This window comes from Dendrobates tinctorius, unplaced genomic scaffold (genome assembly GCF_039654945.1).
Source record: "Dendrobates tinctorius isolate UK_male_01 unplaced genomic scaffold, ASM3965494v1 ptg000021l, whole genome shotgun sequence".
NCBI lineage: Eukaryota > Metazoa > Chordata > Amphibia > Anura > Dendrobatidae > Dendrobates > Dendrobates tinctorius.
In genome coordinates this window covers 24,981,229-25,977,500 of record NW_027361689.1, presented here as the reverse complement: position 1 = coordinate 25,977,500, position 996,272 = coordinate 24,981,229, and the positions used below count along the sequence as shown (strand labels likewise).

Sequence of the window (996,272 nt, the reverse complement as noted above, 5' to 3'; positions counted from 1 at the left end):
AGGACTCCTCAGCTCCATCCTTCCACCAGGCTCTCACCAACTCAGAATCAATTCAATATCACCAGCAGGGATTGCACACCCTGAGACTCCTTTATAGAGCCCCACACCTGATTCCTAATTACGTGCACATTAAACTGAAACCTAAGGTGCGATACCACTAACCACCACCGGGGACAGTCAAGTCACCTTGGCAACTTGCCAAAAGGAAAAAAAGTTCACACAGTGCTTTTAAAACTGTCAGATCACTTCAGATCAAGACACTTTTCAGGGACGACAGTTAACATGGACGGTTATGCCGCAAGGGGCCCAAAACAGTCCCAACCAGTTTGCAAAAAACATGAGCGAGTGTCTCTTGCCCTGGCAGTTAGATCACCCCCAGGTCACGCTGCTTCAGTATGTGGATGATCTTTTGTTGTGTGCACGAACGGAGCAGGAAGCCATTGTTGCCACTGTCAGCCTCCTCAAGCATCTGGCAGCACTGAACTGTCGGGTTTCGGCCTCGAAACTTCAGTTCTGCCTTGGTCAAGTGATATTCTTGGGTCACTGTCTCCTTCAGGGTGTCAGACACCTCACAGAAGAAAGAAAAATAGCTGTCAGCTCCCTTCCTTTCCCAAAAGATGAAACTGAACTCCAGCGTTTTCTTGGACTGTGCACTTATTGTCGTCAGTGGATACCGGATGCATCCCGCATAATGCAACCCCTTTACAACGCCTTGAAAGACGGCATAATGAGCTACAAGGAAAGATCACCGGTTTGTATGGAAAGCCTTCATCATGCCTTCTCTGAATTGAAGCGGCTTATTGCTTCCGCCCCTGCCTTGGGCATCCCGGACTATACTCGACCGTTCCATTTGTATGTGTCTGAGAATGAAGGACACGCAGCAGGGGTGCTCACACAATCACATGGCAACAGGCAACGACCAGTGGGCTATTATTCGGCCTGCCTCGACCCAGTGGCCCGAGCATCACCAAGTTGCATGAGGGCAGTTCACGCCACTCACTCGTTGCTTGACAAGACTGCAGACATAATTCTTGGACATGAAACGCATATTTTTGCTCCGCATGATATTGCAGCAATACTGAGCCTTCAGCAACCAAGACATTTGACTGTGCAACGACACTTACGGCTGCAGTGTTCACTCCTTTTGCCTGATTATGTCAAGTTGCATCGCTGTACTACAATCAACCCCGCTACTTTACTGCCGGTCCCCAAGAAAGATGGCAGTGATGAGGATTTTCTCCAACATGATTGTTCCCAACTTCTGACTGAAGAAACAGCTACTCCACCAAATGTCAGTGAGAATCCACTCCCAAATCCTGATCTGGTGTTATACACGGACGGTTCAAGATATGCTGACGAGTTTGGTAGATTCCACACGGGATATGCTGTTACCACAGAGGACACTGTAGTGTACGCAGCTGCGCTCCCGCCCTCACAGTCAGCACAAGAAGCAGAACTCTAGGCTCTGTCTGCTGCATGTACTTTGGCCAAGAACAGACGGGCTAATATATACACGGACTCATGGTATGCATTTGGTATTGCTCACGATTTTGGGGCTCTATGGGCCAATCGAGGGTTTATTACTACTGCTGGGACCCCAGTGAAAAATGCTGAAGCTGTTAAAACCCTTATGGACTCGATCAAATTACCTACCCAGGTGGCCATTATCAAAGTTAAGGCGCACGGTCCTAGGAACAGTCCACAGACTGTTGGCAACGCATTTGCGGATATGCAAGCAATAGTCCCCGCTCTCTTACCCGTTGAACCAACCATACCAACTATGGTGACCACACGCTCTCAGCGTAAACAGTTACAAGAAGCATTGACCCTACAAGAACCTGATGATCTACAACAGACTGAAGATTTCTGTCGGACCCCGCGAGACCGCTTAATGACGATGCAGAGAATGTCTTCAAAGGAAGAGGTGAAGCAATGGAAGACTGATGGGGCACGTATGGATAATGGTCTCTGGAAAAAGGACCAACTCGTGTGTCTCCCTAAGCGGATGTACCCTGCTATTGCCACATGGGCACATGGACCTACACATCGAGGAAAGAATCAGGCCCTCGCACTGGTGCAAAAATTCTACTGGGCCCCGGGAATTTCCACAGTTTTGTCAGCGCTCAACCGTGCCTGTAATATCTGTCAGACCTGTAATCCCGGTCAACTTCAACGTGTACCCCCGAAGCATCTTGCAAAGCCCGACTATCCTTTCCAAAGGCTCCAGGTGGACCATATCACGTTGCCTAAGTCTGGAAGGTATGAATACTGTTTGGTTGTTGTTGACGTGTTCTCCAGTTGGCCGGAAGCATTCCCTGTTACCAACATGACTGCAAAAACTACGGCGAAGAAACTGGTGATGGAAGTCATATGCAGATATGGGGTTCCAGAAGTTGTTGAAAGTGACCAAGGCCCGGCCTTTTCTTCTCATGTGTACCAAGAAGTTCTGACAATGCTTGGATCCACTGTAGCCCTACATACTCCGTACCACCCACAATCCAGTGGAAAAGTTGAGAGGTTGAATGGCACACTGAAGGGACAATTGACCAAAATGATGCAGGAGACTACGGCTACATGGCCAGAGCTCCTACCCATTGTACTATACCACATTCGTACTACCCCTATTGCAAAACATGGCCTGTCCCCATATGAGATATTGTTTGGTAATAGGCCCCCAGTTGCAAATTTCCAGCCCCAGCAGTTATCAGAAGAGACTGACCGTGCTGTTCAATATGTCATTCAGCTTAGTAAAAATCTTGCTAACACCCATGCTCTAGTTTCTTCTTCTATTCCAGATTCAGCAGAAACCGACACCTGTCATAACCTGAAGCCTGGTGATTTGGTTGTCGTGAAAAGGCATGTCAGGAAGCACGGACTAGAACCCTTGTATGACGGTCCCTATCAAGTCCTCCTCATCACCCCTACATCAGTGAAGCTAGAAGAAAGACATACTTGGATTCACGCATCGCACTGCAAGCTGGTCAAACGAGCCAATAGCAAATAAGGGGGCATAATATTTTGGTCTTTCGCATTTTCCATATTACTATTGGTAACCGCATGGGACAGCCTAAATTCCCCAACGTCCTTGAATAATAAGTTTATACAACATCATAAAAAATTACTGAGAGATTTGTTGGATAATTCCCAGTCTCTGGCAGACTGTTGGATCTGCACGTATTCACCAGTGTCAGCCACAAGCATCCCCTTTTTGGCTATCCCTGTTCCACCCGAGGTGTTATTTGCTTGGACTAACTGTTCTGACACACTCGCTAATAATTCCACAGATAATGCTAAGTTATGGAATTTAACTGTTGGTATACCTATTGTGGGATGGGTAGGATACCCCTGGTGGCAAGGTAACCTTTCAGGAAGCAGTACACAACTTCAATATTTGGCCTACAAAGGAGGGGCTTGGGTCCCTAAGAATAAGACTAGTCTAACCAATCTAGGGCAAGTTCCAACGTATGGTCTACAAGTCAGTTTCATTGTAACTTCACACTCTACTGACGCTTTCAAACCAATGTTGCTAGAAAGAAGGTTGCATAATATGTCATGGGAATATTCTAATTTGTTTCCCCAGGGTTCTAACGAAACCTGTGCCAGTATTCCTGGCAATATATCTTGTAACGAGTCCTCTGAATATGTGCCAGGAACCCCCACTTGTGGAAATCCCGATGTAGGTTATTGTAGTCCTTTAGGACAATCTCCAGCTTGGTGCATGCTTCAGAATGCATCTGCATTCATAGACTTAGCGCATAGATTGGTACAGCAACATTCAGCCCTATGGGATTTACCTGATGACATGTTCTGGGTATGTGGAGACAATGCTTACAAATGGTTGCCAGTAGGGGTAAGAGGTACTTGTACTCTGGGTCGCTTGACCCCGGCCACCTTTGTTATTCCAAACAAACAGTTGGATACACAGGCTATACCCAAACATACATTATACAAAAGAGCTGCGGACAATTCACCCCGCCCTTCAGGGAGACCACATATAGTACAGATGAGTGTGGCCAATAAAATTGTCAGTTCTATTTTCATTTACCCTATGATTACACAAATGTGGGATAAATTGGTTAGGGCCACAGACTATCTAGATCAGTGGTCCCCAACCTTTTTTGCACCAGGGACCGGTTTCAAGCAAGACCATTCTTCCATGGCCCGGCAGGGCGGGGACGGAGGTGTGGCAGGGGCGGGGCTTTGGTCATAAGGGGGCGGGGCTATGGACGCAGTTGTAGTGTAGCAGTGCATACTTATAATTAAATAACATTTATAATGTGACTCAACTCACCATAGGTTTTGAATAAGTGCTCCATCACCCCCTTCTCCCCATCATTGCCTTCACCCCATCACTCCCTTCTCCCCATCATTGCCTTCACCCCATCACTGCCTTCACCCCATCACTCCCCTCTCCCCATCATTGCCTTTACCCCATCACTGCCGTCTCTCCATCATTGCCTTCACCCCATCACTGCTGTCTCCCCATCATTGCCTTCACCCCATCACTGCCGTCTCCCCATCATTGCCTTCACCCCATCACTGCCGTCTCCCCATCATTGCCTTCACCCCATCACTCCCCTCTCCCCATCATTGCCTTCACCCCATCACTGCCGTCTCCCCATCATTGCCTTCACCCCATCACTGCCGTCTCCCCATCATTGCCTTCACCCCATCACTGCCGTCTCCCCATCATTGCCTTCACCCCATCACTGCCGTCTCCCCATCATTGCCTTCACCCCATCACTCCCCTCTCCCCATCATTCCCCATCATTGCCTTCACCCCATCACTGCCATCTCTTCATCATTGCCTTCACCCCATCACTCCCCATCACTCCCTTCACCCCATCACTCCCCTCTCCCCATCATTGCCTTCACCCCATCACTGCCGTCTCTCCATCACTCCCCCCATGGCCTTCTCCTCATGTCCCCATCTCCTCCAGGGCCAGGCTACACAAACACAGACCAACACACACACACACACACACACAGACATACATACACACACACATTATACATACACACACACATTATACATACACACACACATTATATACACACAGACACCACCTCTCTCCTCTCACCTGGCCGCCGCCCGCGCTTCCTCGCTCTGACACAGCAGCGGCCGCGCTCCTCTCTGTGTCAGTCAGAGACAGGAAGCGCGGGCGGCGGGCAGGAAGCTGGACGGGTCCTTGCAGCTCCACTCCTGCTATTCCCTCTTGCAGGCAGCGGAGCTGCTTGGATCGCTCCCTGGCCGCCGCTACGAACTGCTGCGCGCCGCCCCAGCCCCCGCTACGCCACTGACCGCCCCTGGCTCCCTTTGTGTCTGCGGACCGGCAAGGGCACTGCAGCGGCCCGGTGCTGGGTCGCGGACCGGCGGTTGGGGACCCCTGATCTAGATGATCAAATTTGGGATATATTGGATATACTTAACACTACTGTTGCTGTCCATAATCAACTTATTATAGTCACTAATCAACATACTATAGTGCTGGACTACTTAACAGCAGCACAAGGTGGTATGTGTCAGGTCATCGGACCCGCTTGCTGTCATTATATAGATCCTAACAGTACTATGAAGTTAAAGTTAAAGTTTGAAGATATTCAAAGACTCAGAGATCAATACAATAAAGACAATGATCGTAATAAGGACAGTTGGTGGTCAGACACCTTCTCCTTTCTCAATCCAGCCAATTGGTTTAAGGGAATTGGGGGCTGGATAGCTGGGATCTTACAGAGCTTGTTACACATTGCTGCCTGTATCCTTGTTGTATATGTGATACTAAAACTTGTTCTTTGGTGTATTTCTGTATGTATTAGGAAATTCTGCACTAAGACAGCTAATGATGATACCAAAGGTGTCATTGCCCCTGCTCTTCTCTGCACCGATCTCAAAAGGCTACTTGATGATGATGTTGAAGCCAAGCACATGCCTACCTACAAAAGATCCCTACCACCGTCATCAAAAATTGTTATTCGTGAACTGCAGTATACAGGGGGGACGGGTGCGCCGTGACAGCCATGACTGGTAACACGGCATCAGTCATGTGAAGACCAGTACCCCTCAAGCTGTTAGCTTGGGATAGCACCTCTGATGCTGCATATGTGTTTAAAAAAAAATTATCTAGGGGGGAATGTGAAGGGTTAATACTAAAATCAGAGCTTAAGTTTCACTTCTCCATTTCTTCGTAAGGTTTCATTTCTTAGTTTTGTTGTTGTAAGATACATTTTTGTAATTGGCATGGGCTGTCATGAAACCAGATTGTTCTCATCAGGTGCAAAGATAAGGGAGGTGGGAATGTTAAACTCTGAAGAATATGCCATTATACTACTTTCTACGCTATCTACGTACGGACATATATGTAGTTTCCGGTTTTCTTGCAATATTATTGGCTTATAAAGTGAAATGATTTTATTGGTAGTTAAGAACCTTGCATAATTAAGCAAAATATTATAAAAGAAGTAACTACAATAAACGGGTTACCGATCTCTTTGGATCGTCCCATACAGAGACACGTCTCCGTTTGGTCATTTGAGTTGCTAGCAACACTCTGTGAAATAATTTGGACATCATTGGTTCAACCGTGAAGGGTTAATTTAACTCTCTCCCTATCAAGATCAGCTCACCTCCTCTCCAGTCCCATCGCACGGAACATGCAATGCTGCAGGTAGTATGAAGATGAAGCAGAAGTCCAGCGACGGTGATATCAATAAAAAAACAAATGATATTTGAGAAGGGAGCAAGATCGCACTAAATATCAAAAAAGAAGCAACAAAGATCAGCTCACCTCCTCTTGTGCAGCGAGGGTGATATCCATAAAAAACAAATATTTGAGAGGTGAGCAAGATCGAACTAAATGTCAAAAAGAAGCAACAAAGATCAGCTCACCTCCTCTCCAGTCCCATCGCACGGAACATGCAATGCTGCAGGTAGTATGAAGATGAAGCAGAAGTCCAGCGACGGTGATATCAATAAAAAAACAAATGATATTTGAGAAGGGAGCAAGATCGCACTAAATATCAAAAAAGAAGCAACAAACATCAGCTCACCTCCTCTTGTGCAGCGAGGGTGATATCCATAAAAAACAAATATTTGAGAGGTGAGCAAGATCGAACTAAATGTCAAAAAGAAGCAACAAAGATCAGCTCACCTCCTCTCCAGTCCCACCGCACGGATCATGCAGTGCTGCATGTAGTATGAGGGTGAAGCAGAAGTCCAGTGAGGGTGATATACATAAAAAAACAAATGATATTTGAGAGGGGAGCAAGCTTGCACTAAATATCAAAAAAGAAGCAACAAATATCAGCTCATCTCCTCTCCAGTCCCATCGCACGGATCATGCAGTACTGCAAGTAGTATGAAGGTGAAGCAGAAGTCCAGCAAGGGTGATTTCCATAAAAAAAAAAGATATTTGAGAGGGGAGGAAGATCGCACTAAATATCAAAAAAGAAGCAACATAGATAAGCTTACCTCCTCTCCAGTCCCACCGTGCAGATCATGCAGTGCTGCAAGAAGTATGAAGGTGAAGCAGAAGTCCAGCAAGGGTGATATAGATAAAAAAATAGATATTTGAGAGGGGAGCAAGATCGCACTAAATATAAAAAAAGAAGCAACAAAGATCAGCTCACCTCCTCTCCAGTCCCACCGCGCGGATCATCATGCAGTGCTGCAAGTAGTATGAAGGTGAAGCAGAAGTCCAGTGAGGGTGATATCCATAAAAAGCAAATATTTCAGAGGGGAGCAAGATCAAACTAAATATAAAAAAAGTATCAAGAAAGATCAGCTCACCTCCTCTCTAGTCCCACCGCACGGATCATACAACAACAACTAGCAGTAGCCGTGGGGGGTTCCTACGGTGCCCTAGACCCCTCGATCACAGCCGGAGAACTACATAGCCTAAAGACAGAAAGGGAAATCTAAACTGCCCCAGAGCAGACCCCAAAGCAATAGGCAGCCCCCAACATATAATGACGGTGAAGCAAGATGAAAAAACACTCACACAGATAGAAAGATAGGCTGAGCAAATGATGGGGCCCAAGCTAACTAAATAGGACAGAATAGAAAAGCTGCTGTCTGCAATCCGCCAAAACCCTCTCAAAAACAAGAGCCAACAGACTGATAGGGAAAAAAGCCCTGAAGACGCTAGGCTTCAAAAAGACTATATCAGTACTCAGGTATTATCTGAAGACGGAGCAAAAAGGAATTCAGCACACCCCAGCAGGGAAAGGCAGAAATCCAGAAAAACAAGGCAAAACAAAACCAAAACACAAATGCAAAAAGAAGTGCAGAAAACTTAGCTTTTGAGGAGCAGGAATCAGACTGGTCTCCAAGAATCCCTCAGAGTAATCACCCGCAAGGCAGAAGGGCGTCGGCTGCCTTATATCCAGTCAGCAATCCCAGTCACCCAGTCATCATCATTCTGCTCAGGTGCTTTGTAATCAGCCTCACTACCTTCCTTCACCAGAAGAGGGAGTTCATCAGACCTCAATGGCGAAGGGGAAAATGAACTCACAACACTATTCCATTAACTACATTCCACCATTTTCGTTCCCCGCCATTGCTTGGGTGCCCGGGGCCACGGACCGGGTCACCGCTGCTGTGACACATCCCGCTGACACCGGCCCAGTACCGAGTACCCCACGGCCCTGGGAGGGTGACCCAATTACAGATCAGTGGCACTCACCAATGGTGAAGCTTCATCATCATTAATTAAGCAAACAGCACATAGAAATGGCAGTTCCAGGAGCAGGGAACACACCAGAGGCTTTTATGGCTAGCAATGCTCTCTGCATGGGCCCTGCACCTGAAAATGCTGCTTGTATGTGATTTCTGTTCAATAAAGAAGTTCCACGTTGGGGAGTGCCACAGAGCGTTCTTCTTATACGGATTTTATACTTATTGCATCACTAGATAAGGCTGTGAGCAATGATAGATTGTGGTGGTGCCTTTATATAATCCTTCAATATGGAGGGAGTCTGAGAGGCGCAAGCGCTTTCCTTTGCTGTTTTGCAGCAATAAGGATGTTATTAGATAACAATTATTATGTTGTTATAAACTTATTAATGATTACTTTTTCTCCTTCTTCTCTCTCCACAGGCACGTTGGAACACGGGCAGTCTTAGCTATGTGCGACCTGTGTGGTCGGTCGCACAGGGCACCGGTCCCCAGACTGTAGGATCACCGGCTATAACTTCTGCAAGTATTTTAGGGTCTGTTGCCCATTCTATATTTCTAAACTATCTCTATCTCAGTGAGATTGGATGGAGGCATCTGTGAACAGCAATTTTCAAGTCTTGCCGCATATTCTCAGTGGGATTTAGGTCTGCACATTGACTGGGTCATTCACACACGCTTTGGTCTAAACCAGGGCTCTCAAACTCGCGGCCCGCGGGATAACTGCGGCCCTCGGGACAATAGTTTGCGGCCCTCATCTCATGGGCCCTCGGGACAATAGTTTGCGGCCCTCACCTCGGCCGGGATCACACATGCGAGAAACACGGCCGAGTCTCGCATGTGAAATCCCAGTCACACTTAGTACCGCTCATTAAGGTCATGAATATGGACGCCACTCCACTCTCATAGGCGTGGCGCCCATATTCATGAGCTTAATGAGCAGTACCACGTGACATGTGACCGCGTGCTCATACAGGAAGAAGATGTCGGCGCTGGACCATTGGAGCTGCAGTAGGAGGAGGTGAGTATGGTGATGGCTAGACAGTCAGAGCAGCCTGCTGTAAGCAGGCAAGGCGTATGAGTCACAGTCACAACACACGCAGCAGGAGCAGCTGAGCAGGGATCGGACCGTGCCACAGACTCAGGTGCGCCGGGTTCAGAATGAGCGGTGGGGTATATTGATCTCGGAAGCGGGACATCAGCCGGCCTTATTGCGAACTTGCGCCATTACCCCGGGCTCAGAGGCGGAGGCGGCCGCGGAAATTGCTGCTCAGCGGAGCAGAAAAAAAGCGAAAAAGACGTATCGGCTAACACTCAAACAGTGACACCAAGCGGAATTATCTATTACACAGCCCCAAACATGTCTTTTTCAAAGCCTGCAGTGAAGAGAAAGGTTGGTGATGAGCACAGACAATTTCAGGAAAAGTGGGAAGTGCAGTATATTTCTTTGTTGAGAACAGGGGCTTCTGTATCTGCTGTATTATTATCATTTTCATTTTATTTATTACTGATTGATTTATTTTTTCTTATGATTTTGTTAATTTATTTTTATTATTTAAAACAAAATAAGATGAAAAATAAAGACATTTGATAACATTGGAATGTTTTGTAAGAGCTTTTCTTGTGGAAAACCTGATGCGGCCCAGCCTCACCCAGATTCTACCTCCAGCGGCCCCCCGGGAAAATTGAGTTTGAGACCCCTGGTCTAAACCATCCATTGTAGCTTTGGCAGACGGCCAGACCACATGTCCTAATAGTGTGAATATCAGGCTATATATGACATTGTGTGCGCAGACTAACGGTATAACATGGGGAGCTTCATCAGGATACTGTCATTTGTATAATAATGAAGACATCAGTCACTTCTCTCCATCACCCATTGATCCCACCTCTCACTGCCCCCTATATCTGTGGGCAAGTTATACGAGAAACCTCAGGAAGAAATAGCACTTGATTACTCACAATATCTTTGTCACTGGTCTTCTGTCAAATAAAATAATAAAGATTTGGTGAATAAGCTGCGGACACTTCAGTGTCAGTCTGTAGGATCTTATATTATATAGTGTGGCACTACTGTAGGGTGCACAAGTAGGTTACCCAAACCGAAGCCTAATAGTGAAAATAACTTGGCCCTCAACTTAAGGCGTCCATAGAAGAAAATTTTATTTGCGCAGTACGCATAAAAACGTTTCGGCCTACATGGCCTTCATCAGTCCTACTGCTTAAAAATGTTGTGGTAATGTGAAGGTCAAGCTTAGGACCCTGTTATAGAAGCTTATAGGTGAGCTGTCCAGCTCCCTATTGTAGTAGGATACTGTATATTAATGCAGCAAAATAATCCGGAGTAACTGATGGCAGAACCTGCTATGTTGTAATAGGATTCTCTGTCACTATACAGTAGTGGATTCCGTATATCAGTACGTCAGCTCCATGTAAAGCATGGGTGGTCAGTGGTGATGGGCGTCAGGCTAGACACGGTTTCCACCGCTTGTCACATCGGTAGGGACTATTGAGCTGATACATCTCCCCTTACTGGGACCCCCTTTATTAGCTGTGTGGACCACCAGAGCCATTTGATGATTTATTTTCCATGCAGTAAGATTTCATGATCTACCCCTTCAGACCGAAGCTAATTATTGGATCGTCCAGCAGAAAGAAAAGAAAAATGTAAAGGGACTCCAACAAAACACAAAACCCCCTAAAAGCAATGATAAAATCTATAGGATTCTAGAGATCACACACTTATACTGAAGATTTACTTACTGGAATCCATCGCCAGCATTGGAGGATGAAACCTGTAAATGGAGAAATAATGATCAGAATATTTGGTGTGATGAGGGTCACACGTCTGTTGTGCTGACATACGACCATCAGCCCCGACTTCTCCTCTCTAGATGGTAATTCATCACTTACATCCATGAGCCAACGTGAAATGATCTCCTCCAATGTAAATAATAAAATCTCTCGTCAATCGCACTGGAAATGGTTTAAAATAAATAGGAAACAGATTGTCTTCAGTGTAACCGAGACAGGAGAGTCAGCGGCAGCCTGCTCACACTCCAACGCTGAGGTCACACTGCACAGGCTCCGGACATTCTAGTCTATGATGTCACCGTCACAGCAACCGATGAATCTGACCTAGAAATCGCTTTATATACAAATTCCCATCTATACAATGTACAGTATATAACCTGGGAAAAGGAGGCGTGCAGCAGCCCTCTGTGGAGACCAATATATGGGGAAACACAAAATCTATCAGAATTGCTGAGTAAACTGTAATTAAAAGTAATTTGTTTTAATTACTTACAAAAGTGAAGGTTGTTAGCGCATAAATTGGCCAATTCATGTGAGCACATCAACCACAACAAGGTGACGCTTCTCTGATGGGGCCTGTCATCTAAACCAGCCTCTCTTGTGCTATAAGTGTACAGTGTGAACGGGCAAGCACGCCTCTCCTGGGTGACAAAGCTCCACGTGTAAGTGGGATAGCAGGAACCAGAGCTGACTGCCAAGCGCTTGGGCTGATGGGTGGGGTGCAGCGTCAGGAAGGATGTACAGGTTATGTAGAGAAGAGTGCCAGTCAGGGCCGCATTTGCCACTAGGCACCAGAGGGCGAGTGCCTAGAAAGCAGGTTGTGGAGGGGGGGATTTCTCCCTTCATACCTGCGCTGTATGAAGTGCCAAAACCGGCGTTTATTTGGAGGGGACGCTGAGGTTGGGCGTTCGAGATGTACTTGTAAGTGCCCATGCAGCGCTCATCAGCCTCCTACCCGGACAGAAGATATAAATCCTCCTGGCAGTAGTTTAGCTACTGGAGGGGGGCAGAGGGGGCGGTCGCCCCGGACCCCATTCTCTAAGGAGCCCACCCGGAGCTACGCTACTGTTAACTGTATGGGCGTGCGCAGCACAGTTAGACTCGGAGGCAGAGCAGGGAGACTTCATCTCCTGCATAGCCATCCAGCCGCTATGAGCCGCCCACATGATACTGCAAGTTCAACTGAACCAACTGAATGCCGATACAGTTTAAAAGCAATGATGAGAGGGAGTATCACGCTCCCATCATTCCCCCACTGCTTCTGATGGCACTGACGCAGACACTGCCAAGTAATGATGTCACCGTGCCCGCTGTCCTGAGATATTCTTTATGGGGAGTGCATTATACTACATAGATCCTGCTTATAGGAAGTACATTTTACCACATAAAGGCCCATGGGGAGTGCATTATACTATATAACGTTTACCTATGGGGAGTGCATTATACTATATAACGTTTACCTATGGGGAGTGCATTATACTGTATAGCATTTACCTATGGGGAGTGCATTATACTGTATAGCATTTACCTATGGGGAGTGCATTATACTATAATGATTACCTATGGAGAGTTCATTATACTGTATAGCATTTACCTATGGGGAGTGCATTATACTATAATGTTTACCTATGGGGAGTGCATTATACTATATAGCATTTACCTATGGGGAGTGCATTATACTATATAGCATTTACCTATGGGGAGTGCATTATACTGTATAGCATTTACCTATGGGGAGTGCATTATACTATAATGTTTACCTATGGGGAGTGCATTATACTATATAACATTTACCTATGGGGAGTGCATTATACTATATAGCATTTACCTATGGGGAGTGCATTATACTGTATAGCATTTACCTATGGGGAGTGCATTATACTATATAGCATTTACCTATGGGGAGTGCATTATACTATATAGCGTTTACCTATGGGGAGTATATTATATTGTGTGGAGGCCTATGGGGAGTGCTTTATACAACATAAAGTCTGCCTTACTTGTAATTTCAGGTCCACTGAGGAGTGCGTTCCTTCTCTTGTGTCTCCCCCTCCTTTGGGACACTACATCACACAATTTGCACCACCCCAATGTACCTCACATTAAAGGCCCCGTCTCACTAAGCGATCTCGGTAGCGAGATTGCTGCTGAGTCACAACTTTTGTGACGTAACAGCGATCTCACCAGCGAGATCACTGTGTGTGACAGTGATCAGCGAGCGGCCCCCCTGCCGGTATCGCTGATCGCTGGAAGAAACCTCTGGACATTTCTTTGGTCGCTGGTCTCCCGCTGGCCAGCACACATCGCTGCGTGTGACAGGCGGGAGACCAGCGATCAGGTGTAAAAAATAATAAAAAAAATAAAAAATATAGTTATTCTCACCTTCCGACGTCCCGTTCAGCCATCCTGCCTCTCTCCACGTCCGGTCCCAGTGATCCTTTGCACGAATGACCGCGAGATGTCATGGTCTCGAGGGATAACAAAGTCTCGCAGTCATTCATGCAAAGGATCACTGGGACCGGAGTGTGGAGAGAGGCAGGATGGCTGAACGGGACGTCGGAAGGTGAGAATAATATATTTTTTATTTTGATTCTCTTTTTTACAGCGATTTCCAAGCGATCACATAGCGACTTACTAGCGATCCTGACACCTTGATATCGGTGTTGGGATCGCTGGTAAGTCGCTTAGTGTGACGGGGCTTAGCCTGCACCCCCATGTAGTTTACAAACAGCTTCAACCCCCATGTCCCACATACAGTTTGCCTGCCATGTACTTTACACATAGCTTACACCCCCAAGCAAACCACATTCAGACTGTACCCCCATGCACCCCATATATAGCCTGTATCCTCATGTACCTCACATACAGTCTGTACCCCCAAATACACAGCATACAGCTTGCACCCCCATGCATCCCACATATAGTCTGCACAACATGCACCCCACACGCAGCTTGTACCCCCATGTACCTCACACACAGTTTGCACCCCCATGTACCCCACATACAGCATGCACCCCCATGTACCCCACACGCAGCTTGTACCCCCATGTACCTCACACACAGTTTGCACCCCCATGTACCCCACATACAGCATGCACCCCCATGTACCCCACATACAGCATGCACCCCCATGTACCCCACATACAGCATGCACCCCCATGTACCCCACATACAGCATGCACCCCCATGTACCCCACATACTGCATGCACCCCCATGTACCCCCACATACAGCATGCACCCCCATGTACCCCACATACAGCATGCACCCCCATGTACCCCACATACAGCATGCACCCCCATGTACCCTATGTATAGTCTGCACTCCCATGTATTTTGCACACAGCTTGCACCCCAATTACCCCACATAGTCTGCACACTATTTACCTGACACAGCTTTCACCCCCCATATAACACATACAGCTTGCATCCCATGTACCCCACATACAGCTTGCACTGCAGATATACCTAATACAGCCTAACCACATGTACCACACACACAGCACAGCTTCCATCCACATGTACCCACATATAGTCTGCACCCCCTTACACCCCACATACCGCTTCCACCCTCTGTACCCCACATGCAGTCTGCACCCTAGGTACCCCACCAATCAGAGGCGTATCTAGGCTTTCTGGCACCCAGGGCAAGAATTTGGTTCGGCGCCCCCCCCCCCCCCCCAAGTACATATGCGACTTGCACACTTAGCCATGTACCCACGAGCTGCTCCTCCTAATGCTCTCAATGTTCAGTAAAAAACTGAGAGAAGCAGGAAGAGAAGCTCGTTGTCACAGGACCATACCTATGAAAATCGCATATGAGTGAAGTGTCCATGTGATGACTACTGGAACCTGCAGAGCTGAGTCCTGACATTGCAGCTTCTGAATTCTCACAACTAATGCACCGCACACTTTTAGGATTCTCCCTTGCCGATGTACAATCATGTCAGCACAAGTATGTGATTTGTATACTTCTGGCCACATTCCGACTAGACGTGCCCGGCCTCGCTCAGTTCATTTTCATTGAGTGAGGCCACACATGTCTAGTCAGCATGTGACCGCATGTATGTAAATTACCGGCACAAGAGAATCCTGACAGTGTGCAGTGAGCACTGTGAGAATTCAGAAGTCTGCAGTCACAAGGTACAAACCTGGACAACCCCTTTAATGTTCCTAACAAATAAAAACTTGAGAATTAGTCAGTATCACAAATAATATTTACATCCAGGTACCTTATAGATGACGTCTCTGGAGTCATTCTCCTTTTCTTCTTCTTGTCCAGACCCCATGATGAGTTTTCTCATCCACAGCTGTCTCTGCAGACTTCCGTCTTCTCCGGTCTTCTGCAGCAAATCTCCACATGATCTCCTTAAAGATAGAAGTGTCATTATAATGCTCCTAAATAAAAATATCTGCAATATACTGTCACCTCACACTATTCCCCTCCCTCCTCTAACATCCCACCTGTTCACCATACTGTCTCATCATATATTTACCCCCTCACTCTCTATACTTTCTGCTCACACATACCCCCGACTCCCCATACTGTGTCTGCACACATGCCATCACCCTCACTCCCCATACTGTGTCCACTTACATTAACCCGTTCGCTCACCATACTGTCTGCACCCATCATACTGTGTCAGCACCAATCCCCCATACTGTTTCCTCATACATACTCTTCATTTTGTGTCCTCAAATCTCCCTACACATTAAATCCCCCCATCCCCACTCCAAATCCCCCACATTAACCCAATCCCCACTCATTAACCCCCATCACCACTCCAAATCCCCCCACACATTAAATAACCCCCATCTCCACTCCAAATACCCCCACACATTAACCCCATCCGCACTCATTAACCCCATCACCACTCATTAACCCACACACACATTAACCCCCATCCCCTCATTAATGCCCCCACACATTAACCCCATCCCCATTCATAAACCCCCACACACAATAACCCTTATCCCCACTCATTAACCACCATCCCCACTCATTAACCCCCCACTCATTAACCCCCATCCCCACTCATTAATGCCCCCACACATTAACCCCCATCCCCATTCATTAACCCTCCCACACATTAACCCTTATTCCCACTCATTAACGCCCCCACACATTAACCCCCATCCCCACACATTAACCCATATCCCCTCTACAAATCCCCCCCATCTCCACTCATTAACTGCCCCTCATCTCCCATCGTGGTTCTTCAGCTCCACAGTGGAGCACACTTACCACCAGGGTTCTCTCTGGGTGCCGGGGAGTGACGTCAGCAGCGTGATCACATGACCTGATCACGCTGCTGACGTCGCTCTGACCCGGCGGTCAGAGCTTCAGTTGTACTGGCGTCTGTATAGACGCCAGTACAATTGTTCCCTGGGAGCCGGCACGTGCTCCTTCTCTGCGCCGGCTGTCAGCTTTACAGCTGACACAGAGAACTGCCGACTCCCAGGCCGGGAGGGCGGCAGAATGCAGCCGCCAGGGAGGACACTACGGACCGCTGCATTAGGCGGCCCGACTGCGACCCCCTGCTGGCTGCGCCCGGGCCAAATGCCCCCACCAGATACGCCGCTGTTACCGCTTACCAGTTCAGGCTCTTCCCAATCCGTTGCGGGTGACCACTGTCGATGGCCAGCCACTGACCGAAGGAGCAAGTTTGAGGTTATGGTGGTTGATTTAACGCTAAATATTTTTTTTTCTAATGTTTGCATTTGTCTAATGCCATCAGATCAAGGAGACTTCCTTGGAGAGACTTGATACAAGCCAATCCATCATCCTGCAATCATCACTGGCCTTTATTGTCTAAAGCCATTAGCTCAAAAAGGCTTCCTCGGACAGACTTGGCGCAAGCTACTCCATTCTGCAGGTCTCAAAGGAACCCCGGCCTTACCATTATACCACTGTACATGGATAGATACTTACCACAGGCGCAGGGTTGCATCTACAGAGTAGCAGCTTGCCGGAGGAGCGAGTTTGAGGCTAGAGTAGTTGAATCAACCCTAACTATAACTGAAAAAACTATCTAACGCCACTCTCTTGTTAGAACCTGTCTGAGGTCGTCGGCTCAAAAAGGCTTCCATGGACAGACTTGGAACAAGCCACTCTATCTTCCAGGCTCCTAAGGAACCCTGGCCTTCACCCTTAAACCTGAATAGAGAGAAAGTTTCATAGTTTTAAGGTTGAAATACACAAGTCAATCAAGTTCAACCAAAAAGCTAATGTGTTGATCCAGAGGAAGGCAAAAACCCACAAAGCAAATGCAAATTGCTCCATACTAGGGGAAAAATTCCTTCCCGACTCCACATATGGCAATAAGACTAGTTCCCCGGATCAACATCCCAAAACAAAAACTATTACCAAAAACCTGAAATATTATATTATTCAAGAAAGGCCCTCCATGAACTTACTTAGAGTATTATGGATGACAAGATCATGTGGCAGATAGAGTTCCAAAACCTCATTGCTCACATAATAAAAATGTGTCGTCTAATTTGCTTTAGATAAAATGAATTAGTAGCTCGATGCTCGAGCGTTTGACTTTACCATAACTAAAATAAACTAAGTAAAGCCTTTTTCCCAAATGTTAGGTTCTGCCTAATCCATGAGCTCAAAAAGGCATTCTCGGACAGACTTGGAGCAAGCTACTCCATTCTGCAGGTCTCAAAGGAACCCTGGCCTTACCAATATACCATGTACAGGGATAGATACTTACCACAGGCGCAGGGTTGCATCTACAGAGTAGCTGCTGGCCGGAGGAGCAAGCTTGAGGCTATGATGGTTGATTCAACCCTAATTTTTTTCATTTTGGGATCTGTCTGAGGCCGTCAGCTTAAAGAGACTTAATTGGACAGACTTGGTACAAGTCACTCCATCCTGCAATCATCCCTGGCCTTGTCTAAAGTCATCAGCTCAAAAAGGCTTCCACGGACAGACTTGGCGCAAGCTACTCCATTCTGCAGGTCTCAAAGGAACCCCAGCCTTACCATTATACCACTGTACACGGATAGATACCACAGGTGCAGGGTTGCATCTACAGAGTAGCTGCTGGCCGGAAGAGCAAGTTTGAGGCTATGATGGTTGATTCAACTCTAATTATTTTTTCCTTTTAATGTTGGGTTCTGTGTAAGGCTGTGTGCACACGCTGCGGATTAGGTGCGGATTCATCCGCGCGGATTTTGTAAAATCCGCAGGTGAAACCGCAGGTCAAAAGACCTGCGGTTTTACCTGCGGATTGCTCTGCGGTTTTGCCCTGCGGTTTTTCATCTCCTCAATGGAGGAGATGGCAAACCGCAGGAGAATCCGCAGAAAGAATTGACATGTCAATTCTTTCTGTGGATTGAAAACCGCAGATAATCCGCGCGGAAAATTCCGCACCGTCTGCACTGCGGTTTTTGATTCCCATAGGGAATCATGGTACTGTACACCGCAGCAGAAACTGCTGCGGGTCCGCAGCGGCCAAAACCGCTGCGGAACCGCAGCAAAATCGGCAGCGTGTGCACACAGCCTAAGGCCGTCAGCTCAAAGAGACTTCCTTGGACAGACTTGGTACAAGTCACTCCATCCTATAATCATCACTGGCCTTTATTGTTTAAAGCCATCAGCTCAAAAAGGCTTCCTTGGACAGACTTGGCGCAAGCTACTCTATTCTGCATGTACCAAAGAAACCCTGGCTTTACCATTATACCACTGTACCGGGATGCAGACTTACCACAGGCGCAGGGTTGCATCCACAGAGTAGCTGCTGGCCGGAGGAGCAAGCTTGAGGCTATGGTGGTTGATTCAACTCCAAATATTTTTTTTTTATGTTGGGATCTGTCTAAGGCCATCAGATCAAAGAGACTTCCTTGGACAGACTTGGTACAAGCGAATCCATCATCCTGCTCTCATCCCTGGCCTTTATTGTCTAAAGCCATCAGCTCAAAAACGCTTCCTCGGACAGACTTGACGCAAGCTACTCCATTCTGCAGGTCCCAAAGGAACCCTGGCCTTTATACAGCCTCCTGCAGAGTATCACTCCTCATCTATATACAGCCTCCTGCAGAGTATCACTCCTCATCTATATACAGCCTCCCGCAGAGTATCACTCCTCATCTATATACAGCCTCCTGCAGAGTATCACTCCTCATATATATACAGCGTCCTGCAGTGTATCACTCGTCTATATACAGCCTCCTGCAGAGTATCACTCCTCATCTATATACAGCCTCCTGCAGAGTATCACTCCTCATATATATACAGCGTCCTGCAGTGTATCACTCCTCGTCTATATACAGCCTCCTGCAGAGTATCACTCCTCATCTATATAGTGTCCTGCAGTGTATCACTCCTCGTCTATATACAGCCTCCTGCAGAGTATCACTCCTCATCTATATACAGCGTCCTGCAGTGTATCACTCCTCATCTATATACAGTCTCCTGCAGTGTATCACTCCTCGTCTATATACAGCCTCCTGCAGAGTATCACTCCTCATCTATATACAGCGTCCTGCAGTGTATCACTCCTCGTCTATATACAGCCTCCTGCAGAGTATCACTCCTCATCTATATACAGCCTCCTGCAGAGTATCACTCCTCATCTATATACAGACTCCTGCAGAGTATCACTCCTCATCTATATACAGCCTCCTGCAGAGTATCACTCCTCATCTATTTACAGCCTCCTGCAGAGTATCACTCCTCATCTATATACAGCCTCCTGCAGAGTATCACTCCTCGCCTTTATACAGCCTCCTGCAGAGTATCACTCCTCATCTATATACAGCCTCCTGCAGAGTATCACTCCTCATCTATATACAGCCTCCTGCAGAGTATCACTCCTCATCTATATACAGCCTCCTGCAGAGTATCACTCCTCATATATATACAGCGTCCTGCAGTGTATCACTCGTCTATATACAGCCTCCTGCAGAGTATCACTCCTCATCTATATACAGCCTCCTGCAGAGTATCACTCCTCATATATATACAGCGTCCTGCAGTGTATCACTCCTCGTCTATATACAGCCTCCTGCAGAGTATCACTCCTCATCTATATACAGCCTCCTGCAGTGTATCACTCCTCGTCTATATACAGCCTCCTGCAGAGTATCACTCCTCATCTATATACAGCGTCCTGCAGTGTATCACTCCTCATCTATATACAGTCTCCTGCAGTGTATCACTCCTCGTCTATATACAGCCTCCTGCAGAGTATCACTCCTCATCTATATACAGCGTCCTGCAGTGTATCACTCCTCGTCTATATACAGCCTCCTGCAGAGTATCACTCCTCATCTATATACAGCCTCCTGCAGAGTATCACTCCTCATCTATATACAGACTCCTGCAGAGTATCACTCCTCATCTATATACAGCCTCCTGCAGAGTATCACTCCTCATCTATTTACAGCCTCCTGCAGAGTATCACTCCTCATCTATATACAGCCTCCTGCAGAGTATCACTCCTCGTCTATATACAGTCTCCTGCAGTGTATCACTCCTCGTCTATATACAGCCTCCTGCAGAGTATCACTCCTCATCTATATACAGCGTCCTGCAGTTTATCACTCCTCATCTATATACAGCCTCCTGCAGAGTATCACTCCTTATCTATATACAGCCTCCTGCAGAGTATCACTCCTCATCTATATACAGCCTCCTGCAGAGTATCACTCATCATCTATATACAGCCTCCTGCAGAGTATCACTCCTCGTCTATATACAGCCTCCTGCAGAGTATCACTCCTCATCTATATACAGCCTCCAGCAGAGTATCACTCCTCATCTATATACAGCCTCCTGCAGAGTATCACTCCTCATCTATATACAGCCTCCTGCAGAGTATCACTCCTCATCTATATACAGCGTCCTGCAGTGCATCACTCCTCGTCTATATACAGCCTCCTGCAGAGTATCACTCCTCATCTATATACAGCCTCCTGCAGAGTATCACTCCTCATCTATATACAGCCTCCTGCAGAGTATCACTCCTCATCTATATACAGCGTCTTGAAGTGTATCACTCCTCGTCTATATACAGCCTCCTGCAGAGTATCACTCCTCATCTATATACAGCCTCCTGCAGAGTATCACTCCTCATCTATATACAGCCTCCTGCAGAGTATCACTCCTCATCTATATACAGCCTCCTGCAAAGTATCACTCCTCATCTATATACAGCCTTCTGCAGAGTATCACTCCTCGTCTATATACAGCCTCCTGCAGAGTATCACTCCTCATCTATATACAGCCTCCTGCAGAGTATCACTCCTCATCTATATACAGCCTCCAGCAAAGTATCACTCCTCATCTATATACAGCCTCCTGCAGAGTATCACTCCTCATCTACATACAGCCTCCTGCAGAGTATCACTCCTCTCATCTATATACAGCCTCCTGCAGTGTATCACTCCTCATCTATATACAGCCTCCAGCAGAGTATCACTCCTCATCTATATACAGCCTCCTGCAGAGTATCACTCCTCATCTACATACAGCCTCCTGCAGAGTATCACTCCTCATCTATATACAGCCTCCTGCAGAGTATCACTCGTCTATATACAGCCTCCTGCAGAGTATCACTCCTCATCTATATACAGCCTCCAGCAAAGTATCACTCCTCATCTATATACAGCCTCCTGCAGAGTATCACTCCTCATCTATATACAGCCTCCTGCAGTGTATCACTCCTCATATATATACAGCGTCCTGCAGTGTATCACTCCTCATCTATATACAGCCTCCTGCAGAGTATCACTCCTCATCTATATACAGCCTCCTGCAGAGTATCACTCCTCATCTACATACAGCCTCCTGCAGAGTATCACTCCTCATCTACATACAGCCTCCTGCAGAGTATCACTCCTCATCTATATACAGCCTCCTGCAGAGTATCACTCCTCATCTACATACAGCCTCCTGCAGAGTATCACTCCTCATCTACATACAGCCTCCTGCAGAGTATCACTCCTCATCTATATACAGCCTCCTGCAGAGTATCACTCGTCTATATACAGCCTCCTGCAGAGTATCACTCCTCATCTATATACAGCCTCCAGCAAAGTATCACTCCTCATCTATATACAGCCTCCTGCAGAGTATCACTCCTCATCTATATACAGCCTCCTGCAGAGTATCACTCCTCATCTACATACAGCCTCCTGCAGAGTATCACTCCTCATCTACATACAGCCTCCTGCAGAGTATCACTCCTCATCTATATACAGCCTCCTGCAGAGTATCACTCCTCATCTATATACAGCCTCCTGCAGAGTATCACTCCTCATCTATATACAGCCTCCTGCAGTGTATCACTCCTCATATATATACAGCGTCCTGCAGTGTATCACTCCTCATCTATATACAGCCTCCTGCAGAGTATCACTCCTCATCTACATACAGCCTCCTGCAGAGTATCACTCCTCATCTACATACAGCCTCCTGCAGAGTATCACTCCTCATCTATATACAGCCTCCTGCAGAGTATCACTCCTCATCTACATACAGCTTCCTGCAGAGTATCACTCCTCATCTACATACAGCCTCCTGCAGAGTATCACTCCTCATCTATATACAGCCTCCTGCAGAGTATCACTCCTCATCTATATACAGCCTCCTGCAGCACATCGCTCCTGTCAGGTTTTGGGCTCCGTCATTTCCTGCGCCGTCTTCGTCCCTCTGGCTCGCCCATTTCGTGCGCTGTCAGTTCACCTTCCAGTAGTAAAGATGGCGGCGCCTGTGGACGCGTTAGCAGCCGGGAGCAGTGAGGAGAACGTCCTGTACGATCTGCTGATAAACACGGAGTGGCCCTCGGAGCCCGATGTGCAGGTGAGCGGCCGGTACCGGAGAAACGAGTCTGTCAGCAGCAGCTGCTGCCGAGAGGAGGACACGCCGGCCAGGAGACTAGCACTGTGCTGCCATGGTGGCTCTGGGCACCTGCTCCAAGGGGGGTCACAGCAGGCTGGGAGTTGTAGTTCCACAACCAGATAAGTCTTCTTGTGCCCAAATGAAAGCACAGTTGTACACTGGGTACAGAGACTGTGCCCGTCAGCGTGCCCCCTCACCCATCCCGGGCTGGGCCCGTCAGCGTGCCCCCTCACCCATCCCGGGCTGCGCCCGTCGGCGTGCCCCCTCACCCATCCTCACCCATCCTGGGCTGCGCCCGTCAGCATGCCCCCTCACCCATCCCGGACTGCGCCCGTCAGCGTGCCCCCTCACCCATCCTGGGCTGCGCCCGTCAGCATGCCCCCTCACCCATCCCGGGCTGCGCCCGTCAGCGTGCCCCCTCACCCATCCCTGGCTGCGCCCGTCAGCGTGCCCCCTCACCCATCCCTGGCTGCGCCCGTCAGCGTGCCCCCTCACCCATCCCTGGCTGCGCCCGTCAGCGTGCCCCCTCACCCATCCCTGGCTGCGCCCGTCAGCGTGCCCCCTCACCCATCCCGGGCTGCGCCCGTCAGCGTGCCCACTCACCCATCCCGGGCTGCGCCCGTCAGCGTGCCCCCTCACCCATCCCGGGCTGCGCCCGTCAGCGTGCCCCCTCACCCATCCCGGGCTGCGCCCGTCAGCGTGCCCCCTCACCCATCCCGGGCTGCGCCCGTCAGCGTGCCCCCTCACCCATCCCGGGCTGCGCCCGTCAGCGTGCCCCCTCACCCATCCCGGGCTGCGCCCGTCAGCGTGCCCCCTCACCCATCCCGGGCTGCGCCCGTCAGCGTGCCCCCTCACCCATTCAGCGTGCCCCCTCACCCATCGCAGGCTGCGCCCGTCAGCGGTTTCCCTCCCCCCCCCCCCCCCTCACCCATCGCAGGCTGCGCCCGTCAGCGGTTTCCCTCCCCCTGCCCTCACCCATCCCAGGCTGCGCCCGCCAGCGTTGTCCCTTCCCCCTCACCCATCCCAGGCTGCGCCAGTCAGCGTTGTCCCTCCCCCCTCACCCATCTCTGGCTGCGCCCGCCAGTGTCCCCCCCCCCCCCCCCCTCACCCATCCCAGGCTGCGCCCGTCAGCGTTGTCCCTCCCCCCCCCCTCACCCATCCCAGGCTGCGCCCGCCAGCGTTTTCCCTCCCCCCTCACCCATCCCGGGCTGCGACCGTCAGCGTTGTCCCTCCCCCTCACCCATCGCAGTCTGCGCCCGTCAGCTTTGTCCCTCCCCCCTCACCCATCCCAGGATGCGACCGTCAGCGTTGTCCCTCCCCCCTCACCCATCCCAGGCTGCGACCGTCAGCGTTGTCCCTCCCCCCTCACCCATCCCAGGCTGCGCCCGTCAGCGTTGTCCCTCACCCATCCCAGGCTGCGCCCGTCAGTGTTGTCCCTCCCCCCTCACCCATCTCTGGCTGCGCCCGCCAGTGTCCCCCCCCCCCCCCCCCTCACCCATCCCAGGCTGCGCCCGTCAGCGTTGTCCCTCCCCCCCCCCCTCACCCATCCCAGGCTGCGCCCGCCAGCGTTTTCCCTCCCCCCTCACCCATCAAGGGCTGCGACCGTCAGCGTTTTCCCTCCCCCCACACCCATCCCAGGCTGCGCCCGCCAGCGTTGTCCCTCCCCCCTCGCCCATCCCGGGCTGCGACCGTCAGCGTTTTCCCTCCCCCCTCACCCATCCCGGGCTGCGCCTAGCGGCGTGCCCCCTCACCCCTTCGCCTGGGAGCGTGCCCCCACACCGACCCCAGGCTGCGCCCGCCAACATTGTCCCTCCCCCCTCACCCATCCCGGGCTGCGACCGTCAGCGTCTACCCTCCCCCCTCACCCATCCTGGGCTGCGCCCGTCAGCGTGCCCCCTCACCCATCCCGGGCTGCGCCCGTCAGCGTGCCCCCTCACCCATCTTCACCCATCCCGGGCTGCGCCCGTCAGCATGCCCCCTCACCCATCCCTGGCTGCGCCCGTCAGCGTGCCCCCTCACCCATCCCTGGCTGCGCCCGTCAGCGTGCCCCCTCACCCATCCCTGGCTGCGCCCGTCAGCGTGCCCCCTCACCCATCCCTGGCTGCGCCCGTCAGCGTGCCCCCTCACCCATCCCTGGCTGCGCCCGTCAGCGTGCCCCCTCACCCATCCCTGGCTGCGCCCGTCAGCGTGCCCCCTCACCCATCCCTGGCTGCGCCCGTCAGCGTGCCCCCTCACCCATCCCTGGCTGCGCCCGTCAGCGTGCCCCCTCACCCATCCCTGGCTGCGCCCGTCAGCGTGCCCCCTCACCCATCCCGGGCTGCGCCCGTCAGCGTGCCCCCTCACCCATCCTCACCCATCCTGGGCTGCGCCCGTCAGCATGCCCCCTCACCCATCCCGGGCTGCGCCCGTCACCTTGCCCCCTCACCCATTCAGCGTGCCCCCTCACCCAACGCAGGCTGCGCCCGTCAGCGGTTTCCCTCCCCCCCCCTCACCCATCGCAGGCTGCGCCCGTCAGCGGTTTTCCTCCCCCCCCCCCCCTCACCCATCGCAGGCTGCACCCGTCAGCGGTTTCCCTCCCCCCCCCCTCACCCATCCCAGGCTGCGCCCGCCAGCGTTGTCCCTCCCCCCTCACCCATCCCAGGCTGCGCCAGTCAGCGTTGTCCCTCCCCCCTCACCCATCTCTGGCTGCGCCCGCCAGTGTCCCCCCCACCCCCCCCACCCATCCCAGGCTGCGCCCGCCAGTGTCCCCCCCACCCCCCCCACCCATCCCAGGCTGCGCCCGTCAGCGTTGTCCCTACCCCCCCCCCTCACCCATCCCAGGCTGCGCCCGCCAGCGTTTTCCCTCCCCCCTCACCCATCCCGGGCTGCGACCGTCAGCGTTGTCCCTCCCCCCTCACCCATCCCAGGCTGCGCCCGTCAGCGTTGTCCCTCCCCCCTCACCCATCCCAGGCTGCGCCCGTCAGCGTTGTCCCTCCCCCCTCACCCATCCCAGGCTGCGCCCGTCAGAGTTGTCCCTCCCCCCTCACCCATCCCAGGCTGCGCCCGTCAGCGTTGTCCCTCACCCATCCCAGGCTGCGCCCGTCAGTGTTGTCCCTCCCCCCTCACCCATCTCTGGCTGCGCCCGCCAGTGTCCCCCCCCCCCCCCCCTCACCCATCCCAGGCTGCGCCCGTCAGCGTTGTCCCTCCCCCCCTCACCCATCCCAGGCTGCGCCCGCCAGCGTTGTCCCTCACCCCTCGCCCATCCTGGGCTGCGACCGTCAGCGTTTTCCCTCCCCCCTCACCCATCCCGGGCTGCGCCCGCCAGCGTTGTCCCTCCCCCCTCGCCCATCCTGGGCTGCGACCGTCAGCGTTTTCCCTCCCCCCTCACCCATCCCGGGCTGCGCCTGGCGGCATGCCCCCTCACCCCTTCGCCTGGGAGCGTGCCCCCACACCGACCCCAGGCTGCGCCTGGCAGTTCTCATCTAGTAATAAAAATAATTGCTGCCTCCCAGATTGTTTGTGATCTTTTCTTCCCGCGCGGGGCACCGTCCTGACCACCGCGCTCCTCATTCCCCCAGCCCCAGAGTTTCTGCATTGGTAATAAGACTTTATTTTGCGGTTTTCTCCATCACATTTCGGCAGCAGGGAGAGGCGGTGTTTTCCGCCAAGTTCCACAGATCCACAGTAGTTTGTGCCCGAATGTTGTGTGAACAGTATGAGGACTGACGCCCTGCCTGTGACTGGAGGACGGTCTGACAGTGGCACATGGACGGAGTGTGAGCTGCGCCACGTTCATTAAGGGCAGGTCACTAAATTATAGGAGTTGTCCATTGTTTACAACAGTTTTTTTTTCCCTTTAATTCACCTTATTTTGGGTATTTTTTGCCCTCGAGTTTTCTTAGAGCGTTTTCTTCTGCAGCCTCTGAGTCGCTGGATGCAGATTTAGTTAACTGCGATTCCATCAGTGAGCTCACTATAAAGGTCTGATGGGGAGTTTGTGACTTTTTTTTCTCCGCTGATTTATGACCCCAAACCCCTGAAAACTTGGATGTGCCTGTAAATAAATAGAATGTAAAAGTCGAATATGCAAAATTTTTAATGAAACCCAGTTGCAAAAACAAATATTTGGAGCCCCAAATGTATGTGTGTAAATGAAAATAAACACTTGTCACCGATGGTGGACACCCCCCTTTAAAGGGAAGGTGCCATCAAAAAAAATTTTTTCAGCAATTGAAAAAATGTAAAGAATTAATGTTTACATTTTCTTAAAAAAATATTATCATTTGTTTTTAATTTTGCAAAATATGAAAAATAATTTTAAAAAGTTTGGCATTTCCACTTGTTAACACTAGGGGGAGCAGCTACTGAAATCTGGCACAAAAACCTATGACATCTAGGAACACAGTGATCAGCCATTTTGATGGGGCCTGCAAAGTTACTGACTGTCTTTGCATGTAAAGTCTGGATCAGAATAGGTCATCAATCAGCAGAAATGTTTCCTGGATTTCTGTGGAGCAGACAAGCAGACGATCCATCTATGTGTATAAAACACAGCACTTTATGTACAATCCCTGGCACCGAACAGGGCGCCCCCCCCATAGACCAGCGCACTGCTGTCCTGAAATACTCTGTGCTGCTGTCACCCTGCTCCTTCCGCCATATATCAGGCCCCTGTCGCCTCGCTTTCACACATCGCCAGGACAGGATCTGAGGAGAGGAATGGGGTCTTCGGTCACTGAGGATGGCAGGCAGCAAGGATTCTGGGAGCAGGGTGACAGCAGCACATAGTATTTCAGGAGAGCAGTGCGCTGGTCTATGGGGGGCACAGAGGGAGATATATGGGGGAGGAGCAGGGAGACAGCAGCACAGAGTATTTCAGGAGAGCAGTGTGCTGGCCTATGGGGGGGCACAGAGGGAGATATATGGGGGAGGAGCAGGGAGACAGCAGCACAGAGTATTTCAGGAGAGCAGTGTGCTGGTCTATGGGGGGCACAGAGGGAGATATATGGGGGAGGAGCAGGGTGACAGCAGCACAGAGTATTTCAGGAGAGCAGTGTGCTGGTCTATGGGGGGGCACAGAGGGAGATATATGGGGGAGGAGCAGGGTGACAGCAGCACAGAGTATTTCAGGAGAGCAGTGCGCTGGTCTATGGGGGTCACAGAGGGAGATATATGGGGGAGGAGCAGGGAGACAGCAGCACAGAGTATTTCAGGAAAGCAGTGCGCTGGTCTATGGGGGGCACAGAGGGAGATATATGGGGGAGGAGCAGGGTGACAGCAGTACAGAGTATTTCAGGAGAGCAGTGCGCTGGTCTATGGGGGTCACAGAGGGAGATATATGGGGGAGGAGCAGGGAGACAGCAGCACAGAGTATTTCAGGAAAGCAGTGTGCTGGTCTATGGGGGGCACAGAGGGAGATATATGGGGGAGGAGCAGGGAGACAGCAGCACAGAGTATTTCAGGAGAGCAATGCGCTGGTCTATGGGGGTCACAGAGGGAGATATATGGGGGAGGAGCAGGGAGACAGCAGCACAGAGTATTTCAGGAGAGCAGTGTGCTGGTCTATGGGGGGGCACAGAGGGAGATATATGGGGGAGGAGCAGGGTGACAGCAGCACAGAGTATTTCAGGAGAGCAGTGTGCTGGTCTATGGGGGGCACAGAGGGAGATATATGGGGGAGGAGCAGGGTGACAGCAGCACAGAGTATTTCAGGAGAGCAGTGTGCTGGTCTATGGGGGTCACAGAGGGAGATATATGGGGGAGGAGCAGGGTGACAGCAGTACAGAGTATTTCAGGAAAGCAGTGTGCTGGTCTATGGGGGTCACAGAGGGAGATATATGGGGGAGGAGCAGGGAGACAGCAGCACAGAGTATTTCAGGAGAGCAGTGCGCTGGTCTATGGGGGTCACAGAGGGAGATATATGGGGGAGGAGCAGGGTGACAGCAGCACAGAGTATTTCAGGAAAGCAGTGTGCTGGTCTATGGGGGGCACAGAGGGAGATATATGGGGGAGGAGCAGGGTGACAGCAGTACAGAGTATTTCAGGAGAGCAGTGCGCTGGTCTATGGGGGTCACAGAGGGAGATATATGGGGAGGAGCAGGGAGACAGCAGCACAGAGTATTTCAGGAGAGCAATGCGCTGGTCTATGGGGGTCACAGAGGGAGATATATGGGGGAGGAGCAGGGAGACAGCAGCACAGAGTATTTCAGGAGAGCAATGCGCTGGTCTATGGGGGTCACAGAGGGAGATATATGGGGGAGGAGCAGGGAGACAGCAGCACAGAGTATTTCAGGAGAGCAGTGCGCTGGTCTATGGGGGTCACAGAGGGAGATATATGGGGGAGGAGCAGGGTGACAGCAGCACAGAGCATTTCAGGAGAGCAGTGCGCTGGTCTATGGGGGGCACACAGAGAGATATATGGGGGAGGAACAGGGAGACAGCAGCACAGAGTATTTCAGGAGAGCAGTGCGCTGGTCTATGGGGGTCACAGAGGGAGATATATGGGGGAGGAGCAGGGAGACAGCAGCACAGAGTATTTCAGGAGAGCAGTGTTGCTTTGGTGACATGTGCACATCCTTGTATTAGTGTCTGCCTTTCTTTTGAGAGATCTATCAAGCAATACCACTTATGCCCTGTAGTGGCCGCTGCAGTGAAAGCACAGCTGCCTGGAGTTTTTCTTTGGAACCAGACTCGTAGTGATCAGATGATCGATTGATTTAAAAAATGGCCTTTTTTTTAAAAAGAGAAGCAAAATCGGAATATGTTTTGATACTTTTGAGGCAGGAAAGGGGCCGTACAGTTGTGGCCAAAAGTATTGACACCCCTGCAATTCTGTCAGATAATACTCCGTTTCTTCCTGAAAATGATTGCAAACACAAATTCTTTGGTATTATTATCTTCATTTAATTTCTCTTAAATGAAAAAACACAAGAGAATGAAGCAAAAAGCAAAACATTGATCATTTCACACAAAACTCCAAAAATGGGCTGGACAAAAGTATTGGCACCCTCAGCCTAATACTTGGTTGCACAACCTTTAGCCAAAATAACTGCGACCAACCGCTTCCGGTAACCATCAATGAGTTTCTTACAATGCTCTGCTGGAATTTTAGACCATTCTTCTTTGGCAAACTGCTCCAGGTCCCTGATATTTGAAGGGTGCCTTCTCCAAACTGCCATTTTTAGATCTCTCCACAGGTGTTCTATGGGATTCAGGTCTGGACTCATTGCTGGCCACCTTAGAAGTCTCCAGTGCTTTCTCTCAAACCATTTTCTAGTGCTTTTTGAAGTGTGTTTTGGGTCATTGTCCTGCTGGAAGACCCATGACCTCTGAGGGAGATCCAGCTTTCTCACACTGGGCCCTACATTATGCTGCAAAATTTGTTGGTAGTCTTCAGACTTCATAATGCCATGCACACGGTCAAGCAGTCCAGTGCCAGAGGCAGCAAAGCAACCCCAAAACATCTGGGAACCTCCGCCATGTTTGACTGTAGGGACCGTGTTCTTTTCTTTGAATGCCTCTTTTTTTCTCCTGTAAACTCTATGTTGATGCCTTTGCCCAAAAAGCTCTACTTTTGTCTCATCTGACCAGAGAACATTCTTCCAAAACGTTTTAGGCTTTTTCAGGTAAGTTTTGGCAAACTCCAGCCTGGCTTTTTTGTGTCTCGGGGTAAGAAGTGGGGTCTTCCTGGGTCTCCTACCATACAGTCCCTTTTCATTCAGACGCCGACGGATAGTACGGGTTGACACCGTTGTACCCTCGGACTGCAGGGCAGCTTGAACTTGTTTGGATGTTAGTCGAGGTTCTTTATCCAACATCCGCACAATCTTGCGTTGAAATCTCTTGTCAATTTTTCTTTTCCGTCCACATCTAGGGAGGTTAGCCACAGTGCCATGGGCTTTAAACTTCTTGATGACACTGCGCACGGTAGACACAGGAACATTCAGGTCTTTGGAGATGGACTTGTAGCCTTGAGATTGCTCATGCTTCCTCACAATTTGGTTTCTCAAGTCCTCAGACAGGTCTTTGGTCTTCTTTCTTTTCTCCATGCTCAATGTGGTACACACAAGGACACAGGACAGAGGTTGGGTCAACTTTAATCCATGTCAACTGGCTGCAAGTGTGATTTAGTTATTGCCAACACCTGTTAGGTGCCACAGGTAAGTTACAGGTGCTGTTAATTACACAAATTAGAGAAGCATCACATGATTTTTCGAACAGTGCCAATACTTTTGTCCACCCTCTTTTTTTATGTCTGGTGTGGAATTATATCCAATTTGGCTTTAGGACAATTCTTTTTGTGTTTTTCATTTAAGACAAATTAAATGAAGATAATAATACCAAAGAATTTGTGTTTGCAATCATTTTCAGGAAGAAACTGAGTATTATCTGACAGAATTGCAGGGGTGTCAATACTTTTGGCCACAACTGTATATTCTGGGGACTCGTATGGCACAGATCTCTATAAATAATACCGCATACTATGATCTATAAACCTGAGAGCTGCAGAACTAGCCCTTTAAATCCTTTGCGCAGTGTATAGCACCACTGAGCGTAATGTCTACCCTGAAGCCCATAACCGGGGCCTCTGCGCCGAGCGTTGTGCTTCTGGAGAAACCTGGGCGGTTTGTGAGCCGCTGCGGTTTCCTGCCGTATAATTGTCCTGTTTTTTTTATTTTCAGCCTCGAGGTGGCCGTGAGCACGGAGCGTCGTTTGTCCTGACCAAGGCTATTACAGGTACCCGGCCGTCCCGTCATCTAACCCCTGCTGTTCTGCCACGGCTCCCATTTCTCGCCCCTACATAAGGATTGAGTGCCACTTCTCGTTAAAGGGAAGGTGCCAGTGAGGGATAATGGGAGGATGGGGCATCCAGGCAGGAGGGTTGGATCGTAACGTGAGCGGCTCTGGATCCCTCTGGATAACCCCTTTAAGCTATACTTCATTCACAGCGCTGGCAATGTAGAATTCTGTCTTGATTTACATTCTATGGGAACATCTCTTTCAGTGTTGTGTGACACATAAAGTGTTAAAATAAAATAAAAACCCTGGAAAAGCAGCGACTTAAAGGAAATTTGTCAACAGGTTTTTGCGCTACAGTATAATGTAGGGGCAGATAGCGTGATTCCAGTGATGTCACTTGCTTAGAAGTTTCCTGAGGTTTCAATACAATCAGTGTTTTATTGGTAGGAGATTATCACTGTAGGAATAGGTGTCACGTGCAGGGCAGTCCAGCTGAATCTGTGTAACCCGCACTCCATCGATTGGCAGATTGCGGACAGTGCACTCAGTGGGATGTGGGCGGGGTTATACAGAGCTCAGCATTCTGAGCACCGCTGCATCTACAGCAGAGAAAACAGGGATTTTATCAAAATTGCACCAATCAGTCCAGCAAGTGATACATCACTGGAATTCGGGTCTCTACCCCTACATCATGCTGCTCTCAGACTCCATAGCAGAAACCTGCTGACACATTCTTTAACCCCTTCTTCGTGTGTACCTTTCATGTACATATCTCCCAAGTTGTTTTTCTATGTCTCCCATACCCAGAATATGCCAGCGCTTTGTTACAGTCGGCATCCTGCCCCGACTAGAGCTAGCGCCGGTTGTTGCTTTTTGACCTCATATCTGCCATTTTTGACAGTGGCTTTTAAGGTGTGTGATTGCAACCTGTCGAATGCCCGTTGACTCCCGTGAGCTGGGGTCTGCTGAAGATCCCCATGGATGCCATGTTGGTACTCCTGTGAATATACAGTGGGGAAAAAAAGTATTTAGTCAGTCAGCAATAGTGCAAGTTCCACCACTTAAAAAGATGAGAGGCGTCTGTAATTTACATCATAGGTAGACCTCAACTATGGGAGACAAACTGAGAAAAAAAAATCCAGAAAATCACATTGTCTATTTTTTTTTTTCATTTTATTTGCATATAATGGTGGAAAATAAGTATTTGGTCAGAAACAAAATTTCATCTCAATACTTTGTGATATATCCTTTGTTGGCAATGACAGAGGTCAAACGTTTTCTGTAAGTCTTCACAAGGTTGCCACACACTGTTGTTGGTATGTTGGCCCATTCCTCCATGCAGATCTCCTCTAGAGCAGTGATGTTTTTGGCTTTTCGCTTGGCAACACGGACTTTCAACTCCCTCCAAAGGTTTTCTATAGGGTTGAGATCTGGAGACTGGCTAGGCCACTCCAGGACCTTGAAATGCTTCTTACGAAGCTACTCCTTCGTTGCCCTGGCGGTGTGCTTTGGATCATTGTCATGTTGAAAGACCCAGCCACGTTTCATCTTCAATGCCCTTGCTGATGGAAGGAGGTTTGCACTCAAAATCTCACGATACATGGCCCCATTCATTCTTTCATGTACCCGGATCAGTCGTCCTGGCCCCTTTGCAGAGAAACAGCCCCAAAGCATGATGTTTCCACCACCATGCTTTACAGTAGGTATGGTGTTTGATGGATGCAACTCGGTATTCTTTTTCCTCCAAACACGACAAGTTGTGTTTCTACCAAACAGTTCCAGTTTGGTTTCATCAGACAATAGGACATTCTCCCAAAACTCCTCTGGATCATCCAAATGCTCTCTAGCAAACTTCAGACGGGCCCGGACATGTACAGGCTTAAGCAGTGGGACACGTCTGGCACTGCAGGATCTGAGTCCATGGTGGCGTAGTGTGTTACTTATGGTAGGCCTTGTTACATTGGTCCCAGCTCTCTGCAGTTCATTCACTAGGTCCCCCTGCGTGGTTCTGGGATTTTTGCTCACCGTTCTTGTGATCATTCTGACCCCACGGGGTGGGATTTTGCGTGGAGCACCAGATCGAGGGAGATTATCAGTGGTCTTGTATGTCTTCCATTTTCTAATTATTGCTCCCACAGTTGATTTCTTCACTCCAAGCTGGTTGGCTATTGCAGATTCAGTCTTCCCAGCCTGGTGCAGGGCTACAATTTTGTTTCTGGTGTCCTTTGACAGCTCTTTGGTCTTCACCATAGTGGAGTTTGGAGTCAGACTGTTTGAGGGTGTGCACAGGTGTCTTTTTATACTGATAACAAGTTTAAACAGGTGCCATTACTACAGGTAATGAGTGGAGGAAAGAGGAGACTCTTAAAGAAGAAGTTACAGGTCTGTGAGAACCAGAAATCTTGATTGCTTGTTTCTGACCAAAAACTTATTTTCCACCATAATATGCAAATAAAATGAAAAAAAAACAGACAATGTGATTTTCTGGATTTTTTTTTCTCAGTTTGTCTCCCATAGTTGAGGTCTACCTATGATGTAAATTACAGACGCCTCTCATCTTTTTAAGTGGTGGAACTTGCACTATTGCTGACTGACTAAATACTTTTTTTCCCCACTGTATATCTTCCCCCAACAAAATGCCATCAAGTCATTGTATGCACCCCAAAATGGCACCAATAATAATGTCTAGCTCACCACACACAGGACAGATTCTCTCAGCTCCATTGATGGGAAAACTGAGAAGATGAGGGGTCTCGGGAGGTGCGGACACAAGCCGCATTATTGCTTTACACGATGGCGATCGCTAATAGCGCTGACCTGAGCGATCACGCTGCTGTTATCGTTTATACCACACACTATAAAACCCCAAAACTTCAAGTATAGAAAAAATGTGTGGAAAGGTTTTAAAAGTTTTTTTCAGAAAACTTTGCTCAAGTTGCAATTTTCAATGTAAAAACAATTAAACTGTTCCGCCCCCTCCCTGGGTCCATTTCTGCCCCTCCTGTCACTGTCTGCGCTCCGATGTAGCGTCAGCGTCACGTCAGCCAGTCACTGAGCGCATGGGGTCTACAGTGGCAGAGCTGCTGCGCTCAGTGATTGGCTACAGCGTTGTCAGAGTGACATCACTGCCCAATAACCGACACTAGGGCAGCGGAGGAGGTGGAATGCCTTATTCAAAGAAAAGAATTACAGGCAAAAGATTTTAGAAAGTGGATAACCCCCTTTAACCCTTTTGGTCGACTACATAGTGTAGGTTTGTGCTAACCTTCTGATCGCTGTCCTGTCCTCCTCCTTCACCTGTGACTGTTAGCTTTATTTTAGAATGATGTAATAACATCTCACTTTTTTCCTCCAGCCCCGGCGTATTATTTCCAGCAGCTACTCTGGTACAGGTACGTACGGCTTGGAGGAGGGTTACTAGTTTATAAAGTTTAAGGGGTTAATAAAGAATTTGGAATATTGTTTATTTTTGCTTAGTGTTTTCATGTCGGCCATTAATGGGATTTTTCTGATGCGCTTCTGTTTTTGTGGCGGTGTCTCTGAAGAAGAATGATGTCGATGTCGCTCGAAAACTTGGCCATCAGGCATTGATTGGAACCCAATAAAAGGGGGTCTCTGATTACTATTGAATGTGGGGCCAAGGGGTGTGACATCGGGAGTGGGCTTCCTCTGTCAGACCATCACCCCTTGAATCATGATCTTAACTACGAAAGCCACGGACCTGATAAAGGCACCAAAAAAAATCTAAGCCTAGTTCCACATTGCGTCTTTGTGCGCTGCGCATCGTGCGCAAGTAGGAATGCATGCAAAAAACCATCATGCGGTTGCATTTTTTACGCGCATTCGTTCTCTAGGGGGTAAAATTAGTGTCTACACGTTTACTCGTAAAATACATGCGTACGCAGGTGCACGCCTGCGTTCCCATAGACTGTAATGTGTTATGACGTATTCCACGCGCAAGTGTACGCATGCGGTTTTTTTTACGCCTTTGGATGGACCAGAAAATGCAGCAGGTTGCATCTGGCGCATCTAGATGCACACCTTGAAAAAACCGCCTGCCCATGAAAATGCAGACGAACGCATGCAAACACAAGACCATGCGTACGCCATGTTAAACATAGGTACGCATGCGCACGATGCGCTGCGCAAAAAAACGCTAATGTGAAACCAGCCTAATTAAGGTAACTGGAGCAAGTAATGTCCCCCAAATTGCGAATGTGGCTGCCTTGGTTTGCTCGTTCCCATAGCGGAATTTGACATCCTCATATGTGTCTACATGAGTTGGGGTCGGGAGATTTGAGGGCGCAGCTGTGATCAGAGGTATAAAGCTTGCCTCCGGTCACTGGTGTCAGCTGATGGGACTACTGACACCTGCTGCCGCTAACTACAGTGAGGACAGGAGCGGCGGATGGAAGTATTCATTAGCAGCTCCTGAGCTGTAAATAAAATAATTAAAAAACTGTGTGGGTTCCCCTGTATATTTGCTAACAACCACAAAAAACTCACAGCTGGGGGCTGCAACACTCAACTGTCAGCTTCAGCAAGGCTGGTTATCAAAAATAGAGGGGACTCACTCCATATATTTTTTTTTTTCTAATTTTTATTTAAATAATTAAAAACGTCGTGGTGTCCCCCCATTTTTGACAACCAACCTTGCTAAAGCAGATAGCTGTGGTCTGGAATTCTCAGGCTCGTAAGGGGCCATGGATATTGCCCCCCCCCCCCACCTTGAGGGGTGCAGCTTTTAGAAAATACCCAAAAGTGACACCTTTCTATCATATAGACCCCTCAAAGTGACTTCAAATGTGATGTGGTCCCTAAAAAAAAATAAAAAATGGTGTTGTATAAATAAAAGAAATTGCTGGTCAACTTTTAACCCTTATAACTTCCTAAAGAAAAAAAAAAAAATTTTGGTTCCAAAATTGTGCAGATGTAAAGTAAACATGTGGGAAAAGTTACTTATTACGTTTTTTGTGTGCCGTATGTCTGTGATTTAAGGGCATGAAAATTCAAAGTTGGAAATTTGCGAAATTTTTAAAATTTTCGCCAAATTTCCGTTTTTTTCACTAATAAACACAAGTCATCTCAAAGAAATTTTACCACTATCATGAAGTACAATATGTCACGAGAAAACAGTGTCAGAATCACCGGGATCCATGGAAGCGTTTCAGAGTTATGACCTCATAAAGGGACAGTGGTCAGAATTGTAAAAATTGTCCCGGTCATGAACGTGCAACAAACACGAAAAGAATGGGAAGTCAGGAAGGGGAAAGCTTCTCTACGTCTTCTGCATTTGCCAATAATAATGCAGCTGTGCACGAACGTGAATGTGAACACCGCTACAGATCAACCCAGAAATGAGCTGGAGAAGACTTGTTTATGGGCTGGCATCTGTTCCTGCGCCCATTCTGAATTTACTCCCTCTGCAGATCCCCTCTCGCTCTTTTACCACCAGCCAAATATGTCTCAGTAGTAATTGATACAGAGCGAAGCGCGTCTATGCCTTTACGAGAGAAACACTAAGTGTAATATAAAAGCTGTCTAACAAAACAATTGCACCACTGAAATATTAAAATCTCCTTGTCGTAAAATTCTTTACTGCCCTATTATCTCCGAACACAAAACTCTCACTCTCCACATAAAGGTGTCAGCCGGAGTCGTCCTCTGTTACCGAGCCGTCAACGAGGCGTCACGGGCAGAACGGGGAAAGCTATCAGCTGCTTGTTACTCAGCTGCTCTTCGGGGCGTCCTTACTTTTGGTTTCAGATAATAACATTTCCCTGGGGAAAAAAAAATTAAATTTGTAAATTGCAACATTTTCCAAATATCATGGTGACCTGTCATTGCACTTTTTACCCGACTGTTGGCCGAATTGCAGCTGCTCTGTTAAGACTCTGCCCAATGGTCATCTCTCCCTAGGATAAGTCGCTTATCACTTTTATTAATTTTCTTATCATTTTACTAAAATTTTAGTCCTTTCTTTTCAGGATAACTCACTAAGGAAGTCTTTTAAAGCAGGGTTCCCCAACTCCAGTCCTCAAGGCCCACCAACAGATCATGTTTTCAGGATTTCCTTTGTATTGCACAGGTGAAGCAATTATCACCGGAGGAATACTAAGGAAATCCTGAAAACATGATCTGTTGGTGGGCCTTGAGGACAGGAGTTGGGGAACCCTGTTTTAAAGTGAATGTAGCATCAGAATTTTTTCTTTCTCGTTTTCTGATTCTTTCCCTTTTTTTCCTTCCCTTCTTTTCTAATTCTTTCCCTTTTTTTCCTTCCCTTCTTTTCTAATTCTTTCCCTTTTTTTTCCCCTTCCCTTCTTTTCCAAATATATATTACTTTTTCTCCTTTTTTCCTCCCCCATCCCCCCTTTGACTTTGCTATATAAGGGCTGTTTTTTTACAAGACGAGTTGTAGTTTCTATGAACAACATTCATTTAACATATAATGTGCTGATAATTTTCCAAGTGCAGAGAAAAATACGCAATTGCGCCTTTGTTATTGGGGGTGGAGGGAGTGGTGTTTGATTTACAGTGTTTATGGTGCGATAAAATGACCTGGTAACTTCATTCTGTGTCAGTACAATTATAGTGATAAGACTTTTATAGTGGGTTTTTTTTTTTTAATGTTTTTTAATATATTTTCAAAAAAAATTCAGAAATATATAAAAAAAAAAAAAAAGTAAATATTTAAATACTGTCAGGAGCTTCTGAAACCCGTAGCTTTTTCATATTTCCATCAATAAGGCTTGTAGGTTTCTTTTGTACCATTTTGATGTACAATGCAGCGACCGAATTGTTACCAAATGTTGTGTTTTTACTAATTATAAAGGGGTGATTTAATTTTAAAGTATTTTTTTTTTTTTTTTTTTTTTTTTATTCTTTTAAAACTATTTTTTTTCCTTTTTAATCAATCCTAAGGGACTTTAATTGCTTGCGTTATGCTCTAAAATATAGTAAAAAAATTACTGATCGCCTTTTGAATCCGCTTCATAGAAGTATCAAAACGGTGGCAAAGAGGGCCCGTTATTGCAGTGACTCCCTACAGCCTTGTCGCGGAGAGGTTGGTGGATGCTGAAATGATAGTGTGGTGCGATCGGGCCATTTACATGCCACTGTCGGTGATTGGTAGCGGCATTTAAATGAGATGGGCGGCAGCGATCGGCGCTCGCTCTGGTTGCTGCTGTTAGGATCAGGTGCTGGCTTCATAACTCATCAGGCATCTGCATGGTAAGGCCACATACACACGTTCAGTATTTGTAAGGCAAAACCAGGAGTGGATGAAACAGGCAGAAGTGGTGACCTGTTTCTATTATACTTCTCCAATTGATCGGTTTTGGCTTACAAATACTGATGTGATTGTGGCTTATGAGGAAGATTCCGTTCGTGCACTCAAGATAAACCCTACTAATGCGTCTGATGTCAGGAAGATGTCCTTTAAGAGTGCAGTAGAATGGGCTGCGATTTCTCCTTTCTGAGCTTCTCATCGATGTCTATGGATTCCATTGAAGTAAACCAATCCTGTAGTCATCACATGGTATTGGGTCGAAATACACACAATCTGATTTTTCCATGCAATTTCTTTTTTCTTAAATTGAAGCATGTATTGAAGCTCATACTATTTCTATATATTTATCAAGCTAATATAATGTGTTTTCTTGTCTCCTCCCCTCCCCATCAGCAGTCCAGCTAAATTTTGCCTTCCATCCGGCCTCATCCGTCTGGTCAACAAGCAAATCAACTGGCATCTAGTGCTGACGAGGTAAGGACTGAGCCGGGTTCCTTACCATTAGGCTGGATTCACACTCCATACTTGCACCACGATGCACGGACTGGCCGTACCCACGCTGTGCAGCTTCATAAATGCCTATGTGGTTTTTGAATTTGGGTCAGTAGACCCACTGCTGGTATGTGCTTTGGGGTCCTGCAAAACAGATGCACAAATCTGGTCTTATCTTGTGCTCTTCTGCTCTTTTAACTTGCCTATTGAGATGTCGGAGACGGCGAGTGCGGCGCTCTCCCGATGTCGGAGACGGCGAGTGCGGCGCTCTCCCGATGTCGGAGACGGCGAGTGCGGCGCTCTCCCGATGTCGGAGACGGCGAGTGCGGCGCTCTCCCGATGTCGGAGACGGCGAGTGCGGCGCTCTCCCGATGTCGGAGACGGCGAGTGCGGCGCTCTCCCGATGTCGGAGACGGCGAGTGCGGCGCTCTCCCGATGTCGGAGACGGCGAGTGCGGCGCTCTCCCGATGTCGGAGACGGCGAGTGCGGCGCTCTCCCGATGTCGGAGACGGCGAGTGCGGCGCTCTCCCGATGTCGGAGACGGCGAGTGCGGCGCTCTCCCGATGTCGGAGACGGCGAGTGCGGCGCTCTCCCGATGTCGGAGACGGCGAGTGCGGCGCTCTCCCGATGTCGGAGACGGCGAGTGCGGCGCTCTCCCGATGTCGGAGACGGCGAGTGCGGCGCTCTCCCGATGTCGGAGACGGCGAGTGCGGCGCTCTCCCGATGTCGGAGACGGCGAGTGCGGCGCTCTCCCGATGTCCCCTAGAGAATGAATTCAGTGCAGGTGAGCATATCCGACCTCCCCTCTATCTATACGAGGCTCTACAATGTCCCGTTACTTCTGGTCACATGACCACCCTGCAACACCACAGAATCCCGACAGCGTGCGGTGCGTGAGCTGTAAGTATCCAGAAGTCTGCAGTCACCTAGACTGACCAGACTTGCATCAGAAAACTGGACAACCCCCTTTAAAAACTTGGGTCAAAGTTTTTACATTTTTGGAACATTTAGGAGCCTTAACTCTTAGAAACAGTAGTAAGTATGAAGAAAGCCTCTAGCCATGGAGAACCCTAAAAATCCATGCAAGGAAAGGACAGCCGATTGATTTACATGAGAAGTGTAATACTTTATGTCCCCTGTGGTGGCGCTCTCAGGATATTGCCCCAGGATCAGTCTACAGATCGCTGCCCGACCACTGCTGTGTCTACTGGGTGATAAAATTCAGGAGTTATGTCGGAGAGAGAAATTACCGTTTGACGCCATAACTTAGTAGCTCAGTCATCGTTTCAGCGCATTTTTCTAGCTGTGCTTTTTTTTTTTTTCAGTAACGGAAAGTTATTGGCCGCTGTTCAGGACCAGTGCATCGAGATCAGGTGAGTCGGGATTACAGATTGTGACCATAGTATTGTAGTCTGACTGGTATATCGACGACTGCAGGTTCAAGTATCCAAAGAAGTTTCATTAAAAATATTAAAAAAAATATATTTTTAAAAATTAAAGTATAAAGTTTTCCTCAAATGTAAATGGCAACATATGAAAAAAAAAAAAATTACGTATTTGGTTATGCCATGTTCATAAGGTGAACGGTGAAGCAGGGAAAAAAATAATCTTTCTTATTAGTTTATTTGTTTTACTTTATTTAATTTATTTTTTGAAAATTGCTTTCCCCTCAAGTATTACAATAAAAAGTGGTTAAAAATGTATAGAATGTAATATAAACCCCTAAGAAAAGCATCAATCAAAACTTGAGCTCGCCACGCACAAAAGCGACACATCTTCATTGATGAAGGACAAAAAATGATCTTTAAAAAAAAAAAAAAAGTTTGATTTCATACGAACGTCTCCGAAAATCCAGTACAGAACCAAAGTGAATTATTAAAATCTTTATTGTATCCAAAGTGCACAAGGCACATGGATTAACACCACGTGACAAGACCAGTAAGTGAAGGTGGAGGAACACTGAGCACAAGTTATTATGTAGATAGAGGAGGAGTGACGCCGAAAAAGGACAGTGAATAATCGGATCAAGTCCTATAATCCTTCCTTCTGTTCCAAAGTGCATCCTGATCTCTACATAGAATAGTGATGAATAGTGCAAAATAAGGCAAGATGAAACCATATACACCATGTAAAAAGATGTGTGTATAAAACAATGTGCCAGTGCACGATAAATGCAGCTCTTAATTAATAATGCAGGAAGTAATAACATTTAATAATCTCAATTCATAATAAATGATGCAATACCAAGAATAAATAACCTAAAAAATATGAAAAGATAATGGATCAAGAGTCACATCAGTGTAAGAGTAATAAAGGTCTACAGACGCATATTGCCTTCCAATGTAGGTTTCGCAATGCTTCCTCAGGGAGCGGTGAGTAAGGGGAACAGACAGGTGTAAATGGGGTGGAGCGCTTACTATAATGAGGTTCATAAGTGAACAAAGCACTTAATCTTAAACAAAGCAAAACTACTACTTGTCTCTCAAAGGGAAAAAAGTATATGTTCATGGGGGGGAAGGGAGATATGGGTGTGAAAAGAAGGGACGGGGAAACAAAAGTACAAAATCTAAAGTGTCCGTATGGGTTCAGTAGAAAAATCTCTAAGCCCATGCTAGAGCAGACCGCCGCTGCTTTTGCTGCAGTGTTTTGTTCGTTTGGTTGGGGGTCTCGAGGCTGACCCCCACCGATCTACAAAGCATTTTAGGCCTTGTCACTTACTGGAGATCTCCCCCATAGCAGATTCCCTCTCCGATCAGAGATGGGACAAGTGATTAATGTGTATTAAGACTGGACATCTAAGAAATGGTTCTGTGCAAAAATGTTAGCGCTCCCACCCCTTCCCCACCCCCCACAATTATTTGTAAGAAAACTTCCAGATTTAATTCCTCGTTGTCCTCCCAGCCCTGATGGCCGCACATTTTTCAGTGTTTGTAAAAACCCATCACTCTTGTATAGTCATCAAGCTTTAATTTCCCTATTGTGTTCTGTTTCAGGTCTGCAAAAGATGACTTTGGCTCTGTTATAGGAAAATGTCAGGGTGAGTGATTATACAGTGTGCACGTGCTGCCCGCCATCTTTTCTACTCGGCAGCAAAAGAAAATCATCCAATTTAAAGGAACAGTCCGAGCAAAAGCGATCGTGTTCTGCCTAGTGCACCGCCTTCTGGCGGCCTGCCTAGTGCGCCGCCTTCTGGCGGCCTGCCTAGTGCGCCGCCTTCTGGCGGCCTGCCTAGTGCGCCGCCTTCTGGCGGCCTGCCTAGTGCGCCGCCTTCTGGCGGCCTGCCTAGTGCGCCGCCTTCTGGCGGCCTGCCTAGTGCGCCGCCTTCTGGCGGCCTGCCTAGTGCGCCGCCTTCTGGCGGCCTGCCTAGTGCGCCGCCTTCTGGCGGCCTGCCTAGTGCGCCGCCTTCTGGCGGCCTGCCTAGTGCGCCGCCTTCTGGCGGCCTGCCTAGTGCGCCGCCTTCTGGCGGCCTGCCTAGGCGTGATGCTGCATGTAGGTTGGCCTGGAATGGGTCCTTTTTAACGCCGTGTCGTCCATGTATGACTGCAATCCTTTGCCACTACATTTCCCAGCATTCAGCACAGTATGTCCTCTGACTGTAGAGCATGGAAGGGGTTGGCGTTTTACATCGGCTGGAGATCGGAAAGTTGCTGATCCCTAAATAGGAAACGCCGATCATTCGGAGGTCTTGACCGTGTGGGATTGGTCTAAACCCAAGAGAAGGCAGTGAAGGCTCCTACTCCAGTAGAAGATCTGTGATGGCACTGGGTGATGTCTAGAGTTGAGCTGAAAGGATCACAGGTCCCTCGTCCATCGGCCACGTGTAGTCCAGGGCTGACACTCCAGGGTGCAGGGCTGGGGATGCTGGCAGGCAGGAGAAGGCTCGCAAGGACTTGGTCTGGCAGTCAGGGACTACCAACGTGGCCGCTGCCCCAGGGTCCTGCCAATCACTTTGTTTACCTTTAGGGTATGTGCACACGTAGTTTTTAGTCTCTGCGGATTTTGTAGAGAAAACCGCAGGAAATCCGCAGGACAAAGTGCTGCGGTTTTTCTGCGGTTTATCTGCGGATTATCTGCGTTTTTTCTGCGGTTTTGCCCTGCGGTTTTACACCTCATAATGGATGAGGTGTAAAACCGCAGCGTTTCTGCACCAAACAATTGACATGCTGCGGATTGTTAACCGCAGCAAAACCGCGCGGAAAAAAACGCAGCATGTGCACAGCTTTTTTTTTATTTCCATAGGAAATAAAGGTACTGTACAACGCAGCAAAATCTGCTGCGTTTCTGCAGAGCCAAAAACGCTGCGGAAATGCAGCAGAATCCGCAGCGTGTGCACATACCCTTAGTGTTCCCCCGTTCCAATGACTTTGAATAGTTTTGTTCCTTAATTTCCCTTCCAGTCTTACAGATGAGTCCTTTCTTGCCTTTCCTCGTAAAAGATTGTCAGCGCTGTTCACTTCTGCAGCGGGGGGTGAGGGGTGACGTCACTTCTCCGCTCGGGCGTTTACCAGATCAGTGGACACTATCCTAGTGATATCTAGTGACCAGGACAAGGAGCACAATTCCTGCTGATCAAGAACCCAATCCCACAGGATTCAGTAGTCGCAACGTCCCCAGCGCCGCTCGCCTCCCAATGTGGAAGTGAGCAGTGCCGGAATAGTCCTTAAAGGGGTATTCACATCTCCAAGACCCTATCCCAATATGTAGTAGGTGTAATAAAAATATTAGCAAATACCTCCAACTAGAAATGTAGCATAGTTCTGCTGGCTAGCTATGTTGCTTACCTCACATGCAGGGCATAGCAGTAGCTTAAATAGCCATGGTTGCGACCACTGAGTTATTTAGTTACTAGTGGTCATTACCATGGATACCCATGCTACTGCAGTGTCCTGCATACGAGGTAAGGACATTGGTTATCAGGAGAACTGTATTACATTTCTAATTGGAGGTATTTGCTATTAATGATAATGATGATAGTTATAATGATGATGAAAATAGTAATAATAATAATTTAAAATTATAATATACCTACAACATATTGGGACAGGAACCTGGAGATGGAAATACCCCTTTCAAAACTCTTTATTTATTTTTTTTAATTTATGCATCCTGAAAGTGCTTCTCTGGTTCTGGCACGATTTTAGTTTTTCTGCTGCGCCAATTTTGGATCAGCCCTGTGACCATGTTGTTGGTCTGAGCTTTCAATCTTCAGTATTCTGACAAGCACTAGGCCGGGACTTAGTCCTGTCACTGTCAGCTGGTACAACTAAGAAGCGCAGCCACAGGCTTGACTTCATAGGTGAACGTGATATATATATATATATATTTTTTTTTTTATTGCAGGTTTTTACGTAATGCAGTAATACAAGTGATCGAATGGTTGTAGGTTCCAGCCCCCTAGGAGGACTTAAACAAACAAAAAAAAGTTTTAAAAAATTAGAAGATTTTACATCAACCCCTGTTTCCTCATACTGAAAAAAAAAATTAAAATCCAATCATATTTTGTATTGACTTATCAGAATATAATATAATCTATCCAATAAGCTGAAGTGAGAGTTGAGAGGCGGGGTGCCTGCTAGGCCATCTCTTCTGATTTAGCGAAAGATCTGGTCCCCTGTTATGTCAAGCACCAGATCATCATTGTTGTTCGAATTTCCCCCCTCCACGCTGTATAAACTTGATGCTTATTGGATGTATCTGGTCAGGTGATCTGTAGTGAGGAGGGTGCAGCCTAAGGATGTGGCGCCCTTTATCAGGGTGTGCAGAATTATTAGGCAGATCTGAAAAGTCACAAATTGTTACCAGTCTTGCAGTCTGGGCTGTGGAGTTGGTAAGCCACAGTTGCGGCTCCGACTCCGACTCCTTCATAAATGGCCAATTCATAACAACAAATTTACTGTTGTAAAATATTAAACATCGTGCTTATTCAGTTTCTCACCATCATATAAGTAATCAGACCACTTAGAGCAAAAACTACATTTATTAGAATACAATTAGAATATAGCAAATAACTTTTATAAACTTTTCTAAACTGTAAGTAAATATGCAATAAACACTTTTATACAGTTAATAAGAAGAAATCTATATATTTGTCCTCCGAAAAAGTATTGCCTCTGTCAGATCCTCCTTCATGGATGCCCTCAAATCTGATCTACGGTAATTATTTTGAGAGCAGAGAACAACCTCTCTACACTAACTTGTGCTGGTGGCAAAGCAGTAACCACTCGGGCAACATCTCTGACAATGTCAGGATACAGAGGAATCGCTTGTTGCACTGTTATTTTTGATGAACGGTCAAATTTCTCAATTTCTTTTAGTGCACATGAAAAATTCTGCTGAAATGTACTGGCTGTGTTCCTTGATGGGGATGACTCTTCTATGCGGGAACGCTTTGCACGGTCCTTGTGATCCAAATATTTTTCGAAATTAAATTCTTCATCAGTTGATGATGAGGGTGAAGATGTGGCCGGACGACCAAATTCTTCTTGTTCCTCCTGACTGTTCTGCAACCCTTTCATCCTTACTGCTATTTCAAACAGAGCTTCTTTTCCTTTACTTAGCTGTTGATCATCTAGAAGAATCCGATGCATTGGGTCTACATAAACAGCTGCCAAAAGAATGTTATTTTGTAATAGTAGCTCCTCTCTCCGTTTCATTGATGTAGCAATGCCACTTGCAATTAACCCTCCTCTTTGGGACAGGCGAAACATCAGGTTCTTCCACTCCTTTAAGAAAATACCTGCAGTTAAGTCCTCTGCTTGTAATTTTTTAGTCACTGTAAATGGGTGCTCTAGCAATTTTTCCAGCTCAGTCACCTGATTCCACTGACTTTCATTTAGCGTCAGTTGAGGGTTAGCCATGTCTACAAGAAAGGTTTTCAGTTCAACCAAGCGCTGAATCATTAAGTAAGTACTGCCCCATCGTGTGGCTTGATCAATAATTGCCCCTTTTCCAGCACGTCTCTTCAAAATTGAGTCAACTTTAGGGGTTCTGGCAACAGTAGCCAATTTTCTCACCTTGCCAATCAGTGCAGCAGCATGTCCTTCTTGCAGACTGTCTCTTATAGCCAGCTGTAGCGTATGCACAACACAGCGCATGTGATGAATGAAAGAACATATTGACACAGTTTCAACAAGATCATCTAAACTATCATGTTGCTGTTCATCTGAAGCAACTTCAGTTTGCTCCTCAGTTACAATACTGTGTTCCTCTATTTCAAACATTTCTGTGTCTGTGGACCCAGAATGTTCTTCTAGCTGCTGGTCACCATCATTACTCTCATTCATTAGCTTAATAGTACTTATCATATTTGAAGCATTGTCAGTTACGACAGAAAGAACTTGCTCTTTTTTAAGTTCATAGTCTTGCAGAACCTTTTCCACCAAGACCTGGAGAAACTCACTGGTGTGATGAGCTTTGGTGTCTTTTACTGCCAATGTCTTGGTAACTATTTCATTTTTGTCACAAACAAATCGGACATTGATGGCAAAATAGTTCACTCTGTGACGTGTGCAGGCATCCATTTTAAGAAACAGAAAGCGTCCCTTGAGAGTTTTTTTAAGTTCTTCCTTTTGTTTAAAAGCTTCTTCGGTTACTAATTTTCTAATACTCTCTCCAAAGAAACACCAAGCTTGCGGGCCATTTCCCCATTCAGACACATAAAAGCTGGTCGTGAAAATAATGAAATAGGCACACTATCCTTTACAACAAGCTCTATGATCTGTTTTTTAAATGTATCTACTGTCATTGTCACAGTAACTTTGTCACTGACAAAATATCTTGCAACTGATGGCTGCAAAGTTCTCTGCTCCTTTGTTTGGCTGGAAGAGCTGGGCACTGGTTCATTGGTTTGGATGCAGTCTTTCTCATCCACTGCTTTCAGTACTTCTGGATGAAAGCGCTGTAAATGTCTCTTTAGATTAGAAGCTCTGGTAGGAGCATTTTTATCTTTGCCTGAATATGCACTCATCTTGGCTTCACAGCATTTGTTTTCGTCTGGATCATTTGTCATACACTGACAGACATAATGTTTTCTATCTTGAGTGATGGTGAAATGTTCAAATACAGCTGATTTAATGTGATGCTTCTTTGACATTTCTCAGGTTTTTAATTCTGCATTCACAATCCAAATGACAATTGTTTTTCCTAAAAACAATTGTACAAAATTATTGCCAGGTCGTACAACTGATATAGTGGTCAGTAATACTGTTATTATTCCTCATGTACTCAGTTAACTGATGCAAAGTTTGTTGAAAGGATAATACTTCTTACAGTCTTCCTCTTCTGAGTAGCAGGCAGCTGTGAGATGCTTGGAAGACGCACACCTAGTATGATCTAGTCTAGAGGAGGAGCTTTACTACTAAGAATTTGCAACACATTTTCACTTTCAGTTTCATACATTGTAAGTAGGGGGGTTGGGGCAGCATGAGGTTAACCAAGTATAAGATTAGATAAGGGCAGTGGAGAACAGTGACACACAAGAAGTAAGAAATGTCTCTATCTCCAGCAGAACTGCTTATCACTGTTGTTCATAGTTTGATAGAACATATATATTTGAGTAACATTTATAAAATTCATATGAAAGTTCAATTATGAAATATTAATACATTTTTTTTAAAGCTGGAGTCGGTACATTTCTACCGACTCCGACTCCAACCAAAACTAACTACGACTCCGACTCCACATCCCTGCTTGCAGAGGGAGGCCTGCTGGTGATGTCCTAGTTCTGTGATCACTGCCCAATATCTGAGGAACCAAAAGTTTTATATTGTAAATAGTCAATGATGCAAAAGAGAAAAGTACATTACCTGCCAAAGAGCTCCACTTCTACTCCGACACTGACAAGGTGGAGGTGGGCACTGCTGTGGGCTGGCATTATGAAAGATCATCTAGTTGGACCTTTTCAGGTTGCAGATGAACTCAAGATCAGCTCCCAAACCTTCTGCCAGATTTTAGAAGACACTTTCTTCAAGCAGAAGTACCGGAATAAGTCCGCATCTCACAAGGAAACCATGATTGTTTTACAGGACCATGACCTATGGCAGCATCGAAGTCTCCACTGCTTAAAAATGAAGAAGCAATGACCTGACCCCTTCCAAGCCTGACCTAAACCCTAATGAGAACCTGTGGTTCCTTCTTACACGCAGGGCTGTGGAGTCGGAGCCCATTTTGGTGGAGTTAGTGTCGTGGAAATGGAGGTGTCGGGAGGTTTAGCTTACCGACTCCACAGGCCTGGCACGGTTGTGGAGTCGGAATCATGGAAATTGAGCAGTTGGAGTGGGTGGTTTGGCTTACCGACTCCACAGCCCTGCTTACCTGGGAGGTTTACAGTCCCCTCTGTGATCAGTTTCTGGGGGGTTGTGGTTGGTGCTGCCCAAAAAGGTGATCATCAACCGACGAAGAAACTGACAGACTCCATGGATGGAGCCCACGACTGTTCTTGAGAAGAAGGGGCGGTAAAACTACTATATTGGTCTCTTATGGAAATGTGTTTTTGTACACTTTGAGCTGTTTGGTTTATTCTCACTGTAACAGGTGAAAATAAACAATTGAGATGGAAAATTTACATTATTATTGCATAATTCTGTACTAAAATATTTTCCTAAAACAGTCAAATCTTCAATTTTACTTTCTTAAATATTCAGGTTTATTAGCTTTTTGGACTGACCGACAGCACCTGAGTTGTTCAGGAATATCAAAAATCCATATGACCTGATAAAGTTGTGCGCAGCGCAGTAGATAAGTGGTAAGTGTTTACCAGTGTTTTTTTGTTTTTTTGCAGTTCCTAAAGACCCGACCCCCCAGTGGAGGCGCGTGGCGTGGAGTCATGACTGCACCTTGGTGGCTTATGCCGAGAGCACCGGGACCGTTCGGCTGTTCGATCTCATGGGCAGCGAACTTTTCGTCATCCCTCCGGTATATGAATCTTATTTGATTTTAGCACAACACTTATTGGCATGGGGGTTAGACATCCGAAAAAGGAATTCATGATCAAGGGATAGTAACGGCACAAACAGCGAATCCCCGGTGTCTGATCCCTGTCCGAGTACGAGATGTGGCGAGGCTTCATTTATGGGAGATAGAAAACAAGAGAAGAAAGCGGGGCTCCCTGTCTTTTCAAGGCTCAGAACAGAACTAAATAAAAGCTTATCTATGGATTATTATATAGATGGGTTTTCTTTCCTTTTGTTTGAAGTAAAAGACGAGAGTTTTTGGAGGATGCGGTTTTTGTCATCTAGAGGGTCTCGTTCAAAAATGCCAGCTTATGGCGGATATGTATGATGGGTTTATGTACACTGGACTATGGGATGGAGGATAATCATTATAATTTATTACTAACCACAGTTACTGTACCTGGGCAACGCCAGGCTCTTCAGCTAGTATAGTATATAGTAGCCTAAGGCCTATATAAAAGACATACATTATACCGACCCACATCCATGTTTTAAAGTGAGTATGAAGCGTGACATGCGGATTGGCCGCAGGTCTCCAGACCCAATGTCCATAACCTCATATTGACCGAAGCTGTCAAACTCATGTCAAGAGACCCGCAGCCGGTCTTGGCATCACGGCCCATGCTAAGTCCTTGAAACACTGAGGTGCCAATCTGGTCTAACAGTAAAGTGCAACTGCAGTAACCATTAAGGGTGTTCACTAGAGTAGATAGTGATATGATGAAAAAGGCAGAGTAGCCGATGACAAAGTAAGCCACATAAAGATAAAAGTAAAAATACAAATTGGTTTACATGGGTTTATACACCCGACGTGTGTTTCGCCAATGGCTTCATCTGGGGTGTGTCTACCTAACCAGTGACAAAATCTGTCATAATATCAAATCTCTTTCAAAATGAGTGCACTTATATATGCATGTAAAACTATTTCCCTGTTTAAAATAATAAAGCTGGTCATATTCTGGTCACACTTTCTCTTTTTACGCAAAATTTTTGTTGATTTCAGTGGCTCTTTTGGTTACTACACAGTAGTAGATAGTAACTTGAAAACGTGCCTGATAGAAAAAAAGTAAAAGGCAGGGTAACCGATAGCAAGTCACAGTAAGCCAACGTGTATAGATGGGTGTAAAGTGACCAAGTAGCTTTAAAGAGGTTCACCTTCCAATGTACACGCGACACTTGTTTCGCCAATGACTTCATCTGGGGTGGTTGTGAGTCCCAATTATTAATGGTGCCGGATAACAATAAACTGACACCAAAATAACTTTCAAAATAATTAATCAAAGCTCTCTAAATTAGTGCACTTACATATGCCAGTAAAAATATTCCCTTGTTTAAAAAAGAAAAAAATGGTCATATTCTGATGATCCATTCCCTTTAAGCCAAATTGTGGTATTGACCTCAGTGGCTCTATGGCTACTGTGTTGGGTCTGAAAGTTCTACTAGTAGAAATAACTGAGAAGCGTAAAAGCATGTGGGGCAATTTGGGGAAATTTCCTCTTTATCTGTAAGTGATAACTTAATGATAGCTGGGTGTCTCGCCTCTGGGACCCACACCGATTGGCAGATTGAGGCAATTTCATGCCCCTTACAAAATGATGTTCCAGGTCAGACGCCCCACTGCCGCTCCATGTGTTCTCTATGGGACTGCTGAGATAAAAAAAAACACTGAACACCACGCGGCATAGCCCTGTAGGAAATTAAAGGAGCGCTGTTCAAGCATTTGCACTGCTGCTCCATTCTAACAGGGGTCAAAGTTCCCCATTCTGCCAATCGATGAGTTATGCGGTCGGACCCCCGGGATAAATAAGTTGTCCAACAGATAAGGGGTGATAAAGGTGTTCTAGTTCAGTTTATTTGAGGTTCTTTTTGGAAAAGCCAACATCTTAGGCTAGTTTCACAATTGCGTTTCAGGGCGCAGCGACGGCCTGCGCACGGCCGCCGCTAAGCCCCTCCCCCTGCCGCGCCCCCTCCGATAGCTCCGCCTCCGGGCACATGACGCTGCATGCGTCATGCGTCCCCTATCTTTATCACTGAGGACGCAGGCCGTGCGCTGTATGCGTTTGGCGGCGCCTGCGTTCTTTTGACGGTGCGCCGAGCGCAACCAAATTGCAACAAGTTGCGTTTGGTTCTGGTCGGCGCACCGTCAAAAGGACGCAGGTGCCGCCAAAACGCATACTGAGCACGGCCTGCATCCTCAGTGATAAAGATAGGGGACGCATGCAGCATCATGCGCCCGGAGGTGGAGCTATCGGAGGGGGCGCGGCAGGGGCGGGGCTTAGCGGCGGCCGTCGCTGTGCCCTGAAACGCAAATGTGAAACTAGCCTAAAGTATCTGATGTTTCGCCGGGAAACAGTTTCATATTCTAGCTCAGCAACTTCTTAGCTTTGCGAAGTGAAAAATAGATTTTTGGATTTGTCTGGCTTTAAATACATACGGCTAATGGGAATTGATCTGGAAATAAATCGGCCTGACTCAGGTTCTTTTCTTCTATCTACAGCATGCCAGCTTCCCCGGGGACCTGAGTTACGCTATCGCTGGCCTGATCTTCCTGGAGTATAAAGCTAGCACACAGTGGTCAGCCGAGCTGCTGGTCATCAATTACCGGGGGCAGCTGAAGAGCTTTCTAGTCAGGTGGGCTTGTTACACTGTTTGTCCCGTTAGTATTTGCCTAATATATTGACTTTTTTATTATCAGTCGAGATATGAGATATGTGTTTGCCTTTCTACTGCATAAACTTCTATTTTGGGCATGGCTGACATCCTAGTATTCAGATTATCCCGGAAGTTTGCTTTAAAGGGGTATTCCGGGCAGAAAAATACATGAATTTGCTTAAAATGGTAACTTCTACAGTGGCATGTCAAAGTTTGTGCACCCTTGGTCAAATATACTGTTGTGAACAGTTAAACAAGTTGAAGATGAAATAATCTCTAAAAGGGTCAAAGTTAAAGCTGACACATTCCCTTTGTATTTTAGGCTGCAAAAATTTTTTTTTCATCTTTAACATTTTAAAAATTGTTAAGTTAAATGGGCCGTTGCAAGCAGGGCTGTGGAGCCGGAATCGGTGCTCTTTTTGGTGGAGTCGGTATAAAATGGACCGACTCCTAAAATATATAATAAATTGGGTACAGTAGTTCAATGCAGAATGTGCTGAGTATTTTTTCATAGGAATTTGGGAAAGTTATGAAATGTCCTATAAATGGCTGTTCTATTCCTGATCTAAGGCTACATTGACACACAGCGTTTTTCCTGCGTTTTTTGAGGTTACGTTTTTTAGCTGCAAAAGCCGATCAGCTTTTTAAAAAACCGCATCACCTGAAAGGTTTTTGAGCTCATAGATAATGTTTTCAATAGCAAAAGCAGATTAGAAATCTGCTCTATCTATCCATTTATCCATATCTGTCTATTCATATTGTATCTGTACCAAAAAGAATGAAAGCCGGGTAGTACACAGACTAACACTCCTTTTTTTAGCACCAGTCAGGTACACCTCATAGCTGCCCAAAAGGACACCCAGGACAGGCATTGCTCGTCTTCAGTAACACATCAACATCAATTGATAGTTGAAATAAATAGACTGCATTCATCACCACCACATCTTCTTAAGGTGCAGGCTTTATTTTCAAGTGTAGAGGTGTGCAGTATGAGGTTCTGCAGCAGCTGAGGTGTGCAGTATGAGGTTCTGCCCCCCTCCTAGGTTTGACCCTGGCTACCCCCATGGTGTGAATATAGCCTGAGGATCTAGGCTTTAGCTAAGTCATAGTGTGTGTGTGTGTGTATGTATATATATATATATATCTATATAATAGAGATTCTACTCGCTTAGGTGTGACGGGAGACAGTCAGGAGGCAGGTTCCCTTAAAGTTCATGCGGTTTGTTATGTCATAAACCAAACAGCACGTCGCCAAAATAAACAGCCTTCATTTCAGGAGACAAAGTAACATTGAATGTCCTTTCCTTCAGGCCCAGTCCGCGAGCCTCAGCGCACACAGGAGGTGTATACCCCCCTCACACACAGCTGCCTGGTTCAAGAGCAGGCCACATTATAAGAGTGTAGCCACGCCCACGAACCCAGTAGCTGACTGGTCACATGACTGACCTCACCACAGGTCCTTCAAAACAATAATACAGCAATATTTGTTATGCCTTACATTATGGAGACAAGACATTTATGAGACGCATATCTCCCATCAATTACACGACCCTTAGTCCTGCCACATACCTCCCCCCTCTGCCTAAAGCCGTGGGGCTTGACACTTTCACCTACCAGGCAGGGGATTCTGGAGAGGGCATCGGCATTCCCATGTAGCTTCCCGGCCCTATGCTCTACATGGAAGCTAAAGTCTTGTAGGGCTAAGAACTAGTGGGTGACCCTAGCATTCTTACCCTTTGATTCCCTCATCCACCTGAGTGGGGCATGGTCGGATATTAATATAAATTTCCGTCCCACCAGGTAGTACCGTAATGTATCAACTGCCCATTTTATGGCCAAACACTCCTTCATTACAACTGAGTAATTTCTCTCACAAGAAGTCAACTTCCTACTCAAGTAGAGACCAGGATGCTCCTCCCCACGTATCTCTTGGAAAAGGACTGCTCCTATCCCGACATCTGAGGCATCTGTCTGGAGGACAAATTCACGTTTAAAGTCTGGGGCCACCAAAACGGGTTGCTTACAAATAGCTCCCTTCATTTCTTGGAAGGCTGACTCTGCTGCTTCGGACCAGCTGACTATCACTGACTTTGTCCCCTTAAGCAGATCAGTAAGGCTAAGTGCACACGTAGCAGAAAATTTCTGCTAGAAAACCTGACTCCCTTCCCAGAAACCGCGCTTTTTTTTGCTGCGAGTTTTTTGCCGCGCGTTTTCAAAACGCATTGAACTAGCCAGAAACGCGGAAAAATCCGCAAAATTAATGAGCATGCTGCGTTTTTTAGCGCGATGCGGTTTTTTTCGCGGTAAACGCATCTATGTGCACAAAAAGTGCAAAATGCATAGAAATGACTGGGAAGCTTATTTTTAGCGGTTTTATAGCGTCTCCGCTATGGTAACCGCTCCAACCTCCCCTTCTAGGTTGCCCAGCAAGCACGGAGTTACCGCTGGCTCTCTATCTTGTCACGGCTTGATGAGGTTGACATGGTAAACCTGGTATGGCTTCTGTCTTCCGGGTTGGTGGATCTTGTAGTTTACGTCTCCCAGCTTCTCCACCACCTCATATGGCCCTTGCCACTTGACCAAGAGCTTACTCTCCACCGTCGGGATTAGCACAAGAACTCGGTCTCCCGGATTGAACTGCCTCACTCTGGCTGACCGGTTGTAGACCCTGGCCTGAGCCTCTTGTGCCCGGCGGAGATGTTCTTTAACAATGGGCATCACCTTCGCAACCCTCTGCTGCGTCAGTGCCACATGCTCAATGACGCTTCTGTGGGGCGTGACTTCAGCTTCCCAGGTTTCCTTGGCTATATCTAGGAGACCTCGCGGATGCCGGCCGTACAGTAGCTCGAAGTGCTAGAACCCCGTGGAGGCCTGGGAAATGTCATGGATAGAAAACAGTAAATACAGTAAGAGACAATCCCAGTCTCTACCATCTTTCTCTATGACTTTTCTCAGCATGCTCTTCAGTGTCTTATTAAACCTCTCAAGAAAGGCCATCTGACTGCGGATGGTACACTGAAGTCCTCAACTGGGAGATTTGCAGGACTCTGCACAATTCCCTCATCACCTTGCTCATAAAAGGTGTCCCCTGGTCGGTCAGGATCTCCTTCGGCAAACTCGTCCGGGAAAACACATGGACCAGCTCGCGGGCTATACGCTTCGCGAAGGAGTTTCTCAGGGGAATGGCCTCAGGATAGCATGTGGCATAGCCCAGGATGACTAATATATACTGATGGCCCCGAGCTGATTTAACCAAAGGACCGACCAAGTCCATGGCAATTCTCTCAAATGGCACCTCAATAATGGGCAGTGGCACAAGAGGGTTCCGAAAATGAGATGTGGGGGCAGTTAACTGACATGTCGGGCAGGACCTGCAATAGTTTGCTATTTCCCGGTGACGACCAGGCCAATAGAACCTCTGTACAATCCGTTCCTGCATTCTTTCCACCCCCAAGATATATGTGAATGGGCCATGTCCAACACTTGCCGTCTATAGGGGCCTGGTACTATTAACTGCTCTACCACCTCTTCCCTTATTTTCGTGACCCGGTACAACAATTCACCACTCAACATAAAATAGGGAAACCTTGTGTCTGCTCCGGGCTCTTGTGCAACCCCATTAATGACGGTGACATTGTTAAAGGCTTCCCTCAGCGTGGGGTCCCTATGTTGGGCAGTCCCAAACTTCTCCCTGGCCACCCCTAACTCTGGAATGTCAGGTACAGGGGACCCATCCTCTTCATCCCCAACAAGGACACATAAAGGAAACCCGTCTGGTGGTGGCGATACCTCCTTGGGGCGGATTGGTTCCCTGCTCTTGCTAGCACACTCAGAATCCTTCCCCCACAGATCCCAAAACAGACAGAAATCCCGGCCAATAATTATAGGATGCAACAAATCTCGAATGCCGCCAACTTAAGCGACTCGGTGCCATTCGCCGTTTCAATGTTCACCCTGGCCATAGGGTAGTCCTTTGCATCGCCAAGTATGCACTGAACGCCAATCTTTTTACCCGGGAGAATGTTGAGAGGAAAACTGGCCCTCACAAGGGTCACCAAGCTCCCGGAGTCTAGAAGCGCCATTGCTGCTCGCCCGTTCACCTTCACGGGACAAGCTTGTGGCCCCTCGTTAGGTGGCGAATTCACACTGCAAACTGGATATGCGTAGTATGAACTACGGCGTCCCATCCTGCAGTCCATCTGCTCGGTGGTCTGGGAACAACGGGCAGCTATATGTCCAGGCCCGTGGCACTTCGAGCAAATATCACCCGTGGGGACCTTGGGCGCCACCCCTTTTTGGGACTCCGCCCCCTGCTGGGACCCCCAATACGGAATGGGCTGCTTCCCCAAGGAACCTTCCATCCCCTGGTATCTCTCGACCAGCCCAACCAGTTCATCGGCATTTTGGGGATCACCCTGGGCAACCCAAGTCTGTAGGGGTCTCGGCAGGGAATGCACAAACCGATCCATGACCACTCGCTCTACCATCTGTGCCGGGGAAGCCGACTCTGGTTGCAGCCATTTCTGGACCAGGTGCGATAGGTCGAACATTTCGGAGCCCAGCGGTTTGTCCCGGTGATAGGCCCAGCGATGAACTCGCTGTGCCCTGGTAGACATTGTAACCCCCAAGCGTGCGAGAATTTCCGCTTTTAATTTGGGATACTCTGGCGTCTTGTACAGTCAGGTCAAAGTACGCCTTCTGGGGCTCCCCCATTGGGTATGGGGCCAGTACCTCTGCCCACCGCTCTTGCTGAAGTTTTTCCCTCTCAGCCACCCTCTCAAACACCATCAGGAAGGCCTCCACATCATCCTCAGGGGTCATTTTTTGCAATGCGCGTCTTACCGCCTTCGTGACGTGGGTGGCATCAGCCGGACCTGGGGTTGGGGCTCTCGACCTGCCCTCCTGGATGGCGGTTGCCAGAAGCTGCATCAGCTGCCGTTGCTCCTGCTGGCTCTGCTGGAGCTGCTGTAAGAACAACCTGTTGGCCTCCTGTTGCTGTGTCTGGGCCTGGACCAGGTGTTTCAGGAGGTCCTCCATTATTCCGGGTAGAGCTTGCTGCCTCGCTGAAAACTTTACCCAGGACATGCAGCAACGGTCTCAAGTCTCTGCTGGGAACTCTGCCCGCACGTCTAGCACCAATTGTAGGGATTCTACTCGCTTAGGTGCGACAGGAGACAGTCAGGAGGCAGGTTCCCTTAAAGTTCATGCGGTTTATTACGTCATAAACCAAACAGCACGTCACCAAAATAAACAGCCTTCAGTTCAGGTGACAAAATAACATCAAATGTCCTTTCCTTCAGGCTCAGTCCGCGAGCCTCAGCGCACAAAGGAGGTGTATACCCCCCTCAGATACAACTGCCTTGTTCATGAGCAGGCCACATTATAAGGGTGTAGCCACACCCACGAACCTAGCAGCTGACTGGTCACATGACAGTGACCTCACCACAGGTCCTTCAAAATAATAATACAGCTATATTTGTTATGCCTTACATTATGGAGACAAGCCATTTATGAGACACATATCTCCCATCGATTACACGACCCTTAGCCCCGCCACTATATATATATATATATATTGTATATACAGTACAGACCAAAAGTTTGGACACACCTTCTCATTCAAAGAGTTTTCTTTATTTTCATTACTTTGAAAATTGTAGATTCACTCTGAAGTTTCTTTGTAGCGCTTGATGGTTTTTGCCACTACACTTGGGGACACTTTCAAAGTTTTTCCAATTTTTCGGACTGACTGACATTCATTTCTTAAAGTAATGATGGCCACTCGTTTTTCTTCGCTGCTTTTTTCTTGCCATAATACAAATTCTAACAGTCTATTCAGTAGGACTATCAGCTGTGTATCCACCAGACTTATGCACAACACAACTGATGGTCCCAACCCCATTTATAAGGCAAGAAATCCCACTTATTAAACCTGACAGGGCACACCTGTGAAGTGAAAACCATTTCCGGTGACTACCTCTTGAAGCTCATCAAGAGAATGGCAAGAGTGTGCAAAGCAGTAATCAAAACAAAAGGTGGCTACTTTGAAGAACCTAGAATATAAGACATATTTTCAGTTGTTTCACACTTTTTTGTTAATTATACAGTATAATTCCACATGTGTTAATTCATAGTTTTGATGCCTTCAGAGTGAATCTACAATTTTCATAGTCATGAAATAAAAGAAAACTCTTTAAATGAGGTGTGTCCAAACTTTTGGTCTGTACTGTGTGTGTGTGTGTGTGTGTGTTTGTGTGTGTGTGTGTGTGTGTGTGTGTGTGTGTGTGTGTATGTATATATAATATATATATTATTCGATATTACATGGTGTATTACATATTTACAATTTATAATTTTTTTGTGTTCTAAAGTTGTATTCCAATAAATATATATTATGTTCTATCTAAATATCTTGATTATTAGATCATAAAAATATTTTTCACTTTATAAGACGCTCCAGATTATAAGACGCACCACAAATTGAGGAGAAAAATAAGAAAAAAATATTTTTTAATAAAATGGTGGTGCCTCTTATAATCCTTGCATCTTATTTCTTACCGTGGTTGGTGGCTGCGGTGTAGCGGGGTCCCAGGCTCGCTGCTGGAGGTGGCAGGCGTGGAGTGATGCTGCAGGCCGCATTCAGGGATGAGGGGGGGCTCTGATGTGTGCCGTTGCTGCTGCAGGGTCTTGTGCTGCTGCCGGGTTTCTCCGCTTGTCCAGCGGTTGCTGGCCGGTGCTGCGGTTGTGTCTCCGGTGCCGTGCGGTGCTGTGTGCCCGGGGATCTGCCGACATTGTGCGACAGGCCAGAGCCCCGGCATTTCCTCGGTTCCCTGTGTGCGCGCGCTGTGGTGCCGGTAAAAAAAAAATGGCCGCAGATGGGATCTCGGGACCTAGTTCTCGAGAGATGAGATCTGAAATCTTTTCTCGAGAGCTGGGTCCCGAGATCCCATCTGTGCACGCGCGGCGGAATTTTTTTACCGGCACCACCGCGCGCCCACAGATCTCATCTGCGCATGCGCCTGCGGCCATTTTTTTACCGACACACAGGGAAACGAGGAAATGCCGGGGCTCTGGCCTGTCGCACAATGTCGGCAGAGCCCCGTGCATCGACGGGCACACAACGCGGCACTGGAGACACCCGCAGCACCGGCCAGCAAACGCCGGACGCTCCCGATCACAGCCTAGGTAAGGCATGTCCGCTTTGTAAGATGCACCCCCGTTTTCCCCCCAAATTTGGGGAAAAAAAAGTGCGTCTTACAAAGCGGAAAATACGGTAAATGTCTGATGTTCGTATTGTACTACAATAAGTTTTTCACTTAAATATGAGCAATATATGTGGGAGTCGGTGTATGGGAAATTTAGGAGTCGGAGTCGCAAGTTTGGCTTACCGACTCCACAGCCCTGGTTGCAAGAATTTGGGCACCCTGCATTGTTGGCCCCTGATGGCACCCACTTTTGAATGTATCACAATTTGTAAACTCTTTTTGTAGCCGGACGAGTGTCCTTCAATTCTTGTTTGCGGGATTTTTATCTATTCTAACCTGGAAAACACTTTCAGTTCTTATTGGGTCTTCATGCCTCCTCTGCTATTTTGAGGTCTAGCCACAGATTTTCAATGATGTTCAGGTCAGGGGACTGTGAAGGCCATTGTAAAACCTTCAGCTTGCGTCTTTTGAGGTCGTCTATTGTGGATTTTGACGTGTGTTTAGGATCATTATCCATTAGTAGAAGCTATCCTCTTCCTTTTTTTCACCATCAGGTGGCATTATGTTTAAATCAAGAATTTTTTGAAATTTCATTGAATCCATTCTTCCCTCTACCCGTCAAATGTTCCACATGCCATTGGCTGCAAAGTGAGGAAAGGACAACATGAAAGCACTTTTCTATGTTCTTATGGGCTTCTCCTGCTTTGTGGACCTCCACCATTTTAATTTTCAGAGTTCTTGGCAGCTGCTTAGAAGAACTCATGGCTGCTGGTTTTTGGCACAAGGTTAGAGGAGGCTAGGTCTTTATAAAGCTGGGAAAGTTGCATCACCTGCCTGCAATGATGGTGAACAGGGTATAAGACGGGGAGAACATGCAAACTCCTTGTTGATTATGTGGGATTTGAACCCAGGACCCCAGAGCTGCAAAGCCGCAGTGCTAACCACTGAGCCACCGTGCTACCCTAGTTTGGTTGCCAATGTTGACGTGTATCTGCACCCTCAACTCAAGGCGTGATCATTGGGTGGTAATGGATTATAATAGCGGCCACCATCTTTGTACCCATGTGAAGCCAAGCATGTTACTGGTCTCCATAGAGGATTCAGTTTCTATATATATGGCGGTACTGTAGTACTCCTAATAATCCCCCTTTCCTGAAAAGAGGGGCTCTAGAATTGCTATTTTTTGGCTACCGCATCTAAATGCAATAAAAACGACTCGAAGTAGCATCAATGAAAATGTCAGCTCTGCCCATAAAAAAAAAACTCTCCCAATGCAAAAGTAAGGCTGTGTTCACATGCTGCGTTTTTGATCCTCTTTTTTTTTTTTTTTTTTTTTTTTTCCCACCGGCCAAACCTGCTCTTCTTGGCAGATTTTTGTCAGTTTTATTGCAGTTTTTGCTGCATTCTTGTCAGGGTACATTTGTCCCTTGTGTACGCTGAAAGTTTTAGTGCATAAAAAATAATCTAATTCCACTTCATCAGGTTTTGGCACCAAAAACGCAGCAAAACCTAATACCTGCATTTTTCAGCGTATTTTTTTTTTTTTTTGCACCACCCATTGCTTTCAGTGGGTAAAAAAACGTTGAGCGACATGCTGCATTTCACAAAAACCACGGTATTGCACAAAATACTGAGGACAAAAAAACAATGTGCGCATGAGATTTCTGAAATATCAGACTTTTCTGGTACTGTAAAACGCAGCTGTATATTTGCATAAAAAAGCGTGTGAACATAGTCTTACCAGTCTTGTTAAAGGTCTAAACGCGTCTTATTTTTTTTAAATTTTTTTAAGGACTAAAATCAATAAAAAAAAGCCCCTATTAAACGGACGTCATGTGGCGATGTGAATGGCGTCATAAAAAAACTAAAAACTTGTCCTGCAAATGAAACAATTCTAGCAAAACTTGTTGCCATGTACTTCGCTGTTGGGTAGCTGATTAGTAAAGGAAGCGTCCGCGCTGGGCAGGAAGGACGCTGTGGTGTGTGCACTCGCTATATAACGTGTCCTCTGTTTCTTCAGTGTCGGGGCCAATCACGGCTATCAGGAGAGCCACAGCTTCAACTTTGGATGTCACTATTCCCAGGGGATTTCCTCCGTCATTTACCTCCCCGGTCACAGGTAGGCTCTTGGATGTATCTTGTGTGTTGTCGATCACTCCCAGAAGTTATTGGCAGCAGATTAGACGTCGTCCTAATAATGGACATTATATAAACGTCCTACCGGTCACCTGTCTGCTAAGATTTAAGAAAGATATATTTAAAGTAAATGCTCTTTTTTTTTTTTTTTTTTTTAAAAGGGTTATCCAGGACTATTTAATTTTTTTTTTTTTACCATGAGCTTAAGAGCTAACAGGGAGGTAGTTGCTAACTGCTGTACCTGCTGCTTGTGCCGATATCTGCTATGACAGACCGCTCCTACTGGCGATTCTGCAGCTTTCGCTGACGTCCTGTTGTCAGAGCAGTGGCTTCTTTTCCACTCTTCTCTGTCTGGCGAGTGACTGCTTATGTCATGCTGATTGACAGCCTGCTCCCTGCAGTTAAGCAGCGGGGAGCTGGCAATCAGCATGATGTCGGCAGTCACGCCTCTTGGACAGCTGCCCTGAAGAAGAAAAGCTGCTCTGCTGAGGTGGAGCAGCTGAATTGCCAGCAGGAGCAGTCGGTGAGGTGACCTCTTGTGCTGGCTTGTACTTAGTTTTTAGGACCATAGTAAAAAAAAAAAAATATATAATAATCTTGGACAAGAACTTCAACGCTTTTTGCGCTGCCCAGCTGTAAAGGCTACTGTACAAGGATGTCTAATCTTCCAGGACCCCCCCCCACCCCCTTCCTCAGCGGCGGTCAGTTTATCAAGGCGATGATTGAAACAAACCAGTGCGTAATACTTAATTCCCCCTGTGGGTGGTGCTGCAGTAGAAACTGAACATTTTAATAGGGTTTTCATTTTCGGGAAACCCTTCATTTCCAGCTGCATTTTTTTTTTTTAAACCGAGCTTTACTCGCCCGCGCCTGGTCCTGCATCGGGTTTCATTGTGTTTATTCTTTGCATCACGCCAACATTGCTGCGTTCAATAACTGATCTCACAGCTCTGCCCGAGTTGACAGCATGAGCTGTTGAGATGACTAAGGCTGGGTTCATATGTAACGGAATTCCCGTGGAAGTTACTGCGAGAATTCCCGAATTCTTTTCCGCGGGAAAATCGCATTTTAAATTCCCGCGATTTTCCCCGCGGAAAAACTAGCATTCTGCAAGCATAATTAGCTTGCAGAATGCTAGCATTTTCCAAACGATCTGGAGCATCTCTTGGAGAACTGATTGACAGGTTGGTCACACTCATCAAACATAGTGTTTGACGAGTGTGACCAACTTTTTACTATTGAGGCTGCCTATGCAACATCAGTAGTAAAAAGATCTAATGTTAAAAATAATAAAAAAAAGTGTTATATTCACCTTCCGACGTCCCGCGCAGCGTCCCCAGGCCTCCGCGATGCTCCGACAGGTCTCGTTCCCAGTGATTCATTGCGGCAATGACCTTTGACGTCTGGGAACGGGACCTGCCGGAACCATCGTGGAGGCCTGGGGACGCTGCGCGGGACATCGGAAGGTGAATATAACCCGTTTTTTTTTTTTAACTTTTTTTTTTATTTTAATTCTATTTTTTACAGGGTTATGGTGCCACAGTCTCCCCTCCTCCGGACCGTGGGTACCATCTGAAAATGTTCTGCTTACTTTTTGCATGGTGGGCACAGCCACCTGAGGAAAGTAAGCAGAACAATGCATTCCTATGTGGGCGGAAATAATGAGCATGCTGCAGATTTTTCCACGATGCGATTCCGCCGCGGGAAAATCCGCAGCATTAGCACAGCATTGTGGAATCCCATAGGATTGCATGAGATGCTGTTTGTTTTTGCGGCCAAATTGCACGGTAAAAACCGCCATGAAAAAGCGAAAAAACCTGAACATGTGAGCGCAGCCTTATTGGCTGGCGCTGCTGTCATAAACCGATACAAAAAGTAGGAGTGGGGAGGGTGAGCAATGCAGTGTTTTGTGTTTTTTTTTTTTTTTTTTGTTTTTTTTTTCAACAAACCGCAAAGGTTTTCTAAAACTGGAAAATTCCATTTAGTGTCAGATTTCCCAGGCTAGTTCTGATTGCGGGAGGGTTAAATTCATGGACACTTTGTGATCAGATTATTTTGAAGGAACATTAATTAGGAATTTCACACAGGAGCCCCCTAAAGACTCCAGGTTTACTAATTTTAGCTTCATACTTTGGTGTAACGCCCTGAAGACTACAGGTTTAGTAATTTTAGTTTAATACTTTAGTGTACAGGAAAGGTATATATCTTTGTACCGTGTTAGCCAGTAGGAAGAAAAATATTCAGAATTGAGTCCTCAGTGGTTGATACCTTTTTAATGGCTAACTGCAAAGATGGTAAGACATTGCAAGATTTCGAGACTACTCAGGTCTCTTCATCAGGCATTGACTAATACAAAATCTGAAGTCACATATTTATGGACAACACAGCACAGAAAAAATGCAATAGATAAGACAAGTGCCATGTAGCAGAACTATTATGGGATAGGAAGAAACATAAATATTGGACCAGTTCATAGATAAGGAGTCTGGATTAGGGATGGGCGAATCTACTCGTTAGGACTCGTTACTCTGCGAGTAGTAGGGGACTCGCAGGAGTCGGTACTCTGCGAGTTTCCAAGCGATTACTCGCACAGTAACGAGTCCAATGCAAATGAATGGCAATCCTAGTTTTTGCAGAGTTTCTTAGCGATTTTGTGTCAGCAGCTGGACACAAAATCGCTAAGAAACTAGGATTGCTTGTATTAAACTGTGAAAAAACTAGCTAGGAGTTCTCTCTCTCTGTTTTGCAGCGATTCCTGTGCTGGGGGATTCCTGTTCCGGGGAGGAGGAGAATGGGGATGCGAGTTTTGCAGCGATTCCTGTGCTGGAGAGAGAGAGAGAACTCCTAGCTAGTTTTGTGTGTCCTAGCTGGACACAAAATCGCTAAGAAACTAGGATTGCTTGTATTAAACTGTGAAAAAACTAGCTAGGAGTTCGTGTTCTCTCTCTCTCTCTCTCTCTCTCTCTTTCTCTCTCTTTCTCTCTCTTTCTCTCTCTTTCTCTCTCTTTCTCTCTCTTTCTCTCTCTTTCTCTCTCTTTCTCTCTCTTTCTCTCTCTTTCTCTCTCTTTCTCTCTCTTTCTCTCTCTCTCTCTCTCTCTCTCTCTTTCTCTCTCTCTTTCTCTCTCTATTTCTTTCTCTATTTCTTTCTCTCTCTCTCTCTCTCTCTCTCTCTCTCTCTCTCTCTCTCTCTCTCTCTCTCTCTCCTCGCATCCCCATTCTCCTCCTCCCCAGCACAGGAATCGCTGCAAAACAGAGAGAGAGAACTCCTAGCTAGTTTTTTAACAGTTTAATACAAGCAATCCTAGTTTCTTAGCGATTTTGTGTCCAGCTGCTGACACAAAATCGCTAAGAAACTCTGCAAAAAAAAAAATCTGCATCCCCATTCTCCTCCTCCCAAGCACAGGAATCGCTGCAAAACTCGCATCCCCATTCATTAACATTGGACTCGCTAGACTTGCAACGAATAGCGAGTTTCCAAGTCGGACTCGTTACAGCCTAGCGATTCCGAATATTTCAGGATTCGCCCATCCCTAGTCTGGATGTTTTATTGTCCTCTGATTGGGGTCTCCTAATGTGTTGTGATGCCCCCCACAAGGTCTTAGGAGCAAATTCCTTAATTGATGTAAAAAGACGTAAATCCATGCAACACGTTCATTCCAGCATTGACAGTGTCCAAGGACATCATGAGCTTGTACTCCCAGACTCTTCTCTCTCTCTGAGATGTGAAGTTACTTTTAAATACCAGTAATTTCATATTCATGGTGTTGTGATAAGGCATGCAAAAATGTTTTGCCACAGGTAGATCCATTCTTTTTTCTCATTGTGTGACGATGAGAACTCATCCTTGTTCTAAGTTTTTGCCCGGTCTCCCCCCAGTTGGACATTTAATATAAATAATTAAGTACACCACATTAGATGTAATGCAGCTGAAAGTACCTGGGATCTTGTAGTCCTGATGTGAATTGGGGATCTTTATCTTGTCCGTGGTCATTATAAATGGACAGGTTTTACATTTTTTTCTCTTTCCCCGATGACGGCACCACGGAGAGAGAGGGATCCGCCCTCAGGGACAGAAAACCTACAGATGAAAAAGGCGGTACCACTCTCCCACATCAGTTGGTTTCCTGTCCCTGACAGGGAACGTACAGCACGTACCTGCAGTCGACGCGGGACGCCGGCTTCCCCTGTAGCACCACCACCGGGGTTGGCGGACCTTGAGGGTGAGTGGGGAGAGGCAGTGAAGATCAGGACGAAGCCTGCCGATCCCAGAAAGAAGGAAAAAAAGAAAAAGGGGGGTTTGCTGCCTCCTACAGGTGAGTGGCGGCGGTCACTCAAGGAGAGCCCCCGCTGAGTGCCGGACCCAGAGCAGACGGTGGCGGCAGCCACCGGGAACCACAAAAGGTACAGGGTTCGGCGGGACCTCGGAGCGGCCTGAAGGGGGGCGGCGGCGGCCACTGGGAGCCGCGAGGTATAGGCCGCAGGGCTTTGCAGCGGTGGAAGGTGGCGGCGGTCACCGTGAGCTGCGGGAGACGGAGCCTCCGCAATGAAACGGAGAGCGCAGGATGCCGGTACCGGGGTGCGAGGCAGCTTCCTTATGGAGGCGCAATGCACTGCTGGGAAATCTTGCAGTGCGCATGCGTGAGCGGCCACTTCCGGCGGGGGTTCAGGGGCTGCTTGGTAGAGGGCGGCGCCAAATTAAACAAAAAAAAAAAAGGATCATATTTAAAAATCCACTAAAAGAGGGAAGAGGCGATCACCATGAGTGAAAATCCTCAGAAAGAGGAGACGCTGCGGCGGTCCCCAAAGCAGGGGCTGCAGCAGACACAAGAACAGCAGCGCGGCAGCAGCAGTCATACAGGATCACGGCGCAGCCAAAGTTCCACCATGGCGGCACAGCCAGATGTGGATTCGGCAGTGGTGATAATCCCTAGGCCCGAAATGGTATGGTTGTTCCACAGGGGGTGAGTGATCTCCGTGAATGCCCGTTTGCTAAATTGCGAATATTAATTTTTATTTTTCAGGGGCGTAAATGCACTACCAAATCTAAACACGTATGTGCTATATGCACAGAGGAGCTACCCCCTACGTGGGGAAAAAAAGCTCTGCGGCTTGCATAGAGCAGACAATACAGAGGAATCCCCGAGGTTTGCTTTAGACCTCAAAGCCTTAATAAAAACCCAGGTCGAAGATGCCCTTAAGGGCGCCAGAACCTCAAAAAAGAATCGCCGGTCCAGGCATAGATCCCCGGAGTCGAGCGTCAGTGAGTCGGGAAGTGAACTATCCGACTCAAGTGATTCATCAACCTCCCAGTCCTCTTCATCACCCTCAGAAGGGGGACGCAGCTGCATTCCCATTGAGGAGACGGACGCCCTGGTAAAAGCTGTGAGAACGAGCGGCCCAAGATATAATGTTCGGGGGGGCTAGAGCAAAAAAAAGGAGGGCGTTAACGAATAATGAGAAAATCCACTGCCTCATCAAACGAGAGTGGAAAAAAACAGACAAAAAAGTCGTCCTAGCACCGAAAAGAAAATACCCATTTGATGACCCGGCCTGCTCCTTATGGAGCAAAGCACCTAAATTAGATGTTGCGGTCACAAAAGCTTCAAAAAAATTTGCCCTGCCCTTTGAAGACATGGGAACCCTGAAGGACCCAATGGATAAAAAAGCTGAAACTGTTTTAAAAAAACATTTGGGAAGCAACAGCAGCCACGTGTACAGCACGGGCCTTGATGGTCTGGCTAGACCATTTGGATTCTCAGATAAAGGGGAAGGTCCCGAGAGAAACGATGCATAGGTCAGTTTCGGTAATGAAGGGAGCAGCAGCGTTCCTGGCGGACGCGTCGGTAGACTCAACCAGACTGGCAGCCAGGACAGCGGCCTTTTCAAATGCCGCAAGACGCGCCTTATGGCTGAAATGCTGGCCGGGAGATTTGCAGACAAAGGCCAAATTGTGCGCAATCCCATGCGAGGGGGAGTTCTTATTTGGGCCAGCGCTGGATGACATCTTAGACAAGGCTGGGGACAAAAATAAATCCTTTCCCGGGTTCCCCAGCCAGTCATACAAACTACCTTTTCGGAACAGAAGGTTTATGCAGAGGAAGCCCCCAAAAGGGAACAAAGAGGATGGGAGGATAGATGGAACAAGAACAAAGGCTTTATGTTTAACAAACCCCCCGACAACAAAAAGCCACAATGAAGGTACTCCCCGGGTCGGGGGAAGACTATCCTACTTCCTACTTTCACCAGGCCTGGGAAAAAATATCTGCAAGTTCATGGATACTAAGCATAATAAAAGAAGGTCTGAGGCTAAAATTCAATACCCTCCCAAACAACTCTTTTGTGATAACGCCCTAAAGGACATCACACGAGCAGCTGGCTCTGCAACAAGAAATAGCGAATCTAAGAGAGAAAAACGTGTTACAAGAAGTCCCCTGCCAAGACAGGGGCAAAGGCTTCTACTCCCTCCCCTCTCTTCCTTCGCAAGAAGCCAGACGGATCGTACAGGGCGATCATAAATCTAAAAAGGCTGAACAAATTCCTAGAAATTCAGCACTTCAAAATGGAGACAATAAAATCTTGTATAAAAATGCTTCCCCCAGCTTGCTTCATGGCCGTATTAGACTTAAGAGACGCATATTATCATGTGCCTAATCACAGGGACCACAGGAAATGCCTCAGGGTGGCGGTGACAATTCATGGGGAGATAAAGCATTATCAGTTCAGAGCTCTCCCCTTCGGGTTAGTCATTGCTCCAAGGGTATTTACGAAGGTAATGGCAGAGGTAATGGCCCACATAAGAGAGCAAAGCGTTCTGATAGTCCCGTACCTGGACGATCTCTTAATAATAGGGGTCACTTTTCACCACTGCAAACAACAATTGGACATGGTCATGAAGTCTCTACTGAGTCTAGGGTGGGTGCTGAACTTGCCCAAGTCCAGACTCATACCAAGTCAGGTGCAAGAGTAGTTGGGGATAACACTAGACTCAATCGAGCAGAAATGTTACCTTCCGCAAGCAAAGGTTCAAAAAATGACACAAATGGCGTCTCAAATGATAGCTTCCCGAACACTACCCTGAGGAAAGCAATGTCACTGTTGGGGTCTATGACAGCCTGCATGCCATCAGTCCAGTGGGCACAGAGCCATACGCGGGGCTTACAATGGGAAATATTAGATGCAGACGTTTCTCTATACGGAAATTTAGACATGCAGTTAAACATCTCGCCAGAGACAAGACATTCCTTAACGTGATGGACAGTTCCAGCCAACCTAGCCAAGGGGGTTCCTTGGGCATTGCCTGCGACAAAAATCCTAACTACGGACGCAAGTCCTTGGGGGTGGGGCGCACATCTAGGCAACCAGGTGGCACAGGGGCCCTGGGACCAGGGAAGAGAGTCCGCTTCCTCAAATAAAAAGGAGCTGCTGGCAGTACTAGCTCTCATTCATTTTCTAGGTTCACTTCGTTCCCATCACACAAGGGTCTTCTCAGACAACCAGGTAGTAGTAGCATATCTAAACTACCAGGGGGGCACCATGTCTCGACCACTGATGGAGGTAACAAAGTCCATCTTTCACCTAGCAGAATACAATCTAGAATCCCTGACAGCCCTTCACATAAAAGGTTCAGAAAATCGAACGGCGGACTTTTTAAGCAGGACACGTCTAAAACCGGGGGAGTGGGAACTAAGCCGGTTAGTCTTCAACCAGAGCGTGAAACTCTGGAGCCAGCCAGAGAGAGACTTATTTGCGAACAGTCAGAACCGGAAGCTGGAAACCTTCTGCTCAATCGATCCCCGGGGGGGCCCAGTAGCTCTAGGCGCTTTCACGATACCCTGGGATTATCGTCTGGCCTATGCCTTCCCCCCTAATATCTCTCATTCCCTTAGTAGTACTGAGGAAAATACGGCAGAAGAAGGCGACAGTAGTGGTAATAGCGCCCTTCTGGCCACGGAGAATATGGTTCTCCTGGCTGAGAAGAATGCCCATGACAGACCCCTAGGTTCTACCAGAAACTCCAGACCTGCTGTCCCAGGGTCCAGTGTATCACCTGCACATAAAAAACCTACACATGACAGCTTGGCTTTTGAGAGGAAGCTCCTAAGCAACAAGGGCTTCTCATCAAACTTGGTAACTACGCTACTACAAAGTAGAAAGCCAGTAACCACTAAAGCATATGGCAAGGTGTGGAAAAAATTGATGTCAGTGTCAGGCTCCGACCCAAAGGGAGAAATCCCTCTAGATAAGATTCTGGAATTCCTACAGAGTCTGCCAAATGTTAAATCCCCATTGAAATTTAGCCTGTAACGCCTGGTGAACGTGTGGATAGACGACCAGGTGGCGGTTCTGCATATCCGCTCTGACGAAGCATTCCCCTTTTTTGCCCATGATGTTGCTATCGCACGGGTAGAATGTGCCCTCAGTGAGGTGGGTGGAGCCAGCTTCTGTGATGCGTAGGTCAGGCAGAAGTTAGCTTTTGGTATTACTCTGATGTAGCGGTCGTGGAAGGTGACTGGAGAAAATATAATTAGACTTACCGGTAATTCGGTTTCTAGGAACCTTTCACGACGGCACTAATTTCCCTCCCTATCTGATATTCTTATTGGATGATTCCCTGTACTTTGGTGGTGACTATTCATACTGGTGTCCAGGAAAACACTGGTGGTTGCAGGAAGGGGAAGGGTATTTAACCTCTTTGTGTTCCTGTCCCCTATTAGGGCCGGGAAGACATCCTCCGATGTTGCTGTTGTGGAAGGTTCCTAGAAACCGAATTACCGGTAAGTCTAATTCTATTTTTTTTTACTTAGACCAGTTTCTTCCGACTCAAATTTTGTTTTAGTTGGGTTTCACGAAACCCGATCAGACCAAAGTCGCTAAACTCTAGTGCCCACACATGAAATAATTGGCCTTCCTGGATTTCCAGATTTATGGATTTTGGGAAGCATGTAGAATGTCCCTATTCTTGGACTCTCTGGTATTAGGTCATCGCCGGCTCTTATGCACTGGTCAGGCAGACAAGATACCAACTTGTTTAGTTCCTTGTAATAGTCCTGTGTAGGATCCGACTCCAATTTTTTGTAGTAGCGTGTGTCCATAAGTTGCCTGTTTGCTTCCTTCATGTAGTCTGACGTATTCATCATGACTATTGCACCTCCCTTGTCAGCAGGTTTAATGATTTCTTTGTTGGATTTTAAAGACTGTGTGGCCTTTCTCTCCTGGGCACTGATGTTGAATGCTTGTCTCCTGTTAGTGTCTATGATTTTGGATTTTATCAAATGTCTGAAGGAGTCGATATATTTATCCAAATGAGGGTTGCGTCCAGGTGGAGGTGTCCAGTCTGACCTCTTCTTGGTTGTTAGGATCCCTTTTCCTTCGGTCTGAGTATTTTCTGAATCTTCTGTATCACTGAAATATTCCCTCAGGCACAGTCTCCTGAATCACAACACCATGGATATGAAATTACTGGTATTGAAAGTTAACTTCACATCTCAGAGAGAGAGAAGAGTCTGGGAGTACAAGCTCTTGATGACCTTTGACACTCTCAATGCTGGAATGAATGTGTCGCATGGATTTTTGTCCTTTTACATCAATTAAGGAATTTGCTCCTAAGACCTTGTGGGGGCATCACAACACATTAGGAGACCCCAATCAGAGGACAATAAAACATCCAGACTCCTTATCTATGAACTGTTCCAATATTTGTTTCTCCCTCTCCCATGATAGTTCTGCTTCACGTCACTTGTCTTATCTATTGCATTTTTTCTGTGCCGTGTTGTGCATAAATGTGATTCTTCAGATTTTGTATTAGTCAATGCCTGATGAAGAGATCTGAGTAGTCTTGAAAGCTTGCAATGTGTTACCATCTTTGCAGTTAGCCATTAAAAGGTATCAACCACTGAGGACTCACAATTCTGAATATTTTTCATACTTTAGTGTAGCCCCCTAAGACTCCAGGTTTAGCTTCATATTTTAGGTTAGCATCCTTAATCCTCGGCCTCCTTAGTGCCGTATGTATATGTTTTAAGCTGCATCTGTGGAAATCTTTAGTCATCACAAATGGCCTTCTGTTCGCCGAGAGCTTTAGGAACCAGTGAAGCAATAGCTCCATTAATCTTAATACAGGGTCTTGTTACGCCTTCTTTTTCAGGAACTGTGTAAAAATAAAACGCTTTTGTTTCTCTCCGTTCTGTGTTGCCATAATGATTTGTGCTTCAGCCCTGAGAGAGGCAGAGAGAGGGTTTAGGATTTTCTCTTCTTTTTTTGTTTTAAACCTTAACTTTCTACGGCAGCTCCATTCCCGCTGTCAGGGAGTCTCATCCATCCTAATAAGAGCTTTTTAAATTATACATCTGCTCAACTAATTTGATGACTTTTCTGGGAACACAAAGGGAAAAAAAACTAGTACTGGTGCAGTATTGCGGACAGTTGCGGCGGGTTCTAAAATATTTGGTTGTCATGGCTACCAACCAGCTTTGCTGCAAAGTGTAGTTTTGATGTGAAAATTTTGGCACACGCTCACCCATAGCAACAGATGACAGGCGTCGCAACTGAAATCTTTTCCTGTCATGGCTGGAGGTTTTATTTTCGTACTTTTCAGATGTTCTGAAAGTCTATTGATGTCTCTGAGAAGCATAATATATAGATATTTCACCATAGTGTTTTTTGTTTTGGTATTTTTTTTTCGTGGGGGTCTGAGTCAGATTCATTTCACTGAGAGCACAGATGTCATGGAACCTACAGTTTTACAGTTTTGGGATCGAGGCAACTTGATCTCAATTGTTAATGTGATAAATAGACAATCTGCTAATTACTTTCAATCACTCCAGACTGTTGTGTTAGCCACAATTGTCTAGCTTGCTGTACAGGATCATGTTCCTTTTCAACCATTACACCGATGCCCCCACCCTGTGCCAGTCATTGCACTGGTTGCCCATCCACAACAGTGTCCAATATAAACTTTTATTACTCTCACCCACAAAGTGCTTCTCAGTTCAGCACCACCCATCATCATCTCCATCATCTCCGGCTACCACCCTACCTTTTGCCCTCCTTTCAGCTAATGACCCAAGACTAACCTCATTAATCCAAACCTCACACTCCTGTCTCCAAGACTTCTCACATGCTGCACCAAATCTTTCGAATGCACTACCCATGACAGTTCGATTTAATCCCCAATACCCCCAGTTTTAAGCGTGGCCTGAAAACACATTTCTTTAGACTGGCCTCACTTACCTAACTCTCCCTGTTTTGCCCATACAACATACAAAATTTTCCCGTTAAATCCAGACCCTCTTAGCATGTGTTAACCCCCTTCCACCATGCACTTAATAGCCCTTTATGTCCGTCCACATACTGGTTGGAGACCGGTCCATGCAGCGTTGTGTGAATAACCCTATTTATTATATTGATGGCTGGACTGTACATTATAAGCTCGTTTTACCTTTTGTGTTTCCCCTATTTCCTCATAGATTGTAGCTTTTGAGCAGCAGGACCCTCCCTCCTCCTGGTATCTGAGTTATGTGTTATTCTGTAAGGTTTTCATTGTCTGTATGCAACAGACTGGAGAATGGCAGGTACAGTGCATGCTGAGAAGTGAGAAAGAAGTTCCAGCACTTGTAGTGCTGGCAGAATGCTACCTGCTCAAAATCTTTAGCAATTAGAGAGCACGAGAATCTGATTTTCTCTTGTGCATGGTAGAATAGTATTAGCCCAAAAGCAGCTTTATCTGGTGAATTACATGGCCAGCAAGACAACGGATTTTGTGTGAAAGGGCAGGTACCCTTGGAAGAGTTTACCTGGAAGTGCATTGGGGGCATGTACATGCTCTTGGTGTACAGACCCCCCATGCTCTGCCAAGCTAATTTGCTTCTGACCTCACAGCTTGATTTCTCTGCACTGACCCATCGGATTACTACAAAACTGTATATATACTTTTTTTTTTTATATTCATTTTTTTTTTTTTATATTCTTTTATATAAGAATCCCAGTACATATTATAATCCATCCCAAGACGAGCATTTAGAGATGCCTCATGATTTTTGTGAGCATCTATTCCCTTCATCCCAAGGGGATCTCCATTATCACCTTGAGGCTTGGTGGTATACGTTGTATGGTGTGGCTCCGCTCCTCCTGTATACATAAAAGGGAAAAAAAATGACCATATGAAATGCATGAGCTTTAAATATTTAGCAATGCACTTATCATCCATCAGGCGCTTTTACGGCCACATCCCATAAAGTGTTGTGTGGTTTTTGTTTTTTTTTCTTTTTTTACGGAGATTACAGAGTTTCTTTGTAGCAGTAAAATGAATTTGTATGAAATAGCGGCTGGTAATAAAGCTGACCGCACTAAATGAGCACTTTGGAGACTCTCACCCCCCTCCTTACCGCTTCTTCCTAACGCAGGGCGCTTCTAAAAAGCATTTTATTAGTTTTGTATCAAGGCCGCACAAATAATTTCATTGTCATTTCGGCACAATTTTCTGTTTAACGGAATTTTTATTTTTTCTAGATGATTTTGTTAGTGATAAATTTAGATTTTTTTTTTTTTTTTTCACAACGTAAATGTTTTAGCAGACCTTTGTATTGAACTCTAATCTAACTCCATTTTCCACAAAGGAATAGACAATTACGCTATTGGGGAACTCTGATAATGAAGTCCGTCCTCTATTCATTGTACTCATATCCTTAGCTGCACATTACTCTCAGGTTATGTTCACACATTGCGCTTTTGCTGCTTTTTTTTTCGCAAACAAAACTTGCTGTCTTGGCAGTAAAGAAGCAGGTCTTGCTGCGTTTTGTGCTGTGTTTTTGTTGTCTTATGCATGCTGATATTTTTTTTTTGGGGGGGGAACACTACAGTTTATGATACCACTTCCTTAAGAGGGATATCGGAGACTTTATAAAAAATAAAACAAAAAATGTACCTAAGGCCTGTTTCACATTTCAGTTTTTTGGCGTCCGCCAAAGTGTGAAAAAAGGATCCGTTTTGCGACAAACGGATGCTACCGGATCTGTTTTTTGGATGGATCCGCTTTATCCACTAACGCAAGTCTATGGGGAAAAAAAAACGGATCTGCAAAAAAAAAAATCGCGGATCCGTTTTTTTTTTTTTTTTTGCAAAACGGCGGATTTTGATGGACGTCAAAAAAACGGAAGTGTGATCTACCTCTTAGCACTAACAGGCAGGTAATTGTAACTTGCCTGCCTGTTGTGTACTTCGCCGTTCTTCCCCAGAACAGAGCGGTTAAAGACTGCTCCTACCGGAGATTCAGCGACCTCTGCCGACACGATGGGGCAGGGACTTCCGGCATCATTCTGAATGACAGACAGCTCCACAAGTAAGGCAGCGGGGATCCAGCTGTCAATGAGAAGGACTCCGAAAGTCCCGACCCATTGATGGAGCGGAAAGGAAGCCTCCATTCTGTAGATGTGACATCAGCAGAGGCCTCTGACGCACGTCACAGCCCAGAATTTAGCAGGCTCTTTTCCTCTGTCCTCTGCTTACATTGCCTGCAAGCACTCCCTAGATACTGGACTGTGGGCGGTGTTTCACATCACGTCACAGCCCAGGGCCAAGCTCGCGCTTTTCCTCTCTCCTCTGCTTTCGTTGGCTGCAAGCGCTTCCTAGATACTGGACTGTGGGTGGTGTTTCACATCACAGCCCAGGGCCAAGCTTGCGCTTTTCCACTCTCCTCTGCTTTCGTTGGCCGCAAGCGCGCGCTAGATACTGGCCTGTGGGCGGTGTTTCACATCACGTCACAGCCCAGGGCCAAGCTAGCGCTTTTCCTCTCTCCTCTGCTTTCATTGGCTGCAAGCGCTTCCTAGATACTGGACTGTGGGTGGTGTTTCACATCACAGCCCAGGACGAAGCTTGCGCTTTTCCACTCTCCTCTGCTTTCGTTGGCCGCTAGCGCGCGCTAGATACTGGGCTGTGGGCGGTGTTTCACATCACGTCACAACCCGGGGCCAAGCTTGCACTTTTCCACTCTCCTCTGCTTTCGTTGGCCACAAGCGCTCCCTAGATACTGGACTGTGAGTGGTGTTTCACATCACGTCACAGCCCAGGGCGAAGCTTGCGCTTTTCCACTCTCCCCTGCTTTCGTTGGCCGCAAGCGCTCCCTAGATACTGGACTGAGTGGTGTTTCACATCACGTCACAGCCCAGGGCGAAACTTGCGCTTTTCCACTCTCCTCTGCTTTCGTTGGCCGCAAGCGCGCGCTAGATACTGGGCTGTGGGCGGTGTTTCACATCACGTCACAGCCCAGGGCCAAGCTCGCGCTTTTCCTCTCTCCTCTGCTTTCATTGGCTGCAAGCGCTTCCTAGATACTGGACTGTGGGTGTTGTTTCACTTCACGTCACAGCCCAGGGCGAAGCTTGCGCTTTTCCACTCTCCTCTTCTTTTCGTTGGCCACAAGCGCTCCCTAGATACTGGACTGAGTGGTGTTTCACATTACGTCACAGCCCAGGGCCATGCTTGGGCTTTTCCTCTCTCCTCTGCTTTCGTTGGCCACAAGCCCGCGCTGGATACTGGGCTGTGGGCGGTGTTTCACATCACGTCACAGCCCAGGGCCAAGCTTGCACTTTTCCTCTCGTCTGTTTTCATTGGCCGCAAGCACGCGTTAGATACTGGGCTGTAACGTACAGTGACGTCCACATCCGAGTCAATCGGAAAGGCGTGCGACTGGGTCACGCCTTAGTTGATGCAAGCGAGTCTGGAAATTGACGTGACATCAGCGGATGTCAGCGGCGGCTGCAACTGGGGGTCATGTGATCGGTACAAGTCCGATTTGTCATATGTGGCATCAGGAAGGAAGTTTCCCCTAATATGAGGTAATTGGCAACTGCATCATGGGGTTTTTGCCTTTCTCTGGATCAACATATTAAGTTGTAGTTTGAACTTGATGGACTTGTGTCTACCTAATCGGGATGGGTCCTACATATATTGGTGAGAATATAAGTCCCCCCAACCTCACGCTGTTTAAGCGGGCCGCTGCTTGCGCCCTCTGTGTTGGGTCGTGTTGCTGCAAGCTGTCCGCCTACACATGAATAAGTGAAAGCTTGCAGTACCATTCTCTGCCACTACAGTGTACAGAGCTGTGCTGCTTGCGGTATGAAGCCGCCTACTAAAAAGAGGCGTTCCACCAGGATTTTGAGAGTTGAACGTCCATCGATCTGCATAACCTGTTTTGATTGAGTTCACATTATGTATGTTTATTGTAGAACTGCAATAAATGCTTATTGGTGTAAATATTTTGACCTGCGTTTTGTTTGTCCCGTTACTGTCCTATAAGGCATTTTTTTTCTTTCACTTACTTTGTGTATGGACCGCTGTCGCTGTAGTTACACCTGTGCCTAATATCTCATCACCAAAGTGTAACATCGAAATGCACTGTGTAAGGAATCAAAAAGCTTCCCTTGCGTCTACAAATCGCTGCTGTGTCCGTTGTTGATCGTGGCAGCCGTGCCGCCTTACCGGCCAGCACTGATGATACTAGGTGTTGGGTGACTGTGGCTCTGCTCCCAGGTCCCGTCTCACTAGGCAATGCTTCTGTCTACTTCTAAATAATTCACAATTTATTTCTTTTTTTGTGAGTCCTTCTTGAGGTTTACAAGCTTTTCCACAAGTGGTGGAGTGATTAGTTTATCATTGATATGAAATTCCCTTAAGATTAGTGGCTGGGATCTGCTGATCGCGCGTCGGAGAGTGTAATCCTGGCACAATGTGGGGCAGGTCTCTCTACCGTATCAGTCTTGGTTATCTTAATCCAGCTGGAGAGGTGAAAGAAGCAGATGAGAGGGAGAACTTCACTGTTTTTTTTTTTTTTTTTCTTTTCCTTTTTTTCCTCTGCAACTAATAAATGTGGTCAGTAACTTGGTCTGGTCTTTTCTGGTCTCCACCAAAGTTGTCTCTTGTCCAGTTAGTGGCTTAGGATGGTAGAGCCGGCCAAACACCTACACCGTGAGAGGGACAGTGGTGAACCTAACAAGCGTTCTGACTCTACCAGGGGTCCGCACTCTGCGGCGCTCCAGGTGTGGTAGGGATGTGGTTCATCCACCCAACCTGCCTGGTTGTTTCAGTGAATAAGTGATTGCCGGATGCACCAACTCCACCGCCTCCAACCGCTGAAATCCAGTATGCCCTGTATTTTTTTTTTTCCCCCTCCATGTGTGTGATAGACTATCACGCTCCTTCCAAAGTCATTATGGGTCAGTTATCAAACTTTATAACTTAAAGGGAATGTCATCTGAAAGTGACAAATTCACATCAGGATATTTCACTTTCTGTGAAATAGACTTTTCAGCAGTCTATCACCCGTGGCCTGATTTATAAAGACTAATTATACAGGATCCACAATTTACAAGGTCACGGCTCACTTCCTCCACCTCTGTACAACGACTGATAACACCTCTATATACCTTGCCTAACACATGATTTTTTTATTCGCAATAGATATCACAGCTCACCTCCTCTCTTGAACCTTAACTGATAACTCCTCTATATACAGTAGATAACATAATCCACCATACACACTAGTTAATGTCACAGCTCACCTCCTCCTCCTGTACAATGACTAACACAGGAGCCACTATTCACAATAGCTGATGTCACAGCTCACCTCCTCCTCCTGTGCAATGACTGATTAAATATGTCTCGTGATAACTTTGATCACTGGGGCCCGCACGATCACTAGAACAGCTGTCCCATCCTCCTCCCTGCAGTCGGAGCTGAATGCAGTGTAATGGCAGCTGCTGCTTCATTCTAGTGTCTGCAGGACTGACCAAAAGGTCCAAGTCCTCCGCTCGACTATTTGTCTGTCACATAGAAGTAAATGGAGTGGGGGTGTATCCCAGTGATAAGTTAGCGCCTGTCCTGTGGATGTGTCTCTTGTGGGGAATATCTTGGCATTGACACTGGTTGGATGCCCTTGACGCCTCTGTGGAGGGGCCCCGCACTCCCAACGTTGCTCAACTTCATTCTGATAATAGATGGAGCCCCCAAAGGTGGGATCGTAAAGTGATGGCAAATCCTGGGGAAAAATGGGACTAACCATTAAATTTTTTCCCATCCGTAGGATGTGTCATTAGTGTTTTGAGCAAGTTGACAACATGGCCCCTTAGTTCTTCTCATTGGGGTCTTCATGGTTGGACCCCCACCGATCACACATGCTCGCACGATGATGTATGCCCCCATTATACTGCTCTGTGTGGTTCCTAGTGATGTATTTATAGTCAGCGATTCCCCGGCCCCCGTATAATGACTGAGGTGTGTGATGCTCGCTGATCTCCGTCACTTCCACCGCTGCATACATCCTCTTCTAGACCATGACGGCTGTGGTGAAAGCCGCGTGATATTGTAGTGTTTCTATCCTGTCCGTCCTGTACTTTTTTTCTTTGTGTTTGCCTTTTCCTGCATTATGACCTTTCGGAATGGATCTCTAGATTTTTGACTCGTACACTTTCGCATTTGTTTTTCTTGGGTTCATTGCCAACCGGGACCACATCTTGGAAATCTACGGAGCGGGTTTATTACAAAGGCAGGTTGTATGTAGTATGTAGTTTTAGCTGTTGCTTGGCTTAAAACTGTGCCAAGATGAGGTATGAAGGCTAATTGGTGGAAACCCATAGATGGTTATATGGTATAAAGACAGAAAAGGCAAATGTTCCTTGGGCGAAATTAACCGAAAGTTGAAAAAGTTCTACTCAGTTCTCACCTGACCAGAGCACCTTCTTCCATATTCTGGCCTTGGCCCCTACATGGCTTTTTGCAAATTGTGAGCCGGACTTGTTATGGCTTGTCTTCAAAAGTATCCAACTAATAGTTGTCCTGTGGACAGGTTCTCCCACCTGAGCTGTGGATCTCCGCAGCTCCTCCAGAGTCACTTTGGGCCGCTTGGTTTCTTCTCTTAATAGTTTTCTCCTTGCTTGGGGTGTCAGGTTAGGTGGACGTCCATGTCTTGGTAGGTTTTGCAGTTGTGCCATACTCCTTCCATTTCTGGATTTTGTGACTTGTCCTTTTCATACCATCCTGCTTAAGCAAAGTGGGCAGAGCTGGGGCTGGATGGGTGGTGGCCACCTACTCTTGTCAGATTCACGATGATCATCAGGCGCCTCACACTTCACCCTGCCACCTTATCGAGACAGGCCTGAAAAATGCCAGCCTTGATGAATCTAAGTTCCCACGCATACACTCACGATACTGGAACGTTCAGAGATGTGATGCCGTTACTCACGAGACTGGCACCAACATCAGCTCTCTAGTCTAGGATTATGATTGTCTCCTCTTTATTGCTGGTCAGTTGTTATGATTCCATCAGCGTTGGCTGGCTGATCACACCAGGGAGGGTTGCATGAGTTTTTAAGGGTCTCTGAGTCTCTGCATTCAGCATCATTCTTGCACCCCTTGATAAAGCCGGCGTTGGGTGGAACGTGTCAGAGGAGGGCTAATGTAGCACTCTAATTGGCTCCATTATTCAATGTGATTTGGAGCCATCTCTTTTTATCTAACAGATAAATGGGAGTAAAATGAGTGACAATCTATTCTAGTGGCTATATTAACCTATTAATGGGCAAACCTTAATTTGCCACTATAATTGTGGAGAAGGTGCTTGCCTTCATAAGGCTATGAGCACACGTTGAATATTTGCAGCAGATTTTTTTTTTTTTGCTGGAAAAACATGCAATTTTAATCCTTTTTTTACTTGTTTTTCCCATTCATTGAATAATCAATTAAAAGTCAAGTTTTTCACACTGCTGTTCTATTCTATGGATGTTAAAGAAAAAAAAAATGCTAACATGGCTCCACCACACACCGTCAATACTGAGCCGTTTTTACTCCCAATGTTACCTGCCTATAAACCAAGATCTGGCACCAGATTTCACAATAAAAATTGTAAATTACTACGTAGATCTTACACTTAAAAATTAATGTTAGATTGTTGGTATATCCTCATATTAATATGAGCATATAGAAGTCAAATTAAAGATCTCACCATGCCAAGTGTATTCAGTCCCTGCCCATCCATCCAGCCTGACTGATATCTGCAGCTTGTACTGAGCATTGTGAGATCTCAGCAGGGAGGATGGACACTGAGGAGCTGTCGATCAGGCTAGTTGGGCAAAGAATGAGTTAAATTTTCATAGAGGGTTACGCAGCTATTCTAACATTGGATTTCAAAGCAAGTACACCTGCCTCTTCAGATCTAAGAGGTCTGTTTTGTAATCTGTGCAGTTTGTGTTGGAAAATCTGTTGACCGATCCATTTTTAAAGACATCCCCCTTCTGAAAATATGGGTGCAGAGGCGTTTGGCTGATCATCCCAAGTCCTGTGACCCGTGGCTTCTACAGTAATGTAGTATTACACAGCAGTCATTAAAGTAAGTGGCTGCTGGTGTAATGCAAGGAGCACTTGAGTATGCCTAAGAATGGAAGTGGCTCATGCGGAGTGGTTCTTAAAGGGAGATGCGAGCAGGGGGCTCCCAACTATTTGTCTATATGTCCTAATAGAGAATTCGGACAGGGCTTGACCTTACAAGACAATGGGCGGCCTTCTCTGATGCCATGCAGTACACCTATGTCTGTACACTGTCACTCCTTTCCTTTCACGTAAAGCAAGCTGGGATCTTCCATTTAAATTGAAGCAGTGTATATTTAATGCATATTTTTTTCTATACATTGAATATGCATTTAAAGGGTGCCTGCCTGATCGCTGTTACTCCTCAATCTAGCGGTACGGCTGCATAGCTCTTGATACAACAATGAAAATGATACCGGTCTTGTGGTAATCCAATGTTCCAGCATTGAGAAATCAAGCTGTAAAAAACACATGAAACTTAGCCAGGAAGTGCTCTAGGGGCGTGTCATTGTCCTCCCAGTAAACACCCCCCCCTAATTTGCATATGACATAAAAACTTTGTTTTCTCAGAGCTGGCACATCCGATTTTTACAAGACTGGTATTGTTTTTCTTGTTATACCAAGACCTATATGGCTGCACCACTAGTTTCAGTGCTAAAATCATTCCATTTTATTTCATGATTTTTTTTTTTTATGTACTGAATTTATGCAGCTAATTACATTGTTTTAATTAAAATTCCCTGCTTGCTGTTAGTGAAGGGAAACATTGAGGTTTATGTTCAAGGGTTGAGAATTACAATGTACACTATCGGTCACTTATTTGGCCCTATTGTAATTATAACTGGTAAGCATATTACATTTTTTCAATAAAAAAAAAAAAAAAAAAATGGAGGTCAGTTATTTCCGGTTGGTTCTAGGAGTCTCTAACATAATTCTAACATATACATCAAACCTACACACAGCATGCAGTGATAAAGGAGAGCCGGACATAATGTGGATCAACTCCTTTGAAAAATAAAAAAACTATAACCTACCTAAATATAAAGACTATCCCCACTTTTGGCCACATGGTGGCGCAGTGTGCTCACATTGATGCAGTGCTGCATTATAGAGGCTGATTGATTCCTGGCATGTTTCAAGAGGTTGCGGTTTGCGTGTTGATAAATGATTACAGCAGTTTCTCAATCTGATAGCTACCTGGGATGATATTCACCTTGAGAGGCTGCCCGAGATAAACAAGGGAAGAAAGCACAACTTGTCTGTTATCTTATTTTATACATGCACACACGTGTATGTATATTCAAAGTGTTTTCTTTATTTTCATGACTATGAATATTGTAGGTTCACTCTGAAGGCATAAAAACTATGAATTACCACACGTGGAATGTTATAATTAACAAAAAAGTGTGAAACAACTGAAAATATGTCTTATATTCTAGGTTCTTCAAAGTAGCCACCTTTTGCTTTGATTACTGCTTTGCACACTCTTGGCAATCTCTTGATGAGCTTCAAGAGGTAGTCACCGGAAATGGTTTTCACTTCACAGGTGTGCCCTGTCAGGTTTAATAAGTGGGATTTCTTGCCTTATAAATGGGGTTGGGACCATCAGCTGTGTTGTGCAGAAGTCTGGTGGATACACAGCTGATGGTCCTACTGAATAGACTGTTAGAATTTGTATTATGGCAAGAAAAAAGCAGCTAAGAAAAATGAGTGGCCATCATTACTTAAAGAAATTAAAGTCAGTCCGAAAAATTGGGAAAACTTTGCAAGTGTCCCCAAGTGCAGTGGCAAAAACCATCAAGCGCTACAAAGAAACTGGCTCACATGAGGACCGCCCCAGGAAAGGAAGACCAAGAGTCACCTCTGCTGCGGAGGATAAGTTCATCCGAGTCACCAGCCTCAGAAATCGCAGGTTAACAGCAGCTCAGATTAGAGACCAGGTCAATGCCACACAGAGTTCTAGCAGCAGACACATCTCTACAACAACTGTTAAGAGGAGACTTTGTGCAGCAGGCCTTCATGGTAATATAGCTGCTAGGAAACCACTGCTAAGGACAGGCAACAAGCAGAAGAGACTTGTTTGGGCTAAAGAACACAAGGAATGGACATTAAACCAGTGGAAATCTGTGCTTTGGTCTGATGAGTCCAAATTTGAGATCTTTGGTTCCAACCACCGTGTCTTTGTGCGACGCAGAAAAGGTGAACGGATGGACTCTACATGCCTGGTTCCCACCGTGAAGCATGGAGGAGGAGGAGGTGTGATGGTGCTTTGCTGGTGACACTGTTGGGGATTTATTCAAAATTGAAGGCATACTGAACCAGCATGGCTACCACAGCATCTTGCAGCGGCATGCTGTTCCATCCGCTTTGCGTTTAGTTGGACCATCATTTATTTTCCAACAGGACAATGACCCCAAACATACCTCCAGGCTGTGTAAGGGCTATTTGACCAAGAAGGAGAGTGATGGGGTGCTACACCAGATGACCTGGCCTCCACAGTCACCAGACCTGAACCCAATCGAGATGGTTTGGGGTGAGCTGGACCGCAGAGTGAAGGCAAAAGGGCCAACAAGTGCTAAGCATCTCTGGGAACTCCTTCAAGACTGTTGGAAGAGCATTTCCGGTGACTACCTCTTGAAGCTCATCAAGAGAATGCCAAGAGTGTGCAAAGCAGTAATCAAAGCAAAAGGTGGCTACTTTGAAGAGCATAGAATATAAGACATTTTCAGTTGTTTCACACTTTATTGTTAATTATATAATTCCACATGTGGTAATTCATAGTTTTGATGCCTTCAGAGTGAAGCTACAATTTTCATAGTCATGAAAATAAAGAAAACTCTTTGAGAAGGTGTGTCCAAACTTTTGGTCTGTACTGAGAGTGTGTGTGTGTGTGTGTGTGTGTGTATATGTTTGTGTGTAATATAAATAAATATATATATTTATTTATGTAATTATATAGCCTTGCGAAAGTATTTGGCCCCCTGGATCTTTTCAATCTTTTCCAACATATCATGCTTCAAACATAGAGATACCAAATGTAAATTTTTGGTGAAGAATCAACAACAAGTGGGAAACAATTGTGAAGTTGAACGAAATTTATTGGTGACTAGCTTAAGAGCGCGACGCTGCCCGGGCATAGTAATCAACTACGGTTAGTTATAGCTAATATATATATATATTTAGTGTAGAGACCCGCTACTCAGCATAGCCACATTCACTATAATATCCCGCATCATCCCGTCAGCCAGAGCCACGGGACAACTACCACTGATCTCCCACATCATCCCGTCAAAGCCGCCGGACTACTCCCCCCTAATATCCCGCATCATCCCCTCAGCCAGAGCCACTGGATTACTACCCCTAATATCCCACATCATCCTGTCAGCCTGTGGTCAGAACCAGAGCGCTGAGTGGAATGGTCCTAACTTCCATACTGGAGATCCCTTTAAGAGAGGCCTGGGGTCAGAACCAAAGCGCTGTATGTATTTGCCCTCGCTTCCATATTAGAGATCCCTTTAAAGAGGGAAGGTATGCCTACGGGATGGAGGATGTGTGATGGGTATATGGGCACGGGAGGGGGGGAATTCATTTCTGTCATGTGCTCTGTGCTCCTTTCTGGGGGGCAGACAATATCTGGGAGCTTATGTTCCAGAAGATGCTAGATTTCTCCCACCATGTCAGTGTCTGCTGAGGTGTTGTGGGAAAACTGTTGCTCATAGCAACCAATCACAGCTCAGCTTCTGTTGAACAGCTCTGGTGAAATGAAAGATGCTTCGTGATTGGTTGGTGATACATACATACATACATACATACATACATACATACATACATACATACATACAGTTTTATATATAGAGATTTTACATTTTTGTGGAAATGCAAAAACTGAAAAGTGAGGCGTGCAATATTATTCGGCCCCTTTACTTTCAGTGCAGCAAACTCACTCCAGAAGTACATTGTGGATCTCTGAATGATCCAATGTTGTCCTAAATGACTATTGATGATAAATATAATCCACCTGTGTGTAATCAAGTCTCCGTATAAATGCACCTGCTCTGTGATAGTCTCAGGGTTCTGTTTGAAGCACAGAGAGCAGCATGAAGACCAAGGAACATAACAGGCAGGTCCATGATACTGTTGTGGAGAAGTTTAAAGCCGGATTTGGATACAAAATGATTTCCAAAACTTTAAACATCCCAAGGAGCACTGTGCAAGCGATCATATTGAAATGGAAGGAGTATCATGATATGTGGGAAAAGGTTGAAAAGTTCCAGGGGGCTGAAAACTTTGTCAAGGCACTGTATATATACTGTACATATATACACAGGGTGGTCCAAAAGTAGGTGGACAGAAAATAACATTTATTTAGATTTTATATATAAAATTATATTTACTAACACAAGCATAACATTGGCAATTACATTTTATTCTGAACAATAATACAAAATCCCTTAAATTTTCTCAGCGCAGGCGCTGAAACTGTTTTCCATCACAATTTGCACAGCTTTGAAGTCTGTCTCTAACGCTACGACAATATTTTTGCACAAGTCTTTCGGTATTAATTTCTTGAAATGCATCTCTTATGTAATTTTTCACATCACTGACACTTTCTGGTTTTCGACTATAAACTTTGTCCTTGAGCACTCCCCAAAAGAAAAAATCCATTGGGGTCAAGTCTGGTGAACGTGGCGGCCAATCAAGTGTGCCTCTTCGGCCAATCCATTTATTAGGAAATGTTTCATCGAGATACTCGCGGACTACTCTTGAATAATGTGGAGAGGCCCAGTCTTGTTGGAAATAAAGGTCATTTGAATTAGGCTGTTGCTGTAACTGGGGAACAACTTGGTTCATTAGAATTTCGATACTTATCTCCTGTGACTGTTCCATAAAAAAAAAAAATGGTCCAAAAACACCAAAACTTAAAATACCACCCCAAACATTGACACCAGGCTCATTTAGTTGTTACTCTAGTGTTAAATACATGTTCTCCTTATACCAGTAAATACAATTATGTCTGTTAATATGGGCAGATAATGTGAAAGAAGCTTCATCACTCCACATAATATCTAACATTACTGGAGTTTCTTCAGTTTCGTTCAGCATATTCTCAGTATATTGCAGCCACCTGTCTGGATCGTCCTCCAATAAACCATGAATTAGACGTGGGCGATAAGCTTTCCACCCAGTAGATTTCAGGACTCGCATGATGGCAGCTCGTGACATTCCCAATTCTAAAGAGACTCTTCTGGTGGACTTTTTTGGACTCTGAACAAATGTTTCAGCAACAAGTTGTTAATTATTTTCTGTACAGGCTGTTTTGGGGCGACCGGTTTTTGGAGCATTAAGGATTGAGCCAGTGGCATCGAATTTGTCACGAATGCGGTAAATGGTTTGTCTCTTTGGGGCTTGAGTACCAAATGTTTCAACCCAATTTGCTCTGTTTCAGCATTTTGAGATTTCCAATACTCTTAAAATCCATTTTCTTTTATCTATATTTAAATTATTTTCCATTATGGGTTATCTGAAAAGAAAACAAATTTGGGGAAGATTTATCTGTGAAAACTGGATCTGTGAAACTGACTCAGTTGCCCTTAGCAACCAGTCAGATTCCACCTTTTATTTTCCAAAGAGTCAGTGAAGAATGAAAAGTGGAATCTGATTGGTTGCTAAGGGCAACTGAATCAGTTTCACTTTACACCATGTTTGTTAAATCTCCCCCTTCATAACCCTATTACACGTACTGTCCACCTACTTTTGGACCACCCTGTGTGTGTGTGTGTGTGTGTGTGTGTGTGTGTGTGTGTGTGTGTGTGTGTGTGTATATATATATATATATATATATATATATATATATATATATATATGCAAATACACTTGTCTATATATAAAATACAATATGCAACAAATACATGTGTCTATATATAATGCAGTATATGAATATTACACATATATGTGTATATATACACTTGTATTTCATATTGTATTTTTTATATATAGTGTGTGTATATATAAATACAATGTGAAATCTAAATATATATTTGTGTGTGTGTATGTGTATGTGTGTGTATATATATATATATATATATATATATATATATATATATATATATATATACACTCACGTATGTGCTTTTTTTTTGTTATTCCTTTCAAAAATAGATTATTGGTAAAGCAGGCTGTGCGATCTATATGAGTGAAGGGTAATGGGATTATGCAATCACCGTTGGATTGCACGAGGCGGCAAATCATGTGTCTGTGCCAGGAGGCGTAATAAACGGCCAGTAATTGTTTCCTGCATTGATCTGATGGGATCGACGGGGGCTGATTAACCCGGAGTCCATAGACAGCCGTCATGTGGCCCTTTTTTTAATAGCTCATTGACGTGCGACCTAAAGCTCTTCCATGGACTAAGTATATATGATATTGAGCGTCTCATTATGGGGACAATGCATTATTAAATGCCTGCGAGATGTACGGCTCAGGCGGCCGCAGTTTATGGGCCTTGGGGAGACTTCCCTGCAGAGACCTGACTGTTTATAGCCGTTATCTATGGCAGATTGGAAACCATTAACAGCCCAGGGCCACAAAGGAAGGGTAAATCAGCGCTGGAGACCCCAGAGGTGTTAATGGGCCGAACGTAAAAGTGGATTGAGGAGTGACCTGTGTGTTGTGACATGTAAAGATAGGTAGATATATTATGAGATCGAAATGCATTGCTTAAAGATTAATCATCATTTTTGGATCATAAATCAATAGTGCACATAGGATAAAATAAGCAGCTTAGTAATGTATCAGAGAGATCTGATTTTCTCCTCTGGGACTGGTTTTTCTTTATTATATTCTCCATTCGCTGATACAATGTGTCTTCAGTTAATACAGATTTTCCCATTACTGAGATAAAAGGTGGCAGTTGGTGCTCATGACGTTCTACAGAAAAAGGAGTTGCAAGGCACACATTCTGCTTCAGGTTCTCCTAAAATGACAGCTAAACATGGAAGTTTTTCCCCCTTTTCTGCCTATAACAAACTACACTGCTACATCAGACAAACTTTGTTTTACTGCATCTGACACACAGCCCTGCTACATCTACCAGCCATCTACTGCCTATGACAAACCCTGCTCTATTACATCAGACCAGCCATCTTCTACTGCCTATGACGATCCCTGCTCCGCTACATCAGACCAGCCATCCTCTACTGCCTATGACAAACTCTGCCCTGCTACATCAGACCAGCCATCCTCTACTGCCTATGCCAAACTCTGCTCTGCTGCATCAGACCAGCCATCCTCTACTGCCTATGGCAACCCCTGCTCTGCTGCATCAGACCAGCCATCCTCTACTGCCTATGCCAAACTCTGCTCTGCTACATCAGACCAGCCATCCTCTACTGCCTATGCCAAACTCTGCTCTGCTACATCAGACCAGCCATCTTCTACTGCCTATGACGATCCCTGCTCCGCTACATCAGACCAGCCATCCTCTACTGCCTATGCCAAACTCTGCTCTGCTACATCAGACCAGCCATCCTCTACTGCCTATGCCAAACTCTGCTCTGCTACATCAGACCAGCCATCTTCTACTGCCTATGACGATCCCTGCTCCGCTACATCAGACCAGCCATCCTCTACTGCCTATGCCAAACTCTGCTCTGCTACATCAGACCAGCCATCCTCTACTGCCTATGCCAAACTCTGCTCTGCTACATCAGACCAGCCATCTTCTACTGCCTATGACGATCCCTGCTCCGCTACATCAGACCAGCCATCCTCTACTGCCTATGACAAACTCTGCTCTGCTACATCAGACCAGCCATCTTCTACTGCCTATGACGATCCCTGCTCCGCTACATCAGACCAGCCATCCTCTACTGCCTATGACAAACTCTGCTCTGCTACATCAGACCAGCCATCTTCTACTGCCTATGACGATCCCTGCTCCGCTACATCAGACCAGCCATCCTCTACTGCCTATGACAAACTCTGCTCTGCTACATCAGAACAGCCATCCTCTACTGCCTATGCCAAACTCTGCTCTGCTACATCAGACCAGCCATCCTCTACTGCCTATGCCAAACTCTGCTCTGCTGCATCAGACCAGCCATCCTCTACTGCCTATGCCAAACTCTGCTCTGCTGCATCAGACCAGCCATCCTCTACTGCCTATGGCAACCCCTGCTCTGTTGCATCAGACCAGCCATCCTCTACTGCCTATGCCAAACTCTGCTCTGCTACATCAGACCAGCCATCCTCTACTGCCTATGCCAAACTCTGCTCTGCTACATCAGACCAGCCATCCTCTACTGCCTATGCCAAACTCTGCTCTGCTACATCAGACCAGCCATCCTCTACTGCCTATGCCAAACTCTGCTCTGCTACATCAGACCAGCCATCCTCTACTGCCTATGCCAAACTCTGCTCTGCTACATCAGACCAGCCATCCTCTACTGCCTATGCCAAACTCTGCTCTGCTACATCAGACCAGCCATCCTCTACTGCCTATGCCAAACTCTGCTCTGCTACATCAGACCAGCCATCCTCTACTGCCTATGCCAAACTCTGCTCTGCTACATCAGACCAGCCTTCCTCTTTTACCTGTGTCACACCGGCCAGATCTGGAAAGTCCTTTTTTTCTAATTCCGACACTTTCAACTTTTACAACGTAGTAAAATCGCATCTCTAATTCATCAGCCATCCCCAGCTACAGAACATCTCATCCAAGCATGTTCCCATCCATGCTCCAGTCTTGTCCTCCTGTATACTGGGAAACTATCACCCCAGGTCTTAGTGATTGAGTGCGAGTGTCACCATAGTCACAGGGTCCCGTTGCTGGCTGTGCAAGTGCATTACTGTCACATTACATTCTTTCAGCATTGTTGTGTTTTTTTATTTGAGATACTTGGTTCCTAATTTTTCTCATTATTTCTTTTTTTTTTTTTTTTTTCTATTCTTCCTGCCAATATTAGTGGAAAAATAAGTCTGTTTTTAATTTTTGTTTGCTTTGACCACTTTAAGATAATTGAAGTTAATTCCCCATTCGACCCTTTCTGGGGTGTTGAGCTGTGTTGGTTTGGAGCCAGATATAGCGTTTACCTTGGTGGCCAAAAGGTTCAATTTTGGTCTCGTCTGACCACAGCACCTTCCTTGATACATTTGGGGAGTCTTATTTCTTTTGGCAAACTCAATCGAGCCTTACAATTTTTGCATGTAAGTAAAGTCTTTTTTCTGCTGACCCTTCCATAAAGGTCTCCTCTATTGAATGTACGGCTTATTGTGGTCGTGTGGAAGATACTCCAGTCTCAGCAGCTCCTTCAAGGTTACCTTGGTCTCTGTGCTGCCTCTCTGATTAATGCCTTCCTTGCCCGGGCTGACCGTTTTTGTGGGCGTCCCTATCTCGGCAGGTTTGTTGTGGTACCATGTTCTTTCCATTTGATGATAATGGATTTTTGATGATGCTTCGGGGGATCATCCCAGATTGGGATATATTATTATTATTATTATTATTATTATTATTATTATTATTATTATTATTATTACCCAATCCTGACTTTTTTTTCAACAACTTTGTTCCTGACTTGTTTGGAGATCTCCTTAGTCTTCATGGTGGTGTTTGGAGATCTCCTTGGTCTTCATGGTGGTGTTTGGAGATCTCCTTGGTCTTCATGGTGGTGTTTGCAGATCTCCTTGGTCTTCATGGTGGTGTTTGCAGATCTCCTTGGTCTTCATGGTGGTGTTTGGAGATCTCCTTGGTCTTCATGGTGGTGTTTGGAGATCTCCTTGGTCTTCATGGTGTTCGGTTAGTGGTGCCTCTTGTTAATGGGGTTGTAGCCTCTGTGGCCTTTCAGAAAAGGTAAAGTGTATATACTGACAGCCATGTGACACTTAGGCCTCGTTCACACTTCAGTTATTTGCATCAGTAAAAATCCGCCAAAAAGGCAGACAAGCGGATCCGTTCTCAACTGATGTGAACGGATGGCACAGGATCCGTTTTTAGACGGATCCTGAAAATGAGGAAAAAGAGAGAGAGAGTTTTTTTTTTTTTTTTTTTTTTGTCCGGCACCCAGACAGATTTTTGGGTTAATTCAGTGTCTGGAGGATCCGCCGGCCAAAAAAACGTTGCAAGCTCCGTTTGGAAATCTTTGAGGATGTTGACGGACAGCAACATTATGGCAGATCCGCACAAAAACGGATGAAACGGACGGCAATCAGTCAGGATCCGCCAATAATGAAAGTCAATGGGGAAAAAAAGCATCCGCAAAGAAAAATGGCGGATCCATTTTTTTTCAAAATTGGCGGATCTTGACTGATTGTCAAAAACGGAAGTGTGAAAGAGGCCTTAGGATGTGACACTTAGGACGTCCCCCTTGAGTGTAATCTATCACTAGGCATAGGACTTAGGGTACTGTCACACTTAGCGATGCACCAGCGATCCCGACCAGCGATATGAAGCGGTCAGGATCGCTGGTACATCGCTAAGTGGTCGCTAGTGAGCTGCCAAACAGGCAGATCTCACCAGCGACATCGCTGGGGACGGGGATCGCTACTTACCTGTCACACCAGGCGATCCTGCCCCCTCCCGCCCGACTCCACGCATCGCTCGTCGTCACAGCAGGAAGCACCGCAGGAAGCTGACGACGAGAAACAGTCCAGGACGTTCTCGCGCGATCAGCGATAACCAGCGGGGGAGCAGGTTGTAGGTAAGTATCACACACAGCGATATCGCTAGCAATATCGCTATAACGTCACAAGTTATAGCGATATTGCTAGCGATATCTCTTAGTGTGACATGCCCTTTATGAAGGGTAATTGCGTGCACCAGAATTTTTTAGGGGCTTCATAGAAAAAGATGTGACTACATATGCACATGCCAATTTTTAGTAACTTAATCCCATAAATGTAATTTGTCTATATTTTTATAAAGTCACCATCAGACTATTTAGTGCTGATGAATCACACACAAATCAGATTACAAAAATATTTACACACAGATTGTAATGTAACAAAATAGGTAAAAAGCCAAAGGGGAGTGACACACAAGCCTCTGTATTAATATTTATTGATCTCCTAGTATTTTTTTTTATGAATAAATGGATGTTTTTAGATAATTTATTGTTGTATAAGCAGGTTTGTTGGCTTTTATTATTTTTTTCATTAGCTTCCCGTGTGGTTCATAAGGGGGTTGTTTATGTCTGGTCTTGTTGGGTTTGTTTTTCATTTATTGATCTCCGGAACTTTTTTGTGCATTTGTTTGAGTAGATTTTGACTAATATTGCACATGACATATTCAAAATGAGCCAAAAGTATATGTTTTAGATAGATTGTAGGTAATATTTGTCCTTTGTTTCACTTACATGTATCTTTAAAGTCTGTGTCCTGCTTTGCCATAAACATTTTTCCGATTTTCTCAGCGCATCTAAAATGAAGAAACTTTCCTCTAAAGGGAACCTTTCGCGTATGACTTGGTTGCTGCCTTTTTTTTGTTAGATTGCAACCTTTTTTTGTATATGTCATGCTATAGCATGTCAATGTGAAATATATGAATAGCAATACGGCTTTTGAATACTGGGGAAAAAATGAAAGGCTTTGCCCACAATTTGGCCAAATTATGCCTGCCCATCAACTAACGTCAAAGTAGTCTCAAAAGACTGATGGGTCCCTATCTATAGGATAGAGTGCAACCTTTTTTGAATATTGTATATGACGGTGGCTGCTCCTGGTATGCACCCATTCACACTAGTTTGGATGTGCCAGTCAGGCTTTTCTTTTCTCCATCTGTGACTTGATTTCTGGTGGAATTGTGGAGCTGCTGAACAGGTGAAGAGGAAGTACCTGGTGTGTAGAATACGGTAGATAGCCGTGGCTCTCAGCTTGTCAGTGACCTGACAGCCGCGTGCCCACCAGATAGACTGACATGTCACGAGTTGCAGGTAGCGAAGGCTGCGATGGTGTCTCGGGGATGAGCAGATGTTGCTTTTAGTGGCGACAAGCTATGTCATTAGGAGAAATAGCAGCTGGCACTCCAGCGCTTGCATCGGCTTCATACTTTTTCTTCCTGTATTCAATTATAGATACTGTTCAAGAATTAAAGAAAGTAGCTAGAAAAACCTTTTATGGATGCCGTAATCCGGTGTAAATGCTTTTGTGAGGAGGGCACTGGGGGACACTAAACGCCGCCGCCAATGCGGAGAGACCGCCATAGATGTTCTTTACTGCAAAGCCAAACACCATCTTTGTTCACATTTCCAAGAGTTCTGTGCAAGTCTCATGCGTGTCTTCTATGGAGGGGAGGATGATGTTACTGTCAGAACCAAGGGAAAAGAGGTTCAGATGGGAGAAATAAGATGTTTGTTTGCTGCACGTCAACATGTCCATAGCTCGTTGCCAGCTAAAGAAACGTTCCTGTGAAGATAGTATCGGGCTGGCAGATTATTAGATGAGTGCAGGGAGACGAGCGCGTCAGCTTCTCTTATATTCAGGGCACCTGTCATTGATATACAATGGAAATTATTCTGTTTCCTATCCGTTCGTTAAGGACCATTGAAATCTGGAGCTACCATCAACATCAGTGAGTCCAAAGGCCACGGACACAGACCTCTAGCCTATGGTTACAGATGATAATTGGCTTTGACTTTGGGACGTGACCATCTATAATGTAATACTTTGGGCTGTAGATAGAGGATTTGGGTGTTTCCAACATAACCCCACCCTCCATATTATAATATTGGGGGCCCCATACATAACAGTTGTTTGTGGAATGATGGTTCTGACTTGCTTTCGTCCTGCAGCTATTTCATCCGACTACTCTTGAGTTGCTGTCAGACTCCTGGAGGTGGCTTATCTTGCAGAGAACAAAAGGATGAACAGTCCATAATCGGACACACTGAATCTTTATCTTCCTGCTACATCTTCTGCCTTTCGGTCGAGTCGGGAGGCTCCATACACATTAGACAGTCGGCCAAACCTGTTGATATTGGCAATAATGTGCATGGGAGGCCTTTAGTCTTGGCGGCAGTCTTATTTACTGCGCATGCGCAGTGAATCATTCAGCTGATCCCGGCGGCAGATGCGCGACGTGTCTACAGGCAGAGGAAGCCGGTCACAGCTCAAGCGAGAGAACACATGAGGGAAGAAGACAGCACAGTGGTGGAGAGAAAGCACATGGGGTACACAGGTCAAAGAAGAGATGACATGAGAGGAGAAGACAGCAAATGGGGGAGAGAGACAGAGCACAGGGGGGAGACAGCTCAAATGGGACAGCACATGATGGGAGAACACACCACAGGAAGGAGAGAGACAGCTGACAAGTGGGATAGCACATGGGGTAGACAGGTCAAAAAAGAGAGCACAGACGGGAGAAGTCAGCACATGGGGAAAGAGGGAGTGGATAGGAGGGTGAGCACATGGGGGGGAGAGATTCTCAACGCTGCAAAGCCTGCCCCCATCGTGACATTACTGCCCTCCCGGTGTGATAGCATCGGGCCTCCATCTAGTTAACTTTATTATTGTATATGATCGACTTTATGTTCACAATAGGCGTTTTTTCAGCGTTTTTTTTCTGCAGCAAAACCTGATCTCTTAGCAGGAAAGAAGCAGGTTTTACTTGATTGTACTTGCATTGTTTGTGCTTTTTTGCTGTCTTTTTGGCATGCTAGATTTGTCTCTTGTGCATGCTGATGAACTTTAGTGCAAAAAAGAAAAGTCCTGTTCTATAGAATCAGGTTTTGGCACAAAAAACACATCAGTGTGATCTCTCATACAGTACTTTATCATCGAAAAAATACATAAAATTATATTTATTGAATATGCATTAAAAGGATGAAAACCTCAAAAAAAAAAAAAAAAAAAAAAAAAAAGAGAACATACACATAGAAAAAAAGTGATAAAGAAGATAGGATAATAGGTAACAAAAAAATCAAATGAGAAAACAAATGAATAAATACATCAGATGGACGGGACCAGTAGATAATGAAATGATCCCTAATGTGCCAGCATTATGATGGTCTCTGACTCAATCAACTCTTTTATGCCGGGGATGGCCTCCAGATATGCATCCCAACACCCGTGTTGACAAGTGAGTCTTCTATCATTGCAACCCAACACATATGCATACTGAGGTCATTGTACATCCATGACGGTGAATCACTGGTAAACCACAATCATTAACCCACATGGGTATAAATTGATAGAAAAAAATAATAGTTACACTTATCCGTCTGTCTGATGTACAGTCATATGTAAAAGTTTGGGCACCCCTATTAATGTTAACCTTTTTTCTTAATATCAAATCATGAGAAAAGGTATTTAAAGTGGCCACTTGCAAGTAGTTCTATTTGATTCTCCTATGAAGAGTGGCATCATGGGCTCCTCAAAACAACTCTCAAATGATCTGAAAACAAAGATTATTCAACATAGCTTTTCAGGGGAAGGATACAAAAAGTTGTCTCAGAGATTTAACATGTCAGTTTCCACTGTGAGGAACATAGTAAGGAAATGGAAGAACACAGGTACAGTTCTTGTTAAGCCCAGAAGTGGCAGGCCAAGAAAAATATCAGAAAGGCAGGGAAGAAGAATGGTGAGAACAGTCAAGGACAATCCACAGACCACCTCCAAAGACCTGCAGCATCATCTTGCTGCAGATGGTGTCACTGTGCATCGGTCAATTAATTAATCAGTTGGTATTGCTTCCACTGGATAACGGGAACATTAATGCACCTTACTATAAATTCGGGTTTACAAGTGGTCGCTGAATTTAATTATGTAGGTATTAATGTAACGTCTAAAATTACTCACTATGAGAATCTTAATCCAATATTGGCGAGATTCAAATGCAAGTTAGACATGTGGTCTAAACTACCACTGCCAGTTGTGGGTCGCACCAACTTGGTCAAGATGATTTGGATGCCACGATTGCTATATGTGTTGCATAATGCTCCAATTTGTCTGCCCCAGAGATATTTCTTTAAAATTAATGGTATGTTCAGTGACTTAATCTGGGGAAGACAATCTCCAAGAATTCAACTGGAAACTCTGCAAAGAGATAAAACAATGGTTGGCCTTGCAGTCCCAAGCTTCGTGGGTTTTACTGTATGGCAGCTCAGCTTCGGCACATTTGTGGGTGGGGCGTCCCTGAAGTATTGGAGGCTCACAAATTTGAGACCCTCTTGTAGAACCCCAACTACGCTGTTAATACACAAACTTTGGGGGACAGTGAAGAAGTTACAAGGTATGCAAGAAATTTCACAATTTACATCATTGTTTGAAACGCCATGGCTCACTATTCCAAATAATTTGGAAGGGTTTAAAAGCTGGAGTCTAAAAGGAGTAGAAAGATTTACACATGTTTTAGTGGGAAATACACTCAAGCAGTTCTCACAAATACATAATGAATATGGACGACCCAACACGGAATTTTATAAGTATCTTCAGTCACGACATGCATATCAGGCAGAGGGTCCTGTCTTAAATAACGGAGTGACCAAGAATGATGTAATACAGAGAATAGCCAGCTGACATAACTCTGGGGACTAATCTCATTACTTTATAGATATCTGTTGGCCGTTATATTAATATGACACCCCATATAGTCAAAAGAAAAATGTCAGGGCATGATAGGTCCTATTGAACAGGGGCTGTGGTCTGAAACACTGGAAAGATTCCCACAGTTGTCTGAGTGAATCCCATAGATTCTTCCACTTAGTTATTGCACCTGTCATATAGAACACCCCAATTTATCCACGATATAGGGCTTCGACCTGACCCCCTATGTGCTAGCATGCTTCCTATGATGTGGACATGCTCCCTTTTGGAAACTTTCTGGAGGGATGTAATGGGGATCATAATAGAACATACTTAGTCGATACAGATCCCACACCATTAGTATGTATACTGGGATATATAGAAGATCTGAGCACCGACGAATATGGCAAGATAGCGGTGGCAACCATGTTATACGTGGCCAGGAAACTGATGGCCTAACATTGGTCATCAGAGCAGGTGCCCACAGTAACAGAATTTATAAATAAAATTAATTGGCTATCTGGAAAAAAGTATTGTGTATATACTCAAGTATAAGCCCACCCGAATATGCCGGGTATGCATTGTCCCGCCATCCCTGTCCTGGTACGCATGACTCAGCCGTCCCTGTCCTGGTACGCATGGCTCAGCCGTCCCTGTCCTGGTACGCATGGCTCAGCCGTCCCTGTCCTGGTACGCATGGCTCAGCCGTCCCTGTCCTGGTACGCATGGCTCAGCCGTCCCTGTCCTGGTACGCATGGCTCAGCCGTCCCTGTCCTGGTACGCATGGCTCAGCCGTCCCTGTCCTGGTACGCATGGCTCAGCCGTCCCTGTCCTGGTACGCATGGCTCAGCCGTCCCTGTCCTGGTACGCATGGCTCAGCCGTCCCTGCCCTGGTACGCATGGCTCAGCCGTCCCTGCCCTGGTACGCATGGCTCAGCCGTCCCTGCCCTGGTACGCATGGCTCAGCCGTCCCTGCCCTGGTACGCATGGCTCAGCCGTCCCTGCCCTGGTACGCATGGCTCAGCCGTCCCTGCCCTGGTACGCATGGCTCAGCCGTCCCTGCCCTGGTACGCATGGCTCAGCCGTCCCTGCCCTGGTACGCATGGCTCAGCCGTCCCTGCCCTGGTACGCATGGCTCAGCCGTCCCTGCCCTGGTACGCATGGCTCAGCCGTCCCTGCCCTGGTACGCATGGCTCAGCCGTCCCTGCCCTGGTACGCATGGCTCAGCTGTCCCTGCCCTGGTACGCATGGCTCAGCCGTCCCTGCCCTGGTATGCACGGCTTCCCTGTCCTGGTATGCATGGTTCCCCCGTCCCTGTCTCCTGGTATGCATGGTTCCCCCGTCCCTGTCTCCTGGTATGCATGGTTCCCCGATCCCGACCTGTTATGCATGGCTCCTTATCCCCTATCCTGCTCGCCCACCTTGGTGCCCTCACTGAGCATCTTGGTGGTCCCGGGGCTTTCATTGCATCTCGATGGTGCCGGCTTTCTGCATCACTTCCGGCGCGATCACGTGGCCCTGCTCATTGAGGTGATGAATATTCACTTCACGCATGTGAGTTGGAGACTTGTGCATTTTCATTACTTTAATGAGTGGCGCCATGTGATTGTGCTGGGAGAGCTGCTGGAAGCCGCAACCATCGAGATACTGCAAAGGCCCCGGGACCACCAAGATGGTCTGCGAGGGTACACTGGTGGGTGAGTAGGATGTCTTCTGAAAGCCAGCGGCTGTCACTGTGCGCTGCTATAAGAGAAATGAATATTCATTTCTCTTTAGCAGGGGGCACAGTGACAGCCACAGGCTCTTCGCCTCTGTGACTCACTGCTCCGCCGCTTCCCCTCCACCGCCGACTTTCTGGACAGTTGACTCGTGTAGAAGCCAAGGAGGGCATTTTCAGCACAAAAAAGTGCTGAAAAACTCGGCTTAGGCTGGTTTCACATTTGCGTTTTTTAGCGCTGGAAAAAAACGCATACCTGCGCATGCGTTTTTTCCCCTATATTTAACATGGGTGCGCATACCTGCGCGCTTGTAAGCGCATGTATGCGATTTTCATGCGCTGCGTTTTTTGGGGGTGTGCGTTGGTATTTTCCAGACGCAGCATGTTGCATTTTTTGGCCCTGCAAAAAAGCGCATGCGCACATATGCGCACGTTTTGCGCTAAAAATGGCCATTATAGCCTATGGATGCGCATATGTGCGCACTGGCATGCTCATGTATGCGTTTTTTTGCATATGCGTTTTTTTTTTAACCATGGAATTTAGGGGTTTGGGTTAGAGATAGGGTTAGTTAAGGGGGTTTAGGGTTAGGGTCAGGGTCAGGGTCAGGGTTAGGGTTGGGGTTTGGGTCAGGGTTAGGGTTAAGTATGGTTTGGTTAAGGGTTAGGGTCAGGGTTAGGGTCAGGATTAGGGTTAAGTATGGTTTTGTTAAGGGTTAGGGTCAGGGTTAGGGTCAGGGTTAGGGTTGGGGTCAGGGTTAGGGTTAGGGTCAGGGTTAGGGTTAAGTATGGTTTTGTTAAGGGTTAGGGTCAGGGTTAGGGTTAGGGTTAGGGTCAGGGTTAGGGTTAGGGTCAGGGTTAGGGTTAAGTATGGTTTTGTTAGGGTTAGGGTTAGGGTCAGGGTTAGGGTTAAGTATGGTTTTGTTAAGGGTTAGGGTCAGGGTTAGGGTTAGGGTTAGGGTCAGGGTTAGGGTTAGGGTCAGGGTTAGGGTTAAGTATGGTTTTGTTAAGGGTTAGGGTTAGGGTTAGGGTTAGGGTTAGGGTTAGTTAGGGTTTAGGGTTTGGGTTAGGGTTAAGTATGATTTGGTTAAGGGTCAGGGTTAGGGTTAGGGTTAGGGTCAGGGTTAGGGTTAGTAAAGTCATGGTTTGGGTAGGTCGAGGGGCCACCTAAAAATGTTGGAAAAAAACGCAAACGCGGTAAAAACGCATACAAAAGCATAAAAACGCTGCGTTTTTTTCATGCATGCTCATAAAAATGCTTGAAAAAAACGCAGCAGTTGTATGCTTATGTATGCGTTTTTTCAATGCGTTTTTTTGCGGGAAAAACGCGCTGCAAAAAAAAAACAAGTGTGAAACTAGCCTTATACATGAGTATATACGGTATATATTTGATAAGGAAGGCCATCTCCAAATCTGACACAATGTGGGCTCCATGGATTGACGACTCCGGCTTAGCATCCAGAGAACTGCAAAGATTTAGATTAAGTCTGTTGTGGTTTATGTATAGTCAATTTAAAGACATAAGTGCTATATTCCACACTGGGCAGCTTTAGTCACGTATATAATTGTGCCAAACTAAGATGTGGATTCCCCATTAATATTATGATAGTATTTATTCATAGTGCACAGCTTCTAATCGGAGTGTAGGAGGTAAGTTAGAATATACAGTACAGACCAAAAGTTTGGACACACCTTCTCATTCAAAGAGTTTTCATTATTTTTATTTCACTACGAAAATTGTAGATTCACTCTGAAGGCATCAAAACTATGAATTAACACATGTGGAATTATATAATTAACAAAAAAGTGTGAAACAACTGAAAATGTCTTCTAGGTTCTTCAAAGTAGCCACCTTTTGCTTTGATTACTGCTTTGCACACTCTTGGCATTCTCTTGATGAGCTTCAAGAGGTAGTCACTGGAAATGGTCTTCCAACAGTCTTGAAGGAGTTCCCAGAGATGCTTAGCACTTGTTGGCCCTTTTGCCTTCACTCTGCGGTCCAGCTCACCCCAAACCATCTCGATAGGGTTCAGGTGTGGTGACTGTGGAGGCCAGGTCATCTGGCGTAGCACCCCATCACTCTCCTTCTTGGTCAAATAGCCCTTACACAGCCTGGAGGTATGTTTGGGGTCATTGTCCTGTTGAAAAATATATGATGGTCCAACTAAATGCAAACCGGATGGAATAGCATGCCGCTGCAAGATGCTGTGGTAGCCATTCCGGTTCAGTATGCCTTCAATCTTGAATAAATCCCCAATAGTGTCACCAGAAAAGCACCCCCACAGCTCCTCCTCCATACTTCACAGTGGGAACCAGGCATGTAGAGTTCATCTGTTCACCTTTTTCTGCGTCGCACAAAGACACGGTGGTTGGATCCAAAGATCTCAAATTTGGACTCATCAGACCAAAGCACAGATTTCCGCTGGTCTAATGTCCATTCCTTGTGTTCTTTAGCCCAAACAAGTCTCTTCTGCTTGTTGCCTGTCCTTAGCAGTGGTTTCCTAGCAGGTATTTTACCATGAAGGCCTGCTGCACAAAGTCTCCTCTTAACAGTTGTAGAGATGTGTCTGCTGCTAGACCTCTGTGTGGCATTGACCTGGTCTCTAATCTGAGCTGCTGTTAACCTGCGATTTCTGAGGCTGGTGACTCGGATGAACTTATCCTCCACAGCAGAGGTGACTCTTGGTCTTCCTTTCCTGGGGCGGTCCTCATGTTAGCCAGTTTCTTTGCAGCGCTTGATGGTTTTGCCACTGCACTTGGGGACACTTTCAATGTTTTCCCAATTTTTTCGGACTGACTGACCTTAATTTCTTTAAGTAATGATGGCCACTCATTTTTCTTTACTCAGCTGCTTTTTTTTTTTGCCATAATACAAATTCTAACAGTCTATTCAGTAGGACTATCAGCTGTGTATCCACCAGACTTCTGCACAACACAACTGATGGTCCCAACCCCATTTATAAGGCAAGAAATCTCACTTATTAAACCTGACAGGGCACACCTGTGAAGTGAAAACCATTTCCGGTGACTATCTCTTGAAGCTCATCAAGAGTGTGCAAAGCAGAAATCAAAGCAAAAGGTGGCTACTTTGAAGAACCTACAATATAAGACATATTTTCAGTTGTTTCACACTTTTTTTGTTAATTCTATAATTCCACATGGGTTAATTCATAGTTTTGATGCCTTCAGAGTGAATCTACAATTTTCATAGTCATGAAAATAAAGAAAATTCTTTGAATGAGAAGGTGTCCAAACTTTTGGTCTGTACTGTAAATATTAAAGGGCTGCCCAGGGCTTTGATACTGATGACATATCTTAGGGATAGGTGAATAATATTAAAATGATGAAATTCTGACACAGATCCCATGATCAGCAATAGCCGGATAAAATGATGCAGCTCCTTACACTGTATAGTCGCTGTTTCCAGGTACTATTGAACTGCTGGTTCAATAGCACCTGGGATAATGGCTAATTAGTAGGTGCCTGGTGTAAAACCTCATTGATCTAATATTGATGGCTTATCGCATAGGTCCTGAGTGTCCTATTACTGGACAGCCGCTTTAATAACGTACTACATAATATTCCTTGTGATTAGGCTGACTGTTCGGCTGGATCTCCCATTCACAGCAGTGCTTTTTTTTTTTGGTTTTGGCATTCTTGTGTTCTCTTTGACCTATTACCAGACATGACTGGAAGGAACCTAATCTCCTTGTGAGCAAAGCGGCTGTCCAACATCAAACATGCCTGATCGACACAATCTCCAACCAACGGTTGTCCAGGGCCCCCGTACACATTCAACATCATCTCCAATGAACGGTTGTCCCATACGCATTGGCTTATTAGTGGAAGCTTTAGTGTGTGAATTCCTTTCTTACATAGAATTATTGCTCTGTGCTGTTTAGCGGCTTCATTCAGTTATAGACTACCTACTAGTTTCAGGATAAGGCAGAGTAGGAGGAGACTTGTGTTACTGTGATCCTTTACTTCCTCCCTGCTGAAATCTACTTCACGGCTTCAGAGAAGGTTAAAATGATCACTAAATATCTTGTCTTAGCAGATAATTACACAGTGTGTGTCTGTAGAGACAACTTTTAACGAAATCCTGTGACTTATAGGAGCTCCAGCCATGATGAAGATAGTGTAGTCATATACTTACGGAGGAGGCGCACAGTCACTAAGCGAGCAGTCTTTAGAAACAGTGACTGATGTTTTTTGGGGGGACAATTTTATAGTAAGCCTTTTATCATGTTTTTACTGTAATTCTAGGAAGTAACCCATAAAAAACACAGAATATACGAACTCCAGGAAGATATTGTCCTCGGTCAGATTCCAACTCTGGGACCTAGTCCTGCACATCGTCAGAATGAAGCTTCTCCACACGTTACTGTTAATGGAAAAAAAAAATAATAGAAATGCCACCTCACCATGGGTTACAGAGGATATCTATGTGAGGACATCCACCAAACCATATTTGTTACTTACAACTTTTGTCACATGCAGATAGGTCGGTCACATACCTCCCTCCTTGGTCCGCCACAAATCACTGCACTCGCACCAGGAGGACACTGTTATTACTCATTAATAGAGATTGCGGAGCTGTGCGGAGATTCCTTCCAGAGCTCGTGTAACTCAGACGTCCGTTCCACAGTAGGCAATTGCTTCCCTTTTATTGGCTTGTGGTTTGTTTCTATCGGCCAAGGCTGAATGATTTGCCGTGTAGCAAATTATAAATAAAATGAGGGTTAGAGCTGTCTGATGGAGAGAACGACCGTGGTCAGGCAGCTTGACCGCCGCTTTACAAAGCCGTTCACTGATGCTGCTCTCTGATAAGTTCTTCAGATCTCTTTTTGGAGAGAAGCACATTATAGGTTTCAACTGCTGGCAGGAGTGTAAATTGGACAAATGATTGTGAAAAGTTAAAGGATTTGTGAAAAGACTCCATATCCTATTATGATTTGATCTGAAGAGACGCTGTCGTCCTGTAGACTGGTGTTTTAGGTTCTGAATAATATAGGACCGTGTCTACGCTAATGGCTTTCGCAGCTGCATACCCATTGTGCAGCAGCTTCTTGATCTTTTTAGTGACAATTATTAAATGTGAAGACTTAGAGGACGGAGTAGATGATGTGAGCAGCCTCTTCTTATCTAAGCATCCTGATTTCTCCAGTATTAGATCAGATATTAGACTGCCTCCAAGTGGCCGTCATATACCGACCTCCAGGCCCGACCACTGCCTTCATTGACCAATTCTCTACCTGGCTTCTTCACTTTCTTTCAACTGACATCCCCACTGATACCCTTCAGTCAGCAGCCTCCAAACTCCTGTCCCTTACTTCATCCTTTGTACTTACTCAGTGGTCCTCCTCAGCCACCCACACAGACGGACACACATTAGACCTGGTCTTCATCTGCCTCTGCTCTCTTTCTAACTTCACCATTTCCCCTCTCCCTCTCTCTGACCACCTTCTACTCACTTTCTCATCCCTGTCCTCCTCTCCTGGCACCCATGTCCAGCAACATGCGCACCCCCGCAGAAACCTCGCACACCTAGACACCCACGCGCTCTCTGACTCTATTCTACCACTGGCATCCATATTCTCACTCCAAGACACAGACAGTGCCACTGCTTTCTACAATGCCACTCTCGCATCAACTATTGACACGGTTGCCCCTCTCGTTCATGGCAGAATGCGACGTACCAACAGACAACCCTGGCACAATAACACCGCTAAAAAGCTCCAGCAGGTGTCCAGGGTTGCAGAGCGGCGTTGGAAGAAAACAAATTCGCAAGATGACTAAACTGCATTCAAACAGACAACACTCGCTTTCAAATCTGCCCTCACCTCTGCTAAACAGGCCTACTTCACAACCCTCGTATCTTCCCTATCCTACAATCCCAAACGGTTATTCAAAACTATCAACTCCCTCCTCCGCCCACCACTTCCCCCTCCAACCTCCCTCATCTCTGCTGAGGACTTTGCCACACACTTCAAAAATAAGATCGACCAAACAAGGCAAGTCTTCATTGTTCAACCACCACAACCCCTTTGTATACCAGACCAATGCCCAAACTCCATAACCTCCCTCTCCAACATCACTGAAGAGGAGCTTAATCGCCTCTTCTCAAAATCGCATCTCACAACCTGTGCACTTGACCCCATCCCTTCCTACCTCCTCCCCAACCTCAAAACCACACTTATCCCATCCCTAACCCACCTCTTTAACCTATTGCGAATGTCCGATACCTTCCCTTCTGCTTTTAAACATTCCACAATCACGCCTATCCTTAAAAAGCCAACCCTCGACCCAACGGCTATGTTCAGCTGTAGCCCAATATCGCTGCTGCCATTCGCTTCCAAACTCCTGGAGCTGCATGTCCACGCTGAACTTTCCTCCCACCTCTCATCTAACTTGCTCTTTGACAATCAACAATCTGGTTTCCGCCCCCATCACTCCACTGAGACAGCCCTGACTAAAATTACTAATGACCTACTTACCGCCAAAACAAACAGACAATACTATACTCTTCCTTCTAGACCTGTCCTCTGCATTCGACACAGTTGACCACTGCCTCCTACTACAGATCCTCTCCTCCTTTGGCATCAAAGACCTCGCCCTATCCTGGATCTCCTCATACCTTTCAAACCGCACATTCAGCGTCTCCCACTCCCACACTACCTCCTCATCCCACCCTCTCTCTGTTGGAGTCCCCCAAGGCTCTGTTCTAGGACCCCTACTCTTCTCAATTTATACCCTTGGCCTGGGTCAACTCATAAAGTCCCATGGATGCCAGTACCACCTTTATGCTGATGACACTCAGATCTACCTCTCTGGCCTAGACTTCACCTCTTTGCTGTCCAGAATCCCAGAGTGTCTATCAGCCATATCCTCCTCCTCTCGCTTCCTCAAGCTCAATGTGAACAAATCTGAATTCATCATCTTTCCTCCATCTCACAGATCTTCCTTACCTGACCTATCTATCACAATTAATGACATCACCCTTTCCCCAGTACCGGAAATCCGCTGCCTCGAAGTAACCCTTGATTCTGCCCTGTCCTTCAAACCGCACATCCAAGCTCTTTCTACCTACTGTCGCCTCCAGCTCAAAAATATTTCCAGATTCCGTCCTTTCCTCAATCTACTAAAATGCTTGTGCACGCCCTCATCATCTCCCGCCTTGACTACTGCAACATCCTTTTCTGTGGTCTCCCTGCTAACTCCCTCACTCCTCTCCAGTCCATCCTTAACTCTGCTGCCCGATTAATTCATCTCTCTCCTCGCTATTCCTCTGCTTCTCCCCTCTGCAAATCTCTTCACTGGCTTCCATTCCCTCAGCTTATCCATTTCAAATCACTAATAGTGACCTACAAGGCCATCTATAACCTGTCTCCTCCATATGTCTCTGAACTAATCTCCCGATACCTTCCCTCATGTAATCTACGGTCATCCCAAGACCTCCTTCTCTCCTCCACACTTATTTGCTCCTCACCCAACCGCCTCCAAGACTTCCCCCGAATAGCCCCCATCCTCTGGAATTCTTTGCCCCAACATGTCCAACTATCAACCACATTCAGATCCTTCAGCCGGAACCTGAAAACCCACGTCTTCAAGAAAACCTACAGCCTGCAATGACCCTGCTACCTCCACACCACTACTGGAGATATCACCTCAACCAACACCGGAACTGCTGCAACCCACCAACCTACTGTCTCCTTCCCCACCATCCTGTAACATGTAAGCCCGAAAGGGCAGGATCCTCTCCCCTCTGTATCAGTCTGTCATTGTAAGTTTGTTTACTGTAAGTGATATCTGTAATTTGTAGGTAACCCTTTCATATGTATAGCACCATGGAATCAATGGTGCTATATAAATAAATAATATACACAGTGGCAGAGTGGACATCAATGTAAAAAGCCTGTTCTTACCTCAGCATCTTGATATCACCAGTGTTAGATCAGATGCAGGGATGGACAGCAATCTGAGCAGCCTCTTCTTACCTTGGCACCCTGAGATCAACCGTATTAGATCAGATGGACAGCAGTGTAAACAGCCTCTTCTTACCTCAGCACACTGATATCACTGGCATTAGATCAATTAGACTGGGTGGACAGCAATGTGAGCAGCCTCTTCTTACTTCAGTACCCTTGGTTTCGGTCCATTTTACATTATAGCCTGCCAACACTGATTTCTGCTCTATCTGATCTAATACTGGAGATTCCAGAAATGCTGCAGTAAAAGGAGGCGACTGAAAACTTCTTTCCAATACTGTGTTTCAATAAAACAGGGTAGATGGTGTGAGAGGCCTTACTGCACACTCCTTGTATCTCCAGTATAAGATATGTTTGAGAGGGTTAAAGGCAGTGTGAGCAGCCTCTTCTTACCTCAGCACCCCTGTTAACTCCAGTATTAGATGACATTGACTAGAGGACATAGGGTGGACAGCAGTGTGAGCAGCCTCTTCTTACTTCAGCATACCTGGTATCTCCAGTATTAGATGACAGCCTAGATGACATAGGGTGGACTTCAGTGTGAACAGCGTCTTCTTACCTCAGCACCCCTGGTATTTCCAGTATTAGGTCACATAAACAAGGTGGACAGCAGTGTGAGCAGCCTCTTTTTACCTTATCACCCCTGATATCTCCTGTAATAGATCACATAAACAGGGGTGGACAGCTGTGTGAGCAGCCTCTTCTTACCTCAGCACCTCTAATATCTACAGTATTACATCAGATAGACATGGTGGTCAGCATTGTTAGCGGCATCTTCTTACTCAGGCACTCTTGGTATCTACAGTATTAGATGACAAGGATGGACAGCAGTGTGAGCAGCCTCTTGTTAGTTCAGCATACCTGGTATCTCCAGTAGTACATCAGGTGGACAGCAGTGTGAGCAGTGTCTTATCTCAGCATACCTGGTATCTCCAGTAGCACATCAGATGGACAGCAGTGTGAGCAGCCTCTTGTTAGTTCAGCATACCTGGTATCTCCAGTAGTACATCAGGTGGACAGCATTGTGAGCAGTGTCTTATCTCAGCATACCTGGTATCTCCAGTAGCACATCAGATGGACAGCAGTGTGAGCAGCGTCTTCTTACCTCAGCACCCCTGGTATCTCCGGTATTAGATCACATAGGGTGGACAGGAGCCTCTTCTTACCTCAGCACCTCTGATACCTCCACTATTAGAACAGATAGATATGGTGGTCAGCATTGTGAGTGGCCTCTTCTTACTCAGACGCTCTAGGTATCTCCAGTATTAGATGACACAGACTGGGTGGACAGCAGTGTGAGCAGTGTCTTTTTACCCCAGCACCCCTGGAATCTCCAGTATTAGATCACATAGACAGGACTGTGAACAGACTCTTTTAGCTCAGGACCCCTGGTATTAGCTGAGTATCCACCTGGAGTGAGCACATCTCACATAAGGAGAGGTGGCGGATCTTCCTTCTCCACACGTTCGCCTGTCCCATTCACAATCACATCCATATTATTTCTATATTGACAAACTTACTAGACAAAACAATATGCTAATTAAAAGTATTTAGGAATTTATAATATTTCTTTCATTTTTTTTTCTGTTACTGAAAAACGCCTTTAACTATCTGCCATCATTCTTGCCTATGTAAGAGGATAATCTCAATAGCACCCAATGTATTTTGATCCTCTAAGCAATACTACTCTGTATATGAGAGAGATATTGCAATGTAGTCAGTCTGTGTTTTTTTTTTTTTTTTTTTTAATGGTAACATATTTAGAGATCTCGATTTCAATAAGAATTTCTTAGGTCTAACTAATTCATTACCCAGTAAGCTTTCAATTACAGAAATTCTTTTCCGTGTTTGGGACTTTTCTATATAACCGCTGAAAGGATATCTGCCGTAAGTGTTACTAACACAAGAGTGTGAATTATTTTAGGTATGGCTAGTGAACTCTCCACATCTTTCTCTGGAGGCTTCAAATCATGAAAGATGCTTTTTGTTATCGTCCTAATTGGTTCTCATGATCAGGTACCATATCTGACCAATATGTTCTAGAGTCGTTACTTTTCCCACACATCGTGCCATAGAATTGTGAATGGCCTGTTAGATTTGTAACAAGCTGTGATTCTGTCTGGTGTGTGTTCTCTTTTTTTTCAGGAGCACACCGCTCCCCAGCCTCCCAGCTTCATGCTTGCTGGTGAGCACTGTGCTCCTGAAGATTGACATTTCGTATAAACATCATTGTTGCGTCACTGGCTCCAGCTGTGTGCTTTCTCTTACTGCAATAGGATACTTTGCTTTTGCAGCATCAGAGGAGCACAGAGATAGTGAAGCTTGCTACATCCAGCATCAGATCTGCGTTTGCAAGCGTGTTCTCCTTTCCTAGGAAACCAGCCATCTCTGATAGACTTCAGCAGTGGCCAGAACTTGGGCAACACGAAAACACCCAGATTGCATGATGCTTGTGCTTCTGTGGGCAACCTGATTGGCCTACACATGGCACCATGTCCTGCAGCATCTACAAACTCCCATTGAGTAATTCTAGAACATCGTTAACTGGCAAATGAAAGTGAGCTGCCTTCAGCCGATTTTGATAATTTACCCAAGTGCATTCAGCATGGCAGAACGTTCCTCAGATGACCATTAATGACCTCACTGATAGCAGCCGAGGCTGTAAGTGCGGGGGTTTCTGCATGTGGCGCTCGTATTCCATACTGAGTAAATCGAGATGTTTCGAAAAATTTGTTTCCAATTCTTAATTTGCAGATCCGTAACATGTCCATCCATTTTGTGATTTCCAGAATTCCACGACTTTTCTTTTTTTGTTTTTTTTGAGGAGTGTATGTACTGTATCTTCTCTTTCTTTCTTTCTTTCTTTCTTTCTTTCTTTCTTTCTTTCTTTCTTTCTTTCTTTCTTTCTTTCTTTCTCTCGCTCTGTATGTGTGTGATGGTGTAATATGCTATGTGGATTTCATTTTGTGTATATTTCTATTTCACTTATTTTCATAGTGTTTTTCTTGTTGCCTTGTATGTCTATAGCCTGACTGTATCTGTCTCTTGATGACCCCCTGTAGTTCCTTAATCCCCAAGGCTCCTTTGCTCTCCTCTGGGAAGCCTGCAAACCGCCCCAACCTGTTTGACTACCTCTGGACACACAGAAGGGGGTGGGGAGGACAGGAGCTGGACAGGTCAGTTCCTGTGTGGAGAGGATCTTGTAAAGACTGCACCTCAGAGAGAAGGACTCATTTTATCCTCTGGTGCTAGAGTTTTGGAATCTCCTCTCCCTGGACATTTTATCCTGTTACTGGACTGCATTCTTGTTCTGGACTTTTGCATCCTCAGTGTGGTGGATTGTTTATGGACCTTCTAATTTTGCCTGTAATAAAGGTCTTGGGATTGTTCCCACTTCCCTCGCTCTGTTGATTGTGTGGTATCGGAGAAGGACCCCGTGACAACTGGTGTCAGAAGAGGGATGAAGAGGGAGAAAACCAGGCACTGCTCATCACCTGCCCAATACAATCCCATCAATGAAACATGGTGGTGGCAGCATCATGCTATGGGGGGGGGGGGGATTTTCAGCTGCAGGGACAGGACAACTGGTTGCAATTGAAGGAAATATAAATGCGGCCAAGTACAGAGATATACTGGATGAAAATCTCTGCCAGAGTGCTCTGGACCTCAGACTTGGCCGAAGCTTCACCTTCCAACAAGACAATGACCCTAAGCACACAGCTAAAATACCAAAGGAGTGGCTTCAGAACAACTCTGTGACCATTCTTGACTGGCCCAGCCAGAGCCCTGACCTGAACCCAATGGAGCATCTCTGGAGAGACCTGAAAATGGCTGTCCACCAACGTTCACCATCCAACCTGACGGAACTGGAGAGGATCTCCAAGGAAGAATGGCAGAGGATCCCCAAATCCAGGGGTGAAAAACTTGTGGCATCATTCCTAAGAAGACTCATGGCTGTACTAGCTCAAAAGGTGCTTCTACTCAATACTGAGCAAAGGGGTACTGGCAGATACCCCTATTGGAGGACGCTCGGGAGCGCTCGGCCTTCATTACTCCATTTTGGGCTTTTTGAGTTCCTGCGAATGCCCTTTGGGATGAAAACAGCCCCCGCTACTTTCCAGAGACTGGTAGATAGACTGTTACAACAATGTCAGGACTTTGCCTGTGCTTACTTAGACGACATTGCCATTTTTAGTACAACCTGGGAGAAACATCTTAAACACTTGGGCATAGTGCTAGACTGCATCCTTACTGCATGACTGACCTTTCGCCCTGATAAGTGCCAAATAGGGATAGCTGAGGTGCAGTACCTCGGGAATAGAGTAGGGGGTTGGACCCTAAGGCCTGAGCCTGCCAAAGTGGAAGCCATTAGCAACTGGTGTAGACCCCAGACTAAAAAGCAGGTACTTGCATTTTTAGGAACTGCTGGTTACTATCGCAAATTTGTTTCTCACTTCAGCACCTTGGCCAAGCCCCTAACCAACCTAATCCGCAAGAACATGCCTAGGAATGTGACGTGGATGACTGCATGCGAGGATGCCTTTTCAGTGTTAAAGACCACTCTCGTCACTGCTCCTGTCTTGGCTGCCCCGGATTATAAGCACAGGTTCCTCGTGCAGACAGATGCATCCACCTTTGGGATTGGGGCAGTACTTGGCCAAGTGAACGCCGCCGGAGAAGAACATCCAGTTGCTTTTGCCAGTCAGAAACTACTGGATCGGGAAGTTGCCTATGCCACTATTGAAAAGGAGTGCCTTGCCATCATATCGGCGCTAAAAAAATTGCAGCCATACTTGTATGGCAGAGACTTTACAATTGTTACAGACCACAACCCCCTCACATGGCTGAACCGCGTATCAGGGGACAATGGAAGATTGCTGCGTTGGAGCTTGTCCTTACAACCCTACAGCTTCTCCATCCAATACAAGCGGGGAAGCCAACACCAGAACGCCGATGGTCTCTCGACATGAAGAACCATAGGCTCCCCTGGCCGACCTACCCCTGCCACTGTACAAGGAACTGTAAATGATTGAGCAATGTGGACTAAAGTGAGCAGGCCAGAGGTCTGTGTAGACCTCATAGCGTGCTCACTTATTATGGGGGGGAGAAGTTGTGATGGTGTGATATGCTATGTGGATATCATTTTATGTATATTTCTATTTCACTTATTTTCATAGTGTTTTTCTTGTTGCCTTGTATGTCTATAGCCTGACTGTATCTGTCTCTTGATAACCCCCTGTAGTTCCTTAATCCCCAAGGCTCCTTTGTTCTCCTCTGGGAGGCCTGCAAACTGCCCCAACCTGTTTGACTACCTCTGGACACAAGGAAGGGGGTGGGGAGGACAGGAGCTGGACAGGTCAGTTCCTGTGTGGAGAGGATTGTGTAAAGACTGCACCTCCGAGAGAAGGACCCATTTTATCCTCTGGTGCTAGAGTTTTGGAATCTCATCTCCCTGGACATTTTATCCTGTTACTGGACTGCATTCTTGTTCTGGACTATTGCATCCTCAGTGTGTTGGATTTTTTATGGACCTTCTAGTTTTGCCTGTAATAAAGGTCTTGGGATTGTTCACACTTCCCTTGCTCTGTTGATTGTGTGGTATCGGAAAAGGACCCCGTGACAGTGTGCGTATGTGTGTATGTATGTATGTGTGTGTATATATATATATATATATATATATATATATATATATATATATATATATATATATATAAAAATATTGAGAATGAATAATATATATATAGCAAAAAAAAGAAAAAGCAGCACCAAAATAGTAGTGGTGTGAACTGTTTAATAGCCTAGTGGCGTGGTGACGTTTCGGATATGGCAATTCCTTTCTGGCTTGAGAAAGGAATTGCCATATCCGAAACGTCGCCACGCCACTAGGCTGTTAAACTGTTCACACCACTACTATTTTGGTGCTGCTTTTTCTTTTTTTTTTTTTTTTTTTGCTACTATCTAAGGACATTGAGGTGTCTGGAGAAGCGTGCACTGCTCTAAGGTTTTTGTGCTGAGATATATATATATATATATTCATGCTCAACCTATATCTCTGTATAGCTATAAAGATAAAGAAAATTTACTTTTTTTCCTGTAAGAAATCTGTGTTAAATCAAAATGATATATAATATTCTCCATTCCTCTCGTATTATGGCATGGTCTGTTCTATTTTGATATTTCACATCATAACCTTTGTCCTAATTCTGAGTTTTGTGACTTGTGATATGTAAATCCTAATCGCAGATTCAAGTAGAGGAACCGCTGAGGTCAGCAGGATAAGTTTTTAGCACTATGTCTTCAGAAAGGAGCTTTTGTGTCTTCCAAAGGCTTTTTCATATGAGCAATAAATGTAGCTTGTAACCAAATAAATACAGTTGTCAAATGATATTTTTTTGTGGGACAAACAATTTGGCATTTTCATTGGTCTTTTGTACCAAATTATCCATATTATTTTGAACAAAAAGGATCTCTAAGGTGTTATGTAGACCTTTGATCTGAGCCATTAAAGGGAATCTGTCACCAGGTTTTTTTCTACCTAATCAGAAAGCACTATAATGTAGGAGCAGAGACCCTGGTTCCAGTGATGTCATTTACTGGGCTGTGTTTTGCTGTTTTAATGCAGTGACTGGTCCTCAGCAGGAGATTATTACTACAGGACAACTGGCCTCATGCCTCCTAGTCCAGCCATGCCTCCACCTCTGACTAGCAACTCTCTTTTAATGTACAATGTACACTGAATCAGGGTCTCTGTCACTACCTTATACAACTGACATAGATTGGCTTTTAAGGTGTTAATGCCAGAATTCTGGCATTAAACACCGTAAAGGGGTTGTACAATACTTGGAGGCAACCTTCTCATCCCTCGTGTTTTGCCCGATTGAAATAAAAACATCTAGACTCATCTCCTGTGTCGGCGCGTTCGAGTTGTCACTCGCGTTCCTGGGGTTAAATGACGTTATGTTATGTGATCTTTGCGCCTACTAGGCACTACTCTCCCCGCCTTTGAACAAATTGAACTGGGGGAAGTCAAAGAGCAGCCCTGGCTTCCTGTTGCTGTCAATAAGTCCGAAGGTGGGGATAGTGAAGCCGGCGCTGATTGACCACAGCGCTCACATGACATAACCTCACGTGAGCGCTGACACCGCTGCAATGGCGCTGGCAGGGGAGGTGAGTAGAGGTGTTTTTTATTTTGACAGGGTCAAACATTAGGAATGAGAAGGGGTTGTCCTAGTAGTGGACAACTGCTGATTTTGAGAAAAATGACAAGGTACCCGCACTCTACCGCAACTACCAAAGTGTAACCTTGGCCTGATATTTCTAGCCTTTCATGAATTTGGGATCGATTTGGTTCAGAGCAGTCTCTCTCCGCTTCCTCTCTTCAGGTTCTTCACCCATCAGTCAATTTGTTAGGAAATGGTAAAGTTTGCATAACTCCATTTGTACAAGCTGTAAATTTTGCCGTTATTTTTCTACCTTTTTTTTTTTTTCTGTCTAATTCACGAACTGGGAAAAAGTAGTGACATCTTAAGTGTAGGGTTAGCAACGAGTAATAAAGTCTGTCTTTTAAAACAAAAGCGTGGACAATTAGACGCAATCTTCACCTGCTGACTTGTCACTCGGGGGGGTTGCGTGGGCACACTGCTCTCTAAACATTTGCCAGAATGGAATTTTCCTGCACGCCACGCATCACACAGTTTCATCATCCTCTGAATCATATCGGAGTTATTTTCCTGGTGTATTCTTATTTTTTAATATTTGCCTCCCTGAGCACATTTAATATTATGTTGTGTTGATTCCAACTGGCAGAAGCCTTCGCCTGGTAACAAATGAGAGAGCAATTACGATGATTTGGAGTAATTACTTCTTGTGGAATTGGCACACTTTCTGTTATGATACAGCGCACATTATGAAGGTTGGAACGCAGATCTCGGTTTATTTATTAGCGTTTGTTGAAGGGCTCGGTTATTGGATTTATTGAGGAGAGCAACTCTTTAGATTGAATACTTACGTGGACTGTAACTGGAAGAGATCACGTGCAAATATCAATAAGCCGGCGATTTTCTTGGGGTATTTTTTATGCGCTCCACATTTCCAATAACTGATTCAAATGGATTTTTATTGAATATTAGTTTTCTTTAAAATCTGAATTCTCTAGGGTTACCAAACTAATTGCACTGCTATGTAGGATAGTAAAAGACCTTCAGACTTGCTTTTCAGGCCACAAACAAGTATTTTATCTAGTTTGAGAACCACCTTTCAATTTTTATGTAATTGACTCTACAAGTGCATCGAGGCTGGCGCGTGCGAGTGCCCCTTTTTGAGGCTGGCGCGTGCGAGTGCCCCTTTTTGAGGCTGGCGCGCAAGCAATTGCCTAGTTCCATCCCCAAGATTGATTCATCAATCAGTGCATCATGGTGGTGACACTTGGTGAGGAATAATGCTGTGTATTGATGCACCAGCTGGGAATCTGCCTACCACTTGTGCACTAAAGATTTCAATTTGATATTAATTATACTTCGTATAGAGCCATCGTATTCCCTAACGCTTTACAGACCTCTTCATCGCTGACTCCTAATGGGGCTCACAATCTACATCCCCTATCAATATGTCTTTGGAGTCTGGAAGGAAAATGGAGGTGACCTATGCAGAAATGGGAAAACATACAAACTCCCTGTAGATGTTCTTGGTGGGATTTTCTCACCTAGGAAGGTATGCGTGAGTTTCTCTTTTATTAACCCACTCAGAAATTTAAATTTGGCTCTAATCCCCCAGACAAGTTCCCTGTATGTGAAACCTCCAGCAGAAGGAAGAAAACTCTACTTTTCACCATCTCGTCACCAATACCTGGTTCATTGCTATGAGAGATTGAGGAGATTTTTTTTTTTTTTTTCTCAAATTTTGACTGGATAAAACCTTGTTTGAAAGTCAGACAAACCTCACCAAATCTCTTCCAATGGCACTTGGTGTATGGTGAACTTGGCATAACTTGCTGGACACAATAGACTTATAGACCCTTGTGCCAGTTTAGAGATGCCTCACTTCACACCTGTGCTTGTCACACAAAAAAAAATAATCACAAGTGGCATCAGTGATATCGGCTACTTTTTCTACTAGAAAAGGCTGCTTGCCTTCTAGACAAGTTTTCGGAACTTTCAAAGGAGTCTTACAAAATTGGCTAAAATGCATCCAAATTTTTTTTTTTGTGCGCAATTTTTATGTCCGGCCTCTGACTATATGCATATACAGCAAGGCACCAACTTTGACCATATGTATAACAGGCTCTAGCCCAATTACTGCTTGTTTGATAGCAGTTTGTGCCGCCTCACCCTTAGAGGAGAAAACGTCATCAAGGGCCACGCCAGATTATTGCTATGCGTTGGCCGTGGTTTTGTTACTGCTTCTATCACTAGATATCAGAATTAAGACAGGTCAACTACCTTCATAATTGGGGTGAATTTTTTACTGAAAAGCAGCTGTTTGGGCCTCTCAGCTTGAACAATCGTGAGGCCGGTTTCACACATTGACATTCATGGTCGAAGTATAGAATGGACGGACTGTCTTCAGATCTCCTGACCGACCCAAACTCAACAACCCCATTTATACAGTTGTGCTTGTTGAGCTTGAGCCTGTAGAAGCTGTCTCTCTACCTGTATAGACATCCCGCACTGTACTTGGAACGTGAATATCTGACCCTTGAAACCGGGCTCAGGGGTGGTAGCAGGAGTGGACACAGACATGAGGGCCCCTGTACACGAATAGTATATGGGCCCTTTTGTGGTCCAATAGCTCGTCATAAAGCACAATTCCACCTGCTTTGAAGCTGGAAGTGGCCTCCTTACCTTTTTGGGTCCCTGTGTGACTGCTCAGGATGCACCATTGGTATGTGCACCCCTGGGTGGTAGTACTACACCAGATCTTTGTCCTCTTCACTCTCCGAATTGTTGGTTGTCATGGAGGTCAGAGCTCACCGATATCCCAAAGTAAAGTCTTATCCTAGCACTATTCCGTTATTTTATGGGAACTTTACTTTCACACTGGGGTCTTTTTGACCATTATTAATTGGTTTGCCCTATGTTCATAAATACGTTTCAGGCTAAAATGGGGAGTTCTAGTGACCTTTAGCCCCCCCCGTGCCAGGGCCGCCTGCCATGAGTGTTTTTACTGTATGAAGCCAGATTTTCATAATGGTCACACAGTTTTAGTTTGGTCGGCTCTGAAAAAAATCTCTTCCTCCACTGCAGACCCACAAGTGATGCTTTAAATTGAAAATTCTTCCCGTCTGTGCATTTTCAGGCTCCTGCTAGTTGCAGGCAGCGAGACAAATGAAGATGGAGCATCGGAGGCGATGCAGTGTGGGCTCACATCCTGGCGAGTGCTGTCCGGCTCCCCTCATTACAAACAGGTCACTAATTACAAGGACGACGTGGGCACGGTAAGTAATGAGAAAAAGCCTTGCGCGCATTTTAGTATTCATTTGCAGCCCTTAATTATTTATCAGAGAATCTTTAATGCCCTTAGTTAAATTTTCAGCAGTTTAACGTGTTTACAGTAAATTAAAGAATCATCAGTTGCGAATGTGCAAATAACCACAGGCTCTGATCTCCTGAGCCGAGACGGCATCTTTCAGTTGTACTGCTTCCTCAATACATAAGGCCGTACAGGCGTAACTATTGCCCCTTCCTAATGGACGATTCATTATCCTTCATAAATCTAATCGTTATTTGTGACTAGATAGATGGTCAGTGGGACGGCACTGTCCTCTATTGGCTTCCTGTAAAAACTGATTCCTATAGATAGTGTTAGGCTGTGTGCACACGATGCAGATTTGCAGCGGATCCGCAGCGGATTTTACCGCGCAGAAACGTTGCATATCCGCATTGTGATGTACAGTAGCCTTACAATCAATGAAAAAAAAAACCGCTGTGCAGACTCTGCAGATTTTTCCGCCGTACAAAATCCGCAGCATGTTACTACTTTTGTGCGGTTTTCCACCTCCCCTGTGTCCAAATCCGCAGGGGGAAAACCGCGATGGAAAACCGCACAAAAACCGAATGAAAACCGCATGAAAAATGGAAGAAATCCGCAGGAAAAATGCAGGTCATTTGACCTGCGGATTTCTTCCAATCTGCGCGGAAAAATCCGCAGGGCTAAAAAGTCCGTCTGCACTCAGCCTTAGGGAGAGGCCTCCTTGTAGTATGAGTAGGTCGCTCGCTCTTGGGGGTGATGGCTATGTTGCAGAGTAGGAGGGGGAGTCCCTTTATTGGAGAAGAGGGGGAGGCCCCTTGTTGGTGACGAGGAGGAGGGGGAGGCCCCTTGTTGGTGACGAGGAGGAGGGGGAGGCCCCTTGTTGGTGACGAGGAGGAGGGGGAGGCCCCTTGTTGGTGACGAGGAGGAGGGGGAGGCCCCTTGTTGGTGACGAGGAGGAGGGGGAGGCCCCTTGTTGGTGACGAGGAGGAGGAGGGGGAGGCCCCTTGTTGGTGACGACGAGGAGGAGGGGGAGGCCCCTTGTTGGTGACGACGAGGAGGAGGGGGAGGCCCCTTGTTGGAGACGACGAGGAGGAGGGGGAGGCCCCTTGTTGGAGACGACGAGGAGGAGGGGGAGGCCCCTTGTTGGAGACGACGAGGAGGAGGGGGAGGCCCCTTGTTGGAGACGACGAGGAGGAGGGGGAGGCCCCTTGTTGGAGACGACGAGGAGGAGGGGGAGGCCCCTTGTTGGAGACGACGAGGAGGAGGGGGAGGCCCCTTGTTGGAGACGACGAGGAGGAGGGGGAGGCCCCTTGTTGGAGACGACGAGGAGGAGGGGGAGGCCCCTTGTTGGAGACGACGAGGAGGAGGGGGAGGCCCCTTGTTGGAGACGACGAGGAGGAGGGGGAGGCCCCTTGTTGGAGACGACGAGGAGGAGGGGGAGGCCCCTTGTTGGAGACGACGAGGAGGAGGGGGAGGCCCCTTGTTGGAGACGACGAGGAGGAGGGGGAGGCCCCTTGTTGGAGACGACGAGGAGGAGGGGGAGGCCCCTTGTTGGAGACGACGAGGAGGAGGGGGAGGCCCCTTGTTGGAGACGACGAGGAGGAGGGGGAGGCCCCTTGTTGGAGACGACGAGGAGGAGGGGGAGGCCCCTTGTTGGAGACGACGAGGAGGAGGGGGAGGCCCCTTGTTGGAGACGACGAGGAGGAGGGGGAGGCCCCTTGTTGGAGACGACGAGGAGGAGGGGGAGGCCCCTTGTTGGAGACGACGAGGAGGAGGGGGAGGCCCCTTGTTGGAGACGACGAGGAGGAGGGGGAGGCCCCTTGTTGGAGACGACGAGGAGGAGGGGGAGGCCCCTTGTTGGAGACGACGAAGAGGAGGGGGAGGCCCCTTGTTGGAGACGACGAGGAGGAGGGGGAGGCCCCTTGTTGGAGACGACGAGGAGGAGGGGGAGGCCCCTTGTTGGAGACGACGAGGAGGAGGGGGAGGCCCCTTGTTGGAGACGACGAGGAGGAGGGGGAGGCCCCTTGTTGGAGACGACGAGGAGGAGGGGGAGGCCCCTTGTTGGAGACGACGAGGAGGAGGGGGAGGCCCCTTGTTGGTGACGACGAGGAGGAGGGGGAGGCCCCTTGTTGGTGACGACGAGGAGGAGGGGGAGGCCCCTTGTTGGTGAGGAGGGGGAGGCCCCTTGTTGGAGACGACGAGGGTCTGGCCCATTTGTGTAGTGGGTGCCCGCTCACTGTTAAAGGGGAAGTTTGCTTGCTGATTGCTTGCTTGTTGAGGGAGTTAGTCATTGTTGAAACTCATTTTACTAATGCCCCCCATTGCCCAGGTGCTATACCTGTTGCACTATTTTCCAGAGTCGTCCCCTTTTGCAATTGAGGGACTGGTGAAGTCTTCCAGTGCTGAGTACTTGCCAACATGGCTATATAGTGGGGTTGGCTTTGTGCCTTAATAATAATAGCATGGTGTGCACAGGAGATGACCTCTGTAACCGGCACAGGAGATGACCTCTGTAACCGGCACAGGAGACGACCTCTGTAACCGGCACAGGAGACGACCTCTGTAACCGGCACAGGAGACGACCTCTGTAACCGGCACAGGAGACGACCTCTGTAACCGGCACAGGAGACGACCTCTGTAACCGGCACAGGAGACGACCTCTGTAACCGGCACAGGAGACGACCTCTGTAACCGGCACAGGAGACGACCTCTGTAACCGGCACAGGAGACGACCTCTGTAACCGGCACAGGAGACGACCTCTGTAACCGGTGGATGTATAAACACAATTCTCAGACACTTGTGCGGTTGCTTCTTTCAATTCTATTAAAGTAATGCCGAGATAAACAAAGGGATTTCCAGCCATAATACGGGAGCGTCTGATGTACCTGTAATGCACAAGCGCTGGAAATTAAATCTTAATATTGCCTGAAGGGGCTTAGCATGCGTCCTGGGAAAAGTAATGACCTAAGTGCTGTATTTATCCCTGTCTTTTGTCGTATTTGCCTACTCTGCGTGAATTTTCGTATGCAAAAATAAAATGTTTTTTGCCTCTAATTTCAGTTGTCACTGTAACGCATGACTTGATCTCGTTTTACAGGCGCTGAAGGGAAAAGGATTGTGGCGGATTATTAAGTTGCGATTATCTAACAGACATGGAGCCGAACAGGTAATGGGGATTTACATCATTAATTTAGCTCCCGCATGTGGAACACTATGATTGAGAATCATCGGTGTACGGAAGGAAAGGACGGAGAGAGCAGCTTACCAAAGCGGCGGCTCCACGGCAGACGTTCACATAATTGGCTGTGGCTTCTTTATTTGTGTAGCAGGGAAAAAAAGCGGAAATTGTATTTATTGCGGTATAATGGGGTTTTAGTGTGTAAATACTGATATCAGGACATTATTTGCATTGATCAAGTGCTGGAATGGCTGCCGGTTATGCTGCAGTCAGTGGCGTTGTAGTGCTGATAGCTGTCAGTGTGACGTGAAACACTATAAGGGTTTTTTTTTTTTTTTTTTTCAAGCAAGAATAGTGCAGCATGCATCATTAGGCTAAGTTCACACCAGGCGTTTTTGCAGCGCTTTTTACTCTGTCGCCTCATTGGGGGACACAGAACCATGGGTGTTATGCTGCTGTCCACTAGGAGGCGACACTATGCATAATCTGAAAAAGATTAACTATGGCTCCTCCTCTGCAGTATACACCCCTGGACGGCGTTAGCCTTCTCCAGTTTTTGCTTAGTGTCGCATAGGAGGCACACCTAAAAAAATTTTTTTTATTCTTTTTTTCACTCTGTTTTTTTCCGACGGGATTACAGATGAAGAAAAGTGGTTCTCCTGTGAGACTCCCGGCATGGCTCCTTCCTCGGTCCCCTATTACGGGGTGCCCAGTTGAAGTCGAGATGGCTATTCCCCATGTCGCTCCTTCCCCAGTCCTTCGGGTGCTGGTTTGAAGTCGAGACCCCCCTCCTTCCCCAATTTCTTTTGGTTTCTGGGTTGAGGTTGAGGCGAGGATAAAGCCCCATGATGGTGACAGCAGCACCCTCCCTAATCCCCCTCTGGGGGCATTAGGTTGAGACGCCTCAGGTAGGGTCTGTACAGGCAGCACTCTGCAGCTCCCAGCAGCACAGGCCAGCACACTGCGGCTGCATCCAGGGACCCCAGCCCAGCTGCGGGCTCCTGTCGGGGCCGGGGGGGAGTGCAGGCAGGCATGGCACAATAGAGAGACAGGGCTCCCTGCGCCCCTGTCTCTGCGGCAGCACCAGCTCTATCGTGCCTCAGAGGGACCCCTCACAGGGCCCCCCTTCCGCTTATAACCCCACCGCTATCCTGCCTTTAGATCTGGGGGAGTCCAGTTCAGATCCGACCCCCTCCCGGACTTTCGTGCCGGCTTGGAGCCTTTCTGGGCATCAGACATCTCATTTAGGCCGCAGCTTTGGCCTAGCTGAAGCCACCGCCTCCTCTCCGCCCCCCGGCCCGCCCCCCGGATGACAAATATGACACGCTACAGTGTCATAGAGGGGGTGGATCGAGACAGGGCTCGTTTTTTCACACAGCAACAAGGAATGGACTCAGGATAGTGGTCTCTCCATCCCAAAATTTTTCGCCAGATCTGCCATCGCTAGGGGACCCCGGACGTGGACCTAATGGCATCCCATTTCAATGCCAAGGTCTCCATCTTCATGGCCAGAACACACGATCCGCGGTCGCTCGGAGCGGATGCCCTGGTTCAGGACTGGACCCAGTTCCAGCTTCTGTACATTTTTCCACCCCTCCCCCTGATATCCAGAGTGGTGAGGAAGATCAAACAAGAAGGAGTTCCAACCATCCTAATCGCGCCAGACTGGCCCAGACGTACATGGTACGTCGACATCGTACAACTTACAGCAGACGCCCCCTGACTTCTTCCCGACCGTCCCGATCTTCTGTCATAAGGCCCATTCTTCCACCAGAATTCAGGGGCTCTCAATTTGACAGCATGGCCCTTGAGACCTGGTTTCTAACCCAGGCAAGGGTCTCACCGGACGTCATTTGAACCATGATCAGGGCACGAAAGCCAGCCGCTGCTAAGATTTATTACCGTACCTGGAGAGCATTCTTTCCGTGGTGCGAATCTCGCGACCAGATCCCACTCCCTTATTCTCTCCCCAAAGTGCTTGGTTTTCTCCAATCGAGTCTGGAGGCCAGACTGTCCCTGGGCTCGCTTAAGAGCCAGGTGTCAGCGCTCTCAGTTCTTTTTCAAAACGCATTGCTAACAAGCCGCAAGTAAGGACTTTTCTTCAGGGGGTTTCCCGATTGGTTCCCCCCTACAGACGGCCACTAGAAGCGTGGGACCTCAACCTGGTCCTGACAGCATTGCAGGGACCTCCCTTCGAACCCCTTAGGGAAGTCCCACTTTGCCTTCTATCCCAGAAGGTGGTCTTTCTGGTGGCAATCACCTCGCTAGGCAGGGTGTCTCAACTGTTGGCACTCTCCTGCAGACGGCCCTTCCTAGCTTTTCACCAGGACAAGGTAGTTCTCCGTACGGTCCCATCCTTCCTTCCGAAGGTTGTGTCCAACTTCCACCTCAATGAGGAAATTTCACTGCCATCCCTTTTCCCGGTTCTGGTTCATAGAGTAGAGAAGGCTCTGCATACGCTTGACCTCGTCAGAGCATTGCGTATATACGTGTCTAGGACTGCGCCCTTCCGGAAGTCTGATTCCCTTTTCCTTCTTCCGGAAGGCGTCCGCCAGGGTCTGCCGGCTTCCAAGGCTACCCTCGCCAGGTGGATCAAATCTACCGTACAAGAGGCTTACCGCCTTAAAAGTTCTCCTCTTCCGGCCGGTATTACGGCACATTCTACACGGGCGGTAGGGGCCTCCTGGGCCATTCGGCACCAGGCTTCGGCTCAACAAGTGTGTAAGGTGGCCACTTGGACTAGCCTACACACGTTTACCAAACACTACAGAGTTCATACCCAGTCCTCAGCGGACGCGATCCTTGGTAGACGGGTTCTGCAGGCGGCGGTGCCCTAAGTTTAGGGTCCTGTCTGCACAATATTCGTCCATTGCTTCCCACCCAGGGACTGCTTTGGGACGTCCCTTGGTTCTGTGTCCCCCAATGAGGCGACAGAGTAAAGGAGATTTTTGTGTACTCACTGTAAAATCTTTCTCTTAGCCTCTAATTGGGGGACACAGCTCCCACCCTGTTGCCCTAATTGGGGGACACAGCTCCCACCCTGTTGCCCTTACGGGCAGTTGTTATGGTTGAGTTCTCATATTGTTCTTTGAGCTCGTACATAGTGGCCTTCTTACAGGCTTGGTTATGTTTTCTGTTATATTCCTCTTAATGCTTTTGCACAAAACTGGAGAAGGCTAACGCCGTCCAGGGGTGTATACTGCAGAGGAGGAGCCATAGTTAATCTTTTTCAGATTATGCATAGTGTCGCCCCTTAGTGGACAGCAGCATAACACCCATGGTTCTGTGTCCCCCAATTAGAGGCTAAGAGAAAGAGATTTTACGGTGTGTACACACAAATCTCCTTTTTTTTTTTGTGTGTTTTTTGATGAAAAATTTTCAAAGTCTGAGATTTCGGAGATCTAATGCACACATGTTTATTTTTTTTCTGTCATCAGGATTTCTTGCTTTTACATGATTTTTTTACACAATGGAGCATATCACTTCTTTCAGCGTTAGTTCAGTGTTTTTCACCCATTGAATTGAATGGGTGGTGAAAAAACTCTGAAAACGCACCAAAAACGCAGGTATCGCTGTTTTTTGTGCCCAAACCTGATTCTGTAGAATAGGACTTTTCTTTTTTTCTAAACTCTATCAGCATGCCAAAACTGCAGCAAAAAACGCAAGAAAAAAACTAGGAAAACATGCTTTTTTTTTTCTTCAGCTTCTTTCCTGCCAAGAGATCAGGTTTTGCTGCAGAAAGAAAAAACACTGAAAAAACGCCTAGTGTTAACTTACCATTATTCTTGCTGCCAAAATTACTCATCGCAGCAGTTCAACCTGTTTTTTTTTTTCTCAGCATGGGTTATTATACATTTAAGTAACTTTTTAGGATAAGCTTTCTTGTGTGTACATGAGGAATGACACTTTCTGACCATTATATAACTTGTACCTTGCACCAGTTTCCCCCTTTGCAGGCTTGGTCTCTTAATTTTACAATTGACTGAGCTGGAGGGAGGATACTAGTGGCTATGATGTATCCCTTACATAGCATAGCACACAGGGTTTCCTGTTCTTAATTCTGTAGTTAGTAAACCAAAGTAACAGCAGTATAGAGGAAATTGTACATTAGTACTGAGCTGTCTGGATGTGAATACAGCTCTGAAGAGAGGTAAAATATTTGTTAGAAAACGCATTGCGATTTTTCTGTCTCCATCTTCCTTGCCTCTCTCCATAGAGTAGAATAGGAGGATACAACTCCGCCTAGGGATGTTGAGTAGTTGTGTTTTTTTTCATATTGAGGGGAGGGGTGGGATGAGTAGTGGCTTCTTATATTCACTTACACTAAGCAGCTGCTTAGCAATCTGAAAATGATAATGGTTAAGGCACCCCAAAGCAGGAGGTGGCTGTAAGGGGATGTGCACAAGATCAGTAAATGCTACGAGTTGGACGCTGCATACTTGTGCACCGTCTAACTGTTACAGCATAATGGATGGGATTTCAAGAAATACCATGCCCACTATGCTTCCACAGACGCCTGTGGCTCACCTGTGGAGATGGACATGTGACACATAATTCCAGAGTGCAGCATGCCTGTTTATCTTGCGGAGATGCGAGCCTCCACACGAAAAAATTCATCTGTACAATTTATTTGACACTAGGAATCCGCTAGGTTCAGTGAACACATGCAGATGCACCTGCGTTCAATAGTCGGCAGCGGTTTGGATGCAGGGGACATGTGCTGCGTCCAAAGCGTGCTAATTCCTGAACATATGCACATACCCTAAGAAGCATTTTCAAGTTGCCCATTCCTCAGTTTGAAATGTAATTAAGAAATGGCAGTTAACAGGAACAGTGGAGGTCAAGATAAGGTCTGGAAGAGCAAGCAAAATTTCAGTGAGCTGCTCATAGGATTGCTAGAGAGGCAAATCAGAACCCCTGCTTGACTGTAAGAGACCTTAAGAAAGATTTAGCAGACTCTGGAGTTGTTGTATACTCTACTGTTCAGAGACACCTGCTCTATTATGGCCTTCATGGAAGAGACATCTGTGAAAACCTCTCCTGCGTCCCCGCCATAAAATTCAGCATCAGAAGTATGTAAAAGAACATCTAAACAATCATGTTGCATTTTGGAACAAGTCCAGTGGACTGATGAGGTCAAAATAGAATTATTTGGCCACAATGATCAAAGGTATGTGTGGAGAAAAAGGGCACAGTATTTCAGGAAAAAAACATCTCGCCAACCATTAAGCAAGGTGGTGGATCAATCTTGCTTTGGGGTTGGGCTGCAGCTAATGGCACGGGAACATTTCACTGGCAGAGGGAAGAATGGATTCAATGAAATTTCAACAAATTGCCGCAAACTTACAAGTGCTTCTCACAAAATTAGAATATCATCAAAAAGTTAATTTCAGTTCTTTAATGCAAAAAGTGAAACTCGTATATAGTCATTACAGAGTGATGTATTTCAAGTGTTTTTTTCTGTTAATGTTGATGATTATGGCTTACAGCCAATGAAAACCCGAAAGTTGTTTTCTCAGTAAATTAGAATACTTTATAACACGAGCATGAAAAATGATTTTAAAATCCGAAATGTTGGCCTTCTGAAATGTATGTTCAGTAAATGCACTCAATACTTGTTCGGGGATTTTTTTGCATCAATTACTGCATCAATGCGGCGTGGCATCGAGGCGATCAGCCTGTGGCAATGCTGAGGTGTTGTGACGTGAGTCAGAGTGGTCAGGGAGTCCAAGGTCAGAAGCCAGGAGGGGTACGTCATGAACAAAAGGAAGAGTCAAAAGCGTAGTTAGGTAACGTTCAGCGTACCGGGAGGATAGAACTTATGGCACAGGGGTCACAAAGCACAAACCTCACAATATGAATGTACGTCTGGCAGTGGTCTGGGAGAAGCTGCTAAATTAAGAAGGCATGGCCATTACCCGGGATAGTGAACACCTGAGACATCCGACTCCCCTCAGTCACAGATTGGCTAGTCGAACTGTCAATTAACACACCGACAGTTCAGTATGCCCCTGAACCAGATTGGATGGTCATGCTGTCAATCAAAGTACTGACAGCTTCAGCACGCCCCTGTACCAGATTGGACGGCCGAGCTGTCAGTAACTGCATCCCAGACACCCTGAGGGGTGGAACCGTGACAGGTGTTATGGAATTCCAGGTTGCTTTGATTGCAGCCTTCAGCTCGTCTGCATGGTTGGGTCTAGTCAGGCGAGTTTGCTGGACAATCAAGTACAGTAGTACTGTTTTGTAAACCAGATATTGGTACTTTTCGTAGTGTGAATAGGTGCCAAGTCTTGCTGGAGAATGACATTTCCATCTCCAAAAAGCTTGTCGGCAGAGGGAAGCATGAAGTGCTCTAAAATTTCCTGGTAGAAGGCTGAGCTGACTTAGGTCTTGATAAAACACAGTGGACCTACACCAGCAGATGACATGGCTCCCCAAACCTTCAATGATTGTGGAAACTTCACACTAGACCTTAAGCAGCTTGGATTGTGCGCCTCTCCACTCTTCCTCCAGACTCTGGAACCTTGATTTCCAAATGAAATGCAACATTTATTTTTCATCTGAAAACAACACCTTGGACCACTGAGCAGCAGTCCAGTTCTTTCTCTCCTTGGCCCAGGTAAGATGCTTCTGGCGTTGTCTATTGGTCATGAGTGGCTTGGCACAAACGACACTTGTAGCCCATGTCCTGGATATGTCTGTGTGGATGTGAATCTCCCTCAAATTCTTGAATGGCCTTTTCTTAACAATCCTTTCAAGGCTGCGGTTATCCCGGTTGCTTGGGCACCTTTTTCTACCACACTTTTTCCTTCCACTGAACTTTCCATTAATATGCTTGGATGCAGCACTCTGTGAGCCACCAGCTTCTTTAGCAATAATAATAATAAATAATAAATTTTATTTTTATAGCGCCGACATATTCCGCAGCACTTTACATTTCAGAGGGGATTTGTACAGACAATAGACATTACAGCATAACAATAGTCACATACAGTAGATTATAACAAATACCAAGAGGAGTGAGGGCCCTGCTCGCAAGTTTACAGTCTATGAGGAAAGAGGTAGACACGAAAGGTGGGTGGTAACAGTTGCCCTGATTGTATGGACCAGCCATAATGTTAAGTGTGTAACAGTACAGACACAGAGGGCTAATGGATGCATAAAGCATGTGGGAACATGATGCGGGAAATCTGGTTATCGTAAAACTTTTGGCTGTGCCACACAGGGATAGATTAGGTTAATGTGTTGAGGCGATAGGCCAGTCTGAATAAATGCGTTTTCAGGGCACGCTTAAAATTGTGGGGATTGGGGACTAATCGTATTGACCTGGGAAGTGCATCCCAAAGAATTGGCGCAGCACGTGTAAAGTCTTGGAGACGGGAGTGGGAGGTTCTGACTATTGAGGATGCTAACCTCAGGTCATCAGCAGAACGGAGGGCGCGGGTAGGGTGGTATACTGAAACAAGGGAGGAGATGAAAGGTGGTGCTGAGCTATGGAGGGCTTTGTGGGTGAGGGTAATAAGTTTATACTGAATTCGGGAGTGGATGGGTAGCCAGTGTAATGACTGGCACAAGGTAGAGGCATCGGTGTAACGATTGGTGAGGAATATGATCCTGGCTGCAGCATTCAAGACAGATAGGAGAGGGGAGAGTTTGGTAAGAGGGAGACCGATTAGAAGAGAGTTACAATAGTCGAGACGAGAATGAATAAGAGAAACAGTAAGAGTTTTTGCAGAGTCAAAAGTAAGAAAAGCTCGAATTCTAGAAATGTTTTTGAGGTGCAGATGACAAGAGCGGGCCAGTGATCGAATGTGGGGGGCAAAGGAAAGCTCGGAATCAAGTATGACCCCAAGACAGCGGGCCTGTTGCTGGGGAGTAATAGTGGAACCACACACAGAAATGGCAATGTCGGGTATAGGTACATTAGTAGAGGGAGGAAACACAAGGAGTTCAGTCTTTGACAGATTCAGTTTCAGATATAGTGACTTTTTGTGGCTTACCCTCCTTGTGGAGTGTGTCAATGACTGCCTTTTGGACATCTGTGAAGTCAGCAGTCTTCCCCATGATTGTGGAGCCTACTGAAAGAGTCTAAAGGACATTTTTAAACTCTAAGGAAGCCTTTTAAGGTGTTTTTTTGTTAATTATTCTAATTTACTGAGGTAATGACTTTTGGGTTTTCAGTTCCTGTAAGCCATAATCATCAACATTAACAGAAATAAACACATGACATAGATCACTGTGTACTGAGTCTATATAATGAATTTCACTTTTTGTATTGAAGAACAGAAATAAATTAACTTTTGATATTCTAATTCTGTGAGAAGCACTTGTTACACCATCTGTAAACCAGCTGAAGTGAAAAAGAGGATGGCTTCTACAACTGGATAATGATTCTAAACACATGTCAAAATCAACAATAGAAGACCTCAAAAGGCGCAAGCTGAAGTTTTTACAATGGCCCTCACAGTCCCCTGTTCTAAATATCCTTGAAAATCTGTGGCTAGACTTAAAAAAGCAGTGCGTGTAAGATGGTCCAGGAATTTCACTGAACTGGAAGAATTTTCCAAGGAAAAATGGATGAAAATCCCTCAAACAAGAATTGATAGACTTTTTGGCTAAAAAAAAGTGTTTACAAGCTGTGATACTTTCAAAACGGGGTGCTACTATGTGCTAACCATGCAGGATGGCCAAACCTTTGCATGGACCCATTTTCCTAAAAATTTTTATATATATTAAAATATAAAGGAAATGTGTCCTCTTCAACTCTAGCCCTTTTAGAGATCATTTCATCTTCAGTTTTCTTAACTGTTCACAATAATAGTAATTGTGATCAGGGGCGTCCAAAATTCTACAAACCACTGTAGAGTGACTGTAGATTTTGAGCATCAAGCCTTTTAAGATCAATTCCAGTATTAGTGAGACTTTACATAGTTTGAAAATAAATTCCTAAAAAAAAAATAATTTGGCTGGTCATTGAGAAGGAAAATTATGACCGAGGTGCAAGACATTTTTTGAGAAGGGTGATCATTACAGATTTACTAATGCAATGTCTGTTGTGTCATATCGCCCTGCAAAATAACTACGTTGTGCCCCTATACAGTGGATGGTTGATCAAGGGTTAAATCCTATTTTATTGACTCGGAAACCCTTAGCCGGCATCTCCTCTGTAAATGGGCTGTAAAATTGTGGCCTTTTGTGGAGGCTATCTAGTAAAGCCTCACACAAGCGTAGCGACTAACTGCTATTCATTGCAATATGTGCATTTTATTTTCCGCTTGCGTTGTCAGTAAGTGGTGCTAATTTAACAATCGAGTAAAACAGATGCATCTCCCTCGATATCAGAGTGCGAGCTCGTCCTGTGAGATGTGTTGGAGGCAGCAATGTTATCTTCGTCCCGCTCTCGGGCGTTTCTTATTAAATTACTAATGCATTTGAATTTACGTAGTAGCCGGATTCGTGGCCTCCGGGGATGTCCCATAAACAGATGGTTCGCCTTGTTTATAGCCAGGACAAACTGCACATGTATATAGAGTACAATTTGTGTGTATCCTGAAAAGAAATGGAACTGAACATGTCTCTGTGCAGCCAAAGATGACATTGAATCTGATAATGGTAATGTTAGAAGAAAAGTTGGTTTTTCAAAATCTTGCCCGAGCTACAAATGGGTGTTATCAGATAATAGGTCACTAAAGGAGAAGTACACACCCCCAGTGAAAGCTCTCTGGTGACACCCACTTTAACTTCACTAAAGTTAACTCATTGGGTGTCAATATTTTTTACTTACCGTAATTTCTGTGCAAAGTTAAGAAAGGCAAGAGTGAAAAAAAACAAAACAGTGATTTTTTTACGCTGAACATGTGATCCAGCTCAACTTGAAAAATTTGGTTCCAGGTCTTCTTTAAAGGGGGTTGTTCGGTCCAAATCGCTAAGTCTGCAGTCAAGTGTATGGAGCGAGGCTATGCCCACTAGGCGGTAGTATGCATAACTCGTACGTTTCCTCCGGTCCCCGGTCAGAAATGAGCGAATCCCCGCAGCCAACATTGCATGCACTGAGGGGATTCGTAAGTCTGCAGTCACACAGAGTGACTGAAGACATATCAACTTGGACCAGACAACCCCTTTTAAACATTTAAAGCTTTCTAAAAATGCCAAGTGTTTAAAAAATACACTCGGTGCTTTTTAATTAAAGTTAACCGGAAGGATAAAAAAATTTTTATTTTGTAAGTGTCTCCATCACAAAAAAATTATACTGCTTTCTTTATCGGTTAAAGGGAACCGGTGACCTGATTCATGCTGCCCAAAATCTCAGTCAGCGTGAGTCTGAGCATTGCAGTACTATTTCAGCCAGGTAAATTTTTCTCTTAAAGGGAATCTTTCACCCTATTTTTCGCTGGCACAGACATCAGGGGCGTATCTACAGCATTCTGTAATGCTGTAGATAAGCCCCCGATGTAACCTGAAAGATAAGAAAAAGGAGTTAGATTATACTCACAGGGGGCGATCCGGTCATAGTCCGATGGGTGTTGCGGTCCGGCGCCTCCCTTCTTGTAACGATGACATCCTCTTTGCTGCCTGTCGTGGCTCCTGCGCAGACGCACTGCTCTGTCCTGTTGAGAGCAGAGCAGAATACTGCAGTGCGCAGGCGCCGGACCTCTCCCAGCACCTCTAAACTCGAGGACCCTGCTCTGCCCTCAACAGGACAGAGCAGTGCGTCTGCGCAGGAGCCACGATAGGCAGCAAAGAGGACGTCACTGTTAGAAGATGGGACGCGCCAGACGGGACGGCGACACCCATCGGACCGGACCGAACGCCAGGGTGAGTATAATCTAACTCTTTTTCCAGGACGTCCTATCCTGACAGCACCATGGGGTTGACCTTTCATCCTTACAGGGACAGGAAATACACGAGAGGTTAAAAGGTCCCCTCCCACACCACACTCCAGTGTTTTTCCTGTCCCTGTAAGGACAGGCACGAGAGCGACGCAGCGGCGGCGGCAGGAGAGCAGCAGAACTTACCGGGGCCAGGAGGTTCGGGGTCCCAACCGCTTACTCCTCCGGTCGGACGGTGCGCGCGGCACCCCCTTAAGGGGGGTTTCCCGCCTGCGGTCCCGTGGAGCGTCGCTCCGGGACGATGTATTGCTCCCCCCCCAGCGCGACTCCCGCGAGAGCCGGCGGCCGCGTCACTTCCGGTCGCCGGGTATGACTACTTCCGGTTTGGGCCTGCGTCGTCAGGAGGAAGCGTCATGGACAGGAGAAGCGTTTCCAGCGCAAGATAAGGTAGGATAAAAGCGGGGGCAGCGGTACAGAGCGACCGGTCACCTTCAGCGACATCATGGACGGAGGACACAGACGCAGGAGCGAGCCAGACCCAGCGTACGTGAGTAGGAGACAGGGTGGGCTGTGAGTTCAAAGACAGGAGCGGTTAGTAAAACGGTCTCCTGTTCTTTGTTAGGACAAGTCGGCGCCGACCCCGGCGGCAGCAGCATCTAGGGGATCAAGCAAGCCCAAATGCCCCATCTGTGTCAGCAAGCTGCCGAGCACATGGAAGAAACCCTTATGCGAGGACTGTAACCTGCGGATCATCAGAGGAGAGCAGGCCACGTTCCTCACGGAGATGCGCACAGTGGTCAGAGAGGAGGTTCAGGCCTCCGTCTCTGCATGGCTACCCGCGCAGTCGGCCGACCGGTCCCAATCCAAAAGACCAAGATGGGAGTCCGACCAGTCTTCAGAGGAGGAGATACGGGGTACGGACTCGGAGGAAGAAGGCGAGATCACCTCTGAACCCCTAGAGACAGGGAAAAAGTACCTCTTCACATCAGAGAATACGGACGAGCTCCTCAGGGCAGTGAGGAATACGATGCAGATCGAGGAAGCCCCGAAGGAGCAATCCATCCAGGACGCGATGTTCGGGGGGCTAAGAGCCAAGGTCCGTCAGGTCTTCCCAGTCAATGACCATATCCGGGCGATGATCCTGGAAGAATGGGAGGATGCCGAGAAAAGACTGATTGTGCCGCGAGACTTTAAACTGCGACTTCCATTTAACCCAGAAGACATCAACACTTGGGATGAGGTGCCTAAAATCGATTCCCAGGTGGCTAAGGTGTCGAGGAAGACCTCAATTCCCTTTGAGGACTCTTCCAGTCTCAAAGAACCCATGGACAAAAAGGCCGATGTGCTCTTGAAGAGGGCTTGGGAGGCCTCAGCGGCGGTGATGAAAGCAAACATAGCCGCCACTTCAGTCGCTAGGTCCATGCATCTATGGATCGACCAGATGGAACAACAATTAAAGGAAAAAGCCCCTAGGGGCGATATCCTTGAGAGCATTCCCCTGTTAAAGATCGCAACTGGTTTTCTGGCAGATGCTTCGGCGGAATCTGTAAGATTTGCGGCCAGGAATAACTCTTTATCCAACGCGGCCCGTCGAGCCATATGGATGAAAACCTGGTCGGGGGACTACCAGTCTTAAAATAAATTATGTTCCATACCCCTCTCGAGGGGGGGGGGGGGAAGTATTTGGGCCGGCTTTAGATAAGATTCTAGAGAGTGCCTTTGACGACAAAAAAGGGTTTCCAGAGGAGAAACCTAGAAAGCAGTCTTCCTTTCAGAGATTCCATCCTTACCAAAGGCAGGAATATAGAGGGAAGGGGAAATCTCCTCGCTGGGAATATTCGAAGGGGGGGAAAAGTAGGGCTCCCCCGTCTCGTTCCGGGCAAAGTTCCAGAAGCAGAAGGCAATAACGCCATACCGGTAGGGGGGCGTCTCAGACACTTTGCGGGGTCTTGGCGACTCATCTCCCAAAACCCATGGGTCCTCAATACAATCTCCCAGGGTTATTCCCTCGAGTTTACAAAAACCCCCCTGCACGATTCGTAGTCACAGAACCCCGTTCCAGAGCCCTGATAGATCCTATATGGGCCGACATAGAAGATCTATTAAAGACCGAGGTAGTGGTTCCCGTCCCAGAAGCGGAGAGATGTCAGGGGCACTATTCAACTCTCTTCACGATATAAAAACCATCGGGAGAAAGCCGAACCATCATAAATTTAAAACCATTAAATCAATGGGTTCGGTACAAGAGATTCCGAATGGAATCCCTGAAAACCGCCATCCCGCTGATAGACCAGAACGCTTCCATGTGCACTATAGACTTAAAAAGTGCGTATTATCACGTGCCCATCCATCCTCAATTTCAGAGGTTCTTAAGTTTCGCCCTAAAGAAAGACGGCAGATACTACCACTTTCAGTTCCAGGCCCTTCCGTTCAGCTTGGCGTCAGCACCTCGAGTTTTTGCGAAACTGGTCGCCGAAGTCGTGGCAAATTTAAGACAGGAGGGCATAATCATCGTGCCTTACTTAGACGACTTTTTAGTGGTATCCCGTACAGCGGAGGAGTTGAAGGAACAACTCATTTCAGTAATTTCCAGGCTCGAGAGCCTAGGTTGGATCCTGAACAGAGATAAGTCAGATCTTCGGCCCAGTTCTCAGAAAAAATTCCTGGGGGTCATGTTGGACTCCGGAAGAAGAATCTCACTCTTACCCGAAGATAAGAAAAGGCCCATCATGGACAAGGTTCGTCAACTCGGTCAGCACCAGCTTTCAATAAGGACCGCGATGAAGATTCTGGGCACCCTAACCGCATGCATACCCTGCGTTATGTGGAGCCAGGCCCACACAAGAATCCTGCAGAGGGAGATCCTGTTAAGATGGGACAGACGACAGTCCTCACTGGACAAGAAGTTCCGGCCGTCTCCAGCTTTAAGATCATCCCTGAAGTGGTGGACCAACCACAGAAATATCAGCCAAGGGGTTCCTTGGATCCTATCTCCATGTGTGACCATCACCACGGATGCCAGCAGAGAAGGATGGGGAGCTCACCTAGAGGGAAGATACCTGCAAGGAACATGGCCCAAGAACATCAGCTTACAGTCCTCAAACTACCGAGAACTACGAGCTGTTTGGGAAACGCTGAAGAGAAACAAGTCATGCCTACAGAACCAGCATATAAAGATCATGTCGGACAACGTGACCACAGTGGCCTTCCTACGCCACCAAGGGGGTCCAAGGCATGGGAAGCTTCAGGACCTAGCGGCTCGCATCCTCACCTGGGCAGAAAACAACACCCGCTCCTTGTCAGCAATACACCTGGAACTCTCCCAAAACAATATAGCCGACTACTTAAGCAGGCAAGTAGTCCGGGCCACCGAGTGGGAGCTAAAAGAAGAGCTCTTCAGGGACTTTTGCCATCGCTGGGGGACACCCCAACTGGACCTCTTTGCGACAAGAAGAAACGCCAAACTGGAGAGGTTCTACTCCCTCAATCCGGCGGACCATCCGGAAGAGATCGACGCCCTGAACCAGAGCTGGAGAGGGGGACTACTATACGGGTTCCCCCCTATCGCCATAATACCAAGGGTTCTCAGAAAAATCCAGGAGGAGGGAGCTCGGGTGATGCTAATCATACCCTTTTGGCCCCGGCGGAGTTGGTTTCCCCTCCTCAAGAAGATGGCTCAGAAGGGACCACTCCATCTACCAACGTCGTCGGACCTACTTGCCCAGGGCCCAGTTCAACACCCAAACCCAGGAAGCTTGCAACTAGCAGCATGGATCCTGAGAGGGACATCTTGAAGTCCAGTGGCCTCTAGGACCAAGTGATCTCTACATTACAGGCCAGCTGTAAACCTGTCCCGCGGGCAATATATCGTAAGATCTGGAAGAGGTTCTGCTCAGAAAGTGGTAGTGCCCCTTTAGACCTGTCTCGGCCCAATATCCCTCAAATCCTAGATTTCCTACAGGCAGGATTTGATAAGGGCCTAACCCCGAGCGCTCTCAAGGTCCAGATAGCGGCCTTAAGTACTTTCTTCAATTTCTCCCTATCCTCCCATCCATGGATAGCGCGATTTACCAAAGCCACCCAGAGGTTAAGACCCACATTAAGAAGGACGGTCCCCCCCGTGGGACCTAAATCTAGTCCTCAACTCTCTGTGTAGACCCCCTTATGAGCCAATATCAGAGATAGACATTGCAAAGCTCACACAAAAGACCGTATTTCTGGTAGCGATCACCTCAGCCAAGTGCTTAGGGGAGATCCAGGCCCTCTCAGTCCAAAACCCCTACATTCAGATCTTTGAGGATCACATAGTGCTCAAGCTAGACCTGAGGTTCCTCCCGAAAGTAGCATCTCTGCAAAATCTAAACCAGGAGATAATCCTACCCTCATTTTGTCCAGACCCAAAAAATGATAAAGAAAAACTGTTCCATTCCCTGGATGTTAGTCGTGCAGTCATCCGCTACCTAGAGGTCACCCGGGATTGGCGACAGGACACAAAACTATTTATCCAGTAGGGCGGTAAAAATAAGGGTAAAAGCGCAGCTACACAGACCATGGCAAGGTGGATTAAGACAATTATCACCTCGGTGTACGAGACCGAAGGTTTTCCTATACCGGTAGGACTTAGGGCCCATTCCACTAGGGCAATAGCGACATCATGGGCAGAGAGGGCGGGGGCCTCAGTAGATCAAATATGCAGAGCCGCCACCTGGTCTACACCGAACACTTTCTGTAGACACTATAAGTTGGACACTTTGACAGCTAGCCAGTCGACCTTCGGTCGTAGAGTGCTACAAGCAGTAGTCCCACCCTAAGCGAATTCCTACTTTGGTATTCCCCATGGTGCTGTCAGGATAGGACGTCCTGGAAAACGGAGATTAGACCTACTGGTAATGTTATTTCCAGGAGTCCATCCTGACAGCACTGGTAGTTCCCTCCCTAGGATTTGTATTGGTGTCAATATGCTTGTACTAAATCTCAATAAATTTTAATTGCATCCATACTGGTGTGGTACTTGGAAAATCACTGGAGTGTGGTGTGGGAGGGGACCTTTTAACCTCTCGTGTATTTCCTGTCCCTGTAAGGATGAAAGGTCAACCCCATGGTGCTGTCAGGATGGACTCCTGGAAATAACATTACCGGTAGGTCTAATCTCCGTTTTTCTTATCTTTCAGGTTACATCGGGGGCTCATCTACAGCATTACAGAATGCTGTAGTTAAGCCCCTGATGTCGGTGCCGGCAGCTGACAGGCGATAAGTAGAGTGACAGATTCCCTTTAAACACCCCAGCATTTCAGGGACAGTATATTTAGAAAATCTGGCCGGGGACCAGAGCTGGAGACTGACAGTCAGTCATCTGCAGCTGCAGAAGCTGGTTGGGGCATTGACAGACTAGCCTAGTCTCCGGTTATGGTCCCCGAGCAGATCTTTTAAGTGTATATTCTCTGTAATGCAGGTAAAAACATACCTGGCAGCAATCAAAAGCGAACGCCTTCCCCTCCAAAAAAACAAAGCAAACAAAAAAATCCATTGTCGTAAAAGCTAAAAAAAAAAAAAAAAAAAAAAAAAAGCATTCTGCAGATGATGCTTAAAAAAATACATTTACAAAATTTTAGAGAATAGTGTTGTTACACCTGACGTGTCTTCTTCTTGAAAATGAGCGTTTTTAAACAATAGTGTGAACATACCCTAAAGAAATGCAGTGCTTTGGCTAGTGCTATGGCTCTTTCTTTCTTGGGATAGAAAGGGTCCCAACAATCAGACCCCCTACAATCCGTTATTGATGTCATTTCCTATTTGGTATAAACTCTAGCGATAAGCCAACGTACTCGGGTGATGCGTTATCTGAGCATGCTCGTGTGCTGAGTCCCCACAGCTGCATGTCTCTCGGGGCTGTTCGACATCCACAACATATGCAGAGATTGCCTGTATGTTAGATAATCCCCGCATGTGTTGCTGCTGTCGAACAACCGCAAGACATGCACCCGCAGGGACTCAAACAGATTTTTCAATCTCGCCGGAGACACTCTGTTAACACCCGAGCATGCTCACTCATTAGTAATAAATTCCTTAAAGGGGACAGCATTGTTTTTTGTTTTTTTTGTTTTTTTTTTACCTTTTGGGGAGTTTGGAGGGGGAAAATATATACTACTTAGGTCACCTAGAAATTGAAGTTCAACTAAATCAAATATAAGAAATTTTGAAGTATATCTTGGAGAAATAGAAGGATAGAAAGCTCAGATATGGATCAGGTATCAGCTGCCTATTAAAGTCTATGGGGAGGTCAGGGAAGTGGAGACTTGGAATGAGGAGGAGAGAGTCATAGGCACCCACAGATCCATGCTGCTGCTTTCTAGTTAGTGTTTTATCTTCTTGAGCTGAATTCACAGCTACTTTGGTCGGTACTACTGTATAATATCCTCCATGCAGCTGCTGCTTACATAGAGATGGCCGAGTAAGAATCCTTCATGTCTGTCTGCAGTGCCAAGCAGAGAATTCCTGTGTAGGTGATGTCAGGAGAGATGGCTGACGGCCAGACTTCTAATGTATATGCTGGTGTTTAAGATCAAAGCCATGGACATATTCTAACCTTCCTCGTCATCCTCTTCTTCCTCGTCATCCTCTTCTTCTTCGTCATCCTCTTCTTCTTCTTCGTCATCCTCTTCTTCTTCTTCGTCATCCTCTTCTTCTTCTTCGTCATCCTCTTCTTCTTCTTCGTCATCCTCTTCTTCTTCTTCGTCATCCTCTTCTTCTTCTTCGTCATCCTCTTCTTCTTCTTCGTCATCCTCTTCTTCTTCTTCTTCGTCATCCTCTTCTTCTTCTTCTTCGTCATCCTCTTCTTCTTCTTCTTCGTCATCCTCTTCTTCTTCTTCTTCGTCATCCTCTTCTTCTTCTTCTTCGTCATCCTCTTCTTCTTCTTCTTCGTCATCCTCTTCTTCTTCTTCTTCGTCATCCTCTTCTTCTTCTTCTTCGTCATCCTCTTCTTCTTCTTCTTCGTCATCCTCTTCTTCTTCTTCGTCATCCTCTTCTTCTTCTTCGTCATCCTCTTCTTCTTCTTCGTCATCCTCTTCTTCTTCGTCATCCTCTTCTTCTTCTTCGTCATCCTCTTCTTCTTCTTCGTCATCCTCTTCTTCGTCATCCTCTTCTTCGTCATCCTCTTCTTCGTCATCCTCTTCTTCTTCTTCGTCATCCTCTTCTTCTTCTTCGTCATCCTCTTCTTCTTCTTCTTCGTCATCCTCTTCTTCTTCTTCTTCGTCATCCTCTTCTTCTTCTTCTTCGTCATCCTCTTCTTCTTCTTCTTCGTCATCCTCTTCTTCTTCTTCTTCGTCATCCTCTTCTTCTTCTTCTTCGTCATCCTCTTCTTCTTCTTCTTCGTCATCCTCTTCTTCTTCTTCTTCGTCATCCTCTTCTTCTTCTTCTTCGTCATCCTCTTCTTCTTCTTCTTCGTCATCCTCTTCTTCTTCTTCTTCGTCATCCTCTTCTTCTTCTTCTTCGTCATCCTCTTCTTCTTCTTCTTCGTCATCCTCTTCTTCTTCTTCTTCGTCATCCTCTTCTTCTTCTTCTTCGTCATCCTCTTCTTCTTCTTCTTCGTCATCCTCTTCTTCTTCTTCTTCGTCATCCTCTTCTTCTTCTTCTTCGTCATCCTCTTCTTCTTCTTCTTCGTCATCCTCTTCTTCTTCTTCTTCGTCATCCTCTTCTTCTTCTTCTTCGTCATCCTCTTCTTCTTCTTCTTCGTCATCCTCTTCTTCCCATGGCGATTTGATAGCCGAACGCTCTGTATGAAGATCAATCTTGTACAAGCCTCGATAGGTCCACCATGGTCTTCTCCACCGTTAATCTTGATTGTATCAAGCCATCCCGATTGTTGGTTCCTTCTATTCTTTCGTGATAATGTCCTCCATTGATTGCTCTTTTATGATTTTTCCAAAGTAGGCAAGTCGTAGCTCGGTTATCCTTGCTTGAAGTCACATGTCTGGCTTGATTTGTTTCCAAATTATTGCATGGAATTGTTATAGGGGTGTCATAGATTTGCATGGGATACATCTGAAATGGCAGATTAGGTCAACACATAGTTGTGTGGTGCGGTTTTTCTTCTTCTCCAACCCATGCATTCGAGAATTGTGGAGGCTTCCCTCACCTCTCTGGTGCGCTCTGTTACACTTTACGCGCTTCAGTCCTCCGGTGCCTCATAAAGAGAACAACCCGAGGTTGAACTTCACTCGTAACGGTAAATCTGTTATATTTTTTATATCCCTTTTACATCAGCTTTTTGAGCTTTAGAGGATATCTTTGCATTAAGGATCTCGATGGGTTTTTAGCGTCTAGAGGTGAAGAAGGATAAACTGAATGTCGTATCATGAAGAAGGCGGATTGCATACTGAACTTGCGCATGTTCCGGTAGCGGTTACCTAACGTTTATACCATTACACACAACCCTGTGCTTGGTACCTTGGTATAAGTAGAAAACTCATGATTACAGATTTTTTTTTTGTACAGTTAAGGTGTCCTCTGGTCTGGATGTTTCTACATCCCTAAGGTTGTTATAAGTTAGTTAAGGAAGACTACCTTTTATGAGCAGTTTCGAAGAATGCATATCTTCCTGGAGGACCCAACTCATTTGTGCATTATAGAAACAACCAATAGATTTCAACAAGAACTAGGTAATACCTATTTTTCCCAGCGGAGGCACTGTGGGGATTTTAAACATTTACAATTAGTTTCTCCACAAATTAGAGCTGCTTTCTGGTTTAGCAGGGCTCCCTCTGGTCTGATTACGATCGAGGCACCAAAGTACAGATAACCATTTTCATATTTTGATGTTTGTAGTCTGTGTGAAAGAAGTTGCAATTTTGGGACATTTTTATTTTTTCCTTACAGGATGGTATTTATAAGATGAGTCTTTCTCCCGATGGAAATCTTTTGGCAGCTGTTCATTTCTCTGGAAAACTATCTGTTTGGGAAATTCCATCGTTAAGACTGCAAGGAAAGTGGTCTCAAAATGAACAGGTATAAGCCTTTATCTGTGCACATATCTACTGTATTTATTCCATATCACATCTCTCTATATTTCATCTACCCATATGAGTGTTCCCCCAACTCCAGTCTTCAAGATCCAACAACAGGTCATGTTTTCAGGATTTACCAGAGTTGGGGAACACTGGTCTATATAGTGGCTTGCAAAAGTATTTACTCCCACCTTGCATTTTTTTTTGTGTTTTTCTACCTCACAGCCTCAAAGTTCCCTTTTTTTTTTGAGGATGTGCATCAGTTCATGTAAAGAACATGCCTACAACTGTGAACATTTGGTTTTATTTTAATTGTGATGCAAACAACAAATAGGACAAAGTAACTGAAAACTTCAGTGTGCTTAAGTATTCACCCTCTAATGTCAGTACTTAGTAGAGCCTTGGATAAGCCTCTTTGAGCTTTCCACATCTGGCCACTGGGATTTTTGTCCTTTTTTCATGGTAAAACTGCTCCAGCTCCTTCAAGTTAGATGATTTCCTCTGGTGAACAACAATTTTCAAGTCTGACCACAGATTCTCAAATGGATTAAGGTCTGGGGTTTGACTAGGTCACTCCGAAACATTTACACATTTGTCCTTAAAACACTCGAGTGCTGCTTTAGCATTATGCTTTGGGTCATTGTCTTGTTGGAAGGTGAACCCCCCTGTCCCAGTCTCAAATCACTGACAGACTAAAGGTTTTGCTCAAGAATATCCCTGTATTTTGGACCAACCATATTCCCCTAAACTAAGACCATTTTTCCTATCCCTGCTGCCGAAAACATTTCCACAGCATGATGCTGCTATCACCATGTTTCACTGTGGGGATGGTGTTCTTGGGGTGTTGAGATGTGTTAGTTTGGGGCCGGACATAGCGTTTACCTTGGTGGCTAAAAAGTTCAATTTTGGTCTCCTCTGACCACAGCACCTTCCTCCATACATTTGGGGAGTCTCCTGCTTGTCTTTTGGCAAGCTCAAAACAAGCCTAACAATTTTTGTGTGTAAGTAAGGCTTTTTTTCTGCCCACTCTTCCATAAAGGTCACATTTATGGAGTGAACGGCTTATTGAGGTCCTATGGACCGATATTCCAGTCTCTGCTTGGGAACTCTAGCTCCTTCAGGGTTGCTTTTGAGCTTTGTGCTGCCTCTGATTAATGCAATCCTTGCCCTTGCTGAACCCTTAGTTGTCCTTCTCAGGATCTTTGTCCCTGACTTGTTTGGAGATCTCCTTAGTCTTCATGGTGTTTGGAGATCTCCTTGGTCTTCATGGTGTTTTGTTAGTGGTGCCTCTTGTTAATGGTGTTGCAGCCTCTGTGGCCTTTCAGAAAAGATAAAGTGTACGTACTCAGACATATGACACTTAAGCGCCGTCACACACACTGATCTCGCTAGCGAGATCGCTGCTGAGTCACAAGTTTTGTGACGCAACAGCGATCTCACCAGCGAGATCGCTGTGTGTGACACCTATCAGCGACCGGCCCCCCTGCCGGGTATCGCTGATCGTTGTGGAAAGCCCTGGACATTTTTTTTGATCGTTGGTCTCCCGCTGGCCAGCACGCATTGCTGCGTGTGACAGGCGGGAAACCAGCGATCAGCGAGCTGGAGCTGGTAACCAAGGTAAACAGCGGGTTTCTAGGTTTATAGTTCATATCTCTTGTCGGGATCGCTGGTGAGTCGCTATGTGTGACAGGGCCCTTACGTTGCACACACAGTGGACGTCCTGTCACTAATTATGTGACTTATGAAGGAAATTTTTTGCACCAGAAATTTAGGGGCTTCATAGCAATAGGGGTGAATAAGTATGCACATGCCAATTTTTAGTTATTTGACCACTTAAATTTAATTTATGCCTTTTATTTTTCACACTTCACCAACTAAGACTATTTAGTGCTGATTCATCACACTCAAATCGAATTGCAAAAATATTTACGCACAGATTGTAATGTAATATAGTCAAAAAGCCAATAGGAGTGAATACTTTTGCAAGCCACTGTACATCTGTCGCCATCTTAAAAATTAGCCTAGCTCTTCTATCACACTCTGGATTTTGGTGAGCTGAAAATTCAAGTAAAAAGTCTTTTACTGATGTATAAATTGTGTAAGTCGTCGAGAACAAAATGACTTGTCATCCTTTAATTGAAACCCATCATGTCAACCACATGAGGGCTGTATCCCAAACAACTTTGGAGAAAAAAACTCTTCTGCTTTGCGTAAATTTCATCATGTAAACTGAATTTTACTCAGTGGTGTGCATGGCCTCCACTTGCCTGTAAATGGTCTGGACGTGGTCCCAATGAGACGGCAGATGATGATTAGGGCATTGGTGAGTTCCTGGTCTCTGGCTCTACATGGTAGCATCTGATGAGCTGATATAATAAGTCCCAGAGATTACCAGCTGGACTCAGGTCTGCGGAACGTGAAGACGAGTCAATAGCATCAATGCCTTTTGTTGTCCAGTAACGGCCTACAGACTTCTGAGCACATGAGGCCGGACTTTGTTTTGCACCACGAGGAGCTGAGGGCCCAATGGACCAGTGTAAGGTCTGATAATGGCGCTGTGAATTTTATCCTGGTACATGAATCAAGGTGTCTTGAATATTACATGTAACCCTCCAAGGACATGCTTTCCCAGGCCATCAGACCCATCACCACACTGGTCAGGCTTGCCGATGTTGCAGGCAGTATAACCTCTCACCTCTGACGTCTGACAGTGTGAACCTGCTCACATTTGTGATGACAATGATGGTTCATTGGTGGACCCGCCAATTTTGTTTTTTTTTTTTTTTTGCTGAATGTCAATCGAGCCATACGGTGATGGGCTGAGAGCGCTGGTACAGGACGTCTGACCTTCATGCCATCCTCACGGAGTCGGTTTCTGGTCAGATACATTCACACCAGTATCCTCTGGAGGTCATTTTGTTGGGCTCTGGCACTGCTCCTCCTGTTCCTATTTACACCAAGGAGCAGAGCCTGCTGATGGGGTGATGCCTTCTTATGGCTCTGAACAGTTCTCCTCATGTCCTCGTATCTGCTCCATGGTCCTTGAGACTGTGCTGGGAAACTAGGGAATTTAGTTTGTGATTTCACTTATGTGTGGATGGGCCATCCTGGAGGACCTGGAAGTACAAGGATACATGCAAAATGCAAAACTAGAGAAGAATCAGTTCAGAAGAAGAGAATAGCTTGTTGTCATCTCCTGCACCGTTCAAATTTTTTTTCTTTTTTGGTGGTGGTGGGGGGGTTCTTGCTGCACCTCTCCATGGCACCAAAGTCAATTCACAATCGCTTATTCTTCCTTACTGGACAAATTGATCTGTCTAGGGGCGCAGTGAGATGGCCATATACAGTGCCTACAAGTAGTATTCAACCCCCTGCAGATTTAGCAAGTTTACACATTCGGAATTAACTTGGCATTGTGACATTTGGACTGTAGATCAGCCTGGAAGTGTGAAATGCACTGCAGCAAAAAAGAATGTTATTTCTTTGTTTAATTTTTTTTTAAATTGTGAAAAGTTTATTCAGAGGGTCATTTATTATTGAACCCCTCAAACCACCAGAATTCTGTTTGGTTCCCCTAAAGTATTAAGAAGTATTTCAGGCACAAAGAACAATGAGCTTCACATGTTTGGATTAATTATCTCTTTTTCCAGCCTTTTCTGACTATTTAAGACCCTCCCCAAACTTGTGAACAGCACTCATACATGGTCAACATGGGAAAGACAAAGGAGCACTCCAAGGCCATCAGAGACAAGATCATGGAGGGTCACAAGGCTGGCAAGGGGTACAAAACCCTTTCCAAGGAGTTGGGCCTACCTGTCTCCACTGTTGGGAGCATCATCCAGAAGTGGAAGGCTTATGGAACTACTGTTAGCCTTCCACGGCCTGGACAACCTTTGAAAGTTTCCTCCCGTGCCGAGGCCAGGCTTGTCCGAAGAGTCAAGGCTAACCCAAGGACAACAAGGAAGGAGCTCCGGGAAGATCTCATGGCAGTGGGGACATTGGTTTCAGTCAATACCATAAGTAACGTACACCACCGCAATGGTCTCCATTCCAGACGAGCCCGTAAGGTACCTTTACTTTCAAAGCGTCATGTCAAGGCTCGTCTACAGTTTGCTCATGATCACTTGGAGGACTCTGAGACAGACTGGTTCAAGGTTCTCTGGTTTGATGAGACCAAGATCGAGATCTTTGGTGCCAACCACACATGTGACGTTTGGAGACTGGATGGCACTGCATACGACCCCAAGAATACCATCCCTACAGTCAAGCATGGTGGTGGCAGCATCATGCTGTGGGGCTGTTTCTCAGCCAAGGGGCCTGGCCATCTGGTCTGCATCCATGGGAAGATGGATAGCATGGCCTACCTGGAGATTTTGGCCAAGAACCTCCGCTCCTCCATCAAGGATCTTAAGATGGGTCGTCACTTCATCTTTCAACAAGACAACGACCCAAAGCACACAGCAAAGAAAACCAAGGCCTGGTTCAAGAGGCAAAAAATCAAGGTGTTGGAGTGGCCTAGTCAGTCTCCTGACCTTAACCCAATTGAAAACTTGTGGAAGGAGCTCAAGATTAAAGTCCACATGAGACACCCAAAGAACCTAGATAACTTGGAGAAGATCTGCATGGAGGAGTGGGCCAAGATAACTCCAGAGACCTGTGCCGGCCTGATCAGGTCTTATAAAAGACGATTATTAGCTGTAATTGCAAACAAGGGTTATTCCACAAAATATTAAACCTAGGGGTTGAATAATAATTGACCCACACTTGTATGTTTAAAATGTATTAAAATTTAACTGAGCAACGTAACTTTTTGGTTTGTAAGATTTATGCATCTGTTAATAAATCCTGCTCTTGTGTGAAGTTTGAAGGCTCTAACTTATTTGCATCTTATCAAACCTGCTAAATCTGCAGGGGGTTGAATACTACTTGTAGGCACTGTAAATCGGACTGAGATCGGGACTCCATACACCAGAGGTCTCAAACTGCATTCCTCAAGGGCCGCAAACAGGTCATGTTTTCAGGATTTCCTTGTATTGCACAAGGTGCTGGAATCATTATCTGTGCAGGTGATTAAATTATCACCTGTGCAATACATGGAAATCCTGAAAACATGACCTGTTTGCGGACCATGAGGAATGCAGTTTGAGACCTCTGCCTCTCGGTCCGGAGAGCTGCCAGCAAGTCTCTGCACTCTGTTCCGATCTTGGTCCTATTTCAACGGCCATCTGACATCCATCTCGGTTTCCAATTTTCCATATTTATCTGTCAAATCCGCAACCTTCCTATCTCACACCCTTCCTTTTCCATCCGGTATTATAGCTGCGTACTTCTGATTGTGAAGTGTGATTTTTGTCAGACTTTCTTTCTATAATTCTTTCTGCTATGGGTTCCTGAATTCCTGATTGCTTAGACTTTTTTTTTCTTACATGTTGCATAAGTGAACGTGTTAAAACCTTTTTTATCTTTTGTACCTGACATGACTGCTCATCACCTCTCCACGATATAACCCATACTCCCATAGACCTAATTAAATAAGTGACTTTGACGTGGAATATAATGTTGTGACTGAAGTGCTGGTGGAGTGTGATGGTCCACAATATTATCGAATGGGTTTGGCACCCAGAGATCTTTTACTGAATGTCTGCGCTTTTTAAAGGTGTAAATCCTCGTCCAAATACCTCTATATATCAGGTTTTTCTAGTACCTGTTTCTCTCCCATATCTCTTTGTATTCTATATCTATTTCTCTTAAGCTGGTCATACACATTTAAATGGCGGTCTACCTATCGAGCTTTCATCTGACAGCCATCTTTTCTGACTTCCCTCATACACCCGAATGCTTGGCTTAAAGGTTGTGTTTTCAGTGAGGATAGAGGAGAAAGCCACTACCAAACTCCTATGGCAGCGGACATGGAAATTCCAATTATCCAAACTCCTTATCCCAGATGTCACGTATCAGGGGAGAGTTGGGAGTCCCCATGCACATCCGATGGTTAGCTGGTCCCTCCAAAGTCGGCGGGTTCAGTTGACATTTGTTAAATCTGAGGTACTTTGTCTGCTGTCTCCTATGTGTCTATTTAGGCTATTCGATCTATATTTTTTTATGTCTGTCTGTTCAGTCATTGTAATTTAGTTTTAGAAGCAAAACCTATAATTGTTTTGCTTTTAGCAATAATCTAATCAATCAAGTACAATGTTAATATCTCAACATAAGTAATATAAGTGGTTTCTCGATACTCAATCTAAAATACCACTTTTACTGACTACTGCATCTCAGAATTCCTCAACTGTATAAAGTAATTCAGATGTTTTGGGATACTGTTCTGTGGATCAATGAAACAAAACTTGAATTTTTTGGGCCTATGGAGCAGCTGGATGTTAGCAGGAGGAAGATTGAAGCATACACTGAAAATAAAACCCTGCTTACCATGAAGCAAGAAGGTGACTTGGTGATGTCTACTCATGACACTGGTTCGGTGATACCTACCGTGAAGCATGGCAGTGGCTCTAATATGCCTATAGTGATGTATGGTGGGTTCAGGTCTGGTGACCGTGGAGGACAGATCATCTGGCGTAGCATCCCATCACTCTCCTTCTTGGTAAAATAGCCCTTACACAGCCTGGAGGTGTGTTTGGGGTCATTGTCCTGTTGAAAAATAAATGATGGTCCAACTAAATGCAGACCGGATGGAATAGCATGCCGCTGCAAGATGCTGTGGTAGCCATGCTGGTTCAGTATGCCTTCAATTTTGACTAAATCCCCAACCGTGTCACCAGCAAAGCACCCCCACACCATCACACCTCCTCCTCCATGCTTCACGGTGGGAACCAGGCATGTAGAGTCCATCCGTTCACCTTTTCTGCGTCGCACAAAGACACGGTGGTTGGAACCAAAGATCTCAAATTTGGACTCATCAGACCAAAGCACAGATTTCCACTAGTCTAATGTCCATTCCTTGTGTTTTTTAGCCCAAACAAGTCTCTTCTGCTTGTTGCCTGTCCTTAGCACTGGTTTCCTAGCAGCTATTTTACCATGAAGGCCTGCTGCACAAAGTATCCTCTTAACAGTTGTTGTAGAGATGTGTCTTCTGCTAGAACTCTGTGTGGCATTGACCTGGTCTCTAATCTGAGCTGCTGGTAGCCTGCGATTTCTGAGGCTGGTGACTCGGATGAACTTATCCTCCGCAGCAGAGGTGACTCTTGGTCTTCCTTTCCTGGGGCGGTCCTCGTGTAAGTCAGTTTCCTTGTAGCGCTTGATGGTTTTTGCCGCTGCACTTGGGGACACTTTCAAAGTTTTCCCAATTTTTCGGACTGACTGACCTTCATTTCTTAAAGTAATGATGGCCACTCGTTTTTCTTAGCTGCTTTTTTCTTGCCATAATACAAATTCTAACAGTCTATTCAGTAGGACTATCAGCTGTGTATCCACCAGACTTCTGCACAACACAACTGATGGTCCCAACCCCATTTATAAGGCAAGAAATTCCACTTATTAAACCGGACAGGGCACACCTATGAAGTGAAAACCATTTCCGGTGACTACCTCTTGAAGCTCATCAAGATAATGCCAAGAGTGTGCAAAGCAGTAATCAAAGCAAAAGGTGACTACTTTGAAGAACCTACAATATAATATATGCAGTATTTTCAGTTGTTTCACACTTTTTTGTTAATTATATAATTCCACATGTGTTAATTCATAGTTTTGATGCCTTCAGAGTGAATCTACAATTTTCATAATCCTGAAATTAAAGAAAACTCTTTGAATGAGAAGGTGTGTCCAAACTTTTGGTCTGTATTGTATGTATATATTTTTTCCATTATATACAGTGCCTTGCGAAAGTATTCGGGCCCCTGGAACATTTCAACCTTTTCCCACATATCATGCTTCAAACATAAAGATACCAAATGTAATTTTTTGGTGAGGAATCAACAACCAGTGGGACACAATTGTGAAGCGGCTTGCAGCTGTCATCACAGCAAAAGGTGGTGCAACAAAGTATTAAGTTAAAGGGGCCGAATAATATTGCACGCCTCATTTTTCAGTTTTTGAATTTCCACAAAAATTTAAAATAACTAATTTCGTTCAACTTCATAATTGTTTTCCACTTGGTGTTGATTCTTCACCAAAAATTTACATTTGGTGTTTTTGTTTGAAGCATGATATGTGGGAAAAAGTTGAAAAGTTCCAGGGGCCCGAATACTTTCGCAAGGCACTGAATATTGTCACCTACTTTTTTGTGTCATTTGTGAAGAAATTAGATTTCTCTCTCTCCATCTTAAATACTTATTTCTGAACGTGGCCCATTAATGTAGCAGCAGGGGATTGCTGTACGGGTGGCAGCAGATCAGTAATTACTCGGCAGCACAGTCAGCTTTAAAAGGGTTGCAGCATAATTGGGAAGAAAACTAAGAATACTATTTGAAAACTAAATAAAAGTACGTTTTCTGATGTGGTGTGAAGTCGGCTGCATTCTCTGAGGATCCTGGAGAAGACGGAATTGTTGTTAATGATGAGCCTTTTATGTGTAATTGGGAATTCTGTTCTATATTTTGACATTTCTAGTGCTATTCATGTGGAACGGAGCACAATGCCGTATTGACATGTAAGATATAGAATTTCTATCTTTTCACTAAGGTTTGGGCCCAGAAAATGAACTGTTGAGTTATCTGTGCTCCAATAATTCCATGATGGCCTGAGAGGTTTTTTTTTTCATGTGAACCTTTCACGTGTACGATGAACATGAACTATTGGACACAGTAGTCTGGAGGCCAGAAGAATTGACCTGCACCAAGCCAAGTAGTCGGGACTGCGGAATTGTGAAAGGGCTCAATTATTGGAGGGTGCATAAGTGGCAGGTTATTATCCAGCCTTTTGATAGGTCCTTTGGCAGTACATCACGCCAGGCGTGCTAATCAAGAGGAGCCGGAGATATCGTCAATTGGGTGTTTCGCAGAGCTATCATCTGGTGGTCCTGGATTATCGGAAATTATCGATGTCACCACTGGACCATTGATTCCCTCGAAAGGAATCACAAAGTGACATTGTGTTAGTCTGGTTTTTATATTAAAATGCATTTTTAATTTTTTTTTCTTTTTTTTATTTCATATTTTTGGAACTAAAACCTAAATTAAGTCTCCTATTGAGTATGTGGACGTTGGCAGCAATAGACCCTAGCCTTTCTTTAGGGACCTTTTGAGCATGATATAAGAAGGTTATTGCATGAACTACAGTATATAGAGGCATTACCTTTCATTTTAATCCTGAATGTGATGATCAGACAGCTGAAAAGTCTTATGTACAGAACAGGAATTGTAAGTTTAGAATTGGGCCTAGTGGTCAGTGGGAAAATTGCACATATTTGTATATACACTGCTCAAAAAAATAAATGGAACACTTGAACAACAGAATATAACTCCAAGTAAATCAAACTTCTGTGAAATCAAACTGTCCACTTAGGAAGTAACACTGATTGACAATCAATTTCACATGCTGTTGTGCAAATGGAATAGACAACAGGTGGAAATTATTGGCAATTATCAAGACATACTCAAAGGAGTGGTTTTGCAGGTGGGGACCACAGATCACATCTCAGTACCAATGCTTTCTGGCTGATGTTTTGGTCACTTTTGAATGTTGGTTGTGCTTTCACACGTGATAGCATGAGACGGACTCTACAACCCACACAAGTGGCTCATGTAGTGCAGCTCATCCCGGATGGCACATCAATGCGAGCTGTGGCAAGAAGGTTTGCTGTGTCTGTCAGCGCAGTGTCCAGAAGCTGGAGGCGCTACCATGAGACAGGGCAGTACACCAGGAGACGTGGAGGGGGCCATAGGAGGGCAACAACCCAGCACGAGGACCGCTACCTCCGTCTTTGTGCAAGGAGGTACAGGAGCAGCACTGCCAGAGCCCTGCAAAATGCCCTCCAGCAAGCTACAAATGTGCTTGTATCTGCACAAACGGTTAGAAACAGACTCCATGAGGATGATCTGAGGGTCTGACGTCCACAGATGGGGGTTGTGCTCAAGCCCAGCTCCATGCAGGACGCTTGGCATTTGCCACAGAACACCAGGATTGGCAAATTCGCCACTGTCGCCCTGTTCTCTTCACAGATGAAAGCAGGTTCACACTGAGCAAATGTGACAGACGTAACAGAATCTGGAGATGCCGTGGAGAGCGATCTGCTGCCTCCAACATCCTTCAGCATGACGAGTTTGGCAGTGGTTCAGTAATGGTGTGGGGTGGCATTTCTTTGGAGGGCCGCACAGCCCTCCCATGTGCTCGCCAGAGGTAGCCTGACTGCCATTAGGTACCGAGATGAGATCCTCAGACCCCTTGTGAGACCATATGCTGGTGTGGTTGGCCCTGGGTTCCTCCTAATGCAGGACAATGCCAGACCTCATGTGGCTGGAGTGAGTCAGCAGCTCTGGTAAGATGAAGGCATTGAAGCTATGGACTGGCCTGCCTATTCCCCAGACCTGAATCCGATATGAGCACATCTGGGAAATCATGTTTCGCTCCATCCACCAACGTCACGTTAAACCACAGACTGTCCATGAGTTGGCGGATGCTTTAGTCCAGGTCTGGGAAGAGATCCCTCAGGAGAACATCCACTACCTCATCAGTACCGTGCCCAGGCATTGTAGGAAGGTCATACAGGCATGTGGAGGCCACACATGCTGCTGAGCATCATTTTCTTGTCTTGAGGCATTTCCACTGAAGTTGGATCAGTCTGTAATTTGATTTTCTACTTTGATTTTGAGTATCATTCCAATTCGATATCTCCATGGGATATTAAGTTTGATTTTCATTGATCATTTTTATCTTTTAGTGTTCTCAACACATCCCATTATGTAATGAATAAAGATTTGCAACTGGAATATTTCATTTAGTAATATCTACGATGCAGTATTTGTTTTCCCTTTATTTTCGTGAGCAGTGTCTGTATATGTTTCAGAGAAAAAACAGCCTCCTAATCAACTATTTTTTTTCAAAACCTTTTTTTTATTGACCACAACACATTTCTAGTGACTTTGAGGGGCCTATGTGACATAAAATAACCCAAAGTGACACCATTCTAATAACTGCACACCTCAAGGTGCTCAAAACTACATTCAAGAAGTTTTAATCCTACAGGTGCTTCACAGGAACTGAAGCACTGTGGAGAGAAATAAACAACATTTGACTTTTCCCACAAAATTGTTTTTAGCACCAAATTTATATTTTCACAAGGGTAACAGATGAAAATTGGACCCCAAAATATGTTGTGCAATTTCTCTTGAGTACAATGATTTATTACTTGGGCGCACGGCAGAACATGGAAAGAAAAGAGCACCATTTGACTTTTTGATTTCAAAATTTGCTGGAATCATTAGCGGTCGCCATGTCACTGTTGGAGATCCCCTGGTGCCTTAACAGTGGAAGCCTCCCACAAGTGACCCCATTTTGGAAACTAGACCCCTGAAGGATTTTGTCTAGACATGTGGTGAGCACCTTGAAACCCCATTGATCTGTACAAATGTAAAAAAAAAAAAAAAAAAAAAAAAAAAAATATTCCCACTAAATGTTCTTTTAGCCCCCATTTTTTTATTTAAAAAAAAATCTCCTGAGAAAATGTACCCCAACATTTGTTGTGCAATTTCTCCTGAGTATGCCGATACCCCATTTGTGGTTGAAAACTACTTTTGTGAGACAGTGGAAATGTCACGAAACAGCTGTCGGAAGAGCTGGGACCAGGGGCTCCTTCACTGTCCCTATCTCTAAGGGGCGCCCTAGTTTGCCCTATTCTGAAGGTGAAGATACCGGGGCCTCCAACCTTGCCCTGTCTTCTGAGTTAGCCCTCCGTCTATTCTCTTCCCTGACCCATGGGAAGAGGGGTGCTATTATGCACTGCAGTACACCAACCCAATAAACAAGGCTAAACAATCAAGGGTTTAGCATAAAACTCCAGGTTTACAAAATATTCACTCACATATAACAGAGGAATGCCCCAGGGAGTTTATCTGGGGAAAAAAAACAAAAATGGAGAAAGGAAATGAATTACCACTCTCACATACGACACAACAGTCACAGATAACGTCTCCAACTCTCCTTCTCATATGAACACCTCTCCCTCCTGAAGCTATGCAGCAAATGCTAACTATGACAAGAATTTGCATCAGAGCCCAGATTATAAAGGGAACGAGAGTGGCTAACTGGGCTCAGCTGCAAACTCAGGGCTCTTTAACATGGCTGATTAACCCTTGTTCTGCTAGAAGAAAGAAACACCATTAAAATGAAGTGTTTGGTCTCATCGAAGGAGTGGGAGCAATCAGATGCCACGGTCTTCTAGCTCCTCTCTGTTGCGGAAACCCAGTGGCAGGAAAACTCAGAAGGGAAGAATCGCCATACTGGAGTTCAGATTTTGCTGGAATGGTTTGCAAGTGCCATGTTACAATAATAGAGCACCTGAGGTGCCAGGACAGCAAACCACCCCTCCACAAGTGACTCCACTTTACCAACTACACCTCTCAATGAATTAATCTATTGGTGCAGTGATCATATTGACATCAAAGGTGTCACAGGATTTTATACCAGTGAAGGAAAAATAATTCACATTTTTACTACCAAAATGTTGTTTTAGCCCCATATTTTACATTTTTACACAAGAAGTAGGGAAAATGGCAACAAAATTTGTTGCACAATTTCTGCTGAATGTAGAAATACCCCATATGTGGCTGTACAGTACTACTTAGCCACATGGCGAGTCCCATTAAGGTTGAGTGCTGTTTCCCTCCTGGAGCGCAGATTTTCCTTGAATAGTTTTTGGACTCCATCTACAGAACAAAGACACAGAAAGAACACACAGTATGACAAACGTGCATGAATACTCTGTTGTAAATTATATGTAACAGTAAGCAGCAAGTGCTAGTAAAAGATGTTAACAAAACTGGGGTATTTAGTTGATACGTTTTTTGCAAAAAATGTATGCTTAGCCACTCCACCACTTCACAGTAACCCTTTTCGGAGCAGTCCTATCTAATATATTTAAAACCTGATCATGTGAACAATACCTTCATGAGCAGGGTTCAGAAAGGTGCTGCCCGGTATGGACACACTGGGCAAAATGGCTTTTTATGTGCGTGTCCCAAAAGAGAGAGGCGGGGATCTCCCAAAGCTTGCATAAGCAAGAAATCAATAGATTCAGAACCCATGAGAAACATACAAAAATGAACAGGTCAGTAAGACCACCCAATACCGGGCAGCACCTTTCTGAACCCTGCTCATGAAGGTATTGTTCACATGACCAGGTTTTAAATATATTAGATAGGACTGCTCCGAAAAGGGTTACCGTGACGTGGTGGAGTGGCTTAGCGTTCATTTTTTGCAAAAAACGTATCAACTAAATACCCTGGTTTTGTTAACATCTTTTACTAGCACTTGCTTACTGTTACATATATTTTACAACAGAGTATTCATGCACGTTTGTCATACTGTGTGTTCTTTCTGTGTCTTAGTCTTTAGGTGGTGTGAACAGGGTCTTACTGACCTGTTCATTTTTGTGCATGTCTCATGTGTTCTGAATCCATATACAGAACCACTAAGTGCTAGAATCCACACTCAGAGGAGAGGAGTGATTTAGGAGTGCAGAATTTGCTGAATTACTTTTTTGTGGGCAAGGTGCAATTTCAGTTTTCCAGAACCTTTGTACTGCCAGTAACTTGAAAGCCCCTTAGACTTTGTTTGATTTTGTTAATAGATGATGGACCGAAGTGGGGACTTTCTTTTTTTGTTGATTGATTTGGAACATTTTACATAACATTTGGTCTCACATTTATCCAGCGCTCTACGCTGAGCACTTATATTGGAGTTTTCATCTAAATCTCCGAGTGACATGATCAAGATGAAATCCCCTGAAGGATCTATTCACCAAACTGAGGCAGCATAGTTAACTCTGGATTCCTTCTGGCCTCTGTTCAGTGTTGTCCTTTTCAGAGGTTCACAAAACTGTGGACGATGTCACTTTTATGCACGCCTAAAAAGACGGACACTACTAGATCATAGGTCAAACTGCATCCACAGTGCCTCCACCTGCCTCATTACACTGTGTTCCAAATTATTATGCAAAAAGAGTTTAGGAGTGATAAGGTTAGAATTTTTTTGTCTGTCATTTAAACTCATTGATGGTGATGTGTGTCAGGGCTCTTTATATCACTGAAAGCAATTGCAGATACCTGTGCAAATTAGTTTGGCAGGTGTGTACAAATAAAGGCAAGACTACTTAAGAAGGTTGTTCCACATTATTAAGCAGCCTACATTTTTTGCCAAAATGGGAAAGAAAAAGGATGTGTCGGCTGCTGAGAAGCAACAAATTGTGGAGTATTTAGGCCAAGGCATGACTACAATCAACATTGCCAAGACACTTCATCGTGATCATCGCATCAAGAAGTATGTAGCCGATTCCCAGCACACACGTGTGCGTGCTGATAAGGAAAAATTGAGGACTCTTTCCAACAGGCAATTGCGTCAGGTTAAAATAGCAGCTGCAAAAATGCCTTGTCATAGCAGCAGACAAATTTTTGAAGCTGCTGGTGCCTCCAACGTCCCCCGAACAACAAGATGCAGGGTCCTTCAGAGGTTTGCAGCTGTGCGTAAGCCATCCTGTCGACCACCTCTATCCACTGCACACAAGCAGAAACGGCTCCAGTGGGCCAAACGATACATGAAGACTGACTTCCAAACTGTTTTGTTCACCGATGAGTGCCATGCAGCGCTCGATGGTCCAGATGGATGGAGTGGAGGATGGCTGGTTGATGGACACCCCATGAAAACACGGCTAAGGCGCCAATAAGGAGGAGGTGGAGTAATGTTTTGGGCTGTAATCATGGGGAGAGAGATTGTCGGCCCCTTTTAGGATCCCTGAAGGGGTAAAGATGAACTCCATAATCTATGTGGCGTTTCTAAAACAGCACTTCCTGCCATGGTTCAAGAGGAAGAACCGTGCTTTCCGCAGCAAGATCATTTTCATGCATGATAATGCACTGTCTCATACTGCAGATAACACATCTGCATCTCTGGCTGCTATGGGAGGACAAACTTATGGTGTGGCCACCATCTTCCCCTGACCTGAACCTCTGGAGCATCATCAAAAGGAGTGTCTATGATGGCGGGAGGCAGTTCACATCTAAGCAACAGCTCTGGGAGGGTATTCTGTCCACATGCAAAACAATTGAAGCACAAACCATCCAAAAACTAACAAATTCAATGGACGAGAGAGTTCAGAAGCTTCTTTCGAACAAGGGGTCCTACGTGCAAATGTAACATCACCTAGAATAAAGTTTTGACTTGAAAACTGTTCGATTTCATTTTGTAACAAGCTGATAATGCTTATAATTTCACAATTGACCATTTTTTTTGTTCAAAATAAAAAGGTTGAAAACTCTGCTGTGCATAATAATTTGGAACATGCATTTTGAGTGTTTATTATTTTTAAAAATATACTGTTTTCATAGGCAGTTTGTTCAAAAACATTGCAATTATGCTAGAATATTAGAGGACTGGAAATTAACAATGACTGCAATTCATATAGGTAATTTAGAGAAAATATGAGGAAATATTTTTTGCATAATAATTTGGAACACAGTGTATAGGGAATCTTCCACCGGGTTTCCATCTGAATCATGAAACCCCGATGTAAGCGCTCAGCATAGAGTGCAGGATAAATGTCAGCCGAGACTTGCATCGATCTTTTGGGTGGCAGAATGAACAAATCAAGAGCAGGTGAAGAATTGGTTTTATTTATTTTTTACGCCATTCTTTGTGCAGTGTAAGCTATTACATGACTTTTTATTCTTTGGGCCAGTGCGATTAGTGATACCAGGTTTATAGCCTTTCTTTAATGTTTGGCTTCTGTAACAACCAAAAAAATAAAATGTTTACCATTTTTGGGCTAAAGACAATTTGTTTGCTTTCAATTCCACTTTTTGTGAGGCAGAATGAACAGAAAACAGCAGTTCAGGAATTGTTTGTGAGGTTTTTTTTTATGTTCCGCATATGGTAAAATTGATAAGGCAACTTTATTCTTCGCGTCCGTACGATTACAGCGATACCACATTTATGCCTGTTTTTGTGTTTTGGTACTTTTACACAGTAATTTATATTTGTAATTCTATTTTATAGAAAAAATTATTTTTGCACCTCTTTATTCTGAAAGCTAAAACTTTTTATTTTTCCATTGACGTAGCTGTGTGGAGGCTTGTTTTCTGCGGGACAAAATTACGTTTTTAGTTATACCATTTTTCTGTATTTCTTTTTTTTTTTTTTTTATTTTTTTTACGGTTTTCACTAACTGCCTAAATAGTGGGACACTTATAGGTCAGGTCATTCCAGATGCGACGATACCAAGAATGTGTACTTGTTTGTTTTTGTTTTTACATAAATGTGTTTATTGGATTAAAAAAAAAATTCTTGATTTTGTGATATTTTTGTCATTTTTAATAACTTTTTTTTAAACTTTTTTACATTGTCCTAATATGGGACATCAACTTTCCACTTGTCTAATTCTCTGTATTGCAGAAGATTAGATCAGCGTCTCGCACACAGTGAGGAGGCGATTCAGCTCCTGCTTTGAGCAGAAGCTTATAGGCCACCGTCCCTGGGTTACCCCGCGGCCATTTTCAGCCCTGGGTCACCATGGAACCCATCGGCACAACACGATCGCAGTCGTGCTGTATGTACATATATGTACGGCCGTGCATGTCGGGAAGGGGTTAAAATAGAAAATATTACCACATAGAAGTAAGCAACTTTGTGGTATATCTTCTCAAAGAAATCTACTTTTTTTTACTCTGGTAAAAATATGTAGTCAGTGAAGACAGATGTTCACAATACTGAGGTAGGAGATGGCAGTTGGTTCTTTTAAACTTCTGAAAGTTTTCCATAGAACTTTATGAGCTTCAACTGCCATAGAATCATAAAATGTTATAGTTGGAAGGGACCTCCAGGGTCGTCATGTTTAAACTCCTGCTCAATGCAGGAGTCACTAAACTATCTCAGACAGATGTCTGTCCAGCCTCTGTTTGATGATTTCCATTGAAGGAGAATTCACAACCTCTAGTGACAGCCTGTTCCACTCATTGATCACCCTCACTGTCAAAAAGATTTTTCTAATATCTAACCTGTATCTTCTTCCTTTCAGTTTCATTGCATTGCTTCTTATGTTTCCATATACAAATGATCCATCTACACTGTGACATCCTTTCAGATATTTGTAGACCTCTATTAAGTCTCCTCTTAGCTGCCTTTTTTGCAAGCTAAACATTCCCAGATCCTTTAACAGTTCCTAGTAGGATATACTTTGCAGTCTGCTCACCATCCTGGTAGCTCTTCTCTGAACTTGCTCCAGTTTGTTGATGTCTTTTTTAAAATGTGGTGCCCAGAACTGGATCCAGTATTCCAGATAAGGTCTGACCAAGGAGGAGTAGAAAGGGATAATTACTTCATGTAATCTAAACTCTATGCTTCTCTTAATGCATGCTAGAGCGGTGTTTTTACCTTTTTTGGTGCTGCATCAATCTGTTGACTCATGTGTAGTCCCTGATAATCTCTCTCTCTCTCTCCCTTTCTCCTTTTCCAGACCTCTGTTCCTTTAAATTTCATGCACTTAGCGGCTGCAGCGGATCGATCCAAAATAACGGATCTGGTGCATCCGTGTTTTTGGATAGCGGAAACGGATCCGTTTTTTCACACTTTGACGGTTTGCAACTGACGTCAAACAACTGAAGTGTGAAACAGGCCTTAGAGAACACACATGCAAAATCGGAATTAAAAAGTTCTGACTTCTCAACATCATTTTTGACCACTTTACCTTTATCATCCTTTAAAAATCTTATAGCATCTTTGACTTTTCTTTTGCCTTTCACATGCCCCCAAAATCCTTTTTTACTCCTTTTGGTCTCCCTTGCAAGCCTCACTTCATTACTTGCTTTAGATCTTCTAACTCTTGCCCTGCATTCCCCGCAAACAGCATTATATTCATCATTAGATATGCCCCCCTCTTTCCATTTGATATACATTTCTTTTTTCCTTTTTAACAAATGATTAAGTTCTGTGTTTATCCACCCTGGTCTCTTTATTGCCTCCAATTCTTCCTTATTTTCGGGATTATCGAGAATTTCATTTAGTAAAATCTCTCATCCTTCTTGGACATTTCTGTCCTTTAGAACCTCCAGCCATTTGACCTTTCCTACCCTCTTTCTGAGTCCATTAAAATCTGCCTTTTCAAAGTCCAACCTTAATGTCTGAGTCCTGGCTGGTCATCCTCCTCTTGTAATCCAAAATTCGAGGATAGCCTGATCACTGCCTCCTAAATTCCCAGCCATCTATACTTCCTCAACCATTTCCTCCTATCTAAGGAATGGGTAAAGGTACTGTCACACTTAGCGATGCACCAGCGATCCCGACCAGCGATATGACGCGGTCAGGATCGCTGGTACATCGCTAAGTGGTCGCAAGTGAGCTGCCACTCAGGCAGATCTCACTAGCGAAATCACTGGGGACGGGGGTCACTACTTACCTGTCACACCAGGCGATCCTGACGTCCTCCCGCCCGGCTCCATGCTTGTCTCTCCACAGGAAGCTGACGACGAGAAACGGTCCTGGACGTTCTCGTGCGATCAGCGATAATCAGCGGGGGAGCCAGTCGTAGGTAAGTATCACACACAGCGATATCGCTAGCAATATCGCTATGTCGTCACAAGTTATAGCGATATTGCTAGCGATATCGCTTAGTGTGACAGGCCCTTAAGTCTCTGAATACAGATTTTACAATGAATTGAAAATGAAAGATCTGTCCTGGAGGAAAAAAACAGATTTCTCTAATAATCTAGCACTTTTTTTTTATTTTCATGTGTACTATTGATTTATAAAAGAAAACAAATATAAAATAGTTTAATCTTCAAAGGGGTTTTCTGATTTTGGAAAATTCCTATTATCCAGGCTTCAGTTGGTTAAAAAAAGCAAAACTGTACTTACCTTCCCTAGGGCCAGCGCTCAGTCTCGGCCGCTGCTCCCGATGTCTGTTATTATCTGCAGTGCTGCCATCATAGTGTCAACACTGCAGCCAATCGGTAATCTCAGCAACTCTGCCCAAGTTGACGGCACAAGCCACTAAGCTCACTGATTGGCTGCAATGCCGCCGGCCTGACGTCAGTGCTGCAGACAACAGAAACCTGGAGCAGCGGTGGAGACTCAGTGCTGGACCCAGGGAAAATAAAGACAGGTTTTTTATTATTTTTTTTCTTGTTTTAATGCCGCTGGGGACAGGGCTTTTCCTGAAGAACAGTAAAACCCCTTTTTATTGGAAAATCCTCTTTTAAAAAAACATGTAATTTTCTGATGACCCATTCCCCGTAGGAGTCCAGGGGAGATTATAATCTGCTCTTGAATATGTGAATTTCAGGTGACTCTCACTAATTCTTCCATTTATTCGTAATTACTTTGCTGCTTTGTTGTCCCGCGCACTTTCCATCATCGCGGCGCGATAAGACAAGAGCACAGTCATCTTTAAAATGGAGATAAATTAATGTGCTCCTCATCTTTTTCATTAGGATTAAATCATGCGTGGCCACGAGGCTGCCGAGATCTGAGCAAAGCAATTTAACGAAAAAATTCTTGTCTCCGCCGTAACAGTTTGTTTTCCATTTGTACAATTTCTCAAACGCTTTACAATCATTACCTTCTATATATTTTTGCATAAAAATGTCTTCTCGCAGAGGGCAGATAAATGAGCAGGGAATCATTAAGGAAGGTCAAAGAGGTGTGGAAGAGATCATAAGGGGTGTCCTGCACTCCCCTCCGGGGCTCTCCCTTCTCCTTTTAGTCTATGGAAGGCTATTTGCTTCTTCTCTCTTCCCACTCTCCCTTATAGCAAGAGTCGCTATGCCTAATTACATTGCTCCGACCGTTTTCTATCCAATAAGCTTGGTATTATTTTTAGTGTTTTTCATTTCTTCGAGCTCTCCGTAATATCCCTGTAAAAAAGAAAATCATAATTATGCCGCTAATCGTTTCCTACACTTTTGGGGGAGCGTTGGGGAGTGATGCGGGGGAGACTGAATAAACAAACATATGAACAAATGAAAGAAAAATAAAAAATGAAATGATGCCCTGATATATGCATCCTTCCACCCACCATTGTTATATAGGTCACAACACACTGAACCAAGGCAATGCATATATATCAGCTAGTACTTTTGTATCAGTAGTGATTTATATGTGCACACAGTGGAATGGCAGACCGTTCGGATAGATACAGTAACACCAATAGCGGAAAGACTGAATATAGGTCGAGCAGGAGTCGAAATAAAGGCTGAAATAAAATAGATTGACAATATAACACCTTTATTTCGGACAGTTGGTGAAGTGGTTGCTTTAATTATTGTATTGTTAACGTTGTTACTTATGACTTGTGCTTTGAAACTGTTAAACTGTAAAGCGCTGCAGAATATGTTGACGCTATATAAATAAGGATGATGATGATTATTATTATTAAGTGGTGGCATAACTAACAGGAGAGCCAGTACGTACAGAGAGCCATAAAAGGCATATACAATGAGATTCCATGCAAAATAATACACTAGGATGGAGGTTGGTAGTGTAAAATTAGCAATAATATTAAATGGATGTAGTAGTGTCCAAGTGGACAGGACTTGCCAAATGTAGGACTAGTAACAAAACATTAGAATATATCAAGAGTAAATAGTCTGGATCATTAGGCTGGAGCTATACATCATTGGTGTATAAAGTGCGGATGCGCTAGCTAAGGTGCTAGAAAGGTATATAAAAAGTAAGCACAAAGATAAGTATATGCCAAAGCTGAGGGAGGGTACACTAAGGGATAGGTATAAATGTGAAGACCTAGATGGAAGTGTTGCAGTGACAGCGTGCCACATATGATATGGTACTGCGCCATATAGACAAGGTTAGTGAACCCATGATGTTATATAAGAATGATTAATTACCTGATGGTGAGCAACGTACCCCGACGCGCGTTTTGGACCACATCCTTCGTCAGCGACATTGCTGTAGCGCTAGCACCAAAGTATCAAACGGGTTGGCTGCTGGAGCCATGTTACCACCTCTCACAAAGCAGGGGGTCTGACTGCTGGAACTGGTACTGATCTTCAAAACTGGGAGCTTGTATCCTCATTACAATGAAGTGGCATGTATATTCTCCGCTCTGTCCTTCCTTTATGGGGCTACGGAGCGACTTTTTCCAGCTACAGTTTAGAGAATGAATGGAGCTGGCGATTTGGGAATCTGATCTACCGATCCCTTTTGTAACAGTGATTAGCATTTCCCATTCTGCCAATCGGTGTGAGTCCCTATGGTGGGACCTGTGGAGACACGAGGGTCAGTGGGTGCTCTCGTTTGCTGGCCTGGCTGTCTTTGGAAAGACTGTACTTGCTGAGGCTCATCCCACTGAATGCCCGTACTTCTTCCACATTAACAGAACACTACTCAGACTGCACAGGGTGACTGTAACATGTAATATGTAATACTTTATGGGATCACCTATAGTTATCAGCATATAGACCATTCCTAGCAAGGACACAAGATGGTGCAAATGACAGAGTCTCACACTTCCGCTGGCTCACTAGGGTAAGAACTTACACTACTTTGGGTTATCCAGGGCCTGCGACCCCCTCTTTTGGCGGGCACACACTGAAAGAAGGTAGTGGCAAGCTTAGGGAACTGACTGAGCACAACGAAGTATGTGGCCGGGTTAAGGGATTGTCCCAGCCTGGGTTCTCCAAACCAATTCTTGGGCTCAGTGTTGGACAGTTGAGCAATACTGTAATCCACCAGCTGGAACCATGTTCCCTAGGCTGATGTCCTGTAGAATCCCATTCGTGACAGGAGCAGGCTCCTTGTATATCCCTCAGCTTTCATTTCAGAGCATTGTGCCCCACAAGATTGGGGAGAGGGAGGGAATAATCATGCCTGTTTCCTCATTGTTTGCTAGTTCAATTAGACTTTGCAATTGTCCTCCAAATGATGCAGACTAGTACACCGCAGAAGGCTGATTCAATCTGTACTCAATAGGCATTCTGCAAATTAGCATGGAAAAGGGGGCACCGGATAGTCTTGTGTGAAACAAAAAAAAAAAGAGAAACACTGGACGCTCCCATGTGTAAACCTGCTCAGACTGACATAATGGAGGCAAATGTTGGACAGGCACAACTCTGGTAAAGTCAGACTGCAGCACCGCAAAATAAATAAGGAAAAAAAATGACGATCTGAAGGCGCTGTCTCACCGGATACAGTATAAAATATTTTTATTAATAAAACGCGTTTCTAGAGCTGACCGCTCTCCAAGTACAAATAAAAAGACAAACATACGTAAAGAGTGAATGGTATTCTTATATGCACATAGACCAGGTGTAGGAATTTAGATTCAGTAATTATTTAACCGTTACCATGTAATCACATATCAATCTAAACATTTACTCCCCAAATACTAAACTGAGCAATTGACAATACTTGAGACTGACCACTATGTGACTACATCTCAGGGTGAATAAACAGGTCTAATCTAAAAAATGGAATTATAAACCATAGTTTGTTTAGGCATTTTTTTCCTTGTGCATGAAAAGAACCTGCCAATCTAGAACTTATTATAATAGAACAAATACCGCCTAGTCATACTAATAGACATCAAAGATTGGTGAATAGGGAAAGTTTCTGGACTTTTATATTGCTCACATTAGTTCCTGAAGAATTGAATGGATGTATAGACCATACAGACTGAAAAGGGATACAGTGATATCTGTGATTGCCAATTTCTGTTTGTATGTGGGGGTATGTGTTTATATTGATACTAGATGGTGGCCCGATTCTAACGCATCGGGTATTCTAGAATATGTATGTAGTTTATTTAAAGGGAATCTGTCACCCCATTTTCGACCTATAAGCTGCGGCCACCGCCATCAGGGCTTTTCTACAGCATTCTGTAATGCTGTAGATAAGCCCCTGATGAAACCTGAAAAATAAGAAAAACATGTTAGATTATACTCACCGGGGAGCGGGTGCGGTGGGTGTCGCGGTCCGGTCCGGCGCCTCCCATCTTCATACGATTATGTCCTCCTCCTTGCTTCTCCCTCGGCTCCTGCGCAAGTGTACTTTATCTGTCCTGTATCTGCAGTGCGCAGGCGCCGGGAAAGGTCAGAGAGGTTCGGCGCCTGCGCACTGCAATACTTTGCTCTGCCCTCAACAGGGCCGATAAAGTACGCGTGTGCAGGAGCTGAGGGAGAAGCAAGGAGGGGGACGTCGTCATATGAAGATGGGAGGCGCCGGACGGGACGGCGACACCCATCGGACCGGACCGAACGCTGGGGTGAGTATAATCTAACTCAACCATCGGGAGATCAGCGACTAGCGCCGCAGATCTCACGACGGTAGCGTGCGTTATTGAATTTCCGTTCCAATTCATGGCCAGACTGCACTTTCGCTGATTGGTCACGCCCAGCTGGGCGCGACCAAATCAGCGACGCGGGATTTCCGTTACAAATAGACAGAATTAGACGATTATATAGTAGATGTGATTACGTGGTAAGTGTATAATAATTAAAGGGGTTGTCCACTGCTAGTACAACCCTTCCTCAAGCTAAATGTTCATCCCCGATTACGTAATAAAGCCTGTACTCGCCTCCCGTGCCGGCGCCGCTCTCGCTGTGTCTGCATTTGCTCTCCCCGGGGCTGTGATGCGGTGGAATGACACATGACGCCCGGTGCGTTCAGCGCAGGCATCACAGTCTCCGCCTCCTGTCTAAATGAACGTGAAGAGGAAGTCTGGGATTCGCTGCATCCCCGGCTTCCTCTTCATGTCCAGTTTGTCTGGAGGCGGAGACTGTGATGCCTGCGCTGATTTGGCGTCGCGTGTCATTTCACCACATCACAGCCCCGGGACTCCGAGAGCCGACATCGCGGGAACAGCGCCAGCACAGGAGGTGAGTATAGGTTTTATTATGCGGCATAAAAAGGAGTTGTCCTAGTAGTGGAAAAAACCTGTAAGGAATCTATATAGCTACATCTGGCCTATGTGCTTATATGAATGCAATTCACTCTGTATGCTTGTATCTTTCTCTGTACCTGATGAAGAGAGCGGTCCGCTCTAGAAACGCGTTGTTTTATTAATAAAAACAGAATTTTCTGCTACATCCGGTTAGACAGCGCCTTCAGATCATCATTTTTTTTCTTTTCTCATGACGCAATGGCTCATGTCCGTGGACTTACTGAACAAAGGAATAATAAAAGTTCACCCCCACTCAAGTGGCCAAATTGATGCTGAGTCGCCACAAGACCCCCACTGATGAGCAAGCTGTCACTGATGAGCAAGTTGTCAGCTATTCTATGGATAAGTGATAACTGGTTTTCACAGGAAGCTCCTTTTTTTAGCTTCAAAAATGAAATTCTAAGGATTGTAATGAAAGTTTTTGGTTTTGCTTTATCAAAGAAATTCTCCCAAAAGAGTGAAAGATCAATGCATGCTTGTTCTGCCACCCTTCTGACGCTTGGATGGGTAAAGTTGGTCATACACATTGAATGAAGTTTAACTAAATTCTTGCCAATCTTGGCAGGGTCGACCAAATGCCCAAAGTATATGGAGGTGGTCTTACTCTATTACCAAGTACAGAAGGATCGTACATGCGTGCCTAATAATAGATGTGGGCAGGTACAAGGCTTGCTGGGCTCCCATCCGGTGGGGAAAGACTACGGACGTGGCAGCGTGACCAAACTCTTGCAAATCCATTCTGCATTCTCTCATCTTAGGCAAAGCACAAGTTCAAACTAGTGTAAATTATTCTTTTTTTCTTAGGTTTCGGCAGCTCATCTGAGCGTGTGACTCTTTGTAGAATGTGATGGTGGCCGGTTTATCATGTCTTTTTCCTGTCTGCACTTGACTTGTTTTCCAATGGACAGGCGATCTCCGGTATTCTCACCTGTGGCGGTCCTGATCACATCTGTTCTGGGCTGAGTCTCCGTCATTGAGATGGCTCTATTGTTCTGCGTCCTGCATTCTTATACTCGCCACTGTCTGTCTCTTTTCATTTAGCTTCTTTTTTTTTTTTTTCTTTCTCCATTTTAGCCGGAGTATGATGAGATCAATCCTGATTGGAGAAGCTCAGTGGAGAAAAGGAAAAAGATGAAAGGTAAATTAGAATTTAAGTACTTTGGCTTCTTGTAGAATTGAGTTCTTAAAGCAGCGTTGACCCCAGAGGAAATTGGATTCTTTGAAGGATGTGATCATTTTGTGATGTTTTTAATATGGCTTTTCCCGCCACATACCTAAAGGACATACATGACCTTTTTTTTTTTTTTTTTTTTAACTGTAATCCTCCCTATAGTGTCCTATCTTTTCTCAGACTAGACATCTGCCTTTGAATGCATTCACATACGGTAAATTTGTTGCAGAATCTTCTGCAGCTTTTCCATTCATTTCAAAAGGGCTTGTAGAAATCCAAAGACATGACGCAGAACCTGATGTATGGAATGGATTGGCCACTTTCAAAAATCTCTGCTAGAAATGTGCCTATCGTCTGCCTCCTGAGTATGTATATGTAGAGCTGCGAGTGACGGCAAACCCCTGAGGATTAGTTACACCTTGGCTTAGAGTAAAGCTAAAGGTGGCCATACACATTAGATGGCTGTTAGTCGAAAGATCGTTCGTCCAACAGCCATCTCGGCCAATTCTCCCATACACAGGAATGGTCGTTCATCTGAGTTCTCCTTGGTTCTCTATGAGAAAGCCACCGACTGACACTTCGGCCAGCAACTTATCTTTGTAGAACAATGTGATCAAAATTCCACCATCTGAAATGCGTGGTCAACATTTCTACCAACTATCAGTCAGCTGGTACCCCATATGCAATAGACCATTGTCCGAACCAGACATATTGGTGGGTTAGGTCGATATAGGTCTAATGTGTAGGGGGGCGTTAGGGTTAATAGGAGCTGATTCACTCAACCTGGTCCATCAGCCACATCAGTAATCTGTGGCTGTAGGCCAAGAACGATAAGAACTGCCTATTCCCCCTTTTTTGGTTTCATAATTAGAGCACTTCGATGCTATTTGGGAAGTGGACGAAAACCCAGATGACAAAATGGTGACTAGTCATTTACTCCACATGTTATACTGAATGTTTCTACATTTAAAGGATTTATTCTGCCTTTTTTCTCCCTCTTTATAATGATTGTATTGTTTTAACATATTTGTGAATAAAGAATGTTTATTTTATGATCTGGATTTTGTCCGCTTCCCTTTTATTGGTTAGATGATGTTTTCTTGGAAGTGCCTCTTACATATTAGCGCTAATTATATTTTCTTCGCTCTTATGATTAGCCGGCCATGCCAGCTAATCAAAAGTAGGGTCGCGGTCGACCTCAAGTAAGGGGCATTTCTCAGGGCTGCCTTCCATTGGCTACAGATTCTTTGACTTGACTGATGAACCAGGTCCATGTTGGTTTGGCTAATATTTGGAGTGTTTGGAACATCTGGATCTGGTATGTAGGATTTTAACATACCCAGCTAAATAATTTGCCTCCAAAAGTGCACTTTATTGGCTGCATTCAGAACTCAGAATGTACGTAGAGAGCTAGTTCATAGGTGACCTCCTTTATTGTTACTGCATCCGGTCACCAGGCAGAACAATGGTCTGAAGACCCACTTTCTGGAGATGTGCACTGGCCCCAAAGGTGGTACCCTCATCTATAGCCATAGGACAGTGTGGGGATGGATCTCTCATGGATCTCATGTGAGTTCTGTAGAGCCTCGTCTCAGTGGAGCGGAGGTGAAGCATGAAGATAGATAAGTACAGCGCTCCACTACCTCTAGCAGTTCCATAGGCAATTAATGGAGCAGAATGCCGTATGCTCAACTTCTCCATCCTACAGAGTTGTTGAACACGCTAATTATTAACTTATTCCCTATTCTGGAAAAACTCTTTCAACTGTAATGCGATCTGTCATAAAAAACGATCTAGACCCATTTCTAGGCGGATCTAGTGGCAGCCACCAGATAAAATATATTAACAGGTCACCTCCATGGTGTTATAAGCCGGACTTTAATCTTTTTTTGTTATAGTTTGGTTTCTCTTTATTTTTCCAAGGTGCTTGAGTTTTCCTTACTTAGAATCACTAATAAAAGGCATTTGAGGGAAAAGGTCAGAAAGAAAAGTTCTGTGTTAAACTTTAATGTGCAGCCTTCCCATCTGTGTTGACTCGTACAGATAAAATTCTGAATTTGCAGCTTATGAAATCTCTAAAAAAAAAAAAGCTAAGCCATTTAGAAAGTCAAGAATTGGCATCCAACAGGCGGTACATACTGGACGACACACGCCCTACACTGATCACACGTCGCCCGTTGTTTTGTTTCTGGCTTGACGTAGAGTTGTTTGCTTTGTCCTGGGCTTTGTCTGACCTCCTACTGTGTCTTCCAACCCATTGATGTCCCCTGTCCATGTCTAGATAAGGAATCCTATTATCCGCTGACTGATGTGAATTGGTGGGCAGACAATGCTGTGATTTTGGCTCGATGCTCGGGCTCTTTGACGGTGTCCTCTGTGAAGACGCTAAAGAACTTGCTGGGGAAATCCTGCGAATGGTTTGAGCCCTCCCCCCAGGTGACGGCCGCTCACGACGGAGGCTTCCTCAGCTTGGAGGTAACTTTGTATATATTTTTTTGTAATTATTTGGTTGAAGTATTATTTTATATAAATGATAGTATTATTTATTATCAGCACATAGCTATATGTTAGTGGATTAAAGGGGTATTCTGCTTGGAAGAAGTTAGGACCTCTCTAGATGGGTAGGATTAGACTGGATGGCCATGACGCTTCATCCCTAATATTTTGGGTGTGCTAGAGTGGGATGTTAAACTGTCTCCAAAGTCCTAAAGAGAATTTGAGTGGTGGTCAAACATCTATATATCCGCCTCATTCTAATGGGGGAAGAAGTGCACCTTTCTGGCGATCGGTGAGGGTCCCAACGGCTGTCCATAGTGTGCAACATGCAGTAGACACAGAGACAACCAGTTATTCACTGTACCGTCAACTTCTCCTGGTGCGTGCACTTAGGATAAGCAGAATGGCCTCTGTATCTGCTGATAAAACAAGTCCGGTCCCCAGTGGCTTCTCTCCGCCCATCTACCCTAGACTGACAGGTCTCTACCTCTGTGTGTGTATAGGGAGAGATCTGTCGCTCTAGGGGATCGGGGCAGGGGGCGCACAGTATGTTTTGTCTGAAATGTTACTTTCGGAGTTAAATATACAGGCTGTAATAACGCAGCGAGCGCCTGATGAACGCTTCATGTGTTGGGTGAGGCGGGAAACGGTGTCGTCGTGTTCAGCCGGAGAATAGGCAGATCCATGTAATTGTGGTCATGTGACCGCCGTTCCCGACACGGACATCGGCAATTGTCACGGCGCACAGTGTGTGCACTGAGGGATTAACAAGTCTGCAGTCACACAGAGTGACTTCAGACGACTTGTCATTTTAGACTGGAAAAAACTCTTTAAAAGCACATTTCAAAGGTAAAAGAGCACAGTAGAAAGGGCAACGTTTCATCCATATTTGGCCTTTTTCTAGTCAGATATACAGTGATAAAAATGCAGTTTTATAGTTATACTAGCTGAAGAGCCTGGCGCTGCCCGGGCATAGTAACCACCTACAGTTAGTTATAACAAATTATAATGAATGAATATATATGTGTGTGTGTATGTATATGTATGTGTATATATATATATATATAATGTGTTTAGCCACATTCACTATAATATCCCACATCGTCTCGTCAGCAAGAGCTACCGGACTACTAATATCCCACATCATCCCGTCACAGCCGCCGGACTACTACCCCTAATATCTCTCATCATCCCGTCAGCCAGAGCCACCGGACTACTACCCCTAATATCCCACATAATCCCGTCAGCCTGGGGTGAGAATCAGAGCGCTGAGGGTTTTACCCTATCTTCCATACCGGAGATCCCTTTAAGAGAGTCCTGGGTCAGTACCAAAGCGCTGAGTGGATTTGCCCTGACTTCCCTACCGGGGATCCCTTTAAGAGAGCCTGGGGTCAGTGCCAGAGCATTTGAAGGCAATTTCCCTGACTTCCATACCGGGGATCCCTTTAAGAGAGGTCTGGGGTCAGAACCAAAGCGCGGGATAGATTTGCCCTGACTTCCATACTGGAGATCCCTTTTAAGAAAGGCCTGGGGTCAGTACCAAAGCGCATAGTGGATTTGCCCTAACTTCCACACAAGTAATCCCTTTAAGAGACCCTGGGTCAGAACCACGGAGCTGAGTGGAACGGTTTTAACTTCCATACCGGGGATCCCTTTAAGAGAGGCCTGGGGTCAAAACTAAAGTGCTCTGTGGTCCTTTCTGGGGGGGCAGACAATGGCTGGGAGCTTATGTTCCCAGGGATGCTAGATTTCTCCCACCCAGTCAGTGTCTGCTGAGTTGTCAAGTGGGAAAACTTGCTCATAGCAACCAATCACAGCTCAGCTTCTTTTAACCAGCTCTGGTGAAATGAGAGATGCTTAGTGATTAGTTGGTGATACACACATACATACATTCAGATAGATAGATAGAGATATATATATATATATATATATATATATATATATGAGAGAGATGTGTGTGTGTGTGTAATATATATATATCTATATCTATCTGGCTTGGAAAAGGCCAAGTATGGAGGAAATGTTGCCCTGAAATGTTTCCCTGTCTAAGTTGCTGTGTTATCTTTTGAAATGTGCTTTTAAGGATGGAATAAATGTTATATATTTTTTCATACACGTTATATATCTGGTTCCTTCGATCCTTTTTACATTTTAGCTGTTTTATGGGCCAGGTGGCAGATCACTCCAAGTAAGCATGGAAATCACTACTGGTACATGAGAATTTCTCACTACCAATATAGTCTGTATACATCACAAAATAGATCAACTAGCTCTGATGAGGCTGATGTTCTTACTTTGAAAATATATCCCGCATTAACTGTTATTCTTTCTGAACACAGCATTTTGTGAGTCCGGCTACACACTGCCAGATTTTATGAGTGTATTCAGGCTGCAAATTTTATCTCCGGCCACCTTCTGCGACTGGTGCGCTCTCTTCACTTTCCTCCTCCGTGCTCCTGCTGCTGATAGCTTGCACATGCTCAGTAGAAGCTGCATTCTCCATAGAGCTACAGTAAGAACAAGCAGTCATTGGATACATAATTACAGCCCCTGACTCAATCTGCTCCAAGAACCACGTCTATATATGTGACTGCAGAACATAGCAGATTAGCCCAGAATTCGGGAAGGTCTTGGCTGTCAATCGCAGTGCTGGAGTCGGTGCCAAATTCGCTAAGAGGCTCAAGCCACTACATAAATTCTGCGCACTTTGAGTGGCATGCACCTCTAGGCGCCACTCCAGGAATTGTAAAAATCAAGCCCTACGACACGTATGTAAATGGAAAAATAAAAGTAAGAACTTTTAAGACGTTGGAGAGGAAAAAACAAAAAGCTCAAAATCAAAATGTCCCCAAAATGGGGAGGTGTTAGATGGATCAGCAGTCTGCCCCTCCGTATCGGGGACTTGGGAATCCCCAGCCGTGTTCGTGTCCAGCAGTCAGATCCCCATAGATCCGACACTTATCTCTCCTGTAAAAGATTTGGATTTTTATTATGGGAAAACCCTTTTAAGCTTCTCATTACTGGATATCTGGGTCATGGAAATTGATATGTATTAAAAAATTAGCTTTTCTCAACTGTGCAGTTAGGTAATAGCCGGAGTCACGGCACGTCAGAAATGCATGGAACAATGATGAGCAGAAGAGGATTACACAGAAGAGTGGGGAGTCTATTCTGCCGATATGGCACAGAAAATGCATAGAATATACCTGCGAGTTGCACTCTAAGGCTACTTTCACATGTCCGTCGGTGGCATTCCGGCTCCGTGCGGCAAAAAGATGGAGTGCCGGATCCAGCAGTGAATGGAGGGACCGGAAGTATATGCGGCGCATCTTACGGCGCCTGACACAGCTATGTTGCGGAGTCGCCGGGGAAGAAAAGGATCCACGAGCCAGTGAACAGGGTATGAAAGAGAGAGAACGGGGTATGAAAGAGAGAGAACGGGGTATGAAAGAGAGAGAGAACGGGGTATGAAAAAGAGAGAGAGAGAACGGGGTATGAAAAAGAGAGAGAGAGAACAGGGTATGAAAGAGAGAGAGAGAGAACGGGGTATGAAAGAGAGAGAGAGAACGGGGTATGAAAGAGAGAGAAAGAGCGGGGTATGAAAGAGAGAGAGAGAGAGAACGGGCATGCGCACAGGGTAAAACCGTGCATGCGGTGGCCGGATCAGGTAGAAGCCTGATCCGGCGGCCGGAATGTACCATTGAGAAACATTGTCCCGCAGAGCTGGAAGGGCCGCATACGTCCATGTCCGGCTTTTTTCGCCGGACAAAAAAACGCTGCAGCACCCGTCCTGTCCGGCCGCCGGACAGAGGAATTCAGCCGGATCCGGTAAAAACCGGAACAAACGGAAGCACATGCGGCGCGATCCGGCGCATGTGCTTCTCAATGACAAAAAAACGCATCCGGCGGTAAAAAAAAAACCGGATCAGTTTTTTTACACACATGCCGGATTGTGCCTGACGGCACAAACCGGATGTGTGAAAGAGGCCTAACCCCACAGCGCCGCCTGAGGAAATTGACAGTAAATTGTTATAGCAGTCAGTCATTCTTATAACTTATTAACACATGCCTCAGTCTTCTGTGCCAGAATTACACACATTAGAATTATTCTGCCTGGATTTAGTAGAATCTTTCATTCAATCTGTTTATTACACTATTGTACTCTGGAGATAATTCCCAAACATCCTATGGAGCCTCCACCACAGATGTGAGCATAGCTCTACTACATACCATGGGGAAAAAGTATTGAACATGCTTACTAAAATGTATTTAATATATTGTAAAAACGCCTTTGTTGGTGGAGATAGCGTCTAGACGCCTCCTGTATGGGGAAACTAGTCGCAGGCATTGCTTAGGTGTGATTTTGGCCCATTCTTCCACACAAACACACTTCACATCCTGAAGGTCTTGTGGGCTCCTTCTTTGAACCCTGTGCTTAGTTCCTTCCATAAATCTTTTATTGGATGCAGGTCCGGTGATCGGCTCGGCCATTCTAGCAGCTTTAGTTTCTTTCTTTGAAACCAGTTGGCTTTCCTTGGCTATGTGTTTGGGATCATTGTTTTGCTGAAAGGTCCTCCTTTGTTTCAACTTCATCATCCTGGTAGATGACAGCAGAATTTTATCAAGAATGCCTCGGAACATTTGTCCATTCATCCTTCCATCAATTTTATGCAGTTTGTCAGTGCTGTATGCTGAAAAACTGCCCCACATCATGACGTCCCTCTTGCTATGGTGTTTCTGGTGTGAGGTGCAATGCCTTTTGGCCTCCAAACATAATGTGTATTATTGCATTCAAAGAGTTCAGTTTTGGTCTCTTCTAACCAGACCATATTTTCCCAGTATTTTACAGGCTTGTCTAAATGTTGTTGAACAAACTGTAAATGTGCTTGAACATGCCTTTTGTTCAGCAATAGTCTCGCGTGGTTAACATACATTTTACACACACATTTTTTTTTTTTCTGCAGTTTCAACACACTTGAAATTGTTTTCCCGCTTTCCAGTGCATCACATGATAAAATGAATTGTGTTATGTCATTCACGAATTACGTCATTCAAAACTACAACTTTTTCCACAGAAAATAAGCCTTCGTACGGCTATATTGATTGGGAAACAGAAAAGTAAAGGCTCTTGGAATAGAATTGGAGAGGGGGGGTGGAAGGGTTAAATCAGGTGTGTTTTAACTTGTTTATTTTTCCAGCTCACACACTTTATTGAAATAAAAATGAGATCTTGCAATTCTCACACTGGCCACTGGGGCTTGTTTTTAGACTTGTAACTCCTTGTTGTGTCAGGAAATGCACATGTACATTAGCCACAATGAATTGACTCTGACACTGTATTTTGTATTGAAGCATCTAATGAGTGTGTGCAAAGGTCATTGTGAGGGCGGGGGGGTGCAGTGACTCTTGTCACTATTGTGATTAATTCTGTGCTATCAGCTGTGTGTAAACATTTTTGGAATCCATTGATTAGTCACTTTAATCCAACCTACGATAAACTGCCGAACACTTTTCCTGGAAGGACAGGACCCGTGAGTAGAAAATTGCCCCATTGGCTACTTTGAGAATGAAAAGAATTTTTTTTTTAAATAGTGATTTTTTTTTTTTTTTTTGGGGGGGGGGGGGGGGGGGGAAGACCTTTGCCAACATTTCTTGAAGAATGCATGATACTGATCACATATTCTGTTAATAGAAAGTTGACCTCATCACGGATACATCAGTATTTACTTGTAATATACATAATGGTAAGCCTTATTAATCGCAGTTATGTCAAGGTTTGTGCCACAAAGTAAGCCCTGGGGCCCAGTACAGAATGCAGCTGCTTAGTCTGACTACCGCCCGCTGCTTTATGTAAGTGCCGACATGTCCTCATCTTTCAGGTAATTGAGATTTCTGGGTGCTGGGTTTATGGAACCTTTAGGGTCCCAGCATGAATATCTTGATGCCACAACTATGGAACAACAGAAGTTTTATCTCTGTATTATTATGTATCATATTTGATAAATCTTATCTGCAGTGATAACAGTATAATTGGCCTCCAGCAGTAGCATATCTAAAACACAAGACAATCCAAAGCCCAGGCTGTAAAAAAAAAAAAAAAAAGCCATCAAGCTGTCATGTTCTACTCCGTGCACTCAATCATAGGCCTCTGATGGGCCACAGTGGTTGGTCTGTCATTAAGAGCACAGTTTGAGCCATGTCATCCTTTTCTTGTGCTGTGTGTGTGTTATTTTGTCTTCAGGACACCGTTGATTTTAATACATTGATTAGGTAAGGACTTCTTTTTCTCCACTTTTTCTCCCTATAAGCCCCTGCTGTTGTCCTACAGTAATATTTTGTCATTCTATGTGAGACTTGTATTTTCTTAGCTTGTCTGGTGTTTTAATTATCGATTTATAGCAACAATTACAAAGCCTATCATGGTTTTTGCATTTTCTTATAGCTACCAGATAATGTCTAAAGATTCCTTTGTTAAAACAGCATTCATTTTTTTTAAATGAAAGATGACTGTATCTAGTATCTAATACACCACAAACACTTTGGTACATTTTTTTTTCTACATGTGTACATCTGTTAGTCCAGAGAAAATAAAATGTATATATGTTTAGTATTGGTCAATTGAAGTGTAGTATGGCATGAATAAAGGAGATTACATTAAAGAGTTGTTGAGGTTTATCAGTCTGGCAAAATTTACTAAGCAATCTGTAAAGAGTTTGGATTTGGTCAACAGTCAAACTGTGCAAATGTGGGAAATTTAGGACCTCTATCACCCTCCTCACCAGTGCTTGCACAACAAAGATCTATCCCGGAGCAAAGCATATTATAGTCCATGAGTATACAAAGGAACCCAAGGTAATCTCTAAGCAACTAAAGGCCTCTCTCACATTAGCTAATGATCATGGGACCACTGTCAGAAGGAAACTGAACAGTGGTGTGTATGGCATTATTGCAAGGGGAAAGCCATAGGTCAGGTCGGCAGGGGTTTTGGGTTGTCTGCATGATTCCTATATGATTGTTTGCAGAAGGTCTTGTAGAAAGTTAAAGTACTTGCATTATTTATCATTCATTTTAGTTCCTCTGGGGCGTGTCTTTTGTCTCCTTTGCATAATTAACCAGTGGTAAACACCAAAATCATTTGCACTGAATTAAAGGCTCATACCTCTGGAATCATATGGCGGATTTTAAACCTGGAGAAGATGGAAAAACCAGGAAGCAGCAAGAATTTTAGAGGAATAACTGACCACTTTCGATCTGGTGACAGGTCCACTGTATAACTGAATGTGAGGGTTTATGTGCAGATATGTTCCTTTCATAGAAAAGAGTTGGACCTCATCCAGACGTCCGTTTTTCTCCCGCACAAGAAAAACGTACATTTCTTTTTTTTTTAGATAAGCGTTTAGTCCGTATGTGGAGAAAAAGAAAAAATAAGTTCTAGAGTTGAGCGAATTTTTCGAAGTTCGGTTCTGATTTATGATCAGCGGAGTAAATATTGTTTTTGCAATATTTGCCGAACATCATTGGAGTCAATGAGAGTAGAAATTAACGATTATGTTCAGAATCGATCATCAAACACAAATTTGGCACGAAATAGCGTACCATTATGGGACGAATATGGCAAATTCAGATTCGGCGACCAATTCTGAGCATATTCTCTGAACTCTAAGTTCCTCCACCTTCTACTTCCTCACAGTCCGTGAAAATCGGGCTGCTTTGGCTTATCATGTGAATGTCGTTCGTTTTTTTTTTTTTTTTGATCCAACCTTCGGATCACAATTGGATTAGTCTCCACGATTTTTCGCGGACTGCTCCACGACAGGTCATGGATGCTTGAGTGGTCCCATGGACTATCACAAGTTCTAGCTGTGAAAAGTAAGGCTAGCACTCGTACGAGAAAATCAGACGTCTGAATGAGGCCTTAGAAAAAGATACTAGTGATGAGCGAGCGTGCTTGGATAACGTCTTATCCAAGCATGCTCGGGTTTTATCGGAGCATCAGGAAATGCTTGTATATCATGTTCCAGTCCCTGCGGCTGCATGATTTGCCGCTGTTAGACAGCCTTAACGTGGGGATTCCGTAACAAACAGGCAATCCTTGCATGGGTCGAGACTGTCTAGCAGCTGGCTTTCCTTGCCATTTTTTTTTAACCTTGGCTACAGCGCAATCACTGGGCTCAGCTGTCATGCTGAAATAGGCAGCACAATTGGCTACATAACCAGTGATTGGCTGCAGCGGTTACATTCAGTAGTTCTGACGTCATCAAACTGCAGCTGTAAATAATGATGAATTTGTTATTTTTATCAAGAGCATCCATTGGAGCAAAAAACTGTAATAAATTGCCTTCATTATGTGAATTTAATGGGTCAAATTCAGTAGCAGAAATCTAATAATTTACCTATACATGAGCCCTTTCTTCTCTCGAGTGATCACTTTTGTTTATTTTTTTTTCTTTAATTTTAGTGTGAAGTAAAACTTGCTCCTAAAAGGTCACGCTTGGAGAGTAGATCTGGTGAGGATGACTATGGAGACCAAGACTCTGACTTTGATGATGAGATGTCAGCCAAAGACAGATATTTGTCCTACATAAAGCAAGGACTGTACTTTGCCACAGAGATGGAACGCTTTGCCCCACCTCGAAAACGTCCACGAACCATTACAAAAACATACAGGATTGTTAGTTTGAGGTCTACAACTCCAGAGGAACTTTATCAGAGGAAGGTATGCTGGGCTTGGGTGTTCACAAAAGGCTACATTACTATTCAAATTGGCCAAAAGGATGTCCGGTTTAGTAAATAAAACTGTTAAAAATGCAGCTCGATGTGACACATTTGGCACTTGAGCTGAGATCTTTATCAGGCGGAAATGCACGAAAATACAATATATCCCGTGTGTAGATGGTTATTACACAAACAGATCCACTTCTTTCCTCAGTCTCGAGTAGCTGTGATCTTTTTTTGATATTATAGAAATCATAATTTGATATTGACAAATTTCATACTTGCTGCAGATTGATAATGAAGAGTACGGAGAAGCTTTATCCTTGGCTCATGCATATGGCCTGGACACTGACCTGGTTTATCAGCGGCAATGGAGGAAGTCGGCTGTCAACGTTGCCACAATTCAGGACTATTTGGTATGTTGTAAATTTACCAGAGATCTGACCACCAACACAACCATTAATGGTCCCATCATCAGCAGAGCTATTGGGTGAGGAGAAGAGATGGGCAAACCCAAACAGTAAGGTTTGGTGTCTGTACCGATAACCTGCTGTTCAGGCACGGACCCAGAACAATGACTTTTCCGTGTTACTACTTGAGTTCGGCACCCCAAATATTGGGTGTTTCCCACGCTGTCCATTGCATGACAGCGTGAGAAACGCCAGTGGATTTGATCAGCGGTAAGGTTATTTTGAGTGATCAAAACGCTGCGGTTCCAGCACCTGTGACTTGCGGTAAAAACTTGACCTCCAGTCACAGGCATCGGCTGATGTGAGTACTACTCTAGTAAAGCTCTCTGCTTTATTATAGCTGGTTATCAAGAATAGAAGGGACCCTACTCTGTATTTTTTTTACATTTTAATTATTTAAATAAATAATTTAAAAAAAAACCCTGCATGGGTCCCTCCCATTTTTGACAACCAGCCAAGCTAAAGCCAACAGCTGGGGGCTGGCATTTTCAGGCTGGTAAGGGGCCATGGATATTGGCCCCCCCAGCCTAAAAAATAGCCAACAGCCTCCTGAGAAAAGGCGCATATATTGGATACACCAATTCTGGAGCTTTACCCGGCTCTTCCCACTTGCCCTGTGGCAGTGGCAAGTGGGGTTAATATTTGTAGGGTTGATGTCACCTCTGCATTCTAAGATGACATTAATCCCACAGGTTAACCTCATAGTCATATTGTAAATAAGCACACAGCCAATATAAAGTCCTTTCTTTGAAATAAAATTACACACCGTTTTACTTTATTTAAAAATATAAAGCAGTTAAACTCGCCTTACTCCCATTCCATTGAAGCCCTCATCCCCTGTAAAAAAGCAAAAATAAAAAACCATATCCCTCACCTGTCCTACATACAGTACTGTCTCCCGCCGTAATCCATGTCTGCGATAAGAGGTTTTCAACCTGAGTAGTGCCAAGATGCGACCTTCCAGGCTGAAAACCACAGGAGAATGAGCTGCTGAGAACTCGGCATCCTTGACTAGTGGTAATCTCATTGAGGTTACCGCAGGTCACTGACGTTGTGTTCCCAGCTCACGACGCCTGTGACCAGAGGTAAATTTTAGCTCCCGTCACAGCTGCTGGCTCACGCAGCTCTCCGATCGGCGGCAATAATCTTACCGGCGATCAGAGCCAGTGTTTGCCGCGCCGTCATCCACATGACAGCATAGCAAACAATGGATGTTCAGACCACCCATTCATCTGAATGGGGTTCTGGTACCATTCTAGTACCCATACCGATCTTTTTTTTTTTTTTTGTTTGTTTTTTTTTTTTTTCTAGTTTGGCCGTACCCGCTGGGCCCGAACATCCAGGTGTTAGCTGATCACTAGTGAGGAGTGTACACCTGTGCAGACCTAGGGAAGCGAAGTCGACTGACCTTGATTTTCATGTTCGGCCTGTGCCTGCTTCATCTGGACTAATCTCCTGGGCACATCTTGGTAATTTATAAATCCGTTCAGCACACATGGACATTTAAAGGGGTGTTCCAGGTTTGTGACTGAAGACTTGTGAATCCTCACAGTGCATCGTATGCACTATCAGAATTCTCCGGTGATGGGAGCGGCTATCGTGTGACCTCAAGTATGCAGTTTGAATATGTGCGGTCCTAGGCTGACTAGACATGTGCAGCCCCGCTCTATACAATTTGATTGAGCGATGCCGTGAACTTCTAGTCGGAATGTGGCCGGAATTATGCAAATGGCATAGTTGCGGTCATATGACAGCCCTTTTCCTCCACCGAAAAAATCCAAACAGGGCGCAATGTGTGTGCTGTCCAAGACTGTGATTACATAGTGATTGTAGGCTTTACCCACAAGTATGGATGACCGCTTTAAAGAGTTACCATGTTGTACTCGTGAAAATAAGCCACTTTAAAATATACCTTATCAGAGAAATCTGCTTATTTCTCCTCTTGGACTAATCATTCTCAATTCACAGGTAAAATCTGTCTTAAGGGAATTCAGATTTTTCTCTTCGCCACGGCAGCACCCACTGAGAGAGGGGATCCATCCCTAGGAACAGGAAACCTACAGAGAGATAAAAGGGGCGGTCTCCCTCACTCCCTCGGTTGGTTTCCTGTTCCTAGAAGGAACCCATAGAGAGGAGAAGATGCTGGCCTGGTTGCCGCCCGTGCAGCATTATATTAGCGGCAGGGGCCCTAGAGCTGGAAGCAGCGTCGGGAGGATCGAAGAATCAACTCCCCCCTCAGCTGGTAATGCGGGTGAGGCCTTGGCTTGGAGTGCCTGGCTCACGTATGGGTGCATAGTGTGACAGGAGTCGGCACCTGGGTACTCCCTTCCAGGGGCGGAGCATTACGGAGCGCGGCACAGCGTGGGGCTGCTATGGTAGTGGCCCCTTCCCCCCCACCAAACACTGCGAGGCCAGGAAAGGATAATGTACCTGAGCTCGCGGGGATGCGGTAAAGTGCCAGAGCACTGAAGGGGAGAATCTCATACCTGACGCTCGGGGGTCAGTGGTATATTCTGCTCCGGCGATGCAGGGGCAGCGGTGTCAGGAGACGCTCGGCGGGCTTAGGCCAGCGCTCCTGTACTGAGACAGGGCAACCCGGAAGTGGATGGCTAGAACTTCGGGGGGAGGAGGCACAGATCGCGGTATCGCCTGGCAAGTGAATGCGCATGCGTGGGGGGGGGGAGAGGGGCGATACCAGGAAGCTGCATAAAAGCACGGTTTCGCTCCAACTGGTACAGCCAGGGGAATCCCCACATGGCAGTGCCAAAAGAAGTGACAGCACCAGAAGAAGTGGCAGCACCATGAGGAATAGTAGCGGGCGCTCTAGGCAGAGTGAACCCACGGAGAAAAAACGGAAGAAGCCATCTCACTCCTCGCCTCAGCCTGAGTCTCGAACCCCGCAGCCGGTACTAAGCTGACGAAATTTACGGTTGAGTGTTTTTTAGTCATTCTCCTAGCTGATGGCACCCTTTTTTCTTTTCTGCACACCCCTTAGGCCAAAAGAACAGAAAAATCTGAGCACAGGGAATGTGCCTTATGTTCCCAACCTCTCCCAGATAGCTACCCAAAGAGGTGGTGTCAGAGCGGTATCGGACAAACCCTGCCGGAGGACTCCTCGGGAAAAACAGAGGATATCCGTGCGATAATCAGAGAGGAACTACGGGCCTTAGGCGGTTCCAGTAGTCTAGGAGGAAAAACCTCCGGCAGAGTGATAACCTCACTGGCGTCTAGATCGCCTTCAGAAGCTGGGGAGCTTGACTCAGATATATCCCAGGAATACCTAACCTCAGAGGAAGAGGAGCAGACTTGCTTCCCCACAGACAATATTAATAATTTGGTCAAGTCGGTGCATAATACTATGGGGTTATCCGATACTAAAGACCCCAAAACCCCGCAGGAAATTATGTTTGCGGGTATCTCCCAAAAGAAGGTCCAAGCCTTCCTGGTAGTTCCAGCGATAAAGGAGCTGGTAAAAAGGGAGTGGGAAAAGCAGGGGCAAAGGACCTTTCTCCCCTTAACATCCAAACGAAAATACCCGTTTGATGATGACAAATTGGCGTCTTGGTCAAGAGCCCACAAGGTGGATGCAGCAGTGGCCTCCACTTCTCGCCAATCTTCCCTGCCTGTGGACGATTAGGGAACGTTATCTGATCCCTTAGATCGCAAGTCGGATACCTTCCTCAAACGATCTTGGGAGGCATGCACGGGGGCCTTCAAGCCGGCAATATCAGCCACGTGCACAGGGTGGTCCATGATGATATGGTTAGATGAGTTGGAGGAGAAAATAAAAAAATGGAACGTCTAGAGACAAGCTTCGTTCCTCTATTCCCCTAATAAAGGGGGCAGCAATCTTCCTATCTGATGCCTCAGCTGACTCCCTCCGACTATCTGCCAGAGCGGCAGGATTAACCAACGCAGCCCGGCGGGCCTTGTTCTTGAAGGGATGGAGAGGTGATACGCAGACAAAATCCAAACTCTGTGCTATGCCCTGTCAGGGTAAGTACCTGTTTGGCACAGTACTTGATGAAATCCTGGCAAAAGCTGGTAGAGAAGGGATTTCCTAACCCGTACGTTCCCTTCTACAGGAGGGCCTTCAGGAAGCCTCCATTTGGCAAAAAGAATGATTTCAAGCCCCGAGACCGCTGGGGCAGCAAAGATCCCAAACAGAAGGGCAGTCTATTTGGGAAACGTCCCTTCAGATCTGGGGATAGATTCCGGTAGCACCAATTCACCGGTAGGTTGCAATGGGAAGCAATAACAACTAACCCCTGGGCCATTAATATTGTTACATTGGGCCTAAGACTAGAATTTGTTCGGTACCCACCGGACTCCTTCCTGTTGACTTCTCTGAGGCATAGATGCTCATGAGGAGAACATAATTTTACCTCTATAAGTCACTAGTGCGACCACACTTAGAATACTGTGTACAGTTCTGGTCTCCGGTGTATAAGAAAGACATAGCTGAACTGGAGCGGGTGCAGAGAAGAGCGACCAAGGTTATTAGGGAACTAGGGGGTCTGCAATACCAAGACAGGTTATTACACTTGGGGTTATTTAGTTTGGAGAATCGAAGGCTTAGGGGTGATCTTATTACAATGTATAAATATATGCGGGGACAGTACAAAGACCTTTCTAATCTTTTTACTCTTAGACCTGTGACGGGGACAAGGGGGCATCCTCTACGTCTGGAGGAAACAAGGTTTAAGCATACTCACAGACGCGGATTCTTTACTGTAAGAGCAGTGAGACTATGGAACTCTCTGCCATATGATGTTGTAATGAGTGATTCCCTACTAAAATTTAAGAAGGGACTGGATGCCTTTCTTGAAAAGTATAATATTACAGGGTATATACACTAGTCTCCTTAATATTGCGTTGATCCAGGGAGCTAGTCTGATTGCCGTATGTGGAGTTGGGAAGGAATTTTTTTCCCCAATGTGAAGCTTACTGTTTGCCACATGGGTTTTTTTTGCCTTCCTCTTGATCAACATGTTAAGGCAAGTTAGGATAGGATATGGGTTGAACTAGATGGACTTAAAGTCTCCCTTCAACCTTAATAACTATGTTACTATGTCCCTTGCGCAGCAGGAAGCATTGGAATTGGAGATTGCAGGCCTCTTATCTAAGCACGTTCTAGTAGACTTTCCAAGAGACTAAAGAGGAACGGGGTTTTATTCTCCCCTGTTTCTAGTGCCTAGACCGGATGGTTCTTTTAGAACCATAAGTAACTTAATGAAGCTTAATACCTTTTTGAGGCTGCGGTCCTTTAAAATGGAATCTATACGTTCAGTGATAAAACTCTCGTTTCCTAGGTGCTATATGGCAGTCTTGGACCTAAAAGATGCCTATTACCATCTCCCTATATGCAAAGAGCACCAGCAATTCCTACGAGTGGCAGTCATATTAGAAGGCCGGATACGACATCTCCAGTTTACGGCAATGCCGTTCGGATTATCCATGGCACCCCGCGTGTTTACCAAGCTAATGCTGAAGGTGATGTCACATGTAAGGCTGAAAGACACCTTTAATAGTCCCATTCCTGGACGACCTGCTCATAGTAGGGAATTCTGTTTCCTAATGCAAGGGCAAGATAGCTGATATTATCTCATCCCTGCAGACACTAGGCTGGCTAATCAACTGGGAAAAGTCCAGACTACAACCGGTAACCTGTCAGACGTTCCTAGGCCTTCAACTAGACTCTAAGTCAAAAATGCTTCCTGCCAGAAACAAAAACATGAGCCACAATTGATAAAGTACGGATGGCAATCGGTAAACCCACGATGTCCTTGAGAGAAGGCATGTCCTTGTTAGGATACCTAACATCATGCATTCCGGCTGTTCAGTGGGCCCAATTCCATTCCAGGAAGTTGCAATGGGCCACTTTGCAAGAGGTGGATAGGTTGCAGGGGTGGTTGGAAGGCAGGATGTCTCTGTCATCAGAGGTGACCAGTTCCTTAGAGTGGTGGTTGGACCCAAACAATCTCACGGGGGGGGGGGGGGGGTGTGTTCCATGGTGTCCCCTCTAAAATAGTCACTACGGACGCTAGCCCCTCGGGGTGGGGGGCCCACCTAGAGGAAGATATGGTGCAGGGACAATGGTCTGAGTCCGAAGCAGGGAATTCATCTAATATGAGGGAACTAGCAGTGATATATTATGCTATATCTGAATTTCTCCCACAGCTACGAGGAACCTACACAAGAATCCAATCAGACAACACCACCTCAGTAGCTTACATAAACCGGCAAGGAGGCACGTGATCAGGACCGCTCATGTCTATCGCGGAAAATTTTTTAGAGATGGCCGAATTGCATCTCCGCTCCTTGTCTGCGCTCCACATCAGAGGGGTGGACAATTCCAGGGCGGACTTTCTCAGCCGCCAGACTGGGGAATGGGTGCTCAGCCGGCACATCTTCGAGATGATAGTGGCCAGGCGGAGCTGACCAGAGACAGACCTGTTCGCGACAAGAGCCAACAGGCATGTAGAAAGGTTCGCTTCTCTATACAGAGCGGACAATCCAGACATGCTCGACGCCCTCCAAGCACCCTGGACATTCCTACAGGCCTACGCCTTCCCTCCAATGGTACTGTTGCCAACGGTTGTCAGAAAAATAAGGGAAGAAGGTGCGAGGGTCATCTTAATAGCCCCGTTTTGGCCCAAGAGGCCATGGTTCTCATGGCTGAGAGCCATGTCGATAACCGACCCATGGATTCTCCCACTACATCGTGACCTTCTCTCACAAGGACCCTGTTACCACCCTCGGGTCAAAGCCCTGCGCCTAGCGGCATGGAATTTGAAAGGGGGTTATTAAAACTGAGAGGGTTCTCAAGTAATCTGATTGACACCCTCCTACAGAGTAGGAAGGAATCCACGATGAGGATCTACACTAGAGTGGAAAATTTTTGAGCTTTTCACCCAGCAAAGCTTTCCAGCGAAGTGCCTATCGCAGCCATTTTAGAATTCCTGTAGAAAGGCCGAGAGTTGAATCTCTCAGTTAACACTCTAAAGGTCCATGTATCGGCTCTAGGGGCCTTATATAATTACGATGTGGCAGATAATAAGTGGGTGGCCCGGTTTATTTCGGCTTGTCAGCGAGCGAACCCAGTCCACATTCCTCAACTACCAACATGGAACCTTAGCTTGGTCTTAGATACCTTCACTCAGGCCCTGTTCGAGCCGTACACTGGCATCAATAAAATGCCTTTCATTGAAAACTGCTCTACTGGTAGCTCTAGTCTCAGCGAGAAGAGTAAGTGATCTCCAAGCCCTGTCGGTAGATCCCCCCCTTCCTGTCAGTAGTCCAGGACAGACTAGTGTTAAAAACGGACCCGTCTTATCTTCCCAAACGAGCTACTAAGTTTCATAGATCCCAAGAAATCTGCCTACCCTCCTTCTATGAGAGCCCAGCAACACCAGAGGAGGATAGGTATCACACCTTAGACGTGAAGAGAGCAGTCCTAGCCTACTTAGATAGGACCAGTCCCTGGAGGCAGAGCAGGGATCTTTTTGTCTCCTTCCAGGGTAACAAGAAGGGGTCTAGAGTTACGAGAGGCACACTGTCCCGGTGGATCAGGGGTGCGATCACGATGGCATATTCGGCAAAAGGAGAAGACCCTCCACAGGGTATAAAGGCACAATCTACCAGAGCCATATCATCCTCCTGGGCCGAGAGGGCGAATGTCCCAATTGAGCTAATATGTAAGGCTGCATCCTGGTCTTCTCCATCTACTTTTTATAGTCACTATAGGCTAAATGTGTCTTCCTCTGAGGACTTTGCCTTTGGTAGATCTGTCCTTGACACAGTGCGCCCTGCCAGGTGATTATCTCTGAAAATCTCTGTGAGTGCTGTCGTGGCGAAGAGAAAAAAACGGATTACTTACCGGTAATACTCTTTAATAGAGTCCATGACAGCACCCGCTCACTTCCCTCCCTTGAGTGACACGTGGTTCTCTCTCCTGGTGGAGAATAGAATTATAGGTTATTGTGTAGATATGTATAGCAAGCTTGTAGGATGTATAGATTTGAATCGCTTGTCTAACTATTAACTAAAACATGTATGGCGGTTCGTCTTGTTCTCTGTAATCCAACTGAGGGAGTGAGGGGGACCGCCCCTTTTATCTCTCTGTAGGTTTCCTGTTCCTAGGGGCGGATCCCCTCTCTGTGGGTGCTGTCATGGACTCTATAAAAGAGTATTACCGGTAAGTAATCCAGTTTTTCCCATTACTTAGCTAGGAGGTGACAGTTGGTGCTTTTAAAATTCTATGGATAGTGGAGGAGGAGGAGGAGGGGTCGGCTAGAGGCAGATACAGACGTTCTGCAACAAGTTCCCCTGAAAGCACAGTTTCACTTCTCCATAGAACTTTATGAGCACCAACTGTCCTCTCTTGTGAGAAAAATCTGCATTCAATGAAGAGAGATTTTACCCGTGAATTCAGAATATTTTTTTTTCAATTTCATGTGTACTATTGATTTCTGAAAAAAAGAAAGAAGCCCTAGTTGCACAACAGCCTGGTGGTGACATGTTCCCTTCTTGGAGATGTTTGAATGACTAAGTCCGTGGCCTCAGAGACTTTTCTGTGCAGCGTGTTATTATGGAATGATTACCTACTATTAGTCCGAGGTTTTACCGCTCATTTGTAGTTGATTCCTGATAATTGCAGTAGATGTGTTTCCGCTCATGGCTGACCTTAGCCGCCTGCACGCAGCCGGGGTCAGCAGTGTTGGGAGGAACCCAGTACCACTTATACAGAGCAGAGCTGCCCATACACAATAGAGGAATCGGCAATTTTTACCTAAACAGGTCGAAAATGGCCGATAAATCTCTTTGGAGCTTAATATTTGAACAGTTATTTAGTAGGAATGGCGACATAAGACTCTGCCAAGGAAAGTGCAGTGTTTATTGCTGACATTTTTAACAATAAAAAATGCATCTATTTGGCTTTTGGTTTTAAAGCTCCAAATAGCAAACGTGGAATCTCATCAATGTATTGGACTGTTGGATTGCTAAAGGGGCTCTGTTCGGTCTTGGGGTACAAGCCTCTTGCACTCTGACTGTAGACTTGTGAATACTCACATTGCGCGTACTACGCATTGTCCTTTTTAATAATCGCATGGCCGTTAACCTACTTTTAGCTTTATTCTTTTTGAAAACCAGCTGTGTGTTGGAACGGGTGCAACCGCAGTGTGTGAACCCAGCCCTATAGTAAGTCCCCCCCCAGCAGAAGCCTGCGTACTTCATAGGCTCTGTTCACATGTCCAGTAGTCATCTGTTGGAAACTGATCCAGTATTTAAAGCCAGATCCATTACATTTGGAGCGAAACCAGATGCACGCTTTGGTTTCTATTTTGCACCCGCTCTTGCTCCATTTGTAAGGCTAGTTTCACGCTAGCGGTTTTTAACGCTGCGCTTCGTGCGCAATAGAATCGCATGCCAAAAACGCATCATGCTTTTGTATGCGTTTGCTTTTTATAGGCGCATGCGTTTTAACCAGTTTCTAGCCATGTTAACTCTTAAAACGCATGCGATTTTAAACGCAGGCCTGCGCGCACCTGCATTTCCATAGACTGTAATGTGATTTTTTTTTGCGCATGCGTTTTTTTGAGACAGGTCGGACGGACCAAAAATGCAACAGGCTGGGTCCGGCGCGTCTAGGCGCACACTACAAAAAAAAATGCAAGCGCACGAAAACGCATACGAACGTGTGCATGCGCTAGACCATGCGCCCGTCATGTTAAAGATGGGGCGCAGGATGCATGGACGCGCACGAAGCGCAGCGCTAAAAGACGCTAATGTGAACCATCCTAACAGATGTGTTTCTACAAGAGGCATCTGAGCTCCCCTAGCCGTATTCATGGTATACCGAGGTTTTACGTTTGCCACCTTAAGTTAGGGAATGATTAGCGCATCTGCACAGAGCAAAGAAAGCTGATTTCTTCTCCAGCATTAGATTCGGTAACTTTTCCTCACGCTTAGTAGTTATAGACGTCTTTATTATAATATTGATAATGATGAATAATATCAGTACTAATGACTTCAGTAATTTGGTTTATTCCCATATTGTGTATACTTAAAGTGGCGTGTAAAAGTTTGGGCACCCCTGGTCAAAATTACAGCTATTGTGAACAGTTAGGCAAGTTGATGATGAAATGATCTCATAACCTAAAGATGACCCATGTCCTTTGTAGGCAGCTGCTCAGAAAGACCCCATGGCTGCTGTTTTTTGGCACAAGGTGGGGGAGGCTGGGTCTTTATAAAGCTGGGAAATTAACATCACCTGACCGTTAACGATGATGAACAAGCCATAACCCTAACAGGCTAACTAAGGTCTAAAACCTTGGTCAAAGTTATCTGCGCACACAATTCCCCAACTTTTGCAACAGCCCATTTTCCTTTTGTAATTTTACATTGTAAATAATGACTATATATATATATATATATATATATATATATATATATATATATATATATATATATATATATATATATATATATATATATATATATATATATATATATATATATATATATATTTTTTTTTTTTTTTGCCTAAAATCCTAAGTAAATGTGTCATCTTTATCTTTAGGTCTTTGAGGCTATGTGCTCACTAAAAACCGGACTCCTTCCCAGAAATCGCACGTTTTTTTCTGTGTGATTTCACCGCGATTTTACCGCGATTATGATCGCGATTTTGCCGCGATTTTCGCGTGCGATATTCAAGCACTTTCCAAGCGATTTGAAGCATCGCTTGGAAAGTGATTGACAGGTTGGTCACACTCATCAAACATAGTGTTTGACAACTGTGAGCAGCTTTTTACTATTGAGGCCGCCTATGCGGCCTCAATAGTAAAGGATAGAATGTTAAAAATGATAAAAAAATAAAAAATCGGGGTATATTTACCTTCCGACGTCCCGCGCTGCCATCCCGGGCCTCAGCGTTCCCAGTAATGCCTTGCGAGACCTGTGATGACGTAGTCTCGCGTTGCTATAGCGATCTCACGAGACTACGTCATCACAGGACGTTGCCGCAAGGCATTACTGGGAACGCTTAGGCCGGGAATGCAGCGCGGGACGCCGGAAGGTAAATATACCCCGATTTTTTATTTTTTATTCTTTTTTTTACAGGGGTATGGTACCCAGGGCCTGGAGGACAGTCTCCTCTCCTCCACACCGTGGGTACCAACCGCACATGAGACGCTTAACTTCCCGCATGGTGGGCATAGCCACATGCGGGAAGTAAGCGATTCTCATGCATTCCTATGGGTGCGGAATCACGGCAATTCTTTGCGATTCCGCACAAAAGAATGATCATGCTGCGATTTTTTTCCGCGATGCAATTCCTCCGTGGAAAAAAGCGCAGCATGTGCGGAATGCCATAGGAATGCATGGGGGGCGTTCTGTACAAGATTTTTAAACGTTTTAGCAGCGTTTTCGCGCCGAAAAAAGCGGCAAAAACGCTTAAAAATCGCTAGGTGGGCACACAGCCTAAGAGATCATCTCATCTTCAACTTGGTTATCTGTTCACAATAACAGTAATTTTGACGAGGGGAAAAAGAAAATTCAGAGGGTTTTTGAGATTCATTATACTGATTACTAATCCCTATGATAAAATGAAGAAAAGGATCCACATGGCAGTATGGATAAAAAATATTCAAAATATGTAAACACATTTCTGGCCAAAGCCCTTAGTCATAGAATGACGTGCGTCAGAATGGGCAATGTTTTTTTTAATCATGTGAAAAAAATTTACTTTTTTTTTATCCATACTGTTATGTGGATCCTTTTCTTCCTTTTTTCTTGTCCTTTTGACACTTATGGATGTTGTGCTGCGGATTTTATGCGGAGGATTTTAGCTGTGGATTTTAGCTGTGGATTTTAGCTGTGGATTTTAGCTGTGGATTTTATGTTTCAGATTTTATCATGCAGATTTTCCTGACATGGATTGTTGCTAAAATCCGCATGTTACAAGTGTGTTTTTTTTGCTTATTTGTCACATAATAATCCACTCTGAACGGAATAAATTGATACTGATAGAAAACAACTTCTTCTTTGTGATTACTGAAATTGGTTGCATATTTTTTGCATGGAAAACGTAGATGGAAAATCCACGGCGTACCTCCCACGTGTGAATGTACTTTTAGAAATACGTAAAAAAAAATTAATAATTGGGTTGTGTTGTGCCTATAAAGAAGCGTTCTCACACTATTGCTGGCGTTCTCTCGATCACAGAGCGGTAATTCTGACAATTAGTGATCCGCTCGTTTCTGCTCCTCGCTGTCATGATAGTCTCCTGTGGACAATCGCCTCCTGTGTAAACCCCTCATTATTTTGTTCCTCCTTTTTGTATGTTCTTATTGTTCGGAGTCTAACAACATCCAGGTAATTTTTTTTTTTTTTTATGTATTTTTAATTTTTTTGACCTTGTGCAGAATTAATTTCAGCGAATGTATTCCTTTTCCCTTTTATGATGTGTATTTCTTCCCTTTTTTATTACAGGCTAATGATGGGAGAATAATTAGCTTACACAAATCAACCAGGAAGGAATAATAGGTTTACAAATTCTCCGGAGAATAGATTAGTGTTTCAGCATTAACCCCGGCAGCGTTTTGGAGCGGCGGGGAGTGAGGCTCGCTCGCCCGGTGTAATAATTATTGTTTTATTGTCATATTTTTCATTCGGCTAATGAATAGGACACCGCCCATAAATCTGCGCTTATCGGGGAGGATAAAGCGGTACAGTGGGGTGTCGCTCCTAATACCGCAGGGATGTGACCCTTATCTCACCATCTCCAGCTTTCCCATACACAGAAAATGGAGCCATGAGACACATGCATGGCTGTCGATTCCATCGAATGGGGCCCTGCGGAGGTCCAGGATCCTGTGTTATCTACTGTATATAGAAGTATTATCAGTCATTGTACAGGAGAGGGAGGAGGTGAGCTTTGACATCACCTATTGTGAATGGTGGATCCTGTGTTATCTACAGTATATAGAGGTGTTATCAGTCATTGTACAGAAGGGGGAGGTGAGCTGTGATATCACCTATTGTGAATGGTGGATTCTGTATTATCTACTGTATATAGAGGTGTTATCAGTCATTGTACAGGAGAGGGAGGTGAGCTGTGACCACCTATTGTGAATGGTGGATTCTGTATTATCTACTGTATATAGAGGTGTTATCAGTCATTGTACAGGAGGGGGAGGTGAGCTGTGATATCACCTATTGTGAATGGTGGATTCTGTATTATCTACTGCCTCTTCATAGAGTGAGTCTGTGGCAGTACAGTTCTAGTCATCTTCCTCTCAGAAGAAGCAGTTAATATATTTAATTTTTCAGAGGAGCATGCATGGCCTATTAGTCTCCTGACATTGGCATGCCACTCTCCACAAAGAGAAGCGTTACCCCTTGGATCCATGTCAGACGCCCCTCACCTAGCCATACCAGATCTCACACTTGGCACTGATGAGGGGCAGCACCCCGAACCAGTGTGTCTGCAAATTGGGATTCTGGTTTGGTTTTTATCCTACATCATGTGGCAAAGCTTGCTAAAAGGTCGATATGGACTTTTAGGATTGCTGCTTCCAATAGGTGGAAGAGGCAATTTGCGTTTTTTTTTTTTCTTTTTAACCAAAAATGCTGCAAAAACTGAAAGCGGTGTTTTTGCAGTTTTTTCATCACTTTGAGTGTGTGGAAAAAAAATGCTGAAAGAATTGGCGTGCAGCCGTTTTCCGTAAGGCAGAAGAAACAAGCGTCTGCATGAGATCTCTGAAAGCTCATAGCTTTGCTGGGATTGTTACAAGCAGCTTTTAAATTGTATTTTTAAAAAAAACGCAACGTGTGAACACGGCATAAGCAAGACATATTTTATTAAGAATATTAATATATTTTCTACTCTGGAAAGCCATTTTAAAGAAGGGAATGATAATCAGAACCAACAACCAACATTACAGTATCTATAATCCTATCATGTTCTGCCGGATCAATCACGTCCTTTCTCAAATTTCAATGCTAAATGTTTTTTTTTTTTTTCCTTTACTCCAGAGCAAAATTAAGAAGCGATCTTGGGTCCTGCATGAATGTCTGGAGAGGGTCCCCGAGAACGTGGATGCTGCCAAGGAGTTACTGATGTTCGGCTTGAAGGGGACAGATCTGGAGGCTCTGGTGGCCATTGGCAGCGGAGAGGATGGAGGAAGGTGCGTTGCGTCACAAGCCGTGTGTGAGAACACGGGTAATTTGCTATCTTTCCTGTGCCGCGTGCTCTTGTTAGAAATCTCCGGAGAGACGCGGGACCACTGGTGTCTCCACCCCCCCATTTTCATATCCCTACGCCAATGCCGGCGATCACTCATGAATCCGACCTTCTGAATAATGAGCCCAAGACGGTGCAGTGAAGTGCCTGATTCCTTAACGTACATTCATTTCCCAGTCTTCCCTCTCTCGCCCATTCTAGTTATCGCTTTCCTCTCTGATGGTTATGGTGATGAGCATACTTCACTAAGATGTTGTGTAATAATGCGCCGTCTCTCGAGCGCTGTGATTCGGAGCAATGTGTTACCATTACGGCGGGCACTCTCCCAACATCATCCGAGCAGCTCCGCCGCTCCCCGGTTGCTTTTTGATAACCACTTAAAGTGTGGGTTTTAATGCGTAATCTATGCAGCTGCTCCTTACTGGAAATAGCCTGTGTCTAAGCCGAGAAGCCGACTGCTTTTCCTCCACCAGGCGTTCAGCTCACAATTTCATGTTTCATAGGTTTCGGGTTGAAATGGCGCCCTTTATACAAATTGCGCTCGGCTCCACTCTGTATTTCCATTTATTTATTACGTAGTTATGCACACAATGTTTTTCTTTTTTTATTACTTTCCTTCCTACTTAGTGCAGTTTCTAGCGGCATAAATATTTGACTAGTAAGAAAAGTAATAATAAAAAAAGTGATACTTCCCCTTACCAGTCCAAGCAGCTGCCGATCCGGTGGTTTCTACTTCCTTTTCCTATCTCTGCACACTCCAAGTGTTCACTTAGCCAATCACTGGCCAGAGTAGTAACCCGTATCAGGCTGGTTGCGCTTTTCCTGCCTTTTCCGCCGTGTTGAGATTGGTCCAGTAAGTAGAGACTATTGGCGACCAGCTGAGTGTCAGGACGGGGCTGTTGGTGGTCATTGAAAAAAGAAATAAGTGGCACACACCACTAGCACATTATTTTTTTTTTTTTTATTCCAAGATCACATGGGAATACAGGTTGAAGAGACACAGACTGAGCTTCAGCTGTTTCGCATCTGGGCTTTATCTGGGCCCACCTTATGAAGCCAGATGAAGCCTAATTGGATGCGAAACAGCTGTAGCCCAGTCTGTATGTTTTCAGTCTACATTCCCTTGTAATATTGGAATAAAAAAACACAGAATAATGTTCTAGTGACAAGTTTCACTTAATTTTCTTCTCCTCTCTCTTTTAACCAACTTTGTTTACCCCAGTGGTATATACTTGCAGCAGTGACGAGCTGATGATCTTTTGAAATGGTTATCAATGGAGGCGACAATTATTACTTTTATATATGTTTTTGCAGTATGCGGCTTTTTGAGAACAAGTTTTAGCCCTTTTAAAGGGGGATGTTCAACCTCCTGAATATTTTTATTAGCATGCTATTGCCTAAAATGCCGACTTTGTTCTCATCTTACCAATCCTTTGCCTCTCTTCGTGCAGAGGGTTCGGTCTGTTCTGCCAGCTCCGATGATGAAGTTGCATATAGCCGCAGTTGATCACTAGATGCTGTCCTGATCCCAGTAGAGTCAGCAGCTTATCCCTGATTGGCTTCAGTGGTCACTTGATAACAAGTGACGTCATTGCTTGAGCCTGGTAAACGGTGACCAGCAGTGGACGAGAGAAGTGTTAGCATGGGAGTGGTAAAACGATAAATGTGGTCTTTAACCTGCGGTGCCCCATCTGTTGGAAAGCTATAACTCCCAGCACAAATGAGCAGTCACTGGCAGGCCTGGCATGTTCACAACAGAGCCACAAAGTTGGAGGACCATCGTAGCCTGTTTGGGGTGAAAAAACGGGACAGCGTTTCAGTTTAAAGGGAACTAGTCTGAGTTACAGTTCTTTCACACTGCGTTCCGGCACCTGTTCGTTTGTCCTGTCTGAGCTTACGTCCGAAACCCCCCCCCCCATAAAATCGGATTCAGGGAGATGCGCTGACAGGGCCATAGACTATAATGGGGCATGACAGAGCAAACGTGTGCTCTGTCGGGCATCATTTTGGGGAGAGGGTGCCTACTAGAGACAGATGGCCAGACGCAGTCTCCGTGTAGTAGATAATGCTTGTATTCCCCACGAAATCACAATTCTAGGCGATCTTTTGTTTTATTTCTCATTTAAACCCTCCAGCATACACACATTACTTTAAAAACATCCCTCGATCAGAATTGAGCTTCTAACTATAGACCTGTCTCTAATCTTCCCTTCATCTCTAAACTCCTGGAACGCCTGGTCCACTCCCGTCTAATCCGCTATCTCTCAGATCACTCTCTTCTCGACCCTCTACATCCCGGTTTCCGCTCTTTTCCACTCTTCACATTCTACTGAAACTGCCCTAACTAAAGTCTACTAACAGCTAAATCTAATGGTCACTACTCCATGCTGATTCTCCAGGATCTCTCCGCAGCATTCAGCACTGTGGATCATCAGCTCCTCCTCACTATGCTCCGCTCCATCGGCCTCAAGGACACCGTTCTCTCCTGGTTCTCCTCCTGCCTCTCTAACCAATCCTTTACTGTATCTTTTGCTGGCTGTTTCTCCTCCTCTCCTCTTCCCCTTACTATCATGGTTTCTCAGGGTTCAGCCCTAGGTCCCCTCCTCTTGATTAATGATTGTTACAGAACCACTCCGCACCCAGAATATGTTGTGCTGTTATATGTATGTATAATAGGTTCTATGTGAGATGCATGTCCCTAATGCATCAGCATTCCCCTTTCGTCCGCCATGCCCCCACCTTTGTAATTTCCACAGTAAAGATCGGCAGGCTCCGGCCACCTGCGGGTTTTGTAATGCATATCTGGCCTGCCGCTTTTCTATTGGCCTGCCCTCTGAATCTGTGTGATATATTCTGTGTCCTGTGAGTAAAGTGTTGTCAGACTGGAAATACATGGAGAAGCAGTGATCTTTTATATGCGCCCATGAAAACAAGGAATTCCAGCCAGCGAGATTCATTCAGACTCCAGCCAACGCAGAGCGGACCTCCGAAAACACGAGGTGGTACTGAAAGAGGTACCCCAGCTTGGTAGACCCCGTTACAATGATTATTTTTTGAACTCTTCCTTTTGCTGTTCCTCTGTTAACCCTATGACTACCTCTGCTGCTTGGCTTTCCCATTTCAGTTGTCAAATGAGGGTGTGTAATAGCCCCCTATAAAACAGCTCTGATAATGTCGCCAGTCTGTAGGGACCCTATCGATTGACAGGGGAATTGGGATTTTTCCAAGCTGTCATACTCATGCGCTCACATGTTTTTAGGAAGAATAATATAGGAACAGCGCATTTTTGCACCACAAGCGGCATCGCCTGGAACTCGTGCTTTCAGGAAGCACAGAGACGTCTCGTGACGGCAGACTGTTATCCACAACCCATCTGATTTAGGGGAGAGCGTTTTCTAGGAGTTTTCTAGATGGCTACTAGACAAGGAGATTATGGGAAATACTGTAGGGTATCGGTCAAGTATCGTTCTGTGTTCTGCTTGATTCCCATCTCTTATCTGTTGGGCAGGTTTATATTACCAGGAGATGTAGACATTGATGATGTCCCTTATGAAGATTTCTTGACTCCAGAAGAGGAGGCAGAAAGCCGAAAGGAGAGAGAAAGCCTGAAGCGCAAAGAACTCCTGAAGAGGGTGGACCTGGACAGGTGAGCAGACTTCATTACTTAACATGCTGATAATGCGGCTGTGAAGCCTTAGGTCTATGATGACCTAGAGACGTGAACAATATGTTATCTGGTTAAAACAGTTGTTTAGATAACCTAGGGAGGACCACTCATAGGGAGGACCACTCATTGGCATATATACTTATGATGCATCTGTACGGTTGGCTAAAATCCTATAAAGATGTAGGGTGAAAAAAGTGAGTGAATATACCCTTAGATTTTCTTCATCAAGATAACTACACTTTTCATGTCTGGCTTTATGGTGCGCATATCCCAATATGTAATATTGACTACACCTTTCCTCCGTTCCCACCTGGGTGTACGCCTGCCATTCCACATCTCTGTGAGTGACTAACACAAAATACATATCGAATAAACTGTTCAGTGCATTCGTAGATAAAATCCTCTGCCCATGGCATGTCCTCTAAGTAAAACCGGCCTAAACTGTTTGGCTCCAGCATGAGGGTCCTCTTATTCCCTCCATTGTGGCTGGCTGTGACCAGCAGAGAGGTTGCTGTGCATGTGCCGACTCTCCAGCCATTGCTATGTCAGTCCGCGCCTATCTTCACAATGGGTGTTCTCTTATCTCCCTGTACAGGCTGGCTCTGGCCAGCAGTGAGTGCAGAGGGTGCTGCGCATGTCTCTGCGCTTTATATTTATTTCTTAAGTATTTCTGAATACAGCTGAGCACATTTTCTGGGTTGAGCTTTCATAGCAATGAATAGAGAGTACCGACTCGTTCATAATCACCTCTCCACTCACTGATGGTGCGATCCCTGCTCGACAGGGGACTCTAGTTGTGGAGATAAAAGGGAACTGACATAACAATTAGTGATGGGTGAACATGGGGATGTTTGGGTCCGGCGGGCTCGTCTGAACATCTAAACAAATGTTTGGTTCAGGTGCCAGAATGGTACCCAAATCCGGACGCCATTCAGATTAATAGGGGACCTGAACATCTGCATGATAGCGTGGCAAACACTGGCTTTGATCGACAGTAAGATCTTTACTGCTGGTCAGAGAGCTGCAGGTTCAGCGCTGTCAAATGAAAGTGTGAGCCAGCAGCTGCGACGGGTGGTAAATAGGTTACTGCTGGTCACAGACTTCGAATGATGAGATTACTGCTCTCATCAGCCTACGCATGATGTGTCTGATACAAGCGAGAGCAGGCACATCTGATGGGAGTATTCATCTGCCGGCGCCTGTACGCTTTAAATAATTAAAAAGAAAAAATTTTGTGAAGTTGCTTCTATTTTTGAGTAGAATGATTCCACACTCTTAAAAAAATAAATATGAATTTAAAAAAACTGCGTTGGGGTCCCCTGTTATGATTGAGTCACCGTAGGAGGCAAAAACAGAAATGCTAGCTAAGTCCAGAAAACCAGAGAGGTTGGCAGCTATCGGATTGCAGACCCCTGATCCTATCCACAACAACTAACAGTAGCCGTGGGGGGTTCCTACGATGCCCTAGACCCCTCGATCACAGCCGGAGAATTAAATAGGCCTAAAGAAAGAAAGGAGAAATCTAAACTGCCCCAGAGCAGACCCCAAAGCAATAGGCAGCCCCCAACATATAATGACGGTGAAGCAAGATGAAAACACTAACACAGACAGAAAGATAGACTGAGCAAAGACGGGGCCCAAGCTAACTAGATAGGAAAGGACAGGAAGGCTGCTGTCTGCAATCCGTGAAAAACCCTATAAAAATAAGAGCCAACAGACTGACAGTGAAAAAGGCCCTGAAGACGCTAGGCTTCAAAAAAACTATGTCAGTACTCAGGAATATTCTGAAGACAGAGCAACCGGCAAAAGGAGATTCAGCTCACCCCAGCAGGGAATGGCAGAATCCAGAAAAGCAAGGAAAACAAAAACAAAACACAAATGCTAACAGGCAAAGCAGAAAACTTAGCTTTAGAGGAGCAGGAATCAGACTGGTGTCCTAGAAGTCCACAGAGAAATCACCCGCAGGGCAGAAGGGCGTCTGCAGCCTTATATCCAGTCCGTGACTCCACTCAGCCAGTCATCCTCATTAGGCTCAGGTGCCTGATAATCAGGCTCATTACCTTCCTTTACCAGAATAGGGAGTTCACCAGACCTCAGTGACGAAGGGGAAAATGAACTCACAACAGTACCTCCCCCTTGAGGAGGGGTCACCGAACCCTCAACCACGCCACCAGGGCGATCAGGGTGAGCCCGATGAAAGGCACGCACCAATCTTTTGGCATGAATATCAGAGGCAGAGACCCAGGAATTATCCTCCTGACCATAACCCTTCCACTTAACCAAATACTGGAGTCTCCGTCTAGCCAGACGGGAATCCAGTATTTTCTCTACCTCATATTCCATGTTACCTTCAACCAATACAGGGTCTGGAGGTGCCACCCCAGGAACAACCGGTTCAACAAACCTCTTCAACAAGGACTTATGGAACACATTATGGATTTTAAATGTGACAGGAAGAGCCAAACGAAAAGAGACCGGATTAATAATCTCCAAAATTTTGTAAGGTCCAATAAATCTAGGCTTAAACTTAGGAGAAGCCACCTTCATAGCAATATTTTTTGATGATAACCACACCATATCACCAATCTTAAACTGGGGACCAATGGTCCTATGTCGATTGGAAAACCGCTGGGCCTTTTCCTGGGAGAGAGAGAACTTATCCACCACTTGGTCCCAGATCTGGTGCATTCTCTCCACCACAGTGTCAACACCTGGGCAGGCAGAAGGCTCCACCTGCCCTGAAGAAAATCGAGGATGAAACCCAAAGTTACAAAAAAAAGGTGACATCAAAGTGGCAGAACTAGCTCTATTATTTAAAGCAGATTCGGCCAAGGGCAAAAATGAAACCCAATCATCCTGATCAGCGGAAATAAAACATCTCAAATACGACTCCAAGGTCTGGTTTGTTCTCTCTGTCTGCCCATTGGTCTGAGGGTGAAAAGCAGAGGAGAAGGACAACTGAATTCCCAGCTTGGAACAGAAGGTCCTCCAAAATCTAGACACAAACTGAACTCCTCTGTCAGATACAATGTTCTCAGGAATCCCGTGTAAGCGTACCACCTGTTGCAAAAACAGGGGCACCAACTCAGAGGAAGATGGCAACTTAGGGAGTGGTACAAGATGAACCATCTTAGAGAACCTATCACAAATCACCCAAATAACAGTCATTCTTTGAGAGACCGGCATATCAGAGATGAAATCCATTGAAATATGGGTCCATGGCCTCCTGGGGACCGGCAAAGGCATCAACAACCCACTAGAGTGAGAACAAGATTTAGACCGGGAGCAAGTCCCACAGGACTGCACAAAATTCCTGGCATCATGAGACAAGGTGGGCCACCAAAAAGAGCGACTCACCAGATCTCTAGTACCAAAAATACCTGGATGACCAGCCAATGCAGAGCAATGAACTTCAGACATCACTCTCTTCTTCCACTGGTCAGGAACATACAACTTTCCACTGGGACAACGCTCAGGTTTGTCCTCCTGGAACTCTTGCAGAGCAAGTCTCAAATCGGGCGAGATGGCAGAAAGAACTACCCCTTCGCCTAAGATGGTAGCAGGCTTGGTCACCACAGGAGAATCCGCAAAGAAACTCCTAGAGAGGGCGTCTGCCTTGACATTCTTAGTTCCAGGAAGAAAAGAGACCACAAAATCAAAACGTGTAAAAAAACAAGGCCCACCTAGCCTGTCTAGGGTTCAAGCGTTTAGCCGACTCTAGGTAAATCAAATTCTTGTGGTCAGTGAGGACCACAACTTGATGTTTAGCTCCCTCCAACCAATGTCTCCACTCCTCAAATGCCCATTTCATGGCCAACAGTTTCCGATTCCCCACATCATAGTTACGTTCAGATGGAGAGAACTTTCGTGAAAAGAAAGCACAGGGATTCATTTTAGATGTTACAGGATCCTTTTGGGACAAAACAGCTCCTGCACCAATCTCAGAAGCATCCACCTCTACCTGGAACGGGAGTGAGACATCAGGTTGCCGCAAAACCGGGGCGGAGGTAAATCTTCGCTTCAGCTCCTGAAAGGAAGCAACAGCCTCCGGAGACCAATTCAACACATCAGCACCCTTCTTAGTCAGATCAGCCAATGGCTTGGAAATACTAGAAAATTTTGCTATAAATTTCCGATAAAAATTAGCAAAACCCAAAAACTTCTGGAGGGCCTTCAAAGAAGTGGGCTGAACCCAATCATAAATGGCCTGTACCTTGGCCGGGTCCATTTCAATAGTTGACGGAGACCAAATAAATCCCAAAAATGAAATCCTCTGTACTCCAAAAAGGCATTTCGATCCTTTGACATACAGGGAATTCTCCCTCAAGATCCGGAACACAGTCCGAATATGTTCCACATGAGAATCCAAATCCTTGGAGAAGATCAAAATATCATCCAGATAATCAAAAATTTATCGACAAAGTCTCGGAAAATATCGTTCATGAAGCACTGGAAGACAGAAGGGGCATTAGTAAGCCCAAAAGGCATCACCAGGTACTCAAAATGTCCCTCCGGAGTATTAAACGCCGTCTTCCATTCATCCCCCTGCTTAATGCGGATAAGATTATACGCCCCCCTGAGGTCAAGCTTGGTAAACCAGCAAGCACCTCTAACTCTAGAGAATAGATCCGAAATCAGGGGTAACGGATACTGATATTTAATAGTAATTTTGAGGGCACGATAATCAATACAAGGCCTTAAAGAACCATCCTTTTTGGCCACAAAAAAAAAAACGGCACCTAAGGGTGAAGAGGATGGTCTAATATGCCCCTTCTCCAACACCTCCTTAATATAGGACCGCATAGCCTCGTGCTCGGGTACAGATAAATTGAAGAGCCGACCCTTGGGAAATTTACACCCCGGGCTTAGTTCAATTGCACAGTCATAACTCCTATGAGGAGGCAAGGACGCAGACTCATTCTCACTAAATACATCATAAAAGTCCGCCAAATAGTCAGGAACATCATGCGACTGAGGAGAGGTGGAAAAAACCGGAGCCTCACTTAGGGCACACCGACAACCCCAACTCACCACAGACAGAGATTTCCAATCCAAAACTGGATTATGAATTTGCAACCAGGGAAACCCCAGAACAACGGCATCATGCAGACCATGCAACACCAAAAATCTGCAATTTTCTTGATGGTCTGCGGCGACCCGCATGACCACCTGCGTCCAAAACTGAGGTTTATTTTTAGCCAAAGGAGTAGCATCAATCCCCCTCAAAGGGATAGGCGTCTGCAGAGGTGTCATCGGAATTCCACAACGTTTAGCAAAATCCAAGTCCATTAGGTTTAACGCTGCTCCCGAATCCACAAAAGCCTTGGCGGAAAATGTGGACAGGGAGCAGATCAGAGTAATTGCCAGAAGAAACTTAGGTTGAACACCACCAACAGAAAACGTGTGTGCAAAGCGTTTCTCTCGTTTAGGACAAACAGAAATAATATGCGAGGCATCTCCACAGAAAAAACTCAGCTTATTACGCCTTCTGAACTCCTGACGTTGCGCCTTAGACAAAACTCTATCACATTGCATAGGTGCAGACGTCTGTTCAACCGGTGGCAACACCTCTCGTGCAATCCTGTGTTCACGTAAACGCCGATCAACCTGAATGGCTAATGACATAGAATTGTCCAGACCAGAGGGAACAGGAAATCCCACCATAGTATCTTTTACGGCTTCTGACAAACCCTTCCGAAAGAGAGCAGCCAAGGCATTATCATTCCAGGTAGTAAGGACCGCCCACTTTCGGAACTTTTGACAGTACAACTCTGCAGAATCTCGACCCTGGTTCAATGCCAACAGGGTCTTTTCAGCCTGATCAATAGCATTAGGTTCGTCATACAACAACCCCAAAGCTTGAAAGAATGCGTTCACATTAGTCAGAATAGGATCATCTGGTTTCAAAGAAAACGCCCAATCCTGGGGATCGCCACGCAGCAAAGAGATGACAATTTTAACCTGCTGCGCGGAGCTCCCTGACAAGTTAGGCTTCAAGGCAAAAAATAATTAACAATTATTTTTGAAACTCAAAAATTTAGATCGATCCCCAGGTGTAGGGATCTTTGGTTCAACAGCATGCGAACGAGCAAGGTAGGCGGAAATTCCCCGCACTTCCGCAGCGAACTGCTCCACACGGTCAGACAATTGCTTTATCTCCATTGAGAGAAAAAAAAATTCCCCCTACGGCCTCAGAGATATAGAGGAAAGAATATACACATTTTTTTTTTTTTTTTTTTTAAACACAATTCTTTCCTGCTATTGAGTACCCTAGGATCTGCGGTACGGCGGGTGAGTCTGTTATGATTGAGGCAAAAACAGAAATGCTAGCTAAGTCCAGAAAACCAGAGAGGTTGGCAGCTATCGGATTGCAGACCCCTGATCCTATCCACAACAACTAACAGTAGCCGTGGGGGGTTCCTACGATGCCCTAGACCCCTCGATCACAGCCGGAGAATTAAATAGGCCTAAAGAAAGAAAGGGGAAATCTAAACTGCCCCAGAGCAGACCCCAAAGCAATAGGCAGCCCCCAACATATAATGACATTGAAGCAAGATGAAAACACTAACACAGGCAGAAAGATAGACTGAGCAAAGACGGTGCCCAAGCTAACTAGATAGGAAAGGACAGGAAGGCTGCTGTCTGCAATCCGTGGAAAACCCTATGAAAATAAGAGCCAACAGACTGACTGTGAAAAAGGCCCTGAAGACGCTAGGCTTCAAAAAAGCTATGTCAGTACTCAGGAATATTCTGAAGACCGAGCAACCGGCAAAAGGAGATTCAGCTCACCCCAGCAGGGAATGGCAGAATCCAGAAAAGCAAGGAAAACAAAAACAAAACACAAATGCTAACAGGCAAAGCAGAAAACTTAACTTTAGAGGAGCAGAAATCAGACTGGTGTCCTAGAAGTCCACAGAGAAATCACCCGCAGGGCAGAAGGGCGTCGGCAGCCTTATATCCAGTCCGTGACTCCACTCAGCCAGTCATCCTCATTAGGCTCAGGTGCCTGATAATCAGGCTCATTACCTTCCTTTACCAGAATAGGGAGTTCACCAGACCTCAGTGACGAAGGGGAAAATGAACTCGCAACAGTCCCCCCTCATTTTTGACAACCAGCCAAGCTAAAGCTGGGAGCTGTTATTCTCAGACTTGAAAGGGGCCATGGCTATTGCCCCCCTCCCGGCCTAAAAATAGCAGCCTGCAGCCTCCCCAGAAAAGGTGCATCTATTTTGGCACTTTGCATGGCTTTTCCCACTTGCGCTGGCAAGTGGGAAAATTGTTGTGGTGTTAACATCAGCTGTTTTATGGCCGCTGATATCAAGTCCACAGTTAAGTAATGGAGGGGCATCTAGAAGACATCCCCATTACTAACCCCATAGTTAGATTGTAAAAAAAGACAAAGCACGAAAAAAATCCTTTAATAAAAAAGCGCAGTTCTACTCACCTTTTACGCCTAATGCATTGAAGTCCATGTCATCTGTAAAAGACAGAAAATGGCAAACAACCATAATACTCACCTTTTACGCCTAATCCACCGCTGCCCATGTTCCCTGGAAAAGAAGAAAAATAATAAACAATGATAATGATCTTGACAGCCGTTGGTGTTTCTCTCGCTGTCATGCAGATAAGTGTGGGAAACACCTGATGTTCTGAACTCGAACAGTAACACGGACTTCCTGGAGAAGTCACTGTTAAGGGTCCATGCACGAGCACCATGTGTTGGGTGCAGACCCCAAACTTTACTGTTTGGATTTGTCCATCTCTAATAACAATGAATGGAGAGAGCCAGCATTAAGGCATCCACCTCCACTAACTGCTGGTCGGACATCAGCCAGAAAAGGGAATGTGGGAAGTCCTGGTATAGAGATTAGTGCAGGATCCAAAAGTTGGATCTGTAGCCTAGCCATCAGACATTTGTGGCACATCCTGTACAATAAATATCTCTTGAAACCACCCCTTTGCCTGTGTCCATTTAGTGACATCTTTTGTCTTCATGGTTTTCTCCTTCGCCTCATTGGGGGACACAGATACTGTGGATGTATGCTTCTGCCACTAGGAGGCTTGACACTAAGTGAAAAAAAGGTTAGTTTTTTGCTTAGTGTCCATGGAGGCACACGTCTGGTTTTTCTCCAGACTTTTTTCGTCTTTTTCCATGAAGATGTGACAGGGGCAACGGATCCTATTGAAAGGGTCCGATTTCGCCAAACCAACAATGGACGAGCACGTGCTAGTGTCCCTCCACGTATCCTCTCCCGCGTCGTGGGACACAGTGCCGGACTTAGCTCGGACCACCCCTAGGTATTGAAACCATGTACAGAGGCTGTACAGAGTCACAAGACTAGTCCGTGCGGCCCCCACTGCTCCACCAATGCTTAGACTGTGGTACTGCAAGGTGGTGGACGGTCCCTCTCCTCACCCCCTGAAGGGGTTAGATGGAGCTAGGGTGCCTGCACCGTCCTATTTTATCAAGGCCCCCTCACATACCTGCACTCAGGCTGAAGAGAATCATCGGTGAGGAGAGGGTCTGGGAGGGCTCCTGCGAACATCTCAGGGCTGGAGCCCCAGCCGGTAGAAGCCACCGGCCATGCAAGGCTGAGGGTGGCTGGATCCGTCAGGCGGCGCCGCGCAGTTAGTGGCGCCATGTGTTTTGTGTACCGCGCCCCCCCCCCCCCCCCCCCCTGGCGGGTAGGGGTAAAATTGAGCCGGAGCTATGCCGGAAGTCCCGCCCCTGGAGCCGCGCGTCACTTCCGGCGGCCCGCCCCGCATTGGGCGGTGGTGAAAAAATTTAGGCCCCGGCTTCGGAGCGCGGCTAGGCCGCAGAATGAAAGCACCGCCCCTAGAGCGGTTTTACATGCTGGCTCACTCTCACAGCTGGTGGCGCGTGATTGGAAGGAAGCAGCCAGGACGGGGGGGGAGCAGGACTGGGGTAAGTGCTGCCCGAGAGGCCACGCTACAGGGAAAGCGAGGTGCTACCTCCTCCTCTCATCCCCAGCAGCGGACAGATACAGCATGTCCGAGAAGGCAAAGATGCACATGTTCTTTTATGCTGCATGCATCTCTTGTCGGGCTGCGTTTCCGCGGGCACAGAGCAAGCGATTATGCGAAGCCTGCAAATCCGAACGCGCCCAGGAGCCCTCCCCTGCGACCGTGACCAATGTGTCAAATCCCCCGGAGTGGACCCGATCACTGTCACAGTCCATGGCGTCGCTAACGAGAGCAATAGAGTCCCTTCAAGGCCCAGATAGGGGCAGGGACAATGGCTCGCCGGCCTTAGAGGGAACCTCCACCTCACAAAAGCCTCCGCTCTCACTCCAGGCAGACCCGGAGGAAACGAATCCACACGGTGTCACCTAGTCCATCGGGTGCCTTGGCATCCGTAAGCTCTGCTTCTCGCTCCCCATCACCAGTGGTTGATAGCGAGCAGACCTCGGATTGCGACTCAGACGAGCCCTTTGACCTGGACACTCTAGGGTCACGTGAAACACTGGACAGCCTCATAGAAGCCGTCAATCAGACCCTGGAGATTGAGGATGATCCCGCAGCGGCTACGGGGCATAAAGTGGCATTTAAGCGAGTGAAGCGCCCGCACAGAATTTTTTCCTCTCACCCGGAGTTTGAGGACATAGTGCAGCGGCACAGAGAATGTCCAGACAGGCGTTTCTCGGGTCAAAAGGCACTCGAAACAAGGTATCCGTTTGCTCCGGACCTCCGTAAAAGATGGATGGAATCCCCGATGGTGGATCCTCCGGTTTCGTGCCTAGCCACTAAGACCCTGCTACCCGTCCCTAGTGTTTCCTCGATTAAGGATCCCACGGATCGCCTCATAGAGAGCTTAGCTCGCTCAGTATATGAGGCGTCAGGGTTAGCACTTGCTCCCTCGTTCGCAGGAACTTGGGAAGCTAAGGCTTTGATATCATGGTCAGAAGCATTAAACAAGGTAGCGCAGGAGCAGGATCTACCTGCAGAGATTTCGGAGGTCGCAGGTCAGATGGCAATGGCCGGAGACTATGTAATCAATGCGTCTTTGGATGCGGCAAATTGCTCGGCACTTGCTGCCGCTAATGCAATTTCGATCAGAAGAGCCCTTTGGTTAAGGACATGGTGAGCTGATTCTTCTTCTAAGAAGCTCTTGACGTCCCTGCCTTATCAGTGCGGCTGCCTATTTGGGGAGAAGTTGGATCAACTTATCTCCAACTCCACAGGAGGAAAGAGTGGGTTTCTCCCTCAACAAAAGGTCAAACCGCTCTTTCGTCACCCGTTTCAGGCACGTTTTCGGGCCTTTCGCAACACCGGGTGGACTACAGAGGCCAATTCCGCCGCCTCAGGCCGCCCCAACCAGGATAGGGAGCGGCAGGTCGCATATAGAGCCAACTCATTGGGGAGATTGCGTGCTCATCAGGCCAGATCGAGGGGATCCAGATTTCAAAGATCGTCGGCCAAATGATTCAAGGCCTTCACCAGACGACACCAGCAAGATTGGCGGCAGCCTACTCTGGTTTTTCCACGTCTGGGCCAATGTCGCTCACGACGCATGGGTAAAGGAATTGGTGGCCTCAGGTTACAAAATAGAATTTGTCAGATACCCGCCAAGACGTCTTTATCTTTCCCAGCTTCCCAGGGTGGATGCCCAGGCAAGGGCTCTATTGGGAGCCATCAAATCGCTCCAGCACAGTGGAGTCATTGTTCCAGTGCCGGAACACAAAAAAAAATCAGGGGTTCTATTCCAAACTTTTTGCGGTTCTCAAAAAGGACGGGTCTATCAGGCCTGTTTTGGACCTGAAGCTTCTGAACAAATTCATCAGGATCAGACATTTCCGGATGGAGTCTCTCCGGTCAGTCATATCGGCCATGGAGCAGGGAGAATTCTTGGCCTCAATAGATATCCAGGACGCATATCTGCATAATCCCATTTTTCCTCCTCATCAGTGGTTTCTACATTTCGCCATCAGCTATCTAAGTTTACAGTTCGTAGCGCTACCCTTCGGGCTAGCCACGGCTCCCAGAGTGTTCACAAAGGTTATGGCAGTTGTCATGGCCATACTGCATTCTCGAGGCATAGTCGTCTTGCCTTATCTGGACGACCTCTTGGTCAAAGGCCCTTCAATACGGGCATGCGAGAAAAATGTCAACATCACGCTAGATACTCTTGCCCGCTTAGGGTGATTGGTCAATGCGAAGAAGTCATCCCTTGTGCCAGCTCTAAAGATCTTCTTCCTAGGAATGATTCTCGACACTCGCAGAGGGTTGGTAATTCTCCCTCAGGAAAAGGTGCTAGCGCTCTGGCATGGAGTCAGGACACTTCGGCAACCAGTCCCTCTTACCATCCGATCCGGGATGAGGAGTCTAGGGAAAATGGTGGCAGCAATGGAAGCGGTACCGTTCGCCCAGTTCAATCTTCGCCCTTCAGCGCGCCCTTTGGTCAGCTTGGGACAAGAATCCCTTCACTCTCAACTGGCAGTGCCGACTGTCCTTTCAAGTCAGACAGTCGCTCGGATGGTGGTTAACCAGTTCGTCTCTGACCCAGGGGAAACCTTTCCCCCCAGACCATTGGTTGGTTAATGCAACCGACGCCAGTCTCCTTGGCTGGGGAGCGGTGTTTCGCCACCACACGACCCAGGGACGGTGGTCGCCACAGGAGGGAGGCACGCCTCCCGATCAACTTATTGGAGATACGAGTAATTCGGCTGGCTCTGCAAAAGTTTCATCACTTTCTAGCAGGCCGCCCCATCCGGATTCAGTCGGGCAACGCCATGGCGGTGGCTTACATAAATCACCAAGGGGGCACCCGCAGCAGAGCAACCATGCGCGAGGTGGGGCACGTTCTGCAGTGGGCCGAAGCAAGCCACTCTGTGATTTCGGCTGTCCACATCCCGGGCGTGGAAAATTGGGCGGCAGACTTTCTCAGCCGGCAGGGTCTTGCGTCCGGAGAGTGGTCTTTACATCCCGAAGTTTTCCGACAGATTTGTCAGCTGTGGAGAACCCCGGATGTGGACCTGATGGCATCCAGAGTAAACGCCAAGGTGCCCACATATGTCGCTCGGGCCTGGGACCCGCAGGCAATCGCTGTGGACGCGTTGGTTCTGCCATGGAATCCGTTTCGCCTCCCATATCTATTTCCCCCCGCTGCCACTACTTCCGAGGGTCGTAAAGAAGGTCAAGACGGAAGGGGTCCCAGCGATTCTGCTGGCCCCAGACATGCCCCGTTGAGCGTGGTACGCAGATCTAATGCAGCTGCTCACCGACGTTCCTTAGCACCTGCCAGAGCGCCTAGATCTACTTTCTCAAGGGCCGATTTGCCACCCGAACTCCGGGTGGTCGCTACAATGATTAGCGCCCGGAAGCCTGCTTCAGCATGAATCTTCCACCACACCTGGAAGGTGTTTTTTTTTCTTGGTGTCGAGGCCGCAGTGTTTCTCCGCTGAGATTCTCGATCCCCAACTTCTTGACTTTTCTCCAGTCGGGCCTAGACTCGGGCTTAGCCCCAAGTTCCCTCAGGAGACAAATATCGGCCTTATCCGTTCTGTTCCAGTGCAGAATTGCTACCAATCTGCAGGTGAAGACTTTCATCCAGGGAGTCTCCCACTTGGTACCTCCCTATAAGGCGCCTATGGACGCTTGGGACCTTAACCTGGTCCTACGTGCTCTGCAGGAAGCTCCATTTGAACCGCTTCAGGAAATCTCCTTGAGGTACCTTTCCTGGAAAGTGGTGTTCCTAGTGGCCATCACTTCTATCAGGCGGGTTTCAGAACTGGCAGCCCTATCCTACCAAGTCCTGTTCCTCACTTTCCATAAGGATAAGGTGGTGCTCAGACCAGCCCCTCCTTTTCTGCCAAAAGTCGTGCCCTCTTTTCACATTAATGAAGATGTTGTCTTGCCTTCATTTTGTCCAGCACCGGTGCACCATGTGGAAAAGGCTCACTTTAGACCTGGTAAGAGCCCTCCGGAGGTACGTGTCGAGGACGGCACCCTTTCGTCAGACCGACACACTGTTCGTGCTCCCCGAAGGGCGCAGGAAGGGACTCGCCTCAAAATCGACCATAGCCATATGGATTCGTTTGACTATTCAGGAGTCCTACCACATTAAAGGCACGCCGATTCCAGCAGGGATCAGAGCGCACTCTACTCGGGCAGTGGGCGCTTCGGCACCAGACTTCGATGGAGCACGTTTGCAAGGCAGCAACCTGGTCCAGCCTGCACACATTTGTCAAACATTATAATATCCATGCTCAGGCCTCGGCGGATGCGAGCCTAGCTAGAAGGATTCTCCAAGCAGCGGTGGCGCACCTTTAAACAAGAGGTGCATGTAGCTTGTATCGGTGAGTCAGTCTCCCACCCAGGGACTGCTTTAGGACGTCCCACAGTATCTGTGTCCCCCAATGAGGCGAAGGAGAAACATGGATTTTTGTGATAACTCACCGTAAAATCCTTTTCTCCGAGACGCTCATTGGGGGATACAGCACCCACCCTATTAGCCAGTTGGCTCTTGTTTTGTTTAAATTTCTATGCATTTACTAATTTGATATAAGGGTGGTGTTTTGGACATGTTGTGCCTGTATTAAGGCTGATTTTGTTGTCCTCCTACTTCTTTGGCACCAAACATATTTCCGCCCGCAATAGGGGCGAGGGTGTATACGGCGGAGGAAGAGCTAACCTCTTTTTTTTCACTTTGTGTCTGCCTCCTAGCGGAGAAGCATACACCCACAGTATCTGTGTCCCCCAATGAGCGTCTCAGAGAAAATGATTTTACGGTGAGTTATCACAAAAATCCATGTTTCTGTAAAGTTTATCTCTGTGACACTTTATTCCACAGCCTGACACTGGAGCAGAAGGAGATCTGCCGCTGTAGACTCAAGTTATTGACCTATCTAGATCGCCTGTCTACATATGAGGTGAGTGTCCTGTTTGACAGCAGAGCGACTGTGCCTTTATATAGAGATGACACAATGATACAATGCAGTAAGTCCCTCACAGCATTTCACGTCACAAAACCTATTAATATGGGGCAAGGGAGTACCGTCCTCCTTGTGGAGACCTCCAAACTTGGGTAAGAAGACTTTTAGTCCTGGTAATGACATGGAAAATGGTTCTCCTCTGAAATGAAGAAAGTAACTCATTAGTGGCACCTATTATTTTTTTTTTTTTTTTTTGGTGGGGGGATCCTACCCTATGAGAGTGTCTCTAATCAGCTTTGACATGTAACTGTTTTTTCTTGCCCTCGTGTAGAGAGACTTGGTAGCATAAACTAGCCTACTAGTCTCTCTACGCCAGATTGGCAGTATCTTAAAATCCCTAATCTCTAGACTTTTCTCAAAGGACTCATACAAATCCACCCAAATGCGATCAACAAAAGTCAGGAACCCAAAGGCAGTGGCCTGCAGGTGACGTTTTTTTTCCCCTTTTGGAGAACCCTGTAATTTGGCCAAATACCCAAAGTCATATAGCAAAGCTTGGTAAAGGGGCAGACATTGACTAATGGGGTCTTATTGGTGGCACCATACAGCTAGGCTACTTCCTTTTGGAGGAGAGACAATTTGCATATCAGTATACAGTGTAGGCTGTCATAAAATTTAGGGCACACAAGCATCACTACCAATGTAGAGTGGTGGGATGATCATTTCATAGTCCCTGCTGTCCCTCTTTCAATGCAGTTATGTGTCCACAAACCTTTCTGGGTTATTGTATGTCCAAACATATAAATGGATTTTCCAGTATTCGAAAAAAAATACCATGACTCCTTTCTTCTTATAACAGCTCCACACCTGTCCATGGGTTGTTTCTGGTACTGCAGCTCTGCTCCATTAAAGTGGATAGAATGGTGATCACACATGTACACTGCTCATCCGTTTCTGGTGAACACTTGACCCCCTCCCCATTCTTGTGCTTGGTTGAGGTCCCTGGGGGGTTAGGCATCCATCAATTACACATTTTTCATCTATCCTTTGCTAGGTGATGAAGGGTTGTTGGTGGGAAAACCATTTTTGACATAAGCTCCACCTATAGGATATGAAGCTCCAGGATCGGCCAACAACAATGACATTTTTCTGTCTGCTATTTATTTATATGGGAACCGGTATGGATTACCCACTGGCTGATTTTGCAGCTCCATTACCCTTAGTCAGAACTAAATGACATGAAAGGATGAGATGGGAAAAAATCCTTTAAAGAATAACCAGCAGTTTTGGTATATATATACAGCTCTGGCAAAAACGGAGTCCACTGCACAGTTTTATAAAAATCAGTTTCTCTCCATGTCTGACAGCCATTCCATTCCAGTGTCAGTTGAATTCCAACCAGAGTACACCTCATTCTACTTAATGTGCTTCTGATTAGGTGATCACCTGAACCAAATCTTGCTTAACGAAGGAAAGTATAAAAAACCCTGCTGTGGTGTTCACAATCCTCTTGCGATAGGACAAGCTGGATGGCAAAACAAGTGCTAGTAATTTCCCAAAAGTACTGGGAATGAACCATGCCAAAGGAGTTGAAAAGAAAAGTATTGAGTGAGGAAAAGAAGTGCTCAATTCTGGCTTTACTAGCAGAGGGATACAGTGAGCATCATTTTGCCTCCATCCTTAAAATTTCTAAGACTGCAGTCCATTACAACAAGGTCAAGCTACAGACCGGCAGAGGGCGAATACGACTCTACACTGACCGGGGTCACCGTCATCTTATTAGAATGTCACTCCTCAACCGCAGGATGACATCAAGTGACCTACAAAAGGAATGGCAGCTGGGGTGAAATGCACAGCAAGAACAGTTCGTAACAGACTCCTAGAGGCAGGGCTCAAGTCATGTGAAAGTAGAATAAAAAAAATTTCATCAATGAGAAGCAAAGGCGAGCCAGCCTGAAGTTGCCAAAGACCATAAGGATTGAACCATAGAGGACTGGAGTTAAGGTAATCTTCTCTGATGAGTCTAATTTTCAGCTTTACCCAACACCTTTTTGTCTAATGGTTAGACGGAGACCTGGAGAGGCGTACAAGGCAGTGTCTTGCACCCACTGTGAAATTTGGTTGAGGATCGGTGATGATCTGTGGATGCTTCAGCAAGGCTGGGATTGGGCAGGTTAATCTTTGCGAAGGACGTATGAATCAAGCCGCATACAAGGTTATCCTGGAAAAACAGTTGATTCCTTCTGCTCAGGCATTGTTCCCCAACTCTGAGGACTGGTTTTTCCAGCAGGACAATGCGCCATGCCACACAGCCAGCTCAATCAATGTGTGGATGAAGGACCACCACATCAAATCCCTGTCATGGCCAGCCCAATCTCCAGACCTGAACCCCATTGAAAACCTCTGGAATGTAATCAAGAGGAAGATGGATAGTCACAAGCCATCAAAGAAGAACTGCTTACATTTTTGTAGCAGGAGTGGCATAAGGTCACCCAAAAGCAGTGTGAAAGACTGGTGGAAAGCAGCCAAGACGCATGAAAGCTGTGATTAACAATCATGGTTATTCCACAAATTATTGATTTCTGAACTCTTCTTGAGATGAAACATTAGTATTGTTGTTTCTAAATGATTATGAACTTGTTTAGCATTATTTGAGGTCTGCAAGCCCTGCATTTTTTGTTATTTTGAACATTTTTCATTTTCTGAAAATAAATACAAAATTTAGTCCATGGAATTTCGGAGACATGTCAGTAGTTTATAGAATAAAAGAGCAATTTACATTTTACTCAAAAATATACCTATAAAGAGAAAAATCAGACAAACTGAGTGGTCTCTTAATTCTTGCCAGAGCGCTATATATATATATATAAATATATATATTTACGCATGAAAATATGAAGCTTTGTAATATGTTATCAGACAAATCTGTTTCTTTCTCCTCCTGTACTGATCATTCATTCTGAAAATTCTCTATTGACGGCTAAAATGTGTGTTCATTGAATACAGGTTTTCCCATTTCTGAGATGAGATGACGGTTGGTGCTAATAAAGCTCTATGGAGAAGTGTTACTGTAGTTTTAGAAGCAATTGCAGCAGAATGTCGCTAGCTCCTCCCTTCTCCATTGAATTTTAAAACGCCAAGTGTCATCTCCTATCTCACTAATGTGAAAATCTGTCTTCACCGAGTACAGATTTACCCTTGAATTGAAAGTGAAAGATCAAATCCAATTATTGTCATGTGTACTATTGATTTATAAAATAAAAATTGAAATAGTTTCTTTTTTGAGAGGATCTGTCTACCTTCCCTATGCTCCATTGCGTAAAGCATTTTTGCTTTGTGCCTGTAGCTGCTATGTAAGATCTGTCTCCATGGTAACAGACGACAAAACCATGCCTGTGTAGTCAGATCCCGCGCTCCCTTCTTCCTCTACTTCCTGCTTCATGTGTCGCGGTGTTAGGGTGACGCAGGGAACCAATGGAAAGGGGGGAGCGCAACTACAGAATAAGACTGCGCGGATTTTGCTTGCAGCGCATTACCATGGAAACGTAGAAGTCTGCATAACGGCTGAAGGCCTAAAACAATGGGTAATTAAAAAAAAAAAAAAAGACTGCAAGGTTGGTCTTCTTGTATGTAATGCACAGTAATGAAGGAATGTGATTAAGATGGAAATTGCCTTTTATTTATTTTTTATTTTTTGATATTTAGTAAAAAAATTTTTTTTTTTTTTTTTTTTTTATGTACACTGCTCAAAAAGAATAAAGGGAACACTCAAATAACACATCCTAGATCTAAATGAATGAATGAAATATTCTCATTGAATACTTTGTTCTGTACAAAGTTGAATGTGCTGTCAACATAATCACACAAAAATAATCAATGGAAATCAAATTTAATAACCAATGGAGGCCTGGATTTGGAGAGACTCCCAAAATTGAAATGGAAACAAGTCAAAATGAGGCTCAGTATTGTGTGTGGCCTCCACATGCCTGTATGACCTCCCTACAACGCCTGAGGATGCGGATGGTCTCCTGAGGGATCTCCTCCCAAACCTGGACTAAAGCATCCGCCAACTCCTGGACAGTCTGTGGTGCAACGTGACGTTGGTGGATGGAGCGAGACATGATGTCCCAGATGTGCTCAATCGGATTCAGTTCTGGGGAATGGGCGGGCCAGTCCATAACTTCAATGCCTTCATCTTGCAGGAACTGCAGATACACTCCAGCCACATGAGGTCTGGTATTGTCCTAGATTAGGAAGAACCCAGGGCCAACTGCACCAGCATATGGTCTCACAAGGGGTCTGTGGATCTCATCTTGGTACCTAATGGTAGTCAGGCTACCTCTGTTGAGCAGAGGAGGGCTGTATGGCCCTCCAAAGAAATGCCACCCCACACCATTACTGACCCACTGCCAAACCGGTCATGCTTAAGGATGTTGCAGGCAGCAGGTTCACACTCAGCACATGTGACAGACGAGACAGAGTCTGGAGATGCTGTAGAGAGCGATCTGCTGCCTGCAACATCCTTCAGCATGCAACATCTTCAACCTCATCAGGAGCATGCCCAGGCGTTGTAGGGAGGTCATACAGGCACGTGGAGGCCACACACAATACTGAGCATCATTTTGACTTGTTTCCACTTTAATTTTGGGTGTCTCTCCAAATCCAGGCCTCCATAGGTTCAAAAATTTGATTTCCATTGAAGATTTTTTTGTGATTTTGTTGTCAGCACATTCAACTTTGTACAGAACAAAGTATTCAATGAGAATATTTTTCATTTAGATCTAGGATGTGTTATTTGATTATGCCCTTTATTTTTTTGAGCAGTGTATTTAATCAATCTTAAATGGCGACTCAAGTGTAAAACCGCCATATGTTGTAATAAATTGGCTATGCCATAAGCCATTTAATCCAGAGTAGCACTGAATCCTATCGCCCAGTGCCTGGCCCGCGCGTCCGCCGAGCCGTTCTTGCCTGGGATGCGGCGTCGCAGCTGATAAGTAGATGGGAATTATCTGTTAATAATCTGCTCCGTTCTATCATGTTTTGGAGGATTTCTCAGACATCTGCTTCTTTGTCCTGAAGGAGATCCTCGGGGGGCCTCAGGCAGCGGAGAAGAGATACGACGCCAATTTCTTCAAGAAGTTTAGGAACCAGAATATCGTGCTGTCAGCAAGAACATATGCTCGGGTAACGTTACCAAGTCACAACAATAAAGGCGGAATTGATTCCCCTTTAAGCTTGCCGCCTCTCACCCCCATTACCATTTATAATCTGAGCCAGTTAGTGTGTGCGGCGTTAAAGCCCAGCGCGCCGTGAACTCTGTGCGGCAGGATGATCCTGTCAATACTAATTCACAATTAAGTAATCCTATCTAACTAGATATGAAGCCGCGCAGAGCTTGGCACGGGGACAAGTGTTATTATCCATCTGCCTCTTATTTCTAATATGCGGATAATTCAAGGCCGCAGGATGTTACTGGGTTTGTGGCTTCTTGTTTTTTTTTTTCCGCCGCACTATAATTGCAGTCTCATAATCTGTAGATTTGTAGGACCGCATCTCAAAGCCGGACCTTTAATATTAAAATATAGATTCATAAAATGTGACAGAGGGTGGAAAGGAGTGTGCGACATTAATGGGAATGTCTATAAGGAGTCAGAATTTAGGTAAAGTTTTAGGTTTGCTTACAGAATATATACCGTATTCGGGGTTTTGCACAGTGGCATAACTACAGTCCTATGGACCCAGGGGCAAAATTTGTACCGCTGCCCCTACCAGAATGTCGGTCAGACCTATGGGGCCCCCTATAATAATGTCCTCTGTCCTAGCCCTTATCCTGTGATAATGTCCCCCGTCATGTTATTGTGTCCTCTGTCATGGCACCTATCCTGTGATAATGTTTCCCATTTTGTAATAATATCCTTAGTCTAGTAATAATTTATCCAGTCCAGTAATAATGTCCCCATCATGGAATCTATCCTGTAATAATGTCCCAATCCTGTAACCTATCTTGTAATAATGTCCCCATCCTGGAACTTATCCTGTAATAATGTCCCCATCCTGTAACCTATCCTGTAATAATGTCCCCATCCTGGAACCTGTCCTGTAATAATGTCCGCATCCTAGAACCTATCCTGTAATAATGTCCCCATCGTGGAACCTATCCTGTAATAATGTCCCCATCCTGTAACCTTTCCTGTAATAATGTCCCCATCCTAGAACCTATCCTGTAATAATGTCCCCATCGTGGTACCTATCCTGTAATAATGTCCCCATCGTGGAACCTATCCTGTAATAATGTCTCCATCGTGGTACCTATCCTGTAATAATGTCCCCATCGTGGAACCTATCCTGTAATAATGTCTCCATCGTGGAACCTATCCTGTAATAATGTCCCATCCTAGAACCTATCCTGTAATAATGTCCCCATCGTGGTACCTATCCTGTAATAATGTCCCCATCCTGTAACCTTTCCTGTAATAATGTCCCCATCGTGGTACCTATCCTGTAATAATGTCCGCATCCTAGAACCTATCCTGTAATAATGTCCCCATCGTGGAACCTATCCTGTAATAATGTCCCCATCCTGTAACCTTTCCTGTAATAATGTCCCCATCCTAGAACCTATCCTGTAATAATGTCCCCATTGTGGAACCTATCCTGTAATAATGTCCCCATCGTGGAACCTATCCTGTAATAATGTCTCCATCGTGGAACCTATCCTGTAATAATGTCCCATCCTAGAACCTATCCTGTAATAATGTCCCCTTCGTGGAACGTTGGAACCTATCCTGTAATAATGTCCCCATCCTGTAATAATGTTCTCCCTCCCGGCAGTTTCTTCACATTTAAACATGAAAAGTTAGTGATTCTTCTTACCTTTCCTCGCTCCTGCGGGGGGAGTAGTCTCCTTTTCCTCCCCCATTGCCGTTACAGGGTGGCGGGCAGCATGTGGAAGTGATGTCATGTGCCGCTTGCAATGTACACACAGCCGTCAGCTGCCATTCTCTAATAGGCCGAATGTAACTGTTGTGGCTCATGTAACCGGTGGTTCTTTGAGCCTCAGTACATCTCAGCTGAGTGTGCATCCGAGGAGACAAATTCAGCTTAAAACGGGGCTGGCATTGGCGGGCCCCCCTCCTGCAGTAGCCCGGTTACAGTCGCACCCTTTGCAACAGCGATCATTAAACCCCTGGTTGTGCACCTTTTTGGGGCTTTTTTTTTTTTTTTTTGCAATTGGGTTTCATTAATAATTTTGCACCATTTGGCTTTTACAGGCTCCTTAATTCCCTGCACATTCTACTTTGATGGGGTCTGTAGTCATAAATCAGAAGAGAGCAGCTTAGAAAAAGGCAGATAAAGATCCCATCAAATCGTCAGAACGAGCTCACTGATCGATTCTCAGTTAACTAATTTTGCAGCCCTCAAGAGTCAGTGCAACAAAGAGGTTATAGAAAACATAAATGCTATGAAGCCCAGTTGCGAAAATGTTTTTTAGTCCCAAATTCATGCATTTAAGGAGAAAAAAAAATTCCCAAATGTGGACGACGCAAGAAATTGCTTAAATTACCCATTTATTGAGGTCTTCCAATTCTGTGGTGCCTAAACTCACATGGTGCACATTTGCACAGCACTACAATATTTCTTCCTTTTTTAAGCACACGCCCTTATTCCAAGTCTTCTGGACCTAAGATGGGGGCGGTGTTAAGTTTCCCGACATAAGGTCCAGTCAATTTTACACTGAACAATCCTTTACGATTTATTTTAGTTGGTGTCACTACGAGTTGCTCTTTTCACTCGTGTCCTTGTCAAACGGACTTCTCGGGGTGCGGCTCCCTCGTGACCCATGTAGGGGAACGGTTTGGCTCCTTGCAATCTTCTGACTCTTCTTCAGGAGGAGATCTGATCTAGACTGAGCTCCTCCCTAAGTTTCCGCGAGGGGAGGAACTGACCCCAGTGTGTCGCTGCCCACGGTGGCTTTCTAGTCTGGCGGGACATGCAGTGGTCTATTGGGCCCTTCTCCTTTGGCGGTAGACCACATCCTCGTGCACTTGGGTGAAGGGCATGATCTCTGGCTCAATGAAGAACATAAAAAAGGTAAAAACTTTGTAAAAACCCCAGAAATAATTTCCAGTTCCTTTTCCTTGCAGGAAAGCAATGTCCAAGCTTTGGATCTTCTCTTTACCTTCCATGGATCGGATCTGCTCCCTCACCGCCTGGCCATTCTCTCCAACTTCCCTGAAACTACGCCTCCTCATAAATACGCCATCTTGCTCCCGGAGGCGAGGTAAGCGCGCCCTAGCTGCGCCAAACATTGCACTTTTCCTTCTGTGTTACTTTAGAGGTGAGGTGATGTACCGGTAATTAGGCATTTGTTTTTGTCCTCGTCTATTCAGTCATTTTCTGTAATTTGCCGTTCCGGCTCTTGTCTATTCGGCCATTTGTGCTTTATATAAAGTGTGCGGTAATTGTCTTCAAACCATCGGTCATATGAGAGAAAATGCGAGTAATTTTCAGCCAGAATAACTTTCCTCTCCGACAGCGTTCTGTGCATTGTAGATAATTACCTCTCATTGCGGAGAGGTTGTGTTCTCCTCCCTCACGTGTAATGGTAATTCAGTGTCCACCATTCATTACTGAAAGACCTGGAAATACAGCAGTGGGCTCCTGGGTGGAAATTGCCCCTCGGTTCACCCATTTGTGGTCTTCTGGTTCTCCAGTCCAGTTGAAGGGTAGAGCTCAATGGTGCAGATTTAATAACCCTGTCTAATATGTAGACCTTGTGTTCCTATACTATAGAGTATGACACTGCTCCAAATTTATCCCATTGGCTCGGGCCGGATAATAAATTTGGTATGTCCTTAGATCACTTTGTCTAGTTGTGCTCCACCTTTTGGTTGACTTACTTTACACCCTTTTTTATCGTAAACTCGGCCTTTTCCTACAATGCAGATGCTGGCAGTGTTATACAGCCATCATCTGCCTTTATCAGCAGTGATCGGGGCTAGATCCGATCTGGGATGTTGAATTGCTTAGATGCCGTGGTCAATTTCTAATCGGCGTTTAAATGGGCTGATCAATTAAAACAGACTATCACCTATCTAGGAGATATATGGTAAATTGCTGATGGTTCGGAATTTTTTATCCCTCACTCAGCAGCCCTGTTGGGAATGAATGAAGCATACACATTGCTACTCCATTCTAATGGGCTTAAAAGTCCCCCTTCCTTCCTATTGGTGCAGATCCCAGCAGTCAGACCCCTAGCTATCAATAAGTTATCACCTTTCTTGTGGATAGGTGATAAATTTCTTTCACCGGACAACCCTTTGAAAGCATCCCTCTTGGCACCGAAAACCCCCATTACCCCAACATTATATACCCATAAAGCCCAGCCAACGGAAATTGTGAATCTTGCTGGGAAAAGCCAAGCTCTGTCTTGCTGGGGAATGCCGAGCTCTGTCTTGCTGGGGAATGCCGAGCTCTGTCTTGCTGGGGAATGCCGAGCTCTGTCTTGCTGGGGAATGCCGAGCTCTGTCTTGCTGGGGAATGCCGAGCTCTGTCTTGCTGGGGAATGCCGAGCTCTGTGCTGCTGGGGAATGCCGAGCTCTGTGCTGCTGGGGAATGCCGAGCTCTGTGCTGCTGGGGAATGCCGAGCTCTGTGCTGCTGGGGAATGCCGAGCTCTGTGCTGCTGGGGAATGCCGAGCTCTGTGCTGCTGGGGAATGCCGAGCTCTGTGCTGCTGGGGAATGCCGAGCTCTGTGCTGCTGGGGAATGCCGAGCTCTGTGCTACTGGGGAATGCCGAGCTCTGTGCTGCTGGGGAATGCCGAGCTCTGTGCTGCCGGGGAATGCCGAGCTCTGTGCTGCCGGGGAATGCCGAGCTCTGTGCTGCCGGGGAGTGCCGAGCTCTGTGCTGCCGGGGAATGCCGAGCTCTGTGCTGCCGGGGAGTGCCGAGCTCTGTGCTGCCGGGGAGTGCCGAGCTCTGTGCTGCCGGGGAGTGCCGAGCTCTGTGCTGCCGGGGAGTGCCGAGCTCTGTGCTGCCGGGGAGTGCCGAGCTCTGTGCTGCCGGGGAATGCCGAACTCTGTGCTGCCGTGGAATGCCGAGCTCTGTGCTGCCGGGGAATGCCGAGCTCTGTGCTGCCGGGGAATGCCGAGCTCTGTGCTGCCGGGGAATGCCGAGCTCTGTGCTGCCGGGGAATGCCGAGCTCTGTGCTGCCGGGGAATGCCGAGCTCTGTGCTGCCGGGGAATGCCGAGCTCTGTGCTGCCGGGGAATGCCGAGCTCTGTGCTGCCGGGGAGTGCCGAGCTCTGTGCTGCCGGGGAGTGCCGAGCTCTGTGCTGCCGGGGAGTGCCGAGCTCTGTGCTGCCGGGGAGTGCCGAGCTCTGTGCTGCCGGGGAGTGCCGAGCTCTGTGCTGCCGGGGAGTGCCGAGCTCTGTGCTGCCGGGGAGTGCCGAGCTCTGTGCTGCCGGGGAGTGCCGAGCTCTGTGCTGCCGGGGAGTGCCGAGCTCTGTGCTGCCGGGGAGTGCCGAGCTCTGTGCTGCCGGGGAATGCCGAGCTCTGTGCTGCCGTGGATTGCCGAGCTCTGTGCTGCCGGGGAGTGCCGAGCTCTGTGTTGCCGGGGAATGCCGAGCTCTGTGCTGCCGTGGAATGCCGAGCTCTGTGCTGCCGGGGAGTGCCGAGCTCTGTGCTGCCGGGGAGTGCCGAGCTCTGTGCTGCCGGGGAGTGCCGAGCTCTGTGCTGCCGGGGAGTGCCGAGCTCTGTGCTGCCGGGGAGTGCCGCGCTCTGTTGGGGAAAAAGAAATGAAATAAAAAAAAAAAATATATATATATATATTTTAATACTAATAAAAAAAATAGAAGTAATGCGTTCATAATTTTAATTGCTGGTTCTATCTAACGCACTCCATGTCTGGCAGTATCGTCATCACCTCTCACTCTGACCTCCTCCTTTTATGTGTAATCCCACTTAATCTGCACTCTCTCACAGTTCCTGCAAAATCCATTTTCTGCTTTGATTATATACTCCATGAGATATGATTCAGGCATTTTCGATTCTGGAGCAATATTGATGTTGGGATAATTACTAGGACTGATGTAAAGAAGAAAGCTCTGTGCTGCCGGGGAGGTTATCTGTAATTTACCATCGCTTAGTGAATAATCAGCATTTTGCGCTTCCAGCTCAATTAAAAGAAAATACCTGAAATGAATCTGTAGAAAATGTATTATTTAAAAGATAATGATATACACTCACTGGCCACTTTATTAGGTACACCATGCTAGTAAGGGGTTGGACCCCCTTTTGCCTTCAGAACTGCCTCAATTCTTCGTGGCAGAGATTCAACAAGGTGCTGGAAGCATTCCTCAGAGATTTTGGACCATATTGACATGATGGCATCACACAGTTGGCGCAGATTTGTCGGCTGCACATCCCTGATGCGAATCTCCCGTTCCACCTCATCCCAAAGATGCTCTATTGGATTGAGATCTGGTGACTGAGGAGGCCATTTGAGTACAGTGAACTCATTGTCATGTTCAAGAAACCAATCTGAGATGATTCGAGCTTTATGACATGGCGCATTATCCTGCTGAAAGTAGCCATCAGATGTTGGGTACATTGTGGTCATAAAGGGATGGACATGGTCAGCAACAATACTCAGGTAGGCTGTGGCGTTGCAACGATGCTCAATTGGTACCAAGGGGCCCAAAGAGTGCCCAGAAAAAATTCCCCACACCATGACACCACCACCACCAGCCTGAACCGTTGATACAAGGCAGGATGGATCCATGCTTTCATGTTGTTTACGCCAAATTCTGACCCTACCATCCGAATGTCGCAGCAGAAATCGAGACTCATCAGACCAGGCAACGTTTTTCCAATCTTCTACTGTCCAATTTCGATGAGCTTGTGCAAATTGTAGCCTCAGTTTCCTGTTCTTAGCTGAGAGGAGTGGTACCCAGTGTGGTCTTCTGCTGCTGTAGCCCATCTGCCTCAAAGTTCGACGCACACTGCGTTCAGAGATGCTCTTCTGCCTACCTTGGTTGTTACGGGTGGCAATTTGAGTCACTGTTGCCTTTCTATCAGCTCGAACCAGTCTGCCCATTCTCCTCTGACCTCTGGCATCAACAAGGCATTTCCGGCCACAGAACTGCCGCTCACTGGTTTTTTTTTCTTTTTCGGACCATTCTCTGTAAACCCTAGAGATGGTTGTGCGTGAAAATCCCAGTAGATCAGCAGTTTCTGAAATACTCAGACCAGCCCTTCTGGCACCAACAATCATGCCACGTTCAAAGGCACTCAAATCACCTTTCTTCCCCATACTGATGCTCGGTTTGAACTGCAGGAGATTGTCTTGACCATGTCTACATGCCTAAATGCACTGAGTTGCCGCCATGTGATTGGCTGATTAGAAATTAAGTCTTAACACACAGTTGGACAGGTGTACCTAATAAAGTGGCCAGTGAGTGTATATTTCTTTTTTATTTAAATACATATATTTTGGGCTAAAAAGAAAAAATACATTTTTGCATTTTGGTTTGAGTACAAATTTAGCATCATTTGCCTTTTACACGTTCCTTTGTTCCTCTGCTCATTGCTGGCTGCAGAATGAGTTAACTGTGATTAAGTCAGTGAGCTCCTTCTGAAGGAACGTTTGCAAGTCTGTAGCTTTCGTTTTGTCATAAGTCAGCAGAGAGAAGCTCAGAAAGACAAGGTTTTCAAATTCCCAGTGTGAACGCTTGCTGATAGTCTCAGATAACTAATTCTACAGCCAGAAATGAGCAGCGAAATTCCACAGCTATAGAAGGCAAACCATGCAACTTTTTTACTGAAACCTACTTTATTTTTGCCTAAGATGCATCCATTTAAGAGAAGCGAAACCCTGATCATGTGACTTTTGCTCCAGGGATTTCTGGTCCTGCTGAATGAAATGTCATATGTCTTATTAACAAGACAGTGGAGCAGACATAAGTCAGGAGAGAGAACTAGGAGCCATGGGACTTACAGTTTTGAGCCCTAAGTGCAGCACAGTACGGCATCAAACATGTGCTGTCAGTAGTTCTGTTCTGTTGTTACTCATCTAGCAATTCCAAATATGACCATGGATATGTTAAAAGATAAAAATCCTCAAAACTTGACTTTTGAGATTATGAACATGATTTGTCGAGATTATGCTTAGTTTTAACTCCAAAAAAATCAGTGTAAGGTCATGTATGTTCACACCTTTTCTTCTTTTTTTTAAACATTAACTGAGCAGAATTTCTCAAAATCCTCCTCAAATACTCAAAACTTAGTTCTGGTGATGTATTCATGTACTGATGATGGTCCTGGTGATGTATTCATGTACTGTTGATGGTTCTGGTGATGTATTCATGTACTGATGATGGTTCTGGTTATGTATTCATGTACTGATGATGGTTCTGGTGATGTATTCATGTACTGATGGTGGTTCTGGTGATGTATTCATGTACTGATGGTGGTTCTGGTGATGTATTGATGTTGGTTCTGGTGATGTATTGATGTTGGTTCTGGTGATGTATTCATGTATTGATGGTGGTTCTGGTGATGTATTCATGTACTGATGATGGTTCTGGTGATGTATTCATGTACTGATGGTGGTTCTGGTGATGTATTCATGTACTGATGATGGTTCTGGTGATGTATTCATGTACTGATGATGGTTCTGGTGATGTATTCATGTATTGATGGTGGTTCTGGTGATGTATTCATGTACTGATGATGGTTCTGGTGATGTATTCATGTACTGATGGTTCTGGTGATGTATTCATGTACTGATGATGGTTCTGGTGATGTATTCATGTACTGATGGTGTTTCTGGTGATGTATTCATGTACTGATGATGGTCCTGGTGATGTATTCATGTACTGATGGTTCTGGTGATGTATTCATGTACTGATGATGGTTCTGGTGATGTATTCATGTACTGATGATGGTTCTGGTGATGTATTGATGGTGGTTCTGGTGATGTATTCATGTACTGATGATGGTCCTGGTGATGTATTCATGTACTGATGATTGTTCTGGGGATGTATTCATGTACTGATGGTTCTGGTGATGTATTCATGTACTGATGATGGTCCTGGTGATGTATTCATGTACTGTTGATGGTTCTGGTGATGTATTCATGTACTGATGATGGTTCTGGTTATGTATTCATGTACTGATGATGGTTCTGGTGATGTATTCATGTACTGATGATGGTTCTGGTGATGTATTCATGTACTGATGGTGGTTCTGGTGATGTATTCATGTACTGATGGTGGTTCTGGTGATGTATTCATGTATTGATGGTGGTTCTGGTGATGTATTCATGTACTGATGATGGTTCTGGTGATGTATTCATGTACTGATGATGGTTCTGGTTATGTATTCATGTACTGATGATGGTTCTGGTGATGTATTCATGTACTGATGATGGTTCTGGTGATGTATTGATGGTGGTTCTGGTGATGTATTCATGTACTGATGATGGTCCTGGTGATGTATTCATGTACTGATGATTGTTCTGGGGATGTATTCATGTACTGATGGTTCTGGTGATGTATTCATGTACTGATGATGGTTCTGCTGATGTATTCATGTACTGATGGTGGTTCTGGTGATGTATTCATGTACTGATGATGGTCCTGGTGATGTATTCATGTACTGATGATGGTCCTGGTGATGTATTCATGTACTGATGGTGGTTCTGGTGATGTATTCATGTACTGATGATGGTTCTGGTGATGTATTCATGTACTGATGATGGTTCTGGTGATGTATTCATGCACTGATGATGGTTCTGGTGATGTATTCATACACTGATGATGGTTCTGGTGATGTATTCATGTACTGATGATGGTTCTGGTGATGTATTCATGTACTGATGATGGTTCTGGTGATGTATTCATGTATTGATGGTGGTTCTGGTGATGTATTCATGTACTGATGATGGTTCTGGTGATGTATTCATGTACTGATGATTGTTCTGGGGATGTATTCATGTACTGATGGTTCTGGTGATGTATTCATGTACTGATGATGGTTCTGGTGATGTATTCATGTACTGATGGTGGTTCTGGTGATGTATTCATGTACTGATGATGGTCCTGGTGATGTATTCATGTACTGATGGTCCTGGTGATGTATTCATGTACTGATGGTGGTTCTGGTGATGTATTCTTGTACTGATGATGGTCCTGGTGATGTATTCATGTACTGATGATGGTTCTGGTGATGTATTCATGTACTGATGGTGGTTCGGGTGATGTATTCATGTACTGATGGTGATTCTGGTGATGTATTCATGTACTGGTGGTGGTTCTGGTGATGTATTCATGTACTGGTGGTGGTTCTGGTGATGTATTCATGTACTGGTGGTGGTTCTGGTGATGTATTCATGTACTGATGGTGGTTCGGGTGATGTATTCATGTACTGATGGTGGTTCGGGTGATGTATTCATGTACTGATGGTGGTTCGGGTGATGTATTCATGTACTGATGGTGGTTCGGGTGATGTATTCATGTACTGATGGTGGTTCGGGTGATGTATTCATGTACTGATGGTGGTTCTGGTGATGTATTCATGTAACTACCCCTTTAATTTTTTTGTGGCACTTAGGATTAGTTCATATGGCATTCTGACCCTTGCACTAAAAAATGTTGCGGCACCCCTGTGATGAATAGATAGATCTTAATATGTGCGTTCCTGTCTCCATGGATGAGGAGACCTTTGCTAGTTTTGAATGTAATGACACTGACCCACAAATTGATCAATATCCATTACTATTTACACACGTCACATTTCATTGGTGGTTCATCAGGCTATTTAGAGCAGGATCATGTTCTCCCCTTCATGTATAGCAGAGCTGAGCTGTGCTACAACATGTCTGATGGCTTAAAGGTAGTCTGTCACTAGGTTTTTGCTATCCAAACTGCGAGCACCATGGTGTAGGGACAGAGACCCTGATACTAGTGATGTCACTTACTGGACTGCTTGCTGTCGTATTGGTAAAATCATTTTTTATTTGCTGCAGATTTAGCAGTTCTCTGAATGCTGAGCTCTGTACCCACATCACTGATTGGCAGCATTCATTTTGCAGCTGCAGCGAGTTATGAGTCGGTAATTCCCATGTCTAACTTAATTTCCCTGCCCAAAATATATCAGAGCTCCTGATGGCTCTCTGCCCCCACCCCCCCATCTTCCCTCAGTGTTAGAGATAGCAGGAGGAAGGTGGAAGGGATTGTAAGAAGATTTTAAGTGGCGAGGGGAGAAAGCATCTATTGTATATGTAAGATCTAGGTCTTTTGGAGGGAATTAGTAATGAGTTAACATATTTGGATAAAGTCCGCCATGCACGGGTGCCCTCGGCGTGCTCGAAAGATATGTTCGAGTCCCCGCGGCTGCATGTCTCGTGGCTGTTCGACAGCTGCAATACATGCAGGGATTGTCTAACAAACAGGCTGTCCCTGCAGGCGTTGAGACTATAACATTTTTTTTCGAGAAGCCAAAGTAACTATGTTAGCACCCGAGCATGCTCAGATGACACCTTATCCCAACACGTTTGCTCATCACTCTAGAGCGCATAAAACAGGCTGAAGACGAGAAGAGGAAATGAGTGCAGTGTTGGACTCTCTGGCTACACACAGACCTCCCATCCAGCCTGTATTACAGGGAGAGTCACTCCCACATGATGAAAATTTGAAACTTGATTTTGGCTGCAAACTTGTAAAGCATCTGAAAATAAGTGAAGGAATGAAGATTGTAGATTGAAACATATTGCATTTTTATTAACTAAAATTAACTGCTAACCTCTCTAAATAAAAACATATTTTTTTTTTCCTTGTGAAATTGTCCATAACCTTTAAATACTGGGAACTAATAATATATTTTTATGTCCCGGTGGGGAGGAGGGGTGGCTGATGTGCTGGGAGTATATCGGTTTGCACCACACCATTCTGCTGTCATGTGATTGACCCCTTTCCACGCTAGTATAGATTATCTTCGCCTGCGGCCAGTGAAATCTGTCGCTTGACAGCTGCCGAGACGTATTCAGGCACGACGTAGCAAACACAGCACTTTGGCTCGACAGCATCTCTCCTGAGTGAAGCCAAGTGAGGTCGAACGTAGTGGAGTGTGCACAGAGCCCTGATATCTGAGAAGTCGTGGGTCCTAAAGAATAAAAAATGGGATTTTTGCACACATTTATGGACTGTAATGGGGGCGCGATTCACGAACGTCTTCATGAGGTCTTATAATCCAAATTTAGGGTGAGATACCCCTATATTGTACGTGGCGGTGAATTGGCGACCACTGGTTTTTGGTCTGAGGACCCAGTTTAACAGCCCCTGTAGCTCAGCTTCTTGGGAGGGGTAACCAATACAAAGGAAGGGATTCGGGCTGAATTCAGATTTCGGTTGCTATTCTTCTCCCTTAATGGCAAAAACCCTTCCTTTTCCCCTAGTGTCGGTCAGAATAATTTCGCCAATTTCCAGATGAGAGTAGCAGCGGAGGACGTTATCTCGCCGGCTCTCCGCCACCTGATCACAGCACGTTTTCATATTCCAGCTTTGTTATCTCAGAAGCAAATTGTTCACCTGTCGAAACCTCGCACCTTTGTTGTTGGTAAAGCCGTAGTAATTGATGCCTGCTCGCTAATGCCAGCAGTTATTGGTAAAACTCCTGTAAAGTGGCGTCCGTGGGGGAGCGGGTTCATTCGGGAGCGCTGAATCTGGTTACACGAACAAAAATAAAAAGTGTAAATATCGCAAATCGGTTCATCATTTATAAGCAAGTCTATAATTTGTCATACTCTGAGAATCTCCGCTCTTCCCTACCTTCCTGCAGCATGCACTTCGTGTTCTTGCCTGCTGGTTTCTTGCAGATATTCAGGTGATTTCATTCTTAAAAAAGGAAAATGTGGAATGTGTTTTTTTTTTTTTTTTGTTTTAAATGTAACAGTAAAAAGAATATGGAAATAGGAAGCTGTAACAGAAACTTTCTCTTAAAGAGTTATAAAAGAACTCTCTTTAAATGTTATATTTAACCATGTTAAATAGAAATAATGTAAGCTCTCCTCCCTCACTGGCTTTAAAGGGGTTGTCCGGCCTTGGGGTGCAAGTCTGCAGTCACTCTCTGTGACTGTAGACTTGGGAATCCTCACTGTGTGGAGTGTGCGCAGTGTGAGGATTATCCGGTGCCGGCGGCAGTGGCATATCTGTAAGTATGTGATTTCCATACTTGTGGTCACCTCCCGACTAGACTTGCCCGGCCTCACTCAATGCTAGTCAGAATGTGGCTGGAAGTATTGAAATCACATACTTGTGTTCAAAGGACTGCCCACTCCCGATGATTTAATTAGAGAATCCTTACAGCACTCTGAGGACTCACAAGTCTGCAGTTGCTCCATATGACTGCAGACTTGTAGCCTAAGGCCGGACTAACTCGCCTCCCGCATTGGCGCCATTACACTGCCTTATATTCTGCAGAATGTCATTTATGATTATCTATCTTTCTGCTCCTGATCCCTGACTCCGTTGGCCAATTGATCTCCGAAGACGCCAGTGATGGAACGCTCATTAATTGGAGTTCAAAAGGTTCAGCCCAGTCGTGTCTGTTCATTGCTTCGTCAGAAGTGCACGTTCTCCGCTCACTGTATAAAATTCCCCCTTATCGGCAAGTGAAAGACATAGTGCAAGGGATAATATTCCTGCTGTCACCTCCGCCAACACCGGCATAGGAATGTATCTACGAAGTGGGCGCCCCGCGCTCTGTTACTGTAGCAACCAGATGTGTCTTTATTAAGTGCGGATCGTTAAAGGCGATGGCGGTGGCAATATACTCAGCAAATTTGCATGACAATTGAGAATTAATTGTCTCTCGGAATAGTAATGATCGCAGTCACTTCTGTTATTGCAGTCTGTACCACTTGCAAAGTAGAAATGAGCAGCAAAACAAAAGCCTCTTTTCTTCAGCATTGCATCGCTTCCAGGCTCCTAGGAATACGCCAGCAGAGCTGGGACCTGTTGGGTAATCTCCTCCATCGCTTTATTCATTGTCAGTTTTGTAATAAGAATGAAAGGAACGAGCAATGCTTTATAAGACGCTACAAGTGCCTGCTGGGACGGGAAAAGTCAGGTCTATGCCCTCGGATCCCTAGTGAATATTTTGCCATTGTTCCTCAGATGCTTCAGTATTTGCTCTGGTGACAGTACTGGACGTGGTAAGATGGCAGATGGATGCCACCTGTACTGAAAACCTTAAAGTGGATCTGTTTTCAACTTTCTTTTCATAAATCAATAATGTGCATGAACATAAGAAATTCTGTGGTAAGATAAATCATTGAATTCTGCTTCTTTCTGCACCTGTGAGCCACTTCTTCCCCCACTCCCTGCCTTCCGGACTTGTTATCCACTCAGCTCAACTCCGTCTGCTCAGACAACATGGGGTGCTAACTCAATGTTGTCAGGTTACACCTCCTCTTCTTCTTTACGGAGAGGTATATGGCGAGGAGGAGTGAGGAGCAGAGTGAGAAAACAAGTAGAGGCAGAATATATCTTTACTGCAAGCCCAGGGCTGGATTTACATCCACCCAGCTCATTACTCCTGAATATTGTCCTCTATACTGCTGCTGTTAGTGTGTGTGCTTAATAAGTATTGAAAAGCAGCAATTACTATGTCTATTGGAGACACTACAGCCGCTAGTCTCCATTCACTCCTCCAAGCTCGGTCAAGTGCAAATTAAAGTGGTTCTCCTAGAATGTAATAAAAAGGATTCCATTATTTAATTCAAACGGCAGCCCGTTCTAGTCGAGTGTCTGGACCCGCTGCAGTCTGAAGAGACACAACCCCCGAGACCTGTGTCTCAACTGACAGAGAAGCTGTATGATAAGCATACATTCCTCAGTAAGCTGAGAAAGGTTTTGACATCAGAAGAAATAAATCATAGTCGAACACTAACAGAGCATGCTGGGGGTCTGATAATTTAGTGAACACTGTGTGTGTGTGTGTGTGTGTGTGTGTGTGTGTGTGTGTGTGTGTTTTGCCAGCTAAGCAGTGAAAAATTGGAATCACTCTGTATGCTGTGTTTTCAGTGAAGTGCAAATTAAGTGTGTTCTCCAAGAATGTAATCAAATGGGTTCCTTGTCACATAATTCAAACAGCAGCTTGTCCTAATCAAGTGTAATGATGGGCTGCCGTCTGAAGAAACACATCCCCGACACCACCTTCAACTGACAGAGGAGCACATGTACTGAGCCGTGTAAAAGGGCTGTGACATCGGAAGATAAACATCATAATTATAAATTATAGCACTTTGTGATCTGCTTATTGGCAAAGGACATTCCTAAATAGTAGGTATTGTCCCAAGTGGAGAACCCCTCTCAGGAAGTCATCCTCCTTCCAAATGCCATATTGGGGTATATGTACATCACGTGGAAGTCCCTTGCTCGGATCCCTTTTTTAGCCTTTGTAGTGAGTTTTTGGAGATTTAGCCTCCTAACTATTCTCAAGTTGTCCAGTTATTTGAAACGTTGGAAGATAATGATAATTTTTTTTTTTAACTGTGAGTTTGGCTATTCCATAGATGCATGAGAAACTTTCACGCTGTTGAGATCTCGGACCTCCAGAGATGTCCAGGGTGAAATTGGAAGCAAAATGATATATAGTTTTGTAGAAAAAGATTCAATACAAGGTAGAATTTATTCACTCTGTGTCCCTGCTCATTTGGGGACGGCCTCTGTGATTTACAACCTTGCTGGACTCATGAGCTCATAAATTCCAAGATGTCGTGATTCTTTTTCACAAAACTACATATTACACTTGTTGGCCAAATCAGAGACTCTGTGTCATGATCTGAAGTGATCTGACAGTTTTAAATCACTGGGTGAACTTTTTTTACTTTGGTTAAGTTCAAAGGTGTTTTGACTGTCGGTGGTGGTTGTGGTATTGCACTTGGGGTTTTTGTGCACTTAATTAGGTATCAGGTGTGACACCCTATAAAGGTGTGCTAGAGGGGTGCAATCACTGCCTGTGATATTGTGAGTTTGTGTTCACTCTGTTTTTGGAGAGCCTGGATGAAGGATGGAGCTGGTGAGGAGTCCTGCGCAGCTTAGCCAGGGGGGAAGAGTGTCAGCTATGGTGTCTGGACGAAGGGCTGGCATGGCGTGGTGGAGTCGCAGTGATGGTGTCAGCGGGAAGTGTCTGCATGGTCTGGTGGAGTGGCTACTATGGAGAGTGGCACTCATCATGTGGGACTTGGCCGCTGAGCTGGACTCAAGCATGCTTGACTTCGTGGCAGAAACTGAACACTTCTTTGGGACTCTGGTACTAAGCAGCTGCAACTGGTGTTGGACTCTGCTCCAAGGTTGCACTAAGGTGGAGGATCCTGTTATGGTGATGGATCCGGGTGGAGGAGAAGAAGCACTCAGGTGGTGGGCTCTGTTGCTAGGAGCGCACGCAACAGAGCAAAGCTAAGTGGTGTTTCCCCTGTATTGTCTCTTTCCTCATGTGTGTTATTAGTGCAGTGGTGGGATTAGTCTCCGCACCGACCCATTCCCTAGTGAGGGTTTAGGGTCAGGGTGAGCAAGGGCGTTAAGGTTCGCGTGCGGCGCCCGGTGCGAAACCGGCATAGGGAATGTTAGGAGTGCAGGGACACTGGCTCAGGGGAGCTCAGGAGGTCTCCAATTCCCTTTTCCCTATAGCAGGGCCCACCATTGTTAATGTTTCCCAGGTCCCCCTTATTATTTAAATTCGCCATACTGGAGGCGGGGTTTCCAGAATGTTTATTTACGTGTAAGACCTAAATTCGCCAGGTGGAGGAGGCGTATCCACCTGCACGTATTATTATTTAAATTCGCCCCACTGGAGGCGGTGTATCCAGGGTCACGTGTGTTATGGGTCCGCCTTGCGGTATCATCTGCGTCCCGACACACGTGATCATGACACTCTGTACCTGGAGAGATAACACGACATTGGAAACGAGTTCATTCATTGCTGTGGCTGGCACAATTCTGTGCTGTCTCTCAAGTTGTACCCCCACTGATCATTTGGATTATATACGTATTTAGTGGGAATGGGTTTCTGTTAGTCACGAAGAGTATCCCAGCATCATCTGTCTGGTTGTGTACATTATGGCGGTCATAGTGATCAATACTTGCCACTCTACAGGTCAGGCCATCTGTGCTCCGCATTCAGCTCCCTACTGTGCCCTCTGCTTGTGCTTCTCTCACATGGATGTGCTGACTTCTAAAAGGACCAGTGTTTGTCAAATCACCCTTTTGTAAGCCGATATATAGTAATGACAGGTTTCTTAAATGTTCTCCCTTTCCCCCGTATCCCCATTGGCTAAATTTTTGGCAATAAGATCCATCCGTTTCCTTCTTGTGTTTTTGTTCTTTTTCTCTTGGTATGGACCTGGCTTTCTTCTTGACTGTCTGTTGACAGATCTTACCTACTGCCTTTCCACCGTTGTGACCAAACTTTGTCTTCTCTAACCACCTCTATCTGTTTTCTGACTGTTGCCTCAGTACTGCGAATTGGTGACATCCGTTCCTCTGCTCCAAAACCATATCTTCTTGCGAGTATTGACCAGGAGAATTACTATGAGATTTAACGTGTTTAGGTTGAAGGACTTTCAATCCTTTAGACGTTCGCTCCCCGGTTTAGCCGATGGGATATTCGTTAACGATCTACTGGGTCTACATCACTGCAGGTAGACCTTATGACAAGAGATGAGCTGATCGATTTCAAGCTGCATTTCCTGAAATTCACGGTTTCATGCGAATTCGAACAGTTTATGATTCAATTTGCGAAGATTAAAAAAATGCCTTGATGCCAATTTGTCAAGCCAAATCTAAAAAAAAGAACCTGAAAAGCACCTCACTGGTCACCCTACTGCCCACCATCTGGTCCTGAGGGCTTCCTCCTTCATCTGCTTGTTCTTCACTAAAGGCTGGGACTTCCGGCTGCTACAAGGTCACAGCACACCGCAAGGCCACAATGTTGCGATGCGCAGTAACCCTCGAGGCCTAGTCATGGCCAGAAGTCCTGCCCTCTAGAGAAGATTGGGGAGATGAGGCACTTGATGGCTGAAAGATGAAGCTTTGAGGACCAGACGGTGGACAGTGGGGTTATCTGAAGAGATGAAAAATGTTGATTTATGTCACAAATTTGTGCCGAATTACGGAAGATATCCTGTTTTTCTTAAATGTTACTATAAACATACGGTTCTTTTTTTTATACTTGTGCTTGGCTCTATTTTTGTTTCACCTCCCTCCCCTCTCTAAAAAGACATTTTTATCTGATATTTTACACACATTTTTAGTTTATTTATTTTTTTGCATCTAGGAAAGATTTATTATCTGCTTTTTCCGCCTGTATTATTTTGCTAATTACAGCAGGATAATTAAACGTTCTGCTGACCTCTCGGTGATACTAACCCGCAGAAAATAAAAGCTGGCTAATGTTCTCGGGCTACAAGATGTTATTTAAGGGAATTGGAGTTTTCGAGGAAATTAATTACAAGATGGAGATGTTGTAGTGGAATGGGCCATTAAGGGTAGTAATAGTAATAAGCTGCCTTCAGTTCTGTACGCAGCCTTCCTGGTTTAAGAATATGTGATGAACCAGGCAAAATGTTGCATTTCTTACTAAGTCGAGACTATTTTCAATGACAGACGTTCTACTCAACTATTTATAACAAGCTATTACTTGAAATCCAATTTTTGTGGCTTTTTTAAGCCCTTCCCCTGCTTAATCTACAAATTTGCCATTTTTAAAGGGGGTTTTCTCATCATCCTAAATGAGTAAAAGCAAACAACTTTGCAATTGACTCGTTTTTAAATCTAATCTCCCAAGAACTGAGGGATTCTTAATTAAATTATTTGATGCTGGTTGCTTAGGTTATTGCTTCCGCAATGTCTTAGAGGTGGCTGTTTTGGCAGGCAGCGCTTACAAGCACTTTGTTATAAAGCCTGTGCTCTAAAGCTTGTCAGCTCGCAGGATACAACCAACTTCTAGTTCAGCTGCTAAGGCAAAGCAGTTAGTACTTGCAGTTTTGGAATGTGGCACAATCATGCCGCTGGTCTGAATTGTCAATCAGTCAAGAGCACACCGCTACTCAGCAAGTAAAAGGTAGAGGAGCGGTGCACTCCTCAAGATTGAGGATAAGAAAAGCCATTTTTGGCAAATTTTGAAAAACCTTTTTGAATTTATGGGCAAGTGCCCTACTACCTACTACAGGGCACTTTTTTTTGTTGTTACTATGGTTGATAGCAGGGCTGTGGAGTTGGTAAAGCAAACCTCCAACACCGACTCCTCAATTTCAATGACTCCCACTCCACCAAAATGGACTACGACTCTGACTCCACAGCCCTGCCAAGGCTGTGGAGTTGGTGAGACAAACCTTCGACTGCAACTCCGACGACTCAATTTCCATGACTCCGACTCCACCAAAATGGCCTCTGACTCTATGACTCCAACTGTGACTCCACAGCCCTGATTGGTAGATGTTAAAGGTGTGCTTCAGGCCTGATTCATCAAAGCTTTTACTCCAGAAATCTGCAGTTTCCACACTAGTTCTCCCAGATCTGCCAAATTGGGAGTAGGCGCAGAACGGGGAGCGTTGGAGGCATGAGACACTACAGCTCATCTAATTGATGATGACCTGTGGCATTCCGTACATCAGAAATATCACTCCGGTGGAACGGAGGAGGACGCCACTATACACCCCCTAATATAAAAATTATGCTCCTCACCCCCTCCTCATCTATTTTCTGCTGCTATGAGAAGTGGGCAGAAGAGAATAATCAGTACTGAGCTCTGACCGATTTGTGACATTTTTCTAGATAAAGAACTTACAGACTCTGCAACAGAAAGTTGCTTAAATTTGCATCTTGGGGAAAAAAGTGAATATTTAAAAAAAAAAAAAAAAGTGCGGCTTGTGTGCTTTGAGCCACTTTTGTCACTGCCTATATATATATATATATATAAGTATGGGTTCCTAAATCTATTAGTGCATTTATGTGCAAAGGATTGATTCTTGCTAACATTACATCCCTTACTGTAGATGCTACTGATTCACTGAAATCCATCTTTTTTGTTTGCTTTCATTTTTTTTCCCAAAGCAAATGTACTTTTATTATTTCTTTATTTTTTTTTTGTATTCTGCTCGGAGGTAATAATCAATCTCTGTGCCTCCGGAATGGCTGAAATCTCCGCTCTCTATAAACTCAGACTACTTTTGCCTCAAGTTGTTTCTTGCTGGCTTTTAATCCTGAAATGAGATTAGAAACGCGTTTCTCCTTGTCTGATAAATCAGCATAAGATAGACTTCATTATCTGGCAGGCTCCAGGAGGACTTTGATGTTTCCTCATGAAAGGCTGATTTGCGTGAGATCTATCGCCCTGGTTGTGTTGTGGGTCACTTTGTAATATCCCTTTCATTAGGTCCTTTGTTCGGTAGGGGCGTTCTCTGACAAAACATATGCACTCGCTATTTAGCGACTGCACATAGCCATCGGATGTCATTAGTTGGAACCCGCAGCCCTGTGATCACCATCCCATTACCATAAATAATATGGAGAATGGTTGGAGGAAAAAAAAGACTTCGGAAATTTTCAGTGTAAACAGAGGCAAGTGAGCCGATACAATGGAAGCTGGTGGCGAAACTGTGCAGCAGTCACTAGAGTCAAGTACAACAGCCGGAGGAGGATTCCTGCGGATTTTAGTTAATGGGATTTTGTTCTGTTGTCACCTGTAATAGATGGCTGAAGACTGATTAAAGAGGTTTTGTTGGACTTTGATATTGATACTGTCCTTTAGGAAAAGCTGTCATTATTAGATCGGTGGTGGTCCCGTTCCCAGAACCCCCCCCCCCCACCGATTTTGCTAAATGAATGCACTGCGGCGTCGTAAGAAAGTGTCGCTCCACCTTTATTGTGTATCCGACACAGATCCACGCTGTGTCTTATATTGCAGCTCAGTCCAAAAGTAATTGGGACCAGGCTGCAGTACCAGGCATGGCCAAAATCAAAATGTGAGCCTGATTATCGGGAATCTGTCAGTAAGGTCACCCCCACTCCTTTCAAAACCGGCTTTGTCCACTTTGTTTTTTTTTAAACAGATAAGTTCGGCAAATGTGTTTTTGACAATTACTAATAAACTCTTTCTCATTGAAATCGCAGCACAAAGTAGGAAAATCAGGGAATTATGGAAATTACAGGATAGATAAACACGTTACTGATCTGCAAATAGCTAAAAAATGGAAACAAAAGTTTCCAAAAATCTTGATTTCAGTATGGAGTATGGGTGCGACATGCTGAGATCCTCACAATTACAGCCTCGCCGTTTCTTTTTTAATACATTTGCAAAAATTTCTACATATCTGTTTTTTTCAGTCAAGATGGGGTGCAGAGTGTACATTAATGAGAAAAAAATAAACTTTTTTGAATTTGGCTGCAGTGAAACAGAGAGAAAAATTTAAAGGGGTCTGAATACTTTCCTTACTCGCTGTATGTCATCATGTTATTGTCGTCAAATTCCCTTTTTACGTGGGCGATGTGCTGCACCGTTGACAATGCTTTTGTATACCAGCATAAGTGATCTAATCACCCAGCGAATGAACATTTTAATCGTTTTGTTGAGCGATCGCTAGAATGATTACATGGACCGACAATTGGGAACAAGTATTCTGACTAACAATTACATGGGCCAACAATCGGGAGCTAGTATTCTTACTAACAATTACATTGGCCGACAATTGGGAACGAGCTTTCTTAATAATTACATGGGCCAGCAATCAGGAACAATCATTCTTATTAACAACTAGCTGAAGAGCCCGGCGCTGCCCAGGCATAGTAACTAACCGTGGTTAGTTATAGCAAATTATAATTATCCTCCATCCCATAGTCCCGTGCCCATATACCCATCACACATCCTCCATCCCATAGTCCAGTGCCCATACACCCATCACACATCCTCCATCCCATAGTCCAGTGCCCATACACCCATCACACATCCTCCATCCCATAGTCCCGTGCCCATATACCCATCACACATCCTCCATCCCATAGTCCCGTGCCCATATACCCATCACACATCCTCCATCCCATAGTCCCGTGCCCATATACCCATCACACATCCTCCATCCCATAGTCCAGTGCCCATACACCCATCACACATCCTCCATCCCATAGTCCAGTGCCCATACACCCATCACACATCCTCCATCCCATAGTCCAGTGCCCATACACCCATCACACATCCTCCATCCCATAGTCCAGTGCCCATACACCCATCACACATCCTCCATCCCATAGTCCAGTGCCCATACACCCATCACACATCCTCCATCCCATAGTCCCGTGCCCATATACCCATCATACACATCCTTCATCTCATAGTCCAGTGCCCATATACCCATCATACACATCCTCCATCCCATAGTCCAGTGCCCATATACCCATCATTCATATCCTCCATCCCATAGTCCAGTGCCCATATACCCATCATTCATATCCTCCATCCCATAGTCCAGTGCCCATATACCCATCACACATCCTCCATCCCATAGTCAACCATTATGACATCATAATGAGCGGCGGGGCTTGCAACCTATGATGGCATGAGCGTCGCCATGGCAACCATTATGACTTCATAAAGAGGGGTGGGGCTTGATACACACACTTTTTCCCCATTATGTAGATAGGGGCAAGATTGTTTGGTGAATTGGAACGCGTGGGGTTAAAATTTCACCTCACAACATGGCCTAGGACACTCTCGGGGTCCAGACGTGTGACACTGCCAAATTTTGTGGCTGTAGCTGCGACGGTGCGGATGCCAATCCGGACTACATACATACATACATACATACATACATACACACACTTGAGCTTTATATATTAGATTTATTCAGTCTATTTATTCCAACTATCAATTGATTTTGATGTGTTACTGGGCATCCTTTTGGGCAGCTATGAGGTGTACCTGACTGGTGCTCAAAAAAAAGGAGTGTTAGGGCCCCGTCACACATAGCGACTCAACAGCGATCCCGACAACGATATCAACTTGTCAGGATCGCTGGTGTGTCGCTACATGATCGCTGGTGAGCTGTCGAACAGGCAGCTTCACCAGCGATCAGCACCAGCGACGCCGAGCGGGCGCATCGCTGTGTACGCTAGTTACCAGCGCGCTGATGCAGGGAGCTGGTAACTAAGGTACACATCGGGCTTCCAAGCACCGCGTGCTGCTTAGAAACCCTGCATTTACCTTAGTAACCAGCGCGCTGATCACTGGTCTCCTGCCTGTCACACGCAGCAATGCGTGCTGGCCAGCGGGAGACCAGCGATCAAAAAAATGTCCTGGCCATTTCAGGACGATCAGCGATAACCAGCAGGGGGGCCGGTCGCTGGTCAGTGTCACACACAGCGATCTCGCTGGTGAGATCACTGTTGCGTCACAAAACTTGTGACTCAGCAGCGATCTCGCTAGCGAGATCGCTATGTGTGACGGGGGCTTTAGTCTGTGTGCTACCCGACTTTCATTCTTTTTGGTACAGATAAAATATGGATAGACAGATATCGATAAATGGATATAGAGCAGATTTCTAATCAGCTTTTGCTATTGAAAACATTATCTATGAGCTCAAAAACCTTTCAGGTGATGCGGTTTTTTAAAAAGCTGATCTGCTTTTGCAGCTGAAAAACGTATCCTCAAAAAACGCAGGAAAAATGCTGTGTGTGAATGTAGCCTTAGATCAGGAACAGAACAGCCTTTTATAGGACACTAGCTGAAGAGCCCGGCGCTGCTCGGGCATAGAAACTAACTGTGGTTAGTTATAGCAAATTATAATTATCCTCCATCCCATAGTCCCGTGCCCATATACCCATCATACATATCCTCCATCCCACAGTCGAGTGCCCATATATCCATCACACATCCTCCATCCCATAGTCCCATGTCCATATACCCATCACACATCCTCCATCCCATAGTCCTTTGCCCATATACCCGTCATACATATCCTCCATCCCATAGTCCAGTGCCCATATACCCATCACACATCCTCCATACCATAGTCAACCATTATGACATCATAATGAGCGGCGGGGCTTGCAACATGACATCAGCGTCGCCATGGCAAGCATTATGACATCATAATGAGGGGCAGGGCTTGATACACACTTTTTCCCCATTATGTAGATAGGGGCAAAATTGTTTGGTGAATTGGAACGCGCGGGGTTAAAATTTCACCTCACAACATAGCCTAGGACACTCTCTGGGTCCAGACGTGTGACTGTGCCAAATTTTGTGGCTGTAGCTGCGACGGTGCGGATGCCAATCCCGGACATACACACATACTTGAGCTTTATATATTAGATTTCGTAACTTTCCCAAATTCCTATGAAAAAATATTCAGCACATTCTGCATTGAATTACTGTACCCAATTTATTATATATTTTAGGAGTCAGTCGGTCCATTTTATACAGACTCCACCTCCACGACTCCGACTCCACAGCCCTGCTTACTTTCTTAAGTGTCTCTGAAAAGGAGACTGGAAAAAGAAGCAGATGACAGAAGGCAAACATGACCTGTAGTTTGGAAATATTCGCTCCAAGCTAAGAGGGCGTATAGATGAGCCAACGATCGGCGACCGTGTGTTCGTAAGAATCCTCATTCCCGATTGTTGGCCCATGTAATTGTTAGTAAGAATGTTCATTCCTGATTGTCGGCCCGTGTAATTGTTAGTAAGAATGCTCATTCCCGATTGTCGGCCCGTGTAATTTTGAGTAAGAACACTCGTCCCCGATTGTCGGCCCATGTAATTGTTAGTAAGAACGCTCGTTCCCGATGGTTGGCCCATGTAATTATTAAGAATGCTCGTTCCGAGTTGTCGGCCTATGTAATTATTAAGAATGCTCATTCCCGATTGTCGGCCCATGTAATTGTTAGTAAGAATGCTCATTCCCGATTGTCGGCCCATGTAATTGTTAGTAAGAATGCTCGTTCCCGATGGTTGGCCCATGTAATTATTAAGAATGCTCGTTCCCGATTGTCGGCCTATGCAATTGTTAGTAAGAATGCTCATTCCCGATTGTCGGCCCATGTAATTGTTAGTAAGAATGCTCATTCCCGATTGTCGGCCCATGTAATTGTTAGTAAGAATGTTCGTTCCCGATTGTCGGCCCATGTAATTGTTAGTAAGAATGCTCATTCTCGATTGTCGGCCCATGTAATTGTTAGTAAGAATGCTCGTTCCCGATTGTCGGCCCATGTAATTGTTAGTAAGAATGCTCGTTCCCGATTGTCGGCCCATGTAATTGTTAGTAAGAATGCTCGTTCCCGATTGTCGGCCCATGTAATTGTTAGTAAGAATGCTCGTTCCCGATTGTCGGCCCATGTAATTGTTAGTAAGAATGTTTGTTCCCGATTGTCGGCCCATGTAATTGTTAGTAAGAATGCTCGTTCCCGATTGTCGGCCCATGTAATTGTTAGTAAGAATGCTCGTTCCCGATTGTCGGCCCATGTAATTGTTAGTAAGAATGCTCATTCCCGATTGTCGGCCCATGTAATTGTTAGTAAGAATGCTCGTTCCCGATTGTCGGCCCATGTAATTGTTAGTAAGAATGCTCGTTCCCGATTGTCGGCCCATGTAATTGTTAGTAAGAATGCTTGTTCCCGATTGTCGGCCTATGCAATTGTTAGTAAGAATGCTCATTCCCGATTGTCGGCCCATGTAATTGTTAGTAAGAATGCTCGTTCCCGATTGTCGGCCCATGTAATTGTTAGTAAGAATGCTCATTCCCGATTGTCGGCCCATGTAATTATATTTAAGAATGCTCGTTCCCGATTGTCGGCCCATGTAATTGTTAGTAAGAATGCTCGTTCCCGATGGTTGGCCCATGTAATTATTAAGAATGCTCGTTCCCGATTGTCGGCCTATGCAGTTGTTAGTAAGAATGCTCATTCCCGATTGTCGGCCCATGTAATTGTTAGTAAGAATGCTCGTTCCCGATTGTCGGCCCATGTAATTGTTAGTAAGAATGCTTGTTCCCGATTGTCGGCCTATGCAATTGTTAGTAAGAATGCTCATTCCCGATTGTCGGCCCATGTAATTGTTAGTAAGAATGCTCGTTCCCGATTGTCGGCCCATGTAATTGTTAGTAAGAATGCTTGTTCCCGATTGTCGGCCTATGCAATTGTTAGTAAGAATGCTCATTCCCGATTGTCGGCCCATGTAATTGTTAGTAAGAATGCTCGTTCCCGATTGTCGGCCCATGTAATTGTTAGTAAGAATGCTCATTCCCGATTGTCGGCCCATGTAATTATTTTTAAGAATGCTCATTCCCAATTGTCGGCCCATGTAATTGTTAGTAAGAATGCTCCCTCCCGATTGTCTGCCCATGTAATTGTTCGTAAGAATGCTCGCTCCCGATTGTCGGCTCATCTACCCTGTTTCCCCGTAAGTAGGGCGCCCCCCGAAAGTAAGGCATGCTAGGGGGAGCACTGTGCCTGCTAATATAAGGCACCCCTGCGAAAATAAGGCATACCTTGTTCTGTGCATGGGGCATGCAGTTGTGTCTCGCTCCCGCTGTCCGCCACTGCAGCTGCGCTGTTCGCAGGAGTTAATCACAGCCTCGTAGCTGTGTGCCGATCTCCGCCCATGAGCACTGCGCCAATCACAGCGCAGGAACCATGGGCCAGCTGACATCATCCATAGCCTCTGATTGTTCCTGGGCTGTGATTGGCCAAGGGCTCCTGCGCTCTGATTGCCGCAGGTCTCCTGCGCTCTGATTGCCGCAGGTCTCCTGCGCTCTGATTGCCCCAGGTCTCCTGCGCTCTGATTGCCCCAGGTCTCCTGCGCTCTGATTGCCCCAGGTCTCCTGCGCTCTGATTGCCCCAGGTCTCCTGCGCTCTGATTGCCCCAGGTCTCCTGCGCTCTGATTGCCCCAGGTCTCCTGCGCTCTGATTGCCCCAGGTCTCCTGCGCTCTGATTGCCCCAGGTCTCCTGCGCTCTGATTGCCCCAGGTCTCCTGCGCTCTGATTGCCCCAGGTCTCCTGCGCTCTGATTGCCCCAGGTCTCCTGCGCTCTGATTGCCCCAGGTCTCCTGCGCTCTGATTGCCCCAGGTCTCCTGCGCTCTGATTGCCCCAGGTCTCCTGCGCTCTGATTGCCCCAGGTCTCCTGCGCTCTGATTGCCCCAGGTCTCCTGCGCTCTGATTGCCCCAGGTCTCCTGCGCTCTGATTGCCCCAGGTCTCCTGCGCTCTGATTGCCCCAGGTCTCCTGCGCTCTGATTGCCCCAGGTCTCCTGCGCTCTGATTGCCCCAGGTCTCCTGCGCTCTGATTGCCCCAGGTCTCCTGCGCTCTGATTGCCCCAGGTCTCCTGCGCTCTGATTGCCCCAGGTCTCCTGCGCTCTGATTGCCCCAGGTCTCCTGCGCTCTGATTGCCCCAGGTCTCCTGCGCTCTGATTGCCCCAGGTCTCCTGCGCTCTGATTGCCCCAGGTCTCCTGCGCTCTGATTGCCCCAGGTCTCCTGCGCTCTGATTGCCCCAGGTCTCCTGCGCTCTGATTGCCCCAGGTCTCCTGCGCTCTGATTGCCCCAGGTCTCCTGCGCTCTGATTGGCCCAGGTCTCCTGCGCTCTGATTGGCCCAGGTCTCCTGCGCTCTGATTGGCCCAGGTCTCCTGCGCTCTTGATTGGCCCAGGTCTCCTGCGCTCTTGATTGGCCCAGGGCTCCTGCGCTCTTGATTGGCCCAGGGCTCCTGCGCTCTTGATTGGCCCAGGGCTCCTGCGCTCTTGATTGCCCCAGGTCTCCTGCGCTCTGATTGCCCCAGGTCTCCTGCGCTCTGATTGCCCCAGGTCTCCTGCGCTCTGATTGCCCCAGGTCTCCTGCGCTCTGATTGCCCCAGGTCTCCTGCGCTCTGATTGCCCCAGGTCTCCTGCGCTCTGATTGCCCCAGGTCTCCTGCGCTCTGATTGCCCCAGGTCTCCTGCGCTCTGATTGCCCCAGGTCTCCTGCGCTCTGATTGCCCCAGGTCTCCTGCGCTCTGATTGCCCCAGGTCTCCTGCGCTCTGATTGCCCCAGGTCTCCTGCGCTTTGATTGCCCCAGGTCTCCTGCGCTTTGATTGCCCCAGGTCTCCTGCGCTCTGATTGGCCCAGGTCTCCTGCGCTCTGATTGGCCCAGGTCTCCTGCGCTCTGATTGGCCCAGGTCTCCTGCGCTCTGATTGGCCCAGGTCTCCTGCGCTCTGATTGGCCCAGGTCTCCTGCGCTCTGATTGGCCCAGGTCTCCTGCGCTCTGATTGGCCCAGGTCTCCTGCGCTCTGATTGGCCCAGGTCTCCTGCGCTCTGATTGGCCCAGGTCTCCTGCGCTCTGATTGGCCCAGGTCTCCTGCGCTCTGATTGGCCCAGGTCTCCTGCGCTCTGATTGGCCCAGGTCTCCTGCGCTCTGATTGGCCCAGGTCTCCTGCGCTCTGATTGGCCCAGGTCTCCTGCGCTCTTGATTGGCCCAGGGCTCCTGCACCACCAAAGCACTGAAAGCAGCACCGCGGAGGAAACCAGTAAGAAAGTGAAAGTGTGTGTCTGTGTAAGGGTGTGTGTCTGTGTAAGGGTGTGCGTGTGTCTGTGTATGGGTGTGCGTGTGCGTGTGTGTGTACGGTAATGGGAGGCTGCATTGGGATACCGGGATGATGGGAGGCTGCAGTGGGATGATGGGAGGCTGCAATACTGTACTGTAGAATGATGGGGGCTGTAATGGAATGATGGGGGTGCTGTATTGGGGACTGTATAGGGATGATGAGAATATTTGGGGCTGCGAAATGATGATGGGGCTGCTACGGTAAAGGAACTGCTGTGGGTGATTGATACGGTAGCGGTGCAGTGTCCAGAAAGTGTGTGGGAGCCATTTTAGAGCCCTTATGTTTTGTGGCCGTGTGGGAGTCAGGCAATTACAGTACCGTAGTGTGTTACTTTGATTTGTTGTCTGCTTTTCTGCGGAACGGTCTATATGTCTGACTACTGGTTTTACGCTACAGAACGTTCCCTATGTAAGGGTAGAGCGCGCTGGAATGTTTCTCATGAAAATAAGACACCCCCCGAAAATAAGACATGGTGCAACTTTCGGAGCAAAAATTAATATAAGACGGTGTCTTATTTTCGGGGAAACAGGGTAATTATTATTAAGAATGCTTGTTCCCGATTGTCGGCCCATGTAATTGTTAGTAAGAATGCTTGTTCCCGATTGTCGGCCCATGTAATTGTTATAAAGAATGCTTGCTCCCGATTGTCGGCCCATGTAACTGTTAGTAAGAATGCTCGTTCCTGGTTGTCGGCCCATGTAATTGTTAATAAGAATGCTTGTTCCCGATTTTCGGCCCATGTACAGTAATTGTTCATAAGAATGCTCGTTCCCGATTGTCGGCACATTTAATTGTTATATATATACACACAGTACAGACCAAAAGTTTGGACACACCTTCTCATTCAAAGAGTTTTCTTTATTTTCAGGAAAATTGTAGATTCACTCTGAAGGCATCAAAACTATGAATTAACACATGTGGAATTATATAATTAACTAAAGTGTGAAACAACTGAAAATATGTCTTATATTGTAGGTCCTTCAAAGTAGCCACCTTCTGCTTTGATTACTGCTTTGCACACTCTTGGCATTCTCTTGATGAGTTTCAAGAGGTAGTCACCGGAAATGGTTTTCCCAACAGTCTTGAAGGAGTTTCCAGAGATGCTTAGCACTTGTTGGCCCTTTTGCCTTCACTCTGCGGTCCAGCTCACCCCAAACCATCTCGATTGGGTTCAGGTCTGGTGACTGTGGAGGCCAGGTCATCTGGCATGGCACCCCATCACTCTCCTTCTTGGTCAAATAGCCCTTACACAGCCTCGTGGTGTGTTTGGGGTCATTGTCCTATTGAAAAATAAATGATGGTCCAACTAAACGCAAACCGGATGGAATAGCATGCTGCTGCAAGATGCTGTGGTAGCCATGCTGGTTCAGTATGCCTTCAGTTTTGAATAAATCCCCAACAGTGTCATCAGCAAAGCACCCCCACACCATCACACCTCCTCCTCCATGCTTCACGGTGGGAACCAGGCATGTAGAGTCCATCCGTTCACCTTTTCTGCGTCGCACAAAGACACAGTGGTTGGAACCAAAGGTCTCAAATTTGGACTCATCAGACAAAAGCACAGATTTCCACTGGTCTAATGTCCATTCCTTGTGTTCTCTAGCCCAAACAAGTCTCTTCTGCTTGTTGCCTAACCTTAGCAGTGGTTTCCTAGCAGCTATATTACCATGAAGGCCTGCTGCACAAAGTCTCCTCTTAACAGTTCTTGTAGAGATGTGTCTGCTGCTAGAACTCTGTGTGGCATTGACCTGGTCTCTATTCTGAGCTGCTGTTAACCTGCGATTTCTGAGGCTGGTGCCTCGGATGAACTTATCCTCCGCAGCAGAGGTGACTCTTGGTCTTCCTTTCCTGGGGCAGTCCTCATGTGAGCCAGTTTCTTCGTAGCGCTTGATGGTTTTTGCCACTGCACTTGGGGACATTTTCAAAGTTTTTCCAATTTTTCGGACTGACTGACCTTCATTTCTTAAAGTAATGATGGCCACTTGTTTTTCTTTACTTAGCTGCTTTTTTCTTGCCATAATACAAATTCTAACAGTCTATTCAGTAGGACTATCAGCTGTGTATCCACAAGACTTCTGCACAGCACAACTGATAGTCCCAACCCCATTTATAAGGTAAGAAATCCCACTTATTAAACCTGACAGGGCACACCTGTGAAGAGAAAACCATTTCCGGTGACTACCTCTTGAAACTCATCAAGAGAATGCCAAGAGTGTGCAAAGCAGTAATCAAAGCAGAAGGTGGCTACTTTGAAGGACCTACAATATAAGACATATTTTCAGTTGTTTTACACTTTTTTGTTAATTATATAATTCCACATGTGTTAATTCATAGTTTTGATGCCTTCAGAGTGAATCTACAATTTTCATAGTCCTGAAAATAAAGAAAACTCTTTGAATGAGGTGTGTCCAAACTTTTGGTCTGTGCTGTATATATGTAATCAATATTATATAGTGTGTTTCATATTTACAATTTATTAGCTTTTTTGTGTTCTAAAGTTGTATTCCAATAAATATATATTATGTTCTATCTAAATATCTTGACTATTGTATCATAACAATGATTCAATGTCTGATGTTCACATTGTACTACAATAAATTTTTCACTTAAATATAAGCAATATATGTGGGAGTCGGTGTAAGGGAAATTGAGGAGTCGGAGTCGCAGGTTTGGCTTACCGACTCCACAGCCCTGAAAGTTAGTACATGCTCGATGGATAGTCAGAATTTCGCTTCTTCCACATTTCATGTTTTTATTTATTTTCCCATAAAAAGTGGTTATCTGCGGTTTGTGCTGCTCACCATGCCGGCAAGGAAGAAAGCTGTTAGAGCAGAAAGATATCCGACCAACTGGCTTCTCTAGAGGGAGTTAACAAGATAAGCCCCTTAACTTCAAAAATCTGATTACATCCCATAATCAAAATTTAAAGCAGGTGCACTCTCCCCTCTTCGGAGGCACATGGATGCGGCCCCCAGGCAGTTTTCTATAACGCCTCTCTTCTCGGCGAGCCAAGGCTGCTGAAGAAATGTTGAGTATATTGATTTTTTTTTCGAAGATGTTCATAATATTGATCTTAGTTACAGGAGAAGCCCCCGATATTCATTCAAAAGATTTTATTTTTTTCTTTTGGTTGAAATAGGTTTTATTCAATAGACGTACCTGGAAGGGGAGATGTATGCGCTAATTAATCTGATAAACTGTCTTTCCTCCGGACGCGCGCATTCTGTGTATGAAATGCAGATTACAGTTCACAACATTTTTGTTTAGTATTTAATTGAACGTCGCTTCCTGGCTGTGATATTGCGCGACCTCATACTTCAGAGTGAAGGATACAGCCTGAAGCTTCACCTTTGACTACAATTGGTGATTGTGGGGGGGTTTGTTAGTTTTTTTTCTCTTTCCTCCATGATGGCACCACGGAGAGAGGGGATCTGCCTCACAGGGACAGGAAACCTACAGATAAAAAGGCGGTACCTCTCTCCCGCATCAGTTGGTTTCCTGTCCCCATAGGGAACCTAAGGACTCACCAATCATCGTTGGATGCTGGGTCCGACAAGTCCGGAGGACGACAGTGGGGTTCCCTGTCCGGGAGTATGTGGTAAAGGCCAACCACAAGATTTGCCCACTTTGTAAAGAGGAGCTTCCACGGGGTGAGGGAAAAGGCTCTGCCAAGCCTGCATTGAGCATACGATTTGCAAAGAATCTCCAAGTTTCACCTCCGACTTTAGGGCCTTAATCAAACATCAAGTAGGGGCGCGATGGCTGGCAGCATCCAGGCCACAGCAATAGGGAGAGCGAATCTTCAACGTCGGGCACGGATAGTCCGTCATCCAACTCCTCGTCCTCTACGGAGGGGGGTCGCAGCTGTTTCCCTATAGAGGAAACGGATAACTTAATAAAGGCAATTAGAACCACTATGGGGCTGGTAGACACCAGACCCAAAAGAACCATTCAAGATGCCATGTTCAGTGGGTTAGAACAGAAAAAGAGAAGATCATTCCCTATGAATGAGAAAATTCAGGCGCTAATACAGAGGGAATGTAAAAAGCTGGGAAAAAAGGGCCTCCTAGCTCCTAAAAGAAAATATCCCTTTGAAGACCTAAGCTGTTCATTTTGGGAGAAAGTGCCAAAAGTGGATGTAGCAAAAGCCTCAAAAAAATTCACTCTACCGTTTGAGGATATGGGAACATTGAAGGACCCCATGGACAAAAAAGCGGATACGCTCCTGAAAGCTTCCTGGGAAGCAGCCAGAGGAAGACTGAAACCCGCTATAGCCGCCACTTGTACAGCCAGAGCCCTGATGGTGTGGTTAGATCAGTTGGAGGACCAACTGAAGAACAAAGCACCAAGAGACTCAATGAGGGGAGTGGCCGCTTTTCTAGCGAATGCATCCGCGGATTCAATCCGACTGACAGCTAGGGCAGCTTAATTCTTGAACGCAGCAAGGAGAGCACTCTTGCTCAAATGCTGGACGGGGGACCTGCAATCAAAATCCAAACTTTGCCCCATTCCCTGTGAAGGCGAATTCCTTTTCGGCCCCACACTGGACGATATCCTTGACAAAGCAGGGGATAAAAAGAAGTCTTTCCCCAACCAGTCCAATTTCCCCTTCAAACGTTTTCGGAGGAGGAAATTTATCCAGGGAAAACCGCCTAAAAACTCCCAGGATAAGTGGGAGGATAGAAGAGGCAAAGGAAAAGGGTTCATGTTCGGGAAACCGGCAGATACAAAGCAACCCCAATGAAGGTGTCTCCCAGGTACTAGGAAGATTGGGTCACTTCTTCCCACCCTGGGAAAAGATATCAAACAGTTCCTGGATCTTAAACCTCTTAAAAACAGGCCTCAATTTAAATTTCCACACCTCCCCAAACTCTTTCGTAGTTACCCGCAGAGGCAGTCAGTGGAAGAGCAAGCCGCGGTTCAACAGGAGAGAAGGCTTCTATTCCCCTATCTTCCTGAGGAGGAAGCCAGATGGGACTTTCAGGACGATAGTGAACCTGAAAAAGTTAAACAAGTGCCTGATAATCCATCTATTCAAAATGGAAACAATAAAATCCGCAGTAAAAATGCAGTTTCCAGCCTGTTACATGACGGTACTCAACTTAAGACGTGTACTACCATGTCCCCATACACACGGACTACCGCCAGTTTCTCAGGATAGCAGTCACTGCTAGGGGAGAAATAAAGCACTACCAATTCAAAGCTCTCCCATTCGGACTGGCCATCGCCCCGAGAGTCTTCACAAAAATTATAGCGGAAGTCATGGCACATTTAAGAGAGCAGGACGTCCTAATGGTTCCATACTTGGACGACTTCCTAGTGATGGGCAACTCCCCTTCTCACTGCAGGGACCAATTGAACAGAACTATGGAATCACTGACCAGCCTAGGTTGGCTGCTAAATCTGCCGAAATCTCGGATGGTTCCGAGCCAAGGACAAGAGTATTTGGGCATAACCATAGATTCTCTCAGGCAAGAGTGTCGTCTCCCAGAAGGGACCGGGCTACACATGAAACAGCAGCAGGGGCAAGAACTCATACAGTAACAACACTGAGGAAGGCCGTGTCCCTGCTCGGCTCAATGACAGCCTGTATACCAGCTGTGCGGTGGGCCCAAGCTCATACAAGGGATCTCCAGTGGGAAATACTAGCGGCAGCAATTTCTCTTCACGGAGATTTAGAAGGGCGGTTAGACATCTCACCCGAAACAGTTCACTCACTGCAGTGGTGGACGGAGCCATCCAACATATCCAGGGGGGCCCTTGGGTGATACCGGTCTCTCGAATCCTTACTACAGATGCAAGAGGGAGGTTGGGGTCCAGTGGGTTGGGGGCTCACTTGGACAACCAGGTAGCACAAGGGGTCTGGACAGGGGACGAAAATGCAGCCTCCTCAAATATGAAGGAGCTCTTAGCGGTAAAACTTGCCCTCCTGTATTTTCTGGACTCCCTCAGGACCCACCACATAAGGGTGTTTTCGGACAACCGCACAGTAGTCGCTTACTTGAATCATCAGGGGGGTACAAGATCCCGTGCCCTAATGGAAGTGACAAAGTCAATTTTCCAGTTTGCAGAGGGAAATCTAGGTTCACTGACTGCACTACACATAAAAGGGGCTGACAATGTGACTGCAGACTTCCTAAGTTGCACACAGCTGAGACAGGGCGAGTGGGAGTTTAAACCAGGAAATTTTCAATCAGATCACAAAACTATGGGGGAAACCCAACATAGACCTATTTGCCGTCAGGATAATCGGAAGATGAAAACTTAATGCTCCATAGACCCCTCCGGGAACCCAGTAGCCCTAGACGCCCTCATGATCCCCTGGCACTTTCCCCTTGCATATGCCTTTCCACCAATAGCCTTAATTCCATCAGTTCTGAGGAAGATTCAGGAGGACAAAGCAAGGGTAATCTTAATAGCCCCCTTCTGGCAGAGAATGACGTGGTTCTCTTGGTTGAGAAGAATTTCCATCTCCAACCGTTGGGTCCTCCTGGATATCCCAAACTTACTCTCACAGGGCTCAGTGCTGCACCCTCAGGTGGAGAACCTACATATGACGGCCTGGAATTTGAAAGTGCTCTGTTAAGCAACAGAGGTTTCTCCCAAAATTTAGTGTCTACCTGCTACGGAATAGAAAACCGGTAACCACTAAATTGTACGGGAGGATCTGAAGGAATTTCCTTTCAGTATCAAGAGCCAGTTCAAGTGGGAATGTACATCTATCAAAGATCTTACAGTTCCTGCAATAGGGCTTAGAGCAAGGTCTAGCTTCAGCACATTAAAGGTTCAGGTGGCGGCCCTAGGGGCCCTATACAACTGACTTGGCAGGGAACCATTGGGTGTCCAGGTATATTAAGGCAGCCAGTAGATCGAGGCCTATGTCTTCCCTAAACATTCCTCCCTGGGATCTAAACTTGGTGCTCTCAGCTCTGACCAAGCCTCCCTTTGAACCTTTGCCAGACGCACCACTAAAGTTGATATCACTTCAGACCCTCCCTCTTGATAGCCCTGACATCGGCCCGTAGAAGCAGTAATATCCATGCCCTGTCTGCCTTCCCTCCATTTACACAGATCCTGGATGACAGGGTGGTTCTTAGGACAGACCCAGCCTACCTGCCGAAGGTGACATCCCGATTCCACAGAACTCAAGAAATCTCTTAACTCTACTTTTGCCCCAATCCCAAAAACAAGGGAGATGAAGTGCTGCACACATTAGATGTTAGTAGATGCCTAATTGAATACCTATCGGCCACCAGGGAGTGTAGAAAGGATAGGTCTCTTTTTGTCTGCTTCTAGGGGCCAAGAAAGGGGTAGAAAGCATCAAAGAACACGCTGGCGAGGTGGATAAGAGACCCCATCACCTTGTCATACTCGTCACAGGGTGCGGACATCCCGGACAGAGTGACAGCCGATTGTACAAGAGCGGTATCAACTTCCTGGGCGGAGAGAGCAGCCGTCTCGATTGAGCAGATATGTAGAGCCGCTACTTGGTCCCCCCCAATTGTTGGTCTCTGCAATTCTCTCTGTGGTGCCGTCATGGGGGAAAGAGAAAAGCGTAGTTACTTACCGTTAACGGTATTTTTCTGAGCCCATGACGGAACCCATATATTCTCTCCCTACACACGTGGGGTGCTCACTTATTGTAAATGCAGTTTAGTCAAATAGTCACGTGGTGTCTCCTCTACGCAGTTTAATGATTATAGAAATTTTTTCTTAAAGTTGTTCATGTTATTAGCCTGAAGTTCCATTAATGCTCTGTAAAACAACTGATGCGGAAGAGAGGTACCGCCTTTTTATCTGTAGGTTTCCTGTCCCCATGGGACGGATCCCCTCTCTCCGTGGTGCCGTCATGGGCTCAGAGAAATACCGTTAACGGTAAGTAACTGCGCTTTTTCACTCTTGTGCCTTTTTTAAAATGTGTTTATATGTATACACTGTCAGCATGAAGACTAATTACTGATAGTAGATTTTTTTTTTTCCCGAATGATCATGGCAGCTCCGGTTGGTAATTGCTGTGTAAACTTGTAGACGGACGACGGCATTTAATAAACAGGATAGTAAGTCATTAATGAGCAAATGAATCTGGTGATACAGATAGCTGGAGGATCAGAGCTTTTCCTCCCTAGAGCCCCTCACCTTACTGCCAAGGGATCAGGCATGCTGAAATCCGACATGCCCAACCCTTCTTTCTTATCGCTGGGATTTATGCCCATTATCATGTACATTAGATGACTGGACAACCATATATAGAAGGTGCGTCGCCATACTGCAATCACAATACATGCCAAAAGATTTTGGCCTTGATTTTGCTTTCAAATCCTTAGGCTATCTGCAATTATTCTGCCTCAAATCCGGCACATCTAAATATGGGTTTTGCCGAAGAAATAAAAATAGCTATTGAAAGTACCGATATATTTAGTATAATTTAAAAGGGATAGAAAATCCTCACTTGCTGGACCTCACTGCCCCTAGTTACTGCTGCCGGTGTCTCCCGGCTTCCTTATCAGTGCGGTAGTCAGATGGCCATTGATTGGCTGCAGTGGTCACTTTCTCTATGAGCCAGAAGGAACCTTTTTTGTAGTAGCCAATCAGGATGTTTTTTTTTAGCTCAGGGAGAAAATGACTGGAGCAGCCAATCGAGAAGGTTCCTTCTTGTTCATAGAGAAAATGGCTGCTACGGCCCATTGAGAAGGTTCTTTCTGGCTCATTGAGAAAATGACCACTGCAGCCAATCGAGAAGGCTTTTTGTGGCTCAGAGACAATGACCGCTGCAACTAGTTACCTTATTCTCCATTCACTGGAGGAGGAAGCTATGACAGTGATGGAGGACGTCTGCAAAAAAAGAACCAATGAGCAAAGTAGGTACGTTGGGTAAAGACTGCCGCACCTGTAAGCATGGAAGCGCAATGTTGAAGTTGCGAGCGGTTGGGTAGAAAGCAAAGTAATGCGATTTAAAGGTCACTGGATTATTTTAGGTTTATCGAAATGTTCTTTCACATTCACTGTACTGTAAAATTCCGTGTCAGCAGCGAGATTTAACACTGCCGCAGTGTCAAGTGAGGAAAATGTTAATTGCACATGTGAAAAACAATTATTTTCCGAATGAAGGGGAAAGGTCCTGGACAAGAGCGGCTTTTTAAAGAGCATTACGTGTATAGTAAATGTTACGTCCCAGAAAATGCAGCATTTAATGCTCAGAGCTGTAAATGGGAAAAGCGGTAATTTGTACACTTGTACCCGTGTCATAGAAAATATACGTCCATGCGAAAGGTGCTGGTAGAAAATATACAGTTGTGCTCAAAAGTTTACATACCCCAGCTGAATTTTGCTTTCTTGGACTTTTTTTCAGAGAATGAATAGCACCACAACTCTAAACTTTTTCTCCACTCATGGTTAGTGGTTGGGTGAAGCCATTTATTGTCAAACTTCTTTGACAACCCAAAACATCCAAATGACCCTGATCAAAACTTCACACACACTGGTGATTTTGGCCTTACAACATGCACAGAAGTTGACACAAATGGGTTTGAATGGCTACTAAAGGTAACATCCTCACCTGTGACCTGTTTGCTTGTAATCCGTGTGTGTGCATAAAGCCTGAGTGAGTTTCTGGGATACACACAGACTCTTGCATCTTTCATCCAGCCACTGACAGTTCTGGATTGTAAGTCATGGAGAAAGCAAAAAAAAATTGTCAACGGATCTACGGGTAAAGGTAGTTGAACTGTATAAAACAGGAAAGGGATACAAAAAGATATCCAAGGAATTGATAATGTCAGTCTGCAGCATTCAAACTGTGATTAACAAATGGAAAATCAGGGGTTCTGTAAAACAAAACCACGGTCAGGTAGACAAGCAAAAAGTTTGTCCACTGCCAGGAGCAATGTTAGGAATGCAAAGAAAAACCCACAAATATCATCAGCTGAAATACTGGACTCTCTGAAAACTAGCGGTGTGGCTGTTTCAAGGTGCACAATAAGGAGGCATTTGAAGAAAAATGGGCTGCATGGTCGAGTCGCCAGAAGAAAGCCATTACTGCGCAAATGTCACAAAGTATCTCACCTAGAATACGCAAAACAGCAGAGACATGTTACATTTGGAGAGAGGTCAACAAGGCCTATGATGAAAGGAGCACCATTCCTACTGTAAAGCACAGAGGTGGATCACTAATGTTTTGAGGATGTGTGAGCCAAAATGGCACAGGAAAGTTGGTCAAAGAAAGTTGAATGCAGCACGCTATCAGCAAATACTGGAGTCAAATTTGCAATCATTAGCCAAGAAGCTGCGCTTGGGACGTACTTGGACGTTCCAACGTGACAGCGATCAAAAACACAAGGCCAAGTTGACCTGTCATTGGCTACAGCAGAACAAAGTGAAGGTTCTGGAGTGGCCATCTCAGTCTCCTGACCTCAATATCATTGAGCCACTCTGGGGAGATCTCAAGCACACAGTTAATGCTAGACAGCCCAGGAATTTACAGGAACTGGAGACTTTTTACCAAGAAGAGTGGGCAGCTTTACCATCTGAGAAAATAAAGAACCTCATCCACAACTACCACAAAAGACTTCAAGCGGTCATTGATGTTAGCGGGGGCAACACACGGTATTAAGAAATGGGGTATGTAAACTTTTGATCAGGGTCAATTGGCTGTTTTGGCTTGTCAATATGATTTTACCAGAAAGACAGTAGACTGATGATAAACGGCTTCACCCAACCACTAACCATGAGTGGAGAAAAAGTTTTGGTGTTTTCATTCATATTATCTGAAAAAAGGCCAAGAAAGCAAAAATTTCTGCTGGGGTATGTAAACTTTTGAGCACAACTGTAGATCACACAGCTGTCAGCATGTCATCTCCTACAGATCTCTTGGGGTCTCCCCGACCCCCTGCTTACTGCTGCCATCATAAAGAAAAGAGGATCTTCCAGGTTCCATTTTCGACATCTGATCCTATTTTTCCTTATGGAGAAGCGACATCAGACTGCATGGCCACTTATCACTGGCTGTTCATATAACCTGTATATTAAAGGGGTAAATGTATTTGTGGACATAACATTATTGTATGACAGTTATATTAAAGGGAATCCATCAGCATATTTCTACAATCTGAGCAGCATGATGTAGTGACTGAGGCCCTGATTCCAGCAATGTAACACTTTGTGTCACAACTGCTGCACCCAGTAAACTGTCTTTTCTGCTGCAGACCTAGCAGAGCTCTGAATGCTGTCCTGTGTATAACCCCGCCCACACCACTGATGGGCTAATTTCTGTGCACACTGGATAGTGACAGAAAGCTGCTGATCAGTGTTGGGTTCGGGTTGGGCTAGGAGGCACGAGGACAGTTGTCCTGTAGTGATAATCTCCTGCTGATAAAACACTGATTGTATTGAAACAGCAAAGACATCCCAGTAAGTGACACATCCCTGAAATAAGGGTGTCTGCTTCTACATAGTGGTGCTCTGTTTACATACCAAAAAGTTGCAGACAAATTCCCTTTAAGGCTAAGTTCACACTGGGTGTTTTTGCTGCGCTTTTTAATGGTAATTTTCAGCTGCCTTCAGTGTCAGCAAAATCTGAGATTTCAGAATTCTCATGCACACACGTTGGTTTTTTTTGTCATCAGGATTTTGTGCTTTGCATGTTTTTTAGGACATGGAGCAAAATGTGTTACCTACACTGTAAGGGGATTTACACCTGTATATGAAAGCTCGACAAGGTCTTCCATGTAGCGTGCACTCTACTTTTTTGCCCAATACATTTTTTTTCTGTGTGCAGAAAATCTGCTTTTAAGGGTAACCTGTCATAGCAATCAGCTCCAAGCAGTCTGATGGGAGTGTACGGACCGACCTCAGTGACTGCTGGGGGCTTAATAACCAAACCCCTCAGGGAGGCGCCCAGTGTGCCATTGGGAGGCGCAGAAAGCGCCTTTGGGAGGCGCACATCGTGCCGTTGGGAGGTGCACAGGGCGCCGTTGGGAAGCGCAGAATGCGCTGTTGAGAGGTGCACAGCGCACCATTGGGAGGCGCACAGCGTGCCGTTGGGAAGCGCAGAAAGCGCTGTTGGGAGGCGCACAGCGTGCCGTTGGGAGGCGCACAGGGCGCCATTGGGAAGCACAGAAAGTGCTGTTGGGAGACGCACAGTGCTGTTGGGAGGTGCACAGCGCACTGTCAGCAGTGTAATATTGGAATCCTGGATAACAGGTTTCCTTTGACGGCTCCAGTACAGATGATGTAATTTTGTGAAAACTTCTGCCCATTGTGCCGTTCAGCTCTGTATTTTGGTGATTTTTGGCTCTATAAGCTTCTATTCTATTGTATGCGGCCTCTTGTATACAGTATACATTGCTACCAATCGGTGTTGGGGGCGGGGTCACACATTCAGCTGGACTGCCTTGCATGTGACACCTAGTCTTGCAGTGGTAATCTCCTACTGATAAAACACTGATTGTATTGAAACTACCTCAAGCTGCTGAGCAAGTCACATATCCTTGGAGTCCATCTCTCTGCAACTACATTATGCTGCTCTCATATTAAATAGCAAGAAATCTGCTCCGTTTGTAAAGGGGGTCCTCTGTGCAGGATACACTTTTGGCTGAAATGGAGAGTGGTAGCAAAATATCGTCTCTCTCTGATCCGTGTAATACTTAATTCCTCCAGTGACTGCGCTGCAGATAAATTGAACATTTAATTGCATGTTTCCAGACAGACTGATTGCTGGAGGTCCCAACGCAGTGACACCTTACATTCAAAGGCCCTAGTCCCCCAAGTCGCTCTGTAACTTTTCCGAGCCCTACAACAATCTCTTGAATGTTTTTATGTTGCCCATCAATCAGTCTGGTAAGCGAAAAGCATCGGATCATTAGACCCAAATGGAAAGCGAATTATCTGCGTCTGTGGTCGGCATTGGGTCCTTTTTTTCTTATTATTTTATTATCATTATTTTTCTTTTTTGTGCTTCCGTTGTATTTCTTATCTTTGTTTACTTTCCTGTCACAGCTTTGAAGCCGGCGAGCTGAAGATTGTCGCCTGGAACGAGCAGGAGCACCGCGAGAAAGACTGGTGCGAGGAGCCGCGGTGCAAGTAAGTCCGGCGCGAGGCGTAATTGAAAGGAGCACATCAGACGCGCGCTCATACATATTTAAATGACTGTTTTTATGTTTTCCACTCAATATGTTAATACATTTTAATAGAAAGAAGCAAGACACATCAAATAAGGGAGCGGAACATTAGCAAGCATTAAGAATGGGGGCCTTCTCAGCAGATCCCATCCCTTCCGCCATCGCCCTTTGTTACTTGTACAGCACTAAATTGCTTTTCTTTCTTTGGAGAGCTAAGCCAGACTCGCGATTAAATAAGTAAGAGGAGCACACACCGCTTCAGGGGCATGAATGCAAAAAAGCCCACTTTTATTAAAAGCCGTTCAATCACTTCCCAATCATGGATGCAGGATTGTCTCAAACAAGCGCCACCTGATGAGGAGCCGGCACGGGAACGCCGCGGCAGCAGCTGCTGCCCGCTCTATACATCAAGAGCCGGCAGAGGTCAAGTGGCTCCTCAGCCAATATCCTACATGGAATTCTGGGTTCATAGCTCTGGGTTTTTTTCTCATTCTTTACATCACAAGCGTGCTTGATGGGGTTGTCCAATAAAGAGATGGTTTCCCAAATTGTTTTTTTCATAGGTTAATCTCTTTTTAGTAAATCACCTGGGCATCTCTATGTATAGCCCTGTAGTCAACACAGGACAGAATTTCTGCACTGAAAAGCATATACACTGCTCAGAAAAATAAAGGGAACACTAAGATACCTCTTCGTAGATATCACTGAATGAAATATCGCAGCTGCAAATCTTTATTCATTACACAGTGGCATGCCTTGAGAACAAGAAAACATAAAAATGATCAATGTAAATCAAAATGAATATCCCATGGAGGTCTGGATTTGGAAGGATTCTCCAAATCAAAGTGGAAAATCACATTACAGGCTGATCCAACTTCAGTGGAAATGCGTCAAGACAAGGAAATGATGCTCAGTAGTGTGTGTGGCTTCCACGTGCCTGTATGACCGCCCTACAACGCCTGGGCATGCTCCTGATGAGGTGGCGGATGGTCTCCTGCGGGATCTCCTCCCAAACCTGGACTAAAGCATCCGCCAACTCCTGGACAGCCTGTGGTGCAATGTGACGTTGGTGGATGGAATGAGACATGATGTCCCAGATGTGCTCAATCAGATTCAGGTCTGGGGAATGGGCGGGCCAGTCCACAGCTTCAATGCCTTCATCTTGCAGGAACTGCTGACACAATCCAGCCACATGAGGTCTGGCATTGTTCTGCATCAGGAGGAACCCAGGGCCAACTGCACCAGCATATGGTCTTACAAGGGGTCTGAGAATCTTATCTCGGTACCTAGTGGCAGTCAGGCTACCTCAGGCGAACACATGGAGGGCTGTGCGGCCTTCAAAAGAAATGCCACCCCACACCATTACTGACCCACAGCCAAACCTGTCATGCTGAAGGATGTTGCAGGCAGCAGATCGCTCTCCACGGTGTCTCCAGACTCTGTCACATGTGCTCAGTGTGAACCTGCTTTCATCTGTGAATAGCACAGGGCGCCAATGGCGAATTTGCCAATCCTGGTGTTCTGTGGCAAATGCTAAGTGTCCTGGATGGTGTTGGGCTGTGATCACAACCCCCATCTGTGGGCGTCGGGCACTCAGACCATCCTCATGGAGTCTGTTTCTAACCATTTGTGCAGACACATGCACATTTGTAGCTTGCTAGAGGTCATTTTGCAGGGATCTGGCAGTGCTCCTCCTGTTTCTCCTTGCACAAAGGTGGAGCTAGCGGTCCTGCTGCAGGGTTGTTGCCCTCCTATGGCCCCCTCCACGTCTCCTGGTGTACTGGCCTGTCTCCTGGTAGCGCCTCCAGCCTCTGAACACTACGCTGACAGACATGGCAAACCTTCTTGCCACAGCTCACATTGATGTGCCCTCCTGGATGAGCTGAACTACCTGAGCCACTTGTGTGGGTTGCAGAGCCCGTCTCATGCTACCACGAGTGTGAAAGCACAACCAACATTCAAAAGTGACCAAAACATCAGCCAGAAAGCATTGGTACTGAGATGTGGTCTGTGGTCCCCACCTGCAGAACCACTCCTTTATTGAGGGTGTCTTGATAATTGCCAAAAATTTCCATCTGTTGTCTATTCCATTTGCACAACAGCATGTGAAATTGATTGTCAATCAGTGTTACTTCCTAAATGGACAGCTTGATTTCACAGAAGTTTGATTTAATTGGAGTTATATTCTGTTGTTTTAATGTTCCATTTATTTTTTTGAGCAGTGTTAAAAAGCTACACCAAAAATGCACAGGCCAGAGAAGGCTGGCTACCTTGGCTACTGAAATAAGTCATTCATCCAGCTTCCTTGATAGCCCCACAGATGACATGGCGACGTAGTAGCAAGATCAAAAATGGAAGTGGGGTAGCTGGCACCTGGAAACGTGTTGATATAGGTTTTTTGGGGCAGTGGTGTATTGGCAAGTTCTAGTCAATCATTTTAGGAGTACATCGAGAGTACAGTAATTTTTGGGCAACTGCTGTAAAAGCAACATCATCTTTTAATTTCCTTATACCGTATTTCTGAATATAATCTACTTAAAACGTTGCACAAACCTGTAAATGCATTACTGATCCTGAGTTACATCCTGTATTATACCCCAGAGCTGCGCTCACTATTCTGCTTGTGCAGTCACTGTGTACATACATTACATTACTGATCCTGAGTTACATCCTGTATTATACTCCAGAGCTACACTCATTATTCTGCTGGTGCAGTCACTGTGTACATACATTACTGATCCTGAATTACATCCTGTATTATACTCCAGAGCTACACTCACTATTCTGCTGGTGCGGTCACTGTGTACATACATTACATTACTGATCCTGAGTTACATCCTGTTTTATACTCCAGAGCTACACTCATTATTCTGCTGGTGCAGTCACTGTGTACATACATTACTGATCCTGAATTACATCCTGTATTATACTCCAGAGCTGCACTCACTATTCTGCTGGTGCAGTCACTGTGTGCATACGTTACATTACTGATCCTGAGTTACATCTTGTATTATACCCCAGAGCAACATTCGCTATTCTGCTGGTGCAGTCACTGTGTACATACATTACATTACTGATCCTGTACTGATCCTGAGTTACATCCTGTATTATACCCCAGAGCTGCACTCACTATTCTGCTGGTGCTGTCACATACATTACATTACTGATCCTGAGTTACCTCCTGTATTATACTCCAGAGCTGCACTCACTATTCTGCTGGTGCAGTCACTGTGTACATACATTACATTATTGATCCTGAGTTACATCCTATGTTATACTCCAGAGCTGCACTCACTATTCTGCTGGTGCAGTCACTGTGTACATACATTACATTACTGATCCTGAGTTACATCCTGTATTATACCCCAGAGCTGCACTCACTATTCTGCTGGTGCAGTCACTCTGTACATACATTACATTACTGATCCTGAGTTACATCCTGTATTATACCCCAGAGCTGCACTCACTATTCTGCTGGTGCAGTCACTGTGTACATACATTACATTACTGATCCTGAGTTACATCCTGTATTATACCCCAGATCTGCACTCACTATTCTGCTGCTGCAGTCACTGTGTACATACATTACATTACTGATCCTGAGTTACATCCTATGTTATACTCCTGAGCTGCACTCACTATTCTGCTGGTGCAGTCACTGTGTACATACATTACATTACTGATCCTAAGTTACATCCTGTATTATACCCCAGAGCTGCACTCACTATTCTGCTGGTGCAGTCACTCTGTACATACATTACATTACTGATCCTGAGTTACATCCTGTATTATACCCCAGAGCTGCACTCACTATTCTGCTGGTGCAGTCACTGTGTACATACATTACATTACTGATCCTGAGTTACATCCTGTATTATACCCCAGAGCTGCACTCACTATTCTGCTGCTGCAGTCACTGTGTACATACATTACATTACTGATCCTGAGTTACATCCTGTATTATACCCCAGAGCTGCACTCACTATTCTGCTGGTGCAGTCACTGTGTACATACATTACATTACTGATCCTGAGTTACATCCTGTATTATACCCCAGAGCTGCACTCACTATTCTGCTGCTGCAGTCACTGTGTACATACATTACATTACTGATCCTGAGTTACATCCTATGTTATACTCCTGAGCTGCACTCACTATTCTGCTGGTGCAGTCACTGTGTACATACATTACATTACTGATCCTGAGTTACATCCTGTATTATACCCCAGAGCTGCACTCACTATTCTGCTGGTGCAGTCACTCTGTACATACATTACATTACTGATCCTGAGTTACATCCTGTATTATACCCCAGAGCTGCACTCACTATTCTGCTGGTTCAGTCACTGTGTACATACATTACATTACTGATCCTGAGTTACATCCTGTATTATACCCCAGAGCTGCACGCACTATTCTGCTGCTGCAGTCACTGTGTACATACATTACATTACTGATCCTGAGTTACATCCTGTATTATACTCCAGAGCTGCACTCACTATTCTGCTGGTGCAGTCACTGTGTACATACATTACTGATCCTGAGTTACATCCTGTATTATACCCCAGAGCTGCACTCACTATTCTGCTGGTGCAGTCACTGTGTACAAACATTACATTACTGATCCTGAGTTACATCCTATGTTATACTCCAGAGCTGCACTCACTATTCTGCTGGTGCAGTCACTGTGTACATACATTACTGATCCTGAGTTACATCCTGTATTATACTCCAGAGCTGCACTCACTATTCTGCTGGTGCAGTCACTGTGTACATATTACATTACTGATCCTGAGTTACATCCTGTATTATACCCCAGAGCTGCACTCACTATTCTGCAGGTGCAGTCACTGTGTTCATATATTACATTACTGATCCTGAGTTACATCCTGTATTATACTCCAGAGCTGCACTCACTATTCTGCTGGTGCAGTCACTGTGTACATACATTACATTACTGATCCTGAGTTACATCCTGTATTATACTCCAGAGCTGCACTCACTATTCTGCAGGTGCAGTCACTGTGTACATATATTACATTACTGATCCTGAGTTACATCCTGTATTATACTCCAGAGCAGCACTCACTATTCTGCTGGTGCAGTCACTGTGTACATACATTACTGATCCTGAGTTACATCCTGTATTATACTCCAGAGCTGCACTCACTATTCTGCTGGTGCAGTCACTGTGTACATATATTACATTACTGATCCTGAGTTACATCCTGTATTATACCCCAGAGCTGCACTCACTATTCTGCAGGTGCAGTCACTGTGTACATATATTACATTACTGATCCTGAGTTACATCCTGTATTATACTCCAGAGCTGCACTCACTATTCTGCTGGTGCAGTCACTGTGTACATACATTACATTACTGATCCTGAGTTACATCCTGTATTATACTCCAGAGCTGCACTCACTATTCTGCAGGTGCAGTCACTGTGTACATATATTACATTACTGATCCTGCGTTACATCCTGTATTATACTCCAGAGCAGCACTCACTATTCTGCAGGTGCAGTCACTGTGTACATATATTACATTACTGATCCTGAGTTACATCCTGTATTATACTCCAGAGCAGCACTCACTATTCTGCTGGTGCAGTCACTGTGTACATACATTACATTACTGATCCCGAGTTACATCCTGTATTATACCCCAGAGCTGCACTCACTATTCTGCAGGTGCAGTCACTGTGTACATATATTACATTACTGATCCTGAGTTACATCCTGTATTATACTCCAGAGCTGCACTCACTATTCTGCTGGTGCAGTCACTGTGTACATACATTACATTACTGATCCTGAGTTACATCCTGTATTATACTCCAGAGCTGCACTCACTATTCTGCTGGTGCAGTCACTGTGTACATACATTACATTACATTACTGATCCTGAGTTACATCCTGTATTATACTCCAGAGCTGCACTCACTATTCTGCTGGTGCAGTCACTATGTACATACATTACATTACTGATCCTGAGTTACATCCTGTATTATACTCCAGAGCTGCACTCACTATTCTGCTGGTGCAGTCACTGTGTACATACATTACATTACTGATCCTGAGTTACATCCTGTATTATACTCCAGAGCTGCACTCACTATTCTGCTGGTGCAGTCACTGTGTACATACATTACATTACTGATCCTGAGTTACATCCTGTATTATACTCCAGAGCTGCACTCACTATTCTGCTGGTGCAGTCACTGTGTACATACATTATATTACTGATCCTGAGTTACATCCTGTATTATACTCCAGAGCTGCACTCACTATTCTGCTGGTGCAGTCACTGTGTACATACATTACATTACATTACTGATCCTGAGTTACATCCTGTATTATACTCCAGAGCTGCACTCACTATTCTGCTGGTGCAGTCACTGTACGAGTACACATACATTACATTACTGATCCTGAGTTACATCCTGTATTATACTCCAGAGCTGCACTCACTATTCTGCTGGTGCAGTCACTGTGTACATACATTACATTACTGATCCTGAGTTACATCCTGTATTATACCCCAGAGCTGCGCTCACTATTCTGCAGGTGCAGTCACTGTGTACATATATTACATTACTGATCCTGAGTTACATCCTGTATTATACTCCAGAGCTGCACTCACTATTCTGCTGGTGCAGTCACTGTGTACATATATTACATTACTGATCCTGAGTTACATCCTGTATTATACTCCAGAGCAGCACTCACTATTCTGCAGGTGCAGTCACTGTGTACATATATTACATTACTGATCCTGAGTTACATCCTGTATTATACCCCAGAGCTGCGCTCACTATTCTGCTGGTGCAGTCACTGTGTACATATATTACATTACTGATCCTGAGTTACATCCTGTATTATACCCCAGAGCTGCACTCACTATTCTGCTGGTGCAGTCACTGTGTACATATATTACATTACTGATCCTGAGTTACATCCTGTATTATACCCCAGAGCTGCGCTCACTATTCTGCTGGTGCAGTCACTGTGTACATATATTACATTACTGATCCTGAGTTACATCCTGTATTATACCCCAGAGCTGCGCTCACTATTCTGCTGGTGGGTATTGGAAACCATAGTCAGGTTTGTGGATGAGCCCTTCTAGTACGGTGTATCGGATTGGTGATGAGACCTGTGGTTGCTCCCTTCTTCGTGCACAATGGGGAGAAATGATTTCTGACGTGGACACTGCAGGATAAGCTGCACGGTGATGCCGCCGCGTTGTCATCACTTATAAAAGGTTATTCTTCATGTTCCATTTTTTTTTCCCTGAAAAACACCTTAAATTTAAAAAAAAGATTTGCGATTTGTTTCTCTCTCCAAGCTCCTATAGAAAAGTCGCGAGGGCCAGAAAGCGCGGTGTTTTCTCCAGTAAAATCCATAGTACATAGTGTAATCATTAATGCATACACAGCCTTGAGGAGTTGGCCGGCAGCCGCGCTCCCACCTCTGTGCGGATAATATCAGGCTACACAGATGGAATAGGAATGATCCGACACCTCGGCTTCCTGCAAGGACAAAGGATTTATAGGCCGAGAGCACGCGGGCAGCGACGCCTTAAAATAGACCCGCGGCTTATGGGATTCTGCGCCGCGGACACTTTATTCCAGCTGCCCGGTGTGTAAGCGCCGCCGCGCTCATTCTGAAATTGAAGCTCGCTAGGATCCCTGCAGGAATTAGTCTGGGGGGGTATTAGGCCGGCTCCGAAAATTCATTTGCAGCCTCCAATCCAGCCGAAATGCACAACCTCCTGCTCCCACTTACTGTACGTGTAACCACGTCTGCGGTGACGCTCTTATGCCTCCAGAATTAATAAGGATTTTGTCTGGATTTCTGCTGCAGCTTTATTTAAAGAGAATTCATCATCAGAAAATGACCTATTGTATAAATATTTTTCAATACATTTTTACATTTTTTGTTATTTTTTTTTTTCATATCACATTTAAAAAATAAATGGTAAATCTTGAAGTTTTCACACTGACTAGAGTTTATTTTTTAGACTTACACTTCCTATTTTTCTATCAAAACCTCATTTAGCAGCCTTACAATAGGTGATATTACAGCTCACCACCTCCAGCTGTACAATGAAGAACACCTTTATATACTGTATATAACACAAGGTTCATCATCTACAATAGGTTGTTACAACCCACCTCCTCCTCCTCCTGTACAATGATAACATCTCTATTCAGTAGAAACAAGGGATCTGTCATTCATCACCTTCTTCTGTACAATGACTGATGATATCTATATCCTGTAGATAACACAGGACCCACCATTAACAGTACTTCATGTCACAGCTCACCTTCTACACTTCTTGTGCAATAACTTTCACCACCTATATATATATATATATATATATATATATATAGTAGACAGCACATGATCCACCATTGACAATAGGTGATAACACAGCTCGCCTCCTCCTCCTGTACAATGACTGATAGCACCTCTATATACAGTAGTTAAGACAGGATCCACCATTGACAATAGGTGATGTCACAGCTCACCTCCTCCTCCTGTACAGTGATTGATAGCACCTCTATATACTGTAGATGGCACAGGATCCACCATTCACAGTAGGTGATTTCACTTCTGACACCCTCCCCCTTTGACATTCACCTTTGCAAATGCTCATTTGCTGTGTAAAATAGGGTCTGAGTCCATTTCTGCTAAGGTGCATGTGGATTCTCTGACAGACTAAGAAGTGTCTGGAACAGCGATGTCAAGCTCGGTTACACTGAGGCCAAAATTAAAAGCTTGGACAAAGTGGGCAAACCTTGATATTTATTAAAAAAAAACAATATGTTTACAACTAAGTTTTCCCTTCTCAAATATAACGCTAAACTTTTTTCATTTGGAAAGTAACTTAAAGGGGTTGTCCCACAAGCAAAGTACATTTTAATTAATAGATTTTAGAATAAAATATTAGAATAATGTAATATGTTATGTAAGAGCAGTAAACGGCATATGGCCCAATGGCCTAGTTTAAATATGTAATAAAAGATGAAACATCTAGAATAATACAGATAACCAGATAAAGTATGATGCCAACAGAAGTGCTCTCCAAGCACCATATGATACCCGTAAAGTAAACTCCTCGATGGTACCCTCCAGGAATGGTGACAATACTGTACGGCTGACAAAGAATGGCGACCCCCATCACAGTGTGATTCTCCAACTGTAATCCCCACTTAGTCCTCCATATGGTATAATGGGCTCACATAGTGCTCCATACAGTATAATGGGGTCACATAGTGCTCCATACAGTATAATGGACCCACATAGTGCTCCATACAGTATAATGGACCCACAGAGTGCTCCATACAGTATAATGGCCCCACATAGTGCTCCATACAGTATAATGGCCTCACATAGTGCTTCATACAGTATAATGGCCTCACATAGTGCTCCATACAGTATAATGGGCTCAAATAGTGCTCCATACAGTATAATGGGGTCACATAGTGCTCCATACAGTATAATGGACCCACATAGTGCTCCATACAGTATAATGGACCCCCAAAGTCCTCCATATAGTATAATGGACCCACAAAGTCCTCCATATAGTATAATGGCCTAACATAGTGCTCCATACAGTATAATGGCCCCACATAGTGCTCCATACAGTATAATGGCCCCACATAGTGCTCCATACAGTATAATGGCCCCACATAGTGCTCCATACAGTATAATGGCTCCACATAGTGCTCCATACAGTATAATGGCCCCACATAGTGCTCCATACAGTATAATGGCCCCACATAGTGCTCCATACAGTATAATGGCCCCACATAGTGCTCCATACAGTATAATGGCCCCACATAGTGCTCGGTACAGTATAATGGCCCCACATAGTTCTCCATACAGTATAATGGCCCCACATAGTGCTCCATACAGTATAATGGCCCCACATAGTGCTCCATACAGTATAATGGCCCCACATAGTGCTCCATACAGTATAATGGCCCCACATACTGCTCCATACAGTATAATGGCCTCACATAGTGCTCCATACAGTATAATGGGCCCACATAGTGCTCCATACAGTATAATGGCCCCACATAGTGCTCCATACAGTATAATGGCCTCACAGTGCTCCATACAGTATAATGGCCCCACATAGTGCTCCATACAGTATAATGGCCCCACATAGTGCTCCATACTGTATAATGGCCCCACATAGTGCTCCATACTGTATAATGGCCCCACATAGTGCTCCATACAGTATAATGGGCCCATATAGTGCTCCATACAGTATAATGGGCCCACATAGTGCTCAATACAGTATAATGGCCTCACATAGTGCTCCATACAGTATAATGGCCCCACATAGTGCTCCATACAGTATAATGGCCCCACATAGTGCTCCATACAGTATAATGGCCTCACATAGTGCTCCATACAGTATAATGGGCCCATATAGTGCTCCATACAGTATAATGGGCCCACATAGTGCTCCATACAGTATAATGGCCCCACATAGTGCTCGGTACAGTATAATGGCCCCACATAGTGCTCGGTACAGTATAATGGCCTCACATAGTGCTCGGTACAGTATAATGGGCCCACATAGTGCTCGGTACAGTATAATGGGCCCACATAGTGCTCGGTACAGTATAATGGCCCCACATAGTGCTCCGTACAGTATAATGGCCCCACATAGTGTTCCGTACAGTATGGCCCCACATAGTGCTCCATACAGTATAATGGCCCCACATAGTGCTCCATACAGTATAATGGCCCCACATAGTTCTCCATACAGTATAATGGCCTCACATAGTGCTCGGTACAGTATAATGGCCCCACATAGTGCTCCGTACAGTATAATGGCCCCACATAGTGCTCCATACAGTATAATGGGCCCACATAGTGGCCCATACAGTATTTTGGCCTCACATAGTGCTCCATACAGTATAATGGCCCCACATAGTGCTCCATACAGTATAATGGCCCCACATAGTGCCCCATACAGTATAATGGCCTCAAATAGTGCTTGGTACAGTATAATGACCCCACATAGTGCTCCGTACAGTATAATGGCCTCACATAGTGCTCCATACAGTATGATGGCCCCACATAGTGCCCCATACAGTATAATGGCCTCAAATAGTGCTCGGTACAGTATAATGACCCCACATAGTGCTCCGTACAGTATAATGACCCCACATAGTGCTCCATACAGTATAATGGCCCCACTTAGTGCTCCATACAGTATAATGGCCCCACATAGTGCCCCATACAGTATAATGGCCTCAAATAGTGCTCCATACAGTATAATGGCCCCACATAGTGCCCCATACAGTATAATGACCCCACATAGTGCTCCGTACAGTATAGTGACCCCACATAGTGCTCCTCCATACAGTATAATGACCCCACATAGTGCTCCGTACAGTATAATGGCCCCACATAGTGCTCCGTACAGTATAATGGCCCCACATAGTGCCCCGTACAGTATAATGGCCTCAAATAGTGCTCCATACAGTATCATGGCCCCACATAGTGCCCCATACAGTATAATGGCCCCACATAGTGCCCCATACAGTATAATGGCCCCACATAGTGCCCCATACAGTATAATGACCCCACATAGTGCTCCGTACAGTATAATGACCCCACATAGTGCTCCGTACAGTATAATGGCCCCACATAGTGCTCCGTACAGTATAATGGCCCCACATAGTGCTCCGTACAGTATAATGGCCCCACATAGTGCTCCGTACAGTATAATGGCCCCACATAGTGCTCCATACAGTATAATGGCCCCACATAGTGCCCCATACAGTATAATGGCCTCAAATAGTGCTCGGTACAGTATAATGACCCCACATAGTGCTCCATACAGTATAATGGCCCCACATAGTGCCCCATACAGTATAATGGCCTCAAATAGTGCTCCATACAGTATAATGGCCCCACATAGTGCCCCATACAGTATAATGACCCCACATAGTGCTCCGTACAGTATAATGACCCCACATAGTGCTCCGTACAGTATAATGACCCCACATAGTGCTCCGTACAGTATAATGGCCCCACATAGTGCTCCGTACAGTATAATGACCCCACATAGTGCTCCGTACAGTATAATGGCCCCACATAGTGCTCCATACAGTATAATGGCCCCACATAGTGCCCCATACAGTATAATGGCCTCAAATAGTGCTCGGTACAGTATAATGACCCCACATAGTGCTTCATACAGTTCACATTCAATTTAAATGTACACTAGAAAATAAAGATGTTTCTGCATTAGATGACCTGTGACTTGCGCAAAAATATTCTTTTAAACACCTTATACAATCTGCTGCTCTCCCCCGATTCTGACGCTCTTTTCTGTTTTACACTGTGTCCTCTATTGTTGGAACTAAGATGTTATGGGTGTGTCCAGCGATAAGCTCATTGACTGTTAACATTGAGGGCAGTATAACTGTGAACAAAGGCTCTGGAATTTAATACTGGCTTGTACTTATTTTAGATTATATGGGACTTAGAGTGAATCTATCACCTGATTTTTGCTGCCTCATCTGAGAGTAGCATGATGTAGGGGCAGAGGCCATGATTCCAGCAATGTGTCACTTACTGGGCTGCTTGCTGCTGTTTTAGTAATATAATTGTTTTCACTGCTTCTGATCTACCTGTTCTCTGCTGAGCTCGGTGTAAACCCGCCCACATCATTCTTTCTGCCCATGTGCACAGATGTGTGGGTGTGGTTGGACTAATTGCATGCAGGTTTATCAGATCTCTAGTGATCTCCTGCTGATAAAACTGCATTTTGTTTCCTAACTACAGCAAGCAGCCCAGTAAATGACACATTACTGGAATCAGGGTCTCTGTCTTTACATCATGATGTTTTCAAATTGCATAGCAAAAATCTGCTGGCAGAATCCCTTTAAATCTATTAGTGTTTTAGAATTGCACACATAGTTGGCAGTCAAATATTGGCTGAAATTTTGACAAAGTATGTGGCCAACTGCCTTGGTATTTTATTTTACTTCTTAAATTCATATATTTTAGGCTAAAAAAAAAATATTATTTTTTGAAAAATGGGTTTCATTTAACATTTTGCATCTGTTTGTTTTTTACTGGCTTTTCCCCCCCCCTGTACATTACTCACTGTAGAATGAGTTAACCGAAAATCTGTCAGTGAGCTTCTCCTGTTGGGAGAGTTTCTATTTTATGTCGTCTTAGTTGTATATATGACCGTATGAAGGTTCAGCTCAACTTTGATGTGGCCGTAAATCCGCCCAATCCGAGTACAGAGATGAGTAGGAAGCTCGCTGAAGGATTGTCAGTTAACTCATTCTGCAGACAGCCGTGTTCAGGATAATAATTTAACATGTAAGAGCTAAACAATGTAACATTTTCAATGAAAACCATTCGCAAATTTTTTTTTTTTTTAAGGTTAAAATGCATTTAATTAAAAAAATAATAAGTCCCCAAATGTGTTCATAGCCTCGTGGAATCTTGTTTGCCCCTGGATCATTTGGGGTAGGACGCGTTGCTTCTACTTGGCATTTACACACATGATACGATTTCCCGGTAACATGTTTACTCTGCACGGTTCTCTCCATCATCATCCTCAGGGTACAGGTGGAGCCCGGCTCTCCGGATCTGGCCGAGTTCCTGTACGAGGAGCAGTCAGAACTTCTCGTTTACCGAACAGACAGTTTATCCATCGATATCGTGAAGAGCTGGTACTGGCGCCGAGCCGAGGAGATGGAGGATTACGCCAGACAGGTGAGCGGATCTTAGTTACAGCCATGTGAGGACCGCGCCTCTTCTTGCGAAAGGTTGAGCGTCATTTCTCCCGATCAGGGAGACCACCTCCCTCCATCTATTGACCGGGTCTGCTGGAATTAGACTCATAAGTGCTCAGTAGGTCTTGGGAGATACCTGCTCAGATTATGCTGCATGACGCCAATCCCACACGTGTGAACAGGGCGGCTTTCATAAGCACCAGATTATTGGGTCAGTGCCTTGGTGTCAATGAAATCCGTCCCGCAACCCCACTCCGAGTCTAGAAATTGGCCACCGGAACCAAAATCCTCGTCCTATCTGTTGGTGTATGTTCACACAGTCTTTTTTTTTTACATGGATTTCTGAGCAGATTCTGCTCCAAATGCCACCTGAAAAGCAGCCTTGAATGTTGGGCAAGCTTACTACTTACTTTATCGGGCACACAGTGATGTTTTTTGGTCCACATGAAAAATTAAGCAGCACGTCGATTCCGAAAGGGTTTGCTTCAGAGCAGAAAAAAATGTTTAATTCCTGAAAAGTAAAAAAAAAAAAAAAAAAACAAAAAAAAAAAAAAACAATAATACTCGGGGGCTGATTCATCAAGCAGTTTGACTGGTTGAAATCTTGCAAATTGTTTTCAAGCTTCTAGAAAGCAGCTGCGCTGTGCATCTGTGCCCCTCATTTCTCCACTTAACTCCCCCAACCCCACAAGCTACCGACCTGCCCACTGGACAGTTTTCACCGGCGCTGTGAACACTAAACGGTAGTATAATTTTAATCACGACTACTTACAAAGTTGGGTCATTTTCTTAGTTTGGGTAAATTGGATCCATAAATAAATATGATTTGATAATCGTTAAATGTCCTTATATAAATTTTGCATAAATTAATTGTACAGGCGAATAGTGGAAACATTTTAATATGTATTATCAGAGTAATACCATTTTTTCTTCTGTCACTTCACCGTTGCATCTGCCTCCCGAACTCATCATTTACTCTGAAAAGCAGTTAATACGTCTTCATCAAAACAAAGCAGATGTCCAGATGACTGAAGGATCAGATTACAGCTGCCTATTGAAGTCTATGGAGATGCTGGGGTTGGGAGGTAGGGGGTAGAGTGGGAAAAAAGGGGACACACACACACACACACACACACACACACACAGTGCAGATGCTTTCTAGTAAGTGTTTTGTCTCAACATTAAACTGGAGTCACATTTACACTGCTTAGTAATATCTTCCAAGCCAGATGACTGAAGGATCAGATTACAACTGCCTATTGAAGTCTATGGAGTTTCTGGGGTTGGGAGGTGGTGGGGTGGAGTGGACCAAAAAGGGGCGCGCGCACACACACACACACACACACACACACACACACACACACTGCAGCTGCTTTCTAGTAAGCGTTTTGCCTCATTAAGCTGGAGTCACATCTACACTACTCAGTAATATCTTCCAAGCTGAACATATGGAAAAAAAATCTTAAGAATTTTTGTGTCATCTTTGGACCACTACTTAAAGCAAAGCCATGGCCAACGACTGCAGCAAACCTGCACTAATGCTCTAATTGGGCGTCTTCCGACACCAGAGACCTGGGTGAAACAGCAAATTCTGCCACCCAAAGATCCAAAAAATGTCAAAGCTCACAACTGGACCCCGGAGTTCAGAATTTAAGTTATTTCATGGTAATCTGTGGTCAAATCGTATCATTCCTTTACATTCACATCAGTAGAGATTGTCCCGTACATCCGTGCCTTCATGGCATAAGGGGAAGGTTAGTGTGAAATACTACACACTAAATCCCATATGTGAAATCCTTTAGTGCTTGTTGTCGTATCTTTATTGATATGGAATGACGTTTTCAGTTTACCAGGTGTCCCTTTTGCTGAATTGTAGGTGGATGGTGCTCTTTCATTGGTACGACTGGGAAAAGAGAAGAACATTCCTGGTCTGGAGCTGCTCTGTGAAGATCTGGTCACATTGGAGACCCTTGTGTACGAGGCCAACTGTGATGTGTCATTGACGCTCAAAGACCTGCACCAGCTCACAGACATCGAGAAACTACGGCTCCTTATGGAAAACGTAGGTTGAGCTCTGCCGCTGTGTGTTCCGCTCCCAGAAAACCGGATCAGAGTGAGATTTTTGTATGGTGATTTTTCTAATAATTCCCAAAAGTGCTCATAAGTGACTCCAGCACCAAAAACCTGGTTTTCTAACAAAAGTCAAGTGTTAACTTCTGATTTGTGGGGTTCTGGCATCTAGAGCTGGAGGAAACAACATCCTTCCATGGCCGATCTCGCAGTGAAAGAAGGTTGTGAGATACCGCTCTTCATGCCTGAATTCCACAACTCGGAAGTTTGGACTCTACTTGCTAGCAAATCAGAGACATTTACGTTACTTCTGTGCACTCTTGACAATCATTTATTTCCAAAAATCACCAGCCTGGGGCCGCCCACTCATATTAAGTTAATAGGGCAGCTAAAGACTAGTGATAGGTCAATAAATGAGGGTCAGTAATCATAGCGACATGTTTAGATCTGGAATGGTCTAGATACTGAGACCCCAAAGTTCACTTAAAACCAAGGTGAAGTGCTGGACCCCTTAGTTTCTGATTATCCCCGCTCAACTCCTCTCTTTGTGGAGTATGGACCCGTTAAAGGGAATCTGTCATCAGGTTTTTGCTACAGTACCTCATCTGTGTTCCAAATTATTATGCAAAAAATATTTCCTCCTATTTTCTCTAAATTACCTATATGAATTGCAGTCATTGTTATTTTCCAGTCATCTAATATTCTAGTATAATTGCAATGTTTTTGAACAAACTGCCTATGAGAACAGTATATTTTTAAAAATAAGAAACACTCAAAAAGCATGTTCCAAATTATTATGCACAGCAGAGTTTTCAACCTTTTTATTTTTATTTTGAACAAAACAATGGTGAATTGTGAAATTATAAGCATTATCAGCTTATTACAAAATGAAATCAAAACTTTATTCCAGGTGATGTTACATTTGCACATAGGACCCCTTGTTGGAAAGAAGCTTCTGAACTCTCTCGTCCATTGAATTTGTCAGTTTTTGGATGGTTTATGCTTCAATTGTTTTGCATGTGGACAGAATACTCTCCCAGAGCTGTTGCTTAGATGTGAACTGCCTCCCGCCATCATAGACACTCCTTTTGATGATGCTCCAGAGGTTCTCAATGGGGTTGAGGTCAGGGGAAGATGGTGGCCACACCATAAGTTTGTCCTCTTTTATGCCCATAGCAGCCAGAGATGCAGATGTGTTATTTGCATGCCTGAAAATGATCTTTCTGTGGAAAGCACGGTTCTTCCTCTTGAACCATGGCAGGAAGTGCTGTTTTAGAAACTCCACATAGATTATGGAGTTCATCTTTACCCCTTCAGGGATCCTAAAGGGGCCGACAATCTCTCTCCCCATGATTCCAGCCCAAAACATTACTCCACCTCCTCCTTGTTGGCGCCTTAGCCGTGTTTTCATGGGGTGTCCATCAACCAGCCATCCTCCACTCCATCCATCTGGACCATCGAGCGTTGCACGGCACTCATGGGTGAACAAAACAGTTTGGAAGTCAGTCTTCATGTCTCGTTTGGCCCACTGGAGCCGTTTCTGCTTGTGTGCAGTGGATAGAGGTGGCCGACAGGATGGCTTACGCACAGCTGCAAACCTCTGAAGGACCCTGCATCTTGTTGTTCGGGGGACGTTGGAGGCACCAGCAGCTTCAAAAACTTGTCTGCTGCTATGACAAGGCATTTTTGCAGCTGCTCTTTTAACCTGACGCAATTGCCTGTTGGAAAGAGTCCTCAATTTTTCTTTATCAGCACGCACACGTGTGTGCTGGGAATCGGCTACATACTTCTTGATTGAGCGATGATCACGATGAAGTGTCTTCGCAATGTTGATTGTAGTCATGCCTTGACCTAAATACTCCACAATTTGTTGCTTTTCAGCAGCCGACACATCCTTTTTCTTTCCCATTTCGGCAAAAAATGTAGGCTGCTTAATAATGTGGAACAGCCTTCTTAAGTTGTCTTGCCTTTATTTGGACACACCTGCCAAACTAATGTGCACAGGTATCTGCAATTGCTTTCAGTGATATAAAGAGCCCTGACACACATCACCATCAATGAGTTTAAATGACAAACAAAAAAATTCAAACCTTATCACTCCTAAACTCTTTTTGCATAATAATTTGGAACACAGTTTAAGAGCAGCTTGATGTTGGGGCTGAGACCCCAATTCCAGTGATATGTCACTTACTGGGCTGCTTGTTGCAGTTTTGATAAAATCCTTGATTTCTGTACAGCAGATCTAGCAGAACTCTGAATGCTGAGCCATGTATAACCCCGCCCACGCCCCTGTGTACACTGTTCACAGGCAGAAAGCTACCAATCAGTGGTGGGGACAGAGTTGGACTACCTGGCAACAGGTTTTCTAGTCCTCTAGTGATAAAAATCACAGTTTTTTCAGTAATACTTTATCGAAACTACAGCTAAGTGACATATCGCTGGATTTGGTGTCTATCTTTTCATCATTCTGCTCTCATGTTAGGTGGCAACATGCTGGTGACCTATTCCCTTTAACTTCCACAACAAACAAAAGCGCAGGTACTCAGTGTAAACCTTGGTGTGGCCGAGCAGTTCAGTGCACCCTTGGCATGGCTGAGCAGTTCAGTGCACCCTTGGCATGGCCGAGCAGTTCAGTGCACCCTTGGCGTGGCCGAGCAGTTCAGTGCACCCTTGGCGTGGCCGAGCAGTTCAGCGCACCCTTGGCGTGGCCGAGCAGTTCAGCGCACCCTTGGCGTGGCCGAGCAGTTCAGCGCACCCTTGGCGTGGCCGAGCAGTTCAGCGCACCCTTGGCGTGGCCGAGCAGTTCAGCGCACCCTTGGCGTGGCCGAGCAGTTCAGCGCACCCTTGGCGTGGCCGAGCAGTTCAGCGCACCCTTGGCGTGGCCGAGCAGTTCAGCGCACCCTTGGCGTGGCCGAGCAGTTCAGTGCACCCTTGGCGTGGCCGAGCAGTTCAGTGCACCCTTGGCGTGGCCGAGCAGTTCAGAGCACACTTCACATTTGCTTTTTTTTTTTCTTTTCCATCTGTTCCTGCCCTTCTCTGACCTTATGACAGAGCTGTCAGTCAATGAAGAGGAGGGCAGAAGACAACAGAGCACAAAACAAACAGGAACGTCTGAATGTTTCCTTAGAAGAGTCCGCCTTAAAGATAATCTCACCACAAGGGGTCCCGCTGTTGAGACCCTATATTTCGCCACTACATGGAATCATTGCGTGGTGAACATTGAAATAGACATGGACACACTCTAGGGAAAGAAAAATAAGTTTTGTAAGCCGGAGAGCGCCCCTTTACTGTTTTGTGTTTTCCAGTCGTCAGAAGAACACTACGTGAAGAACGCCTACCAGTGGATGGTTCCTTTCCTCCATCGCTGCGAGGCCCAGACCCCCGGAGCGGCCACCGCTCTGCTGAAAGCGTACATCGTCACCCTGGCGAAGGACGACCTTAAATTCCCCCTGAAGATCTTTCAGCATTCCAAGCCCGATGTAAGCCGACGCTTCTCCGCTTTTATCTCTCCGCTCCGCTTCATGACACTGTTCTCGCCGATACGGGCGTTAGAGCTGTCTTGGGTATGACGGGCCGGAGATTCTGCCGCTCATTTCTATTCATGAATTTCTCGGTGACTTATTTGCTGAAACAGTGTTTGCAGTGTTTAAGAAGAAGAAAATCACTTAGTTCTGTCACCGCATGCAAAATAAAACAAACACCGTAATGAGGGCTGAGCAGAAAAATACAAAAAATTATTAGGCAGCATTGACTTGTTGCTGTGCGGCCGGGACCTCATGTCACCGCCATCTACTGCTAAGCGGAAATATCCGGTAATTGTGCAGCTATTCGGCAGCGTGTACATATTTTGAAGCTTTCGGAATATTTTATAGTTGTGCGAGAAGTCGAACATCATTATTATGTTTGTATCTTCCAGGATCTACAAATATGGCTCACTTGTAATTGTTTTCCTTTGCTTATATAGCCTGCAGCTAAATATGTATATACAAATGTGTGTGTGTATGTGTATAGCTATCTGTATATACTGTATATATAGCTCTCTATCTCGCAAAAAAAAATAAAGGGAACACTCAAATAACACATCCTAGATTTGAAGGAATGAAATATTCTCATTGAATACTTTGTTCTGTACAAAGTTGAAAATGCTGACAACAAAATCACACACAAATCATCAATGGAAGTCAAATTTATTAACCAATGGAGGCCTGGATTTGGAGAGACCCCAAAATTAAAGTGGAATTTAATGTCCTTAAAACAAGTCGAAATGAGTATTGTGTGTTGCCTCCACGTGTCTGTATGACCTCCCTACAACGCCTGGGCATGCTCCTGATGAGGCGGCGGATGTTCTCATTAAGGGATCTCCTCCCAGACCTGGACTAAAGCATCCGCCAACTCCTGGACAGTCTGTGGTGCAAAGTGATGTATGTTGGTGGATGGAGTGAGACATGATGTCCCAGATGTACTCAATCGCATTCAGGTCTGGGGAATGGGCGGGCTAGTCCATAGCTTCAATGCCTTCATCTTGCAGGAACTGCTGACGCACTCCAGCCACATGAGATCTGGCATTGTCCTTCATTAGGAGGAACCCAGGGCCAACTGCACCAGCATATGGTCTCACAAGGGGTCTGAGGATCTCATCCCGGTACCTAATGGCAGTCAGGCTACCTCTGGCGAGCACATGGAGGGCTGTGCAGCCCTCCAAAGAAATGCCACCCCACACCATTACTGACTCACTGCCAAACCGGTCATGCTGAAGGATGTTGCAGGCAGCACATCGCTCTCCATGGAGTCTCCAGACTCTGTCACATGTGCTCAGTGTGAACCTGCTTTCATCTGTGAAGAGCACAGGGCGTCAGTGGCGAATTTGTCAATCCTGGTGTTCTGTGGCAAATGCCAAGCATCCTGCACGGTGTTGGGCTGTGATCACAACCCCCATCTGTGGACGTCGGGCACTCAGACCATCCTCATGGAGTCGGTTTCTAACCGTTTGTGCCGACACATGCACATTTGTGGCCTGCTGGAGGTCATTTTGCAGGGCTCTGGCACTGCTCCTTCTGTTCCTCCTTGCACAAAGGCGGAGGTAGCGGTCCTACTGCTGGATTATTGCCCTCGTACGGCCCCCTCCACGTATCCTGTTGTACAGGCCTGTCTCCTGGTAGCGCCTCCAGCCTCTGGACACTACGCTGACAGACACAGCAAACCTTCTTGCCACAGCTCGCATTGATGTGCCATCCTGGATGAGCTGCACTACCTGAGCCACTTGTGTGGGTTGTAAGCCCGTCTCATGCTACCACGAGTGTGAAAGCACAACCAACATTCAAAAGTGACCAAAACATCAGCCAGAAAGCATTGGTACTGATGTGTTCTGTGGTTCCCACCCGCAGAACCACTCCTTTATTGAGGGTGTCTTGATAACTGCCAATAATTTCCGTCTGTCCATTCCATTTGCACAACAGCATGTGAAATTGATTGTCAATCAGTGTTACTTCCTAAGTGGACAGTTTGATTTCACAGAAATTATTTATATATATATATATATATATATATATATATATATATATATATATATATAATATATATATATATATATAATTATTATTTTTTTTTTTTTTTAACTAAACTTGGATCTTTTTTCACCACTTAAATAAAAAGCAACCTAGACATGTTTGTTGTCTATGAACTCCTAATGACCTGGTGAATCATAATGGCAGGTCAGTTTTAGCATTTGGTGAACATGGTAAAAAAAAAAAAATCCAAGAAACAGTTGTAGACTGTACACTTTTTTTTTTTTTTTTTTTTTTTTTTGCAATTTCACCACGCTTGCATTTTTTTTTCCGTTTTTGAGTGCATAATATGGTAAAACAAATGGTGTAATTCAAAATTACAACTCATCCCGCAAAAAACAAACCCTCACGTGGCCATATGGACCAAAAAGTAACAAAGTTATGGCTCTTGAAAGAAGGAGAGCAAAAATCAAATGCAAAAACAAAAAAGTGCTTCTGCGCAAAGGTGTTTAAGGGGTTGTAGTTTCACATATTAATAGCCTATTAGCTGAGAGGCATATAAAATAACAAACAGCGCTTTTACTCTATATCCCTCGGTCAATTGATGCTTGTTTTTGTTGATATGTTGCAGCTCTGTGACAGCACCCCTGCAGCCTGTCATCAAAGACCGCTGTAGAGGCAGATAGTGGGGGAGTAAATGTTCAGTATGTTTTATGTCTCTATGCATATGAGCTAATTAATATTTAAAATGGGACAACACCTTTTAAGAAAATGCCAATTTTATAAAGGCAAATGTGAGGAACTGTCTCACTTGGCCAAAATCTGCTCATTGGCATAAAGCACCAGTATCATACCAGGTGTGTAGATCTTAGCAACCCAACCTCCTCCGCTGACACTCATCTATTCTGAGCTCTGCTTGTTGGTCCCTCTGACCCATATAGAGTGACCTCCCAGCCTATCGCTGAAGGAGGCGTGTCACTTTATTGACTAGTGATTGGCTGAGCAGGTCTTGCCCCTGAGGAACTCAGACCCTGCAATAGAGAATGCATTCCGGTCAGCCGCCACCGGGGTCTGTTTCACAGTTCTTGTGAGCCGGAATACTTGTGCTGTTTTGGTTTTTGAGCAGTGTGAGAACGCTGTATAATTTGAGGCTTCTTGATTTTTTTTATTTTTTTTTTCCATAGCTTAGCAACAGCTTTGAATAATTAATCAGCGGCGGCATGTTCACATTACAAATGAGGCTGCGCTACAGATGTGCGAACAATAAATCATACTTCATCTGCATCATTTAGGGTCCCGAGATTAAAAGATTTCTTGAGCCGCTTTAATCCTTGATTAACTAATTTGACGTTGAGATATTTCACTCTCGTAATTGTTTAGGGAGAGAATTTTATGTAAATCTGAAACTCTAGGATTAGAAACGCATCCTTTATAATGCAAATAATGCTACCAATGATCAGTCATGTTGATGTAAAGGAATAAATATAGATTGCTAGATATCTCTGTTCTTATCACAATGTTGAGAATCTGTTGCTGAGGCTAGGTCCTAGTGCCCATGTATAGATGGCCTATGGAGATTGTAGATTGGTTGCAGGCTGGAGCTGCAAACACGTGCTACTGTCATGTCTTTCATCTGGTTTTGAGGCACTAACTTAAAGCCTGTTGTTGCTGGCTGGAGCTGGATACATGTGCTATGGTCGTGGTATTCGTAGTCATGAGGAACATGGACTGTGACTATAGACTATACTGGCAGGAGATACAAAAGCTGTGAGCCAACCAAATGTTGGGACATAGTGTGTATCACCTTGTATGGGTGTAGTGTAACTCCGACTCCAGGTTGGGATCTTATGGACTGGGGATATTATGCTGTGATGACAAACATCGCTACCCTTTTTGCCACAGCTTGCATTGATGTGCCATCCTGGATTAGCTGCACTACCTGAGCGATGTCTGTAGGTCGTAGACACTGCCTCATGCTACTGTACCTCTAGGGGTGAGAGTAATGAAAATATGCAAAAGTGAGAAAAACAGCCAAAATGGATAAGAACAGAGAAATGGTCTGTGGTCACCCCCTGCAGAACCACTCCTTTATAGGGGTTGTCTTGCTAATTGCCTATCATTTCTATCTGTTGTCTCTTCCATTTGCACAACACTAATTGATTCGCAATCTGCGTTGCTTCATAACTGAACAGTTTGATTTCACAGAAGTGGGATTGACTTGGCGTTACATTGTGTTATTTAAGTGTTTTCTTTTATTTTTTTGAGCAGTGTATATATAGATATATACTACATAAAATGTGTGCATATATGTATGTACACAACTACGTAAAAAATGCACTTGTATAAATATGCGTGTATTAGTGTGTGCGTGTATGTACAGTATGTATTATATATAAAATATATACACACTAAAGTGTGTGATTGCATATGTATATATGTTTTTATATGTTTGGTTGTGTGTATCCCAAACAGTAATAGACTAAAATAAAACAAAAGAAAAAAAAGGAATAAGACAGCAATAAGTTGATTTGATCCCAAAATGGTGCCAATAAAAATTACAGCTGGTCCATTAAAAAAAAAAAAAGCCCTTGTACATCACAGTTGATTTAGTAATTAAAAAAAAAAAAATTAAGAATTTAGCAACTTAACCTAAATTTTGTAATTTTTTGGGAGTTTTTTTTTATTTTGGATGGGTGAGGGGGCTAAAAAACCTATTTAAACTGGGATTACCGTAACTGTACTAAGCCATAGAATATAGTTAGCAGGCTGTTTCTAAGACAAAATGTGTGTAAAAAAAAAAAAAAAAAAATCACTGGTATTATTTTTTTTTATTTTTTTTATTTTTTTTTTTTAAGTTTCACTCCACTTCGAATATTCCATTTCCTCAGCATTATATCGTAAAAATTGCAAGGGAAAAAATAGAAGAGCAAAAAAAGAAAAAGATAGATTTACAATATGTAATGGGTAGGCGTTTTGGACCATGGGTATTATTAATATGATCATTTCTATATCTTTTTTGTAGTGCTTAAAGAAGCTAATCCCTGATCAGGATCAGCTGATGATCATCGCTTTGGAGTCCATCTACACTTGTGAGCGTGACGACCAGCTTTCTTTGTGCTATGACATTCTTGAGTGCTTACCGCAGAGGGGCTACGGGTAAGAGAAATGTTTTTGGCTACGCAACGAAACCAGTCAATTTTGTAGAAGGCAGCCATAATTTCCAGGTTTTTCTGAAGTTTATATCATTAATGAATGTGTAGTCCTAATTCCTTTCCTCTACAGTGCTGCTAAACATTATGAATATGGGATAGGGACTCCAAGAAACGATAGAAATGTAGATTCTGTGATGTAATGGGGTGACCAAGTGAGGTGGGCTGAGGGATCGCTTCTTTGGGTCCACTGATAAGAGATTTCTGTCCAGGTCATAAAAATCTTTTTTTTTTTCTTCTTCTATCACGACAAAGCTAAGTCTGGGATTCCAAACTCTGCCGTTCTCTTACACATAAGGGAGCAGGGTGCGGAGCGGAGCCACGCTTATTGCTTGTGTCACTCAGTAATGCCATATTAATAACTGCAGGAAATTACAGGCAGATATCTGATCACCGTGTCTCCTCTTCTTCCCAGCGTGGAGACAGACGTAACTAAATCTCTACACGACAAGGTGGATCAGCTCGAGCAAATCCTCAGGTAACTCGCACCAGCTCTTCCCTCTTAGATCCTCTGTCGATTATGCGAAGAGATGAAATGGGTTTCAACATTGGCTTTCCGAAGGGTAAAATCCGCAGCATGAATTGACAAATCTCAAACCCACAACTCCTGCCATTTTCTTCTGCAGATAATTTATGCAGATTGTACATGAAATTTCTTAAAGGGAATCTGTTGCTAGATTTTTGACGCTTAACCTGAGAACAACATGATGTAGAGACAGAGACCCGGATTCCAGGTTTGTGTCACTTACTGGGCTGCTTGCTTTAGTTTTGGTAAAATCACTCTTTTATCAGCATAAGATTATCACTACAGGGCGAATAACATGCTTCCAGGTAGTACAACCCCGCCCCCACCACTGATTGGCAGACTGTTCACAGTGAGCTACCAATCAATGGTGTGGGTGGGGTTATATGGACTTCAGCTTTCAAAGAGCTGGCAGATCTGCAGTAGATAAGTGATTTTTATCAAAACTACTACTTCCAATGAAGTAAATAATGCCTTACTGGAATCAAGGTCTCTGCCCCTATATCATGTTGCTCTTGAATGGAGCAGCATAAACCTGGTGATAGATTCCCTTTAAAATCCCCCACACTCTTTTGGTGCTGTAATTCGCAGTGGATTTTCCACAAGTGAACTTTACTTTCTTCCCACTAATACATATGCTACTTTCTTGACTTCTTTATTTCTGTTTTTATTTTCTGATGGTTTTCTAAATCGTTTTTCTGTACATGATCCTGGAGACAGCCATCCATCCTGAGCTGCTGCTTTAAGACATGCTTTACAGCAGTCACATGGACAGATAGTGCTCTTCCTTCCCTGCAGCAGTGCCTGATTCCCGCCGCTGCTGTTTTTGGCGTTGCCTGCAGGGGTGATGTCACGACTGCACACCTCAGCGGCTTTGCTTATGTTTAGGAGCTCAGTGATTGACTGCAGTGGGACGTCGCCAATGGCGGATTATAATGAGGTCAATTTGGGCAGTTGCCCCGGGCCCAGTGGGGTTAAGGGGCCCACAGCCCAGGCCAGTAAATTGCCCCATTATAATCCGCCACCGCGCAGGGCCATATTATAGGCAGGGCAGGCGGGGCTTCAGCCCCGGGGCCCCCACCACATTCCTGCTGGCTGCTGCAATGGCACTCCATCTTCTCCCCACCTAAAAGTGAGTGACCGTGGGGGCGGCATTATGTGCTCTGCTACCAGCAGCATCTACAAGTAGCGTGAACTCTGATGCTGCTGGTAGCGTGCAAAGGCTTGTGATGAGATCACAGGAGGGAAGGTGTCAGGGCCCCCAATCATGTGACCCCTGTCTCCTCCCCTCCTGTGACCTCATCACAGGTCCTGTGCGCACAGCACAGAGCACTGAGAGCAGCCATGTGGAGTGCGGCTCTGCGGGTGGAGGTCGGTGCTGGAGGCTCCATTATTCTCTATGGGGAGTGCGGCTCTGCGGGTGGAGGTCGGTGCTGGAGGCTCCATTATTCTCTATGGGGAGTGCGGCTCTGCGGGTGGAGGTCGGTGCTGGAGGCTCCATTATTCTCTATGTGGAGTGCGGGTGGAGGTCGGTGCCGGAGGCTCCTTTATTCTCTATGTGGAGTGCGGCTCTGCGGGTGGAGGTCGGTGCTGGAGGCTCCATTATTCTCTATGTGGAGTGCGGCTCTGCGGGTAGAGGTCGTGCTGGAGGCTCCATTATTCTCTATGTGGAGTGTGGCTCTGCGGGTGGAGGTCGGATCTGGAGGCTCCATTATTCTCTATGTGGAGTGCGGCTCTGCGGGTGGAGGTCGGTGCTGGAGGCCCCATTATTCTCTATGTGGAGTGCGGCTCTGCGGGTGGAGGTCGGATCTGGAGGCTCCATTATTCTCTATGTGGAGTGCGGCTCTGCGGGTGGAGGTCGGTGCTGGAGGCTCCATTATTCTCTATGTGGAGTGTGGCTCTGCGGGTGGAGGTCGGTGCTGGAGGCTCCATTATTCTCTATGGGGAGTGCGGCTCTGCGGGTGGAGGTCGGTGCTGGAGGCCCCATTATTCTCTATGTGGAGTGCGGCTCTGCGGGTGGAGGTCGGTGCTGGAGGCTCCATTATTCTCTATGTGGAGTGCGGCTCTGCGAGTGGAGGTAGGTGCTGGAGGCTCCATTATTCTCTATGTGGAGTGCGGCTCTGCGAGTGGAGGTAGGTGCTGGAGGCTCCATTATTCTCTATGGAGTGTGGCTCTGCGGGTGGAGGTCGGTGCTGGAGGCTCCATTATTCTCTATGTGGAGTGCGGCTCTGCGGGTGGAGGTCGGTGCTGGAGGCTCCATTATTCTCTGTGGAGTGCGGCTCTGCGGGTGGAGGTCGGTGCTGGAGGCTCCATTATTCTCTATGTGGAGTGCGGCTCTGCGGGTGGAGGTCGGTGCTGGAGGCTCCATTATTCTCTATGTGGAGTGCGGGTGGAGGTCGGTGCCGGAGGCTCCTTTATTCTCTATGTGGAGTGCGGCTCTGCGGGTGGAGGTCGGTGCTGGAGGCTCCATTATTCTCTATGTGGAGTGCGGCTCTGCGGGTAGAGGTCGGTGCTGGAGGCTCCATTATTCTCTATGTGGAGTGCGGGTGGAGGTCGGTGCTGGAGGCTCCATTATTCTCTATGTGGAGTGCGGCTCTGCGGGTGGAGGTCGGTGCTGGAGGCTCCATTATTCTCTATGGGGAGTGCGGCTCTGCGGGTGGAGGTCGGTGCTGGAGGCTCCATTATTCTCTATGGGGAGTGCGGCTCTGCGGGTGGAGGTCGGTGCTGGAGGCCCCATTATTCTCTATGTGGAGTGCGGGTGGAAGTCGGTGCCAGAGGCTCCATTATTCTCTATGTGGAGTGCGGCTCTGCGGGTGGAGGTCGGTGCTGGAGGCTCCATTATTCTCTATGTGGAGTGCGGCTCTGCGGGTGGAGGTCGGTGCTGGAGGCTCCATTATTCTCTATGTGGAGTGCGGGTGGAAGTCGGTGCCAGAGGCTCCATTATTCTCTATGTGGAGTGCGGCTCTGCGGGTGGAGGTCGGTGCTGGAGGCTCCATTATTCTCTATGTGGAGTGCGGCTCTGCGGGTGGAGGTCGGTGCTGGAGGCTCCATTATTCTCTATGTGGAGTGCGGCTCTGCAGGTGGAGGTCAGTGCTGGAGGCTCCATTATTCTCTATGTGGAGTGCGGCTCTGCGGGTGGAGGTCGGTGCTGGAGGCTCCATTATTCTCTATGTGGAGTGCGGCTCTGCGGGTGGAGGTCGGTGCTGGAGGCTCCATTATTCTCTATGTGGAGTGTGGCTCTGCGGGTGGAGGTCGGTGCTGGAGGCTCCATTATTCTCTATGTGGAGTGTGGCTCTGCGGGTGGAGGTCGGTGCTGGAGGCTCCATTATTCTCTATGTGGAGTGTGGCTCTGCGGGTGGAGGTCGGTGCTGGAGGCTCCATTATTCTCTATGTGGAGTGTGGCTCTGCGGGTGGAGGTCGGTGCTGGAGGCTCCATTATTCTCTATGTGGAGTGCGGCTCTGCGGGTGGAGGTCGGTGCTGGAGGCTCCATTATTCTCTATGTGGAGTGCGGCTCTGCGGGTGGAGGTCGGTGCTGGAGGCTCCATTATTCTCTATGTGGAGTGGGGCTCTGCGGGTGGAGGTCGGTGCTGGAGGCTCCATTATTCTCTATGTGGAGTGCGGCTCTGCAGGTGGAGGTCAGTGCTGGAGGCTCCATTATTCTCTATGTGGAGTGCGGCTCTGCGGGTGGAGGTCGGTGCTGGAGGCTCCATTATTCTCTATGTGGAGTGCGGCTCTGCAGGTGGAGGTCAGTGCTGGAGGCTCCATTATTCTCTATGTGGAATGCGGCTCTGCAGGTGGAGGTCGGTGCTGGAGGCTCCATTATTCTCTATGTGGAATGCGGCTCTGCGGGTGGAGGTCAGTGCTGGAGGCTCCATTATTCTCTATGTGGAGTGGGGCTCTGCGGGTGGAGGTCGGTGCTGGAGGCTCCATTATTCTCTATGTGGAGTGCGGCTCTGCGGGTGGAGGTCGGTGCTGGAGGCTCCATTATTCTCTATGGGGAGTGCGGCTCTGCGGGTGGAGGTCGGTGCTGGAGGCCCCATTATTCTCTATGTGGAGTGCGGGTGGAAGTCGGTGCCAGAGGCTCCATTATTCTCTATGTGGAGTGCGGCTCTGCGGGTGGAGGTCGGTGCTGGAGGCTCCATTATTCTCTATGTGGAGTGCGGCTCTGCGGGTGGAGGTCGGTGCTGGAGGCTCCATTATTCTCTATGTGGAGTGGGGCTCTGCGGGTGGAGGTCGGTGCTGGAGGCTCCATTATTCTCTATGTGGAGTGCGGCTCTGCAGGTGGAGGTCAGTGCTGGAGGCTCCATTATTCTCTATGTGGAGTGCGGCTCTGCGGGTGGAGGTCGGTGCTGGAGGCTCCATTATTCTCTATGTGGAGTGCGGCTCTGCGGGTGGAGGTCGGTGCTGGAGGCTCCATTATTCTCTATGTGGAGTGTGGCTCTGCGGGTGGAGGTCGGTGCTGGAGGCTCCATTATTCTCTATGTGGAGTGTGGCTCTGCGGGTGGAGGTCGGTGCTGGAGGCTCCATTATTCTCTATGTGGAGTGCGGCTCTGCGGGTGGAGGTCGGTGCTGGAGGCTCCATTATTCTCTATGTGGAGTGCGGCTCTGCGGGTGGAGGTCGGTGCTGGAGGCTCCATTATTCTCTATGTGGAGTGTGGCTCTGCGGGTGGAGGTCGGTGCTGGAGGCTCCATTATTCTCTATGTGGAGTGCGGCTCTGCGGGTGGAGGTCGGTGCTGGAGGCTCCATTATTCTCTATGTGGAGTGCGGCTCTGCGGGTGGAGGTCGGTGCTGGAGGCCCCATTATTCTTTATGTGGAGTGCGGCTCTGTGGGTGGAGGTCGGTGCCGGAGGCTCCATTATTCTCTATGTGGAGTGTGGCTCTGCGGGTGGAGGTCGGTGCTGGAGGCTCCATTATTCTCTATGTGGAGTGTGGCTCTGTGGGTGGAGGTCGGTGCCGGAGGCTCCATTATTCTCTATGTGGAGTGCGGCTCTGCAGGTGGAGGTCGGTGCCGGAGGCTCCATTATTCTCTATGTGGAGTGCGGCTCTGTGGTGGAGGTCGGTGCTGGAGGCTCCATTATTCTCTATGTGGAGTGCGGCTCTGCGGGTGGAGGTCAGTGCTGGAGGCTCCATTATTCTCTATGTGGAATGCGGCTCTGCGGGTGGAGGTCGGTGCTGGAGGCTCCATTATTCTCTATGTGGAGTGCGGCTCTGTGGATGGAGGTCGGTGCTGGAGGCTCCATTATTCTCTATGTGGAGTGTGGCTCTGCGGGTGGAGGTCGGTGCTGGAGGCTCCATTATTCTCTATGTGGAGTGCGGCTCTGCGGGTGGAGGTCAGTGCTGGAGGCTCCATTATTCTCTATGTGGAGTGTGGCTCTGTGGATGGAGGTCGGTGCTGGAGGCTCCATTATTCTCTATGTGGAGTGTGGCTCTGCGGGTCGAGGTAGGTGCTGGAGGCTCCATTATTCTCTATGTGGAGTGCGGCTCTGTGGATGGAGGTCGGTGCTGGAGGCTCCATTCTCTATGTGGAGTGCGGCTCTGCGGGTGGAGGTCAGTACTGGAGGCTCCATTATTCTCTATGTGGAATGCGGCTCTGCGGGTGGAGGTCGGTGCTGGAGGCTCCATTATTCTCTATGTGGAGTGTGGCTCTGCGGGTGGAGGTCAGTGCTGGAGGCTCCATTATTCTCTATGTGGAGTGCGGCTCTGCGGGTGGAGGTCGGTGCCGGAGGCTCCATTATTCTCTATGTGGAGTGCGGCTCTGTGGGTGGAGGTCAGTGCTGGAGGCTCCATTATTCTCTATGTGGAGTGCGGCTCTGCGGGTGGAGGTCAGTGCTGGAGGCTCCATTATTCTCTATGTGGAGTGTGGCTCTGCGGGTGGAGGTCGGTGCTGTAGGCCCCATTATTCTCTATGTGGAGTGCGGCTCTGCGGGTGGAGGTCGGTGCTGGCGGCCCCATTATTCTCTATGTGGAGTGCGGCTCTGCGGGTGGAGGTCGGTGCTGGAGGCCCCATTATTCTCTATGTGGAGTGCGGCTCTGCGGGTGGAGGTCGGTGCTGGCGGCCCCATTATTCTCTATGTGGAGTGCGGCTCTGCGGGTGGAGGTCGGTGCTGGAGGCTCCATTATTCTCTATGTGGAGTGTGGCTCTGTGGATGGAGGTCGGTGTCGGAGGCTCCATTATTCTCTATGTGGAGTGTGGCTCTGCGGGTGGAGGTCGGTGCTGGAGGCTCCATTATTCTCTGTGGAGTGCGGCTCTGCGGGTGGAGGTCGGTGCTGGAGGCCCCATTATTCTTTATGTAGAGTGTGGCTCTGCGGGTGGAGGTCGGTGCTGGAGGCTCCATTATTCTCTATGTGGAGTGGGGCTCTGCGGGTGGAAGTCGGTGCTGGAGGCTCCATTATTCTCTAGAGTGTGGCTCTACGATTCGTGACCCCCGTCACGTGACGAGGGGGGCCCACAGAGTCTGAACTGCCCCGGGCCCTGGCTACCCTTAATCCACCCCTGGACGTCGCCACTGCAGCCAAAACACTGAGAGGGGAGCAATGCCGGAGAGCAAAGAATTCTGGCAGCTGCTCTCTCGCAGAATACACAGGAGCGTTTAGCAGAGAGGAGCGTTCCTGTGTATGGGGGAATCAGGAGAGATGCCTATCGGCCAAAAGATTCTCTGTGCACTCCGGAGGACCCAAGAGAAATAGCTTTCTGCGCTGCTTGTCAGAAAAGGAGCAGATTGTTCACAATAGCATGACGGTGTAGCTGAGAAGATTCCTAATATAGGAGGAATTAGAAGCAACCACTTTGACAGCTGCCAGAGGGAGAAGGAGACTGATCTGTCCAGTTCCAGCCCAACCATTAGCATAAAACCTTTGCAGCAGAAAGTGAGGCACAGTGAGCTGCCAGAGGGGGAAGCAGACCTCCTGTCTCATTTCCTGCTTCCTCCTTCCCCTGCAGCACAGATTCCTTGCAGCAGAATGTGGTTCAGCCTTCTTTTTTCTAATTTTTCTTTTTGAATTAAATAAAAAAAATTCAGAAGTTTGAAAAATGTCTTTTAAGCAAAGCTGTAAATGACACTGTATTGGGCATAACAGCCTTGTTCATTGACGCTGCTGACTTACTATTTGCAAAAAATATTTGTTATAGATTCAGTGATAAACTCTACCCGCAAGAAAATGAATCAAATCCTAAATATCATCTTTTTCATTAAAGTTTGTGGCAAGGCTCGAGGAAGCCGGATGTCTGATACTAATAGATGTCTGATAGCGGTATGAGCAGGGCCGGGACGTCTACTCATCCTTCATTCTGCCTTTTTACATCAAAATCTCGGCTCGCGATGTGAAGCAGACCTCGTCCTTGTCAGATGACATCAAAATATTTTCCAGTGTACTGTCAAATTGTTAAAAGTTCTTCTTATTTCTTAGTATATATCTGTTTGGGATGGCTGGACAAGTAACATATCCACTATTACAAGCTTCCCCAGGAATTCACGCTTTGCTCTTCCATGACTCCTGAATGACAAAACCACCTAGTGTTTAAGTGATTCCTCTTCATCTCCTTCATTCCCACATACATTTCAAGATTTTTTATTAAATATTCTCCACCTAAGTGTGAAAATGAGTTTGGGCTCTTCTGCATAGAACCAAATCACAATCCCATAGGACTCCTATGATTAGAACCTGCACCCAAAAATGCCTGCGAGAGCAGAATAGTCTCCTGAACAAAATCGTACAAGTCTCCAGTCAGATGCAACGGATGGTTAGTTGGACGTGTGATCTGTCGTGGTTTCTGTATCTGGTTGCTGGCAGTGATTTTACAGCATGCTCGATCATTTTGGTGTTCTTTCTCCAGGGAGGAATACTTACCCTTCCTTACTTCTCATTCCTTCATGTCTAATCTTCCTTACTTCTCTTCATTCCTTTTCTTTCTACTTAACTTGCTAACTTTTTTCACAGATACCAACCAACAGATACGTTTTCTTGCTCCCTAACCTTTTTTTTCCATGTCATTGTCTCTCCTTTCTCAGATTTTCCGCTTTCTAATTTCTTTTCCTCCTTTTATTTTTAAGTTCCTTCCCTGTTGTCTGTTCTCACCTCTTGTGTTCGTTCTCCTGTCTTCTGCCTGCTCTCGCCCCTTCTCTCGGCGCCTGTTTTCGGCCCCCTTCTCTCGGCGCCTGTTTTCGGCCCCCTTCTCTCGGCGCCTGTTTTCGGCCCCCTTCTCTCGGCGCCTGTTTTCGGCCCCCTTCTCTCGGCGCCTGTTTTCGGCCCCCTTCTCTCGGCGCCTGTTTTCGGCCCCCTTCTCTCGGCGCCTGTTTTCGGCCCCCTTCTCTCGGCGCCTGTTTTCGGCCCCCTTCTCTCGGCGCCTGTTTTCGGCCCCCTTCTCTCGGCGCCTGTTTTCGGCCCCCTTCTCTCGGCGCCTGTTTTCGGCCCCCTTCTCTCGGCGCCTGTTTTCGGCCCCCTTCTCTCGGCGCCTGTTTTCGGCCCCCTTCTCTCGGCGCCTGTTTTCGGCCCCCTTCTCTCGGCGCCTGTTTTCGGCCCCCTTCTCTCGGCGCCTGTTTTCGGCCCCCTTCTCTCGGCGCCTGTTTTCGGCCCCCTTCTCTCGGCGCCTGTTTTCGGCCCCCTTCTCTCGGCGCCTGTTTTCGGCCCCCTTCTCTCGGCGCCTGTTTTCGGCCCCCTTCTCTCGGCGCCTGTTTTCGGCCCCCTTCTCTCGGCGCCTGTTTTCGGCCCCCTTCTCTCGGCGCCTGTTTTCGGCCCCCTTCTCTCGGCGCCTGTTTTCGGCCCCCTTCTCTCGGCGCCTGTTTTCGGCCCCCTTCTCTCGGCGCCTGTTTTCGGCCCCCTTCTCTCGGCGCCTGTTTTCGGCCCCCTTCTCTCGGCGCCTGTTTTCGGCCCCCTTCTCTCGGCGCCTGTTTTCGGCCCCCTTCTCTCGGCGCCTGTTTTCGGCCCCCTTCTCTCGGCGCCTGTTTTCGGCCCCCTTCTCTCGGCGCCTGTTTTCGGCCCCCTTCTCTCGGCGCCTGTTTTCGGCCCCCTTCTCTCGGCGCCTGTTTTCGGCCCCCTTCTCTCGGCGCCTGTTTTCGGCCCCCTTCTCTCGGCGCCTGTTTTCGGCCCCCTTCTCTCGGCGCCTGTTTTCGGCCCCCTTCTCTCGGCGCCTGTTTTCGGCCCCCTTCTCTCGGCGCCTGTTTTCGGCCCCCTTCTCTCGGCGCCTGTTTTCGGCCCCCTTCTCTCGGCGCCTGTTTTCGGCCCCCTTCTCTCGGCGCCTGTTTTCGGCCCCCTTCTCTCGGCGCCTGTTTTCGGCCCCCTTCTCTCGGCGCCTGTTTTCGGCCCCCTTCTCTCGGCGCCTGTTTTCGGCCCCCTTCTCTCGGCGCCTGTTTTCGGCCCCCTTCTCTCGGCGCCTGTTCTCGGCCCCCTTCTCTCGGCGCCTGTTTTCGGCCCCCTTCTCTCGGCGCCTGTTCTCGCCCCCCCTTTGTCTGTATTCTCCCCCCTCAGTGCCCATTTTCTCCCACCCTCTCCATGCCTGCTCGACCTTCCAAAGCCCACTGTTCCCCGTCTGTTCTTTTGCCTCCTAACTAATTTTCTTTCCGGGCTCACTTCATTCTAGAACCTTTTTTAATATCCTTTCCTCTTTCCCCTTCCCGTCGGAGATATTTGTCTGCTCAGCCAAATGACCTACACCCGGCAGCCCCTATATCCATCCATCTGTTAAGTGTGTGATCACCTCCATCCACAGTGGACGCTTACTTGTAGGCTGTGCCCATATTCATGTCGCCCAAACAAGACTGATATCCTCAATCTTGTGATGTCTCATGATGCATAAATGACTTGAAATGCTGAATTTTGGGATTTTTTTTTTGTTGGACCCTCACAGTTGCGACTTACAAGGGTCTAAGTGATTCCTGCACTGACAAAGTAAAGTTAGCCAAGGATCAGTGATACTCTCATTAGGTTAGGGGAAGGAGCGATGTCTCTGGGCCTCACAATCCTCTCCCTCTGTATTGTACATGATGGTTTTCTTCCTTCCGGTGGATTTCTCTTACACGATCATTTACTTTATAATCTGTTTTTATTCATAACTTTATTTTGCTGGTCTTCTGGCAGCTTTCCTTGTGGTAAGTGCAGGTGGTGGGAATGAAGTCACTTTATTAAATGTACAGCTTCATTATCTAGTTACAGCAGATGGATGGATTAGCTCGGTGGTTAAACGCCCGTCTGAATAACAATGACACTTGGAGACTTGCTGGAGATTCTCATCTGTATCCTCCCGTCGTCTCCTCCTGACCTTGAAGAAGTTGCTTTGTGTCCCAGGTGCCCAGGTGACATTGGAAGATCTTCCGCAAAGACGGCACTTAAATACATGGCTGCTATTATTCTTGCTGTATCTTCTGCTAGATCTTCCTTTGTTTCTTTTGTGTAAAGACCCTCATACTCATTATAGGTATCAGCTGAGTCCCCCATAAATAGAGAACACAGGAGCGCTCGGCCAATGGCTCCTTTGAGCCCTAAAAAGAATCAGCTGTCAGAAATTGAACATGCCAAGGGGTACAACAGCGTGGATTGTTGGGGAATGTCCAGTTGCATCTTCAGTAATGACTCTGTCGACTGAAAACTATAATTTTGAAAGTCTTTATTTTCCACTCTTTTAACATATGGAACCATTAGAATCCATAAGAATCATTAATGTCCATTGAAGCCAGGTCAATGTCTGACTTTAGAGAAATGTATAGTACCGTTTTCTTCAGACTATGATGCATTTTTTCACAAAAAAAAAGCTTGTTAAAAAGTCTGTGCGTCTTATATTCCGAAGGCAACGTCCTGTGATGGAGGCGAACACGGACACCACGTCCTTCCCGACCACAGAGAGAGCTGCCGTACAGAATTTTTTACTCTTGAAGAGTCGTATCGTAGTTAAACCCAAGTACGAAAATCGGAACCAAACTTCGGGTGCAAAAGTAGTGAATGCAAATATTTCTCATTAACAAAACACTAATCCTAAAAATATGCTTTATTATTGAACGTTAAAACCATAAACACACGAAAAACGCCACGCAAAGTATTTGCCGATCCAAATTCGAACTCTAATCACACAGATGAATAGGATAAGGGGATCGGTGGCCCAATTGCCCCTGTATGGCCCTTTGAATGCAAATATTGCCATTCGACAGAGTCAAAGGCTTTACATACATCCAGGGACATAACAAAACCCCGGGAGCTGGATCATCACGTGTAGTGGCCATGTCTAAGAATCACTGTTGCGTGTTAATGTCTCTCGCTTTACCTGGATGGAATCCAGTTTGGTCAGGATGTAATAATGATGACCGAAACTAACTCAATCTCAAAGTGAGCATTTTAGCTAGAATTTTAAGCTCTGTGGTAAGTAACAAAATAGGGCGATAAGAATCTGAAGACATTGGGGTCCTTCCCTGGCTTCAGGAAGACCACTACCAGCGCCTCCCTCATAGTCAAGGAGCTCTCCACACTTAATAATTGTCTCATAGAGCTCAAACAAATGATGTTCAACCAAATTACAGTTAGTCTTGTACCAATCCCCTACAAACCATCGGTTCCAGGAGTTTTCCCAGAAAGTAGTGCTTTATTATCATCTTCTATCTCCTCTTCACTAATCGGGGCATCTAGTGCCTCTGATTACTTATGGGACAAGCACCAAAGGGAGACCTGATAGAAAGGAGTCTGCCACCTGGGAGTCATGGTCTCATTTGGAAGTGGACAAATATCCAAAAAATCTCATTAATCACATGTGGGTCATTATGCAGTAACCCAATTGGATTCTTAATACACAGAGTGGATGCAGGAGGCTGCTGTGCATGAGTCAAGTAAGCCAATATCTTTTTATCATTTTTATCCTTGACCTCAAAAATAGCATCCTCCTCTGTCAACAGTTGCTTTTGAATCTGCTTCTTGGCCAAAATAAGTAATTCTTTCCTTGCCTGGGCCCATGGTTGCTTACCCGAGGGCTGGGGAACACAAATCTATGCCTGCTCTGCTCTGGTCCTCAATAGTCAGAGACATCTCCCTATCTCTAAGAACGCGTCTCCCTTCTAATAGTTGCCTTATAGTCATCCCATGTGACTGAGTTTGGGTGATCAGTATTGTGAGCCCAGAAGTGAACATGTGCAGTATGAATTTCCTCAGAGACTGCCAAGGAATCGAGCCAGGCAGGATGCATACAGTGGGGGAAAAAAAGTATTTAGTCAGCCACCAATTGTGCAAGTTCTCCCACTTAGGAAGATGAGAGAGGCCTGTAATTGACATCACAGGTAGACCACAACTATGAGAGTCACAATGAGAAAACAAATCCAGAAAATTACCTTGTCTGTTTTGGCAAGATTTATTTAGGCCAGATCTATTGTGGAAGAGGACTTATGTGCAGTTGGATAATAAGAAAACACCTGTTTTTCGGCTACTTCCAATGCCATAAGTCCGATAATTGAAGAGCTACAGTCTTTCTGCCAAACCTGAGAGCAAATATAAATTAAAAGTCCCAAATCCATGACTCTAGAGTAAAGGTAGATAAAGGTTAAAGCTATAAGGATTTGGTTAGATAACCCTGATGTGTGCACCCACTGGAGCTCTTTATAACCTCCACACAGCCATCAGTAAAGAAGCTGGAATGGTGGGAGCTTTTTACCTTCATCATTCTCGCGTTGAGTGCGAGGAGCAGCTTCAACCCACATCAGCGCATTGGCAGGAGATGTGAAGAAATTGGTAGGTTTCCCATCCATGACTCTTGCTTCTCAGGGACTAACTGTTACGATCCGTTTTTGGACCTGTGTCAGTGTGGGCTTCTCATATATAAACCTTTTTCCTTTCTGGCCCTCGGGGTTTTTTGCCCCCCATGGCCGCTGGTGTTACTACAAGTTTAGTGAGTCTGCTGGTGGGCTTTTCCCCCCAGTGGCCACTGGTGTTTCTACAACTTTAGTGAGTCTGCTGGTGGGTTTTTCCCCCAGTGACTGGTGTTACTGCATTGTATTATCTATGCAGGAGGGTGCCCCTCCCACCTCCCTTTATATGGTGCTACAGCTCTGTTGGTAATACAGGTCATTTGGAAGCCAAGCTATCTTGAGCAGTGGTGTTTGCAGCAGATCTTGAGCAGTGGTTTTCCTGCTGGAAGCTGTGTTCGGGTGCCTTACTCTGCGGTCCAGTGCATGACTGCAGAGGAAGCTAAGTGGTGTTTGTTTTTCCCTGTCTATTATTTTCCTTTGTGTTTTATTAGTATAGCGGTGGGACCAGTGTCCGCACTTGCCAGTTCCCTAGTAAGGGATAGATGCAGGGCAAGTGAGGGACTGAGGTATCCTGGTCGGCGGCAGGTTGAAAGAACCTATATAGGGAGCATGAGAGTTCAGGGCACTTCCTTAGGAGAGTGCAGGAGGTGTCCATTTTCCCGTTCCCTATTTGCAGGGCCCACCGTTGTAATTGTGTCCCCGGTGTCCCCTTGTTTGTCTTTGTTGGTTTTGTGACCAACCGATCGTCGGGTCGCGTCGCGCAGGGCCGGTCGCCCCATGACAATAACATAAAGTATTTATACCCTTTCTCCCGCAGGTTGGGCCGGACTTCAGCAAATTGAGTATATTGTTTTATTACAGCAGCTGAGAAATCTGGGTAGAAAGGAAACCAGATTGTTGTATAGCACCTCACTCTTAAGGAGGATAGCCCTGAATATGGAATGTCTATCATGATAATGCAATAGTTGGGCCAGTAATGGCCTACAAGGGATACCGGGAGGGCCTGGTTGTGTGGGAACTCTACTCTCTCAATGGTAAAAAATGGTGAGAAGACTTCTGCACCCAACCGATCCTTCAACCAGTTTTCCATTAAGGATACAAGTCCTGCTGAAGGTCGTCCACTTTAGTTACCAACATGGCTTCACAGCTATTGATAGCGGACAGAATCTGGGCAAATGTTTGTTTTGTTTCTTCTCTGTAGTAGCCATAGTAATATGAAGCTGCACTGATTCCTTAGCTCCAGTGAGAGATTACAGTCAGGATGGCAGGTTTATCTCCGGATGAGAGGACAGGGAGATCAGGAGAGCAGAAAGATGCGTCCTCTCAGGCAGCCTTCAGACCACTCCCCGGCTAAAAACTTTTTAAAGGGATTAGTGATGAGTGAATGTGCTGGGTTAAGGTGTTATCTGAGCATGCTCATGTGTTACCAGAGTGACTTCGGTGTGCTCAAGTAATGTATTTGAATCACCGTGGCTGCATGTCTTGTGGCTGTTAGACAGCAGCAACACAACCAGGGATTTCCTGTTTGTTAGGTAATCCCTGCTTAAGTTGCAGCTAACAGCGGTGAGACATGCCACTGAGGGGACTCGAACATAGCACACGAGCATGCTCAGATAACACCTTATCCCAGCACGTTCGCTCATCACTAAAAGGGATCCTTGATGGTCCTCCAAACTGCCCCCATTACACTCTAGAGCCATATTTTTGCATTCTGTTGTTGTCCAAGCCCAACCTTTATTTGTATACTGAAACAACTTTTATGTTCGCATTTGCCAAATGCAAATGACCAAGGATTAGTCCAGCCGGGTGTTGCCTTCCCATTGTGGTATGGACTTGGTATTTGTAATTGCTCCCCCTCCGGGAATGATTGAACTCCTTCCCTGCTATTCAAGTCGTTGCAGCACTCCTGCAATTTTCGCGCATGTGCTCAACATCTCTTGAGCATCCCTACAGCCTATTCTCTGCGTATGCTCAGGAATTGACATCCAGAGGAAACATCTCGCGTATACTCAAAATTCACAGCAGTACTGGAATGTCTCGGAAAGAGTAGAACGTCAGTCAAACACTGAGGACTTGACCGCAGGTGCTGAAACCGGACTGGTTTGGGGGAAGGGTTGTTCCTCCAACTTCTGGTAAAGGGGTTTGAAGGACCCCCGTTGTACCAAAAGGTGGGTTTGTTCATAGACCCTCTACCGTGTGTCCTCGATATATCCAGTGAATGTCATAAAAAAGTTCAAGTAGGCCTACCTCTTTAAAACACAAAAGATGTATGTTGAGTGGACTGTTTTTTTTTTTCTCTTTTTTTATATAGGTTTTAAGCATATAGGTTATTTTTTTAGTTGCTTTTTTCTGTCTTTTTTATAGGCTTTAAGTATATTGGGCTTTTAGTCTGCTTTTAGACTTTAAGCATATTTTTTCTAATTTTGTTTATGGGTTTTAAGTGTGTATGTGTGTGTGTGTGTGTATGTGTATATATATATATATATATATATATATATATATATATGTATGTATGTATGTGTATATATATATATATATATATATATATATATATATATATATATATACACTCACTGGCCACTTTATTAGGTACACCTGTCCAACTGTGTGTTAAGACTTAATTTCTAATCAGCCAATCACATGGCGGCAACTCAGTGCATTTAGGCATGTAGACATGGTCAAGACAATCTCCTGCAGTTCAAACCGAGCATCAGTATGGGGAAGAAAGGTGATTTGAGTGCCTTTGAACGTGGCATGATTGTTGGTGCCAGAAGGGCTGGTCTGAGAATTTCAGAAACTGCTGATCTACTGGGATTTTCACGCACAACCATCTCTAGGGTTTACAGAGAATGGTCCGAAAAAGAAAAAAAAACCAGGGGGCGGCAGTTCTGTGGCCGGAAATGCCATGTTGATGCCAGAGGTCAGAGGAGAATGGGCAGACTGGTTCGAGCTGATAGAAAGGCAACAGTGACTCAAATTGCCACCCGTTACAACCAAGGTAGGCAGAAGAGCATCTCTGAACGCACAGTGCGTCGAACTTTGAGGCAGATGGGCTACAGCAGCAGAAGACCACACTGGGTACCACTCCTCTCAGCTAAGAACAGGAAACTGAGGCTACAATTTGCACAAGCTCATCGAAATTGGACAGTAGAAGATTGGAAAAACGTTGCCTGGTCTGATGAGTCTCGATTTCTGCTGCGACATTCGGATGGTAGGGTCAGAATTTGGCGTAAACAACATGAAAGCATGGATCCATCCTGCGTTGTATCAACGGTTCAGGCTGGTGGTGGTGGTGTCATGGTGTGGGGAATTTTTTCTGGGCACTCTTTGGGCCCCTTGGTACCAATTGAGCATCGTTGCAACGCCACAGCCTACCTGAGTATTGTTGCTGACCATGTCCATCTCTTTATGACCACAATGTACCCAACATCTGATGGCTACTTTCAGCAGGATAATGCGCCATGTCATAAAGCTCGAATCATCTCAGATTGGTTTCTTGAACATGACAATGAGTTTACTGTACTCAAATGGCCTCCTCAGTCACCAGATCTCAATCCAATAGAGCATCTTTGGGATGTGGTGGAACGGGAGATTCGCATCAGGGATGTGCAGCCGACAAATCTGCGCCAACTGTGTGATGCCATCATGTCAATATGGTCCAAAATCTCTGAGGAATGCTTCCAGCACCTTGTTGAATCTCTGCCACGAAGAATTGAGGCAGTTCTGAAGGCAAAAGGGGGTCCAACCCCTTACTAGCATGGTGTACCTAATAAAGTGGCCAGTGAGTGTATATTATAATTTCTGGCGTCAATGATTTCATGTAGCATTGCAAACATATTAGAATACTTTGTGAAGTAACCTGTTAATTGATTGTGACTTTCATAAATTGATGGCTGCCAATGTCTATTAGTGATCATGTAATGCTGCTTGTATTGACAGCGTGTCTGAGATCCTGGAGAAGCACGGACTGCAGAAACCCATTTCGTTTGTGAAGGAAACACAGTCCAGTTTAGATGAAGCTCGCAAGCTGATCATAAGGCTTACCCGGCACACTGGTCGCAAGTAAGGTTCTTCGTGTTAGGCTTAATGTAACTGCATCTTATTTTGTATTCTGAGTGCAGATAACCCTGGAGAAATTGACGTCCGGTTGTTGTTAGTTCCCTTGTTAATTGGGATTTGGGTAAAGCAGTGACATATCCGGACTGCTGGCTGGTCCGGCATACAGACCACGGAGCACCTCTGCCAGTGTGGCCAGCACTTCCGCAGACAGTGCACCAAATGGTTGGTGCGTTTTGTCACACGCTGCTGCATCAAGTTTCAGCCCAGTTTATCATGGGCTTTCGACATTTTTACTGTTGACTTGAGTGTGTATTTGGCCTAAAGTGTTACACCGGCCACTGAAAATTAGGTGGCAAAAAGTAGACAAACAAGAAATGACGTACAGGGAGACCCAAGTGCTAGAACTGCAGATTTTAGAATTCCTTGTGATAAATTCAGCACATTTTAGACTGTCTAAATATTGGACTGGATTAGTAAATTTGTCCCAATATTGAAGGAGAACACAAAGGGTGCGCTTTATTACTCACCATTATACTCAGATGACAATCACTGCTATCAGTCTTCATTTCACTCATGGCCCAGGTTCTCAGCTCACATCAGCATATTTAGTTTTATTATTACATTTTTTTTTTGTGTTTCTAGCTTTTTTTACTCTGCAATTTTGAAAACCCCACATTAAAGTAAAGGGAATTCTACACTTGTTATAATTTTTTTTGCACCTGGTGTAAATGCCACTGTTCTCCTGAATCCGGTGTTGTCTTTCTTTCGTTCCTGCGCCTCTCTGTTCCTGAGATAGGGTCCTCTTTTCATAACCAGTGTTAGTCAAGTGGGCTTGGTCCTGAACTCTTCTCTGTGGGCGTCTTCTTAAGGACCGCACCCGAAGGGGCAGTATCTTAGGAACGGGAAGGTGCAGGAACAAAAGGAAAAACACGATTCGGGAGAATAAAGACATTTGTAAAGTAAATATTTATGGAATGAGACAGGTCCTCCTTAATGGCCCCATTTAAAATCAACGGGACCTGTTTATAAATGAATCTGGTAATAGTATTGTGAACATAGAGCCTAAAGGTGAATATACACATTAGACAGAAGCAGGCTGATGGCTCAACGGCTGGTAAATGAATGGTCGTTTAACAGGGCTGAGAAGTCGGTAAGCCAAACCTCTGACTCCGACTCCTCAATTTCCATGACACCGACTCCACCACAATGGGCTCTGACTCCACGACTCAGACTCCACAGCCCTGTTTATCTGCTTTGCTCCTGTGCAGCCATAGCCACTTAAAAGATCTTTTTGGACATCTCAGTCATTCAGACAAACCGTGCATATTCCATGACATTGGGTGAAGGACATTCCATCTTTTTGGAACCAGTCACGGAAAGATTGTTACTGAACTAGCAGATACGGCCGATGGCTATAATGAAGCTGTTTTGTGTACTCCCAGCACCAAAGTCACAGCTCATAAACCATTAACAGGTAGCGGAAGAAATACTGATGCCTGAAGGGATCAAATCTACAAAATCACAGAATGTATTTTTGCCTTCTTCAGGAGGCCGGCATCGCCCATGGTTTTATGGTCATTTAGATGGTATCTAGTAAAATCCATATCTGCTTTAAACCACCAATAAGTTACAGGGATTTTTCCATGTTCTAAAGTGATGGCTTATGGCTAGGACCTGATGGCTTTTTTATTGATAGATGGGCTCACCAAACAATCCTTAGAACAAATTTGGCGCATTGCTTTTGTTTTGATTTGTACTTATATAAGTTTTTCTTGCACGTTAGGAAGCCTGGGCATCGTGGTCCATCTAATCCCCATTCCGCAGCCCCTTTCCCAGTATATGTGAGAGTTAGAGTCTGGACCACAACTAATAGGAAATAGATGGTGTATCCTAGTGACATCCCATCACATTATATTAAGTTTCCATCCAATCCTTCTTCCAATACATCTGGCTCACTCCGGCTTCATTTACTTTGCACATTTTTCATTCCAAAGTTGCTCTACTTCAGCAACCTAGTACCCAACCACAGGTTAGAGTGGCCGAGAGGCAGCGTTGGACTGGCCCGCCAAAGAACTGGAGGACTCTCTGGTGGGCCCTGGATTCCCCTTCAGGGGTTGTCTATAGTGCAAACCTTGCAGATCCTATGGGACTCTTGAGTGGAAGATAACCTGGCACTACCATCTGGATATCAACAGTATCTGAGCAATCTCAAGTACTGCTTAGATAAATCCCAAATTCCATTTCATTGGTGTGTGTAATATATCTGTATATTTGTGTATATAATATATATGCACACACAGCCTTAAAGTATTCATACCCCGTTAACTTTTCCCGCATTTTTACACGGTACACCCACAAATTTAAATGCATCTTATTGGGATTTTCTGTGATATATCAACATAAAGTAGCACGTTAAGGGTGAAGAAAATTATGCATGGTATTCTAAATAGTTTAAAAAATATAAATCTGAAAATTGATGTTCCCCATCTAGTCAGATACCTCTAAATAAAATACTGAGTGACCAGTTGCCTCCATAAGTCACATAATTAGTAAATTGAGTCCACTTGTGTAATTTATTTTCAGTATAACTACAGCTGTTCTGTGTAGAGCTCAGAGATTTGTTTGAGAACATTAGGGATCAAACTGCATCAGGAAAACCAAGGCACACACCAGACAGGTCAGGGATAAAGTTGTGGAGAAGAGTAAAACAGGGTTAGGTAATCAAAAATAGCCCAATCTCTGAACATCTCAGTAGTGCTGTTCAATTGATCATCCAAAAATGGAAGGAGTATGGTACAACTGCAAACCTACCAAGACATGGACGTCCACCTAAACTGACATCCCAATCAAGGAGAGCTCTAATTAGAGAAGCAGCCAAGAGGCCCATGGTCATTCTGGAGGAGCTGTAGAGAGCCTTGGATCAGATGGGAGAATTTGTCCACAGGACAACTATTAATTGTGTACACCACAAATCTGCTGTTTATGGAAGAGTGGCAAGAAGAAAGCCATACGAAGTCCCGTTTGAAATTTTCAAAAAGCTATGAGGAGATGAAGGAACGTGGAAAAAGATGAGCCCAAATTAATTTTTTGGGGAATAAATGCAAAACGCTGTGTGTGCTGGAAAAGTAACACTGCACATCATCCTGAAAAAACACCATCCCTGACATCACACATGGTGGTGTCAACATCATGCTATGGGGAGGCCTTTCTTCCACAGGCATAGCGAAGCTGGTCAGAGTTCATGGGAGGATGAATGGCGCTAAGTACAGGGAGGAAAAGCTATTCGAGACTGCAAAAGACTTGACACCGCAGCCTGCGTTCATCTTCCAGCAGAACAACAGCCTTAAACATACTGCCAGAGCTACAAAGTTTAGATCAAAGCATATTCATGTGTATCAATGGCCCCATCACAGTCCTGACTTAAATCTCATTGAGAATCCGTTGAAAGACTTGAAAATTGCTGATCGATGTCTCCATCCAATCTCACTGAGCGAGAGACAGTGTGCAAAGAAGAATGGGCAACAATGTCACCTCAAATGGGCAAAACTGGTAGAGACAGACCCCAAAAAGCATGTAGCAGTAACTGCAGCGAAAGGTGGTCCTCCAAAATATGGACTATGGGGGGCTGAATACAAATGCACCTCACAATATTCTGTGTCATTTCCGTAACACTTCACAGAAAGTTGCTACTTAGTGTTGACATAAAATCCCAATAAAATACATCTAAATTTGTGGGTGTAATGTGAAAAAATGTTGTAAAGTTCACAGGGTATGAATACTTTTTCAAGGCAGTGTATTTTTTTTTTCTCCATTTTGTTATCCTGAGTAAACCTTGTTTTATTGTTGGCCTTTCTGCCTGTGTCGACTTTCACTACATATCCCATGTATTATGTATACAATCAGCAATCAATACCTTCTAAATGAAACATTTCTCAGAAGTAAAAACACGGCCTCTTAACTTTGCAAGAAACCTTCCCTGGGACTTCTCCAATGCATTGTACATTTACAGGCCGAATAACCCGCTGACCCAAGTACAATCCCCTTCTGATAAAGCCCAGGTGAAAGTGAAGCCGCCGGGTCCTTTTATTGCCGATATCAGTGATATAATGGCTGGACAGAAACAGGTAATTACAACTCCCAATCAATAGTCTAATCTAGGAGAATGATATCCCCTAAACGGGAAGCAAATCCTCCAAGGTTGGAGAAAGACGAATGGCATTGTGTGCTTCTAATCACAAAAGCCAGATAATAAATAATGAAGCAGATTGTAAGAGCCGGATAAGCTAAAAATAAGGCTGCACGTTATCAGAGGGGATCTGTAGGATTGGAATAATCGCTATCGAGAAAGACAAGTTATTGACATTAAAAGGGGTGTCCGGAATGAGAAAAACATGGCTGCCATGTTCTAGAAGCAGCACCACCCTGTCCATTTGTTGTATCTGGTTTTGCAGCTGAGTTCTATTAGAGGGAACCTGTGACTATTATTTTGTCCTTAAAATTAGTGGTAGGGCTGTATAGTTCACGGAACAACTAAAAATTGCTGTGTTAAAACCGATACAGCCATCCACTATTTTTTATAGTGAAATCCTCCTGACTGTTTTAGAGGGAAACTGTTTGTAGCAATGACTCTTCTAAGCCGTCTACATGGGCATGTAGGTCATAGAAAGCTGAATAAAATGATACCTTAATGTCTGCGTTCCAATAAATGATTCCTGAGAAATCAATGTTTCTGCCAATATGTAAATGAGCTGTTAAGATCTTTGGGCCGGACTTAGCTCTACCTAAGAATCTGCCTCCAGAGCTTATTTTAAATGAAAGGGAGCGATACTAGTGTGAGACATGTAGATCAGGAGAGCAGAATGTCAGTCATTATATGTCTCACACTGGTAAAGCCTCCTTTTGATTTAATACAAGCTCTGGAGGCAGATTCTCAGGGAGATCTATGTCCGGCCCATAGATCTTAACAGCTTATTTACATATTAAGAAAAACGTGAATTTCTCTGGAATAAGACATCAGATTGCAGATATCAAGGTGTCATTTTTTTCAGCGACCTATAACCTACATGTCGATATAGACGGTTTAGGAGGGTTGATTCTACTTACAGGTTCCCTTTAAGACAAATAGGACTGAACTGCAATACCACACGCAACCTGTGGACTGGTGTGGCACTGTATTTAAAGAAGGAGCCATGATTTTCTAGCCCTGCAGATCCATCCACTGTTACCGTTTTGTCACGAATAGCCCTCTGCTCCCCCCTATCGCAAGTACAATTACACAATTGACCGACTATTAACTGAGGAGGTTATGGCTGTTTCCACTAGTTGAAAATGTATATTTCATCAATATCGGTTTGACATATATTCCAATATTCATATCTGACCATGGAAGCCGGAGTGTCTACAATCTGTGCCTGGGAGGGCATCCTTCTAGTCCTCTGATAAACGCATGTCGTCCTTGTTATCTGGATCCCTGAGAAGACTATATATTGGCACTGTCTTCTAAAGGAGCTTGAATGGTTAGCTCTCCTTAGCTTAACTAGTTTTAATTACTTTTTCTCTCCCTAGTTAGAACTAGCCTCCTCGTCCCCATGTGTCCAAAGTGTCAGCACTTTGCCCCTGATGGTCTATGTGAGTGGGGAGTGACATCCCTCGAGATGTCTTATGGATTTTAATCTTTCTCTGATACATTCATTAAAGGTTCGTTTTAAGAATAGGGAATCTTGTAAAATAAAAAATATCTATTACTTACCCATTAACTTGCAGTCCCAGTCTTGCAGTGATGGCTTCGGATACATCATTAATCCCGACCACTGCGGCACCCAGACTTTAAGTTCAACATGAGCACATACGAAATCAGACCTTTTCATCTATCCTTCATTTTCAATCCACCCATTTTTAGAGTTTCCTTTACTTGTAAATGTTTTTTTTGAGATGAGGTTGTTTACCAAGGCCTTGCAGTTTGGACATTGGCTCCAATCTTGGTAAGCATTACTTCCTAAATGCCCTCACAAACATTACATGAAAAGGGACCATCAACGATCCTATTTCCGTGCTGTTCATCAGCTGAGAAAAAATATCCAACCCCCCCCCCTCCGTGTTTTTAATGATCACAAACATGCGCAGCTGGTCGACCGCCTGTCGAAATGATCATTCGTTTCACAGGCGCTCAAGATCCTCCTAAATCGACAATTTTCGTTCAGCTTTAATGTATGTGTTCCCTAAGCTGAGTCAAGTTTTTAGTTTTGATGAGAATTGGGGCATGAAGTCAGGACTTCTCTGGTGACCTTGTTTGCCTTGGCCAACCATGGGCAACTTTTAATTTCCATATCAAGGATCTTCAGAGTCAAACTTACAAGAGCTGGTGAACCTTGTACTTGGCCAACCATGCCCTGAGCCATTGAGAAGTGGAAGGTCACCAATAAAGTAAACATTGAGGGTATCTGTTGCCGGCGGTGAACTTTTCCACTTTACCTACCAATTGGCAAAGTGTATGCTAAATTTATGTAGCCAATTTGGATGGTTTTGCATTTTTATACGAAAGTGTTATATTATTCTGAATTGTCTGATGATCCTATATGCATTGCTTCAGCTTTGGTTCCCACCTTTAAAAAAAATAAATCTATATATATAAAAATGTGTGTGTGTGTGTGTCGGACATGCCCACTCCACATAGCAACCAATCGCTAAGCAGCTTTCATTTTACCAGAGCTGTTTAAAAGAAGCTGAGCTGTGATTGGTTGCTATGAGTAACAGTTTTCTTTGTAAACAGTTGTGGTAACTGAGGCCTATTTTTCTTATCATTTCTATAGTGTTATCATTCTTCTGTAAAGCTGGAAATAACACAATTTATTACCAAACCGACACAGACCACCCTCTGACACAGACTGCAGGGGGAGCCCAGTATCACACAGGATAGGATTAGATACACGGCTCAGCAGACTGTATCACACAGGATAGGATGAGATGCACAGAAAGGAAAAAGCAAAAATGTTTAGCAAAAGGCTCTTGAATGAGTTGAAAATAGAATACTATCAATACTTGGGTAATCGTTTAGTTAATTTGTGTTGCAAATCTGTAGTGTTAAATATATGATGTGAAATATTTTTATGTGTAATCATTATAATTTGTTATAACTAACCACAGTTGGTTACTATGCCCAGGGAACGCCGGGCTCTTCAGCTAGTATAAACACTGCTCAAAAAATAAAGGGAAAACTAAAATACCACATCCTAGATATCTCTAAATGAAATATTCCAGTTGCAAATTTTGTTCATTGCTTAGTGGAATGTGTTCAGAATAATAAAACAGAACAATTATCAGTGTAAATCAAAATGAATATCCCATGGAGGTCTGAATTTGGAATGATACTCAAAATCAAAGTGGAAAATCAAATTACAGGCTGATCCAACTTCAGTGGAAATGCCTCATGACAAGGAAAAGATGATCAGTATTGTGTGTGGCCTCCACGTGCCTGTATGACCTCCCTACTGTACAACGCCTGGGCATGCTCCTGATGAGGCGGCGGCGGATGGTCTCCTGAGACCTGGATTAAAGCATCCGCCAACTCCTGGACAGTCTGTGGTGCTACGTGACGTTGGTGGATGGAGCGAGACATGATGTCCCAGATGTGCTCAATCGGATTAAGTTTTGGAGAACGGGCTGGCCAGTCAATAGCGTCAATGCCTTCATCTTGCAGGAACTGCTGACACAGTCCAGACATATGAGGTCTGGCATTATCCTGCATTAGAAGGAACCCATATGCACCAGCATATGGTCTCACAAGAGGTCTGAGCATCTCATGTCGGTACCTATTGGCAGTCAGGCTACCTCTGGCGAGCACATGGAGGGCTGTGCGGCCCTCCAAAGAAATGCCACCCCACACCATTGCTAACCCACTGCCAAACCGGTCATGCTGAAGGATGTTGCAGGCAGTAGTTTGTTCTCCATGGCATCTCCAGATTCTATCATGTCTGTCACATGTGCTCATTGTGAACCTGCTTTCATCTGTGAAGAGCACAGGGCATCAGTGGCGAATTTGCCAATCCTTGTGTTCTGTGGCAAATGCCAAGCATCCTGCACAGTGTTGGGCTGTGAGCACAACCCCCATCTGTGGACGTCGGGCACTCAGACCATCCTCATGGAGTCGGTTTCTAACCGTTTGTGCAGACACATGCACATTTGTAGCCTGCTGGAGGTCATTTTGCAGGACTCTGGCAGTGCTCCTCCTGTTCCTCCTTGCACAAAGGCGGAGGTAGCGGTCCTGCTGCTGGGTTATTGCCCTCCATTGGCCCCCTCCACGTCTCCTGGTGTACTGGCCTGTCTCCTGGTAGCGCCTCCAGCCTCTGGACACTACGCTGACAGACACAGCAAACTTTCTTGCCACAGCTCGCATTGATGTGCCATCCTGGATGAGCTGCACTACCTGAGCCACTTGTGTGGGTTGTAGAGTCCGTCTCATGCTACCACGAGTGTGAAAGCACAACCAACATTCAAAAGTGACCAAAACATTAGCCAGAAAGCGTTGGTACTGAGATGTGGTCTGTGGTCCCCACCTGCAGAACCACTCCTTTATTGAGGGTGTCTTGATAATTGCCAAAAAGTTCCGTTTGCACAACAGCATGTGAAATTGATTGTCAATCAGTGTTGCTTCCAAAGTGGAGGGTTTGATTTCACAGAAGTTGGATTTACTTGGGAGTTATATTCTGTTGTTTAAGTGTTCCCTTTATTTTTTTGAGCAGTGTGTGTGTATATGTATATGTATGTATGTATGTGTGTATGTATGTGTGTATATATATATATATATATATATATATATATATATATATATATATATATATATCTGTCTGTGTGAGTGAGAAGATTGCTGATGACCTCAATTAAATGTGAGTGGTCATCTGTGGGGTTCATTGCATCAGTGGGTTTTGGAGACGACATATTAGGTGGCATGAAGACACATGTCTTAGTTCAGCTCTCTGTGACAATACACAGTACACCATACTGTGGAGCGCTGATTATGTGCACTGATCCAAAACTCATTGGGGTCACATGAAGGATGTTCATGAAACAGCGGGACATGACTCAGACTCGTGGCCGGAATCCTATAAAAATCACCTTCATCATATTTCACTGACAATGACATCTTGTGACCGAGCATTTACCTTGCAAGACTAAATGTAATATCTGGTAATATCTTAGAGAAATCTCATCATAGTGCTCAAGAATTTATGCAACGTTGATCCAAGAGGCAGAAATCTAGTGAGCGCTCTGTCACATCTTTATTTAGGCCTTCAGCTCGCGTTCCTGGGAGAATTTGCACTATGTTGAGGAGAGAATAGGGTGAAAGCGACTGAGAGTGACTTAAAAATAAATCATCCAATTAGTTTTCCTAAAGATTTTGCTCTGCGGACCCCCCCTCCATGAAAGACAGCAACTCAAAAAGTGAGTGACCCTACTTGCCAGAGCTTACATTGTATGGTATGATCCAGCCGCCTTTTGTACGAGGCAGGCAGCACATAGCCCTTCATGAGCCGTCACCAGCCTGTATCTGTGTATGTACAATGTGAACGGTAAGAAGGGCGTGCAAAACTAGTGGACAAGGCGACCCGGTTGTAAGGAATAAGGAAGAACATCAATGGCCTGCCTAGGGAAATGTGCTCTGTTGTACCATTAATACTGTAAGTGTTGAGAATTACCGGATCACAAGCAGTCGTGTTCTCCAGAGACCTGGTGCAGCCAAGTCTTGATGAAGGTTTGGGGTTTGGTGGTTAAATTAATAGGGGGCCACCATACAGTGTGTCAGTGGACTGTGTGAGCAGTCATACATGTGTGTGTGAGGGGTCATGGGGGAAATGTGGTTGTGGCTGTGGGGATCATCATACTGTGTGTGTGGCCTGTCGGGGCAATCATAGTGTGTTGGGGGCATCATACTGTTTGTGTGGAAGGCTGTAAGGTTCATCATATTGTGTGAGGCGCTGTGGGCGCCATCATACTATGTGTTGCAGGCTGTGTGGATTATCATACTACGTCTGTTGTGTGGGGGTAATCATACTATGTGTTGGAGGCCATGATGCTGTGTATTGAGGGGTTGTGGGTCCTGTGTTGGCGGGGTGTGGGAGCCATCATACTATGTGTTGGGGGCCATCATGCTGTGTGTTGAGGGGTTGTGGGTCCTGTGTTGGTGGGGTGTGGGCGCCATCATACTATGTGTTGGGGGCCATCATGCTGTGTGTTGAGGGGTTGTGGGTCCTGTGTTGGCGGGGTGTGGGCGTCATCATACTATGTGTTGCAGGCTGTGTGGATTATCATACTACGTCTGTTGTGTGGGGGTAATCATACTATGTGTTGGAGGCCATGATGCTGTGTATTGAGGGGTTGTGGGTCCTGTGTTGGCGGGGTGTGGGAGCCATCATACTATGTGTTGGGGGCCATCATGCTGTGTGTTGAGGGGTTGTGGGTCCTGTGTTGGCGGGGTGTGGGAGCCATCATACTATGTGTTGGGGGCCATCATGCTGTGTATTGAGGGGTTGTGGGTCCTGTGTTGGCGGGGTGTGGGAGCCGTCATACTATGTGTTGGGGGCCATCATGCTGTGTATTGAGGGGTTGTGGGTCCTGTGTTGGCGGGGTGTGGGAGCCATCATACTATGTGTTGGGGGCCATCATGCTGTGTATTGAGGGGTTGTGGGTCCTGTGTTGGCGGGGTGTGGGAGCCATCATGCTATGTGTTGGGGGCCATCATACTGTGTGTTGAGGGGTTGTGGGTCCTGTGTTGGCGGGGTGTGGGCGTCATCATACTATGTGTTGCAGGCTGTGTGGATTATCATACTACGTCTGTTGTGTGGGGGTAATCATACTATGTGTTGGAGGCCATGATGCTGTGTATTGAGGGGTTGTGGGTCCTGTGTTGGCGGGGTGTGGGAGCCATCATACTATGTGTTGGGGGCCATCATGCTGTGTATTGAGGGGTTGTGGGTCCTGTGTTGGCGGGGTGTGGGAGCCATCATACTATGTGTTGGGGGCCATCATGCTGTGTATTGAGGGGTTGTGGGTCCTGTGTTGGCGGGGTGTGGGAGCCGTCATACTATGTGTTGGGGGCCATCATGCTGTGTGTTGAGGGGTTGTGGGTCCTGTGTTGGCGGGGTGTGGGAGCCATCATACTATGTGTTGGGGGCCATCATGCTGTGTATTGAGGGGTTGTGGGTCCTGTGTTGGCGGGGTGTGGGAGCCATCATACTATGTGTTGGGGGCCATCATGCTGTGTGTTGAGGGGTTGTGGGTCCTGTGTTGGCGGGCTGTGGGAGCCATCATACTGTGTGTTTGGGAGCTGTAGGGACCATGATACTGTGTGTGAGAAAACTTTGACAAGGAACGGTTGCGTTAGACAACACTTTGCTTTTTGACTATCCTGCCTTGGATGCCATTTTAATCTTGATGGAATAAAGCTGGATAAATACATTTTTCCACCAGCAGCTGGAATGTTCCTTTTTTGTTAGTCCGCTGTGTGAGAACCTTGTCATTGTGTGTGGGGGCCATGGTATTTGATACTGTGTGGGAGGCGCTGTAGGCACATCATGCTGTGGGGCATTTTACGGTGTCTGGGACCTTTTGGGAAGAATTATACGGGCAGCTGTGAGGCCAGTATCTGTGGGGTATCATACTTTGCATGTGTGGGGGAATTTACTGTGAGATCTACTGAATTTGTGTCTATGGGGTCATGAAAGGGGGATCGTAATGGGTGAGAGCAATGTTGTGCTTCAGTAGGGGCATAATGTGCAATATATGTTACTCTCCCTGTGTAACATTCGTGATGTATGAGCTTGACTATTCCACCACATACATTTTTTTTTCCTTTGGGGGGGAGGAGGGATATATGGGGGGAGGGGGGCCTAAAACCAGGCTTTCACGGTGCGACCACATGATTTTCAGCCAATCTCATCGATCTTAGATTTGACCAAGCTTAGTCTCATGAGTTTGGAGCGTTTAGTATGTGGCTTATCGTTAAACAGGGCCAGAAATGAAATAACTAGCGCTGTATTATGTACACGGTGCCCGCTATTCTGACCTGCACTTTTCCTCCCGCTTTTTCAGACAACCTCCGGTCAGCGAGAGTCACTGGAAGGGTCTGCTGCAGGATATTCTGGACATGCAGCAGAATGTGTACACGTGTCTGAGTACGGACGTCTGCTATGAGGTGAGACCGCCGCGAACCCCACTGTGCCCTATTTACTGCTATAATTAAAGCGCAGAATTACATTTACATGGCTGGAGCCTAAAGGGACATGGCCTGGTATTTTCCTGGTTCCCATCCAGTAACCACTCCTTGGAATACAGCTACAGAGCAGAATATTGTGCCGCTGCCCCAATCAATTATTCATTAAAAACTTGGCGCTCATCCGCATGACAGCCGCACTGATTTACCGCCCAATAATTACTGTCAGATATCCACTGCTGGTTGGCCGCCCTCTGCTTGATTTTGGACATCACTGACAGTCTAGAGAGCAGAGCCCACACCGGCCGCTTTCTTTTCTTGAAATGACAAATTAAGTTGACTCAAATAAAAACAAAAAAACAAAAAATAAACAATTACATTATTGTCATTAGATATATACTTTAATATATATATATATATATTATTTATTTATTTTTTTGTGATTATAAATTCGCCAGTAAAAACATGTGATAATCAGCAAATCACTTTGATTCTTGCTGGAAATTTCTCTCTAAAGTGGCGGCTACTAGTTGTCTTAGTCTTGTCTGTTGCCTGTTGTCAAGTGTAATCCACGCGGCAATCGCTGCGACAGATGACAGGAAAATGGTGGCTGGTTGTTGTTTTTTTACTTTTTTTTATTTTACCATACGGGCATGCCAGAGAGGCTGGTTTTTAGTTCAGGGCAGCCATTAGATAGATACACTTGCACTGCTTCCTGGGATGTGATGCAAGGTTTATCACCTATAGTGCTGGCTAAATTGTGATACTAATGCATGAAAATCTGGACAGTTCCTGGATATCTGATAAGCGAACATGTCAGATATCTTAAAGAGAATCTCTCAGGAGATTTGTGGTATATAATCTGATAGCAGTATGATGTAGGGACAGACACCTCAAATCCAGCAATGTGTCACTTCATAGGCTTTGTGTTTGCGGTTTCAATAAAATCAGTGTTTTATCAGCAGGAGATTACCACTACAGCGACTAAGTGCCTCGTGCGTCCCAGTCCAACCACGCCCCCACCATTAACATTGGCAGCTTTCTGTTAATACTCGGCTGACAATCAGTGGTGTGGGCAGGGTTATACAAAGCTCAGCATTCCAAGCCCTGTGAGATCCACAGCAGAGAAAACTGTGATTTGTTTCAAAATGGCAACAAGCAGCCCGTAAGTGATGCATCACTGGAATCTGTGTCTCAGCCCCTATATCACACTGCTCTCAGATTACATAGCAAAAGCTTGCTGACAGATTCCCTTTAAAATGGGTTTGTGTAGCAGAAGCAGTATTACATTGTTGTGGGGGATGATGGCAGCAACACCACGCTTTTCGTCAGGATTTGTGTGAAAGGACAGATGCGCTTTAATGGTGCAACATATGCCGTTTAAAATTTTAGCAAACAAATGAGCCTAAACGTACACTTCAGCACTCTGCCGTTTTAGCATTGCAGCTTGGTGTCAGAAAACCAGATGTCTGACCCCCTATGATTACATGCGGAATGAATCTATACAGAACAGTAGGCCTGAAAATGACTCGCTGCTAAAAAGTGGACGTCTAGTCCTATAATCCGAATTGGGGTCATTTAATAAGCACTCTTGTAGTCTTTTGAGTTTTCCCAACCACTTGTCCCTCTTGTACAGTGTTGTAATGAATTCTGCACAGGGAGGACCTCGCACAGCACGGTCTTGTCGGTGAATTCCCCCCCACAGCTGTGTGATCCACATTTAGTATACATCCTCATTTTGGGCTCTGTTGCAGAAGCTTAGCGTGCACTGATCCTCGGAGGAGGTCCTGCCTGATGGAATCAGACATTACGTTGAAAGTCATAAATCAGATGTTGCACACGTTTGGAAAATGAATCATTACAAGATAACATTCTCCTAGACAAGTGGACCTGGAGTCATAACTAAGCTGGCTACTTATAAGGGTCATCCGGCCTTACAAGTCAAACTGCAGACTTGTGAATCCTCACGGCGCTCGCCCTATGCGCTGGCAGGATTTTCTGGTGGCGGACGCATGACCGCAAGTAATTGATTTGAATACATGCGGTCATGTGCCGACTAGACGTGCATGGCTGGACACGTCTAGTTGGAATGTGAACAAAACTATGTAAATTTCATAATTATGCTTATCATATGACCGCCCGTTCCCGGCACAATACATTATGAGAATCCTCGCATTGCATAGTGCATGCCTAAGTCTGAAAAACCCCTTTAAACTATGGGGTCAACTTTAATGAGCTGAACCAATGTACTAGTTAAACTTGGTCATACATATTCGATGGCTATTGGCCAAGCGATGATAGGCGATCGTTCAGACATCTCAGGCGACTCTCCAGTACACAGGACACTCATTTGGTTAAGCTCTCGTGGTCTCTGAGAAAGTCGCAGACTAACAAATGGGCTGGCGTCTTATCTTGGGGAGATCAATGTGGTCGGCAGTCGGAAATCAGACATGTCCGTACAACATTTCTTCCAACTTTCAGTTGACCAGTACTCCCATACAGTTTAGGCATCAGCCGGACCCGTCATTAATGTGTATGGGGGCCTTTACGCTTTAAGGGGCTTGTCAAAATACTCTGACAACCTTTTTTTTCAATCAGTATGTTTCCCCTTTGCAAAAAAAAAAAAGCTCCCATACTTCACTCCGGTGCCGTTCCAGTGTCACTCATTTCATTAGGGGAGATGCACAGATGGAAAACCAGAGAAGTCACCTTCACTCAGGAATACCATGAAGAGACGGGGAAATCCGCACACTGCCGAGCTCTCCCAGGCAGGGCTGTGGAGTTGGCGTCAGAGACCATTTTGCTAGAGTTGGAGTCAGTCGGTGTCATGGAAATTGAGGAGTCAGAGGTTTGGCTTACTAACTCCACAGCCCTGGTATGAGGGAGTTGGAGTCGGAGTGGGAGTCGGTGTCATGGTAGTTGAGGTGTTGGAGTCTGAGGTTTGGCTTACCGACTCCACAGCCCTGCTCCCAGGGCCCGGCGAGATTCTCCATTCTGCCTGCTCTGCAGTGTGTGGCTTTCCCCCATCTATTTTAGTTATTCCTGTGTGGAGGTGACTTCCCTGGGTTTCCATCTCTGTGTTCCCCTTAATAAGATGCAGGACGCCGGTTTTACCCTCCGGCACTCGGAGTATTCTGTCACTTGATGGAGACGCACACAATTTCTACAAGCTATTGGATGAAATTAAGGACTGTACTGGAGACGTAAGCGCTTCTTACAAGCCGGCATCATGTCAGGAAATAATTTTTAGCATTAGCAGTGTCAAACATTTCGTGCGGACCCTTTTTAATTCTCATAAATAGTTTGAGCCGAGTTTTTCTCAAGTTTCCGACTACAGATGAGAATGTCTTTTACATTTCAAAGAGGTTTGCCCATAATGTACAGTAGCTTTGCAAGTTACTTCTTATTAAACATTCTCAAGAAATGAAGCAGTGTTCATTTTATTGTTTAATGTGGATTGTCTAGGCTACCGGCCACCGCTGCAGTCTATAAGAGGTGGGCAGTCTTTCAAGCTAAGGAGCTCATTCCTTGCAGGCTCTTTGCCATAGAGTTTATGAGCAGAGCTCTAAAGCTGGTATGATCACAGTATCCGGCCAGCTTCTGGCCTCTGCACTCTGCCGATGTTGTAGAGTCAAAGTTATCTTTGCTTGCAGCATGAGAACAGTTAAAGCCAGTATCTCAGCCATACGTCTGTCCCGATGTGTCGTTCACCAGGCGAGATGGATCCTCTTAGCTCCTGGTCAGGTAGGCACTCGGACGTCAGACATTGATGCAGCAAGCTGTAAGGCATGTGGGCAGCGAGGACTTGTCACACACTAGAATCTCAGGAGCAGCAGGACGGGTGAAGTGGAAACCAGCAGGGATGGAAGCGAGTGTAAAAGAGAGCAAAAGGTCTAAAGACTCAATCCCAAGACACAAGTGTCTCAATGGACACTAAGTAGGTCTAGGGAGAAGATGTCCTTGATCCAAGCATGACAACTTGCAAAAATTGACGTGGAGCATAACCGAGGGCCCAAGAGGAGGAAGCACAGAGCCTGTGATAAGTGTGTAACACCGGAACTGTCAGTCCTCAGGAGGTCAAGGCTCCCTGGCAAGTAGGAAGTAGAGAGTTAAGGGGAGCAGTGTGCTCCTGAATAAAGAGGACGACACAGCTACTTTTATGAATATGTACCCAATAACCTAATTGAGCATGCATTTCACTTGTTAAAGACTAAACTTCAGACAGAAAGGCCCACAAACAAACAGCAACTGAAAACCACCGCAGTGAAGGCCTGGCAGAGCATCAAAAAGGAGGAAATACAGCGTCTGGTGATGTCCATGAGTTCAAGACTTCAGGCAGTCATTGCCAACAAAGGGTTTTCAACCAAGTACTAGAAATGAACATTTTATTTACAATTATTTAATCTGTCCAATTACTTTTGGTCCCTTTAAAAATAGGGTGGCACATGTTAAGGAGCTGAAACTCCTAAACCCTTTATCCAATTTTAATGTGGATACCCTCAAATGAAAGCTGAAAGTCTGAACTTCAGCTGCATCTGAATTGTTTTGTTTAAAATTCATTGTGGTAATGTCTAGAACCAAAATTAGAAAAATGTTGTCTTTGTCCAAATATATATGGGCTTAACTGTAAATCGTAGCTTCAAATGAATGTTGTAATTTGAATGCATTTTTAGCAGAGCCCTGTAAACCACCACCTACCTGTGGCTAACGCAGAGTGTTGTGAATTCGCTTTCTGGCCTACCTCTGGTTATTACTGAAGGTAGTGGAGCTGGTCAAATTAACAGAGGGGGTCGCGAGTTCTCTTTCTGGGCTCCCTCTGGTGGTTACTGGAGGTAATGGAGCTGATCTGATTAACAGAGGCTTGCCACCTGATAATGAGGATGACGATTGGAGCTCTGGGGTTTCAGACTGGGATTTAAGACAGCCGACTCCCTCTATCCCTGCTGGTGTTTTTTTTCCTGCCTCCTGAGGTCTTAGTTTCCAGCTCAGTCCCTGCATGCTCAGCTAAGTGTTCATTTGTTATTCTGTTTACATTTGATCTGGTTTTGTCTATCTCAGTTTTGTGTGGTCAGCCAGCTCCGGCTGGGGCTGTGCTGCATCACCATCCATATGTTACTGCTTGTGTCAGTTTGATTTTGTCTCTTATTAGATTGGCCTCTTTTTGCTCTGCTTTCAGAATATACCAGAGTGCTGATATAGTGGGCGAAGTCGCGCGACTTCAGTATTTTTTGAATCAGACGTGTTGGACTTTTTTGCAGGTTTTTTTGCGTGATTGCAGACAGTGTCTTTCCTTTCCTGTCCTGTCTAGTCAGTGTGGGCCCCATCGTTTGCTCAGTCTATTTTCCTGCCTGAGTTTGTGTTTTCATCTTGCCTCACCGAAAATATATGTTTGGGGACTATCTATTCCTTTGGGGTCGGCTCTGGGGCAGTTTAGATTTCCCCTTTCTTGCTTTAGGCTTATTTAGTTCTCCTGCTGTGTCGAGGTGTCTAGGATCATCGTAGGTACGCTCCACGGCTATTACTAGTTGTGTGGATAGGAGCAGGGGTCTGCAATCAGCTTAGTTACCAACCTCTCTGGTTTTCTGTGGCTTAGCTTGGCTTGCTCTCCTCCTCGGTGACCCAATCATAACAGCAGAGCCTTTTCTGCTTATTCGTTCCCTGCGATGTCATGATGCACGTGTGACATCACAGGACCTACTAATCTGAATAGGCACCGGAAATGCCGTATGCTCTAGGGGTTCTGCAGTGTCCTGGTCCAGTGCCAAAAACCAAGACGAAGCCAAACTAGATCAATTGGGATCACCAGACATGGTAAAATAGAATATCCTTTAATAAGTAGCAACTACACAAAAACAATGAATAAAAGCCATTAAAAAGTCAAAAACATGACACAAGACATGATCAACCGCAATTAGGATGACCAACCCTGTCCGGCAAAGAGATGGATAATGCTATCTTGGTAAATCATATACAGGGCCCATGTAAATAAGACCAAACAAGTGAGATATTAAAAATGCTCTATGGAGATCAATATTAATAAAGCTATAACAACTCCTATACGATGAAGGTTAAACTCCAAAAAAGCAGCCATAAAGCATGATGAAAACAAGATGTAATGAAAAGCGCTGCTGGAAAGAGCAAGGATCCAAAGGACAAGGAATACATGCATCAAGCAAGTAATGGTGCCAATATAGTGTATTGATAAGAAAGCATAATAACCTGGGTCATCAATAAGTCATGCATCTGACAGGGCACAATGCGTCCAATGCGTGTCGCCACCAGCGTGTGGCTTCCTCAGGGGCCGAATAGGTGATCCCAGAAAAGTCTTCAGTGTTGCCTTCCGTCTTTTCCCTTTGGCCCTGGTCCAGTGGCCGCATCTGTAGTCCATGGGTGCTGGACCGGGTTCCTTTGAATCTTATTGCTCAGCTCTGTCAGCTTGGTATGGTTTTTCTGCTTCAATATGAAAAAAAAACCTCTGAATTCATAAGGCAGATCTGAATTCGGTCTATAAGCACGTTTCCGCAAGCTGATTTTACACCGACTGATGCGAATTGGTAGGAGGGGCAGACAATAATGCGATCACTCAGTCACAGTATGGTTTACCTATTATCTGTAGTACATCTTCTGTTTATGTGGGAACATGTGCTGCCCGCATCATCCGCATCATGATATTCTTTTTGCCAACTTTAAAGCTTGATAGTCGGCATTGCACCTGCCATATTATACACAAGCCACAGATCAGGAATGAATCACCCCCCCTGTAAAAGGGCCTTTAAAAGGTTTTCCACAATCTCTTCTTAAACTAAATGTGCGGCCCCAATAAAATAATACTATAATCACCTCCCATGCCGGTGCCGTTTCTGGTGTGTTGGCACTTGCTCTCCTCAGGGCTATGATACGGTGTTGTCTTTTCTGACAGTATCAGAAACAACTTTTTTTTGTACAAGATGAACTAATTAAAATTTTGAAAACAACAACTTCTCTTCCTTTTTTGGAGGGTGCCGGGGTTTGATCTTTTGTATTGTGCTCATCTACAGTCATAAACGCCAACCCATTTTATGTGTAGGAACATTTCTTCCCATTTGGTACTATGATCTAATACTGGAGATCCCATGAATGCTGGTGTAAGAAGAGGCTGCTCATACTGCTGTCCATCCTGTCTCTGTTCTAATACTGGTGATTCCAGGAGTGCTGGGGTAAGAAAAGGCTGCAAAAACTGCTTTCCATCCGGTCTATATAATCGTATACTGGATATTCCAGAAGTGCAGAGCTAAGAGACCGCTCACTCTGCTGTCCATCATATCTGATCTAATATTGGAGTTACCAGAGGTGCTAAGGTAAGAAGAGACTGCTCACACTGCTGTCTGCCCTGTCTATTTAATCTAGTACTAGAGATACCAGGAGTGCTTGGGTAAGAAAAGGCTGCTCACTCTGCTGTCCAACTTGTCAATCTGATCTAATGCTGGAGATACCAGAGGTGCCGAGATAAGGAGAGGCTGTTCAGTGTTCCACCCTGTCTATATGATTTTAATATATAGAGAAAACAGGGCTCACCACCTTTTTTGTATATCAGCTGGATGTGGGATAGATTAATTAACTGCCGTGGGTGCCAGGAATTTCGCTGGTGTGCTCAGCAGTAGTAGACAAAATTTGAGAAATTCAGCACGTCTAAATGGAATTAAATAAAAGTAAAAGGTCCTTATTGAAAATCAGTAAAACCACGGTCTAATTCAGTAAATACAGTAAATATTTCTGACGCGTTTCTGGCAAGCGTCCTTAGTAATAGTTTTACTTTTATCTACTTCCTTTTGGACGTGCCGAATTTCTCATTTATTGTCTACTATCTAAACTAATACTGGCGATTCCAGAAGTGCTGACTTAAGAAGAGGCTGCTCACACTGCTGTCCACCACGTCTTTCTGATCTAATACGGGAAATACCAGGAGCGCTGAGCTAAGAGGCTGCTCACACTGCTGTCCACCCTGTCGATCTGACCTAATACTGGAGATGCCTTCTATACTGGTGTAAGACTGGTTTCACATTAGCGTTGAAACAACGCTGCGCACTGCGGCGGTAAGCCCCGCCCCGATCCGGCTCCCTGCCCGCCCCATCCGGGATCACCGCCTACTTTCGCATTTGCACGCATGCGATCGGCGCACCCTATCTTTAGCATAGGGTGCGCAGATCATGCGCTGCCAGTGTGAAAGTAGCGTGCTGCGCACTTTTGACGGTGCGCCGTGCGCGCCGAAATGCAGCATGTTGCATTTCGGCGCGCACGGCGCACCGTCAAAAGTGCGCAGCACGCTACTTTCACACTGGCAGCGCATGATCTGCGCACCCATATGCTAAAGATAGGGTGCGCCGATCGCATGCGTGCAAATGCGAAAGTAGGCGGTGATCCCGGATGGGGCGGGCAGGGAGCCGGATCGGGGCGGGGCTTACCGCCGCAGTGCGCAGCGTTGTTTCAACGCTAATGTGAAACCAGCCTAAGAAGAGGCTGCTCACACTGCTGATCACCCTGTCTATCTGATCTAATACTGGAGAAACCATGAGTGCTGACGTAAGAAGAGGCTGCTCACACTGTCTGTTTTTATGGAGTACCAGCTGTGACGTGGAGATTACTTACATCATATACTGTCAAGCTGTGTCCCGATCCCAGCAGCGGAGCGCCGTACTGCACACGCTCACATGCACTTGTCCTGTTAACATTCTAGAACAGATATCTGTTCTAAGAGTATAAAAAATATGGTGGCCATTTAAGTTCTCTAGTGATTACCTCCCTGGGCAAAACCACTGTGATTTGCTAATAAAAGGTATTTAGGAATTTGTTTATAACTACATATACTTCTTAATTTTTTTTTATCCTTTTTCCGAAGAACCTCTTTAACTTTAGGCATGAGAAAACTGTTGCTACAAATGAGTATATGTAAAGAAGAGAATGTGTAGGAATATAATCTTGATTTTCTGTGATGACATATTTTATCACTCCGATGTTCTTGAGTCTTGTGCTCAGCACAGAGCGGGGGGACGTCGGCAGTGACACCCCCCACCTATAATCTGATGCACTAGCCGCACACTGTAATACAATGCATCGGCTCTTGATATTTGTACGGTTTGTATTTGCGGTGATGCGCGCTGTTTATTTTCATGTTCACTTTAATCAAGCGAGCGCACAAAGCCCCGAACAAGCTCGCGAGTGGCATAATTTACTTACAAAACTTGACATCTGTTAAAAGTTGAAAATGATTTGAAGCTTTTTATTACAGTTTACCGATTTAGTTGGCTACGACCGCCAATCTCCCCCTTCTCCCAGGAGAAGCTTTGAAAGCAAATTAAAAAGCTACATAGGAATCTTTCTGAAAAGGCATGAGGGAGTTTCAACAAAGAGCCGAAATATGTCAATTTTCTCCAGTAATAAAATGCAAGTGATGTTAAAGGAAGGAAAAAAAAAAAAGAAAAATATTCATAACCCCCTTGGGTATCAGACATAAAGACCTACGCTTTGTATTTAGTGATGTGTCCAGAAATTAACGATTTTTTTAAATTGTTAGAAACATATTGAGGTATTGTGTGGTGGCAAAATTTGACAAAATTGTGATAGAAGAATTGCAGCTTTTTATTCGGCGTTCAAGAGGACGGCAATATGCCGTATATAGTCATCATGTTTTACTTGGGCACATATATTTTTGCCTGTAACGAGCACTGATCAAAGATGCAATAAGTCAGTCATTGCTTGATTAACTTCACTTACAAGAAGCAATCATCGGCATTATATTTAAATGAGCGACGTGCCTTGTAGTTTATTCTAGGAAGATCATCCCTGTTTACACAGAACGATGTGCTCCTGACAATCCATTTTTAAAGGGGGGTTTTCCCTGCGGTTTTTTTTTTTGCAGTCAAATTATGTGACAGCAGATTGCTAAATCCTGACAGTGTGGAGCATGCACACTGTCAGAATTCCCGCTCTATTGTCAGCTTAATTGCTCATTATGTGCCGTTAAGCAACTTTTTTTTTTTTTTTTTGATTATTTATTCTGTTGACCGCCAGTATGCAAATCCCATACTTGCGGTCATAAGAAAACCACTAAGGTCTGCACCAGATTGGAATCCTGACAGTTTGCATGCTCCACACACTGTCATGATTCAGCAGTCTACAACCATGTAGGAGTGCAGAAATTTGTATAACCCGGGAAAACTTTTGCAGTTGCCCTAAACGATTTAATCAAGCAGCAATCAAGTGTCTTTGTGGATTGATCGGAAGACTAAATGACAAAGGATATAAACTGATATAAATGCCACTGAACTATGTGTCCTGATGGAGCGTCATTACTGGCCCGAAAACATTACATTTGCTCATCATTAATTTTAATGAAGTACCCAACGCCGCATTCTGTGTGCGACTGTACCTGGCACATGTACATTCACATAAGGCTTTGTTCACACAAGCATTGGAGTCTTCGTTGCAGGTTCCATAATTTTTTAACAGAAGGGAGACTGCAAAATGGTGTCATTTTTTTACCAATTAAATGATTAACATCAAACGGATGCCATAGTGCGGTATGTTTGGCACCACTTTTTTTTTACATCATGTGACATCTGTTTCCTGCATGATGAATTTTGTTTATAGGAATTGTAGGGATTCACTCTTTCTGGTAGGCGTTAGGAATTCAGCCTTAACTAGCATTCACACAGGCAATGCAGCGTTGATCTAAACACATGTAGATTTATTGCTTTCCACTGGTTGCACAGCATCTAAACAAACTGATAAACCTAAATCCCAAGCCTTGTCCTGGCTCTAACTAAGCAGAACAGACCCTGGCTACTCATACACAGCTGAGCTAACCCCATCTCGGTCAAACAAAACGGCTATTGTCCATAGGAACTACTGATCCTTGCGGTTCTCTGCACACGGCCTGTGCAGACTGTTCTCAGAGAGGGAGTCTGGCCTGTCTCGCCTCAGCTTCAAGACACATCCAGTCTGGTCAGCTTCCCTGAGCTGACTGACTTAGATGAACACCTAGCCTGCTGATATGCAGGGCCAGGCAGGTGCACTAATCAAAGCCTGCAGTGCTCCGATTTAACCCTAGCCTACCTGGCATTGCTACATATTCTGCCCTTCTGCCCAAACCCAATGGCTGGGAACAATCTGCCAACCCTCCCAGTGCCTGTAGAAGGCCATTTTCACAGAACTGATTGTGAGGGGGGTTTGACAATATTGTATTGCTTCCTCTGAGACTTCCTCCTGGTGGGCCTCAGGAATTTTACTGGGCTTTAAATTGACCTGAGCGGGAGGCTCATGTGTGATGACACGTGTGTGACCTGGTAACTTCAAGACCCTAACCCTCTTTTGGGTACCAGTCTCCATCCATATTATCTTTGGCATTCGGAATGTTGGTTTTTATCTGCGCTAACAAGCAAGAGTTTTCTATTGAGTCCCTATGCTTACAGGGTTTTGGCAAGTTTCCATAATATATGGGGAAATAGCTTCCTTTTCCAGGGTTGTTGTACTCTATAGTTTAACTCTCCCACCTTTTTTACCACCTTATAGGGTCCCTGCCACTTGTTAAGGAACCTGTTCTGCCATGTGGACACTAACACAAGTATCCAATCCCTAAACTTAAATTGTCTCACTCGAGCCAACCGATTATACCTGAATTTTTCCTTTTGGTCCAAGAGGGTGCCCTCATTTGCCTTCCCATAACACAACCTATCATTATTCCTGGCCCCTTGTGGAAACCAACTATCGGCTCATGGGGAACCCTATTTATATTCTCCAAAGTACTTTTTACTGTTAAGTTTCTGAGCTGTGCAGTCCCAAAGTTGTCCTCTGACTTCTCCACGTCAGGGATATTGGCTTTAGGGGATGCTTCCTCATCCTCCTCTCTAGTCAGTACGGTGAATGGAAATTCACCTTTTACATCATGTGACTTTGTTACCCCAGGCGACTCCTGGCGGCATATCCTGGAGTACTGGGTGCCACAGCCTTAGCTCACAATTCCCAGAACAAAGGAAAATCTCGACCAATGGCATGGAACAATTATTTGACCATTCCCACTTGGTGGGACAAAGAACCACAGTCTGTCTGTATGTCGACCTTGGCCATGGAAAAGTTCTTTGCTTCACCATGGCTACACCTTTCTCCCACCCCCTTTCCAGGGATTAACACATGCGGAAGTGTGCCCCTTGCCAGGGTAACCAAACTCCCTGAGTCCACACGTCCCATCACTTGGACACCATTCAGTCATCTAGCTTTCCTAAGGTCCCTTGCCAGGATGAAGAACAGCAATGCAGACATGGTGAGCAAAGTAGGAGTGGTGCTGGCCTACTCTGCAGTCCCACCGGCTCCGAGGTCAAGGGACGAACGGGCGATATATGACCCGGGACTCAACAGCGCCAACAGTTAATTGCATGAGTTGTAACTTTTCAGCGCCTCCTGGATCTTTATGCGTCCCTCAGATGTGGCTTGGGCTCCTTCTGTAGACTCAATGGATCAGGCACTTCTGTGTCTACTGGGGATTCTATATTTTTGAACACCTCATTGACGTCAGATGTCTGCTGTGTGTATGTGAGAAAATGCAGCTGCACCGCTTACTATTTTTTTTCACACTGTGCATACTGTAGAAATTAATATACAGCCATCTCTCATTATTGATCCAGAGTAATTAATTTAGAGACTAATGATAGATAGTCGGCTATGGACAATGCTTTTTAACCATTCCATTTACACAGGATGTTGGAAATCGATGGGAGAAGAAAGATTATGTCTGCGCTGAATGACTGTTGAAACCAAGCACATGCGCTCGGTGCACCCTTGACACGGTGAACATTTAAATACACTTTCCTACCTATTTGTTTCCCCCCCCAATTTCTGCCACCTCGTCTTGGTTGACCGCTCTGGATTTATAGAGCCATAGAATGGTGGAGATAGATGGAAAACAAGCAGGTGGCAAGATTCACTTTAATGTTTAGCTCACTAAGGGGGCTTGGTTTGGACAGTCATTCTCTGCTGAGAGACTACCTTTTAAAAGAGACTCTGTCCGCACAGAATGACTGTTGAAACCAAGCACAGGCGTTCACTTTATCATGGCTGAGCCAGTACTTTAAATACATCTTCCCACCTACTTGGTTTCCATCTTTGTCTCTTAAGAAGCCAGAGCTGTCAGAGTAGGGCGAGGATGGAGGTCAAGCAGGTGGGACTGGTCACTGAACTGTTGGCCATGCCTTGGTGCTCAGAGTGCATTTGCTTTGTTTCAGCAGTCATTCTGTGCTGACAGTCTCATTTTAGGGAGTATGTAACTTTCTAGGTTGTGTGCTGTGGTTTCAATACAGTCAGTGCTCTATTGGCAGGAGATTAACACCGCAGGACTAGGTGTCATGTGCAAGGCAGTCCAGCTAATCTGTAACCCCGCCCCTCACCACTGATTGGTGGTGTAAGCAGGATGATGCACAGCTCAGCATTCTTAGTCCTTCTGTGAAAACAGGGATGTTGTTCAAAACGGCAAGAAGCAGCCCAGTAAGTGCCACATCACTTGAATCAGGGTCTCTGCCCCATCATGATGCTGCTGTAAGATTATATAGCAAAAACCCATTGACCCATTCCCTTTAAGATCTAAACAGCATCAAGTTATCAGGAGCACATGCCATTTACCTGGCCTTCAATGATTATTTTTAAGCCAGCATAAATCACCTGACAAATGAGCGTTTTGCTTATTCATGGGGTCATGGCCAAAATGTTTATTTGGCTAATAGACAGGAATGCTCGTTCACGGATTATCAACATGTGTAAAGACGCTTTAAAGGGGCTGTCCGGCCATAAGCTATAAGTCTGCAGTCACTCTATGGGACTGCAGGCTTGTGAATCCTCACACCGTGCGCACTGTGAGGATTCTCTGGTGCTGACGCGTGATCGCAAGTGATTTTCATAGGTTTGGTCACGTGCCAACTAGTCGTGCCTGGCCTCGCTCAATGCAACTGTATTGAACGATACCGGACATGTCTAGTCGGAATGTGTTCGGAAGTATGGAAATAGCATACTCGCAGTCACATGACTGCCAGCTCCCGCCACCGGAGAATCCTCACCGTGTGCAGTGCGTGCGATGTGAGGATTCACAAGTCTGCAGTCAGTTATTTTCTTTTCGATAAACAGGTTTCTCTAATTTGTAGAGCTCCTGTATGCAACGGGCCCCAAGGGCTGCCAGAAGGTGAAGTAGATACGTTCTTCACATGTAGTATTAATTATGTGAAAAATAAAAACAACACCTCTTACATTTCAATAGTAGGTTCAAATTTAGCACATGCGCTGCGTTTAGTGTTTTTTTTCATGTTTTTTTTTCCGGATTGTATTACAATGGTGGGAAAGTGGATTATGTATTCACAAATCTCATCCCCACAATGCAAAAAAAAATCTGTGCTGAAAATGATCTTGCAGATTTTGACTATGGATTTCCCTGTGCAATGTATCGGGTGAAATCCACGACAATTTGCAGGTAAAGTGTGCACGTTTTGCTGCCGATTCAACAGGAAAAGGAAATTGCCCGGTGTGAATGTGCCCCAATGGTTCTTATGGCCACAGATAATCATTACGTGCCTATTTTATGATTTTCTGAAAGACTAGATTCCAAAAATATCCCCCTGGGACTCCGTTATATGAAAAACAGGCGCAGATTTTTCCCTTTTTGATGGAGTGACAGGTTTGGGATATCCGTACCTGTCATGTGACAAGCTTTTTGTTAGAGGAGCGACGTCGGGTAATTGTGCCTGCTTCCTCTAATTGACAGCGATGGGAATTAATGTGTGAAAATATGTCTTCTTGTATGAATCTACATTTAATATGGTGCGTATGTCAGCGAAGGGAGAAAAAATGACTGCAGTCACAGTAAAGAGATACAATACAGAGTGCTGCAGGAAATTAGAGAGTCACCATGCGGAGGGCACACTTAGCCTTTTCTTTTTTTTCTGACATAGTGTTATATCTTTATATCTACATGTATGATAATAATGTTTTTTTATAGTTATTTTTCCACTTTCAATGTCTGAAATAATCCATTTGACAACTATGTAACCACCATTTTTGCATACAGGAGTAAGTAGATGGTTTCGCCACAATCTGCACATTACTTTACACAATTAATGTTGTTGGCAAGCATAACCATGGCACCCATTCTAGTAAATTTTGTGAGCATTCTTTTTCTCTTATCAAAAAAAAGAAATGTAGGTAGCGAGTACTGTATCCTAGTCTCCTAATGCCATTTAGGCACAGATAGTGCTGCTTTCCGGTCTCTTCCCGTAAGTGATACAGGAAAGGATTGTGCTACCTCCCTGTCTACATGTGTAATTTGTGTTGATATTACTGACTCTCGGTCCCATCACGTTAGAGATGTTAGGCATAGATAGTGCTGCCTCCCTGTCTCTTCCCGTAAGTGATACAGGAAAGGATTGTACTACCTCCCTGTCTACATGTGTAATTCGTGTTGATATTACTGACTCTCGGTCCCATCACGTTAGTGATGTTAGGCATAGATAGTGCTGCCTCCCTGTCTCTTCCCGTAAGTGATACAGGAAAGGATTGTACTACCTCCCTGTCTACATGTGTAATTCGTGTTGATATTACTGACTCTCGGTCTCATCACGTTAGTGATGTTAGGCATAGATAGTGCTGCCTCCCTGTCTCTTCCCGTAAGTGATACAGGAAAGGATTGTACTACCTCCCTGTCTACATGTGTAATTCGTGTTGATATTACTGACTCTCGGTCCCATCACGTTAGTGATGTTAGGCATAGATAGTGCTGCCTCCCTGTCTCTTCCCGTAAGTGATACAGGAAAGGATTGTACTACCTCCCTGTCTACATGTGTAATTCGTGTTGATATTACTGACTCTCGGTCCCATCACGTTAGTGATGTTAGGCATAGATAGTGCTGCCTCCCTGTCTCTTCCCGTAAGTGATACAGGAAAGGATTGTACTACCTCCCTGTCTACATATGTAATTCGTGTTGATATTACTGACTCTCGGTCCCATCACGTTAGTGATGTTAGGCACAGATAGTGCTGCCTCCCTGTCTCTGTGTATGTGATTTAGGCAAATATTTTACTGCCCCGACTTATCTTCCGGTGTTTTATCCGAACGTAGGATTACCTTCTTTTCTCTCATGTATTTGATTTAGACATGGCTGATACTGCTTTATTGCGCCTCCGTATGAATGATGAACGATGTGGAGACGCTAAAGGGTGAAAACAAGCCAGCCATGTCTTGCTCCTGACCTGTATGACTTGGTTGACATCCTTGAGGACAGGATTTGTGGTGATACCCTAGGCACTTTGGTAGCAAAAAGTGTCTTGACGGGTTCCCCTTCAAGAGTTGTTCCCAACACCTCTCCACGGATTTGGTCCTGTATAGACATAATTCAGAGGGCGTATATCGGAGGCCCGTTCTCTGGATGGGTGGTGGGTGCCAGCAGTAAGACCCCTCACGATCTTCAAATCTTCAAGTTCTGATCTGTTTTTTGGCTAGTGTTGGGAATAACTTTTTAGGTAAACTTAGTATTCGGGAAAATTAAAGGTTTCTGGGGATAATGAAGCAAAGTGATTAGTATGCTGCGCCTTATAAAGCCCAGATCGGCTTGCTAAGAGAGCAGCTACAGGGCAGAAAGCTTTGTGCCAAGGACAGAGCCCAGGGGTGCCGCGACACCAGCATCCATCATACATTATACAAGATAGGACTTTACTAACCAGAGCTGCCCCATACATATTCAATCTGGTACTGGGAAATGTGATTGTAAGCCACAGCTTCACTTGATGTAAGCAGGAGCAGCATTTCCCGCAGAAGCACCTATACATCACTGTCCCCGGCCCTGATACAATGGATGAGCGTCCCATCTCGCTCTAGATGAGTTTAAAATAATATCATGTTTAGACGCCGCTGCCTCGCCATGAAAAATGAATTTAGGCGCAGTTTCCATCTATTTCCATTTCTTTCTACAACGTTAGTGCTACCTCATTGCCCAGCAGAAGAAACTATCATATTTGCTTTCTCATGTGCCCCCCACCCTTTTCCATTAGCGCCTGCTGCTCTTCTTTTGCTCCCTACCCCTCCTGCCTTTTTCCAGCTGTAATTCCTTTTGGTAGGTGGGCGGCTTTTGATTGCAAGTGAACTAGTAAATATCTTACAGACAAACAACCCTAAGCTCGCATTTTCTTATAGGCAATGGCGCACGATCTTAAAGCCACAAATTGCGCTACGTCCTCGTGCTTAAATGAGGTGTAGCAGCATTGGGAGCGCTAATGTGTTTTGTTTTTTTAATTTTTTTAGTTGCTTTCATATGATTTGGCATCTGAGTCATGTTAGCTGCCTGATCAGTGGTTTGATTTTAATATATGATTTCAGTTTGGTTGATTTTTCTCTTTATAGATATATTTTTGGGTAAAATGTAAATTGCTTTTATTCTATAAACTTCTGACAACATGTCTTCGAATTTCCAAGCACTAAATGTTGTATTTATTTTCAGAAAATGAGAAATGGTCAAAATAACAAAAAAAAATGCAGTGCTTGCAGACCTCAAATAATGCTAAGAAATAAAGATCATAATAATTTAGGAACAACAATACTAATGTTTTAACTCAGGAAGAGTTCAGAAATCAATATTTTGTGGAATAACCATGATTTTGAATCACAGCTTTCATGCGTTCTGCTTTCCATCAGTCTTTCACACTGCTTTTGGGTGACCTTATGCCACTCCTGGTACAAATATTTAAGCAGTTCTTTGTTTGATGTCTTTTGACTATCTATCTGGAGATTGGGTCTGCATATTGGGCTGGCCATGACAGGGATTTGATGTGGTGGTCCTTCATCCACACATTGATTGACCTAGCTGTGTGGCATGGCACATTGTCCTGCTGGAAAAACCAGTCCCTCAGAGTTGGGGAACATGACCTGAGCAGAAGGAATCAACTGTTTTTCCAGGATAACCTTGTATGCGGCTTGATTCATACGTCCTTCACAAAGATTAACCTGCCCAATTCCTGCCTTGCTGAAGCATCCCCAGATCATCACCGATCCTCCACCAAATTTCACAATGGGTGCAAGACACTGTGGCTTGTACGCCTCTCCAGGTCTCCGTCTAACCATTAGACGACCAGGTGTTGGGCAAAGCTGAAAATTAGACTCATCACAGAAGATTACCTTACTCCAGTCCTCTATGGTCCAATCCTCATGGTCTTTGGCAAATCTCAGCCTGGCTCTCCTTTGCTTCTCATTGATGAAAGGCTTTTTCTAGCTTTACATGAATGAGCCCTGCCTCTAGGAGCCTGTTACAAACTGTTCTTGCCTTGCATTTCACCCCAGCTGCCATTTGCCATTCCTTTTGTAAAGGCCCCGTCACACTAAGCGACTTACCAGCGATCCCGACACCGATATCAAGGTGTCAGGATCGCTGGTAAGTCGCTATGTGATCGCTCGTGAGCTGTCACACAGACAGCTTCACCAGCGATCACCACAGCGACACCGAGCGCTCGGCATCGCTTGCCATCGCTGTAAAAAATAGAATCAAAATAAAAAATATAGTTATTCTCACCTTCCGACGTCCCGTTCAGCCACCCTGCCTCTCTCCACGCTCCGGTCCCAGTGATCCTTTGCGACGATGACCGCGATGTCAGATGTCACGGTCTCGCGGGATCACAAAGTCCCGCGGTCATTCGTGCAAAGGATCACTGGGACCGGAGCGTGGAGAGAGGCCGGAAGACTGCGCGGGACATCGGAAGGTGAGAATAACTATATTTTTTATTTTTTTTTTTATTATTTTTTACACCTGATCGCTGGTCTCCCGCCTGTCACACACAGCGATGCGTGCTGGCCAGCGGGAGACCAGCGACCAAAGAAATATCCAGAGGTTTCTTCCAGCGATCAGCGATACCGGCAGGGGGGCCGCTCGCTGATCGCTGTCACACACAGCGATCTCGCTGGTGAGATCGCTGTTAAGTCACAAAAGTTGTGACTCAGCAGCGATCTCGCTACCGAGATCGCTTAGTGAGACGGGGCCTTTAGTCACTTGGTGTCATCCTGCAGTTGCTGAGTGACATTCGAATAAGATGACGGTCATCCCGGTCAGTGGAGAGTCGTTTTCACCTCTGCTGGTCTGTAGTTTTGTTGTCCACAATGTCTGCTGCTTCACCTTGTTGTAATGGAATGTCATCTTAGAAATTTTAAGGATGGAGGCAACATGACGCTCACTGTATCCCTCTGCTAGTAAAGGCAGAATTGAGCCCTTCTTTTCCTCACTCAAGACTTTTTCTTTTTAACTCCTTTGGCATGGTTAAGTTATTTTTTCATTCCTATTACTTTTGGGATATTACTAGCACTTGTTTTGCCATCCAGCTTGTCCTATTGCAAGAGGATTGTGAACACCACAGCAGGGCTTTTTATACTTTCCTTCATTAAATAAGATTTGGTTCAGGTGATCACCTAATCAGAAGCACATTAAGGCTGTGTGCACACGCTGCGGATTAGGTGCGGATTCATCCGCGCGGATTTTGCAAAATCCGCAGGTGAAACCGCAGGTCAAAAGACCTGCGGTTTTACCTGCGGATTGCTCTGCGGTTTTGCCCTGCGGTTTTTCATCTCCTCAATGGAGGAGATGGCAAACCGCAGGAGAATCCGCAGAAAGAATTGACATGTCGATTCTTTCTGCGGATTGAAAACCGCAGATAATCCGCGCGGAAAAATCCGCACCGTCTGCACTGCGGTTTTTGATTCCCATAGGGAAGCATGGTACTGTACACCGCAGCAGAAACTGCTGCGGGTCCGCAGCGGCCAAAACCGCTGCGGAACCGCAGCAAAATCCGCAGCGTGTGCACACAGCCTAAGGAGAATGAGGTGTACTCTGGTTGGAATTCAACTGACACTGGAATGGAATGGCTGTCAGACATGTATAGAAGCTGATTTTTATAAAACTGTGCAGTGGTCTCTTAATTTTTGCTAGAGCTGTATTTAGGGGGTCTGGTCTGATATTATAGGAGATGTCAAGATTTAAAACCTTTCCCGTTAGCACCTCCATTTTCTTTTAAGCATCAAAAAAAAGCACTTTGCGCCATTCTCCGGTTGTCCCTGACAAACAATGGTGACTTGACACCCATTGTTGACGTGACAGCTGCAGTCAGTCACCGTCCTCGGCGGTCACTCTGGTATATGTATGTGACCGCGGAGGTTAGTGATTAGTTTGATCAGATGAGGTCATCACGGCATGACCGGTTGGCACCATTGGGGCAGAAAACCTGGAGTGACGGGGCTACTGTAAGTTAAGGTGTTTTCTTCTGTTTTGTGTTCAGGAGCACATCGCTCCCCTTCCTTCTTGCCAGGCGAGGTACGCTCCTGTTGATTTGACAGTTTGGATTAGCGACATGGTTGTGCCGCTGGCATGAATGATGCATTCTCCCATGATCTAAGCTTCGAAGGAGTGCAGGGGCGCTGAAGGTTGGTAGATCCTGTGATCCTTCCATGTTCAGAGCTTCACTTGTCAAGCAATCAAGCACTCCTTGCCTCACATCAGAGGTGGCCGGTAATCTAGGCATTCAACAGACCACAAAATGAGAACGGAGAGGGGTTTTAATTAGCAGTAAAGTGCAAAGTTGCTTGTTTTTACTAGTGGTTTAACAGGATGATACAACCTTGTTAAAGGTAGATTCCGAAAATAACAAGCTATCCTCTATCACAGGGCTAGGGAATAACTTGCTGATTGCTGGGAGTCTGACCGGAGGAAAATTCACCTATCCAGAAATCTTCCCTTTGGAACCATGTCTTGAACAACTGATTCTTGACTTCTTTTATGAGACTGCTAAAGAAAGTTCTTGGCTGTTTCTGGCAGTCCCATAAATAAATAATGTACCTGATGTCAAGTATTTGCACCTCTGCTCCATTCATGTCCCGTTCTCTGGATCACTGTGGGTCCCATTTGGTCGGACTCCCAGTGATCAACAGGTTATCCACATCCGATGAATAAGGAACATCTTGGCAGTTTGGAGGCAGCCCTTTAAGTCATGCTTATGTTATTGTCTTAAAATATTAACAGTTGTTACCCCATAAAAATATATAAAATAGTAGTAATCTCATGGAAACTCCCTTTAATACCAGACCTCAGACCAAATCCCCTAAACCTATTCAGGCACCCCTACATTATCAAACTCCAGACCACATCAAATAAATATATTCACTCCCTCCTATATGATCAGACCTCCGACCAAATCTATAAAAGTAATCCGGCCCTCCTAGACCCCAGGCCACGTCCCTTAAATATTTTCAGGCGGTCCTATATTAAAAGGGGATGTCTGCTACTGGACTAGACTTTTTTCAAGGTTCCAAATGTAGCTAATAAAATAGGTCCTTGACCGTCTGTGCATAAGGCACCATGTCTCCCAGCGATCCAGTGATATTATTTGTCACGTTATCACATCATGGGCTGTAGTCTTCAAAGTTTGGTCTAAACTTTGAAGGTTGCAATTCAAGGACCACTAATTATTTTATTACCATTTTACCAGGCACATTAATGGAGTAATCCAGTTATGGACAACCCCTTTAATATCAGACCCCAAACTAAGCTCCTTAGATGTATTCTGGCCCTTCCTTTATCAGGCCACCGACTTGAGTCAGATGCTGCTTCAGACTGAAAAAAAAAAAAAGCCTTCCGACCCGAGACCAGACATTCAGAGTCAGGGCATTGGGTAATTATCGGATATGTTGTGCCTTTGTTCTGATTTACAGTATGTGACTCTGTAACCTTTGTTTTACATTTTTCAGATCTTTGCCGAGAGTTTGCTATGTTCGGGCCGCCATGAGAACATCCAGCTCGCCGGACACATGATGCATTGTAACTCAACCTCCGTAGACCTCCCCGTAAGCATCAGCTCCAAAGGCAAACCCCAGTACAGGGTTAACTACGAGAAGAGCACGGAACTGGTGCTGGCTGCCAGCAGAGAATACTTCAACTCCTCCGCCACCCTCACCGATGACTGTATGGATCTAGCCAGGTATATCCCCAATCTACGGTATATACCGCGTTACGTGGTGGTTATTTTCTTTATTCGGTTTACACATTAACCATCTTTAATTTCGGCTTCATTTTAGTCATAGTGGCTGCTAATAAATATAATCCCTTTTTCCCTGTCCTGGCTACAGTGATTATCCAACCAGGTAAATTATTTGGAAAATTACTTCTGTTCTAGAATAAAGAGAAAAGAACATACTTGCCCCTTTGGTTCTCCACTGCTCTAGTTCCTTGGGCTTCACTTCTTGCTTTCAACTGTGACGTTCTTGACACCTCTGCCCGATACAGCCAAACACTATCAGGATTTTAACTGCCTTGATACCCCCTGTAATTAATAATTTACAGGCAGTCTCATATTGTCACAAAAATTACCATACATCTTCCTTTAAGCCGAAGTTTTTGAGTAGGATTTCAAATCTGATCTGCTCAATAACACTCATCTAAAAAAGGAAAGTTAATGTACTCTTCGAATCCCCCCCATTCAATTGAATAGAAAATCAACGTTGCTGTTCATACAATCAAGTTATTAAGACCAATTTTTTTTTAGATGAGGTTTTGGTAACCTTGCTGCAAACAAAAAAAATTTACAGATCCCTTCTTTGAGCTGGCTCCTCATAAAAAAAGGCTTCAAACGTAACACTGCCAAGTCAAGATACTACAAAAAAAAACAATAACAATTCAAAGATCTGTTTAAAACCATTTCCTAAAAAAGCTTTAAGAAAAAAAAGATTTTTTTTTTTTTTTTTAAAGATGATTCTTCTTGATAAGGAAAAATTGAACACATAAATTTTCGCATGCCTGATCCTTTGGACCTTTGTAGAGATAAGGTTTGCTACAGGCTTAAGGTCCACTTACACTTTATCTAAGAAGTATCATTTCTCCTTGCGGAGAATGACATGCTAAGCATGTCGAGATGAGACTTAAAGCCGCCATGCTCCTCTGGGAAATATGCTAATTATGCAAATTATCTCTACAGAGAGGAAGAGGACTAGAACTCTAGTGCCACCTATTGGAAGTAGCAATACTAGAAGTCAATGTTGACCCTTTAACGAGCCTTGTTACATGACTTAGGATAAAAGCAGAATCTCACAATCCAGAATCTCAATTTGCAGACACTGTGTTTCGGGGTACTGCCCCTCGTCAGTGCAAAGTGTGAGATCCGCAAGAAATAATCACACATGTGGGACAATGTTCCAGGTGTCAATGATACACTTAGAGTGGTGGGTGGAGGAGAACTTCCTGGTAGAAAAGGTACAGTATCAACAGATACCAGGTATATATAGAATAGTTTAAACATTAAAAATGTACGTCTATATGTTCAGGAGTAGTGTTGAGCCACCCCGCTAGTGTTCCAGTTTGTTTTGGTTCGTCGAATACTAGGCAAGTTCGTCAAATGTTTGTCGCGACGAACAACGTCGAACACCATTGAAAACAATGGCAGGCAAACACATACAAACACACAGAAAACAATTACAAAACACCTTAAAAGGTGTCCCAAAGCAGACAAAATGCTCAGAATACAAAAATAACATATGGAAAAGGGCAACTACATAAAGAAAAGAGGTGGAGGAATAAAAGAAGGAGGAGGAGACACAGATATAGGCATGTCATGCCCTTATGAAGTCAAGAAAGGCTGGAATAAAAATGTAAAATACCAAAAAACATTAAAATTCTGAAATCGAAGACGATCATATAGCGCCGGACTTCCCACCATAAATTAGGCCAACTGCTCATCGGGCGGCGTTATTCCCACGAACCTCCAAACAGCGTCCATGAAGGCAAAGTGTTTGGTTTCCGGGGGCAGTATGGTTGCAAAGCTGAACCTTACAGGAATGTCCAGAAGGGCACCACCAGGAGTGGAGCCTGCGGCTTAATTCGACTGCACCCGGGAAACCTCAACCATGCCAGCTACAGAAAAGATTGACAGAGTGCAAGCTTCGTTGATTCTGTGGGTGGTGGTGGATGTCCGTTTTTAGTTGTGCTAGCGACTTGTCAGCTTAATTCCATTAACGAACGAGACTCCGGCATGCCCCCGCGGTACGCGTCAAGCTTACTAGAGGGACATGCAAGGCTCTGGCACGCAAGATCGAGCAATAACAGGTCTGTCATGCCCTTACATGTCTGGGGCTGCATGCGCGCTACACTGAAAGGACCAGCGTGGGTCGCTTACAGGTGCAGATAACCCGCTGAACCCCGTTAGTGATGGGGATCTGGGATTACAATTCTTCCCCGCGAACGAGGATTTCCCAGTAAGTGCAGGTCAACCGTAATTCCGGAATTAGGCCTAACCGGCATTCCAGAAAAAATGAAAAAATTAAGTGTCCAAACCACAGGTGCTATAGCTTGCTTAACAGCTGGGCTCCCCTGCTGAGTAGCACACAATTCTTACATAAACAGGCGGCATAGCTTGGTTCACTGGTGGGCTCCTCTGCTGAGTAGCAGACAGTGCTACAAGGCCCAAAAGGATTTTCTGGACAAGATGCGGTAAAAAATAATTAGAAACACACACTGTGTAGCTCCTTCACAAGTGTACGACACCGCTTGCTACCACACAACGCTACTATGCCATGAAACAGTCTATTAACATTGAAAACCATTATTAATGTGAAAATGAAGTTACGCTTTTGGTGACCGAACCGTTCTCGAACGGAACCTCGAACAGCCGAATTTTAAGCAAAGTGTTCGAGTTCGACGAACGGCTCGAACACCGCCCAAAACAGCTGGAATTTTAATTTGGCGAACAGGTCGACTCGAACACCACTCATCTCTAATCAGGAGGCAGACTCAGACGTTCTCAGGCCCAGTATGGATTTGACGTGATTGTACAAAGTTGAGAAAGGGTACAGTATCACCAGATAACAGGTGTATATATAGCATAGTTTAAACATTAAACATCTGTGTGTATATTTCCGGAGTCCAACAAAGACACTTACAGCCTCAGTATGGATTAGACAAGAATCTAAAAAGTAGAAAAAGGGTAATGTATTCAAAGCATACACCAGTATACACTGTTGGGGTATTTTTCAATCTTCATATATATTTCAGTCTCAGTAAGACAGTAATGACTCTCCGCAAGAGGAAACGAGATGGATACAAGTACAGACGGAAAGTCAAGTGATTGCAGAAATTTTGGAATTACTAATCACGGGAAAAACTCCCGGTAGAATTCTCCGAGGCGATGCTGACCCTCAATTACTTTGTCTGTGGAGACAGCGAAAACAGTTCTTGTGAAGAAAGGTTTGCTGTATCGCAGTACCGTGGAACCCATCACCATTACTCATCTCCATCAAATTGTGATCACAGGGACAGATGTAGACATTGTCCTCACTGCCTATCATGATCTGTCAGGTAACTCAGGACGTAGGCGATTCTATTGGATTGGCATGAGAGGACACATTTAAAAATGTGGGCAGGAATGTCACACGTCTGTTAGTAGGAAAACCGTGAAGGCTGATGATAAACCACCACTGCATCTCATTGTGAGTCGACGACCATATCAGATGGAAGCCATTGATCACCTGAAGATAGAGCCCAGCAGGATAGGGCATTGCTACATCTTAACCATCATCTATCATTCCACCAAATTTGCATTGGCAGTCCCAGTGAAGTATTTAACATGCCAGACTACACAGTGGTGGAGCAGGGAGAGGTAAGTATTGCAAGTGCTGGTGCCCTGAGCAAGCAGGGGGGGCCCACTCGTGGGCGGCGGTACTGGCACAGGGCCCCTCATAGTACACCGGTGTGTGACGGCGGCACCCCCACTGTCAGAGACACTTGATTCTACTATGAGGGACCTTGTGCCAGTGCCGTTGCCAAAGAGTCGGCCCACCCACCTGTCCAGGGCAACGGCACTTGCACGGGTGCATGCACCAGGTGGTGACCCCGGCCCTGTTGGGGGAGGCAGCCCAGTTATGGAGGTGGAAAAATTGGCATATGTTGATGTTGGATATTCAGCAGCTGCAAATAGAGTAATTGGAGACGTCCGCAGAAGAGGAGGACAAAAGCAAGCCATTTGTCTGGCAACATGTCAGCAGGGGAGGGTGGGACAAAATCCTTTGAAACCCATGCATGGTTCATTTTAATGAAGGTTAGATCATCAACATTTTGAGTCGACAGATGGGTCCTTTTTTCTGTCAGGATTGATCCAGCATCACTGGAAGACTCGTTCAGATAACACACTAGCAGCAGGGCAAGTGAGCTCCTGTAAGGCATATTGTGCCAGTTCAGGCCAGGTGTCAAGTTTACTGGCCCAATAGTAAAAGGAGAATGACCGGTGAGGGAGAACATCGATATGGGACGAGAAGTAGTTTGTAACCATAGTTGACAACTGCTGTCTCCTGTCACTTTTAATCGATGCAGTATTAGCAGTCGTGTGAACGGTACTTGAGAAATCATTCCACAACATTGTCATTAAACGCCTTTCTCCAACTCCACTTCGGCTGTGTGCACCACGAACACCTCTTCCATTGTGCCCACTACCGCTCGTGGGAGCACCATCACCGCTGCTGTGTGCTGGGAAAGCCTCATACAAATGGTTTACCAGAGTTGCTTGTTTGTTAGCCAATATTATCTCTAGGTTCTCCTGTGGCATAATGTTGTGTAATTTGCCTTTGTAACGTGGATCGAGGATGCTGGACAGCCAATAGTCGTCAACCCTTATCATTTTGGCAACGCAGGGGTCCCTTTTTAGGATCCGCAAGGCATAATCGCATATGTGGGACAATGTTCCCGGTGTCAATGATGCACTGCCAGTGGTGGGTGGAGGAGCACTTTCTGGCAAATCCACATCCTTACAGTCACGCACAAACACTGTACCTGACCTTGGAATGCCAACATTTTGGCTTGCCCTCTGAGAAGCATCCTCCTGCCCAAAATAATCATCCCCCTCCTCCTCCTCTTCCTCTTCTTCCTCCACCTCGTCCATGAGACTTCCCTGAGCAGACAATGGCTGACTGTCATCAAGGCTTCCCTCCTCCTCTTCCTCCTCGGCTGCAGACGCCTGCTCCTTAATGTGCGTCAAAGTTTGCATGAGCAGACGCATAAGTGGGATGCTCATACTTATGATGGCGTTGTCTGCGCTTACCAGCCGTGTGCATTCCTCAAAACACTGAAGGACTTTACAGAGGTCTTTCAGCTTCGACCACTGTACACCAGACAACTCCATGTCTGCCTGCCCGTGTATCCTCCCACAAATGAATTACAGCCTGCCTCTGTTCGCACAGCCTCTGAACCATGTGCAGGGTGGAGTTCCAACTTGTTGCAACGTCGATAATTAGGCGGTGCTTGGGAAGGTGGAGCAATCGCTGCAGCCTCTGCATACGACTGGAGTGTACGGGCGACCGGTGGATGTGCGAGCACAGTCTTTGCACCTTATGGAGCAGGGGTGTTAACTCCGGATAATTATTGAGGAAGCACTGCACCACCAGGTTCAAGGTATGTGCCTGAGTTTTGAAAGGGCTATGGCTGCCACAAAATTACGGCCGTTATCACTAACTACCTTGCCTGCCTCAAGATGTAGACTGCCCAGCCATGACTCTTGTCGCTGCAAGTAGTCGGCCATTACCTCCGCGGTGTGTCTGTTGTCGCCCAAACACATCATCTTCAACACAGCCTGCTGACGCTTACCACTAGCTGTTCGATAGTGGGACACCTCGTGTTCAACACTGGCAGCTGCGGATGGAGTGCTCGTGCGACTGCACTCTGTGGACGAGCTTTCGCTTCTGGAGGAGGAGGAGGGTCGAACGCCTACAGCCAACTGTTTCCTATACCGTGGGCTAGGCTGCACTGTCCCACCGCCGCTGTCCCCTGTAGACCCTGCATCCACCACATTAACCCAGTGCGCAGTGTTGGACACGTAACGGCCCTGGCCATGCCTACTGGACCATGCATCTGTTGTGAGGTGCACCTTTCCACTCACTGATTGCTTGAATGCATGGACAATGCGGTCTTTCACATGCACGTGGAGGGCTGGGATGGCTTTTCGCGAAAAGAAGTGCCGACTGGGTAGGTCATAGCGTGGTACTGCGTAGGCCATGAGCTCGCGGAAAGCTTTGCTTTCAACCAACCGGTAGGGCATCATCTCTAACGAGATTAGTTTGGGAATGTGGGCATTCAAAGCCAGTGTACGCGGATGAGAGGATGAGTACTTTCTTGTCCTACTCAGAGTGTCTGCTAGGGTGATCTGGACTTGAGCGCTGCATATGGTGAAACTAGCTGTGGACATGGCGGACTGAGAGAGGGTTGGTGATGGTGTTGGTGGTGTTGCTGATGGCCTAGATTCAGTCTTTAGTAGCAATATCATGATGATTCCATGACTGGTTTGCCCTTGCGACGACACCTCGACATTTGCTGCTGGTGGTGTGCTAACCAGTGGGCTTACAGTGGGGGAAGCGATGTAGCGTTGCTGACTACCTTCATTCGGAGCAGGTGCACATGTGGTACGTGAGGTTTGGTAGTCCGTCCACGCTTGCAAGTGCATGGTGGATAAATGTCTAAGCATGCAACTGGTATTCAAATTTCTCAGATTTTTCCCTCAGCTAAAGGTATTTGCACACTTCTTACAGATAACTTTTGCCTGATCATTAAGATTTTGTTCAAAAAAGTGCCACACTGCACTCTTTCTACTATGGAAGACATTTTGAGACCTTGCACGCTGTGCTAATTTGACCATCTGGCCAAGCTGTCCTGCAACTCTTTTGGTTTTTGTTACACGTTTTTGGACTGCTACGGTCATGCCAGATAACAGCTGTTGCGATGTCGTTGCCTGCTGCGGATCCTCCTCCTCCTCTTCTGAGCTATTGGCAGCGGCACCCTCCTCCCCCAATGGATGCCAATCTGGGTCAACAACTGGGTCATCCATCACCTCCTCTTCAGTTTCATGTGCACCTTCCTCTGTGTCACCGTGTAAGGTGGTATAGTATGCGGGAAGGGGCACCTGAGTTTCATCTGGGTCTGATTCTGCCTCAGTACACTGCGAGTACAATGTAGTGCTCTGAGTGAATGTACCAGCAGAAAAATCTAGCAGTGGCTGTGCATCAGTGCACTCCATGTCAGATTCATCTTGGACTGAGGAATTCACGATTTGACTTGATAACCCAGGCATGGTATGTGAAAAGAGCTCCATGGAGTAATCGGTAGTGTGGCCTGCCACATCCTTCACTTTTGGTAGGGGTGAAGGACACAAGGAAAGTTGTTGTTCCTGACCAAGAGCCTCCAATGACGACTCAGTGCTTTTATTTTTTGAAACTTCAGAAGAAGAGGCGAGAGAGCTGGAGGTTGTGACAGCAGTGTAAGCCGAAACTTGTTCCTCATGCTCCGGCTTTAAAAGTGGTTTACCTACTCCCAGAAAAGAGAGCCTTCGAGGCCTTGTGGAGCCAGACGATGACGCAGGCTCAATACCTCCTGCCTTAGGTGCTATTGTGCTTTTGCCACTACCAACAGATGCTACTCCACGACCACCATCGGGACCAGCTGGCAACCCCCGCCCACTTCCATGGCGTCTTCCACCATACTTGCTCATTTTTGTGAAAATGTACCCAAAATACCACCAGCTATATGTACTGTAAAACAAGGTAGAAGGTGTATCTACTATTGGTGAGATTTTGAATCTCACTATAGATTTGAGGATGCAGAGCTATTGTCTCAGGCCCAGGAGAGCTTACACCTCAATGTAACAGGCTGAAATTGGAGGGTGTATGACAAGGTGGAGGGTGTCTATAGGATTGGTGAGAATTTGGATCTCACTAGATTTTTAGGAGGCTGACAGTGATGCTCTCAGTCCAAGTATGGACGCACGCAGCCTAATAAGCAGGACTGCTGCACACACAAAAGGGTGGAAAAATGAACGCTTGGTAACTGTGCAGAAAAGAGGAAGAAAAGTATTTTTGTTTTTAAAAAAGCAGTTTGCACAGCAGCAATGCAGCAATCAGGGAGCCTTATAAGGCAGCCTAATAACCAAGAGAGCTGATGCACAAAAATATATCCTCCCCTGTCACTGCACACAAACTGTTGTGTTGTAAGTGTAAATCGCTAACAGCAGAAGCAGTTTTTTCTTCTTCCCTGCCTAACGCTCTCCCTTATTCAGAATTAGCAGCTGGAACCTCTCCCTAATGCTAAGATCAGCAGAAGTAAGATGGCGGTCGGTGTGCACGCCCTTTTATAGCCCCTGTGACGCCACACAAAGCCAGCCAATCACTTGCATGCCCTTCTCAAAGATGGTGGTGACCGATGCCTATGTCATCGCATTGCCCACAGTGTGCGTCCTTCATCATTGGCTGAAAAAGGGCGCTGGAAGCATCTTTTGAAACGCGACTTTGGCGCTCTGGTCGCCAACCTAGTGGCCGACCTCACGCTATGGTCGGGTTTCGTTTCATGAAACCCGACTTCAGCGAAAGTCGCCGACTTTTGAATATGACCGACCCGTTTCGCTCAACTCTAGCCATTATGCTTCATAAAGGACTCTGTGGGGCTATTATTCTGCTTGGAGGACTATGTGTGGCCTATTATACTACATTGCCATGTAAAAGTTTGGGCGCCCCTGGTCAAAATTACTGTTATTGTGAATAGTTTAGCAAGTCGAAGATGAAATGATCTCTAAAAGGGCTAAAGTGAAAGATGACACATTTCCTTTGTATTTTAGTAAAATAAAAATACTTTGTCATTATTTACATTTTAAAAATTCCAAAAAAGGAAAATGGACCTCTCCAAAAGTTTGGGCACCCTTGGAGATGTGCGCTCCGGTACTTTGACCAAGGTTTCAGACCGTATTTATCTTATTTTTCAGATTTTAAGATGCACTTTTTTCCCCCCGATTTTGGGGGGAGAATGGGGGTGCATCTAATAATGTGAAAATACCTTACCGGCCGCAGTGGAGCAGGGTCTCAGGCTCGCTGCTGGAGGAGGCAAGAGTGGAGCGCTGCTGCAGGCCACAGGCTGAGTTGAGGGGGTGTTCGGATGTGCGATGCTGCGGGTGTTCGGTGATGCAGGTGCTCCGCCAACATTTTGTGAAAGCCTGAAGCCCCTGCACTTCCATGGTTCACTAAGCGGTGGACTCCGGAAAAATGGCTTCCGGGGGCGGCGCATGGTCAGATGGAGATCACGCCACCAAGATCTCGGGAGATGAGTTCTCATCGCCAAGATCTCCATCTGTGCATGCGCCGCCCCCCGCAGCCATTTTCCCGGAGTCAACCACATAGTAAATCATGGAAGTCCAGGCTTTCACAAAATGTTGTCGGAGCTCCTGCACTGCCGAACACCCACAGCATCGCACATCCGAACACCCCTTTCTCCCTCTCTGGGGTCTGCAGCATCGCCCCACTCCTGCGTCCGCCAGCAGCGACCCTGGGACCCGGCTTCACCTCAGCCTTCACCCCCGGTAAGCAATAATACGCATGGATTGTAAGAAGCACCACCATTTTATTAAAAGTTTTTTTTTTTCCTTACTTTTCTCCTCAAAATTTGGGGTGCGTCTTATAAACCATAAAATAGGGTAGCCTGTTAGGGTTATGGCTTGTTCACTATCACCATTAGGAAAGGTCAGGTGATGCAAATTTCCCAGCTTTATAAAAACCCAGCCTCCTCTTACCTTGTGCCAATAAACAGTAGCCATGGGGTCTAAGCAGCTGCCTAACATTCTGAAAATGGTGGAGGCCCACAAAGCAGGAAAATGCTATAAGACTATAGCAATGAGTCTTCAAGTTGCCCTTTCCTTAAGCCCCCGTCACACACAGCGATCTCGGTAGTGAGATAGCTGCTGAGTCACAAGTTTTGTGACGCAACAGCGATCTCACCAGCGAGATCGCTGTGTGACACCTATCAGCGACCGGCCCCCCTGCCGGGTATCGCTGATCGTGTTGAAATGTCCAGGACATTTTTTTGGTCGCTGGTCTCCCTCTGGCCAGCACACATCGCTGCGTGTGGCAGGCGGGAGACCAGCGATCAGCGAGCAGGAGCTTGTAACCAAGGTAAACAGCGGGTTTCTAAGCGTCCCGCGGCGCTTAGAAACCCTCTGTGTACCTTAGTTACCAGCGCGCTGATGCAGGGAGCTGGTAACCAAGGTAAACATCTCATTTCTAAGCGCCGCGCGGCACTTGGAAACCCGCTCTTTACCTTGGTTACCAGCTCCATGCATCAGCCCGCTGGTAACTAAGGTACACAGCGACGCGCGAGCTCGTCGTCGCTGGTGCTGATCGCTGGTGAAGCTGCCTGTTTGGCAGCTCACCAGCGATCATGTAGCGACACACCAGCGATCCTGACAAGTTGATATCGTTGTCGGGATCGCTGGTGAGTCGCTATGTGTGACGGGGCCCTTAGTTCGAAATGTAATTAAGAAATGGCAGTTACCAGAAGCAGTGGAGGTCAAGATAAGGTCTAGAAGGCCTGGCAAATTTCAGTGATAGCGACTCGTAGAATTGCTAGAGAGGTAAATCTGTACCCCCACTTTGCTGCAAAAGACCTTCAGAAAGATTTAGCAGACTTGGGAGTTGTAGTATATTGTAAAACTGTCTAGAGACTCCTGCACAAAAAAGACCTTCATGGAAGAGTCGTCAGAAGAAAACCTCTCCTACGTCCTCACCATGAAATTCAGCGTCAGAAATATGCCAATTAACATCTAAACAAGCCTGATGCATTTTGGAAACAAGTTCTGTGGTCGAATGAGGTTAAAATAGAACTCTGGCCACAATGGTCACATGTATGTGTGGAGAAAAAAAGAGCACAGAATTTCAGGGAAAGAAAATCTTGCCGACCATTAAGCAAGCATGGGGGCTGATTAATCATATGTTGGGGTTATGTTAGCACCAATGGTAAGAAGAACATTTCATGGTTAGAGGGAAGAATGGATTCAATGAATTTTCACCAAATTCTTGATGCAAACAGAACACCTCCTGTAGAAAAGCTGAAGTTTAAAAGATAATGGCTTCTACAAATGGATAATGATCCTATACACAAGGGGTGGGCAATTAATTTTCCCAAGGGGTCACATGAGAGACCGTGACAGTTGTGGAGGGCCAAACCAATGTCTTGAAATTAATTCTACTCTATTAATTTATTAATATTAATTGCATCACTTAATATCGAACAGAATCAAGTATGCTAACACCCCCCGTTTTATCTTTGAACCAAAGTACAGTCCCTTCTGTATATCGTATGAACCCCCCCCCCACAGCCCCTTATATACAGCCTCCTCATGTACAGCATGAGCCTCGCACAGCGTCTTCATATACTGCATGAGCCCCACAGTGTCTCCATATACTGCATGAGCCCCATACAGCCTCCCCATATACTGCATGAGCCCCAGTCTCCCCATATAGTGCATGAGCCACACACAGCCTTCCTTACCGCTTAGGACTATTGGGTATGTTGATTTCATACTTTACCTGTCTTTTCCCAAACGAGTTTCTCTCATGAAAGGATTTTGCAGACACCCTCCTCTCATATCTTTGACCTGCTCAGAGCAGAGGCCCCTCCTCCACAAATGCTGACTGCACCTAAGGAAAAAACGGAGAGAGCCAGCGTGCGGGCACGGTGCGGCCCTTTTACCTCTGTTTATTCGGACTCCCATGACAGCACCACGAGAGAGGGGATCCGCCCTATAGGAACAGGAAACCTACAGATACAAAAGGGCGGCACCTCTCCCACGCATCAGTTGGTTTCCTGTTCCTGAGGGGACGGGATCCTACAGAAGAATTGGATCCCAGGCCGGCCAGCCGACACCGGTAGCGAGGGGGTCTCCTACCTCGGCCTGGTTCGGATCTCCTGGAAGGCGCCACGGTGGCCCAGGATGGGTGTCACGGCGGTGGCGTGGACAGCAGGGAGCGGCGTCCGGAGGAAGTCCGTCTCCGGAATTAAGCCGCCGCCGGTAAGTATACCCCCCCCGGGGATTCCCGGCTCCGGCGGGGCAGATATGTTGGCAGCGCTGTGCAGGGGGCTGCGACCGGGCGCTGCTCCGGAGCTCCCGGGCGTCCCGCGGGGCTTCCGGCGTTTCCGGGGTAGCGGTGACGTCAGGGGGCGGGCGGAGGAGGCACTTCCGGGTCAGCGCGCCACTGCGCATGCGCGGCGATTCCAAGATGGCGGCGCCCATCGGAAACACCGATGGCGCGCGGTCGGGCGCCAGCTGGGGTAGGGAGCTCCGTTAAGGGGGGGGGAAGGGCGCGGCATGGATACTGCTGACCGGAGGAGGGGTATTTAGGCGGGACCCGGGCAGGGTACCTTGCCTTGGCCACATTACTACATGCAGCAGTGTGCAGCAGCAGCAGTGGTAATGGAAAGCGATCGAGAGCAGCAGCGGCAGAAGCAAGGGCAGCAGCGGCAAACATCACTGCCGCCCCTGGATGACCTTCGGCAGGTCAAACAGAAAAAGAAAGGGTCCCGTGACAGTAATGCGGGACGAAGTGACCAGTCCACTCGTAAGAGCTCCTCCACGCAGACAGGAGCATCGACCGAAAGAAATCCCCCTCGTTCTCCGGTACTTGATTGTGGCACTGGTAAGTGATCTTCGTGAAAGTTCACTCAGTGACGGGACCCCCTTCTGTGTTTTTCTTTTTCTAGGGAAAAAAAGCTACAAGTAAAAATAAGCATAAGGAATGCGCACTCTGTGCATGCCCATTACCGGATGCGTGCCTCAAAAGATTGTGCCCCCCCCCTGTATTCAGCAGACGGTGGCAGAAGAGTCGCCCGCAGTAGCGGCGAGTTTGAGAGACATTGTCAGGGTAGAAATGAGGGAAACCCTAAAGTCCTTGTCTCAGCCGCAAAGTCTAAGGGGCGAGGTCCCGGCGGAGTCTGATTCCTCGGTAGAGTGGAGAAAAAGCAGAGACTCCCAGGCTTCATCTCCCTCGTCCTCCTCAGGAGAAGAGGACTCGGGGCGATTTTGTCTGCCTCTTGACCGGGTAGACAAGCTGGTCAAAGCAGTCAGAGGGACAATGGAGGTAGAGGAGCCTAAGCCCCATTTATCCATGCAGGATGTCATGTTTGGTGGGCTGGAACAGAGGAAGCGGAGAGTCTTTCCGTTAAATCAAAAGATACAGGATTTGATCCACAGAGAGTGGAAAAAAACGGACAAAAGAGGGTCGCTACCACCAGCCCTCAAAAGGAGATACCCCTTCGACGATCCGGCAGTAAGTTCTTGGGACAGAGCCCCCAAATTAGACGCTGCCATTGCGAAGGCATCAAAAAAATCCTCGCTCCCCTTTGAGGACATGGGATCCCTTAAAGATCCCTTAGACAGGAAAGCTGATACTTTCCTGAAAAACACCTGGGAGATGGCGGCCGGGTCCTTAAGACCAGCAGTGGCTTCAACGTGCACGGCCAGGTCCATGATGGTCTGGTTGGACCAGTTGGAGTCACAACTAAAACAGGGTACATCAAGACAGACAATTCTTGGGGCCCTACCGACCATCCAAGAGGGAGCAGCCTTCCTGGCAGATGCCTCAGCGGATGCAGTGAGAATGGCCGCCAGAGCAGCAGGTCTCTCTAACGCAGCTCGCAGAGCCCTGTGGCTAAAGTGCTGGCAGGGAGACATCCAGACCAGAGCAAAGCTCTGTGCGATTCCATGTGAGGGCGAATATTTGTTTGGAACTGTCCTAGACGAGCTGCTTGAAAAGGCGGGGGACGACAAGAAAAGATTCCCAAACCTTTCATCAGCGTCCTACCGTCGCCCATTTGGTAGAAGGAGATTTGGCCAGGGGAGAAGGCGCCACTCTTCGCCTGTCAGAGATCGACCCAGATGGGAAGACAGAAGGAGACGAGGTACGGGCTATATGTTTACACGCTCGTCGAGAGATCAAAAGAAACCAAATCAATGACTAGCGGTTCCCGTGGGGGGTAGACTGTCATCCTTCTTCCCGGCATGGTCACAGATTACGAATAGTGACTGGGCGCGTAAGGTAATATCCACCGGGCTTAGGTTGGAATTTACCCAGATCCCGCGGGACACCTTTAAACTGACCCCCTTAAGATCTTCTCATCTCAAACAAGCGGCTTTAGAAGCGGAAGTCTTGAGCCTATGTCAGAAAAATGTCCTGGTAGAGGTTCCAGAGGCTGAAAGGGGAAGAGGGTTTTACTCTCCCCTGTTTCTAATCCAGAAACCTGATAACACATTCAGAACGATTATAAACCTTCGTTCCCTTAACGAGTTTTTGATTAATCATACATTCAAAATGGAGTCCATTAATACAACAATAAAAATATTGTTTAAAGGTTGTTTTATGGCAGTCATAGATTTGAAAGACGCGTACTATCATGTACCTATCCATACAGACTTCCAGCAGTTCCTGAGGGTGGCAGTTTCAGTAGAGGGCACAGTACGTCATTTTCTGTATAGAGCCCTTCCCTTTGGTCTCTCAGCAGCACCCAGGGTTTTTACAAAGTTAGTGGCCGAAGTTATGGCTCACTTACGAGAGGTTGACGTCTTAATCATTCCATATTTAGACGATTTCTTGATTGTAGGAAAATCGGTGGGTCATTGTAAATCCCAGATAGAAAAAGCTAGATCCAGGTTAGAAAACCTGGGATGGATTTTAAACTACGAGAAATCCCGACTCCAGCCCTTAAAAATACAGAAATTTTTAGGGTTGATACTAAATTCAGACACTCAGCGGTGCCTGCTACCACTAGATAAATTACAAAAGATACAGGAGCAGGTTCTTCGGGCAATGGATAATCCATCTATGACCCTCAGACAGGCCATGTCCCTGTTAGGTTCTCTAACTTCATGCATCCCAGCAGTAAGGTGGGCACAGTTCCATACCAGAACCCTTCAAAACGACGTCTTGATTAATAGCAGGGCCCTTGGAGGCTCCTTACAGGGTCGGATGTGTCTAAGCCCCTCAACTGTTACATCACTGAGATGGTGGCTTGAGAGCGAGAACCTAGCGTCAGGGGTGCCCTGGATAACACAGATAACCCGTATTATAACCACAGACGCAAGTTCCTTCGGTTGGGGAGCCCATATGGGGGACATAGTGGTACAGGGCCAGTGGGATTCTAATTCTGAAATCTCATCCAACCAGAGAGAACTATTGGCGATAGAGCGGGCAGTCAAGAAACTCATTATCTACCTGCAGGGCCATCATGTGAGGATACACTCGGACAACCAGGTAGCGGTAGCATATGTCAACCACCAAGGTGGAACCCGCTCCAGCGCTCTGATGCAGATAACAGAACGGCTCCTCCAGATAGCAGAGAGAAATTGTCTATCTTTGACCGCGCTCCACATCAGCGGAAAGGACAATGTAAGAGCAGACTTTTTAAGCCGCAAGGCTCTAAGACAAGGAGAATGGGCTTTGAACAAAGATATTTACCGCCAGATTGTCCGCAGATGGGGCCAGCCAGAGGTAGACCTCTTTGCCACCAGAAAAAACAGAAAAGAAAGATTGTTCTGCTCTCTGAACCCCAGGGAAAATCCCCTGGCGGTGGATGCCCTACTGATAAGATGGGACTTTTCTCTGGCATACGCCTTCCCACCATTGAATCTTCTTCCTCTGGTAGTCAGAAAGATCAGAGAGGATCAGGCAAGAGTCATACTGATTGCCCCCTTTTGGCCCAGGAGGACCTTGTTCGCGTGGTTGAGGACCATGTCGGTAGGCGATCCCTGGGTACTGCCGAACCTTCCGGATCTCCTCTACCAGGGGCCAGTCAGCCACCCACAAGTAGCGGGACTTCATTTGACGGCGTGGTATTTGAAAGGTCACTATTAAAAAATAGAGGGTTCTCCAAGAACTTAATTGACACCCTCCTAAGAAGCAGAAAATTAACCACCACTGATATCTATGCTAGGACCTGGAAACGCTTCCTGTCCACCTTTCACTTTGACATCAGAGATGGAATTCCCACGAAACATATTCTGGAATTTCTCCAGAAAGGGTTCGAATTGGGTCTCTCCACAAGTACGCTAAAAGTACAAGTTTCAGCCTTAGGAGCCCTGTTTGCAGCTGATATTGCAAAAGATTATTGGGTAGCAAGGTTCATCAGAGCAGCGGCCAGATCGAGACCTATACACAAAGATGCGTACCGTGGGACTTAAACTTAGTCCTTACAGCCATGACAGAAAGTCCGTTTGAACCTTTAGATTCCGCCTCACTAAAGATTATATCTCTTAAGACAGCATTCCTGGTAGCAATAACATCCGCGCGTAGGGTGAGCGATATACAGGCACTTTCCAGATTGCCTCCTTACACAGAGTTCTTACAGGATAGAGTAATCCTAAGGCCAGATCCAGCATACCTTCCCAAGGTAGCAACACAATTCCACAGGACACAGGAGATAGTTCTGCCTTCATTCCTCCCTAACCCAACCAACCCTAAAGAACAGAAACTCCAGGCGTTAGATATTAGAAGATGCTTACTGCCATATTTAGCAGCCACGGATCCTTGGAAGAAGGAGAACGCATTATTCCTATCCTTCCAAGGTTCCAGGAAAGGATACAGAGTATCAAAACGCACATTAGCAAAGGTGGATTAGGGAGGCTATCTCTCTTGCCTACACAGCAGGTGGCGGTCCGGCTCCACAGAACCTGAGGGCACATTCCACTCGGGCCATGGCATCATCCTGGGCGGAGAGATCTGGAGTATCAATTGATCAAATATGTAAGGCGGCCACCTGGTCATCTCCTTCCACCTTTTTTAACCACTATCGGTTAGACATGGGTGCCTCCTCAGACCTCACCTTCGGGCTAAGGGTGCTGCAGGCTGTAGTCCCTCCCTAAGTTAGTTTACATCTCTGTAATTCTCTCGTGGTGCTGTCATGGGAGTCCGAATAAAGTATTAAGTTACGTACCGGTAACGGTATTTTTCGGAGGCCCATGACAGCACCCTTAGTTCCCTCCCTTGTTCACATATAGGGGTGCACTCCTTAGAAGATTGTTCATAGAATCACCTTATGTGGGAGATGGTATGAAATAATTCTGTTAAATAGGGTAGATAGGTTGTATATATCATATGTTGTGTACTAACCATGGTAGCCTCTCAAGCTCTGTAATCCAACTGATGCGTGGGAGAGGTGCCGCCCTTTTGTATCTGTAGGTTTCCTGTTCCTATAGGGCGGATCCCCTCTCTCGTGGTGCTGTCATGGGCCTCCGAAAAATACCGTTACCGGTACGTAACTTAATACTTTTCCAGCCTCACTGCTGTCTTGGTCCGGGGGCTGGAAAGAGACAGCCTGAGGGCCCGACGCGGTCCGCACTTTGCCCAGTTCTGCTATACACACATCAAGATCCACAATAGACTACCTCAAAAGACCCAAGCTGAAGGTTTTACAATGGCCCTCACAGTCCCCTGATCTGACGATCATTGAAAATCTGTGGCTAGACCTCAAACGACCAGTGCATGTAAGACAACCCAGGAATCTCACAGAACTGGAAGAATGGATGAAAATCCTTCAAACAAGAATTAAAATACTCTTGGCTGACTACAAAGTGTTTGCAAGCTGTGCTACTTTCAAAAGGGGGTACTACTAGGTACTAATCATACAGGGTGCCCAAACTTTTGCACTCTCATAGAAAACGAGCATCCTGTCAATCGCTCCTGTGTATGGCGGAGTGGTGGGGAGACCTTTTGTGGGTTGAACAAGGAGATCACTGAGTCAACAGTTATCTAATGTGTATTGGGGCCTTTGCTTCCCCTTCACCGTACAGAACACATGCACATCTGGTCATGCTGGGGATGGGCATCAGGAAAGATGGTTTTTGAACAAATAAGTTTATTCAATCACTCGGGTACCTAATATGTAATAATAACCAAAAATGTTGAAAATTTAAAGAAGGCTATCAGTTATCAGTGTAGGTGTGGAAATCTGTACTTACAGGTCTTCTCTAAACCAGAGCAGAGATCCAAGGCTGGAGGTCACAGAGTGACCTTGTGTTACATGGCCACCAATTAATTTGATTCAGTGGTGTGTAATACTACACTCATCCTGTAGTGGCCACTGCAGGATAAATGTGTGATCGTCCAGAACTCCTCCCACCTGATCATCCTGGGGATCAGCTAGACTTCCCTCTAGTTTTTACTCTGATTAACCCAGTCTGTTTTGTTAGAACCCCTTTAAGTGTGGAGAATTTCTTATATTTGTACCTTACTGATAAAGCCTTAGAACAATCCTTACCACTTAGGACTATTGGGTATGTTGATTTCATACTGTACCTGTCTTTTCCCAATCGAGTGTGTCTCATGAAGGGATTTTGCAGACACCCTCCTCTCATATCTTTGACCTGCTCAGAGCAGTCGCTTTCTTTGTTTTTTGCTCTGTTTTTTTTCCCCCCGTATATCGAGGCATTCAGTAGTTTTAATGGAATATTTACCAGCGCTTAGCGTACGGCAATAACACAAGTTCACGGTTTCAAGTAGGAAAGTTTTATTTCACCCGCTAAGTTTTAATAAGCATAGTCTCCCTTATCTGTGCCTCACCGGTGATCTAATTTGTTTCGAATTGGGTCAAACCTCACACAGAAACTGACTTTAGTTAAATGTTGTGTCAGGTTTTTAATCCGAACTTCCGGCAGGTACTCAACATCCTTGTTGTGCGTTAATGGTGATTTCTCTAGACGTAGAACTCTCCAGCAGACGGGGATGACGCTAGTGAGGCCGGTTTAGGAGAACATTGTCTCCTCAACTTTAGCTGAATTTATACCAATTAGCCGTAGCATTTCTATTGCTCTGACCGAGCAAGGCATTGAGGTCTGCGCCATCGGATTGATATACTGGGAATTTGGAGTCAAAACATCACCTTGAAGTTTTTCTCTTTCTTTTTCCCGTGTTTCTTTGTAGTTTTTGCAGTCTGACAGCAGCATTATTCTGTTGTGAGGGGCCACTGTCGTTACATAATCCTGCTCTTGTGAAGGGGTGCACTTGGTGTGTGCGCTGTTTAGGTTGATGGTACTTTTGTCATCAATGCCATGATCCAAGGTTTCCCAGTAGAAGATGCCTCCGCTGGCTTGGCTTCCTCTCACATTGAATCCAAGTGCCGTCTCTTCACCAAGTAACATGCACCCGGTCTTCCAGGGAAGCCTCAATCATCAGACCAAGCCACCTTCTTCCATTGCTCCATGGTGCAGTTCTAGTCCTCAGGTTGTGGGCCTCTTAAACAACGGACATGGTTCGACATGAGCACTGACGAATCTATACCCAGATATTCTAAAGTTTTTCTGCTATGTATTAACTAATTCCAGCAGTTTTGTGATGATTGAGTGGTCCTTCCTTTGACTACTTGATCTCTTTAGTCAGTGGCATCACCACTGACATATTTGTTGTAAGTTACTAAAAACTGCATATGGGAACGGCTCCACAAGACCTGTTTTTAAGATGGTCCTCCCCATAATAATAATAATAAATTTTATTTTTATAGCGCCGACATATTCCGCAGCACTTTACATTTCAGAGGGGATTTGTACAGACAATAGACTTTACAGCATAACAATAATCACATACAGTAGATTATAACAAATACCAAGAGGAGTGAGGGCCCTGCTCGCAAGCTTACAGTCTATGAGGAAAGAGGTAGACACGAAAGGTGGGTGGTAACAGTTGCCCTGATTGTATGGACCAGCCATAATGTTAAGTGTGTAACAGTACAGACACAGAGGGCTAATGGATGCATAAAGCATGTGGGAACATGATGCTGGGAACCTGGTTATGGTAAAATTTTTGGCTCTGCCACACAGGGATAGGTTAGGTTAATGTGTTGAGGCGATAGGCCAGTCTGAATAAATGCGTTTTCAGGACACGCTTAAAATTGTGGGGATTGGGGACTAATCGTATTGACCTGGGAAGTGCATTCCAAAGAATTGGCGCGGCACGTGTAAAGTCTTGGAGACGGGAGTGGGAGGTTCTGACTATTGAGGATACTAACCTCAGGTCATCAGCAGAACGGAGGGCGCGGGTAGGGTGGTATACTGAAACAAGGGAGGAGATGTAGGGTGGTGCTGAGCCATGGAGGGCTCCCCATACATCTAGCCATCACAATATTTCCCTTGTCACAGTCACGCATCTTATAAATAATAATAATAATAATAATAATTTTTATTTATATAGCGCCAACATATTCCGCAGCACTTTACAATTAAGCGGGGACATGTCCAGACAATAAATTCAATACAAGTTAAGACAATTCAAACAGTGACATTAGGAGTGAGGTCCCTGCTCGCAAGCTTACAATCTACAAGGAAATGGGGGGACACAGTAGGTGAAAAATACATGAAGAAATACATTGAATACATGTAAAATACATGAAGAAATCTAGTTTCTTCCTAAAAGAGGTGTAATGCTGGTAAATGATCCTGTTTTGGATAACCTTATAATAAATATGTCAATGGCAATCCCACCATCTAAAGAGAAGGAGGACATCTGTTGATAGTTTATTTCCAGTTTCCTGCTATTACCATGCATGGAAAGAATTACGACTATAGAGACAGCTATTTGAGACTACCACAGAGGAATCCCAGTGCCAGATGTTTAGGGTGCAGGCCGTAGATCAACACGAGACGCTACAGACAGGAGCCCTCACTTAGTTCCCTCTTGGTTTCTGTGTAAGCCTATATCCTAGGCATGGACACTATGGTGTTGGTGGCGCCAATATTTAACCATCTTGTGTGTGTTTTGCTTCTTGTAGTTGGATTATGGTTTATCAGCTTAATTGATATCCACTCTTTGTGTTTTGTTGACTTGTGCATTCCTATTTCTTCGTAATATCCATTAGTTTGATTTTTTTTGATTTTTTTTAGCAATATAGAAGTATTTTCACTTTACTGTATTTGTTTTTTGCCTGTTGTACTGATCGACCAGTGTCTGCGGAAACATATTCGGACATTTGTTTGACTTGTTTTAGGACATCTTCACGGTCCTGATTGTTGGAGTATGCACCAACTCCAGACTTATGCTGTGTTCAGATGGCAGCCCCAGCTGGCAATACGTTTGTTAGTTTAATACTGCACTGTGTGACCTCTTTGTCAGGTTCATGTTGGTTCTCTCTGGTAAGTCTTCAGATTGTGATGATAAAATGAATAGTTGCTAAACTGTAGGTCTTAAATAAAAGCGTTTATTCTCCCACAATATCTAAGTGACCATGTTTCTGCTGAAAGATGAAATCTGCTGTCTTTAGATTCAGCTTTGTACCTCTTAGTGGCACTAGAGTGAGCTTTCTATCTCCAGTTGGAGGCATTGGAATCCACTTTCTACCTCCAGTTGCTGGCACCAGTTAGTTTTCGTCTTCAAGTTGGTGGTACTAGAGTCAAGTCCGCTTTTTTGCCTCCAGTTGGTGACCCTAGAGAGTCCAGATGCTACCTCCAATTAACACTAGAATCTGCTTTCTACCTCCCAGTTGATGACGCTAGAGAGTCAGCTTTCTAATTTCAATTGGTGACGCTACATACAGACTTGTCTTTCCACCTCCAGTTGGTGGTACTAGAGTTCACATTCTAATTGAAATTTTTGGCTCTAGAGATCTGCTCTCTGCAGTTGATGACGCTAGAGTCTACTTTCTACCTCTAGTTGATGACACTAGAAAGTCTGCTTTCCACCTCCAGTTGGTATCAGTAGAGTCATCTTTCCACCTCCAGTTGATGACACTAGTGTCAGCTTTCCACCTCCAGTTGATGACACTAGTGTCAGCTTTCTACCTCCAGTTGATGACACTAGTGTCAGCTTTCCACCTCCAGTTGATGACACTAGTGTCAGCTTTCCACCTCCAGTTGATGACTCTAGTGTCAGCTTTCTACCTCCAGTTGATGACACTAGTGTCAGCTTTCTACCTCCAGTTGATGACACTAGTGTCCGCTTTCTACCTCCAGTTGATGACACTAGTGTCAGCTTTCCACCTCCACTTGATGACACTAGTGTCAGCTTTCTACCTCCAGTGGATAACTCTAGTGTCATCTTTCCACCTCCTGTTGATGACAATAGAGATTCCGCTTTCCACCTCCAGTTCATGACACTAGTGTCAGCTTTCTACTTCCAGGTGGTGGCAGTAGAGTCTACATTCTACGTCCCTGTTGGTGTCATTAGGGAATCATTTTTCTTCCTCTTGAAGAAGCACTATTTTGCATACCTTCTTACCAGGAAGCTTCACCTGACTGTGTCCACAAGGAGAAACAGTACAGCGTAGACCATTTTAGATTGAGTTTCGACATAAATGACAAGCCTCCTCAAATATATCATCTTTTTTTCAAGTCTTTTTCCTCCTCCTTGTGTTTACATTATCATTACAATATCGTTCTTCTCTCTGAAAGTGAGTATTTCTAGAATAGGCAGCTGCTTTCAGTCTTTTGAGGCCTCCTTTACTGCTTGATGTAATTGGTCATGACAGGGTGTTGATAGCAATTGATTTTTCGTCTCTACTCCTTTGTCAAGAAGAAAATCAAACCTGCATTCCTTTATGGAGAATCTAGAGCGGCACTTTGCTCTAGCAAAATGTGTTAATGCATTATACATGTAGGCAAATGTCAGAGCCTCGAGTCGCCCAGGTGGTAATGGCAGGGTCCGTGAAGCAGAATTCTGAATCACTATCGCTTGCAGTGACCTTGCTTGTACTTTCTCCGTTTCCCTGAAGCACTAACATATTTGTCACGGTCACTGGTGCAATATAATCCATGTACTGTGTCTACACAGAAACTTACCTGGCCTTGCTTTTCATAGCAATCGGTATATCAATATATATTTTTTACCTGTATGTTCGTGTGTGTATATGTATATATTCGGTGTGTGGGTGTATATATATTATATATTTATTTAATTGTATGTATTGGTATAATGAATGTGTGTGGGTATAGACTGTGTGTGCGCGTATATGGGTATAGTGTGCATGTATGGGTATAGCGTGTGTAAGGAGGTGACGGGGGACCCTCCTATGCTTCCCCTTCTTTGGTCTATCAATTGTGTACGTCTCCCTAATTTTCGTTAATGTGAATGTATTTGATATTTGTTGTAATGTAAATGTGCCATTGTGTATAGGATTAGGGATAGAATAGGACCTAGCAGTAGTATAGGACAATAGTGGGGTAAGAACAGATGGGGCATAGTAGAGATAGGAATTAGGAGTATTAGTTTAGGTACAGGCAGCATAGTGGTTTTCCCAGTGGGGAGGAGTTAGAGCAGTGCAGTGCAGAGCAATTGAACATACAGTGGCATGCAAAAGTTTAGGCACCCCTGGTCAAAATTACTGTTATGAACAGTTAAGCAAGTTGAAGATAAAATGATCTCTAAAAGGCCTAAAGTTAAAGATGACACATTAGTTTTGTATTTTAGGCTAAAAAGTAATACACATTGTCATTTTTTCACATTTTAAAAATTACAAAAAGAAAAATGGTCCGATGCTAAAGTTTGGGCACCTTTGGAGATTTGTGTGCTCAGATAACTCTGACCAAGGTTTCAGACCTTAATTAGCCTCTAAGGGATATGGCTTGTTCACCCTCAATGTTAGGAAAGGCCAGCTGATGCAGATTCCACAGGTTTAGAAACACATAGCCTCCTCTAACCTTGTGCGAAAAAACAGCCACCATGGGTTCTTTTAAGCAGCTGCCTAGCAGTCTGAAAATGGTGGAGGCCCACAAAGCAGGAGAAGGCTATAAGAAGATAGCAAAAGCGTTTTCAAGTTGTCCTTTCCTCAGTTCAATATGTAATTTAGAAGTAGCAGTTTACAGGAACAGTGGAGGTCAAGATAATGTCTGGAAGGCCAAGCAAAATTTCAGAGAGAGCTGCTTGTAGGATTGCTAGAAAGGCATATCAGAACCCCCACTTTGACTGCAAAAGACCTTCAGAAAGATTTAGCAGATTCTGGAGTTGTGGTAATTGTTCTACAGTTCAGAGACACCTTATCAAATATGGCCTTCATGGAAGCGTCATCAGAAGAAAACCTCTCCTGCACCCTCACCATAAAATTTAGCATCAGAGGTATGCAAAAGAACATCTAATGAAGCCCAATGCATTTTAGAAACAAGTCCTGTGAGTCGTTGAAGTTAAAATAAAACTCTGGTCGCAATGATCAAAGGAATGTGCAGAGAAAAAATTGCATAGAATTTCAGGAAAAGAACATCTCTCCAACCATTAAGCATGGGGATGGATCAATCATGCTTTGGAGTTGTGTTGCAGACAATGGCACAGGGAACATTTCACAGGTAGAGGGAAGAATGGAGTCAATGAAATTTCAACAAATTCTTGATGCAAACATAACACCATGTGTAAAAAAGCTGAATTTGAAAACAGGATGGCTTCTACAAATGGATAATGATCACACACATCAAAATCCACAATAGACTACCTCAAAAGGTGATAGCTAGAGGTTTTTCAATGGCCCTCACAGTCCCCCGATTCGATCATCATTGAAAATCTGTGGCTAGCCCTCAAAATAGCAGTGCATGCAAGATGACCCAGGAATCTCACAGAAATGGAAGAATTTTCCAAGGAAGAATGGATGAAAATCCATCAAACAAGAATTGAAAGACTCTTGGCTCACTACTAAAAGCGTTTACAAGTTGTGATATTTTTAAAAGGGAGTGCTACTAGGTACTAACTATGCAGGGTGCTCAAACTTTTGCATTGGCCTATTTTCCTTATTGTAATTTTTAAAATGTAAAAAATTACAATATATAATTTTTTTGGCCTAAAATACAGAGAAAATGTGTCATCTTTAACTTTAGCCCTTTTAGAGATCATTCCATCTTCAACTTGCTTAACTGGTCACAATAACAGTAATTTTGACCAGGGGTGCCCAAACTTTTAAATGCCACTGTAGGAGAGATACTTCCTGGTTAGGCAGCAGAGCCCAGGCAGCCTTGCCCCCAGGGCAAGGAGTAAGGAGCAGCAGTGAGAGAGACAGTGCCAGCCGTGGGGATAAAGCTGCTATGGCAGGAAGGGGCCCCAGGCTGAGAGCCGTCCAGGCCGCTACGTCAGGAAGGGGACCCAGAGTGAGAGTCGTGCAGGCATTCACCAGCCAAGGTAGGATCGTTCCAAGAAAGATCCAGGGTCTACGACCTGGGCAGTTGAAGCTGAGCTGGCGTACCTTGTATTTGTTTGACCCCCTTAAATGTAGCAGGGCTTTATGATGATGGGAGTTTCGTCTCCTACTTTGTATTGATCCAGGAAGGACAGCGCCCTCTTCAGAACTGATAGGTGCAGTGTGAATCTGAACAGCTCAGCCCGACAGGCGCTGTTGGTGCTGCTCCGATGGACCTGGAGAAGGTGCTTATAGAATTCTAGGTGGAATATTTCTGTTGGGCTGAAATCCCACCTTGACCAGTCTTGGTATGTGTGAGGGCCCCAGCATTCGGTAACGTAAAGGAGGATTCGGGCGATGATGGCTTCAAATATTTTTAGCCAGAGTTTCCTTCTGATGGCATAGAAGGTTTTGCAGGTCTTGTCCTTCAGGGTCTCTATGGCTTGTTTTAAGCTTCCTGACTAGTGAATTTCAAGGCGTAGGTCGGTGTATTTGTCCATTCCTTTAAGAGCGCAGTTGTTTAACACGAGTGAAGGGTGCTGGTCCAATTTTGTCTTTCTCCTCTGGAACACCATCATGTTACGTTTGTTTGGGTTGACAGGTAGTGCCCATGTGGAGCACAAGATTTTCAGGTTGTCTTGGAAACCTTTCTCAGTTTTTGACCGCAGCAGTAGATCTTCTGCATACAGCAGGAATTTCACCTGTGCATCATGGAGTGTAAGACCTGATGCTTCGGAAGATTCCAGAGCAATGGTGAGCTTGTTGATGTAGATGTTGAAGAGCATTGGTCTTAGGCTGCAACTCTTTCTAACTCCTCGGCTCTGCTGGAAATCAACCGATCTTTTCCCATTCACCTTTAAGCAGCAGTTCTCTTTGTTGGAGAGTGGAATAGGAGGAAAGTCATAAGGCTAGTTTCACACTAGCGTTCTTTTGCACTGCGTTTGGAGCGCGCATGAAACGCATGTCAAAACCGCATGCAAACGCTTGTAAATGCTGCGTTTTTTTGTAGCATTATTGTGCGCATAACTACAAAAAATCGCAGCGTTTTTCATGCGTTTGCATTTTTTATGCGCAATAAACTGGAGAAAAAATCCTTGAAAAATTCTTGCAACACACTCCACCAATGGGACACCAGTGGGCGTGTCTATGGAAATTCTTTATATAGACCCTGGAATCACCTGCTACATTACAAAGCTAAAGAAGAAAATAACCGGGTGCCTTTAGTAGTCACCTACAACCCAAATCTGGAAGTGCTAATGGGAGCTGCATGGAAATTACAACCTTTACTACAAAATGATGCCCGATTACAATCCATTTTTCCAGACCCCCCACTAATGTGCTTTAGGCAGCCCCCAAATCTAAGAAGCATCATTGTCAGAAGCTCCCTGTCCTCTCCAACAGCTGCAGGAACCTTTCCTTGCAACCAGAAAAAATGTAAAACCTGTCCATTTATAATGACCACGGACAAGATAAAGATCCCCAACTCACATCAGGACTACAAGATCCCAGGTACTTTCATCTGCATTACATCTAATGTGGTGTACTTAATTATTTGTACTAAATGTCCAACTGGGGGTCTGTATGTGGGGGAGACAGGGCAAAAGCTTAGAACAAGGATGAATGCTCATCGTCACACAATAAGAGAAAAAAGAATGGATCTACCTGTGGCAAAACATTTCTGTATCCCTGATCACAGCAGCGTGGATATGAAATTACTGGTATTGAAAGGTAACTTCACATCTCAGAGAGAGAGACGAGTTTGGGAGTACAAATTTATGACGAACTTTGACACTCTCAGTGCTGGAATGAATGTGTCGCATGGATTTATGTCTTTTTACATCAATTAAGGAATTTCCTTTTAAAACCTTGCGGGGCAACACAGAACTAGACCCCAATCAGAGGACCATAAAACATCCAGACTCCTTATCTATGAACTGGTCCAATGTTTATATTTATGTTTCTCCCTCTCCCATATTGATAGTTCTGATTCACGTCACTTGTCTTATCTATTGCATTTTTTCTAGGCTGTATTGTGCATAAATATGTGACTTCAGATTTTGTATTAGTCTAGCCTGATGAAGAGACCTAAGTAGTCTCGAAAGCTTGCAATGTGTTACCATCTTTTCAGTTAGCCATTAAAAGGTATCAACTACTGAGGACTCTCAATCCTGAATATTTTTCTATCCACTGGCTAACACGGTACAAAGATATACATCTTTCCTGTATTTTATTGCCGGCGCCTTGGACCATTAATAGGATGGAGGCAAGTTGATGATTTCTTTGTAGATTGTATATACAGAAGAAGCTGGGTGGTGCGTTTGTCAGGTGCGTTTGTGGGGTGACTATGAAGGCTCCGATATTTGCCGGGTCCATTTTATCTCTCCCTGTTCTTGCATTGAGGTCTCCAAAGATGAGAACTTTGCCCTGATATTCTGCGGCTTCTCCTTGTAAGATCTCATAGCTGTCTGGATTTAAGTAGGGTGACTATGGTGGTGGTATGTAGTTGCCGCAGAGGTAGTCATCAGACTGAGAGGTGAAGATGGAACTGCTGATTCTGATTCATATGTGGAGGTCTCCTGTCTTCACCGCTTTGATGTACTGTTGGAGCTCCTCTTTTTTTCGCCACTACTCTTTTTTCGCCAGACCAATATTCTTCCAGACTAGCGACCCTCTCTTATGTTTTTATTTGTCAGGGCAGCGAAAGAGATTTCCCTTGATTCAGTGGGCACCTGGGATTCATTTTCCGTTCTAGTCCATGTTTCCAGAAGGATCTGAATGTCTATATTTTTCTGGCTTTGTATGAAGTCGGGGTCATTTGTTTTACATCGAAACGCCAAGTTGTTCAGACCTTGGATGTTCCAGCTGCTAATTTTAATTGAAGTTAATTTTCTATGTAACTAGGGTGCATATACGTTGTAATGAGTGTGGCTGTGTGGGACAAACTGGATTTCAGGCTGGTGTATTATTGACTTTGGTCCCAACCAGTCTCATTAGTTTCCTGCACTATGTGCTGAGCAGGGTCTTTATCTCCTCCATGTTTCTGTACTACCTATCTATTCTTTGGATGTCTCTGGTTTGGATGTCTGTGTGAGGCCTGGTGGTCTCCTCCATGGGGGTACTCTCTGATTTCTGATTTTGGATGAGTGTCTTTGTTTCTAGCTTCCTGTGACATAATTCTGGTTTCCTGCCATTTTTTTTTTTTTGCCTGCGGTCTCTCCACATAATTTAGGTTAATGTTGAGTACAGGAGTAGGGTCCCTGTTTAGTACGATGTTCTTCAACTCTTTGGCCAGATGTCTTGACCCCTTGTTTGTTGAGGTGCTTAGGTAGTGCAGGTCATCCAGAATGGCACATCAATGTGCGCTGTGACAAAAAGGTTAGCGGTGTCTGTCAGCGTAGTGTCCAGAGCATGGAGCGGATACCAGGAGACAGGCCAGTTCACCAAGAGATGTGGAGGGGGCCATAAGAGGACAACAACCCAGCAGTAGGACCACTGCCTCCTCCTTTGTGCAAGGAGGAACAGAAGGAGCAGTGCCAGAGCCCAGCAAAATAACCTTCAGCAGGTCCCTAACATCCATGTGTCTGCTCAAACTGTCAGCTCTGCAGGTGGAGATCCATCAAAGTTGGAAAAAGTAGTGGACTTGATGAGATTAAGACATCCTTTACAAAGGCCACATGGAAAGAAGCCTTTATGTTGATTGAGCGAAGATGTTAAATATCAAACTGTCAGAAACAGACTCCATGAGGTGGTATGAGGGCCCAACGTCCACAAGTGGGTGTTGTACTCACAGCCCAATGCACTGTGCAGGGCGAATGGCATTTGCCAGAGAACACCAAGATCGCCAGATTTGACATAGACTCCCTGTGCTCTTAACGAATGAGAGCAGGTTCACACTGAGCACATGTGACAGATGTAACAGAGTCTGGAGACTCCGTGGAGAGCGATCTGCTGCATGCAGCATCCACCAGCATGACCGGTTTGGCAGTGGGTCAGTAATGGTGTAGGGGAGGTATTTCTTTGGAGGGCCGCACAGCTCTTTATGTGCCAGCCAGAGGTAGCCTGACTGCCATTAGGTACCGATATGAGATCCATTGTGAGAGATATACGTTTATTAAATCCGTTATTCATTACAGGCAGGTACCAAATGAGAAAAAGATTATACCATCTGAGCGTTTCTACAGGTATTGCATAAAGTGAATATTCATATTACACATTTCAATCCATTAATGATTACTGGATTTGATAATTAGTTAATTGAGATGGCTTTATTATCAATTCACTTCAGCAGAATGTCATTTAGTAAAAAAAAAACACAAAACTGGCCAAATTACCTGCTGCGCTTTGGGTCTTTTTCATGAAATGGGATTTTCTAAATTAATCTTTTCATTTTTCTGTAACTTTTTGAGCCGCCTGTTGTTGGGTCTGCAGACCTGCCTACTCACTGAGGAAGTCTGACACATTACATAGTCCCTATAGTTTGTGAGAACGACACCTCTAATTCCTTTCTTACTATCTTTGGGCCGTAGCTCGACTGGTATTCCTTATTTAATATCAAGCGTTAATTGCTTTTTATTGAATTTTTGCCTGAATGAGAAACTTTACATTTTTTTGTATTATTTTTTTAAGTTCTTTAGTACTACCGGATTATACAGTATACCCCAGACCGGTGGATTCTCCGTTGGGCCCTGGCACCTGCTGGCATACAGGGACAGCAGTTGCCTAGGGCCCCCGCTGCTCCAGGGGCCCCCAGCCAGTGGTGTGTCGCACACCATGCAGCTGCTATGGGGGCCCCTGCCAGCGGAGCAGCAGCGGGTGTCAGGAGGCAGAAGTCCCTGTCCCCGCTGCTAAAGAGAAATGAATATTCACTGCAAAGCATATCATTTCAGGTGTCCACCCCCAGAGGCCCCGCCCCCAGCCCAGTAAGCCGCTCTGCATCTGTAAATCAGGGCCGGCGCCGCCCTCAGTCCCCTCTGCTCCTGGCTCACAGCCAGTGCGCGATGACGTCACTACATCGCGCACCCGCTGTGTGTCTGGCAGACGGGGCAGCTCCTGACACTGAAGCCTGGATCAGCGTGGGAGCGAGGAGGAGAGGTGAGTATCGTGGTTTGTTTTTTTTTTTATATCTCTCTCGCTCTCTCTATCTGTCTCTATCTATCTATCTATCTCTATATATCTCTCTCTATCTCTCTTAAATCTATCTATCTCTATCTATTATCTATATCTATCTATTTCTATATCTATCTCTATCGCTCTATCTTTATATCTATCTTTCTATCTCTACATCTATCTCTATCTTTCTATATATATCTCTATATCTATCTATTATGTCTATCTATCTCTATATCTATCTCTATATCTATCTCTATATCTATTATCTCTATATTTATTATCTATCTAGCTACCATCTATATCTATCTATCTTTATCTATATATATCTCTAATATCTATATCTATCTCTATACCTATCTATCTATTTATCTATCCGTTATCTATCTCTATATCTTTTCTCTGTATCTATCGCTCTATCTCTATATCTATCTCTATATCTATCTCTATATCTATATCTATTTCTCTCTATATCTCTATATCTATATCTATTTCTCTCTATATCTATCTCTATAGCTATCTATCTATATATCTCTATCTATCTCTATATCTATCTCTCTGTATATCTATCTTTCTATCTCTATATCTATATATCTATCTTTCTCGATCTATTTATCGCTATATCTTTTCTCTGTATCTATCTCTCTCTATATCTGTATCTATCTCTCTCTATATCTATATCTATCTATCTCTATATATATCTATCTCTATATATATCTATTATCTCTATATCTATATCTATTTATCTCTATATCTTTTCTCTGTATCTATCTCTCTCTATATCTATATCTATCTATCTCTATATATATCTATCTCTATATATATCTATTATCTCTATATCTATTTCTCTCTATATCTCTCTCTATATCTATCTATCTATTTATCTCTATCTCTATATCTATCTCTCTGTATATCTATCTTTCTATATCTATCTCTATATCTATCTATCTTTATCTATCTATCTATCTCTATCTATTATATATATATCTATCTCTATCTATCGCTCGATCTCTATATCTATCTTATATCTATATCTATCTTTCTATCTCTACATCTATCTCTATATCTATCTTTCTATCTATCTCTATATCTATCTATTATGTCTATCTATCTAGCTATCTCTATTATCTATATCTACCTATCTCTATATCTTTCTATCTTACTCTATCTCTATATCTATCTGTTATCTCTGTATTTATTATCTATCTTTATCTATCTATATCTATCTCTCTATCTATTTATCGATCTCTGTATCTATCTCTCTCTATCTATCTATCTATCTCTCTATCTACCGCTCTCTCTGCCTCTATCTTTATATCTATATCTATCTATCTCTATATCTATCTATTATCTCTATATCTATCTATCTACCTATCTATCTATCCTGCTACTACATGTGGGGACAAATGACACCGCAAGAAACGACCTGGAAACCATCTGCAGAGACTTTGAAGACTTAGGCAAGAAAGTGAAAGAACTGGGAGCGCAGGTGGTCTTCTCTTCCATCCTCCCAGTGGATGGCCATGGAACAAGGAGGTGGAATAAGATTCTGCAGGTGAACAACTGGCTACGTCGATGGTGCCGTCAGCAACGATTTGGATTTCTGGATCACGGAGTGAACTACTTATACGATGGACTACTTGCTAGAGATAGGGTGCACCTTACGAAGGCTGGAAAGCATGTATTTGGAAGTCGCCTTGCTACACTTGTAAGGAGAGCTTTAAACTAGAACAACATGGGAAGGGAAGCAAAAGACCAGAAAAAGCCATACACCTGACAAATGCTATTGAGAACCCTGCTATTAGAAGTGGAAAGGAAGAACAAAGACGAAAGAATCTAATTAATAAAAATATTGGAGAAAGAGAAACCAATCACAAACTAAAATGTTTCTATACTAATGCACAAAGCATGGGCAACAAACAAGGAGAATTGGAACTACTAACACAGGAAAAGAAATATGATGTCATTGGAATCACTGAAACTTGGTGGGACGATACACATGATTGGAATACAAGACTAGAAGGATACAACTTATTTGCAAGAAACAGACTTGATAAACGAGGAGGGGGTGTCGCATTGTATGTTCGAAACGCGTATATCTGCACAGAGATTGAAGCTTCAGAGACTGGGAGTTCTGTGGAAACTGTTTGGGTAAGAATACAAGGACAGAACAATGGAAAGGACACCATTGTAGGCATTTACTACAGGCCGCCTGTGCAAGCCGAAGATATAGATGAACTCTTTATGCATCAGATGGCCAAGTTCTCCAAAAAATATGACATGGTTGTCATGGGAGATTTCAACTATCCAGACATTTGTTGGGAATCTCTCTCAGGCAAAACTAACAGGTCAAGGAAATTCTTATCCTCTCTTGCTGACAACTTTATCTTCCAAAAGGTAAGGGAGAAAACAAGGGGAACTGCTACCTTGGATCTAATCCTTATAAACAGGGAGGAAATGGTTGAGGAGGTAAAAGTGGCTGGGACCCTAGGAGGTAGCGACCATGCTATTTTAGAATTTTGGATAACTAGAGGTGGAAGACCTGTGAAGACTCAGACGTCAAGGTTAGATTTCAGAAAGGCAGATTTTAAGGGATTCAGAAAGAGAATTGGAGGGATCCAATGGCTGGATATCCTTAAAGACAAAAATGTCCAGGAAGGATGGGAAATCTTGAAAAATGAAATTCTCAATGCACAGTTGTTAACAATTCCGAATAGAGGGAAGAATAGGAAGCATTTAAGGAAACCAGGATGGATGAACACAGAACTTAAGCACATGCTAAAAAGGAAGAAAAAAATGTTTATAAAATGGAAAGAGGGAGGCATATCTAAAGAAGAATATAATGCTGTCTGCAGAACCTGCAGGGCACAAATCAGATTATCTAAAGCTGAAAATGAACTGAGGCTTGCAAGAGATGTCAAAAGCAATAATAAAGGATTTTGGGGATATGTCAAAAGTAAAAGAAAAGTCAAAGATGCTATAGGATTTTTACAGGATGAAAATGATGAAATGGTAAGACAGGATGTTGAGAAGGCTGAACTTTTAAATTCCTATTTTGCATCTGTTTTCTCTCAGAAAGGAAATGCAACATCAACTGTTATTCACTGTCCTATTAAGGGAATAGAAGAATCCAGGATATCTATAAACAGAAAGATAGTGAGGAAACACTTAGCTAACCTAAATGAATTCAAGTCTCCAGGTCCAGATGAATTACACCCCAGAGTACTGAAGGAGATAGCAGAAGAAATTTTTGAACCCCTCTCCATAATCTTTGAAAATTCTTGGAGAACAGGAGAAGTGCCAGAAGACTGGAGAAGAGCAAATGTTGTTCCTATCTTCAAAAAGGGGAAGAAGGTGGACCCAGGCAACTATAGGCCGGTGAGTCTGACTTCTATACCAGGAAAGATCTTTGAACAAATTATTAAACAACATGTATGTCAATACCTGGATAAGAATGAAGTGATTAAACAGAGTCAGCATGGGTTTGTAACTGATAAGTCATGTCAGACTAACTTAATTTCCTTCTATGACGGTATCACTGATTGGGTGGATCAAGGAAATGCTGTAGATATAGTATATCTTGACTTCAGCAAAGCATTTGACAAAGTCTCTCATACAATCCTTATTGAAAAAATGACTAAGTATGGAATGGACAAGGCAACTGTTAGGTGGATTCATAACTGGCTTAGTGATCGGACCCAAAGAGTGGTCGTAAATGGCTGCACATCCAGTTGGAAGAATGTCTCAAGTGGGGTACCACAGGGCTCTGTCCTGGGCCCTGTATTGTTCAACATCTTTATCAACGATTTAGATGAAGGAATTGAGGGTAAACTGATTAAATTTGCTGATGACACAAAGCTAGGAGGGATAGCTAATACTAGAGAGGAGAGAGAGAGGATTCAAAAAGATTTAAATAAACTGGAGAAGTGGGCAGCAACTAACAGAATGGTTTTTAACAGGGAGAAATGCAAAGTACTACATCTGGGCAATAAAAATGAAAAAAGCATATATAGAATGGGAGGAATAGGGCTAAGTGACAGCACATGTGAAAAAGACTTGGGTATACTAATAGATCACAGACTGAATATGAGTCAACAGTGTGATGCAGCAGCAAAAAAGGCAAATGCAATTCTAGGATGTATTAACAGAAGCATACAGTCTAGATCACGTGAAGTCATTATTTCCCTCTACTCCTCTTTGGTCAGACCTCATCTGGAATATTGTGTCCAGTTTTGGGCACCACATTTTAAAAAAGACATCAACAAACTGGAGCAAGTTCAGAAAAGAGCGACCAGAATGGTGACCGGTCTGCAAACCCTGTCTTATGAGGAAAGGTTGCAGGATTTGGGAATGTTTAGTTTGCAAAAGAGAAGACTGAGAGGAGACTTAATAGCTGTCTACAAATATCTAAAGGGCTGTCACATTGTAGAAGGATCAACTTTATTCTCATTTGCACAAGGAAAGACTAGAAGCAATGGGATGAAACTGAATGGGAAGAGACACAGATTAGATATTAGAAAAAACTTTTTGACATTTAGAGTGATCAATGAGTGGAACAGGCTGCCACGAGAAGTGGTGAGTTCTCCTTCAATGGAAGTCTTCAAACAGAGGCTGGACAGACATCTGACTGGGATGATTTAGCGAATCCTGCTTTGAGCAGGGGGTTGGACCAGATGGCCCAGGAGGTCCCTTCCAACTCTACGATTCTATGATTCTATGATCTCTATATCTATATCTGTTTCTCTCTATATCTATCTCTATATCTCTCTCTCTATAGCCATCTATATATTATCTCTATATCTATCTATATATTATCTCTATATCTATCTATATATTATCTCTATATCTATCTATATATCTCTATATCTATCTCTATATCTATCTATCTATCTCTATATCTGTTATCTCTATATCCATATCTATCTCTATATCTATCTATCTCTATATCTATCTTTCTATCTAACACTATATCTCTATATCTATCTCTATATCTCATTATCTATCTCTATCTCCATCTCTCTCTCTTTATCTATCTATCTATTGATCTATCCATCTATCTCTATATCTATTATATCTATCTATTATCTCTATTATCTATATCTATCTATCTATCTATCCATCTAGCTATCTCTATCTATCTATCTATCTATCTATCTTTCTAACTCTATATCTATCTATCTCTATACATATCTCTATATCTAGCTATTATCTTTCTATATCTATCTGTCTCTATATCTATCTGTCTCTATATCTATCTATCTCTATATCTATCTCTATATATATCTATCTCTATATATATCTATTATCTCTATATCTATATCTATTTCTCTCTATATCTCTCTCTATATCTATCTATTTATCTCTATCTCTATATCTATCTCTCTGTATATCTATCTTTCTATATCTATCTCTATATCTATCTATCTTTATCTATCTATCTATTTATCTCTATCTATTATATATATCTATCTCTATCTTTCGCTCTATCTCTATATCTATCTTTCTATCTCTACATCTATCTCTATATCTATCTTTCTATCTATCTTTCTATCTATCTCTATATCTATCTATATCTATCTATTATGTCTATCTATCTAGCTATCTCTATTATCTATATCTACCTATCTATATCTTTCTATCTTACTCTATCTCTATATCTATCTGTTATCTCTATATTTATTATCTATCTTTATCTATCTATCTCTATCTATTATCTATATCTATCTCTCTATTTATCGATCTCTGTATCTATCTCTCTCTATATCTATCTCTCTATCTACCGCTCTCTCTGCCTCTATCTATCTTTATCTCTTTATCTATCTATTATCTCTATATCTACCTATCTATCTCTATATCTATATCTGTTTCTCTCTATATCTTTCTCTATATCGCTCTCTCTATAGCTATCTATATTATCTCTATATCTATCTATATATTATCTCTATATCTATCTCTATATCTATCTATCTCTATATCTATCTATCTCTATATCTGTTATCTCTATATCCATATCTATCTCTATATCTATCTATCTCTATATCTATCTTTCTATCTAACACTATATCTCTATATCTATCTCTATATCTCATTATCTATCTCTATCTCCATCTCTCTCTCTTTATCTATCTATCTATTGATCTATCTCTATATCTATCTCTATATCTATCTATTATATCTATCTATTATCTCTATTATCTATATCTATCTATCCATCTATCTATCTAGCTATCTCTATCGATCTATCTTTCTAACTCTATATCTATCTATCTCTATACATATCTCTATATTTAGCTATTATCTCTATATCTATCTTTCTATATCTATCTGTCTCTATATCTATCTGTCTCTATATCTATCTGTCTCTATATCTATCTGTCTCTATATCTATCTGTCTCTATATCTATCTGTCTCTATATCTATCTGTCTCTATATCTATCTGTCTCTATATCTATCTGTCTCTATATCTATCTGTCTCTATATCTATCTGTCTCTATATCTATCTGTCTCTATATCTATCTGTCTCTATATCTATCTGTCTCTATATCTATCTGTCTCTATATCTATCTGTCTCTATATCTATCTGTCTCTATATCTATCTGTCTCTATATCTATCTGTCTCTATATCTATCTGTCTCTATATCTATCTGTCTCTATAGCTATCTGTCTCTATAGCTATCTGTCTCTATAGCTATCTGTCTCTATAGCTATCTGTCTCTATAGCTATCTGTCTCTATAGCCATCTATCTATATATATTTATCTCTATATCTATCTATATATGTCTATATTATTATATCTGTATATCTCTATTATCTCTCTATCTATCTATCTCTATATCTTTCTATCTATAGCTATTTTCTATCTATCTCTATCTATCTACCTATCTATCTATCTATCTATCTATCTTTCTTTCTATATCTATCTATCTCTATCTATCTCTATGAATCTTTCTATCTATATCTATCCATTATCTACTTTCTATCCATTATCTACTATCTATCTCTATATCTATCTATTTCTACATCTATCTTTCTATCTATATCTATCTAACTCTATATCTATATATCTATATAGCATTATACCCTATGGGGGGGCAGCATTATACCCTATGAGGAGGGCAGCATTATACCCTATGAGGAGGGCAGCATTATTCCCTATGAGGAGGCAGCATTATACCCTATGAGGGGGCAGCATTATTCCCTATGAGGGGGTGCATTATTCCCTATGAGGGGGTGCATTATACCCTATGACCTATGAGGGGGGCAGTATTATACCCTATGAGGGGGGCAGTATTATACCCTATGAGGGGGTGCATTATTCCCTATGAGGGGGGCAGTATTATACCCTATGAGGGGGGCAGTATTATATTCTATGAGATGGCTGCATTATATTCTATGAGGGGGCTGCATTATACTATGTGAGGGGGCTGCTTTATATTCTATGAGGGGGCTACCCCAACTCCTGCTACATAATTAAGACATGTACAACCTTATATTATACCCGGATATTAGCATGTTTTACCGCATAATTGGTGGTCTGGTATTTAACTCTATGCAGCTACATAGTGGGCCCCAAGAATGATTTTCTCTGGTGGGCCCAAGGTGTTCCAGTCCGACGCTGCTCCAGACCATTTATTTTATCAGGTACAGATTACTTTTCTTGTGACCGTTTCCACCGATCAGCCTTTGACAGGTGATCTGCAGATCATGGATTACCTGCCACCTGTCAGGGGTGCGATATATTGGACAGTAAGTGAACAGTCAGTTCTTGAAGTTGCTGAATTCAAAGCGATGACAAATGAGCAAGGACATGAGTGACTTTGTCAAGGATGAAATGACTATGCTGGTGAGGGTGACACAAGGTTAGTTCCTACAATTCCAAACGTGGTCCATGAAAAGTCAATCAGTGAAACGACAACGGGGTCAAAGGCGCCCAAGTCTCAATAATGCACATGCAATACAATCACAACTTAGTAATGGAAAAGTGCAGGATCAAGAACAGTGCCAGAATCCGTGTCATGTCCTCTCGGAATGAGGCTTAAGAGGTTGTTCCCTTTCAGGAAAGTGGGTACCAAACTCTTTAAAATACCTAAAATAACTCAGTAGGTAGTCACCCTTACCTGAGTCCAGTGCCGACTCCCCGCCATACTTCCATTCTTGGTGTTTTGGCTGCAGTGGTGACATGACTTGTATAGCGTACATCACCGCTGTAGCCAATCATTGAGCTTTGTGGCACGCCTGCTGAGCTTAGTGATTGGCTGCAGCCTGAAAGGCGCTGCTGACATTACGTCACTACTGCACCCGAAACGTCAGCACTGATACAGCATCGAGGACCTGGACCAAGGGAGGCTGAGAATCTGCAGTCTGTTTATTTTAAGTTTTTTTAGCACAGTTTTTGCAGGACTATGGCTCAGTGGTTAGCAGGGCAGCATTGCAGTGCTGGGGTCCTGGGTTCAATCCAACATCTGCAAGGAGTCTTTATGTTCTCCCCGTGTTTGCGTGGGTTTCCTCCAGGTTTTCCGGTTTCCTCCCACATTCCAAAGACATACCGATAGGGAATTTAGGGTGTGAATCATAGAATCATAGAATCGTAGAGTTGGAAGGGACCTCCTGGGCCATCTGGTCCAACCCCCTGCTCAAAGCAGGATTCGCTAAATCATCCCAGTCAGATGTCTGTCCAGCCTCTGTTTGAAGACTTCCATTGAAGGAGAACTCACCACTTCTCGTGGCAGCCTGTTCCACTCATTGATCACTCTAACTGTCAAAAAGTTTTTTCTAATATCTAATCTGTGTCTCCTCCCATTCAGTTTCATCCCATTGCTTCTAGTCTTTCCTTGTGCAAATGAGAATAAAGTTGATCCTTCTACAATGTGACAGCCCTTTAGATATTTGTAGACAGCAATTAAGTCTCCTCTCAGTCTTCTCTTTTGCAAACTAAACATTCCCAAATCCTGCAACCTTTCCTCATAAGACAGGGTTTGCAGACCGGTCACCATTCTGGTCGCTCTTTTCTGAACTTGCTCCAGTTTGTTGATGTCTTTTTTAAAATGTGGTGCCCAAAACTGGACACAATATTCCAGATGAGGTCTGACCAAAGAGGAGTAGAGGGAAATAATGACTTCACGTGATCTAGACTGTATGCTTCTGTTAATACATCCTAGAACTGCATTTGCCTTTTTTGCTGCTGCATCACACTGTTGACTCATATTCAGTCTGTGATCTATTAGTATACCCAAGTCTTTTTCACATGTGCTGTCACTTAGCCCTATTCCTCCCATTCTATATATGCTTTTTTCATTTTTATTGCCCAGATGTAGTACTTTGCATTTCTCCCTGTTAAAAACCATTCTGTTAGTTACTGCCCACTTCTCCAGTTTATTTAAATCTTTTTGAATCCTCTCTCTCTCTTCTCTAGTATTAGCTATCCCTCCTAGCTTTGTGTCATCAGCAAATTTAATCAGTTTACCCTCAATTCCTTCATCTAAATCGTTGATAAAGATGTTGAACAATACAGGGCCCAGGACAGAGCCCTGTGGTACCCCACTTGAGACATTCTTCCAACTGGATGTGCAGCCATTTACGACCACTCTTTGGGTCCGATCACTAAGCCAGCTATGAATCCACCTAACAGTTGCCTTGTCCATTCCATACTTAGTCATTTTTTCAATAAGGATTGTATGAGAGACTTTGTCAAATGCTTTGCTGAAGTCAAGATATACTATATCTACAGCATTTCCTTGATCCACCCAATCAGTGATACCGTCATAGAAGGAAATTAAGTTAGTCTGACATGACTTATTAGTTACAAACCCATGCTGACTCTGTTTGATCACTTCATTCTTATCCAGGTATTGACTTACATGTTGTTTAATAATTTGTTCAAAGATCTTTCCTGGTATAGAAGTCAGACTCACCGGCCTATAGTTGCCTGGGTCCACCTTCTTCCCCTTTTTGAAGATAGGAACAACATTTGCTCTTCTCCAGTCTTCTGGCACTTCTCCTGTTCTCCAAGAATTTTCAAAGATTATGGAGAGTGGTTCAGAAATTTCTTCTGCTATCTCCTTCAGTACTCTGGGGTGTAATTCATCTGGACCTGGAGACTTGAATTCATTTAGGTTAGCTAAGTGTTTCCTCACTATCTTTCTGTTTATAGATATCCTGGATTCTTCTATTCCCTTAATAGGACAGTGAATAACAGTTGGTGTTACATTTCCTTTCTGAGAGAAAACAGATGCAAAATAGGAATTTAAAAGTTCAGCCTTCTCAACATCCTGTCTTACCATTTCATTATTTTCATCCTGTAAAAATCCTATAGCATCTTTGACTTTTCTTTTACTTTTGACATATCCCCAAAATCCTTTATTATTGCTTTTGACATCTCTTGCAAGCCTCAATTCATTTTCAGCTTTAGCTAATCTGATTTGTGCCCTGCAGATTCTGCAGACAGCATTATATTCTTCTTTAGATATGCCTCCCTCTTTCCATTTTATAAACATTTTTTTCTTCCTTTTTAGCATGTGCTTAAGTTCTGTGTTCACCCATCCTGGTTTCCTTAAATGCTTCCTATTCTTCCCTCTTTTCGGAATTGTTAACAACTGTGCTTTGAGAATTTCATTTTTCAAGATTTCCCATCCTTCCTGGACATTTTTGTCTTTAAGGATATCCAGCCATTGGATCCCTCCAATTATCTTTCTGATAATTCTGAAATGAGCCCCATTTGGAACAGTGATGATGATGTCTGTAAAGCGCTGCGGAATATGATGGTTTCATATAAGCAAAACTTAATAAATAATAATAGTATGGGACACATTTCATGAAACTGCTCATCCCACTTACTGATGGGCCCATTTTGTTTTAATGTATTTTTTTTTTTTTTTTTAACAGCCATAATTTATGTTGATGTGGCTGTACGAAGTTCTGTTTTTGTCTGATGTTTTTGGTGTACACATTAATTACTGCTTAATTTTTCTTTGACACACACAATTTTTATTTATTTATATTGTTTTACTTTCACTTGTTCACTTTTTACGCCAAATAATCCGTTGAATGAATTCTTTAGGTTCTTATGGTTGTGTTTATGCATAATACGTGTAGAACTTTGCAATGTGTATGTAATAAAATGTATTTTACATATAAAAAAGATTTTTTTTTTTCTTTGTGGGGATTTTTTTGCTAATGTTTTAGACATATTTTTATATAATTTGTTTCCTAGAAATCATAAGATTTTTGGGAAACATTTATTTTTCGCCCACTGTAACTGGGGAATCCATCAGAGCCCCAGTCACAGGGGAAAACAGCCCTGTGCTGTGCCTGGCTTCGCTGGCCCAAATGATCGGAGTCTGTTAGGATCCAGCCGTTCTGATTTGCCAGGCAGATTTCAGACAATAGTGTAATCTCCAGGTTCTACTGAAGCAGCAGTGATTCCGATTCTTCCATTTGCTGCACGGCCCACAAAGGAAAAGGCGGAAGCAGTATTAATTGGATTCTGTCTTCTCCCCAAGGTCTCTGGCCGGGTCTGACAGCTGGGGACCTGACCTGTTCCTACTAGATTGCAGATGGACTGGTTAAAGGACTTGTTTTAGTCTCTAATTTGGAATCACATGGGTCTGCATGAGAGCTGCGTACACAATACGGTCAGACATTTGTAAGCAAGGTTCTTTGTAAACTACATGCAGATGTTCCCCTTGGTCAAATTCCAACCTGGGACCACAGTGTTGTAAAGCATGAATGCCAAGCGGTGTACCACCATGCTGCCCCCCCAAAAGGGGGTTTGGTTGCGATTTTCGGGTTATTAAGAGACTAAAGAGACTATCTGCTGTGGGGAATATTAAGTGTGGGATTAAGGTTAGTGTTTCGGAAAGTCACACGCCAGATAGGAGCCGTGGTTGTAAGCCCCTGCTACATGCAATAGGCTAGGAGCCTTAAAGGGTAATACATGTGTGCACTCATGCAGGTCAGCTGACACCGGTGCAGTGAGTATGGCGGTGCAGGGAGTATGGTGGTGCAGTGAGTATGGCAGCTTGAGCTGCGATGACCTTACACATACTGTGTCCTTTGACGTAATGTTTTCCAAGAGAAAGCGTCCCTGGCTACATAAAGAAGTCACTGTTTTTTAATTAGGCTCATAATTGCACATAAAACCTCCGACCCTGATTAAACAGCAGGACTCGATATTCCACTTGTGCATAAATTCCCCCGTCCCTCCCTCTGTGCGCTGCTGGCTGACAATAAATGTGTGGCCCCTGTGTCTCTATTGTTTGGTTGTTTAAGTAGAAATCTACTCCAAAGTGGACATTTCATGCATTATTAAAGGGGCTGTTCAGGATTAGGAAAACATGCCTGGTTTTCATCTAGAAACAGCACCACCCTTATCTAAAGGCTGTGTCTAGTATTGCAGCTCGGCGCAATTCAACTTGTTGTACGAAGAAGCATTTTTAAGGGTTTTTTTACGGAGTTGTGCCAAGTTGTTAAGTCCTTTTCCATCAATGGGGTTTGGGTATATCTTACTGATCAGCGCACACTTTAAATGCTAGTTTGCATCTTGTATGCTGTATATATTTGCATTATTTATAAGACTCCAGAGCTGAATTCATAATTCTTTGATATTGTTTTTGGAAACCGTCAACAATCTTGTTATTGGGCACAGCCCTGAACAGTAAAGGTGGGCTATTACAGGAATATGTTCAGACCTTTTCGATTTGCATATTGCAGACATTTTCGGGTAAATGTAAGATATGCAGCAGATTTGAAGATAGTCTTTTACTCCTAAATGACAATAATCCTTAGCTTTTTTTTGTGCAGAATTCGCACAAATTCCACAGCTTATTTTTTATTGTTATTATTATATGTTATTTTTATTTTTTAATGCACAAAAATGTGCAAACCTTTATCAGAGCATGTTTCAAAAATCCACAGGTGCATGAAATGTGCATATTTTATGGATCATTAATGTTTTTTTTTCTTTTTCTCTCTATCTCTGTGTATGTGTGTGTGTATATATATATATATATATGTGTGTGTGTATATATATATGTGTGTGTATATATATATATATATATATATATATATATATATGTGTGTGTGTGTATATATGTGTGTGTATATATATATATATATATATAATGTACAGTACCTTTTGTGTATTAAAGATGAAACTTTTCTAAATGAAAATCTCCTTTGGGTGACAGTTCTGGTATGTAGCAGAGCTGTAATATTAGAACTTTAAAGCTCAGCACATGTTCTGCTGTAACACATTAAATCAGTATTTTTCTCTGAGTCTACACTTATCAATACATTTACACATAGCGATAACAGGACATTTGCACAGGCTCAGAGTCATGATTAAGTGACCAGCTCTGAAAGTTAAGGGGATGGTTGTTAGCGCTATGCCAGATCCCTGCTCTGACAGGCAGGGTCTCCGGCATGTTATTTCTGGCACCCGCACTGCGGTCGGTTCCTCTCTTCCTCATGCTCAGCATGCTCCCAGCAGCACTTCCAGCCGGGCTTCTAGCCGTGCGCTTGCTATTTCCTCCCCAGCCAATAGTTGAGAGGCAATATGTATGTATTGCTTCCTCTCCACTGGGGGTGGGGGTGGCTGAGTAACCTTCTAGTTTTACAGTTTAAGTTGTGTAAGGTTGCATACCAGTCCCTGCTACACTCTGGTGCAAATCCTGCTTGCTGCACTCTGATGCCAACTCTGTCTGCTGCATTCTAATACAAACTTTGCCAGCTGCTTCCACCAGTCTGTCCTCTTGGTGCAGCTGCTGCGCATGCGTTGGTCTGTCCTGGAGTGGCAAATAGCGTTCATCGGTAACCAAGTCTAACCTCACCATCAGAGGCTCTAGTGAACAGTCAGGTGTTTGCTTAGTCACGCCCCTCCAGGCTCTCCACGGTCCGTGTCACAGTGGATCCACAAACCACGTCCGTGACAATGGTCAAGAGGCAGAGAGGAGTGAGCTGAGCAGATAACTGCTGTATAGAAATCAATGGGCTGAAGAAGAGAGCTGACTGATATGTTAGGCTGTAACCGCTCTACTGGGATGTACCTACCACGCATGCATTCTCAGACAAGCAGTAATGGCTGAGCTCCATGGAAACCAGCTGTACACTATGTAAGATAAAAATTCTCATTCCAGGAGACTGAAAGCGGATAGAAAATTCAAGTCAATTACAAACTTGTTTTCATTCTAACTAAAGCAATTAAATAACATTTGGAATATCTCTTTAATTTCACACCCTAAAGTGCCAGTTCGTTCTTGTATTCACCCTTACAGGAGCTGCTTACAGCTGATTACAGACTGTCCTGATTCCATACAGGAAGAGCTGGACTTGATACGATCTCTGGGATACCTGGAGGAGTTTGGGGTGAAAATTTTGCCATTACAAGGTAAGGACATCCAGTGGAAATGTAACGTAGTTCTAACTATAGAAGTTTTTCTTGTTAAATATTCTTTATCACAATTTTACATGACACTCTGGTTTAAATTGAACCTCTCAGCTTGCCTTTACATTTGGAAGTTGTGGCATCGCTCCATAGACGCTTGTTCCCCAATAAATTTTTTTTTTTTTTTTTTTTTTTCATGGGTCAGTCATGAGAAATCTCCCTCTGTCAAGCACCTTTGATGTTGCACTCACTATTGATCACCACATCCAAGGGGATATTGCCAGAATCCCATCATCATCCCTTATTGGCCCCTGATCGTCATTCCTCGCTGTCCGAGGCCCTATGCAGCAGCCTGTGCGTCAGGATTAAACAATAATAGGCAACACCTCAGAAAACGTCGCCTTTGGCTGCTGTGAGAATGATTTTACCCGGTTGTTAAAAAGTTAAAGAAAAAAACAAAAACGTGTAAAGTACCATAAGATGGCACCTAAGTGCAAAATATTAGGCCTCGTGCAGTTCCATTAATCTGAGAATGATAACATTTGCCTGCTAGGATGGAAAGAGACCAAGTGAAAATATTTCTGTACCGGAGGCCAAACGCAGGGGCTTTATCAGTTTTGTATGAGAGTTAAAATGTCCCTGGATTTTCAAGAAATCAGGTCTTAATTGATAGATAATGTGATCTAAAACTGTTGTCTCACTTCCTCCCAAAAAAAACACCCCAAAGTGCCGGCGACTGAGAGTCTTTCTTATAACCTGCAGGTCACTCTCTGTTTTTTAATGTAATCTGCGACTAACCCCAAAGACTCCAAGACGGATTACAGGAAGTGGGGGCGGGGCTGTTTGTATTTATAGCAAGTGGGGGCGGGGCTGTGGTTCACTACAAGAAGTGGGGTGGAGCTACTTCTATTTACAGATTGTGGGGGTGGGGCTTTCTCTGTACAGGAAGTGGGAGCAGGGCTTCTCTTTATAGGAAGTGGGGGCGAGGCTTTCTCTGTAAAGGAAGTGAGAGCGGAGCTGCTCTTTACAGAAAGTGGAGGCAGGGCTGTGTCTGTACAGGAAGTGAGAGCGGGGCTGCTCTTTACAGGAAGTGAGAGCGGGGCTGTGTCTGTACAGGAAGTGGGGGCAGGGCTGTGTCTGTACAGGAAGTGGGAGCAGGGTTGCTTCAATTTACAGGAAGTAGAGGCAGGGCTGCTTCTCTTCACAGGAAGTGGGAGCAGTGCTGCTTCTCTTTACAGGAAATAGAGGCAGGCCTGCTTCTCTTCACAGGAAGTGGGAGCGGGGCTGCTTCTCTTTACAGGAAGTGGGAGCGGTGCTGCTTCTCTTTACAGGAAGTGGGAGCGGTGCTGCTTCTCTTTACAGGAAGTGGGAGCGGTGCTGCTTCTCTTCACAGGAAGTGGGAGCAGTGCTGCTTCTCTTTACAGGAAATGGAGGCAGGCCTGCTTCTCTTCACAGGAAGTGGGAGCGGGGCTGCTTCTCTTTACAGGAAGTGGGAGCGGTGCTGCTTCTCTTTACAGGAAGTGGGAGCGGTGCTGCTTCTCTTTACAGGAAGTGGGAGCGGGGCTGCTTCTCTTTACAGGAAGTGGGAGCGGGGCTGCTTCTCTTTACAGGAAGTGGGAGCGGGGCTGCTTCTCTTTACAGGAAGTGGGAGCGGGGCTGCTTCTCTTTACAGGAAGTGGGAGCGGGGCTGCTTATCTATACAGGAAGTGGGAGCGGGGCTGCTTATCTATACAGGAAGTGGGAGCAGGACTGCTTCTCTTTACAGAAAGTGGTGGCAGGGCTTTGTACAGGATGTGGTAGCGAAGCTGCGTCTCTTTACAGAAAGTGGGCGTGGGACTGCTCTTTATTATTATTATTATTATTATTATTATTATTATTATTATTATTTATTTATGTAGCGCCATTAATTCCATGGTGTTGTACATGAGAATGGGGGGGTTACATACAAAGTTATAGACATAGAAATTTACAATGAGAGACTGGTACAGAGGGGAGAGGACCCTGTCCTTGCGGACTTACATTCTTCTCTTTACAGGAAGTGGGGGCGGGGCTTTCTCTATAGGAAGTGGGGCGGGGCTTTCTCTACAGGATGTGGGAGAGGGGCTGCTTCTCTATACAGGAAGTGGGGGCAGGGCTGTCTCTACAGGATGTGGGAGAGGGGCTGCTTCTCTTTACAGGAAGTGGCGGCGGGGCGGTCTGAACAGGAAGTGGGGCTGTTTATCTTTTTACAGGAAGTGGCGGTGGAGCTTTATCTCTAAAGGAAGTGAGGGCAAGGCTATTTCTCTTTACTTGAAGTAGGGGAGGGATTTATCTTTGTAGGAAGCAGGTACAGGGTTTAATCTTTGTTTCTGCTCTTTGCTATGTCAGACTGCATACAGACCTTACATAGAGGGGTGTTTCTAATCTGGGGCAGTAAGCTACTGTAGAATAGTAAACGCTGTAAGCAAAACCATAAAGCTGAGCTGGACTATAAGCTGTCATACATGCAAAGTGTAAGAACGTGTTCACACTGTGGCCAATTCATAGACTAACCCAATTAAAAAAAAAAAAAACATCGAAATGCGCAAGTACATAGTAATAGTACATGTAAATAACTTTGTCTGCTTAGTTAATACTACTTTGATAAAAGGGACATAAAAGCCATCCCACCACCACACGATGCACCTTGCCTCGGTGGGATGGCGCTTATACTTTATCGATGAAAAAAGCGTCAGGCTACATGCACAAGCTGCGGAATCCTCTGCGGATTTGGCCGCGAGGATTTTGTAAAATCCGCAGTTGTTCAAAGGCAGTTGTACCTTGTTGCGAGGGATGGTGGCACGAGACCGTTCTCTAGGTTATGTAGCAGAAGGCAGGAGCGCTGTACGGCTCTTACTATAGACCTTTCTCAGTATCTCCATTATTCTATATAGCGCTTGTATTTGTTGTGTTTTCATGGTGAGCTGCCAGTCAGCATTTTTTCCTTGTCGCGTCTGTGTCTTGTCTTACACACCGGTAATTTTCCTCCATTACTGTCCGATTCTCATTTAGCCTCCAGGTAGCTTTATAAAAGGCTTTCACGTGCGTCGTGCGTCCGGCGACATGGAGACATCTGTAAGCGCCGCTCGCGTAGTCCGTCCAGGGCTCAGGAGCTTGTTGTGTTAGAGCCAAAGTCAATTTTCTCTATTATTATTGCTTCAACGTTCAGGCCGCAAGCAATGGAAATCCAGCGCGGGCCTCGTGTGTGTATAATGGCCGGACACGGGGAGATGAGTCGTCTGCTGGTGGGAAAGTCTACGGGCAAACTCTGTCTGGTCACTGCATGGAACGCTGAAAGCTGATTCATCATTGGAAAAAGCAAAAAAAAAAAAAAAAAAAGTAAAAACATAAATAAAGGCATTAATACAGAAAACACTAATCCAGGAACACTGTTGTGATAGTGGTAGTTATTGTTGTTAATAAATATATATATATATATATATATATATATATATATATATATATATAATATTCTCTGCCTAGTTAAAGGAATTTCAGCTGCATATATTTATTTTTTTTCTTGTGTGCCTTAATATATATTGACATTTTGGGTATGTATTTACTATATTTATTGTTGTTTTTTCCCCTTAAGTACTTAAAAAATGTATTTTCCTTCCCTTTTAGCAGTCCGAGTGCCAGAACGTTTCTATTTTATCTTTGTCATGATTGTGTGAGGCTTTCTTTTGGGTCGCCACTTTATGCAGGTGCCATTGTCTTTTCATATACTAATGTTTAGTTTCTATTGATCTTATGATTTGGAAAAAAAATAAACAGAAAAAGGCCATTCTGCTGCAGGGTATTTTGGTTTTTTAGTATTGAGCGAATGTGCTGGGATAAGGTGTTATCTGAGCATGCTCGTGTGCTGAGTGTCTTCAATGTGCTTGAATAATATGTTTGAGTCCCCGTGGCTGCATGTCTCGTGGCTGTTCCAACATCAGCAGCACATGCAGGGATTACCTGTTTGTTAGGCAATCCATGTATGTGGTGCGGCTGTTGAACAGCCATGAGACATGCAGCTGCGGGGACTCGAACATATTATTCGAGCACATTGAAGACACTCAGCACACGAGCATGCTCAGATAACACCTTATCCCAGCACATTCGCTCATCACTAGTTTTTTATTCACCCTAAATAATGTGATTTATTTTTTTTTTTATATAGATTGACATTATATATTTTTATATTTTGGGAATTTATTTTAATGAAGGATTTTACTTGTAGATAATGCACATTTCTCTTCGCACCCTGATGATCAGCTCTGTGAATGGACCGTCGTTGATCAGCATGCTCCACTGCTCATTCTGTTTCTTAGTCACATTCGTCAGCTGATTAACGAGGACAATGATAGTCGGACCCCCCAATATTTGATGTTGATGCTTTATCCTTAAGACAGGACATAGTTTTCAAGAGGACTTTTCAACAGGTCAAAAATGGCTAGTTTTTGCTCCTGTATTATTCTCGTTGTTCCTCTGAGTTTGCCTTGTTTTTTTCATTCCCAGAGATACAGGTCAGAGAGAACCCTGTGTGGCACGCCCCCAAGAGCCCTGTGCAACACACTCCCCACTCCCCCCCCCCCCCCCCCGAGAGCACTGAGGCACGCCCCCCCGAGAGCCCAGTGCGACGCACTTCCCCCCCCCCCCGCCCCCAAGAGCCCTGTGCGACACGCCCCCTCAGAGAGCCCTGTGCGACACGCCCCCTCAGAGAGCCCTGTGCGACACGCCCCCTCAGAGAGCCCTGTGCGACACGCCCCCTCAGAGAGCCCTGTGCGACACGCCCCCTCAGAGAGCCCTGTGCGACACGCCCCCTCAGAGAGCCCTGTGCGACACGCCCCCTCAGAGAGCCCTGTGCGACACGCCCCCTCAGAGAGCCCTGTGCGACACGCCCCCTCAGAGAGCCCTGTGCGACACGCCCCCTCAGAGAGCCCTGTGCGACACGCCCCCTCAGAGAGCCCTGTGCGACACGCCCCCTCAGAGAGCCCTGTGCGACACGCCCCCTCAGAGAGCCCTGTGCGACACGCCCCCTCAGAGAGCCCTGTGCGACACGCCCCCTCAGAGAGCCCTGTGCGACACGCCCCCTCAGAGAGCCCTGTGCGACACGCCCCCTCAGAGAGCCCTGTGCGACACGCCCCCTCAGAGAGCCCTGTGCGACACGCCCCCTCAGAGAGCCCTGTGCGACACGCCCCCTCAGAGAGCCCTGTGCGACACGCCCCCTCAGAGAGCCCTGTGCGACACGCCCCCTCAGAGAGCCCTGTGCGACACGCCCCTCCCCCCCCCCGAGAGCCCTGTGCGACACGCTCCTCCCCCCTCAGAGAGCCCTGTGCGACACGCTCCTCCCCCCCCCGAGAGCCCTGTGCGACACGCTCCTCCCCCCCCCCGAGAGCCCTGTGCGACACGCTCCTCCCCCCCCCGAGAGCCCTGTGCGACACGCTCCTCCCCCCCCCGAGAGCCCTGTGCGACACGCTCCTCCCCCCCCCCCGAGAGCCCTGTGCGACACGCTCCTCCCCCCCCGAGAGCCCTGTGCGACACGCTCCTCCCCCCCCCGAGAGCCCTGTGCGACACGCTCCTCCCCCCCCGAGAGCCCTGTGCGACACGCTCCCCCCCCCCGAGAGCCCTGTGCGACACGCTCCCCCCCGAGAGCCCTGCAAAAAGGCCCATATCTCTGAAACTACAGTCATGGCCAAAAGTTTTGAGAATGACACAAATATTATATTTTCACATGATCTGCTGCCCTCTGGTTTTTATGTGTTTGTCAGATTTTTTTATCACATACAGAAATATAATTGCAATCATATTATGAGTAGCAAAAGGTTATATTGACAGTTAGAATGAGTTAATGCAGCAAGTCAATATTTGCAGTGTTGACCCTTCTTCTTCAGGACCTCAGCAATTCTCCCTGGCATGCTCTCAATCAACTTCTGGATCAAATCCTGACTGATAGCAGTCCATTCTTGCAAAATCAATGCTTTTATTTTGTCTGAATTTGAAGGTTTTTGTTTGTCCACCCGTCTCTTGATGATTGACCACAAGTTCTCAATGGGATTAAGATCTGGGGAGTTTCCAGGCCATGGTCCCAAAATCTCTGTTTTGTTCCCTGAGCCATTTAGTTATCACCTTTGCTTCATGGCAAGGTGCTCCATCATGTTGAAAAAGGCATTGTTGATCGCCAAACTGCTCTTGGATGGTTGGGAGAAGTTGCTCTTGGAGGACATTCTGGTACCATTCTTTATTCATGGCTGTGTTTTTAGGCAAGACTGAGAGAGAGCCCATTCCCTTGGCTGAGAAGCAACCCCACACATGAATGGTTTCAGGATGCTTGACAGTTGGCATGAGACAAGACTGGTGGTAGCGCTCACCTGGTCTTCTCCGAATAAGCCGTTTTCCAGATGTCCCAAACAATCGAAAAGGGGATTCATCAGAGAAAATGACTTTACCCCAGTCCTCAGCAGTCCACTCCCTGTATCTCTTGCAGAATATCAGTCTGTCCATGATGTTTTTCCTGGAGAGAAGTGGCTTCTTTGCTGCCCTCCTTGAGACCAGGCCTTGCTCCAAGAGTCTCCGCCTCATAGTGCGTGCAGATGCACTCACACCTGCCTGCTGCCATTCCTGAGCAAGCTCTGCACTGCTGGTAGCCCGATCCCGCAGCTGAAACACTTTTAAGAGACGGTCCTGGCGCTTGCTGGTCTTTCTTGGGCGCCCTGGAGCCTTTTTGGCAACAAGGGAACCTCTCTCCTTGAAGTTCTTGATGATGCGATAGATTGTTGACTGAGGTGCAATCTTTCTAACTGCGATACTCTTCCCTGTTAGGCCATTTTTGTGCAGTGCAATGATGACTGCACGTGTTTCTTTAGAGAGAACCATGGTTAACAGAAGAGAAACAATGATGCCAAGCACCAGCCTCCTTTTAAAGTGTCCAGTGGTGTCATTCTTACTTAATCATGACAGATTGATCTCCAGCCCTGTCCTCATCAACACCCACACCTGTGTTAATGGAGCAATCACTGAAACGATGTTAGCTGGTCCTTTTAAGGCAGGGCTGCAATGATGTTGAAATGTGTTTTGGGGGATAAAGTTCATTTTCTAGGCAAATATTGACTTTGCAAGTAATTGCTGTTAAGCTGATCACTCTTTATAACATTCTGGAGTATATGCAAATTGCCATTAGAAAAAATGAAGCAGTAGACTTTGTAAAAATTAATATTTGTGTCATTCTCTAAACTTTTGGCCATGACTGTATATTGCGGCGCTTGTAATGGCACCTAAAGGTCCCCGTGTCTGCCATGCTGTACACCTATGTTGCCCTGCCACTGTTTGGGTTTCACAAGAGACTGGTAATTATACACTAAATCGAAAAACTGCGGTATACTGTGTAAGCGATCATCTGATCAAAGGTTCTCAAAGGAGAAGAATTTTTAAAAAAAACAAAACACAAAGTTTTAAACTCAGAAAGAATAAGCTTGAATTCCCTCTTTTTTTCAAAACGTAATTTGCGAAATCTAAAAAAAAGAACATAAGGTATTTGGAATAGCTGTGTAATTGCCGAAATAAATAAAATATTTATCTCAAAGGGTTAACGCTGAAACAGAGGAAATAGCTAGAAATGACAGAATCTGTTATTTCATCACGTCTTCACCCCAAAAATGCAATAGATTAAAGATCAGACAGTGGTATAGACCCCGATTACCAACTGCAGCTTGTCCTGCATACAACAGCCGTCCTACAACGCTGGCGCCTGATTGTCTTCAGATGTCAGTGCTGATGGGAGCAGCGGTGTGATCTACTGCACTTGGATTGGCTGCTGCTTTTCCGTAGAGGAAACGTTTCCGAGATGATAAAAAGTTATAGAGAAAAAAATAAAATGTGTAAAAAAACAAATACATTTAGCAAAAGTGGAAACTGAGAGACTCATTGCTAAGGAAAGTAAAACAAACCCCAAACTATTCTTTAATTATATAAACAGTAAAATGATTCAAATTGATGGTGTCGGCCCTTTAAAGAACAATGAGGGTAAAATCATAGAGAGCGATGTGGGAAAAGCAAATGTTTTAAATACTTTTTTCTCAACAGTGTTCACACAGGAAAAGGATTTGCCAGGGGAAATGCAGAGTGATAATGTAAACTCCCCATTATGTATTACCTGCCTAACCCAGGAAGAAGTGCAGAACCGCCTTAGTAAGATTAAAATTGACAAATCACCAGGCCCTGATGGCATTCACCCTCGGGTATTAAGGGAGTTAAGTAATGTGATAGTCAGGCCTCTATTCCTTATATTTAAAGACTCAATAGAAACAGGGTCTGTTCCTTTTGATTGTTGGAAAGCAAATGTGGTACCAATATTCAAAAAGGGGTGTAAAAGGGAACCTGGAAACTATAGGCCGGTAAGCTTAACATCTGTTGTGGGTAAAATTTTTGAAGGGTTTCTAAGGGATACCATTATGGAATATCTCAATGTTAATAAATGTTTAACTCCATATCAACATGGATTTATGAAGGATCGCTCCTGTCAAACTAACCTGATCATCTTCTATGAGGATGTAAGCTCTCAAATGAACCAAGGAGAATCATTGGATGTCATTTATCTCGACTTCGCTAAAGCATTTGACACTGTCCCACATAAAAGATTGGTAAGATGAGAAAGCTTGGGCTAGGGGAAAATGTGTGAAGATGGGTAGGTAGCTGGCTTAGTGATAGAAAACAAAGAGTGGTTATTAATGGTGCATACTCAGATTGGGCCAGGGTTACTAGTGGGGTACCACAGGGTTCAGTATTGGGCCCCCTACTATTTAATATATTTATTAATGATCTAGTGGACGGCTTACACAGTAAAATATCAGTATTTGCAGATGATACAAAACTATGTAAGGTAGTTAACACAAAGGAGGACAGTTTGCAACTACAGACAGATTTGAGTAAATTGGAGAATTGGGCTGAAAAATGGCAAATGAGGTTTAACACAGATAAGTGTAAGGTTATGCACATGGGAAGGAGAAACAGATGCTATAATTACTTACTAAATGGGAAACTGCTGGGGAAATCAGACATGGTAAAAGACTTCGGCATCTTAGTCAATAAGACGCTAAATTGGAGTTCCCAGTGTCAGGCAGCTGCCACCAAAGCAAATAGGGTCATGGGATGCATTAGAAGAGGTCTGGGGACACGAGATGAAAACATAATTCTCCCTATGTACAAATCACTCGTCAGACCACACTTGGAGTATTGTGTGCAATTCTGGACGCCGGTGCTCAAGAAAGACATTACTGAACTTGAAAGGGTTCAAAGGCGGGCTACTAAAATGATAAATGGAGTTGGTTCACTACAATACCCAGAAAGGTTATCAAAATTAGGTCTATTTACTCTAGAAAAGAGAAGACTTAGGGGAGACCTAATATATATGTACAAGTATATCAGAGGGCATACAGAGATCTCTCCAATCAACTGTTTGTACCAAGGACTGTGACAAGAACAAGGGGGCATTCTCTTCGTTTGGAGGAAAGACAATTTCTGCACCAGCATAGAAGAGGGTTCTTCACGGTAAGAGCAGTGAGGCTCTGGAATTCTCTTCCTGAGGAAGTGGTGATGGCCAACTCACTGAATGAATTTAAGAAAGGAATGGATGCTTTTCTTGTGAGTAACAGTATAGAAGGTTATGAATAACATATTATAGGTAGATGGTTGACCCAGCTTAGGGGAAGGGATTTTTTTCCCTATGGAGAAAATTGGCTTCTACTCTGGGTTTTTTGCCTTCCCCAGGATCAACAATGCAGAACAGCTGCACTAAAAATAGGCTGAACTAGATGGACATAAGGTCTTCCTTCAGCCTTCAAAATTATGGTACTATGTTACTATGATGATCATGTGGACGTCAGGAGGGGTTATAAGAGGCAGAATATGTTCACGTGCCTCACCGGCTCCGGAATCGCCCCTCAGTCACAAGTCACTTTCTAGCTCATACGTCAAAATGTACGAACTAGGAGGGGGACTAGAAAGTGAAAATCTCCAGCAAAGCTGAATCTGTCATTTAAGGCTGTGTGCCCACGTAAGCGTTTTTTTTTGCCTTTTTTTTAAGCGTTTTTACCGGCAAAAACGCTTAAAATTCATTCTAATGCATTCTGCACTTTTTGTGCATATTGATGCGTTTGTAAAAAACACAGCACGCTCATTAATTTTGCGGAAAATTCCGCTTTTTTAGCTATTTTCTATGAGACTGGGGACGCGCAGAAAAAAACGCGCGTTTTCTGGGAAGGAGTCTGCATACGTGGGCACATAGCCTAAAGGGACCCTGCCATCAGGTTCCTCATTATTAAACTGCCACCAGTTCATCATGAGGATCCTAACAATCCAATCTGTGACCCTGCATCCCATCATACCTCCAAAATTGCCGTCCTGCATAATCCGAGCGGGCCCGATGGGCATGTAGGGACCAACCTTGGTGCCGGCAATAATGAGCTTACTAACCCTGCCCCATCAACCAAAGGCCTAGTGAGCTGACAGCAGGCGCCAATTTTGGTCCATACACACCCATCGGACCGCTGAGTGGCAAGTCTTACGCAGGAGAACAGTGAATATAGATAATTTTATTTAGAGGTATTAAACATATATCTCTGTTGTGTGGTTCCTCAGTTATTCCTACTGGTGATGTATGTATAACTCTAAAGCTGGACTCTGCGAATGCTCCTGTCATTAGGGTGTGTGTCTGTACTGTCCTCTACCTCTGTCAGACGCCTTAGATGCTGCAGTCACTATTGATCACAGTGTCTAGGGGGAGAAGTGCCGGATGGTTTTCTGATGATCTGCATGCTCGTTCTGCTGGCTGAGGGTTTGGAGTAAATTGCAATCACTTAGGCCTGTTTCACACTTCCGTTTTTGTGTCCGCCAAACGGATCCGTTTCCGTTTTTTTACGGAAACCAACGGATTTTGACGGATTTGAAAAAACGGAAGTGTGAAACAGGCCTTACAATGTGGCGCTGAGTAAAAATTTGTGAATTTCCAGTAAAATTTTCATGCAATGTATGCAGATTTCAAAAGATTCACCGACACATGCGCAGCATCGTGGGGAATGATCGGCAGCATTGACATTGGGGGATAATCTGTCTGCTTTCTCGGTCTCCTCCAGCGATGTGAGGAAACAGTTTAGTAGACTAGCCATTGGCAAAGCAGCTGGGCCTGATGGCCTCAGTCCACGTGTCCTCAGAGCGTGCGCAAACCAACTGTGTACAGTCTTCCATCTCCTGTTTAACAGGAGCCTACAATCACAGAGAATACCAGTGCTGTGGAAGACCACCTGCCTGGTGCCAGTTCCCAAGATCACCTTTCCAACTTCCCTACATGACTATCGTCCAGTGGCCTTAACATCGCATGCTATGAAGTCGTTGCAGAGAATAGTACTTGCCTACTTGTGCCCGAGGGTGAGGGCCTATGCTGACCCCCTGCAGTTTGCGTACCAGCAGAGATTGGGGGTGGATGATGCTGTAGTGTGTCTGCTACATACAATACATTCATTCTTGGACAATGAGGGAACTGCAGTGCGCGCCATGCTCTTTGACTTCTCTAGTGCCTTCAACACCTTACAGCCGCTCTTATTGCGAAATAAGTTGACTGATATGGCAGTGGATGAGAGGATGGTGAACTGGATAAGCGACTACCTGACGGACAGGCCGCAGTTTGTAAGGATGGGAGAGGTGGTAGCTGGCAGTGTACGGAGCAGTGTGGGAGCCCCTCAGGGTACAGTGCTGTCGCCCTTCTTCTTCACATTGTATACAGCTGACTTTCACTATAAATCCGATATCTGTCACCTCCAAAAATTCTCAGATAACTCAGTGACTGTAGGGAGAATTGTGGGGGACCGGGGTGAGGAGGAATATGGAAGGGTGGTTTCTGACTTTGTGGATTGGTGCCAGACTAACTGCCTAGAACTAAATGTAAAGAAAACCAAGGAGATGGTGGTGAGTTATAGAAGGAGAAAGGACGAGTACTTACCGATCACTATTGCTGGCCAGGAGGTGGAAAGGGTTGAGAGCTACAAATATTTGGGGGTTCACCTCGACAGTAAACTCGATTGGAGGTGTCATACAGAGAAGGTTCACTAGAAGGGAATGAGCAGACTGTACTTTCTGGGGAAGCTCAGGTCGTTCAATGTGTGCAGTAAAATGCTGGAAATGTTCTACCAGTCCGTGGTAGCGAGCGCCATCTTTTTTGCTATCATTTGCTGGGGCAGCGGTGTGCGAGTAGCTGACGCCAATAAGCTCAACAAACTTATCAAGAAGGCAAGTGCGGCTGTTGGCCTCCATCTTGACTCTTTTGAGGAGGTAGTGGAAGATAGGATTCAGAAGAAGTGCAGGGCTATACTGAACAATAATACACACTGACTATACGGGCTGTTCTTGAATCAGAAGAGCACATTCCGCAGCCGTCTAATCCTACTAAGGTGCAAGACGGAGAAATTCAGGAAATCGTTTGTGCCTACTGCTATGGGGATATATAACAATTCACTAAGGGTGAAAGATGGCTACAACCTAGAGCTGGCACACTAGTAGCAATGATCAGAAATTTAAGATTTAAGTACTTGCACTTACACAAATTTGTTTGTTACGTAATGTGGTTAGTCATGTGGAAGATGTGTGTCTCGGAATGACTTTATGTAATGTTTGTAACGCTGTGATACCATAATTTCCCTCGGGATCAATAAAGGTGTATTGTATCATATTTGCAGCAAGATACGCAGCAGAAAATTTCCAGATTACGGACATACCCTACCCGAAAGAAGTCCTCTTCCCTCTGCATATCAATAGGTCCCCCTTAGTTTTTGCACACATTACTCATTATACTCGTTAAGGTTAATTTACACAAAACCCAAGGAAAAAACAAAATGAGCACATTCCCTGTAGAAAGTGAATCAGTAAATAGTACTCATACATGTAAGTAACATAGGGGACTTGGTTAATGCTGTTTTCATTTAAAAAGAATAAAATCCACCCCACCACGACAAGGTGTACCCAGTTGAGGCAGTCCTAGCCTGGCCCTAAAATTAAAACCTTACCCTGTGTCTGCCAACCTAAATGTAAATAAGGGCTGAGCAGGACAGGGGCCCCCAACTGACCAGACACCTGTCCATGGGAAGCTATGTAGATGAAATACTTAGCCCAGGAAGGAGAGTCGTTCCAGTTGGTACAAAGCATAAGAGAATACAGCAAAACCAAATAAATGAGCCGGAGCATAAGTTGGTACAGTGGGGGAAATAATTAATGAATAGTCTATAATTTTAAGGGTAGGTTAATTTTAACATTGAGTGATAGAATATCAAAAATAAAATCCAGAAAATCCCATTGTGTAAATTATATAAATTTATTTGCGTTTTGCAGTGAGAAATAAGTATTTGATCCCCTACCAACCATTAAGAGTTCTGGCTCCTACAGACCAGTTAGACGCTCCTAATCAACTCGTTACCTGCATTAAAGACAGCTGTCTAAGGCTAGCTTCAGAATAGCTTTTTTTAGCGCTGCGCTTCGTGCGCAATAGAATCGCATGCAAAAAACGCATCATGCGTTTTGCATGCGTTTGCTTTTTTTAGGCACATGCGTTTTAACCAGTTTCTAGCCATGTTAACTCTTAAAACGCATGTGATATTAAAAGCAGGCGTGCGCATGTCCATGCGCACGCCTGCATTCCCATAGACTGTAATGTGTAATTTTTTGCGCAAGTGTTTTTTTTAAGACATGACGGACCAAAAATGCAACAGGTTGCGTCCGGCGCGCCTAGGCGCGCACTACAAAATCGCATGCGCACGAAAATACATACGAACGCGTGCATACGCTAGACCATGTGCCCCCATGTTAAAGATAGGGGCAGAGGACGCATGCGCATGGACGCGCACGAAGCGCAGCGCTAAAAAAGCTAGTGTGAAACCAGCCTTACATAGTCACCTTTATATAAGACTCCTGTCCACAGACTCAATTAATCAGTCAGACTCTAACCTCTCCAACATGGGCAAGACCAAAAAGCTTTATAAGAATGTCAAGGACAAGATCATAGACCTGCACAACGCTGAAATGGCTACAATACCATAAGTAAGACGCTGGGTGAGAAGGAGACAACTGTTGGTGCAATAGTAAGAAAATGTAAGAAATACAAAATGACTGTCAATTGACATAGATCTGGGGCACCATGCAAAATCTCACCTTGTGGATTATCCTTGATCATAGGAAGGTGAGAGATCAGCCTAAAACTACATGGGGGGACTTGTTAATGATCTCAAGGCAGCTGGGACCACAGTCACCAAGAAAACCATTGCTAGCACATTACGTCGTAAAGGTTTAAAATCCTGCAGTGCCCGCAAGGTCCCAATGCTCAAGAAGGCACATGTGCAGGCCTGTCTGAAGTTTGCCAATGAACACCTGGATGATTCTGTGAGTGATTGGGAGAAGGTGCTGTGGGTGGTCAGATGAGACAAAAATTGAGGTCTTTGGCATTAACTCAACTTGCCGTGTATGGAGGAAGAGAAATGCTGCCTATGACCCAAAGAACACCGTCCTCAATGTCAAGCATGGAGGTGGAAACATTATATTTTGGGGGTGTTTCTCTGCTAAGGGCACAGGGCTACTTCACTGCATGAGTGGGAGAATGGATGGAGCCGTGTACCATAAAATCCTGAGTGACAACCTCCTTCCCTCCACGAGGACATTAAAAATGGGTCGTGGCTTGGTCTTCCAGCAATACAATGACCCAAAACATACAGCCAAGGCAACAAGGGAGTGGCTCAAAAAGAAGCACATTAAGGTCATGGAGTGGCCCTGCCAGTCTCCAGACCTTAATCCCATAGAAAACTTATGGAGGGAGTTGAAGCTCCGAGTTGTCCTCCTGACATGTGCGCAAACCTCCTCATTAGCTACAAGAATCGTCTGACTGCTGTGCTTGCCAACAGGGGTTTTGCCACCAAGTATTAAGTCTTGTTTACCAGAGGGATCAAATACTTATTTCTCTCTGCAAAATGCAAATAAATTTATATAATTTCTACAATGTGATTTTCTGGATTTTATTTTTGATATTCTATCTCTGTGTTAAAATTATCCTTCCCTTAACCCCTTAGTGACAGAGCCAATTTTTGTAAATTCTGACCAATGTCACTTTATGTGGTGATAACTCTGGAATGCTTCAACAAATCCCATTGATTTTGAGAATGTTTTTTTGTGGCACATTATAATTTATGATGCTGGTAAATATAGGTCAATAAGTTTTGTTTATAAAAAGTTTCAGAAATTTGACAAATGTTAATTGCAATTTTCAAAAGTTGAATGATTATCCCTTTGATCCAGATAGTCATATCACACAAAAACATTAATAAACAACATTTCCCACATCTCTGCTTTACATCAGCACCATTTTTAAAACGCTAATTTATTTTATTAGCCTTTTAGGAGGTTTAATAATGTAGCAGCAATTTTTCATTTTTTGAAGGAAATTTACAATATTTATTTTTTTGAGGGACCTATCCAGGTTTGAAGTGACTTTAGGGGTCCTATATATATTGTAAGACCCCAAATGTGATACCATTTTAAAAACAGCGACCCGTTGAAGCGCTCGAGCAGCGCAAAATGGCCGTTGTCAGCCTTTCTTGCACTCCTTATGTCACTCCCCCGACTTGACATGTTCATGATATGTCAATAAATCAGTGAAACTTCTTCTCGATGAGTGCGACCTTTTCTCTTTGCATGGATTCCATTTTAAAAACAGCACCCCTCGAAATAATGAAAACTGCTGTCAAATAGTTTATTAACCCTTCAGGTGATTTTCAGGAATTAATGCAAAGTGGTATAGCAGGAATGAAAAATTGTTGGTTTACCTCCTAAATGTCGCTGACATCTGAACTGACCGCTGTAGCCGGGAGACTCTGAGGCCGCTATTTGGCCATGAACTGCTATGGCAAACATCAGGACCACACAATCATGATCTCAGTGTGTAAATTTGATTAAAGCAGAAACCCCCACAATCTATTAACCATTTATTAGATGTAGTCACTTTTGCCAGGAGCAACTAAGGGGTTAAACAGATCTGGATGGTGCCAACACCGATCATTTGTGATAAAGCAAGTTGTTAGCTATAGTGTGCAGCCGACAGCTGCTGGATTGTCACCAGTATGGGGGATGCTAGTCTCTTATATCTCAGGTCAGTAAATATACATATTGGCTGTCATTAAGGGGTTAAAATTATAGACTGTTCATGTCTCTGTCAGTGGGTAAACTTACAAAATCGGCAAGGGATCAAATACTTATTTCCCTCACTGTTTTTGTACACTGCATAAGAGCACGTTCACTCTTTGGTCATTTCACAGACCAAACCCAAGAAAAACCTGCGCCTGTACCCTGTAGTAAGTAAAGAGTAATAGTACATGTAAATAACATATGGACCTTAGATAACTCTTTGGATTTAAAATAAAAACAAGCATGAAAGCCATCCCACCGCGTCACGGTGGACCCATTCGGGACGGTCTTGATAATTTATAACATTATTGCTCTTATCATGAAACGTTTCCTTTGCTGTAACCGTTACCGTTTGCCCCAGCTCCGAAGTGAAGGACTCTCCTCTTAGACGTGCCTTATATCATCTGCCAGATGAAGATCCTTTAATGGTCCGTGCTCGCCCACGTTCACAGGTGCTTCCGGAAAGGTCACCATGCAGCGCGGTCTGAGAGACGCTCTCAGATTGACTCCTTTCCATTTGTTTAATGGCCATGTGAAAATGTCAGCACACAGTGCTCCTCTGCTTTATGCAACGTTCCTGTTTCTCTTAATGGACCCGTGTTCGTCATCCTATTTCCCGCTCTCTTACTCTGTTCCTTTTCTTTATTACTGTCGTAACTTACTACAAGTTGATGCCTCGCTGGGCTTCAGGGAACATCAGGGGGAAGACTGCAGGCAGCGCTCTCTGGGAAAATATATGGTGATCGCTGTCCATGGCTCAGTGGTTAGCGGTGCAGCCTTGCAGCGCTGGGGTCCTGGATTTAAATCCCACCAAGGACAACATCTGCAAGGAGTTTGTATGTTCTCCCCGTGTTTGCGTGCGTTTCCTCCAGGTTCTCCAGTTCCTCCCACATTCCAAAGATAGAGAATTTAGATTGAGCCCCAATGGGCACTGTGATGATGTCTGTAAAGTGCTGCCGAATTAATGCTGCAATTTATGCTAGGACAGTGTGACCCTGTATGGGACCGTTTTAGAACATGGGAAGGCATCCATGTAGAGAAGGTGATAAAAGACCATCAGATTGGGCTGACTTAGTACATTAGTAGCGCCATCATAGTGTCCCCATCGTGCTGTACTTGTGCCTGCAATTATAATTCCTTCAAAGTACAATCATTAAATGGAATCTGTCACCAGGTTTTTGCTACCTCATCTGAGAGCAGCATAGTGTAGGAGCAGAGGCCCAGATTCCAGCCATGTGTCACTTAGTTTACTGGGTGCAGCACTTGTTACGCGGGATTTTTCTATGTAGCATGTAGCAGAGCTGAAAAAGCTTCCATTTCCCACACCAGTCTCTGTATGTTCATTGTCTATTGCCAGTGAGCTGCTTATCAGTGACAGGGGCGGGGTTGGACCACCTGGCATGTGAACTGTAGTCCAGGCAGTGATAATCTCCTGCTGATAAAGCATTTTGTATTGAAACTTCAGGGGGGAGGAGGTATACAGATTAGCTGGACTAATTTGCTTGTGAGACTAATCCTCTAATAATTATCTCCTCCTGATAAAACACTGATTGTATTAAATCAAAAGCACACAGCCTATTAAATGACACATCCCTGAAATCAGTGTGTCTACCCCTATGTTATGCTGTTACGTAGATGCTGACAGATTCCCTTTAAAGAGGACCTTTCACTGCATTTTTTTCAATTTAAATTGTTTACTTCTCATTGATTCTGGAACAGTTTTTCTGTTCTTTTTTTTTTTTCTGTGCCTCTCCGTTCCAAATGTATGCCTCCCAATGATACATATTTTTTTTTTACCTTCAACCAACTGGGTGTATACAACAGAACTTTTTTTCTCCTCTGTTGTTGACCAATCAAAAGAGGGTCACACCCAGTATGAAGGTCTGTGGTATACACCCATTTGGTTAAAGGAGGAATTTGCATATACCTTTGTAACGAAGGGTCACAGAAGAAAAAGAAAAAAACCTGTTTCAGAATTGGTGACTAGCAACAACTAGAAAAGATACTCGGTCAAAGATTACGGTCATTTTAATTATTTTGTTTTCAAATCAGTAATAATCTAGGCAGAGAAAAATTCTCCTCTTGGACTGATCATTTATTGTCAGAATTCTCAATTCATGGGCAAAATCTGCCTTTATTAAATACAGATCTTCCCTTTACCGAGATGGATAACAGTTGGTGCTCATAAAGTTCTATAGAGAACTGTAACTGTGGTTTCAGGAGATCTTGCAGCAGATTATCTTTAGCTCCTCCCTTCCTTATCCATAGAATTTTCAAAGCACCAACTGTCGACTATCAATGAGAAAAACTGTTTTCTCTAAATACAAACTTTACCCATGAATTGTGAGTGAAATATCAGTCCATGAGTGGAAAGAAGCAGCTTTTTCTCATAAGATATAGTCCAACTATGCTTTTTTGATGTTTACTATTGATTTATGAAATAAATATTAAAATAACAGTCGTTAAAATAAAGCAAAAATCCAGCAAATGTTCCTTTTTATAGGGGTAGACTCGGAGTGTGGTCGGAGTGAAAAATGTCTCCATCTTCTCCTTTCTATGAGTCTGTGAAAATTGGACTGCACTCAGATGTCATCTGAGTGCAGTCCAGTGCTTTCCATGAACTCATTGACTTGCATGGCTGAGTGCGATTTGAAAACATGATGTAAATCGGACATGCTGCAATTGTTTTTTCTTCGGACAGACTCTGTCAGAGGAAAATATCAGACACGTGCACGGCCCCATAGGATTACAATGACCCCGGTGTGAACCGATGATTTGCTGGATCTCCCTAGTTACAAAACTACAGTTGTCTGCCATAAAGTTGTAATTTTTAAGGCCACGTTCACACATGCAGTATTTTACATTCGTATTTATAAGCCATAATCGGGTGAGGAGCAATCAGAGGCCTAACCAACTCTCCCGCAGTCCTCACACAGTGGGTCTCATCTGTGAAGGGCCGGGGTGAGGTGTAATGGGGTCTGTCAACTTTCAGCACGGTGTCTGTCTTTTTAAGGAGTTTTTAGAGCAGAAATCTTACGGATGGTATTCTCGAAATCTTCCTCTAACACTTGCTGGTTCTGCTCCGAAAACTCTTGAGTCTGATGAGGAGATTCTGGAGCAGAAACGCTCAAAAAACTGAGCAGAAAAGACTGCGAGCACATGGCCAATTGGGGAAAAGGTGCTTTTTTTTTTTTGCATTTGAAAATAAACTAAACTCTATAGAAAGCCTTCGCCGCAGAAGTCAAAAAGTGTAATATTGCTTCGGTTAATGGCACCGCCCTTCTGTCACTACCGCTTCTCCCTTACAGGTTGCGACTTCTCTTTTTCCTTCTTTTCTGACGTTCTTCCTTCCTCTTTTCTCTTGTTTTCTCTTTCCTGTACATCACGGTTCATCGCCCGCTCCCCCTCTATAATCGTGCCGCGTCTCCCTGATATACGTCCTTCCATCTCCGCTGTACTTTATACCCCGCTAAGTGCACCTTAAAGATGGAGCTTTTTATGCGTTAAGGAGGCACATTTCCTTACAGCAGACGCAGAGGTAAAACATAGTCCCAGAACATGTCTTGATTATAAAGACGTCACTTTCTCGTCTGCTGTTTTCATTGCAGTCTAAATTTTTTTTTTTTTTTTTTTTAAATGTAAGGACCCCAAACTTTAGAGATGACCCTCAGTGTTATGTATTCCAGTGCTTCCTCCTGTGTTTTTTTGGGTTTAGTTTGCATCCTCATTAGGGGCTCTGCATTGAGAGATAAAGCTGAATTGCCACTAGGTAGCTGTGCACGTGTCAGTAATGGCCTCGCAGTGAAAGGTCTTCAGTACCGTGGAGAGCTCTCGCTGGCAGAGCGACACTGCAGCATTTCCAGGCTGGTTGGCGTGTGGCTTGTTCTGGATATTGCTGGGTATTTTATAGAACGCTGCTCACAGTGCACGGGACTGCAAAGTTACAGCAGAGAGTGGAGATTGTGCTGTGAAAAGGCTGCTGGGAGTTGTACTCCTGCCTGCGATGAGTGTGTTAGGACCATGACTTCATTTCCCTATAGATTCCTTGATTCTGGGCTGCATGCATTGTCTTATAGGGTCTGGGAGTCGTCTAAAATGTTACTCCTGCCTTGTTCTTTCACCACGTTTTACACTGCAGCGCTGCAAAAACTCATTGCAGAAAAAAACTAAATGAATAGACTAATAGACGAGCCATTAATCTGGGAATGTGTTCATTCCCCACGACCGGGAGTCACCCAATGATCGAGCAGAACGCCCCTACGTTGGGTGCTGTGGTTTTCCATTTTTAGATGAGCCTGTTGAGGTTGTTGATGGACCCACCAGTAGGGCATAGGAAGGGCAATCGTTTACTGCCCGGTCCGAGAGTCTGAAAATCGGCAATCGTTAATACCATGAATATGTGCCGTGTAGAGCATCATGTTATCCACAACATATAGGTTTACACGGAGGGATGTGCTGATGATGATTATGATTTTTTTAGCCAGTTTGCAGTAGCCAAAGAGATTGTCCAATAAGTATATCAGAAAAATGTGCCGAAATAGAACCTATAACATCAGATATGCCATAGAAATAGAACATATATGAATATATTATAGTATCAGTGATAGAGCATTCAGTATCTGGGATGGTGGTCCGTGCATGCCCCTCTTCAATCACCAATGATTGTGGTTGCCTGTAATGTCTGCTTTTTTCTCTGACCACTTAAAGGGAATCTGTCCGCATTCCTGGAATCTGGCTCCCTGCTCTTATATTATGTTCTCGGAATCCTTGGCAAAAAACAGTGGATGGATTCCCTTTAAGACTAGGTTCATGTTCTTTCTGTGTTCTACAAAGAGCACTGCATCTGGGCTCCATAGGGGTTTTAGTCTAAATCCTGTTTATGGGAAATTTATACGAAAACCCTTAGACCCCAGTGGAGCCATTTATTATTCTGAGGCACTTAGTAGTCATGTCTGGCCTTTGTTCTAGTGGTGTCAGACCCCTTTTAGCATCATTATGGGGGGGTGATATCACTTTGGCTCCTACAGTCGTTAAGGAATTGGAGTCCCCACCTCTAGGACATCCATATGACCTAACAATGCTTATGAAAAGTGTCTTCATCAATTCCCTTTACATATGTACAAATGTAGACCTTGTGTGGATAAGTTACCACCAGTCCATCCACTTCTGTGGGACCATGATAGATTTTCCTCCTTTAACTTGCTCTTCTGCAGTCCCGTACACTTTGGTTGCAGGAAGTGTTGGTCACACATCTGTAGACTTACAGCTGCCTTTCACACACAACTCGGGAACCCAAGTTCTCATGATCAGTGGCAGATGGAGCCCCATAAATCAGACACTAAAGACCTGCCCTACAGATAGGTGATAAGTCTGGAATATGGAAAACCCCTTTAAATGTACCACCGAGGTCGTGTCAGTGGCGATGACAACCTCTCGTTAGTTTCCATTCTGTAATTCTCAGGGGATTGCCCGCTCTGGTACACACAATTATTAGATAGTTTTTTTAGTGCACGATAATAAACTGAGAGCCGTCCGTTCTCCTAGCGCGCAGAACCCTACTCATTTTTCTAAAATATTTCCCCCCATTCGAAATGACCATTATAGATATGCAGACATTTTTATTCCTCCATCCAGCAGCCCAAGCAAAGCTTTATGGGCAGCAATGCGCTGCCTTATAACACACGCTATAAATGTGTGGCGGGAAATAGGCAAATAAATATACTTTTATTTCTGGAGCCGCACACTTAATCTGCACGCAAGACAAATGAGCGGATCTGGAGAGGGGTCAGACACCGGAGTATATCGAGAGAAGTGGCGGCAAGTTGTTCAATTGTTAACTTGGTTACCTCGGGTAACTTCCCTGCCTGCCTGTTGTTGTTCTCCACAACGCCGCCGTTTTGCATACTGATCACTTATTAGAGCCGCACACACTCCAGCGCTTAATGTAGCTTTCATTATCTCCTTCTCTGAGTGCACAGCTCCGTGTTAAGCATCTGTATCCCCCCCCCTCTCTATTATTGTCTGTCTGGAACATCTGCTCCTGCGCTGTACGTTTCTCCAATTGTGATAAATGTCTACACTTCTTCTTTGTGAATCCTGATCGTCTGGAAATCTTGACAAGCGATTGCCCGGCAGCGTTAACATGTGCTGGAATCACTGGCAGCCAAGCCGGCTCTCCGGGCACCTCTCGAAAGAAGAATGAAGCCGCAGTCAGGTGTTTGTGTGATCCTGTCCGGGGCGCTGATATCTCGCACAGTTGGCAGCTCTCATTTCAACGTATTGATTGAAATGTTTACTCATCACCTCTGCGGCAGGCAACGCTCAAAGCCAAAAGAAAGCCAACACCCGCCATGGCGAGCTGAATACTGAGCTTGCCCTGTAATGGTTTCTGCATAAACATGGATGCACAAGTGTTCCTCTAATTATTTCTTTTTCTCCTCTAAGATGCAAAGTGTTTTTTTTGTTTTTGTTTTTTTTTTAAAAGCTGCATAAAAATCATCTTAAAGCAAAGACCGAGTTCTTTTTGGAGACCATGAGTATGGCTACCAATCATATGATATACAGTTAGGTCCATATATATTTGGACAGAGACAACATTTTTCTAATTTTGGTTCTAGACATTACCACAATGAATTTTAAACAAAACAATTCAGGTGCAGTTGAATTTCAGACTTTCAGCTTTCATTTGAGGGTGTCCACATTAAAACTGGATGAAGGGTTTAGGAGTTTCAGCTCCTTAACATGTGCCACCCTGTTTTTAAAGGGACCAAAAGTAATTGGACAATTGACTCCAAGGCTATTTCATGGACAGGTGTGGGCAATCCCTTTGTTATGTCATTCTCAATTAAGCAGATAAAAGGCCTGGAGTTGCTTTGAGGTGTGGTGCTTGCATTTGGAAGGTTTTGCTGTCAAGTAAACATGTGGTCAAAGGAGCTCTCCATGCAGGTGAAACAAGCCATCCTTAAGCTGCAAAAACAGAAAAAATCCATCCGAGAAATTGCTACAACATTAGGAGTGGCAAAATCTACAGTTTGGTACATCCTGAGAAAGAAAGCATTGGTGAAGTCATCAATGCAAAAAGACCTGGGCGCCCATGGAAGACAACAGTGGTGGATGATCGCAGAATAGTCTCCATGGTGAAGAGAAACCCCTTCACAACATCCAACCAAGTGAACAACACTCTCCAGGAGGTAGGCGTATCAATATCCAAATCTACCATAAAGAGAAGACTGCATGAAAGTAAATACAGAGGGTTCACTGCACGGTGCAAGCTATTCATAAGCATCAAGAATCAAAAGGCTAGACTGGACTTTGCTAAAAAACATCTAAAAAAAGCCAGCAGAGTTCTGGAAGAACATTCTTTGGACCGTTGAAACCAAGATCAACCTCTACCAAAATGATGGAAAGAGAAAGGTATGGCGAAGGCGTGGTACAGCTCATGATCCAAAGCATACCACATCATCTGTAAAACACGGCAGAGGCAGTGTGATGGCTTGGGCATGCATGGCTGCCGGTGGCACTGGGTCACTAGTGTTTATTGATGATGTGGCACAGGACAGAAGCAGCCGAATGAATTCTGAGGTATTCAGAGCCATACTGTGTGCTCAGATCCAGCCAAATGCAGCCAAACCGATTGGTCGTCGTTTCATACTACAGATGGACAATGACCCAAAACATAAAGCAAAAGCAACCCAGGAGTTTATTAAAGCAAAGAAGTGGAATATTCTTGAATGGCCAAGTCAGTCACCTGATCTCAACCCAATTGAGCATGCATTTCACTTGTTAAAGACTAAACTTCAGACAGAAAGGCCCACAAACAGCCAGCAACTGAAAACCACCGCAGTGAAGGCCTGGCAGAGCATCAAAAAGGAGGACACACAGCGTCTGGTGATGGCCATGAGTTCAAGACTTCAGGCAGTCATTGCTAGCAAAGGGTTTTCAACCAAGTACTAGAAATGAACATTTTATTTACAATTATTTAATCTGTCCAATTACTTTTGGTCCCTCTAAAAACAAGGTGGCACATGTTAAGGAGCTGAAACTCCTAAACCCTTCATCCAATTTTAATGTTGATACCCTCAAATGAAAGCTGAAAGTCTGAACTTCAACTGCATCTGAATTGTTTTGTTTAAAATTCATTGTGGTAATGTCTAGAACCAAAATTAGAAAAATGTTGTCTCTGTCTAAGTATATATGGACCTAACTGTACACTACTCACAAAAAGTTAGGGATATTCGACTTTCAGGTGAAACTTATGTTTAGTCTCCAACATCGTTGATGGTCGTCATTTCTGTTCATCGTGAATAGACTTTCATCAGTGATCTGCACTGAGGCCCCCACTGGTCCATCGTCCAGCGTAGATGCTCCCTGGACCATGCTAGACAATGACACCTGTTCCTGGTGGTGTGGTCCGGTACCTTGCAGGTTGTCTAGCACGCACACCATACTGATGTAAACGGTTTTGAATGGTCTAATGTGACACTTGGGTGCCTCTCACCTCCTTTACATGTGCCTGGAGTTGTGTGGCATTCATCATCCGGTTCCGAAGAGCATTCTTGACAGTGAAGCGCTTATCATTGGCCAAAAGACATCCACTTCTATGTTCTGTGACTCTTCCAGTCTCACTTTATCTCTGTTACATCCGGCTGATGACTCTGTGACCCTTTAAGCTCAGTGGAAACTTCCGTCTGAGAACATCCTTCTTGAAGCCTCGCAATGTCGAAGTCCTGGTGATCAATTGTTAGGTGTCGTCTTGTCTTACGATTTCAAAATGTGAAGAGCGTGATGAGGAGGACTGTTTAATACTAATTCTAATTGAACTCTGAAATTCATTGGGTGATTCATGGTACAAACATCTGTTGTGAATTTTGCCATTCTGCTCCTTGTTAGAGAACAGCAAGTTGTGCCAAAAGTAATTGAACAGTTGTACATGTGCCTCCAAGGGGTTAGAGAAGGTCACGTTAGGTTCACCTGAAAAGGTTAGAGGGCATTTTAGGTTCATCCTGAAATTTCACCCGAAAGCCAGATATCCCTAACTTTTTGTGAGTAGTGTATACACCGTGTTTGAGCAACTTGTGATGTCAGGGCCAAAGGAGACAGTAAGAGACCCAATAGGGAAATAATTTAAAGCAAAAAGTTGTAGAGTAGGAAAACATGGAGATTACCCTAAATGAAAGAGAAGTCCCATAACGAAGAAAAGTTGCCAGAAGAAGACTGAGTATAAGAAAGAAGTAAGCAGCCAGCAGATGAGGCTCCATCTGGACACCTAAATTAGTGATTTGACGGTCATAAACGAGCTGCCACATTTGGCCTCCTCTTTAATATGGACCATGGAGTTGACTTTTTTTTTGTGCCGCTTGGGTCCTGCATTGGCAGGTGACATGCTAGACTTGCCAATTTATGTACATATTTAAGTTGCATCATTCACGTCCTTATTTTTACTGCTAGCCGGGACCGTGAGTAATGGGGGACATGAACAACGCAAGCTGTGTATGCCTCCTAATATCAGACTTTGTGAGGTAACACGGCTCATCTGAGGGCTGGTGAAAGTAAATGACAAGCAGGAAAAGAATCCCTTCCCTCCTGCTTTACACGCCTCCTGCCACCGGGAGTGTGGTGTTAGACGGAGAGCCGTTTGGGAGCCAAAAGAGGCGGCTCTTGTGTCAGAATTGCACCAAACGGTCTGGTTCAGTTTAAGGACAATTCCCATCACTAACCTAAATGCAGTAGATGGAAAGAGGTGGTATATGCAGTATTTGGGAGGAAATTAGCTCCTTGGGAACCACAAATTGTATTCATTTTTGTCCTTCCTTCTGATTGATAGCTGCTAATGAACAAATTCATCTATCCACACAGAGGATTGCCAGATTTTGGTTCTAATTGTTTTGCAAGAATTTTATCTGATCGTTGCCAAGATTGGACAAATGTCTATGACCAAGTGATCAGTCCGGGGACTATGCCCAAAGCCAGGGTCAAGTATATGACACCTGTTCTCTTTTTGGTGCTATGTAAAGGAAATTCTAAATATAGAGAGTGAATAAAAAAATAAAATAAAACCCTTTTTCCGTTAATCTCTTTTTCATTAATCCCATTTGGTCTCATATTACAAATAAAAAAAAAAGTGAGAAATATTTAAAGAAATCTTCTCAGCGTTTCTCAGTAGATCAGTCGTGTCTTCCCTTTTTGTCACTGTCCTGTGGCTGAAAAACTTTGGTCTGCCGCAGGAGCCTCCCCCTCCTGCTCTTCTTTTTTTTTTTTTTTTTTTGCAGTCAGTCAATGTGCAATTTGTCCCTTTGGAGAGAGGAAAAGGAATATAACTCTATCGCCACCTAGAGGATGCAGCAATCCAAAATGTCAATATTAACCCTTTAGCCAGTCTTGCCACATGACTTAGAATAACAGCAAAACTAGATACTCTATTTGCAGACACGTGTTTCGGGGTGTTGCTACTCCTCAGTGCAGAGCAAGAGATCTGATTTGATTATATAAGAGGCCTCTGAATGAGGTCTAAGGGGTAACGTCTCTCCTTGTAGAAAGTGACATGCCAGTGTAGGGAGAGTTACACAGTGTCTGACTAGTCCCCAGTGCTGCTTCTCCCTGCCTGTTGCCCTGCAGTGAGTGACAGTTCTCTCTTCAGGCCATGCAACTGTCATTACACAGTATATATGTTTTGTCCGGAGTGCTCCTTTAATATTTGCAAGTGCCCTTAAGCTTTCCTCTGCCGTTTGTCTTGATCTGTTTTATAGCTCTAATGTCCTGCTCCATGCGATAGTCGGACATGAGTCCCTTTAGGGACTGCGTGTAACTTGTCTTCTGTTTTCTGTCCCTGCAGTGCGTCTGTGCTCCAGCCGCCTCAGCCTCATCAAGAAGTGTATTTCTCAGTCCCCGACCAGCTACAAGCAGTCAGCGAAGCTGCTGGCACTGGCTCATCTGCTGAGAGTTGCAGGTAAATCCTTCTAATCATTCACCTGCGATATCTTCCTGGATGTGTAACACTCGGGAGCTGGCGAGATAATTATGTCACGTGCGGTGTCCCAGCAGCGGGACGTTTTGGAGGATCAATGGTAAAGAGCTGCTGAAATAAGGGAAATTGTTCATACAGTAACTGTAGTAGCCATTGTACAGTATTCAACGATCGGTGGTGCCGGATTCCCCCTGGTGCTGCGGGCCCCCATCCCTCCCGTCCTATAGGGCCAGCGCTGGCGATGATGTTAGTCAGTATCTGACATATCGATGCATGTGAGCATACACGGCGCGTGTATTATGTGATCAACTATATATAAAGTAAGTGTGTGTATATAGAACTAAAGACTAATTTTTGCATTTGGGTTTCATTAAAAATGTTGCACCGTTTGGCTTTTAGTGGTTGTTTTCTGGCACATTAAACTTTTCATACGTTCTGTGGTGCATAAAAAATCCGCAAAAGGCAGATAAAAGAAAGTTATGCCTTACCCGTCAAACATCCTAGCGTGCTCACTGACTGATTTTCAGTTAGCTCATTCTGCAGCCGGTGTAACACAGAAGCTACAGAAGGCAAACTGTGCTACATTTTTAATGAAACCCAATTATCAAAATTATTATTAGCCCCAGTTACATGCACGTAAGTAAAATTAAACTATCCACAATGGTGGGGACCAACCCCTTTAAGATATCGTTATAATTTTTGAAAGAAGTCACCAGAGGGAGCCGATGAGCCAACTGCATACGGTTTGTGCATTGATCTCAATGGTCAAACCGTTTTCTGTAAGCTCCTAAGCGCCCTCTAATGGTGACCGGCCACAGGTGGCTAGAATTTTGTCATTTAAAAAACATCATTTTTTTTTTTACCTGGTGTAAATGCTGCTGACCTGGTGTAAATGCTTCTGTTCTCCTGAATCCGGCGTAGTTATTATTTTGTTACTCTGCCTCTCTATTCTTGAGATATTGCTTTCTCCTCCCTATATATGTAAATCCAGTCTATTTTGGCAAGTGGGTGTGGTCTTCAATAATTCTTTGTGGCCATGCCCATTTGACTACAATTTATAAAAAAAGACTAAATTTACCTCCAGGAAGCTGAGGGCTAAATTTCAGGAATGGATAGGCGCGGGAACAAAAAACCCATTGCTGGATTCAAAGAGAATAGCATTTACACCGGATAAAAACACAAAGGCATATCATGGCAAGTGACAGAACCTCGTCAATCAAAAGTAAAACCTTTCCTGACTCCTTAACGAGTAACCGTTGTTTCCATTTTTTATTTCAGAAATCAATAGTATAGATGAAAATAAGAAACTCTGTAATATATCTTATCAGAGAAATCTGACTCTTTCTCCTCCTGGAGTGATTAGTCATTTTCAAAATTCTCACTTCACCGATGCAAATTGTCTCTTCAGAGAGGAAGAGGTCTACAACTCTAGTGCCACCTATAGGAAGTAGCAATCCTAAAAGTCAATGTTGACCCTTTAACGAGACTTGTCACATGACAGGATAAAAAGCCAAACCAGAATCTCAATTTGCAGACACTGTGTTTCGTGGTACTGCCCCTCATCAGTGCAAAGTGTGAGATCTGGTTTGGTTGTGTGAGTGGCGTCTGACCGATATCCAAGAAGTATTGTTTCTCCTTGTGGAGAGTGACATGCTAAGCATGCCACTTGGACCTGTCCTCTGCCTTTGACACAGTGGACCATTCCCTATTACTACAGACCCTCTTATCTCTTGGTATCCCAGACTTGGCCCTATCTTGGATTGCGTCATACCTAGCAGACCGGACATTCAGCGTCTCCCATTCGCACACCACCTCCTCATCGTGCCCCCTATCCATCGGAGTCCCACAAGGTTCAGTCCTAGGGCCCCTGCTCTTCTCCGTTTACACCTTCGGCCTCGGACAGCTCATAGAATCTCACGGCTTTCAGTATCACATCTATGCTGATGACACACAGATCTACATCTCTGGACCAGATATCACCTCCCTACTAAAACAGAATCCCTCAATGTCTGTCTGCTATTTCATCCTTCTCCGCTAGATTTCTAAAACTTAATATGGACAAAACAGAATTAATCATCTTTCGCCCATCTCACGTGACCCCCCCAACAGACCTATCCTTTAAAGTAAACGGCTGCCCTCTCTCTCCAGTCCTACAAGCTCGCTGCCTCGGCGAATTCCTTGACACTGATCTCTCTTTCAAACCACACATACAAGCCCTTTCCGCTTCATGCCGACTTCAACTCAAAAATATTTCACGGATCCGTACATTCCTCAACCAAGAATCTGCAAAAACCCTAGTCCATGCCCTCATCATCTCCCGCCTTGACTACTGCAACCTCCTGCTCTGTGGCCTCCCCTCTAACACTCTCGCACCACTCCAATCTATTCTTAACTCTGCTGCCCGACTAATCCACCTGTCCCCCCGCTATTCCCCGGCCTCTCCCCTCTGTCAATCCCTGCACTGGCTCCCCATTACCCAAAGACTCCAGTTCAAAACCCTAACCATGACTTTCAAAGCCATCCACAACCTGAGTCCTCCGTACATCTGTGACCTAGTCTCCCGGTACTTACCTGCACGAAACCTCCGATCCTCACAAGATCTCCTTCTGTACTCCCCTCTTATCTCCTCTTCCCTCAATCGCATACAAGATTTCTCCCGCGCATCCCCCCTACTCTGGAACTCTCTACCACAACATATCAGACTCTCGCCTACCATGGAAACCTTAGAACTTGAAGACCTACCTCTTCCGACAAGCCTACAACTTGCAGTAACCACCGATCCACCAAACCGCTGCACGACCAGCTCTACCCTTGCCTACTGTATCCTCACCCATCCCGTTGTAGATTGTGAGCCCTCGCGGGCAGGGTCCTCTCTCATCCTGTACCAGTCGTGACTTGTATTGTTTAAGATTACTGTACTTGTATGTATTATGTATACCCCTCCTCTCATGTAAAGCGCCATGGAATAAATGGCGCTATAATAATAAATAATAATAATGCCGAGATGAGGAAACTAAAAGCCACAATGCTCCTCTGGGAAATATGCAAATTGTTTCTTCACAGAGGAAGAGGAATAGAACTCTAGTGCCACCTATTGGAAGTAGTAATCCTAAAAGTCAATGTCGACCCTTTAACGAGCCTTGTCAGACGCCTCTCACACAGCTAAACCAGATCTCACACTTTGCACTGACGAGGGACAGTACCCCGAAACACAGTGTCTGCAAATTGAGATTCTGGCTTGGCTTTTATCCTAAGTCATGTAGCAAGGCTCGTTAAAGGTCGACTTTGACTTTTAGGATTGCTACTTCCAATAGGTGGCACTAGAGTTCTGGTCCTCTTCCTCGCTGAAGAGACAATTTGCATATTTCCCAGAGGAGCATTGTGGCTTTAAGTCTCCTCATCTCAGCATGCTTAGCATGTCATTCTCTGCAAGGAGAAACAAAACTTCTTGGATATCAATTCACGGGTAAAATCTATTCGGTGAAGACACCTTGTTACATTACTGAGATAGGAGATAAGATATTGTGCAGCGAGGAGGAAGAGGGAGACGCTAGAGGCAGAACACCCCCATCCTTCCTAGTAGTATCTCCTATCTCAGTAATGGGAAAGTCCATCATCACTTAATACAAATTTTACCCCAAAATTGAGGTTTAAGGGGTAACATTTCTCTTCCAAGCCTGGCATGTCAGAGTCAGGAGACTTTTATAACCCATGCTTACTCCCCTGGAAAATTAAATATCCAAATTGTCTCTTCAAAGAGGAACAGAACTAGAACTCGAGGACCACCTGTCGTGCTCTTCCTCTCTTCAGAACTCAAGGACCATCTGTTGTGCTAGGGTTCTAGCCCTCTTCCTCTCTTCAGAACTCGAGGACCATCTGTCGTGCTAGGGTTCTAGCCCTCTTCCTCTCTGAAGAGACAATGTGCATACTCCAGAATTGAGAATTTTGAAAACAAATGCTCAATCCTGCAACAAAAAGAAACCACTTTTCTGATTAGATATTTCACAAAGTGACTTATTTTAATTTCTATTATTGGTTTATGAAATAAAAATTAAAACGACGGCTACACTTTAATGAGCATGTCATTTTTCTTGTTTCCTTAAATATGAGACCTTGCTTTTTGGTGGGATGAATTAGTTTTTTTAGTGACACCATTTTGAGGCATATATTTTTCATTGATGAGGTTTTATTTCTATGAAGAAAAAAAAAAATAAAAAAAATTAACCATAATTAGATGTCTGCCATTTTTTTTGTGGGGGTGTAGAAATACCAGGTTACAGTTGTAGCCAAAAGTATTGACACCCCTGCAATTTTGTCAGATAAGGTATTATTATCTTCATTTAATTCGTCTTAAATGGAAAACCACAAAAGAAAATTAAGCAAAAAGCAAAACATTGATCATTTCACACAAAACTCCAAAAAATGGGCCAGACAAAAGTATTGGCACCCTCAGCCTAATACTTGGTTGCACAACCTTTCGCCAAAATAACTGCGACCAACCGCTTCCGGTAACCATCAATGAGTTTCTTACAATGCTCTGCTGGAATTTTAGACCATTCTTCTTTGGCAAACTGCTCCAGGTCCCTGATATTTGAAGGGTGCCTTCTCCATACTGCCATTTTTAGATCTCTCCACAGGTGTTTTATGGGATTCAGGTCTGGACTCATTGCTGGCCACCTTAGAAGTCTCCAGTGCTTTCTCTCAAACCATTTTCTAGTGCTTTTTGAAGTGTGTTTTGGGTCATTGTCCTGCTGGAAGACCCATGACCTCTGAGGTAGACCCAGCTTTCTCACACTGGGCCCTACATTATGCTGCAAAATTTGTTGGTAGTCTTCTGACTTCATAATGCCATGCACACGGTCAAGCAGTCCAGTGCCAGAGGCAGCAAAGCAACCCCAAAACATCAGGGAAATGCCGCCATGTTTGACTGTAGGGACCGTGTTCTTTTCTTTGAAAGCCTCTTTTTTTCTCCTGTAAATTCTATGTTGATGCCTTTGCCCAAAAAGCTCTACTTTTGTCTCATCTGACCAGAGACCATTCTTCCAAAACGTTTTAGGCTTTTTCAGGTAATTTTTGGCAAACTCCAGCCTGGCATTTTTATGTCTCGGGGTAAGAAGTGGGGGTCTTCCTGGGTCTCCTACCATACAGTCCCTTTTCATTCAGACGCCGACGGATAGTACGGGTTGACACTGTTGTACCCTCCGACTGCAGGGCAGCTTGAACTTGTTTGGATGTTAGTCGAGGTTCTTTATCCAACATCCGCACAATCTTGCATTGAAATCTCTTGTCAATTTTTCTTTTCCGTCCACATCTAGGGAGGTTATCCACAGTGCCATGGGCTTTAAACTTCTTGATGACACTGCGCACGGTAGACACAGGAACATTCCGGTCTTTAGAGATGGACTTGTAGCCTTGAGATTGCTCATGCTTCCTCACAATTTGGTTTCTCAAGTCCTCAGACAGTTCTTTGGTCTTTCTTTTCTCCATGCTCAATGTGGTACACACAAGGACACAAGACAGAGGTTGAGTCAACTTTAATCCATGTCAACTGGCTGCAAGTGTGATTTAGTTATTGCCAACACCTGTTAGGTGCCACAGGTAAGTTACAGGTGCTGTTAATTACACAAATTAGAGAAGCATCACATGATTTTTCGAACAGTGCCAATACTTTTGTCCACCCTCTTTTTTTATGTTTGGTGTGGAATTATATCCAATTTGGCTTTAGGACAATTCTTTTTGTGTTTTTTGATTTAAGACAAATTAAATGAAGATAATAATACCAAAGAATTTGTGTTTGCAATAATTTTCAGTAAGAAACTGAGTATTATCTGACAGAATGTCACATTTTTATATTTTTATTGTTTCTATTTTACATTTTTTCCTTTTCAAAATAAAACATTTTGGGTTTATTTGCGGGGGTGTCCTTTTCAAGGTACCATCTAGGGTTGCATATGGTTAATTTAAGTTCTTATTCTTTATTATTATCTTTGCCCAAGTTTTGTTATTTATTGCCTGAAAAATCTGAGACACCCAACTGCCGGGATCGGGGATATATATATACAGATATAGATAGAGATATATATATATATATATAGATAGATAGATAGAGATATATATATATATATATATATATATATATATATATATATATATATATATATATATATATATACATATATATATAGATATATATATATATATATACATATTGGCACATACGGTAGATACTGCTGTTCAACTTTCTGAATGAATGGGCAAAAATTCCCAATGGCACCTTCTAAAATAAGAATTAAAAAAAAAAAACACTTCTCAGAAGAGTGCAAGCTGTTATAGGTCTAAAGAGGGGACCAAATGTACACTAAAGGGGTTGTCCACTCTATTTAACTGCAGACTTTTAAATCCGCACAGTGCACACTGTTAGTATTCTACGGCACTCGGATGTGACCACAGGTATGCTATTTGCATACTTTGGGCCACATTCCGACTAGACGTGTCCAGCCGTGCACGTTTAGTTGGCATGTTACCGCATGTATGAAAATCACACCCGGCATCAGAGAATCCTGACAGCGCGCAGTGTGAGGATTCAGACGCTAAAAACAACATAGAATGACTGCAGACTTGGACAACGCCTATAATGTGAATGTTTTTTGTTTTTTTTTGCATTGTTCTATTCTGTTTATTTTTGTTCTCTAAGAACAAGAAGCATTTACAAATGGTTAAATACAGATTGCTCTGCCGGCATTGACTTCTCAGTCTACGTGTCGTGCACACCGATACTGTGTCAGCGCTCAATCAACAAGCAATTGGTGCCTGAAGAATTCGTTTACAGCATTGCAGGAAAGTGGCCCGTATAATAGCAGTAGATAAATAATGACGCCAGACGCACAAAATGGGTCTAAAATCGGGTGATTCTGTCTTTGGCTTCGGCACGCCGGGCATATCCCTCTTCCCAAAATTGCATTTGTATTTCACACTGCTCACACACAGGCCTAACGGGGAGTGTTGTCGGGCTTATTGCACCGGTGCGTGCCAGTAATGATTGCCTGTAGAGTTCTTAGATAAATTTGCTATCTTTTAGCTGCAACTCAGCTGTAACTAATTTCTTTCTGTGGTACTGCGCTGCCGCTGCCAGAGGAAAGACTAAACTATTGATTAATTTTCTTCTACTGGAATTTTGTTGCTGTGAGCTCCATATGCCTGATTATTATTTACTCGGTGCCGAGTTTCTGGAAACCGTTCCTTTCTGAGTATGTTTTGCAGAAGAGATGGAAGAGGGAAAAAACTGGTCACATTATTGGTAGGATTAGCTGGGGTTTTATTGTACGTACTATCAGGGTGCTAACTCTTCTGTGTTGTCAGTATCAATGGATATCATGTAGATGGTCCCCCTTTTTCTCCGCTCCCCCTTTTGCCCCGGTCCCCCTTTTGCCCCGGTCCCCCTTTCGCACCGCTCCCCCTTTCGCACCGCTCCCCCTTTCGCACCGCTCCCCCTTTCGCACCGCTCCCCCTTTCGCACCGCTCCCCCTTTCGCACCGCTCCCCCTTTCGCACCGCTCCCCCATTTGCCCGGTCCCCCTTTTGCCCGGTCCCCCTTTTGCGCTGCTCCCCCATTTGCCCCAGTCCCCCTTTCGCACCGTTCTCCCATTTGCCTGGTCACCCTTTTGCCCCGGTCCCCCTTTCGCACCGCTCCCCCTTTCGCACCGCTCCCCCATTTGCCCGGTCCCCCTTTTGCGCCGCTCCCCCATTTGCCCCGGTCCCCCTTTCGCACCGCTCTCCCATTTGCCCCAGTCCCCCTCTACATATATGAGAAAGGATAGCCCTAACAACTGGCAAAGGTGCCTTGTTGATTAGGACCTTGTGCTTTGTATAAAGCTGTCACCACCTCCACTCCGGTTTAGAAGAAGGCAGGTGATAATTTGCGAAGGCTCCATTATAAATGTGCCGCTCCGTTCCCTCCGTCTCCAGCGGCCATTAGCACAGAACGATTTCTTTATTCTGTCACAGAGGGGACGACATGGTGAGATGAAGACCTCGAAGGGAGCTGGTAAAGCAACAGAAAGAGGGAAGAAAACAAACATTGATTTATAGTAATAACGTTCTGAGATCATTAGCCCGGCCTCATACTGCGGGTAGCGATGCGCTGGAATGTGTGGAAGGCAAACTGTGAGAGATCTTTAAAGGGCGTTTTCACCCACTGAAACCTTGTATGTGCTTCACACCCCGAGAGCACTTCAGCCTCACCCCGAGAGCACTTCAGCCTCATTTCCTTATTGATTCCAACAACGATATCTCCGTAACAGAGGAACAGGCTCCAAAATCCTTCTGCTCCACGGAAGGTTTCTGGCCTCCCTGAGCTCCAAAATCTCAAGATTCTGCTCCAGGATCTTCATTAAACACTGTTCAAATACTGTTTCTATTAGTTTCCAATTCATTTCAGTGGGAAAATACGGGCATTACACGCATGATGCTGTGCTGTTTCCATCTGCAGTTATTATGATTTTCCCATATATATTACCTGATCATGGAAATATGTTCTGTGTCTTAGGAAATGAAGAGACGGAGATGAAAGGACAAGTTCTTACTCTACTGGCCGAGCAAGCGCTTCAGTGCCAGGATTATAGGGCGGCCAATGGGCACTGCCAAGAACTCATGACCGCTGGTATCTATCTATCTCATATCTATCTACCTACCTATCTATCTATCTATTTATCTCCTATCTATCTGTTATCTAGCTATCTATCTATCTATCTCTGTTTGTCTGTCTATCCATCCATTATATGACATAACTAGTGTCCCTTTATGGGGCTTAGTACTGTTGATCATTAGGTGCGTGGTTTTTGACGTTTTGCTGTGTCCTCTTCTTTTTCAGGGTATAATAAAAGTTGGGAAGTGTGCAGCAAGTTGGGACAATGTGAGAACTATGAGGACCTTGGTACTCGTAAAGAACTGATGGCCTTTGCTTTAACGCATTGCCCTCCATGTGCCATCCAGACCCTGCTTGCTGCCAGCAGCTCCCTGCAGACCCAGGTCAGTGCACGGTGTGCCTAGAGAGAAGCTGTGCACAGTGGAGTGGAGATTTACTTTCAAGAGTTGCATGTGGTAAATCTCTGGCTCCTTGCGGCATTTTCACTAGATCTCATCCTCGAACCGCAGAAAAAACATTATATTCGGAATCAAACTGATGCAGGTTTGAAATCTGCTACTTGTCGGCTTCTGCTGCAGATATCGAGCGCTGAAGAATTTCTGCAACTAAACCATTTAGTTCTGATGCTGTCACTGCAGGAAATGTGCAGTTTATCAGTGCTACAGGGGTTCTTAAAGGGGTTGTGCACTGCTATTTTGTTATATTAAAATCGGGCTCAAATAAGTGTTTAAGAAATAGATAATAGAGACTCTCCGGCCGTGCTCCTCTGTTCCTGGGATTAGCTGCACTCTGTCCAAGCCAGAAGAGAGATCTTACACACGGTCTCTTTTGGCTTGGATTCTCCATCACAGCTGCAGCCCATTAGTGGCTACTGATTGCATGTGACATCACCTGATGGGAGAGGCTTTGAGCAGGGCAGCGGGAGACACAGGCAGCGCTGCAAGTGGGGATCTGTTGTTTTTGTTTTTTTATAATCCTCCTAGACCTGATTTTAATATTAAATTTTTTTCTTTAGGACCCTCTTACTTTCCACTTTTGGAGGCACTTACTATAAAGTTCACACTTGGCAATAGTTGATCAGCGCTCCGCACCGCAAACGGTGCTTGTGGTTTTTCTTCTTCAAGTGGAATTTACTATTGACATGGTGGTAGAGATCGGACCGTTTTTTTTTTTTTTTGTTTTGTTTTTTGTTCTTTTTTTTATAACGGATTCTGTAGTTCCTACTATTTCTTATAGATGGTTGCAATAAAGAAAGTCTTGTTTTGTTTTTGCAGCTCCTCTGCAGTCAGTGCAGCTCCATCCCGTGCAGTGGCACGCTGCAGTCCTTCTCTGCAGCTCCTTTGCAGTCAGTGCAGCTCCATCCCGTGCAGTGGCACGCTGCAGTCCTTCTCTGCAGCTCCTTTGCAGTCAGTGTAGCTCCATCCCGTACAGTGGGACCCTGCAGTCCTTCTCTGCAGCTCCTATGCAGTCAGTGCAGCTCCATCCCGTACAGTCGGACCCTGCAGTCCTTCTCTGCAGCTCCTATGCAGTCAGTGGAGCTCCATCCCATACGGTCGGACCCTGCAGTCCTTCTCTGCAGCTCCTATGCAGTCAGTGCAGCTCCATCCCGTACGGTCGGACCCTGCAGTCCTTCTCTGCAGCTCCTATGCAGTCAGTGCAGCTCCATCCCGTACAGTCGGACCCTGCAGTCCTTCTCTGCAGCTCCTTTGCAGTCAGTACAGCTCCATCCCGTACAGTCGGACCCTGCAGTCCTTCTCTGCAGCTCCTATGCAGTCAGTGCAGCTCCATCCCGTACGGTCGGACCCTGCAGTCCTTCTCTGCATCTCCTATGCAGTCAGTGCAGCTCCATCCCGTACAGTCGGACCCTGCAGTCCTTCTCTGCAGCTCCTTTGCAGTCAGTGCAGCTCCATCCCGTACAGTCGGACCCTGCAGTCCTTCTCTGCAGCTCCTTTGCAGTCAGTACAGCTCCATCCCTTACGGTCGGACCCTGCAGTCCTTCTCTGCAGCTCCTATGCAGTTAGTGCAGCTCCATCCCGTACAGTCGGACCCTGCAGTCCTTCTCTGCATCTCCTATGCAGTCAGTGCAGCTTCATCCTGTACGGTCGGACCCTGCAGTCCTTCTCTGCAGCTCCTTTGCAGTCAGTGCAGCTCCATCCCGTACAGTCGGACCCTGCAGTCCTTCTCTGCAGCTCCTTTGCAGTCAGTACAGCTCCATCCCTTACGGTCGGACCCTGCAGTCCTTCTCTGCAGCTCCTATGCAGTTAGTGCAGCTCCATCCCGTACAGTCGGACCCTGCAGTCCTTCTCTGCATCTCCTATGCAGTCAGTGCAGCTTCATCCTGTACGGTCGGACCCTGCAGTCCTTCTCACCCATTTGTCCCTTCTAATATTGGTTAATTGATGGAGGAGAGTAAAGCTGCTGAGTACAGCTACACTTGTTTGTAATCTGTTGCCATAGAGACGCACAGATTTGCATATTGTCTGTGTTGTGTAGACAAAACAATGAGTTTCTGTTTTGACTAAAGGGGATTAATTTGTCTTTAGATTTGTTGGTGATAAAAAAAAAAGTATGAATTGGTTGGTCTTAAAAGTGTTCATTTTATCAGTCTTTTTGTAATATATGTGTCAGGGGAATGAATTTGTGGCACCTACTATTATAGTATTACAGGTTCTCCTCCTCCATCACAAGCTGCACAGCTTTCCTGTTCTCATGGAAACCTGAAGGAGGAGAACCTGTAATAAATATATATTAGTTAGTCTGTGAAAAAGGAGGAGAACCTGTAATCCTTATATACTGGTAAGTCTGAGGAAGGAGGAGAAGGTGTAATAATTATATAATAGTAAGTCTGTGAGGAAGGAGGAGAAGGTGTAATAATTATATAATATTAAGTGCCACAAAATCACGTCCTCAAAGCAGTTACTATAAAGTGGACAAGCCCTTTAAGAGCGTGGGCCTCAGTGCTGTGAGTCGTGATCGGTTCAGTATTGAATGCACATTTATAAGTGTGGAAGAAATGACTGTATGAAGGCATGGAGACTAAGGGTTAAACCTGCTTCCCCTGCCTGTAAGGCCCATCCAGAGGACAATGATAATCCTGTGTATTTTCTTAGTGGTTGTTTGCAGAAGTTATTTATGCGGCCTGCTGTTTTCTTCAGATTCTCTTTCAAGCCGTAAATTACCAGATCCACCCGGGTGGCCGCGGTGTCGGTGAAGGGCTGGAGAATTCTCCACATTCGGGACCTCCTGGGTCGGCGGCGGGAGAAGCCGCTCAGGTAATAAGCCGCTCCCGCCTCTCTCTCGCTCTGTCTGCATGCTCACTTAATTTTATTTATGCAATTTACAAATAAATATTTAAGCTCGGCATGGGATGGCGGTAACTAGAGCACAATGCATAGACCGAGCCAGGAAGCAATTATCTATCTGTCTGGCTCTTGTGAATATATATATACTCTCTAGGTCGCTTGCCAGAGGTCAGCCCTGATGACACCGCATCAGATTGTCTGCGTTACATCCTATTTGTGTCTCCGGGTTCCTCGCTGGAAAATGTCCGGTGCCTCTCAGCTGGTCGGCGTCACTGAGCCGTGTGGATTTGTTACTTAAAGTCAAGCACAGTTTAAGGATAATTGGGGAAGCCAATAACATAGCGGCGAGCTCAGCGCAACGATAAACCGTGAAGGCTGTCTTCTGTAAATAACTGTGTGATTGCTTTGTAAAGTGGGCGCAGTGTTATGGTCAAATGTCAAATGATCATCTGAATGCGCTATCCGACGTACGTGTGTAGATTTCTAGTGCTCACAGAAAGAAAACATTTGCAAAAACCTCAGGATCAGCACTGAATTTTGTAATCAAATTACATCCCTACGATTACCTTGAATACTTTATAGGGGTTGTCCGATTTTCTTCTAAAAGTCTGAGTGACTGCAGACTTCTGAATTATTACAGCGCGCCCCCGCACATTGTCAGGATCCTCCGGCATTGCTTGATAGAGCGCATGGTCATGTAACTACAAGTATGCAATTTGCAGACACGTGGTCACATTCCGACTAGACGTTTTCAGCCTCGCTCAATACAAGTGACTGAGCACGTCTAGTCGGGATGTACTCGTAAGTATGCAAACTGTATACTTGCAGTCACGTGATTGTCCGCTCTATGGGTATGCTAAATAATCCTGACAGCGCGCATAACGCACACTGTAAGGATTCAGAAAGCTGCTTTCAAATAACATGTCCTTAGACCTTTAATAGAAGACTGAACAACCCTTTAAGGAAATGACAAAATGATTAAAAACGCTTGATTTTTTTTCCGCTCTCTCCACACACAACTTCTTGACGGAAATCTGAACTGTAGTAAATGACAACATAACTGCTTTTGCCTGAGCATCAGAAAGGCCCATATAATGGATCGTTAAAGGGGTTCTCCAAGAATTTAATAAAATGGCTCGTCACATAATTCAAACAGCAGTCGAATGCTAGTCACATGTCAAGACAGGCTGCAGATTAAAGAAAGCCTCCTCCTGATTAGTGATGAGTAGAGTTGAGAGACTTTGGTCGGATCGGGTTTTGTGAAACCCGACTGAAACAAAATTTGAGTCAGATGAAACTGGTCCGACTAGGGCAAAAAAAAGTCGGAGATTCGTCCGAAACCCTACCCCAATGCAAGTCAATGGGGAATAAAAGTCGGCATTGAGCAGATGACATTCATCCACTCAATGCCGACTTTTATTCTCCATTGACTTGCTTTGGGGTCGGGTTTCTGACGAATCTCCAACTTTTTTTTGCCCTAGTCGGACCAGTTTCATCTGACTCAAATTTTGTTTGTCGGGTTTCACGAAACCCGATCCGACCAAAGTTGCTCAACTCTAGTGATGAGCGAACGTGGTCGGATAAGTTATCTGAGCACGCTCGTGTGCTAGTAGAGTGTTTTCGACGTACTCCTATACAATGTTCGAGTCGCCACATCTGTATGTCTTGCTACTGTTTGACAGTCGCAACCCATGCAGGGATTGCCCATATCCACCATCATCTTCTCTGATCTTGAATATGTGCCCCCTTACCTCTTGGACCCCTGTTCTGCCCCTAGATCCAGTGCCCATCACTCCCTACACTCAGGGGCATAACTAGAACTGATTGGGCCCCATCGCAAACTTTTAGACGGGGCCCCCTCAAAGACACACCCCTCCAGGAACTACATTTCCCAGAGGTCCATGCGGCAGGCAGCTCTGCAGAGAGCTAATAGACAGTGAGGGCTCAGGGAAGGGGCGGGACTGAACTAGTCTGAAGCAATACTCTCTGTGACTGGCTGCAGGCAGGGAGGCGGGCCCAATATATGCTTCGCTCCGCACAGCAGGCACAGAAATGCAGCGTAGGCTGCGAAATCATAGTGTACATTTTTTTCCGCTGGGGCCCCGGATCCCCTACACCAGTGGTCCCCAACCTTTTTTGCACCAGGGACCGGCTTCAAGCAAGACCATTCTTCCATGGCCCGGCAGGGCGGGGATGGAGGTGTGACAGGGGCTTTGGTCATAAGGGGGCGGGGCTATGGAGGCGGTTGTAGTTTAGCAGTGCATACTTATCATTTAATTATAACATTTATAATGTGACTCAACTCACCATAGGTTTTGAATGAATGGGAGCACCTGGCTTGTTTCTCTGTTTCAGTGGGAGCACTGGGCTACTTCTACTGATGACCGTCACTGCTAATGATGATTGGAACCTACAAGGAAATGGAGCATTGAGCACTTAGAAAAAATTGTACTGGAGTACTGTACATGCTGATTATTTTCTAATCATCAGAAAATGTATGTGTGGTTCCCCCCATCCTGTCCAGCTCTGTGTGGCTCCCCCTGTTGTATTCATGGCTCCCCTGTCCCATCCTGTATACATGGCTCTGCTCCCATCCTCTCATCCTTGTATACATTGCTCCGCTCCCACCCTCCCATCCAGTATACATGGCTCCCCTGTCCCATCCAGTATACATGGCTCCCCTGTCCCATCCTGTATACATGGCTCCCCTGTCCCATCCTGTATGCATGGCTCCGCTCCCACCCTCCTTCCCTTGTATATATGGCTCCGCTCCCACCCTCCTTCCCTTGTATGTATGGCTCCGCTCCCACCCTCCCTCCCTTGTATGTATGGCTCTGCTTCCACTCTCCCTCCCTTGTATATATGGCTCTGCTCCCACTCTCCCTCCCTTGTATAAATGGCTCCGCTCCCACTCTCCCTCCCTTGTATATATGGCTCCGCTCGGCTCCCCCATCCTTCCCTCCCCTCGCTGATCTTCCCTCCCTGCATCTCGTGGCGCTTTAGCTTCTTCCTGTGTGGAGCGGTCACGTGCTACCGCTCATTAAGGTGCATGAATATGGACGCCACGCCTATGGGAGAGGAGTGGCGTCCATATTCATGACCTTAAATGAGCGGTACACTTGACAGCTCAGCACTGGAATCTGGATGAAGGGCCCGCCCCGACAGGGACCGCTATGTAGGGTGAGTATCAGCTGCTACACAGCCGCCGTCTCCCCTTGTGTCCGCGGACCGGCAAGAGCACTGCAATGGCCCGATGCTGGGCCGCGGACCGGTGGTTGGGGTAATTAAATTGCACTACCGGGTAGCACCGATCGGAGTCGGGGACCCGGGCGGCGGGCCCCTATATGGGCCGGGCCCCAAAGCAACTGCTTCGGCTGCTACCCCGGTAGTTACGCCTCTGACTACACTACTTGAGTTCCCCCCTTCATCTTTGCACTTACGTAAATCCCAGATCTTTGTACTTACACAAACCCCAACCATGGACCGGGCTTCATAGGAAATTGTCGCTTCATAGGAAATTGTCACTTCATTTGTATATCAGTATGTTAAACAAATGATCAAACATTTACAGGTTCATGTACTTTTTTATGGTATGAAAATAAAGAAAAATTATTTTTTTTTTTTTAAACTTATTGAAACAAAAAATGAAAAAAATATGATTGTTTAAAACCTTTTTCCCATTCCAAAATATGGAAATAAAAAAAACCATGTTTAATATCTCCATGTTTGTAAAAGTCTGAGCTCTGAAAATGTAAAATTAAATTGCCTGCATGGTGATCGCCCTAAAAAGAAAGAAAGCGAAATACCAGGATTTTTTTTTTTTTTTGCCTACCAAAAAAATTTAGTAAAGATTTTTTTTATTTTTTTTTTTTTTTTTAGTGATCCGCCATTCAGTTCCAGAGATGTGGGCCTTTATATTTGGTGCTCATTCTGTTCTGCATTATTACCCTATAAATTCACTCCCCTTTGGTAAAGAGTATAAAAATTATGACGATCTAAAAAAGGTTCATATTTCGGGAAACGTATGGCGTATTTAAAAAATAATTTAATAAAAGTACTTCAGGGAGCAGCAGGAATAAGATAAGAGCAAAAACTATTCACGTTTGACCAGTTTTGTATAAAGGGAAACTTTTCTTCCGCGTGATTCCACGTACATTGCGTGACCTCACACTTTGCTGCGGAGCCTGCGGCCTCGCTGAGTGCACGTAGCATGCTCTGCTCTCTTTTCTTGCAGGATATGTAGTGGGCGACATCAAACACAACAAATGTAAAGCAAAATCCACATTACTGAAAGCGATGGAAAGTGAAGCAGGTTATTACTTCAAGCACAAGGTTAATGGTCAGGAGTGAAGCTTTAATTCCGTAAATGTCAGCCATAATCAGAGCAGCATTAGCCGCAGTAATGGCCACAACGCCTCTGACATTTTTCTGCTTATTTTTCTGTTTATTGCATGTAAGTGTTTATCTGAGTCTTTTTTTTTTTTTTTTTTTAACCTTTTTTCCTATCTTATATTTTTCTGCTTCGATGACCTTCACGTTACTGATCTTCTACCAGGCCGTTTCCATCTCTGCCTTTTATGACCAAGATGAAAATTATTATTTGCGGCGGATACAGAAACATTGCACAGTGAGCGCCACTGTCTCCGCCACTCACCAATGTTTCTCCGCCATTCGTTACGCAAACGAAGGTAGCACAACGGAGCTCGCTTTTAGGAATCGGACTCTGAAGGCCGAGAGCTGGAAACCGTTATTCCCACATTGGCCATGAAAGGCAGTGAATGATGTGTTGTTAGAGACACACAACCGCCTATCTGAGCTCCAGTGACACATACCGTCATATAGTGAGAAGATAATAATGCCGTATACAGGTCACACAGTTCACAAATACTAGAACATCCTCTATCTTACCTCTCTGTTGTTTCCATAGGACAGTGCCGGTCACTTGCCAGATAATACCCTGTACACTGTTTTCTTGGATTTCCCGCTCTATGGCCAATTTCTCAGTTTTTAACTTCTCAAAGTAGATTTTCTCATTATAGATATTGACCACCTGTCCAGGGATTGTCAGGATAGGTGATAACGTAGTGATCCGTGGCCGTCCGACCACTGGGACCGGCACCTATTGGCAAATCAGGGTACTAATGCCGTCACAATGGAGCCTCAGTGCGCACGCTCGACCTCCGCTCCTTCCATTGTATATGGGGCTACTGAGCACAGCACTCGGCTATTCACTGGACGGCCCTATAGAGAATAAATGGAGAGATGGTCGGGCTTCTGGCCTGCCAAACCATTCTTTGTAACAGGGGTAAAAAAGGCCTGCCAGGCATAACCATTCCCTATTTTGCCAATCGGTGGGAGACCCAGCGCTCGATCTCCCACCGATCAGTAAGTCATCATCCATTCTGTGGATCGTTGGTGGCTTGTTTTGATTGGACATTTTATGTCCATTTGTTTTTAATAGTGGGGGAAAAATGGATAACCCTGATCAGATCTCCCTTAAAACAGCCCTAATTGTAGACGCAGCATTTATAGATCCATATGTTCTAACTATAAAGTTACCGCCTGCATAAATGTCCCACACTACATTCACGATGCGTAGGGATTCTACAGGAACCAGTCAATTTTTTGAGGGTAGGGATGATTTCATCAAGCTAAATGTGCCAGAATTCTGACATTATTTTCACCAGAAATAAAACAAAATTTCATGTACTGCAACATTTTTATGTGTTTTAGCCATTTTGTGTACTTTTGACCAATGAGTGGGGGACTTGTCGCTGAAAGGGGTGTCGCTTAATGAAAATGAGATGCGGCGTAACATGCTAGTCAAAATGTTGGCACAAATTAATGGGGCAGATTAATAGGTCATGTAAACCTGGGCTAGACAGTCTGATGTCTAAAAATTCGCCAGATTTATCAGAAGCATGAGCCGCTGAGATATGAAGTCCCATAAAACTGTCTAGTCTATGTTTCAAGGCCCGATATTCAATATACAGTATAGATGTCAGGTGAACAGTGGTTCAGGTGATCCTGTTGCTATTAGCTTTCTCCCAAGACTCTTCCATATAAAGGCTCTCGCGCTCTTCCGATCTCTCCTGTGTTCTCTACTAGAGTTGCCACAATTCTCGGTGTCATTCTGAAATTGGATATGCCGGATCCTTTTCTCTCCTGACTCCTCCATATACAGAATCTCACGCTCTGCCGATCTTTCCTGTGTTCTCTACGAGAGAGTCATGGACAGACTACTCTCATTCTTGGTGAAATCCTGAAATCGGCCACGCCGGGTCATTCTCTCCCCCGATTCCTCCATTTACAGGATCTCTCGCTCTTCCGATCTCTCCTGTGTTTTCTACGAGAGAGTCGACACAATTCTCAGTGACGGTCTGAAATCAGACACGCCGGATCCTTCTCTCTCCCGACTCCTCCATATACAGGATCTCCCGCTCTGCCAATCTCTCCTGCTTTCTCTACGAGAGAGTCTCGACCATCCTCTCATTCTCTGTGATAGTCTGAAATATGACAAGCTGGATTCTTATCTCCCCTGACATCACCTTTCGGGGAGGGTCAGGAGGCCCTCATATGCATTGGACTATCAGCAGCGCTGCCGATACCGTTAGGGTTTGGATAATGTTAGTCTAATATGTGTGGGGATCCTTCACAATTAGACCACATTGATAAATATGTGCCATTGTGTCCACATAGACTCCCCCCAACAATTTTTAGTTAATCCTGAACCTTTTCACTGTATATTACTTGATGTACTTGCTCCACAAGACACTGAACAAGCAGTTAATGCTGGAGTTTGTGAGCTGAGATGTCTGTACGTTGGTGAATGTCGCTCTCACTAGGCTGGTTCGTTTTGGATGGAATTTTAGAAGGTACCGGTCACATGCAGTCCGATCTGCGGACTCTACAGTACAGAGGAGAAGCTGAGCAGCATGAGATATTGGATTGTTGGTTCAGTGTGACTTGTTATTTATTCATTGAAATCCCTGGTGTTTATATACAGTCATGGGCGAAAGTGTTGGCACCCTTGAAATTGTTCCAGAAAATGAAGTAAATTATTGCAATTGCACGTTTTGTTATACACGTTTATTTGCTTTGTGTGTATTTGAACAGCGCAAGAAACAGAGGACAAATTGGTCATAATTTATAACACACACCCAAAAATGGGCCGGTCAAAATTGATAACCCATATCTTTAGAAAGGTGTTGGGTTCTCTTTAAGTTCTTGATAGCCGTCTACTGGCACCTTCTCCTCCTTACCCTCCAATACTGGGTGAGTGTGCATATGTCCTCACGAAGGAGATGGAACGTATTTAAACAATTTTTGATTTTCATTTTTCATGTCACAAAAAAAGTTAAATCTTGCATTGTTTACTCGGGGCCATATCAGACTCCTAGTTCTTGTTCTTTCAGGAAATCCCCATTGGTAGCAATAGGCTGACTTCGGCCCTATCTTTTGTATTGAAGCACCTAATGAGTAAAGGTCATAGGGAGAGGGGCCTGTTGTGATTGATGGATCCTTTATCAGCTGTGTCTTAAGGTGTTACCTGTCGTAATTCTGCCTATGATGATAATGAGACTTCCGAAAAGTCTTCCTGAAAGAACATATGGTAGAAGTAATTTTATAGATATAGATTTTGGTATGAAAAAAAACAGCTAAATTTAACTCAAAAACCTGGCATAACAATAGGTCAGTTTCTGCTAATACATTCCCTTTAAAAGTATACAAGGATTGACCTGCCGATGATCCTCTTCTCTTTTCTCTTTCTCTCCTCTCCTTTTATGCTGTCGTGATTGAGCGGCCTCCATTGTAGCCACCCCAGAGACGGCGCTTGTAACTTAATCGCACTCATCTCTGTTTTATAGACTGTAAGTCACTGTTTAGCGGAAGTGCAGATCAATACTGGTGATCACAAGCAGCGCTATATTGTGTGGTCGCGTCACTCCCGTAAAGCGCCTTTGGCCTCCACATGTCAGTTATTACTGTCCTATTGCTCGCCAATTATCTAGTGAAAATATATACCGGTATCTCATCTACAGACCCTTAACTGGAGAGTATATAGATAAGCTGGACACGGTAGTGACGATGCCTTTATGGCAGGGCATTACTTGTGTTTGCTCTACTTCATCAGGGCCGTCTGGCTTATTAGGCTGACAATGATGTAAAATCACTAAAGCATAGATTCTTCAGGACTTTGCTTAGGTTGCCTACTCGCAACTTGTCAAGGCTTGGTATAGAAAATTGTGGAGAAAAAAAACACCGCAGGTTAAGATAACAATCCAAGGCTGTGCTCACATGTTGCATTTTTGCTGCGTTTTTTTATGCAAACTAACAGCTGCTCCTTTCTGTACCAGCAAAAGCGAAGAGTTTTCAGAAATCTCATGAACTTGTTTTTTTTTTTCTCCTTCGCCTCATTGGGGGACACAGGTACTGTGGGTGTATGCTTCTGCCGCCTGGAGGCTGACACTAAGTGGGAAAAAAAGAGGTTAGCTCCTCCTCCGCCATATACACCCTCGCCCCGGTTGCGGGCGGAATCAGTTTTTGCTTAGTGTCCATTGGAGGCACACGTCTGGTCTTTTTTTCCAGACTGTCATTTTTTCTATGAAGATAAGAAGACAGGGGCAGCGGATCCTATTGAAAGGGTCTGATTTCCCCAAACCAACAACGGGCGAGCACGTGCAAGTGTCACCTCCACGTATCCTTTCCCGCTACATGGGACATGATGCCGGACTGAGCCCTGACCACCCTAAGGTAGAGAAACCCAGGCTGTACAGAGGCCTGCGAACAGTCCGTGCGGCCCCCACTGCATCACCAATGCCAGACAGCGGTGATGAAAGGTGGCGGAGGGTCCCTCTCCTCATCCCCTATAAGGGAAGATGGAGCTAGGGTGTCTGCACCGTCCTTAAACTTTTTTTTCTGCCCCCCTTCCCCCCCATAACCTGAAGATGAAGATGGACATCGAGGGGTGAGGTATGGAAGGAGGTGGGCTGGGAGGGCTCCTGCGGACCTCCATGGTCAGCGCTCCTGGCGCTGTTCTTAGGCATCCCCGGGCTCCCTGGCTGAGCTATCTCACATGACACATGGGTAACGGAGCTGGTGTCCTCGGGGTACAAGAATTCATTAAAAAAAAAAACCAAGATGGTTTTTTCTTTCCAGTCTTCCAAAAGCAATCGCCCGAGCAAGGGCTTTACTCAAGGCCATAAAATTACTCCAGCACAACGGAGTCATTGTTCCCGTACTGGAGAACGAAAAATATCAGGGGTTCTACTCCAACCTGTTCACGGTGCCCAAAAAGGATGGGGCAGTCAGGCCCATTCTGGACTTAAAGCTCCTAAACAAGTTTATCAGGATCAGACATTTCTGGATGGAGTCTCTCCATTCAGTCATATCTGCCATGGGGTGGGGAGAATACTTGGCTTCTATTGACATCCAAGATGCCTACCTACATATCCCCATTTTTCCCCCGCACCAAAGGTTCCTGTGCTTCACCATCAACGGCCTACACTTTCAGTTCCAGCACTGCCCTTCGGGTTGGCCACCACTCCCAGGGTATTCACAAAAGTCATGGCATTCGTCATGGCCACCCTGCACTCGCGGGGCATAGTTGTCTTTCCTTATTTAGACAACCTCTTGGTCAAAGGCCCTTCCTTTCGGGCATGCGAGAAGAGTGTCAGCATCACGCTAGATACTCTTTCCCGCTTAGGATGGTTGGTCAATCTAAAAAAGTCATCCCCTGTGCCAGCTCAGAGGATCTCCTTCTTAGGAATGATCTTCGACACTTCCAGAGGTTTGGTAATTCTCCCTCAGGACAAGGCCTTAGCTCTCCGGCAGGGAGTCCGGAAGCTGCGCCAACCGGTCCCTCATACCATCCGCTTCTGCATGAGGATCCCAGGAAAGATGGTGGCACCGATGGAGGCAATTCCGTTTGCCCAGTTCCATCTTCGCCCCCTGCAGCACGCCCTGTTATCAGTCTGGGACAAAAACCCATTCTCTCTCGATCGCTGGTGCCGGTTGCCCACGCGGGTCACACAGGCACTCGGATAGTGGATAGCCAGTGCCTCACTTCTCCAGGGCAAGCCCTTTTCCCCAGATCATTGGTTAGTGGTGCCAACCGACGCCAGCCTCCTCGGCTGGGGAGCGTTTTTTTGCCACCATACGACCCAGGGACGGTGGTCGCCGCAGGAGGCACATCTCCCAATCAACTTGGTGGAAATAAGGGAAATCCGGCTAGCTCTGCAACAGTTTCATCCCCTTCTAGCAGGCCGGCCCGTTCGGATTCAGTCGGAGAACGCCACGGCTGTGGCTTACATAAATCATCAGGGGGGCACCCGCAGCCGGACAGCCATGCGCGAGGTAAGGCATGTCCTTCATTGGGCCGAGAGAAACCACTCGGCGATATCGGCAGTCCACATTCTGGGCTTGGAGAACTGGGCAGCAGACTTCCTCAGCCGGCAGAGTCTCGCATCCGGGGAATGGTCACTTCACCCCGAGATCTTCCAGCAGATTTGCCAACGATGGGGGATGCCGGATGTGGACCTAATGGCCTCCAGAGTGAATGCCAAGGTCGCTCGATCCCGGGATCCGCAGGCAGTTGCAGTGGATGTGCTGGTTCTGCCATGGAACCAGTTTCGCCTCCCATACCTATTTCCCCATTGCCACTACTTCTGAGAGTCATCAAGAAGATCAAGGCGGAAGGGGTGCCAGTGATTCTGCTGGCTCTGATAGGCCTCGTCAGGCATGGTACGCAGACCTAGTACAGCTACTCGCAGACGTTCGTTGGCACCTGCCAGAGCGCCCAGACCTACTGTCCCAGGGCCCGATCTACCACCCGAATTCAGGTGCCCTGTGTTTGACGGCTTGGCCTTGAATCCTAGATTCAAACCCAGGCTGGGTTCGGCCGCAATGTGTTCGCTACGATGGTTAGCGCCCAGAAGCTGGCCTCAGCACGTATTTATCACCACACCTGGAAGGTTTTCTTCACATGGTGTCGGAGCCATGGTTGTTCTCCACTGAGATTTTCAATTCCCAACATCTTGGCTTTTCTCCAGTCTGGCCTAGACTCAGGCTTGGCCCCAAGTTCCCTCAGGAGACAAATGTCGGCTTTATCCGTTCTGTTCCAGCGCAGGATTGCTACCAATCTGCAGGTGAAGAACTTCATTCAGGGGGTCTCCCACTTGGTACCTCCTTATAGGGTGCCCCTGGACGCTTGGGACCTTAACCTGGTCCTAAGTGTCCTATAGGAGCCTCCATTTGAACCGTTACAGGAGGACTTTTTAGCCTACCTTTCTTGGAAGGTAGTATTTCTTGTGGCAATAACGTCAATCAGGCGGGTCTCAGAGCTGGCAGCTCTATCCTGCCGAGCTCTCTTTCTGGTCTTCCACAAAGATAAGGTGGTTCTCAGACCAGCCCCTCCTTTTCTGCCGAAGGTCGTTTCCTCGTTCCACATTAATGAGGATATTGTCCTGCCCTCTTTTTGTCCAGCAGCGGTACACCGTGTGGAAAAGGCTCTTCATACGTTGGACCTGGTGAGAGCTCTCAGGAGGTACGTGTCGCGGACAGCACCCTTTCGTCAGACGGACACAATGTTCGTGCTTCCCGAGTGGCGCAGGAAGGGACTCGCTGCCTCAAAATCGACCATAGCAAGGTGGATTCCCTTGACTGTTCAGGAGTCTTACCGCATCAGAGGCACACCAGTTCCAGCAGGGATCAGAGCGCACACTACTCGGGCAGTGGGCGCCTCTTGGGAGCTTCGGCACCAGGTATCGGCGGAACAGGTTTGCAAGGCTGCAACCTGGTCCAGATTGCACACATTCGCAAAGCACTACAATATCCATACTCAGGCTTCGTCAGATGCGAGTCTGGATTGAAGGATTCTCCAAGCAGCGGTGGCGCACCTTTTAGACAGGAGGTGCATGTAGCTTGGATCGGTGAGTCAACTTTCCACCCAGGGAGTGCTTTGGGACGTTCCACAGTACCTGTGTCCCCCAATGAAGTGAAGGAGAAACATGGATTTTTGTGATAAACTCATCGTAAAATCCTTTTCTCCGAGACGCTCATTGGGGGACACAGCACCCACCCTGTTAGCCAAGTTGGCTTCTGTTTTATTTAATTAATATACTTTTTTTAATGATATTATGGTGGTGTCTTTTCTAGACATGTTACCTGCATTAAGGTTGATATTGTCTGATTTTTGTTTGATCTCCTACTGCTTTTGCACCAAACTGATTCCGTCCGCAACCGGGGCGAGGGTTTATACGGCGGAGGAGGAGCTAACCTCTTTTTTTCCACTTAGTGTCAGCCTCCAAACGGCAGAAGCATACACCCACAGTACCTGTGTCCCCCTATGAGCGTCTCAAAGAAAATGTGAGTTTATCACAAAAATCCATGTTTCCTGACTGAATTAGAAAATTGCTATGCTTTTGCAGAAAGCATTAAGTGCAAAAAAGCAGCAAAAACGCTGTCATCAGTTATGGCAGCGTGTTTGGTGAAAAAAAAAAACGCATGTACACCATGATGTAAAATCCATTCAATTTTGTGAGTTTCCCAAGTTTAAAGGCTCTGTCACACTAAGCGATCTCGCGACACATCAGCGATCTCGCCAGCGAGATCGCTGTGTGTGACGGGAATCAGCGACCGGCCCCCCTGCCGGTTATCGCTGATCATGCTCGAGCGGCCTGGGCCGTTTTTCGATCGCTGGTCTCCCGCAGCCCAGCGCGCATCGCTGCGTGTGGCAGCGAGAGCCCAGCGATCAGCGACACTGGTAACTAATGTAAACGTTGGGTATCCAGGAGCCGCGGCTCCTGAATACCCGCTGTTTACCTTAGAAACCGGCGTACACGCTGGTTTCCAAGGTAAACGTCGGGTATCCAGGAGTCGCGCGGCTCCTAGATACCCGATGTTTACCTTGGAAACCAGCGTGTACGCCGGTTTCCAAGGTAAACAGCGGGTATCCAGAAGTTGCGCGGTTCCTTGATACCCGATGTTTACATTAGAAACCAGCGTCGCTGGGGCTGTCTAACGATGTCCCAGCGATCCCATCATGTCGGATCGTTGGTGGGATCGCTGGGACATCGTTTAGTGTGATGGGGCCTTAAACCAAAATGTTTTGATGTCCTCATGCGAGACTGAATTTTGCTATTAATACAGTTTAAATTAGTGAAGTGTGTTAAAGTAAACAATGCCCGATCAACTCAATGCCCTACCATTGTGTCAGGTAATCAATGCCTTACCAACTCAATGCCCTTCCAATGTATCAGGTAAAGAGTGCCCTACCAACTCAATGCACTACCAATGTATTAGGTAAACAGTGCCCTACCATCTCAATGCCCTTCCAATGTATCAGGTAAACAGTGCCCTACCAACTCAATGCACTACCAATGTATTGGGTAAACAGTGCCCTACCAACTCAATGCCTGACCAATGTGTTCTTTAAACTGTATCTTACCAACTCGATGCTCTACCCTGTGTGTTAAGTAAACAATGCCTTACTAACCCAACTTCCCCCACTGTTTTTACATTTGTAATTGTATATTTTTTCATGAACTCACCTGAACTTTTTTTTCTCAGAGTAGTCACTATTTTTTAAGACATACAAATTCTTTTTCCACTAAATTATTTAATCAAATTGCCCTTTTTTCTAAAATGTTTTATGGTTTCACATATGTCTTGCATTGGTGGCCTAAAACTTTGTATTGTTAATGCTTGTAATTTAAAAGCAAAGATGATTTTTGGGTTCTTGAAAAACGCAGCAAGAAAAGCAGCAAAAAAAGGATCAAAACCTTTATTTTGTATGCTCTTTTTAGACTGACGAGATCAGACCTTGGCCGAAAAAAAAAAAAGCAGCAGCAAAGTCAATGTGTGAACATAGCCTATGAGTCTGTCACGAAACCTTAAGGATTTCCTAGTGCCAGTAAAGTTAATTAAATTTCTGAAGTCTTATGCACGCGTTGCTTAGTTTTTCCATGCAGATTTGAAAAATATTTAAATCTGTAGCATGTCGATTCTCTCCAACTTTTGGTTGCAGATTTTACCCATACCAATGAGTTTGGAAAAATAAGCGACAAAAATGCATATAAACTAATAAGACAATCAAAGCATTTGTCACGTAAACAGTTAAAAAAAAAAAAAATGTAAGCACAAGTGGGCCTTACCAGAGAGATTTCACTGGGGGCGTGTACTTCTTTCCCTTTCTGGCGCTGACCAATCATAAGAAGGCAGCAACACACAGGAGAAAGAAGAACACGCCCCCACAATAGCATTGACAATGGTATATATATTTTAGTATATATTTTTCACCTCTGTGGGTGGGATTTGGGGTTTCCAGATGTTTTCTCTCTTATCCCTCTGTGATGTTTATGTAAAAAATATTTGTGCTGATGTACTGCAGTTTATGCTCTGGACTGATTTTATGGGTGGCATTCCCCCACTCCTCCCCCAATTTTGCAACATTTTAGCAGAACGTGCTCCATTTCACTTTGAAAAGTCGCAGATAAAATTTGATGACAAAACTAAAACGGAATAAAATTTTTATTTTGTACAAACATGATGAACTCCCTGTGCCAATTTGAAAAATTTGTCGAAAAGCATCACAAGACAAAAAAAAAAGAGAGAAGTGTCTTAAAAGAAAGCAATAACACAAATGATAAACCCGTTCCTGAGACAATATCATGACTTTTCTCGGCTCTTTCTGCTTTGTCAATCTCTCCGTTCAGACTGATTGCCCCAAAAGTTCAGAACATCTGGGCATGACTTCCTCCGTCCGACCAGTAACTTTCCTTACTAATCCCTATGTATACGACGAGCCCTCCCTACATGATCTCTTCGGCTCTTTTAACGTCGCACTCCTGAAACTCTTCAGGTGCCTTTGTCTTTTTTTCCACTACCAAAAAATCAATACTTTCCCTCTTGTTAAGTCTTCAGCTGCAACCTAAACTCTCAACTTCCACATTTACTTTGGAATTCGGATTACTTTTCTACCCTCTCTCATTTAAAATCCTTTTTCCAAATACATAAAGCTTTGAGCAATGTAAAAATAACAAAAGTAAAAGCTTTTATATACTTCTCTCCTCAGCGCCGTCCCTGCCCTCCGCCGCCGGCAGTCCGCTCGGTGGCTTTCAGAACCAGACACTGTTTAGCCATATAATGAGGCTTTTCTTTTTCTTTGCTCTCAATGACTTTTTTTCCTTTTTTTTCTGTAACCACATTTGAAAAAATGTTTTTTTTGTTTTGTTTTTTTTTACATTTTAGTTAATAATGCCAGTAATCAAATAATCAATGGTTCCTTCATAAAGACTTTATACACCTGTTTAGCTTTGCTCACTATTAATTTTAATTTTCATATATGTTGAATTTAGGATATTTGTGTTGGGACAGCAAATGGGGTGTGGGATGAACTGCTTGTGAGCTGGTTTATTTTATTATTTCATTATTATTATTTATTCTTTCTTTGTTTCCATTCCTTCAATCACTTTCTTTCTTTTCTTTCATCTTTTGTTTTCTTATTTACTTTAGTTTTTCCTTTTCTTTCCTTCCATCATTTCTTCTTTCTTGCTTTTTCATTTTCTTTCTTTTGCTTTATTTCCTTATTTCTTGCCTTCATTTCTTCCATCATTTTTCTTTTTTTTTTTCTTTCTTGCTTTCTTTCTTACTTTCTTTTGCTTTCTTTCCTTCCTTCCTTCTTTCCGTCAATTCCTTCTTTCCTTCTTTCTTGAGTATGGTAATGACACTCTGCTCAAACTTTGATCAGATTTTCAGCCTAGTGACCTTTTACTGTGATCCGATTCTCTCGCATGTCGCAGGTGAGGAGAAGACTGAGAACTTAATTTCTCCATCTGATTAGTGGATCCACTCCACCGCATGCTGCTATTTTTTTTTTCTCTTGTCAAAATATAACTCCGCACTGCCCAATAGTATAGCATTGGTCCAAGTCCTATCCGATAAAACCCTTAGTGTTGAGCTGGGTCACCAGGATCAGTACACTCTACAGTGCCATGTAATGAGGAATTTCACACCACTTGTGTCTTCTCTCCAGGGTCCCCAGCAATCTCTTGAAGGCCACGCAGCCAACATTTGGCTGTACGATCACTGGCACATATACACACTGCAGGCTTAGACCACCCAACATAAAGAGAAGCTATCAACATGATTTTGTAATGTAAAGACAAGGCTGTAATGGCGATGAAATACTGATTACACTGATACCTTTGGGGAAGAAATCCGCTTTATCGTTCTTCTTTAATCACCGTTTGAACTTTTCTGCTAACTAGATTTCGGTGCACAGGGGCCGGACTATGCACTTAAGTCTTCTCCACCCTTTCTGTGATTCCTGACCCCTCCGCCTGCCGCCTGTCTTTGAATGACCGGTCACTGCTGAGGTTTCATATATAGGAGGCAGATAATTCGCAGACCAGAGACAGTCGGAAGGATTGGGTAATCAGACATGGAGGAGAAGGTCCAAGTGCATGGTCCGGCCCCTGTGCACCAAAATGTAATTAGAAGAAAACTTCAAATGGTAATTAAACCACAAAATGGATTTCTGCACCGAATATATCAATTTAATCAGTATTACAGCGCCATTACAGCCACATTGTTACTTTACATTACAAAATTGGGCTGATGGATACTATTTAAAGGATGTGGACACCTTTGGGGTGTTTGGGGAAGCTTTGCTTTTTTTTTTGTCAGGGTGCTCGCCTCCTGTCTTTTCTTACTATTGTGCCTGAAGCTTGTATTTTTCTGTCCTCCCCTGATTTCCGTAGTGTATTGTAAGTTGTGAACAGCGGCGTCTTTTTATCTAACTATGTGGATCATTAACAATTGTGTAAATATTTCAGGCCGATCCCAAGCCCCAATCTGTGGATTTACTGCATCGAACGACTGCTACGACCATGAAGGTCCTGACTAATACAACCCTGACTACTAAGGCTGTGCTGCATGCTGTCAGTGATGGGCAGTTCTGGAAAAAGTCACTAACATACCTGCGTCCTCTGAATGTAAGAAAGTGTTAAAAAGGCTTTTTTTTTATGTTTATAACCAGCAATCGGTTGCACGGAAAGATTTTCTGCTCCGATATTGCTAAAATTAGAAAAATGCCTAAAAGGAGAGAAAAATATAATAGGATCAGGGCTTTAACTACTGTAAAAAAAAAAATAATCTGAAAATGTTTTGTTTTTCTGGGGAAACCTATGAAATGCTCATTTCTACTATAGCGCCTCCGCAGTAAAAGCTAAGCATTACAACTCACCAATAGAAATCCATGGCTGCTTGTGAAATGTGTGTGCGCGCTGGGTCCTCCACACATAGACTTCTTAATGCTGCCCACTTTGTCTAATATGTGAGCCCATGACAGCAGATCCTCCTCTATTAACTCTGAATGCACACATGGTACATTGGGCAAGGGTTTTTCTGCCCCTGAAGATCCGTTTAGCTTCTGATATGTGCAGCATTGCCTGCAATCTTTGATATACAGAGGCTTTACACCAAGAACATTTTACCTCTAGTCCTGGAAAACCAAAATGTTCATTCTGCATTCACGTTTACAGGATAAAATACTTTCTTTGCAGAACATCACTTATATGACCGACTCTGCACTGTGCTATGTCTGTGTACAGAGTTATTGTAAATGTGGAATGATTTAAAGAATTGTAAAAAAAAGTTTGCATCTCTTTGGGCTCCGACCTCTGGGACCCTCACTGATCTGCAGAATATGGAACCTTGATCTCTGTTAGAATGGAGTGGCAGTGCGCTTACTTCTCCATTGCTCCATTCACTCCTTATGTGGCTTCTGAGCCCTGCACTTGGCTTACTTCAAGAAGCCCCATAGAAAATGAATGGCGCAGCAGTCAGATGTCTGATCTGCTTCTCCATTTTTTTTTTTTTTTTATAGGAATGAAAGTTCCTTTTTCTGCTAATTAGTTTGAATCCCAGCACTCGGACCCCCACCAATCAGCAGGTTATCACCTATCCATCTTGTAGGGTTTCGCCTTTAATGCATGTAGAATGTTTGCACCATCTGCATGGTTTGTGAGTGTTTGAACTTTGCCAGCCTTATTATTTAAAGAGGACCTGTCAATTTGTTTCACTTGCCGTAAAAGCCGCTGTTCTCCTGATTCTAGAGTTTTTTCTTTTGTTCCTGCTTCTCTCCTTTCCTGAGATATGGCCTCCAATTCCATGTATGGAAATCTAGTCTTATTAGCCTACTGGGTGTGGTCCTCAAAAATGCATGTACAGCAAGGACTTAGAGCTTGTACATCCTTAGGCCACAAGCCTGCAGTCACTTTGTATGACTGCAGACTTGTGAATGTGCGCTGTCAAGATTCTCCAGTGCCAGTGGAGGCAGGTGTGTGACCGCTACTATGTGATTTGCATACTTCAGCCACATTCCGACTAGACGTGTCCGGCCTCAATCAGTGCAGTCTAGTCAGCTTGTGACTGTATTTATGCAAATCACATACTTGGGGTCATGTGCATGCCGCTGCCAGCATCGAAGGATTCTCGCAGTGTCTGCGATGTGGGGGGGTTGACAAGTCTGCAGTTGCATTGAGTGACTGCAGTCTTGTACCCCAAGGCCTGACAACCTTAAGGACCGCACCCATATAAAAAAAAAACTAGATTAGACATGTAGGGTAAATGGAAGGCATTTCTTAGGAATGGAGAGCTGCAGGGGCAAGAGAAAAACCACTCTGGAATCGGCAGAGGAGTGGGATTTACACCTCTTTGATTGATATTCCTTTACTGTAACTTTTGCTTTCTAGTTGGCGCCAATTGATTCACATGACCCGGTGTATCAGCCAAGTCAGTAATCTGTGACCCGTGGATGCGCTTTCTGGGAACTGCTTCTTACCCAACTGCATCGGCGGCACTTCTTTTGATTAGCCGGCCTGGCGTGACATCGTTACAGCGTGACTCACGTGTTATGTCAGTGGATCGGGTCCTGTGAATTGATTTGCACCAACTCTGCTGCTCACTAGTGGACAATCGCATCGTTCTCCGGCTATTCCTGTAGCTTGTCTGGCTGTTAAGCTAAGTGCACACGCTGTGGATTAACCTGCGTTTTTTTCCGTGCGGATCCGCAGGTAAAGTGACCTGTGGTTTATCTGCGGATTTGCTTGCGGTTTTCCACTGCTGTTTGACACCTGGACAATGGAATAGATGCCAAACCGCTGCGGAATCCGCAGAAAGAAGTGACATGCTGTAGATTATAAACCGCAGCAAAACCGCACGGAAAAAAACGCAGCCTGGGCACTGCGGTGTGGAAATCACATTGGATAACATGGTACTGTACCATGTCTGCGGAACTGCTGTGGATCCGCAGGGCCAAAAACTCTGCGGAACCGCAGCAGAATCCGCAGCGTGTGCACATACCCTTATAGCGTAGCAGCTGCTGATATGGAAATGGCACGGTGCACAATGACCCAACCACCCGTCTCCTGCAAGCGATGAGTAGCCAAAGGCTGTGTGCACACGCTGCGGATTTTGCTGCGGTTCCGCAGTGGTTTTGGCCGCTGCGGACCCGCAGCAGTTTCTACTGCGGTGTACAGTACCATGATTCCCTATGGGAATCAAAAACCGCAGTGCAGACGGTGCGGAATTTTCCACGCGGATTATCTGCGGTTTTCAATCCGCAGAAAGAATTGACATGTCAATTCTTTCTGCGGATTCTCCTGCGGTTTGCCATCTCCTCCATTGAGGAGATGAAAAACCGCAGGGCAAAACCGCTGAGCAATCCGCAGGTAAAACCGCAGGTCTTTTGACCTGCGTTTTCACCTGCGGATTTTACAAAATCCGCGAGGATGAATCCGCACATAATCCGCAGCGTGTGCACACAGCCAAAGCGGTCAGAGGAGCGGTGGTTGTGACGTCATCACTTCCAGCTGGTGGGGAGGCTGGATAACCCCATAGCCATCCTTCCATGGGAATAGACTGTGTGAACCTGCACTTGTGCTCAGGCCATAATCTTCAGGGACGATACTCAGAGTCCGGATTACTGAAAAGGTTTGGAAAAAAAAAAAAAAAAATTCACTTAAAACTGAAATCTTTTTTCATTGCTTTCCTGTATAATTCCCGCGTCCCCCTGACAGCTCTGACGGTGATAGCAGGGGGCGCCCGCGGATAATGTCCATGAAGATACCCTGTTAACTTCTCACACATAGAAATTGCTTCTGTGGCTGAGGAAGGAAAAAAAAATAGAAAATTCTGAGAGATTTAATGCTGGATCTTCAGTGATGAACACACGGCAGTGACTAAATATTCTTTCAAAGACTCGTCTCTTCTTCCCAAGGACGCTTCCTAACCGTGCCCCGGGCATCGCTGCCGCTGCACCTGAATCTGCCGCCGTCTGCATTTTCGAGTCTCATCCTTCAGTCATTTCCACCAGTACATAGCGTTTCAGGTGGCAGCTGTCGGAGCGCCGGCGATCCTTACCCATCTCCATCCTCGCCCCCATCTCCTGCTGTGTGGTCTTCTCCAAGGCAGTTCTGTGGATTAACCACTTCACTTTTTTGTCTCCTCTCATCCAGGGTCAGGAGCCGCACAGCACGTTGAAGAGCGCCAAGAGCTCGACTACGCCGGGCGTGAGCCAAGGCTGCCATCCTTTCTACGAATCTCTGATCGTCAACCCTTTTATTGCTAATGTAAGTGTAATAAGGACGGCACAAGACAAGCGGAGAGACACCGGCGTCCGCCTTGATTTAGATAACTTAATTAAACGTCTTGAAGTGGATCTTAAGGATTAATTAATTGAGGCTTCTTTTTAGCTCATCAGGACAGATATTTATCTCATGCGCACCTGGCTTCAAGGATTGCTGCATGTAAGATCTGTCTCCTGCTCGGCTTTAGTGTTTTTTTTTTGTTTGTTTTTTTAAGATTTGCGTAATTAAAAGTATTAAAGGGGCTTTCCAGGCTTTTAAAAGTTAAAGATGATGTCCATTAAGTGATCGGAATCAGGTTTGTGGTTGTCCGACACCTGGATCCCCCAATCAGCTGTTAGCTGGTCCGACGGTTGGAGGAAAAAAGCTGCACCTTAATTCCTGTCCACCTACGGAAAAGTCATCGGTTACCTCTCCCTAAACATCCCCTTTAATTGCTTATCCTTAGGGTGCAGTCAGACGGCCGTATAATTCGGACTGTGATCGGAAAGTCGTGATCGGACTGGCCGGCAGCTTTAACGACTCAGGCGTGACTGCTGCATGTATTTCTATGCAGCTGAAACCCTCGGGTGAGGAGAGCTGCAGCCAATCCATGCACTGATTTCTGATTTATTCCGATTTATATGGCCGTCTGACTGCACCCTTAAGATAAGCCATCAATATTACATCGACCTTTGAGCACCCGCTCCAAGTCATTGTCAAATCCGGACCAATGTAAACACTTAAGAGGCTGCGGTGTTTGCAGAAGCGCCACATCACCTTCTAACCTACGATCGGAGGTCTGCCCATAGGCAGACACTTAATGATCTAGCATTGATGGCTTGTCCTAAGGATAAGCCATACATTTTTCAAAACTAGATAACCCATTTGAAGGGCATTTGTCAGCAGATTTTGCTATATAATCTGATGAAGGGGCTGAGACCCTGATTCCAGCGATCTATCACTTACTGGGCTGCTTGGTGCAGTTTTGATAGATCCCTGATAGAATCCCTGTTTTCTCTATTGTAAATGTAGCAGTGCTTTAAATGCTGAGCTGTCTAACCACACCCACACCCACACCCCTGATTGGCTGCTTTCTGTGTACTATTTATTTTATTTATTTTTTACACTCATTTACATAGCGCCATTAATTCCACAGCGCTTTACAGTCATTATTGACACTGTCCTCAATGGGACTCCCAAAAAATGTTCTCCACTTTGCTTCTGTAGAGAGTCTATAAGTCCTTTATTTTTAGTCAGAGCTCTTGATTCTGATAACTCTCTGCTCTCCTCTTTTCTTTGAATATTAGAGAAAGCAGCAGGGATGTGAAGAGGGTTGGACCCAGATCGCCAAAGCATGGATAGGGGAGAAAGTGTCTACAGTGTCAGAAGGAAGAGAGCATAAGCTATATAAGAGGAGAAAAGCACATGAAGAGTAGTTAAGTGCGGTGTTTAAGCTGTGCCGATATATAAACTAATGAAAACATTAGCAAGTCGGATACACACAGATCTCACATCCAGCCTGTATTACTGAGAGAGACGCTCCCACATGAGCAAAATCTGAAACTTGGATTAGACTGCAAATTGTATATCAGGGAGGCTGAACATGGATAAAAGAATGAAAATTGCAGACTAAAATATAAGCGCTATTTTATTACAAACCGAAAACGTTATCAGCTCCCCACTAATACGAGAAAAAGATCGTAATCCAGCACTGCAAAAATATTTAAAAAGACGATCTCTAATAAACAATGTCTCTGTGAAATAGGCTAAAAAATCCAGTGACTCATATATATATTTTTAGTTGAATTTTTTAATCTATTTTATGGAAACAATTGTTTATTAAAGATCATAACTATTTTGTTTTGGTGCAATTTTACTACCTAAAGGTAATCACTAACGTGTGAAATTAATTTATTCCATGTCAGAGGTATATAAAATCTTTAAAGGGAACCTGTCACCTGTTTCATGCTGCCCAAACCAAAGGCTTCATTAGTCGAAGCATGGCTACATGATTCTATGAAATGTACAATTGTGGAGCCACACTCTGATTCACGTGGTTTGGGGAGTTATGACCCAAGTGATATGATCCCTTTAGAGAACCTCTCCTATCCATTTTTTTTATCCTCTTATTATATGGCAGTCATCAAATTATATAGCACTGTGTACTTACAATTGCTCATTTTCCCTTTCTACCCAGATAATTCTTCTATTTCCCTTTAGGTCTATGACATCATGTGATTAATAACTTCTAAGCTCCATGCAGAAACAGGAGGTCAATTTTTCCTGCGTGAGTCATCACTGCAAAAGTCCCTGATGGGTTGGAGGGGGGAGCACCCATGTCAGGAGTGGAAGAGGGGAATTATAAATGCAGGGACAACTGACTTCCTGTTTATTCATAAAGCAGAGAAAAGAGAAGAATTAACTGGGTAGAAAGATAAAATGAGCAATTGTAAGTACACAGTGCCATATAACATAATGACTGCAATATATTAAGAGGATAAAAACCATGATGGGAGGAGGAGGAGTGCTTCTTTTAAGGGGTTGTCTTGTCCAAATCGATAAGTCTGCAGACTTATGGATCCCTCAGGTGTACGCACTTTACACTGTGGGGATTCGCTGGTTTCTGAGCCAGGACTGGAGGGTATTTGAATTATTTATACTCCCGTCCAGAACCCATCTAGTTGGCATGGCCTCGCTCCATACACTTGTAGGCAAATGTATGGCGCGAGGCCGCACTCACTGGACGGACTTTGGCCAGGAGCATGAATAACTCCTACATACCCCCTCCGATTCTGGCTCAGAAACCGGCGAATGCGTGCAGCACTTAGTGCCCGCGCTGGGAGGGATCTATACGTCTGCACTTACACAGGGGCACTGCAGACTTATCGGTTTGGACTGGACAACCCCTTGAAGGACTCGGTAGGAATTCAATACAATATTGGAATGGAGGGATGGTGAGAGACACATCTGTGTAAGTGGCTCCTGATGGCACAGTACATGTCGTTAATGAATGGCCAGCATGTAATCTAGTCTTGTATGGCTGGTTGAACATTTCGGATATGGCTCTGATCCCCAAGGACTTGAAAAAAAAAAAAAAAAATAATGGATATCTTTTGAGAGTGAAAGCGCTTTGCAGATTTGCAAGCAAAATGGTTCGCGCTCCAGCATCAACTTGCTGACAGTTTCCACATAGCAATTTATTTTGTTCATTCTAAATACTACTCTACAAAATAAGCCTGAAAGTAGATAAAAACTTCCAATAAAGACCGATAGCTAAAGTGATGAGTACAGCCAAGAGAAGCTTTCCGCCTAGCATTGTGAACGCAGCGCTCCTTGGCAGCACAATGCTCCATTGTTGCGTTCACAAGGCCGAGAGCCTCTTCTCCGGAGTCACACAGTGTGTTTGGCTTCTGTACATGCGTCTTTCTCTGATTTCTTTTGCTCATTACCTTGTGTCAGGGTGAAGCCACGTACTCTGCCGACCAGAACAAGTCCCAGGAAAGCTTCGCGGAAGTTCTGCTGAGGACAGGAAAACTGGCCGAAACCAAAAGTGAAGGGGAAACCTTGTTCCCCGCAACAGAAGGTAAAGTTCATGGTGCAGGATCAGTATTGTAAGGGAAGAAATAAAAATTATTATTGTTATTATTATTGTTATTTTTAGTTTGTTTTTTATTTTATTTTTTTGTGTAGAATGAAAAATGCTCTTTATGTTCGTAAAGCAAATGGTAGCATACTAATCAATTCAAATCCACCAAAACAGGAGACCTTCTTAGAAGACTGGGTGTCCATTTGGGATTACAGATGGGCTATTGAAAATTGAACTTGGTGGGGGACCTTTTTTTTCTTTTTTTTTTTTTTTTTTTTTTTTTTTTTTTTTACTTTATAGCGACTTTAATCTTCCTGAGTTGAACACAGCTAATGGATAAAAAATTTGTCTGAGCTCTGTTGTAGGATCTCAGAGAGATTCTTGTGGAAAGCAGCATGTGTTTAATAAATTTACTCCTGCGATCAAAATTATTTCATCCCTTCAGAACTAATACTTAGTAGAGCCCCTCTGGCTGTTATGACCTACTGCAAACGTGAGGCATTACCAGACACAGACTTTTATCTGCGTTCCTAATGAATCTTCACCCATTCCTCATAGGCAATGGCCTTCAGTTCACTTATTCCTAGAATTGTTTTCTTTTCTGCAGCCAAGCCTGATCTTTTGGCCACAACAAAGTTGCATACTGAATGAAAGGTTTTGCTGGCTTTGTTGTTCCATTTCTTGCTGTATTTTTACTGCATTTTTTGCTGTGTTTTTCAGGATCCCAACGTTCATCTTTGCTTCCACCTTGCAAGTAGTGATGAGTGAGTATACTTATTGCTCATGTGTCCTCCGAGTATTTTTGCGTGCTCGGAGATTGTGTTTGTCGACGCAGCTGCATGATTTGCGGCTGCTAGACAGCCTGAATACATGTGGGGATTCCCTAACAAACAGGCATTCCTCATGTATTCAGGCTGTCCAGCAGCCACAAATCATGCAGCTGCGTTGACACAAACTAAATCTCCGAGCATGCCAAAATACTCGTCGGACAGCCGAGCATGCACGGGAAATCCCGAGCAACGAGTATACTCGCTCATCACTACTTGCAAGCATGAGTAATAAAAGTTGTTAGGCCACCGATGCTAAACGTATGTGAAACCATAAATTATTTTTTAAAAAAGGGCAATTTGATTAAATTTAGTGGAAAAAAGTATTTTGTGTCTGAAAAAATAGTGACTATTGTAAACAAAAAAGTTCATGTGAGTTTCTGAAAAAATACATAATTGCAAATGTAAAAACATCTGGGGAAGTTGAATTGGTTTGGCATGGTTTGCCTATCACACTGGTGGGGCATAGAGTTGGCCGGGCACTGTTTACCTAACACATTGGTAGGGCATTAACTTGGTCGGCCACTGTTTACCTAACACATAGGTAGGGCATTGGGTTGGTATTGGGCGCTGTTTACCTAACACATTGGTCAGGCATTGAGTTGGTCAAGCACTGTTTATCTAACATATTGGTAGGGCATTGTTTACTTTAAGACATATCACTAATTTAATTGGACAGTACTAAAGCCCCCGTCACACATAGCGATCTCGCTAGCGAGATCGCTGCTGAGTCACAAGTTTTGGGACGCAACAGCGATCTCACCAGCGAGATCGCAGTGTGTGACACTTACCAGCGACCGGCCCCCCTGCCGGGCATCGCTGATCGTCCTGGAATGGCCAGGACATTTTTTTTTATCGCTGGTCTCCCGCTGGCCAGAACGCATCGCTGCGTGTGACAGACTGGAGACCAGCGATCAGCTAGCTGCCGCTGGTAACTAAGGTAAACATCGGGTTTCTAAGCGGCACGCGGTGCCTAGAAACACAATGTGTACCTTAGTTACGACCGCGCTGGTGCAGGGAGCTGGTAACCAAGGTACACATCGGGTTTCTAAGTGCCGCGCGCTGCTTAGAAACCCGATGTGTACCTTGGTTACCAGCTCCCTGCACCAGCGCACTGGTAACTAAGGTACACAGTGGGTAACTAAGCGACGTGCGTCGCTTGTTACCCAGGTGTCACTGGTCCTGATCGCTGGTAAGATCTGTCTGTTTGGCAGCTCACCAGCGATCATGTAGCGACACACCAGCGATCCTGACAAGGTCATATCGTTGACGGGGCCCTATCATTCATGCTCATATGAGGACACCAAGACATTTAGTTTTAAACTTGAGAAAATTGCAAAAATAAATGGGTTTCACGTCCAGGTGTGCCTGCCTTTTTTTTTTCTTTTTTTTTTTACTAAAAAAATGTTTTAAAAACTTATTTTTTATTGCGTTGTTACTGCTTTTTTGCACTTAGTCATTGATTTCTATGTGTGAAAAAAAGCTGTAAAAAAAACCTGAAAGAAGAAAGAATTAACCTGCTGAAGTTTTCAAAAACACAGCAGTTCTCCCATTCACTCAGACAAATAAAACAAGAGTGTGCATGAGGTCTCTGACATCTCATACCTTTTGCTGGTACTTTAAAAAACAGCTTTTAATTTGCATAAAAAATAAAGCAAAAATGCAACGTGTGATCACAGCCTAAGGTTTCCACCTTGTTTGATCCAAAAGCACAAAAAGGACTTTTCTCCTTCGTCTCATTGGGGGACACAGAGACTGTGGGTGTGTGCTTCTGCCGTCTGGAGGCCGACACTAAGTGTACAAAAAAAGAGTTAGCTCCTCCTCCGCCGCATACACCCTCGCCCCTAGGCCGGGCGTAACTCAGTTTTTTGCTTAGTGTCTGATGGAGGCACACGCAGTCTGGAGTTCCAGACTAGATTTTTTTTTTTTTTTTTTTCCCCTTTTTTCTATGAAGATAAGATAGGGGCGACGGATCCTATAGAGAGGATCCGATCTCCCCAAATCACCAACGGGCGACCACGTGTGAGTAACCCTCCACGTGTCCTCTCCCGCACCGAGGGACACATCTGGGACTTTTTTCCAGACATCTATTTTTTAACGAAAGAGGGGCAACGCGTCCTGATTAGAGGACTCGGTTTCCCCACAACTTCATCAGGCGCGTGTGAGCAGAACCAGTGGTCAGCCTCCACGTTGTTCCTCTCCTACAACAGCAGTGTATGGAGGCCCCGTCCACCCCTTGGTTGTGAGTCCAGGGGGCTGAATCGGAGGCGCAGGTGAGAGCGCGCCCAGGAGCGGGGGATCCGGTACAGGGGGAAGAGGCCGCGAGTAAAACCGACAGAGCCCCCCCCCCCCCTTGCACGGCGGATGGTCCTGCTCACCTTTTAATATATGGGGGATCCGCTCCTGGAGCGCACCGCAAGTTGGCGCTGGTGAGTAGCGGTAGCTAGGGCGTTGCACCCGGGCTCCGCACGCCGCGTGTATCGGAGCCGCTGCAAACGCGCGAAGCCGCGCGCCGACTTCCGGTGGTAGCCGGAAGTCCCGCCCGCTGACTTCCGGTGGTAGCCGGAAATCCCGCCCGCTGACGCGGCGGTGGCGGCGGCGAATGCGGAGACGCGCGATATAGGTTCCGGAGAGACTTCCGCCCTAACACCTCGCATCCACGCAGGGGTACTGCGGACAGGAGCCGGTGGGTGAGTGTAACTCCGTTTGGAGAACCACGCTGCTTGTCAGGGAAGAGGTTACCCTCCTCCTCCTTCTACTCTGCCTTCAGCCTGTGCAAGTATGTCTGCCAAAGGGAAAGCTCACTCTTTCCTTTACGCGGTTTGCGTGTCCTGTGGGGTCAGGCTGCCAAAGGCACAGGCGGGTAAATATTGTGAAGCCTGTGAGTCGGAGCGCGCCCAGGAGCCCCCCACTGTTTCTGAACCCAGGGGTCAGGACCCCCCGGAATGGGCGGTGTCCTTATCGCAGTCTATGCTGTCCCTTACAAGGGCAATTGAATCCCTTCAGGGCCCGGGCAGGAACAGGGAGGGGGGTCTGCCAGCGGAAGAGAGCTCGTCCTCGTCTCAGGACCCTCCAACCATTAGAGGTCGCTCCAGTACCAGGCAAGCTCATATCAAGAGGGTTCGTTCCCCGTCGGCCGGACCCTCCGGGGCTTCGGCGGCGGGTATTAGGGCATCCCGTTCCCCGTCACTGAGCTCTGGGAGCGATCAGGATGAAGGAGAGGAGGAAGAGGCCTGGAATCTAGAAAGTCTGGGGTTCCAGGATTCGGTGGACAGTCTCATTGAGGCAGTCAACCAGACATTAGAGATCGAGGACGATGTGCCCACAGTCTCAGGTCACAAGGTCTCTTTTAAGAAATCCAGGCGACCACATAGAAGATTTGCCACGCATCCGGAGTTTGAGGAGCTAGTCCAGAAACATAGAGATCACCCGGATAAGCGTTTTGCTATGCAAAAAGCGCTGCAGGCAAAGTATCCGTTTCCCCCTGAGCTCCATAAGGCTTGGGTAGAGTCGCCAGTAGTGGACCCTCCGGTATCACGTTTAGCATCAAGATCGCTATTGTCGATACCCAGTGTTTCCTCTATAAAGGACCCAACTGATCGCCTCATGGACGGGCTTGCCCGCTCGGTATATGAGGCAGCAGGGTCGGCTCTGGCCCCCTCCTTTGCGGCGACTTGGGTGGCTAAGGCCATGGTTTCGTGGGGGGACGCTCTGTATAAGGCCCTCCAGGACAGGGATCTCCCCGCGGAGGTCTTAGAGGTGGCAAATCAGATGTCAGGAGCAAGTGATTATCTTGTCAGCGCCTCACTGGACGCGGCCGAGTGCTCGACGGTGGCGGCGGCGAATGCGATCGCCATTAGGCGTGCATTATGGCTGAGACTGTGGAAAGCGGATTCTATCTCTAAAAAATCCTTAACCTCATTGCCGTTTCAGGGCAATCGACTGTTCGGTGAGAAGCTGGATAGGCTTATCTCAGAAGCCACAGGGGGGAAAAGTAGTTTCCTTCCGCAGCAGAGAAGTTGCCCGGCATTCAGGCAAACGCAAAGGCGTTTTCGACCCTTTCGTAGCCCCTGGGGGGGGACTTCGGCCAGGGCGTACTCCTCCGCAAACGATGGCCAAAGTAGGGAAAAACAAGTCTCTTACAGGGCCAATCCGCTGGGTAGAGGCCGAGGCCATTTACCCAGAGCGAAGGGGGCCAAGCCCCAAAAGCCTCCAGCTAAATGACTGGAGGCACTCCGTACCTACGGACGACAGAGTGGGCGGACGCCTACTAAGGTTCAGCCACGTTTGGGTCGCAGTGACACGCGACACTTGGGTGGCAGAACTTGTATCGTCCGGGTACAAGATAGAGTTTGTCGGACGGCCACCTCAGCGATTCTTCCGTTCGCGACTTTCCAAAACAGATTCGCAGGCGGAGAGTTTGTTACAGGCTGTAACATCGCTACAGCACAAAGGGGTCATCGCCCCAGTGCCGCAGGGCGAAGAGTCGCAGGGGTTTTACTCCAATCTTTTTTCGGTCCCCAAAAAAGACGGGACTGTGAGGCCAGTTCTGGATCTAAAGATCCTAAACAGATTCATCAGGGTCAGGCGATTCCGGATGGAATCCCTCCGCTCGGTCATTGCAGCCATGGATCCAGGGGAATTCCTGGCCTCAATCGATGTGCAGGATGCATATCTGCATATTCCGATATTCCCCCCACACCAGAGGTTCCTGCGATTTGCGATCGGAGGACGTCACTTCCAATTCGTGGCTCTGCCCTTCGGTCTGGCCACTGCCCCCAGAGTCTTTACAAAGATAATGGCGGTGGTTATGGCCATCCTGCATGCACGGGGCATAACGGTGTTACCTTACCTGGACGACCTTTTGGTAAAGGGGCCGTCGTTTCAGGAGTGCCAGGACAATGTCAGTATTACTCTGGATACCCTGGCCCGTCTGGGCTGGCTGATCAATTGGAGCAAGTCGTCTTTGGTTCCAGCCCAAAAAATCGTGTTCCTGGGCATGATTTTCGACACTTCCCGGGGGCTGGTGATCCTCCCTCAGGACAAGGCGCAAAAAATCAAGCAAGGGATACGGAACCTTCTACAGCCGGGCTCCAGATCCATCCGGTATGGCATGAGTGTTTTGGGCAGAATGGTGGCGGCGATAGAAGCAATCCCGTTTGCCCAGTTCCATCTCCGTCCGCTTCAGCATGCGCTCTTGACAGCATGGGACCGGAGGCTGCTGTCTCTCAGTCATCGGTGCAAGTTGTCTCCGCTGGTACGGGGTTCACTCCGGTGGTGGACTCGCGACTCGTCTCTGGTCCAGGGGAAACCCTTTCCCCCGGAACAATGGTTGGTGGTGACGACCGATGCAAGCCTGCAAGGTTGGGGAGCAGTTTTCCAGAGTCACATAGCCCAGGGGCGGTGGTCCGTTCAGGAGATAGTTCTCCCGATCAACATTCTGGAGATACGGGCAATACGATTGGCCCTACAACATTTCCAGTGTTTCCTGAGACACCGGCCGGTGCGCATCCAGACGGACAATGCTACAGCAGTAGCATATGTCAACCATCAAGGGGGCACGCGCAGCCAGGCAGCCATGCGCGAGGTCGGACTGGTACTACGTTGGGCGGAGAAGAACCGCGTGGTAATTTCAGCGGTGCACATTCCAGGAGTCGAAAACTGGGCGGCAGATTTTCTCAGCCGACAGGGGGTCGCGGCAGGGGAATGGTCCCTGCACCCCGAGATCTTTCAGCAGATCTGCCAACGGTGGGGGACACCAGACGTGGACCTTATGGCATCCAGAGAGAATGCCAAAGTACTAAGGTTTGTCGCTCGATCCCTCGATCCGCAGGCAATCGCAGCAGACGCGCTGGTGCTCCCGTGGAGCCAGTTTCGTCTCCCGTACTTGTTCCCCCCGCTGCCGCTGCTTCCAAGAGTTATCAGGAAAATAAGGAGAGAGAAGGTTCCAGCAATTCTGCTGGCCCCAGACTGGCCCCGGCGGGCCTGGTACGCAGATCTGGTCCAACTAGTGGTGGACGTACCCTGGCGTCTTCCAGATCGGCCGGACTTACTGTCCCAAGGGCCGATCTGCCATCCGAACTTAGGGGCCCTGTGTTTGACGGCGTGGCCATTGAATCTTGGCTGTTAACACAGGCAGGATTCAGACGCGATGTGGCGGCCACGATGGTGAGTGCCCGAAAGCCTTCCTCGGCGAGGGTGTATCATCGAACTTGGGAAGTTTTCTTCCGTTGGTGTAGGGATCGTGAAGTGGCTCCTCTGGTTTTTTCGATCCCCAACGTACTGGCTTTTCTACAGGCAGGGCTGGACGCAGGGTTGGCCCCGAGTTCCCTCAGAACGCAAATCTCGGCCCTGTCGGTACTTTTCCAACGAAAAGTCGCTTCCGTCTGGCAGGTTAGGACGTTTATGCAGGGGGTCGCACATTTAGTACCCCCCTATAAGGCGCCGACGGAATCATGGGACCTGAACTTGGTGCTCAGAGCCCTTCAGGAGGCCCCTTTCGAACCATTGCAAGAGGTCTCCTTACCTTACCTGTCCAGAAAGGTCGTTTTTCTAGTAGCCATAACGTCTATTAGGCGGGTTTCGGAATTGGCGGCCTTATCTTGTAAACCACCGTTCCTAACCTTTTATAAGGATAAGGTAGTTTTAAGGCCAGCTCCCCCCTTCTTGCCGAAGGTTGTGTCTGCATTTCATATCAACGAAGACATCGTTTTACCCTCGTTTTGCCCGGCACCGGTGCACAGGGTAGAGAAGGCTTTGCACACCCTGGATCTGGTAAGAGCTCTTAGGAGGTATGTGACAAGGACGGCGCCATTCCGCCAGACAGACGCTCTATTCGTGGTTCCAGAGGGACGGCGGAAGGGGCTCGCTGCGTCCAGAGCGACTTTGGCCAGATGGGTTCGCCTGACGGTCCAAGAAGCTTATCAAATCAGTGGCACGCCGGTTCCGGCAGGGATCAAGGCTCACTCGGCACGGGCAGTGGGTGCCTCATGGGCACTACGACACCAGGCTTCAGCGGAGCAGGTATGCAAAGCAGCTACCTGGTCCAGTTTACATACGTTTGTCAAACATTATAACGTACATACCCAGGCATCCTCGGATGCAAGCCTGGGAAGAAAGATTCTCCAGGCAGCAGTTGCGCACCTCTAATCAGGGGCGCAAATTAGCAGGGATTGGGTGAGCTAAGATCCCGCCCAGAGGACTGCTTTAGGACGTCCCACAGTCTCTGTGTCCCCCAATGAGACGAAGGAGAAACATGGATTTTTGTGAGTACTCACCGTAAAATCCTTTTCTCCGAGACGCTCATTGGGGGACACAGCACCCACCCTATCAGCCAGTTGGCATTTACTTATTTTGAGTTTTACAAATCCTTGTACAAGGTTTAGGGTGGCCCCCTTTTTCAGACATATAGTTTCTTGCCTGAGTTTAAGGCGCGTTCTCCTACTGCTTATGCACTAAACTGAGTTACGCCCGGCCTAGGGGCGAGGGTGTATGCGGCGGAGGAGGAGCTAACTCTTTTTTTGTACACTTAGTGTCGGCCTCCAGACGGCAGAAGCACACACCCACAGTCTCTGTGTCCCCCAATGAGCGTCTCGGAGAAAAGGATTTTACGGTGAGTACTCACAAAAATCCATGTTTCTTGTGCTTGTTTTTTACTATTTAACCTAATTTGCGATGGGGGAGGTGAATCCTTTTGATTACTCTCCTCTTATATGTTGCAATCTAATGGTCGGGTAGCTACCACTTTGTCACTTACTTGTTTGGGTGTTTTTATCAGACAACATAAATCACTACCATTCCGTCCTAATAACCCGCACTTACCTAAAATGTGGCAGTAATTCCAGTGTATTGTTCTCCCCTCCGGTTACCTGCGGCACAGATAAGTAACAGCCACTTGTTGACATCACTTGATCTTCCTCGCGGTCCCTTTATTGTTTTCTCGTTCCGTGTCTCGTCGTTCTCTAATAGGCATCACATGTAACCTTCCAGGTCAGCGCCAGCCTCTGCCAATTTATCCTTCGTTGTTGGCTGACATATTAAAGCTCGGTTCCTATAGATGCCATTGTTATTCTCCAACCTGGTTGTGGCCTGTATGAAATAAATCCCTGTACACCTGCAGCGGGCCGGCCCCAGGAGTGTGTGCGGGCCATGCTCCAGTCTGTTACGTCATTCTTGACATTTTCTTTAATAATCTTACCAGATGCTCCTCTTTCTAATTTCCCCATCACTGTCCACTGCAGACCTTGCTCTACCTGCATCATCGAAATGCCAAATAATATTACATTCTGTACTGTGTCTATAGGAGTGGGCGTTAGATTCAAGAGGAACCTTCATTTTATTTTTTATTTCGTAAACCAATAGTGCACAGGAAAAATAAGCAATGTATCTGTTTACAGAAATCTGCTTCTTTCTCGTCCCTGATTGATCATTCACTCTCAGTTGATGGATAAATTCTTTAATATCTGTGTTCAGTGAAAAAGACGATCACATAACTGAGATAGAAGATATCAGTTGGTGCGTGTAAGATTCTATGGAGGAGGGAGGCGCTGGAGGCAGACACAGGCATTCTGCTGCAAGTTCTCCTGAAACCACAGTTAAACTTTTAATATATAAAAATAAAAAAACGCAAATGTTGCTGTCTGTGGCCACCACTAGAGAGAACTGGTATGTGTAATGCATGCGTTATTGCTTCTTCCTTCTTTTTCTTCTTTTTTCTTTTTCTTCATCCCTCTTCCTTTTTTTTCTTTCTTTCTTTTTCCTTCTCCCTATTTAATTTTTTCTTCTCCCTTTTTTCTTTTTTTCTACTACTTTTTTCCTGTCGTCTTTTTTCCTACGTCCTTCTTCCATTTCTATTTTTTCTTTTACATTTTTCTTTCTTTTTCCTACTTTTTTATTTTTCCTTCCTCTTCTTTTTTTACTTCATTTTTTGCTTCTTCCTTTATATTTTTTTTCTTCTCCTTTTTTCTTTTCACCTTTCTACCTTTTTTTCTTTTTCCTTCTCCCTTTCTTTTTTCTCCTTTTATCTTTCTGATTGCTCACAGTAGCACAAGCAACAATGCTGACTGCCGTTTTTGTGTTGAAAAATTACTCCAGGGATACTTTGGAGAAATGACCGTACCTCTGGGTTCACCACCAAATCAATGTATTATCCAGCTCTTCGTGTACCTGGAATGCAAATGCATTGGTCGTCAAATGCTAAAGAGCTGCCAGCAGTGGATTTTGATGATTTTCCCAAGTTCATTCAGCATGGCAGAGCATTCCCCAGACATTCAGTAATAACCTCACTGATAGCAGCCGAGGCTGTAAGTGGGGGATTTCTGAATGTGACGCTCATACTCCACCCTGAATAATTTGAGATGTTTTGGAAATTTTGATTCCATTTTTTCATTATTTGCAGATCAGTATAAGGTCTGTGCATCCTGTGATTCTATAAGTACTCAGCTTTTCCTTCTTGGTGCTGCAATTTCAATGTTGTGGAGTGTATTTTCTTACTTAATGAAGGATAATTGGGCTGAAGTATGTTGTGCGTGAGCTGCGCACGTGTTTCCGGGGTCAGAACAGCCTACGGAAGTCCAGGAGAATGACAACTTGCAGTCAATGATGGTGGAATGCAGCTGCTACGTATGAGGAGCTCTTCTAAAGTGTCACGTCGCAGTGAAGTTTTAATAAAACAGCGATATTAAAAGTCGTCCAAATGCCCCTTTCTGCTTTCTATGTCGGTAGCGCCCGGAGCGGAGCTGTCCTCCTTATCCTACCGGCTGAGCAAGTACTGTGGCACTTAAATCCTGCACAGAGGCTTAATGAACTGACGTGGATCCTTCCACATCCTCACCCGTTATACAGACGCTTGTGACACATCACTTGCCAAAAAGTGGCTGCGATTCCTTAATGGCATCCACCTTATAATGCAATATCATCTTCAGGGATCTGGATACTGAATCAAACCTGAAATATGCAGTAGATGAATTTCATTTGGTTTTAGAACGCCCCCATAATGTGCTGAACAAAGATCCTCACTCCGGTTCCTCCGTACATGTCCCCACCTAAAGATGAGCGGCATGTTATAGAGATACAGTAGAGGTGCTGTACAGGGTCCCTTTTTTCCGCTGCTTTGAATTAACGGGGTATTCCCATCTCCAAGATCCTATCCCAATATGTATTAGGTGTAATAATATTAATATTAGCAAATATCGTCAATTAGAAATGTGGAATTGTTTTCCTCATGTGCAGGCATTGCAGGACCTTAGGTATCCATGGTGATGTCCAGTGATAACGTGACAGCTAGTTACTAGTGGTGGTAACCATGGATTACTAAGGTCCTGCACATTAGGAAAGAGACATAGCGAATCAGAAAAACTGTACCACATTTCTAATTGGAGGTATTTGCTAATATTATTATTATTACACCTACTACATATTGATATAGTATCTTGGAGATGGGAATACCTGCTTATGTGACGTCCGTGCATGCACTTTTGTCTCCTGGACAATCGTGAGTAGTTATAAATGTCTAAGATGGGGATACACCATTAAGTACGTATACTCTACTGAAATTAATACTTTTCCTTTTGTTAACTTCCACTTTCCCCGATGACGTCTGATGTTTGTTGTCTTTTTCAGCTTTTTGAAAAGTACAATCTGGCAGAAGGTAACTGGGCCATTAATGCCAACAATCCAGAAATGTAATGGGTGACCACCTGAAATCTGCATGTACTGGTCTGTTCTACTGTTGTCACCAACTCTCCCTCTGGCTATTTTCTGTACATGATATAGCGCCATGGTAGTACATTTAGGTCATGCAAGGTGTTCACAGTAGCATCAGCAACTGTGGACTGATGTTAATGTGTTGATAAACGACTCCTGGAACAGTTTTGAGAATTGGCCATGCCTCTGGTTCCACCACCAAATCAATGCACCACCGAGCTGTTTGTGTACCTGTAATGAAGACTAGATTAGTCCGACTTGCGTACTATGTCACCCCACACCATACTTCCGGGAGTAGTGCCAGTCGGATGTTACCTCTTGAATCCCTCTTCAGGACGTTGCTCACGTGTTGTCTTGATCAATCTTTGGCTGTCATTGGGTCTAAGATAATGTCAGGACTAATCCCTGAAGAGGATAGACCTCCATTCCACCATGGCAGCCTTTGCGAACGATAGCATGACGTCAACCGTCAATGCGTAGCTGGACGTATTGCTCATATCTCAATGTTGTGCGAATGTAAGGGGATGAAGAAGTGAAGAAACACATATAGTAGTGTTTAAAGCCAAGTATCTATGGGCAAACAGCACCACCACCCACCGATCAAGGATGAAAGAGAAAGTGAAAGCAAAAAGAACTGTGAACCTAAGGGGTAAGTGTATGTTCCCATAGGCAGGGGATTGAGAAGACACTGGCTCAGGTGACAACTGTGGGGCAGTTAATAATTGTGGAAGGCAAAGAAGGCAGTCAGTGTACGCCTGTACCTGCATCAGGACGGATGTACGGCGCAGTGGAGTCTGCTTACAGCCGCAATTACCAATGACTAACCAAAAGGGAAGAAAAGAGTATCCAGCTTTGGGAAAAGAATTGAGAGAATAAATCTGGGTAACCTGGGGTCTGGGATCCGAATTGAGTGAGGCCAAGCTGAGTTTGAGGAAGGCGACCAGGCCGCTGCGTGTGAGATGTTACTTTCAGCGCAGACATACGGCACAAAGTGGGGACCGGGCTGTGATTCAGGGAACGAAGACTGCAGTGTGACAAGCGAGCGCTCTTTGTACCAACTTACTCATCGACATCGCTCTGGGACTGGAGGCCTAGTGGGAAATACTGGTGATCTCCTTTAGGGATTGTGTGACGTTTGAAGCGGCAAAGTGAAAGTTATTGGTGACGGCTCAATCATTGAACAAGCTTTACTGACATTTCTCTAATGTGTCTTAGGAGCCATTTTTCAACTCCGGAAGACCAGGCCACATGTTGCTGGTGCTACTGTGATCAGCCTGCAGGGCCTGCAACATCTCCTGATTTGTCTCCTATCGAACACATCATTGGTCAGCAAGTAGATAGGAGCTGCCAACAGTGGATCTTAATGATTTGCCTAAATGCATTCAGCCTGGCAGAAAATAAGTACGGGGATTTCTGCAGATGGTGCTTCTCTGATGTGTTCTCCATTGTGGACGGGGCGCCGACGTTCTAAACCGCGAACAAAACAGTTGTCTGACTAAGAGGTTCCTGCTGTGGTCCGATGACATGAAAATGGAGGCCGATGCTGTGTATACCATAAATTATGTATGCTCACATCCACTGAAGACATTTTGACTTTACAAATTTATTTTTCTCCAAGTTGACGTCAGACGGCATTATTCTGGCTCTTACTGGTGGGTCTTGGCCTTATTGTATCTCCCGAGATCTGACCCTCACTTTACCCAGGACGGCGGCGGTGCCCCAGGATCACATACAAGGTTTATTTCTAGAATACATATTCTGGCAGTAATTTTATTTATACATTATCTGACTGTACAGATCTGTAGCTCTTATCACATTAAGGTGTTTTTTTTACCTTGTTTCTTTCTCCTTGTTACCGGCTAGTCTTTCTTCTGGAGTTAATGAGGTTTGCGTGTTGCTTTGTGCACATGGAATGGGGAAGGATGCTGTTGAAAAGATGCTCATAGAGGATAACACCTGTTTCTCCTTTTGTTTGAGACGTGAATGGCAATCTTACCGCAGTGCATGGAAGCACAATGGGTATTTTTTTTTTTATACTCATTAAAATGTCTTTTTTTCTTCTTAGCTCAAGTTTCCAGGGTTATAAATATTCTAAAGACCCTGGGCCTTTGCCCAAAGCTTTCTTGACACTCTTCCTTTTTTTCTTTTTCTTCTTTGTCTCCATGCCTTTTAGGGTGGCTTTTAATTTTTATTTTTTTTTCCTCTTTTTTTTCTTTTTGTCCAAAGGGTTTGTGTCAATGACCATATTACCAGTTTTATGGAGTCAGCACCAAAACACCCCTATAGGACCACACTACACCTCGTTATACCCCCGATTTCTTACTGCTGCATTTAGTTTTCTTCATATGGAATATACCGTATGTATTTATGTCCCTTTGGATCATGTACCAGAGCATCATTTTTATAGGAGAATATCTCCATATTGTGGCAACAGGCGGACTGCACATTGTTTGATGGTACAGAGCCAAAAGGACTCTCTGCTCATTTAGTCTTAGAGGTATTCCCATCTCCAAGATCCTAACCCAATATGTAGTAGGTGTAATAATAATATTAGCAAATACATCCAATTCTAAATGTGTTCCAGTTCTCACTAGGTCACTTACCCCATGTACAGGGCATTGCTGTAGCTTAGATACCCATGGTTACAACCACTCATATATTGACAATTAGTTGTTACTGTTGGTAACCATGGATCCCTAAGCAACTGCAATGCCCTGCACATGGGGTAAACAACATAGTGCATCATGAGAACTATACTGCACTTCTAATTTTAGTACTACATTTAGGATTTTAGAGATACAGTAACCTCAAAATGCATGATTTTCTACATGAACTTATAGAAATCCTGCAGAGAATCACACAAGTAATCTCCTTCCGATCAGTTCCATCTTTGGAGGCTGGCAGGAGCCTCATCCCTTTAACCAAGAGGCTTAAAAATCTTTTATTCTAAAAGGACTTTGAGGGGAGGCTCTTGCTTAAGCAAGTTGTCTTACAGCCAAACATAGGACAATGAGGAGGACGAAGGGGAGGCATTGCTGTGCTCAACAAACAAAAAGAAAAGGAGAAAATTAAGTAAGGAAGTCCTGTAATATATTTTATATATTTTTGACATATTGTCAATGTTTAATGTTTTGTACATGTCTGCAGTGTAGAGAGGTAACCTCTGGTAGAACAGGTAGAAAGGTATGCAGGTTTACCATGTAAATGATAGCAGAATTTCCCCTGTAACTGGGAATACTATCAAAGACGGAGTTTACAGTCACTTTTCAGATTGAAAAAATTCCAAAACCCTATTTAACTGGTAATAAAGTGACAGTCCTGGTACATCCAAGAAGTAAGTAATTTTTCCAAGTTTACACATTCAGCCATGGCTTTTTATAATATTTTCCTGCTTAAATATTAGTTTGTCGTGATTTCACATGTTTATAACTAGAGCCAATTTTGTAAGGAGTCAGAAGAAAATCTCGTAAAAACCATGTCTAGAAACTCTGCAGATTTAGGTCTTGGTTGGACTTGAATCCTGGATCTCTGCAAGGCAACGATGTTAACATGAGATGCAGGGTTTAATGTCCTCTCTCACTGTCTGTCAGCAACCATCTCAAGCTGAGGAGGGACAAGTTTTAGAGTTCTTTTCTGGGTTTTTTTTTTTTTTTTTTTTTAAATTTCATGGGATTAGTGTGCGAGAAGTCCTGAGTCTAGGAGAATAGCTATGGGCAAATCAACAATGAAGTCACTGAACAGGGTCTTCAAATCGAGGAACATTTTACTGGTGACGAAGACACAGCTCATGCATAGTCTCGTCTTTTTCTGTGTTAACATGTGGATGGAAAACCTGAACGATAAGAAACAAGACAGAAGAAGAATCAATACTTTCAAAATGTGGTGCTGGAGAAGGATGTTATTAACAATGGATGGTATGAAGAACAAAGAAATCAATTTTGGAACAAATCAAGATATACATGTTGCTCAAAACAAGTATCACAAAGCAGCGACTTGTCTACTCTAGACACATCAAACGAAGAGAACAATCACTGGAGAAAGGACATCATGGTCAGAAGAATAGAAGGAACAAGGAAAGGAGGAAGATCAACAAGTCGATTTCTTGATACTATCAAGATAACGGCAAATAATATCTTGGTGGATCTATCTAGGATTGTACAAGATCGATCTTCCCACAGAACGTTCATCCATCAAATCTCCATGGCTCAAGATCTTGCTGAAAGCCGATCATTATTAAGTCCTGAGGAACCCCTGATACAATTCCCACCATCCTACTTTACAAATTTTGTGTGCGGGAATTCTTCGGAAACTCGTAGGTACCTACTGTATTAGTGATTGATATTAGCAGCTTTTATCACCTGGATGCTGAGCACAGGCTTAATGCAAATTTAACAAGCATTTTTTTATACATTGATCCTTTATGAAGTGTTTGGAGGGAGGCTTATGGGAATGCGGTCCTATGTGAATTCCACATGTCGTTCTGCTGTCTGCTGATAAATAGCTCCTAATGCGTTATGCTGGTTTAACATTAATATTTAAAGCCTCTGTATTGTGCTCACGGGATGACTCCGCAGTCCTCGCCATTTATCACTGACACTTGCGCTGTCTCCAAACTTAACTGTACGGTTATAGCCGAGTCAGTTCTCGCGCTTTTACATCAGGCATCTCCCCACAGTTGCAATATGGGGTGCTTATTGGTGACAATGCGGTAAAGGTCCACAGGGACTTAAAACAAGACAAATTAGCTTCACCCCCTCTTGGGCTTACGCCATCCTCAGCACAGAAATTGCTTCTTGTTGCTCTGTAAATGTAGACCAAGAAATAATTACGTAAGATCTAGCCCTTTTGAGTTCTTCCATCTTTGTTTCAACATATTAATATCTTGAGTACAGTCCACAAAGAGAAATTTTAGCAAAATCTTACTAGTTTCAGACGTATTCTCGTCTTCAGTAATGGTAAATCCACAGGGCACAGTCCAGAAGATCATGACATGGTGGATTCTTGGAATCTACTGTATGTGGACCAGTAACCACTATGGGCAGAACACAACACCTAGACCAGAGTATGATTTGGCTAGATGAGCAAAACTAGGCAATAATGGACCCTGCCGCCCTGAGAACTGCAGTGAGGCGTGGCAGGGAATGACTTCAGCTACATTTTTGCATGTTGTTAAAAGGGGTAAACTGATGCCAGTCATAGCCCTCAGCCGCGCTTTCTATGAATGCTGACGCCAGTTGCCGATGCTTGGTCATCCGCTCCTCGCCTCTCCTTTCCTGTCCCCAGCACGTCACATATCCTGGATCTTCATCTTCTGGTCCATCTTTCTGCATCTCCCCCCCCCACCACCACCACCACGTTCATGGTTCCTTGAGCTCCGGGCCCCTACTATTTTTGTCTGCTCTCCATTGGCCATATTCCATGACCATAAAGATGTTACCCTCCCGATTCAGACCGCACTCTCTGAGAGATGAGCGCCCCGTCAAGTCGGCAATGAACATAATTTTACCAGAAAGGGGCTCAGATTACTTAATGTGTGCAGAAGGCCCTCTTTATTGCGTCATCTGATTTTTTTTTTTTTTTTTTTTATTTTTTTTAAATAGAAATGTACAGTAATATGCAGAGCATGGCTCTCCCCGTGTCCAGCACTGTCTCTCTTCAGCTGCTTCATTCTTTGTTTTCTGGCTGCAGCAGTCATATCAAGTCTAAAACACCGCTGCAGCCCAAAGCTCATGCCCCCTAACCTCTCCACTGCATCCAATCACTGAGCTCTGTGCCTTTTGCCGCCTACTTCACCACTGCAGCCAATCACTGAGCGCCATGGCTGAGAGTTAGCATTGAACCCAGGTAGGAAAGGGGATTACCTGCTTTGTTACGTTATATGTATGAAAGCATTTCGGGACCATTTGTTTAAGTGAACAACCCCTTTAATGTTGGATGCAACAGTTGTCTGGTAGCTGCTCTATAACGGATGCAAGCGAGTATTTTGGCCTGATTCACACAAGCATATTACACAGTCTAGCAACCAGCTGTAATAAATGGACCACAATGCCCCGACTGACCATGCTCTGCTGACCCCAACTCAGTCTCAGTGACTCGTATGAGGCTATAAGTTTGCGACGGGAGACCCACCACCAGACCAGGCGGTAACTGGAGTAACAGGGCCATCTGACTCTAAATACCTCCTCATCAAGAATGGTGTCAACATCGTCGGTCTTGATGAATCTGAGATAGTGAAAAATCCGTCCATCGTAGAATTCCTTGAATCCAACATGACCGAGACCTGATTGCATGTGTTTGTATATGAAATGAGGATAATTACACGTAGTTAATGAGTCTAATCCCCCAAGTTTGTGAATTCCTTCTCTCTTCGGTGCATTCGAGATGTGTTTGCCAAGATGCTTGATCAGACAAAGAGCTGATGAGTATGTGGCTGACCCTTGCCCCTCTCGCTCGTTGTGTTCCTCTACATTTACCGGCACAGTCCTCCTTTATTCTGCTCTTTTCAGCTAGGTATGATGAGTCTCTCTCTCAGGCAGATGCCAATCAGCGATGGGTTTCAATGAGCTGCACCTGTCTTTTAGTGGATGAATCATGTAGAGAGCGCACGAAACAAAGTCATAATATCCGTCGTAAGAGAATTCAACGTAACAAACTTTGACCGCAAATCATCCAAAGGCTGAAATTTCCTTTGACAAACAAAGCATCTAAATGCCTGGACGCAATGGTGTATGAATCCGAACGCCAACTACTTAACAAACCCAGAGCCGTCGCCTCCCTCGCATCTCGCACTCCGTTTACTTTGATATTATAATAAAGTTCAGTCTTGTTTTTCCAGCCAGAAGTTTGCCCGGAACGTGGGAAGCCGCCTGCTTGTTCGAGGAACGTCAGTCTTCGCAAAATGAAAAATTCATGACTGATCTTTTGTGCAGAAAATGTAAATTCTCTTGTCCAAGGAACCGCTAAGAAATGACACGCGTTGCTTGCCCCAGTTTTAATATGCATGCCGAGCTTGACATTTAATTGCTAGAAATCGCAAAAAATTGCTCAGCACCGAAAATAGTTCCCTGTGTGTACATAAATCCGGTGTTGTAAGTCTAAAGGTGAACTGCAGGTACGGGGAGATCTCGCGCTTCAGATTAATTGTGAATTCACATGAACGATTCCAGAGGCCGCTTACTGCCGCTAATAATCAGTTTCGTGGTTTTGGTATATGGAGTAGCCGACTAGGGGCAATGCCGGTCTAATGTTTATTTCAGGCTACGGTCCCTTTCCGGATCTTTAAAGTATATTTTTCTGAAGCTCCAGAGTGTTTAAGACGTGGAGATAGGCTCTGATTCATACTACCCATAGTTTGGGTAATATGGATCTGGTGACCTGTTCTTTTTTTTTTTTTCTTTTTTTTTTAGCCCTATTAGGGAAAATGGATGTCTTGGAAGGAGGTCAGCAGTTGGGTCCCACTTTTTTATGTGGATTAACGGTCATGTACTTGGTCCATCCTGGTATTTCAAGGACGAGCATCCATTGGCTTTCATGTAATTGCCACATTATCCTCCTTAAAAATTTGCGTGGTTTGACGATCATCTGAACAAATTAAATTTAAAGGAAACCTGTCACAGGATTTTGCTAAGTAAACTACAGGCATTGTCAGGTTGGCAGTGTTAAACTGATTAAAATGATACTTGGGGTGAAGAAATCTGTCTTGTGGTTCTTGTGTAATCCGTGTTAGAAGTTTTCAGTTAGAGATTCTCATGCTCCGGGGCAGGACTGTAGGCAGAGTCTTATCTTCCTGCTCTTGGCCAGAGAAACCAAGGCGAGACCTGTACACAAACACAAGCACAAACATGTTTCTCATCATAGAGACAGACTTTTTTCTTCAGGGCGGCCTGTGGGCAGGTCTTTCCTTGGTTTTTCTGTCTAAGGCTACTTTCAGACTTGCGTTATGAGGTGCTCCTGGCCGCGCTTCCTCCGGTCAGACCAGCGCACGGCCAGCGTACCCAACGCTAAATATAGGGTACGCCGGTCGCATGCAGCGTCATGCGCCCATAGGAGGAGCTGACCGTGGGAGGCACGGCCGGGGAGGAGCTTAGCGGCGGCCCTGCGCTGTGCCTTATAACGCAAGTCTGAAAGTAGCCTTAGAGCAGGAAGATAAGACTCTGGCTATAGTTCTGCCACGCAGCACGGGCATCTCATTAACTGAAAATTTTAACACTGATCACACAACAACCACAAGACTGATTTCTTCAACCCAGGTATCATTTTAATCAGTTTATCACCACCAACCTGACGATGCCTGTAGTTTAATTAGCAAAATACTGCTGCTAGGTTCCCTTTAAGAGGAATGAAGAACACGTTATTTTACTGATGATTTAAATGGAGGATAATTCGTTGTAGTCAAGTCTTATCCAAACTTGGCAAGTTGCGAGATTGAATCTCCGCATTCCATTCCTTTTCTCATGTAGCTTGTACGAAATTACACGTGTAGAAACAATTTTCCCCAAAACAAAGCCATCATTCTCTTAAATGTGTTCCCTTTGTAAGATGGGAGCGATCGCTCTGTTTGTGTGTTCTTGTGGGAATAATACTTAAAAAGTAACACATTAATGTCATTTCCCTTTCTACTTGAAGCCATCAAAGCTTTTCTTAATCTGACTGAAGATATTTCTTTCCGAGAAATTACGCCGCACTCGTAAATTGTAGAAATGAATAAATCGAGTCGACTATATATCTGTATAGAAAAAGAAAGAACTTTCATATTTTGTACATATTCATTAAAACTGCACATAGAAAATGTACTAATTGCACATTTTAATGTAGTCGGTATCTCATAAATGTGTTATAGGGTTTCATGGATTAAGGAGCCATTACTTCTCTAGTAAAATATATTCTTAGAACAATATTAATCCTAAAATAAAAGCCGCTACAAAGAGAAAGTGAAATGGACATGAATGTTCGGTGTGGGATTGCACGCCATCTGATTTATCTCTACTTTTACAGCAGTTATCCGGCTGATCATTTATATGAATGCAGGCAGATTTCTTTTTTTTTTTTTTGTAAAACGCCAATGCCTAATGATACCTTGCTGCTTTCTGTGCATAATGGTCAGGCATTTCTTTCTGGTGCATTGTGGGAGTAAGCAAAAATTTAAAGAGGATCTGTCATCAGGTTTATACTATGTAATCTGAGAGCAGCATGATCTAGGTGCACAGACCTGATTCCGGTGATACATCACTCGATTGCCTGCTGCAGTTTTGATAAAACTGTCAAGTCTGCTGCAGATCTAGCATTTCTCTGAATGCAGAGCCCTCACCACTGATTTGTAGCTTTCTGTGCGCTCTGTACATTTACAGAAAGCTGCTAATCAGTCGTGGGAGCAGGGTTACACAGACCCGTTGAGTAGGAGGCATAAGACCATTAGTGCTCTGGTGATTAACTCCTGCTGATAAAACAATGAATAGTTTATTGAAATTACAACATGCAGCCCAATAAGTGATACATCAGTGGAATCCAGGTGTCACGGGGCAGTGGGGAAAAACAGAAGACGTGGAACCAGGGCCTCTGAACTGCTCCTCTGGCTAAGGATGTGCCGTAACTTTCCTTAACTTGAGGGTACACTTAATGGTAGTGAGGCCCAAGTCCCCGACCTGTCCCTATATCCTGTTCAGCCCTGAGCTAAAGCCCCCACCCCCTACCCAGGAGGTGAGACCAGGGAAAAGATGTACTGCACCAATAACACAAAGCAAAGATACAACAGACACCACGGGGTTAAAGCAACTGAGCAACAAACCTTATCTTCCTCTGCAGTCATGCACTGAACAGCAGAGTTAGGCACCAGAAAGGGAAATAGCTGGAGCTCCTCTGTAACAGCCTGCTCCTGACTCCAGCTTGATTGAGGAGTAATATCACCAATATTGAGTACAGCACCTGAGGACCCTTTATAGGAAGTGGGAGTAGTCAACGCCTGCTGACTAACTAAACATGAAGTAACACCAGTGGCCACCGGGGGGGGGGTGAAATCCAGCAGCCGACCAACTACGGTTGTAGTAACAACAGCGGCCTTCGGGGGCAAAAACCCATATTAACCCCCTGAGGGCCAGAAAGGATCTGACAGATCCTAAAATGGATCGTGACACCGGGTCTCTGTCCCTACAACATGCTGTTCACAAATTAAAAAGCAAACACCTGCTGACAGATTCCCTTTGAGGTTTTCCACTTAATACATATAGGGTATACATGTTAACACGATGGAATTAAAACTTGTGACCCCACAAATACTAGAAATGGGATCGTCAGTCCCTTCTGTACCAAACAGCTGGAGTGAGATTTTTTTTATGCAATGGTGGTTGAGCATAAATACTGCTACTCCGTAGACACTACAATGTACTGGTCACTGCAATGTACTGGTCACTACAATGTACGGGACACTACAATAACAGATTTGCAATTTTCGCTCATCAACATCCACTGCTGATTGTTTCTGGAATACATTCATGGAGTCAAAATCGTCACTACACATGTAGATAATTTCCCAGCAGGGTATAATTTCCAAAATGAGGTCATTTGAGGAGGGATTCTGCTCATCTAGCACTTAGGGAATCTGTATATGGAGTCTGCAAACTATGTTAGGAAATTCTGCGCTCCGGGAGCCAAATAGCGCTCAGTACCTCTCAAGTCACTCTGTATGGCTAAGCAGTGCTGTAAAGCCATATATAAGGTACTAGCTATGAACCCGAGCATTTTTATTGGTTGTATTGGCTGTCTCCCATCCTGGTATGTGCTACTGCCTCATTCTGTCTGGAGCCAGACTGCGCAGGCGCGTCGCGCTTGTGCAGTCCATAAAGGCTTCGGACAGAGTGACGCTTACAGCGTTATATTATAGATTTTCACATTGAGCAGAAATTTTGGTGCCATTTTTTGATCCATTTCTCCTTGTGAAAATGAATCTGGGGCTAAGGGGTAAATTTTCTCTGGTTACCCTTGTGAAAAGAAAAAAAAATAGGGCTAAAGTAAAATTTTTGTGAAAAAAAAGTAAATTTTCACTTTTCTTTCTAAGTTGCATTTATTCCTATGAGACACCTGAAGGGTTAATAAACTTCTTGAATGTGGTTTTGAAATTTGAGGGGTGCAGTTTTTAGACTAATGGGGATTTTTGGTATTTTATGTCATAAAGACCCCTCAATGTCATTTCAATTGTGATGTGGTCCCTTATTAAAACGGCTTTGTAAATTTTGTAGGGAAAATGAAAGATTGCTGATTAACTTTTAACCCTTCTAACTTCTTATCAAAATATAGTTTTCAAAAGCATGCAGATGTAAAGTAGACATGTGGGAAATGTTATTTATAAATCATTTTATACAGCATGACTAACTGGTTTAAAGCTGTAAAAATTGAAAATTTGAAAATTGTTTTCAAAATTTTCATAAAATTTCTAATATTTTCACAAATCATTGCAAGTTATTTCAGCCTAAATTTACCACTAGCATAAAGTACAATATGTCACAAAAAAGCAGTCAGAATCAGTAGAAACCTTTGAAGCGTTCCAGAGTTATTACCTCATAAAGTGACAGTGGTCAGAATTGTAAAATTTGGCCTAATCATTAAGGTGAAAACAGGCTACGGAGTGAAGGGGTTAATTATAATTGTAATATGTTGATATTAATATCGAGCAGAATTAGTTTCGGTCTTCCACAACAGTCACGGTCTGTCATGTGGCCCCTGGGTGTAATTGCCCACTCCTGGTATAGTGTACGTAACTCTATGGGAGTTATAGAAATAGATAATACTTCTTAATGAGATTGTCTCTAGAACAAAGTACATTTTCATCAATAGATCTCGGAATAATTGTATATTACACAATTGGATGTGTTACAAAAAATTCTACTTCGCTGAAATAATCTTACAAATGTGCCCCTCCTATGTACTGTGCAATGTTGGTGTCCGACCGTGCATAGCTGCTCCTGTTCAGGGTTGGCACCTACCACAGCTCCTTGCTAGGGTGGATGCATAAGTCAGTTATGATAAGTGAGTATACAGATGACACAGCAGGGGCTCGCATCTGCTACTTTCTTACGTTAAGCATTTTCCTGTTTTATCACAGGAACAAATGTGTCTGCCATGTCACCAGTCCTGTGAGCTCATCATAAATCAAACCAAGGAAATCTGAGCTCACCTTCCGCTGGAGCGCCTGCATCACTGTCTTGATTTATTATGAGCTCAGACGGCTGTAGACTTGGCAGGAACTCATTCCTGTGATCAAACAGGCAGGGAAATGTTACCTCAAAATAGGCATTACACAGATGATAGCAGAGGCACATTTTGTAAGATTGCCTCAGCACAGGAACATTTTTTTTTAACTCATCTAATTGTCGAACGTTATTAGTCTGTTGATTAAAATCTACTCTGCTTTAATGGGGTTATTTATTATTTTATATATATATATATATATATATATAATTTTTTTTTTTTTTTAAATATATATATAGTTTATTTTTTAGATCACTATTGATCCTTGACGATGTACTTGTGAAAGGATGGCACACAAAATATAAATTAGGGTGAACAAACAATGACAGACTGGTTCAGGAAGGAGAGGGTTTTCTCCTACTGGGAGAGGAAATGAGATGGTTGTCTACTGGGTTGTCCATTAATGAATCCCTTCTCAATGGCCTCAGGTTAATGAAGAAAAAAAATATATATACACATCTCTCGGACCTGCAGCACATATTAGTTTTAAAAGCAGTGATTCTGACTGGCTGCAGCTATCGTGTGATTTACCCAGCTGAATGGTTATACCAGAAGACTATCGGGGGTCACAGCATTGCATATGAAGGCAGGGCTGTGGAGTCGGAGTCAGTGTCATGGAAATTGAGGAGCTGGAGTCGAAACTTTGGCTTACCGACTCCACAACCCTGTATGAAGGAGCACCACTGGTTTGAGAGACGGATTTGTATTTTTTTAAATTTATTTTTACATCACACTGGACCGTTTAAAAGGAGTTGTCCTATGTACAACCAATAAGTCATTAACATATTGTTTCCCACTGATCAGAAAAAGTGTGGTTCTGAAGACTCCTGTGTAAATGGAGCTGTAGTGAGCATGTGCAACTACAGTGGGGAAAATAAGTATTTAGTCAGTCAGCAATAGTGCAAGTTCCACCACTTAAAAAGATGAGAGGCGTCTGTAATTTACATCATAGGTAGACATCAACTATGGGAGACAAACTGAGAAAAAAAAATCCAGAAAATCACATTATCTGTTTTTTTTTCATTTTATTTGCATATTATGGTGGAAAATAAGTATTTGGTCAGAAACAAAATTTCATCTCAATACTTTGTGATATATACTTTGTTGGCAATGACAGAGGTCAAACGTTTTCTGTAAGTCTTCACAAGGTTGCCACACACTGTTGTTGGTATGTTGGCCCATTCCTCCCTGCAGATCTCCTCTAGAGCAGTGATGTTTTTGGCTTTTCGCTTGGCAACACGGACTTTCAACTCCCTCCAAAGGTTTTCTATAGGGTTGAGATCTGGAGACTGGCTAGGCCACTCCAGGACCTTGAAATGCTTCTTACGAAGCCACTCCTTCGTTGCCCTGGCGGTGTGCTTTGGATCATTGTCATGTTGAAAGACCCAGCCACGTTTCATCATCAATGCCATTGCTGATGGAAGGAGGTTTGCACTCAAAATCTCACGATACATGGCCCCATTCATTCTTTCATGTACCCGGATCAGTCGTCCTGGCCCCTTTGCAGAGAAACAGCCCCAAAGCATGATGTTTCCACCACCATGCTTTACAGTAGGTATGGTGTTTGATGGATGCAACTCAGTATTCTTTTTCCTCCAAACACGACAAGTTGTGTTTCTACCAAACAGTTCCAGTTTGGTTTCATCAGACCATAGGACATTCTCCCAAAACTCCTCTGGATCATCCAAATGCTCTCTAGCAAACTTCAGACGGGCCCGGACATGTACAGGCTTAAGCAGTGGGACACGTCTGGCACTGCAGGATCTGAGTCCATGGTGGCGTAGTGTGGTACTTATGGTAGGCCTTATTACATTGGTCCCAGCTCTCTGCAGTTCATTCACTAGGTCCCCCCGCGTGGTTCTGGGATTTTTGCTCACCGTTCTTGTGATCATTCTGACCCCACGGGGTGGGATTTTGTGTGGAGCACCAGATCGAGGGAGATTATCAGTGGTCTTGTATGTCTTCCATTTTCTAATTATTGCTCCCACAGTTGATTTCTTCACTCCAAGCTGGTTGGCTATTGCAGATTCAGTCTTCCCAGCCTGGTGCAGGGCTACAATTTTGTTTCTGGTGTCCTTTGACAGCTCTTTGGTCTTCACCATAGTGGAGTTTGGAGTCAGACTGTTTGAGGGTGTGCACAGGTGTCTTTTTATACTGATAACAAGTTTAAACAGGTGCCATTACTACAGGTAATGAGTGGAGGAAAGAGGAGACTCTTAAAGAAGTAGTTCCAGGTCTGTGAGAGCCAGAAATCTTGATTGCTTGTTTCTGACCAAATACTTATTTTCCACCATAATATGCAAATAAAATGAAAAAAAAACAGACAATGTGATTTTCTGGATTTTTTTTTCTCAGTTTGTCTCCCATAGTTGAGGTCTACCTATGATGTAAATTACAGACTCCTCTCATCTTTTTAAGTGGTGGAACTTGCACTATTGCTGACAGACTAAATACTTTTTTTCCCCACTGTATTTCTCCTTTTGCTGTCCATAGCAGGTGGTTTGCTTTTTTCAGATAAGACTCTGGAACTTTGGGGGTCCCGGCAATCAAACTGCTATCAGTCATACATCTATTCTCTATCATGGGACAATGCCTGTATTTCGCTAAATTGCACAGAGTTTGTATGTACCAGCTTCACACATGCACAGTTGTCACAACCTACTAACTCCACCATATTGTGGTCCAGGGTAAAAGGGGAGCTGCTAATCCCTTGTCTAGATATTGGCGATGATCATAGTCGTCACCCTCACACCAAGCAGTCGGTGATATAGGTTTCTTTTTGGAGTACCCTAGTGGGTCAGGACTGTGCTTTGATGTTTCTGTCCCTGGTATCAACTTTGGAGCAGTTACGCTCATGTTCGACCGCTACGCCTATTTGCCGTGGACGGGAGACCCAATATGGCTCTCATCCCCACCGATCAAACATTTATCACTTCATCAATGGTTGGAATATCCCTTTAAAGCAAGCGATTAAATGTGCTGTTCATCTCTGCTGAAAGGTCTATACATACATCCGTCCCCAACATAGATGTAGACAGTGCAAGTTAATCAGATTGGAGTCGACCGGGTGGAGAGATAGCAGACTGACACGTCTCATTTAATCCGGATCACAAATCTCCGCCATGCATATCATATGCCAGCACATCAGTTACATAAAGCAGGGGGGATAACATAAATAACCCCGTCCCCACTGCGCCCATTCATTACACAAGGCGGCACGCTCTGCATTTATTCATAGACTCTAAATGCAGTTATTTCAGCTTCGCCAGGAGAACCTGGCCTCTGACCCCACCGTATCCAAGTAATATTTAATATATACAATGCACTCCGCTGATTGCATGAGCCAGACGTACGGAGAGCAGCAGAAATTGGTTTTTAGAAAAGTAATTGCTCACAGCCTCAGTAAGCCGTGACGTTCTGATGAATATAAAATATATATTTTTGAAGATGTTCAGGTTGCTTAGTTGGAGGTGTTCTAGTAAAAAACAAAAGTTTAATACTTGTAGTGAACTCATTAGTGTCACGCTGTGTGAAGTATAAGTAAGTGCACAACAATGGTGAGAGGGAAGGGAGAGCCCAAGCACTAGGGAAGGTAGAGGGGAGACCCCTAGACAGATCTAAAATCACCCTGTCTGCCCTAACGTCCCTATATAGGTTCTGCACCTATCGCTGAGCAGGAACCTAATCCCTGCCTAACTCTAGTGATAGGCCCTGGTTAAGTAGAAGATGAGGTGTGCACTAGTCAGTCCTCACTACAACTAAAGACAAAGGGTGGTAGATGAATGAGGGAACACTTAGCTTGAGAAGACCACTGCTATATCAAGTCAGCAATCCTCAGAGGGTCCTCAGGGAAGACACATACCGACTGTTAGAGCTGAGGTAAGAAGAGGTAACACCAGTAGCCTGCTGAAGACGCTGAATGAATGTCTAAGCAGTAGAAGGTGGAGGCAACCGCTGGCTCCACAACAGACATAAAAAATTCAAGAAGGTGCTTGAGCTTATCGCATTGACCTTCTGCAGCCAGATCCAGGACAACTGTCAGTCACCCCTGACACACCCGTGACAATTAGACTTCATTGTTGGACTATTGGTGAAGCCCATCAAGCATTGGTGGCTTGTTTGCCATGTTCTGAAAGGCAGTCGAGCCACCAGTGTTTGCCTTCTAGAAGATGGGGCTGGACTGTGGTTTCCCCAGAGTATATAATTTTGTCACCACCCACCTATACAGATTGTGTATATATCAACTTGCATTGTAAGCACTGTGTGTGCACAGGACATTAATAAGATGGAAAAGGTAATTTGTAGAGTTGAGCAAAACAATTTGCAATGTCTACCTGCCGTCATCATTGGATCCTCTTCTGGTTAGTAGGCCTCCCGCAATGTGGCTTCTTCATGTCTTGCATCACACAGCAACGTCATGACATTATGGGGTCTAGTATTCTGAAGGGGAGCCCGGAAGGTTGTAGGAATTCCGTAGTTCTCTAGTCTGGCTGGCGTGGGATACTGATGTGGTTGTTGGAACAGTGTCCTGCCTATAGTTTTTCTTAATTCTTGTAATTTATGAGGTATTCCATGATAAATAGACCAGAGGGGCGAGTGTTTGACTCCAAAGTCACCTCCAAAAGGGCTTTTCCGCTGCTGAATCATTAGTGCGTATAATTGCTTAAGTGACACTGGGAGTTATCAGACAAATAAATATTTACACCCAGGTATCTTATAAATGGCATCTTCTCTAATTGGAGTTTATCACTTTCTTTTTGTTTCCAAGTAGCACAGACGATATGGTGAGATTTCACGTCCGGAGCTCGTCTCACAAGACTTCCCTCTTCTCTGTCTTCAGCGGCACTTACTGACACAGTGCCCTTAAAAATAAAATTATCATTATACTTCCCCATAAATAAAAGATCTCCCATTCTGTGCACTTGAATAACTAATTACCTCACACGGCTCCTCTCCATAGTGTCTTCCCCCACACCGACCCTCTCCATAATGTACTCCCTCACACTGCCCCTTTCCATAAAGTCATTCCCCAAACCGCCCCTCTCCATTAAATTCTCCCCACTACCCCTCTCCATAATCCCCCCACACTACTCCTCTCCATAATGTCCACCCACACTGCCTCTTTCAACATTGCCCCTCTCCATAATATTTCCCCCACACTGCTCTTCTCCATAATGTCTCCCCCACACTGCCCCTCTCCATAATGTCCTCCACACACTGCCCCTCTCCATAATGTCTCCCCCACACTGCCCTTCTCCATAATGTCCTCCACACTGCCCCTCTCTATAATGTCTCCCCCACACTGCCCCTCTCCATAATGTCCTCTACACTGCCCCTCTCCATAATGTCTCTCCCTCACACTGCCCCTCTCCATAATGTCCTCCACACTGCCCTTCTCCATAATGTCTCCCCCACACTGCCCTTCTCCATAATGTCTCCCCCACACTGCCTTTTTAAATAATGTCCCCTCCACACTGCCCATTTCCATAATATTTCTCACACTGCCCCGCTTCATAATATTCCCCCACAATGCCCCACTCCATAATGTCCTCCACACTGCCCCTCTCCATAATGTCCTCCCCACACTGTCCATTTGCATAATATTTCCCACACTTCCCCTCTCCATAATGTTTCCCCCACACTGCCCTTCTCCACAATGTCCCCTCCACACTGCCCATTTCCATAATATTCCTTGACATTGCCCCTCTCCTTAATATTCCTTGACACTGGCCTTCTCCATAATGTCCCCTCCGCACTGCCCCTTTCCATAATATTTCCCACACAGCCCCTTTCCGTAATATTCCCCACACTGCCTTGCTCCATAATTTCTCCTCCACACTACTTCTCTAAAAATATCCCCTAAAGTGCCCTTTCCATATCTCCTCCATACTACATATACATAAATTCCCCACTGTCCCTTGCTATACTATATCACCGTTCACAATCCCTCCTAAGTTCCCCATAATGTCCACTATTTCCCCATAATGTGCCCTAGCAGTAATCCCAACCCTTCCTTCCAATCGCTCCCTCATCTCTATATATATATATATATATATATATATATATATATATATATATATATATATATATATATATATTTAAACGCCTTATCGTGTCTGTCTGTAACCGAAAGCGCCGGCCGCTGATTGGTCGCAGCCGCCACCAATCAGCGACAGGCGCAGCTGTTTGTAACGGTAAGGCCTGTTTGACACTTCAGGTTTTTTGTGTCAGTTAAAATCCGCCAAAATGGTGGAAAGCGGATCCGTTGCTAAGTGATGTGAACGGATGCCACCGGACCGTTTTTTTTGACGGATCCGATGAATGAAGAATTTTAAAGGAACTGCTGCCCGGGAAGGGGGGAGAGAGAGAGAATTTTTTTTCTGTCCGCCAGAAATGATTTCAGGGTTAAATTTCCGGCAGACTTCATTCCTCCGGGCATGCGTACTATAAAAATGCAGATCCTGCAGCAAAAAAAACGTTGCATGGTCCGTCCAGGCATCTCGGCGGACGCAAAAAAATTGACGGATCCGCAAAAAAACGGATCCAACGGATGGCCATCCGTCAAGATCCGCCGGTAATGCAACTCAATGGGGGAAAAAAACGGATCCGCCAAAAAAAATGGCGGATCCGTTTTTTTTTGCAAAAACGGCGGATTTTGACTGATTGTCAAAAACGGAAGTGTGAAACAGACCTAAGCTGCGCCTGCCACTGATTGGTCGCGGCCGCAGGCCTTAATCTGTAAAAAAAAGAATTAAAATAAAAAAGTTATTCTCACCTTCCGACGGCCTCCTGTCTTCTTTCCACGCGCCCGTCCTCGCGTTCCCAGTAATGCTTTGCGGCTTAGACCGCTGATGACGTCACTCTCGCGAGAGCGAGAAAGAAGACCAACGTCACTCTCGCGAGAGCGAGAAAGAAGACCGACGTCATCAGCGGTCTAAGCCGCAAAGCATTACTGGGAACGCGAGGCCGGGCGCGTGGAAAGAAGACAGGAGGCCGTCGGAAAGTGAGAATAACTTTTTTAAAATGTTTTAATATTATTTTTGTACAGGGCCGTGGCAGTGATTGGTCGCGGACAGAGAGCCGCGACGCTGATTGGTCGCGGCTACACGGAAAGGGGGGTGAGGGGACCATGCATACCAGGAAAGGGGAGTGAGGGGACCATACATACCAGGAAAGGGGAGTGAGGGGACCATACATACCAGGAAAGGTGGGTGAGGGAACCATGCATACCAGGATTGGGGGGTGAAGGGACCATGCATTCCAGGATAGGTTAGTGAGGGGACCATGCATTCCAGGATAGGGGGGTGAGGGGACCATGTATACCAGGATAGGGATGGTGAGAGGACCTTGCATACCAAGAAAGGGGGGTGAGGGGACCATGCATACCAGGATTAGGGGGGTTAGGGGACCATGCATTCCAGGATAGGGGAGTGAGGGGGGACCATGCATTCCAGGATGGTGGTGGTGAGAGGACCATGCATTCCAGGATTGGGTGGTGAGGGGTCCATACATACCAGGAAAGGGGGGTGAGGGAACCATGCATACCAGGATTGGGGGGAGTGGGGACCATGCATACCAAGAAAGGTGGGTGAGGGGACCATGCATATCAGGAAAGGGGGGTGAGGGGACCATGCATACCAGGATAGGGGGGTGAGGGGACCATGCATACCAGGAAAGGTGGGTGAGGATACCATGCATACCAGGAAAGGTGGGTGAGGATACCATGCATACTAGGATTGGGGGATGAGACCATACATACCAAAAAAGGGGGTGACGGTGAGCATACATACCAGGATTGGGGTGTGAGAGGACCATGCATACCAGCAAAGGGGGTGAGGGGACCATGCATACCAAGAAAGGGGGTGAGGGGACCATGCATACCAGGATAGGGGGGTGAGGGGACCATGCATACCCCGAAAGGGGGGGGTGAGGGGACCATGCATACCCCGAAAGGGGGGGGTGAGGGGACCATGCATACCCCGAAAGGGGGGGGATAAGAGGACCATGAATACCAGGAAAGAGGGGTGAGAGGACCATGCATTCCAGGATTGGGGGGTGAAAGGACCATGCATTCCAGGATTGGGGGGTCAGGGGACCATGCATACCAGGATAGGGGGTTGAGGGGTACCATGCATATCCGGATTGGGGGTGAGAGAACCATACATATCAGGATTGGGGGTGAGAGAACCATACATATCAGGATTGGGGGTGAGAGAACGATACATATCAGGATTGGGGGGTGCATTATTGCATTTTTATTAAATCTTCAAAAATAAACTGCATATATATTCTAGAATACCCAGTGCATTAGAATTGGGCCACCATCTAGTCTAAAAATATGAGCACTTCATCTTCAGCTCCTCCATTGAGCAGTTACCGGTGCCCGCCGTCTCCGCTGCCTCTGTGGTGTTGGTGACAGCAGCCTTATGTAGAGGTCAGCAGCACGATGGGGCGACTGCTGACTAGCGCTAGTCTGCTCCAGTCCCAAGGCCCAAGTGCTCAAATGTGAAGTGTCCAAGTAAAAAAAAAGATCAGAAAATCTTGTAGGGAAACTATAATAAAAAGTGTACATGTTGTATATAATTTAATATTTATAGGGTATCCACGCTCATGTGTCTGATTTCGTCCATACTTTTGTTCCCCATGAAATGCCAATTTCTGTTTCTCTGTATTCCCTCCTGAATGTTTACGAATAAACAGACAACTGGGTGCTACTGTTCCTCTTGGCACAGCGGCGTGGCCCCTGCACAGTCTAGTATTATCAGCGCTGATTGGACAGTTTCAGTGTTAGCAGGGAGAGCCCAAACAGCGCCATAGTTGGGGATAGGTTATTCGCGATTGGTCATTTTTTGGAGCTTTTTGCAATACCATAGTCAATCCATGGACTGGTGTGGTGCAGTGCAAGGAAGTAATGGAATATGCCACCTCAGTAGTAAAAGGGGGGGATATCTTATTGATCGCAAGGCATTGCAGGAGTTGGTTGAGTGCAGCTCGATTATTTCCGGCTGACCTCTAACGAATTAATGGAGCAGAAGTGCACAAGCTCAGCCACCATTATAGGGCAGTGAGGAGTCCTGATGGTCGGACCTCCAGTTAATCAATAAGTAATCGCCGATCTCATCGATAGGGGATAATCTATATACTTGATACAACCCCTTTAAGGCAGAGTTCCCCTTATGGCCTGTTAAAGCTGCTTTCGGTGACCTGTGGCATGTAAGATACTAAGCTGCTGTCCGTGGTCCTGAAATGTTTCCATCCGCACTGCGCCTTTACTGAAAGATGCCGGTAATGAGGCTGCACGGCGTGACACCCACAGTGGAAAGGAAATCATTTGTGTGGCCACAGGATTTGGTGGAAAGTGCTGTAATTTAAAGGGTGTTCCCACCTTGTTAAAGGAACGTTCTTGTTTCAGAGAATGGAGGGTATTCATTGCTGGATGGAAAATTGTAGCAATTTCCAACGTATTTGTGTAGTTCTTTTCATATAGAGACCAGCTAGTTCCTGAGATGTGAACACATTGGTGCAAACCTCCTTACGGTGCGGTTATCAGAGACCTCAAAGGACATGGTAGTGATTTCTATTAAAGGGAATCTGTGAGTAGGATCAACCCTCCTAAGCCTTTTATATGGGAACATAGGTACAGAAAGTTGAGTCAAATTATTCCATGATATCTGTGATCTGATGTCTTATTCCAAAGAAATCCACATTTTTCTTAACCTATAAATAAGCTAAAATCTATGAGCCGGACATAGATCTCCCTGAGAATCTTCCTCCAGAGCTTATTATAAATGAAAGGAGTTGTTGCCCATGTGAGACATGTAATGACTGGCAGTCTGCTTTCCTGATCTAAATGTCTCACACTGGTAACACCCTCTTTCAGTTAAAATATGCTCTGGAGGCAGATTCTAAGGAAGATCTATGTCTGGCCCATAGATCCTAACAGCTCATTTACATACTAAGACAAACTTGGTATATATATATATATATATATATATATATACACTCACTGGCCACTTTATTAGGTACACCATGCTAGTAAGGGGTTGGACCCCCTTTTGCCTTCAGAACTGCCTCAATTCTTCGTGGCAGAGATTCAACAAGGTGCTGGAAGCATTCCTCAGAGATTTTGGACCATATTGACATGATGGCATCACACAGTTGGCGCAGATTTGTCGGCTGCACATCCCTGATGCGAATCTCCCGTTCCACCACATCCCAAAGATGCTCTATTGGATTGAGATCTGGTGACTGAGGAGGCCATTTGAGTACAGTGAACTCATTGTCATGTACAAGAAACCAATCTGAGATGATTCGAGCTTTATGACATGGCGCATTATCCTGCTGAAAGTAGCCATCAGATGTTGGGTACATTGTGGTCATAAAGGGATGGACATGGTCAGCAACAATACTCAGGTAGGCTGTGGCGTTGCAACGATGCTCAATTGGTACCAAGGGGCCCAAAGAGTGCCCAGAAAAAATTCCCCACACCATGACACCACCACCACCAGCCTGAACCGTTGATACAAGGCAGGATGGATCCATGCTTTCATGTTGTTTACGCCAAATTCTGACCCTACCATCCGAATGTCGCAGCAGAAATCGAGACTCATCAGACCAGGCAACGTTTTTCCAATCTTCTACTGTCCAATTTCGATGAGCTTGTGCAAATTGTAGCCTCAGTTTCCTGTTCTTAGCTGAGAGGAGTGGTACCCAGTGTGGTCTTCTGCTGCTGTAGCCCATCTGCCTTAAAGTTCGACGCACTGTGCGTTCAGAGATGCTCTTCTGCCTACCTTGGTTGTAACGGGTGGCAATTTGAGTCACTGTTGCCTTTCTATCAGCTCGAACCAGTCTGCCCATTCTCCTCTGACCTCTGGCATCAACAAGGCATTTCCGGCCACAGAACTGCCGCTCACTGGATTTTTTTTCTTTTTCGGACCATTCTCTGTAAACCCTAGAGATGGTTGTGCGTGAAAATCCCAGTAGATCAGCAGTTTCTGAAATTCTCAGACCAGCCCTTCTGGCACCAACAATCATGCCACGTTCAAAGGCACTCAAATCACCTTTCTTCCCCATACTGATGCTCGGTTTGAAATGCAGGAGATTGTCTTGACCATGTCTACATGCCTAAATGCACTGAGTTGCCGTCATGTGATTGGCTGATTCGAAATTAAGTCTTAACACACAGTTGGACAGGTGTACCTAATAAAGTGGCCAGTGAGTGTACAGTCATATGTAAAAGTTTGGGCACCCCTATTAATGTTAACCTTTTTTCTTTATAACAATTTTGGTTTTTGCAACAGCTATTTCAGTTTCATATATCTAATAACTGATGGACTCAGTTATATTTCTGGATTCAAATGAGGTTTATTGTACTAACAGAAAATGTGCAATCTGCATTTAAACAAAATTTCACCGGTGCAAAAGTATGGGCACCCTTATCATTTTCTTGATTTGAACACTCCTAACTACTTTTTACTGACTTCCTGAAGCACTAAATTGGTTTTGTAACCTCATTGAGCTTTGATCTTCATAGCCAGGTGTATCAAATAATGAGAAAAGGTATTTAAAGTGGCCACTTGCAAGTAGTTCTCCTATTTGATTCTCCTATGAAGAGTGGCATCATGGGCTCCTCAAAACAACTCTCAAATGATCTGAAAACAAAGATTATTCAACATAGCTTTTCAGGGGAAGGATACAAAAAGTTGTCTCAGAGATTTAACCTGTCAGTTTCCACTGTGAGGAACATAGTAAGGAAATGGAAGAACACAGGTACAGTTCTTGTTAAGCCCAGAAGTGGCAGGCCAAGAAAAATATCAGAAAGGCAGAGAAGAAGAATGGTGAGAACAGTCAAGGACAATCCACAGACCACCTCCAAAGACCTGCAGCATCATCTTGCTGCAGATGGTGTCACTGTGCATCGGCCTTGTATCAACGGTTCAGGCTGGTGGTGGTGGTGTCATGGTGTGGGGAATTTTTTCTGGGCACTCTTTGGGCCCCTTGGTACCAATTGAGCATCGTTGCAACGCCACAGCCTACCTGAGTATTGTTGCTGACCATGTCCATCCCTTTATGACCACAATGTACCCAACATCTGATGGCTACTTTCAGCAGGATAATGCGCCATGTCATAAAGCTCGAATCATCTCAGATTGGTTTCTTGAACATGACAATGAGTTCACTGTACTCAAATGGATTCCTCAGTCACCAGATCTCAATCCAATAGAGCATCTTTGGGATGTGGTGGAACGGGAGATTCGCATCAGGGATTTGCAGCCGACAAATCTGCGCCAACTGTGTGATGCCATCATGTCAATATGGTCCAAAATCTCTGAGGAATGCTTCCAGCACCTTGTTGAATCTCTGCCACGAAGAATTGAGGCAGTTCTGAAGGCAAAAGGGGGTCCAACCCCTTACTAGCATGGTGTACCTAATAAAGTGGCCAGTGAGTGTGTGTGTGTGTATATATATATATATATATATATATATATATATATATATATATATATATATATATATATATACACACACTATTCTATTGGAGAGTTATATGACTTTTCATTGTACAAGAAATATCTAACTCTTTGAAACTGGATTTTTTCCCTTGAGGTTCCGGCATACAGTATCTCTAGAATCTCTGACCGCTGGGGCTTGACAGTTTTTGGAGCCACATTAGGGGTGTGTAGTCTGAAAAGGGCTATGCCTAGGAGTGCTCATTCCTGATTAGTGACTCGTCTAAACAGCACGGCAAACACCGGATGAAAGGGCACAAGATGCATCTGGTGCAATGATTGTAAGCCAGCACAAGCTAGGTACACACTGGTTCTGTGTCCCCTGGCGAGCGCATACAGGAGGTACAGTATGGGAATCTGTCTATGAGAAGCATGGCCATTTTTTGACAAAGTGGGGCTTCAAATGCAAACATATTGCACCATCATGAAGAAACATTTCGGTTGCACTTGCATGCGCTGAGTTCAGACTTTTAAATGAGAGTGATTGACAGCATTGAAGTCGTTCGCCACTTGATTCCCGGCCTCTCTTCACTACCTGACAGAGAATGACGCGGAGAGAATGATCACTAGTAGTTCAGTCTGTCCCTATACATACACATCATATATCAGCAGCACATACGCAGTTTACTCGAGGCGATGTGCTGCTGAGGATGATGATTTACAGGTGCTTCTAACAAAATTAGAATATCATCAAAAAGTTAATTTATTTCAGTTCTTCAATACAAAAAGTGAAACTCATTATATAGAGTCATTACAGAGTGATCTATTTCAGATGTTTATTTCTGTTAATGTTGATGATTATGGCTTACAGCCAATGAAAACCCAAAAGTCATAATCTCAGTAAATTAGAATAAATTAACAAAAAACACCTTGAAAGGCTTCCTAAGCGCTTAAAAACGTCCATTAGTCTGTTTCAGTAGGATCCCCAATCATGGGGAAGACTGCTGACTTGTCGTCCAGAAGGCAGTCATTGACACACTCCACAAGGAGGGTAAGCCACAAAAGGTTATTGCTAAAGAAGCTGGCTGTTCACAGTGTGCTGTATTTATTTATTTTGCTCATTTATATAGCGCCACTAATTCCACAGCGCTTTCCAGACATTATTGGCACTGTCCCCAATCCAAGCATATTAATGGAAAGTTGAGTGGAAAGAAAGTGTGTGGTAGAAAAAGGTGCACAAGCAACCGGGATAACTGCAACCTTGAAAGGATTGTTAAGAAAAGACTATTCAAAAATTTGGGGGAGATTCACAAGGAGTGGACTGCTGCTGGAGTCATTGCTTCAAGAGCCACCACACACAGACGTATCTAGGACATGGGCTACAAGTGTCGCATTCCTTGTGTCAAGTCACTCATGACCAATAGACAATGCCAGAAGCCACTTACCTGGGCCAAGGAGAAAAAGAACTGAACTGTTGCTCAGCAGTCCAAGGTGTTTTTTTCAGATGAAAGTACATTTTGCATTTCACTTGGAAATCAAGGTCCCAGAGTCTGGTGGAAGAGTGGAGAGGCCACAATCCAAGCTGCTTGAGGTCTAGTGTGAAGTATCCACAATCAGTGATGGTTTGGGGAGCCATGTCATCTGCTGGTGTAGGTCTACCAGGGCCGCCATCAGGGCTTTACTGCCCTTACTGCTGTATGGGGCCTGGTGAACAGCAGTTGACAGAGGGGCCCACAGGTCCGGGGCCATGCTTATGTGCTTCTGCTCACCGGGCCCGATAGTGCAGTAAAGTGATGCGCGCGGCGGTTCACACATCGGCGCTGGAGCCCGGGAGCATTCTCGGAGCTGTGCACAGCCGTCTTACCTTGATGGTTGCACAGCTTCCGCTCCCTCCATCTTCTGTGTATTTCCTGTGAGGTGATGGTGGCGGTGCGTACGCGCTGACATGTACCGGACGCTTCAAGCAGAGCTGCGCTGCTGGGGAGCGTCTGTGAGGTAAATATAAAAAATGTTTTTTGTTTTCTTTATAAAATGAATTAAATGGGTGAGTGGAGGAGGGGGAACTGCAAATGATGAAGTGGGGAGGAAGGGGGACTACACATGATGAAGTTGGGGGTTAAGGGGATTGCATATGATGAAGTTGGGGGTTAAAGAGGTCTGCACATGATGAAGATGGGTTAAAGGGGAGTGCACATGATGAAGGGGGTTAAAGGGGACTGCACATGATGAAGATGGGGGTTAAAGGGGGGGACTACACATGATGAGGTTGGGGGATTAAAGGCAACTGCAAATGATGAAGTTGGGGTTTAAAGGGCACTGCACATGATAAAGTGGGTTAAAGGGGACTGCACATGATGAAGTGGGGGGTTACAGGGGAATGAACATGAACTGTGGGGAGGGACTGCACATGATGACGGAAGGGGAGGGGACATGAGAGTGAGGGATGGGGACAGCAATTGAATTGAAGTGGGGGATGGGGAGAGCAAATGATCTGGGAGAAAGCAAATAATGAATTTTGAGGGTAGGGGAGTAAATGATGTATTGAATGTGATGAAGAGCTGTTGATAATGGATAGAGGGTGGGAGAGAGAGAAGACAAGGCAATGAATTGGGGCGGAAGGGGCTTGTAAATATAATGAATTGAGGAAGTGGGAGGTACATACTGGGGGGCATTGAGGGAAAGAGTACAGGTGCTAAATTATATATTAGGTGGGGAAAGTGGCATTTATAGTTAGCAGGGGCACAGTGTCGGATTATAATTTATATTTGGAATGGGGGATTGCATAATAACCAATTATATATTAATGGTGGGTATATATATCTGTATTCAGATGTTTAGTGTATAAGAAAGGGAAAAAGTGGGGAATGTGCTTTGGAAGCAGTGCTCTAGGTAACTGTGTGTTATTTTATGCAGAGACGAGTCCTGGCTGGAAGAAGTGATGGCGGTCTGTGCTGTATGAAAAAGAAAATCAAAGATGAAGGACTTCAGGTAGAGACATTACTGGTGAGTCCGTGTTTTACCTGTGCACTGACACTATACACTGTATACTATACACAGAGGTCCTGTGTATAATGTCACCGGTGATCACTGTACTACCTGTACACTGACACTGTATACAGGCGTCCTGTGTATAATGTCACCAGTGATCACTATATTATCTGTCCACTGACACTGTATACAGAGCTCCTGTGTATAATGTCACTGGTGATCACTGTATTACTTGTACACTGATACTATATACGGAGTTCCTGTGTATAATGTCACCGGTGATCACTTTATTACCTGTACACTGACAGTAAATGCAGAGGTCCTGAGTACAAGTATAATGTCTTAGTATTGTGTTTTTTGTTTTTTTAATTAATGATCAGTATTGTAGTATTCTGTCACTATCTGGTGGTAATATTTGTCTCTTGTATGTGGTATTAATAGTCATTTAAAAAAAATGTTTGTGACTCATTCCTGTCATGATCCAGTGTTGGATCTGGCGGTATTAAAAGCACTGGGTGAACTTTTTTTACTTTGGAAAGTTCCAGGGTGTCTTGACTGTCCCCGGTGGTGGTTAGGTGTATTGCACTTTAGGTTTTTGTGCAATTAATTATGGATCAGGTGTGACACCCTATAAAGGTGTGCTAGGGGTGTGCAATCACTGCTGTGATATTGTGAGTTTGTGTTCACTCTGTTTTTGGAGAGCCTGTATAGGGAACGTTAGGAGTGCAGGGACACTGGCTCAGGGGAGCTCAGGAGGTCTCCAATTCCCTTTTCCCTATTGCAGGGCCCACCATTGTTAATGTTTCCCAGGTCCCCCTTATTATTTAAATTCGCCATACTGGAGGCGGGGTTTCCAGAATGTTTATTAACGTTTAATACCTAAATTCGCCAGGTGGAGGCGGCGTATCCACCTGCACGTATTATTATTTAAATGCGCCCCACTGGAGGCGGTGTATCCAGGGTCACGTGTGTTATGGGTCCGCCTTGCGGAAACATCTGCGTCCTGACACACGTGATCATGACAATTCCCTTAAAGAAAAATACATAAAATATATTTAATAGGTTAGGTTAGAGTAGGGCCCGGCCAAAAGAGTCTACCGTGTTGTGGAGGCAGCTTAAAAATTATTTTGGCCAGAACAAAAGCTGCTGGTTATGAATGTGTAGAATCCTACAGAAAAATGTGCCACAAAGACAAGATCAAGGTACTAGGAGGTAATATAACTAGTTTATTTTATTAGGTAAATATCTCTTTAAAAATCAGTATGTAGCTGAATAAAATTACTGGAGCACAGAAAAGTATATAATAAAATAATACAATGCCACAAAATCTGCATAAAATATCTTACAAATGCACACTGCCAATATGTAATATACTAAAGCAAAACCCATATGCTATTAGAAAAAGGTAATAAACCACAAGGTGCTAATGAATACAAAAGTGCTGGAGTGCAAGGTACAACAATGAATAACATTCATGTGCTAAATAATTTTAATATATATGGGGCTGAATAGTGCAAACAAAAGAGCTAAGGAATGTCCATTAACAAGTAAAGTGCCATAGTGCCAATAGAACTAAACAGGAAGCAAATAGGGCTAAACAATGTCCATTAGCAAATAAAGTGCCGTGTTGCAAAAGGATAATGCTAGATAGGACATAAATTACCTATATAAAGCGTGCTGCCAGGGTCCCTACGCGCGTTTCGGCGCTAGCCTTCTTCTTAAATATTGGCAGTGTGCATTTGTAAGATATTTTATGCAGATTTTGTGGCATTGTATTATTTTATTATATACTTTTCTGTGCTCCAGTAATTTTATTCAGCTACATACTGATTTTTAAAGCGATATTTACCTAATAAAATAAATTACTTATATTACCTCCTCGTACCTTGTCTTTGTGGCACATTTTTCTGTAGGATTATATTGTTTGTGCTTGACTATTTATTTCTATACATTTGGTACATCTTTTAATTGGTTATGAATGTGATCTGGTGTTTGATGGGAACTGTTAATATCTGATTGGTGAAGATGAGTTTTTCCAAGAGCGGGCAATGGGACTGTGGAAGGTTCGAAGGGTGGAGCATGGACGGAGTCTCAAGGGGCCCGAAAATGTTGCCATTATTGGGCCCCGAAATTCCTAATGGCAGCCCTGAGGTCCACTGTGTTTTATCAAGATCAAAGTCAGTGCAGCCGTCTCCCAGGAAATTTTAGAGCACTTAATGCTTCCCTCTGCCGACAAGCTTTTTGGAGATGGAAATGTCATTCTCCAGCAGGACTTGGCCCCTGTGCACACTGCCAAAAGTACCAATACCTGGTTTACAAACAACAGTATCACTGTGCATGATTGGCCAGCAAACTCGCCTGACCTTAACCTCATAGAGAATCTATGGGGTATTGTCAACAGGAAGATGAGAGACACCAGACCCAACAATGCAGACAAGCTGAAGGCTGCTATCAAAGCAACCTGGGCTTCCATAACCCCTCAGCACTGCCACAGGCTGATCGCCTCCATGCCACGCCGCATTGATGCAGTAATTGATGCAAAAGGAGCCCCGACCAAGTATTGAGTGCATTTAGTGAAAATACATTTCAGTAGGCCAACATTTCGGATTTCTTTTTTCAATGTTATAAAGGATTCTAATTTACTGAGGTAATGACGTTTGGATTTTCATTGGCTGTAAGCCATAATCATCAACATTAACAGAAATAAACATTTGGAATAGATCACTCTGTAATGACTCTATATAATATATGAGTTTCACTTTTTGAATTGAAGAACTAAAATAAATTAACTTTTTGATATTCTTATTTAGTGAGAAGCACTTGTATGTTCCAGTTTAAATAATCCAATCATTCCATGAATGAGAAGCATTTTGATCTTTCGTTCACACCTATGAACTTTCGCTTGCTGGGATTTAAATGCGGATGCTAAACACGCAGTATGTGAAACATTGTGTGTGTGTGTGTGTATGTATATGTATATGTATATATATATATATATATATATATATATATATATATATATATATATATATATATATATATTATTATTATATAAAGCTCAAAGTGTGTATGTGTGTATGTCCGGGATAGGCATCCGCACCGTCGCAGCTACAGCCACAAAATTTGGCACAGTCGCACGTCTGGACCCCGAGAGCGTCCTAAGCTATGTTGTGAGGCGAAATTTTAACCCCACCAATTTACCAAACAATTTTGCCCCTATCTACATACTGGGGAAAAAGTGTGTGCGTGTCAAGCCCCACCCCTCATTATGATGTCATAATGCCCCTATTTGCATAATGGGGAAACAGTGTGTGCGTATCAAGCCCCGCCCCTCATTATGATGTCACAATGGTTGCCATGGCGACGCTGATGTCATCATAGGTTGCAAGCCCCGCCGCTCATTATGATGTCATAATGGTTGACTATGGGATGGCGGATATGTGTGATGGGTATATGGGCACGGGACTATGGGATGGAGGATGTGTGATGGGTATATGGGCACAGGACTATGGGATGGAGAATATGTATGATGGGTATAGGGCACTGGACTATGGGATAGAGAATATGTATGATGGGTATATGGGCACAGGACTATGGGATAGAGAATATGTATGATGGGTATAGGGCACTGGACTATGGGATGGCTGATATGTATGATGGGTATATGGGCACGGGCCTATTGGATCTTGGATATGTATGATGGGTATATGGGCACGGGCCTATTGGATCTTGGATATGTATGATGGGTATATGGGCACGGGACTATGGGATGGAGGATAATTATAATTTGCTATAACTAACCACAGTTAGTTACTATGCCTGGGCAGCCCTGGGCTCTTCAGCTAGTTGTGTTATTTATAGCGTGCACAAGAAACGTACCTTACACTTCATAATATACTTGGCATCACAGCGTTTCCGCTAGATTTCTCCCTTTCCATAATCTGGTATAGGGCACTAAATGGAACAATCGGGCATAAGAAAGCTAATGGATGCTGGTGTCTCTTGTGTAGTTTGATAAAATTCATTGGTGCTCCGCATCATTGTGATCCTGGCCATTGTTCATTCATCTCACCTTTGGATCAAAACCTTTGGTACCCATTTACTTTTTTATTTTGTATATGTTTATCATTGATACCTTTATTGGAATAATAAAATCTTTATCATTTTTGTACAGTATATCATGACTCTGGTTCTCCTTTAAAAATAACGGATTCCTAATTAGTAGCTATGGACACGGATTGGGAATATGTTTTGTTGGTGATACTTCATACAGGGCATTGATAATCTGTTAAATATTGGAATCTATAAATACATATTTATATCACTTCTTTACTTTGCTGTAAAAGCAATTCTAAGAAACCGGTATAAAAATACAAATTTACCAACATTTCCCATTATTTTTGCTGAATTTTAAGAACAGCTGCCAGCGAGAGAAATGAATCCGATCCATAATGTGGACCCCCAGAGGGCCATGATTTACCGTAGCCGCGGACGCGCCAACTGACATGAATTGTGCAGTAGCAGAGCCGCAGAGCACTCTGCCGCCTCACCGTACAGCTCTGCAAGCCTTAACCTTGAGAGAGAAAAATCCGGGCAGTAGAATAATCTATGGAAAAAAAAAGAGAAGAGAATTAAGCACGCCATTTACTTCGGATCGTGTTTACCTACTCCGCTGAGCTTTATGGCTTTGACCACCATTTAAATGCGTTTGTTGAGCCGTAGCAATAAACATAATAGTAACCGCAGAGCCCATAGACGCTGGTGCTCGGCCTTCAATGCCAGATAATGAATAGGAGGCTGTTAGAAACGCTTTGTCTGTTTTTTTTCCTTCTTGTTTTTTTTTTTCTCCACATGACCAGATGTACAATTTATTCCTTTTCGACTTTTACGGCAACTGTAATTATTGTTTAGATGTTTTGACGCCGTCGTTGGCATTTCAAAGACGAATGCCAGTGTCCTTAAAAATTAATTCCCCCGAAATATGTTTTATTTATGACGGGTCTACTCTGCCCCGCAGACTGTGAAAAGGCTAATGATCATTGTGCGTGTCCTCGTTGGTTATGTTCTGAGACAGGCCAAAAGCTGTTCTCGCCTCTTTTAGACGATACACGTTTGTACGTAAATGCCATACTTAAATCATTCACTAAACCCAAACTCGTCAATCAGAAAGTTTGATCCGTCGCTCTAGTGTCCAGTACGGAATATGCCGTACATCACTTCTTCCTGTGCTCGGCATTGTGCTTGGTGATCTTAAGCGTTTTTATGCCGTTTTTTCGACAATGCAAAGCCCATGATGTATTTATGGCATAAAAAACTACTTTTAAACAACCAGAAAGATCAGATTTTGACTAATTTCCACTGATCCTCCATAAATGTTATCTGCGCTGTGCGAATTCCCTCCTGAGCACGGAATCTGAATAATGTGAGCGAATTCTGAATTTATGGATATAAACCTCTCCGGGTGTTTCCTATTATAAATGAAAAGGACTTTAATAGAATGAGGATTATTAAACCAATAACAACTTTTTGTTGCCGTTTTTTATGTTCTATCAGAATTGCAAAGCAATTAGAGCAATTTATCTCAGCGGAAGCTCTTTTTCGTAATGTCACCTTCAGATCTCAGCTGTTCAGATGAGAACAATAGATGTATTAATGACAGAAGCGCTGGGTGAGAGATAGCACAGCCAGGAGCATATTACCCTGCCGTATTAATCATTAAAGCTTAATTCTTCACAAGCTGATCAGTTCGGTAAACTTCGTGAAGCGCTGAAGACACTTGATGCTTTTCCAAATCTTATCACCGAGATCACAACGTATCGAATTTAGGAAGCAATTACAACCATATTCATCCATAGCGTAGCGGTATAATATCGGTGAACATTCCCATATCACTAGTGCCTGATAAGTGCATGCCGTATAGGAGGACTTTACAGGGGGTCTCAAAGGGGGGGGGGAATGTAACGGGAGGCTCCCACCTACCATTAGAAATATAGGGAGGCTGAAGGTGTAGTGTAGGCTCGAGGAGCTAAATATGGCTTTCTGTCCTTTGCTCGTCAGTAAGACAATAATTTTGTTGGTGATCTTTACTGTAAATTTTTTGCATTTATTTTGGTGGAACAAGCATCACACACCTAGATTTTACCATACCCCACCCTTTTTTTTTTTTTTTTTTGCCACAGAAGTTGTCACTTTCGGAGGTGTCTGACAGTGCCTTATCCCACACTCCCTATTGAACAAAACATGCATGCCCAGCTGAGCTTGAAAGTTTATGGGGGCCTGGGGTGGAGATCTAAGGTGGACGGCCTCCTTTTTACACGTGTTGTTTCCTGGCGGTGTTTGTATAGTGTGGGATGCATTATGGTCACATAGAAAGGGATAAGGCGGGCTAGCCACATGGCTATGTCATATAAGGCTTTTGAGCAAAGTTGTCAACCCCTTTTTCAAACCCAAAGTGATCCTAATAACATAAAAAAGCCCATTCTTCCCTCTTGAATCAACACAGTTCCTTTGATGTTCGCGCCATCACTCTCGGTGGTCACCTGACCTTTGCGGCAGACTGAAAACTGAAAGGCTGAAGTGGATCAGCAGCTGATGATTGGCTGCAGCTGCCATATAGCATAATATTACTTGACTGCCAAAAGGAGATCATGCTGACATTGAAGGAGTTGAGTCAGTTCGGGAGGTAAGTATATGTTTCTTCAATCTTGTACATTAACTAGAGCTCTTAGATGTGGTGAGACTGGTGTACTCACAATGTCAGATTGACTATAATCCTTTATGAAAGTTCAAACATAATCTCCACCCACATAGTCCCAGTAACAGCTCCTCAGGGTCCCTCCTCCCTGCTGAGATCTCACATTGATCACTACCAGCTGCAGCTGTCAGTCGGGCTGGGTGAGTAGAGACTGAATATGTTTGGACTCCTGATCGCTCTCACTTCTGGACTCTTAAAATTCTTGTTTTAATATCATTATTATACAGCGAGTCTGAAACGAATATTTAGAGTAAGTGTTCCAGCCTCATCCGGTCTAAGAGATCCATTTAATAATGTGTGGCTTTTGTATCCTGAAATATGGTGACAGATCCACTTTAATGGTTGCATAGAAAATCTTAATCCTAGATTACCACCCTTTCCCTTGTTAACAAACAGTAGTCACACATTTTCTAGGAGGAATAACAAAGGGTATAGTCCAGTGCATAAAGGCTGCTTCTGAATCTCCGGAAAGCTGCAATGTCCTCTTCCAGGCAGAATAAAGTGTATGAATAGTCCCATTCCGGAATAATCTTCCATTATATATTTTTACCTCGTATGGAATTGGCATTTTTATTAAAGAAAATGGGAGCAGTAAAGGATTATTAGCTCGTTTGATGGAATTCGGCCGACCATGCACTTTTCTTCCCGAACAGTCGTCGACTTTGTTCCAGGAGTTGATTTTATTTTATGACCCGCTGATTATCCCGCTGAATTGTGAGCGGCTATGTTCCCACAATCTGCCGCAGCATCTGTTTTCTCCTGTTTAGCTGCAATGTAAAATATTTTGCCTAACAATGAACGTAAGGCAGCATTACCGCTCCGGCGCCCGCCATCCGTGCCGTGAATCATACCAACGAGCATTTCATTTAAATTACGCAAATCATTATCGCGCACGGTGTAACGGGCGCCGGATCTCCCGTTCATCGATTTACCATCATACCGGTGTCTGTCTCTTCTTGTTTTCCAGTTCTGTTGCAGCTGGCGAGCGACACTTTGCCGAACGATATCACCTTGTCTGTCGCCTATCTACTCGCCCTTCCTCAGGTTTGTCTCCATCTTTTTTTTTTCTACCACTGTAGTAAACTCTAAGCTCACCTCCATATTGCGCTGCTGCTGCTTCTGCGCTAGAGGGTCCGCTTATACTTTTTGATTTTGCCGTGCAAATAGTGTAATGTGCCATCGGTTAGTTTGGAGATTGCTACATCTGTTAAATGAACAATAAACTGCATTTAAAGGGATTGTCCAGGCTTATTATATTCATGACCTGTTCAGAGTTCATTCGTAAGGAAAGGTCATCTGTATCGTTTGCCCAGACAAGTAGTGATGAGTGAGTATGCTTGGGTGTTCAAGTAGGTTTGGCGTGCCCGGAGATTTATTTTGTGTTGCCGCATCTGCATAATTTGTGGCTGCTAGACAGCCTGAATACATGTGGGGAATGCCTGTTTGTTAGGGAATCCCCACATGTATTCAGGCTGTCTAGCAGCCACAAATTATGCAGCTGCGGCAACACAAAATAAATCTCCGGGCACGCCAAACCTACTTAAACACCCAAGCATGCTCGGAATTCTCGAGTAATAAGTATACTCGCTCATCACTACAGACAACCTCTTTTAAAGGAAACCTAGCATATGGGATAGTTATGTTCTAAATTCTGACAGAAGTGGGCGGAAAAAGGGGCCCCACAGGTCAGCCCCCCTCTGATTAGCATGTTAGCGCATGGTAATAATCATGAGTCTGCTTTTAATCCACCATTTTCTTCACTACTGTTGATAGTCCAGAGACTCACCACCTTATTTATCCATCTTTCCCTCCTTCATGGAGAAATCCTGCTTCTTAAGCGCTTATAATGTAATAGATACACTGCCATCTGGACGTGCACTTTTTCAGTTTTGTTTCCAAATTGATTGTTAGAGGAGAAGAGAAAATCCAGGTGACCAGCGCTCTCAAAGACCAAAAATCGGAGTTGATGAAAATGAGAATAAAAATTGAAAAAAACAACGCGTTTTCAGCCTTCCTCAGGAGTCACAGTTGTTGTTTTAAATGCATTTTCACCTGAGGAAGGCTGGGTACAGCTGAGATGCCTTATTCTTGTTTTCATTAACTCCAGTGCACGATACATTTTTTGATTTTGAGGGCGCCGGATTTTCTCCTCCTGATTTACGCTTTTCTGGAGCTCTCCTTGGAAGGTTATTTCACAGCAGTCAGGTTGGCTGCACCCATCAGTATTTGTTCACAAGGTATATGGATTTGTGTCCTATCGGCACAACCTTAGCAGGTGAGAGGCTTTTCTTTTAATGGTCACACCTATACAGAAAAGCGCTACTCTCTCTCCCCCATCTTTGTCATATAGTATACTGATTAAGAGTAGAGTTGAGCAAGAACATTTGCATTTCCCTGATCCGGCGTCCATTCTACTCCTTGGTGGCAGCTGTAACATTGCAGTCTCTCTTCCGACTCCCTTGGCCCAGTATCTAACATTTACTTAGTCCCTCCACACATCTTTTTTTTTTTTTTTTTTTGTTGGATCAATGCAACTTCATTTTTTTGGGCGGTCTAGGGAATGCCAAACTCGGTAAGGATGTGAGACCAAGGGTTCCATTGTCCGGCTTACCCGTTAGACTAAATGTTGTGCGGGACCTCAGCAAAGGCAATCTTTTTGCTCAGCTCTATAAAGGGTCGTCCGACCACCACAAAATTTTTACCAACGGCAGACACAGTTTCAGTTAGAGATCTGCTCATCGACTCTAGCCCCATCACTGGTCAATACCGGTGGTCTGAGTTCCGACATGAAACGATGAAGTCACATTTTTTGGTCAGGTGAGTGGAACGGGGTATCCTGGAGGACATCCATTTCAGCGTCCTCATTGCTGCAGCCAATTTCATGCCTCAATGGTCAGATGATTGAAGAGGGACACTTTTGCTCCCTGTCCCCATGCAGACCTTGTATAATAGCATGCTCTTAATCCATCCATGCTGCAAAGTGGGAATGCTTTCAGAAATAGCAATGTTAATAGATATTTATATCAAGTAACAAAATGCAAAGTGAATGAACAAAAGAGAAATATAAATCAAATCAATATTTCCTGTGACTGCCCTTTGCCTTCACTAATTTTTCTTGGTAGACTTACGCAAAGGTTTTGAAGCATCTTGGCAGGGAGGTTGTTCCAAATATCTTGGAGAACTAACCACAGATCTTCTGTTGGTTTTAGGCTTGTGCCAATCCTTCTGTAGGGAATGTGCACTTAACCACATGGTGATATGATATTCCCATGAGGCCTTGAGAAAGTGTATTCACACATGAAATGGCCATAGGTCACTCTGGGATACTATTCTTCCCATGTACCTGCTATCCATTAATAAATTAAATTACATGGTCATTTGTTGATCACACAGTACATTATATTATCTGAAATTGGATTGTCCTGTGGTTTTTTCCTTTTTATCACTGAGCACTGTTGAGCGTTCCTTAACCAACCACAATTAAGGATCCCTACCGGTACCTATAATAAGGCGTTTTCCTAAATGAAATTGCTGCCTGTGGATATTGCTGCTGAACTTTTCCTTCCCTTTAAACTAAATCCCCAATTTAATTTGCTGGAATGCAGCTCCAGATATGTAAAACACCCTCCACCATGCTTCATTGTTCCTACAAACACTCATTATTGTGCCTCCAGCCCTCCTGCGAATAAACAGTCTTCTGTTACAGCCAAATATTTCACATTGTGACTCCTCCGTCCTGAGCACCCGCTCCATTTTTCTGCACTCCAGTTACAATAATTTTTTTGTGCAGTTGAGTCATTTGCCTTGCTTCCATGTTGAAGGTATAACTTTTTGGCTGCAATTCTCCCATGAAGACCACCTCTGTACACATACTTCTTTGAACAGTTGATGATTATAGCTTGGTCCCACTTGTTAGTGCCAGTTCTTAGCTGATGGCACTGCTGGACATCTGATTTCAATGGAAAGTAAGCATGATTTGTGTTTCATCTGCTACAGTAAGTTTCCTTTGCTGACCACTTCATCTAAGGACTTCATCGTTGCCCATTTTTAGGTGCTTCTTCAAAACCGTTTAAACAGTGCATCTTGAAATCCCAGTCTGCTTTGAGATGTTAGCCTTGAAGAGACCTCAATGATACAGTATAACTACCTTCTGTCTTGTTGCTGTGCTCAATCCTGCCACGGTATATAACCTATGACATAAAACGTTCTTCCATAACCTCCCCTTTATAGCAGTTTGGCTGTTCGTTGCTCGTTGCTGTGCTCAGTCTTGCCATGGTGCATGAGCTATGACATAAAACAGTCTTCCACAACCTCACCTTTGTAGCAGAGTTTGTTTGTTCCTCACCCAGTTTTAAGTCTGCTTTCTCTTCAGTTAATGCCAATCGTTTAACCTACATATGAAAATGATGATCATTACTACCTGTTTGGTATAATTGGTTACTCATACACCTGACTATAGTCCTATAAGATCGGACTTTGTGCCAGTGTACCCAAACAAACTGATGCTGTTTTAAAGACCAGCAGTCACACCAAATATTGATTTGATTTCTATTTCTCTTTTGTTCATTCACTTTGCATTTTGTTAATTGCTAAAAAGTAAGTTATTAACACTCCTATTTTTGAATCCATTCTCACTTTGCAGCATTTTTTTACTCGCCTGTCTCCAACTTTTGCACAGGCCTATAAGGGTGACAAATCTAATGCTAGACATTTCATACCCTGCTCTCACACCTACCTGGGGCCCCATCTGACCGTGTGTATTTGGCCGCATGGTGCTTGGTTTGCAGCTTCATCCATTTACTGTGATGTGAAATCCCGTCTGTAAGTGAAATTGATAAGCGGCGTAATTATTTAAAGATTATGTAAAAGAGGCATTAATTAGCCGAGCTGCAGTCTCTCATAAACCATTGCACGGAGCGTTGCAGCCACTCCACCGACAGAGGCTTTAAATCAGAGGCTCGTGTGTTTTCCTTTCGCCAAGTCAATTCGATCTCACTCATTTTTTCGTAGGTGCTCGACGCCAACAAATGCTTTGAAAAGCAATCGCATTCAGCTCTGTCGCTCCAGCTGGCGGCTTATTACTACAGCCTGCAGATATATGCCCATTTGGCACCATGCTTCAAGGACAAGTGCCATCCTCTCTACAGGGTAAGTTCTCGTAACTGACTGTTTCCGCTCCGTTCCACCGTGCAGGTGATCCACTAGAAAATCTCAGAACATACGTTCCATCTAATTAAAGAGCTTATTGTCATCACATCACTGAATATTTAGGTTAAATTCTCAAAATTCATTATTAGCTTTGGAATGAGAGGGAATTCGTGTTTTACCTCCAATTATTTTTTGGTTGTTTATTGCTTTTATATTATTTTTTTTTTATTTTCATTATAGGACTTTTTTAATCATAGAAAACAACTTTATTAAAGTCTATGTATACCTTCACACAGATTTTTTTTTTGTTGTTCATTTGCTTTCTATTGTCTCCTACGTTAAAAAAAAGTATTTTCTGCTGCGTAATGTCTATAAGTCCTTTACGAAGCTGAATTATCTGCAAAACTGATTCATATCCATCAAAGTTTCTGGTTCTGATGGCTCCTTGCTCTCCTCCTTCTCTTTTCTCAGTGTTAGAGATACTAGCAATGTGGAGGGGGTGAAAGCATGTAAAGTCTCTGGGAGGGCAGAACAAAATAGACTGCAGAGTAGAAGGAAGGAGCATAAAGAGGTAAATCATTGCAGGATAGTTGATGTATGAACATCACCCTGTATATACCCAGAGCTCACATTCAGCCCATATTACGGAGAGAGACACTTGCACATGAGAAAAATCAGAAACGAAAAGTAACATGTAAAAATCATTGCTTTTCTTGATAAAGGAACCAATTGCCTTTAAGTGTATTGTACTGTCCCTTTTTTTAATCAGGGCTTATCATAGGCTAAAAATAAAACATACCTATGATTTGATTATTTCTCCAAAGTGCCCCCAGAGCTGTTTTTCAACACAACAATGCCAGGCTTCATGCTGTTCGTGCTACCTTAAGCGTATCTGGTATTGTCTCCATTTAAGCACATGTGGGATGACATTAGTCGGCAATTGCAAAGGGAGCTGCCAGCAGCGGATCTTGATGATTTGCGTGCCCCATTAATCAGTGCAATTTATCACTGTGAGACCACTGCCAGTCCTCATTCAATACTGTGATTTCTGCACTGTTTTCCCTCTTTACTGATCCTGACATTATGTGCCCAAACCTGCTTCATAAGATATTAGGAGACAAGAACATTACGTGATGGTTATTGATAGCAGCTTGAAATGTTGATTGTGTTTTCTCCTGTCAGTGGCGTCCATATGGTGGCTCCCACTCAATAATGAATGCAAATGTGGAGGTGACAAATGTCAGGCAGAGATACCTGCACAAATTCATATAAGTATCCAAAAATTCATTAGGAACAAAATGTGATCAGATTGACAGTCGGAATATTAATTGTTTTATGCCATAAAGAAAGTCGTAAAGAAAAGAGACAAGCAGATGATAAAAATCATCTATTTTCATCAGTCTATGATGCCTTGAAAATATGCTCTCCTAACATCCTCTGTGCTGCTGTGGCAGGCTCTCCTCACATCCTCTGTGCTGCTGTGGAAGGCTCTCCTCACATCCTCTGTGCTGCTGTGGAAGGCTTTCCTCACATCCTCTGTGCTGCAGTGGAAGGCTTTCCTCACATCCTCTGTGCTGCTGTGGAAGGCTCTCCTCACATCCTCTGTGCTGCTGTGGAAGGCTCTCCTCACATCCTCTGTGCTGCTGTGGAAGGCTCTCCTCACATCCTCTGTGCTGCTGTGGAAGGCTCTCCTCACATCCTCTGTGCTGCTGTGGAAGGCTCTCCTCACATCCTCTGTGCTGCTGTGGAAGGCTCTCCTCACATCCTCTGTGCTGCTGTGGAAGGCTCTCCTCACATTCTCTGTGCTGCTGTGGAAGGCTCTCCTCACATCCTCTGTGCTGCTGTGGCAGGCTCTCCTCACATCCTCTGTGCTGCTGTGGCAGGCTCTCCTCACATCCTCTGTGCTGCTGTGGCAGGCTCTCCTCACATCCTCTGTGCTGCTGTGGCAGGCTCTCCTCACATCCTCTGTGCTGCTGTGGAAGGCTCTCCTCACATCCTCTGTGCTGCTGTGGAAGGCTCTCCTCACATCCTCTGTGCTGCTGTGGAAGGCTCTCCTCACATCCTCTGTGCTGCTGTGGAAGGCTCTCCTCACATCCTCTGTGCTGCTGTGGAAGGCTCTCCTCACATCCTCTGTGCTGCTGTGGAAGGCTCTCCTCACATCCTCTGTGCTGCTGTGGCAGGCTCTACTGACATCCTCTGTGCTGCTGTGGAAGGCTCTCCTCACATCCTCTGTGCTGCTGTGGCAGGCTCTACTGACATCCCTGTGCTGCTGTGGCTGGGTCTCTGGTGGGAGCTACATTGGTTGATGTAAATCCCACCAAGGACAACATCTGCAAGGAGTTTGTATGTTCTCCCCGTGTTTGCGTGGGCTTCCTTCGGGTTCTCCAGTCTCCCCCCACACTCCAAAGACATACTGATAGGGAATATAGCTTGTGAGCCCCATCGGGGACAGTGATGATAATGTCTGTAAAGCGCTGTGGATTTAATGGCGCGATATAAATGAGTAAAATAAAATAAATATCCATGAGAGAGAAAGTGCTCACAAAATTCTCAGTTTATTACAGGGACCGAGCACTCGAGCATCACGCAGTACTCTGCATTGCTTAATACTCCATTGAGCACCCGAATGCTCAATCAAGTATCGAGCAGTGCCGAGCACGCTCGCGTATCATCATTATTAAGCTCCTCTCTGTCCATGTACACAGATTGCTGTGATGTGGGCGGGTTAGCTTTCTCAGCTCTGCTTCATTCTAAATGTAAAAGCTCTAATTGTGTCAGAACCACAGCACCCAGTAATATGTGATATATCATTGGATTCAGCTTTTCTTTGCCTACATCCGGCTGCTCTCAGATGAGGTAGCAAAATCCTGCTTACAGATTTATAATAGGAGAATTGTAATTTTACAGTTCAGTATTGCATTGTTTTGTGCAAACAACCGAAGACTCAAGTCCTCTGGAGGGTTGGATGGAGTAATACAAAAAATTTAAGAAAATCTATTTGATTAATTTTGGAGACACCAATTCTGTATATTTAGTCAGATTTGTACTGTTTAAAAAAGTGTCATACCATTAAAAAAAATACCCTTGCCTTTGTTACAGAATATTGGTTCTCAGCCCGATTCTTCATCCCCCTAATCCTACTATCTCCAACCCCTCTATTTGCTTTTCTTAATGAACTGCTCAGTCCAGAGAAGCCTATAATATAACTTATAGCCGGTTTATGTAATATTGGGAAATATGTCACAAAGTGATTTTCGTAGCAGAATTTTTTTTTCTCCCTCCTGCAATGACCATAAATCCTGCCGGTGAAACTCTATTAGCTGACCTATGGCTGCCTAACCTTAAATATAAATATCCCAATAATACACTTGTCTTCTTCGAATCCCATCCATCTAATGTCTATGGATCGTCCACTGGAACGAGAGCTTGCAAGTAATGACCAGTCATTTTAGCGCTGACAAAGTCAGCAGTGCGTGTCAGTGAGGGATTAGCCACCATAGTGGACCTATCAATAACGGTTGAAAAGAAGGGAGTTATAGGGGAAGAAGCTGCAGGTCCGGACGCCGCATGTACAGTAAGAGGGGATTGTTCCTGGGGGTGGGCAGGGTCTAGGCATATAAGGGGAACCTGGAATGTCTGTGTGCAAATGATCAGAGGGGGTAAATATGACATGCCCAACAGGGCCGTGTGGTACTCGGAACCGCGTCGGACAGTTCTTTGGGGAAGTCATGGGGCCGTGACCCGACTCCGAGGCCCTGACTGTGCCGTAAAATGGGGACTATGTATATGGGATTTAACGTGATGCCACCTGTGGTGTTCGGCAACGGATGGCCGACGCTGTTAAAGGAGACCGCTGGGGCTGGATGTTGGCGCAGCTGGGATGGTTCTGCTCTCCACAGGTGGAGCTGGGCCCCAGGGCTACCGATTCTGTTTGTCAGGCTTCGTGTAACTTGTGGTGCAGGACTCAGGGCGCAAGAGATCACTGGAGGACACAAGTACTGTAGTTTTCTTTTCCTCTACTTGATGGTTGATGGTACAGACCAGGGCACTGGTAACAGACCGTAATGGAGAGCCGCGCAGCCTAGAAGCAATTTTGGATACACCTAGCCAGGTAGATATGGAGGCCTTCCTTCTGTACTGTCCTCCCTTTTTCCTCGTTGCCTAACAGCTCATCCTGCTGCTGTCTCTCTCTGTTTTAAAAACAAACTGTTGCCCGCATGGCAGGCAGCTCGAGCGTATCACAGGTACTGCTCCATTGTTTCGGCTCCAGGCTCTTATGCATTAAGCAAGAGGCACCACTAACCAAACCACACCATGAAGACCAAGGAGATCTCCAAATAAGTCAGGGACAAACTTGTTGAGAAGTACAAGTCAGGGAAAAAAAAAAAAAAAAAAAAAGGAATATCCCCATCTCTGATGATCCCCCCAGAGCACCATTAAATCCATTATCATCAAATGGGAAGACCATGGTACCACAACAGACATTCCAAGAGAGGGACGCCCACCAAAACTCTCAGCTCGGGCAAGGATGACATTAATCAGAGAGGCAGCACAGAGACCAAGGGTAAGCCTAAAGGAACTGCAGAGTTCCCAAGCAGAGACAGGAGTATCTGTTTATACGACCACAATAAGCCATACACTCCATAGAGTTGGCCTTTAATGGAAGAGTGGCTAGAGAACAAGCATTTACTTACAGACAAAAATTGCAAGGCTGGTTTTGAGTTTGCCAGAAGACATGTGGGAGACTCCCCAAATGTATGGAGGAAGATGCTGTGGTCAGATGAGACCAAAATTGAACTTTTTGTCCATCAAGGCAAACGCTATGTCTGGTGCCAAACCAACACAGCTCATCACCCCAAGAACACCATCCCCACAGTGCAACATGGTGGTGGCAGGACAGCATTATGCTGATGGTATATTTTTTTTCAACAGCAGTGACAGGGCAAATGGCTTGAGTCGAGAAGAAGATGGATGGTGCAAAATACAGAGATATTCTTGAGCAAAACCTGTTTCAATCCGTCAGTGATTTGAGACTGGGACAGGGGTTCACCTTCCAACAAGACAATGACATAAAGCATCCTGCTAAAGCAACACTCGAGTGATTTAAAGGGAATCTGTCACCCCTTTTTTGAGATATCATATAATGATATCATTCAATTGTGTCACATAAGGATTCTCTTAGTACTTTTGCTTCCCCCTGACCCCGCACCTTTCATGCATAAATAGCTTTTTTATATCGGTTCAGATGTATGTAAACTGTCGCGGTCCGGTCCGATGGGCAGGGCTTATTCAACTGCTCCCCCCTCCCTGTCTTGCTCTACACAAGAAGAAATGCGTAGACCATTTCAGATCCACTAATTGTCTATGGATCGCTTCAACAAATAGGAATTGTCCAAAGTGAAAACCTCCTGTCCCTTTTTTGTTTTTTGCGAAGGACCTTAATAATTAATCTTTATGCAAGGATTCCAGGCACACTATTTGGGATGTAGCATAAAATGTTTTCCTTTCCAGTTTTTTTGAGTGTATGGTAGAGTTCGGTGGCCATAAGTGACATCAATCAAAATTGCATAAAGATGCCTCGGAGTGTAAACTAGTGTATGGCATTATCGCAGAGGGTCAGCAGATTTATGGGTCTGGGGTTGTAAAATTTGGTGATTATGTTAAGGCCAGGGTGGAATAGCACTGGAGATTCGGAGCAAATAGGCTTTATTGTAACGACTCTCTCCTAAGTCTGATTGTCAGGTAATGACCTGCCGCACCGCGGCCTAATACCGCCTTGTAAAACAAAAGATTTATAAATGCTCATAACATTCCCCGAGTAAGCAGACACTTCATCCTGACCGGCCTCATGTGTCGTCTGCTGATTGTAGCTACCATGTCAGGAATTATAGTAAAATCACCACCATGGGAAATAATAATGATTTCAAGTTACACAAATGAAAGCTGTTACTATACTATAAGAGCAGTGCCGCATTTGCACAGTTTTCTGGACGTCTGTCCTTGACTGTAAAAAGTATGTTTATAAAATGTTTGCAAAACCAAGGAAATGAGCCGGAGCAGAAGTTAGTCTACATGCAGTGCTTAAGAGCACGTTCACACTGTGACAATTTCACATATAAAATCCAAGAAGAAACTTTCGTAATAGACATCTTAGAAGACTCCTAAAGCAGTTGCATGCATTGGCTCACAAACCAGGTTGCTCTACTAATTTGCAGATGATGTCATCAAAAAGTGTCTTGATAATCGTGATGATGCCTCAACCATTTCAAACTTTGAGGTGATCCTCACCCAAATTATTATTTTTGTGAGGTTCGACCACAAGGCAGTTTTTACAGAGATAACGTTTTGTTCTACTTTGTCTTACTGCAATTGATTTGATGGGGTTCAAACATCCCAGGAATATCCACAGTGCAGTGGCGTGTAAAAGTTTGGAAACCCCTGGTCAAAATTACTGTAGTTAACAGTTAAGCAAGTTGAAGCTGAAATGATCTCTCAAAGGCCTAAAGTTAAAGGTGACACATTTCCTTTGTATTTTCAGCAAGAAAAAAAAACTTGTCATTTTTTTCATTTTAAAAATTACAAAAAGAAAATGAGTCTGTGCAAAAGTGTGGGCACCCTTGGAGATTTATGGGCTCAGATAACTTCAACCAAGATTTCAGACTTTAAGTAGCCTGTTAGGTGTCAGGATCCTGACAGCGCCGGCACTCACCAAGTGCTGTAGGGGTCCCGGAGACAGTAACAGCTGGAAAGCACTGACGCACAGGACCTGAACGCTGAAGTATTAGCAAGCAGGCACGGGACCTACGGTCATGTGACCACAAGGGGGCGGGGCTTAGCGTCCTGCTTACTGAGATGGAAGAACACTCAGTCGGGTAAACCAGAGATCATGCACAATACGGGCGAACGAGGTACAGGAGGGACAAGCAGATGGGAGGTCAGACAAAGCCAAAGGTCATACACAAGAGGGCAGTGCGGTACAAAAGGGACGAGCAGAGAGCAGTCTAGTCACAAGCAGAGGGTCATACACGAGAGGACGGTGCGGTACAAGAGGGTCAGGCAGAACTCGTGACAGGGACAGAGCCAGATCACAACCAAACAAGCAACAAGTTATCAGGCACAAGGCACACATATACAAGAGGTCACTTAACTCAGCCGAGGGCAGGAGTAAAACTGACACCAGACCCAGGTCCAGTGAGCATTAAATAGCCGCCCTCTGCTAGAGAGAGGCAGAAACAATTAACCCCCTGTCTGACCAGGACGGGCCAAAGCGAAATCCCGTCCTGTATCATGACATTATGGTTATGACTTGTTCACTGTCAACGTTAGGAAAGGCAAGGTCATGCAAAAATTTCTCAGCTTAATTAAAACCCAGCCTCCTCTAACCTTGTACCAAAAACTGCAGCCATAGATTATTCTAAGCAGCTGCCTAGCACTCAGAAAGTGAAAATGGTGGAGACCCACAAAGCAGGAGAAGTCTATAAAATGATAGCAAAAGGGTTTTCAAGTTGTGCTTTCCTCAGTTCGAAATGTAATTAAGAAATGTCCAGTGGAGGTTAAGATAAGGTCTGGAAGACGGTGCAAAATTTCAGTGAGATCTCCTCGTAGGATTGCTAGAGAGGCAAATAAGAATCCCCACTTGACTGCAAAAGACTTTTTCAGAAAAATTTAGTAGACTCTAGAGTTGTGGTACATTGTTCTTCTATTCAGACATACCTGCAAAATATGGCCTTCATAGTAGAGTCATCAGAAGAAAACCTCTCCTGCATCCTCACCATAATATTCAGCATCAGAGGTATGTAAACGAGCTTCTAAACAAGTCTGATGCATTTTGAAAACAAGTCCTGTGGACTGATGAGGTTAAAATAGAGAACTCTATGGCCACAATGATCAATCAAAGGTATTTGTGGAGATAAAAGGGCGCAGAATTTCAGGAAAGGATATCTAACCAACCATTAATCATGAGGGGTGGATCAATCATGCTTCGGAGTTGTGTTGCAGCCAATGACACTGGGAACATTTCGCTGGTATAGCAAAGAATGGATTCAATGAAATTTCAACAAATTCTTGATGCAAAAATAACACCATCGAAAAAAAAATCTAAAGTTGAAAAGAGGATGGCATCTACAAATGGATAATGATCCTAAACACACGACAAAATCCACAATAGAGTAGAAAAGAAATTAGACAAGAAATTAGGATGATCTCATTGATGGAGCTTCAACTCAAACACACATGATGAACAGGTGTAGGTCTGGCCCAACAGGAGATGAAGGGCCAATAGTCGTGAATGGTGGAGAGTGGCGCATGCAAGTATACATCCTGTTACTGTGGCCGGGGAGCCAGTCAGAATGGTAATCCGGCGTTCTTTCTGGAAGTGAAGATTTGTGTCTCAAACTTGGGAAAAACTTTTGTTAGTTATTGGGCTAAAAATATCTAATCAGTTCTCATTTTCACTGATTTTTATTTTTAGTAAATACACCTGTCCACGCATTCATATATGTCTAGTAGGAATAACAGAAGAATACAATTATTTACGTAAATGGTCATGTCCGGCGACCTGATCGATCCTTGTCGGGAAATAGAAATTGGAAAACCCCTTTTAAGTTTGACTAATTAATTCACGTTGCCGCTGTTAGGCTCACCTGCTAAGGTAAGGTGAATCCTCAGGTCCAGGTGGGCACAAGGGAAGCGAGGACTTTGCAAACTCTTGAACAGGATGGATGAAATGGAACTCAGCAGGGATGGAAGCAAGTAAAGCACAGTATGCAAAGACGGTGGAGCACACCAAACAGGGAGATGTAGAGTCACAATACCAAGATACAGGTATGTGTATAAGTGGGCCTTAAATAGGCCTAGGAGCCTAGGAAAATGTCATTAATTGATGCCGAACAACTTTAAACACCTGACGTGGAGCACAACAGAGGGCAGCCGATCCAGGTGAAGGAAACAGAGCCCTGGATTTCAGAGATTATTTCCAAATGACAAACAATATCTATTGCATTTCTTCTTATCTACAAGCTACGATATTAATATCATCTGTCGTGGAACATCTTACCGAAAACTAGTGTAACCCACAACTAAGCGCATACTTTTCTCAAGCCCTGCCTTGGGGTATGTACTTCTTAATAAACCAATAAACATTGTCGCCCAATCACCGACACTGACCAAATGGTCAGAGGATGTACCAGTGATTGAGTATAGCCACAAGTTCCTTTCTTCAGCTCAACATATAGAAATTCTTCTCAACATCTGTCATCGGGCCTATATTACTCCTATACGATTGCGTAGTATGGTTGTTTTCATACATCGAATTCTTACAAATGTACAACCTTGAACCGATATGTGGTGTTGGCCACAACTAGTCTTTTTGGACAAATAATCACATGATCAGTTTCACCCCATGTGGTCCTGTGCATGCTAGTTTCGGTTTTCTGGATGCTGAAATATATCAATGCCACCCTGGTGTACGGGAACTTTTACACTTGGTAGTAGCAGCAAGTTCAAAACAATGCTTCACATGGCTTTAAAGGAACCTGTCTGGTTTGATAATGCTATTAACCTGCAGGTTAATACCTTTATAAAGGTGTCTAACCACTCTATCAAAAGTGAAGCATCCGGGAGAAAATTCACTTTATTTTTCCTGGGAGCTGCCGGCTTTCAGTCATAGAGGTATATCAGTGCTGCTACAGTCACCACTTATAGCGCTGTAGGAACTGCCTGGCACTGACTGAAAGCTGGCTCTGCACAGATGCATTGCCCAGCCGGCTGTCAGTCATTGTTGGGGCGTTCTTCCAGCCGCCTATATCAGAGCTGTGAGCAGTGACTGTAATTGCACCTGCACACCTCCATAACTGAAAGCCTACTGCTCCAGGGAGGGTATAAAGTTAATTTTGTCCCTCGTGCCGCACTTTTAGTAAAGTTGCCGGGAATCTTCATGAAACTGTTAACCTGCAGTTTAACTCTATACTTGCAGGTTATGGTGTTATCGTACACGAAAGCTTTAATTTAACCCAAAATCTGCCCTTTTGAACCCTTCCTAGAAATGTTTCATATTTTGTTAAAAATAGACTTTGTGGAAGCCTCTCTTCTAAAGGAATGTAGAATGTTAAGATTTCGACATTTGGGAGATTATTGAATGGTATACCTTACCATTCGTAAATCCATGCAAGATAATTTTGGAACAGCCAATAGTTTCTAGAAAGTTTTTGTCAGGCGATCCTCCAATAATGTGACCTTGGCTTTCTTCTACGTAATATCTCTGTAATATGGAAACACAAATTCATCCACAATCAAGATGAGATCCTAAGGAAACACGAGCAATCCTTAATGTCGTTCAGTTGATGCCATTATTTAAGTCTTTCTTTACTGTCCATTTACGGCACAGCAATTAAAATTGCCTCGTTGACTCGCACCAAAAATGTTTTATATGGAATGTTGTTTTTTTTTTCCTGAAGTTTCCGTTGTACTAATCTTATCAGTGATTTTACGTATTTGTACAATTATATGCTTTTGTAAAACCCTGAAAAAATGTTGAGGAAAACATTCTTAAAAAAAGAAGACATTTTTACTTACATCTATCTTATAGAAGTAAGGATTCCTTCCTGACCCAGCGTACGGCATATAGTATGTACACATCAGAAGCCGCAGAGACAGTCTGTCTGTTTGGTAGTCTGTGCTGATACTCACTGCTATACCGCCGTCATACGTGACTTGTCAGGTGCCAAAGTGACTTCTAGGTTATAATGTGTCCTAATTGAGTGATCAGAACACTATTGATCTTCCAGTCCATTTAATTCCATCAAGATCGACAGTTCTCATCAACAGAAGAGTCTGTGTGTCAGCAGAAAGAGCCCATCATGTGGCGCACGGATACTTGTCTCATTCCTGTGAGAGTGCAGCGTGTAATGAGCACATGTCTAGTCTGGAATATAACGTGGTCGCTGACTCTGCCTGATATTCTGCCAGGACTTAGGAGCCATCAGCCGTCCTGACAGGTCTTTCCAGTTGAGACTTACATTGCCTATGCCGGAGTTTCTCTACTTTGTGCCCAGTCTCTGTTGTTCCTCTTGACAACTGGGACTTTGCAATTCCTCTTGACAATGCCCAATTGGTCCTAACATTTTCAAAATTAGGCTTCCTTAACACCCACAAAACATGTGGGGTTTGCCTGAGTTTGTCCCCGCATGTTTTGTGGCAGTCTAGCAGCCGCAAAACATGTGGCTGCCATGGGGGACTTGAACATGTCACTTGAGCACCCGCTGTACTCTGTACATACCCCAGCCCCCTAGGCAAATTCCAGTATTGTTCTTATTATCCCACACCAAGTAGCATGGCTAAAAAGAAACATACGGTACTTATCCACTAATCTGCCCTCTGTCCCACTCACGTACTGGTCGCTGATCCTTTTCTGGTAGACATCCTGTGACTGCTGTCACTACTGTCTCTCTTTCAGCCTCTTTTGTTCCTGCCAGAAGAGAAGGCACAAAGACCGGTGGGATACCTTGGGGAGTAATATAGAAGGGTTTTTTGGCCTGGATCTTTATGGACCGATAGACCGGTTTTCTTGCTGCTGCCCAGATAATCTTCCACAATATATGCCCGGTACTACCCCGGCATGATGAAGCTCACATAAAAGAAACCCTTATGACTCAATGAGGCTTTCAAAGGTGACGTCAGGGCCAGTAGTGAACGTCCACCCCCTATGTATCTGTTGATCTTCGAGACTTCTTCTAAGGTCCCTATTTTAGAATCACATTTTCTTGCCTCACTGTAAATTTTCCCAATACTTTTTTTTTTCCTTTTCTTCGTATTGACTGTAAGAAAAAAACAAAACTCCTTACCTGTAGATGCCAATTAGTCAGGCACCTGCTGTGCAGAAAATCTGGTTTGAGCTGAGCCAACTTCCTACTGAATTCCCAGATTACTTCAGTGTATTTTAAGAATTGTTTTATTAGCGAGAAGTCTTCCCTCCGCCTTTTTGACGCTTTCATTAGTTCTTTGGAGTCGATGCGCATTTGAGAAGATAAGTTTGCCCTTCTTTGGTGCTATTAAAATAAATGGGACAGGAAGCTTGAAAACTTTGATGACCGTAGTACAAAAACTTTTTTTTTATTTTATACGGATGTGGGCTGCCATTTCAGATCTGAACACTTAGGATACCTGTGCACAGTTTTTTGTTTTGTTTTGGTGCGGTAAAAATACTGAGTTTTTTTTTTAGTAGAAACCACTTAAGGAAACTCCTCCTTAAGGTTGTTTTTTGAGGATTTTTTTTTTGTTTTCCTGAGTTTTTTCCTGGAGTGTTTTTTTTTTTTTTTCTTTTTGCAGCTGACATAACTCTATTATCGGGTGTCCCCGGACCAGGGCTCCTTCTCTGCCCTAATGCTAGGGGTGCCCTAACTAGCCCTGTTCCTCAGATTACTTCTAAAGGGGAATATGCCTGAGCCATGTACCTTGCCTTAGCTTTTGAGTTCACCCTCAGTCTGTACTCTTCCTCCATCCAGGGAAGAGGGGAGTAGTAGTATACCATAATGCACAAACCAGACTAACAAGGTAATACAAACGGGGGTAACGAAAATACCAAACATACAAATATACTGTACACACATAAACACTGAGGAGTGGAGGATGGGGTTAAACTAAAGTAGGAGAAGAAAGGGAATTATCACACACTCAAAACCTAGCAAAAGTCAAAGAGAAATCCACCAAAAGCCTTCTTCAATAATAACCACCAACAACCTCCAGCCATGCAGCATAAGCTAACTCTGACAATGAGTGCTAGCCAGGACCCAGATTATGTAGAGATGGGAATTGCTAACAGTGCACAGCTGAGAGCCTTAATGCAGGAAAGCTTCCAGGAGCTCTCAACTGAGCAGGTTAACCCCTGCACTGCTAAAAGAATTTACACTGTTTAATATGAAAGTGTAGTGCTTCTAATCAGTGCAGGGGTGGGAGAAATCAAATGCTGTGGTCTTTTGGCTCCTCTCTGTTGCGATAAACCCGTGACTTTTTATAGAACAGGGCCTGGTTTTCGAGCATTTTCCTTCACTTCAAAGAAGTGACATGCATTTTTTTTTTAAACAAAATAGGAGAGAGGAGGGGGCGCTCCTGGTGTGATACCCAGTGGTCAAATAGAGTAGGTTAGGAACAGAGTACACTAACCTGCCATGGTTATGCTGCCGGGATAACCATGTTTGCAGAGCCTGCAGTGCTTATCGTGCACCATTCGTCATCCTGGCTTCCAGGTTTCAAGGTTAGCTGGTCACAAGGGGCGTCACGTGATGCTGATGTCACCACAGGTCCTCCGTCTTTCAGGTCTTGCAGGATGGTTGGAAGCCTGTTGGGTCCGTGCTGCACCAAGCCGCTCACCCAAGAAGGGTGTAAAATACAAGGAAAGAGAAGTACGGCTGATTAGGGTGCTCAGACCAAGACAGACACTTGTTTTGGATGGAAAAAAAACTTCTTTACTTGGTCATTATGTCCTCACAAAGCTTTTCGGGGGTGATCGCGCCTTCATCAGGTGTACACCTGATGAAGGCGCATTCACTGACGAAAAACTTTGTGAGGACATAATGTCCAAGTAAAGAAGTTTCTTTTCCATCCAAAACAAGTGTCTGTCTTGGTCTGAGCACCCTAATCAGCCGTACTTCTCTTTCCATGCATTTTTTTTGGTCCTTAGGTTAAAAATTGAAGCAAATAAAAAATGCTTTAGGCCGGTTTCACATTAGCGCTTTTTAAGCGCACGCATGGCCGGGGGTAGCTCCGCCCCCGAGCCGGCTCTCTGCCCGGCGTGCCCGCCCCTTGCTTGTAGCGCCGCCTACTAGCGGACAGCGGCGCCTGCGATCGGCGCACCCTATCTTTAGCATAGGGTGCGCAGATCGTGTGCAGGCCGTGCGCTAGTTGCGCTTTGACCTGCGCTGCGCACTTTTGACGGTGCGCCGTGCGCGCCAAAATCCGAAAAGTTTGATTTTGGCGCGCACGGCGCACCGTCAAAAGTGCGCAGCGCAGGTCAAAGCGCAACTAGCGCACGGCCTGCGCACGATCTGCGCACCCTATGCTAAAGATAGGGTGCGCCGATTGCAGGCGCCGCTGTCCGCTAGTAGGCGGCGCTACAAGCAAGGGGCGGGCACGCCGGGCAGAGAGCCGGCTCGGGGGCGGAGCTACCCCCGGCCGTGCGTGCGCTTAAAAAGCGCTAATGTGAAACCGGCCTTACAAATAGAAAATATAACCAGTAAGGTACGGTAATTTAACAATAGAAATAAATAGTTTTTCAAGCATTTCTTGAGTGATTTTTTTCCCCTGTGTCTTTTGATGTGGACTCACTCCAAAAATACTCTTTAAAAAAAAAAAAAACCCTGAGGCCCTCCAAGGTTGTGTTCTGCCAATTAGTTTTTGACACTCTGTAATTTCACAGTGTAAATAAGGACAGTTACAATTCTAGTTACAGCGATGTGGGGTGGGATTTCTAGAAACAGAAACGTGCTAAAAATACATGAAAGGGCACATGACTGAATCAATAAAGTTTTGACAAAGCCAAATACCAGGAAGTATCAAAAAAACAAAGCAGCTTTATTTAAAACATGATTGAGGAAAAAAAAGCAGTCAAAACATGAAAAAAGCGCAGCTAAACCTGATTTACTCAGTAGGTGAAGAAATGATACAAAAAGACCGCAACATCAAAAACTCACAAAAAGCTCATCGTGGAAGCGCAACCAAAGAGCTGCATGTCTTTTAATGAACCCGGCGCATCTGAAAAATGTCATGCGCCTCCATGTGTTCCTTGCCACGTATCTTACGTCAATTGGCTATTGGACTAAATTTGTGATGTAAGGAACACCGGCGCTCAAAAATGGTGTGAGACCGTTAAGTCGCAATTTTTTAATGCCACAATTTTCCTACTTAAGGCTTTTCATGCCGGAATTCTGGCGTTAAAAGCTTTAAAGAATTGCACACTGTGTGCTAATACGCTTAGAATTAAAGGCCCCAAGCCTGAGAGATTCTGATGGCAACATGCCCCATCATCACTTTTTTAGTTGCAGCGTTGACATTGGGAACCTTGTATGATACCGAATCACCAAAATATATAGTTTAAAAGCAACCTGCCATGAGCTTTTAGGTCCCAAAGACGCCAACACCGGCTTGCATGGTTTTTACGTTTGTTAGCATGTCCCTATTTGTATCATCACTATCTGCATTCTGCAAAATCCTTTTTATTCCCGCGTGCGCTGTATGCAGATTACCCAGTAGTAGTTATGGTGTTGGAGCCAGGTGCCTAGTCACAGTGCCCAAACCCAACAGTCACTCCAGCTCTAAGGACATCTCTGGGGTCGGGATATGTTATCTCACGCCTGCGCCGGTGACATCCAGGTGCCTGCACAGTGCACAGGTGCAGCCGAGGACAGCGCACATCATTGCACAAGCACTTGTCTTTGGGCTTACTTTGTGATCAAGTCTACATAGTTTAGTTATATTATTTTATCTGGTCTTTTTGTTAGTGGAGAGAATTGTTGGCTTATTTATCATACCAAAAAGGTCTGACTCCAGACTCCCCAGTGATGAGCACTGAATCATAGAATGGTAGAGTTGGAAGGGACCTCCTGGGCCATCTGGTCCCACCCCCTGCTCAAAGCAGGATTCGCTAAATCATCCCAGTCAGATGTCTGTCCACTGTGCCCCCTTCATTGCTTTCCAACCACAGTTACAAGCTTGTAGTAGCGACTGCCTGTGATTACAGCTCAGTCCCATTTATTTGCATCGGACTGAGCTGCAGAAAACCGTATATTAGATACAGCCTCCTTATCAATGTAGATGTGATACTTGTTGGGCATCGCCACTCCTTCAGCAGTCAACGTAAAGGTCTGATTCACACACACGAGTGTTATGGTCAACGTATGGACCGCAATGCACGTACCGCCCAATGGTCTCCTAGCTGGAATTCTACAGCCTCATCTATGCCATGGAGGAAGCCGGGTTCTGGTAAGGAGATCGGTAGCTGGGTTGGGTGTGGAAAATACTGATGTTTGAATTCAGCAGAGCCACGAGGATACGAGAAGTTGGACCTCCACCAATTTCATATTGATCACCTGCCGTATGGATAGGGTCCTTTATCAAATTCTTGAAGGAGCACTCGTGTTTTGTTTTTTAGTATCCCGTGTTTAGCAGTCAGTGTGCATTAAAATATTTACCGGTCTCTTCTGCCGTTTCCAGTTCTTCTCTACACTTCTCCTGCATCACATCTGACAGAAGCTCCCTCATAGGTTGTCCCTACACATGAGATGACTGACAGCCATCTTGACCTGCTCTCCCATACAGAGGAGCGCTCGTTTGGCCGATACCTTCTTATGCTCTCTATGAGAAAGTTGTCAAGTGACACGTCGTCCGGCAGCTTATCTTCAGGAGAAAAATGAGATCAGCAGTCCGAAATCGGACACGTCCATTCTACTTCTCTCCCGATCATCAGTCTTCCGGTGGCCCCAAACACATTAGACCGTCGGCCAAACTTGTCGATTTATTTGGCCAAGATTAGTCTAATGTGTATACCCAGATTTAAAGATCAGAAATTCGTTTGGCAAAGTGAGTGTCCCTGTGTATGGGAGAGTCGGCAGAGATAGCTGCTGTTATCTACTGTATATGGGGGACCCATAGGGTTATCCGAGGTCTCCTATTTATAAGGCGAGATCAGCTACATTGCTCATTGACGACATTATTGTAAATATGAATGGATTTCTGGCATTGTTCTTTGGAACATGAAGATATGTGAGAAATCATTTCGGGTCACGGCTGTTTACTCTTATTCATTGTCAAGAGATTTTCTGAGACATCAAACAAAGAACATCAAAGATGACTCAGATGAAGTAGAATGAAGATGAAGGCGACGTTGTGTCATTGACTGCATAGAAAAAACGTCTATACAAGTCTATTTGTGCTTAGAATCAGAAGTAGATGCTGATCCTACCTACAGGTGGGCGCTATTTTAGCTTTTTAATTACAGGACCTAATGCCTCTATTATCCATTAGATAGCTATTGGCCAATCAACAGTTCAGCCGGCATCTCTCCTAACTCCCCTATACACAGGAACTCCCGGCCGAGTGCTCCTGAGCTCTGTATGAGAGCTGCTACTAGACTCCTCCGATTGCATCTCATCTCCCAGAGAACAAGAGGATGGAGCCTTGGAAATCCAACATGCTTTTGAGTCGTCTTTTGTGAGACCCCAGCACACATTAGACTGTTGGCTGATATTGTCTGGTTCAGCCAACTTTTCTTCTATTGTATACTCAAATGTTTTCTACTCTTGATTGTTAGAGATTCTCCAGGATTAAAAAGGGGATTTCTAACCATTTGTTCAAGATCGGCCTATAGTTATATAGGTTGTGATAAAAGCATACAGCCCTTTCTTAAAGGGGTTTTCCCACCACAACCAAAGTTCAGTTTAATCAATAGATCTTGAAATAATAATAACTGCGCCAATGTAATGTCTGTACTTTTTTTTTCTCCTCCCCTCCTGCCCAGGAGCTGTGGTGTGATCAGACCATGTTCCGGCACCGTCAGACACAGCCATTACACAGTACCCAGCAGGGACACATTTATAAGATTATCTCCGTACAGGGACATTTCACTTAAACACATCCAATTGTGGAAATTATTATTATTCCAAAATCTATTGATTAAAATGAACGTTTGTTCATGGATAAACCCCTTTAAGTGCTGTTATAGTGTCTTCCATTACTTCCTCTTGTGGTCGGGCATTCCACAATCTGACTGCTCTAACTGTAAAGAACCCTTTCCTATTTAACTGCTGGAATCGCCTTTCTTCCACACGAGATGTATATCCCCTGGTCCTTAGTATGGTCTTTGGAAAGAATAAACATTTGTTAGTCCTTTGTATTGACCTCACGTGTGTGTATGTGTGTGTGTGTGTGTATATATATATATATATATATATGTGTGTGTGTGTGTGCGTATGTATGTATGTATGTGTATATATATATATATATATATATATATATATATATATATATATATATATATATATATGATTTCTGCTCTCAGACTTATTTTTTTGAACCTAAACAAGCCCAGCTTTTCTAACCTCTCATCATATGAGAGGCCCTCCATCCCTTGTAATAATCTAGTTGCCTGTCTTTGATCTGTCTTTACCGTCCCTTTATCTTTTTAAAATGTGGAGCCCTAAACTGTAACCCGTACTCTAGATGTGGCCTCACAAGTGATTTATAAAAGGGTAACAATACATTGAGATCGAAGGATTTTCTCTCTTTTTTTATACTCCCTAAAATCTTGTTAGCTTTTGCGGCTGCTGCCTGACATTGAGGACGGCTGCTCAGCTTGTAACCAGAATACCCAGCCCTTCTCCTTTTCTGTAGTCCCGAGTATACGCCCATTTTAATGTATATGCAGGCATGTCTGGTATTGCAGTTCTACCCTATTCACTTAAAGGGTTATCCTACTAAAAATATTTAACCACAGAATAGGTGATATATGTGTGATCAGTGGTGATTCCATTGTTAGGGCCCCCTACTGATCATACTTAGTGGAGTGTTGCGCTTTAGTAACAACCCCTCCACTTACTTTACATGTGAACTATGCACACCCTACAAGGACTTTAGGACCCCAATCTCAGGATAGATGGAGGTCCCCGCAGTCAGACCCCAGCGATCATACATTTATTTCCTATTCTGTGGAAAGGTGCTAAATATTATTTGCGGAATTACCCATTTTAATAGTGATTGTCAGCAAACACCATCTATGGGCAAATGTGGCTCCATTTCTCAAGCAAAGGCAGACTTTAAAAAAAAAAAAAAAAAAAAAAAATTGGGAAAATCCCTTTATGGCTTAAGTTTGCCACATTATTCAGGATGTGCTCGATATGAGATGGGTCCATTACGAGATCTGTCAGGAAACTCATCATGTTATGAAAAGATGTAATTTCCATATAAATAGTCCTTGTATCCATCTCACTGCCATTTATAATTCTGGGCGACACTGTTGCTGCTTTAATGAGTGTTTGTGTCCAGGATATCAGGACGGTCACGGGCCGGCTCTTGTTACTTTCCAGAATTTACCCCACTGTTTTTATAATTCTTTCCTATATGACTATTGTGGTATACCCCAGAATAGATAGGACAGCTTGTGCTTCCAAGAATATCGGACGTGTCGAGAAGCTTTATTCGAGTAGGGATCCATTTGGCAGGACCACCATGAAGAGAGGTGAGCAGAGGTACAAGCTGAAGGTGTATGACTTGTACTCTGCTAAGAAAAGCTCTCTTAAGAAAGGTAAAAAATTAGCCAATTAACGAAAGTATTTTACCAGGTTTTTGCCACTTAATCTGAGAGCAGCATGATATACAGACATATACCCTGATTCCAGTGATGTGTCACTTACTGGGCTGCCTGCTATAGATCACTGTAAAATATATATATAAAATCACTGTTTTATCAGCAGGAGATTATCACTTGAGGACTAGTAATCCTGCTGCCAAGTAGTCCAACCCCGCCCTCACCACTGATTGACAGCTTTCTGACAATGTACAGCTGTCAATTAGGGATGTGGGCAGGATAAGGCAGTGATTGTCTCAAAATGAAAGCAAGCAGCCCAGTAAGTGACACCGCTAGTATCAGGGTCTTTGCCCCTACATTGTGCTGCTCGAAGATGGGGTAACAAAAACTAGTAACAGATTCCCTTTAAAGCCAGCTGAGCTCATCTGTATTTTGTTTAAAAAATGATGTCACTCTGCCCTCCACTGCGTTAATAGTATGTTTTTGCTATGAATTATGCCACTATTGTAGACTTAAAGGGGTATTCTCCAGTTTTTAAATTGCTTTAATTAGACATCATGAAAATAAGCAAGTTTGCAATTTACTTCATTTTAACTGTTGCCTTTCTTCTGCTAGAAGAGCTTTTACCTTTTTAGAGTACAGCTGGTTTCCATGGGGAGGTATTTATGTAGAATACACAGGACGACAGCCGTTTTGCGCCTCATGCGCTTCAACGGGTCTTATAGTATAGGATAGTGGAGGAACCGTTGAAGCGCAGGAGACACGAAACGGCCGTTGTCCTGTGTGTTCCACAGAGATACCTTCCTGCTGGTATGTTTTAAAGGATGAACCAATAAAAGTATTTTTTTAAAATAAGGAGCAGTGAGTGCCACCTTTCTCTGTGTATGGACATAATTTGAATTGTTGTTTCCATGGTGTTCACCTGAGATTTCAGGGGCAAGGTGTTAACGATTTTCAGCTACAAGTGGGCCACAGGTGCCACAGCAGTGTCAGTCTTTTAACTTATTGTTGGGACATTCCATTAACGCTTAACCTACCAGTCACCTCTATCCATCCCACTGATTTCTATACAGCAGTTAGCTGCTATTGCTAATCTACATCCATCTCCGCTCCTGACAAGTTGCTCTTATCAGTTTTGTCAAAGCACAATTCCCGGAGCACACAGCAGGAAACAGCAAATACCTTGTTCTCTCTATTCATAAATATAGTGATAGCAATGTGAACTGGGAACAAACCACTTACAGCTGAATATGTGCTGAGCTTTATAGTTCTATTAATACAACAGCTCTGCTAGTCACCAGGACTGTCTCTTAAGGAGGAGAGCCAGGAAGGAAGGAGACTGCATAGCTCTTAGCTCCACAAGAAACTACTTGAGAATAACCTTTATTTCCTACTGTACAGCTTGTAACACGGTGCTGAAGCTGGCTTGGATTAGGAAGTTACATTGATCCTGGACAGTATTCAAAACCCTGCTTCCAAGCTCCATAGAATAGAGCTTGTAAGCACGGCAAATGTTACTCTGTCTAGCAGAGGTGGTCGGTCTCCTTGGAGACACACTGTAAACAAAAGAAAGTGTTTATCTTAAAAACATCTGAAAATTTAAATTGTTTGTATTTATAATATCTATTAATGAAGATGGGAATAATCATTATATTAAAAAAAAAACAGGCGTTGCCTGGTCATGTGATCATATTCTACAGCTTAGATTAACACATTTGCTAGAATAGGAGTGGAAGCAGGGAAATGCTGGAAAATGCCTGCAAGTTGTCATTTCCTCCATGAGGCTGGAGCTTTTTACCTCTGTCTTCTGTGTCTCGTGATTTTTCTTATCTCCTCTGTTTGTACAGCCTCCGAGCATTAAAGTCGTAATGTCTAATGCAGAGCTCCATCTATGCGCTCTCGCTGCGGACCCCCGCACGCTGCGGGTTAAGTGCTTCTCTTTACATTTGTTTTTTCTTCCTGGTAAATCCACATTCAGTACAGCAGAGATGACGCCTCCAGACTTCAAGCGTGTAAAGTGTATATTGCGAGAACTTAACCTTGTGCGTCGGTGCGAATGCCCCCAAACAATGCGCCGCTGCGATAAACATCCGACATCTACAAGTTTTCATTCTGTCCCTAAAGCTTAACCAATCGCTTTATGCACAGATAAGCAGTGTATCGCGTGTAATTCTCCGGAAATGTTTTCAGAGTGCGTACATCAGGCAGCACATTACCCAAATCTTCAGCGTGTCATTTTGAGATTTAGGTGGTAGTTTGCCCCCCGCCCCGTGCTTATTTGTCAATTTTCACCGTTTCTGTGGCCTCTAAGTGCAGCCGGACTTCAATCCTTTGGCGGATTTCTGAACATGATTTGTGGCGTTGAGATGTTTTTATCTGCACTCATGGCGGATTCAGGACGGGGAAATCTGGTGCTCGCGGCTGTCATTGGGAAACAGTTTAAACGGAAATCTACAATAATAAAAAAAATATTCCATTGGCGTTGGCTGTGAGTTGGGAGAAATTTAAGGCTCTTTTCAAAAACTTTTCCGAAGCGTTGAACCAGTCCAGGAGCCCGCCAATCGCCAAGGCGAGCAGGCTGAAGAGTTGCACTCTTTGCAAAAAAAAAATGCATTTTGCTTAGGACAGAGCTTTTGCCCCATTTCTTTTCAGCGATCAATGTGGGTCTCGGCACCCAGACGTCCACCGATAGAAACATCAGAATATAGCGAGTGATGTACAGGATGATAAGAACGTAGAGTGTGTTGATTGTCTGCAGAGGGACCGTAGTGTTATAGCTGCGGGAAAGTGTGTAAAGACCAATGGAGACCACCTGTCAGGTCCGCTTTGTCTAAATAGTAAAGGCTGCAGCCGATCAGTGGCTGCTTATTGGTTGCAGTGGTCATGTAGCGCAGTGTCGCCCACTGGTAACGGCAGCACCGACATGGCAGGAACGGCGGTGCTGCAGGAGATGAGACTACATTTTATGGGGTCCTGAATTGATTGAGTAGGAGTGGGAAACCCCTTTTACAGATGTGATAGACAGCAGCCACATGGCCCATAGACAACAGTAGATTGACTCGGACTCATTGTCATCTATGGTAAAGCTTTCTAATTGTGCTCTGACTTGGGCAAAGGATATTTGGCAGGGAGGGGGAGAAGGTGAGCTGTGACCATATTTTTTGTGAGGAGTGGATACTGTAAGGTATAGTTATCGATCATTATTCAGCCTATGATGATGATGGCAGGTGGACCTCCTGATTTTAACAGAAAAGGAAATTTGAGTCTAGTATTCAATTTAGATGTCAATATAAAGAATACAACATTCCGGTGTTTTTTATGTTATAGATAATTTTTTTCTTTTTTACATTTGGCTTCTGTAACCGAAATTGCGTTTTTTTACTTTCTAATAGCATCTGTGTTGCACTGTCTATTGCTGACTGCAAAATGAGGTAAATGAGAGCATGTCAGTGAGCTCATTATGAGGGAGCGTTATAACTTTTATCATCCTCCTTCTCGGCTCCTTTCTTGTGACAATTTATGATCCCATGACAGTTGAGATCAACCTTTCAGAATACGCTCACTGTCAGGTTCTCGGTTCACTCATTCCGCAGCTAGCGATAGAAGATGCAGTACAGAAGCTTTAGAATACAAACAGTGCAAGTGCTAATGAAGAAATGAAATTAAGCAAAAAATTCATTAATTTTTATATAAAATATAAAATAAATATAAAATAAATAATATATATAAAAAAAAAAAAAAAAAATCCCCAGGGGTGCCCAGAAGTTAATATTCGGATCGCCTATTCACATAGCAAAGATATGCTACAATGCAAATATTTTACTTACCTCTGCCGGACTGAAATCCATCACTTCCACTGGCATGGTGGCTCTTCAGGTGAAATCCTGTAACATGTGAACACAACTTTTACTGATCTCGTAATTCTTTTGCGCTGATGGTTGTCTGTGTAAATACTTTGATTAATTCCCTCTCAGTATGTCTCTGGAGTGCGGGAGATCCCGGAGGAGAACCACGCAAACACGGGGAGAGAATGCGCATCCACCTTTAAATCCAGGACCCTAGTGTTAACCACTGAGCCACCCGGCTGCCTCCAGGTTGCACTTAACAAACAAACTATAGGGCAGTAGATTCTCGTACAATAGGAGAAACGCCTGCCAGGGACTCAACCACTGGGACTTGGTGCAAAACTTCCATGCTTCAAAAATATTGATCTTCCCGCAGCCAACAGGTTCTAGAGCAGTGAGATCTGAGCAGATTAATGTAATATTTGGGAAAATGTATTAATCACAACTTGACTTGATCATATGACGGCCCTGCATGATCATGTAATAGAAACACTAGGCATATAAGAAGTTGCAGTGAACGGAAACAAATTTATTTGGCAATCCTTAAAGTTGTTAACGTTTCGGTCCTACACATGGACCATCATCAGAACTGATCGCCTCTAATGTTATTGATGATGATGGCACCATTACCACAGTCACTAGCGTCGCGATCACAAGCGCTGTTGCAAGCAGATCATCAACATCATCATTAGAGGCAATCCTTTTTGATGAAGGTCCATATGTAGGACCGAAACGTTGACATCTTTAGGAATTGCCATTTTTTTTTTCGTTTACTGTAACTTCTTGAGTGCCAAGTGTTTGTATTTCATGATTTAAGGGTTACATCCAGCCTTGGGCACCTAGTCCTCTTAATCAGGAGTGCCGTATACTCTTCCTACACAACCCTACATGATCAGGCGTTTTCCCACGTATCCCAGTGAGGAATGAATGGTGAGCTCTCTGGACTTTTGCCGCTGTTAGCTGCAGTAAAGAATAAAACTCCAAGAACCCAACATAGAGGAAGAGGTGACGGAACGAGCACTCGGGCAGATTGTCTTGATCTTCTTTATTTAATGGACAATGCATTTCAACTTTATCTTCGCCCCATCCAATCCACTTGTACAGTGGGGCAAAAAAGTATTTAGTCAGTCAGCAATAGTGCAAGTTCCACCACTTAAAAATATGAGAGGCGTCTGTAATTTACATCATAGGTAGACCTCAACTATGGGAGACAAACTGAGAAAAAAAAATCCAGAAAATCACATTGTCTGTTTTTTTTTCATTTTATTTGCATATTATGGTGGAAAATAAGTATTTGGTCAGAAACAAGCAATCAAGATTTCTGGCTCTCACAGACCTGTAACTTCTTCTTTAAGAGTCTCCTCTTTCCTCCACTCATTACCTGTAGTAATGGCACCTGTTTAAACTTGTTATCAGTATAAAAAGACACCTGTGCACACCCTCAAACAGTCTGACTCCAAACTCCACTATGGTGAAGACCAAAGAGCTGTCAAAGGACACCAGAAACAAAATTGTAGCCCTGCACCAGGCTGGGAAGACTGAATCTGCAATAGCCAACCAGCTTGGAGTGAAGAAATCAACTGTGGGAGCAATAATTAGAAAATGGAAGACATACAAGACCACTGATAATCTCCCTCGATCTGGTGCTCCACGCAAAATCCCACCCCGTGGGGTCAGAATTATCACAAGAACGGTGAGCAAAAATCCCAGAACCACGCGGGGGGACCTAGTGAATGAACTGCAGAGAGCTGGGACCAATGTAACAAGGCCTACCATAAGTAACACACTACGCCACCATGGACTCAGATCCTGCAGTGCCAGACGTGTCCCACTGCTTAAGCCTGTACATGTCCGGGCCCGTCTGAAGTTTGCTAGAGAGCATTTGGATGATCCAGAGGAGTTTTGGGAGAATGTCCTATGGTCTGATGAAACCAAACTGGAACTGTTTGGTAGAAACACAACTTGTCGTGTTTGGAGGAAAAAGAATACTGAGTTGCATCCATCAAACACCATACCTACTGTAAAGCATGGTGGTGGAAACATCATGCTTTGGGGCTGTTTCTCTGCAAAGGGGCCAGGACGACTGATCCGGGTACATGAAAGAATGAATGGGGCCATGTATCGTGAGATTTTGAGTGCAAACCTCCTTCCATCAGCAAGGGCATTAAAGATGAAACGTGGCTGGGTCTTTCAACATGACAATGATCCAAAGCACACCGCCAGGGCAACGGAGGAGTGGCTTCGTAAGAAGCATTTCAAGGTCCTGGAGTGGCCTAGCCAGTCTCCAGATCTCAACCCTATAGAAAACCTTTGGAGGGAGTTGAAAGTCTGTGTTGCCAAGCGAAAAGCCAAAAACATCACTGCTCTAGAGGAGATCTGCATGGAGGAATGGGCCAACATACCAACAACAGTGTGTGGCAACCTTGTGAAGACTTACAGAAAATGTTTGACCTCTGTCATTGCCAACAAAGGATATATCACAAAGTATTGAGATGAAATTTTGTTTCTGACCAAATACTTATTTTCCACCATAATATGCAAATAAAATGAAAAAAAAACAGACAATGTGATTTTCTGGATTTTTTTTTCTCAGTTTGTCTCCCATAGTTGAGGTCTACCTATGATGTAAATTACAGACGCCTCTCATCTTTTTAAGTGGTGGAACTTGCACTATTGCTGACTGACTAAATACTTTTTTGCCCCACTGTATATCTAAATGTTATTAAACTGATTCTGGATATTCTAAAAATGATTAGTGAGAAATAGAAATATTCAGATTTTGTTTTTCCTCACTTAATGGAAAGCGGACATGTTACAGCTTGGAGCATCCAGTTTTTGCCTTTTTTTGTCTTCCTATACGACACACTAATTATATTTATTTTCCGTAGGCGGACCCAAACTTGCTCATCAAATTGGTTACAAAGTACGTCTCTGATTATGCCAATGCCAACTGGCCCATTGAATTGGTGCCCCTGATCGAACAGCTGCACTACTACAACGAGCGTCTGGTGGACTTCACTCAGGCTCAGATCCTCCAAGGTCTTGGCAAGGGAGTGGATGTGCAGAGGTTTGCCACGGACAGTCAGTACAAAACAGAGACTATTCTAGGACTTGCCGAGTAAGTATCTTAATGAATTTATACGCTGGCTTTTTGTTTGCGTCACATGATTGTGTGGAATTTTGCTTTTAGCGTCTGATGTCCTCACGGTTCTATCGGAGGCTCTGTTGGCAACGGGTCATACAGCGCTGATTCTCTTCTTTTTTTTTTTTTGCGTTGGAGATGAGCAGAAAGATTTTCTGTTCCTCCTTCTAACCTATGTTGCTGCAGAGCCTACTTTACGGAGACTTAATAGCTGTCTACAAATATCTCAAGGGCTGTCACATTGTAGAAGGATCATCTTTATTCTCATTTGCACAAGGAAAGACTAGAAACAATGGCATGACACTGAATGGGAGGAGACACAGATTAGACATTAGAAAAAACTTTTGACAGTGAGGGTGATCAATGAGTGGAACAGGCTGCCACGAGAGGTGGTGAGTTCTCCTTCAATAGAAGTCTTAAAACAGAGGCTGGACAGACATCTGACTGGGATGATTTAGCGAATCCTGCTTTGAGCAGCGGTTGGACCAGATGGCCCAGGAGGTCCCTTCCAACTCTACCATTCTATGATACCATCTCCTGTATGTCCATCATTTGCTAGGACTCACGCAACATCTAGGTTTAGCAGTGGGATGTCTTCCCAGGGATGCCAGACACAGAAATCAAGTAAGGCTTCAGCAGAGGACTGGACTAGAGGTTGGATCTAGGTACAGCAAATCTTTTTTGTTTGGGTGCAAGGCACATCCAGCACAGAACTTTGGTTTCCACAATCAAGAGAAGCCTTGACTTGACCCTTCTTTATTTTTTTTGTTTCACTTACCCGGGGAGACGAGTCCCGAGGGGCTCTCGCTTTTTGCTCCAAGCGCACATTTCCCCCCTTTCCTGACTACTCGCGCAGTGGGTTGGGCTAGGGCACGGCCGATCCAGGGACAGTGGCAGGTGGGGAGTTTGACTGGTGCGGTACACCTGTCAAACCGTAGCTCAGGTGTCCAAAAGCAAGCTCAGGGAGGCCAGAAACCTCCCGTTGAGAAGAAAGGCATAAGCTCGCTTGATTGTAAATTTCAAGAAGCCTTCACTGAACAGGGCCCTTATACACAACTTGTGCCCATATGGCTCAAATGGCCGTTTGTTAGGGGTTTTGGGGTGTGATCATGGGCGATCAGCTAGGTGAATCAGCGAATGCTCATTGCAGGACGTTGTCTCAAGTGATGTGACTTAAATAAAATTGAAGTATTGCTTCGTGGGTGGAACCATAACCCACTTTATAGGAGAAGGACGCGGGTCCTTCGTTTCTGAAAGTTTGCCTTCAAATCGTGATATATACAGGAAACTTGTCCAGTATTAATGGAGAAGACTCTGATCTTCAGTGAGAGTGATGACTCTGTGTCCGGAGATGCTTGCCAAGATGCGTGCTCGGTCAATAGGGATCGTGGTCGCGTCCTATGTAATGAATAGGACAAATGTCTTATACCTGCTGTTGGTGCGCAAGAAGGATCAGGCACTTGTCATCGCTACGTCAGCAGCGACATTCACTAAAAGATATATTGGACATTCCCTCGATATATTGTGGTTCCTGATAAGTAGAGTTGACTACTTGGTAATGAGGAGAGATGGTTTAGGCCTTATTCACACATTAAAGGGACTCAGTCAGCTCAAAATGACTGTTGAAATCACGTACAGGCGCTCAGTGCTTCATGGCGGGCCGATTATCTCCACCATTCCCTGGCTGTATGAAGCTAGCGGCGAAATTCTGGAGACTGAGGGATAACAAGCAGGTGTGAAGGTACATTTAAATAGTCCAACCATGAAGCACCTAGCAGTGGGACTTAGTTTGAACAGTCATTCTCTGGTGACAGTCTTTTTAAAGGGAGTCTGTGAGCATAGAATGACGTTTCCAACCAAGCACAGGAGCTCGTGCACCCTTGGAGTAGCCAAACATGTAAGTGTCCTGCCCACCTATTTGTTTTTCATCGTTCTCCTCTTTTCTTTGGCTCTGTAAAGCCAAAGCTGTCAATCAAACGAAGAGAGAGGGAGAGATGGAGAAAAAAACATAGGTCGGAACGTGCACTGAACGATTTGGCCACACCAAGGGTGCACCCAGGTGCCTGTGGTTGGTTTGAACAGTCTTTGTGCTGACAGACTGCTTTTATTGTATTTCCTACATGTACAATCTACACTTTCCTGCGAAAACACAAAGACATATATTTTACGCTTCTTTTAAAAAGTCTAATTTTTAATTTTCCTTTTTTTTTTTTTTTAATGAGTCACATAAAACAAAAACATAACTTCTTTTGGTCCATGAATTGGTCAGTGTGCTATCAGACTTTCACAAAACGGTTGGTAGGAGAATCATTGCAAACTTCCACCAGATTTTTTTATTTTTGGGACGACACATGCCTTGTTAAAAATGTCCCAGAATGAAAAATGGATGAAAAACAGACTATGATGAAAATCAAAAAATATGGCTGCAAAGCTGAAAGAGTTGTGCGAATAAGTCCTAATGCAAGGAGAACCAGGACGTCGTGTCTGTTCAAAGCAATGGACACCCTACAGTCAGTCTTCAAAACTCCGTACTAGGGCATATTAAAGCCATTAACATATAGTACATCCATTACAAAGAGAAAATGATATCATGCGGAACATTAGTAACTGGTAAGAACGCTCTCTTCTAAACCTCCATTGCACCGAGCCGCCGAGATGAAGACCACAAAGAACAGCGCAGCTCACAAGCCGGCTCTGATACTCCTCCAGATTACAGCATCGTACACAGACTTGAAACGCGTTTCCAGCAGATAATCTTCTGAGTCTGGAAATTTGTCTTTGGAAATGAAAAAAAAAAAAGGCAAGAGGAACGCAGCCTGGTCTGTGTAATGTAATATCAGAGCACTACAAGTCATACCAATTAGCCTGTGAGATTAGGAGAACATATCGGTGCATAATAATGTGTCTGTGCCGCGGCCCGGAATATGACAGCAGGATTTGAAGTGTCGCTATTGGTCGCCGGCTTTTAGAGTTTGTGTTCATGGAATAAAGTTTCTACGTTGCTGAAATCAACAAAAAGGTTAATAAATGCAGCAATGCCCTGATATAAAATCCCATAGTATCTGATAGCGGTATATCAGCACGGAGTACGGCCGGTTTCGTCAGTCACTGCCGCGGTGCGGGTCATTTCTTTTGGGAATACATTATAGGACATGTCCCATCCCAGCAACCCCTTCTTATTATACAATGAGTCCATAATCGGCTGATTGCTCCACACTGAGAACTAATCTTCAGAAATGTGGTAATCCGCTGTTATTGCCAGGGGGGGATCTTTGGTTGGCCAAACATTTTTCTGGCAGGGGAAATTTTGAATGACACATCATCTACTAACCGGATGGCCATTGTGAATGCATTTACTGGAGGCGGTGTCCTCAAGAGCTGTGTCTCTTTATTCAGCTAAGAGTAGGGTTTTCTGATTGGCGGGGGGAGTTATCTTCCACAGGTCTTAAGGTACTGTCACACTTAGCGATGTACCAGCGATCCCGACCAGCGATATGACGCGGTCAGGATCGCTGGTACATCGCTAAGTGGTCGCTAGTGAGCTGCCACACAGGCAGATCTCACCAGTGACATCGCTGGGGACGGGGGTCGCTACTTACCTGTCACACCAGGCGATCCTGCGTCCTCCCGCCCGGCTCCACGCGTCGCTCGTCTTCACAGCAGGAAGCGCCGCAGGAAGCTGACGACGAGAAACAGTCCTGAACGTTCTCGCGCGATCAGCGATAACCAGCGGGGGAGCGGGTCGTAGGTAAGTATCACACACAGAGATATCGCTAGCAATATCGCTATAACGTCACTAGTTATAGCGATATTGCTAGCGATATCTTAGTGTGACTGGCCCTTTAAAGAGGATCTGTCAGTAGGATCAACCCTCCTTAGCTGTCTATATGTGCATGTAGGTCATAGGAAGCTCAATAAAATGATTCCTTGATATGTACGATCTGATGTATCATTCCAGAGAAATTCCACGTTTTTCTTTTTATGTAAATGAACTGTTATGATCTATGGGCCGGACATAGAGCTCCCTGAGAATCTGCCTCTTCAGCTCACTTTATGAGACATGTAATGACTGCCAGTCTGCTCTCCTGATCTACGTGTCGCATACTGATTACAAACCCCTTTTATTTCACATAACTGTAGATGCAGATTCTCGTCCTTATTGTTGCAAAACATACTGATGGAATTGGTTACAGAAGAATTTCTAAACTACTGCTGAGTACTTTTTCCTGTGTCATTTCTCATTATTACACATAACTTAATTTAGGGACATCTATGGGTTGATTGCTTTGCCTGTGTGGATCGGATGGGTTGTTACCAACATCTGGTGAGACCAAAAGTGGAACAATGTTGATGAGGACCTTTGACATTTGTGCAGATGCTGTTCTGGCTAGAATGAAATGCATGACCATGGTGCCACGTGTTGACTTCACGGTTGGGACTTGTTCAACTTGGCAGATTTTCGGTTTGTATGCTCTCCGCTTGCCAAACAGATCGCACATGGACCAAAGCAGATGATGGGGTTGTTCAGCCTTTACTACTGGTTGAACCATTCTGCATAGCAGTCTCACCCATTATATTCATTAAGTGAGTTACAGAAGCTCTCTTCCCGACCTTTTGGGTTTACACTCATTGGTGCTTAGAAGGGCTGGGCCATCTTTTTTTTTGCCCAGAAGATGATGAGCAAAGTGGAGACCGAGTATCTTCATGGAAAGATGAATCTTGTGATTGATTAGTGAAGGATCAGTCATCATATTGGTTGAGGTTTAGTAACTGTGCATTTATCAAACAGTTTTCAGCTCACCATAACGATTTGAAAGGGATTGTCCTCGATTTTAAGCAAGCAGGAAATATTATCAAATTTACAAAATCACTAACTCCCACTTTAGTCCCCGGCTTGTTCAGCGCTACTGGTCCTGCCGCAATGACATTACATCATCCACATGACCTCTGGCAGTCACTTTCTGTAGGATGGTGATGGGAGTGATTGGCTGCATTGAACCCCGGTGAGGCTAGTGATTGGCTGCAGCATTCATGTGAAGGATATGGCGTTCTTGCGATAGGATCAGTGGAGACCACTGTTGAAAGCACTGCGGAATAGTTTGCTGGTGCCATGTTAGCGGAAGTGTGTCTATTTCCCAGCCACCAGACCAGAGCCCAGCTAACCTCCTCCCACCTGCCAACATCTCTAGTACCTCTTCTAATTAATAGGCCCGGTGCGATGTCCCCATTGTGGCATGGCACACCATGATGTTGCTCCAGGCCTACTAATCAGAAGAGACACTACACTATTGATGCCAACAGGTAAAAGATGGGTTTAAGGGGCTTTGGCCAAGAAATATTGATGTGGCCGTTTGGGTAAGGGTCCTGCAAATCTTTTTGCTCTGCACTAGCTATAGTTCGCTCAACCATCTTACCAACTTAAAATGGGCAGGTGGCGGGATGTTGAATATGGGTCAATAGTGTTTGTCCTGGATTTACAAAAATGAACTTGAGGGTTAGAAAACTATCCAGAGCTTGTGGTTTAAGTAAGTTCACCGTGATATGATTTGAAAGGCCTTATTGTAGAAGGAAGGGGACTCAAGTGCGAGATAAGTGATGGAAAATTTTAAGGTAGATGTTTGGGTTGGGGAAGTATGCTTCTGCTCAAGCATATGGTTATTAATTGTGTGGGTTCACATATTGGAAAACTCCATGGGCCGACACATCAAGACTTAGAACTTTTCTTCCAGCCGTGCCGTTCATATCAGACTTCTAATTCCATTTAACGAGTCTGTGTAATTGTGGTTTGACCTTTGTCAGCCTTTACTTAGCAGGAGACACTTCTCTACTCTTCTCAGACTGGAGAATTTCTCGAAGAAGCTGTAACATTGCGTTGCCTTTGTACTGTCGTGATCAATAGGGGTGAAATCTTCCTGCAGTTTTCTTCTTTTTTTTTTTTGAAGGCATATCGATGTAACGGGAGCGCCACAGAGATCATGCTCTGTAGTCTTCTACTGTGAACACAGCTAAATCAATTGTAAGCCACAATCACAACACATTCCTTATTTATCGAAAGCTCTCTAAAAGCCACAAAAGGAAATTCGACCATTCACTTAATCAGTGAGTTAACCAGTCCGACCGCATCCTTACCGTAGATGTCTCACGCCAAGAATACCGGGAATAGCTACAGACGTTCCAGGACTCATACATAGTAAATATAATATATATTTATGTGCTGGTCGCTCAAATATTTATTACCCTTATTATTTATGAAGCACAGAAATACATAAAAGTGCAAGTGCTAATATTGCCACTAACAAGATGCAGCACATTATCAACCAGCACTCCCAACCCACTGACCCCGGATCTGGCCCCATGATGTTCGGAGATGCAAAATTCTTGTACTTTCAATATAAACCCATTGGAGGTGCCCTCAAAGGGAACATGTCAGGATATTTGGGGTCACCAAGCTAATTACATTGCTGGGTAGGGTAGTTAAAGACAGCATGGCCATTAATGGATACTTTACCAATGAGAAAATTAACTTTTAATTATTTATGCTAAAGTGGCTGCAAGTTCTCTGAGGATTGACGAACATGGAACATATGTAAGGGCATAAAACACAATAATAAATGGCTGTAGCAGTACAGAGACACAGGCTGCGTAATACATGAAGTTGATTGTTGTTAGTATTTATAGTTTGGCTCAATTACAGAGCTAGATTTTACCTTAAAAAAGGGACACATTGTAAACAGTGTGCCAATTGATGCACAGGGCAATATTGGATAGTAAGTCACCTATGTAATCAAAGTAAAAAATTTATAAAAAAAGGACCAAAATTCTTAAATACAGCCCATTAGATGGTGGGTAACTCAGCAGCTGAAGGAAGAAAGTCACAGTTAAGGTAAATATCACAAGGTTTAGCCATTTATCATATAATACATATACCCATCCATGGGAAGCGACACCCGACGCGCGTTATGCTGAGGCTTAGTCTTGGGCTATAAAATATTATCATGATCGTTAACGGTTGCAATGATGATGGCATTGATTTTAGTGCCAACATGAACGATCTAATCTCCCAAAAATGTATTGAAATTGGTCTTTTGGAGTATATTCTAAGGGGATCGTGGTGGAAAGTGAGCAGGTCTTATGCGGAAATGCTGTTCATTTGTCACACATTTGATATACGTAGCATAAATTTGATTTGCTGTGCATTAGAGAGCAAACCAAACTGATTACCGTAACTAAAGTCTAAAATGAAAAAAGCTTAAATAGTAAAATATAAATCCATAGGGGAACCCTTTACTTTTCTACTTCATGTACAATGAATAAGGTGCCTCCAATCAGGGCTGTGGAGTCGGTGTCATAGAAATTGAGGAGTCTGAGTCGGAGGTTTGGCTCCACAGCCCTGCCTCCAATCCATTGGATCGGTCAATGGGCGGTAGATTGGTGAGACTCTCCCCTCAGTTTGACAGAGTGAGATACTTTTGTCTTCTCTCTGAATGGTGCGGCAGTGCGCATGCTCCAATGCAGCTCCCATTATTTCACATAGGATGGAGAGGATCTCTGTTCTCTATGGGACCATGGGCAGTCCCAGAGAGGATGGACAGTGGGGATCTCAGCAGCTAGACCCCCAACGATCTAGAAGTTCTCACCTATGGTGATGGATGATAACTTTATGTACTCAGAGTACCCCTGTTTAAGGGTGGTGTACACTACTGGACAATGTGCAACCGATCGTAGACTGCAGCAGTCGCCTGACAGTGACGTCCCTTGACCGCTGGTAGACACAGCGCCAACATCTCTCAAACTTTACTGGTCCAGGAGGTAAGTATAATGTCTGTTTTATTTCATCTGGGCCATTTTAACATACAAGAAGGGTTGTTCAGTTGTACAATTTTACATAATTGGATCCAAAATCCAGAAAAAGGTTTGACAACCACCCTATCCCCCCAGTACGGTCGACTTCTTTGCAAAGTTCTAGGAAATAATTTGAGAGCAAGATGACTGTTCACACATAGCAGAACTCCAGCCGGTCACGTGGCGATGTCCTGGAATTAATCTTGCATGCTCTGCCCTTTGCTAAGATGTGAAACATGACTGAATTTGTATCAAATAAATGATTGGGTTTGTACGGCATAATAATGTGTTTTTGTCATCCTGCTCTATGGGAACAACAAAGTGTGAAAGAGCCAATTATGGAATGCTGCTGATCTCTGAGATGGCCATGAATCATTTTTATAGTGTTTTTTATATGCTTTTAATTAGACTTTTCAGTGGAAGAGTCTTTGTACCTTTCATTGGTATGCAACGCGCCTCCTCGACGGTTCTTAGGGGAAAAACATAGAGTGAAGAATGCAATCGAAGCCATAGAGAGATGCTCACTTCATTACGGCTAATGGGGGTTTGCTCATGTTAATATGAAATGTGACCGCTTTTTTATTGACCGGCTCTGCATTTACATCCTCGAGATCTTATGACCCGGAGAACAAACACAAAGTTGCGCATGTCATTTCTGGAACAATTCCCACTGCTTCATAATCATCTAGCTTTTCTTCGCAAGGCTTAGCATTTTATTTTTGTATATTTTTTTTCAAGATATGTATGCCTTTTTTTTTTTATTTTTCCATGGCAGCCTAAAATTAAAAAATGGAGCAGCTTTGCCAATAGTCTTTCAAAGGGATAGAGTTGAGCAAAAGGATCTGCACGGCCCTGATCCATTGTCCAGTCTGCTTCTCCATGACAGTCACTTCTGATGCCAATTCTTTTCGCTCAGCATCTTGGGTGTCTTCTGCGCTTGTGTGGCAGCGTAACATCATGACATCACATGAGACCTAGTCACTACATCTCTGGCGTTTACTAGACCCCGCAACATCATGAAGCCAGCGGAGCCAATCATGCCAGTCGCAGTACTAAAGGCTGTCCTGGTTCGGCTGCCATAGAGGATCTGACTGGACGCTGGCCGAGGGCAGCGATAAACATTTTGCGCAACTCAATTAAGGAATAGGTGAAAACTGCACAAGTTTTGTTTGCAATCTGTAACATAGAGACACACAGATCTCCATAGGTTCTGTATATACAGCAGAGTTGATTACTCAGCGTTAAATATTTGAAAAATAAGAAAAGCAAAATATGATTGTGATACGCTGCAAGGAGAGGTTTACGCTAGAAGTGGCCACCCAGTGGTTGTGGTGTGGATTACAGGCTAGCTTGTTATGATATTGTATTGAATTTGATATTCTTCTGGGTTTGAACTCCTGAGTCTGTGATTTGTGATCGGCTTCTCTGATCCACAGCAGACACATCTTTTCTCCGGGTGTTTAGTTTCTGTTATCCTTGCTGCAGTCTGCTTATGGTAACAGGTGTTTTAATTTGCTCATTTGTCTGCCCTATCACCTTTTAGGTGCGGCTTTATATTCTTTCCCTCTTTTGGCATTTCTTGCTGGTGATATTAATACAAGCACCTCTAGGAGAGAAAAGCGCAAATTAGGGTCTTATCCGATGATAATTTCACAAATAAAAATTAATTTGCACTCACCTAGTCATCCATATTAAACATGCATATAGGACTCCTCAGAATCAACAGCTGCCGCAGATCCACAGATACGATCATCTCACCAATTCACAGTTGCAGAAAAAATTAACAATCCAGGTATATGGTTAAAAAGGATTGGTATTTATTTCATAGTTCACACAGTACACAGTGTACTGTGTGAACTATGAAATAAATGCCAATCTTTTTTATCCATATACCTGGATTGTGAATTTTACAGCAGCGCGGTTTATATTCACGTTTTTCCTCTTTTCTGCAACTGCTAATGATATTGTCATTTGGATATTCAGCCATACTGGTGTTGTTTAGTCCTGGCTGTGGTAGAGCAGCTAGGCTTTATCTGTTTCCTGTTTTTGTTCTTTATCTTCTGTTTTTGTTCTTTACTCTATCTTCTGTTTCTTTTAAGAGGTAGGTGGCATATTCTCTAACAGTAAGTTCTTAATCCTTTTCCTTTTTTTGTGGTTTGTTTTACTCATTCTAGGACCTTTTCCTTTTTTAGCACACTGTCCCATTTGTCCCACTGTCCCACTCTGCTCTGCCCTCCAATTCTTCAGGAGGAATGTGAAGCATTCGACGGCCATTCAGGCAGCATAGGTTTAAGTTGCTGTCGTCTAGTCTGTGCTTAGGGCTATCTTAGCTCACCCAAGAACCACTAGGTCTCAGCGTAAGGATTTCTAGTCTGTACTGGAACCGGCAGGGTTAGTTGCAGTTTTTAGCTTCACCAATTTTCCCAAGTGAGTTGCTACACAAGCCTAACATTGTTCTAGTGAAAAAACTGGAATCCTTACCCATTTTTGAGCAAGAATGAATTGGTGCTTTATTTTTTCTATGATTTTCAAATAATCCAGACATTTTTCAGTTACCGTATATACTTGTGTATAAGCTGACCCGAGTATAAGCCGAGCACTTAATTTTGCCATGAAAAACTAGGTATTGACTCGAGTATAAGCCGGGTATGCAGTGTCCCCTCATCCCCATCCTGGTATGCATGGCTCCTCATCCCTATCCTGGTATGCATGGCTCCTCATCCCCATCCTTGTATGCATTGCTCCTCATCCCCATCCTTGTCTGCTTGGCTCCTTATCCTCATCTTTGTATGCATGGTTCCTTATCCCCATCCTTGTCTGCATACCTCCTTGTACTCATCCTTGTCTGCATGGTTCCTTATCCCCATCGTTGTCAGAATAGCTCTTTATCCTCATCCTTGTCTGCACGGCTCCTTATCCCCATCCTTGTATGCATGGCTCCTCATCCCCATCCTTGTCTGCATGGCTCCTTATCCCCATCCTTGTCTGCGTGGCTCCTCATCCATGTCCTGGTATGTATGGCTCTTTATCCCCATCCTTGTCTGCATGGCTCCTTATCCCCATCCTTGTCTGCATGGCTCCGTATCCCCATCCTTGTCTGCATGGCTCCTCATCCTGTCCTCGTATGCATGGCTCCTCATCCCTGTCCTTATATGCATGGCCCCCATGAGAAAAGCATAAAACATTAAAAAAAATCTTTAAGGGAATGAATATTTACCTCTGTCCACGCCTATGGGAGTGGAGAGAGGTGAAAATTCATAACTCTTAAGTATCGTGCACATGTGACAGCCCGGCAGCTGCTGGAAGACTGCGGCTGACACTGTGCGCGCTATAAGAGAAATGATTTTTCATTGCCATTGCAGTGTACATTAATATCTCTTTAGCAGCAGGCACAGGCTTTAGCCACAGCCGCCGGCTCCTGCCTCCTACGACCCGCTTTTGTAAAATTATACCTGCTTTGTAGTCAAGTGCGGAGGGCTTCAGTTGCTATTCCTGAGCGATTAGTCAGCTGCAACCAACAGGGAGAAATTGCTGCCTGTCATATTTTTCCCCTGCGGTGGCACATACTTGTGTTTATGGCCGTCTGTGAAATATATGGACCTTGTTTGTATACGAAAGGGAGAGCTCTGGCTTTGGCTTATTATATAAGTTGCAGATTCTGACAACCTGGAGTATGGACCGCCTGTTCAGTAGGTTCCTTGTGGCGTCTTCTGCCGTGTTTGGCGTCACCAGGACCTTCTTAGTACCCTGGATGCTATTTGCGCCTGTAGGAAAAGGAGAACGTGACTGTCTGGCCTTGTCTACACCTGTCTGAAATGTAAATCAATGCCCTCCTCTGATTCTTGAGTGACGTGAACACATCTTTGTGTCCTTTCAAGCTCCGCACAAGTTCAGCACTGTTTCTCAACAAAGACATTTATTGGCAGGAATGAATTCTGGAATGCGATGACCCTGTCAAAAAAAAGAAATGTATTGTGTTTTTTGTTTTACTTTTTAGAATAACAAAAGAAAAATTTAGTATGAGCATGGACATCTGATGATAGTGTGTGAGTGCAGTCAGCAGGGGTCCATCCTGTTCTCCTCCGCCATGTCTCTAGCAGAACGAGCGCGCAATCCCATTGTCAGTCAGAGCGATGACTGAGCACGGCGATCAGAGCCTTTTGATGGAGGACTCGTCATCTCGTTTTTGTGCCGGGTCTTGCTTCAGTAGATTAACAATTCTTCTTCTAGTATCTGCGTTTTCAGTCCCTTCCTTTTGCACAGGAAAAAAATATGAAATTTTATTAGATGATCTGCATCTGGTTTTCTTCTGCATCAGGGGTCTAGACCATAAGACATGTTGATCTTAAAGGTAGCAGATACACTACCGTTCAAAAGTTTGGGGCCCCCCAGACAATTTTGTGTTTTCAATGAAAACTCATACTTTTATTAATCAAATGATCTTCCAAATGAATTTAAAATCTAGTCCAGATATTGACAAGGTTCCAAAAAAAGATTTTTATTTGAAATAATAATTTTCTCCATCAAACTTTGCTTTCGTCAAATAATGCTTCCTTTGCAGCAGTTACAGCATTGCAGACCTTTGGCATTATAGCAGTTAATTTGCTGAGGTAATCTGGAGAAATTTCACCCCATTCTTCCAGAAGCCCCTCCCACAAGTTGGCTTGGCTTGATGGGCACTTTTTGCTTACCATACAGTCAAGCTGCTCCCACAACAGCTCAGTGGGGTTGAGATCTGGTGACTGCACTGGTCTCTCCATTACAGATAAATTACCAGCTGCCTGCTTCTTCCCTAAATAGTTCATGCATAATTTGGAGGTGTGCTTTGGGTCATTGTCCTGTTGTAGGATTAAACTGGCTCCAATCAAGCGCTGTCCACAGGGTATGTATGGCGTTGCAAAATGGAGTGATAGCCTTCCTTATTCAAAATCCCTTTTACCTTGTACAAATCTCCCTCTTTACCAGCACCAAGGCATCCGCAGACCATCACATTACCTCCACCATGCTTGACAGATGGCGTCAGGCAATATTCCAGCATCTTTTCAGTTGTTCTGCGTCTCACACATGTTCTTCTGTGTGATCCAAATACCTCAAACTTGGATTCGTCTGTCCATAACACTTTTTTCCAATCTTCCTCTGTCCAATGTCTGTGTTCTTTTCCCCTTATTAATCTTTTCCTTTTATTAGCCAGTCTCAGATATGGCTTTTTCTTTGCCACTCTGCCCTGATGGCCAGCATCCCGGAGTCGCCTCTTCACTGTAGACGTTGACACTGGCGTTTTGCGTGTACAATTTAATGAAGCTGCCAGATGAGGACCTGTGAGACGTCGATTTCTCAAAATACAGACTCTAATGTACTTGTCTTGTTGCTCAGTTGTGCAGTGGGGCCTCACACTTCTCTTTCTACTCTGGTTAGAGCCTATTTGTGCTCTGCTCTGAAGGGAGTAGTAAACACCGTTGTAGGAAATCTTCAGTTTCTTGGCAATTTCTCTCATGGAGTAGCCTTCATTTCTAAGAACAAGAATAGACAGTCGAGTTTCACATGAAAGTTCTTTTTTCTGGCCATTTTGAGAGTTTAATGGAACCAACAAATGTAATGCTCCAGATTGACAACTAGGTCAAAGGAAGGTCAGGTTTATAGCTTCTCTAATTAGTCAAACTGTTTTCAGCTGTGCTAACATACTTGAACAAGGGTTTTCAAGGGTATTCTAACCATCCATTATCCTTCTTACACAGTTAGCAAACCATAAGAACCCTGGAGTGATGGTTGGTGGAAATGGGCCTCTATACACCTATGAAGATATTGCATTACATACCGGATGTTTGCAGCTCGAATAGTCACTTACCACATTAACAATGTTTAGAGTGTATTTTTGAATCATTTAATGTTAGCTTCATTGGAAAAAAAACTGTGCTTTTCTTTCAAAAATAAGGACATTTCTCGTGCATTAAGGCAAAAGTACCGAGCCACATGTGACACTCACACGTGTGAAGTGTGGCTGGTGGTGTAAGAAAGCTTCCTGCTCGTTCGGTGTTTTAGCATGTGTCAGACATTAGCAAGTAACTACACCGGCACCGTATTAAAAAAGAAAAAAAACACACACAAAAAATAAAGTCTGTTCTGTATCCTCCAGCAAACACACCCAACATGCTTTGTGCACTTGCAAGAAGACCCAACTAATGTGCTGCCACCCACAGCAGAAGAGCAGCTTGGGATGCGCATATACTGATTATGGGGTGTGGGGAAATAAAGGTGATGGGTTGGAAAAGGCATGATACTGGAAGTCACTTGATGTCACCATTGGGGGGAAGTGCTGGATGTCACTACGGCGATAAGGGTACTGGATGTCAATACTGGGCAAGAGTACTTGATGTCACTTCCTTTAGGGAAGGCTGTTGGATGTCACTACGGTGTGGCAGGCTGATGGGTGTCACTAATAGGTAAGGTAGCTGGATATAATTACATGAGGAAGTGATCTGGATGTCACTACCGGGGGAAAGGGTGCTGGATGTCACTACCGGGGCAAAGGGTGCTGGATTGTCACTACTGGGGGAAAGGGTGCTGGATGTCACTACTGGGGGAAAGGGTGCTGGATGTCACTACTGGGGGAAAGGGTGCTGGATGTCACTACTGGGGGAAAGTGCTGGATGTCACTACCAGGGTTAAGGGTGCTTGATGTCACTACCAGGGTTAAGGGTGCTGGATGTCACTACCAAGGTTAAGGGTGTTGGATGTCACTACCGTGGGAAAGGGTGCTGGATGGTCACTACTGGGGGAAAGGGTGCTGGATGTCACTACTGGGGGAAAGGGTGCTGGATGTCACTACTGGGGGAAAGGGTGCTGGATGTCACTACTGGGGGAAAGGGTGCTGGATGTCACTACTGGGGGAAAGTGCTGGATGTCACTACCAGGGTTAAGGGTGCTGGATGTCACTACCAGGGTTAAGGGTGCTGGATGTCACTACCAAGGTTAAGGGTGTTGGATGTCACTACCGTGGGAAAGGGTGCTGGATGGTCACTACCGGGGGAAAGGGTGCTGGATGTATGTCACTACCGGGAGAAAGGGTGCTGGATGTATGTCACTACCGGGAGAAAGGGTGCTGGATGTATGTCACTACCGGGAGAAAGGGTGCTGGATGTCACCACCAGGGGGAAGGGTGCTGGATGTCACCACCAGGGGAAAGGGTGCTGGGTGTCACCACCAGGGGAAAGGGTGCTGGATGTCACCACCAGGGGGAAAGGGTGCTGGATGTCACCACCAGGGGAAAGGGTGCTGGATGTCACCACCAGGGGAAAGGGTGCTGGATGTCACCACCAGGGGAAAGGGTGCTGGATGTCACCACCAGGGGAAAGGGTGCTGGATGTCACCACCAGGGGAAAGGGTGCTGGATGTCACCACCAGGGGAAAGGGTGCTGGATGTCACCACCAGGGGAAAGGGTGCTGGATGTCACCACCAGGGGAAAGGGTGCTGGATGTCACCACCAGGGGAAAGGGTGCTGGATGTCACCTCCAGGGGAAAGGGTGCTGGATGTCACCACCAGGGGATAGGGTGCTGGATGTCACCACCAGGGGGAAGGGTACTGGATGTCACTACTGGAGGAAAGGGTGCTGGATGTCACTACTGGAGGAAAGGGTGCTGGATGTCACTACTGGAGGAAAGGGTGCTGGATGTCACTACTGGAGGAAAGGGTGCTGGATGTCACTACTGGAGGAAAGGGTGCTGGATGTCACTACTGGAGGAAAGGGTGCTGGATGTCACTACTGGAGGAAAGGGTGCTGGATTTCATTACCAGGGGGATGGGTGCTGATGTCACTACTGGGGGAAAGGTTGCTGGATGTCACTAATAGGCAAGAAGCTGGATATCACTACATGAGGAAGTGATCTAGATGTCAGTACTAGAGACATTTGCTGGATCTCACAGTCAGTTGGAGTCAGTATCCATTGGTCATCAGCAGCATCAGACGTGTCAGTCATGCGATGACCATCAGTTGATTGATTCTCACCGTCATTTCCATTTAGAAATGATGTGTAATGTATCTTACCCACAGAATCTTATAATATACATTTCCTATTCAAATAAATCCATCACCAGTATGGTGTAGGAATGGCACCAGTGTAAAAAATTCTAATAAGGTAGATTGACCTCCGACCGGAGTTGGAGCGCGAGCCATCTCCAGTGACAGTCACATCGGTGCCGTCAGTCCTCCACCTGCGTGACAGACTGACAAGATGAATGCAGACCGGGCTTTCGTGTGGGGCTAATTGTTGGCTGATGAAGCGGTGATTTGGTGGATGAATGTGTTTCCATAAATGTTTCATTTAATGAGTCCTTGGGATGTTGATGTGTTATGTTGTTAATTGCACACAGACACATCGCACCCCTGTGCCAGAATTTATATCCTGTTAATTAGAGCATCAAGATCAAAGGTGATGGTGAGCGACGGGAGCTAAATTACAAGAGCGAAATCGGAGATCTGAAACATCTAATTGTTTGTTTTACCCTCCGGGCAAATCTGTAGTTAGTGGTTTATGTATCAGATGCACAGTCTTTATAGTAAAAATAGTAACATGCAGAAAACTGCAAGGGAAACAAGTGGAATATTAATCACTGTATCATATCCTGCAAGGTAGATAGAAGACAGAATACAGCTAGGTAAAGTGATAAATAGAACACAGATAGAAGATGGGTAGAAGACAGGTAGGCGATAGGTTGTAGAGAGGTAGGCAATAGTTAGTACACAGGTAGGCGATTGTTAGAAGACAGGTAGGCGATAGGTAGTAGACAAGTAGGCATTAGGTAGTAGACAGGTAGTGATAGGTATTATATAGGCAGGCGATAGTATATAGGTAGGCGATAGGTAGTAGACAGGTAGGCGATAGGTAGAAGACATGTAGGTGATAGGTGGTAGACAGGTAGATGATAGGTAGTAGACAGGTAGACGATAGGTAGTAGACAAGTAGGCGATAGGTAGTATAAAGGCAGGCGATAGTATATAGGTAGGCGATAGGTAGTAGACAGGTAGGCGATAGGTTATAGCCAGGTAGTGATAGGTATTATATAGGCAGGCGATAGTATATAGGTAGGCGATAGGTAGTAGACAGGTAGGCGATAGGTTATAGCCAGGTAGTGATATGTATTATAAATTATATTAGGTAAAAGACAGAAGATAAGTAGATAGAGAGATAAATAGATAGCATACATACAGCTGTGGCAAAAATTAAGAGACCACTGCACAGTTTTATAAAAATCAGCTTCTCTCCATGTCTGACAGTCATTCCATTCCATTGTCAGTTGAATTCCAACCAGAGTACACCTCATTCTACTTAATGTGCTTCTGATTAGGTGATCACCTGAACCAAATCTTATTTAACGAGGGAAAGTATAAAAAGCCCTGCTGTGGTGCTCACAATCCTCTTACAACAGGACAAGCTGGATGGCAGAACAAGTGCTAGTAATATCCCAAAGTAATAGGAATGAAAAAATAACTTTTAACCATGGCAAAGGAGTTGAAATTAAAAGTCTTGAGTGAGGAAAAGAAGTGCTCAATTCTGGCTTTACTAGCAGAGGGATACAGTGAGTGTCATGCTGCCTCCATCTTTAAAATTTCTAAGACGGCAATCCATTACAACAAGGTGAAGCAGCAGACATTGGGGACAACAAAGCTACAGACCGGCAGAGGGCTAATACGACGCTACACTGACCGGGATCACCGTCCTCTTATTCGAATGTCACTCAGCAACCGCAGGATGACATCAATGTAATCTACAAAAGGAATGACAAATGGCAGCTGGGGTGAAGTGCACGGCAAGAACAGTTCGTAACAGGCTCCTAGAGGCGGGGCTTAAGTCATGTGAAGGTAGAACAAAAAAAATTTCATCAATGAGAAGCAAAGGCGAGCCAGGCTGAAGTTGCCAAAGACCATAAGGATTGAACCATAGAGGACTGGAGTAAGGTAATCGTCTCTGATGAGTCTAATTTTCAGCTTTGCCCAACACCTGGTTGTCTAATGGTTAGATGGAGACCTGGAGAGGTGTACAAGCCACAGTGTCTTGCACCCACTGTGAAATTTGGTGGAGGATCAGTGATGATCTGGGGATGCTTCAGCAAGGCTGGAATTGGGCAGATTAATCTTTGTGAAGGACGTATGAATCAATCCGCATACAAGGTTATCCTGGAAAACAGTTGATTCCTTCTGCTCAGACAATGTTCCCCAACTCTGAGGACTGGTTTTTCCAGCAGGACAATGCGCCATTCCACACAGCTAGGTCAATCAATGTGTGGATGAAGGACCACCACATCAAATCCCTGTCCTGGCCAGCCCAATCTCCAGACCTGAACCCCAATGAAAACCTCTGGAATGTAATCAAGAGGAAGTTGGATAATCACAAGCCATCAAAGATGAACTGCTTACATTTTTGTACCAGGAGTGGCATAAGGTCACCCAAAAGCAGTGTGAAAGACTGGTGGAAAGCAGCCAAGAGGCATGAAAGCTGTGATTAAAAATTATGGTTATTCCACAAAATATTGATTCCTGAACTCTTCCTGAGATAAAACATTAGTGTTGTTGTTTCTAAATGATTATGATCTTTATTTCTTAGCATTATTTGAGGTCTGCAAGCACTGCATTTTTTGTTATTTTGAACATTTCTCATTTTCTGAAAATAAAAACAAAATTTACTGCTTGGAAATTCGGAGACATGTCAGAAGTTTATAGAATAAAAGAACAATTTTACATTTTACTCAAAAATATAGCTATAAAGAGAAAAATCAGACAAACTGAACATTTTGCAGTGGTCTCTTAATTTTTGCCAGAGCTGTATATAGGCGATAGAAAATAGACAGGCGATAGAAGACACATAGCTAGTAGATGGGTAAATAGAGTTGTAGACACCAGACAAGTGATAGACAGAAGACAGGCAATAAAATATTTGATGTGCAGAATTGTGAATGCAGCTCTGAAGTACGTTAAATTACAGGCTTTCACCCAGGATGCAGGACTGGAAAAAAGTAAGTGCAGGGAAACAAACTTTTCTTTTTCTTTTGTGAAAATTAAATTTTATTTAAAGTAAAACATCGAGATCCTGTTTACTGAATGTAAATGTTAGAAATGAAATGATTAATGAACCATCTAGCATAACATTTACTTAACTAATCCCCGGAGCTTAATTTAAAAATGTCAAATGTTTTCCCTCTATTGCTAGTTGCATTTTTTTTTCAACAATTTTCTTATTAATAAAAGGAAAAAAAGAGAGAAAAAAAAGGTAAAAATCAGTGTTAAAATGTTAAACTGGTCAGACGATTGATTCTGCTGTAAGTTGTTGTGATGTTAGTAATGTATCATCAGTTTTAGTCATTGACTGACTGGAGTAGGAGGGGCCAGGGGTTGTGATTGGTGAGAGCTTGCTGATTCCATGCCGGACCTCTCTGTTCATTGTCACTGGGACTGCCGGTGATGGTCCCTAGATGCTGTGTTGTCTGGACTATTGTGGGTCCTAGTGATGAAACGCCTTTCCCCAAAAAACAGCAGTTTATGACCCATTATTGAAAGGAAACATCCCTTTAAACAGAAATATTTCTATGGTTTCTAGAAATAATAAATAATGGAACTTTCCAATTTTAGATGGTTGAAACCTGCCCAATATCCTGGTTTCAGTATCCGTCTTTCAAACTCTACTTCCACTTTAGATTTGGCACAGAGGAGAGAACCAGTTGTGTGTATGAAAGAGACTGACCGGCCGGTTCATTTCAGTAGCTAAGCCAGTCCCCTTCACTGTTCATGAATAAAAGGGAATTTATTTCAAAGTTTTTGCTCATCTGAGAGCAGCATAATAAAGGAAAAGAGACCCTTATTCCAGTGATGTCTCACTTAGTTTACTGGGTGCTGCAGTTGTGATATAATTACAGTTTTTAGAAGAAGCTGCCCCCCGCTCACACCACAGCTTTCTGTGTACATTGTATATTGGCAATAAGCTGTTAATCAGTGGTGGGGGCAGACTTAGACTAGGCTTCACGTGGGCACCAGTCCAGCAGTGATAATCGCCTGCTGATAAAACACTCGAATTGAAGCAGCACACAGCCTAATAAATAACACATCCCTGAGATCAGTTTTCAGCCTAGCCTACATCATGCTGCCCTCCACTTACATAGGATATACCTGCCGATAGATTCCCTTTAACAAAGACAGAGGAGGGAGCTGGCTTAACTATTGAAATACACAATGCTGGTTTTTGTCCTGGCACAGGAAACTCTTTACTGTTATAAAACCTATGAGTAAGTGGATGTGCCAAGATGGCATATTAGTGCTGTAACCAGGACATCAGGCACGTTTGAAAAACAAAGCAAGTGACATTCTGCAAAGGTTCAAATACAATTTATTATATTTTTGTTCCGACAACTCCGCATAGGGAGTTGTCAAGAATTTGCAGATTTGGTTTCAAGCATTGTAACTAGTGCTGAGCGAACGTGCTAGGATAAGGTGTTATCTGAGCATGCTCGGGTGCTAACAGAGTGACTTCGGCAGGCTCGAAAAATCTGCTCGAATCCCCGCGGCTGCATGTCTCTAGGCTGTTCGACATCCGCAACACATGCAGGGATTTCCTGTTTGTTAGGCAGTCTCTGCATGTGTTGCTGCTGTCTAACAGTCGCGAGACGTACAGCCCTGAGGACTCAAACATATTTTTCGAGCACGCTGAAAACACTCAGTTAGCACCCGAGCATGGCGGATTACTCCTTATCTCAGCACATTCACTCATCACTAATGGGCTGTAATGTTTTTAGAAAGAGAACCTGATTTTTGTATTATTTTCCTGTATGAACTCTTTTAAATGGAACCTGTTAGGAGTCTTATGCTGCCCAAACCGCGGGCATGGTGAATTGCATCCTAGATGACTGGCTCCGGCGGTTTAGAGAAAATATACTTTAGAGATCCGGCTGTGAGACGAGAGACTACTCTGCCACTGCCCCTGACTGTCTTCTCCAAGAGCCTACTGCTGGTGATTGATATGTATAAGCAAAGGAGGAGACCATCAATCACCGGCGGCAGCACTGCGTAGAGCCAGCCGGGGGCGGAGTGGGACTCGTCTCATCATTGGCTATGATCACTGGCTTGATCTTTATGGAGTGCTTTCTCAAACTCCCCTGACTCCAATCATGTAGACCGGTCTGGGCAGCATGAATAACCTCACTGGTTCCCTGTAAAGCTGGTAATGCCTTAAACTATTATCCACATTTGGTTGAGAACCTCTTAGAAGAAAAAAATAAAAAATCTGTCTGCCTGAAGCCACCACTAGAGAGCGCCGATGATCTTGCTGTAGTATCATTGTTGCGTTCTGTTGAATTTCACGCTCCTATTGTCTTTCCTTTTACCTTTATTCAGGACTCTGGAGGAAAACGTGTACAAGATTTCCCTTTCCCTAGCTCAACGCTACAAAGTGCCTTTATGGGAGGTTTACATGACGCATTTGGAGTACTTGTTCTGTGACAGTGGGTGCGTATTCCCTTTTATATTTATATTTCATGTCTTCTCCTATGGTGATTGTGAGTGACCTATTAATTTACTGTTTTACATGAATTTCATGTTGCTTTTTCTATTCACATCAATAACTGTATGACTATTGCAGCAGACTGAAGGTCAGCCTTATTCAGTCTGAAATGTGACCCTTTTAAGGTTTCTAGCATAAAAACTACAAAAATTCTAATATTTTTGTGCAACTATGTTTTGTGCAACAATGTGCTACTTTGTGTCACCCTTTAAATGGCAAATAAATCTTAATGAATCTGCTCCAAAATATATATAAAAAAAAAAAAGTATAATCGCTGGGTTCTGTTTTTCTAGCTGCACTTTTGTCCGATTGCCTTACATTGATTTTGCTTCCTTTTTTTTTTTTTAAAGTGGCCCTGGTCAATTTCTCGCCAAATTTTTTTCTGAACAAGGTGTTGTGAAATCTCATTTTGCTGCTGAAATGTGCCGTGGATCTTCTGCATACAAGTCAGCTGCGTATTCTGCATGTGGAAACATTGGGAACACTGATGGATGGCGCAACATGTTGCATGAATGATTGATCATATACCGCTTGTGTACTAAGGCCTTAACTGTGCTCCCAAAGTGCATGGTTACCTGGTAATTGTCTGGTTATTAGGACATACGTACCCCGAAGAGATACTGCCTCTTCTTGTGGAAATCCAGTTGTTATTGAGCCTGGGTGTTACTCTGGGTCACTACTCACTGATGAGTTGTGAGACAGTACTGTCAGGAGGGCCGGGGTCAAATGCCAGGAGATGTACATCAGGACACAAGAGTAAGACAAACAGATAGTCAGAGGCTAAGTCCGGGGTTTAGTGATGGAGAAGGCAATGATGGAAGTGATGGGGAGAAGGCAATGATGGGAGTGATGGGGAGAAGGCAGTGATGGAAGTGATGGGGAGAAGGCAGTGATGGAAATAATCGACATGAATCGTCACAACATATCCTAGCTCCGGGAACAGGATCCAAGAGATGTGACACAGGGCTAAGCACACACCTAACAAAGCTGAGCTACAGCTGATACTGACTGCTCACAGCTAGCCGGCTAAATAGCCAGCAAATTAGCAAAACTGACAGCCCAGGACACTCCAGATCACATAGGGCGGCTGAGCTGTCACTCACAATGTCCCTAGGCCACAGTCAATGAAGAAACCGTGACACTGGGCAATGCAACCTTGAAAAAATTGGGCTACTCCAGGGGGAAAAAAATTATTGTGCCACTTAAAGATAGGTTTTCTTACTTCTGTAGGAGAGACACCTTGCATTAATCTCCCATGGAATATTGCTCTACCAGATGTAACTTTTGCTCTTACTTTGTTCTCGCTGCTTCCCTTAGTGTGCTGTATTTGTTTTTTGTTAATATCCGCCATATGGTTCCAGAGATTTGGACCTTTTTATTTAGCGCTAACTTTTTTTAGGATCTTTTCCAAGTGGAGGTGCAAACAGGATTCTTTGGGGGCTTGTCTTTAGGCTGCTCTGCATAATTACCCACCATGGTAAACACCATTAAAATTGGCCTTAGAATTAAAGAAAAATGTATGTCGTAAATCGAATGGCAGATTGTAAAGAATAAAAAAAAGAATTTCATGGAATCAGTGGGAGTAAAATAAGAGCAAACACTGGTCACTCCTGACCTGGTGATAGATCCTCTTTTCTAATACTTCTTATATAGGCAACCTGGATCTTGCCCTGTACTGGTAAGGAGTGAAAACTCTACAAAAGTGTTGTCTACTAGAGCAGCGACTGCAGGGACAAAAATAAGTTTTATTCTCCCTGCAGCTGCTTGCTTCCAGTCATCGGCGCAGCGCAGGAAGCAGGGTCACAATTCTAATGCACTACTGGTAACCAAGTGACCCGGTGGTGAGAAATACGGCTGTTTTTTTTCTGTGGTGTGTTTTAAATTGTATGTCTTTTTCGGTGCGTAGCAGTTAGTCACCAATCACTATACAGTGAGCGTGGCTGTAATCAATCCCTAGCACTTTGATTGACAGGTTTGTTGAGCTTATGTGTGAGAGAAGTCAGTCAATCAAAGTGCAGAGAAAGGATTACATTGTACTCCGCGTCCTGCTCTGTGTTGTGAGTAGAAGAGAACGGCTACAGGGAGGATATAACTTCATTTTCTCCCTGTAGCCGCTGCTCCATTAAACCGGCTGCACAGGATTTAAACACTTTATCTGCAGATTACCCTTATATTTGCATGTAGTGATGGACTAGAGGGCCAGGGGCTTGCCAGTAACATTGACTATTCAGCTACATGCAAATTTTACATTACACTCATTCCCAAGTTTCCCTCTGCTTTTATATACTACTACACTGGGTAGTTTGTGAAATGATTGATGAGATGCTGGTCCTGTCTGTACATAGTGAATTAATTGTATTATGCCAATTCTCCTATACAGGAGTTGGGGGGCCCACCGGGAGATTTACCTATTCTCCTGTGGGCCAGTCCGACACTGTGTGTAGGCAAGTATCATTTCTGGACATGATGGATTTCCTATTAATGCAAGGTGGACCCCACCATCTGATACTTACATGAGTCACAGTCTTCTTCTGGAGCTTAAAACAGGACAGTGCTAAAAGCAAAATGGAAGGAACTTTCAAAAGACATACCATGTATTGGAAAATCTCAAGAAGCCACAAGTTAGACACATAAGGGCAGATTTACCAATGTTGTCCAATGTTTAGACTTTGCAAGCTTATACTAAAACGTCCTACAGTGCGTCAGATGTGTCATAATGGTTCTTGGTGTTTGCTAAATGTTACATTTTCAGACTGTCCAGTCCAGGTGCAGACTGGGGCGGAAATTCAGCCCTGGTATTTGAAATCACACAGGCCCATGTTGTCCCCGTCCCCAAGAACCAGATGGGGATATATTACTACTATTACCCTGGATGGAGGAAAGGAAGATTTTCTACAAGACCAATGTTTCTAATGAAACCTGTGGCCGGCTGGGGTAAGTGACGGAGTCAGCGACTTTGTGCGCCGTCACAACTCTTAACAGTATGGATGTCTTGAGAACACCGATTCTGTTAACAACGTAGCAGACAAGGCAGCCCATGACCAGACAGGCCCTTCTGGCATTTGCCAGATGGCCAGTCCGGTCCTGGTCCAGTCTTAAGTTTATTCCAGCTGTTAGTTGGCTTACTTTGTGGCAAAAACCTTGTTTCAATTTTTGACACATGGCGTTAGACCCTAGATCACAAAGTTTCCTGGAAAACACCTGACTTCAGCAAAGTCACACCTCTCATACATCCTGCAAGTGATGGAAGACAGTCTTTGGTGCAAATTTTGCCAGAATTAATATGCATGTAACTTAATCAGATGTAACTTAATCAGATCCTCCAATGTGCAACTTAGCCAATTACGGTAACATCTCCAGTAATCTCCGCAATGATGGATGTCTCTGATATATACAGTATAAAAAAAATCTTTTTTTTTTTTAATCTTCTCCATTGTCTTGGATGTTTCGGATTCTGCAGCTCTGTAAGATTTGGGACTTGCCCTTTTCTTTTGGAATGGAAGAAGCGAAGTAATATAAAGCTGTCAGTTATACTTCTCCCTTTAGTACAAAAGAAAAAGAAAAACGCTCAAAAAGCTTCTGATTGTGAGCCGAGCCCATCTCTAAACTGGCTTATCATAATGGTTTCCAGGCATAGAAACTTAATCACTGCCACAATGTTTTTTTTAAAGGTTTCTTCCATTACACTGCTTTTTTGATGGGATTCTGTCAGAATGATGTATTTACTGCAAGTAGTATGACTGCATGGTTCCTAGTACAAGAATAAAAAAGAATACCCATTTTGTAGTAATCCAGCAACAAAAAAGTCAGTGCTCCATCCTTCTTGAGAAACTCCGTATTTCTTTAATTTTGTTTCCATGCGTGCTAAAACCACTCAACATAGGTCATCAAACATCTGGCGTGTTTCGGAAGTAGCTCTGAATAAGGAAATCTGCTTGCGAAACGCGTCAGACGGAGTTCTGGCTTTTCTGCTTCATACCCTGGATGACCCCATTACAGGTGTGGTGAGCTGTTGGTTTTCTTATGTTGTTTTGTAGTAAACCCATTTGCCAGCATTGAAGAATCAAGCCCATTAGTCACATGCAAGTGCGTTGAGGTTGTGTCAATTTAGTGTATAAACACACCCCCAATGCACTTCCAGGCTAATTTGCACGTGACTAAAAAGCTTGATTTCTCAACACTGGCACTTTGGGTTGGACTTGCAAGGTTCCTTGTAAGTTTTTCTTTCTTACGTCCTCCTTCATCTAATATCTGGCAATGGTTCTCCGAGGGTAGGATTTCTGCAGATCATTATGTCTGTTCCGGTCTTATATTAGATTACACCATGCCGATTTATCCTCATCTATCCTAGTTACCCTGTCCACGTTCTTATTTTTCCTACTCCCTCTTGGCTGTTTTTGGTTATTCTTCACCCAGAGCTTCCATTTTTGTCCTCTGAATTTTTTTGGCAGCGTCTTGTTTTATTGCTCTCTCTAGAGGAATTCTTGCAGATATATCACAGGTGCCGCTTGCATCTCAATACTTTTCAAAGGCAAATATTTGGCTCTCGCTTCCTCGTCCGCTGTTCTACCACTCCTTCTGCCTCGATCTTTGCTGATAAATTGGCCTTGTTCCTTGCCAACTGAGATTATCGAAGGGGAATCAGCATCTGCCATTCTCTTTGAAGAAATGATCTACAGACGAGATGGTCAGTTCACGACTTATTACTTTTCCGAGAAAGACGTGTCCCAAGACGAACTTCTCCACCCCCGACTGGTACAAAGGTGTGCGAGATAGGCACCTACAGAGAAGATGAAGACCATGCCAGCTCAAACACCCCCCAACCACGTTATATCATGAGGCGCCATGGCATTTGTCAGTGAGAAACTCCTTTCATATTCCTTCAGCAACAGATTGGTTTTTAAGACAAGCTGTTAAAGGGCATCCACAAAGCTTCAAATCCCGCAAATGGATATATAAATATAAATTGAGCGGTTAACTATAATATGTTGAGTATCGACATCTTTGTAGGATCCTTGTAAAGTACTAAACCACCAACATCTGTGGAGTTTTTACAATCTTCAGTATTTGCTAAAATACTAAAAGACGGGATGGAAATGGAAAAAAAATATGAGCGCTGATGTCGAGCCCGGCTTTTGAAGATTTTTCTATTGGGGTTCCTCTATGCAGAACATGATGGCACCTGGGCCTCACTGACGATAAAGTCCACACCAAATGGCAATAGTATTGAAATTTTAATGAAATTACAATAACCACAAAAGAACAAGCGCCAAAATATGTGACTTCTGCAGAGATCATCAGGTGGCCATTCCTTCCAAAAAGAATTACCACAACTAGGTCATGGCGACAACTGGCGTAGACCTACAGTAATCTCTCATCTCCAGGACGGGATAATGTCATTGCCCATTCTGGTCCTACATTCTGGACTTTATACCTTTAAAGAATAACTAAACTTCTTCCAGTGTTTTTTTTTTTTTTTTAAAATTATCATTGTATTTTTAGACTTTTTAGTTCCCTGCAGCTGGGTGATGGACAACTGAGCAGTGCGCAGCTCGGGAGGCAGGAGAGCGTGGCCTATGATTTTCTGTATAATTTATATATTCATTCATGGTCATCTGTTCTGTATGCGGGCTGTGCGCTCCTGCCTCCCAATCTGCAGACTGCTTAGTGGTGTTTTGACTGGACCCGGACTCCGCCGATCTGCAGGTAAACGACTTGTCCAGGACTACTTTATTTTATTTTTTTTACCATAGTCCTAAAAATGAACAGGTTGCTGCTAACAGGGTCAGCTACCTGCCTGTTCCACCGACCGCCGGCTCAGAGTGGTCACCGATCACTCTTGATGACCATTCAGCTCATCCACGTCAAGAGAGCCGCTCTTCCTCCGAGGCGCTGTGTCGACGGGGAGTGGCTGCTGATGTCTTGCTGATTGACAGCCGACTCCCCACAGTCATATCCCGTCAACAGAGAAGAGCAGAAGAGACGTCAGCGGAAGGTTCTGAATCACCGGGCAGAGTGGTCTGTGCATGCTCTGTGCCCGCAGAGATCGGCGTTGGGAGCAAAAGGCAATTAGTTGGAAACTCTTGGCCTGTTAGTTCTTAGGTTATAACCTTAGATAGTTAGTTATGGATAACCCACTTTGCTCTCCGGCTACATTCACACATCACTCGGACCTTTGTTATACCGTAGGGCTGTTCTGATGACTTTTATATTTTCACAGACCAAACACCCACGTGAAAGAAATGGCAGCATGCACTTATCTGCTCCTTATTTCCCATGAGACTCGCCTACTCAAGTCTTTGACTGATCCCATCAACTATATAACATCTGGTTTAACGGATACATTGCAGTTCTTTAACATAAAACTGTATTTAGTCTTGTAAATTTTAGAAAATTCTTATGTATACAAACTCATAAGCATACACATGAGAAATTCTCCAGTTTTGTTACGGATAAAAATCAAACTATTTTTTTTTTTTTGCCATTTACTGTTAAAAGTTATCTATTCTTTAAATGACCCCAATTTCTATCGTCTATGATCAGTGAAGCATCTAACCTATCATGGTCACTCTCTCTTTTTTTTTTTCAGTCTGTTCCTTGTGAAATTTTACTGCTAATTGACTTAATTACTTGCACTTCCCCCTATTGCTTCCCATGGCATATTCAACCCACACCATGGACGTCTATCATTTAGTCATTGTAAGACTAAGATCTAGAAACCCGAATGTTCTCTCTGGATTTGGAATCTGATTGATGAAGAATATAGGTCTTCAGATTCATTCCCATGTTCACAGATAGCTGCCGGGTCTTCATGCTGTTATTTCCTCTGTAGACATCTGAATGGTCATTGTCACACAGTAATTTCACTGAAGTGTAAATGGAAGGCGATCTCCTTGCCGGAATGCGAAGCATAATTTAATCAGTAAAAATTACCAGGATTCATCATCCATTCAAGTAAGTTTTTTAGAAGATTGGCTCTCATGGATCGTCGGAAGAATTACACTTTAAGCAAAACGCTTTGCTCGTATGCAGTATGGATGAACACTTCATTACGTACCTCCGGGCCCTAGAGGAATCCCTTTTCTTTTAGAGATGGAAAATCATAAATGGGAAAATAAAATTACATTTTGTGGCATCCTAAGAAAAGCCATGATTCAAGGAGATTTATAGAACCCCGGCACAGATCGTGTGTCCTCCCGAGAACAACTCCTTGGCTGCCTTCTGCGGGGAAATGGTTGGTTTCTCTCGCTCTCGTTAGTAGAAGGTTCGAAACGAGAAATTTATGGTGTCTTACTTTTCCAAAATGCCAAAGGTATTGTGAAAAGGACGCAACGCGGTTTGGCTTTCTGTAATTTCAGTGGCAGTTCAGTTTAGTCAACAGTTCCCTCTGTTCTTGGAGATGATGCATTCAGCCGTCCCGTAGAGGAAGATCTAACCTTCTTGAGATGGAGAGCCTCCACTATTATATGTGCACGTGTTGCATTTTTGCAGCGTTTTTTCACCCATCTTTCGTAACGGGTTAAAAGAGCTGCAATTCACATGCGTCTTAAGAAAAACCCAGAAGGGCTTAAAATATGAGCAAATGACAGCATATGTGTGAGACTCTAGAAATCTCATTGATTATGCTGGTACTTGAAAACTCTGCTTATTTTCCACACCAAATACCCTGCTTAAAAAATATTGTAAAAGCGCCAGGTGTGATGTGAACATACGCTTAGATCAGTGGTGGTCTGACTCTCCACTATTCGAAGAGATGGAGGAGCTTGTGCTGCAGCCTCTTCATTGCTTACTCTTGATTGTCGGCTGGTTTGCACTTTCTAACACCATATTTTTCATGCTCCGATCGATGCAAAGTACTGCAGCAAGATCCCATCCAAGTGAATGGGGGCAAGGCTTGTACCGGCGGCATGAAACACAGGAAAGCACAAATCAGACTGCAACCTGGCGAATGTTGAAGAGGCTGATCAGTGGAGATGCTGGTGGTCGGACCCCCATGGATGTCCATCAATTTTAGCGTTCTGTACACTTTTATATCCACTTTATTTTTTTTCTCAGCAGCGACAATGAAAAATATAACCGTTTTGCAAATAGTTATCACTTATATTTCCTGTTACTTTGTGTTCACGGCCGTTCGACAGTCTGTGTCTCCATAGTAACAGACGACAAGACACTGTGTAGTCTGATCCTGCAAATCACGCTGTCCTGTACCTCCATCTAATTTGCCAGATATCTTCGAGGTGGGAATGATTGCAGAATCGGACTGTGCAAATTTTGTTTGGTATTTATCATTGACAGGCATAAATTTGCATGATTGCCGTAGACAAAGAGGTACCAAGTTATCTTTACATCTTTTTTTTTTTTTTTTTTTTAATAATAAATATATGTCACGGCCTGTTTGGAATCTGCGGGACCGTACTCCAGGGGTTAATACTTGGAGCCTCTCCTTGGCTCTGGGAGAGCTTTATATGACTGCTGTCTGGCTCCACTCCTTGTCAGTTATACTTCTGCCCTAGGCTGAGTTAGTTGACACCTGAGTGCCTGTGCCTTGTGCCTGCTTTGTTGTCTGATCCGTTGCTTTTGACCCGGTCCGTTTACCGTTGTGCTTTTGTCTTCTGATTTGTTACCGTGTGTGTTTGTATACGTACATATCTGTGTGTGTGTGTACAGTATATGCATGTGTGTGTTCATCTGTATGTATGTTTGTATCTGTGTATGTGTGTACAGTCTATGTAGGTGTATCAATGTGTATCTATGTACATTATATGTGTCTGTACATCTGTGTATGTGTGTGTAACGGTTTATATGTATGTGTATGTTATATACAAAAGAAGTTGCACTCTGTCATGCTAAAGCATGTAGACATGGAATACAAATTGAGACGCTTAGCACAAAATTTTGCCAATTCATGCATGCCCAGCAACCAACGACAAGGTGGTCCCAGCAGTTTGAGACCACCTTGTCGTTGCTTGCTGGGCATGCACAAATTGGCCAAATTATGTGCTTAGTGTCTCAATTTTTTTCTTATTATCGAGAGAGTAAGTATTGCTATTCATCTCTACATATAAATATCAATGTGTGTGTGTGTATCACCAACCAATCACGAAGCATCTTTCATTTCACCAGAGCTGTTCAAAAGAAGCTGAGCTGTGATTGGTTGCCATGAGCAACAGTTTTCCTTGCAACCAATGACTAAGCATCTCTCATTTCACCAGAGCTGGTTAAAAGTAGCTGAGCTGTGATTGGTTGCTATGCGCAACTTTTCCCACTTGACAACACCTCAGCAGACACTGACATGGTGGGAGAAATCTAGCATCCCCAGGAACATAAGCTCCAGCCATCGTCTGTCCCCCAGAAAGGAGCAGTGAGAACATGACAGAAATGAATCCCCCCCCCCCTCCCGTGTGGTATCATTAAGTGACACACATGAATGTTGGAAAGTGCACATATTAAATGTCATGTGGATTTAATATTTTCTCACAGACACTTTTATGCATTATTGATGTGTTACTGTGCTCTGATGCTGTGAGTTTTTTTAAAGTGCTCCTTTCCTCATAATTCACTTGAATATACCCATATAACACGTAATGCTTTTCCCATAACAACCCATCGAATATGTTACTATACTGCATACAGATGCTGTACATCCATGAGCAACTCAGCCGGGCAAATTACAAGTTGACGGTGCATGAAAATGTGTGTGAAGGTTTCTCTTCTTTACTAATGTATAAGGTTTGTGCCTGTCCATTGGTGAAAAGCATGACTGTGATATTTATGGTGGCAGATAAGTGAGAATATCAGCCTGATGAGTAGAAAACCTGGGATCTTAGTGAACCATGTTTCTGTGCAATTTCACTATTCTACTTTTACTGGCTTTGACGGGATGATGTGGGATATTAGTGGTAGTTGTCCCATGGCTCTGACTGACGGGATGATGTGGGATATTGGTGGTAGATGTCCCATGGCTCTGACTGACGGGATGATGTGGGATATTAGTGGTAGTTGTCCCGTGGCTCTAGCTGACGGGATGATGTGGGATATTAGGGGTAGTAGTCCGGTGGCTCTGGCTGACGGGATGATGTGGGATATTAGGGGTAGTAGTCCGGTGGCTCTGGCTGACGGGATGATGTGGGATATTATAGTGAATGTGGCTGTGGAGTGGGCGGGGCTATACACTCAGCTATATATATATAGATATAATCATTATAATTTGTTATAACTAACCATAGTTAGTTACTATGCCCAGGCAGGGCCGGGCTCTTAAGCTAGTATTTCATTTTTTACATATTGACATGCTTTAGCACAACAGCATGCAACCTCTTTTGTATATGGAGGTGGCTGCTCCTAGTTTGCACCTGTTCACACGAGCTTGGAAGTGCCAGTCAGTCTTTTGTTAATTGTATGTATGTGTGTGTACTATATGTATATATGTGTGTATGCATGGTATATGTATGTACGTTGTATGTGTGTATGTATGGTATTTGTATGTACGGTATATGTATGTGTATCTATGTGTATGTGCGGTGTATGTATGTACAGTACATGTACATGATATGTGATCCATTGGATAGTGGATAACTTGCTGATTACTGGGGATTCAACCACTGGGCCCTCCCGAGAACGCGTCACTGCAGTCTCGTCCTGGATGGATCAGATTTGTGCATGCGCGGCCTCTGCTCTGTCCATTATCTATAGAGCTGGTGAGCGCTGCACTCGGCCCTTTCCATCAGTTCCATAGACAATGAATAGAGTGGATACCAGATGATACAGATACCAGACATATATGTAATATAATATATAGAGGGTCGGGCTCTGCCAGTTCCAGCAGTAATCATGTAACCATGAGGAGGCGCTCTGCACACTTGCTGTCATGTGCCAGCTAGAGAGTCAGCCATGTCTGCAGTGCTCTATTCACTGACATAGCGGACACTAGTTGTCACCCAGCTGCAAGTCTGACTGCGCTGGAGCCAGCAGAACTGAATGCTAATGGATATACTGTACATACATTTATCACACACAGTGTATATATATATATATATATATTTATTTTGTGAGGTAGCGCTGTCATTCAAGGTTGGGGGACACTCGCATGGCAGCGAATAATCACGTCCGGCACAGGTTTCCATAAAGCAATATCACAGTCCATGAGGTTTATTCATTATCATAAACCAATCACGATATGTAACTGTCTTATAGCAGATAGCAGGGTATCTTCACACTGGAGCTCTGCTCCTCTTTAGCCCTCCTAGTCACACAGTCTGTGCTTCATCTAGCCAACCGGCTATACAGTCTCTCAGTAGCAGTCCCATCTCCGGGTAACCTTGCATGCTGCTTTACACTGCTAATGTTCATTCCCTCTCCCTGGGAACTGTCAGGCACACTTCGCCATTAGTCACAGCGTCCAGACGTGCTGTCAAGCAGGAAGCCACACGAGACCTTCCAAATGGACCAGTCGGGTCTCTGAATTCACCCCCATGTGACCAGACCTCAGGTACCTTATATGGTCCATAACCACACCCACAGGTGATCACCCAAGGTTCTATTGCACACAGCCACACACAGGCTTCCCTGACACATTGTAACAGAACGTACTACTCAGCAGTACCTCTGCTGATCATTATGATCTTTCAGTATCCTACACCTATCAGGGCAATGGAAATGCTTATACGGCTGTCCCGGGACACCCACACTGCTCCCCCTAGCGGACACAGCAGTCACTGCACCACATTATATATATATATGTGTATATATATATATATATATATATATATATATATATATATATATATATATATATATATACACACACCCATCTCGGTGAATAAATATAAAATATATATATATTTTTTTTTTATTTTATTTTTTTTAGAGGTGTTGGAGCCCAAATAGAACTTTTGCTATGGGGTCCTCTGATTTCTATGTACGCCCCTGCTTGCAGGGCAGTAATAATGAGGGCGATCTGCCTTGTTTCTCGGAGGCCGAGGCTCCAGGGTCCCATTGTCAGATTGCCCTTATCATAAGCAGCGTACCGGGCAGGGAGGGGGGCCCAGACACATTTCTTGCACAGGGCCTCAAGCTGTCAAAGTTTTGTAGTACTGAGCACATTATACGTGTGCTGTTAGTGCAGAATAAAAATGTTCTTAACATGGCATTACTGTCTCACCGGAAACGTATGAAGCACGTAAAGAGCGTCTGTCAGATCAAAGGGTGTATGGCGGTAATTGTAGCACTCACGTACTGACTCCGGACTGCCGGCTGCTCCCTTCCTTCAGTGTAACACATGATCCAGTAATTCTTATTCCTGAAAAGTATTTCTGGATAAATGGAGCGGTGCAGAATCTTTGCACAGGAATCAATAAGTGCTACAACCCTCCAGGTAAATCAGTTTTATTTCCTAAATATTTAATTAACGCTGCTTCCTTCTGAGGCTCCATCTTCCACATCTAAGTCTAGTTTCACATTAGCGCCTTTTTGCGCAGCGCTTCGTGCGCAATTGAAACGCATGCAAAAAACGCATGCAAAAAACGCATGTAAATGCAGCGATTTTTAGGCGCATCAGCGTGCGCATGACGACAAAAAAACTCTGCATTTTCATGCGTTTTTGCATGCGTTCTCTAGGTGTCACATTTCACAGAAGGAAAATCCTTGAAACATATACTCCACCAATGGGACATCATCAGTATACAGCCCCATCATCAGTATACAGCCCCATCAGTATCCAGCCCCATCATCATCAGTATCCAGCCTCATCATCAGTATACAGCAACATCATCATCATCAGGTCACTGCCGCATCACACAGCATTTAAATACTTAAGAAATTCCTTGCAGACCCGTGGGGAGGCATTGTCCCAGTCATCCATCAGCGCTGCGGCCACCTCATTCTAGAGCCCCTTTAACACCACATTGTCCGAGTGCTGAGGATCACAGCTGTCCCACAAAGGGACTCGCTCCTGGACCAACTGGATGAGGGCATCATTGTCCAGGGCGAGCTCTTGATCCCGTTGTGGAGCCTAGAAAAGAAAGAAAAACATTAATCTTGGAAAGATTTGGAAATTAAAAAGATATGAAAAAATGCAGAAAAGAAGCAAGATTGAAGATGAAAAACAGGACAGAAAAAAGTCAGAGAAAAAAAAAAAAGAATACAATCACAGTCAGTCTATACTTAAAGTACAGGTGGTCTCCCCGCCGGCACTTGGACTGGCTGCTCCTGCTGTTCCTCCTCACTTGCCGTGGATGATGAGGTCTGAAAAAGAACAAAAATTAATTTGGGACATGTGTAGATGCGACAGCGAATACTTACCCAAACTGTAGGGCAGGAAGGTACTCACTTCACTCTCTGCTTGGGCCAGTTCACCACGGGCCAGTCTGTATTCCTCTCCAGAAGACATGCTGCAATAAAAAAGAGACATTAGTACATAGTAAATTGAGAAAAAAAGTACAGGCCGACATTAGGTTTAATACTCACATTATTAAAGTGGCTGCAAGTCTCCAAAAGGCTTCTCTTCAAAAAAAATTCTGGCTGCTTCTCTCTTCCAGGCTGGCTGTAGAGTAGTGGTCTGCCAGTGACAACACCTTTTTTATCTACACTACCCCCAAACAATGTTTCTTTGTTTAGGGGTGGATTAAAGCAGTGTCTAGACAAATTAATTAAAAAAAAAAGCATGCGTTAAAAAGCGCGGGCGTGCACATGTATATGCGCACTCCATGTGTTCCCATAGACTATAATGCTTTGTTTTGGCGCATTCCGTGCGCACAGCAAACGCATGCTTTTTTTAACTCCTTTGGGCGGAACAAAAAATGCAACATGTTGCGTGGGATGCTGAGGCGCACACCTAGAAAAAGCGCATGCGCACGATAACACAGATGAACGCGTGCAAGCGCAAGTCCATGCGCCCGCCATGTCAAAAATAGGTGCGCATAACGCATGCGACCGATAGCGCACGATGCACTGCGCGAAAAAAAACTAATGTGAAACCAGCCTAACACATGATGCCCATTCCAAATGCCTAACCATCATCAATCATTGTCCCAAGTCCTCTATGTCTCGGAGAAAGATCGCAATGCCATGTAAATTTTTGCATAAAATTGTTTGTTGAGTGAACAATTAAAACTATATAACATTTTTTTGGGAGGATATTTGATGGTTTAAGGGAACTTGAAAAGATTTTCTGACTTTATGCAAAGCTTTAATAGTCACTTAATGCCTACATTAATAGAACAAACAAATGTAAAAAACTTTAATATATCTTATTAGAGAGATGGGCGTCTTACTCCACTTATAAGCCACTTCTTCTCTCCTTCATTCACTCTGGAGAAAAAAACAAATTCAAATCTGTCTTTCCACATCACTGAGGGATCCGATTGCAGCTGCTTAATGATGTTTATGGCGAGAAGAGGAGGATGAAGGTTGGTATGAGCAGAGTGTTAGAGAAAAATTGTGCTGCTGATTTCTGGTAAGTTTTTTAACTCAGGTGCGCCTTAAAGCGAACTTGCCACCTGTTTTGGCCGCTATACGATGCGGTCACTACCTTTCAGGGCTTATCTACAGCGTTCTATAATGCTGCAGATAAGCCCCCGATCTGACCTGAAAGATAAGAAAAATAAGTTTTATTATACTCACTTTGGGGGCGGTCCGGCACCTCCCATCTTCTTGTGACGCCGCCCCCTCCTGCTAGCTTCATCGCCCCCTGTCATCGCGCTCCTGCACAGGCGTACTTCTCTGCCCTGTTGAGGGCAGAGCAAAGTAGTACTGCAGTGCACAAGCTCCGGGAAATGTTAGAAATGATTGTTCACTGTCTTTTCAATTGGTAAATTCTGTATTCAGGTGAATGAGGCAGGGGATGACCATTGCTGCTCATGAAAGTCTATGGTCATTGGAGGAGCTAGAGGCAGACACAGCCATTTTGTTGCAAAGTCCTAGAACCGCAAACCAAAAACCACACTTAAAACCTGCACCTTTCCAGCGATGTTGGCGTCGGTCTCCTGAGGTTCACATTAAATTATGTCCTGCAAGCCCTGCAGCCAGTCAGTGACCTGCAATGAGCTGCTGTGTTCTCACTTCCTACGTACGAATCTCAGGCTTCCGATGGAAGTTTGAAAGCTGCAGCCTATCTGCGGCTACTGATTGGCTGCAGGGCTCACGTGGAATAGCAGTGTCATGTCGACCTCTGGATGCCGGTATGGGAGATGAGTTGGAGGTATTTTTATTTTACAAGGGGGGATATGACATTTAAGAAAGGGTTGTCCAGGTAGTGAACCAACGCTTTTAATTCATAGACCCACGGTTCCCATAAATGTCATTTTCCCGCTTGCTGGATTGTGTATTTTCTGACTCCTACTCGATTTATGAGGGGCGACTATTGAAGAAACATGTTCAATATTACTGTGAAGTGGAGAACCCAATTATTCTCATAGCACACACGCTGCCCACGCGTAGATCAATGAAAACTGAGGATTTCTCTACACTTCAAGAAAATTCCAGAGATAAACCGAATGTCAATATAGTTTTTGACGTCCTATATTAAAGCAGAGGAACCATTTTTAATATTGTGCATCCTTGATCGATAGGTATACATAATTGGGCTAGTATAAAAACTGGGAACATTTAAAAAAATCCTAGAACATAAAAATATACATGATGATGATCTCTGTAAAGTAGCCTGGAAATTAATGGAGCTATATAAGAAAGTAAAATAAAAAAATATATCTCTAACCTGGATTAGGTAATGATTGCTTGAGAAGAAATCCACAGAAATGTTTCAGGAAAGACCTAATTTGAAGCATTGCACCATTTGAAGGTGAAAGAGGACTAATGAAGTCCCAGTAAGTGAGAGAAAATAAAAGCAGTGGGCAATCCTAGTTATGTCTCCACCAGTTTCCACCATCGAGTCCTTCTTTTCTATGGGCGTTCTTCAAGTTGTGTTATGTTTTTACAGCACAGACTACGTATGCAAATTTTCTCATCAGAGAGCGAGGACTAGGAGTCTAGAGTGGGATTTAAGCGGTAACGTTTCTCCTTGTGGAGAGCGACAAGTCAGGCCTGGCATGTCTGATTGAGGAGACTTATAGGCCATGCAAGCTCCTATAGGAAATTAAATATGCCAACTGCCTCTTCATAGAAGAAGAGAACCTGAATCTCTAGTGCCATCTAAAAGTCACTATCGACCCTTTAAAGAGCCTTGCCGCATGACTAAGAATAAAGGCTGTCCTTTCCTCAACCCTCAATCTACTAAAATGCTTGTGCATGCCCTCATCTCCCGCCGCGACTACTGCAACATCCTTTTCTGTGGTCTCCCTGCTAACACCCTCACACCTCTCCAGTCCATCTATAACTCTGCCGCCCGACTAATTCATCTCTCTCCTCGCTACTCCTCCGCTTCTCCCTTCTGCAAATCTCTTCACTGGCTCCCATCCCCTCAGCGTATCCAGTTCAAATTACTAATACTGACCTACAAGGCCATCTATAACCTGTCTCCTCCATATGACTCTGAACTAATCTCCCGATACCTTCCCTCACGTAATCTCCGGTCCTCCCAAGACCTCCTTCTCTCCTCCACACTTATTCGCTCCTCACCCAACCGCCTCCAAGACTTCTCCCGAATATCCCCCATCCTCTGGAATTCATTGCCCAAACACGTCCGGCTATCAACCACACTCCGATCCTTCAGACGGAAACTGAAAACCCACCTCTTCAGGAAAGCCTACAGCCTGCAATGATCTCCGCTGCCCCATCACCATCACTGGAGCTACTGCAACCCCCCAACCTACTGTCTCCTTCCCCACCGTCCTGTAGCATGTAAGCCCGAAAGGGCAGGGTGCTCTCTCCCCTCTGTATCAGTCTGTCATTGTTAGTTTGTTTACGGTAAGTGATATCTGTAATTTGTATGTAACCCCTTCTCATGTACAGCACCATGGAATCAATGGTGCTATATAAATAATAATAATAAAAAAGGCCAAATCAGAACCTTAATTTACAGACACGGTGTTCCGGTGTGTTGTCCCTAGTCAGTGCAAAGTATGAGATCTGATTTGGTTAGTTGAGTGGCATAAGACTGTGGGATCTAAGAGGTAAAGTTTCACCGTGTTGAGAGTGACAAGTCAGGCCTGGCATGTCAGAGTGATGTCATATGGCAAGGATTGATTTTAACTCTTAGGATTGCTACTTCCAATAGGTGGCACTAGATTTCTAGTTCTCTTCCTCTGTGAAGAATCTATTTGCATATGTAATTTCCCGGAGTAGCGTGCATGGCCTATAAGTCTCCTCACTCTGACATGCCAGGCTTGGCTTGTCACTCTCCACAAGGAGAAACATAACCACTTAGATCCTAGTAGAGACTACATAGTTCCATATGATGCAAGGAGTGAATGTGTTCTCTGCTGTAGGATCCGAAGGCGCCAGGGGAAGCTCTGCTCACATACTGATATGTTATATAACTGTGGAAAGTGCAAGAGCTTAGATAGGCAAAACCAGTTTTATCTACGGAGAAGGATCTTTTTTGCAGAAGACATCTACCACAGGTTGGACTTTCTTTTTGTTCAGTTCTTGTCAATTAATAGACCTGCCCAATATGGGATCCTGTGATTTATTTAGGTGACTGACATTAAACGGATGGAGCAGAGCGAGACAGTGTTTTTCACGATCTCATTATGTGGTTTTGTGGGTAAATCTTCACTATAGATGACTGCATTCTCCTAACTCAAAGATTTCTCCCGATACAAGAGATGATAGCGCTGCTTCACCGGAGCTGCTAGCGCTGATCTGAAGATGACTATGTTGACAAGTTCTTTTTCTCCCTCGTAAACCAGCAAGAATAAAGTCATAGGAAGCCTCACGGCCAGTCCATGAACGACAGCTCGTAATGGTAGAAAAACAATGCAGTGTAGGAATGCGGGAGAATATAGTTGTATCTCATATCTACACTGTCACCCATGTGCTGGGACGCCTCCATATACAGTTGACAACTTGACTTTTTATTTCTTGTGAAGAACTTGTCAAAAAATCACGGACAGATAATTTTTTACAGACCCTTGGAAAACCCATAATAAATGATTAAGTGATACGTGTCTACAGCCATTAATTGTCTTATGAAGACCTCAGCTGTATTCACTGTAAAATGATGAAAATTACAGTCAAAATAATCCATAGATGTTTCTTCAGACTCAAAAGAAAAATGAGACGCCTTCCATTTTTTTTATTTTACGGAAAAGACAAAAAAAATTAGTATGTTCTCCCAGTGTTTGCGTGAGCTTCCTCCGGATTCTCCGGTTTCCTCCCTCATTCCAAAGACATACTGATAGGGAATGTAGATTATGAGCCCCATCAGGGACAGCGATGATAATGTCTGTAAAGTGCTGTGGAATTAATGGTGCTATATAAATGAGTAAAATCAATAAATATTGGAATTTCTGGATGGTTGGCGACCCTGGCTCCACTTTCCACCTGCCCCATTCTACATCCATAGACATTAATACTTAGTTATACTTAACTCCAACCCGGTGATTTCCACAACTTTTCCTTCTTGTAGTTTCAATGTTGAGTTGTGTATATGTTTCTTATATGTGATGTTTTTTTGTTTTGTTTTTTCTTACAGATTGTCTACAACAGAAATTGAGGTGCGAGCCAAGTCCCTCGGCCTGTATGACACTCTAAAAGCGAGTCCTGAAGCTTTCTACGAGCACATGGCCAAGTACGTGTATCCCACCATAGAGGGCAGAGACCACCAGAGACTGCTGTATTACTTCACTCTCCTGGAGAGCTGCGGCTGCTCGCCATACATCAAGCACATCATCAAGCCCGACTCCCATATCAAACTGCTTAAGAAGCTGAAGGCGGTGGCATCAGGTAACCCAGCACCGGCTGAGCGATCTGCCATGATTCTATGACTTCAGATGTATCCCTCTTTCCATAGTGATGACTTTCTGTTTTGCTTTTTGTTTTGTTTTTTAGCACTGCTTATTTTTTATATATATTTAATATGAAATTAATTTAAAGGGAACCTTTCATAACATTTACTTCTGTCGGTATAGATCCTAGCACAACAATGAAAATGACACCTGTCTTGTAGCATTCTGATCTGCCAGCCCTGAGAAATCAAGCTTTCAAGCCACGTGCAAATCTCGGAGCGCATTTAGACACACCCCTAAAGCACCTCCTGGCTAATTTGCATATGGCTTCAAATCTTTATTTCTCAGCACTGGCACATCATGTTACTACAAACAGGTGTCATTTTTATTGTTGTACTAGGACCTATACAGCTAAGCCACTTAAATTCATTGGTAAAATAATCCTGAAAAGTTCCCTTAAAATTGGCAACTGACAGTGTAGCACAGGTTTTCACAATATTTATTTACAGTGGGTAGGATAGATCTAGTTCTAGACAGTTGCAATCAAAATTCTTCAGCCCCCCCCCCCCCAATTTGGAAATTATAAACAAATATTTACAGGCATTCTGCTGTTTGCAATAAATAAAAAAGAACAATGTAAATAGCGCAACTAAGCACAGCTAATATATCAATAGTTTCCTCAAATTCTGTACAAAATGCCTCTTTTACTGTCTGCAGCAGTCACAGAATTAGTCATCTCCGTCATGAAAAGCGTCTTTAGTTCTTAGTGGAGCCCCTCTGGCTGTTATGACCTGCTGCATGCTCGCTGCAGATCCAGACATCGGCTTCTCACAGCATTGCTCAGGAATCTTTGTCTGTTCCTTGTGGGAAACGACCTACAGGTAACCAGTATTCTTGGGTTTCCGTGCTGCAAACACCTTTTCAACATCCCACCAAAGATTTTCGTTGTGGTTCAATTCAGGTGACTGAGATAGCGACTACTGAATCTATCAGGACTTCTGAAACCTGGAGGTATGCTTGGGTTCATTCTTTGGAAATCTAATGATGCCCAAGCTTCAGCTTTCTCACATAGTGCACTGTGTTTCTTTTACTAGGATTTCCTAATACTTGATTAAATCCATCTTTCCTCCACATTCTCCAATTCTCCAGTTTTAGAAGAATCATAGCAGCTTCAAAGCATCACCAAGCCTCCACTGTTATGAACATGTCACCGAGGAGGATTGCAGGTATAGGCTAGGCCAACAGGAAACCAGAGAGTTTGGTAACTCAGAGGATTGCAGACCCCTGATCCTAACAACACAACTAGCAGTAGCCGTGGGGCGTACCTACGATGCCCTAGACGGCTCAGCACAGCCGGAGAGCTAACTAAGCCTAAAGCAAGAAAGGTGAAATCTAAACTGCCCCAGAGTAGAACCCCAAGAAATAGATAGCACCCAAATATATATTATCTGTGAGACAAGATGGAACACAAACACAGGCAGAAAATAGACTGAGCAAATGATGGGGCCCGAACTGACAGGATAAGAAAGGAAAGACACTGTCTGCAATCACGCAAAAACCCTAAAAAATCCAACACGTCTGATGTACCAAAAAACACTGAGGACTTACGACCTCGCCCCCACTATATCAGCATTCTGGTATGAACTGGCAGCAAAGTTAAAAAGGCTAATATAACAGGGGACTGAACAAACTGACACAAGCTGTAACATATGGAGCGGGGTCCAGCACAGCCCCCAGCGAAGAGCACGCTGAACCCGCAAAACAGAAAAAGGCAAAACCAGATCAGAAGCAAAGGATTAGCAAATGATCAACTTATCTGAAAAATGCAGGATCAGGGCAGGAGACATCAGACCTCAGAATGCACAGGAAAACTAATCACCAGCAGGGACTAAAGGAAGCCTGCTGACTTAAATACTCCAATCAGTAACCCCAGATCTCCAGTCATCATCATCAGGTGGCAAACCTCTGTCAATCCGGCCAGCTCCACTACCCACAGTAACCACCAGAGGGAGCCCTGGCTCAGAAGTAAGATAATTCACAACACTCCACCATGCTTCACTGCAGGAATCACCAAGCTATCAAGATGCTTCACTGTAGGCATCACTAAGCCACCACCATGCTTCACTGTTGACCAGTTGTTCTTTTCATATGCTTCCTTCTCCAGACATAATGCTGATTTATAGACCTGAAAAGTTCCAGTTCTGTTTAATTGCTTTATAGAACATAATCCCGAAACTGATTAGGTTTATTTGTATGGTTTTGAACATATTGGAACAGAATAAAAAAATTTTTTGTATTTTTGGGTCAGTACAGGTGTATATTTTGCAGTTCAGACATGACAGTGAGCATTTAGTAAGTGCTGTAGATCTCATTCAGATGTTTGTTTGTTTTTTACAGAAAGGACATGTAGCAATTAGGTGCTGTTCAGATGTCTGTGAGGTTTTTTTTTTACAGTGAGTGCAGAACAAAAAATCTCTAAGATCCCATGTTTTTGAACCAAGTCACTGATCAAAATCGCCCATATTAGTCTATGGGTTTGTGACTATCACGAGTAGCACACGGATGTCACTGCATTCACTTACAAGTAAAATCATTGATGTCTGAATGAGGCTGAAACCTCGGTCCCTGCTGCCACAACGTCTTCCTACATGTCTTTTGCAGTCACCCGAGGGTTTTTGACCACCCGCGTCTTCAGGGGTCTGGTGACAGCCGTAGACCACTTCCTCTTTCTGCCTCCTCTGGGTTTTGTAGCTGGTGTTCCTTCAACTATAGATTTGTGATCTTTGTTTCCATCTGTATCACTAGGAGCATTCCCTGCCTTGGTTTCTTGTATCTTTTTCCTTGTTTGTGCAAGGCAATTATCTCTCACCTTTTAGGAACACTCTTCTGACTTGGGCTCTGTTCACATGTCCAGTTTTCATTCTTATGTAACAGATCCAATATTTGTAACAACTGGATCAATAACAAAAGGAGCAAAAGTGGATGTAAAATGGAAACCAAAATTTCCGATTTTGAGTGGATCATTCTTAAAGTGGACACGTTAGATGCTATTTTGCATCTCTTTTTGATCCATTTGTAATGAATCCGTTTTTACTAGAGGCGTCCACCCGTACACATCTGTAGTGTTCTGGGCATGCGCTGCTCTAAAAAAATGAACTGTTAATGGATGACGTAACAGACATCTGTTTATGATTCTTTTTCCTTAGACTTCGATGTAGAAGAAATTGCTATTGCTGTTTTTTGTGGCCAGGCAACAGTTGTGCAAAGGCCCCGATTCCTTAAGACTAGTTTTTCATACACCAGTCTTAATAAATGGCATGTAGGAATAAAATGCATTGAATTCAAGAGGTGCACGACGCTTAATGGATTTGGTACATCTTATTAGTGGCGTGCTCCTTGGTGAAAATGTTACTCCAGTCACAGACTAGAGTAACATTTCTGGTGTAAGAAATTCCCCTAATTTTCATGAATTTGAAGCTCATCGTCCCCAACTTCTCCTCAGCTCTGTCCTTTTTGGCGGAGCGACCTGAAACTAAACAAAGGCCTGAAATTTCAAATTTGTTGGGCAACTTCACGTTGCATGAAAATTTCGAGACTCTTCAAAGTATTTTACCCGAGTTTTCAGGCATAAACACTTTCAGGAATGGGGACTTGCATTTTTAACCCAGCTAAGAAACAGATTGCCGGTGGATTGCAGTAGAACAGTCAACAGGTTAGGCTAGTTCCATTCCATCAGTTTATTTTAGTTTTCTTCATCCCAAAACGGTTCCCCTAAAAATGTAGCTACTGGGTATTTCAACATATTTCTACCATAAAATCAAGGGTTTTGGTCAATAAACCCTTAGCCAGTCCAGGTATTTGATGTGTTGTATCTCGAGCACCCCCAATGCTACTAATGAATGTGCGGGAAGAGAGCTGGTTTGCAGTTTTGTGCTCTTATGAGGTCTTCTTCTATTCTTGGGGATGAATAATTCTGAGACCTCAGTTTTTCCCCTTCCCATTATTTTTTTTTCCTTTTCTTCCTCCAAAACATGTGGGGCGAGTTGTAGGTTTGAATGACCATGTTCATCTTGACACATAATGTGCTGGAAAACTGTAAAAAAAAAATAAAAAAAATGCTAGTCCGATGCAAATGCTAGTCCGATGAAATTGTTAAAAAAAGCACGATACCACCATTGATATTTTTGGATTTTGTTTTTACAACTTTCAGTGTGTATTGATTTTGCCCACCAATACCATGCTCTGTCAGTATGATACTGACAATATTACATGTATAGGGCCATTTTTTTATTGTAATGGTTTAAACAAATTTTATAACAATTTAAGAAGCAAAAAAAATTGTTCCATTTTCTAAAATGCACATTTTTTTTTTCATTTTTCTATTGATTGTGCTGGATGATCTGATATGAGCTGATATTTTTATTAGGGCCATTATTTAATGTATGGGCTAAGGTCATAGAGATGGTATGAATCGATTAACAGGACCCGGTCTATCAGCCACGTCCGTTACCTGTGGTCACTGAGCAGGAGACCTGAGAACTTCCTCCTACCACCCAGGATCTGCAGCTCATGCCAAGCAGCAACAATGGCGTTGTACCAGTCCGGCTAGTCAGAAGTGGAGTAGGAGGAGGTCCGTGGGCTCCCATCCAGCGGCCCACAGATCAATGACGTGACAGAGGGGGTCGGGTCCTGCAAATCGATTAGCATTTTGTCTAGGATTCAATATTTTTACATACTAAAGTATTCCAGTACTGGTCAAAATGTTGAACACAGATGTCAGCCATGAGGGGCCTTCAACAGTAACCCATCGGCTCCCAGTGATTGCGTTTTTGTGAGAAGGTTGATAAGTGCCAAATCCGCACACCACCCTATTCTTGCCACTTAAATGCTAGATAGCGCGAGTCGCTGCTGTTAGAGGCATGTGCTGGCTGTATAACACAGCTGGTCGCGTGTGAAACGGGCTCAGCTCCTGAGCCTGCTCCGCACACACACAACCGCACCCAACATGTGCGCAGTACATGTACCAGTATCCTGAAATTGGGGAAACCACTTGTTATATAAGTTGTATCGAAATAAATAAATTGTTCTCGTTTTATTGGTTTACTGCAAACAGCGGAAAGTGCGTTAATTTTGCAAATAAACTGAATTTTGCAGTGGGAGCAGAATAGTTTTAATTACTACTGTAAATCAGTCCTGTACATGGGAGTCTATATTCTCCCGGTCCATTGTCTCCTTACCTGAGCACAAGGTGATAATGAAGTGTTGCGTCTTCAGCCTGCGGTGCTGGTAGAGACACTTTGGAGGCTTTTCGTGAGGATGCAGAAGGCAGGTACATCTGTCGTCTTACCTGTTACAGTAACACATACAGCGTCTCCTGGTCCCAAAGGCAACACATAGCAAGGTGAACCCTTTGTGAGAACGCAATCTTACTGTGAAAGAAACCAATTTGTTTATTTTTGCACATTCCAGATGTTGCAGGCCTGTGTTTGTCATGTGGCATAGAGTAAAGATGGTAAATCTGCATTTACATTTCACAGTCGCAGCCTTAAAACAACCGCCGACCTATTACCTATTGCTTTTATGCATCAGAAGGCTCAGTTGAGCCGAGTTACTCAAATGTAGTACATCCGAGTTGCTTCTGTTTAGCTCATGTGAATTTAGGAGAGCTGAGTGGGTTATGTTCCACAAATATATTTTTTTTCACTTCCAAATTCTGCGGAGCTGAGTTTGACATGTGCTAGAGAACGGAGTAGCTTTAATTTACCTGATCTACCGAGTTTAGCAGCGCCGTCTCGTTTGGTACAGCCATATGTTCCCTGTTTGGCATGGCTGTCTGCACCAGGTTTGGCACAGCCGAGTTTATCAGCACTGTCTAGTTTGGCATGGCCCAGTTTAGTAGAGCTGCCTAGTTTGGCACGACCGTCTTCTCCCAGTTTGGCACCTCCGCCTGTTCCCGGCTTGGCATGGCTGAGTTTAGCCTCGCTGTCTGGTTTGGCACGACTGAGTTTAGCAGCACACTCTTCCAAGTCTGCTGTGCCAAACCAGACAGCGCTGCTTATCTCTGCCATTCCAAACAGCGCTGCTATTCTCGCCAAACTAGAGAGCACTGCTAAGCTCAGCAGTGCCAATCCAACAGCTAGTTTAGCATAGCTGAGATTAGCAGCATTGTCTGGTTTGGCATGGCTGAGTATAGCCACGTTGTCTGGTTTGGCATGGCCGAGTATAGCCACATTGTCTGGTTTGGCATGGTCAAATTTAGCAGACAAATCCACCAATGACCTTAATGCAATTTGCAACGCTACTTTTCTCGGCCATGCCAATCTAGACCACACTGCTATTCTCTCCCTTGCCAAACCCGAGAGCACTGCTAAACTCGGCACGGCTGAGTTTAGCAGTGTTGTCTGGTTTGGCACGGCTGTCTGCACCCAGTTTGGCATGGCCAAGCTTGTCTGGTTTGGCACGGCCGAGCTTGGCAGAGTTGTCTGGTTTGGCACGGCCGAGCTTGGCAGAGCTGTCTGGTTTGGCACGGCTGAGCTTAGCAGAGCTGTCTGGTTTGGCACAGACGAGCTTAGCAGAGCTGTCTGGTTTTGAATTAGCTGAGCCTAGTTGGTCAAATGTCAGGTGTCCTTGTCTTTTTGAATGGCTCATCCTTATATCCGGTTTTACTTTGCACTTTTGCTAACAGTTATCATTAAATACAATGACCTATTCAGCTCTGCTTCATCTCTATTTCTAGGACATACGGAGTCCATCACAGATAATTTTGTGGTTCTTTTTTTCTTCGGCAGGTCTTGATTATAAGAGAATGACAGATGCCAGCCTGGACCCACTCGAGTCGCTGGCACCGGTGCTCACCAGTCATAATGTGCTGGCTATTTCCAAGCTGGCCATGAGAATCCCAGATTTAGAGGGGAACATGCTTTCCTCCAGTGCGGTGCACGCAGCTTGGCTAAAGAAACTCTTTTGGAACGGTGACCCGCAGCTCCTGAAGGAGACCCCACAAACTGCTACTGAGTGGTCCCATGCCTACGACATCTGCAGGAAATACTTTGACAGGCTGACGCCCGGGGATTTGATGACATTTATTGATGAAATCACTTTCACGTCACTCGCCATGAGCAAGGTAATCTCCACCAATGTCAGTGTATGAGATGGCGCTCCACGCATCCCCTGTAGTGTGAACATGGCCTTACAGTAAGAGTGTGTTAGAGAATGGTGATTCTAATAAGTCAATGCAGAAGAAAAATGTCATTCTTACATTCTCCCCCATAATCCACTGCTGCCTGCAATATGAAAGGGTCTTTGTTCCCCCCAAAACTTTGGCGCTGTTGTCCATGGAAACTACGAGCCATGGCAAAATTCTTGTTGCTAATTGTAGACTGGAGAAAAATTGGGCACTTTTTTTTTTTCAAAATTGTCAAAATCCCTTTAAGGGCGCACTCAGCACTGTGGTCCTTTCAGCGTCCGTGGTATTCATCATCGGGAATTTTCCCTGTGTGGGCATTATATATGCAGATTGCCTCTGCAGAGATGAAGGGTGCTAGAACTCTAGCACCACCTATTGGAAGCAGCGATCCTAAAAATCCCTATCGATCCTTTTAACGAGCCTTGTCGCATGACTTAGGTTAAAAGCCAAAACAGAATCTCAATTTTCACACACGGTGTTTCGTGGTTGCTGCCCCTCATCAGTGCAAAGTATGAGATCTGATTTGGCTAGGTGAGAGGCTTAAGACTGGGATCTAAGGGGTAACTTTTCTGTTTGTGGAGAGTGACAAGCCAAATCTGGCATTTCAGAGTGAAGAGACTTGTATGCGATGCCTGTTTCTGTGAGAAATTAATTATGCAAATTGTCTCTCCAGAGAGTGTGAGGGCTAGAACTCTAGTGCCATTTATTGGAATTACCAATCCTAAAAGTCAATAACAACCTTTAATGAGCCTGCTATGTGAACTTAGATCCCAGTATTACGACACTCACCTAGCCAAATCAGATCTCATACTTTGTACTGATGAGGGGCAATACCCCGAAACAGAGTGTCTGCAAATTGCGATTCTGGCATAGCTTTTATCCTAAATTATGTGTCAAGGCTCATTAATGGGTCAGTACTGAGTTTTAGGATTGCTACTTCCAATAGGTGGCGCTAGAGTTCTAGTCCATTTCCTCTCTGAAGAGGCAATTTGCACATTTAATTTCCCAGAGGAACATGCATGGCCTATAAGTCTCCTCACTCTGACATTGTCTCTCTCCACTAGGAGAAACGTTACCCCTTAGATTCCTGTGCATTATATGGAGCGTTACGGTTTCACCTCCATTGCTACTTACGGATCCGCTGTGTATAGATCCCACGGATGTTCACTATACAGAGGGAGAATACAGACGGCAGAGCTTGCAGGATCCGGAGGATCAGGATCATCAGTGTGTCACATGCTAATGACTAGAATCCTTGTGATCGCCTTGAACATCCGTGCACCGAGCACTCGAGTATCTGCTAGAACGACGCGGAGTCATTACCCGGCTCCCTGTAATACTCAGCGCATGCAGGCCTATTGTATCCCCACACGTGGGAGTCGTTGCTTTCTGATATGTGAAGTGTTAAGTTTCATATTTTATGGTGTTTTTTTCTCCTATATGTTAGTCGCACCTTGCCATCTGCCTCTATGGAGGAATCTTCCATAGGACCATACCGGCTTCTCCTCCGTCAGACATGTGGGCCCCGTGCCCTGCAGCCTGAATACGTTGGCATCATTAGCGTGCTGAGCTGTTGAGTGGGCTGAGGACGGGCTATGAGATCTCTCGCTGCCCTGCTTATCAGCTGGCAAGTGCCAAAACCACCCCAGACACGCCGAGGCGGGTGCAGATAAGAGTAGCAGTACTTTGCCGTATTTCTTTATTTCCCCTTTGCTTCCTAGATGGAAAATGAAGCAGTAAATAATCTTTCGTTTCCTAGCGTAGACCTAAATCTCACAGCATTCCTGGTCCTGGCTGATGTGATCTGGGTAAATCTAGCAGCGGGGAGGTACAGTAATGAGGGGAGGTTCCACGCCATCAGGCACATTGCATTAAGGTGAATGGCGGATCTGCTGCAGGTCACACGCTGCTCGTCGGCGCTTGTGGATGGGGCTTTGAAGGCAAAAAATATGTTCCGCAAAATCGAGGATGCTGCGGAATTTCATATCGGCCACATAGTAATTATGCCGTTGATATTTTCTTTTTTTTTCCAAAATCATTTTTATTACATTTTCAAGTTTTTCATACAGTTGAACATTTCTGTAAACTTCCATATTATCTCACAGATAAAGGCAGTATGTGATGGAATCCCCATAATAACAAAACCCCCAAAGTAATGAAGAAATTAAAATCATGTTTGCGCGCAGCCCAGGTCCCCCTCCTCATTTCAGGCATGTGCTCATTCACATAGTTTCAGACCTTCAGATTCCCCAACGTTCCCCCTATGCTCTCGAGTAAATACCAGTTCGAGTGTATAAATGGGTTCATTACCTCTATCCTTTCGTCTTTTGTCATTTTGTTCTCAATAAACCTCCTCCATTTTCCCATGAATTTAGCTGTTTCCCTGTCTTTGTTTCTCATCGCCTCTCTTTTATCAATGTCCAATGCTTTTTTAAGGCCCAGTATCATATCTTTTCTGTCTGGGAGTGTCTGCGTTAGCCAGTTCCTCATGATGATCTCTTCCCTCCCTCTATTTCCCGTATGGTGCAGTATCCAACATATGGGTTCATGTTTCACCTTAACCCCACAAATTTCCTCGGTCAGCCTCTGTACCATCGCCCAAAAATTCTGTGTATATTGACAGTGCCACATCGCATGTATCATGTCAGTTCTCTCTTTCTGACATTTAGGGCATTTCTCTCTTCTGTTTGGGCAATTTGCTGAAGGAGGAATGTTAAAACCAAGCACTATGCCGTGCATAATTCGAAATTGGCTGTCTCTCCATTTTTCGGAGATGATGTGTTTCCTTACTCTTCCCCAGCCCTCCAAGACACATTCCATCACGTCCTCTGAGTGTAATTCTCGAGTCCAGCAGCTAAACACTGTCTGACCCTGATGGTAACAGGATTTCCCTTGCATAACTATATATTTTTGAGATATTCACACCCTGTATGTCCCATTTGGTCATTGTGTCAAATTCGTTAGTCCCTATTTCTTTGGTCACCTTTATGCCGTTGATATTAAGCATGGATTCTCCTCTCCATCGTTAAAATTGCCAAATAAAAACAACATAAATGTACCGTTTACTGAAAACCTCTCTCATTCTCAAGAGCGGAATTTTTTTTAATTGTATATTTAGTGCTCATTGTTTAGTGGTGGCCGATGTCCTAGGCCAGAGATGGTGAACCTTTTAGAGACTGAGTGCCCAAATGGCAACCCTAAACTCACTTATTTTTCACAAAGGCCCAACACAGCGGACATCACAGGAAGCTTTGGGGCTGGTGCGGACATCACAGGAGGCATTGGAGCTGGTGTGGACATCACAGGAGGCAATGGAGCTGGTGTGGACATCACAGGAGGCATTGGGGCTGAAACAGACATCACAGGAGGCATTGGAGCTGGTGTGGACATCACATGAGGCATTGGGGCTGAAACGGACATCACAGGAGGAATTGGGGTTGGTGCAGACATCACAGGAGGCATTAGGGCTTGTGCGGACATCACAGGAGGCATTGGGGCTTGTGCGGACATCACAGGAGGCATTGGAGCTGGTGTGGACATCACAGGAGGCAATGGAGCTGGTGTGGACATCACAGGAGGCATTGGGGCTGAAACAGACATCACAGGAGGCATTGGAGCTGGTGTGGACATCACATGAGGCATTGGGGCTGAAACGGACATCACAGGAGGAATTGGGGTTGGTGCAGACATCACAGGAGGCATTAGGGCTTGTGCGGACATCACAGGAGGCATTGGGGCTTGTGCGGACATCACAGGAGGCATTGGGACTGGTGCGGACATCACAGGAGGCATTGGGGCTGGTGCGGACATCACAGGAGGCATTGGGGCTGGTGCGGACATCACAGGAGGCATTGGGGCTGGTGCGGACATCACAGGAGACATTGGGGCTGGTGCGGAAATCACAGGAGGAATTGGGGTTGGTGCGGACATCACAAGAGGCATTGGGGCTGGTGCGGACATCACAGGAGGCATTGGGGCTGAAACGGACATCACAGGAGGCATTGGGGCTGGTGCGGACATCACAGGAGGCATTGGGGCTGAAACGGACATCACAGGAGGCATTGGGGCTGGTGTGGACATCACAGGAGGCATTGGGGCTGGTGCAGAAATCACAGGAGGAATTGGGGTTGGTGCGGACATCACAGGAGGCATTGGGGCTGGTGCGGACATCACAGGAGGCATTGGGGCTGAAACGGACATCACAGGAGGCATTGGGGCTGGTGCGGACATCACAGGAGGCATTGGGGCTGGTGCGGACATCACAGGAGGCATTGGGGCTGGTGTGGACATCACAGGAGGCATTGGGGCTGGTGCGGACATCACAGGAGGCATTGGGGCTGGTGCGGACATCACAGGGGGCATTGGGGCTGGTGCGGACATCACAGGGGGCATTGGGGCTGGTGCGGACATCACAGGGGGCATTGGGGCTAGTGCGGACATCACAGGAGGCATTGGGGCAGGTGCGGACATCACAGGGGGCATTGGGGCTGGTGCGGACATCACAGGAGGCGTTGGGGCTGGTGCGGACATCACAGGAGGCTTGGGGCTGGTGCGGACAACACAGGAGGCATTGGGGCTGGTGCAGACATCACAGGAGGCATTGGGGCTGGTGTGTACATCACAGGAGGCATTGGGGCTGGTGCGGACATCACAGGAGGCATTGGGGCTGGTGCGGACATCACAGGAGCTCCTCTGCCCTGGTCCCGACATAGCACTTTTCAAATGTATTCGCGTTTAAAAGATGCGAATACATTTGAACATGGGAAGAAGGAAGTGGCATCTCACAGGCCTGGCATGCGTGCCCACAGAGAGGGCTCCGAGCGCCCCCTCTGGCATGCGTGCTATAGATTCGCCACCACTGTCCTAGACAATTCAAATCCATTGGGAGCTGATTTGCGGTACCCAACCGCAGCCACTCTCTGTAGATGGAGCAGCTCCATTGCTGAGCACTTCCGTCCGTCACTGCACAGAGTACAGCTGATCAGATGGGTTGCAGGGTGTCATCCCCCACCAGGCATTGATGACCACTACTAATGTTTAAGCAGGTTTCTAAATAGTCTTCATTAAAAAAATGTCTTCCATTTTTCTTTTGCAAAGAATCTGTAATTCCTTTATCTTGCTAGCTTTGTAAAAATGTTACAAATCTATCAGAGGTCCTACTAATAATTGTTTTCATCTTAAGGTTTCCATAGTCTTTAAACTCGTCACCTATCCAAAGAATAGATGATTATTGTGGAACTGACCGCTGAGTCCCTCAACGATCTCGAAAACCGGCCTCTAAAATGGCTCTTTGGGATTGAAGCGCACATTACTTCTCTATTGGACTGCAGCAGATAAGCCGATCGCTGGAGTTTATTATCTCCGGCAGCTGCACAGAGAATGAATGGAGGTTTTTTTTGTAGCGATTCTCTTTGGATAAGTGATAAACTTCACTGTTGGGAAATAAGACTGTAAACGGTAGTGTTCAACCTGTGGTGTTCCATCTATTGTGGAAACCACAAGTCCCAGCATGCCATGACATCCACAGACCTCTGCTATACATTTCCCCCCCAAATCACAGCAGAAAACATTGTCTTGTCTGAATATCATTTATTTGCGGCCTTGCCGTGCCAGATCTTCTCACTACGCGGTCTGTTCCTCTCGGAAGGTTCGATCTTCCATCTGTGTTGGATGTTGCATTGGGGTCATCTGCAGATCTTCCGGAATCTAGTAAGAGGCGTAAAGATGTACATGAAGGTGTGAAGCCAATTCTAGGCGACAGTGATCAGATGCCGCACTCTTAGCTCAGGACCCTTAATAGTAAATGTAGGGGGTTCGCTCAGATAGTTTTCATTTTCTTTAGGAAATGTTTAACACTTCTTGATTTTGTGCTTTTATGTTGATTTTTGGCTTTTCTCCGTTTAGCATAGAAATCAGTAGGAAATAAAGGCACTAAGGCACAGGGATATTAGGGCGGGTATGTGCCCAACTTTTATTTTTTTATATATATATATATATATATATATATATATATATATATATATATATATATATATATAATATAGTTTTTGATCTAAGGACTTTCAGAGATGGAAAAGTCACCAATAGGTTGGAGTAAAGGAGTAATTGCGGTCCCTCGTCTGATCCAATGTGTTTCCATTGTCGAAAGACAGCATTGCAGAGAAATTATCGATTTTGCCTCTTCCGCTAATCAAAATGCCGACATATTATTGTAAAATCATATTTTTTATTTTCATTAAATTGCTGATGGAAAAAAAAGAATAAGACAGTAAACACAACTTAAAAAAAAAATTTTTTTTGGAAGTGCAAAAGATAAATTTGTTCAAAAAAGGTCTTTTTTTTTTTTTTAATAAAAAGCCAAGTTTAAATCGGATGTAAAGCAGAAACAGTGAACTACTCTCTCAGGGGCTCAGCGGTCAGGTTGTCATTGTGGCTTAGAACTTAGAAGTAGTTTTCAACTACAAAATTGTAGCTCGTGTCGCAGAATTCTTACTGAAAAAGGGGTTTTCTAGGGAAAAAAGAACATTTTGTAATTAATATGTTGATATTCTCTAGACTATAACATGATTACTATTCTGATAGCCCGTATTTCCTGCTCCACCGCTCACCCGATCCCTTTAGCTCTGTGCTACTTGGTCCCATCCTCGACACACCAGAAATAAGAATTTAGGAGTCTTTTCAAAATGAGCAAATTTTGAAAGTTCTTGTTGAACTATTTGGGTTTTTAATTAGCGATGAGCAAATGTGATGTGCTCCGATAAGGTGTTATCTGAGCATGCTCGAGTGCTAACCGACTGACTTCAGGGGGCCCGAAAAATATGTCCGAGTTCCCGCAGCTGCATGCCTCACGGCTGTTTGACAGACGCAACACATGCAGGGAGACTAACAAACAGGCAATTCCTGCATGTGTTGCTGCTGTCTAACAGCCGCGGGGACTCTGACATATTTTTCGAGCACACCAAGACACTGATAACACCTTATCCGATCACTTTCTCTCATCACAATTTTGATTGTCTTCCTTAAAAAATAAATAAAACTAACTGTATAAGGTTACTGACTACATAGGTAACCAGCAGATCAGGATCTAGTAGTAGATCTCGTGAGTAGATCACATTTTTTGGCTTATTTTGAGGGCCTGTCGACTGATTCATGCTGCCCAAACCTCGGTCTAGCCAAGGATAATAGCTGCAGAGGAAACTACTCTGGCTTTTCCCAGTGTTGTGAGAGGTGATTGACAGGTCTCTCGCTATGGGAGAAACCTGTCAATCACATGGAGAGGAGCCATCCAGAGGCTGCGCCTTGTCTCCAGCTGTTGTCCCCGGCCGGGCTCAGGTTTGGGAAGCATGAATCAGCTGACAGGTTCTCTTTAAGCCAAAAGATGGCCCCAATGGAGTTAATATCAATAAAAGCATTATGATCCACTGAACAGCTCAGCTGACAGGTTCTCTTTAAATGCATGGGTTTTTTGTGATAAGCATGTTTACAAGATGATATTCAAAAATTGGGGTCTGTTTGGTTCCTACAGCCTCTGTCACTGTAAATAGCAAGTTGTAGAATGAGTTAACTGGCAATCAATCCGTAAGCGTCTTATAATGTCAGGGTCCTTACTCTTACCTCTCTTCTCCTGTACAATCTTCTAAGCTGATTTATGACCAAATCAGCGTTGAACTGAACTCCCATCATGTCCTAATTGCCGAGTGCTGTCAGGCATCACCTGGGATTACTCTTTCCGTTTTTCTTAATCTTCACAGTCTAAAGTTGTAGAAAAGATGATCCAGAGGACCGTCTCTCCGTTCTTTGCAATAAACAGATAAATATTTTTATAGTGAGCCATGTGTCCTGATTTCCCTCTACTTTGGCTCCTGTTCTCTGCTTCCAGGGCTGGCCAATAATTCCACATCACATAATGCTTGGTCGGTGCTAATGAACACAGGCAGAATGTGGAGCGCGGGGTTCTGAAGCCTCGGCGTCTCTTTGAGGCTTTCTGTTCTCTGTCTCGAGTGTAAAAGTCGTACGATCCATGATCTGAATCAGTTAAAACAAGCGCGTCGGGGAGACGACGACACATCTGCAGTCGGGGAGACGACGACACATCTGCAGTCGGGGAGACGACGACACATCTGCAGTCGGGGAGACGACGACACATCTGCAGTCGGGGAGACGACACATCTGCAGTCGGGGAGACGACGACACATCTGCAGTCGGGGAGACGACGACACATCTGCAGTCGGGGAGACGACGACACATCTGCAGTCGGGGAGACGACGACACATCTGCAGTCGGGGAGACGACGACACATCTGCAGTCGGGGAGACGACGACACATCTGCAGTCGGGGAGACGACGACACATCTGCAGTCGGGGAGACGACACCTCTGCAGTCGGGGAGACGACGACACATCTGCAGTCGGGGAGACGACGACACATCTGCAGTCGGGGAGACGACGACACATCTGCAGTCGGGGAGACGACGACACATCTGCAGTCGGGGAGACGACGACACATCTGCAGTCGGGGAGACGACGACACATCTGCAGTCGGGGAGACGACGACACATCTGCAGTCGGGGAGACGACGACACATCTGCAGTCGGGGAGACGACGACACATCTGCAGTCGGGGAGACGACGACACATCTGCAGTCGGGGAGACGACGACACATCTGCAGTCGGGGAGACGACGACACATCTGCAGTCGGGGAGACGACGACACATCTGCAGTCGGGGAGACGACGACACATCTGCAGTCGGGGAGACTACGACACATCTGCAGTCGGGGAGACTACGACACATCTGCAGTCGGGGAGACTACGACACATCTGCAGTCGGGGAGACTACGACACATCTGCAGTCGGGGAGACTACGACACATCTGCAGTCGGGGAGACTACGACACATCTGCAGTCGGGGAGACGACACCTCTGCAGTCGGGGAGACGACACCTCTGCAGTCGGGGAGACGACACCTCTGCAGTCGGGGAGACGACACCTCTGCAGTCGGGGAGACGACACCTCTGCAGTCGGGGAGACGACACGGCTGCGGCTTCTCACACATCAGTTCTCTGTTCTTAATATTTAGCGTCTTACGCTCATAATATTTGATTAATTCTTCTTTCATGGTAGTTGTTTCATGTCACAAAGTTGACACGTGTCATCCGAAGCTCTTAAAAGCCTCGTTGTGTGCAGCGTAAGATGGCGTTCGGGTGTCTGATCCTTGCATGCCTTTTTATCAGTTCATTATATGAGGAGCCATACTGTGTATGTCACATATACACGTCCTCCGTGCATATACAGAAAGCACAAAACTGCACACCCACCACATATACAGAACGCGCACCTACCACATATACAGAACGCACACACTGCGCACCCACCACATATACAGGACGTACACACTGCGCACCCACCACATATACAGGACGTACACACTGCGCACCCACCACATATACAGAACGCACACACTGCGCACCCACCACATATACAGGACGTACACACTGCGCACCCACCACATATACAGGACGTACACACTGCGCACCCACCACATATACAGAACGCACACACTGCGCACCCACCACATATACAGAACGCACACACTGCGCACCCACCACATATACAGAACGCACACACTGCGCACCCACCACATATACAGAACGCACACACTGCGCACCCACCACATATACAGAACGCACACACTGCGCACCCACCACATATACAGAACGCACACACTGCGCACCCACCACATATACAGAACGCACACACTGCGCACCCACCACATATACAGAACGCACACACTGCGCACCCACCACATATACAGAACGCACACACTGCGCACCCACCACATATACAGAACGCACACACTGCCCACCCACCACATATACAGAACGCACACACTGCGCACCCACCACATATACAGGACGTACACACTGCGCACCCACCACATATACAGAACGCACACACTGCGCACCCACCACATATACAGAACGCACACACTGCGCACCCACCACATATACAGAACGCACACACTGCGCACCCACCACATATACAGAACGCACACACTGCGCACCCACCACATATACAGAACGCACACACTGCGCACCCACCACATATACAGAACGCACACACTGCGCACCCACCACATATACAGAACGCACACACTGCGCACCCACCACATATACAGAACGCACACACTGCACACCCACCACATATACAGAACGCACACACTGCGCACCCACCACATATACAGAAAACGCACCCACCACATATACAGAACTCACACACTGCGCACCCACCACATATACAGAACACGCACCCACCACATATACAGAACGCACACACTTCGCACCCACCACATATACAGAACACGCACACACTGCGCACCCACCACATATACAGAACACGCACCCACCACATATACAGAACACGCACCCACCACATATACAGAACGCACACACTGCGCACCCACCATATATACAGAACGCACACACTGCGCACCCACCACATATACAGAACGCACAAACACTACATACAGTTAGGTCCATATATATTTGGACAGGGACAACATTTTTCTAATTTTGGTTCTAGACATTACCACAATGAATTTTAAACAAAACAATTCAGATGCAGTTGAAGTTCAGACTTTCAGCTTTCATTTGAGGGTATCCACATTAAAATTGGATGAAGGGTTTAGGAGTTTCAGCTCCTTAACATGTGCCACCCTGTTTTTAAAGGGACCAAAAGTAATTGGACAGACTAAATAATTGTAAACAAAATGTTCATTTCTAGTACTTGGTTGAAAACCCTTTGCTAGCAATGACTGCCTGAAGTCTTGAACTCATGGACATCACCAGACACTGAACTGAACATATACAGAACGCACACACATACACCACACGTGCAGAACACGCACACACCACATATACAGAACGCACACACATACACCACACGTGCAGAACACGCACACACCACATACACAGAACGCACACACATACACCACACATGCAGAACACGCACACACCACATATGCAGAACGCACACACATACACCACACGTGCGGAACACGCACACACCACATATACAGAACGCACACACATACACCACACGTGCAGAACACGCATCCACCACATATACAAAACGCACACACATACACCACACGTGCAGAACACGCATCCACCACATATACAGAACGCACACACATACACCACACGAACGCACACACATGCACCACATATACAGAACGCACACACATACACCACACGTGCAGAACACGCACACACCACATATACAGAACGCACACACATACACCACACGTGCAGAACACGCATCCACCACATATACAAAACGCACACACATACACCACACGTGCAGAACACGCATCCACCACATATACAGAACGCACACACATACACCACACGTGCAGAACACGCATCCACCACATATACAGAGCGCACACACCTACACCACACGTGCAGAACACGCACACACCACATATACAGAACGCACACACATACACCACACGAACGCACACACATGCACCACACGTGCAGAACACGCACACACCACATATACAGAACGCACACGCACACACCACATATACAAAATGCACACACATACACCACACGTGCAGAACACACATCCACCACATATACAAAACGCACACACATACACCACACGTGCAGAACACGCACACACCACATATACAAAACACACACACATACACCACACGTGCAGAACACGCACACACCACATATACAGAACGCACACACATACACCACACGTGCAGAACACGCACACACCACATATACAGAACGCGCACACACATATACCACATGTGCAGAACACGCACACACCACATGTGCAGGACACGCACACACCACATATACAGAACGCACACACATACACCACGCGTGCAGAACACGCACACACCACATATACAGAACGCACACACATACACCACACGTGCAGAACACGCATCCACCACATATACAGAGCGCACACACCTACACCACACGTGCAGAACACGCACACACCACATATACAGAACGCACACGCACACACCACATATACAAAATGCACACACATACACCACACGTGCAGAACACGCATCCACCACATATACAGAACGCACACACATACACCACACGTGCAGAACACGCACACACCACATATACAGAACGCACACACATACACCACACGTGCAGAACACGCACACACCACATATACAGAACGCACACACCACATATACAGAACGCACACACATACACCACACGTGCAGAACACGCACACACCACATATACAGAACGCACACGCACACACCACATATACAAAATGCACACACATACACCACACGTGCAGAACACACATCCACCACATATACAAAACGCACACACATACACCACACGTGCAGAACACGCACACACCACATATACAAAACGCACACACATACACCACACGTGCAGAACACGCACACACCACATATACAGAACGCACACACATACACCACACGTGCAGAAAACGCACACACCACATATACAGAACGCGCACACACATATACCACATGTGCAGAACACGCACACACCACATGTGCAGGACACGCACACACCACATATACAGAACGCACACACATACACCATGCGTGCATAACACGCACACACCACATATACAGAACGCACACACATACACCACACGTGCAGAACACGCACACACCACATATACAGAACGCACACACATACACCACACGTGCAGAACACGCACACACCACATATACAGAACGCACACACATACACCACACGTGCAGAACACGCACACACCACATATACAGAACGCACACACATACACCACACGTGCAGAACACGCACACACATACACCACACGTGCAGAACACGCACACACATACACCACACGTGCAGAACACGCACACACATACACCACACGTGCAGAACACGCACACACCACATACACAGAACGCACACACATACACCACACATGCAGAACACGCACACACCACATATGCAGAACGCACACACATAGACCACACGTGCGGAACACGCACACACCACATATACAGAACGCACATACATACACCACATGTGCAGAACACGCACACACCACATATACAGAACGCACACACCACATATACAGAACGCACACACATACACCACACGTGCAGAACACGCACACACCACATATACAGAACGCACACGCACACACCACATATACAAAATGCACACACATACACCACACGTGCAGAACACACCCACCACATATACAAAACGCACACACATACACCACACGTGCAGAACACGCACACACCACATATACAAAACGCACACACATACACCACACGTGCAGAACACGCACACACCACATATACAGAACGCACACACATACACCACACGTGCAGAAAACGCACACACCACATATACAGAACGCGCACACACATATACCACATGTGCAGAACACGCACACACCACATGTGCAGGACATGCACACACCACATATACAGAACGCACACACATACACCACACATGCAGAACACGCACACACCACATATACAGAACGCACACACATACACCACGCGTGCAGAACACGCACACACCACATATACAGAACGCACACACATACACCACACGTGCAGAACACGCACACACCACATATACAGAACGCACACACATACACCACACGTGCAGAACACGCACACACCACATATACAGAACGCACACACATACACCACGCGTGCAGAACACGCACACACCACATATACAGAACGTACACACATACACCACGCGTGCAGAACACGCACACACCACATATACAGAACGCACACACATACACCACACGTGCAGAACACGCACACACACACCACACGTGCAGAACACGCACACACATACACCACACGTGCAGAACACGCACACACATACACCACACGTGCAGAACACGCACACACATACACCACACGTGCAGAACACGCACACACCACATACACAGAACACACGCACACACCACATATGCAGAACGCACACACATACACCACACGTGCGGAACACGCACACACCACATATGCAGAACGCACACACATACACCACACGTGCGGAACACGCACACACCACATATACAGAACGCACACACATACACCACATATACAAAACGCACACACATACACCACACGTGCAGAACACGCACACACCACATATACAGAACGCACACACATACACCACACGTGCAGAAAACGCACACACCACATATACAGAACGCGCACACACATATACCACATGTGCAGAACACGCACACACCACATGTGCAGGACACGCACACACCACATATACAGAACGCACACACATACACCACACGTGCAGAACACGCACACACCACATATACAGAACGCACACACATACACCACACGTGCAGAACACGCACACACATACACCACACGTGCAGAACACGCACACACATACACCACACGTGCAGAACACGCACACACCACATACACAGAACGCACACACATACACCACACATGCAGAACACGCACACACCACATATGCAGAACGCACACACATACACCACACGTGCGGAACACGCACACACCACATATACAGAACGCACATACATACACCACATGTGCAGAACACGCACACACCACATATACAGAACGCACACACATACACCACACGAACGCACACACATGCACCACATATACAGAACGCACACACATACACCACACGTGCAGAACACGCACACACCACATATACAAAACGCACACACATACACCACACGTGCAGAACACGCATCCACCACATATACAGAGCGCACACACCTACACCACACGTGCAGAACACGCACACACCACATATACAGAACGCACACGCACACACCACATATACAAAATGCACACACATACACCACACGTGCAGAACACGCATCCACCACATATACAGAACGCACACACATACACCACACGTGCAGAACACGCACACACCACATATACAGAACGCACACACCACATATACAGAACGCACACACATACACCACACGTGCAGAACATGCACACACCACATATACAGAACGCACACACATACACCACATGTGCAGAACACGCACACACCACATATACAGAACGCACACACATACACCACACGTGCAGAACATGCACACACCACATATACAGAACGCACACACATACACCACATGTGCAGAACACGCACACACCACATATACAGAACGCACACACATACACCACACGTGCAGAACACGCACACACCACATATACAGAACGCACACACATACACCACACGTGCAGAACACGCACACACCACATGTGCAGAACACACACACACCACATATACAGAACGCACACACATACACCACACGTGCAGAACACGCACACACCACATATGCAGAACGCACACACATACACCACATGTGCAGAACACGCATCCACCACATATACAGAACGCACACACATGCACCACATGTGCAGAACACGCATCCACCACATATACAGAACACACACACATACACCACACGTGCAGAACACGCACACACCACATATACAGAACACACACACATACACCACACGTGCAGAACATGCACACACCACATATGCAGAACGCACACACATACACCACACGTGCAGAACACGCACACACCACATATACAGAATGCACACACATACATCACATGTGCAGAACACGCACACACCACATATACAGAACGCACACACATACACCACACGAACGCACACACGCACCACATATACAGAACGCACACACATACACCACACGTGCAGAACACGCACACACCACATATACAGAACGCACACACATACACCACACGTGCAGAACACACATCCACCACATATACAGAACGCACACACATACACCACACGTGCAGAACACGCACACACCACATATACAAAACGCACACACATACACCACACGTGCAGAACACGCACACACCACATATACAGAACGCACACACATACACCACACGTGCAGAACACGCACACACCACATATACAAAACGCACACACATACACCACACGTGCAGAACACGCACACACCACATATACAAAACGCACACACATACACCACACGTGCAGAACACGAACGCACACACATACACCACACGTGCAGAAAACGCACACACCACATATACAGAACGCGCACACACATACACCACATGTGCAGAACACGCACACACCACATGTGCAGGACACGCACACACCACATATACAGAACGCACACGCACACACCACATATACAGAACGCACACACATACACCACACGTGCAGAACACGCACACACCACATATACAGAACGCACACACATACACCACACGTGCAGAACACGCACACACCACATACACAGAACGCACACACATACACCACACATGCAGAACACGCACACACCACATATGCAGAACGCACACACATACACCACACGTGCGGAACACGCACACACCACATATACAGAACGCACATACATACACCACATGTGCAGAACACGCACACACCACATATACAGAACGCACACACATACACCACACGAACGCACACACATGCACCACATATACAGAACGCACACACATACACCACACGTGCAGAACACGCACACACCACATATACAGAACGCACACACATACACCACACGTGCAGAACACGCACACACCACATATACAGAACGCACACACATACACCACACGTGCAGAACACGCATCCACCACATATACAGAGCGCACACACCTACACCACACGTGCAGAACACGCATCCACCACATATACAGAACGCACACACATACACCACACGTGCAGAACACGCATCCACCACATATACAAAACGCACACACATACACCACACGTGCAGAACACGCATCCACCACATATACAGAACTCACACACATACACCACACGTGCAGAACACGCATCCACCACATATACAGAACGCACACACATACACCACACGTGCAGAACACGCATCCACCACATATACAAAACGCACACACATACACCACACGTGCAGAACACGCATCCACCACATATACAGAACGCACACACATACACCACATGTGCAGAACACGCATCCACCACATATACAAAACGCACACACATACACCACACGTGCAGAACACGCATCCACCACATATACAGAACGCACACACATACACCACACGTGCAGAACACGCACACACCACATATACAGAACGCACACACATACACCACACGTGCAGAACACGCATCCACCACATATACAAAACGCACACACATACACCACACGTGCAGAACACGCATCCACCACATATACAGAACGCACACACATACACCACACGTGCAGAACACGCATCCACCACATATACAGAGCGCACACACCTACACCACACGTGCAGAACACGCACACACCACATATACAGAACGCACACACATACACCACACGTGCAGAACACGCATCCACCACATATACAGAACGCACACACATACACCACACGAACGCACACACATGCACCACATATACAGAACGCACACACATACACCACATGTGCAGAACACGCACACACCACATATACAGAACGCACACACATACACCACACGTGCAGAACACGCATCCACCACATATACAGAACGCACACACATACACCACACGTGCAGAACACGCATCCACCACATATACAGAACGCACACACATACACCACACGTGCAGAACACGCATCCACCACATATACAGAACGCACACACATACACCACACGTGCAGAACACGCATCCACCACATATACAGAGCGCACACACCTACACCACACGTGCAGAACACGCACACACCACATATACAGAACGCACACACCACATATACAGAACGCACACACATACACCACACGTGCAGAACACGCACACACCACATATACAGAACGCACACGCACACACCACATATACAAAATGCACACACATACACCACACGTGCAGAACACACATCCACCACATATACAAAACGCACACACATACACCACACGTGCAGAACACGCACACACCACATATACAAAACGCACACACATACACCACACGTGCAGAACACGCACACACCACATATACAGAACGCACACACATACACCACACGTGCAGAAAACGCACACACCACATATACAGAACGCGCACACACATATACCACATGTGCAGAACACGCACACACCACATGTGCAGGACACGCACACACCACATATACAGAACGCACACACATACACCACGCGTGCAGAACACGCACACACCACATATACAGAACGCACACACATACACCACACGTGCAGAACACGCATCCACCACATATACAGAGCGCACACACCTACACCACACGTGCAGAACACGCACACACCACATATACAGAACGCACACGCACACACCATATATACAAAATGCACACACATACACCACACGTGCAGAACACGCATCCACCACATATACAGAACGCACACACATACACCACACGTGCAGAACACGCACACACCACATATACAGAACGCACACACCACATATACAAAACGCACACACATACACCACACGTGCAGAACACGCACACACCACATATACAGAACGCACACGCACACACCACATATACAAAATGCACACACATACACCACACGTGCAGAACACACATCCACCACATATACAAAACGCACACACATACACCACACGTGCAGAACACGCACACACCACATATACAAAACGCACACACATACACCACACGTGCAGAACACGCACACACCACATATACAGAACGCACACACATACACCACACGTGCAGAAAACGCACACACCACATATACAGAACGCGCACACACATATACCACATGTGCAGAACACGCACACACCACATGTGCAGGACACGCACACACCACATATACAGAACGCACACACATACACCACGCGTGCATAACACGCACACACCACATATACAGAACGCACACACATACACCACACGTGCAGAACACGCACACACCACATATACAGAACGCACACACATACACCACACGTGCAGAACACGCACACACCACATATACAGAACGCACACACATACACCACACGTGCAGAACACGCACACACATACACCACACGTGCAGAACACGCACACACATACACCACACGTGCAGAACACGCACACACATACACCACACGTGCAGAACACGCACACACATACACCACACGTGCAGAACACGCACACACCACATACACAGAACGCACACACATACACCACACATGCAGAACACGCACACACCACATATGCAGAACGCACACACATACACCACACGTGCGGAACACGCACACACCACATATACAGAACGCACATACATACACCACATGTGCAGAACACGCACACACCACATATACAGAACGCACACACCACATATACAGAACGCACACACATACACCACACGTGCAGAACACGCACACACCACATATACAGAACGCACACGCACACACCACATATACAAAATGCACACACATACACCACACGTGCAGAACACGCACACACCACATATACAAAACGCACACACATACACCACACGTGCAGAACACGCACACACCACATATACAGAACGCACACACATACACCACACGTGCAGAAAACGCACACACCACATATACAGAACGCGCACACACATATACCACATGTGCAGAACACGCACACACCACATGTGCAGGACACGCACACACCACATATACAGAACGCACACACATACACCACACGTGCAGAACACGCACACACCACATATACAGAACGCACACACATACACCACGCGTGCAGAACACGCACACACCACATATACAGAACGCACACACATACACCACACGTGCAGAACACGCACACACCACATATACAGAACGCACACACATACACCACACGTGCAGAACACGCACACACCACATATACAGAACGCACACACATACACCACGCGTGCAGAACACGCACACACCACATATACAGAACGTACACACATACACCACGCGTGCAGAACACGCACACACCACATATACAGAACGCACACACATACACCACACGTGCAGAACACGCACACGCCACATATACAGAACGCACACACATACACCACACGTGCAGAACACGCACACACATACACCACACGTGCAGAACACGCACACACATACACCACACGTGCAGAACACGCACACACATACACCACACGTGCAGAACACGCACACACATACACCACACGTGCAGAACACGCACACACCACATACACAGAACACACGCACACACCACATATGCAGAACGCACACACATACACCACACGTGCGGAACACGCACACACCACATATGCAGAACGCACACACATACACCACACGTGCGGAACACGCACACACCACATATACAGAACGCACACACATACACCACATATACAAAACGCACACACATACACCACACGTGCAGAACACGCACACACCACATATACAGAACGCACACACATACACCACACGTGCAGAAAACGCACACACCACATATACAGAACGCGCACACACATATACCACATGTGCAGAACACGCACACACCACATGTGCAGGACACGCACACACCACATATACAGAACGCACACACATACACCACACGTGCAGAACACGCACACACCACATATACAGAACGCACACACATACACCACACGTGCAGAACACGCACACACATACACCACACGTGCAGAACACGCACACACATACACCACACGTGCAGAACACGCACACACATACACCACACGTGCAGAACACGCACACACCACATACACAGAACGCACACACATACACCACACATGCAGAACACGCACACACCACATATGCAGAACGCACACACATACACCACACGTGCGGAACACGCACACACCACATATACAGAACGCACATACATACACCACATGTGCAGAACACGCACACACCACATATACAGAAAGCACACACATACACCACACGAACGCACACACATGCACCACATATACAGAACGCACACACATACACCACACGTGCAGAACACGCACACACCACATATACAAAACGCACACACATACACCACACGTGCAGAACACGCATCCACCACATATACAGAGCGCACACACCTACACCACACGTGCAGAACACGCACACACCACATATACAGAACGCACACACCACATATACAAAATGCACACACATACACCACACGTGCAGAACACGCATCCACCACATATACAGAACGCACACACATACACCACACGTGCAGAACACGCACACACCACATATACAGAACGCACACACCACATATACAGAACGCACACACATACACCACACGTGCAGAACATGCACACACCACATATACAGAACGCACACACATACACCACATGTGCAGAACACGCACACACCACATATACAGAACGCACACACATACACCACACGTGCAGAACATGCACACACCACATATACAGAACGCACACACATACACCACATGTGCAGAACACGCACACACCACATATACAGAACGCACACACATACACCACACGTGCAGAACACGCACACACCACATATACAGAACGCACACACATACACCACACGTGCAGAACACGCACACACCACATGTGCAGAACACACACACACCACATATACAGAACGCACACACATACACCACACGTGCAGAACACGCACACACCACATATGCAGAACGCACACACATACACCACATGTGCAGAACACGCATCCACCACATATACAGAACGCACACACATGCACCACATGTGCAGAACACGCATCCACCACATATACAGAACACACACACATACACCACACGTGCAGAACACGCACACACCACATATACAGAACACACACACATACACCACACGTGCAGAACACGCACACACCACATATGCAGAACGCACACACATACACCACACGTGCAGAACACGCACACACCACATATACAGAATGCACACACATACATCACATGTGCAGAACACGCACACACCACATATACAGAACGCACACACATACACCACACGAACGCACACACGCACCACATATACAGAACGCACACACATACACCACACGTGCAGAACACGCACACACCACATATACAGAACGCACACACATACACCACACGTGCAGAACACACATCCACCACATATACAGAACGCACACACATACACCACACGTGCAGAACACGCACACACCACATATACAAAACGCACACACATACACCACACGTGCAGAACACGCACACACCACATATACAGAACGCACACACATACACCACACGTGCAGAACACGCACACACCACATATACAAAACGCACACACATACACCACACGTGCAGAACACGCACACACCACATATACAGAACGCACACACATACACCACACGTGCAGAACACGCACACACCACATATACAAAACGCACACACATACACCACACGTGCAGAACACGAACGCACACACATACACCACACGTGCAGAAAACGCACACACCACATATACAGAACGCGCACACACATACACCACATGTGCAGAACACGCACACACCACATGTGCAGGACACGCACACACCACATATACAGAACGCACACGCACACACCACATATACAGAACGCACACACATACACCACACGTGCAGAACACGCACACACCACATATACAGAACGCACACACATACACCACACGTGCAGAACACGCACACACCACATACACAGAACGCACACACATACACCACACATGCAGAACACGCACACACCACATATGCAGAACGCACACACATACACCACATGTGCAGAACACGCACACACCACATATACAGAACGCACACACATACACCACACGAACGCACACACATGCACCACATATACAGAACGCACACACATACACCACACGTGCAGAACACGCACACACCACATATACAGAACGCACACACATACACCACACGTGCAGAACACGCATCCACCACATATACAGAGCGCACACACCTACACCACACGTGCAGAACACGCATCCACCACATATACAGAACGCACACACATACACCACACGTGCAGAACACGCATCCACCACATATACAAAACGCACACACATACACCACACGTGCAGAACACGCATCCACCACATATACAGAACGCACACACATACACCACACGTGCAGAACACGCATCCACCACATATACAGAACGCACACACATACACCACACGTGCAGAACACGCATCCACCACATATACAAAACGCACACACATACACCACACGTGCAGAACACGCATCCACCACATATACAGAACGCACACACATACACCACATGTGCAGAACACGCATCCACCACATATACAAAACGCACACACATACACCACACGTGCAGAACACGCATCCACCACATATACAGAACGCACACACATACACCACACGTGCAGAACACGCACACACCACATATACAGAACGCACACACATACACCACACGTGCAGAACACGCATCCACCACATATACAAAACGCACACACATACACCACACGTGCAGAACACGCATCCACCACATATACAGAACGCACACACATACACCACACGTGCAGAACACGCATCCACCACATATACAGAGCGCACACACCTACACCACACGTGCAGAACACGCACACACCACATATACAGAGCGCACACACCTACACCACACGTGCAGAACACGCACACACCACATATACAGAACGCACACACCACATATACAGAACGCACACACATACACCACACGTGCAGAACACGCACACACCACATATACAGAACGCACACGCACACACCACATATACAAAATGCACACACATACACCACACGTGCAGAACACACATCCACCACATATACAAAACGCACACACATACACCACACGTGCAGAACACGCACACACCACATATACAAAACGCACACACATACACCACACGTGCAGAACACGCACACACCACATATACAGAACGCACACACATACACCACACGTGCAGAAAACGCACACACCACATATACAGAACGCGCACACACATATACCACATGTGCAGAACACGCACACACCACATGTGCAGGACACGCACACACCACATATACAGAACGCACACACATACACCACGCGTGCAGAACACGCACACACCACATATACAGAACGCACACACATACACCACACGTGCAGAACACGCATCCACCACATATACAGAGCGCACACACCTACACCACACGTGCAGAACACGCACACACCACATATACAGAACGCACACGCACACACCATATATACAAAATGCACACACATACACCACACGTGCAGAACACGCATCCACCACATATACAGAACGCACACACATACACCACACGTGCAGAACACGCACACACCACATATACAGAACGCACACACCACATATACAAAACGCACACACATACACCACACGTGCAGAACACGCACACACCACATATACAGAACGCACACGCACACACCACATATACAAAATGCACACACATACACCACACGTGCAGAACACACATCCACCACATATACAAAACGCACACACATACACCACACGTGCAGAACACGCACACACCACATATACAAAACGCACACACATACACCACACGTGCAGAACACGCACACACCACATATACAGAACGCACACACATACACCACACGTGCAGAAAACGCACACACCACATATACAGAACGCGCACACACATATACCACATGTGCAGAACACGCACACACCACATGTGCAGGACACGCACACACCACATATACAGAACGCACACACATACACCACGCGTGCATAACACGCACACACCACATATACAGAACGCACACACATACACTACACGTGCAGAACACGCACACACCACATATACAGAACGCACACACATACACCACACGTGCAGAACACGCACACACCACATATACAGAACGCACACACATACACCACACGTGCAGAACACGCACACACATACACCACACGTGCAGAACACGCACACACATACACCACACGTGCAGAACACGCACACACCACATACACAGAACGCACACACATACACCACACATGCAGAACACGCACACACCACATGTGCAGAACGCACACACATACACCACACGTGCGGAACACGCACACACCACATATACAGAACGCACATACATACACCACATGTGCAGAACACGCACACACCACATATACAGAACGCACACACCACATATACAGAACGCACACACATACACCACACGTGCAGAACACGCACACACCACATATACAGAACGCACACGCACACACCACATATACAAAATGCACACACATACACCACACGTGCAGAACACACATCCACCACATATACAAAACGCACACACATACACCACACGTGCAGAACACGCACACACCACATATACAAAACGCACACACATACACCACACGTGCAGAACACGCACACACCACATATACAGAACGCACACACATACACCACACGTGCAGAAAACGCACACACCACATATACAGAACGCGCACACACATATACCACATGTGCAGAACACGCACACACCACATGTGCAGGACACGCACACACCACATATACAGAACGCACACACATACACCACACGTGCAGAACACGCACACACCACATATACAGAACGCACACACATACACCACGCGTGCAGAACACGCACACACCACATATACAGAACGCACACACATACACCACGCGTGCAGAACACGCACACACCACATATACAGAACGCACACACATACACCACACGTGCAGAACACGCACACACCACATATACAGAACGTACACACATACACCACACGTGCAGAACACGCACACACCACATATACAGAACGTACACACATACACCACGCGTGCAGAACACGCACACACCACATATACAGAACGCACACACATACACCACACGTGCAGAACACGCACACACCACATATACAGAACGCACACACATACACCACACGTGCAGAACACGCACACACATACACCACGCGTGCAGAACACGCACACACCACATATACAGAACGTACACACATACACCACGCGTGCAGAACACGCACACACCACATATACAGAACGCACACACATACACCACACGTGCAGAACACGCACACACCACATATACAGAACGCACACACATACACCACACGTGCAGAACACGCACACACATACACCACACGTGCAGAACACGCACACACATACACCACACGTGCAGAACACGCACACACATACACCACACGTGCAGAACACGCACACACATACACCACACGTGCAGAACACGCACACACCACATACACAGAACACACGCACACACCACATATGCAGAACACACACACATACACCACACGTGCGGAACACGCACACACCACATATGCAGAACGCACACACATACACCACACGTGCGGAACACGCACACACCACATATACAGAACGCACACACATACACCACACGTGCAGAACACGCACACACCACATATACAAAACGCACACACATACACCACACGTGCAGAAAACGCACACACCACATATACAGAACGCGCACACACATATACCACATGTGCAGAACACACACACACCACATGTGCAGGACACGCACACACCACATATACAGAACGCACACACATACACCACGCGTGCAGAACACGCACACACCACATATACAGAACGCACACACATACACCACACGTGCAGAACACGCACACACCACATATACAGAACGCACACACATACACCACACGTGCAGAACACGCACACACATACACCACACGTGCAGAACACGCACACACATACACCACACGTGCAGAACACGCACACACATACACCACACGTGCAGAACACGCACACACATACACCACACGTGCAGAACACGCACACACATACACCACACGTGCAGAACACGCACACACATACACCACACGTGCAGAACACGCACACACCACATACACAGAACGCACACACATACACCACACATGCAGAACACGCACACACCACATATGCAGAACGCACACACATACACCACACGTGCGGAACACGCACACACCACATATACAGAACGCACATACATACACCACATGTGCAGAACACGCACACACCACATATACAGAACGCACACACATACACCACACGAACGCACACACATGCACCACATATACAGAACGCACACACATACACCACACGTGCAGAACACGCACACACCACATATACAAAACGCACACACATACACCACACGTGCAGAACACGCATCCACCACATATACAGAGCGCACACACCTACACCACACGTGCAGAACACGCACACACCACATATACAGAACGCACACACCACATATACAAAATGCACACACATACACCACACTTGCAGAACACGCATCCACCACATATACAGAACGCACACACATACACCACACGTGCAGAACACGCATCCACCACATATACAGAACGCACACACATACACCACACGTGCAGAACACGCACACACCACATATACAGAACGCACACACCACATATACAGAACGCACACACATACACCACACGTGCAGAACATGCACACACCACATATACAGAACGCACACACATACACCACATGTGCAGAACACGCACACACCACATATACAGAACGCACACACATACACCACACGTGCAGAACACGCACACACCACATATACAGAACGCACACACATACACCACACGTGCAGAACACGCACACACCACATATACAGAACGCACACACATACACCACACGTGCAGAACACGCACACACCACATATACAGAACGCACACACATACACCACACGTGCAGAACATGCACACACCACATATACAGAACGCACACACATACACCACACGTGCAGAACACGCACACACCACATATACAGAACGCACACACATACACCACACGTGCAGAACACGCACACACCACATATACAGAACGCACACACATACACCACACGTGCAGAACACGCACACACCACATATACAGAACGCACACACATACACCACACGTGCAGAACATGCACACACCACATATACAGAACGCACACACATACACCACACGTGCAGAACACGCACACACCACATATACAGAACGCACACACATACACCACACGTGCAGAACACGCACACACCACATGTGCAGAACACACACACACCACATATACAGAACGCACACACATACACCACACGTGCAGAACACGCACACACCATATATGCAGAACGCACACACATACACCACACGTGCAGAACACGCACACACCACATATACAGAACGCACACACATACACCACATGTGCAGAACACGCACACACCACATATACAGAACGCACACACATACACCACACGTGCAGAACACGCACACACCACATATACAGAACGCACACACATACACCACACGTGCAGAACATGCACACACCACATATACAGAACGCACACACATACACCACACGTGCAGAACACGCACACACCACATATACAGAACGCACACACATACACCACACGTGCAGAACACGCACACACCACATATACAGAACGCACACACATACACCACACGTGCAGAACATGCACACACCACATATACAGAACGCACACACATACACCACACGTGCAGAACACGCACACACCACATATACAGAACGCACACACATACACCACACGTGCAGAACACGCACACACCACATGTGCAGAACACACACACACCACATATACAGAACGCACACACATACACCACACGTGCAGAACACGCACACACCACATATGCAGAACGCACACACATACACCACACGTGCAGAACACGCACACACCACATATACAGAACGCACACACATACACCACATGTGCAGAACACGCACACACCACATATACAGAACGCACACACATACACCACACGTGCAGAACACGCACACACCACATATGCAGAACGCACACACATACACCACACGTGCAGAACACGCACACACCACATATACAGAACGCACACACATACACCACACGTGCAGAACACGCACACACCACATATGCAGAACGCACACACATACACCACACGTGCAGAACACGCACACACCACATATACAGAACGCACACACATACACCACACGTGCAGAACACGCACACACCACATATACAGAACGCACACACATACACCACACGTGCAGAACACGCACACACCACATATGCAGAACGCACACACATACACCACACGTGCAGAACACGCACACACCACATATACAGAACGCACACACATACACCACATACTCCACATGTGCAGAGCACGCACACACCAGATATACAGAACGCACACACTGCTCACACACCACATATACAGAATGCACACATGTAACTTATACAGAACGAGGGAGCGCGTGTCTTGCCAGTTTCTGCTTCAGATGATCATAGATTTAGATTTTCCAGGGATCTCCTTCTCTTAATTGAAGAGGGAGAAATCTGCTATGTAAATCCAAAAGTACAAATGTTAATTTCCACACGGAAAGATGGATGCGATCTGGTAGAATCTCTCTAGTTCGCCATTACTGTATTAAAGGGAATGTTTTCAGATTTTTACTATGTAATCTGAGAGCAGTATAGTGTAGAGATGGCGCCTGATTCCAGTGATGTCACTTACTGGGCTTGCTTACTGTAGTCTTTTAGAAAATCACTGTTTTATCAGTAGGAGATTATCACTAGTGTACAAGTAAGCCAGTTGCCATGTGGTCATACCAAATCCCGCCTATGCACAGTTTGCTCAGAAAGCGGCTAATCACTGGTGTGGGCACGGGTATGCAAAGCTTTGCATTCAGAGAATTGCTAGATCTGCAGGCGAGAAAACAGGGATTTTTATCAAAACTGCAGCAAATAACCCAGTAAGTGACACATCACTGGAATTGGTGTCTCTTCGCCTACACTGTGCTGCTCTTTGACAGGGTAGCAAAAACCTGGTGGCAGATTCTTTTTCAGCTGCGGATGTCCTGTTGCAGGTTCCCCATGAGAAATCTGCAGCTACACCGCGTGTGCATGTAACCTAAATGCACAATAAATGTTGGTTGTTGTAGCATCTCCGATCCTAATAGCGAGACATAAATTAGTTTTTTTTCACTCTTTAGTTGACAGTGGACACCAGAAAGGAGATGACCAAGAAGACAATTACAACGGTGAAGCAGTTTCTTGAAAAGCAGAGAAAGAAAGCGTCCGGAGAAGCCACTGAGGCGCCACGTTCCTCGGTCACATATGACGGGGTGTTGAGTCACCTACAGCAGTCCCTCTCTCACCTGGAAACTCTTTTCCATGATTCTGTGAACCTTCTGAGAAGTTTGGACGAGGTAAGAGGCTTCCAAAAACAACATGGGGCATGTGATTATGGTCCTGAAAACTTTGCTTGTTTTGTAGACATCAATAACTGGTGCCTGCCATTGTTTTACTGCAAATCTTTAGGCTAGGTGAGTTTATTTGGGGTAGTTTTATCCTGGGCCGGGCACTGGGTTTCTGTAAAGTTCCCTAATATTAAGGCTTCTTGTCATGTTTCCTTTTAAATTAGCTACTACAGGTGCATCTCACAAAATTAGAATACCATCAGAACATTAATTTATTTCAGTTCTTAAATACAAAAAATGAAACTCATATATTATACAGAGTAATTACAGAGTGATCTATTTCACGTGTTTATTTCTGTTAATGTTGATGATTATGGCTTACAGCCAATGAAAACCCAAAAGTCATTACCTCAGTAAATTAGAATACTTTATAACACCAGCTTGAAAAATAATTTTAAAATCCGAAATGTTGGCCAAATGAAATGTAGGTTCAGTAAATGCTCTCAATACTTGGTGGGGCTCCTTTTGCATCAGTTACTGCATCAATGCGGCGTGGCATGGAGGGGATCAGCCTGTGGCAGAGCTGAGGGGTTATGGAAGCCCAGGTTGCTTTGATAGCAGCCTTCAGCTCGTCTGCATTGTTGGGTCTGGTGTCTCTCATCTTCCTCTTCACAGTACACCATAGATTCTCTATGAGGTTAAGGTCAGGCGAGTTTGCTGGTCAATCAAGCACAGTGATACTGTTGTTTATAAACCAGATATTGGTACTTTTGGCAGTGTGGACAGGGGCCAAGTCCTGCTGGAGAATGAAATTTCCACCTCCAAAAAGCTTGTCGGCAGAGGGAAGCATGAAGTGCTCTATAATCTCCTTGTAGACGGCTGCACTGACTTTGGTCTTGATAAAACACAGTGGACCTACACCAGCAGATGACATGGCTCCCCAAACCATCAATGATTGTGGAAACTTCACACTAGACCTCAAGCAGCTTGGATTGAGGCCTCTCCACTCTTCCTCCAGACTCTGGGACCTTGATTTCCAAATGAAATGCAAAATGTACTTTCATCTGAAAACAACACCTTGGACCACTGAGCAACAGTCCAGTTCTTTTTCTCCTTGGCCCAGGTAAGACGCTTCTGGTGTTGTGTATTGGTCATGAGTGGTTTGACACAAGGAATGTGACGCTTGTAGCCCATGTCCTGGATACGTCTGTGTGTGGTGGCTCTTGAAGCAATGACTCCAGCAGCAGTCCACTCCTTGTGAATCTCCCACAAATTTTTGAATGGCCTTTTCTGAACAATCCTTTCATGGCTGCGGTTCTCCCGGTTGCTTGTGCACCTTTTTCTGCTACACTTATTCCTTCCACTCATCTTTCCATTAATATGCTTAGATACAGCACTCTGTGAACAGCCAGCTTCTTTAGCGATGACGTTTGGTGGCTTACCCTCCTTGTGGAGTGGGTCAGTGACTGCCTTCTGGACATCTGTCAGGTCAGCATTCTTCCCCATGATTGTGGAGCCTACTGAAACAGACTAAGGGACCTTTTTAAATGCTTTGGAAACCTTTGCAGGTGTGTTTTGTGAATTCTAATTTAGGCTAGTTTCACACTAGCGTTTATTTGACGCAGCGCACGGCGCCGCTAAGCGCCGCCCCCTGCCGGCTCCCTGCCCACCCCATCCGGTCATCGCCGCCTACTATCGCATATGGACGCTTGCGATCTGCGCACCCTGTCTTTAGCATAGGGTGCGCTGGCCGTGCGCTAGTAGGATTTTGGCGTGCGCTGTGCACTTTTGAAGGTGCGCCCGTGTGCGCCCAACGCAGCATGTTGCATTTTGGCGCGCACGGCGCACCTTCAAAAGTGCGCAGCGCACGCAAAAATCCTACTAGCGCATGGCCAGCGCACGATCTATGCACCCTATGCTAAAGATAGGGTGCGCAGATCGCAAGCGTCCATGTGCGATAGTAGGCGGCGATGACCGGATGGGGCGGGCAGGGAGCCAGCAGGGGGGCGGGGCTTAGCGGCGCCGTGCGCTGCGTAGAATAAACGCTAGTGTGAAATTAGCCTTACTGAGATAATGACATTTGGGTTTTCATTGGCTGTACACCATAATGATCAACACTAACAGAAATAAACACTGAACTAGATCACTTTGTGTGTAACGACTCTATTTCACTTTTTTTTTTATTGAAGAACTGAAATAAATTTTTTATGACATTCTAATTTTGTGAGAAGCACCTGTATTTGCCAAATAAATTGGCTTAAAGTTTCTTCCTTTAGAACTGGTAAAGGGAAATAAAATCCAAAAAATTGCACTACAGTCAAAGGTAGATTCCAAAAAGTCTGGTCTGAGAGAATACTTTTTTGACCCACATGAACAGGTGGCAATTCTTCACCTCAACTGGTTCTTCTTCACCTCAACTGGTTCTTCTTCAGCGTATTTCTTGCTAAATATAACCCTGTCTCTTTTCTCAGTCTCCTCTTCCCATCATTCCTAGTCCCAGCACTTAATTTTCACCCATTGATTACCAGGATCGTGTGCAGAAGTATTCACATATGTATGATCTATCAAGATCGGAGACGGAGAAGCTGAGGAATCTGGCAGTGACGATGTGCCTGGATGGTCAGTCTCTGAACACTATACAGAAGCTGTTGGAAGTAGCGGTTGGCAACACCGACATCCGTCCTAAGGACATTGTGCAGAGCTCAGCTGAGAAAGTCATCGCTAAACTGAGGTAATGGTGTCAGCCGTTCTGTTCACCCTGTGAAGTTTTTGTTTTAAAATTCATTTTGATATTTTACTTGTCAAAGTTTCTAAAAGCCATAGTCCAATCTGGTCCATTTTGAACTGCTATGTTTTTAGGAGAAACTCATTTTAAATGCTCATTATGGTTTCAGAGATACAGGAGAGCAGGAATCCCTCATGTCGGTGTGCTTTATTTTGGAGAACACATAATAGCCAGTCTCCACCTACTAGCTCAGAGACGACTGGAAATTAGAAAGGTAGCATGCAGACGGAGAAACTGATGCAAGTCATATGGAGAGAAACGATGATGTTCTTCATGTACAGTTACATGACTGGTTATTCTAGAATTACAGGTTGGCATTAGAGGTCGTCCGGCCTTGGGGTACAAGTCACTCTCTTTGACTGCAGACTTGTTAATCCTGCACGCGCTGTGAGGATTCACCAGCACTGGGAGCAGAGGTCGCATGACCGCAAGTATGTGATTTGCATACCTGCGGTCACATGCCGACTAGTCGTTTGCGCCTCACTCTATACAAGTTAATTGTTGAGCAAGGCTAGATAAGTCTAGTCGGAATGTGGCCGGAAATATGCAAATCACATACTTGTGGTCACGTTACTGCCCACTTCTGGCACGAAAGAATCCTCACAGCGTGCAGTGATCTTGATGTGTTCATAAGTCTGCAGTCAAATAAAGTGACTGCGGACTTGTAGCCTAAAGCCGGGCAACCCCTTCAAGCCTGGCTTTGATATCTAATCTGTGTCACCCTCGTGTCCATAAACAAAAACATGCTTGTTAGCACATTCTAAAATCTAAAAACCATTTCACTCAGTATCACTTGATATCACAGTATCTTAAAAATAAAAAATGGACACATTTTAAACGTTATGAATCTGAAAAACTTTGGTGTTTGTGAGGTTTTCAAGAAAAATTACTAACAGTTTTTCTCACATCTCATGTCAGTAGTGTTCCATATTTTTAAAGCTGAATGCAAATCAAAAGTTGCAGCAGCCACTGTGTGCGCCAAGATATCGGCAAACCTTGATATAAAAACTGTGTTATTGCCATATAGACTGTGCTTATAACATTGGGGTACTTAGTACTTGCCTGGAGGGCACACACAGATTGACCAATCTATGCTCTAAATGTCTTGATTTTATAAGTTTAGTCTATATGACAATTTAAATTTGATGTATTCACTGTTTGCCTATATCTTGGTGCACACAGTGTCTGCTGCATGTATTGTGCTGTTGTATCCGCTTGTACCTGTTCACACTTGCCTCTTGTTTTCTGTTCAGATTTATTTTTTGTAGCTTGCACTTAGGAGGTAGTGACTGCCCCCCTTAGTTGGCTGTGCTCGCCTCTCATCAGTTTTAGGGTATTGTTCGCGCAGGAGATTTTTTTTTCCAGGTGTTTGGTTTTTTTTTTGTTTTTTTTTTGTTTTTTTAATCAGGGCCACTTTGAAAAACACCTGAAAAATCACCCAAACAAATAATTGATAAGCTGATAAAAACACATTGCTATTTATGCATTTTGGCTTTTAATGTTTTTTTTTTTAATTAGCGTAAAATTTGCAAAAAACGGGAAGTGTTTAAAAGAAATGACATGACTATTCTGGAGCTTTCTGCTATAAGTTACAAGATAAGTCATGGGAAGGTTAGGCTTTTTTGTGTTTTTTTTTGAAGTGTCAAACATTGCTAGCGTTTATTTTACGATTGCCCCTCAAGAAAAACACTAAAGCCAAGAAAACACCAGCTTTACCTAAAGTGATTTTTGACCGCTAGAAAAAACTGTTGGGTGAGCATTTCCTGAACCTGTTATTAACTAGCATTGGATCCTACCTGTCTGATAGAAATATCCAGGCTTCCTCCAGAGAAAGGTCGCCTTGTCATGGCTGGTGGGCACATACGAATTGGCCAATCAGTTTGCACATTTTTTTTAACCTCGTACCGACCTATGACGTGCTGTGTCAGTCATAAGTCGCCTCCCCCTCTTCGGTGCAGCCTCCGACACTGAACCCGCTCCTTTTCAGGCACATGACAGCTGATCATGTGTAGAGGAGGCTCATTAGCTGAGCCTTATCTATATGCAGAAGATACCGTCTAAATTAAAGAGAAACTAATAGCTGATACATACTTCCTGTTCCACAGGCAGCATGTATGATTTTGAAACATTGCAGCTTTTCACAGAAAAATATACTTTAACAGGCCACCGTGGACTGAGCTGCACAGGTGACTAGTCAGACAGGCAGGTTTCTTGCAGCTTCTTCCCAGTGATTGTGAGGGACCTGTCAATCCAAGGGTGTGGGCGGGGAGAAGCCACTGGGAACCTGCCTCCCTGGCTAGTCTCCCATCATGCAGCCAGTGTCTGATGCATTCTGCTCGTGGAACAGGCAGCGCATATCAGCTGTCAGCTTCACTTTAAATAGCTGGCATTAGTCCCGAACAGCCACAGTCGGAGTGTAATTGGAACGCGCGTCGGTGCTCACGTGCACCATTTGTTTCCATAACAGTCGGCCACCTACTGAAGGCTCCTCTCGCCGCCATTGTGTTCCTCCCCTCATGGACAGCTATATACCCAGCCTCAAAGGACTCAGGGATTTTCTCTTTATACAACAATGCAATGGTATTGCAGTATATAGGAGAAATGATCGGCCGATTGCAGGTTCAAGTCCACTTTGAGAACTAAAAAAAAAAAAAGTACAAAAAAAATCTAAAAATACAATAAAATTTGAAAACATGAAAGTAATGAATACTCCTTTTAAAAACAAATGTAAAAAAAATTGACAAAATTGTGTATTTTGGTCACCACTCCTCCCTATAAAATGTGAAATAAGTAAATGATCAAAATATCATATCTACCCCATAATGGTTATCAAGAAACCTGTCCGCTCTTCACCCAAAAGAAAACCAAGCACAGAGATGAATTAATGGAAATATAAAAATGTTACGGGTCTCTGTACAGGGCGATACCGAATTCAATTTTTTTTTTTCTTTACGATTTGTTTTTTCTCCACTTAAGTGAAAATCTAATCTCTACACATTTGGTATCACCAAAATGTCACCTGATCTAGAGTAATTTTTACCATAGAATATATGATGTAAAGAAAACAAACATTGCAAAACGGCATGTTTTTTTCACAATTTTAATGTAATTGTAATTTTTTTCACTATTTTCCAGTACATTGTATGTTTAATTGAATGGTCGTCAATTACAATAACAGCAAAAAAAACTCCCCTTACAGATAAATTGACAGAAAAATAAATAAGTTATGGCTCTTGGAGTAGTGTGGGGAAAAAAAACCCAAAAGCACAATAAGGAAAATTGGCTGTGTCCTCAAAGTGTTAAGCCCTGTCAACAAAGTTTTGTGCTCTTGGCCCGTGTTCGCACTTTTTTCGGCCTTTCGGCACAGCTTGGTTACTTTGAGGCTTTTCCAGGACACAGGAGTCTATTACAATACCGGCCTCCAAATGGATATCCACAATATGAAGAGACTGAACGAATTAGGCCCTTCAGAGGGGAAATGATTAATCACCTTTAGGGCCTCTCCAGCGTAGAAGGGTTTACGAGACCAATAATTGTTGTGGATGGAAAGTAGAGAATCATCTGGGCGCATAAACACCCCGGCCGTCCATGCAGAAAATGCGGATCTCAAACATGGCCCAAAAATTGCTTTAGGAGCTCAAGTGCGGAGAATCACATCACCGGCCTGCCACTCGAAAGAAATTAATATGAGCTCTAATTACCGCAATTAAGTAGCGTCCCAATAGGGCCCCGAAACAAAAACGTCTGGCGTTTGCTCAGTATTGATTTTTATTAACTTCTTCCTAGCCAGTCAGTTATGTATGTAATATAAAGGAACATGTTCACCTAATTCATGGATGTTTATGTAGTGATCGAGAAGCCCTCAAAAATCCGGCTCATGCAGTGAAGCTGTTTGGAAAAAAAATTGTAAAGGCTTTGAACACCTTTGACGTAAAAGCAAATTATTTTTTACATTTATATGTGATTATTATTAGTTAATAAAATTGCAAATTTCGGTTTTCAATCTTCACGTCGTCATTCATTTTCGTACCCAATGTGCAGTTTTAGCCAAGCTTTACATTTCTCTCGTGAGAGGGTCTCTCCTAGTAATACAGGCTGGATTTGAGCTACAGGTGCTTCTCATCAAATTAGAATATCATCAAAAAAATGTATTTATTTCAGTTCTACAATACAAAAAGTGAAACTCATATATTATAAGGAGTCAGTACAAACAGAGTGATCTATTCCAAGTGTTTATTTCTATTAATGTTGATGATTATGGCTTACAGCCAATGAAAACCCAAAAGTCATTATCTCTGTAAATTACAATAATTAACAAAAAACACCTGCAAATGCTTCCTAAGCGTTTAAAATGGTCCATTAGTCTGTTTCAGTTGGATCCACAATCATGGGGAAGACTGCTGACTTGACAGGTGTCCAGAAGGCAGTCACTGACACACTCCACAAGGAAAGTAAATTTTGCATTTCAATTGGAAATCAAGGTCCCAGAGTCTGAAGGAAGAGTGGAGAGGCCACAATCCAAGCTGCTTGAGGTCTAGTGTCAAGTTTCCAAATGGTTTGGGGAGCCATGTCATCTGCTGGTGTAGGTCCACTGTGTCTTATCAACACCAAAGTCAGTGCAGCCGTCTACCAAAAATTTTTAGAGCACTTCATGCTTCCCTCTGCCATCAAGCTTTTTGGAGATGGAAATGTCATTCTCCGGCAGGACTTGGCCCCTGTCCACACTGCCAAAAGTACCAATACCTGGTTTACAAACAACAGCATCACTGTGCTTGATTGGCCAGCAAACTCGTCTGACCTTAACCCCATAGAGAATCTATGGGGTATTGTCAATAAGAAGATGAGACACCAGACCCAACAATGCAGACGAGCTGAAGGCTGCTATCAAAGCAACCTGGTCTTCCATAACCCCTCAGCAGTGCCACAGGCTGATCGCCTCCATGCCACACTGCATTGATGCAGTAACTGATGCAAAAGGAGCCCTGACCAAGTGTTGAGTGGATTTACTGAACATACATTTCAGTAGGCCAACATTTCGGATTTTAAAATCATTTTTCAAGCTGGTGTTATAAAGTATTCTAATTTACTGAGATAATGACTTTTGGGTTTTCATTGGCTGTAAGCCATAATCATCAATATTAACAGAAATAAACACTTGAAATAGATCATTCTGTAATGACTATATAATATAGGAGTTTCACTTCTTGTATTGAAGAACTGAAATAAGTTCACTTTTTAATGATATTCTAATTTTGTGAGAAGCACCTGTATATGTCTTTCTGCCTGTAATAAATGGCTGGATGTGAGCTCTGTGTGTCATTACCAGTAATATAGACTGGATGTGCGCGCTGTGCTGTATTCAAGGTACTGCTCGATAATAGCTTATTTAAAGACCTAACAACAATACTGATTGATTATGATCCACATGTCCAGACTCTACTTATATGGCTACCTCCCACTGTCAAAAATGTACATGTCTAATTTTTAAAAAAATTATCATAAATTAATGGACATTATATACCTCTAGGCAGCCTGTCAGGCCAATTTTTGTTTTGGTCTTTTTGTAACTTTTTAGAGTTGGATTTTTTTTTTCTCCTAACTGATAACTTTCAACAATGAGATGCCTTTTCTGTGTTGTAAGCTGTTTATGGGCCATGGGTTGTAAAATGCAACTAAGAAAATGTCAGGAAAATTCTACTAGAACAGCTAAACTTAATTAGAATCCCTGTAAATTATGGCAGCCATCTACTGATGACTATAGATGGGCGAACCCGAACACTAAAGTTCGGCATCTGTTCGGGCATGAACACAGATCACAAACTTCACCAGGATGTTTGTGTTACTGTTTGGATTCAGCCCCCTTCACAATAGGTGTTTGTCGCACTGTCGTGTATGTCAGACAGCCACTGTTCCCACACTGTGAAATGACAGCTGTAATCAGAGGTAAGTTTACCTTCAGTCACTGGCGTTGGCTGATGGGATTTCAGCAGCCATCAGACGACGCCTGCTGCCGCTAATAACAGTGAGAGCAGAAGCAGCTGTTGAAAGTATTTATCAGCTGGCGCCTGAGCTATAACTAATTAAAAAAAAAAAAAAATTGGCGTGGGTTCCCCTGTATTTTTGATAACCAGCCAGGCAAAACTGACAGCTGGGGGTTGCAAAGCTGGTTATTTAGAATATAGTGGTTTCCATGCCGTGTTTTTTAATCATTTAAATCATTTAAAAAATGTTGTGGGGTCTCCACCATTTTTGACAACCAGCCTTGCTAAAGCAGATAGCTGGAGGCTGGTATTCTCAGGCTGGTAAGGGGCTATGGACGTTGACCCCCTAGCCTAAAAATAGCAGCCCGCAAGCCTCCCAGAAAAGGCGAATCTATTAGATTTGTCATTTCTGGTGCTTTGCCTGGCTCTTTCCACTTGCTTTGTGGTGGTGGCAAGTGGGGTTGATGTCACCTTTGCATTTTCTGGTGACATCAAGCCCCACGGCTTCGGTAATGGAGAGGTGTCTATAAGACAATCCTGTAGTTATATGTTAAATAAACACACAGCTGGAATAAAGTGCTTAATTTGAACTAAAAAACTTAGTTTTAGATTTTTATTTAAAAATCACAAAAACAGTTATACTCACCTAACGCCCATTCTATTGACCGCACACAGCATGTGCTCTGTGAGGACTCACAAGTCTTTTGCCATATAGTGATTACAGACTTGAACTCCAAGCCTAGACAACCCCTCTAAGCTAGTGGGTGGAGACTAACTGCTAGACAGCAGATACAGACATGAGGGATTCCTGCTCCCGTTTCTCTGTAGCACACACCGCAAGCAGCAGTAGGTTGCACAATGACTGCTTATTATTGCTGTTTAATGTCCCCCATGCTCCTGAGAGTGTGCTACAGAGAGGGGAGAAGCAATCCCTCATGTCCATGTGTGCTGTGAATTGAGGAACCTCCTAGCAGCTAGTCTCCACGCATTAGCTCAGAGGCAACTGACAAAAAACTGCATGCTAGTGATATAATAGACAGAGAGACACCAGAATGAATATATGTTGATTTTGCACAAGAATAACAATAAAAAAAAACTTCTGTAAGTCATAGATTGCCCCATTAATACAGGGAAGGGCTGAAGAACGTAGTCGCTCACCGCATACACTGACTTATATCCTCAGCCCCACTGGCTCCTTAATGTATTCTTTTTGATATTCCTCTAAGCTTGAATAGCAGATTCAGCATGTCCTGCCACTGGAAAATAAATAAACAATTTTTTTTTTGTTTTTTTTTTAATAAGGCTGAAGGATAAAATCCGTTCTTCCTTTGCGGCTGCCATGTGCTTTGTTTAGCTCGTTCTGATCCCATGTCACTTTTCAGTAAACAAACTGAGACTCTAACTGGTTCTTATCAATTTCATTATGCTGGGTTGGCTCCTGTCTGAGCTCTGTTTCTGTTGTGCAAATATCTGTCATTGATGATTTTAATTAGGGTTGTCCAATTTACAAAACTCATTTTTATACACTTCATATGGTAATTCTCAGTTAATAGACCTGGGTCCTCATCCCCTGCCCAGAATGGAAAGTGAATACTGCATCTCTTGCTCTGGAGGGCCTGCCCTGTCCTGTCCTGGATTCCACTGATAACTCATAGGATTGTATAGGTGTAATGCCTACCGTAATTTCTCCTGTGGCGGTGCTGCTGAGAAAAAGGAGCACTTATCTTCCCACAGATTAGAGCTGATTACTTAATGTCCAAACATGGGAGATCCTGTGTGATCAACTTATCAGGGAACGCTTTTAAGCCTCTTTTTTTGTGGGAATTGATGGAATTGGATGTACCACGTGTAAGCGCAAAAGTATGAATCATAGGCTCTGTTCACATGTCCAAATTAGGAACAGACTTATCCAGAGGTCTCAAACACACGGCCCGCAAGTATCTGAGCCCCCTGTGATGATCGCAGCCCAGTCCAGGAAATTGCTACAAGAAGGTGACCAGGATGGGAACATTGCTACAAGAAGGTGACAGGATGGGGACATTGCCACAACATGGTGAACAGGATCGGAGCAAGGATGGGGACATTGCTACAAGAAAGTGACCAAGATCAGGACATTGCTACAGGAAGGTTACCAGGATGGGGACATTGCTACAAGAAGGTGACAGGATGGGGACATTGCCACAACATGGTGAACAGGATCGGAGCAAGGATGGGGACATTGCTACAAGAAAGTGACCAAGATCAGGACATTGCTACAGGAAGGTTACCAGGATGGGGACATTGCTACAAGAAGGTGAACAGGATGGGGACATTGCCACAACATGGTGAACAGGATCGGAGCAAGGATGGGGACATTGCTACAAGAAAGTGACCAAGATCAGGACATTGCTACAGGAAGGTTACCAGGATGGGGACATTGCTACAAGAAGGTGACCAGGATGGGACATTGCTACAAGAAGGTGACCAGGATGGGGACATTGCTACAAGAAGGTAACCAGAATTGGGACATTGCTACAAGAAGGTGACAAGGATGAGGACATTGCTTCAAGTTGGTGACCAGGATGGGGACATTACCACATGACGGTGACCAGGATGGGGACATTGCTTCAAAATGGTGACCAGGATGGGGACATTGCTACAAGAAGGTGACCAGGATGGGGACATTGCTACAAGAAGGTAACCAGAATTGGGACATTGCTACAAGAAGGTGACAAGGATGAGGACATTGCTTCAAGTTGGTGACCAGGATGAGGACATTGCCTCATGACGATGACCAGGATGGGGACATTTCCACATGAAGGTGACCAGGGATGGGGACATTGCCACAACATGCATGGCCAGGATGGGCACATTGCCACAATATGGTGACCAGGATGGGGACATTGCCAGAGCATGGTGACAAGGATGGGGACATTGCCACAACATGGTGACCAGGATGGGGACATTGTCACAACATGATGATGAGGATAGCGACATTTTCAACCCAGATGGATCTGATAATATTGGGGACCATCTGCTTCCAATTGCATCATTTATCAAACAGATCCGTTTTTTAGGCATGAATTCTGCTCATTTTTTTTAAACGGAACAGACAAACGGACATGTGAACAGGGAGGGCTTTAGAAAGCATCTTGTACAAATTTTAAGAAATTTTAAGGAATTTTATAATAAAAGGGATTGCAGGGTTTTTTTTGCCACGATCACATGGTTGCGCGCTACTTCATTTTCCCAGTTCATTTTCAATTAACATTAGTAACCATTTATAATCTGCATACATTACCGTAAACAGATCTGATCCTGATGACGCTGTTGTGCTTACAATGTAAATCAGTGTCAGGATGGCTCTAGACGCTTGATGGTAGAAAGGAGCATTTATAAGTCCATCTTTACAGTGAGTGATCTCAGGAGTCCAAGTATATTCAGCTTTCATCCATCCAACTTGACAGACAGCTGCAACTTGTACTGCACCTTGTGAAATTTGTGAGGTGTCAGACAGGGTTAAGTGAATGGACACTAGGGATCTGTCAGGTTTGATGCAGCAGAGGTTCAGCAGCAGGGAACTGAAACAGTGAACAGCTACCAGTTAGGCTAGATGGGATTCAGCAGCAAGGAGGAGGGACACTGAGGAGCTGTCAGGTTTGGTGATCAGAGATTCAGCAGCTGGGAGGAGGGACACTGTGGAGCTGGCAGGCTAGGTGAGCAAAGATTCAGCAGCAGAGAGGAGGGACCCTGAGGAGCGGTCAGGTTAGGTGAGCAGAGATTCAGCAGCAGGGAGGAGGGACACTGAGGAGCTGGCAGGCTAGGTGAGCAAAGATTCAGCAGCAGATAGGAGGGACACTGAGAAGCGGTCAGGTTAGGTGAGCAGAGATTCAGCAGCAGGGAGGAGGGACACTGAGGAGCTGTCAGGATAGGTGAGCAGAGATTCAGCAGCAGGGAGGAGGGACACTGAGGAGCTGTCAGGTTAGGTGAGCAGAGATTCAGCAGCAGGGAGGAGGGACACTGAGGAGCTGTCTGGCTAGGTGAGCAGGTATTCAGCAGCAGTGAGGAGAGACACTGAGGAGCTGTCAGGCTAGGTGAGCAGGCATTCAGTAGCAGTGAGGAGAGACACTGAGGAGCTGTCAGGCTAGGTGAGCAGGCATTCAGCAGCAGTGAGGTGAGACACTGAGGAGCTGTCAGGCTAGGTGAGCAGAGATTCATCAGCAAGGAGGAGGGACACAGAGGAGCCGTCAGGTTTGGTGAGCAGAGATTGAGCAGCAGGGAGGAGGGACGCTGAGGAGCTGGCAGTCAGGCTAGATGGGGTTGAGCAGCAGGGAAAATGTACACTGAGAAGATGGTAGGATCCACAGGGAGGTGGGACACTGAGGTGCTTTCAGTCAGGCTAGATGGGTGGATATTCAGCAAGAGGGAGAATGGACACTGAAACTGTCAGTCAGACTTGGTTGGCAGAGCTTCAGCAGCAGCAGGGAGGAGGAACACTGAAGAGCTGTCAGTAAGGCTAGGTGGGCAAAGATTCAACACAGGGAGAATAGATACTGAGGATCTATAAGTCAGGCTTGTTGAGAAGAGATTCCGCATCAGGGAAGAGGGCTTTTGAAAGCTGTTAGACAAGCTAGATGGGTGGAGATAGTGTAAACATTCACTAGGATTATACAGCCATTCTGACATGGATTTTCATAGTGAGTACACCAGCCTCATCAATTGACAGCACCATTGAGAGTTACAGGGACTCTAATTTACCTGATTTTACTCTTTCCAATTAGAAATTGATATTTTGCAGCAATTCTTGGCTTTTTTTTTAATGCTAGGATGTTGTGAACACTAATAACTCCACCACGACCCCAACTGTAAATGTCTCCAGAGTGTAGTATTAATGTAGTGCAGCTTATGAGGATGTACTGGTGAGGTTTAATAAAGGGGTCAGAACAGATCTGTGTCCTATATGAAGGGTTTCTTGGTGGATGAGCCTTGCTCATCATCATGATCATTAGCTCCCGATGTCTGGATGAATAGATGGTAATAAAGCCCCCCGCATACTATGGCCCCTAACACGACGCTGTGCACACATGAAACGCCCGATCCACATTTCTTCTTCATTATGCATTGGAAGCTGTTACATTGGAGCTAAATTATTCATCACGCTTTCCCATGGAAATTAGCCCTTGAAACGTTCTGTGTTTTGTAACATTCCCCGGGCTGATTTCCACAGCAGAAATATATGGTACCAGGAAATTTTCACTTGAGAATATTGATGACAGCCATTAATGCAAACACTTCAGTGAGTGTCAGTCGAGCGTCCGGCCTCACCAAGAGGGAACGCATTGGATGTATTTATTAGGTATAGAGCTGGGGTGGAGAGTAACAGCGGGTGCGTCGGCCAGGAGCCATTGTTGTTGTGGATTGGGCTTCACGACATTCAGCTATAAATGTAATTGATTTGGGGGATTTTGCACTTACCTTTAAGAACTGTATAATTTTATGACACTTTTATGGATAAAGCAACATTTATTATCTCTATTTTTGAAGGGTTGACTTTTTGAATTTTTTAAACATTTTTTTTCACTTTATATTTTAGTCCCCTTAGGGGACTTGAAACTGGATTTCACGCAATTACCAAAATGGCAGAAAGCTTCAGCAGGCCCCTAGGGTGTCCTAAACTTCTGCAATTGCACAATGGAAGGGGGGGTTAGCACCCCAATACACATCTCACCTGGATGGCCCCATTTAATTGCCACTATAAAGGATTGGCAGAAGCATTTAGATCATTAGCCAGCAGCGATCGGCGCTAGTCCTGATCGCTGCTGTTAAAGACAGGTGCTGGTTGTCAAGCAAGGGGGTGTCAGTCACTATTCTCAAAAATATTGCTATAGCCAGTAAATTGGCTCCAGTCCCTATTATGGGTGTGCACACGTCAGTGAGTGATAAAAATTAACTTTTATTTCAAAGCTTAAAATGTATTTTTAGGGACAAACCTAAATTAAACCCAATAGGGCTAAAGTGCTAAAAAAACAATGCAGACACAAACTGATATTCATGTCCACGGTCACCTGGTCTAGCATGTGTCAGTGCTTGCAAACCCCTTTGTTGACCCTATGTACAAAGACAACAGCCTCCCCTTGCCCACCGGTGAGAGTTATTTCATATCCAATCAGAATGCTCTCACCATGTTCAGTGGTCTTCAGGGGTAAATCCCCTCCGACAGGCTCCCTTAGTATGGGTCCAATGCTTGGCCTGTCTCGTCCAGGATAAAGACTCCGGTGCACTATCTGCTCTCAACGCGTTTCCTCTAATATCGAATCATCAGGAGAGTTGTAGTAAAAAGAGGGATCAGGTATCCCTCTATGGCACCATCTCACCGCCATATCATCTGGTTGAGTCACTGAAGTTTTAAAACTCGTGAAAATTGCTTTCCATTGGATCTGGATGGCAAATCACGATGTCACGTTGACAAAAAGAAGACACAGGTCGACCGGCAAGGTGTGAACGAGGCTGAATTCTGTACATAAATGTGTTACGAAGGACTTTTATCTATTTAATTTCTCAGAGGAGCATTGGGCTTATACACTCACTGGCCACTTTATTAGGTACACCATGCTAGTAAGGGGTTGGACCCCCTTTTGCCTTCAGAACTGCCTCAATTCTTCGTGGCAGAGATTCAACAAGGTGCTGGAAGCATTCCTCAGAGATTTTGGACCATATTGACATGATGGCATCACACAGTTGGCGCAGATTTGTCGGCTGCACATCCCTGATGCGAATCTCCCGTTCCACCACATCCCAAAGATGCTCTATTGGATTGAGATCTGGTGACTGAGGAGGCCATTTGAGTACAGTAAACTCATTGTCATGTTCAAGAAACCAATCTGAGATGATTCGAGCTTTATGACATGGCGCATTATCCTGCTGAAAGTAGCCATCAGATGTTGGGTACATTGTGGTCATAAAGGGATGGACATGGTCAGCAACAATACTCAGGTAGGCTGTGGCGTTGCAACGATGCTCAATTGGTACCAAGGGGCCCAAAGAGTGCCCAGAAAAAATTCCCCACACCATGACACCACCACCACCAGCCTGAACCGTTGATACAAGGCAGGATGGATCCATGCTTTCATGTTGTTTACGCCAAATTCTGACCCTACCATCCGAATGTCGCAGCAGAAATCGAGACTCCTCAGACCAGGCAACGTTTTTCCAATCTTCTACTGTCCAATTTCGATGAGCTTGTGCAAATTGTAGCCTCAGTTTCCTGTTCTTAGCTGAGAGGAGTGGTACCCAGTGTGGTCTTCTGCTGCTGTAGCCCATCTGCCTCAAAGTTCGACGCACTGTGCGTTCAGAGATGCTCTTCTGCCTACCTTGGTTGTAACGGGTGGCAATTTGAGTCACTGTTGCCTTTCTATCAGCTCGAACCAGTCTGCCCATTCTCCTCTGACCTCTGGCATCAACATTGCATTTCCGGCCACAGAACTGCCGCTCACTGGATTTTTTTTCTTTTTCGGACCATTCTCTGTAAACCCTAGAGATGGTTGTGCGTGAAAATCCCAGTAGATCAGCAGTTTCTGAAATTCTCAGACCAGCCCTTCTGGCACCAACAATCATGCCACGTTCAAAGGCACTCAAATCACCTTTCTTCCCCATACTGATGCTCGGTTTGAACTGCAGGAGATTGTCTTGACCATGTCTACATGCCTAAATGCACTGAGTTGCCGCCATGTGATTGGCTGATTAGAAATTAAGTCTTAACACACAGTTGGACAGGTGTACCTAATAAAGTGGCCAGTGAGTGTATGTCTCCTTACACTGGCCAGTCATTTTCCGCAAGGAGAGATGTGTTACACCCTAATCCCCACACCTTAATCCCTGCCAAATCGGGTCTCTTGTTTTGCTCTGAGGAGGGGCAAACACCCCAAAACACATCTGCAAATTGAGATTCTGGTTTGACTTTTATCCAAAGTGATGTGGCAAGGCTTTTTTAAAAGGGTTGATACTGACTTTTAGGATTGCTACTTCCAATAGGCGGCACTACAATTTCAAGTCCTCTTCCTCTCTGAAGGACATTTTTAAAACTTTTTTTTCTGTAATACAAAACTTTTTTTAGCAGTTATAAAACCCATTTACATTCCTTAAAACTGACAATAAAAAAAATGACACATCCTTTTTTTTTTCCCCAGTGGTAATGATGTGGATTCGGGTACTATTGACGATCCTTTAGAAGTCTTGGAGGCTATCGTGCGAGAGGTGCACCGGAGTGCAGAGAGGGGGTAAGTACACAGCCGGGTGTTACTGTACAACCCTGAAGAAAATGATGGAAATGATATCACAACCTTTTTTTTTTCCAAGAGTTAGAAGACAGAAGTGGTAAATATTGTGCTAGTAGGTAGGAGCGGTGTACAGGTGATGGATCTGATGTCTCGTACCTTTTAGCTGCAGCATGAATGAGAATTTTTTTTTTATTTTAATGCTCCTCCAAAAAAACCTCCTTTAAGCTGGCCTTCAAGACCTTAGTTGTGTCTTCTCTCTGCGCTAGCCTTCTCCTCAAACAGCCAATTTTACTTTTCTTAGTTTTTTTTCCTCCCCTGATACCAAGAGATGTAACTTTTTTTTTTTTTTTGGCAGCTTTTAGTTTTGATCGACACCGTTCATTTCACCATACATTGTACTGGGAAGTAGTTTGTGTGGCCTGCTGATATTTGTACTCATACAATTTTTGGGTACATAAGTTGTGGTCACCTCTTTATTGCGTTTTTTGCTGCGGTGCGGCGATCAAAAACTATCAATTTTGGCATTTTTATTTTTTTTCTTAGGGCATTTATTATATGGGTAAAATATTTTATGTTTTTATAGACTGGACTTGTTTATGCCACGAAAAAAAAATCTGGGAAAATAATTCAATTTTATGAAGTCAGCTGTGTGAGTGGAGAGAGGTGAATATACGTTTCTCTTAAGTAGCGGGAGCACGTGACAGCCCGGCAGATGCACGGCTGTGGCAGACACTGTGCGCACTATTACAGAGACACGAATATTCTCTGCCAGCGCAATGAATATTAATTTCTCTTTAACAGCAGGCACAAGAGTAAGCCGCAGCTGCCGACTCCAGCCTCCTTTGACCCGCGGCTCCATTGCTGCCCCTTCCCCTCAATGTTCTGGACCCTCACTCAAGAATAAGTCGAGGGGGTGTTTTCAGCACAAAAAATGTGCTGAAAAACTCGACTTATACTCGAGTATATTCGGTATTCTTTATTGGTGAGGCAAGATTCACAGATTTTCTCACAGGTTCTATTTATTGGTCAGGAGGGACTCACAGGCTTTCTTTATTGGACAGGCAGTACTCACAGGTTCTATTTATTTTTCAGGCAGTACTCACGGGTTCTCTTTATTGGTGTGGTAGGACTCAGGCTTTCTTTATTAGTGAAGCAGGATTCACAGACTTTGTGGGTAAGGCGGAATTTACAGGCTTTCTTTAGATGAGTGGGGCAGCGGGACTTGCAGGCTTTCTATGTGTGTGAACGTATCAGGCAGGACTCAGGCTTTTTATGTGTGTCCGAGAGATTGAAGCAGATCTCATTCTTTCTATGTGTGAGAAGGTGAAGATGATTGAGGCTGTTTCACATGAAAATACTGAATTGAATGCCCGGAAACCATATATTACTTAGGTCAGCATCTCCTCTTCTACTTTATGGTAGCCTCATCTTACAGCTCCACTTTAAAATGGCCTGACATCCTGTCCCAACAAAGGCTGCAGTACCCCAGTGAGCACAAAAAATGAACACACGGAGCACGAGTTGGTCTTGGGAACCCCTGTCGGGTCTTACGCCCTTGGTATGTGAATCAAGGTCTTGTTGTAGGCATTGGTACTGTTGTGCACTGGTACTTCCAGGGAGCTTGTGGCATCACTAAGCAGCTGACACTACGGTATAAGTCATATCTTTTAGTACTTTATATGGCTCAATAACACTTGTCCGAGACACTTTACTTGGATACATCGTCACATTGTGATTTCGTGCCTTGTAACAGCCTTATGTTGATCCATCATAGCCACAAAGGAGCGTTCTCCATTTATTTTCCTTGCCACAGTTATCTCGCGTAACTTCCCAGATGTTTCCTCAGTCGTTTTTGATTGATTTTCATTTCAAGATTTTATTTTTTTTTTTTTTTGCTACCTTGTTATTAGAGAGATCTGGAATGAGAATTCTCACAATCGTCCTCACATCTCCTACGGATATGTCATGTCTGACACATCTCTGAAAAACAGGTGAATGCAAATGGAACTGGGATTCCGACAAAATAAACACAGGAGTGTGACATGCCTCCCGACATGTCACAGATTTCTGCATTTCCATATTCCACTCCCTGACGCCCGGGCACTTAATATGTTTTGCTTTATTCCCAGCCCTTGTAGCTTGACAGGAGTAAACATGCTTCCAATTAGCGCTAATGACATGGAAATGTTAAAATAATCCATATTCAAAAGATGCGTCTTATGAAGGCAGTGATTATATGCGGGAGCTGCAAGGCTGATAAACCTGCAGGTTGCTCTGTAATGGAGAATTACACACAGGTAAAATCTGAGATAGGTCACACGAGCTTATATACAGCTCTTCCCTTGCCGTTACATTCACCACCACATTATCCACCCTAATTTGTGTCCTTACGAAAGTGATATGCAGAATTCTCCTCTCGGACAACTGTGGAGTTAAAGCAGGAAAAAAATGTAAAGTATGAATGCACTACAACTATGAACTGATTGGGTAGACCCAGTGGTGTAGCTCAAATCCTCTGGACCCCATTGTGAAATCTCCAACAGTGCCCCCGACTATCTTATATTGGTCTTCATATGATGCAATTTAGACCATTTACCCTCCAGCTTCCCCAGGACCTAGGTGCAACAACAATACCCATCATAGTTACACCCATCGACTGACCGGTATACCCCCAATCACTCCACAATATACAGGTTTTCTCATCACTGCCTCGCTGTATATGTGTGGTGCAGGCTCAGGAGCTGTGCCCGCTCCTTGTAGGGCAACAGCATCCATCTGTAGTTAGAGTAACTGTCATTTTAATTTTTATTTCATAAACCATTGATTTAATGGATCAACCAGATTAATTTATGTAATAAAAATTAAAACCACAGTTACTCTTTAAATACCAGTGTCAATCGGTGACAGCAGCATTTGAGTAGCGTGATTGCCCACAACCACCACCCAACCACACGCTCTTCCCCTCTGTGTCACGATCGCGGGTACCAATGAATTAACATTTCAGCTGGTGAAGGCCCCCATTGCTGTTATCTTGGTACATCTAAAGCTCAGCTTTAGGCTGAGATTGAAAAGAGACCACCAAAATATACTTTAATACCGAGGTTTAAGTGATCAAACGATGGTAGGATAAAATCTACTAGCGAGACTGAAAAAAAAATCTGTTTAAAGAAAAAAGTTACCGCCGTTTTTCCCAATTAAAAAAATAAACAGAATTGCTATCGCCACGACTGCAAAAGTCCGTTTTTTTCAAAGTATAAGATTCTATATAAAACCAACTACAAACGGCAAAAAACACAAATTGAAAACACCAGATTTTGTTAGTTCATCCATAGCATCGCCGCCCAAAAATGCAATATAATATGATCAATATGTCTTATGTGCCCAAAAGGGTATCTCTGAAAACCTACAGCTCGTCACGCCAAAAAAACAAGCGCTCACACAGCTCCATCAATGAAAAAATAAAGTAATAGGTTTGAGAAAATTAGTACACAAAACAAAAAATATTTTTTACAAATTTCATAATTTTTTTTTCCTCTAATAAAGTATTAAAAAAAACATGCTAGTACGGATCTCTGTAATCCTACTGATAGGTAGAGTGTAAGTACTGGGACACCAGCTGCCACACACCTCCAAAGCTGACCGATCAACCAGCACCTCCACTGCGCGAGTTGAGTTGAAAGCCGGGTAAAGTTGAGATGTTGTTGTTGGGGGGTGAAGAAGGTTTAGAGTCCAAAAATGTTTATTGTCAGTAATATTTGCTACTTATGTTGTCCCTGGATTAGTGCCTTCATCACTCCGTGAAACTAGCAGTCCTCAATTACTCTCTATTCTCCAGTGAGTCACTTCACAGCCACATTCTCAGACTCAGCAAGTTATCACGGTAAACAAGTTGTCAACCATTCTTGTAAATATCTGATACCTCGGAATATCCAAGGGAGGCAAATCTGATTGGCAAGGGTTACAATTTGAGTTGGTGTGATATTTTTTACATGTCTCCCATTACATCAGCGGTCTGTTACCACTGCGCAGGAGCTGGAGTGCCGCCTCTTACCTCCCAGCATACGCAGCTTTTCTTTTTATTAGCCACCCTGGAGCGACATCAACGTTGCGGTGTGACACATGTGATGTTACACCAGTAACAGAGTGCCCCTGTGGGAGGAGGCCCGCCGATACCAGCAGCCATTTCAACTGGATGTGCATCTGAGGGCACAGTCAACTAAAATGTATTGCTGCACTGAGACCCTCTGGGTCAATGTACTGCAATACACGCTGCCTGCCAATCCGAGGCTGGCAGCTGACATCGGCGTGCAGGTCCCTGACAGTCCCTGACCGTGATGTCATGCGCTGCTTGTCGCTTGAACGCTGAAGTCAGCTCCCAGCTGCACGTCGCGGAAGCAGTGGAAGAAGATGAGTAGAATTGTTTAATTTTTTTACATTTGTTGGACAAGATAGGGAGAACAAGGACGTTATTACTGGAGAAAGCCCAGGATGGGGGACATAGATTACTAGAGGAGCCCAGGATGGGAGGCATTATACCAGGAAAGTGAGACATTATATCAGAATGGAGGACATTTTTTACTAGAAGAGGCCCAGGATGGGGGGGACATTCAGGGGTGAACCTAGCCTCTCTGCTGCCTGAGGCGAACAGCAAAATGACGCCCCCCCCCTTCCCCCGTACACAAAGTAAATTTTTAGATCTATATTGTAAAACTGAGTACAATAGTGGACATTTTGATTTAGATAAATAGAAAAGAAAGGTGTCCAAACACAAGGATGTCAGCGCTATCACACGCACATACAAGAACAACACAGAAGTATCCAGAACAAGGATCACTAATGGCAATAAGAGGCCTGGCACAGGGCCTGACTGCCGGAAAGAAAGAAAGAACAGAGAGAAAGGAAAAAGAACAGAGAGAGAGAAAAAAAGAAAGAGGAGAAAGAAAGAACAGAAAGGGAGAGAGAAAGAGAGGGGAAATAAATAAAAAACAGAGAGAGAAAGAAAGAGGGGAAAGAAAGAACAGAGCGAGAGAGAAAGAAATAGGAGAAACGAAGAAAGAACCGAGAAAGGGAAGGAAAGATAACAGAGAGAAAAAGAACAGAGAAAGAGAGGAGAGAAAGAAATAATGAGGGGAAAGAGAACAGAGATAAATGAAGAAGAGAGAGAAAAAGAAAGAAAGATTAGAGAGAGAAAGAAAGAGGGGAAAGAAAGGAGAGAGAGAGATAATGGAAGAGGGGAAAGAAAGAACAGAGAGATAGAAAGAAGAGAGAACGAGAGGAAAGAAAGAACAGAGAGAGAAAAAAAAAGAAAGATTAGAGAGAGAAAGAACAGAGAGAGAAAGATACTATAACAGCCCGGCTCCCACTGTAGTGCCCACCTGAGCCTCCCGATGTAGGACATATCATGATCTGCTCACATGGCCGGCATCCCCGAGTCCAAGGCAATCCCGCTGTCGGAGGACACTGTGATGGATCTGAAGTATTCCCTGAAGTGCCTCCATGGTTCCATCACAATCTCCTCCCGAAATTCCCTCATTTCCGGTCAGCTTCTAGCACGTCACTTCCGGTGGAACGTCATGTGCGAATTTTAAAGTGCTCCTCGGGGCTCCGCCGTGTACTCCTGTGTCCGTGGGAAAAGTAAGCTTCCGGCCGAGGTAGAGGGGCAGACTCTCTCTCAAAATCCGGGCTGTCCCGCTGGGAGGTATGGATGCCCCCCACCATACACCATGTACACGTATGGCTCCACACACCTCATACACACACTGTTACGCTTTTTATGCCTCGCACACACACGGTTCCACTTAGTAAACACGGCTCCACTCCGTAAACCTCAAACACATGCGGCTCTGCCCCGTACACCTTTTACGCACGTGGCCACGCTCTGTACACCTCGTACACACGTGGTTCCACTCCATACACATGTGGCTCCACTCCATACACACATGGCTCGGCTCCGCTCCATACACACACGGCTCAGCTCCGTACACACAGGGCTCCGTTTTGTATGCCCCATACACACAGCTCCACTCCTTACAACCCTTACACACATGGCTCCGCTCCGTACACCCCGTACACACGCGGCTCCACTCCGTACACACGCGGCTCCGCTCCGTACACACGCGGCTTCGCTCCGTACACACGCTGCTCCGCTCCGTACACACGCGGCTCCACTCTGTACACCTCGCACACACACTGCTCCACTCAGTACACACATGGCTCCACTCCGTAAACCTCGTACACATGTGGCTCTGCTCTGTACACCTTGTACACATGTGGCCACGCTCTGTACTCCTTCTACACACACAGCTCCACTCCGTAAACCTTGTACACATGCGGCTTTGCTCCATACACCTCGCACACACACAGCTGTGCTCAATACACCCCGTACAGACGCGGCTCCGCTCCGTACAGACGCGGCTCCGCTCTGTACACGTCACGCACACACATGACTCCACTCCGTAAACCTCGTACACATGCGGCTCTGCTCCGTACACCTTGTACACACATGGCTCCACTCAGTAAACCTTGTACACACGCGGCTCCTCTCCATACACACGCGGCTCTGTTTTGTGCGCCCCATATACACACAGCTCCACTCTGTACAACCCGTACATGCGCGGCTCCGCTCCGTACACCTCGGACACGCGCGGCTCCGCTCCGTACACCTCGGACACGCGCGGCTCCGCTCCGTACACCTCGGACACGCGCGGCTCCGCTCCGTACACCTCGGACACGCGCGGCTCCGCTCCGTACACCTCGGACACGCGCGGCTCCGCTCCGTACACCTCGGACACGCGCGCGGCTCCGCTCCGTACACCTCGGACACGCGCGCGGCTCCGCTCCGTACACCTCGGACACGCGCGCGGCTCCGCTCCGTACACCTCGGACACGCGCGCGGCTCCGCTCCGTACACCTCGGACACACGCGCGGCTCCGCACACCTCGGACACACGCGCGGCTCCGCTCCGTACACCTCGGACACACGCGCGGCTCCGCTCCGTACACCTCGGACACACGCGCGGCTCCGCTCCGTACACCTCGGACACACGCGCGGCTCCGCTCCGTACACCTCGGACACACGCGCGGCTCCGCTCCGTACACCTCGGACACACGCGCGGCTCCGCTCCGTACACCTCGGACACACGCGCGGCTCCGCTCCGTACACCTCGGACACACGCGCGGCTCCGCTCCGTACACCTCGGACACACGCGCGGCTCCGCTCCGTACACCTCGGACACACGCGCGGCTCCGCTCCGTACACCTCGGACACACGCGCGGCTCCGCTCCGTACACCTCGGACACACGCGCGGCTCCGCTCCGTACACCTCGGACACACGCGCGGCTCCGCTCCGTACACCTCGGACACACGCGCGGCTCCGCTCCGTACACCTCGGACACACGCGCGGCTCCGCTCCGTACACCTCGGACACACGCGCGGCTCCGCTCCGTACACCTCGGACACACGCGCGGCTCCGCTCCGTACACCTCGGACACACGCGCGGCTCCGCTCCGTACACCTCGGACACACGCGCGGCTCCGCTCCGTACAACTCGCACACGCGCGGCTCCGCTCCGTACACCTCACGCACACGCGCGGCTCCGCTCCGTACACCTCACACGCGGCTCCGCTCCGTACACCTCACGGACACGCGCGGCTCCGCTCCGTACACCTCTCGGACACGCGCGGCTCCGCTCCGTACACCTCTCGGACACGCGCGGCTCCGCTCCGTACACCTCTCGCACACGCGCGGCTCCGCTCCGTACACCTCTCGCACACGCGCGGCTCCGCTCCGTACACCTCTCGGACACGCGCGCCTCCGCTCCGTACACCTCTCGGACACGCGCGGCTCCGCTCCGTACACCTCACGCACACGCGCGGCTCCGTACACCTCACGCACACGCGCGGCTCCGTACACCTCACGCACACGCGCGGCTCCGCTCCGTACACCTCACGCACACGCGCGGCTCCGCTCCGTACACCTCTCGGACACGCGCGGCTCCGCTCCGTACACCTCTCGGACACGCGCGGCTCCGCTCCGTACACCTCTCGGACACGCGCGGCTCCGCTCCGTACACCTCTCGGACACGCGCGGCTCCGCTCCGTACACCTCTCGGACACGCGCGGCTCCGCTCCGTACACCTCTCGGACACGCGCGGCTCCGCTCCGTACACCTCTCGGACACGCGCGGCTCCGCTCCGTACACCTCTCGGACACGCGCGGCTCCGCTCCGTACACCTCTCGGACACGCGCGGCTCCGCTCCGTACACCTCTCGGACACGCGCGGCTCCGCTCCGTACACCTCTCGGACACGCGCGGCTCCGCTCCGTACACCTCTCGGACACGCGCGGCTCCGCTCCGTACACCTCTCGGACACGCGCGGCTCCGCTCCGTACACCTCTCGGACACGCGCGGCTCCGCTCCGTACACCTCTCGGACACGCGCGGCTCCGCTCCGTACACCTCTCGGACACGCGCGGCTCCGCTCCGTACACCTCTCGGACACGCGCGGCTCCGCTCCGTACACCTCACGCTCACATGGCTCTGCTCCGCTCCGTACACCTCACGCTCACATGGCTCTGCTCCGCTCCGTACACCTCACGCTCACATGGCTCTGCTCCGCTCCGTACACCTCACGCTCACATGGCTCTGCTCCGCTCCGTACACCTCACGCTCACATGGCTCTGCTCCGCTCCGTACACCTCACGCTCACATGGCTCTGCTCCGCTCCGTACACCTCACGCTCACATGGCTCTGCTCCGCTCCGTACACCTCACGCTCACATGGCTCTGCTCCGCTCCGTACACCTCACGCTCACATGGCTCTGCTCCGCTCCGTACACCTCGTACACGTGCGGCTCTGCTACATCCACCCTGTAGTGTAAACCCCTCTTGACCCCACACAGAAACTTGCCTCATTCTTCACGATGACAACCAGTCCACCACAGCAGAGTCTTGCATACTCTGAGGCCCCCGATCATGTGACCTCGACTCCTCCCCTCCTGTGACCTCATCACAGGTCCTGGCACTGTGGCAGAGAATAGAACAGTGGCAGAGCAGGGACAGAGATGATCGATAGAGCGAGTGCTCATGTGCACAGGACCTGTGATGAGGTCACAGGAGGGGAGGAGTCGAGGTCACATGATCGGGGGCCCTGACTCCTTCCCTCCTGTGATCTCATCAATTGCAATTACAAGCCTTTGCACGCTACCAGCAGCACCAGCTTGCAGGCTAACTTGTAGGTGCTGCTGGTAGCAGAGCGCATAATGCCGCCCCCTGAGCACAGCAGTTCTCTGCCGCCTGAGCCAGAACTTAAAATGGCCTCATTATAGGTGCGGCCCTGGGAACATTATACCCGGAAGGGACCGAGGATGAGTGACATTATTACAGAAATTGGCCAGGATCGGGGACAATTATTACAGGATGGGAAGTGTTATATGAGAGGGCGAACATGTATGTCTTCACAGGATCTGGAACGCTAAAAAGGCCCATACATCTGACTGCAGGTGGGGGCCTAGGTCCAAATTTTGCATTGTGGCCCATCGGAATCTAGTTATGCCACTGTGCACCAGGCCAGATAACTGAAAGAAAATCCATGAATGCCGAGACGGACGAGGAGTCCCACCTTTGTCCAGCTGTCTCAGATCACCATCATGGCCGATGGAATGGGACGTGAAGATCGATTCACACAAACTCTGGTTATAATGCCACAATGTCAATTTATTTACAGTTGTGCTCAAAAGTATACATACCCCGGCAGAATTTTTGCTTTCTTTGCCTTTTTTCAGGGAATATTAATGATAACACCAAAACTTTTTCTACACTCATGGTTAGTGGTTGAATGAAGCCATTTATTGTTAAACTACTGTGTTTTCTCTTTTTTAAATCGTAATGACAACCCAAAATATCCAAATGACACTGATAAAAAAAATTCACATACCCTGTTGATTTTGGCCTGATAACATGCACAGAAGTTGACACAAATGAGTTTGACTGGCTGCTAAAGGTAACATCCTCATCTGTGACCTGTTTGCTTCTAATCAGGGTGTGTGCATAAAAACTGAGTGAGTTTCTGGGTTACAGACAGACTCTTGCATCTTTCATCCAGCCACTGACGTTTCCGGATTGTTAGTCATGGGAAAAGCAAAAGAATTGTCAATGGATCTACGGGAAAAGCTAGTTGAACTGTATAAAACAGGAAAGGGATTAAAAAAGATATCCAAGGAATTGATAATGCCAGTCAGCAATCAGGGGCTCTGTAAAAACCAAACCACGGTCAAGTAGACCAACAAGAATTTAATCCACAACTGCCAGGAAAATTGTTTGGGAAGCAAAGAAAAACTCACAAATAACTTCAGCTAAAATACTGGAATCTCTGAAAACTAGCGGTGTGGCTTTTTCAAGATGCACAGTAAGGAAGCACTGGAAGAAAAATGGGTTGCATGGTCGAGTCACCAGAAGAAAGCCATTACTGCTCAAATGCCGTAAAGTATCTTGCCTGCAATACGCAAAACAGCACAGAGACACACCTCAAAACTTCTGGAACAAGGTAATTTGGAGTGATGAGACCAAAATTGAACTTTTTGGCCACAACTATAAACGTTACATTTGGAGAGAGGTCAACAAGGCCTATGATGAAAGGAACACCATTCCTACTGTAAAGCACGGAGGTGAATTGCTGATGTTTTGGGGATGTGTGAGCTACAAAGGCATAAGTGGAAGGAAAGATGAATGCAGCACGTTATCAGCAAATACTGCTGCACCTGGGACGTACTTGGACATTCCAACATGACAATGATCCAAAACAAAGCAGACCTGTTATTGGCTACATCAGAACAAAGTGAAGGTTCAGGAGTGGCCATCTCAGTCTCCTGACGTCAATATCATTGAGCCACTCTGGGGAGATCTCAAGCGTGCAGTTCATGCTAGACAGCCCAGGAATTTACAGGAACTGGAGGCTTTTTGGCAAGAAGAGTGGGCAGCTTTACCATCTGAGAAAATAGAGAACCTCATCCACAACTACCACAAAATACCTCAAGCTGTCATTGATGTTAGAGGGTGCAATACACGGTATTAAGAAATGGGGTATGTGAACTTTTGATCAGGGTCATTTGGATGTTTTGGGTTGTCATTGTGATTTTAAAAGAGAAAACACAGTAGTTTGACAAATGGCTTCACCCAACCACTAACCATGATGAATGGAGAAAAAATTTTGGTGTTATCATTCATATTCTCTGAAAAAAGGCCAAGAAAGCAAAAATTCTGCCAGGGTTAGGAAACGTTTTAGCACAACTGTGCGTATTTGAAGATGTAATAACTGAAGAATAGTAATATAGTTTTCTGAAAGGGTCACTCTACACTCCTTAAGCTGACAGGTCTTCTTTAAGAATTATGGTTCCTAATAAACCAATTTGGAGCTGCTAGATGATGACGCAGAGTCGATATAAGTGGAATTTGGGTATTCTTTGCTTGCATCAAGTACTGTGACACAATGGACCTATAATGAAGGTATGGGGGAGGTAGTCCCACCCCTGCCCATGAATGGCTTTAGATAACAAAGCATGCAGGTGGTTCTTTTAGAAAAAAAAAAAGGTGGCGTGGGGCAGACATAATACCTAAATTGGTGTGACTCAGCTGAGACGATCGTCCGAGACTCCACGGGCTGCAGAAATTATTTCCATAATTACATTCCATGTTCCTCATCCAAGGTGTAAATGGATATTTTAATATTTGAGCACATTTATGATCCGACCCCCGTCAATATTGCATGGGCAACATATTTGTTTTACCGTTCACAGCCGCAATTAGAGCGCGTTTCTTCATAAGAGAATATACGATTAGGGATGGCGTTTGTGCTCGGAAGGAAATGTTTGTCCTCGGCGAACACGATCTTACTCCTGATTGAATCTCCCCCGACACGTCGGCCACTTCTGCTTAGAATGAGATTTGATTAGTCCCAATGAACAGCGGCTTTCCGCTAACATCTCGAAATGATAATGTGACATTTTTATCTGGACCTTTTACATATTTATCAGGCGACGGATGCAGAAATCCCACGTAGAAGACCCTTTGGTGCAGAATTGATGTCATTGTTGGAGGATATCAATTATGCACCGCAGAAGTGAACAATTTGTCGACCAGCTTACCCAAAACACTGGCAAATTACCCTCTGTCTGATTTGAATAATACAATTTTCTCTTCGCCGAGACATTGTAACGTTATAAAGCGTGGGCTCCCGGCAATTTGAACTTTAATGGAATGACCGGAGTCGGCGGGGGGCGCGTTTCAGCTTCCTGACAGGTTAATCTGCCTCTTGATCCTACAGTCATTTTTCTGTAATAAACCAGCGGTGTTGGTTATGTGTTGTTGCTCTGGGTAGCTTTATATATATGATTTTTTTTTTCCTCTTTTTATGTCTCAATGTTACAGCAGATGTATTTTTATTAGCATTACTTATAATGAGAAGGGGAAACGACATCGAGATAGTACCTGCTGGCTCCATCAATAAAACCCCAAAAACTAGAAGAGAGTTGATAATGAGCTTTAGTCTCGCTTGTTTTGCCTAGGCAACTTCTAATTAAAGAAGATAGTGTTGCTGGCATAGAATACTACACATTTGCCGGTGGGCTATAAGCCCACTTTGATGTGCTGCCAGATAGAAGATGTTAAAAAAAGAATTTTCCAGGATCGCAAAAAGTTTGGCTAAAGGCCGGCATTGTGATAAAATAACCACAAAAAAAAAACAATCTTCGCCTGTTCTATCCTTTTGTGCTTAAAGAGTATCCGTCATTTTATTTTATAAATCAATAGTATATATAAAAATAAGCAACTTTGTAATATACGGTATCTTCTTAGAGAAATCTGTTTTTTTTGTTTTTTTTTTCTCCTGTATACAAACTTGGAGATGGAAGTGGATAAGAATCCCGCCTCGCTGAAGACCCAAATAGGCTAGGATACAATAGGAGGCCAGATGTGGTTTTATTTGTCAACGTGCAATTTTTTTGTCTCTTGGACTGATTTTTCATTCTGAATTGATGGGTACAATCTGTGTCCAGTGAAGACAGATTTTTCCATTACTGAAATGGGAGATGACAGTTTGTGCTCGTAACCTTCTATGGAGAAGGGAGGAGCTTGACACAAACATCCTGCTGCAATTTCTCATGAAATGACAGTTACAGTTCTCCATAGACGTTTGAGCAATTAACTATCACTTCCTATCTCGTTTATGGGAAAGTCTGTAATCGGTGAAGATACATTTTACCTGTGAATTGAAAATTTAGAGGGCAAAAGATCAGTCCAGGAGGAGAAAGCAGCAGATTTATCTAAAAAGATATACTGTAAAATGTGTTAGTTTCATGTTTAAATATTGATATATGAGGGGAAAAATTAAACAATTAAGGTAACGGCTTCCGGACCTCCCATTGAGTCTTAACGGTCTCGCGCCTACTCTACAGTGATGTTCTAAGACGTTACTGCATAGGAGTGCAGCTTCATGCAATTGTGCAGCTGCAGGAGAGAAGATCCGCCTGCCAGAGACAGCCAGAGTCCTCATATAGAATGCACTGATGATTTATTACCATTTGTGCTCCTTGATCGCTTTATATAAAGAATTAAACAAGCTCTGTATATCCAGTAATAGGAAGTGCTGACTGCTCTTACTCCTCCATACCCAGCAGTCTTGTAATCACAGTGTATAGCGAGGGAGCTAGAGCTACTGGGTCATAGTAGACCCTGGGAGCTCTGATATGCAGCCAGAATGATGTTTCCCCTGTAACTGGGGCTACTATACCACTTATTACCGTCTCTGCCTTCCCAACCACTGTATACACAGCACTAGACAAACCTGTCACAGCAGGTAAGAACCACTTGGTTTATAGAGTAGCTGAGTCCTAGGAGACAGTCCGGTCTGCTGTGCAGCCAGTAGGCTGAATTTCCACTGTAACTGGGGCTAAAATACCAGATCCAGTTACAGGGGAAATCAGGCAACTATGGTATTTATATGTTGGAATGTTCCCTGAAAGTCTTTTATGAGTTGGGGGACACAATATGGAATGAATTTAAAAAGATACATAAATAAAAAGCAGGAAAAAAGTAAATATATTAAAAAAGCCACTGCCAATCCAAATCACTGTTACTTGCCCCGCCCTTGTAGAAAAAAAATGTCAGATATATAAAAATAGTTACCGGTGAGTAAAAGGGAGAAAATTTTAAAATGTGTTTTAGTAGTCCTTTATGGTTATAAAAAAAAAAAGAAATGTAAAAAACCAATACATTTCCATTATTTTCCCACAGATCTTGCCCGATATCGGGGGAATATTAAAAGAAACGGGAGCATGACAATGACATATAAAAATTAGACCTCATGTATCATGAAAAAGATTAAAAAAATGATTGCAGTATCTGTACAAGAAACAATTTTACAGTTCTTAAAAATGCATGAGCAAAAACGCATGTGCGAAAAGAAACAACAAATGTGCTCGGTCAGGGGCAAATGGCCAATCACAGGCCTCAGCAGTCTTATGTCATACACTCGAGATCTGTGATTGGTTGCATGGGATTATCTCTTCTTTTGTGTGAGGGTATTTAAGAATGACTACTGTCGACACTGATTTTAGCCTTGATTCACAATGGACATGCACCCATGACGCCTACGTAGGCGTCATGAAAAGTCGTGCCCAAACGACCTATGACGCCTACGTAGGGGTCATGCTATAAATAGCCCCCCTGCGGGTTGGGTGACCGGGGTCACTGAAAGGTCACCCGACCCGCACACAGGGGACACTCTACAGTTAATCCCAGGGGGCGTGGCTTAGCCCCCACGTGCCTACGATCGCTCTGATCGGCTGTTAAAAGTGAAACAGCCAATCAGAGCGATTTGTAATATTTCACCAATTAAATTTGGTGAAATATTACAATCCAGCCATGGCCGATGCTGCAATAGCATCGGCCATGGCTGGACACCGACACCCGACCCCCCCCCCACACCGACTGGCGGGGCCGATCGGCCCCCGCCACCGATGGACGGCGGCGATCGGTGGCCGCCGTCATCATCTGCTCCCCCTCCCCTTCCTATCGCTCCCTCCCAACTTCCAATCCCCCCCGGGACCTCCGATGGTACTCCCGGCGTCCCGCCGTCCGGATCATGGGCGCCGCCCTGTTGGAAAATGGATTTGTCGGCTGCCCGTTCATTTTTCATTTTGATCACTGTGATACACTCTTACAGTGATCAAAATGAAAAAAAAGTAAATACAGCCCCCTTTTATCACCCCCATAGCCAGACGCAAATAATAAAATAAAATTATTTTTTTTTTTACCATTTAGGGTTCGAACTAGGGTTAGGGTTGGAATTAGGGTTATAGATAAGGTTAGGGTTGGAATTAGGGTTAGGGGTTGGAATTAGGGTTAGGGCTGGAATTAGGGTTAGGGGTGGTGTTGTGAGTTCATTTTCCCCTTCGACACTGAGGTCTGGTGAACTCCCTATTCTGGTAAAGGAAGGTAATGAGCCTGATTATCAGGCACCTGAGCCTAATGATGATGACTGGCTGAGTGGAGTCACGGACTGGATATAAGGCTGCTGACGCCCTTCTGCCCTGCGGGTGATTTCTCTGTGGACTTCTAGGAGACCAGTCTGATTCCTGCTCCTCTAAAGCTAAGTTTTCTGCTTTGCCTTTTTGCATTTGTGTTTTGTTTTTGTTTGCCTTGCTTTTCTGGATTCTGCCATTCCCTGCTGGGGTGAGCTGAATCTCCTTTTGCCGGTTGCTCTGTCTTCAGAGTATTCCTGAGTACTGACATAGCCTTTTTGAAGCCTAGCATCTTCAGGGCCTTTTTCACTGTTAGTCTGTTGGCTCTTATTTTCATAGGGTTTTTCACGGATTGCAGACAGCAGCCTTCCTGCCCTTTCCTATCTAGTTAGCTTGGGCCTCATCTTTGCTCAGTCTATCTTTCTGTCTGTGTTAGTCTTTCGACTTGCTTCACCGTCATTATATGTTGGGGGCTGCCTTTTGCTTTGGGGTCTGCTCTGGGGCAGTTTAGATTTCCCTTTCTGTCTTTAGGCTATATAGTCCTCCGGCTGTGATCGAGGGGTCTAGGGCATCGTAGGAACCCCCCACGGCTACTGCTAGTTGTGTTGATAGGTTCAGGGGTCTGCAATCCGATAGCTGCCAACTTCTCTGGTTTTCTGGACTTAGCTAGCATTTCTGTTTTTGCCTCCTACGGTGACTCATTCATAACAGGGTGGGTTGGGATTAGGGTTAGGCTTGTAGTTAGGGTTAGAGTTGGGATTAGGGTTAGGGGTGTGTTGGCGTTAGGGTTGTGGTTAGGGTTATTATTTGGGTTGTGTTAGGGTTAGGGGTGTGTTGGGGTTTCCACTGTTTAGGCACATCACGGGGTCTCGGAACGCGACATGGCGCCACGATTTATTCCAGCCAATTTTGCGTTCAAAATGTCAAACAGTACTCTCTCCATTCCGAGCCCCGACGTGTGCCCAAACAGTTGTTTACCCCCACATATGGGGTATCGGCGTACTCAGGAAAAATTGCACAACAACTTTGGGGGACTAATTTCTCCTGTTACCCTTGGGAAAGTAAAAAATTGGGGGCTAAAAAATGATTTTTGTGAAAAAAAGTTTTTTTTATTTTCACGACTCTGAGTTACAAACTTTGGTGAAGCCCTTGGGGGTTCAAAGTGCTCATCACACATCTAGATAAGTTCCTTCGGGGGTCTAGTTTCCAAAATGGTGTCACTTGTGGGGGGTTTCCACTGTTTAGGCACATCAGGGGCTCTGCAAACGTAACATGATGCCCGCAGACCATTCCATCAAGTCGGTATTTCAAAACGTCACTACTTCCCTTCCGAGCCCCGACGTGTGCCCAAACAGTGGTCTCTCCCCACATATTGGGTACCAGCGTACTCAGGACAAACTGGACAACTACTTTTGGGGTCCAATTTCTCCTGTTACCATTGTGAAAATAAAAAATTGCGGGCTAAAAAATCATTTTTTGAGGGAACAAAAATATTTTTATTTTCACAGCTCTGCGTTATACACTTCTGTAAAGCACCTGGGGGTTTAAAGTGCTCACTATGCATCTAGATAACTTCCTTAGGGGGTCTAGTTTCCAAAATGGGGTGATTTGTGGAGGAGCTCCAAAGTGTAGGCAGACAGGGCCTCTCCAAAAATGACATGGTGTCCGCTAACGATTGGAGCTAATTTTCCATTCAAAAAGTCAAATGGCGGTCCTTCCCTTCTGAACCCTGCCGTGCGCCCAAACAGTGGTTCTCCCCACATATGGGGTGCCAGCGTACTCAGGACAAACTGAACAGCAAGTTTAGGGGTCCAATTTATCCTGTTACCCTTGTGAAAATTAAAAATAGCGGGCTAAAAAATCATTTTTGAGGAAAAAAAATGATTTTTTATTTTCATGGCTCTGCCTTTATAAACTTCTGTGAAGCACTTGGGGGTTCAAAGTGCTCACTACACATCTAGATAAGCTCCTTGGGGGGTCTAGTTTCCAAAATGGGGTCACTTGTGGGGGGTTTCTACTGTTTAGGCACATCAGGGGCTCTGCAAACGCAACATGATGCCCGCAGAACATCCCATCAGTCTGCATTCCAAAATCGCGCTCCTTCCCTTCTGAGCTCTCCCATGCGCCCAAACAGTGGTTTCCCCTGACATATGGGGTATCGGTGTACTCAGGACAAATTACACAACAGCTTTTGTGGTCCAATATCTCCTGTTAGCCTTGTGAAAATAAAAAATAGCGGGCTAAAAAAAATCATTTTTGAGGAAAAAAAATATTTTTTTATTTTCACTGCTCTGCGTCATAAACTTCTGTGAAGCACTTGGGGGTTCAAAGTGCTCACCACAGATCTAGATAAGTTCCTTGGGTGGTCTAGTTTCCAAAATGGGGTCACTTGTGGGGGAGCTCCAATGGTTAGGTACACAGGAGCTGTCCAAACACGACATGGTGTCCGCTAACGATTGGAGCTAATTTTCCATTCAAAAAGTCAAATGATGCTCCTTCCCTTCGGGACCCTGCCGTGTGCCCAAACAGTGGTTTATGACCACATATGAGGTATCTGTGCACTCAGGAGAAATTGCCCAACAAATTTTAAGAGCCATTTTATCCCATTGCCCATGTGAAAATGAAAAAACTGAGGCTAAAAGAAATTTTTTGTGAAAAAAAAGTCTTTTTTTTTTTTTTTAACGGATCAATTTGTGAAGCACCTGGCTGTTCAAAGTGCTCACTATGCATCTAGATAAGTTCCTTGGAGGGTCTAGTTTCCAAAATGGGGTCACTTGTGGGGGAGCTCCAATGTTTAGGCACACAGGGACTCTCCAAACGCGACGTGGCAACCGCTAAATATTCCAGCATATTTTCCATTCAAAAAGTCAAATGGCGCTCCTTTCTTTCTGAGCCCTGCCGTGCGCCCAAACAGTGGTTTATGACCACATATGAGATATTGGTGTACTCAGGAGAAATTGCCCAACAAATCATAGGATCCATTTTATCCTGTTGCCCATGTGAAAATGAAAAACTTGATGCTAAAAGAAAATTTTTGTTGGAAAAATTAAAATGTTCATTTTTTCCTTCCACATTGCTTTAGTTGCTGTGAAGCACCTGAAGGGTTAGTAATCTTCTTGAATGTAGTTTTGAGTAGCTTGAGGGGTGCAGTTTTTAGAATGGTGTCACTTTTGGGTATTTTCTGCCATATAGACCCCTCAAAGTGACTTCAAATGTGAGGTGGTCCCTAAAAAAAAATGGTTTTGTAAATTTTGTTGTAAAAATGAGAAATCGCTGGTCAACTTTTAACCCTTATAACTTCCCAACAAAAAAAAATTTTGTTTCCAAAATTGTGCTGATGTAAAGTAGACATGTGGGAAATGTTATTTATTAACTATTTTTTGTCACATAACTCTCGGAATAAAAATTCAAAATGTGAAAATTGCAAAATTTTCAAAATTTTCGCCAAATTTCCGTTTTTTTCACAAATAAATGCAAACATTATCGACCTAAGTTTACCACTAACATGAAGCCCAATATGTCATGAAAAAACAGTCTCAGAATCGCTAGGATCCGTTGAAGCGTTCCTGAGTTATTACCTCATAAAGGGACACTGGTCAATATTGCCAAAAATGGCCAGGTCATTAAGGTCAAAATAGGCTGGGTCATGAAGGGGTTAATAACTGCCACCAGTCCACTGTTCCAAACAAAGTCTCCATGCTCATGCATGCTCATTTTATTTGAACATGCATGTATTTTCATTGGGGTGAAGGGTGGAATATGCTGACAGTTACATTTCTGTCAGTGTTGATCTACCTAGAAAAAATAAATTGACTGTTGAAATGAAACGTGCCCTATTCTTCGCACTGTCAAGAGAGCAGGGAAGCCCCCATGCACAGAAGAAGACCGTCCGGTCCTGTGGAAATCTCTAGGTTCGGACGACATTCATCCAATGTAGATGGACTTTAAAGCTCTGCCTTTCCCTTTCTTATCCTTGCCTTATGTATATTTATTCAGTGTCTTCAAAATGGAGATATGAAAGAAGAAAAATATATATATTTCAGGAGTTCAAAAACCTTCTTTTTGCTTTTGAGACGTCAACGCTCTTTCATCTGTTCACGGTCTTGGATTCGTGAGTTATGGCTTTCTTGTCGTACAGGGTTCAGAGCACAAGAAGGCCATGAATGAAATAGGAAAAGCCCTTACAGAGGAGGGATTTCTTCTGACTTCTACCTGATCACTCGGCACAATACATCAGATCTGAAATGACTCCGCAGACATGTTTACAGTAGAACCAGAGCCCACAAATCCCACCGGCTTGTACCTGGAGCCTGAAATCTGTTTCATTTCCCCGCTCCCCATCCATCGTGAAGTCCCATTTTATTTTCATGACGTACTAATGTCAGACCTGTATTTCATCCGGCAGCGGAGAGGTTGGAGGCGTCCAGAGCAGTTACCTTACGTTTGTTGACAACCTATTCTTCCCGGGTTGGCTTTGAGAAATGGCCCATTGTCGTGCTGCACAAATCATTTTGGACTTTACCTAAGAAGCTTTTGACACATGTGAATAACAGCAGTGCTGGATGTACAGCTTTTCAGCTAAAACCCTGTATTTCTCTAAAGTTTCACATTCTTGCCAAGGCTCGTAACCTTTTGTTAGCAAGTTAAAAAGTTTGTCCAAAACTATTTAAAGGGACGTGTAATCCTGAAACACTAGTTTTCCTATATTATCAAACCCTTTGCAGCTTTTCCAGAATTTGATAAAAATATATATATATATATATATATATATATATATTTATTTATTTGTGGTGTAGTGACCACTGTGTCCGTTAGGGGGCACTGTGTGGGTGTCCCAGGACAGACGGATAGCCATGTCCAGAGTGGTAACAGGAGCAGGGTGCTAAAGGATCGTTGTGTATCCCAAGGTGGGTGGCCTTGGGATGAAGGCTTGATTATGTGCTGATCAGCAGAGCTGATCTTTCATTCAAATGTCTTAGGGAGAAGCCTTCAGGTGATTGATGAGACGGGTGGGATCAATCACCTACAAACCCACCTAGGGGTGGGTGTCTAGAACGCCATAGTAAAGTTTGTGTATGAATGCTTGAAGGAATTGTGATGAGGTCATAGCCATGTGATCCGGTGGGCGTGGCTACGGACCATATAAGGTGGCCAGGGTAGGTCACATGAGTGAATGCTTGGACCCGGTTGGTCCGTATGGAAGGTATCGTCTGGCTGACGTGGCTGCCTTCCTGACAGCACGTGGAGAGGCTGTGTATAATGGCTGCATATGTCTGACAGTTCCCCGGGAGAGGGAATGAACGTCTGCACGGAGAAGCAGCCATGAGGTAACCCGAACAGGGGGATATAACTGTGAGGCTAGAGAGCCTGATTGCTGGACATTGCACAACCTGTATGACCACAGGATTAACAGAGTGAAACTCTGTCATGGATGCTATGCTTTTGTATATGACCTTTCTGTTGCTGTTCATGCTTTATGATGCCTAATAAACTGCATGGACTGTTGGAGTTATATGAGAAACCCGTGCCGGACCTGGTTATTTGGCTGCCTAGCGAGTGTCCCCTACCTGAATAACAAGCGCTACCTTACTATATATATATATATATATATATATATATATATAACGACAAAGCAAAGTCCAGCAATAATGTGAGCAATCCAGGATGCTGTTAAAAAATTTTTTCTTTTTATTCTTAAATCCATTAAAATGCAATGGTCCAAGCAGTTCAAAACAGCAATAACACAGGAAAGTCGTGCAGATAGGACTACGCGTTTCAGCGGTAGAACCCGCCTTCTTCACGGTCCAGAATCTGATCTGCTTTCCAAATATGGAACCTTATATACATCCCACTCCCATCAGGGTAATTATAAACATATGTGAGAGACTTAAAAACATGTGCTATAAAAGCAGATCAAACATATAAACTATCCACATATTGATCAGTATACAACAAGCATAAAGATTTTAAGGAAAGAATTCAACATATTGGAGAAAAGTACATTAGGAATGTCCAATAACCTGACCATAAGATTTAAGGCCCTGTGCACACAGTGCAGACTCCGTGCAGTTCCGCAGCAGATTTGGCCCTGCAGAACTGCAGCAGAAAAGCAGCAGAACTGCACGTGATGCACAGTACCATTTAAGGCTATGTAAAACAAAAAAGGCTGTGCACATGCTGCAGATTTTTCTGCGCAGATCTGGTGCAGAATAAAAGAAGCAGCATGTCGCTTCTCCTGTGCGGCTCTGCTGCAGCTCTCCACCTGCTCTATTATAGAAATCTGCAGGTGGAAACTGCAGGGGAAATCCACACAAAAACTGCACCAAATCTGCGACAAATCTGCAGGCAAAACGCAGATCATCTCACCTAAAGATTTAGCAAAATCTACGCGGAAAATTCCACAGCAGAATCGGCACCATGTGCACATAGCCCCAGTGGTACAAAAACATAGAACAATAATATTAACCAGCATTATATAGTGCAAATATATCAATAGTGCATAATGATATCCAGGCGGTTATTAAAGCCCTGTGGCATGCGAGTCCCCAACTCGGATATCCACCTACTTTCTCTTGCAAGCACTTTTTTATGAAAATCTCCCCCTCTCAATGGTTTTTTTACATGCTCTATGCCCATAAAGGAGAAACCGCGTAAATCCCCATTATGTTTTTTGAAAAATGTCGGGATACTACTGATGCACCAACCATAGGCAACTTACTAGCGTCTGATAGGTGTTTGCGGCTTCTAGTTTTAAGGGGGTTCATCGTGCAACCTACATATTGCATACGGCATATATTGCAATTAATTAGATACACTACATTCTCCGTATTACAGTTTATAAAAGAACAAACATTAAACTGTTTTTTATTGGAGATAGATGTAAATGTTTTAGATTTATTAGCAAAACTGCAGCACTTACAGATATTGGCACCGCATTTAAAAAATCCTGTTGTTTTTAACCAATTGCTAGGGGAAATTTTATCCGGATCTTTGAACATGCTGGGTGATAATAGTGTAGCTAAAGTCGGGGCTCTTCTTGCCACAAAGGCAATATCATTATTTTCCACAATATCATTCTGAGATAACAAGGGAAGATATTTTTTGATGATTTTAACAATAGAATTAAACTGAGGACTATAATTGGTACTGAAAAACACCCTACATTTTTTAGAGTCAAACTGTCTTTTTTTCTCAGTAGATTCTAACAGCTTAACCCTATCCATGCCTGCTACCATTTTCCTGGCTCTGTCCAAGGACCAATTAGGATACCCCCTTTTTTTTAAATTATTACAGGTCATTTCAATTCCTTCCTCCAATTTGTCACTAGATGTAGTATTCCTTTTTAGTCTAATAAGCTCCCCCACAGGAATATTCTGAATGACATGTTTGGGGTGATTAGAGGAAGCCATTAAAATACTATTGCATGCAATGGATTTTTTATAGGGAGATATCCGAACCCCATCATTGTCCAGATCTGCGGTCAGGTTCAAATCCAAGAAGTTAATTGATACCTCATGACCACTACTAGTAAATTTTAGATTGAAATCATTCAAATCCAAATAAGAAAAGAAACTTTTTGCAGACGAGAGACTACCCCTCCAGACAAATATCAGATCATCAATAAGTCTCCCCAGCCTAACAATATTATCCTTGTATGGGTTATCAATATTAAAAATATAATTTTCTTCCCACACAGACATAACCAGGTTAGCTAGGGAAGGTGAAAACTTGGCGCCCATGCTCACACCCTGTGTCTGGAGGAAATATCTCTCATCAAACACAAAATAGTTGTGGCTTAAAAGAAATTGAATTGAGGAGACAATAAACCTCTGAATGGAATCCTCATAATTACTGTATCTGGACAAATAATATGTGATGCATCGTAACGCGACGCGATGGGGGATAGAAGGATATAACCCCACCACATCACAAGATAACCACATAATCAGATTGCCAATGAAATTTTTCCATAATCTGTATTCTACTTTTGGAATCTTTAAGATGACTTGGTGTTAATGGCACTAAAGGTTGAAGATAAAAATCAACCCACTCCCCTAGTTTCTCACTAAATGATCCGATCCCAGACACGATAGGTCTGAGAGGGGGAGGAAAAACCTCTGTATGAACTTTAGGGAGTGAGTGGTATATTGGGACAATCGGTGTTTCACAAAAAATAAATTTTTTAATTCTGTCTGAAATGGCACCCATACTAATTCCCACCTGTAATAGATGTAATAATTCAGAGTTAAATGAATTAGTTGGATTAGATGGCAATTCAATATAGGTGCTACTGTTTTCTAAATCCAGCAAGTTCATTTTCTTATATAAACCAGCATTGAGAGCCACAATAGCGCCCCCCTTGTCTGCCTGGACAACAAGGAGATCACCATTAGCCCTCAATTCATCAATTGCCCTATGTTCAGAAATACTCAGATTAAATTTAACCTCTTGATGTTCTACTTGATTATAAAGAGACACAAGCTCACTTTCAATTGTTTCCTGAAAAAAATCAAGGAAAGGAGTTCTCGATTTTACTGGGTAGAACATGGGATTACGAGTCTGAAACCTGTCATTTAGATTAACCCTATCCTCCAACTCTGTCTCCCCCTCTAGTTGTCTTAAATTAGAGACAGCTATCTGTTCACTAGAATGAATACAGTTATTATCAGATGATAAATCATACACATGAGTATTGTCCTAATTATAATGAACTTTAAGGGTCAAATTACGTGCAAATCTATTGATATCAACAATAGTGTCAAATAAACTGAATTTTTTAACTGGAGAAAAACCTAGTCCTTTAGACAAGAGTCCAATCTGTGAGTCTGTCAAAATGTAACTGGAAAGATTAAATACAGGAATCTCCATTAACGGCGCTTGCGAAACGTCATATGAAAACCTTTTGGACTTGTGTTTCCTTCCTCCCCTCTTGCATATTCGTTTTTTGGCAAGGCACCTTCTTGTTGAAAGTTCCTTTTTTGGTGTTTTTTGCCACCAGTCTGAATACTGGCTACTGAAGCAACTGAGGAGTCTGTTAATTCATCCGATGTTTCCCCAAAAGAGGTATCATAATTGGCCGTAGAATTAAAAGATACTTTAGGTTTCTTATACCAGGACTTATGTTTTCTCAGAATAGAGGGAGGATTACTAGCCCAATTATATATTTTGTCATTCTTGTAATCATCAAGATCTCTCTGAAATTTTCTTTTCTTTATAGCTATAATAGAATGCTCCCTTCTTTTTAAATTATTATACATGCGGTCCTGGAATTTAGTGATGGTATCTGAAGTCTCCAGATTTTTAACAGAATTTTTGATAAGCTCAATTTCGTTATTAATTTTAACAAGTTCCTTATGCTCCTCCTCTATAATCAGTTTAATCAGTTTAAGTGAACACTCACTCAGAATAATGTCCCAGTTTTTTTGAAAGTCCGCTCCATAAGCAGTGGTGGATTGTTTTTTCAGTCTGAGACCACGCGGTATCATTTTCCTCTCCAAATAACCGTTAAGAGAGTTGTGGTCCCACCAAAGCTTTTGCTCCTTACGTAAGGATTGCTCCAATTTATTCAATATGGAGTTAGTACTTTCAACAACAGGACAATTTTCATTCAAAGCTTCCTGAAAAATACTGGCAAGCTTATTGAGACGTACCGTATAGTCCTGTGTATCTCTCATGGAATCCTTAGAAGGTAACATGTTATATTCAAATGCCCAATAAAAATAAATCCTGCTGCAGTGAAAAGCTGTTCCTTATGGGGAGAAGCACGGTCAAAGCTCCCAATAGTCTATAAATCCAACAATGTAGACCAGCTCACTCCTGTGAACCACCTGGAACCTCAGCTGACCTGGTTAACTCCGTTGTGCCCGGATCTGGATGTAGGAGTCCATCCATACAAATGTGAACAACGATAAAGCAAAGTCCAGCAATAACGTAAGCAATCCAGGATGCTGTTAAAAAATGTTTTCTTTTTATTCATAAATCCATTAAAATGCAATGGTCCAAGCAGTTCAAAACAGCAATAACGCAGGAAAGTCGTGCAGATAGGACTACGCGTTTCAGTGGTAGAACCCGCCTTCTTCACGGTCCAGAATCTAATCTGCTTTCCAAACATGGAACCTTATATACATCCCACTCCCATCAGGGTAATTATAAACATATGTGAGAGACTTAAAAACATGTGCTATAAAAGCAGATCAAACATATAAACTATCCACATATTGATCAGTATACAACATGCATAAAGATTATAAGGAAAGAATTCAACATATTGGAGAAAAGTACATTAGGAATGTCCGATAACCTGACCATAAGATTTAAGGCCCTGTGCACACAGTGCAGACTCCGTGCAGTTCCGCAGCAGAATTGGCCCTGCAGAACCGCAGCAGAAAAGCAACAGAACTGCACGTGATGCACAGTACCATTTTGCTTTGTCGTTGTTCACATTTGTATGGATGGACTCCTACATCCAGATCCGGGCACCACGGAGTTAACCAGGTCAGCTGAGGTTCCAGGTGGTTCACAGGAGTGAGCTGGTCTACATTGTTGGATATATAGAGATATATATATATATATATATATATATATAGATAGATAGATATATATAATGTCCTTCCCAATTTCAAAGCACTAATTCACTTTTTATTACATTTCAGTAGGTCAGCATTTTGGAATTATGAGATAAACTTTTTGCATTGAAGAACTGAAATAAATTAATTTTTTGATGATATTCTAATTTTGTGAGAAGCCCCTGTACAATACTGCCGTGGGTCCATAGCACAGAAGTGTCGGGGATTTAACTAACAAGTATTAACTGATTTGATATTTTACAACATATTTGTCATGCTGATTTGAGCCGTTTCTCTAGTTATCCCTCTCAGCGGGGAGGAAGTAAAGGACTACAGTCCAGTCGTCTTCTACCCTGGCCCATATTGAAGTTAATGGAGTGCGCAGCTGAGAGTGAATTAGGCTAATACACAGAATATAGCAATTATTGTTACATTTTAGATTGGAAGCCTACATTTACACACTGAGGTGGATTTTGTAAGCGGTTTCTAAGTGGATCACTGGAGGTACCCTTCACAAGCTCCTATTTCTTGATGAAATTTGAGGAATTTTATATTACTTGTACTGTAAAGTTGACTACAGACATAGTAAGCACTAGCCTTTCATGCCATTGTGAAGGAGGGAATGGCTAATGAAATAAATTATTAACCTTACATAAGATAGTTCAGATGTAGTGTGGCAAGATGGCGTCTGCATCCTGGAACAACGCCCTGGAAGGAAACCTTGGAATGTGAAGTGGATACACCAAGAGACTATATATGGAGTGGACCTAACGTGGCCCAATCACAGACTAACACCATTGCCGGTCAGGCGTCATGTGACGCCCTTTTCCTACCTGTTACATGATCCTTTCTTTGTACTAATAAAATCAGTTGTGTGCGAGCTTTTCCTGAGGAAGGAGCATACATCTGACTCTGTGTCCGGTGTCTCTTTATGCCTGCACTTGGCTCATATTTATTAGGTCAGGGACAGGCAATCGCTGAGATCACCCCCACACCATTACAATACCATAATGATAACAATTGCATCTGCTTTACATAAAAAGATTGATTTTCATCTTTGCCCATCTGTTACATTGGTTGGAATATAACACATTTCTTAAAGGGGGGGTTCTCATTTTTTTTCCGAGATCTCAAACTGGTTGGGAAAGTTATACTCGCACTTTTACAGCTTTCCAAAACCTCTGCAACACTTATCCAATCTCCACTACCTGCTCCAATCTCAGTTTAACAGAAACAGTGGTGTGGGTGGGGTTATACGTGGCTCAGCATTTGAGCTCTGCTAGGCCTGCAGCAAGGAAAACTGTGATTCTATCACCACGGCTGCACCCAGTAAACAAAGTGATACATCGCTGGAATCAGGATCGATGTCTGCATTATGCTACTGTCAGATTCCATAGCAAAAACCTGATGACATGTTCCCTTTAAGACTGGTCTACAAGAGGTTTATTGTTTTACATGGATTTTGTAGCAGATCCATTTAAAAATCCCCATCAAAAACTGCTTTGAATAATCTTTGATGTTGATTTTTGAAGCAGATCCGCTTCAAAATCCACATTTAAAAAAATGCAGTGTGAACATACCCTTAGAGAAATGTTTTATTCTTACCCTTAATGTTTTTTGTGGCCGTTACGCCTTTATTATACAGTCAATATTGCATGGAGTCATATTTCATGTTGATTGCTCATCCTGGCGCATTGAGAAATGTCATTGTTTAAATTATATACAGGTGGTTGACATTTCCTGCTCACCTTTATCTATTGTCTGTCTAGTGTCTCTTTCCTCATTAAAATGGAAATTATTTTGTACTTTTAGGCTATTGACAAATTGCTTGACTGGCAAACAACATTCCCTGTGGTGAGAATCTTGGGTTTGTGAAGAAAGCGTTTCGTAGACACTTCAAATAAACAGACTCCATTGATTTGGTGCCTAAAGTCTTGAAACCTAATCACCATATAAAATGGTAAAAAGTATGAAAAAACAAAAGTGCTATCTTAAAGATTGAGCGGTTAGAAGTTACAGTAGTCCAAGGGCTGCAAATTTGACGAGGCGACATTATTTTTTTCTGGGATTGTTTTTCAAGAACCATCTGTGATACATGCCCTGTTTGTAGTTTAAGCTGGGCAAGTGTTCCTTTTTTTTCCTAAATCTTTCATCTGTAGTGTTCCGATACAAAGCAGGCATATCTTCTGACCCCTTCTTCTCTCCTCGAGGCTTTATTTTCATTAGTGGTACAAAGCTGACCTAATAGTTGTACGTATATTAAGTTTGTGGTCAGAATTCCAAGCGAGATACGATATTATGTATAAAGTGTTACACTTTGCACCTACAGGAGCTTTGTATGTCATCCCTTTCTAAATCCATAGGCATTAATATGGAGGTGGTCTTCTCTTTGGCATCTGTAGCAGTCTCCACTCTTCTGGAAAGACTTTCTACAAGACTTTGGCGGTGTCTGAGAATTTTTTGCCCCTTCATCCAGAAGATCATTTCTGAGGTCACACACTGATGTTGGACGAGGCGGACTGGCTCACATTCTCCATTTTAGTTAATTTCAGAATTGTTGGATGGGGTTGAGGTTGGGACTCTGCGTAGCCAGTCAAGTTCTTCCACACCAAACTTCCCCAACCTTGCCTTTGTATACCAAAGTGCCTTCCCCAAGCTGTTCCCATAAACATGGAAGTTACAAATCTCCAAACTGTTATGTTTTTTTTTTTGAAGCATTGAGATTTCCTTTAACTTGTAACTATGGAGCCTCTTCCAACTCCTGAAAAATTCACCTACATAGCATTATCCCTCCTCCACTCAACTTTACAGCTGGCACAACGTTCTTCTGAGGCTCACCAAACCCTGACTAGTCCATGAGCCTGCAACATTGAGAAGCGTGATTCTTTACTGGACACTTTTTTTGGTGACTTCTTTACATCATTTCATGCTTAGTGATATAAGCATTGCAGGCAACTGCTTGCTTGGTCGTGGAAGCTTATGCCATGAAGCTCCCAGCAGGTGCCCAGTTTTTATAGTGGTAGTTCAAGAGGAGGTTGTGACTCTGGAGTTATTAATTATGTTATGTGCGGACAGGGGTTAATCGACCATGACAGGGCCAGGTTTATTGTGAACAGTTAAAGAGTTGGGCAGTACGGTTGTTGACCATATCTCCACCCTAGGGTGTGGTCCAGGAGGTAAAAGTGAATCCTCTGAACTTAATGATTGTTCTGTATGCTCTGAGAGAGAACTGACCAAAAGAGGTGAGCTCTTGCTTAAAAGATTTCTAAGGGGCCGGACCCCGCAGTTATATGGACTATAATGTAGTCTGTTTATGAGGGTCAACAAGACTGAATGTCTATTTTGTTTTGCACTGGTTTATGAAGCCTATTTTAATAATCCAGCTGAAGATTTTAAGGAAAAGCATTCCTTTGACTACCTTGTTAAGCAGCCGAGTGAGCCAATCTATCACGGGGTGCACAGTCATGGCCAAAAGTTTTGACACTGGCACAAATTTTGGTTTTTCATGTAGTTTGCTGCTTCACTGTTTTAGATCTTTGCCAGATGTTTCTTAGTTACTGCAGTACAATTATCAGCGTTTCATAAGTTTTTAAACTTTTATTGACAAATTTGTCAAGGTTATAGAAAGATTCAATATATTCAGAGTTGTCCCTTATTCATCATGATTTTGGCTTTTCGCCCTGGCAGCTGGATATCGGCTTCTGAGCCAAATCCTGAATCATGACCTATTCTTGTCTAAGCAGTGCCTGGAGTTGATCACAATTTTTGTGTGTTTTTTTTTTTGTTTTGTTTTTTTTTATTCTTCTCCCACTTTTTGAGGAATGACCACAGTTTGTCAACAGGATTGAAATCTGTCCAGTTTCCTGGCCATGGCCACAAAATATAATTGTTTTGTAATCACGTTTTCCTTGTGACATGGTCTCCATCAGGCTAGAATAGTATTGTTCATCACCAAATTGCTCCTGAATTGGGAAAGCTTTTTCTTGGAGGAGTAGCAGATACCATTCTTTATTCATGGCAAAATTGTGAGTGAACCCCCTTCATGGATTCAACGCAATCCCACACATGAATGTTCTCAAGGTGCTTTACTGCTCTCATGACACAGGACTCATGGTAGCGCTCAACTTTTCTTACCCGGACAATCTTTTTTTCAGATGTCCCAAACAGTCTGAATGGGACTTCATCAGAGAAAATAATTTTAGCTCAGTCACCTGCAATCACCTTTTCTTCCTGCAGAATGTCAGTCTATTCCTCATGGGTTTTTTTTTTTTTAGAGAAATAGCTTATTGGCTGCCCTTTTGGACACTAGACAAGCCTCCAAAAGCCCTTGCCACACTGTCCTTGCTCATGCACTGACCCCAACCTGCTGCCACTCATGAGCAAGCTCTGCACAGGTGTTGAAATGATCCCACAGCTCAATCCTCTTTAGGAGATGGTCCTGGCACTTGCTGTACTTTCTTGGGTGCCTTGAAAACTTCACAGCAATTAAACTTTCTTTGAAGTTTTTGTTGATCTGATAAATGATTCATTTAGGTGCAATCTTACAAGCAGCATTGTCATTGCTTGTGAAATTATGACTGCATGTGTTTCCTTGGAATTAACCATGGTTAACAGAAGAAGAAAATGATTCCAAACACCAGCTCCCTTTTTAAAGCAAACAATATGTTCCTTATAATTAAATCCGCATGACAGGTGACAGGCTCCCTTTAACGCCTTCTTCTGAGGTAATGAGAAGATCATCAAAATTATGTATAGGTATTTTGGTGGCAGGGCTGAAATTCAGTAGAAATGGGGATTGTGCAATTAAAGGGGTGGTCTAAAACTAATTTATTTGAATCCTAAACGTCTCTTTATTTTAATAAAATAGTTTTTCTTATAGTTTTTCGTATGTTTTACTTAAATTGTCCCTAGTCTTCCCTCTCTAATGTATTGCTTCTTTTTGTTATACCTATTTTCATTTTGATGATGCTTCATTGGAGAATCCTCAGTACATGCTGAGGGGATACACAGGACGTAATCAGTAGGGCAGAGGCTGTGGTCATCGGTGATGTCCGTTTCAAAGCATGCACTCGTTGACCATTTCGAAGTGTGCTCAGTACAAACTCCCTTCTTACTGTACAATATTCTTCTCGTTGCACAGTGACAGTGCACTCTATCACCGGCTGTAATTAGAAGCGACTCGACCTCACTTTCAGGGGCAGGGCTGGTCTCTGCTTGCTCGTTCTTTCCTTACACGTCACACTGTCAGTGCGCTCTGTTGCTGGCTTATCACTTCTAGAGCCAGCAACATGCAAGGGAGGGCACTGACACTGTGCATTAAAAAGAATATTGGAAGCTCATACAGAGCATTCTTTGGAATTGACAAGAGTAGAGCAGAGACTAGCCCAGTCCCTGAAACTGATGTTACTACTGGTGCTTTGTTTCCAGCTGTGGGTCAGTTGCTGTGAGAGTGCCTGCAGCCCTTGCCTGTCTTACCAGAACGGAAATAAATAAAAAAATATATATATAGATTTATAGTTTAGCAGAGGGAAAAGTATGGACCTTTTAATTAAACCATATTAGAAAAACTATTATATTATTATTAAAATAGATAGACATTTAGGATGAAATTCAGTATTAGTTTTCGACCACCCCTTTAAGTTCATTTTCATGGCAAGTAATACATTTGCAATTCATTTGATCATTTTTCATTACAATTTAGAGTCAATACAAGCTTGACCTGGTTAAATGCTCTTAACCCTGTGATATACAGGTGCTTCTCACAAAATTAGAATATCATCGAAACATTAATTTATTTCAGTTCTTCAATACAAAAAGTGAAACTCGTATAGAGTCATTACTCACAGCGTGATCTATTTCATGTGATTATTTATGTTAATGATTATGGCTTACAGCCAATGAAAACCCAAAAGTCATTATCTCAGTAAATTAGAATACTTTATAACACCAGCTTGAAAAATGAGTTTAAAATCTGAAATGTTGGCCTACTGAAATGTATGTTAAGCAAATGCACTCAATACTTGGTGGGGCTCCTTTTGCATCAATTACTGCATCAATGCAGCGTGGCATGGAGGCGATCAGCCTGTGGCAGTGCTGAGGTATTATGGAAGCCCAGGTTGCTTTGATAGCAGCCTTCAGCTCATCTACATTCTTGGGTCTGGTGTCTCTCATCTTCCTCTTGACAATACCGCATAGATTCTCTATGGGGTTAAGGTAAGGCGAGTTTGCTGGCCAATCAAGCACAGTGATACTGTTGTTTGTAAACCAGGTATTGGTACTTTTGGCAGTGTGGAGTCCTGCTGGAGAGTGAGTGAAATTTCCATCTCCAAAAAGCTTGTCGGCAGAGGGAAGCATGAAGTGCTCTAAAATTTCCTGGTAGACGGCTGTGCTGACTTTGGTCTTGATAAAACACAGTGGACCTACACCAGCAGATGACACGGCTCCCCAAACCATCACTGATTTTGGAAAATTTCAAGTAGCTTGGATTGTGGCCTCTCCACTCTTCCTCCAGACAATGGGACCTTGATTAACAAATGAAATGCAAAATTTACTTTCATCTGAAAACAACACCTTGGACCACTGAGCAACAGTCCAGTTCTTTTTCTCCTTGGCCCAGGTAAGACGCTTCTGGCGTTGTCTATTTGTCATGAGTGACTTGACACAAGGAATGTGACACTTGTAGCCCATGGCCATATGTTTGTGTGTGGTGGCTCTTGAAGCAATGACTCCAGCAGCAGTCCACTCCTTGTGAATCTCCCACAAATTTTTGAATGGCCTTTTCTTAACAATCCTTTCAAGGCTGCGGTTATCCCGGTTGCTTGTGCACCTTTCTCTACCACACTTTTTCCTTCCACTCAACTTTCCATTATTATGCTTGGATACAGCACTCTGTGAACAGCCATCTCCTTTAGCAATGACCTTTTGTGGCTCACCCTCCTTGTGGAGTGTGTCAGTGACTGCCTTCTGGACATCCGTCAGGTCAGCAGTCTTCCCCATGATTGTGGAGCTACTGAAACAGACTAAGGGACCTTTTTAAACTCTTAGGAAGCCTTTGCAGGTGTTTTTTGTTAATCTAATTTACTGACATGACTTTGGGGTTTTCATTGGCTGTAAACCATAATCATCAACATTAACAGAAATAAACACTTGAAATAGATCACTCTGTAATGACTCTATATAATGAGTTTCACTTTTTGTATTGAAGACCTGAAATAAATTAACTTTTTGATGATATTCCAATTTTGTGAGAAGCACCTCTAGTTATGTGAAGAATTCACTTTTATAAAGCAGAGATATAGAAGTTAGGTATTGTTCACCCTAACAGCAAAATGTGTCAATATGTGTGTGCGCTTTTTTAGAATATCAGCTTGTAATGTCATCTGTCAATGCACCCAGGGCTGTAGCTGTCCCCGGCGTGTAGGCTGATTGCTGTCTCAGCAAGGCCGTGTAGTATGTCCTGTCTTTACATCCGGAAATCTGTTCTGATTTCTACACTTTACACCATGTTAATAATAAATACTCATAAATAATTCTAAACCGAATCAAACAAGGTGTCATACACAAGCTGCATCACACCCGGCTTTCCTCTCAAACTGTCTAGAACTAAGGAATAAACATAGAAATTCCATTATCACCTCACAAAGTTTCTAAAACTCCCCTAGTAGAATGGACATTTTTAACGAGAACCTTATACACTTAATTGCATTACAAATGGCGGCCAAATCATTTTTTATCTTTTCTATTTGTAGGGATCAATTTATCACGAGATGATTTATAGAGGTCCTTGTTGCTGAAGGCTACATTACCATTATTTATGCCAAATTCTTCAAAGTGTGGCACATTTTGAGTTGTAATGCTTTTAAAGCTGTAACGTATTAATTTATTTTTTTCCAGCACTTTGTCCTAATGGATGGAAAACAATGACTTTTTAAAAAGTTGCAGCTTATAAATTTGCCTTCAAAAGACTCCAACAACTCCCTTTTCCCCAACCCTCAAAACCGCGTACAGTGGGGGAAATAAGTATGTGATCCCTTGCTGACTTTGTACGTTTGTCCACTGACAAAGACATGAACAGTTCATAATTTTAAGGATAGGTTAATTTTAACATTGAGAAATAGAATATCAAAAATAAAATCCAGAATTTTAATCACGTTGTATAAATTATATAAATTGATTTGTATTTTGCAGTGAGAAATAAGTATTTGATTCCCTACCAACCATTAAGAGTTCTGGTTCCTACAGACCAGTTAGATGCTCCTAATCAACTCATTACCTGCATTAAAGACAGCTGTCTTACATAGTCACCTTTATAAAAAGACTCCTTTCCACAGACTCAAGTAATCAGTCAGACTCTAAAGCCCCCGTCACAGACAGCGAGATCGCTTGTCACCCGCGTGGTCGCTGTCCTGATTGCTGCTGAGATCTGCCTGTTTGGCAGCTCACCAGCGATCATGTAGTGACACACCAGCGATCCTGACAAGTTCATATCGTTGTCGGGATCGCTGGTGAGTCGCTATGTGTGACGGGGCCCTATCCTCTACAACATGGGCATGACCAAAGAGTTTTATAAGGATGTTAGATAAAAGATTATAGACCTACACAAAGCTGAAATGGGCTACAAAACCATAAGTAAGATGCTGGGTGAGAATGAGACAAGTGTTGGTGCAATAGTAAGAAAATGGAAGACATACAAAATGACTGTCAATCGACATCGATCTGGGCACCATGCAAAATCTCACCTCATGGGTATCCTTGATCATAAGGAAAGTGAGAGATCAGCCTATAACTACACAGGTGGAACATGTTCTGAAGGCAGCTGGGACCACAGTCATCAATAAAACCATTGGTAACACATTACTCCGTAAAGGTTTAAAATCCTGCAGTGCCCGCAAGGTCCCAATGCTCAAGAAGGCACATGTGCAGGCCCATCTGAAGTTTGCCAATGAACACCTGGATGAATCTGTGAGTGATTGGGAGAAGGTGATGTGGTCAGATGAGACATAATTTGAGGTCTTTGGCATTAACTCAACTCGCCGTGTTTGGAGAAATAGAAATGCTGCCTATGACCCAAAGAACACCGCCCAAACTGTCAAGCATGGAGGTGGAAACATTGTTTTGGGGGCGTTTCTCTGCTAAGGGCACAGGACTACTTCACCGCATCAATGGGAGAATGAATGGAGCCATGTACCGTAAAATCCTGAGTGACAACCTCCTTCTCTCTGCAAAGACATTAAAAATGGGTCATGGCTGAGTCTTCCAGCAAGACAATGACCCAAAACATACAGCCAAGGCAACAAGGGAGTGGCTCAAAAAGAAGCACATTAAGGTCATTGAGTGGCCCTGCCAGTCTCCAGACCTTAATCCCATAGAAAACTTATGGAGGGAGTTGAAGCTTCGAGTTGCCAAGTGACAGACTCAAAATCTTAATGATTTAGAGATGATCTGCAAAGAGGAGTGGACCAAAATTCCTCCTGACATACAGTATGCGCAAACCTCATCATCAACTACAAAAAAAGTCTGACTGCTGTGCTTGCCAACAAGGGTTTTGCCACCAAGTATAAAGTCTTGTTTGCCAGAGGGATCAAATACTTAATTCTCACTGCAAAATGCAAATAAATTTATATAATTTATACAATGTGATTTTCTGGATTTTATTTTTGATATTCTATCTCTCAATGCTAAAATTATCCTACCCTTAAAATTAAAGACTGTTCATGCCTTTGTCAGGGGGCAAACTTACAAAATCAGCAAGGGATCAAATACTTATTTTCCCCACTGTACATGGCATGCAGGTCTTTGACATGTCAATCCACTGACACCTTTATAGCTTCTATCTGTTACTGTATTCCCAAGTAATTAGCAGTTTCATTCATATGCAAATGTTCCATTAAGTTCTCTGGGCATGACAAAGCACTTAAGAACAACTGCCCTCTGAGGTTGGTTTCCCGCTCAACTTGAGTCTCTTTAGCTTCTGGAGTCTGTGTAATATCACACTCCAGAAGAGGAAATCAGAGAGTAAGCCATCAATCAAGCTAAAGAGGTTACTTCTGGGTAGGGAAACAACCTCTGGAAGGCAGTGTCGTCTTAAGTGCTTGGATAGGCCCATTGCACTTAATGCCTCATTTACATATGAATGAACTTGCAAATTCACCTGTATGTCCGTAAATGAGGTTTGGTGGTAAATCTTACTGCCAGATTTCCTTTAAATCTTTCCACTTTACAATACAGTTTTTGTAAGCGGCAACATGAGTGTGAACTGGTAAAATTTGCAATTATTCTTTCTACAAAAACAGCTTGTTAAATTCCCCACAGATGATGTATCTTGTGCGTATTATATACTACTTACGTCCGCTAATCTAAGAAGGCATAGGTGCAGGGGGTGGAGAAGAGCGCAGTCTGAGCCAATCATAAGGGGGGTGTTGCAGATAATAACTTTACCCTGAAACGGTCATCTAGGCCAGTGGTCCCCAACCTTTTTTGCACCAGGGACCGGTTTCAAGCAAGACCATTCTTCCATGGCCCGGCAGGGCGGGGATGGAGGTGTGGCAGGGGTGGGGCTTTGATCATAAGGGGGCGGGGCTATGGGCACGGTTGTAGTGTAGCAGTGCATACTTATAATTAAATAACATTTATAATGTGACTCAACTCACCATAGGTTTTGAATGAGTGCTCCATCACCCCCATCCTTGCCTGCTCCATCACCCCATTCTTGCCTGCTCCATCACCCCATCACTCCCTTCTCCCCATCACTGCTATCTCTCCATCATTGCCGTCACCCCATCACTGCCGTCTCTCCATCACTCCCATCAATGCCGTCTCTCCATCACTCCCATCAATGCCTTCTCTCCATCACCCCCATCATGGCCTTCTCCCATTACCCCCTCATGGCCTTCTCTCCATCACCCCCATCATGGCCTTCTCCCATCACCCCAGGCATCATGGCCTTCTCTCCCCATCACGGTCTTCTCCTCATGTCCCCTTCTCCTCCAGGGCCAGGCTCCACCTACACAAACACAGACAAACACACACAGACATACATTTACACACACACAGACAGACATACATACACACACATTATATATACACACACCACCTCTCACCTGTCACAGCATCGCCCGCGCTTCCTCACTCTGACACAGCAGCAGCGCGCTCCTCTCTGTGCCAGTCAGAGACAGGAAGCGCGGGCGGCGGGCAGGAAGCTGGACGGGTCCTTGCAGCTCCGCTCCTCCAATTCCCTCTTGCAGGCCGCGGAGCTGCTTGGATCGCTCCCTGGCCGCCGCTACACATGAGGGCAATTTAAGAATTGCTGCGCGCCGCCCCAGCCCCTGCTACGCCACTGACCGCCCCTGGCTCCCCTTGTGTCCGCGGACCGGCAAGGGCACTGCAGCGGCCCGGTGCTGGGCCGCGGACCGGCGGTTGGGGACCCCTGATCTAGGCGTATTGACTAGTACTGAGCGAACGTGCTTGGGTAACGTGTAATCCGATCGGGTGTTATCCGAGTTTCTCGGGAGTGCTCAGATAATATGTTCGAATTCCTGCAACTGCATGTTTTGTGGCTGTTAGACATTCACAACACATGCGGGGATTGTCTAACAACCGCAAATCATGCAACCGTGGGGACTTAAACATGTTACTCGAGCATACCCAAAATACTCGGATGATGCGTTGTGCAAGCACGTTTTCTCATCACTAGTAGTGACGTATATATGATCTTTATTCTCACAACTAGAGATGGGCAAACCCCAACAGTAAATTTCGTTGTCCATACCAAACACCTACTGTTCGGGCACAAACCCCGAAATTGAACTTCACCAGGAAATCTGTGCTACTGTTCAGGTTCGACCCCCCACGGGCACAGTGTTTCTCACTTTGCAATGGGCATGAGAGCTTGATAAAAAAAACCCGTGTAGAGTGGAGCAGGCAGAGTGAAAAGACCCGACGCGTGTCACCCCTGACGAAGCCACCAAGCGTGGCGACACACGTCTGGGCTTTCCACTCTGCCTGCTCCACTCTACATGGGTTTTGTATATCGCTAATGTGAACATGTGCTGAGCTGACCATTGTAGGAGCCTATTTCAGCCTATACCTCTCTCTACATGGGATTTGTATATGGCTAATGTGAACATGTGCTGATCATTGTAGGAGGCTATTTCAGCCTATACCTCTCTCTACATGGGATTTGTATATCACTAATGTGATCATGTGCTGACTATTGTAGGAGGCTATTTCAGCCTATACCTCTCTCTACCTGGGATTTGTATATCGCTAATGTGAACATGTGCTGATCATTGTAGGAGGCTATTTCAGCCTATACCTCTCTCTACATGGGATTTGTATATCACTAATGTGATCATGTGCTGATCATTGTAGGAGGCTATTTCAGCCTATACCTCTCTCTACATGGGATTTGTATATCACTAATGTGGACATGTGCTGACCATTGTAGGAGGCTATTTCACCCTATACCTCTCTCTACATGGGATTTGTATATCACTAATGTGATCATGTGCTGATCATTGTAGGAGGCTATTTCAGCCTATACCTCTCTCTACATGGGATTTGTATATCACTAATGTGAACATGTGCTGACCATTGTAGGAGGCTATTTCAGCCTATACCTCTCTCTACATGGGATTTGTATATCACTAATGTGAACATGTGCTGATCATTGTAGGAGGCTATTTCAGCCTCTACCTCTCTCTACATGGGATTTGTATATCACTAATGTGGACATGTGCTGATCATTGTAGGAGGCTATTTCACCCTATACCTCTCTCTACATGGGATTTGTATATCACTAATGTGATCATGTGCTGACCATTGTAGGAGGCTATTTCAGCCTATACCTCTCTCTACATGGGATTTGTATATCACTAATGTGATCATGTGCTGACCATTGTAGGAGGCTATTTCAGCCTATACCTCTCTCTACATGGGATTTGTATATCACTAATGTGAACATGTGCTGACCATTGTAGGAGGCTATTTCAGCCTATACCTCTCTCTACCTGGGATTTGTATATCACTAATGTGAACATGTGCTGACCATTGTAGGAGGCTATTTCAGCCTATACCTCTCTCTACCTGGGATTTGTATATCACTAATGTGAACATGTGCTGATCATTGTAGGAGGCTATTTCAGCCTATACCTCTCTCTACATGGGATTTGTATATCACTAATGTGAACATGTGCTGACCATTGTAGGAGGCTATTTCACCCTATACCTGTCTCTACATGGGATTTGTATATCACTAATGTGAACATGTGCTGATCATTGTAGGAGGCTATTTCAGCCTATACCTCTCTACATGGGATTTGTATATGGCTAATGTGAACATGTGCTGACCATTGTAGGAGGCTATTTCAGCCTATACCTCTCTACATGGGATTTGTATATGGCTAATGTGAACATGTGCTGACCATTGTAGGAGGCTATTTCAGCCTATACCTCTCTCTACATGGGATTTGTATATCACTAATGTGAACATGTGCTGACCATTGTAGGAGGCTATTTCAGCCTATACCTCTCTACATGGGATTTGTATATGGCTAATGTGAACATGTGCTGACCATTGTAGGAGGCTATTTCAGCCTATACCTCTCTCTACATGGGATTTGTATATCACTAATGTGAACATGTGCTGACCATTGTAGGAGGCTATTTCAGCCTATACCTCTCTACATGGGATTTGTATATGGCTAATGTGAACATGTGCTGACCATTGTAGGAGGCTATTTCAGCCTATACCTCTCTCTACATGGGATTTGTATATCACTAATGTGAACATGTGCTGATCATTGTAGGAGGCTATTTCAGCCTATACCTCTCTCTACCTGGGATTTGTATATCACTAATGTGAACATGTGCTGACCATTGTAGGAGGCTATTTCAGCCTATACCTCTCTCTACATGGGATTTGTATATCACTAATGTGAACATGTGCTGACCATTGTAGGAGGCTATTTCAGCCTATACCTCTCTCTACCTGGGATTTGTATATCACTAATGTGAACATGTGCTGACCATTGTAGGAGGCTATTTCAGCCTATACCTCTCTCTACATGGGATTTGTATATCACTAATGTGAACATGTGCTGACCATTGTAGGAGGCTATTTCAGCCTATACCTCTCTCTACCTGGGATTTGTATATCACTAATGTGAACATGTGCTGACCATTGTAGGAGGCTATTTCAGCCTATACCTCTCTCTACATGGGATTTGTATATCACTAATGTGAACATGTGCTGACCATTGTAGGAGGCTATTTCAGCCTATACCTCTCTCTACATGGGATTTGTATATCGCTAATGTGAACATGTGCTGACCATTGTAGGAGGCTATTTCAGCCTCTACCTCTCTCTACATGGGATTTGTATATCACTAATGTGAACATGTGCTGATCATTGTAGGAGGCTATTTCAGCCTATACCTCTCTCTACCTGGGATTTGTATATCACTAATGTGAACATGTGCTGACCATTGTAGGAGGCTATTTCAGCCTCTACCTCTCTCTACATGGGATTTGTATATCACTAATGTGAACATGTGCTGATCATTGTAGGAGGCTATTTCAGCCTCTACCTCTCTCTACATGGGATTTGTATATCACTAATGTGAACATGTGCTGACCATTGTAGGAGGCTATTTCAGCCTATACCTCTCTCTACCTGGGATTTGTATATCACTAATGTGAACATGTGCTGACCATTGTAGGAGGCTATTTCAGCCTATACCTCTCTCTACCTGGGATTTGTATATCACTAATGTGAACATGTGCTGATCATTGTAGGAGGCTATTTCAGCCTCTACCTCTCTCTACATGGGATTTGTATATCACTAATGTGAACATGTGCTGACCATTGTAGGAGGCTATTTCAGCCTATACCTCTCTCTACATGGGATTTGTATATGGCTAATGTGGACATGTGCTGATCATTGTAGGAGGCTATTTCAGCCTATACCTCTCTCTACCTGGGATTTGTATATCACTAATGTGAACATGTGCTGATCATTGTAGGAGGCTATTTCAGCCTATACCTCTCTCTACCTGGGATTTGTATATCACTAATGTGAACATGTGCTGACCATTGTAGGAGGCTATTTCAGCCTATACCTCTCTCTACATGGGATTTGTATATCACTAATGTGAACATGTGCTGATCATTGTAGGAGGCTATTTCAGCCTATACCTCTCTCTACATGGGATTTGTATATCACTAATGTGAACATGTGCTGACCATTGTAGGAGGCTATTTCAGCCTATACCTCTCTCTACCTGGGATTTGTATATCACTAATGTGAACATGTGCTGATCATTGTAGGAGGCTATTTCAGCCTCTACCTCTCTCTACATGGGATTTGTATATCACTAATGTGAACATGTGCTGACCATTGTAGGAGGCTATTTCAGCCTATACCTCTCTCTACATGGGATTTGTATATCACTAATGTGAACATGTGCTGATCATTGTAGGAGGCTATTTCAGCCTATACCTGTCTCTACATGGGATTTGTATATCACTAATGTGGACATGTGCTGACCATTGTAGGAGGCTATTTCAGCCTATACCTCTCTCTACATGGGATTTGTATATCACTAATGTGAACATGTGCTGATCATTGTAGGAGGCTATTTCAGCCTATACCTGTCTCTACATGGGATTTGTATATCACTAATGTGAACATGTGCTGATCATTGTAGGAGGCTATTTCACCCTATACCTGTCTCTACATGGGATTTGTATATCACTAATGTGAACATGTGCTGACCATTGTAGGAGGCTATTTCAGCCTATACCTCTCTCTACATGGGATTTGTATATCACTAATGTGAACATGTGCTGATCATTGTAGGAGGCTATTTCAGCCTATACCTGTCTCTACATGGGATTTGTATATCACTAATGTGAACATGTGCTGATCATTGTAGGAGGCTATTTCACCCTATACCTCTCTCTACATGGGATTTGTATATCACTAATGTGAACATGTGCTGACCATTGTAGGAGGCTATTTCACCCTATACCTCTCTCTACATGGGATTTGTATATCACTAATGTGAACATGTGCTGACCATTGTAGGAGGCTATTTCAGCCTATACCTCTCTACATGGGATTTGTATATCACTAATGTGAACATGTGCTGACCATTGTAGGAGGCTATTTCAGCCTATACCTCTCTCTACCTGGGATTTGTATATCACTAATGTGAACATGTGCTGACCATTGTAGGAGGCTATTTCACCCTATACCTCTCTCTACATGGGATTTGTATATCACTAATGTGATCATGTGCTGATCATTGTAGGAGGCTATTTCAGCCTATACCTCTCTCTACATGGGATTTGTATATCACTAATGTGAACATGTGCTGATCATTGTAGGAGGCTATTTCACCCTATACCTCTCTCTACCTGGGATTTGTATATCACTAATGTGAACATGTGCTGACCATTGTAGGAGGCTATTTCAGCCTATACCTCTCTCTACCTGGGATTTGTATATCACTAATGTGGACATGTGCTGACCATTGTAGGAGGCTATTTCACCCTATACCTGTCTCTACATGGGATTTGTATATCACTAATGTGAACATGTGCTGACCATTGTAGGAGGCTATTTCAGCCTATACCTCTCTCTACATGGGATTTGTATATCACTAATGTGGACATGTGCTGACCATTGTAGGAGGCTATTTCACCCTATACCTGTCTCTACATGGGATTTGTATATCACTAATGTGAACATGTGCTGACCATTGTAGGAGGCTATTTCAGCCTATACCTCTCTCTACATGGGATTTGTATATCACTAATGTGAACATGTGCTGATCATTGTAGGAGGCTATTTCAGCCTATACCTGTCTCTACATGGGATTTGTATATCACTAATGTGATCATGTGCTGATCATTGTAGGAGGCTATTTCAGCCTATACCTCTCTCTACATGGGATTTGTATATCACTAATGTGAACATGTGCTGACCATTGTAGGAGGCTATTTCAGCCTATACCTCTCTCTACCTGGGATTTGTATATCACTAATGTGATCATGTGCTGACCATTGTAGGAGGCTATTTCACCCTATACCTCTCTCTACATGGGATTTGTATATCACTAATGTGATCATGTGCTGATCATTGTAGGAGGCTATTTCAGCCTATACCTCTCTCTACATGGGATTTGTATATCACTAATGTGAACATGTGCTGACCACTGTAGGAGGCTATTTCACCCTATACCTCTCTCTACATGGGATTTGTATATCACTAATGTGAACATGTGCTGATCATTGTAGGAGGCTATTTCAGCCTATACCTCTCTCTACATGGGATTTGTATATCACTAATGTGGACATGTGCTGACCATTGTAGGAGGCTATTTCACCCTATACCTGTCTCTACATGGGATTTGTATATGGCTAATGTGAACATGTGCTGACCATTGTAGGAGGCTATTTCAGCCTATACCTCTCTCTACATGGGATTTGTATATCACTAATGTGAACATGTGCTGACCATTGTAGGAGGCTATTTCAGCCTATACCTCGGATTTGTATATCACTAATGTGAACATGTGCTGACCATTGTAGGAGGCTATTTCAGCCTATACCTCTCTCTACCTGGGATTTGTATATCACTAATGTGAACATGTGCTGATCATTGTAGGAGGCTATTTCAGCCTATACCTCTCTCTACATGGGATTTGTATATCACTAATGTGAACATGTGCTGATCATTGTAGGAGGCTATTTCAGCCTATACCTCTCTCTACATGGGGTTTGTATATCACTAATGTGAACATGTGCTGACCATTGTAGGAGGCTATTTCAGCCTATACCTCTCTCTACATGGGATTTGTATATCACTAATGTGAACATGTGCTGATCATTGTAGGAGGCTATTTCAGCCTATACCTCTCTCTACATGGGATTTGTATATCACTAATGTGAACATGTGCTGATCATTGTAGGAGGCTATTTCAGCCTATACCTCTCTCTACATGGGGTTTGTATATCACTAATGTGATCATGTGCTGACCATTGTAGGAGGCTATTTCAGCCTATACCTCTCTCTACATGGGATTTGTATATCACTAATGTGAACATGTGCTGATCATTGTAGGAGGCTATTTCAGCCTATACCTCTCTCTACATGGGGTTTGTATATCACTAATGTGGACATGTGCTGATCATTGTAGGAGGCTATTTCAGCCTATACCTCTCTCTACATGGGATTTGTATATCACTAATGTGAACATGTGCTGATCATTGTAGGAGGCTATTTCAGCCTATACCTCTCTCTACATGGGGTTTGTATATCACTGATGTGGACATGTGCTGATCATTGTAGGAGGCTATTTCAGCCTATACCTCTCTCTACATGGGATTTGTATATCACTAATGTGAACATGTGCTGATCATTGTAGGAGGCTATTTCAGCCTATACCTCTCTCTACATGGGGTTTGTATATCACTAATGTGGACATGTGCTGATCATTGTAGGAGGCTATTTCAGCCTATACCTCTCTCTACATGGGATTTGTATATCACTAATGTGAACATGTGCTGATCATTGTAGGAGGCTATTTCAGCCTATACCTCTCTCTACATGGGGTTTGTATATCACTAATGTGGACATGTGCTGATCATTGTAGGAGGCTATTTCAGCCTATACCTCTCTCTACATGGGATTTGTATATCACTAATGTGAACATGTGCTGACCATTGTAGGAGGCTATTTCAGCCTATACCTCTCTCTACATGGGGTTTGTATATCACTAATGTGGACATGTGCTGATCATTGTAGGAGGCTATTTCAGCCTATACCTCTCTCTACATGGGATTTGTATATCACTAATGTGGACATGTGCTGATCATTGTAGGAGGCTATTTCAGCCTATACCTCTCTGTACATGGGATTTGTATATCACTAATGTGGACATGTGCTGATCATTGTAGGAGGCTATTTCAGCCTATACCTCTCTCTACATGGGGTTTGTATATCACTGATGTGGACATGTGCTGATCATTGTAGGAGGCTATTTCAGCCTATACCTCTCTCTACATGGGATTTGTATATCACTAATGTGAACATGTGCTGATCATTGTAGGAGGCTATTTCAGCCTATACCTCTCTCTACATGGGGTTTGTATATCACTAATGTGATCATGTGCTGACCATTGTAGGAGGCTATTTCAGCCTATACCTCTCTCTACATGGGATTTGTATATCACTAATGTGAACATGTGCTGATCATTGTAGGAGGCTATTTCAGCCTATACCTCTCTCTACATGGGGTTTGTATATCACTAATGTGATCATGTGCTGACCATTGTAGGAGGCTATTTCAGCCTATACCTCTCTCTACATGGGATTTGTATATCACTAATGTGGACATGTGCTGATCATTGTAGGAGGCTATTTCAGCCTATACCTCTCTCTACATGGGATTTGTATATCACTAATGTGGACATGTGCTGATCATTGTAGGAGGCTATTTCAGCCTATACCTCTCTCTACATGGGATTTGTATATCACTAATGTGGACATGTGCTGATCATTGTAGGAGGCTATTTCAGCCTATACCTCTCTCTACATGGGATTTGTATATCACTAATGTGGACATGTGCTGATCATTGTAGGAGGCTATTTCAGCCTATACCTCTCTCTACATGGGATTTGTATATCACTAATGTGGACATGTGCTGATCATTGTAGGAGGCTATTTCAGCCTATACCTCTCTCTACATGGGATTTGTATATCACTAATGTGAACATGTGCTGACCATTGTAGGAGGCTATTTCACCCTATACCTGTCTCTACCTGGGATTTGTATATCACTAATGTGAACATGTGCTGATCATTGTAGGAGGCTATTTCAGCCTATACCTCTCTCTACATGGGATTTGTATATCACTAATGTGGACATGTGCTGACCATTGTAGGAGGCTATTTCACCCTATACCTGTCTCTACATGGGATTTGTATATCACTAATGTGAACATGTGCTGACCATTGTAGGAGGCTATTTCAGCCTATACCTCTCTCTACATGGGATTTGTATATCACTAATGTGAACATGTGCTGATCATTGTAGGAGGCTATTTCAGCCTATACCTGTCTCTACATGGGATTTGTATATCACTAATGTGATCATGTGCTGATCATTGTAGGAGGCTATTTCAGCCTATACCTCTCTCTACATGGGATTTGTATATCACTAATGTGAACATGTGCTGACCATTGTAGGAGGCTATTTCAGCCTATACCTCTCTCTACCTGGGATTTGTATATCACTAATGTGATCATGTGCTGACCATTGTAGGAGGCTATTTCACCCTATACCTCTCTCTACATGGGATTTGTATATCACTAATGTGATCATGTGCTGATCATTGTAGGAGGCTATTTCAGCCTATACCTCTCTCTACATGGGATTTGTATATCACTAATGTGAACATGTGCTGACCACTGTAGGAGGCTATTTCACCCTATACCTGTCTCTACATGGGATTTGTATATGGCTAATGTGAACATGTGCTGACCATTGTAGGAGGCTATTTCAGCCTATACCTCTCTCTACATGGGATTTGTATATCACTAATGTGAACATGTGCTGACCATTGTAGGAGGCTATTTCAGCCTATACCTCTCTCTACATGGGATTTGTATATCACTAATGTGAACATGTGCTGATCATTGTAGGAGGCTATTTCAGCCTATACCTCTCTCTACATGGGGTTTGTATATCACTAATGTGAACATGTGCTGACCATTGTAGGAGGCTATTTCAGCCTATACCTCTCTCTACATGGGATTTGTATATCACTAATGTGAACATGTGCTGATCATTGTAGGAGGCTATTTCAGCCTATACCTCTCTCTACATGGGGTTTGTATATCACTAATGTGAACATGTGCTGACCATTGTAGGAGGCTATTTCAGCCTATACCTCTCTCTACATGGGATTTGTATATCACTAATGTGAACATGTGCTGATCATTGTAGGAGGCTATTTCAGCCTATACCTCTCTCTACATGGGATTTGTATATCACTAATGTGAACATGTGCTGATCATTGTAGGAGGCTATTTCAGCCTATACCTCTCTCTACATGGGGTTTGTATATCACTAATGTGATCATGTGCTGACCATTGTAGGAGGCTATTTCAGCCTATACCTCTCTCTACATGGGATTTGTATATCACTAATGTGAACATGTGCTGATCATTGTAGGAGGCTATTTCAGCCTATACCTCTCTCTACATGGGGTTTGTATATCACTAATGTGGACATGTGCTGATCATTGTAGGAGGCTATTTCAGCCTATACCTCTCTCTACATGGGATTTGTATATCACTAATGTGAACATGTGCTGATCATTGTAGGAGGCTATTTCAGCCTATACCTCTCTCTACATGGGGTTTGTATATCACTGATGTGGACATGTGCTGATCATTGTAGGAGGCTATTTCAGCCTATACCTCTCTCTACATGGGATTTGTATATCACTAATGTGAACATGTGCTGATCATTGTAGGAGGCTATTTCAGCCTATACCTCTCTCTACATGGGGTTTGTATATCACTAATGTGGACATGTGCTGATCATTGTAGGAGGCTATTTCAGCCTATACCTCTCTCTACATGGGATTTGTATATCACTAATGTGAACATGTGCTGATCATTGTAGGAGGCTATTTCAGCCTATACCTCTCTCTACATGGGGTTTGTATATCACTAATGTGGACATGTGCTGATCATTGTAGGAGGCTATTTCAGCCTATACCTCTCTCTACATGGGATTTGTATATCACTAATGTGGACATGTGCTGATCATTGTAGGAGGCTATTTCAGCCTATACCTCTCTCTACATGGGGTTTGTATATCACTGATGTGGACATGTGCTGATCATTGTAGGAGGCTATTTCAGCCTATACCTCTCTCTACATGGGATTTGTATATCACTAATGTGAACATGTGCTGATCATTGTAGGAGGCTATTTCAGCCTATACCTCTCTCTACATGGGGTTTGTATATCACTAATGTGATCATGTGCTGACCATTGTAGGAGGCTATTTCAGCCTATACCTCTCTCTACATGGGTTTTGTATATCACTGATGTGGACATGTGCTGATCATTGTAGGAGGCTATTTCAGCCTATACCTCTCTCTACATGGGATTTGTATATCACTAATGTGAACATGTGCTGATCATTGTAGGAGGCTATTTCAGCCTATACCTCTCTCTACATGGGGTTTGTATATCACTAATGTGATCATGTGCTGACCATTGTAGGAGGCTATTTCAGCCTATACCTCTCTCTACATGGGATTTGTATATCACTAATGTGAACATGTGCTGATCATTGTAGGAGGCTATTTCAGCCTATACCTCTCTCTACATGGGGTTTGTATATCACTAATGTGATCATGTGCTGACCATTGTAGGAGGCTATTTCAGCCTATACCTCTCTCTACATGGGGTTTGTATATCACTAATGTGAACATGTGCTGATCATTGTAGGAGGCTATTTCAGCCTATACCTCTCTCTACATGGGTTTTGTATATCACTGATGTGGACATGTGCTGATCATTGTAGGAGGCTATTTCAGCCTATACCTCTCTCTACATGGGATTTGTATATCACTAATGTGAACATGTGCTGATCATTGTAGGAGGCTATTTCAGCCTATACCTCTCTCTACATGGGGTTTGTATATCACTAATGTGATCATGTGCTGACCATTGTAGGAGGCTATTTCAGCCTATACCTCTCTCTACATGGGATTTGTATATCACTAATGTGAACATGTGCTGATCATTGTAGGAGGCTATTTCAGCCTATACACCTCTCTACATGGGGTTTGTATATCACTAATGTGGACATGTGCTGATCATTGTAGGAGGCTATTTCAGCCTATACCTCTCTCTACATGGGATTTGTATATCACTAATGTGGACATGTGCTGATCATTGTAGGAGGCTATTTCAGCCTATACCTCTCTCTACATGGGATTTGTATATCACTAATGTGGACATGTGCTGATCATTGTAGGAGGCTATTTCAGCCTATACCTCTCTCTACATGGGATTTGTATATCACTAATGTGGACATGTGCTGATCATTGTAGGAGGCTATTTCAGCCTATACCTCTCTCTACATGGGATTTGTATATCACTAATGTGGACATGTGCTGACCATTGTAGGAGGCTATTTCAGCCTATACCTCTCTCTACCTGGGATTTGTATATCGCTAATGTGAACATGTGCTGACCATTGTAGGAGGCTATTTCAGCCTATACCTCTCTCTACATGGGATTTGTATATCGCTAATGTGAACATGTGCTGATCATTGTAGGAGGCTATTTCAGCCTATACCTCTCTCTACCTGGGATTTGTATATCACTAATGTGGACATGTGCTGACCATTGTAGGAGGCTATTTCAGCCTATACCTCTCTCTACCTGGGATTTGTATATCACTAATGTGGACATGTGCTGACCATTGTAGGAGGCTATTTCAGCCTATACCTCTCTCTACCTGGGATTTGTATATCACTAATGTGAACATGTGCTGACCATTGTAGGAGGCTATTTCAGCCTATACCTCTCTCTACATGGGATTTGTATATCGCTAATGTGAACATGTGCTGATCATTGTAGGAGGCTATTTCAGCCTATACCTCTCTCTACCTGGGATTTGTATATCACTAATGTGGACATGTGCTGACCATTGTAGGAGGCTATTTCAGCCTATACCTCTCTCTACATGGGATTTGTATATCACTAATGTGGACATGTGCTGATCATTGTAGGAGGCTATTTCAGCCTATACCTCTCTCTACCTGGGATTTGTATATCACTAATGTGGACATGTGCTGACCATTGTAGGAGGCTATTTCAGCCTATACCTCTCTCTACCTGGGATTTGTATATCACTAATGTGGACATGTGCTGACCATTGTAGGAGGCTATTTCAGCCTATACCTCTCTCTACCTGGGATTTGTATATCACTAATGTGGACATGTGCTGACCATTGTAGGAGGCTAATTCAGCCTATACCTCTCTCTACATGGGATTTGTATATCACTAATGTGGACATGTGCTGATCATTGTAGGAGGCTATTTCAGCCTATACCTCTCTCTACCTGGGATTTGTATATCACTAATGTGGACATGTGCTGACCATTGTAGGAGGCTATTTCAGCCTATACCTCTCTCTACATGGGATTTGTATATCACTAATGTGGACATGTGCTGATCATTGTAGGAGGCTATTTCAGCCTATACCTCTCTCTACCTGGGATTTGTATATCACTAATGTGGACATGTGCTGACCATTGTAGGAGGCTATTTCAGCCTATACCTCTCTCTACCTGGGATTTGTATATCACTAATGTGGACATGTGCTGACCATTGTAGGAGGCTATTTCAGCCTATACCTCTCTCTACCTGGGATTTGTATATCACTAATGTGGACATGTGCTGACCATTGTAGGAGGCTATTTCAGCCTATACCTCTCTCTACATGGGATTTGTATATCACTAATGTGGACATGTGCTGATCATTGTAGGAGGCTATTTCAGCCTATACCTCTCTCTACCTGGGATTTGTATATCACTAATGTGGACATGTGCTGACCATTGTAGGAGGCTATTTCAGCCTATACCTCTCTCTACCTGGGATTTGTATATCACTAATGTGGACATGTGCTGACCATTGTAGGAGGCTATTTCAGCCTATACCTCTCTCTACCTGGGATTTGTATATCACTAATGTGAACATGTGCTGACCATTGTAGGAGGCTATTTCAGCCTATACCTCTCTCTACATGGGATTTGTATATCACTAATGTGATCATGTGCTGACCATTGTAGGAGGCTATTTCAGCCTATACCTCTCTCTACCTGGGATTTGTATATCGCTAATGTGAACATGTGCTGATCATTGTAGGAGGCTATTTCAGCCTATACCTCTCTCTACATGGGATTTGTATATCGCTAATGTGAACATGTGCTGATCATTGTAGGAGGCTATTTCACCCTATACCTCTCTCTACCTGGGATTTGTATATCACTAATGTGAACATGTGCTGACCATTGTAGGAGGCTATTTCAGCCTATACCTCTCTCTACCTGGGATTTGTATATCACTAATGTGGACATGTGCTGATCATTGTAGGAGGCTAATTCAGCCTATACCTCTCTCTACCTGGGATTTGTATATCACTAATGTGAACATGTGCTGATCATTGTAGGAGGCTATTTCACCCTATACCTCTCTCTACCTGGGATTTGTATATCACTAATGTGAACATGTGCTGACCATTGTAGGAGGCTATTTCAGCCTATACCTCTCTCTACATGGGATTTGTATATCGCTAATGTGGACATGTGCTGATCATTGTAGGAGGCTATTTCAGCCTATACCTCTCTCTACATGGGATTTGTATATCGCTAATGTGAACATGTGCTGACCATTGTAGGAGGCTATTTCACCCTATACCTCTCTCTACATGGGATTTGTATATCGCTAATGTGATCATGTGCTGACCATTGTAGGAGGCTATTTCACCCTATACCTCTCTCTACATGGGTTTTGTATATCACTAATGTGAACATGTGCTGACCATTGTAGGAGGCTATTTCACCCTATACCTCTCTCTACATGGGTTTTGTATATCACTAATGTGAACATGTGCTGATCTTTGTAGGAGGCTATTTCAGCCTATACCTCTCTCTACATGGGATTTGTATATCACTGATGTGGACATGTGCTGATCATTGTAGGAGGCTATTTCAGCCTATACCTCTCTCTACATGGGATTTGTATATCACTAATGTGGACATGTGCTGATCATTGTAGGAGGCTATTTCAGCCTATACCTCTCTCTACATGGGATTTGTATATCACTAATGTGAACATGTGCTGATCATTGTAGGAGGCTATTTCAGCCTAGACCTCTCTCTACATGGGTTTTGTATATCACTAATGTGAACATGTGCTGATCATTGTAGGAGGCTATTTCACCCTATACCTCTCTCTACATGGGATTTGTATATCGCTAATGTGAACATGTGCTGATCATTGTAGGAGGCTATTTCAGCCTATACCTCTCTCTACATGGGATTTGTATATCACTGATGTGGACATGTGCTGATCATTGTAGGAGGCTATTTCAGCCTATACCTCTCTCTACATGGGATTTGTATATCGCTAATGTGAACATGTGCTGATCATTGTAGGAGGCTATTTCACCCTATACCTCTCTCTACATGGGTTTTGTATATCACTAATGTGAACATGTGCTGATCATTGTAGGAGGCTATTTCACCCTATACCTCTCTCTACATGGGATTTGTATATCGCTAATGTGAACATGTGCTGACCATTGTAGGAGGCTATTTCACCCTATACCTCTCTCTACATGGGATTTGTATATCGCTAATGTGAACATGTGCTGATCATTGTAGGAGGCTATTTCAGCCTATACCTCTCTCTACATGGGATTTGTATATCACTGATGTGGACATGTGCTGATCATTGTAGGAGGCTATTTCAGCCTATACCTCTCTCTACCTGGGATTTGTATATCGCTAATGTGAACATGTGCTGACCATTGTAGGAGGCTATTTCACCCTATACCTCTCTCTACATGGGTTTTGTATATCACTAATGTGAACATGTGCTGATCATTGTAGGAGGCTATTTCACCCTATACCTCTCTCTACATGGGATTTGTATATCGCTAATGTGAACATGTGCTGATCATTGTAGGAGGCTATTTCAGCCTATACCTCTCTCTACATGGGATTTGTATATCACTGATGTGGACATGTGCTGATCATTGTAGGAGGCTATTTCAGCCTATACCTCTCTCTACATGGGATTTGTATATCACTAATGTGAACATGTGCTGATCATTGTAGGAGGCTATTTCAGCCTATACCTCTCTCTACATGGGATTTGTATATCGCTAATGTGAACATGTGCTGATCATTGTAGGAGGCTATTTCAGCCTATACCTCTCTCTACATGGGATTTGTATATCACTAATGTGGACATGTGCTGATCATTGTAGGAGGCTATTTCAGCCTATACCTCTCTCTACATGGGATTTGTATATCGCTAATGTGAACATGTGCTGATCATTGTAGGAGGCTATTTCACCCTATACCTCTCTCTACATGGGATTTGTATATCACTAATGTGAACATGTGCTGACCATTGTAGGAGGCTATTTCACCCTATACCTCTCTCTACCTGGGATTTGTATATCGCTAATGTGAACATGTGCTGATCATTGTAGGAGGCTATTTCAGCCTATACCTCTCTCTACATGGGTTTTGTATATCACTAATGTGAACATGTGCTGATCATTGTAGGAGGCTATTTCACCCTATACCTCTCTCTACCTGGGATTTGTATATCGCTAATGTGAACATGTGCTGATCATTGTAGGAGGCTATTTCACCCTATACCTCTCTCTACATGGGGTTTGTATATCACTAATGTGAACATGTGCTGATCATTGTAGGAGGCTATTTCACCCTATACCTCTCTCTACATGGGATTTGTATATGGCTAATGTGAACATGTGCTGACCATTGTAGGAGGCTATTTCAGCCTATACCTCTCTCTACATGGGATTTGTATATCACTGATGTGGACATGTGCTGATCATTGTAGGAGGCTATTTCAGCCTATACCTCTCTCTACATGGGATTTGTATATCACTAATGTGAACATGTGCTGATCATTGTAGGAGGCTATTTCAGCCTATACCTCTCTCTACATGGGATTTGTATATCGCTAATGTGAACATGTGCTGATCATTGTAGGAGGCTATTTCAGCCTATACCTCTCTCTACATGGGGTTTGTATATCACTAATGTGAACATGTGCTGATCATTGTAGGAGGCTATTTCAGCCTATACCTCTCTCTACCTGGGATTTGTATATCACTGATGTGGACATGTGCTGATCATTGTAGGAGGCTATTTCAGCCTATACCTCTCTCTACATGGGTTTTGTATATCACTAATGTGAACATGTGCTGATCATTGTAGGAGGCTATTTCAGCCTATACCTCTCTCTACATGGGTTTTGTATATCACTAATGTGAACATGTGCTGATCATTGTAGGAGGCTATTTCAGCCTATACCTCTCTCTACATGGGATTTGTATATCACTAATGTGAACATGTGCTGACCATTGTAGGAGGCTATTTCAGCCTATACCTCTCTCTACATGGGATTTGTATATGGCTAATGTGAACATGTGCTGACCATTGTAGGAGGCTATTTCACCCTATACCTCTCTCTACATGGGTTTTGTATATCACTAATGTGAACATGTGCTGATCATTGTAGGAGGCTATTTCAGCCTATACCTCTCTCTACATGGGATTTGTATATCACTAATGTGATCATGTGCTGACCATTGTAGGAGGCTATTTCACCCTATACCTCTCTCTACATGGGTTTTGTATATGGCTAATGTGATCATGTGCTGATCATTGTAGGAGGCTATTTCAGCCTATACCTCTCTCTACCTGGGATTTGTATATCACTAATGTGAACATGTGCTGATCATTGTAGGAGGCTATTTCACCCTATACCTCTCTCTACCTGGGATTTGTATATCACTAATGTGATCATGTGCTGATCATTGTAGGAGGCTATTTCAGCCTATACCTCTCTCTACATGGGATTTGTATATCACTAATGTGAACATGTGCTGATCATTGTAGGAGGCTATTTCAGCCTATACCTCTCTCTACATGGGATTTGTATATCACTAATGTGAACATGTGCTGACCATTGTAGGAGGCTATTTCAGCCTATACCTCTCTCTACATGGGATTTGTATATCACTAATGTGAACATGTGCTGACCATTGTAGGAGGCTATTTCAGCCTATACCTCTCTCTACCTGGGATTTGTATATCACTAATGTGAACATGTGCTGACCATTGTAGGAGGCTATTTCAGCCTATACCTCTCTCTACCTGGGATTTGTATATCACTAATGTGAACATGTGCTGATCATTGTAGGAGGCTATTTCAGCCTATACCTCTCTCTACATGGGATTTGTATATCACTAATGTGGACATGTGCTGACCATTGTAGGAGGCTATTTCAGCCTATACCTCTCTCTACATGGGATTTGTATATCACTAATGTGGACATGTGCTGACCATTGTAGGAGGCTATTTCAGCCTATACCTCTCTCTACATGGGATTTGTATATGGCTAATGTGAACATGTGCTGACCATTGTAGGAGGCTATTTCAGCCTATACCTCTCTCTACATGGGTTTTGTATATCACTAATGTGAACATGTGCTGACCATTGTAGGAGGCTATTTCAGCCTATACCTCTCTCTACATGGGATTTGTATATGGCTAATGTGAACATGTGCTGATCATTGTAGGAGGCTATTTCAGCCTATACCTCTCTCTACATGGGTTTTGTATATGGCTAATGTGATCATGTGCTGATCATTGTAGGAGGCTATTTCAGCCTATACCTCTCTCTACATGGGATTTGTATATGGCTAATGTGAACATGTGCTGACCATTGTAGGAGGCTATTTCAGCCTATACCTCTCTCTACATGGGATTTGTATATGGCTAATGTGAACATGTGCTGACCATTGTAGGAGGCTATTTCAGCCTATACCTCTCTCTACATGGGTTTTGTATATCACTAATGTGAACATGTGCTGACCATTGTAGGAGGCTATTTCAGCCTATACCTCTCTCTACATGGGATTTGTATATGGCTAATGTGAACATGTGCTGATCATTGTAGGAGGCTATTTCAGCCTATACCTCTCTCTACATGGGTTTTGTATATGGCTAATGTGATCATGTGCTGATCATTGTAGGAGGCTATTTCAGCCTATACCTCTCTCTACATGGGATTTGTATATCACTAATGTGGACATGTGCTGACCATTGTAGGAGGCTATTTCAGCCTATACCTCTCTCTACATGGGATTTGTATATCACTAATGTGGACATGTGCTGACCATTGTAGGAGGCTATTTCAGCCTATACCTCTCTCTACCTGGGATTTCTATATGGCTAATGTGAACATGTGCTGATCATTGTAGGAGGCTATTTCAGCCTATACCTCTCTCTACATGGGATTTGTATATCACTAATGTGAACATGTGCTGATCATTGTAGGAGGCTATTTCACCCTATACCTCTCTCTACATGGGTTTTGTATATCACTAATGTGAACATGTGCTGATCATTGTAGGAGGCTATTTCAGCCTATACCTCTCTCTACATGGGATTTGTATATGGCTAATGTGAACATGTGCTGACCATTGTAGGAGGCTATTTCAGCCTATACCTCTCTCTACCTGGGATTTGTATATCACTAATGTGAACATGTGCTGACCATTGTAGGAGGCTATTTCAGCCTATACCTCTCTCTACATGGGATTTGTATATCACTAATGTGAACATGTGCTGATCATTGTAGGAGGCTATTTCAGCCTATACCTCTCTCTACATGGGATTTGTATATCACTAATGTGGACATGTGCTGACCATTGTAGGAGGCTATTTCAGCCTATACCTCTCTCTACATGGGTTTTGTATATCACTAATGTGAACATGTGCTGATCATTGTAGGAGGCTATTTCAGCCTATACCTCTCTCTACATGGGATTTGTATATGGCTAATGTGAACATGTGCTGACCATTGTAGGAGGCTATTTCAGCCTATACCTCTCTCTACATGGGATTTGTATATCACTAATGTGGACATGTGCTGACCATTGTAGGAGGCTATTTCAGCCTATACCTCTCTCTACCTGGGATTTGTATATCACTAATGTGAACATGTGCTGATCATTGTAGGAGGCTATTTCAGCCTATACCTCTCTCTACATGGGATTTGTATATGGCTAATGTGAACATGTGCTGACCATTGTAGGAGGCTATTTCAGCCTATACCTCTCTCTACATGGGATTTGTATATGGCTAATGTGAACATGTGCTGATCATTGTAGGAGGCTATTTCACCCTATACCTCTCTCTACCTGGGATTTGTATATCACTAATGTGAACATGTGCTGATCATTGTAGGAGGCTATTTCAGCCTATACCTCTCTCTACATGGGATTTGTATATGGCTAATGTGATCATGTGCTGACCATTGTAGGAGGCTATTTCAGCCTATACCTCTCTCTACATGGGTTTTGTATATCACTAATGTGAACATGTGCTGATCATTGTAGGAGGCTATTTCAGCCTATACCTCTCTCTACATGGGATTTGTATATGGCTAATGTGAACATGTGCTGATCATTGTAGGAGGCTATTTCAGCCTATACCTCTCTCTACATGGGATTTGTATATGGCTAATGTGAACATGTGCTGATCATTGTAGGAGGCTATTTCAGCCTATACCTCTCTCTACATGGGATTTGTATATGGCTAATGTGAACATGTGCTGATCATTGTAGGAGGCTATTTCAGCCTATACCTCTTTCTACCTGGGATTTGTATATGGCTAATGTAAACATGTGCTGATCATTGTAGGAGGCTATTTCAGCCTATACCTCTCTCTACATGGGATTTGTATATCACTAATGTGAACATGTGCTGATCATTGTAGGAGGCTATTTCAACCTATACCTCTCTCTACATGGGATTTGTATATGGCTAATGTGAACATGTGCTGATCATTGTAGGAGGCTATTTCAGCCTATACCTCTTTCTACCTGGGATTTGTATATGGCTAATGTGAACATGTGCTGATCATTGTAGGAGGCTATTTCAGCCTATACCTCTCTCTACATGGGATTTGTATATGGCTAATGTGAACATGTGCTGATCATTGTAGGAGGCTATTTCACCCTATACCTCTCTCTACATGGGATTTGTATATCACTAATGTGAACATGTGCTGATCATTGTAGGAGGCTATTTCAACCTATACCTCTCTCTACATGGGATTTGTATATGGCTAATGTGAACATGTGCTGATCATTGTAGGAGGCTATTTCAGCCTATACCTCTTTCTACCTGGGATTTGTATATGGCTAATGTGAACATGTGCTGATCATTGTAGGAGGCTATTTCAGCCTATACCTCTCTCTACATGGGATTTGTATATGGCTAATGTGATCATGTGCTGATCATTGTAGGAGGCTATTTCAGCCTATACCTCTCTCTACCTGGGATTTGTATATCACTAATGTGGACATGTGCTGACCATTGTAGGAGGCTATTTCAGCCTATACCTCTCTCTACATGGGATTTGTATATCACTAATGTGAACATGTGCTGATCATTGTAGGAGGCTATTTCAGCCTATACCTCTCTCTACATGGGATTTGTATATGGCTAATGTGAACATGTGCTGATCATTGTAGGAGGCTATTTCAGCCTATACCTCTCTCTACATGGGGTTTGTATATCACTAATGTGAACATGTGCTGATCATTGTAGGAGGCTATTTCAGCCTATACCTCTCTCTACATGGGATTTGTATATCACTGATGTGGACATGTGCTGATCATTGTAGGAGGCTATTTCAGCCTATACCTCTCTCTACATGGGTTTTGTATATCACTAATGTGAACATGTGCTGATCATTGTAGGAGGCTATTTCACCCTATACCTCTCTCTACCTGGGATTTGTATATCACTAATGTGGACATGTGCTGACCATTGTAGGAGGCTATTTCAGCCTATACCTCTCTCTACATGGGATTTGTATATGGCTAATGTGAACATGTGCTGACCATTGTAGGAGGCTATTTCAGCCTATACCTCTCTCTACATGGGATTTGTATATCACTAATGTGGACATGTGCTGACCATTGTAGGAGGCTATTTCAGCCTATACCTCTCTCTACATGGGATTTGTATATGGCTAATGTGAACATGTGCTGATCATTGTAGGAGGCTATTTCAGCCTATACCTCTCTCTACATGGGATTTGTATATCACTAATGTGAACATGTGCTGATCATTGTAGGAGGCTATTTCAGCCTATACCTCTCTCTACATGGGATTTGTATATGGCTAATGTGAACATGTGCTGACCATTGTAGGAGGCTATTTCAGCCTATACCTCTCTCTACATGGGATTTGTATATGGCTAATGTGAACATGTGCTGATCATTGTAGGAGGCTATTTCAGCCTATACCTCTCTCTACATGGGTTTTGTATATCACTAATGTGAACATGTGCTGACCATTGTAGGAGGCTATTTCAGCCTATACCTCTCTCTACATGGGATTTGTATATCACTAATGTGATCATGTGCTGATCATTGTAGGAGGCTATTTCAGCCTATACCTCTCTCTACATGGGATTTGTATATGGCTAATGTGAACATGTGCTGACCATTGTAGGAGGCTATTTCACCCTATACCTCTCTCTACATGGGTTTTGTATATCACTAATGTGAACATGTGCTGATCATTGTAGGAGGCTATTTCACCCTATACCTCTCTCTACCTGGGATTTGTATATCACTAATGTGAACATGTGCTGATCATTGTAGGAGGCTATTTCAGCCTATACCTCTCTCTACCTGGGATTTGTATATCACTAATGTGAACATGTGCTGACCATTGTAGGAGGCTATTTCAGCCTATACCTCTCTCTACATGGGATTTGTATATCACTAATGTGGACATGTGCTGACCATTGTAGGAGGCTATTTCAGCCTATACCTCTCTCTACATGGGATTTGTATATGGCTAATGTGAACATGTGCTGACCATTGTAGGAGGCTATTTCAGCCTATACCTCTCTCTACATGGGATTTGTATATCACTAATGTGAACATGTGCTGACCATTGTAGGAGGCTATTTCACCCTATACCTCTCTCTACATGGGATTTGTATATCACTAATGTGAACATGTGCTGACCATTGTAGGAGGCTATTTCAGCCTATACCTCTCTCTACATGGGTTTTGTATATGGCTAATGTGAACATGTGCTGATCATTGTAGGAGGCTATTTCAGCCTATACCTCTCTCTACATGGGGTTTGTATATCACTAATGTGAACATGTGCTGATCATTGTAGGAGGCTATTTCAGCCTATACCTCTCTCTACATGGGATTTGTATATGGCTAATGTGAACATGTGCTGATCATTGTAGGAGGCTATTTCAGCCTATACCTCTCTCTACATGGGATTTGTATATCACTAATGTGGACATGTGCTGACCATTGTAGGAGGCTATTTCAGCCTATACCTCTCTCTACATGGGATTTGTATATCACTAATGTGAACATGTGCTGATCATTGTAGGAGGCTATTTCAGCCTATACGTCTCTCTACATGGGATTTGTATATCACTAATGTGAACATGTGCTGATCATTGTAGGAGGCTATTTCAGCCTATACCTCTCTCTACATGGGATTTGTATATGGCTAATGTGAACATGTGCTGACCATTGTAGGAGGCTATTTCACCCTATACCTCTCTCTACATGGGTTTTGTATATCACTAATGTGAACATGTGCTGATCATTGTAGGAGGCTATTTCAGCCTATACCTCTCTCTACATGGGTTTTGTATATGGCTAATGTGATCATGTGCTGACCATTGTAGGAGGCTATTTCAGCCTATACCTCTCTCTACATGGGATTTGTATATGGCTAATGTGAACATGTGCTGATCATTGTAGGAGGCTATTTCACCCTATACCTCTCTCTACCTGGGATTTGTATATCACTAATGTGATCATGTGCTGATCATTGTAGGAGGCTATTTCAGCCTATACCTCTCTCTACATGGGATTTGTATATCACTAATGTGGACATGTGCTGACCATTGTAGGAGGCTATTTCAGCCTATACCTCTCTCTACATGGGATTTGTATATGGCTAATGTGAACATGTGCTGACCATTGTAGGAGGCTATTTCAGCCTATACCTCTCTCTACCTGGGATTTGTATATCACTAATGTGAACATGTGCTGATCATTGTAGGAGGCTATTTCAGCCTATACCTCTCTCTACATGGGATTTGTATATCACTAATGTGAACATGTGCTGATCATTGTAGGAGGCTATTTCACCCTAGACCTCTCTCTACATGGGATTTGTATATCACTAATGTGATCATGTGCTGACCATTGTAGGAGGCTATTTCACCCTATACCTCTCTCTACATGGGTTTTGTATATCACTAATGTGAACATGTGCTGATCATTGTAGGAGGCTATTTCAGCCTATACCTCTCTCTACCTGGGATTTGTATATCACTAATGTGAACATGTGCTGATCATTGTAGGAGGCTATTTCAGCCTATACCTCTCTCTACATGGGATTTGTATATCACTAATGTGAACATGTGCTGATCATTGTAGGAGGCTATTTCAGCCTATACCTCTCTCTACATGGGATTTGTATATCACTAATGTGAACATGTGCTGATCATTGTAGGAGGCTATTTCACCCTATACCTCTCTCTACATGGGTTTTGTATATCACTAATGTGAACATGTGCTGATCATTGTAGGAGGCTATTTCAGCCTATACCTCTCTCTACCTGGGATTTGTATATCACTAATGTGAACATGTGCTGATCATTGTAGGAGGCTATTTCAGCCTATACCTCTCTCTACATGGGATTTGTATATCACTAATGTGATCATGTGCTGATCATTGTAGGAGGCTATTTCAGCCTATACCTCTCTCTACATGGGATTTGTATATCACTAATGTGAACATGTGCTGATCATTGTAGGAGGCTATTTCAGCCTATACCTCTCTCTACCTGGGATTTGTATATGGCTAATGTGAACATGTGCTGATCATTGTAGGAGGCTATTTCAGCCTATACCTCTCTCTACATGGGTTTTGTATATCACTAATGTGAACATGTGCTGATCATTGTAGGAGGCTATTTCAGCCTATACCTCTCTCTACATGGGTTTTGTATATCACTAATGTGGACATGTGCTGATCATTGTAGGAGGCTATTTCAGCCTATACCTCTCTCTACATGGGATTTGTATATCACTAATGTGGACATGTGCTGACCATTGTAGGAGGCTATTTCAGCCTATACCTCTCTCTACCTGGGATTTGTATATGGCTAATGTGAACATGTGCTGACCATTGTAGGAGGCTATTTCAGCCTATACCTCTCTCTACATGGGATTTGTATATCACTAATGTGGACATGTGCTGACCATTGTAGGAGGCTATTTCAGCCTATACCTCTCTCTACATGGGTTTTGTATATCGCTAATGTGGACATGTGCTGATCATTGTAGGAGGCTATTTCAGCCTATACCTCTCTCTACATGGGATTTGTATATGGCTAATGTGATCATGTGCTGACCATTGTAGGAGGCTATTTCAGCCTATACCTCTCTCTACATGGGATTTGTATATGGCTAATGTGAACATGTGCTGATCATTGTAGGAGGCTATTTCAGCCTATACCTCTCTCTACATGGGATTTGTATATCACTAATGTGAACATGTGCTGACCATTGTAGGAGGCTATTTCAGCCTATACCTCTCTCTACATGGGATTTGTATATCACTAATGTGAACATGTGCTGACCATTGTAGGAGGCTATTTCAGCCTATACCTCTCTCTACATGGGATTTGTATATGGCTAATGTGAACATGTGCTGACCATTGTAGGAGGCTATTTCAGCCTATACCTCTCTCTACATGGGTTTTGTATATCGCTAATGTGGACATGTGCTGATCATTGTAGGAGGCTATTTCAGCCTATACCTCTCTCTACATGGGATTTGTATATGGCTAATGTGATCATGTGCTGACCATTGTAGGAGGCTATTTCAGCCTATACCTCTCTCTACATGGGTTTTGTATATCACTAATGTGAACATGTGCTGACCATTGTAGGAGGCTATTTCAGCCTATACCTCTCTCTACATGGGATTTGTATATGGCTAATGTGAACATGTGCTGATCATTGTAGGAGGCTATTTCAGCCTATACCTCTCTCTACATGGGTTTTGTATATCGCTAATGTGGACATGTGCTGATCATTGTAGGAGGCTATTTCAGCCTATACCTCTCTCTACATGGGATTTGTATATGGCTAATGTGATCATGTGCTGACCATTGTAGGAGGCTATTTCAGCCTATACCTCTCTCTACATGGGATTTGTATATGGCTAATGTGAACATGTGCTGACCATTGTAGGAGGCTATTTCAGCCTATACCTCTCTCTACATGGGATTTGTATATCACTAATGTGAACATGTGCTGACCATTGTAGGAGGCTATTTCAGCCTATACCTCTCTCTACATGGGATTTGTATATGGCTAATGTGGACATGTGCTGATCATTGTAGGAGGCTATTTCAGCCTATACCTCTCTCTACATGGGATTTGTATATCACTAATGTGAACATGTGCTGACCATTGTAGGAGGCTATTTCAGCCTATACCTCTCTCTACATGGGATTTGTATATCACTAATGTGAACATGTGCTGACCATTGTAGGAGGCTATTTCAGCCTATACCTCTCTCTACATGGGATTTGTATATGGCTAATGTGAACATGTGCTGACCATTGTAGGAGGCTTTTTCACCCTATACCTCTCTCTACATGGGATTTGTATATCGCTAATGTGAACATGTGCTGATCATTGTAGGAGGCTATTTCAGCCTATACCTCTCTCTACATGGGATTTGTATATGGCTAATGTGATCATGTGCTGATCATTGTAGGAGGCTATTTCAGCCTATACCTCTCTCTACATGGGATTTGTATATCACTAATGTGAACATGTGCTGACCATTGTAGGAGGCTTTTTCACCCTATACCTCTCTCTACATGGGATTTGTATATGGCTAATGTGAACATGTGCTGATCATTGTAGGAGGCTATTTCAGCCTATACCTCTCTCTACATGGGGTTTGTATATCACTAATGTGATCATGTGCTGATCATTGTAGGAGGCTATTTCAGCCTATACCTCTCTCTACATGGGGTTTGTATATCACTAATGTGAACATGTGCTGATCATTGTAGGAGGCTATTTCACCCTATACCTCTCTCTACATGGGATTTGTATATGGCTAATGTGAACATGTGCTGATCATTGTAGGAGGCTATTTCAGCCTATACCTCTCTCTACATGGGGTTTGTATATCACTAATGTGATCATGTGCTGATCATTGTAGGAGGCTATTTCAGCCTATACCTCTCTCTACATGGGGTTTGTATATCACTAATGTGGACATGTGCTGATCATTGTAGGAGGCTATTTCAGCCTATACCTCTCTCTACATGGGATTTGTATATGGCTAATGTGAACATGTGCTGATCATTGTAGGAGGCTATTTCAGCCTATACCTCTCTCTACATGGGTTTTGTATATCACTAATGTGGACATGTGCTGACCATTGTAGGAGGCTATTTCAGCCTATACCTCTCTCTACATGGGATTTGTATTTCACTAATGTGAACATGTGCTGACCATTGTAGGAGGCTATTTCACCCTATACCTCTCTCTACATGGGTTTTGTATATCACTAATGTGAACATGTGCTGATCATTGTAGGAGGCTATTTCAGCCTATACCTCTCTCTACATGGGTTTTGTATATGGCTAATGTGATCATGTGCTGATCATTGTAGGAGGCTATTTCACCCTATACCTCTCTCTACCTGGGATTTGTATATCACTAATGTGATCATGTGCTGATCATTGTAGGAGGCTATTTCAGCCTATACCTCTCTCTACCTGGGATTTGTATATCACTAATGTGAACATGTGCTGATCATTGTAGGAGGCTATTTCACCCTATACCTCTCTCTACCTGGGATTTGTATATCACTAATGTGATCATGTGCTGATCATTGTAGGAGGCTATTTCACCCTATACCTCTCTCTACATGGGATTTGTATATCACTAATGTGAACATGTGCTGACCATTGTAGGAGGCTATTTCAGCCTATACCTCTCTCTACATGGGATTTGTATATGGCTAATGTGAACATGTGCTGACCATTGTAGGAGGCTATTTCAGCCTATACCTCTCTCTACATGGGATTTGTATATCACTAATGTGGACATGTGCTGATCATTGTAGGAGGCTATTTCAGCCTATACCTCTCTCTACATGGGATTTGTATATGGCTAATGTGAACATGTGCTGATCATTGTAGGAGGCTATTTCAGCCTATACCTCTCTCTACATGGGATTTGTATATGGCTAATGTGAACATGTGCTGATCATTGTAGGAGGCTATTTCACCCTATACCTCTCTCTACATGGGATTTGTATATGGCTAATGTGAACATGTGCTGATCATTGTAGGAGGCTATTTCAGCCTATACCTCTCTCTACATGGGGTTTGTATATCACTAATGTGATCATGTGCTGATCATTGTAGGAGGCTATTTCAGCCTATACCTCTCTCTACATGGGGTTTGTATATCACTAATGTGAACATGTGCTGATCATTGTAGGAGGCTATTTCACCCTATACCTCTCTCTACATGGGATTTGTATATGGCTAATGTGAACATGTGCTGATCATTGTAGGAGGCTATTTCAGCCTATACCTCTCTCTACATGGGGTTTGTATATCACTAATGTGGACATGTGCTGATCATTGTAGGAGGCTATTTCAGCCTATACCTCTCTCTACATGGGATTTGTATATGGCTAATGTGAACATGTGCTGATCATTGTAGGAGGCTATTTCAGCCTATACCTCTCTCTACATGGGTTTTGTATATCACTAATGTGGACATGTGCTGACCATTGTAGGAGGCTATTTCAGCCTATACCTCTCTCTACATGGGATTTGTATTTCACTAATGTGAACATGTGCTGACCATTGTAGGAGGCTATTTCACCCTATACCTCTCTCTACCTGGGATTTGTATATCGCTAATGTGAACATGTGCTGATCATTGTAGGAGGCTATTTCAGCCTATACCTCTCTCTACATGGGGTTTGTATATCACTAATGTGGACATGTGCTGATCATTGTAGGAGGCTATTTCAGCCTATACCTCTCTCTACATGGGATTTGTATATGGCTAATGTGAACATGTGCTGATCATTGTAGGAGGCTATTTCAGCCTATACCTCTCTCTACATGGGTTTTGTATATCACTAATGTGGACATGTGCTGACCATTGTAGGAGGCTATTTCAGCCTATACCTCTCTCTACATGGGATTTGTATTTCACTAATGTGAACATGTGCTGACCATTGTAGGAGGCTATTTCACCCTATACCTCTCTCTACCTGGGATTTGTATATCGCTAATGTGAACATGTGCTGATCATTGTAGGAGGCTATTTCACCCTATACCTCTCTCTACATGGGTTTTGTATATCACTAATGTGAACATGTGCTGACCATTGTAGGAGGCTATTTCACCCTATACCTCTCTCTACATGGGATTTGTATTTCACTAATGTGAACATGTGCTGACCATTGTAGGAGGCTATTTCACCCTATACCTCTCTCTACATGGGTTTTGTATATCACTAATGTGAACATGTGCTGATCATTGTAGGAGGCTATTTCAGCCTATACCTCTCTCTACATGGGTTTTGTATATGGCTAATGTGATCATGTGCTGACCATTGTAGGAGGCTATTTCAGCCTATACCTCTCTCTACATGGGATTTGTATATGGCTAATGTGAACATGTGCTGATCATTGTAGGAGGCTATTTCACCCTATACCTCTCTCTACCTGGGATTTGTATATCACTAATGTGATCATGTGCTGATCATTGTAGGAGGCTATTTCAGCCTATACCTCTCTCTACATGGGATTTGTATATGGCTAATGTGGACATGTGCTGACCATTGTAGGAGGCTATTTCAGCCTATACCTCTCTCTACATGGGATTTGTATATGGCTAATGTGAACATGTGCTGACCATTGTAGGAGGCTATTTCAGCCTATACCTCTCTCTACATGGGATTTGTATATCACTAATGTGGACATGTGCTGACCATTGTAGGAGGCTATTTCAGCCTATACCTCTCTCTACCTGGGATTTGTATATCACTAATGTGAACATGTGCTGATCATTGTAGGAGGCTATTTCAGCCTATACCTCTCTCTACATGGGATTTGTATATCACTAATGTGATCATGTGCTGATCATTGTAGGAGGCTATTTCAGCCTATACCTCTCTCTACATGGGATTTGTATATCACTAATGTGAACATGTGCTGATCATTGTAGGAGGCTATTTCACCCTAGACCTCTCTCTACATGGGATTTGTATATCACTAATGTGAACATGTGCTGATCATTGTAGGAGGCTATTTCAGCCTATACCTCTCTCTACCTGGGATTTGTATATCACTAATGTGAACATGTGCTGATCATTGTAGGAGGCTATTTCAGCCTATACCTCTCTCTACATGGGATTTGTATATCACTAATGTGAACATGTGCTGATCATTGTAGGAGGCTATTTCAGCCTATACCTCTCTCTACATGGGTTTTGTATATCACTAATGTGAACATGTGCTGATCATTGTAGGAGGCTATTTCAGCCTATACCTCTCTCTACATGGGTTTTGTATATCACTAATGTGGACATGTGCTGATCATTGTAGGAGGCTATTTCAGCCTATACCTCTCTCTACATGGGATTTGTATATCACTAATGTGGACATGTGCTGACCATTGTAGGAGGCTATTTCAGCCTATACCTCTCTCTACATGGGTTTTGTATATCGCTAATGTGGACATGTGCTGATCATTGTAGGAGGCTATTTCAGCCTATACCTCTCTCTACATGGGATTTGTATATGGCTAATGTGATCATGTGCTGACCATTGTAGGAGGCTATTTCAGCCTATACCTCTCTCTACATGGGATTTGTATATCACTAATGTGGACATGTGCTGACCATTGTAGGAGGCTTTTTCACCCTATACCTCTCTCTACATGGGATTTGTATATGGCTAATGTGATCATGTGCTGACCATTGTAGGAGGCTATTTCAGCCTATACCTCTCTCTACATGGGATTTGTATATCACTAATGTGAACATGTGCTGACCATTGTAGGAGGCTTTTTCACCCTATACCTCTCTCTACATGGGATTTGTATATCGCTAATGTGAACATGTGCTGATCATTGTAGGAGGCTATTTCAGCCTATACCTCTCTCTACATGGGATTTGTATATCACTAATGTGAACATGTGCTGACCATTGTAGGAGGCTTTTTCACCCTATACCTCTCTCTACATGGGATTTGTATATCGCTAATGTGAACATGTGCTGACCATTGTAGGAGGCTATTTCAGCCTATACATCTCTCTACATGGGGTTTGTATATCACTAATGTGAACATGTGCTGATCATTGTAGGAGGCTATTTCAGCCTATACCTCTCTCTACATGGGATTTGTATATCACTAATGTGAACATGTGCTGACCATTGTAGGAGGCTTTTTCACCCTATACCTCTCTCTACATGGGATTTGTATATCGCTAATGTGAACATGTGCTGATCATTGTAGGAGGCTATTTCAGCCTATACCTCTCTCTACATGGGATTTGTATATGGCTAATGTGAACATGTGCTGATCATTGTAGGAGGCTATTTCACCCTATACCTCTCTCTACATGGGATTTGTATATGGCTAATGTGAACATGTGCTGATCATTGTAGGAGGCTATTTCAGCCTATACCTCTCTCTACATGGGATTTGTATATGGCTAATGTGAACATGTGCTGATCATTGTAGGAGGCTATTTCAGCCTATACCTCTCTCTACATGGGTTTTGTATATCACTAATGTGGACATGTGCTGACCATTGTAGGAGGCTATTTCAGCCTATACCTCTCTCTACATGGGTTTTGTATATCACTAATGTGAACATGTGCTGACCATTGTAGGAGGCTATTTCACCCTATACCTCTCTCTACATGGGTTTTGTATTTCACTAATGTGAACATGTGCTGACCATTGTAGGAGGCTATTTCAGCCTATACCTCTCTCTACATGGGATTTGTATATCACTAATGTGAACATGTGCTGATCAGTGTAGGAGGCTATTTCAGCCTATACCTCTCTCTACATGGGATTTGTATATCACTAATGTGAACATGTGCTGATCATTGTAGGAGGCTATTTCAGCCTATACCTCTCTCTACCTGGGATTTGTATATCACTAATGTGGACATGTGCTGACCATTGTAGGAGGCTATTTCAGCCTATACCTCTCTCTACATGGGATTTGTATATGGCTAATGTGAACATGTGCTGATCATTGTAGGAGGCTATTTCAGCCTATACCTCTCTCTACCTGGGATTTGTATATCACTAATGTGGACATGTGCTGACCATTGTAGGAGGCTATTTCAGCCTATACCTCTCTCTACATGGGATTTGTATATCACTAATGTGAACATGTGCTGACCATTGTAGGAGGCTATTTCACCCTATACCTCTCTCTACATGGGTTTTGTATTTCACTAATGTGAACATGTGCTGACCATTGTAGGAGGCTATTTCAGCCTATACCTCTCTCTACATGGGATTTGTATATCACTAATGTGAACATGTGCTGACCATTGTAGGAGGCTATTTCACCCTATACCTCTCTCTACATGGGATTTGTATATGGCTAATGTGAACATGTGCTGATCATTGTAGGAGGCTATTTCACCCTATACCTCTCTCTACATGGGATTTGTATATCACTAATGTGAACATGTGCTGATCATTGTAGGAGGCTATTTCAGCCTATACCTCTCTCTACATGGGGTTTGTATATCACTAATGTGATCATGTGCTGATCATTGTAGGAGGCTATTTCAGCCTATACCTCTCTCTACATGGGGTTTGTATATCACTAATGTGGACATGTGCTGATCATTGTAGGAGGCTATTTCAGCCTATACCTCTCTCTACATGGGATTTGTATATGGCTAATGTGAACATGTGCTGACCATTGTAGGAGGCTATTTCAGCCTATACCTCTCTCTACATGGGATTTGTATATCACTAATGTGAACATGTGCTGATCATTGTAGGAGGCTATTTCAGCCTATACCTCTCTCTACATGGGATTTGTATATCACTAATGTGAACATGTGCTGATCATTGTAGGAGGCTATTTCAGCCTATACCTCTCTCTACCTGGGATTTGTATATCACTAATGTGGACATGTGCTGACCATTGTAGGAGGCTATTTCACCCTATACCTCTCTCTACCTGGGATTTGTATATGGCTAATGTGAACATGTGCTGATCATTGTAGGAGGCTATTTCACCCTATACCTCTCTCTACATGGGATTTGTATATCACTAATGTGGACATGTGCTGACCATTGTAGGAGGCTATTTCAGCCTATACCTCTCTCTACATGGGTTTTGTATATCACTAATGTGAACATGTGCTGACCATTGTAGGAGGCTATTTCAGCCTATACCTCTCTCTACATGGGATTTGTATATCACTAATGTGAACATGTGCTGACCATTGTAGGAGGCTATTTCAGCCTATACCTCTCTCTACATGGGTTTTGTATATCACTAATGTGAACATGTGCTGACCATTGTAGGAGGCTATTTCAGCCTATACCTCTCTCTACATGGGATTTGTATATCACTAATGTGAACATGTGCTGACCATTGTAGGAGGCTATTTCAGCCTATACCTCTCTCTACATGGGTTTTGTATATCACTAATGTGAACATGTGCTGATCATTGTAGGAGGCTATTTCACCCTATACCTCTCTCTACATGGGATTTGTATATCACTAATGTGAACATGTGCTGACCATTGTAGGAGGCTATTTCAGCCTATACCTCTCTCTACATGGGTTTTGTATATCACTAATGTGAACATGTGCTGACCATTGTAGGAGGCTATTTCACCCTATACCTCTCTCTACATGGGATTTGTATTTCACTAATGTGAACATGTGCTGACCATTGTAGGAGGCTATTTCAGCCTATACCTCTCTCTACATGGGATTTGTATATCACTAATGTGAACATGTGCTGACCATTGTAGGAGGCTATTTCACCCTATACCTCTCTCTACATGGGATTTGTATATGGCTAATGTGAACATGTGCTGATCATTGTAGGAGGCTATTTCACCCTATACCTCTCTCTACATGGGATTTGTATATCACTAATGTGGACATGTGCTGACCATTGTAGGAGGCTATTTCAGCCTATACCTCTCTCTACATGGGTTTTGTATATCACTAATGTGAACATGTGCTGACCATTGTAGGAGGCTATTTCAGCCTATACCTCTCTCTACATGGGATTTGTATATCACTAATGTGAACATGTGCTGACCATTGTAGGAGGCTATTTCAGCCTATACCTCTCTCTACATGGGTTTTGTATATCACTAATGTGAACATGTGCTGACCATTGTAGGAGGCTATTTCAGCCTATACCTCTCTCTACATGGGTTTTGTATATCACTAATGTGAACATGTGCTGACCATTGTAGGAGGCTATTTCAGCCTATACCTCTCTCTACATGGGTTTTGTATATCACTAATGTGAACATGTGCTGACCATTGTAGGAGGCTATTTCAGCCTATACCTCTCTCTACATGGGATTTGTATATCGCTAATGTGATCATGTGCTGACCATTGTAGGAGGCTATTTCAGCCTATACTTCTCTCTACATGGGATTTGTATATCACTAATGTGAACATGTGCTGACCATTGTAGGAGGCTATTTCACCCTATACCTCTCTCTACATGGGTTTTGTATATCACTAATGTGAACATGTGCTGACCATTGTAGGAGGCTATTTCACCCTATACCTCTCTCTACATGGGATTTGTATTTCACTAATGTGAACATGTGCTGACCATTGTAGGAGGCTATTTCAGCCTATACCTCTCTCTACATGGGATTTGTATATCACTAATGTGAACATGTGCTGACCATTGTAGGAGGCTATTTCACCCTATACCTCTCTCTACATGGGATTTGTATATGGCTAATGTGAACATGTGCTGATCATTGTAGGAGGCTATTTCACCCTATACCTCTCTCTACATGGGATTTGTATATCACTAATGTGGACATGTGCTGACCATTGTAGGAGGCTATTTCAGCCTATACCTCTCTCTACATGGGTTTTGTATATCACTAATGTGAACATGTGCTGACCATTGTAGGAGGCTATTTCAGCCTATACCTCTCTCTACATGGGATTTGTATATCACTAATGTGAACATGTGCTGACCATTGTAGGAGGCTATTTCAGCCTATACCTCTCTCTACATGGGTTTTGTATATCACTAATGTGAACATGTGCTGACCATTGTAGGAGGCTATTTCAGCCTATACCTTTCTCTACATGGGATTTGTATATCACTAATGTGAACATGTGCTGACCATTGTAGGAGGCTATTTCAGCCTATACCTCTCTCTACATGGGTTTTGTATATCACTAATGTGAACATGTGCTGACCATTGTAGGAGGCTATTTCAGCCTATACCTCTCTCTACATGGGATTTGTATATCGCTAATGTGATCATGTGCTGACCATTGTAGGAGGCTATTTCAGCCTATACTTCTCTCTACATGGGATTTGTATATCACTAATGTGAACATGTGCTGACCATTGTAGGAGGCTATTTCACCCTATACCTCTCTCTACATGGGATTTGTATATCGCTAATGTGATCATGTGCTGACCATTGTAGGAGGCTATTTCACCCTATACCTCTCTCTACATGGGATTTGTATATCACTAATGTGGACATGTGCTGATCATTGTAGGAGGCTATTTCAGCCTATACCTCTCTCTACATGGGATTTGTATATCACTAATGTGAACATGTGCTGATCATTGTAGGAGGCTATTTCAGCCTATACCTCTCTCTACCTGGGATTTGTATATCACTAATGTGGACATGTGCTGATCATTGTAGGAGGCTATTTCAGCCTATACCTCTCTCTACATGGGATTTGTATATCACTAATGTGGACATGTGCTGATCATTGTAGGAGGCTATTTCAGCCTATACCTCTCTCTACATGGGATTTGTATATCACTAATGTGAACATGTGCTGATCATTGTAGGAGGCTATTTCAGCCTATACCTCTCTCTACCTGGGATTTGTATATCACTAATGTGGACATGTGCTGATCATTGTAGGAGGCTATTTCAGCCTATACCTCTCTCTACATGGGATTTGTATATCACTAATGTGGACATGTGCTGACCATTGTAGGAGGCTATTTCAGCCTATACCTCTCTCTACATGGGTTTTGTATATCACTAATGTGAACATGTGCTGACCATTGTAGGAGGCTATTTCAGCCTATACCTCTCTCTACATGGGATTTGTATATCACTAATGTGAACATGTGCTGACCATTGTAGGAGGCTATTTCAGCCTATACCTCTCTCTACATGGGATTTGTATATCACTAATGTGAACATGTGCTGATCATTGTAGGAGGCTATTTCAGCCTATACCTCTCTCTACATGGGATTTGTATATCACTAATGTGAACATGTGCTGATCATTGTAGGAGGCTATTTCAGCCTATACCTCTCTCTACCTGGGATTTGTATATCACTAATGTGATCATGTGCTGATCATTGTAGGAGGCTATTTCACCCTATACCTCTCTCTACATGGGATTTGTATATCACTAATGTGGACATGTGCTGATCATTGTAGGAGGCTATTTCAGCCTATACCTCTCTCTACATGGGATTTGTATATCACTAATGTGAACATGTGCTGATCATTGTAGGAGGCTATTTCAGCCTATACCTCTCTCTACCTGGGATTTGTATATCACTAATGTGAACATGTGCTGATCATTGTAGGAGGCTATTTCAGCCTATACCTCTCTCTACATGGGATTTGTATATCACTAATGTGGACATGTGCTGACCATTGTAGGAGGCTATTTCAGCCTATACCTCTCTCTACATGGGATTTGTATATCACTAATGTGAACATGTGCTGATCATTGTAGGAGGCTATTTCAGCCTATACCTCTCTCTACATGGGTTTTGTATATCACTAATGTGAACATGTGCTGATCATTGTAGGAGGCTATTTCAGCCTATACCTTTCTCTCCTTACTTCAGGGGCTTTGACCGTGTGGGTTATTTGTGTGCTTCATGAGTATTTTTAAAGCAGTGCAATATATGTTCCTAAAGGGGATGATTTAAACCGTTTGCCTCTAATATATTCTTTTTTATTGGATTCGGACAAGACACCCCATGAGTTATATATCTCTATCTGTAGTGACTTTTGGTATTAGTGTTAACCCTCTTTTTAGGTAGTGAATTTATTGTCCACCTTTATTACACCGAGAGTGTTTTCTACCTTCTGCATGGTTAAATATTTCTATTTGAGGGGGTGTATTTTTTTCACACTCTGGTATGCTGTTTACTTGGACCTAGGGTCATTTTCCCATTTTGGAGTGTTTAGCGGTAGGTGGTTTGCTCTATTATGAGCCTTGTGCAATGTGTATATGTGTCATATGTTTGACCATTTTTAATGTTTTTAACAATTTTTTGTCTGTTATTTGTGTTGAATAAAATTTGAATTGTTTATGCTATCTCCTGCCTAGGGTGATCCCCTGCTTTGTGGCCTATCTCTTTTTTTCTTTGTTAATCACTTACTCTGCTATAGGTCCAGGTTGATCCCCTTAATAGTTCGGTAGTGCCCCCGTTTCTTGTTTCAGCTTGATAAAAAACTGCTATTACCGGTGGTAAGATTAATACCGCCGGTCAGAGAACAACCTTTCCTTCACTTTCAGATGACAGTGTGAGCCCGCAGCTGTGCCCTGAGGTAAAAAGTTTACCTCCAATCACAGGCGATAGCTGATGAGACTACTACTCCCATCAACCTATGCCTGCTGCCGCTAATAACAGTGAGAGCAGGTGGCGGCTGATGAGAATATTCAAAAGCCGGCACCTCCGCTATGAATAATAATAAAAAAAAAGTGGGTTCCCCTATATTTTTGATAAGAAGTCAGGCAAAACTGAATGCTGTGGGCAGCAACCCTCGGCTGTCAGCTTTAGCAAGGCTGGTTATCAAGAATTGAGGGGTCCCCACACCGTTTTTTAAATTATTGAAATAAATAATGGAAAAAAAACGGAGTGGCGCCCCTCCCATTTTTGACAACCAGCCAAGCTCAAACAGACAGCTGGGGGCTGATATTCTAAGACTGTTAAGGGGCAATGGATATAGCCCCCCCATCCTAAAAATAGCTCACAGGCACCGATCTAATGCACATCTATTAGTCACCTTTGTGTTGTCCGGTGACATCAAGCCCACACAGCCAGAATAAGGTCCTTTATTTGAAATAAAAAGACACACAATTTCCATTTTTTATTTAAAACTAGACACAGTTATACTCCCCTAACGCCCATTTCATTGGTCTTCTGTAAAAAAATTAAAAAAATTAAAAACAAAACATATTACTCACTTATGCGTTGTTCTGTCCCACACTATAATCCATGTGTAGCATAAACAGTTTTCAACCTGGATTGTGCCAAGATGCGAGCATCCAGGCTGAAAATCACTCGAGAATAAGATGCCTCTGTTACTAGCGGTCACGTCATCATGGTTACTGCCGGTCACTGAGGTTGCGTTCCCAACCGGGCAAATGAACTGTGGTGACCTCACCTCTCGCACCGTGAGAAAAAGTCTCACGGTGCAGCACTGAGCTCATGGAGTCATGGCTTCAATGGAATGGGCGTTAGGTGAGTATAACTGTGTTTATTATTTTTAAATAAAAATGGAAAATGGTTTGTCTTTCAAATAGAGAACTTTATTCTGGTTGTGTTTATTTACAATATAACTATAGGATTGGTAATGCATAGGTGTCTTATAGACGCCTCTCCATTACTAAACCATGGGCTTGATGTCACCTCATAATACAAAGGCGACATCAAACCCACAGATATGAATGCCACTGCCACCGGGCAAGTGGGAAGAGGTGGGCAAAGCGCCAGAGTTGCTCCATCTAATAAATATGCTTTTTCTGGGATGGCTGCGGCCTGCTATTTTGAGCCTGGGGGCCAATATCCATGGTCCCTTACCAGCCTGAGAATATCAGCCGCCAGCTGTCTGCTTTAGCTCGGCTGGTTGTCAAAAATGGGAGTGTTCCCCATGATGATTTTTAAATTTATGTAAATTAGTCATGAGCGAGTATACTCATTAATCGAGATTTCCCGAGCATGCTCGGTTGAACTCCGAGTATTTGGATGTGCTCAGAGATTTAGTTTCTGTCACCGTAGCTGCATAATTTTCGGTTGCTAGACAGCCTAAATACATATGGGGATTTCCTAACAAACAGGCAATCCCCACATGTATTCAGCCACAAATCATGCAGCTACGGCGACAGAAACGAAGTCTCCGGGATGCTCGGAAAATCTCGAGTAACGAGTATACTCGCTCATCACTAATTTACATAAATTTAAATAACAGCATGGGGATCTAATGTAAATATTTAAAAAGAAAAAACCACGTGGGGACCCCTCAGTTCTTGATAACCAGCCTTGCTAAAGCTGACAGCTGAGGGTTGCAGCCTGCAGCTGTCAGGTTTGTCTGGCTGGTTATCAAAAATACAAGGGAACCCATGCTGTTTTTTTAAAATTTTTTATAGTGCAGGCGCCATTGATGAATACCCCCATCAGCCGCCGCTTGCTCTCGCTGTTAACGGCTGCAGGCATAGGCTGATTGGACGCTTGTAATCAAAAGTAAACTTTTTAGGCTGGGATCACACATGTGAGAAAGTCGGACAAGTCTCGCATCTTAATACCCAGGACTGCCGCCGGCACTCGGGAGCAGAGTCTGCGGCTGCATAGAAATACATGCAGCCGCACGCTCCGCTCCCGAGTGCCAGCAGCAGTGCCAGATATTAAAATGCGAGACTCGTCCGAGTTTCTCGCTTGTGTGATCCCTGCCTTACTCAGAGGCAGTGTTTGCCATGCTGTCATGGTAGGCAGCTAATCAAAAATTTGTGCCTGTGTATCTTTCTAAACTCAGATTTTTTTGTTGCATTATTCAACTCTACTGATATTCAGCAAACAGCATATTATGCATTTTCCTTGACAACAATAAGAATAACATTTTCCTTTGACCAACTTCCCACTGTATTCTCTTTTACTGATCTTTGAGCATATTGTGTTAGCTGTAATGGTGCATTATATCACACGCACGGTGTCGTTCCTCATTCAAGTCCAGATGGTGGGTTGGGTCCCCATCCAGCCATCTTTTCAAAGTATTAAATGTTGTCATCTTGCTGTCATCACAGAAATAATTATTTTATAAGCCCGGATTCTCGAGAGATGATTTAAATGATTTATCATGTGGCTTTAATAGAAGTTTGATTAATTAAAACAAAGCGAAAAAAAAGAGAGCATGAAATCAGTTTCATAGCTCAAATTACTACAAATGTGATGTAAGGTCCTGGAATAACTAGAACGTGGGCTGTTTGTTACGATTTTTTTTTATACATATATATTCTATTTTTATTTTTTAAATTTATATATTCACACAGTCACCATCATTTATGCATTTTTGCCAGTGTTGGAACAAGGTCTTGCATGCCTCACTCGTAGAGTTGAGCGACTTTGGTCGTATCGGGTTTCATGAATCAAAATTTGTTTCAGATGAAACTGGTTCGACTAGGGCAAAAAAAGTCGGAGTTTTGTCCAAAACCCGACCCCAATGCAAGTCAATGGGGAGTAAAAGTCGGCATTGATTGGATGAATGTCATCCACTCAGTGCCGACTTTTATTTCCCATTGACTTACATTGGGGTCGGATTTCGGACGAAACTCTGACTTTTTTTGCCCTAGTCGAACCAGTTTCATCTGAAACAAATTTTGTTTCATGAAACCCAATCCAAACAAAGTCGCTCAACTCTACTCACTCGTAAAAATCTGAACCAGCATAGACAAACCACTTTAATTTTTTTTTTTTTTTACACCTGTGATGACTGCATCGTTGTCTAGAAAATGTCCGCATAGGGCATTTTTCATTGACCTAAATAGATGGAAGTTATGAAGGCACCAAATTCGGACTATATGGTGGATGTGGTAGGACATGCCAGCCACATTTTGCGCTGGGCTCATTGGTGCAGCAGAGCCTGACAGATACTGTTCCTTCCTTTGTAAGCATTGGCAGGACCCATCTGGCACAAACTTTCCGATAACTCAAAGTTGACAATTTCTATACCTTTGCAAAAAAGCCAATATTAAGCTGTATACACCGCTCCCTTATTGTTATCCACCGATGATGGATGAGCCGATTGAGGTGCTCTTCATTTTGAGAGTTGACAACTGTGCAGGGATGCCCAGAATGTGGCATATTGTTCACTATAGAAACACCACCAACCACCTAACCGTGCTCACATACACTATCATTCAGTAAGTGGCATTGTCAATTGTTTCTGGTGTGTAGCAATTCAATGACACACCGCTGTGTGAGACTTCTTTTTGGTATGCTGCCCTCAGATGCCGTCTGTCGGATGGCAACAAAATTCACAGGATATTAATGGGGAGGTTCAACCTACTAAAATACCACCAACATCCTGCTCAGACGTAGATCAACACAATAAGTTCGGAGTTATTACTTTTGTTGCCATCCTTGTACATTAGGAAATGCAAAAGTCTCAGTTGTAGATGGCGGTCTCTCAAGTACATGTTAAACTAACTAAAACCTTAAAATGTAAATTTACAAAATGTTTACTTCCTGTTGATAGGCTTCCAACTGTAATCCTCCACAAATTATGCTTCGACATCCCTCGTATGTTCCGAGTGTCTATTGTTACAAGGTTTCGTAAGTTTGCGTCTGTTGTACCGGGAAAGTCAGTGCGGGAAATAGTCTCTACATGTGTGAAGTACAACAGAAAGTATTTTCTAAATGTAACTCAGGGTGAACAAAAATGGAACAAGTGAAACCCGTTATTGTACAAATTAACCTATTGCGACTGAGATTTTGGCGACAACAGTGGGCCAATGGATGCACAGTTCTCTTCTATGCCATGAGAACCAGTGTCTATTGTGTAATGGCAGTCTGTGCCAGGACAGTCCGTGTTCATTGTGCTGTGACAGTCTTGTGTCTATTGTACTGTGAAAGGCCCACATTTATCATGCGGTAGCAACCCTCTTGTATTGTGCCAAGACAATCTGTGTCCATTGTGGCGGGACAATCCGTGTCCATTGTGCCGGGACAATCCGTGTCCATTGTGCCGGGACAATCTGTGTCTATTGTATTGTGACAGCCCACATTTATCATGTGGTAGCAGCCCACTTGTATTGTGCCATGATAGCTTGCGGATATCATGCCAAGACAGCCCGTGAATATTGTGCCATGACAGTCCATGTCCATTGTGCCGATACAGTCTGTATTCATTGTGCCGTGATAGTCTGTGTTTATTGTACAGCCTGCATTTATCATTAGCAGCACTCTTGTTTTGTGCCGTGACAGCCCACGGATATCTTGCAACGACGATCCATGTCCAATGCGTGGGATAGTCTATGTTCATTGTGCCATGATACTCTGTGTCTATTGTACTGTGACAGCCCGCGTCTATTCTGCCATTTGGGGTTATTTAGTTTGGAGAATCGAAGGCTTAGGGGTGATCTTATTACAATGTATAAATATATGCGGGGACAATACAAAGACCTTTCTAATGATCTTTTTACTCTTAGACCTGTGACGGGGACAAGGGGGCATCCTCTACGTCTGGAGGAAAGAAGGTTTAAGCATACTCACAGACGCGGATTCTTCACTGTAAGAGCAGTGAGACTATGGAACTCTCTGCCATATGATGTTGTAATGAGTGATTTCCTACTAAAATTTAAGAAGGGACTGGATGCCTTTCTTGAAAAGTATAATATTACAGGGTATATACACTAGTTTCCTTAATATTGCGTTGATCCAGGGAGCTAGTCTGATTGCCGTATGTGGAGTCAGGAAGGAATTTTTTTCCCCAATGTGAAGCTTAATTGTTGCCACATGGTTTTTTTTTGCCTTCCTCTGGATCAACATGTTAGGGCAAGTTAGGATAGGATATGGGTTGAACTAGATGGACTTAAAGTCTCCCTTCAACCTTAATAACTATGTTACTATGTTACTATGACAACCCTCTTCTATTGTGCCGTGACGGTCCTCGTATATTGTGCTAAGACAGTTGTCGTGTGCTGAAACAGTTTAAGTCCATTGTGCCATAACAGCCCGTGTTCATTGTGCCGTGCCAACCTTCGTCAGTTGTGCCGTGACAGTCCGCTTCCCTTATGTTACAGCAGTCATGTTACGGTTTAGTGAATTCGTGTAGACACATCTGCAGAATGATGGTAAATTTTATACAAGCGGAGATTAACATCACATTTATCTCTGTAAAAGGTCAGTACTCCGACCACATAATGTACGAGAATAACTCGGTTTAGTTGGAAGGGCATGGTGAATTAATGAGGACGGTGATTTCTATCATCGCTCGGGTGCTTTTGATCCCTCACATTATGTCAGCTATAGACAGATCTCCTCCTGCCTTTCTGTCTGTAGGCTTTGTAAATATATCATCCTGTAAGATTAAATGAAATTATGATAATTTGCCATTTGAATAACGTTCTTGTTTGCTCTAAGTTCCACGTAAAGATGATGGAATTGCACAACCTGTCGTCGCTTGTTGGCAGATTTGTAGAATGCCCATCTGGATAAGATGGTTAATGGTCAATTATTTATTGACTCATCCTTCTATAAGTACATATTATTACTAAGAGCTTCCCTTGTGGTGGAGCATTTATGCCCTAATCTCAGTTGAAGGCGGGTGATCCTAACAGCCGAGGTCATGCTCTACATCTGATTGTCAGAGCTCTGTGCTTCCTAGGCCAAAATACATACTACAAAATCATGTGTCCTTATTAAAATGGGGGGGACTGAACTACTCATCTCATCATTGTAAGGCCTTAATTAATGTCTGTGTTTTTTACATTTACACCGGGAGTGATTTACTTATCGTGCAGCTATGATTTCTGATATGCTAAATTCATGAATAGAAGGACTATATTTATTATGGTATAAAAGAAATTATCACTCCTTTAACCATTGGAGATTGTTGGAAAACAAAGACCTTGGGGCCCAATTCATCAAAGCTTTTACTCCAAAATTTTGGTGTAACAGTAATGAAAAGTTGCAAAATTTAGGTGCAACTCAAAGTTGTCTAAATTTTGCCACTTGTTATTTTCATGTCAGTTTCTCCTAGCTCTGCCGAAATTGGCGGAGCTGGGGCGTAACAAGAGCGTGATGCCGTAGCTTGTCTAATTCATGACGAACTGTGGCGTTCAGTGCTCCAGAAATCTCTCTCCAGCCCTGGCATTGTATCCCAGAGGCGCCCGGCGCTTGCCCGATGCTCCAGGTTCCCGAAGAGGTGTCTGACTCCAGCAGGCAGCGAGAAAAATTCTGGTCTCGATTAATCAGACCCTTAGGACCTCTACTGTCACTGACCGTAAACTGAATCACAGAAACTTCTAAGATGGAGATAACACTGCCCAAACAGCATAAAACTCCAGCAGGTAAGTCCTATTTTGGTCATTTTTGTAGCGAGAACTCAGTAAGTCAGTGAAAAAAAAAAAAAAGCAAACAAATGGCATCCACATGGGGTCTGTTTGTTCCAGTTTCTAAGAAAATTCTACTGGTCTTTTTTTCCTTTTGCAAATGAGGCTCATTCACACATCAGTTTTTTTTGTTCACTTATGAGAAAAAAGGAACAAATTTAATCAGCGATTTCCGTCCCAAGTCTCGTCAGAGTTTGGTCTGAGTTTCATCACCTTTTCCCCTTCCTGGAAAAAAAAAAAAATAAAAGTTCTCCACCGTCTCCTATAAGACAGTCTGTGAAAATTGTACGTTTTTTTTTTTTTTCATAGACCCATAGACTTGCGTTAGTGTTACCTACTTTCATCCAACTCCCAACTCTCGGCTATAAATTGGACGTCTCCATTATTTCGCGCGGACTGCTTGATCCATGAAAAATCACTATTAGAAGTGCAAGAACTATCCGTGAAAAACACAGGTAGCACACGTCCGAAAAAAAAAAAAAGATGTCTGAATGAGCCCTAAACCTGATGACACTGTGGGGGAAAACTAGACCAATGGATGAAAAATGGACCAGGTCACCGTTACCTCAAACTATAGCCCGAAACAACGAATTCTGCTCTACCATACCTAGAAACCCCATCGTAAGTGCTTGCAGCATGTCCCTGTATGTTATCAAATGTGGCAGACAGCCGGGTCCCCGTTTCCTCGGCTGTGTTATATCCGCCACACTTGCAGCACCGGCCGGCAGGAGAAATGGCTGCATCACAGTTTACAAAAACCACAGGAGAGCATAGTAACTTAATTATTGCACTTCAGAGTGGATAGGCATGACCAAGGTTATATCTGATCCCACAACAATGTACCTTCAGGTATCTCCAGGACAGGCACAGAAGGCTCCGGCGGTAAGCGGTAACAATCCTATTGTTGGATAGGATTCCGGCAGAAATGGTTTGTTTTCTCTGGAGACCCATGTAATCAATGGAGAGTAGCATGTGTCATACAAAATGCACTTTACACTGACACAAGATTCACAATCTCACTGCTCTAAAGGGCTGAATACCCCTTTGTGTTCTTTGAGAGCACATTCATCATTCCATATGGAGTCTTTTAACGTTCAACACAGTATATAACGGCGCACATGTCTTGTATAAACTTATTGTGCACAGCCATCAGGACGTGAAGCATCAGGTTTATAAAGAGTATCGGTTAGCACATTTTACATACAGTCATAGTAGTAGATCTATATGGGCGCTGTTTGTGCCACTAAAAAAATATACCTTTTTTTTCTTTTTACAGAGATTCGATGTGCCAGTCATGGCAAAATCTAGGCTGATAGGACTCTAGAAAGACACCATTTTATTGCAGTGACATGCCCACGCTGCACTTCCAACCTGATTTGCATATGGCCTACATTACATTTTTTATGACAAGCCATCATATTTGGGTGGGAGAAGTGCCCTCACAGCCATACTATTTCTTCTAAATGTCCATAACTGCTGAGAGCTTACCTTAGGGATGGAGTTCACAACCTGTTTTGAGCCAAGGGACACGTCAGATTTAATCTTGGAAGCCGCAGTACAAGATGTATTACCATCTGGGACATATGTGATGTATGAATTGTATATGTCTCCCTCCTTGAGATAAGGGCCAACTTCTGTTTGGTTCAAAATCCATTTTGGTTTATGTGAGATGTTGAAACATCAGAGTCTTTCACTAACCCTTTAAAGGATTCCTGTCATTATGAATTTACTTAAGCCTGAGGGACTGCAGGATAGGGTGGGGAAATATGTTTCTGATGACACTTATTCACCTCTTATTTGGGGCTCCATTGAGCCGAAACTCAATTTATCTTGCAAGTGTACTTGGAGTTCTCGGCTCTTCTTGGAATTTCCCCACCGCCACAGCCCCTACTTCTTGATTGACAATGGAGTGCAGATATGAATGCAGCAGAGCCTCTGTCTCCTCTGTCATTCAAGATGCCATGGTGGCACTGATGGGGAGAAGAAAAAAGGAGCCAAGGATTGCAAGTGCACAGATCCACCCACCAAACCTAATTTGCATGGGATTAAAACATGAATTATGATGTAAGGGATTCCCTGATAAGTACTGTATAGATATCATTGGAAATGTTGTTCATTGACCTATTCAGATTTCCTAGGTACATTTTAACTGACAAGTTCGCTTTAAACCTACAATGAAAATGACCTCATCTAGTGGAGGGGGTCAGGATATTGAAAGTGTGCCAAGGATGGATACATAATGCGCCATTAGTAATTATTAAAGATGAGCGAAACCCAACGGTAAAGTTTGGGGTTCGGTGCTGAACTCCAAACATGGACTACTCCTGGAAGTCCGTTTTACAGTTGGGGAGTCCTGGGAGAGAAAAAGAGGTTATACAGCTCCAACGTTCTGGTCTCCATTTACTTCAAAAGGGGTTCGGGTTCAAGTTGGGTGCAGTTCTGGTACCCAAACCAAACTTTGGACAGAGGTTCGGTCATGAACCAGAACCTGAACTTCCACGGTTCCGCTCATCCCTAGTAATTACTCATCCCTGCTTGTGCCTACGCCGTTTTCTTTTCCTTGTCATGTAAACATGATGTTATCCAGTGGTTGAGGGCTACATGTGGCTCCAGATTGCAGATCTTTGCCTCAGGATTTCTTTTATTGGGTGCTGTATCTGTTCATGAAGTTCAAAATACCTCAGGATGAGACTCGGTTAAGTGTGTGAGCAACTGTGATAGCCAGTGTAGAGTATGGACCTGTTAACCTGAGAGCAACCGTATGAGCAACTGTCTGTCATGACAAGGGTCTGTCAACCTTCCAGGGCTACTTATCACGAGCTGCAGCTATTGCATGGACCATTGGTGGGCATGGGGAGCAGAGGCTGTTTCCCATATCTGTCTGAGCTTGGACCACGATGTGCGGATTGACCGCTGGTCTCCTGGAAGCCTCAAAGATATATAAGAAGCAGTCACTCTCTGGTTAGGAGACACGCAGCCAGTGTGTGCATTACGGCCCTTGCTCAGACCAGCTTTCATGGACATCTACCGGAGCCCTAAGTTTGATAAATTTGCCCCGGTGTTTCTTGAATTTAAATTTTGAGTTGCCTGTTTTATAGGGAGAAGCTCGTCTCTTCTGACGACCTCTTGGAGTGGTTGCGGCCTTTCTGCGGTGATGATTCTCTACCGGTGAAACCCAGAATCGACGTGCTACAGATTATGGAACAAGCATTTAATCTGAGTGATGAGGACAGCAGGCTGCTGGTATTTTTCAGAACACAAGCCGTTTTGAAAGCCTCATGGCCAGACAAGAAGGTAACCTCATCATTTAGTATTTATTTAAATTGTTTTCATAACTCGACTTGCAGGGGACATGGAGCATTCTTAACTTTCAGTGAATTTTGGTAAAACTAGAATTTAGCAAGTTACTAATTCAACATATTATTGTGACAAGATGGCAAAACTCTCGACATTCATTGACCATTCATAGGATAAAGGTAGCATAAACATCTCATGATCCAGTAGAAAAAAAACAATGTTGGTTATTTTTTTTTTTCATAACATGGTTATTTTGTGCTACACATTTCAGAATTTCTTTAGGCAAGGTAGAACACCTCTATAATTTAAAAGGGTGGTCCCGTTCCAATTTCTAAATTAGGATCTATGGACCTCATAGAGTGTAGTCTGCTTCTAGGCACTGCGATTTATGAGCCAATGCAGAGATCCACTATCCTTGCCGTTTCTCTTGCTTTGGTGGATCATGATCTTTTCACTGGACTTCATAAGAGAATGTTATTTTTTACAGCTTTCTATATATAAGTGGGCATATAGCTAGCTGTCAATCACTGATGGGGACTGTCTACTGGATGGAAAATCCCAGAAAAAGCAAAGGATTACATGATGAAAAGACAAGTTATACTGAATCTCTTCTCACCAAACTATATATCAATCCACTCAGTTCCCTGTGCTTTATGACATGGTGCCTGCATATTGGACTGCATCTTCACAGTGCTAGGTTACCGTTTACCACAAAAATAAATACAGTACTCAGCATAAATGAGTACACCACCTTTGAAAAGGAGTGGCGGTAGCATCTTCTCTTTCAATATAGAGCAGTATATCTGTGAATTCATGAGACCATCAATGAAATGTAGCTACTTGACACCAGCTGCACTCATACAGACCCACATAATGACACTGCCACCACTATGTTTCACTGTAGGCACCATACATTTTTCTTTCTAAACCTCAACTTTGTACACAGTTTTGAAGCCATCAGTTCCTAAACCATTTACCTTGGTCTCATGACTCCAGAGTCTAGAGTCCCAGTAGTCTTGATATTTTTGAGCATTGACCTTGGAAAATTGTAGGCTGACTTTTTATGCATGACTTTAGAAGGGGTTTTCTTCATGGATGACACCCATGCATGCCTTTCCTCTGGAGTGTACGCTATATTGTGTCAAGGAAATACCGTGGTTTGTATTTCTTCTTTAGCTAACTGCAGTGAACTTTCTTGCATGTCGATTTTCTTCAACTTTTCGCACACAAAGACACTTCTGTTTAGGTGTTAATTTATCGGGTGGTCCTGGACGTCTTTGAGATGGCTGCATTACCATCTTTGTTTAATTTTTGTATAAGTAAAGCTTTGCTGATCTCGTAACCTTCAAGTTTCTTGTGTAAATAAATTATTTTCTTTCCCAGGTCTTGTGACATTTCTGTTCCATAAGAATCCATTGCTGACAACATGAATCGGATTCGGGGTTTTATTTGTTAGATCTTTTATACTCAACAATTACAACTTTATAGTCAAAACTTTAGCTTTGCTCCGAAGACTTTTATTGGAGTGTACTCATTTTTGAAACATGGCTTTGAATGAATTTGTTAGAAAAATTATTTCTTTAGATGTGCAAAATAAAACAGTAAAGAGTTCTTAACAAAAACTTTTGAGACAGTCCAGGACACACAGGCAGGATGGCATCCACTATACTGACTCAGTCTGGAGACATCACACAGGAGTCCGCCTTACCTCTACGTACACAGACTGTGTCAAACAGACTTCATTTTACCTTGTGAACCACTCCCACGGTTGGTATGTGGGCAACCAGACATGAATCCAATAGAAGATTTATAAAAGGAACTAAAGCTCAGAGTTTATAGGAGCCCATGAGACTGTCAGAATTTTAAGTGTGTTTGTGTGGACGAATGGGCCAACATCGCACCTGAGCAATGCCTGCGTCTAGTTTCTCCATACACTCCCTGACAGAAGTTATGTCGCTTATCCATGTTATGTAAATAAAAGCTTATAACCTGACATTAAATTCATCCATTGGTTGTATAAATTATTCTTTTGAAAGATGAAACTCTCCGAAATGTGGTTTAGGTTAAGAAAATAAATTGGCATCACTGCAGAAATATTGATCATTTAATGGACACAGAATGGTCAGATTTTGGCAAGACAAAAGTTTTGTCGGCCACAGAAAGTAATGTGATATTCAAACAAATAATTAACTTAAATACAAATATATGTTGCATAACATTGGTGAATGAAGTTGTGGTGCTATTAGAGTCGTATTTAATATTTTCACGAAACAATCACTGACCTCAGGGAGACCAGTCAAAGAAAACACTGCCAGCAAAGGCGCTCAATCAGTGAAATCCTAGGTGCATTGCTCCATGGGAAATATGAATATGCAAATAAAGTCCATGGAGCCTCATTTAAGAGTCTCAAACATGGGACTAGCCAGATCTTCCTCCAGGGAAGGACCCAGCCAAGGAGTGGCTCCTTTCGGAAACCACCATTACCACCATATTAAGTGGCCCTTTAAGTCAATATCCTGCTCTTTACGAGTTTACAGATATGACAAGGGAAATACCAAGGCCAGGTGTCCATCCACAGACAGCTGTTTCAGGGTGTTGCCCCTCATCAGTGGTCAGTAGATAAACAGTCGCACTCAAGTGTGGATTAATCTTGCCAAAAAATCTTGAAGATTTTGTGAAATCCCCTCATCAGTGTGGAGTAGGATTCTGGCTAGGTGGGAGCATTGACTCTTAGATGAGGCTCCACGGACTTTATTTGCATATTCATATTTCCCAGGGAGCAATGCACCTAGGATTTCACTGTCTTTGAGCGCCTTTGCCGGCTGCCGCAGTGTTTTCTTTGACTGGTCTCCCTGAGGTCAGTGATTGTTTCGTGATGATGGTCTACTAGGCATTACTCCCACCTAGCCAGAATCCTACTCCACACTGATGAGGGGCAACACCCCGAAACAGCTGTCTGTGGATGGATACCTGGCCTTGGTATTTCCCTTGTCATATCTGTAAACTCGTAAAGAGCTAGATATTGACTTAAAGGGCCACTTAATGTGGTGGTTTCCGAAAGGAGCCACACCTTGGCTGGGTCCTTCCCTGGAAGAAGATCTGGCTAGTCCCGTGTTTGAGACTCTTAAATGAGGCTCCACAGACTTTATTTGCAAGCTTCCTCTTTCATCCTACCCCAAACATGCTCAATGATGTTCACGTCTTGTGACTGGGCTGGCCAGTCCTTGAGCACCTTGATCTTTTTTGCCTGGAGGAACTTTGTTGTAGAGATGGATGTATGAGATGGAGCACCATCCTGCTGCAGAATTTGACCCCTTTTATGATTTGGAATATAAGAGGTAGCTAATACTTCTTGATATTTTAGGTTATTGATATTGCCTTACCCACATACTGAATGTTACTCCAGACCATGATCTTTCCACCACCAAATTTAACTGTTTTCTGGGTGTATTTTGGATCCATACGGGCTCCAGTAGGTCTCCTGCAGTATTTGCGGCGGCTGTGGTGTAATTCTACTGAAGATTCATCAGAAAAATCCACCTTCTGCCACTTTTCCAGCGTCCATCTGTTTAGTAGGCTGTGGGACTTTGCAAATGCCACACGGTTTCTTATTTGCCTTTTGCTTAGTGCTGGCTTCTGGGCACTGATTCGACCATGGAGGCCATTTCGAGACAGAATCCTACAAACTGTTCTAGTTGACACAGGGACTTGAGGTGACCAGGCCTGTTGGAGCTCTGCTGAAGTGGAAGAGGAGCTTGCTTTGGTTTTTCTAAGGCCTCTTTCACACATCAAGTTTTCGCCGTCAGGCACTATCCGGCGCTTTTGACAGAAACCGGATCCGGCGAAATGCAATGCCGGATCCGGTTTCCCCCCCATTGACTTGCATTTGCGCCGGATCGCGCCGGATGGCCATGCGTTTCATCCGGTTTTCGCCGGATCCGGCAATGTGTCGCGATCCGGCGTCTGGAAAAAACGGCTACTGTAACGTTTTTTGTCTACGGCGAAAAAGCCGGACACGCCGGATCCGGCGCGTCCGGCTTTTTCACACAATGAAAGCTTATGAGCGCCGCAATGCGCCTGATCCGGCGAAAGCCGGATCCGGTGGCCGGATCCGTTTTTTTTGGTCTGAGCATGCTCAGTAGCTCTGCCCACAAGACATATATAAAAGCAAGACAGTGGGACCCACAGCCACACCCAACATGCCACCCAAGAAAGCAACCAAGCGCAGCAGGAGAAGGCAGGAGACCACTGCAGCACCATCAGCACCACCACCACCCCAAATGGAGCAGCAAATGGAACATGCTGAGGAGGGGAGGCCAGCAGCAGATGAGAGACGGTAATTATCAAATCCCCCATTCCTCCAAACTAGGGCTATTGAATATCAAGATATTCATTGGCCCTTTGTTTCTCTTTATTCAACAGCCGCCCAATAGATGCAGCAGCAGCAGCAGCAATGGCAGCAGCTGGAACACCACCCACAGGCATGGAGTGTGGCCACCAGGAAGACAGCACATCATCTTCTGGGAGCCCTCCCTCGCATCGTCAGCGTTTGACGGTAAGTTTTTATTTCCAAAATCCATCATCTCTGTAATATATGTCTATTCATTGCCTTTTATTTCAAAACAGGATTCACAAGATGAAGAGGAGCTCCCAGAAGAAGGAGGAAGGGGTGGACAGACACTTGGAGTGGGCTCACAATTGGTAAGTTTTTTGCATCAAACGCAGAAACACAACATCACACTACACACAACACATAGAAAACAATGTTCTGCAGACCACACACAGCAAACAAATGCCTACATCCAAAGACATAACATTTTTTGTTTTCTTCTCTAGTCTTCCCAATCTGGTGCTCGGCCAAGAGGTCCTCGCAGTGCCTCCCAGGGTCGTCGGCGACAGCAACGCGGCGGTCACCAGCGTGTAAGTATAAATATTTTTGCTTTGTTTTTTTGCACTTTTTATTTCATTTCTTTTGTGGAGGCTAATTATGTTATTTTTGTCTTTTTCTTTAACAGCCTTCACAGCGTGCTCCCGACTCTGACGGTGAGGATGGAGGACTCGATGTGGACCACCTCATCGATCTCGTCAGAGAAAGGGAGCCGCTCTGGAATATGGCTGACCGCCGCCCCACGCTGACCTTATCGTTACCCTACGACTCTGGGAGGAAATCTGTTCGCTCCTTGTGGGCCGCTGGGAGGACCTCGATGTTCGGGCCCAGATTAAAGAGCGTAAGTATATACAGTACCGGTTGCTTGATGTAAACCAGTGTTTCCCGAACTCCAGTCCTCGTGGTCCCCACGGATCATGTGTTCAGGATTTCTATTTACTATGGAAATCCTGAAAACATGACCCCTGGGGACCATGAGGACTGGAGTTTGTGAAACACTGATGTTGTATACTAACCACTCCTTTCAGGGAACAGAATTGTGAATCGGTGGCGGTCTGTGAGGGATCGTTTCAAGAAGGAGTTCAATAAAGAGATGCGGGCCCCGAGTGGATCTGGAGGACGCAGGAGCAAGTACAAGTACGCACAAGCCCTGTCGTTCCTCCGGGAAACAATGGTCACTAGAAGGTAAATATTACACACCACTTGTGAAAAAAAAATGTTAGATGTAACTTTTTTTTTTCAGCCAGGGCCATACCATGTCAGTATTTTAATTGTGTTTTTTTTTCTCTTTATTCCACAGCATGGTGAGCAGCACTCGGGAGCCTGCACGATTGGACCCTTCTGAGGCGATCCCTGAGGAGACCGGCACCGAGGGACACTTCGACCGCCCCGGTACATCTGCACCTTCCCACACATTCGACCCATCTGTCCCATCCACCAGCACAGGAGCATCGTGGCCGCCTACATTACATGAAGCTGCTGGTGAGGAGATCGCTTTCCCTTTACCCCACCCTTCTGCCCCTGCCACCTCTAGTACACCTGCGGGTACTGGGCGGCAGCGGCAGAGGGGTCAGGAAAAGAGTTATGCGCCAGAGTTCTTGCATCTGAATGCATCTTTCCAGAACTGTCTAAAAGTCTTGTCAGAGCAAATCTCCGCAGGCTTTCAGCAGATCAACTCCAGCATTCTGGAGGTGAAGACACTTCTGCAAACCATGCATTCAGAAGCAAGATCTTCGCCAAACCACACCTTTTTCAGGTCTGTTGTGGAGCGCATGGCAACACTATCTCCTACCCAGCAGATGCATGTAATGCATTCGTGCCACGGTGCTCTACAGCAGGTTACCTCCCAACCTCCACCTCCCACCACTGTAGTTCCTCCACCTGCACCCCCTCCAGCCACTTTCCATCCTCCCCCTCCTATTACATCTGCACCCCCTCCAGCCACTTTCCATCCTCCCCCTCCTATTACATCTGCACCCCCTCCAGCCACTTTCCATCCTCCCCCTCCTATTACATACCAGCAACCTCACCAGTACCAGCAACCTTCCCAGTACCAGCAACCTCCCCAGTACCAGACATCTCCCCACTTCCAGCAACCTGCCCCGTACCAAACTCCTTCCCCGTACCAAACTCCTTCCCCGTACCAAACTCCTTCCCCGTACCAAACTCCTTCCCCGTACCAAACTCCTTCCCCGTACCAAACTCCTTCCCCGTACCAAACTCCTTCCCCGTACCAAACTCCTTCCCCGTACCAAACTCCTTCCCCGTACCAAACTCCTTCCCCGTACAACTTTCCATCAACATCATCTGCTCCTACAGTCCCTGCCCAACCCTCCACTCCACCGCCCACCACCTCTTCTGCCTCCCACATGTCCATCCATTCTGTAGCTTTTTCCACACCATCACCTCTAACTGTTCCTTCCCCACCACGATCCCAGTCCTCTCTCCACACTCCCATTGTCGAAGTGTCCCGCAGCCCCTCCAGCAGTATTTCCACCCCACACTACACCGAGTTATAATGTTTTTTTTGTAATAAAAATGCCCATTTGGTTGTTTTCAAACCTTTATTAAAAAAGTTTTTTTAACTTTAAAAACAGTTTACACAAAAAAAAATATTTTAAATAAAAGTTAAATTATTGTTTACACTGGTTGTCTGTCATTTCTTTCTGCGGCGAAATATGTTTAAAAAAAAAGGTTAAATACAGGGTATTTAAAAGGTAAAAAGGTATTCAAAACTAGGTATATAACTGTGGGTAAATTTTAGCTTTTTGCCACAGTTGTGTTTGAAGCAAAGTATTTCACCTGAAAAGTTGTGTTTATTGTTGGTGATTTCCTACCAATGTACACAACTTTTGTTAAAAGGTGAAATACTTTGCATAAAACACAACCAGGTACACACCTGTGGCCTAAAGGTAAAAATAGTAAGACCATGACAAGATAGCCAACTTTGGTTGGCAAAGGTATATACTGTTGGTCCAGAAGGTACACAAGTTTGGTTAGGGCACAAATCTTTCACACTCTGTCATCCTGCCAGTGTACTCTGCCTTGAGGTGACATAAAGTATAGTGCAAAATTGTCCCTCATTACTGAAACCGTCACAGAACTTCTAGTGGTAATATTTCCAATCACAACATCCATCTTCGCCAGTAACTTGCTCTTCTCTCCAACCTGCACTTTCTCCTCTACAACCTGTCAAAGAAGGGCTGTAGGAACATGCTATATATAGTTTTCCAGTAGCCAATCCCGTTCGGAAGGCCACAAGGGTCAATTTTAAAAACCAGATCCGGCGTAATCCGTCGCAAAAACGGATGAACCGGATGAGACGGATCTGGTTTTGTCTGTCAAGAACAAGACGGATCCGGCACATCAGGTTTTACAAAACATTTGCCGGATCCGGCATTCCGGCACGACTCCGGATCGCGCCTGACGCCGAAAACCTGATGTGTGAAAGTAGCCTTACCAACAAACGTTCCACCTGAGCAGTTGTCTTGCAGGGTCTGCCGGACCAGGGCTTGTCAAACACATCTCCAGTCTCTTCTAATCTTTTTTTAATTCTTTGTACTTGATGCTGAGACACATTAAAGGTGCCAGCCACCTCTGCAGTGGACCTGGTCTTCAGCCTCTTGATGATGATTATTTATATAGCGCCATTAATTCCATGGTGCTGTCCATGAGAAGGGGGTTACATACAAAGTTATAGATATCGTTAACAGTAAACAAATTTACAATGACAGACTGGTAAAGAGGGGAGAGGACCCTGTCCTTGAGGACTTACATTCTACTGGCTTTGGTCGCAGGGTGGATTTTTGGCATGTTGTCAGAGCTCAAGTTGCAGCTCAAGTGAAGGTCTGGGGTGCTGGGTTTCTTTTTATACACACCCACTAATTATCCGATCATTTACTGAGCACAGGTGAGGATGTAAACTAGGATTGGGTGCATTATATGACTAGGCGACAAAACTTTTGTCTTGCCAAAATCTGACGATTCTGTGTCCATTAAATGATCAATATTTCTGCATTGATGGCAATTTATTTTCTTAACCTAAACCACATTTTGGAGGGTTTCAGCTTTCAATAGAATAATTTATACAACCCATGGATGAATTTAACGTCAGGTTATAAGCTTTTATTTACATAACATGGATAAGCGACATATCTTCTGTCAGGGAGTGTACAGGAGGCATCTTGAAGCTGTCATCACCAACAAAGGAGTCTGTACAAAGTATTAAACAATTTTCAGTACACACACACTTTTTTTTTTTTTGTCGATTGTACCCAACATGGAATTTTTCTTTCTTCATTTTTCAATAGATTATATGGTAAAATGGATGGTGTCATTCCAATCTCCAACTCACTTGAGAGTATGAAAGATAATAAAGCGTAAAAATGAAAATAGTCTAAAAAAGTAATAAAATATATATATATATGTATATCTCTGGACATGTGGTTCCGGCCACTTATATCTGACTTTTGCTAGGAGCATCTATGCAATGGAACATAAAATAACTATTATTATGAAAGTCCGTGCTGGATTGCTCTTAATGACAGACGTTCCGCAGCCGTTTCCTAGTTATTAATGGCCCATTTTCGTGCATTGGGTAATAATGAGAACATCTCTGTACATCTTTAATTAAATATCGCACTCAGAGTTTTTGCACACCGTTTCTCAGATCCTCCGCAGATTCCCGCAGTTCATAGAAACAAAAGAAACTTCAGTTTTTCCATAGAGAAATAAAGATTGGAGGAAATAAATACTTTGCCGACTTTCCCTCTTTTGCTTTATTGCTTGTCAATTTTGTAACTTTTCAAAACTCAGTCGGAGGCTTCCAAGAAAAAATAGTTAATCATTATCTCTTCCTAATAGGACAACTAAGCTCCTCCGTCTTTGTATATCGGTACTTTCACATCAAAAAGATGATTTTTTTTTTTTTTTCTATCCAGCGAAAGAACAGAGCAATCTTCATAGAGTAAATCTAATATTAACCACAGCCTGACCTGAGCTATTGGTATAACCGCAGTGATTGTGGAGGCAAAGGAGTCTCCGCTAGTGATGAGCGAACGTGCTTGGATAAGGTGTTCTCTGAGCATGCTCGGGTGCTAACCGAGTGACTTTGGCATGTTCGAAAAATATGTCCGAGTCCCCTGTGGCTGCATGTCTCATGGCTGTTCAACAGCCGCAACACAAGTGGGGATTGTCTGTTAGGCAATCCCTGCATGTATTTCAGCTGCCCAACATGCAGCCACGGCAACTCGAACATAGTATTAGAGCCCGCCAAAGTCACTATTAGCACATGAGAATGCTCAGATAACACCTAATCACAGCACGCTCGCTTATCACTAGTGCGTATAAAGAAGAGGTTGGCTGAGTATTTTAATGCTAATGTTTTGTGCTAAAAATCTAATTTACATTTGTTTACCATTCAAAATTTTGCACCATTTTGCTTTTATAGGCTTTTTTGTTTTACTGCACGTTACTGGCTGTAGAATGAGTAAACTTGAGAATCCATTGGCGAGATTGGATCTTTTCTGAACTCCTTTGGATTGATTTATGATCACAAGGTTCTTAACATTTTTCATTTGGTCTGTGGTTAAGATTAAAGAAACAATATTTAAGCATTCAAAATCCTTATGGATTTCCTCAAAATTTCAGATTTGCCAGAATCCCAAATTTTTGGTATGAGTTGCCCAGCTTTAGCAAAATGGCGGCTGGCTGTCAATTTGGCGAATTTTTTTGAGGGCCTTGGAGGGGTTCAAAAGTGCAGTTACTCACTTGTCCTAGGTTGGCCCCTCACCAGTAATGCCACTTCAGCTTCCCTCTAGGTTCTCCTGATTTTATCAATCCAGATATTCCAGCACTAACTTGGCCTTACATGGGTATGTAGGGCCTAATCAGCTCCAAAAAATCCAGACTAGAGAAGCGAGCAGAGAACTGGTCTGGGAGCCACAGTGGAAAGACTGGTAAGAGGTGGGCATAGAACACTAGTGAGTATGTTACATAAAAGTGAGCCAAATCCACTCATTTTGGCAGAATCGGATGACCATCTAATAATTGTGAGGGTCTCTCAACTGACCTACAAATTGTTGGGGGACACGAGGAAAGAGCAGTTGGAATTCTATCTTCCGATCCTTCAGTTCGGTAGGAAGATAAGTCGTTGCCAGATGATTCTGGCAGTGGCTCTAAAATGGAGCGCACACAATCACTTGGCCAAGGAGACGAGATAGTCGAGAGAGCTGTTGGCCAACAGTAGTTTGGCCATGAACTATCTAATATCCATGTCCATCTTTTGCCCTGTCAATCCTGAGTGTCAGCCTCAGATTTCAACCACTGATCCTCTATCAAAAAATGTGTTCAATTTGCCATAGGCAAATCCTTAAGGTGAGAACTTAGACGTAAGCTTCATGCACCGTTCAGAAGTAGCTGATGGCTGTGCTCGAGTTCAAGCAACCAGGGCAGTCTGATAATGTCTGGGAGGATGGAAAATGCACATCTGAGTATTAATCATAGCTCACATAAGATGGGCTTAATGATATTGAAAAGTTCATTTTACCAGATGATGTGTGAAAGCTACTCCTAGTTTGTCAAGTAATCCTCTTAGAGCATAAATCAAAGTGGGGCTTAATATTTAATTACACTGCGGGTGTTTTAAGAAGTGGTCCACAAATCACTGCGCTGCCGGGAAGCAGTCCAGCTTGTGCAAAATTAAAGAAAAAAAATATGTGCTGCATGCTGAAAAACCACAAATTCTGCAGCCTTAGCCCGGGCAAATCCTCAGTTTTCTAATGATTATTTCACACAATTGAGAATTCCCAGTTTCTCATTTTTTAGTGGCGTCCAAAAAAAATGAAAAATTCCTCCTCATTTTACATTCACTGGCCGTAGAAGTCTTGCAGCGGCGGGGGGACGTCTGTGTTGTTCTAATCCCCTTGGTACATTTTATCAGGACTCTTCAGGTTCTGTAATTTTCTAGTTAACTGGTGCATGAAAAATGTGGGTCAAAATACTGGCATTTTCTTTAAAAAAAAAAAAATAAAAAAATAAAAAATTACGCTTTGTATAAAATGAAGCTTTACGTTATGAACTGAAGATTATGCAACCGTAGATTCCCAGGCGCGTCATTGCCATTAAATGATACCAGAATGAATGCACTATATCAGCAGTTTCTGGAGCGCTTGCTAATGTACATTTTATGTTTGGCTGTGGTTCATATATGAAGTTTGCATGCTGCTTTTTACAGTACTCGGACGGGCACCATGGACCCTACAAAGACTGGAAAATCGGCGCTAACTTTTATAAACCGATGATAGTAACGTTTCAATTTCCCCCTCTATATTTCTTTAAAGGGTAATGCTACTTTTTGAGTAACTTTTCAGGATAAGCAGTTGACTCTGAGCTGGTGGGAGGAGACTGGCTATAACAATGTCTCCTATTCTCAGACATGAGAGATTCCTTTTTTTTTTTTTCATTTCTTAGTAAGGGCATGTACAAATATAGCCTTTTTTATGTTTTTCTTTCGGCATAAAAAAACAAAAGACTATGGCAAGGAAACGTAAGCGTAAATTAGTCATTTTGTATGCGTATTTGGTGCATTTTTTTTGTGTGTTTAGGTTTGTAACCCATTTTGATCTCAACGGTGAAATGCTGCAATAAAAAGACTGAAGAAGTTGATAAGCTACATTTTAACAATGCATCACGGGTTATAAAAACGAAGGAGAGAAATACATCGGGTGAATGAGGTTTAGCTGTTACAGTAAAGCACTGCCTTTTTTCCGTACAAAAACACAATGTGTGAATACACCCATAGCACACAAACAGCAATATGGAGGATATTGTACAGCGGTACTGACCTGTGCTGATGTGAATACAGCACTGGGAAGAGGTAAAAGGCTTGTTAGAAAGCTCAACATTCTCTCTGAGAGTCTCCCACTGCCTGTTTCTTCACTCTGCTCCTCACTCCTCCCTCTCACCTCTCTGTAGAGGATTATAGTAGGAGATCTAACCCCAACACTTTAACTATTGGCAGCATGTCTAGTTTTCAACAAGATGGATCTGATATGTTTTTCATAGTGATTGGTGACTTCTTGAGGCAGGAGTAAGGAGTCGAAGTAGGTCCTAAGTGGAGAAAAAAAACAGAACTTTACTATAAAGATATATCACAAAGTTTATTATATTGGCTTTATGCAATCTTTGTTGAACGTTAAGTTCCCTTTTAAAAGGGTTTTCCACTTTTACTTTTACTCTTCGGAATCTGTCCACCTCTCCAGTGATGTCACTCTGATGGCCTCTGCCAGACCTGAAGCGAAGACTTCCTGTCCAACAATGGTCAGGTTGCTGGTGGACATGATGTCATTGCTCCAGGTCCAGTAAAAACCTAAGGAATGGCAATTTCGAACAGGCAGCAGATTTTCATAAGTATGACTTCTTTTTTTTTTTTTTTTTCTTTCACCATGATAGTTTCATACTGATCATTTTAAAAATATACATGAAAATCCCTTTAACTGAGTACTACCCTGTATGACACGTTTTTCTTAACGAGGATCCGTCACCTGATTACACCTTACGGACCATGTACAGTGTTTCATAGATATTAGTCCTGATGAAGTCTGCGTTTATTCAGGTGTTTGTTAGATTTCTGGATATTTTTTGCATTTTTTTTTGTTCATATTCTTAATACCATTTCTATGAATTCCTGTCTTTCCATGGCGGCCTCTTATTGCAAGAGGCATCATCATCGAGTTCACTATAAAATCAGCTCCCCCTAGTGGTGGCTGCAGGCAGCAGTTTACCCTGGAAGCCGTTCTATGCAGGGGTTTAGATCTCTGTATTAGAATGATCAATCTCCTAAATATATAGTGAAGGGAGTATCCACAGGATAGCGGATAAATGTATGATTACTGGGAGTCCAACTTCTAGGGCCCCGCTGATCGTGAGTACTGGAGACTATTTTCTCTTGTGTGAATGGAAAAACCTTGAATAATACGTATAAAAATTGTGATGCAAAAAAAAGTGCCCCCAAACACAGTATGATACCCCCACAGTGAATTCCTCCACACACGGTATGATGACACTACTGTACCCCCCCAATCCCCCCTACAAAAAATGGTGATCCCATCACTGTATGATTCTCCAACTATAATCCCCACACAGCCCTCCATACAGTGTCGTGGCCATAAAATAAGCTCTGTTCAGTATAACCTATTATAGCCCTACATAGTCCTTCACACAGTAAACGGGGCCCAGTATTGCCTTCCATACAGTATAATGACCCCTGCCTTGCTTTCCATACAGATTAATGGCCACACATAGTGCTCCATAGAGTATAATGTCCCCTCATACTGCGCCGTACAGTATAGTAGCCCCACATAGTGTTCCATTTATTTTTTATTTATTTTACTCATTTATATAGCGACATTAATTCCACAGTGCTTTACAGACATTATCATCACTGTCCCCGATGGGGATCACAATCTAAATTGCCTATCAGTATTAAATTGGAATGTGGGAGGAAACCCACGCAAACACGGGGAGAACATATAAACTCCTTGCAGATGTTGTCCTTGGTGGGATTTGAAAGCAGAACCCCAGTGCTGCAAGGCTGGAGTGCTCACCACTGAGCCACATTTCCGCCCATACAGTATAATGACCCCCCACATAGTGCTCTATTCAATATAATGGCCCCACATGCTGCATCATACAGTATAATGGCCCCATATAGTGCTCCATACAGTATAATGGCCCCACATAGTGCTTCTTACAGTATAATGCTCTCACATAGTGCTCCATACAGTATAATGGCCCCATATAGTGCTTCATACAGTACAATGGGCCCACATAGTGCTCCATACAGTATAATGACCCCCACATAGTGCCCTATGCAATATAATGGCCCCACATGCTGCACCATACAGTATAATGGCCCCACATAGTGCTCCATACAGTATAATGGCCCCACATAGTGCTCCATACAGTATAATGGCCCCACATAGTGCTCCATACAGTATAATGGACCCATATAATGCTCCATACAATATAATGGACCTACATAATGCTTCATACAGTATAATGGCCCCCACATAGTGCTCCATACAGTATAATGGACCCACATAGTATTTTATACAGTGCATAATGGCCCCCACATAGTGATCCGTACAGTATAATAGCCCCCACATAATGCTCCATACAGTATAATGGCCCCATGGACCCCATATAGTTATCCGTACAGTATAATGACCCCCGCATAGTGCTCCATACAGTATAATGGCCTTACATACTTTAGTGCTCCATATAGTATAACTAGCTGAAGAGCCCGGCACTGCCTGGGCATAGTAACTAACTGTGGTTAGTTATAGCAAATTATAATTATCCTCCATCCCATAGTCCCATGCCCATATACCCATCACACATCCTCCATCCCATAGTTCCGTGCCCATATACCCATCATACATATCCTCCATCCCATAGTCCAGTGCCCATATACCCATCACACATCCTCCATCCCATAGTCAACCATTATGACATCATAATGAGCGGCGGGGCTTGCAACCTATGATGACATCAGCGTCGCCATGGCAACCATTATTACGTCATAATGAGGGGCGGGGCTTGATACACACACACTTTTTCCCCTTTATGTAGATAGGGGCAAAATTGTTTGGTGAATTGGAATGCGCGGGGTTAAAATTTTGCCTCACCACATAGCCTATGACGCTCTCGGGGTCCAGACGTGTGACTGTGCCAAATTTTGTGGCTGTAGCTGCGACGGTGCGGATGCCAATCCCGGACATACACACATACATACATACACACACTTGAGCTTTATATATTAGATGGTCCCATATAGTGCTCCATACAGTATAATGGCCATACTTAGTGCTCCATACAGTATAATGGACCCATATAGTGCTTCATACAATATAATGGCCCCACATAGTGCTCCATACAGTATAATGACCCCATATAGTGCTTAATACAGTATAATGGCCCCACATAGTGCTCCATACAGTATAATGGACCCACAAAGTGCTCCATACAATATAATGGACTCACATAGTGCTCTATACAGTATAATGGACCTATATAGTGCTTCATACAGTATAATGGCCCCACATAGTGCTCCATACAGTATAATGACCCCATATAGTGCTTAATACAGTATAATGGCCCCACATAGTGCTCCATACAGTATAATGGACCCACAAAGTGCTCCATACAATATAGTGGACTCACATAGTGCTCCATACAGTATAATGGCCCCACAGTGCTCCATACAGTATAATGGTCCCTTATAGTGCTCCATACAGTATGTAGATAGGGGCAAAATTGTTTGGTGAATTGGAACGCGCGGGGTTAAAATTTTGCCTCACCACAGCCTATGACGCTCTCGGGGTCCAGACGTGTGACTGTGCCAAATTTTGTGGCTGTAGCTGCGACGGTGCGGATGCCAATCCCGGACATACATACATACATACATACATACATACATACATACATACATACACTTGAGCTTTATATATTAGATGGTCCCATATAGTGCTCCATACAGTATAATGGCCATACTTAGTGCTCCATACTGTATAATGGATCCATATAGTGCTTCATACAGTATAATGGCCCCACATAGTGCTCCATACAGTATAATGACCCCATATAGTGCTTAATACAGTATAATGGCCCCACATAGTGCTCCATACAGTATAATGGACCCACAAAGTGCTCCATACAATATAATGGACTCACATAGTGCTCCATACAGTATAATGGCCCCACAGTGCTCCATACAGTAAAATGGCACCACAGTGCTCCATACAGTATAATGGTCCCATATAGTGCTCCATATAGTATAATGGCCCTACTTAGTGCTCCATACAGTATAATGGCCCCATATAGTGCTTCATACAGTATAATGGCCCCACATAGTGCTTCATACAATATAATGGACCCACATAGTGCTTCATACAGTATAATGGACCCACATAGTGCTTCATACAGTATAATGGACCCACATAGTGCTCCACACAATATAATGGACCCACATAGTGCTCCACACAATATAATGGACCCACATAGTGCTCCATATGGTATAATAGTCCCACATACTGCTTCATACAGTATAGTGGACCCACATAGTGCTCTATACAATATAATGGACCCACATAGTGCTCCATACACTATAATGGACCCACATAGTGCTCCATACACTATAATGGACCCACAAAGTGCTCCATACAGTATAATGGACCCAGATAGTGCTCCATACAGTATAATAGCCCCACATAGTGCTTCATACAGTATAGTGGACCCACATAGTGCTCTATACAATATAATAGACCCACATAGTGCTCCATATGGTATAATAGTCCCACATACTGCTTCATACAGTATAGTGGACCCACATAGTGCTCTATACAATATAATGGACCCACATAGTGCTCCATACACTATAATGGACCCACATAGTGCTCCATACACTATAATGGACCCACAAAGTGCTCCATACAGTATAATGGACCCAGATAGTGCTCCATACAGTATAATAGCCCCACATAGTGCTTCATACAGTATAGTGGACCCACATAGTGCTCTATACAATATAATAGACCCACATAGTGCTCTGTACAGTATAATGGACCCAGATAGTGCTCCATACAGTATAATGGCCCCATTTAGTGCTCCATACAATATAATGGCCCCACATAGTGCTCCATACAGTATAATGGGCCCACATAGTGCTCCATACAGTATAATGGCCCCACATAGTGCTCCATACAGTATAATGGCCCCACATAGTGCTTCATACAATATAATGGACCCACATAGTGCTTCATACAGTATAATGGACCCACATAGTGCTTCATACAGTATAATGGACCCACATAGTGCTCCACACAATATAATGGACCCACATAGTGCTCCACACAATATAATGGACCCACATAGTGCTCCATACGGTATAATAGTCCCACATACTGCTTCATACAGTATAGTGGACCCACATAGTGCTCTATACAATATAATGGACCCACATAGTGCTCCATACACTATAATGGACCCACAAAGTGCTCCATACAGTATAATGGACCCAGATAGTGCTCCATACAGTATAATAGCCCCACATAGTGCTTCATACAGTATAGTGGACCCACATAGTGCTCTATACAATATAATAGACCCACATAGTGCTCCATACAGTATAATGGACCCAGATAGTGCTCCGTACAGTATAATGGACCCAGATAGTGCTCTTTAAAGTATAATAGACCCACATAGTGCTCTGTACAGTATAATGGACCCAGATAGTGCTCCATACAGTATAATGGCCCCATTTAGTGCTCCATACAATATAATGGCCCCACATAGTGCTCCATACAGTATAATGGGCCCACATAGTGCTCCATACAGTATAATGGCCTCACATAGTGCTCCATACAGTATAATAGCCCCATATAGTGCTCCATACAGTATAATGGACCCACATAGTGCTCCGTACAGTATAATGGACCCAGATAGTGCTCCATACAGTTTAATGGACCCACATAGTGCTCCGTACGGTATAATGCACCCAGATAGTGCTCCGTACAGTATAATGACCCCACATAGTGCTCCATACAGTATAATGGGCCCCACATAGTGCTCCACATAGTGCTCCATACAGTATAATGGCCTCACATAGTGCCCCATACAGTATGTGCCTACGTAGTGCTCCATACAGTATAATGGCCCCATATAGTGCTCCATACAGTATAATGGCCTCACATAGTGCCCCATACAGTATAATGTGCCCACATAGTGCTCCATACAGTATAATGGCCCCACATAGTGCTCCGTACAGTATAATGGGCCCACATAGTGCTCCATACAGTATAGTGGCCCCATATAGTGCTCTATACAGTATAATGGAAGCATATGATGCTCCATACAGTATAATGGGCCCCACATAGTGCTCCATACAGTATAATGGCCCCATATAGTGCTCCATACAGTATAATGGCCCCACATAGTGCTCCATACAGTATAATGGCCTCACATAGTGCTTCGTACAGTATAATAGGCTGAATGCTATAAATAAATACTCACCTCTGCCCATTTCCCTGCTGCTCCGGCCTCTTTCTGGTGTCTTTAGATCACATCTCGGCACAGCGGGTGCATTGTATTGACGTCATCTGGCCCGCTGTGCTGAGATGTCAGATGGAGAGGGGGATTGATGGGAGAGGGAGTATCAGCTGACGCTCTCTTCTCTATTGTTGCTTTAAACTGTATTGGTGGCAGGAATGGCTCTCATGGATTATTGACGTGAGCATAAGCTGCTACATTATATTTGGGGGGCAGATTTGATGACTCCCCCCAGCTGGCTGTCCAAACAGTGGCTTTCATCTATGAATCACTGTGGGGTATGAGACCAAGGAAGCTGTGACACCGCTGACAACTCGTGTAATTGGATATTTCTCTTTTGTACATTGTAAAAAGTGAAAGGGACGCGGGCTGCGCTCGTTCGAAGCTTAATTAAAACAAGGGAAGGAAATGAACCTTATTGTAGACTGTGGGCTTGTCTGTCCTCATACAGCAGATCTATATCCATTCATGCATTGTGCTCAATAGAGCGAAAATCAATTGTGCTCCTATATTTAGTGTCATAATGATAGCGCCGCGGTGTTCTCTCCCACCACCATATTAGTTTGCTTCCAGAAGACATTAGGTGGGCAGGATGCCGGCCGGGAGATGGACATGTGGATAATGAAAATGCTGAATGAGTGGAAATATATCTAATGGTTTTTGGAGGCCCCATAGCCGTTTTCTAATGGCCTTTATCACAATGAAAACTTTTACTGCGGAAATTGGAATGAATGAATGATGGTTCTGTTCAGCAGATATCCCTCTGCAAGGAGTAAAGGCATGTTCGCACGTTGAATTTTTGCAGCGTTTTTTTTTTTTTTTTAAAGCGGCTATTTTAGCTTTCAAGCCCTGGTAGGCAGCGGTGCCTTAGTGCTCTTCCAACAGTTAAATATATTTTTTTAGGCTTATATTGCTTAAAAATAATAAAAGGAGACATGCTCACCTTCTTGCACCCCTGCAAATCCAGCACAGAGGTCTCCGCCTGCTTCGGAAGCAGTGTCTGCCCCGTCCGGAAGCTGCTGAAGTGATCAGGTCACTAGAAAAACGCAAATCCGAAGAACTCAAATTTACAGGCTTCTGAACAGGGCAGAGACCTCCACAGCAGCCTGCACTGGATCCAGGAAGTGGCGTGGTCAGAAGGTTATTAGGCCTACATGTATAATAAATCCATGACTAGATCTATTTTACTATTGTACAACGCTTTAAAGGATCCAGTCCATTGCGATCTCTTTCTAACTAGTGGCCCATTTACTAGCTCGTAATTCCGGGCAAGTTCTACTGATGCCACCGCATGATTAATCTGTGTTTGTGTGTAGTCTGACAAATTCTATCCATCGTTTTGACAGATGGCACTCATTCCCATATTAGGAAAAAATTGGACATGAGCACTGCCTCACTTAGTAACATGGGGATGGGTGCACCATGCACGATTTGCCTTCGATGTTTGAATCATAGAATCGTAGAGTTGGAAGGGACCTCCTGGGCCATCTGGTCCAACCCCCTGCTCAAAGCAGGATTCGCTAAATCATCCCAGTCAGATGTCTGTCCAGCCTCTGCTTGAAGACTTCGATTGAAGGAGAACTCACCACTTCTCGTGGCAGCCTGTTCCACTCATTGATCACTCTAACTGTCAGAGTTTTTTCTAATATCTAATCTGTGTCTCCTCCCATTCAGTTTCGTCCCATTGCTTCTAGTCTTTCCTTGTGCAAATGAGAATAAAGTTGACCCTTCTACAATGTGACAGCCCTTTAGATATTTGTAGACAGCTATTAAGTCTCCTCTCAGTCTTCTCTTTTGCAAACTAAACATTCCCAAATCCTGCAACCAATTCCTTCAATTCCTTTGGATGGCTCTAACCCATTTATGTCTATAGGTCCATGGAAAACTTCAGACCACACTCGGATGACATCTGACTGCTGTCTGCTTGTCATGGACAGACTGAATGGAGAATCGAGAAACTTTTCTTTTTTTTTTTTTTACTCCACCTCTGAGAAAAAACGATCACACCCTGATCAAACTCTGATCAGAGTACGATTAGTTTGATTGGTCCAATTTTTCTCAGATAAGAGAAAATCTTTTGTGTGACCCTAACCATAATGAGATTAAAAGCCTGCCTCCTGAAATCATATATCGCACCGAACAATATCTAAAACCTGCCTTAGTTAAAACAAGATGGACTCACTGAGGGATCAGGTGACAGCTGCCTATTGAAGTCTATGGAGATGATCATTGTCCATAATGGATGGTCCAAAAAGTGAGAGGTTGTAAATAGGATAACAGGAGTCACAGGACTCTCATTCTTTCAAAAGGTAAGGGTCTTAAGGTTAGGAACCGCACCTGTTAGTTATTTATGGCCTAGCCTATGGATACATAATAAATGTTTGATTGGAATAAACCCTTAAAAAAAAAACACGTGCTCCTATTGTTGCACATCCTTGGAGGGTCATCTACATTTTTACGTGTACTTTGGTGAGTGACTTTTCTGCTGCTTTGTGCTTGGTCCAGTACATGCGTGCCAACATTTATTACTTTGACTGCACTGCGTATTACATGTGCTGCCATCACACGAAACCCGCCACCGCCTCTGAAGCATCATTATTCAGATTTCATTCCTTTCCTGTGTGTGAATCCTATCTTCTTTAAACAGCAAACAGCAGGAAAATAAGATTTTATTGGCCGATTCCTATTCATCCCGGCATCCATTTACTCGGGGCGAATTAATTATATTTTCATTTTTAAAGCAACATTTATCTGAGAATAAATAGTCCATTGGTGCAGGGAGATAGCCGCAGTGACGAATGATGGGCTTAGCCTCTGAAGGTCATATACAAAGTGCAGAATTCGCTTTCGTGTTACCGTGTACAGATTTATGTGCACAGTTGGATTCTGGCAATTAAACCCGCCAAACAGTAAACTTGGGTGTCCTTCCTCTATACTGTTTTCACAATTTTGTTTTTTAAGAAAGAATAATTTTATTACATTTTTATATAAAGAAAGTACAACATTGTCATAATCCAAGGTAAAAGAACAGCATAGTGAGATAAGATTGGTGCCATCTTATCCCCGGCTGAACTATCGAGTCAAAGGACCATTGTGCAAATAAAGTCCATGAATTGCGCACCAACAACACCTGAAAATAAGGCGGGTGGGCTAATCCTCTTTCTTCTAGAGTGGACTGCTTCCCAGCTTCTTGTTTACCAGGTGGTGGTGCACTTCTGTAGACTAGCAGTTTGGACTAGCATCTTGATCGAAGAACCGCTGGTTGGAACTCTACTTTCCCATCACTGGAGGAGAACATGGGCTCTGAAGTTGGTCGGATGCAGCCAACTTCAAAGCCGTGCTTACAAACGCCAATGCAAAGCTCTTTCTAGCACATGATCCTTGCCTAGGAAACTCATAACCACCGATTACAGAGGTGGCTGGTAACCTAGGCAAAGGAAATTGAAAATCCCTCTGGTCTTGAGAGCAGACAGGAATTTTAATACAAGGTAAATAGCAAAGTTGCTTGTTTTTACAATAATTTGCAATTTTGCCTATTAAAGTTGAGACATCCCCTTTTAAGTGTGGTCAACTATGGGGATCAAAAATTTAGGGAGGGAGAATTGGATTGTCAACAATACCCTTGAAATGGTGGTTCAGGTTGCTAAAAAGGAGTACATCCTCCAAGTTTCTCGGGTGTTCTCAAAATATTTAAGGCCCCCATACACATTAAACTAATCTCACCAGAACCTGCTAATATCGGCAGGTTCGGTCGAAGGTCTCGTCTATGGTGGCATGAGCCGACTGATAGTTGAAAGAGATGTCAAGCAAAATTTGCAAAAATCAATAGTGTAAGTGTATATAAGAAACTTTGTAATGTATCTTATCAGAAAAATGTACCGTACTTTTTTCTCCCCATATGAGACACTTCTCTTTTTCCTCCTAAACGCATCACTCACTCTGAAAAACAGCTAAAATTTGCCATGGTTGAAGCAAAGTTCACAACCATCTTGCTGAGGAACCTAATTATAGCTGCTGATTTAAGTCTCTGGAAAGGTAGAAGGAGGGTGACAGACAGAGGGACACACTGATAATTCTGCTGCTTTGTAGTAGGTGTTTTATCTCAGCACAGTGCTGGACTCACATCCACATTGCTCAGTATGGTGTCATCCATGCTGCTGCTTCTGAACATGTGCTACAGAGAGAGGGGAGAGCAGGAATCTTTATTGCCTGTATGTGCTGTGTATGATGGACTTCATAGCAGCCAATCTCCATCAAGCAGGGAGTAGCTGTAGAGATGGCAGTCACACCTGGACTTAGATGATCTAGTGGTCCAAAGGCTCTATGACTTCTAAAACGACAGCAGACAGATTCTGTATCTGGGCCCAGAATTTTAACATTGCGTTTCAGTTTTTCCCTTTGCTTTTGCACCAATTTAAAGGGGTAATCTGGGATCAATTTTTTTTTTTTAGTTTTTTCCTTGGATCTAAGAGCAAACAGACAGGTAATTACCTGCCTGTTATGCACGGCTCACATCTCTGCCGGCACAGAGCTGTCACAGACCGCTTCTGCGGATGTCACATTGACAACCGGCTCCCCACTGCCTAACTGAGGGGGAGCCGGCTGTCAGTGAGCATGTCGGCAGTCACGCCTCCTTGACAGTACAGCCCGGAAGAGGAAGAACTGCTCTGTTGATGTGGAATGGCTGAATCACATCAACAGGGTGGTGGCGTCTGTTCTGTTCTGTTGACAGGGCGTGACTGCCAATATCATGAAGATTGACAGCCAACTTCCCGCTATCTAACTGCTGGGGAGCCGGCTGTCAATCAGCATGATGTCAGTCATATCCCGTTGACGATGCAGCCTGGAAAATAAAGGGCTCCTCTCTTGATGTGTAGCTCCTGAATCACCAGCAGAAGCAGCCAGTGACCTCTCTGAGCTGGTGTCAGGCTAGTTAGCAACTAACTTCCTGTTAGTTTTTAGGCCCATAGTAAAAAAATAAATGTAATGGTCCTGGATATCCCCTTTAATGAAACATGAGACCATTCTAATTCTGTAGTAGTTACATCCCGATTGCTGGCCAGACATCAGCCATGGTAAAATATGAACATTATAACCCAAAAAGGCCCCATCCACTAAATGCTTACACAATCTCAAAATGTCCTATATACTGCAACCAAGAAATTATTAGGCGTCGGATTTCTGCTTTTACTCCGCAGGGATCCAGACCCTCACATTCTGCAGTCTCCTGCTGTTTATCTACTGCAGAGAAGATTGCCTTGCAGCAAATCTCTCCTGAGGCTAAGTCCTTCTGTCCTCTTACTGAGCATGCTCATGGGACGATCTCCCATTGGAGATCGGGAGTCATGTGCTCAGGTCCCACTCCAGATCTCATTGGTCCATCTCAGAGATCTGGAAGCTTGCGGAAGGTCCCGGGTGCTATAAAAGGCGCGCATGGCTGTTCCGCCATGCGCTAGTATAGACTTACTTGCTGCTGTGTGTATGAGGTCGGATGTATGATTCTGGTGAATGACTCATTAAAAAACCCCTTCCCTCTGATATTACATATGTGGTTAGGGACTGAGTTAGAATCAGCGCCAGCGCTCCTCTGCTGCAATATCCACAGCTGCTAGCGTCCGACATTGCGCTTGCGCCCTAGCCTTGTCGTTTAGCGGCAGTGTCCACGCCGCGCTGCAGTAGCAGCCCCTTTGCGTCCGGAGTTGCGACGCTCCGCACACGGTAGGTCTAGACGGACGTAGTGCCGCTGTCTTGGGCTACTCCTGTGACCTGATACCGTGTGTGCGTTTTTACTGAGTACTGTGACCTCAACAGGCTCAGTCTTTTGTGTTTGTACTTATTTGGCATCTCTGTGAATTAACTGAGATTGCTCTGCGCACCTGGGTGAAGTTTAACCCTGTGCGCATTTCCGCCATGTTGCTCCTGCCACCACTTAGCAGCGGTTATATCACTGCACGGTGGACCCCGAGCGGCGAACGCACTTTATTATTTTTATTTAGTGCGTTCGGCCGTTCCTAACATTATACTAGCGCCAGGGTCTGGCTAGTGATGGCAGAACAGCAGCAACTGTTAGTGTATTCGACAGCTTGAGGGCCGGTTGGCCACTCTTGAGAGGGCTCTCTCAGCTGCACAATCCACCGAAGCTGCTGTAAAGGCAATCACAGACGCGGTTTCCTGTATGTCCACGTCCTCCCTCGCGCCGACAGTTACCCGCCTCCCGTTGCCCGATAAATTTTCTGGCGATGGCGCTTCCTGTAGGGATTTCTTCAGCCAGTGCTCTATTCAGCTGGAGCTACTGGCATTGCGATTCCCTACGGAGAGGGCCAAGGTGGGGTTTATTGTTTCCCTTCTGTTGGGCAAGGCGTTGGAGTGGACTACGCCATTATGGGAGCGTGGTGACCCTGAGGTTCGGACTGCTGCTGAGTTTCTAACAGCTATTAAGCAGGTCTTCCTCAGTCCACGGGTCACGCACGACACCTCTCTTCAGCTTCTTGCTTTGACTCAGGGTTCTCTCTTGGTTAGTCAGTATGCCGTCCATTTTCGGACACTGGCTTCCGAGCTGGAGTGGTCCGATAAAGCCCTCATCCCTGTGTTTTGGAGAGGTTTGGCAGAGCATGTTAAAGATGCTCTCTCTACCAGAGAGGTTCCTGCAAGTTTTGAAGAGCTGATTGCCATTTCCACCCGCATTGACCTCCGTTTTTCGGAGCACGGTATGGAGCGTGCTCAATCCAACCGGAAGGTTACCTCAGCTCCCAATTTTTTTGAGCCTCTGGAATTACCCGAGTCAGAGGTTCCACCCCCAGAGCCCATGGAGGTGTCTCGTGCCGTTCTCCAGGCGCGTCCAGCACAAGACTCCAGTTGCGGTTATATTTGTCAACACGCTGTTTCTCAGAACAACAGTGCCCCGCAACGGCCAAATTCTGTGCCGCCAGGCAAGACCCTTGTTCCTCCCCGCCTTCGGCCGAAGGTTCTCGCGTGGGCACACGCGTCCAGGAGGGGTGGTCACTGTGGCTATATGCAGACCACAAAACTCCTGGCAGGGTCTTACTGGTGGCCGCACAGGGCTCGGGATGTTAAAAAATATATTCGGGCCTGTGCCTTTTGTGCTCGGAATAGCCTCCTTAAACGAAGGGTCGAGACGCCTGCCGACACACTGTGGCGTTCCACTTTAACTTCTGCTCCCGTTGACTCCCACGGGTCCCTTCTGAAACCTGGCGATCTTGCCGCCCCTGATGCCTTCCATTTGTCCCTGGTCTCCCTGTCACCTATTGGGACGTCAGACTTGCTTTCGGACGAGTCTGAGGCCTATATCTCTGATTGGCAGAAGTTGGTGGATCAGAGGGCTCAGGGAGGAGGGGGCCCTAGGAGGGGGGTAATGTTAGGCGTCGGATTTCTGCGTTTACTCCGCAGGGATCCAGACCCTCACATTCTGCAGTCTCCTGCTGTTTTTCTACTGCAGAGGAGATTGCCTTGCAGCAAATCTCTCCTGAGGCTAAGTCCTTCTGTCCTCTTACTGAGCATGCTCGTGGGACGATCTCCCATTGGAGATCGGGAGTCATGTGCTCAGATCCCACTCCAGATCTAATTGGTCCATCTCAGAGATCTGGAAGCTTGCGGAAGGTCCCGGGTGCTATAAAAGGCACGCATGGCTGTTCCGCCATGCGCTAGGATAGACTTACTTGCTGCTGTGTGTATGAGGACGGATGTATGATTCTGGTGAATGACTCATTAAAAAACCCCTTCCCTCTGATATTACGTATGTGGTTAGGGACTGAGTTAGAATCAGCGCCAGCGCTCCTCTGCTGCAACATCCACAGCTGCTAGCGTCCGACATTGCACTTGCGCCTTAGCCTTGTCGTTTAGCGGCAGTGTCCACGCCGCGCTGCAGTAGCAGCCCCTTTGCGTCCGCAGTTGCGACGCTCCGCACACGGTAGGTCTTGACGGACGTAGTGCCGCCGTCTTGGGCTACTCCTGTGACCTGATACTGTGTGTGCGTTTTTATTGAGTACTGTGATCTCAACAGGCTCAGTCTTTTGTGTTTTGTACCTATTTGGCATCTCTGTGAATTAACTGAGATTGCTCTGCGCATCTGGGTGAAGTTTAACCCTGTGCGCATTTCCGCCATATTGCTCCTGCCACCACTTAGCGGTTATATCACCTACTGCACTGTGGACCCCGAGTGGCGAACGCACTTTTTATTATTTTTATTTAGTGCGTTCCGCCGTTCCTAACAGAAATAGGTACAGTTAAAGGGGTTGTTTGAGATTAATTATGTCAATCTACCAGAAACTGAGCCACTCTTCTGCTTGGGCTGTAATTGGTATTGCAGCTCAGCTGTAATGTCTTGAATTAGGCTTGGATGCAGTACCATACGCAGCCCAAGACTGAAGTTGTTCCTTAAAGGATTTTTACCGTTTCGCACTGCCCCTTTAATGTTTGCACTGCGCGTTGTTCAATAACTTGATTATGTAATAATAATTCAGTTCCATTTTTCTTTCTACCTTGCATGAATTCATGTTGATTCGCTGCCACACTGTAAAAGCATTCCATTTCCTTTCCCGGCTCCGCGGTAGACTGGTATTGTGTCTCCATGTACGTTGTATCGTCCTGGGTTGTATCCCCGTAATGGAGCAGTAAGAATGTATCCGGTGGTGATAGGTGAGATGGTAGCTATTAACTGCGCCATTTCAAAATGCCAGACTTCCGTGAAACTGTGGCAGAGCGATCTTTTATCTCAGTGGGATCCTCAACGTCCCCAATTGTCATGAAAGATAAAGGTTTCCCGTTCACCCTATGCAGACTCGAATTAGCCGAGATCATTTACTTTTGAAAAGAAATGCCCCCCTCGGTACAGCGTGTCTCTGAATCTCTCCTAATCGCACGTGTCGCATTAGATAGACTGAATAGATCTTTCCGTCTGACTGACAGATGAGCCGAGCGGAGAAACAGAACGTTTTCCTTCACCTAACTGGCATTAAAGGCTCATGTTCCGTCTATTACCTGACTAATGCAATGTTTAGGATTTCATACGGAGAAAACTTGCCTCTAAAGTGGATTATTATAGGTAATGGGCTTAAACCAACTTAGTGTTCTTTATGAATTAAGTCGGAAATAAGATGAGGCCTGAAAAATCTGTAATTTAGCAGAGAGAACATTTAATTTCCTGGTTGCATTTGCCTCGGGGATGTGTGAATTGTGTTTTATATCACGATTATGTTTTGTTGAAATGTCTTAATTTTTTTTATACTTTTTTGAAGTTCCACTGTAATTTTAGAAAACTCATTTGCTCTGCTTGATGGAAAATAAAGATCTTCTAAATGTATTTACAGGCTTAAAGGGGACATTTTATCTGGATTTTTTTTTTTATGTAAGTTGAGTTCCTCCAATTTTTGCTCCTCCACTGATTCTGGAACTATTTTTATTTTTTTTCTGTGCCCCTCCATTCCCAAGTTATACCCCCTGGTAATAAAGATGCAAATTTTAAGTGTAGCCATCTGGGCTTAGACCGCGGAAATTCTCAGTGGGCGTTGCCAGGATTTGATTGGTCAGCGTAAGAGGATTAAACACAAAGATGTGCGCAGCTGATTGGAGGGTCAGTAACTTTATAATGGAGAGGGACAGAAGAAAATGAAAAACTGTAACAGATTCAGTGGAAAAAGCACCAATTGGAGGAGGTACTCATATTCAGAACATCTATATTATCAAAATCAGAGTAAATTAGTTTTGTAGTTACTGTGCGTCAAAATGTGTAAAAACAAAACAAAAAAAAAACTAAAGCAAAACATAATAATAAAAACCACAATCCGCACATCCCCAGCCCAAATGTGAAAATTGAAAAGGGTTTTTTTTCTGACCTAATTTTTCAAGTTTCATCTTGTAACTTAACTCATAAAGAACATTAAGTTGGTTCAAGCCCCTTGCCTATCATCCATTTTGGATGAACGTTTTCTTCGTATCTAATCTTAAACATTGCTTTAGTCGGGAAATAGATGGAACGTGAGCTTTATTACTAGTTTATGTGAAGGTTAACCTTCTGTTCTTCCGCTTGGCTCATGTGTCAGTTAGGCAAGAAGGATGTACACAAGTGGTCAAAATTGTTGGTACCCCTCGTTTATTGACAGAAAAACCCACAATGGTCACAGAAATAACTTGAATCTAATAAAAGTAATAATAAATCAAAAATCTCTGACTTTCATTTGTTAATTTTCATAGATTTTTGATTTATTATTACTTTCGTCAGATTCAAGTTATTTCTGTAACCATTGTGGATTTGCCTGTCATTAAACGAGGGGTACCAACAATTTTGACCACGTGTGTATTTTGTCTAAAGTGAGACGTGAATAGAGATTCAGAAATGTGCAGTACCGAGCGGCATGTCTTTTCAAAAGAAATTAGTACTCAGTTGGATGGTGGTGCCGGGAGGTGTAGCAGTCATTACTCAATACGCAGTGAGCATGGCTGTAATCACTTCTATAGTAGCTTGACTGCTCTGCAGTGTGTGTGTGCAGTATAGGCTGTCAGTCAAGGTGCAGGACGAGTGGTTACAGCCATGCTCTTTCACATGATTTAAACGCTATTTTCTTGAAGATTATGATTATATTTTCAGTTAAATAGCAATTGTGGACATAAATTTCTTTTAATACACAGTATCAGAAGACGACCAACAGAAGATGTGCTGTGAGCAAAAGACCAGCAGAAATTGTATTGGTAGAAAACCAGCAAAAAAATTAGTATCAGAAGAATTAGTATCTGTACATCAGTAAATGTATTACAGCATAAAACATGGTATCAGCAAGAGACCAGCAGAAGACATAATGTAAGGAGACCAGCAGAAGACGTAATGTAAGGAGACCAGCAGAAGACCTAATGTAAGGAGACCAGCAGAAGACCTAATGTAAGGAGATCAGCAGAAGACCTAATGTAAGTAGACCAGCAGAAGACCTAATGTAAGGAGATCAGCAGAAAACCTAATGTAAGGAGACCAGCAGAAGACCTAATGTAAGGAGATCAGCAGAAGACCTAAGGTAAGGAGATCAGCAGAAAACCTAATGTAAGGAGACCAGCAGAAGACCTAATGTAAGGAGATCAGCAGAAGACCTAAAGTAAGGAGCTCAGCAGAAAGCCTAATGTAAGGAGATCAGCAGGAGACCTAATGTAAGGAGACCAGCAGAAGATCAAATGTAAGGAGATCAGCAGAAAACCTAATGTAAGGAGACCAGCAGAAGACCTAATGTAAGGAGACCAGCAGAAGACCTAATGTAAGGAGACCAGCAGAAGACCTAATGTAAGGAGACCAGCAGAAGACGTACTGTAAGGAGACCAACAGAAGACGTACTGTAAGGAGACCATCAGAAGACGTACTGTAAGGAGACCATCAGAAGACGTACTGTAAGGAGACCATCAGAAGACTTAGTGTAAGGAGACCATCAGAAGACTTAGTGTAAGTAGGAGAAAAGCAGAAGATGTAGTGTAAGAAGATCATCAGCGGAAGACTTGGTGTAAGTAGAAAACCAGTGGAAGATGTAGTGTTGTTAGAGGACCAGCGGAAGACTTGGGATAAGTAGGAGACCAGAGGTAGATGTTCTGTTAGTAGGAGACCAGTGGAAGACCTAGTATAGGACATTACTCAGGCTTTCAATATTGCCAAGGAGCATTTGTGGCTGAGTCAGTAAAATTGTGATGGCCTGTGAGTGGTCGCACGCATTATAATGGAGCCATTTACAGTGCGGAATAGTAACCAGGGATTATTGTGCTTCTAGCGGAATTAGATGATGGGAAAATAAAAATATCCTTTACTTTTTGCAAATGTCAGGCTTTTCAGAGGCTGGCCCTATCACTGCAAAATTACAGTGATTTGTTGTAGCCTTGCTGCAGGTGGAACGAGTTGTGTTTTTCCTGTGATAAAAATAAAAATGCGTGTTTGTTTCTTTTCACTGTTACTTGAAAAGCTGAAAACTACTTTCAGTAAAATAAGCCTACCTAGTTATTATAAATAATCCCGCCAAGAGCGTGGCAGCTCGGAGACACCTGTGTTTTCAGTGCAGAATGTTAAACAGCACTAATATCATTTAGCAGCTGCTAAAACATATCTTGGCTATGTGCAGGCAACCTGTGGCGTCCCTTGTGTCGTATAAGTAAAGTGAAACTACTCAATATCTGAAAATTTTGGTATAACTATGTTTTAATCCCCTATAGCTGACGTGTTTGGCATACTACACTGTTTCGGTCTTGCCCGCAGCCAATTAGGAGCAGCATAGTTGATGTTTTGCAGCCTCTCACAACTGAGCGTCCACCACTGCTTATAATAGGCCATGACCAAGGTCCAGGACTGAAATGTCCATATGTGTGGTACCCCACAACATGACATGCTGACACATCAATAAATGTAATTTTCTTCACCTTAACTGAGGAGTGTCTTGGTCTTTCCTTCATTATTGTTAAGATATCCATCCTACCAATGAGAACCACCATCCATCCAGAACCCCAGTCTTAAAGGGGTTGTCCACTATTTGGACAAGCCCTTCTTAATCAAAATGTTTGGCCATGATATCATAATAATGCTTATACTCCCCTCCCGTGCTTGTGCCATTCTCGCGGTGTTGCTAGTTGCTCTCCCACAGTGTTGTGGCACGGGATTAGAGTTGAGCGAATTTTTCAAAATTCGGTTGCCATTATGATCAGCGGCGAATACCATTTTTGCAATATTCACCAAACACACCCGAATGCCATTGGCATCAATGGGAGTAGAAATGACTGAATATGTTCGGAACCGATCATCAAACATAAATTCGTAACGTATAGGGTACCAATATGGCAAATTCAGATTCGGCGACCGATTCCGAACATATTCGCTCAACTCTACACATGATGCCAGCACCCAATCTGCGCTGGCGTCACGGTCTCCATCTTCGGAGAAATAGAACATCAAGAGGAAGTCCTGGCTTCAGCTGATCCCTGGCTTTCCCTTCATGATTGATTTGTCCAAAGGTGGAGACTGTGACGACAGCGCTGATTTGGGTGCCGGTGTCACAACACCGCAAGAGAACCCAGGGGAGAACAACTTACGACACCATTGGAACGGCACAGGAGGGAAGTATAGGCTTTATTATTTTATTGGGGCCAAGCGTGGGGTATGAGAAGTTGTTGTCCAAGTAGTGGACAACTTTAATCTTTCGATAACAAATTTTCTCTTCCACCAGGGGGAATCTGTTCATTGTTGTGGATCTCCCTCTAACTGTTTTACAGTAAATGCCTAATTGTGCAATTTAATATTTGGAGATCGAACAGTTTGGATTTCTTTATTATCTAATCCGGTGAAGCTCACGTGGGTGGCAGAGCGGACAGCGTGGCCAGAAAGTGTAATTAATCAAGAGCAAAGTGGTAATATAATGTTCAGGGTAGGCGGGTGTCTGTGGATGGTGAGTGGCTCCATTTTTCAGAAATATATATATTTTTTATGTCTTATCTTTTCATTTACTTTGTATACAGTGTGATCACTTATATCTATTGACTGTACTCGCTGGATGGCACGACCGCTTATTGACATTTCGAGATTGAAGCATTTTTTATTTTTAATCAACTTACCGCGGAGTAATATTGTGCAGGGAACATGTTTATTTTTCTGCTGCTGTCACCCGTTTTTATTAGCTGTGTGTACTGCAATCTTCCAGTTTACTGCTCGGCTAGCCCCAGGTAAGTTCATTCACAGTCTGCTGCCGTTCTCCCCTGTAATATGGCATTTACTCCCGCACACAGATGTTACTGTACCAGGCCAGATGAAACCTGATGACTTTCATTTTTTATTCTCCCTGCTTTGCACACTATTATTTTTATGAAAAGTGGTCGATTTATTGAATAATTAGTTGATGATTTTTCTTTTCACTCTGGGTATTTTTTTGTCTTTGCATGGACAGGGAACTTTTATTGGTTGCTGGTGGCAAAAATAACAAAAATCAGATGATCTTACTGGCATATTTCCCAGAAATCTAGGAAAATTAGAAAAGAAAAAATCTTATTTTTGCTCCTGCTGAAACGGCCCCACTCCAGTCCGTGGGTTGTGGGGAGGTATTTCAGTTCATCCCCATGTAATTGTATTATGGTGTTATTACGTTACTTTATGTAAGACGCCATCCTGTCATCACAATACATTAATATTTGAGATTTGCATTTTGTGGCGCTGCTGACTGCACGGTTTAGTATTTTTTTCAGTGTGTGGTGGTAAAACATTGTCACTTAGACTGTATAGAATTTGTTGTTTTCCATTCTTTAAGCCTTAAAGGGGTTGCCCAGTGAGAGCAACCTGCTGCCTATCTCCAGGATAGGTGATCAAAAGTGGTTGGAGCGCTGAGACCCGGACCGATTGCCAGACCTGGGAACTGTTAAAGTGCTAGTAAAAACAAGCCAGTTTGCAAATTAATTTTTATTCAAATTTTGCAACAGTTCTCCAGCTAGTTCTACTTTCCTCTTTTTTGTTATTTACTTCTGGTTGACAAAGTAACCTGCCACCATCGACATCTAGTATCAAAATGGTCATGCAAGCAGCAGCGCAACTACAAATTCTGGAGGCTGGGGAGCGGTGCGCTCCTTCTTGACTGGACTGGATCAACCATTTAACTATAATGGTTAAGCCATTTATTCCCAACATTGTAAGTTTACACCAAGTGTTACGTTGTTGATCGGTGGAAGATCGACTATTGAAACACCTACTGATCCCAGGAAGAGAGTTCTTAAAGACCCTGCTGAGTGGTGGCCACATGCGCTGGGGAAAGCCAACCACTGCTCTCGGCTTCCTCTTCACTGTGGTCACACATGCTGACCATCGCGCAATATACAGAGTGGACTTTAGGCCTCTTATTGTTGAGGTTGGTAAGGGTCTTATCAGCGATCATACATTTATTATCTATCCTGTGAATACAGCAAAAGAGTCAACAGCGGAGGATGGTCAACTACTGGTTTACTCTGGAGACTATCGGCAAAAGGAGCAACGTTCCGGCATGTAGGACACTCATTGCTTATGATCTATGCAGACAAGTAGTTATTGATCATATTGATGGTTCCTTGGACTCCATTGCACTTCTGATTCCCCGGGTGCCCAGGTTGACGCCATCATTGGACCAGGCGCACGTGTCACACTAATCTTGGATAAGTGATGTTGCTTATGGACATCTCCTTTAATGCTGCATGGAGCTGGCTAATACTCAGATTCAGATCAGGTAGTAGGTTTTTCATGTGTGGCCGCTGCTGCTATATTATAAGCCTTTTCTGAAGCCGTGTGTCATATAGCCCAACTGTACACAAGGTTAACGTGATGTCCTTTGCTGAGAATGAAAGCCCAGGCTCGTCAAGTCAGCGGCGGAGAATATATTGCTGATAAGCAGTCCAACGGCCCCTGAAAATCTCCCGCAGTGATGGTTAAAGTCACCCAATTCAATGAAGTGCTTAACACCTTTACGGAGGGGAAAATAAATTAACTTTTTTTTTTCCCTCTGAATAGAACGTTGTATTCTAGTGACTGAGGAAAATGCCATCAAGATGAAAATTAAGCGTCTAAGTTGAACTTTTAACAAAGTAATTTTAAAGAAATAAAAATCAGATCTGAATTTCAGTCTATCAGAAGCAGTAATGTGACGCCACCGCCCTGGGGGTATAATGGCGACATTCAAGAGCGTCCGTGCTCCCCTCTATCCGTATCCTACTGCCAGGGAATCCAAATGTGAAAGCGAGCGTCGTAAACCGGGCCTGGATATTAATGGTCGTATCAGAGGACGGCGTGTGGGGAAATTAATATTTGTAATGACATGTTGGAAGAAATATTAGGCAATTTAGTTTCGTCCGTGCGCCGCTTCCTTGTAATGACACAGGACTGTTGTTGTTCAGCTGTTACAGGTTTTCTTTAGATCTATCTAACCAAAAATAAAAATCATCATCCAATTAAAAAATACTCTTGCCATAATTATTGCAATTGATGTTATGATCGGGAACTTGTTATTAATAGATATCAATAAAGTGTATTTTTTATTGGATGACGATTTTTTGTTTGTTATGCATGTATTATAGTCATCACATTACAGGTAACTTTGTTAGTCTGTTTTCTTTAAACCTAGTCTGATTTTATTTTAATTATGCAATTATTACATAGAATTTTCAAGCAAAAAATTTGAATATAACATTTTTTTTTTCTCCAAAAAGAGGTTAAAAAAAATTCAACATTTTGGGTCAATCAGGAAGTTTCAGTTCAAAGCATAAACCAGAAATCAAAAATACACCTGAAACTAATAAACTTTTTAATGTATTTCATAGAAGTCTGCTTCTTTCTCCTCCTGGCTTTGTTTCATTCTCAAAATTCTCAATTCCCTGGTAAATTGTGTCTTCAGTGACTACAGATTTTCCCATTACAGAGATTGGCGGTGACGGTTGGTGCTTATCGAGTTCTATGGAGAACTGTAACTGTTGTTACAGGAGAACTTGCAGCAGAATGTCTGTCTTCCGCTAGCTCCTCCTTCCATAGAATTTTATAAGCACCAACTGTCATTTCCTAGCTCAGTAATGGGAAAATCTGTCTTTATTGAATGCAAACTTTAGCCAACAATTGAGACTAGAAGATCAGTTACAGAGGAGAAATAAGAAAAATGATTGCAAAGTTGCTTATTTTTATGAGAACAATTGATTAAAAATGAAAACGACTGTTACTCTTTAAAGAAAATGTGTCAGAAAATGAGCTATTGTTTAAATCAGGTTTTTGGGTTTTATATATTTTTTTTAATTTTTCATATTTTAAAAAATCAAAATTAGTAATCCTACAATTGTTATACTAGCCGCTGGACTATGTTAGGGTCACGTTTCACTTAGTGACGCACCAGCGATCCTGATAACGATACAACCTGGTAAGGATCACTGGTGCGTCACTAAATGGTCGCTAGTGAGCTGCCAAACAGGCAGATGTCTTCAGTGACGCAGCAACGATCCGGCGATCCGTATAACGACCTCAGAGGTCTGTGGGGCCTTTCACACAGCAGCTTTTCAGACGATTCCCGTCTGCGTCCCTGAGCTCTGCGTCGCCAATTAGGTCACTCGACGAAAAAATGACCTAGGACACTCAAGCACGATCAGTGATATCCAGCAGGGGGGGCGGTCGCAGCTATGTGTCACATGTAGCGAGATCGCTGTTGCCTCACAAAATCAGTGATGCTTCAGCGATCTTGCTATGTGAGAAGGGGCCTTTAGACTCATGCTTCCTAATCTTTCAGGAAGAGTTTACAGCAGTTTCGTTATCAGCAGAGGCAGGATTATAAGGACAGGTAATACCTCTATACACAGCTGATAACACAGGATCCACCAATCACAATAGCTGATGTCACAGCTCTCCTACCCTCCCTCCCTTCACAATGACATTTTTTCACAGGCTCATTAGATGCTTCAATACAAAAGATATTAGCCTATTGTTATTAATGTGCATGTAGAGTTCCTGAAAGGAAATAGTAGTCTAAAAAAAAAAAAAACACAGCGGCCAATTTTGAAGATTTGTCATTTTTAATAGCGATTGAGATATTTGAGAAGAAAAAATTGCCAAATGTGAAATACATTTAAGACAAAAAATCTTGATTTAAACAATAGGTAATTTCTGATGGCACATTCCCTTTAATTAAAAAGACATGTTTAGGCCAAGGCAACATTAAGATTGTAGTAAAATCACATGATGTGATCTCATATGGTGTCGCATTGTGATCTAGCGATACTTTAACAGACTCAGATATTTTTATTTATTTTTTTATATCGCTGGTCACAAGACGCATGCAACTAACTTGTCATAGGCTTCAATGCAAATCACGTTATTTTGATTGCTTTTTTTACCGTAAAATTGCGGTTATAAAATAAGTGATGCGTACCTGCGACTTGTCAGAGATATGCTGTCTCATGACATGTAGCCCCAGCCTTACAGAAATTAGTTGGCAGCTTGAGAGTCATGATGGTCCCATGTGACGCTGTTTGACACAGTGATGGTGTGGGCTCAGGAGCTGTTCCTGCACCATCTTGGCTGGCACTTTACTTTGATTCCAGCCATTTATCTTCAATCCCAATTGACTACCTCTGATCTTCAATCCTTACCCTTTATCTCTGATGCTGAACATTTATTTCCTTCCCCGACCAGTTATCTCTGATCCTGGACATTTATCTCCTGCCCCACAAGTTATATCTTATCCTGGACATTTATCTCCTACCCCGACCAGTTATCTCTGATCCTGGACATTTATCTCCTACCCCGACCAGTTATCTCTGATCCTGGACATTTATCTCCTTTCCCCATTGGTTATATCTGATCCTTGACATTTATCTCCTACCCCACGAGTTATCTCTGATCCTGGACATTTATATCCTACTCCACCAGTTATCTCTGATCCTGGACATTTATATCCTACTCCACCAGTTATCTCTGATCCTGGACATTTATATCCTACTCCACCAGTTATCTCTGATCCTGGACATTTATCTCCTACCCCACCAGTTATCTCTGATCCTGGACATTTATCTCCTACCCCACCAGTTATCTCTGATCCTGGACATTTATCTCCTACCCCACCAGTTATCTCTGATCCTGGTCATTTATGTCCTACCCCACCAGTTATCTCTGATCCTGGACATTTATATCCTACCCCACCAGTTATCTCTGATCCTGGACATTTATATCCTACCCCACCAGTTATCTCTGATCCTGGACATTTATATCCTACCCCACCAGTTATCTCTGATCCTGGACATTTATATCCTACTCCACCAGTTATCTCTGATCCTTGACATTTATCTCCTATCCCCATTGGTTATATCTGATCCTGGACATTTATCTCCTACCCCACCAGTTATCTCTGATCCTTGACATTTATCTCCTGCCCCACAAGTTATATCTTATCATGGACATTTATCTCCTACCCCGACCAGTTATCTCTGATCTTGGACATTTATGTCCTACCCCACCAGTTATCTCTGATCCTGGACATTTATCTCCTTTCCCCATTGGTTATATCTGATCCTTGACATTTATCTCCTACCCCACGAGTTATCTCTGATCCTGGACATTTATATCCTACTCCACCAGTTATCTCTGATCCTGGACATTTATATCCTACTCCACCAGTTATCTCTGATCCTGGACATTTATATCCTACTCCACCAGTTATCTCTGATCCTGGACATTTATCTCCTACCCCACCAGTTATCTCTGATCCTGGACATTTATCTCCTACCCCGACCAGTTATCTCTGATCCTGGACATTTATCTCCTTTCCCCATTGGTTATATCTGATCCTTGACATTTATCTCCTACCCCACGAGTTATCTCTGATCCTGGACATTTATATCCTACTCCACCAGTTATCTCTGATCCTGGACATTTATATCCTACTCCACCAGTTATCTCTGATCCTGGACATTTATATCCTACTCCACCAGTTATCTCTGATCCTGGACATTTATCTCCTACCCCACCAGTTATCTCTGATCCTGGACATTTATCTCCTACCCCACCAGTTATCTCTGATCCTGGACATTTATCTCCTACCCCACCAGTTATCTCTGATCCTGGTCATTTATGTCCTACCCCACCAGTTATCTCTGATCCTGGACATTTATATCCTACCCCACCAGTTATCTCTGATCCTGGACATTTATATCCTACCCCACCAGTTATCTCTGATCCTGGACATTTATATCCTACTCCACCAGTTATCTCTGATCCTTGACATTTATCTCCTATCCCCATTGGTTATATCTGATCCTGGACATTTATCTCCTACCCCACCAGTTATCTCTGATCCTTGACATTTATCTCCTGCCCCACAAGTTATATCTTATCATGGACATTTATCTCCTACCCCGACCAGTTATCTCTGATCTTGGACATTTATGTCCTACCCCACCAGTTATCTCTGATCCTGGACATTTATGTCCTACCCCACCAGTTATCTCTGATCCTGGACATTTATCTCCTATCCCCATTGGTTATATCTGATCCTGGACATTTATCTCCTATCCCCATTGGTTATATCTGATCCTGGACATTTATCTCCTATCCCCATTGGTTATATCTGATCCTGGACATTTATCTCCTATCCCCATTAGTTATATCTGATCCTGGACATTTATCTCCTACCCCACCAGTTATCTCTTATCCTGGACATTTATATCCTACTCCACCAGTTATCTCTGATCCTGGACATTTATGTCCTACCCCACCAGTTATCTCTGATCCTGGACATTTATCTCCTATCCCCATTGGTTATATCTGATCCTGGACATTTATCTCCTATCCCCATTGGTTATATCTGATCCTGGACATTTATCTCCTACCCCACCAGTTATCTCTTATCCTGGACATTTATGTCCTACCCCACCAGTTATCTCTGATCCTGGACATTTATCTCATACCCTGACCAGTTATCTCTGATCCTGGACATTTATCTCCTATCCCCATTGGTTATATCTGATCCAGGACATTTATCTCCTATCCCCATTGGTTATAGCTGATCCTGGACTTTTGTCTCCTATCCCGATCGGTTATCTCTGATCCTGGGCGTTTATCCCCAAACCTAGCCGTTTAACCTATTGGATGTCACTGCCAGAGCTTTTCTCCCTCTACGCACTGCTTTTCCATGGTCTGATGAAGACCTGTTGTTTAAACAGAAACATCACAATTATTTACTGGATTTGGATTGACTCCTAAAAATCAGATCTCACAATATATCTACCGATTGCTATATCCATATTGCTTTTAATCTTCATGGTTTACTCTTGTCTTTAATGCGTTTCACATGGGTGTCTCCCTTTTTATTGTGTTGACAGATTTACGTTCCGTATGAATGTATTAAGCGAGGGATTGCTATTGAAGATCGCAGTGGCAGGGGATCTGCGTGTTTATATGCTTGTAAGCCGTACCATGGGTCGATCTATAAACAGGATACATCCATATAGCACTATGCATGTACAGAGGTAGCAAAGCTTATCCTGACTCCGAAGGAACAGTCTTTTTGATTTGTCAAGGAAGATTATCTCACACAAGGAGATTAAGATTTAAGATTTCACAAGCCATTAACCAATGTTAAATTAGATGTTGAATTATATTTTTTTGGTGCTGTGATTTCCCAGTGCTTGGGTCATTTTAACTTTTGCTGGACCATTTTATAGTGCTACTCTTTTAGGTATAAGCCCATATTTGAAGGGTATCTGTCACCATATTTTGCACTCCATACATACATTGTAGCATAGATCTTTCATACCTGATGGGGCAGGCTATATGTTTAATGAAAGTTTAGACTCAGGGCTAGACAATACCATTGGTGCAACCTGTGCAGACTCACAGGGGCTCAAGAGATAAAGGGGCTCACTTACTCCTCCAAAGCATTTAGTCACAGACACAAGAGGGGCCCATTAGCTTTTCTTGCATAGGGCCCCTTTTCTGTCTGTCAGTCACCTATCCTTATTGACAGCTCCTCAGTGTCCCTCCTCCCTGCAGAGATCTCACACTGCTCAGGATCAACTGCAGCTGTCAATCAGGCTTCAGAAACTATATCTGCTCATTTTAATATTAGGTTTTTATGCTATTCTGACATGGATTTTAAAAGTAAGTACATCAGCTTCATGAAGTGTGACACCTATTTAATAACTTTATGCAGCTTGTCTTGTGAGTTTTGGTGACAAGCCTGCAATCTATTCGTCACAAATCGGCTTCTATGCATATCTGCAGTTAGGCAGCATTGATCTTTGTAGACTTTTCACTGCACAAGTTTCTGTAAAAAGCAGATGATTTGCGTTGTGTCTTTTCTTCTCTGCTGACTTTCAGCCGGCAGACTTTGACAAAGAGCTGTCTGCGTTTCATTGTGTACAGTATTCATCATGCGCCTTGCTTTTTACCCATTTACGCAGAATGGATTCAAGGTCTGAGCTGTGGTTTTTCATCCTCTAGGTGGAAGTGGCTGACATTGAAAATGAAGAAAAAAGATATGGTCTCTTTGTGGAGCTGCTGGACATCAGTCACACACGCCCGGAGTTCCAGCACTTAGTTTTACTTCTACAAGCCTGGCCTCCGATGAAAGGACTAAGCATGTAAGTAATGGCCTTCTAACTCTACTGCAGGTACAGTCACTCAGCAAATGAAATGAAATCCCTCCACCTCTCCGAGTTCACGCCGGGGAACATCTGACAATATTCTGCTCTTTTGTGTCTTGATAAAAACGTATTTTTTTGCTAACCGCGTAATTTTGTCCTAAATGACCTTAAGGAAAATATATAGATGTAGCGGAGTATCGGTTTGTCATTCGGCACAGCTCATCATGGCCTGATTGTCTCCACCGTAGTTCTACATAAGACTTCAGGTTAATCCTTTGCATTATCCAAGTTGCCAAAAGTAAATGGGGTAAACAAGACATCTAGTTCTACTTGTCAATCTACAGCATATTCTTATGTTCCTGAACTGTCAGTTTTGTAATAATCTGGCAGGTAGCACAGGGGTTAATCTCCATCTTTAGCTGGTGGCTGCCCAAAGCCCTACCCTTTAGGCAAGTGAGGCAGGACTTGGTAATTTTTTGTCCTACTGTAGACAGGGCAAAGGGGGGAGGCTCCTGCTGCAGCCACAGATAGGACAGTGAGGAGGAGGAAGTACAGGGCTGATTTACGAATACGCAGATTAGATTTCTTTATAAATGTCTCAATAATTGTAACTTGAGAGAAAATAGGATATGATAGGAGGAGATTAGGGAGGAATTATTGGGTTATATATTTCTAGTGTTAGTCACCAAGTGGAGAAATATACTGCAGGATGGGGCTGTATATAGTGGGGCTGAAAGGTGTGATGTACTTCAGAATAAGGCTGTATGTATAGGGGCTGAGAGGCGTGATATACTCCTGAAAAGGGCTCTATAGAGGGGGCTTAAAGTTGATATATATGACAGAATGGGGCTGAGAGGTGTGATATACTACAGAATGGGGCTGAGAAATGTTGAGCCGTGTTTGTTGCCTGCTGCTGAGATCAGTGATGTGAAACTGAAAATCCTGCTCTACTGATGCATATGATGGAAGATAATCCTCTGCCGTATGTACCAACAGAGGCGCACTTGCAGTTTGACATCACTGATCTGTCAGCAGCAGGCAACGAGCACAGCTCAGCTTTGCGCTACCTAGTAATCACTGGCTCTATTGTGATAGAGTGCAGAAGAGTTGAGCTCTGCTATAAACCAGCTAACAGGTATGTAAAATCACAAAGTCAGCTTTATTGATAAAGATGTCATAATATAAAATTATGCATGGTACAGTACAGGAGCCGAGGGTGCACGGAAGCATACAGTGAAGTTATGCTTAAGATAACTCGGAAAGGATTGTCAGGAGCGCAGAAGAGAAGAGGATTCAACCCTGAATTTTGCCCTATACAACCATTAGCTCCCTGACGTTCTTAGACAAGTTCTTTCACCCCGTGCGGCTATCCGGTTCCTAGCTAGTGAGTGTAGGCAGCAGGAAAGTAAGTCCTGCTCTATAACAAAGACAGTAAGGCCTCTTTCACACATCAGTTTTTTGCCTTCAGGCGCGATCCGGCTTTTTTTTTGTAAAACCGGATCCGGCAAAATGCAATGCTGGATCCAGTTTTTCCCCATTGACTTGCATTAGCGCCGGATCGTGCCGGATGGCATTGCGTTTCATCCGTTTTTTGCCGGATCCGGCAACTTGTCTCATTCCGGCGTCTGGAAAAAACGGCTACTGTAACGTTTTTTGTCTCCGGCGAAAAAGCCGGAAGCGCCGGATCCGGCGCTTCCAGCTTTTTGCTACAATGAAAGTCTATGGGCGCCGGAATGCGCCGGATCCAGAAAAAGACGGATCCAGCCACCGGATCCGGTTTTTTTAAGTCTGCGCATGCTCAGATCCAATTGGCCAGCCCCCAGGAACAGATATAACCTGCTAGACGGATCCAGCAAAAAAACGGATCCGTTTCTACAGTTCTCCAAAATTTATGCCGGATCCGTTTTTTCTAAAAATAGCCGGATCCTGCCTGACGGCAAAAAACTGATGTGTGAAAGTAGCCTAAGGGAGACAGACAGGGATAATAGAAACAACAACTCTCGGTGCACCCAGACCAAGGAATGGTCTATAATGGGAGATGACGGGTGACATAAACCAAACGGGAGGATAAGGAGAAGGCCAACACCAAACAAACTTCCAAACATCAATCTGTAGAGACGACTCCTAAATGGCTTCTCTATCCCAGGCTCACAGCTCCCAAACCAACTCCAAGGTATAGCAAGCTGTCACGGCAAGAGTCACACTAGCATATAGCATCCGATGTGATATGATAATGACACTCTGCTACTAATAAACTTGTTTTCTCCCAGTAACTGCACTTTCAGTTCAGCAGCCAGGAGACCTCCCTGATTCTATTAACCTACAGATTAACCCTATATCTCCTATATATGTTATCTAACGTGAGTTTTCCTTTAAGTAGCAGAAAAAATGTATGCACTTTTGATATCAATCTAGACAGTCATGTTTCTAGGTCATTATACTGCACAACGAATGCTGTAAAAAAAAAAAAAGAGAGAAACAATGGCTGAATTGCATTTTTCACCATTACATCCCACTTGCAATTTTTGTTCCTGTTTTCCAATACATTATATTGCTAAAAAAATGGTGTTATGCATAACTACAACTTGTCCTTAAAAAAACAACAAAAAAAGCAAGCAGTGATGAGTGAACGTGCTTGGATAAGGTGTTATCTGAGCATGCTCGGGTGCTAACCGAGTGTCATCGGCGTGCTCGAAAAGTATGTTAGAGTCCCCGCGGCTGTTCGACAGCTGCAACACTTACGGAGATTGCCTGTTTGTTAAGCAATCCCTGCATGTGTTGCGACTGTCGAAAAGCTAAAGCAGGAGCCTCATATGGCTATGTCTATGGAAAGATAAAGTAGTAGCTCTTGGAAGCAGGTGGGGAAAAAAGCACAAAAACAAAACATTCCCTAGTCACTAAGAGGGGCTTTCTAGGCTGCACAAATTTCTGCAGGCACCCTATGCCAAAACTTGATGCCGTGAGACCTGCACATTGTCAGGAGTCCCCTGTTACTAGCTGGATGGATGTGTATACCTGCGGGCCTGTGCCATTCTATTGAGAGTAGTAGATGAGAAGCTAGCCGGTACCGGAAATATGCGAATAGTGACCACTCAATGGAGCAACAGAGGGGATTTCTGACAGTGTGCAGGTTGCACACTGTCAAGATATTTTGGTTTAATATATATTTTTTCATAGTTTTAACTATAACATGGGAAAAAATAGGAATAAAGAAAAGGAGGAGCTTTAGGGAGGAAAATATTTTTTGGTATTTTCTGTATTTATGCGACTATAAAAGTAAAGCAAACAATAAAGTACCATAAATTACGACGTTTTAATGCAGGTTTAAACTAAATAATGGAGTTTTCCTTTAAGTAGTGAACCAAGACAGTGCAGAAGTGATTTTCTCGGGGTAATTCGAGGTCTGCCGGAGCCGCCTGTTGTTTTCCTATTAAGGACTTACGACTCATGAGGGAGGTTACATGTGGAAAGAAGTTCGGAAAGATTCTACGAGAGACTCAAACAATTATCTGTGCTGAAATTTTACCTGATGGGGCGGAATCTGTCAGAATCGCGTGTGGCGACATTTTAATTAATGTCTGTGGGTGACTTTTAATGTACTATAAATAGATACTAAAAGATAACAAATTTATTAACTCTCTAAAACCTTGTGTAATTCTGCGTTGCCAAAAATGTTCTCATATATAGATGCCGATTATATTACCGTTTGACCCCTTAAGGATTTTTTTTTGTACTTTAAGTTTTTTTTTCCTTTTCCCCTTCTCCTAGAGTCATAATTTTTCATTGTTCTGTCGACACAGCGGAACTGGGGCTTATTTTTCGCGGAATGAGGTGTGATTTACACTGATACCATTCATTTTACCATATACTGTAGTGAAAAAGAAGAGAAAAAATCCTAGTGCGGTAAAACAAAACCTCATAATTCTGTCATTGTTTTTTTTTTTTGTTTATACGGCGTTAAATATGCAGTAAATGATGATTCTCTAGGTCAGAATTGACATGGCAATCCCAGTCAGGGGCAGCACTTTTTATTAAAAGAATGGGCGAACCAAATTGGTGATTTTTCTTATATCATCCGTTGGCAAAAGCGCTTAGAAATAGTCCTAATAATTAACAGGCCTGACGTTCTAGCAAAAGTTGGACCTGAACTTCTGGGTTGTGGGGTTGCGGCATACAGTGTGATTCCACGGCCCCTATCCTTACATCTCACTCATTCATTAGCCAAAGACTTCCACAAAGTTTACTCAGGCCATGTTCACATCATGTCTTTATAGTCACGAGCGGGCATGCTCACTACTCGATCGCGCGTCGGGGTGCTCAGGTACACAGCGCCATATTCGAATCCCCGCCCAGCATGTTTCACAGCTGTTAGGCTGGTTTCACATTCGCGCTTTTTAAGCGCACGCACGGCCGGGGGTAGCTCCGCCCCCGAGCCGGCTCTCTGCCCGGCGTGCCCGCCCCTTCCTTGTAGCGCCGCCTCCTAGCGCACAGCGGCGCCTGCGATCGGCGCACCCTATCTTTAGCATAGGGTGCGCAGATCGTGCGCAGGCCGTGCGCTAGTTGCGCTTTGACCTGCGCTGCGCACTTTTGACGGTGCGCCGTGCGCGCCAAAATCAAACTTTTCGGATTTTGGCGCGCACGGCGCACCGTCAAAAGTGCGCAGCGCAGGTCAAAGCGCAACTAGCGCACGGCCTGCGCACGATCTGCGCACCCTATGCTAAAGATAGGGTGCGCCGATCGCAGGCGCCGCTGTGCGCTAGGAGGCGGCGCTACAAGGAAGGGGCGGGCACGCCGGGCAGAGAGCCGGCTCGGGGGCGGAGCTACCCCCGGCCGTGCGTGCGCTTAAAAAGCGCGAATGTGAAACCAGCCTTAGACAGCCAATAAACATGCGGGGATTTTATTAAATAAAAGTGCAGCAAAGGTGATAATGTACACTTTGAGGTTTAACTTTTCAAATTTTAGACGGTAAAAACTTTCAGATACTACATGTATGGCAGCCATTGCCAAAGGGTTAAAGCAGCCCTGTTACCAGATTTCACAATATAAACTGCATACCTTAGACTTGATGAGTTTACATTTCCAGTTAGAAACGGTGAATGCATACGTTGCGTGGATTCTGAAATATCCTGTCCAGACCGAAGCCAAAAGGTCAGTTGAGTTCTATGAATCCATTTAAAGGGTTGATCCAAAGTGCAAATTAACTTTCATCTGAAATGACCAGTGGGGTAAAGCAGGGTCGGTGTTGGGATCTATTCTCAACATATTTATTAACGATCTGGTAGAAGGTTTACACAGTAAAATATCGATATTTGCAGATGATACAAAACTATGTAAAGCAGTCAATACAAGAGAAGGTAGTATTCTGCTACAGATGGATCTGGATAAGTTGGAAACTTGGGCCGAAAAGGTGCAGATGTGGTTTAACGATGATAAATGTAAGGTTATACACACGGGAAGAAGGAATCAATATCACCATTACACACTGAACGGGAAACCATTGGGTAAATCTGAGACGGAGAAGGGGATCCTAGTTAATGATAAACTTACCTGGAGCAGCCAGTGCCAGGCAGAGGCTGCCAAGGCAAACAGGATCATGGGGTGCATTAAAAGAGGTCTGGATACACATGATGAGAGCATTATACTGCCTCTGTACAAATCCCTGGATAGACCGCACATGGAGTACTGTGTACAGTTTTGGGCATCGGTGCTCAGGTAGGATATAATGGAACTAGAGCAAGTACAAAGGAGGGCAACAAAATTAATAAAGGGGATGGGGGAACTACAATACCCAGAGAGATTAGCAAAATCAGGATTACTTAGTCTAGAAAATAGACGACTGAGGGGCAATGTAATAACCATGTATAAGTATATAAGGGGACAATACAAATATCTCTCCGAGGATCTGATTATACCAAGGAAGGTGACGGTCACAAGAGGGCACTCTCTGCGTCTGGAGGAGAAAAGGTTTTTCCACCAACATAGAAGAGGATTCTTTACTGTTAGGGCAGTGAGAATCTGGAATTCCTTGCCTGAGGAGGTGGTGATGGCGAACTCAGTCGAGGAGTTCAAGAGAGGCCTGGATGCCTTCCTGGGGTGTAACAATATTGTATCTTACAGTTATTAGATTCTTTAGAAGGACGTAGATCTGGGGATTTATACTGATGGAACTGGATGGACAAATGTCTTTTTTCGTCCTTGCTGACTATGTTACTATGAAATGGCTATATATCTACAACTATCTAACTGCCTTTTTACAACTTCCTCTTTGATGCTTCTTTTGAGAATTCCAGTGCATACTGGCATACTCGAAGGAAGATATAAACTTGGCACTCAATATGTGAAAAATAGTTCATTTTTTATTCTTGGTGCATCCAGACACACATATTTGAACGTTTTCGGTCTCAACATAGGACCTTCATCAGAATATTCTTGTTACTAGAAAAAAGATTTCTTGTGGTAATATCCAAATAGGAGAAACAGAGTATCCACAGGAGGACAAAAATTGCAGGCTGGATGTGATGTAAGAATGAAAGGGACGTCTTAAAGGCATCCGTGGACTGTGGAGTCCAAATGATGAGGAGAGCGGCTCTACACCATGGGGCTGTACTTGTGGGACCTCCTGGGGCAGGATGGTGTGGAGAGAGAACAGCGCTGAAGTAGTGGGTAATTTTCCTCCTTTAACGAATGGCGCTTGAATGTGCCCTGGTCCGTGGTGTGTAGTGGCCGCCTGGTGAGGAGGACGCCTCTAATAGCCCAGGACATTCGAGCACGATCAGCGATCGGGGGGGGCGGACGCCGCTATGTGTCACACGTAGCGAGATCGGTGACGCATCAGCGATCTCGCTATGTGAGACGGGGCCTTTACTGTAGCATTAGCATATACGCATTATAAAAATGAGGAGCGGGCTCCACCCATGTAGTGTAGAAAAACAGACCCTACAAGGCTATACAGCAAAGAAAGCAAGTTTTATTACGCCATCAGGTGAATTAGCACAAATAATCCAGGAGGGTCAATCAGCTCCCATTTTCTTTTTTGCATTTTGCCGCAGCGATAGTAAATAACGATTTGTAAATTTGTGATATTTAAGATGTAAAAGCCTTAGAGCTTTGTTTAACTTTAGCGTATTGTAAGGTAATTTTGCATAGCGTTCCTTCCTAACAGTAGTACCTGTGCTTAGTAGCTCAAGACAAAATCCGGAACACAAGCAGGGTGAGGGCTAGGGGTTAACAGTCTTAACAAACGTTGGCAAGACTAAGTGGCTGGAGGGGTTGTGTTCTTTTTATGGTTTAGTTGAACACTCCATGATTTAGAGCCAGCCTCAATGCCCGCACTTTCCACCATCAGCAATCATTCAGCCTTTTATCTGTGCTTCAAGGTGAGTGTCGGAATTAACTTTTTTTTTTTTTTTATGGGCTACTCAGCAGGTAGTGTCATTCTTCACTTGTCAGCGGTGGGGTGGAAGCGACGACTTACTAAGTCTCTCCACTAAAACTTTCTCTCTACCATTGATCTTGGCTATGTTTGAACTAAGGATATAGACTCCCTGTAGGGATTATAAACGCTTAGTCTCCACTGAAGTTAAGGGGCAGTTTCTATTAAAAAAATAAAATAATAATGATTACTGTATATTGTGCCCTACTGAGCACCGGGCTTGAGGAGTCCTTAAATAAAACCTGTCTTTCATGCGGGGTTTTCTCCGAGTCTATTCTCTGGCAGTTTGATGTAAAATGAATACGTTTCTGAAAACTCCAGGAACTGCCTGTGAGTAATGCTTCGTGTATGAAAAGATTTTCCATAGGCAAGAAAAGAACCGAGTATTATCCGTGACCAACTCATTCCCCATGCCGCCCACATGATCAGCGAGTGTGATCATCCAGTCTGTTACATGTGTTCTAGAAGGAAGGGGTCATCCAGTTTAATAATAATAATAATAATAATAATAATAATCTTTATTTATATAGCGCCAACATATTCCGCAGCGCTTTACAGTTGAACAGTTTCAAACACAACAGTCATAAGTAACAACGTTAACAATACAATAATTAAAGCGAAATAAGACGACCCTGCTCGTGGAGCTTACAATCTACAATGAGGTGGGGGGGATACAAAGCACAGGTTTGTATTTACAATTATGTATTTACAATGACGGTCCAGCCATCTTCAGGGGGTGGGGGTTAGATGGAGATAGTGAATGGGCTACACACACACAAACATGACTTTGATTACTGAATGTGATAGGCCGCTCTGAACAAATGTGTTTTGAGCGAGCGCCTAAAACTATGCAAATTGTGGATGGTCCTAATATTTTGGGGTAGAGCATTCCAGAGGATTGGCGCAGCACGGGAGAAGTCTTGGAGTCGGGAGTGGGAGGTACGGATTAGGGCAGAGGTTAGTCGAAAGTCATTTGCAGAGCGCAGCGGTCGGTTAGGCCGATAGACAGAAATGAGGGAGGAGATGTAAGGGGGTGCCGCACTGTGGAGAGCTTTGTGGGTGAGAACAAGTACTTTGAATTGTACCCTGTAATGAATTGGCAGCCAGTGTAACGACTGGCGAAGAGCGGACGCGTCTGAGAAACGATTAGCCAGATGGACAACCCTGGCTGCTGCATTAAGGATAGACTGGAGAGGGGAGAGTCGAGTGAGAGGGAGGCCAATTAATAGAGCATTACAGTAGTCTAGGCGGGAGTGGATCAGGGCAACAGTGAGAGTTTTTGTTGTTTCCATGGTGAGAAAAGGGCGGATTCTAGAGATGTTCTTTAGGTGTAAGCGGCATGAGCGGGCAAGAGATTGTATATGGGAGGTGAAGGAGAGATCTGAGTCGAACATAACACCCAGACAGCGCACCTGCTGTCGGGGTGTTATTATGGTGCCACCCACAGAGAGGGAAATGTCAGATTTAGGGAGGTTAGTAGATGGTGGGAGCAGAAGAAGTTCAGTTTTGGAGAGGTTGAGTTTCAGATAGAGAGCAGACATGATGTTGGAGACTGCAGACAGACAGTCAGTGGCGTTCTGTAGTACAGCGGAGGTAAGGTCAGGGGATGATGTGTACAGTTGTGTGTCATCAGCATAAAGATGGTACTGAAAGCCAAATCTGCTGATGGTCTGTCCAATTGGGGCTGTATAGAGAGAGAAGAGAAGGGGGCCAAGGACTGAGCCCTGAGGTACCCCAACAGTGAGAGGAAGAGGAGATGAAGTGGAGCCAGAAAACAGAACACTGAAGGAGCGGTCGGAAAGATAGGAGGAGAACCAGGAAAGAGCAGTGTCCTTAATGCCTAGTGACTGGAGCCTAGAGTTTAGAAGACTCATTTTTGTACACCATGTTAGGGAATTCTGGATGATCATACGGGTGTCCTTAGTTCAGGATCTTCTTGGTCTGTGTGGAGAACAGGTGCAAAGGGCATCCCTGGCTTTAGAGGACTTTCCCTGTCCGGCATGTATCAAAGTATTGATTTTTATAGGCATTGTAGCGTAATGCTTATAGTATCCTGCGGTGGTGGTGCATTGTACATGTCGGCATAATAATAATCATTCTCTCATTGAACACATGAACATTTTCCCAAATTTTGACAAGACTGAGTTTCATAGAACATTTATTTTAGCCCATACCATGAAAGCATCGTATATACTTGAGTATAAGCTGACCCGAATATAAGCCAAGATCCCTAATTTTGCCACAAAAAACTGGGAAAACTGATTGACTCGAGTATAAGCCGAGGGTGGTGCTGCACAAGAGTTAATGATGGTCCAAAAAGATGCTCCATAGATAAATACCCCCCCCATAAAATGCTGCACAAGGGTTAATGGTGGCCCAAGAAGATGCTCCATAGATAAAATACCCCCCATAAAATGCTGCACAAGGCTTAATGGTGGCCCAAGAAGATGCTCCATAGATAAAATACCCCCCATAAAATGCTGCACAAGGGTTAATGGTGGCCCAAGAAGATGCTCCATAGATAAAATACCCCCCATAAAATGCTGCACAAGGGTTAATGGTGGCCCAAGAAGATGCTCCATGGATAAATACAGCCCATATATTGCTGCATAAGGGTTAATGGTGACCCAAGAAGATGTTCCATAGAAAAATACGGCCCATATATTGCTGCAAAAAAAAAATGACATACTCACCTCTCGTTGCTGGGGGCCAGGTGCCGGTGTCCTGAGCAGGCGGGGACACCAGCGCGCTATGTGGGCCAGCTGCCGGTATTGCCGCTGACTGAGGCACCCAGCACTGGCAATACTCACCTGTCCCCGTTCCATCGCTGCGCGCCGCTCTGTCTCCTGGGTCTCTGCAGTGACGTTCAGCAGAGGGCGTGCACTAACTACGTCATCTCTCCCTCTGACCTGAACGTCACAGTCAGAGGACGCGGAGGACAGAGTGCCGCGTGGCGGTGGAAAGGGGACAGGTGAATATTGCACTGCTCCCCGTCATACTCGCCCCTTCCTGGCGCACGCAGCCCCTGCTTCTTCCATGGTCTCGGCACGGAAGCTCTTCCAGGTTTCAGCGGTCACATGATACCACTCATTAAACGCAGGAAGAGCTGGGGTGCCGAGACCATGGAAGAAGCAGGGGGGCTGCAGAGACCGCGCCAGGAGGGGGTGAGTATATGACTCGAGTATAAGCTGAGATGGGCACTTTCAGCCTTAAAAAATGGGCTGGAAATCTCAGCTTATACTTGAATATATAGAGTAAATTTAATAATAGAACTTTCATTACAGACTTTTCACTTTTACTAAAATTAGGGAAGTGGAGACCCCTAAACTGATCTGTTGTCACCCTGTGTCTGTCCTACCATCCCTATATAGGTTCCAACCTAGCACTATCAGACTGCTATAGCTCCAAGCTTCAACAGATAATTGCAAATAGTAAATAACACCCGCACTTCCAACAGAAAGTAGGGAGTTATAAACACCCAGTTCCAGATGTGCTCATTAGCATCGGGAGAGGTGGCCACTAGTGTGCAAAGCAAACAACCAAGACCTTCTGCAGACAGATGCAGTGCAATGGTCTGGAGCCTCTGACACTTCTGTGACAGTAGCTCCCCTTCTGCGAGTGCCCTCCAGACACTCAAGACCAGGTTTCTCAGGATAGGAGGTGTGGAATGAATGAACTAGCCTGGGGGCGTTCACCTCTGATGCAGAAACCCACATCCTTTCCTCTGGACCATAATCCCTCCAATGCACCAAGTATTGAAGGGAACGATGACAGAGGCGAGAATCCACAAACCTCGAAACTTGAAACTCAAGGTTTCCATCAACCTTAATTGGGGGAGGCAATAGGGGTGAGGGCTTAAGGGGTTCCACATATCTCTTGAGCAAAGACCTGTTAAAAACTTTGTAGATCTTAAGAGCCTGAGGTAGCTCAAGATGAAACTCTGCTGGACCTTTGACGGCGGTTATCTTATAGGGACCAATGAATCTAGGTCCCAACTTCCAAGAAAATTCCTAGTAGACAACCATACAAAGTCATTGACATCCAGGTCTGGACCTGGCACACGTTTACTGACAGTCATTTATACCTGTCTCCCCTGACAAGAGTTATGAAATTCTCTAATTACTTTGCGGCGCAATTTAGACGGCACAAATAATCTCCTCGAAGGGCAGGAGGCAGGGGCGTCCCCCTGAGCCTCCAGCACCTTACCCTCCTGGTCAGTGTACAAGGACGTCATGTCTACCCTCTTCTGTAGAATTGGGCAGGATCCTCCAAGTCAGACAAAAATGCCGGTAGATACAGCAGAAGGGGAAATGTTTAGGCAGTTACCATGAGCGTAATCTCCCCACTCAATCTCTCTGGAATGCCAATCCACAGTTGGGTTATGCTTCACAAACCAGGGCAAACCCAGAACCATTGGAGCGTGGAGACCCTTCAGGACATAACAAGGGATTTCATAATGCGAAGACCCCACTTTCAGTCTTATGTTATGAACAATTTGTGTCAGTGTTCTCTGTGCAAGTGATCGTGCAAATAGGAATAGGTTTAGCCAAATTAGATCAGACAAAACCATGAGTTCTAGCAAACTCCGCATCCACCATACTGACTCCAGCTCCACTGTCTACAAACACAGAAATCTTTTCAGACCTGGTCTCAAGCACCACCTCTGCTGTCAGGACAAAACGAGAATTGCAGTTTGAAAACGAACATCCCCCTTGATTATCAAGCTCAAGGCTCCCAAGGGTTAATCGAGTCCCTTTTTGCTTTGGGATTGCAGGACATGCCTCAATTAAATGTCCCTTCTTCCCACAAAAAAAACCATACACCCTTTTTATTGCAAATGTCGGGGGAAACGTGCTACTTGAATGCACCTCCCAACTTCATGGGTTCCTCTAACTATGTAAGTATAGGTTCACCCCCCGGAACTTTCCTTCAACACTGGGATCTTGTCCTGGAAAGAAGGTTCAGAAGCAGGTGGTCTTACCCATCTGTACCTCGGGCGTCTATTCACCCGAATAGCCAAGGACATGGCAGCCTCCAGTGACACAGGAGTTTCATACACTGCTAATGCCTTCTTTAACCTTTTAGTGAGGTCTTGAAGGAATTGGCTTTTGAGAGAAGGGTCATTCCATTTGGTATCAGTTGACCACCTGCGGAATTCACAGCTATAAGTCTCTAATGGGCGATTGCCTTGCTGAATGCGACACAGCCTGGATTCAGCCAAGGAAACGCAATCAGCATCATCATAGATAAGGGCTAGGGCCCTGAAAAATTCTTCCACAGACTTCAGACACATAGAATCCTGTGGAAGAGAAAACGCCCATGACTGAGGTTCCCCTTGCAACAGTGAAATAACAATTCCTACTTGTTGATCCTCATCTACAGAGGAGTAAGGATGCAGTTTAAAGTACAATTTGCATGCCTCTATAAACACAAAAAACTTGTCCCTACCCCCAGCAAATCTGTCTGGGAAGGCAATTTTGGGTTCAAGCTGGACCTTCCTACCTGCAACGTCCCCCACAATAGGAGCCTGTAGCTGCTGAACCTCAGTATGAAGGTCAGTCACCTCCAGTGACAACCTCTGCAGCTGCTCTGCCAGCACAGGAACGGGATCCATGAGCCCAGCAAAAGAAAAGGAAAACCCACAGAGAAAAAACACTAAAACAAAAAAAGTATTTTTTTTTGTGTGTTTAGGCCGGTGTTAATGTCACGCACAGTGTAGGACAGACTAAGTGCAAGACAAAGGGGTAAGGGTAGGGGAACCAAGCACTAAGGAAGGGGGAAGTGGAGACCCCCTAGACTGATCTAACGTCACCCTGTCTGTCCTACCGTGCCTATATAGTTTCCGCACCTATCGCTGAGCAGGATACCTAATCCCTGTGTGACCCTGGCGATAACACCTGCATCGGGAAGGACAGGATTGGTGCCAGTCAATCCCACTAACACTAAAGACAGTAAGGATAAATGAAACTAAGGGGACACTTAGCTTGAGTAGACTCAGAGAGGAACACAGACGCCCTGCAAGATGATGCTAGCAGACTGCTGCAGCTCCCAGCTTCAACAGAGAAGTGGAAATAACACCTGCACCTTCCAACAGGAAGTAGGGAGCTATAAACACCCAGGTTCAGGTGTGGTCATTAGCACCGGGGGAAGTGGACACTAGTCTGCAAAGCAAACAACCGGGACCTTCTGCAGCCTCTGACACATCCATGACATCACCTTTCTTGCGCATGTGTCGGTTAGCTATGTCCCGGAACACAGCGAAATACTTCCGGGACATAGTTAACCGGCGCATACGCAGTGATGCTTTTAGGCTTTGCCTGCAGTTGGGCAAAGCATACTGCGCGCGCGAGGCAAGATTGCATTGCGCACGCGCGAACTATGGCGGACACCTACTCCAATTCCAGAAAATATTGCGGACGGCAGCCAAGGATGGGGAGGAGGAATGGATAGGAAACGCCGCCCATTGGACTCGACTGAAGTCATTTAAATATAATAAATGGATAAAAGCACACTGTAGTGATTACAATAGGTTACTAATAGGAAATCATTCCAGAAAAAAGTACCTCCTATTTCTTAATTGAGATCTCCAGCTGTAGATACGGACCGGCTTGAATATTCATTACTGCGTAGTGTAATGTTAACGTATTAGGCAATGTGCACACGCTGCGGTTTTTGCTGCGGATCCGCTGCGGTTTTGGCCGCTGTGGATCTGCAGCAGTTCTACAGACAGTGTACAGTAGCATGTAAATCTGTGACTTACAATCTGCTGTGCACATGCTGTGGATTTTTAACTGCGGAAAAGCTGCGGTTTTGAATCCGTAGAAAATAATGACATGTCAATTCTGCAGATTCTGCTGCGGTTTTCCATCTCCTCCATTGTAGAGGTGATAAACCGCAGGTCATTTTACCTGCAGTTTTACCTGCGGTTCCGCAGATACAAATCCGCAGACCAATCCGCAGCGTGTGCACATAGCCTTATGGTAAGGATTAAATATCTAATCTATCCCAGCAGTTTGTACAATCATGGAGCTGCTACTGCATATAAATAACTTTGACACTAAAATGAGTCTATTAGACTGAGTGCTATGTCAATACTAGATGCTTATTGGTAATCTACGCCCCAGTGGACTTCTAATGCAGACTGCGTAGTAATTTAAAGGGTTGTACTAAGTTTGGAAGTTATCCATGATATAGGGACTAGCATCCTGATTCCTTGGACCCCCACCGATCCTGTGATACGGGACTTTGAAGAACCTCATCTGAATGGTGTGGAGGATAAGCATGTGCACCTCCTCGCCATACATTTTTAAAGGAGTGCCAATGACCACCCAAGCACTGTGCTCAGCTATCTCCGGTGGTCCCATTGAGAATGAATGGAGTGGAGATGCTCATCCTACCATGGGGACATACATATCCCCCAACGTCACCTAATGTCTCTTTTATGATATTTATTTCATACAATAACATACCGTACTTTATTGCTTGATATTGGATTTTACATTGTTCCTTTTTTGGTTTATATACAGTTGTGGCCAAAAGTATTGCCACCCCTGCAATTCTGTCAGATAATACTCAATTTCTTCCTGAAAATGATTGCAAACACAAATTCTTTGGTATTATTATCTTCATTTAATTTGTCTTAAATGAAAAAACACAAAAGAGAATGAAGCAAAAAGCAAAACATTGATCATTTCACACAAAACTCCAAAAATGGGCCAGACAAAAGTATTGGCACCCTCAGCCTAATACTTGGTTGCACAACCTTTAGCCAAAATAACTGCGATCAACCGCTTCCGGTAACCATCAATGAGTTTCTTACAATGCTCTGCTGGAATTTTAGACCATTCTTCTTTGGCAAACTGCTCCAGGTCCCTGATATTTGAAGGGTGCCTTCTCCAAACTGCCATTTTTAGATCTCTCCACAGGTGTTCTATGGGATTCAGGTCTGGACTCATTGCTGGCCACCTTCTGAGGGACCTCCTCCCAAACCTGGACTAAAGCATCCGCCAACTCCTGGACAGTCTGTGGTGCAACGTGTCATTGGTGGATGGAGCGAGACATGATGTCCCAGATGTGCTCAATCGCATTCAGGTCTGGGGAATGGGTGGGCCAATCCATAGCTTCAATGCCTTCATCTTGCAGGAACTGCTGACACACTCCAGCCACATGAGGTCTGGCATTGTCCTACATTAAGAGGAACCCAGGGCCAACCGCACCAGCATATGATCTCACAAGGGGTCTGAGGATCTATTCTCGGTACCTAATGGCAGTCGGGCTACCTCTGGTGAATACATGGAGGGGCTGTGCGGCCCTCCAAAGAAATGCCACCCCACACTATTACTGACCCACTGCCAAACCGGTCATGCTGAAGGATGATGCAGGCAACAGATTGCTCTCCATGGCGTCTCCAGGCTCTGTCACGTCTGTCACGTGCTCAGTGTCAATCTGCTTTCATCTGTGAAGAGCACAGGGCGCCAGTGGCGAATTTGCCAATCCTGGTGTTTCTGTGGCAAATACCAAGCGTCCTGCACAGTGTTGGTCTGTGAGCACAACCCCCATTTGTGGACGTCGGGCACTCAGACCATCCTCATGGAGTCGGTTTCTAACCGTTTGTGCAGACACATGCACATTTCTGGCCTGCTGGAGGTCATTTTGCAGGCCTCTGGCAGTGTTCCTCCTTGCACAAAGGTGGAGGTAGCGGTCTTGCTGTAGGGTTTTGCCCTCCTACGGCCCCCTCCATGTCTCCTGGTGTACTGGCCTGTCTCCTGGTAGCGCCTCCAGCCTGTGGACACTTCGCTGACAGACACAGCAAACCTTCTTGCCACAGCTCGCATTGATGTGCCATCCTGGATGAGCTGCCCTACCTAAGCCACTTGTGTGGGTTGTAGAGCACGTCTCATGCTACCATGAGTGTGAAAGCACAACCAACATTCTTAAGTGACCAAAACATCAGCCAGAAAGCATTGGTACTGAGATGTGGTCCCCACCTGCAGAGCCACTCCTTTATTGAGTGTGTCTTGATAATTGCCAATAATTTCCATCTGTTGTCTATTCGATTAGCACAACAGCATGTGAAATTGATTGTCAATCAGTGTTGCTTTCTAAATGGGCAGCTTGATTTCATAGAAGTTTGATTTACTTGGAGTTATATTCTGTTGTTTAAATGCTCCCTTTATTTTTTGAGCAATGTGTATAAACTGACCCTAATCTTATCTCACCCACAATCATCCTTATGGGGAGAGACTGGATGCACCCATACACATAAGACTGTTGGGCAACTCGGCCAATATCTGTTGGGTGAGCTGAAATCGGGCTATTGTGGATGAGGCCTTAAGACATCTTCCCTTGTTGACAGTTCCATGATAGTCGTCTTTTCATCACTGATGGTGTAGCAGTATTACCTTAATAGAATAAATATTAGCTGCTTATATACTGGTGAACATATGTTGGACTTGTGTTTATGCACCGCAACCAATGAGAAGAAGCGGAATGGGAGGGTGGGAAGAAGAAGTATCATAAACCAATGATGGGACTGAGGTGTGTCAGACGACCACAGACTCCTGTAGACATTGTAGCTAAGATATAGTCACAGATCATGGCGTTCTGAGCTCCTCCCTGGCCATCACTTTAAAGTCTTTTAGTGCCTTAGCAGAGTGCTATCCTGGAGAGGTCAGACTACAATAATCCTATAAATATAGCTTTACTTTCTTAGATGAAAAAAATCCTTTAAATTTTATTTGTATATTTGTAATGTTGTGAGATAATTACGTTAGTCACAATAACCATGCAGCGCAGAGGTCCACCACTTGATTACTCCATCACTTCTCAGCCGATGGACCTCTACTGCTGTATAAAATACTGATTTCCTATGTTATATTTTTTTTTTATTAGAAAAATCTTGTTTTCTTCGGGAAGATGATTACTTCTATCGAATAAATCTGCGTCTGTTACAGACATATAAAACATTAATGAGACATTTTAAAGTTCCTGTTTTCAGATTTTCCGTCCCACTTTCAAAGAGCTCTGCGAGCCATTAAAAGACGTATCAACACTTTTTATTGCCCTTTGCGGTGACCATAAATTACCATTTTTGTCTCTAATTAATGGTTTTATGTATAATTAATAGACCGCTCACGGAAGGTCCTAGCACCATAATTTATCAGAGTTTTTGATTAGAAGAGAAATGTTTTGTGTTGGTATCTTCACATTCGTCTGTTAACTCTTTAAGGGGACATGTTTGGTCAATGCCCCCCCCTCCCGCCTTTTCCTAAAAAAGCAAAAAAAAAAGACAGTAATGCTATTTCATGTTCATATTGGGTTTTTAACTCTACATTTAGCTTGTATGATATACGCACTGAAGATGTCTTTTAAGGGCTGGTCCGATACCTATAATTCCATTTATAAATAGCTTTCCTTAAACCTTATCTACTTTTGTAATTTGCTCTTCTATAAAATGCAGTGAATGTTGTGTATACAGACTTTTAAAGGAGTTTGGTACAGTGCCACACATAAAAGGTTAGTACACAAAATGAGAAAAATGGCACTAAGGAAAAATGTGTAACTTGGCCAACAACTGGCTCAGTGATAGGAAACAGTGGTTATTAATGGAACACAGTCGGATTGGATCATAGTTTACAGTGGGGTTACTATAGGGGTCTGTATTGGGCCCTCATCTTTTTAATATATTAATGACCTTGTAAGGGGGCATACAGAGAAGAATTTCAATATTTGCATTTGATCCTAAACTCTGCATGCAGGATAATCAACCTCAAGGAGGATAATTTGATATTACAAAAGGATTTATATAAGCTGGAGGCTTGGTCTGCAAAATAGCAATTAAAATTTAATGTAGATATGCAGTCGATACGGAAAGTATTCAGACCCCTTTTACATTTTTCACTCTTTGTTTCATTGCAGCCATTTGGTAAATTCAAAAAAGTTCATTTTTTCTCATTAATGTACATTCTGCACCTCATCTTGACTGAAAAAAAAACAGAAATGTAGAAATTTTTGCAAATTTATTAAAAAATAAAAACTTAAATATCACATGGTTATAAGTATTCAGACCCTTTGCTTAGTAGGGTTGTGTTGGGGTTAGGGTTGTGTTGGGGTTAAGGTTGTGTTGGGGTTAGGGTTGTGTTGAGTTTAGGGTTGTGTTGGGGTCAGGGTTGTGTTGGGGTCAGGGTTGTGTTGGGGTCAGGGTTGTGTTGGGGTCAGGGTTGTGTTGGGGTCAGGGTTGTGTTGGGGTCAGGGTTGTGTTGGGGTCAGGGTTGTGTTGGGGTCAGGGTTGCGTTGGGGTCAGGGTTGCGTTGGGGTCAGGGTTGCGTTGGGGTCAGGGTTGCGTTGGGGTCAGGGTTGCGTTGGGGTCAGGGTTGCGTTGGGGTCAGGGTTGCGTTGGGGTCAGGGTTGCGTTTGGGTTAGGGTTTTGTTGGGGTTAGGATTGTGTTGGGGTTAGGATTGTGTTGGGGTTCGGGTGGTGTTGGTGTTTGGGTTAGGATTGTGGTCAGGGGTAGGGCTGTGTTTGGGTTGGCGTTAGAATTGGGGTGGTTCCACTGTTTAGGTACATCAGGGGTCTCCAAACAGGACATGGCGCCCGACTTTGATTCCAGCCAATTTTGCATTCAATAAGTCAAATGGTGCTCCTTCCCTTTTGAGCCCTGCCATGCACTCAAACAGTGGCTTTCCCCCCACATATGGGGTATCGGCGCACTCATGAGAAATTACACAACAAATTTTGTGGTCCATTTTCTCCTAATACCCTTGTGAAAATAAAAAGTTTGGTTCCAAAGTAAATTTTTTGTGAAAAAAAGTGAAATTTTCACTTTTTCTTCCACATTGCTTTAGTTGTCGTGAAGCACCCGACGAGTTAATAAACTTCTTGAATGTGGTTTTGAGCACCTTGAGGGGTGCAGTTTTTAGAATGGTGTTACTTTGTGGTATTTTCTGTCATATTGAAACCCCAAACTCACTTCAAATGTGAGGTGGTCTCTTAAAAAAAATGGTTTTGTAAATTTTGTTGGAAAAATGAGAAATCGCTGGTCAACTTTTACCCCTTATAACATCCTAACAAAATAAAATGTTTCCAAAATTGTGCTGCAGTAAAGTAGACTTGTGGGAAATGTTTATTAACTGTTTTGTGCGATATGACTCTGATTTTAGGGCACAAAAATTAAAAGTTTGAAAATTTTTTGTTTTTTTCATAAACGCAAGACTTAATGTAGAAATTTTACCACTAACATGAAGTACAATATGTCACAAAAAACAGTCTTAGAATCACCAGGATCTGTTGAAGCGTTCCAGAGCTATAACCTCATAAAGTGACAGTGGTCAGAATTGTAAAAATTTGCTTGGTCATTAACCCCTTACTGCCAGCTGGCAGAGTAGTATGTCAGCTGGCAGTATCCCCTGCTTTGATGAGGGCTCCGGTGGTGAGCCCGCATCAAAGCCGGGTTATGTCAGCTGTTTTGAACAGCTGACATGTGCCCTCAAGAGGCGTGAGTGGAATCGCGATCCACTCGTGCCTATTAACTAGTTAAATGCCACCCGCTGATAAACATTGACAGCGGCATTTAAATGGCGCTTCCGGCCGCCGGCCCAGTAATACGCTCACCGCTGACCCCCGTCACGTGATCGGGGGTCATCAGTGCATCGGCATAACAACCAGAGGTCTCCTTGAGACCTCTATGGTTGTTGATGCCGGATTGCTGTGAGCGCCAGCCTGTGGTCGGCGCTCATAGAAATGCTGTCATTCTACTACAGAAAGGTGATCTGAGTATTGCCTGTATGTAGCAGAGGCGATCGAGCTACGGCATGGAGGCTATTGAAACATGCGAAAAGGTAAAAAAAAAGTTTTAAAAATTAAAAAAACAAAAGTTTAAATCACCCCCCCCCCCCTTCACTCCATTCAAAATAAAACAAAAAAAAAAATCACACTTAGGCTATGTGCCCACGCTAGCGTTTTTAAACTCTCAGGAAACGGATCCCCTTTCCCAGAAACCGCGCGCCTTTTTTTTCGCGCGTTTCTTGCGCAGTTTTTGCCAAAAAGCCGCGCGTTTTTGACACGTTTCTTGACACTCGTTTTCTGGGAACATTGGGGATGGCTAAAAACGCTGAGCAATGCGGGAATTAATGAGCATGTTGCGTTTTTAGCCGCTAAGCGAATCCTGAGTGGTTAAAAACGCATGCATTGGCACAAAAAGCCAAAAACGCATGCTAATTAATTTGATGCATCTTTTAAGCGTTTCTGCAGCGTCTGATCCGGCACAAACGCTGCGGAAACGCTTAAAAAAACACAACGTGGGCACACAGCCTTACACATATTAGGTATCGCTGCGTTCAGAATCGCCTGATCTGTCAATAAAATAAAAGAATTCACCCGATCGCTAAAGGACATAGCGAGAAAAAAAATTGAAACGCCAGAATTACTTTGTTTGGTCGCCGTGCATTAAAATGCAATAACTGGCGATCAAAAGAACGTATCTGCACAAAAGTGGTATCATTAAAAACGTCAGCCCCGTGTTCAAAAAATAAGCCCTCACCCGACCCCAGATCACGAAATATGGAGACGCTACAGGTATTGGAAAATGACTCAATTTTTTTTTATTTTTTTTTTATTAGCAAACTTTGGAATTTTTTTTCACCACTTAGATAAAAAATAACCTAGACATGTTTGGTGTCTATGAACTTGTAATGACCTGGAGAATCATAATGGCAGGGCAGTTTTGGCATTTCATGAACCTAGCAAAAAAAGCCAAACAGAAAACAAGTGTGAGATTGCGCTTTTTTTTTTGCAATTTTACCGCACTTGGAATTTTTTTCCCGTTTTTTGTTACACGACGTGCTAAAACCAATGATGTCTTTCAAAAGTGCAACTCGTCCTGCAAAAAATAAGCCCTCACATGGCCATATTGACGGAAAACTAAAAAAAGTTACGGCTCTGGAAAGAAGGGGAGCGAAAAACGCTCCGGTCATTAAGGGGTTACGTACAAAATTGACTGTCACTAAGGGGTTAAGGGAATGGGTGGACTGCAATACCAAAGCAGGTTATTAAACTTTGGATTATTCAGTTTAGAAAAACAAAGACTCGGGGCGATCTTATTACAGTATAAGACATTTCAGAGATCTCTATAATGATCTTCGTATACTTAGGCCAGCTACAGAACACGGAGGCGTCCTCTACATCTCAACATCTACAGTAGAGGAAAGACGGCTTCTAGTTACATATCAAGAGATTCTAACTAGAAAATGTAAAACATGATATTTTATTGATTATCGATATATTAAAAAAGCCACAGTGCAGTAATCGGGCACTCATTGGCTCCTCCGCCCCTCTGAGACCTTGGGCTGCGTTCACGTTGCGCTTTGGATTGCCATTTCCACCTATACTAAAGGTTACACAGCTATTGTGATGGCTGTTTAATGACGATACCCCTTGAGCCTTTACATAATGTAGGCATTAAACGGATATCATCGTAACGACTTGATAAGTCAGATTTCAGAATTTTTTTTTAGCAGATCTGAAACAAAAATGGGTTAAAAAAAATCAATACAAAATAGCTTAAAAGACTCCAGTATGTAATTAGACGCTTCTGCATTGATTAAACATCATAATCTACAGGGTGGGCCATTTATATGGACACACCTAAATAAAATGGGAATGGTTGCTGATATCAACTTCCTGTTTGTGTCACATTAGTATATGGGGTGGGGGAAAACTTTTCAAGATGAGTGGTGACCATGGCGGCCATTTTGAAGTCGGCCATTTTGGATTGCAGCTTTATAAATGGCCCCCCCAGGTGTATCCATATAAATGGCCCACCGTGTATTATAGCAATTAGTCATTAGGTCTGTAGAGATTCTAACTAGAAAATTTAAAACATTGTATTTTATTGATTACTGTGGGGTGGAGGAGCTAATGAGTGCCCGATAACTCTCCAGTGAAGCATTGCCTTTTTACCAAAAGTTTGTATATGCCGAGCATCCACTTCATATTAAATGCTAATAACTAGTGATGAGCCAGCGTGCTTGGACAAGGCGTTATCCCAGCGTGCCAATATGTATGTGATGTGCTCGAAAAATATGTTAACAAACGGGAAATCCCTGCATGTGTTGCTGCTGTCGAACAACCGCGAGACATGCAGCCGCGGGGACTCGAACATCGTATTCGAGCACGCCGAAGACACTGGGTTAGCACACTAGCATGCTCAGATAACACCTTATCACTAGTAGTAACATGAGGATTTATCCATGTTGTGGCCCACAAATACCTTTTCATTCCAATTACCAACTGGGCATATCGTAGTTGCAGTCTAATATTTTGGATCTCTTTACGCCAACTTGGACACTTTGTAGCCCTCATTAGTGCTAGAATCTGGAAATCATGGCTTCCACTGGCTGAGAATGTGCTCAAGGGGCAGAGTGGTTAAGTGCAAACAAGCTACTTTGCCTTGAACAAGGTGTTTAGATACAAGGCTACAACATCAAAATAATATTTGTCCCATACAAAGGGAAGCCAAGGTAAAGCTGCTTTTGGTGCATATACCAGTCTAAGAAGTGTCCCGATTCAGTCTCTGAACTTTCCTTTCACTCATCCTCTTCATCAGCTCTTTGCCAACACTACGAATGCAGGAGCTTCCTTGCCAACACTTCCCAGCGTGCATTGCTCCTGCATTATCCAATGGCTTGCCTACCCTAAACTGAAAGCTCGCCTCTCTGTTATGCCTGTCTGACAGACAGGAGAGCAGGAGCAGAGAGCCTCGCTCCCACTCTCTGTTACCAGCACTTTGGAGTGATTTGGGGAAGCAAGGCACTAATTTGTACATTTATTGATCTGTAGATTCTCTATCACATAAGAGTTAGTTGTCTGAAAGTATAAAGAGCATTAAAAGCGATCGTTTAGTAGCGAGGATGGACTTGTATCCCATCTCTCTGTGTTATGTGTTGTGTTGGTGTCACTTCTGCTCTTTTCAGAAAGTCTCTTTATTTTTTTTTCCCAACATAATTTAACCTTGAGGTAACTTCATTTCAAGGTCACTGACCTCAATCCTTCTGCGTATCATGTCCCCATCTGCTCACAGACGTGCCACCTTTACCTCACCCTCCATTGTCCCTTGCTGGTATCGCACATCCTTTGCTAGCAGTCTTATGGATTCCCCTCACAATGCGCGGCGTAATTGTCATTATTATTTCCCAATAGTTGATCCTGCTTAATTCTTTATTGCCAGTTGTTGTTTTTTTTTTACTGAACTGAATCACGTCTCCGTACCCCTGAGATCTGCCTCCGCCTACAAGAGGGATTTATAGTATGTTCTGCCTGTGTCAATGAATTCAATTTCTAGTAATAATTAGCTGTCAGATTTAACAGTAATCAGTCAGGAAAATTAGGTTTCATCTTTTTTTTTTATTTTTGTAATAGTTTTTTTTTATTGAAAAACTAATTTTTATTTTTATTAAATGGTATTATATTTGAGATAGACACACAGATAAATCGGTATGAAGTAGATAGACATTTTTGAGGTCAAATGAATGAAAGGCTCCACTATGATCTAGCTCATGCTGTGGATAGGATTGAGGTCCAGGCTTATGTTCTTCCATGTTATGGACCTTGTGCAGTGGGCACAGTCATGGGGAGCAGAAAAGGGCCTTCCCCAGATTGTTCCAACAAAGGAAGCCACAATTGTCCACAATGTCTTGTGCTACAGCATTAAGAATTCCCTTCACTGAAACTACGGGTCCGAGGCCTACCCCTGATAACAAGCTCATAACATTACTCCTCCTCCACCAAACTGTACAGCGGGCCCAATGCAGTCAGGGGGTAACGTCTTGCAGTCACTAAACCAAGACGTCCGTCAGATGCCAGATAGAAGTTTAATCCATCACTGTACAGAACACGTTTCTTCCAGGTTCCAGTGGTGACGGCTTTACACCACTCCATCCGATGCTCAGCATTGTGCTTGATGATGTAAGGCTGCATGCAGCTGCTCGGCCATGAAGCTCCTGGTGGGGGGCGCAGTGTTAGTGACCATACCTCCCAACTTTTGAAGAAGGGAAAGCGGGACAAAGGCTGTGGCAAATTTTAGGCCACGCCCCAACCACACCCATTTCACAACTAGTCACACCCATGTCCACAGCCAACCGCCCCCATTTAGCACTGCTGATCACACTGACTGGTACTGAGGGCATAGTGGCTGGCATTATGGGCACAGTGGCTGGTACTGTGGGCACACTGACGGGTACTGAGGAAAAGAATGAACGAAAACAGAGAGAGAAAAGAAAACGAGAGAAAGAAAGAAAAGAGAGAATGAAAGAGGGCAAAGAAAGAACAGAGAGAACGAAAGAGGGGACAAAGAAAGAACAGAGAAAGAAGGGAAAGAAAGAAAAAAGAAAGAACAGAGAAAGAGAGGGGAAAGAAAGAAAGAACAGAGATGGAGGGAAAGAAAGAAAGAGGGGAAAGAAAGAACAGAGAGACAGAGAAAGAAAGATCAGAGAGAGAGAGAAAGAAAGAGAGGGGAAAGAAAGAACAGAGAGAGAAAGAAAGAAGTAAATAAAGAGAAAGAACAGAGAGAAAGAAAGAGGGGAATGAAAAAGAAAGAACAGAGAGAGATTGAAAGAAAAACAAAGATCAGAGAGAGAAAGAACAGAGAAAGAAACCGAGAGAGAAAGAAATAAAGAAAGATTCTATAAAGATACTATAGCAGCCCGGCTCCCATTGTAATGCCCACCTGAGCTTCCCGATGCAGGACATATCATGATCCGCTCACATGGCCGGCATCCCCGATTCCAAGGCGATCCCGCTGTCGGAGGAGGACATGGTGATGGATCTGAAGCATTCCCTGAAGTGCCTCCATGGTTCTGTCACAATCTCCTCATGAAATTACCTCATTGCCGGTCAGCTTCCAGCACACAACTTCCGGTGGAATGTCATTGCGAGTTTTAGAGTGCACCGCCGTAATACTCCTCTGTCTGCGGGAAAAGCCCACTTTGTATGCTTCGCTCATACACACTTGGCTCCGCTCTGTACATCCCGTACAAACATGGCTCCACTCCACATACCCCATACACACGTGGCTCCGCTCCATACACCAAGTACACGCATGACTCCACTCCGTACACTTCATACACACGTGGCTCCGTACACCTCGTACACACGCGGCTGCGCTCCGTACACCTCGTACACACACGGCTGCGCTCCGTACACCTCGTACACACGCGGCTGCGCTCCGTACACCTCGTACACACGCGGCTGCGCTCCGTACACCACGTACACACGCGGCTGCGCTCCGTACACCTCGTACACACGCGGCTGCGCTCCGTACACCTCGTACACACGCGGCTGCGCTCCGTGCACCTCGTACACACGCGGCTGCGCTCCGTACACCTCGTACACACGCGGCTGCGCTCCGTACACCTCGTACACACACGGCTCCGCTCCTTACACCTCGTACACACATGGCTCTGCTCCGTACACCTCATACTCACACGGCTCCTCTCCGTACACCTCGTACACACACGGCTCCGCTCCGTACACCTCATACACATGTGGCTCTGCTCCGTACACCTCGTACACACATAGCTCTGCTCCGTACACCTCGTATACACATAGCTCCGCTCCGTACACCTCATACACATGTGGCTGTGCTCCGCACACCTCATACACACGTGGCTCTGCTCCGTACACCTCGCACACATACGGCTCTGCTACATCCACACTGTAAACCCCTCTTGACCCCACACACAAACTTTACCTCATCCAGCACCATGACAACCAGCACAGCAGAGTGCAGACACGGAGGCCCCTAATCATGTGACTCCTGACTCCTCCCCTTCCTGTGACCTCATCACAGGTCCTGTCCACACAGCCACAGAACAACCGAGGACATCATTGCAGGCTGCGTTGGCTCTCTGGGACTGCGAGGATGGGGTTGGTGCATGGGGGCTCAGTGCAATGCTGGAAAAATAGGGTCCCGGGCGGTACGGGTCAAAAACGGGACTGTCCCGCGGGAATCGGGACAGTTGGGAGCTATGTTAGTGACTTTTCTACCCTCTGCTCCTCCGCACTCGGTGAACCCCGCTCATTAACTTTGCGGGGTCTCCACTTTGTCGCTGAGCTCCTGGGGTTCCTTCCACTTCTCAGTAATATCACTCACAGGTGATGGGGGAAGATTTAGGAGGAAGAAATGTCATGAATGGACTTGTTACATCGGTGGCTACTAAAGGACCATGCTGGTATCAGTCAGTGGTTTACCAGGAGTCGTTCTGACACATTCTAGTAGTGACTTGACATGGGGCCGGATGTTATACACTGGAGGTGGCAGGCCGGATGCTATATATTGTATGTAAAGGGCCAGAGGTTATACCCCGGGGGCGAGGGACCGGAGGTTATACCCCGGGGGCAAGGTACCGGAGGTTTTTTCCGAGGGCCAGGGACCGGAGGTTATATCCCGTGGGCCTGCCATGGACCGGAGGTTATACCCCGGTGGCCAGGGACCGGGGGCTATACCGCGGGGGCTAGGGACCGGATTATACCCCGGGGGCCAGGGACTGGAGGTTATACTTTAGGGGGCGAGGGTGATAGCACTGAATGGATACCTTTCAAGTACTATATGCCAAAAATATATAATAACTGGATAGCAAAATCAACAATGCTACAATTTGCAATGTGAAAAAATGTACAGTGCTTATTTGAGAGGGTGGTGACTCGGGTACCTGGGATCTGCACCCACTCTTTTACCATAGTGCAGTTTTATATTTTTAATTAATGTTTTAATAGACAGAAATAGTATTCTGAGACTTTTGTGCACCTTCTGAGTTCTAGCACTCCGGTACAGAAGGCGCTCTGTCTATATAGAGAGTGATAATTAGCAGGGCTCCATCGTCTCCGATGTTTTTCGACACTTGCCGCTCTGTTTATTTCTCCTGCTTTGGCCGCTCTTTAGATTGTCCTTTTCATCCTGACGAGAATGGCAAATATTGATTTAAGGCCTTGTCAGTGTGTAGGGCAAACATTTTGAACTACATCAGAGTGAAGACTGATTGAATTTAGCAGGAGGAAGCTGACGGTGGAGAATAATACACCGGGTGCACTTATATTTATAGATATATCTACATCACGGCCCGGACGGAGGCTTCCATCGTGTTTTGTCCTGGTCTCTCTACAGATTCCAGTGGAGGTCACAGATCACATAGAGTATAAGGAATGATGGCCATATAAGTAAAGGGGTTCTCCAGCTGATAGGAAGGGCGTATAAGAGCTATGTAAATAAGGACACCTACAGTCATCCATTTAGAAGGAGTTGTAGATTTTAGCGCCTCTTCTCCAGTGACATTTTGTTTTTCGTTTTTCTCTTAGTGCATCTTCGGAAGATGATCCATGGGTGAAGCTGGTGAAAGCGATGCTCTCCAACTGCGGGACGGAGCACGTAGAGGGAACAGCCTCTGAAGTCCTAAAACTGTGCCGGTCCTTCTACAAGTCTAGGCATGCGTTCTCTGTGGAGGTATGGGACGTACACTTTGGTGGATATGTATCTTCAGATTGAACAGGAACTATTATGGGGTGTAAGATTGGGGTTACTTTGATGTCATTTATTTTAGTAAGGTGTAGGAGCCAATCTACACCATGGATTATCAATTGTTTTCATCATCCATAGCAATTATTCCTGGGTTTCCTCACCATTGCCCAGAGAAGCTGCAGGGGATCTGTGAGTTTGAGTGTCAGTTCATTTTATTTTTTTTAGTGAATGCCTTTTAAAATTATTTTTATTCACTGGAAAACCACTTTAAAGTAAGAGCACTGTCACCTGGGCAGGTCCTAACTGGCTTCTACCCACCCAGCTGGACTTGATCGAAAGGACTCTCCCTTCTTGTGTATAGGAATAGCCAAGCTGGGCAGGGAGAAGCTGGTGAGGACCTGCCCAGATGACTGTTCTCCCTGTTAAAGGCACGTATATGCCCACAATGAGGGAGCCTGTCCTTGATTCATGCTACCTGTGGTTTGGACATCATGAACCACATGACAGATATTATTATTATTATTATTATTATTTATTGTTATAGCGCCATTTATTCCATGGCGCTTTACATGTGAGGGGGGTATACATAAAAACAAGTACAATAATCTTAAACAATACAAGTCATAACTGGTACAGGAGGAGAGAGGACCCTGCCCGCGAGGGCTCACAATCTTCAAGGGATGGGTGATAATACAGTAGGCGAGGGTAGAGCTGGTCGTGCAGCGGTTTGGTCGATCGGTGGTTACTGCAGGTTGTAGGCTTGTCGGAAGAGGTGGGTCTTCAGGCTCTTTTTGAAGGTTTCGATGGTAGGTGAGAGTCTGATATGTTGTGGTAGAGAGTTCCAGAGTAGGGGTGATGCGCGAGAGAAATCTTGTATGCGATTGTGGGAAGAGGAGATAAGAGGGGAGTAGAGAAGGAGATCTTGTGAGGATCGGAGGTTGCGTGCAGGAAAGTACCGGGAGACGAGGTCACAGATGTATGGAGGAGACAAGTTGTGGATGGCTTTGTATGTCATGGTTAGGGTTTTGTAATGGAGTCTCTGGGCAATTGGGAGCCAGTGAAGGGATTGACAGAGGGGAGAAGCTGGGGAATAGCGGGGGGACAGGTGGATTAGTCGGGCAGCAGAGTTTAGAATAGATTGGAGGGGTGCGAGAGTGTTTGAGGGGAGGCCGCAGAGCATGAGGTTGCAGTAGTCAAGGCGAGAGATGATGAGGGCATGGACTAGGGTTTTTGCAGATTCTTGGGTGAGGAATGAACGGATGCGTGAAATATTTTTGAGTTGAAGTCGGCAGGAAGTGGAAAGGGTTTGGATATGTGGTTTGAAGGAGAGATCAGCATCAAGGATTACTCCGAGGCAGCGAGCTTGTGGGACTGGGGAGAGTGGGCAGTCATTTACTGTAATTGATAGGTTCGTAGGGGGGGTCACGTGAGATGGGGGAAAGATGATGAATTCTGTTTTGTCCATGTTGAGTTTCAGATATCTAGTGGAGAAGAAGGATGAAATAGTGGACAGACATTGAGGGATTCTGGTTAGTAGGGAGGTGATATCTGGTCCAGAGATGTAGATCTGTGTGTCATCAGCATAAAGATGATACTGAAAGCCATGAGATTCTATGAGCTGTCCCAGGCCAAAGGTGTAAATAGAGAACAGCAGGGGCCCTAGGACTGAACCTTGTGGGACTCCGACAGATAGGGGGCGAGGTGAGGAGGTGGTGTGTGAGTGGGAGACGCTGAATGTCCGGTCTGTTAGGTATGATGAGATCCAGGAGAGGGCCAAGTCTGTGATGCCGATGGATGAGAGGGTCTGTAATAATAGGGAATGGTCCACTGTGTCAAAGGCAGCCGACAGGTCCAGGAGGAGGAGGACAGAGTAGTGTCGCTTGCTCTTGGCAGTTAAGAGGTCATTGGTGACCTTAGTAAGGGCAGTTTCAGTGGAGTGGTGTGACCGGAAGCCAGATTGTAAGCGGTCGAAGAGGGAGCAAGAAGAGAGATGGGAGGACAGTTCAAGGTAGACGTGTTGTTCCAGTAGCTTGGAGGCGTATGGGAGAAGTGATATAGGGCGATAGCTAGATACAGAGGATGGGTCAAGAGAGGGCTTTTTGAGGATAGGTGTGATGGAGGCATGTTTAAAGCTTGAGGGGAAAACACCAGTTGTTAGTGATAGGTTGAAGAGATGGGTTAGGGTTGGGATGAAGACTGTGGTGAGGTTTGGGATGAAGTGGGATGGGATCGGGTCGAGTGCACAGGTGGTGAGATGTGATCTTGAGAGTAGAGTGGAGAGTCGATCTTCTGTAATGGTGGAGAAGTTGGTTTTGAAGGTGGAGGGCTGGGAAGTCGGGAGGAAGGGCTCTGGGGGTTGTTGACCAAAACTGTCCCTGATGTTATCAATTTTCTGCTTGAAAAATGAGGCAAAGTCTTCAGCTGAGATGAGTGGGGAGGGAGGAGGTGCTGGGGGGCGGAGGAGAGAATTGAAGGTGTTGAATAACTGTTTAGGGTTGTGAGACAGGGAGGATATGAGAGATGAGAAGTAGGTTTGTTTAGCTGTGGCGAGTGTGGTCTTGAAAGTAGTGAGGGACTGTTTGAATGCGATGAAATGCTCGTTGGAGTGGGATCTTTTCCATCTGCGCTCAGCAGCCCTGGAAGCTCGCCTCAGCTCTTTGGTCAGGCTGGTGTGCCAGGGCTGTCTGTTGATTTTGCGAGTTTTGGTATGTGTAAGTGGGGCAGCGGATTCCAAAGCTACAGCTATTGTGGTGTTATATAGAGCGGCAGCGTCATCCGCATTGTGTAAGGAACTTATATCTGTAAGAGGGAGGAGGGATTCGGAGAATGAGTGTAGGTCAAGGTGTTTAAGATTCCTGCGAGGGTGTGAAAGTTTGTGGGGTGGGGATTGTAGACATGGAGTGAAGAGGGAAGAGAATGTGAGCAGGTTGTGGTCAGAGAGAGGAAGAGGTGAGTTAGAGAGGTTAGATAGGGAGCAGAGGCGGGTGAAGATGAGGTCCAGTGTGTGGCCATCTTTGTGGGTGGCTGTAGAAGACCATTGAGTGAGGCCGAAGGAGGAAGTGAGAGATAGAAGTTTAGTGGCAGCTGAGAGGGAAGTGTCAATGGGGATGTTGAAGTCGCCCATGATGATAGTAGGGATGTCCGCGGAAAGGAAATGAAGTAACCAGGTGGTGAAGTGGTCAAAGAAGGTGGTGGCTGGCCCTGGGGGGCGGTAGATGACAGCCAGTTGGAGGTTGGAGGGGGAGTAGATGCGCACAGAGTGCACCTCAAAGGAAGGGAGGGTAACAGAGGGTGGCAGTGGGATTGGGGTGAAGGAGCAGGTATCTGACAGGAGAAAACCAACTCCTCCACCATGTTTGCTGCTGGGGCGGGGGGTGTGAGAAAGGTGGAAGCCGCCATACGAAAGTGCAGCAGGAGAGGCTGTGTCAGAAGGGGTGAGCCAGGTTTCGGTGATGGCGAGGAAGGAGAGTTTGGTAGTAACGAAAAGATCATGGATGTAGGAAAGCTTGTTGCAGACAGAGCGAGCGTTCCACAGAGCTCCTGTTAGTGGGACTGGGGAAGCGGGGGCTGGGTGAATGGGTATAAGGTTGGAGAGGTTACGGAAGGTTGTGATAGAGCGTGGATGGGAGGTAGAAATGACTGTGGGAATGTGGTGAGGAGGACCAGGATTTGGAGAGATATCACCAGCAGTGAGAAGGAGCAGAGAAAGTGTTAGCAGGTGGGAGCAGGAGGGGGCTGTCTGTGTTTGGAGACAGAGGATTGTATGTTAAGGAACAGTTTTGAGGAGGAGGTGAGGTGGATGGGGAGGATTGAAGAAGAGATGAACAGTTCCTTACTAGGAGTAGGGATTAGGGGAATTAGCAGAAAGTGAAGGATTATTGGGGTGAAAGTGAAAACAAACAGAAACATTGTTTACAGTGACTGTGTCCAATTACCTTCAGTTCCAATTCTGGTTTTAATTCTTAAATTAATCTTCACACTTCTAGCACACACTTATAGCAATCACAATGCAGACTGAAGTCTATGCAGACTTGTACTCTGCAATATATGTACAACTAAGTGCAGTCAGGTGTGAAGCAGAGAGGAGTGGTCTCTGCTTATCTTGGCCAGACAATTAAGAGTGGACCAGATGTATATGATCAAGCCAGAGTAAACAAGGTCATAAATAACACTGGGGTAAGCTGGGGTTAGCTGAAAGGCATACCATGTGAATGCTAGGTGCAGAGGCAAGTCTATGTGCAAAGCTGGGTGACGCACTGTGTGTCCTTCATAGACAGACAGCAGGAGAGCAGGAGAGCTGGGTGGATGGACATACCATGTGAATGCTAGGTGCAGAGGCAAGTCTATGTGCAAAGCTGGGTGACGCACTGTGTGTCCTTCATAGACAGACAGCAGGAGAGCAGGAGAGCTGGGTGGATGGACATACCATGTGAATGCTAGGTGCAGAGGCAAGTCTATGTGCAAAGCTGGGTGACGCACTGTGTGTCCTTCATAGACAGACAGCAGGAGAGCAGGAGAGCTGGGTGGATGGACATACCATGTGAATGCTAGGTGCAGAGGCAAGTCTATGTGCAAAGCTGGGTGACGCACTGTGTGTCCTTCATAGACAGACAGCAGGAGAGCTGGGTGGATGGACATACCATGTGAATGCTAGGTGCAGAGGCAAGTCTATGTGCAAAGCTGGGTGACGCACTGTGTGTCCTTCATAGACAGACAGCAGGAGAGCAGGAGAGCTGGGTGGATGGACATACCATGTGAATGCTAGGTGCAGAGGCAAGTCTATGTGCAAAGCTGGGTGACGCACTGTGTGTCCTTCATAGACAGACAGCAGGAGAGCTGGGTGGATGGACATACCATGTGAATGCTAGGTGCAGAGGCAAGTCTATGTGCAAAGCTGGGTGACGCACTGTGTGTCCTTCATAGACAGACAGCAGGAGAGCTGGGTGGATGGACATACCATGTGAATGCTAGGTGCAGAGGCAAGTCTATGTGCAAAGCTGGGTGACGCACTGTGTGTCCTTCATAGACAGACAGCAGGAGAGCAGGAGAGCTGGGTGGATGGACATACCTGTCGGAAGAATAGAGATGCTTGTTAGAGTGCGATGGTGGCAGGTAGCAGGGCACAGTCTGTATACATCCTTCTGGTTTTAATTCTTAAATTAATCTTCACACTTCTAGCACACACTTATAGCAATCACAATGCAGACTGGATATGTATATAAGATAGAGACTATGAAAGATACGGCGAGAGATTGATAGGTCTAGATAAATACATATACACTCCTCAACATTGAAATGGTAACACCAAGAAGGAAAAGTCGTAGAATTCTAGAAATCATAGGATGGATGGGCACGTTACTGATCTGCAAATGATGAACTAATAGAAGCACGATTTTCAAAATATCACAAAAAATTCAGTATCAAGTATGAGCGCAACACCCAAAAATCCCCACACTTAAAGCCTCGGCTGCTATCAGTGAGGTTATGAATGGGAAAATCATCAAGATCTGCTGCTGGCAGCTCCTTTGTAATTGCCCACCAATGACATCCCAGATGTGCTCGATGGGAGACAAGTGTGGAGATGCTGCAGGCCATGATGGCACGTTTAGGCCACGCAGGCTGCTCACTCGACGCACCAGCAACATGTGGCCTGGAGTTGCCAAGCTGAAAAACTATTCTTGGAATACTTTGGAGAAATAACGGTACCACTTGTTCCACTAACGCCAGCTGTTAGCGTACCTGTATTGAAGACTAGAGGGATGCAGCTGTTGCACATTTTGCCACCCCACACCATAATTGCCATATAAAGGTCTTCACAAGGAATGGTGAAAAGTGTCCCAGGTACATTTTTGCTACTGTGAGCATCCTGTGTGGCCTAAACATGCTACCATGGCCTACCTCATCGCCGGACTTGTCCTCCCATCAAGCACAACTGGGATGTCATTGGTGGCAATTGCAAAAGAGCTGCCAGCAGCAGATCTTGATGATTTCCCTAGGTGCTTTCAGCACAGCAGAATATTCCTCAGACAATCAATAATGACCTCATTGATAGCAGCTAAGGCTGTAAATGTGGGGCTTTCTTTGCAAGGCGCTCATAGTCCATACTGAATAAATCGAGATGTTTTGAAAATGTTTCCATTTTTTCCTCATTTGCAGGTCAATATCATATCTGTCAATTCGGTGATTTCCATCTTTTCATGACTTTTCCTTCTTGGTGTTGCAGGCTCAGTGTTGAGGACAGATTGATAGATTTGCAGATGAATAGATCCGAGCATAGAGGAGTAGATGGACTGACACATAGATGGATACATCGTGTCACAGGGGTATCATGCATTGCTAGAGAGATGAGAAGCTTCTTGTGTGTTTACACCTGTAATCCCGCCAATCTTCCTCCGTTTTTTCGCTCCGTTATTCACCTCTTTTTATAGCTCGGCTTCCTCATTTAGGATTTTGATGGTTTCTCACACTCCACTATATCAAATGTTACTTTAAGATTGCTCTCTCACTCAGCGCAGGATCTCTGCAGCCTCCGAATTTATTGCTGGGCACATTGTATCCATGGCAATGGATTGCCTTTTCTTTTTTTTTTGTTTCTGGAAGCTGTGAGTTTCATCCAGAAATATGGCTTTTCTCATGCATCCGGCGTGCAGCAATTTGGCTCCGTGTATATAAAAATATATTGTGGTTGGAAATCTCAGCGCTATGTGGCGGATTTCTCCCGGTGTTCAATGTGACAGGCTGGAGGAAATCCATTTAATACCGCTCTCCCATCGCCTCCTAGTTATTGCATTGATATCTGTCACTTAGACGGTCGGAGTTGACAGGCGCGCGCTCTGACACTGCTTAACTGTCTAAACAAACCATGACTTCATCCCGCGCACCAAATCTCCGGGTACCGCATTCTCATTTCTGTTCTTCTCGCGCTTAATAACCTGGTCAGCAGCAGCGCTTACAATGAAGGCATGGCTGCCTCACCTCTTCTCCAAAGTTTTGTGTTAGTTACGTTTTTCCTTTTATAAATGAATCTTTTTATTATTCGCGGCAATCTTCTTTTCCTCCGCACCACACCGGATTCAGTCTCCTACCGGCCAATCCAACCATGACCGGGACTGGCCACTAGGCCTAAGGGATTGTCCGGGACTTCTACATTGGTGGCCTATCTTTAGGATCCCGTAGGTCATAAATATCTGATCAGTGGAGGGGATGACATACACCCATCCCCACCAATCAGCTGTTCCCGGTGCCGGCAGCAGCCAGAGGTGCTCAGTTGCAGAGCTGCACAGCACAGCTCCCTCATCAGGATAGTGGCTGCGGCCAGGTACTACACATGCTTCGTTATTGATTAGGCCTCTTTCACACTTCAGTTTTTTGCATCAGTCAAGATCCGCCAAAAGGACGGATGGCGGATCCGTTTTAGTACTGATGCCAACGGATGGCACCCGTCCGTTTTTTTGACGGATCTGACAAATGAAGAAATTTAAAGGAATCGCAGCCGAGAGAGAGAGAGAGAGAGAGAGAGAGAGAGATATTTTTTTTTCGTCCGGCACCCAGAAAGAATTTCGGGTTAAATGAGTGTCTGGAGGATCCGACACAGAAAAAAACGTTGCAAGCTCCGTTTTGAAATCTTTGAGGATGGTGACGGACAGGAACTTTTGTCGGATCCGCAAAAAAAACGGATGCAACGGACGGCAATCCGTCACAATCCGCCAATAATGGAAGTCAATGGGGAAAAAAACGGATCCTCAAAAAAAAATTGCGGATCCGTTTTTTTCAAAGCCTGACGGATTGTGACTGATTGTAAAAAACTAAAGTGTGAAAGAGGCCTTAGAATCAATGGGGGTGAATGTGCAGTACCTGGCCTCGGCCACTCAACAATTGATGGAGCTGTGCTGTGCAGATCTGCAACTGAGAACTGGTGATCAACAGTAGTGCCAGGTGTCCACACTCCCACCAATCAGACATTGATGACCCATTCTAACTTTAAGCCATCAATATAAAAGTTCCAGACAACCACCTTAAGCTCATTCTTCCTGTTCTTTTCAGCAGCTGTTTGATCATAGCAACATTATACTAGCTTCCTTGCCTAGCTACAGGAAAGCTTTCTTAGTATGCTCTGAGTTAATAAAAAGTCCGTGTGCAGGGAGGGGGAGGAGGTGAGCTGTGACATCATTTATTGTGCATGGCGGATCCTTGTTTATCTACTGTGTACAGTCATGGGCAAAAGTGTTGGCGGAAGGCAGTCATTGACACACTCCACAAGGAGGGTGAGCCACAAAAGGTCATTGCTAAAGAAGCTGGCTGTTCACAGAGTGCTGTATCCAAGCATATTAATGGAAAGTTGAGTGGAAGGAAAAAGTGGGGTAGAAAAAGGTGCACAAGCAACCGGGATAACCGCAGCCTTGAAAGGATTGTTAAGAAAAGGCCATTCAAAAATTATGGGGAGATTCACAAGGAGTGGACTGCTACTGGAGTCATTGCTTCAAGAGCCACCACACACAGACGTATCCAGGACATGGGCTACAAGTGTCGCTTGTGTCAGCCACTCATGACCGATAGACAACACCAGAAGCGTCTTACCTGGGCCAAGGAGAAAAAGAACTGGACTGCTGCTCAGGGGTCCAAGGTGTTGTTTTCAGATGAAAGTAAATTTTGCATTTCATTTGGAAATCAAGGTCCCAGAGTCTGGAGGAAGAGTGGAGAGGCCTCAATCCAAGCTGCTGGAGGTCTAGTGTGAAGTTTCCACAATCAGTGGTGGTTTGGGGAGCTATGTCATCTGCTGGTGTAGGTCCACTGTGTTTTATCAAGACCAAAGTCAGCGCAGCCGTCTATCAGGGAAATTTTAGAGCACTTCATGCTTCCCTCTGCCGACAAACTTTTTGGAGATGGAAATTTCATTCTCCAGCAGGACTTGGCCCCTGTCCACACTGCCAAAAGTACCAATACCTGGTTTATAAACAACAGTATCCCTGTGCTTGATTGGCCAGCAAACTCGCCTGACCTTAACCCCATAGAGAATCTATGGGGTATTGTCAACAGGAAGATGAGAGACACCAGACCCAACAATGCAGACGAGCTGAAGGCTGCTATCAAAGCAACCTGGGCTTCCATAACACCCCAGCATTGCCACAGGCTGATCACCTCCATGCCACACTGAATTGATGCAGTAATTGATGCAAAAGGATCCCCGACCAAGTATTGAGAGCATTTACTGAAAATACATTTCAGTAGGCAACTTTTTGGATTTTAAAATCATTTTTCAAGCTGGTGTTATAACGTATTCTAATTTACTGAGATAATGACTTTTGGGTTTTCATTGGCTGTAAGCCATAATCATCAACATTGACAGAAGTGAACACTTGAAATAGATCACTTGGGTCATTGTCTTACTGGAAGACCCAGCCACGACCCATTTTTAATGTCCTGGCAGAGGGAAGGAGGTTGTTACTCAGGATTACGGTACATGGCTCCAACCATTCTCCCATTGATGTGGTGAAATAGTCCTGTGCCCTTAGCAGAAAAACACCCCCAAAGCATAATGTTTCCACCTCCATGCTTGACAGTGGGGACGGTGTTCTTTGGGTCATAGGCAGCATTTCTCTTCCTCCAAACATGGCGAGTTGAGTTAATTCAAAAGACCTCAATTTTTGTCTCATCTTGTCTCATCTGACCACAGCACCTTCTCCCAATCACTCACAGAATCATCCAGCTGTTCATTGGCAAACTTCAGACGGGCCTGCACATGTACCTTCTTGAACATTGGACCTTGCGGGCACTGCAAGATTTTAAACCTTTACGGCGTAATGTGTTACCAATGGTTTTCTTGTTCCCAGCTGCCTTGAGATCATTAACAAGTTCCCCCCGTGTAGTTTTAGTCTGATCTCTCACCTTCCTCATGATCAATTATACCCCACGTGGTGCCCCAGATCGATGTCGATTGACAGTCATTTTGTATTTCTTCCATTTTCTTACTATTGTGCCAACAGTTGTCGTCTTCTCACCCAGCATCTTACTTATGGTTTTGTAGCCCATTCCAGCTTTGTGCAAGTCTATGATCTTGTCTCTGACATCCTTATGAAGCTCTTTGGTCTTGCCCATGTTGTAGGTGTTAGAGTCTGACTGAGTCTGTGGACAGGAGTGTTTTATAAAGGTGACTATGTAAGACTGCTGTCTTTAACGCAGGTAACAAGTTGATTAGGAGCGTCTAACTGGTCTGTAGGAGCTAGAACTCTTAATGGTTGGTAGGGGATCAAATACTTATTTCTCGCTGCAAAATGCAAATAAATTTATATAACTTATACAACGTGATTTTCTGGATTTTATTTTTGATATTCTGTCTCTCAATGTTTAAAATTAAGCTACCATTGAATTTATAGACTGTTCATGTGTCACTGTGAGCAAACTTACAAAATCAGCAAGGGATCAAACACTTATTTCCCCCACTGTATTTTATGCATAACACAGTGGTGGCTTCCAAGTGGAAGCCACTAGAAGAATGGATCAGTTACGTTTTAGCTGCTTCATGGCATTCAAAGCTTGCAGCGGTCCAAAGATGTGACAAAAGACGGACCATGTGCCCAGCAGTGTCAAAACGACTTGACATGTATGTCGTTAGTTCAGCAATTCTTCTGGCGTGTTAAAGGCGGACGCCAAGTGAAAAACACGCTGTGTGCACGTACCCCAAACAATGTCAAAGAAGTGCATTTTGATGGAACTGTGAAGGCTGCGGCTGACTGACTGCAGCGGTCACCTTATATTTATGCCTCAAGAGCAGGGCTCAGAGTGGAGGGAACTGTGCCGTTCCAGGAGAAATTCATACGGAAATTACCCGCTCTGGTCAATTCCTTTAAGCGCCACGATGTCCAGCACACTCCTAATTGTCTAGTCGCTTCAGAGAAGGGTGGCTTGTTCTCTCTTGGATTGATTGCTGGGAAGATCTAAAAGATGGATCGTGCAAGATCTTTTGAATGACCAAGTGACAGAGAAATTATCTTTTTTCTGCCCCTGAACTCGGAAACAAGCATCCAAACGTCAAAAATTATTACAAGATGGAAAATTAGGATGAAATTCACATATTTGCACAGATGTTCTGTATTATTGCATCATAGAGCCAGTTCTTTTCACTGTTTTTAATAACTTGATGGTAAAATATGGTTTAGATTTTTCTTCTCGTGCTTTGGACGATGTAAATAGCTTTTTTACAATTTATCGAGGGGATGTGCCAAGTCAACGCAGCCGCTTCCCCGTAGAGTCCAGTGGAGGTTACTCAGGGTTGGCAGCAGCTCCTAACACATTTGTTGTTTTCCCCATAAATCAAGGATGTAATCTGTCTCCCTTCTATCCAAATGTGTTATCAGTAGTGGGGATATTGTGCTTCCAACCTACAAGTTTTATCTAGTTAAAAACAAAAAATGCAGAAGGTTTTATCATTCCAACCAGGGCTTTTATAATGGTTGGCGGCTGCCATATGGCCAAAATGCAGAATCGAGGAACGATTTATAACGTCAAGGGTAAATGAAAAATAATTTATTATGCAATTTCTGTACTTAGAAAAACACCTTATTCCTTGCAAATACCGGCAATCTGCTTTTTAAAACCCATTTTCAAATGATAGGGGTCTCCTATTTGTGATCCTCACTTCTTGACCATAGAATATGCAGCTATAAAAGTGTCCTGTCCTGCGTTCTATAGACTATGTAGGGTCGTAGATGTAACGTACCTCCTTGTAGAGAGTGACATGCCGGGCATGCAAGGGTAAGGAGACTTATAGACCATGCAATGCTCCTCTAGGAAATGAAATCTGCAAAAAGATCTTCAGCGAGGAAGAGGACTAGAACTCTAGAGCCACTTACTGAAAGTAGCAATCCTAAAAGTCAGTATTGTCCCATTAACTAGCCCTGGCACATGACTTAGGCCTCTTTCACACTTCCGTTTTTTACAATCAGTCACAATCCGCCAGGTTTTGAAAAAAAACGGATCCTCAAATTTTTTTTGAGGATCCGTTTTTTTCCCATTGACTTGCATTAATGGCGGATTGTGACGGATTGCTGTCCGTTGCATCCGTTTTTTGTGAGGATCCGCCAAAAGTTGCTGTCCGTCACCATCCTCAAAAATTTCAAAACGGAGCTTGTAACGTTTTTTTCTCTGGCGGATCCTGCAAACACTGATTTAACCCGAATTTCTTTCTGGGTGCCGGACAAAAAAAAAAAAAATTCTCTCTCTCTCTCTCTCTCTCTCTCTCTCCCCCCCTCTCTCTCCCTCTCTCTCCCTCTCTCTCCCTCTCTCTCCCTCTCTCTCCCTCTCTCTCTCTCTCTCTCTCTCTCTCTCTCTCTCTCTCTCTCTCCCCCTCTCTCTCTCTCTCTCTCTCTCTCTCTCCCTCTCCCTCTCCCCTTCCCGGCCAGCGATTCCTTTAAATTTCTTCATTTTCAGGATCCGTCTGAAAACGGATCCTGTGCCATCCGTTCACATCAGTTGAGAACGGATCCGCTTGTCCGCCTTTTTGGCGGATTATAACTGATGCAAAAAACTGAAGTGTGAAAGAGGCCTTAGGGTCCCGCTACACAAAGCGACGCACCAGCGTTCCCGACAATGATACGACCTGGTCAGGATCGCTGGTGTGTTGCTACATGATCGCTGGTGAGCTGTCAAACAGGCAGACTCACCTGAGATCAGGACCAGCGAGGATGCTGGTAACTAAGCTCGCACATCGCTTAGTTACCCGCTTTGTACCGTGGATACCAGCGTACTCACGCTGGGTGCTGGTATCCAGGGTACACAGCGGGTAACTAAGCGGCGCACGCGCTTAGTTACCAGCTGTTTTACCTTGGATACCAGCTCCCAGCTTCTGCTTACAGTGCTGGGAGCTCACTGATCGATGGTCTCCCGCTGCCACACGCACGATCAGCGATACCCGGCGGTGGGGCCGGTTGCTAATAGGTGTCACACACAGCAAGATCGCTGCTGAGGTCACTGTTGCGCAACAAAACTTGTGACTCAGCAGCGATCTCGCTTAGTGTGACGGGGCTTTAGGTAGGATAAAAGCCAAACCAGATACTCTATTTGCAGACACGTGTTTCAGGGTGTTGCCCCTCCTCAGTGCAAAGCAAGAGATCTGATTTGGCTGTATGAGAGGCCTCTGATTTAAGAGGTAACATCTCTCTTTGTGGAGGTTGACATTTTTGACATTCCAGTTCAAGGAGACTTATAGGTGATGCAATGCTCCTCTGGAAAATTAAATATACAAATAGCCTCTTCAGATAGGATGAGGTCTAGAACTCTAGTGCCACTTTTTGAAAGTATTAATCCTAAAAGTCCATATTGACCCCTTAACAACCATTGCCGCATGACTTAGGATAAAAGCCAAATCAGAAGCTCTATTTGCAGACGCGTGTTTGTAGGTGTTTATCCTTCCTCAGTGCAAAGCAAGAGCTCTGATTTATATGAGAGGCTTCTGACTTAAGGTACTGTCACACTTAGCGATGCACCAGCGATATGACGCGGTCAGGATCGCTGGTGCATCGCTAACTGGTCGCTAGTGAGCTGCCACACAGGCAGATCTCACCAGCGACATAGCAGGGGTCGGGGGTCGTTACTTACCTGTCAGACGTGGCGATCCTGATGTCCTCCCGCCCGCGTCCACGCGTCGCTCGTCACAGCAGGAAGCCCACAACGAGAAACGGTCCAGGACGTTCTCGCGCGATCAGCGATAACCAGCGGGGAGCCGGTCAGAGGTAAGTATCAGACACAGCGATATCGCTAGCAATATCGCTATAACGTCACAAAAACCAGTGACGTTACAGCGATGTTGCTAGCGATATTCCTTAGTGTGACAGGCCCTTAAGTGATAACGTCTCTTTGTTGAGCGTGGCGTTTCTAGCTTGACAAAGAAGACTTATAGGCAATGCAGTGCTCCTCTGGTAAACTAAATATGTAAGTAGAGTCTCTGGTTCGACTTGTAACCTACGTCATGTGGCAAGGATCATTAAAGGGTCAGTATCGATTAGGATTTCTCCTTTCAGTAAATGGCACTAGTGGTCTTGTCCTTTTCCTCTCTGAAAAGACAATTTGCATATTTAAATTCCCAGAGGAGGATTTCATGGCCTACAAGTTTCTTGACACTGTCATGTCAGTCATGTCACCCTCCACAAGTAGAAACATTCCCTGTTAGACCCCAGTCAGAAGCCTCTCATACAGCCAAATCAGATCACCTGCATTGCACTGAGGAGGGGCAAACACCGCGAAAGACATGTCTGCAAATAAAAGTATCTGGTTAAGCTCTGACCCCAAGTCAAATGGCATGCCTGGCTAAAGGGTCAATATCGAATTTTTGGATCGCTACTTCCAGTTGGTGACACTAGAATTCTAGTCCTTTTAGTCTCTGATGAGGCAATTTGCACAGACAACCTATCAAATTGAAGGGGCACTTTGTAATTCTTCATTTTCCCAGAAGTGGCGCTACAGTACAGCAGAACACTTTCTGCCAGGATTTTCCATACATTACCTCTGATCACTTTGGATCCCAGCAAGTGTGCTGAGATTTTAACCCCTTCTCGAACACTGCTGTGCATGTACGGTCACGGCCAGGTACATGACACATGGTACCGGGCAGCCTGCCTACCATGGGCCGGAGTCATAAGTCTCTGATTATGTACCTCATTTTCCTCCTACACATATTAAGGCGGATAAATCGTAGGAGGCTATGAGTAAGTTCACATCATGGAGCTTGGTGTTTTTATCACTTAATACCATTTATCAGAAGGACTGTTCTACCAGTCGTGAAAGAGCCGTCATTCTAGGAATAATATTAGGAGATTACCCTTTAATGTCTCGATATCCATACACTATAGCGGAAATAGATTTCCTCCAGGATGCCCAGACTTATTCTTCAAAGCAGATTAATTTGCCGAAGGCCGATTGCTCGGAAAAGTTATATTTTCCCCCCTTAAGATGAAAAAATAAAATGTCATTGTGATGGGTTGATTGCCAGGCGCATTGATGTAAGTGGCATCCTTCCACCGCTCCGAGTGCCATAGTACGGAGGAGATAATTATAGCTTGTGAAGATTTTAATGAACACAACCATGAAAGGGACCTCCATCTTTCCTTCCTTTGTCCGGCTCCGACAATCAGCCTCTTGAAATCCCTACCGGCTGAGAGAGAGGTTTTTTTTTTCCCCGTTTAGGGTCGGCAGTTTTATTTCGAGGAGCTCAAATGTCACCGGAATGAAAGCAATATATTTGTTTGGCTCTGGCCCAGCGATTCTTTTCTCCCTCTGCTTTTTTTTTTTTTTTCTTAACAAAGCGCGCCACATTTGCCATCTCGCTGAATTTCTATTTTGGTCGTCTCCTCTATAATTAAATAGCTGCAGTATTTCATTTTCCTCTTCACATCTCATTTGGTAATATCATTCATTGCAACTGGTCTAAAGAGTCTATCTGTAGTTCTGTTTTGCACTTAAAGTGTCTTTCGGAGCTGGCTGAAGAGCTGCTTTCCGGCATCCTGCTCTGCTGCAGGTAAGGGGCGCACTGTTTAAAAAGTTCAGGACACGTCGGACGGTTTTCTTATCGGAAGAGATGATTTTGAAGGGCAGTTCCTGTAAGAAGCAGTTTCCGTGTCTGGTTAAATACTTGGGAGCCCCCCGGAAAAAAAACCTACCGTACCTTACCTAGAAGGGTAAAGGAGACTCAATAGCTATCTCCAACTATCTGAAGGGATGTCACAGTGTAGGGGGATCATCAGTAGTCTCATTTGGTTAGCACTTCAGCCTTGCAGCTCTGGGGTCCTGGGTTCAAATCCCACCAAGGACAACATCTGCAAGGAGTTTGTATGTTCTCCCCGTACTTGTGCGGGTTTCCGCCAGGTTCTCTGGTTTCCTCCCACATTCCAAAGACATACTGATAGGGAGTTTAGATTGTGAGCCCCATCGGGGACAGCGATGATAATGTGTTCAAACTGTAAAGCGCTGCGGAATATGTTAGCGCTATATAAAAATAAAGGTTATTATTTGCACATGGAAACTAGGAGTCATCGGGGACATACTTCAAGAAAAATGTTCCAGAGTGTTTTCACCCGAATCATCAGAAGGAAGTCCAAGCTGGTGATCCATGTTTGCCCTCCATGCTTTCATCTCAAGAATGCAGGCATGAATCATCAGCTTTGACTTCCTTCTGAAGATTTGGGTGAAAATACTCTGGGATATTTTTCTTAAAGCATATCCCCTGATGAATCCTAGTGGACGAAACGCGTTGAGGCTTTTTTGGGAAATAAGATAGGGCCCTGTACTTTGGGCCTGAGGGTCATCGGTGGACTCCCCTTGTAAGGGTGAGAGTCATTGGGTGTTGAGGGCCAGATAGTCATAAGAGAAAAGATGCCATCAATGTCTCTTCCTCTACATTGACTCTGCCTTGATGAATCCACTAGATGGGGGAGATTCCGCGTAATTTCTTTTTTATATCATCCGATATTCGATATGATGCACTCTGATGTAAGAGACAGCTGAGATTACCTTCTTTTCGCTACATGATGTACTCATAGCTTTATTAGCATTTATTAACATTCATGATTACATTATCATTTTGGACTAATAATAATGTAGGACATAATAAGGTTATATCTCATGCTGTATCATACCGTTATACCTAAATAACCTTAGGGTGACCCTCTCTGTATGCATAACTCGCGTACCCATAAAGCTTCTGTCTTGCACCTATTTCCGCTTCATGTGCTTTCCTTCTTATCTGTATTACAATACTGATTTTGCCATTCCCGAAAAAATACCAGTAGCAACGACACATCTATAAATCAAACCAAGATAAAAAGGTGCAAAATATGTCTCACCAAAAAAATAAGTACTTTATTAATATGAAGAATCATATATTATAAATGAAAAACAGAGGTTCTCAATGGAGGGCTACAGTCACATGCTTATACTACATAATTCATTACATACCAAAGTGTCAGTGCATAAAGTTTTACATCAGTGGAAAAATCAGGCCAGACAAGGTTACATAAAACTTACATAGCATAACTGTCAGGAGCCCCAGTGGTGGTACAGCCCTGGTTTGTTATCATATATGATTTTATATATTAATAAAGTATTTTTATTTTGTGAGACATATTGTACATCTCTTTATTTACTTGTTGGATAGTGCCTCCTTATCTGTAGCCTTTTTTCTCTGCCCTCCCTGAGACGGTATATGCTTTCTTCCCTGTCCATATTGTGCTAATCTGTTTACAACCTCTTCCCCTTCCCTGCCTCTAACTCTAAGAACAAGGGATGAACGGACCCATGGAAGTTTGATTTCAGATATCTGACCAAACTTTAGTCCAAAGTTCAGTTCGGGTATAAGAACTTGAACCCGAACCCCATTGAAATCAGTGAGGACTCGAACACGAGCTGGAAAACCTTTCTGTCTCCTTCTCCCCCTTTCTCTCTCCCCAAACTCCTGAACTAAAAAACAGAGTTCCAGGAGAAGTCCATGTTAGGAGTTCAGCACCCGACACTAGGTGTCCGGTATGAGCCTTAAATTTTACAGTTCGCGTTCGCTCATCTCTACTAAGGAGTCATTCAGTTGTTGTTTTCATTAGTGATTTTGTTCAGAGTTTCATCAGTTTTTCTCGGATGAGAAGAAAAAAAAAGAATATAAAAGTTCCTCAACCTTCACCTATCTAGTAGTTTAGTTGTCATCCAAGTCCTGTCCGATTTTAAGAATGTATTTATTTTTTTAACGCCCTCTTTACTTTGCATTGTCGATTTTCATCCAATACTTGGATCAATATCAGACATGTCTCTGTGATTTTGCCCTGGCCACGCTATCGAAAAAATTTGGACATGAGAACAGCCCCATAGAATATCCACAGTACAAGTGCTGTCTGTCAGAAACACGGATGGAAGTCATACATGTGACAGAACCTTATAATCAGAGAATGAAGGGCTCAGCAGGGAGAGCTATCAGATCCAAGAGCAGAAGCTCTGATGGATTTGTAACATTTTTTGCTCAGCCCTCAGCTAGATAAAGGATTTACTGACTGCCATCGAGAAATATTAGAGCCACAATAGGGATCGCTGTATTTTATTCTTTATTAGTTATGAGTGATCGTGCTCGGAGGTGTTATCTGAGCATGCTCGGGTTTTAACCGAGTGACTTCGGCATGCTCAAAAAATATATTCAAGTCTCCGCATCGGCATGTCTCGCAGCTGTACGACAGCCGCAGCACATGCAAGGAGTACCCAACAAACAGACAATCCCCGCTTGTGTTGTGGCTGCGTACCCAAGCCGCAAGAACTCAAACAGATGCTTCGAGCTCGCCGAAGTCACTCGGGTAGCACCCTAGCATGGGATAACGCCTGATCCGAGTGTGTTCGCTCATCACTATTCTTCAGCCATTGAGAATTGTTGATTCTAATGTCGGATTCTCCCTTTATTATCATTTCTTTAATTGATGGAATTTGTTTTTTTAAACTGGAAGCAATGTTCCTGTGTAACCTGGAGGATAATAACCTGCCCAAACTTTGAACTTAGAACAATGTCTCCCGGTCTCTCCGGCGCGGCTCCTGCTGCCTATTATTCCATCACAGTTTTCCCGTCTCTTCAGTGCTTAATAATTTAAGTTCACACCTGAAACTTTTTCTCCCGCGGTAACTCTGCTCAAAGGTTTTCGGATTTCTCATCGTATCTGCTTGGCCTTGGAAGCGCCCTTCATTGATAACCTATTTAAATGCAGCCTGTGCATGCAGAAGAGGCAAATGGAATTAATTAGGTCCTTCAATGTGGAAACTATTCTCAGAGTTTAAAAACTGGCAAATGAGCGCAAAAGTGTCTCCGCATGGAGATCATTATATATATTTTTTTCCTTCCGTCTATCACATATGCCAGCGATTGTTTCACTCTAAAACGTTGAGTCTCTATGAAGCAAATTAATTATCTACGTCTCATAATTTACCGTATTCTAGATCAATCTCACCTTCAGCTTAAGCGCTCTCATGGCGCTTGCCGTTAAAGGCTTATTTTCGACATTAAAAATTAATTAAAATTGCTAAATGATTGTAAGGAAACAGATAGTTTTGTGTTTCTCTAGTTAGAAAGTCAGGATTTTACATTTTATTGTTTACTGTTTGTTGTCTTGGTGACCGGTCACCTCTGCAAACTTATCATAGGTGGCAAGGAGTGTAGCGCTTACAAGCTCTTTTCTATCCAGTTTGTGAGCGCAACTCTGAAGATGGCCGGATCCCTGGGCGTGGTCAGCTTTAGTGCCCCTCTGACGATGGAGAGTACATAGTTCATACCGGTGACTCAACCATGTCGCTGGTCCAAACTGCCAGTCATCAGGAGTGCAACCTGCAGCAAGTAGGAAGCCAGGAGAGTCCATTTCTCTGTTGTTTCTTCTAAATAAAATTGACAACTTGTTCCCATATCACTACACATTTTGGAAAGGTTTTTGCCTGTTATGGACATACCCCTTTAACTAGGAAAATGGGCAGGATACGGTTATTTTTTAATGGCTATAGACTCCTTGGAGGGACTTTTACATGCTGACATGTTTCTTGCCATTGCTAACTATAGCAGAATGAGTTACCTGAGAATCCATCTGTGAGCTGGTTGTGACCGAGTTTGTAGCTCTTTTATCTGTCTTTTTCTGAGCTCCTGTCTGCAGAGTTATGACCACACCAAAGTTCAGCTCAACTTTGATGTGGTCTGTGGTCATAAATCATCAGGAAATCAGAAGAAAATAAGAGAAGCAAGCTTTCCGTCAGAACGAGCTCACTGGCAGAATTTAAGTTGAATCCTTTTTGCAGCCAACAATGTGCAGAGAATCAAAGAGCCTGTAAAAGCCAAACGGTGAGAAAATTTGCAAATGATTAGCAAATGTATGCATCTAATAAAAAAAAAATATATATATATATAAATTCCACGGATGGATGGTGGAATTGGTGCATGTGTTAGATGTGTATCACGACTCATCCAGTCAAGACTTGGTGAGATTGTACTGGAAAGCTAAGCCTTCTGCAGTCACTGGAGTCCATTACTTTTAAGTTTGGCTCGATGTCGTTAAAGGTTCTCCTTTAACGACTTGTGGCTTCCATTATAAACCTGGGGACAGAGCCTGATCCCCTTAATGCACCTTCATAGCACAGAAAAATCATCCACGAATGTTACAGCCCCAGCCTAAGGACTCATTCACAAATCTGATTTTCGCATAGAATGCGTACAGTGTTTTTCATAGATATCACTCGCACCCATGTTATTCTATGGGCCTGTGCACATGTCCGATTTTTTTCCTTGGAATAGTAGTCCACGAAAAATAACAGAGACATGTCCGATTTTGATCAAAATTGGAAATACAAGTCAATGGATCCGTGAAAGAAATAGACATCCAAGCGCGGTCCGATATTCACGCACTGTCCGAATAGAAAAGATGGAGAATCTTTAATTGTTTTTTTCCCACGAGAAAAACTGATGACACTCGTACTACACTCTGGTCAAAGTCTAATCAGAATATTCAGCACGTTTTTCCTCGTACGTGGAAAAATCGGACGTGTGAGTGAGGCCTTAATCGCGTCACTAAGAGCTCCTGCACATGTCTAGGATTGGCTTTCATCAGTGTTTTTGATCACAGTTTGATCAGATTTTTATTTTGGTTCACAAAAAATCAGACGTGAGCAGCCCCATAGACTATGGGTACAAGAAATGTCCTGGAAAAACACAGATGGAACTCGTACACGAGAAACTGACATGTGAATGGGAGAGAAAGAAGTGCTCAGCAGTGAGAGCTATCAGAACCAGCGCAGAAGCGCTGATGGATTTGTAACATTTTTTGCAGAGCATTCAGCTACATAAAGGATTTACTGAGTCTGCAATGGAAAAATTACTATTGTATTGTATTATTACTGTTGTACACACCTTGCAAAAAATGCAATACAGAGTGATCAAAACATTGTATTCACCCCACCATGACACCAATAATAACTACAGCTCAGCACGCAGAGAACAAGCCCCGATACAGCACTAGCAAATAGAAAAATGGAAGGAAAAAAAAAGTTATGGGTCTCGGAAATTAGTGATATAAACTTAATTTATTTTTATGCTTTTTCGTTATGTAAGGTTGGATTTTTTTCTTTTTAAATTAATTAAAAAAGAACATTATACTTTGATATGACTGTACTCATCCTGACCTGGAGAATCTTGTCGACATTTTTCGCACACAATGAATGCTATAAAAACGAATCCCAAACACAGTGCCTGAAAGCAGGGTTTTTTTTTTTTTCGCTATTTCACCCCACTTTTAATTATTTTTTTTTTCTAGTACTTTATACGGTAATTTCACTCATCCAGATAAAAATGAGCTCTCGTACGGCCATGCCATTGGAGGAATATAGAAAACTTTTGGCTCCTGGAAGAAGGGGAGGAAAAATAAAGAGCAATAATGAAAAAAATGTATATCGCCCAGTGATGAAAGGTGATAAAGGGGTTGTTCAGTACTTTAATATTGATGGTCTGACGTTAAAACAGATCATCACTACCAAATCTGTAGGGGCGCTCCCCCGTCGATTAGCTGTTGTTGGTGCCGGCGGCAGGAATGTCGGCGTTGCACAGCTCCATCACCTGCATAGTGGCTGCAGTGGGATACTGCACATCCGCCCCTATTGTAGGAGTAAATCTGTGGTACCCACTGTGCAGTTGACAGCGTTGTGCTGTCTGGCTCTGTAACTGATTGCTTCTGGAGGACTCTGGGAAGAGCTAATCGACAGGAGTGCCGGGTGTCGCACCCTCATCAATCTTGTATTAATGACCTTACTTAATGATAGATCATCAGTAGTGATGAGCAAGTGTGCTCGTTGCTTGAGTTTTCCATGCATGCTTGGGTGTTCTCCGAGTATCTTTGGCTGCTCGTAAATTATGTCTGAGTCCCACCAGCTGCATGATTTGCGGCTGCTAGACAGCCTGAATACATGCGGGGATTGCTTGTTTGTTAGGGAATTCCCACATGTATTCAGGCTGTCTAGCAGCCGCAAATCATGCAGCTATGGAGACTCAAACATAATTTACGAGCACGCCCAAGATGCTTGGAAAACTCGAGTAATGAGCACATTCGCTCATCACTAGTCATCAATAATAATAGTACCGGACAATCCCATTAAAGTCCGGCAGAACTCCTTTCATTGTCACTATGGCTCTCGTTTTGGGGTAGGGGATGTCCTTTTTGCTGAGTAGCTCCTTGCTCTCAAAACCAGCGCGATGCCTGTTGAATGGTCGTGTTTGATGTGGCGGCTTAGCTTTAGCTATATTGCAGCGGATGTTTCCCGCGGACAGGTGTCATGCTTTTTTTTTTTTTGAGGATGCCAGCTTTTTTGTTACTAATCCATTAAAACAAGATTGAAGATAAAACTCTTGTATGGGGCGTATAGAATTGTTACATTCTGCGAGGATCTCTTTTGTGCCCTGTTTAATGATCGCTGACAGCCGCATTGATATTTGCAGTTCTGCTCCCTTTGAAGGCTCCTCCGCTCATTTAACCTCTCGGTTTGATCCCGCGTTATTATTATTTCTTTCCTCTCTTTGAAATAAGATCATATAAGAGACGCATAAAATGTATCAGCACTGGAGTAAAGAATGCGCCTGGCGTCCGCTGGCATCACATAATACCCGCTGTCACCCTTCTTTCTTGCAGTGCATAGATGCGATCTGCGGGCTGCTGTTGGAGCACGACGTGCAGCTGACATCACTGAAGCTACTTATTGAGAGCAGTGATTCCAGTCTTCAATCAAAGGCGCTGGAGCTTTTAACTGCAGTCACCAAGGTACGAGGAGATGCTGAGCCCCATTCATGGTGCGGGGGCGACCGGCGGCGCTGTATCATCACATTACACCTCACAGTGATCACAGCGACCGATCAGCCTCCAGCCATTACGTGCATCATCATAATGGCCGAACTGCCAGTTCTGCAAGTACGGGGGAGGGAGACGGCTATAGAATGATAGAAGCGATATACAGGATACTTGTATAAATATGAGGTGAGAACTATTAGGGAGACAAGTATTCATCGGATATAGATATTCATTAGATGAGTAGTGCTCACAAGTTTTAGGCAAGTGTAGAAAAAGTGCTGCGTAGTGCGAATGGTTTCAGAAATAGATGGTTAATAGTTTATTTTTATCAGTGACCAAAGTGCAAAAAGTAACTGAACCAAAGAGAATTCAAAAGCACCTCAATATTTGGGGTGACTGCCCACCATAAAGGGGTTGTCCAAGATGAAGTGAATTTCATACTATGTCCAACTTATTTAGAGGGGTTGTCTGGGACATTTACATTGTTGGCCTATTCTTAGGATAGGTCATCAATATCTGACTGGTATGGATACAACACTTTTGCACCCCTGTGAACAACTTCCATCAACAGTATATTGACCGTAGCTGGAAACATGGGCTATCAAAGTTGGACAGCATAACTTCCATATATTTCTGTACCTCAGTTTCTATGTTTTTGTACATAGCTGAGGCACTTGGCCTTACTTCCATGTCGAAGATCTGGCTTTTTGGCCATAGTTCTTACATAAAGTCCACTTCTGGTCAGACGTCTCTGAACAGTAGATGGGTCTAGCTGAGTCTCACTGGTCGTTGTCAGTTCTGAGCTGATGGCACTGTTGGACATCTTGTGATGTCAAAGAGTAATAAGCATGATATGTCTTTCATTTGATAAACAAAGTTTCCTTGACTAAGTTCGGTGTCTATGGTCCTCAGTGTTGCCCATTTCTTGGTGTTTCTTCAGAAGAGATTGAACAGCACAATTTTAAACGCCATCTGCTTTGTAATCTTTGCCTGGGAGACACCTGGCTGATGCAGTATAACCACTTTGTGTCTTGTTGCTGTGCTCAGTCTTACCATGGTGTATGAACTGGGACATGAAACTGCCTTCCACAATTTCACTTTTGTAGCAGAGTTTGGCTGTTCCTTAGCCAGTTTCAAACCTCATACATACAGTAGCTGTTTATGCTCATGTTAATGACTGTGTTTCAAACCGAACTGCATATGAAAATAATCATCATTATCACACTTTTTGGTATAATTGGTTACTCATACACCTGAGTATAATCCTACAAAATACCTGACAAATGTGTATATATTGATAGTGATACGAAGTAGATTGATTAGATAGACAGATATCCAGATACTTTTTCCCTAAGCCCTAGTTACAGTCAAGACCTGCGTTGGGGGCAAACTGGTCTATTGCCCAGGGCCTCCCCACTTTCTTGGGGTCCCCCAGCATTTCGACTTTGAGATTGAAACTGCTTAAGAACCTTTAGAGTCATCACCGTCATGTAGCCATGATGTCACAAAAGATCGTTTAACTGCAGGAGTCTAGAAGAACTGCAGAGGAGACATGCTGTTATGCAGGGCCTGAATTAGGAGAAAGGGGGGAAAATGAGCAATTGCTCAGGGCCTCCGCTCTCTTAGGGGATCCCCAGCATTTCTATTCTGGGGGATGACTGTTTATGGGCCTTTGGTGACATAAGTCATGTGACAATTATGTCACCAAAGGTCCTTTAACTACAGGAGTCTAGAGGAACTAAAGAGGATACAGACTGGTATATACCGTATGTGCAGTGTGTGTCAGTGTATATGCATGTATGTGTATGCACATTTGTATGTGCAGTGCGTGTGTGACAACATGATTCAATTTAACCCCTTCACAACATGCACCGTACATGTACAGCGCATGTCGTGTCACTCCCTTTGATATAGGCTCCTGGCACATGTCAGCTGTTTTGAACAGCTGACATGTGCCCCTAACAGCTGCGGGTGGATTGCAATTTAACCCGTTAAATGTCCCTGTCAATCTCTGACAGCGGCATTTAATGTAACCATGCCGGAATCACATCACTAATCCCGCCCATCGGCGCCAGTGTCACATGACCGCAGGTCGCCGATGGGTTAGCATGACAACCTGGGGTCTGCAGGAGACCCCTGTGCTTGTCATTGCCGTATTGCTATGAGCGCCGCCCAGCAGTTGGTGTTCATAGCAAGTGAGCATTTCTGCTACACACATGCGATCTGATACCATGGAGACTATTGAAGCAAGTGAAAAGTTTAAAAAAAAGTGTTTTTTAAATATTTAAAAAAATATAAAAGTTTAATCACCCTCCATTTGCCCCATTCAAAATAAAACAATTAAAAAAAATAAATACACAAATTTGGTATCGCCGCATTCAGAATCACCCGATCTATCAATATATAAAAATAATGAATTTGATCAGTAAACGACGCAGCGAAAAAAAAGTCAGCGCCAGAATTACTTTTTTTGTTTGGTCGCTGCCACATTGCTTTAAAATGCAATAACAGGTGATCAAAAGATTGTATCCACATCAAAATGGTACCATTAAAAACATCAGCTTGACATGCAAAAATATCCCTCACCCAGCCCCAGATCATTAAAAATGGAGACACTACAGGTCTCAGAATATAGCACAATTTTTTTTTAGCAAACTTTGAATTTTTTTCACCACTTAAAGGGAAGATGTCACCTGTTTTGGCCACTATATGATGCGGCCACCACCTTTCAGGACTTATATACCGCATTCTATAATGTTGTAGATAAGCCCCCGGTCCCATCTGAAAGATAAGAAAAATACGTTTTATTATAATCACCCGGGGGAGGGCCGCCCGGTCCAATGGATGTGGCAGATCCAGCGCCTCCCATCTTCTTGCGATGCTGCCCTCCTGCTTGCTTCATTGCTCCCCGGCATCGCGCTCCTGCGCAGGCGCACTTCTCTGCCCTGTTGAGAGCAAAGTACTGCAGTGCACAGGCGCTAGGAAAGATCAGAGAGGCCCCTGCCTTATTTTCAAAGAAAATCGATCGGAGGTAAATAAGCAGAGAAACAAGGCATCTGATGTCAGGAGGACAATTGCATCCCCAAATTGTGGCGGTGACATCAGGTTAATAGACACGTACCTGTATAAATCTGCCCAACTGATTTTGACGAGTTTGTTAGACAATCCAATGTATATAGCTGGGGTATAGCAGATTCGGGGAGTGGGGTCTGGCAGTGGCTTATTTCCCTCTCCCTATGTAAATGAACGTGGTATTATGCAGGGGTGGGATTCAAATTTTTAACAGATTCTGTGTTTGTGTAAGAAAGCCACACCCATTTTAAGTCACACCCATATAAAGCCACACCCATATAAAGCCACACCTATTTACACCCACCTTTTCCAGTCAAACAGTTGAAAAAAAAAATAAATTGGAATGAGATCAGAACAGTGCACTTTCTGGCCAGCAGCTCTCCTGACCCGAGTGTGACAGCTGCATATATTTCTATGCAGCTGTCTCACTTGACTGACCGGCTGGCCAGGCTGTGCACTACATTCTGATATTAACAGTTACCATCAAACACCAGATCACACATATAACCAGCAGCTTTTGTTCTGGCAAAATAATTTTTAAGCTGATACCATGATACGAGAGACTCTATCGGCCGGGCCCTACTCTAAACTATTAAAAATAAATATTTATTTTTCTTTAAGGGAATGAGTCACATACATTTACATTTTTTTAAACAACCATTAATACCACATACAAGGGACAAATATCGTCACACCATGACCAGACCACATATTACCACCACATAGTCACCGAATAATACCACATACAAGGAACAAATAACGCCGCACGATGACCAGACCACATATTACCACCAGTAGGTGACTGAATACTACAATACTGATCATTAATTAAAAACACAATACTAAGTGCAATTGTATACAGGAACTCTTTATTAAAGCCCCCGTTACACACTGCGATATCGCTAGCAATATCTCTGTAAAGTCACCGATTTTGTGACGTTGTAGCGATATTAGTAGCGATATCGCTGCATGTGATACTTGCCTCCGACCGGCTCCCCCGCTGGTTATCGCTGATCGCGCGAGAAGCTCCTGGATCATTTCTCGTCGGCCACTTCCTGCTGGGGATTCCTGCTGTGACGACGAGCGACGCGTGGAGCCGGGCGGGAGGATGCAGGATCGCCGCGTCTGACAGGTAAGTAGCGATCCCCGTCCCCAGCGATGTCGCTGGTGAGATCTGCCTGTGTGGCAGCTCACTAGCGACCACCTAGCGATGCACCAGCGATCCTGACCGCGTCATATCGCTGGTCGGGATCGCTGGTGCATCGCTAGGTGTAACGGTACCCTTACTGTCAGTGTACAGGTAACACACTGACTCACCAGTGACGTCTCTAGCTGAAGTCCTTCATCTTTGCTTTTCTTTTTCATCCAGCACAGACCGCCATCACTTATTTCATGCAGAGAGGAGTCCTGGCTGGAATAACACAGTTACCTAGAGCACGGCTTCCAGAGCACATTACCCACTTTTTCCCTTTCTTCTACACTACACATCTGAATACAAACGTGCACCCACCATTAATACATAATTGGTTATTATGCAACCCACCATTCCAAATATAAATTATAATCCACCACTGTGCACCCACTAACTATAAATGCCACATTCCCCGTTTAATATATAAATTAGCACCTCTACTCTTTCCCCCAATTAATTACCAGGCACTTCAACCTCAATGCCCCCCACTATGTACCTTCCGCTCTAACCCTAACCCCGATTCATTATATTTACATGCCCCTCCTGCCTCAATTCATTGTCTTGTCTTTCTCTCCCACCCTCTATTCATTATCAGCTGCTCTACCCCACATTCAATACATCACTTACTCCCCCACACTCAAAACTTTTTGTTCTCCAGATAGATTATTTGCTCTCCCCAGCCCCCACCTTCAATTCATCATTTGCTCCCCTCACCTTGAATTAAATTGCTGTGCCCCATCACTCACACTGAATTCATCATTTGCAGTCCCCCGTCCTCTCCCCCACATCATCATTTGCAGTCCCCCCACTTTAATTTGAAGTCCCTTTCCTTATCCATTGCAGTCCCCTATAATTCCTCACTTCATCTGCTGTGCCCCTTCATCATTTGCAGCCCCCTATCCCCCTTACATTTCATCATGTGCAGTCCCCCTTACCCCCCCACTTCATCATGTGCAGTCTCCCTTACCCCCCCACTTCATCATGTGCAGCCCCACTCCCCCATTATCATGTGCAGTCACTCCTACCCCCACATCATGTGCAGTCCCCTTTACCCAATTCATGTGCAGTCCCCCTTCATCATGTGCAATCCCCCTTACCCCCCCATCATCAAGTGCAGCCGCACTCCATCATGTACAGCCCCACTCCCCTTCATCATGTGCAGCCCCACTAACCCAACTCCATCATGTACAGCCCCACTCCATCATGTACAACCCTAATCCCCCACTCCATCATGTACAGCCCCACTCCCCCTTCATCATGTGCAGCCCCACTCCCCCCACTCCATCATGTACAACCCCACTACATGTACAGCCCCACTACATGTACAGCTCCACTCCCCCCACTCCATCATGTGCATCCCCACTCACCCCCCTCCATCATGTGCAGCCCCATTCACCCCCCTCCATCATGTGCAGCCCCATTCACCCCCTCCATCATGTGCAGCCATATTTACCCCCCTCCTTCATGTATAGTTGCCCCATTCACCCCCCTCCATCATGTACAGTTGCCCCATTGACCCCCCTTCCATCATGTGCAGCCATATTTACCCCCCTCCATCATATACAGCTGCCCCATTCACCCCCCTCCATGTGCAGCCATATTTACCCCCCTCCTTCATGTATAGTTGCCCCATTCACCCCCCCCTCCATCATGTACAGTTGCCCCATTGACCCCCCTTCCATCATGTGCAGCCATTTTTACCCCCCTCCATAATATACAGCTGCCCCATTCACCCCCTCCATCATGTGCAGCCATATTTACCCCCCTCCTTCATGTATAGTTGCCCCATTCACCCCCCTTCCATCATGTACAGTTGCCCCATTGACCCCCCTCCATCATGTGCAGCCATATTTACCCCCCTCCATCATATACAGCTGCCCCATTCACCCCCCTCCATCATGTGCTGCCCCCTCACCCTCTGAATTCATTTAAAAAAAAAAAAAAAAAAAAGTTTCCCATACTTACCTCACAACCGCTCCCCAGCAGCTCCTCTCTGCAGCCAGCGTCCAGGTACATGTCGGCGTCTGCGCGATGACGTCATCGCGCAGGCCCGACACTGATCCGGAAGTAGAGGGAGCTGGAGCTGTCAGCTGTGTGACGGCCTTGCACAGCTCCCTGCCCGATACAGCCACCCGCGTCACAGTGTATTTGCTGCCGTTCGCGTCACAGAAAAGAGGGCACGGCCGCACATCGTTCCGGATCGCGGCTGTGAATCTCCCCGGTTCGGGGAACCGGCTGCTTTTTTAAGAACTGGTATTATGCACTCCGATAAATACTTTCTTCTGGGCAGTTTTCCTAGAGTATCTTTACATCTTGGTTTATTTTTTATATACTTTTCCCCGATCATCAGTTAGTCGAAATGATTTTTATAATCCATTACTCATCCGTGTTTTTTTCTCGTGCCCGATTAGTGGAATTGTCTTGTATATATGTAATGTTTCTGTATTCTGTGTTTTTCCCATCCAAATACTTAAGTGTTTTCCGAGCAGGATATAATGAGCTCCTCTGGTTTCATGGTCGTCACTTTCGGTTCCTTTGAATGTCCTGACATTATGTAGGCGACGACTCTGACTCATTTACAGTAATAATTGCACACATTCAGGACACATTGGCGGTGATTGAAGGCACCTGTATCTCAGCCTCTTGGATTTTGTGTATGGCTCTGTGCAATCATCCTGAAACATTCTCTAACCAGAGCCGCGATTGTTTGTCTGCAAAGTGAAGATCTTCTCCTGCGCTCCGATCAGACGAGACCTGATGAAGCAAATATGAAAAAAAAAGTCTTCATGCACATTTCCATCTGCATCTTTCACATTCCAATGCGTTTAGAACAGTGTTCTAGTGGTGACGCATTGGAATAATCATAGGTGCACGTCGGGGATCTTCGTTTGTTATTGTTGTAAGATGTCAACTTTCCTATCTTGGCAAATTATTGCCCATACACAGGATAGTCAATAATTCTCTACCTGGGAGCCCCGCTGCCCTATTAGAATAAATAAGAGGCTGTACATGTGCACCCGCTGCTCCAGTGATTGTCTACAGAGCTGCCAGACATATCCAAATAAACCACCCAGCTCTCCATGGCCATCCCACAGGCAATGAATAGACTTCAGGCAGGCACACATAGCCACCGCGCCCTTCTTTGCATCGGCAGCAGTCCCAACAGTCAGCAACTTGCACAGGAAGCGTGATAACTTGCAAAAATAGAAATAAACCTATTTGGTGGCATGTGGATTATACAGATATTTTTTGTCTGTTCAGTACTGGTGAACGTATAGACATCGTCATAAGTGACGTCAATGGACTGTGCACATTCTGGACCTTCATCTGGAGGAGGTGTTGTGCATCTCAGACTTTGCTTGGGTCTTACTTTTAGTCTTCCTTCCATGAAACCGTGCTAGGTGGAATTTTCACAGTGTGTCACAAGGAGGCAATATTTTTGAACAATTTGATTCACAGGACAATGGTCTAGCGCCCACACTGGTAGTCCACTGTATAGGAGCCCTACCAACCGCCTCCTACCTGCCTCGTCTAAATTTGTAGGCCTAGTGCATCAATATCTCTGTCATGACATTACTATGGACCTACTCTGGTGTTACCAGACTCTACCTGCTTGCTTTCCCAGGCTCAGAGCAATTACTGCTATTCTTGGCAGCGATTCAGATACTCCACATTAATTGAGCAACCCTTCTTTTTCCGCTCTGCTCTGTCGAAGGCGCACGGCCGACGTCCTGCTGATTGACAGTCAGCTCCACACAGTTATGCAGCAAAGGATCGGCTTTGAATCAGCATGACATCGCCAGCCACGCCCCTTCAACAGAGCAGAGAGGAAGAGAAGACTCCTCTCTGTCGGCGATAGGCGCAGAATCGCCGGCAGGAGAGGTCAATGTCTGCTTTGTCCTAGCAGAGAACTGCACTGGACAGAACAGGCAGATAGTTAGCAACTGCCTCTTCTTAGGCCCACATTAAAAATTAATATATATATAGTGCCTGATAAATCCTTTAACCACATTTGGGTGACTATATCATGATCTTTACTCCACTTTTAAGGCACAAAAAAGTTGAATATTTTGATTCACAACTTTTTTGTGTCAAAATTTGTGATTTTTTTTTTCTCCTCTGTTTTTCAAGCCTATTGAGTGGGAAGAACATGGCCAACTATAGTGCAAGTTATTTACCAGAATTTGTGCCGTAATTTAACATAAGCCACAACTTAAATTTCTGATTTTGGTGCAGAGAGAAACAAATGACACAAAACGGTGGTGAACCAATAAGTATATTTAGATACTCCAACTCATATCAGCTTTAGGAAGAGGTAGACGGCCGTATAACTCGGACGAGGATCATAACGCAATGCTCAGAGTGTCCGGTGGCTCTCCCGATCTGAGCGTGATAGCATGTATTTCTATGCAGCTCTCACACTTAGGTGGGTAGAGCCGACAGCCAGTCCGACCATTGCGTTGTGATCCTCTTCCGAGTTATACATCCTCACTTTTCCATTAGACAGGAATCACTGGGGAAATATCTGCTACAAAACTGCATCTGATTTACCGCAAATTTAACCGCAATGCAAGGAGTGAACTTGCAATGAATATCTCATTGTCTCAGCAGCGTCTGGTGCTATTAAAGCATTCTGGATTTTACATCCTTATTTGCAGCATGTCCGACCTGTATAAATGTATCCCTAGACTGTTTTTTTTGTATGTACAAGTACATTGCGTGTTCTAAGCACTTTTCTACCCTTTATAATTGGTGGAGGAAGGTTCAACTTGATGGACCTAGGTCATTTTTCAACCTATGTGACACGTGATTTAATATTTTGGGAAAGTATAGGAATCCTAATATGCACCAAATTGACCAAAGATGTGAGCGATTTTGTTTTTGTAAAATATTTGTGTAAAAGTACACCAATGTGCCATATTTCCACTACAGGGCATGTACCATTGTCATAAATTTGGTGCAATTTTCACAAGTTTTGCCGGCTCCTAGGTTCATAATTCGTTTCAATTAGCAATAAATCATCCAGATAATGAAATAAATGCATTTAATACATAGGAAACAATAGCACACTCCATTCTGTGCAGGAGTTGGATGTGGATTTCAGGATAATTATACATTAACAGTGCGGGTCCTGTGTACAGGCCGATACTGAGTCACTAATTCCCTGCATAGATTTGCTGGTCTTCAGAGAAAAGGAAAGATACAATATCCCACTAATCAGAAGTTCAGGCTTTTACATTATCTCCTGTTTTATACATTGTCTCCTGGGCTCTCTGTTCTGGGGATTTTCTGCTTTTAATTAGGGTTTTTCTGGAAGTTTTGTACCTCCAGTATGTCAAGAGTTAAAATGTAGAGTCCTAGAGTTCAGCTATTTTACCAGTGTTTTTGAAGACCATACTATGTAAACTCAGAAGCCATGACTATAATAGCCCCAGGGATTGCCATCGCACCCAGGTCCTGCAAAGTAGTGAGGCCCAAGAGGTCCATTTGCCCCATGTTAAAAGACTATTCCTATTAAAGGGCATTTGTCAGTAGGATCAACCCTCCTAAGCTGTCTATATGGACATGTAGGTCATAGAAAGTTGAATCAAATAATACCTTCATATCCACGATCCGATGAATGGTTACCTATAAATACGTGTTTTTGTTAATATGCAAATGAGCTGAAAAGATCTCTGCCAGAGAAGGATCTTCACTAGAGTCCGCCTCCAAAGCGAATTTTAATCCATAGCCATGCCCCTGTACAGTATGTTAATTCCTCCTTTCTCCTTATGTGGCTGGAATGTTTGGGCTCCCGGTAGTTATCCCCATGTGACCACAGAGACATGTGACCTCATACCGGAGCCCATACATTCTAGCCACATAAGTGGAGGAGCAATTTACATACAGGGGCATGGCTAAGAATTAAAATCAGCACTGGAGGCAGACTTTAGTGTAGATCCTTCTCTGGCACAGAGATTTGTTAAGTATATAATAAAAAACATGGATTTCTAGAGAAATCATTGGACAATCTGGAGACAGATTCTCAGAGAGATCTATGTCTATGACCTATAGAAACATCTTAGGAGAGTTAATCTTACTGACAGATTCCCTTTTAAAGACCTATGGTAGTTGGGGGTCCTATTGGACATTTTGCATTGGGTCCCAAAAGCTTCAAGTTACACCACTGTGTAGACCAGGTACCCAGTGAGCTTGTGGTGGGATAGAAGGAACCAAAATGTGCTTCACCTAAATATAAGAGCCGTGCACAAAAGCCTTCAAGACAGCAGTGGAGTCCTAATGGTTCAGGTTGTTGCTTAAATCCTAATTTTGGGAATATGGTCTGACAACCATTAATGGTTGGTCCCTTGTTCTGAAGCCATAGCACACTTCTCCCCAGCCTCCCTACTTCCTCATTGCTGGGAGGGCACTTCTGTTTGAGTGACAGTTCAGGCTATCAGCATCATCACCCCACCGGGGCTGGAAAGAGTTTGGCCAGGAGTTGGACCTGTGTTCTTCAGCGATCCCGAGCAGCCTCAGGGCAGAGCTTACACACTAGGAGTGAACTACGCATGCACGGCCACTGCAGCTGCAGAGATGGCCGGTGCCTTTGGCAACATGCTAGAAGCAACGAAAGACCAAAGGAAAGAGATCTGCAGAAATGGGCAGTTTTTAATTGAAACTAAATTAAAAAGTTGCTTTTTTTTCTAAAAACTCTTAAAAAAATTCCCAGACATTGCGCGTGGTTTGGTTGTGGTGGAATTGTTGCAGGTTTCTGGTGCGGATCTCTACAGTACAACACATACAGTTTTTGAAAAGTGTTTCCATACATAGCTGGAAAAGTCTTACGCTGAGCGTATGGGCAGCCTGGCCATCGTGTTGCAGATTTTTATTGTAGACATTACCCTTTGCAATACGTAGGGAGGCATCCGCTGACTAAGGCCAAAGTCAGGCAAAATTACCACAGTTCTCTGGATTTACCCTGAGGGTAAAATTCACACCTTAGAGATTTTTGTTTTTTAGTTGACATTTCTGTGATTGTCCTACTCATTAATTTGAAACCACCTCATTTGGATGAATCGCAGACATTTCTGCAACAAAATCTGCCTAGTGTGAGTTCAGCCTAAAAGTAGAAAAGACATTTGGACAATGCTGTATACATCATTTTGGAGTGTTTTCAGACCATGTAGATGGATTTTTTTTTTTTGCGAGCCCCCAAATGGATGAACAGATGATGCTGCAATTTCTGCAAGAAAAAAACACAGCAGAAGATCTCGGAGATAGTAGGGAGTTGAATGCAGAATTTCTCATTATAAATTTAGTTTATATACCCGTATAAACCATATATGCAAAATCAATGCCTTGTGGTGCTGGAGAAGGATGTTCTCAATACCATGGATGGCAAGAAGAACATGCGAATCCATTTTGGAACAAATCGAGCCCGACATGTTCCTCAAAACAAGGATCACCAAGCTAAGACTTTGGACACATCATACAAAGAGAGCGATCACTAAAGAAGGACATCATGGACAGAAGTATAGAAGGAACAAGGTGAAGAGGAGACCCAACAACCCTATGACTTGATACTATCAAGATAACGGTGGAGAAGCCCCTGGTGGATCTATCTAGGCTTGTACAAGATGGATCTTCCTACAAAGCGTTCATCCATCAAGTTGCCATGGCTCAAGATCGAGCTGAAGGGCGTTAAATAATAAACCACATCTAGAAGTGATCAGTATACTGCCGTGAATCTAGAAAAAAACTTAGATTTTTTTTGTGTCATTTGAGCCTACTGTATAGTATCACTGCTGGTCCTGGCGGATCTATGACATCTGGCATGTGAATGCTAAGCCTCGGTGCTTGGCTCCGGAGCGGTGAATCCGGCAGCATTTATTGTAGTGCTGATATACAGCGTATGCCTCATCCCCTCTCATTTATTCGGCATTGTCCGTACTCTGAAGAGCATGTGAAATATAGACCACTTGGCCGAGAGACCCGAGGTTCTGCTTTTATCTTCTGCCCTACTTTGCCCCGTCGGTGTGCCGCTGCCAAGAAGCTGCACAATTGCTCTGCTTCTATTTCAAGTCTCTGTGGAAATAAACAGCTGTGTCCACATCTACAGATGCAGCAGAGCTGAGGTTGTCAATTCTGAGTAGCTTTTCTACTTCTGGTATTTTTTGTTTTGTTTTTTTTCATTTTTTTATACTATTGGTATAATTTTTTTAGAGGCTGGAGAAAAGGTTTTTTGATGCAAGAACTCCGAATGCCCTGCATAGACATGTATGGGTGGTGGCATCAGACCGCAGTATTTGGAGCCGCTCTGACTGTTGCAGACATTTTTATATCTATTGTTACGTTATTAAAAACAACCCAAAAATGACATGGTGTTAAATGTTGCAGAACTTATTTATTTTCTCACTTATTTAGCGCCATTAAGTCCACAGAGAAGTACAGACATAATCATCTCTGTCCCCATTGGGGCTCAAAATATAAATTCCCTATCAATATTTTTTAGGAGTGTGGGAGGAAATTGGAGGCAACCCATACAAACTCCTTGCAGATGTTGTTCTTAGTTGGAATTGAACCCAGCACTTCAAAGCGTCAGTGCTAACCACTGAGCCACCAAGGACCGCACTGTGTTTTAGGTGACTTGTTCAGAATAAACTATTTGTGTGGACATGACGTATAACATTGTTTCTGGCCGTTATGTGACTTTTATCCTATATTTTTCACCTACTTTCTCATCTCCAGGTTCTATCACTAATTTTAGTCGTCTCTGAGCTGGTAGGTGGTAACCAGCTGCTATGATGGCTCTCATACACAGCGCTCACAGTCATGAGAAATTCTTGCTCTCTTATCTTTGTGTAGCGCATATTGAGAAGCAGCAGCATGGAAGATATTGATAGGCAGGGTACCTGTAAATCCAGCACTAAGGTGAGTATATACACATGGTCAAAATTGTTGGTGCCCCTCGTTTAATGACAGAAAAACCCAAAATGGTGACAGAAATAACTTAAATCTGACAAAAGTAATAATATATAAAAAATCTATGAAAATGAACAAATGAAAGTCAGACATTGCTTTTCAACCATGCTTCCCCAGAATTTAATAAAAAAAATAAAACTCATGAAATAGGCCTGGACAGAAATGATGGTACCCTTAACTTAATATTTTGTTGCACAACCTTTTGAGGCAATCACTGCCATCAAACTATTCCTGTAACTGTCAATGAGACTTCTGCTCCTCTGGACAGGTATTTTGGCCCACTCCTCAAGAGCAAACTGCTCCAGTTGTCTCGTGTTTGAAGGTTGCCTTTTCCAGATGGCATGTTTTGGTCATGATTTCGCTCAAGGCTCATAGAAGGCCACTTCAGAATAGTCCAATGTTTTCCTCTTAGCCATTCTTGGGTGTTTTTAGCTGTGTGTTTTGGGTCATTATCCTGCTGCAAGACCCATGACCTGCCACTGGCACCAAGCTTTCTGACACTAGGGAGCACATTTCTCTCTATAATCCCTTGATAGTCTTGAGATTTCATTGTACCCTGTACAGATTCTAGACACCCTGTGCCAGATATAGCAAAGCAGCCCCAGAATCTAACAGAGCCTCCTCCATGTTTCACAGTAGGGACAGTGTTCTTTTCTTGATATGCTTCACTTTTCTGTCTGTGAACATAGAGCTGATGCTTCTTGCCAAAAAGTTCCAGTTTTGCTCATCTGTCCATAGGACATTCTCCCAGAAGCTTTGTGGCTTGTTAACATGCAGTTTGGCAAATTCAAGTCTGGCTTTTTTATGATTTTTTTTTTTCAACAATGTCACCATTTGTATTATCCGTCTCTTTGATTTGTCATCAATTTTTCGGCGACAGTCCCATGGACCTTAACACTATAATTACCGGACTGGTCACACCCCCCCCCCCCCCACCGAACTACCGCATGGAGTCATTTTGACTCCTGGCTTGTTTTCCTTTATTTTTAGATTCTCTTGCTCCTGGTATTGTTGTAACTTTAATTTTATAGAATGGTTTAGAAAGCAAAATAGCAAGATTATCGTCAGGCTTTAGCGCACTTCTTCTAGACACATTAGCAATTAGCAAAACTGCAGGCTGTATTCTATAGAAATTATGTAGTCCACTCAAGAGCTCACTGATGGATGTGTCTAAAGTATATTTGCAAAAATGCTAATTATTATGTCTAAGCCAACATTTATTCTAAACTTATTCTAAACATACAAGTAAATGAAAACAAAAAGAAATAATATTTAACGACAGACTAGCCAAAAAAAAGCACCTTTTTTTTTTCAAAATTTACCTTTCATTACTATGACTCCCTACTATATTTATAGTAGGGAGTCAAAATGACTCCCTTTGGTAGTGAAAGGTAAATTTTGCAAAAATTGTACTTTTTTTCAAAAATTATTTATTGTCACAAAATCTTTTTTTGCATCCTAAATGCGTAAAAGTCACCGAGTCTCAAGCCGGAATTCAGAAAAATGTAGTCACAGAAGAGGCATAAAAATTGCGAGGAGTCAAAATGACTCCATCGGTGGTTCTAGTGTTAAATTTCTGAATAATATGCAACTGTAGTCACAGGAACATCAAGCTGCTTGGAGATGATCTTAGAACTTTTACCTTTAACATGTCTGTCTATAATTTTCTTTCTAATCTCCTGAGACAACTCTTTCTTTCGCTTCCTCTGGTCCATGTGGAGTGTGATACACACCATGTCACCAAACAGCACAGTGAGTATCTGTAGCCCTCTGTACAGGCCACTCACTGATTCCAAGATTGCAGACACCCTTGATGCTAATTAGTGGACAAACCGCGATTTAACATGTCCCTTATGTCACATTATTTTCAGGACTACAAAATGTAATATACCCAAACAATAATTTCACATTGAACCTAGAAATGCTAAAAAATGGGGGGATTAAATGGACCACTGTTTTCAGGCTTAAACTCCACAAAAGTTGGCTCTGAGCTATATATGTATGAGGAAGAAAATTTCTTACCAAAATTTGAGACCAAGATGGCAGAGGAACAAATTGCTGGAATTTCTTATGTATTTTCTCCATTAACTGTTCCTAGTGTTAGGGCAATTATCAGTTATATTGATACCTTAAAATGATGAGTTGCCTTGAAGGCAAGGAAATGTAACAAAGATGCAATTGTTGTTATTAATAATAATGTAATTGTTGTCTGGGGTTCGTGTAGTTCCGACATGTCCTGCTGCGCTATGTAATCAGGTACAATAACAGTACAGTAACAAGCAATAGAAAAATGAGTGGGTGTCTGTGTTTAGAGCTGGCAAAGTATAGACCAATGCAGGTCTTGTGCCCATGAGATGATGTGCAATAGGAGTTTTCTTTTCTTTGCTCTAAACATTGAGCAAAGTGGAGAAGCAGGAACATGGAAAAGTCCTTAAAGGGAACGTGGCAGGTTGAACATGAAGTCTAATCTACCAGCAGCTTGTTATAAAGCAGAAGAAATGGAGCGACTGCTTTATGGGGAAAGAATTAATATAAATTGAATTTAGTTTGTTCAAATTTCAGAGTTTAGGAGTCCAGTGGGCGGTCCTAATCAGTGATTGACAGCCATCTCTGCCTATTGAGAGAAGGCTGTCAATGATTAAATGATATCGCCCTGTAACTTCCTAATATGAGATTGATCAGACAGTGGGACTCGCGACGTAACCTGAGCTCTGCAGCATCCATAGTGACTTTGCCGTCCATATGCTATATGTTTTTAACATCACCCTTTGCATATTAAAATAAAACTATGTACATTAAATCTAGTTGTCATAAATAATAACGCAAGGTGTTGATCTATTTGATAACCAGCAAGGATAAAGCAGACAGCTGTGAGTTGATATCAGGCTGGGGAGGTACATAGAATCATAGAATCATAGAATCGTAGAGTTGGAAGGGACCTCCTGGGCCATCTGGTCCAACCCCCTGCTCAAAGCAGGATTCGCTAAATCATCCCAGTCAGATGTCTGTCCAGCCTCTGTTTGAAGACTTCCATTGAAGGAGAACTGACCACTTCTCGTGGCAGCTTGTTCCACTCATTGATCACTCTAACTGTCAAAAAGTTTTTTCTAATATCTAATCTGTGTCTCCTCCCATTCAGTTTCATCCCATTGCTTCTAGTCTTTCCTTGTGCAAATGAGAATAAAGTTGATCCTTCTACAATGTGACAGCCCTTTAGATATTTGTAGACAGCTATTAAGTCTCCTCTCAGTCTTCTCTTTTGCAAACTAAAAATTCCCAAATCCTGCAACCTTTCCTCATAAGACAGGGTTTGCAGACCGGTCACCATTCTGGTCACTCTTTTCTGAACTTGCTCCAGTTTGTTGATGTCTTTTTTAAAATGTGGTGCCCAAAACTGGACACAATATTCCAGATGAGGTCTGACCAAAGAGGAGTAGAGGGAAATAATGACTTCACGTGATCTAGACTGTATGCTTCTGTTAATACATCCTAGAATTGCATTTGCCTTTTTTGCTGCTGCATCACACTGTTGACTCATATTCAGTCTGTGATCTATTAGTATACCCAAGTCTTTTTCACATGTGCTGTCACTTAGCCCTATTCCTCCCATTCTGTATATGCTTTTTTCATTTTTATTGCCCAGATGTAGTACTTTGCATTTCTCCCTGTTAAAAACCATTCTGTTAGTTGCTGCCCACTTCTCCAGTTTATTTAAATCTTTTTGAATCCTCTCTCTCTCTTCTCTAGTATTAGCTATCCCTCCTAGCTTTGTGTCATCAGCAAATTTAATCAGTTTACCCTCAATTCCTTCATCTAAATCATTGATAAAGATGTTGAACAATACAGGGCCCAGGACAGAGCCCTGTGGTACCCCACTTGAGACATTCTTCCAACTGGATGTGCAGCCATTTACGACCACTCTTTGGGTCCGATCACTAAGCCAGTTATGAATCCACCTAACAGTTGCCTTGTCCATTCCATACTTAGTCATTTTTTCAATAAGGATTGTATGAGAGACTTTGTCAAATGCTTTGCTGAAGTCTAGATATACTATATCTACAGCATTTCCTTGATCCACCCAATCAGTGATACCGTCATAGAAGGAAATTAAGTTAGTCTGACATGACTTATTAGTTACAAACCCATGCTGACTCTGTTTAAACACTTCATTCTTATCCAGGTATTGACATACATGTTGTTTAATAATTTGTTCAAAGATCTTTCCTGGTATAGAAGTCAGACTCACCGGCCTATAGTTGCCTGGGTCCACCTTCTTTCCCTTTTTGAAGATAGGGACAACATTTGCTCTTCTCCAGTCTTCTGGGACGTCTCCTGTTCTCCAAGAATTTTCAAAGATTATGGAGAGGGGTTCAAAAATTTCTTCTGCTATCTCCTTCAGTACTCTGGGGTGTAATTCATCTGGACCTGGAGATTTGAATTAATTTAGGTTAGCTAAGTGTTAACTCACTATCTTTCTGTTTATAGATATCCTGGATTCTTCTATTCCCTTAATAGGACAGTGAATAACAGTTGATGTTACATTTCCTTTCTGAGAGAAAACAGATGCAAAATAGGAATTTAAAAGTTCAGCCTTCTCAACATCCTGTCTTACCATTTCATCATTTTCATCCTGTAAAAATCCTATAGCATCTTTGACTTTTCTTTTACTTTTGACATATCCCCAAAATCCTTTATTATTGCTTTTGACATCTCTTGCAAGCCTCAATTCATTTTCAACTTTAGCTAATCTGATTTGTGCCCTGCAGGTTCTGCAGACAGCATTATATTCTTCTTTAGATATGCCTCCCTCTTTCCATTTTATAAACATTTTTTTCTTCCTTTTTAGCATGTGCTTAAGTTCTGTGTTCATCCGTCCTGGTTTCCTTAAATGCTTCCTATTCTTCCCTCTTTTTGGAATTGTTAACAATTGTGCTTTGAGAATTTCATTTTTCAAGATTTCCCATCCTTCCTGGACATTTTTGTCTTTAAGGATATCCAGCCATTGGATCCCTCCAATTCTCTTTCTGAATCCCTTAAAATCTGCCTTTCTGAAATCTAACCTTGACGTCTGAGTCTTCACAGGTCTTCCTCCTCTAGTTATCCAAAATTCTAAAATAGCATGGTCGCTACCTCCTAGGGTCCCAGCCACTTTTACCTCTTCAACCATTTCCTCCCTGTTTATAAGGATTAGATCCAAGGTAGCAGTTCCCCTTGTTTTCTCCCTTACCTTTTGGAAGATAAAGTTGTCAGCAAGAGAGGATAAGAATTTCCTTGACCTGTTAGTTTTGCCTGAGAGAGATTCCCAACAAATGTCTGGATAGTTGAAATCTCCCATGACAGCTAGGTCATATTTTTTGGAGAACTTGGCCATTTGATGCATGAAGAGTTCATCCATATCTTCAGCTTGCACAGGCGGCCTGTAGTAAATGCCTACAATGGTGTCCTTTCCATTGTTCTGTCCTTGTATTCTTACCCAAACAGTTTCCACAGAACTCCCAGTCTCTGAAGCTTCAATCTCTGTGCAGATATACGTGTTTCTAACATACAATGCGACACCCCCTCCTCGTTTATCAAGTATGTTTCTTGTAAATAAGTTGTATCCTTCTAGTCTTGTATTCCAATCATGTGTATTGTCCCACCAAGTTTCAGTGATTCCAATGACATCATATTTCTTTTCCTGTGTTAGTAGTTCCAATTCTCCTTGTTTGTTGCCCATGCTTTGTGCATTAGTATAGAAACATTTTAGTTTGTGATTGGTTTCTCTTTCTCCAATATTTTTATTAATTAGATTCTTTCGTCTTTGTTCTTCCCTTCCACTTCTAATAGCAGAGTTATCAATAGCATTTGTCAGGTGTATGGCTTTTTCTGGTCTTTTGCTTCCCTTCCCATATTGTTCTAGTTTAAAGCTCTCCTTACAAGTTTAGCGAGGCGACTTCCAAATACATGCTTTCCAGTCTTCGTAAGGTGCACCCCATCTCTAGCAAGTAGTCCATCGTATAAGTAGTTCACTCCGTGATCCAGAAATCCAAATCGTTGCTGACGGCACCATCGACGTAGCCAGTTGTTCACCTGCAGAATCTTATTCCACCTCCTTGTTCCATGGCCATCCACTGGGAGGATGGAAGAGAAGACCACCTGCGCTCCCAGTTCTTTCACTTTCTTGCCTAAGTCTTCAAAGTCTCTGCAGATGGTTTCCAGGTCGTTTCTTGCGGTGTCATTTGTCCCCACATGTAGTAGCAGGAATGGGTAGTCATCTGTAGGTCTGAAGAGTCCTGATATGCTGTCAGACACATCTTTAATTTTTGCACCTGGAAGACAACACATTTCTCTTGAGGTTATATCCGGTCTGCAGATAGCGGCCTCTGTTCCTCTCAGCAGGGAATCCCCCATGACCACCACTCTCCGTTTCTTCTTCACAACATTTTTCTTTCTTCATCCATTCTCCATTTCTTTCTCCATACATGGTTATTGGCCGCTTCCCAACCTACAAATACCAGCCCCCTGCTGACCCAGAAGTAGTGCATCACATTAGATTCTCCATTTTAATGCTTCGCCTTTACTCTTCCAGAATGTATTGCTGCAGTTGCAATCGGGGTAATGGTAGTTGGGGTTTGATGTCAGCTGTGACTTGTCCCAAAACACACCTTACATCAAGCCCTGGTGTTAGTAATGGAGAGGTATCAAACACCCCCATTAATAAACCAGTAATAAAAAAAGCACATACACACAAACCAAATAATACTTTGTTTGAATAAATACTCCCCATCTTTTTCCCTGATTCACCAATTGACTGGCCTTTATGACTCTCCAGATCATTACAAATTTGTAGATACCAATGCAATGTTGCGGCGACCAAAAAAAACATAATTCTGGCATTTTGACTTTTTTTTCGCTATGCCATTTACCGATCGGATTAACTATTTTTATAGCTTGAAAAAGCGAGCGATTCCAAACGATAACAAATATGTCTATATTTTTTTATCTATTGTTTTATTTAGAATGGGCCAAATGGAGGGTGATTTGAGCTTTTATATTTTTTTATTATCTCTATATATAAATCTGAATGTGTGTGTGTATCACCAACCAATCACGAAGCAGCAGAGTGAGACGCGGTTGGAGAGCAGGGCTGAGGATGGATACAGCAGGACAGTGCATGGAGAATGGGGCTGTGAGGAAGACCGTCTTCAGGACAGGGGCCGAATAGTGCCGGCACCCTCCCAGCCCTGTCCCGGTTCAGTCGGCGCTTCCCGTTGCCAACTGCGCTATCCCCCTTCTCCCCTGCAGCTTCCTGGCCTAAATTTAGTCCCTGGCTTCTACTGGGGCCTACTACAGAGCTAGGCCACACCCCCGCAGGCCGCCCAATCACATGCGCTGCAGCTCCGGCCGAACGAACAATCTGCACACACCTCTTTCCTGGTCCCGGCAGCACCTCGTGTGGTGCATGGAGAGCGGGGCTGTGGTGGAAGGAAGACAGCGGGACTGTAGAGGGAGAGAGTGGGAGAACAGGGCTGTGAAGGAAGAGAACGGGGCTGTGGACGGAGAGAGCGGGAGAGCAGAGCTGTGAAGGAAGAGAACTGGGCTGTGGATGGGGAGAGCAGAGCTGTGAAGGAAGAGAACTGGGCTGTGGATGGGGAGAGCAGAGCTGTGAAGGAAGAGAACGGGGCTGTGGACGGAGAGAGCGGGAGAACGGGGCTGTGGACGGGGAGAGCGGGGCTGTGAAGGAAGAGAATGTGGCTGTGGACGGGGAGAGCAGGGCTGTGAAGGAAGAGAACGGGGCTGTGGACGGGGAGAGCAGAGCTGTGAAGGAAGAGAACTGGGCTGTGGATGGGGAGAGCAGAGCTGTGAAGGAAGAGAACGGGGCTGTGGACGGAGAGAGCGGGAGAACGTGGCTGTGGACGGGGAGAGCGGGGCTGTGAAGGAAGAGAACGGGGCTGTGGACGGGGAGAGCAGGGCTGTGAAGGAAGAGAACGGGGCTGTGGACGGGGAGAGCAGGGCTGTGAAGGAAGAGAACGGGGCTGTGGATGGGGAGAGCAGGGCTATGAAGGAAGAGAACGGGGCTGTGGACGGGGAGAGCAGGGCTGTGAAGGAAGAGAATGGGGCTGTGGATGGGGAGAGCAGGGCTGTGAAGTAAGAGAACGGGGCTGTGGAGGGAGAGAGTGGGAGAGCGGGGCTGTGGAGGGACACCCGGGACATGGATGTAGAGCGCGGCTGCGGAGGGATAGAACGTGACAGCGGGGATGTTAAGGAAGACAGCGGGACCCACAGTTAGATACTATGCCCGGGCAACGCCGGGCTCTTCAGCTAGTTTTTTTTATATTTTTAAAAACATTTTTTTTTTATGGGAAATAGCTTCTGCTGCACACAGGCGATTATCAGATCACTTGTTTGTAGCCAAAATGCTCACTTGCTATGACAAACATAGCGGTCTGCTGAAGACCTCTGGTTGTCATGCCAACCCATCAGTAACCCGCGATCACGTAATGGGGTCACCAATGCACGGGATTAGTGATGCACTTCTGGCGCGATCACATTAAATGCCGCTGTCAGAGATTGCAAACCTCCAGTAGATTATATATTCAGGATTATCTCGCAGTCTAAAAATTCTTAATAATTCACAGAATGGGTATCGGCAGAAAAAATAGAACTTATCTTGTAGTCAAAAAAATTATACTACCCTGCTGAAATAAATCAAACCCATAATAGAAAATCTTAGAAAAAACGTATACAGAGAGATCAATGTCACTAGTCTACAATAAAAGCTTCACACTGCATGGTCACTTTGGCCAGGGAGATTGAGCCCCTAGTAACTGACCCCTGATGAACCCTCATGAATATTGAGGGGGAAACGCCTATGTATTGAGGTAATTTTACTGTATTATGCTTTTTAGTGATTGAATTAAAAGTTAATTTTTAGGTATTATTCTTTTTCTGGTTCTGCTGTCAGAGATTGACAGTGGCATTTAATGGGCTGCAAGTGAATTGCGATTCCGCCCATGGCTGTTGTGGGCACATGTCAGCTGTTTAAAACAGCTGACATGTTGGGAAAGATGTGGGCTGAGCAACAGAGCCCACATCAAAGGGAGGGACACGACATGTGCCGTACATGTACGGCGCATGTCGTGAAGGGGTAAAAGCAGTTTGGGGGAAATTATGCATCACTACTAAGCTATGTAGATGAGAATCCAGCTCTGGGATCGGGTAAAAGATTTGTTTCAAAGCTCAGCACCAGATTTTTTTTTGTCTCCCTTTTCTTGTTTTCTCACTTGTCCTCCCCACTCTCTTCTCAGTAACACACAGTCTCACCTGACACCTCACTGTGATGGCAGTCCATCTGCTCTTGAGCAAAAAACAATTTGAGATTTTTTTTAAGAGTGGATGATTAATTTAGGGGCAAGGTAGGAGGGGAAGAAATGTCTTGTGGAGTAAGAACATGAATTTGTAATATTACAAAGTTTCTTATTTTCATGTGCACTTATGTCCCTCTGCAGGCAATAAGTCATAAAATGGCTAAGGATAGTGTTATTAGTCATGCACACACATGACAGCTTATTCTGAAAGTTTACATACAGTTACTCTTTAAATACACTGCTCAAAAAAATAAAGGGAACACTTAAACAGAATATGACTCCAAGTAAATGAAACTTCTGTGAAATCAAACTGTCCACTTAGGAAGCAACACTGTTTGACAATCAATTTCACATGCTGTTGTGCAAATGGAACAGACAACAGATGGAAATTATTGGCAATTATCAAGACACACTCAATAAAGGAGTGGTTCTGCAGGTGGGGACCAATGCTTTCTGGCTGATGTTTTGGTCACTTTTGAATGTTGGTTGTGCATTTACACTTGTGATAGCATGAGATAGACTATACAACCCACACAAGTGGCTCAGGTAGTGCAGCTCATCCAGGATGGCACATCAATGCAAGCTGTGGCAAGAAGGTTTGCTGTGTCTGTCACCGTAGTGGCCAGAGGCGCTACCAGGAGACAGGCCAGGAGACGTGGAGGGGGCCGTATGAGGGCAACAACCCAGCAGCAGGACCGCTACCTCAGCCTTTGTGCACGGAGGAACAGGAGGAGCACTGCCAGACCACTGCAAAATGACCTCCAGCAGTCCAGAAATGTGCATGTGTCTGTACAAACGGTTAGAAACCGACTCCATGAGGATGGTCTGAGTGCTCGACGTCCACCAATGGGGATTGTATTCACAGCCCAACACCGTGCAGGACGCTTGGCATTTGCCACAGAACACCAGGATTGACAAATTCACCACTGGCGCCCTGTGCTCTTCACAGATGAAAGCAGGTTCACACTGAGCACATGTGACAGACGTGACAGAGTCTGGAGAAACTGTGGAAAGTGATCTGCTGCCTGCAACATCCTTCAGCACCGGTTTGACAGTGGGTCAGTAATAGTGTGGGGTGGCATTTCTTTGGAGGGCCGCAGAGCCCTCCATGTGCTTGCCGGAGGTAGCCTGACTGCCATTAGGTACCGAGATGAGATCCTTAGACCCCTTGTGAGACCATATGCTGGTGCGGTTGGCCCTGGGTTCCTCCTAATGCAGGACAATGCCAGATCTCATGTGGCTGGAGTGTGTCAGCAGTTCCTGCAAAATGAAGGCATTGAAGCTATGGTTTGGCCCGCCTGTTCCCCAGACCTGAATCCGATTGAACACATCTGGGACATCATGTCTCTCTCCATCCACCAACATCACGTAGCACCACAGACTGTCCAGGAGTTGGCGAATGCTTTAGTCCAGGTCAGGGAGGAGAACCCTCAGGAGACAATCCGTTGCCTCAAAAGAGCATGCCCAGGCTTTGTAGGGAGGTCATCCAGGCACGTGGAGGCCACACACAATACTGAGCATCATTTCCTTGTCTTGAGGCATTTTCACTGAAGTTGGATCAGCCTTTAATTTGATTTTCCACTTTGATTTTGAGTAACCAGGGGAAGAGTCTTGAGGAGATCATTTGCATATTCCCAGTGCCTTCTGGGATAAGTGAAGAGTCTCCGCGAGCTCAACGATCACTGGGTTTTGGCCGTTGCAGCTGAAAAGAGGAAATCGGAGAAACCAGGGGAAGAGTCTTGAGGAGATCATTTGCATATTCCCAGTGCCTTCTGGGATAAGTGAAGAGTCTCCGCGAGCTCAACGATCACTGGGTTTTGGCCGTTGCAGCTGAAAAGAGGAAATCGGAGAAACCAGGGGAAGAGTCTTGAGGAGATCATTTGCATATTCCCAGTGCCTTCTGGGATAAGTGAAGAGTCTCCGCGAGCTCAACGATCACTGGGTTTTGGCCGTTGCAGCTGAAAAGAGGAAATCGGAGAAACCAGGGGAAGAGTCTTGAGGAGATCATTTGCATATTCCCAGTGCCTTCTGGGATAAGTGAAGAGTCTCCGCGAGCTCAACGATCACTGGGTTTTGGCCGTTGCAGCTGAAAAGAGGAAATCGGAGAAACCAGGGGAAGAGTCTTGAGGAGATCATTTGCATATTCCCAGTGCCTTCTGGGATAAGTGAAGAGTCTCCGCGAGCTCAACGATCACTGGGTTTTGGCCGTTGCAGCTGAAAAGAGGAAATCGGAGAAACCAGGGGAAGAGTCTTGAGGAGATCATTTGCATATTCCCAGTGCCTTCTGGGATAAGTGAAGAGTCTCCGCGAGCTCAACGATCACTGGGTTTTGGCCGTTGCAGCTGAAAAGAGGAAATCGGAGAAACCAGGGGAAGAGTCTTGAGGAGATCATTTGCATATTCCCAGTGCCTTCTGGGATAAGTGAAGAGTCTCCGCGAGCTCAACGATCACTGGGTTTTGGCCGTTGCAGCTGAAAAGAGGAAATCGGAGAAACCGCGCGCCGACAGGCGCGCGAATTTTGGCTCATCTTTCATCTTTTTAAGAAATCTCAAGATGGAAGAGGCCAGGAGCCATTTGGTGAGCTGCATTTCTTGCTACATGTTCACAGATTTACCAGTGGAAAAGCCAAACTTCACATGCCACAAATGCAAGCTTGTGACCCTGTTGGAGGAAAAGTTGCAAAATCTCGAAGAGAGGTTAGCTACGTTGAAGATCATTAAGGAAGGTGAAGAGTTCTTGGACAGAGCAGAATTATCTCTTCATGTTACAGAAAGAGAAGAAATTCGAAGTGCACCTGAAGAAACAGAGGAATGGAGACATGTGACCCAGAGAAGCAGGAGGATCAGGAGGCAGTCAGCACCCATACTGCTCAGAAACCAGTACCAGGCTCTCACGCAGGAAAACGATGAAGAAATACATCAGGATAAGACTTTGCCAACAAACAGCAACCTTGTACGCCTTCAGAGTCCTCCTGGATGGAGAAAGAAAAATGTTGTGAAGAAGAAACGGAGAGTGGTGGTCATGGGGGATTCCCTGTTGAGAGGAACAGAGGCCGCTATCTGCAGACCGGATATAACTTCAAGAGAAATGTGCTGTCTTCCAGGTGCAAAAATTAAAGATGTGTCTGACAGGATATCAGGACTCTTCAGACCTACAGATGACTACCCATTCCTGCTACTACATGTGGGGACAAATGACACCGCAAGAAACGACCTGGAAACCATCTGCAGAGACTTTGAAGACTTAGGCAAGAAAGTGAAAGAACTGGGAGCGCAGGTGGTCTTCTCTTCCATCCTCCCAGTGGATGGCCATGGAACAAGGAGGTGGAATAAGATTCTGCAGGTGAACAACTGGCTACGTCGATGGTGCCGTCAGCAACGATTTGGATTTCTGGATCACGGAGTGAACTACTTATACGATGGACTACTTGCTAGAGATGGGGTGCACCTTACGAAGACTGGAAAGCAGGTATTTGGAAGTCGCCTTGCTACACTTGTAAGGAGAGCTTTAAACTAGAACAACATGGGAAGGGAAGCAAAAGACCAGAAAAAGCCATACACCTGACAAATGCTACTGAGAACTCTGCTAATAGAAGTGGAAAGGAAGAACAAAGACGAAAGAATCTAATTAATAAAAATATTGGAGAAAGAGAAACCAATCACAAACTAAAATGTTTCTATACTAATGCACAAAGCATGGGCAACAAACAAGGAGAATTGGAACTACTAACACAGGAAAAGAAATATGATGTCATTGGAATCACTGAAACTTGGTGGGACAATACACATGATTGGAATACAAGACTAGAAGGATACAACTTATTTGCAAGAAACAGACTTGATAAACGAGGAGGGGGTGTCGCATTGTATGTTAGAAATGCGTATATCTGCACAGAGATTGAAGCTTCAGAGACTGGGAGTTCTGTGGAAACTGTTTGGGTAAGAATACAAGGACAGAACAATGGAAAGGACACCATTGTAGGCATTTACTACAGGCCGCCTGTGCAAGCTGAAGATATGGATGAACTCTTTATGCATCAAATGGCCAAGTTCTCCAAAAAATATGACATAGTTGTCATGGGAGATTTCAACTATCCAGACATTTGTTGGGAATCTCTCTCAAGCAAAACTAACAGGTCAAGGAAATTCTTATCCTCTCTTGCTGACAACTTTATCTTCCAAAAGGTAAAGGAGAAAACAAGGGGAACTGCTACCTTGGATCTAATCCTTATAAACAGGGAGGAAATGGTTGAGGAGGTAAAAGTGGCTGGGACCCTAGGAGGTAGCGACCATGCTATTTTAGAATTTTGGATAACTAGAGGCGGAAGACCTGTGAAGACTCAGACGTCAAGGTTAGATTTCAGAAAGGCAGATTTTAAGGGATTCAGAAAGAGAATTGGAGGGATCCAATGGCTGGATATCCTTAAAGACAAAAATGTCCAGGAAGGATGGGAAATCTTGAAAAATGAAATTCTCAAAGCACAGTTGTTAACAATTCCGAAAAGAGGGAAGAATAGGAAGCATTTAAGGAAACCAGGATGGATGAACACAGAACTTAAGCACATGCTAAAAAGGAAGCAAAAAATGTTTATAAAATGGAAAGAAGGAGGCATATCTAAAGAAGAATATAATGCTGTCTGCAGAACCTGCAAGGCACAAATCAGATTATCTAAAGCTGAAAATGAATTGAGGCTTGCAAGAGATGTCAAAAGCAATAATAAAGGATTTTGGGGATATGTCAAAAGTAAAAGAAAAGTCAAAGATGCTATAGGATTTTTACAGGATGAAAATGATGAAATGGTAAGACAGGATGTTGAGAAGGCTGAACTTTTAAATTCCTATTTTGCATCTGTTTTCTCTCAGAAAGAAAATGTAACATCAACTGTTATTCACTGTCCTATTAAGGGAATAGAAGAATCCAGGATATCTATAAACAGAAAGATAGTGAGGAAACACTTAGCTAACCTAAATGTATTCAAGTCTCCAGGTCCAGATGAATTACACCCCAGAGTACTGAAGGAGATAGCAGAAGAAATTTTTGAACCCCTCTCCATAATCTTTGAAAATTCTTGGAGAACAGGAGAAGTGCCAGAAGACTGGAGAAGAGCAAATGTTGTTCCTATCTTCAAAAAGGGGAAGAAGGTGGACCCAGGCAACTATAGGCCGGTGAGTCTGACTTCTATACCAGGAAAGATCTTTGAACAAATTATTAAACAACATGTATGTCAATACCTGGATAAGAATGAAGTGATTAAACAGAGTCAGCATGGGTTTGTAACTAATAAGTCATGTCAGACTAATTTAATTTCCTTCTATGATGGTATTACTGATTGGGTGGATCAAGGAAATGCTGTAGATATAGTATATCTTGACTTCAGCAAAGCATTTGACAAAGTCTCTCATACAATCCTTATTGAAAAAATGACTAAGTATGGAATGGACAAGGCAACTGTTAGGTGGATTCATAACTGGCTTAGTGATCGGACCCAAAGAGTGGTCGTAAATGGCTGCACATCCAGTTGGAAGAATGTCTCAAGTGGGGTACCACAGGGCTCTGTCCTGGGCCCTGTATTGTTCAACATCTTTATCAACGATTTAGATGAAGGAATTGAGGGTAAACTGATTAAATTTGCTGATGACACAAAGCTAGGAGGGATAGCTAATGCTAGAGAAGAGAGAGAGAGGATTCAAAAAGATTTAAATAAACTGGAGAAGTGGGCAGCAACTAACAGAATGGTTTTTAACAGGGAGAAATGCAAAGTACTACATCTGGGCAATAAAAATGAAAAAAGCATATATAGAATGGGAGGAATAGGGCTAAGTGACAGCACATGTGAAAAAGACTTGGGTATACTAATAGATCACAGACTGAATATGAGTCAACAGTGTGATGCAGCAGCAAAAAAGGCAAATGCAATTCTAGGATGTATTAACAGAAGCATACAGTCTAGATCACGTGAAGTAATTATTTCCCTCTACTCCTCTTTGGTCAGACCTCATCTGGAATATTGTGTCCAATTTTGGGCACCACATTTTAAAAAAGACATCAACAAACTGGAGCAAGTTCAGAAAAGAGCGACCAGAATGGTGACCGGTCTGCAAACCCTGTCTTATGAGGAAAGGTTGCAGGATTTGGGAATGTTTAGTTTGCAAAAGAGAAGACTGAGAGGAGACTTAATAGCTGTCTACAAATATCTAAAGGGCTGTCACATTGTAGAAGGATCAACTTTATTCTCATTTGCACAAGGAAAGACTAGAAGCAATGGGATGAAGCTGAATGGAAGGAGACACAGATTAGATATTAGAAAAAACTTTTTGACAGTTAGAGTGATCAATGAGTGGAACAGGCTGCCACGAGAAGTGGTGAGTTCTCCTTCAATGGAAGTCTTCAAACAGAGGCTGGACAGACATCTAACTGGGATGATTTAGCGAATCCTGCTTTGAGCAGGGGGTTGGACCAGATGGCCCAGGAGGTCCCTTCCAACTCTACGATTCTATGATCCTTCCAAATCCAGACCTCCATGGGATATTCATTTTGATTTACATTGATCATTTTTGTTAAAGATTTGCAGCCGCTATATTTCTTTCAGGGATATCTACAATGTGGTATCTTAGTGTTCCCTTTATTTTTTTGAGCAGTGTAATTATTTACACTGACACATGAACCCTGGTAATATGACAAAACTTCCTGTTTTAAAGAGATCACTTTTCAGCGTCTGCGGAGTACATTTTGCCCTGGATCATCAGTAGTCATGGACAGGATTACCATGAAAGCGAAAACCTTTGGAAAAGCAGATAAACTTTGGAGAGAAGATTATCTGGCAGCTCCACATCCCTCTCCCTGCACAGTGATCTCTGCATATGTCACAGAGCATGCTCACAAGGCCGTCCAATATTAGTCAACGAGCCATTTTCTATTTTAGTTTTTTTTTCCTTTTAGATGCAAGTCTCTACAGCTGTTGTTACAGCAATTCAATCAAAACATCTTACCCCTAAAAAGCTGATAACTCCTGCACATTGCCCCATAACCAGTGATGAGCGAATGTGATGGGATAAGGCGTTATTTGAGCGTGTTGAGTGTCTTCGGCTTGCTCAAAAAATGTTCGAGCCCCCGCATCTGCTTGTCTCACAGCTGTTTGACAGCTGCAACAAATGCAGAGATTGCCTTTTTGTTAGGCATGTGTTGTGGCTGTCGAACAGCCACGAGACATGCAGCCATGGGGACTCAAACACGTTTTTTGTGCACCCCGAAGGCACTCGGCACGCTCTAATAATGCCTTATCCAAGCACGTTCACTCATCACTACCCATAACCTGTTCCATCAGGAGATGCTGGTGACTTTCCTCTGTCTTTTATCTAGAAGATGTGTTATTGACTATTAGATCTACTGACCGTCGTACATAATCTTCTGACAAGCTTCCGGAATGGCTGTGTGCAAAGCGTGGGGGGTTTTTATATTTATATAAATCCATTTAGTTATAAGATGAAAGAAACATGCGGCATTCGTGCTCCGCAGCGCACTGCGAAGAGTCGATTCCTGTTTATATTAAGTAGAAAGAGAGCAAATAGCAGCAGGCAGAGGAAATCATAGACTATTGATTCAGTGACACTGTGCTGGCGCAGCTCACGCCGTAGCTGTGTGTGAGATGGCGTGCCGCTTGCTGATACCATGTATTATTTAGCCATTTGTTAGGGGCTGCTGACACTTTTATGGATGTTTATAGTTAAAAAGGATGGCGTGGAATTGCTGATCCCGAGGATTGTGCCTTCTCTTTCATTCTAGAAGAAATGGCTTCGGAGGCTCTCTCAGATATTAATGTAATGCACTTTTCATGTGAATAGGCTGGCACACGCTCACGCAGGGCTCAGAATGTCCTTTGTTTTCTCCCAATTGCTATAGATATTTTCCCTCCAACTCTACAGCCATTTAGCAAAATCTGAATTGGCCATAAAAGAGCGAACATCAGGCCGCTGTGTCTGCACTGGGGTGATAGCTGCGGAGCGCCACATCATTAACTTACAGCTAAAGAAACCAAATTCAGTAATAATACAGACTGATACATGGCAAAGAAATTGGCATCGTCTTTCTATTTCTATTATTATTTAATCTCTGTCCCAAAATTTCCACCTCTAGGATGACGCCTATATGATCTGTAAAATTCAGGCGTCTCCCTTTACCTTTATTGATCAGGATCTTATCTAGACTCCTGTCCTGTTTTCTAGTTTTATCAAAAAGCCTTATAGCAACCACAAGCTCATGCACCCGATTGTATGAAAAATGTTGTCATGATCAGGGGTGTGACCTTTGGCCAGCGCACGGCTATCACATGTACAGGGGGGCTTATCTTCGTTATCCCACCGCTGCCAACAATGTGAAGAAAACAGCAAGCTAGTCTTGCCCTAACAATTTACCGCAGGGGGGCTTATTTTGGTTATCCCACCGCTGCCACACTGTATCACAACCTGCCGGGATTTATGTATATCCCACTTTCCAGTTCCACTTCGGAACTCGCAGCTCGCCGGCACCCCCCTTACCCTCAGGTCAGTCAGAGAACTGCATCTAGGATAATTAGTCGCTGGATGGGCTACTTGTTGTGCAATGGCTATTAGGCCCGCTTGCAGTGAGGGAGTTATAAATGCTTTGGCCGCAGCCACACAATCAGCTTATAAAACCCGCTCAGTCACTGCCAATGCTACCCCCAGCCAAAACACACTTCGCTGCCACCAGCTTCCGTTCTCTCTATTAATATTTAAAATTAATAAAGGGGTACGAAACCAACCCAAATTAGTAGCGTAATTATCTTCAGGCACGTATGAATTCGTCACAGATATATATTTAAGATACTATTTCCATGGCGAAAAACCGGGACGTGGGAGCTGGAGAAGGGGACACGACTGGTCGGTGAGAAAGTCAGCGTCCCTGCCAGGAGAGGGAGGGGCAGAGGCATGCGGAGTCGCTGGTGTTAGAGTTCCATGTGATATTGTATCTGTAAATACAGTATAATATTCTGTACAAGATTTAATGGTCCTGATTCAGGATTAGACAAGATGTAAAGTGCGCTGGAGTAAGATGTGACAGATTTACAGATGCATGCCTGTATTCCAGCCGGCCAGGCTCCCTGTCTTTAAAGCTCAGCCCACACTTCACAAAGTTGGCGAAAACTGTCTGGGACTGGCATTAAAAAAAGCTCAAAGTTGCCAAGGTTTGTGACATCTCAAAGTTTTACGATAGAATTCTGACGAAAACTATTTGATGTATCGGGGCCCATGAGATTTGCTGCCATTGCTCCATATGGTGTTCGGTAATTACTCCACATGCTTCTGTAGGAGTTCTATATGGTGTGTATTGCATGAGCACTATATAGTTTTAAAATAAGTGTATTTTTTTTAGTTCCATTTGCGGGGATCCATATGGTGCTCAGGAGTGCTATTCTAGGGGATCCATATGTGGTGCTCAGGAGCGGTATTGTAGGGGATTCATATGGTGATCAGGAGCAGTACTGTAGGGGATCGATATGGTGATCAGAAGCGGTATTGTAGGGATCCATATGGTGCTCAGGAGCAGTATTGTAGGGGATTCATATGGTGATCAGGAGCAGTATTGTAGGGATCCATATGGTGCTCAGGGGCAGTATTGTAGGGGATCCATATGGTGCTCAGGAGAAGTATTGTAGGGGATCCATATGGTGCTCAGGAGCGATATTGTAGGGGATCCACATGATGCTCAGGAGCAGTATTGTAGGGGATCCATATGATGCTCAGGAGCGATATTGTAGGGATCCATATGGTGCTCAGGAGCGGTATTGTAGGGGATCCATATGGTGCTCAGGAGCGGTACTGTAGAGGATCCATATGATGCTCAGGAGCTATATTGTAGGGGATCCATATGGTGCTCAGGAGTGATATTGTAGGGGATCCATATGATGCTCAGAAGCAGAATTGTAGGGGATCCATATGGTGCTCAGGAGCGGTATTGTAGGGGATCCAGATGGTGCTCAGGAGCAGTATTGTAGGGGATCCATATGGTGCTCAGGAGCTGTATTGTATAGGATCCATATGGTGCTCAGGAGCAGTGTTGTAGGGATCCCTATGATGCTCATGAGCAATATTTTAGGGTTCCACATGGTGCTCAGGAGTGGTATTGTAGGGGATCTATATGGTGCTCAGGAGCGGTATTGTAGGGGATCCATATGGAGCTCAGGAGCTTTATTTTAGGGGATCCATATGATGCTCAGGAGCAGTATTATCGGGGATCCATATGATGCTCAGGAGCAGTATTATCGGGGATCCACATGATGCTCAGGAGCGGTATTGTAGGGGATCCATATGGAGCTCAGGAGCTTTATTTTAGGGGATCCATATGATGCTCAGGAGCAGTATTATCGGGGATCCATATGATGCTCATGAGCAATATTTTAGGGTTCCACATGGTGCTCAGGAGTGGTATTGTAGGGGATCTATATGGTGCTCAGGAGCGGTATTGTAGGGGATCCATATGGAGCTCAGGAGCTTTATTTTAGGGGATCCATATGATGCTCAGGAGCAGTATTATCGGGGATTCATATGATGCTCAGGAGCAGTATTATCGGGGATCCACATGATGCTCAGGAGTGGTATTGTAGGGGATCTATATGGTGCTCAGGAGCGGTATTGTAGGGGATCCATATGGTGCTCAGGAGCAATATTGTAGGGGATCCATATGTGGTGCTCAGGAGCAGTATTGTAGGGGATCCATGTGAAGCGCAGGAGCGGTATTGTAGGGGATCCATATGGTGCTCAGGAGCAGTATTGTAGGGATCCATATGGTGCTCAGGAGCTTTATTGTAGGGGATCCATATGGTGCTCAGGAGCAGTATTGTAGGGATCCAGATGGTGCTCAGGAGTGGTATTGTAGGGTTCCATATGGTGCTCAGGAGCAGTATTGTAGGGGATCCATATGGTGCTCAGGAGCAATATTGTAGGGAATCCATATGGTGCTCAGGAGCGATATTGTAGGGGATCCATATGATGCTCAGGAGCAGAATTGTAGGGGATCCATATGATGCTCAGGAGCGGTATTGTAGGGGATCCATATGGAGCTCAGGAGCTTTATTTTAGGGGATCCATATGATGCTCAGGAGCAGTATTATCGGGGATCCATATGTTGCTCAGGAGCGATATTGTAGGGATCCATATGTTGCTCAGGAGCGATATTGTAGGGATCCATATGTTGCTCAGGAGCGGTATTGTAGGGGATCATATGGTGCTTAGGAGCGGTATTGTAGGGGATCCATATGATTCTCAGGAGCGGTATTGTAGGGGATCCATATGATTCTCAGGAGCGGTATTGTAGGGTATCTATATGGTGCTCAGGAGCAGTATTTCAGGGGATCCATATGGTGCTCAAGAGCAGTATTGTAGGTATCCATATTGTGCTCAGGAGCAGTATTGTAGGGAATCGATATTGTGCTCAAGAGCCGTATTGTAGGGGATCCATATGGTGCTCAGGAGTGGTATTGTAGGGGATCCATATTGTGCTCAGGAGCAGTATTGTAGGGTATCCATGTGGAGCTCAGGAACTTTATTGTAGGGTATCCATGTGGAGCTCAGGAACTTTATTGTAGGGGATCCATATTGTGCTCAGGAGCAGTATTGTAGGGAATCCATATTGTGCTCAGGAGCAATATTATAGGGGATCCATATGGTGCTCAGAAGCAGTAGTGGCCAGTAATGAGCTGAATTAGTATTTCAGTGGCTTTGTTTTCAATATCAGTGGGAGATCCAGAGGTTCAGCCTCCAGTGATTGTGGATATATCCTTGCAATGACAATACCTGTCAGCACAAAATGACTGTTCAAATCAAGCATATTCGCTTGGTGCACCATTGCGTGGCCAAAGAGTTGAGTGCACCTTCCCACGTACTTGATTTCCTTCTATCTCTGCCCTTCTCTATCTTTACAAAGCCTGATCTGTCAGTCAAAACATCAGCGTTGGTGGGCGGATATAAATAAAATTTTATATTGATGTAACAGTAGAAGAATTACACATTACTACAGGGTCACCATAAACATAAGGGTAATGTGAAGAAACAATGATCACCAAATCATGACTAATGAAGTTGCACTTGTTCTCCAGGTCTTTCATAGTCCTGAAAGCAGAAATCATATTGATATCCCCATTTCCCTACAGGACACATTTCCCATTGTTATTACAAAAGTATAAGCTCAGCCTTCATATTTTCTAGGTCTGGAGCGACCCGATATTTATATTGCCTGGAAAATAAAGGTCTCATCATGACTGCGGCATTGCGCTTCAGTTAAATGTGATGGCCCTGTTTATTATCCTAGAAAATGAAATGGCATTTTGTGCCGAGTGTGATGTGTGTATTGCAATCCAAGAGTAGTAATGTTATCACTTTTGTATTTTTAGACCATTCTTTTCTTTTGATTCTGTTCTTTGCAGAAAAACAAACCAGTTGTTTCAGGGTCCAAAAATATGGCTTTGTGAATGCAGTGTTAGTGTGCCTCTGCGTGATACGGCTGTGTGAATGCAGTGTTAGTGTGCCCCTGAGTGATACAGCTGTGTGAATGCAGTGTTAGTGTGCCCCTGTGTGATACTGCTGTGTGAATGCAATGCTAGTATGCCCCTGCGTAATACGGCTGTGTGAATGCAATGTTAGTGTGCCTCTGCGTGACAGAGCTGTGTGAATGCAGTGTTAGTGTGCCCCTACGTGATACGGCTGTGTGAATGCAGTGTTAGTGTGCCCCTGTGTGATATTGCTGTGTGAGTGCAGTATTAGTGTGCCCCTGTATGTTACTGCTTTGTGAATGCAGTGTTAGTGTGCCCCTATGTGATACGGCTGTGTGAATTCTGTGTTAGTCTGCCCTTGTGTGATACTGCTGTGTGAATGCAGTGTTAGTGTGCCCCTGCGTGATACGGCTGTGTGAATGCAGTGTTAGTATGCCCCTGCCTGATACGGCTGTGTGAATGCAATGTTAGTGTGCCCCTGCGTGACAGAGCTGTGTGAATGCAGTGTTAGTGTGCCCCTGCGTGATACAACTGTGTGAATGCAGTGTTAGTGTGCCCCTGCAAGACAGGGCTGTGTGAATGCAGTGTAAGTGTGCCCCTGTGTGATATTGCTGTGTGAGTGCAGTATTAGTGTGCCCCTGTATGTTACTGCTTTGTGAATGCAGTGTTAGTGTGCCCCTATGTGATACGACTGTGTGAATTCTGTGTTAGTCTGCCCTTGTGTGATACTGCTGTGTGAATGCAGTGTTAGTGTGCCCCTGCGTGATACGGCTGTGTGAATGCAGTGTTAGTATGCCCCTGCCTGATACGGCTGTGTGAATGCAATGTTAGTGTGCCCCTGCGTGACAGAGCTGTGTGAATGCAGTGTTAGTGTGCCCCTGCGTGATACAACTGTGTGAATGCAGTGTTAGTGTGCCCCTGCAAGACAGGGCTGTGTGAATGCAGTGTTAGTGTGCCCCTGCATGATACGGCTGTGTGAATGCAGTGTTAGCATTCCCCTGCGTGATACGGCTGTGTGAATGCAGTGTTAGTATTTCCCTGCATGACAGGGCTGTGTGGATGCAGTATTAGTGTGCCCCTGCGTGATATGGCTGTGTGAATGCAGTGTTGGTGTGCCCCTGCATAATACGGCTGTGTGAATGCAGTGTTAGCATTCCCCTGCGTGATACAGCTGTGTGAATGCAGTGTTAGTGTGCCCCTGCGTAATACAGCTGTGTGAATGCAGTGTTAGTGTGCCCCTGCAGAATGCGGCTGTGTGAATGCAGTGTTAGCATTCCCCTGCGTGATACAGCTGTGTGAATGCAGTGTTAGTATTCCCCTGCATGACAGGGCTCTGTGAATGCAGTGTTAGTGTGCCCCTATGTGACAGGGCTGTGTGAATGCAGTGTTAGTGTGCCCCCTGCGGAACAACGCTGTGTGAATGCAATGTTAGTGTGCTCCTGCGTGATATGGCTGTGTGAATGCAGCGTTAGCATTCCCCTGCATGACAGGGCTCTGTGAATGCAGTGTTAGTGTGCCCTTATGTGACAGGGCTCTGTGAATGCAGTGTTAGTGTGCCCCTGCGTGATACGGCTGTGTGAATGCAGTGTTAGTGTGCCCCTACGTGATACATCCGCACACTTGGGCAGCACGCCGCTATCACTCATTTGCTCTTTCCAAGAGTTGCTGTAAATTACACAATTCGGTTTTCAGAAGACACGGCTTGTACAGGTGAAACATTTATTGAAGCTATGCGCGTCCCCTTTCCAGACTGCCCCATCGACTACATTACAAATGCGTGCAGTTTTTCTGCGCCCACAGCTCTCGGTTGCATCCTGTAAAGGGACCTTTTAAATTATTTAAGGGGTTGTCCAGGAATGTAGAAAAAAAAGCAAAAAATTGTTCCAGCTCCCGATATTTTAAAAATGGCTAATTTTATTAAACTGGCTTAAATAGCATGGCACTAAGCTGGTTAATAGTGGTGACTATAAAGGGAAAGTGACGCGTTTCGACCTCAATCGCGGTCTTAATCTGAGCTATTTTCCACTTACAGTAGGTTACTCACGCTCCCCAGGTCCAGCTTTGTGTCTACGCTGTTGTTCTGGTCTTTATTATAGAGGTTATCCAGGATTATATACATTTTTATAGTGATCCCAAGAACTAACAGGCAAGAAGTTGTTAGTTGCCTGTTCTGTACCAACACCGATCTCACAGAGCGGCCACAGACTGCTCCTGCCAGCGATTCTGCTACCTTCGCTGCCATCATGTGAACAGAGCAGCAGCTTCTCTTCCTTCCTGCTCTGTTGATGGGGCGTGACTGCCAACGTCATGCTGATTGACAGCCAGCTCCCTACTGCCTAACTGCTGTCAGTCAGCATGACGTAGGCAGCCACTCCCCGATGACAGAGCAGCCCAGAAGATGAGAGCTGCTCCATTGACGTGGAGCAGATGAATCGCCGGCAGAAGTGGAGTGCTGGATAGAACTGGCAACTACCTCCCTGTTAGATTTTTGGCTCATAGTAAAAAAAAAAAAAATTGTCCTGGATTAACCCCTTTAGCAGACTTCAGCGGTGACGTCGCTACTACAGAACACCTAACCACTTCAGCCAATCACTGGTCTCAGCAGCTCATGCCATTCACATCAACAGAGCTGCTGAACCCAGTGATTGGCTGCAATGGTCAGGTGTCCTGTAGTAGTGATGTCACTGTCCCAGCAAGCCTGTCAATGAAGAACATGGCAGAGGAGGGTTCAGTTTATCATTTTAATTAAATGGATGCTAATGGAGAGGGAAAAGCTATAATCTACAGGGACGTAGCGAAACAAGGGTTGAATTTTTCCACTGCTGCTGTCCTTCCTGCTGGATAATGTGCTCCTTCTCTTTGGTGCTGTCCTTCCTGCTGGGTAATGTGCTCCTCTTTGGTGCTGTCCTTCCTGCTGGGTAATGTGCTCCTCCTCTTTGGTGCTGTCCTTCCTGCTGGGTAATGTGCTCCTCCTCTTTGGTGCTGTCCATCCTGCTGGGTAATGTGCTCCTTCTCTTTGGTGCTGTCCTTCCTGCTGGGTAATGTGCTCCTCCTCTTTGGTGCTGTCCTTCCTGCTGGGTAATGTGCTCCTCCTCTTTGGTGCTGTCCTTCCTGCTGGGTAATGTGCTCCTCCTCTTTGGTGCTGTCCTTCCTGCTGGGTAATGTGCTCCTCCTCTTTGGTGCTGTCCTTCCTGCTGGGTAATGTGCTCCTCCTCTTTGGTGCTGTCCTTCCTGCTGGGTAATGTGCTCCTTCTCTTTGGTGCTGTCCTTCCTGCTGGGTAATGTGCTCCTCCTCTTTGGTGCTGTCCTTCCTGCTGGGTAATGTGCTCCTCCTCTTTGGTGCTGTCCTTCCTGCTGGGTAATGTGCTCCTCCTCTTTGGTGCTGTCCTTCCTGCTGGGTAATGTGCTCCTCCTCTTTGGTGCTGTCCTTCCTGCTGGGTAATGTGCTCCTCCTCTTTGGTGCTGTCCTTCCTGCTGGGTAATGTGCTCCTCCTCTTTGGTGCTGTCCTTCCTGCTGGGTAATGTGCTCCTCCTCTTTGGTGCTGTCCTTCCTGCTGGGTAATGTGCTCCTCCTCTTTGGTGCTGTCCTTCCTGCTGGGTAATGTGCTCCTCCTCTTTGGTGCCTTCCTTCCTGCTGGGTAATGCGCTCCTTCTCTTTGTTGCTGTCCTTCCTGCTGGGTAATGTGCTCCTCCTCTTTGGTGCTGTCCTTCCTGCTGGGTAATGTGCTCCTCCTCTTTGGTGCTGTCCTTCCTGCTGGGTAATGTGCTCCTCCTCTTTGGTGCCTTCCTTCCTGCTGGGTAATGCGCTCCTTCTCTTTGTTGCTGTCCTTCCTGCTGGGTAATGTGCTCCTCTTTGATGCTGTCCTTCCTGCTGGGTAATGCGCTCCTCCTCTTTGGTGCTGTCCTTCCTGCTGGGTAATGCGCTCCTTCTCTTTGGTGCTGTCCTTCCTGCTGGGTAATGCGCTCCTTCTCTTTGGTGCTGTCCTTCCTCCTGGGTAATGTGCTCCTCTTTGATGCTGTCCTTCCTGCTGGGTAATGTGCTCCTCCTCTTTGATGCTGTCCTTCCTGCTGGGTAATGTGCTCCTCCTCTTTGGTGCTGTCCTTCCTGCTGGGTAATGTGCTTCTCTTTGGTGCTGTCCTTCCTGCTTGGTAATGTGCTCCTCCTCTTTGGTGCTGTCCTTCCTGCTGGGTAATGCGCTCCTCCTCTTTGGTGCTGTCATTCCTGCTGGGTAATGCGCTCCTTCTCTTTGATGCTGTCCTTCCTGCTGGGTAATGTGCTCCTCTTTGATGCTGTCCTTCCTGCTGGGTAATGCGCTCCTCCTCTTTGGTGCTGTCCTTCCTGCTGGGTAATGCGCTCCTCCTCTTTGATGCTGTCCTTCCTGCTGGGTAATGCGCTCCTCCTCTTTGATGCTGTCCTTCCTGCTGGGTAATGCGCTCCTTCTCTTTGGTGCTGTCCTTCCTGCTGGGTAATGTGCTCCTCCTCTTTGGTGCTGTCCTTCCTGCTGGGTAATGCGCTCCTCCTCTTTGATGCTGTCCTTCCTGCTGGGTAATGTGCTCCTCCTCTTTGGTGCTGTCCTTCCTGCTGGGTAATGTGCTCCTCCGCTTTGGTGCTGTTACTTCCTGCTGAGAGAGGTGAAGGTAGAGCTGCATCATTCACACTCCTGGCTCACACTGACACATTCTGGTGAAGAAACATTTTCTGTGTGGCTGTGAATATTTTTTTTTGCTGTTAGGCAATTTATCGAAATGTTTCTTTTTTTGCTTCTTGCTTGTAGATGTGTCTGTGTAAGGCTAGTAGCACATATGATTTTATTTTATATCTAGTTTAAGGCTTGGATGAAAGTCCTAAGTCACAGACAGTCATTTCTCCATTTCTGTGTTGCCCTGCATAGATTAAGGAAAAAAATGCCTTGAAAGTAGGTTTTCCAGGTCTTGACTGGGTGGTTAATGCAGCGGCGAGGTTTTGATGTTGCATAGATTTTTCCCTGTCTCGCTCTTTCATTAGCTCCTATTGCTAGAATCTGACAGATCTGTCTGTATTTTTATCTAATAGTGAGTGCTCGCGCTCCGCTTTGTAGATTTTCCCACCCTGACAGCTATTTATTCCTCTAGCTGAATTCATTCTTTGCTCTCTCCCTTTGTTAGAAATCCATTAATAATTAAAAAATTTTACAAATACCGTTGCGGCGCGTGTCGTTTCCAGGTGGAATTCCCCCAGATATTATATGTGTGTGTTGTATATCATTATGTTGTGTGACTTTTGTGTCTTGAACTTTAACATTCACTTCTAAGGCTCCTTAATGGATGTTTGGTCAGTCCGGCGTATCATGTAGGATAGGCTATCGATTACTTTGTGCTTGTTTTAAAGCTACCTTGCCCTACTTTATAGGAGCACTTTGTCAGATTAAGCTACAATCCAATAGTCCAGGGAAAGAAAAAAAAAGAAATCCTGTATTATTTCTCCCTGCAGAATATGGACTGGAGAAGTATATAGGAAGCCAAGTCAGCACTACATATAAGGGGGTTAGAAGAGAGTAGAAAACTTAGGCGCAGGCATGGAAATGCAAATTATTCAAGACATTTTGTACAACTCGACTTACCATTTTTTTCCCTACTTTTATCCTTTTCTGCCAACGGTGATACCCAAACTATATTTCTCACAAATTCTTCAACGGAAACAGATTTTATATACATCACTCCAAGGACCATAATCAGACCTATCTCGCTCGACATAACTAATAATATTACCCGGCACCCCCAAGTAAGGACCTAATATCCATGCCTTGGTGAATTTTCCATTCCTCCCATATTTTACAGAATGCATGCCGGGGTCTCCTCTTTTGATATACTCCTTGATTTTCAGTTTTCTGTGGACAGTGTATATTGACAGAAAGCTGCCAATCAGAGGTGTTGGGCGGGGTTATACACAGCTCAGCATTCTGAGCTCTGCTAGATCTGCAGCAGCAGAAACAGGGATTGTATCGCAACTGCTGCACCCAGTAAACTAAGTGATACATCACTAGAATCAGGGTCTGTTCCTATATCATGCTGCTGTCAGATTACCTAACAAAAACCTGCTGACTGACTCCCTTTAAGGCTACTTTCACATTAGCGTTTTTTAGCGCTGCGCTTTGTGCGCAATAGAAGCACATGCAAAAAAATGCATCATGCGTTTTGTATGCGTTTGTGTTTTTTAGGCGCATGCGTTTTAACCAGTTTCTAGCCATGTTAACTCTTAAAACGCATGCAATTTCAAACGCAGGCGTGCGCATGTCCATGCGCACGCCTGGGTTCCCATAGACTTTAATGTATTATTTTGTCACATTCCGTGCGCATGCGGTTTTTTTATGCCGTTGGACGGACCCAAAAATGCAACAGGTTGCGTCAGGCGCGCCTAGGCGCACACTACAAAAACGCATGCGCACGAAAACGCATAGGAATGTGTGCAAACGCTAGACCAAGCGCCCACCATGTTAAACATAGGGGCGCATGGACGCGCACGATGCGCTGCGCTAAAAAACGCTAATGTAAAGCCAGCCTAATCAGTATGTCACATTTTACATAGGAGTATGTTGGAAAGTGGCTAGTCATACTACTAAAAACCTAAAAGGTACGTCAGGAAAACTCCTTTGAAACAAACGATCTACTTGTCCATCTCCTTCAGTTTCGTAGACAAGGAAAGAACTAGACGCTCACGTGTCACCATTGCTCCATACATCCGGGGGGGATCCAGAGTCCCATCCTTGAGTATCCCATCTCCTGCTTGAACTACAAAAAAAAGACTGATTTCATGATGCACTGTCACTAGATACAATGAAGGAATTCTGCACAAAAATAAATAAAACTCCGCTAAAGCTCTGAAAATTCTGTTGACGTTGCATTATTTCATCCAGCAAATAAGTATTGGGACTACAATGCCGACCGACCTCAAACTCTCCTGACCCAAATATGACTGATGCTGTTAATTCAGGACAGGACACCCTTGGCCTGTGCTGGCATTGCATGGCGGACCATTCTTCGATACAGATGGTGGAATCTCCACCCGTGGTTAGAACCGTATCCTATTTTTATGCCTGTCTACAAGTGAGCGCCCAGACCCATTTATCGTATGTAAAGCTCTGCATATGTATGGCTACAACAAGCCACTATCTCTCCATGTGCACGTTGCACTTGTCATCGTTGACTGGTGTTCCATGTAATTTTTTGAACTTCTGCATTTACTTGTCTCAGGACACTGATGTGGCTGAAAGATGTGAGGAAATTGCCCGTTCCTGCTCTATGCTTACAGATCCATAAAATCCACAATTATTTCTAACTTGTGCTTGTTTTAGATTATAATTCAGAACCCTTGGACGAAGCCTTCAGTCATGTACGGCAAAGGTTTTATCCCGAACTGTTCCATCAGATCAGTTCATCTCGTCTTCTGCCTCAAGTTCACATATATTCTTGTTAACTTTTTACTGCATGAGATTTTGGAAAATATCAGGATATCACTCAACATAAAGGTCTTATATATTTAAGGAGCCAATGGGGAGCTATCGAAAGCTCCTGATCCATGGTGGAACATCTCCATGATTAAGTGATTCTTCTCTTTTTTTTTCAATGAGCTGAAAAACACATCATGAAGCTCGTTGACGCATTGCTGAACTTAGACATGTACTCAAAAATGTTATTAAAAAAATACAGACATGCTGCTTTTTGGTCTCTTTGCTTCCCCAGTAAAAGTAAAATAAAAAGTTTACTCCAAAAGTTTAATATAGTGTCAAACTGGTACCGATAAATACTACAGCGCACCCCACAAAAGAAAAGAACAAGCTTGTTGACGTTTCATTGAGATATTCATGGAATGACGAGGCATTAAAGGAAATCTGTCAGTAGGATCAGCCCTCCTAGGCCATCTATATGGGCTTGCAGGTCATAGGAAACTGAATAAAATGATACCTTGATAGATGACAGATTTAACATGAAATGAACAAAGAATATGGGGTCAAAGTGAGTTACCATACCGTGGTGCAACGGCTAAGAGCAGTAGGGTTGAATGCACGAATTCCAGTCAAAAAGCCTTTCATCTCTGCAAAGAGCCGATACATCCGACTTTAGTTTGCCAAAGAACACAGCCAATGGAGTCAGATTGGTCTAAGGTGTTGTGGTTGCATGAATCCAGTTTCAGTGTGTTTGGTAGTGATGGCAAGCACTATATATACTGCCTAATTTATAAAACGTAATGATGTAAGGTACCAAACACCTACTGTGAAACATGGTGGTGGCAATGTCATGGTTTGGAGCTGTTTTTCTACATCTGCCATTGGCATTCTGCTTAGAATTGATAGAAATATGAATTCTACCCTGTACAAGGATATACTGGAGAATATAATGCTGCCACATGGTAAAACCAAAGTAGACAGGAGCTGGACATTCCCGCAAGACAATGATCCTAAGCACACATCCAATTTAGTCAAAAATTGGTAAGCAAAGAAAAATGTTCACCTGTTGCAATGGCCAAGAAAATCACCTGATTTACACCCTATAGAGCACCTTTGGGTTGAGTTAAAGCGAGAAGTTGGGTCCCGTACCCATAGCAATAACGATGAATTGTTTGCAGATTTTCAAGTGGAATGGAGCAAGATTCCTCAGGATGATTTGAATACCCTAAGGGCTTCAATGCCCTGTCGGTGTGGTGCAGTAATTAAAGGAAGACATTGTTATTATTATAGCGCCATTTATTCCATGATGCTTTACATGTGAAAAGGGGTTTACATAAAAAGTAATACAGTAATCTTACACATTAAAAGTCACGACTGGTACAGGAGGAGAGAGGACCCTGCCCGCAAGGGCTCACAATCTCCAAGGGATGGGTGAGAATACAGTAGGTGAGGGTAGAGCTGGTTGTGCAGCGGTTTGGTGGATCGGGGGTTACTGCAGGTTGTAGGCTTGTCGGAAGAGGTGGGTCTTCAGGTTGTTTTTGAAGGTTTCCAGGTTTAAGTGAGAATTTGATATGTTGTGGTAGAGAGTTCCAGAGTAGGGGGGATGCACCGGAGAAATATTGTATGCGATTGTGGGAAGAGGAGATAAGAGGGAAGTAGAGAAGGATATTTTGTGAGGATCGGAGGTTGTGTGCAGGTAAGTTCCCAGGAGACGAGGTCACAGATGTATGGAGGACACAGGTTGCTAATGGCTTTGTATGCAATGGTTAGGGTTTTGTATTGGTGTCTCTATGTAATGGGGAGCCAGTGAAGGAATTGACAGAGGGGAGAGACCAGGAAATAGCGGGTATAGGTATATTAGTCGGGCATCAGAGTTTAAAATAGATTGGAGAGGTGTGAGAGTGTTAAAAGTGAGGCCACAAAACAGCAGGTTGCAGTAGTCAAGGCCGGAGATGAGTTCATGGACTAGGGTTTTTGCAGATTCTTTGTTGAGGAATGTAAGGATCCTGGAAATATTTTTGAGTTGAAGTCAGCAGAAAGTGGAAAGGGCTTGTATGTGTGGTATGCTACAAACTGCTAAGTTATGGAATTACTCTCTGTTGTGAGCAGTAAATATTATATGCAAAACTTTAGGCACTCCGTTTTCTTTAATTAAATGACCATACCTATATTTTAAAGCATTTTGGTTAAAATTAAGATCTTGCATGATGACAGCTCCATGCACTTTAAATTCTTCACCAGGGAAATGGCATCTCAACAACCAGACAGAAGTAATCACATTTTTAAAAAGAATGCAAAAGTTTTGGTGACCACTGTATATTGTGACAACGTCACTGGCAAAGTACTAGAGGGGAAGATGTGTAGCAATGGAGTTGTTAGCTTCAGTATTAGGGTGTGTGCACACGCTGTGGATTGTCCTGCGGATTTTCCCGCGCGGGTTTGTCAAAAACCGCAGGTCAAAAGACCTGCAATTTATCTGCAGTTTTTCTGCGGATTAGCCTGCGGTTTTCCCCTGCGGTTTGACACCTGCCATGGAGCAGGTGCCAAAGTGCAGCGGAATCCGCACAAAGAATTGGCATGCTGCGGTTTTGAAACCGCAGCAAATCCGCGCGGAAAAATCCGCACTGTCTGCACTGTGGTTTTCATTTTTCATTGATTTTAATGGTACTGTACACCGCAGCAGAATCCACAGCATATGCACACACCCTTATAAAGCTAGGAAAAATCATCTAGCACACTAAATGATGAGAGGGGTTAATCGGCCATGTCTAAAGGATAAATACCCAAGCTTTCTAGAGCATTTGAGTGCGGGTGGGTCTTGAGGTGCACACTCTGGAGCTGGAAAGCTGGACTTATGGAGATTGCAGGTCTCCTGGATTGAATGTTTTTGCTAAAGGACATGGAAGCTGAAATCTAGTCAGGTGGCCTAACCAGCTCTATTGTATGAACTTGTTTCTTTATTCTTTGTTTTATGGGGGCGGTGCTAAAAATGGTGAACGGAACTTGGCCATATCTTTTTTTTTTTTTTTTTCCAAGTTTTGTTTTGTCTAATTTCTATTTATTTTATTTTTGTTTTTTTTATATATTTCTTCAGATATTTCACACACTGTACCCCCCTATGAGATCTTAAAAGAACGTTGGAGACATTTTAACCCCTTGAATGACCGCCGATACGCCTTTTAATGGTGACAATTAAGGGTACTTATGCCTCAGCGCTCTGCTTTTTAACGGCTCTGAGAAATAAGTGTATAGTGCCCCCAAGTGTCGGAATTTCTCTGGGGTCTTGGCTTTCGGGAGTAGCTGAGACTCCAGAGAATATGATTCAGGTCGGTTTTTACCGACCCCAGTGTTGCGATCGCCGTTATTAGCGGTATAACAGCAACTGATTTTAAGTGTACAAAAAGGAAAAGTTTGAAAATTGCAAAATTTTCGCCAAATTTCCATTTTTTTTCATAAACGCAAGTTATATCAAAGAAATTTTATCACTAACATGAAATACAATACGTCATAAAAAAAACAGTCTCAGGATCAGTGGGATACCTTGAAGCATTCCAGAGCTATAACCTCCTAAAGTGACAGTGGTCAGAATTGTAAAAATTGGTTTGGTCATTTAGTATCAAATTGGCTCTATCACTAAGGGCTTAACATATTAATACATTGTTTTTATTGCTGATTTCCTCTGTAACTGGGACTGGTTTATCAACCCCAGTTACAGTGGAAATTCAGCTTCTTGGCTACATAGCAGAGCTGAATGGGTCTCCTAGGACCCAGAATCTCCAGTTCCCTTTCCATACCCAGCGATCACATGATTACTGGGTCTGGAGGAGGAAACGCTGTCATTGCTTCCTAATCATTATACCCTTGTGCTGGTTCAGCTTGCATATACTGCAGTAAAAAAGGTAATCATGGAAATATACAATCTCTGCTTTCTCTATTGAAAGTTTGGCTGTGTCTGTTTGACAGCTGCCCCTTGCACCCACAGCTTCACAATTTTGTTCAAGCTGCTTATTCTGCACTGACATTTTAAAATGTCACTGCAGAGTAAAGTGTGGGCCGCCTGGGCATTTTAGTCTATAGACAGTCCAGAAGTAGTTAACAATGGCTACATCTGTTCATTTGTGTATATAGAGGTTAGCATTTTTTCTGATTTGCTATTGTCTCGGGTGTTCGATACATTATTGGGGAGCTATATTGATCTAAATTGTACTGTGGGTGTTTTCATTGTCATCGGGGACCTGACAGGTTCCCTTTATTGGAAGGAAAGAAAAAGACCATGATATATCTATTGGAAATGTAAACCATATTCAAATTATCCAAATTATCTGAAAATGTGAAAAAAATATATCATTTTCGACAACTATGTTGGTTTTGCATTTACTAACCATAAAAAGTGTAAACTTTAATATTAAATCTAAGAAATCCTTTGCAGTTATGTCATAAATATCCATTGACGTTCCAGGTTTACGAATGATATAAAACTCGGCTAATAATAAGTATCCTTGAGCTTTCCTCTTAAATTACTGCGCCCGGAGGAGTTGTTATACCCGTGGAATGCCTTTTTCATTCTCAACCTACGCGTTTCGAGTCCTGATTTTGATGGAAGCTTTCCACAGGAATAAAAAAAAAAGTTTTAAAATGTCTTTCATTAAATTTACCCTAAATGGGGAAAAAAAAAGAAGTTAAGAACAGATAAAGAAAATGATGAGCACTTTTGTCAACTTGTCAGTTTGTTATTTTGTTTTTTTGGGAAAATTTGCATGCTATTAAAATCTCACTTCTGAAACATTTGCAAACAAAGTGCATTAAAAATCTAATATCAGCAACCCTTAGGAGTCTGTGGAGGAATTAATCCGTTTCTGGAAATAAACGGTAATTACCAGGCTTATTTATTTCCTTGCTATATCCTGTGAGAGAGAAGGAGGCAAATGACAAAGGCTTTGAAAGCACCTTGGGGTGCAATTCCTATATGTTAAGCCACCAAACAGTCATTTTCCTAATGTTTTCTCCTTTCAACCTCGAATGATAAAGTAGGGCAACGAGCAAGTTGTGCACATTAGGAAAAAACACAACGCCTGAAGAATTCACTCTAAATAGACGACTCCGCTGAATAGTAACTCCAGGGCCTTGGCCTAAGTTCAAATACGGAGATTACTTTTAATAGATACAGGTAGTCCCCGCTATAACACATGGATTAAAATTCTACGGAATAGGCTACTTAAGCACTTCGGTGATTAGGCGACCAGCTATCTCTTGTACCCTAAGCAGAACAATGATGGTGATGTTGGCTCTTGACTCATACAAGGCAGCACAGCTCGGTGGTTCAGTGGTTAAAACCTATGTTCTATATGGTAGCACAGTGGTAAGTACTTGTGTCTTACGTGCTATCATAGTAGCCCAGCACAGTGGTTCAGTGGTTAACATGTGCATCTTATATGGTAGCACAGCACTGTGGCTCAGTGGTTAACACTCGTGTCTTAAGTGGTAGCACCATGGCTCAATGGTAAGTACTTTTCTCCTATATGACACAAAGCACAGTGTTTTAGTAGGTAATACTTTTCTTATATAGTAGCACAGCGGCTCAGTGGTTAGCACTTGTCTTACATAATAGCATACCAGCTAAATGGTGAGCACTTGTGTCATTTATAGCAGCTCATGTCTTATGTGGCACAGTGCCTCAGTAGTTACCATTAGTGTATTATGGCAGCAAAACGCAGTGTCTCAGTGGTCACAATGACCAGAGGAGAGGAGTGTGTTGAGTGTGAATCCTTTTACCTGAACTCTAATGGAATTATACCACAGGGAATAAAGGGTGTTTTACACAGTGATATCGCTAAAGCATCACCGATTTGGTGACGCAGCAGCGATATCGCTATGTGTGATACCTCCGACCGGCTCCCCCGCCGTCTGTCGCTGATCGCGCAGCTCCATTTCTCGTCGGGCCCTTCCTGCTGGCACCGACGAGCGACATGTGGACGCAGGCGGGAGGATGTCAGGATCGTCGCGTCTGAAAGGTAAGTAACGACCGCTGTATCGCTGCTGCATCGCTGTGAGATCTTCCTGTGTGGCAGCTCACTAGCGACCGTTTAGCGATGCACCAGCGATCCTGACCGCGTCATATCGTGGTCGAGATCGCTGGTGCATCGCTAAATGTAAAGGGGCCTTTAGACTGGATATATGACAAGTTTGGTGTTATCAAGAGGGAAAATGCAAAAAATCACAGATCATGTGTGTAATATTTAATTTTTCTTTCTGGTTGAATGTGGGACCCGAGGCAAGTGATCCGAGCCTGACGTGGTGTCTAACACTAGTGGAAACTTTCTAAGCCCGTCCCCGTGGAGCAGTTGGCATGTACTCCTTGTTTTTTGAGTGATTTGGTTATTTTTACCTTGTTTTTGGCCTTCTCCATTACATTTTAGCAGTGGGATGATCTGACTCACGCGAGGAGCTGAGATTTGTTGCAATAAATAGCTGACTTTTCTTTCTCCGCTTTGTCGTGTAGATTGCGGTACATAAAGAAGAAAACATGCAATCTTCCATTTTCTCACATGGCTTTATTTTTACTTTTTATAGGTCACTGCCTCAAATTGTGACTCCGAAATGCTTTCTCTGCTTCTGGATGCCAAGTTGCTGGTGAAGTGCATCGGCACCATCTACTACCCGCAGCTGATTAACCATTTACTCGCGGCTTCTGAGGATGCCAGGTGGAATGTTGAAGAAATTGTAAAGGAGCTTCATGATTCTGGATACAAAGCCGAAGCAGGTTCTCTACTGATGTCTTACAGGGGAACACACCCTGCTCTCCGAACCTTTACCTCTGCCTTTTCTAGTCTTAAACGGTGGCTGTAGAGAAATCAGTAGACTGACATGCTTAGTGACCTCAGGGTAGGAATCCCGAATCCCAGACTGATCATTGTCCTAAATTTATGACCCACTGTGTTTTGTCCATCTACTTTGCCTCCCTTTGTTGGACTCCAAACACACAACCACAGTTTCGAAACTGTCATCCCTTAAAGTATGTCTTTTGGGCTTCATCATTTTTTATGCCATGTTTCGGTCATGTGCCACCCAGCAAAACCCCCCATGTTGTACCACAAATGCTGAAACATATTACAAAGATATGTTTTACCTGTAATAACTGTACAGTCAATAACTATCAAAACTCCAGTAGAGTAAAATGTGGTGTTTTTGTCACAATAATTGGCTGCATGAATAACCCAGCTGTACAGTATAGTAAATTATTCGAGTTTTAAAGGGAACTTATCAGCAGATCCATGTAGCCTGAACGATGGACTGCATAAATCAGAGCCTGGCTGTGCGATTGCAGGCAGTTGGTTTACTCTGAAACACACTTTGAAGAGCCGTCTGGGGACTATGTATCTCGGATGACCAGTCCTAGGCAAATCCCCGACAAGCTTCTCCCCACCACGCTCTAGTCCAGATCTCCTATGTTTGTAAATAGAGTGACCTGTCAATCAAAGGGATCAAGGCTTGGAGAAAACAAGCCTGGACTAGTCAGCGAGAATTCTCCAGATATATTTACTTTGAAATGCCGCTCCTGCATAATTGGCTGCAATTGTGCGGCCTGTCTCTGATTCTATCTGCGGTTTGAGCAGCATGAATCTGATGAATGTTTCCCTTTAAGCTCATTCATTAGCAATAAATGTTTTCTTTATATAAAAAAAAGATATTTATGAAAAAGGGAAGCATAACTGGAATTTGTGTTTGGACACTTATACACGTCTGTGCTGTCTTATTGTCAGATCTCATATCTGTGGGATAAAGAGGAGACACTGAGATCAGAGATACATCATTTACTATGATTTCATTCAGTATTTTCTTGTAAATTGTGTCAGGATTCGTAGAGAAATCTTGTGAGTACAGCTTTCCCCACCCACTCATAAAGAGAGCCTGTGAGTCCTGTTTCCACGCTCATCCATAGAGAAAGCTTGTCTGTCCTGCTTTCTCACCCATTAATAAAGTTTGTGAAGTCCTGCTTCCCCATCTACTCACTGTGAAAGCCTGTGCGCACAGTTTCCTGCCCAGTCATAGAGAAAGCTTGTGTCCTGCTTCCCTGCCCAGTTCTAAAGAAAGTCTGAGTACTGCTTCCATGACCACTGATAGAGGAAACCCGAGTCCTGCTTTCACGCCCACTCTTAAAGTTTGTGAGTCCTGCTTCCCCGCCCATTAATAGAGAAAGCCTGAGTCCTGCTTCACTGCCCACATGTAGAGAAAGCATGTGATATCAGTTTACCCCGCCCACTCATAGAGAGAGCCTGTGAGTCCTGCTTGCCTGCCCACTCATAGAGAGAGCCTGTGAGTCCTGCATCCCCGCCCACTCATAGAGAGAGCCTGTGAGTCCTGCATCCCCGCCCACTCATAGAGAGAGCCTGTGAGTCCTGCATCCCCGCCCACTCATAGAGAAAGCCTGTGAGTCCTGCATCCCTGCCCACTCATAGCAAAAGCCTGTGAGTCCTGCTTGCCCGCCCACTCATTGAGAGAGCCTGTGAGTCTTGCTACCCCCTGCCAGCATGCCATGAGTTACAGCTTTGTGTGTGTAAACAGGACTCATTTGCTTTCTGTGTGAATACTTACAAAATGAAAATTCTGAATCCGAGAATATAAAACATTATATCCCTGAGCTCAGAGTCTCCTGTCCTATACTGTTCTCATAGTCAAACTGACAGAAAATAGAAGACCTGGTATCTCAAAACTCCACATTATTGTTGGTTGCAAAATAAAAGCTTCTGATAAGTAATGCATCGGTATCTTATTATAGTGTATTGTTTCTAATACTCCAAGTAACATTGTGGCTCATTGCTTTTGCTCTATACTTCCTGAAAGGGCTGTTTGAACAATAGTCTTAATTTAAATGGCGCCTATCAATAGAACTGGGACCTCCTAACCTCCAAATGTCATTACAAAGCTGGGGTTAGTGCGCCAAACACGCCTATGTCAAAATCAGATGCCTTACAAAGATCCATGTATTCACTGTGCTCAGATGGAGCAGAGGACAGTACACCTTTCCTACCTATGCTGTGAAGCAAGGTGTACTGTCACTTCTTATGCAGTCTGTGTATGCCCGCTGTGATACACTCACCTCTTGGAGCCTTCTTGATAATGGATTTATCCTTTTATAATCTAATATCATGGGGATAAATTCATCCTATAAAGTGGCCCTAAGCCTAATGACAGCCTCCATTTACGCTTGGGCGTAACTCTGTTACCCCAGAAGCAACACCTCCTCATGGATTCTGCCTGGTATTGCCGCATATCCTCATTTGAGTGACTAGGGGGACCCCATTTAATGCTTAACTACTGTTTTAGTCTTGAACTATTTCCACTTTTATCCAAGTGTATTTTTCCACCTAGACATTGGTGAAATATTACAAGGATTTCCAAAAATGTCCCATCATAGTGACAGCTGCTAATACAAAGTGGTCATGGCCCTACAAAAGTGCATCCCTTGCTCTGCCTTCTTTGAAGGCCAAACAGTCCAGGAGTGGACCATGCATCGTTCCAGAAAAACATAGGGGAAGCCACCAAGAGATGGAGTGTCCCAGGATTTACTAGTGCTGATGACACTTTGTTCTAGCAGTAGGTGGTAGTGGTGTGGGAATACTGAAGTCGCCCCAATTGGACATTGGTGGCGTATCGTATGGATATGCCACTAATGGATAAGGGGATTGTAGGGAGAAGGCACTGTGTTAGAAATGCCCACAGACATCTGACTCCACCACAAGTCATACAAGAATCTGACCATCAATAGCTAGAGAGAACGTATTAATATTCCCATGTCGTCTGCTTTCAGTAGAGTTTGAAGACTTCTAATGCAATGAAGAAACCATTTTATTTGATGTTTGTTTAAGCTGTTATTACATCTGATTATGAGGATTTCTAACGACATTCGATGCCCTGACTGCGTCTCTACAGTACTGCAGAGTATAACTATGTCATATCACTTTGCATATTTATGGCTGTAAACATCTTGCTGGCTTTTTACAGAGAGATGACAAACCAAATGGATATTTTATGCTGTACCAATAAAATTTAACAGTACAATAAAAGTTCAGGGTTTTTCATTTTTTGTTATGTTTTGTGTCTTTTACATTAAAATTGATAAAGCAAATATGGTAATAAATTAATTAGGTGGCTTCATGGGGAAGTGTGATGGATGGAAACTCTACATACGTATTCGTTTTGGAGGGCTCTAGGTCCTAAAGAATAATTGGACACTATGCAAAGACAGAAGAAGGTCCTAGAGTTCTGTATTATGAACGTTTAGACACGCCATACACTTCCTCCATAAGTGGTGCTTCCAGGGATGGAATAAGGAAGGTTTGCAGATCATGGCTTTGGATTGTCTATGCATCAGAAAGCGAACACGCCTGTATAGATGAAGGCTTGTACAAAATGGGCCCATATCAGGTGTAGTGCAGCGGTAGCACACTTATGCAGTGTTGAGGCAGTTACCCAGCAAAGTTCAAAGCAAAACGTCTCTTTAATGTTCAACTCGGCAAAACACAGCACATGATATCCTCTGGATCGCAGCCGGGAAACATATCTTCTGGATTACAGTCACTAAACATGCCAGTACACCTCTGACCGGTTGCACTTGGCGACTGCACCACCGTGATAATGTTCTACTCACAGCATTACAGTGCACAATATCCTCCGGATTGCAGCCGGGAATCATATTCTCCAATCACTAAACACGCCAGTCTTCCCTCGGGCACAGGACAGTAAACCTCCGGTCACAAGACAGTCCAACTCCGAGACTTGTTGCCATGGGCGACTGCACCGCTCTGTCTGATATGGGTGCCAGGCCCCTGAGCTGCCTTGGCTGCTCTTGATCTGCTCTGGATCTGCTCGTCCATGTTGCCTCACACAGATGGAGCTATGCAGAGCCAACTGCTCTGCCTTTTAGCACTCACCAGACTGATAATCAACCTGACACACCCAAACCCTATACTGCAGGGTTTTTAACTAGCATCCTATGGCCTTCCACCACATGGAAAACTTGGGCTGGGAATGAAATGGACTGCAACACTACCATCCGCAGTCTCTCAAAACACCAAAAACAGAGCAGGTTTTCCCTAAGTCTGCCTTGGACAACCAGCATGTCCAAGACCTATACTCACTTTAGTCTGCATTGGAACCACAGCTATGCCTGTGACTGCATTTCCCTTTCATGGCCTCAATACCCCTCCATGCACATCCTGGGAGGAACATACAGTGACCCTCACATGTAACACCAGTCACTGCCTCACACAGGCTGTAAGGGCCATGTTAAGGATCCATATGACACAGGTCTGAAATGCAGCAAAACATTGTCAGGAATCTATACCACCGCTGCAACCAATTGTCAGGAAAATCATACAAATGACTGATGGACTGCTATTGGTCATCCCATGGGTTGAATTCTCCGTGGATGTTTGCTATTCAAGAGTGGAACCGGATGTTTGTATACTATATGTTCATGGTACAAGAGCCCAATATATACACTCACTTCAGTGTGGTGACCACTAAGCTCAACAAATACCAAAGAAATCTATCTGCCATCACCAATCGTTTATTACAGACTCCTTAGACGCCAGTTACCAGTTACGTTGAGCCTCATCAGACTTCAGGGGTACGGTTTATAGAGCAAGAGGAAATAAGCTATATAATTTTATATATTTAATCCAACAATTAGACTGTGCTTATAAAAATATACAAGAGATGTTACTAAGGAGACCAGACAATAGAGCATATATATAGAGTCACATAAAAAAGTAACCGCGTTAAAGAAAAGAAAGTTACTAGACCTGTTGTCATAGGAATGGCACAGGTCTTGTGTAGGGGAGCACTCCATTTAGAAAATGGTGCAGTCCTTACAGCATGCTGTATCTCCCAGAGCTGAACATGGGTTCTAAGCCAGAACCTGGTTTTATCAGGTACCAGCCATTCCCACCTACATTCCCTGTTGACATCAGATGGAGCCAGTAAATACGATGCAAGCTCAGGTAGCAAAAAATTATGACATCCCTGAGCTTAAGGATATCTCCCCCCCCCCCCCCCCGGATGTCTCAGCCAGAAGATATTAAAGCCATGTTTCCCATAACAATTTTAGCTTTCTATACATATGAGACATGGCATACACAACGTTATCCTCCTGCCCGATATTAATTTTGACCTAATGCTCAGGCCGCACAGCAGTGCAAGTGATTGCATGGTGTTTGGCTTTGTGCAACAAAGCTGAAAATGTCTCCCATATCTATAGAACCTACACCTGTCACTAAATTCCTAATATTCATATCTGGTAACTTGGCCCCACAATGTCTGGGACTTTGGCCATGTTGCTTTGAAGCCAGTAAGTGCCTAATTACCACATCATGCTGTTGTTTCCTATTCTTACTGACTGCATCACAGACCCTCTGCTCAGTGTGAGGGTGGAGGCGTCTTTGAACAAATGGAAGAAAGATTGTCATTACATAGTGTATGCGTGCTCCTATGCTTGATATAAGGGTGACAAATATCCCAAAACTTTTTTTTTTACAGATGTGTCAACCCTTACCTTTTCTTAAATTTGGTTAAGGACTCCAAATTTCTCCCTACACAAATTTTAATAGAATATCTTAACATGCTGCAAAAACTTTTGACACAATCTGTACATGCAGTTTTTAGAAGATAAATAGAAGGATTTGCCTTAATGCGGCCTAAAGGTCAATAGTAAGGTCTGTTCTGAAGTTGGATAATGTTTGGTTCACAGTCATTGGGACAAGGGTACCGATACACTAAGCGAAGCACCAGCGATCCCGACAACGATACGACCTGGTAAGGATCGCTGGTGCGTCGCTACACGATCGCTGGTGAGCTGTCAAACAGGCAGATCTACTCAACGACGCAGCGACGATCCGGCGATCCATATAACAACCTCGGCGGTCGTTGGTACCTTGTCACAGCAGCTATTCTGATGACTCACACCTGCGTCCATGAGTTCTGCGTCGCCAACTAGGTCGCTCATCGGCGTCAAACACAGTGATGCATGCTGGCCAGCGGGACACCAGCGACCAGACAATGGCCTGGGACATTCGAGCATGATCAGCGATATCCAGCGGGGGGGGGGCGGTCGCCGCTATGTGTCACACAGCGAGATCACTGTCGAGTCACAAAATCGGTGATCGCTAACGATCTCGTATGTGAGACGGGGCCTTAAGAAAAAATCGAGCCTTCGAATAAGGGGCAAGTATGTGCTATAGTCACCCAAGTATCGATGACAGCAGAGTGAGCACAGTTAGCTGATGCTCCCATCTATTTCTCAGGAGTGTATTAGTACAGGCTCTTTATGCTCTCAGCCGAGATCGAGGATTTTCAACAAACAGTATGTTTTATAGAGGTGGGACTACTAAATAATCTAATTTGATGGCCTGTCTCATTGGGATTCTTGGTTGGTCTAATACATTTTGGTGTTTTTCTGCTTTACAGAATAGCACAAGGTCTGTTTTTTTCCTAGTTCTGTTTTTTAAAAATAGAACTGATTTATTTTCTTGACAGTTTGGCAATGGAATAGCTCGAAGTGATGGGACAGTAAAGTTTCTTTTTTTGCAGGATTTATGTCTTTTCATTCTTTGTTCTTTCATTCTGGCTCCTGTTTTATAAAGCCTTCAAACTGTTTGCCTTGTAGGAGTGTTGACAAAAATGTGGTGTGCTCCTGAGATATAGTAGTAAAAGTTTGAGACACATCATTAGTGCTCTACTAATATATCTGTGCACAACTTCCTTAAAGTCCAGGCTGGAGAGGGTCTTCAGAAAGAGGTTATGAGTAAGAAGCAGTACAATTTGAAATGCGTCTAGTGGGAGCTTCTCCTATGAGGTTTGTAGTTCTGCTCTTTGGGCTTTTTTAACATCTGATTTTCTACTAATGATTTTATAGAAGAAGAAAAAGTGTTTTTACCTCTGGTGTGCTGGATCTGTCTCGCTTTGAATAGTTTTGAAAAATGTTGGATCTCCAAGTGCATTTCCGACCAAATATAAAACACAAGTTTGCGATTTGCCTGGTGGAGATGCTTGACACAGTATATCAAAGTAGGTTTCCAAATTCCAACAGAAATTGTAAGTTGGTATAACGATATCATTAGGATTTTTGTAGCTCTTCTAACAGAGCTCTCAAAACACTTGTAAGGGAGAACTGGGAGCGCTATTTTCCATATTATATGTTCTCATCCATCCATTATCCCCTAAAATGGTTGATCCTACATACAGTGGGTACGGAAAGTATTCTGACTCCTTTAAATTTTTCACCTTTTTTAGATTCCAGCCATTTGGTAAATTCAGAAAAGTTCATTTTTTTCTCATTAATGTATACCCTGCACCCCATCTTGACTGAAAAAACAAAAATGTGGAAATGTTTGCGAATTTATTAAAGAAAAACTGAAATATCACATGGTCATAAGTATTCAGACCCTTTGCTCAGACACTTATATTTAAGTCACATGCTGTCCATTTCCTTGTGATCCTCCTAGAGATAGTTCTCCCTCATTGGAGTCCAGCTGTGTTTAAACTGATAGGACTTGATTTGTAAAGGCACACACCTGTCTATATATGTCACGGACGTGGTTTGTGGAATCACTGTGCCACCGACCGTGGAGAGCCTGGGGGGGCGTAACTAAGCGAACACCGGACTGTTCACTAGATCCTCTGATCATGAGGTTAGACTTGGCTCCCGATGAATGCCAGGTGCCACTACAGGACAGACCAACGGTTGCGCAGCAGCTGGACCCAGAAGGACAGACTAGATGGAGCAGCAGGCAGAGCTTGTATCAGAGTGCTATAGGTAGAGTTTGAATCAGAGTGCAGCAGACAAGAGTTTGTGTCAGAGTGCAGCAATCAGGATTTGCACTAGAGTGCAGCAGGGACAGGTATGCGACTTTACACAACATAGACTACAAACAGGAAGGTTGCTTCTGCACCTCCCCAGTGGGGAGGAAGCAATATATACATAATGTTCCACAGCCATTGGCTGTGGAGGAAATGGCAAGTGCACGCATGCGCTAAGGACATGGCTAGAGGACCGGCTGGAAGCATGCAGAGCATGGGGAAGGAAGAACTGTCCGCAGCTCGAGTGAGTGAAGTGACACGCTAGAGACGCTACCTGTCAGAGCAGGGGTCCGGCGTGGTGCTAACAGTACCCCCCCCTTTACACCGCCTCCTCTGCAGGCCATCTAGGAAGTTCCAGAGAAGAATCGGAGCGTGAATATTCTCCTTAGGCTCACAAGATCTTTCTTCGGGACCAAATCCTTTCCAGTCGACCAGGAAGAAGATCTTGCCTCTCACCCTCTTCATGGCCAAGATGTTCTCCACTTCAAAAACATCATCCGATGCAGTTGGCACGGGTTTTGTACTGGGATCCTTGAAGAAGGGACTCAGGATGACCGGTTTCAGCAGAGCTACATGGAAAGAATTCAGAATCCATAATGAAGGAGGCAACTTAAGTTTATAGGAGACCTCATTGATCCGCTTCAGCACCTTGAAAGCACCTATAAAACAAGGACCCAACTGGTAAGAGGGAGCCATACCTTGTCACCATGGCCGAAGCACTGAGGATCCAGACGCCTTTTATCTGCATGTCTCTTCATACTGGTGGAGGATACTTCTAAAGTGGCTTTGGTATCCTTCCACAACTTTACCAAACCCTTGGAAAGGACATTTGCCACAGGAAAATCAGAAGGAACGGTCACCGGGAGGGGAACCTCAGGTTGCCGACCGAACACAATATGGAACGGAGACTCTCCCGAAGCTTCACCAACATGATTGTTGTACGAGAACTCAGCCCAGGGAAGTAATTTCACCCAATTGTTATGGTGGGCATTGACAAAGTGTCGCAGGTAGTTGCCCAGGACCTGGTTGACACTCTCCACTTGTCCATTGGACTGAGCGTGATAGGCCGAGGAGAAATCCAAGACGATATTCAGATGTTTACTGAGAGCTTGCCAGAATCTGGAAGTGAACTGCGAACCTCGATCGGATACAATGTGACGAGGAAATCCATGCTGGCGGAAAATATGTTTGATGAAGCTGTCAGCCAATGCTGGAGTAGATAGAAGAGCAGACACCGGGGTAAAATGCACCATTTTGGAGAAGTGATCCAGATGACGGTGCAACCCTTGGATACTGGCAAATCTGAAATGAAGTCCATTGCTATGTCCTGCCATGGACCACATGGTATGGGAAATGGCAGGAGAGAACTGGTAGGAAATCATCTGGGCACTTTATTGCGGGCACAAATCGGACAGGCAGCCACATAAGCATAGATCTCCCTCCTCATGAATGGCCACCAGTAGTGGCGAGAAATCAATTGTAGTGTCTTCCTTTGTCCACATGACCAACCACCTTGGACGAGTGGCCCCATGACAAAACCTGCTCCTTCTCAGATTCAGCCACATGGGTCTTTCCTGGGGTAATTTGTGACAGGCTGACTGGTGCGACAGTAACCATCTTGGACGGTTCGATGATAAATTGAGGGTCCTCCTCTTGGTCCTCAGACAGAAATGAGCAAGACAGAGCATCAGCTCAGATGTTCTTGTCACCGGACCTGAAATGTAAAAGAAAGTTAAAGTGGGCAAAAAACAAAGACCATCTTGCTTGGCGAGGATTGTCTTTGGGCGGACTGGAGATACGACAGGTTCTTGGGTCTGTATAGATAACCACTGGATAGCCTGTGCCCTACAGCAGGTATCGCCACTCCTCCAAAGCCATCTTGATGGCGAGTAATCCCAGTCACCGATGGAGTAGTTATGCTCTGGAGCGGAGAAGACCTTAGAGAAGAAATCGCAGGTCACTGCCACAGTAAGAGTCAGGGGTTGAGAGGAGTCTTTTCTGTCTAAGAAAGCCTCTCCTACTGATCCTAGACGCTGGAGCTTCCCGGCCTCACTGGACAGGCACGAATGAAGTGACCAATGTCACCACAATACAGGCACTGGCCTTTAGCACGGTGATCCCTCTGTTGCTGACTGGAAGAGCAAAGCGATTGACCAGGGGTTCTGTTGAGGCCTCGACAAGGAAGGGTGGAGGAACAAGCGGTCTTTGAAAGGACGGGGCCAGATGCCGCAATCTTCTTTCATGTGCCACCTCACGGGCGTGCTCCTGGAAACCAAGGTCTATACAGATGGCAAGGGGAGACCAGGTCGTCGAAGGTAGTTGGTAGGTCGCGACCTGCTAGCTCATTCTTTGTTTCCAGAGAGCCCCTGCCAGAATGTTGACAACCAACGCTTCGTTATTACAACAGAATTCGGAAGCCAGAGCACGGAAGCGTACTGCATATTGTTCCACCAATGAGTTGGACTGGAGTAAGCGAAGAATAGCAGAAGCCGACAAGGTGGCTCACCCAGGTTCATCAAATACTTTGCAAAAGTATTCCACAAATACAAAGAAATTGGAGTTGATAGGTTCCTCTCTCTCCCATAATGGATTCAATCACGCCATATCCTCACCTCCAAGATGTGACATAACAAATGCTACCTTTGTATGGTCTGATGGGAAGTGATGAGGAAGGAGTTCAAAATGTAGCCGGCACTGATTGATGAACCCACGGCAGAGCTTAGGATTGCCATCAAAGCGAGGTGGTGCTGTGAGTCGGGGATCTGAAGCTTGAACTAAGCAGACTGACTGAGAGGTCTCCGGAGAAGGCCCGCTTGCATGAACGTGAGAAGACTCTGAAGAGATGTTTAAGGCCTCCATCTTGGTAGTCAGGGACTGCAACTGTATAGACAATTTCTCTTGTATGCTTTTCTGTCGACAAAGCTCTTGGTACATGGTCTGATCAGACGGGATCCAGCGGGGACCATGGCCTGAGCAAACTGTCACCGATGTAGTTTGTGGAACCACTGTGCCACGGACCGCAAAGAGCCTGGGGGGCATAACTAAGCAAACACCGGACTGTTCACTAGAGGCTCTGATGGCGAGGTTAGACTTGGCTCCTGATGAATGCCAGGTGCCACTCCAGGACAGACCAATGGTCGCACAGCAGCTGGACCCAGAAGGACAGACTGGGTGGAGCAGCAGGCAGAGCTTGTATCAGAGTGCTGTAGGTAGAGTTCGACTCCGAGTGCAGCAGACAGAGTTTATGTCAGAGTGCAGCAGGCAGGATTTGCACCAGAGTGCAGCAGGCAGGATTTGCACCAGAGTGCAGCAAGCAGGATTTGCACCAGAGTGCAGCAAGCAGGATTTGCACCAGAGTGCAGCAGGCAGATTTTGCACCAGAGTGCAGCAGTGATGGGTATGAGACATTATACAACATAGACAGCAAACAGGAAGGTTGCTCAGGCACTTCACCAGTGGGGAGAAAGCAATATATACATAATGTCCCACAGCTATTGTCTGGGGAGGAAATAGCAAGTGCACGTGCTGACCCTTTAAGAGGGCGAGAGTGCATGCGCCCTAAGGACATGGCTAGAGGACTGGCTGGAAGCATGCAGAGCATGGGGAAGGGAAGAACTGTCCGCAACATGGGTGAATGAAGTGACACACCGGAGACCCTACCTGTCAGAGCAGGGATCCATCGTGATGCTAACAATATAAGACCTCACAGTACATGCCAGACCAAATGAGAATCATGAGGTTAAAGGAACTGGCCTAGGAGCTCAGAGACAGAATTGTGGCAAGGCACAGATCTGGCCAAGGTTACAAAAGAATTTCTGCTGTACTCAAGGTTCCTAGGAGCACAGTGGCCTCTATAATCCTTAAGGCTGTGTGCACACGTTGCATTTTTTTTGCGTTTTTGCGGCTTTTTTCCACTGCGGAATCGCCGCGAAAACGCAAGAAAAACGCATCCTATGGGATTCCGCAATGCTGTGCTAATGCTGCGTATTTTTCCGCGGCAGAATCGCATAGCGGAAAAATCCGCAGCATGCCTATTCTTTTTGCGGAATCGCGTGGATTCCGCACCCATAGGATTGCAGTGAAACGCTCACTTTACGCATGTGGCTATTCCCACCATGCACAAAGTGAGCGTCTCATGTGCGGATGGTACCTAGGGTCTGAAGGAGAGGAGACTGTCCTCCAGGCCCTGGGTATCATAATCCTGTAAAAAATAGAATAAAAATAAGTGATATACTCACTCTCCGGCGGCCCCCGGAGTCCTTCCCGCCTCTCGCCACACTGCCGGCATCTTCCGGTCCCAGTAATGCTTTGCGTGAATGACCACGATGACGTTGCACTCTCGCGAGCGTGACGTCATCTCAGGTCCTTTGTGCAAAGCATTAGTGGGACCAGAAGACGCCGGGAGCGCCGCAGAGCAGATTGGGGGCTGTCGGAAGGTAAGAATAACAATATTTATAATTTTTTTTTTTTATTATTTTAACATCCTACCTATCACATTCCAAGCGAAAAATGCTTGCGAAACGCTTGTTTTCCACGGGAAAAACGCATGCAAATTCGCATGTGTTTTACCCGCGGCAGGAGTGCGGAAATTTCCGCAGCATTTCTGCAACATGGGTACATAGCCTTAATGGAAGACGTTTGGGACCACCAGAAGTCTTCCTAGACCTGGCTGTCCAGCCAAACTGAGCAATCGTGGGAGAAAAGTCTTGGTGAGAGAGGTAAAGAAGAACCCCAAGGTCACTGTGGCTGAGCTCCAGAGATGCAGTAAGGAGATGGGAGAAAGTTCCACAAAGTCAACTATCACTGCAACCCTCCACCAGTCGGGCCTTTATGGCAGAGTGGCCCGATGGAAGCCTCTCCTCAGTGCAAGACATATGAAAGCCCACATAGAGTTTGCTAAAAAAAACACATGAAGGACTCCCAGACTATAAGAAATAAGATTCTCACAGCTAAAATAACAAAGGAGTGGCTTCAGAACAACTCTGTGACCATTCTTGACTGGCTCAGCCAGAGCCCTGACCTAAACTCAGTTGAGCATATCTAGAGAGACCTGAAAATGGCTGTCCACCAACATTCACCATCCAACCTGACAGAACAGGAGAGGATCCACAAATCCAGGTGTGAAAAACTTGTTGCATCATTCCCAAGAAGACTCATGGCTGTACTAGCTCAAAAGGGGGCTTCTGCATTTCTGTTTCTTTTCCAACAAGATGGGGTGCAGAGTGTACATTAATGAGAAAAAAATAACATTTTTTAATTTACCAAATGGCTGCAATGAAACAGAGTGAAAAATTTAAAGGGGTCTGAATAGTTTCCATACCCATTGTACGCTAGAACAAGCTTCTGTAGGTTTGCAGATAACTTCATTGAATGTTGTAATTGAGATATCACTAACATTTTTGTACCTTTTCCAGATGAGCTCTCTAGAATTGAAGTACTTTGTCGAGTAAAACCACCAAAGGAGCCAATATTGCTAGCTAGTGGCTTAACTACAAAGTTATGGGCCCTGGTGCGAACTTTCAAACGGGGCCCCCATGCCAAAATACACGCACATCTCCGCTCCGTATACCTCGTACATGCGTGGCTCCGCACACCTCGTACACGCGCGGCTCCGCTCCGTACAGCTCATCTCCGCTATGTACACCTCGCACACGCACATCTCCGCTCTCCGTACACCTCGTACACACGCGGCTCCTCTCCGTCCACCTCTTACACATGCTGCTGCGCTCCATACACTTCGTACACACACGGCTCCTCTCCGTCCACCTCATACACATGCGGCTCTGCTCTGTACACTCCGTACACCTCGTACACACGCGGCTCTGCTTCGTACCCACACGGGTCCGCTCCGCACACTTCGTACACACACGGCTCTACTCCGTAAACCTTGTATACACACGGCTCTGCTCATCCACCCTATAAACCCCTCCTGACCCCACACATAAACTTACCCTCATCCAGCACCATGACAACCGGTACAGCAGAGTCCTGCATACAATGAGGCTCCTGATCATTTGACCCCCGACTCCTCCCCTCCTGTGACCTCATAACAGGTCCTGTGCGCACAGAACAGCCATCGCATCAGGCCAATTGCAGCATGGCAGCCAATCAAAGCACGGAACTGCACAGCCAATGAGCGGCTGCAGCTCCCAGAGGCTGCTACTCCCCTGATACGCCCACTACACAGCTCACCTTCGAAGTGCAAACTCACGAGCGAGCCCCTAAGCTCTTCGGGCCCTGTCGCAGCTGTGACCGCGGTAGTTACGCCCCTGTTGCTAGATCTCATAGTGTTCATGATCAAATTCAAAATCAGAGGAAAAATATTGCTCCTGGAGGCGTGTGGAGAGAATATCCAGAATAAGTTCAACTACATTCTCTTTACTCTATCGCCACAATCAAGTAATCAAGGGTGCATTGATCCACCAGCTGCCATCTATGTCCTTTTCCCACAGTCATCCCAGAACCCCGTATTAATTTCTTGCAAGACAAAAATATAAAAACAAAAGATCAATTGTCCAGCAACTAATCACAGTTTATAGAGGGAACTGCTTCATCGTCCTCCCAACTGCACATTGGCTTCTCAGGAATTTGCTTGGTTCTACTACCTCTGAACATAGAGCTGAGACTTCCATATGTTCCTCAAATAATGTTTATTTTTTACTAATCCATATAAAAAAGCATACAAAATATATAGGAGAGTCTTTTGCTCTCCTATTTTTATATTTTTTTCTTACAAGGATCCTTAGATTCCACAGGGAAAGGATGACTTTTACATATTGAAAGGTAGTGACGGTTATCAGTCCAAAATCCAAAGTCCTCAAAGATGTTTGCTGAATATTGTATGTTGATTTGCGAATCCCTAGAAGAATGATATTTTATACCTTTTCCTGCAGACATCTAAGCATCTCTGCACCAGAAGATCTCCACAGAGCCAACTGTGAGGGTTCAACACCAAAAAAGTACACTTACAGCTTAGTAGTAGACAGTGCCGGACTGGTAATTCTGGCAAATGCCAGAAGGGCCTGTCTGGTAGAGTTGAGCGACTTTTGGTTTTTTAGGGTCGCGTTTCGTTTCGTGAAACCCGACTTTTCCAAAAGTCGGGTCGAGCAAGATCGTCCGATTATAGGGAAAAGTCGGGGTCGTCCCGAAACACGAAACCCAATGTAAGTCAATGGGGAATAAAAGACGGCAGTGAGAGGAGGACAGGAAACACACCTACAGTGCCCATTTGAATGCCAAAAGCATCAATTCTTCTTACTTAAGCTTGTCAACCTTAATTAACTTCATAATACAAGTTACGCACTGAAAAATGGGGGTTATTTGGCTAAATTTGTGGGGGGGGAGGGCTGGCAGGTTTTCATGTGCCCTGGGCGAAAGAGCGCCCCTTTAACACATACCACAACTCATCACGCTCCGATACGGCAGAGAAATAGCGGTAATGAAAAATACCTCACTTTTTACATCTCATGACGAGGCCCATCTATTTCTCCATACAAAATCATTGGTCCCATATAATGTTTGAAACAGTATATGATGAGCTCCACATAATGCTACAGTATATGTTGGTCCCCATGGATGAAGCTCCACTGTCTTATGGGCCCAAATAATGCTCCAAACATAATGGGCCCCATTTCTACTGCTCTAGTGTATAATGGGCCCTGTAAATGCTGCTCCAGTGTCTGATGTCCACCTTTGGAATGTTCCAGTGTATGGTGGGCCCCATCTATCATTCTCCAGAGTATAGTGCTCCCCAAAAATTGCTGTCCCAACATAGAAAACAATCAAATAAGTCTCCTCGCTAGGGAATCCCTGTACTTGTCTGGACAGGTGCTGTAGCTTGCTTAACAGCTCGCCAGCCATTCTCACGCCCAGTATGGATTGCACGTGATTGCACAAAGGTTAGAAAGGGTACCGTATCCCTGGATAACATGTATGGATAGCGTACACATTCAAAATATATGTCTATACAGCATGAGGCAGGCTCAGACGGTGTTAGGCCCAGTATGGATTGCACGTCATTGCACAAAGGTTAGAAGGGGTACCGTATCCCCGGATAACATGTATGGATAGCGTACACATTCAAAATATATGTCTATACAGCATGAGGCAGGCTCAGACGGTGTTAGGCCCAGTATGGATTGCACGTCATTGCACAAAGGTTAGAAGGGGTACCGTATCCCCGGATAACATGTATGGATAGCGTACACATTCAAAATATATGTCTCAAGAGGCAGGCTCAGACAGTGTCAGGCACAGTATGGATTTGACGGCCCAGATTACACAGCGGAGGAGCAGGAAGAGGTAAAGATTGCAAATGCTGGGGCCCTGGCCAAGCAAGGGGGGCCCACTCGTGGGCGTCGGTACTGGCACTGGGCCCCTCATAGTACAGCAGTGTGTCTGACGGCGGGTGTGCACCACCACCGTCAGAGACACTTGATTGCACTATGAGGGACCCTGTGCCAGTGCCCGCGCCCAAGAGTCGGCCTACCCACCTGTCCAGGGCAACGGCACTCGCACGGTGTCGTGCGCTAGGTGGTGACCCCGGCCATGGGGGGGAGGCAGCACAGTTAGGGAGTTTTAGAAAGTGGCATATGTTGATGTTGGACATTCAACTGATGCAAAAGGCGAAATAGGTGAAGTACCAGGAAGAGGTGGACCAAAGCAAGCCATTTTTCTGTCACCCTATGTGTCATCAGGGGAAGGTGGGACAAAATCCTTGGAAACCCATGCGTGGTTCATTTTAATGAAGGTTAGATCATCCACATTTTGGGTTGACAGACGGGTCCTTTTTTCTGTCAGGATTGATCCAGCTGCACTGAAGACTCTTTCCGATAGCACACTTGCAGCTGGGCAAGCGAGCTCCTGTAAGGCATATTGGGCCAATTCAGGCCAGGTGTCCAGTTTAGCGGCCCAATAGTCAAAGGGGAATGACCTGTGTGGGAGAACATCGATATGGGAGGAAAAGTAGTTTGTAACCATAGTTGACAACTGCTGTCTCCTGTCACTTTCCATCGATGCAGTATTACCAGTTGTGTGAGCGGTATTTGAAAAATCAGTCCACAACATTGTCATGAAACCCCTGTCTCCAACGCCACTTCTGCTGTGTGCACCACGAACACCTCTGCCAAGCTGCCCCCGGCCCGTACGGCTCGTGTGAGAACCATCACCGCTGCTGTGTGCTGGGAATGCCTCAAGCAACCGATTTACCAGAGTTGCTTGTTTATTAGCCAATATTAGGTCAAGGTTCTCCTGTGGCATGATGTTTTGTAATTTGCCTTTATAGCGTGGATCCAGGATGCTGGCCAACCAGTAGTCGTCATCGTTCATCATTTTGGCAATGCGGGGGTCCCTTTTTAGGATCCGCAAGGCATAATCTGACATGTGGGCCAATGTTCCCGGTGTCAATGATGCACTGCGAGTGCGGGGTGGAGGAGCACTTTCTGGCAAATCCACATCCCTCCAGTCACGCACAAACCCTGTACCAGACCTTGCCACGCCAACATTTTCACTTGCCCCACGAGATGCATCCTCCCCATCATCCTCCTCCTCCTCCTCCTCTTCTTCCTCCACCTCGTCCAGGAGAGGTCCCTGAGCAGACAATGGCTGAATGTCATCAAGGATTCCCTCCTCCTCTTCCTCCTCATCAACATTGGCTGCAGACGCCTGCTCCTTAAGGTGCGTCAAAGTTTGCATGAGCAGACGCATAAGTGGGATGCTCATGCTTAGGATGGCGTCGTCTGCGCTTACCAGCCGTGTGCATTCCTCAAAACACTGAAGGACTTTACAAAGGTCTTTCAGCTTCGACCACTGCACGCCTGTCAACTCCATGTCTGCTCTCAAAGTGCCTGGCCGTGTATCCTCCCACAAATGCATTATGGCCTGCCTCTGCTCGCACAGCCGCTCCACCATGTGCAGGGTGGAGTTCCACCTTGTTGCAATGTCGATAATGAGGCGGTGGTTGGGAAGGTGGAGCAATCGCTGCAGCTTCTGCATACGAACGGAGTGTACAGGCGACCGGCGGATGTGCGCGCACAGTCTTCGCACCTTCTGGAGCAGGGCTGTTAACTCCGGATAATTTTTGAGGAAGCACTGCACCACCAGGTTCAATGTGTGAGCCAAGCAAGGTATGTGGCTGAGTTTTGAAAGGGCTATGGCTGCCACAAAATTACGGCCGTTATCACTAACTACCTTGCCTGCCTCAAGATGTACACTGCCCAGCCATGACTCAGTTTGTCGCTTCAAGTACTCGGCCAGCACCTCGGCGGTGTGTCTGTCGCCCAAACACATCATCTGCAACACAGCCTGCTGACGCTTTCCACTAGCTGCTCGATAGGGGGACACATCGTGTGCAACAGTGGCAGCTGCAGATGGAGTGCTCGTACGACTGCGCTCTGTGGACGAGCTTTCGCTTCTGGAGGAGGAGGAGGAGGAGGAGGGTCGAACGCCTACAGCCAACTGTTTCCTATACCGTGGGCTAGGCAGCACTGTCCCACCACCGCTGTCCCCTGTGGACCCTGCATCCACCACATTAACCCAGTGCGCAGTGATGGACACGTAACGGCCCTGGCCATGCCGACTGGACCATGCATCAGTTGTGAGGTGCACCTTTCCGCTCACTGACTGCTTGAGTGCATGGACAATGCGGTCTTTCACATGATGGTGGAGGGCTGGGATGGCTTTGCGAGAGAAGAAGTGGCGACTGGGTAGGTCATAGCGTGGTACTGCATAGGCCATGAGTTCGCGGAAAGCTGTGCTTTCCACCAACCGAAAGGGCATCATCTCAAACGAGATTAGTTTGGCAATGTGGGCGTTCAAACCCAGTGTACGCGGATGAGAGACTGAGTACTTTCTTGACCTACTCATAGTGTCTGGGAGGGTGAGCTGGACTTGAGAGCTGCATATGGTGGAAGTAGCGGTGGACAGGGCGGACTGAGAGAGGGTTGATGATGGTGATGGAGTTGGTGTTCTTTCTGATGGCCTAGAATCAGTCTTTCGTTGATATAACAGTGGGATTCCCTGACTGCTGTGGCCTTGCAACGACACCTCAACATTTGCTGCTGTGCTAACCGGTGGGCTTACAGTGGGGGAAACAATGTAGCGTTGCTGACTACCTTCGTTGTGATCAGTTGCACATGTGGCACTTGAGGTTTGGTGTTGTGTCCACGCTTGCAAGTGCATGCTGGTTAAATGTCTAAGCATGCAACTGGTATTCAAATTTTTCAGATTTTTCCCTCGGCTAAAGGTCTTTGCGCACTTCTTACAGATAACCTTGGCCTGATCATGAGGATTTTGTTAAAAAAAGTGCCACACTGCACTCTTCCTACTTTGGCAGACATTTTGCGGCCTAGCACGCTGTGATCTTTTGACCCTCTGGACAAGCTGTCCAGCAACTCTTTTGATGTTTGGAACCTGTCTTTGGAGTTCTCCGGGCCTGCCAGATAACAGCTGTTGCGATGTCGATGTCTGCTGTGGATGCTCCTCATCTGAGCTATTGGAAGCAGCACCCTCTTCCCCCAATGGATGCCAATCTGGGTCAACAACTGGGTCATCCATCACCTCCTCTTCTATGTCATGTGCACCTTTCTCTGTGTCACCGTGTATGGTGGTATAGTGTGCGGGAAGGGGCACCTGAGTCTCATCAGGGTCAAAATCTGGCTCTGTACACTGCGAGGACAATGTAGTGCTCTGAGTGAATGTACCAGCAGAATCATCCATCAGCGGCTGTGCATCAGTGCACTCCATGTCAGATTCATCTTGGCCTGGGTAATTCACCATTTGACTTGATAATCCAGGCATGGTATGTGAAAACAGCTCCATGGAGTAATCAGTAGTATGGCCTGCGTCATCCTTCAATCTTGGTTGGGGTGAAGGACACAAGGAAAGGTGTGGTTCATGAACATGAGCCTCCAATGACGACTCAGTGCTTTTACTTTTTACAACTGAAGAAGAGGAGGCAATAGAGCTGGAGGCTGAGTCAGCAATGTAAGACAAAACTTTTTCCTGATGCTCTGCCTTTAAAAGCGGTTTGCCAACGCCTAGAAAACTAAGCGTTCGAGGCCTTATGTAGTCAGACGATGACGCAGGGTCAGCACCTCCTGCATTCGGTCCTATTTTGCTCTTGCCACTACCATCAGATCCACCACCAACACCATCATTACCAGCTGCCAACCCCCGCCCAATTCCACGGCCTCTTCCACCAGCCTTCCTCATTTTTGGTAGAAATGTAGACAAAATCCAACAAACTATATAGTAATGTAAAACAAGGTAAAAGGTGTCTATAGGACAGGGGAGATTTAGAATTTCTGCACACACTTGTGGACAGTGGACACTTTTGGATTGTGTGAGGCCCACTGATATCTGAGCGCTATGTGACAGGCTCGATGGCACAGCTGCCTGTGACCAAAGTGACGAGAGGATAATGGAGATTTTGAATCTCTGCGTACACTTTTGGACACTGGACACTTGTGGATTGTGTGAGGCCCACTGATATCTGAGCGCTATGTGACAGTCTCGATGGCACAGCTGCCTGTGACCAAAGTGACGAGAGGATAATGGAGATTTTGAATCTCTGCGTACACTTTTGGACACTGGACACTTGTGGATTGTGTGAGGCCCACTGATATCTGAGCGCTATGTGACAGGCTCGATGGCACAGCTGCCTGTGACCAAAGTGACGAGAGGATAATGGAGATTTTGAATCTCTGCGTACACTTTTGGACACTGGACACTTGTGGATTGTGTGAGGCCCACTGATATCTGAGCGCTATGTGACAGTCTCGATGGCACAGCTGCCTGTGACCAAAGTGACGAGAGGATAATGGAGATTTTGAATCTCTGCGTACACTTTTGGACACTGGACACTTGTGGATTGTGTGAGGCCCACTGATATCTGAGCGCTATGTGACAGTCTCGATGGCACAGCTGCCTGTGACCAAAGTGACGAGAGGATAATGGAGATTTTGAATCTCTGCGTACACTTTTGGACACTGGACACTTGTGGATTGTGTGAGGCCCACTGATATCTGAGCGCTATGTGACACGCTCGATGGCACAGCTGCCTGTGACCAAAGTGACGAGAGGATAATGGAGATTTTGAATCTCTGCGTACACTTTTGGACACTGGACACTTGTGGATTGTGTGAGGCCCACTGATATCTGAGCGCTATGTGACAGGCTCGATGGCACAGCTGCCTGTGACCAAAGTGACGAGAGGATAATGGAGATTTTGAATCTCTGCGTACACTTTTGGACACTGGACACTTGTGGATTGTGTGAGGCCCACTGATATCTGAGCGCTATGTGACAGTCTCGATGGCACAGCTGCCTGTGACCAAAGTGACGAGAGGATAATGGAGATTTTGAATCTCTGCGTACACTTTTGGACACTGGACACTTGTGGATTGTGTGAGGCCCACTGATATCTGAGCGCTATGTGACAGTCTCGATGGCACAGCTGCCTGTGACCAAAGTGACGAGAGGATAATGGAGATTTTGAATCTCTGCGTACACTTTTGGACACTGGACACTTGTGGATTGTGTGAGGCCCACTGATATCTGAGCGCTATGTGACACGCTCGATGGCACAGCTGCCTGTGACCAAAGTGACGAGAGGATAATGGAGATTTTGAATCTCTGCGTACACTTTTGGACACTGGACACTTGTGGATTGTGTGAGGCCCACTGATATCTGAGCGCTATGTGACAGGCTCGATGGCACAGCTGCCTGTGACCAAAGTGACGAGAGGATAATGGAGATTTTGAATCTCTGCGTACACTTTTGGACACTGGACACTTGTGGATTGTGTGAGGCCCACTGATATCTGAGCGCTATGTGACAGGCTCGATGGCACAGCTGCCTGTGACCAAAGTGACGAGAGGATAATGGAGATTTTGAATCTCTGCGTACACTTTTGGACACTGGACACTTGTGGATTGTGTGAGGCCCACTGATATCTGAGCGCTATGTGACACGCTCGATGGCACAGCTGCCTGTGACCAAAGTGACGAGAGGATAATGGAGATTTTGAATCTCTGCGTACACTTTTGGACACTGGACACTTGTGGATTGTGTGAGGCCCACTGATATCTGAGCGCTATGTGACAGGCTCGATGGCACAGCTGCCTGTGACCAAAGTGACGAGAGGATAATGGAGATTTTGAATCTCTGCGTACACTTTTGGACACTTGTGGATTGTGTGAGGCCCACTGATATCTGAGCGCTATGTGACACGCTCGATGGCACAGCTGTGACCAAAGTGACTAGAGGATAAGGGAGATTGGATTGCTTTTAAAAAAGCAGTTTGCAGAGCAGTGGGTAAACAGCAATGCCAGCGTGTCAGGAAGCCTTAGAAGGCAGCCCAACAACCAACACCACTGATACACCACAATATAGCCTCCCCTTGCACTGCACACACAGTGACTTGTGTGTTGTGCAGGCCAAATCGCTAGCAGCAGAAGCAGTTCTTTTGTCTTCTTCCCTGCCTAACGCTCTCCCTACAAAATCAGCAGCAACCTCTCCCTATACTAAGATCGGCAGAAGTAAGATGGCGGTCGGCGTGCACGCCCTTTTATACCCCCTGTGACGCCCACCAAAGCAAGCCAATCACTTGCATGCCCTTCTGAAAGATGGTGGTGACCCGTGCCTAGGTCATCACGTTGCCCACAGTGTCCGTGGATCCTGATTGGCTGAAAAAGAGCGCAAAACAAACTTTTGAAACGCGACTTTGGCGCGTAAGTCGCCGACCTCATGGCCGACCTCATCCTAGGGTCGGGTTTCGTTTCATGAAACCCGACTTTGCCAAAAGTAGGCGACTTTTGAATTTTTTCGACCCGTTTCGCTCAACTCTACTGTCTGGTTGTTGGCCGCCTTGTCTGCTATGTTGTTAACAGAATCGGTGTCCTCAATGCACCCATATTGTTAACAGTTGTGACAGAGCATAAAGTCACTAGCTCCGTCACTTACCCCAGCAGTCCTTTCAGTCTGCGGCCTGTTAGAGGCCAGTACCAAGCAGGGGATGTCAGTTGTGCAACTACGTGACTGCATCGCAACGCCAGCATCCACTGCAAGAATGGATAGAAAGGGAGACAGACGCTGCGGAAGATGAGGAGTTTGGAATAGGTGAGTATAGGAAGTATAGGGATTTTTTTTTAGTTTTGAGGGCTGTGGGGTACTATTACACTATATAGGATGGTGTGAGTTGGACCATAATGGACAGTCATACTATGTAAGGGGCTATGAGGTGAACAATCATACTAAATTGGGTACTGTTGGGGGGTACCATCATACTATATAAGGACTGTGAGGTGTACCATCATACTATATAAGGAGCTTTGGGGTGGACCATCATACTATATACGGGCTGTGGGGGGACAGTTATACATCATGCTGTGGGGGGACTATCTTAGTGTGTAGTGTGGTTGTTGTGGACATCATACTGTGTGGCGTTGATGTGGTGGACATTATACTCTGTGGAGGTCTTTGGGGTACATTATACCATATTGAGGATTGTAGTGATTACACAGGTCAACGAAAAAAATTTTTTTTTCTGGTGTCCAAAATATTTTAATGAATTTGGGGTATTTTTGGGGTGCTGATTCTGAATATGTCATCAGTTTTGCCAGATTGGCTCAAGTTTTTGAGATTTTTGGTATCTTATTTATAGCACTTGTTGGTAAATGCGACGCATCATCTCATTAATTTCTTTGGATTAGTACTTGAACTGAGCAGTTCTCAATATAGTTTTGTGTTAATTAGTGTTCTAAAAGTTTGTTCATAGCTTGATTTTTGCACTAACTTTATGTTGTTGTCTGTTTTCCAGTGAAAAGCATGAACTCATCATGAAGAAGTTGTCTTAACGATCCAGACTCATTCTGTTACATTTGTGGTGAATATACACTGCCAAAACATAGAAGAAACATAACACACTTCGTAAAAAAAGTGTATTTTGCCTATTTTGGGGTTATGCTTGGGGACCAAGACAAGTTTTGGGCACCACACATAGTGTGCAAAGCATGTATCGAATTATTACGAAAATGGAGCAAAGGACAAAGAAAAAGCTTCAAATTTGGTGTTCCAATGGTGTGGAGAGAGCCAAAAAATCATCATGATGACTGTTATTTCTGTGCAGTGCAAGTGCAAGGATTCAATAAGCATAAGAAACGAAAATGGGAGTAACATGGAATCTGCAAGAAGGCCTGTCCCTCATTGTGAAGATGTGCCTGTACCTGTGTTTACCATAAATAACAGTCATCATGATGATTTTTTGGCTCTCTCCACACCATTGGAACACCAAATTTGAAGCTTTTTCTTTGTCCTTTGCTCCATTTTCGTAATAATTCGATACATGCTTTGCACACTATGTGTGGTGCCCAAAACTTGTCTTGGTCCCCAAGCATAACCCCAAAATAGGCAAAATACACTTTTTTTACGAAGTGTGTTATGTTTCTTCTATGTTTTGGCAGTGTATATTCACCACAAATGTAACAGAATGAGTCTGGATCGTTAAGACAACTTCTTCATGATGAGTTCATGCTTTTCACTGGAAAACAGACAACAACATAAAGTTAGTGCAAAAATCAAGCTATGAACAAACTTTTAGAACACTAATTAACACAAAACTATATTGAGAACTGCTCAGTTCAAGTACTAATCCAAAGAAATTAATGAGATGATGCGTCGCATTTACCAACAAGTGCTATAAATAAGATACCAAAAATCTCAAAAACTTGAGCCAATCTGGCAAAACTGATGACATATTCAGAATCAGCACCCCAAAAATACCCTAAATTCGATGAAATATCTTTGGCACCAAAAATGCTGTTGACCAGTGTTATCATACTGTATGGGATGATTATGGGGACATCATACTGTATGGGGTCTGTGGGCTCATCATGCTTTTCATGGGGTTTTGGTAGACATCACACTTTAAATAGGGGCCTGTGGTGGACATCACACTGTGTGGGGGTCTTTGGTTTCTCTCATACTGGATATTGGTGCTGTGGTGAATACCATACTGTATGGGACGCTGTAGTGAAAATCTTACTGTGTGGGGTGCTGTGGGGCATCATACTTTGTGTAAGATTTGTGGGGCAATCATACTGTGTGGGGACATCATACTTTGTGGGGGCATTATACGCTGAGGGTCATGAAAGGGGTATCATAGTGAGTGAGACCACTTAAGGGCTTCAGTTCTCCATTTCCTAAAAAGTTGGGAGATATGCTCTTCTTTGACTGTGATGTGATAGGACTTTTTCTATGAGACCTGTAATTTCTATGTACACCTGTCATGTCCTCACTAATTGAACGGGATTCATATAGCTTAACAAGCAGCTAAACCGCTATACCAGGGTCCAGTAAGGGAGACTGTAGTTGAATCTGTGGCTTATTGAACGTACTGTAGGTATATAGATGTGGTAAAACTGCAAACAGATACATAGGATCAGTATTGGGTTCATGGAAATATATCTACTATATAAAGCTCAAGTGTGTGTCTGTATGTATGTGTGTATGTCCAGGATTGGTATCCGCACCGTCGCAGCTACAGCCACAAATTTGGCACAGTCACCCGTCTGGACCCCGAGAGCGTCATAGGCTATGTTGCGAGGTGAAATTTTAACCCCGTGCGTTCCAATTAACCAAACAATTTTGCCCCTATCTACATAATGGGGAAAAAGTGTGTATCAAGCCCCGCCCCTCATTATGATGTCATAATGGTTGCCATGGCGACGCTGATGTCATCATAGGTTGCAAGCCCCGCCGCTCATTATGATGTCATAATGGTTGACTATGGGATGGAGGATATGTGTGATGGGTATATGGGCACTGGACTATGGGATGGATGATATGTATGACGGGTATATGGGCACGGGACTATGGGATGGAGGATGTGTAAATGGGTATATGGGCACTGGACTATGGGATGGAGGATATGTATGACGGGTATATGGGCATGGGACTATGGGATGGAGGATATGTATGACGGCTATATGGGCATGGGACTATGGGATGGAGGATATGTATGACGGTATATGGGCATGGGACTATGGGATGGAGGATATGTATGATGGGTATATGGGCATGGGACTATGAGATGAAGGATGTGTGATGGGTATATGGGCACTCGACTATGGGATGGCGAATATGTATGATGGGTATATGGGCATGGGACTATGGGATGGAGGATGTGTGATGGGTATATGGGCATGGGACTATGGGATGGAGGATGAGTATATGGGCACTCGGCTATGGGATGGAGGATATGTATGATGGGTTTATAGGCACGGGCCTATGGGATCGTGGATATGTATGATGGGTATATGGGCACGGGACTATGGGATGAAGGATAATTATATTTTGCTATAACTAGCCACAGTTAGTTACTATGCCCGGGCAGCGCCGGGCTCTTCAGCTAGTATATAATATACATAACATACAATCTGGAATACTAGCTGAGCGGGGGGTGTAACTAAGCTAGCTAATAGAAGACAGAAATCATATACAGAGAGGGTGGTTACATAGCACTGATGCTGACACAAGGAGAGTAGAGCGATGAGGTGCTTCCAAAATGCAGACTTGAAAGAAATGGCCGACTGAAGAGAGAAGGGGGGGGGATAGACCATGGTACCTTGCAAAGCTGCCCAGAATACATTAGGAATTGGAGGGAAATAATACAGGAAATACAATGCATAATATCATGCAGTTATAACTTTTGGCCACTAGATGGAGCTGGAAACAATAAACATTAAAGTCTATGGAAAAGACTGAGCATTCTATACATACAGCAATCATTGTATGTAATCAGAACAGGCAGTTAAGAGTCATTGATTATGTCGGAGACAGAACAACACCCCTGCCCTGGAGCCTTATTACAATAAAGAGGCACTGAGTTATCGTTAACTTAGTGGCAAATGTACAATTGGTGGAAAAAGGTTCACCTTGATGAACCTAGGTCTTTTTTCAACCTTAATAACTATGTAAGTACAGTATGTACTAAGAGAGTCATTATTATAAGGAGGCATAGTGGGGGTACTGTTATAATTTTAGGGGAAGCAAGGAGTCATTAATATTAATAAATAATAAAGCACAGGGGATATTTTTATTATTATAAGAAGGTACAGGGTCATTATTATAAGAGGTCATTGTGGAGCATTATTAAAAGTGACACAGGGGAATTATTATAAGGTACCACAAGTTGTGGTTTGTGTAGAAGTGGCAGAATGTGAGTAGGGTCCTTGAAAATCAGTGAAGTGAAGATGTCTGTGTGTTATAATTTGCAGTGACGAGTTTTGGATGGAATAAGAGGTTATAGCGGTCTGGACCGAATGCAAAGGAAAAGGGAAAATGAACGACAATCAGCGAGATGTCTCTGGTGAGAACTTGCACAGTATACACTTGTATGGTCTGTAGAGCACTGGGGTAAGCCTGATATCACCATTATATGTTTTATATATATATATATATATATATATATATATATATATATATATATATATATATACATATATGACAGTTTTGTGTCAAAATGTTTCAGAGGCATACACCTCTTAAAGGATGGTTGCTTCATAAGTACAAGAGGGTCTCATGTAAGATGAAAGGAACAAATACCTCCCAGACTGGCGGCGTTTCAGCAATGTCATGTGACTACTGGAGAGCTGCAGTGCTCACAATTTCCTCAAACAATACAGTTTGTTTAAGTGAAATGTGAGCGCTGCAGCCAATCAGCAGCTGCTGATAGGCTGCAGCGCTCACATAACATAACAGCCACATAGCGCTGGCATATCAGGAACATCACTGGGTTTGGAGGTGAATATATGCTGTATTTATTTTACATAGGGCCATGTTGCAATTAAAGTGGTTGGCCAACCTTAAGTTACAAGTCTGCAGTCACTCTATATGACTGCAGACTTGTTAGTCTTCACAGTGTGTGGTAAGGATTCTCTAGCGCCGTGGTGAAGTACGTGGTGATATGACTGCAAGTCTGCGATTCGCATACTTTTGGCCACATTCCGACTAGACATGTCCAGCCTCACTTAACGCAAGCCCATCTAGTCTGCACGCGACCCCATATATGCAGATCACATACTTGAGGTCATGCACCTGCTGTTTCCTGCTCTAGCACTGGAGAATCTTCACAGGCTGTGAGGATTCACAGGTCTGCAGTTACATAGAGTGACTGTCTACCATTTTAAATAGTTTTACACCAGGTTTCAGGTGCAAACTTGATGACTCGGCCCCCATAATTTGTGTCATAGGCTTCTTGTTCAGGTAGGGGTAAAATGGGCATGTTACCTTATTTTGACCATTGTTGCTGATGGTTACTGTAGACCTTGGTACTATTGCCTTTCCTACTGCAGGTGCAAAATCTTGGGATCTCGGTATAATACTTTGAGTGGAAAGGCAGTGACTTTTTTTGTGAGCTTTGTGTTACTGCACTGGACCAGGGCACATTATTACATATTCTCTTTCCTGAAGGACCTAATATTTGATTCCTCATCTTCCTTGAGAAAAGGGGGCAAAATGGACTCTGCGCTATTTTTCATTCTTTTAATCCCTCCATGAAATCCGAGAATACATTTCCATTATTTATCATCTATCTGCCTTTTGATCTTTTTGGTCAGCGAGAGCTAGAAGAGAAGACTTGGTTTCTTGCCTTGAGTTTTGTAAACAATGCTGCGGTATGACGATGTTGACATCCTATATGTGTTTTTGAATATTTATGTGGGCTTTTTTTTTCAAAGGCTTTGATATTAAATCTTGTTTCTGAGATTGCTTTGTTTTCTCACTTTGGAGGTTTTTATTTGTAGCCCTGGGTCTTATATACAGCATACTGTACGGTATTCTGTGCCTGCAGAGCGGAAGCAAGTTCTTAATATAACAGGTCCATTTAACAGATTTAAGAAGCGTTAAGATCAAATCATTCCTACTGGCGTTTGATGTGACTAGTACAGACCTACGTTTTTTTTATTTAAGTGGAGGTCTGTATTATCAGAGGTTGCTCGGGGTGGCACCTGAGGTTTTTGAAAAAGTCTTAAAGGGAATCTGTTACCAGGCTTTCATACAGCCACTACCTGTAAGGCCTCTTTCACAGTGTTCAAGTGAACTGTATGTAAGTCCCTAAATCCCCAATCCCCTCTGCACTGCAGAGTGCAAAAAATTCCTTTAATTATATCTCTATACAGAGCGTTAAAGTCCGATGGGTGTCACTGGTCTTGCCTTGGCGCCAGCTCTCATCACAATCGCGATCCTCCTGCTTGCTTCATGTGGATGATGCATCCTTTGTCATCCACACAGCGCCCCCCATCGTGTTCCTGTGCAGGCACACTTCTCTCTGCCCGGTTTTCTCTGCTTCAGATCTAGCAGTTCTCTGAATGCTGAGCTCTGTTTAACCACGCCCACATCAAAGATTGGCCGATTTCTTGCTATGTGCATGTAGGGGAAGTGGGCTGACATACTGACCTGTCTGCAGAGGAAGGGTTAATGTACACTGTGCTGTACATGGACTGCTGTAAATGAAGGTGGGAGACAGCTAGACTGGGGAGAAGGTTGCTGTAATACAGGGTTTTTGTCACTAGGGGGAGACCAAGGACAGCAGAAGTGTAGGAAGGTGTAGTACTGCAGTTTGGCCACAAGATGGGAGTAGAGAGCTGTGAGGAAAGGACTAAACATCAGCTTAGGGCTACGAAACCGCACAGTCATGGGGGCGGGGTTACAAAGACTCTAGGGGGAATTCCCAAGGAGGGGGATAAAAGGAAGACAGAGTTCTAGAGAAGGTTTTCTCTGTGTAAAAGTCATGTGCTTATATGCATTTACATTTTGCATACACATTAATTTACTTTTTCAGCTCAGACCTAATTTCTAATTTAAATAATGGTGTACCTTGTTTTAGACGGAAGTACACATACACTGCTCTTTTCGCGATCAGCTGTCCGCGAGAACTGCAGTGCATGTGACCGCCAGTTATCCCCTTGGTTTCACATTGTTCCCATCACTAGTATTGTACACTATTTAGTCCTTATACTGACTTTAATTTGCATACTCTGGTTTGATCATTTTTACCACTCTGTGGCCGATGCCCATGTGCTCTGATGTCCTGGGCGTGTCCCCGCTGACGGCGTCTCTCCACGGTGATGGGCGGGTCGCATGCCTCAGTCTCCGCCCACATGTCTCACGTGAGCTGCGGCTGGGATTACTGCACCTCCCCGCTTACCGCGACGCCCTCAGGGGCATCACTGGACCCGGATGCATCGGCGCTTCATTCGCCAACCCACGGCCTCCTTGTGAGTCTGTTATGAGTGATGCACGGTAACTGGCTCCTAAGAAACTATGAGTACCAGCATCCCATTCTCCAACTTCCTATAGCATGTAATCACATGACCAACTTTAGGTACATTGTGATTGGTCAGTCTAAGGAGCATGTTGAGGCTATGATGCCACTCCTCCTGACGAAGGCACGCCGCCAAAACGCACATAGGGGAAGTGGCACCATCGCATGGCTTAGGTAAGGTATTTTTATTACACTTATTATGTCCATGAAACATTTAATGGTTTCCACCCCTATGTTCCATCACTTTGTCCAGTGTGTATTGCAGGCACTGTCGCTATAATTTGTAGAGATATAGGAGTATACCTAATAAACTACATTTTTTCTTCCTTTGGATACAATTTTTACTAATGTTGGTGCTTAGTTGAGTTATTCATTTTGACTATATTGTTCATCAGTATTGGGATTATATCTTGCCTGTCATCTGGAGGTGCCACCCATCTTCTTTGACTCATCACCATGCACCATATTGGCATTTTTTAATTTACTGTTTGCCTTTTTAACCACTTCTAATAAAGTATTCTACTTTTGTTCATTTTACGCCTCTTTTTATATGTTATTTCTGCTATAGCGTAGAACAGCCCTTTACATAGTCCAACTTTTATGCTTAATTTCCTTGTCCTTTTGAGCTATATAATTATTTAGATTGCTATAAGCATTATTTGTTAGGAATTCAATCTTTGTTTTTGTATTCCTGATCTATGTATTGTCAGGACCTACAAGCCTAGAGGACTGACTAGAACACTGTAATACCTTCTTAAAGGGATGTTCTATATTCTGTTCCCTTTTTGTGCCCTTTAGGTCATATTTGGGGGAGGTTTTGCATTTAGGTCAGCTTTTATGTGTGAACCAGTGATCTGTTCATAGTCCACTATAAATTGATTAGACAAGTTCCAGAAAACTTGGTACATGATTTTATTCCTTTGCGGCACAGCATTAGACAGGGATTGGCTCTTAAATTGATTCCAAAATGTATAAGATCCTTAAGAGCATACAGTTGTGTTCAAAAGTTTAGATACCCCAGCAAAATTTTTGCTTTCTTGGCCTTGTTTCAGAGAATATGAATAACACCAAAACTTTTTCTCCACTCATGGTTAGTGGTTGGGTGAAGCCATTTATTGTAAAACTACTGTGTTTTCTCTTTTTAAATCATAATGGCAACCCAAAACATCCAAATGACCCTGATCAAAACTTGACATACCCTGGTGATTTTGACCTGATAGCATCCACAGAAGTTGACACAAATGCGTTTGAATGGCTACTAAAGGTAACATCCTCATCTGTCACCTGTTTGCTTGTAATCCGTGTGTGCATAAAGGCTGAGTGAGTTTCTAGGATCCAGACTCTTGCATCTTTCATCCAGCCACTGACGTTTCTCAATTGTGAGTCATGGGGAAAGCAAAAGAATTGTCAATGGATCTACTGGAAAAGGTAGTTGAACTGTATAAAACAGGAAAGGGATACAAAAAGATATCCAAGGAATTGATAATGCCAGTCAGCAGCGTTCAAACTGTGCTTAACAAATGGAAAAACAAAACCACAGTCAGGTAGACCAACAAAAATGTCATCCACAACTGCCAGGAAAATTGTTTGGGATGCAAAGAAAAACCCACAAATAACATCAGCTGAAATAGAGGACTCTCTGAAAACTAGCAGTGTGGCTGTTTCAAGATGCACAATAAGGAGGCACTTGAAGAAAAATGGGCTGCATGGTCGAGTCGCCAGAAGAAAGCCATTACTGCTCAAATGCCAGAAAGTATCTCCCCTACAATACGCAAAACATCACAGAGACAAGCCTGAAAACTTCTGGAACAAGGCAGTTTGGAGTGATGAGACCAAAATTGAACTTTTTGGCCACAACCATAAACGTTACATTTGGAGAGAGGTCAACAAGGCCTATGATGAAAGGAACACCATTCCTACTGTAAAGCACGTAGGGGGATCGCTGAAGTTTTGGGGATGTGTGATGTGAGCTACTAAGGCATTAGAATCTTGGTCAAAGTTGAAGGAAAGTTTAATGCAGTATGTTACCAGCAAATACTGGAGGCAAATTTGCACTCATCAGCCCAGGAACTGCACATGGGACGTACTTGGGCATTCTAACGTGACAACGATCTAAAACACAAGGCAAAGGCGACCTGTCGTTGGCTACAGCAGAACAAAGTGAAGGTTCTGGAGTGGCCATCTCAGTCTCCTGACCTCAATATCATTGAGCCACTATGGGGAGATCTCAAGCGCGCAGTTCAAGCTAGACAGCCCAGGAATTTGCAGGAACTAGAGGTTTTTTGCCAAGAAGAGTGGGCAGCTTTACCATCTGAGAAAATAAAGAACCTCATCCACAACTACTACAAAAGACTTCAAGCTGTCATTGATGTTAGAGGGGGCAATACACGGTATTAAGAAATTGGGTTTATAAACTTTACAGAAACTGGAGTTTTTTTTGCCAAGAAGAGTGGGTAGCTTTACCATCTAAGTAAATAAAGAACATCATCCACAATTACCACAAAAGACTTCAAGCTGTCATTGATGTTAGAGGGGGCAATACACGATATTAAGAAATGGGGTATGTAAACTTTTGGTTGGGGTCATTTGGATGTTTTGGGTTGTCATTACGATTTAAAATTGAGAAAACACAGTAGTTTGACAATATATGGCTTCACCCAACCACTAACCATGAGTGGAGAAAAAGTTTTGGTGTTTTCATTTCATATTTTCTGAAAAAAGGCCAAGTAAACAAAAATTCTGCTGGGGTATGTAAATTTTCAGCACAACTGTAAGTCTTCCACTGGACTATATGCCATTTTGTCCCAAGGGAGACTGTAAAAGGGACAGGGTTTGGAGTGGTAAAAACACTTCAGGCCCGATTGATTATTACTAGTGATGGGCGAACGTGCTTGGATAAGGTGTTATCTGAGCATGCTCGGGTGCTAATAGAGTGACTTCGGTGTGCCTGAAAAATATGTTCGAGTCCCTGCAGCTGCATGTCTCGCGGCTGTTCGACAGCCAGAACACATGCAGGGATTATCTGTCTGTTTGATGCATGAATATTAGGCTGTGCTGCAGAAATAAAGATCCTATTGCCAAATATTGAATATATGGTTTTTATTCCATGATGCAGTTTGAAGTCGGACAGGCGTTTTTCTCAAGTGTAAAAACCAATTGTGCAAGACGCACTGCGACAGTCAGGTTTAAAAAGCCTGAAATGAGTGACAACAAGGTTAACTGAAAAACGCCCACAGAAAACTTTGAAAAAGAGGGAGGATGAAAGGGAGGGAGAAGGGGAGAGGCGGAGAGAAGAAAGCCCAGCAGAAAAAGTTGAGGGAGAAATAAAAAATATGAACATAAAGAAACAAAAACAAGAGAAGAAAAGTGAAGCAATACTTAGGTAGAAAATAAAAAGGATGGGTGTAAAGTAGCAGGTATGAAAATTTTGAATCAAAAAAACCATTAACAAATACCAAAAGATACAAAAAAGTGCCTTCAAACTCCCCCCAAAATGAGGAATCGGACACTATCTCTTTCTAAAGGTTCTAATGATTCTTTCACCCAGTTGTAAGCATCCACAGCCTTTAATGGCTTTTTTGACGGAAAATAATATGGAGTTCACCATCTGTGAAGAAAATATCTCTGAAAGTTGCTGCCACTAGGAAAATACTTATATTTTGAGGTTTTATTTTTTATATATTTGACTTTGAGAGTCATATTTTGAATCTATTTACTTAGCAAATATCCGATGAAGGCTGTAAAACATCGTATAACATTGAGAAGTTTTCTCTATGGTCAATTTGTAGCACATAAATAACCCTGGTGAGGGGCACAAACAAGGTCAGAACGAGCGACTTTATCCAGGACTAATGTGAGAGCTGCAGATCCCAGAGGTCAATGGGAAATCACATCCGCCCACCGCAACCGGGACATGATACATTTGCATCATAAGTGCGGGGGCTGATTTAGTTCCACCTTTAATAGGCAGTTGCACTTTCTAATTACTCTTAATGCTTCTCTCCGCTCGTTATCGGCCACATGTGACACACACGGCTAATAATTCATTTGAAAGATCCATTTTCCTCTGTATAAATTGTACTCTCCCAAGATGCTGTTATATGAAGGCGTCGATAATGTTCCCTTCTTGTAGGTCTTTATCAATATTGATTATTTTAAAGGTGTATAACTCTAATGTAAGAAGTCAGCAATCTGTGATGCCAGAAGTTACAGACAAGGCACAGATCTACTTAAAGGGAACCTGTCACCAGGTTTTCGCCCTATAAAGTACGACTATCACCATTAGGGCCTCTGTTAAAGAATGCGTTAAAAAAATCCTTTTTCCCCTTTGCAGACCCCCAAAAAGACCTTTTATTATACTCAAATGAACTGTGGTCCGGTCCGATAGGCATCTCTGGTCTTGATCCGGTGCCTCCTCTCTTCCTCCAATCGCAATCTTCCTTCCCTGCTTTGTGTAGATGACGTTTCCTGAGTCATCCACTTAGTGACCCGCAATCATGCTCTCGTACAAGCGCACTTCTCTCTGCCCTGCCGAGGGAAGAGCAAAGTATTGTTGAGGTTGGACAGCACTTGGACCAAAAATACGATCATTTGAAAAAGCCCTCCGCTACAGCCGGGGCCGTCTATGTAGTTTGAGGATGCCCACTCTTTTGAGCATGGTGGACTTCATTTTCAGAAGAATCCCGGCAGTCACATAGATTATCTTCATTCTTTTATTGTTAGAACTTGATGCGTTTCAGGTCATTCATACAGTAGCTTTTAACAGCAGCTCTGGGTGACTTAAAACGCGTCCAGTTCTGACAATAAAAGAATTAAGCATGAGTGTCGGGATTCTTTACCAATAGCGGAGTGCCGCTTGCCTTTGGATCTCTTCATCCTCAGAAAGGTTATCATGGTGAGTCAACCCTATAAACCCAGTAGAGATATTAATGCAGGGCTTAAAATGACACCAAAATGAACAAGAAAAGGGAGGCAAATAACTTGTTGCGACCTTTTCACATCAATACGTTTTAATATAAGATTTCGTAGATGCATTCTGTAATATTGTACTTTCTGCAATTCTGCATTATTCGATATGGGGAGAATTCTGATCATGGGATCCAACACTTCAAAAAGAATGATACAGAATATACTAACCTGGAGTCACCTAAGAACTATCTAGATTTCTTACATGTTGCCATATAGTACATTTCATTATGGACCACCCAATTCTATGATCTAGATCTAATACTATAATAATCTCAGCGCAGACTATTAACGATAACCTGCATGGAAAACTGAGAAGACAATTCTGCCGATACGCCCCTTTACACAAAGACGTCCATCATCTTGATTACATTGCACTACGGGGAATGTGCACGACGTTATTGGTAAAGATCTGAGGGCTAACCTGGTGGCCTAATAGATCTGTCATGGGAAGGTTCATAAAGATTGGCAGATAGAGCATTTTCCCACCCTTTTCCCCGTTGAGTGAAATATCTCTCCATATATATACACTCACTGGCCACTTTATTAGGTACACCATGCTAGTAAGGGGTTGGACCCCCTTTTGCCTTCAGAACTGCCTCAATTCTTCGTGGCAGAGATTCAACAAGGTGCTGGAAGCATTCCTCAGAGATTTTGGACCATATTGACATGATGGCATCACACAGTTGGCGCAGATTTGTCGGCTGCACATCCCTGATGCGAATCTCCCGTTCCACCACATCCCAAAGATGCTCTATTGGATTGAGATCTGGTGACTGAGGAGGCCATTTGAGTACAGTAAACTCATTGTCATGTTCAAGAAACCAATCTGAGATGATTCGAGCTTTATGACATGGCGCATTATCCTGCTGAAAGTAGCCATCAGATGTTGGGTACATTGTGGTCATAAAGGGATGGACATGGTCAGCAACAATACTCAGGTAGGCTGTGGCGTTGCAACGATGCTCAATTGGTACCAAGGGGCCCAAAGAGTGCCCAGAAAAAATTCCCCACACCATGACACCACCACCACCAGCCTGAACCGTTGATACAAGGCAGGATGGATCCATGCTTTCATGTTGTTTACGCCAAATTCTGACCCTACCATCCGAATGTCGCAGCAGAAATCGAGACTCATCAGACCAGGCAACGTTTTTCCAATCTTCTACTGTCCAATTTCGATGAGCTTGTGCAAATTGTAGCCTCAGTTTCCTTTTCTTAGCTGAGAGGAGTGGTACCCAGTGTGGTCTTCTGCTGCTGTAGCCCATCTGCCTCAAAGTTCGACGCACTGTGCGTTCAGAGATGCTCTTCTGCCTACCTTGGTTGTAACGGGTGGCAATTTGAGTCACTGTTGCCTTTCTATCAGCTCGAACCAGTCTGCCCATTCTCCTCTGACCTCTGGCATCAACATGGCATTTCCGGCCACAGAACTGCCGCTCACTGGATTTTTTTTCTTTTTCGGACCATTCTCTGTAAACCCTAGAGATGGTTGTGCGTGAAAATCCCAGTAGATCGGCAGTTTCTGAAATTCTCAGACCAGCCCTTCTGGCACCAACAATCATGCCACGTTCAAAGGCACTCAAATCACCTTTCTTCCCCATACTGATGCTCGGTTTGAACTGCAGGAGATTGTCTTGACCATGTCTACATGCCTAAATGCACTGAGTTGCCGCCATGTGATTGGCTGATTAGAAATTAAGTCTTAACACACAGTTGGACAGGTGTACCTAATAAAGTGGCCAGTGAGTGTATATACAGTCATATGTTAAAGTTTGGGCACCCCTATTAATGTTAACCTTTTTTCTTTATATCAATTTTGGTTTTTGCAACAGCTATTTCAGTTTCATATATCTAATAACTGATGGATTCAGTTATATTTCTGGATTCAAATGAGGTTTATTGTACTAACAGAAAATGTGCAATCTGCTTTTAAACAAAATTTGACCGGTGCAAAAGTATGGGCACCCTTATCATTTTCTTGATTTGAACACTCCTAACTACTTTTTACTGACTTCCTGAAGCACTAAATTGGTTTTGTAACCTCATTGAGCTTTGAACTTCATAGCCAGGTGTATCAAATCATGAGAAAAGGTATTTAAGGTGTCCACTTGCAAGTAGTTCTCCTATTTGATTCTCCTATGAAGAGTGGCATCATGGGCTCCTCAAAACAACTCTCAAATGATCTGAAAACAAAGATTATTCAACATAGCTTTTCAGGGGAAGGATACAAAAAGTTGTCTCAGAGATTTAACCTGTCAGTTTCCACTGTGAGGAACATAGTAAGGAAACGGAAGAACACAGGTACAGTTCTTGTTAAGCCCAGAAGTGGCAGGCCAAGAAAAATATCAGAAAGGCAGAGAAGAAGAATGGTGAGAACAGTCAAGGACAATCCACAGACCACCTCCAAAGACCTGCAGCAGCATCTTTCTGCAGATGGTGTCACTGTGCATCCGACAACAATACAGCGCACTTTGCACAAGGAGAAGCTGTATGGGAGAGTGATGCGAAAGAAGCCGTTTCTGCAAGCACGCCACAAACAGAGTCGCCTGAGGTATGCAAAAGCACATTTGGACAAGCCAGTTACATTTTGGAAGAAGGTCCTGTGGACTGATGAAACAAAGATTGAGTTGTTTGGTCATACAAAAAGGCGTTATGCATGGAGGCTAAAAAACACAGCATTCCAAGAAAAACACTTGCTACCCACAGTAAAATTTGGTGGAGGTTCCATCATGCTTTGGGGCTGTGTGGCCAATGCCGGCACCGGGAATCTTGTTAAAGTTGAGGGTCGCATGGATTCAACTCAGTATTAGCAGATTCTTGACAATAATGTGCAAGAATCAGTGACGAAGTTGAAGTTACGCAGGGGATGGATATTTCAGCAAGACAATGATCCAAAACACCGCTCCAAATCTACTCAGGCATTCATGCAGAGGAACAATTACAATGTTCTGGAATGGCCATCCCAGTCCCCAGACCTGAATATCATTGAACATCTGTGGGATGATTTGAAGCGGGCTGTCCATGCTCGGCGACCATCAAACTTAACTGAACTGGAATTGTTTTGTAAACAGGAATGGTCACAAATACCTTCATCAAGGATCCAGGAACTCATTAATAGCTACAGGAAGCGACTAGAGGCTGTTATTTTTGCAAAAGGAGGATCTACGAAATATTAATGTCACTTTTATGTTGAGGTGCCCATTCTTTTGCACCGGTCAAATTTTGTTTAAATGCAGATTGCACATTTTCTGTTAGTACAATAAACCTCATTTGAATCCAGAAATATAACTGAGTCCATCAGTTATTAGATATATGAAACTGAAATAGCTGTTGCAAAAACCAAAATTGTTATAAAGAAAAAAGGTTAACATTAATAGGGGTGCCCAAACTTTAACATATGACTGTGTATATATATATATATATATATATATATATATATATATATATATATATGCACATCTCATATATACTTACCTTGTAATGTCCTGTACCGTCCAGATGTGTCCGGATCCCAGAATACCAAGCGGTGGAAGTTCACCGACTGCCATATTGGGGCACCCAAGTGATGGATGTCTCAATATGGAAACTGCTGGTGGTACCAGCCTCTTGCACGGTACCACCAGCGGCACCATCGCAGCACACGCATACACACTGTATACCCCATACGCACCACACACACACGCTGTACACGCCGTACGCACCACACACACACACTGTATATGCCGTACGCACAACACACACACTGTTTACGCCGTTCGCACCACACACACACTGTATAGGCCGTAGGCACCACACACACTGTATATGCTGTACACCCCCCACACACACACTGTATACACCGTATACACCGCACACACACACTGTATACGCTGTACGCACCACACACAAACACTGTATACGCCGTACGCACGACACACACACTGTTTACGCCGTACGCATGACACACTGTATGCGCCATACACACCACACACACACACACACACACTGTATACACCACACACTGTATACACCAGGTCAAAGAAGAGATGACATGAGAGGAGAAGACAGCAGATGGGGGAGACAGAAAGCGCACAGGGGTGAGACAGACAGAGCACAGGGGGGAGACAGCTCAAATGGGACAGCACATGAGGGCAGAACACAGCACAGGAAGGAGAGAGACAGCAGACAAGGGGGATAGCACATGGGGTAGACAGATCAAAGAAGAGAGCACAGACAGGAGAAGTCAGCACATGGGGAAAGAGAGAGTGGATAGGTGGGTGAGCACATGGGGGGGAGATTCTCAACGCTGCAAAGCCTGCCCCCATCGTGACATTACTACCCTCCCGATGCGATAGCATCGGGCCTCCATCTAGTTCTGTATATGAGCATGTATCAGATGTCAGTTTTTCTTTAAATGGTCTCTCTAATTTCAGAAAACTTAATCTCATGTGATAGATGATGTGATAGACTACCGGAAAATCACTTTATATATTCTGTTATCTTACCCTCGAAAAATCACTGCCAAGTGCCGGCCACAAAGTCCTAACTTGCTATCCACTGCCAGTTGTCAGGAGCAATCCTTCAGTAGCAGCAGAAACTCTTAGTTGGATTACAGGAAGCAGAGTTAGGCCTGGGTCAGACTGGCGTATGGCATCCGATGCGACTAGGAGCCGAGCGTCATGCGTCTGTGCTCTGAGCCTCTCGCACAGCTGCGGAGTAGGCGGAGATATCAATTTCTCTATCTCCTCCATTGCTGGGGTCAGCGTATATCGCACAGCACTTGGATAATATCCGAGTGATGTGCCTTGTTCTCACTCGCACCCATAGGCTTATATTTCACTTGCACATTGAAAACGGCCGAGAAAAAAAAAAAAATACCCTGAAGGGAGCTGTCTCATAGATGAATACTGGTCCGAGTGCTATGCCATGTTTTATCGCATAGCACTCGTCCGTATTCATCGATAGTTTTAGATTGAGATTCTGATTTGTCTGTTATCCTAAGTCATGTTACAAGACTCGATAAAGGGTTGATTGTGACTTGTAGGATCGCTACTACCAATAGGTGGCGCTGTAGAGTAAAAGTCCTCTTTCTTTCTGAAGAGGCAATTTGCATATTATATTTCCCAGAGGAGCATTGCACGGCGAATAAGCCTCCTTACCTTGACAAGCCAGAGCTGGTATGTCACTCTCCACAAGGAGAAACCTTACCCCTTAGACCTTATGTAACAAACACTCTTTACCCTTTTGTGTCTCCACAATTTTTGCATAAATTGTAAGCTTGCGAGCAGGACTCCTTGAGTTATGTTTATTCTGTAATATCTTCATTGTCTGTACAAGTTCCCTCGAAAATGTGCTGCGGGATATGTTGGAACTATAGGAAAAAGATCATTATAGATTTCATTGGAAGTATCTCTCATTATCATGGGTGTAACTACTAGGCTTGCTCGTTAGATGTGCGTCTTAGTGGGCCTTATATAGGCTTAGGCAGATGAGGTCATAGGAGCCATCCAAGGACACTTGTAAAATCCAGTGTGGAGCACAGCTGAGGGCAGCGGTCAAAGGGGAAGGTGGTGAAGTTCTGCAGAGTCGAAGAAGATGAGTAACATTCAGCCTATTTTAGCCTGATATGTATTAGGGCCTCAAGAAGTACAACATTATCTACTATCTCCTCTATCTATCTCATAAATACTCATCCATCCCCTACAGCTTTAATTATTTTTTATTATTTTAGTGACAAAATACGAAAATAACAATCTTTCTCTTCCTAGTGATCAGTAAAATTGCACATGCCGCTACAAACCTCTGGGGACCACTGCTCAGGACCGCTCACACAGACACATGGTACTTAGGAAATTGGCTGCCAGACATCTAGTAAATGAAACTGAAAATAAATTGCCAAATGTGTCATTCCCATTTTATGCTTTCTATAATTTCCCTGCACAAAGGAAGACAAATGATTTATTGACAGATAGTATAATAAAAAATAGTTTTTCTCATGAGCACAGCATCTTACCCCAGCAGGAAGCTGCTTTCCTATAAAATCTTCCTTTTTAAATTACACCTATGAAACACGGGCTGTTGCGTTGTGGGTAACGTGATATCAGTGATCATAATAATTCACCTATGGTAGAATTGGAAGATAATGACAAATCTGGCAAGACAAATTTGAAGAAAATATGAAAATTAAAAAAAAATAATTAAAAAAAATCTTTTGGATGAAAATATTTTAATCCCCTCTTGCCATGTCATAGAATGTTGTAATTATGCTTAAACAATGGTTGGATCAGCACGGTCACCCACAAGGGTTTTGTATTTGGCTGCCACCACACCATCCCATGGCAGTAAGTTTTGACTTCAGCTTTTTGATCCTTGTAACATTACAATGACCCCAACATATGTGTTGTTAATAAAGTTCTACCTACAGTCCCAAAACCAACCGAAAAGACCCACTTGTGGGAGGCGGATTTCACAAACCACTCCTTTTTGTCCAAGAATAGAGTAAATTTGCTGTGGCTGTTTAAAACAGTAAGAAGAGTCTAAGGAAATTTGGGGCAGTTGGCATTAGGGATGAGCAAATCGATTTTCAGGTTCTTGTCCAGTAACCACCGGATGGGAGCTCTATGAACAGTGTCCTACTTTCTGGAATCCCTAATGTCTCTTCTGATTTGTGGGTCCACACATAATGTCACACTGGACCTATTAATTAGATGAGGCACCAGGGATTCCGGCAAGTAGGAAGAGATTCACAAGACTTGTAACCAGCAGCCATGGACTGCTGACATGACGGATTGACAAGGGTCCTGCCAATTTATTTTCTCATCAGAAAAACAAAGGCAGAACCATAATGATGGCATACCCTGCAGTAAGTAAATAGCATAGTGCATGAAAATAATATACAGTATAAAAAAATGCAAAAGCTATCCCACCACTCCACTGTGACCATAATTGGGACAGTCCTAACTCTAATATTTAAACCTGACCATTTGTCAAGTGACATACATGTGGATAAGCGCTGAGAAGGACTGGACCCAGCTAGTAGACACACAGCCATGGGAGACCACCTCAATATAATGCCCAGCTCAAAGGAAAGGCAGGCCACACCTTTATATGCACATGGTGCAAACAGACTGAAAAAAACCTTAAGATAGAAAATTGAATGATAGCAATTAACCAAGCATTCTTTTGGAGTTCTGACACTGTACAAATGAAAAGTTGTTTGATGAGCTGCCGAATCTGTGGCCCATCAAACACACCAGCCTTTATTTTTCCAAATGATGTACTAGGAAATGCCAATATGAGGTACTTAAAATAGAGTCCTTCAGTTGTCAAAGCTTTAATAAATAGTTTTATGAGACCCAGTTTCATGTGCGGAGGTGGGATTGCAATGTTCTTTCTCTCAACAAGGAGCTCCTATAGAGTATTTGGATCACCAGGTTTGAGGTCAGATGTTGGAGGCCAATTCCTCTCCACCCAGTGCTTCTCACAAGCTCTGTTGTCCCACGTGCAGAGAAAACAAGGATAGCTGATTGCAGACTAGGATACTCTATTTTATATTTATTTTTCTTGCTATGTCCTGAAGTTGTCACTGGAATGATCTCATGGCTCTCGCCAAGCAATAGATATAAGGAATGGCATCCTATCACGTGTTCACTTCATCCACATCTGTAAGCTCTATACACACTGCTTGAACACTGTGAGTTGCCTAAAGGTACTGTCACACTTAGCGATGCACCAGCGATCCGGACCAGCGATATGACGCGGTCAGGATCGCTGGTACATCGCTAGGTGGTTGCTAGTGAGCTGCCAAACAGGCAGATCTCACCAGCGACATCGCAGGGGTCAGGGTCGCTACTTACCTGTCAGACGAGGCGATCCTGACATCCTCCCGCCCGCGTCCACGCGTCGCTCGTCTCCACAGCAGTAAGCCCAGCAGGAAGCTGACGACGAGAAACAGTCCAGGACGTTCTCGCGCGATCAGCGATAACCAGCGGGGGAGCAGTCGGAGGTAAGTATCACACATAGCAAAAAAACCTCCAGATTTTCAAAGCCAGCTTACCCATACACCCCGATGTGTGAGATCCAATATCATTCCAGGAGAAAGTCTGCACGGAGACCAGAGCAGGAGCCAGCCACGAAAGATTCAAATGAAAAAATGTAACTTTAAACTCCAGCGGACAAAATCCAGGATGCAAAATTTTAAAAAGTTTTTTTCTTGCATTAGCAAAGATTTTTATTATTAAAGTCCATCATAAAATAAATCCACACTTCTGGACAGTAGATAAATAGATTAGGGGAAGGGGGGGGTTAGCCTCTCAGACTACGCGTTTCGGCAAATTAACGCCTTCTACATGGTCTATGTAGAACGCCATGTAGAAGGCATTAATTCGCCGAAACGCGTAGTCTGAGAGGCTAACCCCCCCCTTCCCCTAATCTATTTATCTACTGTCCAGAAGTGTGGATTTATTTTATGATGGACTTTAATAATAAAAATCTTTGCTAATGCAAGAAAAAAACTTTTTAAAATTTTGCATCCTGGATTTTGTCCGCTGGAGTTTAAAGTTATATTTTTTCATTTGTATCACACATAGCGATATCGCTAGCAATATCGCTGCTACGTCACAAAACCAGTGACGTTATAGCGATATTGCTAGCGATATCGCTTAGTGTGACGGGCCCTTAAGACTTACGGTATCTTGATCACCAAGTTTTACTTTGAAATATGCAAGACTGGCTTGCTTGAAACATGTGCTGATGTTCGTTTTTTGATTGGGAATGGTGAAACTGTAAGGGTATGAACTGCTGTGTCCTGGTCCCTGAAGACAACCGTCACATGATAAGAATAGTGTTGTGTGTTTTAACTGCAATTTCTTGTGTCATGTGAAGTGTGAACTATGTCCTGTGTTTTGTTTTTTTTAGGAATTTCATGTGAATAATACATAGTGTTACATAGTAACATAGTTTTGAAGGCTGAAGGAAGACCTTATGTCCATCTAGTTCAGCCTATTTTTAGTGCAGCTGTTCTGCATTGTTGATCCTGGGGAAGGCAAAAAAACCCACAGAGTAGAAGCCAATTTTCTCCATAGGGAAAAAAATTCCTTCCCCTAAGCTGGGTCACCCATCTACCTATAATATTCTGTTATTTGCAACCTTCTATACTGTTACTCACAAGAAAAGCATCCATTCCTTTCTTAAATTCATTCAGTGAGTTGGCCATCACCACTTCCTCAGGAAGAGAATTCCAGAGCCTCACTGCTCTTACCGTGAAGAACCCTCTTCTATGCTGGTGCAGAAATTGTCTTTCCTCCAAACGAAGAGAATGCCCCCTTGTTCTTGTCACAGTCCTTGGTACAAATAGTTGATTGGAGAGATCTCTGTATTGCCCTCTGATATACTTGTACATATATATTAGGTCTCCCCTAAGTCTTCTCTTTTCTAGAGTAAATAGACCTAATTTTGATAACCTTTCTGGGTATTGTAGTGAACCAACTCCATTTATCATTTTAGTAGCCCGCCTTTGAACCCTTTCAAGTTTAGTAATGTCTTTCTTGAGCACCGGCGTCCAAAATTGCACACAATACTCCAAGTGTGGTCTGACGAGTGATTTGTACAGAGGGAGAATGATGTTTTCATCTCGTGTCCCCAGACCTCTTCTAATGCTTCCCATGACCCTATTTGCTTTGGTGGCAGCTGCCTGACACTGGGCACTCCAATTTAGCTTCTTATTGACTAAGATGCCTGTCTTTTTCCATGTCTGATTTCCCCAGCAGTTTCCCATTTAGTAAGTACTTGTAGCATCTGTTTCTCCTTCCCATGTGCATAACCTTACACTTATCTGTGTTAAACCTCATTTGCCATTTTTCAGCCCAATTCTCCAATTTACTCAAATCTGTCTGTAGTTGCAAACTGTCCTCCTTTGTGTTAACTACCTTACATAGTTTTGTATCATCTGCAAATACTGATATTTTACTGTGTAAGCCATCCACTAGATCATTAATAAATATATTAAATAGTAGGGGGCCCAATACAGAACCCTGTGGTACCTCACTAGTAACCCTGGCCCAATCTGAGTATGCCCCATTAATAACCACTCTTTGTTTTCTATCACTAAGCCAGCTACCTACCCATCTACACACATTTTCCCCTAGCCCAATCTTTCTCATCTTACTTACCAATTTTTTATGTGGGACAGTGTCAAATGCTTTAGAGAAGTCGAGATAAATGACATCCAATGATTGTCCTTGGTCCATTTGAGAGCTTACATCCTCATAGAAGCTGATCAGGTTAGTTTGACAGGAGCGATCCTTCATAAATCCATGTTGATATGGAGTTAAACATTTATTAACATTGAGATATTCCATAATGGTATCCCTTAGAAACCCTTCAAAAATTTTACCCACAACAGATGTTAAGCTTACCGGCCTATAGTTTCCAGGTTCCCTTTTACACCCCTTTTTGAATATTGGTACCACATTTGCTTGCCGCCAATCAAAAGGAACAGACCCTGTTTCTATAGAGTCTTTAAATATAAGGAATAGAGGCCTGTCTATCACATTACTTAACTCCCTTAATACCCGAGGGTGAATGCCATCATGGCCTGGTGATTTGTCAATTTTAATCTTACTAAGGCGGTTCTGCACTTCTTCCTGGGTTAGGCAGGTAATACTTAATGGGGAGTTTACATTATCACTCTGCATTTCCCCTGGCAAATCCTTTTTTCTGTGTGAACACTGTTGAGAAAAATGTATTTAAAACATTTGCTTTTCCCACATCGCTCTCTATGATTTCACCCTCAATGTTCTTTAAAGGGCCGACACCATCAATTTTAATAATTTTACTGTTTATATAATTAAAGAATAGTTTGGGGTTTGTTTTATTTTCCTTAGCAATGAGTCTCTCAGTTTCCAATTTTGCTAAATGTATTTGTTTTTTACACATTTTATTTTTTCTCTATAACTTTTAATGCTTCTTCATTGCCTTCTTGTTTTAGCTTCTTAAATGCCTTGTTTTTGTTATTTATTGCCCTTTTACATCCTTATTTAGCCACATTGGTGTTCTCCTGTTCCTAGCCCTTTTATTTCTGTACGGTATATATGGGTTATAGGTACTTATGTTGCTGTGTGGGTACTGTGACGGTAATGCCTAAAGTAACTCAGGTACAGTCAGCTCAGGTATAGGGAAAGTATAGGAAAGGAGTTAAGTTAGTACATAGAAAGTAGTTAACACTTGGGAGCAGACCAAATTGGGGGGAGCAAGTGGTGACAAAATAGGAATCACTTCCTGACTATAGTAGTTAGTGTGTTAGTTGGAGACAATGTCAAGTTCAAAGTGCAGTTGGCTGGAAGCATGGTGCATACAACCTTTCTAGCAGTATGAGGTCATGCAATACTCCCTCTGGACATTCCTGCAATGTCGAGGGACTACGACCTGAAATAGGCACTGAGGAATGTGCCTTAATCCCTTCCATACAGAAGAAGCCAGATGGAGAACCATGTGAGGGAATCATAGCAGATCTTGGAAATACTGTGGTGCTGGACAGGCAAACCCTGGGGCTTACATGAGGATCAAGTGTAAGGATAGTGAAAGATGAACATAAGGAAATGATGGAAATGTACTGTGCTATTGAAGCAAGTGGCAAAAGGTGCTGTACCTGATATTGTGTGTTAAAGACTGATGTACTTAACTGTAAGGTAAAATTGAGCTTGTTAAAAGAATCGGGGTGTCTCCTGATGTATGTACTGTTGTTCCTGGAACCAGAGACGTGGAGACAGTGAAGGCCTCCAACCTGCAAATGAGTGTAATGCACCATATACAGCACAACATATATATACTGGGACACAATATATTTGTAATGTGCCAGAGAGTCATGAAGCAGTATCTTTTCCACAGCTACATCTCTCTTTCACTTACATACACTTGTGCTCAAAAGTTTACATACCCCAGCAGAATTTTTGCCTTCTTGGCCTTTTTTTCAGAGAATATGAATGATAACACCAAAACTTTTTTTTCCACTCGTGGTTAGTGGTTGGTTGAAGCCATTTATTGTCAAACTACTGTGTTTTCTCTTTTTAAACCATAATGACAACCCAAAACATCCAAATGATCCTGATCAAAAGTCCACATACCGTGGTGATTTTGGTCTGATAACATGCACAGAAGTTGACACAAATGGGTTTGAATGGCTACTAAAGGTAACATCCTCATCTGTGACTTGTTTGCTTGTAATCAGAGTGTGTGCATAAAAGTTGAGTGAGTTTCTGGGATCCATACAGATGCTTGCATCTTTCATCAAGCCTCTGACATTTCTGGATTGTGAGGCATGAAGAAAGCAAAAGAATTGTCAATGTATCTACTGGAAAAGGTAGTTGAACTGTATAAAACAGGAAAGGGATATAAAAAGATATCCAAGAAATTGATAATGCCAGTCAGCAGCATTCAAACTGTGATTAATAAATGGAAAACTAGGTGCTCTTTAAAAACAAAACCACGGTCAGATAGACCAACAAACATGTCATCCACAACTGCCAGGAAAATTGTTCGGGGTGCAAAGAAAAACCCACAAATAACATCAGCTGAAATACTGGACTCTCTGAAAACTAGTGCTGTGGCAGTTTCAAGTTGCACAATAAGGAGGCACTTGAAGAAAAATGGGCTGCATGGTCGAGTCGCCAGAAGAAAGTAATTACTGCGCAAATGCCACAAAGTGTCTCGCCTACAATACACAAAACAGCACAGAGACAAACCTCAAAACTTCTGGAACAAGGTAATTTGGAGTGATGAGACCAAAATTGAACTTTTTGGCCACAACCATAAATGTTACATTTGGAGAGAGGTCAACAAGGCCTATAATGAAAGGAACACCATTCCTACTGTAAAGCACGGAGGTGGATCACTGATGTTTTGGGGATGTGTGAGCTAGAAAGGCACAGCAATCTTGGTCAAAGTTGAAGGAAAGATGAATGCAGCATGTTATCAGAAATTACTGGAGGCAAATTTGCACTCATCAGCCCGGAAGCTGCACATGGGATGTACATGACAACGATCCAAATCACAAGGCAAAGTCGACCTGTCATTGGCTACAGCAGAGTAAAGTGAAGGTTCTGGAGTGGCCATCTCAGTCTTCTGACCTCAATATCATTGAGCCACTCTGGGGAGATCTCAAGCGCACAGTTCATGCTAGACAGCCCAGGAATTTACAGGAATTTACAAGAAGAGTGGGCAGCTTTACCATCTGAGAAAATTAAAGAACCCAATCCACAACTAGCACAAAAGACTTCAAGCTGTCATTGATGTTAGAGGGGGTAATACACGGTATTAAGAAATGGGGTATGTGAACTTTTGATCAAGGTCATTTGGATGTTTTGGGTTGTTATTATGATTTAAAAGAGAAAACACAGTAGTTTGACAATAAATGGCTTCACCCAACCACTTACCATGAGTGGAGAAAAAATTTTGGTGTTATCATTCATATTCTCTGAAAAAAAGGCCAAGAAAGCAAAATTTCTGCAGGGGTATGTAAACTTTTAAGCACAACTGTAACTGCTACAAATATAACAAAATTAATCAGGTCTGCTTAGGCATTTACGACAAGAACTAACAGACAGACATGATCTGAAAGAAAGGAAAGAAGTGTGTAAATAAAAAAATAAATTCTGCTAACCCATTGAATACAAACTTTTGGGATATGTTTCACTATAGAGTTCGGCACACGGCCTCTCACCACAGTCTCATGTGTATTGAATAGCCTAGACAAGTAACAACCTGTTGCTGATCGCCAAAGTCGTCCTCCACCCTCCCCACTCAAAGGCATTTCACTCTCTGCCGATAGGAGAACACTAGGGCTACCCTCGATCCAGCCTAGAGTAATTGTATTAAGAAAAATCTGACATGTTAGACTAAAACCTCAGTTTTATAATCAGCATGCCTATTTTAGTCTAAATCAACAGAAAAATCAAACTCAACAAAAACTATGTTTAAAATTGTTCCCCAGTGTAATTATTAGAGATGATGGGAATCGATTCTCATGACCTGATCCAGCTACCTTACCAGTAATCTTGGTCTGACGGACAGTGCTGTAACTAGAGTTCGATGGCCACTCATCCTGGTACATATATGTCTTCCATCCTGATATATAAACCTCCCATTGTGGTATGTCCCATATCCTGGGCCCCATCCTGGTATATATCACCCTTATTCTGGGCTCCATTTTGGTATATATATCTCCCCATCCTGGTATATATTCCTTATTTTCCCTTCACCCATGACAGCACCACATGAGAGAGGGATCCGCCCCACCAGGACAGGAACCTACTGAAATATAAGGGGCGGCACCTCTCCCCCGCTTCAGTTGGGTTCCTGTCCTGGAGCAGGATCCCAGGCTGACAGCGGCGGTGCCTGCCATGGATTGAGACATGGACCCAGGGCCGTCCCGGCGCGGGAAGAGCAGGTCAGCTTACCTGCAGCGCTGGCCGTCGGCGCCTGGAAGCGCAGTCCCCGGGGTTCCTCCAGCAGGCCCTGGGTTCGTGCGGGTGCGGTAAGGCGGCCTCCATTCGGGGCACTCCTCCGTGCCTCCCTCCCCCTGCGCGCACGCCCGCTCGCTCCTTCTCCCTGGGACAGGGGAAGCCGGGCGCGACTTCCGGTGCCTGACGTCAGCGGCGCGGTGCAGCTTGGGTATGCGCCGGCTGACGTCACGGACGCGACGGACATGGCGCCTAGTGCGGCGCCGGCCACAAAAGAAGAAGGAAAATATATCTTCCAATACTTGGATTTTAAACATCGTAAAGGAAGGTTTAAAATTCCCCTTTTTTCAAAAGCCAAGAGCATCATTTGTGGTGACCCCCGTCAGGAAAGGGGTAGAAGAACAGTTGGCCTTAGAGGCAGAGATCCTAAGCCTGCTGGACAAACATGTCCTGATCGAGGTCCCAAGAGGACAGGAAAGAAGGGGTTTCTACTCGCCCCTCTTTCTAATAAAAAAAACGGATCATTCGTTCAGGACGATTATAAACCTGAGAGGCCTCAACCGTTGGATACAGAACCAAACCTTCAAAATGGAGTCAGTGACTTCAGCTATAAGGCTGTTACACCACAACTGCTTCATGGCGGTAGTCGATCTAAAGGATGCTTACTACCACATCCCGATCCATTCAGAATACCAAAAATACTTAAGGGTAGCGCTCTACATTCGGGGCAACCTCAAACATTTTCAGTTCAGAGCCCTTCCATTCGGCATATCCATAGCACCGAGGGTGTTTACAAAAGTAGTTGCAGAGATGACAGCATTCCTCCGCATCCACAACACAATTATAATACCCTACCTAGACGATTTTCTAATTGTGGGCAACTCAGAACGTCACTGCACAGAGCAAGTAGAAAGGGTGATAGATACCCTACGGAATCTCGGCTGGATGGTGAATGTCAAGAAGTCAAGGCTACAACCCTTACAAAGGCAAATGTTCTTAGGTTTCATCTTGGACTCAAATCAACAAATTTGTCTCTTACCAGACGCCAAGGTGGAAAAAGTAAGGGATATGATCTTGGCAACAATAGATCAACCTCACACGACCCTGAGAGGGGCAATGTCCTTGTTGGGCACTCTGACAGCCTGTATCCCAGCGGTCAGATGGGCACAATTTCATACCCGTCAACTACAAGCAGAGGTCCTATCAGCACAGAAGTCGCTAAAAGGCTGTTTAGAAGGAAGGCTGGAACTTTCCGTAAAAACCAAAGGCTCTCTCAGATGGTGGCTAGACAGAGCAAACCTACTAACAGGGACATCGTGGCAGAAGCCAGTGTTCGACGTGATAATGACAGACGCAAGCTCCTCGGGGTGGGGAGCGCACCTAAGGGGACATGTAGCCCAGGGACCCTGGGGACACCTAGAGCAAAACGCATCCTCCAACCTAAGAGAGCTACGGGCAGTAAACAGAGCCCTAAGGATATTCATGCCCACTCTAGAAGGCCGCAATGTCCGGATTATGTCGGACAACAGCACAACAGTAGCCTACATCAACCACCAGGGAGGGACATGGTCACGCTCCCTAATGCTCGAAACCAACGAGATCTTTCACAGGGCAGAGAGACACACTCCCTATCAGCCCTACACATCAGAGGGGTAGAAAACACACAAGCCGATTTCCTAAGCCGCAACACACTAAAACAGGGGGAATGGACCCTGAATCGGGTAGTGTTCCAAAAGATAGTACATCTTTGGGGAGAGCCAATAATAGACCTCTTTGCCAACAGAAGCAACAGGCAGGTAAAAAGATTCTGTTCACTGAACCCAAAGGAAGAGCCATGGGCAGTGGACGCTTTGCAAATTCCGTGGGATTTCAAGCTAAGTTATGCCTTTCCTCCGGTAGCTCTAATCCCAGTAGTAGTGAAAAAGATAAGGGAAGATCAGGCCAGAGTGATCTTAATAGCCCCGTTCTGGCCAAAAAGGCCATGGTTCTCACTACTACAGATAATGTCCCTCTCAGATCCGTGGGTACTGCCAGAGATTCCAGACCTGCTAGCTCAGGGTCCGGTATTCCACACGCAACTCAAGGGGTTCCATCTGACGGCGTGGAATTTGAAAGGTCACTTTTAAGTAATAGAGGATTCTCCCCTGGGTTGGTGGCTACACTGATGAAAAGTAGGAAGCCAGTAACAACTAATATATACGGTAGAATATGGAATACGTTTCTGCAGTTTCTGGGGAAACCATTAGACCAAGAACCCCCGATCAAGACTATCTTAGAGTTCTTACAGGCAGGTCTACAGCTAGGCCTAGCGGTAAATACACTCAAAGTACAAGTTTCAGCGCTAGGCGCTCTATATAATTGTAACTTAGCGGCAAACAGATGGATAGCTAGGTTTATTAAATCCTGCCACAGGTCTAGACCAGTCCCATCGCAAAAAATGGCTCCCTGGGATTTAAACCTTGTGTTAGAAGCTCTCACAAAGGAACCATTTGAACCAGTACAACAACTATCAGTGAAATATCTTACCCTAAAAACCATTATTCTAGTGGCCCTTACATCGGCACGTAGGGTAAGTGACCTGCAGGCCCTATCAGTTAGTCCACCGTATACCCAGGTATACCAGGACAGAATTGTCCTAAAAACAGACCCTGCTTATTTACCGAAAGTGGTGTCGGATTTTCACCGTAGCCAGGAAATCGTCCTCCCCTCCTTCTGTGAAAATCTGAAAAACCCAGGAGAGGAGAAATTCCATAATCTAGATGTGAAAAGAGCCCTCTTAGAGTATATATCAGTAACCAGCCAGTGGAGGAGGTCCCAGTCCCTATTTGTAGCCTTCCAGGGTGCCAGGAAAGGTTAAGGAGTATCGAAAGGGACTATTGCCAGATGGATTAGGGAGGCCATTAGTGTAGCCTACTCAGCTAGTGGTGTTCCGATTCCTGATGGCATCAAGGCTCATTCCACCAGAGCCGTGGCGACCTCCTGGGCTGAAAAGGCAGAGGTATCAATTGAGCAAATTTGTAAGGCCGCTACCTGGGCCTCACCCTCAACCTTTTTTAAGCACTATAGATTAAATCTATCCTCCTCGGCTGACTTGACCTTTGGTAGAAGGGTGCTGCAAGCGGTGGTCCCTCCCTAAAGGTGTTTCAAAGTCTCCAAAAATCTCTCATGTGGTGCTGTCATGGGTGAAGGGAAAACCACCATGGTTACTTACCGGTAGCCGGTTTTTCCGGAGCCCATGACAGCACCCGTATATTCCCCCCCTTTTTTCACCGTATGGGTGTGCACAATAGTCGGGTGTATTTGTGTGATGTGGTGTTGGATAAACATGTAACTAACCGGGAAGTCCTCTCAATGCTCTGTAATCCAACTGAAGCGGGGGAGAGGTGCCGCCCCTTATATTTCAGTAGGTTCCTGTCCTGGCGGGGCGGATCCCTCTCTCATGTGGTGCTGTCATGGGTTCCGGAAAAACCGGCTACCGGTAAGTAACCATGGTGGTTTTGGGCCTCATCCTGATATGTATCCCCCGTCCTGATATATAAGTCCCTTATGCTGGGCCCCATCCTGATAAATATACCTCATCATGGTAATATGTTCCTTATCCTGGGCCCTATGCTGGTGTATGTCCCCCATTCTGCCAGTTTTATTTAATGCATAGAATGCATAGAAAAAAAATAAACCATTATACTCCCCTTCCCTCCACTCCAACGCGATCCTCTTCCAAAGCCGGCAGCTGACTTCAGGGTGCAAGCGATGGGAGCGCGTGACATCACTACCATGCACCGCAGGTCACGTGCATGCCAACATCAGTTGCTGGCTTCTGATTGGTCGGTAGCATATATTGCTGCGCACGGGCCTCTGCAACCACTGTCATTAAGCCCCTTCGGATGAATTATAGCTCTTGGAACTGACTCCTCTCTGGCAGCATCCCTTACTCTTTTTATTAGCCGGCCTGGCACGATGTCGCACGCGATATCACACTGCAATAATAATGATCCCAGGCTGGCTAATCAAAAGTAGAGCTGCAGATACCAACAGGCAAGAGGTGTTTCACAGGCCTCTCGTCTTTCGGCCAGATATTAGTGGCATGGCTGCATGACCGTACCCTAAGAATCGATTCTCACCATCTCTAGTAATAATATAATTAGATATATAAAATACAAGCAAAAGAAAAACTAAAAATGAAACAATTATTGCTAATGCAAATGGATTGTATAAATCATAGGTAGAGTATAAATTATGTACATTATTAAATATTCCCTTACTCAGAGTAAAAAAAAGGCACATTAATTTTTTTAAAAACCGCTCTTGATACGTAAAGAGAGAAAAGCACAAAAGACTGCGTCCTTAGAGCATTAAAAAGATTAATTGTCAGTGAATTAATGAAAATCACCTCAAATTAAAGTTGTTTTCGTGGAGGTGGAGGTCAAAGCTTCCAGAGCTGGAATTCTTTCTATAAACCACTAGTGTTTGCGTTTTTCGCAAGATGCTCACCTGAGAGAACAGAGAAGACGTGCCAAGATAATTTGTCTAGATCTAATTCTCCTGTAAGAGTTTGGCACAACAGGGGAAGCAATAATTATTACAATTCAATGGCTCTTAAAACGTGTGAGCTCCTGCTGCACCGTGCATGTGCGAGGTTGATAGGCGCAGGTGAAGGATCTCACACTTCCCCTTCATTTGTCTTTTAAAAAGTTTTTATTAACTTATTAAATGGAGTAAATTGAGTTCAGGAAATAATAAGGTGTAAACTTGATGTGTTTTACCTTCTGTGGATTAACTAGTAATTTACTAACAATACAGAAAAATGTTTTGCTTGATGGACACTTCTTTACATGGACGTTGCATAATGCACATTTTCCCCAGTCGTGGCGCTGCAGGGAGTTATGCACTGACTGTCAGGCTCCCGTATCAATAACAATTGACGCTCATAAGGTATGAAGTTGGTGGATCTCCCTGTTCCGGTTAACGTCAGGGGTGGACTGAGTGCAATCTTTGAGTCATGGGTGTTAAATCCCTTAGGATTAAGCCAATATTAGCTTTAAGGCCACGTTCACATGTTCAGTATTTGTTCAGTATTTTACATCAGTATTTGTGTAAGGGGGACGACCAGACCACGGGTACATGCATGCCTGGTCCTGAACTGGTAACACTGCATCCCCTGTCGCTTGGGGGAAGAAATAATGAGTCGGACCGGAGCTCTGACCCGGAAGCTGGGAGCACAGTTATAAGAAAAAGCGTGCGCAGCGTCGGGGAGTTTCCGGTTGGTGGTGACAGAGGGAAGGGGTGTCCGCAGAGGGCTCCGAGGGGTGCGCAGTCAGGCCGCAACGACACGCAGCCGATCCGATTCCGGGACGCTGCCAGGACTCAGCGCAGTAATAAGGAAGGAACCGGGAGCCCTGCTCAGCAAAGTGCCGCCCGCCAGCCTAAGAGGCAGGGCAGAGTTCAGGACTGTCTTCTGCTGCCCTCGTCGCCGGACCGTGGTCTGCAGGACCTCGCTGGAGAAGCATCGTGCCAGCTTTTGGCACTTCAGTCTTGGTGGGAACAGGCAGCGCGCAGCATAGAGAGAGAAGTGCGGCACGCCCCGTAGCTGACAGAGATCGTGGTGCAGTGTGCCGGTGACTACAGAGAACAAGGTGCCAAAATGCTTTGGTCTGTGAGTACAGTGCACGTTCCACATAAGAGTGACCGCATATGGGACAGACACTTGCGCCCTGACTTTGCCATTGTTTATTTGCCGAGCCATGTTGGGCTCCTACAGGACTGTGGCCCTCAGCTTTGTCAGCCACTGCAGCATATGGACTAGGGGCAGCGGACGCTACTGGAGACCAACTGCTGCCGCCAGAAGGCGAGGCATTGTTGTCTACAGGAGCCCACTAGAAGTGACACTGCGCCTGCTGTTGTCAGCGCTATTGACTTCATAGTCTGAGGGACTACCAAATTGTTAACCGTATTCACCGGAACCGCAGCTACAGGATCATTTATTCTTGAACTCTGCGTTTAATTTTGCAATTAGACTGTTTATTTCCTTGTTTTAACCCATTCCCTCCCTGTGTGAAGCATTCTCTGTTAAAGTAAAACTGTTAACCCTTGCTCTGCCTCCCGTCCGTCACTGCATCCCGCAACCTGCTCACACATGGTGTAGTCAGCAGGATGCAGTCTACGGGCGCAGAGATGGCAGACCAAGCGATCAAGGGTGCTCCAAGAGTCAGCATACCGCTGGGGGCGATGTTAAGCAACCTCCCAAAATTTACAGGGAATAATACTCTGTTATGGGACTGGACTGAGCGGGTCAGGGGACTGTTGCAGATGCACCTCACGACCCCCGACATGGGAAAAGAGATTGCCATGATGGCTCTGGAGAGAGGGCAAGGAGCTCTGTCACGTTACAGCCTCCCCATGAGCGAGATACCTTCAACAAGGTGTTAAGGATCTTAGATAAAATGTACGGAGACCCCACGGACATTGGAAAATTGTGCATGTGCTTGTTTAGGCGTGTCCAAAGGGAGGGGGAGTCCTTGACCCAGTACATGAACACGCTGCAGGAAATCCACGCTGCAATCGCTAAGCGAGATGGCATAGACGTAGGGCCACCTAATACAATTCTGAGAGACCAGCTAGTGGCAGGCTTTAGAGATGCGCTGCTTAAGCAAGGCTTGTGTGAGTGCCTGCGAGCTAACCTGCCCATGACTTTTTGAGAAATGGCGGCGGAAGTGCGCAAAAGGGAGCAGAAGCAGGGGCAGCCTTGGCAGGGGTGATCTGGAGCCGCCAAGTACCCAACCTGAACGAGGAAGAGCTGGAGTGGTCCCACGAATTATGGCAGGGAATGCTGAAAATGAGGGCAAAAATCGAGAGCCTGAAGGAAGCCCTTGCTGCTACTATGGAGTCCAGGTCCATACCCCAGGGTAACTTACGACAAGGAATGAAGGAAGTTAGAAAGTTAGAGAAGAGATGCAGAGCATCTGTAAAACTTAGGCAGCAAACTTCAGCAGCAGCCCAAAGACTTAATCCCATATTGTGGGGTGAAGAGTGATTGCAGAAGGGGTATGCCTCCCATGGAGGACGACGATGCAGACGGAAGCACCCACTGGATAGGCGCAGAAGTGAGTGCTGGACATGTGGAGGAATGGGACACCTGTCAAGAAGTTGCCCTACAGAGACAGCTGACGGCGGAGATTCGTTCACCCTTCCGAAGGTCATGCACACTGGAGGGATCGTTGCCCCTGGAGGAAATGGTGCGGTGAGCGAAGGGGAGCCGCACCCAGAGCCAGACAGAGTCACGACGTCGGATGCTGAGAAGAGAGGAAGAAGATGTCGACTGTCTATAGTGAGGTGTCTGCGCCGCTCCGTCACGTGGAGGCAAATTGGGTGGAATACCAAATTGGATCCAAGGGTCCCGTCTGTGAGAATCAACCTTGAAGGAGGGGAGAAAGTGTCATGTGTCCCTGAAATGCTCACTCCCACTGTTCCCGACGGTGATGAGGAAGAATCCCTTGCTTCGTTCTCTGAAATGGATAGTTTACCACCCGCTAATCCAAGGGAAGTACGTAGGCCTGAAACTCCAGAGATAGCTGCTCCATCGAACTTGGACGTACTCCTGTCCCCTGCGACCCAACCTGACTCTACCTCTCAACCGTAAGTTCCGAGTACCCCTAATGAGCAAATTCAAGAGGAGCTTCAAGGTACTCCCTGTGACCATGCTGGTGATTCGCCCCTGCTGGAATGCACAGGACAATTTCTTTTGGCAGAATGTGGTGCAAGAGAGGCAGGAATAGATGCAAAAATTGTGAGCATCGGTCCCACCTCCAAAGAACATGAAGGAGCATGAAGAACTCTTACCCGTGGAATGGCGAGCTAAAGGAGAGGGGGAGTGTAAAGGGGACGATCAGGCCGGGGTACCTGCGTGCCGGGTCCGAACTGGTAAGGCTGCATCTCTTGTTGCCTGGGTGAAGAAATAAAGAGCTGGACAGGGGCTCTGACCTGGAAGCTGGGGCGCAGTTATAAGAACAAGCGCGCACAGCATCGGGGAATTTCCGGCCGGCGATGACAGAGGGAAGGGACGTCTGTAGTGGGCTCCGAGGGGTGCGCTGTCAGGCTGCAACCACACATGGCCAATCCAATGCCAGGACGCTGCTAGGGCCTACCACAGTAATAAGGAAAGAGCCGGGAGCCCTGCTCAGCTATGTGCCACACGCCAGCCTAAGAGCCAGGGCAGAGTTCATGACTGTCCTCTGCTGCCCTCGTCGCCGGATCGTGGTCTGCAGGACCTCACTGGAGAAGCCTTGCTCCAGCTGTTGTCAGCGCTTCAGTCTTGGTGGAAACAGGCAGCGCGCAGCATAGAGAGAGAAGTGTAGCTCGCCCTGTAGCTGACAGAAATCGAGGTGCAGTGTGCCGGTGGCTACAGAGAATAAGGTGCCAAACACTTTGGGTTCGTGAGTATGTTGGAGGAACGGCCCCTGTCGAGTGTCCGGGCCGGAACCAAGGGAGCCGTCATCTGGGTCCGGGGGAAACTGTCCCCGGGGGACAGAGTTCGGGGACGGACCATTGTGACAGACAGATGGGCTGGGAGAGGGACCAGTATAAAGGAGGCGGGGAATTCCCGGGACGATGAGTCAGCATACCGGGACAGAGGCAGCAGGAGACCGTGGGAGCGACTGAAAGCTAGAGCGACTTACCAGTGCCAGGGAACACGCTCACTGAGGACTCCAGAGGGATGGCGCCAAGGCAATCAACCGAGACTTGCTGCACCACTCCTGCCCGCGGACACTGCGGCCCCAGTTCGACCCGCGGCTGCATCCTACTCGCGGACTCCCCGTCGCAGCCGTTAGCTGCGCAGGTGGCCTGTGATTCGCCACCCTACATCACTGCCGCTTGCCGCAGTACGGGGACTGCGGCCCATCCGTCCAAGGACTCCGTCGGGGCCTGTGGGGCTGCAGCGTCATCAGCGCGCCTGAGCACGCAAAGACATCGTCAACGCCTCAGCAACTGGGCCCAGCGACTACTACGCCGAAAGACCACCATCCCGAACGGCGAGGGAAGTCTGCACGGCTAAGTTGACTATATAATTAAGGACCCGTAGTCGGCCATACCCTATAGTGACCGGCTATTGCCAGAAGTAGTCGTGTTCTACCCGTTTGTGTTTGCTTGTATAGAGCCCATGCAAGGGCAACCCGTGTCACCCCCTTTTGTTGATCAGGCCGTGACTAAGGAAAGTTCCCTCTAGTCTTATAAACGTTAATATAGAAAGCACCAAATTGTCTCGCGACTCGTCACTGCATCCTGCATACCTGCAAACACCACAAGTACAGTGCACGTTCCACACAAAAGTGACTGGGTATGGGACAGACACTTGCGCCCTGTCTTTGCCATTGTTAATTTGTCGAGCCACGTTGGGCTCATGCAGGACTGTGGCCCGCACCCTTTGTCAGCCACTGCAGCATATGGACTAGGGGCAGCAGAAGGTACTGGAGTCCGACCGCTGCTGCCAGATGACGAGGCATTATTGTCTACAGGAGCACGCTAGAAGAGACACCACACCTGCCATTGTCGGCGCTATTGACTTCATAGTCTGAGGGACTACCGACTTGTTAACCGTATTCACCGGAACCGCAGCTACCTGATCCTTTATTCTTGAACTTTGCATATCCTTTTGCAATTAGACTGTTTATTCCCCTGTTTTAACCCATTACCTCCCTGCGTGGAGTATTCCCTGTATAAATTAAAGTGTTAACCCTTGCTCTGCTTCCTGTCCGTCACTGCATTCCGCAACCTGCTCACATTTGTATGTCAAAACCAGAAGTGGGTGATAAATACAGAAGTGGTGACGTGTTTCTATTATACTTTTCCTCTGATTGTTCCACTCCTGGTTTTGGCTTACAAATACTGATGTAAAATACTGACCACATACTGATAGTGTGAGCGTGGTCTAAAGGGATAACCTGTCTCAAATAACCTCCCAATGTAAACAGTCTACAGATAGTTTCTACCATTTTATGACATTTACTTTTCATGTTAAAAATCGATGGCATATATCTCTATTGTATAGGCCATTGTGGCTATGAGGAGAACCAGTAAGTGTATATTCTTACTGGTTGTTGACATTTAGTAAGAATTATTTAAAGGGAACATGTCACCAGGTTTTTCCAATATAAAATATGGCCACCACCTTTAAGACCTCTTTTATAGTATTCTACTAAGCTGTGTATGTCCCCAATCCCCTTTGCATAGCACAAAAAATACCCCCCCATGGCATGGTCCGGTCCATTGGGCGTCACTGGTCTAAATATGGTGTCTCTTTTCCTCCTTCAATCACCGTCCTCCTTTCCTGCTTTATTTGGATGACATGTCCTACGTCATCCACACAGTGTCCCCCAATCTTGCTTCTGTAAAGATATGCCTAAACGACATAGAGGCAGGACTCAAATATGGAACAGTAGACGAGGAGGCAGAAACAAATTACCGGCTTTAATGAAAACAGGATTATATGCTGGAAAATAAGATTAACAGTTCTTGTAATAGCAATAATAGATGCACGGAGAAACAGCTGGAGGCTGTCACACAAGGTGCGCTCCAGCTATGGCATTGGCAACACAAAATTCAATATAAACAATTTCTACAAACTACTCTGTTCCAACTTCCTACCTAGCTTCCAATAATCAGGCCGTGCTGCTACAGCGCCCTAGCTAAAGAAACCTGCTCTACAACCTAACACTGTTAAACACAGGTGTCACATTCATAATTCTGTAGCACTTAGGAGAAAGTCTGGTAGCTTCTGCTTAGTCCTGATGTAGTGGAGCAGAGTTTGTTGTGTTGAGCTCTTCCTTCAGGTTAATATATCCGTCTTCTCCTGGGTCCAGCCATATCTCATTCCCTCTTTCAATGCTGAGGGATTACTGGTACCACAGAGTTGTTTTGTCTCTCAAGTTACAGGTGCTCTGGGAGAACAACTTTGGCTGTGCGATGCGTCTCTTTCTTTCTGACAAAGTCCTGGTGATCGATTCTGCAGTAATCGGGCGCTATCTTCTCCCTTGAAGCTCATTTACGAGGCTCTCAGTTTTAGGATACACTTATTGTCGCATTGGAGCGCCCCGCAGGGCCTTAGGGTACTCGGTACCGAGCCCGTTGACTTCATTGGGGAATGTCACAGTGGCAGTGACCCGGTCCGTGGCCCTGTGCGTTCAGTAATAAAATTGAGGAAAGTTGTGTAATGTTTAAGTGTGACGCCACTCGTGGTGTTCGGCAATGAGTGGCCGATGCTGCGGTTTTGGTCCTCTGGGGCTGATGGTGATGCAGCAAAGAATGGTTCAGCTCTCCATGGGTAGAGTGGGGGCCCCAGGGCAAAGATATTTGATTAATGGTTCAGATGGCGGTGAACGTTGGGGTGCAGAGAAATAAGAGGACACAGAAAGGTGCAGGTTTCTTTACCTTTTACTTGCAAGTTGTTGCAATCCGGGGTACCACATACAGGTGATGGATTGAGTCCGGCTCGCCTGGAGGCATTCAGGGGATCCACCCTGCCAGGTGGAGTTTGGGACCTTCCTTCTGCACTTTGTTTTCGGGTCCCTGCAGTTTGTAACTAAGCTGCGACCCTCTCTTGCGTAATGGTTTCTAACCTGTATGGCTGACAGCGTGAGCCTATATCACGGGTACTGTCCTTTTCTCTGTCAGCCCCGGTCTCTTGATCTGCTGCCGTGCCTTCAGGTGTTCAATGTCCCCAAGGAATTTGCAGTCCCCTGTACTTCCAGATTCGGTGGTCAGGGCATACAGCTCCTGTTCAGCCTAGGACTCTGGCGTCCCTTTTTACCTCAGCGCTTCACTCTGGGGTCAGCTATACGCAATTTTAGCTTCCCCAGAGCCTCTTGTCTCCGCTCGTGTCCTTTCCCTCTTCACAGATCAGCTGCCCGTCTCCAACTGACTGTTGTGTCATGAGCTCAGCTGCTCTCTTTTCCATGACAACTCCCTGTTTACTCTCTCAGCTGACTACTTGCTGACTCACTGACCCCATCTGCTGGCCAGAATTTATAAGGAAGCTCCCCTTTCTGACCTGCAGCAGGAATTGTCATGTGATCTATGTTACCTGGCATGGGGGCCCCCCTCTTGCCTCCAGGCATGACTTTACCCCTTAGAGGGAGGCAATGTCACTGTGACAACCGGACTCTGGGGTGTCACATTCCCCCCACAGTGAAGTTCAGTACTCCCGGACTGAGGAAACATAACAAGAATTGTTAACAACAACAATTAATGAAAATCTACAAAGTCTTAAAAATGTAAAAATTATCAAAACCAGAAAAGAAAAAGAAACAATAACACAGTTACTGCAGCGACCAGTCCTTATGCTGCTATCCAGGTATCCAGGAATTGTCTTTGTCCTTGTACCTGGGGTTTGGTTGGTGGGAACCACCTTAGCCCACTTTGTGTGTCGTCCCTGGGCGTGGCTACAGGGCACTCTGTAGATGGGCCTGGTTTTTCGGCCATGCCGGTGGCTTATTTTCAAGGCCAAGTTGGGGTAACTATTTACAAATAAAGTTCTGACCACACATAGTCCTGTGGCCCAATTGTCCTTTAACGGGTTATTATGAATACTTAAAAAGTTCATACAGTAAGTCTCTGTAGGCTCTCATGCTTAACGGTTACAACTATACATTTGGGTCGCCCTCCCAGGGCTGCGGGGTTACTCGGTACCGGACCGGTCTCAGCGGGTGGTGTGTCACAGCAGCGGTGACTCGGTCCATGGCCCTGGGCGCCCAAGTAATGGCGGGATAATGCTTATGGTGGAATGTATATAATGGAATAGTTTGTGAAGCCACCTGTGGTGTTCGGCAAGTGGGATGTTAGGCCGACGCTGCAGACAGATCCTCTGGGACAGATGGTGTGGTGCAGCAGTGATGTTATAGCCCTCCACAGGCAGGGCTGTTGTCCCAGGGCAGAATAGGTGAAGTGACACTTAGATGGTGTCCGGAGCAGGGGATGCAGCAGTGTCAAGCAGGCGGATGCAGGAAGGAATGAAGGACACCAGGGCATGTAGTTCCAAAGCTTTACTCACAGTCTGTAGTGCCCGCTTCCGTGCCGTGTCCTCCGGGTCAGGGACCCAATCAACCTCCAGGCAAGATGGAGTGCTCCCTTCCAACACTCCGCCAACTTATGTACCTTTTCTGAACGTCTCCTCTATAGCGCCTTTAAGTGTGAAGATCTCCTAGTACTGAGTTACACTGGAGTTCCTCCTATCAGATGTTCCCAAGAACTCTACTTGTACGGCAGACAGTGGTAGCCTGCTTCGGGGACTCCTTACTCCTGAGTCCCGGCTCTCTATCCGTGTTGCTGTTGTGCCCCCAAGTTTTAGATGGGAGTAGTGCATTTACTGCCCACTACTCCACCGGTGTCTGCTGCAGAACCATTAGTGTCCATACAACCTCAGGGACCGGGCCCCGGCCTTGCGCTTAGAACTTCTAGGCAGGGTTCTCTCCTAACCCACGTCCTCTGTGTTCCCTTTTCTCCTACGTTCCGTACTTGTCTTTCTCTCTTATGGAAGCTCAGGCTTCAGTTCAATGTCTTTCTTTTTCTTTCCTTTCCCGTGCCAGCAGACCCAGGTCACTCAGGCGTGCTGCAGCACTCCTTCCTCCATCCCTCTTCCAGGGATCCCCACTCCTCTCCAAGTGGCTTCCTCTATCAGACTCCCCCGTCTGACTGACCTTCAGACTGACCTCCAATCCTAAACCTTCCCACTCTTTTATGTATCATCAACTCCACCCACCTCCCAGCACGTTTAGTGTTCCGAGCAGGGAACCCCCAAAGGTGCTCTGCTTCTCTCTAAGCAAGGAGCCGCAATGTGGTTTTGCTGAACTACTCTATTGTGTGGGGTGCGAGTGTTGGAGTGTGGTCAGGAGTTCCCACCTTACCTGGATGGTGAGGCACCACACCTTAGGAGAAGGTGCAGTACCTCTGTGGTGACTGAGCCTCAGGGGCGCCACACATTCTTATTAATTTATTCACATTATGTATTCTCTATAACGGACAGGGATCTGACCTCTGGTACTAGTGGATCTATGCAGTATAGGTATCTCCGATGACCTGACCTGTTCTCTAATGTCTACTGTTGGTGCACTAGTCACTACGCTATAAGTGGACTTGTTTAATATTGGTATTCTGGACTGCCTTCTCCTGACTCTTAGACTCACCATAAGATTGAGAGATTCGCTGCTAGCAGGGGACAGATTTCCGCATTTCCACTGCAGATGTGGCATCTGTCACTGGAGCCATTTCATTAAGAGTCTCTGCTTCATCCGGTGCAATAGGCTGTTGAAAGTTTAGGACTGGTACTACGATAGCCTGATTCACTTGTGTCCACGTCCGGGGAAATTCTCCAGGGATAGTATGGATATTCTCTTCCATCTCTACTGTGGGCCGTGGAGTGTCTTGAACTTCCTCTTTGTCTTTCAATTGATCAGGGCACACCTTTAGATGATTTCTTGAGACTGCCTCTGAGGTTTCTCCTCCATCCTTGCTGATGAGGCATACCTTGGTGTTATTAAAGTCTGAAGGTATAACGGTGAGTACTTGTTCTCCTGGTGTCATGGGAACTGCAGGGGCGTGTTGATTGTAATTCCTTTCCTGCCTCTGTCTTGCTTGGGACAAACTTTTCTCCACACATTCTTGCACTTTGCGGTATTGTTGCTACCGCTCTGTATCCCAGTCAGCATCTGGTGATGTCGTCTCAGGTGTTAAGACTCCCATGTCTAAATCAATGGGTAACTTGCCAGGTCTTGCCCACATCAGGTAGGCCGGAGTGCAATTGGTGGCGTTTACCGGTATATGATTATATAGATCTACCAGATCTCTGGCCACTGGTTTCGTTCTTCCAGAGGTAAGGTCTTCAATAAGTCAATGACCACTTGGTTCATCTTCTCACACATGCCATTTGTCTGTGGATGGTACGGCGTCGTCCTGATTTTCTTGCAACCGTACATGTTACAGAACTCCTGGAACACTTCTGCCTCAAAGGCTGGACCTTGGTCGGTGAGCACATGTTCAGGGTAGCCGTGCGGTCGACAAAAGTGTTGCTGAAATGCCTTGGTTGCTGTCTTCGCTGTTTGGTCTTTAAGAGGCACGACTACCAAGAACCTTGAGTAATGGTCAATGATGGTCAGAGCATAGGTGTAGCCATTCCTACTCGGAGATAACTTCACGTGATCCAAGGCTACCAGTTCAAGCGGCTGTTTTGTGATGATCAGCTGTAATGGGGCTCGCTGGCTGTTATGGTCTTTCCTTCGCAGGTTGCATGGGCCACATTCTCGGCACCACTTCTCAATGGCTCTCCTCATGCCAACCAAGTAGAATCTTTCACGAAGTAGGACCTCCAACTTCTTCCACCTGAAGTGTCCTGCTCCATTGTGGTACACCTCCAAGACCATTGGCGCATCCCTCTTCGGGACTACCACCTGCCAGACCAGTTCGTGTGTGCGCGAGTTGATGTTCCTCCGACACAGTTTACCCTCGTAGATGAACAGCTTGCCTCTCTCCTTCCATAACAGCTGTGCTTCCTGTGGGTCATCTGGACTAGGGTATGAATCAGCTTGTGCCAGCCACTCCTTTACTAGGCGAACAGCTGGGTCACTGTCTTGTAATGGGTTCAACGTTGCCTCTCGTACGATAAAGTGCTTATTCCTCACCCCTTGGGAGTGCTGGGCTGCAACTGGACGGTGGAAGGCTGGTAGCTCGATTTCTTCGAGTTCTTCTGGATCTTCTCCCCCATCTGGTGAATTGGGCATCCTGGACAGCGCATCTGCATTAGCGTTCTTATGTCCTGCTCGGTACTTGATGGTAAACTCATAGTTGGACAGCCGGGCCATCCATCACTGCTCAAGTGCCCCTAGCTTTGCTGTTTCAAGGTGGGTTAGCGGATTATTGTCCATGTAGATGGTGAACTTTGCTGAAGCCAAGTAGTGCTTGAAGCACTCTGTTACCGCCCAGACTATGGCGAGGATCTCCAGTTTAAAGGAACTGTAGTTGTCGGGGTTCTCTCAGTGGGACAAAGCTTCCTGCTGGTGTAGGCAATCACTCTCTCTCTGTCTTTCTGCACTTGTGAGAGCACTGCTCCCAATCCCACATTGCTGGTGTCAGTGTAAAGTACAAATGGTTGGTCATAGTCAGGGTAGGCCAGGACCTCATCTCGCGTGAGGGCCTATTGCAACCTGATGAAGGACTCTGCTATCCTTTTGTTCCACTCGAACGGAAGACTCTTGTTCTTGGCTTTCTTGGATTGGCCCACTAGAAGATCTTGCAGGGGTGCAGCTATTTTGGTGAAGTCCTTGATAATTCTTCGGTAGTAGCCTACCAACCCAAGAAACTGCCTTACTTCATGAATAGTGCTGGGTCTTTGCCAGTCCCGGATAATGGTGACTTTGTCAGGGTCGGGTACCACACATTCCGCGCTCACCATATGGCTTAGGTACTGCACCTTGGGTTTAAAAAGGTGACATTTGGACGACCTCACTCTGAGATTCTGGGAGGCTTTTTATAGCCTCATTGTGGGCTCATTCCTTGTCGCTTATACTCAGACCCTTGGCCAAGTGTGTGTGACCCTGGTGTGCTTTGTGACTGTGATACTTTATACTTGTTTGGTTCTGATCCGGTTTTGTCCCTGTTTCGAGTTTTGCCTGTCCCTCTTGTTCTACGTTGCTATCTCTGTGTATGACTCCTTGCCTATGACCTGACTATTCTCTGATTACCCCTCTTGTACTGTGCTGCTATCTCTGTGTATGACTCTTGGCTTACATTCTGACTACTCTCTGCTTGACCCTCTGGTACCATGCCGCCCTCTCCGTGTATGACCCCCTCATTTGTCTGACCTGCGTTTCCCTCGCCACTACTACAGAATCCCTGTAGTAGAATCCTACAGTCATCTCCAGCAGTGGGACGCTAAGCCCCGTCCACTGTGGTCACATGATCGTAGGTCCTTGTATTCCTTTCTACCTTTAGTGTCGCAGGTCCTGTTCTCTGAACTTTCCCTGCAGTTTCGAACCCCGGGCCCTCCCGTAGTCTGGGTGAGTTACCTTGCTCAGCCGCGGCAGTCCGCCGGCGCTGACAGGATCCTGATAAGATTTGACCGTTATCCAAACAGCAGATATACGGTACTGTATCAGTAGCGGACAGCTCTATATGGTGTATGTATGGAAAAAGGAAAATGTACGTCTATTTTTTTTCCGTAGCCACACACAGACGCTGTCTCACTATAGATTTGACCGTAATCCAAAGAGCAGATATATAATACTGTTTGAGAAGCGGACAGCTCTATACGGTGTATGTATGGAAAAATTGAAATCTCCGTCTGTTTTTTTACAGAGTCTCACACACACACGCTGTCTTGGTATAGATTTGACCGCAATCCAAACAGCAGATATACAATACTGTTTGAGAAGCGGACAGCTCTATACGGTGTATGTATGGAAAAATTGAAATCTCCGTCTATTTTTTAATGGAGTCACACACAGATCGCATGTATTTGTCCATGATACCAGCCGATACACGGTAGTGTGTGAGGAGCGTACACCTCTATACGGTGTGTGAAAAAATGAATGCCCGGTAACTGTGCAGAAAAAAAGAAGAAAAGTAGGAGTGCTTTGAAAAAAGCAGTCTGCACAGCAGTGTGCACACAGCAATGCAGCCATCAGCCTAATAACCACCAGCGCTGCTGCACACAAAAAAATCCTCCCCTCCCCTGTCACTGCACACTAACTGTACAGTGACAATCGCTATCAGCAGAAGCACAGATTTTTGGTTCTTTCCTGCCTAACACTCTCCCTACTGAGAAGCAGCAACCTCTCCCTATGCTAAGATCGGCAGAAGTAAAATGGCGGTCGGCTCTCATGGCTTTTATAGCTACTGCGACACCACACAAAGCAAGCCAATCACTGTAATGCCCTTCTCTAAGATGGTGGTGGCCGCTGCCTATGTCATCACGTTTCCCACAGTGTGCGTACTTGATCATTGGCTGAGAAAAGGCACTGGAAGCATTATGGGAAACGCGACTTTGGCGCTCATGGCCGACCTCACGCTATAGTCGGGTTTCACCGCTATCTGTATCCCGAGGATGCGGATAGTGGTGACGTAAGGTGGCGGTGAATGGATGACGGACGTGGGAGGGTGCTGTGTGGCCCATGGACCACTGTTTCTGCCCTTTGCCTGTCTCAATCTATTACAGGGGTGGGCAAACTGTGGCCCACAGGCCATGTCTGGCCCTCCAACTATTCCAGTCTGGCCCACAGGCCACAGTTTGCCCACCCTTGTAATAAACAAATCTGTGTCCATTAGTTGAAATGATGATTTTTGTAACAAATGGAAACGGAGGCAGAGATGGTGAAGTTCACATTAGTTTTTATTTTTATAGTGGAACGTCGGGACCACGGTCCGGGGGGCTCCAAAGGGGGCGTGACTAGTGAGCCCCGGGTACCCGTAGTAAAGCCCCTCAGACAGGGCCGGAATGGAATACCAGGAGGACACAGGTGCTATCTCCAGTTAGACCCCGAACACGTGGCAGCTGTCCCAGCAGGACCAAAAGGGATAACAGTAGTTACAGCAGAGTCCATAATGAGACGGGTCCTGGATCCGGGTAGTTGGTAAGGAGTCGGTTCCAGTGACCTTCACAGAGTCATCGGACTCGGATGGCTGTTGGTGGAACGGGATGGCTTTCGCCCAGATGGTTTGCAGATATAACCAGGATACTGATACTCTGTGAAGACAGATAGCATTAGACAATGCACAGAGACTGCAGACGCAGTGCAGACAGGTTAGCTTGAGAACCGGCCGTAGCAATGATTGATACTCGTTGCTCCGGCGCTCTCCCTATGGAGGAAAGGCCAGAAATAGCAGCCAGTGCACTGCCATTGGTTAATTGCACTTTTTGAAAAATGCACGCTGTCCCTTTAAGAAGGCAGGAGAGCGGGCGGGCGTGCCCTAATAGCTTTAGTTACAGATCTGCTGACAGGACGCCAGGAGGTAGAGGCAGGAGGGAGACCTGAATGCAGAGCAGCAGCATGAGACCCAGAGGAGGCCGGCTTCCACCTAAGGACAGCGTGTGAGGCTCGAGGTGAGTGCCCAGAACGGGGAGCAGCGGCAGGCCTGGGCGCAGCGCCAGGACGGAGACCAGGTGTAATAGTAGCAGACCTGGGCGCAGCACCGGGACCGGGTGTAACAATTTTTAAGCAAGCTTAAAGATCAATTCACAAGAAGAACAATCCCGTTCATCAAGTGACTGGCAACTGGTTTACATTGCCTGATCCCAAAGAACGCTTGCTCCTGATAATAGAGCAGAGTAAGTGCATTGTTCGGGCTCAGTTTCATTGCATGATTTGCGGCCGTAATTAATCGCTGATCTTCTACAAGTTTGTTGGTTGGTGGTTGTTCAGTAGTCTGTCTAGATGGAGCAAGACCGCGCTTACGATACGCATATGCTGTCATTGTTCTCAAAAGCACATCATGTTTAAATGGGTCAATTTCCTGCCAAGAACTCTGAATTCTAAGCAAAATGTTTGATCGTTAGATGATCGTCACCTGTTTACACTGCACGATTATCACGTAATGATCAATACTGATAACAATGTAGTGTAAATGCATCTTAGGGTGCAGGCAGACGGCTGTATGTACAGTCATGGCCAAAAGTTTTGAGAATGACACAAATATTAATTTTTACAAAGTCTACTGCTTCATTTTTTCTAATGGCAATTTGCATATACTCCAGAATGTTATAAAGAGTGATCAGCTTAACAGCAATTACTTGCAAAGTCAATATTTGCCTAGAAAATTAACTTTATCCCCCAAAACACATTTCAACATCATTGCAGCCCTGCCTTAAAAGGACCAGCTAACATTGTTTCAGTGATTGCTCCATTAACACAGGTGTGGGTGTTGATGAGGACAGGGCTGGAGATCAATCTGTCATGAAAAAAATAAGAATGACACCACTTGACACTTTAAAAGGAGGCTGGTGCTTGGCATCATTGTTTCTCTTCTGTTAACCATGGTTATCTCTAAAGAAACACGTGCAGTCATCATTGCACTGCACAAAAATGGCCTAACAGGGAAGAGTATCGCAGCTAGAAAGATTGCACCTCAGTCAACAATCTATCGCATCATCAAGAACTTCAAGGAGAGAGGTTCCCTTGTTGCCAAAAAGGCTCCAGGGCACCCAAGAAAGACCAGCAAGCGCCAGGACCCTCTCTTAAAAGTGTTTCAGCTGCGGGATCGGGCTACCAGCAGTGCAGAGCTTGCTCAGGAATGGCAGCAGGCAGGTGTGAGTGCATCTGCATGCACTGTGAGGCGGAGACTCTTGGAGCAAGGCCTGGTCTCAAGGAGGGCAGCAAAGAAGCCACTTCTCTCCAGAAAAAACATCATGGACAGACTGATATTCTGCAAGAGGTACAGGGAGTGGACTGCTGAGGACTGGGGTAAAGTCATTTTCTCTGATGAATCCCCTTTTCGATTGTTTGGGACATCTGGAAAACGGCTTATTCGGAGAAGACCAGGTGAGCGCTACCACCAGTCTTGTCTCATGCCAACTGTCAAGCATCCTGAAACCATTCATGTGTGGGGTGGCTTCTCAGCCAAGGGAATGGGCTCTCTCTCAGTCTTGCCTAAAAACACAGCCATGAATAAAGAATGGTACCAGAATGTCCTCCAAGAGCAACTTCTCCCAACCGTCCAAGAGCAGTTTGGCGATCAACAATGCCTTTTTCAACATGATGGAGCACCTTGCCATAAAGCAAAGGTGATAACTAAATGGCTCAGGGAACAAAACATAGAGATTTTGGGACCATGGCCTGGAAACTCCCCAGATCTTAATCCCATTGAGAACTTATGGTCAATCATCAAGAGAAGGGTGGACAAACAAAAACCTTCAAATTCAGACAAAATAAAAGCTTTGATTTTGCAAGAATGGACTGCTATAAGTCAGGATTTGATCCAGAAGTTGATTGAGAGCATGCCAGGGAGAATTGCTGAGGTCCTGAAGAAGAAGGGTCAACACTGCAAATATTGACTTGCTGCATTAACTCATTCTAACTGTCAATATAACCTTTTGTTATTCATAATATGATTGCAATTATATTTATGTATGTGATAAAAACATCTGACAAACACACATAAAAACCAGAGGGCAGCAGATCATGTGAAAATATAATATTTGTGTCATTCTCAAAACTTTTGGCCATGACTGTATTTCTAGTGCGAGGATCGCATGGCAATCCTCGGACTGACTGTCAGCTCAACTGACCTGAGTGTGACAGCTGCATAGAAATACATCACGCTGTCACGCTCAGGTCAGGGTAGGTGCCGGGCCAGTCCGTGTGTGGTACTAGCAGGTACGCAGGTCGTTTATAGGCCTAGAGGTAACTGTCCTCAGTCGTAGCCTGACCAACCAAAAGGGTAACACGAGTTGCCCTCGCAGGGGCTCAATACAAGCAAACACGAACAGATTAGAACACGACTACGTCCGGCGAAAGCCGGTCACTATAGGGCCGCGGTATGGCCGACTACGGGTCCTTAACTATATAATCAACTTAGCCATCCTGACATCCCTCGGCGTTCTGGACGGTGGTTCTTCGGCATAGCAGCCGCTGTGCCCAGCCGCTGAAGAGTTGACATAGTCTTCGAGCATTCCAACGCTCCCGTGACACCGGGGCACCACAGGCCCTGGAGGAGTCCTTGGACGGATGGCCCGCAGCCCCTGGACTGGGGCAAGCAGCAGCGATGCAGGGTGGCGAATGGCAGGCCACCTGTGCAGCTAACAGCTGCGACAGGGAATCCGCGGCGAGCAACGGCCCAGCCCTTGAAGCGGACCAGAGCGGGACAGTGGTGGCCGCCAACTGCACTGGACTTGCCGCGGCCACGGGTGAGAGCAGGGCGGCTGTGGGCGGCAGGAGACAGGCCGCAGCCGCGGGCTGGAGCGAGGTGGCAACGGCCGCGAGCGACTGCGGGTACGCCGCAGCCGCGGGCTGACGTGGGGTGGCAACGGCCGCTGGCGACCGCAGGCAGGCCGCAGCCGCGGGCTGGGGTGAGGCGGACGCGGGTTGAAGCGGGGCAGCGGCTCTCGGACGGTCGTCTGGGCGCCGTCCCTCTGATGTCCTAGGTGAACGTCTCTCCTGGCTCTGGTAAGTCGCTTTGGCTCTCAGTCGCTCCCACGGTCTCCTGCTGCTTCTGTCCCGGTCTGCTGACTCACCGTGACTAGCGCTCCCCGCCCTTTTATACTAGCTCCTCCTCCAGCCCATCTGTCCATCTCAACAATCCGTCCCTGAACTCTGTCCCCCCGGGGAACTTTTTCCCCCGGAACCTAGGTGACGGTCCCCTTGGTTCCGGCCCGGACACTCGGCGGGGGCCCTTCTTCCCACACTTGCACTGGGATGTGATCCTCATATGAGAAATATGGCCATTTGTCTGCGTCCTTAAGACTTCATTCAGTTAGACCTGCACGGCTCACCTTGCAGTATCTCCATTGCTCCCTATGCAGTAGTGCGGCAGATGGGATAATTTTGTCATGCTCCTACGATCTGCATAGGAAATGACAAAGAGCTCAGCCTCAGTATAATGACTATGAGGAGCCCTTTGTCATCTAAGTTGCTGCCTATGCAGAGTGCAGCGACTGATAAAGTTGTCTCTACTCTGGCGCTCTGTATAGCAAATGGGCTGCTTTAGTGAGGCTAGCGTTTGCTGAGTGCCGGTTGCACTGATAGTGAAAGCATCACACACTTACACTTAGTGAAATTTCCATAGGAGCCGGTCCTACTGTTTTGCATCATATTAATCACTGTGTTTTTGTGTGTGGGGAATGTTGCACCCCTAAAAAAATTGGTGTTCTGGGTTTCTGCCCCCATGATCTCTCTCATGCTATGCCACTGATTTGTGATGTAGATCCCCTAGTGTTTGGCCCACACTCTGTATATTACAGATTATATGTCTAGGTAATATTGCTCAGCATACTGTACAGTATGTAATGCCACATCCTTACCCCCCTCTGCTTCTGAAAGCTCATTTTGCAACTATTCACTGCATCAATGTCAGATCTCGGGGTGAGCACGCCGTGTGTGGCAGCCAATCACTAAGGTGGTGACGGCTACAGATTGCTCTCTGCCTCTGGGATTCCCATTTATAAGAGTTCATTAGATTTGCTGCAGGGGTCCTTCATTCATTTTCCCTATTAAGAGAATACTGCTGTTTTCGGCTTATGGGAGCGCACTCTGTATTCATCTCGTCCACTCTACATGCAGATTGTGTAATGTTTATGCGCACAAATAAAACATAAATTAAGATTCCAATTTTTTCCATCTCCGCAAGCTTGGAATGGAAATCTGACATCTATGTCGCAGCATCTGATTTAAAGTGAAATATTGTGCTTCTAGAATCAGTCTATTAATAGGCTAATAGGCTATCCCCATATATGGTGGGAGGATAGCGGTAGGGAGAAAAATGCAGAATGTAATGTGTTCCATCGTGCTTTACCTATTCATCTGCGTTATACAACGTGTCAATTCGTCTTCAAAACATTTGATTCCTGACACCTAGAATTTATTTACTGAAGACTGAATCTTCAGGAAGACCTGTGTTCAGTACCGTGCTTGAAATAAAACATTTTTGAAAGGATTTGACTCCTCTGTATACCTTATCAGGTCCTTAGAATGGGAATCTCTCAAACAGAACCTCAGATCTATAATACACAGTAGAGAGATACTTGCAAGTAAAGTGCTTTGTGATGCGGTGTGTCTCTTTAAACAGTATATATACAAAGACACTCATTTCATAGAGTTGTTTCTCCACTCGGGAATGGGGCAAGTAATACAGACAAATACTCGCTGCAGTTGAGTTCATTTTGCTCACTAGTTGGCAAAGAGCTTAAAGATTACAAAGTCTCTTTATGAGATAACAAGTCTTGAATAAAAGTAGAAGGATTGTATATAGCACTGAGTTAACACTGTGGATATTATTTTTGTAATTGCAACATTCTGCTGGCAAACACTTCAGCAGCATTTTCTTCTCACAGACATCTCTTGGTTTCTTTCAAAGTGCTGTAGAGTAAACATCTACAACATCCACCATGCTGGTCATGGCCCCTTCTCATTTTGTAAATGGTACCCTACAATAGCTTTTGTCTGGTACAATGCCACTCTTGTGGTCTACCACTTCACAGTTCTTCATACACATGAATATTGCTACTGCCATCTCTATTGTAATGCTTCTCTTAACACTAAGGGACTAACCAGCATTGTTGGAGTAAAAGAGGCGCTGAATTGATTAAGAGACTTAATGAATTTGTGGCTTCTTCTGAGTGGCGTTCACCTTCATGCACCACACCAGAAATGCTACTTAAGTCGGGGACAGGGGTAGCATTACCGGCATAAAAATCACCAGCACTTTTCACAAATTGGACAGGAGGGTGTGCGCACCCTCCATCCCACCCTTGCTTTTCCCCAGCTCTGTCCATTTTGCGTTTCACAAAACTTTGCCGAGTTTTCAAAGCTTTTTCACCACTTTTGTGGCATAATAGCTTTGATGAATTGACGCCTACGTCTTCAGGATTAAGACAGTTCTTGAGACATTCTTATTTGTCAGGAACATGCCTCTGAGCTGTGTCTAATCTTCACTCTTAAAACAGCTTAACTTAGCTTTGTCGGTGGATGCACTCTTTATTTCACAGAAGTAAGCGCCTGTGCTTCTCTCTGTGGCTCTGTAATACTGTCTCTCCCATCCAGGTGGGCTTTTCTCCTTCTCCTGGGGCAGACTATTTAGTGCAGGATAGAGATTGTTACATACTCCTCTTTGGATTTAACTATTTCCCTGGGATGGCACGCCATTGGGCAAGTTCTACTCACCCCTTACTTATTAGCTTTCTATCTGCACTTTTCCCTTTCTTCTGACTGCAGTTCTTCTGCAGAATCCTCTGCTGTCTAGCCTAAAATATAAAGCACAACATTTAGGGGGTGAGGCAGACATTCTAATGCTAACTCCACATTCCTTATATCTCAGCATTTCACACAGCGTCCCAAGGTGTTAACTCCTTACGTTCTACATTCATCACTTCAGCCATCACTTCTGCTACTCATGTTTGACAAAAAGGAGAGAAAGAAATAGTCCATGAGCAGGGGATCACCCTGAATAGGACATAGCATATATAATACACATTTTATTAAACACAGCAAACAGCAAAAATTCTTAAAAACATTAAAAATGGTCACAAATGTGACACATACACAAATAATACAACGCTCATAATAGAGCAACCCACCTGCTACCAGCTATCACCCTCACTGAGAATGATGCCTATATATCTAGGTCCATGTAAACAGGATTCTCAATAGGAGAATTAGTAAGCCCACACATAGGTAATATAGAGCATATGAGTCAGAAACACCAATAATATACCAATACAATGAAAAACTGATGCAATTCCAACCCAATAATTAGAAAAAACAGTACAAGGGATAATGTAAACCCAAGAAAGTGCTGATCACTATGAGGAGTACAAAAAAGATAGAAATGCACACTAAATAGACATCATATATGCATAGAGGTACCCCAGCCCAAGATCAGGCATTGGGAACATCAAGGACCAGATCAGCCAGACCATTAGGGGCTAGAGAGGATCTAAGTGGACAGAGAAAATCTCCATAACCACCCCAAATGATAACCACACATACAAATCAGCACAATACAAAACCCATGAGAAGTGAAGTGGGGCAGGTAGAGCCAGAGACCCGACGCGTGTCGCCACTCTAGGTGGCTTCGTCAGGGGTACAGATTGTCAGTCAGCTGTGTCAATATATATAGTTGCATAATTAGTAGATATGGAGCAGCTGCGCCGCTGCTTACCATGACAGGGTTAACCTCCAATATACCTGAGAGTCAGCGGTTAGTCACTGATCCATAGCTATGGCTGACAGCTCACAGCAGCGGCATGTGACGTCACAGAATGCCAACTGCGCAAGCGTTGGTGTCCGGGAGACAAGTCACACATCCTGAATACAGGAAGTGAGAGAGAGCTCAATATTGCTACTGCGCAGGCGCCTGCAGTAGTCTACTGCGCAGGCGTCGGCGTATAGTAGACAAAGCGCGCGTCACGAATAAATGAGAAAGACCAATCAAGGGGACGCTTGCGGTCATGTGACCGATTAACCCTCAAAGATATACAGCTCACTTGCTGTGATGATTATCTGCGCAAGCGTCGGCGTATAATGAACATAGCGCGCGTCACAAATAGGTGAAGAGACACAATTAAGGGGACATTCTAAAGATATGCAGCACATTCACTGTAGTAATTATCTGAGTAGGCGATGACCAAAAACACTCCCCCATAGGCGCTCCCGGCCAGAGCGAGACGTAGATCACCACTGTATTAGTAGTCATGCAGCTGCCAAAGTCCCCAATAGACGCACATCGCTGGAGAAAACAATGATAAAGCGCAATACCTGTGATCTTATGCAAAGACCGTGCTGGTTCGGGGCTCAGTTGCCATGATGATCAGTTAAGTAAACAGGACACTTTATGCTCAGCCAACTGGGCGGAGCTAACACGGGACACTGTTTATACTCAGCCAACTGGGTGGATCTAACACACTCTTATACAGATCTTATAAAAGAAGGACCAGAAGGTAACTATTGACCTTTTTGTCTATCCCAGTGCTATAATCTGTAGTTATAGGAACGACGACCACAAATAAAAGGATGAAAGCGCTCCTCATCACTGGTGCGCAGGCGCTAAGATAATAGATATGCTCGACTAAAATTAGTCACAAGCACATTTCTAACAGTAGTCAGTTCTAGAGATAGAGACAAGGCGCTACTGCGCAAATACCAGTATACATAGTCTCACTCATAGCTAGGTAGATAAAATAAATAGCCAGCTAGGCAGTGGCTGGAGAAACCGACCAGATACAAAGTAAACGGCCCGTCCCCAGAGCCACAAATATCCCGTGAGCAAGTGTGGACAAAAAATGATGGTATGTAAATGATAAAGATCTTTATACTCAGCCAAATGGGCGGAGCTAACACACTCTAATACAAATCTTATACAAAAGAGACCAGAGGGTAACTGTTGACCTTTTTGTTAGTCCCAGTGCTACAATCAGTAATTATTGTAAGGGTATGTGCACACTTTGCGGATTCTGCTGCGTTTCCGCAGCGGTTTTGGGCCTGCGGAAACGCTGCAGATTCTGCAGCGTTTTACAAACCCTTTATTTCCTATGAAAATAAAAAAAACATGTGCACATGCTGCGGATTTTTCCGCGCGGTTTTGCTGCGGTTTACCATCCGCAGCATGTCAATTGTTTGTGCGGTTCTGCTGCGTTTCTGCACCCATTGACTTCCATTGAGTCACGCAATTCCGCAGCAAAACCGCAGAGATAAAAATATCTGCGGTTATTGCTGCGGAATTGGGTGAAAAAACGCAGCAGAAGGAAGTGATGTCGGGAGGAAGAGGAAGTGCGTGGGCGGAGTGTAGGGAAGAAGAAGGAAGTCACCATAACGTCATGGAAGGCTACCGTCGCATGGGGATCGATGTGGGCCGTCTCATAGATTTGGTATGTATGCATGTATGTATGTGTGCAGCGTCGGACTGGCCCACCGGAGAACCGGTGGATTCTCCGGTGGGCCCTGGCATCTGGTGGGCCCTGGCACCTGCTGGCATACAGGGCCAGCAGTTACCTAGGGCCCCCGCTGCTCCAGGGGCCCCCAGCCAGTGGTGTGTCGCACACCATGCAGCTGCTATGGGGGCCCCTGCCAGCGGAGCAGCAGCGGGTGTCAGGAGGCAGAAGTCCCTGTCCCCGCTGCTAAAGAGAAATGAATATCATTTCACAGTCTCCACCCCCAGAGGCCCCGCCCCCAGCCCAGTAAGCCGCTCTGCATCAGGGCCGGCGCCGCCCTCAGTCCTCTCTGCTCCTGGCTCACAGCCAGTGCACGATGACGTCACTACATCGCACACCCGCTGTGTGTCTGGCAGACGGGGCAGCTCCTGACACTGAAGCCGGGATCAGCGTGGGAGCAAGGGGGAGAGGTGAGTATTGTGTTTTTTTTTTTTATATCTCTCGCTCTCTCTATCTATCTATCTATCTATCTATCTATCTATCTATCTATCTCTATATATCTCTCTCTATCTCTCTTATATCTATCTATCTTTCTATCTATATCTATTATCTATCTCTATCTATCTCTATCTATCGCTCTATCTTTATATCTATCTTTCTATCTCTACATCTATCTCTATAGCTATCTATATATATATTTCTATATCTATCTATTATGTCTATCTATCTCTATATCTATCTATCTTACTCTATCTCTATATCTATTATCTCTATATTATCTATCTAGCTACCATCTATATCTATCTTTGTATATATATATATCTCTATCTAATATCTATATCTATCTATCTCTATACCTATCTATCTATTTATCTATCCGTTATCTATCTCTATATCTTTTCTCTGTATCTATCTATCTCTATATCTATATCTCTCGCTATCTATCGCTCTATCTCTATATCTATCTTTATATCTATATATCTATATATCTATCTCTATATCTCTCTCTATAGCTATCTATCTATATATCTCTGTCTCTATATCTATCTCTCTGTATATCTATCGCTCTATCTCTATATCTATCTTTCTATCTCTATATCTATATATCTATCTATCTTTCTCTATTTATCTCTATATCTTTTCTCTGTATCTATCTCTCTCTATCTATATCTATCTATCTCTATATATATCTATTATCTCTATATCTATATCTATTTCTCTCTATATCTATCTATTTATCTCTATCTCTATATCTATCTCTCTGTATATCTATCTATCTTTCTATCTCTATATCTATCTCTATATCTATCTATCTTTCTCTATCTATCTATTTATCTCTATTATCTCTATCTATCTCTATCTCTATATCTATCTTTCTATCTCTACATCTATCTCTATATCTATCTTTCTATCTATCTCTATCTATCTATATCTATCTATTATGTCTATCTATCTAGCTATCTCTATTATCTATATCTACCTATCTCTATATCTTTCTATCTTACTCTATCTCTATATCTATCTGTTATCTCTATATTTATTATCTATCTTTATCTATCTATCTCTATCTATTATCTATATCTATATATATCTCTCTATCTATTTATCGATCTCTATATCTATCTCTCTCTCTATCTACCGCTCTATCTCTATCTATCTTTATATCTATATCTATCTATCTCTATATCTATCTATTATCTCTATATCTACCTATCTATCTCTATATCTATCTCTATATCTATATCTGTTTCTCTCTATATCTATCTCTATATCTCTCTCTCTATAGCTATCTATTTATTATCTCTATATCTATATATTATCTCTATATCTATCTATCTCTATATCTATCTCTATATCTATCTTTCTATCTAACACTATATCTCTATATCTATCTCTATATCTCATTATCTATCTCTCTCTTTATCTATCTATTGATCTATCTATCTATCTCTATATCTATCTCTATATCTATCTATTATATCTATCTATTATCTCTATTATCTATATCTATCTATCCATCTATCTAGCTATCTCTATCTATCTCTATATCTCTCTATATCTATCTATCTCTATACATATCTCTATATCTAGCTATTATCTCTATATCTATCTCTATATCTATCTTTCTATATCTGTCTCTATATCTATCTCTATATCTATCTATCTATCTCTATATCTATTATCTCTATATCTATCTATCTCTATATATATCTCTATATCTATTTTTATTTATAGCCATCTATCTATATATTTATCTCTATATCTATCTATATATGTCTATATTATTATTATTATTATATCTGTATATCTCTATCTATTATCTATCTCTATCTATATATCTATCTATCTCTATATCTTTCTATCTATAGCTATCTCTATATCTATCTATCCATTATCTATTTTCTATCTATCTCTATATCCATCTACCTATCGATCTATCTATCTATCTATCTATATTTCTTTCTATATCTATCTTTATATCTATCTCTATCTATCTCTATGAATCTTTCTATCTACATCTATCCATTATCTACTTTCTATCCATTATCTACTATCTATCTCTATATCTATCTATTTCTACATCTATCTTTCAATCTATATCTATCTAACTCTATATCTATATATCTATATAGCATTATACCCAATGAGGGGGTGCATTATTCCCTATGAGGGGAGCAGTATTATACCCTATAAGGAGGCAGCATTATACCCTATGAGGAGGCAGCATTATACCCTATGAGGGGGGCAGCATTATACCCTATGAGGGGGGCAGTATTATTCCCTATGAGGAGGGCAGTATTATTCCCTATGAGGGGAGCAGTATTATACCCTATAAGGAGGCAGCATTATACCCTATGAGGAGGCAGCATTATACCCTATGAGGGGGGCAGCATTATACCCTATGAGGGGGGCAGTATTATTCCCTATGAGGAGGGCAGTATTATTCCCTATGAGGGGAGCAGTATTACACCCTATGAGGAGGCAGCATTATACCCTATGAGGAGGCAGCATTATTCCCTATGAGGAGGCAGCATTATACCCTATGAGGGGGGCAGCATTATTCCCTATGAGGAGGGCAGCATTATTCCCTATGAGGGGGTGCATTATACCCTATGAGGCAGCATTATACCCTATGAGGAGGCAGCATTATACCCTATGAGGGGGCAGTATTATACCCTATGAGGGGGCAGCATTATACCCTATGAGGGGGTGCATTATTCCCTATGAGGGGGTGCATTATTCCCTATGAGGGGGGCAGTATTATACCCTATGAGGGGGGCAGTATTATACCCTATGAGGGGGTGCATTATACCGTATGAGGGGGTGCATTATACCCTATGAGGGGGGCAGCATTATACCCTATGAGGGGGGCAGTATTATACCCTATGAGGGGGGCAGTATTATACCCTATGAGGGGGGCAGCATTATACCCTATGAGGGGGTGCATTATTCCCTATGAGGGGGTGCATTATTCCCTATGAGGGGGGCAGTATTATACCCTATGAGGGGGGCAGGATTATACCCTATGAGGGGGTGCATTATACCGTATGAGGGGGTGCATTATACCCTATGAGGGGGGCAGCATTATACCCTATGAGGGGGGCAGTATTATACCCTATGAGGGGGGCAGTATTATACCCTATGAGGGGGGCAGTATTATACCGTATGAGGGGGTGCATTATACCCTATGAGGGGGGCAGTATTATACCCTATGAGGGGGGCAGTATTATACCCTATGAGGGGGTGCATTATACCCTATGAGGGGGTGCATTATTCCCTATGAGGGGGGTAGTATTATACCCTATGAGGGGGGCAGTATTATACCCTATGAGGGGGTGCATTATACCGTATGAGGGGGTACATTATACCCTATGAGGGGGGCAGTATTATACCCTATGAGGGGGGCAGTATTATACCCTATGAGGGGGGCAGTATTATACCCTATGAGGGGGTGCATTATACCCTATGAGGGGGGCAGTATTATACCCTATGAGGGGGTGCATTATACCGTATGAGGGGGTGCATTATACCCTATGAGGGGGCAGTATTATACCCTATGAGGGGGGCAGTATTATACCCTATGAGGGGGTGCATTATACCCTATGAGGGGGGCAGTATTATACCCTATGAGGGGGTGCATTATACCGTATGAGGGGGTGCATTATCCCCTATGAGGGGGGCAGTATTATACCCTATGAGGGGGGCAGTATTATACCCTATGAGGGGGTGCATTATACCCTATGAGGGGGGCAGTATTATACCCTATGAGGGGGTGCATTATACCGTATGAGGGGGTGCATTATACCCTATGAGGGGGGCAGTATTATACCCTATGAGGGGGGCAGCATTATACCCTATGAGGGGGGCAGTATTATACCCTATGAGGGGGCAGTATTATACCCTATGAGGGGGTGCATTATACCCTATGAGGGGGTGCATTATTCCCTATGAGGGGGGCAGTATTATACCCTATGAGGGGGGCAGTATTATACCCTATGAGGGGGTGCATTATACCCTATGAGGGGGTGCATTATACCCTATGAGGGGGGCAGTATTATATTCTATGAGATGGCTGCATTATATTCTATGAGATGGCTGCATTATATTCTATGAGGGGTCTACATTATATTCTATGAGGGGGCTGCTTTATAGAATCATAGAATCATAGAATCGTAGAATCGTAGAGTTGGAAGGGACCTCCTGGGCCATCTGGTCCAACCCCCTGCTCAAAGCAGGATTCGCTAAATCATCCCAGTCAGATGTCTGTCCAGCCTCTGTTTGAAGACTTCCATTGAAGGAGAACTCACCACTTCTCGTGGCAGCCTGTTCCACTCATTGATCACTCTAACTGTCAAAAAGTTTTTTCTAATATCTAATCTGTGTCTCTTCCCATTCAGTTTCATCCCATTGCTTCTAGTCTTTCCTTGTGCAAATGAGAATAAAGTTGATCCTTCTACAATGTGACAGCCCTTTAGATATTTGTAGACAGCTATTAAGTCTCCTCTCAGTCTTCTCTTTTGCAAACTAAACATTCCCAAATCCTGCAACCTTTCCTCATAAGACAGGGTTTGCAGACCGGTCACCATTCTGGTCGCTCTTTTCTGAACTTGCTCCAGTTTGTTGATGTCTTTTTTAAAATGTGGTGCCCAAAACTGGACACAATATTCCAGATGAGGTCTGACCAAAGAGGAGTAGAGGGAAATAATGACTTCACGTGATCTAGACTGTATGCTTCTGTTAATACATCCTAGAATTGCATTTGCCTTTTTTGCTGCTGCATCACACTGTTGACTCATATTCAGTCTGTGATCTATTAGTATACCCAAGTCTTTTTCACATGTGCTGTCACTTAGCCCTATTCCTCCCATTCTATATATGCTTTTTTCATTTTTATTGCCCAGATGTAGTACTTTGCATTTCTCCCTGTTAAAAACCATTCTGTTAGTTGCTGCCCACTTCTCCAGTTTATTTAAATCTTTTTGAATCCTCTCTCTCTCTTCTCTAGTATTAGCTATCCCTCCTAGCTTTGTGTCATCAGCAAATTTAATCAGTTTACCCTCAATTCCTTCATCTAAATCGTTGATAAAGATGTTGAACAATACAGGGCCCAGGACAGAGCCCTGTGGTACCCCACTTGAGACATTCTTCCAACTGGATGTGCAGCCATTTACGACCACTCTTTGGGTCCGATCACTAAGCCAGTTATGAATCCACCTAACAGTTGCCTTGTCCATTCCATACTTAGTCATTTTTTCAATAAGGATTGTATGAGAGACTTTGTCAAATGCTTTGCTGAAGTCAAGATATACTATATCTACAGCATTTCCTTGATCCACCCAATCAGTGATACCGTCATAGAAGGAAATTAAGTTAGTCTGACATGACTTATTAGTTAGAAACCCATGCTGACTCTGTTTAATCACTTCATTCTTATCCAGGTATTGACATACATGTTGTTTAATAATTTGTTCAAAGATCTTTCCTGGTATAGAAGTCAGACTCACCGGCCTATAGTTGCCTGGGTCCACCTTCTTCCCCTTTTTGAAGATAGGAACAACATTTGCTCTTCTCCAGTCTTCTGGCACTTCTCCTGTTCTCCAAGAATTTTCAAAGATTATGGAGAGGGGTTCAAAAATTTCTTCTGCTATCTCCTTCAGTACTCTGGGGTGTAATTCATCTGGACCTGGAGACTTGAATTCATTTAGGTTAGCTAAGTGTTTCCTCACTATCTTTCTGTTTATAGATATCCTGGATTCTTCTATTCCCTTAATAGGACAGTGAATAACAGTTGATGTTGCATTTCCTTTCTGAGAGAAAACAGATGCAAAATAGGAATTTAAAAGTTCAGCCTTCTCAACATCCTGTCTTACCATTTCATCATTTTCATCCTGTAAAAATCCTATAGCATCTTTGACTTTTCTTTTACTTTTGACATATCCCCAAAATCCTTTATTATTGCTTTTGACATCTCTTGCAAGCCTCAGTTCATTTTCAGCTTTAGATAATCTGATTTGTGCCCTGCAGGTTCTGCAGACAGCATTATATTCTTCTTTAGATATGCCTCCCTCTTTCCATTTTATAAACATTTTTTTCTTCCTTTTTAGCATGTGCTTAAGTTCTGTGTTCATCCATCCTGGTTTCCTTAAATGCTTCCTATTCTTCCCTCTTTTCGGAATTGTTAACAACTGTGCTTTGAGAATTTCATTTTTCAAGATTTCCCATCCTTCCTGGACATTTTTGTCTTTAAGGATATCCAGCCATTGGATCCCTCCAATTCTCTTTCTGAATCCCTTAAAATCTGCCTTTCTGAAATCTAACCTTGACGTCTGAGTCTTCACAGGTCTTCCACCTCTAGTTATCCAAAATTCTAAAATAGCATGGTCGCTACCTCCTAGGGTCCCAGCCACTTTTACCTCCTCAACCATTTCCTCCCTGTTTATAAGGATTAGATCCAAGGTAGCAGTTCCCCTTGTTTTCTCCCCTACCTTTTGGAAGATAAAGTTGTCAGCAAGAGAGGATAAGAATTTCCTTGACCTGTTAGTTTTGCCTGAGAGAGATTCCCAACAAATGTCTGGATAGTTGAAATCTCCCATGACAACTATGTCATATTTTTTGGAGAACTTGGCCATCTGATGCATAAAGAGTTCATCTATATCTTCGGCTTGCACAGGCGGCCTGTAGTAAATGCCTACAATGGTGTCCTTTCCATTGTTCTGTCCTTGTATTCTTACCCAAACAGTTTCCACAGAACTCCCAGTCTCTGAAGCTTCAATCTCTGTGCAGATATACGCGTTTCGAACATACAATGCGACACCCCCTCCTCGTTTATCAAGTCTGTTTCTTGCAAATAAGTTGTATCCTTCTAGTCTTGTATTCCAATCATGTGTATTGTCCCACCAAGTTTCAGTGATTCCAATTACATCATATTTCTTTTCCTGTGTTAGTAGTTCCAATTCTCCTTGTTTGTTGCCCATGCTTTGTGCATTAGTATAGAAACATTTTAGTTTGTGATTGGTTTCTCTTTCTCCAATATTTTTATTAATTAGATTCTTTCGTCTTTGTTCTTCCTTTCCACTTCTAATAGCAGAGTTCTCAATAGCATTTGTCAGGTGTATGGCTTTTTCTGGTCTTTTGCTTCCCTTCCCATGTTGTTCTAGTTTAAAGCTCTCCTTACAAGTGTAGCAAGGCGACTTCCAAATACATGCTTTCCAGTCTTCGTAAGGTGCACCCCATCTCTAGCAAGTAGTCCATCGTATAAGTAGTTCACTCCGTGATCCAGAAATCCAAATCGTTGCTGACGGCACCATCGACGTAGCCAGTTGTTCACCTGCAGAATCTTATTCCACCTCCTTGTTCCATGGCCATCCACTGGGAGGATGGAAGAGAAGACCACCTGCGCTCCCAGTTCTTTCACTTTCTTGCCTAAGTCTTCAAAGTCTCTGCAGATGGTTTCCAGGTCGTTTCTTGCGGTGTCATTTGTCCCCACATGTAGTAGCAGGAATGGGTAGTCATCTGTAGGTCTGAAGAGTCCTGATATCCTGTCAGACACATCTTTAATTTTTGCACCTGGAAGACAGCACATTTCTCTTGAAGTTATATCCGGTCTGCAGATAGCGGCCTCTGTTCCTCTCAGCAGGGAATCCCCCATGACCACCACTCTCCGTTTCTTCTTCACAACATTTTTCTTTCTCCATCCAGGAGGACTCTGAGGGCGTACAAGGTTGCTGTTTGTTGGCAAAGTCTTATCCTGATGTATTTCTTCATCGTTTTCCTGCGTGAGAGCCTGGTACTGGTTTCTGAGCAGTATGGGTGCTGACTGCCTCCTGATCCTCCTGCTTCTCTGGGTCACATGTCTCCATTCCTCTGTTTCTTCAGGTGCACTTCGAATTTCTTCTCTTTCTGTAACATGAAGAGATAATTCTGCTCTGTCCAAGAACTCTTCACCTTCCTTAATGATCTTCAACGTAGCTAACCTCTCTTCGAGATTTTGCAACTTTTCCTCCAACAGGGACACAAGCTTGCATTTGTGGCATGTGAAGTTTGGCTTTTCCACTGGTAAATCTGTGAACATGTAGCAAGAAATGCAGCTCACCAAATGGCTCCTGGCCTCTTCCATCTTGAGATTTCTTAAAAACGATGAAAGATGAGCCAAACCCAGTGATCATTGAGCTCGCGGAGATTCTTCACTTATCCCAGAAGGCACTGGGAATATGCAAATGATCTCCTCAAGACTCTTCCCCTGGTTTTCCGATTTCCTCTTTTCAGCTGCAACCGCCAAAACCCAGTGATCGTTGAGCTCGCGGAGACTCTTCACTTATCCCAGAAGGCACTGGGAATATGCAAATGATCTCCTCAAGACTCTTCCCCTGGTTTTCCGATTTCCTCTTTTCAGCTGCAACCGCCAAAACCCAGTGATCGTTGAGCTCGCGGAGACTCTTCACTTATCCCAGAAGGCACTGGGAATATGCAAATGATCTCCTCAAGACTCTTCCCCGGCTTTATATTCTATGAGGGGGCTACCCCAACTCCTGCTACATAATTAAGACATGTACTACCTTATATTATACCCGGATATTAGCGTGTTTTACCGCACAATTGGTGGTCTGGTATTTAACTCTATGCAGCTACATAGTGGGCCCCAAGAATGATTTTCTCTGGTGGGCCCAAGGTGTTCCAGTCCGATGCTGTATGTGTGTGCGTCAGTCTGTGTGCGTCTGTATGTGTTTGTCTGTGTGCGTCAGTCTGTGTGCGTCAGTCCCCATGCGACGGTAGGCCCACAATTGTGCTCAGTCGCTGTATGGGACTGCTGCTCCCATCGCTATAGGATGGGAGAGTAGTCCCTGCGGCGACCGTGCACAATTGCTCAGTAAAGGGTTAAAAAAAAAAAAAATGCATGACACATACAATACACATACAACATACAACATACAACATAAACATACTCACCACATAGCGATGCTGCTGCCGTTTTTCATGGAGTTTTCCGGTGTTCGGGTGCTCCGGGACCTCGCTTTACAGCAATGTAGCTGCGTGTGACCTTTCCCACGCAGCATTGCCGTAAAGGAGAGTACCGGAGTCAATGAACTCCAGTAAACTCTCTCACGCATGCGCAGTAACACACTGAAGGAGCTTAGCTCCTGTCAGTGTGTTTCTGCAGCCATGGAGGATGGTCACATCTCAGGATGTGACTGTTCTCCATGGCAGATCGTCGTGGGACCCTCGTTTATGGACTGCGACGGAACAGGGACTATAAATTTGGTTTGTTATTTTAAATTTTTTTCTAGGAGAACGAGGGCGTCGCTGGATTGAGTGAAAAATAAGAATTTTTTGTCAAAAACTTGTGTTTTTTTATTTCATTAAATTTTTTTTTTGGTGTCTGTTTTATTTCAAAATTACCTTTTTTGGATTAATAATGGATCGGCGTTTTCTTGACGCCTCTCCATTATTAACCGGGCTTAATGTCACCGATGAAAGGTGACATTAACCCCTTCATTACCCCACATCCCGCCACTGTGCGGGAGTGGGAAGAGAGGGGCTAAGCGCCGGTTCTGGGGCGGCTGCGGGCTGGTATTTGTAGCCGGGGGGGGGGCCAAAATCCATGGCCCCTTCCTAGGCTATGAATATCAGCTCGCAGCTGTCTGCGTAGCCTTTCTGGCCCTAAAATATAGGGGGACCCCACGTAAAAATTTTTTGGGGTTGGGACCCCTTTTTTGAGCCAGAAAGGTTACGCAGACAGCTGTGGGCTGATATTCATAGCACGGCTACAAATATTAACCCTCAGCTGTCTGCGTAGCCTTTCTGGCCCTAAAATATAGGGGGACCCCTCACAGTCACTGCCATACCTCCTCACTGTCACCGCCATACCCCATCCGAAGAGCTTTCGTGCTTCTATTGCGGAGGCCAAAAAAAAAACCCCGCTGCTGGTAGCAAATTAACTTTATTCCTTTTGTCAGCCTTGGCCTTTCAGTCACAGAGGTGGCCGGCACGGCGTCAGTCACGGCTCGCTGTGTGACAGTGTAAATCCACACAGAATAAATAACGCGCCAGGTTGCGGTTCTTCACAGAGGCTTTTTTTGACTTGTGCATTTTTTATTTATTTATTTATTTTTTTTACATATTTTGTATTACTATTTTCACTGAGGTTAGGTGTAGGGTTGGGTTAGGGTAAAAAAATTTTTTATTGGCGTAAATGCTTTTCCCTTTTTTTTTTTTCTTTTTCTGGTAAACATAGTATTTTAATGATTGTAATCTCTACATTGTAGGTCCGTGATTTTCAAGCCATATGGGACCCTTCTGACGAGGCCTACAAGGACCGCTATTACCGGGATCACTGCTGGACCAAAGTGTTACGCCGGCTGTATCCTGACTGGGATTCGTGTAATAATGCTACACAGTTGCAAATTGGTAATTCAAATCTTCGCTGACACTACAAAAATAGGTGTACCTAAATATTAGAATTAATGTTTTTGTTTTTTTTTGGTTTAGAGAAAGATGTCAAGCAACGATGGAGATCCGTGAAGGACAGATTCCATAAATATGTGGCAAGCTGCAATAAAAGTGGATCGTCTCCTACCCGACACTCGTTCCCTTTTTATGAGGAACTACAATTTTTGTTAACTGGCCGGACACTGCGTAGCTAAATGTTTTTTTTTAAATAAAAAGTATTTTTAAGCTATCCATCCTCTCTTTGTAGGTGGTATGACAGAATTGGCTGTGTATGCAATGCTTCATACAACGCCACCGTTATTTTTATTTGTTGTGCCCACATAGAACAGCATAGTAGAGGAGATGTGATGAATTTCCCTCTCCACTATGTGTAAAAACTGTGGAGGTTGTAGAGCTACGTCCCTGGACACGTGTTTTGTCCCCACAGCATGTCGCTTGTCTTGCGTTTGCACTGTGTCTCTACAAGATTAGTATATAGTATATTGACATTATGCTTTTTTTTCCTAAAACAGCACTCAAGGCAATATTGACCCTCCGGCAGAGGAAGATTCTGAAGAGGCTTCTGGACCTTCAAATGTAGCTGCTGTGACCGGTTCTTCAGCTGGTGAACATGTTGCTGGTGCTGCCCCATTGTCATCAGATGCTGTGGCATCGGCTTCCACCGTTGCTGAAAATTGTGTTGTAGCGGAAACAGTTAGAGGAAGGGCTGGCGGTACGGTGTCAGGACAGCCCAACCAAAAAAAAACCAAAAAAAAAAACGAGGATAAAACAATCAAAGCCGCTAATGAGACGCTAGCCTTGATAAAGAGGTCTAGCACGGAAGACGAATTTGATTTTTTTGCTCTCCAAATTGCAAACAAGGCTCGCTCCCTGCCACCGGATCGCCAGAACATTTTCACAAGCCTGGTACAGATGTCGCTTACAGCGTTACATGATCCCGCACCAATTTTGCCGTATGATGAAATTTTGATGTCCGTGTTAGGACTTTTCAGAAAAAAAAACCAAGGCCAACCACAAAATGCCCAATCTCAAGGCAGTCACCCATACACAACTGAGCTGCTAGGTCCCCCACCAAATCATTACACTCAGGACGCAGCAACAAACTATGGGTACTACCCACAGTACCATAATTTAAACTAAATAAAGTTTGTGGCTGACATTTTTGTTGTTGGACCAAAATGTTGTTGGCCATCTGTTCTCTTTCACATTGAAAAATTAATTACAATGTTTGTAATAAAGTTTATTGTTTTTCTAATAAATTTTTATTTGAAAATTTACTTTGTGTTCTTTCTCTAAATTCGAAGGGGCCTAAACTACGGCTACATATGGCCAGTGTCATGGGTACATCCTGACAACACTACTGTATAGATTCAAACTATGGTGATGCTGTTACGGGACTATGGTACCTAGATAATAAACATGACCTAGTGCAAATTTAAAAATGAGGTCCATTAACATAATCAATTGATGATTATATAATAACTCCAATCTGTAAGGGCAACTCAATAGACAGACAACAAATACACCAAATGTGTTCAACCAATCCAAAAACTTTAGTCATGCATTACGACAAAGTTAAACACAAAAAAAATTTCACTTGTGCACAAAGGTGTAAACATTTTATTTTAACATCAGCTTTAAATAACATATTAGTACATCCAAAATGTTACTCATATATGGTGGAGAATCAGGCCAGGACGCCCGACAACATGGAAGAAACTAACCAAATTGAATTAAGTGCCAGTCATGGTAAACTAAGCGGATGGGCAGTATTAATGGCTGATTCCAGCCAAGGTACTTAGCAGGTTGAAATAGGTGCTCTAACCAAAGAGGAAGATTTTACAATATTCAAGATGAGGCAAACATGGCTCAATGGCCGGTCCCAGCATCCCCAATAGTACATCCTGAGTCCAATCAATAGACCACCGGTATAAACGTAAAAACAAACGTTTAATTATCCATAGTGGTGGTCGTGTGGTCCTGGCGGTGCCCATTGATACGATGTTGTTATCAATCCACCAAATAAAAACCAAAAAACGGGTCCTTCTTTGCTGCCGCTCAACTTCTTCTTCTTGGATCTTTCACAGCTGTTCAGACTGCTCAACACCAGCACAGGAGTATTGCCAGTGCACGGCACCTTGTGGACTCATAAAATAGTCAGTAAATGTTTCTCTCACACGCACACCCGAGTTGGATGGTCTTCCCACATGGCGCACTGGATTACATTGTGGCTGCTGGTACTCCACATCTACCTCGGAGCTGTACTCACGAGCATAGTTGTGGAGTACACAGCATGCCTTAATCACGGTGTCAATGGTGTCAGGATCCAACTGGATGGCAGTGTGAAAGATCCTCCACTGACTAGTCATGATCCCAAAGGTGCATTCCACATATCTTCGTGCACGACTCAGCCGATAATTAAAAATCCTCCGCCGGGCAGTCAGTCCCCTTCGTGGGTATGGGCGCAGCAGGGTGGTCATTAATGGAAAGGCCTCATCCGATACCATCACAAAGGGCACTGGATGTGTGGAACACGGCAAAGGTCTTGGGGCTGGGAGCGTTTCGCCATCTTGAATAATTTGCTGTCCAACATGTGATGTTCGCAACACCCGAGAATCCCCAGTACTGCCATAGGCACCAACGTCGATGGCAACAAATTTGTAATGTGCATCAGCCACCGCCATCAGGACCACCGAAAAATACTTCTTGTAATTAAAGAAGCGTGATCCTGATCGTGGTGGCTTCTGCACTCGTACATGTTTACCATCAACTGCACCTATGCAGTTTGGGAAATTGGCCACAGACTGAAAGCCTGCCGCGACCTGCAGCCAAGTCTCCTCGGTTGGGGAAGGCATCACCATGGGCTGCAACTTCTGCCAGATGACGGCACATGTGCACCTCACAATTTGAGAGATGGTGGATTTACCAACTCTAAATTGGAGGTGTAGGGATGTGTAGCTCTCTACTGTGGCCAAAAACCTGAAAAGAAAAAAAAATAATTAGAAAAGTCACACAAAAATGTACTGTAACGTGTCAGCATGTATGGCCGCTATAAAACGCCTTTGATGTCTTCTATGAAGTATTCTATGTTGTGGCAAACAACCAGGTGTAAAAAGAAAGCTGGAAAGAAACACGCTGACATGTACATAGACCCATTAATTATAGTGTGTCTACCTGTGTCAGTGTCTACGTTCAGCGTCGGACTGGCCCACCGGAGAACCGGTGGATTCTCCGGTGGGCCCTGGCATCTGGTGGGCCCTGGCACCTGCAGGCATACAGGGCCAGCAGTTGCCTAGGGCCCCCGCTGCTCCAGGGGCCCCCAGCCAGTGGTGTGTCGCACACCATGCAGCTGCTATGGGGGCCCATGCCAGCGGAGCAGCAGCGGGTGTCAGGAGGCAGGAGCCCCTGTCCCCGAATATTCACTGCAAAGCAGTGAATATCATTTCACAGTCTCCACCCCCAGAGGCCCCGCCCCCAGCCCAGTAAGCCGCTCTGCATCTGTAAATCAGGGCCGGTGCCGCCCTCAGTCCCCTCTGCTCCTGACTCACAGCCAGTGCGCGATGACATCACTACTGTGTGTCTGGCAGAGGGGGCAGCTCCTGACACTGAAGCCGGCTGCCGGAATCAGCGTGGGAGCGAGGAGGAGAGGTGAGTGTTGTGTTTTTTTTTTTTTTTTATATCTCTCTCGCTCTCTCTATCTGTCTCTCTATCTGTCTCTCTCTCTATCTATCTCTATATATCTATCTCTCTATCTATCTATCTTTCTATCTCTATCTATTATCTATATCTATCTATCTCTATCTATCTCTATCTTTTATCTATATCTATCTATCGCTCTATCTCTATATCTATCTATCTTTATCTATCTATCTATCTCTATCTATTATATATATCTCTATCTATCGCTCGATCTCTATATCTATCTTATATCTATATCTATCTTTCTATCTCTACATCTATCTCTATATCTATCTTTCTATCTATCTCTATATCTATCTATATCTATCTATTATGTCTATCTATCTAGCTATCTCTATTATCTATATCTACCTATCTCTATATCTTTCTATCTTACTCTATCTTTATATCTATCTGTTATCTCTATATTTATTATCTATCTTTATCTATCTATCTATCTCTATCTATTATCTATATCTATATCTATCTCTCTATCTATTTATCGATCTCTGTATCTATCTCTCTCTATATCTATCTCTCTCTCTATCTACCGCTCTCTCTATCTCTATCTATCTTTATATCTATATCTATCTATCTCTATATCTATCTATTATCTCTATATCTATCTATCTATCTCTATATCTATCTCTATATCTATATCTGTTTCTCTCTATATCTATCTCTATATCTCTCTCTATAGCTATCTATATATTATCTCTATATCTATCTATATATTATCTCTATATCTATCTATCTCTATATCTATCTATCTCTATATCTATCTGTTATCTCTATATCCATATCTATCTATCTCTATATCTATCTATCTCTATATCTATCTTTCTATCTAACACTATATCTCTATATCTATCTCTATATCTCATTATCTATCTATCTCTATCTCTCTTTTTATCTATCTATCTATCTATTGATCTATCCATCTATCTCTATATCTATCTCTATATCTATCTATTACATCTATCTATTATCTCTATTATCTATATCTATCTATCTATCCATCTATCTAGCTATCTCTATCTATCTCTATATCTCTATCTTTCTAACTCTATATCTGTCTATCTCTATACATATCTCTATATCTAGCTATTATCTCTATATCTATCTCTATCTTTCTATATCTATCTGTCTCTATATCTATCTCTATATCTATCTATCTATCTCTATCTATTATCTCTATATCTATCTATCTCTATATATATCTCTATATCTATTTTTATTTATAGCCATCTATCTATATATATTTATCTCTATATCTATCTATATATGTCTATATTATTATTATTATTATTATTATTATTATTATTATATCTGTATATCTCTATCTATTATCTATCTCTATCTATATATCTATCTCTCTATATCTTTCTATCTATAGCTATGTATCTCTATATCTATCTATCTATCTATCCATTATCTATTTTCTATCTATCTCTATATCTATCTACCTATCGATCTATCTATCTATCTATCTATCTATATTTCTTTCTATATCTATCTTTATATCTATCTCTATCTATCTCTATCTATCTCTATGAATCTTTCTATCTATATCTATCCATTATCTACTTTCTATCCATTATCTACTATCTATCTCTATATCTATCTATTTCTACATCTATCTTTCTATCTATATCTATCTAACTCTATATCTATATATCTATATAGCATTATACCCTATGAGGGGGTGCATTATTCCCTATGAGGGGGGCAGTATTATACCCTATGAGGGGGCAGCATTATACCCTATGAGGAGGCAGCATTATACCCTATGAGGGGGGCTGTATTATACCCTATGAGGAGGCAGTATTATACCCTATGAGGGGGTGCATTATTCCCTATGAGGGGGGCAGTATTATACCCTATGAGGGGGCAGCATTATACCCTATGAGGAGGCAGCATTATACCCTATGAGGGGGGCTGTATTATACCCTATGAGGGGGGCAGTATTATACCCTATGAGGGGGTGCATTATTCCCTATGAGGGGGGCAGTATTATACCCTATGAGGGGGCAGCATTATACCCTATGAGGAGGCAGCATTATTCCCTATGAGGGGGGCTGTATTATACCCTATGAGGAGGCAGTATTATACCCTACGAGGAGGGCAGCATTATTCCCTATGACGGGGTGCATTATTCCCTATGAGGGGGGCAGTATTATACCCTATGAGGGGGGCAGTATTATACCCTATGAGGGGGCAGCATTATACCCTATGAGGGGGTGCATTATTCCCTATGAGGGGGGCAGTATTATACCCTATGAGGAGGTGCATTATACCCTATGAGGGGGTGCATTAAACCCTATAAGGGGGTGCATTATTCCCTATGAGGGGGGCAGTATTATACCCTATGAGGGGGGCAGTATTATACCCTATGAGGGGGGCAGTATTATACCCTATGAGGGGGTGCATTATACCCTATGAGGGGGTGCATTATACCCTATGAGGGGGGCAGCATTATATTCTATGAGATGGCTGTATTATATTCTATGAGATGGCTGCATTATATTCTATGAGGGTTCTACATTATATTCTATGAGGGGGCTGCTTTATATTCTATGAGGGGGCTACCCCAACTCCTGCTACATAATTAAGACATGTACAACCTTATATTATACCCGGATATTAGCGTGTTTTACCGCACAATTGGTGGTCTGGTATTTAACTCTATGCAGCTACATAGTGGGCCCCAAGAATGATTTTCTCTGGTGGGCCCAAGGTGTTCCAGTCCGACGCTGTCTACATTACATGTTCCCAATATAATAACCCCTACCGGATACACTGATGTGTGAAAGGGCCGTAATGACATTCTAAGCGACAATTATTTACTTACCGCAAGGTGATGAGCAGCCTTTCCTCAGCAGTGATCGCCTTCCTCATGAACGTATCAGCAAATGTAATATGAGGACCCAAGATTTCAAGCAGATGATCAAAGGCGGCGATTGGAAGCCGGCAGAAGGACACAAACTTTTCAGGATATCTGCAAAGTAAAAAAAAAAAGGTTAATAATGATTACATACTTTTATACACATTTTACATAGTAAAACTGCTTGAGTTATTTTACAACTTACCTCCTCAAATCATTATAAAGAACGTTAAAATGCCCGTTGTCGGTTCGGTCGACTAAGAGTGAGTGCACCCAAAATTTACGTCCTTGATTTCTCCTTCTGCGCTGCTGATGAGCCTAAAATAAAATTTTACATTTAGTAGACAGCACACTCAAAAAACAGACATGTGAACCATTTTCTGATTCATAACCCTAATCACATAAATACTCGTAATCAAAAACATAATATAAAGTCTGAATTCACAAACGACAACAATCCAAAATGTATTCATAATCCAAACAATAATCACAAACCGAACAAAACTACAACCCTAATCCAAAACCCAACCATAACCCTAATCCCATACCCAATCCCAAGTCTATATTATCCAAACACTAATCAATAACCTAACCCAATCACAAGCCATCCTAATTCCAGCCATATAACCCTATTCCCAACAAACCCCAATCCTATCCACAATGGAATCCCAAACATAATCCCGGTCCTTATCCCAAAAAATTTAAACTCAAACATCATCAAACCCTATTACCTGCTCTTTGTGCTGCATCAGGATTTCCAGCAAACACCCCAGCATGAGGATTCTGAACGGCCTGCGGACCATTTGGCGCTGCACGCTGAAATCTTCATCCCGCTGGGCACTCTGCTGCTCATTTCTGTCAGTCATCATTCTTATTGGTAAAAGCAAAATGGAGGCTGGGGGGGTTGGAGCAGGAAATGACATCACCTTTTTTTTTTCTTGAGTACAGTATTGTCCAACTTTATTTAATTTCTTCTAGTGCAAAACCGCAGACAATTCTGCCAAAAAACTGCAGGAAAAACCGCAGAAAAAAACGCACCAAAAACGCACCAAAACTGCACCAAAACTGCACCAAAACTGCACCAAAACCGCACATGCGGTTTCTGCCAAGAGGTGCGGTTTTGTCAACAAAAAAAAAGCAGGGAAATTTACTACGTGTGCACATAGCCTAAAGGCGACCACAAATAAAGGTGTAAAAGAACTCCTTATCAATGGTGCGCAGGTGCTCGGATATTGTATGTGCTGGACTAAAAATAGTCACAAGCACAAAAAATACAGTATAAATAATATCACTCATAACTCCGTTGGTGAAATAAATAGCCAACTAGGCAGTGGCTTAATAAGCCGATCGAACACAGAGTAAACGGCCGATCCCCAAACACACAATTGCACGGTGCACAGGTATGGACAACAAGTAACGACATATAAATGATAGAGATCGCGACATTAGAAGGAGCGCAGCCATACCCAACTTGTACCAGAGCGTCCCGCTAGTCCCAATCAGGATAAAGGGACCAAGCAAAAGTAAAACAGATATAGTCATAATCAGTTCACGTTTTATTATTATTCTCACGCACACCCAAACGATCGAGACAGTGTGGATGAATGAAAGTTCCACACCCAGGGCCCCCAAAAAAGGAGTAAAAACGCCTGTAAGGAATACTAAGCGAGTAATCACCTTGATAAAGCAGAGGCCCCACATAGTAAGTCAAGAACTAAACATCTTAAGGGTGGACGGAAAAAGGATAGATATGGGTAATCACGCCCCACTGTCATGTAGCCACCACAGGAAACCTGTAGAGAAAAGTAGTCAAAAAGTAGATGTTATTTAGACATGGGCCATACTATTGATGTTTACATGGACCAGGGTGAAAAACAAGACATCTGGACCACGCATGATCAGATCTGTTTATAAAAGCCAGTGAATAATAAGTCCTCATTGAAGCCTGAAGGAGTCAGACTTCCGAGATTGAAGATCCACTTTGATTCTCGTCTCAAAAGTTCAAGAGTAATATCTCCTCCCCTTATGTCCATTTGAACAGTCTCAAGTCCTAGGATTTTGGTACCATTCCACCGAGAATTATGCAGATCCAGATAGTGCGATGCTACCGAAGTGAGTGTTTTGCACTTCTCCAAATCCTTTTTGGCTGTTGTAATACCCGAGAAATGGTGTATCCTCCTCCTCAATTCCTGCGACGTTTGCCCAACATAAATCCTCGGGCACGGGCACACCAGAGCATACACTACATTACGAGATTTACAATTAAAGTAGCTCCGTGTAGTGACCTGGAATGGAAAAACAGGTAGGGTAAGAACATTAGAGCCAATGGTAAATGGGCAAATGTTGCAGTTGCCACAGGGGTACGTGCCAGTCAAGCGTACCCCCCTATTCAATCTAGTAACCGGTCGTCTAAAGTGACTATGGCACAGACGGTCTTTAAGATTAGTGGCCCTTCTTGCAACCAAACTTGGTTGTGCTGAGATATGGGGTTCTAGTCTCGGCTCGCTTCGGAGGATCCCCCAATATTTAGTAAGAATTCTTCCAATATCCCACCACTGGTTATTATATGTGGTAATGACCCCAAGTGGTTTAGGGGGTCCCTTCACCCGAGATACAAGCAAATCATCCCTATCAGCATCCCTTGCTGCCATAAAGGCCCGTGATAGTACCTTTTTGGGGTAGCCTCTGTTCTTGAATCGCGTTGTTAGGTCCTGTGCATGGGCCAAAAAATCCTCTTGCGTGCTACAGTTCCTTTTGACATGATAAAACTGCCCCTTAGGGATGCCATTCCTAAGGTGTTGTGGATGGAAACTGGTAAAATGCAGTAAACTGTTAGTAGCCGTCGGTTTATGGTATAGGGTACACAAAATGCGGGAACCATCCAAACGAAGCTTCAGATCCAGAAATTCCACTTCTGTTTTGGAGAAGTATTCAGAACATTGTTGTTTAATGTCTCAACAAACTGCTGACATTCATCCAGGGTGCCTGTCCAGAGAAACAAAATGTCATCAATGTAACAATACCATCTATTGACAAGGGTGGAGAAGACTCAAGACAGTACACCCTGGTGAGCTCCCACCACCCCAAAGACACATTTGCATACCCTGGAGAAGGGTCTTTCTTTTTGCCCAACCAGTTGCCTTGATAAGTTTACGCTAACTAAGGATGTCTATCTCTTTTGTAGACAGCTCACATTCAGACTACTATATCACCAGCCATCCGCTATTGATGACCTCCCCTAAATCGAAAGACAGGCTTATTTTATCTACCTAGCTATGAGTGAGACTATGTATACTGCTATTGTCTCTATTTCTAGAACTGACTACTTTTAGAAATGTGCTTGTGACTAATTTTAGTCTAGCATATCTATTACACTGGTCAACAGCATTTTTGGTGCCAAAGATATTTCATCGAATTTAGGGTATTTTTGGGGTGCTGATTCTGAATATGTCATCAGTTTTGCCAGATTGGCTCAAGTTTTTGAGATTTTTGGTATCTTATTTATAGCACTTGTTGGTAAATGCGACGCATCATCTCATTAATTTCTTTGGATTAGTACTTGAACTGAGCAGTTCTCAATATAGTTTTGTGTTAATTAGTGTTCTAAAAGTTTGTTCATAGCTTGATTTTTGCACTAACTTTATGTTGTTGTCTGTTTTCCAGTGAAAAGCATGAACTCATCAAGAAGAAGTTGTCTTAACGATCCAGACTCATTCTGTTACATTTGTGGTGAATACACACTGCCAAAACATAGAAGAAACATAACAGACTTCGTAAAAAAAGTGTATTTTGCCTATTTTGGGGTTATGCTTGGGGACCAAGACAAGTTTTGGGCACCACACATAGTGTGCAAAGCATGTATCGAATTATTACGAAAATGGAGCAAAGGACAAAGAAAAAGCTTCAAATTTGGTGTTCCAATGGTGTGGAGAGAGCCAAAAAATCATCATGATGACTGTTATTTATGGTAAACACAGGTACAGGCACATCTTCACAATGAGGGACAGGCCTTCTTGCAGATTCCATGTTACTCCCATTTTCGTTTCTTATGCTTATTGAATCCTTGCACTTGCACTGCACAGAAATAACAGTCATCATGATGATTTTTTGGCTCTCTCCACACCATTGGAACACCAAATTTGAAGCTTTTTCTTTGTCCTTTGCTCCATTTTCGTAATAATTCGATACATGCTTTGCACACTATGTGTGGTGCCCAAAACTTGTCTTGGTCCCCAAGCATAACCCCAAAATAGGCAAAATACACTTTTTTTACGAAGTGTGTTATGTTTCTTCTATGTTTTGGCAGTGTATATTCACCACAAATGTAACAGAATGAGTCTGGATCGTTAAGACAACTTCTTCATGATGAGTTCATGCTTTTCACTGGAAAACAGACAACAACATAAAGTTAGTGCAAAAATCAAGCTATGAACAAACTTTTAGAACACTAATTAACACAAAACTATATTGAGAACTGCTCAGTTCAAGTACTAATCCAAAGAAATTAATGAGATGATGCGTCGCATTTACCAACAAGTGCTATAAATAAGATACCAAAAATCTCAAAAACTTGAGCCAATCTGGCAAAACTGATGACATATTCAGAATCAGCACCCCAAAAATACCCCAAATTCATTAAAATATTTTGGACACCAGAAAAAATTTTTTTTTTCGTTGACCTGTGTTATCTTAGCGCCTGCGCACCAGTGATGAGGAGCTCTTTCATCCTTTTATTTGTGGTCGTCGTTCCTATAACTACAGATTATAGCACTGGGATAGACAAAAAGGGCAATAGTTACCTTCTGGTCCTTCTTTTATAAGATCTGTATAAGAGTGTGTTAGCTCCACCCAGTTGGCTGAGTATAAACAGTGTCCCGTGTTAGCTCCGCCCAGTTGGCTGAGCATAAAGTGTCCTGTTTATTTAACTGATCATCATGGCAACTGAGCCCCGAACCAGCACGGTCTTTGCATAAGATCACAGGTATTGCGCCTTATCATTGTTTTCTCCAGCGATGTGCGTCTATTGGTGACTATGGCAGCTGCATGACTAGTAATACAGTGGTGATCTACGTCTCGCTCTGGCCGGGAGCGCCTATGGGGGAGTGTTTTTGGTCATCGCCTACTCAGATAATTACTACAGTGAATGTGCTGCATATCTTTAGAATGTCCCCTTAATTGTGTCTCTTCACCTATTTGTGACGCGCGCTTTGTTTATTATACGCCGACGCTTGCGCAGATAATCATCACAGCAAGTGAGCTGTATTTCTTTGAGGGTTAATCGGTCACATGACCGCAAGCGTCGCTTTGATTGGTCTTTCTCATTTATTCGTGACGCGCGCTTTGTCTACTATACGCCGACGCCTGCGCAGTAGGCTACTGCAGGTGCCTGCGCAGTAGCAATATTGAGCTCTCTCTCACTTCCTGTATTCAGGATGTGTGCCTTGTCTCCCGGACACCGATGCTTGCGCAGTTGGCATTCTGTGACGTCACATGCCGCTGCTGTGAGCTGTCAGCCATAGCTATGGATCAGTGACTAACCGCTGATTTTCAGGTATATTGGATGTTAACCCTGTCATGGTAAGCAGCGGAGCAGCTGCTCCATATCTACTAATTATGCAACTATATATATTGACACAGCTGACTGGCAATCTGTACCCCTGACGAAGCCACCTAGAGTGGCGACACGCGTCGGGTCTCTGGCTCTACCTGCCCCACTTCACTTCTCATGGGTTTTGTATTGTGCTGATTTGTATGTGTGGTTATCATTTGGGGTGGTTATGGAGATTTTCTCTGTCCACTTAGACCCTCTCTAGCCCCTAATGGTCTGGCTGATCTGGTCCTTGATGTTCCCTATGCCTGATCTTGGGCTGGGGTACCTCTACGCACATATCAGGTCTATTTAGTGTGCATTTCTATCTTTTTTGTACACCCAGTGGCGTAGCAACTGTTTGTGGCGCCCGGGGCGGTCGAAAAATTTGCCGCCCCTTTCATCGTTGATAATCCGGAAGCATCCGAAGAGCCCACACTACACTCAAAGATCTAATTTTTAGTCTGCTACTAACTCTGCTGTTATTATTTCTAAATTTCTAGACGTTCATCTTCTTGCAGTTCTCTATATATATGTATGTATTAGCTTGATGATGCTGGATGAAGACCTAATGGCTTTTTTAATAATAATTTTTAATAATGTGACAGACCTTACATATTGGATTATATAGAGCCCTGTTTTTTATTACATACCGTCCTGTCTTGTTAGCTGTATAATGCAATGATGGCTGATGGAGCAAGGGAAAGCTTCCTTTCTAATGGAGGAGCTGATGGACTGGTAGTTTGGTCACCGGCTCCTCGATCAGCAGTCATTTTATATCTAAAAAGAGACGGGACTATGTAATAAAAGAGGGCACTGTAAATAACAAAATTAACAAGAATACCCTATGTAAGAGACAGCACTATACATAACAGCAGAGGAAGCTATATAATAAGGGACGGCATCATATATAGCTAGAGAGGATGGTACGTAATAAGGGATGGTGTTATACATAATAAAAGAGGAAACTATGTAACTAAGGATGGTGTTATAGAGAATTAGTGAGTACACTATATACTAAGGGACTGTGTTAGACATAATAAACGATAATGTCTTCCTCCACCTCCCCCTGTTCCTAAGGCCGTTATAAGTCCCCCTTCCTCCCATCCCAATCCCCCACACCCCTCATTGTCCTCCTCCCCTCGCATCCCATTATTGTCCTCTCCCCCACCCCATCATTTTCTTCTCCCCCACCACTCCCATCATTGCCCATTCCACCACCTCCATCATTTCCTCCTCCTCCACCACCCCCATTTATTGCCCTTTCCACCACCACCATCATTGCATTCTCCCCCACCACCCTATCATCATTTATTTTTCCCCACCATCCCATCATTGCCCTCTCCATCACCCCATCATTGCCTTCTCCCCATCACCCCCACCCTTGCCTTCTCCCCATCATTGCATTCTCCTTCACCCATCACTGCCTTCTCCCCGTCACTCCCATCATTGCCTGCTCCATCACCCCATCATTGTCTTCTCCCCATCACTCCCATCATTGCCTGCTCCATCACCCCATCATTGTCTTCTCCCCATCACTCCCATCATTGCCTTCTCCATCACCACATCACTCCCATCATTGCCTGCTCCATCACCCCATCACTCCCATCATTGTCTGCTCCATCACCCCCATCATTGCCTTCTCCTTCACCCCATCACTGCCTTCTCCCCATCACTCCCATCATTGCCTGCTCCATCACCCCATCACTCCCATCATTGTCTGCTCCATCACTCCCATCATTGCCTTCTCCTTCACCCCATCACTGCCTTCTCCCCATCACTCCCATCATTGCCTGCTCCATCACCCCATCATTGTTTTCTCCCCATCACTCCCATCATTGCCTTCTCCATCACCCCATCACTGCCTTCTCCCCATGACTCCCATCATTGCCTGCTCCATCACCCCATCACTCCCATCATTGCCTGCTCCATCAACTCCATCATTGCCTGCTCCATCACTCCATCATTACCTTCTCATTCACCCCATCACTGCCTTCTCCCCATCACTCCCATCATTGCTTGCTCCATCACCCCATCATTGTCTTCTCCCCATCATTGCCTTCTCCATCACCCCATCACTGCCTTCTCCCCATCACTCCCATCATTGCCTGCTCCATCACCCCATCACTCCCATCATTGTCTGCTCCATCACCCCCATCATTGCTTGCTCCATCACTCCATCACCCCATCATGGCCTTCTCCCATTACCCCCTCATGGCCTTCTCCCATCACCCCAGGCATTATGGCCTTCTCTCCCCATCACGGTCTTCTCATGTCCCCATCTCCTCCAGGGCCAGGCTAACCTACACACACAAAGACATACACACAGACATGCACACACACACACATACATACACACATAGACAGACATACACACACACACAGACATACATACACACACACAGACATACATACACACACAGACAGACATACACACATACATACACATGCACACACAGACATACATACACACAGACACCACCTCTCTCCTCTCACCTGTCCGCAGCATCGCCCGCACTTCCTCGCTCACACAGCAGCGGCTGCTGAATGATGACGTCATTCAGCAGTGCTTCTCTGTCAAACAGGAAGCGCAGCGTCCGGGCAGGAAGCAAGACAGACCCTTGCAGTTCCGCTCCTGCTATTCCCGCTTGCAGGCAGCGGAGCTGCTGTGATTGCTCCCTGCCCGCCGCTGCACTGCACTGTACCTCACTGCCTCCGCGCTTCTCCCACAGAGAGGAATTGCTGCTGCTGCCGCGCCGCCCCCACACATGTGCCGCCTGGGGCGGACCGCCCCCCCGATACGCCACTGTGTACACCTCATAGTGATCAGCACTTTCTTGGGTTTACATTATCCCTTGTACTGTTTTTTGTAATTATTGGGTTGGAATTGCATCATTTTTTCATTGTATTGGTATATTATTGGTGTTTCTGACTCATATGCTCTATATTACCTATGTGTGGGCTTACTAATTCTCCTATTGAGAATCCTGTTTACATGGACCTAGGGATATAGGCATCATTCTCGGTGAGGGTGATAGTTGGTAGCAGGTGGGTTGCTCTATTATGAGCATTGTATTATTTGTGTATGTGTCACATTTGTGACCATTTTTAATGTTTTTAAGAATTTTTGCTGTTTGCTGTGTTTAATAACATTTGTATTATATATGCTATGTCCTATTCAGGGTGATCCCCCTGCTCATGGCCTATTTCTTTCTCTCCTTTTTGTCAAACATATGTACTATTTAGGTCTAGGTTAGATCCCCTTAATTATCCTTACGGTGGTGCCCCCATTTCTTTGTTTCTCACTTCTGCTACTCAGTGACACGATGTCTGATCATGTAAGGCTGTGTGCACATGCTGCGGATTCTGCTGTGGATTTTTTAAAATCTGCAGGTTTATCTGCGGGTTTCTCCTGCGGTTTGACACCTCTACAATGGAGCAGGTGTAAAACCGCTGCGGATTCCGCACAAAGAAGTGACATGCTGCAGTTTTGAAACTGCAGCAAATCCGCGCTGAAAAATCCACAGCATGTGCGCAGCGGTTTTTGTTTTCCATAGAAAATAAAGGTACTGTACACCTCAACAAAAACTGCTGCGGATCCACAGGGTCAAATCCGCTGTGGATCCGCAACAGAATCCGCAGCATGTGCACACACCCTAACACCAAAGACATACAGTCATATGTTAAAGTTTGGGCACCCCTATTAATGTTAACCTTTTTCTTTATAACAATTTTGGTTTTTGCAACAGCTATTTCAGTTTCATATATCTAATAACTGATTGACTCAGTTATATTTCTGGATTCAAATGATGTTTATTGTACTAACAGAAAATGTGCAATCTGCATTTAAACAAAATTAGACCGGTGCAAAAGTATGGGCACCTCAACATAAAAGTGACTTTAATATTTAGTAGATCCTCCTTTTGCAAAAATAACAGCCTCTAGTCGCTTCCTGTAGCTATTAATGAGTTCCTGGATCCTGGATGAAGGTATTTGTGACCATTCCTGTTTACAAAACAATTCCAGTTCAGTTAAGTTTGATGGTCGCCGAGCATGGACAGCCCGCTTCAAATCATCCCACAGATGTTCAATGATATTCAGGTCTGGGGACTGGGATGGCCATTCCAGAACATTGTAATTGTTCCTCTGCATGAATGCCTGAGTAGATTTGGAGCGGTGTTTTGGATCATTGTCTTGCTGAAATATCCATCCCCTGCGTAACTTCAACTTCGTCACTGATTCTTGCACATTATTGTCAAGAATCTGCTGATACTGAGTTGAATCCATGCGACCCTCAACTTTAACAAGATTCCCGGTGCCGGTATTGGCCACACAGCCCCAAAGCATGATGGAACCTCCACCAAATTTTACTGTGGGTAGCAGGTGTTTTTCTTGGAATGCTGTGTTTTTAGCCTCCATGCATAACGCCTTTTTGTATGACCAAACAACTCAATCTTTGTTTCATCAGTCCACAGGACCTTCATCCAAAATGTAACTGGCTTGTCCAAATGTGCTTTTGCATACCTCAGGCGACTGTTTGTGGCGTGCTTGCAGAAACGGCTTCTTTCGCATCACTCTCCCATACAGCTTCTCCTTGTGCAAAGTGCGCTGTATTGTTGACCGAGGCACAGTGACACCATCTGCAGCAAGATGATGCTGCAGGTCTTTGGAGGTGGTCTGTGGATTGTCCTTGACTGTTCTCACCATTCTTCTTCTCTGCCTTTCTGATATTTTTCTTGGCCTGCCACTTCTGGGCTTAACAAGAACTGTACCTGTGTTCTTCCATTTCCTTACTATGTTCCTCACAGTGGAAACTGACAGGTTAAATCTCTGAGACAACTTTTTGTATCCTTCCCCTGAAAAGCTATGTTGAATAATCTTTGTTTTCAGATCATTTGAGAGTTGTTTTGAGGAGCCCATGATGCCACTCTTCATATTAAAATCAAATAGGAGAACTACTTGCAAGTGGCCACCTTAAATACCTTTTCTCATGATTTGATACACAAAATCAAGAAAATGATAAGGGTGCCCATACTTTTGCACCGGTCAAATTTTGTTTAAATGCAGATTGCACATTTTCTGTTAGTACAATAAACCTCATTTGAATCCAGAAATATAACTGAGTCCATCAGTTATTAGATATATGAAACTGAAATAGCTGTTGCAAAAACCAAAATTGTTATAAAGAAAAAAGGTTAACATTAATAGGGGTGCCCAAACTTTAACATATGACTGTATCTCCTACAAAACCTATTGATGCACACAACCCAATATCATCCTGTGATATTTGTAAGAACGTCACATTTTCAACCACACAGTAACCATATGTTTCAGTGGTTGTCTTACAATACCACATTATATTACTATAAACTTCTAGAAAATATCACCCCTTCCCCTGAGCCTAAAAATTATAGTAAAATCAGCTGTTTATGGGGGCACTGACCAACTAATCACGATGCTGACTCTCTTTTGAAAGGGTTTGTCTGTTATAAGAGGATTCTTTAGAGTTTAGCACTACACCAAAATGTAGATTTTCCTACCCCTAGAATTTTTTTGAGGTCTGGGCTGTACATGCCTTCAACTTTAGCACCAGCTACAATTTCTATTGAACCATGAACATGGTTGTATATAGGATCTTTTAAGTCTTTTAGTTTGGAAGACACAACAGAGTGTCCTCTGCAGGTCCTGCTAAGTCCTATACAATTTGTGCAGCCTTTACAGATAAAAAAAATCCCTGATATTCCAACAATGCCCAGATTTTCTACGGGCCTTCAAACAATCTAGATCCCCCACTAGGCCTGGCAAAATATGTGTTCTTCAACGATTGTTCTTACTTTCCAAAACACCTGATGGCAACCAACCTATCCTCAATTAGCTCAATCTTCCATTTCTTGGATGCTCATCCAGATTTAGGTCATACTCACTTACTACAACATTTACCAAAACGTTTTAGCAATCAATTTGCTACACCATGTTCCAAATTATTATGAAAATCATATTTTTCTCTGATTTTCCTAAGTGGCCGGTGCAAATGACAGTCAGTCTAATAAAAGTCATCACCCGTTAGAGTATACATCGAATTTTATTGAAGAAACCTCCCAATGATAACAGTATAATCTCCAAAATGAATAAAAACTCAAAATGCACTGTTCCAAATTATTAGGCACAGTAGAATTTCTAATCATTTGATATGTTTTAAAGAACTGAAAATGTTCGTTTGTGGAATTTGCAGCATTAGGAGGTCACATTCACTGAACTAAAAAGCTATTTAACTCCAAAACATCCTAACAGGCCAAGTTACATGTTAACATAGGAACCCTTCTGTAATATCCACACGTTATGAAGAATTCAAGGTATTAAACTTTAGATATGTTTTATTCTTCATCCTCCAGCACACAGCATAACACTTGCATTCCCATGCTACCAGAAGTGAAAATGAAACTTCCCTTCTCATCCCTCTTGTCTCCACCCTCCAAGTCCCATAAGTCTGGCTTGCTTAAAGAGACAGATCTAATTATTATACATTACATCATCCCTTTTTTTTTTTTTATAAATAATCTATATTACTGATAAATGCAACAACATTAAAAAACGTCCAAATAAATCATATGTCCGTTTTGTCTTATTTGTTCAATTCTAAAACCAGAGAAACAAACAACAAAAAAAAAACCAAACAAAACTGTAGTTACACTTCTTCAATAAGCCTCGATGGAGCTCTTCTCTCTCGTGTAGGATAACGTCTGGGCTCATTGAGAGAGTCCATTGTTGATAGACCAGCTACCTCTTGTTGGTCCTCTCCACCATCGGATACCAAATCTTCCACCAAAGAGAGTTCATTGTCATCATTCTGCGGTATGACTTTAAAATATGAAGAATTTCGCGTTATGGAGTGTCCATCTCGTTCAGCTGTGATCATGCTGCCTTTCCTTTTGGTAACATAATATTTTGCAGGACCATATACAGGTGAGGTCTTGTTGGTTGGTCTTTGACGTACCACCACGACATCCCCTCTTTCGATGGCACTTGACTGTGTCCTTCGCCTTCTGTCTGCATAACGTTTCATGGCTTGTTTGTTGGAGAAATCTGTGGATCTCACTGAGGAGTCACTCGGTCGGGGATGGCTGGTCACATCAGGGAGACGTATACGCAGGGTTCTGCTGAACATTAAATGAGCTGGAGCAGCATTAGTAGTGGAGTGTGGCGTATTGCGGTAATTACGCATGAATTTGTATAATGACTTTCAGTGGGATGTGCTCCAGACTCGCTGCCTTGATACGTTTCCCCAGAGTGCGCATAAAACGTTCCACAATTCCATTGGCTTGCGGCCAGCAAGGTGTGATTTTCCTGTGATTGAATCCCAAGTATTCAGAAAATTGTGTAAACACATGTCCATTGAATGGAGGTCCATTGTCTGTCTTGACCACTTTTGGAATACCATATGCCGAGAAAATGTCGTCCAGCTCTGGTATGACATTATTAGCAGATGTTGAAGAGATAAATGAAATGACAGGGTATCGAGAATATTCATCAATTGTTACGAGAATGTATTGGCCATTTGGCAATGGTCCATATATATCGACTGCCACTTCCTCCCAGACAGCAGTGGGTAACGGAGACATTTTTAATGGCTCTAAGTTTGATGATGGAGTGATTAATTGACAAGTAGAACAGCGTCTAATCTTTTCTTGCACCAAGTGATCCATATTTGGGAACCACACTTTTTCTCTGAGTAAATTCTTTGTGCCAACAATTCCTAAATGACCTTCATGTGCTATCTGTATGACTAAGTTACGCAAAGTCTTAGGTACGACTAGTTTGGTACCTCGAAGAATGAGGTGTTCTTCAGTGACTGATAATTCCTCACGTACGTTTGAGAATAGTTTTAACTCTTTCAGATCAATCTCAGAATCAGGAAATTTTTCTTTTTGAATTTCATGCCACCTTCGATTTTGGATGACTTGTATTAGGGCACAGAGTGTCTTGTCTTTTGTTGTTTCATTTATAAATTGATCAAGAGAAAGTGCTTTTGGCACGGCATGATCTGTAACAAAACGTAGGTATTCTTCAATGGAGGAATGCACAGGTATATCATCATTAGTAGGATGTCTTGAAAGATAATCAGCCGGATTGCTGTATTTTCCAGGTTTGTGAACAATTTTATAGTTGTAGTCCTGTAGACGTAGGCCCCATCGTTCAATTCGTGCAGGCATTTTAGCTCTGGGATTTCCAAAAATTGTAAGAAGTGCTTGATGATCTGTGACAATGGTGAAGGGAGCTCCATAGAGAAATAAGTGAAAGTGTTCACATCCCCAGACAACTGCCAAGCTTTCTTTTTCAGGTTGAGAATATTTTCTTTCAGTGTTTGTTAAGCTCTTACTTGCATAAGAAATGATGTGAGGATTTTTATTGTTATCCTTGTATTGCGCTAGAATAGCACCCAGTCCCACGGGACTGGCGTCCACAATCAGTGCAGTTCGAAGAGCTGGATCAAAATAAGCCATAGTGGTTGTCGAGCAGAGTTCATTTTTAATTGTTTCAAAAGAGGCCTGACAGCCTTGAGACCATTGAAAAATACAACTTTGTTTTGTAAGTTCCCGTAGTGGATTGCGGATTGTTGAAAAATTCGGAATATATCTAGCACAGTAACTTGCCATTCCAAGGAAAGAACGCACTTCACTGGCATCCTGTGGAATTGAGGCTGTTCTGATAGCTTCCACTTTCTTGGGGTCTGGTTGTACTCCTTTTGCCGAGAAGATGTGACCATAGAATTCTAATGAACCCTTGTCAAACTCGCACTTCTCTTTGTTTAAAGTGAGTCCAGCAGAAAGCAGGCATTCGAAGATAGCATATAGAGCACGATTATGCTCAGCTTGAGTTTTACCAAAAACCAATATGTCATCACTGTAATTAAAGGCATTTGGGATGTGTTGAATGACACTCCTTATTGCATCCTGAAAAATTTCTGCTGCTGAGCAGACTCCAAAAGTCAATCTTTTGTATCTTCTGAGGCCCACATGGGTGGAAAATGTGGACAAATATCGGGACTCTGGACTCAGTTCTAATTGATGATATCCCTTATTGAGGTCGAGCTTTGAAAAGACGGTGGCTCCATTTAATAAATGAATAATGTCATCAATCGTAGGTGAGATATGTCTTTCCCTCTGGATAGCGGTGTTGGGCAGGCGCATGTCAACACACAGTCTCACTTGATCAGGAGTCTTTGGTTTTGGAACTACCACAAGTGGAGAGACCCACGGAGTGGGACCAGTAACAGTTTCAATAACGTCCTCATCCATGAGCAATTGGAGTTCCTTTTCTACCTTCTGTCTCAGGTGAAATGGAATACGCCTGTGAGGCTGGGCTACTGGACGAACATTGTCATCCACATGAAGGTGTACTTGAGAGTCCTTTAGTTTTCCCAAACCACTAAATAGGGAGGGAAAGCTGTTCACCATAGTTTGTACATCCATATCCGCAGGGTCAGTTATGGTATGAATAATCTGGATGAGCCCTAGCTCCAAGGCAGTGTGATAGCTGAGAAGACATCCTCCCGATCCTTGTAATGTGTGGAAAGTGGTTTTCTGCCTGTTTTCTTTATATATAATTTCAGCATCAAATTGTCCCATTATAGCTAGAGGTGTTTTAGATCCATAAGGAAAGATTTTAGTCTGCACTTGTTGTAAGACTGGCCTTGTTTTCAATTGTTCATATGTAGTGCCATCTATGATATCCACTGAAGCTCCTGTATCTATTGTAAAGGTAATGTCAGTGTTGCAGATTGAGAGTGTAACACAGGGAGACTGTACTGAACCAGTGACAGAGGTAGTGAACACATAGTTCTCAGTCGCAGACATTTCTTCTGTGTCCTGATTTATCACTTTTACCTCTGCAGATTTTGTCATAGGCAGCGGAGGCTTGTAGTGCGCTGATTTGCAAACAGCTGCAAAATGATTCCCTTTTCCACATTTACTGCAGGTTTGTCCCATAGCTGGACATTTGTTCTGGTGGTGAGGGAAATCCTGTCCACATCTATAACATTTCTTCTGTTTCTGGGCTTGTTTGTCTGGTAAATTTTTCTGTTTGAGATTATGCACATGTAATTTATCCCCATTCTCCATTACGGTAGCCTGATGATCTGCTATTTCTATAGCACGGGCCATTTTGAGCAAATCATGTAGAGAGATATCCTGCTGCAGAGCCTTACGCCTTAGGTTATTAGACGAGCAGGTGACAATTATTTGAGTTAGGATTTCATCATCTATATCTGTAAAGGCACATCCATGTGCTAACTCTTTCACCGTGTGACATAAGTGTCTATGGACTCTTCTGGAAGCTGCTTGGCAATCCTGAATTTATATCTTTCATATCTGATATTCTGTTTGGGGTTGAAATAGCCAGTGAGAGCTTTAGTGCAGTTGTATGTGTCTGTTTCTGCTGCAGGTAACGTACTGTATATGTCATAGACTCCTGTGCCTGCACACTGCAGGAGCAAAGCTCTTTCTTTTCTCCTCCTTTATGTCCATGGCTTCTAGGAAATTCTCAAATCTGTTTAGCCATTTTCTCCAGTTATGGGAGAGATTAATGACATCAGTCATATCAAATTGTGGGAATGTGTGCAAGTAGTCAGCCATGATAGAGTCTCTCAGTGGTGCTGGCGTGTGAAGCGGTAAAATAGAGTCCGTACTCACAGCAGTAGGTGATTATATCCCATCCTCGTCGCCAGTTGTAATATCCACACGTTATGACGAATTCAAGGTATTAAACTTTAGATATGTTTTATTCTTCGTCCTCCAGCACACAGCATAACACTTGCATTCCCATGCTACCAGAAGTGAAAATGAAACTTCCCTTCTCATCCCTCTTGTCTCCACCCTCCAAGTCCCATAAGTCTGGCTTGCTTAAAGAGACAGATCTAATTATTATACATTACACCTTCTTTGATATCACCTTCACAATTCTTGCATCCATTGAACTTGAGTTTTTGGAGAGTTTCTGCTTGTATTTCTTTGCATTAAGTCAGAATAGCCTCCCAGAGCTGCTGTTTTGATGTGAACTGCCTCCCACCCTCATAGATCTTTTGCTTGATGATACTCCAAAGGTTCTCTGTAGGGTTGAGGTCAGGGGAAGATTGTGGCCACACTATGAGGTTATCTTCTTTTATGCCCATAGCAGCCAATGACTCAGAGGTATTCTTTGCAGCATGAGATGGTGCATTGTCATGAATGAAGATGATTTTGCTCCTGAAGGCACGTTTCTGCTTTTTATACCATGGAAGTGTTAGGCGTCGGGTTCTGTCGCTGCACAGCAGGAATCCCAAGCTTTGCGTTCGGCAGTCTCTCATTCCTCTTTGGCCGCAAAAGAGGCTGCTCAGCAGACTCGTCGATCCCGGCGCTCTGCTCAGACTAGCACTGTGGGTTTGGTTGCTGCTGCCACCTCTGGTCCAGCTATAGCAACGCATGCTGGTCAGCAGCGAGCTACTCCAGGGACTAAGTCCTCCTTTCCATCTACTGAGCATGCCTATGGGACGATATCTCATTGGAGATTGGAGGTCACATGCTCAGGTCCTTCTCCAACTCTGATTGGACCATCAGGAAGGTCCCGGAAGGATGCTGCTATAAAAGGCTCGCATGGCCGCTCAGCTGTGTGCTAGTATACACAGTATTTGGTAGAGGTGTGTGTGTTGATGGATGCTTGTGAAACGCTGACTGACTTATTATGAAACCCCTTCCCTTTGATACGCATGTGGTTAGGGTTTGAGTTTATAGTCAGCGCTGAGTTGTGACACTGCCTAGTGCCGCAGTGCTCCCTGCTCCTCACCCATGCTAGCACCAGTGGGCACCAAGCTATAAGGCATCACTATACCGCCTCAAGTAGCTGCAACCGCCAGTAGCAGCACCGTGCACAAGTTGTGCGCTTTCCTTGCCCTAATCAGGGAGGTTAGTGGCGTCCACCAGAGCGGTGTAGTGCGTACCTAGCGTGCTTATATTTCTATTGATCTCTCCGCCACCGCAGCTGCGGCGCCGAGCGCTAGTGGTCTAGAGGGACTCTAACCCTGTGCCTCTGGGGCAGAGTCCTGTGACCATATTCTAGCGCTCATCTGACTGAGGCCTGTGAGTTTTAACAGGCTTCGGTAGTTACCCTCTGCGGCAAGGCGGTTCTGTGAAGCAACAGAACTCGCAACTGTACACACCGGGTGACTTTAACCCGAGTGTGTTTATCTATTACTTTGCCGTATAGTCTCCACCATTATGGACCCCAGGCTGTGAACGCACCTCATTATCATTTTATTATTTGGTGCGTTCCATTAGCCTAACAGGAAGAAAGTTGTCAGTCAGAAATTCGATATACTTTGCAGAGGTTATTTTCACACCTTCAGGAACCTTAAAGGGCCCTAGCAGCTGTTTCCCCATGATTCCGGCCCAAAACATAACTCCTCCACGTCCTTGCTGACATCGCAGCCTTGTTGGGACATGGTGGCCATCCACCAACCATCCACTACTCCATCCATCTGGACCATCCAGGGTTGCTCGACACTCATCAGTAAACAAGACTATTTGAAAATTAGTCTTCAGGTATGTCTGGGCCCACTGCAACAGTTTCTGCTTGTGAGCACTGTTTAGGGGTGGCCGAATAGGAGGTTTATGTACCACAGCAAGCCTTTGAAGGATCCTACACCTTGAGGTTCAAGGTACCCCAGAGGCACCAGCAGCTTCAAATGTCTGTTTGCTGGTTTGTAGTGGCTTTTTAGCAGCTCCTCTCTTAATCCAATGAACTTGCCTGGCAGAAACCTTCCTCATTCTGCCTTTATCAGCACGAGCACGTCTGTGCTCAGAATCAGCCACAAAACTCTTAACAGTACAATGATCATGCTTAAGTTTTCGGGAAATATCTAATGTTTTCATCCCTTGACCAAGGCATTGCACTATTTGATGCTTTTCGGCAGCAGAGAGATCCTTTTTCTTTCCCATGTTACTAGAAAACTGTGGCCTGCTCAATAGTGTGGAACATCCAGTTTTCCTTTTATTGGGCTCACATGGCAAACTAATTATCACAGGTATCTGAGATTGATTTCAGTGATCCAAAGAACCCTGAGACACAATACCATCAATGGGTTGCATAACAAAAAAAAAACCGCTCTGACACTTAAAAACAATTTGCATGACAATTTGGAACATGGTGTAGTAACCATAGTTGAAGCTTTTCCTGGCTATAATACCTTGAAAACCACTTTGCTCTGGAATGCATTGTTACCAACAATCCAGATTTTGCTGGGACTGTCCCAGGAACTCAAAAGAAACCAGAAAAATCTATGTTCTTGGGTGGTTTGGGGGCATTATTGAGCGTTCTCAGGCAAGACTTATGTGCCTGGTTTTGTCTAAATGAAACATTCAAACATTGCATTTGACCTAGTTAGATAAATTCTGACACTCCTTGTATTTTACACCTCAAGGACCAGACCATTTTTGACTTTCAGGAACACACACATTTTTTATTTTTTTATTTTTTAATTTGCCATTCCAAATCTATTAACTATTATTTTTTTGATCAATTAAGCTAAATGGGTTCTTGATATCTGCAGGTCTGCATTTATTTATAGTACATTCTGTAAAGCTTATGGAAATATAGGGTATATTTTGGTTATGCTAGTGTATATATTTTTTTTAAGAAAATATATTTTATTTTAAAATTGTATTCAGTGTGATTGTTTTTTTTAATTTAAATACTAGTAAATATTTAACCTACCATAGATACAAGTTCATTTTCATGCGCTCTGATTATATAGGTAGGTGATATAGGTAGGTATATAGTGCCACAATGCAGAAATGCAATGAAAAGTACAATGTTTAGCCTAAATGCAATGCATGTGTAATCCTCTAACCACCTTTTCTGACAATTTTAATTGTAATTTAAAAAAAAGCTCATACTATAGTTGGTGTGTCATGGTTCTGTAAGGGGGTGAAGCACAAGAAGACTCAGAGGGGAGTTACCTTCTCCGCTCCTGATCTGGAACCACTTGGCCAGATAGCAGGGCTGCTAGGGGGAAGACCTTCTACCCTGGACGTGCTGGACCTGGTGGCTGCTGGGAGGAGGAGGGAACAGGAAGGAAGTCAGGCTGAGGGCGCGCGAAGCTCAGAGCAGCGTGTACAGGGGGACAGGGCAGGTCGCAGCTGCACGCAGGGGAGAAGAGAGAACTCCCGGTCAGATGGCACAGACAGGACGATGTGTCTGAAGTATTGCTGACTGTGAGAACTTGGAACCGGAGTCTGCAGTTACGGGAGAGGTATGCCCTGACCCCCGTGCAGAGACAGTGACCCCCGCGCGTAGCCCCGGTACCCGCAGTGTTAGTACACAGCCCCTGACTCCTGTTGAGAGACCTAATGATATACGGAGCATTGTTCCTCCGGGAGAGACTGTAGTGTGGAAGCAAAAGACTCAGAGCTGAGGGGACCCCGTTTGCCTAGTACTCCCTCTGCCTACTGTGATAACCCCCGAGACCCCGGCTGTGGGTTACTAAAAACTACAGAGTTCACAGAGATTGGAGACGACAAGTGCCGCTGTTGTTTGGTGCCTACGTTGGAGAAGACGACGCTGCAAGCAAGTCCTCATCAGACTGTTAAGTTCTTCCCAAGAATTTCTGTTTATTACTGTTTGCCTGTTTGAGAACTTGTTCCACTCTGCATATACTTGCACTGTTATATTGCCAGTATACATCCCTGTAAATAAACCCTTTAACTGTTGGTGACATACCCGAAACCTGCACTTTGTTACAGTTCCACCACTCAGTGTGTCTGGGATGCAGTTACTGAGAGCACGGCCGTCCAATCTGATATATGGTTGTGCTGAAGCTGTCAGTACTTTGACAGCTCAGCCATCCAATCAGGTTCAGGGGCGTGCTGAGCTGTCAGTGTGTTGATTGACAGCTCGACTATCCAATCTGAGACTGTGAGGCGTCGGCTGTCTCCATGTATTCATTATTCCAGTTAATTGCCATGCTTCTTAACTGAGCTGTGTCTCCCAGAACACTGCCAGACATACATTCTGCTTGTGAGGTTTGTTCTCCTGTGCCTTAAGTTCTGTATGCTTGATCTGTTGCCTGACTTTGGACTTTGTTCTGACCATCCGTCTGTTTAAACCCTTCAACTCTGATCCGTTATCGTCCCAATACTCTGACCTTCGAACGTTACCTGACTACACTTTTGTCGCTTCTTTCTGCTTATGACGTACCCTCCTGGCTTCTGACCTTGGACTCCTTTACCCCTCCCTACTCACAGCTTTGTCGTGAGAAGTGACTAGCATCAAATTACGTTTGGCCCATACGTTTTTATTTTTATACAGTGTGGATCCTGTTCACACGCTTTGTGACCAGGTGGCGAATTTGATTCAGATGACTCAGGATCTGGCGAAGGATTGCCAGAGTCTGGAGTCATCTTAATATCAGTTGCAGGGTCAGATAAATGACTTGATGAAGAACTCCCATAGCCCCCCACTGCTGGCAGTGGCTGTGATGTCAGTACCCTCTGATGTACAGTTGGTCTCTCTCGAACCTAGTATATCCCTCCCTGATAAATTTTTGGGAGAGAAAGACCAGTTTAGGGTATTCAGAGAGAGCTGAAAGTTATTTTTACCCTCCGACCCCAGTCGTCAGGGGAGGAGTTCCAGTGGGTGGGAATAATCATGTCACTACTGTGAAGAGGTCCTCAGACTTGGGTATTTTCTTTGTCCCCACAAGCTCCAGAATGGTTTTCCGTTGATGCCTTTTTGGACAGTTTAGGTCTGATATATGACGAACCCGACAGGATCCAGGTCGCAGAGGCTAAGATCATGAACATGCCACAGTGGGGTCGCACAGCTGAGGATTACTGTACTGAGTTTCGGAAGTGGTCCACTGATTTCTATGGAGCGATGCTGCTCTCAGGTGCTAGTTCCAAAGAGACCTTTCTGAGACACTCAAGGATGCTCTGGTCCTCTATGACGCCCCTTGTGACCGCAGAATCCATGAGAGACATGGTAAACAGTAGGCCACATGTTATACTTTTCCTGAGCATTTTGGAAGTCTGCTTGCCTCCTGCTTTTTCCTGCATCTTTCAGATAAATTATTTGTCTGCTTGAATCTTTTTGCATTTGATCCATTTTTGCTTTTCTCTGATTTCTACTTTGCCGGTGTAAGTTCAGCCTTGCTCCCTGCTGGGACCTGTGCTCGACTCTGTTCCATATGCCACAGCTCATATCAGTCTTTTTAGTATTTCTAATCCCCTGTTATATCAGTATCTTTTGTTTTGCATCCAGTTCACACCAGAGAGGTCATGTGGCTTCAGTATTTTTGCATATCAGACGTGTTGGATTTTTTCTTAGGGTTTTTTGCGTGATTGCAAACAGTATCCTTTCCTGTCCTATCTAGACAGTTTGGGCCCCATCATTTGCTTACTCTATTTTCTGCCTGTGTTTTGTGCCTCATCTTGTCTCACCGCAATATATGTTCGGGGGCTCTCTATTCCTTTGGGGTTCTACTCCGGGGCAGTTTAGCTTTCCCCTTTCTCTCTTTAGGCTTAGTTAATTCTTTGGCTGTGCCGAGGCATCTAGGGTATCGTAGGTACGTCCCACGGCTAATTCTAGTTGTGTTGTCAGTTTAGGGGTCTGTAATCCGCTAAGTTACCAACCTCTCTGGTTATCTGGTTGCCTAGCTTATTCCCCTGCTATCCTCCTCGGTTACCTAATCATAAAAGTCTCCGTCCTTGCCTTGATTTCCGAGAACTAAACAAGATCACAGTTAAAAATACTTCCCCACTTCCAGTCATCCCCGATCTATATAATCAGCTTCAGGGGGCCAGGGTAATTTCTAAACTTGATCTTAGAGGGGCTTACAATTTGATATGCATCCAGAAAGGTGATGAGTGGAAAACAGCATTTTTAACATTTGAGGGTCTGTTTGAAAGCCTTGTCATTCCTTTTGGATAATCTAATGCACCTGCTACATTTCAACATTTTATGAATGATATTTTCTCTGATTGCATTGGAAGATTTGTTGTGATTTACCTTGATGACATTCTAATTTTCTCGCCAGACTTGGACACTCACCAGGAACATGTCTGTGTTGTGTTACAGAGACTGAGGGAGAACTTTCTGTTTGCTAAATTAGAGAAATGTGTTTTTTTCTGTGTAGGCACTCTTTTTTGGGGGTTTATCTTGTTAGCAGAAGGGTTTAAGATGGACCCTGGGAAGATGCAGGCCATAATTGATTGGATTCAGCCTCATGATCTTAAGGCTTTGCAGCGCTTTCTGGGATTTGCCAACTATTATAGAAAATTTATCAAGGGATATTCAGAGATTGCTAAACCACTTACTGACCTTACATGTAAGGGAGCGAATCTCAAGGTTTAGTTGCCGGGTGGTATCAGGGATTTTGAACGATTAAAAGAGTGTTTTATGTCCGGACCCATTCTGATCCAACCTGATCTCCAAGAACTGTTCATTGTGGAGGTGGATGCTTCGGAGATCGGAGTGGGGGCAGTCTTATCGCAGGGGCCCAAAGCTCTGACTAAGCTGCGTCCATGTGCTTTTCTTTCTAAAACATTTTCACCGGCGGATATAAGTTATGATATTGGGAATCTGGAGTTACTTGCTGTCAAATTGACCTTTGAGGAATGGAGGCATTTTTTGGAGGGGGCGGTTCATTCAGTTACGGTGATCACGGACCACAACAATTTAGACTACATTAAATTGCCTAAAAGGTTAACTACTACACAGACCAGATGGTCCTTGTTTTTCTCTCGTTTTAATTTTTCTATTACTTTCAGGCCAGGGTCTAAGAATGTGAAAGCTGACGCTTTATCTTGAAGACTAGATTCCATCTCTCATCCTGAACCTCCATCCTCCATTGCTCGTCAGGGTATTGTGGTGTCTTTGGTAACCTCAGAATTAGAAGAGGAGATTCATAATGTCCAGTCGTTGGCTCTTTCCACTTCCCCAGGGTCTAAATTATTTCTGCCTGTGTACCTAAGGATGCCGGTGTTACAGGAATATCATGATTCCGTTTTAAGTGGTCATCCTGGGGTTACTGCCATAAGGAAAGCTGTTGCTAGACTTTTTTGGTGGACATCCATGCATAGTGATATTAAAAATTTTGTATCTGTTTGTGAAGTCTGGGCAAGCGCCAAAGTCAGTCATAACTGGCCAGCTGGGGAATTGGCTCCATTGCATATTCCTGAAAGACCATGGACTCATTTTTCCATGCATTTCATTACAGATTTACCTCTGTCTGATGGGAAGACTGCTATCTGGGAGGTAGTTGATTGATTCAGCAAACAAGCTCATTTTGTTCCTTTGTCAGGATTACCGAATGTGGAGACACTCTCCAGGTTGCTTATTTCTCATATTGTAAGATTACATGGGCTCCCTCTGAGCATTGTACCTGATAGGGGAGTACAATTTGCTTCTAAATTTTGGAGAGCTTTTTGCAGTAAACTAGGGATTGACTTGTCTTTTTAATCTGCTTATTACCCTGAAACCACTGGTCAGACTGAGAGGACAAATCAGTCTTTGGCGCAAATTTTGAGGTGCTTTGTGGCAGCTCGGCAGGAGAACCTGTCTTCGCTTTTGTCTCCCGCTGAGTTTACTTTTAACAGTCGAGTAAATGAATCTACTGGGACCTCACCACTCTTCTGTAATTATGGTTTTCATCCCCATTTTGGTGAATTTTTTAGGATCAGTTCTGAATGCCCTGGGGAGGAGGTCGCCTTGCAGAGACTTGGGGATGTCTGGAAGGAGGTTCAGAAGAATATTGGGACTTCCTAGATTTGTCAAAAAAGGCTGGTAGAAGATGTTCAGCGGGTCCTGTTTTTAAGATTGGGGATAATGTTAAGTTGTCTTCCAGGAACATTAAACTTAAAGTGCCGTCAGCGAAGTTGGGTCCAAAATCATTGGTCCATATGAGATCCTAGAGGTGGTCAATCCTGTGGAATTTAGATTAAATCTTCCTCCATCCCTTTGCATTCCTAATGTATTCCATAAATCCCTATTAAAGAGTATGTATCTTCTACATTGACTCCCTCATTCCCGCCTACTCCGCTTTCAGTAGATAGCAGCGGATTATAAGGTTCATAAGGTTCTGGATTCTCAGAGGGTCCATAATTCCCTCCAGTACCTCATCCACTGGAGGGGATATGGACCAGAGATGTGAAGGCCAATCGGTTAGTTAGGGGCTTCCATCTAATATTTCCTGGGAAGCCTGAGGGTCCGGTGTCCCCCCCAGAAGAGGGGGTGCCATCATGGTTCCACACCTCAGTGTGTCTGGCATGTAGTTACAGCTCGGCCGGGTGTGCTGAAGCTGTCAGTACTTTGATTGACAGCTTGGCCATCCAATCTGGTACACGGGCGTGCTGAGCTGTCAGTGTGTTGATTGACAGCTCAACTATCCAATCTGAGACTGTGAGGCGTCGGCTTTCTCCATGTATTCATTATTCCAGTTAATTGCCATGCTTCTTAACTGAGCTGTGTCTCCCAGAACACTGCCAGATGTACATTCAGCATGTGAGGTTTGTTCTTCTGTGCCTTGATTTCTGTATGCTTGATCTGTTGCCTGACCTTAGACTTCGTTCTGACCATCCACCTGTTTAACCTCTTCAGCTCTGATCCATTATCCTCCCGGTACTCTGATCTTGGAACATTACCTGACTACGTTTTTGTCTCTTCTTTCTCCTTATGACGTACCCTCCTGGCTTCTGACCTTGGACTCCCTGACCCCTCTGACTCACAGCATGGTTGTGAGAAGTGACTAGCATAACATGGTGTAAATCTATTAGTAGAGCCCATCCACCTGAGAACTGCCTCTTACCTGCTGGCATCCCTAGCTCTTCTTTTGATTATCTGGACTGGCACAATGTCATCACTGTAAAGTGATGCGCATGTGACATTGAGCCATGCCGACTAAACAAAAGAGGAGCTGTGGATGAAGGGAAGTAGAAGGCAGTTCTCAGGGCCCCTGTCAAGTTGTCACAGATTACTGACGAGGCTGATGGACTGGGTTTCTGTAAATCGATTTGCACCAACTATTGTCTGAGCTTCTTTTTAAAGGTTCCACTGCTGCTGTTTAGTAGTGGGAGCTGTACTATGGCACATGCTGCACTACTTTACTACTCTGGCAAACTAGTGCACCCATAAACCTTGTCAGACTAAGGTCCCTAAGGACCATGACAGGAAATAAATCTGGAACACCACCATCTCCTTACAGAGAGGGCTCTGAATAAGGTTGTCTTCTGGAAATGTACGGCTTTGTAATGTCAGAGTGTGGGTCTACCGGAGGATACCCTGGTGGGCCAGTAATATACAACAGGGTTATCATATCACCTTAAGATTTTCCATTTCTATTAGCCAGTAGAGACCACATTTAGCAGTTTCTGAAATGACTTTTAATTCTTGTGGATGAAGTTCAAAGTAAAATAATCAATCCTTGCAACTCACAGCAATAGTTTTATCTGTCTGCCAAAGGTCAGCATCATACCATCACACAAGTCATTAACAAAACTGTATTTCACGATGTTAAAAAGACTACAAGTTGATGATACATTTACTGGATTTTAGAATCAATTGAAGATAGATTTTATCATGAGGATGATCCTTTATATTTTCACATTATTACTCACTTTGCGATATGTCTAGCTGATGGCAATTTATCCAGGCATCACCAGCCAAACTACCGTATATCTTATACACTGGCATAATTGTACTGAAAAGAATTGGGCTCAGGTTCAGACCCTTCTAGGTTGTAGTATTGATCTAGAGGGCATTATCACAATCTAAATTCTCCTTCTTTCTTCTGGCATTGTAAATAAAGTTTTGCAGTCTCATCTAAGCCAATAGATAGATGTGTCTGCCTGTTGGGCATTTGTTGACTTGTGCTTTTATCATTTTGCAGTGTTTTCTTTAATTACTTTTACAATTGGGCTATCTATTGTAAGAGTGCTTGTAAAAGTGTTAATTGGGCATATCCAATCTCATTTCTTTGGGCAGCATAAGATACCGTGTAGGTAGAAACCTCGACAGACAGATATGAGATAGATAAGTGTACTTTCATTTCAGTTGTAATTTCCTGCAATCGTGATATCAGTCCTAGTTCCATCTGTGTACATAATGAAACACGTCCACAGGTCACGTACCTCATTTCTTTACACTTACCTTAAACACATATCCAATGGGATAATTCCAAGGATGGCATGGTTCATTTACAGTGGCATGTAAAAGTTTGGGCGCCCCTGGTCAAAATTACTGTTATTGTGAACAGTTAAGCAAGTTCAAGATGAAATGATCTCTAAAAGGGCTAAAGTTAAAGAAGACACATTTCCTTTTTATTTTAGGCAAAAATAAAATATTGTTATATTTTAAATTTTAAAAATCACAAAAAAAAAAATGGGCCAAATGCAAACGTTTGGGCACCCTTGGAGGTTTGTATGAACATATAACTTTGACCAAGGTTTCAGACCTTAGTTACTATGCTAGTGTAATGGCTTGTTCAATGTTTATATTTTAAAAATCACACAAAGGAAAATGGTTTCATGCAAAAGTTTGGGCACTCTGCATGGTTAGAACCTAGTAGAACCCCCTTTTGCAAGTATCACAGCTTGTAAACGCCTTTTGTATCTAGTTAAGAGTCTTTGAATTCTTGTTTGCCACATTTTAACTCATTCTTCTTTGGAAAATTCTCCCAGTTCTGTGAGATTCCTGGGTCGTTTTGCATGCACTGCTGTTTTGAGGTTTAGCCACAGATTTTCAATGATGTTCAGATCAGGGGACTGTGAGGGCCATTGTAAAACCTTCAGCTTGCACCTTTTGAGGTCATCTATTGCGGATTTTAATGTGTAATTAGGATCATTTTCCATTTGTAGAAGCCATCCTCTTTTCAACTTCAGCTTTTTTTTATTACAGATGGTGTTATGTTTGCATCAAGGATTTGTTGAAATTTCATTGAATCCATACTTTCCTCTACCTATGAAATGTTCCCCGTGACATTGGTTGCAACACAACCCTAAAGTATCAGTGATCCACCCCATGCTTAATGGTTGGCGAGATGTTCATTTCCTGAAATTCTATGACCTTTTTCTCCATACATACCTTTGATCATTGTGGCCAAAGAGTTCTATTTTAACCTCATCGGTCTACTGGTCTTATTTCCAAGCTTGTTTAGATGTTCTTTTGCATACTTTCTTACTTCTATTGTAAGGACGCAGGAGAGATGTTTTTCTGATGACTCTTCCACATTTTCCCAGTTGTCTCTGAACAGTAGAACAATGTACCACAAGGGCAGTGTTTGCTAAATCTTTCTGAAGATCTTTTGCAGTCAAGTTGGGGTTCAGATTTGCCTCTCTAGCAATTCTACGATCAGCTTTGACTGAAATTTATTTGGTCTTCCAGAACTTATCTTGACTTCTACTGTTCCTGGTAACTTCCATTTCTTAATTACATTTCGAACTGAGGAAAGGAAAACTTGAAAACGCTTTGCCATCTTCTTATAGCTTTTTCCTGCTTTGTGGGCCTCCACCATTTTCAAAGTGCTATACAGCTGCTTAGAAGAACCTATGGCTGCAGTTTTTTGGCACAAATAAGGATAAGTTTTTATAAAACTGGGAAATTTGCATCACCTGATCTTTACTAACTATAATGCGCAACCTATAACCCTAACAAACTAATTAAGGTCTGAAACCTTGGTCACAGTTATCTGAACACAATTTTTTGTAATTTTTAAAATGTGAAAAATGACTATATATATACATACATACATATGTGTGTGTATATATATATATATATATATATATATATATATATATATATATATTTGCCTAAAGTAAACTCTTAACTTTAGCCCTTTTAGAGATGATTAATCCTTTAACTTGCTTAACTGTTCACAATAACAGTAATTTTGACCCAGGGTGCCCAAACTTTTACATGCCACTGTAATTTAATAGAAAAATTGAAGTTTTTTCTCCAATTGTTTCTTCTGAATACATAAATGGTTAACACTAAAGATGAGCTTGTTTTTTGAAATTCCAATTCACCGACTAATTTTCCCTAAAAAATTGATTCATAGGGAATAGATTTACACAAATTTTTATTCTGGAAACCTTTTAATTGCTTGTAATATACATGCAGAGGATAGAGAGAGAGAGGTCCCCAATGACCATTAGATTTTACACTCTATGGGAGAGCGAGAAAGAGGACCCTGCTAACCATAAGAGCTTACACACAAGAGGGGAGAAAGAGGACCCGGTTGACTATAATATTTTACATTTTACAGGAGGGAGAGAGGACCCTGCTGACCATAAGAGCTTATGCTCTACAAGGGAGAGTGAGAGAGAGAAACCAATGACCATAAAAGCTTACACTCTGCAGGAGAGAGAGACTGACCCAGTGACTCTGGAAATGGAAAGTGACACTGTTGTACAATCCTTGCTCCACTGGGAACTGCTGGTCTGTGATTGCCCCAGTACTGACCCCATTGTACAAGGTATGATAATCCGTAAGATGTCACAGCTACGGGCATTATGGGAAAGCCAAGTGACAACATAAAATGATGTTAGCTGTCATACTTCAGCAGTGTGGCAATTGGTGCCAGACAAGTTTTTTTTCCTTTTTGCAAGCTGCAAATTGAAACCCAAAACTTTCGAATTTTTGCAAAACCATGAATTTCAGGAATTTAGATTCAAACTCGATCCTCCATAAATTGATCCGCTCACCTCTAATTAAAACGGAATACAATCAGTTTGGCAATGCTCTTGTCCTGACGCATTGTTTCCCCATGAGGTTTCTTCAAGGAATATCAGTCCATAGATATTTACTATAGGATAGCAAGCCACAATATGATAATCCTATGTAAAAAGTATCCTAATAACTAGGCATAGATTAAAATCTGACCAATTACAAAACTGGGAGACATTTGTATCTCCTCCTACATGCCCAAAACATAGTGATACATCTAAAGGGAACCTGTTAGTCCATTTGTTCTACTCAGAACTCGAGCGCTATGAATCAGTGCCTGGCTGCTCACTTGCAGCCTGTTATGTTTTTCTCTGAAACGGTTCTGGCATTCCAGAGAAAGCAGTTTAAAAATCTGGATGGGGTACCATAGGGAAAAAAGATGAGTCTGTTGCAGTCTCTGGCCTGATCTCCACGCTCTGCACCTGGTGATCAAAAGATCTCTCCCAATGTACACTTGTGTAATAGACCCATCAGTCTGCTAGAGCAGTGCATGAAAAATTTGGTCGGGGACCTCATCTGACTCATCTCATCTCTCCCTTTGGTCCCTGCCTGGAGTTTCCTTGCTCAGCTTTAGTTGACGTTTCTGTCAAATGTGTGCTCATCGGGAGAGACCTGTCAATCATCTAGAACAGTACAGGGGGAATCTGGCTTGAGACCGCTTCAGACTCATCTCATAGACGCATTTTCAAGCTTTGTTTTGTCGGAAACACTGGAGCTTTTCAAAGAAGAACATACAAGGCTGTATTTGTGCATCCAGCCTCTGATTCATACTGCCCATGGTTTGGGCTTCAGGAACTGAAGGACAGGTTCCCATTAAGTGGCTTCCTGTGAAATTGGCCCAAGTGAGACAGTGTGTGGTGACAAATTCTGTAGAGCACTGCAGAATATGTAGGAGCTACACAAACAACAGAATAAATAGAAAAAACAATAATAAAAAGTAGAGATATAAGATAGATATAATATGTAATACATTTCCTATTTTTTTCCCCATCTCGCTGCATGGAAGCTTCTTGGTCTGTACTCTGTGACAATTTTATTGTGAATCATTGATGATCATTACCGTATCTAATCTGAATATCCGGATGTTTCTTTCAACACCATCTACCATTACGAAATATTGTGTTCTGGAAGAGAGGGAGAACCGGAGAGCAGAGTCTTATGTTCAGTTGTGTCTGAGAAGATATAGGAACGGTTGTGGTGTGCGGCGTTCAGTACACAGTCAATCTTCTCAGAATTTTAATTATCTTTATCGTGTACATCTTAAAGATGATGCCCCACTTAGCGACATCATTTGCCAATGAAGTGAGAGCGCTCCACTGTGTAATACCTTCTCCAGCAGTTTTAATAGTAGTTTCATAATTTGCTATGCTTAATAAGTTAGTGCTTTTCATCTAGAAAGAATCATAGAGTAGATTGCTAATTCACAGAATTATGGAACACGCGCCCTAAAAAGTTTAAACTTGTTGAAACTCTAATAAGTTTCCTCATTTCACTCCACCTTTATATATATTAGGAAATTGACTGGACCTGTGGAGAGTTCATAGTGATGAGTGATGGACCTAAACTCAACGTGCCTGTGAAGTTGAACTGTATAAAACCCCATTTGCCACTTATGGACCACCATGTATCCTATGCTGGAGCACTTGGCTGAGCCCCCAGTCTACATCTGGATGTTTACACTTAATGCCATTGTATTCTTTGCTTTTATGATCGCTCACACAGGACATATAATCAATTGGATATAAGTCACCTTCAAGTGGAGTGGTCTTTTTGGACCTAACTTTGGGGCCCATTTATCAAATGCATCATCGAGTAGGGTAGTCTAATGGGCTAGTCTAGTACTGGGTGTGAGATAGGGCAACTTAAATTTTACAGTCCCAATTAGTACTGGCAAGTAAGAAGCCAAAGGGGACGACATTTGGGGACTATTTCCGGACAGTTCAATGCTTACATGTTTCAAATTTTGCTTTGTGAATGTTGGTAAGTATGGAGGTCGCGTTCTTGTATTTATGGTTTTAAGTGAGTTTCTTGGGTCGACATTGATTTCTAGGATTGCTACTTCCAATAGGTGACACTAGAGTACTAGTCCTCTCTGAAGAGACTATTTGTATATTTCCCACAGGAGCCTTGCGGCTTTAAGACTCCTCATCTCAGCATGCTCAACATGTCACTCTCCGCAAGGAGAAACGTTACTTCTTGGAACTGAGTTTCTCAAAATGTATTGTTTCCATATTATCTATTTGGTTATATCCCAAAGTTTAAAACTTGAATCCAACAATTTGCAAAAGTTTTAGGCTGATGGAAATTTATTTTTTATAGAGTAAGAATGCTTTGAAAAAAACAAACAAGTGTAAATAGTTTATCATAAATTAACAAAATGTAAAATGAATGAACAATAGAGAAATCTGAATCCCATCAATATTTTGTGCCAACACCCTTTTTTCTTCATTAATTCTTCTAGATACACTTGTCACTTGCCCACAGGTTTTGAAGGAACTCAGCAGGGAGGTTGCTCCAAACATCTTGGAGAACTAACCACAGATCTTTGGATATTGCTAGTGCAAATCCTTATGTTTCTTCATATAATCCCAGACAAACTCAATGATGTTGAGATCAGGGCCTTTGTGTGGACCCCATGTTCTTCTTTACGGTGTTCTTAATGACATTGGCTGCCTTTTTCAAGTTGTTGTCCTGCTGCAGAATAAATTTTGAGTCAATCAATCACCTCATTGAAGGTATTGCATGATGGATGAACATCTGTTTGTATTTCTCAGCATTGAGGACACACCATTCACCCTGACCAAAATCCTAACTCCATTAACTCCAAACTTACAGGACCTTCCATCATGCTTCATTGTTCTTGCAGACAGTCATTGTTGTGCTGCCCTCCAGCATCTCTTGAGCAAAACTGGCTTATGTGACATTGACAAATTTCACACTTGACTCATTAGTCCAGAGCACCTGCTAACATTTGTTTTGCACCCCAGTTTCTATGCATTCATGCAGAGTTCAGTTTCTTGGCCTTGTTTCCATGTCAAAGGTATGCCTTTCTGGCTGCAATTCTTCTGTTAAAACAATTTATGCCCAAAGTTTTTTGAACAGTGTATTTGTATAGTTCAGTCACACCAGTCACACTGGTTACTGCCAGTTTTGAGTTGATGGCACTGCTGGACATCTTCTGATTTCCAATCATGATATGTCTTTCACCTGTTGCACTAAGCTTCTCTGGATGACCACTTCATCTACGGTTCTCAATGTTGCCCATATTTTTGTGCTTCTTAAAAAGGTAATTTTTTAAAATTTTGTTGTTAAGTTTTACACATGTATAATTTTACTGCAGCTGGGCAGTTAAATCTCCTCTATCCTATCGCCTCTGTGATCTTTGTGAGTATTGGATACATACCAGAAAAACACAGGCTTAGGGCAGTTTCACACGTCCAGATAATTCTGGTACCGTAAAAACCGGTACCGGAGCTATCCGTGTCCGTGTGCATACGTATGCCATCCGTGTGACAGTCACAAACCTACCGATTCATGGAGGGGGTGGCTGCCTAGTAACAAATGCACACAAATGAGGCTTGTATAGGAAGCCAGTCACCTGTGCAGCCCCTGCCTTTATAATGGGGGTCTGCTGCATCTTGCTTGTGCATTTGTGATCTGGCTTGGTGTTGACAAGGCTATTTTATTCTGGTGTGTTTTTTGAAATTATGTCCTTTATTGAGCTATTTTTTATTTTATCTACTAATTACCTATACTGCCTTCCAGCAAGGATCCTGAAATTAACCTCTTCACTGCCCTACAACAGCAAGGATCCTGATATTAACCTCTTCCCTGGATTAGACTACCAGAGATAGTAAAATTACATGTTTGACTGTCCTAGAGAATCAAGGATCCCGACCTTATCTACCCTGGAAAGCGAGAAATCTAGAAATGCACCCGTCGACTGCTCCAGACACCACCAGTGATTCTGACAATCACCCTCGTCTAGTCTGATAGAACCCTTCATTGCCATTAACCACTTCATGGCCATATACCAGCTATTTATTAGAGCCATGTGAGTCAATATAGTTGATGCTGTTCTGCATCAAAGTCTTTGATCTGGTTTATGTCATATTAGTGCTTTCCTCCAGGAGTGTATGTCAGAAGTCTGAAGTATTTTTGATGTCTAATTCTAATAGAAGGCTGCGACATACAAGCTTTGGTATGGAATAATGTAGCCATTACTCCAGTGTTCCCCAACTCCAGTCCTAAAAAGACACCAACAGGTCATGTTTTCAGGATTTTCCTTAAAATTGCACAGGTGAGATCTGCTCACCTGCACAAGCAATCATTCCACCACCTGGGTGATACTAAGGAAATCCTTTAGGGTGTGTGCACACGCTGTGGATTCTGCTGTGTTGTACAGTACCTTTATTTCCTATGGAAAAAAAAACGCAGTGCACATGCTGCGGATTTTTCCGCGGGTTACAATCCGCAGCATGTCAATTCTTTGTGCGGTTTCCGCTGCGGTTGCACACCTTATCATTATGAGGTGTGAAACCGCAGGGAAAAAACGCTGGCTAATCCGCTAATCCTCTTGTCCTGCGGATTTACCTGCGGATTTTTCAACAAAATCCGCACAACCTAAAAACTACGTGGGCACATAGCCTAAAACCTGACCTGTTGGTGGCTCTTGAGGACTAGAGTTGGGGAACACTGATTTACACTATTCTTTCCAGTAAAAAAAGATATGTCATATACCCCCAATACATACCAAAGATACTCTGGTATACATTGGGTTAATAGGGCTTCATAAGTTCAGCATATGTGTCAGGACTTTTTCCCATGCATACTGTTATAAGTTTTGTCCAGGCCTAAGTCTTGCTCGGCAGCCAGTGAAACGGGATCCTGTGCTTGTTGGTATCTTCCTTACACATGTTACTCAATGGCTGGTTGCTGTAATTTGCCAAAAGCTTTGTCAAAGAAGGCGTCACTTCAGTGTACAAATATACATTTTGATTTACTGGAGAAATTAATTACACATCTGCAGTATATAGCTAGTAGCAGGTGCAGACTTGGTGATATATGTCTATAACTCATTAACCCCTGGAGGGATTTTCGGTTTTGCTTCTTGCTCCACTTCTTCCCAGAGCCATAACTTTTTTTTATTTTTTGGTCAATATGGCCATGTGAGGGCTTGTTTTTTGCTGGACAAGTTGTACTTTTGAACAACACCATTGGTTTTAACATATCGTGTCCTGGAAAATGGAAAAAAAATCCAAGTGCGGTGAAATTGCCAAAAAAGTGCAATCCCAGTTTTTTTTTATTTTACCATGTTCACTAAATGCTAAAACTGACCTACTATTATGATTCTCCAGGTCATTTTGAGTTCATAGACACCAAACATGTCTAGTTTTTTTTTATCTAAGTGGTGAAAAAAAATCAGATCACCGGGTGGCGCTCGTAGCAATCCGGCAGTGAGAACCACGGAAGTCGGCTGGAGACCTCTGGTTGTCATGCCAACCCATCGGCCCCCCTCTGTCATGTGACACAGGCGCTAATGGGCAGGATTTCCGGCGTGCTGGCTGGAAGCACGTGTTAAATGCTGCTGTCAGCGATTGACAGCGGCATTAAAATAGTTAACAGCGGTGGGTGGATGGCAATTCAGCTGACGTGTGTCGGAAAAGATGTGGGCTCAACGCCGGACCCACATCAAAGGGAGGGAGTCAGACATCTGCATACTTTTACGCCCAATGTCGGAAAGGGGTTTTAGCAGAAGTACCGTATATGCATTGTGTTACTCAGAGGTACTTCAGTTGTGAGAAACATTTCGGTCACAGAATACAGCTGGTTTAGGCCCTCCGTTTTTCAAAGTGTTTTTCCTGCTGAACCCAGCCTCCCTATGAGCAGTATCCATGCCGAGACTTCACAAGGACTAGTATCCTTTCACTAATCCTTCCAGAACCGGTCTACACATTGCTTCAGACCTGTTTTCTCCTGTGCTGTCCCACAATCCCACAGCTATACCAGTCTGGGCTCTCAGCTCTGTACCTCCTGCAGCTGAGCTTTCTTTTGTGACTGTTCCTTTTTCCTGGGCACCGAGGTTACACTTGCCACTTTCCATTCCAGTTACTGGTTTGCTAACTTTATTTTTCTTTTCCTTGACACAAACACACACACACTGTGGCCACTATACATCCGACACTCATTTCACTACTGAACTAGAACTTCTTAGCAAACTCCTCATTGTTACTTAAAAGTATTATTTCACCAGGTTTTTACCACTTAATAAGAATAGCATAATGTAGTGGCAGAGCCCCTGATTCCAGCGATATGTTACTTACTGGGCTGTTACTGTAGTTTTGATAAAATCTCTGTTTTACCAACAGTAGATTATCATTAGAGGACTAGTAAGCCTGCCGCCAGGTAGTCAAGCATATACATGGGCTCTATATTACCCCGCCTCCATCACTAATTGGCAGCTTCCTTTGCATACTGTACATGGGCAATCAGTGTTGTAGGCGGGGTTATACACAGCTCAGCATTTAGAGAACAGGTAGATCTGCAGAGGATAAAAGTTATTTTATCAAATTGACAGCAAGCAGCTCAGTAAGTGACACATCACTGGACCTGTGTCTTCAATGTTGCTCTCTCACTCTAGTACCATTTAAAGGGAATAGTGTGCCATGACACAACTGTATCAAGCATCAACATCACAGTAAGTGTAAAAGGCATAAAAGACAAGACATTAGATGCAAATCACTAAATCTATAGACACATTTCAGTATCAATGCAATCTCCGGGGTGCAGGTGATCTTCCACCGCTTTACACTGGGTACACAATAAACATGATGAGAATACAGAGTGCACGTACCCAACTGCTCGGCATATTTCATTCTGCTTGGAGTTCGATCTTTATCTTTAGTAAAAAGCTTAATATCTGATGTTACGCTCTTTTTCTTCTGCTGGTAATTATTTGGTAATGCTTTAAAGGTCAGAACTTTATCTTTTCTGCAGCATTGCTCCACAGTTGAGTTACCTTAGACAATATATCAGTCTGCTTCGAAACTTAGCAATACACTGTATTTAGTAGGTGCGTCAGGTTATCGCCTGATGCGCCTCATTAATAACTCCGCCTCCGTTTCTTAGTCTTCGTGCATTTTATGCTTCTTTAAGGTATATTCACATGTGACAAGGTTGTTGTAGAAAGTTCTGCGACTGTTCCGATTTATCAGAACGGGGCTTGTAGAAAGGCGTAGGCTTCCCTGCAAAACAACCTCGGTAAGAAAAAAGCATCTGAATTTAATTAACAGAAAAGTTTGAATTTTCCATCCGTCAGGTGTGAATTCACTTTCATCATTTGTAAAACATTCAACTCAATCGGAAATATATTTCAATCTGGAGGGAGTTTCTTAACTCCATTACAAATTATTATACGGTAATTCCTCTCTCTTCTGGAATTGTATTTGTTCTGTAGGATAACGTAACAGTATGGGGATAACCTTCTTGAGGAGCTTTTGTAATATATTTAATTATTTAAAGTCGCCATGGGTAAAAACGATGAAGCTCTGTCGAATCTCATTTCCTGATGGCTGTGTGTGTTTTTTTTATTATCTTTAAAGTTCTAAAATAATTTCATTTCTATAGCCCCAACATATTTTCCATCACTTCCCAATTCTGAAGGTCCAAACAGTGTCGGCCTGGGATGTCAAGAGCCCATCGGTAACCATCGCCATGGCCCCACTTTTCAACTACATGCAAATGTGATATTATTCAAAGCCACAAATGAACTGGATAGATTATTAAATAAGATGCCGCCTTTGTTTGTACATACTGATTCAAGTATATTGTGCCAAGTACTGCTCATATGAGAACGTACTGCAGAGCGGCCCACCGGAGGATTCTCCTGTTCTCCAGTGGGCCAGTCCAAGCCTTTGGTACATGCACATATAAAATCAGGCATTATAAAACACCCCCATTTAAAATGCCAGGTTTATGTCATTTAAAAATCCTACCCAGAAGAATCATTGCAAAACTTTTTCCACCTTTAGTTTATGTTCCCATGATGAGTATTTGGTGAGTTTTTGATGTTGCTATTTTTTTGCACCTATTAAGTAAATTAACCGCTTAGTGACCGGGCCCAATTTTTGGATCTGACCAGTGTCACTTTATGCGGTAATAACTATGGAAAGCTTCAACATATCCCAGTGATTTTTTTGTGACACATCATATTATACTTTATGATAATGGTAAATTTAGGTCGATTATGTTTTGTGTTTATTTATAAAAAATATCGTCCATTCCCTCTACTTACCGTTCAGCTGTTGTACCTCATTAACTCATGATTAGAAGGCTGCTTGACTCTTTCCACAACACACTTCCCCTGACGAAGCTGCGATACGTGTGGGGTTTCCCACATCACTTGGCTCCGGGACTTATGCCCTCCTGACATTACAATCCTGATGTCTTCATGGAGCATCTCTAGTTGGTGACTTGATTATTATTTGAGTTTCCCATTGGTGCTATTTTTTTTTCTCTTATTATAGCTCCTTGTTATACCTTGCAATCTTAGTGAGCTATTTTTCTCTCTTGAAGGGATATCTATCCACAATTGCTCACAGCATGTATTAGGTTTATTGTGAACTCATATGGGGATTACATTACCTCTTTAAACTTCCTGGGGACGCCTAGTTTGGGATTGTATACAACGTATGTGTCTATGATATATATTTTAGGGATAATACTTTATTGTGTACATTCTCTGCATATATTGTTGCATTATCCACTTGATAGAATTATGGGACTCTTGTGATGTAGTTTGTCTTTTAAAATGTTTTTATTGTGTTTTTTTCTTGTTTGCTAATAAATTTTTGCACTTCTATATATAAATACAATTGCTCTAGTATTTTCGGTGCGCGTCTGTTATGCACAGTTCTTTTTCTCCTATATTCTGTATACTCTTTTCTGTGCATTGTGCAGCACCCCTGCTCTTTGAAATATTATTTTATATGCCCGTTTGTAGTGCTCCCTTCCCTGCTTTTCACTCTCGCTGTCTTTTGACAATGTAAGAACCGCGGCTCTCTGACCAGCGGGGATGATTTTACTGCCGATCAGAAGCGGTGTTTACCGCTCTGTCATGCACATGACAACGGAGCAAACAATGGATGTTTGGGCCCCCCATTCAAGTGAATGGGGTCCGGGTACTGTTCTGGTAGCTGAACCCAAACTTTCTGTAACTGTTCAGCCGGACACGAACATCCAGGTGTCCTCCCATCTCTAAGTAATACCACAGAAACACATTAATAAATAACATTTCCCTCATGTGTGCTTTACATCAGCACCATCTATAAAATGTTATTTTATTTTGTTAGCATTTTAGGAGGATTAAAAATGTAACTGCAATTTTTCCTTTTCCCAAAGAAATTTACAATTTTTTTTTAGGGACTGTAATGCAGCGACCCAGTGTTCAAAACAAAAGTCTGTTCAACTCACAGCAAAACACAGCACGCGATATCCTCTGGATTGCAGACGGGAACCATATCCTCCAGACGGCAGTCATTAAACACGCCACTCCACCTCTAATTTACAGCCAGGCACAAGACCGTCTGCCTCCGGACAGGACAGTCCACCTCCGAGACCGTTTGCCGTGCGTGACTCCACCGCCGTGTACGCTGTGGGTGCCAGGCCTTTCAGCTCTGCTTGCCTGTGTTGCCTCACACAGGTGGAGCTCTGCAGAGCCTTCTGCTCTGCACTCCAGCAAAAACCAAACTGACACTGATACTAACCCTAAAACACCCAAACCCTTTAGCCACGGGCCACATGGAAAACCTGGGCTGGGGAATGAAACGTACTGCACCACTAACCAGCGTCGGACTGGAACACCTTGGGCCCACCAGAGAAAATCATTCTTGGGGCCCACTATGTAGCTGCATAGAGTTAAATACCAGACCGCCAATTGTGCGGTAAAACACGCTAATATCCGGGTATAATATAAGGTTGTACATGTCTTAATTATGTAGCAGGAGTTGGGGTAGCCCCCTCATAGAATATAAAGCAGCCCCCTCATAGAATATAATGTAGACCCCTCATAGAATATAATACTGCCCCCCTCATAGGGTATAATGCACCCCCTCATAGGGTATAATGCACCCCCTCATAGGGTATAATGCACCCCCTCATAGGGTATAATACTGCCCCCCTCATAGGGTATAATACTGCCCCCCTCATAGGGAATAATGCACCCCTTCATAGGGTATAATGCACCCCCTCATAGGGTATAATACTGCCCCCCTCATAGGGTATAATACTGCCCCCCTCATAGGGTATAATGCTGCCCTCCTCATAGGGTATAATGCACCCCCTCATAGGGTATAATAATGCACCCCCTCATAGGGTATAATACTGCCCCCCTCATAGGGTATAATGCACCCCGTCATAGGGAATAATGCTGCCCTCCTCATAGGGTATAATGCTGCCTCCTCATAGGGTATAATGCTGCCCCCTCATAGGGTATAATGCTGCCCCCTCATAGGGTATAATGCTGCCTCCTCATAGGGTATAATGCTGTCTCCTCATAGGGTATAATGCTGCCCCCTCATAGGGTATAATACTGCCCCCCTCATAGGGAATAATGCACTCCCTCATAGGGTATAATGCTATATAGATATAGAGTTAGACAGATATAGATAGAAAGATAGATGTAGAAATAGATAGATATAGAGATAGATAGTAGATAATGGATAGAAAGTAGATAATGGATAGATATAGATAGAAAGATTCATAGAGATAGATAGAGATAGATAGAGATAGATATAAAGATAGATATAGATAGATAGATAGATCGATAGGTAGATAGATATAGAGATAGATAGAAAATAGATAATGGATAGATAGATATAGAGATAGATAGCTATAGATAGAAAGATATAGAGATAGATAGATATATAGATAGAGATAGATAGTAGATAGAGATAGATAATAGATAGAGATATACAGATATAATAATAATATAGACATATATAGATAGATATAGAGATAAATATATATAGATAGATGGCTATAAATAAAAATAAATATAGAGATATATATATAGAGATAGATAGATATAGAGATAATAGATATAGAGAGATAGATAGATATAGAGATAGATATAGAGACAGATAGATATAGAAAGATAGATATAGAGATAGATATAGAGATAATAGCTAGATATAGAGAGAGATAGATATAGAGTTAGAAAGATAGATATAGAGAGAGATATAGAGATAGATAGAGATAGCTAGATAGATGGATAGATAGATATAGATAATAGAGATAATAGATAGATATAATAGATAGATATAGAGATAGATATAGAGATAAATGGATAGATCAATAGATAGCTAAAGAGAGAGAGATAGAGATAGAGATAGAGATAGATAGATAATGAGATATAGAGATAGATATAGAGATATAGTGTTAGATAGAAAGATAGATATAGAGATAGATAGATATAGAGATAGATATAGAGATAGATATGGATATAGAGATAACAGATATATATAGACATAGATAGATAGATATAGAGATAGATGGATATAGAGATAGATAGATATAGATATAGATAGATATAGAGAATATATAGATAGATAGATATAGAGATAATATATAGATAGCTATAGAGAGAGATATAGAGATAGATATAGAGAGAAACAGATATAGATATAGAGATAGATATAGAGATAGATAGGTAGATAGATATAGAGATAATAGATAGATATAGAGATAGATAGATATAGATATGAAGATAGATAGAGATAGAGAGAGCGGTAGATAGAGAGAGAGATAGATATAGATATGAAGATAGATAGAGATAGAGAGAGCGGTAGATAGAGAGAGAGATAGATACAGAGATCGATAAATAGATAGAGAGATAGATATAGATAATAGATAGAGATAGATAAAGATAGATAATAAATATAGAGATAACAGATAGATATAGAGATAGAGTAAGATAGAAAGATATAGAGATAGGTAGAGATAGCTAGATAGATAGACATAATAGATAGATATAGATAGATATAGAGATAGAAAGATAGATATAGAGATAGATGTAGAGATAGAAAGATAGATATAGAGATAGAGCGATAGATAGATAGAGATAAATAGATAGATAGATAGAGAAAGATAGATAGATATAGAGATAGAAAGATAGATAGATATACAGAGAGATAGATATAGAGATAGAGATAAATAGATAGATATAGAGAGAGATATAGAGAGAAATAGATATAGATATAGAGATAATAGATATATATAGAGATAGATAGATATAGATATAGAGATAGATACAGAGAAAAGATATAGAGATAAATAGAGAAAGATAGATAGATATATAGATATAGAGATAGAAAGATAGATATAGAGATAGAGCGATAGATAGATATACAGAGAGATAGATATAGAGATAGATAGAGATAGATAGCTATAGAGAGAGATATAGAGATAGATATAGAGAGAAATAGATATAGATATAGAGATAGATATAGAGATAGATATAGAGATAGAGCGATAGATAGCGAGAGATATAGATATAGAGATAGATAGATACAGAGAAAAGAAATAGAGATAGATAACGGATAGATAAATAGATAGATAGGTATAGAGATAGATAGATATAGATATTAGATAGAGATATATATATAGATAGATATAGATGGTAGCTAGATAGATAATAAATATAGAGATAGATAGATATAGAGATAGATGTAGAGATAGAAAGATAGATATAAAGATAGAGCGATAGATAGAGATAGATATAGCGATAGATAGATATAGATAATAGATAGAGATAGAAAGATAGATATAAGAGAGATAGATAGAGAGAGAGAGACAGATAGAGAGAGAGATATATAGAGAGAGATATATAGAGATAGATAGATATAGAGATAGATATCTAGATATATAGAGAGAGAGAGACAGATAGAGAGAGAGATAGAGATATAAAAAAACAAACCACGATACTCACCTCTCCTCCTCGCTCCCACGCTGATCCCGGCTTCAGTGTCAGGAGCTGCCCCGTCTGCCAGACACACAGCGGGTGCGCGATGTAGTGACGTCATCGTGCACTGGCTGTGAGCCAGGAGCAGAGGGGACTGAGGGCGGCGCCGGCCCTGATTTACAGATGCAGAGCGGCTTACTGGGCTGGGGGCGGGGCCTCTGGGGGTGGACACCTGAAATGATATGCTTCGCAGTGAATATTCATTTCTCTTTAGCAGCGGGGACAGGGGCTTCTGCCTCCTGTCACCCGCTGCTGCTCCGCTGGCAGGGGCCCCCATAGCAGCTGCATGGTGTGCGACACAACACTGGCTGGGGGCCCCTGGAGCAGCGGGGGCCCTAGGCAACTGCTGTCCCTGTATGCCTGCAGGTGAAACACAAAAGCCCAGCAGGTTTTCTTAAATCTGCCTTGGACAAATAGTTTTTCCAAGACTAACATTTTTTATTCTGCATTGCAATCACAGCTATGTCTGTGACTGCAGAGCACTCCCATGGCCTCACTACACCTCTGTGCGCATCCTGGGGGAACACGCAACGCCCTCTGCATGTGACACTGATCATTGCCTCACAGGACCTATCCGGTTTTAATGTGACTTGGGGGGTCCTATATATTGGAAACCCCCAAAAGTGATACCATTTTAAAAATCAGCACCCCTTGACATACTGAAAACTACTGTCAGGTAGTTTATTAACCCTTCAGGTGATTTTCAGGAATTCATGCAGAGTGACTTGACCGTAATGAAAAAGTGTTTTTTTACCACCTAAATGTCGCTAACTTCTGAACAGACCGCTATAGCCGGCAGACTCTTAAAGGTATGTGCACACATTGCAGATTAGCCAGCGTAATGTTCTGCAGAGAATCCGCACCTCTTGGCAGAAAACACAGGGAAGAACGCTTGCGGATTTCATCCGGAATTGATGCGGATTTTAGTGCGTTTTTGCTGTGCGGATTTGTTAGGTGGTACTGGGAATGGATGAGAGAGAGAGATAGAGAGAAACACAAGACTGAAAACACTGCTGTGGATCCGCAAAAAAGAATTGACATGCTGCGGAAAAAAGACTGCTGCAAATCTGCGCGGATTTTTCCGCAGCATGTGCACAGCAATTCTTAATTTACCATTGACTAACATGGGCTGTGCACCACACTGCGGATTTAATGCAATTCTGCGTGTCCAAAAACGCTGTGGATCCACATCAAAATCTGCAATCTACAATGTGTGCACACAGCCTAAGGCCGTTATTTGCCCGTGAGTTGTCATGTCAAACACGAGGTCCACACAAGCATGATCTAAGGGTGCCGATGGAGCCTCCACACCCTGTTAACCATTTATATGATCTATTGACCGCAGCATCTAAAGGGTTAAACAGATATGGACGGTGCCAACACTGATCGTGGCTGATGCAGCAAATTGTCAGTTACAGTGGACAGCTGACAGCTGCTGGATTGTCACTTGTATGGGGATGCTATTCTCTTATATCTCAGGTAAGTAAAAAGACGGATTGGCGGTCATTAAGGCTATGTGCGTACTTTACCTAATTGCTTGCAGAAATTTCTGCAAGGTTTCTGCATCTCTTGGCAGAAAAACACAGCGGAAAATACACTCGTTTTTGGTGCATTTTTGTTGCAGTTTTGCATGTGTTTTTTTTTTCCTGTCCATTCAATGGGTCAAAAACGCAAAAAGAATTGACATGCTTCAGAAAAAAAACACTGCAAATCCATTGCGTTTTTGGACCATTTGCTCGCTTAGCTAAGGGGTTAAGTTACTTGTGTTTTTCATTGTGTTTTTGAGTGTCTTTTTTTTACATGTGTTTTCTATTGCATCTGTGGTTTTTTACTTGTGGATTTTCTGTATCTGATGTAACTCTATGGGGGAAATCTGCACATAAATCTTAGCTTACCCACAAAAGAAATTGTTAGTTGCGGATTTGAAACACATAACGCAGGTCAGTTTACTCAGTTTGCTGGGTAAAAAAAAGCACAGTGGACATGAGATTTCTATAAATCCCATCTACTTTTGCTGGAACTATAAAGCTGAGTTCACACGTGGCGTTTTTTTCGCGTTTCCGCGGCGGTTTTAACCACGCGATTTTGCCGCGAAAACGCAAAAAATAAGCATCCCATGCATTCCTATGGGATTCCGCAATGCTGTGCTAATGCTGCGGTTTTTACCGCGGCGGAATCGCTTCGCGGTAAAAACCGCAGCATGCTCATTAATTTTGCGGAATCGCGGCGATCCCACACCCATAGGAATGCATTGTTCCGCTTACTTCCCGCATGTGGCTGTGCACACCATGCGGAAAGTAAGCAGAACAATTGCGGATGGTACCCACGGTCCGGAGGAGAGGAGACTGTCCTCCAGGCTTTGGGTACCATATCCCTGTAAAAAATAGAATTTAAAATAAAAAATATTGTTATTCTTACCTTCCGGCATCCCGCGCAGCCTTCCCGCTTCTCTCCACACTCTCGTTCCCAGTAATCCTTTGCGAAAATGCTTGCGATAACGTCCGTTCTCGTGGGATCGCGAAGTCTCGCGGTCATTCACGCGACGTCATCGCGAATAACCGCGAGACATCGCGATCCCGCGAGAACGGACGTCATTGCGGGCATTTTCTCAAAGGATTACTGGGAACGGCTGCGCGGGACGTCGGAAGGTGAGAATAACACCATTTTTTATTTTTTTTTACATTTTATCTTTTACTACTGATGCTGCATAGGCAGCCTCAGTAGTAAAAAGTTGGTCACACTTGTCAAACACTGTGTTTGACGAGTGTGACCAACCTGTCAATCAGTTCTCCAAGCGATGCTACAGATCGCTTGGAAAACGCTAGCATTTTGCAAGCTAATTACGCTTGCAAAATGCTATTTTTTCCGCGGGAAAATCGCGAGAGTTCCGGTACGTGTGCACATAGCCTAAAGGGTATCTTCACACATTCAGTATTTGCATTAGAAAAATCTACTGCACATACTGATGTGATGGCAGAAAAAAAACACAGCATAAAATAGACAATTTTTTTTTACATGTTTTTGGCATTTGTTTTTCCTATTAGTAAGGGTGAAATCTGCAGCAAAAATGCAGAAAGAATTGACATGCTGCAAGAAAAAAATAAGCAACGTGTACATGAGACATTAGTAATCTCACTTCACAATTCTGAAGGTACAAGCAGTATCTTCACTTTGCTGGGACTAGGAAATTCTTCAAGTTATGTGACAAATCTGCGAAGAAAAAATATGACAAAAGAGCCCAACAAAACTGCAACTTGTCACAGACGCTTAAGACGGTCTGTTTTTGATGCAATAAAGATACACAGCATCTAAAACTCACCCAAAAAATAATTGTGGGCACACAGCCTTCATGTCACAAATAATCTGTATAAACCGATGATAGAATTGACCAGATTCTGATGATAGTTTAGGAAGGAAGAGCGGAGAGCAGTTAAATTAGTGAGTTGCTGGAAAAGTGAAGTGATGTATTTTTAGGGCACATTTTAAACTATGAGGGAATCCGAACTGTAAAGTTCCAGGTTCATATCGGACACTAGGTATTGGCATGGCTGTGACTGGCTGACACACCACGTGACCCAGCCTGTGTAAGTGATGGATCACGAGTGCTACCACCAGCAGGGAAAGGACGCAGCTGTAGTGAGAGACACAATTCAGTTTTGTATGTGCACACTGCCAAAAAGCCTCTGTGTCTATACTCTGCATGCGTCTCTGTGGGAGTACTGTGCCTTTAAGCTTCTGTATGTACTCGGCACCTGTGTCTGTGGGAGTGCTGTGCCAAAAAGCCTCTGTGTACTCCGCACAGGGCCATCAGGGCATTACTGCCCTGACTGGCGCATAGGGCCTGGTGGGCAGAGGGGGCCCACATCGGGCCCCGTCTCATCTGCTCACCGGGCTCCTACCGGCAGGCTAAACCGGGCCCTTAGTGGCGCTGCGGTCCTGCAGTTGAACGCTATTGACATGCGGGCCCACCATGATGGGGGCAGAATGCAGATATGGGGGCAGATTGCAAGACATGGGGGCAGATTGCAGATATGGGGACAGATTGCAAGACATGATGGGGCAGAATGCAGACATGGGGTAGATTGCAAGACATGGGGGCAGATTGCAGACATGAGGGCTGATTGCAAGACATGATGGGGCAGATTGCAAGACATGATGGGGGCAGAATGCAGACATGGAGGCAGATTACAAGACATGGGGCAGAATGCAAGACATGATGGGGCAGAATGCAAGACATGATGGGGCAGAATGCAAGACATGGGGCAGAATGCGAGACATGGGGCAAAATGCGAGACATAGGGCAGAATGTGTCAGTGAGACACAGGAGGGGGCAGAATGGATGTGGGGCAGAATGTGACAGTGAGACACAGGAGGGGGCAGAATGTGAGGCATGGGGCAGAATGTGACAGTAAGACATAGGAGGGGGAAGAATGTGACAGTGAGACACAGGAGGGGCAGGATGGGAGACACATGGTGCAGGATCATGGGGCAGGATGGATACAATAGAGACAGATGGGGAGATCATATGGGGCACAATGGATACTCATGAGGGTGGGATGGGAGAACATATGGCTGAAGCCAGGAATGAGACACACGGGGGCCAGGATGGGGAATATTATTACCATAGGGGCTAATTAAGGGATATTATTACTGCAGTGATGTCTTTATTTTATTTTTTCAGTATACTGTTTTAAATGGGTGGCGGTCCTTTTACTGTATAGAGTGATACTATGCTTTCTTTTTTATTCATGTGATGTAATGTAGAAGTTGGGAAAAAATAAGTAATGTGTTCTGCAAGCGGAGCTCTAGATAACTGTGTTATTTCCTGCAGAGACACGCTCTGGCTGGAAGAAGTGATGGCGATCTGTGCTGGATGAAAGATGAAAAACAAGGATGAAGGACTTCACCTAGAGACGTCACTGGTGGGTTAGTGTGTTACCTATACACTGACACTATACCCTGTATACTATATACAGAGGTCCTGTGTATAATGTCATTGATCACTGTATTACCTGTACACAGACACTGCATACTAAGTACAGATCCCCGTGTATAATGGCACTTATGGTGATAGTATTTTTTTTTATTACTGATCTGTATTGTAGTATTCAGTCACTATGTGGTGGTAATAAGTGGTCTGGACATGGTGTTGCGGTATTTGTCCCTTGTATGTGCTATTATTTGGTCACTTTGTGGTGGTAATATGTGATCTGGTCATGGTGCCGTGGTATTTGTTCCTTGTATGTGATATTATTCGGTCACTGTGGTAGTAATATGTGGTCTGGTCATGGTGTGGCGGTATTCATTCCTTGTATGTTGCATTATAGGTCACTATGTGGTGGTAATATGTGGTCTGCACATGGTGCGGTGGTATTTGTCCCTTGTATGTGATATTATTGGTCATTTTAAAATTGAAAAATAAAAATATACCTAAATTGTATTGCATATTTTGACAAATATTTAATAGGTTAGTGTAGAGTAGAGCTCGGCCAAAAGTGTCTACAGTGTTGTGATGGCAGCTTAAAAAATCTATTGGCCAAAACAAAAGCTGCCAGCTATATGTGTGATCTGGTGATGGGTACTGTTAATGTGTGATTGGTGAGAAGTGGAGTTTTTCCGAGAGAGGGCGGTGGGACTGTGGACAGTTTGAGGGGTGGAGGGGGGCTGGGGTGGAGCCTGGGCGGAGTCTAAAGTGGGCCTTGAAAATTTTGCCAGTATGGGGCCCCAAAATTCCTAGTGGCAGCTCTGACTCTGCACCAGTTTCTCTGTGTGAATAGTATGCCTAAAAAATAGTTATACCCTGCACCCATCTCTGTGTGAGAGTTGTGCCAAAAAATAGTTATACTCTGCAACCTTGTCTGCGCAAATAGTGTGCTTAAAAAATAATTATACTCTACAGTCTGTAACACTCGCACCAAGACAGACTGGTGCAAGCGAGGATTGTGGACGACTGTGCCACAAACCAGACTAATCCTGGGGAGGTGTGACTAAGCAGCTACCTTGGTGTTCACTTGAGCCTCTAGTGGTGAGGTCAGGCTTTTGCAGCAGGTACCTGCCAGGTACCACTCCAGGGCTGCGCCTGGCAGTAGCAGCTGATCCCACAGGGGGACAGGACACTAACGACAGGTGCAGGCAAGTACTGTAGATAGCTCACGTTTAGACTGGAAAGTACTGGCAGGCACTCTGGCAGACTGGTGCTACTGGCACTCTGGCAGGCAGGTGGGCACAGCTGGCACACATACAGTCAAGGCAACAAAGGAGTTGCTCAAAAAGAAGCACATTAAGAAGCACATTAAGGTCATGGAGTGGCCTAGCCAGTCTCCAGACCTTAATCTCATGGAAAACTTATGGAGGTACTTAAAGATCAGAGTTGCCAAGTGACAGCCTCAAAATCTTAATGATTTAGAGATCATCTGCAAAGAGGAGTGGACCAAAATTCCTCCTGACATGTGAGAAAATCTCATCATCAGCTCTGATTGCTGTGCTTGCCAACAAGGGATTTGCCACCAAGTATTACTGTTATCTTGTTTGCCAGAGGGATCACTACAAAATGCAAATAAATTTATACAATGTGATTTTCTGGATTTTATTTTTGATATTCTATCTCTCAATATTAGAATTAACCTACCCTTAAAATGTTCATGTCTTTGTCAGTGGGCAAACTTACAAAATCAGCAAGGGATCAAATAATTATTTTCTTCACTGTATAGATATTTTGCCTAAAATACAAAGGAAATGTTTCATCTTTAACTTTAACCTTTTTAGAGATCATTTCATCTTCAACTCACTTAACTGTTCACAATAACAGTAATTTTGACCTGGAGTACCCGAACGTTAATATGCCACTGTATACTTTACAGCAGCATCTGTGTAAGTGGTGTGCCTAAAAAATAGTTATACTCTGCAGTTGTGTAGTGGGCCTAAAAATAATTACGCTCTGTCCAAGTTGCCTTTTCATCCTACTTTGCTTCCTCCATCACCTCCTCATCCGGTCACAGTAAGACCTGCATCACCAACTTCAGTATAGTCAGGGGGAAATGACAGCAGGATGTTCTGAAACTCATCTGTTTGGGGGACAAATCACACACCGTGCTGAAGCTATAGACAGGTATCAAACAGCTGACAGATGAGTGGTTGAAATGGTGAACCTCAAGCTTGGTGTTGTGCAATAACAGGCAAAATCTCGTAGCAGCTCTGGGCCTACCCAGTCTGACACACATCCCTTGCCTGGCAAATGTGCTGAATTTGGTTTTGCAGCGCTTCATTAAAAATGAAAAATTTCTGCATTCTCACCCTGCTGCTGCCTGCAGAGTAACTTCTGCCTTCCCACACACTGCATCATATGTGACGTACCTAAATACACTCTGCTTATGCTTTAGAGGCATATAGCCGGCAATAACAGAGTTTCAGCTGCAGTACACCGGCTTAAGTCGCTTTGCAGAACAATATCACTTCACCACCAATGAATTGACCTCCAAGTGGGAAGTGTGTGACGGGTTCTCCTGCTTTGAATACTCAAGCAACATGACCAGCGCTGATGATGTCATCATGAGTGTTCTATGCCTGCTGGAAAAAACACTTCAAGTGATGATGGATGAGGTGGTGGCACAGGAGGACAAGGAGCAGGTAGAGTGGCAGAGACAATTCACACCATTATCAGGCATGTCATCCACACATGGCTCGGAAGGTGGGTTCCTGTACCAACAGCGGCCAAGTACACAACTGTCCAGCCAGGGGACAGTTTTGGTGGATGAGGAGGAGCAATCGTGTTTACAGCAGGGAGGCACAAATCAACTCATGAGTATCACTGGAGCATTGCTGGGGATACAGAGGACTCAGAGCAAACATCTCCCACTGAAGACAGCTTGTTGTTGCCTCTGGGCATCTTAGCATCAATGAGCCAATAGTACTGTACCTGCGTAATGACGTGTTGCCCAAATTGTTACTACTGCTCATTACTTGGTGGCCGCCTTGCTGGGTTTCCACTACAAGGACACCATACCATCATTACGTCTGGCACTGGTGAGGGATTGCAAAATGTGTGAATTCAAGCACATGCTGGTAAAGGCACAACTGATGACGTTCCCACTTGACAGCAGGGGTTCACTGGAAGAACAAGGCAGAGGAGAAGGAAGTCGCCAATGCAGCTGGGGCACCCCCACCACCTAGGAAGACAGGGTTAACATGGCTGAAATGTGGCAAAAGTTTCTCAGCATGCCAGAACATCCTGTACCACCATCTGATATGGTCCGTATTAGCAGATGGCAGCATTACAACATGTTGGATCAGTACCTGTTCCCACATCTCCAAGTACTAACTGATGGGTCTGCCCCATTTAACTTCTGGGTGTCTAAATTGGACACATGACCTAAGCTTGCCCTTTATGCCTTGGAGGTGCTGGCCTGCCCTGAGGCAAGTGTACAGTCAGAACGTGTGCTTAGAAAAGCAGGGGTTGTGATCACAGAAAGACGCAACCTCCCATCCACAGCCAATGTGGGGAAGCTAACATATATTAAAATGAACCTGACATGGATCCCACAAGACTTGTCCATACCATTAGCTGACTAGACAACTATACCAGCCATACCCAATCATTGTTCAACTCTTATTTGCATTCATTTAATTGTATCTCCCCCCCAAAAAAAACACAAAACAATTCTACCTACACTGCCACATACACCTCCACCTACTCCACCTCCTCCTCCACTTAGACCTCCGCCTCCTGGTTCTAGATTGCTATTTTTCTGTTTTATTAATTCTATGTTCTTTTAAGTCAGTTTCATTAAAGAAACTTTAAAAAATGAAACAAAACATAAAACCAATGTTGGATTACTCCTCCCTTTCCTCTTCCACCTAAACCACCATGCCCACCTCCTCCACTTGGACCTCCGCCTCCTTGTTATAAATTGTTATTTTTTGTTTTGTTCATTATATGTTCTTTTAAGTCAATTCCATATAAAGAAAATTGTAAAAAAACAACAAAAACATGACAAAAAGGAAAGAAAAAACCCAAAACAAACAAAAAACCTTAAACCAGTGTTGGATTACTCCACCCTTGCCTTTTTCACTTACACCACCCCTCCACATCCACCTCTACCTTCTCCACTTGGATCTCCACCTCTTTGTTCAAGATTATTATTTTTTTAGTTTTTTTTATTCTATGTTATTTTAAGTAATGGACTTCTATTGTCTTCAGGTTAGGTGTAAAGTTCAAATGCCGAACCGAACTTCGAACTACAGTACAGCCGAACCCCACGAATCTTAACATCCACCGATCCATACATCCCTAACAATGAATACTAACTTCTTGGTACTTTTTTTCCTTTTCTGCTGGTATAAGTCTCCAACTCTTGCATTAAATCCATTGCTGTCTGCATTTTGGCTTTAATTTGTGTAGACAATTGGTAATGTAATAGGCAAGCTTAGAAGCTTCTAACCTCTTTAAAGGAGTTGTCCAGTGAAAATAAGTTATTATTACCTATCTAAAGGATAGGAGGTAACATAAATAGGCGGGGGTCTGACTGTTGGGACTTGCCCTGATCAGCAGAAAGGAGCACTTTTATCCCTGTTAGAATGGAGCAACAGTATGCATACCCACAGGCCGCTACATTCATTCTCTATAGGACTGCTGGAGAAAGCCAAGAGCAGCACTTGGCACCCCAGTGGAAAATGCCTTTAAATTGTCTACTTTTTCCAACTTTTTTAGGTAATTGATCAGGTATCACCATTCTGCTCCTATTTTTTATTAACCGTTCTACCACAGTGTTTTAGGCTGCTTTTAATATGCAAATTGCCTTTTCAGACAGGAAGAGGACTAGACCTCTAGTGCCACCTATTAGAAGTAACAATTTTAAAGGGTCAATATTGACCCTTTAATGAGCCTTGCAACATTACTTAAGTTAAAGGGGTTGTCCGGGCTTTTCACATAATCTCATTACATATCTGGGCTGCAGAATTATGACAATAAGTAATTTACTTTCTGTCACTAGTTTGCACGGTTTTCTAGATATTCTGAACAGAATGTCCAATGGGGGGTGTGTTATGGCATTGAAATGAGAACTAGTCGTAACTTCCTACTCTACTCCAAACATGCCCTCTATAGCAACAACCCCACCCTCCATAGCTACAGGCCCTCCCTGCCCACATGAAGAAGCCCTCATCACACAGTAACGAATCCTCTCCCTCTAGCAGCCTCACTGCAGAGAGCAGCTGCTCCTCCCCCAGACACACACTGAACAGTTATCTATGGAAAGTGAAACTAGTGAGGAGGAGTGAAAATCGTCCTGTATTCTGGGCCACTCCATGATTACAATACATAACTCATTATCAGTAATTCCTTCCCTCACTGTCCCAGGCTGCTGGCAGCAGTGAGAACAGACTGTGTGATGGCCAGTGATGGTGGTCTGCAGCTTCTAATCTGCACAGGGGATCAGTCTGCACAGGGGGCAGTCACTGATGTAATCTGTTGTGTGACAAAGCATCTGCTGTGTGAATGAGACAGCTCTGTGTCACTGATGTCTTCACACAGCAGCAGATTTGGTGCAGTGTATGTGTGAGCACTGTGTCTCTAATGACACAAATACTGATGGGAGCAGCCTGTCCAATCAGCAGCTGTAACAGTGTGAAGTGTTGGGGTGTGTATGTATGTATGTATTGTGCTGCTTTCACAAATACAGGATCACTGCTGTGTTCTTTCCAATGCTGGAATAATGATAAAGATGAGTGCTGGTGCAGTTTACTGCCAGCCAATGAGTGGGCGGTGGGTGGTGCTGGTCACTGGAGCTTGCTGGGAGTTTGGTGGAGCTTCGCAATTAGCAGCAGCAGGTGTCGGATGATAGGATCAGTAGTCTCATCAGCTGACACCAGTGACCTGAGGTAAGCTTATATATCCGATCACAGCTGAGTACTCACGTTGTCTTTTGACAGCGTGGGAACCGTGGCTCTCTGACCAGCGGGGATGATTTCACCGCCGATCAGAAGCGGTGTTTGCCGCGTTGTCATGCACAGAGTGTGCACCTTGTCACAAATTTACTCAAATCACAGACCGGAATAATATTTGCGTCTTAAGGAACACCAAGGCTCATCTTAGTTTGATGAGTGAAACTTACTATGCCATGTCACACCACCTTCCTGACCACTTTGGTGGTGTTATGTTGGTGTCGCCACTCATTTGGGAACATAAGCAAATCATAAAACTCTTTTGGCTCCTGTACAGACTAGAGATCTCGATCCCGCAGTCCCTAATGTTTCCTGTGTGAACAGAGATAGCCCTAACCACAGACAAGAAGATGGCAACTCTCACCTATACCACCTAAAAGGCTGTTGAATGCTTCATATTCCTACTAAAGAACCAAAAGGCAGAACAGAGTGTGAATACCTACCAAAGGGGAAGTGTGCTGAAAAGGAAAGATCCCAGAGTGAGTAGAACAAACCACGAAATACAAAATAAAGTATAAAGTACAAACTCTTAGATAATCTGCTGCTTATGATCTAGAAAAAATAGATTTGTGCAAAAAAAGTATGGAAACAGAAAAAAGATAAACCTTAGCTGCAATTTTAATGACTGGCTTTACACAACAACAAAATGTATGAAGATCTAAGTGAAACTATAACCAGCAGGAAATGCCAGAAGGTGTAAAGCATATAAAGCAGCACCCGAAAACTGATAGGCAGACAAATGAAAACACCTGTGCTATGCTAAACAGACTGCAGCTAGAATAGCAGAACCTAAACCCTGGAGAAAAGTTTTGTGACTAAGTGAAAAGAGAAGCCGACCAACAAACACACACACGCTCAAGGGTTTGAAGCCAGGATCATGACAGTTGGAGCTGAGCAAAAATGACATGAGAACTTCTAAAATCGCTAAATTTTTGGCATTGCACAAAAAATATTATGACTTTGCAAGCTTCCTACACTAGTTTTATGGCATAAAAGCTTTGATGAATTTGAGCCTACATCTTTTGGGATTCCTTGAAGGCAGATGTAATTATTTACGGCAGGGTTCCCCAATTCCAGTCCTCACGGCCCACCAACAGATCATGCTTTCAGGATTTCCTTTGTATTGCACAGGTGAAGCAACTATCACCTGAGCAATACTAAGGAAATCCTGAAAACATGATCTTTTGGTGGGCCTTGAGGACTGGAGTTGGGGAACCCTGATCTACGGTATCTGTTATGGTTACAGATGAGCGACTTTGCCTTTTTTCGGGTCGAGTCGGGTTTCATGAAACTTGACTTTCGCAAAAGTCGGGTCGAACAAAATCGGCCGACTATATGGAGAAGTCGGAGGCCGACTGAAACACGAAACCCAATGCAAGTCAAAGGGGAAGCAAAGTCGGCAGGCAGTGGAAGACAGTAAACACACCTACAGTGCCCATTTCAATGCAAAAAACATAAATTCTTATAACTGAAGCCTGTCAACCGTAATTTACTTCCTAATAATAGTTACGCCTTCAAAACTGGGGGTTATTTGGCTAAAGTTGGGGGGGGGTTGGGCTGGCAAGCTCAAAAACAGGACAGTATATTACTCCATACAGTGTTATGGCCACCACATTGTGCGCCATACAGAATAATGAGCCCCATATATTTCTCCATACCAAATAATTAGTCACATATAATGTTCCATACAGTATCTGATGAGCTCCATATATAATGGGCCCCATTTGTAATGCTCCAGTGTATAATGGGCCCCTTAGATGTTGCTCCAGTTTCTGATCTGCTCCATTTAAATTGCTCCAGTACATGATGGGCCTCATGGATGATGCTCCAGTGTTTGATGGGCTCCAATAATGCTCCATATATAATGGGCCCCATTTGTAATGCTCCAGTGTATAATGGGCCCCTTAGATGCTGCTCTATTGTCTGATCTGCCCCATTTACATTGCTCCAGTACATGATGGGCCTCATGGATGATGCTCAAGTGTATGATGGGCTCCAATAATGCTCCATGTATAATGGGCCCCATTTGTAATGCTCCAGTGTATAATGTGCCCCTTAGATGCTGCTCCAGTGTCTAATCTGCCCCATTTACATTGCTCCAGTACATGATGGGCCCTATTTTTAATTAACCCAGGCATGGTATGTGAAAAGAGCTCCATGGAGTAATCTGAGGTATGTGCTTCCACATCCTTCACTTTTGGTGTGGGTGAAGGACACAAGGAAAGGGCTTGCTCCTGACCAGAAGCCTGCAGTTACGACTCAGTGCTTGCATTTTTTACAACTTCAGAAGAGGAGGCGATAGAGCTGGAGGCTGTTTCAGCAATGTAAGCCACAAACAGTTCCTGATACTCCGGCTTAAAAGCAGTCTACCTACTCCCAGAAAAGGGAGCCTTACAGGCCTTCCAGAGCTACACCATGATGCTGGCTCAACACCTCCTGCCTTAGCTGCTATTGTGTTTTTGGCACTACCAGCAGATGCACCACCACCACCATCAGTACCAGGTGGCCCTCTACGCCCACATCCGCGTCCTCTTCCACCATACTTTCTCATGTTTTTGAAAATGGACCCAAAATACCAGCAGATATATAGTACTGTATCAGAAGCGTAGAGCTCTATACAGTCTATGGATAACAGTAAATCTCCGTATATGTTTCATGAGGCATACACAGATGCTCACAGGCTCAGTATGGATTACCCAATAAAATAACAAGTTGAAAAAGGGTACAGTATCACCAGATACAAGGTATATATAGTATAGTGTAAACATTCTGATTCTCCGTATACATTTCAGGAGGCAGACACAAAAGCTCTCAGGCCCAGTATGGATTACACAACAATATGAAAAGCTGTAAATGGGTTATGTAACACAAGCGTAATGTTAGGCGTCAAGTTTCTGCGTCTGCTCTGCAGGAATCCAGAGTCTCACATTCTGCGGTCTCCTGCTGTCTTTCTACTGCAGAGGAGATTACTTTGCAGCAGACCGCTCCAGAGACTAAATCCCTCTGTGCTCCTACTGGGCATGCTCACGAGACGATCTCCCATTGGAGATTGGGAGTCATGTGTCCAGGTCCTGTTCCAGATCTCAATGGTCCATCTTGGAGATCTGGAAGGTCCCGCACGGCTATAAAAAGTGCGCATGGCCGTTCCGCCATGCGCTAGTATAGACTATACTTGCTATATGTGAATGGTGACGGATGTATGTTTCTGTTGACTGACTCATCATAAAACCCCTTCCCTCTGATATTACGCATGTGGATAGGGAATTAGTTTAGCAGTCAGCGCCAGTCAGTGGCAAGCCTTAAGCCACTGTGCACACCGCACCGCTACGCTAGCGTCCGACATTGCGCTTACTTTCTGGCTTTGTCGTTGAGCGGCAGTGTCCTATGCCGCGCTGCAGTTGCAGCCCTTCTTGGCGCTCGCAGAAGCGACACCGCACGCACGGTAGGTCTAGAGGAACGCAGCTCCTCTGTCTTGGGTTCTGCTCCTGTGACCAGATACCGTGTGTGCATTTACCTGAGGCCTGTGTCACTAACAGGCTCAGCATTTTGTATGTTTTGTTACGGCACCTCTGTGTGTGAACAGAGCCCGCTCTGCGCACAACGGGTGAAGTTGAACCCGTGTGCATTATACCGCCATATTGCTCCTCTGTCATTACCTATCAGCGGTGTAACACCTACTGCACGGTGGACCCCGAGCGGCGAACGCACTTTATTATTTATTTTTATTTAGTGCGTTCCGCCGTTCCTAACACGTACAGCTGTATACAGTTTTGGGGTAATCTTAAAGTCCCAAATATATTGCCGGAGTAACAGACAGATGTTTACAAACTCATTATGGATTACACCAGAATCTAAATAGCTAAAAAGGTTACTGTATCAGAAGCATTCTGCTGTATACAGTGTTGGCCAAATTGAAAATATCGGTATATATTTCCGTAGTCACCCTCAGACGCTCACTCAGTTTGGTTTTGACCATAATAAAAAATGTTGTAAAAAAAGGTCCTGGATAACATGATAACAAGTATATATTTTTTAGGGTACAATTGAAATCTCCATATAAATAGTCCCGTAGTCACTCTCAGACGCTTACACAGTATGGATTTGACCATAATGCTAAATGTCGAACAAAGGTACTGTATAACAAGATACAAGCTGTATCGAGTATAGTGTAAAAATTTGCTTCTCCGATTCACCGTATATATAGAAGGCGTAACCCACACACGCTCACTCACTATAGATGATGTAGGGAAGGTGGACTGACAGACAAACCAGCCTGTAGTGAGAAGCAGAGGTGTATAGCACAGTGTAGGTGTGAAACCGCTAAGATAAAGAGAAAGGGTGCAGTGTTTTAGCTTGCCCATTGAAGGGCAGTGGAGAGTGTAGGAGTGGGACTGAATAACTGCCATTGGTCAGAGAAACTGTTAGGTGATGGTGGGCGGAGTTACCAGAACTGGAAGTATAAAAGGCTGAGGGAAGGTTCTGGAAGAGTCAGTCAGCGAAGGGAGCACAGTAAAGAGGAAGTTCTGCTGAGGAAATAGAGACAGTGGAAAGGCTCCAGAGAGGACTGACAGTTGAGGCGGTCACGGGGGGGAGGCCCAGAGGACGGTAGCGGCAGACGAAGACGGCCTGGGGCTATCACACGGACGGTGTGCTCAGACTGGTGCATTGCTGTGGTGGTTGGGCCTAGGCCAGCCACAGTGGAAGAGCCACAGAGGACGCCACGACTATAGTTACAAAGGAAGTGAAGGTATCGGGGCCTGTGTACAGAGAAATGTGAATCGGCTGTGGTGAATTGCTGTTGTTGACAGAAGGATGGGCACTAAAAACGGACCTGTTCAATACAAACTCTGTCTCAGTCTCGTGTTTGTCTGTGACAAGAAGAGGGTTCCCCCCTTCCACAGTTGGTTATCCTACAGATGATATCTTAATACAAATTTTTGAAACAAGGTACTGTATCAGCACATACCAGGTGTGTCCAGTCTAGGGTTAAATTTCCGTCTATACTTCCGGAGTCAGACACAGACACTCACAGGCTCACTATGTATTACACCATAATTAAAAAAGTTGAAAAAGGGAAAGGTATTCATAGCGCACAGCAGTATACAGTGTTGTGGTACTTTTAAATCTTCGTATATATTTCAATCTCAGTAAGCCAGTCAAGAATCTCCGCTACTGGAAACTACATGGATACAAGTATAGACGCAAAGTCGAGTGTTAGCAGAAATTTTGGAATTACTCATCGCGGGAAAACCTCTCGGTAGATGTTGCAGAGACGATGCAGACCCTCAATTACTGTGTCTGTGGAGAAAGCGAAAAAGGTTCTTTGTCAAGAAAGGATTGCTTTATCGAAGTAGCGTGGATCACATCACCGTTACTCGTCTCCATCAAATTGTGATCACAGGGAGAAATGTACCCATGGTCCTCATTGCCTATCATGATGTGTCTGGTCATTTTGGAGTGCAAAAGACAGAAGCCACAGGCCATAGGCGATTCTATTGGATTGGCATGAGAGGAGACATTGAAAAATGGTGGCAGGAATGTCACACATCTGTGACTATCACAACTGTGAAAGGTGATCAAAAACCACCACTACATCCGCTTGTAAGTTGACGTCCATTTCAAATGGTAGCCATTGATCATCTGAAGGTAGAGGCCAGCAGGACAGGCCATAGCTACATCTTAACCATCATTGATCAATACACCAAATTTCTAGTGGCCGTCCCTGTGAAGGATTTAACTTCACAGCGGTGGAGCAGGGAGCGGTAAGTATTGCAACTTGCAAGTGCTGTGGCCATGACCAAGCAGGGGGGGCACAATCGTAGTCGATGGTACTGGCACAGGGCCCCTCATAGTACGCTGGTGTGTCTGATGGCGAGTGGGCCCTCCCACCATCTGAGACACTGTATTGTACTATGAGGGGTCCTGTGCCATTGCCGTCGGCCATCAGTGGGCCCATCCACCTGTTCAGAGCAACGGCACTTGCCCGGGTGCGCCAGGTCTTGACCCCAGCCGTTGGGGGAGGGGTGGGCAGCCCAGTCAGGGAGGTTTAAAAATTGGCATATGTAGATGTGTTGGCTGGACATTCAGCTGCTGCAAAGGGCGTAATTGGGCAAGTCCAAGGAAGAGGAGGAAAAAACTGAAGCACTTTTCTGGTAACCTATGTGTCATCAGGGGAAGGTGGGACAAAATCCTTTGAAACCCATGCATGGTTCATTTTAATGAAGGTTAGATCATCAACATTTTGGGTCAACAGACTGGTCCTTTTTTCTGTCAGGATTGATCCAGCAGCACTGAAGACTCTTTCTGATAGCACACTTGCAGCTGGGCAAGCAAGCTCCTGTAAGGCATATTGTGCCAATTCAGGCCAGGCGTCCAGTTAAGAGGCCCAATAATCAAAGGGGAATGACCTGTGAGGGAGAACATCGATATGGGAGGAAAAGTAGTTTGTAACCATCGTTGACAGCTGCTGCCTCCTGTCACTTTTAATCGATGTGGTATTAGCAGTCGTGTGAGTGGTACTTGAGAAATCATTCTACAACATGGTCATTAAACCCCTGTCTCCAACGCCACTTCTGCTGTGTGCACCACGAACACCTCTTCCATTGTGCCCACTACAGCTCATGGGAGAACCAGGACCGCTGCTGTGTGCTGGGAAAGCCTCAAACAAACGGTTTACCAGAGTTGCTTGTTTGTTTGCCAATATTATCTGTTATGATTGAGTCACCGTAGGAGGCAAAAATAGAAATGCTAGCTAAGTCCAGAAAACCAGAGAAGTTGGCAGCTATCGGATTGCAGACCCCTGAACCTATCAACACAACCAACAGTAGCCGTGGGGGGCTCCTACGATGCCCTAGGCCCCTCGATCACAGCCGGAGGACTACATAGCCTAAAGACAGAAAGGGAAATCTAAACTGCCCCAGAGCAGACCCCAAAGCAAAAGGCAGCCCCCCCCACATATAATGACGGTGAAGCAAGAAGAAAGAACAAAACACAGACAGAAAGATAGACTGAGCAAAGATGGGGCCCACGCTAGCTTAGATAGGAAAGGACAGGAAGGCTGCTGTCTGCAATCCGTGAAAAACCCTATGAAAATAAGAGCCAACAAACTGACAGTAAAAAGGCCCTGAAGACGCTAGGCTTCAAAAAAGCTATGTCAGTACTCAGGAATTTTCTGAAGACAGAGCAACAGGCAAAAGGAGATTCAGCTCACCCCAGCAGGGAATGGCAGAATCCAGAAAAGCAAGGAAAACAAAACACTAATGCAAAAAGGCAAAGCAGAAATCTTAGCTTTAGATGAGCAGGAATCAGACTGGTTTCCTAGAAGTCCACAGAGAAATCACCCGCAGGCCAGAAGGGCGTCGGCAGCCTTATATCCAGTCATTAACTCCACTCAGCCAGTCATCATCATCAGCCCCAGGTGTTTGACAATCAGGCTCACTACCTTTCTTCACCAGAAGAGGGAGTTCCTCGGGCCTCAGTAGTGAAGGGGAAAATGAACTCACAACAGTACCTCCCCCTTGAGGAGGGGTCACCGAACCCTCAACCACGCCACCAGGGCGATCAGGGTGAGCCCGATGAAAGGCACGCACCAATCTTTTGGCATGGATATCAGAGGCAGAGACCCAGGAATTATCCTCCTGACCATAACCCTTCCACTTAACCAAATACTGGAGTCTCCGTCTAGCCAGACGGGAATCCAGTACTTTCTCTACCTCATATTCCATGTTACCTTCAACCAATACAGGGTCTGGAGGTGCAACCCCCGGAACAACAGGTTCAACAAACCTCTTCAACAAAGATTTATGGAACACATTATGGATTTTAAATGTGACAGGAAGAGCCAAACGAAAGGAGACCGGATTAATAATCTCCAAAATCTTGTAAGGTCCAATAAATCTAGGCATAAACTTAGGAGAAGCCACCTTCATAGCAATATTTTTTGATGATAACCACACCATATAACCAACCTTAAATTGGGGACCAATGGTCCTATGTCGGTTGGAAAACCGCTGAGCCTTTTCCTGGGAGAGAGATAACTTATCCACCACTTGGTCCCAGATCTGGTGCATTCTCTCCACCACAGTGTCAACCCCTGGGCAGGCAGAGGGCTCCACCTGCCCTGAAGAAAATCCATGATGAAACCCAAAGTTACAAAAAAAAGGAGACATCAAAGTGGCAGAACTAGCTCTATTATTTAAAGCAAATTCGGCCAAGGGCAAAAATGAAACCCAATCATCCTGATCAGCAGAAATAAAACATCTCAAATATGAGTCCAAGGTCTGGTTTGTTCTCTCTGTCGGCCCATTGGTCTGAGGGTGAAAAGCAGAGGAGAAGGACAACTGAATTCCCAGCTTGGAACAGAAAGTTCTCAAAAATCTAGACACAAACTGGACTCCTCTGTCAGATACAATGTTCTCAGGAATCCCGTGCAAGCGAACCACCTGTTGTAAAAACAGGGGCACCAATTCAGAGGAAGACGGCAACTTAGGGAGTGGTACAAGATGAACCATCTTAGAGAACCTATCACAAATCACCCAAATAACAGTCATCCTTTGAGAGACAGGCATATCAGAGATGAAATCCATTGAAATATGGGTCCATGGCCTCTTGGAGACAGGCAAAGGCATCAACAACCCACTAGAGCGAGAACACGATTTAGACCGGGAGCACGTCCCACAGGACTGCACAAAATTCCTGACATCAGGAGACAAGGAGGGCCACCAAAAAGACCGACTCACCAGATCTCTAGTACCAAAAATACCTGGATGACCAGCCAAAGCAGAGCAATGAACTTCAGACATCACTCTCTTCTTCCACTGGTCAGGAACATACAACTTTCCACTGGGACAACGCTCAGGTTTGTCCTCCTGGAACTCTTCCAGAGCACGTCTCAAATCGGGCGAGATGGCAGAAAGAACTACCCCTTCGCCTAAGATGGTAGCAGGCTTGGTCACCACAGGAGAATCAGCAAAGAAGCTCCTAGAGAGGGCGTCAGCCTTGGCATTCTTAGTTCCAGGAAGAAAAGAAACCACAAAATCAAAACGTGTAAAAAACAAGGCCCACCTAGCCTGTCTAGGGTTCAAGCGCTTCGCCGACTCTAGGTAAATCAAATTCTTGTGGTCAGTGAGGACCACGACTTGATGCTTAGCTCCCTCCAACCAATGTCTCCACTCCTCAAATGCCCATTTCATGGCTAACAGTTCCCGATTCCCCACATCATAGTTACGTTCAGATGGAGAGAACTTTCGGGAAAAGAAAGCACAGGGATTCATTTTAGATGTTACAGGATCCTTTTGGGACAAAACAGCTCCTGCACCAATCTCAGAAGCATCCACCTCTACCTGGAACGGAAGTGAGACATCAGGTTGCCGCAAAACCGGGGCGGAGGTGAATCTTCGCTTCAGCTCCTGAAAGGAAGAAACAGCCTCCGGAGACCAATTTAACACATCAGCCCCCTTCTTAGCCAAATCAGTCAATGGCTTGGCAATACTAGAAAATTTTGCTATAAATTTCCGATAAAAATTAGCAAAACCCAAAAACTTCTGGAAGACCTTCAAAGAAGTGGGCTGAACCCAATCGTAAATGGCCTGTACCTTGGCCGGGTCCATTTCAATAGTTGACGGGGACAAAATAAATCCCAAAAAAGAAATCCTCTGTACTCCAAAAAGGCATTTAGATCCTTTGACATACAGGGAATTCTCCCTCAAGATCCGGAACACAGTCCGAATATGTTCCACATGAGAATCCCAATCCTTGGAGAAGATCAAAATATCATCCAGATAGATAATCAAAAATTTATCGACAAAATCTCGGAAAATATCGTTCATGAAGCACTGGAAGACAGAAGGGGCATTAGTGAGCCCAAAAGGCATCACCAGGTACTCAAAATGTCCCTCCGGAGTATTAAACGCCGTCTTCCATTCATCCCCATGCTTAATGCGAATAAGATTACACACCCCCCTGAGGTCAAGCTTGGTAAACCAGCAAGCACCTTTAACTCTGGAGAATAGATCAGAAATCAGGGGTAACGGATACTGATATTTAACAGTAATTTTGTTGAGAGCATGATAATCAATACAAGGTCTTAATGATCCATCCTTTTTGGCTACAAAAAAAAACCCGGCACCTAAGGGAGACGAGGATGGTCTAATATGACCCTTCTCCAACGCCTCCTTAATATAGGATCGCATAGCCTCGTGCTCGGGTACAGATAAATTGAAGAGCCGACCCTTGGGAAATTTACACCCCGGGCTCAGTTCAATAGCACAGTCATAACTCCTATGAGGAGGCAGAGATGCAGACTCATTCTCATTAAATACATCATAAAAGTCCGCCAAATAATCAGGAACATCATGCGACTGAGGAGAGGTGGAAAACACCGGAGCCTCACTAAAGGCACACCGACAACCCCAACTCACCACAGACACAGATTTCCAATCCAAAACTGGATTATGAATTTGTAACCAGGGAAACCCCAGAACAATAGTATCATGCAGATTATGTAACACCAAAAACCTGCAATTTTCTTGATGGTCTGGGGCGACCCGCATTACCACCTGGGTCCAAAACTGAGGTTTATTTTTAGCCAAAGGAGTAGCATCAATCCCCCTCAAAGGGATAGGCGTCTGCAGAGGTGTCATCGGAAATCCACAACGTTTAGCAAAATCCAAGTCCATTAGGTTTAGAGCTGCTCCCGAATCCACAAAAGCCTTGACGGAAAATGTGGACAGGGAGCAGATCAGAGTAATAGCCAGAAGAAACTTAGGTTGAACACCACCAACAGAAAACGTGTGTGCAAAGCGTTTCTCGCGTTTAGGACAGACAGAAATAATATGCGAGGCATCTCCACAGAAAAAACACAACTTATTACGCCTTCTGAACTCCTGACGCTGCTCTCTGGAAAAAACTCTATCACATTGCATAGGTTCAGACATCTGTTCAACAGGTGGCAACACCTCTTGTGCAGCTCTGCGTTCGCGTAAACGCCGATCAACCTGAATGGCTAAAGACATAGAATCGTCAAGACCAGAGGGAACAGGAAATCCCACCATAGTATCTTTTATGGCTTCTGACAACCCCTTCCGAAAGAGAGCAGCCAAGGCATTATCATTCCAGGTAGTAAGTACTGCCCACTTTCGGAATTTTTGACAGTACAATTCTGCAGAATCACGACCCTGGTTCAATGCCAGCAGGGTCTTTTCAGCCTGATCAATGGCATTAGGTTCATCATACAACAACCCCAAGGCCTGAAAAAATGCGTTCACATTAGTCAGAATAGGATCATCTGGTTTCAAAGAAAACGCCCAATCCTGGGGATCGCCACGC

At 44.5% G+C, this 996,272-nt stretch overlaps 1 protein-coding gene across 3 annotated transcripts; it reads left to right on the top strand.

Annotated features, from left to right (window-relative positions):
* Positions 1-23,127: 23,127 nt before the first annotated feature.
* NBAS (NBAS subunit of NRZ tethering complex) lies at positions 23,128-840,083 on the top strand. Of its 3 annotated transcripts, none has more exons than XM_073568249.1 (52): positions 23,128-23,298; positions 31,998-32,052; positions 35,411-35,447; positions 39,740-39,817; positions 41,161-41,208; positions 42,829-42,872; positions 49,614-49,747; positions 52,283-52,416; positions 61,663-61,761; positions 116,637-116,775; positions 119,909-119,977; positions 139,696-139,824; positions 164,950-165,013; positions 167,328-167,521; positions 176,001-176,258; positions 176,548-176,673; positions 190,765-190,916; positions 194,481-194,618; positions 208,450-208,528; positions 213,614-213,718; positions 216,679-216,815; positions 255,149-255,232; positions 268,889-269,042; positions 270,939-271,124; positions 274,438-274,611; positions 279,659-279,792; positions 280,261-280,323; positions 297,026-297,148; positions 309,230-309,332; positions 331,132-331,361; positions 375,667-375,779; positions 402,817-402,930; positions 411,493-411,606; positions 411,817-411,974; positions 414,747-414,863; positions 431,729-431,887; positions 435,413-435,526; positions 438,983-439,106; positions 486,039-486,115; positions 490,082-490,219; positions 516,244-516,473; positions 537,717-537,827; positions 556,472-556,722; positions 563,513-563,847; positions 593,972-594,187; positions 596,707-596,909; positions 611,110-611,199; positions 695,973-696,168; positions 736,614-736,753; positions 764,536-764,680; positions 787,360-787,488; positions 836,590-840,083. In XM_073568249.1, exons 1-52 carry the CDS (start codon positions 23,197-23,199, stop codon positions 836,863-836,865), a joined length of 7,122 nt encoding a protein of 2,373 aa, XP_073424350.1. In that variant the 5' UTR covers positions 23,128-23,196; the 3' UTR covers positions 836,866-840,083. The 3 variants fall into 3 exon arrangements, with proteins under 3 accessions (XP_073424350.1, XP_073424349.1, XP_073424351.1); XM_073568248.1 differs by having other exon boundaries at positions 39,737-39,817; XM_073568250.1 differs by lacking the exons at positions 736,614-736,753; positions 764,536-764,680; positions 787,360-787,488; positions 836,590-840,083 and adding an exon at positions 697,555-698,171 and having other exon boundaries at positions 39,737-39,817.
* The last annotated feature ends 156,189 nt before the right edge of the window (positions 840,084-996,272 follow it).

Excerpts from the sequence above, each read along its gene's own strand:
- NBAS (XM_073568248.1), top strand. The coding sequence starts at position 23,197 with ATGGCGGCGCCTGTGGACGCGTTAGCAGCCGGGAGCAGTGAGGAGAAC. Across the intron at positions 279,793-280,260 it reads TTACCGCAGAGGGGCTACGG|CGTGGAGACAGACGTAACTA; the intron begins GTAAGAGAAATG and ends TCTTCTTCCCAG. Across the intron at positions 439,107-486,038 it reads CTTGTTCCCCGCAACAGAAG|TTCTGTTGCAGCTGGCGAGC; the intron begins GTAAAGTTCATG and ends CTTGTTTTCCAG.